The 901,857-nt window shown below is 52.2% G+C and overlaps 277 protein-coding genes and 8 non-coding genes across 285 annotated transcripts; 134 read left to right on the plus strand and 151 right to left on the minus strand.

The window, feature by feature from the left end:
* Positions 1 to 15,510: 15,510 nt before the first annotated feature.
* QC763_100050 (uncharacterized protein) lies at positions 15,511 to 16,114 on the plus strand (the record flags this gene model as incomplete). Its single annotated transcript, XM_062906544.1, has 2 exons — positions 15,511 to 15,921; positions 15,987 to 16,114. The coding sequence occupies exons 1-2, from the start codon at positions 15,762 to 15,764 to the stop codon at positions 16,112 to 16,114; spliced, it is 288 nt and encodes a 95-aa protein (XP_062769513.1). The 5' UTR covers positions 15,511 to 15,761.
* Positions 16,115 to 17,260: 1,146 nt separating this feature from the next.
* On the minus strand, positions 17,261 to 18,122 carry QC763_100045 (uncharacterized protein; the record flags this gene model as incomplete). Its single annotated transcript, XM_062906543.1, has 2 exons — positions 17,261 to 17,614; positions 17,673 to 18,122. The coding sequence occupies 2 exons, from the start codon at positions 18,120 to 18,122 to the stop codon at positions 17,339 to 17,341; spliced, it is 726 nt and encodes a 241-aa protein (XP_062769514.1). The 3' UTR covers positions 17,261 to 17,338.
* An 81-nt stretch (positions 18,123 to 18,203) lies between these two features.
* On the plus strand, positions 18,204 to 19,373 carry QC763_100040 (uncharacterized protein; the record flags this gene model as incomplete). The annotated part of the gene is given in 3 exon segments (XM_062906542.1): positions 18,204 to 18,296; positions 18,660 to 18,736; positions 18,749 to 19,373. 3 exon segments carry the CDS (start codon positions 18,204 to 18,206, stop codon positions 19,371 to 19,373), a joined length of 795 nt encoding a protein of 264 aa, XP_062769515.1.
* On the minus strand, positions 18,402 to 19,337 carry QC763_0001350 (uncharacterized protein; the record flags this gene model as incomplete). Its single annotated transcript, XM_062905055.1, has 1 exon — positions 18,402 to 19,337. The coding sequence occupies one exon, from the start codon at positions 19,335 to 19,337 to the stop codon at positions 18,402 to 18,404; it is 936 nt and encodes a 311-aa protein (XP_062769516.1).
* Positions 19,374 to 20,026: 653 nt separating the features above from the next.
* On the minus strand, positions 20,027 to 21,508 carry QC763_100030 (uncharacterized protein; the record flags this gene model as incomplete). The annotated part of the gene is made up of 1 exon (XM_062906541.1): positions 20,027 to 21,508. One exon carries the CDS (start codon positions 21,506 to 21,508, stop codon positions 20,027 to 20,029), a length of 1,482 nt encoding a protein of 493 aa, XP_062769517.1.
* A 1,547-nt stretch (positions 21,509 to 23,055) lies between these two features.
* On the plus strand, positions 23,056 to 23,147 carry QC763_0001370. The gene has a single exon. It is a non-coding gene; the product is annotated as a tRNA-Glu (tRNA).
* A 263-nt stretch (positions 23,148 to 23,410) lies between these two features.
* Positions 23,411 to 25,213, minus strand: QC763_100020 (uncharacterized protein; the record flags this gene model as incomplete). Its single annotated transcript, XM_062906540.1, has 1 exon — positions 23,411 to 25,213. The coding sequence occupies one exon, from the start codon at positions 25,211 to 25,213 to the stop codon at positions 23,411 to 23,413; it is 1,803 nt and encodes a 600-aa protein (XP_062769518.1).
* Positions 25,214 to 28,974: 3,761 nt separating this feature from the next.
* On the plus strand, positions 28,975 to 30,434 carry QC763_0001390 (uncharacterized protein; the record flags this gene model as incomplete). The annotated part of the gene is given in 3 exon segments (XM_062905056.1): positions 28,975 to 29,839; positions 29,849 to 29,952; positions 29,991 to 30,434. Coding segments are annotated over 3 exon segments (1,413 nt in total).
* A 9,871-nt stretch (positions 30,435 to 40,305) lies between these two features.
* On the plus strand, positions 40,306 to 43,515 carry QC763_101040 (uncharacterized protein). Its single transcript, XM_062906647.1, has 2 exons — positions 40,306 to 41,063; positions 41,114 to 43,515. Exons 1-2 carry the CDS (start codon positions 40,728 to 40,730, stop codon positions 43,274 to 43,276), a joined length of 2,499 nt encoding a protein of 832 aa, XP_062769520.1. The 5' UTR covers positions 40,306 to 40,727; the 3' UTR covers positions 43,277 to 43,515.
* A 929-nt stretch (positions 43,516 to 44,444) lies between these two features.
* QC763_0001410 (uncharacterized protein) lies at positions 44,445 to 45,173 on the minus strand (the record flags this gene model as incomplete). Its single annotated transcript, XM_062905058.1, is given in 3 exon segments — positions 44,445 to 44,595; positions 44,861 to 45,154; positions 45,160 to 45,173. Coding segments are annotated over 3 exon segments (459 nt in total).
* A 727-nt stretch (positions 45,174 to 45,900) lies between these two features.
* On the plus strand, positions 45,901 to 46,978 carry QC763_101045 (uncharacterized protein; the record flags this gene model as incomplete). Its single annotated transcript, XM_062906648.1, has 3 exons — positions 45,901 to 46,222; positions 46,258 to 46,622; positions 46,646 to 46,978. 3 exons carry the CDS (start codon positions 45,901 to 45,903, stop codon positions 46,976 to 46,978), a joined length of 1,020 nt encoding a protein of 339 aa, XP_062769522.1.
* Positions 46,979 to 47,282: 304 nt separating this feature from the next.
* Positions 47,283 to 48,278, minus strand: QC763_101050 (uncharacterized protein; the record flags this gene model as incomplete). Its single annotated transcript, XM_062906649.1, has 1 exon — positions 47,283 to 48,278. One exon carries the CDS (start codon positions 48,276 to 48,278, stop codon positions 47,283 to 47,285), a length of 996 nt encoding a protein of 331 aa, XP_062769523.1.
* Positions 48,279 to 48,876: 598 nt separating this feature from the next.
* On the minus strand, positions 48,877 to 49,668 carry QC763_101060 (uncharacterized protein; the record flags this gene model as incomplete). The annotated part of the gene is made up of 1 exon (XM_062906650.1): positions 48,877 to 49,668. One exon carries the CDS (start codon positions 49,666 to 49,668, stop codon positions 48,877 to 48,879), a length of 792 nt encoding a protein of 263 aa, XP_062769524.1.
* Positions 49,669 to 50,024: 356 nt separating this feature from the next.
* Positions 50,025 to 52,789, minus strand: QC763_101070 (uncharacterized protein; the record flags this gene model as incomplete). The annotated part of the gene is made up of 2 exons (XM_062906651.1): positions 50,025 to 51,607; positions 51,667 to 52,789. The coding sequence occupies 2 exons, from the start codon at positions 52,787 to 52,789 to the stop codon at positions 50,025 to 50,027; spliced, it is 2,706 nt and encodes a 901-aa protein (XP_062769525.1).
* Positions 52,790 to 52,920: 131 nt separating this feature from the next.
* On the minus strand, positions 52,921 to 53,736 carry QC763_101080 (uncharacterized protein; the record flags this gene model as incomplete). Its single annotated transcript, XM_062906652.1, has 1 exon — positions 52,921 to 53,736. The coding sequence occupies one exon, from the start codon at positions 53,734 to 53,736 to the stop codon at positions 52,921 to 52,923; it is 816 nt and encodes a 271-aa protein (XP_062769526.1).
* A 204-nt stretch (positions 53,737 to 53,940) lies between these two features.
* On the plus strand, positions 53,941 to 56,037 carry QC763_101090 (uncharacterized protein; the record flags this gene model as incomplete). Its single annotated transcript, XM_062906653.1, has 1 exon — positions 53,941 to 56,037. One exon carries the CDS (start codon positions 53,941 to 53,943, stop codon positions 56,035 to 56,037), a length of 2,097 nt encoding a protein of 698 aa, XP_062769527.1.
* An 86-nt stretch (positions 56,038 to 56,123) lies between these two features.
* QC763_101093 (uncharacterized protein) lies at positions 56,124 to 56,703 on the minus strand (the record flags this gene model as incomplete). Its single annotated transcript, XM_062906654.1, has 2 exons — positions 56,124 to 56,392; positions 56,541 to 56,703. The coding sequence occupies 2 exons, from the start codon at positions 56,701 to 56,703 to the stop codon at positions 56,124 to 56,126; spliced, it is 432 nt and encodes a 143-aa protein (XP_062769528.1).
* Positions 56,704 to 57,300: 597 nt separating this feature from the next.
* On the plus strand, positions 57,301 to 59,782 carry QC763_101100 (uncharacterized protein; the record flags this gene model as incomplete). The annotated part of the gene is made up of 4 exons (XM_062906655.1): positions 57,301 to 57,704; positions 57,767 to 57,822; positions 57,883 to 58,639; positions 58,696 to 59,782. 4 exons carry the CDS (start codon positions 57,301 to 57,303, stop codon positions 59,780 to 59,782), a joined length of 2,304 nt encoding a protein of 767 aa, XP_062769529.1.
* A 3,247-nt stretch (positions 59,783 to 63,029) lies between these two features.
* QC763_101140 (uncharacterized protein) lies at positions 63,030 to 64,541 on the plus strand (the record flags this gene model as incomplete). The annotated part of the gene is made up of 1 exon (XM_062906660.1): positions 63,030 to 64,541. One exon carries the CDS (start codon positions 63,030 to 63,032, stop codon positions 64,539 to 64,541), a length of 1,512 nt encoding a protein of 503 aa, XP_062769530.1.
* A 245-nt stretch (positions 64,542 to 64,786) lies between these two features.
* On the plus strand, positions 64,787 to 65,906 carry QC763_101130 (uncharacterized protein; the record flags this gene model as incomplete). The annotated part of the gene is made up of 2 exons (XM_062906659.1): positions 64,787 to 65,156; positions 65,227 to 65,906. The coding sequence occupies 2 exons, from the start codon at positions 64,787 to 64,789 to the stop codon at positions 65,904 to 65,906; spliced, it is 1,050 nt and encodes a 349-aa protein (XP_062769531.1).
* Positions 65,907 to 65,940: 34 nt separating this feature from the next.
* QC763_101125 (uncharacterized protein) lies at positions 65,941 to 67,041 on the minus strand. Its single transcript, XM_062906658.1, has 2 exons — positions 66,839 to 67,041; positions 65,941 to 66,784 (listed from the first exon to the last, which is right to left on the minus strand). The coding sequence occupies exons 1-2, from the start codon at positions 66,905 to 66,907 to the stop codon at positions 65,981 to 65,983; spliced, it is 873 nt and encodes a 290-aa protein (XP_062769532.1). The 5' UTR covers positions 66,908 to 67,041; the 3' UTR covers positions 65,941 to 65,980.
* Positions 67,042 to 67,118: 77 nt separating this feature from the next.
* On the plus strand, positions 67,119 to 68,855 carry QC763_101120 (uncharacterized protein). Its single transcript, XM_062906657.1, has 4 exons — positions 67,119 to 67,584; positions 67,642 to 68,007; positions 68,067 to 68,147; positions 68,209 to 68,855. Exons 1-4 carry the CDS (start codon positions 67,575 to 67,577, stop codon positions 68,697 to 68,699), a joined length of 948 nt encoding a protein of 315 aa, XP_062769533.1. The 5' UTR covers positions 67,119 to 67,574; the 3' UTR covers positions 68,700 to 68,855.
* Positions 68,761 to 70,747, minus strand: QC763_101110 (uncharacterized protein; the record flags this gene model as incomplete). Its single annotated transcript, XM_062906656.1, has 5 exons — positions 68,761 to 68,862; positions 68,915 to 68,979; positions 69,031 to 70,024; positions 70,076 to 70,376; positions 70,476 to 70,747. The coding sequence occupies 5 exons, from the start codon at positions 70,745 to 70,747 to the stop codon at positions 68,761 to 68,763; spliced, it is 1,734 nt and encodes a 577-aa protein (XP_062769534.1).
* Positions 70,748 to 71,942: 1,195 nt separating this feature from the next.
* On the minus strand, positions 71,943 to 76,254 carry HNWD-pa1 (HNWD NOD-like receptor pa1; the record flags this gene model as incomplete). Its single annotated transcript, XM_062905060.1, has 2 exons — positions 71,943 to 73,946; positions 74,002 to 76,254. The coding sequence occupies 2 exons, from the start codon at positions 76,252 to 76,254 to the stop codon at positions 71,943 to 71,945; spliced, it is 4,257 nt and encodes a 1,418-aa protein (XP_062769535.1).
* A 1,408-nt stretch (positions 76,255 to 77,662) lies between these two features.
* On the minus strand, positions 77,663 to 80,089 carry QC763_101160 (uncharacterized protein; the record flags this gene model as incomplete). The annotated part of the gene is made up of 1 exon (XM_062906661.1): positions 77,663 to 80,089. The coding sequence occupies one exon, from the start codon at positions 80,087 to 80,089 to the stop codon at positions 77,663 to 77,665; it is 2,427 nt and encodes an 808-aa protein (XP_062769536.1).
* Positions 80,090 to 80,878: 789 nt separating this feature from the next.
* On the plus strand, positions 80,879 to 81,601 carry QC763_101165 (uncharacterized protein; the record flags this gene model as incomplete). Its single annotated transcript, XM_062906662.1, has 1 exon — positions 80,879 to 81,601. The coding sequence occupies one exon, from the start codon at positions 80,879 to 80,881 to the stop codon at positions 81,599 to 81,601; it is 723 nt and encodes a 240-aa protein (XP_062769537.1).
* Positions 81,602 to 82,385: 784 nt separating this feature from the next.
* QC763_101175 (uncharacterized protein) lies at positions 82,386 to 83,150 on the plus strand (the record flags this gene model as incomplete). The annotated part of the gene is made up of 1 exon (XM_062906663.1): positions 82,386 to 83,150. One exon carries the CDS (start codon positions 82,386 to 82,388, stop codon positions 83,148 to 83,150), a length of 765 nt encoding a protein of 254 aa, XP_062769538.1.
* A 2,542-nt stretch (positions 83,151 to 85,692) lies between these two features.
* Positions 85,693 to 87,844, minus strand: QC763_101190 (uncharacterized protein). Its single transcript, XM_062906664.1, has 2 exons — positions 86,729 to 87,844; positions 85,693 to 86,664 (listed from the first exon to the last, which is right to left on the minus strand). The coding sequence occupies exons 1-2, from the start codon at positions 87,024 to 87,026 to the stop codon at positions 86,240 to 86,242; spliced, it is 723 nt and encodes a 240-aa protein (XP_062769539.1). The 5' UTR covers positions 87,027 to 87,844; the 3' UTR covers positions 85,693 to 86,239.
* Positions 87,845 to 90,546: 2,702 nt separating this feature from the next.
* Positions 90,547 to 91,990, plus strand: QC763_101194 (uncharacterized protein; the record flags this gene model as incomplete). The annotated part of the gene is made up of 2 exons (XM_062906665.1): positions 90,547 to 91,476; positions 91,560 to 91,990. The coding sequence occupies 2 exons, from the start codon at positions 90,547 to 90,549 to the stop codon at positions 91,863 to 91,865; spliced, it is 1,236 nt and encodes a 411-aa protein (XP_062769540.1). The 3' UTR covers positions 91,866 to 91,990.
* Positions 91,991 to 92,003: 13 nt separating this feature from the next.
* Positions 92,004 to 93,107, minus strand: QC763_101197 (uncharacterized protein; the record flags this gene model as incomplete). The annotated part of the gene is made up of 1 exon (XM_062906666.1): positions 92,004 to 93,107. The coding sequence occupies one exon, from the start codon at positions 93,105 to 93,107 to the stop codon at positions 92,004 to 92,006; it is 1,104 nt and encodes a 367-aa protein (XP_062769541.1).
* Positions 93,108 to 93,661: 554 nt separating this feature from the next.
* Positions 93,662 to 93,947, minus strand: QC763_0001620 (uncharacterized protein; the record flags this gene model as incomplete). Its single annotated transcript, XM_062905061.1, has 2 exons — positions 93,662 to 93,763; positions 93,852 to 93,947. 2 exons carry the CDS (start codon positions 93,945 to 93,947, stop codon positions 93,662 to 93,664), a joined length of 198 nt encoding a protein of 65 aa, XP_062769542.1.
* Positions 93,948 to 95,996: 2,049 nt separating this feature from the next.
* QC763_101200 (uncharacterized protein) lies at positions 95,997 to 96,353 on the minus strand (the record flags this gene model as incomplete). Its single annotated transcript, XM_062906667.1, has 1 exon — positions 95,997 to 96,353. The coding sequence occupies one exon, from the start codon at positions 96,351 to 96,353 to the stop codon at positions 95,997 to 95,999; it is 357 nt and encodes a 118-aa protein (XP_062769543.1).
* A 560-nt stretch (positions 96,354 to 96,913) lies between these two features.
* QC763_101210 (uncharacterized protein) lies at positions 96,914 to 97,999 on the minus strand (the record flags this gene model as incomplete). Its single annotated transcript, XM_062906668.1, has 1 exon — positions 96,914 to 97,999. The coding sequence occupies one exon, from the start codon at positions 97,997 to 97,999 to the stop codon at positions 96,914 to 96,916; it is 1,086 nt and encodes a 361-aa protein (XP_062769544.1).
* Positions 98,000 to 103,186: 5,187 nt separating this feature from the next.
* On the plus strand, positions 103,187 to 103,947 carry QC763_101230 (uncharacterized protein). Its single transcript, XM_062906669.1, has 2 exons — positions 103,187 to 103,460; positions 103,533 to 103,947. Exons 1-2 carry the CDS (start codon positions 103,359 to 103,361, stop codon positions 103,686 to 103,688), a joined length of 258 nt encoding a protein of 85 aa, XP_062769545.1. The 5' UTR covers positions 103,187 to 103,358; the 3' UTR covers positions 103,689 to 103,947.
* Positions 103,948 to 104,122: 175 nt separating this feature from the next.
* QC763_101240 (uncharacterized protein) lies at positions 104,123 to 105,679 on the minus strand (the record flags this gene model as incomplete). The annotated part of the gene is made up of 2 exons (XM_062906670.1): positions 105,067 to 105,679; positions 104,123 to 105,010 (listed from the first exon to the last, which is right to left on the minus strand). Exons 1-2 carry the CDS (start codon positions 105,235 to 105,237, stop codon positions 104,123 to 104,125), a joined length of 1,059 nt encoding a protein of 352 aa, XP_062769546.1. The 5' UTR covers positions 105,238 to 105,679.
* A 973-nt stretch (positions 105,680 to 106,652) lies between these two features.
* Positions 106,653 to 107,828, minus strand: QC763_101250 (uncharacterized protein; the record flags this gene model as incomplete). Its single annotated transcript, XM_062906671.1, has 1 exon — positions 106,653 to 107,828. The coding sequence occupies one exon, from the start codon at positions 107,826 to 107,828 to the stop codon at positions 106,653 to 106,655; it is 1,176 nt and encodes a 391-aa protein (XP_062769547.1).
* Positions 107,829 to 110,106: 2,278 nt separating this feature from the next.
* On the plus strand, positions 110,107 to 111,969 carry QC763_101260 (uncharacterized protein; the record flags this gene model as incomplete). Its single annotated transcript, XM_062906672.1, has 1 exon — positions 110,107 to 111,969. The coding sequence occupies one exon, from the start codon at positions 110,107 to 110,109 to the stop codon at positions 111,967 to 111,969; it is 1,863 nt and encodes a 620-aa protein (XP_062769548.1).
* A 410-nt stretch (positions 111,970 to 112,379) lies between these two features.
* QC763_101270 (uncharacterized protein) lies at positions 112,380 to 113,459 on the minus strand (the record flags this gene model as incomplete). The annotated part of the gene is made up of 2 exons (XM_062906673.1): positions 112,959 to 113,459; positions 112,380 to 112,867 (listed from the first exon to the last, which is right to left on the minus strand). Exons 1-2 carry the CDS (start codon positions 113,095 to 113,097, stop codon positions 112,380 to 112,382), a joined length of 627 nt encoding a protein of 208 aa, XP_062769549.1. The 5' UTR covers positions 113,098 to 113,459.
* A 1,050-nt stretch (positions 113,460 to 114,509) lies between these two features.
* On the minus strand, positions 114,510 to 116,396 carry QC763_101280 (uncharacterized protein; the record flags this gene model as incomplete). Its single annotated transcript, XM_062906674.1, has 1 exon — positions 114,510 to 116,396. The coding sequence occupies one exon, from the start codon at positions 116,394 to 116,396 to the stop codon at positions 114,510 to 114,512; it is 1,887 nt and encodes a 628-aa protein (XP_062769550.1).
* Positions 116,397 to 118,264: 1,868 nt separating this feature from the next.
* On the plus strand, positions 118,265 to 119,846 carry QC763_101290 (uncharacterized protein). Its single transcript, XM_062906675.1, has 3 exons — positions 118,265 to 118,747; positions 118,803 to 118,887; positions 118,944 to 119,846. The coding sequence occupies exons 1-3, from the start codon at positions 118,666 to 118,668 to the stop codon at positions 119,509 to 119,511; spliced, it is 735 nt and encodes a 244-aa protein (XP_062769551.1). The 5' UTR covers positions 118,265 to 118,665; the 3' UTR covers positions 119,512 to 119,846.
* A 1,651-nt stretch (positions 119,847 to 121,497) lies between these two features.
* Positions 121,498 to 122,079, minus strand: QC763_101295 (uncharacterized protein; the record flags this gene model as incomplete). The annotated part of the gene is made up of 1 exon (XM_062906676.1): positions 121,498 to 122,079. One exon carries the CDS (start codon positions 122,077 to 122,079, stop codon positions 121,498 to 121,500), a length of 582 nt encoding a protein of 193 aa, XP_062769552.1.
* A 642-nt stretch (positions 122,080 to 122,721) lies between these two features.
* On the minus strand, positions 122,722 to 124,344 carry QC763_101300 (uncharacterized protein; the record flags this gene model as incomplete). The annotated part of the gene is made up of 1 exon (XM_062906677.1): positions 122,722 to 124,344. The coding sequence occupies one exon, from the start codon at positions 124,342 to 124,344 to the stop codon at positions 122,722 to 122,724; it is 1,623 nt and encodes a 540-aa protein (XP_062769553.1).
* A 1,466-nt stretch (positions 124,345 to 125,810) lies between these two features.
* QC763_101310 (uncharacterized protein) lies at positions 125,811 to 126,593 on the minus strand (the record flags this gene model as incomplete). Its single annotated transcript, XM_062906678.1, has 1 exon — positions 125,811 to 126,593. One exon carries the CDS (start codon positions 126,591 to 126,593, stop codon positions 125,811 to 125,813), a length of 783 nt encoding a protein of 260 aa, XP_062769554.1.
* Positions 126,594 to 127,178: 585 nt separating this feature from the next.
* On the minus strand, positions 127,179 to 127,870 carry QC763_0001750 (uncharacterized protein; the record flags this gene model as incomplete). Its single annotated transcript, XM_062905062.1, has 2 exons — positions 127,338 to 127,870; positions 127,179 to 127,232 (listed from the first exon to the last, which is right to left on the minus strand). Exons 1-2 carry the CDS (start codon positions 127,485 to 127,487, stop codon positions 127,179 to 127,181), a joined length of 204 nt encoding a protein of 67 aa, XP_062769555.1. The 5' UTR covers positions 127,488 to 127,870.
* A 1,655-nt stretch (positions 127,871 to 129,525) lies between these two features.
* On the minus strand, positions 129,526 to 130,871 carry QC763_101320 (uncharacterized protein). Its single transcript, XM_062906679.1, has 2 exons — positions 130,219 to 130,871; positions 129,526 to 130,158 (listed from the first exon to the last, which is right to left on the minus strand). Exons 1-2 carry the CDS (start codon positions 130,341 to 130,343, stop codon positions 129,744 to 129,746), a joined length of 540 nt encoding a protein of 179 aa, XP_062769556.1. The 5' UTR covers positions 130,344 to 130,871; the 3' UTR covers positions 129,526 to 129,743.
* A 362-nt stretch (positions 130,872 to 131,233) lies between these two features.
* ZRT1 (high-affinity Zn(2+) transporter zrt1) lies at positions 131,234 to 134,090 on the plus strand. The gene is made up of 3 exons (XM_062906680.1): positions 131,234 to 132,040; positions 132,102 to 132,242; positions 132,299 to 134,090. Exons 1-3 carry the CDS (start codon positions 131,763 to 131,765, stop codon positions 133,710 to 133,712), a joined length of 1,833 nt encoding a protein of 610 aa, XP_062769557.1. The 5' UTR covers positions 131,234 to 131,762; the 3' UTR covers positions 133,713 to 134,090.
* Positions 134,091 to 134,265: 175 nt separating this feature from the next.
* Positions 134,266 to 137,967, minus strand: QC763_101340 (uncharacterized protein). The gene is made up of 3 exons (XM_062906681.1): positions 136,868 to 137,967; positions 136,443 to 136,805; positions 134,266 to 136,386 (listed from the first exon to the last, which is right to left on the minus strand). Exons 1-3 carry the CDS (start codon positions 137,612 to 137,614, stop codon positions 134,503 to 134,505), a joined length of 2,994 nt encoding a protein of 997 aa, XP_062769558.1. The 5' UTR covers positions 137,615 to 137,967; the 3' UTR covers positions 134,266 to 134,502.
* A 200-nt stretch (positions 137,968 to 138,167) lies between these two features.
* On the minus strand, positions 138,168 to 139,608 carry QC763_101350 (uncharacterized protein). The gene is made up of 3 exons (XM_062906682.1): positions 139,144 to 139,608; positions 138,881 to 139,083; positions 138,168 to 138,811 (listed from the first exon to the last, which is right to left on the minus strand). The coding sequence occupies exons 1-3, from the start codon at positions 139,241 to 139,243 to the stop codon at positions 138,638 to 138,640; spliced, it is 477 nt and encodes a 158-aa protein (XP_062769559.1). The 5' UTR covers positions 139,244 to 139,608; the 3' UTR covers positions 138,168 to 138,637.
* Positions 139,609 to 140,407: 799 nt separating this feature from the next.
* On the plus strand, positions 140,408 to 142,809 carry QC763_101360 (uncharacterized protein). The gene is made up of 3 exons (XM_062906683.1): positions 140,408 to 140,470; positions 140,571 to 141,466; positions 141,515 to 142,809. The coding sequence occupies exons 2-3, from the start codon at positions 140,811 to 140,813 to the stop codon at positions 142,644 to 142,646; spliced, it is 1,788 nt and encodes a 595-aa protein (XP_062769560.1). The 5' UTR covers positions 140,408 to 140,470; positions 140,571 to 140,810; the 3' UTR covers positions 142,647 to 142,809.
* A 185-nt stretch (positions 142,810 to 142,994) lies between these two features.
* QC763_0001810 lies at positions 142,995 to 143,106 on the plus strand. The gene has a single exon. It is a non-coding gene; the product is annotated as a tRNA-Arg (tRNA).
* Positions 143,107 to 143,695: 589 nt separating this feature from the next.
* Positions 143,696 to 146,848, minus strand: QC763_101370 (uncharacterized protein; the record flags this gene model as incomplete). Its single annotated transcript, XM_062906684.1, has 1 exon — positions 143,696 to 146,848. One exon carries the CDS (start codon positions 146,846 to 146,848, stop codon positions 143,696 to 143,698), a length of 3,153 nt encoding a protein of 1,050 aa, XP_062769561.1.
* A 2,306-nt stretch (positions 146,849 to 149,154) lies between these two features.
* QC763_101380 (uncharacterized protein) lies at positions 149,155 to 151,308 on the plus strand. Its single transcript, XM_062906685.1, has 2 exons — positions 149,155 to 150,463; positions 150,523 to 151,308. The coding sequence occupies exons 1-2, from the start codon at positions 149,919 to 149,921 to the stop codon at positions 151,004 to 151,006; spliced, it is 1,029 nt and encodes a 342-aa protein (XP_062769562.1). The 5' UTR covers positions 149,155 to 149,918; the 3' UTR covers positions 151,007 to 151,308.
* mxr1 (Peptide methionine sulfoxide reductase) lies at positions 151,245 to 153,069 on the minus strand. The gene is made up of 2 exons (XM_062906686.1): positions 151,947 to 153,069; positions 151,245 to 151,875 (listed from the first exon to the last, which is right to left on the minus strand). Exons 1-2 carry the CDS (start codon positions 152,254 to 152,256, stop codon positions 151,526 to 151,528), a joined length of 660 nt encoding a protein of 219 aa, XP_062769563.1. The 5' UTR covers positions 152,257 to 153,069; the 3' UTR covers positions 151,245 to 151,525.
* A 338-nt stretch (positions 153,070 to 153,407) lies between these two features.
* On the minus strand, positions 153,408 to 154,682 carry QC763_101395 (uncharacterized protein; the record flags this gene model as incomplete). The annotated part of the gene is made up of 2 exons (XM_062906687.1): positions 153,408 to 153,947; positions 154,011 to 154,682. The coding sequence occupies 2 exons, from the start codon at positions 154,680 to 154,682 to the stop codon at positions 153,408 to 153,410; spliced, it is 1,212 nt and encodes a 403-aa protein (XP_062769564.1).
* Positions 154,683 to 155,158: 476 nt separating this feature from the next.
* Positions 155,159 to 156,277, minus strand: QC763_0001860 (uncharacterized protein; the record flags this gene model as incomplete). The annotated part of the gene is made up of 3 exons (XM_062905063.1): positions 155,778 to 156,277; positions 155,502 to 155,650; positions 155,159 to 155,439 (listed from the first exon to the last, which is right to left on the minus strand). The coding sequence occupies exons 1-3, from the start codon at positions 155,846 to 155,848 to the stop codon at positions 155,159 to 155,161; spliced, it is 501 nt and encodes a 166-aa protein (XP_062769565.1). The 5' UTR covers positions 155,849 to 156,277.
* A 99-nt stretch (positions 156,278 to 156,376) lies between these two features.
* QC763_101400 (uncharacterized protein) lies at positions 156,377 to 158,583 on the minus strand (the record flags this gene model as incomplete). Its single annotated transcript, XM_062906688.1, has 3 exons — positions 156,377 to 157,355; positions 157,464 to 158,286; positions 158,352 to 158,583. The coding sequence occupies 3 exons, from the start codon at positions 158,581 to 158,583 to the stop codon at positions 156,533 to 156,535; spliced, it is 1,878 nt and encodes a 625-aa protein (XP_062769566.1). The 3' UTR covers positions 156,377 to 156,532.
* Positions 158,584 to 159,156: 573 nt separating this feature from the next.
* On the minus strand, positions 159,157 to 161,966 carry QC763_101410 (uncharacterized protein; the record flags this gene model as incomplete). Its single annotated transcript, XM_062906689.1, has 2 exons — positions 159,263 to 161,966; positions 159,157 to 159,210 (listed from the first exon to the last, which is right to left on the minus strand). Exons 1-2 carry the CDS (start codon positions 161,342 to 161,344, stop codon positions 159,157 to 159,159), a joined length of 2,136 nt encoding a protein of 711 aa, XP_062769567.1. The 5' UTR covers positions 161,345 to 161,966.
* Positions 161,820 to 164,202, plus strand: QC763_101420 (uncharacterized protein; the record flags this gene model as incomplete). Its single annotated transcript, XM_062906690.1, has 2 exons — positions 161,820 to 162,965; positions 163,027 to 164,202. The coding sequence occupies exons 1-2, from the start codon at positions 162,393 to 162,395 to the stop codon at positions 164,200 to 164,202; spliced, it is 1,749 nt and encodes a 582-aa protein (XP_062769568.1). The 5' UTR covers positions 161,820 to 162,392.
* A 533-nt stretch (positions 164,203 to 164,735) lies between these two features.
* QC763_101430 (uncharacterized protein) lies at positions 164,736 to 165,891 on the plus strand (the record flags this gene model as incomplete). Its single annotated transcript, XM_062906691.1, has 2 exons — positions 164,736 to 164,773; positions 164,843 to 165,891. The coding sequence occupies 2 exons, from the start codon at positions 164,736 to 164,738 to the stop codon at positions 165,765 to 165,767; spliced, it is 963 nt and encodes a 320-aa protein (XP_062769569.1). The 3' UTR covers positions 165,768 to 165,891.
* A 316-nt stretch (positions 165,892 to 166,207) lies between these two features.
* QC763_101440 (uncharacterized protein) lies at positions 166,208 to 169,166 on the plus strand (the record flags this gene model as incomplete). The annotated part of the gene is given in 3 exon segments (XM_062906692.1): positions 166,208 to 168,257; positions 168,263 to 168,362; positions 168,367 to 169,166. Coding segments are annotated over 3 exon segments (2,658 nt in total). The 5' UTR covers positions 166,208 to 166,499.
* Positions 169,167 to 170,041: 875 nt separating this feature from the next.
* QC763_101442 (uncharacterized protein) lies at positions 170,042 to 171,809 on the plus strand (the record flags this gene model as incomplete). The annotated part of the gene is made up of 3 exons (XM_062906693.1): positions 170,042 to 170,064; positions 170,695 to 171,253; positions 171,321 to 171,809. 3 exons carry the CDS (start codon positions 170,042 to 170,044, stop codon positions 171,807 to 171,809), a joined length of 1,071 nt encoding a protein of 356 aa, XP_062769571.1.
* A 604-nt stretch (positions 171,810 to 172,413) lies between these two features.
* Positions 172,414 to 172,511, plus strand: QC763_0001930. Its single transcript has one exon. It is a non-coding gene; the product is annotated as a tRNA-Leu (tRNA).
* A 1,891-nt stretch (positions 172,512 to 174,402) lies between these two features.
* On the plus strand, positions 174,403 to 175,127 carry QC763_101444 (uncharacterized protein; the record flags this gene model as incomplete). The annotated part of the gene is made up of 2 exons (XM_062906694.1): positions 174,403 to 174,652; positions 174,709 to 175,127. 2 exons carry the CDS (start codon positions 174,403 to 174,405, stop codon positions 175,125 to 175,127), a joined length of 669 nt encoding a protein of 222 aa, XP_062769572.1.
* A 3,386-nt stretch (positions 175,128 to 178,513) lies between these two features.
* QC763_0001950 (uncharacterized protein) lies at positions 178,514 to 179,018 on the minus strand (the record flags this gene model as incomplete). The annotated part of the gene is made up of 3 exons (XM_062905064.1): positions 178,514 to 178,619; positions 178,686 to 178,785; positions 178,853 to 179,018. The coding sequence occupies 3 exons, from the start codon at positions 179,016 to 179,018 to the stop codon at positions 178,514 to 178,516; spliced, it is 372 nt and encodes a 123-aa protein (XP_062769573.1).
* Positions 179,019 to 180,623: 1,605 nt separating this feature from the next.
* On the plus strand, positions 180,624 to 182,077 carry QC763_101450 (uncharacterized protein; the record flags this gene model as incomplete). The annotated part of the gene is made up of 2 exons (XM_062906695.1): positions 180,624 to 181,134; positions 181,191 to 182,077. Exons 1-2 carry the CDS (start codon positions 180,939 to 180,941, stop codon positions 182,075 to 182,077), a joined length of 1,083 nt encoding a protein of 360 aa, XP_062769574.1. The 5' UTR covers positions 180,624 to 180,938.
* A 564-nt stretch (positions 182,078 to 182,641) lies between these two features.
* QC763_101455 (uncharacterized protein) lies at positions 182,642 to 184,632 on the plus strand (the record flags this gene model as incomplete). The annotated part of the gene is made up of 4 exons (XM_062906696.1): positions 182,642 to 182,669; positions 182,728 to 182,808; positions 182,862 to 183,517; positions 183,572 to 184,632. The coding sequence occupies 4 exons, from the start codon at positions 182,642 to 182,644 to the stop codon at positions 184,253 to 184,255; spliced, it is 1,449 nt and encodes a 482-aa protein (XP_062769575.1). The 3' UTR covers positions 184,256 to 184,632.
* On the minus strand, positions 184,582 to 185,859 carry QC763_101460 (uncharacterized protein). Its single transcript, XM_062906697.1, has 2 exons — positions 185,564 to 185,859; positions 184,582 to 185,506 (listed from the first exon to the last, which is right to left on the minus strand). Exons 1-2 carry the CDS (start codon positions 185,599 to 185,601, stop codon positions 184,750 to 184,752), a joined length of 795 nt encoding a protein of 264 aa, XP_062769576.1. The 5' UTR covers positions 185,602 to 185,859; the 3' UTR covers positions 184,582 to 184,749.
* A 221-nt stretch (positions 185,860 to 186,080) lies between these two features.
* QC763_101470 (uncharacterized protein) lies at positions 186,081 to 187,927 on the plus strand (the record flags this gene model as incomplete). Its single annotated transcript, XM_062906698.1, has 2 exons — positions 186,081 to 186,863; positions 186,934 to 187,927. The coding sequence occupies exons 1-2, from the start codon at positions 186,688 to 186,690 to the stop codon at positions 187,925 to 187,927; spliced, it is 1,170 nt and encodes a 389-aa protein (XP_062769577.1). The 5' UTR covers positions 186,081 to 186,687.
* Positions 187,928 to 188,190: 263 nt separating this feature from the next.
* On the plus strand, positions 188,191 to 191,878 carry MAN9 (Beta-mannosidase B). The gene is made up of 2 exons (XM_062906699.1): positions 188,191 to 189,607; positions 189,664 to 191,878. The coding sequence occupies exons 1-2, from the start codon at positions 189,095 to 189,097 to the stop codon at positions 191,716 to 191,718; spliced, it is 2,568 nt and encodes an 855-aa protein (XP_062769578.1). The 5' UTR covers positions 188,191 to 189,094; the 3' UTR covers positions 191,719 to 191,878.
* A 444-nt stretch (positions 191,879 to 192,322) lies between these two features.
* Positions 192,323 to 194,910, minus strand: XYL2_2 (Endo-1,4-beta-xylanase 2). The gene is made up of 2 exons (XM_062906700.1): positions 193,763 to 194,910; positions 192,323 to 193,689 (listed from the first exon to the last, which is right to left on the minus strand). Exons 1-2 carry the CDS (start codon positions 193,769 to 193,771, stop codon positions 192,565 to 192,567), a joined length of 1,134 nt encoding a protein of 377 aa, XP_062769579.1. The 5' UTR covers positions 193,772 to 194,910; the 3' UTR covers positions 192,323 to 192,564.
* Positions 194,911 to 195,003: 93 nt separating this feature from the next.
* Positions 195,004 to 195,115, plus strand: QC763_0002020. The gene has a single exon. It is a non-coding gene; the product is annotated as a tRNA-Leu (tRNA).
* Positions 195,116 to 195,744: 629 nt separating this feature from the next.
* MET7 (Folylpolyglutamate synthetase) lies at positions 195,745 to 198,516 on the minus strand (the record flags this gene model as incomplete). Its single annotated transcript, XM_062906701.1, has 3 exons — positions 195,745 to 197,056; positions 197,111 to 198,317; positions 198,370 to 198,516. 3 exons carry the CDS (start codon positions 198,514 to 198,516, stop codon positions 196,800 to 196,802), a joined length of 1,611 nt encoding a protein of 536 aa, XP_062769580.1. The 3' UTR covers positions 195,745 to 196,799.
* Positions 198,517 to 198,998: 482 nt separating this feature from the next.
* On the minus strand, positions 198,999 to 201,099 carry QC763_101510 (uncharacterized protein; the record flags this gene model as incomplete). The annotated part of the gene is made up of 2 exons (XM_062906702.1): positions 198,999 to 200,745; positions 201,095 to 201,099. 2 exons carry the CDS (start codon positions 201,097 to 201,099, stop codon positions 198,999 to 199,001), a joined length of 1,752 nt encoding a protein of 583 aa, XP_062769581.1.
* A 13-nt stretch (positions 201,100 to 201,112) lies between these two features.
* MIC60 (MICOS complex subunit mic60) lies at positions 201,113 to 203,611 on the minus strand. Its single transcript, XM_062906703.1, has 3 exons — positions 203,355 to 203,611; positions 201,408 to 203,282; positions 201,113 to 201,352 (listed from the first exon to the last, which is right to left on the minus strand). The coding sequence occupies exons 1-3, from the start codon at positions 203,466 to 203,468 to the stop codon at positions 201,308 to 201,310; spliced, it is 2,034 nt and encodes a 677-aa protein (XP_062769582.1). The 5' UTR covers positions 203,469 to 203,611; the 3' UTR covers positions 201,113 to 201,307.
* A 930-nt stretch (positions 203,612 to 204,541) lies between these two features.
* On the minus strand, positions 204,542 to 205,282 carry YPT52 (GTP-binding protein of the rab/ypt; the record flags this gene model as incomplete). Its single annotated transcript, XM_062906704.1, has 3 exons — positions 204,542 to 204,889; positions 204,947 to 205,138; positions 205,196 to 205,282. The coding sequence occupies 3 exons, from the start codon at positions 205,280 to 205,282 to the stop codon at positions 204,542 to 204,544; spliced, it is 627 nt and encodes a 208-aa protein (XP_062769583.1).
* Positions 205,283 to 205,910: 628 nt separating this feature from the next.
* On the plus strand, positions 205,911 to 208,764 carry SAC1 (Phosphoinositide phosphatase sac1). The gene is made up of 3 exons (XM_062906705.1): positions 205,911 to 206,385; positions 206,455 to 208,196; positions 208,255 to 208,764. Exons 1-3 carry the CDS (start codon positions 206,178 to 206,180, stop codon positions 208,423 to 208,425), a joined length of 2,121 nt encoding a protein of 706 aa, XP_062769584.1. The 5' UTR covers positions 205,911 to 206,177; the 3' UTR covers positions 208,426 to 208,764.
* A 113-nt stretch (positions 208,765 to 208,877) lies between these two features.
* Positions 208,878 to 208,972, plus strand: QC763_0002080. Its single transcript has one exon. It is a non-coding gene; the product is annotated as a tRNA-Pro (tRNA).
* Positions 208,973 to 209,428: 456 nt separating this feature from the next.
* On the minus strand, positions 209,429 to 213,421 carry QC763_101560 (uncharacterized protein; the record flags this gene model as incomplete). The annotated part of the gene is made up of 2 exons (XM_062906706.1): positions 212,225 to 213,421; positions 209,429 to 212,161 (listed from the first exon to the last, which is right to left on the minus strand). The coding sequence occupies exons 1-2, from the start codon at positions 213,200 to 213,202 to the stop codon at positions 209,429 to 209,431; spliced, it is 3,711 nt and encodes a 1,236-aa protein (XP_062769585.1). The 5' UTR covers positions 213,203 to 213,421.
* Positions 213,422 to 213,812: 391 nt separating this feature from the next.
* On the minus strand, positions 213,813 to 215,534 carry QC763_101565 (uncharacterized protein). The gene is made up of 2 exons (XM_062906707.1): positions 214,826 to 215,534; positions 213,813 to 214,771 (listed from the first exon to the last, which is right to left on the minus strand). The coding sequence occupies exons 1-2, from the start codon at positions 215,021 to 215,023 to the stop codon at positions 213,851 to 213,853; spliced, it is 1,119 nt and encodes a 372-aa protein (XP_062769586.1). The 5' UTR covers positions 215,024 to 215,534; the 3' UTR covers positions 213,813 to 213,850.
* Positions 215,535 to 216,269: 735 nt separating this feature from the next.
* QC763_101570 (uncharacterized protein) lies at positions 216,270 to 217,814 on the minus strand (the record flags this gene model as incomplete). Its single annotated transcript, XM_062906708.1, has 1 exon — positions 216,270 to 217,814. The coding sequence occupies one exon, from the start codon at positions 217,812 to 217,814 to the stop codon at positions 216,270 to 216,272; it is 1,545 nt and encodes a 514-aa protein (XP_062769587.1).
* A 539-nt stretch (positions 217,815 to 218,353) lies between these two features.
* Positions 218,354 to 222,509, plus strand: KIP1 (Kinesin-related motor protein). Its single transcript, XM_062906709.1, has 3 exons — positions 218,354 to 219,032; positions 219,092 to 221,251; positions 221,302 to 222,509. Exons 1-3 carry the CDS (start codon positions 218,559 to 218,561, stop codon positions 222,241 to 222,243), a joined length of 3,576 nt encoding a protein of 1,191 aa, XP_062769588.1. The 5' UTR covers positions 218,354 to 218,558; the 3' UTR covers positions 222,244 to 222,509.
* A 166-nt stretch (positions 222,510 to 222,675) lies between these two features.
* Positions 222,676 to 223,476, minus strand: QC763_101590 (uncharacterized protein; the record flags this gene model as incomplete). Its single annotated transcript, XM_062906710.1, has 1 exon — positions 222,676 to 223,476. The coding sequence occupies one exon, from the start codon at positions 223,474 to 223,476 to the stop codon at positions 222,676 to 222,678; it is 801 nt and encodes a 266-aa protein (XP_062769589.1).
* A 630-nt stretch (positions 223,477 to 224,106) lies between these two features.
* Positions 224,107 to 224,218, plus strand: QC763_0002140. The gene has a single exon. It is a non-coding gene; the product is annotated as a tRNA-Leu (tRNA).
* Positions 224,219 to 224,410: 192 nt separating this feature from the next.
* On the minus strand, positions 224,411 to 230,689 carry QC763_101600 (uncharacterized protein). The gene is made up of 3 exons (XM_062906711.1): positions 228,565 to 230,689; positions 225,670 to 228,480; positions 224,411 to 225,606 (listed from the first exon to the last, which is right to left on the minus strand). Exons 2-3 carry the CDS (start codon positions 225,815 to 225,817, stop codon positions 224,525 to 224,527), a joined length of 1,230 nt encoding a protein of 409 aa, XP_062769590.1. The 5' UTR covers positions 225,818 to 228,480; positions 228,565 to 230,689; the 3' UTR covers positions 224,411 to 224,524.
* Positions 226,594 to 227,040, plus strand: QC763_101610 (uncharacterized protein; the record flags this gene model as incomplete). The annotated part of the gene is made up of 1 exon (XM_062906712.1): positions 226,594 to 227,040. One exon carries the CDS (start codon positions 226,594 to 226,596, stop codon positions 227,038 to 227,040), a length of 447 nt encoding a protein of 148 aa, XP_062769591.1.
* An 8,055-nt stretch (positions 230,690 to 238,744) lies between the features above and the next one.
* On the minus strand, positions 238,745 to 242,157 carry QC763_101620 (uncharacterized protein; the record flags this gene model as incomplete). The annotated part of the gene is made up of 2 exons (XM_062906713.1): positions 238,745 to 241,832; positions 241,920 to 242,157. The coding sequence occupies 2 exons, from the start codon at positions 242,155 to 242,157 to the stop codon at positions 241,072 to 241,074; spliced, it is 999 nt and encodes a 332-aa protein (XP_062769592.1). The 3' UTR covers positions 238,745 to 241,071.
* A 340-nt stretch (positions 242,158 to 242,497) lies between these two features.
* Positions 242,498 to 244,481, minus strand: QC763_101630 (uncharacterized protein; the record flags this gene model as incomplete). Its single annotated transcript, XM_062906714.1, has 3 exons — positions 243,767 to 244,481; positions 243,420 to 243,687; positions 242,498 to 243,353 (listed from the first exon to the last, which is right to left on the minus strand). Exons 1-3 carry the CDS (start codon positions 243,918 to 243,920, stop codon positions 242,498 to 242,500), a joined length of 1,278 nt encoding a protein of 425 aa, XP_062769593.1. The 5' UTR covers positions 243,921 to 244,481.
* NOP7 (mRNA-binding ribosome synthesis protein nop7) lies at positions 244,299 to 246,296 on the plus strand (the record flags this gene model as incomplete). Its single annotated transcript, XM_062906715.1, has 1 exon — positions 244,299 to 246,296. The coding sequence occupies one exon, from the start codon at positions 244,299 to 244,301 to the stop codon at positions 246,294 to 246,296; it is 1,998 nt and encodes a 665-aa protein (XP_062769594.1).
* Positions 246,297 to 247,272: 976 nt separating this feature from the next.
* QC763_101650 (uncharacterized protein) lies at positions 247,273 to 249,303 on the plus strand (the record flags this gene model as incomplete). The annotated part of the gene is made up of 1 exon (XM_062906716.1): positions 247,273 to 249,303. One exon carries the CDS (start codon positions 247,273 to 247,275, stop codon positions 249,301 to 249,303), a length of 2,031 nt encoding a protein of 676 aa, XP_062769595.1.
* A 578-nt stretch (positions 249,304 to 249,881) lies between these two features.
* Positions 249,882 to 251,104, plus strand: QC763_101660 (uncharacterized protein; the record flags this gene model as incomplete). Its single annotated transcript, XM_062906717.1, has 2 exons — positions 249,882 to 249,998; positions 250,055 to 251,104. The coding sequence occupies 2 exons, from the start codon at positions 249,882 to 249,884 to the stop codon at positions 251,102 to 251,104; spliced, it is 1,167 nt and encodes a 388-aa protein (XP_062769596.1).
* Positions 251,105 to 251,539: 435 nt separating this feature from the next.
* On the plus strand, positions 251,540 to 254,732 carry ISM1 (isoleucine-tRNA ligase; the record flags this gene model as incomplete). Its single annotated transcript, XM_062906718.1, has 3 exons — positions 251,540 to 251,589; positions 251,662 to 251,864; positions 251,942 to 254,732. The coding sequence occupies 3 exons, from the start codon at positions 251,540 to 251,542 to the stop codon at positions 254,635 to 254,637; spliced, it is 2,949 nt and encodes a 982-aa protein (XP_062769597.1). The 3' UTR covers positions 254,638 to 254,732.
* A 228-nt stretch (positions 254,733 to 254,960) lies between these two features.
* Positions 254,961 to 257,252, plus strand: ROK1 (RNA-dependent ATPase rok1; the record flags this gene model as incomplete). Its single annotated transcript, XM_062906719.1, has 1 exon — positions 254,961 to 257,252. The coding sequence occupies one exon, from the start codon at positions 254,961 to 254,963 to the stop codon at positions 257,250 to 257,252; it is 2,292 nt and encodes a 763-aa protein (XP_062769598.1).
* Positions 257,253 to 257,317: 65 nt separating this feature from the next.
* QC763_101690 (uncharacterized protein) lies at positions 257,318 to 258,906 on the minus strand (the record flags this gene model as incomplete). The annotated part of the gene is made up of 2 exons (XM_062906720.1): positions 257,318 to 257,941; positions 258,005 to 258,906. 2 exons carry the CDS (start codon positions 258,904 to 258,906, stop codon positions 257,401 to 257,403), a joined length of 1,443 nt encoding a protein of 480 aa, XP_062769599.1. The 3' UTR covers positions 257,318 to 257,400.
* A 3,455-nt stretch (positions 258,907 to 262,361) lies between these two features.
* On the minus strand, positions 262,362 to 265,700 carry QC763_101710 (uncharacterized protein). The gene is made up of 4 exons (XM_062906721.1): positions 264,651 to 265,700; positions 264,228 to 264,423; positions 264,098 to 264,175; positions 262,362 to 264,047 (listed from the first exon to the last, which is right to left on the minus strand). Exons 1-4 carry the CDS (start codon positions 265,289 to 265,291, stop codon positions 262,626 to 262,628), a joined length of 2,337 nt encoding a protein of 778 aa, XP_062769600.1. The 5' UTR covers positions 265,292 to 265,700; the 3' UTR covers positions 262,362 to 262,625.
* Positions 265,701 to 268,124: 2,424 nt separating this feature from the next.
* On the minus strand, positions 268,125 to 270,214 carry MSK1 (mitochondrial lysine-tRNA synthetase; the record flags this gene model as incomplete). Its single annotated transcript, XM_062906722.1, has 3 exons — positions 268,125 to 269,365; positions 269,456 to 269,904; positions 270,096 to 270,214. 3 exons carry the CDS (start codon positions 270,212 to 270,214, stop codon positions 268,125 to 268,127), a joined length of 1,809 nt encoding a protein of 602 aa, XP_062769601.1.
* Positions 270,111 to 271,056, plus strand: TIM10 (protein transporter tim10). The gene is made up of 2 exons (XM_062906723.1): positions 270,111 to 270,589; positions 270,656 to 271,056. The coding sequence occupies exons 1-2, from the start codon at positions 270,498 to 270,500 to the stop codon at positions 270,831 to 270,833; spliced, it is 270 nt and encodes an 89-aa protein (XP_062769602.1). The 5' UTR covers positions 270,111 to 270,497; the 3' UTR covers positions 270,834 to 271,056.
* A 237-nt stretch (positions 271,057 to 271,293) lies between these two features.
* Positions 271,294 to 274,747, minus strand: QC763_101740 (uncharacterized protein; the record flags this gene model as incomplete). Its single annotated transcript, XM_062906724.1, has 2 exons — positions 273,858 to 274,747; positions 271,294 to 273,787 (listed from the first exon to the last, which is right to left on the minus strand). Exons 1-2 carry the CDS (start codon positions 274,076 to 274,078, stop codon positions 271,294 to 271,296), a joined length of 2,715 nt encoding a protein of 904 aa, XP_062769603.1. The 5' UTR covers positions 274,079 to 274,747.
* QC763_101750 (uncharacterized protein) lies at positions 274,713 to 276,717 on the plus strand. The gene is made up of 2 exons (XM_062906725.1): positions 274,713 to 275,352; positions 275,433 to 276,717. Exons 1-2 carry the CDS (start codon positions 275,211 to 275,213, stop codon positions 276,575 to 276,577), a joined length of 1,287 nt encoding a protein of 428 aa, XP_062769604.1. The 5' UTR covers positions 274,713 to 275,210; the 3' UTR covers positions 276,578 to 276,717.
* A 699-nt stretch (positions 276,718 to 277,416) lies between these two features.
* Positions 277,417 to 279,237, minus strand: QC763_101760 (uncharacterized protein; the record flags this gene model as incomplete). Its single annotated transcript, XM_062906726.1, has 1 exon — positions 277,417 to 279,237. One exon carries the CDS (start codon positions 279,235 to 279,237, stop codon positions 277,417 to 277,419), a length of 1,821 nt encoding a protein of 606 aa, XP_062769605.1.
* Positions 279,238 to 280,843: 1,606 nt separating this feature from the next.
* ADK2 (Adenylate kinase 2) lies at positions 280,844 to 282,948 on the minus strand (the record flags this gene model as incomplete). Its single annotated transcript, XM_062906727.1, has 2 exons — positions 281,554 to 282,948; positions 280,844 to 281,496 (listed from the first exon to the last, which is right to left on the minus strand). The coding sequence occupies exons 1-2, from the start codon at positions 281,711 to 281,713 to the stop codon at positions 280,844 to 280,846; spliced, it is 813 nt and encodes a 270-aa protein (XP_062769606.1). The 5' UTR covers positions 281,714 to 282,948.
* YLH47 (LETM1 domain-containing protein ylh47) lies at positions 282,587 to 285,923 on the plus strand. The gene is made up of 2 exons (XM_062906728.1): positions 282,587 to 283,683; positions 283,750 to 285,923. Exons 1-2 carry the CDS (start codon positions 283,620 to 283,622, stop codon positions 285,345 to 285,347), a joined length of 1,662 nt encoding a protein of 553 aa, XP_062769607.1. The 5' UTR covers positions 282,587 to 283,619; the 3' UTR covers positions 285,348 to 285,923.
* A 791-nt stretch (positions 285,924 to 286,714) lies between these two features.
* Positions 286,715 to 290,249, plus strand: QC763_101790 (uncharacterized protein). Its single transcript, XM_062906729.1, has 3 exons — positions 286,715 to 288,481; positions 288,549 to 289,041; positions 289,106 to 290,249. The coding sequence occupies exons 1-3, from the start codon at positions 288,351 to 288,353 to the stop codon at positions 289,598 to 289,600; spliced, it is 1,119 nt and encodes a 372-aa protein (XP_062769608.1). The 5' UTR covers positions 286,715 to 288,350; the 3' UTR covers positions 289,601 to 290,249.
* A 40-nt stretch (positions 290,250 to 290,289) lies between these two features.
* DLD1_1 (D-lactate ferricytochrome c oxidoreductase) lies at positions 290,290 to 292,901 on the minus strand. The gene is made up of 4 exons (XM_062906730.1): positions 292,107 to 292,901; positions 290,675 to 292,041; positions 290,510 to 290,590; positions 290,290 to 290,451 (listed from the first exon to the last, which is right to left on the minus strand). Exons 1-4 carry the CDS (start codon positions 292,426 to 292,428, stop codon positions 290,359 to 290,361), a joined length of 1,863 nt encoding a protein of 620 aa, XP_062769609.1. The 5' UTR covers positions 292,429 to 292,901; the 3' UTR covers positions 290,290 to 290,358.
* A 1,159-nt stretch (positions 292,902 to 294,060) lies between these two features.
* QC763_101810 (uncharacterized protein) lies at positions 294,061 to 296,261 on the minus strand (the record flags this gene model as incomplete). The annotated part of the gene is made up of 2 exons (XM_062906731.1): positions 294,061 to 295,885; positions 296,242 to 296,261. 2 exons carry the CDS (start codon positions 296,259 to 296,261, stop codon positions 294,061 to 294,063), a joined length of 1,845 nt encoding a protein of 614 aa, XP_062769610.1.
* Positions 296,262 to 298,211: 1,950 nt separating this feature from the next.
* QC763_101820 (uncharacterized protein) lies at positions 298,212 to 299,765 on the minus strand (the record flags this gene model as incomplete). The annotated part of the gene is made up of 1 exon (XM_062906732.1): positions 298,212 to 299,765. One exon carries the CDS (start codon positions 299,763 to 299,765, stop codon positions 298,212 to 298,214), a length of 1,554 nt encoding a protein of 517 aa, XP_062769611.1.
* A 7,581-nt stretch (positions 299,766 to 307,346) lies between these two features.
* Positions 307,347 to 310,800, plus strand: QC763_101828 (uncharacterized protein). Its single transcript, XM_062906733.1, has 2 exons — positions 307,347 to 307,495; positions 307,597 to 310,800. The coding sequence occupies exons 1-2, from the start codon at positions 307,452 to 307,454 to the stop codon at positions 307,730 to 307,732; spliced, it is 180 nt and encodes a 59-aa protein (XP_062769612.1). The 5' UTR covers positions 307,347 to 307,451; the 3' UTR covers positions 307,733 to 310,800.
* Positions 310,801 to 310,948: 148 nt separating this feature from the next.
* GT2_2 (Type 2 glycosyltransferase) lies at positions 310,949 to 314,409 on the plus strand. The gene is made up of 3 exons (XM_062906735.1): positions 310,949 to 312,038; positions 312,107 to 312,985; positions 313,051 to 314,409. Exons 1-3 carry the CDS (start codon positions 311,953 to 311,955, stop codon positions 313,550 to 313,552), a joined length of 1,467 nt encoding a protein of 488 aa, XP_062769613.1. The 5' UTR covers positions 310,949 to 311,952; the 3' UTR covers positions 313,553 to 314,409.
* Positions 314,410 to 314,997: 588 nt separating this feature from the next.
* Positions 314,998 to 315,114, plus strand: QC763_101831 (uncharacterized protein; the record flags this gene model as incomplete). The annotated part of the gene is made up of 1 exon (XM_062906734.1): positions 314,998 to 315,114. One exon carries the CDS (start codon positions 314,998 to 315,000, stop codon positions 315,112 to 315,114), a length of 117 nt encoding a protein of 38 aa, XP_062769614.1.
* Positions 315,115 to 316,071: 957 nt separating this feature from the next.
* Positions 316,072 to 316,324, plus strand: QC763_101832 (uncharacterized protein; the record flags this gene model as incomplete). Its single annotated transcript, XM_062906736.1, has 2 exons — positions 316,072 to 316,153; positions 316,227 to 316,324. The coding sequence occupies 2 exons, from the start codon at positions 316,072 to 316,074 to the stop codon at positions 316,322 to 316,324; spliced, it is 180 nt and encodes a 59-aa protein (XP_062769615.1).
* Positions 316,325 to 318,934: 2,610 nt separating this feature from the next.
* On the plus strand, positions 318,935 to 320,619 carry QC763_101834 (uncharacterized protein; the record flags this gene model as incomplete). The annotated part of the gene is made up of 2 exons (XM_062906737.1): positions 318,935 to 319,058; positions 319,174 to 320,619. The coding sequence occupies 2 exons, from the start codon at positions 318,935 to 318,937 to the stop codon at positions 319,323 to 319,325; spliced, it is 276 nt and encodes a 91-aa protein (XP_062769616.1). The 3' UTR covers positions 319,326 to 320,619.
* A 3,522-nt stretch (positions 320,620 to 324,141) lies between these two features.
* Positions 324,142 to 325,062, minus strand: QC763_101838 (uncharacterized protein; the record flags this gene model as incomplete). The annotated part of the gene is made up of 1 exon (XM_062906738.1): positions 324,142 to 325,062. The coding sequence occupies one exon, from the start codon at positions 325,060 to 325,062 to the stop codon at positions 324,142 to 324,144; it is 921 nt and encodes a 306-aa protein (XP_062769617.1).
* Positions 325,063 to 325,879: 817 nt separating this feature from the next.
* On the minus strand, positions 325,880 to 329,859 carry QC763_101840 (uncharacterized protein). The gene is made up of 2 exons (XM_062906739.1): positions 326,214 to 329,859; positions 325,880 to 326,147 (listed from the first exon to the last, which is right to left on the minus strand). Exons 1-2 carry the CDS (start codon positions 327,217 to 327,219, stop codon positions 325,948 to 325,950), a joined length of 1,206 nt encoding a protein of 401 aa, XP_062769618.1. The 5' UTR covers positions 327,220 to 329,859; the 3' UTR covers positions 325,880 to 325,947.
* Positions 327,700 to 329,973, plus strand: GWT1 (Glucosaminyl phosphatidylinositol (GlcN-PI) nositol acylation protein). Its single transcript, XM_062906740.1, has 2 exons — positions 327,700 to 328,383; positions 328,442 to 329,973. The coding sequence occupies exons 1-2, from the start codon at positions 328,252 to 328,254 to the stop codon at positions 329,819 to 329,821; spliced, it is 1,512 nt and encodes a 503-aa protein (XP_062769619.1). The 5' UTR covers positions 327,700 to 328,251; the 3' UTR covers positions 329,822 to 329,973.
* A 2,335-nt stretch (positions 329,974 to 332,308) lies between these two features.
* QC763_101860 (uncharacterized protein) lies at positions 332,309 to 337,735 on the plus strand. Its single transcript, XM_062906741.1, has 3 exons — positions 332,309 to 334,157; positions 334,221 to 334,814; positions 334,873 to 337,735. Exons 1-3 carry the CDS (start codon positions 333,216 to 333,218, stop codon positions 336,910 to 336,912), a joined length of 3,576 nt encoding a protein of 1,191 aa, XP_062769620.1. The 5' UTR covers positions 332,309 to 333,215; the 3' UTR covers positions 336,913 to 337,735.
* A 1,133-nt stretch (positions 337,736 to 338,868) lies between these two features.
* Positions 338,869 to 342,051, minus strand: WC-2 (White collar-2 protein light receptor). Its single transcript, XM_062906742.1, has 3 exons — positions 340,884 to 342,051; positions 339,303 to 340,641; positions 338,869 to 339,228 (listed from the first exon to the last, which is right to left on the minus strand). The coding sequence occupies exons 1-3, from the start codon at positions 340,959 to 340,961 to the stop codon at positions 339,044 to 339,046; spliced, it is 1,602 nt and encodes a 533-aa protein (XP_062769621.1). The 5' UTR covers positions 340,962 to 342,051; the 3' UTR covers positions 338,869 to 339,043.
* Positions 342,052 to 342,092: 41 nt separating this feature from the next.
* On the plus strand, positions 342,093 to 347,927 carry RAD50 (DNA repair protein rad50). The gene is made up of 2 exons (XM_062906743.1): positions 342,093 to 342,725; positions 342,792 to 347,927. The coding sequence occupies exons 1-2, from the start codon at positions 342,603 to 342,605 to the stop codon at positions 346,629 to 346,631; spliced, it is 3,963 nt and encodes a 1,320-aa protein (XP_062769622.1). The 5' UTR covers positions 342,093 to 342,602; the 3' UTR covers positions 346,632 to 347,927.
* Positions 347,268 to 348,254, minus strand: QC763_101890 (uncharacterized protein; the record flags this gene model as incomplete). Its single annotated transcript, XM_062906744.1, has 2 exons — positions 347,629 to 348,254; positions 347,268 to 347,573 (listed from the first exon to the last, which is right to left on the minus strand). Exons 1-2 carry the CDS (start codon positions 347,920 to 347,922, stop codon positions 347,268 to 347,270), a joined length of 600 nt encoding a protein of 199 aa, XP_062769623.1. The 5' UTR covers positions 347,923 to 348,254.
* A 132-nt stretch (positions 348,255 to 348,386) lies between these two features.
* QC763_101900 (uncharacterized protein) lies at positions 348,387 to 351,955 on the minus strand. The gene is made up of 2 exons (XM_062906745.1): positions 351,716 to 351,955; positions 348,387 to 351,339 (listed from the first exon to the last, which is right to left on the minus strand). Exons 1-2 carry the CDS (start codon positions 351,841 to 351,843, stop codon positions 348,441 to 348,443), a joined length of 3,027 nt encoding a protein of 1,008 aa, XP_062769624.1. The 5' UTR covers positions 351,844 to 351,955; the 3' UTR covers positions 348,387 to 348,440.
* Positions 351,956 to 352,236: 281 nt separating this feature from the next.
* Positions 352,237 to 354,643, minus strand: QC763_101910 (uncharacterized protein). Its single transcript, XM_062906746.1, has 3 exons — positions 354,218 to 354,643; positions 354,108 to 354,156; positions 352,237 to 354,042 (listed from the first exon to the last, which is right to left on the minus strand). Exons 1-3 carry the CDS (start codon positions 354,286 to 354,288, stop codon positions 352,441 to 352,443), a joined length of 1,722 nt encoding a protein of 573 aa, XP_062769625.1. The 5' UTR covers positions 354,289 to 354,643; the 3' UTR covers positions 352,237 to 352,440.
* An 88-nt stretch (positions 354,644 to 354,731) lies between these two features.
* SNX4 (intercellular trafficking and secretion) lies at positions 354,732 to 356,766 on the plus strand. The gene is made up of 2 exons (XM_062906747.1): positions 354,732 to 355,382; positions 355,443 to 356,766. The coding sequence occupies exons 1-2, from the start codon at positions 355,110 to 355,112 to the stop codon at positions 356,616 to 356,618; spliced, it is 1,449 nt and encodes a 482-aa protein (XP_062769626.1). The 5' UTR covers positions 354,732 to 355,109; the 3' UTR covers positions 356,619 to 356,766.
* On the minus strand, positions 356,677 to 361,378 carry KEX2 (pheromone processing endoprotease). Its single transcript, XM_062906748.1, has 2 exons — positions 358,032 to 361,378; positions 356,677 to 357,975 (listed from the first exon to the last, which is right to left on the minus strand). The coding sequence occupies exons 1-2, from the start codon at positions 359,753 to 359,755 to the stop codon at positions 357,057 to 357,059; spliced, it is 2,643 nt and encodes an 880-aa protein (XP_062769627.1). The 5' UTR covers positions 359,756 to 361,378; the 3' UTR covers positions 356,677 to 357,056.
* Positions 361,132 to 367,588, plus strand: QC763_101940 (uncharacterized protein). Its single transcript, XM_062906749.1, has 4 exons — positions 361,132 to 362,504; positions 362,556 to 364,105; positions 364,186 to 365,608; positions 365,665 to 367,588. The coding sequence occupies exons 1-4, from the start codon at positions 361,840 to 361,842 to the stop codon at positions 367,295 to 367,297; spliced, it is 5,271 nt and encodes a 1,756-aa protein (XP_062769628.1). The 5' UTR covers positions 361,132 to 361,839; the 3' UTR covers positions 367,298 to 367,588.
* A 2,066-nt stretch (positions 367,589 to 369,654) lies between these two features.
* On the minus strand, positions 369,655 to 372,168 carry QC763_101950 (uncharacterized protein; the record flags this gene model as incomplete). Its single annotated transcript, XM_062906750.1, has 1 exon — positions 369,655 to 372,168. The coding sequence occupies one exon, from the start codon at positions 372,166 to 372,168 to the stop codon at positions 369,655 to 369,657; it is 2,514 nt and encodes an 837-aa protein (XP_062769629.1).
* Positions 372,169 to 379,654: 7,486 nt separating this feature from the next.
* On the minus strand, positions 379,655 to 382,353 carry QC763_101970 (uncharacterized protein; the record flags this gene model as incomplete). Its single annotated transcript, XM_062906751.1, has 3 exons — positions 380,619 to 382,353; positions 380,260 to 380,548; positions 379,655 to 380,209 (listed from the first exon to the last, which is right to left on the minus strand). The coding sequence occupies exons 1-3, from the start codon at positions 381,410 to 381,412 to the stop codon at positions 379,655 to 379,657; spliced, it is 1,638 nt and encodes a 545-aa protein (XP_062769630.1). The 5' UTR covers positions 381,413 to 382,353.
* UGA2 (succinate semialdehyde dehydrogenase NADP+ linked) lies at positions 382,236 to 384,237 on the plus strand (the record flags this gene model as incomplete). Its single annotated transcript, XM_062906752.1, has 2 exons — positions 382,236 to 382,712; positions 382,762 to 384,237. Exons 1-2 carry the CDS (start codon positions 382,602 to 382,604, stop codon positions 384,235 to 384,237), a joined length of 1,587 nt encoding a protein of 528 aa, XP_062769631.1. The 5' UTR covers positions 382,236 to 382,601.
* Positions 384,238 to 384,290: 53 nt separating this feature from the next.
* On the minus strand, positions 384,291 to 385,730 carry QC763_0002570 (uncharacterized protein). Its single transcript, XM_062905065.1, has 3 exons — positions 385,388 to 385,730; positions 385,032 to 385,328; positions 384,291 to 384,971 (listed from the first exon to the last, which is right to left on the minus strand). The coding sequence occupies exons 1-3, from the start codon at positions 385,630 to 385,632 to the stop codon at positions 384,605 to 384,607; spliced, it is 909 nt and encodes a 302-aa protein (XP_062769632.1). The 5' UTR covers positions 385,633 to 385,730; the 3' UTR covers positions 384,291 to 384,604.
* On the plus strand, positions 384,650 to 385,163 carry QC763_0002580 (uncharacterized protein; the record flags this gene model as incomplete). Its single annotated transcript, XM_062905066.1, has 3 exons — positions 384,650 to 384,692; positions 384,873 to 384,985; positions 385,020 to 385,163. The coding sequence occupies 3 exons, from the start codon at positions 384,650 to 384,652 to the stop codon at positions 385,161 to 385,163; spliced, it is 300 nt and encodes a 99-aa protein (XP_062769633.1).
* A 3,123-nt stretch (positions 385,731 to 388,853) lies between the features above and the next one.
* Positions 388,854 to 393,517, plus strand: QC763_102000 (uncharacterized protein; the record flags this gene model as incomplete). Its single annotated transcript, XM_062906753.1, has 2 exons — positions 388,854 to 393,362; positions 393,422 to 393,517. The coding sequence occupies 2 exons, from the start codon at positions 388,854 to 388,856 to the stop codon at positions 393,515 to 393,517; spliced, it is 4,605 nt and encodes a 1,534-aa protein (XP_062769634.1).
* An 831-nt stretch (positions 393,518 to 394,348) lies between these two features.
* On the minus strand, positions 394,349 to 398,251 carry QC763_102010 (uncharacterized protein). The gene is made up of 3 exons (XM_062906754.1): positions 396,835 to 398,251; positions 396,573 to 396,768; positions 394,349 to 396,516 (listed from the first exon to the last, which is right to left on the minus strand). Exons 1-3 carry the CDS (start codon positions 397,104 to 397,106, stop codon positions 395,215 to 395,217), a joined length of 1,770 nt encoding a protein of 589 aa, XP_062769635.1. The 5' UTR covers positions 397,107 to 398,251; the 3' UTR covers positions 394,349 to 395,214.
* Positions 398,252 to 406,185: 7,934 nt separating this feature from the next.
* QC763_102020 (uncharacterized protein) lies at positions 406,186 to 410,271 on the plus strand. Its single transcript, XM_062906755.1, has 3 exons — positions 406,186 to 407,731; positions 407,777 to 407,933; positions 407,993 to 410,271. The coding sequence occupies exons 1-3, from the start codon at positions 407,514 to 407,516 to the stop codon at positions 409,973 to 409,975; spliced, it is 2,358 nt and encodes a 785-aa protein (XP_062769636.1). The 5' UTR covers positions 406,186 to 407,513; the 3' UTR covers positions 409,976 to 410,271.
* A 263-nt stretch (positions 410,272 to 410,534) lies between these two features.
* QC763_0002620 (uncharacterized protein) lies at positions 410,535 to 413,985 on the minus strand. The gene is made up of 4 exons (XM_062905068.1): positions 412,792 to 413,985; positions 411,763 to 412,704; positions 410,823 to 411,655; positions 410,535 to 410,765 (listed from the first exon to the last, which is right to left on the minus strand). Exons 1-3 carry the CDS (start codon positions 413,280 to 413,282, stop codon positions 411,049 to 411,051), a joined length of 2,040 nt encoding a protein of 679 aa, XP_062769637.1. The 5' UTR covers positions 413,283 to 413,985; the 3' UTR covers positions 410,535 to 410,765; positions 410,823 to 411,048.
* An 810-nt stretch (positions 413,986 to 414,795) lies between these two features.
* On the minus strand, positions 414,796 to 416,475 carry QC763_102045 (uncharacterized protein; the record flags this gene model as incomplete). Its single annotated transcript, XM_062906756.1, has 2 exons — positions 414,796 to 416,003; positions 416,081 to 416,475. 2 exons carry the CDS (start codon positions 416,473 to 416,475, stop codon positions 415,217 to 415,219), a joined length of 1,182 nt encoding a protein of 393 aa, XP_062769638.1. The 3' UTR covers positions 414,796 to 415,216.
* Positions 416,476 to 417,542: 1,067 nt separating this feature from the next.
* Positions 417,543 to 420,650, minus strand: QC763_102050 (uncharacterized protein; the record flags this gene model as incomplete). Its single annotated transcript, XM_062906757.1, has 3 exons — positions 419,592 to 420,650; positions 418,863 to 419,522; positions 417,543 to 418,806 (listed from the first exon to the last, which is right to left on the minus strand). The coding sequence occupies exons 1-3, from the start codon at positions 419,792 to 419,794 to the stop codon at positions 417,543 to 417,545; spliced, it is 2,127 nt and encodes a 708-aa protein (XP_062769639.1). The 5' UTR covers positions 419,795 to 420,650.
* Positions 420,651 to 421,120: 470 nt separating this feature from the next.
* QC763_102060 (uncharacterized protein) lies at positions 421,121 to 422,522 on the minus strand (the record flags this gene model as incomplete). Its single annotated transcript, XM_062906758.1, has 2 exons — positions 421,121 to 422,214; positions 422,272 to 422,522. 2 exons carry the CDS (start codon positions 422,520 to 422,522, stop codon positions 421,383 to 421,385), a joined length of 1,083 nt encoding a protein of 360 aa, XP_062769640.1. The 3' UTR covers positions 421,121 to 421,382.
* Positions 422,523 to 424,244: 1,722 nt separating this feature from the next.
* QC763_102070 (uncharacterized protein) lies at positions 424,245 to 427,930 on the minus strand (the record flags this gene model as incomplete). Its single annotated transcript, XM_062906759.1, has 8 exons — positions 427,598 to 427,930; positions 427,021 to 427,483; positions 426,794 to 426,921; positions 426,558 to 426,726; positions 426,359 to 426,492; positions 425,940 to 426,298; positions 425,791 to 425,881; positions 424,245 to 425,736 (listed from the first exon to the last, which is right to left on the minus strand). The coding sequence occupies exons 2-8, from the start codon at positions 427,327 to 427,329 to the stop codon at positions 424,245 to 424,247; spliced, it is 2,682 nt and encodes an 893-aa protein (XP_062769641.1). The 5' UTR covers positions 427,330 to 427,483; positions 427,598 to 427,930.
* A 320-nt stretch (positions 427,931 to 428,250) lies between these two features.
* QC763_102085 (uncharacterized protein) lies at positions 428,251 to 429,201 on the plus strand (the record flags this gene model as incomplete). The annotated part of the gene is made up of 4 exons (XM_062906761.1): positions 428,251 to 428,408; positions 428,642 to 428,737; positions 428,812 to 428,885; positions 429,134 to 429,201. The coding sequence occupies 4 exons, from the start codon at positions 428,251 to 428,253 to the stop codon at positions 429,199 to 429,201; spliced, it is 396 nt and encodes a 131-aa protein (XP_062769642.1).
* Positions 429,202 to 430,215: 1,014 nt separating this feature from the next.
* QC763_102080 (uncharacterized protein) lies at positions 430,216 to 430,986 on the minus strand (the record flags this gene model as incomplete). The annotated part of the gene is made up of 1 exon (XM_062906760.1): positions 430,216 to 430,986. The coding sequence occupies one exon, from the start codon at positions 430,984 to 430,986 to the stop codon at positions 430,216 to 430,218; it is 771 nt and encodes a 256-aa protein (XP_062769643.1).
* An 803-nt stretch (positions 430,987 to 431,789) lies between these two features.
* On the minus strand, positions 431,790 to 433,784 carry QC763_102090 (uncharacterized protein). The gene is made up of 3 exons (XM_062906762.1): positions 432,938 to 433,784; positions 432,400 to 432,887; positions 431,790 to 432,310 (listed from the first exon to the last, which is right to left on the minus strand). Exons 1-3 carry the CDS (start codon positions 433,564 to 433,566, stop codon positions 432,228 to 432,230), a joined length of 1,200 nt encoding a protein of 399 aa, XP_062769644.1. The 5' UTR covers positions 433,567 to 433,784; the 3' UTR covers positions 431,790 to 432,227.
* A 175-nt stretch (positions 433,785 to 433,959) lies between these two features.
* Positions 433,960 to 435,951, minus strand: QC763_102100 (uncharacterized protein; the record flags this gene model as incomplete). Its single annotated transcript, XM_062906763.1, has 4 exons — positions 433,960 to 435,468; positions 435,523 to 435,648; positions 435,702 to 435,811; positions 435,933 to 435,951. 4 exons carry the CDS (start codon positions 435,949 to 435,951, stop codon positions 434,440 to 434,442), a joined length of 1,284 nt encoding a protein of 427 aa, XP_062769645.1. The 3' UTR covers positions 433,960 to 434,439.
* Positions 435,952 to 437,126: 1,175 nt separating this feature from the next.
* On the minus strand, positions 437,127 to 438,548 carry QC763_102110 (uncharacterized protein; the record flags this gene model as incomplete). The annotated part of the gene is made up of 4 exons (XM_062906764.1): positions 438,011 to 438,548; positions 437,727 to 437,892; positions 437,579 to 437,667; positions 437,127 to 437,519 (listed from the first exon to the last, which is right to left on the minus strand). Exons 2-4 carry the CDS (start codon positions 437,824 to 437,826, stop codon positions 437,127 to 437,129), a joined length of 582 nt encoding a protein of 193 aa, XP_062769646.1. The 5' UTR covers positions 437,827 to 437,892; positions 438,011 to 438,548.
* Positions 438,549 to 439,643: 1,095 nt separating this feature from the next.
* On the plus strand, positions 439,644 to 441,659 carry QC763_102120 (uncharacterized protein). Its single transcript, XM_062906765.1, has 4 exons — positions 439,644 to 440,465; positions 440,528 to 440,726; positions 440,785 to 441,072; positions 441,132 to 441,659. The coding sequence occupies exons 1-4, from the start codon at positions 440,332 to 440,334 to the stop codon at positions 441,369 to 441,371; spliced, it is 861 nt and encodes a 286-aa protein (XP_062769647.1). The 5' UTR covers positions 439,644 to 440,331; the 3' UTR covers positions 441,372 to 441,659.
* Positions 441,660 to 442,214: 555 nt separating this feature from the next.
* Positions 442,215 to 445,709, plus strand: QC763_102130 (uncharacterized protein; the record flags this gene model as incomplete). Its single annotated transcript, XM_062906766.1, has 1 exon — positions 442,215 to 445,709. The coding sequence occupies one exon, from the start codon at positions 442,215 to 442,217 to the stop codon at positions 445,707 to 445,709; it is 3,495 nt and encodes a 1,164-aa protein (XP_062769648.1).
* A 1,594-nt stretch (positions 445,710 to 447,303) lies between these two features.
* Positions 447,304 to 454,254, plus strand: QC763_102140 (uncharacterized protein). Its single transcript, XM_062906767.1, has 5 exons — positions 447,304 to 451,143; positions 451,199 to 452,418; positions 452,473 to 452,835; positions 452,892 to 453,282; positions 453,420 to 454,254. The coding sequence occupies exons 1-5, from the start codon at positions 450,313 to 450,315 to the stop codon at positions 454,134 to 454,136; spliced, it is 3,522 nt and encodes a 1,173-aa protein (XP_062769649.1). The 5' UTR covers positions 447,304 to 450,312; the 3' UTR covers positions 454,137 to 454,254.
* Positions 454,255 to 454,518: 264 nt separating this feature from the next.
* TIM44 (protein translocase subunit) lies at positions 454,519 to 457,061 on the minus strand. The gene is made up of 2 exons (XM_062906768.1): positions 455,940 to 457,061; positions 454,519 to 455,883 (listed from the first exon to the last, which is right to left on the minus strand). Exons 1-2 carry the CDS (start codon positions 456,971 to 456,973, stop codon positions 455,208 to 455,210), a joined length of 1,710 nt encoding a protein of 569 aa, XP_062769650.1. The 5' UTR covers positions 456,974 to 457,061; the 3' UTR covers positions 454,519 to 455,207.
* A 305-nt stretch (positions 457,062 to 457,366) lies between these two features.
* QC763_102160 (uncharacterized protein) lies at positions 457,367 to 458,023 on the plus strand (the record flags this gene model as incomplete). Its single annotated transcript, XM_062906769.1, has 1 exon — positions 457,367 to 458,023. The coding sequence occupies one exon, from the start codon at positions 457,367 to 457,369 to the stop codon at positions 458,021 to 458,023; it is 657 nt and encodes a 218-aa protein (XP_062769651.1).
* A 401-nt stretch (positions 458,024 to 458,424) lies between these two features.
* Positions 458,425 to 459,954, plus strand: BCS1 (Complex III assembly protein translocase and chaperone; the record flags this gene model as incomplete). Its single annotated transcript, XM_062906770.1, has 1 exon — positions 458,425 to 459,954. One exon carries the CDS (start codon positions 458,425 to 458,427, stop codon positions 459,952 to 459,954), a length of 1,530 nt encoding a protein of 509 aa, XP_062769652.1.
* A 467-nt stretch (positions 459,955 to 460,421) lies between these two features.
* Positions 460,422 to 461,033, minus strand: QC763_102180 (uncharacterized protein; the record flags this gene model as incomplete). The annotated part of the gene is made up of 1 exon (XM_062906771.1): positions 460,422 to 461,033. One exon carries the CDS (start codon positions 461,031 to 461,033, stop codon positions 460,422 to 460,424), a length of 612 nt encoding a protein of 203 aa, XP_062769653.1.
* Positions 461,034 to 461,532: 499 nt separating this feature from the next.
* QCR9 (Cytochrome b-c1 complex subunit 9, mitochondrial) lies at positions 461,533 to 461,988 on the plus strand (the record flags this gene model as incomplete). Its single annotated transcript, XM_062906772.1, has 4 exons — positions 461,533 to 461,585; positions 461,692 to 461,757; positions 461,824 to 461,872; positions 461,935 to 461,988. 4 exons carry the CDS (start codon positions 461,533 to 461,535, stop codon positions 461,986 to 461,988), a joined length of 222 nt encoding a protein of 73 aa, XP_062769654.1.
* Positions 461,989 to 462,829: 841 nt separating this feature from the next.
* Positions 462,830 to 469,589, plus strand: UBR1 (E3 ubiquitin-protein ligase ubr1; the record flags this gene model as incomplete). Its single annotated transcript, XM_062906773.1, has 2 exons — positions 462,830 to 468,999; positions 469,066 to 469,589. 2 exons carry the CDS (start codon positions 462,830 to 462,832, stop codon positions 469,331 to 469,333), a joined length of 6,438 nt encoding a protein of 2,145 aa, XP_062769655.1. The 3' UTR covers positions 469,334 to 469,589.
* Positions 469,590 to 469,630: 41 nt separating this feature from the next.
* RRD2 (Serine/threonine-protein phosphatase 2A activator 2) lies at positions 469,631 to 471,010 on the minus strand (the record flags this gene model as incomplete). The annotated part of the gene is made up of 1 exon (XM_062906774.1): positions 469,631 to 471,010. One exon carries the CDS (start codon positions 471,008 to 471,010, stop codon positions 469,631 to 469,633), a length of 1,380 nt encoding a protein of 459 aa, XP_062769656.1.
* A 222-nt stretch (positions 471,011 to 471,232) lies between these two features.
* On the plus strand, positions 471,233 to 472,276 carry RRP46 (exosome non-catalytic core subunit rrp46; the record flags this gene model as incomplete). Its single annotated transcript, XM_062906775.1, has 3 exons — positions 471,233 to 471,578; positions 471,644 to 471,801; positions 471,863 to 472,276. Exons 1-3 carry the CDS (start codon positions 471,380 to 471,382, stop codon positions 472,274 to 472,276), a joined length of 771 nt encoding a protein of 256 aa, XP_062769657.1. The 5' UTR covers positions 471,233 to 471,379.
* Positions 472,277 to 473,171: 895 nt separating this feature from the next.
* QC763_0002830 (uncharacterized protein) lies at positions 473,172 to 475,215 on the plus strand (the record flags this gene model as incomplete). Its single annotated transcript, XM_062905071.1, has 5 exons — positions 473,172 to 473,547; positions 473,689 to 473,819; positions 474,335 to 474,433; positions 474,551 to 474,747; positions 475,059 to 475,215. The coding sequence occupies 5 exons, from the start codon at positions 473,172 to 473,174 to the stop codon at positions 475,213 to 475,215; spliced, it is 960 nt and encodes a 319-aa protein (XP_062769658.1).
* Positions 475,216 to 475,554: 339 nt separating this feature from the next.
* On the plus strand, positions 475,555 to 477,848 carry UTR1 (NAD(+) kinase; the record flags this gene model as incomplete). Its single annotated transcript, XM_062906776.1, has 2 exons — positions 475,555 to 476,965; positions 477,020 to 477,848. The coding sequence occupies 2 exons, from the start codon at positions 475,555 to 475,557 to the stop codon at positions 477,490 to 477,492; spliced, it is 1,884 nt and encodes a 627-aa protein (XP_062769659.1). The 3' UTR covers positions 477,493 to 477,848.
* Positions 477,849 to 478,657: 809 nt separating this feature from the next.
* On the minus strand, positions 478,658 to 481,430 carry QC763_102230 (uncharacterized protein; the record flags this gene model as incomplete). Its single annotated transcript, XM_062906777.1, has 4 exons — positions 478,658 to 480,372; positions 480,427 to 480,896; positions 480,972 to 481,083; positions 481,159 to 481,430. 4 exons carry the CDS (start codon positions 481,428 to 481,430, stop codon positions 479,247 to 479,249), a joined length of 1,980 nt encoding a protein of 659 aa, XP_062769660.1. The 3' UTR covers positions 478,658 to 479,246.
* A 931-nt stretch (positions 481,431 to 482,361) lies between these two features.
* Positions 482,362 to 483,566, minus strand: QC763_102240 (uncharacterized protein; the record flags this gene model as incomplete). The annotated part of the gene is made up of 2 exons (XM_062906778.1): positions 482,362 to 483,380; positions 483,437 to 483,566. 2 exons carry the CDS (start codon positions 483,564 to 483,566, stop codon positions 482,362 to 482,364), a joined length of 1,149 nt encoding a protein of 382 aa, XP_062769661.1.
* Positions 483,567 to 483,973: 407 nt separating this feature from the next.
* On the plus strand, positions 483,974 to 485,906 carry QC763_0002870 (uncharacterized protein). The gene is made up of 2 exons (XM_062905072.1): positions 483,974 to 484,503; positions 484,628 to 485,906. The coding sequence occupies exons 1-2, from the start codon at positions 484,446 to 484,448 to the stop codon at positions 485,020 to 485,022; spliced, it is 453 nt and encodes a 150-aa protein (XP_062769662.1). The 5' UTR covers positions 483,974 to 484,445; the 3' UTR covers positions 485,023 to 485,906.
* QC763_0002880 (uncharacterized protein) lies at positions 484,816 to 485,590 on the minus strand (the record flags this gene model as incomplete). Its single annotated transcript, XM_062905073.1, has 2 exons — positions 485,247 to 485,590; positions 484,816 to 485,018 (listed from the first exon to the last, which is right to left on the minus strand). Exons 1-2 carry the CDS (start codon positions 485,335 to 485,337, stop codon positions 484,816 to 484,818), a joined length of 294 nt encoding a protein of 97 aa, XP_062769663.1. The 5' UTR covers positions 485,338 to 485,590.
* Positions 485,907 to 486,097: 191 nt separating the features above from the next.
* Positions 486,098 to 487,971, minus strand: QC763_102248 (uncharacterized protein; the record flags this gene model as incomplete). The annotated part of the gene is made up of 2 exons (XM_062906779.1): positions 486,098 to 487,772; positions 487,837 to 487,971. 2 exons carry the CDS (start codon positions 487,969 to 487,971, stop codon positions 487,521 to 487,523), a joined length of 387 nt encoding a protein of 128 aa, XP_062769664.1. The 3' UTR covers positions 486,098 to 487,520.
* Positions 487,972 to 488,419: 448 nt separating this feature from the next.
* Positions 488,420 to 489,776, minus strand: QC763_102250 (uncharacterized protein; the record flags this gene model as incomplete). The annotated part of the gene is made up of 4 exons (XM_062906780.1): positions 488,420 to 488,509; positions 488,569 to 489,137; positions 489,251 to 489,482; positions 489,540 to 489,776. 4 exons carry the CDS (start codon positions 489,774 to 489,776, stop codon positions 488,420 to 488,422), a joined length of 1,128 nt encoding a protein of 375 aa, XP_062769665.1.
* A 3,391-nt stretch (positions 489,777 to 493,167) lies between these two features.
* Positions 493,168 to 495,384, plus strand: QC763_102260 (uncharacterized protein). The gene is made up of 2 exons (XM_062906781.1): positions 493,168 to 494,144; positions 494,196 to 495,384. Exons 1-2 carry the CDS (start codon positions 493,707 to 493,709, stop codon positions 495,105 to 495,107), a joined length of 1,350 nt encoding a protein of 449 aa, XP_062769666.1. The 5' UTR covers positions 493,168 to 493,706; the 3' UTR covers positions 495,108 to 495,384.
* A 67-nt stretch (positions 495,385 to 495,451) lies between these two features.
* Positions 495,452 to 496,080, minus strand: SYM1 (Protein required for ethanol metabolism; the record flags this gene model as incomplete). The annotated part of the gene is made up of 2 exons (XM_062906782.1): positions 495,452 to 496,007; positions 496,070 to 496,080. The coding sequence occupies 2 exons, from the start codon at positions 496,078 to 496,080 to the stop codon at positions 495,452 to 495,454; spliced, it is 567 nt and encodes a 188-aa protein (XP_062769667.1).
* Positions 496,081 to 497,184: 1,104 nt separating this feature from the next.
* Positions 497,185 to 499,747, minus strand: UAP1 (UDP-N-acetylglucosamine pyrophosphorylase; the record flags this gene model as incomplete). Its single annotated transcript, XM_062906783.1, has 2 exons — positions 497,297 to 499,747; positions 497,185 to 497,241 (listed from the first exon to the last, which is right to left on the minus strand). The coding sequence occupies exons 1-2, from the start codon at positions 498,674 to 498,676 to the stop codon at positions 497,185 to 497,187; spliced, it is 1,437 nt and encodes a 478-aa protein (XP_062769668.1). The 5' UTR covers positions 498,677 to 499,747.
* Positions 499,514 to 500,497, plus strand: thp1 (uracil DNA N-glycosylase Thp1; the record flags this gene model as incomplete). The annotated part of the gene is made up of 1 exon (XM_062906784.1): positions 499,514 to 500,497. One exon carries the CDS (start codon positions 499,514 to 499,516, stop codon positions 500,495 to 500,497), a length of 984 nt encoding a protein of 327 aa, XP_062769669.1.
* Positions 500,498 to 502,893: 2,396 nt separating this feature from the next.
* Positions 502,894 to 504,257, minus strand: QC763_0002950 (uncharacterized protein; the record flags this gene model as incomplete). Its single annotated transcript, XM_062905075.1, has 2 exons — positions 502,894 to 503,896; positions 503,991 to 504,257. The coding sequence occupies 2 exons, from the start codon at positions 504,255 to 504,257 to the stop codon at positions 503,795 to 503,797; spliced, it is 369 nt and encodes a 122-aa protein (XP_062769670.1). The 3' UTR covers positions 502,894 to 503,794.
* Positions 504,258 to 504,745: 488 nt separating this feature from the next.
* QC763_0002960 (uncharacterized protein) lies at positions 504,746 to 506,161 on the minus strand (the record flags this gene model as incomplete). The annotated part of the gene is made up of 4 exons (XM_062905076.1): positions 505,499 to 506,161; positions 505,127 to 505,360; positions 504,962 to 505,070; positions 504,746 to 504,895 (listed from the first exon to the last, which is right to left on the minus strand). Exons 2-4 carry the CDS (start codon positions 505,177 to 505,179, stop codon positions 504,746 to 504,748), a joined length of 312 nt encoding a protein of 103 aa, XP_062769671.1. The 5' UTR covers positions 505,180 to 505,360; positions 505,499 to 506,161.
* A 4,192-nt stretch (positions 506,162 to 510,353) lies between these two features.
* On the minus strand, positions 510,354 to 512,435 carry QC763_102310 (uncharacterized protein; the record flags this gene model as incomplete). Its single annotated transcript, XM_062906785.1, has 5 exons — positions 510,354 to 511,020; positions 511,078 to 511,395; positions 511,449 to 512,025; positions 512,082 to 512,164; positions 512,216 to 512,435. The coding sequence occupies 5 exons, from the start codon at positions 512,433 to 512,435 to the stop codon at positions 510,557 to 510,559; spliced, it is 1,662 nt and encodes a 553-aa protein (XP_062769672.1). The 3' UTR covers positions 510,354 to 510,556.
* A 1,470-nt stretch (positions 512,436 to 513,905) lies between these two features.
* On the minus strand, positions 513,906 to 516,308 carry NPT1 (nicotinate phosphoribosyltransferase; the record flags this gene model as incomplete). Its single annotated transcript, XM_062906786.1, has 2 exons — positions 514,097 to 516,308; positions 513,906 to 514,044 (listed from the first exon to the last, which is right to left on the minus strand). The coding sequence occupies exons 1-2, from the start codon at positions 515,407 to 515,409 to the stop codon at positions 513,906 to 513,908; spliced, it is 1,452 nt and encodes a 483-aa protein (XP_062769673.1). The 5' UTR covers positions 515,410 to 516,308.
* UTP4 (U3 small nucleolar RNA-associated protein) lies at positions 515,941 to 519,057 on the plus strand. Its single transcript, XM_062906787.1, has 2 exons — positions 515,941 to 517,164; positions 517,225 to 519,057. Exons 1-2 carry the CDS (start codon positions 516,141 to 516,143, stop codon positions 518,832 to 518,834), a joined length of 2,634 nt encoding a protein of 877 aa, XP_062769674.1. The 5' UTR covers positions 515,941 to 516,140; the 3' UTR covers positions 518,835 to 519,057.
* Positions 519,058 to 522,479: 3,422 nt separating this feature from the next.
* png1 lies at positions 522,480 to 525,566 on the plus strand. Its single transcript, XM_062906788.1, has 2 exons — positions 522,480 to 523,791; positions 523,853 to 525,566. Exons 1-2 carry the CDS (start codon positions 523,298 to 523,300, stop codon positions 524,721 to 524,723), a joined length of 1,365 nt encoding a protein of 454 aa, XP_062769675.1. The 5' UTR covers positions 522,480 to 523,297; the 3' UTR covers positions 524,724 to 525,566.
* A 3,144-nt stretch (positions 525,567 to 528,710) lies between these two features.
* QC763_102350 (uncharacterized protein) lies at positions 528,711 to 531,071 on the minus strand. The gene is made up of 2 exons (XM_062906789.1): positions 530,635 to 531,071; positions 528,711 to 530,321 (listed from the first exon to the last, which is right to left on the minus strand). Exons 1-2 carry the CDS (start codon positions 530,701 to 530,703, stop codon positions 528,891 to 528,893), a joined length of 1,500 nt encoding a protein of 499 aa, XP_062769676.1. The 5' UTR covers positions 530,704 to 531,071; the 3' UTR covers positions 528,711 to 528,890.
* Positions 531,072 to 531,735: 664 nt separating this feature from the next.
* Positions 531,736 to 532,674, plus strand: USB1 (poly(U)-specific 3'-to-5' RNA exonuclease; the record flags this gene model as incomplete). Its single annotated transcript, XM_062906790.1, has 1 exon — positions 531,736 to 532,674. One exon carries the CDS (start codon positions 531,736 to 531,738, stop codon positions 532,672 to 532,674), a length of 939 nt encoding a protein of 312 aa, XP_062769677.1.
* Positions 532,675 to 533,181: 507 nt separating this feature from the next.
* Positions 533,182 to 535,554, minus strand: ERO1 (endoplasmic oxidoreductin-1; the record flags this gene model as incomplete). Its single annotated transcript, XM_062906791.1, has 3 exons — positions 533,182 to 533,645; positions 533,713 to 535,289; positions 535,435 to 535,554. The coding sequence occupies 3 exons, from the start codon at positions 535,552 to 535,554 to the stop codon at positions 533,537 to 533,539; spliced, it is 1,806 nt and encodes a 601-aa protein (XP_062769678.1). The 3' UTR covers positions 533,182 to 533,536.
* Positions 535,555 to 536,976: 1,422 nt separating this feature from the next.
* Positions 536,977 to 537,961, minus strand: CKS1 (Cyclin-dependent kinases regulatory subunit (Cell division control protein cks1); the record flags this gene model as incomplete). Its single annotated transcript, XM_062906792.1, has 2 exons — positions 537,251 to 537,961; positions 536,977 to 537,184 (listed from the first exon to the last, which is right to left on the minus strand). Exons 1-2 carry the CDS (start codon positions 537,370 to 537,372, stop codon positions 536,977 to 536,979), a joined length of 330 nt encoding a protein of 109 aa, XP_062769679.1. The 5' UTR covers positions 537,373 to 537,961.
* Positions 537,962 to 538,171: 210 nt separating this feature from the next.
* Positions 538,172 to 540,959, plus strand: QC763_102390 (uncharacterized protein; the record flags this gene model as incomplete). Its single annotated transcript, XM_062906793.1, has 6 exons — positions 538,172 to 538,680; positions 538,785 to 538,885; positions 538,950 to 539,609; positions 539,667 to 539,925; positions 539,981 to 540,473; positions 540,529 to 540,959. The coding sequence occupies exons 1-6, from the start codon at positions 538,600 to 538,602 to the stop codon at positions 540,957 to 540,959; spliced, it is 2,025 nt and encodes a 674-aa protein (XP_062769680.1). The 5' UTR covers positions 538,172 to 538,599.
* An 858-nt stretch (positions 540,960 to 541,817) lies between these two features.
* QC763_102400 (uncharacterized protein) lies at positions 541,818 to 545,860 on the plus strand (the record flags this gene model as incomplete). Its single annotated transcript, XM_062906794.1, has 3 exons — positions 541,818 to 541,944; positions 542,083 to 543,459; positions 543,535 to 545,860. 3 exons carry the CDS (start codon positions 541,818 to 541,820, stop codon positions 545,577 to 545,579), a joined length of 3,549 nt encoding a protein of 1,182 aa, XP_062769681.1. The 3' UTR covers positions 545,580 to 545,860.
* Positions 545,861 to 545,915: 55 nt separating this feature from the next.
* Positions 545,916 to 551,565, minus strand: QC763_102410 (uncharacterized protein). The gene is made up of 4 exons (XM_062906795.1): positions 548,195 to 551,565; positions 547,842 to 548,096; positions 547,380 to 547,789; positions 545,916 to 547,328 (listed from the first exon to the last, which is right to left on the minus strand). The coding sequence occupies exons 1-4, from the start codon at positions 548,296 to 548,298 to the stop codon at positions 546,433 to 546,435; spliced, it is 1,665 nt and encodes a 554-aa protein (XP_062769682.1). The 5' UTR covers positions 548,299 to 551,565; the 3' UTR covers positions 545,916 to 546,432.
* On the plus strand, positions 550,439 to 556,052 carry MYO1_1 (class II myosin). The gene is made up of 4 exons (XM_062906796.1): positions 550,439 to 551,100; positions 551,161 to 551,968; positions 552,088 to 555,406; positions 555,468 to 556,052. Exons 2-4 carry the CDS (start codon positions 551,966 to 551,968, stop codon positions 555,803 to 555,805), a joined length of 3,660 nt encoding a protein of 1,219 aa, XP_062769683.1. The 5' UTR covers positions 550,439 to 551,100; positions 551,161 to 551,965; the 3' UTR covers positions 555,806 to 556,052.
* QC763_102430 (uncharacterized protein) lies at positions 555,910 to 559,175 on the minus strand. Its single transcript, XM_062906797.1, has 3 exons — positions 558,987 to 559,175; positions 558,849 to 558,904; positions 555,910 to 558,794 (listed from the first exon to the last, which is right to left on the minus strand). The coding sequence occupies exons 1-3, from the start codon at positions 559,010 to 559,012 to the stop codon at positions 556,039 to 556,041; spliced, it is 2,838 nt and encodes a 945-aa protein (XP_062769684.1). The 5' UTR covers positions 559,013 to 559,175; the 3' UTR covers positions 555,910 to 556,038.
* Positions 559,176 to 559,368: 193 nt separating this feature from the next.
* PFA4 (Palmitoyltransferase) lies at positions 559,369 to 560,887 on the plus strand (the record flags this gene model as incomplete). Its single annotated transcript, XM_062906798.1, has 1 exon — positions 559,369 to 560,887. Exon 1 carries the CDS (start codon positions 559,514 to 559,516, stop codon positions 560,885 to 560,887), a length of 1,374 nt encoding a protein of 457 aa, XP_062769685.1. The 5' UTR covers positions 559,369 to 559,513.
* A 7,523-nt stretch (positions 560,888 to 568,410) lies between these two features.
* On the minus strand, positions 568,411 to 574,485 carry QC763_102445 (uncharacterized protein; the record flags this gene model as incomplete). Its single annotated transcript, XM_062906799.1, has 2 exons — positions 569,872 to 574,485; positions 568,411 to 568,415 (listed from the first exon to the last, which is right to left on the minus strand). The coding sequence occupies exons 1-2, from the start codon at positions 570,077 to 570,079 to the stop codon at positions 568,411 to 568,413; spliced, it is 213 nt and encodes a 70-aa protein (XP_062769686.1). The 5' UTR covers positions 570,080 to 574,485.
* Positions 574,486 to 576,670: 2,185 nt separating this feature from the next.
* Positions 576,671 to 577,897, plus strand: QC763_102450 (uncharacterized protein; the record flags this gene model as incomplete). Its single annotated transcript, XM_062906800.1, has 1 exon — positions 576,671 to 577,897. The coding sequence occupies one exon, from the start codon at positions 576,671 to 576,673 to the stop codon at positions 577,895 to 577,897; it is 1,227 nt and encodes a 408-aa protein (XP_062769687.1).
* Positions 577,898 to 579,286: 1,389 nt separating this feature from the next.
* QC763_102460 (uncharacterized protein) lies at positions 579,287 to 581,658 on the minus strand (the record flags this gene model as incomplete). The annotated part of the gene is made up of 2 exons (XM_062906801.1): positions 579,287 to 581,090; positions 581,147 to 581,658. The coding sequence occupies 2 exons, from the start codon at positions 581,656 to 581,658 to the stop codon at positions 579,287 to 579,289; spliced, it is 2,316 nt and encodes a 771-aa protein (XP_062769688.1).
* A 537-nt stretch (positions 581,659 to 582,195) lies between these two features.
* QC763_102470 (uncharacterized protein) lies at positions 582,196 to 586,153 on the plus strand (the record flags this gene model as incomplete). The annotated part of the gene is given in 3 exon segments (XM_062906802.1): positions 582,196 to 585,583; positions 585,648 to 586,102; positions 586,112 to 586,153. Coding segments are annotated over 2 exon segments (3,738 nt in total). The 3' UTR covers positions 585,998 to 586,102; positions 586,112 to 586,153.
* Positions 586,154 to 586,357: 204 nt separating this feature from the next.
* On the minus strand, positions 586,358 to 587,926 carry ATP20 (ATP synthase subunit G atp20). Its single transcript, XM_062906803.1, has 3 exons — positions 587,356 to 587,926; positions 587,187 to 587,271; positions 586,358 to 587,114 (listed from the first exon to the last, which is right to left on the minus strand). The coding sequence occupies exons 1-3, from the start codon at positions 587,630 to 587,632 to the stop codon at positions 586,868 to 586,870; spliced, it is 609 nt and encodes a 202-aa protein (XP_062769690.1). The 5' UTR covers positions 587,633 to 587,926; the 3' UTR covers positions 586,358 to 586,867.
* A 200-nt stretch (positions 587,927 to 588,126) lies between these two features.
* On the minus strand, positions 588,127 to 589,383 carry lad1 (L-arabinitol 4-dehydrogenase; the record flags this gene model as incomplete). Its single annotated transcript, XM_062906804.1, has 2 exons — positions 588,127 to 589,131; positions 589,199 to 589,383. The coding sequence occupies 2 exons, from the start codon at positions 589,381 to 589,383 to the stop codon at positions 588,195 to 588,197; spliced, it is 1,122 nt and encodes a 373-aa protein (XP_062769691.1). The 3' UTR covers positions 588,127 to 588,194.
* Positions 589,384 to 591,027: 1,644 nt separating this feature from the next.
* QC763_102495 (uncharacterized protein) lies at positions 591,028 to 591,942 on the minus strand (the record flags this gene model as incomplete). The annotated part of the gene is made up of 3 exons (XM_062906805.1): positions 591,028 to 591,123; positions 591,179 to 591,264; positions 591,867 to 591,942. 3 exons carry the CDS (start codon positions 591,940 to 591,942, stop codon positions 591,028 to 591,030), a joined length of 258 nt encoding a protein of 85 aa, XP_062769692.1.
* A 707-nt stretch (positions 591,943 to 592,649) lies between these two features.
* YET3 (Endoplasmic reticulum transmembrane protein 3) lies at positions 592,650 to 593,924 on the plus strand. The gene is made up of 4 exons (XM_062906806.1): positions 592,650 to 592,833; positions 592,901 to 592,986; positions 593,048 to 593,203; positions 593,272 to 593,924. The coding sequence occupies exons 1-4, from the start codon at positions 592,813 to 592,815 to the stop codon at positions 593,651 to 593,653; spliced, it is 645 nt and encodes a 214-aa protein (XP_062769693.1). The 5' UTR covers positions 592,650 to 592,812; the 3' UTR covers positions 593,654 to 593,924.
* Positions 593,925 to 594,179: 255 nt separating this feature from the next.
* Positions 594,180 to 595,980, minus strand: QC763_102510 (uncharacterized protein; the record flags this gene model as incomplete). Its single annotated transcript, XM_062906807.1, has 2 exons — positions 594,180 to 595,180; positions 595,237 to 595,980. 2 exons carry the CDS (start codon positions 595,978 to 595,980, stop codon positions 594,452 to 594,454), a joined length of 1,473 nt encoding a protein of 490 aa, XP_062769694.1. The 3' UTR covers positions 594,180 to 594,451.
* A 624-nt stretch (positions 595,981 to 596,604) lies between these two features.
* QC763_102520 (uncharacterized protein) lies at positions 596,605 to 598,345 on the minus strand (the record flags this gene model as incomplete). Its single annotated transcript, XM_062906808.1, has 3 exons — positions 597,539 to 598,345; positions 597,349 to 597,478; positions 596,605 to 597,205 (listed from the first exon to the last, which is right to left on the minus strand). Exons 1-3 carry the CDS (start codon positions 597,645 to 597,647, stop codon positions 596,605 to 596,607), a joined length of 840 nt encoding a protein of 279 aa, XP_062769695.1. The 5' UTR covers positions 597,648 to 598,345.
* QC763_102530 (uncharacterized protein) lies at positions 597,707 to 599,460 on the plus strand. The gene is made up of 4 exons (XM_062906809.1): positions 597,707 to 598,428; positions 598,534 to 598,697; positions 598,871 to 598,945; positions 599,008 to 599,460. Exons 2-4 carry the CDS (start codon positions 598,683 to 598,685, stop codon positions 599,155 to 599,157), a joined length of 240 nt encoding a protein of 79 aa, XP_062769696.1. The 5' UTR covers positions 597,707 to 598,428; positions 598,534 to 598,682; the 3' UTR covers positions 599,158 to 599,460.
* On the minus strand, positions 599,010 to 600,826 carry QC763_102540 (uncharacterized protein; the record flags this gene model as incomplete). The annotated part of the gene is made up of 2 exons (XM_062906810.1): positions 599,010 to 600,562; positions 600,627 to 600,826. 2 exons carry the CDS (start codon positions 600,824 to 600,826, stop codon positions 599,566 to 599,568), a joined length of 1,197 nt encoding a protein of 398 aa, XP_062769697.1. The 3' UTR covers positions 599,010 to 599,565.
* A 647-nt stretch (positions 600,827 to 601,473) lies between these two features.
* On the minus strand, positions 601,474 to 604,547 carry NAN1 (NET1-associated nuclear protein 1; the record flags this gene model as incomplete). The annotated part of the gene is made up of 3 exons (XM_062906811.1): positions 604,117 to 604,547; positions 603,294 to 604,057; positions 601,474 to 603,242 (listed from the first exon to the last, which is right to left on the minus strand). Exons 1-3 carry the CDS (start codon positions 604,416 to 604,418, stop codon positions 601,474 to 601,476), a joined length of 2,835 nt encoding a protein of 944 aa, XP_062769698.1. The 5' UTR covers positions 604,419 to 604,547.
* Positions 604,360 to 605,501, plus strand: RPB10 (DNA-directed RNA polymerase II subunit L). The gene is made up of 2 exons (XM_062906812.1): positions 604,360 to 605,059; positions 605,119 to 605,501. The coding sequence occupies exons 1-2, from the start codon at positions 604,875 to 604,877 to the stop codon at positions 605,180 to 605,182; spliced, it is 249 nt and encodes an 82-aa protein (XP_062769699.1). The 5' UTR covers positions 604,360 to 604,874; the 3' UTR covers positions 605,183 to 605,501.
* A 1,465-nt stretch (positions 605,502 to 606,966) lies between these two features.
* On the plus strand, positions 606,967 to 611,401 carry QC763_102570 (uncharacterized protein). Its single transcript, XM_062906813.1, has 7 exons — positions 606,967 to 608,399; positions 608,468 to 608,660; positions 608,727 to 608,825; positions 608,887 to 608,994; positions 609,051 to 609,210; positions 609,266 to 609,665; positions 609,719 to 611,401. Exons 1-7 carry the CDS (start codon positions 608,278 to 608,280, stop codon positions 610,773 to 610,775), a joined length of 2,139 nt encoding a protein of 712 aa, XP_062769700.1. The 5' UTR covers positions 606,967 to 608,277; the 3' UTR covers positions 610,776 to 611,401.
* Positions 611,402 to 611,468: 67 nt separating this feature from the next.
* Positions 611,469 to 613,255, minus strand: QC763_102580 (uncharacterized protein). The gene is made up of 3 exons (XM_062906814.1): positions 613,159 to 613,255; positions 612,668 to 613,110; positions 611,469 to 612,345 (listed from the first exon to the last, which is right to left on the minus strand). The coding sequence occupies exons 2-3, from the start codon at positions 612,964 to 612,966 to the stop codon at positions 611,772 to 611,774; spliced, it is 873 nt and encodes a 290-aa protein (XP_062769701.1). The 5' UTR covers positions 612,967 to 613,110; positions 613,159 to 613,255; the 3' UTR covers positions 611,469 to 611,771.
* A 669-nt stretch (positions 613,256 to 613,924) lies between these two features.
* Positions 613,925 to 615,693, plus strand: QC763_102590 (uncharacterized protein). The gene is made up of 2 exons (XM_062906815.1): positions 613,925 to 614,259; positions 614,327 to 615,693. Exons 1-2 carry the CDS (start codon positions 614,171 to 614,173, stop codon positions 615,450 to 615,452), a joined length of 1,215 nt encoding a protein of 404 aa, XP_062769702.1. The 5' UTR covers positions 613,925 to 614,170; the 3' UTR covers positions 615,453 to 615,693.
* Positions 615,694 to 615,798: 105 nt separating this feature from the next.
* QC763_0003280 lies at positions 615,799 to 615,870 on the plus strand. The gene has a single exon. It is a non-coding gene; the product is annotated as a tRNA-Gly (tRNA).
* A 626-nt stretch (positions 615,871 to 616,496) lies between these two features.
* On the minus strand, positions 616,497 to 618,287 carry QC763_102600 (uncharacterized protein; the record flags this gene model as incomplete). The annotated part of the gene is made up of 1 exon (XM_062906816.1): positions 616,497 to 618,287. One exon carries the CDS (start codon positions 618,285 to 618,287, stop codon positions 616,497 to 616,499), a length of 1,791 nt encoding a protein of 596 aa, XP_062769703.1.
* Positions 618,288 to 618,807: 520 nt separating this feature from the next.
* Positions 618,808 to 623,295, plus strand: CFT1 (mRNA cleavage and polyadenylation factor subunit; the record flags this gene model as incomplete). The annotated part of the gene is made up of 4 exons (XM_062906817.1): positions 618,808 to 621,213; positions 621,264 to 621,437; positions 621,493 to 622,738; positions 622,796 to 623,295. The coding sequence occupies 4 exons, from the start codon at positions 618,808 to 618,810 to the stop codon at positions 623,293 to 623,295; spliced, it is 4,326 nt and encodes a 1,441-aa protein (XP_062769704.1).
* A 402-nt stretch (positions 623,296 to 623,697) lies between these two features.
* QC763_102620 (uncharacterized protein) lies at positions 623,698 to 624,393 on the plus strand (the record flags this gene model as incomplete). The annotated part of the gene is made up of 1 exon (XM_062906818.1): positions 623,698 to 624,393. The coding sequence occupies one exon, from the start codon at positions 623,698 to 623,700 to the stop codon at positions 624,391 to 624,393; it is 696 nt and encodes a 231-aa protein (XP_062769705.1).
* Positions 624,394 to 624,535: 142 nt separating this feature from the next.
* On the minus strand, positions 624,536 to 625,775 carry THG1 (tRNA-His guanylyltransferase). The gene is made up of 6 exons (XM_062906819.1): positions 625,714 to 625,775; positions 625,572 to 625,661; positions 625,378 to 625,509; positions 625,280 to 625,324; positions 624,855 to 625,221; positions 624,536 to 624,801 (listed from the first exon to the last, which is right to left on the minus strand). Exons 1-6 carry the CDS (start codon positions 625,725 to 625,727, stop codon positions 624,583 to 624,585), a joined length of 867 nt encoding a protein of 288 aa, XP_062769706.1. The 5' UTR covers positions 625,728 to 625,775; the 3' UTR covers positions 624,536 to 624,582.
* On the plus strand, positions 625,596 to 627,565 carry SWD1 (chromatin binding protein). Its single transcript, XM_062906820.1, has 2 exons — positions 625,596 to 626,430; positions 626,485 to 627,565. Exons 1-2 carry the CDS (start codon positions 625,778 to 625,780, stop codon positions 627,482 to 627,484), a joined length of 1,653 nt encoding a protein of 550 aa, XP_062769707.1. The 5' UTR covers positions 625,596 to 625,777; the 3' UTR covers positions 627,485 to 627,565.
* A 589-nt stretch (positions 627,566 to 628,154) lies between these two features.
* Positions 628,155 to 634,715, plus strand: RPO21 (DNA-directed RNA polymerase II subunit RPB1). Its single transcript, XM_062906821.1, has 3 exons — positions 628,155 to 629,038; positions 629,095 to 633,983; positions 634,045 to 634,715. The coding sequence occupies exons 1-3, from the start codon at positions 628,682 to 628,684 to the stop codon at positions 634,070 to 634,072; spliced, it is 5,274 nt and encodes a 1,757-aa protein (XP_062769708.1). The 5' UTR covers positions 628,155 to 628,681; the 3' UTR covers positions 634,073 to 634,715.
* A 369-nt stretch (positions 634,716 to 635,084) lies between these two features.
* On the minus strand, positions 635,085 to 637,549 carry QC763_102653 (uncharacterized protein). The gene is made up of 4 exons (XM_062906822.1): positions 637,051 to 637,549; positions 636,657 to 636,788; positions 636,177 to 636,589; positions 635,085 to 635,916 (listed from the first exon to the last, which is right to left on the minus strand). Exons 1-4 carry the CDS (start codon positions 637,138 to 637,140, stop codon positions 635,865 to 635,867), a joined length of 687 nt encoding a protein of 228 aa, XP_062769709.1. The 5' UTR covers positions 637,141 to 637,549; the 3' UTR covers positions 635,085 to 635,864.
* A 1,487-nt stretch (positions 637,550 to 639,036) lies between these two features.
* QC763_102656 (uncharacterized protein) lies at positions 639,037 to 639,428 on the minus strand (the record flags this gene model as incomplete). Its single annotated transcript, XM_062906823.1, has 2 exons — positions 639,037 to 639,184; positions 639,292 to 639,428. 2 exons carry the CDS (start codon positions 639,426 to 639,428, stop codon positions 639,037 to 639,039), a joined length of 285 nt encoding a protein of 94 aa, XP_062769710.1.
* Positions 639,429 to 647,777: 8,349 nt separating this feature from the next.
* On the plus strand, positions 647,778 to 648,119 carry QC763_102660 (uncharacterized protein; the record flags this gene model as incomplete). The annotated part of the gene is made up of 1 exon (XM_062906824.1): positions 647,778 to 648,119. The coding sequence occupies one exon, from the start codon at positions 647,778 to 647,780 to the stop codon at positions 648,117 to 648,119; it is 342 nt and encodes a 113-aa protein (XP_062769711.1).
* A 2,219-nt stretch (positions 648,120 to 650,338) lies between these two features.
* On the minus strand, positions 650,339 to 651,358 carry QC763_102665 (uncharacterized protein; the record flags this gene model as incomplete). Its single annotated transcript, XM_062906825.1, has 1 exon — positions 650,339 to 651,358. The coding sequence occupies one exon, from the start codon at positions 651,356 to 651,358 to the stop codon at positions 650,339 to 650,341; it is 1,020 nt and encodes a 339-aa protein (XP_062769712.1).
* Positions 651,359 to 653,060: 1,702 nt separating this feature from the next.
* Positions 653,061 to 655,910, minus strand: SSB1 (Heat shock protein ssb1). The gene is made up of 6 exons (XM_062905082.1): positions 655,726 to 655,910; positions 655,427 to 655,604; positions 655,174 to 655,342; positions 654,728 to 655,104; positions 653,857 to 654,668; positions 653,061 to 653,799 (listed from the first exon to the last, which is right to left on the minus strand). Exons 1-6 carry the CDS (start codon positions 655,766 to 655,768, stop codon positions 653,531 to 653,533), a joined length of 1,848 nt encoding a protein of 615 aa, XP_062769713.1. The 5' UTR covers positions 655,769 to 655,910; the 3' UTR covers positions 653,061 to 653,530.
* On the plus strand, positions 655,806 to 657,781 carry TIF45 (eukaryotic translation initiation factor 4E). The gene is made up of 3 exons (XM_062906826.1): positions 655,806 to 656,695; positions 656,766 to 656,837; positions 656,909 to 657,781. The coding sequence occupies exons 1-3, from the start codon at positions 656,510 to 656,512 to the stop codon at positions 657,395 to 657,397; spliced, it is 747 nt and encodes a 248-aa protein (XP_062769714.1). The 5' UTR covers positions 655,806 to 656,509; the 3' UTR covers positions 657,398 to 657,781.
* Positions 657,782 to 658,150: 369 nt separating this feature from the next.
* On the minus strand, positions 658,151 to 660,936 carry QC763_102690 (uncharacterized protein). The gene is made up of 3 exons (XM_062906827.1): positions 659,979 to 660,936; positions 659,621 to 659,916; positions 658,151 to 659,555 (listed from the first exon to the last, which is right to left on the minus strand). The coding sequence occupies exons 1-3, from the start codon at positions 660,331 to 660,333 to the stop codon at positions 658,353 to 658,355; spliced, it is 1,854 nt and encodes a 617-aa protein (XP_062769715.1). The 5' UTR covers positions 660,334 to 660,936; the 3' UTR covers positions 658,151 to 658,352.
* uvi31 (BolA domain UV induced protein Uvi31) lies at positions 660,746 to 661,858 on the plus strand. Its single transcript, XM_062906828.1, has 2 exons — positions 660,746 to 661,367; positions 661,480 to 661,858. Exons 1-2 carry the CDS (start codon positions 661,263 to 661,265, stop codon positions 661,762 to 661,764), a joined length of 390 nt encoding a protein of 129 aa, XP_062769716.1. The 5' UTR covers positions 660,746 to 661,262; the 3' UTR covers positions 661,765 to 661,858.
* A 56-nt stretch (positions 661,859 to 661,914) lies between these two features.
* QC763_102710 (uncharacterized protein) lies at positions 661,915 to 663,852 on the minus strand (the record flags this gene model as incomplete). Its single annotated transcript, XM_062906829.1, has 1 exon — positions 661,915 to 663,852. One exon carries the CDS (start codon positions 663,850 to 663,852, stop codon positions 661,915 to 661,917), a length of 1,938 nt encoding a protein of 645 aa, XP_062769717.1.
* A 317-nt stretch (positions 663,853 to 664,169) lies between these two features.
* MDM12_1 (Mitochondrial distribution and morphology protein 12) lies at positions 664,170 to 672,796 on the plus strand. Its single transcript, XM_062906830.1, has 2 exons — positions 664,170 to 672,087; positions 672,146 to 672,796. Exons 1-2 carry the CDS (start codon positions 664,715 to 664,717, stop codon positions 672,243 to 672,245), a joined length of 7,473 nt encoding a protein of 2,490 aa, XP_062769718.1. The 5' UTR covers positions 664,170 to 664,714; the 3' UTR covers positions 672,246 to 672,796.
* On the minus strand, positions 672,069 to 676,474 carry QC763_102730 (uncharacterized protein; the record flags this gene model as incomplete). Its single annotated transcript, XM_062906831.1, has 3 exons — positions 672,069 to 672,892; positions 672,986 to 676,038; positions 676,109 to 676,474. The coding sequence occupies 2 exons, from the start codon at positions 676,472 to 676,474 to the stop codon at positions 673,054 to 673,056; spliced, it is 3,351 nt and encodes a 1,116-aa protein (XP_062769719.1). The 3' UTR covers positions 672,069 to 672,892; positions 672,986 to 673,053.
* A 462-nt stretch (positions 676,475 to 676,936) lies between these two features.
* Positions 676,937 to 681,308, minus strand: QC763_102740 (uncharacterized protein; the record flags this gene model as incomplete). Its single annotated transcript, XM_062906832.1, has 2 exons — positions 677,120 to 681,308; positions 676,937 to 677,036 (listed from the first exon to the last, which is right to left on the minus strand). Exons 1-2 carry the CDS (start codon positions 678,868 to 678,870, stop codon positions 676,937 to 676,939), a joined length of 1,851 nt encoding a protein of 616 aa, XP_062769720.1. The 5' UTR covers positions 678,871 to 681,308.
* Positions 679,572 to 681,230, plus strand: PEX2 (peroxisome assembly protein (Peroxin-2); the record flags this gene model as incomplete). The annotated part of the gene is made up of 1 exon (XM_062906833.1): positions 679,572 to 681,230. One exon carries the CDS (start codon positions 679,572 to 679,574, stop codon positions 681,228 to 681,230), a length of 1,659 nt encoding a protein of 552 aa, XP_062769721.1.
* A 455-nt stretch (positions 681,309 to 681,763) lies between the features above and the next one.
* Positions 681,764 to 684,845, plus strand: QC763_102760 (uncharacterized protein). Its single transcript, XM_062906834.1, has 2 exons — positions 681,764 to 683,828; positions 683,921 to 684,845. Exons 1-2 carry the CDS (start codon positions 682,189 to 682,191, stop codon positions 684,489 to 684,491), a joined length of 2,211 nt encoding a protein of 736 aa, XP_062769722.1. The 5' UTR covers positions 681,764 to 682,188; the 3' UTR covers positions 684,492 to 684,845.
* Positions 684,846 to 684,960: 115 nt separating this feature from the next.
* On the minus strand, positions 684,961 to 686,703 carry QC763_102770 (uncharacterized protein; the record flags this gene model as incomplete). The annotated part of the gene is made up of 1 exon (XM_062906835.1): positions 684,961 to 686,703. The coding sequence occupies one exon, from the start codon at positions 686,701 to 686,703 to the stop codon at positions 684,961 to 684,963; it is 1,743 nt and encodes a 580-aa protein (XP_062769723.1).
* A 4,295-nt stretch (positions 686,704 to 690,998) lies between these two features.
* CDC14 (cell division control protein 14) lies at positions 690,999 to 694,184 on the minus strand. The gene is made up of 3 exons (XM_062906836.1): positions 693,638 to 694,184; positions 693,181 to 693,489; positions 690,999 to 693,123 (listed from the first exon to the last, which is right to left on the minus strand). The coding sequence occupies exons 1-3, from the start codon at positions 693,693 to 693,695 to the stop codon at positions 691,580 to 691,582; spliced, it is 1,911 nt and encodes a 636-aa protein (XP_062769724.1). The 5' UTR covers positions 693,696 to 694,184; the 3' UTR covers positions 690,999 to 691,579.
* Positions 694,185 to 694,277: 93 nt separating this feature from the next.
* Positions 694,278 to 695,304, plus strand: QC763_102800 (uncharacterized protein). The gene is made up of 2 exons (XM_062906837.1): positions 694,278 to 694,637; positions 694,742 to 695,304. The coding sequence occupies exons 1-2, from the start codon at positions 694,606 to 694,608 to the stop codon at positions 695,007 to 695,009; spliced, it is 300 nt and encodes a 99-aa protein (XP_062769725.1). The 5' UTR covers positions 694,278 to 694,605; the 3' UTR covers positions 695,010 to 695,304.
* Positions 695,305 to 695,307: 3 nt separating this feature from the next.
* On the minus strand, positions 695,308 to 697,007 carry SWD3 (WD domain protein; the record flags this gene model as incomplete). The annotated part of the gene is made up of 2 exons (XM_062906838.1): positions 695,308 to 695,926; positions 695,992 to 697,007. The coding sequence occupies 2 exons, from the start codon at positions 697,005 to 697,007 to the stop codon at positions 695,308 to 695,310; spliced, it is 1,635 nt and encodes a 544-aa protein (XP_062769726.1).
* A 252-nt stretch (positions 697,008 to 697,259) lies between these two features.
* On the plus strand, positions 697,260 to 699,425 carry ISC1 (phospholipase C type enzyme). Its single transcript, XM_062906839.1, has 2 exons — positions 697,260 to 698,350; positions 698,404 to 699,425. The coding sequence occupies exons 1-2, from the start codon at positions 697,522 to 697,524 to the stop codon at positions 699,186 to 699,188; spliced, it is 1,614 nt and encodes a 537-aa protein (XP_062769727.1). The 5' UTR covers positions 697,260 to 697,521; the 3' UTR covers positions 699,189 to 699,425.
* A 145-nt stretch (positions 699,426 to 699,570) lies between these two features.
* Positions 699,571 to 701,651, minus strand: QC763_102830 (uncharacterized protein; the record flags this gene model as incomplete). Its single annotated transcript, XM_062906840.1, has 5 exons — positions 699,571 to 700,140; positions 700,195 to 700,311; positions 700,362 to 700,450; positions 700,502 to 701,576; positions 701,601 to 701,651. The coding sequence occupies 5 exons, from the start codon at positions 701,649 to 701,651 to the stop codon at positions 699,571 to 699,573; spliced, it is 1,902 nt and encodes a 633-aa protein (XP_062769728.1).
* A 944-nt stretch (positions 701,652 to 702,595) lies between these two features.
* QC763_102840 (uncharacterized protein) lies at positions 702,596 to 705,163 on the minus strand. The gene is made up of 2 exons (XM_062906841.1): positions 704,896 to 705,163; positions 702,596 to 704,836 (listed from the first exon to the last, which is right to left on the minus strand). Exons 1-2 carry the CDS (start codon positions 705,016 to 705,018, stop codon positions 702,608 to 702,610), a joined length of 2,352 nt encoding a protein of 783 aa, XP_062769729.1. The 5' UTR covers positions 705,019 to 705,163; the 3' UTR covers positions 702,596 to 702,607.
* A 376-nt stretch (positions 705,164 to 705,539) lies between these two features.
* QC763_102850 (uncharacterized protein) lies at positions 705,540 to 706,850 on the minus strand (the record flags this gene model as incomplete). Its single annotated transcript, XM_062906842.1, has 1 exon — positions 705,540 to 706,850. The coding sequence occupies one exon, from the start codon at positions 706,848 to 706,850 to the stop codon at positions 705,540 to 705,542; it is 1,311 nt and encodes a 436-aa protein (XP_062769730.1).
* A 1,153-nt stretch (positions 706,851 to 708,003) lies between these two features.
* On the minus strand, positions 708,004 to 711,553 carry QC763_102860 (uncharacterized protein). The gene is made up of 5 exons (XM_062906843.1): positions 709,947 to 711,553; positions 709,648 to 709,886; positions 708,820 to 709,590; positions 708,606 to 708,750; positions 708,004 to 708,536 (listed from the first exon to the last, which is right to left on the minus strand). Exons 1-5 carry the CDS (start codon positions 710,014 to 710,016, stop codon positions 708,244 to 708,246), a joined length of 1,518 nt encoding a protein of 505 aa, XP_062769731.1. The 5' UTR covers positions 710,017 to 711,553; the 3' UTR covers positions 708,004 to 708,243.
* Positions 711,554 to 716,801: 5,248 nt separating this feature from the next.
* Positions 716,802 to 721,552, minus strand: OSH6 (Oxysterol-binding protein OBPa). Its single transcript, XM_062906844.1, has 8 exons — positions 721,191 to 721,552; positions 720,934 to 721,011; positions 720,770 to 720,875; positions 720,597 to 720,707; positions 720,262 to 720,540; positions 719,941 to 720,190; positions 719,578 to 719,891; positions 716,802 to 719,524 (listed from the first exon to the last, which is right to left on the minus strand). The coding sequence occupies exons 1-8, from the start codon at positions 721,237 to 721,239 to the stop codon at positions 719,041 to 719,043; spliced, it is 1,671 nt and encodes a 556-aa protein (XP_062769732.1). The 5' UTR covers positions 721,240 to 721,552; the 3' UTR covers positions 716,802 to 719,040.
* Positions 721,553 to 721,677: 125 nt separating this feature from the next.
* On the plus strand, positions 721,678 to 727,702 carry QC763_102880 (uncharacterized protein). Its single transcript, XM_062906845.1, has 4 exons — positions 721,678 to 722,279; positions 722,432 to 723,457; positions 723,520 to 727,273; positions 727,336 to 727,702. Exons 3-4 carry the CDS (start codon positions 723,892 to 723,894, stop codon positions 727,419 to 727,421), a joined length of 3,468 nt encoding a protein of 1,155 aa, XP_062769733.1. The 5' UTR covers positions 721,678 to 722,279; positions 722,432 to 723,457; positions 723,520 to 723,891; the 3' UTR covers positions 727,422 to 727,702.
* Positions 727,703 to 727,954: 252 nt separating this feature from the next.
* On the minus strand, positions 727,955 to 728,581 carry QC763_102890 (uncharacterized protein; the record flags this gene model as incomplete). The annotated part of the gene is made up of 1 exon (XM_062906846.1): positions 727,955 to 728,581. The coding sequence occupies one exon, from the start codon at positions 728,579 to 728,581 to the stop codon at positions 727,955 to 727,957; it is 627 nt and encodes a 208-aa protein (XP_062769734.1).
* Positions 728,582 to 728,968: 387 nt separating this feature from the next.
* Positions 728,969 to 730,469, plus strand: QC763_0003610 (uncharacterized protein; the record flags this gene model as incomplete). Its single annotated transcript, XM_062905085.1, has 2 exons — positions 728,969 to 730,355; positions 730,409 to 730,469. The coding sequence occupies exons 1-2, from the start codon at positions 730,183 to 730,185 to the stop codon at positions 730,467 to 730,469; spliced, it is 234 nt and encodes a 77-aa protein (XP_062769735.1). The 5' UTR covers positions 728,969 to 730,182.
* Positions 730,470 to 730,890: 421 nt separating this feature from the next.
* TCB2 (Tricalbin-2) lies at positions 730,891 to 735,997 on the plus strand (the record flags this gene model as incomplete). The annotated part of the gene is given in 5 exon segments (XM_062906847.1): positions 730,891 to 731,082; positions 731,145 to 731,448; positions 731,510 to 734,190; positions 734,245 to 735,702; positions 735,713 to 735,997. 4 exon segments carry the CDS (start codon positions 730,891 to 730,893, stop codon positions 735,601 to 735,603), a joined length of 4,536 nt encoding a protein of 1,511 aa, XP_062769736.1. The 3' UTR covers positions 735,604 to 735,702; positions 735,713 to 735,997.
* A 601-nt stretch (positions 735,998 to 736,598) lies between these two features.
* Positions 736,599 to 738,923, plus strand: QC763_102910 (uncharacterized protein; the record flags this gene model as incomplete). Its single annotated transcript, XM_062906848.1, has 1 exon — positions 736,599 to 738,923. One exon carries the CDS (start codon positions 736,599 to 736,601, stop codon positions 738,921 to 738,923), a length of 2,325 nt encoding a protein of 774 aa, XP_062769737.1.
* A 1,908-nt stretch (positions 738,924 to 740,831) lies between these two features.
* QC763_102920 (uncharacterized protein) lies at positions 740,832 to 742,090 on the minus strand (the record flags this gene model as incomplete). Its single annotated transcript, XM_062906849.1, has 2 exons — positions 740,832 to 741,782; positions 741,854 to 742,090. The coding sequence occupies 2 exons, from the start codon at positions 742,088 to 742,090 to the stop codon at positions 740,832 to 740,834; spliced, it is 1,188 nt and encodes a 395-aa protein (XP_062769738.1).
* A 2,108-nt stretch (positions 742,091 to 744,198) lies between these two features.
* Positions 744,199 to 745,874, minus strand: MEP1 (low affinity high capacity ammonium permease; the record flags this gene model as incomplete). The annotated part of the gene is made up of 3 exons (XM_062906850.1): positions 744,199 to 745,332; positions 745,389 to 745,720; positions 745,823 to 745,874. 3 exons carry the CDS (start codon positions 745,872 to 745,874, stop codon positions 744,199 to 744,201), a joined length of 1,518 nt encoding a protein of 505 aa, XP_062769739.1.
* A 2,428-nt stretch (positions 745,875 to 748,302) lies between these two features.
* QC763_102935 (uncharacterized protein) lies at positions 748,303 to 750,328 on the plus strand. Its single transcript, XM_062906851.1, has 2 exons — positions 748,303 to 748,537; positions 748,595 to 750,328. The coding sequence occupies exons 1-2, from the start codon at positions 748,532 to 748,534 to the stop codon at positions 749,090 to 749,092; spliced, it is 504 nt and encodes a 167-aa protein (XP_062769740.1). The 5' UTR covers positions 748,303 to 748,531; the 3' UTR covers positions 749,093 to 750,328.
* A 1,221-nt stretch (positions 750,329 to 751,549) lies between these two features.
* Positions 751,550 to 757,081, minus strand: QC763_102940 (uncharacterized protein). The gene is made up of 4 exons (XM_062906852.1): positions 754,103 to 757,081; positions 753,906 to 754,051; positions 753,311 to 753,854; positions 751,550 to 753,259 (listed from the first exon to the last, which is right to left on the minus strand). The coding sequence occupies exons 1-4, from the start codon at positions 754,371 to 754,373 to the stop codon at positions 751,632 to 751,634; spliced, it is 2,589 nt and encodes an 862-aa protein (XP_062769741.1). The 5' UTR covers positions 754,374 to 757,081; the 3' UTR covers positions 751,550 to 751,631.
* On the plus strand, positions 757,030 to 759,880 carry cdc16. Its single transcript, XM_062906853.1, has 3 exons — positions 757,030 to 757,971; positions 758,030 to 758,838; positions 758,898 to 759,880. The coding sequence occupies exons 1-3, from the start codon at positions 757,390 to 757,392 to the stop codon at positions 759,019 to 759,021; spliced, it is 1,515 nt and encodes a 504-aa protein (XP_062769742.1). The 5' UTR covers positions 757,030 to 757,389; the 3' UTR covers positions 759,022 to 759,880.
* A 1,366-nt stretch (positions 759,881 to 761,246) lies between these two features.
* On the plus strand, positions 761,247 to 761,808 carry QC763_102960 (uncharacterized protein; the record flags this gene model as incomplete). The annotated part of the gene is made up of 2 exons (XM_062906854.1): positions 761,247 to 761,537; positions 761,593 to 761,808. The coding sequence occupies 2 exons, from the start codon at positions 761,247 to 761,249 to the stop codon at positions 761,806 to 761,808; spliced, it is 507 nt and encodes a 168-aa protein (XP_062769743.1).
* A 191-nt stretch (positions 761,809 to 761,999) lies between these two features.
* On the minus strand, positions 762,000 to 763,490 carry IZH3 (inc metabolism membrane protein; the record flags this gene model as incomplete). Its single annotated transcript, XM_062906855.1, has 1 exon — positions 762,000 to 763,490. One exon carries the CDS (start codon positions 763,488 to 763,490, stop codon positions 762,000 to 762,002), a length of 1,491 nt encoding a protein of 496 aa, XP_062769744.1.
* A 1,087-nt stretch (positions 763,491 to 764,577) lies between these two features.
* Positions 764,578 to 765,447, plus strand: QC763_102980 (uncharacterized protein; the record flags this gene model as incomplete). Its single annotated transcript, XM_062906856.1, has 3 exons — positions 764,578 to 764,954; positions 765,015 to 765,262; positions 765,392 to 765,447. The coding sequence occupies 3 exons, from the start codon at positions 764,578 to 764,580 to the stop codon at positions 765,445 to 765,447; spliced, it is 681 nt and encodes a 226-aa protein (XP_062769745.1).
* A 1,785-nt stretch (positions 765,448 to 767,232) lies between these two features.
* QC763_102985 (uncharacterized protein) lies at positions 767,233 to 767,742 on the minus strand (the record flags this gene model as incomplete). The annotated part of the gene is made up of 3 exons (XM_062906857.1): positions 767,233 to 767,474; positions 767,564 to 767,595; positions 767,673 to 767,742. 3 exons carry the CDS (start codon positions 767,740 to 767,742, stop codon positions 767,448 to 767,450), a joined length of 129 nt encoding a protein of 42 aa, XP_062769746.1. The 3' UTR covers positions 767,233 to 767,447.
* Positions 767,743 to 770,517: 2,775 nt separating this feature from the next.
* On the plus strand, positions 770,518 to 775,927 carry QC763_102990 (uncharacterized protein). The gene is made up of 4 exons (XM_062906858.1): positions 770,518 to 772,131; positions 772,295 to 772,520; positions 772,660 to 775,853; positions 775,908 to 775,927. The coding sequence occupies exons 1-3, from the start codon at positions 771,565 to 771,567 to the stop codon at positions 773,808 to 773,810; spliced, it is 1,944 nt and encodes a 647-aa protein (XP_062769747.1). The 5' UTR covers positions 770,518 to 771,564; the 3' UTR covers positions 773,811 to 775,853; positions 775,908 to 775,927.
* Positions 775,928 to 777,027: 1,100 nt separating this feature from the next.
* FPR3 (peptidylprolyl isomerase fpr3) lies at positions 777,028 to 779,032 on the plus strand (the record flags this gene model as incomplete). The annotated part of the gene is made up of 3 exons (XM_062906859.1): positions 777,028 to 777,606; positions 777,658 to 778,107; positions 778,166 to 779,032. Exons 1-3 carry the CDS (start codon positions 777,523 to 777,525, stop codon positions 779,030 to 779,032), a joined length of 1,401 nt encoding a protein of 466 aa, XP_062769748.1. The 5' UTR covers positions 777,028 to 777,522.
* Positions 779,033 to 779,850: 818 nt separating this feature from the next.
* On the plus strand, positions 779,851 to 783,701 carry QC763_103010 (uncharacterized protein; the record flags this gene model as incomplete). Its single annotated transcript, XM_062906860.1, has 2 exons — positions 779,851 to 780,043; positions 780,115 to 783,701. The coding sequence occupies 2 exons, from the start codon at positions 779,851 to 779,853 to the stop codon at positions 783,699 to 783,701; spliced, it is 3,780 nt and encodes a 1,259-aa protein (XP_062769749.1).
* A 233-nt stretch (positions 783,702 to 783,934) lies between these two features.
* On the minus strand, positions 783,935 to 785,106 carry QC763_103020 (uncharacterized protein). Its single transcript, XM_062906861.1, has 4 exons — positions 784,859 to 785,106; positions 784,732 to 784,791; positions 784,315 to 784,428; positions 783,935 to 784,256 (listed from the first exon to the last, which is right to left on the minus strand). Exons 1-4 carry the CDS (start codon positions 784,884 to 784,886, stop codon positions 784,201 to 784,203), a joined length of 258 nt encoding a protein of 85 aa, XP_062769750.1. The 5' UTR covers positions 784,887 to 785,106; the 3' UTR covers positions 783,935 to 784,200.
* A 125-nt stretch (positions 785,107 to 785,231) lies between these two features.
* On the minus strand, positions 785,232 to 786,066 carry QC763_103030 (uncharacterized protein; the record flags this gene model as incomplete). Its single annotated transcript, XM_062906862.1, has 2 exons — positions 785,232 to 785,643; positions 785,849 to 786,066. 2 exons carry the CDS (start codon positions 786,064 to 786,066, stop codon positions 785,421 to 785,423), a joined length of 441 nt encoding a protein of 146 aa, XP_062769751.1. The 3' UTR covers positions 785,232 to 785,420.
* A 617-nt stretch (positions 786,067 to 786,683) lies between these two features.
* On the minus strand, positions 786,684 to 795,779 carry QC763_103040 (uncharacterized protein; the record flags this gene model as incomplete). Its single annotated transcript, XM_062906863.1, has 5 exons — positions 794,939 to 795,779; positions 793,373 to 794,866; positions 792,418 to 793,141; positions 786,912 to 792,221; positions 786,684 to 786,848 (listed from the first exon to the last, which is right to left on the minus strand). Exons 2-5 carry the CDS (start codon positions 793,606 to 793,608, stop codon positions 786,684 to 786,686), a joined length of 6,435 nt encoding a protein of 2,144 aa, XP_062769752.1. The 5' UTR covers positions 793,609 to 794,866; positions 794,939 to 795,779.
* Positions 795,780 to 796,688: 909 nt separating this feature from the next.
* QC763_103050 (uncharacterized protein) lies at positions 796,689 to 798,461 on the minus strand (the record flags this gene model as incomplete). Its single annotated transcript, XM_062906864.1, has 1 exon — positions 796,689 to 798,461. The coding sequence occupies one exon, from the start codon at positions 798,459 to 798,461 to the stop codon at positions 796,689 to 796,691; it is 1,773 nt and encodes a 590-aa protein (XP_062769753.1).
* Positions 798,462 to 798,799: 338 nt separating this feature from the next.
* QC763_103060 (uncharacterized protein) lies at positions 798,800 to 800,481 on the plus strand (the record flags this gene model as incomplete). Its single annotated transcript, XM_062906865.1, has 3 exons — positions 798,800 to 799,112; positions 799,175 to 799,234; positions 799,291 to 800,481. The coding sequence occupies exons 1-3, from the start codon at positions 799,074 to 799,076 to the stop codon at positions 800,479 to 800,481; spliced, it is 1,290 nt and encodes a 429-aa protein (XP_062769754.1). The 5' UTR covers positions 798,800 to 799,073.
* A 599-nt stretch (positions 800,482 to 801,080) lies between these two features.
* QC763_103075 (uncharacterized protein) lies at positions 801,081 to 802,117 on the minus strand (the record flags this gene model as incomplete). Its single annotated transcript, XM_062906867.1, has 2 exons — positions 801,081 to 801,946; positions 802,007 to 802,117. The coding sequence occupies 2 exons, from the start codon at positions 802,115 to 802,117 to the stop codon at positions 801,560 to 801,562; spliced, it is 498 nt and encodes a 165-aa protein (XP_062769755.1). The 3' UTR covers positions 801,081 to 801,559.
* On the plus strand, positions 801,204 to 801,494 carry QC763_103070 (uncharacterized protein; the record flags this gene model as incomplete). The annotated part of the gene is made up of 1 exon (XM_062906866.1): positions 801,204 to 801,494. One exon carries the CDS (start codon positions 801,204 to 801,206, stop codon positions 801,492 to 801,494), a length of 291 nt encoding a protein of 96 aa, XP_062769756.1.
* A 388-nt stretch (positions 802,118 to 802,505) lies between the features above and the next one.
* Positions 802,506 to 805,205, minus strand: COG4 (Golgi transport complex subunit 4; the record flags this gene model as incomplete). The annotated part of the gene is made up of 2 exons (XM_062906868.1): positions 803,778 to 805,205; positions 802,506 to 803,729 (listed from the first exon to the last, which is right to left on the minus strand). Exons 1-2 carry the CDS (start codon positions 805,068 to 805,070, stop codon positions 802,506 to 802,508), a joined length of 2,517 nt encoding a protein of 838 aa, XP_062769757.1. The 5' UTR covers positions 805,071 to 805,205.
* A 213-nt stretch (positions 805,206 to 805,418) lies between these two features.
* Positions 805,419 to 808,721, plus strand: QC763_103090 (uncharacterized protein). The gene is made up of 3 exons (XM_062906869.1): positions 805,419 to 806,373; positions 806,428 to 806,691; positions 806,745 to 808,721. Exons 1-3 carry the CDS (start codon positions 806,263 to 806,265, stop codon positions 808,569 to 808,571), a joined length of 2,202 nt encoding a protein of 733 aa, XP_062769758.1. The 5' UTR covers positions 805,419 to 806,262; the 3' UTR covers positions 808,572 to 808,721.
* Positions 808,722 to 808,991: 270 nt separating this feature from the next.
* QC763_0003850 lies at positions 808,992 to 809,079 on the plus strand. The gene has a single exon. It is a non-coding gene; the product is annotated as a tRNA-Arg (tRNA).
* Positions 809,080 to 809,112: 33 nt separating this feature from the next.
* QC763_103100 (uncharacterized protein) lies at positions 809,113 to 810,919 on the plus strand. Its single transcript, XM_062906870.1, has 2 exons — positions 809,113 to 810,191; positions 810,265 to 810,919. Exons 1-2 carry the CDS (start codon positions 809,746 to 809,748, stop codon positions 810,668 to 810,670), a joined length of 852 nt encoding a protein of 283 aa, XP_062769759.1. The 5' UTR covers positions 809,113 to 809,745; the 3' UTR covers positions 810,671 to 810,919.
* A 491-nt stretch (positions 810,920 to 811,410) lies between these two features.
* QC763_103110 (uncharacterized protein) lies at positions 811,411 to 813,276 on the plus strand (the record flags this gene model as incomplete). The annotated part of the gene is made up of 1 exon (XM_062906871.1): positions 811,411 to 813,276. One exon carries the CDS (start codon positions 811,411 to 811,413, stop codon positions 813,274 to 813,276), a length of 1,866 nt encoding a protein of 621 aa, XP_062769760.1.
* A 695-nt stretch (positions 813,277 to 813,971) lies between these two features.
* On the minus strand, positions 813,972 to 815,981 carry QC763_103120 (uncharacterized protein; the record flags this gene model as incomplete). The annotated part of the gene is made up of 1 exon (XM_062906872.1): positions 813,972 to 815,981. One exon carries the CDS (start codon positions 815,979 to 815,981, stop codon positions 813,972 to 813,974), a length of 2,010 nt encoding a protein of 669 aa, XP_062769761.1.
* Positions 815,982 to 819,597: 3,616 nt separating this feature from the next.
* Positions 819,598 to 820,028, plus strand: QC763_0003890 (uncharacterized protein; the record flags this gene model as incomplete). The annotated part of the gene is made up of 2 exons (XM_062905087.1): positions 819,598 to 819,937; positions 820,004 to 820,028. The coding sequence occupies exons 1-2, from the start codon at positions 819,741 to 819,743 to the stop codon at positions 820,026 to 820,028; spliced, it is 222 nt and encodes a 73-aa protein (XP_062769762.1). The 5' UTR covers positions 819,598 to 819,740.
* A 1,997-nt stretch (positions 820,029 to 822,025) lies between these two features.
* On the plus strand, positions 822,026 to 824,432 carry QC763_0003900 (uncharacterized protein; the record flags this gene model as incomplete). Its single annotated transcript, XM_062905089.1, has 4 exons — positions 822,026 to 822,060; positions 822,316 to 822,761; positions 822,827 to 823,428; positions 823,491 to 824,432. The coding sequence occupies 4 exons, from the start codon at positions 822,026 to 822,028 to the stop codon at positions 824,430 to 824,432; spliced, it is 2,025 nt and encodes a 674-aa protein (XP_062769763.1).
* A 76-nt stretch (positions 824,433 to 824,508) lies between these two features.
* Positions 824,509 to 825,215, plus strand: QC763_0003910 (uncharacterized protein; the record flags this gene model as incomplete). The annotated part of the gene is made up of 2 exons (XM_062905090.1): positions 824,509 to 824,689; positions 824,752 to 825,215. 2 exons carry the CDS (start codon positions 824,509 to 824,511, stop codon positions 824,880 to 824,882), a joined length of 312 nt encoding a protein of 103 aa, XP_062769764.1. The 3' UTR covers positions 824,883 to 825,215.
* Positions 825,216 to 825,914: 699 nt separating this feature from the next.
* QC763_103140 (uncharacterized protein) lies at positions 825,915 to 829,809 on the plus strand. The gene is made up of 5 exons (XM_062906873.1): positions 825,915 to 828,309; positions 828,372 to 828,602; positions 828,661 to 828,728; positions 828,779 to 828,948; positions 829,021 to 829,809. The coding sequence occupies exons 1-5, from the start codon at positions 828,084 to 828,086 to the stop codon at positions 829,457 to 829,459; spliced, it is 1,134 nt and encodes a 377-aa protein (XP_062769765.1). The 5' UTR covers positions 825,915 to 828,083; the 3' UTR covers positions 829,460 to 829,809.
* Positions 829,810 to 833,841: 4,032 nt separating this feature from the next.
* QC763_103150 (uncharacterized protein) lies at positions 833,842 to 842,436 on the minus strand. The gene is made up of 4 exons (XM_062906874.1): positions 838,277 to 842,436; positions 837,939 to 838,204; positions 835,574 to 837,877; positions 833,842 to 835,513 (listed from the first exon to the last, which is right to left on the minus strand). Exons 1-4 carry the CDS (start codon positions 839,154 to 839,156, stop codon positions 833,993 to 833,995), a joined length of 4,971 nt encoding a protein of 1,656 aa, XP_062769766.1. The 5' UTR covers positions 839,157 to 842,436; the 3' UTR covers positions 833,842 to 833,992.
* Positions 841,458 to 842,471, plus strand: QC763_103160 (uncharacterized protein; the record flags this gene model as incomplete). The annotated part of the gene is made up of 1 exon (XM_062906875.1): positions 841,458 to 842,471. The coding sequence occupies one exon, from the start codon at positions 841,458 to 841,460 to the stop codon at positions 842,469 to 842,471; it is 1,014 nt and encodes a 337-aa protein (XP_062769767.1).
* Positions 842,472 to 843,102: 631 nt separating this feature from the next.
* QC763_0003950 (uncharacterized protein) lies at positions 843,103 to 844,246 on the plus strand (the record flags this gene model as incomplete). Its single annotated transcript, XM_062905091.1, has 2 exons — positions 843,103 to 843,171; positions 843,224 to 844,246. 2 exons carry the CDS (start codon positions 843,103 to 843,105, stop codon positions 844,244 to 844,246), a joined length of 1,092 nt encoding a protein of 363 aa, XP_062769768.1.
* A 616-nt stretch (positions 844,247 to 844,862) lies between these two features.
* OP-2 (Rhodopsin-like protein) lies at positions 844,863 to 845,708 on the minus strand. The gene is made up of 2 exons (XM_062906876.1): positions 845,311 to 845,708; positions 844,863 to 845,219 (listed from the first exon to the last, which is right to left on the minus strand). Exons 1-2 carry the CDS (start codon positions 845,452 to 845,454, stop codon positions 845,010 to 845,012), a joined length of 354 nt encoding a protein of 117 aa, XP_062769769.1. The 5' UTR covers positions 845,455 to 845,708; the 3' UTR covers positions 844,863 to 845,009.
* Positions 845,709 to 846,113: 405 nt separating this feature from the next.
* Positions 846,114 to 847,139, plus strand: RPP1 (RNA-binding RNA processing protein rpp1; the record flags this gene model as incomplete). Its single annotated transcript, XM_062906877.1, has 1 exon — positions 846,114 to 847,139. The coding sequence occupies one exon, from the start codon at positions 846,114 to 846,116 to the stop codon at positions 847,137 to 847,139; it is 1,026 nt and encodes a 341-aa protein (XP_062769770.1).
* Positions 847,140 to 847,401: 262 nt separating this feature from the next.
* On the minus strand, positions 847,402 to 849,104 carry QC763_103190 (uncharacterized protein; the record flags this gene model as incomplete). Its single annotated transcript, XM_062906878.1, has 3 exons — positions 847,402 to 847,901; positions 847,971 to 848,991; positions 849,048 to 849,104. 3 exons carry the CDS (start codon positions 849,102 to 849,104, stop codon positions 847,579 to 847,581), a joined length of 1,401 nt encoding a protein of 466 aa, XP_062769771.1. The 3' UTR covers positions 847,402 to 847,578.
* Positions 849,105 to 850,001: 897 nt separating this feature from the next.
* Positions 850,002 to 850,541, minus strand: QC763_0003990 (uncharacterized protein; the record flags this gene model as incomplete). Its single annotated transcript, XM_062905092.1, has 2 exons — positions 850,316 to 850,541; positions 850,002 to 850,149 (listed from the first exon to the last, which is right to left on the minus strand). Exons 1-2 carry the CDS (start codon positions 850,417 to 850,419, stop codon positions 850,002 to 850,004), a joined length of 252 nt encoding a protein of 83 aa, XP_062769772.1. The 5' UTR covers positions 850,420 to 850,541.
* An 861-nt stretch (positions 850,542 to 851,402) lies between these two features.
* Positions 851,403 to 855,509, minus strand: QC763_103200 (uncharacterized protein; the record flags this gene model as incomplete). Its single annotated transcript, XM_062906879.1, has 3 exons — positions 851,403 to 852,270; positions 852,328 to 853,826; positions 853,848 to 855,509. The coding sequence occupies 3 exons, from the start codon at positions 855,507 to 855,509 to the stop codon at positions 851,604 to 851,606; spliced, it is 3,828 nt and encodes a 1,275-aa protein (XP_062769773.1). The 3' UTR covers positions 851,403 to 851,603.
* A 176-nt stretch (positions 855,510 to 855,685) lies between these two features.
* Positions 855,686 to 856,060, minus strand: QC763_0004010 (uncharacterized protein; the record flags this gene model as incomplete). The annotated part of the gene is made up of 2 exons (XM_062905093.1): positions 855,686 to 855,841; positions 855,905 to 856,060. 2 exons carry the CDS (start codon positions 856,058 to 856,060, stop codon positions 855,686 to 855,688), a joined length of 312 nt encoding a protein of 103 aa, XP_062769774.1.
* Positions 856,061 to 856,429: 369 nt separating this feature from the next.
* MDM12_2 (Mitochondrial distribution and morphology protein 12) lies at positions 856,430 to 858,091 on the plus strand (the record flags this gene model as incomplete). The annotated part of the gene is made up of 1 exon (XM_062906880.1): positions 856,430 to 858,091. One exon carries the CDS (start codon positions 856,430 to 856,432, stop codon positions 858,089 to 858,091), a length of 1,662 nt encoding a protein of 553 aa, XP_062769775.1.
* Positions 858,092 to 858,170: 79 nt separating this feature from the next.
* VPS28 (Vacuolar protein-sorting-associated protein 28) lies at positions 858,171 to 860,312 on the minus strand (the record flags this gene model as incomplete). Its single annotated transcript, XM_062906881.1, has 2 exons — positions 858,956 to 860,312; positions 858,171 to 858,830 (listed from the first exon to the last, which is right to left on the minus strand). Exons 1-2 carry the CDS (start codon positions 859,037 to 859,039, stop codon positions 858,171 to 858,173), a joined length of 744 nt encoding a protein of 247 aa, XP_062769776.1. The 5' UTR covers positions 859,040 to 860,312.
* On the plus strand, positions 859,365 to 861,608 carry NOC2 (Nucleolar Complex 2 protein; the record flags this gene model as incomplete). The annotated part of the gene is made up of 1 exon (XM_062906882.1): positions 859,365 to 861,608. The coding sequence occupies one exon, from the start codon at positions 859,365 to 859,367 to the stop codon at positions 861,606 to 861,608; it is 2,244 nt and encodes a 747-aa protein (XP_062769777.1).
* Positions 861,609 to 861,798: 190 nt separating this feature from the next.
* Positions 861,799 to 865,867, minus strand: QC763_103250 (uncharacterized protein). The gene is made up of 2 exons (XM_062906883.1): positions 863,688 to 865,867; positions 861,799 to 863,638 (listed from the first exon to the last, which is right to left on the minus strand). The coding sequence occupies exons 1-2, from the start codon at positions 864,855 to 864,857 to the stop codon at positions 861,953 to 861,955; spliced, it is 2,856 nt and encodes a 951-aa protein (XP_062769778.1). The 5' UTR covers positions 864,858 to 865,867; the 3' UTR covers positions 861,799 to 861,952.
* A 95-nt stretch (positions 865,868 to 865,962) lies between these two features.
* Positions 865,963 to 868,833, plus strand: QC763_103260 (uncharacterized protein). The gene is made up of 5 exons (XM_062906884.1): positions 865,963 to 866,344; positions 866,499 to 866,523; positions 866,752 to 866,830; positions 866,899 to 868,447; positions 868,513 to 868,833. Exons 1-5 carry the CDS (start codon positions 866,335 to 866,337, stop codon positions 868,551 to 868,553), a joined length of 1,704 nt encoding a protein of 567 aa, XP_062769779.1. The 5' UTR covers positions 865,963 to 866,334; the 3' UTR covers positions 868,554 to 868,833.
* On the minus strand, positions 868,770 to 871,579 carry NGG1 (Transcriptional regulator). Its single transcript, XM_062906885.1, has 2 exons — positions 870,843 to 871,579; positions 868,770 to 870,645 (listed from the first exon to the last, which is right to left on the minus strand). Exons 1-2 carry the CDS (start codon positions 871,342 to 871,344, stop codon positions 869,000 to 869,002), a joined length of 2,148 nt encoding a protein of 715 aa, XP_062769780.1. The 5' UTR covers positions 871,345 to 871,579; the 3' UTR covers positions 868,770 to 868,999.
* A 156-nt stretch (positions 871,580 to 871,735) lies between these two features.
* QC763_103280 (uncharacterized protein) lies at positions 871,736 to 875,402 on the plus strand (the record flags this gene model as incomplete). The annotated part of the gene is made up of 4 exons (XM_062906886.1): positions 871,736 to 872,918; positions 872,989 to 873,114; positions 873,168 to 873,485; positions 873,546 to 875,402. Exons 1-4 carry the CDS (start codon positions 872,634 to 872,636, stop codon positions 875,400 to 875,402), a joined length of 2,586 nt encoding a protein of 861 aa, XP_062769781.1. The 5' UTR covers positions 871,736 to 872,633.
* A 954-nt stretch (positions 875,403 to 876,356) lies between these two features.
* Positions 876,357 to 879,295, plus strand: QC763_103290 (uncharacterized protein). The gene is made up of 5 exons (XM_062906887.1): positions 876,357 to 876,414; positions 876,485 to 877,238; positions 877,307 to 878,371; positions 878,431 to 878,744; positions 878,800 to 879,295. Exons 2-5 carry the CDS (start codon positions 877,105 to 877,107, stop codon positions 878,859 to 878,861), a joined length of 1,575 nt encoding a protein of 524 aa, XP_062769782.1. The 5' UTR covers positions 876,357 to 876,414; positions 876,485 to 877,104; the 3' UTR covers positions 878,862 to 879,295.
* Positions 879,296 to 881,768: 2,473 nt separating this feature from the next.
* On the minus strand, positions 881,769 to 883,031 carry SDH4 (membrane anchor subunit of succinate dehydrogenase, Sdh4). Its single transcript, XM_062906888.1, has 3 exons — positions 882,669 to 883,031; positions 882,593 to 882,610; positions 881,769 to 882,497 (listed from the first exon to the last, which is right to left on the minus strand). The coding sequence occupies exons 1-3, from the start codon at positions 882,793 to 882,795 to the stop codon at positions 882,145 to 882,147; spliced, it is 498 nt and encodes a 165-aa protein (XP_062769783.1). The 5' UTR covers positions 882,796 to 883,031; the 3' UTR covers positions 881,769 to 882,144.
* QC763_103310 (uncharacterized protein) lies at positions 882,982 to 883,257 on the plus strand (the record flags this gene model as incomplete). The annotated part of the gene is made up of 1 exon (XM_062906889.1): positions 882,982 to 883,257. One exon carries the CDS (start codon positions 882,982 to 882,984, stop codon positions 883,255 to 883,257), a length of 276 nt encoding a protein of 91 aa, XP_062769784.1.
* Positions 883,258 to 883,397: 140 nt separating this feature from the next.
* On the plus strand, positions 883,398 to 885,683 carry MSY1 (tyrosyl-tRNA synthetase; the record flags this gene model as incomplete). Its single annotated transcript, XM_062906890.1, is given in 3 exon segments — positions 883,398 to 883,669; positions 883,674 to 884,195; positions 884,252 to 885,683. Coding segments are annotated over 3 exon segments (2,031 nt in total). The 3' UTR covers positions 885,489 to 885,683.
* Positions 885,552 to 887,803, minus strand: NPR2 (Nitrogen permease regulator 2). The gene is made up of 3 exons (XM_062906891.1): positions 887,532 to 887,803; positions 886,883 to 887,476; positions 885,552 to 886,827 (listed from the first exon to the last, which is right to left on the minus strand). Exons 1-3 carry the CDS (start codon positions 887,572 to 887,574, stop codon positions 885,809 to 885,811), a joined length of 1,656 nt encoding a protein of 551 aa, XP_062769786.1. The 5' UTR covers positions 887,575 to 887,803; the 3' UTR covers positions 885,552 to 885,808.
* Positions 887,804 to 887,890: 87 nt separating this feature from the next.
* On the minus strand, positions 887,891 to 890,918 carry VPS53 (Vacuolar protein sorting-associated protein 53). Its single transcript, XM_062906892.1, has 2 exons — positions 890,548 to 890,918; positions 887,891 to 890,462 (listed from the first exon to the last, which is right to left on the minus strand). Exons 1-2 carry the CDS (start codon positions 890,585 to 890,587, stop codon positions 888,004 to 888,006), a joined length of 2,499 nt encoding a protein of 832 aa, XP_062769787.1. The 5' UTR covers positions 890,588 to 890,918; the 3' UTR covers positions 887,891 to 888,003.
* Positions 890,919 to 891,172: 254 nt separating this feature from the next.
* Positions 891,173 to 893,938, plus strand: QC763_103350 (uncharacterized protein; the record flags this gene model as incomplete). The annotated part of the gene is made up of 1 exon (XM_062906893.1): positions 891,173 to 893,938. The coding sequence occupies one exon, from the start codon at positions 891,173 to 891,175 to the stop codon at positions 893,936 to 893,938; it is 2,766 nt and encodes a 921-aa protein (XP_062769788.1).
* Positions 893,939 to 895,180: 1,242 nt separating this feature from the next.
* Positions 895,181 to 897,673, plus strand: QC763_103360 (uncharacterized protein; the record flags this gene model as incomplete). The annotated part of the gene is given in 6 exon segments (XM_062906894.1): positions 895,181 to 895,752; positions 895,817 to 895,832; positions 895,850 to 896,190; positions 896,244 to 896,381; positions 896,478 to 896,536; positions 896,652 to 897,673. The coding sequence occupies 6 exon segments, from the start codon at positions 895,181 to 895,183 to the stop codon at positions 897,671 to 897,673; spliced, it is 2,148 nt and encodes a 715-aa protein (XP_062769789.1).
* Between the last annotated feature and the right edge of the window lie 4,184 nt (positions 897,674 to 901,857).

Genomic DNA, 901,857 nt, shown 5'->3' on the forward strand with positions numbered 1-901,857 from the left:
GACGTTAGACCTAAACGTACTTTTTATAAGTAACGCCTTAATTATTAGGAGCGCGGGTAAGGTTAGTAGGATAATAAGTAAGGGTAGTAAGTAAAGGCTCCTGAGTAGAGTTAATGGTAACCTCGGACCAGTCGTACGCTATAAAGTCGAGGACTCCCTCGACCTAACTAAGAAGTTTTTTAGTAAAAGAGGTTATGGATATTTAAGTAGTAAAATCGTCGACTACTTAATTAGACGGAGTAATAAATTCCCCGAAAGAAAAGGCTATTATAAGGAAGTAATTAATAAGTATTGGAAAAGATAAGGAGTAAGTAGGAGTAAAGAGAACTAATACGGGTATTTATAACTAGAGGATAGGACTATATAACCTATCCTATAGGCTTTAATAGGAGGAAGACTTAATAGAGTATTCTTTTTTTCTTAAACGGTTTACGTAAATATTAAATAATCGTACTTTATAAGCTAGGTAAATAGCGAAGAATAAAGACTTATTATTTACGTGGCCTAAAGTAGGAAAAGGAACGCTAGCTTTTTTTCCCTCTCGATAACCCTTTAATTATAAATCGCATTATACGTTACTCTTTTTTAATTTTTTATAGAATAATATTATTAACGCTTTTTCCGAAGTTTATTTATAATATATTATAGGAAGAATTTACCGCTAATAAGGAATTCGGCCCTCCTAATAATCTCGTTAAAAAAATTATACGGAAAACGCGCCTTTAAAGTATTAATAAAATTTATAGCTTTAGCCTCCCGCGCGGTATCTTCCTTCCTTAAAGTAATAATACTTTCTAGCCTATTCGCTTCGGCCTTAATTTAGTTACCGACCTAGGAGATTATATTATAGGAAAATAGCCTAATTGAATTAATATTACTTTCGTAAAGTAATTTTCGATTAATATTATTAAATATTTTTTTCCTAGCTTAAAAATAACGATACTTTTTAATCGGACTTATATTTACGGTATTTATATAGCCTCCTTTATTTATATAATATATAACCTTTAAAGTTAATTAGAGGCTAAGTAGTAGTTTACTAGTTCGGTCCTTACCTACGTTCTTTAGTATTTTCTTTAGGGAATCCTCGAGTATTATATATAAATCTCTAGAGAACCTTTAAACTCTATTATAATAAAGTTATCGATATACTTTTTCCTACTTAACGATAACTATAATACTTTTAACCGACGATATTAAATCCTCCCTATTTATATTAATACCGGAAGCTACTAAGTAGTAAGTATTTACGACGTTACTACTAGTATTTTAGTTTATATAGATTTATCGAAGGATTAGAAGGGGTATTAAGCGGACGCTATTTTTTATTTAATATCTTATATCCGTTATACTTTTTAATATAACTTTAACGTAAAAGTAAGGAAACTAGCCTATAGTAAATAGGGCGGGGTATAAAAATGTAGTCTTTAGGTCTTAAAGTATTACCGTATTTACTTTTAGGGAGGTACTTTATATAGTAAAGAGGAGGATTTAACGGTAGTAAAGGCTTAGAGAGATAATCGTTACTATAGAAACTATAAGATTATAGGCGTTATAGGGAAGAAAATAATAAGGTTATAGATAGTTTATATAAAAAGGTCTTTAAGGTATAAACCTAATTAAAGGGTGCGTAATAAGAAATGGAGGAGGAGGGGCTTAGAGGACTTAATAGATACGGAAGGATTCTACTTATTAAATACCCTTTTATCGCTATTTAAATCCCTATTACTTCCCCGGTTTACTTTACTCTTTAGTTTTCCGTTAGCTCTAATTACTATTATTAAGGGAAATAAGTATATCGTAGGTCTTCTCTCTAATTACAAAGAGTTTAGATTATATAGCGTATTAAACGACTTTTAACGATTAAGTAGGGTAGTAACTCCTTTTAGGCTCCGTACTTCTATAACGATAGACTCGCTGCTTTTCTCTAGGCCAGTAATTGCCCGGCCCCCTATTTATAACTATTTAAGGTCGCTAATAATATACTTTTCGCTTAATTATATACTTTGTTTTATAGGATAGGAGTGGGCTCTTAGAGTTCCTTAAAGACGAAGGGAGGAGATCGTTAGGTCGCCGATTATAATAGCTCGATAGGGACGGAGATATACTTTGAGATCCGAGAAGTAAGGGTACTCCTCTCTCTAATTAAGGGAGAATAAATAAGGGAATAGTAGGATTAAATTATTTTCTTTTCTTTTTACTAAATAATATTTTCTTTTTACTTAAAAGAAATATTTTTTTTTTTATATATATATTTACCCACTAGTTTATAGTGGTTAAATGCGAAGGGAGGTTTGGTTTAGGGTGCGGCTATAGGCCTAAGGGTTTAAGTAAGGAAGTGGGGCTCTCGGAGGATTCGGAGGTTCAGGGGTTATATATATAAGCGGTCTGCTTCGGACATTCTGTTTTAGGGAGATCATCGACTTTTATTTCTTTATATTTTTGTGCCTTACACGCGTGCAGGCAATTCTGGCCCTCTGATCAGGCCGATCAGGTGCTTATTATGTGGTCTGCGAGCCCATAGAGTCTTTTCTTTGTCCTACGTGGAGTGCGGCCTGCGAGCGAGCTACTGTTACGGAGGTGCGCTCATTCATATACCCTGTTAAGGGTATATTTGTAGTGTTGTGGTTGGTTTGTGTGTTTTCTCACCATTTCACTAAGTAGTAAAATAAATTATATAGTTAGCGTAGCTTCCTCCTACTTAATACGCTCTAGCTTTTTTATATTATTAAAGTTACGGGAGACGGCCGTAACTATTTACTTAAACTATATTCGTTTCTATAAGCGTAAACGGTTAATTTTTTAATCTAAAGTAGCGCGTTAGGACTTAACTTTTACTATCTCTATCTCTATTTAATTATATTAAATAATAACTTTATAAAACTATTAAACGGATAATCTACGAACGTTATAAAAGGACTGGTTATACTATATATAAGTAGCGTAACGCTCGGAAATAAAGGAAAAAATTTTATAAAAGAAATTACGTTTTTTATAAAAGGAATAGACACGCTTTATAATAGTAGTAAATCGTAGTATTAAAGTAAGTAACTCGTCGCGATCCGCTATCTTCGGGTACGGAAGTCTAATACCAGGTCGCGCCTTACTTATACAGTTAAATATTATAAAGTATAAGGAAATAAGGGAAAAAAGAAAAAATTTATAAATATTAATAAACGTAGGAAAGTAAATTAGGCCGACGGAATTTCGGCTTAGGAGGGGGAGCGTCGTATTATAGCTTAATATTTAATAGGACAGAGAGCGTACTACAGACTAATCGTTAATATATAAGTAAAAACTAATTAAAATAGGATTAGTAGGATCGAGGATCGATCTAGAAAAGCTAATTCCAGAGGTAATAGTATCGATAGGATCGAAAGTCGAGTTAATCGATCTAGAATAATATTAGATTTAACGTAAGGACTATATATACGGAGGAACTAATTAGCGTAGATAAATAGTTCTATAGTATATAATTTAAGTTATATTTATGGTATTTAGTATTTATATTAAGATATTTTATTATGTACTATTTAGCTATACCGAACTAAGATTATTTAAAAGTACCTTTAACCGATATCCCTTTCAGAGGTTCTGGATAGGGGTTCGTTATAAAAAGGTCTATAGGGAAATACTACCTCTAAATATTATAGTCGAAGGAAAAATAATATTAATTATATTCGATATTATAAATATAAAACCCTTAAAAAATATAATCTTAAAGTAACTATAATATAAAGACTATAACTTAAATATCGATTAAAGGGATAGTAGCTACTTACGACTAAAAGAACCTTAAAAGTATTTAATTAACGATAGAAAATCAGGAGTACGTACGGAGTAAAGTGTAAGATAAATACCCTTTACGGTACTACCGTAAAAAGTATAAAAAGTAATAATATATTTTATTAATATAGGCAGTAAAATCGAAGAAATAAAGTTAACGATATTAGTAAAAATATTAGAGGTTAATAAATACGTTTATTATAATAACGTAAAGAAAGGTAAGAAAAAAATAGTACCGGTAGAATATTAAGGATATTTAACCTTTACGGCTAAGTACTTAAAGGGGTTTCTAAAGCAAGGACCGTAGGACTATAAAATTAAATTAAAAGAAGGAGCTAAGTTACGGCTATTTAAAGTTTATTATACTAACGATAAATAGAGTAAAGAGCTACGAAAGTACTTAAACAAAAATCTAAAAAGAAAGTATATTAAGAAGTCTATATTACTAATAGGATATCCTATATTCTTCGTACCGAAAAAAGATAGTAGCTTACGACTATATATAAATTACCGCTAGCTAAATAATAAAATAGTAAAAAATAATTACCTATTACTATTAATATTTAAATTATAAAGTTAATTAATAAAGGCGCGATACTTTATACGCTTAAATATACTTATCGGGTACGCCTATATATAAATTAAAGAAAAAAACGAATGGAAAATAGCGTTTCGCATACCCTATAATTATTTTAAGTATTTTATAATACTATTTAGGCTAATTAATATACCCGTAACGTTTTAATTTTTCGTTAATTATATAATACGGAAGTACCTCGATAAAATAATAGTATACTATTTCGATAATATTTTTATTTACTTACGTACTTTAAAGGAATATAAATAGTATATATAAAAGATACTCGACGCGCTATACGGAGCCGGACTTTTAATTAATAAGGAAAAGAGTAAGTTTTATATATAAAAAATAGTATACTTAGGATATTTAATATCGCTAAGTAAGGTACGTATAGAACCGAGGAAAATTACGGTAATTAAAGACTAGCTTACGCTATAGTTATAAATATATATTAAGGAATTTTTAAAGTTTATAAATTTTTATCGGATATTTATCCGGGGTTATATAAGTATCGCGAAGCTATTTAACTATTTAATTAAAAAGGATATAGAGTTCCGGTAAAAGTAGGAAGAGGAGTAGGCTTTCTAGAAACTAAAAAAAGCTATTTTGAAGGACCCGGTATTTAAATTACTAAACCCTAGTCGACTATTTAAAGTCGAGGTAAATATATTAAACTATACGATCGGTGGATAATTAAGGTAGCGAGACGATAACGGTAAGCTATACCCGGTAACTTTTTTTTCGAAAAAGCTCGAGGGAGTACGTTAGAACTATTTAATCTATAATAAAAAGCTATTTACTATTATCGAAATATTCGAGGAGTAAAGGCTATACTTTAGCGGTACTAAGTATAAAGTATAGGTTTATACGGATTATAAGAACCTACGGTACTTTATTATTACGAAGGTCCTTAACGTACGGTAAATATAATAATTAAAGTTTCTTTCGGAATTTAATTTTTAAATTAACTATAAGAAGGGCTCGGAGAACGCTAGGGTAGATATATTTAGCCGGCGAGCCGACTACTATAAGGATATACCTAAGAAGTTATTACTACTACTTAAGGAGGCGCCGGATAGTACTTTTAAATATCTATTATAGCCGTAAATAAAGTATTATATAGTATATCGTAAGAAAGTTACTTCTAGTAAATATTAAAGGAAGTTAAGTAACGATATTATAAAGTAATATTAATAGGAAAAGCTAGAGCTATAGGGTATTTAAAAAGATAATTAGGGAAAACTATAGTATAGAAATCGAGCGTACGTAAAGTTAGGTAATAAAATAGTATTAATAATAGAGATTTACGTATCGAAGTTCGGAAAATATATAAGTATTATTAAGATTATAAAAAAGATTAAGTAGTACTTTAACTAGTTAAGGATTAAGGATAATATTAAGGAAGCTATTTAGTTATATTATACGTGCGAGAGAACGAAGGTTACGAGATATAAGCCTTATAGATTTTTAGAGCTACTACTAGTAGTAGAACGGCTATAAAGTTTAGTTACGATAAACTTTATTATTAAATTACTAAAGTTTAAAGATACGGTAACCGGCGTTAAATATAATAGTATATTAACGGTAATCGATAGGCTTATTAAATAAGTATATTTCTTACTTTATAAAGAAATTTAGTCGGTAAAATAATTAACGGATATAATACTATGGTATATTATAGTAATATATATATAGTTAAAGAAATTTATTACGGATTACGATATTAAATTTATATTGAAATTTTAAAAAGTATTAATAATAAGGCTAAAGGTAGTAAGTAAAGCGTTTTCGGTTTATTACCTTTAAACGAATAGTTAAACGGAACGGCTTAATTAAATCGTAGAATAATACCTACGGAATTATATTAATTTCGAATAAGACGATTAAATTAAATTATTACCTACGGTATAATTAACGTATAATATATTATTAATTAAGACGATTAAAGCTATACCGTTCTTTACGAATTTCGGTTACGAGGCAAACTTACGGTAAGGACCTACGGTTAAAGTATTTAGGGCTAGGGTTAAAGTAAATAAGATATATATATTTTATAGTAAGCTTAAATAAAAACTGGAGTTTATAAAGGAAAGGATATAAAAATACTATAATATTAAAAAGCTTAAAGGACTTTACCTTAAAGGGGGAAATATAATATTCTTTTCTATATATAATTTATATATTAAAAGATCTAATAAGAAATTAAACTATAGGAAAGTAAAACTATTTAAAGTTAAAAGAAAAATATCGGAAACGGTATTCGAATTGGAGTTACGTAGTATAATACGTCTACGGTTATATACCTTTTATATCTTACTTTTAAAACCTATACTATACGTAAAAAAAGCTAATATATAGGTAATAACGGAGGACGAAGAAAAGAAGTACGATATAAAAAAAATACTAAATTTACAGTTTAATAGAGGCTAATTAAAATATTTAATTAATTAATTAAAATATCCGGCTATAAATAATTCGTAAGAACTATAAATATACTTTAATTATTTAAATAAATAAAAAGAATTCTACTAACGATATCCGGACCGACTAAAGCTTAAATAAATAAAAAAGATTTGGCCCCGACCTATAGCTAAATACTATAAGACGGAGCCAAAACCTCGATAGGAATCGAACTTACGCTTTCGATATAATAGTCGACGTATTATATATTATATTATAAAGTTAAAAGGTATAAAAGGGACTAAATATAAATAGTATTATACGCCTTAGGTACTTTAGAAAGTAAAAGGCGTACTACTAACGGTATTTAACGTAGCGAGGAAAGAAAGACTAATTACGTTAGGATCGAAAGAAAAATCGGAAAGCTAGTTAAAGCCTAAAGAAGGGTCCGGGACGTAAAGAAATTACGGAACAGTATTTTAAGTAGTATCCGGCCGTGTAGGAGTACCCGGTAAAAAAGCAGGGGGCGCCGTAGCGGCGGACTATACTACCTAAGTATTTTCCTTTTAAATACCCCGCGCGAAGAAACGCTCTTTACGAGTATAGAGGAAGCGGTATATTCGTTTTACCCGGATAAACTAAATAGTTAGTTACGAAAGCTAGTCTTTAAACCTTTACTCCTTACGCTCGAGCTTATTCTACTCTTTTATCGTTTAGGTTACTATCGAACGGTTAATTATAATATAGAAAAAAAGGAAAATATATCTATAGGCAGAACTAATATTAGACCCGTTATATAGAATTTTACGGCGTATATATTTAGCGTACCGTAAGGATTCGGGAGCTATAATATAAAGGGTTCCGGAAATAAAATAGGTAAAATACGATATTACGGTAATACTACGGTAGCAGATTTGAAAAGTAAAGGCGAAAGACTATTTAATTTTATAATAATATTTTTATACGCGGTTAAATATAGTAAGCGGTAAAGTAAAGAAAGAAGGAAAGACTTATAATATCGTTAATAATAAAAGAAAACTAGGCCGTAGGGGCTTTAGCCTAAAAAGAAAGTATTATATTACGGTTCTAAAAGATAGTAGGGCTATAAAGACTAATTAAGACTGGACCGCGCTATCGGGCGGGGCTTATAGTCTAAGAAATTAGACGGACTAATAAGATAGGGATCGGAGACCGTGGCAAGGCTTACGGTCCACGGTTTAGTATTAGCTAATACGGAGCGGACCGAGGACTATATATAAAACGATGGTCCACGGTTCACAGGTCTATATATACGGAGGAACTAGCTAGCGTAGATAAATAGTTCTATAATATATAATTTAAATTATATTTACGGTATTTAATATTTATATCGAGATATTTTATTATATACTATTTAGCTATACCGAACTAAGATTATTTAGAAGTACCTTTAACCGATATCCCTTTTAGAGGTTTTAGATAGGGGTTCGTCACACTTACGTACGCTCGATTTTTATATTATAGTTTTTCCTAACTATTTTTCTAAATACTTTACAGCTCTAGCTTTTCTTACTAATATTACTCTATAATATTATCGCTTAACTTTCTTTAGTATTTACTATTAAAAATAGCTTATTTATAATATATTATATAATACTCTATTTACGGCTATAGTAGATACTTAAAAGTATTATCGGGCGCCTCTTTAAATAATAATAGCAACTCTTTAGGTATATCTTTATAATAGTCGGCTCGCCGGCTAAGTGTATCTACCTTAATATTCTCCGAACCCTTTTTATAATTAATTTAAAAATTAAATTCCGAAAAAAACTTTAATTATCGTATTTACTATACGTTAAAGACTTTCGTAATAATAAAGTACTATAGGTTTTTATAATTTATATAAACCTATATTTTATATTTAATATCGTTAAAATATAATTTTTATTTTTCGAACGCTTTAATAATAGTAAATAGCTCCTTATTATAAATTAAATAATTTTAACGTACTCCTTTAAGTTTCTTCGAAAAAAAAGTTACCGGATATAGTTTACCGTTATCGTTTTACTACCTTAATTATTTATTAATTATATAATTTAATATATTTACCTCGACTTTAAATAGTCGATTAAAGTCTAATAATTTAAGTACTAAGTCTTTTAAAATAGCCTTTTTTAGCTCCCGGAAGGCTTATTCTTCTTCCTACTCTTACCGGAACTCTACGTTTTTTTTAATTAAATAATTAAATAGCCTTATAATATCTATATAGACCCGGATAAATATTTAATAGAAATTTATAAACCTTAAGAATTTCCTAACATATATTTATAACTATAGCGTAGGCTAGTCCTTAACTATTATAATTTTCCTCGGTTCTATATATACCTTATTTAACGATATTAAATATCCTAAATATACTATCTTCTATACGTAAAACTCGCTTTTCTCTTTATTAATTAAAAGTCCGGCTCTATATAGCGCGTTAAATATTTTTCGTACGTACTGCTTATATTCCTTTAAAGTACGTAAGTAAATAAAAATATCGTCGAGATAATATACTATTATTTTATTAAGGTACTTCTATATTATATAATTAACGAGAGATTAAAATATTATAGGCGTATTAGTTAGTTTAAATAGTATTACGAGATATTTAAAATAATTATAAAATATATAAAACGCTATTTTCTATTCGTCTCTTTCTTTAATCCGTATATAAGCGTACCCGATAGATATATTTAAGTATATAAAGTATCGTACCTTTATTAATTAACTCCGTAATTTAAATATTAACGGTAACGGATAATTATTTTTTACTATTTCGTTATTTAACTAATAGTAATCTATATATAGTTATAAACTACTATCTTTTTTTAATATAAAGAATATAAAGTATCCTACTAGCGATATAAACTCCCTAATATATTCTCTCTTTAAATTCTCGTTTAAATATTTCCGTAACTCTTTACTTTACTTATCGTTAGTATAATAGACTTTAAATAATTATAACTTAGCTCCTTCTTTTAATTTAATTTTATAGTCCTACGGTCCTTACTTTAAAAGCCTTTTTAAATACTTAACCGTAAAAGCTAAATATCCTCGATATTTTACCGGTATTACCTTTTTTTTACCTTTTTTTATATTATTATAGTAAGTATATTTATTAGCCTCCGATATTTCTATTAACGTCGTTAACCTTACTTTTTCGATTTTACCGCCTATATCGATAAAATATATTATTACTTCCTATATTCCTTACGGTAATACCGTAAAGGGTATTTATTTTATACTCTACTCCGTATATATTTTTAATTTTTTATCGTTAATTAAATACTTTTAAAGCTCTTTTAATTATAAATAATTACTATTTCTCTAATCGATATTTAAATTATAATTTTTATACTATAATTACTTTAGGATTATATCCTTCGAAGGTCCTATATTTATAATATCGAATATAATTAATATTATTTTTTTTTCGACTATAATATTTAAGGGTAATATTTCCTTATAAACCTTTTACGTAGAAAATAGTCTTTATATAATAATTTATTCTTTCTTTTTCTTTTACGGTATATAAGCCTAATATACGAATTATAGCGAAATTAAGTTCGTTTTTATATTACTATTTATTAATACTATTACTTAAAGATCTTTTTATTATATAGTAATTTAAAAGTATTTATTTTTCTTACCTTTTTTCTATATAATAGCGACTTTATTAACGAGCGCCGGGTTATTATCCTATACCTTTACCTTACGCCGATACCTTCGAAAATACTATTCGTGGTCTATTAAAGGTTAACGGCTTTCGCGAAAGGCTATAAGTCGTTTCCTAAGCGGTTATATCGTTTAAAAACGTTTTTTTACTCCGGGTTAATTAGTAATATAAAATCTTTTAACTATATTTACTTAGTTTCTTTTTATTTTCCGTCTTTAATATTTTTTTATATTTATATTCGATAGTAATTCTTTTATTTAATTTTAAGCGTTTTAACTTAATAATATTATTTAATTTTTTTTTATAAATATATAGCGTAGTTTAAGCTTTAGTATTATTTTAATATTATTTTTTCCTATAAATATATATTATCGTTTATATTTTAACCGTTTATATATTTAATATAATACTTTATATACCTTAATATAATTTATATTATTTAAAGGCTATCCTTTAGTTTAATTAGGTCCTAAACCTTTTATAAAATATAATTATTTAGGTCTTCCTATTAAGCTTTTTTTTACCGGGCTATAATCCTTTTAATTAACTATAATTTATTTTTTTTACTTACTTTACGTATCGGCTAATAACCGTATAGCGATTTACTTTAATAATATTTTATATATCTATATATAATATATTAAAACTAAAGTATTTTCCGATATTCTAGATATTTAGAATAAAGCTATACCGTATTTCCCTTATAGGGTATATATTATATAGGTATTAATATATTTCTTAATAATTTCGCGATCCCGATTTTAATAATCTTTTTACTTTTTTAATATTTTTTTTAACTTTTATATAAAAACTTTATAGGCTATAATATATTTTATAAAATAGTATTTTTATATTTATTATATTATTTTTTTAATATTATTTATTTAATAGGTTTTTACGCGAGACCTTTATCCTTAACGATCTCCGTAATAATTTTTATAATAATTTATATTATTTAATTCCGTAAAATTTATATTTAGAGATTTCCTTTCTTATACTTTACTTTTAACCTTTTTAATACTTCCTTTACTTTTTAGAATTTTATATTTTCCTATTCGGCATATTAATTAAAGTTTTTTTCGGAGTTTACCGTTTCGCTTTATTAATACCCGATAATTATTATTTTTATAACCCTCGGTCCTTTCGATATAATAATTAATACGATTTTCTTTTTTTATCCGAGCCGTTTAAATACTTTATAGTCTTTTTTAAAGTATTTTACTTTATTATAATTAAAATATTTAAAGTTATCTTTACTTTAGCCTTAGCTTTACGGCTTTTATTATTATATAATATTAATATTTATCGGTTTTAAGTATATAATACCGGAGTAGCTAATACTAAAGTATTTTCGTTTACGCTTATCGTTAAAGCGGTTACCGTTAAAGTATTCTTTATAGCTATTACTATAGTTACCTTTACCGTTACTTCCTTTTTTTTTATACGATATTCGAATTACCGATCGTCGATCCGTATAACTATAATAATATATTTATCGATAGTATCGGGTTTTATTTCTTTATATAATTTATTTTTTATTTTATTTTTAAAGCTATAATAAAAAAGTTATATTAATCCTTTATCGTTAATAACGTTATATAGGTTATTAATTTTTAATTAAGCCGCGTAATCGGTTACCAAACGCGTTTAATATAAACTTAAAAGTCTACCCTATACGTATTTTACTTTATTATACTCCCTAAATACTTTCTTAAGTTTAGCCTTAAAGGTATAATAATTCTCGAAATATTTTATAATAATCTTTTCCTAATCCTCCGGCTCCTACTTATAATAGTTATCGAGGATAGGCTCGAATTATATAAAAGCTTTATTTTTAAGCTTAGTAATCGCGAAAATTATTTTCGACTTTTCGTTAATAAACTAGTTTAGGTATTAACGAAAATAGGTTTTAAATTAAATTAAGAATCCTTTAAGCTTTACTTTTTCTCTTTTATAACGCTCCGGTACTAGAAATTTAATAGTTAACTTAAACGTAACCGAGATAGCGAAAATCTACTTTTAGGTTTATTAAGCCTTATCCTTAAGCTTTTTAAGACGCTTAATAACCTACTTTGCAGTAAAGGGTATAGGTCTAGCAGAAGGTCCCTCGGCGCCTAGGCTAAGCGGGACGCCTCCTATTTAAATGTTTTTAGGTCCGGCTATAATAGTAAAAAAACGCTTTTAACTTATCCGTAATAAAGTTAAAATAAATATATAATATATAACGAACCCCTATTTAAAACCTCTAAAAGGGATATCGGTTAAAAATACTTTTAAATAATCTTAATTCGGTATAGCTAAACAGTATATAATAAAATATCTCGATATAAATATTAAATACCGTAAATATAATTTAAATTATATACTGCGGAACTATCTATCTATACTAGCTAGTTCCTCCGTATATATAGACTTTAGAACTCTAAGGTGCTCGCCCTACTACGGCTTCGATCACTCCTAGCACATTGCATCCTGCAATATGCTCGTCGTGCTATACCTCTAATTACCCCTAGCACTTTGTATCCTGCAGACTGCTCGTGAGCCTTGGCACCGTAGCACTTCTGTCCATGCCTGATTGGCTGGGCGCCCCGCGTCCCACATGTGGCGTAGCCCGCTGTTGGTTTAACTGTGACAATACGGTGTTCCTTTTCAGTGCATTACATTTATTATTAAGTACTTAGTTATTTTCTCAAAGAAATACTATTCGCTATTATACCCTCGAAAACCAAAACTCAATATCATTTAATTTAGTCTTAGTATAAATAAGACTTAATGTCAAGTAAGGCTGCACTTAGATATTATAGTAAGCAGATGCATTTGGACTTCTAGGTATAATAACCTACGGTTTTGTTTTAAGACTGCCATTAAGACTTTTTTCTTCCAGAGGCTATAGTTTTGGTGAGAAATTCGGCCATCCCGTAAAGCCCTGCGTAATCTGATATTAATTTCGTTCACATGATCCTCCAGCATACGCTTCTTGTCACAGTTAAACCAACAGCGGGCTACGCCATATGTGGGACGCGGGGCGCCCAGCCAATCAGGCATGGACAGAAGTGCTACGGTGCCAAGGCTCACGAGCAGTCTGCAGGATGCAAAGTGCTAGGGGTGATCAGAGGTATAGCACGACGAGCACATTGCAGAATGCAATGTGCTAGGAGTGATCGAGGCCGTAGCAGGGCGAGCACCTCAGAGTTCCAAGGTCTATATATACGGAGGAACTGGCTGGTGTAGATAGACAGTCCGCAGTATGCAGTTCAAGTGGTATTCACGGCATCTAGTGTTTACATCGAGACATCTTGTTGTGCACTGTTTAGCTGCACCGAACCAGGATTATTCAGAAGTGCCTTCAACCGATATCCCTTTCAGAGGTTCTGGATAGGGGTTCGTCACACTTCTTGTATTTCTTCTTTATCATACGAGATAACTCCCATGTTGATTTAACTGCAGTGATTAAGCCCGCGGAAGCGGCAGCCGATGCTAAGGAACTGAGTAAGTATGACATGAGTACTAGGTAATTAGATCGATGCTTGGTAACCGAGGTAATAGAAACTTAATTGGGGAAGGACGCCGTTTTATAACCTACCTTGCCTATCTACATACCTAAGATATCACGATTTGATTGCAGATTTCAACTCCGAAATTAAGACTTGAAAGCTGAAATTAAGTCTTGACAGGGGGGTAGGGTGGCGGTGGCGCTCCTAACCACACACCCCCACTTAAGTCTAAAAGCGGTAATATATTTCCCTCGACCAGGAAGTACACGGGTCAACCGTTGCACTAACAATCCTGAAGACAGCCCTTGAATTAATATAAACACTGCCCAGGCATGACTGTGTTTGATGCAAATACCCAAAAATCGGTCACCATGCTGATATTCTGCCCATCCTGGTTGAGGCCAGGCTTCATGTCATTCCTTACATTTTTATCTGTCGAAGAAGCATCAAGCAAACGCCCAATCCAAGCCCTACCAGCGACGCTCACTAGGAAATCCTTGCAGACCGCTTCTTTTTGAAGTGTAAGGTAGTCTCGGGGGAGTATCATGATTACACTCTGGTCACAGCACTTCTGCAGTCCTCTGCGCTCAGTCATCATACCTCGTCTACCAACAGAGCTCCCTTGGGATCATCCAAGGCACTAAAAGTTGAAAGGCAACGAACGACAGCCGGATGTAGGTGTCAAGTTGAAGGGAGCCCAGTTCGACTGAAGCTGTTGATGCGGAACTTTGCCAATTCCAAAGTCCCTCGTCAGAAAAGGCTGCTGTTAATCAACGCCACATTCCATGCGTTTTGACGCAATGTGCTCTCACCGGTCTTTACCAGAAGCCAGTGGATTATCTTTCGTCAACCCCGGTCGTTAACAAATCTTGGGATTCATGCTTTGTCATCCAGATGTGTTCAGTTCAGTCGAATCGATCGTCATTGCTTAAAACGTACATGAACCCAAGAGATACAACTTACTGGTACCGTACATGCGAAGTAGCAACGTGGAAAAGAATTGGTCGGATCGTGGTTAGTCCGCTCGAGTTGCCGGCGGCATCTCTAGGCAGACACAAAACTGGCCAAGTCGACGATGTAGCCGGGCGGCACTGCATACAAGTGGTGGCCGTTTACATACCCAGGTCCCCGCCCGGCACTGGGTGAATGGCATCTTTGATAAGAATAGATTGGAGGCACCCGTGGACTTGGATTCCCACAGTCGCATGCCGTTGCTGTCGAGATCGATATCCACTTTCAAGGCCTCATTTGACTGGGACTTTTGACGTTTACTCCGTACTGCGCAACAAATGGCCTCAAGCAAATGTCCGAAATGGCCGCCAAGCTCCAGGTGCTAACGCTGTCAGCACCCTTTCCTGGGACTGGGAGGCGCTGATCCCTGGTGTCGGGGAAGGATGCCGTCTTTGTTGGCCCAATCATGAGTGGTACCAGATGCAATCGGCCCATGTCGGCCCAACGCCAGACCAGGTTGGGGAAAGACCTGCTCCCGCCTGTTGCATGAGCTTGGCCCAATCACAATAATGGTCGGGACCGGTGAACCATTTTCGACCGCGAGCTTCATTCAGTCGAGCAAGGAGCGGACTTGGTGGGAAGTGGTGCCGCAAAACCACTTCTTCCATCTTTCATCATGATCCTCTTCCCCGTGCGTACTCTGTAGGCCCTGGTGCACCAAAAGGACTAACTCTCTCGACAAACACCATCGAACTCTGGGCTACTATTACTATAGCTTGGACCGAGTGTGTCGCCTACACACACCTACACCCCACCGAGACATGCACAACATGCCGCCAGATCCTTCGAGATGTTCAACGTCGACGTACCGGACAACACTAAAAGTCCGGAGAACATCGCTTCCAACGTCATTCTCGCCTCTGTTTTGGCCCCGGTCTTTGCGATAATCTTTGTCGTCCTCCGATTGTATACCGCGCGCTCCATCTTGCGCGCGAGCCACAAGGATGATTGTATGTTTTTGGGATCGTGGCCGCTCTTGACCGCGGGGGTTGGCTAATTCGGGGTTGCGCTTTAGGGCTCATTCTCATTGCCGTCATCTTGTCCGTCCTATACTCTGCCACCCTCATTGCTAGTACGCCAGAATCCGTTCTATCATCTGCTCAGCAGCACGCTTGGGAATACCACGACTGGAGCGAGCGCTGACAACGAACGGATTAGTGACCAAATTCGGTCTGGGGTATCATATCTTCTACCTATTTCATTCCAACATCTGGAGAGGGAAAACCTTGCTTTTGGTAATCAAAATCCTTCCTCACGGGCTAGAGAGGCGGACACAACTGACCATGGAAAAAAAGCTTGCCGGATTTCCTGCCGCCATAACGAGTAACTTATCGGTCCTCTTCATCAAGTGCTCAATTCTTGTGTTCTATCTCCGATTCTCGACGACCCGAATTCTCAATCATGTTATATACGTCATGCTCGTTATCGTTGTTATCGCCAATTCTCTTGCGGCATTTGGCGTCCTTTTCACATGCCAGCCCATGTCATCTTTTTGGGATGGCAACGTCAAGGGCACGTGCATCAACAGGGACGCCTGGTACGCCTGGCTCGTGATTTTGAACTGCGTTACCGATTTCATCTTGCTGGTCCTGCCGCTTTGGCTTTTGGCACCGTTGAAGATTGGCTTCTCGCAGAAGGCTGCCATTGCCGCGATATTGGGTACTGGCGGATTGTATGTCTTCTTCGCCGCTGACAGCACAGGAATGCTAACAGTAAGAACAGTGTTGTTGGGATAAGCATATTTCGCGTTGTAGTGGTGTCACAGGGGTGGGACAAGTACGACTTTACCTATCGATTTGCCATCAACTACATATGGAGGTAGGTTTCTAGAAGCCCCTGTCGCCGTTGAGAGAGGCCTAACACAAGCTCTGACACAGCGTCATTGAGACAAATGTGGCCATCATTTGTGCCTGTGCCCCTACACTACGGGCGTTGGTCGGCCGTTATGTGCCATCATTGCTCCAATTTAGTGCACGCCGCGATCCACTGGCGCTGTACACCATCCCCGTATCACACGTTGCCGCTGCGCAACGACCACGACCAGCCCCACGAAGCCAAGATGATGAAATCGAAAGATCATCCAATCATGAGAACTACGTTAGTGGTTCCTCAGCACAACTCACATCAAATTTCGGAAGTAAACTGTTTGGACCAGCCTCAGATCGAGCCTCGAGTAGAGGAAAGTCGGATCACACGGCCTCGTAGCGAAAAAGACAAACTTGGAGAACCCAGAGATGGGGATAATGACTGGCGTCGAGGCGTTACATGGCCGGTATACCGACGGCTGAAGCGATGCGGACTTTGGATATAGGATATTTAATGACACTTGGCTTCCTCCCTTTCCCACAACAATACATCGCCGCCCTGTTACAAGACACTGAATTCAGCCCCCCCTCGGACATATCTAATCGCAGTCAATAGTGCCGGATAGAACCCATCAGCGATCTTTTGAATCCCGGACGAGCTGGCATGTATACCATCATACAAATCCACCTCGGCATCGAAACCAGTGAACAAGTCGACGACCCAGATCGGACTCGACGTGGTGTTTTGGCTGGCCGCCCAAGCAGGAATCGCTTTGTTCAGCTCTTTGACCTGCTCGTTCTTTTCCGCGCTCAGCCCAAGCGGGATAATCTGCGCCACCTATTTCTCGTGTCAATCCTGCAGTCTCTTGGCCGGCCAAAATTCCAACGGTACTCACGATAATTCTCATATTTGGATTCCGGCCCCTCATCTGCCCCACAAGCGTGCTATACGCCCGTAGCAACTCCTCCGTCCTCGGCTTTCCTCGCACGATATCCACTGTGCCCAAGTGCATAGTCACCACATCGGCAGGGTTCATGGCCAACCACTCGGACACTCGACCCTCATTGGCCATTTGGATGGCGGGGAAGCCGGGGTGTCCTTCGTGATCGCGGTCGAATTCGGAGTCGTCGCAGATCTCGCCTGCGCGCTCACCACCGACGAGGTCGACGGAGTCGTAGAGGTCGGGGTCATTTTGGAGGCGGAGGTAGATCCAGGCTCGCCAGCAGCCATAGTCGGTTATCGAGTCGCCTAAGGGCATCCATCTGACTGTTTTATGGGATTGCCTTGGCAGGGAAAGGGACAGAACACACGGAAGGAGCAGGGCGGTGATTGTCGAAGGTTTCATTGTGAACGGTGATCGGTTTGTGGGGTTGGGGTGGTTGAAGAGTGGAAGAGGCGACAGGGCGGCTCGGGGGGTGGTATAGCGATGGATTGTTTACCCGGCGGGAGATATCCGGGATCAGCAAAAAGAACTGCAATATTAATGCGGAGTACTTTGTCCGAAATGATCAACTCAAAAGTGAGAAGTCCAAAGCTGCTTTCATTACATCTTGCCCCATTATCATATCCAGTTCAATCTACATCTCCCATCCCGACCCGCCTTTTTAGCCTTGTCGTCAACCATCTACTCATAAAACACCAAGCACCTCACCTCGATACTCTCCCTCCCCGGTGTGCCCTCAGGCGTCTGGGGGTCAACAAAAGCCGTGTGCGGCGTCAGCCCGGCAACACCCTTCTTCCCACCAGGCAACCGATCCCCCCAGGAGTCAAAGCACTTGATGAACATGGCCTCCCCGGGCGTCATATCCTTGATGTAATACAACTTGTGCGACTCATTGGGCAGTACACCATATGTCTCCCCCTTGACTTCATACCCCTCAAGCGAGTCGAGTGTTTCCTGGGACGGCCGGACTTCCTTGCCTCTGTCGTCGTCATCCCCGTCGTCGCGCTTGGGGTAAAGTAAGCTGACAGCCACGAAATCTTCAGGGGCAGTGGTGCGGTAGTCGATCACGGCGAGGGGAAAGTCGGTAGCAGGGTGGCTGATGGGTCTCCAGACGTTGATGAGCTGGTAGCGCTTTTGGAGGAGGGCATCTGCTTCTTCCTTGGGAGTGACATGTCGCCTGACTCTGGCCTCGGCAGCTTTGGGTGTCTGATCAACGTGGACTTGCTGGACCGGCTGGCGGGCGGCGCCGGGGTCGTGCCTGCGGATGGTGTGGTCAAAGATCTCGATGCGCTTGATCTTTTGGCCGCTGTGCTGGAGTCTTTCTCTCAGGAGGGCTTCCACCTCGGCGTAGTATTTGGTGCGGACGGTCTTGTCGTCCTCGAAATCTTCTGGGGTGGTGGCGGAGGGGGAGCGGTAGACTGCGAAGCCGGCTACGTCGATGTCGGCACCAAAGGAGCCAACTTTGGAGTGGATGTCCAGGCAGTCGGAAAAGTTGGTGACGTCCTTGGTGACGGTTTTACGGCTGTAAGAGGTGTGGTCGACGTCGACTTTGGCCCATGGCGCTACACCAGCGGTGATGCTGGCTGGGTCGAGGTAGCGGAAGGTACTGCTGGTCATTTTGCGGGCTGTGACTTGTCTGAGGAGTTTTTGTGATGATATTATAGGACGAAAGGCGCGCATTAATGGGTTGAAAGTCAGTAAGTTACCTTGTCACGTCACTGAAGCCTTTTGAGATAGCGGGGTGATGGCCTCTTAAATTCCAGCGCGGGGTTGCACATGCCGGCTCCACACCCGACAATTATCGTGATTAGTAATGTGGGATGGCTGAGCTGATCTGGTGGATTACGTGGCTGTTCAACAAAGCAATTCTTATCATCAATCGCTTGTCTTGGATTATCCTCTTTTCCTGGGCGTTCAATCTGTATTCTGGACGGAAGAAGCCCAAACGGCGCACATATCAAGTCTGATGTGCCCCTGCACCAACGTGGATTGACGTCATCCCCCAATCACGCCTTATCGGAGATAAGATCTCAGCAGAGGCATAGCTTCTCCCCTCTCAGCACTCTGCACTTGGTTAGGACTGCGAAGCTTTAAAGTAATTCCAGAAGCTGAATTTATCTTCCTGCCGAAACGCTTCAAAAATAAAACAATACCCTGTCCTCCCAACAGGATCATGCCTCCTTCTCCAGATGCCATCCCAAACGAGCAACCCATAATGACAAGGCCAATAACTACAATTTCCAATCCCAAAATCCAAAACCAAAATATGCACAAGAACCAGCCAACCAAAAACTCCAACCGCCAAACTAACTGTCAAAAATAGGCCCATACGCCAAAATCCCCCTCATCTCCAACCCAAACACCACCTCCTTCGTCACCGCCGGGTTGCTAATCACGCAAACCGCCTCGGCGTCAAACTCCTTGACCAACCTCAACACCTGCGGCAGCATCTCCTCCCTCTTCCTCTTCTCGCTCGTATCGATAATTACGGGGTTCTGGTCCATCCTGCTGACCAAATCCAGCGTCCTCTGCCCATATGTCTTGAGCGGGCTCCTCGTCTGCCACAATACCCTCATACTAGGCCTGTTCTCATCCGCCAAAAAGGACAGGCACGGCCCGATCCCGCTGCCGGTTGTGACAACGATGATGCGGCTGAACATGCGAAAGACATACCCGAATCCATACGTCGGCACACCCCTCTTCCACAGCTTGGTTGGTTGAGCGATAATAGTGTCTTTGGTCCAGTCGCCCACCCGCGAGACGATGCAGCTGAACTTTGTATTTGCTAAGGCGGTGTCCTTAACATTATCGAAGCGGTCGGGGAAGCAAGCGAAAGAATGCCAGTCTTTGAGGGGGTGCTTAGCGACTTGGATGCCTTGACCAAACTTGACGGTAGTGTGATCAAAGTGAAGTCTGATGGCGTGGGGGGAAAGGGGTTCAGGAGTGACCGTTACTTTGCGGAGGAGCAACCAGGGGTGGATTGTGGCTGCTGTCAAGAGGATCAAGATCCAAAAGGCCGGGAGGTTGAGGAGGAATTTTTCTAGGGACGGTTCTTGTGTGCCGAGGAGGGAGATTACTACCCAAAAGAGGGCCAGAATTCCCCAATTGGCGAAGCGGTGGACTAGCTCGAAGACGTCGTGGTGTTTTCTCCGGATGGTGGGGTGGGCCACCACGATGATGGAGAGGAGGAGGGCGAAGACGGAGTAGATCAGGGCTAGGACGATAATGCTTATAGGGTTGGCGGTGGCGGGGTTGAATTGGTAGGTGTAGGTGCCCGCGAATCCGATGTACCAGATAAGGGAAGCGACGCCAGTGCCGCTATGGACACCGCCGAGGTGAAAAATGCGGCAGGCGAGGCGTTTGATTGTTGTCGGGGCTGAACGCGGGACAGAACCAAAGATGAGGTAGAGTAGGTTGAGGACGAGCGGTTGCCGGCAGAGGCCACATACGGCGAGGTTGATGGCTGAGGCATTGACCAAGTCGAGAGGCTCGGCACCTCTGACAAGGTAGATGATCAGAGGAATAATGTTGCCGATGAAGGCGAGGGTGAATAGGCGGCGGTAGACGTTGAGGGCTGTGTACCGGATGAAGCCGAGGCGCTTTCGTAATGGTTCCTCTTCTGGTGTGGTCTGGGCTTCGAGGTCTGCTTTCTCTTTCAATGGGGAGGGGAGGGAGGAGAGGTCTGAATCTGTTGGTGATACTGGATAGGAGAGGTCTATCCTGGTCTCGATGATCTCATCCTTCTTCCAGTCCTTCTCCCCGTAAACAACTACTGTCCTGTCTTCCATTGTGGAGATATATGTGTGAGGTCACTAGACAAGCAAGAATAACAACTTGGTTAAGAAAGGACGGTTGATATTCCCTCTATGAAAGAAAAGGCAGCACCCAGCACTATTTGTACCACCAACCTGGACACCACTCTGGATCCCTTTCATTGCCTCTCCACCACAGGGCTTCCTGATCCGACTCCCTCCTTCCTATCTGGTATCATCCTCCCTCGCCATATGCCGACATGAGAGTGTGTGACGGTGATGATGATGATGATGACGGTGTGGTATTATGGAGTTGGCGGAACTTGCCGGAATCTAGTAAACCATACATTGGAGGCTCAGGAATGCACGTCGGAGTTTCTCTTGCTCACACTGTACTCTCGGCCCAGCCCGGAGATGGTTTCTCCGGAGTCACACACGGCAGCCGACCCACATCGTCGGCGACCATTCCGGTGGAATTTTCGGGCGTTGTGCCACAACCGCTCAGCTGGGTCTGCCATGATTTTACATCCAACACGCACAGAGGTGGGTGCGCCGATCATCTGACGGCTCGTGAATTAGGACGGCGATGACTTGTGTTGTGCGGTGATGATTACGCCCCTCCCAATCGGAGTTTGAGCTTCCCTTCATCAACCATCACATTATTCCCGAATCCCTCTGTTGAGGCGAAATGTGGTTGAATCACCTACTCTCTTTGTGTGTCCGGCCGAGAGTTGCCCGGTATGTGACGTGGAACGTGTTGTCAATACAACCTCGATGGCCCTTGACTCACATGGGATGATGGGATGATGGGATGATGGGATGATGGGATGATGGGATGATGGGATGATGGGATGATGGGATGATGGGATGATGGGATGATGAGATGATGTAGAGCCTCCCTCATGTACCTTGGCCCCAATCACGTGTGTATGAGACCACGCAAGCCCCCAAAATGCAGCCAGTTTTCCAGACCACATATACCAAAGTACCTTTACCATGGGCAAATCACCCTGCCGTGTCTCAACCGAGGACTCGATAATTTTGTGAGTGAGCACAGACTCTATCATGTCGATTAAACCCTCCCTAGACCCCGAATTCAGGGTCGTCCACCACCTACCCATGTCGAAAAAAATGTAACGGTAATGGAAGGGAACCAAAACAGTTTGACCGATCGAGAGCGAGCAGGATGATGCAGTCAATTGTTGGCAGTTTGAGTGAGGTGTGTGTGGGCGGCGTCCCCTTCATTTGTTCGGAGTCCGGACAAACTTGACACTGTGACAGTCACTTCAGCCAACAGACATCTCGTCGCCTTTTCCACATCCCAACAGCTGTCTCCTCCAAGACACCGCCTGCATCTTACGGTCCGGCAATGCAATGCAATGCAATGCAGCTGAGCTGAAGAAGCCCATCCAGGGCCCGCTCGGTGCCCACTTCTGGTCCCCACCCCCCAAAAAGTTTTCCCTAGGGCAAACAAACCACACGCACACAATACAGCACGACACAGGGTGACAGGGACACACTTTTCTTCGACACAACCCCAAAATCCGCTCACAAAGTCATCGATCCAATCGGAACCATCCTCATCGGGTATGGTGTAGCGGTAACATAGTTGACTCTCACTTCTCAGAAGTGTCTATTCTCTCAACAGCCCCGGGTTCGACTCCCGGTATCCGAGTCCCAACTTCTTTTTGCATTGTCTCATCTGGACAATGAGACACGGCACCGAGAGAATCATCTCGAACAATGATCGGAGACAGAAATCATGCCATATGTTTTTTAGTTTGGCCGATTGTTGTCTAGCTGAATGTACATGGTGAGGTAGATGCACCGAGAAATGAAGAAAGAATTTCAAGAAAGAAGCCGTCTACCCAAAGTCCGACCTGACCAAGAGAAAAGAAACAGACCCCTGATCCCGTTCGGCGGGCCCAACAAAAGAAACTAATAGGCATCCACCAAAAAACTGTCCAGCTTAGGAGTAAAGAACTCGAAGCTCTGCTGGTCAAAGACACACTGCAGCTCCTCTTCGTCCTCACTTTGCTGTTGCCCCTTACCCTTCCCCTTTCCTTTCCCCCTGCCCTTGCCATCACTTCCATTGTTGCCGCCCCAAACAGGTCTCAGAGGAAACCCGCAAATCCCCTCCTTCTCTCCCTTCTTCTCACCGCCCTGCACAATCCCCTCCAATCTCTCAAAATCCTTCCCCTCCTCCACCCACTCCATCAAACTCTTCAGCACCTCTGTTGGCCACGCCGCGCTGTTGGGCTTAAACACCCCCAGAGGATCCACCGTCCCAGGATCGCAGTGCCCACCTCCAGGCACCAAAAACAGCTTGTTCCATTTCGACATCTCGGCGTAACCTTGCTGCATGCCCAAACCAGGGTACATCGTCTTCCTGACCTTGTCTTGATACATGGTTGATGAAACCGCCGGAATCGCAGCATCAGCCTCCCCATGCCAGAATATCATCTTTCCACCGTTGGACTTGAACGGCGTGAGATCCGGCCAGAGAGTATAGATGCCAGAAAGGTACTTGGCCATTGAATCGTTGACCCACTCGCGGACAATATCAGGGCTGACTTCATCCAGGGGCAAGGTAGGAGAGTAGACTTCCTTGATCAGCAAATTGACCACCGCTGGGGAGAGAGGGTTGGGGAACGGCTCGAGTTGGTTCGTGGCGGGGTTGAGGATTGTGATAGAGTCACCAAACTCCACCGAGGGAGCAAAGAATGGGTGGATGAGCTTGTTGTTGGAGTCGTACATGCCGCGCCAGGTCTCGGCTGCCACGGCGGCGGCTTTGGCGGAAACAGTGCCGGCGATGGGTGGCTGGCCAAGCTGGGGAACAGCGGAGCAGTTGTAGGGTTTTCCAATCGAGGACGAGGCATTGAAGCGGGCGAAGCAGAGATCCGTGCGTGCGACTACGCCGTCGGTTTTGCCGTCGAGGGGGTCGCAGAAGGCAATAGCATCGGCGGTGATGCGTGAGAGCTCGCAAACAGAGGGAAAGTAGTTGAGCTTGCGCTGAGAAAGAGGGCCGTGGTAGTGGAAGATAGGATGTCGGAACGCAGGGGAACCAACAGAAATTCCGTCAAAGGTCGTGCCGTATTTTTGGACTTGAGACATACCCTCGCGCCCACCTTCGGAGCAGCCGTGGAAGTAGGAGTAGATCTTGGTCGAGTTGGAGGCATTGTAGAACTTGCGGGTAAGCTCCTTGCCGAGAACAGTCATTTCGTGCATTGCCCTGTAGGAGTAGGCGATGAGGGCATCGTAGTTCATGGCGCCGTTGCCGTAGAGGATAACACGGCTGAGGTCGGAGTCGAAACCGCCGAAGCCGGCATCGGTCGTGATGGAGACAGCGCCATAGCTGAGACCAGTTGCGAGTCCTCGTGCGCCCAAAGTCATGGATAGCCCTCCTCCTCCTGTAGCCAGGAAACGCTTCTTGAACTGGGTGGGACTTGGAAGGTAGAGCCAGAGATTGACTCGGTCAGTAGGGCGGCCGACATGGCGGTAGGCGAAAGTGACGTTGCAAAAGTCGCGACCGGTGGCGCCAGGATGGGTGCTGTCTGGTGGAGCAGTGAAGTTGGTGACAGCCTGGGCTGTGACAGAACCGGCGATTAGTTCGAGTCCTGGGAAGAAGTCTGGTGCCGGAAGAGACGATTCAACAAAAGCCGTCGTGCAGACATCGGGAAGGCTCGAACTGGATGTGGATGCTACAAGGCCAGCCACTGCCAAATATTTTAGAATTCCCATTGCGACTCAGGGTTGCTGCAAGTTGTCGAGCTGCCTGAAGAGGAAACAGCAACTCAGTCAAGGTGCATTATCTGGATATTTGTAGAACATCCCCTTGGTTTTCCCGAGGAAGCCTGGATGCTTGGCAAACAAGTCAATGGCTTCAGAAAGGGAGGAATTGGCTGGAACTTTTCCATGACAACGTCATCAGACAAGGGAGCAACTAGGAGAGAAATTAAACAAGCGCTGCTTGATGCTGTACAACTATGTACCTTGTTGGTCTCTCTCCTGCAATGCGAAGTACGGGTTATACGAGATACGAGATGCGGCCTAGACAGGGGTAGGCAAGCCCCCACTTTGAAGCTGTTCCCACGCAGCACAACACGCACCAACCCCCATTTAGCCAGGATGGTGTAACCCCACCTCTCCTGCTTCATGTTGAAAGGATCTCGCAGCACGCTGAGTTGGCATGAAATATTGAAGGAGCTGAAAGCTAGTAGGTTGTTGATCCATCGAGGCTATGCGTCGAGAAACGAAATGACTGTGAGAAGTTGACAAAGCACCATGCAAACAACACCATTTTCAAGACGAGGATGCCCCCCTCGCGATACCACCACCTTCAGATTCCGTGCTCAACCCCAGAAACAGCACAAGAACAGCTGAATAGGTAGCTGTGACCCCCAGCGCCGTGACATTGGAAGTTTGCTGCGAAAATCCCACCACGACGGCAAATATGAGAACCGAAACCCCCGTGACAATGAGACAACGCAAGTCCCGGGAAAGAGAACCATGGTGACAATCGGAACGATAACAAGCGCCCCTCCACAAAGCGCCAAGATGAAACGCACGAGAGAATCGACCAAGAACGAGACTTCTTTGGGTGGTCTTTTGGAAACAAAGTCGACCCACCTTCGGCGTCGTTCAGCTTCGGTGTATGTCGCTCTAACAAGCAAGACTTTGCCTACAAGCCTCACCAACAACCTCCGGAATGTGCTCTCTTTGCGGTTGGATTGATCTTCCTCCATCGACTTCCAGTCCGAGGAATCATGACTGAGATCATAGCCAAATTCGTTTTCGAATTGATCCCTCAGTGTGTTCTTCCCGGTCAAGGGAAATGTATTGCCGCTTTTAGACTTGGGTGGGGTGTGTAGTTAGGAGCAGCACTGCCTTTTCCACTCTACCCTCCTGTCAATTTCAGCTTGGAAAAAATGTGTTTGATTTCGAAATGTCCAAATTAACCAGCTTAAGTTATTCGCTAGCCTGGAGTACGGTATAGCAGAACTAGGACCTCTTACACTAAACGATATATTAAAGAAATATAAGATTATATACTTCTCGTCTTTGTCACGGCTTGATAGGTAAGTTCTCAGACAAGGCAACCGTTATACCATACCAATTGATTTAATTGTAAGCTAAAGAAGAAAAGAGAGGAAATTCCGACAGTGCTTGCAAAGCAGGGCTTTTTGACAGGGCAAAGCTTTGACCACCAGCTCGAGTCCCACATGCTCCCCGTGGCCCGCACGTGCCCAGTATTCACCTGTCCGTCAATGTCCAGCCAGTGCCGTGACAATAAGTATTGGCTGCCTGCCATGAAGGAGCAGGACGCCGGCCTGTTGGAAAAGGACGTCTACGAGCTGGTTGATACGCCGAAAGGGTACAACATCTTACCGAGCAAATGGGTATACGATGAGAAGATGGACCCTCACACGGGTGAGGTGAAGGCCAGGGCGAGGTGGGTGGTGTGTGGCAATTTTGACAGGGACTTCTGAGCCACACAGGACGTCTACGCCGCCGTGGTGAGCAGCGTAGCAGTCAAATGCTTTTGGGCTATTACAGCCGTGAAGGACTGGGAGTGCCTTCAATACGACTTCAAGATGGCATTTCTCAACGCCAAAATCCCTGACACCGCACAGTACTACGTACGACCACTAGATGGCCTGGGGAAGCCACTGGGCAAGGTGTGCGGGCTCAAGAGGGCATTATATGGCCTGAGGAAGTCACCTATCTACTGGTGCGAGACAGTGAAACCTGTGATGGTTGAACTGGGCTTCGATACCCTCTCATCAGACCTCTGCCTGTTCCTTCACAAAGAGACAGGTGCCCTGGTAGTCCTGTACGTGGATGACCTGCTTATATCAGCGCCTACGACGAAAATCATCGAAGATATCGCCACCGGGCTGGAGAGCAAGTATAGCATCAAGAAACTGGGCGAGCCGAAGAGGTTCTTGGGTTTTGATATCGTGAGGAACCGCAGGAAGAGGCAGGTCTACCTGTCCCAGGTGGCCTATATCGACGCCTTACTCGAGAAGTTCGGCTACAAGGATATGGCTGGCGTGGCTGCGCCGTGGCCAGCCAAGCTGGAACTCCCTTTTACGTGGGAGAAAATGACCGCGGAAGTGAAGGAGTATATTCAGAAGACCGGTGCGTTGAACTGGCTCTCTACCGGCACTCGGCCCGACATCACTTTCACCGTCAACCGCCTTTGCGGGGGCAATTCTGGGCCCTCACCACGTCACTTGGAGTTGATGAAGCACCTTTTCCGGTACCTGGGTGCCACCAGGAAGCTGTGGATTGTGCTGGGAGGCTCCGAGTTCTCGGCAGAAGATATGAAGCTTGTGGGATTCGCAGATGCCTCACACGCGGATGTCTTACCTTGGAGATAGTCCGCTGGCGGCCACGTCGTCTTCGTGGCTGGTGGGCCAGTATTGTGGAAGAGTAAGAAGCAGAGCTTCGTCGCCCTGAGTACGACGGAGGCAGAGTTTACCAACCTGACGCCTACAAGGTATTCACTGCAGTGGGTGTCAAAGATATTGGAAGACTGTGGTGTGCCACAGCCAAGACCATACATGCTGTACACCGACAGCAAGAACACCGAGATCACAGTTCTGAACCCTCAGAATATCGCCAGGACCCGGTGTATCGATATACGGTACAAGTGGGTGGGTGAACAAGTGAAGGAAGGAAGATTTGGTATTCAACACATCTCTGGGTTGGAGATGCCGGCGGATGGATTCACAAAGGCACTACAAAGGGAAAAGCACGCAAAGTTTGTGCAGCTGTTGGGAATGCGAGATTTTCCGGTTTGAGATATGCAGGAGAACGTGTATTGTATGGGGAAAAGGCCACTAGGGCATTGGGCAAAGGAGTCAAAGGAAGTGGGAAGAATCTGGGCGTATATTGGGCTTCGGAGGATATTGGCGATGGCTTCATTTTGGACGGCGGTGTGCTGTCTGTAGGGGGGTGTGGGGCACCAAAGGGCCCAGGTTTTCCCAGACCCACACCGGTTTGCTCTTGGGGCTGGATTTTCTTACTGTTTACTTTTAAAACCAACAACCAACTACTGTAATACCAATTTGCTTACCATTTTTTGGCCATTTTGGCCTCATTTTCGCAGCCAGTGACTTTCCTAGGTCACCAGCCCAACACAAGATCCACGAATCTCTCATCATCGCCTCACTCTTCCACATCCTCTACGCCAATATCCGACGGAAGCTCGTCGGTTCACAGGGCATCCCTTTTGGCTATCTCACCGCGCCGTTCCAGCTGAGCTGACCGTTTTACCTCTTCAGCTCGTCTTGCTGGCACCTTTGACGCAAATCCACTGGTTGACTTTGTCGGCTGTATGGATGGCATTGTTGATGACGATGAACTTCCTTATCGCCGCCCTATGTGGTGCAAGCTCGGGTATCGTGATGCTCCCAAAGTTTGGCTAGTGGAGGACGCTTCCTGGGACCTCTAGACCATATTCAATGGGACCCCTCGAGAGCGTGTATCCCAGCACGATGAATAGGGCGCATGTTCCGGACTACTGTCCCGCGACCAGCGACAGAATGTCGTCAAGATGTGCCCATTGGGACTATAGCAACCCGAATAGCATCGACTGGTCCTGGTTGGCGAATGTCGCTCGTGGCACACGAGGTCTTCCTGCAAATCTCACATCTGGAAGCACATCCATCTCTTGGGGGAATATCTACATCCCGCAAACTGTCGTCGCGGCAACAACGCCAATGAAGTATGCCGCTGCTGTAGTCTCGGATAGCTTTTCCATGACAAAATCCGAGGCCGTACAGAACCGAGAGACAGCAACCATCACCAGCAGCAGGGGGGAACATCTCCCATTGAAGCAACCGCAAGTCTCCATCCAGTGTACAGACCCCAGCCGTCCAAGAAAGGACCCCCGAGGCGACACACTCGCCGAGGCTCCCTACAACTTTCTCCTCACCCCCGGTTTCTACTACCGTAGCAACCCAACCTTCTTCATCCCCCACGAGCTCCTCGACGAGGCCTACACCTCCAGAGCCCACTTCGGCTTCCTCGACTTCGGCAGCCACGCTCCAGTCAAGGCATCAGCCCCCTTCTGGACGCGGTACAACTTGACCGGGACCTTCCTAGCCCTCTGCTTCATCGACGCCCGCTGGGTGGAATCCGACGTCTGGTCCTACTCCAACGGGGACGTCCCCCAGTTCTCCTACGCCATGAGGAACTCCACCCTCAACGCATCCGCCAACCTGGACGAGGTCATACATCTGACGGTGCCCTGGCTGAACAGCCTGAACAACTCGCTGTACATGGCACCGGGAGGCAGCTCAAACTATGGACTCAAGTACAGCAGCAGGGCGGCTAGCGGGTCAAGGTTTGTCTATGACCGTATCTGAGATTACGTGGCTGAGGGGGCGGAGGATTCGGAGTTGTATCGAGCGCTGTCGAGGTCGTTGGCGATTTATCTTGTTGATGCCCTTTCCGATTTGACGTGGTCGAGGGTGAATTGTATCGAGGGCAGAATTATAGTCTCGAACAGGTCCTCAGAGAGGAGGGGATCCAAGATTACGCATGGGTTGATGTCGATCGACATGAGCTGATCTACCGGTACAACTTTGAGGGTTTGTCGGTCAAACTTGCTTTTGGAGTTCTATTGCTTCATGTGCTTCTTGTGCTGATCCATTTTGTGGGTACGGCGTGTATTTATCGAGGGTTTGGGAGTAGTGCCTGGGAGCAACTCGGGGAGCTGATGACGCTGGCGATGAATAGTCAGGGGAGTGATTTGCTGAAGAATACTGGGGTTGGGGTGCATAAATGGGAGGTATGGAGGTTGATGGCCAGGGTTTGTGAAGATGAGGTTGAGGAGCGTCGGGTAGAGCTGCGGTTGCACAGCGAGCAAGTAATTGACGGGGATGAAGAGGGTGTGATTAAAGATGTTTCCGGATCTGGGAAAAAGTCGACTGCATTCCGGAAGTATGGCTAAGTAGAATGCGATCAGATGGTTCACGAGACTGAGTGTATCCACAAAATTAATTGATGACAGCGTTCTACATGTACCTATTCAATGTGCTTTCTCCCATGCTTCCATTTCCCAAGGCCTTCCATTCTTCAGAGAGAGTGAAATAAAGTCATAATCCAGTCCAGTCTCTTTAATTTTCATCCTCGGATGATATCGGGCTACCTACCAATGTCGACGCTTCTGACAGTGTCGACACCCTTGCAACATCCTCACTGCGAGGTTTGACCAAGAGTTGCCCTTTCGTCGGGTCAACAACTGACATGGCTGTCATGTTAGCTGCCTGCATGACAGCATCCCAGGCTGCCTCAAACTCGCCGTGCACAACAAAAAGCCTCTTCAATCTATCATGGGAAAGCTCGTGTTTGTATGCATAGTCTTCTGCCTTCAGTCTCCTGATATCAACGCCAAGGGAGTGAAGAATATCATCTCGGTACTGGGGCTGCAGGTCCTTCGAGTCTATCGAAAGGTGAAGCACCTCGGTGCAAAAGATTGCCGTGAATGCCACATTGGCTTCCCTCAACACTTTGTCTAGCGCTACAGTCTTTTGAGCAACTTAACATGGTTGTTAGTACCCTAACTACTAAGGCAGTTGGTCTCACTCACAAGTCTGAACACGCTTATTGAACTTGTTGTAAAGCGAATGCTCTTGTGCCAGGGTGGCACTCGCTGCGCCGCCCGCACCACCGGCCATTCCTACTACCCCCAACGACACCCCCCCAGTCGGGATGGCGAAACAAAGGGCGAAACCGAAGCACAGGACAGCGACGATTGCACCACCGATTCCACCAACAATGGGAGCGCCGACATATTCTGCTATGTTTTCTCTCTTGAGATCCATAACTCCTTTCTCGATAGCTTTCATATGAGCACCATACGCAGAAAAGAAGATGCTGGCGTTTCGCACTGCTATCATAGTCTCATAAATCTGCTGAGGCGCCAGGGCTAGGGGATAATCTCTATATCAGTTACAACCAAGCCGCATGCTATGAGGGAAACCAAGAGATTGTAAACCACGTACCGCGCTTTTCGTCAACATACCCCTTGAGATCGCTGAGGCGCCGGATGATGGTCGACGTTACGTCCAAGCATGGGGTGGCCTCAGTCCATATCTTCGCAAGCCGGGCCCCTGGGTCACCAGGTCCATCTTTTGAAACGGAGCAGGCTTGCTCCGAAGTAGCAGACTGCTTATATAGCTGACTGATCTTATCCTCAAAGAACTTCTCCATTGAGTGTCGGTTCTTCCATGCCTGTGGTAGCTCCAGGGCCAAATTCGCCCCGATATCTGCGCCAATAGCAGCCGACTTAACCACACGCATGATGATGTTGCATCTATATCCCGTTCCGGGTTAGCTGTCAGTTCAGATTCTACGGAGCAAGGACCTACATATCGGCTTGTGTCACCACACCGGGCACAATCAGAATGCCGGGCTGGGCAGCCAAAGACCTCAGCACTTTGACGTGTGTATTTCGTTGCTTGGTCCTTTCGTCGAGCCCCTGACCCGCCGGAATGAGGACGATTTGATGCGCCCCACCAATATCTTCCACGGCGTCAAGATTTTTGAGAAGGTCTGGCAGGGTTCTCTTGAAGAACTCTAGGAGTTCCTTCATACCGGTGGACGTGCTGCACAGGTTTCGAGTACGAGGGCAAAAAAGCACCTAGAGATTATTAGGGCCACTGCGGTGGAACGAAGAAGGATGGGACAAAGGAAACACTCACTTCAAGTGGCACGTATTCGTCACGGTAACTATTACAGTCATCATCCACGCTGACTGCACGCACTTCCCACTTGGTAAGACCGGGCCTCGACGAGGTGATCAAGGAAGCAAGTCTCTCGTTATCGCTGTCGTTTCTGCCACCGTCACTGTATCTCCACACCAAAAGTCGATGATCCCAGGGCTTTGATGGTGACATGCTGTCCGATGGGTAAAGTATGACTCGGGAGAAGCAAAACCAGAATTGAATACCAGAAGGGTAACAGCACTTCAAAGACCTAGGAGAGGAACAGAGTGAATATATCAACCCAACACCCACCACGGAATCACGGGGGACGCAGCCTGAGACATTGACCTCCCGTCGACGACATTACCTGGGGGGTACGCCACATTAACCCTTCCGGCTCCTTTTGAGACGGGCAGCCAGCCTCAAGACTAGGTGGTTTCTGTTTCCTCATACGCTCTCCATAAGTCGATTTGGGGGGCGGCTTTGCTTGTGTTTGATGGCTGAGCAAGCCACATTGCCAGGGGTCAAATCCTGCAGCCTGATATGATATTTTGATTGATGTCCTGGCTATCAGATAGATGCTCAAAATCCTGCCGTAACTGTTACTGCACAAGCTTGCATCAGCTGAAATCCGCTGGATGCCACGGCGGATACTGACACTTGCTGGCCCAAAATGCGACCTCCCCAAACGCCCTAAAGCCATTAAACAACGCCCCGCGCATGTGGCTGACGGAATTTTCCAGCCAATAGGTAGCGTTGATCCGGCAAAGGACCAGCCGCCTGACCCCATTAAGGTTAGGTCACAACTCCCGCTCTTGCTCGCAGAATCAAAAGTAAGACATCTCTTTACCTTCCCAAATCCCCCCCCCTTCCAGGTTCTATCAACACTTTGTCTTCCATTTTCCCTCCCCGCTTTACTACCAGGACAGGAAAAATGAGCCAACGCGATGGATCCAACCACGATGGCGAAGACTGGGCACTAGTGCCTTCGCAGCAAGAGATTGCCGGCGGCGCCAACTCACACGCTGGCCTGATACGTACTAATGCGGGAGGCTTCACCTATGGCGATAATGACGGCGAGACCAGATCCGGTCCGCCGCCCGACGGACAGGCAATCTGGAATGATTTTGAAGCCGCCAGACAATCAGCCGTATACTATCTCAACCAGTACCTGGAGTATCACAACTTTGATTTTGAGGAGCCTGTCGAAGTGAACACAGTGTCTGCACGAGGCAAGTCGATACCCTGTTCTATCCAACGTCTAACTGACTGTATGGCGCATAGACACCGCCCATTATGCGCAAGATTCGTCTGCTGCAAGGCAAACAGCGCGCCTCAAGATATCGGCCGATGCTGCCATTCGCGATATCCTCATGATGGAGGGGACGCTCACCTACGTCCAGCAGACTCGGTCAGAACCCGCCATATCTGCTGTCGCGGTCACTTGGTATGATGGCAGCATTTTCATCTCCACTAAAAGACAACATGCTGACAATATGGTAAAGCACGGCGTGTCTTGCGTTATCTGCGATTGCGGTCCCCCATCAATATCCTGTCGTGACAGCGCTATCCGCAGCGGGCGCCGCTGGGAGCGGCCTGGTGGCAGCAGCACCAAAGTTATGGCACAGCTACAGCGGCAGTCCGCTAAGGGGGAACCTACGAGTTCTACAGCAGCTGAGGGGTGCATTCGAACAGACCGACGTTAGCAAAGTTGAAAAGCTTCGCGGGTGTCTCGAACCGGGACGGTTTTGGATCCTTTGGTGTACCCTTGCGCACTTTTGGCCAAAAGCTCATTCGGAGTGATGAGTCAGGATATTAATCATGGTAGGCTTTGAGTCTTGTATTTGACATTTGCGAGGGAGTCTATTATACCACCTTCATACACCACCTTCTCTGGCATAGGTAGCTACCTCAAGAAACATCTCATTAGTCCTCCGTTTCTTTGCTTAGTATCGCTTCTTCCTCGCTGTCCATGTACATTGGGTATCACTCCAACCAAGTTGATATAGACAGCGCTAACCCGCTCTGGGCTGGTTTGCAATGCCAAGAACACAGCCCCGAAGGCTGATCAGGTTGCCTCACCAGCGCTGAAACACGCTTCTTAACCACCATATTGCAGCTCCAGGTATCTCCAATGAACACCAACCTTCAAGATCATCACTGTATCTTAAGGTAGAGGTAAAAATGTCCCCACAAACTCCCTCCAGCAACAATCCCTCACCCACCTCCTCTACTCCACCCTCCAAGACCGCATCACCGGCGTCCTCATCGGCTCAGCCCTAGGCGACACAATCGGCCTCTACACCGAATACCTATCCTCCCCCCAATCCAAATCCTCGTACCCCTCAGCCCAATTCACCCTCCACCCCACCCCCACCCCCTTCCGCCTCGACCGCCACCGCGCCCCCTTTACACCCGGCCACTGACCGACGACACCGACCACTCCCTCCTCCTCCTCCTTTCTTTCTTGCACAACTCCACCCCCGCCAACCACGTCTTCCCCACCCAAGCAGACTTTGCCTCTCGGCTCCGGATTTGGGCGTCTCAGGGGTTCAAACCGCTGGATACCATGCATTGGGGTTAGGAAAGCTGATGGGGACGGTGCTGATGAGCAAGGGGTTCGATTCCGACCCTGAGGGGACTGCGAGGGAGTATTGGGAGAGCGGTACGAAGAGGATGGCTGCGCCGAACGGGAGTTTGATGAGGACGCATGTGGTGGGGCTGATGACGGTTTGGGAGGGGGAGGGGAGGTGTTTTGAGCTTGCTGCTGAGATTTCGAGGGCGACGCATGTTGATCCGAGGTGCGTGGTTGCTTGTGTGGTTGGAAGCGGGCTGGTTCGGGCGGTGGTGAGAGGGGAGGTTAGGACTGGGGGGGATGTTGATGGGGTGATTGGGAGGAGGAGGAGGTGATACTGTGAGAGTGTGGGAAGTTTGGGGGAAGGGTTCGACTTGGACGAGTTTGATAGATATTATGGCGGGAAGGATGGGCTTGCGGGGTTGAGGCTGGATGGGGAGCCGGGGATTGGATATGTTTACAAGACGCTGGGTGCGGGGGTAGTGTTGCTGAGGATGGCGGTTGGGAAGGGCCGTGGGGTACTGGACCGTGTGGGGTTGTTTGAAGAGTTGATCACGGAACTGGTAATGCATGGAGGGAATGCAGATACGAATGTTTGCTTTGCCGGGGCCTTTTTGGGTGGTTATCTGGGCTTTGCTTCGTTACCGGATCATTGAAAGCTCGGTATGGTGCATGGAAAGTGGCTTGTTGGCAAGGCGGAATCGCTTTGTCAAATTCTAAACGTAAAGGAGGGAGAATACAACGGCCAGAACGATGCCGATACTGCTCCTCTCGGAGGCAGACCGGCGGTTAGTCAGCAGGAGATAGAGGCAAGGTGGATGGTCTTTCAGCAGGGGGTGATGAGGAAGATGGAGGAGGCACAGAAGGCGGAAGAAGCCAAGACTGGTGCGTCCAACTCAAAGTCCGGTTGGTCTATTCCGTGGAAAAAGCCAAAGAAGTGATGGCCGGATGAGAAAGATAAACAAAGAATTTCAAACCAGATTTAGTAGGCTCAGGTCTATCTATCCAAGATTTAGTTGGTCTAACTCCAACGCTATGATCCAGACTGTCTTTCCAACCAACAGGAACCTTACGCGTTTTCCCCAATCCTCTCACCCCTCTCCCACCTCTCCATGGCCTCATCCAACCTCCTCACAATCCTCGCGGGGTTGCCAACCACAACCACAAAATCAGGAACATCCTTGGTAACAACACTCAGAGCCCCAACCGTAACCCCCCTGCCGATCGTCACACCACCCAGCACGGTCACACTCCCCCCAAACCAGCAGTCCTCCCCGATCACAATCGGCATCCCCGCCTAGGGCCCCTTCAGCCCGTTTCTCTGAAACGGATCAACCGGGTGCGTGGCCGTGTAAAACGAACAGCTGGGTCCAATCAACGTCCTCATCCCAACCATGATGGTGCTCGTGTCGAGCCAGGTCGAATTGTAATTAACATACACCTGCTCCCCAAACTTCAAGTTGATGCCCATGTCGACCTTGATCGGGCCGTCGATGTAGGGGTACTCGAGCGTGAACTGGGCCTCGTCTGCATGGGTGTCTGCGAGGACGGGGGGGTTGGGGCTGTCATCGCAGATGATCCTGGTGGCGAGAGGTCAGATTGTGTTTCAGTTCGGGGATGGTGTTTTTCGGTTCAGCTTGCTACCTATGGATTCCGAATGCTCCCGTCTAAATCTATCCCACGAATGGTCGTAAGGGCAAGTCTTGTTGTTCCGGAAGCAGTCTAGACACATGTCAAATTCGGGAAGTCTCCTGTTGCAAGATTGGCACTCTGTTTCGAAATTAGCCTTGATTTCCTCCGATGAAGAAATAAGCAAAAGAAAGTTCGACAGTTGACTCACGGTAGAAGTCGGCATCATCGATGCCATAATGACATGAGTGGCAAGCTAGACCGTCGACAATGCTTCTCCTGCTCTTTGGGATATCGGGCGAATTCTCTGGCTTGATGAGATAGAGTGCATGGCCTGTTTCACAAGCCAGCGACGAGGCCTTGTCTGTGCAAGACGCGCAGACGTCGTAGTTCTCACCTCCACCGCAGAGGCAGCAGTCTGTACTCGGAGCAACGGTCAGCGGTGGCTATAAATCAAGCGATAAGGCAACTCACGGGAATAACTCTCGAACGCTGTATCAATAGAATTCCCACACTTGTCACACAATATCCTAGTATGCACCCCCCGACGGGTACAGCCACTTAATGGCGGACCACCAGCACCAGCTATGTGCGTCTTGGCTTCTGCCGTAGCCCTGGCTTGTTCCTCCATCTTCTCTGCAACCTCTTGATCTAGTAGCATTCCAGACGAACCCGTGATCCCCTCGCCCAGCGTCTGCTTCATGGTCTCTTCGGCCAGCTTATCAAAGCCTGCAGCCACGGCCAAGTCCCCGCCCACCGCACCGCCGGTGAGCTGGCCAAAGGTCACGGCGGCCAGGGCCTCGAGCCCATCCTTTGTCTTTGGATTCATGGGTGTCAAACACCGACGCTCGACTTCCTTTTGGAGAACCCGGAGCTTGGGCATCACGTTGCTTAGCTTATACACGCTGAGCAGCGTGAAGCAGTACGCGGCGGCAGGAGTGATAAGCGTCGGGTCGACAAGTCCGGCTTTCGTCGTGGCGGCGCCAAAGCCCGTGGCTGCTAAATGACGCAGCATGGCGCGGAGGGCAAGGTATTCGCATTTTCGTAGCTCGAGTTCCGGGAGGGCATTCTGCCGGTAGGGAGTGTTAGTCAGTGTGGGTTGGTCGTGAGTGTTGCTGAGGAGGAGATCAAGGGGGAGGGGCAGTGGGAGTATGAGATTGTGCAGGAGTGGGAGGGTGTGGAGGTTAGGAGGATTACTTGGCACTTTAAGGGTGATGGTGTTGAGTAAGGTAACATCATGAAGCACACCATTGGAATACGCCATATGATATTATATTGGCTGCCAACCGGAAGCTTCAGTCCAACTTATACATTGGTGCCAGGGATTCAGGGGTTCAGGGGCTGAGGGGTCATATTTAGTCCCATCACCAAAGGAAGAATAAGTTATAACGTACATGATAAGCGAGTGAAACAGATAAGCGAGTGAAACACTTTCCACCGCGTCGCGTATCCTCCACCCTCAACCTTGAATTCTTCCACAACGAACCATGGCTTTACCTTCCCACGAGGCCAGAATTAATCTTGCACTTGAAGCTCTCCAAAATGACCATACTCTTGGTCTTCGGGCTGCAGCGAAGATCTATAGCGTTAGCCCCGCGACACTTATGCGACGACGCGACGGCAGGCCTGCACGACGAGATACTACGCCCAATTCGTGAAAGCTCACGCAATTAAAAGAGGAGGCTATTGTTCAATATGTTTCTGAGCTCTCTACGCGAGGTTTTCCACCAAGGTTGCGTGGTGTGGAAGATATGGCCAACCAACTGCTACGCGAACGCGAAGCGCCTCCCGTCGGCAAACGCTGGGCGTACAACTTCGTCAAACGCCAGCCAAAGCTCCGTACGCGTTTTACGCGTAGATACGACTACCAGAGGGCCTTGTGCCGTGCGATCCAGAGAGGGTGCTTTCCAAGCTGGATGTGAAGCTTCGTACGCCAACACCCCCGACCTCACGGCCCGGCACTCCACAACCTTGGGTATTCCAGACACCACACAACCCCCGAGAAGCCAACTCACAGTCAACGCTCATCAAGACTCGCATTGCCAACCATCAAAATAGCTCTCCGACTTCAATGTTGGCTGCGGTAGACCAGCTTGCTAAGAGTACAACGGTTGTGATGTACCAGGTGGCTCTCCTTCGTGCAGAGAACTCTTCACTCCGCAAGGCCAACGAGGCACTAAGCAAGCGTCGGAGAGCCAAAAGAACACGTGCGCGACTCGGAGGATTACTTACTGTACAAGATGCACAAAATCTACTGGACCAGAAGGCTGTGCGTGAGGAGGCAGTGCAAGAAACGCAGCCAGATGGTAGTGGTGCAGGGAGGGCTCGTACGAGGATTCGGTGCTGTGGTGTGTGCGGCAAGCCTGGCCATAATGCGCGCACTTGCCAGGAGGCTGCAGATGCCTCAGACTCAGCTGTTTCTGATGTTATTATAGTTGGTTCTTAATGTTGTTGTATGGCAATCGAGGTTAGTTGTGGTAGACTGGTAGAAAGTGTTTCACTCGCTTATCTGTTTCACTCGCTTATCATGTACGTTAACGAATATAAGTGGAAAATATAACGATTATAAGAAACTCGGAGTAAATGTGCAGTTACGTATCAATAGATGCGTTATAGTAAATTGATAAGGTACCTTATCCTGCCAGAGCTGGAAATAAAGTATGTACCGTAATGATTGCCGCCCGGTTCTATTTTTAACTTTTCATATTTATTTTCTGTTGGCGCTTAGCGGCTAAGCGGGTATCGAATGGCTAAAGGGAGTAGATGTAGAAAACCACAGGGCAATTTTCCTCCGTTTTCAGCAGATATTTCTGCCAGAATCGGCATTACATTTCCCTTGAATTGATTGTTTGGATGTTCATCTTTGCCAACCCGTCGGGAGAGATGGATTCCACTCCACCAATGATTGTCTTCTTGCTGGAAATGTACTCGTAGTTACGGATGGCATCGGCTGCGAATTGGAAATAAGTGTGTTAGCACCCCTTCTCGTCATGAGATCTCGAGGTATAATTCCACGAGTTCTCGACGAAGGGCTCAAATTCATGTGGCTTGGTGTCATTCCAAATTTGCACTGGCTGTGTCTCATTGGTCTCGATTGTTGAGTTCACCGTTTGCTGAGCAGTTTCACTCGCTACAGACTCATAGGCCTTGCCAATACTGTAGCGCAGTGATTCTCCCAAAGCATCCTGGGTGAGGTTACCTATCTGGTAACGTGGTCTTGCACCAACAGAATGAGTAAATCTGGTTGGAAAGGATTCATCTAGCTCGGACTGGTTTATTCCTGCTTTGTGCGTCGGCCACGGGAGTGGAGTAGTGAGGATGCCTGGGACTGATCGTCACGCCCGCTGGATCGAGCTTTCGATATGACAACGTAGCCTCCCTTCCAGAGATTTGAGAAAGACTTTGGTGAATGTTTCGGAGTCGTTTTGGGTGGGTGAGTCGTGTAAAGCAATCTCGAGCTTTTCGTTGACCTGTTGGGTTAACTGTTCTACCAATTGTATCATGTGCGAATGTCCCATTTCTCGTTCGAGTACAGAATCAAGCGATTTCTGCCAAGCTTTGGCCTTTGACTGTTGCCTGCTCTCTGTGTGGATCTTTGAAGCTTAAGACAAAAGTCTTTCAAACACCTGGTCTAGAAAGAGAGGATCGGACACATCGGGTCCAGTGTCCATGGTGCCTTGGGTTTACAAATGTTACGGTCTCTAAACTGGAGTAAATGGAAACGGTGGTGGAAGAGCTGAAGGTGAAGTTGACCTGGCTTTTGATGAACTCAACAGTAAATGTTTTGAAGGGGGTTGAGTTGAGAACGAGGCAGGCGACCTGGAAGCACGTGCCACGCTTGCGGCTGGACGCCTGGTCGAGTTGCCCGGACCAATCAATCGTTTGACCTGGAGTCTCTGTGTATCTTTCATGTTAAATTTCCCTAAGTTGAGCCATCGAGGTGAGGTGGAAAAGGAAGGCTGGAAAGCTGTACCAGAAAATGTTTGATCAAATTGATCGTTCACCCGTCTTCCCAGTCATTCCTTCAACGTCTTAGCAACCAGAGTTTGGACATCAGGTAAAGTGTCGTATTTCTTGCCTGATGACTAACCAATGATCAAGGTCCTCAGGTACTTGGAGGAACTCGATTCGCTGTTTGCTGAAAAGATGAAGCGTGCCGCATATGCAGCTATCCACGAGTCAGAAGGAGCATGATGGGCCTCAGTGCTGCTACCTAAAGGGTATGCTTTATACACGACATACCCCGCACTCTCTTCATTCTTTTCCCTGCCAGTGCTAACCCGTGAGCCCACCTCCGTTGCCCAAGAGTCTCGAGATATCCTTGAGTGTGAACATGCCTCGACAAACAACCCAGCTCCCCTTGCGCCCAGCTGGCCCGCAGGCAGCGAAGAAGCCCTGTGTATTCTTTACCCAAGGACGCTGTCGGAATGGGAGCACCTGCTCATTTTTCCATGATCCAGTGCTTGTCAAGCTAGTAGGGACCGGGTCAACTTCCACTGCCGATCAAGATGACACAGCTCCAACATCCAAGATCACTTGCCACTTCTACCTGAAAGGAGCCTGTTTGAAGGGAGACACTTGCTCTTTTGCTCACCCCGAATCTCACAGACCACCACCTGTGGTGGATACCAAAGAGTCTTTAACTGATGACACAGTTGCTCCAGAGAAGGTAACAATGATGTACTTTATATGCCGGGAAAATCAGCTAATAATGGGAAGGATGAACCTGAAGACAGACCCGATGACTGGATGCGCCAGCTTGGTGGAGCTGTCATACAGTTCGGACACGGCGCCGCCGTCTTGAAGGCATCTCTCCAGTCAGACTTCTCCGCGGTCCGCATCAGTCAGCTGCCGGAAACGAGTACCCTGTGTCAAATCTTCCAAGCTCTCCGCCAGCTCGGATTCGCCGTCTCCCCTGATGAAATACGCTTCGTACCGAGCCCTGATCCAACCCATCGTATCGCTGATGTCCGCGTAGAGGATCCCGCCTTTGCGAGACGGCTCATGAGCGCTGTAGAAGACTGCCAAAGATCCCTTGGAAACGACATCAAAGTGATCCAAATCAACGCGCCTATGCCGGGGGGATCTGGGATGCACAGAGTCGAGTGTAAAAAGGTGCTCTGCTCCTGGTACCGCCCATTCAAGACGGTCTGGCTGAATTTCACATCGCACGGTTTGGCCGAGACAATCCGCCAAAAGTACGCGAGTGGGAGGTACAAGGTTCTCAACATGACTGTAACGAGCCACGCACCCAAGAAAAGCAAAGCATGGACGACAGTTATGCTCACCGAAGTCCCTGCTGAAGCCACCGAAGACGATGTTACGAAGTCCATCCCGGCAAACATGTCGCCTAGAAACGTGGAGACTGGAACCCCGAGCTTTAGATACAATGCTGATGTGGCGAATGCTTTTGTCAAGTCGAAGTTGATGGAGGTTGGACCACTTGAATGGTGGGAGGACGCCGTATTTGGTGGAAAGCGTGCGAAGGTGAAGGCTCGCTTCCAGGACGACGGCGATGCTGCCAAAGCGGCCTCGATGCTGAACGGATGGGAGCTTCCATTCCACAAGAAGGGCAAACTCACCGTCCAGGCTATCTATTCAGCACGATTCAAGGTCCAAGAACGCATATATCAAGCCATCAAACCCATCATCAAGGAGCAGAGCCCCATGTGGCAAGCAAAAAAGGTGTACCTGGCTGCCTATGAGCCTGCCAAGTTCTCTTCTTCACGCGCCTTGAAGTTTGAAGGTGAAGATAACAAGGCAGTTGCGGAAGCAAAGCGTACCTTGGAGCAGATATTGGAAGGACGTCTTGCCACCGACAAAGGCAAACCGATCTGGTCCCCTGCTTTCACCGTCAACGGCGAGGTCTTTCAGAAAATAAAGGAGCTTGAGCAGCTTTTCGGCATCGTGGTCATTCGCAACAAGAAACTATCGCGGGTGTATCTCTTCGGGTCGGAAGACAAATGCAAAGAAGCCGAACCAGAACTTGCAGAAATCGCCCAGCAGGACTCGTCAACCGCCAACATCATCAAGCTGGACGCAGGCCAGTTTGCCTGGGCCTTACGAGGTGGCTTCAAGTCCATCGCCGAGATTCTCGGCCGCAAGGCCACCTTGAATGTTGTCTCAGAGCCCAAGCAGATCGTAGTGACGGGATCAACAGAAGACATCAAGCTCGCCATGGACATGGTCAAAGCCCAGAATGAATTCACCGAGAGTAGCACCGCCAAACCCTCCATGACTGAAGACTGCTCAATCTGTTGGATGGAACCCGAAAATCCGCTCACCACCCCCTGCAACCACACCTACTGCACCGACTGCTTCGAATCCCTCTGCACCTCTGCAACCTCTTGCAACAACACCAACTTCATCCTTCAATGCGAAGGAAGCTCGTCCAAATGCCAGCAACCCCTTTCCCTCAACTTTCTCCAAGACCATCTATCATCCCAGCTATTCGAAGACATGCTCCAAGCGTCCTTCAAGTCTTACGTCTCGCACCGGCCCGACGCCCTCCGCCACTGCCCAACCCCAGACTGCGGACAAATCTACCGCGCCGCCACTGGCACCTTTACCTGTCCCAGCTGCCTCACCCCAGTATGTACCACCTGTTTTGTATCACACCAGGGCATGACTTGTGCCGATCACAAGTTTGTTTCGTCTGGCGGGGACATAGCCCTGAAGCAAGCCAAGCAGCGCTTGGGGATCAAGGATTGTCCCAAGTGCAAGACTGCCATGGAAAAGACGGACGGGTGCGACCACATGACTTGTGGCGGCTGCGGTACTCATATTTGCTGGAACTGTTTGAAGACGTTTGGGACAGGGGCTGACTGCTACGCGCATATGAATCGGGCGCATGGTGGCATCGGGATTGATGTCAGGTTTTGAGTTGTATCCCCGTTCAAGATACGACATATGGATGCTGGCCGTATCAACATGCTTCGCATTATTACCGGCCATTCTCCTTTGTATCAGTCGACCTCTTAATTGCTACTGGTTGTTGTTGCTTTGAGGCATCGGTCTTGAATTAACCCCCATTGGGAGTACAAAGCTCGATCATTTGATAGTTAATATATTCAGAAGGTACAGACCGCCAAACTCTCTATGGTCCCAAAAGAATATCCGGTCCGTAGACTGTCGCAAGAGCTCTCAACGCTTTCTCCTCACCGCCATCTTATCCTCGGCAGCAATTTGGGCTCATAATCCCTCAAGAGTTCAAGGCGAGCCATCGCTGCGGCACTCCTCTTTCTCAGGTCCTCGTATAGGATGCCTTCAACAGATGGCTGCAGCACTCTGAAATCACTCAGAGACTGTACCCGGCCGTGTCTTGGCTCAAAAAGGGCTAGGAACGGATTCCGCAGTGGGGCCCTATCTTGATACTTCCTGCACTTTTCTCTCAGACTTTCGAGCTTGACATTTGTCTCCAGCTTCTTTCTCCACACGATAGTTTTGGTGTGGGCAACATCTCCCTCGTCGGGGCAGTACCGTCCGAGTACCTCCAGCAGCATGAAACCAAAGGCGTAGACGTCAGTGGCCCTTGTCCTGATGCCATCCCGTGTTGCCTCGGGCCCGAGGCAAACGAGGGTGCCTCCGACATCTCTGATGTTCACCACAGATGTAGCAAGACCAAAGTCGGAGATGACAAAGGTAGGCGGAGATCCAGTTGCCGTGGATTTCTCTAGAGAATGTTGTCTGACTTGAGGTCGCGGTGCATGATTCCCTTGTCGTGCATGAAAGCCAAACCAGACAGAACCTGATCGATGAAGCGCCCCAGCCATGAGGGTTGTTGGGACGGAACTTGCCTCCACACTGGTGTGTTGGAAGAAGCTTCGTCAAGCTGCCATCATAAAGGGGGGGAAAGATCTGGACTACCATGTCCTCGATCCATCCCTGGTGATGCTCTAATTGGACATTGTTGGGCTGCAGACACTCCATGTTAGCGTACCTGGTGGGTTGCATTGCCGAGAGGAGTCACAAGCGTGCAAGCCTACGTGGCGGAGTCTGGCAAGCTGTTCAACTTCCACTTGAAGTTCTTCTTCTTCGTTCTCTTCTTGCATTACTTCACAGCATACAGGATACCCGAAGCAAGATTCACGGCCTTGGAGACTTTATCAAAACCACCCTCGCCAAGAACCTTGTACGTGTGAATCTGGCGCAGTGGCTTCTTGTCCAGGTCGACGGGGACAACCGGCGCATTGGGGCTCGATCTTGATCATTGTAGGATTTAGAGTTCGCTGGGTCTCGAAATGGGTCCCTCCCCCCCTCCTATGTGCCTCTGAAACCGTAGCAAGGGACTTTCTGGCTGCATCAACGTTCTTCAGGACATTGTCACCCCATACAAACTTGAAAGATATCAGCGATGTAAGCCATATGATGATCGGTAGGCTCCCGTCCATTGGTATAACATTCGACGACGAGGATCGCCTTGTAAGCGGTATTTTGTCGATTGTGTTTCCACGTGAATGCGTACACCTGATGCTGGTGTGACAACCTGTAGTTGCATCTTGTAGCATCAGCTCTCCCGATGGGTAAAGCTTAAAAGAGCATTGCTGGTCGGGCAGCCCACGAAGGTAGAGCACAATGTCACTCAGCTGCTTTAGTCTGCCGATGGACAAGATACGTCCAGCAAAGTTGGACTTGTTTCCAGCCTTGACCTGCAGGCTGACGATGCCCTTGTATTGATATTGGTAGGATGGGTTTTCTTCGACAATCTTTCGGGACTCGGCGTCTTGCGGTACGAGATAGAACAGGGCCTCGTTGGCATGTCTAACCGAGGTTTGGCCATGTCGTGAAGCTAAAGTTTGCAGGGAAGGCCCCAAGGGTAGAGATGGTATGAAGTAGTGTAGTGATTGTTTTGATATGAGTGGAATCGACCTGCGGTTCCTAGCGATCTGTCGGGGAGAATTGTATCATGACCTGCTCACTGTGGCGGATCACCGGCCTTTCATCGATGCAGATACCCAGGTAGGTCGCTTGCCGACAGCTATCAACTCTGATATGCTTTCGAATCCACACCTGGCCAACATGTGGCAAGCCGGTGAATACAGTGCCTCAGAAGAAATGGCGTGTAGCCTTGTCCGAGATGAGTAGCCCGGGCTCCAGGTAGTTCATCAAGCCAATCAAACTTCATATTTCTCGATATGTATTCATGAAAGTTGCTACCAGATCGTCACGTTCAAGGTCTGCGGTGTGAACAATCCTGGCCAAGCCACCATAGCAACCTGCAGCTGCTGGTCGGAGTGTTTCCAGAGCCAACTTCATATGTTTCAAGTCCTATTTTGGATTCAAGGAGGGTCGGCCAAATCGTGAGTGTTGAATCACATGTGGGTGCGTAATCACAGTGTACACTCTCCATCCTACACCGTCTCCATGCATGTTGACAGCCTAGCGGGGTTTGCAGCATCAACCCAACAAGTTCTTTTCCTTTCATTCTACTTTGAATAACTCTTTGAATTGACTCTTGACCTCATTCACTGACGCTACCCGTTTTGGATCTTGCCAAACCTTTACCTATGCCTCTCAACACGGCGCCAATACTAGCAACGACAGTGTACACCGGTAACTGGAAACGTGAATGGGAATACGAAGATCTGCAGCAGGAACTTAAAGAGGTCACGAAACGGAATCTCGACATTCACCACTACAAGAACAAGCCACTTTCAAATTCACAGGACTTCCTCAGCGAGGCTGGCACTGCCCTATCGCAGCTGGCATGGGACGACACCGAGCACCCATCCAAGTCCGAGCCCTATCACGCTGAATTCCTGTCTCATCTAGCCCCCCAACAGCTGTCAACAGCTTCGGGGAGCTCGGGGTATACATGTCCCAGGCAAAGTATGTCATATCACTCGGTGGCTCCCCTCTGCCAGATCTGAAATATGGCATCACTATCGTGCCGGCCGGTGATGAATCGCTCCTGTTCATGGGCTATGGAGACCACGCAGATATGCCCTCCGAATTCAGGGCGGAAATACACGCCAAAAGCAAAGTGGTGCGGAAGCAGGTGTTTGACGAAGAAATGAAGATGTGTGGGAGCTATGTACCTCGTGTGGGCCGGGGCATTGAGGATTTTAGGCTGCCCCCTATGGATGTGCTGGAGAAGTTGTTTTACGCCGAAAGAGTTCGACAAAGGAGGGCTAGATATCGAGAACTTCATGGCACGAGACGCTCAAGCGACATTGGATCGCAGCCATCAGGTGACGCTTGTGCTGAGCACTTTCTGGATGAGTATTCTGTGCCATCACCTCGCTCCTATAGCTCACGCTGTACATCCATGCGGACGAAACCCCATCACCGCCGAGCGCAGAAATTGCTGATGGCTTGCGACGGTTGTTTACGCTGCAGCCACAACAAGAGGAATCAGGAGATACACAGGGGCAGGAGCTGTACCATCCCGATAAGCTGTCAGAACTTGCGCAATTTCTTTGGCAACTGGCCGACGGCAACGTACGGGTAAATCCTGGACTTGACGACGCAATATGGACCAAGTTGAGAGAACTGCTGCCCTCCAATTCTTCGGAAGCAGAGGAGGACAGGCCTGCAGATGACAAAAAAATAAAGTCATTTGATGGCCACAGACTTGACAGCTGATTGCCTAAGCACAGATATCATATAATTTCCCTGATCATCATCATCATCATCATCTATGTCGTGCAATGTCCTGCTGTTGGTAACCTCCTTGGCAGAGTGGGTACGATTGACCTCACACGAAATCAGGGGGCAGATAGTCTTTCTAGGCGATGGTCATTTTCAAAAAGAAGCATGAAATTGGTAGGTTACAACATCAGGCAATATCCAAGTGATAAAACAACAACGAATAAAAGCAAGCGCCAAAAGCTTAAGGTACAAGGAAGCATTCACAACGAAGCCTAACACCTTTACCCACAAGCACCTCTCACGCATCACTCAACACCACTTCCCCCTTCTCCCCAACCCCCCAACTAGTCTCATACATGCACCTCCCTGCCTCGCAATCCGCATGAAACACCATCCCCCCCTCCCCCCCCTGAACCGCACTCGCCCCCCCCGGAGCCACAAACCCATAATCCTGGGTCGCCCGCCCAATCAACTCCCCCATCCTCACCCACGGCCCCTTGATATTCTCCGCCACCGCATACCTAACATCATACTCCACCGTATTGTAACAATGCGAGCTATAAAACAAAACGTACCTCCCCCGCTTCGTCTTGACCAAATTCGGCGCCTCGATCAACGGCCCATCAATCTCGGGTATCCTATCCAACACCGTCGTCGCCGGACCAACAGGCGTGAACCCATCGCTAATGTCCACCTCTTGGAGTACAAACGGCGTGGGAAACCCAGGCTTGTCCCCGTTGCCGCACGGCCCCCCCTTTCCTTTGGCGCTGCCGTCGACCTTGTAGATTACATATCGCCTGTTAGTTTCGGCGTCGAAAAACCCAGACGAGTCAATCGCTCCGCCGTCGTGGTCCGGGCAGGCAAAGGGGTGAGGGTGGGGGGTGTAAGGACCCAAGATGGAGGTTTTGGAGACCGCCACGCCGACGCAGTGGTATGGCGAGCCCGAGAGGCGGCCCGAGTAGTACATCACGTAGGTTTTGGTTTGGGGGATGAAGTGGACGTCCGGTGCCCAGATTAGCGGGAGCGTGTCGTTCACCCAGTCGCCCGGGGTGGGCAAGAGGTCAATCTTGTTGAGGAGTGTCCATCTGGCGTCGGCGGAGGTGAAGGACGGAAAGGAAGGGGACCAGGCCACTTGGACATTGTTCTTGTTCCCGGAGGTGGCAAAGGCGTACCACTTGGAGGTTGCTGGGTCAAACGTGACGGAAGGGTCAGGGAAGTCGAGGTTCCCCAATGTAGTGCGGGGTGAGGAGAGCACCCCCAAAGGCAAGAATGCTAGAAATAGTACCGAATACATCGTGTTGACTGCAGTGTAAAGTCTTGTGGTGGTGGGCTAATGAATGCATGGTTCTTTGGGGCAAGACAGCTACGCCCAAGTTATATATTAATGACGACTTGACGATGTCATGAGAATGTCGGGTCGACGGCCGAAACAGGACAATGATGACCATGGCGTATTACCACCCCTAGTATCTTGCACTACCCGCCAGGCCGAACTCATTACAACTCACACAGGACAAGTGATCAGCAGGATTATGTCTGGGGCAAAACTCACTCGTGCTGAATCAGGGTCTAGCGGTAATGTCCCACCGAACCCGACCAGTCGGTAACGCGGGGAAGTCTTGTGATCTGAGGTTGTGTTGCCGGAGGTAGTAGTAGCATCGACAACGAAGAGGCGGTTTGTGGTGGGTGATAGTTCTTGGGCGCGCGAGGCTGTGGTCATAGGTAGTCCGTTATGGAACACCAAGACAGGGCTTCGAAAGTTGTACAGATTGTCTTGGTCCACAAGCTTCGAGAATGATACCGCACCATGATATTGATTCAGTCATAAATCGCTGTGAACCTATATCCGATCACATCCCAGATGTTGCGTAAATGCCTCACCACCACCACTATCAGAATCCCCGATTCACCCCTTCCCAGTCTGGGTTATCCCTCTTCGCCCTCACCAGATCACCCGGCCAGCTTCCTCCTGGAGCCTTCTGAGGATTCTGGATGCCCTGTTCACAGACTGCATCTCCCAGTTCCTTTTCAATTTCGAGCCTTGGTAACTGCCAGCGTATCACATCAGCCCAGGTGTCGATTAATTCCGGCGGCGGTGGCGGGTAGCTTCCAAAATCTGCCCTGACGCCCAATCGAAGGGCTCGGACCGTCCCTCCCAGCCGCTCTGCGATCCCGGGAGAGGTATGCAACGACATGGCGAGCCACGCGTCTCGGACCTCCTTCTCGGGGATGCCGTGTGCTCGGAGTAGGTTTTCAGCAACATCGGCCGAGACAACCTCGAATCTCTCTGGCACGTCGTTGTAGGTCGAGGCAGTGCCAATGTCGTGGAGGATGCAGGCTACAAACAAGACATGGGGTGCTGCTCGCGGTGTGCAACTAGGTGTGGGATTGTCATATTCGCTGGCCATGGTCGATCGGATCGAAGGGGCATACTGTGCGTCTGGTGGAAGGAAATCCTCAAAAAGACGCATAAAGGCCGTAGCGTAGAAATACACTCTGAGACTGTGATACAGGATGGAAGCTGGCAGGATGGATTTGGCGACCGCGAGAGCTTCGGTGCAGACTGGATGTGCAGGAATGAGAGCTCGAACGGCCGCTGTGATGGTGCCGGTCCCAACTCCTGGTCCTATCCCTGGAGAGCTGGATGTGGAAGCGGTTGACTGATGTCTTGGAGGGTTGCACATGCTGTTTGATCTTGGGTCAGTGTCTTGGATTGATGTCGGTACCGAAAGTGTCTCGGTGGTTGAAGATGGGAGGAACGTTGATAGTCAAAATGTGACAGTAAGGGGATGATAGCTCCTGCTGTTTGTTTAGGATCGTTTCCTGGGAGAAGGCGCTATCGCTGGAATGGACAGGCCATTGTCAGTGGTGAAACTTTGTTGGTCCTTTTTCCATGATCAAAGCACTGGAATTGGCAGCTTTGACTCATCGAAATCTGGGTAGACCCTAACCCTCGCAAGCTCGAAACAAAAGCAACTATTCTATGCGCTAACTATTCTTCCACAGATTCCCATTACCTTTCTCTGGCGCCGAAATCTCTCTAGATCAGCTTGATCTCCTTCAAAGACAACTTCTCAAACATGCTCTGCAGCTCGCTGCCCACCACGCCATCAAGAGCATACAGCCTCTCCGTTGCATCAATTGAACCAAGATCAATCTGAGCTCTATCCTCGTCACTTTCCCCAACTTTCAAACTTTCGAGCTTCTCGGTAAGGACTCGTTCCTCAGAATCTTCCTTTTCCGCACATGATTCGCATTCTGAAGAGTCCTCTTCTTTATCGTCCTTCAGCTTCTCGGAGCTTTCGTGGGTTGCCCGAAGGCACTTCAATAGGTGATCCCATTTCTGCTCGGCTTCGTCTTTGTCACTGTGCGTCGCCATGTATTTGACCCTCTGGCAGTGAGACCCATACACGGTCAAGAGACCGATACGCTTGTATGTAGCCTTCGGTCCGTCACCAACAGGCTCAACCAGGAGGCCACCAATGCACAGCGATTCGTACTCGGTAGGTTTCCTCATAATCAATGGCACAAAATACCCCGCCACTACATCCGGTCCATTCTCCATGTCCTCGTCCCACTCGATGTCGAACGAAAAGTCAAAGGCGTCGGAATGGAAATTGCTGACACAAAAGGCTTCCGTGCCATCCTCCTCCTTGATTGACAGCTTATGGGTTTTTCCACCTCCCATAGCAAGCATGTACCAGGGTTTCTTCTCGTAATCCGGGCGAACCTCGACAGGACGCATGAAGCAGCGCATTGTGATGGAGGCATCCTTGAGAGAGGCGGTGGGCTTTGCCGGAAAGACCGGTGTGGTTGTCGCATCCACAATGTCGACTAGGGAGTATGTGCTTCCGCTATAATCGAGAGCGGACGGAGAGACGGGCCCAGCGATTGATAGCCAGGACCAAGTCGGCGCGATGTAGCTTCCCGTCGACCCCACAGGACTTGAATCCCCAGAGGACTGCCACAGTAGTGACTGCGGAAGTGTGGAGCGCCATATCCCAGCCAGGTACGTGTCATCTGGCAGAGCGGCCTCAAATTCCTGCGCAAGGCCCGACAAGGCCACGAGTCTGTCCTGGACGTGACTGAAGATCTTGCCAGAATATTCCTTGTATATCGTGTTCCAGGCTTTATACAACTCGGGTGAGGTGTCTGGCGCCACGTTCAGCTTGGTCCTGGTCTGGAACTTGGGGTTCCCGTTAAACACCGACTTGAACGGTGTTCCTCCTGGGAAAGTTTCGCTCGCGAAATAGGGGGCTTCCGCGCAACACTCCCACATGAGCTCGTGAGAGGTGAAGTGTAACACTCTGCGAGACAGCTGGCGCTCCTGAAAGACCCACCCTCTTTTCGCCAGGGAGGACTTGGTAATACTGTCAAAAACACCATGTGTGTCCGGAGTCAACCAGCATTTCCAGCTTTCTTGCCCATTGAAGGAAATGTACATGGGAAAAACAGCCAGTGGATCTCTGTTCCTAAAGCAGCCAAAACGACCGTCAGGGGAATCGTCTGCCGAGATGTTGAGCAGTGCATTCTTGTAGACGTCGTACATCATGATGGACTCTCGTTGCCAGTCCTCTTTGCTGTCCTGGAGAATGCACAGCGAATCGATCCAGAGCCATCGGACTTTTCAGAAGCAAAGTGTTAGCATACATTCCATTCTTTGTTCCGCAGGTCTGCCTCACCTTTGAACCAGCTTGCCGCCTTGATAGCATCTGCAAATGTCTTGGGCAGTAGCGATATCGAAACACCTTCCCGAAGTCTCTCTGCAATATTTCCTGTTGTCAAGACAGGTAACTGACTGGCCCCCCATTCCCCCCAGCAATGACTGAGTGTGATGTACTCTCGTTCTTGCTCGAAATCTCGTGGGGTGTCCAAAGGCGTCACCAACTTCACCATTGACGTCTCAATTGCTGACTTCACATCCAAAAGTCTGGTTGGCAACCAATCTCTAGAAGCCGTGTTGTTGCATTGGTTGTGCTTGCCATCTTCGTTTGTCTGGCATCGTTTCAGCCACTCTAGCGCATTATCACGTGTTTGCTCCGATTCCGTAGTCGGGTGTCGTTCCATGCCCTTCCCCTCGGTCATGCCAAATAGTGCCTTGTCGAACTCGGAGAAAGGCCAGATTTGAAGCTTCAAGATGTTCCAGTAGTTTTTTGCAGCTCTTGGGTGTCCCCGGTGAGTCAGTGCAAAGTGCAGTCGGTTAGGGGCTGGGCCGGACTGCCAACACATCTCGATATTGGATTCGTCTATCGACTCCATCGCCAGCCGTTTGACCCGCAGGTTAGCCATGAGGAAGATACAGAGATGGCAGCGGGCATCTTCCCCGTCTTGAAGGGTCTTTGCGCCATTGTGCAGCAAACATGCCGGGGGAAGGCCCTCCATCGCTTCTTTGCCTGTGGTTTTATGAAGATCCGCATGATAGCCAAAATAGTTCAGGGCGTTGTAGCAGGTGTCACAGAGTTGGGTCATGCTGCGGATGGTTGCGCTCGGTTTAGATCCAGAGTTTGCATCTTGAGATGTTTCTGCTGGTTCGTCCAGGGAGGATGCTTTTGTCTCATTGTGGCGTGTGAATGGGGATAGGCCGGGTGATTTGACTACAAAGATGTCGACATCGTCGTCGTCGACCTGGTCCGGGTTGACAAGCACAAACGATGTGATCTTATCGTTGCGCTTCAGAATCTCGTCTGATTCAAGGAGATTCATTGTGTATGGATTGTTGATGAGATATTGTTGAAAGAGAAAAACATAAACACAGAGATTGCTGCCTGAGATGGACCCTGAAGCCCCACCTGGGATTGTCAGCATTTAGCTTGAGGGAACCTGGTCTTGGCGTTCGGACTCATACCCATGGTTTCTTGTAAAAATGCGAATCTGCCGGGAAACCATCCACTCAAATGAGTTTGAGTATGAAACACCTATTCCCGCCTGTGTCCCCTCTACGCCATCCACCTCCCGAACCACCCCACGGCCTGGTCTTCGCTCCCCTGCCCCCTCTCCTTCTGCTTCGGATCCCCAATATCACCCCTGACGGCAAATCCGTGCTTGGCACCTTCATACACCACCACCTCGTGTCTTTCTCTATCCCGCAACATTTTCACCACAGTCTCCATCTTAGCACGCCTTAGATACTGGTCGTCATCTCCGTTTGCGATGCTGAGCGGTGTGTCATCCTTTACCTTGTCAATATCAGCCGGAACGGAGATCAGGGACGGGTGGGCAGTGAATGCGCAGTTGACCAGAGGTGGGGACATGTGGGTAAGGCGGATTGTGTACAGCCCTCCCCAGCAGAAGCCAGCCACGCTAATTTTGCCTGACGGACCAAGCTCTTGTCGAAGGGAATGGAAAAAGGCATTGACTCGGGGAGCAGCGACGGCGTATCGGTTGTAGAGGAGGAACCTGACGAGCTCGGGGACAACACGGACGTAGGTCCAGATTTTGGTGAAGATGTTGGCTGTGGGGAGGGCGTCTGCCAGGATGAGGAACTTCTCGGTGAGTGAGGTTCCTTTGTGAAAGTCGGGAACAACGACTGTGCAAGGCACACGCCGTGCGTATGCATCGGCAAGAACGCGGGTGTTTCGCAGCTTCCAGCCGAAGGCGTCGGTGATTATTACGACTGTGCCGAGTGAACGGGCACCTTCAGGTGGAAGAGAGACATAGGAAGGCACGTTGTGGACAATCTGCTCCGTGCCGACCGGAGTGATGTCTCCACGGAGAGTGCCGGTAAAGCAGTCTCTACAGAATGGGGCCTGCATCTCGTCATATGATAATATGAATGAGACACGGTGGAAATAAAAGATTTAGCATGATTGAGGTGGTCAAGGTCATAGATATGTCGAGGTCAAAGGCGGGGTAGCTAGACATGACCCACCTGATTGCGACTCAGCTCTCACTCATGCTGCTGCTCTTGGTTGAATGCTCGCCGTGTTCACCGAAAACGAACAAAGGCTATCGCGGAGATGACCATGTTCAAAGGCGGTCCGGGGGCATGGGACCCGGTGCATCCGGGTATCTCCAAGATTTACCAGTACCGCCCGTTAACACCGAAATGTCAAGAACACGATTACACCATCAGGCTCCTTCATCTCCTTCCGGCCCGAGACAGCGATGCTTCTCTCCGTTGCTGGCTGATTGAAAAGGGCTACAGGGACTACTGGGGGATACCCGTCTACCACGACTATCATGCCGTGTCGTACACCTGGGGCGACCCTGTTTTTCCAGAGGCTCTCGAGGTCCTTCCTAACAGCTTCTCATCTCCCACCGAGTCACTTGGTGTCATCCGCATTACGCAAAATCTTCACTCGGCCTTGAAGCACCTAAGACGGCGCGATGTTCCCGTGGTTCTCTGGGTGGATGCTGTATGCATCAACCAGAGCGATGTCACGGAGCGCAACAGCCAAGTGTCCAACATGCCCAACATATACAAGAAGGCTTCGTCGACAATAGTTTGGCTCGGAGACGAATCCGCTGTTGATGATGCTCGGTTATGCATGAGCTTTTTCGAGAACCTGGGGAGACTTTCGTCAACTTCTCAAGGCCAGCAGCATTCTACCTCCTGGCGAAAACGATTCGAGATCAACCAGCTCGTGGGAGACTTTCTGGATGAAAACAAGGCTGAAATAGCATTTTTTCTCGAGAGGCCTTGGTTTCGCCGTCGTTGGATTGTACAAGAAGTCGTTCTGGCCAAAAGTGTGGCCATACACTGCGGACAGTGGAAGATCGACTGGGACACCTTTCACCTCGCTATGTTTGAGCTCTTTGAGAGCGACCAAGGGATATTCACACAAGATCATCGCACAACCATGCGGACAATGACAGGCGTCCGCAATGGCGGTCGTACCATAACAGCAGTGCGCAACATTGGCGTGGCAGCAAAGAAACAGCTGCCGCTGGACACTCTTGTCGAGTTTGCATCGTTCCTCTGTGCCGACCCTCGGGACAGACTTTACGCCCTATATGGTGTCATCAAGCGTTGGTCCCCACGCCAGGTCACGATGCAATTGAGTCAAATCAGCAACATTGATTATTCCTTGCCGACCGAGACCGTCTTCACGAACTTCGCAGCTGAATTAATGCAGATCAATACGCATGATCTTCAACTGGTGGCGTCCAGGTACTGGATTGTCACCCATGTTTTGCAGCTTGCGACAGCGTTCGGTCAACGGGATATGCCGGGTGATCATTTCGGTATCAAGATCCCATCATGGGTGGTGGACTGGACGGGCGATCTGTGTTTTGAGCCACTGCAACACTCACGAGCAAACGGCGTTGCATTTGAAGCGCTCAGGGGCAATGATGTGGTTCAATTCCTCCCGAACAAAGAACATCCCTCTCACCTAGTGATGGTCGGCATACCGTTTGACATGGTCACAGCAACCATATCACTTGATATCGCCCCAATGTTACTGACCAATTCGGTCCACAAAGCCAGAGTATCTTTGAATAAGTTCCTCTCCGAAGTTGCTCGTCACGTCCATGACGATTCTTACAAGCCGACTTCTGAACATCTTGTTACGGCCTTGGCAATTTCACTCGTGGCAAATTGGGACCACACTCCCAGCAACTCGTACTTTGCACAAGACCCACGCTTCATCCAAGACTTTCTGGCACAACTACGGAATCAACAGTATCATTTGCCTGAAATGTTACATAAATGGCCAGCGTACGTCGAGCTGATGGCTATTACAATGCGAGGACGGTCTCTTTTTCTGACTGCCAAAGGATACATGGGCATTGCAGCAACAGCAGTCAAGACCAGCGACGTTGTCTCTTTACTGGACGGCCAAAGTGTACCCTTCATTTTAAGACCGGAGCGAGCCGCAAAATACTCGGTTTACCATGGTGAACGGGGCGCCGTGGAAGCGCCGGGTTGTTTCGACTATCAGGCCATGAGGTATAGCTATGACATGGCGATGCTCGCGAGCGACCCAGGCGCATACAACAGCTTTTCTTTAATCAGTGATGCTTATGTGCATGGCCTAATGAAAGGGGAAAGTAATGAGATAATGAAGAAAGATGGCGATGATCTTGCGCTGAAAATAATATCAATTTCTTGATAGAGACCATATTGAATCATCTTCTATCAATAACCTCACGACAACCACCCCTCCTGTCGAGAATCTAGAATTTGTCAGTCAGGTCTCTAGTTCCAAGTCACCTGGGCCCACAGTGAATCAACCTTCTTTTGATTTTCCCAATCGACATCTTGCTTTATCATATCCGGTAGATAAACCATTCCTCCTGGTGGCCCCGCGAAGCCATATTTCTCCTTTAACTTGTGCAGCGTGATTGGCGTTTCCAGTTCATACACCGTCAAATTTTCATCTGCGTATTGCCCCCATTTCCATGCTGGGATATCCAGAACCAGTCTTTCATTCTCTGATTTGTGCTTTCTCACAGTCACGCTGTCACCTGTGGCTCGCAAAAGTTGGTCCTGAGCATGGTCACCATCCTCCACTTTCCTCCTGTCGAATTTGCTCGTCGACCTCCGCCTGCTCCTCGACATGAGTTACCTCTGGTGTTTCGTCTCCATTTTCCAGGTTTTCCCTCTTCAGCAGCTCTCTCCTTGTCACTGGCGGAGCGATGTCCCCGACGTGAGCAATTGCTGAAATTGGAGTAACTCGATAGAACCAAGCCCTATTGACAGTGTCCGCCATTCTGTATTTGCGAAACTCGTAGCGCTTTGTTTCTTCCAAGATCTGGGTCATGTAGGGCTCGCGCATGGGGAGGATGACGTCTTGCTTGGGTGCTTCTGTGGTTGCATTTTGCATTGAGGGTCTTTTTCGCTTTAGTGGCACGTTGGTGTCTCTTTACCTTCCGGAAGTTGCCGTTGACCATGAAAGAAAACTCAACAAGAATATCATATTTATCTTTCCATGAGTTGTGCTGAAACAAAACAGCTGGAACTTTCTTTGAGATAGTGGTTTATGTTTATGGTGTCGGGTTAGGGTTGGTTGTTACTGGAGCAACAAGGGGCCTCAGGGGTAATCATTTGGTTATAGGGACTGCAACATGCCAACATCTCATCAAATCTGAAGAAAACCCGACATTGGCGTGCCTGCGAAAAGGGAACTGGTTGTGACAGTGGCCTCTTCAGAATCGAAATGGTAATGTAGTTAATGTAGTGTGCTGACTCCACTGCCTACTCCCTGCCCAGTCGACTGCTGTGGGCCTTGGGCCTTTGTCAGGCAGGAATGATTGGGCCTTCTTGCGCAGGCAGTCACGGCAGTCACATCCATTGAGCCTCCCGAAATTCCATTGAGCCTCCCCCGCGTCGGTTGTCGGATGTGTCCGTGTCACTCACCTGGCAAAAATACCAAATGGCAGACCCTTTATCCATTGGGGCGAGTGTCTTGGCTTTCATTGGCCTGGCAGATCGCATCATCCGCCTCAGCAAGTTTTGCATCGACGGGCTCAAAGATGCGCCCAGCGACATTCGCATGATCCATGGCGAGGTATCATCCCTCAGGGCAATCATTGACGTTCTGGCCGAATCAAAAGCTCCATCATTTTTGGAAAACAACGCCGCTCTCCTCAGCTGCCATCGTTGTCTCTCCGACCTGGAAACTCTGCTTCCCACCGATGTGGGTGTTGGCCTTCCCCGCCGCCGCCTTACCATTGCAGAGCTCGCTTGGCCCTTGAAGCAATCAAAGGCTAGGAAGACTCTGGTTGAGCTCTCGCAACACAAGGCTACCCTCCTCCTGATTATATCAGGTGATGTACTGTAAGTTAAATCAGCTTACCCCCCAAACACCCAGTTTCTGATGCGCAAATGCCATCTTCCAGGCATGAGTTGCGCGCCATCAAGACAACGCTGCACGAGATTCAAAATAATGTCACTGGTTGGTCCTCCTCGTTATTCCAGACTTCCTCGGGTCCCCTCTGATTAGTCCCTTCTCCAGAATCCGAGCGTCGTAGCATTCAGACTTGGCTGGAGCAGACGAATCCGTCACGGCTTCACAATGCTGCCATCAGTAAACACGAACCAGAGACATGCGCATGGCTGACACGCTCTGATGGATGGAGATTGTGGACGTCCTCGACATCTGCTTATCGAATGCTCTGGATTTACGGAATACCTGGTGCTGGCAAGACGGTATTGGCCTCCTTTGCCATCGAAAAGATCAGGCTCCTTTGCGAAGGTGCCACCAACTACGTTTACGCTTATTACTATTGTCATTACTACAACGCCCAAGACGAGGCTATACCGCTACTGAGATGGGTAGTCGCCCAGGTTTCTCGACAACTCGGCTGGGCTCCTGTCGAGCTCAAACGCCTCCATGACAGAGGTTGTGAGCCAACCGTCCCAGAGCTACAACACATTCTTGAACTTGCCCTGGCACGACTGGAACGGTTATTCATTATTGTCGATGCAGTTGATGAAAGCATGCCGAGGGACGAGATAATACGTCTACTTGCGACAATATCTCTCGACGCCCGATTCTACAAAGTCCGCATCCTTGCAACGAGTCGCCACTACGGTGACATCGAGCGCTTCTTTTCGGCCGTATCATCATCCATCTCCATGAAAAACCCGTATGTCGATTCCGATATTCAACGTCACATTCGTGCAAGGTTTCAGTCTAGCATGCGCCTTCGGCGATGGCAGAACTCTTTCCAAGCAATCGAGGAGGCATTGGTGTCGGGAGCAAACGGCATGTATGTTATCTCCCATTGGTCTACTCTGGTTGAGCTTTCTGACTCGCTATTAACAGGTTTCGCTGGGTGGACTGTCAACTGCACAGCATTGAGCGTCTTGGGGACAAGACAAAACTCGCATCCGTCTTGCAAGATCTTCCTCGTGACCTGACCGAGTCGTACATCAGGATATTCGAGGCCATCCCCGAGGTCGACCAGCCGTTTATAAAACGGATCCTTCTGTGGGTATATGGGGACTCCAGGACACATTGGGATGGTCGAGGTATCAATGGAAAGCTGTTACTAGAGGCAGTTTCCTTCGACCTGTACGGCATCAAGGACAATGCCTTCGATTGGGCGTACCTGCAAGATCTTTGTGGCTGCCTCATAGCAGTGAGGAACGAACTTTCGAACCCAGGGGTTACTGATGGTGATGACAGTTTCGATGACGGGGCCAGTTGCTGGGTCACCCTTGCACATTACACTGTCTGGGAGTTCCTCAGTTCCTACCACATCCTGTCGACGCCTGTTTCAGCATTTGCAACATCTACCGAAGTTGCTGAGCGGCAGTATGCGGTCAGCATCCTTCGCAACGCCCTGGCAGCGCGTCCCGAAGACCCAGGAACACATTGGCGGCGCGACCGCGAGGCGTATTGTCTAGTTGTGGGATGCATGTTCTTGGGCTCACCAGGGCTCCAAACCTCCGAGGACCTAGACCTGTTCTATCACTTCATAAACCCTCAGAACCCTCATTACCGCCGATTTGGCCCGATACAGGCACGTGCGCTGCGCGGCGAGGAAGATTTCTCTTCTCACTGCTTTTTTATTCTGGCAATTCCTAGCCAGTTTCGAGTTCCTGAACAAGCCTTCGAAAGGGAGAATAACGCAGAAGTGGTTCTGAATGCCCACCTACTTAAGAATTGGCTTTATGTGGGCGCTGGGCGCTCCCTAGAGCTTCCAGCTATTGGTCGCTTGTCGCAAGATGAAGTTTGGGAGCTAGGAAAACACCAGGTTGCCGGTCACTTCATTAGACTGAATAAGTCAGGAGAAGTACAAGAAATCGGTTTCGATGGGAGGGTCTGGGATATTACGTCTCCGCCAACTCGAAGATTACGTGCCTCGTCGCTCGATCCCAGAGCCGGATCGCCAGCCCTGGTTCCGTAAAATGAGAGCATCCAGACTGTCCTTTCCAAGGAATTCCGATACAGATTTCGGATGACATACTGCCAAAAACTGAGGAAGATTTCTCTCCCTATCTTCTACATTCACACCCCTCAGTCTTCCAATGAACTTGAAGCATATAACCGCCGACAGAAAATAGAAGTCGAAAATAAAAGGGCTGTAGAAAATAGAGGTACTTCGGTACATCGAGCTTCCATTTTCAGGCTCTCAGGCGGAATGATGATGAAGCATAGCTCTTTGTATAACTGGACATTTACCACTCCGATCTTCGAAGCCGAAATCAAAATCATATGTGTGCTATCGTCAGGAATACGTTTTGCTGAGGATTTAGCAGAGAGACTGGATCGCGTTTGGATGTCCGTGTACGTTTGCGCTGGACTTGGCTCATTACTGCGGCAAAGCCCAGGCCCTCACCTTAGGTATATAGTCGTTTGCTCCCCCCCAACCTACCCGCAAATCTCGGGTCTTAGGGTTTTCAATATCAGGCCGATATACTATAATCCTGTAAGATCTCGAGGGCTATTGGGAAACCGGCAGTAGGACGGACCAGCCCCTTCTCAAGTGCGTGCTATTTATCCTAGTTTAGCAGCCCCCTTCACTCGCCTATCCAGTATACACTTCCTACTTACTCGTACTATATTCTAATCCTACTATCAGCTCAACTCAATATACCCTGAATAGTATTGTTCGGGCTTAAAGTCTCTGCAATCATCATAATATCCACGTAGCTAGTTAGCAAGTTTAACTGGAAACTGAGATTGTAATGGGTGAGAACTGGCTGGGAGGACGTGAAACGGCACTTACCGAATCAAAGCCCATACTACATAGCTCACCGCAACAGCCAAGGCGCAGGAAGCGACGGAGTAAAAGCAGACTTCCTGCCCAAAGTGGGACGGCTTCTCGAAGACCGCACTTCTCTGCAACGGAGCTGAGGCCAGCGGTAACCTGCTCGCGAAGACGCTGGCGACGATTCTGTTGCTTGTCTAGTCAGTACAAGTCTCCATGAAACAAGCACGCGTTTCCCTTGCTCGTGGCATCTTTTGCTCCCGCTCAACATAAACCCAAAAGAGGCAGAAAAGGGTTGCCGGCAACTGACAATAAAACCGCTTGGTTCTCCTCAAAGTTCGGATGAGAAAGCCCAACTTTCAAAGAGCAGGTTTGATTCCACTTGATAAAGAGAGCAGAAAGCTCAGATGATGAACCAATATTAAATACACCTAGAAGCCGCAGAGATTGTATTAAAAACAAACAGTAAAGGAATAAACAAAAGCAAAGGAAGCCTTTTGTAAACTAGGGAGAATGAATTATTCCTTAGCTGGAAGTAATCCATCCGAAGAAGCGGTGTAATGGGTAGATAGACTTTATATTGTCCCCGCGAAGGCGTCTTAAGAAACCGAAATTGTACATACCATCCGACCCATCTCGATATCCTCTTCCCCAACGAGGAGAAGAGGTCGGCAAGGAGTCACATCGCGCGACGGGGCGAAAGCAGCGGCGGAGAAAGAATTGCCAGAGGCCATTTCTGTTGGGAGAGTGAACCGACCCCCAAGAGTAAGGATTCGAGGAATGGCGTCTTATGGAAGACGACACCACAGGAAGTTAGGTGGGAGGAATGCGTGCTACTTGCTATTGCATCAGCTGAACGATCCGAGCGAAGCCCAGTAGAACGAGAGTGTTGGTGCTTTTGTCAGATACTTACGACGGGATAGGGCAAAGGGTCAGGCGATATGTGTGGCCTGGTCTGCCAGGGATGTCCTCGGGCGTGAAGTTGGCGGTTCCTCGAGCGAAGAGATCCGTGCTAGTGTTTCGGATGATACGTCGAGAAAGGGTTGCGGAGCTCTGGGGACGTTATACAGAAGAGTTGTGGTATTTTTCGTAGTGTTAGCAACGTCCAGATGGAAAGGAAACAGGAGTTGAACATACTTACAGAGTGGCCTGGAAGGTTCTCAAGTGATGCTGCTTAGTGAGCATGGCGAGGAGAGACAATGGACCAGATGTATGCGCGCACTTGAGACAACAGATGAAAAATATGTAGATGGGATGTTGGAGTTTCTGTTGATGCTGCTGGAAGGAAATGGTTAATGTTGTGGGCACCCAAAAGAATTCTTTTGCCAATGTGGGAAGGGCAGATTCGTGCTTGCCCTGCAATTTCCTTGCCTAGGGAAAAAGGCCTCCAGATTCACGCGGTATAGGTCTGGCGTGCTGGACCCAGGCCCCTAATTGAAAATGCATCCAGCTCCAGTCTGACAATCAGACAATGTACCAAGACCCAACTTCTCGACTATCTACCCCTGGACTACTGTTGCACATGAACTGAAGCCATGTGGTACCCAACGTGTGGACAAGTACGAATCTATCTGTTTCTCTCCAAGCGGGGAACGGTACGTACATCTAGGAGAGAGTTGGCAACACCACCACCACCACCACCGCTTCGTGCAACCTGTCAGGTTACTTTGTTCTGAATTGTCCCCGATGATACCGCATGTACTACAACAGAAATTTTCAAGTCTAGACCGCCGTCTCGATCCGATGTCGAACATGGATCACAAGCCGATCGGAACAACGTCTCGAATGCCGAGGTGCATCAACAAAGTTAGATCATGCTGTGGGCTCTTGGAAAGAAAACAAAAAGGTTGCCAGGGTAGTGTTCATCTTGTCCTTGAGGTGGGGAAGGTCTCTCCTTCGTCCAAACAGTTCAGCTAAGATACCCTGGGATTCAGAATAATATTGACCCGGACAAGCAAGAGCACTGCGACGGTCTGGGAGAAAGCGGTGTGTAACTGATGCAGCATGCTGCCGACAGCATGTGAATGTCAATCCACATCTAACCGTCCTGTGTAGTACCCGCCAATCTATGGCAATAAAGCCGCACACAAGACGTCGCCCGAGGTCGACCTCCATCTCGTAGGCCATATTCTCTGGTGGTAGTATAGCGCCAAGAGATATCCGTTACCAGAATGTCTCGCCCTCTGACGGGAGCAGGGCTGAACAAGGGGGACCCCGTTTTGGTTAGCGTAGCTTTAGCGAGTGCGGTGGTTGGCTCAGATCGTGCCACACCGCTCCACCTCTTCGGCGATAACCCGTCCATTGGGGATGATCGGAACCTGGAAGAATCGGAACCTCCCCGAATCCGAACTCTAGGAACGGCTCCGAAATTCCCAATTTACTTGAGGAGAAAAAGTTCACTGACATCCTCGAAAGGGTTTATCGGAAAATCAGCAGATACACCATGGCCAACACCACCGCCGTCGAGGAGCTCGACATTGTCATCGTTGGTGCTGGGCTGACGGGCATCAACGCTGCATATCGCCTCCAAACCCAGCTGCCCAATCACAGTTATGCGATTCTCGAAGCCAGGGATTCTCTGGGTGGAACGTGGGACTTTTGGAAGTATCCAGGCATCCGGAGCGACAGCACCATGGCATTATATGGCTTCCCATGGCGACCGTGGCCCTATGAGGAGAGCATGGCTGGCGCCAAAGCCATCAAGTCGTACATTGCCGAGTGCGCTGCTTCTGAAGGCATCGACAAGAAGATTCGGTATCACCACCGCGTAAAGGCTGCAAACTGGAGTTCCGAAGAGCAAAAGTGGACGCTTCAACTGGAAATCACATGCGAGGATGGTGTCACAGAAGAGAAGCAGATCAAGGCGTGGTGGCTGCTTGCCTGCAGTGGCTATTACAGCTACGACAAGGTTTTGCCGCCTACCATCCCCGGGATCGACAAATTCCAGGGACAGGTGATTCATCCTCAGTTCTGGGACGAGAACCTCGACTATGCGGATAAGAGGATCATCGTCATCGGCTCCGGCGCCACAGCCATCACCCTTCTGCCTTCCCTCGCAGAAAAGGCCAAGCAGGTTACCATGCTACAACGCAGTCCATCCTATGTGCTCGCCCTTCCGAGAAAAGACAAGACGGTCAAGACCTTGTCTAAATGGATGCCGCGCAGCTGGGCTGTGACCATCAACTGGTTTCAGAGAATGTTCTTCGAGACGGTCTTTGTCCAGTTTGTTCTCAACTTTCCCAATGCCGGACGCAGGTTCGTCATCGACTCCATGAAGTCACAGCTTCCAAAAGGTTTTGCGATCGAGAAGCACTTCAATCCCCGGTATAACCCGTTCGAGCAGCGCCTCTGCTTCTGTCCAGGTGCCGATTTCTTCAAGGCGCTGCACAAGCCTGGCGTCAGCATTGTGACGGATGTCATAGACACCGTTACTAGTGACGGCATCATCATCAAGACTGGCGGCGAGAAGATTGAGGCTGATATTATTGTGACTGCTACCGGATTGCACATGGAGGTTTTGTCAAGCACGGCTGTTACAGTCGATGGGAAGCCTATCAACGAAACCATGGGGGAGCGCTATGTGTGGAATGGGTGCATGATTGAGGGCGTTCCGAATGCTGGGCTTTTAACTGGGTACACCGCTGCCAGTTGGACGCCTGGTGTGGACGTGCGGACAAGGAACCTGATCAAGGTTATCAAGCACCAAGACAAGACCGGGGCTTCATCTGCCGCCCCTCACATCCCCGAGTCTAAGAGAGCCTCCATGCCAGCTGGGCCTATGATGACGCTTACTTCGACGTATGCACGGGCTGCAATGAAAAGGATGCCACTTGTTGCTGGTATTGGGCCGTGGAAAGCTGGAACAAACTGGGTGCAGGATGTGTGGGCAATGCTGTTTGGAAGTGTCAAGGATGGCATGAAGTATTCTTCTGGAGCCAAAGACAAAGCTATTTGAAAGGAGATTATGTGTCATTACTTGATATATGACCAAAGTTTGGATGAAAAGTTGATGGTATTAATATATGCACAATGTCTTGAAGCCACATGCCACTCCAGCCTTTGGTGGCAGTGCTGATGCCCCGCCCCCAGATTGACAGGGGGGTGGCAGTACATCTACCATACCCCATCAATGACACCAGGTTTTACTTTCTCGACTCCGCAACAACAACTTGACCTCAGTATCTGCCCAACTCGATCACCATGGCTTATTTCTCAGATCCACCCCCTAGCATCGTCCCATCTCATATGCTAGCCTCTCCCGGGTTCGGTTTCGATTCTTTTAATAATGATTCCGATGTTGAGCTTCCACAACTCCCAGCACCACAGACTCTTGTGCCAGCTCATGTCTCAACGGGAGGGCAGGTCGGGTTCCAGGGAAATCTTTCCTCTAATGTTATTCCGATCGGAAGTCATACAAGTGGAATTGTCTTGTACAACGACGCCAATCTGCTAGGAGATGGCCAACAGCAATTGCTGTACTACTCAAAAAACCGTGCAGACAGAAATCGGAACAAACAAAGTCGTTCAGAACATAGAGGTGGTTACTCACGAACATTTAGCTCTGATAGAGGTATGTCTTGCAGCTCTCACTTTACCTTGTTCTTGACTTGCAACTTGTTGACGCAGTGATTTGGCAACAGCAACGGCCTATGCCATCAAGACAGCACGTTACCCGGTGCTTTACGAAATGGCGAGAACGCCAGCTGTTGCAAGGAAGGCGCTAGAAACATGGAAGAGGCAACCCAGTCAACCATCCATTCCAGAAGGGAGCAACACATCTACGGGCAGTCAAGGGCAAGCAGGTCCGTCGACTGCCCCGGTGGTTAGGGGTGCCACGTCTATCACCACCGCTTTGCCCCCACAGCACATGGCCTTTTCCAAGCCTGTCCTGGAAAAAACCCGCCGCGGGACTCGGTGTGTTATCACCTGCGAACTCGAAAAGGCCTATCCAAACTTCCACATCCAGTGCGAATACATTTACCTCAATCAGCAAGAACGGGTCAACCATAGCTGGACGGACACACGCATCTCGCTTGCCAATATATCAACCAAGGAAAATCTCTGGGTTGTGGCTATGGAGCAGATAGGCTACAATGAAGCCTTCATCAAAGGGCTTGTTGGCGACGAAGAATATGCCCAACTCGAAAGCGTTGATGGGCCGGTTAAAGGACACGATAAATACTCTGGCCCATCAGTTGTTGCGAAGGTGGCCAAGAAAATCACGATTCCAGAAGGATACGACTTGGGTAACATCTGGTGTGAAACAGCGGGATTTTACACAATGAAAATCTTTGTCCCAAGCAAAGAATACAGGATGTAAAAGACATCGTTAGCTCACTATGAAATAATAAACAGACCTCCTTTGCCCTGACACTCAAGGTTTTCGCTCTCTCTTCACCTTCTAGACGCCAGAACCAAGTCGTGATCATGAACACCATCAATCTTCCCCAGCAGAAGTGAAGCAAGCTCGATCAGCGGCCCTATCAGCATGGTCATGGCGAGAATCTGACCAAAACTCCACTCCTCAAGACCTGGAGCCAGCGCGTTCCGCTGGATAGTCAACTCGAGCATCACAATCAGGTATATGGTACCGGTCAAATAGCTGATAAGTTGATACAGCGGCGGTTTGCTCTTGTTGTTCCGTAGATTCACATCCTGCGTTCCAAACACATCGTGTGGCACCTTGCGACCAAACATCGCATCAACAGCGATGCAGCCAACGAAAAGCAGCCAGCAGCCGAAACCCAGCAGCAAAAGAGAAAGCGCAGCCACCAGAGTCCAGCGCAGACCAGGACTTGTTGCGGGGATATTCACCCCAAAGAGCACATACACCGTGGTGTTGTTGCACTCGACCTGATCACCAAATGTCGGCGCGGTCGCAAAAACATAGATCAGATATGCCAAGGATCCCGTCATGACCACCACGTAGAACGCCATAAAGACAACCCTCCGCACCACTCCCCCTGGGTATCGCCCACGAGGATGGGCGGAAAGGCCCACGATGCCAAGCAGGTGGAATACGCACAGGGCGTGGAAGAGCCCGAGTGACTGGGTGGCGGTCGTGATGACAGCGGTCAGGAAAAGGGCAAGGCCGGTGACGCCGAGGGATGATTCAATAGCGCCAGAGAGCTCGGCTGAGTTGAAGACGTAGCTGAAGATGTGGTATGAGAGCGCGAGCACGTATAACGACGCGCGGATCTGTTGGGGGTTAGTCACATAATGTGCAAGTATGGAAAGGAAAGATGAACTTACCCCTACTCCGACCACATCTGGATTTGGGTCGATAAGACATTGCTCTTCTGCGGGATTGCTTTGCTCCATTGTGCCACATCACACTGCCATAACAGAGATATGGCAGTTGAGTGGGCGTTTTGGCTGTTTTCACAGCCTGAGGTCTATGGACGCCCGGCAGGCAGAAGAGTGGCTGAGTCTTGGCTGGAGTTCCCGGCCGATGCTACCCCTGTCGAGGTTCGGTGAGAGGGGAGGGGGGGCACCCTACCCACAAAATAATTGAGACACTCAAGTAAGTTACCTAACCCATATTATACTATGAGCTAAACCTCAAGAGTAAAGTTAATAGGCCTTTGAATAATGTTTCAAGGCTTGTTAACTATCTTTGAAGGCTTATGAAATATCTTTTGAAGGCCCATAAACTATCTTTAAAGGCCTCTAGACTATCCTTCAAGGCATGTTAACCTACTTTAATGTCTCAACTATTTTGTGGCGAGGGTGTGGGGATGTTAATTTCAGGGGACCGAGGCAGTGCACAGCTAGGGGTCCTGTTGACCATTACTTTATTAGTGCTTGGAGTAAGACGGAGGAATTCGTAACCCATATGAGGCTGAATATCGTAGGGATGAGGACTCAGGCATATTGGTTGAACATCGCGCATGTTCGGGGTTGATTCAACTTTCAGAACCAACTCTTCGTTGGAAAGGAAACCCTCAGCGACCACACTGTCGCGATTCGTTTGCCTTGACCAGCAAAAATGAGTTTGGGTATGTGATTTTCTCTGAGTCTGTGTTGTGCTTCCTACCTACTAACCCCATACAAAGCCATTAGCCAGTGCGTATACAGCCAGATCCAACGGTACTCCCTCCGCCGGCAAAAGCCCCGCGGCCTAGAAGAGCAAGTGGCCATCTTCGTTGCCACTCGCATCTTTGATGTCGGCCTCACAGCAGCTGCAGCCGTTGCTGCGGCTGCGGCGGGCGCAAATACCATGGGCGTCCCATTGACGTCGGACATGCTTCGACATGCCGCCATCGGGGGAGCCATCAAAGCGGCCGCTATGGCAGTCGCTGGACTGATTATGCTGGCGCCACAAAACACGCCCTTGATTGTGCTAATGACATTGTTGGGAACTTCAATCGGATCCAACGCTCTCGCAGTGGTAGCAGTAGCCAATCGCATATTAGGGACTGGTGAGCCTTTCCCACGCCGTACAGCAGAGACAAGAGGGAAGGCTAACTTTTTGCTCAAGATCAAGCTCCAAACCAGCTCATCATCGCAGCTGTTGTAGCATCCATACCTCTGTCATTTTGTTTCGTCTACTACTACGGAGGTACTTCAGCCTGTTGCTTCACGTTGGCTAGGTGGTTGAACAATGCTAACAAGTTGCTCAGCGTTTCGAGTACCAATCACATTCACCTCGATCGCTTTCGACGTCCTCGGCGCCTACACTTTTGTGAGAATGGCTGAGAACCTAGGGCACCCCATCTGCCCACCCCGTCCAGCATTGGTGGCTGGCGCCGTGTTTGGGGCAGTCTTCTCCGGAGCAATCACTCTACTTGGCTGCTGTGTCATCGGAAAAAGCAGGACCATACCCATCTCAGACTTTTCAGGAAACGGACACGCGAGCGGATCCGCCCTCACGACATGCTGCGGGAACCGTGTGCATGTGAACGTCCAATCAACCGAGTACGCCAGGGGTCAGGGAGTTGTGGGGTCTAGGAATACCTTCACCAACGGAACTATCTACAATAGCGCCCATGGGATTGGTGTCTATTGGGATCCGGGAAGTGTCCATGGTGGTCTTACATTTAACACCCACTCTACTCGGGACTGCACGACAAGTACTGGGACATCCAACATGACCAGAATTGTGATGGCTTGAGCAAGGTAGCTCTGTCATGGATTTTTCGTTTCTTTTTTCATTACAAATCAGCAGTGCCTTTTTAGTCAAACCTCTTTTCCTGCGTCTCCCTTAGATGGCGGAATCTGTTAGGCCAGATACCCTGCTTCCCAGGTCCCAGAATTCCATTGGGATCGATTGCATCCTGTAACATGTTGGCATCCAACCACAGCTTCAGAGCCATCTCAGAGACTCACCTTGATCTTCTCCACAAAGCGGTTGTAGGCGTGATTGTTGAAGTCGTTCAAATGGGCAATGAGATCTGTTATTGTCAACCGCCTTTGTCCCCCCCAGCAAAGACAGACAAACTCACCCATGTGGTTCACATGCCCCCTGTACATCCCATACCCTCTCTTTTTTGCCTCTTCATACAGCCCATAATACAACCTCTCCATCTTTTCTTTCTGCGTCTTGTCTGTCTGGTCCCAAGTAAACATATTCATCAACACAACATGCCTCTCGTGCATGAAGAAATCCGCCATCAGCTCGACCCCATTCGCCTCACAAATCGGCTTGCTAACCTCCATCCACTCCATCAGCAACTTCCCATTCGACGGAATAACCGGTGCATAATCCCCATGCGCCGCCTTGCCATCCTTTTTCTCCTTCGAAATCGGCCAGTTGATCAACGGTAAACTCCACAGACTCGGAATCCCCACAAACATCTGCCCGTCTTGATCCGGCACCGTCGTCGCATCCAACCTCCCGTCCTCTCCCGGATGGGCATACAAATTCCCCGCTATCGTCCCCGTCGGCGCCCTTCTGGCAAGCACACTCTTGATCTCCTCAAACTGCGCCTCCACAATCCTCTTCGGTCCGTACAACCCCCACCGCGCATACCAATGCCCAAACCCCGTCTCCTGCCTCAGCTCCTCCAGCCTCCAATCCGGCACCGGCCCTTCCCCCGTCCAGTAATCTTCCCTCCGCCCCAAGATGCAAAGCGTCTCGATAAGACTGGTAAACCACACGCACGACTGCACCGTCCCGTTCCTCTTCATCTCCCCAAACACATCCACCATCACCTCCAGGTCGGTAAACAGCGGCATGCTAAAACTGCAGCACATGTACGCCTGTGGCTGGGGGGTGAGCCAGAGACTCATCTTGGTCACGACGCCCAAGTTTGACTGGAAAAACAACCCCTCCAGCGAAGGACCAAACGTAAACTTGGACAAAAACGCAGACGGAGAAGAGGAAATCCCCCACTGTCCCGTCCGAACGACATCACCGTCCGGTAACATGACCTCGATCCCAGCTACGCATTGATGGTGAGCGTAATTCATCCCGAAGCCCATTCCTCTATCTACCGTCTATCCCGGCGTCAGCAACACACATGGACTCAGGGGAGAAAGGTGACTCACATTCCCGATGACACTCCCCCACCCTAGACTCGGCGTGCTAGGCCAGACCTTCTTCTTGTGCTCGACGCAGTATTCGTACAGCTGGATGAAGGTGACTCCAGGCTCGACAACAGCGTAGTGGTACTCGTCGTTGACCTCAATGATCTTGTCTAGCTTGTGGAGGTCAAGAGCCACCGAACCGTTCACTCGGGGAGCGGGGCCGCCGTAACCGAGGTTCTTGCCGCGGGAGAAGTGCCAGAGTGGGATCTTGTACTTGTTGGCTACTCGGAGGACGGAAGAGAGCTGGTCTGTTGAGTCGGGGCTGGTTTAGGTTTCACGATTAGCGATGGAAGAGATGGAGACCGAGGAGGGTGAAAGGGTTAGTGTGATACTGCCCTAAATGAAGTAGAAAAGGACATACCAAACAGCCGCACTGGGCAGCTTGCGCTGGGAAGGGTCATGCTCATGGACATCATACGGATCAATGTAATCAGACAGTCCTTCCTTGACAAAAACCGATTCCTCGCCTGCGATGGAGATGAACTCGGAAATGGCAGAATCAAAGTCGGTTTGGCCAACGCCAGGAGGCAGTGGAATGGGTGTTATTGGGTGTCGAGGAGCACGCTCGTAGGTCTGCTGATGGGCAGCCTCGTAGTCTGGGTGAGGGTAGGTTTGAGGGTGTGTTATCGACATTGCTTCAGTGTCAAGTACTCCACTGACAAGAAGCTGGATTTTGAATGAACCAGTGACTTTCAGGATGGTGAAGCGTAAGACTTTATCAAAAACTCCTGGGTGCTGCGGGGAAGCCGATTTGCCGGCGGCTCAGTCAGTCAGACAACTTGGTGATTCGAATGGTTGGTCCCATCCCCTTGCATAGATATGCCATGAGATCCGCCTCAATTCTCCAATTCGGCCATACAAATATCAGCCGTGTCAGACCCATGGTCACCATGCGGGGTCTCTTGTCACTTGTATGGGGTTTGTGTAACAACTCATAAAGTGCGGGATGTTGGACGATTTTGAGCTGGGATAATGGGTGGTTATCCTCGAGTCATTGACCCATTGTCCTCTTTTTGTTGTTCTTCCCGGTCAAGGGAAATGTATTGCCGCTTTAACCCTAACCCCCTGTCAATTTCAGCTTGGAAAAAATGTGTTTGAGTTCGAAATGTCCAAATTAACCGGCTTAAGTTCGAATAACGAATTTGCAAGTCAAGGTAGAGGCAAAGTTGAATCGTCATATAAACCAACATACTGCTTGTCTTAACTACAGTTCCATTTCATATTTACATACCTACCTAAGCTTCTTTATCACTTCCTATCAACAAATTAGCATTTATGGCGTCATACCTTCCTAGTTCCCTTGGCGTCAGCTGCCGCTCTCACAGGCTTAGTTACTGCAGTCAAATCATCTTGGGAGCTGTCTCGTATGATAAAGAAGAAATATGAGCAGCGTGTACTGAAGGATCATGCCAGTGAAATCAACACCAGGCTGCAAGACTTTATGTCACACGGCAAACAAGCAATCAGCCGCATCACGGCCTAACCGCTATCTACCTGCACAATCAATAGTTGGAATTAAGGCGGACAATCAAATACCTCGCGGCTGCTAAAGGAAACCAGATCAAATAAAGTTTGTTGTGGCCTTGGAACTACGTCAAGCCAACTAGCCCGATCTCGAGTTGTTCGAGTGGGCCAAATGACGTCTTTACCAAGCGTTCTAGAGCCACCTGTCTTCATGACGAAACAGGGTACTCGATGTGATGAAAGAGCGGGATCCAGAAGGATCTAGAGTATTGTGACGGGCTATAAATTTATGGAGACCGCCAGGCCCCTCCTGTGTCACGCTATGATAGAAAAAAAAGAAAGAGACAAAGAATGAGAGATCAGCTCAGCTGTCTATCGTGAACTTCATAGTTAGGACGCGCCCCAAAGAACAGCCAATAGCAATTGTTGATGCCGCTGCAGCGAAACATTGTGACCGATATTCCAGAGGCAGCCATAGCCAATTTTCTGAACCCTTCGTAATCCATCTCCTGCTCATGTCTATTCCATAGCGTTGGTAATGTGGGGGGTTGGTATCTTTAGATCCGGATGCAATCAGCTTCGAATCAAGGGAAGACGCTACCGATTTCACAGAACCGCCATGGCCCTCGAGCGTCTGCGTACATGATCCCGTGGCCGCCTCCCAGATCTTGATGGTACTGTCGTTTGATCCTGACGCAACCCACTTCGAATCAGGCGAGAACGCTACCGACCAGACCGAATCGCCATGGCCCTCGAGCGTCCGCGTACATGACCCCGTGGCCGCCTCCCAGATCTTGATGGTACGGTCGTCTGATCCTGACGCAACCCACTTCGAATCGGGCGAGAACGCTACCGACCAGACCCAACTGCCATGGCCCTCGAGCGTCTGCGTACATGACCCCGTGGCCGCCTCCCAGATCTTGATGGTACGGTCGTCTGATCCTGACGCAACCCACTTCGAATCGGGCGAGAACGCTACCGACTTGACCCAATCGCCATGGCCCTCGAGCGTCTGCGTACATGACCCCGTGGCCGCCTCCCAGATCTTGATGGTACGGTCGTCTGATCCTGACGCAACCCACTTCGAATCAGGCGAGAACGCTACCGACTTGACCGAATCGCCATGGCCCTCGAGCGTCCGCGTACATGACCCCGTGGCCGCCTCCCAGATCTTGATGGTACTGTCGTCTGATCCTGACGCAACCCATTTCGAATCAGGCGAGAACGCTACCGACTTGACCAGACCGCCATGGCCCTCGAGCGTCTGCGTACATGACCCCGCGGACGCCTCCCAGATCTTGATAGTACTGTCGTCGGATCCTGACGCAACCCACTTCGAATCGGGCGAGAACGCTACCGACCAGACCCAACCGCCATGGCCCTCGAGCGTCTGCGTACATGATCCCGTGGCCGCCTCCCAGATTTTGATGGTACGGTCGTTTGATCCTGACGCAACCCACTTCGAATCGGGCGAGAACGCTACCGACCAGACCCAACTGCCATGGCCCTCGAGCGTCTGCGTACATGACCCCGCGGCCGCCTCCCAGATCTTGATGGTACTGTCGTCTGATCCTGACGCAACCCACTTCGAATCGGGCGAGAACGCTACCGACCAGACCCAACTGCCATGGCCCTCGAGCGTCTGCGTACATGACCCCGTGGCCGCCTCCCAGATCTTGATGGTACGGTCGTCTGATCCTGACGCAACCCATTTCGAATCGGGCGAGAACGCTACCGAGTTAACCGGACCGCCATGGCCCTCGAGCGTCTGCGTACATGATCCCGTGGCCGCCTCCCAGATCTTGATGGTACTGTCGTTTGATCCTGACGCAACCCACTTCGAATCAGGCGAGAACGCTACCGAGTTGACCGGACTGCCATGGCCCTCGAGCGTCTGCGTACATGACCCCGTGGCCGCCTCCCAGATCTTGATGGTACGGTCGTATGATCCTGACGCAACCCACTTCGAATCAGGCGAGAACGCTACCGACTTGACCGAATCGCCATGGCCCTCGAGCGTCCGCGTACATGACCCCGTGGCCGCCTCCCAGATCTTGATGGTACGGTCGTCTGATCCTGACGCAACCCACTTCGAATCGGGCGAGAACGCTACCGACTTGACCAGACCGTTATGGCCCTCGAGCGTCTGCCGGCACGCATTCCAATTATCCTCTATAATTGGCCTCGAAGTAATCCACTTCCGTTCTTCCTGCGTAAATAGGCCTCTTGTTATACTTCGGGTGGGGCTAAACACAAGTGCCGAAACGTATACCTGAAGAGGATAATTCTCAACAACCCATCTCCAATATATAACGAATCGGTACATATCAGTAACAAGGCTTAGTAATTGAGACGTAATCGACCTGTGCTAAATTCCTGTTAGAACCGCTTAATAATAAATACTATCACTAGATAGAGCCTACCTGAAGACTGTTTTCGAGCTTTGCTAATGAAAGTATCCCCTGTGGCATACTCTTACAAAGTGAAAGTGCTTCAAGCCAGTGGAGATAGTGCTGCCTCAGAAAGCCATCGACGATACCACCATCTTGGAAAATATCTGGGTGCTTGCTATCGTCGCTCGACTGCCAGTTAGAGAGATGATCAACCCAGTAAACGCACGAGTACCGCACTGTCGCAAGAGGGTCCGGGTCCGGCACTCGGACGTGGTCGATAGACAATCCTGGTATACATAAGCCGTATACATCGCGTTGCAACTTGCCTGAGAGAAGCTTTAGTGACCGATCCGATATGTCATGGTGGGTCCCAGCCACACCACTGGGGAAAAGTAATGGGGAGGCTTGATCACTTAAGTAGTCCTTGGCTGATTGATGAACGAGGTAGATCTGGTTATCTCGAACCGTGAGAAAGGATCCACACTTGGCCACGATCTTCTGAATATTTTCCGTCGACCTGACAATCTGTTCCGGTAATCCAGACAAGCCGCCTATTTCGTCCAAGTGAAGTGGGCGGTATGCTACCGTCACCACCGAGAGAATGCGCCAACAGAATTCCGAGTCCCGTTTATTCCGCTCGATCCCATCCAGCATGCGCTTGTACATCCCATCCAGCCCCGGTGGCACTTCTTCGACAATCTGCAGAACATGCCAGCTCTCAACCCCATCCATGCTGAGTTCCTGTACGACGAGGGCGACCCAGAGGAACGTGCCGTTTGCCTTGTTGTGTAGAATATTCCGTACTTGATCCTTTAGCAGGGCGTCGTCCTGAAGTGCTTCCAACCCAGATAGTTTATCGTTGATGTACACATCGACGGCATGAGACACCTCCATCGCATTTTCCTTCAGCTCAAGACTAAGCCTTGTTCGCGCATTGTTAGATTTCAATTTCTTCTCGATGATCGTCTCGTTCCGGCTTGTTAAGAGCCATTTTATCCGATCGGATGAGATAGAGACGATAAAGTCTAAAAGCTTCGGTAGGTCGATAACACATTCGTCTAGGGCATCGACGATTAAACAGGTTGGCTTCACGTTCGGATCTCCTAGCATCCCCACTAAAATGTCCGAGAGAACAAACCACGCATTTGCGTCGGAGAGGGATTTACCAGCGTCGGTGTATTTACGCACGTGAGAGATGAGACGTGGCTGCTGGTGGGCAAGAAGGTAGATCAGGCCACGTAACACGGCAATAGCGTTATTGATACGGGAGTCGGTAGCTTGGCAGAAGAAGTAGGCCAGATTACGACAATGCCCGTCTGCAACAATGGCTCCCTGTAGCTCGTTGATGATGCCGCAGAGTAACATGGTCTTGCCTTTGCCGGGATCTCCATTGATCCAGAGTAAGCGGCTCTCCGACCGTTCACGCCATAGACAGAAGTCGGGGTTGGCAAAAACCCAGCGGTAAGCGCCAGCAAGCAACCCACCTTTTGCCTCCTCGATACGCTTCTTATCAAGGCGCGGGTCGGTAGAATGCAGACTGGACAGATAGCGATCATGCTTACTAATTTCCTCTCGCAGCCGCCCAAATGCTTTATCTTCTCCTTCGCCATACAGAAGCGGCATTGTTACATCAAAGATGCCAAATAGCGAGTACGCCTTGTCTTCTTTTTGTGTGGTGTTGCGCTTTCCGACCCACGACAGACGCTCTTCGATGCTGAAGTCGGACAATGTGTTGCCTGGGAGAGCCTCTAGGGGAATCCCGGTTACATCGTGGATTTGTTGTTCCAAAGACTTCTTGTCTCCTAGACGCTCGCCCTCTTTGGAGAAGAATTCCACAATTGCTGGAGCAATGAGCTCTTGAAGGGTCCATCCACGAGTGAACCACCTGGATTTTCGAAAGGTCAATTCCCACCAGCCAGGGTTACCGTCGGTGTCTTGCTGGCAGGTTGAGACGTCTGTGACATAGACATAGCATTTGGCTGCATTGCGGTACCACTGAAACATGGAGTTAAGGGCGCGCTGAACTTCGGTGCTATCGGACTTGTCGATGCAGCATGTGTCGACCCAGAAGAATTTTAGGCCATCGCGTCCGGCTTGATCTCCGCAAAACTGGATCTTGGAGTAGCCTCTTTTGTTCTTGCATATACCGTCCTTTATATCCTTAAAGATAACCTCTTCGTCGCCCCAGGTGTGCGAAAGTATTGCATATGGTGGGACCTGGTCGTCGGGAATGTCATCCGTCAAACTAAAATCGCCGGTATCATTGCGTTTCAGGAGGCGCATTGTCGAAAAACCGCCGAGCTTAGCTTTCGTAGCTACTCGTATGACTGTCCGACAGCGGGAAAAGGCGAGCAGGTGGGCCGGGGGGATGGACGAAACTAGTAGGCTCAACAAATCAGTAGCTGAAACCAGGGTAAGCTCTCAGACATAGATCAGAATCACCTACCGTGAGTAATTGTTGAGCTACGTAGCGCAAATCTCAGTGGGTTCGATTGTTGCAGCTCAAAGGTGGTTGTTGTTGCTGCTGTCTCCAAGGGTTGAGGTGCTGTCCTGCCCAGATTGCCAACCCCGCACATCAGGCATTTTGCTGGCGTTGGCGCCCAAGCGGCTGGCGCCAACTGCGCATACTGGAAGCATCGTTACTGGCGGTGTTTCGCTGGCGTGCATGAAGATGTCCCTTTGGAGGCCGCCGTTTTGGCGCGTCCGTATGCTAGCCGGTGCCACGAATGCACTGTCCATAAAATCGTAATGTTTCTTGAAAGTTTGAGGCGGCTGAGGATCGGCGTCTCGTTCATTTTACAAGGAGACTACACAACAGATTACCGTAAGGACGCAGCAGGCTACGAGACAAGGAGGGGCGACGGCTACACAACTTGTAAAGAGGGCGGAGCTCCTTAAAGAACAAGAATTTACAGGTCTAATAACTATCTAGAAAGAAGTCTATAGTCTTATACGGTACACCAGTTCTCCCTGCCAAGGGACTTATTGCTGGCGGGATCTAGATAACCGGAAGCATTACAAATAGCTATAGCGTTATAGTCGAGATAGGATGCCTGCCATATCGCCTTTAACAACGCCCTCTTCCTTAATAAGTTCGGAATGGGTTTGTTAGCTACGTTAATTTAGATATAGATATATATTGGGGCTATCCAGATCTTATTACGAGTTAGGAAGTTGTCGGTACTAAATCTATAATTGGCTCTACGAAAAGATAGGCCGACCCCGGCGATGTTTGAGTGAGTGGTCGGGGCAGGCCAGCGCCCCACGCAACTGGATTGCGTCCCTCCTTTCGGAGGAGAAGATGATTTAGGAGAAGTAGGCGTGGAACACCGGTCCCTCGAAGAAGTCCAAGAAGAAGAAGACCGAGAAGGGGGCCAGCGCTCCGAGCAACTGGATTGCCTCACTCCCATCGGAGGAAGAGCGGATGAAGATAAGGAGGCACTACGCCAAACAACTGGAATGCGTGGCTCTTCTTCGAGGTGGAACAGACGAAGATGATCCGCGAGGAAGAGGCATTGCTTGGGCACTCTTTGTGATTATATTTGGTAGAGCAGCTGATCACTGATATTGGTGTCTGCACATTCTAGCAAGCGATCTTTGTCACAACGCTTTTGGTCTTTTGAGGTCCAACTTGCACCCTGACGGATAGCGATCTCCCAGTTTGGGTATTTACTCACCCTATTCACCCTTCCTACTTCCTGTCCCGCATGATTCCCTTCCCAGGTTTCAAATTCTCATTACCAAAGTAGAACACCTGAATTGGCACCGTCGTCCCAAAAGCCCCGGGGCCACGTACCCGCAAGACCACTTTTCCATCCTCCCCAACCGGCCCTTCCTCACCAAACTTGGTAATTTCGCCATTGAAGTCCAACACAAGCTGCACCCAACCACCCTTGGCCGACTCCTCTGGTCCCCCCTTGACAGTGACCTCGATATCAACGCCCGAACCCTCAAGCCAATCTGCTGTCACGATTGTCGGACCCGAAGGCGGTTCCTGGTACCCGTTCGCCGTCAGTGCCCACTCCGGCTTTGCCCCCCGGCAGGGAACACAGCCCGGCGGTCCCCAGTACGAGCTATCCGATGGCATCGCTCCCGTGACGAGGTTGCGGTAGGCCCACCACATCCTTTGAACGCCTGGCCAAGAGACGGTTGGTGGTGGGCCACCGTTGAAGCCAGTTTCTCGCTCCAGCAGTGCGGGGTGTCGCAGGGAGACGTCAGGTGGGAGGTCGTTGGACTGGCGCCTGCTCATCCAACGTCTGGGAGTGGTTGCGTTGGATACATGGGGGACAACGTTGGCCCATCCGGCGGTCCAGTTTCGGCTGTTCCAGTAGAACTCATCAATCGTAATGGACCAGAGCTTGCGTTTGCCATTTTCCAAGACGAGTTGGTCGTGGTACATCCCCCCCATCCAGCCGTTGCTCCCTTGTGTTCTGCTTGTTCCTGTCTGCAGGTTGCGGGTTCGGAGGGTGGCAGAGCGACCATCGTGAGATACGAGAATCACGGGCTGGAGTCGCCAGTGAAAGGGTACAGAGGAGCGGAGGGAGGACATGGAGGGGTTGTAGGTGGTGCTGTTTTGGCGGTAGTAGCGGGATGCACAGGAGAGGGAGATCGCGTCGGGGGTGTAGTACCATCCTATTCCGGGGGATAACTTGTGGCCTCGATCCGAGTGCAACTTGGCAAAGTCTGAGCAGCGAATGTCGTCGATGTAGAAGCCATAGGAGCCGGAGGTGTTTTCGGATTCGTCATAGGCGGAAGAGCGCAAGAGCAGACGGTGAATGTTGGCAAGTCTGTCTCGCATTTCCTCTTCTGGTTCTTCCCACGCCGGATATCGCTTGTAGAATGGTCGCCATTCTACAGGCCGTCGGTTCTCAGTTGATTGGTAATAGGGGGGTAGGACAGGAGGTGGGTCCAACGAAGAAGCTGGCAAGATACCCCCATCTCCCCAGCCGGCGGCATAATCGGCAAAGAGCAGGCGGTGGTATCCCAGGTCTTGGATCTTCCAAGTGCCGGTATCCAGGTCTTTGACGAGGCTATGGTGGAAAACGCAAAACTGCCATTGACCGGTCTGAGCATTATCATCACCAATCAGGCCAATCTCCAGCCCTCGAGCGACGGCAGTCTTGTGATCTGGACTGACGTTGACAACAGTGCCAAAGATTGGGTGTTCGTTGAGAATGCCGTGAGACAGCCCTTCTGGACCCATGCGGTTTAGAACAGACTGGATGCCTGCAGGTCCAGCCGGTGACGTGTTATTTTGGACGGTGATGGTGCCGTTCGAGGTAAAAAGACTGATAACATCCGGCCACATTCGCCTGTCGACATAATACCCCATGCCATGAACAAGATTTCGCACCTCGTCTTCTTCGTTGAGATGGGCAACCCGGTATTCCAGCTCGTCTACGGAAAGGCTAGCGGCGGGTGTTGATCGACGATTCAATGTGCCAGTGCCCTCCTTCGAACGGCTTGCAGTTCTTCCGGCGTGGAGAAGTGTAACGCCAGCCTGGTCGAGGGTGTAGTGGTATGAAATAACGGGGAGCGATCCGTTTAGCCCCAGATTCTTCCACCCTTTCTCGTAGGTACCTGCGTAGAGAGGGTAGTACCGCAGTAAGGAAATCTTCCATTTGCCCCCGCTGGACACATATTCGTTCTCAAAAATCCCACCCTCGATCCTAGTCGCGCCTTTGCCGTTGCCGAGCTTCCTCAGTGCTGTCCACCGGCCTTTTGCAGTGTTGCCGTCGTCCGCAAGCGTTATGACCGGCATGTCGCTCATGAAAACATGGAGAGACCCTGGATTGATCCCGTCCATATCCCCAGCTTCTTGCTGCAACCAGTTCTCGATGGCCGGGCGCCCCGTGATAGAACTGGCGTCACTTGTAGAAAGAATGTCTCCAGCCCCTTTGCCCCATCGAAGAATCCCATTCTCTGCAAACAGACTCGCCATTCCTTTCCAGCGGCCATGCTGCGCCAATTGGGCATATGTCCGTTGGATGTTCTTGATCTCGCGCACAGATTCGACTCGCAGAAGATCTTGGGTGAGATTCTCGACACTGAGCACGCCAGGGTCGACAGCTAAAGCCATGCCAGCCCAGAGGACCAACGAAATGACGGCGAACTTCATCTTGTGTAACTCGATCTCGGCGGCGCATGAACAGCTTCTGGTTGGAGAAATGGGGGCGCCATGGGTACGGTATTTGACTTCTCTAGATCATCTCCAGCCCTGCAGAACATGTTGAAGTGCCGGATGGTTGGATCGGGAATATACGAGTTTGCTGTACCCCGCGACGGTCTGTAATTGGATGCTGCACCTCCCGAGTGTTATGGCTACGGCGAACCTATGAGTTGGGGCTTCATCGAGGCTTTCCGGCTGAAAAGAAGGGCAGGGCGGTAGCCAACCAGCAAAGGAGGCCGGTCCGATCCGCGTTTTGCCATGCACGTGTAATAACTAACATGCATCTATTGGTGCTATAAGATTGGTAACACAGTTGAGGGGATGGTGGTGATGAAATCGAAATATTAAAGAGACCTGATGGCCATTTGAGACTAGCTAATGATGCAAAGAGGAAGGGAAGCTACGACTGGTGGAGGCATTTCAGAATCATTCGTCGGTCTGGACTCTGGAGCAAACACTCCTGCCTGCAGTGCTGCCTATCAAAACCAGGGAATGCCCCGTTTTCGAGACAGCACTAGGACTAAACGGATCAGGCGGCCCGAAATTAAAAAAGATCCGATAGGGTACCACCCCGGCGACGGCGTTTGGTGATATTATATCCGACCGACTCGTTCTGCTTTAAATTCCACGTCCCTCCCAGATTTTGTTAACCTCCAACACACGCTCGTTTCTAGCTGTTACACACTCAGTATTACACTCCTTTAGCACCACAGTCACTCTTTATATTTGCTTGACACAATGGTTGTCCCACGCTCCCTCTTCACTCTTTTCGCCAGCGCATCGCTCGCCCTCGCAGGTGTAGCACCGCGTCAGGATGATGCTTCGCCCACTTCGACAGACCCCGAATGCGCGATCGAGAAATTTGAGGCCCTTGCCTCGTCCATTGCTCCCGAAATCACGCCCCCCGCCAAACTCGGAGAATATATGGAGACAGCCGCCGAGATTGTCAGCGCAATTCGCACCATTCGCCCCTCCGACCTTGGCTTGGGCTCGGATGAAGAAGCAGACATGCTTTGCGGCCTGGAATATGGTCCGTACGCCAGTATCAGGCCCACCGATTCCGCGATGCTGAAGGTCATGACGAGTTGGGAGGCGCAACGCTCGAGCGCGCGCGACAAGTGGTCTAGCACTGTGCATAGTCTTGCGACGCATTGCGGAACCATCAACGGACATGCGGCTGGCTATTTGATGAGCATGGTTGCATCCAACTATGAGGAGTGCAGGACCGCTAGGAGCATTTGGCAGGAGCTGACTACTGTCAATCAGAATGCGGCTGCTGCTACTGGCGCGACCAAGACTCCTGGGAATTCCGGCGGCCAGGACAAGACACCAACACAGACGGGAGATGTTACTGCGAACACATCAACATCTACATCTACTGCTGGGGCTTGGAAGGGAATGGAGACTGCTGGTCCGATGGTGGCCGTTGCCGGCATCATCGCCGCGGTCGTTGGACTCTGAGACCTCGAGCGGTCATCTTTTTGCGACTTGCTACTTTGGTCAACACACGATGATCTGTCTTGCGATCTACGGTATAAATAGTATAATACGAAGTCATGTCGCGAATATGTTCTCCGTGATTCGATGAACTGACTCCCGATTACTCACCAGGCATTTCCTGTTTGCATCTAATCTCGACGACTACCTAGTACAACATCTTCAAGCCATCGGCATCCAGAACTCTGGCTTCATCCAGACCGCCATGTACAACCACCGCCACTGCCGCCCCTGCATCCATCAGCCCTACAGCCAAGCCCGGCAACGGCGGCTACCTGATCTCCGCCATTGATGACTACTCCACCTACCTCGTCATCTTCATCATCAACAAGGACATTCGCGGCAGGAGCAAGGCCAACAGTGGTGCTTGGGCTGGCATCAACAACCTGCTTTACAGGGTCGATTAGAAGTTCTCGATTCAACTTCACTCTTTGACATCTCTTGTTTACGAGCATGCCAAGATTAAAGTCAAAAGAAGCCTTGTGATCCTAATGATGGCCCCTGATGCATCATGCAAGGTTGGGTTCAGATCTGCGCCAAGCATTACCCCAGAACACACAAGTCCCAACACAAGACCGCAGGGTGTCATTGGTGATCAAAGCAGCCCTCTAGTCATGATTTCCCCTCGGAACCCGGCACCGACATTCGGCTTCAAAAGCGCCAACTTTTCCCTCCGAGATTCCAATTCTTTTGGGCTTCCATTTTCATCACCCACAGTCGTTACCATTGCAAAATCCACTCACCCAAGATGATACCCCAAACGATCCTTACCATCGCCGCCCTCGCCGGCACCACCCTTGCCCAAACCGTCACTCCACCTCCCCACCCAACCGCCACCTCTTCCCCGGCCCAAGCCTCCGAAGATTCGCTCTACTCCCTCTGCACCTCCCAACTAAACGCCTACCAGCGCCTGCGCCCTTCGCCCGCCCGGCAGGTAGAAGCCTTCTTCGACAATGCCCCCGAGCTCCAGGATCCTCGAAATAGGTACTGGGATCATGACCGCATCGACTCCCAATGCAAACGCGTCTGGGACGCGCGGAACACCATGGGCGCCACCGCTGCTCCGTCGCTCGCCTCTCAGTTCTCCGCTTTTACCTCGAGCTGGAACAGCTGGGTAGCTAACATCAAGGAAGAAGCGTTGGAGTGGGCAACGAAGTGTAATGAGTTTGGGGACAGTCCTTCAGGGTTTGATGGGGAGCCTAACAAGAGATGGGGCGCGAACTTTTATGCGTTAATTGTTACCGACGAGGCGGGGTGCAAGACGGCGATGAGTGACTGGTTGGGTGTTGCTGCTCGGACAAGGGCGACGGATCCTACGGCGAGTGAGACGAGTTTGGCGACGACAACGGGTGAAGAGGCGGAGGAGACGACGACTGGGGGGAATACACCTGCAAGTATCGATCAGGTGAGCACAACGACTTCGTCGGCGGGGGTGGTGCAGATGACGGGGTGGGGAGGGGTCATGATGGGGGTTATTGCTGTTGGTGGAGCGGTTGCGGGAGGGTTGCTCTAAGCTGTGTAGCTCTGGGTATGGGTTCAAAGAACTCTGCATACTATACAAAACGGATAATATCCAAATATTTGGGTGTGGTGTTGTCAGACGGGAATGCAATGGCCCGCTGGCGCAGCTAACACCACCCTGGTAATCAGGGGTATGGCAGGGAAATTGCGCCATGGAGCCCTTCCTGTTTGGTGACCCACACAATGGAAGTCGTCCATCGTCGTCACCTTGGTCCCTCCTCTTGATATGAATGGGACTTGAGACTGCCTGCGATTGGATCGAGTCAACCCTGCATCCAACAACACACGCACCGCGCGTGTAATTGCTGAACACCTTCCGCGGCAACTTCTTGCAATTCAGACATCCAACCGAGAAAATGGGCCTCTTCACACTCCTCTTCCTCCTGTCCTTTTCTCTCAGCGTGCTTGCCACTCATGATCCGGTGCTCCTCCCACCGCAGCACTTTCTGATCCCAGTGCAGACCTCAGACACGGTAACAATCCCCACCGAAACCAACGTCGAAGCATTAGCGTGCGCCTCGACCTTTTCCTCCCTCTCCGGCAGTTTCCCCACGGAGCCGCCCCGCGTCGAGGCGTTTTACATGTCGGCCCTACTCGACGAAGGATTCCTATCCGTCGAAGTTAGTGAGGGACATTAATATTCCATCATGACCCAGCACGTCGTGGACAAAATAACTGGTACTGCACCTGAATTCGGTGATATGTGTAGTCATTATCAACCTACGCATCTTTAAAAAAAACGTCGGGCGTATTGACTATCTTTTGAAGCCTACTAATTATATCTTAAGGCCTCCTGACTATCTTTCAAGGCCTCTTAACGATCTTTTATGGCCCATTAACGATCTTTTAAGCCCTATCCACTATCAGTTAAGGCCTCTTATCTATTTTTTAAAGGCCTATAACATATCTTTCAAGGCTTATTAGTGATTTTTCGAAGCCTGCTTCAGTGCTTTGCAGTGCCAACTATTTTGTCCACAACGTGCCCAGCCATGTGACAAGGCTCATGAAGCAGTTGAACAGCCCTTTGACATTTGTTCAATAAGCATGCGAGTTTCTGGTCTCAATTGGGCATGCAACTCGGCGGGTCCCAAATCTGGCTGCTTATACTTCTCGGAACCTGCCCAGGGACACAATGTTGGCAAAGGGGAATAGGGCAACCCGTGTGAAGTCCATGATGGCGATCTTGCCGTCTCTGCAGATGATGATGTGACTTGGGTCGCGACGTTCGAAGGAAAGCATGCACTGCCACCCTAGATAGGTTACCGCATCTTTCACTTGCTGTAGCACGGATGTGCGCACTTCTTCGTCTGGCAGTGTTCCCCGGGTGATCATATCCCGCACCAGTTCCCCGTCTACCAACTCCAACAAAATCACACGCACCCAGCGTGCGCCATGTGGCGTTTCAAGCGAGAACGTCCAAGATCCATGGTAATCCGGAGCAGCACGAGAATATCCCTCCCTCATGCGTGCGCCCACGAAAAGGGGCAGGAACGAGCCCCCAGCGCATAGCCCAGACCCGCGCGTGGCACGCAGTCCATCTCTACGTTTGTACAGTCGAATGCCTTCAACAAAGGATAGTCGATGTTATCGTAAATCTTGGCCATGAAGCGTTACGAGGGGTCGTTGCCAAAATAGCATGGCACAACGGTAGGCCTCCGCCCTCTCTCTGATGGACATCGCTGTCGATAATGCTGGTTCATTCTTCTCGATCGCCTTCGGGAATATCCTCCTAAGTCGTGGTTTCGGCCGGTGGGTTGTTGAGCGCAAGTCTGATTTTGTCCCTCTGTGCAAAAAATGGTTCTGGGCATTGGGAAAAGTAAGAGCGGCCGAATGGTTCTGGAGGATTGTGAATTCGGATGTGAAGTTTGGTGCTTCGCGAGCATCGTTCGCTAGAAGGTTGCAATGATATGTTGATAACGTTTGACGTCGACGACTGTTGTGTGATTGTTTTGGGGAAGAAATCAGAATCAGCAAGATTTTTAAAGGGTTGGTTAGATATCGGTGGCAGGTCTGGAGGTTGTTGAGAAAAAGATTAAATAGGATGGTGGGCAGTGATTTGTCGGGTTGGTAACACTGAGGGCATGGGTTCAGAGGTTGCGAGGCGGAAGTCGAGCCAAACCTTGTCAGGTGTTGGGGGCATACTTTGCTCGACGGCATAAAATATCGCTCACACTGGTACAATGGACAACTGCTGTTGTGTTACGTAGCAGACCAAACAAATTTCGAACAAAGGCAACGGTACTTGCTGATAGTTAATCTTGTGGATGTACTGGAAATACACTGTGAGTGGCCACCGGTTTGGCATCAACAGACCTTGGTGAGGGCGATGTGAAAGAAAGAGATTGACTTGCAACTTGGCAGTTGAACATTGCCCTTTAAATTTTGATTTGAAATCCCTTGAGAATTAAACTTGTGGCCTTCTGTATTGCAGACGGTGAGTGAGACTTCTACCTACATCAGACATCATATGGCCAAGTCTGACATTGCACAAGATATCCAGTACAAAATCAGGCTAGGGTTTGTGATATGACTGCAGTGAAGACTACCAGCAAGGTCGTGACAAGGCTACAGTCTTATGTTTCCATCTGTACTTAGGTGCTTATCCTAACCTTCGAATTCCATAGCATCATTCATAACTATACAAAGTTCCGCCCACATATTCATATTTAGAGCAGGAAGGACTTTCACTAAGAACATGAGCCGCTGAAGGACCTTCCACAGCCCCGGTAACCCCCCACTCACCGCCGTCCCATCCGGCATCCCCCCCTGAAAATGCTTGTGTTCCAGCCAAGAACAACCGCCGAAAACACTCCCCAATACCAAGCAAAAGCCAAGCAAATCTATTATGTCCCTTCCCGTGGGTCCCAACCACTTCCAGTCGAGAACGAAGACGTTGTCTGCCGGGTTCCGTTGGAGAGACAACAGGCTTTTGCCACTCCGAAAACATCCACCGATGGCTAGGCCGCTGGATCGAGATCCAGGTTCCACTCCCAGAACCTCAACCGACGCAGTGGCGGTGAGACGACAGCATGCATTCCAGCATGCTACGTCGGTCACTCCAGAACTGTTTGCTCAAGCATGTCAAGTAGAAGACATCCGTCGTGACCATGAGCGTCCCAACCGGGTAAACAGAGGCACTTTCTTGGTGCTCGCCTTGGTCATTTTGAGGTCGTCAATACTCGTCAACGAAAAGCTCCGTTTTTTGTCCTCCTCTCCTGCCCGCACCTCTCTCACTGTTGGCGACTGCCGTTTCCTCATGGACGACCACTGCTTGGCGGCTGTTTGAGCTGAAAGCACGGGGAGCTGCCGCGTGTCTGCCTTGCGCTGGGATGAAGTTTGTTCTTCGCTCTGTGTGCTCTCCTTGGTCTGGGCCTTGTCCAAGGAGTCCACCTCGCTGAGGGGACGAACCTGGGTGCTATCGGATTCCCGCCGACTGACGGGGCTGGTGGCAGTGGAGTCGTCAACTGGGAGCATAAAGGAGAACGGGAATTCCACCGCGTTTCCGACTGGATAGAGCGGTTAGTTGTGTCAGGAGCGGTGTAGAGTGAATAGGGGTAACATAGGACATACCGTAGGTGGACCAGAGGTGGGTGTCAACAGTGTACTTGAAGAATTCATTGCTGACGGGGTTAAGGTTGTTCTGGTGAAGCCATCCAACCACCCATTGCTCCGATAGCTTGACGACATCTGACTTCTTTCCCGGCATCAGCAGCGAAGTGTCTTTACTTGCTGCATAGTTAAGGATGAACTGGCGTCGAGAGTGTTCGGCGGCAGTCAGGGCTTTCATGATGTTGCGTCGCTCCAAGTCCGCTGGGGCCGACTGACGTCTCCGCTCTCTGACAGCAATGTTCGCCGCGTCTGATGTCATGATGTCTGTTGCTTGAAATGTAAATGGCGCCGGATGCTGGGATGAAAGGTAGTGTTATGGAGGTTTTTCGTGGAGGAACTTGGGTTGTCGTGGGTACATTGAGGGTCAGGTCATGTTTCTATGGTCTGTCGGTCTGATCCAACGTCTGATGCTTGTGGAGCAGTTATGGCTGTTAGGGGAAGGGGAGATTGGGATGGGATGGTAGAATTTGGATGGTTCTAAGAAACACAAGGTTGACTTTGGTCTGTTATCAGTTTGGCGTGGACCAAGTGGGGGCTGGCTTCTTTAAGTGGTCATGGATCGGTGCCCTTTTGGTGCCATCGGAGGAACGAAGTTTGGGCTGAGTCTGGACGGGCTGGTATCACCCGTGGCCGGGACGATCCCAGAGGCCCAACCGCACGGTACGGGGTGTAGGGGTGTCTTACAGGTTGTCAGCCCTCCGCAGGCCCCCTTCGCTTTTCCGCTACAATGTCGTACCGAGTTGTCTTTGGACCAAGAAGTCAGGTTCTGGCTAAGAAAAACCGCCAAGGAACCGCCAAGGGCGTAGTGTTACTTGGCATACGGCAGTCAGAGGGAGCGAGTGATGCCGGGGGTTTGGATGCGAAGTTGTTTGCGGGGAAAGAAGCTGGGGAAGCTTCCGTCCATTTTCTGGACTCTGGCAGCCTGCGCTACCAGCCGACGGGGCGCCAGCCAGCCCACAGCGGACTGGTTCTCAACCGACAATCAGTCCGATTGTTCTGTCTGTGTAGTGAAGAGCAATGGTGCCATCAGCATTCTTCTTTTATGCGAAAGGTCAGCGAGCAACTCGGACTGGTCAGGTATAGCCCCGACACTTGGGCCCAGAAAACTGCCATGCCATGTTTCGTGTCTCTCCGGCTCGGTGGTTTGCATTCCAACAGCATCTTGGCGTTGTCGATCCTTTTCCTCCTGAAAGGAGAGCTGACTTGTAAGATGACCATGTGCTAGTTGTTGCCAGTTTTGGTGCCCTTTCAAGGCACGTCACTGCTGTCATTGACACTGTCCGGAAACGGCCGCCTTTCCCAGTCGACATCATCTTCAACCAGTCGGAAGCCAGAATGTGCTTTGCCAAGACATGCCCCTGTCATATGTTCGATGTTGTTTGGAACGACAACTGTTCTAGCCCCAGACCTTATCTTGGATACATCACCCTACCTGAGGATGTTGAGCCTCGACGGAATTGAGTGGTTGACATGCCGGTGGTGTAAGTGTTCAGTACAGACCATTGCACTCAACACCCTCAATTTCGGAACGGATACCCAGCCCCCTGATGGCGGCAGCAAACATGCAGCCGATCTTTCCCGTCATCGCCAATCATTTGGAAAATGTCGGAATCTCTCGATGTGATGGGTCAAAAATGCCGTGTTCGGAGCACAAGAGATGAGTTTACGCTGATCGTAGGACAATATTTGATGGTCATGGCAAGCTCATATAGGCTGGCATTAATTGCTTCAATCAGATAGTCCAGCCAGCAACAATAGTATGGTTTTTTTTGTGATACCTAGTTGGCTCTGAGCTCATGAATCCAGTCAAATAGGTACCTAGCACATGACCGATTGAGACACATCCTTTGCATTGGCCGGCAAGCCTTAACCAATTGGTATCCCGGGTGTCAGATTTGTCATTTGGGTAACCTTTGTCATCCCGACAGAGTTAGTTGGATTTTTTATTTGCCGCATGTGAAGTTCCGGTCTCCAGTGATGAGAATGATGTTAGTGTCACAACATAAGGTGAAGCATACAACTCATACACAAATCTTTGTGTGAGCTTGGGTATTGTTTACGCATGATATCATCTGGTGTGGCACATTGCTTCACACAGACATTAAAAGTGGGTAAAAAATATCGATCATGTTTCTTTTGAAAAATCTTACCAAATTAAAATAGTACCTAGGCTAGGTGAGGCAAAGGGCTGGGTGAATGACGTTGACGGCTGTTTATGTTTATTGCAGCTGCTATCAAACAGAGTACCATACGTGATTGTGTAGTTCAAGTGTGAGTCCGCTGTCCAGCTCTTCTCACAAGGCTGTGTGAGAGGACTTTGGCCTCTTTCCGGATTAACACACTCTAGTTGCTCGCTCTTCTTGAAATCTGTATCTTTCATTAATAGCCTCAAATTTTGTCTTGTTTCTCCTTCATATCTGAGATAATAAAGGTACCAAGAGCAGAAAAGACCTGACCAAGCCAAACCATCCACGGGGAGCAACTCAAGGCGTGTGAGTCTGGAGGTGGGTATACTCAGCAAGAATTCTGCCTATTGTAAGGGTTGACTCATGGAGCCACCCAAGTATGTCATCCGAAGTCTGTCATCCCAAGTCAAGCAATCAGCTCCCAGTCAACCAGCGGACTTATCTGCACAGATATAATTTCCCATTTTCCTGCCACTTCCAGCCTCCATCAGATATCCTCGTGTATTTATTCTTCGTTCAGAGAATCAGAGGTCCTTTTCTCACTGTTTTCGAACCACCTTACTTCTCTCCAATTGTATCACTTCTCTCCAACAGCCAACATGGGAATGAAACAACTTTCTGATCGCGAGTCCAGGGCGGCCCCTGCTAGTGTGAAGACCTGGTAGGTAGGCAGAGATGGGAAGCTACCTACCGTAGAGAATGATCATTGATCTAGCCCTTAGAATTGCTCTTTGAATTGTGAACACTGGTGGTACACGAGCGCTCAAAGCTCCCTGTGTTGGAGACCTGTTTGGCGTGGTCATAATGTGCTGACAAAATTACCTTGTGCCTAGTTCTTGAAAGTTGCATTCCTTTGCTTCCATCCTGTAGTCATGCCAGCTGCTTCCGGACTTCCAGGCCTCTTTCTTTTTCAAGTCTACATATTGAGAGTAATGCAGATTACCATTGTTATTTGCCGTGAGTAGTGTGTATAACGGGGTATTTGGCTCTAAAGATACCGAATTACCTAGGTAAGATGGTCTCTGTGTTTGAACAATGTGTTCTAACAGGCCCGCCAGTTGGTGGTATCTTGACATTCATCTTACCTCTGCAGGACCTAAGTTCTGCAAGAAAGAAAGGTCTCCTCTTATCCAAGACAACTTGGAAGGCAACAGTCTATTCATGTCTCCCATAAAGAGATTGAAATGGGATGCAAATGGAACCTAAGATGACAAATGTATTGTGAGATGTGATGTTTACAGTAGTGAGAATATGTTGGTAATCTGGAAGTGCAGCTGCACTTTATCTTGCTATCTAGAGATGATGGTTTCTTACCTAGGTATACAAAAGTCTTCTTTTACCTGGATTATATTGCCATTGAGAGGAATATTGATAATCGCCGCGAGATGGCAGTTGCTCCATTGCTACCGAGCCATCTGTTCCAAAGTCATAAATTTAGCTTGCGGAGAGTGACACGTTTTGCCATTTATATCCCGGCAGAAAAGCATCCTTGGTAGCGCTGCCTACAGCACAATCGACCTACACAACAACTAAAAGGCCGTTCTAGAAATTTGGCAGAAGCTCCAACGACCGAAGCAGGAACCAACCATCGATATGTCTACATCAAAACCTCCGCGAATCTTTTCGCCTTATGAGTCCTCCTTGGAGTCCTCTTCGTCTGATAATAGGCAGTCATCCGAGGAAAACCCCCTCGCTATCGCACGCCGCAATCTACTCCATATTCCTCCCGATATTAGTTCCATCCGCGTCCCCGGGCCATCGGTAACGCCGGGGCGAACCCAGCCAATCACGCGAACGCCATTGCCTTCTGCGCGCCCTCCATCGTTGCGTCCCCAGCCGCCCTCTGCTCGTGCCCCAGTGCGCTCCAAGTCCACCTCTGAGCAAACATCTCTGCCAACTTCGCCAGTCCAGCCGACCCCTGGCAAGCCCCCTGCTCTGTCAAAGTTGGGCTACTTTCCCTCTCCACGCAGCACCCTACCTGCCTCTCAACCAAACACAACCCAGAAGCAACAGCAGCAACAACATCACCCGACCCCCGAACCCGAGGAACCTCTCATTGCACCCCCATTCCCCTGCCTACCCGGCACCTTGGCCCCACCCTCCGTAATCGCCATCTTCAACAACACCCCCTCCGGACCCTCCCTCACAAACCCCATCTTCCCCATCCCCCCCTCCTCCCTCACACCAGCAGTCTTCACCTCATCCCTCAGCCCCTCCCAAACCCTCCTCTTCACCAACCCCGATGGCCCCCCCGGCCCCCCCCGTTTTCTCCCACCAGACAGCCTCACCCCGGAAACCGACCCGAGCACCTTCCGTGCCTGTGACTGCGTCCTCACCCTACTATGGTTATACAGCCCCCAACTAGCACTCGACTTTTTCGGCCCCGACAGCCCCAAACGCGACGCCAATTTAGAGGTATTCGACGGCCGGGTGCAAGAGCACTGGGTGAAAAAGGAGACACCGGGAGGGGGGTTGCGCCAGGTGCCGCAGTTTGGTGTTTGCAGGGTTGGTGATGAAGTTACGGTTTATTTATCCCTCTCCACCCCCGCCCCCACCCCCTCCCCCCCAACAAAAAATTATACGGTTGTTGACTCTACAGGAAATAGATCGGCTTCCGGACTCAGTCCAGCAAGAGAATGTGTCGCTACAGGGCCAAAATCTCGCGTGATACGGGGTTATGGACTAGCATTGACGCCAAGGACGAGGTTGTTTGTGCTGAGCGGGAGGAGAAGGAAAAAGTAGAAAGATTTGGGGCTATTGTTGGAAGGGAGTTGCTCTTGACTAGGTTTTGGTACCGGCAGCCGTATTATGAGGTTAGGATTCAGGTTGATGGGATGATGATTGCTTATACATGGAGTGCACGCTCATGCATATCACTTCACGGCGACGAACAAACACTGGTGAACAAATAAAAATTCGACTTCGAGGTATCATATCATGTACATAAAAATGGCATTGAGCCGGCCCTTTCTCTCCCCCTTTCGGCACCGCCCGGTGGTGGTTATCTGCTTTCACCCTTCTTACTCCTCCTCCGTCTCCCCATCATTTACTTAGAGACGGTAAAATCTCTGCCCGTTTCTCATCGACCTCTTTCCAATGCGGCCTCTGCCATTGTCAGAGTCGCTGTCAGAGTCCTCGCCATCAGTGTCAGAGTCGATGCCGTCAGTGTCGGAGTCGGTGTCGGTGTCGTTTCCGTTGTTCTTTCCCTTTCCCTTTCCCTTTCCCTTGCCCTTACCCTTGCCCTCGGGTGCCTGACGCGCAAGAACAACAGCGGCATTACCCTTGCCCTTGCCCTTGCCAACTTGAAGCTGTTGGGCACCGGCACCAACGAGTCTGAGAAGGTCATTGATAGCACCATTAGCATTGCCCTTGCCCTTGCCCTGAGCCTGACCAACAAGTAAGCCCAAAAGCTGGTTGAGCTGGCCTCTGTTGACGTTTTGGCCCTGGCCCTGGAGCTGACCAGTGACAAGCTGGAGGAGCTGGTTGAGCTGAGCGTTACCGTTGCCGTTGCCGTTGCCTCTGAGGACCTGGCCGAGGAGCAGCTCCAGGATGTCATCGACGTCATCGATATCAAGCTCGTCGTCGGAGTCATCGACCCGCACGACACGGTTGACTCTGCCGCCGCCAATCAAGTTGAGAAGTCCGCCAAGGTTCAGGTTGTTGTTGCCGGCGCCGAGGTTGAGGCCATTCCCTCCGATTCCGATGAGCCTCAAGAGATCGTTGATGTTGGCATTGCCTCCTCCAATAAGCTGGAGCAGATCCTGAAGACGGATGTTGCTGTTATTCTTGCCCTTGCCTCTATTGTTGTTATTGTTGTTGTTCTTCTTTCCCCTTGCAGGCTCGGTGCCGTTGACGATAACAACAGGCGTGGCTGTAGCGGTTGCCTCGGTGATGGTGGAGATGATCTCCTCGATCTCCTCGGTTGCGGTAGGAGTCTCGGTTACTACCACCTCTGTCTCCTCAACAGCTGTGGTCTCGGCGACGGTCTCGGCGGCGGTCGTCTCGGCCACCGCGGTCTCGGTGACCACCACAGCCTCGGATGTGACAGTAACAACAACAGCACCATCCTGAGGAGCAGGGACAGCCTGAACTGCTTGACCGAACAAAAGAGTGGATGCCAGAACGGCGTGTCTCCAGGACAATGTGATGGCCATTTCGTCTGATTTTGTGGCTTTGTCGTTAGGAAACAAAAAAAAGGAACGTTGTCGTAAGTAATGATGCAGAATCAAAAGGATTGTCGTTAAAAGAAAGAAAAAAGGGATCAACCCTGGGACGTTGGAAGAAAGGAGGGAAAGGGCGAAGAAAAAAGAAACAGCAAAGTCGAGTATCGAACTGACGACCAAAAGGAGAAAAGGACTCTGGAAAAAAGGTGGGATGAACCTCCCCTTTTAAAGAGGCACAATTGGGACGAAGCGTCTCTTCTCCTACGAGACACCATCGCGTTGGATTTGACACATCCTGGCTCGATGTTACCTTGCACCTCGAACCTTCATGCTTAGTCCCATCTCCTGTTTGGAAAAGTCTCCTAGGCTCGAGCCAGGGTGCCAAAACATCGTCAACAGCGGCAGCTGGCGCGCTTCACGAACCCGGAAGTTGGTAGGTTCCCAAAAGTGCACTGGCAGTCTGAAACCCCACGTCGATCAATCGTCTCGAACCCTGGGATGTGCCGTCCTCGCGCTAGCTTCATCAGAAGTGTGATTGCGGCTCTTCAGTCGCTCGAGGTTGCATTGAGCGGCAGCCATTGGGTCCTCGGTTGCCCCTGTGGGGATCGTAGCGTGCCCTTTGGGTTTGGTGCCAAGATCTTGGGAACCTGGAGAAAGTGTTTCAGCTCTCCGTCTCAGACGAAGTAGCCTGTCACTGCGATTTGGTGGACAAAAGGAGAAAGTCGTCTACACTACCTCAACGAAGCCATTGCCGATGGTAATACAGCAAGGTTCCTCAAGTAAGAAAAACCAATGTTGCGTTTTGACTTTGTTGTTTCCTGCTGGCTCCATCCCCTGCGTGTTTGAAGCTTTCTTTAGACCAAGGGCCAGGCGCACCAATCAGAGACGAGGAGTTGAGCAGAAATATGTCAACACAACTATTTCATCAACCGTCGTCTGGTTTGACTTCAAGGAGGTGGAAGACAATAATAGAACCTCAGACCAGACTAAATCATGCATAGATGATCTTCTAAGCGGCCGATCAGATGGATAAGCCCTTGGTGTTGTCGGTTACTGTGTCGATGCAGACTGGCCTAGCCTTGAAACCAGAGACGGCGTATTGATCTTGATCCTTGATGTTTGTCGACCATCCGCGCTGTTTACCATGGTTGCCGACTCTCCACCTTACTGCAACCCAGCTTCCGTGCCTTGGTGACATTGGCCCGGTCCAAGCAAGTGTACATGGATCTCGCCGAGTTTGTTTTCGGGCTTGGCATGGACGCAATGCATCCTACGACAAAGAGAGTCCGATGCTCAATCAAGGGAGCGTAAACTTATAAAGTTGTGTGCCCTGCCCTTTCTTCAACCATCCATCTTGAAAGGCGGGGCAGTGGTCGAAATACTCCCCATGCATTAGACCGTGGACATATGCCTCGCCAACCAGCAAATACTCACCACTCCCATCATCTCGTGGACGTACAAGAAATGGCATATCCGCGCCGCTGATAATCACCAGAATATCCCCTGGCATGGTGTGAGCGGGCCCATATCCCATCCATCCTCCCGGCGTGACAAACGCACAGCGTTGGTGAAAAACAATGTGAGATATCTGAACAGAAAACAGCTACATCCATTACAAAACGACTGAGCTTGTCCACGTCGCCCTCACAGTTTCCAAGAAGTTCATGGGTTTTTATTCTGGTTTCCTTAGCCCTCCAGTAGTGCAGTAATAGCGATGCCTCATCGGGATACAGAGTTTGTAGGTAGTAAACCAGTTCATCTCCCACAAACTCATGTGCTGGACTGGTGCAGCTTCGGGATTCATGAGGTACAACGTCTCCTATTCTTGTTTTCCAAAGAGCCTCATTGGAAGGGCAAGGTGAATTGGTAGTCCCAGGTGCCTGCCAGAAAGCTGATTAGCTCTGTCGTCCCATGCGTTCCTAGAGTGCTGCCATCTCGCGATGAGTAACAAATTCCCATGTCGGCACATGGTAGCCTGAGAAGTGGTTCCCTAGGCATTTTTGGGCTGTAATTGGGGTTTGAACAAGTGGCAATAGTTGAAGACTCCGTTTTGTGTTCGAAATTCGGTTTGATCGTCTGTTTTCCTATCTTTTCCTGACTCTCATCAACACGTGTTGTTTGTGGCTGACAACCAAAGCAGGTCCCACATGATTGAGCAACGCGAGAGAACACATTCGCGAACGCTTCAGAATCGGGTTGTCGGTTTCGGCCTGCTGGCTGCGCGCGGAAAGCATTGTCGGTTAGCTCCACTTCATCTACCGGAAAGGCCCATACACCCAGTCGTTGACGTTCGGCGAGTTGGAACTCATTTGAGAGACATCCAGAGGCACAGTATATTGCTGCCCGTCGGTAGGTTATGCCTACCAACGGGGGCGGAGCTGATGGAGCACGAACGAGCCGGCGATCCAAACGCGGCAACCAACTTGGCCACGGTTGCTCATCATTCCATTCCCGCAAACCGGCACACCATGACAAAATATTGAGACTGCTGGATTGACCGAATGAATACTGAACAAAGGTGGCGAAGACTGACTGAACATCTGCGCTGTAGTCTACCGGAATATGAAATGTCGCTTCGCGGGGTCCGAGTCCTAGTAAGCCGTAGATCTTGTCTCTTGGATTTGACACGAGCTGTGGATTCGTTATCAGGATAAGTTCTTCCAAATCCAGGTGTCCTTTTGTTGCCTGCACTATATTCGGTAGCTGCAGGGGCCGCTCTAGCCAAAAGTTATCCATCGTTGTGTGGAAAAAAGTCCAGTTTAAATCGTTGTTGGAACGCTGGATAATCGGTTTCAAAATAGCTAGACGTAAGGTGAACCCGGAGTTGGTCGAATCCAATGAAGAAGCAGTCCCAACACATGCTCGAGTTGCCTATCTTCATCAACGGGGGCTTACTAGGCAGGGTAAACTCCTGAAGGATCCACGTTCTCCGGAACCAGGGGCAAAAAGGATGTTGGACATGCCCATTATTACATCAAAGATTGAACGTGAGGCCAAATGAATCTTCATCTGCTGTAATGAATCCGACATGTCTTTGTAATGTTGGGCAGCCGGGATAGTTGCATCTCGAACGGCCAACTCCTGTCTCAAACCCATGACTTGGTCGGTAGATTGGTTCCCTGTCCCAAACCAGACTAGGACAGCTGCATGAGAGTAGATTGTTGACATGAGTGGCACCTGTGTATTCTTTTCGGCGATATTCCCCTGGTCGATGCAAATAGCGTCTACCCACAGCATGAGGGGCAATCCATTGCAGAATTTGGGACGAATTATCCGCAATGCAGCGTGGAGGGTTGCTGAGACATTGACAACATGCCTGTTGAGCCTGAGTGACGGTAACTCTCCTCCTGTTTGATCCGTGCTCGAGGTATTCACTTCTTGGTGCCAGGCGTACGAGAGACAACGCGCTGAATTCCGGAGGACGGTCGAGCCTTTGTGCAAACAACTCTCCAGATATACGTTCGTCGTCCGCTCCCGGGTGAAGCTTTAGCAATCTGATCTCTCGTGCTCGCGCGTCAAGTGTTACTGAGGAGTATAGTAGTGTTCGCAGTCGATCGGGCGGCTTGCTGCTCAGGGGTCGTGGTGCTGGACATCATCAGTAGCGAGGTTTTTGTCAGTGCCGAGGATCTCACTACAAGACTGAAACATACTGCGACAGGCCGGTTTTGCTTGTACGCATTTGGTGTTATTCTGACAGATTAAGGAAAGGCACAACTACCATGTCAAAAATCTGTATTAAAAGCTTCTACTATTTCCTATCCAATACCAGCTCAGACAGACGCTATCCCATCAACCCCCTACTTGAACTGTAGAGTACCGTTGGCGTTTCCTATCCGCTCATCCAGATTGAGGGAGCTGCTGACCCAGCAGCCATCACCTCTGCGAAGCTCAGCAACCAGTCTCTTGCCGCAGTCCTCAAGGCGCACATTTCTCGCCGAAGAACCAAAGTTGCCGCCAGCCTGGCCGCCCTGGCTACCACCTCCAGGAAGCTTGATCACTTGACCGGGGTGGATCAAATCGGGGTTCTGGAGGCAGTTGATCTTGGCCAGCTCTTGCCAGTTGGTACCGTGACGCTGGGCAATGTCGCGGAGGGTGTCGCCGGGCTGAACAGTCACGCTGCTGGGCTTGTTGCCGCAACTGTTGATGTTGGCGCCGCCAGAAGTCCAGCGGAAGTTGCCGTTGCTGTTCTCGATGATCTTGTTCAGGCTGATGCTGGTGGGCTGGTAGGAGCCATCAAGACGGCGGCACTCGCAGTGCAGCATGAACTCGCCGTGGGCGTCCAAGCGGATATCTTTGGCGGAACCACTGAAGTTGCCGCCATGGCTAACACCGTGATCGCGAGGCTGGTTGCTGTGATGGTGTTGCTGATGTTGCTGTGGCTGAGAAGCGCGTCTCCGGTCCTCCTCCTCTCTTCTGCGCCTGTCCTCCTCGTCCCTGCGCTTGCGGTCCTCGTCATCTCTCCTCCTTCTGTCGTCATCCTCCTTCCGTCTCTTCTCGTCCTCCTCTCTCTTCCTCTTCTCCTCCTCCTCGCGGCGGATCCTGTCCTCTTCCTCCTTCTTCTTCTTCTCCTTCTCTTCGTCCTTCTTGTCCTTCCAGTCCTCAACACCGTCCTGCAGCTTGTGGCCGGCAACTGCACCGGCAACAGCGCCGAGGACGGTGCTCAGCTTGCTATGGCCGGTCTTGCCGCCAATCTTGTTACCACCGAAACCACCGGCGATACCACCACCAACGGCGCCGAGGAAGCCACGCTCCTGTTGATCGCCATGTTGTTGGTTGCTGCCTTGGTAGTGCTGTTGGGTCTGTTGGGCAGCAGCGGCGTAGTAAGAGGCAGCTTCGCCCTGGACATTGCTGCCCTGGTTGTTGTTGTTGTTGTGGTAGCTCATGGTGAAGGTTTCTGGTGAGTCTGATGGGGCGGTCTGTGTGTAGTTGATGTCTTCAGAGGGGGAAATAGGGCAAAGGCCGCAAGGTGATGAGGTTTTGTGTGGATGTTTGTGTGAGGATATCGAGGCAAGGTCGGTCCAAGACTACAGCTTATATAGACCAACAGTTCGCAATGGGGTCATCTTGAGCGGTCGTCGGACTTTGAGGACCCTTGTGGTCCAGACCTCACCGCACCGCCGCAAGCACTGGCCACTTGCCGCCGCTCGAGTCGGACGAAACAGTCGCGGTCCCACTCCGGGGCCCACTTGGGTTCTGCTTCGCCTGGCTTTCGTCGATCCAAGTCGCCAGACCGCCGAGATCGTGGACACGCGCCACGCGTATCAAAGGCTTAGCCAAACCTTGGCTGCCGTGTTAGCCGTTCCGCCCGACGGTTACCTCCGTCCGAGTGGCGATCGGGGCCCAGGATCGTCCCCGGACGATGCGGAGCGGCGGGGTCCAACTGTGGAGTTGGGCTGCCGTCGTACGATCCCTTTCAGCTTGGTGCCTCAACACCAAGCATTTGGGTCCTGCGTGAGCATTGCTGTCGTGTTTCCGTGAGAGGCCTTCGGTTTCTCCGAGTGACTCTGGATGAACCTAAGGTTTAAGCTGTTGACAGGTTGTAGAACACGTGCATCTGAATCAGCCACCATCCGGCACCCAGGTAGTACTGAAACCCAGGTAGTACTGGGCAGAAGGATGCGTGTAATTTCTTGTCTTTGTGCTTTACTGATAGGAATGAAGATGGGAGAGGTCGCCTGTAAGGGCGACAACCCTCTCCAGCTACAAGAAATCAGGGGATGGAGATGTTCAAGGTGACCGTTTTCTATCGAGCAAGGTCACTGTGAGCCCAAATAAGCAGATGAAAAAAAGGCGGTGATAGGTAATCTACAGAAAATAGCAAAATTTATAGAGTACCTATGCGCGAAAGCAGGAACTGCCTAAGCAAACCAAGCCCTATGACCAATACATGCTTGGGTTTGGGTTACTAACCTAAGGTGGGCGGCAATTGCTCACCACGTTTTCTCCCACCTTGTTGAAGCGGACCTGATGTTTGCAGTATCCACATGGGAAGCATCTGGTCATACACAGCTGGCTCGTTGTCAGGGTCGTCATGAAGAAATTCGCTATACTCCTTCAAAAGCTCATCCTTGACTTTCTTCGCACTGTTCAGCTGCTTTGCTGCATCATCAGGCCGCGACAAAGCAGTCAACACCTTTGAGTACCAATACTGAGCTCGAGCCACACCTTCAGTTGTCCAGTTGCTTCGATAGTGCCTATTGAGACAGCACTCAAACTCTTGCCTGTTCTTGGGGTCAGTATAAGGCAACATGCAGTAGACCAAGGCAACCTGAGGTGTGTATCATTCACTTGCTCAACTTCAGCATTGCGACCTTCTAGATGCAGAAGTATTCCCACTACCTCATGGCTCTTAAGTGTAAATTGGTCATTCTTCCCACACACTTCAATCCTTGCCTCGAGCACTTTTTGATGTTCATCAAGGGCTTCCGGTACCCTCCCAGCATTGAACAACAAACATGCCAGGTCATAACGGGAAATTAAGGCTGTTGAGTCTTCCCCGCCAGCATGGGCCTCCTCCAATTCCATTGCCTTGCGAGAAAACGCGATAGCTTAGTCTTGATGGCCTTCTGCTATCAAGACGTGGCCAAGATGGTGGTAGTACTTTGAGTACTCGAAAGGGTATTCGTCTTCGGGGCCCCATTTTTTGTAGATCAATAGCTCCTCCATGATTTCGCGTGTTTTCTCAAACTGGCCGCGTTGCAGGTAGGCACAAGCAAGGTCCCCTTTTGGGTTTCCCCACCGGATCTGATCCTCGACTGTTACCTTTTTGGGAGGGATGCTGGCCAGTTCTTCTTCCCGCAGCGTGAGCAGTACTTGACGATGCTCCAAACTTACCCCACATCGACTGACACTGATGCAGTCGGCCAATCTTCCAGTAACAAGATAAATGTCACTAATGAGAGTCTTACATTCTGCACTCTCTCCAACCGAGGTTGGCTGTTTCTTGATAATCTCATCGGCTGTCTTCATAGCCAAGTCACTCTCTGATCTGCCCCGTATGCCAAAGGAAGCATCCAATGTTGGACAGCATTTTGGCAAACTCAAGGTCGAAATCAATGGGAGGCTCAGGCTAAAGTGAGTTTCGCCGCAATGCGAGTACCTGGGGTACGTATCGGGTGAACTCGGGCCATATCTTCTTTTCCTTCTGGGCCAGGCGTGATGCTTGTGGCGGTACTGCGTTCAGCATGGCAATGACTTCCATGCATACTGTGGCCCGGAGTGAAGCGTCCTCGTTTTTGGCTAGGCCGTCCAGCAAGTTCATCTGCAGAGAACGGTGGATTTCGAGTTGATGCCCACCGTCCCCTTCTTGTCTTTTGACGAGCTGTCGGAGACCTAGGTCACGTCGTATTGAAAGATACTTCTCCTCGTCGTTCAAGAACTGAAGAGATGGTAAGCCATGTCCTGCCGAGTATCTGAGAAGCGTTTCCGGTATACCATGAAGACTGAGGAATGCCAAGATATGTAGGAAGTGACGAGACTGTTTGCTGATCTTGGACAAGGCAAGGTCGAAGACGATTGACAATTTCCTCTCATGATTGCGTAGAGTTTCTGTGCCAGAGCTTGCCCAAATCTGTCATGTCTTCTGAAGGCTTTTGAATATCTCGACCATCGAGGACGATGAGAACTTCTGGTACCCTGCGACCGTGACAATAGCTAGTGGTAAGCCTCCGACCCAGGTACAAATCTCATGAGCTATACCATTCTCTTCCTCGTCCTTGGCACTGTCTTCCCAGGCCGTGAATTACAATGCATGCAGGATTCTCACTCTGGGACGATCTTCGAGTCATGAAATAATCATGAATATCTTGCATTGTGTCTTCGCGACCCACAAAAGAAGGATTCGGGGACCGGGTGATGTTGGTCACTAGGGAGGGCACATCATGGCTGCTTGAAGAAGTTGTTGGCCGACCCTCTTGCGCGCCCAGCTGCAGCCAAAGGATGGGGGCATTTATCCCATCTGCTGAAACTTTGAAAACACATCTCCCTGAGGACGTATCCTACTTGTCTGCCTCTGTAACACCACATGCCACTTGTACCGTTCCAAAGCCCAATTCACTTACGCAAGCCCAATCTGACGTCGTGCCAAATGCCCCTTGTCCGATATTTCTCTTCCTTTGAGGAGTTGAGTTTCTTTCCATCTAATTCTCGTCCTGCGGGATGCCAACTCCACCTTCGTGCTAACGGATTCTTTCGAGATAACAACCTCTTCCACCATTCCTCACACGAACCTAGCGCCGATGGCTCTTTTCTGCCATCTCCCCGGCACACTACGTCAATTCCCCCCTCTCTTCCGACGTACCCCGAAGATCCCAGCCGCCCGCAAACATACGATGAAAGCAGCAACCGAGTGCTCCCGTCTGCAAGAGTTGACTCCCTCCATCCTTGAGATCCTACATATATCCGGGGCTGCTGGAGCTTCCGTTGGCGTTCTCGACGGTCAAACAAACCAACTGCATGTCGCTGGCTACGGGTATCGCGATGTACAGGCTGAGTTCGTTCCAAATGAGCATACGGTTTACCACCTTGCCTCTCTCCCGAAACGCTTCACGGCAGCCGCTATTGCTCTGTTAGTAGCCGATGGAAAATTGGCATTCGGAGACCGCATGTGTGATATCATTCCAGGCTTCCACCATGCAAACGGCCCAATCAATTATCAAAGCACGTTACTTGATTTCCTCTCCCATCGAACCGGCCTTGCAAGCAAGAACGCACTGTGGCAGCAAGATGGACCTGGGATTTTACTCGGTGAGAACGACACGCTACCAATGGTCTCCTATATGGAGGCCGCTCAACCGTTGGGGGAGCAACGGACTTACGGTAACTTCTGCTACGACATTTTAGCAAACTTCATTACCTCTGCGTCAGGATAGTCCTGGGGCGAGTTCGTTACTTCTCGAATACTTCAACCGTTGAGCTTGCAAGACACAACGACGGCCGCTCACCCCCCAGAAGAAAATTGGGCTCGTGGATACATGCCTGGCCCGGATGGGACGTTCACGGGTGTTGGAAGACCCCAAATTTCTGAAGGGACCGTCCAACAAGCAGCCAATGGGGTGAAGAGTAATGTCAATGATCTCTTGGTGTATTATAAGGCTGTGTTGGATGCCTGGTGTTTGGAAACGGGGCAGTGGAATAAGCCAAGACCAGAACTTGCCACCGCTCAAGACCACATATACCCCTGGATTCCGACGCTGATGGACAATGGTATAGCGCAGGGTGGGCGATAGCGGAGCTTCCCGCGCCCTAGGGGAGCATCGGCACCAACGGCATGTTTCCTTCCGCCGATGCCACTGGTTGGACGCGGATGTAAGAGGGACACGAGTGACGACGACAAATCGAAGGGACCTACGGTTTGGTATCATAACGGCAGCCTCGTTGGCTTTTTCACCTCGGTTCATATCCTTCCCGAGACTGCGCCATCATCGTTGTACTTGTCAACTCCGTACCCAAAAACGATGCAGCCAACTGGGTGGGCCAACTTCTCTTGGAAACTTGGCTGGACGACTGTAGCGAGAAGAACGACTACGTTTCCCTGGCCGAGCAGAGCACCGCCGCCTACGATGACATGTGGGCTCGATGGCCAGACCTTGATGTGCTAACCTATGTCTTTCATTTTGGCACAGATGAGAAGGGTCATATCGAGACTCTCCGGTGGGAGCATGACCCTGATGTGCCGGGCGGTGAAACATTTGTGAAGAAATCCAATAAGACCCTCGATCATAGGGCGCGCACGGGGCTCTAATGAACGGTGAAGAGGTAGTGGTGTAAAACTGGGGTGGGATTGAAAGAGACATGGTAGATTCAGTATGTATACGTACCTGTTGCGATGACAGTAACTCTCAAACTGGCTGGAACGGTTTGTAGAAGAAGCAGTTATTATGTGTCCTCGAGGCGTACTAATCTTGTATTCTTCAATGTATTGATCACTTGGCGGCTAAGATGACCCGATCTTCATTTAACCGCACAAACAACATAGGGACCCGTAAATGACATGACAATTGAAACATGGTGAGGTGATGCCGAAAGGTTACCAATTCCGCACTTTCGATATGACATCATAGACATCATCCATCTGGTCGAACCACATAAAGCTCACCGCGCAGTAACACGTGTTTGCCTTCTGTGTGACTTCCAAAGACCAACCACAACAACCAAACAATTCTAAATACCATCAAGCTGTTTCCTCTCCCACTTTTCGTCCACGCCTAACACCCACGGAAAGAAACCTTACCTACCTACACAATGGCTCCCTCCCACAGCGAAGTATCCAACCGTCCCAAGAACGAGAACGACCACCTCGAGACAGGTCAGCAAATTGCCCACGGCTCCGCCGGCGACCAGAATGTTGGTCTTCCTCCCCCCCCCTTCTTGATTGTGCCCAAAGAGTAAGCTCGCTGACAAGTCCAAAAACAATAGCTCTCCCCGAAGGTCGCCCGTGCAGATAAGCAGGCTCCTGCACCTGAACACGAGCATGGGGCCGGAATTCCGGGTATGAATGCCAGTGGAGGCTCCAGTCAGGGGCTGTCGACGGGGCCGAATGCTGGTCAAGGGAAGGGACCGCTGAAGCCTTGAAGTGATTGGGCGCGCGGCTTCATTGGTGATGCTTCTAGGTCGTTAATAAAAGCCTTCATATTGACTTACTGGCTTGATTCATCACATCACTTTAATGTGCAGTGCGGCCTGACTGCAAGGGGGTTGTAAGATTGCGCAGTTGAGGGTTAATACGGACTGGGAACTTGGGACTTGGGATTTGGGAAATTTCCAACAAAGAGGTGTAAATTAGCTTAGCTCGCGGCCAGCGAGTAGGTTTGGCAGATAATTTGAAACAGTCGGGTTGAGCCAAGTATCGCGGTCTTCCACACGCATATGTTGGTAGAACGCGGAAGTGGTAATCATGTTGTCTTCTTCGCAAACATCTAGCAGTATCTTCCGTCTATCTCAAATCTCAAGGCCAAGAACTCAACAGCTGATAACCTAGAGACTCCAGGCGCCTGAAATTACATGATTTACAACTTCCTTTGTCTACCAAAGGTGTTAGGCCCTGGGGGCTTATTGTCCAACACGCCCTCAATCTCCTCTAACACATCAGGCGTTAGCTTCTCCAGCAGCTTCAACGCACCGATGTTGTCCTCCAACTGCTCAATCTTGGTAGCACCCAAGATAACCGTGCTAACATTGGGGTTCGAGGCAGCCCAAGCAAGCGCCAGCTGTGACACACTGCCTCCAAGACGCTCCGCAATCTTGGTCAACTTGCGCACCTTTTCAATCTTGGCCTGCCCAGCCTCGCTCTTGAGCTCCTTGACAGTATTCTCAAAGAAGGCCTTGTTGGTGGCAAAACGCGAGTCCTCGGGGATGCCATCATTGTACTTGCCAGTGAGGATGCCGCTGGCAAGAGGGGACCAGATGGTGGTGCCGTAGCCGTGGTGCTTGTACAGATCCGCGTACTCGACCTCGAAGCGCTCGCGGTGGAAGGCGTTGTATTGTGGCTGCTCGACAACGGGGGCGATGAGGTTGTGCTTCTCGGCCAATCTGATGGCATCGGTGATCTGAGCGGCGGACCACTCAGAGGTGCCCCAGTAATAGGCCAAGTTGAGGTTGCGGATCACCTGGGTGAAGGCCTCGACGATCTCGAGCATGGGAACGGTGGGATCGGGGCGGTGGGCAAAGACGACATCGACGTAGGGCTGCTGGAGGCGGGCAAGTGACGACTTGAGACCCTCGACGATGTGCTTGCGGGAGAGACCGCGGGTGTTTGGCTCCTTGCGACCAGTACCGAAGAAGACCTTGGTGGTGAGGACGTACTCATCGCGGGGCCAGGCGAGCTCCTTGAGAGCTTGTCCCATCTCGACTTCAGACTCGCCATTTGCATATGTCTCGGCCGTGTCGAAGGTTTGCTGACAAATCTGTTAGCCACCCCCTAACTAAACTCGTTTGCGAACTGTGAACTTACAATACCGTGATCCCAAGCAGTCTGGAGAATCTTCTTTACAATCTCTCCCTTCTGGGTGCCGCCGTATGTGAGCCACCCGCCAAGCGAGAAAAGAGAAACCTGCAACCCGGTGTTCCCAAGGTACCGGAACTTCATTTCCTTGGGATCATAGGCGCTTTGTACAACAGGCATGATGGGCAGATGTTTGATGGAGATTGGAGGAATGGTTTGACAATAAACGGGACAGAACTTGGGATGGAATAGGGATCAATTGGAAGCCAGATCATGGGCCCAGGAAGCATTTATGAACGGGTTAAGACCGAGATGAAGGCGGACTTTGGGGAGTTTATGACGAAAAGCCGCGGGGGGTGTTCTCCTCTTCTTTGCTGTTCCCGCTCAAGAGGAGAGCTCTCCCGCCCCAATTGTGGAGAGACCCCAATGATCGCAACAGCTATTGGCATTGTGACGACATCCATTGTTTTTTATCCGCCATCGGGCTTTCCTCTTTGCGCTTGGTTAGCTTGGAGCTAGGCCCAGGCAGTGGGGGTGCTCAACAACCGCCAAAGTTCCTGAGTGAGGTGGAGGGTGGTGGTGTGTGTCAAGCGCCTACTGCTTGGGCGTCGCAGGAGGGACCATTACCAATGGGAACTTTCTAGTATTTTATTTCTAGCTGCCGAGGCAGGCGGGCTGCTTTCTTCCTCTGGTGACCAGCATTCTCGAGGTTGGGAAGAAACATTGTCCCTGAACGACCCCGCGGCAGTGGGGAACCCCGCAGTTTGCTGATGGGGTGCATTCAATCGATGGTGGGGCATCTTAAATCCAGCCATCTTGTCGAGACATTGGTTGAGAACCCAAGTTGTGTCATGGGCATTATATTGCTTTCACCGGCCCGTGCTGTAACACACGATTTATATGTAACGCGATCGGGTTGACTATCTCCACATACAAAGGTGAAACGAGTACGCTGAGCACCGTCTTGCTGTCAAACGCCTTTCAACGAAAACAGGTGGGTGATGTCATACACTAGTGGCAGTCAACATTGTTTTCAACGGCGATGGGAAGCTGTGGCATCATGGGATCTGCGCTCCCCTCATCGTTGCAAGACAGCTACTATAGAGAGCATAATTGCTGCTATTCCACAGATTTCAAGCGACAAGACAGACAGAGGCTGCTATAAACTGTGGAGTGTTGAACGACCTAATGCCTACTTCACTTGCGAGGTTAGCATGAAAGAGAGCTGTGACGGCAAGGCTGCCTGCCTGCCAGCAGTGGCCTTGGCTCTTTGCATGACAATAAACATTAAGCATAACGGAGGGAGCCTAGAAAACGGCAAGAAACTTCACTGAAGAAATGTGTTAGTCGTATACATAACGGCGTAATGAACCGGTGGCCAAGGATCCGTCGCCGGTTTGGCAACGGAAAGGGAGCCGAGGAAACCACACAGAACATCGTACGCTGCCCAACACCGGTCGCGTTTGCAACAGGGTCAACAAGGCTGTAGAAGATGATTAAAGTCAATAAAGATGCATAAGTACATGTGGAGCATATGTACAGAGGGTATCGGTAAGTCCAACCACCAAATCTCCAACGCCAAAAACACCATTTCCTCAGCTCTCGCAGAATCTTCGTCCTCTTGGCTTTGGCCGAAGGGCATCTGACGATGGCTTTTGTATGCGAGTAAGCGACCCTGCCGGGCCCTTACGCTTTCGCTGAACCGGACTGCAGTCCCTCTTCCACCTTGTGCCCATACACTGAGCTGCACTTCTTGGATCGCGATGAAATAAATCATCGACTTCATGATCAACAAGAGGATGAGATCGTAATGGAGAGAGACTGCGGTGCCGTCGATGAGATAGGGTTGTTGCTGTTGTCTTCCTATCAAAGAAGACCTGCCCTTCTGCTTTTGGTGTGGCCATATCGGCATTATCGATATCCACCACGAAGGGTTGTACTGCCTTCCGGACGCGGTCAGTGAACGAGGTCGCTTCGGCCTCAACGCCACCCCTCTCAGCTGCTGAGGTGCCGGCGACGGTGGAAGCCGCTGGCGATTCCATGTCAGCAGACTCGGACCGTGGGCTGGGCTCATCATGATGTGTGTGAGAAACCGATCCGGCAAGATCGCAGCAATCGGGTTCGGACTCGGAGTATGAGAGGGTTCGTGATGGTGTCTCGTAGTCGCGATGATGATCGATCGGCGAATCGACGGATGAATCTGAACACATCGTCATAGAACGAGGCGAGGGAGGAAGTATTGAATCGTCGAGGTCGGTCGAGAACTCAAAGGGCTCGTCGGTCATGGGCACAAGACCGCCATCATCGTCATCAAAGAGAGAGCCTTGGGAGGGCGCAAGCGAGTCAACGCTGCTGTCCACCTCGGAAGAGGAGGACGAACCCTTATACCACGGGTGGTCGGGGGGAAGATAGCACGCAAAGTATCGGACGAGAGAGTCAAAACTCTTGGTTCGAAAGAGCTGAACTGCGTGCTGCCACTGGTCTTCACCGATTAGAGAAGGGTTGGCAATGATCTCGAATGCCGCTGACTCGAAGCAATCATTCAGTTCTCGCATGCGCTGTTGCTTGCGTTGGCGGAGTAGACTGTGGAACTCGTCGGCCGAACTTGCTTCGTTGGAGATTTCGGCCACATCGTGGTGAAAAGCCACAGGGTCGAGGAGGGGCAGGGGCACCGTGTTGTATTGATCGTGGAGCTTGGTGAAGAGGTCATCTCTCCTCAACCCAAACTTCCAATGGGGCCAGCTCCAACATGTGTCGGCGGGATCGTCCATCCTCGGGTGGCAGGAATGGTGGCAGCAGTCGGTGGAGGCGGGTCTGGAAGAGGAAGTGCTGTGGGTATGAGGTCGGAGTCGGGGGAGGGGGTCGAACGGAAGAGTGAACCAATACTGAGAACCGGGGACTGGGAGAGCTTGCTGGAATCGAAAGTGAGTCTTGCGTCGGCGCTGGAAGCCATCTAAGCACGGAGAATAGTAGAGTACATCGTGAGAGTTTAGTGTGGTAATTGTAGTGGTTTGAGCGCTGGACGACCGTGTCTCCAGGTGATGATGGCGTGAGGGTAATGGTGAGGATGAGGGAGAAGACGGAGCAGGGAGACACCGGGCGCTGGGGGGAGGTCGTCACAGAAAGGGTCTCGACGGCTTAGGTGCGACCGGGATGGGGGACCGTCAGGTGTTTGGAAAGAACGGCCGCAAGGGCTGATGTGTTGGATGCCCCAACTCGGAACAGTGGGAAAACTCATTGGCAGGTTGTGCTGCCTTCCAAGCCAATGAAGTGCATCATCTAAACAAAGGAGTGGGGCCCTGCCTGCACTTTGCTACCACACCGCCGCCTGCGACCAGCTTTGCCTGCATGTCGCTTGTTGCATCGCCCCCCGACAAGCCAATCAGTGCATTTCCAACTCATGCGGTCCTGCCGTTCAGCCAATCGCCAGCACAGTGTCCCGCCCGCCACACGTTCCACAGGCACTTTTCGTAATCAGCCTGCTGCTGGTGCCCGACCAAAGGATGGGAGTGAGTGCATCAATTTCCGTCATCATTCTCACTCATTTCTTGTCCATTTCCTCCTCCCACACTTCCTTGGTTTTCCATCACAAAAAACCGTGATGAGCGCCTTCCAAAACATCCAAGTGCCTCAAGCCTCGAGCCTTCTCAAATTTACAGCGGTTCACTCCCTCAACCTTTGGGACCGGCCGACATCATCTTGTTTGATTGAGAGCATGACTCCTTCCTTCCCTCTTGGTAATCCGCTCGCTCCTTTTGTGAGATCATGTCACCCCGGTTGGCATCGCCTCGCCTCCTCCCAAAGTTCTTCATGAACCCATCCATGATTCTCGTGATGCAGCTCGCCCTCACTCAGCCTGGGCAGATGACACTTTTCAGAAGGATGTGAGGGAGGTGGGGTGTGACGCTGACGTCTGAATCCCACGGGGGTGAAGATAGTACATAATTCTCTGCCCCGAGACATTTTCTCGTTCTCTGCATTAAGGAGGGGCAATATCCTGCACGACTGGTGCTCTGCGAATCACGATGCACACGGTCCCATACTTTTCTTGAGGCCAGCGTGGGCAAACAGTCCCATCATGTGCCACACCACTCAGACACAGGCCTCCTGAAGAAGATCACTGAGTGCCTACCTGAGGCCCAGATCGGAGAGGATCAGAACTGTCAGGCGCTGACGGCCGTCAACATACCATAACACCGAACTTTCCAGCCGCCAGACTTCTCTCGGGCCCGACAGACGCAATCCGTCAACGGATGGCTGAAAGCTTGGACAAGCCATCAGAGCCTCACTGTTAACTCAGGCCGTGAAGCCCTACCAAAAGGGACAGCATGGGCTGAAGCGACCCAGGGCGCTGGAACTGGCAAGTCGGCGTGCAGCCAGTTGCGGCCGGGATCATGGGCGAGGTATGGCTCTTGGAAGATGATGGCGGCATTTGACTGGCAAAGCTGACCGGGAATGACGGCGATTTAAACAAATCGATATCATCTGCCAGCCCTCTTCCAAGTCGAAAGAAGCATTCGGTCAACTACTGCACTAACACGGCAGCGCGCGCGAACAGGCGGACCGGTGCTAGGCACCCGCCGGACCGCTGCTTTTCTGAGAGCTTCGATGACTCCCTCCAATCACCTCGCGCCTGGTGAGGCTGATGCCCCAGCCAAATCCATCAGCAGGGCGCAAACCTCCAGCGCTCTTCCACCTTCACTGGTTCATCTGACTTTCACTGCACCGGTCATTCAGCAAAGATGGCTCCCCAGCCTTGAAACAATAACATATACACGGCCGAGAGGAATTGCTTCCTCTTATGCCGGCCTGTTGTTCGTCTTGATTTCGCAGTTTTCCTCTCGCTCGCTTTCACCCCACGATTTTATCTTGTCTGCAGCGCTGGAGAGCTTGCCGGCTCCCTCCTCTACCCTCTTTGCCTTCGTTCCATCTGCGCACATTTACGGTTACTCCAACCCCTTACTTTACAAGTGAACAGCTCTGTTAAACTCCGTGGGCCCGTTTCTTGCTTCCTTCCAACTATCAGACCCCAATTCATTGACTTGCGCCATGATTACCCCCAAGGCGGTCGCGGCGGCAGCGGCGGCCGATTCAAGGGGATTCTCGCAGGCTTCCGAGCAAAAGACCCAACCATTTTCACAATCCGAAATCCAAGCCCGTCTGGCTCGTTCCAGGATGGAGGAAGACCGCTCCATGTCTAGCACAGTTCCGCTGGACAATTTGGTGGTTCCCCAGGACAGAGATATCCGCATTCTAATGAGGCCCTTGGCGCGGGGTCGGTCCGTCAGTCCAGGCAACCACGAGAACTGCGAATGGCTCGCCCTGCACGCAGAGGTGACGGATGGCGGCGATGACACGAACCACAGCGTTTTGGCTGTCACGCAAACCCACAGGGACATCAAGTTTTCTGTCCGCGTTCCTGGCCAACGGCGCAACGACGAGCTCTGGTGCGAGCTGTACTTTGTTCCACACAGCAACGAACTAGTACTCCTTAACCGCTCCGAGGTGCCGTTCAAGCTATACCGTGTGTCACAGCAAGTGCCGGGCAGCCCCCGGGAGCACTTTGAACTCAAGCCTAATTTCACCAGGGCCCTCGCGCCGGGCACCTGGCGGATCAAAATCGACGACGCCGACATCCTGGACTTTCGTGTCCTGGAGAAGCGTGCGGCGAAGGCGCGCCTGCTCTCAAGCTCTTCAGTCTCGGATCTCTCGACCATCGACGGCCAGCTGGTACCCGTGACTAGGAAGCGGTCTTTTGACGACGATGACGATGACGAGCCTGCCACCCCTGAAAAGAACGAGAAGAGAATGCGTCCATCGGAGCCCGAGGATAAGAATGAGGACGGGGTCATAATGTTTCTTCCGGCCACAACCAACCCACTGGTCTTTCCGCTACCTGGGACTGGCAAAGAGATTTCTACATCCGACGGCCACCCCCTCTTGGACCTAGAGTCTGACGACGTCGTTGAGATTCCTGGCGTCAAGCTCCCAAGGGGCGGCGAGATTGACGAATACACCATCGCCAAGAGGGATCAGATCGCTACATCCAGTCTCTCTACTGTGTTTACTGCTGACCACTCTGATGTCCCAGATGGGGTCATTGTTGTCAAAGTCTTGAAGACACGGACCAACGCATTGCCCAATAACGAAGCCGCCATTGCCAAGAACGTGATCCGACAGGCCGACATCTGGCTTCGAGAGCTTCAGTACCAGGAAAATCTCGAGCACAAGAGCATTGTGCGGTTGTATGGTGGTGATGCCCGGTTTCTGTCCCTCTATATGGAGCATGTCGATGCGCGCGACCTCACCGCTAAGGGCACGTGGCGTGTTGCCAGTACAGACATGTTCAATGGCGATCGGTCAGACGCTTCCCGCATCCTGCGCGACATTGCAAGTGCTCTGCACTACATTCACAGCAAAGGCTTGGTGCATAACGACATCAAGCCAGGCAACATCTTGTACAGCAGGGACCGCGGAGCCGTACTGTGTGATCTGGGCTTGTCGACCAAAGCCCGCGACCCAGTTGCAGCTGGCACACCATGGTACGTCCCACCCGAGTTTATCGGTTTGAGGCAGCGCGGGCCCGCAAGTGATGTCTGGGCGCTGGGCGTGACAATGCTCTACGTCTTGGGCAAGATCACTTGGCCTGATGTTCGGGCCAACCAACGGCACCCGCGCCATTTGTACTGGATAATTGCGAAGCTCAACTCACGAGATCGCGGTCCTCAAAAGGAGGCCGTATCCAGGATGCGCGAGTGGCTCGGCGAGGTTACGAGTGCCCGCAACAGCCTGGACACACAAGACAAGCTTGAAAGGCTTGTTCATGGCATGTTATCACCGAACCCCAAGGAAAGAGCCACAATCAAGGACATCGCTGGCCACTTTCTTGCTGAGCAAGTGACCGAAAGATAGAGGGCCACGGTGGTCCTGTTTACAACCATGCCACAGCACCAATTTCATGTTTCGCTGTTACATGCAGTTTGGGCGTCCACGTGAAGCAGACTAGCACTGCGAAGTAAGTAAAAATCATGAAGCATACCTCAAAGGATAGCCAGTATGCGTCGAAAGATAGTCAGTGGGCGTCGAAAGATAGTCAGTGGGCGTCGAAAGATAGTCAGTGGGCGTCGAAAGATAGTCAGTGGGCGTCGAAAGATAGTCATCTTTTGAGGCATATTGACCATTTTTTAAGGACCATTAACTATCTTTTGACTCCTGCTTTCTTCAATCATGACATGTTTTACTAACGCATGACGCAGCAATCTAGGTTACCAACCACACTACCCATAGCGATATCTATCACGCCACGCTCACTGCGTCCACTATTATACGCTTAAACCGAATACAAATAGACCAGTCAGCGCGGCCACAATGGCCAATACGCCAACATTGACACCAACAACGGTCGACCCAGCAGTCTTTGTGCCCCCTATTTCAATAGCTGCCGCCGACACTCCTTCTGAAGTTTTGCAAGCATCACCACTCAACACTGTCGCGTTTTGCCTGAACCGGATATCGGCACAGTTGTACAATGACTGGCCTTTTTCGCCCAGCGTCACAACCTGAATGCTTGCGAGTGACCCATCCTGAATTGGCAAGTTGGCCGGGAGAGTCACCTTGGGGATGCACAAAGTGCCATTGCCTGTCGAGTTGAGGAACGGGTCGGTCAGACTGTAGTTGAAGTTGGCCACGTTCTCACCGAGGCCGAGGTTGACAAAGATATATGTCCACTCGTGGTGCAGATCGAGAACTAGGGAGCCGCCGTCAAGGGGCCAGTCAGTCACGTTGCCGAGGTCACCAGGGACACCGGCGCCTGTTTGGAAGCGGGGGATGGGTCAGCAATTTTCTTTGGGAGGAACAGAGACTTTGGAAGGGAGATAGGGAAGGGAAAGGAAACAACGAACATGGATATTCCCACTGGGAGTAGTTGCTTGTGGAGGCGCTGCCTAGGGTGTTGTCTCTCCAAGTAGGGTACTCGATGCCGAAGTGGGCGGTGGCGACCTGAGCGGATGCCAACAAGGCGAGAGCGGTGGTGAGGGCCATTCTTTTTCTGGGAGGGATATAAATATTGATGGACGGTTTCAAGTGATGGAGGGAGGATATATGATTGGAATATTCGAAGGAGTGGAGTATTTGACTGATGAAGGATGAGGATATGATGATGCTCCTGGAGAGATCACAAGGGGCAAATTCGTATGCCACGGATGGGGTTATATATTTGGGAGTTTCGGGACGATTTTTTTTCTGGAAGTGAATACAACAACTGATGGGTGGGATGGAACAAACGGCTGCAGAAGGATGGGAAGCACAAGCTTTGTTATACTTACTTCTCCCTCTGTTCCTTCCACCAACACCGAGCTGATGATGGGGAAGATGTCGACAGGGAAGAGGGGGCCAGCCTCACCGTAGCTAGCTGTATTTTTACTAGCCAATTCTCCCCCTTGGCCAATGACATATAGAGGATTACCCTGATATCTGAGCAAGTTTGATATCGCCATGTGCTTCTGATGTGTGTTCCCCTGCAAATGCATCCTGTTGTTGTCCTCGCTTCCATCCCTGTGGTTTGTTGATGCGGCCGAGCAGCAGGAACCCCACACTGCGGCGGCGAGTCCCTCGCTGCCAAGACCTGGGACTTGCCTTTTTGGGAGAGAACTGGCAGTGAGGGGGGGTTGTGATTGGCTGGGAGAACTGTGGAGGGGAGGCGGGAAACTTGCTCAAACACACGCAGCATTGCAGTGATTATTGGCTTTGCCCTTGTGGGGATTTGTAACGACTTGTTTGAGTTGGGAAGTTGATAGGTGATGGATGAGAGTGGTGAGAATAAAGGTTGGTTTTGACGAGGTGGGATTGGAAACCCCAACCCATGGTATGGGGGTGTGCGGATATTGCGTGCTGATACCCAAGGAAGGGAAGGTTCGGGAAGGCAATATGCAGTTCTGGCCGTTTGAATTACACATCAGTCACCTCACTCGCCCCCTGGTTTAAAACATCGGCCTTCCCTCTGGGCGTTTTATTTTGATGTGTCTGTAAAGGCAAATATTTGAGGCATCAACAAAATTCCCAAAGCAAGGATACCGCCACGACGCAAAAACTTCCAGGGCTGAACATGGCCGCGACTCCTCTTAGAAAGCAGTTTTCCACCCATTGCGTTTGAGAAAAGTAACCGCGCATCCCGTTTGAGAAAATAAACAACCCATGGTATTTGAGAGACTAACCCACACATTGCGTTTAACAAGAAAAAAAGGCCCAAGCTCAACATTTTCCCCCTCTCTTTAATCAACCTATTCTCAACCATGCTCCTCCTCCACATACAGAACAAAAACACGGAGAAACCTCAACAAACACTGAAGCCAAACATTTCAAGCATGCATAGCTATCCAACTTCACAAATGGAAACGCTAAGAGAGATCCGAAACGACAAAAGACGGCACTGAACCCAACCAAACGACATCATCTCAAACAACATAACGCCCGTCGTCGTCCTCCTTCTCCTCAGTGAAATCATCCCCCCAGTCTTCAATCGCCTCCCAATCCTCGGTCGTCCGCTTGAAAATCCCGTCGTCATCATCCCCCTCGATGAGCTGGCGGTTGGTGATCAGCACCCCGTCTTCTTGCTCGTCAAACTCCACGCCGGAGTCGGAGTCTGAGTCTTCGTCAAAGCTCAAGCTCGCAAAGTCATCGTGCTCGATGCCGCAGTGCTCGCAATATGTAGCCAGGAAGTCGGGGGTAGAGAGGACCTCCCATTCTTGTTCGGAGTCGGAGTCGATGGGTCGGTCGTTGCTGTACACGTGTGGTTCATTTGGGGGGGTCGTCGGCTTAGGGGGCTGAGGCTCGGACGTGGGAGAGGGGCTGGGCTCGAGCGTTGGAGGCATCGTGGACTCGGTCTTTTTCTGGTTGCCCATAGGCACCTCGCTACCCATGAATCGAGACCGACGATCAGGGTTGTACGCCGAGATGTGACCGGTCACCGCCGGAACAGCCTTGGGCATTAGCTTCAGCTCGGCCTGAGGCTCAGGTTTGACTTTCAGCGGCAGCTTCGCTTCGGCTGCACGATGAGCAGCAATGACGGAAGTGTCAGGCTCAGCCTGAATCTCATGCCGTAACTTCGAAGGACGAGGCGTTGACCTCTTGGTTGTCTCGCCGACATACCAAGCGTCGTCCTCACGACCGACCCCGAACTGGCGCTCAAACCCGGTCGTAAGGGGGACCTTGGGCTGGAGGAGCGGTGTGGCGCGATTTGGTGAAAGCCTAACAATCGGTTTTGCCTTGGCCTCAGTTTCACGCTGAGAATCGAGAACACGTTTCGTCTCGAGGTTTCTGTCGGGTAGATCTATATAGATGGGTGTTTCTCTGTGTCTGAGAGGAGGTAATTGCCGCAAGGAGTCCCTCGGGGACCCAGGGGTCGCGTCGACAGGGTTCCAGTTGTGGGTACGATTCTTGGTGGACTCGGCGGGTGCAGCCTTGTCGTTGGCAAGAGCCGGACTGCAGAAGGGGGGCAGTGGAAGGGACTTGGTCGTCATCGAGGAGAGCGTGCTCGTCTTCGTTGTCATCGTTGGCGTCAAGGTGATGGTTTGCTCTTCTCTGGCCAAGGACGGGACATACCTGCCCATTGCAATGCTCACGGCCGTCTCGAAAGATTGAATGTGCTTGGATTTTGGTGGCGGTGGTGGTGGTGGTGGTGGAAGAGGCCCTGCAGTTTTGGCAGTATTCTTCATCTGGTTCTCAATGGCGGCACAAAGCTCGAAAAAGTCAGTATCTGAAGGTGTGAGGGCGAGCCCTGAAGAGACTCGGCTTTTGGGCTTTGGCTTGTATCCGCCCTTAGCGAGGATCTGGTGAAGAACTTTGCGATCGAGACGAGGGGCGTCCCATTTCCGCTGCAAAATATCAGCCAGCTTTACTGGGGCTGTGCCGCTGAGTGATGGCTCATCGTTGTTTGAGCCTTTCTGTGCGGTGGTCATCTTTAATGCATGTAGCTTGAATGCAATCCGGTTTCTCAGTCGGTAGAGTTTGTATACTTCCTCCTCTACCGGGGACAACACGTTGGATTTGACGTGTCCGCCCGAGGTCTGAGAAGCGTCGTTACCGGTCAAATACCAGTTCTGTAACTGAAAAAGGAGCTCTATGTATTGACTGAGCTCGTTCATCTGCTCCTTTGGGGGCTTCTGGGCCGATCCCGATGGCGAAGATGGTTGGTGGGCCTTCGCTGAATCAGTGGTGCTGTCCTTGTTCAGCACGCTTCGGACACTCTGGGTCGGAGGTCCATTGGATCTCCAGCTCTGTCCATTGACCACATGGGTTTTTTTAGCATGCGATTTGCTTCTCCTCTTGATGGAATCGGACATTGTGATCTCGACGATGCCAGCTTACAAACTGTCGCCAGGAACGTTGGTTGTGGAAGAAAGAAATGACGTTGGTTGCGAAAAAGGTGAAAGAGCGGAGAAATGCAGACCTGCGGTGAAATTGGATTTAAACATACGTGGCTCCGGAACGAGAGGGGGTGTCTTGGTGGGAGATGGCGCGCCTCGCCCAGCAAACCTCGCCGCTCGGGAACCCGGAAAGCATGATTTACTGCCAACGGTCCGCACTCATTGAAGATTAAACATGGAAAAGTATGGAGAAGTATCATCGTGTCCCACTCACCCACAATATGTCTTGTTCCAATTCTCACTCAGTAGCAACCTTGGTTAGTGGAGCCTTACCCTTAGACGATGAAAGTCGAATAAAAAGATACATAGAGAGCTGATGTAGACTGCACACAAGATCGCGGCAATTTATCACCAGAGGAAAGTGCAGGACATTCAACCCAAATATTTCCCATCACATGACTCGTTTCGTAGTGGTGATGTGGCTAGAGTTGGTATGAGCCAGGCTGAGACTTTCAACGCCATCAAAAACCCAAGGGCCAATACGTGCTTCCAGCTGATCCACATCAACTTTCTTTTGTGTCCATATCCTCCACTCCGTCTTCCCCATTCTTCTCTTCATTCTCCCCATCGTCCTGCCCTTTCCCGCCAAAAGAAAGCCAGTCCAGCACCTTGTTTAGCTTTTTCATCTCGGCCCTGTTTTTTCGGTGCCGTCTTCGTATGGCCACCTTTTTGTCGAGTTTGTACCGTATTTTTCAACGCCGAGCGCGTTTGTGCTAGCAGAATCCCGTTCGCTGCCGCTCTTGTTCGGGTTCACAGGTGCCATTTTCAGTTTGTTTTCTTTTTCTGCGCATCCACGTTAGTATCTTCTGTGGTTCTGTTTCTTTCTTCTTGCTCCTTTTTGGGGACGAATCTAGAGATTTTAGTGCTTACTTGATGGTTTGATACCAAGAGGTTTTGCTAGCGGTGTGTGCAGTGGCTCGGTGCTGATCTGGGATAGCTGGACGGTAGGTGAAGATATTGTGGTGTTGGTGGGATGTGTCAGAGGTTGGCAACAACGGTGAGAGATTAATCCGTATACTAAATGAAGATCAGGATGGCACAGTTCAATGCCCAGTGACATTGAAAGTGGATTCTCTCAATACTGATAAGCTTTTTTCTTGCCATAGTGCGGCTCCTTTAGGGTGCTCTTAACTCTTGATTGCCTTGTGACTTGAAAGCTGAGATGACTCCTGTATTCACTCATTGCATTCACTCTCAAGTCCACCAGTCCACCAGTCCACCTCACCTACGTGAGCATCTTTGTCGTCCCCTGAATTACAATATTCACTCGTGACTTTTGAAATGCCAGTTCGTGGGCACATTCTCTCAAAAGTCTGTTCAAACTCTGCGACGCTTGAAACTCCACAGGACATGAGATACAAGTCTCGAGTCTCCTGTAATTCGTCTGGGAATCCACCTCTTGACGAGAGTGACGATGGGTGGCCAGAGATGGGTGACACAGCTGAAGTATCCACCCAGGCTGGACCTTTCGGGTGCTTTGAAATTTGCTGCAGCACAGGAATTTGGCATACATAGATTTGACTTGTTATTTTTGCTGTAACATACTGACAACAGCTCAGCTTTATAGGATCTGGTGCAGTCCTATACTGGGTATGCAGAGGAAGACAAAATCGTGCCTGAACATTTAAATCAACAGTTAGAAACCCCCTTGCGGATAGACCGATGTTCCAGATGTTAGTGTGAGACATAAGGCCTGTTATAGGTACGCGGAGTTGATTAGAAATCAAAACATATGCTTAATGCTCTTTTCGCGTCAGGTTCCGTTCCTGGTAGTTCAGTGCAGTATAAGTGAGTGGGTCCGGTCAGGAAATCTGACGTCATCACAGATCTGTACTCCCACCAGGTCCTCGTTTCAACCGACTGGTAGATGTGCGACTTCGGACTGCAGTGCCGTGAGGGCTTCTCCGGGGCTCCGGACTCTCAAGAGCATTGAACAAATCAGCTGGACATGGTCGGCTACGAGTCAACACAGTGATAGACCATTGTCCGCGTTGTTGCCGGTGCAAAGTACCCCACATGCATGTCAGTTCAAGGGCGAGCCCGTTGCTACCATACCCCACCGCCGTCTGGATCGCGTGTCAAACATATAAACCGCCCCCTCATCGCCACAGAACCCCGCCAAGATGGAATATCTTTCCTCATATTCTTCCCCCGCATTGCGTAGTCAACTTTGATCCTCGACACAATGGCGGACCAACAACAAGTTATTCTCTTTGACCTTCCCAGCCAGCCCCCTTGCAAGGCTTGGTCATTGAACCCCTGGAAAAGTGAGTCTTGACCCTCAAGATGAATTATGACCTATCGTTGACATTACCATTCTAGCCCGCCTCCTCCTCAACTTCAAGAATATCCCCTACAAGACAGAATGGCTCGAGTATCCCGACATCGCTCCCCGTCTCTCCCCTCAGTGCGTCCTTTCCTCCGCTGCAGCATTCCCCTTTCCCTTTACTAACACCGCCTTAGCCTGCCGCCTAACGAGGAAGGATCAGCCTACACCATTCCCACCGTCATCCTCCCCTCGGGCAAATACGTGACCGACAGCAAGGTCATTGCTGAGCAGCTCCAGGCCCTCTACCCCACCCCGCACATCGACCTCGCCTCTCCTTACCAAGCCAAAATGGAAGAACTCATGCCGCAGCTTATGAAGAGCTTCAGGCCAGTCTACCTGCCGCTCATTCCCAAAAGCTTGTTGAACGAGAAGAGCCGGCCGTATTGGTATGACACGCGAGGCAAGCTGTTGGGAATGGAGGTGGATGATTTTGGCAGGGAGAATGGCGGGGAGAAGACATGGGGGAAGGTTGAGCCAGTTGTGAAGGCTGTCACGGCGTTGATGAAAGAGAATCCAAATGGGCCGTTTTTTGAGGGGAAACAGGTGGTGTATGCGGATCTTGTGTGGGGGGCATTTCTGATTTTCTTGAAGAGGATGGGTCAGGGGGTGTTTGACGAGATGCTGAAGAGGAGTGGTGATAAGGCGGTGCACGAGGCGCTCTTGGAGGGGTTGGAGAAGTGGACTGATAGGGATGACCACTGACGGGAAGTTGAAGATGAAGATGTATTGAGAGCTGGTATCTGCTCAATATCAAAGGCTTCCTTCCAAAATAGCCCCTTTTTCAAAGATGTTCTTCGCAACGATGCCTTAATGCAATATATAGTGAAGCAGGCCACAGATCGCTTGCCAAGAGAGACAGATCAACCTTCGACAATTTGGCTTCCCCAAAGGCTTTTCGTCATTGCTTTCTCGCCTTCCTCGGTCTATAGTGATTGAGCTTTATTTCTGTGGAAAGATGGAGCTGGTCTGGGCCTTGCCGAGCTCACCAGAGCTCGATTAGTCTCAGAAACTAGATAGTCTCAGAGCCCTAAGAAAGACAGTTGAATTAACACCGGTTATACTCAGGTAGGCTTTACTGTAACTAATTGGTAGTGGAAAAGATAACGTAGTGGGTATAAATAGTAAGAAAAGCTTGCACTTTCACCGCACCTTTTCCATTACCTAGTAGACCTACCTGGATACATGTGACGAACCCCTATCGAGAATCTCTGAAAAGATACCAGTCGAAGGAGCTTCTGAACAATCCCGGTTCGGTACAGCTAAACAGTGTACAAAAATGGCTTGTCTCAATCACAATAGTCAAGATACCAACGAATGTGACTTGTAATTGCATACTGCGGAACTGTCTATCTACACCGGCCAGTTCCTCCGTATATATATCCCAGTGGATTACCTGGATCACCATGCCAAGCGTGATCATGGATCGCTTCTCCCAGTGTAGGCTCACCATGGATCACTCCCGTCACCTTCGGATCACTTGGATCACCACGCTCCTGGCGCTCCCAGGCGCTCCACTTCCTATTGGTTCCCGTAGCGATTTGGCTGGCACCTCCCGTGCTCCACATACTGTTCAACTTGCCTGTTGGCTTAACTGTGACACCAGCACAGAGTAGCACATCCCTACACACCCCTACACAGGCCAAAGCCGGTGCTGAACCGGCCCAGCACCGGTCCACTCACGAAGAAGGTAATTCTCAAAGTCGATATTCGGAACAGGAACTAGGATGAAACCCTTCAGAAGACTAACAAATGTCCAACTTCCGCTCATAAAAAGAACCCCCATGTCTGCCAATCATGCATTTCTTTCCGTGCACTTCTCACTCCTTCTATTCCATCACGGTCACGAAACCACTCAGTCAAAGATATGTCCAAGTGCGGTCTCGCATCCAGGGTGTTCCGGGGATCCGGACCCACAGCAAGAGTACTGGGAATCTCCTTCCTCAATCTCCGGATCGCCGTGAGCAGAGCAGCGAACAAAGCGACTGGTTGCGAACATGCCTGTTGTTGAAAAGGCAAGTTAGTATTTCGTGGTTGAAAAAAGGTAGAAACAAATATGTGCGTTTGTTGTGGAGGTCGTGAAGGTATGAGCTGTGAGCCTATGAAGCAAGCAAACGCCAGACCATCAGATGTGGCGCAATGAGTCTATATATGATATAGTATTCACTCTGGAGAACTGATGGAACTAGGAAGCCTTCTCATCTTCCATCAACCTTCTACCACGGCCTATCCCACTGTGTCGCCATACATCTACCGTCCCCACATTATCTGACTCTCCAAACTCATCTCCACATACCAGAGTGCCACACACAGGTGTTCTCATCGGTCGTTCTCTCCCCTTGGCTGTCAAAGGTCTTCATGCACCGTTGGCACTGGACCTGCTTCACTTCCAGGTTCATCTGGAAGTACTTGGTGGGGGTGTCAGGGACGGCGGCAGCGCGCTTCTGGGCCTCGAGTGTCGCGGCTCCATCATCCAGACTATGGTTGAGAAGGTCCTTCCTCTCCTTGAGTTCGATTCTCGCGCGCTTCAACCCACGTCTGTCGAGAAGCTCGAGCTTGCGCTTGGTTTGAGGGTTGATTGAAGCCAGAGGGGGAAACTTGGGCTGAGCGGTGATGGGGAAAAGAACGCCTGGTTTGGGAACAGGAGAGAAGGGTTCTGTGGTGAAAAAGAATTTTCACATCAAGATCAGTTCAGAAAAAGAGGATTGGAGGAAACAAACTGTTGCTGGGGATCTTCGGGGAAGAGCCGGCACCTCTGGTCTTCTTCAGAGCCTTGGCACGACGTGGTGAGGGGGTGATGGTATCAGCGACAAGGCTATCAACATCTATCCCGTCGAATGGAGAAGTGGCGTTTTGGTCGGAATTGATGTGGTCGTCAGCCTCATTGGCCTTGGTGTGGACAGCATTGTTGGTGGTAGGCTCCACGGCAGCAACAGCCTCGTTGACCGTATCGATCTGAGGGATTACATCGATCTCTTGGTCATGGTTGCTTGAGGAGGAGGACGTCCAAGGAATGGTCCCCTTGTCGAGCGAGGGATGCGGGGTGTCACCGGGGGCGTACACCCAGTTGGGAGGCTGGTAGACGGGGGTGGGTTTGCTACGACCACCACAGCTGATTGGGCCTGTGGCATAGTAGTAGCGGTTGTACTTCTCTGCCTTTTCCTTCGCAGCGAGATTGGCGACGGGCTTCTTGTAAGTGAGGTCTTCCTCGTCACGGGGGTAGCGGGTCGAAACCCCGGATTCAATTTCGGCGAGGAGGTCGCCGACCCCCATCTTGAAACTTTGTCGACACAGTATTTACTTGTAATACAAAGGAAGTGACGGTAACACAAACAAGTATTGGATCAAACAAGTCACTCCTTGTGAAAGTATGAAAAAAGGACCTCAGATGAAGACCTACGGGAAAAAGTCGCAGGAAAAATTGAGAGGACTAGAAAGGAAAGAAGGAAAATTCGTGGGTGGTGGGAATCAAGGAAATGTGGCGCTTCAAGGCAGCAGACGACGACATGGTCGTGTTTAGCAGGCCGAGAGGGCCATTCAGTGATTGTATAGTGGCTAGTGGGAGCAAGTAGGCCTGTAAGTCCCTGTAGAACTCAACTGCCAGGCTGTGACCGTGACTGTTTGAATCACTTGGGGCCCAATCTCCTATAGAAACACAGGTGCAAGCCATCTCCCTGATAGAGGTTCAGTCAACTACATATTTTAAGCAAAGATCATCTTTTCATGACGGCTTTTCTGAGTACATTTTCTTCACACTATGTGTACGTCACAACTTTATGCATCCCATGGATATAAGATGACCTTCAGTCGCAATGATAGAGGCCCGAATGATTACTGGATGAATTTCCCCAAAGATAGACAACTGTGATGTTTATTTACATACCAATGAGGTTATTGCCGCTCCAAGCCGAGAATTTACTGCAAGCTCCTCCTCACATCCCTCCACCAACTCTGCTCCTTGCTCCAATCACCACCAATACACCTGGCACCCGACCTCATGGGAGGATTGTCAGTCGGTCCCAAAATCGAATCCATATACTCTAACAACTCCTTCAAAGCATCCTTTTCCCTCTCCCCAAACTCATCCACCAACTCCTGCTCCGGTTCCTTCTGACTAACCGCCCTCGACCTCCTCCACTCTTCCCTCCCATCCAAATCATGAGCCACGCACGTCTCCGAATAGATAACACTATTAAAGCTATCCATCCTCTCCGCCTTTTCCTCGTTCACTTCCACCAGCTGTTTCTCCCTCCCCTGTCCCCTCGCCCCATGGCCACTCTCAGGATCCATCCTCGCATACATCTCTGCCATATTCACCTCCCCCGACTTCCTTGGCCCCGTCGGCAGAATCTTACTCCACGGCGGCAACGACACCGGCCTCCCTCCCCCAGCAGAAAACCCATTCCCCGCCACCCGAGGACTCATACCATCCTTCTCATTCAAGCTCCTCACCCCACCACAAACCGCACTCGACCGTTTCAACGCCTTCTCTTTCTGCACCCACTCTGAGTCCCTAGACCCCTTCTTCGGACTCTGACTAGGCAAAACAGCCCTTGCATCCTCCCCCTCGCCATACCCAATAGGCGACTGCACCAGACGCTGTTGATTCGTCACAGGCGGGTATTTATACTGCGAGAGGAAACTCCCCATCGTCATGGCCGAGTCAGGCGGCGTCTTACCACCCTTGCTCATCACGGCAAGAAAATCGTCGTCTTCAAAAGAGGGACCGTTCATGTTCCTCTCTAGTCTCAGCGCCAGAAAGGGGGTTTCTGGCTCGACGACGATAGGGGCATCATTCAAGAAGGGGGCGCCCGGGTTGAGCTTGTTGCCTGTTCCGTAGGGTGCAGAGGCCAGAAAGGGGGTTTCGGGGATTGGTTCGGCTGGTTTGGTGGATTTGCGACGGTCCCGGCTTTTGCTCCTGCTGCGGGCTCGCTTGATGACCTGGGAAAGGCGGCGGGTGGTGGAGGAGTTTGGGGGGTAGTTGCTGAGGGGGACAGGGGGGACGGGTGGGAGGTCGGGGATGGGGATGGGGACCGGTCTGATGACTGGGCATTGGGCGGAGGATACCCTTTGTGAAGAGGGATCTGTTGCTGGTTTGTTGTAGACTCGTTCGTGTTGGTAGTGTTGGTAGGGGGGTTGATGAGGTCTTTGGGGTTGTCGCTTTTGGATTGATTGGTCCGACGAGGTTTTCTTCAGCGTGACTGCCCCTGGGACGGAGATGACTTGGAGTTGAAGAAGCAAAGCTTGGTGTGAGGAGTTTCTTCGGGGTATGACCAACGGGGGGAGATTGTCGTGGCGCATTTTTTCCTTTTTCTGCGTGGGCTTTGAAGTTGCATCGGAAAGGGATGACGATGAATCTCGCGGTTGAAGAGAAAAACGGGGTATGCTGAAGCGTTTAGATGGCATTTCGGTTTGATTTGGTCCTGGTGTTCGTGGAACCCGTAAGGAAAGCGGAACTTCAAATTGGGCCCAGTATTCCCCACTAAGCGGCAGGGTCTTTTTGTGAGTGTTTATTGTTTCGGTTGTTGTTGTTGCCATTGTGGTGATGTATTCGGGGGTATTTTGGTTCTGCACTGATGCGTCCAAGACTTTGTAGCAATGGGCCACCGGCAAAGCGGCAGAAGGAAGTAAAAAGGGGGGCGGTAGCGTTGATATAACCTTTCACCCGTCCTTTTCAAATCACTCACCAAACGGGGGCTTAGACAAAATCACCCGACAAACGTTGCCCCGACTTGATGTGAATATAGATGGCTTGGTTTTAGTAGGGGGAACGGCTGAGGTAGAAACCGATCAAGAGCCGACAGACAGACTGGGAAGCGCCACTTTTACATCCTCATCTTGTAATGAGTGTGCGGAGAATTGGTGTGGCTCAGTCCCTTACGATCCTCACTTGACAAAGAACGGAGCCGGGAATATCTTGCGCGCATTAGTCGTGGCGGGCTCTGAGAGGGCCGGGACACAAGGCCAAAACTAACAAAAAGGCCCATGGGGCTGAAGATCAGCCGCGCCCCCGACCGCAATGGCGAATACGCAATGGCAACTCAGGATCCGGGGCAGTGGACGATGACGAGGGAGCCAAATGCACGACGGGAGGTGGGAAATCCGGTTGCTCAGCCTCCTCCGCCGTGGAGCCAACATGTCAGCACTCAACAACACTTTGACAGATCTTGACAACAATGATGATAAGCTTTGAGTATTTACAAAGATTTCTACTTTGCCCTTTACAACTCATTTCTGTCACCTTGACCGGTATTTTCTGAGTTGCTCTGATGTTTATGGTTGGGCCCAACAGTCTGGTCAAGACTGTTGTACCCAAGTGCATCTTTGGTTCTTTGTTGGTTTGCACAGCCCCCTTTTTGATCGCCAGGCCGCGCCAGTCAAACCTTGCTTCTACCGCCATCAACCCTGACCCTGAAATGTAATTTTTTTTTTTTTCCAAATGTGAGATCCGAGTAGTACCTGGGTTGTCGGACCGAGAACCAATGACTTTCTTGCTGTTTCTTGAGTGTTTGTGGGAACTTTGAACAGCCAGTTCTGGGTTGGGCACAAGTCAACTTCACACCAGCAGGGAATCAAAAGCACGGTAAAAAGGCCACAAGCAGCCATGGAACAAGTTGTCTTGTTGGACTATATAAGCAAGGCCAGCCAGTTCTGTTTTGTCCTGGCTTCCACCCAGCTTGTCCTCCCCAAGCTCCATCTCTGAATTCATGACAAAAGAAAAGCCGGCAGTATGTGCCAAGTCGCAGGTCTGCTTCAAGCAGGCCAAGATGTAATAAGCAAGAAAAGAAAAAGTAGGGTATCGTATCCAAAAGCCCACCACGCCATGCCATGATGTATGCCCGAGAACACCCCGATCCCGCCAAACCAGAATTGTTGTTGTTGTTGTTGTTGTTGTTGTTGCTGTTGTTGTTGAAAAAAATCACCAACGCCCGTCGCTAAACCAAAATCCATCAAACCCATTTTTCCACCATCTTGAAAGTCGTGCAAAAAGACAAAAACACTAGTCACCACCACACATCCCTTGCTCTTTTCTGCCCAGCGTGGCCAACACCAAGTCCGTTCACCTGTCCGTTATTGGGGCCGTGATTCATCCTGCTGTATCCTCCCTGCCCTCCGGGACTAGTCGGGCTGCCCCTCACGCTGCCTCTCGGGCTCGTCACGGTCGAGTTGGTCTTTCCTCCGCTAGCGGCATACCCGCCATACCCGGCACCCGCGTGAAACCCAGCATTCAACCCCTGAACTGGACCGCCCTGCTGCCACGGACCACCACTACCAGGTCTGGCTTGCTGCTGATGTTGCTGAAGATCCTCCAGGAGATTGAGCAACTTCGCCTTGTTCCACAGCCTCCTCACATGCAGCTGCTTCACGTCGTCGTAAGGGTTGGGAGGTACCAACTCAAAGAGGAGCATGCTCTCAGCCCACTTGGTGGCCACTTGTTCGTCCGCGTCGATGAAGCTGAAGGTCACGGCATCCTCGTCGTCGGGTAACCGGCAGGTGATGAACCAGGTGATGAAGGAGGGGAGGAAGAATGTGACTTCCTTTGTGGTAGGGGAGAACTGAGGAGCGCGGTGGTAGCCGCTCAGAGGATTGTTGTGAAGTGTGCGGTATGGGTTGTGGTTGTTGAGCTGTGGGGAGTGGTGTGGGGAAAAGGAGGATGCTCGTTGTTGTTGCTGGGCGTCTTCCGCTTTGAGGTAGGAGGCGTAGGCGGCTGCCACGGTTTTGTGAGAGAAGACGAGGCTGACCCGGTCATCTGTGACCGAGACGTCGACTGATACTAGATTTGGCATGTCGTTGATTTTGATGTGAGTTGTGCCGCCGGTGTTGGTGATATTTGCAGTCGTCAAAATATCGCAAGGGTGTGTGAGACTGGTGACGTCGGTGTCGTTGTCGTCGTCGATAGTTCGATCGAGGTGCAGCGGCAAAGTTGAATCTTTCTGTTGAAGAGCTCGGCCCAAGCAGTCTGGATCACGATATTAGTACCATCTCGCCTTTTTCCTCTCCCAAAGCTGAGCGGGTGACTCTTTGCCCAACTTGTGCTCTGTTGTGCGATCGTTGCCACACTGGCCAATCGCGTGGCTCCAGTTGTTCGACCAGACCTTCGCTTTAACCTCAAACACGTCTTCTTGCAGCGAGGGAAAAATGCCGATTTTGCTGGCATCTCGACCAGCCAGTAATTCTCCGCGAGAGCTGCCCGCCGAGCACGCTATGCTTCTTTTGTTGCTAGCTTCGAAGCCTGCTGGCAGTTCTGGCACTCCATTGATGCCATGAGCCCACCCACCACAACGACAACAGTTCCATTGTCAGTCGTCAATTACCAGAGTTTCAATCAGGTATTAATGGAACGGCTGGCCCCCTCTTTCTTATTTTTCTTCTCAAAAGATTTGCTCCGAACCTGATGCACGGCACAAGATGAACCTCCGAGGGGGCTTTGGCGACGGCACGTATCTGGTTCTTGACGCTCATTGCTCCCTGGTGGTCAACGAGCTGATAAGAGGCCTCAGCCCACGACCCAACACGTGGAGCAAACTTACTCTTTGTTCTCTTCTCAAAGCCCAAAGGCTTAGATTTCTAATCCATAGTGTCACAAATCCTCGAAGTCCATGGAAGAATGGTGAGTGTTGAGCTGGCCATTTGGTGAGCCTGAGTGGGGTAGGCGCCTGAACATGCAGCATCTGGAGCATTGAGACCCGAATATATGTTGCGCGTTGAAGGGACAGAACAACACAGCCAGTCCTCAAGTTGAGAGTTGAGGAGACTCGAAGAGTAGGCAAAAAAAGCCAGCAATGCAGGAGAACTCAACCAACTCTGGGAGTTTGGTTGTCCTGTGCAAGGAACATGCGGGGCGCCGGTGAGGTTAGGCTCCACCTGTTCATCAAGTTCATCGATAAACGTCAGGAAGCTTGCAATCGGGGCTGTCATCGTTCTTCGTGCCTGAGACAGTCAGATAGTCACATGAACCAAAAATAAGAAGTCAAAGGTCGGTGCTGAGCGGTGGGCTCCAGCGAAGACAAGTCTCACCGGAGCCAGCCGAGTCTCGGTGCCTGGGACTCGGAGTTTTGAGAAGATAGCGCCGTTCTGCTCCGCTCCATGCACCGATCGTCACGGGGTATTTATTTTACACAGTATTGCTCTTCCCGGACGCGTGGGGCGAAAAATTGCTCGTGTAATTTAATTTCGACCTTACTCAGTTACACTACCCTTTAACTACCAAGTATTTTTTTTTTTTTTGCCAAATCTAAAGGTATAGGTTTATTCTTCAGAAGCCTTTAAATATTTTGAATTTTTTCCAGATGTTAAACTTATGATTGGTGGTTATTTTGTCGTTAAGTGTAAAATTATTATTGAGATGTCACAAGCGATTTTTCGCTCCACGTGCCGGACATCCTGGATGTCGATTCCGAAAATACCTCATCACCGGAGAAGGCTCCGACGGTGAAGCGGCGAACTAGTCGGTGAACGTCAAGCTGAGTCAGCTGTTCCTTGGGCACTCTTCATGACAATCCAACCCAATGAAATTGTACTTAAAAACCCTCTGTCATGAATGGTCCAAATACTTTGCTCACGGAGGTGAATCGGGTTCTCTGTGCCAAGGTTTCTTGAGACGTCGTCGGTCACCAAAAGTCATCGTCCTACACATGCTGGCACAGAAATACGGTCCGTAGTGGTGTGGCCCAAGTTTAGAAGAGATGTCGAGTCGGCCCAAGATATTTATTCGGACCCATCTGTCCCGGACGATCAAGAACGTACATGATTGTCCTCCTGACCCTCCATCTCAGCCTATGATCCTGTTCCGCTGTCGGATGAGGAGGGTGGTAAGACGACGCTTCAGCTGCGCGATCTCGGGGTTTCCTGCAGGCAATAAATGCAGCGTTGACAGACAGACAAGGCGGCATTTTGACATTTCCGACTGTTTGATGGATGGGTCATGCGACAAGGGAATTCCATCTGATGAAGAAGGAGGGGCAATCTCTTCTCCAAACCGGAGCAATGCGATGAGGGATGTGACGTTAGATGCTACCGTGTCATTGTTAATGTTGTTTTATCTTTCCAGGGTGATATTTTGCTTTATCTTTGGCATTCTTATTTTCTTATCAGTTAGGATCCGAGTTGGGCAAGAGCGATGTTGGAAGAAGAGGTTGGGCTTCGCTCTTGGCTTTCCGTTTTCTTCGCTGACGCAAGAATTCAGCTAGGGCGGCAGGCCCGCTTGGCGGTCTGTGCTGAGGCGTGGGATGCTTCCTGCCCTATCTTTGCTAGCGCCATCGGAACCGTGGGCCATCAAGGTTCTCACTGCGCGGGACATTGTTTGATTGACATGACAGATGCAAGTCACTGCTTGACAGCAATTTCTAGATAGAAGGGATCCCAGGTTCTCAGGTCTGGAGTGAGATTTGTGAAAGCTTCTGGAAGGGGCATCGAACAACATGAGAGTCGAGTGCATTTTGTGGTATTCGTAGCAGGCGGCAACTTGATGATGGTGGAGCCGCCGAATCAAGATCTCAGGTTCTTGACATCTCATCCATCCAAGTTTTGACGTTGTATCAATGCTCGTGAAAAATAGACTGGAGGCCAAGGGCAGCCCCCTTTATCAGATCTTACAAAATTCTGTCATGTCCGGTCAGAGTCTGATATCATGTAGTTCCACAGCTTCTAGACAGGTTTTCTACCAGAAGCATCCAATTGTGCAGTTCACACCTCGGTGAAAAGAACGAAAGACATTTCGCAGGAAGTGGTGTTGAACCATTATATTGTAATATTATTTAAGTATTTGAACTATCTGTCTTTCCTGCTGGATAGGAAGCTTGTTCAGCCAATCCTGACAGCCCAGCATCACTGGCGAGATGTCCTTTGCATCAAACTTTGTTAAGGATTACAAGAGATAAATGATACATGTCAAAATACAGTCGGTGGCTATTTGCTGGTATTTACCCCCCCTAAACTTAGAGAGCCATGGCAACGATGGCAGCAACACCGGCGGCAAGGCTGAGGCCAGTGATCTGGGCAGCGCCAGCAGTCGAGGTGGAGGTGGTGGTGGTGGCGGCCTCGGAGTCGGCGCCGGTGTTTGTAGTAGTGACTGCGATAAGAGTGGACGAAGCAGTACGATGACCATCGCAGTGCCAGTGATCTCCATGAGCCTCACATCCATATGATTCGGTAGGGCTGGGCTTGATGCTACCAGTGCCGGGAGCATCAGTGTGGTCATCCTCATCGTCGGTGTGGTCATGATCATGGTCATGGTCATCACCATCACTGTCGTGATCATGGTGAGCTGCACCCGTGGTGACTACAGGAGCTGCGCCAGTGGCCGTCCCGGTAGTCACGACAGCATCGGTGACCCTGGGTCCCTCACAGTCCCTGAAGTAGTGAGGTTAGTATGCCTTCAAGCTTACAGCACTAATTAAAACCAAAGCTTACCAGTGGTCATTGTGAGGCACACAGCCGATGGACTCGGTGGGAGATGGTCCGGGATCGGCCGTGGTCTGCCCCAAAGCGGTGGACAAAGCACCCAACAGCAAAGCGGCATACGTGACGGCCTTCATCTTGGCTTGCGGTGAGTCTTGGGGTTTGGGTGGACGGGCAGGTGAGACTGAAGGTGTACGGGCGAGATGGGATGGACCGGATGCCTCTCTGCGTTATAAGACGGTCTTTAAAGCGAGGTAATACAGCCAGCCACAGCCAACCATCCCATGTCACCATGCCACCCTCAATGTTCATGCGCTGCCCCAATGCCGCCCATCACCTCACCGAAACTCCCATGTACCCAGTCAAAAATAGGGACTGCTGCCGTCATTCGAGACAGCATGGCAAGTGGGACGGCTGGCATCAGATGAATTTCAAACGAACCATTGGCCGCGAAGTGGTGCCGTTTGCTGCCAAGACACTCCAAGACATTGGTTAACCGATGGGTTTAGCCTGACAGGTCCGCTTTGAGCAAGACAGTGTTGTAGTGAAATGCAGGCTTTGGACAGACGATCAGTGGTCCTCGTTTGTTTGTGTAACAAAGTCGAGGTGTTGGAATGGGGCGTGGGCTTGTCATGTCTTTCCAAACCTGATGGGCTTTGACCAGCGTGGAAGGGTGGACCAGAAGACAGAGCGGGTCTCGTAGCCTTGGCTTTTGTTAGCGATGGCCATCAAGGTTCTCAGCCCGCCAGAGCCCGCCGCGCATTTGCCGGGCACCTTGATGGGCAGCTCAAGATTGCTTGCAGTTCTGGGCATCGTTTCAGCCAATCAACACAAAGAGATTTTTTTTTTTCTTGCTCAATCCCGCCCTTGACGATGTGGATTTCGTCGCATGTCGCCCAACTCGGCCACTCACCCGCAGCAGCCAGTCTGGGATTCGCGTGGTGGAGTTGGTCTTGGAGCCACCATGGAGCCCATGGAGCCCATGGAGCAAACGGGATTCGAGCACGCAACGACTCCATCCAAGGCCCCTCCATGAGCCCCTCTATGCGCTGAATTTTCCCATCTCAGCGATCCCCACGTCCTTTTCTCTCCTTCCCTCGTGGCTATCCCGTGTTCCCAGTCTTCTATCGTCTCTTTCCCTTCCCCGGAATTCGAACCTACGCCAGGTACCAGACGGCCCACGACCACGCGAGTAACTTGTGCTTCGCGCATAAGACTACGGCTACCTACAGGACGCCCACGCCACGACCGCAACCTGCTGTGCACCTTGACGGTCAGTCACAACCTTGACGGCTCGATTTGTGGACACAGCTGCTGCAAGACCTGGAACTTGGCAGCCACTCCCACCGTCACTGTTCTGTGTAGCCCCCCACGAGCCAGGACATGAGCTGAGGAGAAGCAACCAAAGATACCCCCTCAATTGCCTCGCTTTATAATCCCCTGTGCTATCCCGCGCTTTGTACGCCCATATCTATATCGAGCGCAGCCTCCCGCTCCGACAGGTTCACAGCAGCAGCATCACCCTTCGTCTTCGGTTACATACCTTCTATCACATCATGTTTCAAAGCCTGCCTGCCATACGGGCGTCGCTCCTCTATGGACTGTTAGCCTCTCCATCTCTTAGCCTCGTCTCAGCAAGCCCTTCACCAATCGACGCCCGTCATGTCGTGACAGATCCTGCCAGAGTAGTTGCGCAAGCAACCGTCACTGCTGTGTCAGAGTGCCACGCCCACGGTACTAATTATTATTGTCAAGCCGGAGTCACAGAGTTTCGCATTGTTGGCTCCGAGACTGCCGCCTCATACACGGATTGCCATCCACACGGCGCAAAGACGTAAGCACTCGCCCTCCATAGGTCTCACCATACACGGTTTGCTAAAAGGTCTACCCTATAGGTACAGTGTAGGACCAAAGTCTGATGAGGTAGAAATTGTCCTTGCTGCCGCTACGGCACCTGCGGTAACAGCGTCCCCAACGGTGACTGGCAGTTCGAGCTTGACTGCCGTTAGCGCGTGCCATCTCCACGGGTCTGAGCTGTAAGTACAACCTCCAACCGCTCCATTATTGATCCACCGCTGACAAGGCCTTGAAGCCTTTGTATGCACGGGGCAACCGAGTATAAGGTCCACACAACTGTCACTGCTACTGCTACACAAGATCTCCCAGCACAGTTTACCGGTTGCCATGCCCATGGTGCTGAGACATACTGCAATGGCCCAACCGGAGAGGAAGTTGAGATCACCCTGGCCACCGCTGAGGAGGACCACGACGACCACGGTCATGAAGACTCGGAGGAACTTGATTGCCACTTCCACGCTGGCGTCGAGCATTGCGTCGGCAAAGGGGGCGAGAAGGTTGCCAACACCTGCGAAAGAACGCAGCGTGACTACAACATCAAGCTTCGTGTTGGCTTGTTGTTCGTCATGTTGGCTACCAGCTCCATTGGTGTCTTCACTCCCATTCTCATCTCATCCTTTGTGTCGCCCAACCATATCGTATTCACCATTCTCAGACAGTTCGGCACTGGCGTCATCATCTCGACCGCTTTTGTCCACCTCTACACTCATGCTGTACTAATGTTCCAGAACGAATGCCTCGGCAAGCTGCAGTACGAAGCCACAGCCTCTGCCATCCTCATGGCAGGCATCTTCCTCTCCTTCCTCATCGAGTATCTTGGCGTTCGTTTCGTCCAATGGCACCAAGCCAAGCAACAGGCCCACAAGGCTGTTTCCAGCGACGGTGAGCAGCAAGGCCCGGCCCCAGGCAAAACCGACATGGTCAACATCACCGTTCTTGAAGCCGGGGTCATCTTCCACTCCCTTCTTATCGGCCTCACTGTAGTCGTCGCCGGTGATTCCTTCTTTGGCACCCTGTTTGCCGTCATTGTTTTCCACCAAATGTTCGAAGGCATCGCTCTTGGCACCCGCATCGCCGCCCTCGGTCACCCCAGCGCTGCCACTACCCACAGCGGCGTTCACGGCCACGGTCACGGTCCGGGTCATGCGCACTACCACCCCGAGCCAAAGCCCGCCGCTGAGATCGCCCCCGCCGGAGAAATCGTTGCCCATGCTCCCAAGGAAGGCCACAACCACGAACACGGCCACGACCACCTCGCCCTCCCTGATGCGCACAAGACGGCCAAGAGCGGAAGCGTTTCGTCCTCCGAGAACAGCACCACTGCGGGCGAACTCACCCCTCACGTCTCCATCTTCAAGAAGCTCATGCTTGCCTTGGCTTTCGCCTTGGTCACACCTATCGGCATGGGCATCGGTATCGGCGTTCTTCACACATTCAACGGCAACGACCCTTCGACTATCATCGCTATTGGCACCCTCGATGCCTTCTCAGCCGGTATCCTCGTGTGGGTAGGTGTGGTGGAGATGTGGGCTCACGACTGGATGTTGGGAGGGGAGATGACCAATTCTGGGCCGCTGAAGACCGCTCTGGGGTTGATTTCCATGGTGGTTGGCTTGGCAGTCATGAGCTTGTTGGGCAAATGGGCGTAAATAGGTTTTTGGATATGTGGGTTTTGTTTATACTGCGCTTTCCGGATATGATGTGGTTTTTTTTTTTGGTTTTTTTTTTTTGGACAGAAAAGGGATATGATACCATCATGACATATTGTTATCTTGGAGGATTGGAATTTTGGGAGGAAAGGATCTCACATTTAGCGTTGGGCGTTGCGGCGTCATGCAATTTACATACCTCCAAGGTTGTTGTTCACCTGCGGGTGCAACAGAGAAACGATGAAAGGGTAATTTCGGAAATGATAGAAGTTTGGAAGAATGTGTGTTGATAAATGGTCATGTATATTTGATCTATCTACTTGGGTATGAATCTACGAAGCATGAGGTGACAAACCCGTTGTTTTTTTGTCTGTTCTACTCGACATTGTGAACACCGAATTCAGCAACTGTGATCCACACAAAACTTGCATGATGTGAAGGAGACCAAAACTAAAGCTTTGTTTATGTCCAGATATGCTGGGTTAATAGATAATCAGGAGTATAATCAAGATTATATCGCTTCACCATGCCCAGTACAGCTTGTACGTCTTTCCATCGACAGTTATGCAATTCAATCTAATTATTACAAGTCGCCTATCTGTCTATAATTTCCGTCTCATCTAAGTATCCATCCGGGTATCTATCAATCAACAAGGTAGTGCCACCTTACATACTTTTTCCAGTTGCAACACAAAATAAGCCACCATCAATGTCCACACATCATGCACAATGCTTTGCACCCAACCCCATTTCCATGCGTCTTCTTCTTTCCATCTGCTACGTGAGCACCTCAAATGCCAGGCCCCCACGTACTGCTCGTCCTCCCGCCCGTCGTCTCCAGTTCATATCTCCCCAGACTCTCCTGCCAGTTTTTCCAGTCAAAGCCCTCGTCTACGTTCATATCTACATCGTCCAAACTACCCATGTTCGGCATCCGCAGGAAATCAGGCGATCCTGTGTTGATGGGCCACATCCAAGGGGGCACCTGCTCCAGTTGCTGCGGGGACTGCTGCATGCCGCGTTGCTGTTGTTGTTGTTGTTGTTGCTGTTGCTGCTGCTGCTGTTGGAGATGTTGCTGCTGTGCCTGCTGACGTTGTGGCTGTAGCTGTACCGGTGTTCCTAACGACGAAGTAGAGTTGTTGTAGTTCGGTGTGGGGGCCGCATTGAAGTCCAGTCCGGATGGAGGATATCCAAAGGCCTGGGTATGGTGAACATAATCGGCCATGTCCCCGTAAAATAAGGGAGCGAAGTCTGTTGAGACAAAGGGGGTAGAGTTGCTCATGGCCGAGTCAATGTAGTCCATGACCTCGGGCTTAGTCGCCATCCTCACGTGGGTATTGTTATTCAGTTGTGAGAGTATTGGTTGGGCTTGGCCGGCTAGTTGCTGGTGCTGCCCTCGAGAAGCCGATGTCCCTGATTGTGTCGGTTCATGGGCCTCTTCTGCTTGTTCGTCCAGCAACTCCTGTGGCAGAGGTGGTGCATTGACCAATTTGCGCCACTGTTCGAGAGCCATCACACGTTTCATCGATCCCGGGATTTCGCGAATGCTGGTAGGAGTTGTGTTACAGCGGTCCCTCAATTCCAGCTCCCGTGCAGCGTCGGGGTCGTTTTGAAGTCGCGCAATCTCAGCTGCACGGTGTTTTGCTGCCTTGTCGTACAACTTCCTCAAGGGCACCCACACCGCATGATGGCCCGCAAGCTTCTCTAGTTCGGCAGAATTGGGAGCTGCGAACCTTAGATTCAACGCTGTCCAAGCACGCTCAGCTTTTGGACCCCATGGCCTATGAGACACCTCGATCAGGGTGTAAGCGACTGCATGCCACTGGCTATAGGTCTGGAAGAGCCATCGCCATTGCTTGCACCTTTCGTCCGTGTTCAAAATATGAGCGTACTCAAATACCTCGAGAGAGGCATTGAACAGACGACCTCGCACTTCGTCTGTAAGATACTCATTGCCCGGACCCGGAAACAAAACTGGCTGGTATATGACAAGCATCATCTTGGCACAGATGACCCGCGTGATGTTGGCGGCTGCCCAGTACATGGGCTCTGAACTGTCCTTGAGATATTGTTCCTCTACGCGTCGTTGAGTGTCTACCAGCATTTTTTCCCGCTCTTCAAGCGAAACGCCCGCCTCACGGGGGTTTACTGTTGCCATGGCCGAAGACATGGTGTGCAAGCTTCTGGCCAAGGAGCACATCTCGTATCGGATCAACGAAAAGGTCATGTCGGTAGTTCCAACCCGCGGTTCGGGGAGACATTTGCTCTCTGGGGAGATGTCGGTGTCGTTGATGTTCATGGGGTATTGCGTATCGAATGTCTGGTCCACAACAGTAAGGTCCGTCCCTTGATCCTCGGCTGATCTAAGATCCAGCACGCAGACAGCCCAAAAAAGCCTTCTTCGCATCTCAATCTCAAAAGGCGTGATGTTGTCGAAATGGGTCCCGTCGCGGTGGAGTCCCAATGCTTGGCTGATCCTGATCAGAAGCCCTGTCAAAGTCCAGGCAAACCTTGTATCATCGTGTCGACGAACAAGGACCAAGAACAGAAGGAATGCTTGTGCCACCACCAGATCCGGCGTCGTTAAGAGGTTAGCTTTGCCAAGTGCTTGTTCCAATGCGAAGCGATATTTTTGAAGTAGAACATCCTTCTCGGCATCGAAATTACGTCGCACCTGAAAGGAGTGTGAGCATAGTGGTGGCGGATAGGAGTAACAGTGCGTGACCATACCTCTTCTTCATCCAAAGATGTTATGGATGCGTAATAGATGGAAAACATCAAGGCCTCGGTGGAGGGCGTGAGAGTGTCTAGGTTGCGTCGGAAATCTCGAATGAGCTTGTTCATGGTGGGAACATGGAGCACCTTGAGGATCGGATCAACATTTTCCTGGAATACCTGCCAAATAAACGGGATCTGAGATGGTAATGGGTGCAGAGGCCTGAGATCAACTTCGGACGAGCTATAGCCCATAATCCAAGATTGATGAGATAGGACCGAAGGTTTTACATGCTCAGAGGACTCGGGGGTAGCTTCGTCGTCCGAGTCTTCTGACTCATCGTGAAAGTGTTCGGATTCCCTTCTGATCTCGTCCAGCTTTGAGAGTGTTAGCCTGGCATGGACATAACGCCAGTTGTGGCATCTTAATAATTACATACCTCATCCGTAATACTGGACCAAAGCCCGCTGGACACATAACGTGTGCCTCCTCGCTCGTTCAACATCAAGCGTCCGAATTGCTTGTGCACATCCGGTGAAAGCTTGCCAAGCCGGTCCGGCTCGGAAATAGCCGTCCCGGAAATAGCTCTTGTTGGCGCCTTCGGGATGTCGGGCGTGGTGACGTTGGCGGTGACAGTAGCATGGCTGGTGGAATAAGCAGGAGCAGTTGGTCTCCCCCCAGGTGTATAATGGTCTTGTCCACTGTTGTACGCCGTCGTCCCCTCGGGAGAGTTTCCGGCGCTGCGCGCTGCTTCCACTTCGATCTGACCGCTGAGCTCCTCCACAATTCCCTCAAGTTTCCGCAAGCGCCTCATCAATTCCAACTCTCGTTCACTCGACGGTTGCTTGGCCGGGGCATTGGGGTCTTTGGGGCGCGGACGACGAGGAGCGCGGCCGGGGGCGGGGAAGATACATGGTATCTGAGCTCGGCAGCAATTCGAACATGGCATGTGCTTATCGCAGCGAACCTTCCTCCTCCTGCATGTCACACAGCTGCGCGGATTGAGGGCGTTTGATGGGATTGCCGAGGGTGAATAGACGGAGGCGCCGGGAGGAGGATGGCGCGCAAGCGCCAATATTTGCTGCGGATCGTAGCCGTCCTGGGCGCTCGTGATGGAGCCAACATCAGTGTTGGGGCTGTCGGCCGATACCAGGCTCCGGCCAGCGATACTTGCACCGTCGGGCATCGTGACTTAGAGTTGGGGTGGGATGGAGTGGCGCGCGAGATGCGGTAAGACAGAGAGGACGAAGGCGGGCGGCGGGGTTCCACCGATGAGTAAAGGGCGTCGGGTTTTATGGATGGCGGTGGCGGTCACCTCGAATCGACAAATTCGTATCTGCTCTCGCGTATGAGTGCTCTCAACATGCCATGCGATGCGTGCGAGCGAATGGGCACCGGATGCCCGACCGTATTCATTGATGGTGGCACGGATATTTTGAGATGCTGTTGTCGACTTGGAGAAGACAAAGGCCTTGCTCCTAAGTCACTAGACGACTAATTCCTGGTGGGGGCTGACAACGCCTTGAGCCAAGATTGGAGTGGATTCTCATGGCCCGTGCTCACCTTTCCCACTTTGTTTGGAGTTTCATCAAAGCTTTCAAGTTTCAAAAACACCATCCGACGACCCGGATCCAGACCATGAATTAGCCTTGGGTTCCTCAAGTTCACCTTATATCCCCATTGACCTTGCCTACCAAGTTTCCGAATCATCTCCGGGGCCAGCAAACTCAATTAACGGGCCGGTATTTGTGGCAGCAGTGTCATTTCGAGATGCACATTTTGGCAAAGCCCTATTTAAAAATGTCTCCAGGATAACACGCTACTGACCAAAAGGTTGCAGAATGCAAGACAGAACAACTAGCCCAGCCTCTCCTCCGCCTTCGGCCCGGTCCTCATAGACACAACATTACTCGGCGTTCGGCGACCACTCGGGCTCCAGGGCCTTTTATCTTGCTATCGCATCTCGCCAGTATTTCGATGGTCTAGAATTTTGATAGCCGCACGCGCTTCATCTGTAGCCTTGAGATTCTGGATCTGTCCAATCGTCCTTCACCAAACATGCCTCAAACCCAATCCCCCAAGAATAGCTGGTGTCCGATCGATCGCATCACCAACCATCACGCCATCCAAACTTGATTCTTCTTCATTGGAACTTTTCTCCAATTCCACGTGTCCCCCTTGTTCTCCTTGTACTGTCGACCGGCCTCCGCTACATCAGGCTCTCGATATCAGGATGATCCCTGAGCAAATTCAATATGGGCAGAAAAAACTTTTGCTCCCCTTGTTGACCGCTCCCACTTCCACTGGTATCCCCACTTATCAGCGCCTTGACGTCAGACCAACTCTTCCAGAACCACCCTGCGCATTTCTCAGGCTCCAGTACCTGTGGTAAGATTTATTAGCCTCATGTATTTGTGTCTGGCTGTGCAAAGAAGAGACCAGCATCACTTACAGCCGGTTCCTGGTCATCGGTTCTCTCGCAGAGTATGAACAAAGTGATGTAATGCTTCTTCTCCTCGTCAAACACATCGTTGGTTGTGGCCAGCAACTTCTTGGCCCTGACTAGCAATCCAGTCTCCTCGAGCGTTTCTCTTTCAGCGCAAGCGAACCACGACTCGCCTACCTCCAGATGACCGCCCGGGAATTGTATCGTTCCTTGAAAATTGTATGAGTAGAATGCCTCGATACTCAAAAAATAATTTGTTGGAAGCATACCATTTCCGTGAGAGGCCTTTCTTGTCCCAAAGATCAACTTGTTGGTCTTGGGGTCGTGAATCACAGCTGCGACACCCACACGAACAACTGGAGTAGCCATGTTGAGTTGACTTGAGAGAACTTTTTGGGCAGTCAGACACAGCAGACACAGCGCATATCAAAGCTAGAAGATCTCTGAGATTCCGCAGCAATATGCCTGTTGTCCTCTCTACTCAGCCCCTGGCTCTCTTACAGGCACACAGAGAGGCTCTTCGGAAAGGGTGCATTCATAGCCCTTGATGAGACTTTTGCTTACAAACGCCAGCTGCCTGTCAGTTGGCCATACGGTAGTATAGAGAAACGCCAAGTGCCAAGACTTTGCTGTCATCCGGTGCCAAGTGCTTGGCTTTTCCCTTGCCAAAGACGTCATCATCTCATTCAACTGGACCACTTGGACTTCTACCATTGTCAACACCTAACTCCAAGCGTTACATACCCAACCCTCTTCCCGCAGTCTCAGCGGTGTCTGTTGACAAAGTATCATCTTTTCGAGGTGCATGACTTACCTGTGAGGAATTGAAACCATGAAGGAATCATGGAACTCAAAAGATTATCGTGTTATCTGCTAACCGTTGAGGTTGTGGAAGGCTCATACGCAAGGCTTTTTATAAAGGAATAACTTAACTTCCTCCGGCTCCCTTTCATATCGGGCGAATATGTTGATGCTGCACAAGGCAGCATCCAGCCTACTATCAGATAGTTCTAGGGGACCTTGATTCCAAAACTATCTCAGCCAAATCCGCCAGAGCTGAGAAGGAAAATGAGCGTATTGCCGTTCATGGGGGTATAAAGGCCTTCAAAAATATCAATCATCATATAGACACCCAAAATGCGAGGTAAGTCCAGAAACCCATGGCACCTCCTCATGATCTCGATTCTCGATATGGCTCAGAGTCTGTGTTCCTCACGCCTCCGACCTGATGTATCTGCAAGGTCACCTCCACTAGTCTCGTCAACGCACATAAAGGAGGGCGGCACCTCAATACGAGCTGACTAGACCGAGTCGCGGAACGGTCCGGACCCCAGGCCGGAGGATCTTGCCTAGTACAGAAGGCAGAGCTAAAAGGCTCGCGTGGGCTTGCAGTTCGGAGATGGACGGGAGGGATGCTTTTACCGACCCAATCGCACGTTTTATCTCTACACACTGTGCTATCGGTACGCTATCGGGACATGTCACAATGCTCGAATTCGCACAGAAACCTTTAACGCCAAAAGCGTCACCTAGTGACGAGTAACATACTGTAGTATCGCATCCTCACACTAGGCTGTTAGTGGGCAAGATCATCTTGTAAGTGCCAGATACACAGTATGCTGAGGAAAATCGAAACAGATCACAGATTTCTACCACGCTTATCTATTGGTCGAAACCCGACTGACATCTTCTACAGCAGGCGCTAGAAACCAACAAGCTTTCGCCGGTGACTCGACGGCCCTAAGACGGGGATTGTTTGCCATGACATTGAAGCGGTCAGTCGCAGGGCTCGTGTATGCAATTGCAAGACCATGGCCAAGATATTCTTAAAATAAAAGTTGACTTCAACATAATATTCTTCTCGTAGGCATTCATCTTGGAGCCGTACTTGATTTCGTTCCAACGCCTGATATCTTTTGAATCATATTATCCCACCATGTCGACACCCGCCCAACCATCTGCTGCAGATAGCCCTGAGACGGAAAAGCAGAAGTCTGACAAGGGCGAAATTGGTCCCGTCAATGCCACTTCATCAGACGATTTGGACAAAGAGCAACCACAAGTTACAGACGATGGCGAACCAGTCAACCTCAATCACATCGATGGCCGCTCTCAAGGCAAGATCGCCCTGATTATGCTGGCCTTGTGCCTGGCTGTCTTCCTCGGCGCTCTAGACGTAACCATCGTCACTACGGCCCTTCCTACAATCAGTGACCACTTCCAGTCAAGTACAGGCTTCACATGGATTGGTTCTGCGTTTCTGCTCGCCAATGCCGCATCAATCCCGTCATGGGGCAAGATCTCAGACATATTCGGCCGCAAGCCCATGCTCCTGCTTGCCAACGCCATCTTCATGATTGGATCTCTTATCTGCGCTGTCTCCAACAACATTGGTATGCTCATCGCTGGCCGCGCTGTTCAGGGTCTTGGTGGGGGTGGTTTGACCATTCTTGTAAAGATTGTTATCGGCGACATCTTTCCTCTGAACATTCGGAGTGTTTTCTATGGTGTCATCGGCGGTGTTTGGGCAGTCGCTGCGGCAACAGGTCCGGCCATTGGTGGTGCGTTTACTGAGAAGGTGTCATGGCGATGGTATGTTCAAGCTCACTTACGCCAGTTAACCTTTGCTAATAGATCTAGGTGCTTTTACATCAACCTCCCTCTTGACGGTTTTGCCTTCCTCATTATCCTCTTTTTTCTCGATCTCCACACACCACGGACACCGCTCATTGAAGGCCTCAAAGCTATCGACTGGGTGGGCTCTTTTTTGGTAGTTGCCGGCACGCTCATGTTCCTCTTCGGTCTTGAATACGGCGGTGTTTCAGCACCTTGGAACTCGGTTGAAGTTATCTGCCTTCTCGTCTTTGGCCTGCTCACCTGGGCGCTTTTCATCTTCTGGGAGGCGCGTTACGCCACACTTCCTGTTATGCCAATGTCCTTGTTCAGAAACGTGAGCAACGCCGCGACCCTCTTCTGCGTCTTCATTCAAGGAGTCGTCTTTATCTCGGCATCCTTCTTCCTCCCGCTCTACTTTCAGGCCGTGCGTGGAAACACCCCTATCGAGTCAGGTCTTTACGTTCTCCCTACCGCTCTCTCGCTCTCCTTTGGGAGTCTCGCGACCGGATGGCTGGTTGCGAGAACCGGTTGGTACAGACCGCCCATCATTTTCGGGTTGTTCATGATGACCCTCGGTTTTGGCTTGTTCATCGACCTGGACGCCTACAGTGGCTGGGCAAAACTTGTTCTCTACCAGCTTGTGGCAGGTGTGGGCGTTGGCCCCCTCTTTCAAGCGCCTATCATCGCCCTCCACGCACATACTGAACCTCGTGATGTCGCAACTGCCACATCAACCCTCGGCTTCATCCGTCAGATTGCCCAGGCCATCTCTGTTGTTATCGGCCAGGTGGTCTATCAAAACGAAAAACTCAAACAGTATCCAGTCCTGGTCGCCGCTGGCATCTCCCCTGCTCTGTCAAGGGTCCTTTCTTCCGGAGAGGCTGGTGGCGCTGACATCGACATCATTGCGAACCTTCCGTTAGACCAACGCGACGCTGTCCGTGTTGCTCTGGCAGACTCTCTCGAACCCATGTGGATCATGTACACTTGTATTACGGCCGCTGGCTTACTCGCTTCCTTCCTGATCCGGAAGAAGGAGTTGGCTCATGTGCATGTAGAGACCAAGACTGGGTTGGAAGCTGAACGTGAGAATGCGGAGGCTCGACGTCGTGAGCGTGAAATGAGGAAGGAGAAGAAGGGGGCATCACCGGCTTGATATGTTGGTAGTTTACAGGATAGAGGATGGGGCACTGCTGCGTTGCGTGCACCACCAATTCTCTGTGTAAACAGAGCAGCTGTTCCAAGTGTTCTATATGGAGTACTTGGGGTAGATTTGCAGATACCTCACCATAGAGCACCCCCTGAACCTCTGACTCCCCCCTCCCCCCAGCTGGCCGGCAACCAACTGCCAAACCCTCCAAGCATGACCCTTGCCACCATTCCACCCATCAAGCAAAACCCGACCAAACCTTGTTTCCACATGCACACAAGAGTCAGGAATCACACCCGCATGAAAACCCTTTCTTCCATCCCGGAACTCCAACAACAACAACAGACAAAACCAGCCCGGCTAGCGCAATGGTAGCGCGTAAGACTTCTACTTTCTCTCTTCTGATCTCATATGAGTTGGATTCAAAGTGATCTTAAGGCTGTGGGTTCGAGTCCCACGTCGGGCTTTCCTTTTGCTTTTTTGTGACTCGACACACATGAAAAAGCAGCTACCTTACTTTGTTCATTGTGATGTTTCTTTTTCTCAAAGGACCTGGTCCTTATCCTCACTATCGCCGGTTGCCATATCCTAAAGAACCATCCCCCGCTTGTCTCCCAACCTTCACACTGCTCATGCATCAACATCTCATTATCATTCTAACATTATCTGCCTCCCCTCGTCCCCAACATACCAAAAAGAAAAAAGGGTATCAAGCAGACCTTTTGTTGCCCCCTTTCTTTTCTTTCCTCAGGTGTTTTCCCATCATCACTTATCCTCACCCAAAATATCTACTCAATGCCCAATATCTTCCCCTTCAATCCACAACCCCAACCCAACGAAGGATGACCCTGTTCACTATCCTGCTAGATAATTCCCTCAAACCAAATAATAAACCACGCCAGAAATGTACTCCCATTTACACAAGTTCAATATGCAAAAGCCCCCACCGTTTCTTTTCCATTTTTTTTCACTAAACCGCCCCTCAAATAAAGGAAAAAGTTTCATCCCTCATAAACATATCCTCATCACATAAAATACCACAGTCATGTACAACCTCACCTCAACCCACCAGGCCCCTTCTCCACAACAAACCTCACCGGCCTCCTCAAACTCTTATTCACCACCCCCCGTGGCGGAATAACAGGCCTCATAACCGGCCCAGGACCTAAAGGCTTGACCCCCGGCAACGGTGGCGGTCCCATATTCGTCCTTATATTTCCCCCTCTAGACACCCTCCCGCCCCCACTGACACTCCCATATCCGACTCCTCCAGGCCCCATCTTTCCCCCAGGTGTATTCCGCACGCTACTAATCCCATTCTGCGATCCAATGACCCAAGCCTCCCCATTTTTCCCCCTCTGCCCATTAACGCCATTCCGCTCATCATATCCCCACCTCCCCACGCCGCCCCCAATCAACCAGCTCCCCAAGTTCTTGCACTGGCTCACATCAAGCCACTCCAGCGCCGGGCAGTTCTCCAGCACGTTTTCCACCCCGTTACCCGTCACTCGCACACAACCCCTGACACTCAACCCCCGGAGTTCGTTGAGGTGGAGGGAGATGCACCCCAGACTGGCGTCACTGACAGCACTACCGCAAAACGCGAGACGGAGTTCCTTCAGATTGGGCAGACCAATCGAAACAACTTCAGTTGCCGTGTCGGAGAGCGCGCAGCAAAAGCTCAAGTCGAGGTGTGTAAGCCCCTTGGCGGCGTTGACAAGGGCAATGATGCTGTTGTCAGAGAGGTAGGTACAGTCAGCCAGGCACAAGTGGGTGAGCTCGGTGAACCGATAGGCTCCCCACTGCTGGAACCCGGCGTCGGTGATAGAGGTGCATCGGGTGAGGGAAAGAGACTCGAGGCGATTGGAAGCATGAGCAGCCAAGTGCGCCATGGAGCGGTCCGTAATGTGCTTGCAATACGAGAGGTTAAGGCGGCGGAGACGGGGACAGCCGATGACCGTGCCTGGAGGTGGAGGTTGAGGCGCTCCTGGTTGTCCGGCCTGTTGCTGTCCTCGTTGTTGGTACTGCGAGGATCTCCTGCCCTTCGCAGCAGAGCTAGAGATTATCACATTCTTGTGGTTCTCGCGTGGCGGCGGTGGTTCAGGCACCACCCAGCCCACTACCCTAGCAAGGAGGTTGTCGCCGACTTTGCGGCAGTTGCTCCAATCCACCTCCTCCAACCCCTTGGCATTCTCGCTCATATCCAAAATGAGACCGGCAGACACGTCCCACACGCTGCGCATTTTCCACACCTTGATATTGCTACCGCACGATCGGTACAATGCCTGGAAGCCCTCGTCGGTGATGTGGAAGCAGTTGCTGATATCTATTTTGCTTGGCCGCTGCCCAATAAAGGGCGCTAGGATATTGACTAAAGCCCAGTCATTGACTTTCCGATTGAACGGAGCGAGGTCAATCTCGGTGCATAGGTTCGGACTCGTAGTTAACAGCTGACGCCACTTTCTACTGACGGCTCTCAATCGTATGAGCTCAAGCAGATCGAGGTGCTGAAAAACATGTACCCAAAGGTCATCTGATATGGCCGTTATCCTATCGCCTGGTTCCGTCGCGGAGCTCCGTGAAAGGGTCCTTGCGCGCTTAGCTGGTAGAGGACAGCCATCCGGAGAAACCGGGGATAGCGGCACCGTGATAGAAGTGACCGGCTGCACCTTCACGGGGCTGACGATGGCCGAGTTGTCTGTTTGAGGAACCGGTGGGGCCAGCGAGTTGCGACGCCGGTTACGAAGATTCTCCATGTCCACACTTAAAAAAGGATCCGGGTCAGACGGCTGTCTGGTGACATCTGAATCTTCACTTGCTGGGGAGCCGGGCTTGGAGGGCGTCGTGAAGGTGACAGTCGGCAACGCCACCTCTATCTCATTCGATGTGGGCTTCTCTTCATCCGACGATAGCGCATGGCTTTCGGGGTCAGTCATATCCACGTCTTCGTCCGAAGAATGGTAGCGTTGCTTTGCTGTTTCTTCCACCTGTGACCTGACCTCCGGAGGACATCTCCTCCACAACTCTTCAAGCGCATCCCCACCAATCATCAGGCATTCTACGGCTGTGATGGATCGGACAGTAGCTGTTCTACCCTCTGCAAGCCCCAAACTTGCCACCTCACCAAAATACTGGCCTTGTTTTAACCTTGGCCGCGAAAATGCTGACCTCGTGTCTCGCTTGAAGGCTGGTGGGCTCAGAGGTTCGTGAATGACTTCAGCTTCTCCCCGGACGATGAAGAAGATCTCATTTCCAGGGCTCCCTTGACGGACAATGTCGGTGAACGGTGAGTATGACTTTGGTTGTGCACTGAGGCCAAGGAAGTGCAAGATATCCGGAGGCAGGTTCGAGAAAAGAGGTAGCTCTTTGAGTGTTTTTCGGACGTTGACATAGCCGCCGCCGAGTGCGCTTCCACCAACTGTTGGATCCTCAATGACGCCTGGACTTGGAGACTTTCGCTTTTTGGTGTTGACAACGGCTCCCTCTTTGATGATACCAACTTCTCCTGTGCTAACCTCCCCAGGCACAGCTTCACGGGCTAATTGTGCGCCATTCGTCTCGGGAAGTCTGCTGCTGAGTCCGCTTTCTTGACGCTTCTTCTTGAGGATGGACAATCTCTCCTGTGCTTCTTGACGGATAGCTGTACCCATTTCTGGATATTTGGGCAGCTCAGCTTGAAGATCCTCCTTCTTCAACACGGCCAGCATGCACTTCGTCCGCGCAACGATGGTAGCAGTTCTCGGCATGTCCATCAAAACCCCGATTTCTCCAAAGAAGGCACCGGGCTTCAGCTCTGCATAAACGGCCTCACCGTCACGAGATGTGACAGCAACAACGCCCCGGACTAGCCAATACATTGCTTTCGCTTCGTCTCCCTCGGTAAGGATGTGGTCATGGGCGGAATGGAGTTGGAGTTTGAGATGGGAGATGATGGCGGCAAGGAAATCGTCGGGGGCAGACATGAAGAGTGGAAAGGAACGTATGCGATCCACCAAGTCGAGGGGCATGTCGGGAATGGTGGAAGCAGTCAGTGGCGAGGGACGCACTGGTCGACTTGGGTTGGTTTCGACGTTGAACGATCTGATCACTGAAGATACCGAATCACGAGCCTGCTGTGCCGCCTGAGCTGCCGCTCCATGCTGTGCATGATGGTGCGCCAGGGCCCGGTAGGGCGAGGTTGGCGGTGTCGGAGCTCGATTCCGTCGCATGTTGTCTTGGGTAGACCGGAAGGAAGCCGATGGAGTACGGTACCTGATGAGATTACCTAGAATGACCCCGAGTGTGACAGTGTATCGCGGGTAGCAATGGCTTCTCTCGCCCCGTGATGTCGTACAATGTAGAGGGCCCGGCTAGATCGAAATTAGGCGGTAACTGTTCATGCTATATCCAGCCAGCAACTACGGCTTCCCTCACAAAAGGAAGACCAGGCACAGACAAGTTGGGGAAATCAAGTTATGCACTCGCTTGTCCCTCGCTTGTTGAGGCTCGTCTTGGCCCGTGTGGGGAAAGAGTTGATATGGCAATGTATAGGCGGAGGCGCTGGTTTCTCAAACACACTACAAGGACGTTGGCGAATTGGATTGCGTGGGTCGGTAGTTGTATGTGGAAGATCTGTTGATCGCGCAAAAACGCCTTGCGCATCCAAAGGCGCACTCGGTCTCGAACACAGTCAAGCGATTCGAAGGCCAATATCAGGCCTTCAGCAGAAGAAAGGGGCAAGACAGCTCCTCTCGATCTCTAGTGAAAGCCACGCGTAGGTTCGGAAAAGATGAGACTATAGCACCAAATTTGGTCAGTATCAATGCTTCTCCAGTGGTCCTGGCATGCCTTGCGCACCGCTTACTTGTGGTAGAAGAGTTGAAACACCCAAAAGCTGGATGGCAAGATTGTTCGACGATATCACAGATCAAAGTGTGGGGTGCACCCCCAAAGGCGGAAAGAACACGGGATAGAGATCAGCCAGCGAGTCGGGATGCGTATGGGTGAATCTTTGATCGATGCTGCTGTTATGCTGAACAGAGACGAGACAGAGAAGGTGGAGGGAAGCAAGGGGTAGCTCGTTGGAGACGCTGGAGTCGTCCGGGTAGAAGATGTCTCGCCTGAAAGAGTCTGAAGGACTGCTGCTCTCGCGGTTCGGAGGAAAGGCAGTGGCATTCAGCCTCGATGCTAAAGAGCCACACGCTGTGCTTTTGTCAAACAAAGATTATGGACTATAGAGGTTGTTGTTGACATGGTGAGAGGTCATGGGGACCACAACAGGTAGCCGAACGGCGTGGTAATGGATGCCGGTGCCAAGCACGGCCTTGACAAACTGGAAACAACTGGGATACAATCCGGCACTTTGGCCTCCTATGTACAGCAGCAAAGGAAGCAGAAGATGGGCGTTGCGATGGGCGTTGCGATGGCCGGCGGCGATGGAGCTGGAGGAGACAAAATGCTCGTGCTTTGGCCGATTCGGGGGAGGTGCAGACAGTTGAAGCAGAAAGGAGCTCCGTTCTTGTCGCGTCAGAGCTCGAGATTTGCGATTTGGGTAGGCTGCGGGCAGGGGCATTGAATGCGGGGCACGGCGCGCCAGGAGGCACGCTGCCAGCAAGCAAGATGCACCAGATGCAGACGATGCAGGGGTGGGGCATGACCTGCCTTCCTCTTTGTTATCTCTGCTTCCATCAGCGATGGGAGTTGTCTCTCCTTCCTGCGACATGTGCCGCGGAACGAGGTGCTCTACCTTAATGTGGTAGCCTAACATGACCAAGCTATAAGATCCCGAGACGGGATAGACGTTGGCGGTGCTCCCATCGCCTTGTCACTCGGGGTTCTGCCGCAAATCCAACAAAACTCCCCGTCACCTCACTACCTAGGATGATTGCACCCCACCATGCGCCATGTGGGCCATTCTACGGGAGTGGAGGGGCTACGAGTGCTCCGTAACCGCCCATTGCGACAGATACCAGATAGGAGTAGGAGACTGATATCGCTCAGTTATGGAATCGACACAATTGACTGAGTACAGGAAGCCCGGGCTGTGGGGCGTAAACAGGCAAATGGTGGTCTCCCGTCATTCTTCAGCGGCGCAAGGAGCTGTGCAGCTGAGGGCGCCATGCTGCACGATGACGAGCTCGCTCTCCCAGCTCCGCGTGGTTCCAGCTTGCCAACGGCCCGCCAGGCAGTTGCTGAAGCTCTGTTCTCCATGCCTGAACTCAGTTAACTACTCATGGATGACGGTGATTCTGGCTTCGCGTTTCAGCCTGGGTTTGGTATTGGATACCGCCCAGGAACACTCAGGGTCCAGCGAATGCTGTGGTCACAGTGACCCCATACGCATCCGGGATGACCAGCATCTCTTCTGCCGCCTCAACCATGGATGGCCCGTGCTTCTTATTCGAGAAGGATTCTAGCGTTGGACTGTGCGTCGGGCATGGGCCAATCTCTCCGTCTCGTCCCTGGGCTTGCCGTTGCGGACTTCTGCATATTTGACCCTGTCACCCTCTGCCCAGCCAACCAGACCGCCAAGAGACGAACGCCTGCATCAAGACGGTGTGTTTGACAGCGTGGTTATTCTGGGAAGTCGACCAAACACCTCTCTGATGAGCACCGTGGCACAGCATGAGGCGCGGGCTGAAAGGCTGAGTGAGAGCACGTCAAGAGGAGACATTGCGGGATTTCTAGTGATATTTCTATTCTCCAAGTAGTACGGAGCAGACCTTCCATATGTAGCATCGCTTGTTAAGTAGACGACACACAAACGCAAGGACGAGCTTATATGTGGCTTGCTCGTTGAGACGAGAGAGGAAGGTGAGCTCTCCGATAAAGATGTCATGTCTTAGTTTTTTCTCATCGTCCTCGAGCTATTCAGCTTGGATCTCACGGTCTGAAAGAGTGCAAGTGGTTCAAGAGGTAGCGTTCATATCAGACTCCACCAAAACCACATGGGAATTTTAGCTGAAGAATATTATCAAGTCCGCAAAGTCCATATCTCCATGGAAAAACTACCTATCTCCGAGCTGTGACTGGAAGCCGTCCCAAAACTTTGTCGTCATGAGGCCAAGATGTGTCATAGGGTTGGGGTTATTGCAGGCTGAACCCGGGTAGACGCGGGGTTGCTCGAAGCTTCCGGAAAGCTTGGGCCACCTTTTGGTCTTAGCTAAGCAAAAGCCCACCTCGAAACGTCATCTTCATTTTGCCTTTCGCCCTGGTGATGCACCACCGTTAAAAGTCCCTAGATCACACAACTCCTATTGTCGCCGTCATCATCGAGACAGCATCGACCACAACCAGAATATGTCGTTCACACTTACGCTCCGCGCGGGGCTTGCCCCTCGTCTGGCGATGCAGTTTGCGAAGCCCCCGTCAGCAATGCGCGCCTTCCATCAATCAGCCAAGCAAAATACCTTCTTCACCTCGAGGACAGCACTCAGCTCCAAGAACAGCTCCAGCAACATTCTCGCCAGACTTCGAGGCTCCTCCCGTAGTTACCAGCAGCAGAGCGGCTATGCATACTACGATCCTGCAGCCCGCCGCAAGGAGACGGTGCGGAAGCTCATCATCGGCGGCGCCATCTTCGGCGGTACCCTCGTCGCTGTCAATGTCATGTTCAACGGGGAATCGAGAGAGGGTGGCATGCCCAAGTTTGAGCGCCAGTATCTCAACCAGACCTTCCTCCACACTGGTCTTGGTGTCGGTATTATCGGCATGACAGCCTATCAGATGCTCCAAAGCGGATTTGTCTACAGACTCATGCAGACCAACCCTTGGGTTGTCGGCATCGGTGGTTTGGCTCTCAGCATTGGTTCTATGATTGCTACCCGCTCCGTGGACCCTGACAAGTATGTTACTGCCAATCGTCAATTGTGTAGTTGGCAATTGCTAACCGTCCGTCTTCCAGTTATGTTCCCAAGTATGCCTTCTGGGCTGTCTTCAATGCCACCCAGGCCGCTTTCGTTGCTCCCTTGATGGTCATGGCTCCCCCTGCTCTTCTTGCCCGCGCCGGTCTCTATACAGCTGCCATGATGGGCTCCATCTCGATCGTCGGCGCTACCGCTAAGCAGGACAAGTACCTTTACATCGGCGGTCCTCTTCTCGCCGGTGCTGCCATTGTGGCCGTCTCTGGCTTCGCCCCTCTTGTTCTTCCCGCCACCGCCATTCGCACACTCGCCGTCACCGAGAACCTCTGGCTCTGGGGTGGTCTGGCCGTTTTCGGTGGTTTCACTCTCTATGACGTGCAGAAGGTCTTGCACCACGCCCGCCTGGCTGAGCGTGGCCTCATCAAGCGCGATCCCGTCAACGAGAGCATCAGCCTTGAGCTTGACTTCCTCAACATCTTTGTGCGCATGGTCCAGATTTTGATGATGCAGCAGAGGAGGAAGTAAACCTGTGGAGGATAGGTCGGGAAATCGATAAGAAGCGGCAACAGCTGGGGGTGTTCACTATCGGTAGATCAGGACCGTTGTGATCATGGAATGGGCGGCGCTTTAAGGAAATAGCGACTCTCTCTGCTCTCCTTGTGCGTTATTAGGACTTGGAAATTTGCTATAGTTTCCTTTCTGTTGGAATTGGGGTAACATCAAAGGTACCATGCAGCCGTTGATGGCTCTCCAAATGTGTACACATAAATAGTATTATACCAGCCTTGCCACCAAGGCCAGAAAAACATTCTAAACATTGCCAAAGCAACGTCCACTGCCAACTCCGTCGCTTGCATTTCGTGATATATCCGTTGAGGTGATGTCCATCACATGTTAAAAGCTGCCGTGCTGTGTTCCCATGTCTTCCCGGCCTGTCCCATTTGTTTACCAGTACGCCGAACCCCCATTTTCGTTCACCAGACAAAAAAGATATCCCAACCCAGCTCAAAAAAATCACAGTCTTGTAGCCATCTTCCGGGGCTGCTATTGCAAATCGGGAAAATTTCTCAAAAAGTGACTCGGGCATTCGTACCCGTACGGGTTCTTGGTGAGATACTCTTGGTGGTAATCCTCAGCGTCCCACCACTTTTGCGCGGGGAGGATCTCGGTGACGATCTTGTTGTTCCACCACTGCTCGTTTGCTTTTTTCGTTATCTCCCTCGCTGTTTTCTCCTGCTCGGCGTCGTGGTAGAAGATCCCCGAGCGGTACTGGGACCCCCTGTCGGGGCCCTGCTGGTTGGACGTGGTGGGGTCGTGCATCCGGTAGAAGAAGGTGAGGAGGTCGGTGTAGGAGATTCTGGTGGGGTCGTAGACTAGGAGGGTGGCTTCGGCGTCTGTTGGGAATCGGGGGGAGGTTAGATTGTGGGGATTTTGAGGGAAAGAGAGATGGGGAGGGGAAACATACGGCCTGTGTTGCCGCTGCAGACGGCGCGGTAGGAAGGGTCTTGGGCGTTACCGCCGATGTAGCCTACTCGGGCGTCGTAGAGGCCTTTGGAGCCGAAATGCTTGCGGTACATGTGCTCGACGCCCCAGAAGCAGCCGGCCGCGACGGTTGCGCGGGCGGCGCCCTCGGGGTATTCCTTTTGGGTGGCGGCGGAGGCGGAGACGGAGGTGCCCATTTTCTTGAGGAGGGAGTGGGTGTGTGGGGATTTGGCGATGGCGACTCGTGAGAAGGGGGTGAAGAGCTTGGTGAGGATGAAGGGGCAGGTTGACATGGACAGAGTTACAGCAAGCAGTGAAGCTATGAGGGGAGGGGATGTGATTGATTTATTATAATGATGTAGCTCTCGCGATGCGATTGTTGCAATGGGAGCTAGGATGTGGTGGATCGTGGGCCCTGGAAAGGGTGGAGTTCCCGCGATTGCGACAGAATGGATGTGGGATTGCGAAATGCGAATGAGGGTCTGGAGCAGCTACCGAGAGAGATTTATTGACGATGTTTTCCGGGATGTCAAATGAGGAAGGAGAGGAAGGATGGGATGAGTCAACTCTTCGAGAATCTGGAGCGGGGGAAAAGTGAAGATAAAGAATTGGCCGGTGGGAATTGTCAGCATTCATATGCTTTTAGTGACAAAAACTGTCATCGAAGCAGTGATTCCAAAGCTCTGCTGAAGCTCTTTGCGATCGTGACGTCGCGCTGCCGGGATTCGCAGATTCGGCGCGGGGCAAAACCACAAGGGGCGACATGGGATTCCAAATCAATGAGGGGTATGTGACAATGCAGGGTTAGGGCTCATATCGATATGATGGAAAAGGAGTGACCCCTGAATCCAAGTCAAACGTGTTTCTCTCACTCGTTAGGAGGATTCCCGTGGCTCCGAGAGACCCAGGTTACAAATTTCGACAAGAATAAGAGTTTAAAAGATAGCCAATATGCCTTTTGAGATAATCAATACGTCGTTGAAAGTAAGATACCGACGTCACCTTTTCGCTCGACGAATCAAGGTCACCGATGTACCTTATTCGCCAAGACATTGGTTTCCAACCTCTAGCTCTTTGAGTAGATGAGCATCAAAGGCCCTCTTGACACCAACTATTCCAGGAACGTGGTCAGGATGTATCTATGTATGGAGTGGGTATTCTTCATTCACAAATATTGTAGTAGAACAACGTCCCCAGAATGGGCGCCCATACTATGGATGCAACAACCTGTCCATAGCTCCATCGATTCCATGCGGATATGCCCAATTCCTCAGCGATATTGTGGAGTGTCCAGACATGAACGGCCAAGTTCACCATCATCAAGAACTCAACAAAACCCCAGAGGAGCCGCACTATTCTTCCAGTCCACCGTAAACGACGTGCGTTTACAAAACCACTAACCTATCGAGGGATCCTGCTTTTCTCAATATGCAGCAGGTCTTGTTCAAGAACTAGAATCATGACTACTGGATAGATATGCGCTCTTCTGGCACTCCGAAAAGAAGGCGGGGTCAACTCGGGAATTGAGGCCTAACAGAACGCCTGCAACGAAGGATTGTTGCCCCACTGTTGGACTTTTTCTGTAGCACGGAGATGGCACCAGACTGTCTCCATTGTTGGGGAAGGCTTTCCAGATTATCGATGACCACCGCAAGAATTCAGTTTCCGAGGATGAGGGCCAATGTATACCACCTAAAAAATGCCCGGTTGGCTGACAGAATCTCTTGTAAAAGTCGAAACAAAGTCTTACCATCCCACCCCCATTCGCTGAAGAAAAGATTGTATCAGGAGTACAGGCAACACGCCATTGACTGCTAGAACCTGCACCAGTTACGAGTTCATGATGTTGAAGGGCGCTTTCAAAAGTGCCATGGCTCGATGTACTACTAACCATGGGCACTGGATATGTCCCGGAATTCAAGATGTTCATCAACCCGCATGCTACGAAGACCATGAGGGTTTGAGCAGTATGAGAGATCAAAACCTATACCTCATTGACACTCATATTAGTTGGCTTGTTCAAGAGAACCAGGAGTTGTCGACTTACGCCAGGTCCAGCAACATCAGCGTTGACAGTCACATCTGTGCCATCACAGTAACTTGTTAATGCAGATTGTAGCCCAAGAATAGAGGACGAGCTGTCAAAACCCACTCGCTGCAAATTCAAAAGGTCCGGGGAACAGTTGCCGAGTAGCCCGTCGTGTGCCTGGCAAGACGCTACAGCGCACTGCAGTACTGAACCCAGGACGGAAGATCCATTCCAATCTCGAATGTTGTTCACTCCATATGCTCTGAGCTCTGCCATGTCATCCGAGTCCAGCGGCCAGGCTAGACTGCCGCTCCGGATGAGAACTTCCGCAGAGGCAAGAGTGACGCAGTTGGCGAGAGTACTGGTGGACGCAGACCTGCTATCAGGATCCATATAGGTAAAGGTGCAATTTGGCTCTTGGTTGAACCCAATCCGGCATCCGGATTTCAATAGCTTCAGAGCAGGTTTTCCATCCGCATATTGATATTGGCGTCGATTTTGGGCGTCATGATCGGAGGAGTTCGAAGTGAATTCAATGAAGCGGAAAAGGCGCTTGATGCCTGAAACCACCAAAGAAAGTGGGATCAGATCGGTCTCATCATGGCCTTGCATATTTTCACGATTGATGGTAAAAAGAAGCCGCTCAGGGTTTGCTGACAGGTCAGTTCCTGAGTTCCAGCTCTTTGCCATGGTTGACGGGCGGAATTCACTGACAGTAGACGAGCAGGAGAAAGGATGGCAGCCTGGTAGAATGGAATAACTCTTTATTCATGGGCTTTATTGGGCCGGTATTTGGATCTGGTGTTGTTTGCTGAGGATGAGTGAAACTGCCTCACTTATCAGGGCCTCACTCATCAAGCTGCAGGATCAGGGCGAGGACCCCAAATTCCCCGAAATGTAACCCACTTGTAATATAGGTTATCGTGGAATGATTTCAGCCCCCAACTATCACTGCATGCCGTGTAACCTTCTCTTTCGACCTCTACTGACCAAAATGCCATCTTCATTGCTCACAGTGTTTCGAGGCTAGCTTGTCAAACCAGACAGCTACCTTAGGTAGTGTTGTCCGCCTTCGGAGGTAAACTGATCGTTGTACCTCACCTAACTTTGGCCCTTTTTGTGCTGCTATCATTCTCAGAGTCTTCCAGGCTTGGGGATATTCACCTTCATGTCCTGCCCGACACCCATAGCCTCCAGACCACCTTTTTCACCATCGACATTTTCCTCTGCGTTGCCCTCATCCTTGGCTTCCATTTGACAAAAGTGCGGCTCTCATCAATACACTTCTCATAAGCCTGAGCCAATTCGTCCAGGGCTTGCTCTTTAGCGGCCTTTCTCTCCTCTTCCGACTCCGTCCTCGTCTTCAGTTTCACGCGCCTGTCTATAGACCACTTCCACTCATGGATCTTGATGAAGACCTCCTTTCTGAGCTCCTCGTTGGCGGGATCTATGAATCAGTCCTACTGTATGACTTTCAGTTCTCATAGAAGAAATTGCTGAGGCATGTACGGCAGCTGAACACATGCATGGTGTGCCCGTGATCATTTTCGGCCTCATCTGTAGTTTGGGCCCAGAACCAAGATTCATCAGTCTCCCATTCCGTGTTGTAGAAGCCGCTGTCGTCGTACTCGTCGCCGTCATCGTAGTTGCCAATCCACCTTCAGATCGAATCTCTACGACGGCCCGCAGATACAAGTGAGGGAACTCGTAAAGAATAGGTCCTTCGCTGCAAGTAATCTGTTAACAACTCTCATTTTTCCGCTGGGGATTAACACATAGACTCACCGCCTGGCAAACTTTACCGGCCCCTGCGCATGGAACGCAAGTGTACTGGACCTCTGCGGTGTCGAGATCATTCGGGCACTCTAGAACAGTCCCTGTCTGGGCAGGCGATAGACACATTCTAGACAAGGGGCTCTTGTCATTTGACCATCAATTTGATGATGAGGTCGAGTGATTCCTTTGGTGAGAGTAACGCTTTCAGAAAGGCTCACAATGACATCGCCATCTTCCTGGACATCGTCGCTGGGTCTGCCGGAGTCCTTGCCTTCTTTCTGCCCTTGTCAAAAGACATTTAACATCAATAAAGTTTAACACACCTTTCTTTTGTAATTTGATCTGGGAAAAACAGGCGGAGAGTCCCTGCGGGCTCGCTTTCTAAGCAGCGACTCCGACTGAAACTCCGCTTTCACCAGGTCATGATTCCTCTGCTTCTGCTTGGTCTGCACTGTGCGAGCCATTGAAGACTGTGGTCTTGTTGCCGAAGGGTGTAAAGAGGAACTAGCCAGGTGGTGGCAGAAGTCGACTTGGCAAATTCTCGGAAAACAGCCAAGAGAGGTTGAGGAATTTGCTGAAAATAGTTTGAAAAGTCAATGATAAAACGTGGGGTGGTCCCAGAAGTTGCCTGGCTAACAAAGAGCTTCACAAAAGGAAAGAGCGCCCTGTGATTCACGTCATGGACAAATAAAGTAACTACGACACCAGCACGGCCTTGGAGGTAACGGCACACACCACGTTGCTTGAGCGTCTGCTAGAATAAACTAAAAGATGGAAATCTCCTCTTCCTGTTCATTGTGTGTAATCCATTCTCCCGGGAGAGACCCAACCCCCACTCTCTCGTATATTCTTCTCCCACCACTGTCCGTCCATCCACCAATTCCAACCACCACGAGGACATGGTGCTCAAGGGCCCTGGCAGGCTTATTGCTCTTCGACTTCCGCCTCCCAACAGCCACAACTCTCAATTCCTGCGCGTCATCTACCCCGGTAGGTCGCTGCCCAGCATCCCATTTGATCTTCTTCTCAGCAACTTTCAACCCTACCACCAGTCTTCGACCCTTCCCGCTGAGGTTGTTGTCTTGATCTGTGCGCCCGGTATGCCACATGGAACTAGCAGTACTATTCCCTGACCCGCTGGTATCAAGACTCATTTCCCAAACCGCAGCTCCCCACGGCGACCGAACGTCATCCTCCAGCCAATGAACTCCCTCGAACGGCAAATCCATAAAACCAATCGCACCCGTGTAAGCCATCCACGACCAGCTAGGTGGCACCCTATACCGTCCCAACCCTTCCTCGGGGAACTCGATCCTCCGCATACCCCCTGGTTCCTCGCAGGTCCAAAGCAAACTCCTCCCAAAAAAAGGGACTCTGTCAAAGATCCCATACCCCCCTCTCGTGTCGAAAGCCGCCACGAGCCTCTGCTCCAAGCCAGCGATGGCAATAGGGCGGTCGTATGCTCTCGTGAATTGCAGTCGGGAATAGGTCTTGTAGAGGGATTCGTACAGGCGGATCTTGCCCCCTTTGCTCGAGGTCAGGGCTACTTGCGGGAAGTTGGGGTCGCCGAGAAAAGAGGATTGGTTACTTTTAGACAAAAAAGGTTAGTTAGTATAACAAAGGAAACAGTCAAGAGATCCAAGGACGTGCTTTGTCATCTTTGTAAGTGTTTCACAGCGCACCCCAGCACCGCACTCAAAATATGTCTGTCGTTCGCTGAAATAGATCGTTCGGCGCGCAAGAGCTCTTTCTTGCAGCACCCAACCACGTTGGTTGAGAGGACCATCGATGACATCTGTCTGGAAGTTGTCAATTGCCTCGCAGACATAGATCATGGCGTTGTTGTCTTCGCTGTCTCCAACGTCGCCCTTGCCACTGTTAGCAGACAGATTGAGGGCAACAGATTTTCTTTGTGGGCGTGAAGACAAGAATCCGCTCGAAGTGCCACTGGCACTGCTGGCCGCAATCACACAATAGGCCAAACTGAACACTGTCTCCATCTTCTGAGCTTCAGTCTCAAAGTCACCCTGTGGGCCTTGAACGATACAGAGAGAGTCAATCCACAAGTACCGGATCCCAAGAGCTCTGGTCACGGAAACTGCGTCCTTGAACGTCTTAGGAAGGCTACTAATAGCTATCCCTGATGTAAGCCTGGGGCTGACGTTGGTGGCGGTGGTGGAGAAATGGTTGTTATGGCGAGAGTCTCCCCACGGGTGTGATAGTGCGATGTACCGTGTGTCTTCTCCTTTGAGACCTAGCGAAGTTGAGGAACACAGTAAAATTGATTGCTGGCTTGCGGAGCTCCCGACATCGAGAAGTTTGGTAGGGAGAGCCAAGCCCTTTTTCGACGGGATTGCTTTGAGGTAGCAGTCTGGGTGGTTGAGATCGCAATCGTTCAGCCAGTTGGCAAGCAGGGTGAAGTATGCGTCACTGTATGTTGACATCAGGGCTGGCAGTCCGATTTGAATTTCGTCAGCTGCGTGCCTGAAATTGGGCGGCGCTCGCAACGGGTACTTTGCTATCAGCCTGTTAGTCAGTGAACTGAAGGAGTACTGCATCTAGCTAACATTATCCTTGACTTACTCGGAACAAGACAAAGTGACAGAAAAGGATCAGGCATACGATCCAAAAAAAGATGAGAGCCGATTCTTTGTAATTTTACCAAGTCAGTTTCACCTTTGGGCGTTGTTCCTGACTTGGTGATACAAGCATCGAAAACAAGCATGTGTAGCTCGCAATCACGGGACGTCGATTTGATAGTCGCAAAGCTATCTTGGCAAGGCTCCCGGGAAAGCAGATCTCGATTCGTGCACATTGGGCAAAGTCTCTGGATTGAGTTTGCAGGAAGTGGGTTTGATGCCAATGACCGGATACAGTGTTGGCGTAAGGCGAATTCATTGTCGACTGGATAGCTCCAAGTCGTAACTAACTGTGATTTGTTAAGCCATGTGCTGAGCCGTGAAGGGAGCAACTCAGGAGGTTGATCTTACAGGCTACATGAAGCTATCAGCGCTCATTTCCTCCGGAAGAGGCAGTAGCTGGATAAGAAAAAAAAAAAAAAAAAGAAAAAAAAACTTACGATCTGGCACAGTAGACAGGCCGATCGGTCAATTTAGAGCAGAAATCGCTAGCTTTCTTACAGAGTCACTCACATGCTACAAATAAGTTCACAGTCAGATACCCGAGACGATTTAGAAATCAGTGTCCAAGGAACATACCGTCTACCCGTTCGAGCCGTGATCCTCGAGGTCAGTGAAATCCATGAATCTGCAGATACAAAGGCGACTCACATACTGATGGTCGTCAGCTCTCGACTCTTCTCAACAGTCTTGGTTCTTTTGTATCATGAACCTACTGTCTAAATGTGTTCAGCGGAGTGAATGGTGTGTCAGTTGGTCATCTTGCCGGAGTCATATCGATACTGATACGGCTCACGTACCTCCTAAAGTCCCATCAGCGGAGTTCTTCATTACAGGACAACCGGGATATCATACCAGATTCGGCTGTGTTTTGAGAAGATCATCCCCTAGTCGGCTTTTTGCTGCTGTCCTCTTGGGCTTCATTACTTGGAGGGGTGCTGGTGGTGCAATATTTGCTCGGTCTTTCCTAAAGCAAAGGTAATCGCCTCCCTGAGACTCATCATGTATTGCCTTCCCCCAAATAGCTTCCAACTTATCCTTCAGCTCGCCAGCATCAGCTCGGCATCTGCTAATCTGGCTAGGCACCATGTTTTCACTGGGTAACTCAACAACAAGAAGTCTGTCCCTAACAAGTCGAACGATATCTGCGAGTGCCGAACCACCGGCCCGGTTGCATTCTGGATCATTCAAAATCTCAGCGATCCAATGACTCGCAATGTCACTCACTCGGGCAACATTTCGGTCCACTGTGAAGTAAAGGGTGTCTGTGTGCGGGTTCTCGCGGATTTCATGTTGGTCATAGAAGCTCGCCAACCCATCGTTCCCGTACAAAATGATGATAACGAATTCGAGAATAACGCAACCGATAGACCAGATATCGAAGCGGCGTGACCTTGGGAGATGTAGATTGGCGACAGCTTCGGGAGCCTCGTAATGAGATGTCGTGAATTTCTGGTTTGTCACTTCCTTTCTTCGAGCGGTGGCAAAGACGTGCTGTTTGGCCAGGCCAAGGTCGGCAATTTTCAACGTTCCCAGCCAACGGGAATCGTTGGTCTGTGACTGGTTGAACTGTAAAATATTCTCTGGCTTCAGATCGCCATGTCGCCAATGTTCATCGCTGCTTGCATCGCTCTCCTCGCTGACATAAGATCGGTTAGGGTCTTCGCTTCTAAAAGAAACTTCATCGTCTGATGGTTCAACGAATCGAACGTGAATCTCGGGTACATTTCTCGGGGACTTGGATGTATCGGGGGTTGTGATGGGGCTGTAATCTTTTGTTTCCCCCTCTCGCGGTTTGACCGAATGCGGAACAGGTACGGTCAATCTATCACCAGCTGCCATACCTGCCAGATCTGCTGCCCGTCGGACCACGTTGCCAGTCTTGGTCCTGTTGTTTGTGCCGTGGAGGGTTGAAAGGGCACCGACTATGCCGAGAACCTCTTCAATGACCGACATGATTCGATCAGGGTCAAGGTCTTTCGGCTTTGGGCCTTGGCTTTCCCAGAGCTCTCGAAGACTGCCTCCGTCTGCCCACTCAAACATGATGTAGTGCTCCGGACCACATCGCAAGGCGGCTAATGGGCGGATGAGATGTTTATGGTGCAGCTTGTTTATCTCCTCCAAGGCAGAGGCCTCGTGGTTCCAAGCCGTTTCCACATTGTATCCAGGTTCCGAAGTTAGTGGTTTCAGCTGTTTCAATGCAACCTTGAGCGGCTCTCCGAAGTATCTGTCGTCTTGGTGATGGGCATGGTGAACTTCTGCCTCATAGACCGTACTGAAATGGCCAATATGCGGCTTCTGGGCTTTCCAGGTGATTGGGAGCACACATCCTTCCTTCAGCTCGTATATGAACTTGTCTTTCAGAATAACAGGTGCTGTGAACATTGCTTGGTCTTGAAAGAATCGAAATGATATGTGCGCCCAGAGTTTGTCATGAAATACGTCCCATGCCTTGTGGTGGGCAACGCGTTGATGGCATGGTAACTTTCCCCCAACGCAGGGTATACGGTCGACCGGGAGGTGTTCGTCTGTCATGCTGTGTTTCTGGCAACTCTCCATGATAGCCAACAGGTCATTTGGAGAAGCCTCATTGCCAACCACTAGAATAAGAAACAGTGTCTTTCCGTGACCGCAAACAAAATCAATCACATCAGTCGAAGCCTTTTCTGGAAGCACCAGCCGAATGGTTGCATAGTTGACCAATTTATCGATTTCTGTGACTGGGAGGAATTCCTTGCCGCTAGGAAGGGCGCTGGTGACAAAAGACTGTACGAGCCTTCTCCGGAGACTCCTAAGTTCTTCCTCTGGATTGGGTCTCGCCACAGCGGGTACCTGGTAAGTATCAGGGGGAGGTTTTCGACGACGACCAAAGAAGCGCCGCATGGTACCCATGTTACAATAACAGAATGACGGACGGTGTTTTTGTCGTAAAGACATCTCAACATCCAGAAAGTTTTGCGGCGAGTTGTCGTTGAAGTATAGAGTCCCTCGAGGTGCGGGGTATAACCTCCTTGGCCATCTTATCTGCTCCTAGGTCAGCAATCGTGACTTGCATATGGCTTGCTTTCTGTGGTTCTAGGGCTGATGAGTGGTTGGTCTCGGTGATGAGGGGTTCAGCTTTTCCCCTCTCGTTGGCGCAAGTCCGTATCTGTCCCTGCATCGTGGGCATGCTGTTCGTCAATAATCAGTCAAGCGGGATGAGGAGTCAAAAGTGCAGTTCTCATGCAGCATAGGTGACCAGCGAGGACGAGGGGAAATGTGATGGATTGCAACAACGCGCATTCGATATGGCGCGGTGCAGTCGGTTGACGACACCCCGATCTGCCAGCCAGCTGCAATCAGGTGAAAACCTGGGGGAGGGGTCAGCCTTTTGGGTTCCCTCCCGTCCTGATTCCATCATTCCAACCAAAAAGGATTCCTTATCTCTGAATTCTTGATCGGCCAGAAAGGACGTACCTTATCCCAAGTTTTCATCGCATTCATCCCGTCACGGGGACAACAAGAGTGTTGCCTAGCTAGACTAAGTCTCCGATTGCGCTTGGATGCCTTTAGACTTACCGGATCCTGAAGAAATGTCCCGATTCCTGTCCATGGCTCATTCAGGCTATGCCCAATGCCGACATGCGACTTGCACTGCCTGTTGGTCCCGGGCCCGGGCCTCTCACACACCACCTCTTCTCTTCACACACCCTTAGTACTTGTTTTACGACTCCGGCACCCCCCAGGCGTCCTTCAGGCATCTCCAAGGCATCCTCCACACCCTTTGAGCGAATATCGAGTCATCCAATATGGTCCGCATGGTCCGCCATCATGAAGGGTATGTAGTCTCGTCTTGAGTCTTAAACTGGAAAAGTCCCAAATAAAACTTGCATCAATCAATTCCCTTCGCTTCTGCACTTTCGTTTACATGTGCTGAATTGCTGCCTCTGGTGCTTTAGCTTGAAGACCCGCCTGTCCGCATTTGCCGAGATCGTCCCAGGGCACCATGTCAGGGCCTCTTTATAAGTCGCTGAAAGGCAGCCTTATCACGTCAAGCCTTGGCGAAATCCAGTTTCTACCGCGGAGCGTTGTGGAAGAAAAAGTTACCATTGAGAAAATCACCCCACATCTCAGTTTTGGATCACGACTTTACACTCTGGTCTCCGAAGATAGCCTGGCCCGTCAGATTCATCAACAGGCAAGGAAGGTGTTTGCTATTCTTGTCCTTATCGGCAAGCCATCAGCAATCCAGACCTTATTCACGAAGGACGGCCTTATCGATGATCATCTCCCTCTTGAGGTTGTCAAAAATGGAGAGCATGATGCCATCGTCTCTTCAACCACTCAGAAAACGTTTCCGACGTTCGACAACTGGGGAGATCCGGCTGCCGTCGACAGCTTTCTCGAGAAGCAATACCTTGTTCTGGCACCAGTGTTTCACACAGCTGGCCAGGCCCTGAAGTTGAACCGCAGTCATCCCCTACCCTTCGAGGAATGCACATGGAAGGCGAGCGGGAGTGGCAGCGTATCGGTCTATCATGGCAGACTTCATCCGTCCCACCAGTTGCCTCCTTTCACGGTAAGAAGTTCGTTTTGGGGCCCTGTCGTTCTCCTGTTCTAATTGCAAATGTTTAATGTAGGCCACCTCGTACGACAGGATCGCTATCAAAGAAATCCCAGACAAGAAAGCCTTCGACCGAGAAAAGGAGAACCTCGACAGAATCCAATCCTTACACCACAAGCATCTGATACGTCTTCTCGGAAGCTGCGAGAAAGGTTCCGTAAATTACTTCTTCTTCCCTTGGGCAGCTGGTGGTAATTTGAGGGACCTTTGGCACCTCCAAGGGGATGGCTCACGCACGAGCTTGTGGACACCGCAGACCATTGCATGGGCTCTCGATCAAATGCTTGGTCTTGTGGATGCCATCAGAATCCTCCACGACAATGGAATCCGCCATGGGGACATCAAACCCCAGAATATCCTTCACTTTCCTGAAGCCACCCAAGGATCCGGTAAAATTGGAGGTAGACTTGTCCTTGCGGATGTCGGAGTGTCCAAGTTTCACCACGAGGCGACGGCACTCAGAAACGAGGCCACAAACACTCGAGATGCGACCATATCTTACGAAGCCCCTGAGGCTACCTCCGAGTTCAGAAACGGAAAACCAAGGCCTCGTCGCTATGACATGTGGTCACTGGGCTGCATGTTTTTGGAGTTTGTGGTCTGGCTTCAATACGAATTCGAGGCCGTCGAGATGTTTCGCAAACAGCGGATGCCGCGACGAGGAGACCCCAGGACAGCTCCTGGAAACTTTTTCACACAGTCCACCACTGACGATGGCCCGGCGACTATTCATTCCAAAGTGATTGATGCAATCGGGCTTCTGCGAGATGACCCTCGCTGCTGCAGTGACGGGGACAGCACTACCGCTGTGGAGGATCTCATCACCTTGATTGAGCGAGATCTTTTGCAGATAGATCCTGAAAAGCGCGCCAAAGCACCTGCACTACACAAGAACCTCAACCGGATTGTGCAACGGGCGCACCGGGACCCTCAGTACCTCTGCCGACTTGTCAACCCTTCCCCCGAGATTCCCAGGTTCTTCCAAAGGAGTAAGCGGAGAGATAGCAAAGGAAGTACTAGAAAGCTCTCTTTGTCATCCTCCTCGTCTGTCAGCAGTTATGCGGGCTCTTCATTTACGCCAACCGACACAGGGAGAAGTCGACGGTCATCTGTTTCATCGGTCTCCAATGTTGGACGAATGTCAAAAATGTCTTTAGGTGACGAGGCCGCGGTGATTGAGGAGGAATCATGATGGAAAAGAAAGGCCAATATGATAAAAACTGTCTTTTGGTACTCTGCTGTCTTTCTTCACATTTCTGGGATGGAAAACGGCGCTCGGGTTGGTCACAGGTTATGAAAAGGGTTTTGGCTATCTTCTTTATTTTTATTACCAATAAAGCTATTTGTAGGCGACTCACCTACCTAGCTGCCTATTTCTCGGGATAGATCTACCAATACGTTAAAGCTTCAATTCAGGATGTTGTTCATTTCCTCAATCTTCAGGCTGTGGAGTTTCATCACCTAGCCAACGCCTAACCATTGTTTAGTTTACCCCCTACTCACCCAAATTTGTCCCACCGTGCAAGTTATTTTGTCCACAGTTTGACCGGCTACCTGCATCTGCAGCACTAGCACGCACCTGTCACGTGTTAATCCCAAGCCCCAAAATTTCTCCTCTAGCGATATCGCTTGTCCAGGGCGCTTCGCCAATCACCACTCACCTTGCCACAAGAAAACCCTAGCTACCTCAGTGACTGTTTTTGCTAAACTACCGATACGGTAACCATGCGGACCAATCTAGAAATCCTCCAAGAATGCGACAAGTTAGTTGACACCCCCCGAATTCTTGGTTTCAGCACAACCAATCACTGACATCATACCCCCTTACCTAGCTTCCCCTACCCCAACCTAACCAACAACACCGCCTACACCAAAGCCATTGAACCACTATGGCTCTTCTTTCTCCCAGACGACCTGGAACCCCACGGCTTTCTCATCCAATCAGTAGTCGACCGCATGCCATGGACCCCCTCCTTCCGCCTCATCCCCGAAAGCAAACAAGTCCACCTTCTCAAATACCCCGGAAGAAAAGAGTGGCAAACCGCCTGCAACGAAGCAATCGATGAACTCCTCGATCTTACCCGTGCCAAAAAGGCTTTTCCCCGCCTAGGCAAGAAAAGAGATGAGAAGTTCCCTATCGTCGGCGCCAAATTCGATATTGGGATCGAAAGGTCAGCGATGAGCTTGTTCGGGATTATTGGACAGGGTGCTCACATGACGGTTTACACTCGTACGTCATTGGGGGAGATGAAGTTCTGGATTCCGAGGCGGAATGCCAACAAGTCGACTTATCCCAATATGCTGGATCAGGCTGTTGCTGGTGGGGTGGCGCAGGGGGAGACGCCGTTTGAGTGCATCGTTCGTGAGGCGGGGGAGGAGGCCGCGTTGGATGAGGAGGTGGTGAGAAGGGATGTTGTTGCGGCGGGGACGGTGACGTGGTTCAATGTTTCTGATGAGAAGGCGGGTGGGGAGGTGGGTTTGATGAATCCGGGCGTATTGTATGTTTATGATCTGGAGGTTGGGCGAGAGGTGGTTTTCAAGCCGGTGGATGATGATATTCAGGCTTTTCATTTGATGAGTGTGGATGAGGTGAGAGATGCGATGAGGAATGGGGAGTTTAAGCCGAGTTGTGCGGTGGTCATGATGGATTTCTTTGTGAGGCATGGGTTTATCACGGCGGAGAATGAAGTGGATTATGTTGAGATTGTGTCGAGGCTGCATCGTAAGCTGCCGTTTAGAACCAGCCCTGGTTTTTGATTGGGATACTACGAAATCGACAGTCTTCAGGAGCTTGGGGCACGGATTATGTCTACCAGTCATTTGGTGCCGTTGGTGGTGATTGCTGCTCAATCAGGGCCGCAGCCACCAATCTTCAAGCTCACAGTAGACAGGCTGTAGAACTTATTTGCACTGCGGACCCCGAGATCATCCCTTCTTTTTCGACCATCTCGTAAATGACGAAGAAAATAGGGCTGATCCGACCAGTCGGTGCCCAACCCGATTGGCCGAGGACGATCTTGAAACTTTGTCTTCAAGATCTCAAGCGCTGCAACGGTGCAACTTGGTGTTAGTCATTTTCCAGTTAGCGCACATGCATGGCATCGGGGTTGAGACCTCGGTGGATTTGAGGCTGAAAGAGCCGAACCTGGGAAGCGACGACAGTCAGTCTCAGCTCCTTCACAACAACCCAAGGTTCTCAGTTGACATCCCAACGCCACTGAGTACCGATTGGCTCGAGTGAGCAAACTATCGATCTCTCTGCCGCAAGCGCCAAAATTAAAGCTGTCAAATTTAGGGAACTTCCATGCTTCAGGCCCAGAGTGCCGAACCGGCAGATGGAAAACATGAGATGCGTGCCCCTGAGCAACATCTGTAATATGTAGTTATGTCGCTTCTTCCCCCTCTTCTCTTTTTGATTCCCCTTAGATTGCTACGAGCCATTCACTCTTTCTATCATCGGCTCCTTTGATCCCCTAATAACGCAAAGCTATGGCTTTCACTCATTCAAGCCTACGGCTCTTGCCTCTAATCTCTCTGTTTCTTTCACTCGGTTCTGCCCTTCCCCGCAAGCACTTGAACCGACAGGCTGCGCCTTCCTACACTTCTCTCGGCTGCTTCAAGGACAACGAGGGTGGCCAAAGAGCGCTTACTGGCGGAAGCTACGCAGCTGATGACATGACTGTTGCCAGCTGCGCATCATTCTGCTCCAAGTTCGAGTTGTTTGCTGTCTCTTACGGCCGTGAGTGTTACTGCGGTCAATCAGTCTCAAACGGCAACACTGAGGTGGATGATGCCGACTGCTCTTTCCCATGTGGAGGAGATGCAAGCGAGAAATGCGGCGCTGGCAACAGGGTCAACCTGTACTCCAACGACCACCCATCGATTCGAAGCCCTGCAACCCTACCCGGCATTACTTCACTCGGCTGTTTCGTCGACACCGCTGCTCGCATCCTACCACACAACATCATCGGCTCCGATGACATGACGGCTGCGAAATGCGCGGAGAATTGTGCTGATTACGACTTCTTTGGCACGCAATGGTCCCGTGAGTGCTTTTGTGGCTCGATCTTGCCAACAGAACAGGCAACAGCATCGGATTGCTCCATGCCTTGCTCAGGCGATGACAATGAGCTATGCGGTGCCGGCATGCGGTTGAATGTCTATAGCTTCGATAAGGAAACAACGACAACCTCCTCCTCCGAGCCCACGTCTTCACCGACATCTGAGCCAGCTACACCCGTGGCCATCATCGATGGGTTCGAATACCTAGGTTGCTACAACGATAATGTCCCACAACGCGTCTTGGGAGGAAAGGTTGTGGTGGATACTGCCATGACATTGGAAAGGTGTGCTTCGGAGTGCAAGGACGGCGGGTATGCACTTTTTGGCGTTCAGTACAGCTCCGAGTGCTTCTGTGGCACCTCTCTCGATGTCGATAGTGTTCAGGTCCCCGAGGCAGAATGTGCCATGGCATGCAGTGGTAACTCATTGCAGAAGTGTGGTGCTGGCAACCGGTTGAGTCTTTATGCTGATCCTGGCATTGAGCAAACCGAAACGACTAACCCGGAATCCATTGGCCAGTTTACTTACCGATCTTGCTGGACGGATGATGTTGGCAACCGGTCTCTTGCCGATTTAGAGCACCGGACAGACGACATGACGGTAGCCAAATGCGCAGATATCTGCCAAGAATATACATACTTTGGTGTCGAGTATGGGAGGGAGTGCTACTGCGGTGACAAGCTTGTTGGTCAGGCTGCTTTGGAAAAAGAGTGCAGTGTTCTGTGCGTGGGTGGAGGTTATAACTGGTGTGGTGGACCTCTCCGGCTGAACCTGTATGCGAAAGACGCTATCACTACAACTGCGTCCACCACTGTTTTCGAGACTTTCACCACCTCCGAGGTTGAATCAACTACAGTGCCAGAGCGAACTACCACTGCCTCTGACATTATCACCACGGCAGATGAGCCATCAAGCACTGTTTCGGAAACTTTGACCACAACAGTCGAGGAAATCTCGATCTCGACCGAAGAACCAGGCACCACGACTGAGGAATTCACCACAACAACCGAGAAGTCAACCATCTTAACCGAGGAGCCAACCGCATTGACCGAGGAATCAACCACGTCCACAGAGGAGCTGACCTCTCCAACCACCGAGGAGCCTACTACGACATTCACCGTTGAAGCGAGCACCACCGTTGAACCGTCAACAACTTCGGACATGGTCTTGGCAACAACGACTCTGGTAAGCTCCCATTCATTGGCCCCGACAACAACCGCAACTTCGACCACCACGACACAAGGCCCCAGCTCAGTCACGATCACCAGATGTCCTCCAACCCCAACGTGGGTAGGAAGACCTGAGATGTGCTACGACAGCTCTCTCCCCGGTCAATGCGAACTGCTTGCATCGACGTTGTACCAACCTCAGGCGATGTCCATGTACTTGTCCAACTGTCACTACATTCTCACCCGCTATGGCCTGCAGCCAAACCCGGTCACATGCTTCCCTACCTCAACAGCAGCCAGTCCAGATGCCGCTGCTGCCACCTCGACTATCAGAAGTGTTCACTCATGCTTACAATCCTCCTATGTCTGCAGTAAAGTCATGACCTGCGAAACAAGCACCTATCCTGTCGGCCAGGTTCCCGTGCCAACTCAGAGCGTTGGCGTCGAGACTCTCAGCGATGGTGGCTTCGAGAGCGGGCAATTTGGTAGCTGGAACTTGACTGGAGACACTAGGCTCTTGACTGGCCAAATCTCGGCTTTTCAGGCCAGGACAGGAAATTATAGCTACTATGTCTACAACCCCAACTATTACCATGCCGGCCTCATGCTCACGAGACGAGTCGTCGGTGTGGAACCGGGAAAATACTATCGTTTCAAGGCCAATGTTTGGATTTCGAATAATCAGGTCAACAACTATATCCAGCTGAGTGTATCTCCGCCGGGGCTTGGTCAGCAGTTTATGCAGCGCTACAGTACGGCGAGCGTGTGGAGGGAGATTGCAGTACATTTTACGACGACGTCTTCTTGGCTTGAGTTGCAGCTTACTGTTGTTGCACAGCCGATGTATATCAACAACCCGCAGCAGTGGGAGGGGCCGAATAGTATCTTTATTGATGATATTAGTTTGGTGCGTTTGGGGTACTAGTTGGAGTTGGTTGAGGACGGTTTTGGGTATAGAGACGAGAGACTTGCAATCTTCAGACCATAAGCACGTGGTGTGGTCTTTCATTTCTTGCTACTGAGTAATCCCTTGTGCTCTTTGGGCAAGTGTACATGTGCACTGCATATCTGAGCAAAGAATGTATTTAGAACATCAAATTCAGAACAAAGCCTGCCATTTCAGGTCCCCTTCCCGATAATTACATCCTCTTTCTATGCTTGCCAATCCATCTCCTGTGCAGTGTTACTATACAACTGCTCCGTCTTCCAGTGTTATATACGCCTTCCAAATCTTTGAAGGCAGCCTGCACTGTGATATCTCCTGCTGAAGCCAGCCACCATTTGACAGCCGCGCTTGAAGAAGAATACCAAGGGTGAAGGTTCCGTCAAAGGTCGAGAGAGAATAGTAAGCTGAAAAGAGGTTATGTGCCGAGACGAAAGAGCCTGACCACTGCTGATAACTTGGGATGAAAGCTGGAAAAGGTGCTGAAAGGGTCGGCGTCCCCAAGAAAACAGTTAATGCATCAAGTTAAAAGATCCAGCCTCGCTGGTAGCGCCTATAGTGGGTTAGTACCATCGCTGTGCAGGGCAATGCGTATGAAACTTACTCTCGGTCTGTAGCAGGCTCAAGCTCTTGTCGAGATTTTTGTTGACAGCTGCCTCTGTCTTGTCGATAGCCTTGGCCATGGCTTTGGAAGACCTCACCATAGTCCTGGCTTGCACCATGTCCAGCAGTGGAGGCCTGAATGTCGACAAAAGTTCTCCTCCTGCCTCTCCAACTCGCTTTTCTAGTGCTCCAAGTCCATCTTTTCTATGGCCAAGGCCATCTCGGCATCCTTGACAGCTTTCTCCCGGGCCACGATGGCGGCGAGTGTGTTTTTGTTGTGAGCATCTTGCTGCAAGAGCTTCCACACTCCATGCGTCAGGCATTGGCCATTGCAGGCATTTGGGGGTCATGATCGCTTTGGTACCTCTCGTGGTCTATTCATTCTAGAATCCATGTTGATTATTTAGGGGCTGGATATAAAGCATCCAGTATGTGGGTACTTCAGTATTGAGGGAGCCCTTAGGGTTCGGGAATATCAATCAGCTTGGATCAGCAACAGAGGGGACCACGTTGAGTGGACATGAAGATGGGCCTTATGCAGAGAGTCTATACAGCTAGGTACATACATGGTCAGCAGAGCCGAGACCGCGACGTGCTTGATGCTGAAGGAAATGCGGAGAACTCGCACCTGAGCTGTTCGAAGTTTCTCGCCCTGATTCTTGAGCCCCGTAATTATATATCATTGACCCACAGGCCGGCTTTCTTTCGTTGCCTTCCTACTCACCCTCTCGCGACTTGAAAAGAGCCCTCTCTCCCCAACTAGGACACCACTTTCGACTCTTCATCACCTCGCGGCATTTCTCAAGCGGTAAACCCGTTCTTTCTCAGGCCGCAGCTAGGTACTAGATATTCCAGTGTCAAGGCGTTTCTTTGGGGACTTTCAGCATGTCGACTAACTCATCAATAGCCACTCCACTCCCCTCTTGGCCCCTCGATTCACTCTTCCACCGCGCCATTTATTAACAATATCCAACCAGATCAACCAAGGTCTCCAGGACTACTTCCGCCTTGTTTCGGAGACTTTGAAACGCATCGACCAAGAGACAGAGTGTGATGATGGTTCTCGCTTGATCGAGCTGAATGAACTCCACAGTGTCATCTTGTGCGGCCAAGGCACAACCAGTCTCAACAACATTCTTGATGCCCAAGCCAAAGTGGACGCCGCGACCCGCAATCTTGAAGCCCGAAACAAAGAGCTTTTTGAGCTGGAACGCTCCATTGAAGAGAATCGTTCTGCTTTGAAGCAGAAGGAGGATGACTTGGTGCGCGACCTTGACGCACAGCGTCGTGTTCTGGAGCAAGAGAAGGTGGATCTTCAGATCCTAAAGCATGCCTTCCTTGACGCCCAGGCTATTTCCACTGAGACTCGAGACACGATCTCGAAGACGGAGACTGCCCTCGCCGGTATTATGGCAGCCCAGAGCAAGTTTGAGTCAGACCTTGGCACACTGCTGAAGGCCAGTAATGTTACGCAATCCCAAATTCCTTACCTATCGACGCAACAGACCACTAACACCTGTGACATTCGGTAAGGAGATGGCGTCTCCGCGAAAGAGAGCCAGGACTCAAGACAGCATCGAAGTTTACAGGGTTCAACTTCCCCCCAAGGTGGTCGCGTTCCAAGAGAAGCGGCCGGAACATCTGACATGGTTTGCTGGTGCCGCAGTTATCATTGAGGGCAGTCTGTGGTATCGCAAAAGCAACATTGAGACCGGCATTTGCATCATGAACCTCATATCCTCTAATGGCAAGTGGATTGAGAGCTACCACGCTTTCTGCAGGAGTGAGAATGGCCTCGAGCATACGGTGACTTATTGCTTCTATGCGATTCTCGAAAGCGATCGGAATACCCCTTGGATTCTCGGGGGTGGATGTCACTGTCCACAGCATCGTTTTCCTTGGTCAAGTGAAGGAGGGAACTGCATTGGGATTATCAAGATGGATGCTGCGGAGAGTTATGGGACGATCATGCTCGTTTTCGATGGTTTCAAGATCGTTTTTGATGATGTTAAGAGCCACTGAGACAGTTGCTTTTTATCTGGACACAATCAAGACATAGAGACTATGTCCTTTTTCTCTGCTCGTTTTCTAGGAAGAAAGGTGACACGTGAAACCGATAGCTGAGGCATTTCACATACCTGCTTAAGGTGGGTATGTTGTCCAAGGCTCTCAGGATAGCTAGGTAGTTTAGTCTGAAAACCCTCATGGCTTTCAGCAACAGGAGATTGGGGTCTGGCGAAGCACTGTTTGTATACTGCCATTAAGTTGAATATCAGCGTCAAGCACTCCTTCGAGGATGGTCGCCAATGCCCTGATGCCATCTGGCCTTGAAGGAATAAAATTTAGGGGAACTGTGTTCAGAGTCCCGAAGTTTATATGGGGGGATCAAACTTACTTAACAGCGCCAAGGAGATCTAAAAGTTGCCCTGAGTGGTTTTAGCAGCAACGGCATAGATAGTCAGCGATGTAGCTAGGCTATAGGTATATGAACAGTGGGAAAGTCTGCTTCATTATGTGAGTTCTGCTCAATTTGCTGGATCTCCAATGGAATTCCAAGATACGATGATTGCTATTGTTCATTGTGCACAATATGGATAGGGGAGCAGGCAACAAAGACGTCATTGGAGCAGACATGGCCGAGTGGTCTAAGGCGATGGTTTTAAGTTACATTTAACTTTATCACCATTATCGAGAGATGCGTGGGTTCGAACCCCACTGTCTGCAGATATTTTCAATGATTTTTGGCTCTGAAAAATATGTTTTTGACAATGATGTGTTTCTTTTTGATTGAGTTCACGATGGCATTATGTAAGTCTTATAAAGGGGTTTGAATATACTGGGCTTTTTGCGTAGAACGGAGAAGGAATGCTGTAACAGAAAACTCATCGGTTTGCTCCGAACCATTCAGAACAGAAGAAGCCTTCTACTACTCATAGCAACTCATCCGAGTATTCATATTTTGGCGCGTTACCGAGCGGTTGAGCAACTACCTAGTATCCTCAACCAAGCCAGATAACGAGTGCAGTAAACAACCAACAATAGGAGGCGATACGGTGTTTAAGGATCATCGCCTGAAGCCTAAGCCTTACCCGAAGCCCAACGCAACGGCAACCAACAACTTCTCAACAGCCGGCACAAGTTACATAAGTACTTGACGGGCACCAAGTGTTATATTTGTGGCCATGCCCCTAGAGAAGCCATAAATATCGAGCTCGTGATCTTCGTACTGGAAAATGCCTTTCGCAGTAGAGGAGACGGAATGGGTCGATTCTAACCCAGTTGTAGGCATGAGTCCTCTATACTCGGCCGTGGTTGAGAACGGCTACTTGTGCCTGAGAGTGAGATTTTGAGTTTAGATAACTCGTACCAGCAGTTCTTTGAAATATAATATGGTTCCTTAGCTCCGCTCGAGAAGAATGAGCTGTTGCTTTTCTTTTTATTCAATCACCGAGCTAAATCCCCACAGGTAGAAAGTGCAAGTTATATTATTTGCATATCCCAAGATTGATGGATGAGAACGCTCAACCGGGAATTCGGAGTGAATGGGTGCCTATTTAATGATGGCGCAGTAAGCTGGCTTGATTCTCCATTTAGTCAGGGGTAAAGGGGTTTGTTTACTATAGACAAACCATCGACTTTGATGTGTTTGGCTTTTAGTACCTTTGCATGCAGCTAGCTTTTAGCCTTTCCATTAAGCCAAGACCGTGTTGAATGTGTGATTTGTGAGATTATATGGCTTATCCCCTTACTATTATGCTTCGTGAACCTTGAAGTGCGGTCTCGGGCAACATGCTGTGATAGAAGTGTTTTTACAGCCCAGGTATTGGCACCAGTTGTAGTGTTTCTGGCTGCTCATGTGTGTGTCTTCACTTGTAAGATGCATCATATATGTAGCCTACGAATTGGATGGTCCAGGGCTTTCTTTGGACAGTTCAACATGTCTGTCACACGGCAAAAGTCAACCACCCACTACCACCACCAACAACACTGGCGATACCACCGCAAGGAGGGGTAACTGCACGTTGTGAGCCAGTCGTCAAAGTGAGGCAGACAATCAGAAGCCATGGCGGTTATCAAAGGAAGCCCGCTGGCCCTGTATGATATTGAAGGACTTGGCAGCGGCCTGAGGCCAACAAGGGCACGGGCCAGGCAAGGGAAGATAAAATACGCGTTCAGGATCACCAAGACTGTATTACTTCTTCATCTTTTCAGTATCACGCTCTTCGAGGCCATTGAAGATTATTAGCCTGAATTGAACCATGAGTTCCAAGCCCTGATATTGCAGCCCTTGTCACAATGTCTGACCTTTCCTTGTCCCGAGCTGTTCGGCGAGCACTGCTCGCCGAACAACCAAACAAACCCTTGCCCTATGTTTCCCGGTACACCACGGAACACCCTGGAGTTTTCTCACAGCAAGCTATACACCGGGTGATGTCGTCCTGCGCCCATAGCTCCATAATGGTCCAAGCAGCTTCCATTGTTTTCAGATTTTCTTTCTGCAATTCAACAGTGATTTGTTTTGCCCACGCTTCAGAATAAGTTTTCAGTAAATTCTCAAATTCTCCCCCTCTCTCAACAGCCAACAACAGCCCCAAGCCATCTTTCGACAGCAACAATGTCTGACACTGAAATCTCTGACACTGAAATCTCCGACACTGAAATCTCCAACACTAATATGTCCGACTCTGGCACCGACAACCTTGAGAGTCTCCTGAGAGACATCCGAGAAGAGGATGCAGTGTTGAACGAGAACAGAGTCCTGCTCAAAAAGGACAAAGCCGAGTTTGAGAAGGAGAAGGCCAAATTGGCGGAGGAGAAGGCCAAGTTGGAGGAGGAGAAGGCCAAGTTGGAGCAGGATAAGGCTGGTATGTAAATTGACGAATTATATGACCAGATGATCACGTAACTGACTTTAAGACAGGATCCTCGTCTGAGGCCCAACGCGAGGATACCCGTCTCGAGGTGCTTGAACACTTGACGGGTGCCAAGTGCTATGTATGTGGCCAAGCCCCTGACGAAGCGACGAACATCGAACTCGCGATCTTCGTGCTAGAAAACGCCCTTCGTAGTGGAGGCGACAGGATGGGCCGCTTTCATCATTTTAGACTCAATGCCGAAGAGGACGAGCCGTTGTGCTTGTATGGGGTTATGGAGCTTGGGCACGAACACCCGCAAGTCGCCCGCCAACTTTGCTGCTGTCCACGGGATATATACCCATATAGCCTCAAGCGTACAGTTTGCGGTTTGCAAGTCACGCCGTTGACACATGGAGAGTTTGCCTTTATTTTCGACGCGGCAGTTTATCCTGGCATTGGAGTATATCGGAGGAATTGCTACTGAGAACTTGGCACATGGGAAGGGGGTTAGAATACTTGGCTTGAGAGTCCGCGACAATACTTCGATTGTATCCATTGGGGGTAGCAGGTTTCTATAGTTCCAAGATCCAAAGGAAAACAAGGGTCTGGCAGCTTAGGTAGCCGTAGCAGCTGATGCCAAACACCTTTATCAAGTCAAAATCATAAGCGAAGAAAGTCAGGTCACCTCCAGTTTTTGCTACCTGCCTCAAACTCGGGCCACTATGGATGGATGGAGACTGTGATTCAAAGTACATGCTTGAAAAGACGTGGAATACAAGGTAACAAAGGATCTGTACTTATGTTTAATTCAACAGGTAAGATACATGCTGCTTATAATCCTGGAAATTGTCTCAGATATTCCTCAAAACTGCCCGCCATGCTCTGTGCACGACCTGGTACCTTCACCTCCCCTCTTCCAGAATCCAAGATCTCGTTTTACGCACCTTGACTGAGTTCTTCTCTTGACAACTTTATACAACTCTCCCAGAGTTCCAACCGTCCCAAGTGTCAGCTGACGGTGGCGCAAGTTAGAAAAATAGACGTGAATATCGGAAAGAAAATATATCTATTTCCGAATCTGTGGCCGATGATCTCAGACGATTGGCGAAAATGTGATGTCGGATTTAGAGGACCCTACTAGCCCCGACCACTGAGTGATGTGAGATCTCAAATCCCGTTGCTTACCGATCTAGGGCCGCCATGCGACAGCAATACGCCCTAAGCTATTAGTTGAAAGAAGATTTCTTTGGGCACCTGTTGAAGCATACCTAAGTATAAAAGAAACTACCCTCCCGGAGAGAGAACTCAAGACAGACAAGCACCTACAGCTTCTTCGCCAAAATACAACTCCCGTCAACTCGCACCAAGGTCTTTGTTCATCTAGTCAGCATGGTTCACTTCAAGAGACTTCTCACCCTGCCTGCATTTGGAGGCTTCTCATCCAATGCTGCCCCTGCAACCAACATCTCCATCTCTGGGTCGGGCGATATTGGCACACGTCAAGAACAGTCGACCAATATTTATGCCTGTGAACACAGCAGGTGGCTAGGTCATTGCCAGAACTTCAGGTCTGTTTCTGGGGCTTGCTATAAGTAATAACAATATCACAGGACATAGCTTGACCTCACTGATGCATGAAACGCAGTGAACGTCCCCACCAACATAAACGACCGAATCAGTTCTATTTGGAACAACGATTCCAGACTCTTTCGCTGTGTGTGGTACCAGTATGAAACATTTTGTTACCCGATTCGAGTTATAATTTTAATTATAATGGTGTAAAATTGGGCATTCTAACTGCGAGGGCGTATGCTATACTAATTAGTATAATGCCAACCTTGCTGATGGCAGCGGCTTCTTCAACGACCGCATCAGCTCTTGGCGCTGCACCTTTGGCTTCTATTACGTCCCTTTGGCTATCGAGAAATAGACTAGCAGGGTGCAAATGTCATCCAACAAGGAATCCTGGGGAATTGACTTTCTTGTAAATGGTCGGGCAGTTTGGTCTTTACGAAAGTGAAAGCCGTATTATGAGGTAGCTTAGTAGTAGATCAATCGATTATTTTTACAACAGTCTTGTCCAAGACTCCCTAATCCCTTCCTTTATTGTCATTCGTTCGTACCAGAGCCGATTCAACCTACCATCTTTAAGAGTCACCAACAGCCTTATGTATTTTAAGAGCATCTAAAATATATAGCATGCGGCAAAGCGCAAATTTAGCATGTATTGAAGACTTTTATTTGGCAGGATCAACAGTCTTGGTAGAAATGGAGCATTTATGTATGTAAAAGTGCAACTCTTCTCATTATCTGGTCTATTCCCAATACCAAGTTCCCTTCAAAAGCACTAACCCACTCAGAGGTCAACTGCTCACGACGCCATTCTTTCATAACCTGAGGTCATAAAAAGAGATCATCAAATATGGATGATGCAGCACATCGAACTGATACGATCACCAAAAAAACCATTGCCGTCATGAAGATTGGGGTCATTTTGGTTGGTGTATGTACGACCAGCACAGTTTCCATGTCTGCAATAGAAGTTCACAGGTTAGATCTTGATGACAACTCTCTCAGAGCTGGGCATGATAAACCATATTCTTATGGGATAGGTTATTCCACATACTCGTACCACTCGCAGTAGAATCGATCCGTGTCGAGGTTACGGATCGAACTGATCACATCATTCCACTCGGTGGGGACGTTGACTATATGAACAATGAGACTATCTCAGTGCGCTGGAGGCGGGTTTGAAAAGAACTAGGCAGTGGGCCCGTCAATATCCTAAAGTTTGGGATGAACCTCGCAGCCTTCGTTGTTGTACATCAGAAAGGTTCCGCAAGGAGTGCCCCAGTTGATGTTATGGCATGCAAAAACATGGGCAGTCCATTGTCGTGCCTCGAGGGTGTTCTCCTTGGTGACTCGCGGTGCAGCAGTTGCGGAGAGGACGCCCAGGGCGAGCAAGGTGGTGAAAGATTTGAGATTGAACATAGCTTCTGCGCAGAAATGTCGTGAATGCTGCTTTGAGGATGCTCAAGATAGGTCAGGAGCTTACTCGTGGTGAGACGAACCGCCTGCTCTTATACTTCTTACTTGGCTTATCTTCATGTGTTGATGCACCCAAAAGGCTCAGCAATAGTCGAGATAGGTAATGTAGGTAGATACATACCTACCTAGACATGTCCGAACAATTATTTGGCCCTCTCTTGTTGAGTTCAATTCATCATGAGATGTCTCGCGACAAGGGATGTTGGATCAAGTGAGGAGAGTACAGCATTGGCATCCGCTATGATGCTGCATCAATAGTGCTGACGCCGCCTCTTGTCTTTGCGGCACCAAAGCCAGGGGTTAAACCTGAAGAACGCTCCCGCTGACGCATAGGCAAGGTTATCTCGGCGTAGAAGCATTATACTGATTTGATTGGATTGCTATGATTGGATTTTGTTGGCGTTGGAGGTTGATGAAGTTCCTCGGACATGCACCCACCGGCCTGCTCCCTGAGACCCAGCACTGATCAAACAACTGACCAAAATACTGGTGTCTTTGCTTTCAACATGCATATATTTTCGCCTTAGCAGATTTCTTCACCTTTAACAACATTGGCCTTCTTGATAGGTAGGTATCACCGACTGATGCTGTTCTGATGACCCTTGCACGTAGAGGTTAGCACAGGACACTCTTATACCAGATATCTCTTGAGTCAGGTTCTATCAAGTCTGATCGATCAAGATGACTTGAATGAGTGCCACGCAGTAGAGATTTATCATTCCATATTTAATCCTTATTCACACCGTTCAGATGACGAACGAAGACCTTTCAAGGGCTGCTCATTCCATTTCAATCTCTCCCATGCTCTACGCCTCAGCGCTCTCAATAACAGCGCCAAGAGCTGATGCGGTCATTGAAGAAGCCGTCGCCATCAGCGAGCTTGGCATCTTCTTGGTTGGTATAAGACCGACCTTCGCAGTTGCCATGTCTGTGGGGCTCGTGAAATATTAGCTGGATTGAGATTAAAAGAAAGACTGGAGGAATTGGCACTTACTCGTACCAAGTGCAAGACCAAGCGGTCTGGTTGCGAATCGAGCTGATCACGTTATTCCAGTCGGATGGGACATTGACTAGATGATTGTTAATACTTGCTGCTGATTGGGTTGTCCAAATGTGGGACAACGGCGGGTTCCTCACAGCATTGGCCAGCTTCAGACCCAAAGGGTTGGCAAGGGGCGCCCCAGTACGTGTGGTGGCAGGTGTAAACAGCTCTTCCGGTCTGACGAGGGGCAGGCTTACCCTCTTCAGCATCCGCGGCGGGAGCGGGGGCGGCAGTGGTCAGAACGCTCATTGTCAGCAGGGCGGTGAAACACTTGGGATTTACCATTTTGATGAGGTGTTGGGGGGCGATGGGTATCAGGGACTGTTGGATTGATGGTAGTTCTGGTGAATTGAAAAGTTCGTCTGCTCTGGGTGCCCGGTCGAGCTTTCTTTATAGTTTCCCTTCGACTGATCAATAAGGTACCTCATCCTGTCCGCAGACTGGATGTCCAGGATGATACTACTCAGTCCTTGACAGAGCCAGTGACTCCGGCACATCCGTTATTTCCAAGACTTTACGCTGTGAAGTATGTTGGATCACATGACTGTTGGCTCAAGAACTCGTTGGTCGAGGTTCATGTCAGGTCAACGCTTATACGCTGTCGATGGTAGCTGGTAGTTTGGTTCATGCTCGATACCTTACCCTACAGGCAACTGCATTGCCAATAACACACCATAATTCTGGTTAGGCAAGTACTATTGTTTGCTGAATCTACCACTCCATGCCTGACCAATTAAGGATAGGTAGGTATCTTCATTTTACATTCTGGTCTGAACTGGATCATTTGCAGGAATCTAGTTCCACTCATTTTGTATCTGTTTCAAGAAAGTCTCTTTGCCCTGGTAGGCCGGAAAACATAGCTATGCTTCCAAGAACTCTTTGCTTCGAAAGATGATTTAAAAAGCCACAGATATATCGCCCGGAAGTCTTCTCAATTTCCAAGAAACGTGTTATGGACTCCCAGCCTCCTTCAAGATACGTAGTCCATGCTGCATTCAACCAAATCTGCTCATGATAGCTCCGCGCGATTCCTATCTTGTCTTCACTTCCCGCTTTTACTTCCATATCAAGGCCCAACCTTCATGATTACGCACACGTGAGCTCTTTGCAGGCCAGGTACCAACTAAGCTTAACCAAACTGTATCTTGAACCCCTGTTGCGAGCTCTTATTGGTCTGCCTGTAGTGGGAAACATGTAAGTGCCAGAGGATGGTCACCAACCACATAAATATTGGCACCATCGTCTCTCAACAGAGGCCTGCGTAGAGTGACCTTGTTCCCGAAAGAATTCGGAATGCAACCCGTCAGATCCCAAGGTGCAAGCGTTGGTGCCGTGTTTTTGCCGCTCAGCTACTGAACGTCAACAAATGAGAGTACCAAGATGGCTAGGTGATAGGTTATCCTAACCAAAAAGTTAGATCCTAATTTCCAATACCAGAGCCAACACTCTAAACTGGATAGAATTGACTATAACATGCGAATCATGTAGTATCGAAAGAACGGTCAAAAAGGTCGCATGACCAAGACTGTTGGCCTACCTGAACCAACGTCTAGTCTAACGAGACATTATTTCCGTGTTTCGGGTGTTTCGATTCTGAAATAACCAACAGATATAAGATGGGTTGTGCGCAGGCTTGTCTGAGGATCTGCTGTCCCGCCCTCTCTAACAAGTTCTCAGACTGAACATGCCTAAGTTAGGAGTGCTCTCCTACACACTGGGCACGCTGTTACCGTCGAACCGGCAGCCCATGACGCTCACCTCCCTCGATGATTGCTCTCATGCACATGCTAAACGTCGACAAGTTGAGATCATCACCGACCTTGTCAGACTGGCGTATAGCTCGGTGAAGCTTCAGACAGAAGCAGTCATATGGTAAGTAAACAGTCCCAAGTCTTCAGCCCCTATCCTTGTCGCCCTGCTTGGAAGCTCCACTGGTCGGTGGGTAGCGTACCGATCCGCCTCCAGGTACCGGCAGGTTGGGACACTGCGGGGTAATTAGCGGCATCAGCGGGGCCGGGAATGACGGCATCATCAACGGTCCGGCCATCGGAGCTTCGTTTGTTTTCGAGATACAAGTGGATTGGTAATCCGGGAAACGGAATCCTGGATAACCCTTGATCGTGCTGAATGATAAAAACAATTTCGGCAGCTTTTGTGTAGGCTTTGTACTTGTTCGCCAACATCAGTCCAATACCAAGCCTCACCATGGCATCAGGTCCCATCAAGATCGCAGTCCTCGACGACTACCAGGGTATCTCTGAACCCAAGTACCAGCGACTTGACTCCTCAAAGTATGAGGTGTCTTTCTTCAAAGACACTCTGCCCCCGTTCAATCATTCCGATACCACCCAAGATGTCAAGGACAAACTCGTCGCCAGACTCGAGCCTTTCACGGTGATCTGTATGGAAGACGATGCTTTCATGTGTTGAGATAATCAGATGGCTAACAATAGCTAGCCACCATGAGGGAGCGTACTCCTTTCCCAAAGGATTTGATAGCCCGCCTCCCCAACCTGAAGCTCCTCTTGACTACCGGAAACCGCAACTTGGGGCTGGACCTGGAAGCCTTCAAAGAGCGGGGCATCCCTGTTGCTGGTGCTGTCGATAGAGCTCATGCAGGGTCGGTAGGTTCTATCAGCACAACGGAGCACTGTGTCGCCATGATCCTTGCTGCGGCTCGCAACATTGCGCAAGACGATTTCTCGGTCAAAGCTGGTGGCTGGCAAACAGTTCCTGCCGTCTGTCTTCGCGGCAAGATCTTTGGCACCGTCGGTCTCGGGCGGTTGGGCATTGCCGTTTCAAAGATCATGTACCTGGCCTTCGGGATGCGCATCATCGCCTGGAGCTCCAACCTGACACAAGATGCTGCCGATGAGAAGGCTCGGGCTGCCGGATTTCCCGTCGAAAATGAACACGGAGAGAAGACCTTCAAGGTTGTCAGCAAGGAAGAGCTTTTCAAGACGGCAGATGTGGTCAGCATTCACCTTGTTCTCTCGGATCGGTCCAGGGGCAGCATCGCTGCTGCTGACCTCGCTCTGATGAAGCCCTCTGCCATCTTCGTGAACACGTCTCGGGGACCTCTTGTTGTGGAGAAGGATCTTCAGGATGCGCTAGAGCAAGGCAAGATCCGCGCAGCAGCTCTCGATGTATTTGAAAGAGAACCTCTGCCGCTGGACAGCAGATGGAGGACAACAAAGTGGGGACAAGATGGAAGGAGTCGCGTGTTGCTCACGCCTCATATGGGCTATGTGGAAGAAGCGACACTCGATGCCTGGTATGAGGAGCAGGTAGCAAATCTGCTGAGGTGGGAGAAGAATGAAGGTCTTACAACCCCATTGTATTAGCTGCCATGCATTGCTTCTTGATCAATGATAATAAGCTATGCGCTTTATTCAGCCGTCTTTGGTCACATCATAAGTGTTTTAAACAGGGTGAATCATGGCCATTGAAGCAATAATGGTCACCTCTCTCGCGGCGTTCTTTCTCCGGTGCCTGGCACTCCTGCCGTCTTTTACCTATGTTCAGGTTTCCGCTCATTTCACTTAGGCTGCCTTTGCGTCATCTCATTCGTGCTTTCCCTTCTCTTCAGCACTTGCTCATTCCTGAAAGGCCCGTGCTATCGTTGGCGTCGTCTGTTTACTTACCTCCTACTGCAAAGCTTCCAGGTTTCTGCTGGCTCTTCCTCTCTTCTCTTGGATCCAAAAACCACAGCTTCGTGGAGTTTCTCTGCCAGCAACAAACACGAACTTGGACAACCGCTCCGAAGAGGAAACCTACACGCCTATCCAATCATCATCTAAACCCACTTCTGTGTTCTCGAGCAACCTGTCCGACGTCACCCTTTTCTACAAACATCCTTGGCATCTTTGCGACGGTCCTCTCATCAAAGCTGTCAAGTAGGACGAACCATGGCATCGCAGCGGGAGCCCCACAACAGTACGGAAGCACAAATTTCCATCATCAGCAGTGACATCAAGCTAAGGTTTATGTGCAGGCATGACGCTACCACTTCGCACCCGTGAGGCTCCCCAAGGTCCCCGAAAGCAGGTCCAGCTCCAACGGGCCACAGCTAGTGGTATGTTGAATTGCAGAATTTGAAAAGCGATTGATCTAAATATTTTGACATAGATATAATGCCTCACCTCGGTCCCTCCCGCCCCGGGTATGGAGCCCCCTCGTTCGGAATCCCTCCCACCCCGGTCATCGACCGTCCTCTTCCTCTCTGGGGTCAAACGACCCCAGTTCAAGTCCCCCAGGGTCATCCGGGGGCTCATTATGGACCAATCCCTATTCAGGGTACCCCTCAGGATCGCTTCAGGCGCGAGGTTCTTGGTCGACGTGGAGAAGCCATGGGTCCGGGGCCTAGGTGGACACCTGCTCCTCCCCTTGCCCAGCTGTCTTTGAGGAGTAGCGGTGCCCTTCAGCCTTACACCCCTCGAGCCTCATCGACGCCCCGTCAGACCGCTGAAGCGCTGGCGAACGCCCCCCAAAAGCTTTCATTCGCGTGCCAACGGCGTCGCTTCAACCCAGTGTTCGAAGCCTTCGAAACCTCCGACGGCAGACACGGGTGCCATGTCAAAATCGACGGCGCACTGTTGAGAAGTGACCGTCTTTTTGAAACAGCCCGGCAAGCCAAGGAGGATGCAGCCATGAAAGGGTTGGATTACCTTCGGCAGAACAGCCGGGCAAGTCGGTCTACGGTCCCCTCAGCGAGCTCAGGGGGCGAGCCAAGAACCCAGGTCAGTGGGTCTGCTCAGCGTTTACAAAACAGAGAGGCTGCTACAGTTCGTCACGGTTCTCCTGCTTCTCGTTCTAACGCACCTAACACTCGTCTCTAGGCACGCCTCCTCCCATCTCAAGCGTCATCTTCCATGCGTTCTGAAGCATCCATCGCTTACCTTGCGACCTCAGTTGCTCGTCTTGAGGCGACGATCGCCCATCTCCAGGCACCCGCTTCCAGTGCACGGGATAACTTCACCCGAGTGCCTATCAAGCAAGACCAAGATGTCGAAATGACGGGCGTCCCAGCCTCCGGTGGCACTCTGGTGTCCGTCATCAGCGCGGCCCAGCAGGCAGAATTGCTAAACCAAATACAACGGATCACTGGGATGGACGTGATAAATCCATCCAGGGAGAGTGCCGAGGTGACTTGTGCCTATCTCGAAGGTTTGGCCGTGGGATCACGGCTGGCCACGGTAGCACGCCGCCGTTCCCGCTCCCCTACCCGTTCTCCGCAGACTTCCCGAGGGCGTCGGCACCGTGAGCGTTCACCCGCCGACGCCCGGGTTCGGCTGACCCCGCCCCCAGTGTACCAGCGATGGAGTGGCCGCCCTGCGACAGATCGGTACCGTCCTGGTGAAGACCGGTATTGTCCTGATGAAGTCGGGCGTCTCCGTGACGACACCCGCTCTCGCAACAGGGGCAGTGGTTCAGTGGAATCTGGGGTGACTTCTGGTCATGGCAGTGGCAAGAGCTCCGAGAATGAGAGTGGAAACACTCATGAGAAGCGCTCCTCATCTTGATCTTGACGACGGCGTCTTCTGATACTGGGGCACATTACCGGCTCACAGGAGCTGAGCCGGTGTTGTTTGTCAATGGGGGTCATGTCCTGTCCCGATCGGCGTTTTCGTGTTTTATGTGGAGTTTTGCGTTTTGATATTGGTCTTGTCTTTCATTGCTTGTTCGGGATTGCTGTCTGCCGTTTTCTCATTCTTATTTAACATTGAAGTTCGGCAGAGTTGGGGAAATGTGATACTAGGTCATCCTTTGCAGGACTTGCCGTGCCCTTTTGCATGTTTCATTGGGCTATCACTTGCTGAACAATCTGGGACCTGGCGGGAAATGGGCCGAAGAATTCAGGAGATTCATACAAAGTACTGACACTGGTTGCTTACACGGCTGTCACGGTTGATGTGGGGAGCTGGCATGTGAAATAAAAGGCCGCCCGAGATGTATAGTAGTTTCTCTAACCACAAATGTAACAATTGTAACACAGGGAAATATGAGAAGCTGCTTCTTACAGCTTACTTGGCATGCGGGTTGCGCCATCCAACCGGATAACAACTCCATTCAGCATGACGTTCTCGATTGTTTGCTTCACCAAGGAAGCGAACTCCTCTGGCTGACCCGCCCTCGCCGGGAATTCCATGGCCTTTTGAAGGCCCTCTCTCACCTTGTCCGACATCATGGCCGTCATGGCCGAGTCGAACATGCTAGGCGCAATGGTCACAACTCTGATGCCAAATCTTGCGAGATCCCGAGCCATGGGCAGAGTCATGGAGGCAACAGCGCCTTTGCTCGCCGCGTAGGCCACCTGACCCATCTGTCCCTCAAAGGCGGCGGAGCTGGCCACCATGACAACCACACCCCTTTCCTTGTCCGGGCCATAGGGCTCAGATTTGGCCAGGAGAGGCAGAAACTGACGAGTAACATCAAGAGTACCCCGGAGGTTAATGTTGAGGACAAAGTCGATGCTATCCAGGGAGACGGGGTTGAGGCGCTTGTCGAGGATCAGACCTGGGGCGCCGACACCAGCCGCTGGGATGATACCCGCGAGGGGCTTGCCAATTTCCTTGATCCATGAGGTCACGGCAGAGACGGCAGAGGAGACTGAGTCGGTGAAAGAGACATCGCAGGGGAAGAATTTGGCTGATGGGGCGCCGCCGAGGGAGGCTACGGCTTTGGCGCCGGTTTCTTCGTTGAGATCCAGGATGGCAACGGAGGCGCCGGAGGAGATGAGGGTGCGGGCTGTGGCGAGGCCTAGGCCAGAGGCGCTGGGAGAGATGGTCAGTATGGTGATAAGAAGCTGAGGTGAAGCCGGGTCAGCTTACCCGCCTGAGATGACAAAGCTGCGACCGTCGATTTTCATTTTGGATCACTGGAGGAGGATGTGGATGGGATGGGATGAGGGAACAAGGTGGGGTAGTGGTAGTGTCAGGTTGAGATGGAAGAGATCTAAAATTATATGTAAATGGTAAAATACCTGCCGGGCCGGTCGTGTCCCTGGTGTAAGTGACGACGATGGTCTTGGTGTTGTTAAATAAAGTGGGTCATCCGAGTGCCGAGCTCTGTGGGGGAGGTTGCATTGACCGGGAATGCCTCGGTTCCATGTTAAGCAGTCCCCGATAGATGCATGAGCACATGGAGTGGGTCTCGAGCTGTCTGAGCTCAAGCCTCAAAAATTGTGAAGCATCTGCAGGGTCTCCGCCGCATCGTTGGTGTGGCTTTGTCACCGTTACGAAACGTTACGAGCCCAACTGCCACACCAGCCACATTTTCCCCCACACGCACATGTCACCCTGCAGCCATCGTCCCTCGTGCTCGCTTTCCCTGCCGTCTGGTTCCCCCCTTGTCTGATCTCGTTTCTTTGCTTGCAGATAAGGCCGGCGTCGTGGAACCGAACCTTTACACCAGCTCTTTCAACAAACTGGCTTTCCCTTTTTGATTGCAGTCTGAATAAAGTTGATCGCATCGCGAAGGAGAAGGAGAAAACGAAAAGAACGGGAGCCCACTTTTTTTTCCATGCAGGTGTTGTACTGTGTACCACACCGCTCCTCTCTTTAATCTTGCTTGTCTTTGGTGTCGCAAAGTTCAACCTTTTCGATCGACGAAAACGCACAAATTTCCGGTTGGCGCAAACGCAGGTTTCATGTGTGGCTGGTCTTTTTAGTTATTATTTTTGTTATACAGAAGGATACACGAATTACCAGCTTTTTTGCGCCATAGAGCAACACACAGGGAGCAACAGGTTTCCACACTCGAGTAACAAAGACCACCGAGGGTCGTCAAACACTTTGAGCGAGAGAGATCCACGACGCTACGAACGAACCCCGCCCGAGACATTCTTGGAGTTGCGCGCGCATAGCACACACAAACGCTACCACTACCCAACACCACACCAGAACCCTTTTCATAAACCATATTTGAGGCGAAACACCCAGATAAAAACGATCGCATGAGCAGCTACGTTGAGCTCTCCGGCTTCGGCCGGCCCCGCCGGGGATCCTCCGCCGCGAGCGACACGAGCAGCGCCGGCACAGTTACCCGCGGACAGGACAGAGAACAAGAGCTAGGGAGCATGTACGACTACTTGGCCAAAATCATACTGCTAGGTCCAAGCGGGACTGGAAAGTCTGTTTCCCCCCATGCCACCAATCCCCAACTTTGAACTCTTGCTGACTTGCCTGTATGCATTGTAAAGGTCCTGTCTCCTCCATCGTTTCGTCAAGTCCGAGTGGCGCGTGCTATCCTCCCAGACTATCGGCGTCGAGTTTGCCTCGAAGATCATCAAAGTCGGTACCGGCGCAAGGAGGAAGCGAATCAAACTCCAGCTTTGGGATACCGCGGGCACGGAAAGGTTCAGGTCGGTGTCGAGGTCGTACTATCGGGGCGCGGCGGGCGCGATACTGGTGTATGATGTCACCAGCCATGCGAGCTTCAACAGTCTGCAGCCTTTTCTGAACGATGCGAGGGCGCTGGCGAGTCCGAATTTGAGTCTGTTGTTGGTGGGGAATAAAGTCGACTTGGCGGCTAGCCAGACGGGAGCGTACTCGGATTATGAGGATAATGATGACTGGGGGAGAGACAATAGGCTAGGAGTAGGGGGTGGGAGGGGTGGGGGGTTGCCGACGCCGAGCAGTATCGCCAGTAGCAGTGTTACTTCTTTTCAGACTACGACGACGACGATGACGGATCGGACTGAGCAAGGGGGGAGGGGTCAGCAGACACCGATGGTGCCGAGTTCGTATTCTAGTATGTCGACTATTCACCCGGGGCTGGGGTCACAACTGAAGGCGACGATTGCGCCGGATGGGAGGGAGGTCGGCGCGGTTGAGGCGTCGAGGTGGGCGAACATGGTGAACATTCCTGTGACGATGGAGGTTTCGGCGCTGAGTGGGGAGGGTGTGGATGAGGTCTTTGGGAGGTTGGCGAGGATGATTTTGACCAAGATTGAGTTGGGAGAGATTGATCCTGACGATCCGATGAGTGGGATTCAGTATGGTGATGCTAGCGCGCTGTGGAATGCTGGCGCAAGTGATGGCGGGAGCATCAAGAGCACTTTGACGGCTGATGACGTTGGCGTCGGGGGAAGAAGGAGAAGGGGAAAGCCAAAACGGATGGGACAGGGTGGGCTGAGAGAATGGGAGGAAGTTTTCACGCTGACGGGAAGGAGAAGAAACAGGGGGTGTTGTTGATGATGGGAGTCGAAAGACGAGGACCTAATGATACCATGCGGCGACTAATACCTGGTAATGGACTGACGATGTGTATGGACTTTTTATGGCATATTTATTCTGCACGACGCTTATCATGTGGCATGGAGTTGGTACAGGAGCGGGCGGGTCTGTCTCTCTAGACACTCTTTGTTTCTTTTTTTTTTTTTTTGTTTTTTTGGTACTGCATAGCCTACATGAGTTATTTCTTCTATATTTTTTGATCTTCGTCTGTCTTGATGCAACGGCGGGTGCCTTGGGGGTTATCATGCTGTTGCCGATGCATGTGATATAGATGGCAGAAACGAAGGGTCCGATATGCACAAGGCTGGACCAACGCAGTCCGTCGCTGCAGATTGTCACGGCGAAACAAAAACTTCCATATGCGCTCCTATCTGGTGAGCTGACTGGCTATACTTCGGCCATCATGAGCTGCTAGCTGGTGAGGTGAGGTTGGAGTTTAGCCTAAAACGGACGCGGACAGCGTCCTTCCGGGCGCCCAAGGAACTTCCGCACTATCATCAGCAGGAGCTTTGATCCTCTGACTCGGCAATGTTTTCTGACACAAAGAGAGCAGAAGTGGACAAAATTCGTTTCTGAAGCATTCAAGAGAGAGCTCATGACCTCGTTATAGTTACAAGCTCATGACTGGCATCAATCATGATGGGCTGGTGCCACAAGCAACCACCAAGCAAATGCCCCAATTTTGCACTTAGATACTACCAACAACAGCATCACAATTGGAGAAAGCAAGCTCCATCTGCAGACCCCAACACGGGATGGACGGCCAGAATGGATGACCTGCAGCCCTGGGCGTGTGGGGTGAGGCCAGGGGAGCTCCTTCTTCATTCGCAACTCCATTTGTTCCCTCGGGGTGCCTTCCCCCGCGGTCTTCAACACGGTGAGCGGCAGCTCGAATTCCAGGCCATGAGAGGAAACATTGAAGAGCTATAAGACGGCTCTTGCTCTGGACATGTTCAAGAAATACACAACTCTCTTGTCGGCAGCAGCAGCAGCAACCACAGTTTGTATCTCTCTGTGAGAGTCATCACCAGGCTGTCCCTCCTTCCACCACCTGTACCCCACTGTCGTTCCCCTCACTGCCCCTCACCACCAACAACCCCACCATACGATAGGAGTTTATGTACTATGGCTCCCGCCGCCGCCGTTATCGTGGTCCCCGTCGACAAGAACTGGGAGTTCAAGCAGCTCGACAAGGAAGACGCCGAGTTCCTCCCCGTTTCCCAGTTCCCGACCAACGTCCACCTCGACCTCATTCACCACAAGATCATCCCCGACCCCTTCATTGGCAAGAACGAGCTCGATGTGCAATGGGTGGGCGAGGCGCAATGGGTCTACAAGACTACGTTCAAGGGACAGCCCGTCCCAGAGGGGGCCAAGGCTGTGTTGGCCTTCGACGGGTTGGACACCTTTGCGACTGTAAAGGTGAACGGGACCACGATCTTGGAGACAGATAATATGTTCACCCCTGAGAGGGTGGAGGTGACAGGACTGTTGAAGGAGGAGAACGAGCTTGTTATCAGCTTTGACAGTGCCTATCTCAGGGGCTGGAAGCTGGTTGAGAAGTATCCTGAACACAAGTGGGGTGTGTGGAATGGTGATAATTCGAGATTGGCTGTGAGGAAGGCGCAGTATCACTGGGTATGATCTCTCTTGTGCAGGCTGTCAAGGACTATCTTGCTAACAATGAGAAATAGGGATGGGACTGGGGCCCGGCGCTCCTGACTTGCGGGCCATGGCGGCCAATCAACCTCGAAATCTACGAAACGAGACTTGCAGACCTCAGCTTTGACAGCACCATCTCCGAGAATCTTAAGTCAGCCGGCATCAAGGCCACAGCTGAAGTTGAGGGGCCAGGTGGAAAGGTCAAATTTGAGCTCTCGCTCGATGGTGAACAAGTGGCATCCCAAACCGCAGACGCCAATGGCTCCGGCAGCGTCACAGTTTCCTTCCATCTCGACAATCCTTCGCTTTGGTATCCCTTCCGCTATGGAGAACAGCCCCTTTACACACTCACTGCCACTATACTGAGTGGTGATGATGAGATTTCCAGCATCAGCAAACGGATCGGTCTTCGCCGAGCCGAGCTCGTTCAGCAACCACTCCTTGACCAGCCCGGAACCTCCTTCTTCTTCCGCGTCAACAATATTCCCATCTACTGCGGTGGCTCGGACTGGATCCCCGCCGACAACTTTATCCCCCGTATCACAGCCCAAAAATACTACGAATGGATTTCTCTTATCCGTGATGGCAACCAGTTCATGGTCCGTGTTTGGGGCGGCGGCATCTACGAGGAACAGGCCTTCTATGATGCATGCGACGAGCTCGGCGTTCTCGTGTGGCAAGACTTCATGTTTGGCTGTGGCAACTACCCTGCCTGGCCTGAGCTGAGGAAGTCTATTGACCGGGAGGCCCGTGAGAACGTCAAGCTCCTCAGACACCACCCTTCTATCGTCATCTGGGCTGGCAACAATGAGGACTACCAGTATCAGGAGTCTGCTGGGTTGACCTACGATTTTGAGAACAAGGACGCCGAATCTTGGCTTCAGACCGACTTCCCAGCGAGATACATCTATGAGAAGATTCTCAGTGATGCCTGCGCGGAACTCATTCCAAGTACTTTCTACCATCCTGGCAGTCCGTGGGGTGCGGGAAGGGATACACACGATGCCACGGTGGGCGATATCCACCAGTGGAACGTCTGGCATGGTACCCAGGAGAAGTGGCAGGATTTTGACAAGCTCTCTGGAAGATTCGTCAGCGAGTTTGGCATGCAGGCTTTCCCCGACGTCAAGACCATCGACGCGTATCTGCCTCTCGGCAAAGACGACCCGGACCGATACCCCCAGTCTTCCACTGTCGACTTCCACAACAAGGCCGACGGTCACGAGAGGAGAATCGCTCTGTATCTGGTGGAGAACATGAGATATGCCCCTGACCCCTTGGAACAGTTTGTCTACTCTACCCAGTTGATGCAGGCAGAGTGTCTTGCCAGCGCGTACAGACTCTGGAAGAGGCAGTGGAAGGGTCCAGGGAGGGAGTACAACGCGGGTGCTTTGGTGTGGCAGATCAATGACTGCTGGCCGGTGACGAGTTGGTCGATTGTGGACTTTTATCTCCGGCCAAAACACGCTTTTTACACGGTCAAGCGGGAGATGGCGCCCGTTTCGGCGGGGATCACGCGCAAGATTCACAAGCACCCCAGGGATAAGTACACGCGGGTGTATATTGACACTGAGACTAAGATTGAAGTCTGGGGGAGCAATCTTACCCTTGAGGATTTGACTGTTGATGTGGTGCTCAAGGCTTGGGATATTACTACTGGGGAATTGACGCTTGAAAAGAAGATTGCCGAGGGTTTGGTCCTGCCAGAGAATAGATCGACGGAAGTGGGCGCGTTGGATGTTCCTGTGGGGGAGAAGGGCAAGGGAGAGGAGAACAAGATTGTCGTGACGGCGTATATTGTTCAGAATGGCAAGCAAATCGCGCGGTATGTCAACTGGCCGGAGCCGCTCAAGTATGTGCACCTCCAGAAGCCAAAGGAGCTCAAGGTGGTGCTCAATGATGATGCCACGGCTGTGGACATCAGCGCTGAGGTCCCCGTCAAGGGTGTCGCGCTGGAGTGCGAGGATGATGCGGTCAAGTTTGATGATAATTTGGTGGATATTGTTCCTGGGGAGGTGGTTTCTATTGCTGTCAAGGGGGCGACGAAGGAGACCAAGATTTCGACGAGGTATTTGGGCATGATCTAGACTTTTTCGCTTTTCATTTGCTGGGATTTTTACAGGGCAAAGGGAGAAAACGGACGATGTTTTATTCTCAGACATACCTTAGATGATATGCAGTTGGTAGGCCTTGGAAGAAAGACAATAGGCCGGTTTAACAGCCCCTAAAAGAACTTTCATGCAATGACTTGGCTCAAGTACTGAGATCATCCGGGCAGGCCAAGACATCATCAAGCCATTAAAATATAGTCATACGGCCTCATGTTATCACTGAAACCCTTTTCGACTACCGCTCACCACCCATTGACTACCTCTTTAGCCATACAGAATCTATTTTGGGGCCTCTTAACCATCTTCAAAGGACTAGTGGCTTTCACCATTCACCAGTTCATGCTTCAGTTGTTCATCACATTCAGCTCAACAGCGCGGACCTCGCGGGCTTTCCTTGGGCGCTCTGAGAAAGACACTCAGAGACCGCTGCCAATATACAGTTGAGTTCACTCAGGATATATAACACGTTGACAGGGGCAAACCGTGCCGCAAGTATAGGAGACACTACGTGGCTGATATGGGAAGAGGAGACATAGAAAGTGTAGAAGGGGAAGAAGTTGATAGCCGTATGACGTAGGTACGCAGGAATAAGACGTTGCATTCTCAAATACATTAGTGACTTGCCAAGAGTCGTTTGGACAAGCCAAGGTCCCTACAACTCTGCTGCTAAAGACGTCAAAATAAAGAAAATTTATGATATGTATGCTAAAAGACCAAGGTCCCATGTCCCAATGCCGTCCGGTACGCCATAACACCCACCATGCAAGTTCTTTTTCCCTTCTCTCCGGTTGTTTTTAGTTTAACTTTGTTGATATTGCTTGCTTAGCAGCAGCCAGTGTTGCCCTTGGCCGCCTCAAGCTTGGCAGGGTCAACAGAGGTGTCAAGCTCGGTCTCCACCTTCTCGTTGGGGCCGGCAATGAGAATCTTGATGACCTCACCCTCCTTGACCTTCTTGAACGCCGACTCGGCATCCTTGAACGCAACGACGCCATTGACGAGCTTCTTGACGTCAACCTTGCCAGCGGCCACGAGCTCAATAGCAAGCTTGTAATCACCGCTGCCGTAGCGGAACGAGCCACGGGCCGTTACCTCCTTCAGGCAGAGAGCCATGATAGGGAAGTTGATGTCCGACTTGCCCATGCCGCCCTGGACGTAGGTACCACCCATGCGGACAACGTGGAGGGAGGTCTGGATGCTAGGCTCGGCACCGGAGGCGTCAATGACAACGTCGGCGCCCTTGCCGAGGTTGGCAGAGGCGATGAGGTTCTTGGCATTCTCCTCGGCGGAGACACGCTGGGAGAGGTAGGTGTGGGTGGCGGCAAAGGACTTGGCAAAGTCCAGTTTCGACTGGACAATGTCGACCTGGACGATCTTGGTGGCGCCGAAGGAGGCAGCGACGGCGGCACAGAGGAGGCCGACGGGGCCGGCGCCCATGACGACAACGCTGTTGCCAGGCTGGACGCGGGCCTGCTTGACGATGTGAACAGCCACGGCGAGAGGCTCGATGAGGGCGCCCTCTTGGAGAGACACGTTGTCGGGCAGCTTATAGCAGAAGTCGTGGGGAGCGGACCAGAAGCCTGTTAGCGTGCCGTCGTAGGGGGGAGTGGCGGCGAAGACCATCTCGTGGCAGAGGTTGTAGCTGCCGCCAAGGCAGTCGGGGCAGCGGCGGCAGGGGTAGCCGGGCTCGAGGGCAACACGGTCGCCCTTCTTGAGGTCTGTGACTCCGGAGCCGACCTCAACGACGGTACCGGCGGACTCGTGGCCGAGGACCATGGGGTCCTTCACGACGAAGTGGCCAATGGCGCCGTGGACCCAGTAGTGGACATCAGAGCCGCAGATGCCGGTGTAGTTGATGGCGACGAGAACATCGTGGGGGGACTTGAGCTTGGGGATTGGGCGCTCCTCGAAGGAGACGTCATTGGGCTTGTTGAGGACGAAAGAAAGGTTCTGTTTGGCATCGGTTAGCTTGCGCGGTAGGGGGGTAGTTGTTGAAGCTCTTGAAAGCTATGACGGAACTTACGGAAGACATTGTGACTATGGGAGGGCTGCGCAAGAACTGTACAAGAAAGAATAAGAGAGATTCAATGAGCTATCAGCGCTTGCTTGCGGAGCGGAACTGATTAGGGGATTGTCAAGAAAAAGGATGGACAAGAAAGAGAGAGAAGGAAGACACCAGGGCCTACGAATATATACGAAAGCCAAGTCGAGCCACCCCGACTCAGGAGCTAATGTTCAATCTCCCAGCAAGAAGAGTAAACCCGCTTCTCGGAGATATCCCAGATGGCCAGAACCTACCAGGAGGACCGCAACGATGGATGAACTGGACGGAGGGGGGGGCGAGTGCGGGGAGCTTCTCCTCCAAAGTGCCCCTCCATGCGCGTGTACCTGACCGGTGACCACCAGTGTGACAATCTCGGTGGCCTGGAAGGTTGGGCTCGATACCATGCTGTAGAGAAAACCCCCCACTGCAGGGCGGGCATTACGCCATGGATTCCATGGCTTTACACGGCGCCCATCTTGGTCTCTTTTCCTGGTGTTGCAGGTGAAGGATCGAGCTCTGGGAGAGCTTGAAGCACAGGACCCCACCCCACGAAATGCTCGACATTTATCCAGACATTTTACCCGCTCCAATCAAAATCGGAGCGCATTTCCGGTGGTATCCGCTCCTGCGAGGGGGATATCATCTTTTTCACTCCTTCTGGTGCCTGATGCAGCGCTGTCAAACCTGGACACCTGGACCAGGTGTCAGCTGAGAGTCAGAGACTTCTCAGGATAAAAACAAAAAAAGGAGAATGGTTAATGTCGGCTGAAGTTGTTTTGTTGGATTGCCGCAGGGTTGGATTCGGGCGCCCGAGCGACTGGGTGGACTGGGATGAGAAAGCACCATGAGGGCATTGTGGGCTGATTGAGTTCTTCGGAGCCTGGTTCGTGGGAGGGCAGAGGATTTGATATGCCGCTGCAACGGAACCTCAAATGCAAGTGCGGCTCGAGGGTGTGTGGTCGCTTGCGCGTGATCGAGATGCATTCGCTACTGCACCAATGCCTTTGACATATCTATTATACCGCTGAGCGCGGCAGTTGGAGCTGCGATCTCGGAATGATATCAGTTTTACGATATGTAACCTATCCAAGGGGGATCACCAAGGGTAAAACAGTCCAAAGATGCAATCATCATTTTTGTACCAGTTGGCATTACGTCCGTGGAGGATATACAGTCAAAAAGAAAAACCAAAGCTATTATTTAGCCAATAAGTAAAACAATGATGAGAGTGGGATTCGAACCCACGCCCCTTTCGAGACCAGGAAATACTTTACAGTATGATAATTCAAGTGGACCTGAACCTGGCGCCTTGGACCGCTCGGCCATCTCACCGTGTTGTCATGTAAACTGGCGACAAATTTTATCCCTAAGTTCATACAAGACACTCGGCATCTGAATGCAACTTGAAAAGGGGCCCCCTTTTCCCTGTATCTCGGCGCAACCCAGACTCCCAATCCTTAAAAACACGACACTCAAACATCTTCACACTAATTCTCAGAAGTCAACTAATCCGAGCGTTGAGTGAGTGAATATGTGGTTCTTTTCATGGTATCAACTACGACTCTATGACTATCAATACGCAGCTTAACCGCGGTAGCCCGATCCAATCCAGGGTGGCAACGCCAACGTGCATCCTCCGTCCTCATTAACTTTCATTTCTGAGTCTTTCTCTTTCACAATATCCCTAGAATCAAATCTGTGAATTCTCATCATACCTCGCAAAGATAAATCCGGCAGTTTGCCGATGGCAGCCTCGTTTGAGGAACCGTAATTCCTATCCGGCCGCATTGTGACTGCCACGACTGTATTGAGATCAGCCAGGCTCGCATCACAGACCAGAGCACGGCGCCAAATCGGGCGGTTTGGCAGCAAAGCAAAGACTTCCACCTGTATTGTTGTGTTTTGCGCTTCGCTCTTATTTTTCGGCCATCGTGCCACCATCTTTCCCAGATCTGCCTCTTCAACAAACTTCTTTACCCGTCAAATAAGTCTTTGAAGGGTCCTGCTCCGAGTACACCATTTGTCTACCCAGGTTCGGTAAGGTCTGCAGCAACAACCATAGGCTTTTCCTTCACACGGGCATCCAGCTTTGTAGCGGTGCAAAGGAGAGGTGATTTTGGCCGAGGGTGGCGCAACTGGATAGTTTCGCCAATTGACCAGTGATTCCAAGTCTGGATTCTTTCCCGCAGATGACGGCGACTCCACCAGAAGACATCACACGATGATTTCCCATGGCGCATCGCTTGGCTCATACCCAGGTGTTGTTTGGGATGAATGGATCAAGTAGCGAAAGCTTCGGACCGGAGGTATGTTTGATTCCCGCGTGGCAGTGAAGTAGTCTTCTTGATTGCGGTAACGGCCGTAGATCGCCCACTCGATCATATCCCAGATTTTGCAAGATAGAGAGCTGAGCCGCAGCCATCGGCGCAGCGTGTTATTCTCGGCATCTTCCTCAAGTGGCTCGCGGATGAGCATGTTCTCGGGACGAACATGATGACTTCTCAACGAGTGTAATTCTATGTTAGCCCGTTGGCGTCTCATACTTTGTCATCTTTGCCATTGTGGGCGTCTGCTCAAGTGGCACCGTCGTTGTTGGTGAGAGAGAACGTGACTGCCCTGAATCTCGAGGTCGGAGGTGTTGATTGTAAGAGAGATGCGAGGAGAAGAGAAAAGAAATGCGGGATCCAAGCGAAGTTTAAATACCGCAGAGGAGGCGCCCGTCTCAAACTGAGTTGACGAGGCTCAATTTAGTCAAACCTTGCAATCGTTTACGAGACATCCGCCACACTGTGGGCAGAAACCAGGCCAATATAAGCTTGGAATAAGACTGAAAATATGGACTGAGGCTGGTCTTATCTGATGCACCCTCAAAATAGTGTTTCTTATCGGTATACGGATTACGGGATGTCCTAAACCAAAACCTGTCAGTTGAATAACAGGCTATTTGGGGCAAGTCAAGTGGTCAAGACACACTTCAACTCTGCCCCTCTGACGTCTAATTGCTTGTAACCGATGTTTAAAGAGCATCAGCTTTCTCCAAAATTCCCAATGCTCCGCCAACAAGATGTAAACTGCCTGTGATGAGTGCTTGTACCTTGCTGCCGTCTTCTCCCTCGGAATTTGCCAACCCTCTCGCAGTGTTGATGGCTTCCTCAATGCTAGGTATCACTAGAATCTTGGCAGATGTGTCGAGTGATGCCCATTTCTCAGCAAATATACGTTGCTGGGTCATTTTCTCGATGTCAGCTGGGTTGTACTGGTGATTCACAAAGTCTGGTTGAGGTTAGCCATGAGCTTTGTCCAAAATTGTGGTGCAGGGGACTATACCTCTCTTATAGCCCATCGTAGCATATGTGACATTCGTGCAGAAGATGACATGCTGGAACCCTTGACCTGTCGAATCGGCGTTCTTCACAGTGTTGCATAATCCGTCCAGGAAGTCGACAGCCTCACTCCGCCCTTGTTGGTTGAATATTAAAACTTTTGGCCCCTTGCCCTCAGTCTTGGTTTCCTCGACGAACCACCTGGCCGCCATCTTCAAGCTATCTACGGTGTGCGCACCGTCCACGTGCCAAATAATATTGTCCTCTTCTTTGACCTCACACCGTCCCCTCCAAACGACTTGTTCTATCCCATCAACAAACTCACTTGGCAATGCCGCCGCATCCGGCTTAAAATCGGGATCCAGCTTTTTCAGCGCCGTCTCAGCCAAAGCAATTGCGAGCGTAGCATTCTTCTTCTGGAAATTCGCATCGGGCCTAACTCTCACGCCTTGGAGCCTTTGATCGACCTCGAGGACCTTCAGATCGACACCCTTCTCCTCTGCTCTGTTCTTGAGCACCTCGGCAGCAGAACCGACCTGCTCGATGGTGAAACCAGGGCTGCCTTTCTTCAAGATTCCTGCCTTGTGCCACGCGATCTTGTCAACTGTGTCGCCCAACACATAGACATGGTCAATGCCCAATGTGCTGATGCCGCTCGCCACAGGCCGCTCCACCACATTCGTGGCATCGTACTCGCCCCCTATTCCCGTCTCATAAATGGCAACGTCGACGCCTTCCGACAGGTAGACATGGTAGCTCATGAGAGTCAGGTACCGCGCGTAGATTGGTTTCGTGCCAGGCTCGACGAGATCAGTCGCAACTGTGCTGTTGTCCTCTAGCCTGTCCCAGACCTCGAAGAAATACCTTGCAAACATCTCCTCTGAAATCGGCCTAGAATTGATTCGTATCCTTTCGCGGACTGCGATCAAATGTGGGCTGGTGAATAAGCCAACCTTTTTTGGAATCCCTTTCGTCTGGTGCCATTTTGACAAAATGGAATCGACAAAAGCACACGTGCTTCCTTTCCCCTTGGTGCCAGCAACGTGCACGATGTTGAGCTTCTCGAGATCAGATGATGTCGAGTAACCTATCCGGGCCAGATAGCCTCTCATTTCCTGGACGGAGTTCGCATCGGGGCGAATGCCTGCTTTCCGGCGGGCCTCAATGACAGCGAAGGGGGTCTGGAGGGTGTTGAGGGTGTCGATTGCGTCCTTTATTTACCGGTTAGTGAATGGTGATCGCAGGATGGAGATGGCAGTTTACATTATATGTTCTTGACGCCATCTCTGAAAAGTGTTGCCGCCGGTAGCTGACAAGAATTGAGATGAGGGTATTCTTTGTGGTGGTGGACTTGAAAGATGTCGTCGGTAAACCGCCAAAGATTGCTTTTCGCTTCAGCACATGATGCATTGAGGTCGAGTCTGAGTATCGGTTGTGGATGTGGGTTTATCACCGACTTCTTATCTTGTATAATTTGATGATGGTTCACATATAATTCCCGAATTAAGCGCAAGATAAAATGAAGACGGATGTGGGATAGTGCGACAAGATGCTGGAAGCGGAATACTCCGGGTTGCTTCGGCCCCCGAACATCGGCGTCGGTGCAGACGTCAGAGGCCCACTTATGTTGCAACTGCCGTCTATATCGGACGGAACAACAAGCTGCCGGACTTGGTGAGGGTGAGACCCGACGTTCTGGTCTTTATTATTTGCCTTCAACTTGTACTTGTATCAGACAAGCAAACGACAGGCCTGAGAATGGTATTCTAGGAGGATAGCTTTGAGAATTTATATTTAGGGACTTCCTGTCCAAACTTCGCATCTTCTTCGGTGTCACATCCTGAAAGCTCGTCCGCGTACGGGCACGATTTCGCTGTTGGATGAACCCCAATCTATGCACTGATTCTCTTCAAGACAGTTCCAACAAGATGGAAACTTCCCGTCGCCAGCACCCGGCACTCCTTTCCTTCCGCTCTTGCCTTTGCTGTCAAATATTTAACCCCTTCAATAGTCAACTGAACATTGTCGGACACTCTACTTTCCACCTCACCGTTGTACTCCTTCATGATCTCGAGTGCTTTCGTCTGCACACTCTGGTCTCTCTTCTCGCCTTCCTTTGGTGGTAGCTCTTCGTTTCTCGTGAAAAAAGCATGTGTAAACACCTCCTTTGACCCACTAGCTTCCTTCTCTGCGCCCTTGAGCAACGCAGTAAGCAGTATCTTTGGGTCCCGTTCCTGCTGGTTAAACACCAGAACCCTCAGCCCATCTCCTCCCCTCGAAGCAAACCACTCTCCCACACCCGCCAAACTATCCTCTGTATGCGCTCCATCCACAAGCCACTCGGTCCCATCCTTCCCATCCCTTACAACCTCACATCTCCCTCTCAAACTCGCCTCTCTAAGACCCTTCACAAACTTATCCGGTATATCATCCAGCCCCCACTCCTCATCAAGCCCAAACCTCCCTTCAAACTTGTGGCCTGTTTTAACAAGATGCTCCCGAGCAGCATACACAGCCAAAGCCATATTCCCCTTCTGAAACGGTCCCTGCAACATCCCCCCTTCCACCCCCTTCCACCCCTTCACCTCTTCCTCACCAATCTCCACTAATTCCGCCCCCTTTTCCCTCGCCCTCTCCCTCAAAACCTCCCCCACCGTCTCCCGTGGATGCCTAATCGTAAAAGCCTTCACCCCCCGTTTGAAAATCCCCGCCTTATGCCACGCAATCTTTTCGACAGTATCCCCAAGCATACCAACATGATCAATCCCCAACTGCGTCACCACCGCAGCACTGACACTCTTCTCCGTGAGCACATTAGTAGAATCATACTCCCCCCCAATCCCGCACTCCACCACCGCATCCCTCACCCCCTCGCCCAGAAACGCCCTCAAGGCAACAATAGTCAGAAACCGAAAATAAAACGGCTTCGTCCCCGGCCCCTCCAACTCCTCTTCTTTTGCCTCGGCACCAAGCTGCTTCCTCGCCTCCGCAGTCATGGTATCCCACACCAGATTGACGTACTTGCCAAACTTCTCCTCATCAATCATCCCTTCTTTTTCCTGTGGCGATAAAAGGGAGATCCGCTCCCTTTGGTCAACCAGATGGGGAGAGGTGTACACTCCCACCTTTTGAGTGGGGGGGTTGGAGTATTGGGCGAGGATGCTCCCCACAAAAGCGCTGACGCTGCCCTTTCCTTTTGTCCCGGCGACATGCACACATTTCAGGCCTGAGGAGGCGATGCTCTCGGGGGAGAGCCCCGCGCGGGAGAGCCAGAAGAGCATTTCGGGGATGGCGGCCGCGTTGCGGTCTGTGCCGTCTGGCAAGGGGACTGTGAAGAGGGAGGTGATGGCGAGGTTGGATTGGAGGGCGGAGAGCCGGGAGAGGGCTTTTTGGTAAGAGACAGAGGAGGACATGTTGGGGGTTATGTGGATGGGTCGTCGGGGGTGAGATGAGATGTATGCCGGCAGCGAGAAAGAGGTTGACACCCTGGATGGGATGAAAGATGGTTGCTGGAAGCGGGAATTTGTGATGGTGCTGATGGCAGGTTGTCTTGAAAATGAGCGACAGATAGCTCGCATTCTCAGTTGAGGTTCGGCGACATTCGGCTGTGAGTGAAAGCTCAGGTGAAATCTGACCAGGCTGATGTGTCACTGTAAGAATTGCTCAGTCGGTCCGGACCGGAGTTAGACTGTAAAACATATCAGGATAATGTTCTCGCCTCATTGATTTCAATCTCACTACTTACGACACAAGAATCAATCAATAGGCCAAAAGTATCAATCTTCGGCTTGATGTGATGAAAGATGAAAGAACATGATCAAGTCAAGATTGATCACCACATAAAAGCGGGTCACTCCGAAATGCGGTGCTAAAGAGAAGCACAATGCAGGGGCGCAACAAGAACTGCGAGCAATTAAAAAAAAAAGGGAAAAAATCAGGAAAAAGTAGGAAGAGTCAACCATTCTGAAATTCTAGCTGGCAGAATTACGCCATGGTCATGCTCACTCAGCTGGCTGAAAGGTGAAAGAAACCATACCGCAACCACACAGCAACGGCACATCACATACATGGTATCAACACAAGCCACTCTATTGAATACTTAATACAATCCGGCCTAGCTATCCTTCCACGGTGTAGACGCGGTCTAAACAAGGCCAATGTACACAACAAAAGAAAAATTTGGACGTCCCGTTGGTCCCTTTTACTCCACCTTCAAACTTTGCAGTCTGGCCTCGGTTGTGATGACCTATCATATTCATTAGTAAATTGTGTTGCAAAGCTTCAAAAGGAAGATAACTTACATCCAAAGCCTGCTGCACCTCCAACACCTTGCGCACCTCGCTCAGCCAGTCCCTGCTCAGCGTCTTGGCCCACCCACCAAGGGTGTTCATCTCACGCGCCGCGTTGTCAAGGTCGCCCTCCTCCAAGAAGGTCTGAGTGCGGGTAAGAATGCTCTCAACATCGTCACCGGCCGCCAAGCCCTGCTTCTTGAACATCACCTTGCTCAAGAGGTAGCTAGAGGCGTGGCTAGCGACACCAGCATCCTCGGGAAGAAGAGACGCCTTGCGCACCTCGGCGGCAACGCGGCGGAATCTGTCAATCAGCTCGGCGGAAGTAGATATACCGCGCTGGTAAGCAGAAGGGTGGATGGAGGCGATGGCCGCATCGACAACCGGGTCGTCAGCGGCGATCTCCTTGAGAGCGACAAGCTCCTTGATGAATGGCCGGGGGTGGTGGGCATCTTCCAAGCTGGCACGGACGGCCTCAACAGCGACGTGGAGTTGTTGGGTGCGCAGATTGGTGTCAACGACCTCGTTCAAACCAGTAGTAAGCTTCTCGAGCTCAGAGACAGCCCTGGAGAGAGACTCGATACGGCCAAGACGTCCTTCACGCTCCTCCTCGACATGCTTCTTGATGTCCCGAGAAAACTGACGCTGTAGCTCGACAGCTTGCTCCAAAAGTTTGTTCTGGAGCTTCTGCTCAGAAAGTTTCTGCTCACGCTCCTGAATCAGCTTGATCTTGTCGTCGTAGTTGTGCTTCAATCTCTCAACCTCAGCCTCGAACTCCTGACGCCACTGCTGCTCCTGGGCCAGCATGATAGCCTCCAAACGAGACACAAGGTCGTTGGCATGCTTGTCGAATGAGTCGATGCGGGCCTTGACCTGCTTGGCAGCCTCTTCCTCCGCGGCAGACTTGATGCTGAGAATTCTCTCTCCGACTTTGCTGACCTCATCCTTGGCCTTCCAGATGGTCTGGGAGTACTTGTCGGCGGCACCGTCGTAGTTGATCACCGTGATGATGTCGTTGAGCATATGAACCAATTGTTGAACGATGGCGTCGTCGGCATGGGGAACAGAGAGAGGATCGATTGGCGAAGCAGGGGGCCACACAGAAGGCTCGTTGACATCAGGGGCCCTGAACTCCTTGGGCTTGGAAGAAGTAGCGGCAGCCGGAATCACAGCAACCTCCTTCTTTTTCTCCTCCACACCCTTGACCTTCTTCTCCAGAGCCGCATCCTTGGCTTCGACCTTGGGAAGAGCCACAGTCTCCTTTTTGGCCTTGGTTACAGCAGCAGGCTCGGGCTTGACGATGTCCTTGACAGTGTCCTTGACGGCGTCCTTCACAGCAACAACCTTTTGGGCCACACCACTCGACTGGCGGCCGGCATGGTCACCATCGGCCACCCTCCATGACGCACCGCTCTGGGCTGGGATGCTGACTTGCTCGCTGGCCGTATCGGCCCGTCTGCCTGTTACCCGGTTCGCAACGTTGGGGAAGCGTTTCCTAAAGTCGAGCTCCTCAAGGTACAGAACGGCCTCCTCGCCGTAGGGGACATATTGAGTGAAGAAGTCGTGGAAGTTGTCATTGATGCGGGAGTACCAAACGCCGCCACCAAACCCGAGGACACCAAGAAGTACGAGTTTCAGGAGGAAGTTGCGAAGTCTGCGGAAGAAGCCCTTCTTCTTGGGGACGATGGGAGCGACGGGAGGAGGAGGAGGGGGTACAACGGCGGGGCCAGGTGCCGGTGGTGTCAAGGGTGCTTGCTCGGGAGTAATCGTCGCGGCGGGGGTAGTCTGGGGAGGAGGTGGTGGGGGAGTTGTTGGGGCAGTAAGGGTCTCAGCGGCGGGAAGCTTTGCTTCGTCGACGAGGGGCTTCTTGTCGTCGGCATAGAATCTCTAGATGCAAACAGAAGGGTTTAGTTAGCTTTCCCTTGCAACCGGTTCTAATATTTCAAAATGAGGTCATACCTGACCCGAGACAACCGCACGTCGGGCTACGGAAGCCTGCCATTGGCGCCCGGCAACGGCAGCCGCAGGCCTGCTGCCCAGCGCCCTCACTGATCGTATCGATGTACGCAACATGAGGGAGATGGAGTGGCCGGTTCGGCGCAATTGGGAGGGTTAGACGTGGTGTTTTGGGGGAAGAATGCTGAGCAAAAAAGAGCTCGGCAAAGTTCCGGGAAGAAGCTGCGGGCCACAGCGAGAATCCTGGCGACAGGGTCTTGGCACCCTATCAGCTATGCGTTGCAAACGGGACTTCCACCATATACACTTTTTTTTGGCAGCCTCATACGCCTTCGATGCCAGATACTGTATGTTTATACTTTTAAGTATAACTTACCCGCAACCTTTAACGTATAAATATAATAAATATAGCTATGTAGCCCTACTTACAACGATTATTTTGTAAATATTATTTCTTACGCGCGCATAATGCGCGTGGTAAAATCGATTAAAAACGAAATCTAATTATTTTTGGTTTACTGGCCCTGACTTCTATCAAGAAGTCTCACTGGACAAAAAAGCATGGTTTGGTGGAAGTCTGGTTTGCAACGCATAGAGGTCCCGACACGAAATGACATCCGACATCAGCACACCTACCTCACTTTGAATGATACAACATATGGGATGAATAGTTCGTTTTTTAAAGACCAAAACAGGTTGAGAGATACGCTTTGCATTATACTCACGCCTGTATACCCGTCCCCTCTAGTCCCTGCCGGCACCGCATCTGTCACTGAATTACCGCGGCCGTTGCAAGCTGCTGCTTCTATCTGTCTGCCTACCATACTGTACAGCGAAATGCGCCAGTCCGGCTCTCCCACACCAGGTGGCCTACCTACGCTTTCTCCTCGACCATGGTGCCGAGAAAAACACACCCGTTAAAAAACAAATCCCATAAGAAAGATGAGGTATTTAAAAAAAACAACACTGGTACCCTCCTCCCAACAATACTCCGATCAAAGATGTGTGTGTGTGTGTGTGTGTGTGTGTGTGTGTGTGTGTGTGAGAATGTCGATGTCCCTGTCCCCGTTTAACAAAAGCCCAGATTAGCCCCAAACTGCTCTATATTCTTCCTCTGACATCCACTGCCGGTCATACGCCTGAGTCCTTGAATATGCTTCTAACCGTGTGGTTTCAAAAACCGTCTCTCATCAGCACGCGCAGGGCCCACCGGCTTGCGTGTTGGCTCCTTCGGGAGCAAGACTGACTCCGGGCCGCTGACCAGGCCGGGCATGTCTCGGCCCAACCTGATCAAGTGGAAGTTTCTTGGCAATAGCAGTAAACAACTCTTGAACGTTCTCGGCAGTCTTTGCGGATGTCTCAAAGAAGAGAAGGCCGGCTTCCTTTGCGTAGGCCTCGGCTTCGGCGGTAGGGATGGCGCGCTTGTCTGGTTGCTCCGTCACCAAATCCAACTTGTTTCCGGCAAGGGCGATGATGATGTTCTCGTTGGCTTGTCGTTGGAGTTCCTTCACCCACGACTTGGCCTTGTCGAGCGACGCCTACAGCAGTTCGGTTAGTCAGGGATGCTTCCAAAGAAGGGAGGATCCTAAACGTACGGCTTGCGTGATATCATAGACAACAACGGCGCAGTTTGCATTCCGGTAGTACATGGGCGCGAGGGACTTGTAACGTTCCTGGCCAGCGGTATCCCAAATCTCAAACTTGACAGTCGTGTTCTCGTCGAGCGAAATGGTCTGTGTTAAGAAGGCGGCACCAATAGTGGATTCCCTGTAGGAGTCAAATTGATCCTATCATCTTTCAGTCAGTTGTGTCCGGAACCTGCAGAATCCGACAGCCCGGCTCACCTTGACGAAGCGCAATACTATCGAGCTCTTTCCCACAGCAGATTCACCTAGCAAGACCAACTTGAACTGCGCGAAGCGGTTGCTCATGCCGCGAGCGCCAGGGGGTCCTCGGGAAGCCATGGTGAATGTGGTGATATGGTGTACGTTGGCTGTGGTTTGGGTGATGCAAAAGTCAAAGACCAAACCGTCGTTGACCGTTGATGGGACCTGCTGACAAGGCGGCGTTCGCTGCCAAGGAAGGTTACGGCGGGCGCTGGCGAAATGACAATGCGCGGCGGGGACTCAAGTTTCGCGGGTCGGTGTTCGCGGGGTTCTCGATAAACGCTGGAGAGACTTGTCGAGACAAAGGGTGCTCGCCGAGTTGACTGGAGTTGGATGCTGAAATGTGGTTGCCTCGAGTGATACCACGGGACCAAGAATTGGGGAAATCAGTCAAGAGCTGGGGCTGGTTGGCAGAGGTCGTTGAGAAGCAATGAGAGCAACCAGCCTGGGTCCTGGCCAATGTCAGTGCTTTCAGCGCTCGGCGGCGGCGCATGCACACGTCAGGTCGCCCGATAGGCGCAGATGCCACCCCGAGGTCTGTGCAGATTTCCACGTGATAGCAGCGGCAACTTGGTTACGTCGCCATCCTTGCCAGCCGGTCGCGGCAGATGCCAGTGGGCCATAAATGCCACAGTGCGAATGCGACTCGTGTCACGCAGATTAGGGAGAGCTTGGGAGCTGGCACCAAAAGGGCAGAGCAGCAACGCCTCCTGTTGGTCGCCTCTGGCTGGGATGTCATCACTTTGGATGAGGCTCGACATTTCCATAATTAGATGACATGTTTCAACACCGACTCTGAAGCTGCACAAAATTGACGATCTGCAGCAACCGTTCCCTTCGTTTAGACACCTCGATCGCTATCTGCACCTGCATGACGACCAAGAAATAAAAAGATAATAGCTTCGATTCCGTCGTTTGGTGGCGCAACCTCTTGTCCAACATGACGCTCCCTTTCCGCGATATCAACGTCCAGACGGCGTCTGATGCCTACATCTTTACTTCGCCCTCGAGCCCCAATGCACCAGCTCTCGCTATCGACCGCCCAACTGGCGATATCCGTCTTCTTGATGCTTCCTTACTTTCCGGGAAGCGCGTCTCGCGCATTACCAGCATTGCCGGTATCCTGGGCGTGATCCAGCTGCGGTTAGGTGAGCTTCTTTATGATGGTTGCGGAGGGTTTGGGTGCGAAGAGCTTGTTACTGACTATGGTTGTGAAGACAAGTACATCATCGTCATCACAAAAGCCCAACCCGTCGGTCGTCTGCGAGGGCATATGGTCTACAAGGTTGTCTCGACAGATATCCTGCCCCTCCGCGAAAGACAAGTCAGCGACCCCGATGAGGACCGCTTCCTCAATCTTCTCCGCGGCTTCATCAAGCCCGGGCCAATGTACTTCTCGTACTCTGTCGATATTACCAACAGCTTCCAGCGCCAAGCGCAACAGGACGCCGAGAGCCCGCTCTGGAAGCGTGCTGACGACCGCTTCTTTTGGAACCGCTTCATCCAGTCCGACCTGATCAACTTCCGCAACAGTGGCGGCCGCGGTCAGCCTGCTCCTCAGCCAAACATCGACCCTTATATCCTCCCGGTCATCTTTGGCATGCTCGAGATCCATCCAACAACGTTCAAGGGCACCCCTTTAACGATTGCGCTCATTTCCCGTCGCTCCCGCCACCGCGCTGGAACCCGTTATTTTACCCGTGGTCTCGATGACCAAGGCCACGCCGCCAACTACAACGAAACCGAACAGGTTGTCATTCTCAACGACCACACCACCGGTCTTGGCGGCTCGTCATGGCAGCAACAACAAAAGTCATCCTCTCTCGCCGACGGTGTAGGCAAGGAGATGCAAATCCTCTCCTACGTCCAAACCCGCGGCAGCGTCCCCGCCTACTGGGCTGAAATCAACACTCTAAAGTACACCCCTAAGATCCAGATCCGCGCCATCGAAGCCGCCTACCCAGCCGCCAAAGCCCACTTTGACGAACAGATCCGCATCTACGGCGACAACTACCTGGTAAACCTTGTCAACCAAAAGGGCCGCGAAGTCCCCGTCAAGGAGGCCTACGAGAAGGTAGTAGAGATGCTCGTCTCTCGGCCCAAAGAACACGTCCAGGGCGACCAGCGGACTGACGAGAAGTTCCACACCATCGAGACAGCCGAGAAGAAATCCCAGTTTGACAGGCTGCACTACATCTACTTTGACTTTCACGCCGAGACCAAGGGGTTGCAGATGCACCGCGCCCAGCTGCTTATCGACCGGATGCGCGAGGCGCTCGTGGCCCAGCAGTACTTCCGTGCTAGTGTTGACTCTACCCCCGGTAACAACAACAAGACCGACGGCGGGAGGTTGGACGTCCGGTCGCTGCAGACGAGTGTAGTGAGGACAAATTGCATGGATTGTCTGGACAGGACGAACGTGGTACAGTCTATGCTTGCTCGGTGGACGCTGGACAGGATGTTTATTGATCTGGGCTTGCTGGCTAGGGGGAGCAGGTTCGCGGATGAAGACGCGGCGTTTGAGCTGATGTTCCGAAATATGTGGGCTGATAATGCGGATGTGGTGTCGAATGCGTATTCCGGTACCGGGGCTATGAAGACTGATCTGACGAGAACGGGCAAGAGGACCAAGGCTGGTGCGCTGCAGGACGGAAACGTGGCTGTTACGAGATACTGCAAGAACAACTTTTTGGACGGGCCGAGGCAGGATGCGTTTGATTTGTTTTTGGGTGTGTATCAACCCAGCGTGGGGGGAGGTCTGGTGTTTGTGGACAGGAGGCCGGTGTTGATCCAGGCGGTGCCGTATATTGCGGCGTTTGGGCTTTTTTTTGTGCTGATGGGGATGTACTCGCCGAGACTGCCCGACGCGGCCGTGTGGCCGATGAGGTTGTTTATCTTGTTTTGGACGGGGGTGACGGGGTGGGCGCTGTGGTTTATTTTCAATAACGGGATGCTCTACGTAAGTTTTTTTTGTCTCTTTTTGGGACCTGTAACAGTTTGCTGACATACTACAACAGGTAAACTGGCCCAAACTCAACCCCAGACCTTGGGCAACGGAGGGCTACCACGAGACGATTAGCCGGGTGCGCAAGGACAAGGTTCTCGGGCCGCTGGTGGCCAGGCACGAGAGGGGCTTGTCTGTCGCGAGGTACATCAATGCCGAGGAAGGCAAGAAGAGGATCGAGTAGACCGCACAGCAAGTGTCACTCCTTCATGGCATCGAGGGGGGAACAACACTTGTTTTCTTGGCTTCATTTTTGTACGCCCACCCCCTCGAGCTGGTCTTGTTTCTTTTGTCAGCTTTTTTTGTGAATGGACCGCTTTTGAAGGAATTGTTTTAGTACTGGTTAGACTTGTCTTCTTGTTTTATCTTCGCTTCGCACACAACTCCTACTTCGATCCGTATAATAGCCTGCTGCGGGAAGAGACAACGAGCAAGGGGTTAATCAAAGGTTATTTATTTGGTTGCATTTACCTTGAATACATTCTAAGTCTATCGGGTCATTTGATGGGTTGTATTTTCTAAATTCGCTTGATTTGTATTGTAGGTAGATTTTCAATGGCAAGAGTATCAAAAGCATTGGACTCAACCATCTGCAAATAGAGCAGATGGAACGAGGAGAAAAAATGCAAAAAAAGTGGGCCGAGCCAGGGCTTGAACCTGGGACCACTTGCAAGTTGAAATACTTGGAACGAATTCCCAAAGCAAGTATGCTACCACTACACCACACGGCCTGTGATTTGTTGTTGCATAAAAGTTAGTGGAAAGAGTTTATCAATGGATCCCACGTTGGGCTGCGCCACAAACCACAACACTCGACGACAACTTTGGGCGATATCAACATTTCACTTCTCCCCTCCTTCTTCCACTTCATTCGTTTATTCTTTCAATTCAATTACTCAAATCCACAGTTACTATTTCTGACTGCTTGCTTCCTCTCTTCAACCGCATCTTTCCATCCTTGGGTATCGATCCCTCTTTGAACCCCAAGCAAAGAAACGGTGCTATAGAAGCCCAAGAAAGAGGCTAGCAAACAACACCCTATCCAAGAAAAAAAACCATATTTCTCTCTCTCTCTCTCTCTCTCTCTTTCGCACACACACACACACACACGCGCCCACCTACTCCCCAATTATCCTATTACCCATTACCTTGTTCAACCCTCACCTTCAAAAATGATATGATTTACCTCACTCCAACCACAACAACCACCTAACCAACCTCCACCCTCCCCTCCCAAGCCCAATCACCACCCTCGAAATCATCACCATAAACCAAACCCACCACATAAACCCAACAAGCACCCACTCCACTCCCAACCACCCCGCCCTCCTAAGCCACCTAAACCGCCTCCTACGGCGCCGCAACATCTTCTCAATGTGGTCCACCACCCTCTTGACCTTCAGCCTCTGGCCCGCAACCAAATCATGATTCGCCTCGTCCGCCTCGTCCGCAGCCCTATGCGCGAGGTCGGTCAGCTCCCCGGCGATCTTCCACCTTGTTGCCTCGACCTTCTTCTCCAAGTGGGGCGCCGTCTCCCTGGCGAACTTGTCGTGCGTGAACTGAAACTGCGCGGCTGTGGCCTCCATTGCAGATGACAGAGTCCGTGCGGCGAGGGGATAGAGATCTATTTGAGCAACGGGGCGGGTGACCAATCTGTGTCTTGTTTCTGGGTCAGGACATAGGGATATAACGTCCTTCCAGGCAAAGTCCGGTTGGCCATCTGGGGAGTGGCTAGAGATATGGGAGGAGTGAGGGGACGTCAAAAGCTTGCGGTCTTTGGCACGGCGATCTACCTCCATTGCATGGATTCCAGAGCTGAGAATCAGCGCCTTCAAGCGGGCGATTTCCCGTTTGGAGATTACTGGCCGCGTTGGAGTGCTACCACCACGGTCGGCAATGGACCAGTGGCGGCTGGAAGATACGGTAGAGAATTGTCGGGGTTTGTGAAAGGGTAGTGGTGCCATGTCGGTACGATCGATCCTCCAGTCGGCGCTCTTCCGGGACTCGACGTCTGATTCAACCTGTTCCTTGCGCCTCTCCAACAAGGGAGGCGGCGATGCACTTGGTGATGCATCTTGAATATCGATCCTTGGCGGCTTGAGGAGGTCGAACCGCGATGACCGTCGGCTGAGTGGCTGTGCTGGTGGGTGTGGTAGCAACCCAGTTTGCTGTTCACTGTTCGCTGGCTTGGCGGTGTTTGCTACCGAGACGAACTGTGGTAAAGGCTCAACCTGATGCTTTCCGTTTTGCGTCGATGGCGTCCGACCATGACCCCGTCGAAAAACCCGAGGACCACGGGACCTACCCCTGGCCTCGGCCTCAGAATCTGACGAAGAGGTGGTAGAGTACTGATCATCACCAGCGTCCTTTCGCCAAACCATATCACTGATCTTGGACACGCCGCTTCGCAGGACAGTGTCGATACGAGGGCCACGGAACAGCGACCTGAGGCCGCCTCCAACATCTTCAGGTTTAAGCTTGACACTGCCGACACTCTTATGTGACCGGTGACTCGAGTCTGTGCCTTTGGTTACTATCCTGCCGATCGGACTCCTTGACGGTCTTCTTTCCGGGGATGACACGGCACTCCAATCCGGCTCGGGCGAGGCAAAGAGCTTCTCGTTCAGCGGCGCTGGTGTCTCGGGCTCTTCTGCGCTTGCATAATTGTCCGCAATGCGCTCCTTACTACGCTCACGGAAAATGCTCTTAACCTTGCTCAGCGGGTTTCGTGATGGAGAGCTTGGTCTGCTGGATAAGGGTGATAAATCCATCCCGATTGCTGGGACTAGACCGACATCTCGATTTGGCCGCAAATCTGGGGAGTTGGGCTGTGACGTATCATAATCCACCGAGAATCTTCTACCTCTCGAAGGGACCTCGAGACTAGCACGGCCCGGAACAGGTGGAGAAGGACGGTGGTGTAAGCCTGTGAGCCTGCATTCGCCCTCGCTCAGGTCGGCGCGCGAATCCGTCCCACGAGACAAAGGCTTAGTCTGGGTCGCATCTGATGCGGCGTTGTTCAAAAGATCTCGCTCAGGGGTCGCCGGGTTGAGGCTAGCAAACTTCATACGTAGCGCCTCGTGGTCATAAAGGGCTGGTGAAGACTCCGACCCCCTCTGTTCCCTGGCTATCATCTCCTCCATCTGCTTCTCCAAAACAGATCTTACAGTAGTTGTAGCAGTGCCGGCTCTGGCCCGCCGCCGCCTGTCACTGTCTGTGTCTGATGATTCGGATACAGAGGCTCTTCGGATACGCAGAAAATCTCTGTTGTTAACAGAGCTATTTTGGCGGTGATGGGATCCTTTCAGAGCTCGTAGCTTCTGCTGTGCCCGATCCCTAGCTGTACTCAGGACATGCTCATGCTCATGTTTGGGTGGCGGGGCCTCTGGCTGTGGCTTCTCGCCAGAGTCTGAAGAATCTTTAGTTGAGCTCGGTGTTGTCAGCCGTGGGGCCTCGTCGCGTAATGGCAATGGCCTGGAAGCGTCCGTTCCCTGGGGAAACACTCGCTTCCAGTGGCGATCCTCCACCAGCCGTTTATTATCATCAAGCTCCAGCCAGTAGACATCTGCGATCATGTCTGCAGGATCAATCGCCCAGTCGACTCGCGGTCTCTTTGGTTTAGCAGCAGAGGTCGTTGACCGAGAAACGTTGGATGGCGGAGAGCTTTGAAATGATGCAGCTTGTGCGCCTGAAAAGGGGGGCAAGGCAGGATTGCCTGGTATTCGAGCTTGACCGGTGGCCACCCATTTGGCAACCTCGTCAATCCACTCAGATACTCTGGGGACATCGTTAAACCCCTGGCCTTCACCATCAATAGCTTTCCGCTCGCGGGCTCTGACTTTGCGATTGCGTATGTACTGAAGAGGATTGTACGGGCGTCCAATCCTAGCCTTAGACTCGTTGGTGGAAGTTCTAGACATCTGAATAGAGTCAGTTGATGTGCAAGGGGGACTGGCTATCAACCCTTTGGTCGTTCGAGGTACCTCCAATGGCGGCAACAGTTCCAGGACTCTTCTGTATTGGGCCATGAGGTCCAAATACTCTTTCGCCTTCTGCGCGCGTGCCAAAGTAGATTGAGAAAAATGGTAGCGGTAGCCCCCTTCGGGTTCAAATGCTGGCTGTAGAGGGCTGAGCACCCTCCCCGGACCTATCCTCGGTGACCGATCAGGCTTGGGAGAGATAGTTTGTGAAATTCTTCTTTGTTGCTGAAGGTGATGTCTCAAGCTGCCTCCTGTGGTACCATCAGGCAACGGTGCCAATCTAGGTAGCGCTGGCTGCGTAATGCTTCTCCTAGATGCGAGGCGTCTGGATTCGCTCAAGTTTAGGGCCATATTAACAATCTGTGCCGATTCCAGATCCATTTGCGTAATGCTCGTTCGAGGCGACGATCCAACAGCTGTGTCTCCCGCAAGGGAGTCGCGCTCGCGCCTGGTGAGGGTAGAGGATGCCGATATTGGGTCAGAGTGGCCACCCCCCGTTGGCTCATACTCCCCAGTGAGCATAGAAGGCCCTGAGCTGCCCGAGAGAGTTCTCGGGTAGGGTCTGGTCTGGTCATGCTGAGCATTTCGAAGCCTGTATTGATCGGTCGACTTTCGGTATTGCCTATCGGCTCGCGGGTTGATATGCGCGTCGCGCTCGCGAGTATGGGGGTTGAATAGAGGATCGTTGAGAAGAAAAGCGCCACTCGGTCGATGTTTATGGCCACGGGACGCATTAAGTGACCGCCGCTTCTCGATCAGGTTTCGGCTGTCCAGGCGCATCGACGACTTCGCTAGAGGGTCGAGCTCCTCGTGGAGCGGTGCCGGGTTAGAGTCGGGGGGTGATACGTTTATAAAGCTGTTCTGTAAGCTGGAGGACGGTCCTCGTTCGAACGCACTGGAGTGGCGTGCCGCCCGCTGTGGACGCAGATGGGAGGGTGGGCTAACATCGTGGGCGGTGGTGTTGGTGGTGTGGTCAGTCATTTCGGAGCTCCCTTCGCCCTGAGGCGAATCTCTCGGGGTTCCAACTCAAAGATATTCGATATGGCGATACATTTTCTACGCCGTGTTGCAGGTGGTGTCTGGTGCGTTAGGCGATGCTAGCAGAGGAGCTGAGAGCCAGAATTTTCCATGTGAAGCTCCGACGTCAGGAGGGAGGTGGTGGGAATCCTCTCATTCGCCAGGGTCCAAGTTCAATGTCTGGTTGGTGTTCCCCAGAGAACCAAGCTTGGCTTCATCTTCAGTGAGTTTCAGGGAAACCCCTCGGGTCGGCAGGCAACTGGCCCACTGTTAGCCGCAAACAAGCATGGGGTTGAAGTCGCTGTCAGCGCTATCCATGCACAATGCATGGGACTTTAAACGGCCCTTGGCTTGTCACTGGCACATTGTACACAAATTACTGGCACTGCAAAACATTAAACGAGGTCTTAAAAGATAGTCAAAAGGTTTTAAAAGATAGTTAGTAGGCCTTTAAAGATATTTCACAGGCCTATTAGTTTACTGTCGAGGCATGGTATACAACATCATATGGGCCACTTACTCTTGCTGTGTCAATTATTTTGTGGGCAGGGTGCACTCCACACTACAACTCCATCTTATATTTGAGAATGCAACGTCTTGTTTCTGCGGCTACTAGTAACTTCTCTCCCTCTGATACCTCCTATGTCTCCTCCTCAGAATACTTTCCACGTAGTGCTTCTTGCACTTGCGGCACGCTCTGCCTTTACAGGCAGGGCACTGTCGAGTACAACTCATCCACCCCTTCTTCACCCTTCCACAAAGGAAGCACTCAGCTCGTCCAAACCTCACGGCCCAGCCTGTGAGAGCATGGCGGCAGTAAAACGGTGCCTCTTCTGTTGCCACACTTTGAACTTCACTTTCAGAGTATGTTTGAGTGCTTTCGCTCTCTGAGTTCTGAGCACTTTGAACCGGCTCTTGGGTCGGAAATGCCTCCGTCCACAAATCGTCCTCTGCCCCCCTGAAGCTTTCCTGGTGTTGGTGAACCATCCTTTCGCTTTCTTCCACCCATCTTTGCCATCGTCTCCGCTCCCATTCTTCCCTTTGGCGGTTTCCTTCTCGTCTAGTTCGTTCGTATCTTTCGGCTCGCTCAGCTTGCAGAACTGCCTCGAGTTCCTCAATATGCCGAACTGCCCTAAGCCTCCGCTCCTCCCATTCCATTTCCCGTCGCCCTTGCTTTTGCCCTCTAAGCTTGTCTTTGGCCTCTGGTTCTTCTTGGTCCTTGGCCCTCCTTGAAGCGTCCTCGGCCTGTCTCTCTGCTTGGAGGCGGATCCATTCAGCCACAAATTCCCGTTGTCTCTTGGCTTCAAATCGATTCCACTCATTTCGAATCTTTTCGGGTCTTTCCGCTTCTCTCCGTGCTTTTCCCCGTGTGGTGATTTCCCTTTCAGAAGCCTCAATTTCTCGTCTTGCAGCATCCTCTTCTTCGGAAGCCAGCTTCCGGTAGCGGAACCACTCGACTCTAATACGAGGGTATTCTTCGTCGTAACGTGTGCGTTTGTCCTCATCGCGAAGGTAGTCATAAGCTTCTTGAACCTACCTCACTTGTCAGCGAATGCCAGAAATTGACAACATGAGGAGGTGACAAACCCTGCGGAACTCGGCCGTATCACCGTCGTTGCCTGGCCCCCTCTTGTCAGGGTGATGCTGCTTGATCAGCTTGAGCCAAGCGGCCTTGATATCCCTTCTCTCGATGTAGGTGTGTTCGTCGTCAAAGGTCGGGAACCCGAGATCAAAGTAGTAATCTGGCTTTGCTGGCTCAACGTTGGTAGGGTATATGGGGTCCATGATTGCTTGACTGTCTCATTGGCATTGCTGAACGCGAGAGAAAGGGGGTATCGAGGAGATCTTGATGAGTAAGGAAGGCCAACGACCCAGTCGTTGCCAAAGGAAGTGTGAGGATTTGAACTGAAAACTCTTCACGAAAAATGAAGCCAGCCAGCTGGGAGCGTTGATGTCGGATGGAGCCATATTATAAATTCATCCTATCTATGAGATATCTATTGTTGATTTTTTCGTCAATAGGAGCACTATCTGGATAACTGAGTGGGACTTGCGCAATACGAAACCTCGAGATGGGGCGAACAATGAGCGCATCTGAATGAATGGCACAATTCATTCCATTGTCCCAGCGCACGGAGCATGCTCTTTAGCCATGATATCTTGAGGCATTGTCCTATTCAGGTGTGTTATAGGCAGGTAAGACCTTCAATGAAGGTTGATGGGGTTGGTGAGTGATGAATTTGGTCATGGTGAACTGAGCCTGGTTTGGTGAAATGTCGGTGAAAACTCAACTGTACTGCTTGATAAAAGCTGAGAAGAAAAGATCGGACGGGTGCCATGAAAAAGTGGAAATTTTTGCCCAGTAATTATAGCGCGCGAGCAAGATACCTAGTACATTGGAACAGGAACTGGGAAGGGGCGTTTATTGCCCACACTTCTCGGTGCCTGGTCAAGCCTGCCCAAGCTCACGATGTTATACGCATATTTCCCCCTCACGCACATTTCTTTCTCTTCATTATCTGTCTCGCATCTTTCAGCAGCTTCTCAATGCCATTATGCTCCCAAAATACCTTTCATAAATCCGCTTCAACGCTTCGAACTATAATCAACAAGCCTCAGAAGACAACTGACAGGCCTAAAACTAGTTGATAAGTCTCTAAGAAAAACAAAAAGGTCGTTAAATATAGCTTATAAGGCGTTAAAAATAATCAACAAGCCATTATATTTTTAATAAGCCCTTAAAGATGGCCAATATGTATTCATGGTCATCTTGCAGGTTTTGTATCACAGTCTCTTTGTTTCTGTCCACAACCTAGGTCTACAAAAAGATTTATTTAGCGCTGACCACCAATATATCGGCAGGTAAACAGCAAAGTGCTGGCATAAGTCTCTTGCAAATTGTGTAAACACACCGAACCCAACTATCCGACAAAACCCAGGATATCTACCTCCTCAAAGCTGAACATCATTCGCTGCCCCAAACGCCTTTCCATGGTTCGAGCTCTTAGGGGGGAAGGAGAAAAAGGCGCCATTAAAAGACGGTAACAGCACTCACAAACCCACTTCTCAACACCTCAAACACCAAGCCCGGGTACCCATACAGTGTTGTCGTAGAGTCCTCGCCCCCCTCAAACTTCTTACCCATACCGGCCCCGGGTTCTTCCCACCCGCCCAGCATCTCTATACTGCTGCCTGGCGAATCACCCCAGCCGCGGTTCAGGACCATACCCCTCTGCTTCTGCTGGGCTTCGCTCTCCGAGGCATACATCGACTTCCACTCCCCCTTCAACTTCTTCTCCAGATCTGGAAAGTATGTCTCCGAATTTGGCACCTTGTCATCGTCATCTCCCTTGGCAAGATAGGCAATCTCCCACCTACACCGGCGGTGCCGGTTGAACGGATAGGAACCCGGCACGTTGCCGTGCAAGATCAGCTTTGTTGCCACCTGTCGGTGAGGGTTTGTGGATCTGACAAGTGGTCCAGGTAGTGACTTGCCGCTTGACGAAGGGGGAGTCTCTGACGGCTCTGTGGGCGTTGAAACCAGGATATCAAACCCAAGGTAAAAGTAATTGTAGAAACACTCCCCTGCTACATTAACAGCTTCGTCCTCGACAACCTCCTCCTCCTCCTCGTTGGATTGATAGCCGTCAGAGTGGTTCAGAGATGACTGGTCCGTATCCGTCATGTCGTCCTTGAGATCCTTGCCGTTTGGTCTCCCGGCTGCGTTGCTTGCTGTCCTCAACTTATGGATGTACATGCGCTGGTCATTCTTGCGATATATAGCATCTGGGGGCCCCAGTTCGGCTACTAATTCCTGAGGGGTAGTCTCACCGAAGAATATCCAGAACGAGTTGTTGGTCCATTTCCGAAAGAGCTGTACTTTACCACCACCGTGGAGTTTCACAAGCGACACCTCATCGGGGCAGACATCTTTACCCTTGTTTAGAGGGGCGAAAGTCTTGATGCTGGGGAGCACTTCTGTCCACATTGTCTTGCGAGCCTGTGCCCACGAGTCACCACTGAAGATGGCCATTGATTGGGGCACCGCCGTGGATGACAGCAAAGAGACAACATCCTTATTTGGCGAATACTGGGTCTTTTTCATGGGAAAGACGAAACCCACGCCCGGGTACGAGAGGATGTACAATCCAGCATTTCCAGGCTCCTTCACGAACTCTCCACCATAAGTAGGGCCCAAGAAGCGTTGGTAAATGTGTCGGAATGTTGGTTCGGGTGTGCTGTCGGCCGCGGGGAGATCGCTCGGTGGCCGGACAAGGTCTCGCTCTTTATCATTTGCTGGCTTGAAGAATATGTGGTTTTTCGTAAAGTCGATGACTTCGATTAATCGGAGTCGTTGTTCTGGCCCGTCAAATTGCAACCGGAGACCGTTGGCCGGTAAGCCAACGATGGTTTCCTTTGTGACTGGAATTTTTGAATCGTAGATCAAGTCGATCTTGGGGAAACGTTGTGGTTCGGCTTTGATTCGTGTCAATATGTCATGGAGTGAGGCCCCGAGAACAAGAAATCCAAGGGCCCGCCCCGGATACAACTGAGCCGAGAAGAGGGACGACGACATTGCGAATAGCTTTAGCAGCGGATTAACGCCAGAAGTATTGATGGATGATGCTGATGCAAAAAGCAGACGCCTAACCTCGTAGGGAAGACGAGGACTCGAGCGCCGTACTTGATGGAAAGAGTACTTCGTAACCAAGACAAGTTCCAAAAGATATGTCGATGCGACGCAAGAGACAATTTAAGATAACTGGATCACTCGTGACAAAGGCACTGGAATATTGTAAAACTTTGCTTGCAGCCACTGAGCAGCTGGCGGGATCACGAGGCAGTCGCGCTGGAGCTCAGTGCTCACATGGGACGGACGGTGTAGGGGACCGCTCCAGCGGTACGTCATCCCGGCAGACAGATAAGGATAGCGAACGATAACGAGCGATAGAGGGGCAGGTGGGGTCTAATCCGCAGCTGTCACTTGGCGGAGAAAGTAAGCCGAATTGGTTGCTGCAGCAATAGCTTCTTGGCCTGCAGAGTTGTTTACGATCGCGCCCTCCAACCCCGGTCCAGGTCCCCACTTCGGGACATGCCATTTTTGCAATGGCAGCAGCGACGTGGATGAGCCACAGACCACACCCTGTTCCGCAGCAAAGAGGCACCAAGGCTCATCACTGTTGAGACCCTGTCTTGGAGTTCTGGGTGGCTTTTAGTTTTTGTGGTTTTTTATGATATCCAGTCTTTTCTTTTCCCGTCACACCAACACGCGACTAAACAAACACACGAGAACAAGCAGCACGATACCCGGCTCCTTCCCATGGAGCGCCGAAATACCTCGATGGCGCCTCCACCCTCGAGGGCCGGAGGCGCTGCCAGTCGATCGAGCATACGGCCACCAGCAACTCGAGGAGGAGCTAGACCAGGCGTAACGCGGCACGCGTCTTCAGCGATGTCGCGACTTCAACGACCATCCTCACCAACCGAGTCGCTGATGTCGGTAGCAACGACAGCCACGGCAGGCGCTAAGCGCAAAGAACGCGATTTCGACCCCGACGATGGAGAGGCTACCAACATCAACGTTGTCGTGCGGTGCCGAGGGCGCAATGAGCGGGAGGTCAAGGAAAATAGCGCTGTGGTCGTTGGAACGGAAGCGACAAGAGGGAAAATTGTTGAATTGTCAATGGGTCCAAACGCGGTCAGCAACAAGACATACAATTTCGATCATGTTTTCTCGCAGGCGGCCGATCAGGTTATGGTGTTTGAGGATGTGGTGAAGCCGATTTTGGACGAGGTAAGGAGTGTCAGTAACGCGCCGGAGATATCCGCTGACCATGATACCACGATGCGCAGATGATGTCTGGCTATAACTGCACAATTTTTGCCTACGGTCAGACGGGCACCGGCAAGACGTACACGATGTCAGGCGACATGACGGAAACGATGGGCATGCTGTCTGATAATGCAGGCATCATTCCCCGAGTGCTTCAAGCCCTGTTCGCTAAGCTCGAGCTGGAGGAGAAGGACCATTGTGTGCGCTGCTCCTTCATCGAGCTGTACAACGAAGAACTACGGGATCTGCTCGGTACCGATGAGAGCACCAAGCTCAAGATTTACGACGATAACTCGAAGAAGGGCCACTCGACCACGATGGTTCAGGGAATGGAGGAAAGGCATATCTTGAGTGCGACGGACGGTCTCAAATGGCTCCAGGAGGGTAGTTTGAAGCGCCAGGTGGCAGCCACAAAGTGCAACGATCTCAGCAGCAGAAGTCATACCGTGTTTACGATCACTCTATATGCCAAGCGTCAAACGGGCGAGAATGGAGACGATTACTTGATGGCAGGCAAGCTGAATCTGGTCGATCTGGCTGGTAGCGAGAATATTCAACGATCCGGAGCAGAGAACAAGCGCGCTGCTGAGGCGGGACTTATCAACAAGAGTTTGCTTACCCTTGGGCGAGTAATCAACGCCCTGGTCGATCGAAGCCCTCATATCCCATACAGAGAATCGAAGCTCACTCGTCTACTGCAAGACTCGCTAGGTGGACGGACAAAGACATGCATTATTGCCACAATATCGCCAGCAAAGGTCAACCTTGAAGAAACGATATCAACACTGGATTATGCGTTCAGAGCAAAGAATATCCGAAACAAACCACAGCTCAATGCGTTGATCAACAAAAAGACACTGTTGCGAGACTTTACCACCGAGATTGAACGGTTGAAAGGCGAGCTCATCGCCACCCGTCAACGAAATGGTGTCTATCTATCGAACGATGCATACGAAGAATTGACAGTGCAGAACGAGTCTCGCAGAATCTTAACGGAAGAGCAAGCTGCCAAGATAGAGACTTTGGAAAACAACCTGCGCAACAAGGTGCAGGAGCTGTTTTCCCTGACATCGAGCTTCGTGGGACTGAAGAAGGACCACGAGGGAACACTGGGACAATTGGACGATACCAAGGGCGTCCTGGAGCAGACCGAGATAGTGTTGGCGGCTACCAGGAAGGGACTGGCGGAGGAGACACATATTCGAAAAGCACACCAGGCAACCGAACATCGGTTGACAGCTGTTAGCAATGAGCTCCTCAACTATCTTGGGAGGACGGTTAATGACGTCGATGGCTTGCATGCAAAGAACCAACGAAAGTCGGATCTTCATGATTTCAACCGGGAAACATGGGGCATAGCACAGGCTCATGTCACGGATATCACGGAGATGGTGGAAAGTCGCATCGCGCAGTTCCGAAAAGGGCAGGAGGACCACATTTCGAATATTTCCGGCCGTATGCAGGATTTTGTCCAGGAAGAGCTTGAAAAGCTGACCAGCACACAAAACTTTCTTGACGAAAACCTGGCTTTGTTCACCGAATCCAAGCAACATCTTTTGGAAAGGAAACAGCAATCCAAGGAGGAGATGGATTCAGTACTCGAGGAGATCAAGGTTGTGCGAGACAATGTGAAGCAAAGGGTTGGTGAAAGCCTCCAAGCCATTGCTGGTGCTGCGGAGAAGATTGCTGGAGATGTCCTTAGCGAGCTGAGCACCTTCCACAACCAGCTCCACACGTCTTACAGCTCTCTTGGGAAGGAATTCAAGGGGATATTTGAAGAGCTTTTGGGGAATATCAGTGCTCAAAAGGCAGAGTCTGATAGGCTCAGACAAGAACTGGAGGCAGCAACGCAGACGATCGTTGAGTCTAACGAGTCCGTGTCGGACAGGATACAGGAGGTTTTGGAGGAGGAAAGGAAACAGGCGGCCATTGAAAGGCAACAGTTGTTGTCACAGATCACTAGGCTTATCAACTCGCAGGCTCAGCTGCAGGAGTCTCGGTTGGTTGATAAGGCGTCTGCTATCCAGGACAGCATCAAGGACACAAATAAGACGTTCAAGAGCAACGTTGCGGGTTACAGAGAGGGTATGAACGCATGGAACGCCAAGGATAGCCAGCTTCTGGAGGAGATTGCGCAGTCGAGAGATGTGCTCAAGACCAGGCTTAAGGATGACTGGACGGTATGTTATTTTCTGCAAGTTAATCAGGGACTGGTACTGACGTTTTCCAGGCTGCGAACAAGCACAGTACATCGATCCAGGAGACGACCAAATCTGTACATGCAGAGACCGTTCGTGTTGTCGACGAGCAGCTGGAAGATCTCGACGTTCAAATGCAAGATCTCGACGACTTTGTCACCCGCGCCAAGTCCTATAATGCCCAGCAGAGCGAGCACCTTTCCGAAGCCGTATCAAATCTTAACAACACTGTTGAGCAGTCCTTTGATAACATTTCCGGACATTGTAAGGCGACGTTCGGCAGAGTTGAGGATCTTGGTCAGCAGATGGAAGTCGATGTCCAGCGATTCCACAACGCCCTCGCACCCCTCGACGAAGAGGTTATTCAGCCACTGTCGGAGCTCAGAGAGGACATCAGAGCCACCGAGTTCAAAGAGTACGAGCCGACGGGGACAACTCCCCCGAAGGTCCAGTACCAGTACCCAACCGAACTTCCTCAGACAGCCGACCACGCCGCCTTGTTGGCTGATATGCGCGATACTCCAACACCGAGCAGAGGCGCCCCCGTCAGCAGCGTCCTGCCCAATGTCGGCTTCACACCACCATCAGCTGTCAGAACGCCCTCCCGCCTGCCAGTTGGATTAGCTTCCCCGAGCCGTTTCTCGGAAAGCACCAGCAAGATCCCTCCCGGTGGAAGTCTTCGAGAAGTCAACCCCAACGTGCCGTCCAGCGCTACGACCCCCAACAACACCAACGCTCAGGTTTTCGATTCGGCATCTAGTGTTTTGTCGCTTCCGACTGTTAAGGAGGGCGGGGACGACGATGTGACGATTACCAAGCTCAAGGCACCCGCAGCTACTGGTCCGCCAAGGACGAGGTCGTCGAGGCTGGCGAGGAAGCCGATGGGCGGGGTGGGACAGGGACCGGAAAACATTCCGCCTCCTGCGGCTGCGATGAGGAGTTCGACTAGGAGGAAGAGTCCGCGGTTGAGATGATTTGGGTTAACCATTCGTTCTTCGTTTTCTTTTGTGGGATTGGTTTTGATTGTATGGAGTTGGGAGGAATTGTGAGTTGGTGGGTGAATAAGTATATAGTGGCTATTACTGAGGGTCTTCGGTGGTGAAAAGGGGCAGGGTGGGAGGAAAAGTAGGACAAGTTGTTGTTGTTGTTGTTGTTGTTGTTGTTGTTGTTGTTGTTGTTGTTGTTGTTGGTTGTTGGCTACTCATTATGGGTTAGGATTGTATATGGTTTTTTTGCTGCTGTTTTTTTTCCTTCATTCGAAGGCAAAGCAACTGATACCCCCTTTTTGTCGAGTTAAATATGGATTGTTACACGTCGGTGTGGATGGTCGGGTTCGTTCATATGAAAGTGAAAGAAGTTTTGTATATTTTCTATCAAACTCTCATCATTGTGCAAATTTGGTCTGATCAGTTTTGCTCCTTTTCCAACTCGGCAAACTGTCTTTCCACCTCTTCGGCAAAATCTCCCAAGGTCTCAAACGTCCACTCGAAGGCTACCTTGCCCTCGCGGGACAGCTCCTCCAGGTTGCCGCCCGTGCCGTAGTTCTTGGGATCAGTCCCCCCTCTCGCGATAAACACGCTCCTCAACCCGACCTCCTTGGCAGGCACATGATCAGCCGTCAGACTCCTCGCCACATGGAGCAGTTCCCCTTTGGCCTTATCCACCCCCAGCTCCTCCCTGGCGTGTTTGAACAAGTACTCAAAGTTATGCAGGGAGGGTTTGTAGCTCCCGATTTTTTGCGCGGTGTACACCGCATCAAATCTCACCTTGCCCTTCAGGGAATTGCTGATCGTTGATGCGATGTTGTCGTCGTTCACGTTGGAGAGGACGATGAGCTTGTAGTGCTTGGCGAGAATTTGCAGCGCTTGGATGGTGTCGGGGAAGGGAGACCAGCGGCCGGGTCCGGAGCCTGCGTTGAGGGCGTCGGACTCGTCAAAGGGGACGTTGACCTCGCGGGCTAGGAGGCGGAAGCATTCGGAGAGGGTGAGGTTGTAGGGGAGGGTGGGCTGGGTTTTCCAGAGGTGGGTTTGGTGGTGGTCGAAGCGTTGGACTGCGGAGAGGGGGGTTGCGTTGAGGGGGTGGGAAGGGGGGAGTTGGGAGGTTATGGGAGTGAGGTCGGTGGTGAGGCCGGTTTCCCAGTCTATGAGGGTGCCGTAGCAGTCGAAGGAGAGGGCTTTGAAGGTTGTGAGGGGGGGTGGTGGTGACATTGTGGGTGAGTAAGGGGATAGTGAGAGTGAGACGCTGAGTTGGAGGGGTGATACGGAGACTTTGAACTTTGAGGCAGAGGAAGCAGATAGAGGTTTATATGAAAATGCCAATGGGCATCATGTGATGATATCATGTGTTACCTTATTGCCGGTCAAGAGGATCTCGCCTACAATGTACACCCGCACTATCACCGTACATGTCCAGGCACTTGACCTGATTTGGGCCGGCGAGCAACAGTCTTGCAGTTTGCACCATCAGCTTTCCCTTTCACTGGCCGGCCGACTCACACCTGCCTTCCTGTTCCGGCTGCAACGCTGCCAATAATTGTGGGCTCGACCTTCCTATATGTCTTCTGAACCCCTTCCTTCGATAACCACCACGGTGTTAAAACGGACATACAACGCCACACGGATATAAGCGCACGCCATTTTCCAACAAAAAGGCATGCCCAGAACAATGCGTTTCCACATATGTGTTCAACAACTTAGTTTCCTCGATCGCGAGCATCATGAAAGGCGCATGTTTTCCCGTGGAGGAAGTGCAAAAAATGGAAGGGCCCCTCACTCGCTCCTTCCAATTGTCATCAGTATTAAATGCTATCACGACATGACAATTCTAACAAATCATACGGTGAGATGGCCGAGCGGTCTAAGGCGCCACGTTAAGGTCTTCCTTAATCAACATCTTCTAGCAAAGATTCCGTGGTCCGAAAGGGCGTGGGTTCGAATCCCACTCTCATCATACTCTTTTGCTACATTCTCCAGTACCTCTTTTTTGCATTCTCCACTTATGTGCTCTTGCAAACCTGATTCATGGCTGGGATGTGTGTGGTGATGGTGCATCTTTTTGTCTTGATTTGAGAGCTTGCCGGGGCTTGATATGACAAGTATGGATATATGAGAGATCAGACCAACTCGACGAGGCACCAAATCAATGACAACATGTGAGACTTATACATTGTGTGTCGTTGCTTCTAAATTCTTTGAGGGGAATCATTTTGTAAACCTTTCTAACCCGAGTTCAGCCCTGAACGCCGTCTATGCTTTTTCATAATTCATCAAACATGCTTGAGAGAAACGCCCCAGCGGCACCCAAGCCACCCACTGCGAGAGCAGGCTGATCCCATCGTTGTACCAAGGCTCCGAATCGTGGCAAGGTCTGCCAATACCAGATAGCAGCGCCCATTGTGAGAGCTGTTATCCCAAATCCTGCGAAGACAAGTCTGTCCCAACTAGGCCCCTGTTTGACGCCTTTGTATTCCAGCACTTGTCTCCTCCTCTTTTCAGCCCACCACCTTCTCCACACCTCTCCGATCCATGGCACTTCATACATAACTCCATGCCCAAGTCTCTGGTAAAGCTTGAGCCCTAAACCATGTGCCTCCGTCCCCTCGTCGACCCAAGGCAAACTCTCCCATCCTCTTGGTCCAGGACCAAAAGTCTCCCTCCCATAGTCTTCCACAAACTCAACCAGCCCCGTATACTTTTGCCTTGTCACCTCCGCCAACCACCTCCTCGGCACCCCCTCATCAACAATCATCAAACTAACCCACCCCAACACAGCACACCTCGCCCCCATCGTCAACTTGGCCCACTCAACCTCCCCAATAACATCCAGCACATCCTTGGCCAACCCCTCCAACTTAATTCTCCTCTTCTCCTCCGGCGTCATAACCTCCCCAACCGTACTCGGCCCCCTCGTCAAACTAGCCGGGATGGATATCCACCCCGCCCTCCTCGCAGCATCAGCTTCTTGTTCTTCCTTTTCCGTCTCGACGTCCGTGTCAAGCGATGACATGCCTAGGTGTTCCGCCCGGGTAGACATTGTCTGTCGGAGCTGGGCTGGTTCTGTCCATGGCAGCGGCATAGGCAGGATCTTGCTGTAGGCTGGGCGGGTGCTCGCTGCCCAGTTGGCGGAGGAGACGTAGAGGTAGAGGGCTATGAGGGGGGTTGCGTTGGCGGATAGGAATGTGGTGTAGGCTTTGCTGTCGGCTTGGATGGTGGGTGTTGGGGGTGGAAAGGTGGCATCGTGGAAGGAGGGTGGGGGGTGGGTTTGGAGGTGGCGGAGGATGGAGGTGTAGCCTGATATCCAAGTTCGGTTGGATGGGTCGTGGAGGGCGGGGAGGTGGTCTGTATGTTTGTGTGAGTTAGTTATAGCTTCTAGAAAAGAGGGAATGGCAGGGCCAAACATACGGGTTGGTACAGCTGAGGGGCTGGATTGTATGAGTTGGTAATCGGCTTTATTTGTGGTCTGAGCGAGATAAGCGATGGCGGCGATACACTCTGCATCGATGGACGGCAGCCCGAAGGCAGGGCCCCAGACGTAAAGCTGGAGGGCCATGATACTGATTTTTCAGAATAACGCACCCACCAGTCGTAAATAATTTACGTCGCGCACCTCAATGACCAACAGCTTGGAGCGTGTTGAGAGAATGCACGTCCTCACGTGGCGATAAGAGCTTACCCCTCCATTCAGGGTCCTCATAAACTGGACATTTTCCAGAAAACAGCAGGGCTTTGGTTTCGGAAATCGTAAATTCAGAGTGTGGGGAAGATTTCGTTCCCGCTCCTGCCGCTGCGCCCAAACAACTCCACCAGCACCGCCCGGGAGAGATCATCGGCACCAGATGCATTGTCAGCAGCATGAACCCCAATTTCACTCGTTTCAGCATCCCACACTTCCTCTCCGATCTCGTTCCTGTCACTTCTTCCTGTCAACTTGAAGCGATGCGCGTGATCAACCTCAAACCAGACTACCTAGAGCTCCGTAAAACAAAATACCTCAAAGGCTCTGGTCGGCAGAAACCGAGTTTCATGTGCCCGAGATCGCATCAATCACAGTTGCCAAAAACCTGTCAATGACGTATCTCCCTTCTTGTCAACCACTTCAACCCCTGGGATCTAGCCTCTTTTCCCTTCTTCTTGGCCACTTTTGTTGCGCCTCGGCAACCACCACCACTGAGCACTGATCACCGCCGAGCCCAAAAGTTCCGACAGACAAGAACGCAACCAAACTTCGCTCCTCCAAAGAAAGAAGCGCCCCTTTCCCAAAAGGGGCAAAAAGAGGACAGTTCCATTTTCGACAATGTCGCTTTCCATTTTCGTTCAGCTTCAACCATGCCTCATCAAGACAAGACTCAATCTCGTGAGCACAAACCACCCCCAGGAAAATGGTCGGTCTTGGGGAGTCTTGGAGGGTCTTGGACCAGCGCTTGGTATCATCGTCAGCTCGTAAAAGTCGCCAGTCTCAGTCAGGAGGACGACATATCAACCCCGAACTCCGTTCCCGTTCGCGGGCCACGTTTCCGCCCGAATCTATCCGCTACCCAAGATCAGCTGCTCCATTCACAAGTGCTTCCTCTTGAACCCTCAACCACTGATGATCCTACGGGGCATCAAATAGATGGTTGGGCTTGGCTCCGCCCCCTTCGGCTTCGGATGCGGGGGGTTGGTGGTTGGGCGGAGGATGCTACTGCACGAAATAATTTAACAAACATGCAGGTCATGGTCTTGAAGGTCTCAACATCGAGCCACTTTTGGGGGTGGAAGAGTCAAGTAAAGTAGTACGATGTGTGGGATGATATCGTCGTGGCCTCCCCTTGGGGATCACATTCAGAAGGTAGGTAATATACCCGATCAAGACAACCCGAGCCGACCTGGAAATTGCTGCAGAGGCACACACAGCCTCCCTCTTTGGTGGTGATGATGGTTGGCTGAGTCGTCTCATCTTGAGAAGCAGCGAAAGCAACGCTGGTGACAGTGACAACAAATGCCGCCCGATCGACCGATATGCCCGCCGTCCGATGGCCGATCTCGTCTGCCTGATGAAAACCGTATCCACGTGGGTGAGCTGTTGTTGAAAGAGGGAAAGTGAGAAGAGCCCCTCTTTGAGATGTGCTTGCGATGATGGGGTCCCCATTTCATGAATTATGATATCGCGCACTGGCGATATCTCCTAGCCTCTCTCCCTTGGTCCAACTGTCTCACTAATACGATAACTAGTATCCGCCCTCAAGGAAGAAAAGCTCCTCTTTGATGTCATGTCATTCAAGCCCTTTCAATCCCATGCAAAAGTCCCGGAGCTATTGGCAATGCCATTGAGGTCCAAAACACAGATCAAGGGCCGTTTAAACTTGATCGCCCCTACTGTCCTGATGATACCCTACCCCTTCCACTTGTACGAAAACAGCCCGACCTTGCGAGATCGCGTTCGTCGTCCAAGCGCGAAGTACCGGCGGCTTTTGTGGGTTGGGTATCATGCTCTCTCTTTTCGTTTTCCGTACTTGCTTTTGCGCCCTTGGCTCGTAACATTTTGTCGCGTGCCAGTCGTGTGTGTTTGGGGGAAGGGATATGTACTTGAACAATACCCCCTCGCGGTACCATAATACAGTTGAGTTAACTCCAGGCACGCGAACCTGAAGTTTTTTGGCTAGGTAGGTAGGTTCCACCTTGACAAAAAACAAAAACATGCCCCAAAAAGAATAAAGTGTTGTTGCATGTGATCAATTTTTTTTTTTTGAGGGGGGATGTGTTTGCCGCCAAATGCGCGCCATAATAAGTTGAGAATGATGCAAGCCGATGTTGCAGTGACAGAGGGGGAGGTGGGACCACCAGAATCATACATGACTCCACTGTGTATTTGAGAGGCAGAGAGAGAGACTTCAATTCGACAAGTTCTCAAACTGGATAAACTCAGTGAAGTCGGAAGGGGAAGGGGAAGGGGGTCGGTGGTGGATTGAACGACGAACCAAGACGTAGCAATTACCACTCTTCAACTGAGACCCCCACGCAATGTTCAGGCCGCCAAGTTGCAGAGAGCCAAGATGAGGTTTTGATTGAGAAATGCATTGAATGCCCCGTGGGCCGATGAATATCGGGGGTGGATCATGGTGTTGAAACTCTCTTCTTGCGGATTTCCGCTTTTTGTTCTTCTTGCATGTGTCTGTGGATGAGGTGGGTGGACGGATGCTGGTGGTGGTTTTCTTGCGCTTCGGTCCCTGTGATCTATGGAGTCTCAAAAGATTAGCGCCAAATTGTCAAATAAAACCCGCGGCAGAATTACGATGAGATAATAAAAACAAGTTGTACCATGTTGGCGATTCATGAAGAACGGAGACACATTGGGCACAAATGCATGATATAGGATCTGTTGTTCAAAATATTGGGGGTTGGTAAATGGATAGTTTCTTGCATTGTTTATGTCGCTCTCATTCATGAACATGAGAATAGCGAAACCAGAAAACTAAAGCTCCTCCCAAAAAAAACCAAAAAAAACAGCTCGATGCAAATCTCATCATCGTAAATTGCTCTCTCCTTCTCATTCCCTTTCCTCCAATTCCATTGTGGGGTATCGGCGACCAATTGATAAAAACTCATGTGCGCCGTTTCCCAAAATGCTCCCTTGATTCATAGTGACGGTGGTGGTACAGTGGTGTAGAACAATCCTTCTAATAATCCCCAAAGTTTGTTGTGCGATAAAAATTCATTCGTAACATTGGAAATCTTGCATGTCGTGTCGCGGTAGTGTGGGCAGTAGGAAAAAACGAAGACCCGTTGATTAAAGTCGATACTGTGGTGGTTGGTGGTATTACAATGTGATGATAAATTGTTGAAATCCGTCCCGGAGTGGTGGTCCGTCAGATGCCGAAAAGCCGAAGATAATTAGAATAAAGCGAAAGTGTGAAAGTTGGAAGAGGTGTGGATGTCTCCCAATGAGCCGGCTCTCGGGTGGAAGGATGGCAAGACAGTTCCTGTCGTGGTGTGCAACTGAACTGAAGGTGGTGGTGGTGGTGGTGGTGCCAGAAAAAGGTCGGCAATGGTACACAGCATGCTGAGTGTTGACGTGGGAGAAAAATGCTGGTAGGCCAATCAGGGCGAGAGCCTTTGGGTTGAGACGGGTGAAATGGCTATGTCGAGAATGGCTGTGGTGCATCATGCACGAAGCATGATGGCGTGCAGCTCACAGGCGTGGAATTCGTTGTTGTCGGAAACCAATGCGGAGACAGGAAAGCTGGCTCCGTTTTTGCAGCCTCGCATGCCCTTGACATGATTGCGTTCGGCCTGTCGAAATCTTCAAAGCGGATGTCGACCAGGCCTTTAGACCCATGGTGAAAGCGGTAACAATGTGCTGTGAACCGTTGATATTCGAGTGGTGGTTGGTAGTTGAAGTTGATCGACTATCAACCCTTTAGCCCCTCTTGGGGAGAGGAGGCAGAGGGCGACTCGGGGGAGGGCCGGGGCAGGGGGGAAGCTGAGATGGTCTCTGAGAATCCATGGTGTAAGTCTGTTCGTTGTGGGCGGCCATTGTATGGGTGTTGAGGGGTTGTTGAGTGGGTGAGTGAGGTGGTGGTTGCTGGTGGTGGGAGTGGCTGGTAGATATATCGTTGACAAGAGAGCTTGTGATGCTTCAATATTCTGATAATGAACTGATCAGATTGTGTTGGCTGATGATGGTTCGAGATGGTGGGCTTGGTTGGGGGGTGGGAGGAGGGCAGAGGCTCCCTTATGTAGCAAGCTGCGAACTGATAATCTCAAGATTGCTCGCAAGCCAGGATGCGCAAGAACAGCTTCACGGACAGGGCTGTGGGCAGTGAGTCCTGGCCATCCCCTGGCATGCTGGGCAGATGGGTAACGAGTACCCTGTTCGGGTCCGGAGGTACCTGCGAGGCCCTCAGACGCTCACGTAATTTGGCTGTGTGGGGATCCATGAGTCAAGTCTCTCAGGCCACGAGGGAGGTACTGCGACCGGAAAAGCAGCAGAAAGTTGCGGTGACGCAGCCACGGCTTGGCAGTAACTCAAGGTTGCCAGGTTCTCGATGACCACCACGAAATAATGAAACACAGCATCACGCCCAGGGACTCCCTGTCGTTCATACAGCAACCCCTGCTCCGAGAAAAGCCACGGCTGCTGTACGTACCTTTCACTCCTTTTCGTTGCGCCATAACGTGAAATACTGAAATACAGGCTGCGTAATGCTGCGAAAATAACGCTGAAAATCAGAGAAGCGGTCGATGGCAGCTGACCGACGCATGACGGCCGCTCCATGGATACCCACCCGGCCGCTCCTCCGGCGACTGTGTCGTCAATCCGGCATTCAACATCAGACTCCGAAGCTGTCAGCCGGCGGTTGGGCATCGTTGCGCTGTTCTTGGGCTTGGTGTCCCCGCTCCATAGTCCGCCCCCTCACCACCACCTCTCCTACACGGCTGGTAGTATCGTACGTGCTATTACAATCATACATCCTCTGTGTGAGTCCCAGAAAATAGATGTTGACGCTGCATTCGGCTGGAAAGCCGAGCCGCAGGACACGTTTTTCAGCGCGCAAACGGAAGCGTCCGCAGCACAGCGCATATCGCAGCGCATTGCCCAGCTCGAGACGTGTCTCTGCCATGTCCGAAAAGGGCGGCACACAGCGAGCTGAGAAAGGGCGAAAGATCTGAAATTGAGGAATTGCAAATTTGGCACAGTACAGCGCAGGCTGGACCAACTCTAGCAACTCCGGTCGAAGCCTCGTCTTGTCCCCCTTTGCTCGATGCTCCACAGCCAATTTCACCGTGATTACCAAAGAATCCTCGAACGGCATTTGTTGGGAATTCTGCATTTGTGCGAGCAAAATTGCCCGCGCCAGGGCTTCTTCTTCAGGGGGGCGGGGCCCATGTCAGCGCATCTTTCAGGGGCCGTACGCCCTGAAGGAGATTCGACTTTGCCGTCACCGTCACCCTTCCACGTCACTGTCACTGACTGTAGACCTGGCTCAGGGGCTGGGCACCGAAACTACAAACGAAGCAAATGGAAAAATGACGGTGTACGGAGCAAATTAGAGACGCAAACGCAGCCTAGAGGCGGTGACAACTATCAAAGCAATGCCCAGCCCTTATTCCTAAGTACTTTGTATGCCCGAGGAAATTGACTTTAGCCCTACAATGTTTGAGAGAACGGAATTCCATCGGCGCAAAGAGCAAGTTCTGTTTCAGAAACAACCGTCTCTTCGATCTTGTGGTTGTCCGTCATTCCGCCAGGGGAAAGTTGAAGCAGCCGATGCAGGTCCAGGTCAGCTGGCCACCACACTGCAACCCATCCTTTTCGAAGAATCTTCTCATCGCCCTCGCCATCACGGACCGATCCCTGCCGCTCTCGTATCCTCCAAATCGGTGTCGCAAGACTGATGACCACACCATCGCACGTTTCTGGGCGCCTTTGCGGGTGCTGTTCATTGCGCTCGTGGTATACCAAGCTTCCGAGAGATGACAAGTCATTATGGAACCACACAATTCGCCATGATCACGGCCGAATGATTACCTGGATCCGTTGTGCGTCGTGAGCCCTCATGGCACGTCGTTTCGTTTTCTGATCAGTGATATGGAAGTCTGGGGAAAATCCACTCGACAACAGCCGACCAGCCGAAGCATACCAAAATTGTTTGGATCTGATGACAGGCGGCACTTCAGCGCACAAGCCCTTGCTCCGATCTTCCACCCACCGGGCTGAGAGAGGTTGAAAGAGAAGTGGATTTTGGGGTTTTCTTTTCTTTTTCCTGCCCCTCCGGTGAGGCCGATGAGGGGTCCCCAGCTGCGGTTGGCAGCACAACAACAACTTTCTGCGTGTCATCATCTGGAGATATTCCACTTTCAGCCTTTGGTCCGTTTGGTTCGTCCTAGAAAAATGGTGCTCTCGAAGCGTAGCATCCAGCCTCGTCAGCATTCAGCTCCTTACAGCACGGCTCACCCTACCAGTACGGAACCACCGTAATTACAAGCCCAGTACCGTGGAGGAGCGGAACGGGAGAAAACGTCGGCTGTCCGCTCCGACGGTGGGCTCAACCTTCACACCCTCTTTTGTTTCTGACCTGGACGACATTCGCGAAGGTGGTGTGGTGGCGGTCACCCAAAGTAGGCCACCATTTGGCGGCCTGCCTCTTCTTATCCAGGAACAGGGACAGGTGCCCATCGCGAGAGCTCGATTGGCCCAGTTGACATGAAGCCCCACGTTTTATCCAACAACAACATTGTCCCGACGCAAGGCTATCATTTCCACGTCTTATAACCCCGCACTTACATCCTCACGACATGCACACACTCACACCTCACATTTGAAAACTAAAACAGGGTTGGATTCATATGACTGAACTGATGACACCGCATTTCCATCTATATGTCGGTGTACGAGCCAGACTTGTCGCCAGGCGCGGGGCACACGATTAGGCATTGGCTGTCAACCTAGCCATATCTTTCCCGTTTGGGCAACCCGATTCAACCCAACCCCGCCTTTTGGTTTTTATGAGGCATTCACCAAGTGTCTATTACTGGGGGGGCATACCGGACACACGATAAGGCCGGTATACTACAGGGTATAGTGACTCACATTCACACAGGGCACTTGGACGCGTTGTCAACTGTGCAACTCTCAACCAAGGCCCGAAGAGCCGGGATGTGTAATCGGTACGGAGTAAGCAAGGAAATTCGGAGGATTCAATGACAACCTCGATTTCATGGTACAGAGTATATAACAGAAAAAAATCCTGACGAGAATATGCGGCGGCCGCGGCACAGGGAAATCAACAATAAACAGAAAACTAAAACATAGTGTGACCTCCGGCATGAGGAAGATTGTTTGTTTCAATATGCAACCCGCCGAAACCACCGACTTCCATTACACATACGGATAACGTGGTCTCAGTCTCAGTTTCCCGACACGAAGGGTACACTCACTTAGACACCTCATGCAACTGCAATGTAATGCAATGCAGCAACGGGCCCGAGAAGAGTGCTTGGTGTTTCGTGGCCTGCGAGATTGTCCGCTTTTGGAATTTCTATATGACAGACTTTGCTCTGGTTCAATATGGCATTGATGGACGACTGTCGGCTGCAAGAGCGGCGGTATGAACACGGCGAAGAAAACAGAAATATCACAACCCATCACGGCTTGGGTTGGGAATTGCCTCAACAGCCGCCCAGTGTCGCCTGCGCTTTGACAGTCAAGACTCAAACGAGCGCTTATTTGAAGCATAGCTGTGCTACTATGGCATGGAACGGAGCAACAACTGAAAGACGACAGTAGCATTAACCGCGAGCCGCCGTCTTTCTCAGGTTCCGCGGCTAATTTGATCTTCCATGTGTCTGTTCTCACCTCGCCTCTTTTGTGCATACATGACATAGGACTGCAGCGCGCATCTCTCCGTATTTTTGGGACGGCGTAGCATCGCCAATAATTTGGGCGGAAGCTGAAGGCGGCGCAGCACTGCCGGGAAGCATTCTTTCCAGCACTTTTCCAGCCACCAGCATCTGTCAGTCATGATCTTTTTGGGGGAACACAAAGAATCAGGAGGGAACCGACAAGTCGACTTGGGCAACAAAACATGATCGGGCTTGGAGCAACGTCAAAGGCCGCACGATAAGCGAGGAAGGAATTAGCCGATGCACTGTTCTTATTTCGTACATATTTCTCGATAGCCTTGCGCACTAAATAGCAACAAACATGTTATCATGTGTCAGCATCATGAAGACTGATACAGGACGATGTTCAGCACAACGCAAACTTTTTGATATTGGGCAGCTCTCGGTATCCAATGACACGCGAGTCCGAGATTCGGATCGCGGCCGCTCGGTAGATTGTTTCAATCAATTGTCGACACACCATCAACCTCCAAGGTGTCTGTTTGCTTTTTGCCCGCAAAACATTGGGGGCTCTTTTTGATGCAAGTAATTATCATGGCGAGCTGATATGCTGTATCACTCTCACTCAGCAGCAGGCATTATCTACAGTGCTGGATGGCAACCCTTTCAATATACCTCGGCACCTACTCTTATCTCGGGTCCTCCATCTTCGTGTTCGTCTGCGCGTTGTTGATGATCATCACCGACTGCTCCCCAAAGCTCTCGAGATGGAGGGTATAATACGGGCTGAAATTCATCCCATCCAGGAACAACTCACCTTAGTGCTCACCTTCCCTTCGGCTTTCGGTGTAAGTCAGGCGGCGCAGTTCAGGTACCGTCGGGCGTCATCTCACCAACCACACACACCATATGAGAATTATCCTTCTCACCCACCCATCATCAGTCCCATCCACCTACATCCCCGCTCCCTCAGCTAGTTAGCTTCAGTTTTTGTGATGCCCGAGATCAACGTCAGCAACAAGGAAGCCACAACAACAACAACAACAAGCAACACTTTCCCAATACGGACATGGTTTCGTGAGAACGTCTGTGCATTTCCACCGTGGAAAACTGGAGACCGGAGACCGAGCCCGAAAACGCCCGCCGCCGAGTGACCCAGCAGCTTGGTACGGAAGGATGCTCCAACGTTCGTAAGACCGAAACCCCACATTCTTACAAACCCTCCCTGGCTACACCATCATAATTCATCACCACCCATAAACATCTTGTTTCATTTTTGGCCGGCTTTCCACAGCACCATCGCCGCAAACAGAGATTTCTGCATTCGCATTGCTACCATAGGCAGGAAAACATGATCATGCGTCGCAGGGCGAGCACGTGTACGATCCCGTGGACAAATCTGTGTAACCTTGTAATCCTCTTGCCCCTCATCTCTATCGGTTTGTTGATTGCCCCTCCCAAAAACACCAGCAATCTCTCCGATGACGAATTCATCCCAAGAGAGGGGGAAAACTGATATCTTTCTTTTTTTTACTGTCTCGCCGATCCGGCTGAGTCGGGCGTTGTCAATCCTACGGTATTATTGCGTCTTGCAACCAACCACAACTTTGGGACCTGTCTTTGCCTGCATCAATTTCCGCCGATTGGTGTCAGAGAATCCATCATCTGACCCCTCCTTCCACTCGCACAGAGTTCCATGCATCCACAAACTCTTCGAAAGAAAAAATCCGGGAAGTTTGGGCACGAACGGTTTCGGCAAAAGGCGATCTTCTTTTGCCTGCAAGCAAGCGGTGAAGAAGTGGATTGGTTCAAGTCTTGTGCTTTGTGATGCTGCAGAGTGTGATGATGGTGAAACTGGTGATTGCAATTTGCCTCAACGGCGGTGACAGTCGGAGAACTGCCTCATAGAGGAGAAGGGCCCCAATTGGCTTCTCATACATACAGGCTTGTATGGTGGGGTGGGAAAATTACATTTCAACGATACATTACCTTCCGAACACCAAGAGTTTCCCAGCCTCGTAATTTTGATACAAGCTGAAAAAAGAATACACTGCCAAAACCGGGTGAAATTACCAGTAACCAAATGAACAAACCCCACCCAAACGTGGAAACCTTCTAGAACATCTTCCGAACATTCCTGTCAGGAATTGTGGGGGCGGCTTTCAATTTCCTTTTTCTCCCTCCAACCCAACCACCTCCACTTGCCTCCACTGTGGGCATCACATGCAAAGATGCCAACCACCACACAAACGGCGGCATTCCTTGAATATTTTTTCCTTTGACATGAGCCTTTTTCTTGTTGATGTTGATATTTTTTTTTCTCTTAAGCGCCGGAGGATGCGTTTATTTGATTCTTCACCGCTTGTCTGTGTCATATCGACATCGCAGCAGCCGCTTCACGTCCTGAAGATTCCAGGCAGGCAGGCATGGTGGTCCCTGTCTCACTTTTGACGTTGTTTTTGGTTGTTCCTCTCTATCTTCGGATGCCGGCTACGGGATTAATCTGTTCTCGTTATTACGAGGGATCTTGAAATACAGCCACCAGCCACTTTGCCTTGATTTATGTTGATTGACCCTGACCTTGTTGGGAAGAAAAGGTGGTCTGATTCACAACGTTTATGCTACACTAGCTTGTTGACGTTCTCTCTAGCCTTGTTTTTTATCACTGATAATGGGATATGCCGGAGGATTTGTAGCGCTTGGTGTGCATACACGGAGAGATGATGACGTTGCCCGAGGCCCTCTCAAACAACCCTAGACAACAGTTTTTCTTTCTGGGGTAATTTACATGGGGATTGGAGATGAGAGAGAAGCAACGCGGGATGTGGGTTCGGAGCAGCGGAGGGGTCTGCTCCGATGAAGGTGGTTTGATATCAACCAGCCTCTAATGCCGAGATGTCCGCCGGCATTTGTGTGTGATTGTCATCGTTTTCGTGTTCCCTCGGGAAAGTTGGCAAAAACAGGGCTTTCACTCGAAAAAGATAACAAAAATCTGACAGGTTTCTTTTTTCTTCTCTCCACGCACGGATGATTTATCAGACACTCAAATGTGCGGCTGGCTGCCGGTGGGGTGGTATGTAGGGGGTGCCCGACAACCAACAAACAAGGAACAACGGGTGCGTCGCCCGTGGAAAGCTGTAAGCCCTACCACACCTGCGAGGGCAGAAAAAAAGAGGCGTTCAATCCCTTCCCGGAGCTTATTTTTGTTTGGGGGATGAACCAAGCTGTCGGTCCTTCTCTTGCAGCTCTCATCACACTCGTCAGCCCATCGAAGCCCAAAATTGTAGAGGTGCATATTGGTAATGATAGTTTGGAGCCTTGCGTTCCTTCGAGGGAGTTTTCTGGGATTGATCATGACTGGCCAGGAAGAAAAGAGCCAACCCGCATGGAAAGGAATCGAAAAGAACAGTGCAGTAGCCGATTTTCTTTCTGGGCGCCATCACGTTCTTTTTTTGCGAGGCCCTTACCGTTGCAGTCTTACATATTACAAACTGATGATTTCCGTGGGCTCGGTTGGGGGGCTTTGACATCACCAACAACCCCGAACGGCTCTTGCTGCTTATCATCTGCCTTCCATGTCATACTGCGTATGTGGAAGCCTGGTTGTAACAAGGAAAGTTGGGATGAGGATGATACACCATGTATCGGCAGGCGAGTCGGGACGAAACAGCGAAAGGAAGCTTCCGGGTTTCTTGGGGTTGACGTCGTTTATGTGTGCCCATGAATCACCACTTTGCGGTTTGTCATCATGTTCGTCTCAAGTTCTTGTCTTTTTGTCTTGTGTTGATGGAGTCTTCTCTCTTCTGGAAATCCCGAAGAGGGCTGATCCATGTGTGGAGTCTCCAACCCCAGCTTTCAACAACACAAGTCCCCCCCCCCCAACCGAACGTTGCAGTTTCGCTCGTAAAAATAAAACACACAAGAACCCTCTCTGTTTCTTCTTCCGTATCACAAGGTTTCCCGGCAGTATGGTTACAGTTGTTTGGTCACACTTGTCTCTCAGTCCCCAAGACATAACTAGACCCTTCTCCATTCTCTGGAATGACCGAAAAGAGTACACCGCTGTTCAGCCTGGCCGGCATACCGATGTTATCGACGGAGATCGCGGCAGTCGTTTGAGGAAAGAACATCTGTATCAAAAAAAAAAAAAAAAAAAAAAAAAAAGCTCGGCCCGTCACCCGTTGCGCGCCTATTGCGCTGGTCAGGTGGTCCTTGCTTTGCGGCAAAAGTCGCAGACACCGGAAATGACAGCGTGGGGTTTTCCTTGTTGACCGCCGCAGACTTTCACTCTCACGAGGGCACAAAATGGGTGGGTTCATGCAAGAAGGTCCAAGAGAGCAAAAATAATGAAAAAAAAAAGTTATGTCAAGGACACTTCGTTGCTTTGTTCGTCCTTCTCCGAGCCGAAGCTCGGTACCACCGCTCTGTCATGACCCCGTCGATCTTGTTCAGCAGTTCAGCTGGGAATGGGTTGTTGGGCATGTGGGATGCCATCGCGAATTCCGAGCACAGCGCGTACAATTTAATCATCCCACTCCCGCGCCGGCCGGTCCTTCGGCCCCAACAGTTCGGGGCAAGGTCAAGGCGCCGGGGACTATCGTCATATCGATCGGCGTCAGCGACCTCCCGTTCCCGAAAAAAAAGAAAAAGAAAAAAACAGGTCTCCCTCGCTCTTCCACCAATCACAGCAACAAACCCTCTCATTACTCCCAGGTCCTGAAACCTTGACCTGTTCAAACTATCGCCAAATCCAGTTAAGCCCCAATATCATCATCAGCTCTCTTGTCTTTCCCCCCCAGCTTTTGAAATAAGCGCGCCACCGGTTATTTTGTTCCTTTTTTAATGCTCGCTATCTCTCTTTTTCCTTTTTTTATTGTGCGGAACCCCAGTTGATGCGCCCCACGGCTTGGGTGAGCGCTCCAACCTCAAAGAAGAAAGCCCCAGGTCAGAGCGCCTGAAAACAACCCCTGCCACCCACGTGGTGGAAATGGTGCTGGCGTAACCCCAAAGCCCCTGGCGATCGCCTGCTGCAGGAGGCTCCTTTCGGAATGGCTTCATCAATTTGCCTTTTTGTCTGCTGCCTGCAGGTTGTTGCGCGCGCGCGCACAAGCCACCTGTCGACATCCCCTGAAAGACAACACACTGCAAAAGACAAGAAGGGTCTGGAACATCTTGTTCAACAGAAAAAAGTTATTCAGATCATAATCTCCTCCTGCATGCTGCATGTCTTCTATTTGCCCGTCGAGTATGCCCGCCACGTCGATAGAGGTATGTAATACTCCATAGTGCCGAGAAACATCTCCCTATCTCCTCTGCCAAATCTTCTAATACATCCCCCCGGTATCATGAAATCGCGATAAGTACAATACGACTCCTCTAATCACAAAGCCCGTGGCTGAGCCAGCAAGCTCGAATGAATGAGGTAAGCAACCATCTAGACCCTGCCCTGTCCGCAAGAAAGGGAAGACAACGAAAACACAACCCTCCAAGTGACATGGTCGCCGTAGCCGTCAACTAGGGAAAGCCACACAACCCGAACTCGCGGTCTCTCTTTTCCCCCCTACCTACTAGTGATCCTATTTTGGGTTGACCACCCCATGTCGTTGCAAATGGGTTAGGGAGGTTGCATTCATGCGGCCCACCTCCACCAGAAAGCAGCAGTTCTTGAGCTCATCAAGACTAGCCCAAAATCATGCGAGGGTGCACAGACGGGGGACTTTCGTCTTGTCGAGGTTTCCTATTCCCGAAATCGTCCATCATTCCCAAATTTCATCTCTTTTTGGCATCCTGGGTGTTCGTCTTGTGTCCGAAACTCCTCGGGAACCTCGTATGTGCCGCTCGTGAGCGACGCTGACCGAGACAGACCAGGGAAGAGAAGGAGTGACGGCAGCAGCAACCGAATACGCTTCGGTAATTCTACCGAGATGTTTGAGATGGATGGGAGCGAATGTCCATCATGTTCATCATGTCCCGTCTCAGTCGTTGTGGGGGCACGAAGAGACGGAGCGAGTGTTTCTTGTATTGAATCATGCCGATGGAAATGATATTGTATTCATGTGTATTGTGTTTGTAACCCCCCAAAGAGTAAAAAAACCGGTGATGATCCACGGACGGTTCGGATTCATTAGTACAAAACTATTCCTGGAGCGCGCGATTGCAGCGCGGGAACAATAGTATAGTATAGCAATGATGATATAACCACCATAACCAGCTCATGCTGCTATGCGGCGTGGAATTGGCGCTGGTAAAACAAGCGGTTGGCTAGCGGAAGAACTTTCAAGTGTTTGTTTGCTTTCAACTTCAAACATCTCAGAGATCACCACTTCCATCCTTCCGTTCCTGGATAAAGGTTGCAACCAATTCACCCCTCCCTCGCCCCGCCATCCTCGGCCTGGAGAACGTCCTCCGGCCCTGTGCACGCAGCCGCACCCCGCGGCCGCCTTGCATGGCCTGATAACAAGACCAAGCTGTACGCCAAAACCTGATTATTCGCGGGGGCGGAGACGATGGCACCGGCCTTCTGTTCACGAGGCGCAGTTCGGGAGAATTCGCGGACGGAATTCATCCGTACGATCTCGATTACTGAGCTCATGAGGCCATCTCCAAGTGCCAACCCACTTGGCGGCTTTGTATGCCCCGCAGATACGGATACAGACAAGGCTTTGATGATGATCGATTGTTTCGGTTTTCAGCCTTCTGGGTATCGTTCATGATGGTTGTCGTCATGTACCGTCCTTCACCTGCGGCGTAGAGTAGTGATTGCCAGCGATGCTCAAGTCACACACAGTCGGCGTCTCACAGGTGGGTGTGATAGATTGTGATAAGAACTGGGGGCCAGAACACCAAGACTGGGGCCCCGAGATGCCGTACTGATAGACGATGCTTGGGTCAGAAACACCTTCCCTATCATTTGACGCCAACAAAAAGAGGCGTCCAGGTGCATGTTTCTCAGTGCCTGCCCGCTGGCTGTAAACGCTTGACTGGGGCAACTGCCGACGTCCACAGTTTCAACTGGTGTTGCTGCAGTTCGGCCATTCTGTTGTGATTGGCGTCTGCAAGCGATATGTAGGTTTGGCCTCTTTTCGTCGGACCAGGAGGGTAAAAGCCGCAATCCATGCTGTTCAAGCCCAAAAGCCACCAGACATGGCGGCATGAAGATCTCAAGGTTCCTGAAAATTCGTATTCGTTGGTCTTTTGAGCCTCGTGCATATGCTCCCCAAGCGGCAGTCCGAAACTGATATTGCGGGGTGTCCCGGATGGTCATGTTTGAGGGCGGGTTGAGTTGACGAAAGTTGAGACGTTCCTGGGGCTCTTTCTGACGACATCAAGCAGTTGCCAATCGAACCACTCACATGAGGCTATTCCCTGCTGCTGTTGTGATATGTTAGTATAGATACCCCGCCCTGATGTTGTGTCGAGTGGCCGGTCGCTCAACATGCGGCCGGCCCGATAGAGAAGCATCGCAATGCTATGGTGGCCATATCACGACGCCTCTTCATCCCCCGCACCAGCCTCATCGGGAAGTTGCGTAGAAGATATCCAGTTCTCCATCATAGCCTGACCTCGAGGTCGGCCGGCAGCTTGGGACCTGCCGCTCGTCGACATTGCTAAACCTCCGCCCTTTCCGATGCCCTCCCGTCTTTTGACGACGAGGCACAGCACTCGGCCATAGATGGCGAAACCCTCGTATGAGATATCCATGCCCAACTTCTTCTTGTCGTCAGGTCCATCCATGTCTCGAGCGGCCGCCTTCTCCCGACGGCGCTTTAATGGGGGCGGCCTTCCAGCTGCTGTGTCACTGTCATCGTCGTCGTCTCCGTCACCAACGAACAGCTGATCATCTGATGAATCTGTATCAATCGTCTCAACAACGTCAGGATCAATCTCGGAGGGGTTCGACACGCCCTCATTCTCCCCGCTGGTTTGCCTGCGCCTCTTTGGTCTCCGATTGGTACTGGCCGAGTTTGTTGTTGTTTCATCTATCGTGGGGATGTCGTCCAGGTTGATGGCATTCTGATCATCCTCCTCCTCGTGGATCAGTGGCACATCATCATCCCCATCGGTTGCCTCCTGGAGCACCTCATCCCCGTCAACATTAATGGGGGCGTCATGAGCCCCGCCTGTCAGTTTTGAAGAGTTGGACGTGAGCTTAGTCTGCACCTTGTCACGAAAGTGCTTCCTCTTGTGCAACAGTGAGTGTCTCGTGTCGGTTTCCATCAGGAAGATCGACACCTCAAAGTCATCTGCTCTCAGCGGTCAGCATGAGCTGTCCGATTTCCACACACTTGGCAGGGCCCGAGAACCTGGGGTAACGATATGCTTCTTCTTACCTTGGACCACGACATCCTTGATGGTTCGTTTCTTGTTCTTTTTCTTCATGCGATCTCGCTCTTGCTCCTCGCGCAGTTTCGGCAAGACCAGCGGCCGTACACTCTCAATAACTTTGGGAAGAATAGGGTCCCGTGGGTTCAGGAGCCATGACTGTGTCAGTGCGGGGTTGTCCAGGTATATGCGGCACTCGAGAACCGAATATTTGGTAATTCTCAAGTATCGTCGTATGGGTGTCATGGTTACCCATGAACCATCAGTTTCTTATGATGTTGAAGTTGAAGTTGAAGTCGGTAAACAGTCAGATGAGTCGTAGGCACCAATAACATGTCATGGAAGGGCGGTAAGTTCGTTCAGGTGGGGCTGCTTTTTCAGCCTTGCAGGGAAGGCGCCATCGGGCTGTGATGACGTGACGTCGTTTGCAATGGTCTGTGTCGACAAAGAATGAGCCAGAGAACTTCCACTTGACAATATATGCAACGATGATTTTGATTCTTGGTTATGTCGGTGTATCGCTCGCTTCTAATCTAAATACCATGGACTCATCAGATCCATATGTTGTGTGCCTCCTTGATAGCAATCATATTTGCCTGATCTCCTTGCCCGCCATCTCGGGCCTTTCCAGTTCCCATTCATCTCTCAACACCGCAAACATGAGGTCGCAAACTAACAGGCTCTGTCCCAATCCCCACACAAGAGTAATGGCGTAGAAAAAGTTGGCATTGCCGCTGCCGGCGTAGATCCAAAGATAATAGAATGCCGGCCCAAGGAAAGAGGCATACATGATGACTGCCGCAATAACGAAGCTGTAGCGCATAAGTGGGAAGACGTGCCGGTATAATGGCACCATGGCCAAGAAGAGTGACGTGTCGCTGATGCTAGGGTAAGGCTTGAAGATGGCGAATATTCCAAGAAGGAGGGTCAACACCACCAAGGGTTGCCGCCGGATCCGGATGGAAAGACCGCCGACGTAACAAGAGAGGTGAAGCCAGAAGACTGCCAGGAAGAAGGACCGGAAGGAGTCGAACATTTCGATAAAGAAGTACCACCACAGGCCGACATTGGGTGTCAGGTCTGACAGGGTCAACTGCACACCGTATGTGGATGGCAGGAATTCCCATGAGCCTGTGATAAGATACGACATGCCGAACAACAGTCCCAGCACACCGAACACAACCGGAACGTGTGATGCGGCAAAAGAGACCACTGATTTGTTGGCTCGTTCGGGGCGTTGTCTGTCGAAGCAAAGTAGAACAAGCGGCGGAAGTAATAATAACGGGTACATCGACAGATAGCTCGCAAAGGACAGCGCAACCATGGCGCTGAAGGGTGCGCCGGACACGGCCTTGGCGATGGCATGGAGAATCGCGCAAGTGGTGAATACGCTTGTGGACCTTCCGAGACATGTTGCCACGGTGAAGGGGTTGAAAAGGAAGCTACGTTCTGTCAGCATCTTCACGATCTCCTGCGCCCATATTCAGGGGTAAAAAGAGATGCCTTACATAGCTGCAATGATGAATCCGTTCCATCTCCTTTCGCGACGGGGGGATGTAAATAGGGCAGATGACCCTGCCTCGCCCGAGTCCGCAATCTTCCATAGTGCGCTAGCACTCAACAAGTCGATCGCGATGTAGAGGAGGTAGGTAAATATCGGGTAGCTCAATGCATTCGGGAGTAGGGAGAACAGCGGAAGGAAAAGGGGCGCTTGGTGGTAGACACCACCATCGTATGGCGACACATTGTGGTTATAGAGAAAGAGGCCTTCTTGCACTTGAAGCTGGTTAGCATCCCGTCAAGAAAATCGGCAAGAAAATTGGAGGCGCAATGTGACGCGACACCCTAAACTTACGGCGCTTGAAGCTGGTGACTGGGGTTGAGATCTCGACGCGGCCAGTCAACAGATCCGGAAGATCAGGAAGAAGAATAAAAATGGCAAGCCGCAGAACGGCGGCGCCAGCATAGAGTGCCGCCGTTCTTCCCACCGTTACCTTGCCGCCATCCATATCTCAATGCGCCATCTCTTGAACACGCAAACCGAAGATGAAGTCAGCGACAGAAGTCACACCGTGGCCGAAATTTGGACGCCAAATTCGAGGCTCCTGGGAGTCGTGCCAGCGAATCACTTGGGCCGCTGCATGCCTGGCGCGGCTCATGCAGGGAAGTCCTTGGTGGGGTTGCCGAGATGTTGATTCCCTTCTCTGATTGAGCGGCGCAACCATATCTCTTATCGCTTCCCGGCGGTGGGAGATGGCACAAAAAAAGTTTAGGAAGTGAATGGGAAAAAAAACACTGGAAAAGTTCACCCCCGCGGCCTGCAACCACTGCAAAGTTCTGGCCTACGCTGTGATTATTCGCTGACGAGGTCCCCCGATCAACACACAATGGCCAAAATTAAGAAGAAGGGCCAGTCCGGCCAGGCGAAGAACTACATCACCCGCACACAGGCTGTCAAGAAGCTCCAGATCAGCTTGCCCGACTTCCGCAAGCTTTGCATTTGGAAGGGAATCTATCCAAGAGAGCCCAGGAGTCGCAAGAAGGTGTCCAAGTCGGCCACCGCCTCCACCACCTTCTACTACACCAAGGATATCCAGTACCTCCAGCACGAGCCGCTGCTTCAGAAATTCCGCGAGCAAAAGGTTCTCGAGAAGAAGATCTCCCGCGCTCTTGGTCGTGGCGATGTTAGCGATGCTGCCCGTCTCGAGCGCAATGCTGGGCGTCCCGATCAGACCGGCAAGCCGCGCTACACCCTCCATCATGTCATCCGTGAGCGCTACCCGACCTTCATCGATGCCATTCGCGATCTCGACGACTGCCTGTCCATGCTCTTCCTCTTCGCCAACCTCCCCTCCACCACTTCAGTTCCCGCCAAGATGATCGCCCGGTGCGAACGCCTTTGCCACGAGTTCCAGCACTACCTCATCACTTCTCACAGCCTGCGCAAGTCCTTCTTGTCTATCAAGGGCATCTACTACCAGGCCAACATTCAGGGCGAGGACGTCTTGTGGTTGGTCCCATACAAGTTCAACCAAAGGGTTGTTGGAGATATCGATTTCCGCATCATGGGTACCTTTGTCGAGTTTTACATGACCCTTCTCGGCTTCGTCAACTACAGACTGTACTCCTCGATCGGTCTCAAGTACCCACCCAAGTTTGATCAGACCAAGGATGACAAGGGTGCTGAGCTTGCCGCGCTCACGTTGGAGGGTGTCAACCTTGCGACAAACGAGGAGACTACCAAAGCGATCACCAATGGCGAGGGCCACGGTCCCGACCCCAAGGTTCAGGCTGAGGTTGACAAGCTGGTCAAGAAGTTGAGGACTGAATCTGCTGCGGACAAGGCTGATGAGGAGATGGCCGATGGCGAGGAGGAGGAGGAAGAGAAGGCCACCGACGCCATCGACAAGTTCGAGCCTGCTGCTCCCGGCGGTGACGTTCTGCCACAGCCAACATACAGTGGCAACGATCCCTCCAAGCTCTTCGCCAACTGCACCCTCTTCCTCTCGCGTGAAACCCCCCGTCAGTCTCTCGAGTTCATCCTTCGCGCGTTCGGCTGCAAGAGGATAGGTTGGGATCCAATCCTTGGTGAGGGCTCCTTCACAACCGACGAGTCCGACCCTTCCATCACACACCAGATCGTCGACAGACCAATCGTCCAGGCCGCTACCACCGAGCAGGGAGATGGCGAGGATAACCAGACCGCACAGAAGCTCGGACCCAACCAAAGATATCCCGGAAGAATTTACGTGCAACCGCAGTGGGTGTGGGACTGCATCAACGACGAAGAACTCAAAAGCCCAGAGCTTTATGCCCCTGGTGCCAGCCTGCCACCACATCTCAGCCCCTTCGTTAAGCCTACGCAAGGTCAGTATGACCCTACCGTTCCTCTCGAGGAGCAGGAGACCGAGGGCGAGGCTCTCGACGCTGCGATCGAGGATGCCAAGGATGAGGTTGAGAGTGATGAGGAGAACTCCGAGATTGATAACGACATGGACGTCGCCGACGACAACGACAATGATGAAGAGGAGGACTCTGATGCCGAAGAGGACGAGGAGGTGGAAGACGAGGAAGATGAAGAGGAGGACGAGGAGGAGGTTCTGCAGAGACAACGTGAGCTCGAGGCTGAAATCTCAGGCAAGGCTGTCAAGAGCAAGCAAGTAGACCCCAAGCTCAAGGCCAAGCTGGAGAAGAAGAAGGCACTCGAAAGGAAAAAGAAGGAGGAGGCTGAGGATCTGGAGCGCGCCAAGGGTATGCTGAGCAAGAAGAAGCGCAAGCTGTTCGAGCAGATGCAGTACACCAACAAGAAGAAGAGCACAGAGGACATGAAGCTGCGCTCCAAAAGGAGAAAGCTGGAAAAAGAAAAGGCTGCTGGCAAGGCGTAATCATTTTGTTTGTTAGGCGCTTCTTGGTTTTTGATCAGATACCACTGTTCTCTCAATGCGGTTTTGATCACTTGAGATGATGGGATATGTTGTTAAATGACTTTGTGCTTTAATAAGACTCTTCCACCTGCACTCAGGCAGTGTTAGTCTACCTTTGGTGGACACTTGGCCGTTCTCTTGCACCTGGAACTCGAAAAAAAAACTTAGTAGTTTGAAGCGAAATGTAACTTATGACAGATTTAAGTACAGTGAGTGTTGGTATTTAGATGACACTCATATCAGATGTCTTGTCATCTACCTTACTTCATTGACCTGCAAACATCTTCAAGTCTCCGGAGACCCTAAGGACATCCAAAATGTTTAGCCTTAAACGGCGTAACAAGACACTCAACGCTCTAATATATTCCTCCATGTAACCCCCTTCCCAATCATTATCTGGAACGATCCCAAGTTCTTCGTCCGTTAAGCCAGCTCTCCAACACTTTCATGACTGACTGAGCAAAAAGACGCAACTACCTATCAGGCTTATGTACATATAGACCCACCTGTCACCAAAAATAGAGTCAAAATGGAGACAAAAACATACAACACCAGGGATTCCCCAGTGGTCACCCACCTGAGTACTGATCTGGCGATTAGCTGTTTATCTAGGGGAGAGCGGACGGGATCCCGAGCTTTCAGCTATCTATGGTCGTATGTGCTTTGCTGCCACGAAAACAGCGCTCATAATGAGGGCATCATGAGGTTTGATAAGAAAGGTGGCTTTGCAGGGTTAGGGTTGGACGGCGTAAGTGCTAGGGCGACTTCTTTCAAACTGCAAATTCAAGTCAAACTGAACCACAAACATTCGATTTTCATTAACGCTCTGGGCAACCTTGAAGAAGTTGCACCGAATATGCTAATATTGAGCTTCTTTCATATGAACTGAGATTTGGCTTTCGGTTTTCTTCAGCCTGGAGTTTACGTCTTTTTTTGCATGAGTGGCGCTCACTCACCAACCAGCCATCTCACCTCTCATTCACTCACTCACACCCGCACCACTCACATCAAAATGGACTTTTCCTCCTCCCAAATCCCACCCTCCTACCAACCTACTCTCAGAAGACCCGCCTCACAAATCTCATCCTACGACCACGACCTCCCAGAAACCCTACCCGCCACCCACAACACCCTCACACCAGCTGAACCCCTCCAAGAGGAGGAATGGCGCGACCTCTCCACCTCCTCCATCGCCTCCCTCTCCTCGGACGAGCTTAACGAGCGCAGACCAAACAGGTGGAAGGGCAACCCATCCACCTGGCGCACCTGGACCAACAACGAGAGAAAGACCTGGGAGTCAATTGAGAATGTGAGGAAGGGGGATCTAAGCGCGCATTTGTATAACGCTTTTGCTTTGAAGAAGGGTGTGAGGAAAGGGCCCGAGGAAACTTTCTCCTGTGTTGGAGAGGGGAAAGATAACCGGGGGTGGAATGTAGGGAGGGGGTGGACTGCTTGGCCTTTGGGGGTGGAAGAGGTTCCTGGGGATGGGTTGTTGGATTTGGAAGCTGAGGATGGGAATCAAGAGTTTACTTTCAGGAGGAAGGAGGAGGAGGGGGATAGGTGGCCGGGGAGGAATTTGGAAGAGGTGGTTTCGGCTACTGTGTTGAGGTTGGCGAAGGAGAGGTTTTATAGGAGGGTGAAGGAGTGGGAAGGCAAGGGGAAGGGGAATGGGGAAGATGAGGAGGAGGGCCATGAGAAGGGGGATGTGATGCAGTCGATCGAACAGGGTGATGATGATGAGGGTGGGGTAGGGGATGAGGAAGATGAAGTGTCGGGCATGGAAACAGGCTACGATACTGCTGCCGGGGAGACAGATGCAACCGGGGCGGGTTCTACAAAAGGAGGAAGGAAACGAAGGATGTCATCAATAGCAAAAGCCGAGCAGACATTCACGCCAGTCATGTCGGCGGATGATGAGCGAAACTATGCTTTAGTGCGACCTGCAGCCAGGAGGATCATGGAGCAGTTGGATAAGACGCTTACGGTAATGCACTATGCAAGAGCTGCTGCTGTAAGTGGTATGTATGGAGGTGATAGTGATGAGGACGAAGACTCCGAGGAAGACGAAGACGGAGAGCCTCGCAAGAATATGATGGACGTTGATGGGAAGCCAGTACTGAGCAAGCCACGAGGTCGATCAAGAGGAAGAAGTCGCTCCAGAGCAGGCAGTTCGCCGAGGAAATTGAGGTTCAGGTCAAGTTCAAGATCAAGTTCGAGCGATTCTTCTGGCAGCAACGTGTCGACCAAGATCTCACGAATCGGGTTGCTAAACTGGCGGGATGTTCTTGGTGCAGCTGCTCTCGCTGGCTTCTCACCAGAGGTTATTGCCAGGGCAACACAGCGCTGCTCTAATATTTTCAATGAAGAGATGGTGATGCATACCCTTCCCGAGCAAGCCGTTACCTCGGGCAAACCGGCCATTCAGACCGTACGATACCGACCAAATCTCACTGAACCTCAGAGTGCTCTATCGGAGGACAACGACTCCGAAGACAATAAGCAACTCCTCGCTCACCACCTGATGATTAACCGCCAGTCTACTGTTGCTCTCACTGCAGAGCCTGCCGATACTCCAGCACCAACGAAAAGAGCAAGCACACTGGCTGCCCGATCCCGAACAAGCAAGTCAGCTACACCTGGCGGTGGTGCTGGAGGGGCTCATCTTTGTCCATTCAACGATTGCCCTCGCGCTGTGGAAGGCTTTAACAGAAATACGAATCTCCAGAGGCACATCAAGCTTGTACACAAAGTCGAAGCCTCGGCAGTAATGCGCACTACAGAGGAGGAGGAGGATAGCGAAGACCAGTTGGTAGGAGGTGTTCATATTGACGGGTTTTTGCAGCCTATTAAGATGAGGAAGGGTTGGAGAGGTGATGATGCTGGCAAACGCCAAAAGCGTGGAGCGAAACCTCGTTCAGGCGGTCGGGATGCTGGAGATGAAGGTGAAGATGATCGGGTTTCTCGGTAGTGATCTGCATAATTTACGGATAGGGCGGTATGTGCATGTACGGCACTTCGGTTTCGGTTTTGCTCCCACGCTCCTCCTACCGTTTGACTGGGGATAAAGCTGAGCTGTCCAGTGTCAGCTTGGAATCGATAGCAAGAATCGGGTGATGCCATTGCAGAGCTGAACCAATCAGTTGGAATCCCAATTGACATTGACGTGGGTCTAGATCCGGCGCTATCAGAATTCGTTGTCTTCAGACTAAGACAGCGGCCCCCTGCTGTGATACCTATTCGGGAACAGGCCATTGGCTGTGGAAGTTGCGATATGGGATGCGGCTGGCTGAGAGATGCAAACCCCATGGAAGTCCGTTGGGAGTAATAAAAGTCTAGAACTTGAGATCTAAAATGACCCTTTTCCTTCGTCTTTATGTGCTTTGGACAGCCGCGTCATCAGGCCAGCACGGAAGTGACCATGCTGGTTGTTGGTTTGCCCATCCGAACTTCTGTCGGCAAGAGCACTCGATTGAGTGACTTCTGAACTTTGACTAAAATTTGCCTTTGGCTTCCTGTCACTCTTTTATCTGCATTGTGTTTTTCACCATGGCGTCGTTATTATCCAGGCCGGGCGGTAGCCCAAGAGCGGAGCTGATGCTCCTCGTGATGGTGGCCTGTATGCTTCTGGTGACCTATTCGTCCTTGCAATCAGCACGATCAGAGGTTTGTTCATTGGCGATTTCCTTAAGCGTCGTTCTTTTCTTTAACTCCCGTGCCAGGTCACTGACAGGATCCCACTGAAGGAGGAATCGGTTCTCGAATCATTGACGAAAGTCGACGTGCAACAACATGTGGCTGTAACGACAAGCTCTAGCAGTATTGTTAGCACCACAACCACTGTCGCTACGACATCCAACACTCCTTTACCAAACACCCCTTTACCAGAAGCGACACCAATTCAACTTGACCAAGAACCCCCGCTTGACTTCGACTCAAGTCTGGATGTCGCGCCCGAGAGTGCTCTGGATAAGACCGACAGTCCACCAACAGACTTTGATGGCCTAGAAGAAGACTTTTCCATCCCACCAGCCGATCCAGCAACCCCAAACAAAGTTTTCAAAGCAGTCCTCATCGAATCTTCACTCACCTCACCCGCTCTGGTTCCCGTCCTCATGCACTTCTCCTCCGTCCTTCCCACCCACTGGTCCTTGGTGATCTTCACCTCCCCAAACAACTTTACCGTTCCCCAATCGCCAGCCTTCCGCAACCTCTTGTCCTCCAAACGACTAGACATTCGCTTCCTGCCCAAGAATGTCACCTTTACCAATAGCGCCTCGGTCTCCAGGTTTCTCGCGTCTTCCAACGGCTGGTTGTGGAACGAGCTGGCTGATGCCGAGCGAGTCTTGTTCTTCCAGCTCGACAGCATCATCTGCGCCAACTCCATCGCCACCATTGACGACTTTGTGAAGTGGGATTATGTAGGGGCGCCGATTAATAGCACGTATGGTGAAGGGTACAATGGGGGGTTGTCAATCAGAAACCCGAGGTTGTTTTTGGAGGTGGTGAGGGAAGGGAATTACACCAGGGGGTTTGAGGATCAGTGGTTTTATAAGAAGTTGAAGGAGAGGAGGGCACAGGGGGATTATAGGGTTAGGTTGCCGGGGGTGGAGGAGGCGAAGAGGTTTGCGGTTGAGACGCTTTGGGGGGATAGGCCGCTGGGGTATCACCAGCCGCAGAGGTGGTGGAAGGGGAAGGCTGGCGAGAGGATGGGGGAGATTGAGGAGTGGTGTCCTGAGGTTGGGATGCTGATTGGGAGGAGGGCGAAGTAAAGTACTTGAGAAGGGATTTTCTTTGGTGCAGATAGATAAAAGCATGGAGGGATACGCAAGACAGCTTCTGGGGGGGAGAGCACATCATTCATTTTGTTTTGAGGCTGATGCTGATGGTTGGCACACAGCGCATAGGTGGCTTGGTGGTTGGGGATGACGGTTAGGCACTTGCCTTGTAATAAAGATAATGGAATAGAGAACAAGTTGGTCAAAAACCCAACCACAAAAATTGACCCTCAATCTGTCGTTGTGATGGTGTGCTCACGTTGCATTTGAGCCGCAATTCTCTATCATATGTAAGGGAGCCAAGCTGACAGTTAGGAAGGTTTCGGCCGATTTATACCGACATCGCCGACCCGCTCTCGAAAAATCTCCAAACCACCACTTTTTCCCCGACCAGGCCGCCATGACGTGACATTGCGACGGAGGGGAACAATGTCCAAATCCTGGCAGCCCACGCTACGGCTGCCCAAGTCAAGTTTCCCGTAAGGATCTTCTGTTTGCCCACCGTTTCCCCCCCAAAATCAATTTGCTCAGTTTTTCGTCTTGCCATTCAGAAACCGGCCGCGACTCCACGAACGGATGCAGTACATCCTGCGATGCACCGATGATTTTTACGAGTGGCAGGCGGCCAATCGCCCTGCCGACAACGAGTTCCTCCTTCACGACGGGCCCCCCTACGCCAATGGCGAGCTTCACGCTGGCCACGCGCTGAACAAGATCCTCAAGGACATGATTAACCGGGTCAAGGTCCAGCAAGGTGCGCTTGACGCTGCTTGGGAATACCCCGCCATGCGACACGTTACTGACCGGTTGTGGGTGGGGTGTAAACTACAGGTCGCCGCGTCAAGTACGTACCAGGATGGGACTGCCATGGTCTCCCGATCGAGATGAAGGTTGTCGAGGCTGCCGAGGGCGGTAAGAAGATGTCGCCGGGGGGTATCCGAAAAGCTGCCCGCAAGCTCGCCTCCTCGACGGTCAAGGCCCAGATGAACAGCTTCAAGTCGTATGCCGTTATGGCCGACTGGGAAAATAGGTGGACGACGATGGACACTGAGTTTGAGATCAGGCAGCTGCGGCTGTTTCAGAAGATGGCTCGGAGGGGGCTCATCTACCGGAAACATAAACCTGTGTATTGGTCGCCGTCGTCAGCTACTGCGCTGGCTGAGGCTGAGCTGGAGTACAATGAGGCCCATGTGTCAAAGTCGGCGTGGGTTAGATTACCCATTGTCAGTGGGTGGCAGGAGGTGATTTCTGGGCTGGAGGGGGTGGATAAGGATGCAAAGCTCTATGCGGTGATCTGGACGACGACACCCTGGACGCTTCCTGCAAATCAGGCGATCGCGGTGCGCGATGATATGACTTACTCTATCGTCAGGTTTGCCGATTACGAGGGGCTTCACCTTGTGAGCATACCAGAGGGAAGCGCAGGTGGAGATCTCCCCGAGATATCCGAAGTGCTGGGCAAGGTCCAGGGCTCTGAGCTGACGAGGCTGAGGTATCTCAACCCTCTTCTGGATGATTTGACTGCTCTGGAAGGCCGTCCCATTATCCATGCCCCCTTCGTGAGAGGCGATTCAGGAACGGGTATGGTGCACTGTGCCCCAGGTCATGGTTTTGACGATTACCTGGCCTGCGAAGCTCTGGGAATCCCAGCAGTTTCACACGTGGACAATGAAGGTCGCTTCACCGATAAGGCTTACCCCAGGAACCCTGATTTACTCGGGGGAATTCCCGTCCTGGAAGGCGGTAGTGACGCCGTGTTGGACTTGCTTGGCAACGAAAATGGGTACATTCTCAAGGTCAAATATTACAAGCACAAGTACCCATATGACTGGCGGACGAAGAAGCCCATCATCATCCGCGCCACAGCTCAGTGGTTTGCCGATGTGGGGAGCATCAAGGAGCAAGCCCTGGCTGCGCTTGAGGAGGTGCGTTTTGTGCCCGAGACTGGAAAGAACAGACTCGAGGCTTTTGTCAAGGGCCGGAGCGAATGGTGCATTTCGCGTCAACGATCCTGGGGTGTGCCCATCCCGGCTCTGTATGATGCGAATGGCAATGCGGTCGTGACTGATGAGAGCATTGACCACATCATCTCTGTGATCAGGGAAAGGAAGATTGATGCCTGGTGGTTTGATGATGCCCATGACCCTGCGTGGTTACCGGAGTCACTGCGCGATCGGGCGGCTGAGTTCCGCCGTGGTCAAGACACCATGGACGTCTGGTTTGACAGTGGTAGCAGCTGGACCCAGACGGACAAGCAAGCTGATGTGTACCTCGAGGGTAGTGATCAACATCGCGGGTGGTTCCAGTCGTCTCTTCTGACCCGGGTTGCTGCCATGGTTGCTCAGGACGCTCCAGGAGGGTCATCAACTACCAATACTCTTGGTCTTTCACCTTTCAAAACACTCATCACTCACGGATTTACACTGGATAAGGACGGCAAGAAGATGTCCAAGTCTCTCGGGAACATCATCTCTGCCAATGAGGTTATGGACGGCTCGCTTCTTTTTGAGCCACCCCAGCCTGGTCAACCACAAGGCAGAAAGAACCGCGAACCAGAAGCGCTGGGCCCGGATGCTCTGCGCCTTTGGATTGCAACCAGTGACTACACAGGCGATATCATTCTAGGCAAGCCAGTTCTCCGGACTGTCCATCAAGTCCTGCTCAAGTACCGCACCATCATCAAGATGTTCACCGGAAGCATGCAGCCTGATGCCCGCACAGCCCCCTTAACAGTGGCCGATCACATTGCGTTGATCCAGCTCAAGGACGTCATGCAAGAAGTCGGCAAGTACTACGACAACTACGAGTTCAACAAGGCGCAAGCGGCCCTCAGCCGCTGGGTTGTCAATGACGTGTCGGCTTTCTACCTGGAGACACTCAAGGACAGACTATACTGCGGTGACTCTGGCGGCGTTTTGGAGCCCATCTTCAACGGCCTGTTGAGAATGCTGGCGCCCGTCACGCCCGTGCTTGTCGAAGAGGCATGGGAGTACCGCCCTCAGTGGATGAAGGATGATGCTTCTCTTGTTCACCCTCTCAAGCAGCTTTATGACGCCCCGCTTATTGAACCTGTTAGACTTAGTTACGATGAGAAGACCATCCGGGAGAGCATCCCTGCTATTATGGCTGCGCATGGCGCCATCAAGGCTGCTTCGGAGCGGGCGAGATTGGACAAGGTGCTCGGCTCGTCGCTGGGGTGCTCGGTTGTGTTGGTGTCTCATGCTGAGGGTGGGTTGGCTGTTTTGGAACGGTTCAAGGATGAGCTGGATGCCATGTTTGTGGTTTCGGCGGTGGATATTGTTCAGTCTAACGGAGGCGAGACGCTCAAGGAGGTTGAGGGGGCGGAGTGGAAGTATAGTGAGGTGTTTGACGTCGGTGGGAAGGCTCATACGGCGTATGTTCTGCCTCCGAAGCAGCATAAATGTCCCCGGTGCTGGAGGTATGTTGCGCCGGTGGAGGATGCGCTTTGCGGGAGGTGTGGGGAGGTTGTTGAGGCGCGGGCTGGTGAGGCTGCCAAAGAGGTGTAAATAGATGAGATACTCGTTCTCTTGAAGAGCCACAGGAATTGTAAGATATGTACAATACATCACTTGACCGCACAACCCTGACTTTGTGAACGGGGAGCTCGAGCTTAGACCCTAGACTCGAGCTGCCGCCGGCAAATCGTCCCCATCGATAAGACCCTTGGCAGCCAATTGTGGGGCACAACTTTTTCTTATCGAACCTTTCTTCGATGCAGTTTCTCGAAAATTGTTTGCAGGCATTCACTTTTCAACAGCTTCGCGCGCGCAGACATTCCCAAGTGTTGCGACAGTACCACGTCGCCAATTGATTTAATTTACAGACAGTCATGGATATCCTCAAAATCCTCTCCCGAGGCACAAAGCCAAACCCGAAAAACCAAACCGCAAAGGGTTCAGCCGCCGCAGTCGCAGCCACAGCAAAGCTCCCCTCCGCCGGCGCGGTCCCCCACCCGCAGCTCTTCAACGACCCGGTGTCTTCCTCCTCGAGGGGGAAGAAGAGGAAGAGGAAGAATAAGAGTGGTGATAGAGATGCTGAAGATGACGGGCCGGGAAACGACGACGAGGACGGCCTAAGCGACGTCGACTTTTTCGCGCCGCCCAAGCCCAGGACTGAGGCTGTTCAGCAACACAATGAAGAGGATGGAGAAGACCAAAAGAAAAAGAAGAACAAAAAGCGCAAGGTCAAGACGCTGGACGAGGACGAATGCAAGCAGATTTTGAGGTCGCACAGGTTAAAATTTACGTTGCTGTCCGAGTCGGTTGGTGGTGTTGCTGAGTTGGAGGCGCGGGCGGTAGAGGGGAAGAAGGAGAAGAAGAAAAAGTCGAAGGAGGGAGGGGAGGAAGAGGGCAAGGAAAAGGGGCCCAAAAAGGGAAAACTTGCGCAACTCTGGCCCCAGCCTTTGACTGCGTTTGGGCAGCTGAAGTATGATTATGGGATCAATCAGACTTTGGCAGATAATATTACACGACAGGGGTTTAAAGTCCCCACGGAAGTGCAGATGGGCGCGCTGCCGCTTTTGTTGCAGCCGGGGACGGCGCTGGGGGATAAGGAGATGGAGAAGGGGGTGGACTTTTTGGCTGTTGCGCCGACGGGGAGTGGGAAGACGATTACGTTTTTGATTCCGGCTATTGAGGGGGTTTTGAAGGCTAGGGGGGAGGTGAATGAGGGGGAAGAGGTCAAGAATGAGCTGAGGGCGATTGTGGTTGCGCCTACGAGGGAGTTGGCGAGTCAGATTGTGAATGAGGGGAGGAAGTTGGCTATTGGGACGGGGGTGAGGGTTGTGTTGATGAAGAGGGGGTTGAGATTGCAGGCAGAGGGTGGAGCGGAGAAGGCTGAGGAGGATAGTGACTCTGAGGATGAAGAGGAGAAGCCAGAGGAGGCAGAGCACGACCAGGACGAGGATGAGGAAGACAAGGAAGACAATGACGAGGAGGATGGCGACGACAAGAAAAAAGATCAGAAAGAAAAACCTCTGGCGAGAGTCGATATCCTCGTTACCACCCCGAAAATCCTCCTCAACTTTCTGTCTGACGACGGCAAGCTCACCAACTCCAAGAGAACCCTCCCCACAGTCCGAAGCCTCATCCTCGACGAAGCCGACGTCCTCCTCGACCCCATCTTCCGCAAGCAAACCATGGCCATCTGGAAGTCTTGCGTTCACCCCGACGTAGCCCTGACCTGCTGGTCAGCAACAATGGCCTCTAACATCGAAGCCCTGGTGACAAAACACCTCTCCAAACGCGCCAAACACTTCAACATCTCCCGCCCTCTCATTCGTCTGGTAGTCGGCCTCAAAGACACCGCCGTTCCCAACGTAACCCACAAGCTGATTTACACCGCCACCGAGCAAGGCAAGCTCCTGGCACTCCGACAACTCCTCCACCCAGCCTCCTCATCCGACTCCGGCCCCCCATTGCGCCCCCCATTTATAGTGTTTACCCAAACCATTGACCGCGCCAAGGCCCTGCATAAAGAACTGCAATTCGACATCCCCCTCGAAGCGGGCGGGCAGGCCCGAATCGCAGTTCTTCACTCCTCGCTGAGTGACCAGATCCGCTCCAAAATCATGACAAAGTTCCGGATGGGTGAAGTCTGGGTTTTGATCACAACCGACGTCCTCGCCCGGGGTGTGGATTTTGCAGGTGTGAACGGTGTAGTCAACTATGACGTCCCTACTTCAGCGGCGGGGTATGTTCACCGTGCCGGGCGGACTGGTCGTGCTGGGAGGGAGGGTGGTGTAGCTGTTACTTTTTACACAAAGGAGGATATCCCGTTTGTGAAGTCGGTGGCGAACGTCATTGCTGCGAGTGAAAAGCAGGCTGGTAAGGCGGGCAGTGGGGAGGAGTCGGTCAAGAAGTGGCTTTTGGATGCGCTGCCCAAGGTTGCGAAGGAGGATAAGAGGAAGTTGAAGGTGAGGGGTGTCGAGGCGAGGAGGGCTGGAGGAAAAGAAGCGAGTATTACTACGCAGAGCAGCTGGGAGAGGAGGAAGGAGAATAATAAACGGCAGGCGATTGAGGCGAGTAAGAAGAGGAAGAGGATGGCGTTGCAGGCAGAGAAGCAAGGTGGTGGAAAGAAGAAGGATGATGATGGGGAGGAATGGGGTGGGTTGGATGATTAGTTCGTTGTTGTTACCGGAAGTAAATACCCTTTTGTTGTAGAATTATCAAAACGGACGCGCTGGTTGAAGAGAATTAATCTGTGTACTGTTCAAAGCCTATCCATATCTACACCCCAAAACTACCCCTAAACTACCCCTTTTTCAACTGCTACCCCCTTTTCCCAGGATAATACCCCTTCGGCAAAAACAACCACGTCTCCGGCCTAAAAATCACCTCAAAACCAACCCCCCCATACGTGCCCACCGCACAACTCAAATCATGATACCCCTCCAACCCCGTCATGGGCAAATCAGTCGAGTCACCCTCCTCGTGCAAATTCCACCTCCCAGCCTGCAGCCCGTTCCTCGTAAAGAAAATCTCCGTCTCCATCCTCCCTGCCACCGCGGTAAAAGTCATGCCGATACCATACCTCTCCCCGACTCTAAACGGTCCCGTAAAGTCCTTGCCTCCCCACCGGTCATTGATGAACTTGTGGCCGTCATCACCGTGAACAGCCAACGACCCGCGGTGCCAGCCAGGCTGCCGGAAGGATGGGTAAGGGAGGGCGGTGAATCCCAGACTGAGACAAATCTCGTGGGGGTTGGCGGCCGAAGTGATGGCGACTTCGTAGTAGATTGTCTTCTCTGGGGTGGGGGATGTGAAGGGAGAGTGGGTTTTTACTGTGTAGAGGGGGGGAAAGCCGATGATGCTGGGTTTGGTGTTAGCACTGATTAAAAGAGTTGAGTGATGATAACGGAAAAACAAAACATACCAAGAATCAGTGGCGTTCCTGTCTGTCTGACCGGCCCAAATACCGTGCTCTTTGAACTGGAGAGTTCCCTTGAACACATCGGGAACCATCAGACGGGGGTTGTGGTTGTTTTGAGCCTCCAGGGAGTGGTGGTCGAGGTCAATGGGCGGGGAAAGGGGGTGCTGACGGCACCATGCCTCGCCTGCTTCGGCTTCGGCCTCGGTGGCGTTGGTTGCGTGGGAGGAGTCATACGCCGCGAAGAAAGCAGGAGGGGGTGGAAAGAGAGAGGTGTCGGGGACGACTGACTCCCAGTCGTGCTTGGTCTCCTGGGGTTTAGATGCTGCGGGAATGGGAGGAGCGCTGGGAGGGGGAATGGAGGCGTAGTCATTACGCGGGAGAGGAGGACCAGGAGGGGGGGCGTAGTCGTTGCTAGCTCCGTGAGACGGTGGAGGCCCGGGAGGAGGAGCAAAGTCGTCGCCAGCTCCGTGGGAATGGGGCGGCGGTGGTCCCAGGGGAGGTGCGTAGTCATTCCCGGTTCCGTGAGAAGGGGGTGGTCCGGGAGGAGGCGCATAGCTCTCTACTGCCGGCCGGGTATGAGAAGGAGGCGGCTCAGCTGGTGCATTAGGGTTGTGGACTGAGTCGGGAAGCTCAACGGGCATGGTGTGAGATGTAGCTTGTGTCTGGCTGTACAGATTATTGGAATTCCAGGATGCTGGAGGTTGAGCAGCAGAGAGGGGGCTAGGAGGCGGCGGCTGGTTATATTGCTGCTGATGCTGATGCTGCTGGGGCTGTGCCTGGTGTGATGACGAAGCGCTTGCTTTTGGCTCAGGTGCATACGTTGGCTGCTGAGGCGCCTGCCCTGGAGCTGGTCGTGGGGGAAGATCATCCCCATCATAGAGGTTCTTTTTGCTGCCGAAACACATTTTGGCTGGGTTCAGATTCTGTTTTGTTTCCTTTTGGTAAGATGTTGTAAGCGCACACGTTTTAAAGCGACTGGATGTTGGATGGTTGCCCAGTCACGAAGCACCTCAGCCAACGGGTGATAGACAAAGGTCAGTGAATGCCTTGCCTTTCAAATTCCAAAACCTATAGCAACAGAACGACCGGCTTTAATGTCCTTCTTGCGGCATCAGATGATGAGTGATGGATTAGGACACGGAGGGACCAACTGACACGCGCTGGATAGAGAACCTTTTGGGGTGCGCAGCCACTGCCAAGATGGCGCTAGCCACCTGCGTAACCAGGCTTGATAACAGCACAAGAACCCTCCAATTCCACAAGGCAGTCGCTCTCTGCCCCACACTGCACCACCTGGATGATGACTTTGCTGCCAGATCTGACCAACTTACAATCTGTGGCGTTTAGCTACAGAACGTCTGAATGGGGGACTGTACCCAGTCAATATTTGGAAACTGGCGAGGCCAGTCCAATCTTGCTCGAAGTCTCCTGGTGACGTGGAAAGTAAGTTTGGCTTGGCATTCCTGGCGCACTTTCGGAGCCGATGTCCGATGACTAGCGGACCGGTATAGGGCATTCCGTCGGCCCGATCGGATTGTGGATCTCGGCGAAGAGTTGACGATGAATAAGGGCAAGTATGTACGCCTGGGAAACACAACTTTATATGATGTGGCTCAAACCGAACGATCGTGTAAGGATAAGGTCCCGTCATTGCCTTTGATATCTTCAATGCTCGATATGTTATCACAGATAGTGAAAGTCAAGTTGAGAATTTCTGAGGACAAATGAAAATGTCTAAAACTGCGTTTATTAACCTCAAGTTATCTTCAAAGTATCACACGAATCAAACAAGTCAAATTTAATGGCTTATTTGACATAATATAAAAAATTTAACGGTATATTTGAAATGATTTATATTGAATTAAGTAAGCTAAATACTATCAAATCATATCACTAAAAACTACCCAATAACCATATTTACTACTGACATATACCTGTTCAAACATGTCACGGTTTTGAGAGACAGTGGGGCCACGGGAGCCAATCAGGGCTGGACCAAGCGATCGAGCGGGGCTCACGGTCCATGGTCCAGTATCGGCCAATCAAGAGTGGACCGAGGACCGTCTGTAAGTCAACGGTCCACAGTCCCAAGGTCTATATATACGGAGGAACTGGCTGGTGTAGATAGACAGTTCCGCAGTATGCAATACAAGTCACAATCGTTGGTATCTTAACTATTGTGATGGAGACAAGCCATTTGTTGTACACTGTTTAGCTGTTCCAAACCAGGATTGTTCAGAAGCGCCTTCGACTAGTATCCATTTCAGAGGTTCTGGATAGGGGTTCATCACATGTTGTTAAAGAATGACTTGGCAACAAGGCGAGTGGTGGAGGAGTCGTTCGGGCGTAGGGCGCCACACGCGTCGCCCCCTTGTTGAACGGAGTCGAGCGAGTGCGAAGAGTCAGATGAATCAAGCCTATCCGGATCTTTCCGTTGGAAATCATCATATCCGTAGGCGTGTAGGCCCTGTATGTCATGATCTCGGGGCAAAGACCTTCCAGCTCCAAGGTCTTGTCAAACCAGCCAGGTGTGTCCCACTGCGGTGCAATTGACTCTAGTTGTATATCCTCTTCGTCTTCCTTGATAAACACGAGCTATTAACCAGGTGACGTTGCTCTTTCCGCCCCCGAGTACCATCAGCATTGCTTCCGCTTCTCAATGCCAAAGAAAGATGAACGCTGGTATTCGAGATGGACATCGAGGTGGCCTGCACGATCAAGCCCTGTAGAGCACTGTACTAGTTCCCTAGATTTAACTCGGGGAACGTGGGCCTGACTTGCCACAGCGATGAAGCTTGTTGTTGACCTGCTCGCTGTAGTAATTGTCAGGAAGTAGGCTAGCCCCTGCTCCAGCTCCCACATACACCTGCGCGAAGACCGCGGCCATACGATCGGTATGAGCAGTGATGCGCAAGAAGATGTAGTTGATGTTCAATTTGACCAGTCTGTGGATCAGCCAGTTGTACGTAAGGCTGTGATGCTCACTATCTGGCTCCATCCAGCTATCACGCAATAAGTCATTCAAGTCTCGACCCTGCGGTAGTGCATCGGCGATGTGAATGAGGCACCGGGTTTGTTGCTGCCAGGAACTTTTGGTGGCCCTCTGTAGGGCGCCAAGAACATCTTCGGGATAGTCGTCTCCTCTAGTTGCGGTCAAGGTGTTAAGAAAGACCAAGACTCCCTCAACGGAAGTTGTAAAATCTTGAAACTGGATATGGGGTTTGTCCCGGTGATCTTTGTACCCAACCACAGCAATACGTAAGGTGGTTTCGTCAAAGAATAATCTTTTGACCTCAGCTACGGTACTCTTGATTTGTTGTTTGACGGCATCGAGATATGCTTTCAAAGGATGTGTGGTATCGACGAGAAATAGCAGGTCGGTTCAGCAGGCTGCCTTGAAGATCCCCTTCGCGTTGCGTGGTGGTAATGCAGCGTTTGCTGTGTCCACCGCTTCCAGGAACTGACGTATCCGAACCGTAGAGCTGACGGCAGAGCCCTCCACAGACGACCCAACTCTAACAAAGCTCATCTCCGAAGGTGTTGATATCACAGATTCCGAGGGAGTTAAAATTACAGATTGAGTAGGAGTCGACCTGTCAGATTGCAAAGATAGTTTACTTCTCGTAGGCACAGAACGCAAAAAAGCATTGACGATGGCAGTTATTTCAGCGCGCGAGGCTCTGGAGCGAGAGATGGACTTCATGATTGCTAGAGACTACTGTACGGTTGCCGGAGAGAACGTCTGAGAAGGGGAGTATCGCCTTGCTTATATATGTGTATTAGCGGGCAAAAATTTCGAGTGAGATAATCACTTTGTGTTTAACTGCTGTCATCTCCTTTGATAGGTGTTCAGGAAATCTTTAAACGCCACTTTAAAGGGGAATGTTGTGGAGTCGGTTGGATGGTGAAAGAACCGGTCGAACTTTGGGGTCTATTTACACGTAATAGCCATTACCCATTACCCACAACTACCATCACACAGGTGTGTACTTCTCGCTGCGGAATGGTGGAGCGGTGCCTAATACAGCTGAGACAGACCATGTGAGAGATGTGGTAACAGCCTCCGGTGGGTGGCCGTTTGCTCCGGTCAAGCCCCAGGTTACGAGAGGAATGAGTGAACAAAAAGACTTAGTGTGCTGACACCCCCCAATCACAACCTCCAATTACGAAGTTTAAAGGGCAGATGGTGGAGGTGAAAGATCCCAACCGAGCCAAAATTCCTCAACAGTTCCGTAGGTACTCTTAGCTCATGATATTCTGCAGCCGGGCCAAAAAGACACATCTCGGATGGTGGGATTCAAATGGGATAGTAAGTCATACACAACAGGTAGTCGTCGGTGATCAGACTCGCAGAGCAACACTCAAAATCCACCCGATGCTTGAGGCGAATGAAAGACTCAGATTGCCTTACTATCATATCAACCTAGCTGGGCAACAGCTGGCCCAGAATCCAGCCACACCGTCGCACATGCCATCTGAAAACCGGAACAGCAACCCCAATCATCCCCAAATATCTGACGCCGAAAAGCCTCGACCCATTTTACAACGTTTAACGGCATCAAAACACCCCCAGACGCCCTTGACTCCCCCCACCAACCCTTCGATGATAACTCCTCAAGCCTATCTACGTCCCCCACGCACTCGTATCCTCTGCATTCGGATAAAAAAACGCCACCACGCTGATGATAACGTAAGTCGCCAGCAGCAGAGCCCCTTCAAGGTAATTACTCCTCCCATCCAACACCAAAAAGTTAGTGATAAACGCCGAGACAAACAAGCAAACGGTCTCAAAGAGCGTAAAATACAACGTCATAGGTTTGTCCATGATCCAGCCGATAATCACAATCAGCGGCGTGATGAAGAGGGCGATCTGAATCGAGCTGCCCACGGCTACGCCGATGGCCAAATCCATCTTGTTCTTCATGGCAACGGTGATAGCAGTGACGTGCTCGGCTGCGTTGCCAACGATGGGCAGAATAATGAGACCAATGAAGATTTCGCCGATGCTGCTGGTCTTGACAAGACCGTTGATTGAGTCGACCATGAACTCGGCACAAACAGCTACAAGAGCGGTCGATACGAGCAGCAAGATGACTGCGCTCCGACGGGAGAGCTCTTCAGCATTTTCCTCGGCATCAGCCACAGCGCCGTTCGGGACGGCGGCCAGAGGAATCTGAGAGGGCATCATCGCGCCGGGAGGGCGGCCGAACTGGTTTAGGCGGTCGGGCAGCGAGTTCGTACGACGAATTCCATAACGAACACGAGGCACTGGACCAGAGGGTACGGCCGGCATCGAGAAATCAATGGGGCTGGTAAATACTGTGGGCGCAAGGCTGCGAGCGACAGGTCGCAGTGTCCCACGAAGTCCCTGGAACGGACTGCTTCGGGTCTGAACAACTTCACTCATGCCCTCAACATTCGGGGTCAATTGTGACATGGCGAAATCGACTCTCCGAGGCTCGCCAGGTGAGAGGGGAGCCTTGATCCCAACAGCTGCTTCCTCGTCAATGGGTTGGTCCATGAATTCTTGGGAGCCGTTTCTCCGTGACTTGCGGTGCTTGTGATGTTTGCGATGCTTCTTGTGTCTCCGGTAACGATCACGCTTCCTGTGACGAGGTGGCTTTTCTTCTTCAATGGCATCCTCGTGCGCCTCAAAGACCCCGGTTCCAGCCTTGGAAATACGGTTCCTTGCGGTCTCTTCAGAAGGCTGTCCCTCGCTCGTAGTACCGAAAGAGGGACTTCTAGTAGGGGTTCGCGTGCGAGTAGTGCTGTGGCCTTCACTCGTGTCGACTGAAATGATGCTGGACTTGCGATGGCGCTTGATAGCTCGTCTCATTCTCTTGCCAACAGTTTCTCGTGATGAATCAGAGTCAGAAGAATCTGAGTCACTCGACGAGCTGCTCTCTGAACTTGACGAGTCCAGCCAGTTGGCGACCGGTCCAGGTGTTGCCTCCTCATCAATGATGTGCTGTGGGGTCGACTCGTACATGTATGAATGTGACAGAAGCTGAAAGAGGAGATATATTATATACACCAACAGAAGAATCTACGATGATTAGTCTCGATGGCGACCAAATCCCCAACGGCTCTACTTACCACACTAGTACCACGGCTGATCTTGAGAGATTGGGCATCTGCTAGGTTCGAGTCGTTAAACGAAGCATGGAATGCAGTCTGTACACAATCAGTATGTGTCCACAAACCTTTCTGGCAATTCCACACTTACTGGCAACACCAAGCTGATCACACTCAAACTCAATAGACAAGCACTCATCTGGGTGACGGTGCTGTTGTAGATCTGTTCCCGGAAGCGAAGACCGCCAAGGAAGAACGACATGCCCAGAATCAGTAACAAGTTGGCCAAGATAGACCCAAGAAGAGAGGCCTGAACGATACGGAATTCATCCTGTTTTTGGTTAGAAATGTGCCAAACCGGCTGCACGGTAACACGTACCTTGACCAAAGCAATGCTGTTCAACGATGAAGGTAATTAGCAATAACGTGAACACAGATTGAGGCAAAGTTCAGGAGGTTGGTGCCGCCAGGCTTGCATCACTAAACAGGGGTTAAAGTACATACATGCTGTGCATCGTGTTAGTGAACCCTTTGATAACTAGCTGACAGGCACGCCAAGACATGTATGACTTACAAGATGATCAGCTCTACCGCATTACCAAAAGTAATGTTAAGCAATGCGCCAAGGGAGTCGCCGAGCTTGCGCGCTACGGCTTCGGTAGCAAAGCTCAAGAGACCAGCAAGAGGTATGATGGCGACGGCATTCATGCCAAAAATGATGCCCGGAGAAATGCCCGGGACTTGCTCGACGGCGATGCCGATGGGGACAAAAACCAGCAAAAGGTTCAGTTTGGAATGGAACAAGACAAATTTGATAGTGCGCAGTATCCTACTGGGGATGCTGTCCTCAATTCCAGGTTCCCGCTGTGGTTGAGAGTCTTCGTGTGGGTGTTTCCCATCACCCGCTTCGCCTAGGACAGGCCCCGGTTTGTCGGGCTGCGATGATGTACCGGGCATGGGCGTGCCGCAACAACCATCTTCTGTCGTGTCGGCACCACCAGGGGCCGGCGGCGTTGGCATGGTGCCGCCGGGGCTGGCAGACATGGCTGATGCTCCATGCTGGCTGTTGGACTGTGTGGGCTCCAGGGTGGATGGATTGCTGATGGGAATCTGGTTTGAATTGATCTGTTTGGAAGGATGATTCGCAGGTTTGATTCTTATCCACGAGTTAATTCTATCCGTGTACCGAGATTTATCAGAGGTGGGTTCCTTCATCGAGGAAGGTGGGTGTTGAAGAATGATACGAAGTATCAAGGTATTTTTAAGTTCGACGGATCGATTAGGAAGATGGAAGTGGCAGGGAAATGGCTGTCAGCCTTGATGGGAAACTTGTTGAAGTACGCAAGTAATAGCAGAAAGGAGAGAGTGGCATGTGGCGGGCCACGTCCTGCAAAAACGTTGGAGGGGGGACAATGGGGGTCCAGTTGGGATGGCCCTGCCAAGGGCACGGGTGATCGGCAAGCCCTGCCACTCCCGCTTTGGCCTTAGCTCAAGCTCCCCAGAAAAACAAGCTTCGGGCCCACCCTCCTACGTCATCTCGCTCTTTATTTTGTAGCGACCTCTAGAACCTCGTACTTCTCGAGAGAATGTCTCACAGTAAACAGCAATCTACGAGGAAACAAAGGCCCCGGGAACCCGCCTAGTGAATTTCAACACTTCAAATATGCAAAACAAAAACAAAAAAACAAAGTCGATAAAATCAGCCCGAAGCATCACAAGGTGGGTTTCCTTCCTGTACGCCAGTCATCTGAACACACGCAATACGTATACAAGCGGCAACACCAATGTTGACAGGGCAGCTGACAGAGTGCAGTTGAGAGAGTGGGAAGGTAGCCAACAGTAATGAGACGACACACGTCAATGCAACTTGTCTATGTGATGCTTTCTGCAAAACAAATAAGTTTATAAACTAAATCTGTGTACAAAAATAAAGCCACTTCGGCAGTTGGAGTGGCGCCAAGAAGGCCAAGCAGGAACCAGAAAGCTTGACCGCACCGCTCTCGACCTCCGAAATCTTCTGAGGCCAGCAACATCTCGATGAGATGAGTGCTGAGCGTCAAACCTCCCGCCATGACATAAGCTAGCGAAACATGGAGTGATGTCATTCTCACTCCCATCTTATTCAGAGCGTGAACTCGGAATTGCGCTCTGTATTTCTGAATAAACAACATCTACAACCACGTGGCTTCTTTCTCTGCTTTTGCTTATTCATTGGGCCTTGCCACCTCCCATCTTTGACGAGTTTCATCAGCTTCGCAAATGTCCACTCGGCGGCGACCATAAAACCGAAACGAGCCAACTGGGTTCTTCCATTTGCTATCCATTGGCGACCAGAAATCCCCAAGCTGGTACCATCTGGTTATCTTGACGGTGCAGCTCTCGCTGAGAATAGATCCTTCTGATGACTGTGTGGGGTCGGAATCATCCGCATATGCAATCTCCACCTGGAAATCAGTGAAGCAGATGGGACACGATGTGGTATTGCGATCAGCACCTGAAAATGGCGGGAATGGGATAATCCAAACGCTTTCCAGTAACGGTCGATCGGGTCGAGTACTCGCATATGAGATGGCACGGACGAATATCATATCTGCTCTCCATCACACGCATGAAAAGCCTCATTTCTCTTTCGTTCCCATACTTCGTCGATTGCGTTAAAATGCTTGTACCCTTTACGTAAAGCTCATCGTTGATGATCTTTGCTTCCCATGCCTGGGTTTCTTCGATCCTGTGTGGTCTGTGCAGCACTCCCGACACATTGGTTACCTCGAGGTTCAAGACCTTCACATCCGGCACATGCGACTTGCCATAGAAGTGACGATTCATAACGAGCCGATTCAAGTTGGAATTCAGATTAGATCCACCCAGAGACCATAAACCAAAGGTCGTCAAAGAAACCTGACCGAACGGTGACATATATCTGATATCAGGCCGGTTGGAAATTGGGCAATAGTTAGGAGTCTTCCAGTCATACCCCCATCGGTGGGGCCTCATGCAGACAAAACACAGCTTGAGGGGAGGACAATCTTGTTCAATCCGTCCTAGAAGCGTAATTCTAGCTTCGCCGGTCAAAAGCTCTGCGGGTGACTGTGGGAGGTAACTGCAATAAAAATACTGGCAGGTCAAGACGAATGAGACGACGGATTCAGGAGGGATATTCTCTAGAATCATGTAGATGAGTTCTGCGGGTAGTTCAAAACCGGGCGGAGACACCAGGGTTTGCCCTCTCCATAGGCGTGACAGATGAAGCCGTCGAAAGGAAGTGGCCGGGGCTATGATGAATCCAAGCAACCACTGCAGGTGGGTGAAGAGAATGTCCAGAGAGTGAATGTGGTGCAAAAAACTGTTCATAGGGGCCAAGGCGTTATCAGTGCAAATAGGATGGCCCTAAAGAAGCCACAAAGCCCTTGTTTCTATCAAAGTTTCACTGAGCAAATGCTTATTTCAAGATCACGCGGAGTGCTGCCAGCTGCCATCTCCTCGAGGGCGAAATTCCCAAGCTGCCAATGCAGGTATGCATAAGTTGGTGGTGATAGCCCCAAGAACGATGCCTCATCCAACAAGACGAAAGCCTGCGGTCTAATCTATTCTAGATATTGTTTTCTGCCGTAACCTAACAAGAATGAGCATCTAACCTTTTCCCGGGCTTTCAAGTACCACTTCGATATGTTCCAACAAGGTATACACATCTCAGATTCTAAGGTACGTGCCAAAAGACATTAAAGACACCTTCAGCATTCTTGTTAATACCTCATCGAAACCGATAGAGACCCATCTAGAGATTTCATGGACGCATCTCCAAGTATCTGTTTGCGGTTTGTTCTCTAGAAACGGCCATGATCTGTCATGGCAATAGACACGGACGAACTGAGAATCCAGATTCTACGCCAGAACACCTTGACTTCACTTCGGTGTCCCGATCTCTAGCATGCACATAAATGAATCGTCGCAAGTATATATGCTCAACCATAGGTAGAGAAGATTTCTTATACACGCTCTGAAAAGTGGTATCCATCCCCTCTCCATCCATCTACCCACATAAACGCCTCTACTCCCCCTTCTTCTCCCTTTCATCCCCCGTAACCCCCCCAACAGCAGCATTACTCCCCCCCACCACCACATTCCTCAGATTCCCAAAACTTAACACCTCACTAATCCTCCCCGTCCCCGCCATCAGCATGACCAACCTCTCCACTCCACACCCCCAACCCCCTGTCGGCGGCAGCCCGCTCGCCAGCGCATAGCAAAAACTCTCATCCACCTCCACCTTCTGCCCCACCTCCACATCCTTCTGCCTGATCTGCTCCGCAAACTTCTCCCTCTGGGCAAACGGATCGTTCTCCTCCTCGTACATGTTCGCCAGCTCCTTCCCCTTGACAAACAGCTCAGTCCTTGCCGAGACGTGCTGGTTCGTTCTGGGGCAGAGGAAGGATTTGGAAAGGGGGGACATGACGACGGGGTGGTGGGTGATGAACAAGGGGGTGGTGAGGGACAGGGGTTCAATGTACCGCTCGGCCAGCTTGTCGAGGAGTTTGGGGAGGGGGAAGTGGTCTTGGCCCTCAAAAGGGGGGACCGAGTTTGAGTTGAGAAGCGACAAAAGGTCCGAGTGGGCGGAGTTGGTGGTCAAGTCGGGGAAGGTGAACCCCAACTTGTCTTGGAGGGTGGGGATGAATTCTGCTTGTTGAAAGGGTTGTTGGTAGATGGACAGGTCGGAGATTTCGGGGAGTGAGGACAAGGTGCCATTGGAGATGAGCTTAGCGCAGTGCTCGGCAACGCCGCGGATGAGATCTTGGGTGATGGTGATGAGGTCCTGGAGGTTTGCGTAGGCGTGGTAGAACTCGCAGATGGTGAACTCTGGGTTGTGGGTTTGGTCGATGCCCTCGTTGCGGAACGCCGGGCCGAGCTCAAACACGCGGTCTACACCTCCGACGACGAGACGCTTGAGCCACAACTCAGGGGCAATACGGAGAGTGACATCTTTGCTCACTGCTTCAGCATGCATGGTGAATGGCCTGGCCACGGCACCGCCAGCATTGCCAGAGAGGATAGGAGTCTGAAACTCAAGGAAGTTGCGCTCATGAAAGAAGTCTCGGAGATAGCGAGTGATGTAAGACCGCAGACGAAGGGTATCTACGGTTCTACGGTTGGCCAGCATGTCAATATGACGATGCAGGGTATCTTCAACCTTCTCCGGCCGGGGCACCAAGCTCGGCGTCAAAATTTCAGGAAGTTGGGTGGCTTGGATGGAGAGCTCGCCTGTCTTGGTTCGCGTGGCCTTGCCCGTGACAGCTATTCAATGGCAACACAACAGGCGTCAGCATGCATGGCCACGCTTTCTACCCAAGATGGATATACACAGTTCACGAAGATGGGACGCACAAATGATATCACCCCTGTTCAGCAACCGGGCTAAATTCTTCAAACCAGAACCAGTCGTACCATCGACCAGCTTCCCCAGGTTACATAGTCCTTGAACATTCTCAAACTCGCTCCTCACATCAATAAAGACGAGCTTCGACCCGGCACGACGGACAGACTCGACCCGTCCTCGCAAGGTGACCTCCTCTTCCGCCACAACGCCCTGCTGAATGTCCTGATACTTGGCCCGGAAGTCGGGAACGCGCATAATCTCACCACCATCATTTCGGATACGGGGATACTTGAGGACACCAGCTTGCTCCAGTTCCTGCTGCCGAGCAAGGTGGAAGGAGCAACGCTGCGACAGCTGAGCGCGGCGGAGGTGCGGGAACGCCGCCGCGTGAGGGACTGGTACCCGGGCGTACGGCCGCAGGAACTGGAGACTCGGTGATGGTCTCATCGCATCATTTCTATTGAGTGTCTGTCAGCTGTTGTCCTGACAAGAAAATCCAGACAGAAGACAGGTAACAGTGGAAGAATGTCAGAAAATTGGCATTTGTGATCAACCACGCCGAAGCGTGTCAGTCGCAACGGTTCTAAGGTTTATGCAGGTTCATCATATTGCTATAAAATCCAAGAGGCAGAAAAAATCCATACTTACAATTTACCTGTTTCACACCAACAAACCGGGAACTCTGCTTGTTCCAAACGACGCTGATGTTGTTGTCCAAAAGCAAAAGGAAAAGACCGCTTCCTCAAAAATATTTTTGGAGCTCCCATGGTTTTAACACATGCCGCACCCCTCCACCAGAGCTGAGCTCTAACCAATCACCTCTCTCTCTGATAGGAACCCTCCACGCTTATCTAAAGAACCAACTCTTGGCATGACGAAGTGTTGGAACCCGCAAGCCAGCAGCCGCATCGGTTTTTTTGTTTGCCAGAAACCAACATCCATGCAAGCCTCTTGAACCCTCCTCTTTTGACATTCCCATATCGCGATACCATCAACCGACCCCTTCTCCTTCTTAACCCCATCACAACCAACCCCCAAATACCACCCAAAATGTTCGGATTCGGCCAACCCAAGCTCTCCTCCGAGGAGAAGATCGCCGCCGTCGAGAACGAGATCAAGGTCATGACCGAGATGCAGACCCGGTATTTACCAGCCCCCCCTAGTATTTCCCCATCCCCCCCTTTTACTGACCATGTTTCTGCATATAGCATGGCCAAGATCTGCTCCCAAAAATGCCTCGACTCTACATACCGGGAAGGCGAGCTCTCCAAGGGCGAGGCCTCGTGCCTCGACCGGTGCAGTGCCAAGTTCTTCGAGGCGCACACCACCATCTCGGAGCAACTCCAAAAGGAGCAGGCCGCCAAGGGTGGCATGATGGGGCGGTAAATAGTAGGAGAAGGAAAAGGGAGCTTGTAAGAGTATGGAGGTCGTCGACAGCATAAAAATATTTGGCGAGGGGGATTAGAGCTTATGGGAATGGGATACCACTTATGAATGCCGTTTCAATGGGGAGAGCAGGATTCTCGTAAACGTGGGAGTGTACATTATGACCGAATGGATGGATTACTAGGGGTTGGTTGGGTCCGGCGTGTCCAGATTATAGAGGGGTTCTTGCGCTGTTGCTTTTCAATAATGACATCGCTTCTCTGTCTGTTTGGTTTCTGCAAAGGTTTCCTCTGATGAATTTCAATGGATGCTAGGTATGCTATCGAGGGTTCAAACCTTTCCCCATAAACGCCGTTTCAGTGGCTCAATGCTGTGCTCCCAAACTCCTGGCTGCCTGTCCAAAAAAGACATTTATACAAGTCATCCCAAAATTCGACACTCCCCAAATACCCTTGTCCCATCACCTGGACCTTGCTCTAGTGATATTCGGCCCCGAACCAATACCCGTCAGCGTTCGAACAAGATAATGCGCCCAACTCTCCGTTTCCAATGCAGCCTTGAGCTCTTCCGCCCTGCGCTCAAGATCCTCGACCTGCGCTTCAAACTGCGCCACCCCATCCTCAACCTCATTCACCTTCCCGACCAGCGCGCTAATCTCATATTCGAGCTTGGCAACCAAGACCTCAACGTCCTTGACGGCTTCAGTCAGGCGTCCCCTCTCTTCTGCCACCAGCTCCCCACTGCTATGCCTTATTCGTGCGTAGGCCTCGCTGACGGCATGATAGAGAGCTTGAAGTTCCGCCTGCTGAGCGCCATACGTTGTATTCAAAATGTCAACTCCTGACAGTTTTCCTGTAACCCAATTGGCGAGGTCTTTCTGTATTTCTTGGAGCCGGTGGTATAAGCTGTAAGCCAGCTCCGCTTGAGACTGCAAAAATGCCTTCGTTGCTGGGTCCATGCCAGCGTCCGATGGGGACAGATCGGCCAGGCTGATGATCTCGTGCCAACCAAGAACAGCCTCTTCAGCTTCGCTAAAAGACAAACGGCGGGGATAACGGGCGTCATTTAGTGGCCGTTGTAGAGCCTCAATGGTTGTGAAGCTGTGTCTTCGCTGAAGGAATGATAATGGCAGATCTGAGCTCCCTTGAGCACCGAGAAATTGCTGGGGCTGAGCGTCCAAATCACCTGCCTCTGAAGCCGCGGCCGAAAATGTATTCTCTAGTACATCTTTGCGTATCTCGGCTAGCGCTTCTTTTTCCTCTGCTGCTCTGAGCAGTTCTTGGGATGATGTCGACTCAGCCCTAACACCTGTAGGATGCGTCTCACTCCCTTCTGCACTGCCGTTCAAAGCAGATGGCCCTGTTTCGCCAAAATCTCGTTCCTTTGGAGCCCCGTTCGCATACTCCTCCGGTTTGACCTTCCAGCTGAATGCTTTGCCAACTGCAACCGGGCTCGTCACCGCGGTAGACGAGTGAGCTAACGTCGCTATACTGGGGCTGGAATATCCACTGATGGCCGTGTCCGGGCTTTCGTCCTTGGAGGGCCTGCTGGCATGGCCCCTCAAACCACCTCCAACAGCATCTCTGATTCGACCCAAACCTGATCGAGCATCGCTCACTTTTCCAGCAACACCCTTGAAAATTCCCTTTCGTAGAGCATCCCTGTCGCCGGGATTGTGACTTTCGGCTGTGATGGGGGCTGAGTTTGTAACAGGAGGTGGTGCGTATATGGCGGGGGAATCTTCCCTCTTCTTGGCCTCTAGCTCATCCTCCACTGGCGCAGACTGAGTTCTTCTGCTTCCAGACTGAGGTACAATAGTTTCCTCTCGTAATTCTTTGCCAAATGCAGAGCCCGGAGCAGTCTCTTGCTGTGTTCTCCTTGGCTTTCCATGCCAAAGCCATTTTGGTCTTTCACCGTAGGCCAAGTTGATGAATTTTCCCAAGTCGACCGTCTCGATATCACCAATATTGGCTTTATCTTTGCCTCCCACCATGCCAATGACAAGCTCGCCGCGTTTGCCACCAATTTCAGCGACCGTAGATTTGACCGCCCTGTGAACACCCCAACCACCATCTCCCGCGGCTGCCTTGGCTGTGGCACTGTGCAGCTTGAGCAACGTCTGGCGGTCTAGACGTCTTGTCCTCTCTATCTTGACAGATTTTTGAAAGGTCCCAATGCCCTTTTTGGTGCTTTCAAGGTCAAAAACATCCTTGGCCACTGGTGCGCCAGAGTAACTGAGCCGATTCCTCGCTCCCATCAGCGTGCCGAGCATCGCTGCCACTGTTGTAGGACCCAAAATGCCGTCTGTCGGTTCGGTGTTGAAGTACTCGGAGCCAATCTCGGTCCACCAATTGTTGATTGCGGTCTCCGTCACGTCACAGAGTAGCCCATCCACGTATTCCGCATCCAGCATGCCAAAGATGTGAAGTGCCATCTGGCACATCCTAACCAGCTCCAGAACGGCCTGAGCAAAAGGTATCTTCTCGTTCGTTTTGTATAGTTGCAGAAATTTGGCCTGCGTAGCGGGTGTTGGATCTGTGAGGTTGAGTCCTGATCTCCCTGAGCAACCTAGCCGCTTGAGATTCTCGTTCACAATGAACACTTGGCGATGCTTCTGAATGTCTCCGTCGGGCACCGCAATCACAGTAAGGGCGGAAGGAAAGCTACTGAGGTTGGTGACCATGAGCTCTCCAATGTCTGTTTCCTTTGGCCGGGCATGGTAGTGTTGGATAGCGCTAAAGTATAAGCGTAATCTCGGCGACCAATCCTTCTCTTCTCCTGGTATCTCCAGAACCCCGACGACGACCGAGTGCTTTGGATCAGCTGTGTAGGTCGCAATGACGAGGGCGGGTGATTGGCGCGAGCAAGCCCATTGTTCGACGAGGTATAGTTCGTAACCAGGGAGGACATATTTGCGCGTAATAACTGTCACTGTTGGATCGCCTTCGAGAAATCTACAGGCGCAAGCAGAAGCAACACATCAGCAAGCAAGATCGTTAACAAGTGGTGGTTTGTGGAGCTCACTTGAAAGCTATAGGGTCCGGAAGCACGACTCGTCGGCGATTTGATGCAGGTGTAAGCGCAAGGGCAGCCTCCACTTTGGCGGCTGCGGCACCGTCTGGTGTCTCTGGCACCGCGGGCCTGGCATTCTTGTTTGAAGCTGTTCTCGCCAGCGTGATATCTTCTTCGCGATGTGCCCTGCCGTCGAGTGAGGCGGCAGGAGGAAAGGGTATCCGGATAGACATGGCGTGATACGGCGGTACGGCCGTTTTAAGATCAGGACCTAGGCGGCTTGTCACAGCTGGCACAACCGCCAATATCCATGTCAAACATGGAACCAGCACAAGCTACAAGAGCTCCATCGTGGGGCCGCCTGGGGCGGTGAGGCGTTCCTCCACCCCGGAGTTTGGTGGAGAGCTTCGGTATCTGTATGCAAGCAGCCGATCGTTTGGTGAGAATGGGGCTGGCGTTTTTGGTGTGTCGTTCAGTCAGGATAGGGGCGAAGTGGAATCGATTGCGTGTTGAGGGACTTGCAATGATTCGAGCGAGACCTCCTGGCTGTAGAGTTGGTGATACCTTCTCTTCTCCGTCGCTGGCATGTGATATCCGTAGAAACGAGGCAACCAAACTTGCAACTGAGACCAGCTGAGACCTTGCTGCTTGCAGTGTTCCAGCTTTTGAATGCTGTTCCCGAGAGGCCAAGAAGGGAAGTTCCAGGTTGCCAAACACACCCCACCACGCCTACCAACTGCACTCCCCTGCCTCGCTGTGGACAAAATAACTGGCACTGCAAAAGTACTGAACCGCTGTGCCTCAAAGGATATTTGATAGGTCTTGAGAATTGTTAATAGGCCTTAAAATCTAGTTTATAGACCTTAAGAAATAGCTAAAAGGCCTATTTTGTATTTTAAAAGGTGTAAATGGATCGTCATTGTACATATTGCTGACTTGCAGTGCCAGTTATATTGTCCACATAATGCCTGCCACTTCAGGTAGTTCCTGGCCACCACATAGCGCTCGGACCAGCACCGCCAGCGGGGTGGACGTCACCTGGGCGGGCAGCCCCAATCCATGGCTCACGCCACTGTAGCTGCATAGAGCGGGAAGGCGTTCAATGATTACAGATATGACGATTGATCTGGGTTATTTTATCCCGAACATCCACCGCCAGAAAGTCAACGATACACATTTCAGCCGCCTTTAGTACACCTTACAGTGCCTCAATCCTTTATCAATTTGAACAAGGGTCATAGTCTCCAGGTGACGCCGTATCGCTAACCGGACTTGCGGTCTTGTCATTCCCACCCGAATCAAGCAGACAGGCTTGCAACTGCAGCTGACAGAGCCAGAGCAAGCCATTCGCGGCGGCGGACGACCATGGCGTCTGAGAAGCCCAAGCTGGAGGCGCTCGAAGAAGAATATGCAAAGATCAACAAACTCCCTAGACTCACGAAAGCGGTGGAGCATGTCGACAAGATCATCGAGTTGCTCAGTGCTGCTCGTGAGCAGGTAGCTTCAGGTAAGCCGAGGTTCACGCTGGCAATGAGATATGGGCGAGGTAGGTATATATGCTCAGGTACTGAACAAGCACACCTCTAGCTCCCGAATCCCATACAGCCATCACCATCACAAAACTTCAGAATCCCGTGAAGAGCGCATTCGAGGCAGTAAACGATGGGCTTAAAGGGGCAGCTGCCGCCAATAAGAAGATGGGAAAGGCTCTGGATAAGTCCTTTCCTCTGAAGCCTCTCCCAACAGACCACGATGCCATGGCAGACCACATGTCTCTGATAAACAGGGCAATCGCCATGCACTTGCTTAGAGAAGGCCAGTTTAAAGTGGCGTCGACGTTCATCGATGAGGTTCAGTCAACGACGAAGCGAGAGAATCCGGAATATTTAGACGAGCGTATGGACGACGGCAACTACGACGAAGCTGCGTCGACAACGTCGAGCGAGGCCTACGACCTTTCATCCCTCCACTCACAAGAGCTTCAAGAGAGCTTTGCCGGGATGTACTACATTTTACAAGAGCTAAAAGCTAGGAACCTGATGCCTGCTATCACGTGGGCGAGGAAAAACTCGGTCGAGCTGGAGGCACGAGGGAGCAATCTTGAGTTTGAACTAAGCAGGCTGCAGTTTGTTTGGCTGTTCAAAGGGCCTTCCGTCAACGGACTACCCGATGACGAGAACAATGGCCAGCGGGGTGCTCTCCAGTATGCTCGGTCAAACTTTGGCCGTTTCCAAGCACGCCATCTCAACGAGATCAACCAGCTGGCATGCTCCATGGCATTTGCGCCCAACATCGCCGAGTCCCCGTACAGACAACTGTTTGCGATCGATACTGCCTTCAGTGATGTTGCTTCCTCATTTACCCGCGAGTTCTGCAGTCTGTTGGGCCTCTCGGCCGAGTCGCCACTCTACCTAGCCGCCACCGCAGGCGCGTTGGCTCTCCCACAGCTGATGAAGTACACGCAAAAGACTCTCGCCAAGGGTACAGAATGGACAACCTCCAACGAGATGGCCTTTGAGACACCGCTTCCCGAGAGTATGCTCTACCACAGTATTTTTGTCTGTCCAGTCTCGAAGGAACAAACGACAGACGCCAACCCACCCATGATGATACCCTGCGGACACGTTTTGGCCAAGGAGACGCTTCAGAAGCTGTGTAAGGGGGCCAGGTTCAAGTGTCCATACTGTCCGTCGGAAGGTATACTGAAGGACGCGCGGCAAATCATTCTCTAGGGCGATGGTGTAGTCAGAACAGCGATGATTGTTTTCATAGCGACAATGAATGTTTTTACAAAAACAAGTTCATGTTAATGTTTGTCGACAGTAGTACCCTCACCACAAAACAAATGGTAGACGAAAGTAGCTTAACCCATATTGTACTAAGAAACATGCCTTGAAGGATAATCATCAGGCCTTCGAAGATAGTTAATAGGCCTCTGAAGATATCCAAAAGGCCTATTGATTTACGTTTGAGGCATGGTTTATAGTATAATATCGGTTAACTTACCTCTATGCCGATTATTTGTAGTAGTTGAAAAAGGTGTCTACAAGTCATTGGAAACCTGGAAAGAATTTATTGAAAAAAAGCAAAAGAGTTGGGGTCTGCCTCCGATCTCGAACCCAGGCGTTGTGACCTTAATCCCTGTTAGGTGGGTATGGCTGCAGTTGGTATTTCAGGCATACCCTCATACCACTGGGCCATTCCACCCCTCCCCAGGCGTCCCCAGGTGGAAACTCTTCTCGAACTTGACCTTTATAACCCTCGGAGAGAAGAGCGAGCTAGGAAAGAGCAAAGGGCAGGAGGGTTAGGGAAGGAGATGCGGGAAGGGGCGAGAGGAAGGGGCGAGAGGAAGGGGCGAGAGGAAGGGGCGAGAGGAAGGGGCGAGAGGAAGGGGCGAGATGGAAGAAGCAAGAGGGAAGGAGCAAAGGAGCAGGGAAGGCACGAGGGAGAAGAGTAACTTAATTCCTGATGCCAGACCCAGCAATTCCCATCATCATGTCTCATAACTAAATATAGAACAAATCCCATCTCTAACCATTAACAAGAAATCAAAACTGTGTATGACCTGGCCCTAATATGTATGCTTAGAAACAACCCACAACGCCCTCAACAGCGCCACCGCACCACCCTGCGTCTCGACCGTCCTCCCCCGTCCACGGGTATTCGGATCATTGTTCCACAGCTCCTTCGACGGACCTGACGTCCGGGGCTCTCTCTTCTTCATGTCCTCCTTGCCCATCTGCATATAAACCGCCTTTTGCCTCTCCATTGACACGCCAGCAACAGCAGGTAGCCCCTCCTTCTCAGCCTCAACCGGCAACGTGATATTGGGGTTCGTCATCATCCAAACCTCATTGTGGGGTACCCCACGATTCCGATAATCATCCTCCCCGTGGTCCGGCGGTAGGACGTGAAGTTTCTCAAAATCATCCCAGCTCATCTTCAGCCCCTGCTCCCATGGAAATAGCCCAATCGTCCACCACATCCCGAATTTCCCATGCTCGTCTCGTGTGCCTAGAGCAGCAACAGCATTATGTCTCAACCAGGGCACATACTTCTTGCACTCGGCAAAGTGCTTCGTCCTGATCCGTACAAGGCCCTGTTGACTCATCCTAGACCCAGCACTAGGCATGATCTTGTCGAGAGAATTTGGCGAGCAAAATGTGGTAAAGTGATGCATCCAGATACCCTTGAATGTCTGGGCGTCTTGCGAGCAAGTTCCAAAAATATCACAGGCTTCCTCCAGCACACCCGCTCGACCAAGACCCTTCCAGCTTGGAAGCAAGTTGGCGTGATAATCATCCAGATTAGCCACAGGTCTGGCCCTCTCTAGATCCCAACCTGTAGCCCAAATCACGTCCTTGATGAGCTTGTGTCCAGAATTGAGGTACTCCTCACTGCCAGTAGCAACAAACAACCCCAACTGACCCGACAAAATCACACCCTGGTTGTACGTATACACCATCTCGTCCCTCTCGTCACACTCGGTATTGTTGCTCCCCTCGCTGTACCCCGAAATGTGAAAACCATCCGCATACAAGCCCTGGTGGTTAATCATCCCAGACGACTCCAACCACTCATACCCCAGCTGCGCTGTCCTGAAAAACATGGGATCATGCGGAGGCCAGTCTCTCTTGCCCAAGTCCCTTTTATCAAGCCCAGGTCTCACCATCATCTCCTCCCACGGACTTGTATTCTCATCCCCCGGGAAATGGAGATACATCCCAATACTCGCCGCAATCCAAAGCTCGTTGGTGATGGCATTCTTGTACGGACTCAACCTCGGATTCCACAGCATCCCTCCCCCGCACAGCTTCTGATCCCACCCTTTGCTCGAAAGCTCCCAGAATATCCTTGCCCTGTGGGCAAACGCCGGCGTCCACCTCTCCCCATGCCACCTCCCGTCTCCCAGCTCGTCAATGAACTGTATCGTTTCCAACCAGCCCAGCACAACCCAGAGCATGTCGTCGAACGCCTCCCCGCGCAGGGAGAAGACGTCCTGCCCAAAATAAAAGGCAATCAGTTCGCCAAAATACCGGCCGATAAAGTTGGCCAGGGGGGGGATGACGATATTAGGCTGGGATCTGGCCAGCTCAAAGTCCTCGGTTATGGTCCGCAGAGCTCCCGCGATGTGGGTGCCCATCACGGCTCTAGTCCAGTCGATGGCGTCGGGCCAGGTGCCAATCCAGTTTTCGAAGTAATGGTTTTGCATGACGTTTATAGAGGCGCAGAGGTCAGCAAAGAGCTGGGTGTCAGGTCGGCTTGCTCCTTGTATCGTCACTTGGGGGGATGTGGAGGAGAGGTTGAGGAGGGGGTCAGGTTGGAGTTTGACGGTGGCTGCTGCGTTGGCAGCCGACGCCAGGGCGACGACTGCTGTTTGGAGAAGCCTCATGCCCGGCTTTGGTGTATGATATGTTGCTAGAACATGTGATTATGTGACCTCCACCGGTGGGTGTGAAAAGATGGCAATGTGTGTGATTCTGGAAGTAAAATGAATGTCTCGTTCCCAGCCAGAGCCTCAAGCCTTCCAAGTATTACCACCACCACCGCAGCCAAGTTTCAGCCTCTCAACGCCAGTGGAGCTGAAAGTTGAGAAGTAAATACCCAGGGACTCAAGGTGTAAGTAGAGCGCATCGAAATCGAAGAAAAAAACAATGTCTGTCAACGAAACTGCTCTTTTACCGGCTCTGTCCTGCAATCTGCATCATTCCCACCATCTATATCCCACTCCCACCATTCCAGGACCCAATCGTTTTCAACAGCCCAAACCACAAAACCAAATTGTGGGAGCTCCCGCCCGTCCCGTGAAGTCTAGTTTTTCGTCCAAAGTTGAACTGAATGTGTGTCAGGCACCTCGATGGATCCCCAAATGAAAGGTCCCGCCTTGTTGGTGCTCGGTTTGATCTCGTTTCCCAAGCCACAATGAACCCCAGATCCAAGTCGGCGAGATCTAGGTAGTCGAGAACAATGGAGAAAGACGAACTCTTGGTAAAAAAAAGGGAGACAATAATGAAAGAAAAATGAGAGCAGAAAAGTTTGATCACGAGTCCGAAACGAACGGGACACACACACACACACACACACGACACCACCACACCCCAACAGCCAAGTTCAATGACACTTGCCAAGATGGAAGGAAGGCCTCAGGAAGGTACCCAAGACACGGAATGTTGCACAGAGAACACAACAGGAAAGTACCCGTCAAAACACCACTTTGGAAGAAAACGCCACAAGAAACAATGCTCACCCAAGCCACTGGGACCTGCCATCCAACTTTGTCAAAAAGTCGATGGGGGCACAATCACATAATGTGGTGAGGGGCAGCATGAGGGGGAAGGAACTGGGGGACGGGAGGCCGCACTGATGGTGGGGCTGTTGCGCTTTGCGGGGAGGTGGGCAAAACAGGGCGGTGCCGTTTCGCGGGGTTAGCAGCATTGTAGTTACATCATATGCACTCAACCTTGTGTGGCCAACCTAGAAAAGTGGCAGGTCTTGGGATCAGCAAGGGGTGTGGATCATGGGATTCAGGAGAAGTGTGGATGTGGCGGGACAGAGTATGGGGATGGCTTACACGTATGCTGGTGGGTGGGCTGTTTGAATTGACAACGAAATGTAGAATTATTGTAAGAATCACAGAGGCAATGCTGCGACGTGTGAGTGAGTTGTAGGATGAGTTCTCATGAACCCCAAGAGTTTCCATTGAACCAAAACTACCGTGACCACCTGGCACTTAAACCCGTCGACCGACTATACGACCTATCCAAAACGCCAGGACCGAGGGCTGCATGTGCTCGCTCGCTCGCTCGCTCTCAAAACCCAATGACGCCGCCCAAGTCATAACCATGACCGATACTTTATCCCATCCGAGAAGATGTCCCTGTAGCCCTTTCAAGGTGTCCCAGACAACGCCTTCCGCCTATACCAATAATGTACAAAAATACTGAATTAAACCATACCCAGTTGTGGGAGTTGAAATGAGGCCAGCAGTTTTTGTCATCTCATTCAGCAAAGCGACGCTCAAACTCACGCATGAGCTTGGGGGTGATCTCGTCGCTGCTCATTCCCGACACCTCCCACAGCACACCCTTGCGAGCGTAGTGTTCCAACAATGGCTCGCTCGTCTCCTCAAACTTCTTCCATCGTTGGCGGTAGACCTCCTCGCTGTCGTCTGCTCTGCGGACCAACGGCTCTCCAGTGACATCATCGACACCAGCAACCTTGGGTGGGTTGAAAGTAGTGTTGTAAACCCTGCCCGAAGCCTCATGCACCCATCTCCCAGAGATGCGCTCCATAATGACCGCCAGCGGCGTCTTCAGTGACACAACCATGTTAATGGGAATTGTCTCGTCGAGCCGTTCAGCCTGTGTCGCGGTACGAGGGAACCCATCGAGAAGAAACGAAGCCGAGGGATCTTCTGAAGGTGAGCCGTAACCACCACGAGCATGCGCTGGGTGCGAAATGAAGGCAGCCATGTCGGCATCATTGCTGAAGGACTGCGTCTCGGCGGCACAGGAAGCGAGCGTCATGACGTTGCCGGCGGGGTGGCTCGAGTACAACCACCCGCGCTGGTTGAGCTCGTTATTGATCAACCGAAGGATAAGGTCATCGGGAACCAAAAGTCCGGCCTTCATCGTACTCTCGACCTTGATGCCTGGTTTTGGTTTAGTTGGTTGACATCCTGAGTATTGTGCTTAAGGAAGAGTCATACCCAGAGGTGTCCGCTGCTTGACATTGTGCCTGAGAAGATCCCCAGAGGAGATGGATGACAGCTGAGGAAACCGCTGCAACAGCCGCTCAGACTGCGTCCCCTTTCCCACTCCCGGGGCGCCTACAAGGATAACTCGGGCAGCCTTTCGGAGGCGCATCATTCAAGGTTGACGGGAGTCGGGAACTGGGACAAGCGAGCGATCGAGCGCGCGCGTGTTCGGGTGTGCGCACCGGGTGGGAGACAGGACGGTGAGTTGAGCAGGAATAAAGAGATGGGCCGGGCGCGGAGGGCCAGAGGGGCAAGGCCGGCTTCAAGTACTAATGCGACTACCTTATGCAAGCAGGCGCGCTCCGGATTCTGGCGTTGTTGCGGTCGGTTTGTCACACAAAGATCCGGCTGGTTCGGGGTGCGGGGAACAAGTCGATCGGCACGTAATCGAGACGCAACCGAGGACCGATAATGGAGACAACTCGGGTACAAAAGTCACCGAAAGGGGCACACAAAACGCTGTGAAGCCTCGATATTAACCTTTCTTAGGCGACGGGGAAGACAAGCAGGAGGGGTGATGAACTATAGGGTTTTACCAAGGCAAAACCGCTAAATCGGTGAGAGGTCTGCCAACTATGTCTAGAGACCTCCTGTCCCACGCCGGTCCGGAGTGATAACGGAGCCTGGAAACCTAAACCGATTGAACAAAGTCACTGTGGCGGCCACTGTCACACCGGACATTCACCCTGCCCAAGTTTCCGAAGCCCTGAACAGATCGGAGTCTGGAAAGGATTGGCGGTGGATTCTCATCCCATCGCCTGTTGCTCATCACGAATGGCTCACCAAATGCCAGCAAGTTTTTTGTTGAGGATTCGGCTGTGCCCCGATATCGCAGTTATCGGGGTCCTTGCCAAGCAGGTCTTGCTTCTAGAACCAAAAGTTTCATCTGATAAGATCTGATAAAGCTATGAAGAGGAGAAAACTGGACAGTATGCAAGGAAAGGGCATGATAGGAAACTCAATGAGACTTTGTAACACCTGAACTTTCTCGAAAGTTTTGGATGAATACATGTGAGAATGTCCAGACCTGTGGTCAAAGTGCCATAACGGCATGTGAAGAGTTGTCCGAAACCTGCCTAGGGGGTGACGATTCTGCCCGAGAAAGCCCGATCAACTGATTTAGCACGTGCAAAGTTGGGTCTGGTAAGAGTCTGTTGCCATTATGCTGTTGTAACTCTGTCATGGGAAGCATGTGGTGTGGAAGAAGTGCGTTGTGCTTATAAATAATGATTTGGACTCTCAGTGGCTCTCTGAAACAGCAATCTGCATCTTCCTTGATCATGAGAAAGATATGAGAGGATATGAGAGGATATGAGAGCATCCAGAGAAGTCAATAGGGAATTAATGCAGATATTCCCAAGAGCCAACGCAGACATGCCATGTTGTGTTGTGCTTTCCCCAGCCACACAGGATCCCCGGAAGCAGCCCAGCGCAACCTTACTCAGCCCAAACAGTCACGTGATGCGCTGCTCGTTCGCTGAATCGCCAAGAGGGCAGCCGAATGGGGAAAAGGCGACCGCGGGGCGTCACTGGATTGGAGCCATGGCATTCAGTGGAAAGGGCCGGATTTTGATGTCACCGTGCCCCTTTGACAGCAGCGTCCACGACCATCTCTTTCCAACAACACCATCCGCCCCAAACCAGCCCTCCAGCATCCGCCATCCCTCATCTCGACGTCTTTCTTTTGCTTGAACCATTTTGTCTTCTCGTCTCTATCTGGACAGTCTGCGCAAACCCGGGAGGTCTCGCATTCAATCCGCTGGTTCCGAGCCCAACTGCCGGTTGCGTATGAAAATCGAAATCTTCTGCTCAGCTGTGCAGTCCCGTGTCAATTCCCGCTGTTGGCGTTGACCCGTTGCCGTTGCACCACATCTTTACACTCACGTCAGCGCATCGGCGAAGTTTTATCTCCTCAATCGCGACCAGTATCCAAGTCTGTCGGCAGCATCACGATTTCGCCCCTAATCTTGGTGCACACCGACCTGCCGTTACCCCCTGGACGCTAGAACACCGCTGCCATGAGCGCCTCGACAAGAGTTGCGCGCCGGGCGCTGGTCGTCAACCCGTTCCAAGGCACCACCAGTACGTCCGCTATCCCTTGTGTGCCCCTATTCCAAGATGACAAGTTGCTGACGGCCCCTCATAAAGCTCATGCCCTCCCTAGATCCGCCCTCTTGGCCTCCTCGATGCTTCTGGCACGCAATGCGCAGAACTTGAGGTTTAACCGCCCTTCCACTGCTCTGCTTATCCCAGTTCGGGGGCTCACCACCTCGGGTACCACTACTCATGGCGGCCCGACGGGTGGCCCACCTCCAGGATTCGATGTCGAGAAGGCTAAGAAGCCTCTCCCAAAGGAGCCTTCCCCCAAACCCAAGAGCAGTGAGGCTGCATCCAAGCCAGCGGAGAAAACCAGCACCCCCGAGGCCGCTGCTGATTCTTCTGCTACGCTCTCGCAGCTTGCCACACAGAAGGAGCCTGCTGCAGAGAAGGTTGAGGCCAAGAAGGAGGAGAAGAAGCTGACGATCGCACAAAAGATCAAGAAGGAGGCTCTGCATTACTGGGATGGCACGAAACTGCTGGCCGCTGAGGTCAAGATCAGCTCGCGCCTGGCTACAAAGATGGCTGCCGGCTACGAGTTGACGCGGAGAGAGCAACGCCAGCTTCAACGTACTGTCCAGGATCTCGGCCGGCTGGTTCCTTTCTCCATGTTCATCATTGTGCCTTTTGCCGAATTTCTCCTCCCCGTCGCGCTCAAGATCTTCCCCAACATGCTGCCCAGCACATATGAGGGGCAAAAGGACAAGGATAAGAAGGCGAACATCCTTCGGGCGACCCGTAAGGAGGTCAGCGAATTCCTCCGCCAGACCTTGAAAGAGACAGGCCTGCCCCTTAGTCAGGCGACGGCCCAGAAGGAAGAGTTTACCAACTTCTTCCGCAAGCTTCGCGCCACCGGCGAGACACCTACGGCCGATGATGTGATCAAGGTCTGCAAAGTCTTCAAGGATGATGTGACCCTTGACAACCTTTCCCGGCCGCAGTTGGTGTCCATGTGCCGGTATCTCAACCTCAACACATTTGGCACCGACATGATGCTCCGGTATCAGCTTCGCCACCGCATGCGACAAATCAAGCGCGACGATCGCGCCATTGCCTATGAGGGCGTCGACAGTCTTTCCGTGGCCGAACTTCAGATTGCCTGCGCCAGCCGTGGCATCAAGAGCTTTGGTGTCTCGCCTGCTAGGTTACGGGAAGACCTCCAGACTTGGCTGGATTTGCGACTTCGGGAGGGTGTCCCCTCTACTCTCCTGGTTCTGAGCAATGCTTATATGTATGGCCAGACCCAGCAGGACAGCAGTGATGGTGTCTCCAACCAGATTGAAGCACTTACCAATGTGCTTTCCTCCATTCCGGAGGAGCTTTTCCACGAGATTGAGCTCGAGGTCCACAATGCTGAGGGTGCTGCCACCAACAAGCAGCGTCTCGAGGTAATCAAGGAGCAGCAGGAGCTGATTAACGAGGAGCTGCAGCAAGACCAGGAGAACCAGGCGACAGGTTTCGCTACTCCCCGGGACACTGAAGACATTGACGAGAAGGAGGAGAGACAGGTCCAGGCGGAGGCTGAGGGCATCGAGAAGGCGCAGGTTGCCGAGGCTGTGGATGCCGAGAAGGATGGCCTGGATGCCGCCAAGGTCCTCCAGAAAACCGAAGCTGCCGCCGCTGCTAAGCCTAGCGATAAGCAGCAATAATCTGGAGATTTAGCACGATCATATTGGCTTCATCCCCCAAAGCCCTCCACAGGGCTTGTCCCTCGGTGTACAACAACACAGCGGAACACACATATACTTTACTCACACACGCCACGGCCTTTTTTTCTTTAGATTTATTTTTCCCTCTTTTTAATTCTCTTTTCTTGTGTGTGTGGTGGTTTGTTTGACTAGACAAAACCGATAATCATCATCATTGCATTACATGTCAAGATAGAGGAAAGCGATGGGAAATTTTTGGGAAGAAACGGCTAAGGGGTAAAGGATAGGGGGATGGTAATGGCGGAACCACAAAGACTTGTGCTACTGTGTATCCATAGAAAACAACAGGCACCAGAAATTCATTGTCAGCGGGTGGCACGATTCTTTAACTACGACACTGTCATGGGAAGGCTCGGTTGGGAGGTTTTTGTTTATCACCGATTACAGGTGTCTGTCTCTCTTTTTCTGTTTCATTCAACCTCATAGATACTACTCTTCATCATTGACGCTGGAAGAAAATAGCGTTGTGTATACAAGATATGAAATCTTTTCCCTTGCGAAATCTCTCAGGCTCAATTGCTGTGCTCCAATCGCGGTCTCATCAACTATTCATCCAATGCATTCATCTGTATTATGTGGAAAGCATGTAAAGCTCAGGGGCCCAACCCGGAGACGGAGAATAATTCCTCACTTCAAAACCCCGCCAAACGCCAACCAGACTTTTTTGTGGTCCGTCTGCTAAGGTAATAACCATGCTTCTAAATCTGTGACATCGATCATAGGAAAAGAAAAAACGATGTTATTTGGAGGTACCCGGCACTGCAGTTGAGCGGCGCAGCTGACGTTGCTGGAGGAGGCTTCCGAACCTCGAACGGGAAGCAATGCGAGCCTGCTGTAAAGGAGGCCAACGTCATGGAGAGTTGACAAATGGCTTATGTATGACGACCTTGCTAAATGTCGAGATATTTTTGATTTTTTAACGTTTACATGATGTTGAGAGGGGGCCGTTTCAGATGTTCATGTTTGCTGAGGGGCATGTCTTTGCTGCTGACTATACAACTAACTAGGTAGGTAACAGGGCTGATTTTATGAGCCTCAAACGTTCGTTCGGGATTTGCCCATAGCAAAGCCTCATGTATCTTGCCGACGGGATCAAACATTCAGTTTAGACACCGAACTGGTTCGCATGTGCACAGTGCTCGGTATCGGGGGGCGGAATACGAGGACTATCATGGAGAGGCCGACTCTTGCATATCAAGAATGCCACAAAAGGGAGGGTCGGCAGTTTCAAAGCATCGGTTGATCTTTTACATATCCTGTCGTCATTGTTTCTCTGATCTGATAGATCGGTTGATGAGGTGCTGGAGAGAATGGCAGGTGGGAGAGCGGGAGTTGAAGATGGATGTGTGGCTTAGCATAAAAGAGCGGGTCCATCCGGGGGCAGTGGTTCCCCCCCAGCGATGCAAAATGCACGGGAAGAGACCCTGGATCCACATGGTGGATATCAGTGACTTTGTCGAGGTTGAGGATTATCAAAGTTGTAGGTAATGGGAATGGAATGTTGGATGATGTTTAGATGTTTGAGAAGAGAGAAAAAATAGGAGACTTTTGGATTCATATTTGTTCCAAGTTGTAAATCTTGTGAGACAAGAGAGAAGTAGAATTAGCTCAAGATTGTCTGAGTGTGCACTTCATCATCAGTCAAGCGAACGTAACGCAGGGCAGAATGGGCTTAAATGAGCCGACTGGGCTATAACCTGGGGAAAGCTACACTAAGCGACGATTGTGATGGCCCTGTATCCCGTCTACATAGGAGAATAAAATCTACAACGCTGAATGTGAGAAAGTGCCCTGCAGCTGTGGAAATGGTGGTGATTAATTGGTAGGACCTCGAACTTGAGTTTGCAGCCACAAGGGCTTGGTGAGACATGGCTTGCAGCCTTGTGGACGCTCCAACGGGCCAACTTGCTGGGCCGGTTACGATGCTTGGAAATTGGCTTTTCCCGCCCTAGAACTATGGTAGATAGGAAAAAGAGTGTCCATGATTACTGAGAGTTACTATCGAAGAAAAGACATCACCATCTCGATCAGTGACTTCTTTTGAAGTTGTGTCGAAAAGGCGAGATTCCAGCTGCACAGCCTCGGAGCAGATCAAAATCGTGCATTGGCGGGAGAGGCTGATGGCGAACTAGCCCCTGTTTGGCGAAAAGTCGTCTCCCCTGCCCCCCCGGTTTGTCACCTGCAAACCACAATCCTGCTCGCAACAGAGCGGCATCCCACGCCCTAGGTTCCCTCATTTTCCATCAGTCGTTTGCATCTCTACAGTAATTTAATCAATCTTTTCCTCATCTTCACCTTCTTCCTGCGATACCTGTCTTGTTCTGGCGCCCGAGTCTGATTTTTCGACAACCGCCGACAAGCAACGCGTCCCCTCGCTTCTCCTAACGACACCACCTCAGCACCCCCCGGCCGTTCCCGTTGGTTCTTGGCCTGCACTCCCTGAAGCATTGCCAACCCTCGAACACCTCAACTCCTCCCAGTGTTTCAGAGTGCTCTCTGTGGACACACAACTCGCAGCACAACACCCCCTGCCCCAACAGTCCCGTCTCCTGGGTGCTGCAGCACTTCTTCAAATCGCCAAAAGATTCGCGCCTGTGAACAATAACCGCTCGCTGTTGTGAGTGTGCAGGTTCACCACCTTCGACGACCACCCCCGAGCCAGAGACCAGGCGTCTTCTGCCCGACCGACCACGACTTTTTCTTACCTTCCCCTCCCCCTCGACCGGCCGGCCCTTCAATCTCCCTCGACCCACCGACCATCGACGCCAAACCACAAGTCACAAACTCAATTCAGCCATTAACCAGGCATCTCGCAAAGCCGCCGTCCTGGCTTCCCAACGAGACATTCGCCGGTCGTATTTGGCCGGCTCGGGCTCGCAGCCGATTGCGATCGCAAGTTTTGACGGAACAAACAGCGGATTCAGAGACAGCCGCCCTCCAGTGATGGCTTCCACAGTCGGGCCAGCGCGGCCAAAACAAAAGCTCTTCTCGACGGACTTCCTCAGCAACACATGGGCGAAGCTCTTCTTTTTCATCGTCGGCCTACAGGCTGTAATTTGCGTGGCTTTTGAATGGTGTGTTTCGCCCTCCTGCCGCCAGCGACGAGGCCCTTGATCCGATATGCTAACACTTCAACCGCAGTTATGTGTTTGCGAGATTCCAGTTCGGCCTTCAATTCCAAGAAGGCGAAATCCCAGATGAGGCACAACGACGAAGGCTACAATCGAGATACCGTACGATTCCGACTTTCTTGGCGCTCTTCATCTTCGGATTCCTCTACGTTTTGGTCTTGGCATGGGACGCACTGCGGATGAAGAACACGATTCAGATTATTGGGCTGTGTGTGGCCAACCTGGCACTCTTTGTCTACACCATCCTCCAGATTGATCAGATTGAAAAGTCACTGGATATTCTGCAGGGTGCTTTACTCCTAAAGGACAGCGATAAAGGTGGTGATTCAAACATTGTCTGGGCGCTGTCCAAACCCTTCTTGATAGCCGTTCCAGCAATCGTGGGTGTGGTCACCGTCGCCATGTCCTGTATCGCCTATCAGCTATACCGCGAGTTCGCTTGGGACATTCTGAAGCAGATTGGTGCTGACTACCGCATGAAGAAGCGGTTCCTTCACTACCAGGTAGGTTCATGATCTCGTCTCACTAGTGACGATATGGATGTCGAATGCTGACGCGGACACATAGATTTACATCGCCCTCTTGAAGTTTGATTTCTTCTTCTTCTTGGGTTTCACTGTGCAGTTCTTGGTCGTTGTCAACAACACCAAGAATAACTTCGAGCTCGGCCTGCAAGTGGCGGCGGTTCCTATCACGATCGCCATCCTTCTATGCGCCGCCTTCTTTACGCAGCGCGAGAACAAGATTGGAGTGACGTTGACCATCGTCTTGTACTTCGGCGCGCTCTCTTACTTCTTCTTCAAGCTCGTCCGCATTTACCAGCCCGGTCATAAACAGGATTACGAAGCCGTCCAGAAGTCGCTGACAGCCTTTGCTGTCCTGACCATTCTCCTCATCATCTTGACCATCATCAACGGCTTCGTCTGCATGAGCAACTTTGGCGCCGGGCTCAAGGATCACCTTCTTAAGCCGAGATACTCCGACCCCGAGAAGGAAGACGCAAATTCGTACCAAATGAACGATCAGAAGCCACCACTGCCAAGTCGAATGACGATTGACTAAATGGCTTTTCTTCTTTGTCTTTTTTTTGTTACTTTTTGGTTTGGAGGGAGTTCAAATTTTGTTTTGTGTTTTAATTCTATAAAGGCCGATCGGAACGGTTGATCCATCTTTTTGTTGGAAATAGAGAGGAAGAAGAAGAAGAGAGTTACACCGATCGGATCAAGCGAAGCGAGCATTTATTTTCGTCTTTTATTTTTTGCTTTTTGACGTTTTGTGTTGCTCTCTCGACAACCAGAGAGGGGAAGCAGAACTAACGACCATTTATGAAATTGAGCAAGTGTTGTGAGGGAAGAGAAGTAAGAGGAGGAGGAGAAAGGGGAGAATTGAAGGATAGTCTTGTCTTACCTCGAATGATAGGCTGGTTCTGGAGAGAGAGAAGGAGCAAGACTTGTAACCATGCACACATGTCAACACAGAGATATCCCATTTTCATTTTTACATTGTTTAAACCATCATCATTATCTCCTTCTCTTTCTGTCCTGTGATTGCTGGATATATATGTGAGGTGGGTATAGAAGGGGTTCAACTTGTCATGGGGGATGAGGCTGGTCGGGGAATATGGCGTCTTTTTCTATTCCTGACTTTTTTTGAGAGTATTTTTGGATAGCAACAAGAATATAAATTTCAACAAGGAAAAACATCTCAACAAGCATGACTGCTGCTTAGGATGTCTATATAAGGGCCCCAAAACCTTGATGGACTTTCAAGAGATATATATTGTACATTTAATTGTTATTTTCTCTCTTTACATTGCCTATTTACCATTCAGAAACCTCCCCTCTCGCTGGCTTCTCGACGCGCACGACTTTATCGCAATTGAGTAGGCAGAGGGGGTCGAATGCCGTCTTGATCTGTTGGGGTTGTCAGCATTTGATCTTGTTTTCAAATGGTAAAAGGATGAAAAATTACCTTTCTCATAGCATCAACCGTGCTCTCTCCCAGCTCATGAGGGAGGTAATCCCTCTTGACAAGCCCAACACCATGCTCGCCCTGTTGATTCAACCGCATTAGTTTTTTCCATCCCTCCAGAGTTCAACACAGAAAGCTATAAAAAGTAAATAAATAAAAACTCACAGTCACAGTCCCCTCCATCTCCACAGCCCTCTTCACCATCCGATGAACACACTCCTCGGCCAACTTCCTCTCCGCATCCGAGTACAACAAGATAATATGGAAGTTCCCATCCCCGACATGTCCCACAATCGAGCTCTTCAACCCCGACCGTCCCAGATCCTGCTTCGTCTGGTCGATAATGTCCGGCAGCCTGCTCATCGGGACAGCCACGTCCCCCGTCCACACCCGGTCCCCGGGCTTCTTCACCGCCATGGTGCTCCAGAGCGCCTCCTTCCTCGCGCTCCAGAGCTCGACCCGTTCCTGCTCGTCCTTGGCAAAGTCAAACGACTTGCCGCCGCTGCCCTTGGTGATCTTTTGGACGATGGCCACCTGCTCTTTTACCCCCGAGGGGGTACCGGTGAATTTGAAGAAAATAGTGGGCGCCTCCTTCCAGCTTCTGGACGTAGCGCCAGCTTGGTTGATGAACCTCATCTGGTCGTCATCTAGAATCTCTACCGCAGCAACGGGGACACCCTCCCCTACCACCTTGGCGACACAGTTGGCCGCTTCTCTGATGGACCCAAACGATGCCACAGCGACGGATTCACTAGCAGGTTTAACCGTAACCTTGAGCGTCGCCTCCGTCACCAAACCCAGTGTGCCCTCACTACCGATAAACAGCCTCGTCAAATCATACCCCGCCGAACTCTTTCTTGGTCTCTGTCTCGTCTTGATGACTGTCCCGTCGGCCATGACAACCGTAAGACTCAAAACCCACTCCCTCATCGTCCCGTACCTGTACGCGTTTGTGCCCGAGCATCCAGTCCCAATCATCCCCCCAATCTGCGCCCCCGGCCCTGGATCAGGTGGGAAAAACAAATTCTGCTCCGCGAGCATCTCGTTCAGATCCTCCCACCCTACACCAGGCTGGACAACCACGTCCAAGTCATCCTTGTGCAACGAGAGCACCTTGTTCATCCTTGAGAAATCAATGCATATCCCTGATCTAGTCGGAGTATAATGCCCCTCCAGACTCGTCCCCCCAGAGTATCCCACCACGGGAATCCGTCTGTAATGGCACACCTTCATCAACTCGGACACCTCTTCGGTTGTGGCGGGGTAAACGACGCAAAAGGGCTTCTGGTCGTCGGCAGCGCGGTGGGTGGACCACTCCGAGGTGGCGTGCTGGGAGATGACGTCGTCGGCGGTCGAGACGTTTTCCTTGCCGACGATGGCGACAAAGTCGGACCAGGCGGCCTCGAGGTGGGCGGGGTTGAGGTTGTGCTTGGGGGGGTTGGTGGCTGCTAGGGGGAGGGTGGAGGCCGGGTCGGCTTCTTTGGGATATTTGAGGCCGCACCAGTAGGAGATTGCGCCGACGGTGAAGAGGACTGTGGGTAGGAAGGGAGGGTAAGTTATGATGGTAGGGATATAGGGGGTAAAAAGGGGCAAGTACCAAAGGTCATGCCCATCATCCTGCCCAGGCTGTTTTGGGGGCGCATGTGGGAGAGGCGTTTGAGATCATCTCTTTCGCGCTGGATGCGCTTGGTGATGGACTGTGTGAGTTGGCCCTTGAAGGAGGGGCCGCTGGAGGGTTTTTTGGTGGTGGTTGAGGAGGAAGTAGAGGAGGGAGGGGGGCTGAAGCGCTGTGTTGACTCGAGACGGCGGAATTGTAACGGTGTACTGGTGGTTCTGCTAGGGCGCATAGAGGGGAAGGAGGATGGCCGGGCTCCGGGAGCTGTCGCCAGCTTGGGCATCTTGCCCGCAAGCCGCGACATATTTTCTGAGTATCTGAGCAATCAATTGGGGTTGCGCAGGGTCGAGATTGGAGTGTAGGGGGCGTATATCGTCGGCCGTTGGAGGGGTGGTATATCGTGGGGTTGTGGTCGTGGGACGAGATGCCAAGGTTGGAGCTTCGAAGGTTGCTTAGAAAAAAAGGTGGTTCCCCTGCCCGTGAGCTCCGTGTCTCCACTCTGCCGATTGGACTGGCTTGGCCACGGCTCCGTGCAACAACATAACGGGCGCCAGCTCTGGGCGTCGGGCTGCAGCGTTGACTACGAGTAAGAGGGCAGGTAAAATGGATGGATGTGAGGATTCTACAGAGAAAGCTGGGATATCTATAATAGAGATGAGTTCTTCGGTTGAACCTCACAACCCTAACCCGCTGCCCGATTAGGAAGTTTCCAACAACAAGGTAACTGGAAAGAACGACCCGTTGGCGGAGGCAAGCTGGGGTTTTGATGAAAGTTCGGAGGCCGCGGCAAAGCATATCAATTCTTTTCTTCCAATAGAGTTCCTATATAAACTCGCCGAATCATGTTTATGACTTGCCCTGCATGCTTCGCCCCCTCCCCAACCAGCCTCGAGCTCGCCAAAGCAGAGATCTCCCCAGGAGTCTAGCTTCCCAAGAACTGGTAGCACAACGACTGAACTTGGCGAGTGAGTCTCTCGATAGGTACGCCGTTATGATTGGAGCTAGTCGTATCCTGTAGATTTTCTATGCCTATTGCGGCCAGGGCTTTGTGGCTGAGGTTGGGACGGATCATGTTATTGGTGATGAATTGGGTATTGACATTGGTTCACTTTTAGCGCCAGTGATCTCCGTCCCACAGTGTCCCTTTGTGCCACACGGTTGCTGCGCGATGATTTTTGCCAACGTTGGGTATTGGAAGTCGAGCTAACCAGGCACTTTCTGCCTTGCGAGCTTCGAAAAGCGACTACTTGGCTGTCTCCAAGTCGATCCTCCAGGATCCCAAGCGCCAGCCTGTTGTCTTTGTTTCGCTACTCAGACAACAACATTCAGCACCAAGCCCCCTGCGATCCAGTAACTGACCATCGATTAGTCACGGGAATCGACAGGGCCGTTGTCTCAGCTGAGTATATATATCACTCCATTCTCACCTCCCATTTCCAACAAAAGCACACTTCACCATCTGCTATACCGTTGAGCTTGCCTGACCCGGATCTATCCAAATCTCCTGAATTCTATCTAGACCACTGAATACTGTAAGTCTTTCCCACCAACCTCTAGCTGAAGGTCCAATCACTCACCCCTGCTGTCATACATCTCAGTCACCACAGACCAAGATGGACAAGGAAAACGATGCGCCACAGGGCTACCAAAACGGCGATCTCGGGAGCGATAACCCTCAACTTGACGTGGACTTCCCGATCACGGAAACCGTTACCGAAGGGTTGTACCAAGAATGGGTCGCGGGAAGGGGCGAGACGGACTCTGCCTCTTCTCAGTAGACAATACCTACCCGCTGGGAATTACGTCTCGATTCCGTGTGACAGTGGGTGATAAACGTAGCAGCTGGCCAAGATAGAAAACTTTTATCAAAACTAGCTATTATAACACGGAATCAACAATCGGTGTATGAGTGACTAACAGTGTCCATTTACTACTACTACTCCCCCTTCCCCCTCGCCAACCCAACAACATCAACCCACTCCTTTGGCCTTCTCCTCCCCTCCACCTCCAAAAACCCCTCCACATCCCTCGCAAAGCCCAGCAACTGCTCCTCCGCCCCCCACTCCCCCATCCCCATCACCCCCACAGGCAAAACCCCCTCCCCTTGCTCAGCCTCGACATAACCCCCCGGACAAGTGACAGCCGGACAACCACTCGTGTTAGCCACCCAAGCAAACGTCATATTCTTTATACTCAGATTCCCATCCGAGCACCCATACGCCTCGTCCCCGTCACAAATCTTCCACCCTGCTATCGGAGTTGTAGGCGTGAGAACAATCATGTCTGGGTGCTGCTCCCACAGCCAGGCCAGGTGCGCCATGATGACGTGCCTGATTTGGCCATAAGATAAATAGTCCGTTGCTGGGGTGTGCGTCGCCGCGGAAACAAGCATGCGGCTGGCGTGGTTGAGGGGGGCGAGGTAGTTACTGGGATTACGGGCGAAGGCCTCGGTTGCGGCTTCGGTGAGGCAGGTTGCCGCGTGGGCTAGCTGCCCTTCCCTCAGATAGGGGAGGGAGATGTCGACTGCGGTGTACCCCTTGACAGTGGTGAGGTATTCAACGCAGGAGCTGAAGACTTTGAGCACGTCCGGGTCCGCGCGGGCGATCCAAGTGCGGCAGATACCCAGTGTTTTCTTCGACCCAGGAGAAGGCGGGACGGACAGACACAAAAGGTTCTGGCCTGGGTCGGAGGGGTTAGGTTGGGACATGACACGGTAAGCGATGGTCAGGTCGGCTACCGTTGATGTCATGGGCCCGACAACACACATGGACGTGGCGCGGGAGCAGGTGCGGTTAAAGGTTGGTTTGAGGCCGTAGACGCCGCAAAAGGCAGGGGGGATGCGCATGCTGCCTCCGGCGTCGGTGCCGATTGCCACCGGCACCAGTCCCGCACAGAGACCGCTCCCCGCGCCGGAGGAGGAGCCGCCAGGGAAATAACGGGTGTTGTACCAGTTCGTTGCTGTCCCTGTCACGGGATTACAGCCGGTGGTGTCCATCCCTATCTCGTGCTGGTTCATCTTGCCCACCATGATCGCGCCCTGCTCTTGCATCTTCAACGCGGGCCAGCACGTCTCCGGTTCGGGCTTGTTGAAGTAGGCGACCGTCTTGTCGACCTTCATCCCCATGGTCGAGACATACCCCTTGACTTCAGTGTCGGCCTTGACGCCAAAGGGAACACCGTCCAAAATGCCGAGCTGCTTTCCCTCTTTCCACCGCTCCGTGCTCTCTCTGGCATGTTGAAGCACCTCATCGACATTGGACTCGATGAACGCAACAGCATATTTGCTCTCCTCGTCACCAACGTCTCTCCTGATAAGAGGGAGGAGCGCCTCGACTACATCAAGGGGAGTAGCCTGACCTGACTTGTAGAGCTCATGGTAATCAGCAATCGAATTGAACCGGCCCTTGCAGTCGGCCGACTTGGGGGTGACGAGGTACCCCTCCTCAAGCGACAGCATAGGGCCCGTTTCCCCAAGGGGGGCAACATCAGGCTTGACGCGCCAGGGGACAGAGCTGTCGAGTCCAGGGGCGTGCTTGGGCTGGCCAAACTTGGCGTTGTTCCAGAGCCATTTCTGGAGGACGGAGGAGTTGGATAACAGAGTGGAGGCAATAACCAAAGGCCAGCCTCTCAGCGGCGGGTTGTGGTCCTCTTCGTGATGATACTCGAGGGCAGCGGCAGGTGCCTCTTTGGCGCCGGGGTAGTTGGCGAATTTGTCTCCCATTTGGGCAGTGATAGCTTCAGAAACTTGGGCTGACCCCAATCTGCAAATACCCGTCAGTTTTAAGCCTCGAGAAAGAGGTTCATGCAGGTGACCTACCTGCTGACACTGCTGACTGTTGTTTTCCGTTTTGATAAGAATGGCAAATCAGACAAAGGCAGCCCGTATCTCTTGGGCGGGGGAATCGGGTGAGGTGAGATGCGGATAACAGGGGCCCTTGAACGGCGTCATTTGCTGTCCAGTCAAACGGGTTTTTTCAACAGGTCCGACATCCGAACCGAGTTGAATGGCTTTGACGTCGATTTGAGAATCCCAGTCGAAAAATAAACAGACCGACCACAGCTGTGATGTCAATTCCTATTCTGACTGTTCGTCTTGCTCTCGTCTAAACTCCCTTACCTTACCACCTCATCAACCATGGCTCGTCTGGAACCAGGGGTCCAAGACGCTGACCAAGACACACTGACGGACACCTACGGTGGTATTCGTTCGCCTCTGTCTCAGAACCTCTTTTGCCCTATAAAAAGCGGCCTTGGTATCATTAATCCGGCTAAAAGCCTCGTACTATAGCTTCAAAAGCATATAAGTATAAAGTTATAAATAACATGTAGCTAAATTAAGGCTTTTACATATATTATGATTTTAAATAAAATAAAATAAATAAAATAAAATAATATATAAAATATGGATAATACTATCTATAACATATATAAATATAAATGTAACTTTAACTTTATATATTACTGTAAGTCTAACCTTATATTTAGTATATATATACTAATACTATTACTATTACTATTATTATTATTTTAATTATCCTGAATAGTATTAAAAAATATAATAAATAAAACCAAACTTTTTGTACTGGTAGTTTTTATGTTCTATTATATTTAGAAGTTTTTTATAGTATTAATATAGCAAAGCTTTTTCTATATGCAGCTAGTCAGGCATGCTTTGCCGGGCCTTTAGTGGGGCCAGAGAGGTTTTGAGACAGAGGCGAACGAATACCACCGTAGACACACCACCTGCCACCGCTCCCGTTAAAAAGAGGGGTACCCACATCGACCATGAACCTCGGCATCTTTTTCCTTGTCTATCTTAAACAATGCCTCCTGATCAAGACACCAAGCAGCACAAGCAAACAAGCACAGCATGCTGTAGTGTCAAGTTAACATTCCGACAGTGATATCTATAGGTAGAATCATCATCGTGTGGCGTCGTGGTGTAGCAACGTTGTAGACCAATCACATTAAATCCATCCCTTTCAACAACCAACAGAGCCCTACCGCAAGCTTAAATCCCATTTTGTGCAACCATAGCATATCCGTTTCGTGTCACCATATCAAAATCACCACATCAAAAATGAGCATCCCAAAAATTGTTAAATAACCTCGAGGCCTTTTTCTCGCCCAGCCGTCTCTCTGCTTTAAGTTTCCGCCTATTCTAAAGCTCGAAACCACCGAAAGCTAGGTAGGTAAATACCTCTCTTATCTATATCTTATTCCTTCCCTGCCGACCTGCAACTAAGCATCAATAAAATCGATGCCCAGTTCCACAAGTACAGCGCCAGTTGCAAAATCAGAAAAAACGCTGTTAAACCACAGCATATCCCAGACTTGCCGATTCACCCTTTCTTTCCATTCCTGTAAAAGTGAAAAAAAAAAAAAAAAATTCCCCAGTCATCAAAAGCCAGCCAGCCTGTTATCCAGACCCCCTTTCCTTGAATCCTGAAAGAAACCACCGCCATCATAGATAGTGGTGTGATGAAAAAACAAACTCACCCAACCCCGGATGTCGCGTGTCAAAGCCAAAAAAAAACGAATGATGCCTTTCCTTTCCCTTGTTTCCCCTTCCCAATTGCCATGCCGAGAATCTTCGCTAATAGCTGCGTAAAAAACAACAACTCGCTGAAGTTTCAGTAAAAGAGAGAGAGAGATATCGCCGCCGCCGCCCAATGTTGTGCCAAACGTGTGTAATAGTGTCGATGTAACGCACGAACTGTTCCTCCCAAAAGCAAATCCATGCTGTCCATATTTCCGGGGTTGTGTGTGTAAACGACGGTAAGAAAGCGAAAAAGGTCAAAATAAAAAATATGATGTATAAAAAAACCAATAACGCCTTCAGCTTCGAGAGCTGATATTTCCCTGTGCCCCATGCCCCAACTCCTAAACGCCTTGATAGGAAGCCAAATGACGTGATGAAAAAAAAAAAGATGTCCAGGCTGAGAAAGTCGAGACAAACTCTGCTGCTGGAATGCTTGCCATTCCGGGCCATGCTGATAGATTCGCCCCCTTGTTGTAGTAGTTGCAGACTGTGCCCGGACTAATTCGTGATAATGCCGAGTAAGCCCTGCTGTCCTAGAGATGCCCTTACCGGCCACCAAGCCTCAGCAGCTTCGTCCTCAGCCAGAGCACAAACCCGGCCCAGTAGCTTTGCGTCTTCCGCTTGGGGCCGCTCCCTCTTCGCGGCCGAGTCTGCTCAAACCGCACAGCGTCGACATTAGGGCCGAAGGCGGGCGGCGTCTCGAGCGGAACGCTGTCGTACTTGCGGCTCATGAAGCGCATCTGCTCCTCGCCGCTCGGCGAGTGGGTGTGGCGCCTGTTGATGGCATCGCCGACCTGGGGAGCGGAAGAAGAGGTGTAGACTCCTTCAAGGTCCTGTCGCGAAGAGTTGCTGACGGTCGTGCCCTCGGTCCAAGAAGCGCCCTTTCTACCAAAGACAGCCTGGATGCCACTAGAGGTGGATGCGGGGGGAGAAATAACATTGCTAAGGCTGTTCCCAGTGTTCTTGCGGTGGATGGACGGACGGGCTGGGGCTCCCTTCTCGATGCGACTCGCTTCCTTGGTGTCCCTACGCTCCCTCTTCTTGATCATCTCGCGGTCGTACTTTTCCTCCTTGATGTTCTCGCGCTCCTCAAACTTGCGGCGAGCGGCTCGGATCTTTTCGGCGCGGTTAGCCGTGTCCAGCTCGGAGCGGCTGCGAAGTCGGGGAAAGTTCGCCATGTCGAGCGAGCTGCGCAAAGGCGACATTTGAGTGGCGCCAGAAGATGAGTTGTTGATTGTTCCGGCTCCGAGACTGCCGGTTGGCGAGTCGAGAGTGGTGCCCAAGGACACGCTGACGCTGTTTGTCAACTGCAGATCGGACTGGCTAGTCGTGGAGATGGTGCCATTCGCAAGTCGAGAAATGACAGTCGCACCTGACGCCGACCTGGAAGTGCCACCTGTCGTATTGATGCGAAGAGAGGGCGCTTTGGAAGGTACCTCGGTGTATGACCCGGTGCGCTGGCTCTGGAGCGATGGTCGGCGGGGATTTGAGAGATTTGACTGCGATGATAACGCTGGTGGCGGGGCAGAGGAGTGGCTATGGCTGTGGTTATGGTATTGCGCGGGAGAGTCAAAATCGTCAAAGTCGTCCTCGTTTTCGGTAATAGTGGGGGAGCAGTTGCGCTCGTTGTGAGTGCTATTGATGGTATTCGCAACGGTATTGTCAAACGAAGCAAGCGAGTTCGCATATGACAAGGGTGGCGTCGACGTCCGCGGGGCCTGCGCAAAAGGATGGATGAAAGCTCCTCCGCGAGGACCGCTGCCAGTAGAAGCTTGCGACGGCGTACGGCCGTGGTGGAATTTGGCTCGAATGCTGCTTCCGCCGCCTGGAACAGACACCACGTTGCTCTCGACACCCAGACCCATTGCTCCTCCTGATAAGCCACCAGGGAACGCCTTCTCATCCCACTCCCCATTCTCCAGCTGCTCAATCGACTGCTCATCCCACCCTCTATCCAGATCCAGCGAGTTCTTTTCCGAATGCGACAGCTTCAGGTTCTTCGCTGTCTTCAATATTGGCTTCACCATCTTTCCCCTCGCCTTCGTCAGCTTTTTATTGAGCACCGCACCACCGCCAACGGTCGTCATTTCTGGCAACATTTTCCTTCTTTCTTTTCTTTTGTACTGCCCAATTTGCGCAATTCTCCTTTTTTCCCAGTATGCGGGGAAAAGTCGATGATTCGGAGTTCCCAAGATGACGTTGCTGCCGCGTCTGAATGTCGTCTTCGATTTTTCGGATCCTCCGGAATTCAACAGCGCTGCGCGCGGTTCAATTTTCAAGCACGACGACAACGACAAAACCAGCAAAAAGGAACAGGGAGAACAAGACGAGACTGCGGGGCTGAATGCATCTGATGGTTGCAGTGCCAAAACTAAGAAAATAGAAACTTCCCCCTCTTTTTTTCTTTTGCGATCTTTGCCCCGAGGGCTGGGCCTTGCAAACCTCTCTCTCTCTCTCTCTCTCTCTCTCTCTCTCTCTCTCTCTCTCTCTCTCTCTCTCTCTCTCTCTCTCTCTCTCTCTCTCTCTCTCTCTCTCTCTCTCTCGTCCCTCCGAATCCACCGAGCAGCAGCCCCCAGATGACACCAAGTAATAATGACTGGAGAGAGGGAAATAATGCCGTGTGTCAATCAATCAATCAATCAAGCCACGAAAAAAAGCGTGGACAGGGCAGGCACCAAAACAAACAAAAGGGCGGGGGGCAAGAGGGGAAGTGATTGATTGAATGGTTGCAAAATGTCTAATTCGACGTCGAGCGGCGCGGGTGTGGGATAATTAGACGCGGGCGCGGGCCTCGTTGATCGGGTCTCCTGTCTCGGTCGCGCGCGGGGTTGATGGTGGTGATTGTTGATGGGTGGTCGCAGAAGTAAGGGGCGACTGAGATGCTGTGACGGATGTTGTGATGAGGAGTAAAGAGGAGGGGAGGTGGTTGGTGTAAATTGGGCTGTCGGAGAGGGGTGGTGGTGGTGGTGGTGGTGGCCGTGTGTAGGTGGTGTGTGTGGCCGGTAAAATGGACGGATGGATGGATGGCCAAGGAGAGGATAAAGGGGGGGAGGAGGAGGAGGAGGAGGAGGAGAGTAGACGAGGGGAAATCCAGGAATTCAAATGGGTGTGGTGGGATGATCTGATGGGGATGCTTCCCTCGATCTTCGTTCCCGGCGGTGCGCACCACCGTGTTGCTGGGTCCCTGGGTGGAAAGGGAAGAAGCACTAGGCGGGAGGAGGGGCCACTACGGAGTACTACCTGCTGGCGCACGCACCAAGGCACGAACGCCTAGCCACTGATTCAGCCTCACTCCCAGTCGATGGGCGCCATGTGTGGGGGAGAAAAGAGGGGGCGGCAGGGGTGGTGTCCAGCCAGTCAGCCGTCTGCGTCCGCGAATCCGCGTTCGTCAGCCACACCACAGTCCGGGTTGATTGGACAAAGGCCCGCCATCAGCTGCTGTAAGTAATTGCTGCTTTGCGTGTGCTTCTGCAGCACAGATGGATTGACTACAATGGCTATGGCTGGCCAGTGCTGAAGATATGTATCAGTGATAGTAGATAGTAAGTATGCTCCTATGTGTAGCCATCGTCGGTTGCTCCGCCAGCACCCTGCCGGACGTTTTACAAAAATTGGCTCAACCCGGCCTCGGAATATCCGACCATACCGGCGGTCAAGAAGCAAAAGGAAGAAAAAGATGGAAAAAGATCTGGCCCCCTGACTACACTACAGAAGAGTCGATAGCGCCAGCGATCCATGATTCGACGGGTGGATCTGCCGGCTCCGACAGCATGTTCCCGCGATTTCTTCAAGATGGCACTAGTTGTAGCAACAGGTGAAGAAAATGATGGCCGGTTGCGGTTGCAACGGGGATCGGTGATCTCTGCAAAACAGCAAAGCTCTTTGGGCTGCTGGCGTGTGAAACATGCACGCGCTTGGGTCCTTTAGGGTTGGATTCTGTTTCCGTTTTTGTTTTCTTGCTGTTTTTAGCCCGCCAGGGACCATGACACCGCTCTCTTCAAAAGCCCAACGTCTCCGCTTGCTAGCAACTGCAAAGTTGACCGCATCTTCAAAACGACCGAACACAAAGTCAAAAAAAAAAATCCACGCTTCTCTTTTTGCACACTTGAGAAGAGAGAGAGAGAGAGAGACAACATGGCCGTGCAGGAAACAGGAAGGTGCTCCGCTTACTGGAGTATATGCAATGTAGGACAGCTCAGACACCTCAGACACCTCATACAGCAGCACCAAAGACAAGAGTCTAGCCAGCCGACCAAGCAGTGTTTCTCAATTGCTAATACTATTACCGGAAACATGGAACTTCCCCATGGTTTCATCAAGAGCGGTCAAAGTACCACTACTCCGTAATCACTCGCCGTTCTCGTCACCTTGCACAGATTGCGCGTTCATCCAGAGGGGTCGTTTGTGGTGAACTGACGACGGCGGTATCTGCTCCTGGAGGTGAGCATTGAGGTGCCATGGTGGAACGAACACGTTTGAACGAACCCCGCACCGCCGAAGCCGGTGGCGGGCACACAACGCACTGGGGAACGTGCAATAACTTCCCCTCGTCTTCCTCGGACCCCTCCAACCCCTCGAAGCTCCTCCCCCTCCACACGGATGTGGTGTTGTGGGTTGCGCCGTGTCGGTGTGGACGAGCTGCAGTTTGGTTGGCTTCTTTGCGCGCCCAGCCGCCCATCCGCCGCCGCCGCCTTCTCAATTTGTCTGCTTCCAAACATGTTGCTTGCTGTTCCCATGAGCGTCACCGCCACGGCTCGACGGCACGACCCGAGTTTGAGCCAAAAACCCCGCATCTTGTCCTCCTACCATCCTGACTGTTGTCTCTGTTGTTTTTCTTTTCTGCGCGTTGCTCTAGGAGGCGAACTGGGGTTGGAGAAAACCGGGGGAGGAGGCGGGACAGGATCCACGGATTGTCTTCCTTCTCGGTCGGCGGTGAACATCAACGGTGAAGGTGGGGCTTTTACCCGGCCGGGGCCCCTGCCGAGAATGGATGGGTGGGCGGTCAAGTCCCAAGTTGAGAAGATGACCCAAGCAAAGGCGGTGGCCGGATCTCCTTCCCTGCCTGATACGGATGCTCAAAACACTGCCCTTCCCCTTGCCAGCCGGTGAAGAACTTTTCCCCTCTTCGTGGAAGCTTTATAACGGCTTGCACGGCTCGCTATCTCGCCGGTGGCTGGAACGAGTTAAACGAGAGCAGGAATAGAGAAGGAGACACAAGCAGATAGAGTATCATTGGACCAACCGTTGGCCCAGCACACTTGGTTGCTGCAGTTGAAACCCCCAACGTTGGACTCGATTGACCTGCCCTCCGCGGTTTCCATGCATCGCCCCGGCCATGGGTGGTGTCGGCGATAAAAAATTGAAAATAGAGATAGAGATGTGAGATGAGAGGGACAAAGGAGCTGTGATAATGCGCATTTAATGCACATTGCATAATGGACCATGAGGAAAAGGTCTGGATGCAAGCTTTCCCCCTTCATAGTTCTCCCGTCCTTCAGATCGCGACGAAAGCTACCACTAGGTAGCAAATAGCTGCGAAAGAGAAGGAATCATACAGTTGCAACAAGCAACAATCAAGAGGGTCAAAGAGCATATAGCTCTTCAAGACGCAAAGGCACTTGCTTGCATTGTTTGTCCACTGGGACGACGGCTCACCCATGGGCTTATCCTGGCCAACGCAAGTCCTAAGAAGTCTTTCCATGGGCCTACTGCTTAATATTTCTTGCCAATGTCAGATGACTAGGTGCCGGCCCTGGAGCCCAGAGAACTTATAACAGGCCGAATAAACTTGTAGGTAGACAGTCCATGATGGTTGATGATGAGCTGACCTGAATCCTAGTGGCGGAGGGGATACGCCGTTCTTCATAGATCATGGCAATGTTGTCGTCTCGAAGCTGAAACAGAGAAATAGAACAAGCTCTAGTCTTCTGATTATAACCGGCCCCTGGTGTGAAGCGAGACCAATTCTCTCGGGATGTCTGAAATCCTAAATCTTGAAGACTCCTGGTGGGCGAGACACCAGAGGTATATGGCAGCCTGGAAGGTGGTAGAGTTGTTTTATCTGATGGGTTCTATGAATCAGAAGCGCTGACTCCAGATATATCATGACTTGTGGTAGTTCAGCCCTGTCTGAACCCACCGATGACATAACCAGTCACTCATGAGTGGTCGCTCTCGAGGCCCGATCTACTCCCAAACAAGGAACTCGTCGCGAAGTGAAAGCAGGCAGAGTGATGAGGCAGAAGCAGATTGTGTTCTCTAATTGGTGAGAATTTCAACGGCGAATCCTAGCCCAAACCTCGCAGATGCTTGCTCTCGGGGAGGGAAGGACCGCTCCGCCTCAAAAGCGTATTCCGCATTTGCCTTGCTTCCGAATGGCTACTCCTTCGCGCACAATGCAAATCCACTGGTGATGTTGGAGCTAGCGGGACATCGGCTGAAGTGAAATACTTGGTCCAAGATTCCTGTCAACACGTCTCTGTGCCTGACGAATTGGGATCGACGTATCCTTAGAGCCTTGCTTCTCCCAGCATGATCCTCCGTTGGGGCTCGGGGGGTGTAGATAAAGCATTCCCAAGCTAAGCAGCCGCTTTCTCCGAGAGAGTGCCTCGACCCTCTCCTATCGCTGGACCGTCACACCGTCGCCCAACTGCTTTGATCCTGAAAGAAGCACGCCGCACACGTCTGACATACGAAGAGCTGTATGTTGAAAAGAAGACTCATCCTCTCACGTCATGCGTGACACACTGTTGCTTCTCGGTGCTTGGTGTGTAGATTCTCGAGGTTGCTTGCCACGTAGGGGAAGTTGAACACTGGTAGAGAAGAGCACTTGACAGCGACCACACAACATGACAACTTCGTGTTCCCCGATACGGCTGTATTCTGATCATGTCCATCACCTGAACTTGACAGAGCGCTTTTCCCAAGTACCTTCAAGTACCCTTGGTGTCTTCTCCGCAATTGGCAGGGCCTCGTCGATGTGACTGATCACCTCATACGTCCTCGTTGCCGCTGCCGAGGAAATCTAGAACTCCCAGAAGGCGGGGTTTCTGTTACCATAATCAGCGTCCGGACACAAACTAGAGAGGGGTCGCGGTGGCAATGATCGTACCGCAGAGGTTCAAAGCCCGGTGACCGCGGCCAAGTTCACCAGCCATGTCGATCCCATATGGGTACTGGGAGGCGTCCGTTGGTGATGAAGAAGTTGGACAGGAAATGTGCCCTGCATCCAAGCTGAAGCCAGATCGGCCAACCAGAAGCAAAGACGGGGTGTTTCGCCGTCTGCAGCAGTCCTCGTGACTATCAAAGCCCCAAGGACATTTCAGGGAAAGCTTTGCCGTCAGGTAGAAAGCGTCTGAGGACTCCGGGGAGGGTTTCGACCTTCCTAGTCCCAACGGTCCCATAGCGTTCAAAACACATACTCTAAGGAGCTCCCAAGCAGATCGTCAGTCGCTCGCCATAGTCTTAGACCCTCCCTTATCCATTGCCAGATAGCAACTGGCTTGATGACCTAGCGGTAGCGAAGCCGTTATCAGGGAACGACTCGCCACAGCGGTATGGCACGACAGGACAACGGCCCGCTTGCCGCTGTCCGCTCTCGGAGCGAGCTTATCGCTGGTTGGTCTGCGCTCTCGGGGTATCTTGACCCATCTGCGGACGACGGCTGTTGACAAATGGTGACTTGAGGTGCTCTTGGACATGCTGGGAGAACGGAAGACGAGATGAGGAGGATGACCAAGACTCTCTTGACTCTAGGCTGTCGATTCGGCGGCGTGTCGGTGAGCTGGGGGGTCTTTCCTTGGATGATGCGCGCGGAACAGCCTATCAATTCGCCTCTTGACCGCCAGTCAGACTGTGCGAATCGTGGTTTGATCATGAGCAAGGCAGGCCTGCCCTGGGATCATATCCAGTGTTTTGAACAAAGTTGGCCGGGTTTCAGTCGGACCGGTACGGTAATGGGTCGGTGACATGCGCGGCCTTTTCCACGGCACGGAAAAAGGAAAGGATCATGGATCCCGGGAGCTCTTTGACATTATCTGCTTGCCACGCTGGAGGAAGGAGATAATGGCAGGCTGCTGCTATCCTGAACCCTGTGCTTTGCATCAGCGACGCCAGAACAAGGCACCAAACGGTAATGATGCAACCACATCGTCGGGGCATATGCAGGAGAAAGGCGTCATAGAAGAGATAAATTGCTGAAAAGATTAGACATCATGGCCCCGCTTGGATGGCCCGCCTTTCGAGTTGTGGTAGATGTCGATATTACCTGCCTGTATGCCCGGGGCATACCCACGCCGAGCCTGGATTTGGACCTGGGGGTTTGGGAGCCTGGGGGTCTGAGAGACCGTCTCGCAGTTTATCCAGAAAAATGCCACTTTTCGCCGCAGGAAAAAGCCCTTGAATGCGCATCATCCAGATCGACCGCATCTGCCGGAGCTGCACTGCTGCTTCCCCGAGCCATGCTCTCCGGACCGCGGGTTGGGTTCCATTGTTCCATCACAGCAGACCTTCGCTTGCTGGGTGCTCCCCAATTTGCAGAAGCGAATGAATTCTCTTCCACATCATCTCACCACCCAACAGCACCACGACAGCCACGATGCCCGTCCCAACCCCTCCCACTTGCTGCCCCGAGGTCGCTATGACGTTAGCGGGCCCTTGTACACAATGCATCAGATGCGGGTGGATTGCAAGTCGACAGGACATGGCCATGGGACGGCATTGCGTGCAGTCAGAGAAATGAGCGAGTGCGCGGCGGGGGGGGGCGGTCGCAGAGAGCTTGAAGAACTTTGCAACCCCTCGATTCAGCTCTGAGGTGGCAGTATTATTATTAGTGTGCCGCTTGATATCGGTTCTGCGCGTGCTGGTAGCGCACTCCAACAAGGACCGCGGGATGGGCCAAGATGCCCTTGGTTGAGACCGGCGTCAATCTCAGCAACATGGCTCTGGTGAGGATTTCAATTCCGGATGAATGGTCGACAAAGGGGAGGTAGCAGTGACGTGCTGCACGAACACAATGCTCATCATTGCCCGGTTGGACAGCTGAAGCCAAGGCAATTCAGGGCGATGATGCTGTGGGTGTCTGGCTGGCTCTTCTCGAACCAGATGTCGATATTTCTTGTCAACACATTGCCGACGATATGCCGGCCCGATGAGGTCTGGGCACGCAGAAAAGAGGTTGCCATTATACGTGTGATGGCGAGGAGGATGCTGCAGCGTTGTAGTAAAGCATGATCCCAACGATAACATATCGAATCCCATGGGGGTTGGCGTAGTGCAAGTCTGGAAATAGAAGTGCGAGATAGCAGGGTGTGCATTCTAGAAGGCCTTGTCGTTGCTTTTTCTGAAGAACCGAAGTAAAGTACCTAGGTAGGTACTCAATCATCCCACTTCAGTGAACCTACCTATTCGCAACTGCCTCCCGTCCCGAGTTCACCAGAACAGGCAGGCAGCACAGACCACTCAGCCCGCAGACACTCAGCGAACCCTAATAACCGGGCCGGCAGAGTGGAAGAGCACTTTAAACTAACTTCTGACTGAGTGCGGGAAAGAATTATTTGCTCCCACAATATCCAAGTGTTTCTTGTCCTCTTGATGTAACACTTGGGTTTTAGCTGCAGAAGGAGTTGCAGCCTTGTTATTTTTACAAATTTCTTATCAGCAAGGCATCGCGATATCTATGTGTGCCAACGCTTCAAAACGCATCCCGTCTCGCGAAAACGCCGTCATGGCAAGCCCGAATTAGATACGCCAGCACCATAGCAGTTTGTACAAGTCACAGAAAGTACATGTGTCTACTGGGCCACTGTGGATGGGAAAGGAGAGACGTTGGGTGAGTGCGGGATGGTTCTTGGCATATCGCTGGCCGCAACCTCATCCCCACATACCCCAACTCATATACACACCACACACCTCTAATTTATTCATCGTCAGAGAGACGGCGCGGGATGTTTTCCAGCTTTGTGGGGATGCGTGTAGCAAGTCGTCTTCACTCGGGAGATCGTCACGCAATCCGTTAGGTCACACATCGCGAACTATGGGGGGGAATAAGAAAGTTCGCCGCCGGTGAGCGCCCTTCCGGATCGCCAACGATGTGGCGCCTGCTTCGACGCCATTGAACGGCAACGAACGGGACGCTCCGTTGGATTGCGACATGAGTCGTGCCAGGTGGGCCCACCTGACAAAACACATTCACCAGCTTCACCAATGTATGTACACACCATTAGACCTTGTCATGAGATTTATCATATATACGACAAATGTAGTGCTATATTTGCACCTACATCACACCCAGCAGAGTAGTTATACCTATGTGGCTCAGCCGGCCGGTTGACACTTGGCCATCCAAACTCGGCTCTTTTGCTCGAGACTGGATATTGGCCGGCACCCCAGTCCGACGCTTTGAACTCGAATTCCATGATGCTGCCACTCACTGCCACTTTGATGTTTCCAGGGATGAGACAATGACCTGATCCTGATCCTTTCTACGAGTGGATGCTGCCCCTGAGAGCAACAACTTTGCGGAGGCTCAGCAGCACTCGGCTTCGGTCCGGCTCGACTCCCCCGGCCTGTGGGGGCCCGAATTCTCCTCGGCCGTTGTGACGTCTGGTCCACATGGCGGCCCGTGTAGGGCGGTCGAATTTGACGACGTCCCTGAGCGAGACGTGGTGAAACAACAGTCTCTCGCGTACCGAACCCGAACATTGAACACGCCAGCAACTGTCTCCTGAGCAGAAAGATGTGTCTTTTTCTTCTCGCCAACCAGGAGCGCCACGGTTCGTCAACATCACAGATATCATGCAACCACCTTCGGCGTTTACGGACCTGAAGATCTTCGGCCTACTCTTTTTCTTCTGTCTCTCCTGCACGGCATTTGCTCTGAGCAAGGGCATAGTTTGATCCCGATGTCCATAGTTGGCAAGCGCTGCGGGTCATAACAGGGGCCATGCTCAAATCAAAGAGTTCACCAGGCTCAAAACTTGATCGTCGACACGCGATACCGTCGCAGAATGTTATTGACAGCGCATGACGAAGCCAGCCCTAAACCAGGCCTTGTTCTCACCGAGACATGGCAGGACGGCCTTGACCGAATTGAAGCGTGTCAACTATGAGGTGCAAACCAATCCTTACTAGCAGCGTTTCGGGTGGCAGCCGTTTATACAACAGGGGGCGCATCTGCTCGACCCCGATTAGTCTACACGGCCGCCAGCCAGCATACGCGGACCGCTCAAGATCTTGCTCGGATGCAAGGTGTCTTTCCGTCATCACGGCAGTGGCCGGGCACTTCGTACCTGCATGAGAGATGGCCATCGACACTTGTTGGGGCTTTCACCCTCAGTATGGACCCGCCCCCATCCACAAAGACAGGACGAAACGAAGCCCACGTCAACTGTCGTCACTATAGTCGGCTGCCCTAACGACACCCACGTCAAACATCGCCTGCCAGCACGCCAACGCAAAGATGGATGATATGATGAAGCCACATCTCGCTGCGTGGGTTATCCCGACAACCGAGGGTGCTTTGAAGGGGACCTACCTCTTTAACGACGGGATGATGTTGTGGCCCGTGCTTCCGTATTGCCAAAATTGGCGGAGCAATGGATCGCCGGCTCGACCGTTCTCCGTTCATGGCCAAGTGGGCTCCCGTTGGACCACCCTCGATGATATCCTTGAAGACGGTAGGGTTTAGGACCCATCTCGGACAAGGAGTAGACCCTGTTTGACCTAATTTGTACCCGCTCTCCCCCGCCCATCAAAGGCTTTCGCCCGAGGCCGGTTCCCAAAGAGGTAGTCGATAACGTTGAATCTCCAGCACCAATGTCCCTTCACCATGTCGGGCCCGTGCCATACATATCCAAGGCCGGCAGCATGTCGTTTCGAGTCTTTCCGGCCCCGTCCCTCGCCGTGCTCCCCCAGGTGTGCATTCCGGGCAGGTAATTTCATCACCGCCGACGGATTGGAAGTCGACTGCAACACCAGCGTTGTAGAGACCGTGGGGTGGATCGTCAAAGGAACGCCAAGTACTCCAGAAAACAAACGGTTCTCCGTTCCAGACCTCCACACCTGGAGCCGCGGCGTTCATCTGATGATTCGATGATTCGTCGCTTGTCAACGTCGGATTTCCTGCGCTCCGCAAATGACTAATGACATATGAACCTCCAACCTGTGTTCACAGCGAACGCGAGCTTTCACCAACAAGATTGCCGGCTCTATCCATTGAACAAGGCCATCAGCAACAAAGTGCAAGCCGGTCATTGCCGAGAAGGCCGGGAGATCGATCGCCAACAACCCGGTTGTCGATTGAACCTTGGCCGGTGTGGAGCAACCAGCTCCGAATATGATTGCTCAACAGCGGACAGAACTCACGCCAATGGCCGCATTCCGAGTCCCTCCGCCATGTGATAGGTATCTCTAGCAGCCGCCAACACAGCAGCAGGCCTCTGATTATCACAGCGAGTTGATTGCCAAAGGAAGATAGAGGGTCTGGCCTACGGCGGGGCTTTCACTGGCCACATGCTGTGCTCTAACAGCAAGCGCAGACTTGTTAGGCGCAAGCGCTGACGGTGGAGAGCTCTCACCACAACCAGCGCGTGCCTCTCTCTCTCCCCCCGTTGCTGGGGATGGACAGGCGCGGCGATCCAAGTGTACTCCCCCGCTGACTGCTACTAGTCAAGAAGAACAGCAGCCCGCCCACGCATTTTGTACGGCCCAGTACCAGAGTGTACATGTGCTCTTGACGGAATCTCTGGTGGATCACGCCTCCACATCCCCGTCCAGCCCATTTTTTTAAAGCCTCAAAATCACCACTCGCTCGCGCAAGCTCGGCGATTTTGGCGGGGTGCCGCAGCGTGTCCAGACCTCAGGGAGCTTGGCTTGGCAACGCTCCGTCCCTTTAACCCATGTCACCAATGGCAAAAGTTTCGACGTTCGCCAAAGGCCAAAACAGAATGATATCTCTGAAGCGTGAGATTGAGGACAGAATGTACAGCCATGGAAACATATCACTACGCATGGGCCCGCTTCTGGCGCACTCTAAAAGCATTCGAATAAAATTTCAAAAATCACTTCTTGGGGTTAAACCCCCGGTGGCATCCATTCCTCACGGCTGCACCCCCCTCTCCAGCATGCAGCAATACCCCCAAAAAGGGCCCTTGCCTCAACACCCCCCCTGGCAGGCCATCACTCTAGGTACACACCCCCTTGGCTGGTACGGCACGCTTGGCTGGCTACAAAAAACTACCAAAGCAATTGCAGCTATGGGTCGTTTTTCTAATGTGCATGGGTTCTGCAGTTGTGCACCTTGTTGTCTTTGTCTGGCGTTCCACTTCACGTCGAGGGTGCGCAACAAAACCAAAGCCCCCTTCCAGTCCGCTTGAGCAGCTAATACCCTACGAGGTACGATGTACGGGGGTATCTGCTGCAACTAAGTATTGCCTCCAAGATTGGCTTCCACCTCCATCGTGGACCGAGTACCTTTCTGCATGGGCTCCTGCCGGGCAGTTGCCGACGCCCAGTACATGGAAGGTACCCTCCATCTCTCTTGCTGCTGCCACTCCTCTGAGCAAAAAAATCTCGCCTTCTCATTTGTTCCTCTTCCTTGTCAAGGAAGCTCTGTCAAAGTTGACAGAGAGTACCACGTCCCTGATGCGTCGCCAGTCTCCTCCTGCCTCGCTTCTTCTCGTCCTCCCCCCCTCTGGCTATATATGCCGGCACTCCCTCCCCGAGCCTAGACCCGGGGATGTCATCCCGCCGCGTCTTTGCTTTTTTGTCCTTGTCTTCTTCCAAGAGGCCAATTGGTTCATGCCATGGCTTTGTTTCCTTGACGTTACCCCGTCTTGTGTGTATACTATCTTGGGCATCCTCGTCGACGGCAACAACAACCTTGTTGTGCCAGCGGGACTCGCCTGTGCCGGTCGTTTTGTTTGATTTCAGTCGCTGTCCCAGAACACGGGCAGGCTCCTACCGCCCGAGAGCAAAACCTTCAAGGCTGGAGAAAGCTCGAATCTCTCCCCTACAACCCCTCGACGTTCATGACACGGCCGTGCCGTTTCTCGGTCTCCACCACCCGCTCTCCTCCCGCTTCCCTCCCGACTGGGCTCCGCCCCGGCCTTGTTGCTGAAACCTCGACGTTCTAAAACGAAACATTGCCCTACCACCCACCTCGATCTCGCAGCTTGGCGAGACCTGTCACCAAACCTTCAAAACCAGACCGGACTTGGTCTGCCTATATAAAAGCAGCCAAGAATCCCCCGTCTCCTGTCTGGATCTCACTCGCTTCAAAAAACCAGCATGCCTGAGCTTATGGATCTCCTAATTCCAAGGCTAGATTTCCTCTGGTCTGTGAAATTTTGGGCCATTTTCCACACAATCCTCTGGTAGGTTGACATGCCACTATTCTTTTTTTTTCTTGAATCCTGCAGGAGCTAACTCGGCACAATTCCAGGCTTCATCGTTATGTCCGCCTGATTGTCCACTGCATCAGCCACTGGACATACAAATCCATAGTTCCGAACTGGGAGAAACCGAGATACACATCAAACGATGTCACAGTTATTATCCCAACAATTCACAACCGTCCGCAAGAGCTTCAGCCATCCCTGGAAAGCATCCTTGCCTGCAGACCCGCCAAACTGATTCTGGTCACCACCTACAAGAAACACAATGCGCTGGAAGAGGCTGCTTCCGCCCTCCGTGGGGTGAACAGCACACACCCGACCGTCATCGAGGTTCTGCACGTCGACAAGGCCAACAAGCGGCTACAGGTGTGCAGGGCGCTCGAGGGGGATCATGTTCAGACTCCCATCACGGTTATGGCTGATGACGACGTAGAATGGCCGTCGACTCTCATGCCCTGGCTACTGGCGCCGTTCGAGGACGACAGGATGGGTGGAGTTGGCACGTGCCAGAGAGTGAAGCGGGTGGGTGGTGACTTGACAACGCGCATCTTCAATTGGCTCGGCGCAGCCTATATTGAGAGGAGGAATTTTGAAATCTCAGCGACCCACAATATTGACGGCGGGACCTCTTGCATGTCGGGGCGCACTGGTGCTTACCGAACCGAAATTCTTAAGAGCTACGACTTTTTGGGCGGGTTCAAGAATGAAAAATGGGGCAAATACATCCTGAATGCGGACGACGACAACTACGTGACACGATGGCTTGTGGCCCAAAAGTGGAAGACCTGGATCCAGTACGAAAACGAATGTGAGATTGAGACGACGCTCGAAAACGGCTTCAAGTTCTTGTATCAGTGTTCCCGCTGGGCGAGAAGCAATTGGAGGAGCAACTGGACCAGTCTTGTGCATGAAAGACACGTGCTTACGTATGACAACACCCCCCTTTTATCTCTTCACGTCCCAAACTGACTCAAGCCCCCCACAACAATAGTCAGCAACTTTGGTGCACATATGCGCTTCATATCGCAACGTTTACTTCGCTTGCCTTTGTCGTCGATCCCCTTCTGCTCTTCTCGTGCTGGTGGGCGACGGAGAACTGGGAGCTCAGGAGCCGCTATATCCTACTCGCTGCAGAAATAATATTCATGTTTTGCTTCACGAAAGTGGTAAAACTGGTTGGGCTGTTCCGCAGGAATCCGAGTGACATCATGTTCCTGCCCGTGTCCATTCTGTTCGGTTGGTTCCACGGGTTCATCAAGCTGTATGCGCTGTTTACGCTCAAGCAGACGTCGTGGGGCAGTCGTGAGGATGGTGACGAGCACAACCAGTTCCGTCTCCAAGAGAAGCCGGTCCGCAGCCAGGCCATGGCCATGCCGGGCGGGCCAGATCTTCTCGAGTCGGTGCGGCACACGGCCACCTCCCAAGCCCGCCGGGCTTCCTATCTGGCGCAGAAGCACGAGTTTAGCGGGTGCATGGTGGACGAAGTGTTGTAACATTCACGGCGCAACACCGACGCTGGGGAAGGGGAAAGCAGCACGGGCGGTTGGGACGACCTCCAAAAACGAAGCCGTCTCGCCAGTGCATTAATATCACGATTCATGTGGCCGAATGGCTTGGGATGCTACGAATTTCATTTTTTGGGTATCAGGACGGTCGGGGGGTCAGGAATATAAGGGCATGGGATTGAGGTCAACAGGACTCCTTTATCCCGGACGGGATTGGTTTTTGGGTTTTGGGTTCTTCTCACCCCCCCTGTGGCTCGTTTTCTTTCTCAAGAGGTTGTTCGAGGGCGCATCACTTACGATTCATCACAACAACAAAAACGGGGGTTGGTCCGCGGCGACGAGGAAAAGTTTGAGATTTGTTCTTTTTTTTTCTCTTGTTTTTTACAGGCTCATGTTTTGTTTTACGAGTTTTTTTTTCTCGTCTTTTTTTTTTGTTTTTTCTTTTTCCTCCGATTTCATCTCTCTTCATTTTGGTGCCCATTATGGCTAGGACGGTTCATGGGGGGAAACGGGTCTCCAGGGTCAAAATCGTAATGGTATTTCAAAGGTCGCCGGCATGGAACACACGAGGTTTGTGTTGGCAGGGAGCGAGGCTTCGGAATGGGCACTCGCTCTTTAATAGGCAGGGAACAGGTCTGGGGGCTTGGTTGGTATATGGGTCAAAGAGAAAACCTCTCACCCACTGGGACGGCAAGAGGACATACACAAGAGAATTAGAATGGTGTCCGTTAGACATAGATAGACTGACGGAGACGATTGCTCTGGTATCCAATGGCAAAAAAAAGGTATTGGCCTCTATATGTTTGTCGATACTGCCTGTCTTTTTCATAGCTTGCGCAAAGCTGGATGTTGATTCGATGCCAGCTGGTATAAGAAAGCCAACGGACCAATCAAGAGCGGGCAGTCTTCCCAATCTGGCTACCAGGGACCTTTCACACTGGCGATCTTTACCAAGGTCAGGTAGCACAGCAGACTAACCTTAACCAAACCAATGCACGACATCTGCGCATCGCTTTGGAAACACACCGACCTGGCCGCAACGTGATGCCTGCCCATGTCGATGCTTGGCCTTGTAGTAGGCGAGGAAAGACATGGGGTGACACGGCATTCGGCCCTCGATGGTCCAAGGAGGACTCGCGCTTGAACTGCACACGCCCACGTCCCGCTTGCCCCCCAAGCAGCAACCAGCTCGGCGTACAACATGCATCACGCACCGAAAATAACCTGGGGACATCTCCCTGGTCGCCGCCACATGCGCCTGTCCTCGATTCCAGGTTGGCTGACAGCAGCCCCGGGACTCTTGTGTGGACAGCCCACGTCCCAAGACCCGAGGCTCTTTCCAGGGTTCCTGATAGGCCGATCTGATGTTGCATAATGCATCTAGACCGATTAAGAAGACGACAAACCAGGCCCCTCCACCGGGCAGATTTACGATGCCACATCGTTCTCGTCTCCTGACGAGCCTTCAGAACACAAAGCTCGCTTCTATAAGGTTCGAAAGCACGGAACGGCCACTGCAACACAGCCATTCTTCGAGGTATATCAAATGACCAACCCCGCCCTGGACAAGAGCCGCTGTGTCCCTCTGACCGAATCAAGTGAACTTATTGTCAGGGAACCCTTGACGATGTATCGCCATGGTCTGTTGACAAAGCTAATTGAGCGAGATCGAGATAGGAAATATTGACACTCCAGCCACTCGTAAAGAGAGTGGAGACCACGCACAATCTCGAATTGACCACCGAGCAGCTCATTCAGAAGGACAGGTGACTTTGAGGCCCCATGGAACCAAGCCAACCAATTCTAAGCCCAGTTGTGGTACTACTGACGGACATTCAATGTACCGTACAGTTCTTGACAGCGACCCATACCTTACGTCACCGGACTTATCAGGGAAAGCGTGCCCGTACCTGCTTCTATTCGACACACTGCTCGGTCTTCTTGGCTCGCAGATATACCTACATACTGGCTGACTGGCTCGACCAGCTGCCCGGCCTGTCAGGCACAGCTTGTTTCTTCAACATATATCTTACAGTTTGATTGGTTGGATATGTTACGCAGTCCAGGCAGACCGGAAAAAAGCAGGAATTCGAAATATGAAGCATGATCATGAATGAATTTCCATACTGACAGAAATAGGAAGCCTCTCTTTCTGGGCGCCATGCACACGAAGTTGCAATTATCCCGCTTCCTGCCCTCCTCGCGCGTTCCACGCCCACACTGCCACCTGCAGGCATCTCTCCTTCAAGCATGGTTCCTGCCTCTTTCGACCAAAAACCCTCTCGCCTTCGTGGGATGGGATTGACACATCTCGGCTGAGCCGTGGGCAAGCACGCAAATTTCCGCACAAAAGTTCGGGGTTCGGCCTCTTCGTTCATCATGAAAGCAACACCACATGCTACCTCTGGATATGAAAGGCTATCAATTGCCATTGCCGGTATCAACAAGCAATCATTGCCGACTGAATCTCCAGACCACGGACGATCTAATTTCACCAATCAGCTAGTATGCGAGCAATAACATCTCGATGGTCCGCCTTCAGCAAGGATGATCCTCCTTTCACCTACCATCGACAGCTTGGCCAAGCAGGTGAGTTTAAGCGGAGCTCGATCTCCCACCCGCCATGACATAACTGCTAATCAGGACTGGGGTGATTCTACAGCGGAACATATACGACATCTTCATGGCACTGTTGCTCGCCAAGCAGCTGTTTCGGGAAGCGTCCCGATCTTGTTTCTTGCAAACGCATCCAAAACCTGATGATCCGTGGCACCTTCATCCCCGGCCACACCTCGAGATGGGTGGAGCAGCCTGCCTCTCTCCGGTGCTAAGAGCGAGATGGCATTGACTGAATCGTCCGGGTGCATTCGCCCTGGAGCCGCTAATGCTCGATCCAGATGGTGGTTCTGGAGACTCGACCCCGGAATGATGCTTCACGACGATACTTCCCCAGAACCCCGCTACAAATGGTCCCTTTTCGCACAGACGGGCCTCCACAAAGTACACACGCACACCCGAGAGGTGAGCCCAGCAAGAGACCTTTCACCCCCTTTCGTCTACTCCCACGCCCCCTCCCTCAAGATACAGTACAGAGCCGCGCCAAACCTTTTCGAGTTGGACCTGCGTCTGCTGCACCTACGGTTCAAAGAGAGGGCGGGCTGGTTGAAGATGCTGCAACTTTCTTGCATGGAAAACTATACATACCTGCGTCCTGCGCCTCTGTCGGAAGTTCAGACATCCAGAAGCCCAAGGACGAGATGGTGGGGTGTCACTGAGGGAGCTTTTTTTCTTTTGTTCTTTCTACACTGTATGACGTCGCTGTCGAGCTGCGTGGTGGTGCTCTGTAGACCCGTTGTTGGGCGACGACGGCGGTTGTCCTCGGTTCGAGGTACAGCTTCGGTGAAGCTTTCCAGGGATGACGTTCTGGACACTTCTGACCTCGTGGTTTGTGTCGTAACGAAACCTGTCAGTTGCGCTAAGACGCCGCTGGATCGGGTTGGCCACATGAACTCAAGGTCAGTATCTCGCTGTCCGGCCACTCAGAGCCCTTCGTTTTTCTCGGTGTGCGATGCTAAACATTGGGGTGGTGAGGGGCAGGTGTGTTTGGATGGTGCAGAGGCAAGAAAGAGGGGGTGGGAAAAGCGTCCGACAGCCACGCTTGTTGATTCGTGCGGAGAAAAGCAGAGCTCCAACCTCCCATTTCAACATGCTACAGACGAATTATTGCCAACACTCGAGACAGATCATCATGCTTTGCTTTGCTGTCTGCAAGCCAGAAGCATCTATCTCAGGGCTGGGGAGCCGGGAAAGCCTTCACGCTATCCACTCAAAGGTTGAAGAAGTGTCTTGCCGTTTTCCAGAGCCCTTCTGTTCTGCCGCGCTGCAGGATACTCTACAGACGGACGTACCGGATATGGCACCCGCGTCTCCAGACGTCGAAACAGACGCGCACGATCACACCTCAACAGGGGCTTTGAGAGGGCTTTTCGATGCAGGGCTTTTCGACGTGGTGCCATCGCTTTGGTGGGTGCATGCTGCACGCCCACGCCAACAAAGGCCGAGCCGTGACGACGTTCTCCACGGCAGTTGGGGGTTTTCATGACAAAGTCAAACCGGCCTCCACGATGCGGCGGCAGCTTGAGCATCCGCGAAGGAGCTAAGGCACGTAGACGTCGACACAGATGCAGCCAGTGTAGGCAGCACAACGACAGCAAGGACAGCAAAGAAAACAAACCGGAAGCGGGTGCAAACGAGAGGCCAATTATCGTGGTATGCAACCCTTCAAGGCAATCTGGCTGCCGGTTGGAGGAGACTCGGCATTGATGTGATATGCCCGGCACGAAGGATGGTGAGATCAACACTCGATGCCACACACACACGTACACGCAGTTTGGCACTCTTTGGTCCCCAAGTTTGCCGGTCTCGCATTCAGTATTTCGGCTTGGCAGGAGGTACAGTTCGGCATCGCCAACACACCCCAGACTTTGATATTGGAAGGGGTCGATATGGACGGGGCAGGCGGGAGCTAGAAGAAGGCTTGACCTCCTTATTCATGCAGCTTCTCTCCATCAACAGGGCCATCAACATGCGCCGGTTCTTTGTCCGGAGGCTGCTTGCCGGGGTGTTCGGCCTGGGTGCTGATCGGTCGGTGAAAGGACGCGCTATCAGCGGTAGGTGGCTGTTGTCACGGTCCTTCTCGAATTTCCTGACATTCACTACAACGCCCTATCATCAATCAGGAAGAATACTGGACAACAGATCTTGGATCAACCAAGCTTCCTATCGATATGCCAAGACCCGGCATGTTCTCGATAGTCTCTGGGACAGGGGTACGTCTCTGCAACCAACACCAAAGGAATCAAAGTTTGCGTGTCTCCTCGAACCGATATCCCATAAACTGTTTTCCGCATCTGAGCACTGTTTGCGAATGGTGCATCCTGCATGCCATCCAAGAACGGGTCAGCTTCACGGCAAGGAGGTTACCAGTGTGTGCTGTGGTACACGGTGGCTTGGTAAGTTCAGGTTGTGCCACCCCATCTCTTGTTACACGGGTATGAGATGTCAGTCCCTTCACCCGCCGTGGTAGGATGGTGTTTCCTGTTCGGTGTCCAAAAGGCGATCGAGTCCGGAAAATTGGACGAGGCACCTCGGGGCTGCCGCCAAGCACAGGCTGTGCCGCTCCGTTCCGGCCAAGCGGGGAACGGTGCGGAACGCCGAGCAAAAAACGGCGGCTCAATTTCAACGTCAAGCAACGGGAGGGGTCCGGGGTCCTTGTGTCTCCACACACACCTTGATACCCCCACCTACCCGCACACAAACGACAGACCCGATTAGGTAATCGAAGTCATTAGGCGGGGTGCGATTAACATCATGGGCCGCCGCCGCACTCGTCTGAGGGTGCATCATGCACGCAATCGCCTGCATCAGTTTTTGGCGTTGTGGGTAAAGCATCCCGCCACGAGAGCTGCTCATTGGCAGAAGGCTTCACGCCAATGTAAGTGCGACTCGCGATCACTGCAGAAAAGCCCTCGGTTGTGGACGTTTTTCATGGTCGAAAGCCATGGTTAATTTTGGACTGTCGACTAACAAGTTGCGAATACGCCGTTCAGGGTTCAAGCCAGACTGCTTGAGCTGGAAGGATAGTACCACATATATCGATACGAGACGCAGACGCCACGGCCATGTGAGTTATGATGAACATTGGGGGAGTTGCAATCGTGATGGGAAAGGTAGGGTTGGATCTGATTCGGCTGCTAAATGAACAGGACCGGCGTTGACCTATTCGATTTGAGGAATCTTCCGTATCTCTTGCGACAGGACCAAACTTTGGCTCGACGAATGATATTGCCATCGTGAATCTTGAGAAGCTGTCGGCCCGTTACACTACTGTGTGGCTGAGTGGTTTTCCCAGCGGACGTCGGTGATTACCACGCTGGAACCCCCCCACAACTTGAGAGAGAGATTTTGCGAATTCAAGAACTCGGAGAGTCGCACGCGGCGCTACTACGGCTGATGCGAACATCCGCTTGGCCACCGAGTTGACGTACACAGACGACAGATAGCGCGATGGCTTTTCGAGACGGTCTGGATACTGTTTGGCAAGCACGGCTTTGGGTATGGGACTTTTCCATCTGGTACGCATATGATATTGCGTGATTCCCCGTTCATTGGTCAGTAGTACTTTTCTTTTCCCGTTCCCGACGGCGCCGTCGATAAAGCTCTGGTCCGGTTATTCTACTCCGGGTGCAAGCATTATTCAAGATAGCCCGACAATGACGACGAGTGCCGCATCGGCCCGCGACACGGCGAAAGGGGTCGGTTATGGCAACTATTCGAGATTGCTCTTTGGCTACAACAGCCCACACACAACTCAGCCAAGATTAGTATCATCAACAGCAAGTTTTGTGTGCTTCTTCTTTGCTTTGCTGCGGGCAAGGACGGAACCTTTCATTTTCTGGAGGAGGTGTCCAATGGGCTGCCTGCGTCATGGTCCATCCTGGGTGGATTGTCCACCACCCCCACTGCGGGTGACCCACTTTGAGGGGAACAGTAGGAGGGGTCTCTTTTTTCTCAACATCAGATGGCGCGGAGGGGTAAGTTGATCTGATCTGTCCCGTCCCTGGGAGGGGGGGAGGGGCCGAGATGCGGAGTGGTGGGTTTTGATAGACGTAGTTGTGCGTGATGATGACGAAGAAGGTTGGATCTCGTATGCGCGGGGGAAATTGGACTGTGGAGATTTTTGCGGGCTGTGCTCTGTTTTGAAGGGCAGAAACTTGGATTTTTATCTGATGATGGAGGTTGAAGGTGCAGGTGAGTTGAGATCGTGGGGAGGTTATTGGCAATCGAATAGAGAGAGGTAGGGATGAGGGAGGGAATAAGAGGGAAATTTTGGTGTTAGTTTGTTCGGATGGATGGATAGATGTGGGTTTTTTTTGTTGAGGGGAGTGGGAGTGAAGTTGGTAGGTAACATACATACATTGTGTTTGTGGAATGAATTGTGTGAACATCACCAGGAGGTACTACCTGGGAGAAGGACTCGGGGGAGGAGAACTGGGACTGAGTCGTGATCTGGGTATATATTTAACCCCGAATGTCATGTTCAATAGCTTTCTACCACCACCCACAATGAGGTAATCTTTTGGAATTGTGTTTATGCTCATGACGAGATGATGGTATTTAAATCGGTTACAACGGTGCATGCAAGTGAGACTTTGGACGCACGACATGCCTTCCTGGATAGGTCAATAGGTATCAATATAGCCTTTGTCTTGTGCTTGGCTTGAACGATTGTAGTTATTACAGAAGTACATAGAACGATACCCTAGCTCATGATTGATTAGGCGCACCTATTAAGATGCGGGGGTGAAATATTTTGACTACCTTACCTAGATCAGATCAGATCAGATCATTTATTATATCGATTGGGTTTTGAGTAGTGGGAAGAGAGTGAGATTTAGGACATTGGAGGGGGTGTGTGGGCAATCTTGCATTGGGGCTTTTGGGGAAAGGCGGGCGGGGGCTAATGATCTATCTTGGATATTTTACTTGATGATGTTTATTGAGACGTCATTTTTGTTTGACGGGAGTCTTGTTTGTGTCTGTCTGGATGATAACCCCCTTTGTTTTCCTTGGAATTCTCTCATGATTGAGGCGGGCCAAGAGCATTAGACTTTTTCAGTGAGAGCTTGTTACCAGACAAACAAACACCAGGGCTGCTCAGGTTGGCACATCAACTGTGTCATTGTCGGACATTGACTTGGAAAGCGCACAAGGCGAACACCCACCCACCTCTGTAAGCCCCTGTTTGAAGGTGAAAATGTTTGTTTGTGTACCTAACTGAGATATGTAAAGAAAGCGCGAGGGTAGCAGGTAAGGTAAGGTAGTGTTGGGACCAGCACCTGCCGACAAGACCGGATTTCATTTTGCTCATCAGAGCAGTGGGTTATGTACAGATCTTTTATAGCTCCTTTTTTTCCCCTCCTTCATGAGAGATCAGTCAAGACAGGTATCAGAGGTTGCAACACTGCTCACTGGTTGTACAACATACTATTTACTGGGCCGAAGTGTACAGTCACTTTACTCTGATGACTTTGCTCAAAAGAACTGTGGGGGAAAAGCTGGGTTAGGTAGGCCTGGCGTGAAAAAGAATTGCAAATACTCTTTCTAGAACCAAGAGGGCTTTCGCTGCTCTACTGTTGAAAGGCATGAAAGACAAGCGGGTAATACCACAGAGTATTTCTTGCAATTTGAGCCGGTTAAAGCAACGGGACTTGTTACTGCAATTGGAAGTGTTGCTTGCCGTCCATCAATTGAGATCCCTAAGAGATGACCCTCAGAGGCCGCGCGGCTGTTAACTAGATGCCTATCATTGAAGAACCTAATTGATATCTCGGCCAGGTGATTCGGACCGAGCTTGAGCAATTGGAACAAAGGTAAGTTATCGGGGACGGGAAGCAAGGAGACAACAAAGGGAGAGGAAACCACGGCAAAGTCAAAACCGGTGAGATGGTCCAAGGTGGAATAGTGATGAGGTGAGGTGAGGTGTCACGACATGGCAACTCTCGCCCGCCCGCAGAAACGACATCTCATTGCTGTCAAATTGTTAAAGCTACAGCATCTGCAACGGGCGAGCATATGGAAGGATATATTATGCACATCTCGGTGAGGCATGGCTTGCGTGACGGGTGAAGCCATAGTCCCAAGGTTGTAGGATTTCTATTCAAGCCTCTTCATTACACCAACACCTAGACAGTAGACATCCATCCTTATACCCCGTCATCAACAACCACCCTCAAACTTCATTATCTGCCAAAAGAGGCGACAACTCAATACATTACCATCCCCAACATCCTGTCTCGCATACCACGCTACACCCCCCCACACCCCTTCCCTTCCCTCCTTCATCCATCCCGGAACCGAGACATACCCTCATTCACAATCATATACCACCCGGTAATCAACAAATCCCAATCATGTTACACCCTTTCTACAAAAGACATTGTACAACAAACATATCAAAAAAAACCACCCTCCCGCTTATATCCCCCACATTTCCACACCCAGCACACAAGCAAGTCAGGGGGAAGGAATAGACCGTGATGAGTTGTCAACAATCCAACCCCCGCACGGCAGGTACCCGTTGTCAAATCTACCTATATCCGCCTCCGTGGCGGTGACAAAAACTCTACCCTTTCCCCAGAAACCCCCACACGCCTCCTCCCTCCCTCCCCCTACCCACAAACACACATCAACCAAGCCAAGTGCTTTCTGCAACCACCCGGATCATCCAGATCTGCTTCCCCGAAACGGAGACACCGTCCCAGTGGGAACCCCCACGCTAAAAAGCGCCCTCGTCATCGCTTTAGGGTGGTGCTGCGCTGGTTGGCCATTGTACGTGTTGTTTATTTTGTACAAAGCCGAAGAAAGCGGGATCCTTTCCCGCTCCCTCTTTCACCCTGGGCGTATGGAAATCTGAGTGGTTGATGGTGACTGCGGGCCAGCAAAGAGAGGGAGGCAGGTAACAGCAGAGTACATACGTGTACAACGTGGAGAAAAAAAAAAAAAAAAGCGCATGCCGCTGCGGCATGCGGCTCCCCCCTTCCCCGGACAAGCCCATACTTTTAGCGTGATGTATGTACAACAACAACAACAACAACAACAACAACAACACAAACCCCCGTATCCAAATCGGGACACTCTTCACGTTTTGCTGATTGTGAATTGTCGACACATTGGATGAAGAAAGCCATATTGTCGAAATAGTACCAAAGACAACAAAGACGCTCCGTTGTGGTGGCCCAGCAATACACCAATCTTTGCGATGGTGAATGACCTGGACAAATTTGGACAGATTGATGATAGCAGTGCTAATGCCATCTGATGAAACAGGACTCCCCGCGCGATCTCCAGGAAGGTTACCCCGGCCCGAGAATCGATGCCAAGAGCATCCTTTCGGGACGCCGACTCTCTCCTTGCCTCCTGCCGTGAGACGCTCAGGGGCTGATCAAGCTGAGACCTGGAAGGCATCTTGTGCAAGACCACACACAGCTATTGGCTGCGATCTGCAACTGTGCCCCTGGATCGTGGCCCTTTTTGGAGAGCTAGTCCCGCCATCGTGATTTTCCCGATCCCGGCAGGTGCTCAACGTGCAGCGAGCGAGCAAGCTTCAAGAAGCCACGGGGGCTCTCCCCCTCTCTCTCTCGGGTTGTGTGTGCCATTGCCTCGCTGTGCGACGCCACGGCGACGGTGCCGCCACACCCGGCGCGGCGCTCGCCACGAGGGCCTTACCGGTCGTATGTCCGGTGGTTACGGATAGCTAGAGAGAGTATACCGTTGCGAGACGGTACTGGTAACCTATCACCCTAGCTAGTAAACGGAGGGAGGGTGCTCGTTTATGCCATGAGATAGGCTAAAGTCCTTCCATAAGAGCTCGAGAAAAAACCATGTGCTAGGATCAGAGTCGGTGAATGGCGGTGGAGTACGTAGCACTCAAGAAGAAGGCCTGTTGTGTAGGCCAACGTGCTCTCTCTCGCCGGGCTTTAACCCTTTAACCCCTCAGTCAAAGAGATCGCATGTTATCAACCAGACGTCTTCACGTTCTTTTCGCCCCCGACGCTTCCCGTTGGTGTTGTCGCAGCGCTATTCGAGTTGCGCCAGTCTTTATCCTTCTCTGCCCGGCAGCGTTTGACATAGTCGACGATTTGGAGGGCTGCCGCGAACGTGTTTGCCGATGTGATATCCAGGACGAGCCCGCTATAGTTGGATATGGCGAGTCGGCGACTACAAACCTCGTTTTCGACGGGCCCAACCGGCTGCGGCGCAAACACTTGCTCACATTTCGATAGAGCCGGTTCACTCGGTCGCCGTATCTTATAACTGCACTGTCTCTGCAGACTCATTGTCCTTCGGATGCGTTCAGGGGAGGCGCAGTCCAGGGTCACCGGTATAAAGAGCCTCCCAGTGTTCTCGGCAGCTTCTTCCAACGTCTTAACAAAAGCACGCCCTACCACAGTGTCGGGGGCAAAGGCTGGAAGTAAGACAGCACGCGCCGCGTTGGAAGGCTTCAGCAGCAGCCGAGTGAGGTTGTCGGTGATACAAGGGTTCTCTGGCGTCTTGTCCTCGACCTGCTCAACCTTCTTCTCCTTGTTCGAGCCCTCCCAGTTGACCGTCGTCGATTCGTCGAATATCTCCATACCGACGTCGAACGAGAAGTAGCAAGGGTGTTCCGGAGTCAGAAGATGTTTGTGAGCATGGACGCCATTGGTATCTCCTTCAAAGCCGAGACTGCGTACGTCAATTAACATTGACTTGTCGTCCCCAAGGATGAAGGTCAAGAGCTCTGCCACTGTCTCCTTCCCTACACCAGGCGATCCATTGATGTGAATGAGGGGTGCTGGTTGCGGGTCTATTGGACGGCCGAGTACTTCGAAAGCAGGAATAGGCGGAGGGAAGAGGTGGGAGGAGAGGCTCGGTGGCCGTTGTTCGCGATATGAGCCCATCGGTGTGTTGTCTGATCCTTCTTACGCCCTTGTGTTGGTTCTCAGTTGATGATATGCTTACTTGGTGGATGTGGTGTGCGGGTGGAATTGACGATGAGGTCAGGGGTTTTGGCCCGGCCAGGAGAGCCTTCCTGACGAGGACTTAAAACAAAACACCATGCTGCATAGGTAGCACCACCATTGATGGGCACGTACTGGTCGATATCGGTCGAGGCGAGGTTGCGCGGAGATGGGACGCACACCATAGCTCACCAAGAGCCTAGCTCACATCCGCGGCCCATCCTGAGTTCGGTCCCGTGGGCGCGCAAAACATGCAGAATTGACTCAAACCTGATGTTGGCACAGGAGTCCGGCAAACTCTAAAAAGGGGGGCACACCACGGCAGCCGACCAGTCTCGATCTTTCCAGGTTCCTCCCATCGAGATTGCGGGCATATGTCTGGCCCTAGACTTTGGTTCCAGGAGAGGTGGCAGATGCCTATCCAGGGGTGAGCTCCATTCGAGAGCCTTTCCGTCCATTTCAGAACCAGCCCGGCTTCGGGACCGACTGCTTTTTCTCGAACACAGCCACATCAAAGCGTGCCGCCAACATCAAAGCATGGAAGGAATAGGCGCCTTGAGGGAGAGGATTTGGCCACACGGCAGAAGACGGGACAGGCGATTCTGAGGGAAGTGTGTCATCAAAGGATGTGAACGGGCCTTGGTTCGATATTGCGCCCGGACAAAGACCTGTCTGGACAATGTAGAGAAAATGTACATTAGAAGCAACCGAGCCATGCAGCCGCAAAGCCCTCCCCTCCCCTCCCCCACCCTCCGTAAGAGATAACGCCAGAGGTCATGTGGTGATATTTCTTCCAACCGAAAAGAGAAGGCCTGAAGAAAGAACTCAAACCCTACCACACAGGTACAAGATGTTCTGGCTGATGGCCTCTGTTAGCTCCCCTTGGCCTGTATATACATGTGCCACCGTTCGACCCCACACTTCGGGGTGAGGCAGCGGGAGATCGACGATGTCGCGCGGCTGGATGTGCTTTGAATACAGAAGCGCGGCCAAGACGGGAAAGAAAGCACAGGCATATGGCTTGTCTGTGGGCAAGATGGTGTTAGCACCCGTCGTCTGAAGTCTTTCTATAGATAGGGGCGTAAACTCACGGATGGGAACGGTGTTTCCACTTCGAATTTGTAATATATTTTCAGGCCCTGGGCTTGCCTCTCCTGTCGAGATAACAGATGATCGACGACGGCCAGTCGGAAACAAGTTCCGGCCCCTTGCGTCGGCCGATATTCTTCTAGGCCCCTCCAGCACGGGACTTGGTTCCGGGACGGTAGCCCTGAGCATATCCATGTCAAACGTCCGTGTCAACAGGAAAGGTTTTCGGTCCAGAGCGCATGGTCTAACTCGAACACGAACTGTGAGCTGGTTGGGTGGTTCCGGTGTGACTGGCGTTGTTTCGTCCTTCATTACTGTATCTTCGTCGTCTGCCGATGAATTGCCGCTGGATCTCCTGAGGGGAACAGCCGAAACGAAGCATTGTGCCTCTGATCCGTTGCCCAGAAAGATATGGCCCCAAGCTTGGAGCTCCTGCCGCAGCTGGTGACTGTTCCTTCGTGGAGCCGGTGTCACAACTGATGATGGCAAAGACTGACGACGGTCATCAAAGCTGCTGCTGGTGATTCGCGGAAATCCAACGGGATGCCTTGAGGCTTGATCTCCTATTCCTGACAGCAGTATTGATCGCGTCTCGGAGGCGAGGGTTGGCCTTCTGGGGTAATGGTGAAAAGAAGATGACTGCGGGGAAGGAGCTGGCACTCGGGGCAAAGGCAAGCTTGCCATGGACACTCGTCGAGAGTTTAGCCCGTGCTCGACTATAGGCGACAGAGAGCGGGCGGTGCCAGGGGAGCACTGAGGCTCGAGGTGCCTTCCTCGGTGATCTAGGCTATCTATCATGGCTCGCTCGTGTAGCCTCATCGCTATATCATTGCCAGAAGCTGGTAACATGGCGCTGGGAGGGGGGTCTGATCTCAAGGTGGCAGTAGAGAAAAGGGCACCGGTACGGGTCGTGAATGTTGGGCCTTTGCAGTACTCCTGGTGTTCACGGTGGTCGACATAGACAGGAGACAAATCTGGGCGCGAGCGAGGTTGCGTCTGGGTCTCCATGATAGCGGTTTTGGTGTTGCAGAGAGTTCGGGAACGATGCAGATGTTGCTATGACACCCCAGGTAGAGAGATCCAGCGTTCCCTTGGCTGGTGTCGTACTAGATACACGGGCGGGCGGACTTTGCAAGGTCGATTCATGGTGATCGGAGACAGTCCCGGCCATGCTGCTTTTATTCATCTTCCCTTTCTTCCAGGCTGAAAGGGTCCCTGGGCTCAAAGCCATACTAGATGAGTACACGGTGGTTGAGTCAGACGCAGCGATGCGAGACAAAGCTCCGCAAGATGCCTGGGCTGATTGTCGCGAACAAAGGCGGTGGCGGCAGGAGGTCTCTCTCCTGACGCAGGACAAGCAGATCGAACTAGTAGTTATGAGATGCCACGGGTAGCTATCTAGGCCTTGTCGGCGATAGGTCGAATATGCTTTATGGGCCTGTTCGCCTAGTGTCCGCCATTAACCAGTGCGACGGGCCCATGAACAAAGGAGGGTACTCTTCGGAGCACGCCACCGACACATCATCTTCGCGACTTTCGTTCTCTGCCAAGGCCGAGCCCATGGCCTTGAGGTCTTTGACGGATCATGCCGCACATCACTGTTGGCAGCGTCTCATATTGTGGTAAATATCTTGGAATAAGAGCGTAAGATAGATAATAGAGTCAGAATCGAGGTGGTGATGGTAGAAGGCATACATATATTGGAGGCGAAAGTTGGACTGGGAATGTCAGATGTCTTCAAGTTCATATTCGACCAATCAGATGTGAGAGCTGAAGGCGTCTCAGAATGGGACAGGGACCCCTGCAGGGTCTTGGCAGGCTGGGGAGAGCTCTGAAGCTCGCCATTGGCTGCCCTAAACACAGGTGGCACCTTGACGGCTGGAAAGCCGCAAGCTGGCATTTGGTGTCCATGAATTCTGTATTATCACTTCTCATCCCATCCCATATACTTCTCTGCTGTCCTGTCATGTTGTCTGAAACATAGCGAAACAATTTTGTCTTTTTACTTTCCCCTCTTCCGCACCATATTGCCTGCCCGCCATGGCCGAACCCGACACCGGCGCAAACGCCGCGAGAACAGCTCACAGCTACAAGCAGCTGAAGGAGGATTTCGTGTCCAACTTGTCAGGCGGTTCGGTGATAGAGGTAGCTCAAGTTTGCGCCGTAGCACCAGTATGAGGGACCGTCCGATGTGATACCTCAACTACCACTGACACAACAAAACTTCCAGGTAGTAACCCTCCTCTGGTCCGTCCTCCAATCCCGCCAATCCTTCTTCAAACCCTATACCCCGCTCGCCTTCGTAATCGACTACCTCCTCAACGTCGGCGCCCTCCTCCTCTCAGTAACCCTCTACTCGAGCTCCTCAATCCTCCTCAACATCCTCCTCCTCACCGCCGCAGCCTTTGTCTACGCCGTTCCACCATCCTCCTCCTCCTCCAAAAAGAAGCTAGCTAGACCTAGCAATGCGAAATCCTCCACCACCACCAACCCTCAAGGGCTTTCGGTGCTCTCCACAAAGCCCTTCCTGACAAACTACCGCGGCAACATGCTAGTAGTGACCTGCATCTGCATCCTCGCCGTCGACTTCCGCCTCTTCCCCCGCCGCTTCGCCAAGGTCGAGACCTGGGGGACTTCCCTCATGGACATGGGCGTCGGGTCGTTTGTCTACTCTGCCGGCATTGTCGCCTCTCGGCCTCTGCTAAAAGAGCGCGCAGAGGGCAAGACCACCCCCCTCGGCACAAGATTGATCAGGTCATTCCGTCACTCTTTGCCCCTTCTCGCCTTGGGAGTGGTCAGATTACTCAGTGTCAAAGGGCTGGACTATGCGGAGCACGTGACCGAGTATGGAGTTCACTGGAACTTTTTCTTCACTCTGGGTTTCCTGCCGCCGTTTGTGGCGCTTTTCCAGTCTGCGCTGGCGGTGGTGCCTTCGTATGCGGGGTTGGCGGTGTTGTTGAGTGTAGGGTATCAAACCGTTTTGGAGACGACGGGGCTCAAAGGATGGATTTTGGTTGGGGTGAGGGACAGTTTGCTGTCTATGAACAGGGAGGGGATTTGCAGCTTTTGGGGGTATCTAGCTATCTTCTTGGCCGGGCAGGACATGGGGATGGTGGTGCTGCCTAGGAGCCTGGGCTCTTCTTCAAAAGCTTCTGGAAAAGTGCTGCTGACGAAGATGGGGAGCTGGGCGGCGGTTTGGATGGGTATGTACTTTTTGGCGACGGACTACAAGTACGGGGCTGGTTTGAGCGTGTCGAGGAGGTTGGCAAACTTGCCTTACATGCTGTGGGTTGTGGCGTTCAACCAGGGGCTGCTGTTTGCTTTTGCGGTGGTGGACGTGGTGGTTTTTCCGCAGTTTTACAGCGCGGGGGATGCGAGGGCGGAGAAGGAGGCGTATGAGACGGCCACGAGCAGGGTGCTGAAGGCGTACAACAGGAATGGGCTGGCGGTGTTTTTGCTGGGGAACTTGCTTACGGGGTTGGTGAATATGACGGTGCCGACGCTTCATGCGGGCGGGCTGGCGACCATGGGGATTTTGGTGGCGTATATGGGGGCTGTGACGGGGGTGGCGGTGGGGTTGGATGCGTGGGATGTTACAATCAAGTTGTAAGACATAGTAGAGTAGGGGAGAATTGTGTATCATATCAGCATGGGATGTAAAAGTTGGAAATCTGAGAAGTCTTTTTTGGCATGCTGTAGCTGTTTTACCTGATATCACTTTGAGTAGCGCGATGTTGTTCATCTCTCTTTATCATCAGGGCCATCTATGTGAGGGCAACAGAAGATATCGTGGTTCTTGGGTCTCCGAACGGTACTCCCGAGACTTTCGGCCCGTCCGGACAGCCCCGAGAAAGGTTCCGAGTTTGCGGATCCGGGGGTTCCATCGTTCTCTACACGAAGTCTATACAGTGGGTTGATCCAAGGTGGTGAGACAGTCCACCACCATCGGAAGATTTGGTGATAGGGCCCAAAAGTGTTGGGCAGGAAATGTAATGTTGACGGCTCACAACTCACGGGTGTGTTTTGCTGCTCCTTGCCAACAAGACAACATCTACTTTTTTTGTGTGAGAAAAAAAAAATCCCGAATATTCTGTTTGTCAGTTCATCACAACCTTTGCCAGCCGTCCGTCCCGTACCGTCTTGCTTAGGCTGGTCGGCGAACACGGGACGGTTGGATGAACTGGTGATACTTGTGGAATTTCACATGAAACTTTGGTCGAGTTGTACCGCATACACATGTAGAAAAATTGAAGATAAGATAGGTACCTTATAGGTATTTGCGAATTGGAATCATTGTTTTGGGGCGGGCAAGTTGATATCAGAGTATAATAATTCAGTCAGCCTGGTGTTCAGGACTGCGATCCTGAACCAGTCATAGGGCTGCGGTTCTGGAATTGGTTGAAACGTCTGTCATCATTACAAGATTGACGAGATTTTTTTTTTTTTTTTTTTTTGTTTTGGGAACATTATCTTTTTTGGAAGGGTTGGCGGTCAGCCGCATTTCCGAAACCGAGGTTGGATGGGTTGTTGGTTGATATTGACGTGTACTTTTATATCTATGTGTGGGTGTTGTGTGTGTTGTATCTGCCCGGCAAGACTGGAACAGGTCATCACCAAGAGGGAACTTTCCAACAGAGAAACTCGGCTCATCTCCGGAGTCAATGCCTTGCCTTCCTTCTCCAAAGTTTGGATGTTGACGTTGGACTCTGTGTTATGGTAGCGACTATGGATTGGGAGAAATACGCCCATCAGCACGGGGGGCTCGGGTGTCCTTGGTGCGACCTTTGGTTGCTGGACGTGTTTCAAGCAGAGTCAGTCGCAAGAGGCTGAAAGAGGGAATTACCTAGAATGCGACCGGAATGTTTATGCCCCGCGGCGGCATCGTGGGGTTAAGAAGCGCGGGTGCGTGGCGATCGATTCACATCGCGATCTGTTATTTTATGCTGCTGGTAGAGTTTATGCCCCTCGTCTGAAGGCGCGATTCTTCAAGACGCGCCGGCGAATGGTGATGGCGCCACGCCACAGGAACGAACCAAACGACAAACGGACTTGGGGAAGATCCAACCATATACGACCATCCAATCTTATGCATGAAGATGTCTGATACCGGTTGATATCACTGGTCATGACTGACTACGAAGCTACACCAAAGGGCTCGCTGAGAGAGAGGTGACGAAGGGCGATGGCAGACGTGCATTGCAAACGCAGACCCTTGATCCCTGCGGGTGCTTGGCTCCAGGTACGGAGTCGCTAGGCTGTTTTGGGGTCAGGTACCACACAGTGCTTGAAGACGCACCCTTAGCATCACCACCATGATCTGCGAAACAACCTTGCTTGCCCTGACAGGATCCGAGCAAAGATTGGACTTCTCTCATGGATACCTAGTCATCAAGACATCAGACGGTGAGTCGGCAAATGTCAACCTCGACTTCCGAAGACCCAAGTCATCGTACGTCAAGAAGATGAACCATCATCCACGTCCAGTTGTATATCAAGCCGGAGGGAATGGTGGAATGGTGGAATGGTGGTCCCGGCTAGAGAGACGAAGAAAAGCGCAAGAGGTCCCCGGCCGGCTAAGAATTGGCCGGCGGGATGCTGTCGCAGGCTAGTTTTTGAGCCGGTATTCGGCGAGCTGATCTCAGCAGGCCAAGGTCAAGGTCGTGGTCAAGGCAGGGCAGATAATGCCTCTCTTGTATAAAGTGCTGTGTAAGTGAAGAGGCTGTACCATGGCTCCACGAAAAAGCAATGTGATCTCGAGAGAAGCAACGAGGGGCGCTTCTGGACGTAAAAACAAGCGCGAGGTGGTCATCCCATAGGGCTTTGTGACTTTGATCTGAGACAAGACAAGACGAAACCCCCAAGGGCCGACGGCATTCATTCCTTTCCATTGTCATCGATGTCAGGGAATTAAAGGGTTGTGCTTCTGGATCATCATGCTTGGGATTGAAAATGATACGCATGAGGCCAGCGTAGGTTGGTGCACATGAGATGTATCCACCTTTCAACTGGCCGTCACCCTCTCACCCTGGCGCTAAAACGCTCGTCTTGTCCAACTGGAGCCGTGATATTCCCACTGTATCCAATCCCAATCAAGCCAAGGAGAGGGCACATGTTGCCCGAGTGGGAGAAAGCTGGTCACCAGCAACACCACCAAGCACCACCGCAGCCGCGGGAGAAAGTGAACCTCCATCTCGGAATCTCCCACCGCCTCGAGATTCCCTCTTCGCGTCCCGCGCAAAGCCTTCGTTCATCACCCCTCCTCTCCTCCATCCTCCCTCTTCCCTCCATCCATCCCAACTCCTCTCCTCCCTCCCGTCCCGGACAGGGAGCTCACGGAAAAGGTCCCGAGTCAATTTCGGCGTGCCCCGAGTCTGCCCCTTGGCCCGTTGTTGTGAGGGTGCATTGTTCTTTTTTGCGGCGCAAGTAAACAAGCTGCCCAGGACCAGGCCTGTCCCCGTGCTTTTTTGCTTCCCAGAAGTCGCGTCGCCGCCAACCACAACCACCACCACCACTACACACACACACACACACCTCCTGCTGCACGTTGACGCAGCGCAGCATTCATCCAGAGCGATCAACACTCAAACGGCAGGGTCCTCGATAACAATTCTCACTGGCATCGTGATCATCGCGACTTTTTTTGGTCATTGACCACCAACAACTCCATCGTCTCAACATTGAAAGCAGGACGCAAACAGGCTGTTGCGACCCCACGGTGCATTGTTGCCAAAGCAAAAAGCCAAAGGGACCGACGTTTTGAAACTGCTGTCTGTCTATCTATCGGAGTACCTTCTCCCTCCCACTCCCCCATCGCTCCCCCATTACCCTATTCCGCATCTCCATCCCCCTGGGTCCGCCAGACTGCGGCTTCCTGCCTCCCACCCGCTCCAGTGCAGCTGAGCTCGTCCCGCCTCATTTCGGCTTATCACGCAGTCCAACCAAAACATTGGGATTGCTGCTGCACCTCGCACCTGCTTTGCTCTGCGCATTGGCGGAGGAGAAAAATGTCTGGTGCGTTCCAGGCACCGCCGCACCATCCGACGTCAGTTTCTGCCCTGCAGACGCCGCCCCTGAATACTGCATCGCCTGTCAATCGCCAGTACTCGCCTGGCCATCCATCGCCAACACAGGAGTACTATGCCAATCACAGCCAGCAGCCCTCCAGAGCATCGCCCGCTGATTCCTCGTCGCGACACCCTTCGCGGAGACCCAGTGCCACCAACAACGACCATCTTGCCGACCGCAATTCCCCGATGAGCTCTCGCGTCGCCGGCGCCTCGCCCGCTCCAGTGCCCGTGTCTGCGGCAGCATCTACGGCTTCTCCCGACTTTTCGGCTTCTAATCAAAGGCGAACCATGCCTGCCGCCGCTGTCCCTCCCCGGACATCCAGCTCCCGACGCGCTCCAACCTCGGAAAGATCCACTGACTCGTCGTCTCGCCGGACACACGGTGACTCGAGCCGCGAAACCAATGGCAGGATGGATTCAGCCGACGAGGCTGCCATGCAGAACTCACGCAACCACCGCCGGGCGAGCAGCCAGGCAAACAGCACCTACGACCCCCGCACAAACCCATCGGCACCTGCAGCTGTTCGCTCACCACCTGTTACCACAAACTCGACCAAGGCCCCGTCGAGAGAGGCCAGCGATATCCTGAATAGCATACTTATCTCGCAGCCGGAGGTGGACATTGAACGAGAAAAGGAGCGGTTGGCACAAGCTCAGCCGCACCAACCCGCGGCCATGCTTGACGACGATGCAGCACCTCCTCCCATCGTGAATGCGGGACACAATGGCGAAGAGGCTCGGAGAGGTGGAAGGAGTCGTCACGACCACTCGAAAAGAGAAAAGCACACCAAGTTTGGCGAATACATTCTCGGTAATACAATTGGCGAGGGAGAGTTTGGAAAGGTCAAGCTCGGGTGGAAGCAGGAGGGTGGTGTTCAAGTGAGTGCAATTGTCGTACGGGTTATCCGTGGTTTGTCGTGCTGATCATGTTTCCTGCTGCAGGTGGCCATCAAGCTGATCAAGAAAGATCAGCTGGGAAGCAATCCTTCTCGTATGGCCAAGATCATGCGCGAAGTGGCCATTTTGAAGCAATTAACTCATCCAAACATTGTCAGGTTGCACAAAATGGAAGAGTCGGAGCGACATTACGGCATTGTGCTCGAGTACGCATCCGGCGGAGAGTTGTTCGACTACATTCTGAACCACCGCTATCTCAAGGACAATGCTGCCCGTAGATTGTTTGCACAGCTTGTGTCCGGTGTGGGGTATCTGCACAAGAAGGGCATCGTACATCGCGATTTGAAGCTGGAGAATCTTCTGCTGGATCGCAACCGGAACATCATCATTACCGACTTTGGCTTCGCCAACACGTTTGATCCTGCCGAGGAACTCAGCGAAGAAGAGGAGCTCAACTTGACGGACCGCGAGTTTGTCAAGCGGATGGGTCTTGACAGAGTCAAGCCCAGCGGATCCAGGAAAGGCGATCTGATGCAGACTAGTTGTGGCAGTCCATGCTACGCAGCCCCAGAGCTGGTTGTCAGCGACTCGCTATACACAGGCAGAAAGGTGGACGTCTGGAGCTGTGGTGTTATACTGGTAAGCAACCGAGCAAAGTCATCAGTTGGACGGATTGCTAACTGGTATCCAAAATTAGTACGCCATGCTCGCTGGGTATCTGCCGTTCGACGACGACCCGGCGAACCCGGAGGGTGATAACATTAACCTTCTGTACAAGTACATTGTCAACACCCCGCTCACGTTTCCCGAATACGTCACACCTCATGCCCGAGACTTGCTGCGACGAATCTTAGTGCCCAACCCCCGCAAGCGCGCCGATTTGTTCGAAGTCGCCCGTCATAGTTGGCTCAGCGAGTATGCACATGTCGTCGAATTCATCACATCCAGCACCACCACCCCTGGCGAGATTCAAAACACTACAGTTCCGTCTGAAGACGATGCGCCAGGCCTGGCACGCAGCGCCTCTGTTCGCGAGGCATCAAAGAAGACGACGGTTCCTCCTGCATTGGGTGGATTGGCGACAAAGCAGGGCACCATTGATACCGAAGCTGAGGCGGCTGCGTACGCCAAGCAGCAACGCGATAACAAGCGCCGGACAGTCCAGGTGGAATATGTTGCGCCGAACACTCAGACGCAACGAGGAGAGGCTGCAAGTACCCAGTCTTCTGGTGGCCGCACACGCGCTCGCTCTGGCAGCCAGGGTGCCGTAGAGGTGGTGGACCAGAATCCTGGTTCGTCCTCTTCACCGGACGACAAACAAAACTCGAGAGACCCGGCGGGAACCAAAGATGCTTATGGAAAGCCGCCGGTGTCTTCGCGGAGACCCCCAAGCGCCCACCGCAACGTCAACTCGGGTGCTGCTGCTGTACAGCGCGTCGGCGGTCGCGATGCCCGTGCTACCTCGGAGACTGCCTTTTTCGGTTCCGCGGCCCCAACAACGAACGCGAGACCCAACACTGGAGGTTCCATGCAGTCCCTGGGCTCCCGAGCTGCAGGCAACCGTTCCTCGTATGGCCAGCCAGCACCGCCTGAGCTTGCCGATACAAATGCGCATGGGAAAATTCAGCAACCACCTAGCCGGGGCAAGAATTCATACGGAATGCCATCGACGGGAGACGCTCAAAATACGGAGTACGGGCGGCCCAGCATCAGCGCCATTCCTCCCAAATTCGCCCGTGTCTCGGGGTTCGAGGGTTCACCTTCTGGCTCGGGTACGAACCTCACCAACACTAGCCAGGAAGGAAAGGGACACAAGAGATCTAGCACAATGGGTGAGATTAGTGGCAAACTCTTTGGTCGCAGCGGCTCGCTGTTTGGAGGTAGGAATCGCAAGCGGCAGCAGGAGCAGCAGGAAAAGAACAAGAGATACCCGCCCGTCAGCATGAACAATGCGCTCGCAGGTGCCGAGGAACCTAGGGTGTCTATGGACTCGAAGCGATCTCGCCGGTCGTACTCTATTGGCCTTGGTAACAAGAGATCCGGCAGCATATCCGGATCCCAAGGCTCGCAGCAGGAGAAGCAGAACAGGCGGTTTTCATTTATGCCTGGCGGTTTCTCTTTCAAATCGATGGGCATTTCAAAAGATGAGCCTTCGCCTGCTTTGGATTCACAGCAAGACCTGCCGATTCAAGAGCCTCCCACGGTTGATCAGTATGGTCGATACGTCGAGCAAGATGTGGAACGGGAGCATGTGGATGCCTCTACCCTTGATGGAATGTATGCTCAGCTTCAGGGACCACCAAGATCTAACGATCAGTACGGCCAGCAGCAACCAAGGCCGCAACAACAACAACAACAGCAGCAGCAGCAGCGACAGGAATATTCGTCAAATCAATACGACGGGCGTCGCCCTTCTAATGTCGAGGGGTACCAGAGCCAGACGTTGATGAATAGCAGCTCGGACCACTCAATCGACAACAATATGCGAAGGCCTGCTGGATCGGCACCACAGTTGCCACACCTTTCGCCACAAGACACGGCACAAGACGGACGCAGAGTTGCTAGCGGCGGGCGGCCCGGCCGTGGTGTGTTGCAGAAGAACAAGCGGTTTGTTGACGCGTGGGATTCGGATGGAAACACTCGGGGACATGACCACTCTGGAAGTAGTGGGCCTGCACGAAAAGTTATGGACTTTTTCCGGAGGAGGGGCAAAGCCAGAGCCGGAGAGCTGAACTAGGGGGCTGGCAGGATGGAGGCTAGTTGCCCATGTACGGATGGAAGGATGTGCGAATCGTGTCAGTTCAAACTCGGCTGGGAGTAATCGGGGAGTTGTGTATGTTGTCGTTGTCGAGAGTTGAGCTCAAGGGCAGGAATCTTGAGAATTTTCTGTATCATGAAACCTTTTCCACCCCCCTCTCTCTCTCTGCGACCTCGACGAGACTTTGCATGGCATGGAATTTTGTGTTTTTTCATTATTCTCTTGGGCGCTTGGGGGTTTCCGGAACGCAAAGGGAACACAGGGCAGGTGGTTTTATGCTTGAATGGCGAATAAGGGTTGTTTTTGCTACGCTGTCAGCTTTTTTATTTTAATCTCGCTGTTTATTTTCTTCAAGAAAGGGGATGATTTTTTCGCTTCTTTTTATGTTGTGTTGTCTTTACCACTTTCAAAGATGCTTTCTTGTTCTTTTCTTGCGCCTTTTCTTTTTTGTCACTGAACATTTCCCCCCCCTCTGCCCTCAAGCGCGTTTATAGCTTTTGATCATACTAGTTACCTATCTCGAGGGGTCGAAGGGGCATAAGCATGTACACGGAGGGAGAGTAAGAGAGATCGAACACACACAAAGAGGGAGGATTCAAAACAGGGCACTTATACCTATATCACCACACGACAACTTTACTACAAAAGAAGGAGGAAAGCGCGCGAAGAAAGAAGGAGAAATCATTATATGTCCTTGTAATAACATCAACAACAACAATAACAATCAGAAAGATGAGAAAGATGAGAAGAAGAAACAAAAAGAAGCGTTGCATTGCTCTTTTTTTTTTTTTTTTTTTTTGTTTTTTTTTTTTTTTGGCGTGTTTCATTGCGTGTCTGCGTTGCTCGGTTGCTGTTGTAGTCCTTGACGGACAACTTTCTTGTGTGTGTGTGTGTGTGTGTGTGTGTGTGTGTTTGTGTGTGTGTGTGTGTATCTAAATGTGTGTGTATCTAAAGTAGCGTATGTTATAGGGCTTGCTGGTATCGTGGGTTGTCGTCAGGGGCTAGCTCTTGTTGGAGCGAGACTATTTTCTCTTGTTGATATTTGAGGCAATATGTGTTGTAATTGGTTTCTTGGTGGTTGAGAAGGGGGAAGGGGAAATAGTAGCTAGGAAACCTGTATACGTAGTAGATCTTATTCTCGGGGATTTCCTTGTACTGTAATTTAACTGAACATGCTACCTACGACAAGCTGAATTCCATCGACACCAACTCAGATCTCATCCGATATTCAACTGCAACCACACAAGGTCATTCTAGCAAGGAAGAACCTTGCAAAATCTTCCTCCTCGTGTCCATGTTCCAGACACCTTCCCTGCAAAGACTGTGAGACGCCAGAGTATGCAAAGGAAGAAGAAAACCAGCCGAGTTCCTGCTTCTTGTCTTACAGTGGCTACACCATGCCTTCCACACAGCCAATTTTATTGCCAGCAAGCAGCCCATGGCCAAAGGGGGATCAGTCCTCTCGCCCTACCCCTTGTTGAGGGTAGGTAGGTCGGTATCTCCCAGAATTCATAATCATAAAATCGCAACAGACACTACATAACGACTTGCTAAGCAACCACCATTGACCCCCATTTAATTTATATATATATATATATATATCACCCAGATAATGATGTCTCCTAACCTCCCCACAACAAAACAGACAGACGGCTTCCAACTACAACAACAACAACAAACAAATTCCCCCCGTAATAGACCATGAATAAATAACCCTACCCCTCCCTCCCTCCCTTCCTTCCCTCCTTTCCATACCCGGAATACCATCGAGTGTGTGTGTGTACCGAATCACACGCCTCCCCTTCCCACAACCCCGCCCCTCCGTGATATATTTCCTACCGCCCAGAGAAAAGAAACCCCTCTATTTATGAAAGGAAAAGAAAAACCCACTCCACCCAACTAACCCCTCCATCCGTTCATCCCTCCCCATAAAAGAGGGAAAATGTCACTGCTAGAGTGATGAGAGGAAAGAAAGAAAAAGAAAGACCCTGCATGCATCCTGCCTTGCTTTTTCACTTTTTCTCACCCACCAAACTGAAGCGAAGGGAGGGGGTTGCACAAAACACCATAACCGATTGTGACGAGTTCTCAGGTAGATGTTTGTGTGTGTTTAACCAACATTCTCAATCTGATGATGATCACCACCATTGTTGCCGTTACCGGTTCCCCCATTGCTGTTATTGCTATTGTCCTTATTCCTCTTCTTCTCCTTCTTCGCCCACCTCAGACCGCAGGCGTTGCAGAGCGTCTTCGGACCGTTGGGTCCCTTGCGCCATTCGGGCGAGTCAAGCGTTCCTAGCGTCATAAAAATCAGTTCACCGTAGTTAGAAAGAAAAAGAAAAGACAGAAATGAAAGAGAAGATACCTACCGCAATCGGTACAAACATACTCCTCCGTCACCTTCAACTTCTTCTTCTTATCCCCCCCTCCCCCTCTCGGGTCCCTGTCAGCCGGTATCGCGATCCCCGCATCCCCCTTCACCAGCGTCGGGCTCGCGTTCCCCGTCGTGATCCCCCTGCTCCTCTCCCCCTGCTGGTACCGCAACCCGGTGAGCATCTCGATCGTGTCTACGTGCGTCCCGCCTTCGTACCGCGCCATCTTGTCCCTGATCGAATCCGGCCTGTTGCTCCCCGTCATCCCCTCCAGCGCCTCCCTCGTCAGACTCACGGCCGCGGCGGCGGCAGCAGCAGCCGCAGCCGCGCTGGCGCTCGCGGGCAAGTTGGGAGGCGGCATGTCGGTCGAGGCGGCGGCATTCCCAGACATGGTGTACATCGGCGACGTGGCCGTCGGCTTGGCGCCCCCACCACCAAAGAAAGTGGACGTGTCCGCGTCAGAAGGGGTGATGTCCGATCTTCCTTCCTGACTCTGCCGCCACGTGCGGTGCGACTCCTCCACCTCGTCCTGCTCCTCCCGCTTGAGCTCTGCTATCCGGCGCTTGAGCCGCTCGTTTTCAATCTTGTGCTCCAGGAACGAGTCCAAAAACCCAGCGTTCTTGGTCGGGTACGGACGGGACATCATAAAGACGGCCTGGCAAAAGGGGGATTGGTTGTTGGGGTTGGGCGCGAACTTCGCGGCGGCGATGTGGGCGTGGCCGACGGATTCAAAGATGGCGTACTTGTTGTCAGATTTTCGGAGGCGGTAGAACAATCGGAGCGGGGAGCCCGAGGCGATGGACTCGTTGAGCTCCGAGGTGAAGACGCCGACGTCGTCGGGGTGGATCAGGTCTTTGAGGAAGACGTCGAGGAGGTCGGCCGGCTTGTGGCCCGTGAGTTTCTCAACGCTGGGGGAGACATGCTTGATGCGGCCGTTGGCGTCGAGGATGTGGAGGAAGTCCTGGAGCTCTTCTACGACTTTGGCGGGCCAGTTGCGGCGCTTGGTGAACTCGGTGACCGTGTTGGCCGTGGTGTTGGAGCCGCCACTCCCACCCCCATTTCCGGATCCCAACGTCGCGACGGGGAGGGGGCCGGCGCCGGGCCCTCCTCCTCCTCCTCCGCCGCCGCCTACGTTTGCGGTGGATGACGAGTCGTCCGGGGAGAAGGGCAGGTCGACCGACGGCGCCAAGCCTGCTGACGGGGAGGGCTGTACGGCGGCGGGGCCTGAGGGGTTGAAGGGCTGCTGGGCGTCGAGGCTCATGGACATGTTGTCGTCAAATGGGGGAAACATGGAACTGTCCAGCAGCGACATCATGTCGTTCGGATCACCGCTCATCTGCACGACCAATCGGCCACAGGCGTCAGTGTGGGTGAGTACTATTTTTTCGTCATATGTTGGAGGAACTCAAGCTTGGTGATGGTGATCGGATGAAGACAAGGTATAGGTAGGTACAGGTACAGGTATAGGTATAGGTACGTGACATGCAAAAATGAGAACAAAGACAAAGAAACAAAATTAGAGGACAAGAGTTTTTGCTGTTGTTGCTTGCGAAAACGTCAAGAGTAGTAGTTGCTCACAGTAACGCCGCCCACGGAGCTCGTGCCATAGCCAAAATAGTTGCTCCCCGACAGAGAGGGAGGAGGCCCGTGAGACATGGTAAATAGTACGGAATAGTTGGTGTGAGTGGTGTGGTTTGCTGCTGGGTCGCAGTAGGGGTGTATGGTTCGTAGGCTCTCTTTTTAGGGGGAGGCTGCGAGTTGACCGACTAGGAAATAATGTAAAGCAACGCAGCAGCACATCGATGAGGACCCCTTCTGGCGCTGCACATTGCCGGGTCGCGAGACAAGTAGAACTTTGTCGGGTGTGTTGAGGGATCAAAAAAACATCAACGACACCACCGTCCGAGTATATGAGTATATGCGAGATTGGCGAGAGGTAGGTTGATTTGAGACGAATAATAAGCCGGGAAGATAGGTAGGATATAAGGGCGACAGCCAAGGTTTGGCTGTAAAAGGGGAGGCAACACCTGGTTTGATGATGGCAGCAGCAAAGCAAAAACTCGGCCGCGGGAACCCTTTTTAGGGAGGATGGGATTCCTTCAATTCAGGATGGGAATCTCTTTCGCAGCGGACCCCTCGCACCCCGTTGCCCCCCAGACATGGCCTGAGCTTCAGCTGCCAGGCCTGCCACCGCTCAACGTCAGAACCGTGACCGGGATGGTGTGTCCTCGACGTGGGACTCGGGTGACGACGCTAAACCCTGTCGACAGAATGCCCAGTGGTGCCCTGACTGGAGCTGACTGGTTGCGAGATATTCCCTCCAATCTGTAGCGGTCTAGACTCGGGGAAGAGACGTCAGCGCAGCCGAAGCGAGACTCGCCCCAAGATGCTGTCTGTATCTCTATATAGACTAGAGACCTCATGAACCTTGCCGACCCCGTGGCGGAAGAGGCACCGCAGGCACCTGGCAGGCCGGGAGTGTGTGAGAGTGTGTGAGAGTGTGTTTGTGATGAGCAGGGACTTTTCCAGGGCCGCAATCGTAAGTGTAGCTCTAGCAAAACTGACATCATCTGGCCTGTATAAGGCGGTACAGAGAAGGGTTCCGGCGTCCCTGTGGCACCTCCGAGAGCCCGAATTATTGATTGGGGGATACGGCCGCCCAGTCAGCGCCGTGGCATTCACGGTTGGTCCTTGCTGACCGGATTCGGGGAAGTCCACGTGCAGAACCTATACCTGTGGTTTTACGAATTATTCTAGGGTTCTTTTTTCTTTTCTTTTCTTTTTTTCGGGTGTCTATGGTGATCTTCAACGAAGCCTTGAGCCTAGGACCATGTGCTCGCGGCGCATGCGGGGTTCAGAGATACCAACCCCTCCTCTCTTTGTCAGCGGTACCTTTAAAAACGTACACGGAGCTGAGGCTGCTCCTCCGGGGTCTGTCCTTGCACTCGCCTACCCAGTTGCTCAGTGCTGCCTGATTTCCACTGAGCTCAGATCCCACGTGAGGACGTGTTTCGCAACCCTTGCCTCTGCCAAAGACCGCGACAGGTACGCGCTTTGCATCTACCTAGCCCAGCAGACGTCAGGGATGGTTTTCCCCATCCAAGAGGCTTCTTCCACATCACGCACGGCTCCATCGCATATTCTCGCAACCCTCCTCCCAAGATATTTTCTTCAAGCCAAGAGGCACCTACCACGCTGCATGCATAAAATCAGCCAACGATCTCTAGCGCGTGGGACCCTTCATCGTATGATTTACGTTGGCTTGTTTCGACCCTCGATCCCTACGCGAGAAACACCATGTCGAGGATCGAGAAGCTGTCCATCTTGGGCGTGCGCTCATTCAGTCCCCATGAGCAGCAGGCCATCGCTTTTAACACACCGCTCACCCTGATTGTCGGGTACAATGGTTCGGGCAAGACGGTGGGTCTCTGCGTTGCCGTTATTCCGTGCCAACAACATGGCGTCGATGCTGATGATGTGTTTTAGACTGTGATCGAATGCCTCAAATATGCCACCACGGGTGAGCTCCCGCCCAACAGTAAAGGCGGTGCCTTTATCCATGAGCCTGAGCTGGAAGGCGAAAAGGATGTGCGCGCCCAGGTCAAGGTGTCGTTCAGATCAACCATCGGAGAGCAGTATGTCTTGACTCGCAATGTGCAATTGACAGTCAAAAAGACCACAAGATCGATGAAGACGCTGGAAGGCAGTCTTCTTCTGAGGGGCCAGGCTGGAGGAAAATCCTCGGACCGTCATGTCATTTCCACCAGAGTAATGGAGCTGGACAAGTTGGTCCCAGAGAAGCTTGGTGTTTCACCAGCCGTGCTTGAGGCCGTCATTTTCTGCCACCAGGATGAGTCCATGTGGCCTATGAGCGAACCCTCGGCTCTGAAGAAGCGGTTCGATGAAATCTTCGAGGCCATGAAATACACCAAGGTAATCGACAATCTCAAAGTGCTCCGCAAGAGAAAGGGGGAAGAGCTGCGAGAATTGAAAATTCAAGAGACGCAAGACAAGGTCAACAAGGAGAGAGCCGACAAGGTTGGCAGGCTCATAATACAAATGAGCCAGGAGATTGAAGAAGCGCAGACAAAATGCAGCGATATCCTCAAGCAAATGGGAGCCAAGGCCAAGGAAATCAAGGACAAGCACGAACAGGCCAACAGTTTCTTGAAGATTGTGAACGACCTGCAAAACAAGACCGAGAAGCTCGAATACAAGAGCGAAGCTATCAGGGAACTACGGAGCCGTATCGAAGAACTGCCGGATAGTGATGATGTACTGCGGAACACTCTGGCTGAGTATGCGCAGACAATAGAGAGGACTGTGGCCGACAGAGATAGGAAGCAGGCACAGCAACAGGAGCTCCAAGCGGATCTAAAGCAGTCTCGGGACAAGCATACGGCCAAAGTTGCCGAACAGGGCAAGCATCAATCCGATAAGGACAAGTATGAGCGCCAACTGGCCACAAGAGATCGAATGGTTCACGAGGCGGCCGAGCGCCACGAGATTCGCGGCTACGATGGAGACCTGGACGGTGATCTGATCAAGTCTTTTTACGAACGTATCCAGAAGGCCCTCAACGACAAAAAGCGCGAGCTGGAGCGGCTCCAAAAGAGCAATGCTGAAGAACTGGACAAGAAGAGCTCTGTCATTGCTGAGCTTGAAGGCCGGAAACAATCACTGAACCGGGATCGGGCCTCAGCAAAACAACGCATCATGGCCATTGGGAGGGAGTCGGCCACCGTTCAAGGCGAACTTGGTTCTCTCGACGTGGACGAGGGCTCTGAGGCTGCTCTTCGTGCAGAAATGAAAGAAGTCGAGGCAAGGATTGAGGCAGCAAAGGCCGACGAACAATCTGCGGACCTCGACGGCCAGATCAAAAAGGTCCAGGATGAGATCTGGCAACTGGAAACCCAAGCTGCCAAGCTCGGGCGGGAACTGGTTGAATGCACCAGACTGGCGTCTGAGCGTGCACAGCTTGATCTGCGCAAGAAGCAGCTGACTGACCGACGGCGCGATCTTGATATTCTCAAGAATACCTGGTCTGAGCAGCTGTCGGCGCTTCTGGGCGCAAACTGGACACCGGACACTGTCGAAGCTGAATTTCAGAGCGCCTTGAGAAAGCAGGACGGTGTTGTTGCCGAAGCCAGAAAACAGAAAGACGCCACGCAGCAAGAACTCAAGCAGGTCGAGTACAAGCTATCCACCACTCGGGACCGGCACACCAAACTTTTAACAGAGATGAAGAGCTGCCAACATGACGTTTTGAAAGCACTACGTGCCACCAGGGACGAGAACGACCCTGAGCACCCCCCTCTGGACAACTACGAGGCGCAGACAAAGCACGTAGAGACGGAGCTTGCCCAGATCGAGTCCGATCTCAAGTTGACTGAAGAGATGAAGACCTACTACACCAAGGTCAAGACAATTGCCGAAAAGCACAACAAGTGCAACCTTTGCGACCGAGATTTCCACAACCAGGAAGACGTAAAGAGGAGGGTCTTCAACAAGATTGCCAAGGCACTTGGCGATGAAGTGAAGCAGGAGTTGGAGGTGGACAAGGCAGATTTCGCTGCTCGTTTGAGGCAGTTGAAAGCTGTGCGTGCCCAGTATGATACCTATGGACGTCTCGAAAAGGAGGTGCCTACCCTGTCCGCGGAGCTCAATGTCTGCACAACCCAAAAGGAAGACCTGGTGCGGCGGCTGGAGGACAAGGACCTCGCCTTTGGCAAGGCGGAAGAGCAACGACGGGAGATGGACTCTCTCAGCAAGAATGTTTTGAAGATTTCTCAAAATCACAAAGACATCCAGGAAGCCGAGAGGCAGGTCGAGCGGTCGCAGCAATCTTCAAGCGTGACCACTCGCAGTCCCGACGAAATCAACGAGGAGCAGACCACCTGTGCGGAGCAGACTCGTGTCGCCCAGACCAGACTCAACAAGCTCACTGTCGAGAGACAGCGACTCAAGGATTTGGCTTCGCAGCTCGAGGTGGAGAGGCTTGAGTTGAGACACAAGATAGCCACTGCGGCCCAGCAACTTGAGCGGAAGAAGAGTCTTCAAGACCAAATTCGGCGGTTCAAGGAGGAACAAGCACAGCTCCGCGAGTCGGTTCAGACTGCTGACAATGATCTGGAAGCCCTCGAGCCCGAGATGGCCACCGCACGCTCTGCCCTTGACGAAGTGCGGCAACACGGTCGGGCCAAGGAGCAAAAGGTCACAGAGAAGCGCGATGCTATCGGGGGCACTGTCAGTGAGCTCAGGATGATTAACGGTGAAATCCAAGAGTATCTCGAGCGTGGCGGCCCCTCGAATCTAGCTTCCAACCAGCGCGCTATTACCACGCTGGAGGCAACTATTGCCAGCATTGAGGCTGAGATGAAGGATTTGACCGTGCAGATCAACAAGCTGAATAAGGAGATTGACAACAGCGACGCCAAGAAGAGAAATATCTCCGACAATCTCACCTACCGCAAGAACCTCCGCGAGCGTGTCGCTCTTCAACAGGAGATTGAGGAGCTCAAATCCCGCAAAGCCGAGGAAGACTACCAGCGTCTCAGCCTCGAGGCGCGCATCCTCGAAGATCAACGAGGCCTGTTGACGGCGGAGCGGGAACGGTTGATGGGCAACGTGGCGTCGAAGGACGACCAGCTGAGCCGGCTGCAAGAAGAATACGATCTCGACCTCAAGGGCGCCAAGGCCAAGTACAAGGAATCGCACATCAAGGTTGAGACGACCAAGGCGGCTATTGACGACCTTGGCCGGGGCACCATGGCTCTCGACCATGCCATTATGCAATTCCACTCTCTCAAAATGGAGGAGATCAACCGCATCATCGGCGAGCTCTGGAGGGAGACGTACCAAGGCACAGACATTGACACGATCCAGATCCGGTCCGACGTAGAGTCGGGTGCCGGTTCGGGAGGCGGCGGCAAGCGCAACTACAACTATCGGGTTTCGATGGTCAAGGGCGACACGGAGATGGACATGCGCGGGCGGTGCTCGGCAGGCCAAAAGGTGCTGGCTAGCATCATCATCCGGCTGGCGCTGGCCGAGTCGTTTGGCGTCAACTGCGGCCTGATCGCGCTGGACGAGCCGACGACCAATCTCGACAGCGACAACATCCGCAGCCTGGCGAGCAGCCTGCACAGGATCATCAAGGCGAGGCAGTCGCAGGGGAACCTGCAGCTGATTGTGATCACCCACGATGAGGAGTTTTTGAAGCACATGCGGTGCCAGGACTTTTGCGACACGTTTTACCGGGTGGAGCGCAACGCGAGGCAGAACAGTGTTATTCGGGTGGAAAACATCACGAGGATCTCCGAGTAAGAGAGGTTAGACAGCATGTATATGTTGATGAGGTATTAATTAGCAAATGGAGGGTCTGGGAGTTGATCACGGTAATGTGTGTCTTTAGCTGAACAGGGACAGGTGATTGCGGAAAAAAGGAGGGGATAATATGGGAGATCAACTCTCGCCCGAGGTACATTATGAGGCAGCCCGCATTATATGACTGGATGGGGTGATGCTCGAAATTGTTAGAGGGTACGAAGCACGACTTGTATTGGGGGGTTAGAATGCCGAATTTACGGCAGGCAAGAGGATGCGGTGACGCCTTGGGGTTTTTGAAGGACTCAACAGCAATCCAGTTAATGTTGCCCTGCAGGTCACTCGGGTAAACGCAGGCCAGCAGTGAAGTGTATATCTGAGCCTCTACTGCTAATATTACTCTTATGCAACCTGGTTTCTATAATCTTGGTCAGCATTGGCTCTTGAACATGCATCAGACAGACCTACCATGGCGTAACCGCCTCAGGATGCCGACTGTGTTTTTGCCCTCCGTCTCTTGGTCTATATCTCTCGACCCAAGGCAGGCAGTAAACACATCGGCTTTCTATAGAGCAGAGCTTACAGCTTGTCTCCATCTTCCCTTCTTGTCCTGTAAAACTGCTTGGGAAGTCCCTTCTACAAGTCCTCCTCCTCATCATCCCTCCTCCTGTTGTTATTATCCCTCACCCCCGGACTCCTCGACCTCGACCTCCCACTCCTCTGCCCCCTATTATCCCTCCCCCTACCACCACCTCCTCCAGCAGATCTCCCACCTCCTCTAATCTCCCCATTATGGCCCTGCTGGTTGTTCCCCTTCCCAGGAGGCGGCCTCACAAACGCAAAGTCAACTTGCACGTTCTGGTCCAAGAGGGGCGTGTTGTGCGCACCGTCGATGGCGGCTCTTGCTTCCTCAATGGTGGAGTACTCGATCAAGGCGTAGCCCTGTTTCTGTCAGCCAACCTTTTGAGCAAAGGGGGGGAGGGGGGGGGGAAGATACCTTGACATAACCCGTCCGTCTGTCCAGGTTGAGATGCAGGTTCCTAATCTCGCCGTACTCCCCAAACATGTCGTGGATGGCCTCCTCGTCGGCCTCCTCGTGCACGTTGGTCACCATGATGATCCAGCCTTCGATCGAGCGGACGGCCGTGGCGCGGGTGTGCGTTTGCATGGCTGAGGTGTTGGCGTAGGTTGAGGAGGTGGTGGTTGTTGTTGTTGTTGTTGTTGTTGTGGCGGGCTGTTCTTGCTGGGGCTCGTCCAGCTCCATTGTGTCGTTGTTGTCGGCAGTGGACATTTTAATTGCTTTATTTCGTGTCTTGGGAAATAATAAGATTGTTTGGTTGCTGCATACGAAGCCGAGATGTTTGTTTGTTCTTCTCGGGCGGTGGTGGGATATCGTCGGGTCGTAAAAACAAAACAAAGTCGCTGGTTGGGATAATTGGGAGTAATCGCGGGGAGTTGGCAGTCGGTCGCGAGAAATGGGTGTGGGGCTGGTTGGGTAGTGGACAGTCGTCAGAGCAGGGTCGTCAAGGTTCCTGCGGTCCTAACCCCAACCCGAACCCTGCTTCTGTTGACACACCTTAACAGCCCCGTACGCATTTCGTAAACAGCAGGCACTCATGGAAATGGTTCAGTTTATGTTAATATAGTTCAATGACTACTCCGTTCCACAGCCCTCTACACAATTACATTACACCCCCTTCCCAACTCATCAATACCACAACGTCGCAACTCCCCCCCCCCAAAAAAAACTTAAAAAAAAACTTGAATCCCCTTTCCCAACTGACAACATCACACCCCCCCAGCCCCAAATCAAATCCCCCCCGGAAACAAATGCACATTAAACATCGGCGCCCCCCCTCCATTGCCCTCGACATGCTCCAGATACGTCTCCAACTCCGAGTCATCCGTCACCGGCAACGGCAGCTCCCCCCCACTCCCGTCCTTTACAATCCCCTCAATCTTGTAGCACATCGCTCCCGGAGTCTTGGCCGCGGCCGCCGCCTTCAGGTCGCTGTACTTGCGTGATGACAGTAGATGAATCCACTGCGGCCTCATCCCCGGGAACAATCCCCTGATTGCGCTGTGCAGTCGGAAGTAAACCGGGAAGGTGCCCTTGGTCAGGGGTGGCGCTGGTGGTGGTGCTGTCATTTGTGGCTGGGGTTGCTGGATGGGTGTTGCTATCCGGGGCTGTTGTTGAACTGGTGTGGCCGTTTGAGCTCGTGGCTGTTGAGCAGCCATCTGAGCTTGTTGCTGCTGATGAGGTTGGTGATACATCTGCCGGAGACTCGCCACAAGTGAACCTTGCTGAGGTTGTCCGGGTGTGACTGGTTGGAACGGGGGTTGCTGGTACTGCTGGATTTGGGGCTGCCCGAATTGCTGCTGAAGCTGTGACTGTGGGTTCTGTCTCGCCTGGTTCTGTGCCTGTTGTTGACTAGGGGCCGCCGCCACCGCATGGGCAGCAGCTTGTTCCTGCTGTCGACGCGACGCTTGTTCTCTCAACCACTGGTCTTGCGCTTGCTTGAGCGTCGAGGGGCCAACAAAGCCGGGCTCGACCTGTTCGGGTTGCTGCTGCTGCGGCGGCGCAGGCGCCCGCACCTCTTGCACTTCATCATCTGTATATGGTTCCGGTGTGTCGTCGGGAACATAGTCATCACCATAACCCAGCTGAGAATCCATCAATGCCTGGTCGTTATCCTTTGGTGAAGGCTTTGCATTCGCGCGCGGAGCAAAATGTACTTGTGTATGCGTCTGTACCTCAGATTGCTTCGAAGGGCGGCCTCGGCGATTCTTCGCAGGAAGCCTGAGACCGGGTACCATATTCGGGTCTTCTGGTGTTTGTGCCGACGCGGGTGCTGGCGCGGGCACAGCATTCTTTCGTGACCCCCGTGGCCGGGGAGCAGGAGCTGCAGCCAGAGCTCCTGGTACAGAAGGAGCAACAACAGATGCATCAGCCGGTGTTGATGCAGGAGTCTCAGAAACAACAGCTCCCCCAATAGGCCAATCCTGACCCTGATTCATACCTGGCTGCAAAGGCGCATCCGCATTCGAAGAAGCTGCCTCATTCTCAGGATCCTCAACGCTAAGAACAACCTTCTTAGGTCTACCCCTTTTCTTCGGGACCTTGGGGGCCTTGGGAGGCTTGGGAGGCTTCGGTGGCTTCGGCTTCTTTGTCGGTTCAGGGGTGGGACTCCTCGGCCGCAGAGGATCGATACCCCGTTTGTGAACATCAGCGTGATATCTCCGTTCCGCATCACGACCAAGCGCAATGACCGCCTTGACCTTGCGGGCATGTTCAGGGTCCTCCTGATTAGTCCATGCCTCCTTCAACACCTCATTCGCGTCGATCCACCTCTGCCTGAGCTCCCGAAACCTTTCGATGCCTTCCTCAAGAACAGGACCGAACCGCTCCACCGCCAAAATGTTGTACAGCTGGGCACGAATCTCTCTCCCCGCATCGGGGTCTAGCCCGAGAAGCCTCTTAGCCTCGGCAACAGAAACCTTGGTCTGTGTGATCCGGACGCGCTTGGTGATGTCGTTGCAGATAATTTCAACAGCCAACTTCTTCTGCTCAATGTTCTCCTGGTCCCACATGGCCGCGCGCAGATGCAAACTCTCCCTAATCAGCCGGTCTTTGAACTGCTTCCAGCGCTCGGGACCCATGAGCGTTTTCTTGATAACTCCATGGCTCATGCAAATATTGTAAAACTTCTCTCTTATACCCAGGTATGCCGCCTTGTCGAGCTGGAGGATCTCTTTGGCTTCTGTAAGCGTTGTCTCGGACGGATAGCGAGGGGGGCCTGCAGGATCAGGGGGGAGAAAGCCATATTGTTTTGTGTGGCGCCTGCGTTTCTTCGTCCGCCACAGCTCTTCCGCTTCTGCTTCGATTTGTCGTTTTCTTTGTTCCCTCCTGGCAGCAAGCTCTGCTTCGTCAGGCGGTTGAGAACCAGTTTGCCGAGGCTCTTGTTGTTGACTCTGGTCTTGCTGTTGTTCTGATTGCTCAGGCTGGGACGGAAACGAGGACCCTTGCTGCTGGTTCTCCCAGCCAGCAGCAGTCGATAATGTAGGAGTAGTTAGTACAGGAGGAGCATATGCCAACGGGTAGTTGTCATCCCACTGACGCATTCCACCGCGGTAGGGCTGGTTCGAGACTGTATTCCAGTGGTCATGGTAGGCCTCAGCCATAGTGTTGGTCTGAGAAGATTCGCCATAGCCACTCGCCGGAGCGCTATTCAGGCTGTTGGTGTGCTCTTGAATTCGTTGCAGTTGCTGTTCAACCTGACCAAGCCCGTCCTCCTCACCCTCCTCATCCTCATCTTCATCACTGTCACCAGACTCGCCATCACCACTGCTATTGCTCTTGCCACCATCATCATCCTCTTCCCTCTCCACACTAGCACTCTGACTCTGACCCTCCTTCTGACCTGCCTTCTGCTTCATCATCTCCCTCTGCTTCCTCGCCAATGTCCGCTTCGGGTTTCCATACCCACCAGCCATCTTCAAAACCATGCCAAACCTTCTCCTAATCCTCGTGATGACAGCCTTGTCAGTCTCAAACCCCTCCTCCCTGGTGATGCGAAGAATGTCGTCGCCGCCATAGTTCTGTGCCCACAGCTCTCTGACCCGGGCTTGCAGCTTCTTGTCTTTTAGAATCGGATTGAACTTTTTTTCAAAACCCCACTCGTGGAATTTCTTAAAGTAAGCAGCGGGACTGGTAGAGGGTTAGAAAACATGATGGCCAGTTTCTTGAGTAAGGAGTGAGTGAGTGAGTGAGTGAGTGAGTGAGTGAGTGAGTGAGTGAGTGAGTGAGTGAGTGAGTGAGTGAGTGAGTGGGTGAGATGAAGGTGTGGTGTCAAGTTATTATTTGTGATTAACGAGAGGGTTGACACTCCGTAGAACGGCCAAGCTGCAGTACGGAGAAGCAAACCGGGACAAAAAGGAGAAAAGAAACAGGACAAGATGGTGGGCAGATGCGCATCCAGTCTCGAGTTGTCGCCCAATCAATCCACATCATTGTGGATTCACCATACAGCAAAAAGCCACGGGGGTACAAGGGCTATAAGAAGGAAAAGGTCTAGTAAACATACACAGGTGCAAACTGATGATGCAGTTTCATGTAGTCCCTCACCTGGGGCAACTTCATCTTCTGATCCACCCACAGCCGCTTCAGCGTGTCCTTGTGTTGTTCGAAGTCCCATTTTGACGGCCTCCCCATCTCTCTGATTCATCTCCTGGTTTGTATTTCCAAGACCTTGAGCGTCGAACGAAAGAACGAGCTCTTTTGCCCGTCTGGTTGTCCGAAGCTGCGAGTTTGTGTAGAAAATGAGCTGTCGCGCTCCGGGGGGATGGAGTGGGGCGACACCCCGACGGGTTGGAGAGTTTAAATCTCCCCAACCTCCGTAGTACCTGCTTACCGTGCGCACGCCCTTTTTGCACCGTCCGTTGCACACTGTTCCCCCTAATCCCCCTGAGATATGTGTTCAGGAGCACAGAATTGTGGCTGCCATTGATTGTCCAACATACCAACTACATTGTTCATCTATGGCCGTCTGCTGATTAAAACACGGGTCCGGAAGAACAACGATCAAATCTGGCATTCATCCGCACTATCCTACATAAAAGACAGCAATACGCCCCGCTGTTTTTGGTCCCAATCCGCCTCCCAAAAAAAAAAAAACAATATCCATGCTTCTGTCTATTAAAAGACTATTTGATTAGACTGTGATGAAAAGATGCCCATATTGGTACTCGCTGATTCATACTTTCGACGACCATCATCAAGACGAGCCCCGCCCCCTGATAGCTTCAAGTTCTAGGCACTGCTGATATCACCTCCACTATCCTGGGTATTCTTCTCCTCGTCCCCTTTTTCCGTCTTGGGGGAACTCGAACTCTCCGCACTATCGCCCACTTGCCTCCCAGCCGTATTCTTCTTTTCATCCCCAACATGTTCAGTCTCAGAAGCCGGAGGGGCAGAGTCTGGTAGAACCAAGTCTCCCTCCGCATCCTTCTTGACTTCCTCTTCGTCTTTCTTGTCCCCCTCCTCCTTGTCCTCCTTGACTTTCTTAACAGCTCCACCGCCTTCCAACTCATCGGTTGCTTCTCGCTTTGGGCTCTGGGGAACAACAGCTTCCTCCTTGTTACTATCACTAGCCTTCGATCCCGGCAGGCCTGTTTGGTCGGGTGGCCGTCCCACGGCAGCCTCCACGTTGATGCCTCTGGATTCTCCGATAGCGAGGGCCGCTGTCCCCACAGTAAATTTCCCAGTGCCAGCTGGTAAGGGGCCAGTATCCTCCGCCCCTATCTCCTCCGGACCCCTGGCGTGGGGAATCTCTTCTTCATCCTCAGGGTCTGAGCTCATGGCTGAATCCTCGTCAGGCGAGCCGTTGGCTTGGGCTTGGGCCTGAGCCTGTGCTTGAGCCTGCGCTTGCTGTTGTGCTTGCTGCTGTCTTGCTAATTGGCTGATGGGGACCACGCCGGCGCGCTGCTCCTGCCTCAAGAGCTCGCCCTGTGTGACGCCCCTCTGGGCGAGAACTGCACCCACACCACCGGCGCCTGTAGAGGGAATACCATTGACTGAAATGGACACCGTCTCGATTCTTCCCATTCCATTGGGCCCTTCGATCGTCTCGGTACTCTCTGTGCGCACCCTGCCGTCGAGTTGGTGTGCTTGTCGCTGTTGTAACTGGCGCTGTTGAAGCTGCAGGTGTTGAGAGGGATCAGCCCCTGGTCCTCCTGTGATACCACTAGCGGACAGAGGAGACGAGCCACCAGTTTCGCTCCCGGTGTCGCTGCCAGGCCCACCGTTCACTCTGCTGGTTAACCACGGAATAGGTGTTAACAGTGCGCCTCCCAACGCTTCGTCCGTGCCAACCGTACTTGCTACGCCCGAGGTTGCTCCAGCGCTCCCGTTAACGGACATACCCATGCCGCTCATGTCTGGTATCGCCGCAGGTAAGGGGTAAATATTTGCGCCGCTGGTGACATGAACCACACGATCAAGCGCGTGGAGCCATGCTATTACACTCTTGTAGTGCTGTCGTGGGCGAAGCATAAGCTCAGATAGGCGCTGAATCGTATGAGGTGGGTTTTCGGTGAAGTTCTCTTTCAACACCGAAGTGATCTCATCGAGCATATCTTGGACTGGTTTGGGAAGTGTGTCGGGCGTTGCTGGCGGCTCAGCTCGGGCTTCGGGCGCCGGCGGGGACGCTGTGGACGGAGGCGCCGGGGCAGATGGCCTCGCGGCTGTGGGGGAGGAGTTCTCCTTGTTGGTTTCTTGCGAAGAAGGCACCGAGTCGACAGCTAGTTCGGTCGGCTCGGACGAGGGTATCGGGGGAATCAGACGAGGGGACGGTGGTCGCACAGGCGCTCTGGAAGGAGGCAGTCTGGGGATAGGAAATTCGGTGATGGCAATCTAAACGGAGGTCAGTCGGCCTACCCACATGGTCTAGAGAACAATCCATGGCCGTATGAGCCCACCTTCTCGATGCGCGCAACCAGTTCTGGCAGCAGAGCAGGCCAGGCAGAGCTGCGATTTGCAGGTATTAGCGACCGACGAAATGCAGCGACCGATTTGTACGAATACTCACTAGTCCATGGACCCATCCAGCGCGACCTTTGTGAGGAGGTCATCGCCAGTATCAATATCCATCTCAGTCATCCTGATAGCCGCGATAATCCGTTGCGAGACGAAGGCTAAATGCGGCGGTTTGGCGCGTGATCAAGACTTTGGGTACTCTAAAAGCGCGACTGGGAAAATGGATGGCGCTAAATGCGAATCCTACCTCTCCAGTTCTGTCGGGATCTCCACTGCGCCGTCTTATTCTGGTGGGTTGCGCTGAGAAAGCAACTAGGAAGAGCAGGTGGCTGCAGAAGAGCACCCCAGGCAATAAAGCTTAATTGCAAGGCAGGAAGTGCTTTCAAGATGAGATTCCTTGTCGATATTTACAATGGCATGCTCAAGGTCTTTCCTGACCAGCACCGCCTATGTCGCTGGCAGTTGCGCTGCCGGAGGGCAACATGGAGTGCCTGGCGCCGGCAGCCACTGAAGCGTCGTCATAGCTTTCTCTTGGCGTTTACCGCTCAGGGCAAGGGATCCTCTCTGCCAACACCAGCGATACTCCCAGCAGTCTCCAAACTGCCAACAGCGCCCGCAGAGGTACCCAACACCTTAACAGCACCGCATGCTCACGAAGCTCCCACCACAGGCTCGCGAACGCCTACCACAGCCCTGCCGCAAGCAACAGCAACCCCCGCCATCATACGTCAATCCGCCCAGTGGCTGCGAAACCTAACGTCTTGTAACAACCACCACGAACAAGCTCTCGGCTCAACAACACTTCCATTCGAGGTTTTTGCACTCTCCATCTGTTTTTTAAGCCCAGTTCAGTCATCGGCCACAGGTTTTACCAGTCCACACACCTGACATCTGCACGAATTAGAGCCGGCGCAACTCTCACTGCGCCCCCTCCATCCACCATCATGGCGGTCATTGACCAAGACAACTTTTCCAACATCTCGTGGCACAGTGAACAAAACGACCACGCCGGTCCGAGTTCTTCTACACGGGACAATATGACCAGTGCTGAGTTCTCCAAGACCATTCCAGATACCGGGAGGTCAAGCAGTGATGGGAGGGGGGGTCGCGATCACAGTCACCATGGCGATGAAGTCCTAGAGTGCACCGTCTCTGACCCTCACAAGGAGAACGACGGCACCAAGGATGCTTACGTGTCCTATCTTATCACTACCAATGTATGTTTAGGGACAACCATCAATCCAGGGCCTCCGACTGACCCAGGTGCTACTCTATAGACCACATTCTCAACCTTCCAACGACCCGTGACCACCGTTCGCCGTCGTTTCACCGATTTTGTGTTTCTCTACAGAGTTCTATGTCAAGAATACCAGGCATCCGCCATCCCGCCACTGCCCGACAAGCAGCGCATGGAATATGTGCGGGGAGACAGGTTCGGCCCCGACTTTACTGCTCGACGAGCATACTCGTTCCAGCGCTTCCTTTCCCGATTAGCACTGCATCCCGACCTCCGCCGAGCCCCTATTTTCCACACTTTCCTCGAAAGCCATGACTGGAACGCAACCATGCATGCCCGTCAAGCACGGGGATCCCTAGCCCCTCCTCTTGAGGCTGGGAGTCCAGGACCCCAGGCGGGAGGCGACGGCTTCCTCAATACCTTTACAGATTCGTTCATGAACGCCTTCACCAAGACCCAAAAGCCTGATCGTCGTTTCGTTGATACCAAAGAAAAGGCCGACAAGCTCGACGAAGATTTGACCCACGTGGAAAAGGTTGTCGCGCGCGTTGTCCGGAGGGAAGCCGACCTAGAGACGGATCACAAGGATTTGGCTGAGCAATTCCAAAAGCTCATCACTCTCGAGCCAGGGGTTGAATCAGCTGTTCTCGCCTTTGCGGCCTCGGTGGAGGATACCGCCACGGGGCTCAAAAAGCTCAAAGACAGTACCGATCAAGACTATCTCGGCTCCTTGCGTGACATGGTGGCCTATTCGGGCGCCTTGAAGGGTCTGATCAAGGCTCGGGAGCAAAAACAGCTCGACTACGAACAGCTAATCGAATACTTGAACAAGGCTACCTCGGAGCGCGATTCCCTGACGTCGGGGCACTCCTATGTCGGTCCTCTCGGCGGCGCGGGCGGCTTCATCCGGAGCAAAATCGAGGACGTCAGGGGCGTGGATCACGAACAAGCTCGAAGAGACCGGCTCCGTAAGTTGGAGCTCCGGATCGACGAACTGACCAGGGCGGTGGAAAACGCCAGGACCGAGTCGGAGAACTTTGGGGAGCAGGTCGGGAGGGAGGTGGAGAGCTTTGAGTATATCAAGAAGATTGAGCTCAAGAAGCAGTTTGGGGGGTTTGTGGACAGTCATATTGACTTTTACCAGAGTACCATCGAGACGTGGGAGAAGTATGTGCAGGAGATGGAGGCTGAGGGTGCGGTGCAACCTGCGGCTTAGAAGGCCGACTGAGTTGGTTTGCGGCCTGTGTCTTGGGGGTTTATCCAATACAGCGATATTTATAAGGCAATTGAGGTGGTGTTTTTGTAAACAGGCTGTCTTGGGTGGTGAATAGGTGACGAGAATGCCCTAATGATTTCTACCAGAACATCATCATCCACTTCGTGGCATACCCAAACAATCAACCTCAGGTCCCAATCAACAAGAAAGCATCCTTCTATTCTGTACCGTTTTCCTCAAAGAGACACAATTCGCCGCCAACTACAGACAAGAAAAACACTGAGCCTACAAACAGCCAGGACATACACAAAAACAAAACCAAGTGATGATTCTGCTCTAACAATGCTAATTCCATGAACAGGTTTTTCAAAAAAGCCAAACAAACTCCCCCTTCCACCCCATTGCACTTCTTCCCCTTGCTTCCCCCGAAGCTACTGTCTACCTCCTCAAAGGCCTCTCCTCCTCACTCTCCTCCCCCTCCGACCCACTCTCCTCACTCCCAATAACATGCTGCTCACCCTCCTCCTCCTCCTCATCACTATGTCTCCTCATCCCACCCTTCTCATCAAACCTCTCCCCCGACTCCGACCTCGAGCTCCTCTGCCCAGACGAACTCCCACCCGAAGAAGGCTGGTCTCTATACCCAACACCCCTTTCATCACCCCCCGCACCACCACCAAACTCATCCTCATCGTCACTCCCCCCAGCAAAAGCATCATACAGCTCCCCACCTCTCGTCCTCCCTTTTCTGCCCCCTGCCCCCGCAGCAACGACCCCCTTTTCGCTGTTGTTGCCAGCCAGACCTTCCGCTTCTTCCTCATCGAGAAGCTCGAATTCGTACTCGTTTCTCGGGTTGTTTCTCAACCTCTTGCGGCGGGCGAGATAGAAATAAATTCCGAGCCCGGAACAGAAAAGTACAATCAGGACGAGGGATCCATAAATCCAGACTTGAGTAGCCTTGGACATGCCAAACGAGGGAAGGAATGAGGGCAACCAGTTGCTGGCCTGGGTGTTTTCTGGCTCGGCCTCTTGCGAATCCGTGCCGGTAGACTCTGACGGCTGGGGCGGTTTGATCGGGCGGCTGGGAACTTCGGTAGGTTGAACGGAGGGGTTGCCGTCCGGGTTTCCGGTGCCGACGGGAGGGGCGACAGTGGTGGTGACGGCGCCGACGGTGGTGGTGGCGAGGTTGGCGTGGTCGTTGTCGTCTTCCTCTGTGGGCATGGGGAGAACCTTGGCCTTGGAAGCATCGCGCGACTCGCCCCAGAGCTTGAGGTGCCAGTCCGTGAAGCTGCCTGTGAAGTCGTTTACGTTGGTGTCCTTGACTATAATGGTCCAGGTGCCGACACCAGATTCACCCCTGTTTTGGTTGGTTAGTGCCAAAAGTGATTAGGAAACAAAAAGGGGGAGACGTACCAGTGAGCAACACTCATAAAAGTCCAGTCGTCGTAGCCCTCGGTGGAATCATCAAACTTGCGTGTGGTGGAGAGATGGCTGACAACCTTGTTGGGGCTGATCAGGTCGACGCTCACATCGCCGCGGCGGGCGTGCTTGAGGTTCATGGTGACAGTGACATGCTCGAGACGCTCAAGGTTGGCCTCCTTGAGCATGTCCTCGGTAACCTCAAAGGGAACAGCAATGCCCTTGTCACCCTGGGGAATGGGCTGGTTGACGTGAATCCAAGGAGAATAGAACCAAGCCTGGGGCTTCACGTTCTTCCACTTCTTGGCAGCATGGACAATGGCGTAGCTGTCAAGCTTGCCATAGCCGTAAGTGTGACTGAAGCGCTTGCCAATGGTGGTGGGCTGCCAGTCTCCGTCGTTTTCATTGAGAGGAATGGCCGTGTCCATGGCAAGGTATTGCATATCACGCCAGGTAAGATCCGGGCGCACCGAAAGCACAAGAGCAAAGATACCAGCCGCGAGCGGTGCAGCCGCCGACGTCCCTCCATGTGTGTTGGAGCATGCATTCTGGCCAACATCGGTGGTGTGGATCGCATCACCGCTGCCACTGGAATAAGTGACGACGAGACCAGCCGAGCACTTCTCAGAGTAGTAGGGGTGCAGCCCCTTTCGGTCGATGGCGCCAACCGTGATGCTGTAAATGCTGTTTGTGTATCCGTCAAAGTTGCAGTTGTCCTCCGCCATGGCACCGTTACCGCTCGCGAACACATAGATTGACCCTAGACCTTGTCTCCCGTTCTGAACAGCGTTGAGCATGGCACGCTTGATCAGAATACCAGGGGCATCCATGCTCTTGCCGTCATCTGGGGGACCCCATGAGCAAGAGTAGATTTGGTTGTGGTCAAAGTCGTAATTCATAGCAACAGCCTCATCGGCGTCCGAGATCAGCTTGGAAAGAATGCGCTGGCCGGATATCCTGGCATCATAGGCAACGCCGACACCGCACACGGTATTCCTACCGGCTGCGACCTCGCCGGCGCAACGAGTTCCATGCCTGTCGTCTGATAGACGAGGTTTCGGCTCCTCCGTCTTATCATTAAAGTCGTAAGATCCGGCAGCATAGTAATTGTCCTTCAGATCATCGCTGTACATGTCCAACCCATCATCGACAATGGCCACTGTGGCATTCTTTCCAGTAATGCCCTCCAGCCAGAGACCTGTTACGTTCACATCGTGTCCGACCTCGACCGTATTGAATAGATGCCATTGCTCGTTGAAGATAGGGTCCTGGATCTGGAGTGCCTGTGCAACCTCTGCCTGCGCCTTGAGCGCCGAGTCTACCCCGACCTGCGGTTTCGGCTTGGGGATGGCTTCTGGTCGTCGTGCAGGAATGATGCGCTTCTCCCATGGTTTTCGCAACTTTTGTTTCTCGGAAAAGAGGACACCGTCCAAGACATCATAACCACCGATCGACCGCTTCCTCCGTCTTCTTTCCGTCAGCTCCCTTTTGACAATATCGTGCTCTGCCTTTCTTGCGACAAAGATGTGGTGGTCCTTGAGGTTTCCAAGAGGACCTTCGTGCGACAGCCCCAAGCTCCTTGCTACCTGGATAGGGGATGTCTGGGCGTCGAGGTGAAGGACGTAATAGTCGTTTGCGTCGTAATTCCTGGGGGTGACTTGAGATGCGGATGCATAGGCAGCAAGGACCAGCAGAGCCGTGGCCGATGGAATCTTCATCGTCTCGTTCTAGAAGGTCGAGGGCTCAGGGGCACCTCGTTGAATCCCCGGAAGGGTGCAGATGTCGAGATTAACGGAAAACGCCGACTGACATGTGGACACGCAACTCGATGTCGAATGGTCGCGCAAGAACTGGACTCCTGGAGCAATGGTTCGTTGTTGTTGAGTGTTGCGCGCTTGGAACGAGATTTCGAAACGAAGGGAATGCGAAGCCGTTCGAGTCGCTGGCCAGTTGTGGTGGTGGTGGCAATGGATGTTGTGTGTGGTACCAGCAACTGCGTTTCAGGAGTGGAAACACAACCTTCGGTGGCGGACAGGCCGTTTCCTCTCCACCCCGGGTTTTGCTTCTTGATCTGGGGTTGGCTTTTGGAGGTTCGTTCGGGCGTCTCCTCTGTCGTAGTGGAGAGGTGGCCTTGAGGATTGTTTCGTCTCACCCGATCAACCAGTCGTCCAGGCGAACACAGGCAGTCTTCGTAATGCCAACGTCGCAGTTTGTGGTACGTGCCACTTCCCCTTCACCTCTGGCTTGGCAACTGGCTGTTTTAAGGGACTGTGGGTCAGCTGGTGTAAGACGGACCAATAAGATGGCAGCACGTCCAGCCGTCAAGGTGTCAACCTTTAAAATTGTTGAAATCTTGAAGGTGAAGAAAGCTGCTCAACTTGACTGAATGCAATTCTCACGAGGCATGGTGTTGGGAGAAATCTCTACAAACTATCAGCTCTCTAATTGACTGTCTTCTTTGTCTTTTGCCCCTGTGGACAAAATTCTTCAACAGGCTTCAGCAGCGCAATCGGCAGTTCAATTCGGTCTTTCCCTTTGTCCCTCAGCCTTCCTCTTTGAACCTCGAGTGTTTTGGAGGCGGGCTGAGGACTTGTATACCTAGCACTGGCAACCTCTTAAGACCATGAAAGGTACTCATAAGAAACAAAATAAACAGGCGTAAACCAGCAACAAAGTACACATAGTTTATCATGAGCTCACTGTGTGGGCACACAGGTGGGGATAACCGTTCAGCCTCCCGTTTCCGCGAGGTGGATATCGAAGACAAACACGTTCGAGTGGGACGAACGCATGTGGATGGGCACACGCAGACTGATGCGGGTACCTACTCGGTATATATATGTAAGTGTGGTGAGGTGATGGGGTGGTGACGCTCTGGAGCCGCGCTGTCGTGAATAGGAGAGGTTGGTGTTGTCTCTCCACAGCCCCAGTTGCCTTTGGCACTTTGGATCGAGCTCACCGAGAAGCCTGGCCATATCATTGGCCGGCAACACAGGTTGTATAAGCCGAGTGATGATAAGATCAAATAACCCTATCCATCAGTGGATGCTCTGTCAGATGCCGAAGCAGCATCACCAAGCAGAGCAGACAATGGCTGCCCGCCCTGAGACATGGTGTCATCCGAACCGGTCATCGAAGCCGTCAAAGCTTCCATCTGAAGGTTTGTTCCTGTGCTTGACATGTTGCCAACACTCGATCGCCAGTGGAGACGGGATCACGGATCAAACACCAACCACCACATTTTGAACGACACCATGTTCTCGATAATATCAAACTGCCAAGCCAGCGACGTCCAAGGTTGCGGTCTCTCCCGCCTTTCGATTTTTGAGAACCCCTGTCGGCGGGTCTTTTGGAGCTGTGATGTGGCCCAGTGGATGGCAGCGAACGGCTTCTCACTGGCCCAGCAGCCTGACAGCATCCCGATACCCCTGCAAACGACGCTCTGGCGGCAGGAACAACCCTGGACAGCCTCTCCGAGTCCCCAGCCCAACTTGCCAAGCTTGAGGTCTTCCCACCCAAGCATCCCAAGCTTTCCCCAGGCCCATCCCAGGACAACTTTCGGTACATACAATAACTCGCAAATGCCCCCCAAGTGAGGTGGTCGCGAAACCCCAGAGCCCGAGGACGCATGTGTCTGCACAACATTGGCTATTCTGGGACCTTGCAGCTCTCGTGAACGAAACGAGGCGTCTTGGAGCGGTCAGCCTACCCACCCCACCAGGGCATCGATCGCAACGCCGACGGCCAACAATCGCCAAACTCGAATCGAAGCCTCACATTGGGACTGGAACCCAACGGCCACATGTCGTCGACCACTAACCCTTATTGGGGCGAGCTCCCAGCTCCCCAGGTGAAAGCCCGTCGCTTGTCTGATGACCAGCCCCAGACTCATGATAACCGCCAGTCATTGGATGTTGGCGCCCAGGCACAGGTCAGACCGAACCGCGCATCCGTTCAGACTACAAAATCAGATGCGCCGACCGAATCCACCCTGAGCCCCTTCGCATCGCCAACCGCCTCGAGCTTTCAGGGTCAGGGACTTGCTCCTCGTCCGCCATCCCTACCGTACGCCGCCAACCAATATCCACCCGAGCTCGTAGAGAACCGACGAAAGAGAAGGAGTCGCACCCTGGAACAGGACGAAGAATACTACGCCGCAGCATTAGCAGCAGCATCATCAGCAGCAGCATCGGCCCCTCCTCCCGCTGCTCCTGACGTCCCCCGTACTGCCGCAAACTACCGTTATCCGCCTTCGAGCAGTGGAAATAGGAATATGGATGTTGACGATTACTACAAGGCCGCCGGTCCGGAGCATCACCCGGTGTTGGACAGAGCGCAGAAGACGCTGGACGAATCCGCGCTACCTCGATCACACCGATCCAATGGCCAACCTCGCAGGACATCTGCTGCCGAGCAGAACCTCCAGAGAAGTACCAGGAGAACCTCGACGCAGGACCGATCCAGAATGTTGGCAGACGACCGTTCACCCCTTCAAAGGCTGGAACTGACCCTCGACAGTATTTCCAAAGAAGACAAACGCGCCCGCCTCGAGGCTGCTGAGAGAGCTGCCCGCAACAGAACCGGTGGAACGACCTACGATGCCGACAACATCACCCAATCGGCACGCCGACCCCGGCGGACCTCTTCGACGGCTGGAGATACACCAGGAACCCCAGGAACCCCAGGAACCCCCTCAAGGCCGACAACCCAGCGCGCAACCCCCGGACAGAACGGACCCCTCTCTCAGAACCCCCCAGAAGATGGACAACCTTTCAGCGCCCCAACTGACAGATCCCCGAGAGGACAGGCTTCCGACTCGCAAGCAGCCTCACCAGGTCAGTCATCAGGAATCCCACAACGGAATCTCAGCTTCCGTGAACGTGCCGCAAAGAGTGATATAAAGTTGCCAAATGATGTTGGAGATGTTGCACCAAAAGAGACCTCGCCAGTGGCCTCTCCGCCCAAGAGCGGCAGCAACAAGCTTAAAAAGAACCGGGCGAACCCAAATGACACTTGGCCCAGGAGAGTATCTGTGTCCGAGTCTGAGGCAGAGGAGGCCCGCAAGCCTCTGGAAGGCAGCCATTCGAATACACAAACAATTCACGTCGTTCCCACAACGTCAGCCACCCCTAGATTTCCTGGAGAACCTGTGCGCCTCAATGGCACGGGGACGGGACCAGTCCGATCGTCCTCACACGGGCGAAGAGACTCTATGGCCGCTGACCGCGAGTTTTACGAAGATGAAATGTACCCCCAGCGTCCCGCAAAACTCCAAAAGACACCCAGCCAGAGGAAAGCCGATCAGATCCTCGGCCGAGTACCACCCAACACAGTTGCAGCGAATGGCGCACGGCAGGTGGGCGCTATCTCTCGGGATCAAGTATCTCCTACGGCTCCTGTGGCCACGGCACCGGCTGTAGACAATGCCTCCCAATCTGCCCACCGTTCAACACGAAGAGACAACCGAAGAGACAGCGAAAGTGATGACGAGGGGGTGCACCATGTGTCCAATCTTGTCTACCACGGCCGCGACAGATATGTTCCTGGCGATGGTCTCTACCAACCTACACCGTACTTGGATGAATGGCAAAAGGGCACAGTTGGTGCTCTCACGGGCGCTCTGCTGGACCTCGAGGACGTACCACCTTCGACCGCAGAGAAGGGTGGCGCAGGTAACGGGACCTGGTGGGAGTCGCCAAAGTCAAGAACTCGGGCAAGCAGCCTGTCCAGCCGGCCAAAGAAGGCTGAGGCGTTCGAGGGTGAATATGATGATACAAACGGTACGCAGACCCCTACCTCGTCAGCTTTTTACCCCAATATCAGCGCAGTCCAAAGTGGTGATCTCAGTCGGCTGTCTGAAGGTGAAGTCGGGCGGGGTTTGACCAGCAAGAACCAGGACCTCAAAAAGAAGGGAAATCGAGGAAGACGCTGGGAAGGGCTACGACCCTTCAGCCCGAGCCCTGCGGATCTTGCTGCTGCTTTGACTCTGAATGATTCACGAGACAGCCTCGACTGTTTTTCGATTTGTAGTGATGCATTCTCAGGGAAAGCAGCAGTGTCCTATTCCAGTACATCGATCCCCTGCTTTTCTCCGTTCGTTATCGTCAGCGTGTTGAGATCCTGGTACTGACGTGTATCCCTTCTACAGCGCCCACGCGATTCAAGCCTCCTCTTTATCTGAAGTGCGGTCCTCTGCTGAGATATTGCGGAATCCGACATGAGCGTGTGCCCAGCCGCTCCACCCGCGGTGCCAGCGTTGATCGTGAAATCTGGAGGGGCTCCATCATGATTGTGACCACCGACAAAGACTCATCGTATGACATCGCCCCAACGCTGAGACTGTTTGTTCAGCCTATCGAGCTTCTGCCATTGCCACCAAAGCAGGTTCCGGGCGATGAGCCTTTGGCAGCTGAGTATGTCGACCCCATTGCGGGACATCCCAAGCTGGGCCGAAAGGGCGAGACTCTCTATGTCAGGCCGGTCGACCATCTCGAGCCAGGACGTGATGTATCAAGAGATGAGACCGATGATGGGCTTTTCGAAAAGACGAGAAGTCCACCTGAGGGACCTCTCCCGGGTGGTTCGGCCGATCCCCCTGGCTCATTTGCTGCCCGGCGGAAGCGGGCGGAGATGGACGGTGAGAAGGCTGGCAAGTACAAGGACGTCCGGGGCTTTAGGTTGCATGCCGAACACGGCTACACCTTCTGGAGATTCAATGTTGAGATTGAGCTGCGAGACAAGCAGCAGCGCATCGCGTACCGAATCAACAGAGGCCCATCAACCGGTTTCTGGGTCCCAGCCCAGGGCCAGACCATGAATATCATGTTCCACAGCTGCAACGGCTTCAGCATGAGCGTCAACCCCAACGAGTTCACGGGACCTGATCCGATGTGGCGCGATGTTCTTAATGCCCACCAAAGCCAGCCTTTCCATGTCATGATTGGCGGTGGTGATCAGATCTACAACGACAGGTGCATGCAAGACACCACCCTCTTCCGCAACTGGTTGATGATTAAGAATCCCATCCACAAGCACAATGCTCCTTTCTCGTCCGAATTGCAGCTGGAGCTGGAGCGCTTCTACATGGAGCGCTATGCGATGTGGTTCTCCCAGGGATTGTTCAGCATGGCGAACTCGCAAATTCCCATGGTCAACATGTATGACGATCACGACATCATTGACGGCTTTGGCTCGTACCCCCATCACTTCATGAACTCGCCCGTATTTTCCGGGCTTGGCAATGTTGCTTTCAAGTATTACATGCTGTTTCAGCACCAGAGCATTCCCGCCGAAACCGAAAGGCACGAACCTAGCTGGACTCTGGGTGTGAAGCCTGGGCCCTATATCAACGAGCTCAGCCGCAGCTTGTTTATGTTCTTGGGCTCCAAGGTTGCCCTGCTAGCTGTCGATGCCCGGACCGAACGAACACGACAGGATGTCATCAACGAAGACACTTGGAAGAAGATTATGGACCGCTGCTACCAGGAGATTGACAAGGGCAAGGTTGAGCATCTTCTTGTCCTCCTTGGTGTGCCAATTGCCTATCCTCGACTGGTCTGGCTCGAGAACATGTAAGTTTCGCGCTATTAGAGAATCCCGCGCCTTTCAGAGTACTGATATACCACAGCTTGACTTCCCGCGTCATGGATCCCATCAAGGCACTCAGCAAGATGGGCATGTTCAAGGGCCTGCTCAACCGCTTTGACGGGGGAGTCGAGGTTCTCGACGATTTGGACGACCATTGGACAGCCAAGAGCCACAAGGCTGAACGCAAATTCGTAATTGAGGACTTGCAAGACCTGGCAGCCGACAAGTCTATTCGCGTCACGATCCTCAGCGGCGATGTTCACCTCGCCGCCATCGGGCAGTTCTACTCAAACCCCAAGCTCGGCCTGGCTAAGCACAAGGACTTCAGGTATATGCCCAATGTGATCTCGTCAGCCATTGTCAACACTCCGCCACCCGACCTGCTGGCCGATGTTCTCAACAAGCGGAACAAGGTACATCACTTTGACAAGGAGACAGACGAGGACATGATACCCATCTTCGGACACGGTGTAGACAGCAAGCCCCGCAATAACAAGCACTTGCTCCCGCATCGCAACTGGTGTGCCATTCGGCCGTATGTGCCTGGTCATACACCGGAGCCCACGCCAACTCAGTCCGCTTACGATCTGACGCCTGACGGTTCGCCATCTCCTGCCGCCTCAAGACCTGGTCTTTTACGGAGACTATCCGGCAAGGCTCGGGCTTCTTCTTTCCGTGGTCCCGACAGCGTCGTCAAAGATCGCTCTCGCCCGCCCATCTCCAACAGCATCTTACGAGGGCTGTCAAGCCGCGGGGGTGTTGCCAGCGCAGATGAGATAGGCAGACCAGGAACAGCCCGATCAAACAAGCTGACCCGCACAATGTCTGGCTCTTCTGTGTCGGGCCGTCTGGGCGGTCTCTTCCGCCGTCTCAGCAGCAGCTCGAAGAAGCCACGCGATGATGGTGGCATCAATGGAAACTGGGGTGTTGACACTGACGAGGATGCCATTTACGATGACGAAACCTTGCGTCAGCGGGTTGGTGCCCATCCTAGCGGTGGTGTCGGGTTACGAGGCGGTCTGGGTGATTATCCCTCTGGCTACTCAACCCAGTCCCACAACAGCGAGTATGCCCGTGGTGACGAGAGCTACTTTACCGTCAAACCTCCGCAGCCCGTGCAATCACATCAGCAACCGCCGCCGTACCAGCAGCACAACCCCAATCATGGCCGAAGCAAGTCGGCTACTGTCGTTGGCAGCGCTGCTCAGTACCCCAGCTCTGCTACGTCTGGGTATGCCTCCGCCTCGCAGCAGCACCACAACGAGTTTGTGCCCAAGCCTTTTAGCCGCATCCCGACGGGCTTGTCGGCCAAGCAACTGAAGCATGCGAAGGAGCTGGAGGTGGATTTGGAGGGCGGGCTGGAAGTGACGCTTAATGTGGAGATTGCGCCAAAGGACCCGAGCGGGAGCACGGTGCCGTATCGGCTTGTGGTGCCGAGGTTGTGGTATGAGTATGAAGGGGAGGAGCCGGAGGATGAGGAGGAGGAGAGGGAGGTGGAACGGGGGGTTAGGAGAGGAGGGCAGTCTGATCATGGTCAACAGCAACAAGGAGAGGCGCTGGCTGAGGGTGGTCAGGGGCCGGTGTTTGAGAAGAAGCCTGGGGGGTTGAAGAGGTTGTTTAGTGGGCGGAGGAGGAAGTCTGTGTCTGAGGAGGGGATGGGGACGCCGGTTTAGGGGAGGATGAGATATGATGCGATGAGTGATGGGTTATGTATAAAGGATATGAAGGATGGGATTTGATGAAAGGGGGGTTTAATGGGTTGAATAAAATCAGGTTTCGTTGCTTGTTATACATGAAGATATGGACGGAGTTTAAAGCGTGTTTTAGTTTATTGATCTGAGTGCAATATACACCGAGATTGGTTCTGAACTTGGCACTGGTACATGTAGCAATGGAGAGGCTTTTCCTTTGCTGAGCTTTGTTGTGTTCGACCATGCTAGCCCATGTTAGAACTTTTGAGGAAGAGCACAGACGTGTCATCTCGTCGTATTTACACTGGTCGTGCTTGGGAGTTTCCAGTCAGGCTGGACCGGAAGAATGCTGTCCCTGTATAACACCACCTCGGCAGATACGGAGCATGAGAGCCTTTAAAGGCCTCAAAGCCTGATCCAAGGTACGTTGAAGGCTCAGCTTCGTTTCAGGTGTGACTCTGGGTGAAGTCCACAGCCTTGTGTCCGTTCCTTGTCTTGCCTGTGCCTGTCTCGGTTTTCCAAACAGTTGATCACCGAAAAGACCAAGGCCGGGAGGGGACGAGGCTCGTAAAGCGGAGACCTATCATAGTCATCTTCATGCCGTGAGAGGTGGGCTTTGGCTGTTCAGAACACAAAGGTAAAGGCTGTGAGGTAGTCCGGGCACCTACCACGATTCGATCACATCATGATCACGCCCATGCCCCTCTCGCCTCACAGACTCCTACTAGTGGACCTACACATTCCACAGAGACCTCTATAATTCCATGTAGACCTAATTTCAACATGACAAGACTGAAAACCACCCCCAACTACCGCAACCCCATGGTCACACTCTCAGGTATATCACATCCCCCTTCGCCCCCGGAAAATACAACCATCACTCAGCCCTGTGCATCCAATACCCCGCATCACAATCTATCCCACCACCGCAATCCCAACGTCAAGGACCCACGACATGTAGTAGGGCTGGCTAACCTTTACAACGTTACCTACCTATCCTAACCCGCCCAACGCCAAATTTGAAACCAAAACATCTTTCTCACCTCCCTACCTTACCTATCTTCAGCCCTATATGCTGACAACCCATCGCACAACAGGGCCGTGAGTTCACATCTTCATAACCCCGCCGTGACCTCACCTCTGCAGATCCAACGGTGGTGGGGGTGGTGACGGGGTGCAAGGTAGGTAGCTCAAGTGTCAGAAATAAACTCCCATAAATCTTTCACCAGCTTTTATTTCCCCGAAATCTTTGACCCATTGTTAGCTCCCGCCCGTTACGCCCGATGTGTATGCGTGTGTGTGTGTCTTCTTTTTCTCACCTTATCTCTGATTGACAAAACTCAGCCCTGAACGGCACATCATGCACCACCGCACCCACTTGTATGCATAAGGTAGGTAGACAGTAAAAGCAGAGAGAGAGAGAGAGACTTGACACAGCCCCCAATAAAAGATGACGCAACGCAACGCAACGCCATTTGTTGGTACCGTGAAGAGAAATAGTCATGGAAAATAGACAAGTGCAACCACAAGTGGATTGCCCTTTTTGATACCCTATCCGATCTAACTGCCATCTCACCGATCCAGACAGTTGACAGCCTTTGTCAAAAGCAGGTTTAGAGTAAAAGTACAAACGTGAGGTGCTACACACACACACACCAACGGGATGATGATGGGATACGGAAAGACGGAAGAGATGGGATGACAGCTGCCACAGTCCCAGTGATTACGTGCGCTCGGGAATCTCGCATCTAGTATTCCCGACAAAGAGGTAGGTAGGGCGGCAAAGGTTCTGTCAGATTTCCGCGCACTCGATATGCCCACTGGCTGCGGTCATGCTTATTCGCATCTCTTTTTGGGTGGGTGCGTTGTGATCAACCAACCACCTTCACAGCTCCTACCTACCGTAAGGCTCGGTCACCAAGATGGATAGCACACCTCACTGTGACTAAAGTTGTTATAAAAGGTTTTGTAAAAGGTAGATTTGTTGTAAATGATGGTGATAAAGATATGTCGAATGTCAAGTATATACATAAAATTGATTTTGTCGAAAAAAAGAAATGATAAATAAAATCCCCTGCAATACTCCATGATAATGCTGGTTTGACGAGAGAAAAATAACCCCTTCCCCTCCCAAGTGGAAAAAAATTCCCAAAAAAAATCGAGAGAATGTAATGGTATCTCACCCCCAATCCTGGATAAACCCCATGCCTTGCCTTTGCCTACCTATCCAATATTCCAAAATATGAATGAAATGCCATCCAGAGAGTTGCCTCCTGCCCCATCCCACCAAGTAAAACTCCCTGTAAATGATAATATTCAAACAAACCACACAAAAGAAATCAAAGAGAGACATGCTCAGTATGCCAAACCAAAAAGTCCCTCGCATCATGGCTCATGTTGTACCCCATCGGCACCGGGACCTCGTTCCCATGCACATCGTGCGTCAGCACCAACTCCATCATCGGGCTCTGCGGCAGGCTCTGCATGCTGTCCGTGCTGTTCGGCCTCTTTGCCGAATCAATCGCCAGCCCATTCACATTCTTGTCTTTATCCGAAAACGACTGGCCCATGCTAAACGTCCCACTGCTCACACTCCTCCGGTGCTTCTTGTGGAACTCTGGCGGGGCCAACACTCTACTGGCGATGGAGCTATTCCTCGCAGCGCTGGACCCAGTCTTGGAGGGTGAGTCGCCCATGGGGGGGTCGATCCTCACTATCCCGGGACTGCGCTGTCCGCTGATGATGACGGTTCGGGGGCTGCTGTTGGGAGTTGACGAGTTGTTTGATGACGGGGAAAGACCGGGTGTTCGAGGCTCGACGGAATGAGCATCAAGTGCGCGGCCCTCGCTGGGTCGGCGGTTGCTGCTCTCTTTTGATGCGCTTGGTCGTCGCTCCGTAGATGTGACGAGTCCACCTGCGGAAACAAACCCAAACCCGGTGAACCAGGTGTAGATCTCATCCAGCTCGTCCAGCTCCATGTCCGAGGGCTTGGAGTAGTCGGTTGGCTCGCTGAAGAAGTCACCCGCGCCCCCCAAAATTGCCATCTGAAAGGCTGTCCAGTCCAGAGTGTCGTCCACAGCGGCTGCCAGCTTGCCGATCGGGAGGTCGGCCTTGGCCAGCCGGACCGGACCGTGCCTAAAGGTTGGGTGGGTCATGGTGTAAGGGGTGCTGTCGAGATAAACGTAGTCGTCGGTGTTGGCCCTGGTCGTCACTCCGGGCGGCAGCGGCGTCGAGGTTGGTGACAGGATGATGTTTGCATCATCAGGTCCTGTTGCAATAATCTCGGGGATCGTCGGGAGCGGCGGCAGAGTCTTGCTCGGAAGTCGGCGATGCATCGAGGGTTTCTCCTGCGTTGGCACAGGCGTCGTTGGCGTCACCGGCTCGTCGCCAATAATCATGATCGGCAGGTCTCCCTCCTCCTCGTCATCTTCCAGTCCTGCAGTGGGCGAATCGTGCCTTTGCTCGCCATCCTCCTCCACAGGTTTCTGTTCCGGTTCCTTGTGTTCCGGTTCGATTTCCCTGGCCTGCTCCAGTGTCTGGGCCGCTCTGGATGTTTGACAGTCTTCCCGCTTGATTTCTAACCCCTTGTTGGCAGCAGATGCACGTGGTGCGACCGAATCCTCGGCCGCTGCTGCTGACTCGTCGAGGCTCAGGGGTTCGATGGGAGCCGGGGTAGTGGCTGTGCTCTTCTTGTCGACGTGTGTAACACCCAATTCAGGAGATCTCGTCCACTGCGCGGCGCGACTCATTCTAATTTCTCGCAACGTGCTCTCGGGAAGCATCTCGTCGGCCTCGAGGCGGTGGAAAATGCGAATTGTGAAGAGGTCTTTGGCGCTTTCTGTCAGTTGCCACATGGAAGACTGCCGTCTCGCTGACTGTACCGGCCTTCTTCGGGTCTTCTTGGATTTTGCTCGCTTTGGCCGCGAGGTAGATGGCAGCCGAGCTGGTGTCGGCGATGGAGGAGTCTTGACTGTTGCCTTGATGGGCGACTTGACCGATCTGACCGACTTTGTCGACCTCAGTGAATTCGATCCTTGACTCCGCCTCTGTGATTTCCTGCGAGCCATTGCTGGCGACATGGGAGTTGATTGCCTCGGTTTGGCGAATTTTGCCAATTGAGCGTCTGTAAGCTTTGCATCGCTGAACGATTGCTGCGGCTTGAATGCCTGCTCTGTCTCATGGAGGAGCTGCATGACGTCCTTGGAAAACAGCTTCGGTGTGTCCATTTGTGATGACGGTGTTCCTAATGGCCCGGCTTCGAGGACTGACCTGGGGGCCGTCTCGTTGCTGGCCTTCGCCGCAACATCGGCCGATATTGAAGGCGATTCGGGAAACATTTCGGCTTGTTGAGGTGGTGATGAGGGCGGTGTCAACTGGGGATAGTCCCGAAACGTGTGCGAACATGTTGGGCTTCTTCCGCGTCGTCGCGGCGAATCCTCCAATTGCTGAGGTGAAAGCAGCGGGCTTCTCTGGGGGCTTCTTTGAGGACTTCTTTGAGGGCTGCCATGAGGACTCGCCAGGGGACTCCGCGTCGGCCGGCGAGGAGGCGAGCAACGTGAGCCCACATGTTCCGTGCCATTGTCGTAATTGCACAAAGAACTTGTTGACGACTGTGGCGTGTCTGGTAATGGTGGAATTCCAATGATGTTGTGAAGGTCCTCACTCCGTCTAATATCGATGCTCGGTTTCGACCTCTTCATTAAACCCTTTGGTGGCATCCATGTCTTGATCCTGCTGAGGGTGTCCATCTCCTCGTCGTCGTGGTTGAAATAGGAGCCTTCAATGTCCTCGCCGTCTTCGGCCTTCTTCTGGGTTATCAGTTTCCTGATCTTGAAAGGGGACCGGGGCAACATGTTGATCTGGCAGTCCGGGCCACTGCAGCGTAGCGACTAAAACGGGAGAAAGGGGAGGGAGGAGACGATGCCCGTTGCGTGGTACATGACATGCATATATGAAAGGAGTAAGTGGTGGAGGAAAACGGAATTTCTGGCTCACCACATCTCACTCTGGTCTTGACAGGTAGGTCCAACAGTGCAGCGACCTAGGCCAGAGGAATGAGAGGGAGAAAACAGGCCAGAATCGGGGCGAGAGGGCCGAGGGGGCGGGCTCATGAAGAGGGTATGGACAGTGTAATAGACCGAAGCGGCGCATGCTGCCACCACTCTCCACCTGCCCCCCCTCGCTCGACCAGTCGAGTCCACGACGAGCACACCCGGCGGCGGGTACGCCTCGCCTGGACGACCGGGACAATGTGAAAGTACGTACAGTCCTGGGAGTCCTGTGGGTAGTACTCAAACTCTTGCGCCTAGTGTGGCGTTGACCACCACCAACCTGCAAAGACGTGAACAGAGTGCAGGCTGGACTGGGGTATCCCCCGGCTCGCCAAGAGGGCTGGTTGGACCTGGGGAGTATGAACATCTCCAACCCCGGCCCTGTCCGGTATCGACTTGCGAGTTCTTATTTTACACTGCCGCAATTGGCCAACTGTGTCGTACACGGTGACGTGAAGAAGAGAGTGGGTTACAAGATGGCATCCTCGGGAGATCAGCAGGCTCCCATTTTCAACATGAAAGGTAACATCGATCTTGGAGCTTTTCCAGTTCCCTATGCTCAGCTCCGACTCCGAGCATACCACTAGTGGGAGCAAACGCGATCGTACCACAGACGGAAAGCTGCAGCAGGATGGACCTTTGCTGCGAGGTAGGTGATAGTACTGGATCAGAGTCGGCCATAGCAATGAAGTAGGCACCCGCTCAATATTGAAAGGGCCCAGCGATTCGAGACAATGAGTTTCAAGTCTCAACTCTTTCTTTGCTCCGATGGACGATGATTGTTGTGGCCAGTAGAAAATACAAGGCGGCAGTATGCGGAACAGAACATAGGAACCAACTCTGCATGCACGGCGGGACGAGATCGTAGGCTGCTCCTGCAGGCCTACCTGGAAGTTGGCCCAAAAAGATCCAGCTCTGATACTGAAACGCTGACGATGGCCATGAGACGACCGATATCTCTCCACCTTCAGTCTGCGCTGAAGTAAAGACCGAGCATAGTCACTTTCTGGCACTGTTGGCCTCCTCAACAACAGAGAGAGGAGAAGTAATTGGGGGCGCCTAAAGTGAGCTCGATTGCATGTGTAAGCGGAGAAAGGGCGCAGCAAGATAGAAACTGCAATTGGAATTCCGCTTCTCTGTGTATTATCGCCCAGCTCGAGGCACCAACGGTAAGATAACTTGTTTAAACGTCCTATCAAATGAAAGTCAGTTGCTGTTTGTCAATGGAGAGGATTGTGACAACTGTGGAAGCTGCCCCGTCTTCATCATGGATGAAGTTGAAGGAATCTCGCTGGTCCCTCGATGGCCGGCGGGAAAGCTGTTGTGAGCTGCACGCAATCCAAACCCTGCGTGGTCGAGGCAGTGTGAGATCTGATAACAGGGCAGGCGCGCACTGTGACCTCAATGGGTGAATCCTCCACCATCACCTCGGTCCAAATTGCCGTGGTAACACCGAACTTCAGCAACTGAGCCTCGACCAGCCTCCCTATTTCCGCACTGTGCTCACCCCACTTTCGACAGACAGAGCAGGTGGATGAGGTGGGAGGAGCTGAAGATGATGTTGCTGAGTGAGACGCTGATAACCTCCTGAGAAGAAGAAGAAGAATGAAATTTCCATTTGATTGTGTGAGAGCAAACTGCATTATATCACTGCAAACTCCATTTAGTGTAGAAATTGAATATTGATGCTTGGTGGTGACAAACATTCCAAAAGGGAAAGCAAATATCACAGCGAACCCTCCCCCTCCCCCGCCCCCGCGCACTACAGTCTGGGTACTCAGGCAAGGCCTGGGGAGAGCACTGCGAGCCCTGGTCTCGCGAGAGCCGCTGCAAACTCTACCGGGCGAAGGATTTCATGTCTTCTCCGCCGCAGTGACAATGTCTGCGAACGGCGAGGCAACATTTTTTCAAAAAGCAGAACCTGAAGCCAACCATGACCTTCACGTGGTGAGGTGCCCTGCCAAGGCGGCACAATTCCTCAGGCCACCAATTTAGCGCCCTCGTACAAAAGTGTTAGTGCTCACATGCAATCGACAGTGACAAGTCCAACATCATCTCCGAGCATCGCCAGAAGCAGCCCCCATGGCGATTATCTCCAGAGCGCACACTGATCATTTTGCCGATATCTTTACGTTGAGATCCTTCTGTCGAGGATGACCCGACCGAGGCTGACCCGTTCATCTGCGAGGTTCCAATATTCCTCCTCCACGGACGAACACCACATAGCTAAATCTGATGCATCAACATCAGACTAAAGGTCACCGCCAAAAGCACGGCATTGAAACGGGAATGGCTTTCTCTCTGTATCTCGGAGTCCCTCTACTCCTCCAGGCAACGAGTAAAAGAACCCGTCTTCGCAGGACAGAACCCTCCCGCATCGCCTGCTGATCGCAGTTCGTCGCCAGGATTGGATAGCCTGCACACCACCGTCGATGCAACTGCCGCAAAGGTGCATGATATACAGCCGCGGCGGGCCAACCAGAGTGTCTATTTTCGAGGGACTCTCCGGATGGCTGAGCCACGCTCCAACACCCGTCTGATCCACCCACTGCTCCCGATCAGGTACAGTAACCTGTCACCAGTTTACTCAGAGTGCCCCGCCTGGCCTACCCAAAGAAGCCCGACACTTGCGCAGGTCCTGCCTGTCAACAATGCACAAGTTCAAGCTTGTTCTCGTGGCAGGATCGCAAAAAGTCTTAACGGCCCGAGTCTAGCTGAGTGTGGAGCGGCATAAAGAGGTCGCCTCTCCTCTTTGCCCTACCTGTGCAAATCCATCCCGCGCTCAACTCTTACTCGAGCTCAGAAGAGAGGAGAAATCACTGTCTGCTACACTGGCAGAACACCTCTCTAGACTATCACAGCGTCGGCACCGCTTTTCGTGAGCTGTGTCAATATTGGTTCTCTCGTGTCACTTGGCCATCTGGGAATCAAGTCTCACGGCTTCATGGCAGTGATTGAACAAAGCCCCCGATATGTCCGGGGTAGTGGCAGTTGATCAGGATCTGAGACTTCAATAAAGGAGCAAGTCTCCGTCAATGAGGATCAAAAGAGAGCTCGGACTGAGGCTCTTGCAGCAGGAACCATCTCTGGCCTTAAGTTCTGACGAGATCCTCTCCACGGCGCACCACGGGCGATGCTGTTTCAGCAAAAGTATCGGGAAACTTCGCCACGGATTACTCAAAACCCTTATTTTGTCTGGACCAGTCCACATTGGCATAGGCATGAGCAGTGCGTAAAAGTTTGGTTGTTTATTGACCGAGCTGAATCTACCCGTCCACGGTGTATGGTTCCTCACTCCACGGCTTCCTATCAAAAATCGTTCCATCACTCTGGGAACAACCCAAGACCATTATTGGTCTTCACATGCAACTATGTTCCAAACCATAGATCAGGGCCAAGATGCATGGCCCGGGAGATGTTCCTTCCAGGGGCATGCTCAACCTCCTGCGGCCCATGAAGCTCCACCATAGGTTGTCCAGAGCCTCAGATGGCCAGCCAGTCTCCGGCATTTACATGCGAACAGCAAGTCACATTCGGCGGAATACCATCGTCGATACCCGCAGCCACGCCCGAGATGGCTCTAAGTATAGACGATGAGGGGAGAGGATTGAATAAACGGCGTCGAGGGTCTCTCGCAGGGGCCGGAACCCGCATCTCGACCTCGAAGTCGCGCCTCGGTCCCAATCCCCCGGATACGCCGCCTTCAAACTACCCAACCGTGAAACCAACATCCCGCCCCGCTTTCTTTCTCACTCCCACCCCGAACTCGTCAGCTCTTTGACCAGCTGCGTACTCCACAACCCGACCCACGATTCAACAGTGCTGTGCCGTTCCCGACTGCCCGTTATAGTTGCTGCAACGGCCGCCGATGATGGCCTCCTTTTCTGAAAGTTGTCGTGGCCCGTGTCACGTTCGAAACATTCTGGCGGTGAGGTCCAAGCCAGGAAAAGTTTCATCCTCCCTTCTTTGTCGTTCTCTATTCTCCCGAGTTGAGCCGCACTTGTCTTTCCTGATGGGGGTGGTGTCGGATTGTTTTTTGTTGTTGTTATGGTTGTTGTTGTTGTTGTTGTTGTTGTTGTTGTTGTTGAACGAGAGATGACGAGTGTCATCACAAAATCTCATTTGCTCTCTGGATGTCTCTTGTTGTGGTTGTCTTGAGGAAAGAAGAAGCCGCATGCGTCGGGATGTGGGCGTATTTCTTCTCAGGGGATGGTTTGGGGGTCGCTTTCTTGCTGTCATGCGACCACCACCGACCAACAGACTTGATGAAGCCAAGTGGTGAGCAGCTTGATCTCCTCGACACTCTTTCCTCGTTGTCGAGGGGGATAACGTGGTAATTCTCGCGAGTCATTTTGGGTGGTACACGATATCGAGGACGGCCTTGGGGAATGTGGAAGACAGTGAAACTGAACGACGACGGGCTTGGTTTATAAGTGATGATTCAGCCGAGCGTTCTGCTCAGATCAACAAAACTTGTTTTCGTATGAGGTCTATCAGAGACAAGATGGTCATTCCTGTCGATCCAAGTAGGAAAAGGAAACATCCCGTGGCCAGAGAAGGGCCGCTGCCTGTCACCTATATATCTCAAGGGAGGCTCTTTCCTCACACCTCAACAAGCCCGCGGGGCAAGCGTCTACCGACCTCTCAGCACCGCAAAGACTTCCCACCACCACCACACTCCCACACGCAAAAGCACACCATTGGCAAGCTGCGCGGGGAGTCCGTCACCGAGAGAGCGGGCCGGGAAAGCGGGACTTTGTTCGTTGGTGTGTGCGGCATCCCAAAGCCTCGTCCGACCTCCCGAGGAACGGCCCACGAGTGGTCAAGATCGTCAGCTTCCGAGACTTTCAATGCCCAGGCGCGGTCTGTGAGCTGGCGTGCGTTGTCTTGCAGTGGGAGGCCACGCACGGGTCACCGGCATGGATGACTATCGCAATTCATTGATTCCGCATGCCGCTGGGACAGTGTCATTCCGAAGCCCATATCCAAAGCTTTTACTTCTGGTGCCTGAGTTTTGATACTACAAAACACATCTCCAGAAAACCACAACCCACACTGTCGGTAACACCACCTGCACAAAACTAACTGCCGTAACACGATAGAAGAATAAGAAGGTGGGCAAGCAAAACGGGTTCGAGGCAACCAAGTGAGACAAATGATTGTCCAAAGGTGGTGTGCTACTCTCCAACATAATTCGTCAGTCAGACACCCATCTAGCGTCTTGTGGCGCCCTTTTGGAAGTTCTTCGATTTTGGGGAATCTCAGCCCAGTCGATGCCGGACTAGAACCTTCAAAAAGTCGGCTTCAAAAGATATTGTAAGCCGCATTTCCTTTTTGAGAAGGGCCAGAGGTTGAAGCTCGGCCATGATCGGGCCCGTCTGGTTGGGTCATCCGTGATGCTTGGGTCGATTGGGGGGTAGTCAGCATAGCTTTGGACTATGCACACTGGGCATGTTCCCCCAGCTGAGCGGCATTTGTTTTCTGAGCCTGACGATGGTTTGTCAGAGCTTGGCATTTACCTCGCTCTGAGCCCACTTTGCTTGGCCAAAGGGAGAGGATTGGTGAGGATTCGGGATCAATTCTCACTAAGAACTAGGACATGTTACCCAACTCACTGCTTTGTGAAAGTCGGCCAGACGGGTTAGGAAGCTGAAGGCTCAAAAGCTAGCATATATGCAAGTTCGTCACGAGATGATGGGCGAGTGGTATAGATTTTGGGCCGCCACATATTTTGGGGTCTTCTCTGCTGCATGTAGACCACCTACCTTACCCGACGACACCGACAGTTCGGCTGCCGGACCTGCGAGGCTTACACCTTCCCTTACCTCCCCACCAATACCGACCGAGATACCGGACCTACCGAGCTACCGATGCGAAATACCATTCATTCCAGTTGAGACTTGCCTACTGCAGTGATAAGGTCGGAACTCAGATCACACTGGTAGCCACTTTGTTCACCCACCCCCACGTGCCGCAGTGATCGGGGATGGTATTTGATGCCTGGGTTCAGTTTCATCTCCGAATTTGCGAGGAATATCGGATGGATAATATCTTCAGCCCGAAAAACTACTCTTTCTTGTTCATATCACCGGTTGCCATTTCCAGAAAGCGATCTGATGAATGCCTCTATGCCGAGATGAACTGGGAATCCGATATCAGTTGGGTGGTGCCTGTTCCATCACCCGAGCAGGGCATGCCGGGGTTAAGCACACATCAAAAAGGGGGGATGCATAACACAGAATGATCGTGGTGGCTCTTTGTTGTGTTACTTGGCGATTTGGAAGTTGTGGGTGAAAAAGAGAGATTTGAAACATTTTGCTGAGCCGCCTTCAACACTGATTGCTGTTGTTCTTGTTGCACATATCTATCTTGCAGGAACCAGATCTCAAACAAAAGTGCTCGAAAGGGGACCTGTGTCTGCAGACCATGAAAAAAAACTACTCTGCTAAGCACTGTTGCCCCGGAGTCAAGGTAACTTTCTTTTTTGTTGTGCGGCTTGGACTGTGAAACTAAGGGTTTGTTGAGAATCATATGGCGTTGTTCAGTGATCGGTCAAAATTCAGGAATAATTTCAACAAATTTGGGAGATTTATCCGTGTCCCATCCGGCCAGAATTTAACACGCAACTGCAAGATAAACTTTTCGCTCCCCGTCCTATTTCGTTGGACAATGCTATCCTTCCCGGCCTGTTGGGACGTTGGCTCAAACCACAGAGCCCCAAAACCAAATTCCTACCTAACCTGGTTCACCACACAAGGTCACGGTCATGTTAAACCAAATGGCAGGATATGTTCCGAATGGTAGCTACCATAAAATTCATTCCGACTGTTGCTCGGTTCCGGTAGGTATCCCACTGACGACGCTCATGCGTGTGAGATAAACCCTGTAATGCTTTGTGCGTCAATGTTGGTTATGTGAAATGCACCAACAACAACTACAACAACCATTTTATTGAAGAGGTTTAAGCGCCCGTTCAAACCGTTCGCTTATTCTTTAAGGTAACCCTCGGTTGTCAACATCGCCAGTCTAGCCCCGGTTCATAAGTCGAGGTTGGCACTGCCCCATGCTCTTGACAGCCTCGTGGCTTTCAAGACTCGATCGGGGATCATCTTTCAAATTAAAGAAAACCGGGGTTGCTTTGAAATCTTATACCCCGTGTAGTCTGCAACTAGTATTATACAAGGTAATATAGTCCCAGGATAGAAGTATACGTAACTAGAATTTGAAATGGCAAACATCAATTCAGGACCGTCATTAGCATCAATCTAGCCATCATCGAAAAACCCCCTCAAAACACCAACAAAGCCGCGCTCGAATCCTCAACCCCAACCTTCACCCTCCCCATCCCATCAACCTCCACCTCCTCCCCCGTAGTAACATTCCCCATCCTCGCCGGCCTCCCCTGATCAAGCTCATAGTTGTAACTCCACCCATCCCAACTAATCCCCGTAACGGCATCACTCCCGTTAGCCCTCAACCTCTGCACTTTGACCTTTTGCCTGTACCCAACCGTCACCCCAACATCAACCCCCGCCCTCTTCCCCAAACCCCCCAGTTGAAAAGAATACTCCACGCTCCCTCTCTTCGGCGGATTGGGAAGTGGAACTAGTCCCTCCCCGTCAACCGTGGTGTTATAACCCCTCATATTAACCACCACAACTCTCGACAAAATTCCACCATGGTAAATCGCATATGCCGCCTCGCGGTGCCAAGTCAACGGAATGCTCACCACCTCCACCTTCTCATGTCTCCCCAGGGCGGCAGCTGTGGCGATATTGCCGTAGTAAGGGGGTTTTGTCCCTATGCTCGTAACGTTCGTCTCTATTGGTTGCCAGGATGCATACTAACCCCGTCAACACACTATTTGCCGCAAGTTATTTGAGAGAGACAAACCCGGTAGTTAGTCCCCTGGTGCATATGCACCCTTTTGAATCCTTTGCTCGCGGCATAGAGGTTAAAGTCTACCACCCAGAGCGCCGCGCCAAAAGTGTTGGATAGCCCTGGGCGGCCTTGGTTGTAGAGCGAGTTTGTCTCCCCGAATATGGGCGGTGGAGCGCCCGGATCGAGGGAGACGATCCGGTAGTATTCGGCTGCTTGGGCGTTCACTGACCGGGCGGTGACGGTGTGGTTTAGGAGTGTGGATTGGAGGGTTACGCCTGGGGTTGTGGCGCCCGAGATGTAGCTGGGAGGTGTCAGTGGGGAGTAGTGAGTTGATATGGAAAGAAAAAAAGGTAGCTGGACCAGAAACATACTTGTGCGTCGAATACAACCTGACATTCCTGCCACTATTCAAACCAGCTGCCCAGCTCACATGCGCCTTTAGCCTGTTACCAACGCCTCCATGAGAAGGTGCCATATATCCATACTCACTCTCACGAGCAAGGTCAGGGCAGTGTTGCCTTACCAGAGCATGTATCGTCCTCGTTCCGTTCTGCCACTGCCACACATAGGCGCTTTCGTTCCAACTCGGAGGTCGAATTGGGCCTTGGGCAGCGGTTGAAAACAAATCCGGTTCGTTGCCATAACCCCATAGATAGAGTTTCCCGTCACTCAGTGCTTTGCAAGCGAGAGGGACTGTGTCGAGGAGTGTTTGCCACCCCTCTGAAGTATTGGCACCAAGGCCGAGGTTGAAGCCATGAGAGAACTTGACATCCTTCCAGGTGCTGTAGGACTCAAAGTAGGAGGGACCAATGTAGATGGTGGTCGGATAATCGAGAGACCGCTTGGGATTGAAAGTGCCATTCAAGGCATATGGCAAAGAGGCGTTGTAGAGAGCATAATCCTGAGTGTTGCCTCCTACTCGGATGTACGGTTTCGTACCGGTCAGGTGTCTAATGTTTTCCAAGAGGTTGTCCGAAAAGGTGTTCGGATGTGAGTTGTTTCCTGCAAAGTCAGGAAAGCTAGAGAACTCGATGCTGAAGCTCACAAAGCCGTTGAGGATCTCATTGGCAGACGTGATGGACGTAGCGACTGGGAATTGACCTTGGACAAGTGAACCTGTCAAAAGAGAAAAGAAGACGGCCTGCTTCATGTTGGAAAACCGCATAATTCAAAAACAGCATCTCCCAGACATCGCGGGCAATTCCCCTCATCTTGAAGCGGACAGCAGCAGCAAAAATACATGAAAACACCCAACACCACACGAGTCCACTAATGTCGTGTGTCAGGCTAAATGGTTCACTTGATCACCACTCTGCACCCTGAATGAATCAAAACCAATTCGGCTTGAGTGATCGACATGGAAGGTGAGTACGGCATAGGCCCCGGAAAATGAGGCCAGACAGGAGTGATCACCAGGTTCCACAAGAATCTCAGCGTGGAATGAACATCTGGCTCGTGCTTCTGGGGGAGGGATCCGGGATTCTGGAGATGTTCCACTTGGAATGTGTCGGTACCGTGAGACGAACGGGGATTGTTCTGGGAAAATAGATATTTTGCTGGTTAAGGAAGGCAATGCTTGTAAGTGGTCAATTGCAGCACTCAGCGCGGGCAGTGCGGGGCAGCATGGGAGGAGTTGGGGAACAGAAACATTGATGAGCGTCTCTGTGAGAGGCAGGTGCAGTCTAGGATCAAACACGATGAGGGTTGACTTGAGATACTTGGCACTAGAGTATCCTTGCCCTGGGAGAAACAACCTCGGCAGCTCTCTGCTTGAGGTATACCGTCGGTATGTTCGGGACATGGTGTTTCTGTGTAGTCTTGGCGGCGGGGTGTTTGATGTCGTCAAGTGTGGGGTAGCTGTCCTTCTGCCATTGTAGACAAGAAACCTCAAGACGACGAGATATTGCTGTTGGGGTTTTTTCCTAGCTGGTGATCATAGTCAAAGCCCCTCAAGAAACTCACGACTTCCTCTTTGGGGTTGTTTGAAGTCAAGACAAGCTCAGGGCCGATGTTAGGCGCCGAGGCATTCTCCACTGCATCCGGGGCATGCGGAGGTCGTCTGATTGTCATGCAACGCTCTCGACGTCATTGATCAATGGGGAATCTAGAATGCCCAAAAGAGACAGCCTCACCACTTCTTAGTGACTGTATGTAGAAACTAAGGTAAGTTTCAACCCATAGCGGAGCCGTAGATAGCCAGCTTGTCCCGAGGCGCATCCGCACTCGCAACCAAGTCTCCATCCACTCAAGCGTCATCCATCCCTATCGCTTCTGCATTTCCGGGGCCGACCCTTTAGGTCCTCTTTTTCATTCTTGTGCGTTCTCCTCTGCACGACACACACCATCATCTCAAAATGCTCTTTCAAAAAGCTCTTACTTCCACAGCCCGCATCGCAACCCGCTCTCATCAGTTCCGGTCACCTCTCACCTCCTTCTCACGTCTCTCATCCACAATGGCTCCTAAGGTGAGTATACCTCGGCTCGCATATCACTTCACCCTCTGACACATCCCAGCTTCGAGACCCCTCCCTCTTCAAACAAAACGTCTGCTATGTCAACGGGGAATGGATCCCCGCCAAATCCGGCAAAACCTTTGAAGTCCACGACCCAGCCACAGAGCAACTAATCGGCACCTGCCCCGAATTCACCGCAGAGGACACCCGCCTCGCCATCTCCCACGCCGAAACCGCGTTCGAGTCCTTCCGGCACAAGACCGGCCGTGAGCGCTCCAAGCTCCTCCGCAAGTGGTACGACCTCGTCGTCGAAAACGCCGACGACCTCGCCACCCTCATCACCTGGGAGAACGGCAAGCCTACGGCCGATGCCAAAGGCGAAGTAACCTACGCGGCCAATTTCTTTGAATGGTTCAGTGAGGAGGCCCCCCGTATTTACGGGGATACCATCCCTTCCTCCATCCCAGGAAACCGCGTCATCACCATCAAAGAACCGGTTGGCGTCTGCGGGCTGATAACACCATGGAACTTCCCCGCGGCTATGATCACCCGTAAAATCGGCCCTGCTCTGGCAGTGGGTTGTTCAGTGGTGGTGAAAGCCCCCGGTGAGACCCCCTTCACCCCACTGGCCCTCGCCGAGCTCGCCCACCGCGCCGGTGTGCCCCCAGGAGTGGTAAACGTCGTCACGGCGAGCGAAAACACCCCCGAAGTCGGCAAGGAACTCACCACCAACCCTACCGTCCGCAAAATCTCCTTCACCGGCTCGACCCCGGTGGGCAAGCTGCTCATGAAGCAGTGTTCGACTACTCTCAAAAAACTCTCCCTCGAACTAGGGGGTAACGCCCCCTTTATCGTCTTTGACGACGCTGATGTTGACCTTGCGGTTGCGGGGGCGATTGCCTCTAAATTCCGCTCTTCAGGACAGACGTGTGTCTGCGCCAACCGGATCTTTGTTCAGAGGGGTGTGTATGACGAGTTTGCCTCGAAATTCGCCGCCAAGGTTAAGGAGTTCAAGGTTGGTAACGGGTTCGAAAATGGCACTACGCATGGCCCCCTGATCCACCACAAGGCCATCTCCAAGGTGGAGGAACACGTCCGGGACGCGGAGAAGAAGGGCGCCAAGGTTTTGCTTGGAGGAAACAAACTCCCGGATTTGGGACCTAACTTTTATGAGCCGACGGTGATTTCGGGGATGAAGGTTGATATGGCCATGGCATCGGAGGAAACGTTTGGGCCGGTGGCGGGGCTGTTCCCGTTTGACACCGAGGAGGAGGTGGTCAGGATTGCAAACAACACCACTGTTGGGTTGGCGGGGTATTTCTTCTCGAGGGATCTGGAGAGGGTTCACCGGGTGGCGGAGCATTTGGAGGTTGGGATGGTGGGGGTGAACACGGGGTTGATTTCTGATCCGGCGAGCCCGTTTGGAGGAGTGAAAGAGAGCGGGTTTGGGAGGGAGGGGAGTTTGTATGGAATTGGGGAGTATCAAGTCACGAAGATGGTGACATATGGGGGGATGGGGAAGAAGTTGCAGTCGTGAGAGGGGGGGGGGGCGGATTATGAGATGTGAAAAGTTTTGAGCTTAGCCGGCGGGAGCAAAATGAGAATGTTGTCATGTTTACTTCCAATGTCATGATTGATTGTTCATGGCCTTTTTGTATTTTGAGCACTATCACTCATACCCTGACCTAGTTCTCTGTCCCTCAAGATCAAGAAAGAAACGAACGGACCCTGCCCAGTGTCTCTCTTCCACCCCAATCAGAGACAAGAAAGAATTAGAAATGTGATAAAAACACTGTGTCGACGACATAAAAATAAAAAAAAAGAGAGGACTGCTTTTTCTCGCAGGGGTATTCTCCTCCTTTCCTCACATAAAAATATCATACACTTCCCCCTTTTCCGTCCCCTCACCGATACGTATCAACCCTCAAAGGCAACTTCCGATCCAGGGTATGGAAAGCCTGCGTCCTCGGCGTAAAAGGCGCGGGGTTATGCGTGAACCCACCACCACTGCTACTCCCCCCCGCAGCACCACTCATTTGTTGTTGTTGTTGTTGTTGCAACTGTTGTTGATAATGCCCATAATACCCCCCACCCCCACTCCCCCACTCCTCAGGACTAACCGGCGTGGTCATCTCCACGCTGACCCCCTTGTCCTTTTGCGCCGAGTTATAGCCGTATTCCTCCTCGTCGTCGCTGTCGTCCATCATGTCGAGCATTTTGTTGGGCCACATGGCCCAGATGGCGAAGCTAGTCTGGATGACGTATACCGCGCTATATATATCGCTGTTAGTTTTGTGATTGTGATGGGGGGAAAGATAGGGGGAGACAAACAGCATGTACACCGTCACGGCAAACGCCCCCTTGGACATTTGGCAGCTCTTGACGGCATTGTACGGGATGGCGAGGTCGCACGATTTGCGGATGTACCACGGTGTCCAGCTCGGGTATCTCGGGTCGGCGTAGTCTGGTCCGGCTTGTCCGTACACGCTGACGGCGTAGAGCGCTGTGAGGGAGACGCCGACTGCGGTGCCGATGATGGGGTAGAAAATCTTCATGATGGTGGCGATCATCTTGGCGAGGAGGATGAAGAGGGAGACGATGGTGATGGCCACGTTGAAGGTTGTTAGTCTGGCATAGAGGTTAGCATGTGAAAGTATGATCCTGGGGCGGATGAAAGAAAGGCATACGTTTGCGACCAGACAAACGGAATGGTCGGGAGCGGTCTATGGTTGGCATAGGCATACAGAATCATCGTCGGGCTCGAATTGAGCTTGTAGTCGGAGCCGATGCGCCAGAAGAGCGTCCTCCAGGCATCCGGTTGCTGAACACCAAACAAAACAAGAAGAGGAATGATGCCGGCGAGCTCGGGAACCATGCCCCAATACAGAGGCCGCTTTGCTCGCCATGGGCGGTGGAGAATTCGGTAGCCCATTGTGAATCGTCTTGGTGTTGAGACTTTTTAACCCGGTGATATCGAGGCTCGGCGCCGTCGACTTGAATATATATATATCGATGTCGTCCCACTTCCAAACAAAAAACCCAGCAAAATCGCCGGCTCGTGAGGCTATCTCACATCGATCTCCCGTTGCAATCGCAGTCGGTCCCCCGGTGAGACACACACACTGCCCGCCAAAACCCACGTCTTCAATTGGCGATCGCAAAGAGTGTCGCAAAGGTCGCCTTGGGGTTCACAAATCGCACATCACGGGGGGAGCAGAAATAAGAGGCGGGGAAAAGATACAGGCGAACCGTGATTCTATATTAAAAGCTGCAATTCCCATCGCATTTTCGGGGTCTCTGGAAGCAACCAACCAGCCGTCCATCCCCCTCTCTTGTGTGTCCATGCCGTGCTGTGCTGCCGCCCAGACCAGAGGCGATAGCCTGAAAAGATGCAGCTGGTCGGTCAATCACAGCTTGACGATCCAATGAGAGACCCGAGCAAGCGTCGCTGCGGCGTTGCTGTAAGCGCCCAGTTGTCGGACCCCTCGCCCAATCACAGCGGCGTCTCGCGGTGAACAGCAGGGGGCTGACGGCTGCTGCCGGGCTGCGAGGGGTGACGTGAACATTGTTCGGCAGCTGGGAGAATAGCTTGATGTCTGCTTCGCCAGAGAGACTCACCTCATGGTTGAACAGGTGAGTGAGATTGTCAGTGAGTGATAAGAGTGCGAAGCCCTCCCGAGTTTGTGGATGTGCCGTGTCATTTTTGGCGGGCGCATGGCGTGCCCAGTTCTGGTTGGCCAGAACATCGAAACAGTTCTTCCTCGTGGTGTGTTCATTTGTGTGCCCACCACAGGCGCGCGCCGGGCATTGTCGCATCCAAGTTCTCATCACCCATCATCACCATCACCCGTCACCCGAAAGCCTGCCCTCCGCGGCATGTCGGCCGCCGTTGCTGCCGTGCTGCCGTGCTGCCGTGCTGCCGTTGAGCGGCTGAGCGGACGGGAGGCGGCGCCGACGGAACTTGCCAGTGGGTGCCGGTGCGGTCTCAGCGTCCGTGCGTTCGGGCACCCGTCCTGGCTTCCAGATTGGTCGGCATCGTGAACTGTGCTGCACTCAATCTGTTGACAGTGTGCTCCTGTCGTGAGTGTTTTCCAAATATGTCTCCATATTCCAAGGTACATTTGGAACCCTGAGGAAGAAATCCATGTAAACTCTTCAATGCTGTAGGTCAACGATTTGTGGATGGCCGGAAAAGCTGCAATATGGATTTTCAGCTTCAGCTCGGAATTAGCTCCGTAGCGCGAATGCGAAACCTCCGCGCTGCTGTGAGGCACCGTTACGTATTACGGATACCAAACTCCGATCGAGATTCCGAAAGGCCGGGGCTGGCCTCGGCAGAAACGGAGGTCTGCACCGTTTGTTTTCAGACCAGCCTTTTTTGTTGCTCAGATCGAGATAATGCACAACATCGGGTTAGTTTGCGATTACGGCCACGTCTTGGACGAATGCCACGGGCGGGCGGTCTGGAGGGGTAGCATTACATTGGAAAAACCTCACGCCCCCCACTAAAGAAATCAGTTATACAAGCGAGTGGCAGACATTGCAAAAACTGTCAAATGCCACGACACGACGAAAACAAGAGAATCTGGGCGACTGTGAGGGATCGAGGAGATGGGATTTTAAAATGCCGCTCTCACCCTTCATGGGAATTTGGCTGGCTCCTCCTCCTGCCAGCAGCATCAGGCCATTTCCTCACACGGAAGACATGCTGCTTGGCTTGTGATTGGGTTGACTCGTGATCTCAGAGGGAGCCAAGCGGAAGGGCGGGAATAGGCCCTTCTGGAACATGAGATCGGCACCGTCGCTCACTGGAGCCCGTACGGCGTTACATAAACGGGGGGGCGGGCTGTCGTTTGAGTATTGGGTTGAGGAGCGCACACAACATACCCGTTGTAGAGGGCTCAGCTCACGATGCCGGCTGCCAATGGATGGTAATGGAATCTCGGCAGAAGGATGAGGGTTGCGATGGCAGGCAGAGATCCCGATTGCACTCCATGTGTTCGGCAGGAACGGCCAGCGCACGGAGTAGGTATCAGCGTATCGGCTGGCTGGGCGACGTGAAATACGGCGTAAATTGCAGGGGCCCGTGGTATTGTTGTAGCACCAACCCGGGGCTAGACCTCGATGGGCCTTTCTACCCCTGCTCCTTCGATCATGCTTTGCTGGGGAAGCTCTCGAAACCTCATCAGTCCACTTTTGACGCACCGTTTTACGGATCCGTACGGGTACAGCAACAGCGACAGCAACTGCAACAGCAGGAGTGAACAAAGGACCAGCTTCCTCACCAACAAGTCTGCTGAAAACGCTGAATCCCCGCGCTACTCATTGGTTCAAGCAGGCCTTCTCAGCCTGTCGGGCTGTCTGTCTCTCATCAAGCGTATCCATAGAGAGAGTCCAGGCACGGTTGGGCTCTGTCTGTTATTCTCCAACGTCGCTTTCCCCCGCGACACCCAAAGTCCACCGCTCGCCGTGCTTCCCACTCCCCAAAAAGTTACTTTTCTTAGTCAGTCTACCAGTTTCGATTTTCGATTTCGATTTCGATTTCGATTTCGATTTCGATTTCGATTTTCGATTTGCATGACCACCTGCCCGCCCGAGACTTTCCAAAGTGCAAACCCTATCCTATCCTGTGCCCTCTCGTCGAAATTCTTAGTTTGTCTAGGTTCTAGGTTGCTCACCACCGCGAGATCGCTGCTTGATTCGAGGCATTGCTGAGCGAAGAAAACTCGCCAACGGCAACAAGAAAACACGAATCAACAAAGTATCCAGGGCCAAGCTACCGCATGCGACAGCACATATCAACTCACTTCTCCACTCATTGCTAGGAACACGAGCGTTCGAACGAGTCTTTCATCCCAATAAAACGGTCCAGAGCGTCAAAAAGAACAGCAGGGAAGGTTCATCCCGTCTTTGGAACAAGCAGTCAATGGCCAGCTGCTCGGGAGCGTCTGGTATCTAAAAGGATCAACCCCTGTTTGGTTGTCCGTCTACGGCTTCTGTCGGTCGCGGTTGTAGGTGGCGGAACATTGATAGACTTTCCCGCCGCTCTCTCGCTCGTAGATTGAGGTTGGTGCTGCGTGCGAGCTTGCTCGAGGAAATCGCCCCTTTGGGCTACTGGGGGACTTCTGATATAGACCTGTCGCTCACTTGGGCATGACGGAGAATAGGACCGAGCAGTGTTTTCCTCTTCTCCCCACCACAATTGTTTTGGATTCACAGCAGTCTCCTCCTGTATCTGCTCTCCCGCCAGCGCAGATTCCCCCAGCCGCGACCTCGTCCCGTCGAGACAATCCCGGACCGGTCGACTATTTCTCTTGCCAGGACGACAGCAGCGAGCAGTTTGACGAGACCGGGGCGACCATCGACGAGGTTGTGAGTGAGTGGACGGCATCCTCGATTAGCAGCCGGCATGATTCCGACGTATCAACGCCATTCTCCTTGACCCGATCATTGTTGGGTTTAGGTCCGCAAGTTTCAGCCGATTTTGGATTCTGGTCTCCCTCGTCGGCAGCGTCGTCCGAGCCACCCTCCAGGGCACCGCCAGGCGCCCTGGGAAAGAGGCTATCTGGCGCGGAATATCGCCCAACCCAACCTTTAGGATCTCCTCTGAAGAAGCCGCGCCTCACATCGCTCCCGCCCAACCTGACCGGGAAGCCGCCCATTGCGAATCCCAACCTTTTATCTCCCCTCTTTTTCTCAAACTCGGCGAGGGGGACGAGAATGAACCATCCACCCGGATTTGCAGATCCCGAGGCAGCGGCGTCGATGATGGGAACTCAAGAGGGTCAGGAGGGCTTCACTACTTTGCGTCTTCCCAAGTCAGTTACTACCGCCAGTCCTTCGAGATCGTCGGGCACCCCTGGGAGTTGGTCGTCTGCGGAGCAATCGAACCCGTCACGGAGCCCTGATGGCTGGCCGCCATCTAATATTGCCAGATTACTCCAAGGCATAGGGGTTGTCGAGTTGCTGGAACAAGACGAACGGCCGACGTTTATGATCGACCTCAATGAACCAGCAAATTTCGGCCCTGGACAACTGCGTATAATATATGTCAATGCGGCGCTCAAGGCGTCTACTGAGCTGCTGGAGCGTTTGCAGAACGAGACGTCTGTCGGGGGGCATACTACTGAGTTTTCACACTTCAAATCCTGGGCTCTAACTCTTGTGCCGGACCGGCTTTCGCTCGATGGAAGCACGGTTTCTCCTCCATCATGGGCGGGGATGAACTGGTCAGCTTCCACCCTCCGACGTCGATTTCGTGTGGTCCGTGGAAACGCCCATCCTTTGGAGTCCAAGACGCCCACGCCACCCAGCTCCACGAATCAACAGCATCCATGGGCTCAAAGCGGTCCTTGGACTGGCCGTGATGTTTTCGCACCGAGAGAACGGGGTGATTACTTTGGACCCGGTGCCGAGTCCCAATTTCGTTCTTACTCGGAGCCTCGGAGCAGAGCTGGTTCGATTGCCGACACGGTGGTTCAGTCTGTCGACGACATGGCGCTCGTGACGCCGCCCCCGCTCATGTCTGCGCCCCTGCCTCAGCTGCAAACCATCTTTGACTGGACTCGAATACCGCTAGACGACCCAAATCTTGGGCCTCATCATCATTTTGCTCGATCGGTCGATTGGGGGTCAACCTCTTTGGGACCCGTGGAAACGTGGCCTAATGACCTGCGCATCATGTCCAACATGATCATGGGGAGTCCTCACCCTGCGGCGCTGTATTGGGGCCCAGACTTTGTTGCCATCTACAACGAAGCATACATTGCGCTCGCGGGTCAAAAGCACCCTCAGCTCATGGGAAGCCGGTATAAAGACGCTTGGTCGGAGATATGGGACAGCATAGCGCCGGTTTTCGACGCTGCCTGGAATGACGGGCGGGCAACCATGAAGCACGACGATGGTCTTTTCATCTCTCGCCACGGTTTCCTCGAGGAGACCTTCTTCAACTGGGCCATCATTCCGTTGGTTGGTAGCGACGGCACCGTGGTGGCACTATACAATCCTGCCTTTGAAAACACGCGGCGCAAAGTCAGCGAGCGCAGAATGTTGACGCTGCGCGAGGTCGGTGTCAAGACGTCACAGGCCAGGGATGTGAAGGGATTCTGGAAACAGCTTCAAAAGGGTCTCGAATACAACCCCTATGATGTCCCCTTTGCTCTCATCTACTCGGTCAGTGAAGATAGTGAGAGCGAGGTTGGGTCCATGGCTTCCGGCAACCTCAGCCACCCCCCAGTAATCAACCTGGAAGGCTCGATTGGCGTTCCCGAAGGGCACCCTTGCGCTGTGCCCTCGATAAACTTACGGTCAAGCGATGAAGGGTTTGCCCACTACATGCGCGAGTCGATGGTCGATCTAGCCATGCCCGTCATCCTCAGTCTTGAAGACGGCACGTTTCCTGTTGAGCTCATCCAGGGGCTTGACTGGCAGGGCTTTGGAGACCCATGCACCACAATTGTCATCTTTCCAGTTCATCCAACAACGTCGGTGGATGCAGTGGTTGGCTTCATCGTGTTGGGTATCAACCCTCGACGACGCTACGACGACAACTACAAACTCTTTATCAACTTGCTTTCACGCCAACTGGCAACGTCCATGGCGTCTGTAGTCCTGTTCGAGGAAGAGATCAAGCGTGGACAGAGAGCGGCCCGGTTGGCTGCGCTGGACCGCCAGGAACTTTCGATGCAGTTACATCTCCGTACTCAGGAAGCCGTCAAGAGCGAGTATCGCTTCACTAGGATGGCCGAGTTTGGACCAGTCGGTCTGTTTATTGCCGATGGTCAGGGCCAAATAACCTTTGGAAACGAATCGATATACCGGATTTCAGGCAACGAACGGGCCACGAGCGGTCCAGATTCGTGGATGCACAGCATTCGAGACGAGGATAGACCGGGCGTGGAGGAAGTTTGGCACAAACTTTTGGACGAAAAGGTGGCTGTGACGCATGAGTTCCGATTCCGGGGTTCCAAGCGGCTGATTGACGGTCACTCGGTCGATATTTGGGCATTGATGAGCGCCTACCCCGAAAAAGACGAGTACGGCGAGCTCAAGAGCATTTTTGGTTGTATCACGGACATCTCACAACAAAAATGGGCCGAAGACTTTCAGAAACAGAGGCGAGACGAGGCGGTTGAACTGAAGCGACAGCAAGAAAATTTCATCGATATAACAAGTCATGAGATGCGGAATCCTCTGAGCGCCATCCTTCAATGCGCCGATGAAATATCGTCAAGTCTCAACGAGTTCAAGCACGGAAATGGTCCAGTCGAACAAACTCTGGGCGAATTGACAGTGCTTGTCGAAAGTTGTGTCGAGGCAGCAAACACCATCTCGCTGTGCGCCAGCCACCAGAAACGAATTGTTGACGACATCTTGACGCTTTCGAAACTTGATTCCAATCTGCTGTTGGTTACTCCTGTCGATGTACAGCCTATCATGGTGGTGCAAAATGTGCTCAGGATGTTCGAGGCTGAGCTCCAGTCCAACGACATCACGGGGCAGTTTATTATTGAGGATTCGTACCGTGATCTGGAGGTTGACTGGGTCAAGCTCGACCCGTCTCGCCTTCGCCAGGTGCTTATTAATCTAATGACGAATGCCATCAAATTCACACAAGGACGACCAACTCGCTCGATCGTGATCAAGCTTGGAGCATCAAGGGAGGCGGAGAGAGAAAGCGGGCTCTCCTACATCCCACCAAGGCACCCTGATCAGAGAGATCTTACTGATGAGCCTGATTGGGCTGATGGAGAGAAGATTCACTTGCATCTTGCTGTGACGGACACCGGGCCAGGGCTGGACGATGATGAAAAGAAGATTCTGTTCCAGCGCTTCTCTCAGGCAAGCCCCAGAACACACGTTCAATACGGCGGCTCTGGGCTTGGACTCTTCATCTGCAGGATACTGACCGAGCTGCAAGGCGGGCAAATTGGTGTCTTTTCCGAAAAGGGTGAGGGCAGCACATTTGCCTTTTACATCAAGAGCCGAAAATCCGATCACCCCCAGGTCAACCTCTCAGCCGCCGCGCCGACACCCCGGCCGACACCGCCACGACAAATGCACCACTCTCATGAGCCGGCTCCACAGCCAGGGCAATCGACCCCAGAACCAGAACCGAAGCCAAAGCCAATTACAATGGTGCTTGATGGGCCAGCCTTGGCTGGTGCATTGCCCAAACCCGTCCGAGAACCCCAGAACAACTCGCCGTCGATGGACATCCTCATCGTGGAGGACAACCTCGTGAACCAAAAGGTCCTACAACGACAGCTCCAGCGGTCAGGAAACAACACCCGCGTCGCCAACCACGGCGGCGAAGCTCTCATTGAGCTCAGCAAATCCCGTTTTTGGAACAAGGTAGCGGCCGCAGCAGAAAACGAGCACCCACCTCCCCCGCAAAGACAAGATTCTGAGATTCTTCCTGATGGTATGGGAGACGTGAAAATGGCCGACGAGGAGGACGAGGACAATGACGACGACAAGGGCGAGCGCAACATTTCGGTCATTCTGATGGACCTCGAAATGCCCGTCATGGACGGCATGTCGTGCACGAGGGAGATTAGGCGGCTGGAGAGAAAGGGGGTGCTGACGGGTCATGTGCCGATTATTGCGGTGACGGCTTATGCGCGGCCGGAGCAGATTGAGAATGCAAAGGCCGCTGGTGTTGTAAGTTTTTTTTTTCTTTTTCTCTGTGAGTATTGATGCTGATAAGAAAACAACAACAGGACGACGTAATATCAAAGCCGTTCCGCCTGCAAGAGTTGCTGCCAAAGATCGAGGAGCTGGTGGCAAAGTACAAGACTTTGTCTTGTGAGGCTTAATTGTTGTTAATGATGATATAAAAAATGGGACGGATGGATGATTCCGGGATATTGTTTTTACGTTTGTGATTGGGATGGGGCGGGAAAGGGGCAAATGATATATGATACCTACCTTTTTTTGCGGCTCAAGTTTTTTTTTCTTTTTTGGAAGGATGGGAGGAAAGGAGTGGGAGGAAGGTGAACTTGGTTTACAACGTTTCTTTTCTTTTGAGGCATAATTCTATTTTTTACCATTTTGGAGACAAGTTTTTTTTTTTTTTTTTTTTTTTTTTTTTTTTTTTGAGGTTTTGTTGGGTCTTATGCTGGGGAGGAGAGGAGAGAGACGGTTGGAGGATGATGATGTGTCGCGCTTTTGTTTCTTGCAAGATGGTGGGAAAAGACTAAACTGGGGAGGGTAGGGATTATAGTTGTGCTCGGATTTTGCACATATGCCATGAACGGAGAGGAAGCCAAGTGGTAATGTTGGTTGGGTCTTTCGTACTGGGCCTGGCTTTCTGGATAGTACCAGCAGGCATGCAATGGGATCTGGTTGGGTGTGGACAGACAACTGGGCAGGGTCTGGCTTCTTGGATGCCTATGATACTTATCATATGCAGAGTAATGGGAAAGAAAAGGGATTAATAGTGTAATGGGGTGTTTTGGTGTTGTTTACTTCATGTGATGAGATACCCAGAGAAGTTGGGCTATGAGATAGAAGAGAGACATTTTCTAACTTTGAATTGACATGTAACGTATCTACAAGAGTGTTGTGCGATAAACATGGAAAGTGCCATACACAAAACAAGCACATGTCCCAAAGAACCAAGGCAGCAAAGAAACAAGAGATAGAGACGAACTCAGCACGCGAGAGGTATATTAATTAGCTATTAAAAAAGTGTCCATACTCTTAAACTCCCATTCCCATCCTGCACTCTCCCCTGCAAAGCCGCCCCTTATTCAAGACAGCCCAGACACAAAAGCGCAGTCAGAAACAAGAGACAGAATAAATTCTCCGCTCCTCCACCACCATCACACCACATGCTCATCCGTCATCGTGTACATCCATCATCACACACACACCAACAAACACGAAACCAACAACCACACCAAGACCAAATCCACTCACGCAATCCACCACACCGTAGTGTGTGCACACTCTCCCCTTTTTAGCCCACCTCATCATCCCTCCCACAAACCTCCTTTGCCTTCCCTTGCATGACCCAAAAAAGCCAATAAACAGACGACTGACTTGATGCGGACCGAAAGGGGGGGTATACTTTGGGTATCAAAAAGAGAAATAACAGGAAAAGCTCTGACTGCGCGCGCAACATCATCCAGTGGGAAAACACCAAAGCCAAAAACAAAAACGAGCAAAGCAAGCAGTAAAAAAAAAGACAGGTGATCAAGATCGAGTCCTATCTGAGCAATAGGGCCACAGCAAAGAAAGCGTGCCACGGACCAAGTGATTGTTGACAGCCAGATGGAGTTTCAGTCCTGACGGGTATCTTGACTCTGAAATGCAGATCCGTTTCCGACAAAACCCAAGGGTATAAGGGGGTGTGTTGTGTGTATTAAATATCTCTCAGCGAGGGGGGTTGCGTGTGATGGAATGATTATGCGGTGGTCATTCATGAATGTTCGCTCTATGTTTTCGTGGTTTCGTTTCCATACGTCTTTCACCGACATTGCGATTGCTCGAGGGGAATACGCCTCGTTCTCTAAGCAGTGGCGGTGACGACAGGCGTGGCCTCGGCGGGCTTGGGCTTCTCCTCCTCGGCAGCAACAACGGGGGCAGCAACCTCAGCGGTCTCGGCAGGCTTGACAGCCTCCTCCTCCTTCTTCTCCTCGGCCTTGTCCTCAGCCTTCTCCTCGGCGACAGCCTCAGTGGCGGCAGGGGTCTCCTCCTTCTTCTCCTCGACCTTGTCGGCCTTGCCCTTGCCCTTGATGGTGGCGCGGAACTTGGAGAAGGCAGAAGGGGACTTGACCTTCTCGCCCTCCTCGTCAGAGGAAGCAGACTCCTTCTTCTTGCCGAGGCCGAAGGGGAGAGAGCTCTTGCGCTTGTCGCTCTTAATGGCAGGTCTGGTTTCGCCGTTGGTCTCGGCAGGAGCAGCAGCAACCTCAGTGGTCTCAGTGGGAACGTTGGCAGGGGAAGAGACCTCAGCAGAGAGGGGCTCAGTGGTCTCAACGGCGGGGATCACAGGGGCAGTCTCGGCAACGGCCTCGGTGGCAGCAGGAGTCTCCTTGACGGGAGCCTCAGCAACAGGAGCAGCCTTCTTCTTGCCGAAGGGGAGGCTACCAAAGATGCTGGAGCGCTTGGTAGGGACAGCAGGGCGGGCCTCAGTGACCTCCTCCTTCTTCTCCTCAGCCTTCTCCTCGGGCTTGGCCTCAGTGGCCGCAGCCTCGGTGGTGGCAGGGGCAGCCTCGGTGGTGGTCTCAGCAACGGGGGCAGCCTCGACAGCGGGAGCAACCTCAGCAGCAGGAGCCTCGGTGGCAGCGGGGGCCTCGGTAGCGGCAGGCTCCTCAGCAGTGACAGCGGGAGTCTCAGCAGTAGGCTCGGCGGCCTTCTTCTCCTCCTTCTTGCCGAGGAGGCTGCCGAAGATGGAAGTGCGCTTACGGCTGGCGGAGCGACGCTTGGGCTCCTCCTTCTTGACCTCCTCGTTCTTCTCCTCCTCCTTGACCTCCTCCTTGGGGGTCTCGGCGGCAGCGGCCTCAACAGGAGCCTCGGCAACGGCGGCGGCGGCCTCCTCAGTGGTGGCAGCAGGGGCAACCTCAGCGGCGGGCTCAGCAGCCTTTTCCTCCTTCTTGACGGGGGCAGGCTTGAAGCTCTCAAGGGTCTTCTTGTAGGTCTCAGATTCGGTGACAGTGGCGGCAAGCTCCTTGGCCTCGGCAATCTTGGCCTTCAGCTGGGCAACCCAGTTGTCACGGTCAGCGGCAGTGGGGGCCTTGAAGGTGTGCTTGTGGCCCTTGGAAGAGAAGTGGAACTTGTTGGTGCCATCGACAACGGGCTCAGTAGCCTCAGCCTGTAATTTTCTGTTAGGATTTGAAACATTTTGAATCGGATATTGAACAAACGTACAAGCTGGATAGCGCCGTTGGGAGCAGCCTTGTCACCCTTCTCGCTGTAGAAAAGGAGACCCTTGCCGGTCTCGGCAGCCCACGAGGCAACGTGATGGGCGACATCAGTGGCCTTCTCGGCCTTGAAGCTGGCGATCTCCTTGACATTGACGGGCTCAGAGCCAAACCAGAACAGGGTCTTGGTGTAGAGGAAGTTCCTAATCGAGGATGTTAGTCACTGATGACTCGAGAACTGTCGAGTCTGGCGTGATGCTGAAACGTACTTGGGGAAGTTGGCGCCCTGGCCCTTGTGCTCGAGGTGGCCCTCCTCAACAGGCTTGACCTCCTCCTTCTTGGCCTCCTCGGCCTCGGCAGCGGGAGCCTCAGCGGCGACCTCAGTCTCGGTGGCGGCGGCAGGGGTAGCCTCGACAGCAGGAGCAGTCTCGGAAACCTCAGCAACGGCGGGGGTGGCCTCAGCGGGCTTCGTCTCGACAACGGGCTCGGCGACAGGAGCGGTGGTCGCAGGGACCTCAACGGGCTTTGTTGTGTCGGCCATTTTTGATTGTGTGATGGGTGGTTGCAAAAAGCAGGGTATCTGGGTATCTCAAGAAAAAAGAAAAAATGGGTATCGGGTATCACTGAGAGAGAAGACTTCGCAAGAAATATTAAGCACGCGTGGCCTGCACTGGTCTGGACGAGGCAGAAAAACTCGTCGAGTCGAGGTGTTGGCTGGTGGGTGGAAGGAGAGAAGGAGAGAGAGGAGAATGGAAAGGCGAGCTGTGTGATGGTTCCTGGGGGTACTTATTTCGGAACTGGCAGTCGGTCGTGCTCTGTGAAGGGAAACGGTAGGACTCTTGTGCGATCCGTCCGCTCTTCTCTCACCCCCCAGTCCCCCCCCCCCAATCGCCCCCATCAGGTCCAGTGACTCCAGTCACAGTGAATGGTCCGTTTCCCCTGGCCAGACCCAAAGCGGAAGCAACACTGTGCGACAACCCTTGCCCTCTCGCTGCCCTCGCTCCCTGACCAGCTGCTGGGCAGACAAAGAAAGGCACACCGTCTTATCCAAAACGATGCTCAGTTGCTGGGAGACACGAAATTGCTTCAAACCGTTATTAGACAGGGATCCAGTTTTCCCTTTTTTTCCCTTTGCACACGCGCCTACTGCAGCCACCAAGAGCTCTCAAGGTCCATGGTCCACATTCGCTGCATCTTCACTGGCCAGTGCGCTTCTGGGGTCCTGGTCAGCATGCAGGAGGTACTTTGGCGACAAGTACCGACATGTCGTTTCTGTGCCAGGGAGCCCGCTGCAGGACACCATCGAACCCGCCTGATTTGCATCACGAACCGCCTGAGGGAGTCTCCTGTGCATTGAAGGGGTGACTTGCTGTTGCGGTATCCCTCCCTGAACATATCCCGTTCTTGTCGATCAGGGCCTTGCGTCTGGACACTGGCATCCATTCACGACCTCACCTCGTCAGCCAGCCCCTATTCCCACGTCAACACCCACCGCCTAAACAGAGATTTTCCTCTTGTCCCTCCGCTGTAGGTGGGTATCTCTCAAGAACAGTCAGAGCTGCCAAGTTGCCTCCGTTTTCACTTCAAAAGTCAACGATAGCGGTCCTGTAATTTGACCATCACAAAAGAAGGGTTCGCACGTTGCAAAGCGGGGCGTTTACCGCTTGCCGTCTGCCAGAGCTCCACTCCCGTAAAATTTGGTGCCGACGTTATGAGAACGTAATCAACCATGGCCCCACCCATTCCCACTCACCTTTTCACTAGCCCATGCTCACGCCCCAGATGGCGTTCGCGCTGCTCCACATGACATCTGCCCGTTCGGACGACACCACAACCTCGACGAAACATTTCAGCGACTCCTTAAAAGGGGTCTCACTCCCTCGCTGCAGCTTCCTGGTGTCGGAGTGCCTTGGCGCCTCTTATTGGTGATGACCTCGGAAGCCGCTGATTGTTGTGAAGCAGCAGCTCTGGAATGTGAGAGGTGCAAAGAAACTTTTATGCTCCAGCGTCAGATCATCTTGACAGCCTTGGCCCCACTGCTGCCGCGCATCGCACATGGTCAGGGACCGAAAGGCTGGACACTGGTTTCAAATTCGCGGCATCGATGAACCTGGCACTTTAAACATCTCGACGTTGACCTCGACAGTAAGTGGATGGTATTGCGCCACCAGGCATTCACGCATTGGAAAGATCTACATTTTCTATATAAGACCATTAATACTACGGATTTATATTATAAATGTTTAGTTTTTATATTAAATTAAATAAAATAGTTTACTAGTATTTAAGTCAAAATGTATATATTTTTATAACTTATCGAAGTTTTTGTTAATCTTAGCTTTTACGTTTAATAATATCGATAATAATAATAAATATATTATTACAATTCATGTTAACTTTTTTATTAATTAATTATATTACTTATATTTTTGATATTTTTGCTTTAACTTTAAAAAAGGATAATTGTTATTATTTTTTATTTATAAACTTTTGTAATTTATTAGAGCTAGTTTTATTTACAAAGTTCCGTTTTACAATAATCTGAAATTTATATTTACTTTGTGCAAAAATTATATATATTTTAAAATAACTTTAATATAATTATAGTTTTATATAAAATTTGAATAAAAAATACTTATAATACGTTTTATATAATAGTGATTATTTTAAATAGTTCATTATTTTTTCACATATATTATATACTTCCTAATGTTATTAGATATCTTTGAAAATTATATTGAACAAAAAAATATTACTGGAAAACATTTAGATTTACTTTTAAAAAACTAAAATTAAAATGTTAAAAAATAAAAAAAAAAATATAAACTATAAGTATAAAAAGTTTCTATCAATATAATATTTATATTCCGATTTGGTAATTTCATTAAAGCTATAATTATTAATTATTGATACTTGGTTTGAGAAATAGTAATATTATTAATGTTAGCTGCGAAGTCCTGATAGGCCTATAATATAGAGCCTATACAGGGTTGCTGTAAAAATACAGCAGTGCGCAAACGGAAGCGGGAGGATACGACGGCAGTGCCGAAGGAAGGTAAAGCACTGTAATACAGTAAGGTATAAGGAATAAAATAGCCTTTATTGCCTTTAGCCTTAGCCTATTAGCCTTAGGCCGTAACCTTAAACTTTGTCTCTTAAGGAGAGAAAGAAGAGAACTATTTTATAGGAGAGAGGAGAGGTCTATATATAGGCTTTCGTAGGCCTACTGTGGGTCCTGTAGGCCCCGGAAGCCCCTATACTACTTAGGGTATTTAGTGGGCTTAGGTGGGTCTAGTGTAGACCCACGGAAATCCATAGAACCTTCGGCAGCAAAGGTGCCCTGTAAATCACACTATTGTGGCAACTTACTACGTAAGCTTATAGCCACTTTTAGAAGGTTCTGGCATCTATTGACTGGGCCTTGGGCCACAGTGGCCAAGAGGTTCCCTTACTGCTTACAGCAGTACTGCCCACTATAATATTAATCTGTAGGGCAGTAAGTAGGGCACTTAGTAGTACCCACACGTTAACAATTAATATAAACTTTAATTAATTATTTTAAAGTAAATTTTTTACTAATTTCATTAATAAATAATTAAATGAATCCTTAAATTTACATAGTTTGAAAATCTTTTAACAGAAGCTATTTTTATTAAATAAAGATACTTACAAATATAGTAAAAATTAAGAAAGATCATTTAGCGGCTATATTATATTTCTAGATTATAATTAAACTTATTTTTCTAAATTTTAATCGATAGACTCCGTAATAAAAAATAATATAGATATATATATATATATATATATATATATTTTTGAATTTTTATTATATCTATTTTATCTCTATTAATTTAATATTAAATTTTAATAATTTTAATAAAAAAAAGTAAAGTAGTTAACTTACAAAGTATTAATATTTTTAAAATACTAATAATTCGCTTAATATTAGTTTGAGATGCAGCTACAAGCCTAAGGTCTTTCTAATTAGAGGGGTAAGAAAGTAGAAGTTTCAAAAGATTTGGGAGTTTAGGGGTCATGTATATAAGCGGTCTGCTTCTAACATTTTATCTGAAATAAAACATCGACTTTTATTTTTCTTCGAATTTTATTGCCTTGCACGCGTGCAGGTAATTCTAGCTCTCTAATCAGGTCAATCCGGTGCTTATTATATAGCCTGCGTAGCCTGCGAGCCCATAGTGTCTTTTTTTTTGTCCTGCGTGAAGTGCGGCTTGCGAGCGAGCTACTGTCACGCAGGTGTGTTTATTCAGAGACCTGTTGAGGGTATATTTGTGGTGTTATAGTTATTTCTATATGTTTTCTCACTATCTTAATATTAGTTAATTAATTTTGTTTTAAGATAAATATTTAAATTTTAGGCAAACCATTAGTATATTCAAAGAATTTCTGAATTCAGTTTTCAATATTACTTTTATTAATAGTATGATTAACAAAGTAACAAATTTAATTATAAAGTATAAATTTTTTTTTTAGTTTTTTTTAAGCAATAGCTTACTTTATTAAATATTTTTCAAAGCTAATAAAAGCTTTTAAACACATTTTTATAATATATTTCCTAGACTCTTTTTTTATTGTCAATACGCAATAATATAATAAAAATAAAAATTAAAATTTCAACAATATATAAAAGTCCTATAGAAATCTTGTACTTTTAATAATTTAAATAATATACATAAAGTTGCAATTTTTTTTTAAAAAAAAAATAAACTAGAAAAATAAACAAATAAACTAAGTAGTTAGATTGTTTTATATATATAAAATGTTAATGCTAAAGCGGGATATAGCGTAAGTAGCTAGTAGGGTAATAAGGTGGTAAACCCACTTAACGACTGCAACAATAACAAGCAGCTTCTTCTTCTCTTTATTGTTAGCCATGCATTGTGATGCTCAGTTGGGCCGATATTCCTATCAATATTTTCTCTGTGGTTTTCCGTCCCCTGTCTTCGGCAGCCAAATCGAGCGATGAGGTTCAAGCAATATCCACGCCAACAGCAGGGGTTCACGGGCGGGGGAGAAGCAGCCTCAACATCGGCAAGCCGAAGCCGCTCCAGTGGCGTCTTGTCAGTCGTGGGGTTACCACGGTAGGGCCATCACCGCCTTGACCGCTTTTCTGACATCGCGACGGCGGCTCGATTTCGAGATTTCATCGGCCAGTGAGGTCCTCACACCCTCTGGGCTATCCTCAAGCAACAGGATGGCAAAACTCGAGCTTCATGTCGACGCCATGCCGCCGCCCCCTCCTCGTGGCCTGACTGGCAAGCCCTCTGTCCAACCAGTGTCGTTCTTCAGACTCAGAGAAACCACCGGGCGTTTCCACACATGCAACCACCTCGAAGGGCGCATGATTCTTCATGGTCGCACACAAGCTTGCAGCGTGCAGCTTGCCCGGGTGGGGCCGCGTCTGAACTGAACAGCTTCTTGTGGCCATCAGTGGATCGCGAACTCAAGCCGTGCCACTCCCCTTTTCCAACATCACCCAAAACAGACGGCTACAGGAAATCTGATTCGTCTGTTGAATATGGCGTCTGGCACGACTTGCAAGAAAATAGATTGAGCACAGCCAAATGTGTTGTGGAAAAAAAGGGAAATAGGCGTGCCGTTTGGCGATTTTAATCCCGATGGGCTTCTACTACGGCCGCGAGAATTACGTCAAAGCCTCGCTGGGCGTTGCAAACCGGGCTTCCACAAAAATACGATTTTTTTTTTGGCGAGCGAGACCGCTCGGGCCAGTAAAACTAGAAATAATTGGATTCCGTCAATTCAAGTATTTTATCGATTTTAACACACGTATTATCCGCGCATAAGAATTAATATAAACAAAAGAATCGCGGTAAATAGGGCTATATATCTATGTAGATTATGTTTATACGTTGAAGGTTGCCGGTAATTTATTTACAAATGTAAAAATACAGTTTCTTTAATAACTGGCGCACGAGAATCGAAGGTGTGTGAGGCTGCCAAAAAAAATAGCGTATTTTTGTGGAAGTCCGGTTTGCAACGCACAGCGGAGCTTTATTTTTCACAAGGACACTACGGCTACTGCTACACTACTTTTTGTGCTGGTGGTGACTCAGTACTAGCCACAATTATTGGTGCTTGATACCTGGGTGACAGCAGCTGCTGCGAGTCCTGGGATTCGGTGACCCGGCATCTGCTTCCGGCATTGTTGACCTAGACAGACTCGAACATAGCCGGCCGCAACTCGATCTCAACAAAGCACTTCGGGCTCATCTTCACCGACCCTTTGAATCCTGTCCTTATCGGTTCCGATAGCTCACACGCCGACGAGAAACATCCCCACTGTTTGATGACGAAGAGAGCAAGTGTCTCAAAATCCGTCCTCAGGATGGCCAGCGGGTCCCTACATGCATCTCACCATCCGTACCCAGTCCTCCCGCCCTGCACAATCTCACACTATGTACAAGCGCACTTAAGCTAGTGGTTGGTGATGTTGGTAGCCATCGCCATCAACCCACAACCGCTTCCTGCCAGCCTTCGGTTCGGAAACCAGGCCAGCTTCAATCTCCAGAATTTCCCTCGGTTGCCCCAACGCAACACAACCAGACATATAGTGTAAATCGTGCTGATAAGAGCGTATAGGTTATGATTTTATGTTTCAATGCCGGAAGCTCGCTAGGCTGGATAGGGTAAAGAACCACAAAAAGAAGCAGATCTTCAGCGTTGGGGCGCGGGGCATGTAACGCGGACCGGAACAGTCAACAAAAGTAACAAACAGTCATGATCGGATCAGAACTAGACGGTCGAGGATTCTGACGGCCAGATCTTGTGATACACCCACTTCAGACACCACCCACATAAGGTAGTGTAGAAATATGCCCCTCCTCATCCGTCCTTCCACCCCTCCAATCATCCATCTTGCGCATGAGGTGACTTTGGCGGCGGGGTGTATGTGCTGCTGCTTTTTAGGAAATCGTGATTTCCGTTCTGAGATTGTGACATGAGGTGACTGACGTTTGATTCTCGTCTTCATTTTCTGACCGGCAAAATATTGGGGATCGAGGTCTGCACCGTGATTTTTATACCGTGCAAATGGTGACTTACACGGTCATTGTGTCCCCCAACTTACTGGATCTCTCGAATCATGCTCCCGCTCAACAACAGCTACTATTTCTTCTGATACATCGATTGCCACCAACAACAAGAGAACAAGAGATACAACCTGTGGGATCTCATATTTTGCTCATCCCATCTCATCCCCATCCCAAGCCAACAACTTCGGAGACAGCTGACCTCTCAGTTTTCGTCTGTCATGCCGCATCAACGCTCATGCAGGCTTGTTGCACAGTTTTCCTGCACCTAGGAGGAGAGACAAGCGAGTACCTGCAGTCTCAGTTCAGTTCATGTGTATTCTTCCATTTTCTTTCGTTATCCGGCCCACGATTGATTCGACCCTTGCCCCGCACACATGACTTTGATGTCGAAGGTCTCACCATTAGATCAGCAACTGTCGATCTCAAGTCTAGGTTGCCATCGGCCCAGAAGTGATACATGATTTGTCTTGTCCAATGGATGGAAATATCGCTCAGTTATTTCCCGTGTGAGGGTGGGACAAGTGGTTACGTTTTTTATCGGCCATGGGCAGCACGCGACCTGAAATCAGAATGCTGGGTGTCTTGAATTGAAGCTAATTCGAGTAGCAGGAAACGTTCAAGGCGCCAGTAATACAGGAGAGGGGGGAGACGGGCTGTCGTTGTCTTCTCCTTGGTTGGCATGAAGCGGGGTTCCATATTCACGAGCTTGCCAAAGATTGGGGTTGTGATTTTGCTTTTTCGCCGCGAAGCCAGACCTTCTTAACGTTCTTGACGGCCATCACCCTCACAACTCGTTTTAGTATTCACGAGCTCTTGTTTCCACATCACCTTCTCCTGCCCTTACTTGGTCATTTACTTCACCGCAAAGTTGCTTCACGGCTGAGCAAAAGCACACCCACAAAAAGGGAGCCCCAAGTTCTCACGTTTCCCACTAAGAGCTAGTGGTGTGTGTGGGACAGCAGAGCAAGTCTTACCAATGGGGTAGCAGCCCGTTATCGGCCTTTTTTTCTTTGGTTTGGCCCTCCCAAACAGAAATCTGCTCATTCCTTGTGATCTGTCTATCGCTTGGTTGTTCGGTTGAGGGGGGGGGTGTGCGATTGACAATTTGTTTGTTGCTAGCCAGTGCTTTGGTTGCTATCGGACACTACCCGATCCCCACTATAGTTTGCTCTGCGGCTAATATAGAGATAGTTTGCTTTTTGACTACCTCCTTTATAGTTTTTTGATGGCTAGGTGCATGGAAAGTTGCCTGCTGTGGTTGCTCCAGGGACGTCTGTGTCAACAGGCGCCCCTGAGCACGAGCACGGACCATATCTATAAGTAAAGTATATCAGGGGCATTGATCCTAGCATACTACCTTTAGAGAATGTTGTTTTGATGTGCTTTGCGGTTGAACTTATTGTATGGTAAGTACTGCACAATGCCGTTGTTTGTTTCTCTGCATTGGTGCCTAGCTATAAAACGTAGTTCTCACGAAGTAAACGATTGCCTGCTGCTCTGAGAGAGTTGACAGCCAAACGCAGTTCGCAAGGAAGAACGCTTGGTTGATGATAGTTGAGCAGTTCATGGACTTGAGGCCTGCCTTCTCAGTGTCATGGACAGTAGCTATATATACTTCATTGCCATACCTTTTTCCAGTTCGTACAGATATTCTTTTCAATCTTGCTATGCGCATCATGCCATTTCCTTCCTTTCACTAAGGGGCATTCCGTTAGTGAGAGTGTGCCGTAGTCTGAACCCATCCGGCGAGTCCGAACCGGCCCGGCAGGTAACGATCCTGGCCCTGCTTATAACTCCTCGGGTTCGGCCCTCCGGAAATGTGGCGGCCGGTCCCGGACCCTGGGTCATCTGCGAGATAAGGGTAGAGTTTGAAAGCGGTTGGGCCCATATTAACCTAGATCTCTGAGACTGATGACGGTGCCGGAAAGAAAAGTCCGCGCAGAGTTTGTTATCAGGTTGTTGGGAGCATCGAAGAGTGGGGAACCAACGTAGGAGCAGAGATAGATTTGATGGCCTCAGGTTGCTCGACATCGAAGTGAATAGAGGAGTCCCTATCTCTGCAATGTATTCACCCGATGTTTTATTTACCAGGCAACCTATCTCTGCCCTTCTACAGAGCTGGATTCACACGTAATCTGATAATTTGGGATTTTTACGTTGCTCTCGTAGCCCCTAGTGGCCCCTGACTCCTTTGTCCGAACTCCTGGGAGCACATCTCAACGATTCTAACTGGGTCTATCTGGTTATCTTCAAGGTGAATTATCTAGATATCTCTCCCAGCCACCTTGATAAGGTGCGTGTGAGCGTCAAGATACCTGTTTCTTTGTTTATTCACTGCGGAAGGGCCCAGGTGATCTCGACGCAGTGGGTCTGGCCCAGCCGTCTTCTCTCCTCGAGAGGTTATAAAGTCTTGCCCTCCCTACCTCTCAACGCCTATCTTTTTTCTCCAGCTCACAACCACAGCAAAGACCATTGCTTGATCTACATCAAGCAACCAGTCAAAAATCTTTGCACCAACCACTCTCCGGTAAGTTCCTACCTTGTACCCCTCTCCTGATGTTACCCAATACCCCGTATTCGCACGACATATTCCTCCTCCCATTCTTTCCCAACTATTCTCCTTCTCTACATCTTCCTCTTCACTTCCATAATCACAAGCTGTCTTCTCCCACTTCATACTCCTCAAAAATTCCGCCCTCTCTCCTCCGCTCACTCCAAAATTTCACTCATTCACATCACTCCTTACCCCTACCTGGCACTGTTGTATCATCCTCACCTACTTCCTTCCCCCAGATCTTTCCTTCAAACCTACCGTTTTTCCTGCCTATTCCCACCATCCTTGCCACTATCACCTCTACCAGTCAGCCACAACCACCCTCTGCTCCTTCCTACCATCGGTTTGCCTTTGTGGGTACCGTGGCGGTGGCTTGATCAAGTTTTTCCTTATCTCTTCTATCTGGAAGCCTTTGCTACACTTCACTTATCCCCCCTCTACCCATCTTGCTCTTTTGTCTACGCTCATTTTAAATTTTTCGCCTCTCCCTGTTTCTTTGGCACCTCTCATTCTCCCTGCCGAGATTTTTGGGTTCACTTACCATCCATCACTTCACTTTTATCCACGCCCTCCTCAGTTCGGGACAGTAAAAGCTCATCATTTTCAACAACAGCCGCAAAACTCTTCGCTCTAGACATCGCCGAGTCATCACCAAGTCGATACCATGGCGAAATCGAAGAACAGCAGACAGAAGGGCCGAAAGAATGCCACTCAAAAGGGTGAATCCAGTGCCCAGGCCGCCAGACGCACTACCCAACTGGAGCTTCCAGAGGGTTACCAGAAACTTAGCCCCAACAACGGTGGCTCCAGCAGCTCTGGCCATCCCAGAGGCAATGGGAAGCTCAGCAATGAGTCTAAGAAAGCCCAGGATTCTGCCAGTTCTGCTGGAAAGCTGTCTCCCTCATACCCCAAGCCGTGGGAGATGTCAAAGCTTTATGTAATTCTCAATTCTGATCCTTTGCCGGCACCCATGCTAACAGTTTCACAGGGTGCTCCCATTGACAAGCCTGGAACTCTGAACTTCAACTACGATCGTCCCTGGGTTTCTCTCGAGGGCAAGTATGTGAAGTATGAGCTCGCTACCGCTCTTGAGAAGGGTCGCCGTGAGATATTGCCTGCTGTGTTCCCTGACTACATGCCGGAGCAGAAGCAGGAAGTTCGGAACCAGTACGAGAGAAGTGGCTTGTTGGGGTTGTTTGAGGCTCGTGACAGCTGCAACAAGAATGCCCCGAAAGTTCCTGGGTTTTTGGGTGGCGTAAGTTTTGTCCTAGTTTCCCTGTTCAAAAATTGCTGAACTGACACTGTTGTAAAGATCAACCCTGACATGATTTCGGTTGAAGACACTACGCAAGTGGGCGCCAACGATGCGAACCCACTAATTGGATTCCTCACCCAGATTGATCTCGCCAGAGAGATCGTCAATCTCTTGCATCCGAGTGTGCGCAATATCACGGCATTGGCCTTCACATGCAAACAGGCCGGCCAATACGTCGACCGAATCATGGTTAGTGCCTTACCTCTAACATCTTCAACCTATATTCAGTGTTAACTTTATGTCAGGAACGCTGGGACTACACCACCGGGGAGAATTTCGCTGATGTTTATCTCCCTAAATTCGGCAACGATGGAGGAGAAATCAAGAGAGCTGGTGTACGGAGCGACATTTTGGTCATCACACCAACCTCCCCCAAGCCCCCGAGTCGCACGCCATATCTCGATGATTTCGGAAGGACTCTTCATATTAGTAAGGATATATCAATGTTTCCTCAGCTAAATTCATGCTAACTTATTCTTCTAGTCAAGGTCATGGTTAGCATTCCGCAGAGTTTCCGACACGTTGTCCTTGACCGGCTACCCTTTTTAGACGTCAACATGGTGGGTCTGGTTATCAGTTCCATGCCCAATCTTGAGAGCTTGGCCATCTCGCGTTGCGACCTTCTCGACGTCGCCAAACTCCCTGCATTGATCAAGATCATCAAGGAGCATCCGAGAACGCCCCGCAACAAAGGCAAGGCCAAAGCCTTACGCACCAGTAACGCTGTAGAGGGCGAGAATGTTGGGGAGAACGGCGGCCAGAACAGTAACGGTAACAGCAGTGCGGATGACAGCAGCTCAACGGAGGACGAAGACCAGACGAGCAGCAACGACACATCCCTGTTGACTGAGCCCGACACCGGCTTGATCTCTACGGGTACAGCAGCAACCTCGGTGGGTGATGAAGACCAGACGGGCATCGACGTCACAGCAGCGACCACGGATGCTGAGGGTAACGCTCCAATCCACTATATACGATTGGATTTCAGCCCTTTCTTCTTCCGCGGCCCCAACACTTGCGAACGACTTGGATCTTTTGGTGTTACGTACAACGAGCCCACATTCCACACCCCAAAGGCCGTGGTAGCTCTTATGATGCAGTGTTGGGACGACGCGGATACTATCGGGATGGACTTGATGAGCGATAGCTCTTCTTTCTTCAGCTTCGTCCGCCGTCTTCCCGGCTGGAACTGCTTATGGTCCTTGAAAGCGCGGGATGCTATGCTGTCGTTTAAGCGGGAGACCAGTGATATCGTGCTCCCAGAAGACTTCCAGCGCACAGTCGAGCGCACAGCTCGCTCTGAGATTATCGCAGAGAATCACGGCAGTTCTAGGGTTTCCCAGCCAGCCTTCCTTGATCAAGTCATAGCCCGTGTCGTAAAGCTCCGAAAGGGGAAGCACGACGAAATCAAGAAGGAAGCCCAGAACCGCTTTTACGATGATCTGATGGCAGCTACCAGTGGCGACGACTTCAGGCCGTCGGATTACCCTCTCCCGAACAGTATAGCGTTCTATCTCGGTAACGCTGAAAACCACAACGCCTTCGGGTACTGGCGTCGGCAGTATTTATGTCAAGGCTGCAAAAAACTCCTGCCCCGCGTCCTGTTTGCAATCGAACTCGATGATTGTTGGGGCTGCAAGATGGTCGCCTTCGTCAGGGACATGGAGAGCAGCGACCTTCGCCGCTGGAAGCAAAGCGCTATTGGGTATTACCTCAAGGGTCTGGACATAAAGAAGGGGTCACTGACTGATGTCATTGACCCGGCCCGAGGTCGACACTTGACGGCAGCTCTCGGGGCGGCCAAGATAGCCGATTCTATCTGGCTGAAGTTTATGAACTTCTCCCCGACCGATCTGATGGTGTACCCCCCCGAGCCACCCAACCTACACAGGAACACCGCCGCTTACTCACGTTATCGGTGGAAACATAATTGGCCAGAACAGGCGTTTGATTACCGGGAGGGTGGTCCTCAACATGAGGATCCCTTCAAGCACCCAAACTCCGCCTGGGAAGACACCGAGCTCTGCGGCGGTGAGCCTCCCGAAAGCTTTAACACCAATTTCCGGTGGTCAGAGGAAGCCAGTACGACTCTCTTTGAGGAGTATATCCGTCGAAACGGACTCGCGAAGCAGATCACCGATCCCGAGGCCCAGAAGAGGATCGCCGCTGCAAAGGAGTGGGAGAAGATTCGGCGTCTCCCCGGGCCAAAGGATTATTCAAAGAACGGAATGTGGCACCTTGGACGGGACCTCAGGCGCTACTACCAGAACCAGGGTGACAAGTCGATTCATGCCTTGATTCACGGAAGGGTCGAGAAGTGCATTTGGTCCTTCAACACGCCTATGCTGCGTCCCTTTGACCTTGACCACCCGATTCCAGACAAGCGGGTTGACTACGAAGCCTGGGAGGAGCTCAAGGAGCGTGAGATTTGGGAGTTGGTTCCTGCTGGCCACTCTAGGCGGTGGTTGTGAGCAGTCTGACTCCAGGTCGTCCACGAGGAAGGGAGGAGGAAGGGAGCTGTTCGATAAGTGTGGCTCTTTCTTTAACGGATCAGAAAACAGCAAAAAAAAAGGTGAGAAGCAGAAAAAGAACAAAAAAAAAAGAAATATGGGGGTAATTTCTTGGTCAACTTTTTTCACCGTCCGAGGGCATCATCGGGGTCATCTGGAAGGTTTTACAGCATATTTAGCATTTTTCCTGGTGTGCATAAGGGGGTTTATACCCGGACAGTAAAAGGGCATGGACTCGATATTTCAGAGTTAGGGGGGGAGTCATCAGACATCAGCACACATTTGAGATTTCGAGCGAGGAGTTAGCAGGTTTATGGCGGTGGTTTGGGGCATGGCGTTAACAGATACAAGGAAAACGGCATGATTGATGATGAACGGCAGGGAATTATGAGGATCATGAGGATAATGAGGACTGGGGGGGAGCTGGATCCCAGGGAGAGAGCCAAGAAAAAGCCTGGGTTTGTTTTTTTACCTTGTTGTGTGATTCCTGAGTGAAACCTGTGTGCATGCAACTCAAAGTGATTGACGCCTTGCATTGAACTCACAGATTCGTGATGATACTGCAATAGGTATGTTGCGGGAAGGGGGTAATATTTGCACATGGAGATGAAAAGAACCTCAAAGTGCAACCCTGACCAAGTTCCACAACATCCTGCTTGACGTAATGACTCAATCAGCGACACCACTCGCTCGTTATTCCAGGCGTATCTACCATGTAAAATATCACCCCTTTGGTTCAGTATTTTACTGCCTTCAACAAATTCAGCTAGCTGGTCAAGTATTCACGGGATAAATCATAGATACTCACCCCTTAACAGACACCCCCACGTCACGGATGAACATAGACAAAGCTCTAGACAGCAGTTAAGCATCCTCCCTGCCTGAATACACCCCTTGTATAATTTCCAACACCGCTACTCATAAAGCCACAGCGCTATTCCCTACAGAAAACAAAATAAACTTCCCGGTCCAAGCAATATCTCTCAACCCCCCGCCTTTAGGGCTTCTTCCCTCTCTCGAACTTCTTCCCTATCTTAATGGTCTTCTTCAAGCGACATTTGTATCCCTAACTGCTCATCATCTTCGGGCGAACCCTCGCTCTCAGATCCATCCAATTCTCCAGGCGGCGGACTTTTGTCACCACCTTTCTCACTCGATACCTCCTCATCTCCATCCGAATCAGACGCCTTAAAAAATTGCCAGGTCTCCTTTGCCTGAGGTAGAGCATCCTTTCCAACCTCCACCTCAACCTGCAACTTATTTCCCTCCATGATGTTGGTCACAAAGTCAAGAAGTTCCAAATCCGTGTTTCTTCGACTCATCATTGAAATGCAAAGGGGTAGCGCTTCTGTAGCGCGACTGATAGCGGAAGAGAAGGATATTCTCCCCACTGGCAGAATCACCTGAGGGCGTTCCAGAATGGCAGCCAGGGTGTCGTCCCAATTTGTCATACGGTGAGCTGTCGGAGCGTAGCTGCTGGGAGAATAGACCCGTGACCTTGGACGTTGGCCTGCCACCGTTGGCAGCAGTACAATCGGCTCTTGAAGAGACTCCATCGATTTATCAAACCACTCTGCAAAGTCTCTCATCCGAGCATAGCAATTTTCCCGGTCCTCGTTCGAAAGATTATCCACTTCCCGCCTAGACGCGTTCCCAAGAGTTAGCTACGGTCTGAGATGCAATCGGACATGAATAGATTCATGAATAAACTTGACAAGGATATTAGAAAATTATCGCGAGCCTCTTACCAGACGGATTCAACTGCATCATCCCAATAAAGCCTAAATAGATCTCTCGTCTCGGCGGATGGATTCTTATAAACATAGTCATCCATAGACTCGTAGTATCTCTGGCCAAAATCATGACAGTAGGCCTTCCATGCGCAGTCTTCCATGTAGGTATGAAGCGGATCCTGAGACGGGGCCTTTGGTGGTGATCGCGTCGCCCAACTTGTTTCCATGTCAAATTCCTCTGTTGGTATGTCGACAAGATTCGCTAAGTGGAGAGATAGTTCAAGATTTGGTTTCGAAAACCTGTGGCCCAGGTAAACGATGTTTGTTGGCGGTGTGGAGGAGTTCTTGTGTGTTAACGCGGTTTCGATTCTACTGATGGATGCTTCTGCAGCTTGTTGGACCGATTTCAGAGATCGTGACATGAAGGCAATGGCGCTCAGTCGCATGGAGGGCATATCCGTTTCAGCGAGAAGTACACCGGAAGTGCTAAGACGAAGGGCGAAAAGCCCATACCATTCAGCTGTTTCCATGAAGCCACCAAGGGTGTCGATTCCAACCGCGCAATCAATCCACTTGTAGCCAGCCAGCGCCGAGCCAGCACCGGGCGAGCTTCCCAATGCCTCTTGATAGCCGTCTGCACGGGGATTCTTTGGGCTAGAAACGTCGACCCAGGCCGAGTGTAAAATGCCAAACTGCGATACTTTGGTTTTGCCGACCATTATGGCTCCCAACCCGATCAAATGTCTGATGAGGTGGCACGTTTTTGAAGAGGGGGGGTAGAAGGACGTCCATGATTCACTTGATAACGTAGTCTTTACTCCCTCCACTGGAAAAAAATCGTCGACAACAAATCGCATACCGGCCAGGGGCTTCTCGGGCGAAGGATCGGAGTAGTATAGTCGGCTGGGCACGGCTATGGCTTTGTGAAGTCCATCTTGAGACAAAGCAGTGACAGGACTAAATGCACTAGTTGAACACCTCATGTCAGCCAAATGCTCTTGCCATATCGACAGATGGACCTAGGAAACTAGGGGAACTAGATACCTATTCTCAGCTTGGTGAAGACTTTTTGGAAAGACACCAAAGTTGAAGGCACGGAGGCTATCAGGATAGAGCCTCCAGGCTTGATGGAGCCCTTCGTTGTATAAGAAGTAGGGCCCCGGTCTCACCGGATGTTCCGAGTCCTCAAGGATCAAGCCGTGCACCACATGTAGTGGGAACTTGTTGTCCGCGTCAGCTTTGGCGTCAACTGTTGGGTCCTGGTGGTCAATGGTGACAATCCTGTGACCGAATCCGGTCGTGTAGACATCATCAGCCACGACAAATCTCTCGAGAGTTGAGATACATGACTCGTCGTGGTATTGTTCGAGAGTCAAGCCAGTTACAGGTATGATGTCTCGTAGCTTCGATGCGTTTCCGACACGTCCCAGTCTTTGTGGATGAACAAAGTACTGAACATTGTCGACGGTGGTGAAGATCTGCCGCTCGAGGTGTCGGTCCAATGGCGGAGACTGCTTCCTGTCCGGGGCGGCCATGATCAGATCTCCGAGACGTGGATAAGGATGGCGGTGGCTTGTTATACTAATTGCTGTTGACAATGGTGGACTCTACAGGTGCCTGTAGAGATGAACACGATAATAGCATAAGATGAGTTCGGGTGGTGGTTGTCTGGTTGAAACGGGAGTTCAAGCGTCAGCGTGGTCGACGTCCAATCTCAGCAGGCAGCCCGCCTTCCATCTTTTGGGTTGCTCAAGGGGTGGCGGCACCTTCCACATTATTCCCGCTCAACCAGGCGCGAGGATCCCTCTTTCCACTTTTCTCCTGCAATTTTTCGTGACCAGAGTTGCAACAAGCTTTTCCTACTTGTGTCTTGGACAGACATGATGTTGTGGGAAGCCGCCGGCCTTGCTCCCGGATGACAAGCCATCTTTGCCTTGAACAAGGAGAACCTCCGAACCTCTCGATACAGGGTTAGGGAAGTTCCCCATCACCTACATCATCTTCCGTCTTTCCTTTTCGGTCCCTGTGACAACAATAAACTCCGAACTCTGGGCCGTAGCTCATGGTTACCACAAGATGGATCGGACTTAAGCTTAATTGTACCTACATCTCCCGCGAGATCGGTTGGCTTGTGTCTACAAGGGACATACTCGGCGCTCGTCATTCTAGATGGGGTTTATCAATGGTATCTCCAGAGCTGGGCCTACTACTGGCCAGAGCCATGTCAATCCACCAAAGAAGAGATGACATCTTTGGGGGTAGTTCCAATCGTACCTCTAGGACCCTTCAGTATGGGATCTTACATCCAGACAGCCACCTATTGGTCCCCGCATCGTGGCCTCGAATGTAACCGACGTCACGAAAATGAAACTCTCCGGCTTGAGTTCGGGAACTTCTGCATTTCCAGCCATACATACAGACGCCACCTGCCAGCCTCGCCTGTCACTACACCGAACACCATCCTTCCACAGCACAATCCAGCACATGGACGCTTCCCGTGTTGTGTCTCATGCCCCGGAATATGCCCCCAAAAGATCAACCAACTGGCCTCTCTATTGTCACATATTTCATTTCGATCCCGCCTCTCGCCAACATAGTTAACTCCGGTCCACGATGTCCATCAGAGGATCGGCTGCAACACAACATGTGGCACAGTGTACAGACAAAAAGAAACAAATATTGAAACCCAAGAACATGTGGGTCGCTGACTGAACAGATCTTGGATCAAACATGCAGCAGCAACAACAATAGCCAAAGGTCCCCTACTCTGATTACCCCTGACTTGCATCGCCAAGGCTCGGACTACATACAGCCCTTACAAATACGACCTGCTAACACCGAGACATGTGAGGGGGATACTGAACAGTGAAGACGCAGTAAACAAGTTTTCCGGTGCGTCCGGATATATTCGGCGGTTGCAATGCACGCAAAGGAAAAGAAAAGAATACCACGATAACAAACCAGGGCCCACGTGTTGGCTAACATACCTACGGACAGAGTCTTGGGTTTGGAGCTGCAGGATATGTACAAAAATGTCATATTAAATACGTTTACTTATATCTACACTATGTACTGTGTATCAATGCCCAAAATACATACCGTTCGAACTCCATGCTATCCATACGTGTCCCTTGTTGCCTGGCGTACCTGCCCATGCCCCTTGTCCTGTTAGGCATTCCTTGTTATAACTCCATGACTTGATCCTAACCTCCCATACTAGAAATGACAATAACCCGCTAAAAGCTCAACAAATACAAACGAATGGGGGTATCTCCTCCATCTCGCAGTCCAAAGTATCAACCGCGTGGGTATCATCACTCCTCCTCAACCTTTCGAAAACCGCCCCTTGCTGGAGAAATACCTTGCTGGAAAGATACCTTGCTCGACAGATCTCTGGAGCCACTGGCGGCATCACCAAACTGACTGTGTATCGCGCACCAGAGTCCCAGTTCGGATCACCACCCAGAAATCACCTCCCTCTCCTCAACCTCTCCACCACCGTCCCATTTCCCCGTAACCCATCCAACTCAAAATTCTTATACCAACACCCACACTCCCCCTCCGCCCCATCAATCCCCCCAGCAGTCCCATTATCATTCCCCCCAAATAACCCCCTCAAATCAACCCCCCTCCCATCCCTATAACAATCCGGCACCACACCCCCTTCCCCATCCTCACCACCTCGTTGCACTTCCCCAACCTCCACCAAAAAAGGCCAAACCCTCTCCTCCCCTTCCTTCCCCGCCCTCCCCGTAATCTCCGTCAGAATAACCCCCCCCAAATCCTCCGGCCAAGACGCCCTCTGCCGGGTGTATATCGCCGCTGACAAAACAGTAGTGTTAAACCAGCATTGTATCCTCTCCTCTCCTCTCCCTTCTGTTCCATTGGTAGGAATCGACAAAGTGACTGGCTTGGGGTAGATAAGTGAAAAGACAAAACGTTCGTTGTATTGGTTAATATCGAGGTGTGTCAGTGTCAGGTTTTGGAATTGCGGACCGGTGGTGTGGGATGGGGTGGAGGAGATGGTATAGCCTGATCTCGGGGAGGGGGTTATCGTCCAGTGGAATATCGCTGTTGATAATAACCGTGGTTGCGGTTGTTGTTCTGGGGAGGTGTAGCACTGCCAGGCGGTGGCCAGAGACGGAAAGGTGAGGCAAGCGGTGGAGGTATTAGTTAGAAGAGCAGTAGTGAAGGTGTAAGACCCCGAGGGGAAGAGGTTCGTTGGGGAGGGGGAGTCGGACTGGGAGGTTTGGTTTCTATATAGAACAAGATATATTAGTTATAAAATGGCAAGCAGAAGAATAAGACCGAGAAGAAGAAAAAAAAGACGAACCGTTTTCGCAACCCGATGGTCAAACCAACCGATAACCCGACTATCACCCCTACGACCAGCAAAACCCCAAACATCTTCCTATACCACCCCTTCCTCGCCACCGGTCCCTGATCCCTCCCCCCCCCTCCCACCACCTCCCGCTGCGCAACCTCCATCTTTGCCGTCCCCGACGCCGGCCTATCCACCCCTCCCGAAACTGTCCCAAAAGGCGGCGGCGTCCTCGACCGATGACTACCGTGCACACTGCTCCCCTGCGAATTCGACCTCGAGACCGGTGGTCGTCGCGGCGACTTGGGCGGCACCCCCGGAGGCGGCGTGGTAGAGTGCACCACATCCTCGATAATCATCGGCAACGGCTGCGATAGCCGCGACGAGGACCGACTCCCGGGCGCCATTATAAATGGTGAACACTCCTCGACAGACGCGCCCGGGAGAGAGTCAAGGTGTGAGGGTGGGGGGGAGGGAATGACGTTGTTGCGTGATGGAAGCAAAATAATGGTACTATTCCAGCACGATCAAATCCACCATCATCTAACCTCATCAGAAAAACAAAACCTCAATTCCAGCGAAAATAACACAAATGAATGAGGAAGGAGAAAAGAGTTGAAAAAAACCTCGGCATCAAACAAAATCAATAATACCACCACAAGCACCACCACCACAAGCACCACCGCCACTTACCTCTCTCACCACTGCGACCGTGATATCCCGCCGCTGCTCTCCCGCGCCTAGACGAGCAGAGGCAGATCATCCTTGTCCACAATTTCTCTTTGGTTTAGATAGTATCCTCATCCTTGTTCGCGCCGTAGCATTTCTCCTCCTCTTCCTCCTCCTAGGGTGATCATTCTGGGCATGGGGCATGGGGGGGTTTTGTACATACATACGAAAGCGAAAATGCATGCAACCACCCACACCCCCTCTTTGCAGAGCTGAAGTATCCAAACTGTCTAGACCCTTTGCCTCCCTCACCGAGGGATAAGGTCCCAGACCCGAGACATCAACCAGAGAGCATAATGATCCACAGGACTCTGGATCACGTTTCGGTTTCGGCGGATAATCCTCTGACCGACAAGACACACCATTGGGACGTTATCGCGGCGCCACGCAGGCATAGCGCCAAACCACCTTCACCGTTAGCCCAAGAGAGGATAGGCGCTCTCTTGACACAACTGTAAAAAAACGAAATTGCGATCTTCCCCGCAAATGCACAGTGCCGAGAAGAAGCTTGGTCACTGCTGTAGCCATGAGGCGTAGAATTTCAACTCCCAAGATAAGCATCTTGACATCTTGATTGATAAGTACACATCCTCAACGCCCTAAGCTGAAGGTACTCCGTATCTCTGCATATACAGCTAAAGTCAAGTGGTATCCGCAAACAACAGGCTGAACAGCAAAAAAATACACATGAAAAGAACCATCATTTATCTTCATCGATGAACCCCATTCGTTCCTTGTTGGTCCCCTACTTTCTCCGGCCCTTGCTGCCTCCAAACTTCTTCACCCACTGGGCATCCCACGAGTCAAGTTCGACGGCGAACCTGCCTCTCTTCTCGAGCTGATCCTCCTTCTTGTCGGCTCTCTTGTCAGGCTTGGTGAATCCTGGAGGCAGAAGACCGCCGCCTCTCCTAGCATGGACGTTAGCTGCCTCGATATCGCCGCAGTCTGGCCTCTTGAGCTTGTCGCCAAAAGTATCAGCTGCCCAGATAGCTACGCCGTTGGTCCAGCCGAACCCTTCGACAACCTCATATTCGCCTCCCCCACCAGCCACATTCGTGGCGTTGTCGCTGTACTTCTCAAACATGGTTCCCTTCGCCTCTGGGGCTAGGCCTTGAAGCTTGGGCGTCTCGAAGGTTGAGCCACCGGTGGCATACCAGGTGCAGAAAGTGGAGTCGATGTAGCGTTGCGCGAGCTTCAAGCTCAGGTCCTGAACGGCCTGGTATGAGGAATCATCCTCGCCAAAGGTAGGTGGTGTCTTGAGGAGGCCCTCCATCAAGACGTGCATCAAGGGAGGCCAGACATTAGGTTCGTCCCACTGCTGTCCAGTAAAATAGTTTGTGGAAGGGATCCCGCCGGCCTTCTCCTCGAGCATCGCCGCAACTCTCGCATAGGCCCTTTGAACCGCCAAGGGGTTGTTCTTGAGGTGGTTGGGGGCCGCGCCTGTCCAGAACGGGAACAGTTGGCCAATCTGGAACGAAACCTGCTGTCCAGGAGGTGCCGGGCCAGTCTCCCTAGCTCTGACATCCTCATCGACGGGAATGAAGGTGTTTTGCGAGGCAGATGTGAGATTGTAGTCAAAGTACGACCACAGGGTTGAGTTCCACATGACGTCGTACATGGCCTGGCTTCTAGTCTTCGCCTTGGCAGCCCACTTCTCAGCTTCGGTCTCGTTGCCCTGCTGCTTGAGGAAGCAAGAGATGATCTCCTCGTTCTGGTAGAGAATCGAGTTCAACTCGACGGGAATAGTCTCAAGCACGTTGAGAGAACGGAGAGGGAAGTACTTGTCCTCGGCTGCGTCGAGAGGCGTGCGAAGCCAACGAGAGCTGTAGTCCCAGCCAGATTCCGCACCGCTTGCAAGGTTGGCGTAGACCTTTTCTTTCTCGGTCTCGTTGAGGGGCGTTTTAACAGGATATATTATACCTGTCTCGGCATAGTAGCTCTCGTTGTTGGCTGTAATGTAGTCCTCACGGTAGGACTCGGGACGGGGCTGGTTGTTATTGACGAAGTATCTATTTTTGTTGTGAGCCTTTTTCTTCCTTCATTTGGGTTGATCGCAGAGACTTACCTGTTGAGAGTGTACTTCTTGCCATTCTTCTCAACCTCAACTGTCCGGTTAGTGGCCCAGAACTCGTGCTCCTTGATCAAAAGTGGCACTGCACGCTCCAGAATGCTTGTATCATTGGTGTGCTCGATGTACACCTTGACCATCAATGAGAGCACAGGTGGCTGACTGCGGTTCAGATAGTAAGCCCTGGCACCGTTGGGAACGAAGCCGACAGTGTCCACCAGGTCGAGGAAATTGAGGATGATGTTCTTGGAGATGTCCACAAAGGAACCACCGGTGCGCAGGAGACCTTCCAGAATCCAGTAGGAATCCCAGTAGTACGGCTCACGGAACCGGCCACCGGCAACCACAAAGGTGCGGTTGATGGGGATGAAAGAATTGGCGCATCCTGTGCAGTTGTTGGAACCACCCGCATATCGTCTTGTGAGGTCGGGCCAAATGTCAATAACCTTGCTCACGAACTCCCTGACGACTGGGTCCGCGACTCTCTCCAAGAAGACAGGGTCGGTCTCGAGTTCTTCCTTTGGAACCTCTTCCAACTCACCACCCGCGGGGGCAAAGTTCTCGCGGAAGAAGTTCTGCAGCTCAGTATTGTTACTGAGGGGCAGAGAGAGTTGCTTGAAGGCCTCCAGAACTTCATCCAAAGGCTTGGTAGTGGGCCTGGCGTTCCACAGTTAGAACATGTCTCAGACAGGCATGGATAAGAAGATTGTTTTCGATAAAACCTACATGTCGACGAATGTCTTGGAGTCGGAAAAGGGATGGGCAAGCTGGATGGCCTTGAGAACATCACCCTGGCAGTACAAGGGCGAGTCACAAGGCGCGACCACCGAGCCGTTTACCCAAAGAGCCTGAGGGGTGGCGACGACTGCGGTTGCCCAGATCGCGAGTGCAGCGCCTGCCACGAGGCCGCGATGCACCGGCGGTACCATTGTGAAGGCTGTTCACACACGCTTGGGTACTTATGCGGCTATAATTGTGAGATGAAGAGGCAGGGGTGGAGTGAGGGTGCTGTTGTTGTTCAGTCGGTCAGTGCTGAAGAAAGTCTGACTCGGCGATCGGAGAGTGTGATGGGAGAAGGAATAAGCAGGGCAGGGTGGGCAGGAAGGAACTCAAGAGTGGTCGATATGGGGGGCAGACAGACACAAGATATAAAGTGGGCAGGAGCGGGCAGGAGCGGGCAGGAGCAGGGTCGGCAGGGGCACGAGAACAGGCCCGGGGATGGGAGTGACAAGATCGGACAGAAGGCAGGCCGTCTTGGGCTTCTGCTCTCTTCTATACTTTCCACCTTGCACTCACAAGAGAGGCAGGCGCGTCTGGGAATGGTGGTGTCGTCAAGCCCAGAAATCAGCACTTTAATAATTCTGCAGGGCAGCTGCCAGTTCTGCATGCAGTCAAGGTTGCAATAAGCTTGCCGTGCCTTCCACTTCATCATAGCAGGCCACGCCAGACAAGCGAAGAGAAGAATTGGGACGAAATACCAGCAGAGTCACGCTGATCTCGATCCCAGATTCCAGGTTCCGTGTCTTGCCCATGTCTTTTCCAGGTTGTCGTCAAAGGTGGGCTTTCCTTGGCATGCTCCTCATGATCGTCATCTCTCTCTCTCTCTTGCCCATTGTTTCTCCAACTTTTTTTTTCTGCCGCATTGAGATCCATCATCCATTGATTCGTTGTGTTCCCGATCAGGTACCTTTTAACCTCCATTGCGGCCAATTTGATGCTTGTGTGCCCCGGACGAGAACGGTTGTGCATTCCTCCCACACGAGGCTCTTTCTAGGCATGTAGCACCTGCCACAACCGGGCAGTTCCTGCTTGTCCACCGCTCCAAGCTGTATTCCGTCGGTCAATAGAGACGGCAAGACGTTGGATTTTGGGGAGCTTGTTTGGAGCTTTCCCCGCATTCTGCACTCTCAAATGCTCCGGCATAGGCCCGGTCCGCAGCTATTCTAGTGCTTCCATTCGCTGGGACCGGCGGATCCACGGTGACGTCAGCCATTGGCAGGGTCTCTTGACCTTGGGGCTAAGGCGGGGTAAAGAGCTTGCAGAGACGCGGAAGCATGCTCCTCAACCAGAGACGCATACCACGAGGCGGTAAGGAAAATGGCTGTTCCACACAAACGGTGCGCCCAGGAAGCCCTCACAGCCCTCATAGTCTTCAAAGAAAGCCACAGGTCATCGTCAGTAGCGGTATCTTTAGCCTCTTGGCTGAGGTCTGCCGTGCTTTGCCTTGTTCCCTGTCGGTGATTTTAGTCACCATTCAACTGCAAGTCTTGTCCTCCTCGACCGAGTTCATTTCGTGTTCTCGTTACCAAATCATCGGGCAGTCCGGCGTCTCCGGGCTCACTTTGTATGGACAGAAGCAAGTCTTCGGCCCGCATCTTCGGCCTTGCCCTACATGAAGGAAGACTTGGCAAGGGATCTCGGCTACCGACATCAGCAATCCAAGTCGGCTTTTATAATCATCCATCGGTGAACATTGTTAGGGTGTCGGGATGTGTAAATTTCCTATTTGTCGGCACTTTACTGCGATGTCCGATACATGGACCTTTCTCCTTCTTGCCCCTTCAAGCCCTTGCTGGTTCCATTCTTCTCTCCCATAATTGTCTTGAAGATGGATTCTAGACGAGGAACAACAAACTCGCGGTTCTGGTAGATTTGATAGTGTATCACCAGTCTCCCCCCCATGAGCTTCAAGCCAGCCTCCTTTCCAAGCTCATCAACCCGGGCGTCTGGACAGTGGGCATCTTCAAGATCAAGCCAGACCATGTTGGTATGTACCGGATGGATAAGCTGACCGCCGAGATCAGTCCAGATTTTGGCAACCTGCTGTGCCAAAATATGCGTATCCCGCAGCAAGCCCACTTCACCATTTGGTCCTTTGCCAAACGTCTCGTCAACGGCAACCCGGGCCGCTGCCGTGACGACTCCAGACTGTCGAAGCCCGCCGCCAATTGATTTCCTTACCCAGCGGGAATGCTTGATAACCTTCTTGTCTCCGACGAGGATGCTGCCGATAGGGGCGCCGAGGCCTTTGGAGAAACACAGTGTAACAGTGTCAAAACATGAAGCAAATTCCTTCAGGCTTCCTGCGCCGGAAGCCGCAGCCTCCCATAGTCGTGCTCCATCACAGTGCATTTTGAGCCCATTTTCTTTTGCGAAAGCCGAGATGCGTTGGACTTCCTGGAGTGGCATGATCATGCCGTTGAGAGTATTCTCTAGGCTGATGAGACGAGTTGGGCAGGTGTGTACGTCGTCATCTAGGTAGACATTGGCCTTGATGTCTTCCAGTGACAGATAGATGCCATTTTTTGGTACGATTGTCTTGACTGTGGCACCTGTCAGGGCGGAGACGCTGTTTACAAAGTTAGCAAACTGGATATCAGGGTATAATGTGTGCAAGTTGCCTTACCCTCCAGCCTCATACTTGACAATATGGGAACGGTAGTCACACACCAAACCATGGGGCGGCTGAGTCAAAAGAGATCTCAAAGCTAGCTGGTTACCCATGGTCCCGGACAGGACAAAAAGACCAGCCTCTTTGCCAGTCAAGGCAGCACAGTGAGCTTCCAGATCGATCGTAGTTGGGTCCTCCTGGAAGACATCATCAAACAGTGTGCAGTTCTGAATAGCAGTAAGCATGGAGGCTGTGGGTGTTGTCATTGTATCGCCTACGTTCACGTTTGCATTCAGCTTCACGCATCTGATTCAGAACCTCATATGTCAACTCACTTCTCAGATCATAGCCAGCTGCCCCGGCACTTCCAACCCAGGCATTTTGTTTAGGACCATTTCCCTGCTCGGCATTTGCATTTGCCAATGACATCTTCAACTGTGAGGATGGTGTTGATGTGAGACACCGACGGCTTGATTGAGTCAAAGATCGAGAGGTTGATCTTGTGAGAAGTGGAGAAGCTGCTTTTACCCCTCTGATAAGGTATGCCTGGAGCTCACCCGTCAAGGAGGAGGATGCCGGTGGCCAAAGTCGCATTATTTTTCCGTGCATTGGGTTTGTTTGGGTGAGAAGTTATGCCGCCTTCGTTGTATTCAGCGGCTCATGGCTTGTGTATTCCCGGGGGCAACTCCACCGATCTCACACGTTACGTACAAAAAAGTAGATGATATGTTGTATGATAAAGCAATAAAATGCCGTATACATGTCTTTCAACGTTATTGATGGTTTCTGACCGTCGTTCAAAGATCTTCTGACCATTATTCAAGGCCTATTGGCTCTTTTCCCAAGGCATTGGTCTCTGCCGCGGCCTTGATTTCAAGTCTCAGTCTCCATTTTTTGTTCGCAATGTGGCAGTGATGTCGGCCAGTCCCCCACCGATAACTTATGGTGATAACGTGCATAGTGGGAAGGACCCACTGAACTGCCCGCAGGTGTTGGGCCTTCGCAATGTGCTGAACTTCTGAACTTGCAGCCTCCATCAGCTCACTTTTGGGCCTTGGCCAGTCCTCAGCTTCCAATATTTCCTCGTCCGATTTCAAAAGGGGCAAGATGTCGTCCACAGTGGTCCCATCTGAACCACACCCACACTTAGTTCCCAGGACGCCATTCGCTTCCATTCACACGTGGCTAGAACAACGGTCGTATGAGGTTTCAAGCCACATGGCACAACCAGACTACCTATCGAAGATCTAGAATCTTTTTGCCGGCTTCGACAGACCAAAGTCACGATCTCGATTCGATGCAGTCATCACTCAGGTCGGCAGGCAGGTCCCCATCTCTCCGTTATTGCTTGTGAAACCCGAAATCTAACCAATTCGAATCCCGATCCAGGGTCCACTGGGTCCGAAAGTCTTCGGAGCGCTGGTGGACTACGGACCCTGACCATATCACATCTCGGAGGGGCACCTGTCTCTCAGCTCTGGCTATTATTCATGCGAGAAACCTATGTGTCCATCGTCGGGCCCCGAATTATGATGTGTCCCTTCCCTCGCCTGGTTTCTGACCGACGATCCCCCAAAGGAGACAAACTGTCAATCATTTACCACTTCAAGGAAACTCGACAGAAAGACAACAAATCCAGAACGACACTATCAACAGAATAATTATTTTCAAAGAAGACATGCGAAAACCGGCCACTTTCCCATCCATGTCTAGGAACCCGAGCTTGGGCGCCAATATCTCCCCCAATGATTCTCTCCAACAAATTCCAGGTCCCTTCTAACCATATCGCCCGTCATTCTATCCAAGAAACACCTTCTTTTTCAACAATTAACGACGAATTCCTAAAAGAACTGTCATGACAAGCCAACGCCTACGCCATCGCTTAAATAACACCACACCCGAAAAAAGCCTAGTCCACCAGCTGCAAAGTTGCGTCTCCGGTTCAGCGCCAGACCCCCTCGATTAAAGGGAGACACCGGATCCCATGTTCACATCCGTGGCGGCTGTTGGTTCCCCCAATACCCAGGGTTTCCAAGATCAAGTTGCTGCCAGTCCCAATACTCCAACACACTGGGCACAGCAGGCACCGCATCCTCCGATACCTCCTGGATCGCTCCTTGGAGCAGACCGAAGTTTGGATTGGCATCAGGGGCCGGTTCCCACGCGGGCTGGGTGTAGCCAAGGGGGTCAGACGGCCCGGAGTGGAAGATATGATGGTCATTGCTGAACTGGAGGTCATTCGATGACACAAAGCCGCTGTTGGGTACGAAGCTGTCGGTCACCAGATATCCATTCGAAGGGACCATGCCTGCGCTTGAGGGCATGAATTGGTCGACTGTGCCATAGTATGGCGAGGGCTGCATGTTTGGTGCATGCATATGGCTCAAGTGATCATGGCCGTTGGAAGGTGGTGGGTTATCCATTGGCTGATAGCCATGGAAAACCTGTCCATTCGCAGACGGGATGGGGGCGTTTGAGCGCAACGGAACCTCGGATGAAGGAATGTTGTTCGATGACGACGACACCACCGATACCGAGCCATTCGAACCGAGTTGAGAGCTATTTGAGCCGAGCTGAGATTCGACCAGTGTCCCATCGGTATTCGATCCTTGAGCTACGCCCTCGGAGATACGATCAGAAAGAATTCTTCTAGCCAACGCATTGTTCGATGAGCCGGCAGCTGTACTGTCGCCTGTCTGGTTGGCATTTGTGCGCTTGCTGCGTTTCGGAGCTCCGATTACTCCCTTTTCTTGAGGGCTAAGCGGCAGGTTGATGATGAGGCCCTTGAGAATACGATACAGGGCTGCCGTTGTCTTGGACTCGGAGTATGACTCCTCGAGCATGTGGAGACCCTTGTTGATAGCCTCGAGCACCGTCTCGCGCTGTGGCAGAGTGCGGGCCTCATCGTGGACAAAAGCAGAGCACATGACCGTCGTGGCATCAAAGATGCAAAAGATGGCATAGTGGAACTTTGCACCAGCTGAAACCATGTTCTCAAAGAAGCTCCACGACACATCCATCAGATCGAGGCCAGCTTGGACACCAGCCGCGCGCAGCTCGGATTCAAGCTTCGTCAGAGGCTTACCAGAATTTCGGGTGACAAATGCCTTCAATGGGCTGAAGAGAGACATGTATCCTATCAGATGGAGATACCGGCGCTGGAAGACAACCCAATCAAACTCCTGATCCCACTGAGTGTCGGGATTCGTGCGGGAGTACTCTTTGGGAAGATCCTCATACCACTTATAGACGACATCGCGCAGTCTTCTGGCCTGGTCGGCCTCATCCACTTTTCCATCGGCGCGAGGAGCAAACTCGGCTGCCATGGCAAGACACAGCTGGCAATGCAAATTCATATGACGGAAGGGCGACGGCTGGTCGGGCCGCTCGGGATCCATTTCGAGGGCCAGAGTTGGCATTACGAAAGTGCAATCGGCATGGTTGACAAGGAGGGGGCGTGAGAGCATGGAGCCAAGGGCACTGTCACCAGCTGTGAGTAGGGGCACTTCGAATTGGATATAGACGCATACTCACAAATCCCACATGTAGAGGACGCCCCAAAGACGCCTTCTCATCTCACGGTCAAACTCGGACATACCTTCAGACAAAGAGTCCTTGTGCAAGCCTATTTCACTGTTAGTTCATCCGCCAGAAAACAACGACTCAGCCGAGGGGAAGATTACCAATCTCGTTGGCAGCACGAATCGCTCTGCTCAGGGCGTGCCATGCTTCAGTCCACTTCTCTGCCGACTTGTACCAGAACGCTGTCAAAAAGAGCTGCTGGACGTGAATCAGACCACCCTTTCCTGGCGCTATGCTTGTGCTGAGCTTGTCGGCCGCGTTGTGCATGCGTTGGGCGAATGTCACGGCGTCGGCCTTCAGTTCGGTTTCGAGCCTTTCTTTGACACTATCATCGATGATGAAATGCAGCGAGCATGCACAAACACGCAGAATCAAGCTGGTAAGCTCTGGCGAGACCTTGTTCGGCGGAGTTGCCCACCAGCCATCATATTGGGTTCGGAACTCGGACGGGTAGAGGGCACTTGGGAAACTGGTCAACAAGTGCGATACATCGGCGATGTTAACAGGGACAGGGACGTACTAGTAGTGGTGGTTGGCACCGTTGAGCCAATTGTCGACAAGGCAATCGGTGTAGGGCTTTGCAGGCATGGACTCAAGGGCAGCCTTGAGTTCTTCGGACGGCTCAGCTTCATCCTCGACAACATCCTTACCTGGCTATTGAATGGTCAGTCGGTCTCGCAGTCTCCAGCGCGCACGGGCCGTGGTAAAAAGCTGCTCACTTTGGGGCCGCTTCCATTGCCAAGGACCAGATGATGGTCATGAGGCATGTAGCCGAGGGCATTCAGAGCATCGCTGACTTCAGCCGCAGAGTGTTGATTGTCAAAGTCTGCGTCTCCGTCAAAAGCGTTACCGTAGTCTGGGCTGTCTGAACTCCGTTTCTTCGATGTTCTGACGGCGCGTGGAAGATAGGGGTTAGCAACGAGAGACACAACGGGCTTCCCCGTCCTTTACTCACCTTAGCTGGTTGTCGTTGAGAACTGTATCCTCTTTGCTTGACTTGGAACCGACCCCTTTGGATACAAAGCGGCAGAGGTGCGAGACTCCTCGCTTCAGGCAATGATTGCAGGGGAACTGTTTGTTGCACTGGATCGAGTTGTCAGCCAATCTCTACCTAACAACGATCCAACGATCCGACTCTAATGCAGCGCGGGCCGTGGCGAGGGTGCTTTCACCAGACTTTACCTTTTGCTTTCGTCTTTGGCACTCAACGCACGACACCGCCGCAGCTGTGGTTGCGCTCATTTTGCTGCCTGGTGTTGACCTGACTGGCGACGAGGAGGAAAACCTGGAGAAGGATGGTTCTGATGATAATTTCTTTCTGGGTGGTTTCCAGATCTGTTTTGTCTTGAGATGATGGGAAGGCTCCCAACAATAAGCAATATCGCCGACCACCGCACGGGGAAGGGTCCTGTCGAGGATTGGGAGAGCACGGGGGGCGGAGAGGCACGGCTTGTACCCCTGCTGTGGCCGGAGCTGCTGGACACACGCCATCTCACCCCCCTAGCCCTCCCCAGACTACTATTTTATAACCCATGCTAGTCAGCTAACTGTTCTGTGCTACAGGGCCCAGGGGCCTAACAATTCGGTGTCGTCGACGCACCGCTTTCAACAGAAGCCCATTACTCCAATAACCCCCCGTTCTTAACTGTCGATCGCCAAGCCTGTAGGGGATTTGTTAGGGTGGAATCTCGAACTGTCTTCCCTGCAAGCGGGAACTCGTGGGCCATTCACCTTTCACCACTCACGAAGCTACACTTATCAGTCGAGATCCTTGTCATCGGGAAGGCTGAATACCTAAGCAGTTTTCCAGCCCCCTCGGTGCTGGCATCCAACACCCGAGTCGGCATGAGCAGAACTTGTGGCGGCAGCAATTCCAAATCCTTTCGTGATCGCTACAGGGTGTAGCTAACTGGCCGGGTTCCTTCACACGAAGAAAGATGCTGGTGCGCGCGACAAGATTCCTGGGAGGGCCAGGTGTGGATTCCAACCGATCAAAACACACCGATGGTCAGGGCTCATGCAGGGTCGTCGAGATCTGATCTTCCCATTCTTTTTCTGCGCAAGCAACCCTCTCCGCCTCGCGAAACCCTCCCTTTCATTACATATATACGCAAACCAACGTCAACGATGTCGGTGCCGGGCATGCTAACTGGTGGCAATTCTGCCTTTGCGGGGATCGACAAGTCCTGGCTCATTTTAACAAAGTGTTTGCCGTACGATCTAGATCTGGGCAGCGTGGGTGGGGTTCCCATATTTGCATGGTGAACCCGTCATCATGCTCGACAAATGTCTGCACTATTTGCGTCAGTGTTTCTTGGGGGTATTGGTATTGTGGATATCGAGGACTGCGGGAAATAGGGGAATCATGTGGGAAAAGCAAAACAAGACGGTTATGGGGTATGGGGTGGTAGTATGGGGGTGGGAGGAGTCGACTACCGCCGGATAGCCTTTGCTCCGGGTGGAATCACTTTCGACTCGCCTTGCAGTCAGGGGACGTTGTGGCCAAACAGAGACCAGAATGGGTCTCCCATGACCCTTGGGCTCCTCTCCATGGTGGGAGGCTTGCGTCGGTGGTGGCATCGTCCCCCGGGTAGGCAGCCGTACTTCACCAGCGGCAGTAGGGCTTGTCGACTGAGGCCACTGGATGGATGGATGGATGGATGGAAAGTGTTGGTGAACCGGACAAGACACTCCTGGCGAATGTCGCCTCCTCCCACTCGGCCTCCCTGTTCGATATAATCAAGACCCCCCGTAGCCATGGCCGGGATTCTCGGATGAATATGAAAGCTGTGTGTGTGTGAAGTTTTGCTGGCAAGCTGCTAGCAGCTCCTCACCCGCATACACACACACCTCTCTATCCTTCCATCATAAACGGGAGCCAGCATTTCATCTTTCATGGGTCTGACACCTACCACCTTCCACACTCCCATAAGGCTCCAAAATCCCTCTGCAGCTTGCTGACCGGGTTAGTAGTGATTTCGAAACGATGCCCACTCTCCTCCTTCTCCTCCTCCACCCCGAAATTGGGTTTCTGTTTGACCCCGTACGTATGTACGTTTGCCATCTATCCACCAATAGCTTTTGTCCGGCTGCGAAGATTCTTTACGAACTGTCCAATGTTTGTTACTTGGCCATTCTGTCGGCCCATGCCGGCCCGCAGAGAGCTCATTTCGGGGTTTTCGATGGCGAAGATTATTCGGGTCATCCTCGGCGTAAGATAGGTGAGGTTGGTGTAGTAGGGGGTTTTGATGGGGTGGGTGAGGAGTGGTATGTATGAACATAACTTCTTGACCAGGTTGGCCTACCTTGGGGTTTGTAGAATTCCTGGTTCAGAGGGTTGTCGACGCTGCGGGAGAGGTTTGAAGCTTGACCGCCCGGAGGAGGAATGTGTATCCCCCCCCCCTCCCCCCCATGGTAGTAGTGCGGATGATTAGTAGGTCTCTGGTGTCTGGGAACTGGGTTTGAGCAAAGGCATTGTTGCTCAAGAGGGAGGCAAGTGCCGAGGGTATCAGTTGGAATTTCATCTTCAAACGGTTGCAGGGTAGGTATCTGGCTTCAGGTGAGTGATATTAGCCTGGATATAGTCATCAGCAAGCGTATATATCTTTCATGGACGTAGGTGTCGAATGATGTTTAGAGGTTGGAATTTGGCCAATATTGTTATTTCATCCCCTCTCTCGTCCCGGCCTTGCCCGTGATACCAGAACATTTGAAGTTCGAATCATCGTCCCCAGGCCGAGTCGAGTATGTATAATATATACACGCATATCATCGATCTGATGCAACTGTCTCTCTCAGCCTAGTCCAACAAGAACTTGACATTAGTGTTACTCTAAGTATGCCTGCTGCAACTTGGGCATTCCTTAAAGACTTTTATCAAGGCAGATGTTAATGAGCAGCAACTCGTGACCTTGATCCCAGCTCGTAATTATATGTACAAAATTATGACACGGCGCGCAGAGTATCACCAAGCGCTGTTGTCTGTATATACAAGGGCGGCCTTGAAGACCTCTCAATCAATATCACCACCCAAAATCGTTCCGTTGCCCAGGAAGGGAAGATGATTTGTTTTTCCTTGCGGTATTATAGGTTGGCGTACTCCCCCCCACCATCCCTTTTCTTCAGCCCGGCCAAATATGCCATACTATATTCCTGGCCAACACACGCGACGCGCCGTGTGATATCCAAAGTTTACTCGTCAGACTCTATCCACATCAATCCTGTGATATTCAACGTGAGCCCAACGTCCTCGCATATCACCCAAGGACCCAAAACAACAAACAGGATTCAACCAGCCTTTTACCCCCCAATATACCATCCCATTATCCAACTCTTTATGTTAACCCCTTCCCCACCCCATTCCCAGTTTGGTCCCCTTCAACTAAACAAAAACTCCCTCACCACCGGCGCCCCACTAAACTCAGGATTCAACAGTATACAATTCAAAAAATACTGCAGCCCCCCCCTCCTCTTCTCCAAAAACCCAGTCTTAAACCTCTTGACCAAACTCTTTGGCGGCAACTCCGGCACCGCAGCCTCAAACCCAGGAAACGTCATGATCAACTTTTTTCTCAAATCATCAAACTCGCTGTATCGCTTCCTAATATTTATCCTCGGCCCTTCTAGCGTCTCTACCGAAATATTCCAGACTGTGAAAGCCCCGATGTTGGTCGAGGAAGTGTTGATCGTGATGTAATCCGTTATTGTCACCGATCTCGCCCAGCAGGAGCGATTGCGGTCTTGAGGCGTGGTTGGGGATGTGGATGGGAAGTGGGAGGAGGGGAGGTCGGATTCGTTGTCTTGGAGGGTTATCGCCCCGGGTGGGAGGACGGATTCGATGGAGGCGGTGGATAAAGGGCGGAGACCGTTCGAGGCAGGGTGGTTTGGGGGGTGGGATGTTGAGTGCCAGTATGGAGGGGAGGTTACAGTCGGGGAGACGGTGTCGTGGTTGGAGGAGGAGGTTGTGGAGGCTACTTCGTCGCCGTCGTCGTCGTCGTCGTCGTCGAATAGGGGGTTACGTCGGGGAGGTGCTTGGCCGTTGGTTGCCACAGACATGTTTGCTAGCGATTCGGATTTATTGCTGTCGAGTATTGCTGCTTGCGCCGGCTCATATTGCGCCTGGGCGCGGTGCTCGTTCTCGGATGCCATGTAGTTAATTTAGGAGGTGCTACCTCATCGGTTGAAGCCCAAGAGTTCAAGCTGAAGGCGAGAGCAATATGCGCTCCAAGATGAGGGGCGTGTGACACCGGCAGTTACTGGAAAGTTGGGGATGACGGCAGTGCAGTCTTGGGGTCTTGGGGTCTTTGGATAGAGTTTGCGACTTGGATGCGATGCGATGCGATGCGATGCGATGCAATGCGACGCCCTGGTTCTTGTGTGGGATGCCTGATGTCAAGGATAGCTTTACAGAAAAAGACAGCGGGATCAAGGCCGGCGGTAGGCAATATAACAACAGTATAGTAGGTAGGCTGAAAGCTAAAGGTATTCGTGTTGCAAAGATGTTGCTCAAGAGAGAACAATCAAAAAGACATGTTGCACAGTCCACGCAGACTCAACGGTTTGTCGTCATGGGTCGAAACCCCTACTAATTGCCCCACAAACCCAAGCGGGACAAGGATCATACAGTGCGCCTTCAATACCATGGGACTGTGCTACTTACATTAGGTTAAAATATCAGTCTAGGTTAACCTTCAGAATATCTTTTTATTATCTATTAGAAAGAAGTTGGGCAAGAAGGAACATAGTCAATAAAAAAAAAGATAGAAGTATAAAAATGCAAAAAGCTCACTGACATCTCTCCAATGTTTTGGAAGGGTGTCAGCTACGAAAACCCTGTAAGTTTGCAGTTTGGTTTTTTAATTTGGTTTCTTTTTATTTTCCTTTGGGTTAGCGCCATCCTGGCTGGCGGTATGGGGTTGTTTTTTATTATCACCACTGACCCTTTCAGGGCAGGGGACAATTTCTTTAGAATCCCTTCTTCAGCTGGGCTAAGAGGGTGTTATTCTTGCTCTTGCTCAGTCAGCATCATGTCATCTCAATGAGGATGACAGAGTAGAGAGAGCCCTTGATTCTTAGGCCATGTCTGCTCACAGTTGTATAGTCTCAGATATGGCATCGGTCCTCGGTTTCTTGCAGATATGGCGTCAGTGCCTGGTTTCTTGTTGCTTGTGCTCGCTCGTTGAGATCAGATCCATCTGATGAGCGCAACGGGCCCATTAATCCTGAAATGACCCGCCCTAGAGTCGGGCCTGAACTCTCTTGAGAGGTCAGGACCTCTTTTCTTATCCCCTCCATTAAGTCATAGGACCATGGAGGGATTGCCATTTGTTGGCGAAAAGTGTTCCTCAACTCGGTTGTATGAACTGTGGGCTCGCTCCTTCCCAGATATCTCACGGCAGGAGCAACAGTCCCAAGCAACCAGCCCCAAGCCAGACCAGCGACGACCGCACCAACACCGTGAATGCAGGGCTCTCTATTCACCGACATATCAGCTCTCAATTCTTGTTTTTGTGCAAGGTATCATCATGGGCATCTAGAGCTCGTCCTTCACAAAATACCTACCCTTCTCATCTTCCGTTCCCGGCACCACACCCTCAAAGTGTCCCTCCAAATCCATCCACTCTCCCACAAATCCAGCCACAATCTTTGCCCAATCCTTCACCGTGGCCACATCCAAGTTCTTGACGTCATCATCCATGGTGTGCCATACCCTAGGAAACGGCGTTGGGATAATGTGCAAGATATCCTCCACCCCCCTCCTCAAGAACGGCACATGGTCATCCTCGACATATCCGGCAAAGTTCCAGTTCGATCTCTCGGAGTCATGAAGAAACCTTCCCGCCTTTGGCTCCGATTCCAACAACTTCAACCCTCTCAACCTCTCTTCCACCTTGGCCATGTTCTGATACGCCCAATGAGTCTTCCCAAAGAAACTCGGCACCGTCGGATCCGCCGCCCCCAACAAATCCAACAACACAAACAAACTAATCGTATCAAGCCTCGAACTCCCATCCTCATACCTTTCATTCTGCCAATACTCCGCCAAAGCCCTATCTTCACGTCAGCCACATCCCCCTTCCCCCCCTTTAGTATCACTCACCTGCTCCCATAAAGACTATCCTCCCCACTCCACTGCACCCAAGCCTCCTCCCCATCAAAAAGCACAACCTGCACCCCCTTCCCCCTCTCCAACCCATCATCCTCCCACTCCCCCCACCTCTTCCCCATCGCCCCATCCAGCTCCTTCAACACCCACAACAACACCGCACAAGGCACCGCACTGTCCACCGCCCCTATAAACCCCTCCGGCCGATACAAACTATCATAGTGCGCCGCCAGCGTCAACCTCTCCATCTCCCCTTCCCTTTCCCTCGTCATCCCGGGCGGATCTCTCCTGATGATCAAATTCTGAAACGGCACCAGCTTCTCCCCCGTTGCCGGCGTTTTTGACGTCGAGTTATGCCATTCTATTGTCCACTCCGGCGACAGGTTAGACTTGATATAATTAATAAAATGCGCCTGAACAGCTGCGTGTCCTGGCGTTCCCGGGACGCGGGGGATCAAGATTGGTGAGAGGAGGGAGCCATCGAAGGGGTCCAGTTCCGACGGCGATGACGCCGAAAGGGGGGAGGATATATGCCGGAGTGTGTCGTCCGAGAGTGTGGTATATCCTGCCGTTGTGCCCCCGAGAAAGGGCAACAAGAGATGGGATAGCGTGAGGCGTGTCATCTTGACAGGTGGTGGTGAGAGCAACAACAGTTGATGATGATGATGATAACAACGCGGAAGGAATGGGCTGGATGGGGTGAGCAGATGCTTGAATCGGTGCTATCGAATCCGCATTGTATGTCCCCTCATCGTGCTTAAAAAAAAAAAAAAAAAGGCGGTCCGAATCTCAATCTCAGCAGAGGACTATATATATGAGTCTGAAGCACTCAGTTATGGAAAGGTGTCGAGAGCAGCCGTCAGCGTCCCCGACTCTTACCCCTAACCGTTAGTGACCCCTGCAGACGCCCAACGCAGGGGGGGGTCAAGCACAGTGTGGGGAAGGTCCACGGTCTCCATCCAACTTCCAGGTTCACCCGCTTGGCACTCCCCAACGTTTATCATATCAATCTTATCTTTCATCCATACCCACCCATATCATTCATTCATTTGTCTTCTCTTCTAACTCTTTAATCTCTATGGAAATCCAGCGTAGTTGATTCGCTGTTACTACTATGTACATTAAAACGATTAATAAACCTCTCGCTATCTACTACGACACAACGACAACAACCCGACCTGCTTCGAGCAGCACATCTAGAAATCCCATCCAGGTATATATGTAGAGAAGTTACTCCAGGCCCTCTCCAGAGGATATCGCCAAGAGCCGTTACCCCTTGACCGTTGAGGCATGGGCTTAAACGCCATCATGACAGACAACACACCCAAAAACGCCATGCTAGGATGCAATGCAATGCCAACCACCTTTTTAGAAAGTCAAATCCCAGCCCACGACCGACCCGCTGCCAACGAAGACAGCCCTGCTCTTCTTCCCGATCCCGATGCATATGAAGGTTTCATTCTTCTCTACTACTCCTCATGCTTTCTTCCTCTCAATTAATCCTTCTTTGGCGCAAGCCCGTTGATGATACCGGCTGCCTTTCTTTTGTTCTCCATCTGCTTTTCGTAAGGAATGGTCAAGCAGTTGATGCCCAAAAAGTTGCAAATGCTCGTCGTGACGAGATAAGCCCAGCGGAAGTAGACAATTGCCGCAAAGCCCAAGTAAGACACCAGGTACATGTGTTCATACTCCGCTGAGACGGCCGGAAGTCCGATGCGAGGAAGGTTGGCCATGACGGCGCCACCAACAAGCGGCCACAGCATGACGGTCCAGTAGGGGAATGGCTGCTTGGTAAGGTGTGCAAGAATCATTTTGGTCGTCATGCGGCCAAACACGAAGCTCATGATGATGCAGAAAAGAACGAGGTGGTTGTCGGTGCGGATGTACGAGTATGGGCTGTAGACCCAGGCGCCGATGCTAAAGGTGAAGATGGCCATGGGGGTCCATTCGAGGAAGACGGGAGCCACGGGCTGGCCGCGAGCTCTCCGAGCCTTGACGACGTTCAAAACGCAAAACGGAATGTGGGTGGCCAGCAGCGAGAAGATGATCAGACCCACCCAGATGTCCCGGATCGACAGGTCGCCAATAGTGTCCTTTGTCAAACCTAGGTTACTAAGTAGGTAGACGCGACCCTCGGCGAGATCAACCAGTGGTTCGGTCCAAACAGCCGGTCCATAAATCCCAGACAGGATCATGAACATGCAGGCAAGCAGGAGTCCTTCAGTCGGTCCGTTGATGACTCCGAGATAGAGGGTGTGCGTGTGGTAGGTCTCCCATGTCGAGAAGAACATGGGCAGGCAAGGTACGAGAGCGGTGAAGACACCAGACTTGGAGGTCCCGAGACCCATTGCGGCGGTTTCCAACAAGCTGGCCAAGGTGCAGTTCAAGCTGTCGATGCCGTGGTCGAAGAGCTCTCCCAGTCCGCTGGATGTACCGGTACGTCTCGCTTGTTTGCCGTCCACGTTGTCGAAAGTCTGGTACATGAAGAGACCGAACGCAAAGCTGAAGTATAACCATGTTGGGCCCTGAAAAGCGTCAGCTCGTGTTTCCCACACCCAATGCCTTGCAAAGTATCTCACAGGTCCCACGAGATCCGGCATATATATGACCAAAAGGGCGACATTAATCAAGATGCAAAAGAAGCCTAGAAGGGTCACCATGTTTGGGGCGACCCATAATGGCAGAACCTCCACAAACGCATTCCACTACAAGGTCTCAGTCAAGTATTCTCGTCGGAGGCGGGGCATAGAGCGCATACCCAGTGCTTGAGGACATAGTTCGATATGGGGGACTTGTCGACGGCGGAATATTTGTAGTATTTTAGGTGGATGAGTGCTTCTTCGGAAACACACTCGGCAGCGGCCCTTCCTGTTGCACAGATTCCATCGCCGTCAGCCACATCGTCTTCTTCGGAGCAGGATCGCAGGGGAAGCACAAATGCAGGTATGGGGAGTCAATGCAAAGGTGGGGCAAAGGGGGTTGCGCGCACTGCTGCTGTCTAGTACCATGGTGTCGGTCAACCTCCCTGAAAGGGGATTGATTACGCTCCAAGGGCTGCGATTAAGGTGTATGGCCGGTACAAAGAAGCCGTTTCGAAAAATACAACCGTGACGGTGGTTTAGAGGAATGTTTCTTAGGATCGGTGCCGGTTCGGTGATAGGGTACTCGTGGCCGTTGATAGGAAAATGAAGGAAAAATCAACAAGTCAAGAGACGGCGGCTGCCACCAACTACTTTGTCAAGATACCGGGAGCAAGGTTTGGTCGGCGGTCGGAGGTCGGTGGACGGGATTTGCTCGTTTATCAAGCCCGGGTCCAGTGAAGGGGTCCACTTGAGCAAAAGGTAGTCCAGGAAATAGCAGCACTTTGTAGGCGCCGGTCTCTTCAGTTGTTGAGAGACAACGCTGGTGTCGTTGCGAATCAAATCTCAACAGACTGCTCTCTGCCAGCTGATTTGAAGGGTCTGCCCCACTCGCTTGAGATTTGAATTTTGCACGTGAAAATTGGCAGGCGGTGAGGCTGCAGTGAGTGAAATGGGGGCATCTGCCGCTGCATGGAGGATGGATGACGAGCTTCATGTTTACTCTGTGCAACAAGGCTCGTGGATCTTTGTGAGAGTTCAGCGTTTGTGTTTCAAGACGTGTTTGTTCCTTGGATTCCCGAGTCAGAATCGAAAGATGTGCGTGGATGAGTGCAAGTGGCTGTGTGAACAGCACACATGGGATGAAAGAGCCAGACCTTCAGATGAAACAACCACCCGACTAAAAGACGGCAATAAGAGGTACCAGCCGTTATGCCTCGAGCCTGCTGACATTAGAGTGAGTCAAGTTATACACCTGCGTGGGAAACAGCAGCAATGCGGTATTGTGTAACCAGACCCTTGATTTGTGAAACGAACTGTCCAATGCCAAAAAAAAAAAAGGATTCACCTATCAAAATTCTCCAAACGACCAATGAATTGTAGTGTAGTAGTTTAGACATTAAGGATATTAAACACCTCCCATCGCACCTTCCTGGAACCCCTTTTAAGTATGTTCCTGGTTCCTAGGCTCAGCTCCTTCCACCGTCAACGCACAACTTCTTCCTATACACATCAACCCCAACCAACACCAACAGCAAACCAGAGAAACCGCTTTTTATATTCCTGAAGCACGCATTTTACCAAACCACGCCAATTGTCGGTCTCTAAAGAAGCAAAGTGAAGCCAGCAAACAGACCAGTGGCAACAACAGCGAGACCATAGGCATTGCCAAGCGCGAGAGCACCAGCGCCGCTTCCTGGTCTGCCGTTGTTGTTCTGGGTACCATCGCCGAAGCCGTCCGCAATTCCATCAGTTGGGGTCGCCGTCTCCTCAGCCGCCGAGGTGGTCGCCGTCTTGGTCTCGTTGACACGGCTGGGGTTCTGGGCACCGCAAGGATGTTCCTCACGGCAAGCAGCAGAGCACAGGTTGTTGGTGCCGCAGTCCTTCACGCACTGAGTGCCCCAAGCTGTGCACACGTGGTAGGGGAGGGTGAGGGTGTACTCGGACATGTTTGGTTGCTTGTTGTCGCTGCAGAGGCAGCCGTACTGCAGGGTTTCCTACACGGTTTTGTCAGCGCCGAAAGCTCGTACGATCGAGTCATGCCCAGGCCACATACAGGATCGCAGTCGTTGACGAGGGGCTGGCCAACACTGGTTTGACGGCAAATGGTTGGGCAAGTGCTCCTTTGGTCGTTGCACCAGGCCTCTGCAAATTTTACCCGGTAAGCATGTCTCCCGACAGCAATTACTTCGCGTTAAACATACTTCTGGCAGAGAGAGGGATGGTATTTGGGTCGATCACGTAGTCGGCGGAGACGGTGACGGCGGCGGCAAAGGCCAGGACGGTTGTTCGGAAGTTGACCATTGTGACTGAGGAGCTCAAGGAAACACGCTGGTAAGGTGCGAAGGGATGCTGGAGCAAGATGGGGGGCTGAATGAGGTTATGTTTAGCAATTGATCGGAACAGACGGTTGGAAGAACACAACAGGGCCGACGTCGCCACGGCCACGGGGTCCGCATTCCAGTGGAAAGGTGAGGTCAAGTCTTACAGCTGTGGTGGATCCGAGACCTGAGGAAAAGGAGAAGGCGTAGACGGTGACTCGTAATATTAACGGCGTTCCAGGAGATTAAAGCACCGGTTGCGACAAGGAGAGGCGGCCAAAATATACGAACGAGGGCAAGAATACAAACAATTCCCAGAGACGTGAGTGCTCTTAGCGAGTGACAGCACACAGCTCTTTTAAAGGGATCGGGAACGAAAGACAGTCCGCAGATGGAGATGGGGATGGCACGACAGGAAGGAAAACGCGACCGAGATTCAGTAAAAAGGGCCCCAGAGACCCCAGACCCACGAATGGACTATCTAGGCCGTGGCTGGCCCCAAGGTCACAGAGGATTGGTCCCCTTGGCAGCTTAATCACCCGCCAAAGCCTTTGATAGGTTTAGACAGGCCATCCCTGTCGGGGATGTTCTTTTTTATCGTCGCAGGGATCAGCAGCCCAAGCACTCGCAACAAGCCGAATACAGAGGAGAAAAACTTCCAATCGGGCCACCGTAATTGAATACTGGGGGAGCTCTGTGGCACAGATTGACCACTTTTGGGAGAGCTGTCTCGGGCGACGCAACATCACCATCAACACACCGCTGAAAAGTGTCGACATTTCTGTCATTCATCGAAAAGCCGATGGTTCGACTACACTAGAAGGGCAGCTCGGCTCCACAGTCTCAGCGGACTGAACGCCCCGTGGACAGGCAACGGCTCGTCCAATGCAGTGCCATTCCTTGATACCAAGCAAGGCTCATATGTCCGAATCCATGTTATGTTGCGTTTTCGTGCGGCACCTCCAAATACATGGATGCATCCGAATCTGTGCCCCTCACAGTGGAAGCAAGCAACTTCTAAAACGGAAGCAGAAATCCGAAGCCCTAGGCGGCCCATGATCTTGCGTCATGTGTGCACTTTGCCTTCACTTTTTGCCAGTCCTCCGTGTCAAATCTGTCAGTTGCCATCCGATCAACTGAAGCTTTCCTGCCACTCTTTTTCTTCAGCATCGTCTGTGTTATCTGTCAGTGCTTCAGCTGATCTGCTCTCATTGCTATACGAGAGGGCTTTGGTCATGGAAAACCCACGAGGTCTATCACCTCAGTTTGCCCCTCATGTTCTAGAATCTCTTGATATCCAACCTCGATGGTCACCCACACATCCATCCCCACGCCCCGCGCGCCCAGACTTCGTGTTTAAGTGCCGTGATCTGTGGCCAACACTAGGCAGGATCCTGGTGTGTTTGCATCTCGAGACTGACTCTCAATCGCTTTTGAGAGTCATATCTGCCTGCAGTAACCAGCCTGCAACATGCCGGAAGTCCGTGTTTCTCCATGCAAGACCACAACATAGATAGCCCCGCCCTGAACTGAACAGGAAGGCGGGGGATATTCCAGCCAGCCAATATATCATGACTTTGCAAGCAGAGGTTGGTCGGGCGGAGAGATAGCAAGCCCCGATGTACAAATTGATTGGTGTCTCGGACAGAGTTGTGTATGCCTCCGTTCATGATATCGTCCACGGGCTTCAGGTTTTGCGTCAAATGGTATCGTATCAGGGCCCACCCACAAGTTGATCTCTCATGGACTATAAGTAAACCGAGGAATCGTAAATGGTCTTCCATTCGGTGTCTGGCTGCTTATACGGCCTGGCAACGATCACGAATGCTGTCGAACACCGAGCTTGCTCTTAATCCACCCACCAGAGAAAAACTCGACCAATCAGCAACTGTGAGACGCTTGTGCGCAACTCATTTGGGAAAGTTTTTTTGTTTGCGAGCAATATGACCGCCCAAGAATATTAAAACATGTTGATTAACAGTCCTTGTGAGAACTAACTGCGTTTTGTAGACTACAGGGTTCATTCATAATGCATTGTTAGGAAAGATCATGCTGCAACATTGGACGGGGAAATTCCAAGGCACAAGTGGGACACATTTATTCCCTCTGCGAGGATAATATTGCAACCGCCATGTTGTTGAATTCGAAGTCAAGACTCATACAGACGAACTCTGACATTTATGATGGAGCAAAAAAGCAGAGAGAGGAATCCTTCACTTCCACAACGTTGAGCAACAAGACTCTTGGTCAATATCAATGTTGAATATTCCAGAAAAGGAAGGCGCACAGGCCACATCCCATCCGATTTCCCCGGTGTCTTGGCACTTGGCCGTAGCGTCGCGCATGGAGCTTGAACAAGTGTTCATTGAGGCACTGGAAGTGACAGCTCCAATTGCCATCATTAGCCTCGTCACCCAGTAAAGTTGCTTCACGCAACGACGGGCTGCACCGATTTACGACACATTCCACATATATTCGATAGCCTATCATGAGGTTCACACAATCATTTGCGCCAGCGCTTCTGCTCCTGGCTGGCGTCGCGCAGGCTACATCTTGGGGGTTCGATGATGGCAGCGTCTCAGTTGTCGCAAAGCGGGCTGGCGATGCTGGCAGCAAGGAGAGGTATACAATACCTTCAGAACGCCAAGTAAAGTTCCGCCGCAGAAAGCTAACACAAATCGTAGGTTCACCTCGAAGACACTCGTTACGAAGCCCCTCTCGCTCGGCAGCACCGATACACTAAAGATCAGCTTGACGGCAAAGGACAATGGTCAGGGGAAGCGCCCGCATCAAGCGTTTGTTATTCTCAAAGAGAAGGAGACTGGGCTTGAGGCTCCCTTCCCCCTGACGGTCAAGGAAAGTGGAAAGGCGGTCGCTTCAATTGTAAGGCAAATGGAAACATCGAGATTTCGACAACCAATGCTGACGAGGACCGACATAGACTCACAAGGACCTTCCCGTCCAATTCCTGCACAGCGACGGACCCCTCGAGGCCTCGATTATCCTCGGCTCCTTCGGTTCCTCCAAGGCTCTTAATGCCCCCGTGTTCGATGTCAAGCTACAGAAGGACCCCAATGTCCCCCTCCCACCCTACGAGAAGCCCGTCCGCTATGGCAAGAAGGAGGAGATCCACCACATCTTCCGCGCTGATCCCACGAGCCCGCCAAAGGTGATTTCTATCTTCTTTGCGCTGGTTGTGCTTGCTACGGTTCCGGTTCTGTTCATCAGCGTAAGTCTTGTCTGCCATTTATCTAATTCAGACAGCCACTAATATCGAATTCAACACAGTGGATCTTCCTCGGCGCAAACCTCAACCACCTTTCCAAGGCCATTGGTGCCGCCCCAGTCTCACACGCCACCTTTTTTGGCTCTATCCTCGCCATGGAGGGTGTCTTCTTCCTCTACTATACCACGTGGAACCTCTTCCAGGCCCTGCCTGTCATTGGCGCTGTTGCTGTGGTCACAATGCTGAGCGGTACCAAGGCACTGGGTGAGGTGCAGAGCAGGAGACTTGCCGGAGAGCGTTAAAGGAGATATAAGAAAGATAAAAGATATGGGATTTCCGCTTGGTGCAAAATGAAAATGGACGGGGTTTGGGCCGTCAGCTATTGTAACATCACTTCTAGAAAGATTCCCTGTGGTCCACCTGGGGCGATATGTCAAAATGTCGTGTATTTGGCAAGCGATTATGTTTATTATGGATAATACTGGGACAGAACATGAGCCTTTTTCTCTCTTCGTCACTACTGCAAACCGATAAAAATTGATTGCTGTAGAAGCCTCCGGTTCCTGATCTAGGCCAGTGGTTCTCATCCAGTCAGAGTGGTGTTGAATCAGGAATTGAGACTTGGTCGCAGCCCGATGGCACCAAAAACGGTCTGGCGGCAGCTGGGCCAAGGCATGGCACCAATGAAATCACTCCTTTTGACGTGCCAGCGCATTCTTGCCCCACTTCCACCTACGCTACCCGTTGCTGCCCCACTTGGCCCTATTTTGTATCTCTGTACTCTTGTAAACAAATGGGCCTTGATCGCGTCTCCCCCAGCTTTGTCACCGTCACCTGCTGTGTGCATGAGGAGAGCCCGCCCTTCGCGACGTTCCCTGTCGCCATTGCCCTGCAACGCGACTCTGGCTTTCAGCATGCGACTGCCTGCCTTGCGACTGCATCCGACACCCGAAGCGCTTGCCTGAGTTTTGTTTACTTTGCAGCAACTCCTGCGGCCCGGACGTTACCCGTCGCATTGTTGACATTCGACCTCCCTTCCAGTGTTATTTTTTCCCTGTTCCGTTTGTTGCACTTGCTCGGATTCCCATCTTTTGCATCCCTCCCCACGACACGGCGCTCGACGCGCTCCCAGCAGTTAGCCCAACATGGACGTCAACAGCAATAGGTCAAATCATCATCAATCTAGCAAACCACGGCATATATCTAGGTTAAAAAAGGAGATGCTCGAGCACCGCATTCAGCACAACCCCTTCAGCTCCCCGCCATCCTCCACAGGTTCCCACGATACTGTTAGCACCACGACCGAGGAACTCACCCGAAATCTCTCCAATTTTTCTTTCAGTCCGGACGGCGAGGGCACCCGCCGGCTCAGCGAAGACTTCACCAACCCGGCCAAGAGGCAGGCTACCCGATCTGGCCGGTTCGGTTCCTCAAGGCAACCTCGGGATACAAACACCGTACTTAACACCTCGGCCATCGCGCGCACCTTCCCCGAATGGAGCGGACTTCTCAACAACAAGACCAATAACCAGGACAAGGACACGGCAACGCTGACCCAGACGTTCGACTTTGCCGGAGTAATAAAGCCTCTCACAAACGGAGCCAACGGTGGGAAGGAGAATGTCCCCCCCGCCAGAGAGGTCACCGAGGAGCAGACTTTTGACAACCCATTGGACTCGAGGAAAAAACGAACCCGGGCTGATATGCAGGCCCGTGTCGAAAATGAATCTGAATGCTCTACAGTACTCTCATTATCGATGTCTCCAGGTCGGCATGGGCGCCGGTCCCGTTTCCAGAACCTGGATGGTGTAATGTCTCCTGAGGCCCCCAAAAGGTCTATCCAAGACATGGTTTCCAAGATCCGCACCGAAAAGCAGAACAGCCGGCGTGACATGACGCCACGAAAGTCTTTGATGAGGGAACCTTCTACTGCACAGCCCAACCCCGACACTCTCCAAGGCCAGAGTTTCGAAGAAGGCCGTTCGTTTTTCCTGCCAGGCTTCCGACACCTTCCTGATTGGACATCCGGTACTCTCAAGTTTACCACCATGCAGAACGGCGTTCCTGTTTTCGTCAAGTCCAAGACTGGTGTTAGGTTTGACCAGTCGGCGAATGGTCACGGCGCTCTCAACTCTGTGAGCATTCCCGAGGAGGACGCGGAAATCTTTGTGTCAATGGATAAGCTCCAAGACGAGGTGCGCGAACTGCAGGATCACGACGCTATGCTCCAGCGTGAGGCAGAGAAGTTGCAGCGCGAGGTGAACCATCTCCAGTCTGAGCTCAAGAGGTTCAAGAGTAGGCACCCTTCGGACAGCGCTATCGGCTCTGACACGGACGGTTCCTTTAGGCGCAGCAGTGGGCATGACCAGGAATTAGAGGGTCAGATTCAGGAGCTGCGGGATCGTCTCAACCATGCGAGTCAGCAAGTTGGTATGAATGATATCCACAGCGCCGCGCTCTCTGCTGAGCGTGATGAGGCGTTGCGTCAGGCATCGATCGCTCGCGAGAGGGCTGCTAAACTGCAAGCTGAGCTGGAGGCATCACAGAAGGATCTCCAGTACTCGCTGCAGTTCCGTCAGGATAAAGAGTCATTGCAGCTTGAGAATGGCATGCTCATGTCTGAGGCCGAGGCCATGCAAAAACAACGGGATGAGGCCATGCATGACAATGCGACTTTGATAGCAGAGAACGATAGGCTTCGCAGGGAACTAGCTGGGGTCCGGAAGGACCTCAAGGCTACTCGTGAGGAGCTTGCCTCAGTTCGCAAGCAATACGAGGCTCTGAAGGAGGAAAAGAAGATGTTCGTCGATGATCACAAAAGTATGGAACGGAACAATGACACCTACTTCAAGGAGAACAAGAAGCTTCAGGCACAGGTTGCCGCCCGGGACCAGCACATCACTGATCTTAAGAAGGGTATCAGCGCCCGTGACAAGATCATTGATAGCATGCAGGGTCTGACCACGGATACCGCTGTGCTTCAGTTGAATGCGGACCTCGAGGTGGAATTGGAACGTCTTACCAACCAGATGGAGGAGCTCAAAGACGACATTCACGAGAAAGACAGCCACCTCAACGACAGGGAGACCCGTATCCGTACGTTGAAGAATGAGAACATGGAGATTTCCATCGACAACGAGCGCCTCAAGGATGAGAATCGGCGTTTGCAGGAGGAACAGAAGGAGATTGAAGACCAGTGGGTGGACGAACGGCAAAAGGTCGTTCGGCTGAGCCAGATGCTGAACAGCAAGTCATTGAACGACAATGAGGATTGTGTGCGCTTGGGAGATGATTTCAGGATCAAGGAAGCCGAGCTCCAGCGCAAGCTTGATCGCCGGGAAGCCGCCGTCAGGAAGGTCAAGCTGCTCACCGCCAAGATTGCCGAGATTGCTGAGCAGGAGTTTACGGCGCTTGCGATGAGGACGACCAAGGTCAAGGTTGTTGATCCTAAGGATGTGGATGACTTTACTGGTAAGAGCAGCAACATGCACATCGACGAGGATCCCACAACCGAGCTCCACATGAACGCCCAAGACACGGACTTTGCCAGTGTCATGGAGGGCGAGCTTGCCAAGCTCAAGCAGACATATCAGGACCTTCAGCGTCGACAGCAGCAAGGCGACACCCAGCAGTTTACCGACTACTCTTTACCCCAGCTACCTAGTCTTCAGCGGAGCAAATCTGACAGTGTTGTTTCATCCAAGATTGCTCAACCGCTTCCTGGTATCCTTAAGAAGTCTAGTCAGTTTGCCCCGTTGGAGGAAGACACCGGTCGGTTCAGCGTGCGGTCAGCTATGAGCTTTGCCAGCCCGCTCGACGACGAGTCTGTTCAGATCACGCAGAACAACACCCGCCGGTCTGTTGCGAGTGAGGCTACCCGGCCGGAGTCTAGGATGCGCCGGAACTCAGAGATCACCACGACTCAACAGCAACAGCACACAGGGACGGGAGAGCCCAACATGACTTCTGCGTTTTTCATGCCTGACATAACCCTGTCCGGCGGGAACAAACAGCAGCAAGCTGCCTCCTCGAAGCAACAAAGCAACGTCCCCTCCCTCAGCAAAGACGCCCGGCGCGTGTTGGACGGTATCTGCAACCACAAATCAGGCAACTGCAACGTCTGTGTCCGCATCGCGGCGCATGGTGCCTCGGCCAAGGAAACCACCCAAAATCTTTCGTCGACCAAACTTCATCTCTCAGCCGAAGAACTCAAACGCGGCAAGAAGACCGTCTCAGTCGAGAAGCCCGTCCCGGCCTCGGACAGGTACTACACCGACGAGCCGACCATGCGCCCCTCGATGTCACCGGGGGAAGCCCTCGCTATTCTGATCAAGGAGACCCAAGACGAGATTGAGCACTTGCAGATGGAGCTCAAGAGGGTGAATGAGGGGTATTTCTCGTTGGACAAGTCGGTGGGTGCGAGGGAGAGGAAGAGGTTGATGGGGGAGATGAAGAGGTTGCAGGGGGAGCTGGAGGCGAAGAGCGGGCAGCTGTACCGGTTGCACGATGTGCTCGAGGGGCAGAAGCAGGCTGGGCAGGTTATGGAGGGGGAGGTGGTTGATGTTACGGTGCTGGAGGGGCTGCCGGTGAGGGTTGAGGGGGGGGGAAGGACGGAAAGTGTTTTTGAGGGGTTTGAATAATTTCGTGGGGCATAACTGGGCTAGGTAGGGAACAATGGGCAAGGATAACAACATTTTTTGAGGGAGGGGGAGGGATTGTAAGGATATTATGGTTGTTTTTCTGGTGGGGTTTGTATTTCGAATAGGGTATTCTAACTTTGGCAAAGGCTGGGTTTGGGCGGTTTGGGATTCTCCTTTGTTGTTGTTTGTGATAGGTGGTATTATGCTTGGTTTAGTTATGCCGGGCAAAACAATGCGGAGGATAGCAGGCAAGGCGAGCAGGCAAGGCAGAGCAAGGCATGTGCACATCAGCAGGCAATGAAAAAGATGTGTTCTTTAGTGTCTTGTTTTCAAGAGTCCTGCTTCGTCTCTAGCCCACCACCTGGGCTATAATCTTGACACCTAAACGGTATCTGCAATGAAGTCAAAGTGACAGTTCTCGCCGTAAACTTGCATTCAGCCTCAAAGAGACGGGACTGTGCCAAAAGTCTGGGGAACATCGCACTCGAGTCTTCCCTTCCAGCGTCGGACAACATGTGCCAAGCTCCTTCCCAAAACAGAACAGGAACGTCACCTCAAGGCAGCGGCGGTGACCTTGGGTTGAAATTTTAGGACTTGAGAAGGAAGTGGCAAGTGAGTGAGCGTGCTTTTCATGCTTTTTATCTCGTATATGAAGAGATATGATAATGCAATGTCCATGGCCACTGATCTGAGTACCTACCCAGGCATTGAATCCGATGTGAAAGCTCCCCCAATCGTATATCCTCACCGCACCTTCCGAGTGAAATTTAGAAACTGACTTTTGACAGGTTGCAATTCCTGGATTTCTCACCTCTTGGCGCAGCGGGAATCACCTCATCGTGAGAGCATCTGCCGTGGGCTCAATGCAGAGACGCCACATATTCGATAACCAAGGCCCGGTCTCACCCTCCTGCAGTAGCCAGAACACGTTCAGGTGACGCTGTGGTCAACTATTTCCCATCGGGCACTTACACGCACCCACGCTCCTGTGACGGGATAGCGTCACTGAGCCTGTGGAGCTGCAAGTGTTCAAGACTATCGCCGACCTAGGCCTATTGGTAAGGATAGGAAGAAGCTGTCAGTTCTCTCTTTTGCCGTACCGTCGATCCTCGATCCGACTATGCGTCTCAAAGCCTTACCAAATCCGGAGTCCCAAAGAGCCCGACCCAGATTTCAATGTGACCCACCTCCCCGACTCCCGACGGGACGAGGTCCTCCGAAACGGAACACACCGAGACCCACATCGCCGATAGCCCCACACCGAAGCCCGGGACATCCATCGGGCTTTGGCTGCGATGGTCGAGAACTTGTTGCAAACTTGTGCTTCGTGGATGTTTTCCTCCGGTCACCTTTCCACATGGTGCGGGTCCGAACTGATCATCGTAGACGAAAACCCCGACAGAAACCCCTCAGAAACACCCGGCCACGACACAGTACCAGAGCAATGCCATATCGGCGGGGTTGGTTGGAAGCACCAGGCCTTTTTCTCAGCACACCTCCTTTTCGAATGCAGTACCCCACATTTGGACACAACCCTTTCTCCTGGCAGCGCTGTGGCTGCATATGGTGTGAAGACTTGTGCATCTCCTAAAGGCCCATATATCCTATCTCGTTGCATGTGTAACGGCAAAGATATCGATTTCCAATTTTAGGTGACAACCCATATGATCGCCACGGAACCAACGATGAGGAACCTGTCACCCCTCACCGAGTTCGTCCAACTGCCGAGCCATTAGGTTCACACAATGTAGACGACCTCGTGATGCTGATGATGATGAGCCAATGCAACCAAAAATCCTTTGCTGGCCGACTGCTTCTGGGGTGACACAAGGTCCATATAAATTCGCATGAGTACGACACCAGGCGCGTGTGATAGTGAGGGCGGTGATAACGTGGCCCAGGACGGTGGGAAAGCTTCCATTACTGGAATGTGGATACCACTCTAGCTATCCGACACTTGGTACAAAGATTCACAAAGGAGCAAATCCCAAGCCGTCTCTTCTCTCTCCGCCACTCTGGAAACAAATCACATTCAAGAGTTTGAAAACTCTTAGTGCAGATAGGCGTTTGTGGCAGCGGGAGGTCGTGGAGCTCATGAGCGAGGTTCCGGCCCCATGTGGACTGTGCTTTTTTTCCAGGCTTGTTGTCGGGAACGGCGCCCGAAGTTCGGCTGCTCGCCTGCCGCGGCAGGGAAAAGGATCGATCTCCAGATTGATTACACCGCCGATGTGCTGATCCTGGATTCGGCTGGCGCCCATGCCACCACCCCATATTCCCTTCCCTTCCTCACCGTAGTGGTGTGAGTGGCAGTCAACAATCCGGACAGGGGCAAAACCAACCCAAGATTCCCGATCTTGGCAGGCCCCAAGGAATTCGAATATTGAAAAAAGCAATATGAATTACATGACGGGGCACGCACACGCATTCGCTAGCGCTTGCTGGCGCACACCGTCTCTTCCAATGTTCAAGTGACAGATCACGAGAGTCTCCCCCTTCCCAATCCTGTTTTGTAAGCTCGGTCAAGCTCTCATGATCACAACAAAGGTGGGCTACCATCAGCCAACGCCGCGAGCCTTACAAACCTTACAACTACGCTTATGTTAACCCACTTTGTTGACCTCAGCCGCATTGGTCCAAGTCTCGTCTGAAAGAAGGAACCGGCTCCTTGGGACACAACGTGGCCGAGGTGTGTGAGACTCCTGTGCCGCTCCCATCATCACGACCGGCCTCCAAGCTTTCCGTTTTGTGACCCTTTCGCTTGTTGGGGGAGCCTCTTGCTGAAGGATTACGCAGTGGACAGCCAACTTAGCCGTTACCAAAGGTCACCCTCCTCTTACACCGCCCAATACTTTTCCAACTCATTGACTCGGTCCCTCAGTCACCTTATCCTCCAATCGACCTTGCCACAACAAGCCGTCCTCGGATCTTTTCCCAATATATTTTAAGCCTGGACTTTTTGCCCCTCCACACCGGCGCCAAACATAGAGCCGCTTTATCATACTCCAAGCCCATAACATCAGCCAGAAGACCAGATTCGTGTTCGGGTTGGGCGGCGCGTCGTCGTTCGAGGTGACCTCTTGTGTACGCTGGTACCACATCTTGTCCGCTTGACGGTCTCACATACCTAAGGAGAACCACGGATTTTGTCCAGCTGGCCCAAGCTCTCACAGGGACGCGGCAAATTCTTCCTGTCGTGCTTGCATTTGTCACCTCTGCCGGTCGAGGCAAACCTCTCTATTTTGAGAGAGGAGCTGTCCCTGCAGTTGGACGGAAGCACCGGCTTCGGAGGCTCAGAGTAAACGGCAAAGAATCCGAGAGGCTCTCTCTCTCACGGGGGGTGTGAGAGTCAGTTCAACAACACGTGCCCAGCAATCTCGCTGGATGATAGAGTTGGTTCTACCAGTTCCCATCTATCCTGTCCCACTGTTTGTTCTGTTAGCCTTGCGGTGACGGGAGATATAAGTTGACACACACAGCCGGGTTCTGTGGATCACGACTTACGCGACAGGTGTTGTGTGGTGTGTGTGTGTGCGTCTTGTCAGACCTTCCCAGTCGGTTGACAAGCGGAGCAAGCAGCAGAGGAGGGACCCCCGGACATTTGCTTTGTTTGCATTCTCTCTCCCTCTCTCTCGTCTTGCATGTGCAGCAGGTTCCGCGGGACTGGGAACACATAGCCAAGGGAACCCACTGTACCTTTTGCTTTGGCCCAATCCAGGGTCAACACGCGATTTGGCTATTCAGACAGTTCAGGGGGGGGGCGTCCGGAGTAAGAAGTCCAAGGCTGTTGAAAGTTTTCCCCTATCTAGACAAGCTTTCTTCTCTGCATTGCTCCCACGGCACAAGACGACAACTACCATCGCATTATTTTCTGTTGTCTCAGATTTTCGGACGGAGAAGACCAGATCTTCCATTGCCACGGGTTCTTTCTTTGAGTACCCACTCTCGGGCAATAGCTTAGCACAGACAGACAGGTCCTTTGTTCGATTGCGTGTACCTGCCTGGCGGGTGGTGTTATCTTTCCTCAACTGAGACTTTGCAACAAGACTCCGCGGTTTGCACTTTCTGAGGTCCGCTCGGCGGGTGTTTGTGGCAACGATTTCAAAAGGAAAGAGCGAGGAAGGGTAACCCGACGGAGGAGATTGAGCTGTGGAACACGCATACTTGCAACTTTTCGGCAACAACGAACGGGTCTGAATCATCAAGTCAGGCAAGGCCGAAGGATCTGGTCTGGAAGGGTTGCCTCTTTCTTTCGCCTACCTATCTCGACGGGACGGCTTACTTTTTCCAACCACACACACATACACACACACACACACACAAACATACAACACCTCCGACAGTCAACGAAAGACAGCACGGAAAAGGCCAAAAAAAAAAACATCCTCGTGTCATTTTAGGCTTCCATCTGCCTTACCGTATACCATAACTTTAACTTCTTCTACGACGATCGAAAAAGGAATCCATCTTTTTACTTCCGCTCTGTGTTGCTGTCTCGATTGCACGTTCGAGAACGACCAGTTTACACAGCAACAAGCAAACAAACGATATATAATCTCTTTTATTGGCCGAGGCTAGCCAGCCCTCTCTATAAACCCAACACACAATGGCGGACCCATACGACGCCGACGTCCCAGAAGAGGAGAGCCCAATATTCCGCCACCTCCTCGCCTCGCTTCATTACGGATACCCAGCCGCTGTCTTCATCTACTACACCATCTCGTCCACCATTGCGGTTTGCACTCTCCAGACCCGGTCCACCGCCGAGTCCAAGGACCATCCCCGTCGCAGGTTCATCTCTTGGCTGTTGATGCTGGGCATTCTGAGTTGGTTTGCTCAACTGGGATATCTACTATTTGTGGCGGTTGCCGAAGAGAAGTTCCCCCCGGCGGAGCAGGATGTCATCATCGGCTTGCTGAGCTGCGCGCTGGTGTTTGGGGTGCAGTTTGCGGGGCTTTGGGAGGCGGAAAAGGCGGTGGTGCTGTGGCCGTATATGGGGAGTGTGGGCATGGGGATGGTTTTTGAACCTGTTTTGGTTTGGTTGACTTGGAAGACTACGGTGGAAACTGGGGGGTTGGGATTCAGGAAGATTTTTGATTTCTCGGCGGCTGGGGCGAGATGGGCTGCCTTTGGGTTGGTGTTGATGTTTTATTTTGAGGGGGTTTGGAATGTGAAGAGGGAAAAGGCTACTGATATGGAAAGGCAGGGCTTGCTCAACAAGACGAATGGACATGTGAACGGGGTTGAGTCGGATGGGGAGGAGAGGAGCCAGAATGGGTATGGGGCTACGTCGGATAGTTCTACGGATGCTAGTCAGAGCCCGACTACTGATGCGGTTGAGTCTCCGTGGGAGAGGAGGGAGAGGCAGGCAAATGAGGCGATGGAGAAGAGGTTGAAGGAGAAGGGTAACTGGGTTACATACGCGAAGAGTTTCTTGGTATGTCTGAATAGTATGTGGATGCTGAGGTGAAGCTAATGTGACACGGATGCAGGTTTTCTTCCCTTACGTTTGGCCTGTCAATCATCGATCGCTTCAGGTTCGCGTTGTTCTTGTTGGTGTTTGCTTGCTCGCCATGAACGCCATCAATGTTTTGATCCCGCGGCAGATGGGCATCATTATGGACAGTTTGGCTGGTGATGTGGACAGAAACCCCTGGACCGAGGTCATGATATTTGCTGGTCTGAAGCTGGTAGCTTCCGAAGCAGGTCTTTCCCTCTTGCGACAGTGGCTTTGGATTCCGGTTGAGTATTACTCCTTCGATGCTATGAGCACGGCGGCATACTCCCACGTCCTTAACCTCTCGTCCGATTTCCACGATTCGAAGAGTTCTTCCGACATCATGATGGCCATTCAGTCTGGTCAAAGCATCTCCAACATGCTCGAATCGATTTGTTTTCAGGCCGTTCCCATGCTGATCGATATGACGGTCGCCTTCATCTACCTGTCGTATACCTTTGGACCGTACGAAGGCTTCATCACCATTGCTACCGCGGCCGTGTTTCTGTATATTGCCACTCGGATGATTTCGAAGCTCAAGTCTGCGAGGAGAGGTGAGGTCAGCGCCTGGTTCAAGGAACACTATGTCAGACAGGCTGGTATTCAGGGATGGTCAACGGTCACCTGCTTCAACCAAGTTGGACATGAGGAGGCAAGATACTCGGAGGCTGTCAAGGATCGGGTGGCAAAGTCGCAGAAGGTGTACTTTGGCTACGTGGTTGCTTATGCTTTCCAGTTCTTGGTGTTACTGTCGGGTTTGCTTGCTGGTGCTTTTCTGGCGGTTTACCAGATTACACATGGCCAAGTCACACCCGGAAAGTTCATCATGTTGCTGACGTATTGGGCTCAGCTGGTGGCGCCGCTGACCTTCTTTGCTGGGCTGGGCAAGACGATAAGCAAGGATCTTATTCACGCCGAGCAGCTGTTGGAGATCATGCAGACGAAACCGACCATCAAGAACAAGGAGGGGGCACCGCCACTGTATTTCACCGGCGGGAGGGTCAAGTTTGAGAATGTGTGCTTCTCGTACGACAAGAAGAAGGAGATCTTGAGGAACATCGACTTTGAGGCCACGCCCGGGATGACGGTTGCTTTTGTTGGGGCAACGGGGGCGGGAAAGTCGACGATTCTGAAGCTGCTGGATCGGTTCTATGATGTGACGAAGGGAAGCATCATGATTGATGGGCAGGATATCAGAGATGTGGATTTGTTCAGGTATGCTACTAACGAGCTGATTAGATACGAGGGTAATGCTAACGACATGAACAGCTTGAGAGGACAAATCGGCATTGTCCCGCAAAGCCCGATCCTGTTTGATGACACCATCATGAACAATGTCCGGTATGCGAAGCTCACGGCGACAGATGAGGAGGTCCATGAGGCGTGCAAGGCTGCTAGTATCCATGAACAAATCATGGGATTCTCGGACGGTTACAACACTCGGGTTGGGGAGCGTGGTGTCAAGCTTTCTGGGGGTGAGCTTCAAAGAGTGGCGATTGCAAGGGCCATCTTGAAGAGGCCGGCAATTGTGCTCCTCGATGAGGCTACCAGTGCGGTCGATACCGAGACTGAGCAGAAAATTCAGGAGGCATTGAGAACCCTTTGCAAGGGGAGGACCACTTTTATTGTTGCGTAAGTTTTGTTGAAATGGGAGACAAGGGGCTAAAGTGCTGACGTTGTTTTGATAGGCATCGACTTTCCACTATCATGAATGCTGACCGCATTATTGTTGTTGGCGGAGGAGAGATTGTCGAACAGGGCAGCCACGAGGAGCTGATCCTGCAAGAGGACGGCAAATATGCCGAGCTCTGGTCGAAGCAAATTTTTGTCAAGCCCAAGGACAGCAAGGATTCGACTCCGGACGGCACCAAGTCCCCGGTCAAGGGACGTAAAGCACCGAATATCGTCAATGACCTGAGCGCTGAAGCTACCAACTCGGTGCTCGCGAAAGTGACAAACAAGCCAAGTGTGCAGACGAATGGAGACGCCACGAAAGATCCGAACAGCGCTATAAACGGCTCCGTCGGCTCAGAGAACACCAAACCAGCGAGTGGTGCAGTGAACGGGCACAAAAAAGAGGTATGATTGATAGAATCCTGTTTGCACTGAAGGGAATGTATCGGGCTCTATATATATCGTGACATATATATCTAGATACATGGACTTTTTGGTGGCTCGGGGTTCTATCTTTCCTGGCCTTTTCTAACCCCGTGTAGGACACTTCGTCGTCGTCGAGCCGCTTGAGGCTGAACCCTGGTGCTCCGACCTTTATGCCTCGCATTAGCACAACCACTCCGTCTAGCCCTGTTGGAAGGGTAGTGGATCGGTCATTTGGAAACGACAGCCCGCGGGTTGTACCTTTGACTACTACTCCTGCACCACCTCCTTCACCTGTTGCCCCCCTTCCTCGTGGACTTGTTCCACCGCCTGGGGTCATCCCGCCGAACCACCACGTTCAGTTTTTTGCCACGCCAGTGGTTATGGTTCCTGCTGGGGCGGCGGCAACGCCGTACCCGCTGTTTCCACCCGGCGGTGGGTTGCCTTTGTCGTCCTCGTTGGGTGTGAGACAAACGCAGCAGCAGAGAGTAGGGCAGAATGTCAAGCAGCAGTACTGGGGAAAAGTTCCGTCAACCGTGGGAATGATGGGTATGGGATTGACGACAACTCCAAGAAAACCGAGATTAGATTGGAAGTCGATCTCACCGCGGACACCTGAGAGTGATGACGAGGAGGATGAGGATGAGAAGGGAAAGCGGACATGTTTTGATGATGATGAGAAGAAGGGGAAGAAGGGGGGTGGTGATGGGGATGATGAGAAGGAGGGAGAAGTGAGGGGATACTTCCCGTTTTATTCGAGGAGGATTCAGAGCAAAAGTGAGCCGAGTGGTTCTGGGCAGGGTGTCAGTCGGTCTCCTACCGAAGTGGAGGAGTGAGTGGGTGATCAAGCATCTTTTTTGGGGGGTTCATACCTTTTGACTGCAGCATTGTGCATCTATAGAGGGGTTGAAAGGGGGGTGTTAGCTATTTATTCACAATCACATTAGAGGTGGGATAGGTAGGGGAGAGAGAGCCGGGGTGGTGGGGGTGGTTTAGAAATGGGGTTAACTTATTTGCATTCTGTTTCATGGGATAGATAAAGTTTCGTGTTTTTTTCTTCTCCCTTTTTGTCTTCTTTCGGGGGGTGATTATAACGTGATAATGGTGGCTGAGAAAATGGTTGGGTGTAAGGAAGGGTTGAGTTGGTGGTTTAATTCTTATGATAATGATATCGTGGGATAAAGCGGGGGAGAATTATGGATTTAGTTATATGTGTCTTTGGTTTAATGAGATGGGTTATTATTGTCTTGATTTTGTGTTGGGTGAGACAGATGTGTGAGCTGTTCAATGATTGTAATCCAAGAGAGAAGTGGTGTGCTGCTGAATATCTCTTTTTACTTTTTTTGATCATTCTTTTGGCCTTCATTAATGCATACACAACAATTGTACATATGGATGAGAATGTTTATCCAGAAAGGCAAAAGATACTGAGATCCTCCCTCTTTTCCCAGCTATTCGGGGTGAGCTCCTCGTACCGCCATTTTTGCTTGTCCCCCTCTCTCATCTGGCCCAGCCAACTTGCTCACACACCATCAAACACTCCCATCAGACTCTCGCTTCCTCCTTTCTCCCTAATGTACAATAAAAAAACTACAAGTAATGTCCGCATCATGGAAAAAACAACACATAGATGCTCGCTTTCCCCCACCCCCCATCCCTTCCCACGCCAACAAATTTTAAGAGTGGTGTTGTTGTTCGTTTTTGTTTTCATGTGTGGTGTGTGTGTCGAAAATGCTCAAGGCGCCGCACAACCTACCCCCCTTCCCTTCTATACATTTGCCGAGAAATGGTTCCTGCCCCTTGCTGAACATTATCCCGTATAATACAGTTTCTTGTTTTTTTTTTTTTTTTTTTTTTTTTTTTTTTTTTGGCCAACAACACCAAATCAAAAGAAAGAAGAAGCAAATTTAAATCCACTCCCTCCCGCTCTTTTGCATCTCAATCAACCTCCACCCTCTAGTCTCTGGGTTGTTGACATCCTCAGGTATCCTCGTGATACCAATAGCATACGTCACGAGAGAGACCTTGTCCTCCATGCCCGCCGCGAGCTTGCCCGTCTTGGCGTTGCGGTACACATGCACCTCCTGCGTCCGGCAAGTAATAACAAAAACCGGGATCTCGCCAGGGTCGAGCATGCGCGCCTTGAGGACGTCCACACCTCGGATATCGAGGATGCGGCCGTCAGACTTGAGGCCGTTCTGGAGGTACTGCTTCGTCAGGGCCTCGTACACAGAGTACTGCGCCTCTGAGAGCCAGAGCTTGAGCGTCTCGACGTCACCCTTGACGTAGGCGTCGAGGACTTCGGGGAGGATGTACTCTCGAAGTTCCTGGAGGAAGGTCTCCATCTGGAAGGCCGGGTCCATGGTGCGGACCTTCTTGATGACCATGGCCGTCTCGTTCTCGGCGAAGAAGCCGGCGACGCGGTCGGTGATGCTGCGGGCGGTGGAGATGAGGGGGTTCTCGGACTCTTGGTAGACTGATTTCAGGCCGAAGACGCTCTGCATCATCTTGTTGGAGTCGCGGAAGTCGCGCCAGGCTTCCTTCCAGGCGGCGTCCTTGTGGAGAGTGACGTTGGTTCCGGCGCTGAGGGAGTATTGTTAGCTGGGTATGCTTGCTACTTTGCAAGCAACAAGACTTACTTGGGGTCCTCCTCATGGATCTCGGTCTGTGGCCTGAGCTTCTCTAGAGCCTCTTTCCGCTTCCTGCGCTCCTCCTTCTCGATCCACCCACCATATCTCGAACTGCTTCCGTCGTCGATCACATCCTTCACATTCTTGTACGCCTCGGTCTCACGAATTGGCTTGGTGGCTTTGTCGAGCACCTCACCAGTAATGTTGGCACCCTTTCTCACACCCTTCATGGCACGTGTCTCCCAGGTCCACTGAGCACCCTTGCCGATGGCACCAGCAGTGGTTTTGACAACGGTCGCGGCAGTGTTGGTGACGGCACCGGTCGTGGCCTCGTAGGCCTCACGGGCCTTGCGGACCTTTTCGCTCTCGATAAACTCGGTGGCGCCAGCGGACAGGGCCTTGGTTGACTCATTCCACTCCTTCGACTGCTTGAATTCGCTCTGCATCGTGTCCAGGAACACCTGCCATGGAGTCTTATCGCCATGTGGTGGGGGAGGTGGTGCATCGCCCTTCTTTCCCTTCTCCTCCTTCTTGCTCTCTGACTCCTCGCCCTCACCCTCTTCTTTCTTCTCCTTGGCCTCTTCCTTGGTCTCCTCCTTGCCCTCCTCCTTGGACTCTGGCTCCTTCTCCTTCTCTTCTACTGGTACTTTACGTTCCTTGGCGTTCTCGGACTGAAGTGATCTGGAAGAGGCGTGGAACGAACGGCTGTGTGATGGTGGTGATGTGTCTAATCTGAGCGAACTGGGGAGGAAGGTCGATCGGAGGAGGGGTTGTTGCTGGAGCGAAGGAGGGGTAGATGGCCGCCGAAGCCCGTTCTGGATGTGGGAGGTCTGGCTGGAGAGAAGGCGAATCTGTGCTGGCACAACAGTATTATTGCTGGTGATGTTGCGGAGGCCCGATACTCGCAATGGAGCGGCGGGCGACAGCCTCTGGATCTGCCGGGAGGCGTTCATGATTACTGCGGCTGTTGCTGCTGCTGTGAAAGAGGACGGCCCTAGACAGGCGCGAAGAGAAGTGGAATTATTGAAGCCGACAGCCGACATCAGCGAGAGTGTAACATGAAAGAAAGCGCGCAAGTGTGGTGGGATTTCGGCCCATGCAAAGTGGATGGGATGCGGCAACAAGAAGATGCTTCAATATCTGGGGTCCCGAAATCTCGAATTCTTTGGCCGCCCGCCAAAATCTTTGCCAAGACCCCGGCAAATTCCCGGCTCGGCGCTCCAGTCGGCCGCCACCGAGGGGTCCCAAAAATTAATTCGAGCTCCAAAGGCGGTCATTGCGCTCAGCAGTGATCACCTAGTGAGCGACCTCCAATTGCGCCCCGTGTCTCCGAAGACCGCCCACGACCAATCCGCTAGTGCCCCGAGTCGAGTCGAAACCGAACAAGCCGTTCCGATCCTCTTTGAAACCCAGCAGACGGCAATTGGTAACAAAAGATGAGTCGGTTCTCGACGCCCCGCCTCATGGCACAGGGCATGCTTCGGACCTTGACCAAACCTCGACACCCAGCTCCCAGCGCGCCGCAATGGGCTCGCCTCTTCTCCCAGTCGCCCATTGTACGGGCTGATAACCCTTCTTCCCCGGCATCACAGTCGGACGCCATGATGACCCTTACGAGGAACTTCATGGAGAACGTTGCCGATCCCTCCAAAGCCAACAGCAGCAGCGGAGACCTGACACAGGATTTCAATCTGGATCCTTTGGAGGAGGATACCGAGCTGGAGCCATATCACTTCCACATTTACTCGCACAAGCACAACACACACGTCACTCTCACAAAGCCCAACCGGGACGCCCTCATCTCGCTATCTTGCGGCAACCTCGGTTTCAAGCATGCCGGACGCAAGCACTACGATTCGGCGTACCAGCTGGGAGCATATGTGATCGACAAGATGAACCAGAAGGGTTTGACGAAGAAGATTCACAAGTTGGAGGTTATCCTGCGCGGTTTCGGGTCCGGGAGAGAGGCGGTCGTCAAGGTCCTGATGGGCAACGAAGGCAAGGGGTTGAGGGATAAGATTGTCAAGGTGTCGGATTCGACAAGAATCAAGTTCGGTGGTACCAGAAGCAAAAAACCAAGGAGATTGGGTTAAAGGGTTGATAGAAATTTTGGGGGTTGGGAATGTCGAAACCTGGGGCAGATCCATATCCTGTGTATATGTTGTATATTATCATGTTCTTTCCGGGGACTCCTGGGAGGCTTTTCTCCTTTGTTCAGAAGTGTTTACCCATATTTGACCATGGGAACAGGCCCTAAGGGATATATCCCTCTGGTGGTCTTGCGTTCATCCTATGTTGAAGCAACGAATGTCGTTCTGAGGTCTTGGGTCCGGCGGAATGGATACCAAAGCGCCGGCTTGCAACGGCCTGGACCCACTTAAAATTTCAAGTTCTCCCGGCCCTGTCAATTCAACTTTCAGCATTCCGTCCCGCAAGTGACCTTGCAACCCACCAGATCCATCCCCGATATTACCGCGCAATGTAGCCGTCCACCATGCCGGCGCCCAATTCCCAGATGCCGCCCGCGGTGGGCCTGCCGTTCCCGCCATCACCGCAGTCAGCACAATCACCACCACCATATAGCCCCTCAGCCCCGCCATCAACCAGCCCCTCCACCGCGGCGGCCCCCTCCTTCCTCCCCCTCGACCAGCTCTTCACCAACCCCGTCTTCGCAGGCGGTCTCGGCCTCGCCTCCCTAGGCGCAGCCGCCGCCTTTGGCCGCCGCACCCTGATCCAAGGCACTGCCCTCCTCCGCCGCCAGCTCCTCGTCAACATCGAGATCTCCAAGCGCGACCCCTCCTACTCCTGGGTTCTGGCCTGGCTGGCCCAACCAAGAGACAACTCGGGCTTCATCGCCCAGCGTCTCACCCGGCTCCGGTCACTGTCTGTAACAACAACAACCAAATCCCTCTCCAAAGTCGCCGGCGAAGAAGGTAACGGCCGCACCCACGCCGATTTCCGCGTCCAGCCAGGGTTCGGGCACCACATCGTCCGCCACAAGCCAGGGGTGTACATCGCCGTCAACCGCGAGAAAGCCTCCACCGCCACCACCGCGACGGGCGAGCCCCACGAGACGTTGACGCTTACCCTCCTCTGGATGCACCGCCATGTCCTGGCCGAGGTCTTCACCCAGGCTCACGAGCTGGCGCAGTCTTTCCAGCAGGGCAAGACAGTTGTCTACACGGCCCGCAACATGCAGTGGACCGTGCTTGGGAAGCCAAGACTCAAACGCCCTCTCGGGAGCGTCATTCTCGACGAGGGGGTGAAGGAAAGCTTGGTGGCGGATGTGAAGGAGTTTATGGCTGCTCAGGAGTGGTACACGGAGCGGGGTGTCCCCTATCGGCGCGGATATCTGCTTTATGGCCCGCCGGGGACGGGAAAGACGAGTTTTATCCAGGCGCTGGCGGGAGAGCTGGATTACTCGGTTGCCATGATTAATTTGTCCGAGATGGGCATGACGGATGATTTGCTGGCGCAGCTGTTGACGCAGTTGCCCGAGAAGAGTATCTTGTTGTTGGAGGATGTGGATGCTGCCTTGGTGAATAGACGGCAGAGGGATCCGGATGGGTATTCTGGGAGGAGTGTTACTGCTTCTGGGTTGTTGAACGCTCTGGACGGCTTGGCGGCGGGCGAGGATAGGATAGCGTTTTTAACGACGAACCACATTGACAAGCTTGATCCGGCGCTGATCAGACCGGGGAGAGTGGACATGATGGTGAGGATTGGGGAGGCGTCACGGTATCAGGCCGGTCAAATGTGGGATAGGTACTATGGGGATGTTGACACTGACCACAAGGGCAGGGAAAGGTTCTTGGAGAGATTGGATGGGTTGGGGTTGTTTGGTGGCGACCAGAAAGATCCTGCTGTTCCTAAAAGACACACGTCTACGGCGGCCATTCAGGGATTGTTCCAGTTCCACAAGGGGGACATGGAAGGGGCGATCAAGATGGCTGAGCACTTGATCCCGAGGACATATGAGCCCGAGCCTCCTACTGTGGAGGGGTCGATTAAATCTCCTGCCTGAGAAGCAGGCAAAGGTTTTTGTATATCAATGTACATTATGTAAAACTGTATAGACCGTTGATACCCCAGCTTTTATCCAACATTGCTTGATGCTAGCCCCTCCATATATTTACTTCGGCTTGGCCTACTCCTTTGATTATGGGAACTTCATCGTAAAGTTAAGTAGCCCCTAAAAGCTCATGCCACTCCTCTATATGTCCTCCCAACTGACTTGTTGTCAAGTCGCTCGAGGCGTAGATATGTGCCAGAATAATAAATATGGCACAGGACCACATACAACTGTGATCGTTTGCATCTCAGGTCCTCCAACTGGCCGAATTGGATTCCACGTCCTGGTTCCAAGTGATTCGTTGCCAATGGGCCGAGTTTGCTGATGTGATATGTCGGCCGGGCCTGCAAAAGCTAGTCGTAATCCAACACTGAGCCGGATATGAGTTTCTGATAACCGTAGTCCCAGTGGTAGGGGTCTCAGTCGTCGGCGGTCTTGTCCTTGGTGGAATCAGCCTCCTTGTTCTTGGGCTCTCCTTCAGAGTCAAAGCCCAAAGCATCAAGCTCGCGAATAAGCTCGTTAATCTTGAGGACCTTCGCCAATTGCTCAGGCAAGAGAGCAGCACCTTCCTCCTGCTTCTCTTGAAGACTCTTCACCTGCCTGAGCTTCTTCTTGAGGTTGCGAGCCTTCTTCGCCTTCTCCACCTCGGAGTCGAGCTCTTCCACTACAGGCTCTGGGGCCTTCTCTGGGGCCTTCTCGGGGGCCTTCGCCGAAGCACCGGCAGCCTCTGCAGCTTGAGCCTTGTTGCGGGCCGCCTCACGTCGCTTAGCGTTCTTATTCGCAGAGGCGGACGCAGCAGGCTTTGGTTCGTCCTTCAGGCCTTCCGAGCCGGGAGGGGGGCCCTTGCCGCGCGTGCGAAAGCTCTCGGCGGCGGGGTTCTTGTAGACTTCGATATCCTCAGGAGGGCGGTAGCCGGGGCGGATCTTGATTGCTTTTCTTGTGCTACCATCGGCACGGACAGACTCGGGGATGTGGCGCTCGCCGCTGGCCTCGTCGGTCACGATACCGGATTTGGTGGGTTGGGATGGCATGGTTGTGGAGGTGGGGTTTGATCTGATGAAGCTGATGGGCGACAATGTGATGGAAGAAACAGAAACGGCCGGATCCAGTTCACTCAAAATAAGTCTCGGCGGGAAAAAGGTTGACGAGGCCCGTCACCTGCTGCACACCGGCGTGGCAGTACCGTTGCATGAGTTGCGAGAAACGGTCGAGTTGTCAGATGTGGATGAAAGACGCCATGTTGCTCTCTGCGCTCTCTGCTCCAGCAATAAATGTTTGGCGGGGTTCAGTCCCGCCAAGCTTTCTGCCCTGTCAAGCCTGGGAAGACAGCTTTGGCCAATCAGAAGGCAGCCGGATAGTTCCGTGCGGTGTTTCCGGCTTCCATTCAGTGGTCAGTCAGTTTTGCTTGCTCAATCGCATCGAAACACCCGGCCTTGACCAGCTTCGCGATCTCGCATCCACCTTCCCGACGTCAACCCCGGAACACGAGTCTTTCAATTGACCCAGGTAGTCACCTCGAGAACCGACAAAATGGTGAGAGCTGCCCCCGTACCAAGAGAAATGAACAACTCAGTGCTGACCATGTGCGCGATGCTCCCAGTCTGCCATTTACAAGCAAGTCCTGCCCTACCCGTCCGGGAGAGAGAGACACGCCGGAGCCGACGACTACCGATACTAACCCAGCTATAGCGCCATCTTCCGCAACAACGCCACCATGCTTGGTGCCGTCTTTGCCGGTGCCTTTGCGTTCAACATGTATGCCGCCGATTAGACATGAAGGCCTACCCGCGCAAAGAACAACCATGCTGAACATGTCAACAGGGGCTACGACACTGTCATGAACAAGGTCTGGGACCACCACAACCGGGGGGTACGTCGACATGCCACACTATTCAGAATGAGGGAAGGGGAAATGCTGACTGAGAGGAACAGCGCCAATGGAAGGACATCCGCCACAAGTACGCCGAGTCTGAGGACGACGAGTAAAGGATGGCAGACGAAGGAAATCACACACACCACCGCATGGACCCAAACGAGGAGCGGTTAGTCGAGGCAGGAAAATGAGGAGGGGCCCCGACCTTGTATATTTCTAGACCGGAGACGGCTGTAGAGGAACCTGGAATAGAACATTGCTTGGCGATTGCAATGGTGCATCATCTCTGAAAGCTGGCTCTGGCAGGTCACGGTGATTAGGGGAGGTAGTGGGATGAACTCGGGAGCTTCAGGGATTAGGTATGACTTAATAGTTGTGCCATGTATGAGATAATGCTCCGTCCAAACATATCTCTAAGTACCTAATCATGCTTCGGTGGAACGGATCTCACTGTGATACCCAGTGGGTGATACAATAATCCACTTTTGGTAATGCTCAAGCTTTTAAAGTTTTAAAAACCTTGGAGCATCACTAGAACACTCTTTTAAGAATCCAGGAGGACAGCCCAACTAAGCCGCTTACACCAACAACCAAATTCCTTTGTGATAGTAGTGCATGCAAACACTGCACCCAAGCGCCGAGACAGCTGAACCGCCTGGACCTTGGAAATTGGTGACGCCCCAGCACGCCACCCCTGACCGACTTTGATCTACCACGTTTGGAACCCCACGATTTCCCCTCCATTCACTTATTGGGAGCAACCCTCTATCAACCACCACCGATAAGACAACAAACCACCGTTAGTTGTTGGCCCCATTTCGAGATTCAGCAACGGCGCAAAACACACCAGTACCCGTCTATACAATCAATCCACCTCTTTTACTCGATGTCCACCACCGTATCCGACCTGAAATAAGAGTTGACGTCACAAACGCAAAAGGCGGCTCACTGATCATGGCCGACATGATGTCGACGCAAGAGCAGCAGCTCTGCCAGGTGCTGCGAAACTTGCCCTACCGCCACCGGTGTCGATACTCTGAGGATGCCGCCCGAGATCTGCTCAAGGACCTTTTCTGGTCCATGGCGGGCGGTCGGGATGACTACATGGAGCTTTTCTTCCCCACCGGTGGCCCAACCCGACCTGACGGGACCCTCAAGATGCGAGACGCCCAGGGCGCCATCGAAGGCGCAGAGTACACCGAGGCTGCGCGCGGCAAGGCTTGCGGACACATTTTCAAACAGGGCGAGGCCTCGTACGCATGCCGGACATGCAGCGCTGACGATACCTGCTGCCTCTGCAGCAAATGCTTCGATGCGACGGACCATACGGGGCACATGGTTAGGATCAACATCTCGCCTGGAAACAGTGGGTGTTGTGACTGTGGAGATGCAGAAGCGTGGAAGAGGCCCGTGTTTTGCACGATACACTCAGTGTGGGAGGGGGAGGATAAGGGGAAGGGGAAAGCAAACACTGGAGCGCCGGAGGACCTCCTTGCCAGCATCCGAATGACAATCGGCCGCGTCTTTGACTACATGTGCGATGTCATCTCGTGCTCCCCTGAGCAGCTCCGGCAAACAAAGACGGTCGAGTCGATCGAGAGAGACGAGGTAAACTCTAGATTATCCTCAGCGTACTGCGGCGGGGACACAACGAGGCCAGAAGAATGGTGTGTACTTCTTTGGAACGACGAAAAGCATACGGTTACAGACGTTCAAGACCAGGTGGCGAGAGCATGCGGGACGACGCTGGCAACCGGTCTCGCAAAGGCCTACGAGACGGACGGCATCGGTAGAAGTCTGTTGATGTACGACCAAAGTATCGAAAAACTCATAGAAGTTGCCGAGGTTTTGGAAAGGATCAGGGTCACTGTCACAATTCGCTCAGCTCGAGACACGTTCCGAGAACAGATGGTCAGCACGATGGTGGATTGGCTAAGAGACATCTCGGGATGCAGCGTCGGCAACGACCACAACATTCTTAGGCAAGTTGTTTGTGAGGAGATGCTCAAACCATGGCGCCGAGGAAGTCGAGCTACACACGCCAATGTTGGACAGGATGGCATGGATGACGAGGAGATGACTGAACGCCAATACTTTGAGGAGGACGAGTTCTATGCCCAGCAAATAAGAATCATGGTGCAAGCTCGAGCTGCCGCCCGTGTGGGAGAGCCCATAGACGATTCTGATGATGATGACGACGGAATCGATATCGACGAGGAGGAATTCGAGCACGCCCTTGGGAGTGATATGGAAGAGAACGGGGATGACGACGGCGATGTCATGATGATCGATACCAGGACAGAGGGCGGCGATATTCCCATGCAAGACTGGCGTCAAGACAACGCTTTGGAAGATGATGAAGCTACAGTTGCTGGCTATCCGCCACCACCACCACCGCCTCCTCCAGTTCCAGCTCCCAGACGAACTGCTCGGGAAAGGGAGCTCACTCCTTCGGATTCTGATACCGCAGAGCCGCTTATTGCTCCTACGGTGTCTTTCAAGCCTCGTCTCGACATACCCAAGACACCCGGCAACAACAAGACCGGAGAGTCAGCCCCAGCACCCGGTTCATACTGGCTTGCCACTCCCACAGGCTATGTGGAAGAAGAAGGAATCCCGGTTGCCGAGGACCTGTTTGAGAGGGTGCGGCTGGACTGGATGATTCTGTTCGACCTCAGGATGTGGAAGAAGGTTCGGAATGACCTGCGATCCTTGTACATCTCGACCGTGGTCACAATTCCCGAGTTTAAGCGCATCCTGGGTCTCCGGTTCGCCGGACTCTACACCACGCTTGCGCAGTTGTATCTCATCGGCGACCGCGAGCCGGACCATTCCATCATCAACATATCCTTACAAATGCTGACCACCCCATCCATCACGGCCGAGGTCGTGGAGCGTGGCAACTTCTTGACAAACTTGATGGCCATCTTATACACCTTCCTGACGACTCGGCAAGTCGGGCACCCCTGGGATGTGGACTCCAGCGCTGTCTTGGCCTTCGACACTGGTTCCGTCACCAACCGCAGAATGTATCATTTCTTCCTTGATCTCAAGTATCTCTTTGGCTCCCCCAACGTCCAAGAGCGCCTTCGGACAGAGGAGCGGTACATGATGCAGTTCTTGGACCTCGTCAAACTGCACCAAGGCATCTGTCCTAACGTCAGGGCGGTGGGTGAGCACGTCGAGTACGAGACGGACAGCTGGATCAGCGCTTCGCTGGTCACTCGTGAAATCAACAGGCTATGCCGGCAGTTTGCCGAGTCTTTCCGGAATGTCAGTGAGCAGGAGTTTGTCCACGTGGAGAAAGCTATCCGCCTCGCGGCCAAGTCGGTCATTGTCAACTCCATTGGAGCTGAACGCAGCCGGTTCAGCGGATCGGAGATCAAGGATGAAATTCGGTTCAAGACACTCAGCGACTTTGAGTTTGACCCGACACACAACGAGATCGAGGTGGTCAAGTTTGTTGTTGAGGAGCAGCCGATAAGTTTCCACCATGCGCTTCACTACACTCTGTCTTGGTTGATTGAATGTGGCAAAGCTATGCCGGTGGAACAGCTCAGGGCACTCTTGACTTTCACCACGCAGGAGCTTACTATGAAGCCTCGCTCCATGGGCAAGAAGGTATGGCCAAAGCGAGAGTTTACTCCCGAGGACTACCTCATGGCTGCCTTTGACTACCCGTTACGGGTGTGCGCGTGGCTTGCTCAGATGAAGGCGGGCATGTGGGTCAGGAACGGGTTGAGCTTGCGTCACCAAGCTGGAACATACCGCGGTGTTGGTCAGAGAGATGTGTCCCACCACCGCGATATCTTCTTGTTGCAGACGGCCTTGGTGGTTTGTGATCCTAGCCGCGTGCTGGCGTCTATCATCGATCGGTTCGGCATGGAGAAGTGGGTCAAGGGCATCTTTGAACAAAAGACCAAGAGTCAAGACGATGGTCAGCATCTGGATGTCGTGGAGGACATGATCCATCTTCTCATCGTTCTGCTCAGCGACAAGACGTCTCTGATCCGCAATGATGAAGAGAAGAACCCTCAAATCGCTTCCATGCGCCGGGATCTGACTCACGTTCTGTGCTTCAAGCCGCTCTCATTCTCGGATATTTGTGCAAAGCTTCCTGATAAGTTCCAGGAGCAAGAAGACTTCCACCGGATACTGGATGAGATGGCCACCTTCAAATCTCCCGAGGGGCTGACTGACGTTGGACTCTTTGAACTCAAACCACAGCATGTCGAAGAGGTTGATCCATACATCGCCCACTACAACAAGAACCAACGAGAGGAGGCGGAGATGGCCTGGCGCAAGTGGATTGCCAAGAAGACTGGCAAGCCCATTGAAGATGTTGTCTACGAACCCAAGCCTCGCCCTGTCACGTCGGGTGTGTTTGCCGGACTGGGCAAATTCACCAGCACCGGGATGTTTGCGCAGATTGTCTACTACTCGCTGCTGTATGCTCTCACATACTCGAAATTAACACCAGGAGTTCCTGCCACTCGAGTGGAATCCTTCTTGCAGGTTCTTCTGCACCTCGTCCTGATTGCCATCGCCGAGGACAATGTCACGGATGACGAGCAGGAGCCAGAGCAGCCTTCGTTTATCAGCATTGCCCTGAATCAGCAAGCTCGTCATTTCGTTCCCGAGGCACCACAGTCAAAGACAATTGTGTCTCTCCTGAACATGATGTCGTCCAAGGAGGAATACAAGGGATGCCATCTAAAGATCGAGTTGGTGCTCCGGAGGATGCGCCAAAAGCGCCCACGGGGCTTTGAATTTGCCTGTGACCGTCTCGGTCTGTCGCTGGACCGCATGAACACATCGTCGCCTGCAGCCGCGTCAGCTGACGAGGAGCGGGAGCGCAAGAAGAAGGCGGCGCTGGACCGACAGCGTCGAGTCATGGCGCAATTTCAGGCTCAGCAGAAGAGCTTCATGGAGAACCAGCAGGATATTGACTGGGGAGAGGTGGATGAGCTCGAGGAAGATGAGCATCTTCCGCCAGCTCAGGAGCACCGCAAGTTCTGGAAATACCCAGCAGGAACTTGCATCTTGTGCCAGGAAGAGACGGATGACCGGCGGTTATATGGCACGTTTGCGTATTTCACACAGAGCAACATCCTGAGGCAGACTGATCTCCAGGATCCTGACTTTGTGAGGGAGGCTTTTAACACGCCTGACAACCTTGATCGGTCAGTGGAGGATATTCGTCCGTTTGGTGTTGCCGGTGAGAACAGACACAAGGTTCAAAAGGTGGATCAGCACGGTGAGGTCTTTGAGGCAGAGCGGCAGTGCATTGGGAAGGGGTTCCCACCGAATCTGTCCCGGCCTGGTCCGGTAGCTATTGGTTGTGGCCACATTATGCACTATGGCTGTTTCGAGGCCTACTATGATTCCATCATTCGTCGACATAGTCAGCAGATTGCACGGCACCCACCTGAAGACACCAACAGGTTGGAATTTGTGTGTCCTTTGTGCAAGGCTCTCGGCAATGCGTTTCTTCCTATTATTTGGAAGGGACAGGAAGAGTCGTATCCTGGTCCGTTGGTGCCCGAGAAGTCCTTTTCTGATTTCCTTAACGAGCAACTGCACTCGGCGTACTATTCGCTCGGGGCTGCTCGGCCTCCTGATGGTGTCCAAGACGCGTTTGCAGCGTACACACAGACGTACATGGTCACCAACCTGGCAGAGAAATCGGCGCAGCTGTTGGACGATGCCTGGGTTCATGTGGGTGCTTCGTCGTTGCCGACGGCAAGCCCTTATAGCGAGACGTTCAGTATCGTTTCTGCCCCAGAGACCAGTGGTAGTCGAGGTGTTACCCCTGAGGCCCACAGCAGCATGCGAGAGTTGGTCAACGTCTACCGTCGGCTTAGAGACAGCCTGAAGAAGAACGGTCTTCGTTCGCGCCACCAGGACAATCTTCCCGAGGCCGACAGTGCTGAGCTCTTTTCTAGTGATGTGCTCGCACGCTCGGTAGGGTTCTCGATTTCTGCCGTGGAAATTCAACAGCGTGGAGTTGAGGCCGAGTACGGTCAGACGTTTTTGGAAAGAATCCCGGAGCAGGTCCTCACTCAGCTGCGTATCCTCAGCGAGACGGTCACCTCGTTTATCGCCGTCGGTGGCTTGAAGGAGAATGGAGAAAACCGCATCGACACCGAGTACCGTGCCGACAGTGAACGCCAGCACTGCCAACTCTTCATCAGACAGTACACCGACCAAGAAACGGAGCACACACGCACCCCCTTGGCGGATTATCCCGCGCTCCTCAGACAAGACCTCTTCGTCTTTCTTTGTGAAAGCGTCTTTGGCGTAGCCCACGCGCAGCACTTTGAGATCGCCCACCTCGTCCGCTTGTGCTACCTGGCCGAGATTGTCAAGGTGACGTACCAAATGGCGCGCAACATGCCCTTTTACCAGTGGTTCCAGCACATCACGCGCAGCAAGCAGACCATGTCCCCCTCCCTGGCGAGGTTTGTCGAATTTTGCGACCTCATCTTCCACTTTGATGTCGCGGCTGAGGCGCAAGGGGGTTTGTCCAGGGAAGACTTCACCAACGGGGGGTTCTCCCAGGAAGGTTTGGACACCCTGGAGGGCATGTACACGTTTGTCAAGAAGTACGCCTTGACCTTTTTGAGAAAGTGCGTCCTGCTGCTGCACGTCAAGTTTGGAGTTGATTTCAACTCGAGGGTCTCGCCCCAGCCGGAACTGTCGGAGCTGGAGAGACTGACTGAAATGCTCCGCCTGCCTAGCTTTGACGAGATGCTCAGCGCTTTTAATGCTGAAGACGGGCCGGCAAGCGGGTGGCCGGTTCCGGCGACGAAGTACTTGGTTGAGGGGTGGATCAAGCACAGTGTTGTTGCGCCCAACTCGGAGGACGAGGAAGGGCTGTCGTCGGCGGCGCTGGTGAGCCACCCTGGCATTTTTGAGCTGGTGGGCTTGCCAAAGAATTATGACCTTTTGATCGAGGAGTGCACGCGCAGGAAATGTCCAACAAAGGGGAAGGACATTACGGACCCGACGATTTGTCTGTTTTGCGGGGAGATTTTTTGCGGGCAGGCGGTGTGCTGTGCGAAGGATGTCAAGGAGGGTAGGAAGAACAGCAAGGTTGGGGGGGCACAGCAGCATATGTGGAGGTTTGTTTTTCTCTCTTCCAAACATTGTACAATGAGTGAGTGATGCTAACCAAAGGGGGAAATTAGATGCCAAAAGAATATCGGGCTGTTTATCAATATCCGCAAGTGCTGCGTCTTGTACCTGTCTAGGAAGTCGGGCAGCTTCAGCCACGCGCCGTATATCGACCGGTATGGCGAGGTGGACTTTGGGCTGAGGTTTGGGCGCCAGCTGTTTTTGCATCAGAAGAGGTATGATAGCATGCTGAGGGGTTTGTGGTTGGGGCACGGGGTGCCGAGTTATATCGCGAGGAAGCTGGAGGCGGATATCAATAATGGGGGGTGGGAGACGATTTAGCGGGCGTAAAACAGATGATGGGGGCACGTGAGCGGGGTGGGGGAAAGGAAGGGGGAGGTCAGTTTTTGTAACGTACACTCTGGACTTTTGGGGGCATAGGAGTACTACTTATGGGCGGGTGAACTTGTTTTATGGCAGAAACACCAAGAGTTGAGAAATGAACGGTTTTTATTTTGTATCAGTATAATGTCGAGATGCTTAAATCATATACTTTTGTCTATTCCGACCGACTCTCATAACCGGCCCTAGAAGCCCTGAGAAGTTAAAATACATATTTCCCACCTCGTCCTTCTAAACCTAATCAAAAGGTATCCTCCTCAACTGCCCCCCACCCATCAGCCCCCGTTTCCTCATCTCCTCCGCCGCCGCCAGCGAGCTCGGCACCTTGATTCCGCAGCAATCCCCCCACCCGACCGCCTGCTGATGCACATGCCTCTTGCCCTCTGTATCATCAAAAATCACCAACTTTCCATTCTCAATCTCCTCCTCTGTCAACTCAGGCTGCTCCTCAGCCAGCTTCCCCATCTCCTCCGTCGCCGGGATCAACCCCCCAAACAAAAAGTGCTGCATCACCGGTAACTTGCCCAGCACCTCATTCACAAACATCTTTCTCATCCCGCCCTCAATCTTTGTCCAGGACTTCGCGGCAGAAATGTCATCCAGCATGGGGGAGTGCCACCTCAACCCTTGGACCGTCTTGGTCGAGTTGACAAAGGCTACTTGGTTGTGGTAGAGGTATTCCGGGCCGAATTGTTCGAGGGACAAAGTCTGGTGGATGGATTTGGGGGTGAGGAAACCGTGGTGGAGGAGCTGGGAGGCGCCAAAGAGGAAGGGGAGGAATTGGTAGTCGTCTAGGCCCCAGACGCCATGGGAGCCGGCGGGTTCGAGGTAGTAGGTTAGCTGGACAAGGCGCATGAGCTCGAGGTACTTTGGGAAGACGAGGAGGACCAGGGAGGGAAATGTGGGTTCTGGGAGGAGGGAGAGGAGGCGGAGGCAGAGGAGGAAGAGGAAGAAGTTGAGCTCGTGGCCGGAGCCGTAGTCTATCCTTGTTGCGTTGCCGAAGGAGTGGTGGAGGTAGGTGGAGAGCTCGGGGCTGGCGTCGTTGGCGTGTTGGGGTGGGAGGTTGAGGAGGGAGAGGAAGTGAGGGGTGCGGGATTTGACTTTATCGAGAAAGGTGCGGAAGGTTTTGTTGCCGAAGCGGGAACCGGTGGTTTCGTCTGGGGGGGTGGAACGGCAGAGCTCTTCGATCTCGGTGAGGATGTCCAGGAGGGCTTGGACGGTGGGTGTGACGGTAGAAGCAGAGACAGATGAAATGGGTTTGTCGGCTACGGATTCGGAGAGGTGGAAGATGAAGGAGACCACCAACGTGTAAGTTGGGGAGGCGAGGAACAACTTGTGATCTTGGGGAGTGAGGATGCGGCGAGTGGGTGTCTGGAATTTGACAGTTGACAAGTCTGGTAGAGGAGGTAGAGGCGGGGTTTCCGGCACGGGTTGGAGACTGCCGGATTCGGGTTGCCGGCGCCGGCGAGCCTCGTCCAGTTTTGGTTTACGGGCCAGGAGGTTAGGGATGCTAGGCGCCGGATTCGGGCCCGGGCTTGGCTTCCCGGAGGTTGACGTCGACTCCGGCTGGGGTCCAGTTCCAACGGCTGCTCCAGCTGGTGGGGTTGAAGATGACATGACCTTTGATGTTTCTGTTTGAGAATGCTCCCTAGTTGATAAATGTGGTGCCAGAATTATGAATGCCAAAATCCTTTCAGTGATATCTGATGAAAGTGAGTTTCGTAGTTGAACGAGGCAAGGCTCAGATCGACTGATGTGCAGCCGTTGAGGTTGCAAGCCCAATCTTTGACCCCTGCAAGCACTAAAATGCGGGGCAGTTTTTACTGGGGAAGTGCCGCTCAACCCACGAAATCACTGCGCTGCAAATCCAATCAACGACCGTTTCTCATTGGCAGCCTTGGAAAACTTTCACTACAGACAGACGAAGGAAACAAGATCACCGCCTGCTATCATCGTAACCTTGTCCAGTTCTTGACCAGACATAAAATGACAGTATCAACAACATCGACAGCCCCGGCAGCCGCTCTTGGTGTGCTCCCAAGAGCCGACGGGTCTGCAAAATATTCACATGCCGGATACACAGTCACGGCCTCAGTCAACGGACCCATCGAAGCTCAGCGAAGAGATGAGCATCCCTATGAGGCACACGTTGACGTTATCGTACGACCGGCCGCAGGGGTCGGAGGTGAGGACCCCTCCGCACTCCTACTACCCCTCCATCATTTTCTCACCATGAACTTTCCTATATAGGCACAAGAGAACGTCACCTCGAGTCCATCCTCCAATCCTCACTTTCACAGATCATTCTCGTCAAGAACTTCCCTCGCTCTCTCATCCAGATTGTCCTCCAAGTTGAGGACTCGCCAGAAAACGACTATGTGAACACCAAGCTTGTTCAGGCCAGCCTGGTAAGAACGACTTCGTGTTGCTTACGTGCCGATCCTCTCGACATACTGACCTCTGTGGCAGAACTTTTCCATCATGCCAGCCCTGTTTCAAACAGCTGTTCTCGCGCTCTTGTCGGCAGGTGTACCCATCAGGGCAACGGCGACGGCGACGGCTATTGCTATTGTTCCCCAGGATGGTACCAAGAGAAGTGTGGTTGATCCATCACCACGAGATGTCGAGATTGCCCAGTCCGTCCATGTACTGGCTTTTACGTCTCACGATGAGCTGTTGCTTGCTGAGAGTGAAGGAGACTTTACTGTCAAGGAATGGGATGATGTCTACGAAACGGCCAAGGACGTATGTTGTCGCCCAGTACCGACCAAGGAAGGGATGGAAATGGTGCTCGACGACGAACACACCAACGGCCCGGATCTGCGCCACTTCTTGCGGTCTACCATGGAGAACAAGGTGGCATCTGATCTCCATTGGAAGTGAGGCGGCGTTCAGGACATCCAAAGAAGCAACGCGGCCCGCGGTTCAAGATTCAGCGCTGTATAGAGAGAGAATACTTGTGGGATGGTAAATGATGAGCTCCCCAACCGAGCCGCGCGATCACTCGGCATACGAATATCAGCACAGTTCAGCAGCTTCACGACGTAACGACGGGTTCTGTGTGCGGGATCATGAAGTTGGACGCGGAGAGATGGCATAGGAGGTATGGAAGGAATGCATGGCTCACAGGAGACAGCCTGAAGTGTTGCGCGGCTAGGCGACTACAATTCAAATGTCGGCAGTTAGCCACGGCATTTGGTGTTGGAAAACATCACCAAAAAACAATCTACCCCCTTGCTGGGGTTTTGACCATCTTTCGATATCTCTCCCCTTATTCTTTTTTGTGATGGAAGCCTGAGTTGATGTCTCAAACACATTGGTGGATCCACCCGCACGGCCATGTTTGGGATTGCCCGTTAGCGGGCCGGGGCCTTGTTTCAGCACCCCTACCCAGAACCCTGACACCGCCATTCTCACCACCACCTGACGGCGGCTTCTGCTTGGGAGGCTCGGGAGGGTCTTGAGAATGGAACGTCAGAACCGGGCGTATGCTGGCTCCTCGGGCTCTTTATTTGGGGGCTTTCTCACAGTTGCACCGCGCTGGACGCCTGTAGAGTGGCTTTGCAGGTGGACCACTGGATGACATTGAGACCGAGCTAAACGCCTTGTGTCTCTTGTCGTTCGCGATTCATGCTCCGTTCGGACGCTCACGGCGCTCCCCAGCCGTAGGTATCCAACAAGAAGACGGCTGGCGGCCCCTGCTTGATGTGCGCTTGGAGAGTGATGGATGCGTCAAGGCTGTGGGCCAGTAGATGCTGTCAAGACGAGCACGGCGAGCATGTCCCGCTCTTATTCGTTGTCAAAGTTTCCAAACATTCCAACAACGCAGGATTCGCACCAGGAGATGGTGGTTTGTCATGCGGCTGCTTGGACGCTTCAGCGGACCGTTGCAGAAGGATCTCCAGCACCGATTGGGCTGAACCAGAGGTTCCCCAGGGTTACCAGTGACGGGAAGCCGTGCCGTCAGGGGGTTGTTTTGCTGCCGCACCACTACTGCGGTAACATTCCCCTGGCTTCTCGCCTCCTGAACAGCCCAGCATCGCAGAGGCATGATGAGACTCTCACGCTGGAGACCTTCTGGCAGCTACGCTCCGTACTGCCGTGCTATCCGTCTGCGAGTCTCAAGTGGGTGCTTACGCTTACAGCGCTTCTGCGTATGTGTCAGCCTATGAGCTCTCCCTCCGTGGTTCCCATTTTGAATGTAAACATGGACCTGGCGTTGAATGAGTTTGTGGCACCTCTTGAATTGCACTTTTTGGCTTGACAGCGTCTCTTGAAACTGCAGAAGACAACAGCATCACAGCTACCGCCAGCAACAAACGATACGAGTGGTTGGATTGCCCAAAACTTCTCAACCGTGCCTGTGATATGCGCCTTCTCTCGCATTATCAAAGTTCTTTTTGGTGGTGGTGGTGGTGATGGTGGTGTAAGTGGTACGTACTTTCTCCAACTGAGGCTAACAACGACCCCAGAGTGGCAGAGGTACCTCCTGAAATGTACCAAAACCCCACCAAAACCCCTGTCATGAAGCTTCAGAAGATCTTCAGCTGCACCCCCGATTCCTCGACGAAGCTCTCGATCTTCCCCCTGCCACGCCATCCCATCTCCCATCCTGGGGCCTGTCCAAACAGTCAGGGTCATATTATAAACCATCGACGAGTTGTTTCCTCTCTCTGGTCTTCAGTCCTCATCTTGATGACCCAACCGTCCCGTCCCTCTTCGCCCCTCCTCTAGCTCCGTGAGCATCAACACTGAAGCGCTGAGCTCTGCGAGTTCTCTCCAACCGATCCCTTCCTCCTACCTCTTACCTCGGGCTTCATTCTCTTTTCTTTTTCTTTTTGTAATACACTCGATTCGTTCCCTGGTGGGCTTTTTATCTCTTGCATTCTATTTCACTAGACTCCAAGCCATCTGGCAACCAATTCCTCGGCCTCTCAACAGTCGTCCAATCGCTGCAAGCGTCACTCTGATATCTCGTGCATTGACTTCGAACTCGGCACACCTACCTGCCCACCTATTCCCGACTTTCACAAGTTAAAGGTAGATCAGTTCAGATCAGACCGGTGACCGTCTGTTGGACTCGATCGAAAAGAAGATATCACCCTTTTGAAGAGACCACAGTTCACGTGAACGGCGAATTTACACTTGGATCACCAGTTGGCAGGCCATATCACCACCAATCGCCTGCATTCAACGGGGACACCAACGCCACAAGCACCTTCGAAACCGCCAACCGCGGGCCTCGTCCTAGTTGACCCCGCCGCACCCGCCACCAGCCCCTCCGTTGAAAAGACTCCCCGCTCGGCACAGCGTCCCGACACCGCAACGCTTCCACGCTTCCAAGCCATTTACAGGTCAGATCCGCTGAGGAGACACGGACACTGACTGCCGAAAGTGGGGGATTTACAAGACCCTGAAGGTGAGACCCCCTCACAATCCGGTTTAGGACCCTGTTGATCCGGTGGTCAACGAAGAGATGAAGGTGGTGTGGTCCTTGTGATGCCCCAGCACAGACAACAGTGCCGCAATGGATTCCCTGGCTGAGGCCTGTTCCAGATGGAGAGACCACCTCGACCTCGGACGAGGGTCAAAGAAAGAGAAGGGATAACAACAAATGCAACCCATCTGCCCGGACCTGCTGACACACCCTCTCTGCCTCCCACAGGTTACTCGATTGTTGTTGTGCCTTGTGCCTCTTGTCCGTCCGGCTCATTGATTTGATTGCTCGGACTGAAGCCGAACTGGCCACGCCTGATTGTCAAGCAATTGACAACTGCCCAGACAACATCCCACTTTTGACTCCGGTCTCTTGCGTCCTGTGACGTCGAACGACAGTTCCCCCCAGGTTTCTCTCCTGCATAGCTGCATCAGCTGCATCGGTTGCATCCCCGCTGCAGCACGGCGTGTTACACTGGGTTTCTGTGAGATCCGGTCTTCGCGCACCGCAGGAAAAGGTTCCGTCGCCGCCAGACGAAAATCCCAAGCTGTTGATCCGCGGGGTGCCCGGCGCACATCGTCTCGATTGGTGGTACCAGCACCTGGCTAAAGTGCCCCTACTAGTGCCTACGCTCTAGCACACATCGCAAACCCAAAGTCGTTTGCAGGGACTTTGCACAACAGTGGACGGGCCGAAAATAGACGAACCCCACCGCCCAGCGACCATGTCCGGCCCAATTTCTTCGCCTACCGCGATTCACCCTGCCCTTAGTCACCCTCACCCCGCTGAGCCTTCTTTTCCTTCGCTGCAGCGGCCGTCGGATGGAGTTAATAAGGGCGAGTCCGCCATCTCCGACCGAGCGACGGGGCCCAATATTTCTTTTGGCTTGATGTCGTCCCCCCCAAGCGCCGTCCTCCCCCAGACTCAAGACTCCAACCCTCCCGTCCGACATGCTGACCTCGCGAACCCTCCCAAATCCGCTCTGCCTGCTCTAGGCTCCTCGGTGACTACCGATTCCGATCCCCTGCATGGGCAGGGAAACCGCCTCACTTCTCCCCCAGCACCAGCTCGCGGCCACCGCAAGAACGCACTCTCGATCGAGGCTGTTCCGAGACAGACTATTATGAAAGCATTGGCCTCGGTGGCTCGACACAACAGACCTGAGCCCCTTTCACTCACCGGCATGCTTTCCGCTCACACCATGGCCGACAACCGGCCCACTTCTTCTTCCTCCCAGCAGCTTTGCGATGCGCTCAACGGACTGGCTGCTCAACAGAGCGCTCGCAGCACCGCCAGCCAGTACATGACTCCCGCAACCGCCTTCCCTTCGCTACAGTCGCCATGCTTTTACCACAACCGCTTCGACGACGCCGTCGACTTTGAGAAGGTCCTCGAGGAGATCAAGAACGACGAGTACATGTCGCATTCTCGCCTGGTGCAAACCGCCACTGGTGTCCGGGAGGTATCCAAGCAACTGCAGCGTCGGCCCATCAGGCGTGCTGTGCGAAGTGTCATGATTGTTACCAAGGCCCGCGATAACCAGCTGGTCCTCCTCACCCGCGAGCTTACCCAGTGGCTGCTTCGGACCCCCAGGTATGGTGCTGATGTGGGAGTAAATGTCTATGTGGACGCCAAACTCCGCCACGCCAAGCGTTTCGATGCGCCCTCCATTGTTGCAGAGAACGAGAAATTCAACGACATGCTCCGGTACTGGACCCCTGATCTTTGCTGGAGTCAGCCTGAGAAGTTTGATCTTGTTCTGACCCTTGGTGGTGATGGAACTGTTCTCTTCACATCATGGCTCTTCCAGCGTGTTGTGCCGCCTGTTTTGTCCTTCAGCTTGGGCAGTCTGGGTTTCTTGACGACCTTTGAATTCGAAAAGTACAAGGAGCACCTTAACCGGATTATGGGCGAGGCTGGAATGCGCGTTAACCTACGGATGCGCTTTACCTGCACCGTGTATAGGGACAGGGACGGATCCGTTGACATGGAGGAGGGCGAGCAATTCGAGGTGCTCAATGAGCTCGTCATTGACAGAGGGCCGTCACCATATGTTTCCAACCTGGAGCTGTACGGCGACAATGAGCTTTTGACCGTGGTCCAGGCGGATGGTTGCATCTTCTCCACCCCTACTGGTGAGTCTTTTTCACTTGACAAAACTTTTTGTTCAGGTTTCTAATCTTTGACAGGATCAACCGCCTATTCGCTCTCAGCAGGCGGCTCTCTCGTTCACCCGGATATCCCCGCCATTCTCCTGACGCCCATCTGTCCACACACCCTCTCCTTCCGCCCCATGGTTCTGTCGGACACCATGCTTTTGCGAGTTTCCGTCCCCCGTCATAGCCGCGCAACAGCCTACTGCGCCTTCGACGGCAAGGGCCGTGTGGAACTCAAGCAGGGCGACCATGTTACGATTACGGCTTCGCAGTACCCCTTCCCCACGGTGGTTCGAACAGACACCGAGTGGTTCGACAGCGTATCACGAACCCTCAGATGGAACGTCCGCGCCGCCAGCCAGAAGGCTTTCGAGACGGGTGCAACCAAGGACGAAGAAGAAGAAGACTGCTGGGATATCGACACGGACTCTGCCTGCTACGCTAGTGAGGAGAGCAGCAGTGCGGCGAGCCCTCTAAGGAGGCAAATGAGTTTATTGGGATTGTAATAAAAGAGCGAGCGAGAAGCGTGCGAAAGATACCACATTGTGTTTTTTTTTTTGGCTATGAGAGAAAGAAAGCATGATATGACTGACTACTACAACCTACGGGGCATTTCACGGACTGGGTGGGCTTTGGATATCATCAAACCACCAACAAATGGGGGGACGGCGTTTGAAAGGAGTAATTTTGGGAGACAAATGACATGGACTCGAAAAGAGTTGGTTTACAATATTTTTTTGTCTTTTTATTTTTATTTTCAATGTCTTGTTCGAGATGCATCGCATCGAATGGACTTGACAGTTACATTATATATATCCATATTTACAAACATTTATATTTTTATTTTTACTATCGTCAACTATTTATCGTAAGACGGGTGAGTGACTTTTCACACACACTTCAGCCAGGGAAAAGCCTCGCTGGCACGGGCTGGCAAAAGACAGATCTTCAACAACGCCCATCTGTCCGAAAGGGCCACGTCCATTCTTCCAAGAAATAAAACCAGTCCAACCCCTCAGCTCTGAGACTTGGCTCTCAAAGGTCATAAGAGAGAAACAGCAGACAGGACCCCATCCATCCAAGCACGTACGTAACCGTTACCATTTCACCCTGATTTCTCGTTCATGCAAGTTTTTTCTTCCTAGTAAAAACCCACGTTCGGCGGTCCCCACATGCTGCAATGCAGTGTGATTGTGGGGTATGTACTTCGACAGTGTGCGTGTGTGGGGGGAGTGGACCGCTGAAGATATCATGCCATTTCTGGGCTTTCTGGAGTTGGTGGCTGGGCTTGGCTAAAGCCGTTTGCTACTGCCGGGGGCGATGTGTATGACTATGTGGGTACGAGATGGGAGTGGGTGGTGGTGATGATGTTGGAATACCGAAGGCGCGAGAAGACGAAACGCTTTATGCAGCTCTAACGCGTCCGTCTAGTTTGGATGAACAGCTTTCCAAAACATCGACAAAAACATCCATCCAGCTTCCATTGTTGCAGAAAATGGGGTGATAGTCTCAAAAATGATATGGTCATTCCCCCCAAATCTGATATTAATCGTAAGCCAGTCCAAGTCTCGGACATAATTTTATTCTCCGACAACAATAACCCCTCCAACACAAAAGTCAACCCCTCGACAATCTAAACAAAACCCCTTACCCAGTAGTTCGGTTTCTGATACGTCATAGTAGTCACCATCCTCTTCAAGCTTAAACAAACTTCCCCCTTTTTTCTCAGCTTCCTCTTTCTACTCGAACCTCACACACAAAAAGTCAACAACGAAACAGCCCCTCAAAAATAGAGTGCTCCCAAAAGTTCTTGTTCATTACACTAAGTAATTATTCCATATCCGCCGTGCTCGCTGTCCATTTCCCCCAAAACCCGCCCACAGCCCCTCCATATTCAGCTATTTTTCAGCTGATGTAGTATAACATGAATAAATGACAATAGACATCCGTAGCCGCCCCGAAACAAAAAGCTTGCTGTGTACCCTCCGGACTCCGGAGAGACAAAACGATAACCCAGACGCGATTCCAATTCCCCAATGAAACACGCACGCCCTCTTTGCGGTCCAAAAAAAATCAGAAAAAGGGCAGGTATCACAAAACAAATACAACAACTCCCCAATCCATCCGCCTGTCCAGTAGCCATGCCAACCTAACGATCCGACAAGAGAGCACCAAAACCACTGGAAACCAACATAAACGCCTTGTTTTTGAAAGCCCATCCGGATCATATACAAAGTGGGAAGGTGATGGAGCAAGCCAATCATCTCCAGTTCCCCTGGCTCAAACTCAACAACCCAGCCACGGCATCCACATCGCTCTTTTTGCTCGGGCTCACATTGCCCCTCATGAACCTCTCCACCTCGTCGTCCAGAGCAGCCCTCGAAGAAGCAGGGCTCCTGTTCTCAGCCTCTTCATCCTCAAATATCTCCAAAACAGAGTCCTGGGCCGCCCGCTTGTCACGTCTCTGGCCCCGGCCCTTCACCGGCGCGGTGTTAGCTCGGTCGTTCAGGGCCGTCTTGTTGTTTGCCGGAGTGCGGCGGGGATGCTTCCTGTAATCCTTCTCTGACCTTGTAGCAGAAGAGGGGAGAGGGCGGCGACCTGTGGTTGCGGATCCCGTGATTGATTGGGCGTGAGAGTAATAAGGAGTACGCGGGTTGCCGTCTTCATCAGGGCTCCAGTTCTCCTTATCAGAATCGTGACCTGATGGGGAATGCCGTGCGTGAACTTTGATCTTCTCCGAAGTGCTGCTGACGACCTGCTGGTTGTCATGGTTGGCCTTTTCGCTAAGCTCCAGAACTGACTGCATCCTCGCAACACTGCTCGACGCTCTACCGAGCTTTGCCTTCTTGGCCGCACCTGGGCGAGGAGTGGCCTTGCTGATGGTGGCGTTGCGCTTGGCACTGCTGCTTTGCTGAAGAGGGCTGCCGCCGGTTGAGCTGGTTGACCTCAGAAGGCTGATAGCTGCGATGGCGGAGCCATTGCTCTCATTCTTGGCTTGTGCGGTAAGTGCATCCTCGCGGTTCTCAGCATCACAGGCAAACTCCCAGGCGTGCACATCTCTTGACCTTCCACGAGTGAGGCGAGGCGGTAGTGGGCTGTGGCTAGTGAGAGAACTGGTGAGAACTGAAATGGGTGGCAGTGTGACAATAGGAGAAGCACTGTGGCTTCGCTGCAGGTTCGGCCGCCGAATAGAGCGAAGTGACTGCAGCATGTCAGGGGTTGGTGGAGCGGCAATGGGACGCGGTGGTGAAATGGTCGAGGCTACAACTTCGGCCTTGCCTTCCAACGACATGGAGATGCGGAAACGAGAGGGTTGTGTGCTTGGTGGGGGTAGGATTGAGCCAGCAGAGAACGCTGGTGGGCATGACGACGAGAAGGATTCGAAGCTGTAGCCCGGGTTAGGAGACACGGTGATAGGCTGCATCATAGGTGTTACCCACGAGAAGGGCTCATCACGACCAGCCGTCACTGGTGCCGGTGTCGTGAATGAGTTGCCAGTATTCCACCTGTTGGAAAGATAACCAACCGACGCCGAGAAGGACTGTGACAGCGCTGAAGACTGGTCGTGAGCGGATCTTGGTTTAGGAGCAGGGGTAGCCAGCTCCTTAGCGTTGTCCCGGGGTTCCTCCCACTTGCTAGTCTCGCGGCGTACTTCGGCCACTGGCTCGGGCTCCTCCCCAGCTTGAGATACGGGTCTATCTGGCTGGGTGGGGGACGTCGGTTCCTGCTCGGGTCGTGATAATGACTGAAGCGGGGAGGTGTTGGTGATATCGGAACTAAAAGCGGTGTTGTAAGGAGCGGGGTCAGAAGAGAGGATCTGCATGCCGCCGTATCTGAGGGCCGCAAGCTCCTGCGGCGACAAGGGTCGTGATTTTCTTCTGTCGTTTTGTCTTCTGTTTTGGAACCAAATCTAGCCGCTACATGTTAGTGCCGATTCGACAGAGACAGAGAACCGATACGCGTCCTGTTCCTCGCTGGCACTAACCTGAACCTCTTTTTCGTTAAGTGAGACGCGTTTTACAATATCGAGACGCGCTGCCTTGTCAGGCTTAGGGTTGGCATTGTAGGCCGCCTCGAGGATCGCCTTGTCTTTGGCACTGCAGAACGCGTTTTTGTTAGTAAATCGAGGACTTTACTCGGCAAATAATGTCATAGCCGGCGGTGTCACATACGCGGTGCGTTTCCTCTTGCCCTTGGGGTGTCTTTCGTTCTCCCCCACTGATCTCAAAAACTCTGGTCTGTATTCGGGTGACGACTGCTGGGGAATTGCGGGGAGGGCATTGGCGGTGGTGGGAGAGCTCGGCTGCTGTTCATCGCCCGACACAGCGGGGGATTGGGCACGAGGAGCTGGTGACGGCGAGGAGGCGCGTGGTGAAGGAGCTTGGTGATCCATTGTCAATTGGTATTTGGGGGGGCGGGGAAGGGGGTATATCGTGAGAGGCATGCCCGAGTCAGCAGGGCATGCTACAATGGGACCGTCGCAAAGCTTGAGATAGTCTCTCGTCGTCGTCGTGCTGCTGGTACGGAAGGGTGAAGCTGTGCCAGAGAGCAACGGACGAGGCAACAGAGGAGAGAGAGAAAGCAAGAGAAAGGTCGGTGAACGTGTCGACGCGCAAGACAGGGAAATCCGTGGCAGGAAGGAAGGCCCTTTTGAAAGAGGGGGTGGATATGTTGCAGAGCGTGCCGACCGCGATCCTGGGTACCTTCTGGTGCAGAAAGCACAATCATCTAAAAAACGGACCCACGTCGTGTGCCGGGGCTCCGCCCATCTGCTCTGCCCGCGTCTAACTGCAGCCAATCACAGGCGCCGAAAACGCGATTGACGGTCCCGAATAGGAAACAAAGTCAACAATTCCAGCGTCTCGGAAGTGCTTTCCTCGAGCAACCCAGCGCCAAGCCCATTTCAAAATTCAAGGTTTCTGCAAGTCCCGCATCCCACCACCTTCCCTGCCTTTTTATTTTAATTCATTAAATCAGGAAGGGGTGAACGCGACACGCGACTTTTTGTCGATTTAAATGGCAATGGAACCTAGGTCTGTGCTCTTTCTCCCCTACTCACTGCGTGCGCTCATCAATTGTCAGCTAAATTGAGCACTCCTCGTCATGAATTGCTCCCGTAATTGACTTTTCCCGGTGCTCAATTAACCTTCGCATCGGCGGCGGCAAACATCGTCACTCTGGCACGATACCAGTCCAATATGCCGCTGTTGTTTATGGAAAGAGCATGCATGTATGGGAGCAGTTTTATATGCACCTGCAATGCACGAAATCTCCTCTTGAACACATACTGATCTTATCAGCTATGAACCTATTTAAACATATCGAAACCATTACCTTACCTTTACTGACCTCTCCAGAACAACAGCACCTCCCCTTCAGACATCCTCAACGGCGCTTGCTTGGCTACTTCTTATCCGGTCTCTTTCATCCAATGTCATGATGACTGCCTCCACCACCTGCTTGATTGACGCCGGGTCCAAAGAGGACTGCTGGCTGGGTGAGGTGAAGAGACGCCTATTAACCGGAGCAGCCGCCTGGCCCTCCTCGTACATGTCTTCATCTTCCTCCTCGATATATGGTACCCGAGGCGTATACAGCCCGTTGACTGTTTCGTTGACTGTTCGGCTGGTGGTTGGAGTAGGCGGAAGCTCATCGCTCTCTACCCTTCTTTGGCGCTTGGAGGAGCTTCCCGTCCTCGATTCTCTGGTAATAAGAAGACTATTTCTGGGCGTCCTCGCTGATCCGCTTGTCGGCGTCGGCATGTTCCCAAGGCCAAGGCCGAGCTTCCTTTTGCGGCTCGGGGTAGAGCAGACACTGCTTGCAGTGTCCCGAAAAGACCGTTGAGAGGAAAGCTCAAAGCTTTCCAAGCCTTTCAGTACTGTACTTGTCCCAGAGCTGACTGACACGCCGTCATTTGGCACCGGTATCAGATACATCTGCTGGTACTTCGAGCGGGAACCACTCCATTGGTGGGGTGCTTGGAAGATAAATGCTGGCGCAGGGCTGTTCTCAAGGGCAGTGTGCATCTCGTCTTCCTCATCGTCCTCATCGTCCTCCTCCCCGTTTTCTCGGCCTTGCTGACTCCTCGATCTCAAGTCGTCGTAATTATCCCACTGTCCCTGCCGAATACCATGTAGATGGTTTGACGAGGCCTCTCCCTCCAAAGGTAGCCTTGTAGGGTCAATCCACCAGCTTGTCTCGCAAGGCTCATACTTGAACTCCCTCTCGTACGCCCTGTGCTTTGTCTCCAACTCATCCTCAAAGGAGTAAAGGCCACAACCACCTCGCGAGATCGGATCCCAGTTTGGGCAGCCGTAGTACCATCTGCCTTGGTTATTGTTCTTATTGCCCGTGACTTGCTTCACGCTCAACTTGCTGCGGTCCTTGCAGTTGCCTGGTGCCGGTTAGATGGACTCACTTCCTTATCGCCAGGTGTGGAGGACAGCTTACAATAAAACATGCCATCAATCATTAGCAGTCCTTCTTTTCCGAGCGCAGAAAATGGGCGCCACTCTCGATGATTGCGCCGGTGCGCACCAGGACATTCTTTCTTTGTCTGGGAGGATGGGGGTGAGTACATCCTGACAGTTTGGGCAATCGAGGAGAGTTTGTCGGTGAGAAGTCAGGAGAAGAAACAAGTGGGAGCGAAGCTTGTCAAGATAGGACCAGATAGTTGCTCTGTTCACGGATGAAATTGAGCAACTTGGCGCTAAAAGGTGGGGTCATGATTGTAGATTCGAAGGGAGCACTGAAGAGAAAACGGCCTGGTGATGTGACAGCCCGCTTTTGTAGCCTGTCATCGGAGCTTAGCCATCTTCGTGATTGGGTCGGACAGAAAGGTGGTGCAGCTGCATCAATATTTCTTCAGCTCAGGCTTTCTCAAGGCACACTTGCATACGATCGACACAGCATTGGAAACAGTGTACAAAATCAACGTTGTAGATTGAGAGCAGATAAGCTGCTTGATCATGATATGATCTAATTCACCTTAGCTGGAGGTGTTGTCGGCTAAAATACAAACAGGCAGCGCACCAAAACTCCGGGCTTCGTGGCCTCGGTGCGTTGCATGTATGCATTCAGAGATACACTCGGATTGACCACCATGAATGCCTTACCATAAATCCACGCACCGCTTTTACCATGCTTCCCAGCTTCACCGTCCCCATGTCACCAACAACGGGCACTTACTCCTCCGGCTTCTTAACGACAGCACCCTCCCCCTTCAACTGTCTGATCAGATCTTCCCTTACCTCCTCCACCTTCTCCTTTAGAATGGCAGTCTCTCTGTTCTTGAGCTCAAAACCTCCTTTTCACCTTCCAGGTCTTCGGCAAGGGCCTTGTTCTCCAACTTCAGAACCTCGTTCTTTTTCTTCAGAGCCTTTACCTCCATCTGAAGAGCTCTGAGCCTCCTGTGGTCAGATTGCTCATTTTCTTGATCACTGGTAGTCAAGTCGATGAAATGGTGAGCTTTTACTGTCGATTTCTTCCCCGAGGTCGGAGTCCATGGATAGTCGAAGGTATGCTCAACCCATCATCATCGTCGTCGTCCTCGGCTCTTCCACCCTGTGTTTGACTGATACCTCCTCCCCCTCGTCCTCCTCTCCATCCCCCTCCACCTGCTGTCACCACGTGCTTCCCCAGTGCGAGTCCTAATCCCAATCAATGAAATCATCGTCGTCCTCAACCTCCTCGGCCTTCACGTCAATACTACCCAACATATCGCGCAACCCCTTCCCATTCCCCATCTGACTCCGTCTCTTTCTCCCGTTTCCAGCAACCTTCCCCAACCCACCACCCTCGAAGCACCTCCCTTCGGCTGTCTCGGCCAGTCACCGCTTTGTAACGCACGGCTCAGATCCGTTCTCTCTCTCCCACTTCCGATGAGCATTATCCATGTCTCCCTCCCAGATCCAAGCGTCGCATGCTCCGTGCTGGCCCTCGGGTTGCCACTTGGCACATCCCCAGTACGGGCTCTCGGGCCGCTTGGATGTTGGACCGGCGATGCGACGCTCAAGAGGAGAATCACAGTGGCCTGAAGGGTTGGATACATGTTAGCTTTTGGACAATCCTAAAAGATAATGATGAGGCTTCGAAGGATTTCGAGATATACTTGTGGAACACCGAAAGATGACCAACACCCCTTTTGACTCGCTTTCCAAACTTCTTAGCAATCTTTCAAGATATCTCAACCATTGCGTAATTCCTTGATATTTATCACACTCTCCAATCTTCCTGTTCACAGCAGGGAGAGGGTACTCACAGTGATGGACGCCTTTCTTCACAAACGGCGGGGCCCGAGGGACATCCTTCGTCGCGTCGCCGAGTGGCTGCCAGCAGTCGATTTTTTGCATGTGGGAGGCGAGACAGGGGCGAGGCCACCGTTGCTGTTTGGAGAGGGATTGGTAGTGAGAGAGAGGTAGATGTTGGAGATGTGATGTGGTGATGTGTATGATGAGGGAGGATGTGAGGTTGAAAGAAGAAAGAGGGTTTACTCATACATGGGAATAACAATAGAATTCCATTATTGATGATGAAGACGGCATGCCTAGGTAGCGGTCCGTATAGATACACTGATCAAGGCATAATCGAGATTCTGTAAGAAAGATAGGAACGCCTGGGCAGGCTGTTGTCAAAAGGCTGAGATGGTTTCATCGATATGTAGAGCAGAGAGGAGGCCCGAGCTAAGGTGGATTCGTACATCCTCGATTGCCTCTCTGGCTGACCATGACACCAAGATCTCGAAAACCTAGTGGGATGATCTGGGGCTGTGGGTAAACTGCGAAACCTTTTTATTACTGAGCTCTGCGATCTTTGAGGAACAGTGTTCAGAAGAAGAGCCTAGGGTGTCAAATGTATATGCCGAGTAGTAGTATTGAGAATGGCAGTCAAAAAAACAATGATGACGATCTATTTTGACAAGTTTTACACCCTGCTACAACAACAGGCTTCTCACATTTATCTTGATATCTTCCTCTGGATCAAGCCAGAGGTCAGGTTAGAAATGAGTCTCTGTCACGTCATAACAGTGCCAGGTTGTCAATCAGCTTGTCATGCCCAGCACAGATTGAATGTGATTTATGACTAGAACCCTTACAACAACTTGAAGTCTTCAGGTCACCGAGTGATTGGCTGTTTATAGCTCGTCATTGCAGCATCAACCTCGGGGCTATCTACCTAGCCATCTGACTTAAATGTAATAAACCCTTTTAGACGACACCAACAATATTCCCAACTATTATGATACATTATTCTCCTAAATGATGACAGACCTGAGTCAACCCACCTCCCTACCTCAAGCACTCACTCTGAGGCCAACCAGGGTTAGGGTCCACACCCCTTCCCAGGGGTAACTCTCCCCCCTTTTCAGTCTAAACTCCATGATGCCAAGCCTCCCGAGGAGTAACATCGTTACTCCCGCCCCATCAACAAGACAGGCAAGACAGACACAATAGTCGTCTAGCCAAGGAGACTTACGCAGTCAGAATCGAGTGGCACACCTACTCCTCTCTCTCAGGAATGACCGGCTTCCTCCATGACGCACGTTTTGGCTTGTCCAACCTTCGGCAGTAGGCATCCCCCGTAAAAGCAGTTGCCGAAAGAAAGTCAGGAACAGATCGCCCGGAAAGTGCACCTTTGGGTCGTCTTCGTCGTCATCATCATCAGGATGCGAAGCGGCTGTGCTGTTGATTATTCCGGGTAGACTTCCCCGATAAATCATCAGATGTGAGCTTTTGTTGAACAAAAAAGTCTCGAGCGTTCGATTTCAGATGTTGTTGGCCCTGGAGTTACGCCCGCCTTCACAAACCACAGACAGGTATCGTGGCAAGGTCTCCATCACTTCGAGTTCCTGACCTGAACTATAGCTAACCCGGGTGGTTCCAAAGTGAGGTACGTGTTTGTGTAGCAAGCGTGATACGAGATGACGCAGGTAAGCCGGGCAGCCAGTGGATGACAGCTACCTGCCTATCCGAGTGTAGAATGACGACCTAAAAGTCTCAAGTCAGCTTTCCCTCACGGGACTGGATGACAATGTCAAAGTAAAGAAAATTGCACAACATGATGCCCAACCCAGCTTCAACTCTCACCACAACCCTGGTTATCCAAACCATAACCTTGTCAAATCGATTTGATGGTTGGCGATTGTTATCGTCAGAGACCTTATACGAGGAGGGTGCGATTGCTTCTTCAAAACATACAAGGTCTCCAACGTTTGCCACGTACCTGCTCTGCCAATTGGTAGAGTTACCGGTCTGCTGCGTCGGCTGATGTTGATTGATTGATAGGGCCAAAATGGAAAAGAGGAAACGGTAAATATGGCCCGCGGACTCGGGTTTGGTTAACTTCTTGTTGCATTGTGAAACATACAGACAGAGACGTGTGTGTGTGTGTGGTCTGCAGGAGAAAAGAACAAGGCGAGACAGACATCATCAAGAAAAAAGATTGGCGCGGAGAACCCGACTCGGCTGTTAGATTTCGTGGGGGGGAATCATGCAACGCTGAAAAGGAAAACCCGATCCCGTGAGCCAGGTCGCGGTCATCGGGTTGAAATGCATGTGTCCGTAAAAGCAGGCACAGCTGAGAAGGTGGTAGGTACCTGACACACACAAAGACCCATAGGGCGCAACCCGTTGTTGGTGAGATCATGGTTGGTGGCTGAGAAGCGATTGGAAGAAACCGTCTTTCCGGTTTCCGATCCCATACCAGCTGTGCGGACTCTGTCGCCCAGCATAATATCTGCCAGTCGGGAGACTGCCCGTTTAGAGGTTGCATATGTGGCGTTGATGGCCTATAGGTAGTCAATATCAGCGATAACAGCCCTACGCTTCAACAGTGTAGCCGAAGAGACGAACCACGGAGAAATCCCGAGAAATACGAGGTTGCCAAAAAGCCCATGTGAATTTTCCCCCCCGCCTGTCTATCCGATTGTCTGTGAAGACGCCAGCGTCAGAAGCCCCCTTTTCCTCTATCGTGACCGAACCGTCCATCTAGACAACCCCAAAAAAAAGAAACTATCTACATCGTACAGCCCGACCCAATGCCGTTCTCTCCTGACCCTCCATTTTGTCAAGGTTCCAAAGACGCCCTGTGGTTACCTGTCCAAACACAAAATTCGCGCAAGCCAGAATATGCAAGACATCAATCATCCCGGGATGTAAACGCCAAGTCCAAGCCCCCTGAAAAGAAAAACAAAAGAAAACAAACATCAGAACCGTCAGCAACCATGCAGCCCTCCTGCACAGATCCCAAAAAAGATGCCATGGCAGGAGTCATGTCGTACGCCTTCGCCCAAGATAACCAATGAAACCCGGCCTATCAAACGCCCGCGGCTCTGTCCAATGCCGTAGTCGCGGGCGGTAAGAAGCGATGTCGTAGTGGTTCTCTGCATTGATTGCAGCTGCCACTGGTGGTGTCTTCACCGACCTCCGCGGAACCTCAAGAACTGTGAAGCGTCCTAAACCCGGCTGTGATCAAGCTCCTCTTGCTGTCTTTGGAGTCCGAGGGTGCGCTCCAGTAGAAGAGTCCCTGCGTAAAGTCGGTCAGTTATGTTTCACTAGGGGAGAGAGTGTTGGCTATAGGCTTACTCCGAGACCTTTCTGCTTGCAAAATGTAGCTTTGATCTTCACCGTGTCCGGATTGTCGTAGGTAACGAACCCGCCATCACCACCAACACATTGTGCTGCCACGGCACGCTTGTCCACCTGCTCTTTGGTGCCTTTCCTGGGAAGCTGACTGTAGTCAAAGGATCCATCTTCACCCCCAGCACCCCTATTCTTGTGCCCCGGGCCTGTGACGTTGAGAAAGCTTCGCCCAAAGCATGGAATGCCCAGAAGGATCTTGTTCGCAGGAACTCCCGAAGCCATCAGAAACTGGACACCGGACGCCCCCGATTCTTCATCCTTGCTCATCGAATACAGCTGGGCATGGTGGCCACCTTTGGGAGTCCATGTACCGAAGAAATCGTAGGCAACGAGGTTGATTGCATCAAGGTACTCGGACACTCGCCCATGGTCGATGTTCTGAAGGACAGCTCGGGCTGCAGGCAGGGCAGCGGTGAGCAGATAATGGTCCTCGGGTAGATGGAGTCGAATTGCTGCCATGAGGGCGAGGAAGTCATTGCCTTGCTGCGGATTGCAAGGATATTCCCAGACAACTAGGTTGGTTAGCTACAAGAACGCGGGATAAAATGAGGTCATCATTGACCGCTAGAGGCGAGCAGCGGTGAAGCTGTAAGTTTGTGTGCAGGAAAGGTTGGGGGTCACGTACTGTCAATGCCGTCAAGGCCTGATGCTTCCACCAGCCCTCGGGCCGAGCGGGCAAAGTTGTCACGGAGTATAGTGCTTGACGCCACAATGGGAAATGTCTCAGCTGAAGCTCCTCCGCCAATAGACAAAATCACTTGTAAGTGAGGATATCTTTGCTTCAGATGCATCAACGATCCCAGAGCACCCTGAACACCATCGCAAGGTGCTCGAGCATCTGCCCACTCGTCACTGAGCTGGTAAACCCCGTGTCAGCCTGTCTGTCTTTGTACACTCGAGGAGGATGAACTTACAAAAACTCCTCCGTCAGCTGTCACGTTGGCGAAAGCGTAGTAGACTCTGTTGATGCATCCGTAGTTCAGGGCGCCGGGGGTGTCTCCTTTGTAAAGCCTATTGTTCGGCCAATACACGGCATTGGTGTACATGACATTGGAGGCATTTGTTATGCGAGACTTTCGGGAGGAAGACATGATGTTCTGTTGCTGATCAAGTTTGTAAGTCTGAAAGTGTAGTAGTAGTGCTTGGTGCATGGGCAGCAAAGAGGGAAATCAACCACAGAGATGTCTACTCTTTAAGAACCAGGTGAACAAGGAAATATCCGCGTTTCTGAGACAGAGACTTCTGCCAGCTCATTTTGACCTCTGAGGTGTCGGGAGCTGCGGTCGGGCATCAAGGGGGTGGACGACGACTTTCCCGGAGTGTATTCTTATACCTAGCTACATGGCTGATGGGACGAGTGGGAAAGCAGCTCGAGGTGAGTCGCCTGCCTGCCTACCCAAGCTCGGTGGAGCCATACAGGGCTATCGAAGGTTGAGTTGAGAAAAGGGAAGCTGCATGACATAATTTGCTGGGGGGAGGCTGGTCGATGACCGGGCGATCAAGGATACAATGGGCCATCTGTCGGAACAAGACCACAGCTTGTGGCAGTAATGCAGCAGGGATATAAAAGGCGGGTGTTGAATCTCTGGTGACGAGTACCAGCTGAGACGATCCAGCGCGGGATGTGAAGGAGAAAAAAAGAGACTGAGATGTAACATGATGATTTTCCTGCTCCGTCCACGGTTGGCGCGGGTTCATGCCACTTGAGCTTGACCTTGGTGTTTCTTGCCGGATGGTAGCAACGAGGAGCCCTCTTAGCGGCAGTTGGAGATTCACCAAGGAGTACTCGCTCCGAATCCACCATGGGCTCTGGCTGCCGATTTCCGTACGGATAATCACGCTGGCTGCCGTTTTCACGGCTTCCTGTAGCTCCAACGCTGGCCATCCAATCATCTCAGTTAGTCGGCGGTGAGCGCACACGACCAGCCGAGCAAAAGCACGGCTGGTGTAAAAAGCGCGAACTGGGTGCTATAAATGGCAATTCTTGCTTGAGGTCAAGAGGACACGTGAGAGGGAGAAAGAGAGAAAGAGACATGTCGGTGAGAAGATGGTCGAGAATGGGGTCTTGGTGAGTTGAGCCCTTGGCGCCGTTCGACTCCATCTCGCCTAGGATTTTCGCCGTTGTTCTGTCGTCTCCCGAGGCTCACCTCAACGGCGGACCGGGATGCCGGGGGATTAGGGCTCGTGGAATCGCTAGCAGAAAACAATGGTTCGCTCGTCTCTTACATGTGCCGCACATGGTAGTATCGACATCTTGGTTGCAACTAGGTACGCATGGTGCAAAACCTAAACCCTAGACACATAACGATAAGTAGCTGTCTTGGCTCTGACCATGGCCCACCATGCACCATCGACGAGTGAGGAGAGGAAGAATGAGGTCTCTGGCCAGTCACCGAGTCGTCAATTGTTTCAATTCAGACGTCTCCGGAGTAACATGTCGTCCTGTCTGTCTTGCTCGGGCATCTTCGACCAAACGCGTGTGTGTGCCTATGCAAGTCTGATATTGGGCCAAAGCAAGGCGCGGGGGTTATCCTGTATCTTTTAATAATAGAAAAAGATGTCCCTGGAGGAGTCAAGACAGGAGAAAAAGGATTGGATTGCTGTGGCTGTGGGTGAGATCCTTCCTTCGAGGTGTGCCAAAAGTGAAGTTGGTCGAAAGCCTAAATCCCTGTTAGTCATCACCTACGCAATCAATTTGGCGGGCTTCCAGAAGACTTCCATATCTTTTGCCTAACGGAGGTTTTTTACGGAGTAGCTTCCAACCCCCGCTCTCTCCAGCACCCGTAACCTAAACCCCAATACAGCCTCTTCACCTCACAGACCTGACGGTGAAAATTTCAACTTTTGCTCAATTGAGGGCTGTATTGACTGTGGGTCAGCCCAATCAGGTGTTCGCACCAACAGACCTCTCCTGTATGTGCCAGCTCTTCGTCCAGCCCAACTGTATATGTACCAACTGCAGTGTGTAACAGGTCGAACCCAGCCCTGCTAGGACTGCTGCAAGTCATACCCAGGCGCAGGGGTCAGATGCTGAGTGATAGGGTGGGGAATATTTCACCTGCCCCGCGCTTGGGCCCTGGATGACTTCAACCACGTCGTGGAAGTTGTTCCGATGGCTGACCTGCAGCAGAGAGTGTGACCAGTTCAGCCAAAAGATTGGAATAGGGCATCGATGGCCCTTGGCGCCCTCCCACGAGCGGTGATGTCAGCACGAAAAAGTTGTCGGCTTCTTTTTGTGGCTGCTGGGCATCCACATGCCCAGATGGCCGGTGAGGCTTCTGATATCTCGAGGTACATGTCGTCTTCTGCAGCCGGCCGGCACCCAAGTAGAGTTTCACGCAGAAAGACAGGGCACGCTCCTTGCATAAACGATCGGGCTCTCCCACTCCCTTCCTCAGCTGTGATGCACGCCGGTGAAGGGTAAAGTGCCGGTCACCTGCACCCTCAGTGCTCCACGTGTTCAGGGGGTTGATGTTTTCTCGCTTGCCATCCCGAAAATCAAGATGCCTATTCAAGACAACTCAGAGTGAGGCTTGGATTCGGAGAAATAGAGAGAGTCAGAGCCACATCAACCAAAACATAACCATAGCAGGGGAATGCAGAGTGCCTTTTGACGATGCCACAGCACTTGGATGCTCGGGTAAGCACATGCTTCCAAGATCACGCTCATCAAAACCAGCTAGAATCCGGGCGGAAACACATTTTGAGCTCTGGGCCGTTCCGAAGGGCCATATCTGTCGTACCGAAGAGTACTTAGCCACTCAACTATGCCGAGTCGAACATTTGCCCTCAGCGTCAGTCCAGGTGCACAACACAGTCCATATATATCTATCATCACCGATCGTGTTTCAGCTAATCCCAGTCCTGATTCACAACTCTTGTATGGCGCTTTGGGTTCAACCACGTGAAAATACACCCCACGGTCTGTACCGACCGGGCCGTGCCCTCGCCGGCGCCGTGACATTCTCAACCGGAGAGGAAAGTGCACAAACCGCCCAGCCCTGTGCTCGTATGGCGGCCGAGTGTTGCACCGAAAGCTCCACCGACAGGTGCATCAGCACCGATAGTAGGACCCGACCGAGTGTTGTGTACGAGGAAGTACCACCTCAAGGGCCGATAAGGGGTGCCTAGTTTGTGTCAAGCAAGCCATGCCATCTCAGGTTCTCAAATTCAAGTCAAAATGAATGGTAAGGCTGAGCGTTTCAGAACAAGGCGGCGTGTTTGGGTGGCTTAAGTTGAACTTCTCGGTCCGATGGAGGATGAAAGGTCAAGCTGCCACTTGGCTGATACGCCTAGTTCTTTTCACTCTAGTGCTTCACATGGTCTGGATATTTCAGAATCAGAATGTCTGTATGAAGTGTAGTGTGTTGGGTTGAAACAAGTAACGTGGAGCTTTGAAAGTAGGAAACCTACAGTCTGTAAAACCCCGCTTCAATATGAACCCCACATATCCCGCTAGTTCAATCTGTTTCAAAGGATTAATTGATACCAGCTGAGATTAATAACCTGTCTGGTCTGGATATCACTGTCGAAGGATAGTATAATGCAGTTGAGAAGCATATATAAAAGAGAATTCACGTGATGCCCAAAGCCATGTAAGCGGTTGGACAGAACGTCAAAGAAGCTCCCGCTTGCTGAGCCACATGGTGGTGGGGTTATCACCACCTCCGTCCCGCGTGCTGATAGGCGCGCCGAGGCAGGTGCGCTCGGCAGCCTGGCAATATCCCGATAGCGCTGGCGGAGACGCCACTGGTGGGTGGGCTGTCGCAAGTCGCGGCCGGGGAGGCAAGCACCTCCATCCCTCATGATCAACCTTGGCGCCTCAACACCTCCTAGCTCTTGCCAGCTCTACTCCGTACTTTTGTCCCTTTCCTCAACAACGACAGCGTGTTATTTACGACTCTGATCAACACCATCCATACAATTTAATTTTGGATCGCACTCGAAAGACTCACCTCCGCTCCGGATCCAACCCCGCTCCGAGCTACGATCCGTTATCAGGCGTCATCGCGACAAGCGCCCTTTACCCGAACGAACGACCAGATCCCATCACTTAGTGACACACATCCTCACCTTCGCCCATGGCCGACAACACCGAGGCGGGCAGCGACGCCCAGATCACCTTCAAGGTCAAGGCGTCCAACGACAAAATGCACACCATCACCATGTCCGAGTCGGCCACCGTGTTAGACCTCAAGACAAAGCTAGCCGGCCCCGACTTCGAGAACATCCCAGCCGCCAATCAGCGCCTTATCTACTCCGGGCGTATCCTCAAGGATGCGGATGCCCTGAGCGTCTACAAGATCAAGAATCTTAACACGATCCATTTAGTCAAGTCGGCACAAAGCAATGCCGCTGCCTCGTCCTCTGCGTCGACGTCGACACCAACACCACCAGCCGTTCCCCAGAATATGGCTGCCGGAACTCCAGCCAGCAACATTCTCGCCGGACTCACAGGCGCCAGATTTGCTGGCCATGCCCCTCTGCCGAATCGGGATCTCTTTGGGGCTGACGGCGGTGTAAGTTTCCCTCTAAATCTTTTGCCGGGCGTGGTTAACAGCGTGTAATAGATGGGTGCGCCTCCCAGCGAAGACCAAATGGCCGACATGCTATCCAACCCAGCCATCGCACAGAGCATGAACGAAGCCCTCAACAACCCAGCCTTTGTTGAGCACATGATCCAGTCGAACCCAATGTTGGCCAATGTGCCCAATGCGCGCGAGTTGCTCCAGTCGCCGGCCTTCCGACAGATGATGACAAACCCCGAAGCAATCCGAATGGCGGCCAGGATGCGGAGACTAGCCGGAGGTCAAGGGCCTGCGGCTTTCCCAGCGCCCGGTGTCACCGACACAACACCGGCTGGTGCGGCAGGTAGTGAGGGTGCGAATGCCGCTCAGAATCCGTTTGGTGCTTTTCCTGGCCTCTTTAATAATCTCCCTGGCGCCGTTGGTGCTTCTGGAAACGATCCTTTTGCTGCCCTGTTTGGCGGTATGAGTCCCTGGGGTGCACCTCCTGCGGGGGCAACGCCCTCGACTCAGAGTGCTGGTCAGGCGAACCCGGCGTCACCAGCTGCTGAGGCCGCGGCGGGGGCCTCTCCAGACGGCCAAGCGCAGGGTGCTCAGGCGCCGCCGGTCAACCCCTTTGCTGCTCTGTTCGGCGCTCCGGCAGCGGGAGCGGGAGCGGGGGGTGCTGGTGCGGGTGCTGCCAACCCATTCGGCATGTCTGCCGAAGAGCTCGCTCAGATGAGACAAGCCCTCCAAGGGCTGGGAGGGTTGGGCGGATTTGGCGGATTGGGCGGGCTGGGTGCATTTGGCGCGCCACCAGCATCTGTTGATAACAGACCACCTGAGGAGAGATATGCTGAGCAACTGCGGCAGCTGAACGACATGGGATTTTTTGACTTTGACAGAAACGTGGCAGCCTTGCGCAGGAGTGGCGGCAGTGTTCAGGGTGCTATTGAGCATTTGCTCAGTGGGCCGTAATTGGGGTAGCCGGAACGAAACCAACCCGTACCATTATTTTATTAAGAAGATTATGTAGGCCGTCGTGCTTCTGATGTGATAGCATTCCGGTTTGAGAGCAGCACATCTTTAGCCAGAAAGCGAAGCAGTAATTCTGAGCTGGAGTGAAGCCTCGGGCAGTCATGAATGGAAGCGCGTTTCGAGGTAGTATCGGCAAAGATGACAAGTTTTTTAATGTAAAGACAATTGACAATACACTTTGGACAAATCATTTGTTGTAAATCATGATGTAACTAGATATTCTGCTTTGTGATGTATCCCTAACGCCCTGCCTGCTTTTTCCTTTGTCTCCCCAAACAATCCCTCTACGCCATCTTGACCGCCTCCTCCTGCGGCGGCACCGCCTCCGTCCCCGCGGAGCTGTTGAGAAAACTGAGATAGCAGTTCCACCCTATGCTGATGACATTGACAAACAGGACCCTGTGCTGGAGCGGGACAAACTTGAAGTTGACAAGCTGGACGAACGGCCAGATGAGGTAGTTTGCCGACAGGGCGGGCCAGTACGAAGACGAGAGCTTTTCGGTCACGGACCCCCCTTCGAGGACGGCCATGGAGGAGAGGAAGATGCCGATGAAGGTCGGGGCGAAGAGGCCCTGGTCGGCGGCCACGCGGGCGAGGATGGTGCGGTTTGGGGAGGAGGGGAACCTGACGTGGGACTGGAGGAGGCGGAACCAGGTTGTTGCTGCTGGGCCGAAGACTAGACCGCCGTAGGAGGCCATTCGGGCTGTGCGGAGGAGGTCATGGTTTGCGAGGCCGCGGTGCTCGATGAGTTGCTGGGCGGTGATGTCGCCTATGCCGAAGAGGAGGGAGGTGGTGAGGGATTGGGTTAGGAGGGGGCGGGAGGCGAGGCGGGCTTGGTACCTTTTGAGTTGGGTTAGTTTTTTTTTTTTTTTTTGGGGAGGGTGGGTGGAAGGAGGACATACCAGGCGAGCATTTTGGCGGTTTGGAGGGGGGAAAGGTGGGGGGGGATGGGTGTTATCGGAGTGAGGGTAAGAGGTGAGGTTGAAGTTGAGGAAGATAGGTGAGCGAGGCACAGATTTGGTGATTGTAGATCTTTCTTGGCGGAGGGGTGAGATTTCGATCAGGAAATACAACAGCAACAAAATGTAGGTTGAAAAAAATCGTGTAGCAGTAGTCAATAAGTAAAGGACAAATTGCTGTAAAATCCAGGTGATTTGTCGATATCAGATGAACCGTCCCTGTAGTATTCAGATGACGCTGGTGAAGATCCAAGCTGTTTGAACAGAACTGCCCCGCGGTTGGGTTTCGTTTCGATATCAAGGACAAAACCAGTGCAACGTTGGTTGAACAGCAGAGCTATAGGCAGCTCTGAGAGAAATATATTCTAGTATTTAAGAAACCCCAAGCCCCAATGATCAGCAAGGGCAGAAAAACTCCCAACGCCCTGCCAGGAATCTCCCATCCCCACACATTCTCGGTCGAGATGATCACCGTTGGCTCACCAGTCAAAAAAGCACTACAAACCGCCCACGAGACCTGCTGAAAAATGGGCCACCACAGCCCAATCCAGTTACTCCGACAGCATCCCGCCAGGGGCATCCGCGTCTTTCGGCACATCCCCGCCGGCGGCGAGACCTAGGGTCTTGGGCGTGGGGGCTTACAAGATTTCTGGACCTCGTGGTATAGGACATCCAAACCCAGCCTTGCGGTAACAACACCATGTCCGGATGAATCTTTTTACCCGCCACTATGGACCAAGAATCCATTCTCAAGCTGGGCTGTGTTAAGCCATGCTTGGTCCAGAATGGGCTCCATGAACTTGTGTTCATGCTCCCACCGGGATCATCGATGAGCAACGGCCGACACCATCATCCCAACTTTGTTGCCCATGCGCAAAATGGCGCCACAGATGTCCATTATCCTAGATGGGCTATTAAACAAGAACACGCTTGCTTTATGATCGGTTTCACATAGTCCTAATTTTTCCAAATAATAATCCCTCCCTTTCCAGTCTTCCAACGCCCGGTCAGCCATTAATACCCACGCTCAGTCGACCTCCAGAAATCCAAGAGCCGCTCTATTGCAGCATATCCTTGACCTCCTGGCCGCTGTACTTTTCAAGACCCTCACCACCCTGTGCTGTAGTCAGTCAATGCTTTTCTTGTAGGACTTTGGTGGCAACAACTTACATAACTCAACAATGGGCTAACCTCAACACCACCCGCAACCTTGGCACCAGCAGCCTCAAGCCACCTTCTGCCTTGGGCAGTAATATCAGCCCTGCTAGTATCCGGGTCATCCTCACCGGTGCCCGCGGCATTCTTGAGCGGGCTGAACTCGTCCTCGCGGCGCACCTCCAAGCAAGCAAACTTGCTAAGCTCGAGCATGGGGAACACATCAAAGACAAACTGCTCCAGCTTGATACCGTTTGGCTTGGTGGGCTTGACTTGCTCGCCCGACTCGATGTCCGCATAGGGAATCTTCTTGCGGGCAACGTGGTGTGGCAGGCTCTTGGCCCACTCGGGAATGCTCTCGAGGAAGCGGAACGAGTAGTAGTGGTTGACAATGTTGGCGGCACGGAACTTGAGCACACCGGGTTGCTCTGGGTCCTCCTCGGCGGCGATTTGGGGATCAATCTCGCTGTACTCAACCACGTCCGGCTTGCCATTCTTCTGTACAATCAACCCGACGCTTTCAGTGGCATTGCGCTTGCGCACGACCTTGGTGGCAATGTCGACGTTCTTACTCGCCGAAAAGCCAATGAAGACAGGGTCGGCCACCTTGACAAGGCAGTTATCCACGCAGTAAGCGTGAATGTGCTCAATGCCGCGCTTCTTCATGTCGTCCAGCACCTTGGATTCCACCAATGCATTATAGATACCGCCGTTCCCATCAGGGGCAACAGCAACCTTGCTCTTACTTTCCAACAGAATCTTTCCATCGTTGGAGATGCAGGGGAGAACTCCCTGCTCGAAAATGAAGACGTTTTCAGGGCTGAGGCCAAAGTACCCCTTTTCCTTGAAGAACTGCTCGGTAGGACCCCGGGTTGGCCCGGAGGTCATGACGTACCACGGGACCGTGACCTCGCTGCCAGACTTCTTCTGGGCAAGCTCCTCAATCTTGCGAATACGCTCGGCTTGGATCTGGAACAGAGACTTGTGGGAGGGCAGGCCAATGTCGAAGCAGCCCTTGGGCGCAGAGCTGCCCAACCGTGTGCCTTGCCCACCAGCCATGAGAACCACGGCCACCTTGTTTGCGGCGATCAGATCGAGACCGGATCGGTACCATCTTTCGATATCGGCCGGGTCTGAGTCGAGAATGCTGGCCCGGGCAGCCTCGGGGAGGGGCTCCAGAGACGCTGGCTTCTCATCCTTTGCTAGGGGTGCAAGGGTCTTGGCGAAGATGGTGTTGATGTAGGTAGGGTCGAAAAGGGACAATTGCTGGAAAAGCGAGGCCTTTTCGGTGCTCGAGAGCGAATCCCAAAAGGTAAAGACCTGATCCTGGGCAGCGAGCTCGTACTTTGCCTTGAGCTGCGAGACCTGCTCCGGTGTTGGTTCTTGGGCCGACATTGCTGTGGTCAAAGGTCTGTGCAGTTGAGCTTAGTTAACGGTGGAGAAGTAAGAATAGAGTTGGTAAGCGGCTGCAGTAGTTTAAAAGTGTCCAAAGTAAGAAAGAAGCCTATGAGGGAAGGGGGTGCTTTTTATTCCAAGAGGGCGAAGCAAGAAAACAAGTCCGAAAGGGGCTTCGACCTCCTGGCAACCCGCCAGCAACGACAGGACCCCGCCGCGCTCTTCCTCAGCTGTTGGGTAGCTCCTGCCCCGCTGTCAGCTCCGAGACAGTGTGACGCCACAGCACCCCGCCGCGAACAATCGATACACCGCCCCAAATCCAGGGGCTTGTGGTGGCAGGGCGATATGTGATTGGCTGATTATTTCGCGGCATGCTTCCCGTTCTCGTCCTTGCTGGGCGACAGCTTCTCCCGGCTTCTTTTTTGGTCCGGATCCGCAGTCAAACACTCAACACGATGTTGAACACGAGAATGGCTTCAGACGACTCTGTGACAAGTGCCACGGCAGCGAAAACTGAGAAGAGAACGGCATGTCATGTTTGTGTCTGCAGTGTGTTGTGAGGGCATGTAGATCATCTGGCAGATGAGTAGACAAGGCCATGGTTGAATAGGTGGCGTTGCTGCCTCGGGGTGGTGGCCATTCAGAGCTCTCCTTTACCTAACCTCCATGCTCATCAAACCATCTACAGGAGACTCTGATCATCTCATCCAAACTCACTCAACTCGATCAATCTCCGAAATTTCACGCCAAGAGACCGATTGTGCCTTCCTCCCTCAAACTCAGTGACTGATATCTCGCCTCCGAAGCGCACCTTTTACTCCATACTCACCATAGAAAATGTCCGAAACATCATCACCCCAAGAAGAAGCAACCGACAACCTTCCCGCCCCGACCTTCGCCGGCCGTCTCAAACTCTCGGAATTCATCTTCACCCCTGAACAAAAGAAATCCATGCCTCTCCAACAACCCCTCCGTAAAAGCCCCCGGCTTCTCGCATCAGCCTCCTCCTCATCAACACCACTCCTCCAACCCTCCCCATCCATACCATCCCCCCTCAAACGCCCCCCCTCGGAACCACCATCATCAATATCCTCCCCTTCAAAACGCAAACGCCCCAAACCCCTCCCCACCCCACCCGGCCCGCTCCCCCTCCTCCCAGACGCCATCGCTCCCAACCTCATCCTCCTCTTCGTCGGCCTGAATCCCGGCCTGCTAACCTCCTCCACCGGCCACGCCTACGCCCACCCGACAAATCTCTTCTGGCGACTCCTCCACTCATCCGGCATCACCCCCCGCCTCTGCGCGCCACAAGAAGACCGGCTCCTCCCCTCCCTCTTCTCCCTCGGGCTCACCAACATTGTCCCCCGACCGACACGGAACGGGGCAGAGCTTTCAAAGAAGGAGATGGATGCTGGCGTTGCGGTCCTGGAAGAGAAAATCAGGGAGTTTAAGCCGGAGGTGGTGTGTATTGTTGGGAAGAGCATTTGGGAGAGCGTGTGGAGGGTGAGGCATGGGAGGGGGATCAAGAAGGAGGAGTTCAGGTACGGGTGGCAGGAGCGGGGGGAGGATATGGGAAAGGTGGAGGGGGTGGGGGAGTGGAATGGGGCGAGGGTGTTTGTTGCTTGTAGTACTAGTGGGTTGGCGGCTACGTTGAAGCCGAGGGAGAAGGAGGAGATTTTTGGGGAGTTGGGGGAGTGGGTTGTCAAGAGGAGGAGGGAGAGGGAGGAGGAGAAGGGGGTGGGGAGTGGAACAGATGGTGGTGAGGATGGTGGTGAGGGTATAGGGCAGGTTGATGATGCAGAGGTCAAGCAGGAATCATGAAAAGGACAGTCGACGACGATACAGACGACGAGACGGAATGGTCGGAAGGGGCATCAGGGCTCTGGGCAATGATAATGGAAAGGTTTAATCATTTGGCGACTTTTTAGCAGGCATCATTGCACCTCGAATTCATTTCAAGCTTTCAACAATATCGAGAGTTCGGCTTTTTGGTATAAAAAAAAGGTCAAAAGAGTTCGCGCCCGCCTCCGGTCTCGAGCCCGCAGGTTGGGCCATCCACAGCGCTGCCTAATCTCTATCCGGTTCCTCATGGGTCAGGGTAATCTGGACGTCTCCTCATACCGCTGGGCCACTTCGCCTCCCCCACCAGGCACGTCCTGGTCTGCGATTGCTCTCCCAAAGTCGGAACTTATATCCCCATGGAGGGAAGGAGCGATAGGGAAGGAGCGATTGGGAAGGAGCGATGAGGAGGGTTAGGGAAGGAGTGACCAGGTGATGTTGATATTGCTCGTCCCATCCAGGACAGGTTGCTCCTTCCTCGTGACGCAGAAACAACGAATTCTAGCAGTGGTTCGCTTGTTGAAGCCATCATCCTCCTGATGGTCTCGACTGTGGCTGTCTTGTTTTGTTATGATAGAGCCGAACTTTGATGCCCTCCTCGCCCTGCGACCCAGAGGTTTTATCAACAACTTGGAGAGTTGGTTGATTTATGGCTAGATACTTTCCTGTAAAACATGAGGTTAATGGTTCTCTCGGTGCGTTGTGTCTGGGGGGACACTCACCTATTTGAGAGAGAGCCTAGTCATGCATGATAGAGATATCTTGCACCACCGACCGCTCTGGTTAAAATATCACAAGGCTTGTTAAATCCCATATCCTCCACGCAATTAGAGGTCTGGTTGTTTTTATCGAAAGTAACTAGGATACACATGTTGAACTTATGAACGTCAAGGTAGCGAGGCGTACGGAGATCTTGATTCTGAGTATATATGAGACCATCTCGCGATTAACTATCTAGCATCCGTACCTACCTCGGCAGCGTCCACATATGCCAAGTGCAGTTGGCTCCGCAGATCTCGCCTTGCCCCTTTTGGTTGTACCGATCTCTCTCCTTCCCCCTTATCTGACCTTGCGATATTCCTCTCTCCCGGAAACCCTTCTAATCAAGCGCGCTTCGACGACTATTGAACCCGCAAGAACGACGCGACACCCCCAGCAATGTGTTATCCAAACTCCAAAATCTCAACCACCCCTCTAGCTCCAGTCGCCTCGAAACTTATAACCCTTTTAGGAACACCCAATAACATTGCCCCCTCCAGGCTCCTCCTCCACAACTACACTTTGTCTGGCACGGATGGTAACATAATCCCAGAAAAGAAAAACCCAGGGCTTACTAGGCTCAGCTGCCCGGCCTGATCTAGTTTGGTCTGGCTGATGAGCTGTCCAAATTATCTGATCTCGTCTCAAAAATTGGAGACGGTGTCAACTGTATTCCTCTCCGCACTGTCAAAGATGCAAAGATCGGGTAGCATGCGGATGAGCAACCAAGGACAAAGCTAGGCTATATTTAAGCGCGAAAAGAGAGAGAGAGACGTGGGGAAACAAAAGAGAAAACAAAATGAGTGAGAAAGGGGGGGAATGGTTTGTTCAGACAGGGCGTTGTTTATATGTTTGGCCGTTAGATCAGGAATTTGGACAACCCCGATATATAACTTTCGTACCTAACCACCATCTATCTAGATAACCATCTCACTCTCACCACCCGCCTAACTGGCCCGAGTAGATCCCACCCCGCCCCCCCATCCCTTCAGGCTGTGTGTGTGGGGACGAAGATGCGTGTGTGGTACACAGGCATCGACCCACTCCTCCCCCCTCCCCCGTCCGCTGCATCACAAAAGCCGTGTCGTATCATGAATTGCCGTCCTATTCCACACTCGCATACCATCCAACCTTGTCCCGGGCTGGTTGACTCTCCCCCCCCCCCCACCATCCTCACCGTCCTCAGCTTCTCACCCGATCTTGGCAAGTCAGCAATACACAGTAATAGAACGCTGGAACCAGTCTGTCGGGTTCAACAAGCCCAACCAACAACCAAAGAGCGTGTGAGCCGACCCACCATTTCCAAACACCAACCATGACGATTGGTTGTCGAGGAGGGGGTCGTGCATACTCAAACACTGTCGTCGAGATCGCCAATGTCCCCTTCGTATCTGCCTGTCAGATTGTCAACAACTAGCAGAGTAATATCGAGGGTGGCTGGGCCAAAACAGGTCATCTCATGGTTATGGAAGTTGGCTAGATAGGTGCTGTCAAGGAGCGTCGGCCATGATAGACAGGCATGCTTCACGTAAAGGATAGGGCTCCTGGACTCCAGTGCTTGGCGAATTCGGTGTAAGTCTTGCCATAGTCGCTACAGTAACAAATCACTTTTCTTCAAGTCTGTTGTGTAACCTGGATATACGCGACACCCAATCGCGCTGCTGCCCCAAGGGTGACGAAAAGCGAACAGACCTTCGATGATACATGGCAAACATCCATTCTGTAGCCAACCAATAGACATGGGATGTTCCACACATGCCGACCTGCCACGTACCACACCCCCCCTGTTGTTCCATCTTCGAGCCCTCCATTATGCCTTCCTATCCCCTATAACTCCCTAAACGCCTTTGGCTGAAAGCAACGCTGAACAGTGAAAAGACAAAGCGCTTGTGAGGCCGATCGAAGAACCTCGACAAATCTGAACCAATGGTGGGCCTTCGAGCCACCCATTCGGCAACTCCCATCAATGTCAAGCTCAGTAGATAAGCGAGTAGAGCCCCATAACGTGCGACTGGGCAGGGTTGGAGAAGAACGAAACGTGCTGGCCATTTTCACCTCGAAATCGCATAAGGTTCCCAAAAGCACTGCTGCTCGTCAAGTCGGCGAGGAAAAGAGCTGAAAGAGTTGGCCGCAAAAGGCCAGATCATGTATAGATATATATACACGGTAGTGTGTCGTAATATGGATGGTGGTGCGTAAATGTGACACCCCGTGGGGTCGACGTGCATACGGAATCGGCGACTTAGAGAGCTGCTTCCGAGTGAAAATGCTGGTTGCTGGCGGGTGTAAGATGGGTGGGCCAACATGTACCTTAGTGCTGGCGGGCTCGCGACCTGGAGGTCTGGGAAGAGGAAGCTGGGTTGTCCCCCCTGTAATGTTTTAGAATGCCACACGTCATTGAATAGTCAACTGGGAGGGGAGAACGTGGTTCATTTATCGCATTACTCCGGCCCTGGCGCTCCCGTCGGGTTGAATGTGGGTACGACCGAAGGTGCAGCAAGGCCGAGGTAAGCGGGTGGGTTATCCCACAGGGGTGCTCTTGTTGTACCCGAGTGGTTTGAGGGTGGTAGAAACAAGCAAACGAGCGAGACTCACTGTGGTCTTCTCGCCGTGAAGATATGCCTAGGGAGCTGTTAGACATATTGCCGTCGACTCGCGTCTGGGTCATTAATGAAACTCACATTGTGCAAAACACACGCTTCTCCTTCTTACTCACCTCCGCCTTGACCTCTTCCACAAAGTCGTTAATCTCGGAAAACGACTTGTTGAGTCCTCTCGCAAAGGGCGCCAGACACAGAGGTTGGAATCCCTGCTTCATAACCAAGTTAAACCAACGGCCAATGTCCCGAGAATATGTGTCTGTCGGCCATGGGTTGAAAGGAATCCGGATGACCTCCTCTTTGATGTCAACGAACCCTACCTCGGCCAGCCGCTGCGTGGTCACGTTGCTGTCGAGACGCATGGATCGGCCAAAGTTGTCCATGACAGTCAGGAGCTCTCCTGTCCACTGCGAAATCAAGGAGCCATTGACAAGTCCGGGATCATCACTACGTGGCGTGAAGTCGATTTCAACTTGCTCGATGTGCCCATAATATGGTTTGAGATGCCTGGAAGCGGTTAGCAGAGACTTGATACAACTTGCTGTTGTAGACTCACCTGTAGGCTTCGGCGTACAACCGCGGCCAGCTTGCAATGCTGCCATTGAGTGTGCGCATATGGATAAGATCCCAAGTACCTGCTTTGAGCTCTTGGGGCCACTCTGATTCAATATCCCTTTGTAAGAAGGTGAGATTGGAGGGGATGCTAACGATCTGTTAGTGTGGATGACTTGGGTAGAGGAAGACAGCATAAGCTCACAATTCGGGTTGGATCAAGTTCAGATCCATGCCAACGTGTCTGCCACGTGGGTATTTGCTTCATTACGAAATTAGTACTGAAGCATAAATGAGGTGACCATGAGATGTGAGCAACTTACTCGGCCATCTCGATGGTCCAGATGCCCGTGCCACAGCCGAGATCAAGAATTGATGGTTCTTCTACCGCGACCGGGGCTTTGTGCAGGAGTTCCTTGCGAGCAACCAAGCAAAACTTGTGAAATATGTCTAGGCGGTCTTGCTCATCCTTCACGTCGAGTGGTTAGTCAATCATGTGAACGGATGGACGCGAACTTGGGACCTCTCAACTTACTGCATCAACGGGGAACATGTAAGCACCCTTTTTGTTGGTGCCATACCATCGTCCATTTTCCTGGTACACTTGTGTGTTTTGCTCATGTTGTTGTGATGAGCCGGTGCCGCTGCGGGCGGTGTTAGTTGGGCCGGCTTGGTCATCAGACGCACACAGGAAACTCACTTATAGGAGGACCTTGATGGCTGGGATTCCATCGCCATCCCGCTGTGAATCATCCCAATCCAACAGCTTCCGGATGATCAAAGAGAAAACGGGCGGTAGGTCGCGAATATGAGTATACGGTTGCTATTTGAAATGTTGGAAGTGTGCCAGAGCTGGAAACATGAGGTTAGAAGACCAGAAACAAGATATTTAAAACCGCCGAGCACAGTGATCCATACGGAATCGGACAGGCCACTGGTTGGATTAGCTGAACTTTATCGTGGACACGAGCACGAGTGAGGGACGAGGGCATATCTCGTGGAAGCTTCTCAGACACGGGCCCGCCACAATTCCTATGCAGTCACTGGCGGCTAAGAATATGGGACAACTCACCAGTAGCAAATGATCTTTTTGAAGCCAACATTCGCCGTGGTGCCGGTAGAAAGTGGTACGGTGAGCGATGTGTGTGTGGTTTTTTAAGCTGGAAGGAATGCGATATAAGATGATAAAGAGCGGTAAATTAGCTGAACCAGCGCGCGGTTGCAGGAGCCGTGGCACTGCTAGACGATTTGAGATTGCAGTTGTTGCGGATGACACCCGACTGTTCAAGAGGGTGGGTGGAGCAAATAGAATGGAAGGAAGAAGCTCTTGGACCGGTGTGGCAGGGGGCGCGTGCCTTATTAACCTAAGCAAAGCCACCAGAAGGCGCTACGTCGCAGTGGGTGGTGCGGGAGCCGGGGGGGCTGACGGACAGGATGAACTGCCTGCACCGGGCATGGAGCAGGGGAACCAAAAAAAAGCAATGACAGAACTGTCGGGTACATAGAATGGAACTTGGCCTTGATGATCTTGTCAATATGTCTGCTTTGTCGTTTCCTTCCAAATTCTACTCGTCTACTTTTTCTGGGGGATCAGGGTATCGCGGGGACCCCTAGCTCGGTTGCAGGAGCTGCCCGGAGGGATGTGTCGGGGGTCGGGTGGGTTAGGTGGTAAAAGTAAGGGTGTGGGGTTGCAAGCTCCCAGGTAGAAGGTCCCGAGGCCATATTAATACCCTGCCTACCCTGCCTACCTAGGTATGGAGTATTATTTCTACCTATGTTTGGTTCCCGTCAAGGTACCTGAGGTCCTGTTGTGATGATTCTTGGAGAATACCTACGAGATGCGCACTGTCAAAGTTGCCACCTCTCTCCATCGTTCACGTTTTCTGTTGCACCGTTCCAGCGGTTCGGGTTTGGAAGTAGCCCCTCTTGCGGGCGTCTCCATCGCTCCCGCTCCCGTATCCGGCACTCCAAGTTCCAATGTGCGTAGACACCTCCTTGTTTTCACCAATGCCCGCTGACGTGCCGGCGGCAACTCCGCTTCTTTCTTCATTTTGTTTCAGCGACTCGACCAACCGAGTAACATCGCCAAGCATGTGCATGGCGCTTCACCAGCAGACCCGAGGTGGAGCGGCTGGCAACCAACAAAGCAAGGCTCCAAGATTCTTGTATCCATATCCCACAAAACTATCGCCATCAAGATGAATAAAGAACGTTGGCTCCCAGCCTGTCGGGTCAGGCCATCTGAGAACTTTGAACGAGTTGTAACAAAGACGGCTCAAAAGTTCCCAGATCCGAAACCACAACTTGGTCGCCCACCACCATGATCAGTTCACCGGGCCGCCGCTTGCGGATGGCGCTGTTTCCAAGACGACAGATTGACGTGTTGCGGTTTCCTTATCTCGGATAAACGCACTCACTTCTGCACTTCTGAGAGAAAGCGCGTAACGAAGTTGGGAAGCTGCTGGCTGGCCAGGTGCGCAGTTTAATCAGGTTTCCAAACAGAGTTGCATGCAACGTGGGCTGGAACCATGCCATCATGATGCGTTCCAGCTCCTCACCACTCACCCACTCAGATCATCGCGGCCAAATTTCCGATGCCGCTTCTTCTTCGCGCCATTTCGGAAGCAAGCCTGCGAGGCTGCAAGAGCAGGTACACACCTGCATGTTTCAAGTCGTCCTCGACATCTCCGCTCCATCCCTTGCTTCAGCTGCCTATTTCCCTTGGCATTCTCTCATCCGATGCCCTGAAGAGGGTTCACCCCAATCTCACCGAAGCCCAGACGGTGGGAGTTGAAGGTCCTCAAAGGGAATCAAGGCCCGGTCAGCTGTCCAGGGCCGCTTTTGTCCAACGTTGTTCGCTCCGAAGTTGGCGTTTCCAGCGGTTGGGGGCACCGATTGTTTTTCCCCTGCTCCTGCTGGGCTCCTGTCAAGCGGCCAGCGCCGCCCCTGACCCTAGCTGCCTGCGCAACCAACCTCTTCTTTTGATTGGTTACCGACCTGTCGGGTCGTCCCACTTTTTCTTCCCTCTCCTCCAACAGCGAGACATGAGTGGCATGGGAATGGCTCCCTGACCTCTCTCTCTCTGTCTCAAGCAATCAGCCCAGTCAATTTGCTTCCCACTCGGTGGATGTCATAGACGCGTGAACCCTGAATCACGGACTGGCGCGCTTCACCGACGACCCGCGGATTCCGTCGGAATTGTCTCCGAAAGCTGTGCGCTCTGAGGTTTGTCCACTGGGGCTACCTGTAACCTGGTATGCCCTCACCTCTCGGTCCCGAACCAATTAGCATTGGCTAACTAAGCGGCGTCAGGGCAGGAGATTCATTGCGTCGTAATAAACCTGCTTGGTCTGATGAGCCCCTCACTTCTCACCGGCCGAGCCTACACTAGAGGCGGCGCTGGCGGCCCAGGATGGTCAGAAGAGCACGAAAGAGTGGGGGAGTCCTGCATCTTGTATATGTGCAAGTTCGGCATGTGTTCTGCTATGCTGACCGCCTTTTCTATTACTTGCAGCTGCAGGGTGAAGCGAGGCCCTTCGGGGGTGTAGACCTTGTTCTCAATTCAACAGCGTCGTCTCGTAACTAAACCTGCCGAGCGTGTTGTACCATCGCCCCGAAACTTCTCGGCATAGAGAAAATGACGAATCAGCTTGAGTGGACATATTCCTGGGCTTGGCCTGGAAGCTCCTTTCAACGGTGTTTCCACTGGCTCGGCTCCACATTTCGCGGCTCCTATCCATTAGACGACAAGTATGAAAGTATGAGAGATGCTTGTCCACCAATTCTGCGCGACGTGATGACAAGACTACTGCACCAAGAATAGCAAACATGGTAGGTGAGGTGTGGCAGTCACCCTCCATAAAGGCTGAACAACTAACCAGATGCCAGAGAATGCGTCCACAGAGGCAACCCCGGGCCGAGACGTCGCCTGCCTTCGGGGTCTCTTCCCACACCCAGTTTATGCCGGTCTCCCAAGCCATCACACCTTGCCAGGGGTCGACCGCTCCACCGGGTCATATCTCTATCTCGAGGTCGACATCTTGGAAAATCAACCTACTAGTCATATCCGCATGACATGGCGGCGCGGTGCCGTCACCAGACTCACATTGCCACCTGTTGGTTCTTGAACCGTGGAACTAGTGGCGGCATGGTTGACTAAACCTGTTGATTTGGCGATTCAGCGAGTAGGGAAATAATAGACTGGCACGGGTAACCAACAGGACATGCCCGGTGAAGTGGTGTTGGGGGCCGGGCCCAGTAGTCTGGGTGGTTAGATTGCCCGCCGTTATGCCAGATTGGGGCACAACAGCGTCTTCCCCCCGCTCTCCCCCCCTCTCCATGCTGTAACACAGGAGGGTGGTGTGGGAGGGTGGGAAGCTATCTTCTGGCGATGGATGGTGTGGTGGAGTCTGCATCAGCAGTTGGGCCAGTAGATTCAGCGATTCTGCTTTGGGGAAGGCTCTTTGTGGGTAGGGTAGGGTAGGATGGTCCAGGCTGGGACTAACACTGCGCTCTATTTCAGTTTAGGGGGGAAGCTCGAGCCCAAGGTAGGTACACAGTGTTACTGACATACCGATATGCAAAGTACTTTGCGGTACTTTCTTTGCCCTTCTCGGAATATCGACGGCCACTCGGATGGGATGGGAGGCTGCCTGGACTTGCGCTGTACACTGTGAGAGGTGACACTCGTTACTGGAAAGTACGAGGGGCGGGCATGACGAAGGTTGTGCGGTTGCCGACGTGCCACAGAGCCTTGTAAGGTTTCGAGGCGTTGTGACGGGTAGCTACGAGGTCAATGTATTCCCATACTGTCCGGGATGTATGTGACCACATCTTGTGTGGACGTGACTCGGCCGGCAAAGGAGCAAGCTAAGACCAGCTTCGCCTCGGTGAGGCACTGGAGGGCCTGTTGCTCTAGCTCTTTATTTTGGCCAGAAAGAAATAAAGAGGACGAGGTGTGAGCGAGTGACTTGGACGGATGGTCACATACCTTACTCATAATATGCGGTGTAGTTGCGGTCTTTGCTGGCTTGGACGGCCGTTTGTCTGTCTCACTCTGACCTTCTTTTTCTTGTGATACCTACCGGGGAAACCGGAAGTTGAAGAATGAATGACAGGTGGTGTCGCACCAGTAAGCACCTCGGGGGCAACCAGCCGGTGAGAGTTTTGATGTGAGGCTCACAGGCCTCAGGCCGGTTTTTCTCTGCAGGTTTTGCGGCGGTTGAGATGCCAGATCGGTCGTCATTCGGGGAAAGATTGAGCCCAGCCCTTCACAATCTGATTCACTTGACGCGATGTTTGGCTTCATGTTCAGTTGGGAGTCGAGACACTCGCTCTTTATGGATCGACCTTGACGGGCCGATACATGTTGTGATTTGAGACTTTCGACTGGATTTGTTTTTTGGAGTGGGAAGATCATACTGATCACATGCCATAGATGACTCAAATGTCGAAACTGGGGTACCATAATACCATAGCTTTGGGAAGATGTTGAGTTTGCCTTAGGCTTGTGGCTATCCCTGGTTTGAAAACTAGAAGTAACAACGTTTGTCTAATTAGCGGCGATCCCGAGAAATGTAGATATTAGCGGTGATCGGGAGGAGGTTATCATATGATTATGTAGGTATAAATTGTTTGTGCGTTCTTTCCTCGTTGATTTAATTCTTTCTATGCTGTTCCGTTCTCCATCGCTTGCTCCTTCCTCAGTTGGTAACCGGGGTGTAACTCAGGGCAGGCACTTAAGGTGCTCTTTCCCCAGCCACCTGCTGTTTTCTACTGACGTAATGGCCCTTCCTGGACTCACTAGTTTTCCAATCCATTGACTATGGAACTTGATAAGTAAACAACTTTGTTGTTATCGAGAATAGAAGCAGCTTGTAATCGCCAGACATTCGTAGTCACTCTCCCACTTCAAGATAAAGAGCGTGATCAACTTCCGCAATGTTTTAGAACAAGGAATACAAAAGTGGCATCTGACTTCACTCATAGGCAGAACACGGCATCCAAGCTTGGATATGGATAGACATCTTTCTACTTCGTCAAAATTGTGTCTCAACACAAACCATGCACTTGTTCTCAGTTGCTATACAAGGTGACCTGCATAACCTCTACTCTTTCACAGGTACACCTCCTACTCCTTCCCCTTCTTCTCCCCAAAACCCTCTGCTTCCTGCCCACCACCAGGTGCCGCCCCGTGCAGCACTTGATCATCATGAACCACGTACAGGCCCATCACCTTCGGCCCCGGATAACTCCTCCTCGCGTGGACGACCCACCAAGCCATTGTGATAACCACCACCCCAGCCAGGATAACAGAGTTGTAGTTCATAATCTCGGCGTTGGTGGGGAGGGCGTAGGGGAAGCAGTAGAAGGTGTCGAACAGAGTGATGAACAGCACGGCTAAGATGTTGATGACGAAGCCAGAATTGCCGAGGTGGAAGGGGCCCTTGGGGAAGTGTTTCCGACCCGTCAAGACGTTGGCTGCAAAAGGGATGGCGTAGGAGACGGTGGTGAGGATTATGAAGGAGCCGGCTAGGTTCAGGAAGGCCACTTCCGAGCCGAGGGGGATGGCGCCTATGCCTGTGGCTATTATGGCTGTGGGGTGTTACCTAGTGGACGGTGGAAAAAAGGGATGTGATAGAGAGAACTTACCAACAAACAACGTCGCCGGCACTGGGCAGCTGAGCCTTTCGTTGACCTTGCTGAACAGTGACGACAAGGGCACAGCATTATCCCGAGCCAGAGCCCAGTAGATCCGAGAATTGGTCAAGGTCGTGCCAATGCAGCAAAGCATCGAGGCACACCAGATGATGAACAGCAACCCGAACGTTGCCCCCAGGTTCTGGTTCCCTTCCCCATCAGCAGTCGCCTGAAGGTAAATATCCACCAACGGGTAGGTGTTAATCCCCCCTTGAAGGATCCCAAGGTCGGTAATGGCGTAACAAAGCGCAATCGCAAAGCAAAAGGCATCTGTTTTGATCAGTCAGCCTCCATCACAAAACAAACGTCTCAGGAAAACGCACACAAGAACCCCAACCCAATCTGCAAAGCGATAGCAATGGGCAAATCCCTCCTCGGATGCGGCAGCTCCTCAGCCATATGCGTAATCGCATCTGGCGTTCCCACCGTAAAAGCCCCATTAAGCACTCCCAGCAAAAACGCCACCCCTCCCTGCCAACCCGTCAGGTTGTTCTCGTCAAAACTCCCCCAGACGAAATAGTTACTCGCCCGCTGCTTTGGCATGGCGGCCAAGACGATAATCGTGACGATCCCGCCCACAATCACAAAGAACATGCCCGCGTTCTGGGTGTACGGCAGGAGCTTGTTGCCAAAGATGACGGTCGAAATGCAAATCCAGAGAACGAGGAGGTAGGCGATGTAGACGTGCCAGGGCTCGAAGGAGTAGGTGTCGCGGTGGTAGATGACGTACATGCTGACGGTGATGTTGGCCGTGATCTGGACCAGGGCGGCGAGGTCGAACATCCAGCCGTAAAAGTTGATCCAGCCGGTGAGGAAGCCGAGGAAGCGGCCGTGCTTGGGGCCGCCGGCGATGGTGGCCCAGTGGTAGACGCCTCCTGCTGTTGGGACGGAGGAGGCGAGCTGGGGGATGTTAGAGTGCTGTCTTGGAGGTTATGGCGGAAGAAAAGGGGGAATACCTCTGCTAGTCCTAGGCCGATGAAAGTGTAGTAGAAGAGGGCTACGATCAGCCCGAAAATGAGGCCTGGTGGGCCGCCGTTTACTGAGACAATGTTAGGTTATTGCATTTGAGTTGGTGATGATGAGGACATACGTATAGAGACCGAAATGGATGACCCCAACGCTACCCAGGCATTGTCAACCGTTACTGCGATCCCTGCCAACCCCAAAAGGCTGTACTGCCTCTTCAGCTGATCTCTGTACCCGGAATGATTGACAACAACTCCATTCTCAACCGCAGCCACCGTCTCGTCCTCTGATCCGCCATCTAATCCGTTCTTCTTGGGTAGTGGTTCACTGTTTGGGTCGGCCATGGTGTAAAACTGAGATATTGTCTTCAACTATGTACCATAAAGTAAACCACCAAACGGGAAACTTTTGAATACTTATCAATACTTTGCAAACACCCGCAGCCAACAATGCCAAAAAGCGATGAAATCACAAAATCACAAACGAAAACCTCTCTCCCTCCATGGTAGAGAGATAGTGGCCAAATCATAAGCACCGTAACTCTCTACCCTCAATCCATTGGTTCAACCAAAAGCCATATGGCAGGCAGATAGATAACAAGCGCCCAAAAATGGGCGTTGATAAGAAATGTCGAAGGATCTAAAATGCCGTAACAGTGATGGTAACATAGCGCTCTCCCTCTTAGATGTGAGTGGTGGTTCGAAAGCGCCTCAGGCAAGCTGTGCTGCATGTAGCTTGCAGCCAACGGCATGGGTTCGGAGGTAGGCCGGGGATGAGCCTATTGGGTGGTTGCGTTATCGGATGTGGCTCTTTGGTTCTCGTCATCTATCGGCGGATTGCTCATTGTCCCTGGGGAAAGCCTCATGGGCGTGGGGTAATATGTAATTTGAGGCTGAGAGTTGTCAATGTTGAGGGTCGGTCCGCCCGAGTATGTTCTTAGATGGGATTGAGTGGGAGATGTTGCTTTCATGGTAAAGCCATTCATTGGCTGTATGACAGGTGCAATCACATAAAATAGCCGAGTAATTGTGTCTGAAGGAATGTATGATAATGACCCGATTGATGCTGTAACGGTTCGAGTGCGGCATCTGTGTATCAGTGAAGTGGGATGATGCGTCCCTGCAGTTTGTGTAACCAATCATCCAGATATGCATCTCCAATCCACAACGCGAGGATCAATTGGTTGTTGAATGTGTACCTACGATATTGGCTGTGAAGACCCGAAGAGCAGGAAGTAAAGCTGGACCAGAGCCATTGGTATTAACTGACTTCCGTACCTAGTATGTTAATGTCATAAAATTATCCGTAATTCACCTAGCAGGAATATGAACCATGAAGTTGTCTGCTTCCCCACATCCCGTTGTGGCAATGGCACAGCTGGGGCAGGGTGCCATTGCATAAACCTTTATCAGATTGGACCTTCCAATCACCACTGCTATTGCAAGACTGTATCGAATTTATAAGTCAGCAGTGTTCCTCTCACATCTGGGACACTGTCTCCAGCACCCATTTGCGCCGTTCCGGACAAACTACTGCACGTCATAGATAACGGCTGCCAAACGTGGGGTACTAGTTGTTCGACAACGGCGACAAAGCTTACTGCGAAGAAGGTTTCCGCGGAGACGAGAATGTATGAACTTGCAATGGAAATGTCTGTAGAGTTCTTCGGTAGCTCTTCCGCTCTATCCCAGGTATAAGCCTACTAACCATACTAATAAAAAAGCAGATAACCTCCCATATCGATACCGACCATTAACCCTGGAAAATGCATGCCCACGCACGACCGCCCACAGCAGAAGTGGAAAGCAGAAAAATCACTGCTTGGTGCTGTCGTCCTCGCGGCCCCATCTCGCCGACTCATCGCCCTCTTGCCATTCTTTTTCGACATAGCCAAGTTGGCGCTTCACCTGCTGAACGGTCTCCTTGTCGCCAGTATTTTTGCCAACGTTGTCACTAAATGTCCCTGTTAGCCACATTTCATTGGGCCACCAAGACTGATACTGACCTGATCTTGATGGCGGGCCTACCTGCCGCTGAGCTCAGCTTGATGACAATGTTGAGAGGCGTCGACTTCTTTCCGGTCGTTGTGTGAACGAAATCGTTGGTCAGGAATGTCCCAACACCAAATGTGGGCTGGAAACCCGCTTCCTCTGATACTTGCTTGTACTCCAAGCACCGGTCAATGTTGAGAGAATCGGAAAAGACAATGACCTTCTTGTCATGAATTCCCTGCTCATCATAAAACTTGCGCATAACCTTGACGAAAGTCTTGGGGTCTCCTGAGTCCTGTCGGACACCAGTGAAAACATCGGCGTATGTCTTTTCAGTCTTGGCCGGCTTGGTGGCCGAGGTCACCGCCGAGATGAAGGAATCAGCAACACTGGGCTTGCGGTCCGTGTGCTGGGGAGCCGGCTCTCCCAGATGTCTGACGGGTTTGCTGAAAGCCTTGAGAAACTCGGGAGTACCAAAGGTGTCGGTCAAAGCAATGCCGAGAACACCCTCACCGAAGCATTCAACCCAGCGGTAGAGAGCCTCCTCGGTAGAAAGTGTGTAATCACCGACGATAGCAGCAGTACCCATGAACCATTCGTGAGCGACGGTGCCCACTGGGGGGATGCCAAAGCGCATGGCAAGGTGAACGTTGCTGGTCCCTGACAGCTTTCCAGACCAGCCCTTCTTTCCCGCTTCCTTGCTGGCCTTGGTCAGGCCTCTGAAAACCAAAGCCTGGGTGTGATAGTCTCTCCGTCGACGGGTGCCGAATTCTGAAAACACACAACCGGCCTCGAGCAGGCGCATACCCTTCTCAAAAGCCTGCTCCTCTTGCCCATCATACGTCCAATCGGTATCCATAAACTTGAAATAGGCTTCAGAGGTCAATGCCAACAGAGGGATTTCGTACAGAATCGTTTCCAGCCAGGTACCGTTGATCTTGATGTCCAACTCTCCAATGTCGTCCTCGGAACCAGTGTCCTCGCTACCTGGCGAGAAGGTGGTTGTTACTTGCTCCCTCGGCCGGAGGCGGAATTCGGAGAGAAACTCAAGATATTCAGAGGTGAAATATGGGCAGTGCTGCTTGAGGTACTGGAGCTCCTCAGCTGACAAGGAAATATTGCCAAGCTTCCTGATCTGCTCCTCGAGCCAGTTGAAAGCCTTCCGTGAGAGCTTCTTCTCGGGGGTTCGGTTGGTGAAAGCATAGGTGACTGGTACATCTTTGTAATGCTTGAGGACGGCGCATTGCATCGTCAGCTTGTACAAATCTGTATCCAGAAAAGAGATGACACCCTCTGGGTAGGGTGAACCGCTGTTGAAGTTAATCATAGTGTATGATGACTTTTGTTGCTACAGGAAAGACTGAGATAGGTTGGGTTCTGGTGGAAAATTGTGTGCTTCAAAAACAAGCTTCCTAGGTAAGAAGGTAGGTAGGTCCACAGGCAGGTGACCGTTCAAGAGAGACTGAAATATGCGGCGCCTCTTGGCTTTTGAAACGTGTAGGCTCTAGGAGGCGTTGGGTGGCTTGGTGAAATTGACAATGATTCAGAAGGACAGAAGAGAAAAGTAAGAGAACTAGCAATCTCTAGGTTGTTTGGCTGCCTCTCAACCTCCGTTTCTCTCCAACCTCTCGACAGAATGCCTCGGTGTGTGGACGATGACACAACCCCTCCAAACGGGAGCGATTGCAGCGTGGGGTTGGTGGGCACGGCATGTTTTCCGAACAATTTACTGGCACGAGTGTCACCTTTGTGATCCATGTTTTCTGTAGCACGGTCGGTGGTGTTGAAAGGCCCACTTGGAGTGCACGAACCACAGCTTAATTGACTGACCGACTTCACCGACTGGGAGCTTGGCTAACGGATTGAAGCGGCAGAAAAAAAAAAGTTCACAGGCAGCTTCACTGGTCGCGACAGAGGAAAGCGCCCCGCCAAATAGCAGTAACCCAAAGAAAAACAGAATTGTCAACCAACTCAACCAGCTGCGCGCGCCGAGATATACACCTTTTTTTCTTACCTTTCCCCTCGCCGACGCCCGAGGCCGACGACCAAGTCGGAAAAATGGATATCCACCGGTGCCGTTTTGTGCAATATCCTCCCCAAGCCATCAATTCCGTCGCCTTTACACATTCCTTGCTTCCCTCGACCAGCGCCGGCAAGAAATATCTACAGAAACATGTCCAGGTCCGGCTGGCCATAGGAAGGGCAAATGGCGACATTGAGATCTGGAACCCCGCCAATGGCGTGTGGCATCAAGAACTCGTGATTCCTGGGGGTGAAGACCGCAGCGTCGATGGCTTAGTCTGGGTTACGGATCCTGATGAGGAGATGACTGATGGCAAGATCATCTATGGAAAATCGAGATTGTTCAGCATTGGGTACAGCAACGAGATCACCGAATGGGATCTGGAAAAGGCCAGAGCCAAGGTACACGCGAGCGGGCAGCACGGCGACATCTGGTGTCTGGGTGTCCAGCCACTCCCCAACAAGGCGACTGTCAACACCAGCCGGAAGCTTGTCGCAGGCACCGCTGATGGCAACCTGGTTCTCTACTCGATCGAGGACGGCGATCTCAAGTTCGAGAAGAGTTTGATCAGAACACCTTCCAAGAAGGTCAAGTTTGTCAGCATCACCTTCCAAAACCGAAACGTCGTCGTCGTCGGCTGCTCCAACAGCACAATATGCGCATATGATATCCGGAACGGGGAGCTGGTGAGACAGATGTCCCTGGGCGCAGATCTTTCGGGAGGTCCTAAGAGTATCATTGTCTGGGCTGTGAAGTGCCTTCCTAATGGCGACATCGTCTCAGGCGACTCGACCGGCCAGGTGCGCATCTACGATGGCAAGACCTATACTCAGGCGCAAAGAATCCAGAGTCACAGCCAGGATGTCCTGAGCTTGGCTGTTGCCTCTGATGGATCCAAGATCTTCTCTGGCGGCATGGACAGAAAGACCTCGGTGTTCATCCAGGTTCCTGGGCAAAACCGCCGGTGGAGCAAAAAGTATCACAGGAGATATCACACGCATGATGTCAAGGCGATGGCTTCTTTCGAGGGCAAGGGCATGAGCGTGCTGGTATCTGGCGGTATGTTTTGATCGGATAACCGTTGCCCCGAATTGCAAACTGACAAGATCATGATAACAGGTCCCGACGGCAACCCCGTGGTGATGCCCTTGCGCATGGCCGGAAACGAGAACCATAGAACATTGCCTAATCTTCCACAAGCATCTGCCGTGGAGAGTGCTCCTAAGGCGCGCTTCATGCTCAGCTGGTGGGGGAACGAGGTCCGACTCTGGCACCTGCCCAGCCCAGCCCAGCAAATCCTCCACGACGCGTCCGCCACACAAAACTTCACCTCGCAGAGCCTGCGCAAGAACCGCAAGCTTCTCGCAAAGATCTTGGTCAGGGGCGAATCTCATATTTCATCCGCCACCATCAGCGAAGATGGTAAGCTCCTCGCTGCCGCCACCTCTACAGACATCAAAGTCTTCCAGCTCAATTACGCCACTGGCCAGCCACTCGAGATCAAGAAGATCGATCTTGATACTTCTGGCCAAGGCGCGTCCAAGGTCCAGATTGCGCCCAACAAGCAATGGATCTCGTGGGTTGAGGATGGAAGCAAGGTCATGATCGCCAAGGTTCAACCTACCGAAGACGGCAGCTACACCATCTCGTCTCCTTCAAAACTCGCCCGTCTTAGACGTCAGATCTCCAAGAACCTCCTTCTTGGTGGGCTCGGCAACTACAACAGGAACATCACCCAACTCACCTTTTCCCCCAACAGCAAAATGCTCGCCGCTGCCGACTTGGCCGGGTACATGGACACCTGGGTATTACGCGTCCCCGGGGACGCCCCTTTGACCAACGGCACGACGACGGCCCACCACTCTGATGACGAGGCCTCATCCGATGACTCTTCGTCAGACGAGTCCTCTTCTGAGTCCTCGGCGGACCCCAACGCGGAGCGCTGGACCCGCAGCCCCAACGCCCGTCTCCTTCCCAAGCTCTCCTCTGTCCCTGTGGTGTTGTCGTTTTCTCCGAGGGATGATTACTCCCTCTTGGTGGTGACCATCCAGAAGCAGGTCCTTGTGTTCAGCGCCCTCCAGGGGGTGCTGTCCGAGTGGTCGAGGAGGAACACGTACCCCAAGCTCCCCGAGCGGTTCAGGATTACGAGGGACGTCATGAAGGGCGTTGTCTGGCAAGGGGAGAGGATCTGGCTTTGGGGTGTGAGCAGCTTGTTCATGCTGGACTTGTCTAGAGATTTGGAGTTTGCCGAGGGTGCGACTGTTGTCAAGGGGAAGAAGGACAGGTCCAAGAAGAGGAAGAGGGTTGACGGGAGCGGTGCGGGGGGGAAGATGGAAGGGAGGGAGGTGATTGGGCCGCAGGTGGTGAAGAAGATGGTGCATGGGGAGGATGGGGAGACGAGGTGGGAGGAGATGGAGCTGGATGGGGAGGATGACTGGGCGAGTACAGCTGGGGGGAGTGAGTTTGAGGATGATGAGGAGGAAGGGGGTGAGCTGATGAAGTTGAGACAGGGGGAGGAGGAACATGAGGAGGAGGAGGGGGCTAATGGGACTGTGGCGGTTGCGGAAAAGGACAAGAAGGCGAGGTGGTGGTTTACGTATCAGTTCAGGCCGATATTGGGGGTTGTCGGGCTTGGGGAGGAGGAGAGTGAGATTGCTGTTGTGGAGAGGCCGGTGGAGGCGGATGGGGGTAAGGAGAGGTATTTTGGGGAGGGGGAGTGGGAGAGGTGAATGTGAGGAGGCTTACGACGACGTTGAGGGGGTAGTCTTGGACATGAGCCGGGTGGATTGTCCAGATCTGGTGAAGGCATTGCGATAGGTTGCCTTTACGGTCAGAGGACAGTGTGTGGGATTGCACAAGAGATGTAGATGGTTTCTGTAAATAAATGGCTTTCCGAGTTTCTAAAAAGATGGGAGTTTTATGTAATGGAATAATCGAGCTGGTTAGATGGTATCTGTTTGGTGTGCGTGATGTAGAAGATGGCGTGTTGGTATGCTTTGATGCAGGTATTTCATTCAATGTTGATGATACTGCCAGTCAGTCACATCTTCAAGTTCTGTTGATTTGTCTGTCTGACCTCAAGCAAGCACACAAATCAACTACCTATCTACCTTATCCCTGGGGGGGGGGGGCAGGACAGACATTAGTGGTGTCTCCCTCCTCCATCATTTCCATCCTCTGAACTACTCTAATACCTCCGAAACCTCACATTTCCCACCCCCACACTGCCTAGGTACCTTGTAGCCGTCGGGGAGCCGGACGATCAACATCCCCCTCGGCCTTTTTTCTTCCCTACTAGTCGTAGATGGAGAGAGGTAGGTATGTATCACAGCATCTCTCGGTTCGAACTTGAGCAACCTAGGGAAAAGTATACCCGCTTCATCAAGTGGACTAGGTAGGTCTAGAACAACCAGAGCAAGGTAGGGAGGGAGCGGTGGTGTCAAAGGATAAAAGCAGTAGTATCACCGTGTACTGCAGGTCGGTTGTCTGCTGATAATGGGGCATCATCATTCAATCGTCTTCCACGTATTACAACAACGGTCGAGGTGGTGTCACTGGTTTGTATGTCTACGTTGCGTAGGCATTTGCCGGCTTGTCCGAGACATTTTTATTCAGTACAGTAGACATCATCTCGGCCGGGTGAACAAGCTACTTGATCTGAATTCGCCGTCTCCAGGGTCCGTAGGTTTGATCTCCATCCTGAGAGTATCCCTCAAGCAGGTGAATAGACCATCTTTCATAAACCTATCCATACTCCCTGACCGGGTCAGGCCGGAGCGAGGAGGCTCACATCCGAACAAGCAAGCAGCAGGCCCGGGTATGTAAGATGTTCCTTTTCCGGTCTTAGTGCCACGACGAGGGGGGAGGAGGCTCTTGAGCCAAACGAGTTGGTTGGTTGGTTGGCTGGCTGGGTCGGGTGGGTTGGGAAGAAATTTCAGAGAGACGCGCGTCCTGTCCTGGCCATTGCTTGTTCACTGACTGTGGGTTTGCTTGATGGCTTCTTGATCCAGTTTGGGGTTGCGGCCTGGTGGGGAATGTTGGAGCCAAGAAGAGGTTAGGAGCGAGTTTGGTTGTTGGTGGAGAGTTGCGTACAAGGAGCGGTGTTGAGTTCTCAAGTCTTGATCTTGCTGTGTTACTGAGAAGCCAGGTAGAGCTTCGGGCGGTGTCTTTGATCATGTTGGTGCTGCTTTGGGGTTCGGGTCCTTCTGAAGCCCTCGACAGCAAGTGGTGGCCGAAAGGAGCATCTGGATGACCGAGCTCGAAATGAATGATTAACCTTCCACGTATGAACCTTGATATGACCGAGATCGAGAAGGGGAGACGTGGTATAGCGGCCCGAACGGGAGCACGGGATGTTAAAGGAGACGTACGAGCCGTTCATACCGAAACTGGACCGACAGCTCTACGCTCATCATTATGAGATGACACCGGGCAATCTGCATGCCAGTCATATCAACCCCAAAGCCAGGAGACTACCGCTCCCGTGTCCCCCACGAACAATATAACCATCCTGATACCTTCCTGTGCTATTCGGGGAGGTTTGGGATATGGCCCCTGCCCCAAATCATGTGTCAGGTTGCAAGAGGTCGTCCACGTAAGACACGGTTACAAGCGTGCTCCTAAAGGGGAGCGGTCGAGTCTGCCGGGTGCGTGGGCCATCGAACGGCTTCTTATAAAGTGACAAAGTGCCAAGACCGAGACTAATCAATCTGGATTCTGCAACGCCTACCCATTGTCTGCCCGGATTTTCGAGAGCGGAGGGGGTTATCAAGACATCCGAAACAAGAGAAAGATCACAGGAGATGGCTGACACAAACAGGTTGTTGTGGCCCTAGACGACCTCGGCAACGAATGAGCGACGTGCAGTGGTCTGGAAGGCGTAGAAGGCTGGCAGGCTGGCAGACCAGAAGGCTGACGAGATGGTTGATTCATCATGTTGTCTGGCTGTCTGGGGAGTAAACGGCGTGGCGGCCATCTGCAAAAGTCAGATGAAGAGGGTCAAGGCGCCGCGTAATCGCTGCCCTGAACGCCACTGCAGACACACCCCTCTCTAGCCACAGTGTTCCCGGCTGGCTGGGCCTTCTTTCTTACACTGTGTTGACGACTTGGTTCCAAGTGAGCGCTGACCAGTATGATCCTCTCATGCTCTGCTGCCCCAAGTTATGTTGGAGATCAACGTATTCGTGTAGGCCTCATTGCGACCTGTGGAGCACAAGAACGGTTGATCCATGCTGCTAATGTCTTTCGTTTCTCGCCGTCTCCTGACTGATTGATGACCGGACTGGTTCGGGGACACTGGAAGTCGTCAGTGCTGGTCCATGCTTGAGTAACCTCGAGGAGGTCATTCGATGGCTTTTTTCATCCCGTTTGGGGAAGGAAGTTTTGGTGAGTGGCAACAAGGCGTCAGCTCATGTTGAATCGCCGTGTCAGCAGTCGCGAGTCGAGAACAGATGAACTATAGCGTCGAGGAGGTGGAAAAGATCAAATGTTGGATATCACATTGTACACTCATGATCCTGGCTGGCACAGTGTGCCGGGGAGCGGCTCTTGTTAGGTAGTGGAGGCAGCAAGGCCAAACGGTTGCTAAAAGTGTTGACGCCTTTTTGCCTGTTGCTTCAACCGCCCAACAGTAAATGATCAGTGAGGATATCACAGAGTGCTTGGCGGTATTAATAGTACGGGACCGATTCGGTTGTGTAATGTTGGACACCTGCACACACAATGGACAATGGCATTCGGATTCGAGATGACCATTCTGGAATCTACAGCTGCTTGATGAGAAGGAAGAAAGAGTCGGAAGGACCGTGATTGGCTGGACTAGATCTCCCAGCCACAATCGGGAAGTGGGTAGAGGCTAATAAGCCACGCCTCGTCATCCTAGACTGTGGATCATCTTCAGTGTCTGACTGCAACCCAGCGACAAGCGAGGCGATCATCTGTTGTTCAGTTTCCGGAGGATTTCGAGAGGGAAAGTGTAGATATATAGGAACGGGGAAATCGTAACGAAAAATGACTCCGTTCCGAATGGATGGACCCTGATATTTGGCAGCGTCTTGGTGTTCTCTTGGGTGATGCTTGAGGCGGAGGCCGATGCGTGTGCAAGACGTCTTTGGGGCGGAGGGATCTGGCAACGGCCGTTGATTGGCCCGGGCGTGGGTGAGAACGCGCGTCCAGTCCAGTCTGGCACCCAAGACGCCTCTTCTCCGTGCGTCCCCCTCCTCCCTCACTTGCTGTTTGTTCCCTAGCGCAGATGCCAGATGCATCGACACCCCCTCGGCAGAAGACATTTGACTCTTGAGCATACGTACTGCAGTCTTCGTAGTAGTGTAGAAAAGGCAATCCTCTGATCTGAACAGAACCAGACCAGGCGGCCCGAAAGGGGAAACGAAATCGTTTATGTACTGCCACGCAACACTCGGAGTGTGCGATTAGGAGGGCCATACGTATGCCAGCCATCCATTACACACACACACACACACACACACACACACCCACGGTCTCCTTCCCCACCCCCATCTGCACCTCAGCTTTATCCCCCTTGTCTCCTCCGGGCCACCCTCTGGCTCCCGCAACCCTGTCTTTTGTCTGCCTGGCCCTCCGCCATCTTCAAACCAATCCGTACCTACCCTACACATCTCCTCGTCACTCCCAGAGCCTGCGAGGCCTCTTCCTCGAACTGCTCAAACCACGAAACCGCATCCGCTCCTGTTCCGACAAGGAGACGCCTGGTTGTCAAACAGCGAGGTCTAAAGGTCGACTATAGTGGGTGAAGAAAGGAGGACGACATTAATACGTAGCAACAATTCGCAATCCGCAATTAGGCGCCGGGAAGGAAAGACCAACACCACCGGCCATCATCGAATTCTCTACCTCTTCACGACGACAACATTTGCTACAACGTACGCCCGAGACGAGGAACGGGCAACGAGACAGAGACGCGTGCCGTGTGTACGACTGGTCCACGAAAGCGTGGCGATATTTGGACGACGGTTCAGCAAACGATTGCGGGCTGCTGACGTTGCTGGGAGCCTGAAAGTGGATAGTAGTCAACACTACCCCCCTTGATTGCTGCGCACTCGTTATAACCGTCATTCGCACATTGGGCGCTGCTTAGAACCAACTACAGCTATTGCACTGTCAAACGCGTCTTTGCACAACGGCTGCGACACACCTCCGTCGCCGAGACTACATCATGGCTGCCGACCGGGGAAGTGCCCCTCCGGGCTCGGGCCAGTTTGGGGAGGAATGGGCCCACGACCTCAGAGTTCAATTCGAGCAACTATTGCGGACGAAGCGCCTGAACGAACTTCAAACATCATCGCGGTCCGGATCCTCATCTAGGGCTTCATCCGTTGGCCCCGACGGTACCTATGCCTCGGGCTCCTCACAAGCACCTCCACCATCATACTCCGCCGTCCGAAACCTTCCCAAGGTTCCTCGAGCACCAGCGCCCAACGACGCAGCATCCATCAAGTTTAGAAACTTGCTTATCTCGCTTTCAGCGACCCCCACCAAATATGAAAACCCGGGTCTGCTCGACGAGGCTCTTCAAGTCATTCCATTGGATAGAATATACGGCGAGGCGGAAGAAGAGACTCAAGTATTGCAAGCGCAGGCTGAGAGCATGGGCGATGGGAGGAAACCAGAATGGGGCTATCAAGATTGCGTCATTCGCGCACTTCTCAGGTACGTCTCGGACATGTTCTAGGTCCCTGCCCCAAATAATCGCTAACTCGCTATCTTCTAGATGGTTCAAGAGACAGTTCTTCACATGGGTCAACAATCCTCCATGTCCCATCTGCCTTTCACCAACAGTTGCCAAGGGTATGACCCCACCTATGCCGGAGGAGAAAGCTTGTGGCGCTTTGCGCGTAGAGCTCTACCAGTGTGCCAGCCAGCATTGTGGAGCATATGAGAGGTTTCCCCGGTACAGCGACGTGTGGCGCTTGCTGCAGACAAGACGCGGACGTTGCGGTGAGTGGGCTAACTGCTTCAGCATGCTTTGCCGGGCAGTCGGTGGGCGAGTACGCTGGGTATGGAATGCCGAGGACCACGTATGGACCGAGGTATACTCGGAGCATCAGAAGCGGTGGGTTCATGTGGATGCGTGCGAGGAGTCTTGGGACAACCCACGACTTTACACGGAGGGCTGGGGCAAGAAGATGTCCTACTGCATCGCCTTCTCCATCGACGGTGCCACCGATGTTACGAGACGCTACGTGCGGAAGATGGAATGCTACAACGACCGCAGCCGATGCCCAGAAGAGGTCTTGCTTTATATATTACAAGAAATCAAGCACCTGAGGCGGGCCAACATGCCCAAAGAGGATCGGTTCCGGCTGGAAAAGGAGGACTCGAGGGAGGACCGCGAATTGCGCAGCTATGTGGTTGCGTCCATCACACAGGCGGTGACCGAGCTTGTCCCAGGACAAGTCAATACCAGCAGCCAGCGAGCAACCCCGACCAACGACGATACCAAGGTGCCTGTCTCCGCTGACCTACCCGTCCGCCAAAGTGGAAATGCCGAGTGGGTGGCTGCTCGCGGAGAAAACGGGCAACGAAATCAACAAAACCAACGGTTCCAACCGCCACATAACCAAGGACCACGGTTCCCTTAATCCATCATGGGTTTTGTTCTTCCAAACACACCAACCATTTACTCGGCGAAACAAGAAGCGCGGACCGAGGACGGATTTCGCGGCTTTCTGCAGCATGATACCCACCGTTCTCGGGCTAGCAATCTTGTCGAGCTTGCACGTCAGTCAATGAATTGTTCGAATCATCATTGCGCCACACCAAGGCGAACTAATTCCATAACGTCACGACAGACCCTCCGCGGTCAACGAAGTATTTACAACAATACACATAACCATTTTCCCTTTGTTTTATCACATTTATCAGTCATCCATCGGTCTTGTTTGAATAATCCAAGTAGCAAACAGCAGGCGTGTCGGCGCTTTGGGCAGTATGGGCGTGAGTGGGTGGAAAGGGAAAGGTGTGTGGGAAATTGGGAACTAACTACCTCTTTTATATATATACCCTCAGCAAAATGTTGGTATTTGACTGGGTGGTAGCGGCGGTTTTTTTTTTTTTTTTTTTTTTTTTTTTTTTTTTTGGTGGGGGGTGGTGGTGAAAGGGGACAGAGAGAAACATAATTTTGAGCTGGTTTTTTGTTTTTGTTTGTTTTTACACTTATGTCATGTGTTGCATGAATGAAGGTTGAATGATTGAGTTGAGGGGAATATAACATGGAGTCGTGGCGGGCTGCTTGGGAATTTTATGGGATGGAAATGGGAATAACATGGAGAGCAAAGGAGAACGAACTACCACTACTGGGAAGGCCAAAACAAAAGCGGTTGATGGAGGTGGTGATGATTGTGTGCATACTTGGGGGAAGAGAAGAGAAGCAATGAATAGATATTGCATGCTGCTGCCTACATTTTTGCTGGATTACAGTGATCTGCTCGATTGTCTATAGAGTTTGTATGTCTTCAAAGCTGACTCGGCCAAAAACCTGAGCCAAGAATTGACCCCTTTTTGGGGAAAAGGGGGGTGGAGCAAAACGCTCAGGCATTTTCAACCGTTGCCAGTGGCCGTTGAGGAACAAGTGTCAATTCAACTTGGCTACTGCCGGCTAGGATGAAGATACTGATGGCTTTCGAGGCTGGGTATCTTACCTATCTACCTATCTCGCAAATGAAGTGATAGATTGAAGCGAGGATGATCATTTAGATGGGTTCTGTTGTGGAACCGGTGACCCCCACGCTTGTGAGGCATGCCCGCGTGGGTGGTGAGAGAGTGGGTGAGTGAGGATGAGTTGAGGAGATTAACGAGGTGGAAGTGATAGAGTATGATTATGGAAGGTCTATTCCGGTTCAGGATGTCAATGGAGGTGGGTATAGGCACCTGAGCTCCCATGTGAACAGTGGCTTTATCTGGAGAGGTGTTTTTGTAAGAGTTTATGGACCATTGGGGCTTTTTCTTTGATATTATCTGCCTCCTACTTAATGGAAAATTGTGGAAGAGTTATGGGCAAGATAGGGAAGCGGAGGGAGGTTGTTTAGTACCACCAACGAAGATGGGTTCAACAAGTCATCCGGACAGTTAGGTAAGTTTTAAGTGTCTTTCTAGACCCGTTACCTATGTGAGCTGTGAAGATGTATCGACAGCTCCAAGCAAAAGACCGTTCTAGGATGTAACAACAGGTATTTAGTTAGATGGACAATCTGTTTGGGCTGCCATGTTTCGAGAAGACTATGCTCATATAGCAGCTTTTTGTAACCCTTCAAGGGCTAGCGAGTATGTATGGTCATGATGTTTGGGGTAAATGGTTAACGACCGGGTGGTGTAAGTGTTTCTGCTGTTCAGAGAATTCTCCACCAGCTAAGAACTGAGGGATGGATATCAATTGCCAAGTGACTTTTTTGACTTGTGGCTTGTTAGCACGAGTCAGGTCTACTTCGGAGTTGAGCTTGGTGCCTTAGTGATGGCTTACACCACCAACCTTGGGTCTCCTATGCCGTGATGGGTCAGGTGGCTTGGCTGGCCATTGAGATGTGTGTCCAAATCTCATTATTCCCTGGAAAGTTTGAAAGGTTCGAGAGCTACTTGCTCCAAACCCACCTGTCCCAAGCTTCTTTCCCCAGGACTACGTCTGTGACTTGACACCTCCTGACATCAGCTCAGACCACAGCAAAACGGGAATCTCGTGAATTCGGATCGAATCTCCGGCCATGGAGGAATCTCCTTCTTCCTCTTCTCTTCTTTTCTCTTATTCTTACCGTCGTCTTGCACCCGAGCGGGGAGGCACTCCCTTCTCTGTCGTCTTTCCCTCTTGCTGAAGACAATATGAAGCAGCAGGTACGTGTCTTCCTGACTATCGACGCATCCGGCATTTCAAACGAACATTTCTATCATGGCGTCATTTTGACCTACGGGCCTGTGGCCTTGTGCTGTTATCATGCGTCATCCAGAGCCAGACGTCCAATTGCGGTGATACCCTCCCAATTCACAACGACAAGAACTTCGCCCCCAACTCGTGTTACTTTCTTATTTACAAAACCAAAGCCTATTCTTCGAAGGGAATGTGAATAACTGGACTCAGCTAATCTTCTGTTCAGCAGAACTCAGCCGAAGTCGACGCGAACGTCGTCAGTGCGGCGCCTTCGCAACCGGATACCCCACAAACCAAAATCATAAACATTCACCTGGAGAGAGTTACGGGAAATGGCTATTAGTTGTGAACCGCTACCCTGATGATAATGATGCACTCGAAGTCTACTGGGCATGTAGGTTGTTCTCATCTTTCATATTTCTTTGTTTGTACACACTCATCGCCAGCACACAAGCCGGCCTGTTGGTCTTGATGTCGCGTAGCTGGGCACCTTAAAAGGTTCTTGGAAAAGGATATGCCGTCGATGAATTTGAGACAAGCTGTTGATAGATGACGATTATGACAGGCAGAAACCATGCCAGGAAGTGCCTTTTCGCACAGTGTGGCAATGACTGGTGGTACGAGTGTCCCATTCCGATACCTGCTCCTGAATGGAAAAACAGACTATGCTTTTTGCGCAGACGGAGGACGAGTCACGAGAACGGGAAGCAGAACTTCCAAACAATGACCTCAGAAAACTCCTCGAAAGAGAGCGCTGCAAGAAGAAAGACCTGCCATTTAATGAGTATTTACACTGGGTTGCCCAACCCCCTGAGGAAATAAGTAAAACGGCGCAGCATGCCCGATGGGGTTAACTAACAGCCCGCCTGGCCCACCGGACCGGCTGAAGGTGTTCGGAGAACTGGAGTTTGCAAAACAGCGTGAAAGAGAGCTCCAGGCAAGGATTGACGCCATGAGTCATGAGATATCTTGTGAGATGTCTTGGAGAAAGCATCAGCTCGAGACAAAAATTAAAATGATAGATGAGTTGGAAGTCTTGGTACGGAAACTGTGTTAGAAAACCAGACCGGCTTTTGTTCCTTGAAGGAGATTAGAGTCGGCGAGGAGAAAGTTATGGAGCTGAAGTGTGCTGAGAAGGAGGCTAGGGAAAAGATTAGGGTGGCCAATGAGGATGTTGAGAAAGGTGAAGGAGGAATTGAAGTGTCACAAGGAGAAGGAAACCCAGCTGTTGGATACAATCAAGGCTTCGGAGGAGGAGAAGTCCGCACTGCTATCCATATACGAAGACTTTGGCAAGACCTTGGACTCTTCTCGAGACACCGGCAAGCGGAGACGGACAGAGGGACCGGACCACTGACTGGGCTTAAAACTGCCCACACGGACAGTGAACAGATAGCTGATATTAGCAAGAAGCTTCGGTTCAATTCTGCGCGCTGTGTCTTGAGGATAAACGGAGCGAGTAAAGTATGTTTTGAGCAGGCCCCTTTGCTTGATCATGCTGTGGTACATATCTGGATGAGGTACCCACCTAGGTTTGCTCATTCTTTCTTTCGTTTCCACCGAAATGCTATTATAAGAAGCAAGTCAACGATTCTTAAATGAACTTTTAGGTGTCAGATCGTATCATCCAACGGTGATTCCACAGTGCATCTTGAATGTTGGTTACAGGTTGAATCACGACAAACAAAGGGTGATGAAAGGAACGATGATATGTGAAATATCCTACATAAATACATCGCCTTCGTAACTCCTCAATAAGTTGACGCGTAAAAGAAATCTCTCCCCATATATCCCTGTGTATGCCCAGTTCTTTTTACCCAAAAAGAATCCAAATATTAAAACCCATACCCGAGACATCATAGCAAAGGAAATCCTGACCAGATCAAAACCATCAGTAATAATCCCCATCACCAACCCTCCTCTCCTTCCTTCCCCTCAAACTCCCAAACTTCCTCTTCAACTTCTCCCCCAACCCCCCGCTCGCCCTCCCACTCTTACTCCTCTCCAACCCCCCCCGATACGACCCCTCCTCAACAACCTGCTCCGGCAACATGGCCGTCCCCTCCTCATTATCAACCACCCTCTGCCTCTGCCTCACCCCCCCATCCTTCTCTTCACTCCCACTAGCCATCAAACCCCTCTGAGAAGGCTGCTGCATCTCATAAGCACCCCCCTTCCCATCCCCACTAATACTCCTAGCCAAATACCCCCCCCTCTTCTTAGCCACCCGCCTCCTTTCCTCCTCCTCAGCAGCCCCAACCCCAGAATACCAACCCTCCCCCTTCCCCTTCAAATCCCCCTCCCTGTACTCCACCCCAGGCCACCTCTTATACGCGCCCCCACCCGCACTTTGTTCCCTCATCAAATCAGCCCCCTCTTGATACTCCCCCATCCTCCTCCCCGTCATAACATCCCTCTCCCCAGGCGGCACAACCGCCGTCCCCTGCAGCGGCACATGCTTCGTCAAGCTGTCCTTTACATACTCCACCGGCGTAGCCTTGATCGCCTCCTCGTTGGAGGATTTGACCGCCTCCAGGGGAGAGTACTTCTTGTTGGTGTTGTACGGGATCAGCGTGGGGTCATACGGGCCAGGGTGGTGGTAGGGGGAAAAGGGGGAGGACTGGTCCAGCTGGTCTATTGGGTCGGCAAAGGGACGGGCGTGGGAAGAGGTGGGGCGGACGTGGCGGTTGGCGGCGCGGTGGGAGGAGGAGAGCATAGCTAGGGGACGGTGGGATTGGTCTCCTGGGTAGCGGTCTTTGAGGCGGAGGGAGTTGCCGCGGCGGATGGGGAAGGATTCGTCTGATGGGGGTGGTGGGGGGTGGTTGAGGGAGGAGGAGCGGTTGCGGGTGGTGGTGGTGGTGGTGGAGGGGAAGAACTGGTTGGACATTTTGCTGGGGGGTCTGGGGGATGTTGGTGTGGAAGTTGCTACGCTGTTGGCGCGGGAGAGGATTGTGCCTTGGGACCAGTTGCGGTTGTGGCTTGGTCTGAGTGGAATGGCTGAGCGGGTGGATAGGGTGCGGTCTGCTCCTGGTGGTGAGGGCGGGAGTTGCCTGTTCAGACTGAGACTGCTGCGGGTGCTTCGGATGCTGCTTGTTCTGCTCAGGAGACGACGGAGAAAAGGCTGTTCTTCTTCGTCACCTTCGGTATAAGATACGTTCCTGGTGTGCTGAAACTTTCGTCGGATGCTGCCAACTGCCGAGCGGGTTGGTGTTGTTGGCGACTTTGTTGAAGCTGGTGGCGATGGTGGCAGGGGTGTAAATCTTGTTGCGCAAACCTGGCTTGGTTCAGGCTCATATAGTGGCTCTAAGAGATATTTTGAAGCCTATGTAATTCTTCTATTCAGTATTCTGTTCAAGATTTTGTTCAAAAGTCGAAATCTCATGTTGAAGCTATTTATTAGGGCCCGGAGTTGGTATCAAGGAACTTGGAAGTGATGCCAAGGAAACCCGAGAGTGACGCAAGTGTAGGTCAGGATCGTCACCGTCCACGAAAACCAAGCCGTCAGCACAGCAGCTGCCGCTGACGCCATCCTATGAAAAGACCTCACGTATAAGACCAAAACCCCCGAGCTTCCGGAGGGTTTACCCACTCATCTCGCAGACGGAAACGAACTGAACATCGAAAAACAAGCTTACCCATTGCTTGTCTCCTGGCAGGCCATATTCATCCCTGCCAAATTCGTCCAGCGTCTTCCCAGCTGGCATTTTGGCGACAAGGGCGCAAAGCTGGTAGGCGGGTCTTGGGAGCTGTTTCAGTGGGGTCTTGGGTCCGTGTAAGTGGGAGGTGAATATATTTCCAGATTGGGTCGAGATGTGAACCAAAGAACAAAGAAGAACAGTGGAATGATGTAAAACACACAATGAGAGTCTTATATCGACCAGATTCCTAGATACACACAAAGAACAAGAGGAAAAATGCAGACAACGCTGTGCGACCAGGTGTCCTTATGATCATTTTTCCAAAGCGGCCTTCTTCGGCAGGAGAAACGGCGCGCGGGGCCTCTCCCTCCTGCAGTAGTTCCAGACTCAAAACAGCCATGTGTAACCTCTGGATTCTGCTGCAGAAGAAGGACCTCGCCTTTGGTAGTAGACGTCACCAGACTTAACTAGCCAGGGGATGCAACGAACAGGCGGTCCAGACCTGAGCTCCAGACTGGTCCAAGCCAAGGGATCGTCAGCGTGATGCCCGGGATAGGCAACGAACTATTCTTCAACTTCACCCAGACTTCTGCACCATCTCCCATATTATGCGTGATATGGCCCGTTATCAAACTCTTCATGCCGGTCAGCCCACCTATACATAGGTCTTTCATACTACCCGTCGACGAGTGGTGACGCCCTTGAATATGCTAAAGGCAGTTGGTTTGAGACTGTGATTGGTTGGGGGACTCAAAACTGTAGACGAACTGGCCAATGGAATCCGGAGACAAAATCCGCCAGATGGTCGCTGCCTCCGCCGGTTCCCCGACAAGTGTTCCATAGAGTTCAAACAGTCAGGTCCCAGGTCCCTGCAGGAATAAGTCCAAACACCGGGCCGTTATTGGCTGCCGTCCGCTACCTTCCAGTCCATATAGGTCTCACACAGCCTGGGTCCTTGCAGCATCGATATCGAAACACGGCCTTGGGTCTGTCAGAGTCTGACCAACCTCTCACACCGGCCTCATCTCCATATGTTGCATTCTTGCCCATTTGAAGACCCCAGCCACCGCCGGTGCCTAGCTAGCCGCATCACCTGCCATGCCGCCGCTGGTGGATTACGGATCCGATTCGAACTCGGACGCCGACACGGCCAACCCAGCTCCTCCGCCAGCCAAAAAGCCAAGACTAGGTGCACCTGGCACCGGAACGGCTACGGCCCTATCTAGCGACCCGTCTCCGGATCTGCCTCCTCTCCCGGCATCATTCCACGACCTCTACGCCTCCACAGCCCGCACCTTTGACGACCCTTCCCTCCACCAAGGTCGAACCAGACAAACACCACACATACCTGGGAACTGGCCCAGCCATGTTTACATTGAATGGCATCCACCGCCAGAGTTCAAGCGCATGCTATCAGGCCTGATATACTCAGTCCGATCACAGATTCGCAAGATAGACCCCGAAGTAGAAATAACCAGCTTTCTGGAGAGCGACCTAGGCGTGCCGTTACCGTTGCACATCAGCCTCTCCCGTCCTCTTAATCTCAGCACGTTCCAGAAAGACCTGTTTCTGTCCGATCTTCAGAAGATGCTCGCTGGAGACCAGCCGTTCGAGATACGGCTCGGGAGGGTGGAATGGCATTTTACCTCGGAGAGCGGACGGGCGTTTCTGGTGCTGAGAGTGGCCTGCCCGTCTCGAAATAATGAGCTCGTGTACCTTTTGTCCAAGATTAACGAGCTTGCTAATATATACGGCCAGCCCCAGCTCTATTCGTGGGCCTCGGCTGCAGAGGGGAAGGATGTTGCGGACGCCTTTCACTTTTCGATTGCTTGGTGTCTGGGTAAGCCGTCGGATCATCTCGAGCGTATCACAAAAGAGGTTTTTGCAAAACCCGAGATCCGGACTGTCATCGGAATGGGTAAATTGACCATCCACAGCATCAAGGTCAAGATTGGGAATGTGGTGACGAATATTCCGCTGAGGAAGGAAAATGAGGAGAGGAGGGAGAGGAAGCACAGTGCTTTGCTTGGGTTATGATGATACGGGGTATGATTTCGCTCGGCAGATGTATCGAGGCGGTGATGGGAAGTGTCAGGGAGCAGGTTGGATCACAAATGCCAGACGCCGGGATAGCTAGTAGAAGATCAATAAGCGATCAATTCATAAACCACATTATACTGACGTTCTTGATTGCCATCACATCACAAGTTTCCTAGAAATGGCCTCTTGAAGGTGAGAAGTGATTCCAGGTTGTTTGGGGGATGTAGGACTAAATAAATGATCTAGACGAGAAAACAACAGAGCAGAAAGAGGCTTGGGAATTTTTGCAAGAGGTGATGAAGGGTGAGCCGGAAAAAGGGGTGATAATAACCTAGGGGAGTTGGACGAGCAGCTTGTGTTTGCCGGGATGGAGGGCTTGCTTTGGGGCGGGCAGTGGGATTGGTAGTTTGTTCTTGGGAGCATCTTCATATTGAAGGCATGGTTGGAGCTGGTCTGTATTTGTTAGGACATACTCATGTTGGAGGGAAGGGATGAAAGACTTGCGCTCTCTTCAATTCCTGCTTGATTGCACCACAAGTCAAATATAATCATCACATCTTCGGTACAAACTGAATTTTCACCTGCTAGTTACAAACGCTGCCCAAAATTATATACAAACAAAGACCCACCCAATTGCTGCCATGCCAATAACGATTCATCAACTCCCAAGCTCCATTCAAGACGTCACAACCCAATAACACAGGCAGCCAGCTATCCCGCAGCCAACCAAGAAATAGTCCGGGCCCATCTCCAGCATCTTACGCCAGAGTGAGGCATGCCACTTGTATATAACTACAGCCATACCATACCCCAACGCATGATAAAAATGACTCACTAGACCACCGCTATCCCAGCCATTCTAGAGCTCGTCCACTCTAGGGAAATCCAACGTCCACGTCCTTGGAGTCACCGGCAAGCCCAGGAAAAACTGCAAAAAGCGCGCGGCCTCTTGAGAAAGGACAACCCAACTAGAGAACCGTTAGCATTGGTTTTCAAATAGAAAAAAAAAACTAAAAAAAAAAACAAAAAACTTACGCCTTGGCAGGGAAACTGATCCACCCCTTCAACACAAACATCGTAACCTTCTTGATATTCTCCCACTCCTCCGCCATGGCCTCCGAACTCGACTTTGGCTCCCGGCGGATCCTCTCCTCTCTCTTGCTCTCCACCTCATCCACATCCTGCTCATCCAGCGCCTTCTTGATAGGGCCCACACTTAGAATCTTGTTCACAACCACCTTCTTAGCCCCCTTGTTATCCTCTGCCTCAACCATCCCTCTAAACTTCTGAATAGCGCTCATCGAGCTGCTCAACCTGGCATACGTGTTGAAAAGCGCCACCAATTCCGTCCGCTTCAATACCGGAACCTGCGGGTGGTCGTTATTGTCAAACTCGAACAGCACTTTCAGCGCAGTTCCGTACCCAGCCGTCTGCAGCTTGCCCCACAGTCGGCACTTGTCGCACCCGACACAGTCCATCAGGCGGCTGACATTCCTGAAGCGGTTGCGGAAGTCCTCTTTGAGCGAAGGGCCTTCTCCATTCTTGAACATGAGGCTCTCGTCAAAGATTTGAGGCACGCTCGCGGCCTTGGTGGTGACAGCCAAGACCTTCTCACGCGTCTCGGCGTCCTGAGCTGGGTCGCCCGTGCAAAAGGTGTAGCCCTGCTCGGCGGTGAGATAGGGGCCGAGTTTGGCGATGGCGCGGGAAAGGAGGGCGTAGTTAAAATAGAGATTGCTGATGCGGTCCGGGAACTGGTGTAAACGAGCCTTGTAGCAGGCGAGATTGGGTTGCCATTGACCGGTGGTTTGGTTGAGAAAGTCCCAGCAGAGATGGGTCGAGATACTCGCGTGCATGCCAGACATGACTCTGTAAAAGACACGCTTCTCGAGACATTCGTCCTCGGCTTCGAGACCGGTGTTGGCAACGAACGGGGTGAGGGGGTTGTGCTCCCTGGTTTGCTCAAGAACATGCTGGCGCCCAGCAGCGTCAAGAACTGCCTTGAAATCCATCGCCGCAGGTCCACGAGCCGAGGTATCCTTTCCAAGCGCCGCATAATGGGGAAAAGAGCTTCTCTGAAAGCAGTTCTCTCGGTATACCGCATCCCACACCTGCTTGGCGCCATCGCCAGCATACCCAGTAAACCTCTCGGGATTCCGCAACAAGCTCACATAATCCCCCTTGGACGTAGCGCTCTCGTCTTCGGGAACGCAGTAATCTCTGTCGTCACACTCGTCGTCGTATTCAACCACACAACTCTCCCCAACCCCCTCACCCAACTTCCCCTTCAGCGGTCGTACTGGTTCTTGTTTTTGAACCGCCTTGCCAGGATGTTGCGCCCTCGGGCCCTCGAGCTTTCCGAGCTCTTTAGCCCTCCACACTGGCGGGATATCCTCCTCGTTATCCAGCGTCTCTACCGCGCAGGCAATGTTCCCGCACATGCCATTCTCGTCATTCCAAAACGGGCACTTCTTGTGAAATAAATTCACCCGGTAGTGACTGAAGAAGTCCGTCGTCTGGGTGAGCTCGTCAAGGGCCGGCTTGACATTGCGATTGAGCCGCTCGAGCGTCGAGTACGAGGCACAGGCGTCGCTCACGATAGCTTTTGGCGATATCTGCCAGAAGGAACCGTTAGAATGATATACATGAAGATCAGCCGCCGTTGCAATAGCGGCAGTAGCGCAACTGGATCTAGATGGTGGGGCTAATGCATCTGCACGGCAGAAAAGAAAGGGGCAAGGGCTGATAAGAAAGGCGTACCGCGCAAGCATCTTGAGGTGGCGCTGGTGGTGATGCCGAAGGTTGTGAGTTTTGGCATTGCACTTCTGGGCTCCAGAGCGCAAAGACTGATAGATAAAAGAGACGGGCGGCCGTCTTCATGGTGAAGGAGGAGGGGGAAACCTGTGGAAGGCCTCGAAACAAATGGGACGGTCTGGGCAGAATGGTCGGCTGGATGTTGTTGCTATCGAATGAGAATATTCGTGATCCGTAATTTCTATGCCGGTGTAACCGAACGGTCTTTGTCTTGGTGGTCTGGTATGCTGTCCAGAGACCCGGGCCTGAAACGTGGACGTTTTATATGATATGTGGTCCGACGTCAGCGTCCCGAGATGGCAATTGGCGATAAGAGGGCTTATCGGGAGGCCGTTGTGGCCGAGCGGGAAGGGCGATCGACGGTGCGCTTGGCGTTTTCTGGAATGATTACAGAAGGGATGCGCAGAAGAAGTGGACAGGAATGATGTGATCCTGTGGCAGCAGCTACTAAGTGAATGCAGAAAGTGGTAAAGACCAGGTGGTCAGTGGGATAATATGTTGTTCTTTTAGAAGATATGGCCAACAGGAATTTGCCCGTAGTGGCTGGGGGGGGGGGGGTTGTTGCGAGAGGAAATGTGGCCAGAATGAAAATCAGCAGATGTCGATCTGCCGACGAACGATCGGATTGCTTGCAAATCACGAAAACCGTCTGACACTTGTTGCCTTTTTTGGTTCCCGGATCTGAGGAGAACACTGGCAGCGTATCAGTGCATCCTTCTGAGTACGGACTGTGGCCCGGCGCTTGCTCGTACGCGATATGCAAGAGTGTTCATTGTCCTGCCTTTTCCTTATTCAGTTCCCAAAACTGCCAGCGTGGCGCATTGGAACGGGATGTAACCGTACTTTGATAGATCGCCTCAACCCCGCGATCAATCACCAGCTGGGGGGGCATCTAATCAAGGGTGTATATAACTCATGACGCCTGTCTCGATGAAACTTCCCATACGGGCCTGATAGTTTGATTATTCTTCTTAATTCATCGCTACATAACCAACAATCCATCATCTGCATGCCCGGACAGCTTTGTCCCGGTTTTCATTATCTCGTCGCCCCCTGGCCAATGTCCACCAGCCACTTCTGCCTCGGCCCTCCAATGGCCGTCCAAAATCTTGCTCCTGTATCGCGGCTCAACCCATGCGCTCATCTCCTCCATATTCCAGAGCCTATCAATGTTCGTAAATTATTCGCAGATGTGGCGCCTCAAGATCGAAAGTCGACTGTCAACGCCCAGGTACGTGTCCCGAGACATGATAGCCAGAAGCCTTGCTGCCCTCACATCAGCGGGCAGCATTTGCCTCTCCAGTTAATAAGGTGATGATCGTTGTCTGGGGTTGTGGGCCTGGCCCCGAGCGCTAATCGTACAGCTGTCCCCTACTATTACTTTGTGACCTCGTAGCTCCTCACTGCGGAGGTTGGTAGTTCAGTGGGCGCCTGGAACCAAATGTTAGCCTGTAGTCCTTGGCATGAGACTCATCATTGCAGGAGTGCTCACTTGAAGAGGAGAATATGAGGCTCTGGCTCGTGTACTTCGTAGTGCTCCCACCCAAGACTCTGTGTGATACCCATCGCCCGCCATTCTTCCTCCCACAGGAGCTTCAGAGTGCCCTTGGACTGGTCATGATAGTCTTTGGGAATGGCCTTGAGCATAGCCTTGGGAAGCTGCACGTGGCGGTATTCGTATTCGTTGTCATTGTAGCTAGCAGATGTTAGGCTTGATCGAACCGACAATATGGCACGGTTGACATCCAGCGGCGCTACTTACCGTGTAGAGTAGTGAATCGCCTCAATAAACTCCTCCAGACGTGCCCGCTCGCTGTCTGACAGCGGGCGTGGGCTTGGGTTGCGACGGGAGGTGTCAATGCCCATCTCATCTAGTGTCGCCATTTTGAAGGTTGCTGTCGGGATAGCCGGTAAGTTTAAAAATCAAATATATGTCGCGAGAAGATATTCGAGAATCGAAAGGGCGTCCTGAGGGAAAGGGGCGCAGTGATGTTGGGTTGAAAAAGTATCAAGGTCGCGCGATAGTCGTGTCTAGCCCTGCACTTTGGGTACGTGGGGTAATATCGGGCCAAATCGAGGAGGCCGACAACTGGAGATGGGCTAGGCAAAGTGGTCCTCTAGAATTCAAAGTGGGTAATGCGGCCGGAAGAATTAAGGGGGAGCGTCTGCTAGCTCGGGTGAAAAAGCAGCTGTCGTTTTGCGCGTTGAGTGTCGGTGTTGAGGCGTGCGACTTCGCTGGTGGAGGAGGGGAACAGAAAGAGGCCGAACGTAAACAAATCGGTTCATGTGTTTGGAAGGGCCCTGCCGCACTTGCCATGCGCTAAAATTTTGACCCTTCCGGCCCACTGGCAGCTTGGCACGGGCCACATGGTAGAGAAAGTGGCATGGTGATAGCTTGACATCTCTCGCAAACAATAGGCTTACTCTAGACTCTGTATAATAGATAGGTATTTGAAGAAGCATCCAAGGGTTGCTCTTGCCCCGTCCCTTCCATCCTGTGGGCTGTTTCTCGTTATCGCATTGTTCAAAGGTGCAAAGTGCCGGATGACATAAGCAGCTCAACTCAAGATGCCTAACATATCAGGCGAGGAACAAGGGAAGCCCCGGTCCATGCGCGTGTGGGCCCCTGCTCAGTGGTACCTTCCCCGAAGCCAGGTACACTTTTGGGACAGGAGCGCCTGCTGACAGTTGGAGGTTGAACTGTATGCAAAACTCTGAATTCCCAGCCCTTTGGAGCGCCAAAATTGCACGCTCCTGGACAGCTGCCTGGACTGCAGTGATTCGTTCCCTACAGTTCGCAGACACGACAATACTTGCACCCCGTCCATCACCTAAGTCATCCATACCTAGGTATATCCATCGCAGGGGGCTGGCTGGGCTGCGGGACTCCTGACTTGACTGCGCTGCGCCCACCCAAAGAGACGAGACGGCACCGCACCCGCACCTGCACCCGCACAATTGATACGCGTCTCCCACAGCCGCAGAGCAACAGCTTGCGCGCCGCCCTCCGTCACAAGTCGCCCATTGAGGCGCCTGCACCACGTCCATCGCGACAGCTGCCATCGAGTTGACCTGTTTTTTGCCAAATCTGATCCGCTGCACCACCGCGCAATGGACAACAAACGGAAAGCGGGCCCGACGGGCGCCGCCGAGAATGACGACCGAGCTGCCAAACGACGCAAGGTCCCAAGGGTAAGTCTTTCTCTAAGAGTTTCCCGTTGCTCGTGACGCACATCTGCCACACCTTGGAACTTGGATGCAATGTCAACACGGCCATTAACTAACCATGGGGACAGCCTCCACAAGAGTACGACCTGATGAAGGGCGAAAGCCCCGAGTCGACCTCCGCCTACGGCCTTGTTTTCTTGGAAACCATCCGCAGAACGAAGGACAAGAGGTTAGTATAGGCTTGTCTTCCCGGGTCTAGGGATATATGACATCTAACAACAATGGCTTCGCAGTGGACGACTTGTGGCTAGCTACTTTGAGAACCTCCTCCCCCGTGAGAAGAACAAGGACTACTATGCGCGCATTCGCATGCCCATCTCCCTGAAAATAATTGAGCGCAAACTCCACAACCAGGACTTTGCCAACATGTCTGAACTCGAAAGCTACTTCAAGCGAATGGTCACCAATGCGAAGGAGTATTATCCCAAGAATTCCGAGATTTTCGAGGACGCCGAGCGTGTCAGAAAAGCGCTGAGCAACTACATGACCAAGACGAACCCGGCCTACAAGTTGGTACAGGGCTATAGTTGCACTGCTGCGCCTATACCTGATGATTTGCAGTCGACGGATTTCATGGATGAAGACGCAGGGGGTGGCGAGGAGGACGTGGCTGGCGAAGATGATGCCGAAGGCGAGGAAGACGAGGACGCGGGTGAAGACGACGAGGAAGACGAACAAGACGACGAGGACGACGGAAACCCCAGAAAAATCATCCTGAAGCGAAGGGATTCCAACAACGGCGTTAAACGTGGGTCCGACTCGGTGCGGAGACGTGACAGAAGTGGGAGGGCCAAGGCAGACCATGAGTTCGAGGGCGTCCCGTACAAGGGACTGAACTTCCAACACGCGCAGGAGAAAATCGTGGAGGAGCTTATTCGAAAGCCAGACGAAGAGTAAGCAACACCTGTCATGCGACTCTGCACCGAGCCTTGCTAACTCTGCTCCTACAGCGGTGGCCCTCATTTCTTGGACTTTATCAATCTCCCACCACGCAGCTTCAAGGATTATTTTGCCGTCATTACCTCACCGTTGTCGTTAAAGGGGCTTCAAAAACTCGTCAAGGGCATTCATGGTCGACAAGCTGCCACTGGTATCAGCGACTTCAAGAGCTGGGCAGCTTTTGAGGAAAAGGCCAGCCTTCTTTGGACCAACGCTCATTTCTACAATGAGGATGGCAGTGAAATCCACACCCTAGCCACAGAGTTGAAGGTACGAAGATTGAAGACGATCTGCCAGCTAGCAGTGCTAACCCATGACCTTACAGCAAGCCTTTTATGATGAGCTCAACGCGGCGAAGGCAGTAGTCCCGGAACCGCCTCAGCAGCCCAAGATTAAGCTCAAGGTTGGTTCGGGTCAGGATACTCCGGTACTGGGTGCCAAAAAGATCACGATCCATGTCGGCGGGTCTAAAGGCAGCGCAACAGGGTCACCAGCACCACCGACCAGCCGCTCTAGCGAATCCGGCCCTATTCCACCCCAGGCGTCATTTACAACCGCTGCCAGCTTCCAGCTGGACAAATCTATGAGTTTACCCTCAGCTGGAGGGTCCCCGAGCCCCTCTGTCATCGCTCCTGGGCCACCAAGTATGGTTCCACGGCCGAATGGACATGTTCCGAGTCCCATGATGATGAATGGGCAGCACGGTTACCCAGGGTCGCATCAAGCACTTCAAAATGGCCATCTGCCTCCTGCACCAGCACCTGCGCCTGCACCGCCACCTCCTCTGTGGGACAACTTGGTTCGCGCTCCTGGTAGAGGTGAGTTTCGATGTGTTATTTTGGCTCGATGAGCACACTGCTAATTGGAGAACAGGTATTGCCGACTCTTTGTTGCCCAGTGTTCTTGTCCGGACACATCCAACAGTTCCAGGGGACCGCCGATTTCGGATGGAACTTCCAGCGGACCCAAAGCTGGCTCAGCAGAGTGTCACTTTCCACTTGCCGGCTAGCCACAGCAGACTGCAGTTGGTTCCCCGGTTGGCGCCCTTTGAACAACAGGGACGTCAGTACAAGCTCATCGTTCAGATCAATGGACAGATGGTGGGCAGAGCCACCCCGATTCCTGCACCTGATGATCCGCTGCCACTAAACGCCATGGTGTTTGACTTGGGTTTAACTCTGGGCACGAACATGATAGTCGTTACAGTCGTGGCATCACTGCCGAAGGGTCAAAAGCTGGAAAATGGAGCGAGCGCCGAGGTAGAGAGGCTGACCATGAATGTCCACCTCACGAGAGTCTACTAGAATCTTCAAGGAGTCGTTATTTTGGCGTCGAGGCATGTATCTGGGCGGTGGGGATTTATTCTGTTTCTGGTTCCTTGTCTATTTGTGGGAAAAGGAAATGGGTGGGCGGATCAATCTATGGCTTCAGTTTCGGTGGTGTTTCTGGACGGAGCGTTTAGGCACTGCTTCGGTGCGGCAGGGCAAATCAGCGTGGTATTATTAAAACACTTGGGCTTCTTTCTGTGTATATGTATTGATATAGGTCATCGCGCGCAACAGAGAATCAGCGGAAAATCTTTTCAAGCTTGATTTGTTTTGGGAGCTGGACTCTAATATTTCTGAGACTTGTTGAAGACCGATGGAATTTACTACAGGCTGTCGTCAATGAACACCTCTGTCTAGAAGGATTATCTATGCTCGATTCCCCGGCAAGCAAAGTCTAGGTTGAAGCTAGTAAGCACTTCCCATGCCATTTTCTTTTTGCCCTTGGCTTACAATCGTCACAGGTACCCGCCCTCGGTACAGGAGAACAAAGTGAGGGTCGCCCATTGTCTCCCTTTTGTGCATGTCATTCAATTGTTTACGAGTATTCCGAACGCGGCCACCCTTTGAAGCCATAGCACACACGCACTCAACCCCTTGGTATGGAGTCCGCATTCCTCGACACAACAAAGCACGCGGCTGCACGCGTTGGCCCCTTTATTTCCTACTCCGGATGAACAAGTCTTCTTATCATTACAATTGGCTTTTTTGTTCAATGTATGGTGTCCACCGTTTTGAGCTACTTGCTCCCTCGAGCTACATGGGTGTTTTTCTTTGAAGGCTAAACAAGAGGCCATTCGTTGCGGTTTGGTTTTTGTTTTCTAAAAATCTCTTACAATGCCTCGACGGTCGGCCAAATTGGTTTCTGCCGGTGTTGATCCTGCACCGAGGAGAAGATCGACTAGGCTTGCGTCTAGAGAAAACGTGGAGAGGAAGCATCATCATCATCATCATCTTGAAGGCCGAGAGGCAGAAGAAGAAGAAGAAGAAGAAGAAGAAGAAGAAGAAGAAGAAGAAGAAGAAGAAGAAGAAGAAGAAGAAGAAGAAGAAGAAGAAGAAGAAGAAGAAGAAGAAGAAGAAGAAGAAGAAGAAGAAGAAGAAGAAGAAGAAGAAGAAGAAGAAGAAGAAGAAGAAGAAGAAGAAGAAGAAGAAGAAGAAGAAGAGGTCGGATTAGAGTCTACCGGGGAAAGAAGACGAGAAGGCAACAACAGCTGGGAAGGGGAAGAAGACGAGGACCCGGAGGCGGCCAGTGTTTACCCTGCTTCTTCATCACCCTCGGAAAGACATCTATCACCGCTTGAAGACGAACAGCACGTCTCGGGACTTGAGCCTGAACCAGAGATCAAAGAAGCACAACCCAGCCTCGCACTCTCTATATCATCATCACGACGATTCTTGCAACAACCTCGTTTGAGAACCGCCGCCACCATGGACGACTCACCCGAGTCCCCCCACCTCCGCGGAGGCAAAACCCCCGAGCGCCGCCGCACCCCCTCAAACCCTCAGCGTGCCACTCCCCAAAACCAAACCTTCCCCGAAGGAGCCAGAATCACCTTTGCAGGCTCGGCAGACAGCTCAAGCCGCCGGCGCTCCCCCTCCCAAGGCAGGCGTGGCTTTTCTGACCCGACTGGCAAGAGAACCACCGGCAAGATGAGCACAGCCGACTGGAACGCCCACCGGGCCGCCCAGCAGGCTATCCTTGAGAGTAAATACCACATCCCGGACCGGCTCCGGTTCAAACTCGGCGACCTCGAGACGAGCGTCAAGCCTAAGCTTTCGGAGAGCCAGAAGAAGGTGTTTCGGAACAACGACGCTGACCCGGTTGTGCTAAACCAGAGGGCGGAGAAGCTTGCTATTCATGAGCCGCTTGTCAAGGTGCATGGGGATCCGCAGCGGGACCCGGCGGATGCGGCCAAGGATGGGAGGGTGTTGGATGGGGTGAGGAGTTGGTTGGAGGAGGTTGTCGAGGGGCAGGTGAGGGTTCGGCCGTGCGGGAGGGATGTGGGGAGGGAGTTGTTGGGGGCTTGGGCGCCGACGAGGTTGAGGTTTAATTTCCCTATGCCGCAGGATGGGACCGAGACGGGGAATGAGTGGTTTGGGGCTGTGTGGCAGGATTTGTACCTCAAGGCCTCGCACTTTGCGGAGGAGTACTTCGGGGAGGGGCTGGGGTTTGGGGAGGAGGTGCCGAATGGGGGGAATATACTGGATGTGAAGATGATTGATAAGGTGTGGACTACGGGCGGGGTGGGGAGCACGAAGAATCTGGTTTGGTTTATTAGTCAGGTGGCTAGGCAGGATAATGGGTTTGAGGGGGGATGGGATGTGATGTTATCCAAGGCGGTGCAGAGGAAGTTGGTTGTCGCGGGGGTGATTGGGAAGATTTTGGAGCGGCAGGTGTTTGATGATTTGTTGTTTGGTGCTGATGAGCAGTCGAGAGCGATGTTGGAGGCATCTGATAAGGCTTTGGAGTTCGGTGAAGGTGAGTTGCCTTTTTTTTTTCTTTTTTTTTTCAATCAAGGGGGGAACATGGCTGACATGACATGACATAACTTAGGCTACCGGCGCACAAGACTTCGGTCGGAATGCATCGACATGTATATGCGTAACCAGGAGCTCACTCCCAAGTTCTGGGAGCATGTTGACCAGCTCAGCATTCAAATCACAACTTTGTTGCTCCCGCTGTTGAAGCTGATGGACCGGAACTTTAACAACAGTCGGGTCAAGTCTCTTTGGGGATTTCATCAAAAGATCCACGACATTGTCTCCGAAGCTGGGTTCTTGTCATTGCATATGGCTCACTCGAAGAGTATCTTCCGGATTACTGCCCCATTCCTGGGTCAGGCGTGGGCCATTGACCAAAACAATGTCGACGATAGAGTCTATCACGAGTCCTCACTCGCCGTTGCCCGCCTCGAAGGGATGGAGAAGCAAAAATGGGTAAAAGAGAATCTGATTTACGAGTCAGACCCAGCAAACTACCGCCCTACGTATGTGTTGTGGGAGAAGACCAAGCAGCTAGGATTCTGGGGTGTTCTTTGGGCCGTGCTCGGTTTCTTCCCCAGCTTGTTGTACAAGAAGGTGGAGAAGTACGGCGGGTTCCCAACCTGGGACTCCAAGCCCGGCCTGGGAGACACCGTCTGGAGGTCGCCGCCGTACCTGGCCAAGGTGCAGATTGTTGTCTGGCCCAAGTGCGAGAGGTACGGGCTGATGGGCGAAATCGACCCGAGGCTGAAGACGAGCACGGAGGGAGAGTCCATCTCTACGCTGCTCAAGAGTCAGGTGGTGTACTACCAGGGCCGCACTGATCCGCGCGGTCTGGGCGCCGAGGGCACTCCCACCCTTCTCGAATGGCTCCGATACAAGGACGCCCTTTGGTTCAAGAAGTGGTGGGATCGCTTCGTCAAGATGGGCGTCTCCCTCCTCATGCTGTACCTCCTGTCTCGTTTTGCGCCCGTCCTTTGGATCATCCCCCAGTTGGGTCTAGCCTTGGCTAAACTTGTGGTTATTCTCATCCTCGACGTCATCATTTGGCTCCTAACCGCGGCATCAAATGTTGCAAAGGCTGTCATGTACTTGTTGTCCGCGGTTTGGTACACCATCTTGGGGGCGCTGGGCTTCAAGCTCCCATCGTTGCAGCCGTCAGAACCCTGGGTGATTGGACACTCTGGTTACGAGGGGACAGTTTACACACAAAAGATTACGGTCCCAAGTTTCGAGGGGCATTCGTACACCGTGCCTTGGTTCGGCGGCGGAGGTGACTATGAGAAGAGGCACAAGGAGCTTGAGGCGGAGAAGGAAAAGGCTAGGGAGCGGGCTAGGCGACGAGCAAGGGAGCTGGAGAAGGAGAAGGAGAAGGAGCTGGAAGAGGATGCGGAGGATATCGAAGTTACAAAGGTTATTGACAAGATCTTCCCCGGCCCTATCACTCCTGCTCCTCTGGGCCCCAACGGTAGGAGGATGACGCTTAAGAGGTCGTGGACTCGTGCGGGAGAAGAGCCAGGCCCGGAGGTTTGGGAGGAGCACACGCCTGGTTACTTTGAGCTGCTTACCGAGAAGGCCAAGGAGCTGCCTGTCTTTAAGGGTGACAAGGACAAGGCCAAACGGGAAGGCGTTGAAGCGGAGGTCAAGGAAGGCGAAGAGTGGAAGAAGTACGTCAAGCCGAATTGGTATGGCTGGTTTGGCGGTGCTACCGAAGAGGAACTCCGTCAACAAGAAGAGGAGAGGTTGGCTTTCGAGGCAGCCCAAGAGTCTGCCAGACGGGAGCAGGAGACCAGGAAAGAGAGGAGAAAGATAGAGAGGGAAGAGGCTAGGGAAAAGAAGCTGAGAGAAGCCAAGGCAAGGGAGAAGAAGGAACTGGAGGATATCCAGAGGAAGGAGAGGGAGCTGGAGTTGGAGATTGCCAGACATAGAAAGGATCCCAAGGCGCCAGCCAAGGTTAGGTCGGGTTTGAAGAAGGAGACTCTCAAGAAGTGGTGGCAGTCAACGACTGGGGGCTTGGGGGTGGCTTGGCAACCCTATCATATTGATAAAACGATTTATTATCCTGCTATTAAGCAGTCGTTTGGGGGTGATCAAGAGGGGGGGCCGGAGGAGCTCTAGGGTGGGAAAGGCAAAAAGGCGTTTATTGGATAGTAGTTGTTGTCTTGGTTTGTTTGTTTGCTATATCGTTTAAATCTATTTTTTTGTTTGTTCGAATGTTACCGTTCATTCTGACGTTGCTGTTTTGCCCACGGTAACATTATGGAATATATCAAAGGAGCTGGCCAACCAGCCATTCGTTATGCTTTGCGTGTTCGGCGAAAAGACCATCCGGTGTCCTAGCTACCCGCCGCTGTCAGTCTATTGTCCCATCTTGTCCTCGGCCAATTATGTAAACCCAGCAGCGATAACGTGGGTCTGTTCTGTGACACTTTGTGCTTCAAGTGTCGAACCACGCGGCTAAGTCTTGGCCGTTTTGTTTCGTCTTGGACATGTCATGTTCATCATTAGCAAAGTTGTACAGAGACACTGTTTTCTTTCATGTATGGTATGTAAAATTGGCTTTGCAATTCGGTCATGTATGCGTGATATATACTTTCATTTTGACAAGGTATATCCAACAAAGATGCGCCATGGGAAGAATAAAAAAACAAACAAATATAAAAAAAAATCCACATAAAGGTGCCCGCTAAAATTAATCATCTTCATCATCTCTGTTCCCATCCCCTAATTCCATTGACATAAAAAGGGAAGACGTTATCTTTGGTGAGTGATGTCGTAGCCCTTCTTGAGTTTTGGTTTCTCGTGTGACTTGGTGTATCTTTTTCCTCGGCACGAGGACAGCATAGTTTTGCCGCCTGAAAGCCCAGTCACCAAAATCCCATCCAGAAACCTCGATCGTACACCCGTACGCCGACGTGTCGGTGTGAAAAATTCCGTATTATTGATGTGTCAGGTCAATGTCAATGTACATTTAGAAGTGCTCCTTCCAGAACCGGAAGCGCACCTCACTGCTGCTGGCAGCCTTGGCCGCCTTCTTGATGTCACGAGCAGCAGCCGAGGGACCGCAGAAATAAACACCGACCGTCGTCCTCATGTTGCCCTCGAGGCCGTTGAGATAAGTCCGGTTCTGGATACCCTCGCTCATGCTCTGGAAGATGCGGCCAAAGTTGGGACGACCAAAGTTTGTCCGCGCCTTGAGCTCAGTCAGGGGATCAACCGAGCTGCCGACCGAGTTAAGCACAATGTTCTGGGTGGTGTCCATGTCGAGCTTCTGGGTGAGATAAGTGTGGATCTTGAGGAACTCGACGCCGCTGGAACCGGGGACGCGGGCAGCCTCGGCGGATTGCTCCTCGAGGGAGAGGAGGAGGGTCTGGAACCACTCGAAGGAGCTGGTGTCCTTGCAGACCCAGATGAACTCGACACGGCGGAGACGGGTGGGGGGGTTGGGGCCGTTGCGCAAGTGCCAGATGTTCTTGAGGATGGAGGCCCAGGGGGTGACACCGATACCGGTACCGATCAAAACGGCGATTTCGTTCTCGAAGACGTCCTCGGCGGGGGCACCGTAGGGGCCGTCGATGCGGAGAGCGGGCATCTTCTGGCCGTTGGCAAGAGCGACGTCGTACATTCCCAAGGGGTCGACACCCTCATACAGCTTGGCGTGGATGCCGCCAGCGCCGACAGCGTTGCCGAGCTCGCGAGTGAAGTCACCAACCTGTCTGATGTGAACAGAGACATAGGGGTCGTATGGGCAGGAGGTGATGGTAAACGGATGCCACTGATACTTGGAGACGGAAGGAACCTGGAGGAAGAGCCACTGGCCAGCCTTGTACTTGAAGGAAGGCTTGTTGAACTGAATCTCCACGACGTCTTGACGATTGTTAGTCAGATTCTCAATATCAGGGCAGAGTTGTTACTCACCATACGGATGTTTGACAACACGGGTAATCTTGGTCTCACGGATGGCACGAATCTCACGGTACAACCGCTCAATGAGGTAGAAGCCACCGGTCCAGAGCTCCCATCTCCAGCCAAGATAACCAATGCAGTGCTCCCAGTACTCATCACCGGCAAATGGCGAAATGGCGTCGGCTGTGTCACGGACGAAGCACCCGACGGTGTGGGTGTACAGACCGAGGAAAAATGGGATGAACAGATGGTGAGTGTACCAGAAGGTCTCGAAAGACTGTTGTCTGATGCGGTGATGGGCGGTTGTGTACATCAGAAGCATGCAGAGAAGCATAACGTGGCCAGTGGCACCACCGGGCTGAACGTAGTGAATCTGCACAGCGGTTACAGGACGAATCTGGGTCTTCTCGACATTGTAGAAGCTGTACACTGTCAGCTCAAAACGCTCTTATTCGCAATTTATGACAGACTCACTTGACGTAATGGGCAGCTGTGTGGATGATGGTGAACAACAGCATAGAGTAGGCAAGCTGCCTGTGCATCCAGATATTCTCATCGAGTGGGATGAACTTGATCTTTGGCCTGATGAAACGCATGATAGTTCTGCAGACGGGCAGCAGAATAAGCATACCGTCCACACTCAATACTAGACCAGCACCACGAGAAAGCCACACAGAGTATTGCAGCGTGTTGAGACCCGCCAAACGGGCATCAGCTGCTTGCTTCCACCTAAACAGCACAACCGTTAGCTCAGTATCCTCCCACCATTTCCTCAACCCCTTTCCACTCGACCAACACCTCCCGAGAACAAATCTGAAAAAGCATACCATCCATAGGCGAAGATGCCCCAATGGAACGTCCAGAAGAGGATGTGAAAGAGAATCTTCGACCCCGTGAGCTGCTTCTTCAGCAGTGGAACTAGCCCGCCCATTTTGACGACTGGTTTCCCCCTCTTGACCTATTACAAGGACACACTCAAGGTATAGGATCTGTTGTGATGTCGACCTGCGACCGTGGTGACGTCGACTATGGGCTCTGTAGCCTTCGGTATGTGTCTGGCAGCGGAATGAGGCGCGGCTGTGGTTTTCGAGTCCAAATCACACCCTTGATATTCTCCTCTATTCCCTCCTCTTGATTATTAACACCTCCCAAATCGTGTGATGTGTATGTATATCCACCAACTAGGAGACCCGATAGTGCGGCGGTAGTAGAACAAATAAAGACAAACACTAAAAGTCTGCTATATGAAAAAGAAAAAAAAGGAATAAAAGAGCGATTCTGAGCCAGCAGCTGAAGTGAAAGGAAGGACAGTAACGGGAGTCGCTCGCGGAGGAGGGCTCGTTTCTTTTACCTCGTCGAATGAGGGAGACGACGAAGGAGAGGGGGAGAGAAGGGGAAGAAACAGGCGATAAGTGGGTGGTGGGAAGGTCATAAAAGATGGTCCCAGGAAACAGGGGGAAGGAAAAAAAGAAGGAACCAAGATGTGATGTAACACTACCCTTTAGCACAGCGCACACGGACACAAACACCAGGCGGTCCAGCAGGGGGCCACTTGGTGAGGGTGGAGGCAGAGTGGAGGGCGGGCAAGGGTAGGGGGCCTGGCGAGGTCACGGCAGCAACCAAAGCCGTGCCCTTCTCACAAGTCACTTCCTCCAGCAGCAGAGGCGTTAAAGTCTGAAACGTCTAGACTGGTTCTGGCAACCTCGCTCGCCTCCTCCAGATGAATTCTCCTAAACTGTCTTTGAAGGGGGCAGCAGCGTACAACGACAGGCGCGTAGTGGGGCCAGAAGACAGGCTGTTGAAGGCGGCAGCAATGGGTCGGCGGCGAGGGCAAGACGGCAGCGTAGTTGGGGAAGATGCTTGGAGATCAGACGTAGGAGATGGTTTCGCGGTTGCCCGAGCTGTGTCAGGTTCTGAGATTCTGGGGAGGCCTGCTATCAGATGGCAAGGAGTTGGTGGCTGTAGGCGCGCAGAAGTTGAGACGAAAGCTGTTAGAGGCGCTTTGACCGGGGGTGAGCTTGGAGGCGACCCTGATGTTTCGGTTTTGACAGGGGGTGTCGAGAACGCCCTGTTGCCAAGGGCGAGAAAGGGGTCACCGCACTGGGCTTGGCGAGCTGTTGGTTCGTTTGGACGGTTGAAGAAATGTCGATGTTGAAAGTATTCAAACCTGTCGAGAAACTCCAGAGAACAGATGTTGTTGACCGAAATTGAAAGAGTAAATCACAAAAAGAAGACGAGAGACAATGTTGAAGGCGGCCGCGGCCGCGACCTATTCTTAGGCATGGGCATTCTGATACCAAGACCTCGTGGGCGCTTAAACGGCTGGGATCTCGAACGACAGCATCGAATTCGATTTGTTCCGAGAGATGCCACGGGCCGCTAGGCAGCTTTGGGGTGTGGCACGTTGCGAGCACTCCAGGCCATCGCATGTTGCCGATTCCAAATCACCAATCAGCAAGCTTCTTTGTCTTTGACATCACATTCTGTGACTTGCAGAACTTGCATTTCTGCATCGATAATCTTCGCACCGAGGTATGTAGGTGCTCCATTCCGCCGTCTCCTGAATGGTTACACATGCTTTGAGCGGATATGTATGCTTAGGTCATAGGAAAAACTAGCAGTTATCAACCATCACATCACATCTTGGCCGTGAGTTATCATCCGAAGTGAATAAAGTTCCACACCCTGTTGTCCAGATTCCCTGTCCGGCTAGAAAGGTCTAAATATAAGTGAGCACATTGGTGCTCGTTCAGATACGTCGACCAGGCATGTGTCCTTGAAGGAGTGTGGATTGTAAATGTACCACCATGCCAGGTCGCTGTCATGTCCGGGCTGATCATCATGGGACCTCGAGAGAGGCACGAGCAGGCCCAAGATACAGACCATAGCCCATGCTTGTTGAATGCTGATTCCATACTCGTGTGGCCAATCATCAAGAGCTTGTTGGATGTTGCAAAAGGCCCAGCTGCGGCAAACACCATGTTCACGTAGCACAGAATCCCATGCCGATCTTGGATGGGATTTCTGGTTTCTAACAAGGCGCTTCCTTCGAACGAGCGCTTCAGACTTGTGGTGCCTCACCAATACCGGATATGCATTCAGAGCTCCCTGCTAGCCGACAGCCTCAAACGAACAGGTGCAGGGAGGGATTGCACATCAAGAGCTCGGACAGCTCTGCGACACCGAGATGCAGGCGTAATCGGATGGAAGGTTGCGGCATCGAGAAAGGATGGCCGTCAAGCCCAAGACCTTGAAACATGCCCCGGCCTAGTCCCGCTACGCAGTACCGGCACCCGCTTCAAGCAATGATACAAGCCTGAAGAAAAGGAGAGAGAAAGCTTCGGAGAAAGTAAAGATATTTCCGGGGGCGTTTGGTTGGTATTGTGTGGTGTGGGAGACGTGAGGAGTATTGGTCGTCGAGGGGGGCTTCACCCTTTTTCTTCTGCCACTTCATCCGAGTCAACAACAACACCAGCATATCCCTCGGCGATGCTGAAGAAAGCATCTATGGATGTTCTTTGAGACATCAAGATCTTCAAAAGACAATCCACATTTTTAAGCTTGTTTGCAAACGCGTGGCATGCCAGGTGCACACCATCTTATCCTGGCCTTGGAGGGCGCCTCGAGACGATCCGGGTCCTGCCGCACGTGGGGAATCGTACGATTTTTTTGAACGCCAGACAGCACCGAGAGGCACTGAGCCAGACCCTCGGGACAGCTGCTGGGTATAAGAGTGAGTCTCCTCGTCCGTGTCCATTATCGAGTTCTTGTTCTGACGGTTTTCTGGATCCAGGTTTCGTGGATTGACACCGCCGAATAAATCCAGAGTCAGCCAGCAAACGAAGTGGAGAGGATCTTGAGTAGTTCTGCAGGGCACACCTGTGTCATGGTGAGCCTCTTCAGATGAAAGAAGGTCTGAGAGATTAGCAATTATGGCAGTGGACTCTACTTAGTACTGTACTATGGGCTTCTCGTGGGGTACAGTTTCGTAGTCTGAGAGGCTATGATGGGGCATATGTTAGTGTAGAATCGACGTGCCATAGTCTCTCTCCCCGGGTCGCTATCAACGGTGAGGAGCGGCGTCTGGCAGGTCACGCGCGGTGAGAGATAAAGTGCTTGCATTGGCGTGGCTCGGCTTGCGTGGCAGTTTCTGGTGAGAATGGAGATTCCACGCAAACCTGCTGGACTGAGGTGTGTGGTGTGGCTGAGCATATCGCGACACGAGTGCTGTGGCGGGGCTTATTACTGAAATGGGCTGCTGTGATTGGGCAGCTCCCTCCACTGCCCGCCAACAGCAACAACCCCACCAATTTCTGGCGGGCTTTCGTCACTGTCAGGCACCACTGCACACTGTCAAGGATCCTCGGACTTTGGGAAAAGGAGACAAGGCACTTGTGGAAAGCAGCTGCTAACTACTTTCCAAACACCACCACTTCCTTTGCAACATCTTCCAAGCCACTACGGGACTCGCCCATTGCCCCTATTACTGTTGTCCGCGCATCTTGCGGCCCTGCCCTGACGGCCCGCAACCGTGATCATTCTTACAATCCAACCCCGTCTCCTGGCGTTTCGAGTCGCATCTGCATGACACGCCCACCATGGTGAGCACCAGCAACCACGAGCACGGCCTTCGGAGCTTGCGCTTTCGGAGCCGGGGCCGGCATGCTTCTGCCCCGTCCAAACTCGTGAATAGCTTCACTAACCACGCCCGTCGTTCCAGGGTATAACGAGACGCGCGAAAGACAAGGCTGCGCGGGCCGAGCGCTCTGCTGGCGGAGCCTCCAGCTCAGCCAAGCCAAAGAAGGCGACGTACGACACCACCAAGAAGAAGGAAATTGGTGTCTCCGACTTGACCCTGTTGCGTACCGTGTCGAACGAGGCCATCAACGACAATCTCAAGCAACGATTCGAGGGCGGTCAGATCTACACCTACATTGGCCATGTGTTGGTATCCGTCAACCCCTTTCGGGATCTCGGTATCTACACCGACCAGGTCCTCAACAGCTATCGGGGAAAAAACAGACTGGAGATGCCACCACATGTGTTCGCTATTGCCGAATCTGCCTACTACAACATGAAGGCCTACAAGGAGAACCAGTGTGTGATTATCTCGGGTGAATCTGGTGCTGGCAAGACAGAGGCGGCCAAGCGCATCATGCAGTACATCGCGAACGTCTCGGGGGGTGAGGCAGGAGGAGATATTCAACAGATCAAGGACATGGTTTTGGCTACCAATCCTTTGCTCGAATCGTTTGGTAACGCAAAGACACTGCGGAACAACAACTCTTCTCGGTTTGGAAAGTACTTGCAAATCCATTTCAACGCACAGGGTGAACCAGTTGGCGCCGACATCACCAACTACCTCCTCGAGAAGTCGCGCGTCGTGGGTCAGATTACCAACGAGCGCAACTTTCACATTTTCTACCAGTTCACCAAGGGCGCCTCTGAGAACTACCGCCAAATGTTTGGCATCCAAAAGCCAGAAACATACCTCTACACCAGCAAATCAAAGTGCTTCAATGTGGACGGAATTGATGATTTGGCCGAGTACCAGGATACGCTCAACGCCATGAAAATAATTGGCCTTTCCCAAGCAGAACAGGACAACATTTTCCGCATGTTGGCCGCCATTTTGTGGACGGGCAACCTGGTGTTCCGGGAAGGCGATGATGGCTATGCGACTGTCTCTGACCAGTCTGTGGTGGACTTTTTGGCCTATCTCCTCGAAGTTGATCCGGCGAAACTTGTACACGCCATCACCATTCGCATTCTGACACCACGGAACGGTGAAGTAATCGAATCGCCTTCGAACGTGGCCCAGGCAACGGCTACCAGAGATGCCTTGGCCAAGGCCATTTACAACAACTTGTTTGACTGGATCGTGGAACGGATTAATCAGTCTCTGAAAGCGAGACAAGCTACTTCCAACTCCATTGGCATTCTCGATATTTATGGGTTCGAAATCTTTGAGAAGAACAGTTTCGAACAACTTTGCATCAACTACGTCAACGAAAAGCTACAACAGATCTTCATTCAGCTCACACTCAAGGCCGAGCAGGAGGAGTACGCGAGAGAGCAGATCAAGTGGACACCCATCAAGTATTTTGACAACAAGATTGTGTGCGATCTCATCGAGTCTGTCAGGCCTCCGGGAATCTTTTCTGCCATGAAGGACGCCACCAAGACTGCCCACGCCGACCCTGCCGCTTGCGATCGCACCTTCATGCAGAGCATCAACGGCATGTCGAATGCCCATCTCACTCCTCGCCAGGGCAACTTCATCATCAAGCACTATGCTGGTGATGTGACATATACCGTGGACGGCATCACTGACAAGAACAAGGATCTCCTTCTCAAGGGCCTCCTGAACATGTTCCAAGCCAGTCAGAATCGTTTTGTACACGAGCTCTTCCCCAACCAGGTTGACCAAGACAACAGAAAGCAACCCCCAACAGCCGGTGATAGGATCAAGACTTCGGCCAACGCCTTGGTGGATACGCTCATGAAATGTCAGCCATCGTACATCCGCACTATCAAGCCCAACGAGAACAAGTCGCCCACCGAGTACACCGTCCCCAATGTTTTGCATCAGATCAAGTACCTTGGTTTGCAGGAGAACGTACGAATTCGTCGTGCTGGTTTTGCATACCGTCAGTCTTTTGAAAAGTTTGTGGATCGATTCTTCCTGCTGTCGCCTGCCACCTCGTACGCTGGCGAGTACACGTGGGAGGGCTCGTATGAAGCGGCGACCAAACAGATCCTGAAGGACACTAGTATTCCGCAGGAGGAATGGCAGCTTGGTGTTACAAAGGCCTTTATCAAGTCCCCCGAGACTCTCTTTGCCCTTGAACATATGCGCGATCGGTACTGGCACAACATGGCAACCCGTATCCAGCGCATGTGGCGTGCATATCTGGCATACAGGGCAGAGGCTGCTACCCGTATCCAGCGATTCTGGAGAAAGAAGCGGGTCGGTGCCGAATATCTGCAGCTCCGGGATGAAGGCCACAAGGTTCTGCAAGGTCGAAAGGAACGGAGAAGAATGAGCATCCTGGGCTCCAGACGGTTCTTGGGTGATTACCTGGGTATCAACGCCAGCAAGGGACCTGGAGCTCACATCCGAAAGTCGATCAACCTCTCTAGCAACGAAAAGGTCGTGTTTTCTTGCCGCGGAGAGATACTGGAGACCAAGTTTGGTCGATCCAGCAAGGCCAGCCCGAGAATCATCATCGTCACCAACAGCAAATATTATGTTGTTGCCCAGATGCTTGTTCAGAACCAGCCCCAGATTGTGGTAGAAAAGTCATTTCCATTGGGCGCCATCAAGTTCATTGGTGCCTCAACAGCCCGGGATGACTGGTTCTCTCTGGGCGTTGGCTCCCAGCAAGAAGCGGATCCTCTTCTCAACTGTGTTCTCAAGACCGAGATGTTTACGCAGATGAAGAGAGTGATGCCTGCTGGCTTCAACCTCAAGATTGCCGACACGATCGAGTACGCCAAGAAGCCAGGAAAGATGCAGCTGGTCAAGGTGCTCAAGGACGCACCCACCCAGGCTGACTTTTACAAGAGCGGCACTGTGCACACCTCGCAAGGAGAGCCTGCCAACTCTGTCTCGCGGCCGACGCCCAAGGGCAAGCCTGTCCCTCCCAAGCCAATCACCAAGGGCAAGCTCATCAGGCCCGGCGGACCAGGAGGCAGACCATCGAGAGTCACCAACAACCGCAGACCTGTGCCTCGGCCAGGTGCTTCTGCTGCTGCCACTCCGGCGGCTACTCCCGCTGCTACTTCTAGACCGGTGCCGACACCACGGCCGGTACCAACACCTGCGGCCGCTCAAGCTGCGGTCAGTCTGCCTACCCATACCCGCAACCAGTCCAACTCGTCTGCCACCCGCGCTCCGCCTCCTCCACCGCCTGCCCCGCCTGCTGCAAAGCCCAAGATTATGGCCAAGGTCCTGTACGACTTTGCCGGGACCAAGGAAAATGAGATGTCGATCGTTACCGGGCAGCTCATTGAGATTGTGCAAAAGGAGAATAATGGTTAGTTTTTTCCTCGTCTTTCTTTCCCGCCTCTGGCGTCATACTAACTTATTGTGTCCAGGCTGGTGGCTAGCAAAGACAGACGCGGGGCAAGCGTGGGTTCCCGCCGCTTATGTCGAGGAGCAGGCACCTCCCCCCGTTGCGGCTCCCAGACCACCCCCTCCTCCCCCGGCTAGACCGGGCGCTCCTCAGCCTCCGGCGAAGAGACCGGTTGCTAGCAGGAAGCCGGTTGGATTGCAGGCGAGGGATAGCGGGATGAGTCTGAATGGAAGTGAAGGGGGGAGCAGCTCGGCGAGCAGGAGTAACACGCCGACTCCCAGTTTGGCCGGGGGGTTGGCGGAGGCGTTGTTGGCTAGGAAGCAGGCCATGGCTAAGAAGGATGATGATGATGATTGGTGAGAGAGGAGGAGAGGAGGGGTTTCGTAATGTTTATACACTTTTTGTTCTTTGTGGTTTTGGTGTGGGTAGCGAAAACTGTTTTCGTGGAGGTTGCTCGTGAAAGCAGGAGAAGAGGGTGAATTTGATTCAGAATAGAAGACTTTTTTTCTATACAGGCTTTTTTTTTTTTTTGTGATCTGTCTATTTACAACGTTGTACCTGTGTATATACCATACCGTCCGCTAATCTAACCCTTACGACGACGAAATCTTGAATCCCCCCTCATCCCGTCCATCATCTACCAACCTTCCCCATTCGAGCAGCAACCTAAACAGATACACCTGCCTGTCCTCCCGTCGCAACGCCCTAGCAGCCCATTTAGCACCCTGCTCGGCGATCCACTTCCCGTCTGTCGACCCATGCTCTTTAGTCTGGCCTTGAATCCCGGTGAAATACGCGAGCGTGGAGTGCAGGCCGTGAAAGCGGATGTCTACCGGGACGAAGTGAACCCAGGGCAGGACACGGTCCGTGTACCACTCCTTGAAGATTGTCGACAAAAAGGGGACGTTGGAGGGGGAGGAGAGGGTGGGGAGGAATAATGGGGATGGGGAGGTGGAGGAGTCGAGGGTGAGGATGTATTGACTAGAAAAGGGATCGGGGGAAGAAGAGGAGGTGAGGTGGTGGAAGTCGAGGGGGCAGGATGAGGGGGTTTGTTGGCAGGGGGAGTAGGAGGTGAAGGCTGTGTCGAAGGGGAGGAGGGTGTTGAGGTAGGGGGTGGAGACGGAGCGATAGTGGGCGCGGGAGCGGGATTGGTTGGGGAGGATGAGGCGGGTGGTGGTGGTGGAAGAGGAGGAAGGGGGGAGGTTGGTGAGGTGGACTAGGCGTTCCTCTTGGCCGCCGCGGAGGAGGGGTTTGTCGGAATAGGGGCGGGAGATGGAGCCGCGATAATACAGTTTCTGGTGGTTTTTGGACCAGGGTTGGGGGGTCTTGGGGGGTGTAAGGGGGGTGGTTTGAGGAGGGTGTGATAAGGGGAGGAGGATGTCGGCGTAGTTGTCTGTTTTGGACCGACTGAAGATGGGGAGGAGAGAGGTGGTGGGGGGGACTTCGGCGGGAGTCATGTAGAAGCTGTGTAGTCTCATGAGGTCGGATTGGTGACAGAGTTCGAGGGAGAGGCCAAAATTGGTAAGGAATTGGCCGTTGGATTGGGGTTTGGCGCAGGAGGAGCAGAAATCGCGGATGTCCCAGTGAACTCCTGATTTGACCTTGGTACCAGTGGGACAGCTTAAGGATGTCAATTCTCGAAGGGCTTTCGGTGACATGGCGTTCTTGAGCAGCTCGTCCTTATCAACAGCCTCGGTCAGCCTGGGCTTGGGCATGTCTTTCTTTCCGTATTCACTGCTTCCCGAGCTGCCGCCTGGCAATAGGCTCGAGGCCTTCTTTCTCTTCATCCCAGCAGTGGCTAGCCGTTGAATCTGATCCCAAGGTGCCAGTACCCTCGGCCGCTCGTTGAGATTGATTGCCATCTCGAGGTCTGGTAAGTGTTCCACGAAATCTTTGATCAAGTCGACCAGCTCATCCATGATGGTTTGATATGGATTCTCGGTAGGGAGGTTGTGCCTCGCCGTCCCGTTCTGTATTTGAAGCAGCGCCATATCAATCTCTTTGGCTGCTTTTCTTGTGTCTTCTCTCAGCTTCGCCGGTGGCACCCCCCAAAAAGGTAGGATATCGTCACCCATCTGCTTGAAGTGGTCGATGATTGGGGACTTCTTTTGCTTTGCAAACTCCCACCACCTGTCGAACCCCTTTGGCGGATCTCTCCCATAATGTCTTTCCCCATACTCCCGTACCGCCGATGGCAATGAATCGCTGTAACTTGCGTGAATCAACCACCTGTCCGACTCCACTCTTGAATCGTAGATGAGCTTGCCCAAAGGATGGCTATCCATGCCCTTGCTCATCTTGATGGGGGTGAAGATGCTCACGGCGATCACCACGGCCATCAAAGCCATGATAACAAACGCCCTGTGAATGAACATCACCTTTTTGATATCAGTCGCGTGCAGAAAAAACGTGAACCCAGCTGACATGCCCACCACCGCTCCCCATGTTTGCCAGCCAGAAACATTTTCCCAGCTCCCTAATGTCCAGACCCGCTGGACTGATATGAGAAACCCAGTGATGAAGGTGACAACTCCGGCGAAACCTAGCACAGCCCCGCCCTCGGGTGCAAGAAGACTGCTGGATACCAGCAAGGTTGCAAGCGTCAACCCATCAATAACGACATCGAACCAAAACAGAGTATCACTCCCAACTCCATCGCCACTCAACCCCCAAAAAATGCCAGCTCCTAGGCCAGACACGAGCAAGATTCCCGCCAACGTCCTCAATCTCGACTTGGTGGTTCTAGCCCAGGCCAGAATTCTCCAGGCAATAATAACTATCGCCGCATCAAGAACAACCCCCGCCCACTGAACCAGAACCACAAACCTCGCCCAGTCGTGCTGTGGCGAGCAAAACAGCGTCGACCTAGGCTCCGAGATCAAAGCCAAGTACGCTCCAAACGAAATCAAGAGCGTAGAAGGAACAAGGATGTACAACGACCTCGCCAAAAAATCGGGAATGGCCTCATACATTGTCCTTGTGAAGTCATCTCTTTCCTCGTCAAAGGTGCGTGGTCGGCGAGGAGAAGAGTACAGCTGATAAGCAAGAATGAGAACCGGAAGAAAGGCTTCCAGCCCGGGCTTGGAACATTGCAAGTCGGCGGTGACTCGGTGGAAGGATTCCAGTCGGAGGATAATGCAGACGATCAGGATGAGGGCAAAGTACCGTCGTGGTTTCTTGGGGAAGTTTCGTTGGGATATTGGCCTGGTTTTGTTGCCGGTGGAGGAGAGGCCGAGTTCATCATCGAAGCGGCCGTTGGCCCCTGGGAGCCAGCCGGAGAAGTGGCTTGTGGCGTAGGAGGTGAGGGAGGCGATGAGGAGGATGAGGGTTGATGAGAGGCGGGGTTGTTCTGGTCTTTTGTCAATGAATTGTTGAACGATTTTGGGATGAAAGACTTTGTTACCGATGATTTGATGATCCTCCACGCTGTTGATGAGCCAAAGGAAGGAGGTAACGGCGCTGTCATGAGATGATGAGATGGTTAGCTTGTGAACTCGTTCAAAACCGCGAAAGTGTTGTGTTGTGTAAATGGTTTCTATACCACAAGGACGCCAACTGGCTCGACATGATGACCAGGTGTTATCGCCCGAGATCACCCATTGAGTGAACTGAAAAATGTCGAATCAGTGTGAAACTGGTCAAAGGAGCGACTATGAATGTGTAAGTCCACCTGAAATTCAATATGAAATGCAAATGTCAGATTGGCATGATGTCTTGACAGTTAAGTGTATCGACCCCTGTTCAGGACGTTGACCAACGGGTCCATATTTCTGGTGCACTGGTAATTAGCCCCTGAAAGGCGCTAAAAGGGTACCTCAAGAGACACCTAGTTTTAGCGGCTATCCAGCGTATTTTAGTAACAAGGTTTTTCTTGGCAAGTGACGTTGGCCAACACTTTTCTTTTTGGGAATGCGCGTCTCCCAGCGCGTTGGTTTGATGCCTTCGTACAACATCCGATGCTTCCAAGCTCGCTCTTAAGGGCAAGGCAACAACACCACCAAACGAATATACTTGTCACCTCAACCTGAAAGAAGTGTCGCTAATGGAAGAAACTAAAAGCTCTCGACCATGATAACACATCCCCTCGCCGGGCCGCAGACCCCGGGCTTGCACCTCCTCTACGTCCCCTCCGTCGTCGCTCTTATAACCTTCCAGGGGTACTTCTCCCAGTACCTTTTCAACACCTCCCCCGATCTACGTCCCGGACCTCTCACCTTTCGAGAGAATGTAACTTTCAACGCTCTCCTTCTCTGCCTCTGGTGGACATACTACAAAGCCTGCACAGTCGACCCAGGCCGCTTCGTCTTCTCCCCCTCCTCGGACAAGAAGGAGGAGGACAAAGACGACCAGAAGCCAAACCAGAATAAACGCTTCTGCAAGAAATGCCAGGCCTTTAAACCTCCCCGAGCCCACCACTGCCGCCACTGCGCCCGCTGCATCCCCCGTATGGACCACCACTGCCCCTGGACCAACAACTGTGTCTCTCTCACCACCTTCCCTTACTTCCTCCGCTTCCTCCTCTACACCAACATCGCCCTCGTATACCTCTCGAGTCTCCTCTACACCCGCATCAGCGTCATCTGGTCCGATCGCCACCTCCCCTCCTACCTCGGCCCCTCCCTCTTCAGCCTCATCTCGATAACCCTCCTCTGTCTCGCCAACTTTGGCACCTTCTTCGCGCTGTTCATTCTCCTCGTCACAACCCTCAAATCATGGGTCATGAATATCACCTTGATCGAAATGTGGGAGCTCGACCGTCACAATGCTCTGATATCCAAGATATCGTCCTCGTCGAGCAATGACTACTGGACTGACGACTTCGATCCTGCCTCGCTGTCCCGGATCGAGTTCCCTTACGACTTGGGATTTTTCAGCAATATGAGCCAGGCGATGGGGACTGCGAATTTTCTCAGGTGGTTTTTGCCTGTTGGTGGCGGTGGTCCGAAGTTGGCTGATCAAAAGAAGGGAGGGCTGGGGTGGGAGTATGAGGAGAATGGGTTTAATGACTGGGAGGGGATGTGGCCGCCACCCGATATGGAGAAGGAGAGGAGGGCTAAGCAGGGTGGGTGGGCGTATAAGAAGCAGGGACAACAAGAAATGCCTGATGATTACTATTATGGTGGGGAGGATATCAAGGCTGCTTTTGAGAGGAGGCAGCAGGAGGATTTTGCAAGGAGGCGGAGGATACAGCAACTTCAAGGGCAGTCGGGGGTAATAGGAGAGTTGGAAGAGGATGAAGACGAGAGGGAGTGGACTGGGAAGACGGGGTGGAAGAACAGTGATGGAGATAGGCTGTGGGACTATGGAGTTGATGAGGATGCGGAAGATGACTATGTTGCAAGAGAGAGTGTATTGGGAGATGGTGATGATGATGATGATGTACCACTTGCTGAGCTGATACGGAGGAGGAAAGTGCTGGCAAAGCAGGAGGATGATACATGAGCATATATGGATTTCGGAAAGAAAGCAATACATCTGGAAGAATATATCCATCTTTGGATAATTTACCCTTTTCACTCTTAACGACAAGAGAAACAACCCCGTATTAGAGAGGGACGGCACCAAGCAAATTCTCGAAACACATTTCCCTCGACATGCCTTTGCGAGATACTCATCAAGCCTTCCATGACAGTCCAACTCAAGGTCAAGGCTTCCATGAGTAGATATGTAACCTAGGATAAGCCAAATTGTCTGCACTTGACTCTGGCAAACAAGCTGCCAAGTGAATACGATCCGTAGTCAAAATGTCCACAATGACCAGGTTTTTCACCCTTTACCACATCCCCCCTTTATCACATTTACACATTTACACATTACCAAATCCCCCTTTCAGCCCCCCCCCAACTTTTGGGTCACCTCCTTCCATTTTTAGAGCTTTGTTCCTTCCCTCGACCAGAAAACCCCATCTAGTTGAGGAAGGAGAAGAGGACAAAGGGAAGGAGCGCCAGGTGAGGGCACTTTAGAGGGAAGGAGTAGGAGCAAAGGCAGGTTGCGGATACAGGGAAGGAACAGAAGGCGGGTAGATAGAGATGGAAGGGGCAAGCTAACAGGCAAGACTTTCGACTTCCTACTTGAATCGCTCATATTGTTCATTCGGATTGTACATATCATGAGGTATAGAGTCCGAGTTACCATTCTGAGGACAGCGACGCCATACCTACCATCAAGCGGTACCTAAACAGCAGAGAATACATGGCTGAAACTGTCCTTTCGAGTCCATCAAACCGTTGAAATTTGGCTACTAGGTGGCCGTCGATGCACATCGCTCAACGTTCAGGCCACGGCCGAGGAGATCGAACGATAGGCGCAAGTAACCGGCAAACGTGTTCGAGCAGACTGCAAACCAGTTCACACCTGCTTAGACCCGTTGAAGGCGTCACTAGCCAGCCTGTTCGTGCCGTTCAGCTGTTATCAGCCGCTGAACTCCAGCGGGCTCATGCCGGGTCTGTTTTGTTTATGCAGGCCGAGGGAACGATATGCTCGAGTACGCCAAAAGAAGCCATATACTCTGATACCTCATAGTGAGATATGAAGGGGCAAATATTTGGTTAGCTATATTGGCACTGTTTCAAAGCTGGAGCATTGCCATATGTGTTCCGAGCTCAAGACCTTGTATATACACCAGTGTGAAGCCACACCAGACAACATTGAACCTCTCTCGGCGTCATGATCGACTTGCCTCAGCGGGTATCTACATACTCCTTCCCTCGACCTAGCTCGTTCGTCCGTAGGGTTTGCGTAGCTGCATTCTCATGTCCGTTTCCTTCATCACCCCTTCCCCCCTCCCCCCTCTTTCAACCACGGAATCACCACCTCTCAGCTCCACCTGACCCAAACATGCATCTTCCGATCCCTCCCGCCCGTTCCATTTGAACAGTTCGGGGTCGGGCCGGCCAGATGGCAACGGGAAAAGCCTTCGGGCTCGGGAAAACGGACAACGGGAGGCTGCATATCACACATCTGAACTTGAACCTCTCACAGGCGTCAAACTCCCAGAACCATAGAACCTCGAGCTTGGGACAGCATAATATGCAGCTGATGCAAGTCTCCTAGATCCCTCAACCCTGGAGGGTAATAACGGTTGATAAACGGAAAGCGGAAAGAAGTATCGGAGCTGACCTGACATTCTCAGCTGAAGAAAAGACTTCAAAGACACACTACACAGCAGGTCGGAAGGCAGCATAACATCCATCACATCTCCTTACAGATGCCTTCCACGACAACTGGACAGCCGCCCACCTTGACGCCCGTAGCACCTCATCTGGTTTCAAGGATGCTCCATCTCCGTTAAAGCGGAGAAAATCCCGAAGCAAGGCCTAGCTTACATACATCACCGACGTGAGGGAGGAGGTTCAGAAATAATAGGGGTTCATAAGGGTCCCACGAACCGCTGAGGTAAAAGCTGCGCATGCTGCTAGCCGGGCCGGAACATACAGAAACATGTGGCTTTGGGGCGTTTGGTAGATCCTCGTCCGTACATACAGTATCTGCGGCGGCTCTGAGACAATGTGGGCGGGCAGGCAGGCAGGCGGTCATCCACTCGGTTGAGTTCAGCCCAGTGGGTTGTGAACCCTTTCCCAGGAGAAACTGACTCTAGGAATACGGTGAGTTTAAACTTTTGGGGGGATCACAAATGTTTTTTATATATATATATTTACTTTGGGAACGAGGCGGTTAGGTTGTGGACTACGGATTTACCACTCCAAGACATCGAGGCAAGTATCCAGCCTCACTTTTTACCTTTTGCCAAAAGCCTTAACGTCGACATCACGAAAAACCCCCCGATAAGCCCAAAGATTTGCCAAGCCGATCCTATCGAACCTCCTGAACCTTCTCGAAGCCAAGCCAGGGATGGGAAGAGATGAGATGAAGGTCAATGCACAAGTTGTTGGTCGGTCGATCTAGGCGCTTGAGATGACAACTGCTTTCTGATACGGTGTGGGGAGCTGAACCCCAGACCGACCGCCGTCCGTCTGTCCGTCCCAACCAAGAAGAGGGGCAAAGGGGCCCGTTTTTGGTGTCTAATCTCATCCAAGCAATGCGGTTCTTTCACGAGATGATGAGGCAGGTGTCTTGACAAGTTTGAGAATGTGCGTCTACCCGACAATTGATACTTCTTTTTTTTTTCTTTGGGTAAAATCTGTAAAACGCATCTGCGATTTCGAGGTTCAGCGCTTCTGGCTGTTGTTTGGTTGTTGAGATTAACCCCAGAAAACGGTACGCCGGAAACCACCCCCCCGCGCAAACTAACATGATCGATCTCCACCACCCGCCGTTCCGCGAACAGCTTCAAGAACAGCCGAGATTGCAAGATGGGCATGCCCCGTGCCTCAAAAGAAACATTGACAAAACGTGCCCAAAGATCCGTTCCAGGTTTTCGGTGCTTGGGAGTGGATGGAAAGGGATGCGAATGCGGGCGTTGTCGTGTTGATAAAATTTGGCCATCCAAAAGCGTCCAGTTGCCAGTCGGAGAATTTGCTTGTCTTGTCTTGGGTGCAGGAATCCGGAGATGACAGTATCCATGATCAGGAAGATGGTATGGGAGCATCAAGATGAAGGTATTGCGTCGTGAAAACGGTCATGATACCGGTGAAGGAGGTGTTCACTGCAATTCACCATCGTCTCGCTTCGTCTTCAAGATCATCATCCCCAAGCCCAAGGTTTGAGGTGGTTGATGATGCTCCTCAAACCCACCACTCCGGATCCCACCCCCCCCCCCGTTTTTTCTCGCTCTCGCCTACAGATACAAAATGCAGTGTGAGCTTTCCGTAAATAACCCCCCCTCCCTTGTCAACGTAACACCAAGCAAAATCAACCAAACCTCAAATGCTGACTGGACACCGATATGTCTCCCGTCAAGCCATCCGAATGCAATAAAGCGGCGTCTGTCTGTCGCGATACAACGCGCACCCATCTCTCCCTCTCTCACGCGTAAAGTGCCTCACAACTTACACCGAGCCAATCTACTCAACGGCGCTGATTGGTTCCCCCCCAATCCAACATTTCGAGATTTGACACCCAAAGCGGGAATTCCTCCTGTCGTGCATGCTAACACACCTTGAGAAAACAAGATTCAGCCTTACCTGCCTCGCTGTTGATCACGACTTCTCGAGTGGGTGGTTCCGAGGGGCTGGGTTTTGTTTGCATGTTGTTGGATAGCGGTTAACTGAGCCAGTCGGTTGATATCTTCATGAGGTTGTTAATGTTGGAAGTTGGAAGCGTTTATCTTGACCATTGGTCTCCGTTAATGTCCTTGAGAAGAGATGACGCCCATCGTCATCATCGTATCTGCACGGCCAATTCTTCTCCCACTTCTCATCTCCGTCGAAGCAATCCATCGGCGGGGTCCATATGTAAGTCAGACAGTAAACTTCGTAAACCACAACGCTCCCTCGGAGGCAGCTTGCTGGCGGGGTCCATATGTAAGTCAGACAGTAAACTTCGTAAACCACAACGCTCCCTCGGAGGCAGCTTGCTGGCGGGGTCTCGAACTCCTGAATCCTTCCCCCTTTCAAAACCACCAAGTGGCCACTGTCCATCCGCTTGGGTTGGTCCCCAGATCTCGATGTTTGGCCCTGGATGCTACTCTGCGGCGTGTCCCTGTATGGGCATATGCTTGCGTCTCACTACCTACATTAGTTATCCCAAGCAGTCCTAAAAAGCAGGCTGAACGTGCATCTAGAGGCTTTGAAAGTCTCGACAAGAGCTGAAGATCCGACCCCTCATTGGCGGGGCATTTGCTCCAAAAGAGAAAAGAGCCAAGCCCATCCGCGGGGGGAGTAGGTTTCAATTGGGGGGGGGGAGGGTCTTGACTCTTGAAACTTCAATATCTCGGAGTGCTGTGCTTTGCGAACGCAACACACCGTGGACCAAAAACTTGGTTCCTGACGCCTCCCCGGCAAGCAGCAAGCCACTGCCCCGGGAAATAAAACACACATGTTCGTAAACGGCAGGTTGTTGTTGGTGTTGTTGTTGTTGTTGTGTAAACATCTCGAGATAATGTCTTCCACTGTCGCGTCGGGAAAGGTTTGTGATGGGATTTGCGAACGCCCGGACAGGCGCCTGGTAAATCCTACATACGATAAGATGTGCGGCGATGTGGTGTCGACAACGGACTGTGCCCTGGTATGCCTCTCAAACGGGGTCAGCAACCGAGTGATGACTCCGTGTCATGATCGAAGCTCAACATCTCACGTTCGCCGCTTCAGAAAGCCTCGGCTTGTGCTTGACGATCCCCAGGATACGGTACAGAAGTCATGAGATGCAGGAACCCCTCGTTCACCCCTCTGCAAGGCCCCCCGCCTCGATGGCAAATCACCAATCATCAAACATTGTTGGTCGTAGTTTGACACACTCTTTGATCTTTCTCCCCACGAACATCTTCCCAGTTCGGTCTGATAGCCCAAGATCAATCCCTCTTTTGAAAAAAATAATAATGAAAAAATGAAAAAAACAGAAAAAAAAAACAAAAAAAAAAAGACAACCCGAACCGTCCCTTGCAACCATCCCATCCCCCAAACCCCAACCTCCTCCAAAGTCGCAATTGGACAGCCCCGAGACGACCTCCCACGGCGGAGGGCTTGGCTTCAAGCAGGAACACGCCGAAAGTTCACCCACCACCACTCGTTTCGCGTTCCTCTGTTCCGGAGAGAAAAAAGCTTCCTGCACAAACGCGTCATTCTAAATGCAGCTCACATGCACATGCGCGTCGTCGCGCGTCCAAGCCCCATGTCCAAAAACAAAACAAAAAAAACCAACCTTTAAAGTGGTTTTTCGAATCAACAACCCCGCCAATTGGAAAGATGTTGATGAATTTATGAACCCATCACGCGGGTTGGATGAGTATGTATCGTGATGATTTATTTCCCCCACCGTCCGAGCGCCCGCTTGTTGCCAAATCGTCGAATTCACCGGGCAGATGTCCGTATCAGTCTTTTCTTGACCGAGAACTTTGGATCCGGGAGAGGCAGCCAGCTTCACGGCTATAAGCCAGGCCGTGCCGTTATGAATTCGGATACATTTCCCCTTTGCTGAACCGCTGTTGGTATCAACGAGGATGAGAAAGTTGACGTGAGAAAACACCACTAGGCTTCGGTGTCAAGAGAGAGCAAAAACCGCCATCTACAGGGCAAACCTTTTTGGGTCCCCGCGCTCGGGCCTGTCTCCGGTGCCCGAGTGTTTCTCCGGAGAAGTGGAGAGAACCCCCTCCGGAACCAGGGCCGGGCGGTTGCCGCAAGGTCCCGGAGTGGCTGGCTTGGCGCAAGGGAGAAAGAGTGTGTAAGAATCATCAAATGTGGCCGTGATGATTCACAACAAAAAACAGCAGGCTACCCTATCCAACGCCACTCAACTTGAGTGAAACGCCGCCGGCAACACGCAACATACCGCCAGACTAATGGCACCACTCTCCCTCAACCAACAGCCCTGCGATCTCCGTGTTGCCCGCCCCACTTGCACCGGAAAAATATCACATCTCCCAAAGTAGTCAGCCGTTTTCCTCCGGCCAAGAGGTTGAAGGTCGCGGGGTAATAGGAAGACGGCAGGTTGGAGATCCGCCAGATCGATCCATGGATCCCCATGTTGAGGATGCAAGCGCTTTGGGCTTCCCCCATGTGTGTACATGTCGGGTGAGATGCAACGGCGGCCGAGAGGCAGGCAGGTCCCTCCGCACAGCAAGTCTGCGATGAAACCTTTCTTACTCTTTTGCAAGTCCCGAGACGACGACGCGCGTGTGCTGATTTGTGTCCTAATTGGGGCTTCAACACTATCACTTCCTTTTTTGCTACCCTCTTCCCGTGTCGGTGTGCGTGCTTGCTTTGCCGCTGTTGCTTGATGCAAAACGCAAGAGAGAAAAAAAACTTAAAAAAAAACTTTTCCGAGCTGCTGCATCTCCAGACCGAAGTGCAGTAAGCAAAGCAGTCTGAGCTCCATAAACAAAAAGCTGGTAAATTTGGTGATGAGAGGGGGTCCAAGTACCGGTCCCCATATCCAATAGAGGCACCTGATATGAAAACTTTCTCTCGATGTTGATTGATCAATTGGCATGGAAAGTGACCCTCGTCCTTGTTCCCGTTGTTTGCCCTCTGTGCCCAGGTATACCTGTCTCCGTGTTATGCCTTCAGAGCCGGGAAATCGAAAGATCGGGGAGGAACAGACACGTGCTGCGGCATGAAAAATGAAAAAGAAAAAGCCAGGTCTTTTGGCAGCGGTACGGAAAGGACGGGTTGGTGGTGAAACGGGCTCTAATCGCAAAAACGGGTAAAAGAAAAGACTTGGTAATAATACCGGTGGTAGTATCGTTGATTCTCTGTTCTGATCGTCGACCAGGCTTCCCCTCTTCTAGAGTTTATCAACGTCGCACCATGTTCGAGACAATGTTTGTTCCAACGGCTGGTGATACTGTGAATAAGCTTCTGTTTTGCTCTCTCGTGTGTGAGTTGCGTGTCCTCCTGTCAAAGCTCTCAGACCTCTCACGAGATAGTTTTTCTTTTTGTAGGACCCCGAACCGTAATGTCTCTCTCTCTACACCGGTGTCACCTACATGAAATAACGGTGGTGGTGGATATATGGATCGAAGATTTTAGAGGGTTGATCGATAAAAGCCCCAAGAGAGAGGGAGAAAGGTCCAAATTCACCATAAAGCAATCAGTTGCTAATAGTCTCTTGGACAATAATTGATAAACTTGGCCGCTAAGCTTCTTCGAAAGCAAGAATCAGAGCTTGCCAGCAAAACGGAAAGCAAGGAAACACAAAGTTCCTGTGGAACCCCAAGCAATTTGAGCCACAACCCCACACAGTTCACAAGTCCTGCTTTTGTGCACGATGAACTCTGTGCACAGAAGTGTGTGTGTGCTTCAGCCTCATTGGTCAAAGCTTTTTCCTGCCATCTGGCTAGCTCAGCCTTACCACTGCTGTGCAGCTGCAGGCAATTTCCTTCCATCGACCTTCTGGAAGCCACATAACCCTCAAACTCAACGTTTCCATTGGTGTGAGCGAGGCTTCAACCCCACAGTTTGCCGAGTTCGTTTCCTCTCCTGGGGGGGCTCGCTCGGACCGTTAACTTTCTTCTCCGTTTTGAAGATTCGTTTCAAAGGTCTCGTGAGAGATTCGACATGTGGTCGACTCGTCACTGCTTCCTCTTGGTGAGCTGGAAATAGGACCACTGCTGAACAATTGCGGTGTAGAGATTCCAGGTTGCATTCCTAGATATCGTCTAAGGCAGGGCGTCATCAACTCAACGACAGCCATGTGTCTATTCTTTGCCGGGGGGGAGGGGGCCATTGAAAAGAAACGACGTCGATATGCAAGGCTAAAATCTGCTCTGCATGCGAACGAAAGTTCATCATACCATCCACCAGTTGCCCTCCTCCTACCTGCAAGTCAGTGAGTCAAGAATGGCGAGATTTCCATCCTTTGGTAAAGTTTTGATTGGAGAAGAGAGCAAAAACTCCAGAGAACAACTAGGTTCGGGGGTTGGTGGTTGCATGAATATATATCTTCAGTTTTTTTTCTTTTCCCTTTCTCGGATGACAGTTCCCCGCCCGCAAAACCCAAACCCGTTGCCGACAAAATCTCCACCGATCCCGACCACCTCTGTTGTGGAGTAGCGAACAGTTGTCCTTCTCTTTTCGGAAAAGTGAGGGAATACTCCATAGCAAAAAAAAAAAAAAAAATCACAGGCATGCACAAGCAAGCAACAAGGACATGGGCTGTTTTTGCTGTGTTCAGAAAAATGGCATTCACCGCCTCGGGAAACGGCGGTCCGTACGGTCAGAGAGGTTGGGTTGGGTTAGTCGCGGTCCGATGGGCGGCAGATCCACACGCCGGATCCGCGGGGAAACTGGCAAGCGATGCCGTGGGGGGTGGTTTGATGGCGGCTTCGTTGTCACTTCCCATCATCATGGGGAAGGCGGAGAGAACCAAATCAGAAGATCGCCAGCGAGGTTTGTTTGTAGAGATCTAGATCCAGATCGGGATAATCAGATGACGAATAGTCCCCCGTTTCTGCCTGGAGAGAGGGCATCGCCCAGCTTCCCTTGAAGATCCCAAAGCCAGGGGTTTGATGTAGGAGCAACTTGCGGTCTGCAACCCGCCATCACGGTATTATTGACGATCCTGGAGTCAATAGTCGGGAACAACAAGTGAGGTTGGAAAGTTGGAAAACCTACATCAGTGAATCGAGATCATGACATTTGCATCTTCAAAGCGGAGGGGGGACTCGGGCGATGCCGAACGCCAAACCACAAGAGAGAATCCATTGTTTAGTGATTGAGGCTTGTGTGGGTGCAGGGGGCTTAATTGTAAAGTCGTTCGACCAATGACGCAACTGTCACAGACCGTAAGCTCACTGCAGTTGGTGATGATACCATAATCGAAGACTCAGCTGCCCGCCTGGCCGTGAAGTTTGATAAGAGAGCTTGTCTCACCCTCCGACTGGTAAAACTTATCAACACAATCGGCAGAGGCCGAGCTGAGGGTCTTCATCCAGTTTGTTGGTACGGCCAATCGCAATACACAGCTCAGATTACCCCTCCTTGGTGTGCTGGCAGGAGCTCGATTTTCCAGTTTCATGTCATCTTTGTAGATGACGGGCGATTGGTGTCCGAGTGCTTGTATTTTGTTGTTGGTCGCCATCGTGATTATCTTTGATGAAAGCCCGTTAAGGAATCAGGTTTGTCGGTTGGATGTTTTGTTTGTTGTTGCCAGACAGACACACGGACACGATAACGGCCACGGCCTCTTCTCGGACTCCCGGACGGTTAAAAGTGATCTCTCATTTTTGCAGCTGCTTAGCATTCTGCGCAATCAAGAGGCAACCATTTGGGCTGTGTACCGACAGACAGGCTCTATCACCGAACCCATGCATAAGCTCGCTTCTCCTTTGGAGCCTTGCTCTTCGAGGTGGGTGCTGCCTGTGGTGAACGTGCTTTGTTCATTTGTTGCAGTCGATAGCTCCTCAGCCAGCCAGCCATAAATCGAAGATCATCTGCTGCTTGGGACTGCTGAACATTTCCGAATCTTGTTCACCATGCGATCCTGGTATGGAAGAGGGGCAAAAGAGGCAAGAAAAGGAGATGCAGATACGAGGAATCCAAAACCCTCTTGATAATCAACTTCCGGTTTCACGGTAAGTATGGCAACCATTACGAAAGCTGCCCACCCGTACCTAGACAGATGGCAGGAAGAATCCCGAGCAGTCAATTGAGTGGATGGAGGGATAAAGATGGATGTATCCGTCCCGTGCCGTCGGGAAATCTGGGGGTTGACACTATAAAACCCGCTCCGCTATTGTCGTCAAGAGGCGTGGCCCTGGCACAAACAAAATAATAACAGCAATATTAAGAAGGCAGGACAGGTTCCAGGTACGTAAGCAAACCCTCAATCTCGTGGCTTTGCGACACAATACACCAAGAGTTCTTTTCTGGGATTACCTCTGATGCCAATGTTTCTGTCCGGCAGTGAGTCAAGCGTCAGCATGTCTTACACGCGTGTGGACGGTGCTGCTGGCCAGCAGCTAGCTCCACAAGCAACATTAATCTGATGCCGGCTGTGATGGCTGTGATAGCTTCCCGTATGCGGGATTAGATTGTAGGCGAGGGGCGACGGGATTGGATATTGCGGGGTGGATGTGTTTGTCTCTTGACAATAAAGAACCCAACTCCAGTTGTCGGTATCATGGTATCAAAGAGACGAGGACTTGTACAAGTGCACCCGCCCATCGTCAAAGCGCCCGTTGTACTACGGAAATGCAGCGGCAATCAATCTGGCCAAACACAAGGCGGGTTGAACATTCACAACCTCACTGGACCTCGGTGACACGACATATGGTGGCGAGTCGTTAGAAGGAGTTCTGTCGTGTTGAGGCTCGGGTGTGCCCGCCGTTGGCAAGGTCCGGCTGGCTAGCTGTCTGGCACTTTGGCAGACACTCTTGTTGTAGCAGAAGCTGGGCGAGTGGCATTTGTCTGATCGATCGAATGGAGGGGTCGGCGGTGTGGTCGATGGTGGTCACCCAAAGCGTGTCGTGCGTCTTTGTTTTTCTGCCGCCATGGCACATGAGACTGGGTAAACAGACCGACTGGGAGAGGTGAGATGCGATGGCGACACACCTGCGGTCGATGAAAACGGCCTTGGGCTTGAGAATGCTCGGTGTCAAGAGATCATTCGGGCATCGTGAGCCTTCCCGGGTCACTCGGGAAGGCCGGCCGCAACACGGGGCAGACCAAGCTCCGCGCGCGCTAACCTGTCATGTCCCGGTTACAGTTGACAGCTGTGTTTCTGAAGAATGGGCAGTGAATGTTTTGGAAGCAGTCTGGAGCCTGTGGTGGATTGGGCTCGCCATGACACGCATGAATTAAATTGGATCTCCCACGTCGTGCAGAACCGCGTTACGGGCTCCTGATTGGCTGCCGGCCCGCCATTTCCCAAGAGATATGCATTGTGCAAGGAACACCACGGCCCTGACGTCTGGAAACTCTGCATTGTCAGACCTCAACTGGCAGCTGCTATGGGCTGCATCCACGTCCTCGATATTGCAGACCCGGACTGTTGGGCGCTTCTGCTGCTATCGATATCTGGAGGATGATGTTCGAGATGAGGTTGATGCTGATGCCACTTTAGCCCCTGGCCATTGAATCTCCGAGCTGCTGCCGGTTCCTGACCTGCGTTTTGCAGCTGCCCGCCTCTTACAACTCCGTCGGGCGGGGGCAGTCGTCCCTGATACCGTCCCATTGGCCAGCAATCACTTTGTCCATTAAACGCGAACACGCCAAGCTTCAATGAATACGCGCAGCAAGCAGAAAACCAAATCTTGGAACCGCGCGATGCATCTGCTCAGGTCGTTGGCTGCGATGGTGTTGGTGTGCCCGAAAGACGTGATGCTGCCCGCATTAGCGGCTGATAAACTAGGAAACAAGGCCCAAAGAAATACAGAAGAGCAGGCTGTGTGTAGGGAGAGCAACATCAAAGAAGCTCCTTCCAGAGACGGACTCCGTAAGGCCAGACCTTGTGGAAACAATGGCATTGGATAATGGCCGAGGTGAATGAATAATGTTCCCTTCTCCACGCGGCTGTGCCTCACCACCCTCCTGGGTATAGATAGGTATTCCAAGCTGGCGGAATCATTTCTATCTGAGCTCGTCTTCTGATCTGAAGGGTCTATAGTGCACGCCTGATTAATGGTCAGGTGTCCTATCAAGAAAAAACCGTCCAGAAGGTTTGCGCCGTTTTGTAGTGATATCCAAGAGCCACGATCTTGAAGACGTTCCATCAGAGTGGTTCCCGAACACCCCCTCCTGACGTAAGCCCTCCAAGCCCCACATACCCACTTTTGGAGCTGGTTTTATGTGGATAATGCATTGGCGCAGATTCGGCATGTTGAGCACAAGAAAAGAATCACCGACAGTTACGAAGTATACAGAGCACTTCCAAAAGTCGACATGTGCTTGTGTTTGTCCTTGTATTCGATCTTTGTGTCTCTTGCATCGTGCTTGTGTTCAAAGTTTTAGAGGTTGGTTTATGCAAACCCCCACTCTCTCAACCTCTCAACATGCACTTCCATGTCTCTCCACCAAGCACCGTCCCTGTTCCGTATCTTCACCAGGGTCAGCGACCCGGCTGTCTCGGTTTTGCAGTCATGAGGGAGGGCCAGTAGGGAAAAAAGAAAGAACGGGCTCAAGAGGCTTTGCTGTATGGCGTTTTGGTGGCAGTTCGGCGCCGCCCCGTAGACTTGAAATCTGGGCGATCAGGAGGCCTGAACGAGCGGCCATCCAATGTCAAAAAGAGCAACAAACAAACAGGACAGAGGCTCGAATCTTGAAAACGTGAGAATTGGCCTCGGCGAGAAACAAGTCTTTATTTCTATCAAAAAAGACAAAGACTCTTTTCGAGATTTCCTGATACCGGCACAGTTGCTCCGTCTCCCTTCAAACGGTGCAGTGTCGTATGTAATTCAGTAACGAGAACCTTGCCTGACTTGGGAAGTCTTGGCCGCCATGCTGACACCAACTTGGTTTCTCGATACCAGACTCAACGGAGGCCCCGGGCAGCTAAAAAGGTAACGATTATCCGTAACTGGTAAACGGCGACCACCGGCTGGTTGCTGGAGTTCGTGGCTCGCATGCTGCGGTTTGGGCTTGTTGCTTTCATTTGCAACTGCAGCGTTTCTGCCAGACAAACGTACTGCTTGACGCCTTATTGCTGCGGGAACAAGGCGATTCTTTTCTTTTCCTCACCGTCACATAGTCCAAGCAGCAGGCAGACAAACGCAATTGTTACGGGTGTAGAGAGTCCAAGCATCTTCATCCAGCAAGCATGCAGCATTTGTGTGGAGCCAATACTGTCCCCCCCGAGGCTCCATGACAGCCCCTAATAAAACACGGTGCTCCGTGGTGGTTTAGTGGATGGAAGCGACAGGCGAAAGGCGGAAAAGGATCACGCCAGTCCCAAACGTCAGACGCCAGACGCCAAAACCCGTGATGTTCCTGTTTCTGTCGCAGGCAGGCAGCACGCGTCGCTGTCGCCTTTTTTTCTTCGTCTGATCCATCGGAGTGCAACACTGTATGGTACCGTGTCTGCGAATGGGTTTTTCCCTTCCCCTCCGGACGCTTCCATTCAGTGGAGGTTTTGCTGCCGCTGGTGCATTGGATCAGTGCATCCTATCAAGCCTCTGATTCGACCGCCCACAGCGGATGGCGGCGACAAGGTGCAAAAAGCTAAGCAATTCGTAGATCCCTGCTCCTCCTCCAGCCGGCCTGAATTTCCCAGCCGAGCAGCGAATCCACACAAGTCCGCCGTCGCCCACCACCAACCACCAACACCTGGTTATGGCTGCGTCCAGCATGGAGGGAGGGATCGTTCCTGGACGAGTGTGACCTCCGCATTGGGTCCCAGATACTCCGTAGCCTGGTGAATCCTGTTTTGTGAGGGTGTTGTGGTGTGCTTTTTGAGGTACAGTACCTAGACCATCAGCTAATCTTCAGTCTCCATCATACATAATAAGCATCATCATTATTTTATTCTGGGCTATTACCAAGGAACAGGAGACAGGCATGGGGATCACGAATGAACGGACTCCCGTCTCCTGTAGCGTCTCATGGCGAATGGAGCGCCACGACTGGGCATTCCCCTCAGGCTGGGGCTTGGCCTGCCTTTTCGCGCAACGATGAACACAACGGGACATCATAACGGATGCTGAATAGGGAAATGGACGAGGAGGAAAACGGAGCGGTGGCCTGGCTGACCCTGCAAGAGATGCACGCCTGTGGTCCTGCACCGGGCCAGGGCAGCACGACAGACGAGAAAAAGGTACCTCAGTACCCGGCCCATGCTGCAAGCTGCTTGGTGCTTGGTGCTCCAGCGCTGGGGGCTTGCTTTCGTGAACGAGCTGGGGGCCCTGTCTTAAATCGGCCATTAACCAATCTCTGCTCTCCTTTTCCACTCCCTTTTCCTCTTCTCCATCCTCTCTCTCCTACCTGAGCAAATATCTACCTCCTCCTCCCCTTCCCCTTTCCTTCCTCTTCCTCAATCCGCAACCAGTCGTTCCCTCTCCCGCACCGAACCTTCCAACATCCCCATCGTGGTACTCCCTTTCTCCGAAAAGAGAAAAGGAGGGAAGGAGGAGATTTAGATTCTGGGCCCTCGACAACATCTACCCAGCAAATACAAGGAGCTACCTGCAGAGAAGAGAAGCCAAATAGAGGACAATAGCAAAAGGGCAAGAGAATAAGGGTAATTGCTTCCCCTGTTTTTGAACTATTATACGCACTCTCCCTTCCCTTCACAATACATCCCATCCATATCCCCCCCCCACCCTTTGAACCACAAGTAAATTCTTCGGCTCGACGACGTGGAATCTCCCATTTCCCGGTTTTCGCTCCCTTCGTTCCGGACGAACCTTCGGTCATCATCAACATACCAATCCACCACCGGCAGCAAGTCTGAGGACGCATCGCCAGATTGGACCACGGACGACAATTGACTCAACCTTCGACGGCACTTCCCCAAGCCACCAGCAGAGCGAGGCATCAAAAGGCGGTCATACGAGAGACCAGACCCACCGCCACATGAACTCTCGACCGATACGAAGTCAGTCATACCTACCTATCTAGCAACCCCACGACGTCGAGAGTGCTGAGGTATGCGACTTCCGGCCCCCCACATTGCTCGCCGCCGAAAGCCAATTACCCCATATCCAAATTCTTGGAGAACTGTCCCTGGATGCATGGAGCTTCGCCCTGGATACCACCGGCCGTGATGTCATTGTTTTTCTTTTTCTCCAGGAACAATCCTAAAGCCAAAGTCGAAAAAAAGCTAACCGAACTCTTGTCCCTTGCAGATACATGCCGGCTCGAGAGTAATCTACGGTCTCCGGCATCCTCCCCGCTCACGCTTAATTCCGATCCGTCGACCTGAACTTCTTGTGGGACACGTTAGCTCGTTGCTCCTACTCGGCCTCAGGAATTGTGTCAATTTGCAATCGGTCACCCTTTCCCAGCGACCATTGCAATCGTGGCCGTAAGTCTCTCCCTCTCTCTCTGGCTTTGGCACTGTGCACACCCAGCACCCAGCACCTCGAGCACGCTATCATCTGCCGGCCTCCCTCCAGTGCACCGGCCGTTTCCCCCCTCGGCCCGCTGCTGGTGGTGGTGGTTGGAAATCGTTTCTCGTGCTAGATCCCTGACCCCACAGGTCAAGATCGGTCGAATCACGGGGGAACAATTCTCACCACGAGCAATGCTGCCCCTGATAAAGTGGGACCCTTTGAGTAAAGGGCCGCTTTGTGGTAGCTGCTGTCTCTTCCCCAGAGACAGCCTCCAGCTGCATGCCAAAACCCTAGCAAACTCCTGAAATGAGTCGTGCTGATACCTGGGCGTTTAGAACCATACCGCGAGACATCATTCATAACTGGCTGTTTCCCCGGCCACCCGCTCTCACCCACCCGAACCACGAGTTATTTCGGTTTCTCCTACACTCACGCAGACCCCATAGTCGGCGACTTTCCCAGCCACAGTCACTCTTTCAGAATTTGATATTTCAACACACTCTTTAATAATCTAATACTAGTCATTGACGACCACCCGGTTCGACGTCTCACTCTCTTGACTCGACCAACCAGCACATACTTAATTACACACCACAACAACCACGCTCTCTCACCAACATACAGCAATTAGCCCTGGCGACTCTACGAATTCCTGGTGAACTCGACCCACTACTCAACCGCCCAACATGGCATCCACCACCTATCACTCATCAGCCGATGAGACCTTCTTCGTCGAGGACGAGGCCGCCCAGCGCATGACCATGCGCGACGCCGGCCGGATGATCGCCCGCAACAAGCAAGAGATGATCGCCAACGAGCTCTCGAGACTGGCCCACGACGAGTACCTGGAGGATATCATGAAGCACATGCGTCATATGGAGGACGAGACGTTGCCGGATGCCAACTTGATCGACATGCAGAGGGAGATCCAATGGTTTATGAGACCGTATCTCATCGACTTTCTCATCGAAGCCCATGCCGCCTTCTCTCTCCTTCCCGAGACCCTCTTCCTCACCGTCAACCTTCTCGATCGGTACTGCTCCAAGCGTGTCGTCTACAAGCAACACTATCAACTCGTCGGCTGCGCTGCTCTCCTTATTGCCGCCAAGTACGGCGACAAGAAGGACAGAGTACCTCAGATCAACGAGCTTAACAACATGTGTTGCGGACTCTACGATGCAGGCATGTTTACCCAGATGGAAATGCACGTCCTCAACACCCTGGACTGGAACATTGGCCACCCGACGGTTGACTTCTTCACCCAGTTGATTGTGGCCGAGGAGCGTGACGGCAGAGAGGTTGAGCACATGGCGGCCTACATTTGTGAGATCGCCTTGTACCACCGGGATTTTGTGTCGACGAAGCCTTCGATTATGGCTCGGGCTTCTCTCGCGCTCGCCCGTGCCATCCTCAGCAAGCCCGAGGTCAACGATGGAGAGTGGGACCACACCGAGAACGTGACTCTACTCACCCTCTCGCAGCATCTTCATCAGCCATCCGTCACCCTCGCCCGCAAGTACTCGAGCGCCTACTACTCCAAGGTCTCTGGCAAGCTCGCAGACTTCCTTGCCCAGCAAGCCGCCATCTCTCGCCGAGGACCCCCATCTCCCCCTGTCGAGCCAACGTCGCTCTCCACCAAGACTGCCGACATCTACAGCACCCCACACAAGGGACTCGGCGCTGGGCCCGGCGTTGCTGATGGTTACATGACCCCTCCCATCACCCCCGATGGTAATTGCTTCGGCCACAACCAAGCGATGATCAAGGGTTACCAAGCGCCACCACGATGCCCAGTCACCCCAACACCCCAACCGAATCACGTTCAGCCGTACCCACAGCAACAACAACAACAACCACAACATATGGCCGGGGCATCTTACTTTGAGGGCCCAACAAGCCATATGGCCTACTGAAAGGCGGTTGCATTCGCAAGCACTTGCGTGCCGGCCAGTCTGTGACCGCATCACTTTCGGTCCCTGACACCTTTGACTAGACATTCACGTCAAAGAGGGTAACTTTTTCTTCACTTTTCTCTTTCTCTATCTCTCTGGGTCATTTTGAGATATACCATTTGGAAGACAAAAGATTGCACGCATTTCTTTCTCTTCACGGAAACATTTAGCGTCATGGCATCAGCGTTGAATTCTGCGAATTTCGACTTTTTTTTCTTCTCGGGCTTTTCCGCCGATTTGTCGTCATCGGCCGCAGCTACTTTTTTTCTTTTTCAGCTGCGATATTTCGACGACGGTTGCGAGCGCGCGCCATACCCATACCCCTGATATTTCGGCGGCCACCTTATTTAATCATTTGAGCATAAAACCTTCAAATACGAAAAAAAATTAGTGCGGATCTCGGCGACCCCTTCACTGGGCATCGCAGAGCAGGCACCAGGGCGCATCGGGAAGAGTTCAGGGGATCATACATATAGTATGAACCGGACTTTCAGGAATGGGCCGATGCGGAGGGAAAAAAGGAGTTTTTGAGGACACATGGGAAGCACACCAAAGATTGGCAAACAACCTGCAAGTTGAGTTGGAGAGTGGATTGATACCTTGGCGATGGAAACAATGGGATGGGGAGATGATCACTGGGAGGAACGGATGGGACAACTACACAGCCGCAGCACTACAATTGCACAACAACAACGCCCCCCCCCAAGTCGCGATGGCCCTCATCACTGGCACATCAGCGCAACCCTACCCAAGGCAACATGCATACTCGGCTTGCGGACGGCGGCTCCGGATGGTCTGCCAGGCGGGACGAACGAGTCGTCGTAATTCGATGATCAGGATTCTTCTGGCGATTCAAGGGATGGGGTGGTGGAACATGAGGTCAAGATTGGCAACGTTAAAATGCCATCGAAATGGCCTTGCCATGCTCATCCCCCGGGCAAGGACGCCGCGAGTAGAGTTATGTAATGAGTCGAAAAGAAAAAAGAATAAAAAAGGTAAATTCTCTGGCCAATCTGTTCTTGTGCAGTGACTTGTGTCTTGTTTGTCAGTCTGAGTATGCCAGCTATGATGTGAAGGAAACAATTCAGTGTGGACTCAGGTGAGTTGCTCCTTCCGTTGGCATTCCTGCTTGCTCCTTCCCTTTTCGTTTCTGCTTGCCCTTTCCTAATCACAACTATTTGCCCCTTCCCTTTCACAGTTGTTGCTCCTTTCCCTCTACAGTCACTTGTCATTCCACAAACAACATTACTTGCAATAGATTGAGCACAAGCATAAATCTGTTACCAACATCCAATCCCATCTTCAAACAAAACGCCTGTTTTGCTGCAACACAAAACCAAACAATCTCTTTCACGACCCAACCATCTCGGTGTCTTCCCCATTCCCACCACTACCTCCGCCCCCCATCTCGACATACCCAATCACCTCCCCCTTTCTATTGTACATCTTTCCCAGCCTGGGACTTGTCACCACCGTTCTGGGCGATGGCGTCGGAGGAGGGGGCTGCTGAGATGACGAGTGCGCTTGTTGATCCTGCATCATCTGCTGCCTCCACGTCTGGCCCATCTTGTCCATTCGCTCCAGGACATTCCCCTTTTTGCGCTCCCGTTCGGGAGGGGGGTCGGAGAAGGTGGTGACCCTGTTGGACCAGATCGGGTGGTGGTAGGCTGGTGTGGCTCTTTTTCGGGTGAGGACGGCTGTTTGCGGGGGAGGAGGGTCGGTTGGCCTTGGGGAGAGATGGGGGGGTATTTTTAGGATGGAGATATTTGATGATGATGAGGAGGAGGAGGAGGAGGAGGAGGAGGAGGTGAGTTTGGAGAGTTCTCGTTGGGCGGTGGGGGAGTCGAGGTCGTATTTTATTGAGAGGGGGCCTTTGGAAGGGAGAGGGCCGGAGAGGATTGTTGTGCCTTTTGTGGAGGACTCGTCTTCGCGGAGGGTGAGGGGGAGCTTGGAGGTGGGGATTGTGTAGCTGTGTTCAAAGATTGCGCGGGTGGGGGGGTGGTGGAGGAGTTGGTGTTGATATTTTTTCAGGGCGGCCGGGTCGGGGAAGGTGGCGGGTTTGGAGGGGGTGTTTGGGGTTGTGGTGAGGAAGGACATTTCGGGGGGCAGGCGGGCGGTGCCGAGGACTTCGAGGCGGGAGGAGCCGAGCCAGACTTTGTAGTTTCCCGGGGCGGAGGAGAGGTAGTTTTCTATGAGGGGGAAGAGGCCCGAGAGGCGGCCGGGGTCGGCGTTGGCGGATTTGGAAAAGTCGTTGGAGGTGTTGGGGAAGATGCTGACGCGCATGGGGCGGGGGGGCTGGAGGGGGTAGGACATGTGCTCGGGGACTCGGATTGAGGTGTTGAAGGCAAAGTCGGAGTCGATGAGGGCGACGTCGAGCTCATACTCGGAGATGACTTCGGTGCCGGTTGCTGTGGCGATGTGGATTGCGGATTGAGCCGAGTAGTAGTGTTTGTCTATGCCGAGGAGGGGGATGTCATCGGAGTAGAGGCAGGGGTTAGTGGCGCCGGTGTCGAAGAGGGTGTCGAAGATGACGGAGTTGGCGGTAGGGAAGCTCTCCATGCGGGGCTTGTAGTCGTTTGGGTCGTCGTAATCACCTTCGCCGGAGCGGTCTTCGTCGAGATCAGTTTTGGTGCTTCGGAGGTAGCTTCGGGCTGTTCTGGGCTTGTGTTTGGCTGACCTGGGCCCGGAGCTGGACCAGGGGCGAGAAACGTGTTCCTGGCGACGTCTGAAAGCCATCCGGATTCGATAGTGGCCGATGTTCCTGTGATTTCGGCTTGTACGCCAGCTCTCTTTGTTGGTGAGGCAGATGGCGGCTTTCGCTTGTGAGGTTGGTTGCCCGCTGTACAGGTCGGTTTCTTTGGAGAGCGAAGGCTCATACCAGATCCATCCTGGGCCGTACTCTGCAGCATAACGGTCTAGCAGGGCAGCACGATTTTCGTTGGAGAAGGACTCGTAGTCACCGAAGCGGTCAGCAATACGCCCTGCCCAGATTACCGTGTACTTGTCGGAATAGGGGATGTCGCCGGACTCGTAGCCGGCTATCGCTGCTTCAATGTTGGCTCGTTCCGGCCCAAATGTTGACCTTGCCAGTACGGTCTGGAGAGCGCTAACCCTGTTGGCAATGGCGTTGGCTTGAAGAGATGGGATTTTTGATCTTGGGCCATGTTAGCTTCACCATATGTCTGACGATAAGAGAGGTTGAATACGTGCATTGGTGTTGTGTTTTCTTCGTCATTCTCGTCTAGTTGGGCTCGCTCCTGGACCGCTTTCTCATACATCTGGGTAAGGGCGCTAACATTTTGATAGTTTTGATAATGCTCTGCAAGCAGACGGGTTTGCAGCACCTTCCTGTCGGCAATTTCGATCTTGGTAGGGTCTTCGTACTCTAACCAGAGAGCAGACCCTATGACAAGAGATGGTTGCCATGTCTCTAGGGACTCGTCCATCTCTATGTTGGCCATTGTCGACCCAGTATGCTCTACGTCGTCCTCCGTGTCCTCTCTTGCCATGCTTCTTGTCGTCATCCGACTCGGGGTGGGAGGGACTTGCTCTGAGCCCCTTCTGACATTATGGGCGCGGTTGCGATTAAACGTCTCAATATTTCGTCGAATAGCAGACGAACGTCTTCTCGGGAGCTGCTGATCCTGATTGACAGCGGGTGATCGCAGAGCCGACGGCCGCCTCCGCCCCGACTGTCGTGGCTGTCGGGCATCTGTTGACATCTTGTTTTTTGGTGTTTTGATGATACCTACTTTGTGGGAAAGAGGTTCGAGATTACTAAACTGTCTACTTGCCTCAGCTCAAGCTAGATTGCCGAGCTCTTGGTTGGTGATATAGTTCATCCTCGACGACCTCGCCAATCCGTTGCAGCCCCTGTTCTTTGTTGTCTGCCATCACAAAGGCAACCAATGCGGTTGGCCGAATGGGGGCATTTGGAGTAGCCCACATTTGTTTCCGAATCCCTCTTGTAGTCTCGACAAGTGCATTGGGTTTCTTTGTCCCGCCGCCCAGAAGCGTCTGAAAACGGGAGGTTTTCCAGCGAGCTCTTTGCTGGAGTGGTTTCATTGTTGACTTGGCCCCTGGCCATTCCAGTCGCTGTCACCAAGACACAAATATGCTACCAGGGCCTTCTTGTATTTCCCAACCTTTCTTTTTCTGCCTCTTGCTCCGTCATCGATCGACAAGGGAGAGCGAGCTAGTCATTACCGGCACGTTGCATCGACACTGGCATCACAGGACAAGACGGCGACGACGGCGCAATGTCTGGTGATAGCATATCTGGGCGGAGGGATACCGATTACTCCCTGCTGCAAGTGCTTGACGAGTATGTGAAGCAAGATACCTGTCATCCGAAATTTGCCAAGTACTTCAGGGAATACATCACCACGAATTGGCCCGATCCCTCACCGCCGGGAGCGCCAGAGGGCAGCGAGGAGTACGAGAAGTGGGTGAATGAGTGGAATGATTTCTTCGCCTACTGTGGCAGGATACTGCGCAATCCCGAACTCACCAAGTATAATTTCGGTAGCAGCGTTCTCAGACAAATCGAAAAGTACGACATCTACGACGACTGGTTTCCGGAAGAGGGCTTCGGGCCAACAGGCAAAGAATTTGATCCAATTCCGGAGGAATATCGCATCGGGTCTTCCAAGTCTGGGACTTCCGTCACGACCAGCTATATGACTCCTTCGACGCACGGAAGTCAGGCAAATCGAGGCTCGAGACGCCTCGAGCCCAACCAGTCCGTGGATTCAAGTGATTCGAACGCAGAAACAAATCCTATCAATCTGGTGCCACCTTCTGCAATGTCTTCAGGTCCTTCAGGAGAAGCTCCTGCGAGCAAACCTATCACAATGGACACGACTGGTGCTGATTCCACAATCAAGTCTTACGATCAGTATGGTAAGCAACAGCAGCCACTGGCAACACATCTCCAGGCGATGGTTGCCTACCTGGAAAATGGGGAGAGCCATGACGCTGGCTTTTCGGAGCGAATGAGCGACATTATCGACTATCTTCAGTGGTTGGGTTCCGGGAAGGATGCACGGAACCAGCTGCACAACGCAAGCGAGTTCACAAAGGCTGTCTATAAGAAAGCAATTGAGTTGATCGACGCCCATCTGAAGCGCGACAAGCAACGACGCATAGCCACTCCGGTTGCATTTACCGAGAGGCCAGTCAGCTTCGCTGCCACCAGATCCTCACGCCTGAACCACCTCACCAACCCCCGTGACTTTCCATTGCCCTCCAAGCGCGGCGTCCCGGACCACTCTCAGCTGCTACCCTACAACATCACGCCAGCGCCAGAGAAAAGGCCCATTCAGGGGGCCCTCCTTGAGCATCCAGAGCATTATGCCCAGTTTCTGGAGGATGAAGGAAAGATCTGGCTTCCGTACTCGGAAGACCTTGAAAAGCTGGATGACATGGAAATCCCCACCTCCGTGACCGCCGACGAGCTCGAAAACAACCTAGCGGTGATAGAGTCCGACATTTATGTGCAATACACCAAGGCCCAAGGAAACAGTGCGACATGGGAGACGGGTGATCCCATCGGCTGGACGACCCACAGAACGGACGAAGCCGGAGTACGACACACATATATCTCAACCGGAGAGGACCCCAAAACCGGGAAAGAAACGCTGAACCTGATGGACCTCAGCGATCCAAAAGACTGGGCCTCAGTGAGGGGTGTCAGGCGAGCTGGTTTGCAGTTGATGCTTCGAAATCTTCGAACTAACGAAAACGACTTTGTCTACTATGATTCCGACAGCAATGGGCAGAGAGCGAGGAGGCTCGTGTTGCCCATTCCAGTCGCCACCATCCGGAAGGTCATGGAGAGAGCTAACGGGAAGCAATGGAACCCCCCAACACTCTTTGACGAGAAGCCGTTGGTTTGGAGCCATTGGGAGCCATTCCGCTTCACCGACAGATTCCAGGCGTACACTGAGGCCACCAAAAGAATGAAGGCAGTGGCTTATCAGACGGCCACAGAGCGCCATCTGCGCGACAGGTCTTGGGTCTCATTGCCCAAGAATGTCAAGACTGGCGGCCCATTTGTCTGGAGAGGACTGAGTCCCCAGGAACAGGCTGAAGAAGATCTCCTGAAAAGGTGTCTTGCGATCCGTGGTTATGTCGCCATGTGCTGGAACAGGGCCCCGCGACCGCTGCTGGCAAACATGATCCAGTTCCTGACAGCGGGGGACCCCAGCTCAGATGCCTTCCCTGAGCCCGAGGAGCTGGGTAAGATTGGCGAGATTACCTTTGGCGAGTCAGACTACAGACATGCAGTCATCGACGGGACACGCCAGCGAGCAGGCATTCGCTTTATCGACGAAGAGGATATCTGGTGGCTCAAGGTCCTGGGAAGCGGCTGCGTCAACAAGAAGTCCTGGCCGGGCAAGATCTTTCCGGACGAGCCCAGGGAGACATACCGTCTCTTCCGCATCTTTGCCAAGAGGATTCTCCGGCTTTTGGAGGATCCCAACCCGGAAGGGATTCTCTATTCTTCTGCCAGCGTTGTGACGGTAGAGGACTTGCTCAAAGTCATCAACGCCGGCGCCAACGGAAAGGCGGCCGTCAACAAGCACGAGTTCTCGCCGTACGAAGCCTGCCAACATCTCGACCGCCTCGCCCAGACGGGCCACATTGACTTTGAGCTCGACCCGGCCTGCTACGGCACAGTCCGGCGCCCCGCCTACGATTTCTATCCCGAGCACCGGATAGTCTACGACGCGGCTGAGAAGAAAAGAGACATCCTCTTCCCCAGAAGCATCCGTCCGTGGGCAGACGTGTGCCTCGAACCCTACTCGGGCAAGACCAAAAGTCCTCCTCGCGTCCTCTACGCAGTCGACAACTTTTACCGCAGCCTCGCCTACCGGTTGGGTTTCACCATCTTCCACCTCCAAAAGAAGTCCGCGGCCCGAAAAAAGTCCCACATGAGCGTGAGGAACGAGCAACCGGTCCAATACGCCTGGCTGCACGACGCGATCAAAAAGTTCAACGCTGTCTACGACGAAACGGTGGAGGAGGAGCTCAGAGCCCGCCCCAACCCCCCGGCCCCGTACGGACACACCTGGAGGGACATCAAAGCCCTCGTTCAGGACACGGAGTTTGGCGAGGGCGGGCACACCAACCCTGCCAGCCACCCCATCATCCCTCACCGGGGCTACCTCAAGGACAACGCCTCCGCCATCCAGCACCTCCGCAACAAGATCATCCAGGAGGTCAGCGCGAACAACACCCTCCTTGCGCCTGCCAGGGCCAAAACGGTGATTAATCTGTCGACTGGCTTACCAGAGGTCATCCTCACCCGGGGGGTGTCGTGGAAGTTTGGGTCGTTGGTTGCCAGACAGGAGAACTTTAGGAGGCAGTTTTTCAGTCTCAACCGGTGGCCGCTCGTTCTCCAGAGCGAGAAGACGCAGGAGAAGATCAAGAATGACGAGTGGCACGCTGACGGGGTCGATCCGAAGCAGGTGTTTGATCACCAGGCTGCCGATCCGATCCACGCGTTCTTCAGCAGGGAGAAGCTGAGGCCGTATGTGGAGGACCCGGTCAAGTATAGGGCTGGGCCGGCGGTTTTCCCGGTGGGGGATACGGCTTGGCAGAGGAAGAGGGTTGAGGAGCACATGACTGCTTTGGTTTATCAGTGTAAAGCTCCCCTTTTCTTTGTCGCAAACAAAATATGAGCAGTGAAGCTAATGCACAACAACAGCTATCGGCCTCAACGGAGCCGTTCCCAGAGGAGGCACCTTTAGGGAAAAGCTCAAGGACTTCTTCTTCAGGGAGCCGCTCCGGCCATATCTCAACGGCGCGGAGAAGCTGACCGAGTCCCAGCTGGAGGCCAGGTACGGCAAGCTGCCTGACGTGCCGCCGAACAGGGTGCCCAGGAGCTGGGCCACCGAGGTGCTGGTTGGTAAAAAGGTGGAGAACCGAAAGAGGAAGGTGGACGAGATCTTGGAGGCGAAGAAGCAGGAAGAGGAGGCGAGGAATCTGGCGAGGTACAAGAGAAGGAGGGTGGATGATCAGGTTGCTGGGACGAGGATGACGGGGGGCGTTTACTAGGGGAAGAGGAGGAGTAGGCTCATTTGTGTAGTTTGTCTTTTGTGAAAAAAGAAGAAAGATACATGCTTTAGTCATGGCGCGTCTCATAGGGTAGGAAATTTAAACATCTTTCATATCTTTCTTGTTGGCTTGTGCCAAGAGGGGGTTGCCCCTAAGCAGCCCCTGAATGGGCATGTCCCCCATGCGGTTGCTCAAGCAATCTGTATCTCCGAGTCATGGTAGGAATATTCAAAAAAGGTTATTTGATATTCGGGTGATGGTTCCTAGATTGCACAGCCAACTGACTCAGCCCTGCAACGACGGAAGCGGCTCCTGTCAACAAACACAAAGAGTTCAAATACAAGACAAATGAAAATTAGGTGTTGACACAAATACACAGGAGGCAAGAGCCGTGGCACCATTGCCCACAGTTCTAACCCTCCTGACCCATCCAACCCCCTTTTTACCACTCCGCTCGCTACCTTGCCGCCCTCTATGTTGTCCAGAAAAGAGCTGAAGAGAAATGAGAACAGAAAAGGAAGTTCGTAGGTAGTAGTGTACATGGCCCTTGTCCTGTTCCATCTGCCCCGAAACTCATACTTCCGATGATGGGAGGGACGAAAACGTGGAAAAGGTTGCAACAGTAGTAGTTTTCAACCGAACATATTCGGCATAAAAATCTAATACCCCAAGTTTGCGCCATGCTGTCTCTCTCTCATCTCTATGCCCGATGGATTTTTTGTTTCCCTTCTCCGTTCCTTTGGTATCCCGTTCCCTTCTCTCTCTCCCTCTCTTGACCTGGCTGCTCGTAATCGTGACAAAACTCGCTCTCTCTCTCCCCTCGCCTCCTCTAAACACCTCCCAGCGCTAAGAAAAAATAAAAAAGACCCTTTAGTGGTGAGCATCAGCCTTCTGGCCACCGTGGTACCCGACAATCTTGAGTCTGCCAATCATCTCGCCCACGGTGAAGAAACCGAGGAGCTCGGCGACGAGGACGCCGCCGGCAGCGACTTGTGTCCTGGAGAGGTTGCGCACTTGCTGGGGGTTGAGGGACTTGGCGAGCTGGGAGAAGAAGGGGCCGGGGGTCTGGAGTTGCTTCCAGAGGTTCTGGAAGTATGTCTGGAAGGTAGAGACGGAGCTATATCGAATATCACATGTTAGCGGACCAGGGTTGTGTGTATGGAGGGGTTGATATGAGGAGGAAACGTACGGAGGAGACATGCTCTGGCCCCGGAAGACGATCTTGGCCACCTCGATGCCAACCTTGGTGTAGTAAACGAGGGCAGGGGTTTTGCCTGGGTGTAATATGTTAGTTATCTCGTGATATATTTCCTTGACGCCCAAGCATGCGCCCGAATTCCTTCAGCCCGGAGACATACTCTCAACAAAAGCAACAAGACGCCCAGTGGGCCCGCCAACCTTGCCCAGCGCACCCGAGACGTTCTTCGCAGCGTTGGTGATAGCAGGACCGGCAGCGGCAGTGACGCGAGAGAGACCCTCCTGGGCCTTGGCCGAGAGCTCAGCGGCTTGAGCTTGAGCCTTGGTGGCAGTCTGCTTGGCAGTTTCGGCGGCCTTTTGTGTAGCGGAGGACTCGAAACGGACCATCTGGCGGCCCATGGTGAGGGCGGACCGCCGTGAGAGGAGGGCGAAAGACATTTTGTGTGGCGAAAGAATGGGAAAAAGAAGGTCGATTCGGGTATCGGGGGGTTCGGCCGAGCGGTGCGAGTGAACGACGGCTCTGGGAATCGAGGAGGGCCAATTTGGGGAAGAGAGGGGTTGGACGACGGCCGGATGAAGGTTGTGAAAAATCCGGGTTCGGGGTGGTTGTGCGTGGTGCCGGCCGTTGACGCTGGGTGGGTTTTGGTGGTTTGTTGTGGTGGCTTCCAACGAACGAAAGACGATATCGCGCAACTGGGAATAAAATGGGGCCCGCGGATGGAGAAAAATGGGAAGCTCCGGAACATTTCGAACTTCGGGCACTGGCCAGTTCCAACTTCTCGGCAAACTTGTCAGCCAATCAGTTGCCAGAATTGGTACTGAAGCTCGGACCATATCTTCTTAGCTACCGTCATTTTATGCCTGCCTCAAGCTGTCAACCACTTACACATACACTTTCACATGCATCCATTCTCATTTTCAGCCTTGTTATTGTTTCCTAATTCTTCATGAGTTCTTACAAAATACTTCTACTATCCAACATACGCTCTTCACTTCCAACCTAATCCAAGCTTTGAATCTGCACCTTGATCGCCCCCGTCTTCGGATCACTCGCCGTATTAAACGCCTTCAGCGCCTCCTCCAGAGGAAACCTATGCGTAACCAACCTCGACATATCCAGCACCTTGCTCTGCACCAACCTAATCGCCCTCGGCCAGGTGTTGCTATACCGATACTGAAACTGCAAATCAACCTCCCTCACGCTCGCCCTCATAAACGGAATCTGAATCTCGTTCCTCCCCACCCCAATTACAAACACCTTGCCTCCAAACTTCACGGCCCAGATGGCCGCCCCAATCGAGCTCTCAACGCCGGTACACTCCAATGCAATCGCCGGCTCGATACCATTGAACCCCTCCTTGACAATCCTCTCCGCCTGCTGTTCCACGCTCAACCCAGGCTCAACCTTCACCGTCACCACCCCCGGCGCGATCTCCTTTGCAAACTTTAACCTCCCCTCATCAATATCCGTGATGACCAACGGACACGCCCCTGCCGCCTGGCAACAAAGCAGCGTAATCAACCCAATCGGCCCCGCCCCGCAAATCAACACCGGATCTCCCAGCCTCACACCCGCCCTCTGCATGCCAGCCAAAGCTACGCTCAGCGGCTCGAGCATCGCCCCGTCCTCATAGCTCATATCCCCAATCTTGTGGCACCAGACAGCCTTGTGGTTGACATACCGTCTTAACAAGCCTGCCACTGGAGGTGTAGACAGGAAGTCGACCTTCTCGCACCCATTGTATCTGCCGGTGAGGCAGGGCTCGCACTCGTTACAGATGACCTGGGGCTCGATGGCTACGCGGTCTCCGACTTGGAGGGTCTTGACGGAGGGGTGGACGGCGATGATCTCACCGGCGGATTCGTGACCGAGGACGTGGTCACAGGTTACGATCATAGGGCCAATACAGCCGTGCTTCCAGAAGTGGACGTCGGAGCTGGAGACGGTGACATGTCAGTATGAACTTGGTCCAGAAAGGGGGTGAGAGGAGAGAGCGAACTAACCCGCAGATACCCGTGCTTCTGATGGCAACTGTCACCTCCCCTTCTTTGAGCTCTGGGCTGCCTTGCTGGACGCTTTCCAAGCTTGGTTCAGCAGAGTCGATCCAGAGGTCATGGCCAGGGTTGGTGAAGACACCAATGTTGGCCTTGGAGGCCTTTACTTTTGTTGTTGTCATCGTCGTCGACATCTTGTCTGTTTCCTGTCTGCTTACTTGAGCCAAGTGAGTTTGTCAATGGCGATAATCGCGGGGTTGATAGCAACAGCTCTCTAAGTTATAAGAGCTGGTGCTCAGAAGAACAAAGATGGGACGGGACGCGAGTAAGTTTAACTTTTCCCAACCGTCAACTTATATAGTTCACCAAACGGAAGAATCCGAACGCCGGATAAGAGTTGTAGGCAGGCAAAGGGTGTAATGGGACCTGCCGATCTCGCTACAACCCTCCACAGATACTTTACTACAAAAGCTCGCAAGGTGGGTTTGAAAAGGGAACCATCTATGTCACAAACCCAGCCGCCTGTGTGTTCATGTGGCACCTCCTCCACCTCCTCTTCCACCCCCCACGGTCCACGGTAGATGCAGCAGTTTTGATATCTGATCTGATGATGATGCCCCCCTTGGACGATCACAAGCACTAGAAGCTAGCACGCCCAATGCACTTTTCCATTACGCCGCCGCGTCTCCTCCCCCCCACCACTGCACAACCTTACATTGGCACGGGAAAGAAACAAAAGAAAAGAATTGTTCTAGACGCATCAATGGCGGGTAATTCTCACCCACACCCAGGTCCTCTTTCGTTACCGAACCAATCCTTCGAGATGTAGGTTTGATGATGCAAAGTGATCAGGAGGGAAAGTAAAGCAAGGTAGCCATGTTCCCGGGAAGTGGGGTCCAAAAGATTCTCGGGGTTATGACTTCGGCCGCTTCAACACCGACGACATTCTTGTTGCCAACGGGATGCCGTGGTGTGTGTCGGTCTACTGCAGTTCACGGTACGTCTCCCCCCGCCATCCGCGCCAATCACCGGCCGTTCAACAACCATCGACCCTCTCGGGAGCGGCCGAAGGCCAAAAGCAACGGTTCTTGTTTACCCCCCCCCTCCCCCCGTGCCCCGCTCCGTGGTTCGGGGGGGCTGGCTGGCCTGGCTTGCTCCTCAATTGCCCAGACCATTTTTCCGCCTCGGCCTGTGTTCTTCCGCCTACCATCGAACGTAGATTGGAAATGTGGCTTTTGTTTGATCGTATTTACCAATGCTACCTCGACATGTGGTTTGAAACAATAATAATGAAAACCCGAACATGGCAGTTGGCATTCTTCTTATCCAGCTCGGTCTGGATTGCCGGATACAACGTGGTCTTCCGGTCTGCCGAGACCGTTTGACTTTTGCCGTGATGTATAAAATCTTCCAGAATACAATAGATGACCCGTATACACTCCATCTCCTACACCGTATTTTCCACGTTGAGGATATTGTCCAACGAAATCAAATCCGTCCACAGAAATATGGAACCATGCCCGCCTAGATTTCCTTTCAAGTCTCCGCCAATTATGGATGCCCTTCGCATCCATTATCACCATATGCATGACTTTATGCATCTCCCCCCCCGCCCACCCCCAAAAAAAGCCAAGTTTGTGCAGCAAAATATCATGTAGATCCTCTCACGGCGTGCAGAGAGTTCCGAAATGTCGGGTCCGTCGTGGTCAGTCAGCTGCGGGGTATCTGTCGTAAAAGGTGAAAGAAAAAAAGTCGCTATGTTGTTGGTGTTTCCGATGCTGTCGTGAACTTGTGAGCTTTTCGTATCCGCCCCCCTGGCTCCAATGGTTCTGATGTCATCAAGCCATGGCTATCACCACGTCCCCCAGGCATCGACCATAGGAGCAGCAAGCTTCTGGAGCGAGCTCGCCTTTGAGGATAAGGTCACGTTTTAGCTAAACAAAAGAGTTAGGCATGAGATTGGGGGGTGTATGAAGTGGGGAGACGTACATCTGGGCAGACAATTGGTCTTGCTACGGCCATGCTGCTTGCCACGATGGCCCAGACGGCGAGGAGAGAAAGGAGTCGCATCTTGACTGATTGGACCGATTTGCTGGTACAATTGACGGGCGAAGAGACAAAAATCCAGTCGTCGTGAGCTCACAACAAATTTAAAAAAGAAGGCTGATCGCAATACGTAAGGGAACCTGGGAAAGCTGAGAGAGTGGAACCGGCGAATGGGTCTCTTAAAGCAAGGCGAGATGCCGAAGCCGAAAAAGATGGCTGTAGACTTCGTATCCTAGACTTGATAATTGTGAGAGCAACGATCAAAGAAAGCGGTGCGGCACGGGAGCGGTCTGGAGCTTAATACGAGGAATCAGACGATAAGAGAGCAAAGGTGCAGTGCTCGTAGGCTGGATATGGCCACTCGGCGTTTCTCTTTTGGAAACATGGGCTTCATCCTATCGTCTTGCTCATGGAGAACAGTTTGAGTCTTTGATTTGATGAAGAGGCACAGTGACAATCGGAGAGGACATTACAGTCGGACTCAGCCCTTGTCATGAACTGAGAAAGCGAGCTCGCTCAAGGCTGTTTTCTCAGTCAGTGACAAGGTTAATCCGATTGGGGTTTGTATGCAATGCAAATGTCTCAACTCTGCAAGCCGTCGGTAACTGCGAGAAACTTCGCCGCTGCCTACTGGTCTCATAAGATCCTGTCGAGTACGCCGTGTCAGTCGCCGAGCGGGAGGGACGGCGAAGCATTAAGACAGACATTGTGCTATGCGTGAAGGCCGCAGTGGCGGAGTGTGGGGAAACCATGGCTCCAGCTGGGCTGAGAATGGTCTTTATCTCCATGTCTCAGAGCCTGCCAATGAGAATGTTAGGAATACTGCTGTACTGCTGGTGGCTGTCATAGTCTAGGGATTTCGTTCAGCTCCGAGTTGCGACGAGGAATCGATGGCCTTGGAAATGAATCCAGCCTTCTGCCGAGTTTGTTGGGCGTGAAGCTCACAGAAGGGAAATGCAAATAGTATCGATACAGAAAGGGAACTGAAAAGCGTGGCAAGGGGAAAGCCACAGTGTTTGATTCTGTGTTTGTAACATGACAAACGAATGGGTGCTCGTTTCAAGTTGCTGAGGAAGATGGAATTTAAAGGTCGAGAAAATATGAAACTAAGCCACAGACCCCGCGGAGATGGGTATAGCGGCTAGAACCGGAGGAAACGGCGCGATAATATTGAGAGCCTCGGTCATCAAACTCCCTTGAAAAGAAATTATTCAGATGCATCCTGAAAGAATCTGAAAGTTGCTCTCTGGGTAGGAAGATATCAGTTTAAAGGGTAGGGTTGGGTGCATTTTCTCTTTGCGGCATGTGAAATCACCCCGCCTCGCATGGAGCACAGGCCACCTCAGCCTGAGCTTCAGCCACACAATGACGTTGTCGATTCCAGCCCTGGTTAGGGAAGCTTCCAGCTTGGAAAGGCCCACGTCACACCTGTCAGTCCACCAGCTGGAGCTTCCGTTCTTAAAAACAACAAAGCTGTCCGGATCTATTCACTACAACCAACGACAGGAATACTCGACGTTATACTTTTTTCCTACAGTGACTGAGATAACCACCAAAACCACATCAGCGCCGCCAAAATGACGCTCTACTACACCTTGGTATGCCCCTCTAGCTGGCTACTACAGCAGCGCTTTTGATCTGGGATCTGGGCTAACATCGCCAAAGGTCTTTATGCTACTAGTAGCAGAGATGGCCTTGTTCATGCTCTTGGTCGTCCCACTGCCATTTACGATGCGCAGGAAGCTCTTTACGTATGTTTCTATCCAGCTCACCTCTTATCGGCCGAAGTATAGCTAACCCCTGATTTCCCAGCTTCATTTCCGAGAATCCGATTGTCGCAAAAGTACAATACTGGCTCAAGATCACATTTGTCTTCATCCTCATCCTGTTCATCGACAGCGTAAATCGTGTCTACCGCGTCCAGGTCGAGCTTGCCGCCGCAACTGAGGGTAACAATGGACAAAGCGCGTACGTCTATTATACCCCACTTATCCTATTTTTCTGTGCCCCCCAGACACTAATCAAGTCAGGAACAGAACTGCCATAATGGGACACGAGCGTCTCGAAGTCCAGGCCCGCAAGTTTTACTCGCAGCGCAACATGTACCTCTGCGGCTTCACCCTCTTCTTGTCCCTCATCCTCAACCGCACCTACATCATGATCCTCGAGACGCTCCGCCTGGAGGAGAAGGTCAAGCTGTACGAGGGCTCCGAGAAGAACACCAAGCAAGCCGAGAAGCTCGCACAGGCTGGTGATGCTGGTGAGATTGCGCGGTTGAAGAGGGAGATCAAGCTTCGTGATCAAGACATTGCTACCCTCAAGAAGCAGTCCGAGGGTTTGCACAGGGAGTATGACGAGTTGGCCGAGAGATATGGTGCCACGCAGGAGAATGGCAAGCTTTCCAAGAAGGACAAATAGGATCTGAACCTTTGGGAGGGGGTGGAGAACCTTGACTCTGGTGCCGCTTCTGGTGTTGGGAAGGTATCGGGATCGTCGGGGTTGTTTAAGGAGGATGAGAGTGAAACGGAGGTGCGGTTGCGGAGGGCAGGGTCGGAAAATATTTGGTCTCCTTAGAGATAGGGAGATTGTGTAAGAGGAGAAGGAATGGATGATGTGACTGAAAAGTGTGTATGGTTTTGAGGGAGTTGGGCTAGGGTCTTTTTCTTACCTACGTGTATCCATCAATGGCGAACTTTCATGGTTGTTTTACTCTGAATGGGACATTTACTTGATTACCAAACACACATTGACGGAGAGATACTTGGTCGCACTGTGTTTGGTCAAGACTGGAAAAGTCTTGTGCAATGCAAATAGCACTGGTCAGGTATTTCAACACGAAGCACATAACCCTATCCTGGGACACGGCGATCCATATGCATGCCTGTGGCTGTGGCTTCTCAAGAGCTTTCACATCGGTAATATTTGGAAGGGGAACTCGTGGATGTGCAGAAAACCCAGTGCCTTTTCTCTATCTATATACAACAAACACTAAGAAGAAAAGGCCCAACCAGGGCTGTCTATAACTATGCAAGCCCAAGAAATGCTAACAATCCGTCCAAAAAGTCTTTTAACGCCCAAAATAGTTTCCCTCCTGTCCCACTTTTTTCCTTTCTCTATAAACTAGTTGATTTTTTTATACAAGAGCTTTTGTTACAATATATACATACACACCGCCCCTTTCCCCACATGCTGGTGGTGACATGCAAGTAGTAGTACTCAATACATGTCATACAAGTCAGGGAACAAGATCCCGTTCGCCATGGCGAGCACCTCCCTCTCAAAATCCGTATCCGCCTCCTCCTCGTCCCAAGGCAGCAGACCCATCGCCCGAAGCCCTTCCTCCCCGCCGGCGTCGCTTATTTCTTGGACGCCTGGACGGCCAATGTAGTGTGCTTCTCCCCTGCCGTGACCGCTCCCGTAGCCGCACCCGTCAAAGAAATCTGGGCCGGGGCAGCCGAGGAGAAAAGATTTCCGCTGGCGGGAGAGGTAGAGGGCGTTTGTTTGGGTTAGGGGCACGCAGGGGAGGTACATCACGCTTGCTGAGGGGGTGGGGGAGGAAGAGGTGATGGAGTGGATGAGGTCGGGGTGCCAGATTAGGTAGTCGCCTGGGGAGAGGTCGGGGATGTCGATTAGGGAGCGGCGGAGCTGGAGGTGGGGGTGGATGGACGAGTTTATTTCCTGGGCGTAGGAGGGGAGGGCGCCGTGGAGGATGGAGTTTGTGGGTGTGAATGCCCAGTTTTCTGTTTCCGGGGAGGAGGAGGAAGAAGAAGAGGGGGAGAAGAAAGGGCGGAGGAGGAAGTAAGCTGTTGCGTGCTTGAGCAAAGGACAGACGCGCATGGAGGAGGGCCCCGGGGATAAGGCGAGCCAGCCTTGGTACATTCTGAAGATGGAGCATGCGCCGGCTTTGTGGTAGAGGTCCGAGGTTACTGTCAGACGGGTGCTGCTCTGTACGTGAGGTTAGTGGTGGTGCAAGAAATGATGGAACGCGGTAATTGACGAACCTCCCATGGGTTGTAATCTTCCCATTGCCCCTGGAATATCTCATTGTAGGTGCCTGCCCTTCCATACCCGTCCGTCTCCCATCTTTCCACACTGCCGCCATCAATATGAGCTGCCGCGGGGGACCTCGTGTCTGCCGTCTTTTGACCTGTCCTTATTCGGTCGGCATAAGTGATCGGGAAATTCGTGGTCACCCTCGCCTTTGGATCTTTCGAAGTCCATAACCCCATGACAAAACGTTGAGCTTCCAAGACATTGGGGTGTCCCCTTGCCTTGATCTGAGCTGCACTCCAATACAGTTCCTGTAGGTCAGATTCCTGAGGAGTCCTTGGCCTTTTCTCTGCATTTTCGTCAAGATACCCCATAGCTCCTTGGTACAAGTCCTCCGCAGTACCCCGTGGTATCACATTGCGTATGATAGCAACGCCTCTCTGTCGAAGGCCTTCCCGGAAGACCTCGGCCACCCCGGGTTTCTTGATGTTGGAAAAGTCGATGGTGGGGACAGCCTGTGACCCCAAAGATGATACAAGATCAACCTCGTCCGAGAGGCTCTGTATCAGGCGCTGCCATGAGGGCACAAGTGTCGATTCCTTTCCGGATACTAATCTTTCCTTCAGGACACTAAACCGCCGCGGGAGGGGTATTGGCTCGGAGTATGATCGTGAAAGCATCTCATCCTTTCTCGACGGGGGTGAATGGCTCGAGGAGACTGGGGAGATCGGAAGAGGCCCTATAGAAATGGCCATGTCGGGGGATGCGCGCGAATAACATAGCAACACGGGAGGAAGTGCAGCTGCAATTCAGGAGCGCATATTGGATGCAGGAAAGAGTGGGAAGGACCCGGTATGTATTCAGCAGCTGCAAGAAGCAGCAGAGATATACACATTGTCAGTCGACAACGGTGACGAATCCGGCGTGGTTTCCATTGCTTGCCTCGGTGCGGGCATTGCTCCAGGTCTGAAAGACGGTTGTCGATGCATCAAGATCCGAAAGTGGAAACCCAAAAGGTGTAAGTCGTTTGGGCCATGTCCCTGTCTCCCTACCAGGGGACCGCAAAGCGCAGAGACGGGCCGTCTGGCCGGACAAGACACCCCACGTAAATTCTACGATGGGCCCCCCAATAGGGGAATTTTAAGCACCCCTACCCAAAACCAAAGGCAAAGATCCGAACAACTGTCTTGGTTGATTTCTCAAAGCTCTGCTAACGTCTCGCTTGCAATGCCCGCAAGTCCCTAGCTTCCCTTTGCAGGGCTGAAAAGAGCCTCTGATAAGAGCAGGGATCAGGGCTTTAACCCAAATGCACTGTTGATCTGTCCCGACATGCCGATTCGCGCCGCGTGTTGTCCTTTTCTGGTTCCGTGATCTCGTTTCTAAGCTTGTTTCCCTCGTTTGGAACGGCGGATAGGGACGTTAGTGTCGGCATTGTCACCGGAAGTCTTCCTTTTGGCCGGTGGCTTAGACTTGGTGGTTTTCTCTTCGGGCTCTGTTTTGGTTGCCGGCTTGTCTTCCTGGTCCGTTGCCGCTCCCTTGTCGTTCTCCTCTGCCTTTTCCGCCGTGGCAGCCGCCTTTCCAGAGGCTTGGGTATGGTCGCCCCTCATAATGGCAAAGGCCACCTTTTCTATATCGACGGCTCTCACACCAAGCCTCTTCGTCAAGGCCTGGGCTTTCAGAGTCAACTGGGAGTACTCGTTCTTGTTGTACTTGATGGGTCCCTTGGACCCATCATACTCCAGCCAATAAAAGGCCTCATCGGCAAAAAAGATGATGTTATCTGGAGCGTGAACAGCAAGTAGTAGCGAGGCGGTGGCCGGCCCGATGCCCTTGAGCTGAGTGAGAATATCCAGGGCCTGAGGCCACTGCTTCTTGGCCTGGTGGTACTGAGCTACGGCCTTTCGTATCGTCTCTTTCAAAGTCTTGGGATCGTTTGATGAAACGAGCTTCATGAGAGAGGGTCTGAATTTCCCATGGCGACTGTCACTCAAGTCAGTCCCACTGTGATGATACCAAACTCTCGGTAACAGTAAATGAGACCAAAGAAACACCATCCCCACAACTGCAGTAGCATTGTTCAAAACACTGGATGACGACAAGTCTGAAGACGAGAAAACACATACAGCTTCCATTCGACCAGCAATTTGACATCTTCAATTGTCATTTGTTTGGGCTTTTCCTGGCCAAACTGCTCAAGGGCTTCGCCATATCGATAGGCATCAAGCTCAGACAGAGACTTTTGGCCTTCTTTGGCTACAAGGCTATATTAGTCCATGTGCAACTCTGACCGGAAAAGTCTTGTCAGAGACTTACTGCCTTTGCTTTTGGAAATAGCCTCAAGACAGGCCGGGTATCTGCTAAGGTACTCATGAAATTCGCTGTCGGTTATATTATCCGCAGACGGGATGGTCGAGCTTCCCATTGCGGCTCTTGGTACAGATTGCGGTCTTGATGCCGGGCCAGGGTGGTATCGCAGGAACAACGGTCGCGATCCGCGAGATCCACCAGGCTCAATCCGACGGGTCGCTGTCCGGGAGCTCGTGCCGTTGATACGTTGATACGGTATTCGTCGATGCGAAGACCAGCAATACGCCCGAGTTAAGGCCAGATCAACCGAGATTTTTTTTCTGAGTGAGAAAGTTGAAGAACACGACCCAAGCAATGAGGTTGAACGAAACGATTTCCTGATTCGGCCCACAATGGCGATGAGAGTGAGAATGACACCGAGTCGGATGATGATCGCGCTTCACCGGGAGAGGGATGCTGTTTTTTTCTTAATACGGGTTTGCGAAACGGCGGCTAAGCGGGAGATAACCCAAGATTAACGAGACCAATGCAGGAACCGACGAGGGGAGGGTTTCTGGAAGATGTGGAAGGTGTGCCGGTGTCGATTGACGAGACGCGATGAGAAGCGCGTCAGTGGTGTAATCAAACACCACCAAAAATGATGACAACGGGAGGCTTCAAAATACGCCAACGAGATCCCGAAACTGTTTCAAAAGGTTCCGAAGACGAAGATGAAGGAGATCATTCAACTCGAGTATAAAAGCACACTCTCATGAAAAGATATGCAACATCACAAAAGGCCCCTCTCTCACTCAGGGTCTTTCTTCATCTCTGTACCAAGCACTTAAACCCCTGCTGATAATCATCACTCTAGTTGCCCGTCACTGGGCCGTTGGCAGCTGCAAGACGACAGACTGGTCCGTGCACCCAATCAATCCAGCCCACTTCGACCATGAGCCCACCTCAGGCTCCAGTCAAAAAATTGGCGGCGGGACTTGTAGCCGCTGACTGGAATTCCAAAGACTCGCTCACCTTCGCGCCACTTTTACCCGCTGACCGCAAAGGAAGAAAAAAACATACAGACTTCATAGCCTTCACCGTACTTCCGTAACGGACCAACCCTTACTCCTCACTCAACTTTTTACCCGTAAAGAAAACCCAAACCGACAAAATGGGTGGAGGTAACGTACGTGCAGATCCTCTTGCATCCCCTCCGTCCCCCGACATGTGCCCCAAAACGTTCCCCCCCAGATCCTCATCCCCGTTTCTTGCCCGCTCGGCCGTGAAGGGCCCGGCCGGCGCGGCCCTTCAAACCTACGTGGCACAGCGGAATAAGGTACTGACAGAAAGTCAATATAGGGAGCCAAGGCCGCGCAGAAGCGTGCCCGCAACGCAAAGGATGCTGCCCCCAAGGCCGCTTCTCAGCTCAAGAGTGTAGGTACTCCGTGTCCGGCGTGGGCAAGAAGCAGATTGCTGATGTGATACCTGATAAACAGAACGAGAAGGCCATGAACATCATCTGCAACATCTGCAAGCAGACCTTCCTCTCGACCTCCCGCAAGCCCCAGCTCGAGCAGCACTCCAGCAGCGGCAAGCACGCCGGGAAGCACACGTTTGAGCAGTGCTTCCCCGAGTACAAGGAGTAGGAAATATCTACTATCTGAACGATCAATGACCAACATTGCATAAAAACAAACAAAAAAAATGGTGAAGCGGGCGGCGCTAGGCAAACAGACAGGCATGGGACAAAGCTAGGCGTAGGGTATGGGCATGATGGGCGACGCAGCAGGCGTGATGGCATCAGCGAACTGGCGTAACGAGGTTGATATTCGGGATATGGTTTGGATTTTTTGACGGGCGTCCTCCAGGTTCTGGATGGGCATGACTGACTGCAAGCTTTCTGGCCATAGGCACTAGCTCGTCCAGAAGAAACAGAGGCATGATATGGATCACGTATTGGCATGAGACTGCTGTGAAAACACTTCCATGATGAAAACCAAGGCTATGCTGTACTCCCTTGAACCCAAAAACTCCAAACTAAAAGCACCAGTCCTTTAATGAGCCTCCACAGCCGTCCCCTCGCCTACAATGGGCACCGCCTCCACGACGGGACTCTTCTTCCTCGCCAACGCAGCCTGCTCAGCCCTCACGCTCTCCAAAATGTCCGGATACCAAATCTCACCCACATCCTGATGGCTCTTGACCCGGTTCCTCAACGTCGCCTCCCCCAACGTCTTGGCCACCCCTCCCTTCCTAAACGTAAACTCAACATCATCCAACCTTCCCCCATTCTTCTCCAGCACCCTCCTCCTTAGTTCCTTGATCTCCTCCTTCACCTGTCCCACCCCCACATTCTCCAAATCCTCAAACTCTGCGTCCCCGCTCACGCCCTGAAAGAAAGGAATGCTATACCTCGCCCCTTTGCCCGCCTCCGGAGACAAGACCCTGTGCGTAGTACTCACACAAACCCCCTGAGTGAGCGCCTCCAGCCCCTGCCCTATCGCCACGACAAGCGTCCCGTCAATAGGAGGGCAATCAATCCACTCCCCCTTCATATTCTGCACCTGCAATCCCCTGTGCTGACTAGCCTGCAGCAAGTAACTACTCAGCATACTATCCTTGTGCGGCCCAACCCCTTGATTTCCCTTCCCGCTCCCCAACGTGCCCACGTCGGGGTACTTTACAATCTTGAGCTTGTGCTGCTGCGTTTGGTTTTGTCTCCCGCCGAAGCCAGGGCCGTCAAAGTACTTGTTGAATGCGTCGGGAGGGAGGTCGATGGCCTCGGCGATGAGGGAGGTGAAGGAAATGGATATCTCCCCCATGCGGTTCATGTACTCGGTGAATGTCTCCCGGAAGTTGGGCAAGATGGATGAAGAGGGCCACTGGTTAGGCGCGAGGAGGTTGTCGTATAAGGGGGCGTCGGGGCCGGGGAGGGGGTGCTCAGTAGACAAGTCGATCTGCTCGCGGTGGTCGATCCCACCGGCGGTGATCTCGGCAGAGAGACGGGAGTAGCCCAGGAAGGAGGGGGCGTTTTTCATTTCGATTTTGAGTCTTATATCTCCTGGTTAGTTATATGTGAGAGAGAGGATAAAAGGGGAGAAGAAGGGAAACGGACTTTTCTTCTTCGGGAATGTCAAAAAAGGCTTTGCCCTCGCGGATGACTTGTTTGAAGAGCTCATCTGGGATGCCGACGTTTTTAAGATACAAAAACCCGACTTCCATGAGGGCATGGCGCAGCTCGGCGAGGAACTGCGGTTTCGTCGCTGGGTCTGAGGCCTGAGCCAGGTCGAGGATGGGGATGGATGTAAAGGACATTGTGATCGTCACTGAGGATTAGAGTGATATGTGAGAGCCGCCTGTATCTCCGTGTCTGAGAGGGAAAAGTCTTAACAAAGAGTCAAGAATGAAAACACGCGAAAGAAAAAGTAGACTGCTTATAAATAGACCACCGGCCTACAGAAAGAATGTTTCAAGAGGGTATCTTAATGATCCAATCGGATACAATATGCAGCTACACTTATATCTCTAGCTTCCTTAGCATCTGTCCGATGTCAGGTCATGTTTCCCATCACCCTCAAAATGGCGTAATCGGTCGACATCGGAGCTGCTCCATACCCAGCCCCGCATTTACTCACGGGGTGCGGGTCACAAAGCCCGGGTTTACCCCCCTTTCTCCAACGGCACGCCATACCCATTCCCTTCCTTTGAAGCTTCCATGTTCGGGCCGGCTTGGTCCAAATGCCGGGCGTACTGCGTCCTTCCCTCCCGCTTACGGATGGGTCCTTACCGGACAAAACCATGCCGATTTCGTATTATGGCCTACAACTCTGGGCCCAGCCACTTTTGCTTATTTCCTTTCCAACCTCTTGATTAGATAAATCTGCTCTCCAATGGCGCGAGCTGTTTCTGGAGGGGCATTTGTGTGTGCCTCGACGTCCTGTTCGTAGACTGAGATGTCGAAATCACTCCGAGGAGGTGGGCTTCGCGCACCACATCGCCGCCAGTTGGGAGAAGCTGCCGTCAAGAGGGGCGAGCGCGAATGTGGGCGCGACGTTGAAGGCTTGGACCACGTGCTGTTGGGCTACAACGGCTGCATGATCGTCGTCATCCACCTCCATCGGATCCGCATCCTCCATCTCTTCATCGCTGACTTCTTCATCCTGCAAGACCAACGCATCCTGCACAGGTTGCGTCTCAACTGTGTCATCCATGGTCATGTGGTCCATAGGCTTGAGGATCAGTGGCTGCTCGACAGCGTCGGTCACAGCCCAGATCTGAGCCGCGGAATCAACCACCACGAAACCAGATGACCCCGGAGCAGCCAATACAGATGTGATGAGATGAGGGAATTGTTGCACCAGTTGTGGTTCCTGGTCATCAAGTGAGAAAACCGTCAGCTCAGATCGAGCACCTTTCTTCAGCTTGTCCTGCCGAGGGTGTGGGATAGGTGCCGCCAGGGCGAACGTCCGTGACTGGTGGTTGACGGCCAGTTGAGCAAGGCGTTTGGCGGCGAGAGAAGTATCCTTGAGCTTGTAGCTGTACAGCAGCTCGTCTGATACCGTGTCGTAAACGGCAATGTCCTCGGATAGCAAGATCAAGCATGAACCCATACTCTGGATGCTACGGACTTCTCCGCGGATGATACCTGAGATAACATCCCGAATCGTACCGGTTTGTGTGTCAATGGCAACAACAAGCCCCTCGGTAGAGACCCGGTAGGCGGCAAAGAGGATCGAACCGTCTTCAGAGTAGGCGACCGCGCCACTGCGGAACACCTTTCTGGTCTCCTCAACCAGGTCTTCTTGCTTTTCACGCACAGGGAGCGTGACAGCGCGAGAGCAGTGCCAGCTGCGAAGTGGTTCCCCATCATGTCCTTTGACCGCAAGACCGTCTCGGATGCGGTACTGTGTAGACCAGAACCGTACCACACCATCGTTTCCAATGGTCGCAAACCTGGAGGAAACTGGGTCGCTGGCAACATCGAAGATAGCTTGAGGAAGATCGGTGTGATGCGCCTCATTGACCCTGGTAACCAGCTCAAGTGAGTTATCCTCATGAACCTCCCAGAACTTGAGGTAGATCTCCTTCCTTTGCCGAGCAGCCTCGGCAACAGTCTTGGACCCAGTCAAGAAAGCGGCCGTGTCCCTTTCGGGGGGTTGCCACTCATCGATCGACGCCAACCACTTCCCGTCTTTAGAAAAGGAGAGACTTGTGGCCGTTGGCTCCATAATTGGCTGGCCATCCCTTGTGATATTGGCCTCTGTAGAGCTGGTGCGTGCAATCGCGTGCTTAGACACACCCTGAAATGAAGCAAGGTCAAAGACCTGAACAAGAGGAGCGGATACAGTTGTCCCGGCTCCCTGTGTAGCCTGCTGCCCGTTTCCAACACACAGGAACATCTGAGAAGGGTTGCGCGGATTGGATGTGGCCACCACGGGAGCCGAGATTTCATCAGCTGACCGCCAGACACGACGAACCAAGGATTCCTTCGAAGGCGTCTCTTCTAGCACAAGAGACTGGATGCCAGAAACATACATGGTCGGCTTCATCTCAGCAGTCGAAAGAACCATGGTGGAATTGTCGTCGAGATGGACGGCGTACGATGCACCGCGCGGCGAAATGGTGATGTTTTCGATGGTTGCTGACAGATGAGGAAGAGTTTCCGTCCGACCGGCATCAATCTGCCAAAGAACCAAGACAGTTTCGGCGCCACCAGAGATGAGATAGTTTCCTGACATCGATTAGCATCTTGCGAGCGGTTCTGAGTACATGCAGTCCTTACCATCTCTAGACAACTTAACGCTATGAACAGCTCTCCGATGCCAATGGAGCTTCGTAGGCTGCAAGGTGCGCTCTGCAATTCCAGACAATACATCATTGTACAAGTAGATGGCACCCCGAGCGCAACCAACGACCACATCAGCTCTGATGAGTTTCTTGTCCTTCAATACAGGATGAACATCCAGACAGCTGATGATATCGGGAAGGTCGAAAGAGTGGAAGTCGAATTTTAGCGTGTCGATGGAAGCGACCTTGCTCGCCTTGAAGTAGCCAATGTGCAAAGCCGTTTTCGTAGCGGCAACAATCAGTCTCCCACTAGCAGCGAACCGAAGCATCTGAGGACTTTGATCGAAACTGTGAAGAAGCAACCCCTCCCCTTTCCCTTCTAACAGGCTCTCCCTCGTATGGGCGACGACTTGCGCAGAGGTAGGACTAGTGTTCTGAAGGACGAGAAGCACATCGATTTTGGAATTGGGAAGGTCAATCGCATCGACAGACATATCGACAAGGTTGCTGGAAGTGATGGTGAATGGGGTGTCAGATCCAGTGCCTAATCTCCAATTGATGTTCCAAATACGGCCATCAGAGCAGGCAACCCAAATGTAGGCTCCCTGAGTCTTGGACAGCGATGTGGCCACGATATGGGCTGGTGTGGTCGCATTTTCGCTGTCCGTCTCTGTCAATGGGATAGGGATACGGCGGATCGGCAGGGAGCTTTCGGTGGAAAATACTTGGATCGAAGTATTGTAGGTTATTATGAGAAACCTAGGTATGTCAGTCAGGATGGAATCTGTGAGTAGCTGTCCCCCTCCTGGCATTCTTACTTCTCGTCTGGGGAAAAGACGGGATCAATGTTGAGCATCCGGCCGCCCATTGGGGGTTGGACCTTCCACTGTGACTGTGACGATACACCTGGCAAGCCTGAATGTCCATTTATCGGCTGAAGGCTTGTGTCGTCTGTGTGGCTTGTTTGGTTGGCTCCTTCCCTGTTCAACGCATCTGCCTTCTCCTGTTCTGTTTTGCGACGGTGCTTCTTCTGCTGCGCTTGTGCCGAGTCGTCTTTTGGTTCACGTTTCCGCTTTTTCAACGAGGCGCTATCGCCGTTGGTATCTGTTTTTGACGGCATCGTGTGATAGGGTAGCAAACTGACGTCTGACCTTTCCTGGGGGATCTCGGCGAAAAATCAATGCTGTAATGTCGAGAATGGAATCAAACAGCCCAAGCTTCACACGCCCAGTCCAGTCGCCAATTGCGACTAAGCGGAAGAAATTTTGGCGGAGTCGCAAAAAAAGTTACAGTGGGGCCGGCTGCTTATCGGCGATAAGCACGAGCCAATCCCTGTCCCTGAGACAAAGATTTGCGGCAACTTTGAGAGGTCTCGGCAGGCGTCGCGACAACTTCAGCGCATCCACCCACTTTCTGCCCAGTCATCACTGACCGACACTTTTCTGCCGGCATCTCCCACCGCAAAACCCAGGGCTCCCAATACATCAACTTCTCCGGCTTCAGAAACATCTTCCGGAACACCCTTTCACATTAGACTCCACCCAAGCTCGACGCGCATCTATCTACACTCGACAAAATGATTATTCCAGTTCGCTGCTTCTCATGTGGCAAGGTCGTGGGTGACCTTTGGGAAAAGTTCGTTGTCTTGATCGAGGACAGAGGGCTCGCCGATGGAGAGGCCCTTGATGAGCTCGGCTGCAAGCGCTACTGCTGCCGTCGCATGGTCATGACCCACGTTGACTTGATCGAGAAGCTTCTGAAGTACGAATTTTGTTCGGGCACACTTTTCTGACTGGATGTGGCTGACACCCTCGCTCTAGGTACACTCCCGATGGCCGCAACAGCAAGAAGCTCAGCATGGCCAATCCTGGTCACATGGAATAATAGACAACACCCGTTTAGATGCATTTTCGTCCGGCGTTATGGGTTGGTTATACAGGCAGCAGGGGCATATTGGTCTCAACAATTTTATTTTGGGGCGGGAAAAAGATTGTTTTTATGGGGATGAGGCGTCAGGGTTGACTTGCTTTGGATGCGCGAGGGCGGCGGCAGCATGCGTTTAAAATCTTTCGGCAGAGAACCTCAAGAAATGTTTTGGTGAAGAATGGTAAAAGCGGACGACAGTTTCACGCACATGGACTTGGCCGACGCTCAACTAAGGGAATAGAGCAGACATACTGTCAATTGTATTTGCCGTGCAATGCCACCAGCAGATTGCATGTCGTTATGTCGGACTAGAAGCTCTGCCTTTGCTCCAGAGACATACACACTTTGGAAATACAGTTCTTCATGGCACATCACCCATCCTTGATGACGGGGATCCACTTCCCATCCTCACTTCGAGATGAGGCTCGGGTGGACATCAGCAGCCCTTCTATCCCACCAACGAACTTGTTAAGCTAGGAACTTTTATCATTTCACCGCAGCCTTCTCGGACACAGCGCTGGGCAACTAGGAAGGTTCACCCGTGCCTCATCCTTCCCGCGCTGTCCTTCTTCTAGAAAATGCAGTATGTACCACTTTACCCCGGTCTATGCAACCCATACCAGATTTGTGAGATAATCTCGGTCAGCAAGAGGTGCTCATGCTGTTGGTTCCTCTTCCCGAACTGCAACAGACCCCACCACCAACAGAGAAGAGGTAGTGGACCCGAGCAAGCCTTCCATTTCTGCTTCCTACAGACCGACGCGTGCATTACACGACAACGGCCAGAACCTCCTGTGCAACCATAGCATCTCGTCCGAAGGCGTCGTCGTGGCGTCTAAGCGCCCGTTGCCGCGTCTAATCGCGGTTGTTCTGCAGGCTTGTGGGTCAAAGGAATATAGTTTCCTCTCTTGTCTCAATCACTCTGCGGAATCCATGAAGGGAAAGAGATCCTAAGCGCGGAGGCTGTTGGTGGAGATGAAGGATCTAAAGAGAGAAGTTAATGTTAGCCGCATTTGGCAGACCTCGTGTACTGTCATGAGTAGGGTATCTTACTATTGCTGCTAGCACTCAAAGTCCCTCACAAAACACAGCACACTTACAACTCCTACAACCTATGAGAGGCGCGCATTCATTGATCCCGCACTAGCGCCAAACCAACCATCAGGATCCAAACAGTCGGAATCGCTTGACCGCCACACACGGTCCGGCCCCTGCTGCCCGTGGTGGTGTTCTTCCTGTTGTCCTTGTGTGGGTGGCCATGCTGCAGCCCAGATCAGAATCTCAATTCCAACGCCATCATGCCTTTGCAGAGCTTCATCACACTTTCCTCTGCCGAGATTGATTCACCGCCTCCACTGAGAGACGATGCTTCAGTGCCGTCTCTAAGTTTTGTACCCATGGAACAGGCCTGCCTTTTTCTCGGCCGTCCGGATAACAAGTCAAGGTAACAGCACACTGTGCCTATGCGGACGAGAAGTTTCATGGCCCCCGCAGATCCAACCTCTCACTCATTTGCAAAATCAATGCCGATATGACCGAGTATCAGGCTAGGTGTACACTTGTCACCTTTCGGTTCAACATAACCCCTCCATCACGGAAGGGTGGTGCTTGCAGTGATACTCGATGATGTTTGTCGAGCGCGGCTTGTCCTACCTGAACCATGTGGTACCAAGGGACATCAGCAACCACCCGTATACAGATCTAGTCTGTGCTTGCGTGCCAAACTGCCATTGGCCGTGATCACCAAAGCCAAACGAAACAAGTGAAGTTCGTCCAAAGCACTCCCAGCTGGCTGGGAACAAGTGGTGATCTAGGGAATCCAACGGCAATCCTATTGGCCAAGAGAGCTGCCCCTCATCCCGAGAAGTTTGGAGCAGGGGGGGTTGCCCCCTGACTTGCTGGGCACGCGAGCCTAACGACGTTTTAAGCGCCGACTTCATCGCCATGCAGTTTATCAGCAGTGAGGGGCGCCGTCGCCATCATCTGACTGGCCCGAGACAAAAGACGCGCATTGGGTGTGTGCGGGATGGGAACTTTTTTGACATCAGTATTGTCAGCCTTATCCAGAATTATCGAGAGGGGAGAGGATGGCCTACACCAGGCCGGTTCAATCTCGCCTTCGCCGTGTAATCACTCTTGGTGCGCCTCCAACAGACAGGCCATCACCGTCATGTGCAAAGAGCAATTTGGGCGAGCAATACAACATCCAGGTCGACAGATAGAAACCTTTGGCCGTAGGATTCGAATTGTTACTGTGCAGCAGGAGCCAGCACCTGCAGGTCCGTTGGTGGTTTAGTCTATCCCCTGTTGGGCAAGAGACCCTGGCTTCCCGCAGCACGACACGCCTCTCTTGGTCTCTGCCCCAGCCAGAGTGCTGCCTTCTAACCGCACTGCACACTCTCCTCCTCTCTGCCACTGACCACTACCGGATGTCCTTTGAATGAACCACTGGCTGACAGCTCTACGGCTCCCCACACGGACACTTCCAAGCTATCACCATCCTTCCCAAGCTTGTCTAGAAGCTGCACTACCTGCTGCGTCCTGGTCGACGTGTTGGTTGTCGTGGTATCTGGTGTGTTGTTCCCCGCAGCAAGAAGACAGCCCGCAAGCCCGCATCGGCCTCCCCTTCGGTCCCAATCAGGCTGAAGCCCTACGCCGGTGATCCATCGTGCTGCAAGGAAACACCCACGGTGGCTTGCCTTTGGTGCTCGGGACCTTGGCCACCCCCAAGCATCCTTCTTCCTTAAGGAACGCCCTCTTCCCACCAGAGATACCTCAGCTCAGCTCCCGGCGCATCGTGCAATGCTGTATCCCGATACCAACTTGCGCGCCTAATTGTCGACACACAGCATCTGCCAACAACCGCGCACAGGTTCTCCGATATTTTGCTTCCTAAGCGCAGTCGTGCTGTGCTGCCTACTGCTTGCCTTGCCGTCTCGGTGTTGGGGCAAACCCTTTAACCAACGACTGATAACTGCTGGCTTGGCCGTTGACTGGGTTAGCGAGATCTACACCTCGGCTCACTGCGGCGCATTGGGTCGGAAGTGGCTGCAATGGCTCTTGAAGCTCCCCTGAGGACATCAACGGGAAGCATCAGGTCGATATACCCTTCATACGCCGAAATGGCACTCTCCTCTGGACGAGAGTCCCCTGCGCTGACGTCCCAATATATGGCGTATGATATCCCTTCCCAGCTAACCCCGAATTGGTGAACCCTGTTGGTTGACATTTATCTTTTCCCAGCTCCTCGTCCGGCCCTGACTCCCAAGCCCTTCGTCCAAATTCTTTTACGAGACCAAGCTCGGCGCATCTTATGAGCCCGAGCAGCGATATTGTTGGCCCTTCACCTGTGACTTCGAACGGAACCGAGACTACGGAAATTGAGGACGAAGAGGTGGAAGAGACTGAAGAAGCGACCGGGTTTGGGCGCAATTCGGTTTGTGGACCTTGTCTATGCCTTTTGCATGATATCGTGCCGGTCATAATAACTAATGGTTGCCAGTTGTTGATGCTGAAAACGAACATTCCGGATCATGTACGAAAATCCGGAAGTGAAGAGGTCGTCTCAGTGATACACGCGCCCCCAAATTTTCAAGACTGGGTATGAAGGCTCAAGGCAAATGGATGATAGGATGACCCAAGCTGACGTTGGATTTTGCCAGAAGTCCGGTGACACTACCTCGAGATCAAGTGTTTCGAACTCTGTGAGCGGTGCGAGTATAGCCAGTAGCGGTGCCAGTCCGCCGCCTAGCGAACCGTCAACTGTAGTAGTAAGGTGTCCTGTTGAGTGAGGGCAGTCTAAACATGGTGCTAACTCTGTACAAAGACAAGGCATTCGCTGAACCAGTCGCCCCCTATGGTTAACACCAGAGTACGACCCGTGTCATTCAATCTTGATGCTCCGACACCTCAGGCCCAGAAATTGGAAGATGTCTACGCCAATGAATCTACAAAAACACGATCCAGCACTGCTAGCAGCCTTGAATGTAAGAGTGGACAAACAGACACCACTGGCAAATTCGATGCTAATTCGTTGTGCAGTGATACCCGAAATCATTGAGAATGACGGGGACGAGGAGTTTGAAGACGCGGACGAATTCGCCAATCCCACACGAGGCCAAGATACCGAAGTGAAAGCACTTAAAGCGGCCCTTGAAGAGTGCTGGACATTATGCAATACTCTCGCCAACCTCAGTTCGATTCACCGAAAGCAAGTCTTCCACAGCTCTGGCACTCCTGATGCCCACGAAAGGGCATGGAAATGCTGCTGGAAGCTCTGCAAACGATTATATCACAGCCGAGACGACGTCTCAGAGTCATTTGGAGTGCGGACCAATCTCGATCTATGTCGGGACTTTTGTCAGTCACTCTTTGATGTGAGGCAAAGGACCAATGAGACAGCGGACTCGATCCTGAGGGTCAGCTTTGAGCTCAACAATCAGTACGTTTCATTTTATTGGTGACGGGGATATCATGTCTAACAAGATGACACAGTTTATACAGCGCTCAGGACAGCCGAACGCTCCCTGAAGCCTTCCGGGAGCGAACACTGGATTTCTACATCACCCTGTGTCACCGACTGATGAAGCAACGCAACGACTTGGCCGAAGAAACCGACTCGTTGCTACGGGCATGCTGGGCGCTGGCTGAGATGCTCTTCAGCCTTCGGCAAAACCGAAGAGACGGAAAGGCCCCCGACGAAGAACTCCTTGGCTCAGCCGTCCAGGCTTGTTGGGAGCTGTGCGACATATTCCGTGAGGGCTGGACACAGGTTCGACCAGATCGTGGTACACCGAGACCAAACCAGGTCAACTTTTTCGCGGCCAACCCAACTTTTGGCCTGCAAATGAGCAGTCACCAATCTGAAGTCGAGCGCTCCAATGCCGGAAGCCGTGCCTCCCTACGCTCGAAACGGGAGAGTTTGCGGAGCCTGGGTGAACTTGAGCGACCTCGCGCACGACCCGTCGTACCCGAAACTCCAGTGACTGAATTTGAAGATACACCAATCTCACCCGACGCCAGCCCACAGATGCCCAACATTCTTGTGCTTGGGACGTCGGACTCTCGCAGCGATCGTGGGGGGCGTTGGTCGAGCAATGCCTCGAACCTGTCTGGTTACAGCCAAAACACGTCCAGCACGGCCACCACAGCGACGACGATAGAAGATGTCAACATCACCCGCATCAAAGCCCTCGTCGTGAAGGCGGCACTCAACATTGGTTTTGACCGCAGTGCACCGGGGGCAGATGCGCCATCCGCTCTACAATCATTCGTCAACGACCTCCCTCAGCACTCCTTTGGTGGGCTGCCCAACCAAGTCTCTTTGCTGCAGAATTACAAGAATCTCGTGTTAGCAGACGCGTCATTCCGCTCTCCGGCTACATTACCCGCCCGTGGGAAGCGGTTCAACGCTGTGGAAGTGGCCAAGAGCGTCGGGTGGATGATGATCAGATCAGGCCAGTATAACTTTTTGAGGGATCTATACCGGCTTGTCTTCGGGTGTCAGCTAGAGGATGCCGACACGAGGAAGAATGTTTCCATTGTGGTATAATGGGGGCAGCCCCCTCGTTGGTCATACCGAGGACGGGGAGATTGGGATCCCGGTTACAAAACCAGGTCGCGGCCAGGTGTGTGTCGGCCGAAGAGGATTTCGCTTGTGGCTGCGTCGCATAAACATCACTTTGTTCAGAAGAACCTCGGATTCAATACCCCTGAATCGAGCGAAGCCGCCTTTTCATCAACTCAACAGTCGAGGCGCTGTCAGTCTCTACCGCAGAGAACCAACCCCCAATTTGCGTAAATCTACCACCCTACCTACTACTACCATTTATTCAACTACATAATTCCTCGTTGTTTGTCAGATACCCTTTGTTTTACGGCTTTTTTTATTTTTAATTTCAGCACCTTAGAAAATCTTGATGAACTGCCTACTTTTTACTTCTTTGCCTATGTGTATTTCCATTGCAAGGCGCTCTGGGTCAGACACTTTGAGCACGGCGGGGTTTGGGAAGGAGGTGGAAATGAGTGATATGAAATTTTAGTTTTGCGACAAGAACAAAGATGAACCTGTAAAATTGAGTAATAAGCCTGTGTGAGCGAACTTTTTCGTGTCGGAGTATTCAACTGTCGGTATTGATATCTGAAAGGATGTGACAAAATCTTCAAGTGCTGGGCGGTAATTGTCTGGTGGTAGAGTCAGGAATGGAATGCGTTATGCGTCGGCTATGAACCGATACCGTTGTTGTCCATATCTGGTATCTATCAACAGTTAAGCCACATATGATTATGGTGTAAAAAGTGAGCGTGGTATATATATGATTATCATATCTATCATTACGCATATATGCATCGAATAAAGCCCTTATTTCTCTTCCCCCTGGGGTATCGGAATAAACCCATATCAACGCCCTGAAAAAGCCATATTCAACAGAGAAGCGAACGTTATGTTTGTTGTCCCTTTTTTTACATGTGCCCATTCGTTCCCTTACAAAAAATGGTACAAAAAGACAAGTGAACGAAATCTAGGTATCCGCGCGAAAACAACGTTTTAAGCAGTGAAGACAACAGCAGCAACAGTAGCAACGACTGGCCACCACCCAGCATTCTCCAAAAGAGCACGCAGGCCACCAGCAGAGCCAGGAGCGTCGGTGCCGCCGGGAGCAGTGGTACCATCCGGAAGAGTACCGTTGATCAGAATCGTGCTGGTTCCGTTGACATTGGCGACGTCAATCACAGACTTGTCGAGGGCCGCGTAGCTTCCGTTGCCGATCAAGTCCTTCATGTACTGCTCGTCGTCATTGTCGTCACAGCCGCAGACGCTGTCCTCAGCGCAGGCGCAAATCACAGGCTTGGTCTCTCTTCGGTCGGTGGTGACGTTGTAGAAAGTGTAGCCCTCGGGACGGCGGTACAAGTAAGCGCTGGTCAGCCAGAGGCCAGGCCAGAAGGCGAGGAAAGCAGCTCCAAAGAAGAGGGGGGCAACGCCGCGGGTGGGCGAACGTCCACCAGCCCTATAAGGCACTGCGGCACCACCGCCGTAGTATCTGCCACCGCCATATGCGGGTGCTGGGCCGGTTCCGGTTGAGGTCCGGCCGCCCGAGTTGAAGCCAGGAGAGCCTCTGGTCCTATTTTGTGGTGTGTTAGTCGAGCCGAAGGAATCCAAGAATGAGAGACGCTACAATGATGAGGAACCCCAGTAGTGGACGCAGGACTTCGGTACGGAAATGTCGCCCTATCCGATCCCGACGTCGACGACGAAGATCCAGCTCCCCAGGTCCAGGTTGGCCAAGACCAAACATTTGACCAGGAGGCTTGCGTCGACGGAGGAGTAGATTTCGCGGATGAAGGTTTCCTGATTCTGGATCTTCACCCAAAACCGAGCCCAACACTATCAGGCCATTCATTCACGGTAGGTTAAGAAAAATACCAAAACAACACCTAACTTACCCAGAACTGCCGCCGCCGCCGGTAGAGCCCGAGCCCGAGGTACCAGAAGAACCGCCACCGCCGCCGGTAGAGCCCGAGCCCGAGGTACCAGAAGAACCGCCACCGCCGCCGCCGCCGCGACCACCTCCACCGCCTCCGCCTCTCCGCTTCCAGAGTTCGCTATCATCATGAGAATGCGTGTCGCGCTCGCTGTGTCGTACTGGCTCATGCTGTGCAATCTCCCCAATTGGTGGTGACACAAGACCGTGTACTGTCGCGTCGGCGACGAGGAGCGCCGACAAAAACGTGGAAACCTTCATAGTAGGTGTGTGTAATGCGTGCGTGTGGGTGAATTGACGTGTAGCTAGTAAAGAAGTTTTTCCAAATGCGAATAAGATTGTGAGGCGACCTCTAACTTGCAGGTGTCAAGTCTACTTGCAGATATGGTTGATATAGATGACGAGCTTTTTTAAAAGTTGGTAACTGCGCAACGTGACATGCAGGCCTGATACCTTATATATTCCCTGGAGAATGTTTCACAGAGCATGACATGACAGAGCCACAAAAAGCAGGCGGTGCGGGTTTTGGCTGCAGGTGCTCTCTTTTGCGTGTGCCAAGACCATGGGTGGCGGAGGGTCCTGTTCATGGGGCCTCATGGTGCTTGTTCCTGCTCGTTGGAACCAATCAGGAGTGTCCCTAGGCCTTGTTGTCGACCAAGAGCCTTCGAGCTGACAAGGCGCAAAAGATAAGATGAGATTCTTCGATTTGGGATAGCAAGAAGTGTGGCTTGCCGCACGACGCCACAAAGACTTATAGTACAAGCCATGTCATCTGCCGGGCTCTTGAAAGCGAATTTGCGTCCATTTGCTCTTTGAATCCAAGCAAGAGAGATGAAGTGGCTGACTGGGTCATTGTTGAAAGGGGCAAAAGGGTGTGTCCAACTCGGATTCGGGTTCAAAGTTGTCGTCGGCATTCCGCTGGAGAATCGGGGGATCTTGTTCAACAGCGCTATGACGTCCGAGACTCCCCCTGTAATTTTGCTGGGTATCAATTTTCTAGCACCACGTGCGGGGAAATAGTGGTGCAGAGCACTTGTGAGCCTGAACCAGCACAGAATGCTGGGTGGCTGAGTCCATGCAGAGGGGTACCATTCTTCGCTCACCGATTACATATTGCTACGCTGGTCGCTCACTATTTGCTTGTAAGCGGGTCAATAGGAGTGAGGTCATGAGAGAAACCAACCGAGTGGTTCATAGGTGCTCCAATTCTCAAGTTTGCCAATAAGAACAGCGGAATATCTGATTGGTAGGCGCATTCCGATCCGCTTCATACCTTCCTCTGCCTTGCCAACTGCCTTGCCCCTTGGACCCTGAAATTCCGCTCATCAGCGATCCCAATCACTGATATCTCTCCTCGACATCAGATGTTAGGTGTTTCAAGCATCGCTGACCACCGCACTATCTAATCGGCTCCCTCTTTCATCGACTTTGAATACTATCTCATCCGAGGCTATCTCGATCCAACATGTCATCCCCTCGCCCAAATGACAAATCACTACTGGACCGTCTCAACGCTCTCAAAACGTCAAGTGTTACACTTGATCACACCCCGAAGTAATGAGTTGTGCACACTCTCTCCAACCCCGTAGAACACATGTGCTAAAATGTGACATGCTGAAAGCACCGCTTCCTTTCCCACCACTGTGCCGCCCCAGAACCAGCCACTATCCAGAGAAGATGCCCTCGCTGAGCGCCTCCGACAGCTCCGGCAGGGTAATACAGGGCCCAATATGTCCCGTCCCGAGGACCAGAGTCCTAAAGACGGCCTTGTATTAGGCTCTTCGGGCAATGCTAGTGGGGACAAACCACCAACACCGTTGGAGCAAGCACATTCGGCACAGCCCCCCGGCACACCACGGATCAGCAGCGACCGAGACCCGAAAGAGCAGCTCGTAAAGAGTCTGCCATCTACACCTTCTTCACTGCCTTCGCGCACAGCAATTCCCAATTCGGAAAATGCTGGCATATCTTGGGCAAAACCCTCTTGCTTTGTTGGAGGAGGACCCGAAGATGTCGATGATGATGCTGTTCAGGCTCTGTTAGAAGATCTCGGTGGGGGGGAGGACTTCAACCTCACCGACGGCCCCCTTGAGACGGGTACTGATACGAAAACCGAAGACCAGAGAGTCTCCGAATTGTTGGATGAGCTCGCAAAGGCGGTGCCGCCGAGCTCTGGCAACGAGAAAGATGATGATGATAATGAAGACGACAACTCTGACGGCGAGCAAATGACCGCCGCCGTTGATAAGATACTGTCTCAAACCCAAGATGAACTAACCCTCTCACCCAACCCAACGGAACCGGAAGACAGCGGGAACACCCAACCCAACAACACCGACAACACCCTCAACCTCCCAACCGTCCCCACAGCCCTCCAAGATCCAGCCCCGGACCCCTTTGAAGATGAAATCTCCTCGCGCCTTGCCGCCCTCAGAGGAATAGGACCAGTAGACCCCTTCGGCCTACCCGCCGCCCCGACTTTCTCACCAGAGGAGCGGGAGCGGTCAACTCCCACCAAGAAACCGCCCCTGGGTGGCAGGGAGGAAAAGTACAGCGACGAAGACGCCAAGACTTGGTGTGTGGTTTGTCTTGATGACGGAACGATCAAGTGTGTAGGGTGTGATGATGATTTGTACTGTGATCGGTGCTGGAGGGAGATGCATGTGGGACCGAGGGCGGGATATGACGAGAGGGGGCATCAGTGGGTGAAGTGGAAGAAGGGGGGGAGGGGAGGCGGGGTTGAATGAGTTGGTATTAGGGTTAGATGTTGTTTGATACAGCGGGTTTAGAACTTGGGTTTTGTGTTCGATAAGAGTTTCAATTAGACGACATACATAGCATCTCACACAACAAATCTCACAAGAAGTGACTTCTTGCAGTTACTGTTCCTACTGTTACTAGTTGCCCCGTCTGAAATGTGAGGTATCGGAACGTTTTCAATGCCCACGAACTAAACATGAAAGGAAATTACCGTTGAAAGGGCCAGCCATAATAGCTAGGTAGCTCGAGATGAGAGAGGGGAAAGGGTGCAAAAATGAAATAGAAGGACCTAACAAATATGTTGACACTGAGAACCAAATGTCCATATTCAGTTGCGGCCATCGGGAATCGAACCCGACTCTAATGCTTGGAAGGCATTAATGCTAACCACTACACCATAGCCGCTGGTGACTTGTTGCAGTACCTCCATTGGTGTTGGGCATCGTGAGCTGCTTATTACATCTTGCCCGTCTCTGTAGAAGGCTGGGGACATACCTGTGAGGCCTCCGAAAGAGCCAACTCACAAGCCTTGAAGTATGGTCGATATACTTCTGAACATGGACGACTTACCCCGGAAGGTGATAATCGATAAACCGCATTACTTGGGAGACATTGCAGCAAATTTATACCTTACCTTGTGACACAAAACATAATACCCAACTCAAGACCACGATAGGTGAGCGAGAGAAATTGAATTGCTCAAAATACCAGGTTACACAAGAATACACATTAAAAAACCCGAGCGCTTTTTCCCATCACACACCAATCCAGCCTTGGAGGTTTTATGTTACCCCCCAGAACTTCGGCCTTGCATGGAAAAGTAGTAAAATGCCCAATTATACCCTATGATATGAAACTCCGCCATCCCGCCCGCCATACCTGATCCCATAGAATCCCACCCAACCCTGGGAAAACTGAAAAACGCAAACCAAGAAAAAGTGACAGTTTTTTTAGCATCACAATCTGCTTTGTCATCGAAAATAACACAAGTCAAGAAAGTAGAACCCAACACCATCAACTAGGCAACCCCCTCAACCCCTCCCGTTCGACCCCTCCCCATCCCCAGTCCCATACCCATTCCTGTTCTTCGTCCTTCCAGTGATATCCCCCCAAGTAGCACCAAACCTCCTCCCAGTGCTGGCCAACAGGCCCTCCTCTTCATCCACCTCGGCCTCCTCATCCAACTCGTTCAAGTTCAACCTCGGCGTCCTGAACAAACTCGTCACAAACACCACCATAAACACGCCCAAAAAGGCAAACTGCGCCCAGAAGTCAATCGCCCCAAACACGGGCCAGTTGATCGTCACTCTGTTGAGGAAGGTGCTCATCACCGTGGGCGTGCAGACATCTTTCGCTGCTGGCTCGGAAAAGACTTCTGAGCAAGGCATGACCATGTCCCTGTGTTCACGGCAGTCGGGTTGTTCTCCTGGGTGGCGAGGTGCGTTGACGCAAAAGGTTTGCGTGCCGTAGATGGCGTACTGAGGGGCGACAATCATGGCAATAGCATAATTGATAGCCAGGATAATCAACGCGAGCATCACTGTTGCGATGAGTAGTGCTTGGGGTGATGTTCTTCCCTTTTTGATTTGGAAGACTCTCACCCACAAGAACCTGATGCCAATGGTGGCGATACCAGTGATTGAGCTGCCGAAGAAAAACAAAACCAACAGAGCCATCAGGATGTAGTCAACGGGGAAAGCCTTGGCAGACTGGACAAAGATCCAGTTGACCGGCTGGAAGACGTTGATGTGACCGAGGATGTAGCCGCAGTGTTCTTTGCAGATAGAGTTGGCCGCCTTGTCGATGCCAGTGATGAGCATGGAGGCCCAGACCAAGATCGAGAGCAGCAGTAGCAAGATACCGCCCAGGAGCTTGAGAGGACGGAAGACAGCTTGAATCTTGGTCCAGGCGCGGAAAACACCACTTCGGCCGTCACCACGGGTTTCGGCCGCAAGTCTTTCCCTTCTCACGAGAGTGCGCTCCTCACGTAGCAAGGCGTCCAGCTCCCTCCTGTCCTTCTGAGACATGCCATCCAGACGGCCAGCATTGCGCATTTCGATTTGTCTCTGGAGCTCTCGGTTATGTTCCAAGTCGGTCGCGATCGTCGCGGAAAGCTGAGGAGCGGAGATGGACGGGGCAGACTTGATAAGAGAGACCGGAAGAAGAGCCAGTCCAGCACCGGTATAGAGAGTGTAGAGAAACGTGCCCAACGTGATGAGCAGGCCGACCCCGAATGTCAAAGCCTTCTCTCCCTTGTTGGCAGCGAGCAGACGCTTGAAGTAGTCCAGATCAAGGTGCTTGCCGTTTCCACTACCCGCAGCAGGGACGAAGAAACCGAGGAGGAACAGAATCAAGACCAAAAACACGAATCCAAGCGTATACTTCGCCGCCTTCCAGAACCGGGCGCCAGCACCACTGGTTCCCTCCTCCTCTTCAACCTCATCATATTCCTCGTACCAGAAATAGGCGAATGGGATAACGATCAGACATAGCAACGCATCGAAGCTGTAGAGGGTGTAGTAAACGACCTTCAAGGTCAAGAGTATTCCATCGATTCTCTCGGGCGTTGCCCAGTCCTTTTTAGCACCGAGGTGTGCTGAGGCTGTGGACGAGACAAGGGCAATATCAACGGGCAGGAGGAAGACGGTTGCTAGAAGCGAGGTGAGACTGACAATCGCGACGATGCTCACGGCAACAGATCGCTCATGCGGGGATTGCCAGGTGAATGTTGTGATAATGGCGACGAGGAGCACCAAGGCGACCGCGATGGCGTAGGCCACCCAAATAAGACTGGTCTGGAGCAAGCCAGCTGATGCCAACATGTTGGCGGCTTGCGGATTGGAGATGTCCAGATATGCGTGGTTCTTTTTGAAGAATGGTTGAAGACGATCAGTGTCTTAGATAATCTGTATCAATCAGTACACTGAAGTCGTCCCAGCGAAGCAGATGTGGTGTTTGAGAGGAACTGTTGCAAGGGGTAGGAACGTGAAGTGTTCCACTTTTGGGGGGGGGCTTTCAGTTCATCACTTAATCTGTGACGCAATGCCGCAGCGAAGGGAGCTCCTGTGGAACCTGCCAAGTCCTGCTAGCGACGTTGTGCCAAGACTTTTCCCACACGTTCAGCACGCAGTTCGGGTTCTGGCGTTCTGGCCCATGAAATTTATTTGGACCAATCAACACCACGCACGGGAGCTTCCTTCGAGCTTCGCGGCAGCCCTCGAGTTGCGGTTTGGTTCGTCCTCTTCAAACCACCACCACCATATTCAAAGTCAACGATTGTTTTTGCGCATCTTGTTTTCTTGTCTATTTACGGAATAGAGATATGTGCTTGGCTGCCACAGCATGCAGTGCTACACAGAGCTAACGCCGCCGACGGCTGTCACCCACTCCCTCACACTCCAACTAATTCCAGGCCAGGGCACGAACCTCGTGGTCGCAAAGTCGTCTCTTCTCCAGATATTCAGAACAAAGATCGTATCGACCGAGATTGATGCTTCTCAGCAGGGCAGCGGTGCTAGGACACGAAACGCGGGCCGATACGAAAGCCGGTTAGCGAATGACGACGATGGGCTTGAGGCATCGTTTCTGGGAGGGGACAGTCTTGCGTTCAAGACGGATCGCACCAACAACACAAAGCTGGTGCTCGTTTCAGAGATTTCACTGTCGGGAACCATCACGGGGCTAGCAAAGATAAAGTCGCAAAACCTGAGGTCAGGCGGTGATGCACTGCTCGTGGCCTTCAAAGACGCGAGGCTCAGTCTGGTAGAGTGGGACGCCGAACGCCATGATCTGTCGACCGTGTCTATCCACTATTACGAACAAGACGAGCTGCAGGGAAGCCCATGGGCGCCACCTCTATCCAACTTCACCAATTTTCTCGCGGCAGACCCGGGGAGTAGATGCGCGGCGCTCAAGTTTGGCGGCATGAATTTGGCCATCCTGCCCTTCAAGCAGGCGGATGAGGACATTGATATGGATGATGACTGGGACGAGGATCTGGATGGCCCTCGACCTGTCAAGCAAGAAGCCGCCGTTGTAAATGGAGGTAGCAGCATAAAAGAGACACCCTATTCACCATCATTTGTCCTCCGACTCTCCAATCTTGATCCAAGTCTCCTCCATCCTGTGCATCTGGCCTTCCTGCATGAGTACCGAGAGCCCACCTTTGGCATTCTCGCCTCGACTGTCAACGCCTCCAACTCCCTTGGCCGGAAAGATCACTTGGCATACATGGTCTTTACCCTAGATCTGCAGCAGCGGGCCTCGACAACCATCCTGTCAGTCCCTGGTCTCCCGCAGGATCTTTTCCGCGTTCAGCCTTTGCCAGCCCCCGTCGGCGGTGCTTTACTCGTGGGAGCGAATGAGCTGATCCACATCGACCAGTCGGGCAAGCCGAACGGTGTAGCTGTCAACCCCCTCACAAAACAATGCACCTCCTTTGGCCTGTCTGACCAGTCCGACCTGAACCTTCGGCTCGAGGAATGTACCATCGACGTCTTGTCAGCCGAGGAGCTTCTTGTCATCCTGAGCGATGGTCGTATGGCGTTGGTTACCTTCAGGATAGACGGCCGTACAGTGTCTGGTCTTGACGTCAAACTGCTCCCTTTAGAAACAGGCGGTTCTCTCATCCCATGCCGCGTATCAACACTCTCAAGGATAGGCAAGAGTGTCATGTTTGCCGGTAGCGAGGAGGGTGACTCTCTCGTTTTTGGCTGGACAAAGAAGCAGAGTCAATCAGGAAGAAAGAAGTCACGGCTTCAAGATGTAGGCCTGGACATCGATGTGGCGGATGAGGAGGACCTTGACGAGGACGAGGACGAAGATGACCTTTATGCCGAGGAACCAACACCCAAGCAACAGGCTGTCGCAGCTGCCAGCAATGTCAAGGAAGGTGACCTCACTTTTCGAATCCACGACCGGCTGCTGAGTATTGCGCCCATCCAGTCCATGACGTACGGTCAACCCGTGGATGCACCCGGCAGCGAGGAGGAGCAGAACTCGGCCGGCGTTCGCAGTGAACTTCAATTGGTATGCGGCGTAGGAAGGAATAAGTCTTCCGCAATGGCGATCATGAATCTTGCCATCCCACCAAAGGTTATTGGACGCTTCGAGTTCCCTGAGGCGAGGGGATTCTGGACAGTGTGCGCAAAGAAGCCTGTGCCAAAGTCACTGCAAGGTGACAAGGGACCCGGCGCGATTGGAAATGACTACGGTACCTCGGGCCAGTATGACAAGTTCATGATTGTCGCTAAGGTCGACCTGGACGGCTACGAGAAATCTGATGTCTACGCCCTTACCGCGGCGGGCTTTGAAAGCCTCACTGGCACAGAATTTGACCCTGCTGCCGGCTTCACCATTGAAGCAGGCACTATGGGCAAAGACAACAGAATCATTCAGGTTCTCAAATCGGAAGTCCGCTGCTACGACGGAGATCTGGGTCTCAGTCAGATAGTGCCGATGATGGACGAAGAAACGGGAGCTGAGCCTAGAGCTACCAGTGCGAGCATTGCCGACCCGTACTTGCTCATCATCCGCAACGATCAGAGTGTTTTTATTGCTTCGATTCACGAAGATAACGAGTTGGAAGAAGTAGAAAAGGAGGACAAGACGTTGGCGACCACAAAATGGTTGACTGGATGCCTGTACACAGACACCAATGGTGTGTTTGGGGAAGAGTTGGGTGACAAGAAGGCTAAGCTGCCTGAGAGTATTCTCATGTTTCTTCTTAGCGCCAGTGGTGCTCTTTATGTAAGCTCCCTTCTCGGTTGGGTCATGTGTACAATACTGACTCCACGCAGATATACCGCCTCCCTGATCTGTGCAAGCCAGTATATGTAGCCGAAGGGCTCTCATACATTCCCACTGGGCTCTCGGCTGATTATGCCGCGCGAAAAGGCACAGCCAAGGAGACCGTGTCTGAAATACTGGTGGCTGATCTGGGTGATACTACCGCCAAGTTCCCGTATCTCATTGTATGTTGTTTGTCAATGCTGTGGCAACGTGGTAGTCGCTAATCATGTCTCCTAGCTCCGTCACGCGAATGATGATTTGACGATGTATGAGCCTTACCGATATCAACTTGGCGCTGGACTGGAATTTCCAAAGACTTTGTTCTTCCAAAAGATCCCCAACTCGGTGCTGGCGAAAAGCCCAGCAGAGGAAACGGACGACGAGGAGGTCACACACCAAGCGAAGTGCCTAGCGCTGCGGAGGTGCAATAACATCGGCGGGTATAGCACCGTCTTCCTCCCCGGGCCGTCCCCCAGTTTCATCATCAAATCATCCAAATCCATGCCCAAGGTACTGCCGCTACAAGGCGCAGCAGTCACAGCCATCAGCTCTTTTCACACTGAAGGATGCGAACACGGGTTCATATATGCCGATTCCCACAACATCGCAAGGGTATCGCAGCTCCCTAAGGACTGGAGTTTCGCCGAGACTGGACTAGCGGTGAAGAAGATACCGATTGGTGAGGACATCGTCGCCGTGGCATACCACCCTCCATCGCAGAGCTATGTTGTAGCCTGCAATACTCCGGAGCCTTTTGAACTCCCAAGAGATGACGACTACCACAAGGAATGGGCCCGCGAAGTTCTGCCTTTCAAGCCGACACTGGAGAGGGGAACGCTGAAGCTCATCGGTCCCATTACATGGACTGTGGTTGACACCATCGTTATGGAACCCTGCGAGAATGTGCTCTGCGTGGAGACACTTAACCTGGAAGTTTCGGAAGCCACCAACGAGCGGAAACTTCTGATTGGTGTCGGTACCGCGATCACAAAGGGCGAGGATTTGCCTACCAGAGGGGCTGTTTATGTCTACGACGTGGCTGACGTTATCCCGGAGCCCGGGAAGCCAGAGACGGGCAAGAAGCTGAAGCTCATTGCGAAGGAAGATATTCCTCGCGGTGCCGTCACGGCGCTCTCTGAGATTGGTACTCAAGGTCTCATGCTTGTTGCTCAGGGGCCGAAGTGCATGGTACGTGGTCTCAAGGAAGATGGGACCTTGCTCCCGGTAGCATTCATGGACATGAACTGCTATGTCACCAGCGCAAAGGAGCTTCCTGGGACGGGGTTGTGCCTGATGGCTGATGCTTTCAAGGGGGTGTGGTTTACGGGGTACACCGAGGAGCCGTACAAGATGATGTTGTTTGGCAAGAGCAATACCCGACTGGAGGTATTGAATGCTGATTTCTTGCCGAACGGGAAGGAGTTGTCGATCGTGGCGTGTGATGCGGAGGGACACATTCATATTCTTCAGTTTGATCCAGAGCGCAAGTGATACCTCAAGCCATACATGACGTTTACTGTTTGCTAACTTTTATATGTAGACCCGAAATCTCTCCAGGGCCATCTGTTACTGCATAGGACGAGTTTCAGCACAGGCGCCCACCACGTCACCAAGTCGCTTCTCTTGCCCTCGACACTGTCACCAGACAACAAGGAAGATAACGAGGAAAATGGAGCCACATCACGTCCACACATTCTGCTTCTTGCCTCTCCGACTGGCGTGTTAGCAGCTCTCCGTCCACTGTCAGAGGCGGCATACCGGAGACTGTCGTCTCTGGCTGCTCAGTTGACGAATTCTTTGACCCACGCGGCAGGGCTGAATCCAAAGGGGTACAGAATGCCGTCTGCTACTTGTCCTCCTGCTGGAGTAGATGCTGGTATAGGGAGACACATTGTTGACGGCACTATCCTAGCTCGCTTCTCGGAGTTGGGAAGGGCAAAGAGGGGAGAGGTTGCTGGCAGGGCTGGGTATACTGGACCTGATGAGATCAGGGGAGAACTGGATGGTGTGCTCAGGTGGGCGGGGCTGGATTACTTTTAGGCAGCGTGTATATCGGGTAGAAAAGTGTAAAAATGGCTAACATGGTAGCGTAATCATTATTCCTACACAGGAAGTAAGGTGTTCCGCGATGGCATGTACAACCCTAACCCACTACTTCATCCCCGAACCGCCAAGACATCCCGCCGCCAAGCTTCCTCTCCAAAGCGACCTTGCAACCTTTCTTATCGCCGCCACCAAAATTTCTCTTATCGCCAATTCGCCTCGAGCTCTCTCCGGCGCGCAGTCTCGTCGCAACTTTCTTGATCCCTTCATCTTTGGCGCGACGATACACCACCCCTATAAATATCACCTCATTTTCTCTACCCTTTCATGCCTCAATAATACACCCACACAACCCCCGAATTTCCCACCAAACTTGAAGTTCGCCCTCCGCGAGCGAAAATGAACGCCTCTGCCCTCCTCCAGTCCCAAGGCTGGCTGGGCAAAGGCCACTCTCTCGACTCCCACCGCTTCGGTTCCTCCTCCACTACCCCAACCCAATCCGGTCGAAACGCCCGCGGCCTGGTGAACCCCCTCCTCATATCCCGCAACACCGACGGCCGCGGCATAGGCAACAAGACGCACTACACCTCTGACCAGTGGTGGCTCTCGGCTTTTGACCAGAAGCTCAAGGGGTTGGACACGACAAACTCGAAGGAGGGTATTACCCAGACTGTCACGGAGGGGAAGCTGGATGCGGTGGGGAGGGTGCAGGAGGGGAAGTATACCGGTACCAAGGGGCTGTATGCTTTTTTTGTGAAGGGGGGGTTGTTGGAGGGGACGGTGGAGGTTGGGTTGTTGGGGGAGAGTAAGGAGGGGACTGCGACGCCTGATGGGGGGAGTGAGAGTGGTGGGGGGTTTTCGTTGAGGCAGCAATTGGCGGCGAAGAGGGCGAAAAGAGAGGCGAAGAAGGCGGGGATGACGAAGGAGGAGAGGAAAGCAAGGAAAGAAAAGAAGGAGGCGAAGAGGTTAAAACGGGAGGAGAAGGTGAGGAGGAGAAAGGAAAAGGAGGGAAGGAGAAGGGAGAAGGAGGAGAGGAGGAAAAGGAAAGAGTTGAAGAGGAGGAGGAGGGCGGAGAAGGATAGGAAGGAGAAATGAAAAAAAAAAAAAAGGGTGGGAAAAGCGAGATGTTATAATGATACCCTGGAGGAGAACAGGCCGTTGAGAACACTCCGGCCGGACTGAAATGTTGGGCGGGCATACGTGTTATATCACAGGGCCTTGAAGGCTCGATCAGAAGTGATGAACAGATAGCTCGAAAAGGCTCGACCTTGATATTCGTTAGAGTCAGGTCTCCTTGGGAACCTTGCCCGGCTTGTTAGATAGCAACCAGGGCCTCCGGTCCCAGAATTCATCCTTGATGATGTCAAGGTGCTCAATCACTATCCTGGCCTTGGCCCTCCTCTTTTTGTCGTTTTCTGTCTGGTTCTTGGATTGCTGGACTGGCTCGGCCAGGCTGTCTGCTTCGGCTGCTGCGTTGTGGGTGGCTGGGTCTACCAGCTCGTACTTTTGCTTGTTAGCATCAAAACCAGATGTCCGATACAAAGGGGAATACTCACGCCCCGAAACAGCACACTCCCCTTCTTATAAATCTCCGGCTCGTTGTTGTAGTTTATGTCAAACTTGGAAAACAAAATCTCGTTCTTGTCGGCAGCATACGTCCCCTTGAGCAACTCTTCCGCCTCGAGATTTCCCATGCCACCTTTTTGTATGAGAGCCCAGAAAGTGGTGTTGTAGAGGTTGTTGATGTGGCAGTCTACCTGCCTCCAGCTCATGTAGTCCCGGAGGTTCTGCACGCTGGGGTAGCAGACTGCTCTGCCGTCGAAGCTGGGTAAGGGGGGTGACAGGGGGGTGTCTGGGAAGTAGGTTGACCAGAGGTGGATGTAGTAGGATGAGAAGGTTGATACGATTGTGGTGACGAGTTTGCTTAGGGACGGTTAGTGAGTCACGATTGTGGGTGGTGAGTCGAATGGGAGGTAGGTACCTTGAACGTCTTTCGAAGAGGGTGCATGACTTGTGGAATACGAAGCTGTGTAAGGGTCAGTTGTAAGCTGCTATGAAAGAAGAGGTCTGGGGATATACCTGTATTCATCGCTGATTCCGTAGGCTATGGTGACCTCTGGTATCTCATACATGACTGCCTGAGCGGCAGCGTTCATGAGATCCAGAGCTCGCCTGTCGTTTGGTTTTTCGAAACCATATTTGCTTGAGAATCTAGTCAAACAGAATGAAAGGGTTAGGAAGTGATGCCAGACTCATGTTGGTAACAGTCATACTTTGTGAAGCCTCTCCCGTCGATTCTCACAACAATCCATGTATTTAGCAGCAAGTTGTCTGGCTGCTCAAAGTTTTTGACATATTCAAATCTTCCTACTATATCAGCTATGTTCTACTTGCTGTGATTCAACATAATCTTACTTTGAATTCGCCATCTGATCTGGATATTTACAGAGTCTGAATTACTGTTACTTACGTCTTTGTCATGGAGAAAAAGGATGGCATTCCAGAACGTCTGGAAAGAAGCTCCAGAGATACCCCGCGTGGCGGGGACTTGCCGGCGGGGCGCTTGGCACCCGCTGAAGCTGCACGGGCCTGGCCACCAAACCCCTGTCAAACAGGCGCCATCGAAGGTGCGGCTCAGCGGGTCTCTAGCGCATCGAGACCCTTGCAGCGGCCCATCAGTTCTTTTCTAGCGAGAACCGATGATGAAAGTCAACAATTCGACATTCCAGATTTCGAACTCGTGAAGCGACAACGTCGCCTCGACAAGTCCAAGATGAATCTGCTACTTTCCGACGATTACCTGCTTCAAGACTACCCAGAGAACATTACCAACACCATTCGATCGGGTCACTCAACCTGTGTTCGCTTCAATCGCAAGGGTGATTACCTCGCGTCCGGCCGCGGCGATGGAACCGTTGTCGTTTGGGACATTGAGACCATGGGCGTCGCCCGGAAGCTGCGAGGCCATTCTAAGCAAATACAATCGCTAAGCTGGTCACGGTGCGGTCGATACCTACTGTCGGCCTGTGCTGGTTGGAAGGCCATTCTATGGGATCTCCAAGATGGCAAGAAGTATCGCGAAGTGCGATTCCGAGCGCCAGTCTACGGGGCTGAGCTCCATCCCTGGAACCAGTACGTTTTGGAGAGGACCTTTCCTTCCAGTCATCAATACTAACATATGCTCAGTCACCAGTTTGCTGCAGCCTTGTTCGAAGCCCAGCCGGTCCTCGTCGATGTCCAAGACCGAAAAGATGTTCAACACCCTCTCCCGACCGCTCCGGAGCACGACACCGTGAAGCAGACCACAACGGCGATGATATATACTGCGAAGGGAGCTCATCTGCTATCCGGCACCAGCAAAGGCCGACTGAATATTATCGACACCACAACCCACCAGCTCATCTACTCCGAGAAGATCGCCGAAAGGAGCGCGGTTCTTCTGTTGAGACTGACCGAATCTGGCAAAGACCTGCTTGTCAATAGCAACGACGGTATCATCCGAACGTTTCACCTGCCAGACCTCTCCGCCCCAGATCTGGATCCTGATACAATACAGTTGCCCCTTGAGCACAAGTTCCAGGACGTCGTCAACAAGCTTCGATGGGGGCATGTCACATTCAGCGCTACGGGGGAGTATGTAGCTGCCTCGGCTCATAACAACCACGAGCTTTATATCTGGGAGCGAGCACACGGCAGTTTGGTTCGTATGCTTGAGGGGCCAAAGGAGGAGTCGACATATCTAGAATGGCACCCTCATAAGGCCTTGCTCGTAGCTTGTGGCGCGGAGACGGGCAGAATTAATATCTGGTCAGTCACAAGCCCACAGAAATGGTCGGCTCTGGCGCCTGATTTCGTCGAGGTCGAGGACAACGTTGAGTACATCGAGAAGGAAGACGAGTTCGACATCCATCCCCACGAAGAGATTCAGAAACGACGGTTGGATCAGGAGGACGAGGAGATCGATGTGATGGGACCGGTGGGGAACAAGACAGAGCTGGAACAGGAGGCTGACAATTTCCGGGTGCCCATCCTCTTTGACCTGGGCGAGTCGGACAGCGAAGATGAGTTCATCAACGTCGGATTCGGGACACTGCGACGGAAGAGTCCGGGAGAGCAAGACGATGGTGAGGGCACTGGTGGTGAAAAGGCGCCCCCGAAAAAGAGAGGGCGAGCTAAGAAGAAGTAGGGTGGTGGTCTATTAATATTGAGTAGTAATACGTAGTTGTAGTTATGATACCCCTGAATTCACCATAGACATCCATGAAGCATTGCATGAACATGACCCCTATGACGTGAGGCAGCAGAAGAGACGGAGGTATGTGCTCTGACAATCCCTACCTTTTGGCCGTCTCATGGTTGTGGTAACCTTTGGTGTGGCTGAATGAAGGCGTAACTAAAACATGGTCGTCTGAGTGTGCTCAAACCGGTACTCGGTTGAACACGAGCAGATGGCGCCTCATAGTGCAATGCCATACCACCGACCCCATCCACATTCTTGGCTACGGGGGTTGATAAAGTGATTGTCTGCTCGACCGCGTCATGGAAGTGATATATATGCTGCGGGTCTAGGTTTGGAGACTGATGTCCCAAAAGTCACTGGGCAGGCAGCTGTGGTGGGTGACACGCACAGCGACCTTGAGGGTACCTGTTGCATGGGGAGCGCTGTGGTGGCGGTTGATGGGTGGTTTCGGAGCCGGCCAAGTCGCCAGCTGGTATCCCACAGTTCACTTGCTGGGCCCTGGTAGGTGCGTGCGCTGTGGTGGTTGCTCCTCCGCGGAAAAGTGGGCCCGTCCTCAAAGTGGGCTAGTTGTTGCCTCCTTCCCGCGTCGCTTTGTCCGTCAAGTCGAACTTTTCAGAAGCAAGCGGCGCCATCCGCTTCTTTTCCAAACCACCACTCAACAACCATCACGACCGCCATCGCGGAACGCGTCAACCTCCCCCGATTCTTGTCGCCTGCAGCCATCGGCAAGCCGACAACACGTGTTGAACGCGGTTTAACGACTTTTCTTCGACTCTCCTTCGACTTGCGGCGCAAACTGGAGGCACTGAGCTTGTGATCATCGCTCCGTTGGGGCCGCTGGCCTGTGGACAGCGCAGTGGAGGATACCATCGACTTTGCAATCGCAAAACTCATCCCTCGGCGACCGATCCATCAAAAATCCCGTCTTTGCCCGTCGTTCTCTTCCTTTACTTCGCTCGACGTCGACTTTTTTCACCGACTTTTGCGCGCGCGCAGCCCTATCGCGACCCGCCGCGTCTTTGCCAGGCTCTCTGGTCCTTCGACTACCGGCTGCTTGGACGACTCCTCCTTAATTAGCCCACCCGCCTTGCTTTTCCCCCATTCACCAAATCACGAAATACTTGAGCTCTTACAGCTTTCATCATGGCGAACCTTATCTTCGCTCACTCGAGCGCGCCGCTCCGGACAATTCAGGAGATCCAGTTTGGTCTGCTGTCGCCGGATGAAATCAAGGCCATGAGCGTAGCCCACATCGTCTATCCTGAGACTATGGATGAGACGAGAACCAAGCCACGCGATGGTGGTCTCAACGACCCTCTACTCGGCTCAGTAGACCGACAATTCAAATGCAAGACATGTACCGAAAACATGTCAGAGTGCCCAGGGCATTTCGGACACATCGAACTGGCCCGCCCAGTCTACCATCCAGGATTCATCAAACGGACAAAGAAATTGCTGGAAATCGTCTGCCATAACTGTAGCAAGGTTTTGGCTGATAGAGTTCGTGCATTCTGAATTCGGGATTATCCATTGTGCTTGTGCTAACGCCTTCATAGAGTGATCCTGCTTACGCCGCGGCTATGAAGATTCGCGACCCCAAAACTCGCTTCAAGCGTGTGTGGGACATCTGCAAAGCGAAGCGCGTTTGCGATAACCTTGCGCCGCAGAAACCCGAAGATGGCTCGTATGATCCCAACGCGGGCCCAGCTGATGGTGGTCACGGAGGTTGCGGCAATACCCAGCCCGTTGTGCGTCAGCAGGCTCTGACTCTGTATGCCATGGTCGAGCACAAGGACGACGAAGGTGTGAAGACCAAGGAGAAGAAGGTTCTTACACCCGAGATGACTCTCAACATCTTCCGTCGCATGTCAGAGGACGAGATGGTCGATATCGGTCTCAACATTTCCCAAGCCCGTCCCGAGTGGATGATCATCACAGTTCTTCCCGTGCCCCCGCCGCCAGTGCGTCCTAGCATTTCTATGGACGGTACTGGCACCGGTATGCGCAACGAAGACGATTTAACGTACAAACTTGGCGATATCATTCGCGCCAACGGCAACGTCAGACAGGCCATCTCAGAAGGCTCTCCCCAGCACATCATCACGGATTATGAGAATCTTCTCCAGTACCATGTCGCCACCTATATGGACAACGACATTGCTGGTCAGCCGCAAGCTCTGCAAAAGAGCGGCCGTCCAGTGAAAGCCATCCGCGCGCGTCTCAAGGGCAAAGAAGGTCGTCTGAGAGGTAACTTAATGGGAAAGCGAGTCGACTTCTCGGCCCGTACTGTCATCACGGGTGATGCCAACATTTCTCTGGATGAAGTCGGTGTCCCACGCAGCATTGCCCGCACCCTCACCTTCCCCGAGACTGTCACTCCCTACAACATTGAGAAGCTGACCGGCTATGTCAAAAATGGGCCGAACGAACATCCCGGTGCCAAGTACGTAATCAGGTCGGACGGGACGCGCATCGATCTTCGCCATCACAAGCGTGCGGGAGCTCTGCAGCTGGAGTACGGGTGGAAAGTCGAGCGTCATTTGATCGACGGTGACTTTATCATCTTCAACCGTCAGCCCTCTCTCCACAAGGAGTCCATGATGGGTCACAGAGTGCGCGTCATGCCCTACTCTACTTTCCGCCTGAATTTGTCCGTCACATCGCCTTACAACGCCGATTTCGACGGTGATGAAATGAACTTGCACGTTCCGCAGACCGAGGAGACACGTGCTGAAGTCAAGGAGCTGTGCATGGTTCCTCTCAACATCGTCTCTCCCCAGCGTAACGGCCCGCTCATGGGTATCGTCCAGGATACACTGGCCGGCGTATACAAGCTCACTCGTCGCGACACCTTCCTCACCAAAGAACAGGTGATGGATGTCATGATGTGGGTCCCAGACTGGGATGGAGTCATTCCCCTTCCTGCTATCTGGAAGCCTAGGCCCCGGTGGACTGGCAAGCAGATCATCAGCATGGTGATTCCCAGCATTATCAACCTTGCCATGGGTGCCGATGGCGAAGAGAGGGACGCCCCGCTTAAGGATGAGGGTCTTCTGATTCAGCAAGGTCAGCTCATCTACGGCTTGCTCACCAAGAAGAGTGTCGGTGCTGCTGGAGGCGGCATCATTCATCTGTGCTACAATGAGTTGGGCCCCTCCGGTGCCATGGACTTCTTGAACGGGTGCCAAAGAGTTGTCAACTATTGGCTTCTCCACTGCGGCCACAGCATTGGTATCGGTGACACCATTCCCGATGACAAGACCATTGAGCTCATTGAAAAGCACATCAATGATGAGAAGGCCGTGGTCGCCAAGCTTACCAAGATGGCCACTGAAAACCAGCTCGAGGCTCTCCCGGGTATGAACGTCCGTGAGACGTTCGAGAACAAGGTGTCGGCTGCCTTGAATACGGCTCGTGACAAGGCCGGTACGTCTACCGAGAAGAGTTTGAAGGATCTCAACAACGCCGTCACCATGGCTCGTTCGGGTTCCAAGGGCTCTTCCATCAATATCTCCCAAATGACAGCGTTGGTCGGCCAGCAGATTGTCGAAGGAAAGCGCATTCCCTTCGGCTTCAAATACCGCACCCTCCCTCATTTCACCAAGGATGATTACTCCCCCGAGGCTCGCGGTTTCGTCGAGAACTCGTATCTCCGTGGCTTGACTCCTTCGGAATTTTTCTTCCACGCCATGGCTGGTAGAGAAGGTTTGATCGATACTGCAGTCAAGACAGCCGAGACTGGTTACATTCAGCGTCGCTTGGTCAAGGCTCTTGAAGACGCTGAGGCGCATTACGATGGTACGGTGCGCAACTCGCTGGGTGATATCATTCAGTTCGTGTACGGTGAGGATGGCCTTGATGGTATTGCCATTGAAAAGCAAAAGGTCGACCACATGAACTTGAACAACGCCAAGTTCGACAAGCGCTTCCGTCTCGACGTGATGGACGAAACAAGCTCTGCTGCCGCTCTGGACGCCCTGGAATATGGCCGAGAGATGGTCAGCGATCCTGCCGTCCAGTCGCTTTTGGATGAGGAATATGAGCAGCTTCTTGCCGACCGGAAGCAAGTCCGTGAAATCAACCGCAAGAAGAAGGACGATGATAGCATGCAGCTGCCTCTTAACATTGGCCGTATTATTGATACTGCCAAGAAGCTCTTCAAGGTTGACAGTACCCAGCGCAGCGACCTGACGCCCAAGGATGTCATTCCTGCTGTGCAGGCCTTGCTTGCTCGCATGGTGGTAGTTAGAGGCGAGGATGAATTGTCCAAAGAAGCTGATTACAACGCCACCATTCTCTTCAAGATTCAGATTCGCTCTCGTCTTGCGTTCAAGCGCCTGGCTGTTGAGCAGCGGCTCAACAAGCTCGCCTTCGACCATGTTCTTGGTGAGCTCGAAAACCGTTGGTCCCGGTCCATGGTCTCTCCTGGTGAGATGGTTGGCGTGTTGGCTGCCCAGTCCATTGGTGAGCCTGCCACCCAGATGACGTTGAACACCTTCCATTTCGCCGGTGTTTCTTCTAAGAACGTCACCCTCGGTGTACCGCGTCTCAAGGAAATCCTCAACGTTGCCAAGGACATCAAGACTCCGTCCATGGTTGTCTACCTTGACAAGGAGAGAGCTACGCAAGAAGACGCCAAGTCGATGCGTAACTTGGTTGAACACACCAGTCTGAGATCCGTCACAGCCATGACTGAGATCTACTACGACCCCGATATCACTTCCACTGTCATCCCCGAGGATTTCGATCTCGTCGAGTCCTACTTCCTTATTCCCGACACCTCTGACTCGCAGCCCATCGATAGTCAATCCCGCTGGCTACTCAGAATCATGCTCGATCGTCAAAAGATGCTTGATAAGGGCTTGCGTGTGGAGGATGTTGCCGCTGCTATCAAACAGGAGTACAAGAAGGATGTCGCGGTTATTTTCAGTGACAACAACGCCGAGGAGATGGTTGTTCGTATCCGGGTCATTCGTCAAAACGATGACAAGGATGCTGACGGTAACACTATCATCGAGGATGACGTTATGCTGAAGCGTCTGGAGAAGCATTTGCTTGATTCTTGTACCCTCCGTGGCGTTGAAGGCATCGAGCGTGCTTTCCTGAACAAGACCGCCAGATTGCTCGAACTCCCCGACGGATCGCAAACGGCCAACAAGGACAAGGAGCCAGCCTGCGAGGAGTGGTATCTTGATACCCAGGGTACGGCCCTTAGAGAGGTCTTGACGGTTGAGGGTGTTGACACTACTCGCACCTACACCAACGACTTGTACCAGGTTGTTGATGTGTTTGGAATCGAAGCTGCTCGCTCGGCTCTCATGGCTGAGTTGACGCAAGTGCTTGCCTTCGACGGTTCCTATGTCAACCATCGCCATTTGGCTCTATTGGTCGATGTCATGACCTATCGCGGCAGCATTGCTGCCGTTACTCGTCATGGTATCAATCGCGCTGATACTGGTGCGCTCATGCGTTGCTCTTTCGAGGAGACTGTCGAGATTCTTCTCGAAGCCGCTGCGGTTGGTGAGCTTGACGACTGCCGCGGTATTTCCGAGAACGTCATGCTTGGTCAGATGGCGCCCATGGGTACTGGTCACTTTGAGGTTCTTCTCGACCCCAAGATGCTGGAGACTGTCATCTCTGATAACTCTCGCATGGGTCTCATGGCTGGCATGACCATCAAGGGTAACCAGCTTGAGGGTGCCGCGACCCCCTACGACACAGGCTCACCTATGGCTGATAACGGCTACCTTGGCGGGTCTTACTCCCCAACCATGGGTAACTTCTCCCCTATTGTGGGCAATGAATCTGGTGGCCCGCCTGGGTTCGCATCTGAATACGGTGGTGGTGGGTATGGTTCCAGCTCGGTCAACCCGTATGCTACAAGCCCTGGGCGACCTACGAGTCCCTTCACTACCTCCCCGACGTCGCCTTTCAGCTACGGTTACTCCCCGACGTCGCCTGCTGCTGGGTATTCCCCCACCTCTCCGCTCATCGACGCCGGTGGTCGGTTTGCTTCGAGCCCTCAGTTCAGCCCGTCCTCGCCGTCTTTCTCGCCAACGTCGCCTATGCTTCGTCCTGGGAGCCCAACAAGCCCCAGCTACAGCCCGACTTCGCCGAGCTATTCTCCTGCGTCTCCGGCTGCCACCCGTCACTACTCCCCGACATCGCCCGCGCAGTTCCAGTCACCGACCTCGCCGTCGTACTCGCCGACGAGTCCGAGCTACAGCCCAGCGTCCCCTGCGTTCCAGGCCACGTCGCCATCATACTCGCCGGCGTCGCCCAACTGGTCGCCCACGTCGCCAGATGCTTACTCGCCGACAAGCCCCACCTTCCAGCGCTCTCCCGGGCAGCAAATGTCTCCAACCAGCCCTGGCTATTCACCAACGTCTCCTAGCTTCTCTCCCAGAACGCCGGGTCGCGCCGCGGGAAGTGGTGGTGATCAATAGTATGTTTTTTTCTTGCCAACAATCACATTCATATCGGGATGCTAACAATACACTTTTCAGCTCGCCTACCTCCCCCACGAATGACTGAGTTCACACTCTAACATTCCAACCGGCTGAGCAAGACACGCTTAGGCACCATCTCGGGCACAGGTCTGCCTCGAGATTCGGAGAGAACGCATGGCGAGAGGAAACGAAAAAAAAGAGAAAAAAGGGGGCGCGGTTCATCTGCATTATTTTCTTGCGCTACCCTTTCTTTTCTCGCGTTGTGTTTGTTGCTACTATTAATTGTATTTTTTTTTGGCGATATATATGGGAAAGCGCGTAGAGTTCGTCATTCAGCTCTTTTTTCTTCAGTTTCGGTTCGCGTTTGGCTTTTATACCGTTACACATCACGCGCGCAACAAACGAACTCCCATCACCGCCGCCATTGCTTGTTTAGATTATCAGGCGTGGGGCCTATGGGAAGGGAGGAAGGGTATGAAAAAAGAAGGGGAGGGGGGTACATATACTGAGATTGCTTGTTTTTTGCTCGGAGGGAATGGGATGGATGGATGGGAGGCGGGTTGGGGAAGGGAGGGGATATTGGTGATGAACTTGGGTGGCTGTGTAGTAATGATCATTTTGTATCATCAAAATCAATCAAGGGGGAAAACATGACAAATTTTACTTACTGTTTTGTTGGTGAATTAGTAAAAAGTTGAACCCAAAAAAAAATAGGTGTTTGTAGGCAACTATCAGGTGTTTGTTTTGATGGCTGTGGTACAAATATGGTGTGTGGTGTGTGGTGGTCGAGTTGGGCAGTGATGATGACTGAGCTTTGTGGTGCAGCCGTGGCGGGTTATTTGCGGCCGCGAGTGTGGTGGTGGTGGTGGTGGTGGCGTCGATGAGAAAGACAGTCTTGTGCTGATGTGTATAAGTTGATAGGTTGGATGGAAGAGGTTGTTTTTCTTGCACAGCCTTTTTTCTTTCCGGTGGTTCCCTATCAGGCAGACATACATAAGGTATACAGCATATGGAGTCCAAACATCGTACAACAACACTCACAGTAGCAGCAACAACAATAACAACAACAACAACAACAACAACAACAACAGGCAATTACAGTTATGCATAGACTTTTAAAAAAATAAAAAAAATGGAGTTGATGCCTATCTGAGCCGTATGTAATTGAAGTGATGTGGGTGAGGCTGTGGAAAAACCACCACCCCATCGATATATTGAGTTTCTGGCACAGTCAAAAGTCATATGCACGTCTGTCGGCCAGGTACTCCCTGAATACAGGCTCTGTATTCAGGTAGGAACCCTGGTTGCCTTGTCGTCGTCCCAATCCAAGCATGCCCGTTTCTTGACTCACCAACGTTTCGATGCAAGCATGCGCGCACGATTCTCAACTGGGCACTTCTTCATCGAGGATGGCCAAAACGGAGGTCGGCTGTGCAATGGTGTGTCTCTAGTGTCAACCCCCATCCATGACGCTTCATCAGCACTACTGTGGAACACTCCATCACTGTCGTGTCTACTCGAGACGACATCCACACTGCGCCATGCTCAGTATCGCTTCCCAACCCCCATCCGTTCAGCCCTATGCCCCCTTTTCTTGTCTTCACTATCTGCCCGTTCGGGGCAAAGAATCTGCAGTTGGACCGTAAACATCACTAATTACCGCTTACGCGTGGAGCACATCCGGGCAGTGCTCTGCTGTTCATCATCGCTTCAGCGTAGACTAGCACCAACTGATATTGAAACTTGTGGAGCATCTGCAGTGACGGCCCGGACGGCAACGCAAGTAGCGTGGTGCGCGAGTGACCTTTGATCATGTATTCAGGACCACTTCTGCACATAGCCCAGACGATCAAGTGGATCACCCTGATTTCTTCATCTCAGAGCCCCTTGAAACTCATGGCAAGGAAAATGCAGTTGCAGTCACGGTACCTGCTTCTCCATCAGCCTTGTCGACGTCACTTGGTTTGAAAGGCTGACCAATAGGGCGAACCAGTGGCTTCTCCTCCTGTGATCACGGCTCCTGATTTCCAAGATAGGGGTAGCCCAGCAGGTGAGAGAGGAGGTGATAACACAGCAGCTGGCTGCTACATTGCCCCCCACGATGTGAGATCACTCACAGAATACCTTCTGCGGCCGCTCAGACGTGTAGATGATCTGACCTTTGTCGATATTCAATAGAGTCAGGTTACTCCGTCACAGGAGAGCCGATATCCAGCCCTGTGATTTGCCGGCCCGTATAGACTCTTTGCACGCAGGTGCGAGCCGGTGGCACCTTGGGTAAGGAGCGGATGCACGAGAAGCACCTGATGCGGAACCTGATCTGGCCCGTGGCTATGCTCTGGTCGTCGACGGCGATCAGATCAGTGGATAGCCAAGTCGTAACCAACGGGAGGGCGTCTTCTGAAACAAGACGACGGGCATATCGGAAGCTCTCCGGGCCCCAAGAACACTCGGTACGGGAGAGGAGTGGAGTCATCTCATTGCTGTTCATCATGGAATGGTCCGGTGTTACTATGGCGGAGGCTGAGCATTCACCTCTTGACGAGGTCGTGGGTATGGGGTTGGTGTGCCTGGAACGACGGTCATTGTAATGTATGAGCTCCTAATTCTTCCACCCTCACTGGTCGATATTAGCTTGGCCCTACATGATCTTGAGAGTGGAGTCTTACTTCCTGGAAAGGGGATCGATGGAGGTTCCCTCCTCCCACCATAGTGTGGAAGGGGAGGAGGGTGGCAAGTCTTGGTATTGTGATTCCCTTCCTTGGTGGGGATGGTATGGTGCGCTGCATGCCCGACACAGTCTAGAGGAAGCAGCATACCTGCAGAAACCTGAGTCAGTCATCGATCTCGCGAGGGAATGGCCAAGGCAACCAGGCATGCAAAGAGGTAGATCATAGGGACGAATAGAGGACGGCCAAGGGTGAAAGAAGAGACCCAGCCGCGTGGGTAGGATTCAATGTACGTCGGCGGGGCAGTGGCCAATTTGAGAAGATTGTATAGTCCGTCATGGGTTCTCGGTGGACAGATGAACGAGGCATGAGACAATATGGACGGGTCACTGACCTGAAACGGCTGAGGTAGCCTCGTGGGTGCTAATAGTTGACTTGGTGGTGCCGTGGCATACCGGAGACATCGTGATTGGTCAATGGACATTAAGAATTCATTTGACTATGCCGGATCAGCAATTGGGCTGGTCTTGGTGCCGACATCCCTTTTCAGAATTTGGTGAGGAAGAGGCTCAAGTGGAGTTGTAGAAAAGTGGTTGTGCTGTGATATGGTGCTCAGCCTTGCGTTTTGTGACGCGTTGTGACCGTGGCCGCATTGGCAGAGACCTAGCTCGCACAGCCTCATTAGAACCTGTAAGAAGAATGATGTAGAAACAGAAAGTAAGCAGGCAAATGATAATGATGAAGAGAAAATTTCGGTCTTTGCCGGGTGAGCACAAGATGGTGTACCCAAATATGATGAGGTTTAGAAGCGTGGTGAAGGAAGTGGTGGTGGTGGTGGTCGTCGTTGACGTTTGACAGAAGACAAGACGTCGTTTGCTCAAGTGCAGCCGGGGGCCAAAATGTCTCAGCCAATTGCTGTCGGCCGCCGTGCAGATGAAAGCAGGGGAGTGAGAAATGTGGTGCTCACTGGTAGGAAATTGCATGTATTGGGGCACTACTGCAGTGCACGAGCCACTGATCCAAGCTGTCGGTAACAAATCATATCTGGGCATGGCTGCCTACCCTGTCTAGATTCAATGTTGCATCATCGTGGTGGCTGTGAACCTGAAAGGGGAGAGCGAACGCATCGAATATTCCATATCCAGTTAACAAGAAGCCAAATATGCGGCCATGTCGAGATAGAATCAAGGATACCCTCAGTCTATTCAGGCCCAAAATGTAGCCATAGGAGCAGTCCTCCAGAGCGTGTGTCATCTATCACTTATTCAAATAGACTGGCTGCCTCTCGGCCGATAGCAAGGCAGGTTCCTCTCCAGATAATCAAATCCATTTCAGTGATCGGCCTGAGCGGTTTCATGCCTCGGGAACCAGCGAAGGAGGCCCGACAACCGGCAGGCAAAGCAGCTGGCAGGCATGGAGCTGGTGTTGGTGACAGCGCAGGAGAGCGGCATTCAGCATCGGTAGCGTCGTGGCTTTGCTTTGCGGGTTTGCAGTTCAACCGTGTCCCTTTCATGGCATACATATCAAAACATTTGCTGCATCTCGCAGTACTATGTAGATGCCAAAGCACTTTGGTGAGGGGGAAATCGAACGATTACCCTAGGGAAGCATGGAAAGTGGGGCCGGATGCCCTTGTCGCTTGCGGCACGCAACGTCCAAGTCGATCGCCCTGTTTCCCCACAGGGCCCGTTGACGCCCCCGCAGACCCTTTCAGGGAAGCCGATTGGACACAAGATCTACAGATCAACTGAGCCACTCGCGCTTAACAAACATGGCCGCCTCTTGTGCTCTGTGTGAATTGGGCCAGTAAGAGAGCCAGCAGCTCTTTCCGTCGCTTGTTACATGCCCGCTAATTCTAGATGGTGCACGGCAACGAGCTTCTATTTGTCAACACCAACCGCAGAGTGTCAACGCGAGAGCCGCGAAGGCGAGCTTCTTGCCATGGACGACAAGCATGGTCAGGGGCCGCCCCGAGGTCTTTGCGTTTTCCACTTGCTCTGTTGAACTGGTGTGTTGGCTCCGGTGATGAGATATCGTGCGTGTACGAGAGCAACGAAGACACGCCAGCGCAACCTGAGTCGGGGAGTTAGGCGTGAGACGTCGGGCAGAGGCTTGTTGCTTCCGTCGGACAACCTTGTTTTCGGCCATTTTTCTCGGCAGTCGCAGGAGGACGACAGCATGTCGTGTACCACTGGGGACTTTCCATGGCATCTGTTCTCTTGCATCTGTATCCCGTTTTGGAGAGCCAAGGATCGTCCACCTGTGTGGGTATGACGGCATGGGATAGGTGGTGTAAGTCGCTGTGTTTATGAATAGCTCTGAACCCTTGCATCTCGTGATTCTGCTCTTTGCCGATTCGTAGCGAAGCGTTGCATGTACTTCATGGGGCATCTTTCCAACGAAAGGCGATAAAGGTATTTTTGGCCCTTGTGAATGTTTGGTATGATTGATGCCAAATGCATGTTACACAACGCTCTGTTACACCTGGTTGGTCAGGGCCCGCATCGATAGCTATCCTGAAAATTTCCCTGCTATTGATCCTAGCAACCGAATGCAAGCTTCGAGAAATCCAAGACCCCCAAAGTTCACAAACCTGGTCGGAGCGAGAGCAAACAAATTGGAAGGGGGGGGTTACTGCAGGGGACCTAACAATGTTTCTGGTGCTAGGGAAATCCCGGTGTGAACAGGGATATCTCCAAGGTATCTCGCACCGTTGATTTCGCGTTTCGAACACATGCTGAGCCATGACGGCATCTGCAAAGTCCACCGCATCTTGTCACAGCAAAAAGCTGGCCAGGCGCGGCTTTTCACGCTTGTTCGGGAGCCGGTGCCCGTCTCTGCTGGCGTTTGAAGCGTTAGACTTTTTCTGTCTTACCAAGCCATGCTGCCGCAAGACCGTTGCCTTCTCGTATTCTGTCGGCTCCCACAGTTCCTCCCAACGGCGGCGGGAAGTCAAGTGCCACCATGTCGTTCGTGTCTGCGTGGGCGATCATGCTCGCATGTATCCAGCGGAGGATACATGTAGCATAGGAATGAAGTTGGTGCCGAATCGGATGATATGGCGGCAGAGTGATGCTAGGTTAACGGTCTACCGGAACGGGCCAAACCGGTGAGCTTGGCAAGCGGACGGCACCGTGTAAGTTGACGGCATGGAGATGGGGGGACGGCGATGAGGGGCAAGAGGGAGAGAGAACGGTCGTTGCGGCTGATGGAGCTACCCCACAGTCGAGATCTCAGCGACACACACAGTGACTGGGAGCTCCCTGTCTGTGGATGACTAATTGGGCTTAGCGGTCCCACCTGTAAGGCCGTGATAAGCTTCCAAATTTTTGTGTCGGTCCCACTTGAATTGCCCACGTCTTTGCACGGACCAGTAGATTGACCCCTTGAGCATGTGTTTTGATGCGCCTCTCGCTCATGTGATGTTCGCTGTCTGCGTCCGTCCGAAGCCATGCCACGCTATGCCAGGCACACGACATCCCCTTTGCGGTGGAAGCCCTCTGGTTGGCTGGCGCAAAACAGCGGGAAAGAGGCAAAGACGGAGAGCAAAGAAAAAAAGGGTGGGTTCACAGGGAAGACGAAGCCCCAGCATGTCCCGAGTCCTGGTTACCCCCTTTTTCCCTCGCACCCGCTGGCGTTGCTGTGTTTCGTTCAGTCAGCGTCGAACAGAAGAGCTGTAAAAATCCCGCGGCGGAGAATAGGGGTTACAAATGCCAAACAATGGGACCCCAAACAGCAGCTGGAGTTCCGGGCGTTGGAACACCAAGTTTTTCCAATCTGCCTGAGCTGTTCCGGTGATGCGCACGTGTTTTGTAGAGAAAAGAGAAGAAAGCACGAAACGGTCAAACAAACAATCGGAGAGTTTGAACTATGCGCGTGTCCGGCCGTTGTGTGATACCCGTCGGAAGTGTCAAAGTTGTCAAGCAACGGAAAGCCACCGCAACTGTCGTCAGAATCTTCAAAGACACTCCGTTGCCGGAGTGGTTGATGTTTTAGAGAAGAAAAGAAGGGGGTGTAATGCTCGTACTTTTTCGTCCATGTGGAACTGGGCGACGTAAGCTGTCGAGGGTGTCACCGAGACTAGATTGGTTGTAGTCAGCAAATCCAACGTTGCCGCATCAAGGCAGGCCAAAAGGTTCAAGATGTAGGTTGCTGCTAGAGGCCTGTTGCAAAGTCATGTGGGGGAACAACAGGGGTTGCGACGAGGAAGATATCATTTATGCGTGCCAGCACTTGCTGTCTGGGTGTGTTGATTATTGTTATATCTGAGCAATATCAGCTCCACGAATTGACCAATGATTCTTCACAACAGGTCAAACAGTCGTGATTAGGCTTGACAAGGTATTAGGCAGGGCTGACATGGGGGGCACAAGTTCGGCAGCGGGCCGTGAGGGTCCAAATACTTTGTTAGTTCAGGGGTTGGTTCCTTCGGGGCGGTTGTTGGTGCCACCTTCTGTATGCTGCGAGCTGGCATGTTTTCTGAGTGCCTCGTGAGATCAGTATACAATTTCAAGAACAGAAAGGTAAGCAAAAAGACCATGGTATAATCGTGCGGGTGTACTACGAAGAATGTCGGAGAAATATATAACAGACAACAAAGATCCCAGGTAAGAAACCGCGAACAAAAGAAAAACAAAACGGCAGAAGAGCCACGAAAGTAAACAGACATCCTCCTCCTTCCAAACACACAGTGCCAGCCCTCTAATCGAAGTCCAGGCCCAAGACACGATGGTACCAATTCCGTCCCTTGGGCCCAGAGCCATTATATCACTCCACCTTTAATGGTGATTACCCCGAGCCAGAGTATTCTTTGCTTCTCTCCCTCACGGAAAAAATGTACAGGTTCCATGGCCATGATGCCGTTTGCAAGTATGTCGCTGTCGGTCGATATCGGTTCGCCGGCCAGCTCCTTGCGGATATCGAGGCAAAGATGTTAAAGCCCTGCAAATGTGCGAACGAGTTCTGGTTAGCATTTTCACAAGCTGATGACAAGTGATCGTACCGAAAATTACTAACGACACATGCTCTTCAAGCAGCTATCGCAATAGCCGTCAATCTCGTGCGGAACCTCCCTGACACCCCCAGGGCAACCTCCACCTTGCGCTCTGCACTCGGCGGTGTGCGACATCTCGCTCGTGGGGGCGTGATAGCACCCTCGGTATCTCCAGGTAATCATCTGGCAGCACATATTGTTGTTTGTGGGTGTGTCGTGCGGAGGTTGGGAGGATTTGTGGAAAGAAGTTGAGCTGTAGACGGTTTTGATGTCGAGTAAATGTAGAGGCAGTGGTGTGAACGGCAGGATGATAGAGCGCGGAGTGATGCTGATAAAGGGAATAGAAACTTTGAGAGGACGTTGGCGCCCTTTTATGTTCTCGCTAGAGATGGGATGCCTACATACTTCGAACTTTCGATGTTCGCCGTTGAGCCTCTTGAAAGATCACCAGGGATATGTGGGTGTCATCGGCAGTGAGGTCGAACTAGCTCATTGACCAACTGTTGGCAGCGATGGTTACGCAGGGAGATGAAATCAGGTGGGTGGTGCTGTTGGTCGATAATCTTGAATGGCTCAGGCTCTACCCGTGGCCAGATTGCGGGAGAAAACGTCACTACCACCTATTGCGGGACAGAGGAGCGGGAGAAGGCGATGGGGCAGGGAAGAGAGAAAGTACATCTGTGTATCAAAGACTTGAGAAGTAGAGTCTGCCAGGTACCTCTGCCGGGTGTATATGCCGCAACACCGTTGGCAAGGGTGCAGGGTGTTGCAATAGAAAAGACCTGGGCCTATCAGGTATACATCTGGGGAACCCTCCTTCCAGGGCTGGCAACGGCTAAGGTGTCTAGACACCCCGTGTACCAACCAGAAATGTGTCTCCCACCCCCCCCACCCCTCAACGACGAACTGATCCCCATCAACAGTGCGAGAACAATCAGCCCTGTGGCCACTGCTGGTGACAATTGTCGGCATCAACTGTAGAGGTGCGTTGCGCCGTCAGGGTGCTGTAAGTCATCTCGGGTTATGTCCGAACGACGCCTGTACAAGTTGCAAACTCGATCTTCCTCTGCCGTAACGTCCCACACTTGAGAATGGCGGCCGCACACGAGGACCTCGGGGCCTGCCAAGGAGTAACGTAACGGGAGACGGAAGCGTGAGGAGCTTTTTCCCTTTGAGACGAACGCATGTTTGCGAACTAGCGGGGAAGCGCAGCATGGCTCCTGTTGAGACGGAAACCCACAGTAGCCCAGCAGAAACACGACCATAGGAAAAATATGGGGAGTTAGGGATAAGAGCGTAAGGGTTAAGCTGCGGGAGATGATGGTCCACGACAAGCCACCAAGCCGCATACAAGCATGGAAGACTGTTCCGGTGCTCCAAGACTACTGATATTGATGGAGAAGTTAGCCGCATTGGGTAGGAGGCCCAACAACTATCTTCTTTCTCCAGAGATACTCTGTGTCTCTCCAATCTTTGCGGTTTGGGAGGTGGCGCGCACTTGCTTGAGGTCACCTTGTCATTCGGGTACTTTTCACTAGGATCTTCAGTATCAGCAGATACCGGTTTGAAACTTCACATATTTGACGTCCCGATCAAGGTACCTGCAGCTGGTGTTAACCGAGTTGGTATCTAACCTGGGAGCCATGGAGGTTGAGGTTGAGGCTGAGGATGAAGGCTGCATGAACAGCGACCGCAACCCTGCATATCGCGGATCCCCGGTTGCAATCACCAGCGAGGTGAAGAAGTGAGTCGATGCCTGCTGCGAGGCTGTCATAGGACAGATTCAAGACCAGCATTTGCAGCTTCGTTCGGTGTCGCGGCACTTGAGGACTGGGGGCGAGGTGTCGGTGTCTAAAGCAGAACAGGCGAAGATAAGTGACATTGTGAAAAGAGACAAAGGAATTTGGCCATTGGCATTGCGGTGTTTGCTCTTCATCTTCTGGCGTGGTTGCTATGACGGGAATTGGGTAAGGAGCATCGGAAGAAACACCAAAAATAAGAGCGGAAGCCAGTGTCTGGATGGTAGAGAAGCAGTCCAAAGAAATCTGCACACACAGGCCCCAGTTCCACCCAATAACCAGGGCCCTTCTTTTTTTGATTGACGCACCGATTTGGGACGCCGTGCTTTCCTGTTGTGTTCCCACGTCAAAGCCTCTCTGTGTATCGCATGCAGGAGCTCCCGACTTCCTTCATCAACAACAAGCTAGATAAACCTTCCTTTTTGGTTGATTTTCAAGAAACTGGCGTGGCCCCACTTGAGTAACTTTGTACCCACAGTTTATTCTTGCAAGGGGTGAGGCCGCCCCCAAACACCCTCCTTGATTCAAAATTCCCGGGTCGGTGATAAAAAGTGGGGGCTGACTTGGCTGACGCTTTTAAACAGTCTGATGGAAAGCCTGGTGCGGCCAGGTCTGCGGCCGGCCCTCTCGTTCTTTCCGGTGTCTCTCACGGCAACCCTGGCATCACGCTTGGTCGTCAAAGTCGGCCGAGATGCTTGACACAGCCTTTTCATCCATCCTGACTGGAGTCCTAACCGGCCGTGTTCTCCGGCTCAATTACCGCCAAGCTCGCCGGTTGGGATCGACCCATCTATGCCATCACCCAGAGTGCCCCTGAAGGCCGCCATTCGTCTTCCCTGATGTTTCTCGAACATGTGAAGACGGGTCAATGGTATGCGACCTGGTTGATCTGAAACCTTCAACCTCAGTTTTGGCGGAGGCCCATTCCAGCTCCCGGGAGACGAACAGCACTGGATACTGCGAGCTCAGTCATGACCCCTATTTCCCCTGATCCGAACCGGGCTAACCGAGACACATCCAGATGTGGGACATATGCGGCATTGGGATGAAATTTGATGGAGCTACTCGGTCTGTTTTTGCCTAGTCTTGCAAACATATGGCAGAGCGGGCTTGTTCTGCATTCTTCACTGCCATGAGCACAATGTGTTGCTCCTCGATGGGGGTCTCCCTGAGATGTGGGATATCAGTCACGACTGACCGGAGCTATTTCCGCAAATACTCCAAAAATCTTTTAGGCGCACATAGGAGATCATTTGCGATATCAAGGCCGCTGGCATGCATGCTCTCCATCTTCTTGGCGACTGAAACAGGTAATGTTGCCATGGAGCATATGGCACTTTCCCACCACACAGGGCCCATCAAATGCACGAACGGTCTGCATAAGGTCACCAGACTGTGTCCTTGTCTGAGAGGGAAGAATTTCTGGTTGTTGGGAGACCGTCGTACTCTGGCGGTTCTCGCGATTATGCTTACGATTCCGGCTTTCTGCCAATCATGGCTGTATTTAAGCGCCAGTACCGAATTGCTGGTAAGCACTCCCAGAGGTCAGTCCTTCGTCTCAGTGACGAGTCACTGCAGCCCATATCGCCACAGACTGGATGGACTAACGCCTCAAGGGTCTACATCCGTTGTCTAACAGACTCTCCCTTACTCTTTCGGAAGCCATTGGCCTGACCTCTACATTGAGCCACAATCTGGAGTTCAACTCATATCATTTGCCCATCGACAATCTCTCTCCATGATTGCAAGTGCTTTTAGCAAACACCCACCCCACCAGCTACCCACTCTCTCACCCCAATGTGATGTAATTGACCCTCGATATGCAGGTCGCTTGTCCGGGTCCGGACAATGTCGCCGGAACCAAGCCAGGACGCCGCTCACACACCTTGCGGACCCACGGTGAGCAGGGCGATGGCCTTTGCCCGATTGGCAGACAGAACATATTCGCAATCAGCCAAACCGTCCCGAGATGATTGCCCTGTGGACACCGTCCCTTTAGGGAAGATAGTCCCCCCCATCTCGAGATAGGACGTTGATATCACCAACAATGTTGTGTTGCAGATACTCTTTTCCGCAAGGGGTGTCGTTCGGGGCCGAAATGTTGATAGGCTTGCTGGGGTCGTCATCGTTGCCCCTGGTCGCACGAAACCAAGAAGACTCAAGATTAGCCGTCACCTTTCATCAAGCAAACAAGGTAAGTGCTCCCTTTGTTCCTCGACAGAACCACCAAGTACCCGTCTTTTCGAATAGGTAGTTTGCTCGTCCTCGAAGTGCCGGATGCCAACAAGCGCGCACGGCACCACTAGCACACCATTGGCACCTATGTTGGTTCGAGGGCACGCGATTATCGGCTCTTAAGCCAGTCAGGAGTTATGGTGCTGCTTGTTCCCTGGTGGAGCTCACCGACGCATCGGCCCGTATCGATGGCAGACCTGCATGAGGGCATTGGTCACGGGAGCGTGGGACTGGGGGCTGGCATCTCCCGCCAACTTCTGCAGAAGGAAAGCTCTCAGCAACAACTCTCCTCTTTCAACAGCCAGGTTGTTGAGCAACTTACACTTGCTTGACCCGCTCCCTGAAAGAACGTACGATCTCTCCTGCCGGAAAAGAACTCAGAGACAGACCCAAAACATCTTCTCATACCTCAGTCGAAGAGCCTGTCTGACTGACTTTCGGTACTTGGAACAAAATCAACGATTACTGGCAACGACCTCCTCGAAAACCGCCACAAGGCCACTCTCTCTTTGGCGGAGTTCTACAAGTCAGTAAGTCACAACACATCGTTCTTCAAATCCGGACGTGGCCAGATAGTTCAGCCCATTCAGTTGGCGTTGAAAATGATGATCATCTGGGTCATGTTAGACCGTCACGACATCTTTGGCCTAGTGGCTCCAAGTGGTGTTCTTCAGAGACTTGAATTGTGCCAGCTCATCAGCAAAGCAAGCCTCTTTGACAAGCTTGGCATCAATATCAGTCTCAGTGCATGGACGAGCTTCGTTCCTCTCACGTTGTGGCTGGAGCTACAAGCTAGCTGTGGTGTTGAAAGCTCAGATGCTGTGGTTGAAACATGTCTGGTAAGAGCTCGGTTCGCGCTGTTAACCAGCTTTATCCCCGTCGGACCCGAAAGTGATTGGTTGTTGAGCAAGCAGCCACATTGATAGTGATCATGAACTTGCAGCGGTTAGGCTCGGTGTGCCGAAATCGAGCCAACAGACAGACCTGCGGCTTCTGCTATTCTTGGGATTTAAATTGTTCATTGTGGCATGACGGCAAGCGTGCGTCATTGATTTTTCATGGCAGTTTACCGAACAAGGTGGTTTTGTCGGGGCCAAACGGGAGTCGAGACCCTGGGCTTGCGTGTCTGGGGCAGCACGGGGCATTTAGGGCTCCCCGCGCCCCGCAAATTCCCCAGATTCCAAGCGTGCCGGGCATCAAGTGACAGCTGCGATGGGCTTCCGATATATCTTCGTCGGCGGCGAACGGCACCAATCAAACGGGCGAAAGCTCAAGGTCAATGGAGGCTGTCCCCGGTAGAAGCAGGGCACACGAGCAGAAGAGCCGCGACGAGGAGCTCCACATTGTAACAAAGTCTATTTTGTCCTGTCTCGACATCATTCCACCATTCCCACCATACCGTGATGTCTCCAGCAGGAGCCAGCACATGCCAGCAGCACATGTCAATTTTGCCAGTGCGCCGCTGGCCGGCCAGCGCGGTTAACAGAGGCATTACCCCCTCGATTTTTCTCAAGCCAATTGCGTCCCCACGTGCGGCACCCACTCGCGCCGAGATTTACTCGACTCCTCCTTCTTAGTCGAGCACAATTCGAGTCCAATCATGGCAGGGGCGCCCCGCCAACTTTTTTTGATCATACGTCGCTGTGAAATGGGTGGTTTTGGTGCTGGTGCGCGGGAAGGGAGAGCAGTGCCGCCTGGAATTGCGGGATTGGGAACAAGGTCCCCCGTCCAGCTCATGTGAACACTTTTGCGGAGCACAAGGAGACCCAAACAGTCTCAGGGAAGTTACCAAGCAGGGGGCAGAGCTGCTGCTGGGGGGGGGGGGGAGGGAGCTACATGGAGCTGGCCATCATCCGTCAGCACCGATATGTCCGCTGCTGTTGGGACATATAAACTCCATCCTGCTCTGTTCTCCCACTTCTTTTATTTTCCTCTTTCTCTCTTCATTCAAACTTTTCGTTCTTAAAGTATTCCAAAGCTTACTGACGCTGGTCTCTCATCATCATCTCTCTATCCAAAGCTACTACAGCAACCACAATCACCACTAAGAAGCCCACACAAACTTTTTATTCACACGCCAAAACCAAAAACACAATGTCTTCCCCCCTCACCCCAGAGCAAATCCGCCAGCTCTCGGAGCAAGCCCAAGAGTTCCGCCCCGTGAATGCCTTCCGCCGGCCCTCAACCTTTTTGTCCCTCGCCCCCTCCACCTCGGAGTCGTACCCCCGCAGCCAGAAGCAAGAGACTTCTGCGCCCCCCCTCACAGCCGAGGCCCTCGCCGCCATTCCCCAGAAGCAAGACGAGCAGAAGCGCCGCGCCTCGAGCCTAAGCTCGGACGCCTCCAAGTTCCGGTTCTTGAAGCTGGGACCCGTCCACTGGGGCGAGCACCAGGACGGTGTCAAGGAGGACTTTTATGAGGTTGCTGTTGAGGAGTGATTTACTCTCAACACGCTCTTTTTTTCCTACATCATTTTAATATCCTGGTCTCTTTTTTTACGAGTTTTTTCATGATGATGCAGCAAGCAAAAAAAGCATGGAGTTTTAACGCGGGGAAACTTTTGCATCTTTCTTTTCATCAACAATGGCAATGGCAGGTGGGTGGGCAAATTTGACACAACCTTTACGGGAGGATTGGAAATCATATTTTAGCGGTCTTTTAAAGAGTGATGGAGGGTTTTGGGAAAGAAATACCAAAAAGAAAAGTTACACACATCTTTTTCGCCTCACACACATGACATGTTTGTGATATGCTCAGTCCTTTTGTTTCCCGACCAGCTCAGAGACACAACTTCACAGAGACACAACTTGAGGACCCCCAGCCAAGACGGAGACGGGAAGGGGTTCTGAGTATGCTGGACGAAAGGAATGAATGGGGAAAAGATTGATAATCCTAATTCCGAGAGGTGGGATGGGATGGGGGAGGACAAGATTCGGTATGGACCAGGGGGTTGAAGGAGAGGGGAAACCAAAAGGAGGGAGGGATTTTTTCTTGGCAAGATCTTATGCATGATGCATCTTTAGGGCGGGGATATGAGAGCGAAGGGGGGGGGGGATTACTGGTTACTTGCTGGTCAAGAGGTGCAGTAGTGTCAGGTATGGGTGGATAGTATCAAGCTTTTTTGTTGCTTTTTTGTTGTGCTGATGGTGGCTGACTGGTGGTGGTGATGATGGTGCCCAAAGAGGAGGGGAGAGGATGAGGAGGAGGGGGGGGTTTGTTGATGTTGATGCTGGCAACATGTAAGCAACAGATATCCTCCCGAAAAGGCCGGATTGGTTGGTTGGTTGGTTAGTTCTCTATCTCTCTCTTTCGGACAGGATTTCTTTTTTCTGTTGAGAGAGGGTCGGATATGTCGGGGAGTTTAGGTCGTAAATCCGCCCATAGGTAAGGTACATAGCCTTGAGATGGGGAGATGGGGGATGTGATGTGTTGTCTTCTTGGCTTCGACTCTTTCTCTCACTTCCGGTGTTTCCATTCCCCGAACATCCCGCGCAGCGCAAAATGCGGAGGAGAAGTTGTTGGAAAGGTAGCCTTATTACCCCCCGCCTCTAGCTGTCCCTCGAAAACAGTGGAAGCGAGCGGGTTGACAAGAGCTCGCTATGCTACTTTGGCTCGTTTAACTGAGGCACTATTACTTGATGGTTTCTTGGTGTTGTTTTTTCCGGGGTATGGGGGTATGGGGGTTGGTTTGGGATTCGCGCCGCAGAGTACTAAGAGAGCGGCGTGGGGGTACAAAACCTGGATGATATGATGATGGCGGATGTGCCATCGGGGTGTTGGTGAAATGTTGCCGAATGAAGAGAGCATCAGCCAAGAAATCAAACGGAGTTGTCTCTCCGAATTGTCTTTTGTTTCTTTATGATCGATATGAATCTCAGGGGGGAAAAAGGGAGAGGGAGGGTCAGAAGAAGCTCTTTGAGGTATGTAGTGTTATGCAAGCCAAGACGGCAGGTGGCAGATCGCTACATGGCACTTGGCAAACCTGAAGAGAAAGGCCGAATTGTGTGTGTGCGTGTGTGTGTGTAGAAGAGGGGATTCTGAGAGATTGTCAAAGTTGCAATTATATGAAGAAGGGGGAGATTCTCATTAACCGCCCAAAGACCCATTCTCGTCAGATTAATGCTGGTCTTGGCGAGGGGCTCGCAAGTGTCGGGTTGACTATAAGTACTGTGCAGACTGAAGGTAATGGTGTGGTGGAGCGAAGACGTGGTGAAGAAAAGGCAATAATCGCCACATATTGCTTATCTATGAGATATGCTGTGGTGCCCATGTGAGCATGCTTCAGGTTGTGTCCCCGTCTCACGGGCTGCACTTATCCATAGGACCCCTCCGCAATGACCGTCATCTTGTGCTTGGATTGTGCCACTGTATGGTGACTGCCTGACTCGGGATGACGAGCACGTTGATCAGGGGAGGCGGCTGATGTCAGGAAACCACATGATTGTTTTTCTCAACTACACAAAAATATGAACAGATACCCATCACAACCACCCCCTGGGATTTCTCACCAATCTCAGATCCCTTCTTTCTCGGCGGCGCTCGGCAGATCTTGATCAACGGTACTGGCCCGTCTTGGCGAAAGCACACAACTCTTGGCAGCCTGGGAATGTCTTCTGTTTTCTCAGCGAACGCCGAAGTTTATCACGGTCTCCGACACTCAGGAGAAGGGGTCTGGGGCCTCGACCTTCTTGATCCTGAACTGAGCCGAGTCGATGCCGCATTCTTGAATCAGCCTCGGAATGTTGACCTCTGCCCAGAATTTCTTGTCGAAGCTGTCAAATCGACGTCGGCAGCAAGTTTCGCCAGGTAAGTGCTTCAAGAAGCACATCGGAGGTTTATCGTCAGACTTCTCGCCTGAGCCGACTTCGGGAGCGTGGCACTGGCACCAGAAAGAAGGGCTGTCCGATTTGCGTACTCTCATCGATGCCTTCTCCAGGTAGGGGTCCGACAAAACCACCAGCAGCGCTTTCATCACCGGGTTGTGCCTCAAAGACATCGTCGTACGCATAGCGTCTTGTGGTGGTGCAAATAAGCCATAGTGTGGTGAAGCGCGACGGACAAGGCCTTCGTTGCCCAAAGGGACTTCGACCTCGAGGCGGCGAAGCCTTCCGTTAAGTATCATATAGCCCAGCGCAGGTATCAACTTGTTTTCCAGGTAGGCACCTCCGAACCGGTCAATACGAACGAGGACATGCCGCAAGCTCAGCCTTGGGCCTTCGACTGACCCAAGATTGCCGTCATTCTGCGTATCGGAGCTCCTCAGCAGCAACCTATCGACTTTCCCTGTCTTCATGAGGACCTTCCGGATGCCATGTTGGTCGGCCTTTAGTGTTTTCGACCGTTGGTTCGCCAAGCGAAGATGAAACATATTCCTGCCGTAGTATATCCCGCTCGCAATTCTATACAATTCCGTACACGTGAGCATCATGTTTACAGGCGGGCCTGCCACGAGAGGTTCGAAAGCAGTAGGGTCATTAAGGAGATCCCGGGCAGTTTGGCCAACGCCTCGAGCGCTGATCACATGGCCGTTGGTGACGTATACGCCCCCCGGATGGAGGCATACGTGCTCAACTATCTGTTCGCGGATTTCTGGAGGTAGGTCGAAAAAGTAATGAAACTTGTTGTGTGTTATACTCGTCTGCTGTGGATTCGGTGCGCTGATATCATGGGATTCCATATTCCAAGGCAGCATAGACTCGTCGTGTTCCAGAGAGAGCGACTAAACACCATAAAGTAGACTTCGGTTAGACATCAAGAGATATTGTGACAATGAAGACGATGTGTTGAGTGAGCAAACTGAAGGTAATGATAGGAAGGAACCAGCATTCCAATGTTCGGGGGAGAATGTAAGTCCACGAAGCTTGGGGCGGGGTCGAGGTAACAGACTCCACCGCAGATTGGTTGGCGCTGGGATACTGCTGAGCCTCAACGTTGGGCTTCCTCCCCCACAGTGACCAGGCACCCTGAACCTTCAAAGGTAACTCATCAAACTGGAGCCAGTATTTAAAAGCACTCTCGATGTGGGCTGGAGTAATCTTGCTCTTGCCAGCTATACCGGCATTCTATCCAGCAGAAAGAGGGGGGTCGGCACTCTTTAGAATAGAGTGGATTACTGCCAATGGGATAGTGTAAGTGATGGCTTGAGAAAAGTACTGATCAGCGAGTCTCTTCAGTTCCAAAGAAGCCACCAGAAGTGTCGATGAGACAGGCTTTGGTAATTTACACCGTAACGATACGTTACTTAGAATCTTACTTAAGCCACAGATCAGCCTGGCAGCACGTGAATTGTACTCGAAGCCGTCGGCTACAATTAAGGGAGCCCTCCAAGATCGAAAGATTGGATCTCGAAGATTTGGCGGATAGTTATGCATACCCTCCCAGCATAACTGACATATCATTCCAGAGGTGAGGCCAGCGGTGCCGCCCTCAACATTCTAAAAGGTCTGTCTAATGCTTGTCAGAAAATGAGGAAAGTTCAAGTAACACAGAGCCAACATATCGCAGTGAACTCAAGCCGGCATAGGATGCTTCAATACCTCTTCCAGACTACCAGATGTGGAAAAGGGAAGGCGTGGGACACATACTGAAGGACAAGTGATGAGCTTGATCTCCATGAATGGAGCCATTGCTTAGAAGACTATATGCATGCTCATCGTATCGCCATGCCTTCATCATATCCATCAGCGCATCAGACTATCTCCCCTACACATGCCAGGGAGCAAAAGGACACGATCCTTCCGGAACAAGGCATGACTAGACCGACTTGATGTCTTCCAAGTCTAACAGTAGGCCCTCACGCTATCTTTGAACACCTCAAAACAATCATCAGACACCTACCAAGACATAACAAAGGCCTATTTGAAATACTTCTACACAAATTCATATTCAAAATACACATGCAAATGATACTATCACGCCTCTTAGCTATCTTTCAATGCGTATCAACTATCTTCGGACGTGTGTTGAATATATTCTAATGCGTATTAAGTGATAATACAGGCATTTTAAACATCCTGATATATGTTCTGGGAACAGGCCAATGCCTATAGAAGATAGTGGTAGGCCTGTTAAAGAGAGTGGAACTCCTATGGAAAAGACAAGAAGACATATTTTTATGCAATGAATGTGTTTGGAATTTTTGAGAAGGCATATAGACTGACAGCTGAGGCCTGTTTGACATCTCTGTAGGCCTCAAAAGCATCCATATGGGGCTATGATAGTTGTTCACAGGCTTCTTGATAGGAACTGGAGGTATTGTTTGTATCTGCCAAGCTGTCTTGGGGATGTAAACAGATGTCTGGTCTATCATTATACGCCTGTGAGACATGACAATAGGCATAGCAAACATCAAAAGTATAGAACAAGGAAAGTATCAGCCGGGGGCAAGAGTCATTCTTCAACAATGCGAACATATCAAAACACGAAGCAGCAGCCAAAAAGACAGCTCAACATGGGTCAACAAACAAATCAAACATTTGGTCATCACTATACTTTTTGGTGAACCTCCCTAGTCTACATGCATGGCGCCAAAGAGATTCGGGTCGTAAGAAGAAAATAAAAAGAGGAAAACACCCCAATCGTTGCAATCTTTGACATCCTCTTTTTGCCTAAGACGATGGCTCCGCAGCGAAATGCAATTCGAAGCCTGGATCCCTCTAACTTTTTTGTGTCCCGCTCCGCGAAACAGCATGGAAAGACGCCTCCCGTCATACCGAAAGGGCCCTAAAACGGCGGGCCCCGCTTGATGATCCAGACCGTGGCTTCATATCCCGTCCCAAATGCGCCCGAAAACCTAGGTGAAAAGGCCCACCAAACAACCGCTCACTCGTTAAAGCGAAGAAATGACAATTTACCGGGAGGACATGGCCTTGGTAACAAGGCGCTTGAGGGCAAGCTCCTTCTTCTTGAGGTCGTCGGCAGTGGAGTCCTCAATCTCAAGCTGGCCCATGGCCTCGCTGAGGCTCTGCTCAATCTTGTCCTTCTGGCCGCGCTTGAGCTTGAGGGACAGAGTCGGGTCAGAGATGATCTCCTCAACACGGTTGATGTAAGACTCAAGCTGCTGCTTAGCCTCGAAGCGCTTGCTGAAAGCCTCATCGTTGGTCTTGAACTTCTCAGCATCTATAGAGATTGTTAGTGTCTGGTATTCAAGCTTAAGCAGTCAGGGGGATGGCTTACCGTTGATCATGTTCTCGATCTCAGCGGAAGAGAGCTTGCCGACGGAGTTGGAGATGGTGATGTTGGCGCTGCGACCGGAGGTCTTCTCAGTGGCGGTAACCTTGAGGATACCGTTGACATCGACCTCGAAGACGACCTCAAGGACGGGCTCGCCAGCCTTCATGGGAGGGATAGGAGCAAGGGTGAATTCACCCAGGGAGGTGTTGTCCTCGCAGTTGACACGCTCACCCTGGTAAACGGGGAACTGAACGGTCTGCTGGTTGTCGGCAACAGTGGTGAAAGTCCGCTTCTTGATGGTGGGGACAGTCTGGCCACGGGGGACGACGGGGGCGAAGATGTTGCCTTCCATGGCGACACCAAGGGAGAGGGGAACGACATCCAAAAGGAGGAGGTCGGAGGTCTCAGCGGAGGTGGCCTTGCCGGAAAGGATACCGGCCTGGACGGCAGCACCGTAGGCGACGGCCTCATCGGGGTTGATGCTCTTCTCGAGCTTCTTGTTGTCGAAGAACTCGCTGAGGAGCTTCTGGATCTTGGGGATACGAGTGGAACCACCGACGAGGACGATCTCGTCAACGGCGCTCTTCTCGATGGCAGCATCCTTGAGGACCTGAGCGACGGGCTCGAGGGTACCGGCGAAAGCCTTGGAGTTGAGATCCTCGAAACGGGCACGAGTGATCTGCATGTTGAAGTCCTCACCATCAAAGAGAGAGTCAATCTCAATGGTGGTCTGGGCACCGCTGGAGAGAGTACGCTTGGCACGCTCGCAAGCAGTTCTCAAGCGGCGGAGGGCACGGGCATCACCGGAAAGATCCCTACAAACACAGTTAGTCAAAGATATTCATGAAAACTCTTGGACAGGGAATTTCGCGACTTTTTCGTTTTTCTGGTGAACTCTTTCTTGCAGTAGTCGAGGAGGTTGGTATCGAAATCCTGACCACCAAGATGGGTGTCACCAGCGGTGGCCTTGACGGTGAAGACACCACCCTGGATGTTGAGGAGGGACACATCGAAAGTACCACCGCCCAAGTCGTAGATGAGGACGTTGCGCTCCTTGCCGGACTTGCCAGCGCCGAGACCGTAGGCAATGGCGGCAGCAGTGGGCTCGTTGATGATACGGAGGACGTTGAGGCCGGAAATGGCACCAGCATCCTTGGTGGCCTGACGCTGGTTGTCGTTGAAGTAGGCGGGCACGGTAATGACAGCCTTCTCAACCTTCTTGCCGAGCTTGGCCTCAGCAATCTCCTTCATCTGTGGGTTGAAGTCCGGTTAGCACATTCTCGGCTTTTTGCAGTCTGACTCGGGGATTTGTTTACGAACCTTGACAAGGACCATGGCGGAGATCTCCTGGGGGGAGAAAGTGTGGGTGCTGCCGAGGTACTCAACGGAGACCTTGGGGTTACCCGCACCATCGTCAACGACCTTGAAGGGCCACGACTCCATATCCTTCTTGACGGTCGGGTCATCGAAGCGGCGACCGATGAGACGCCTGTGCAGAAATTGTTAGCGGACTGTCGCTGTAAAATTTGTGGTCTTCCCCAGCGAGATCCGGAAAAGAGGGGTAAGCACATACTTGACATCGAAGACGGTGTTGACGGGGTTCATGGCAGCCTGGTTCTTGGCCGCCTCACCGATCAGACGCTCCTCAGGAGTGAAGGAGACGAAAGAAGGGGTGGTGAAGCTACCCTGCTCGTTGGCAATGATCTCGACATTGGTACCCTCGTACGTAGCAACGCAAGAGTAGGTGGTACCTATTCGCAAAAACTTGTGTTAGCGATTACCCCTCGCACACCAAAATTTATCGATATCGATTCTGTGGGTTTGCTGGCAGAGCGCGCGGGGCAGCGCTCGCCGGTGGTGGTGGCTTCTTACCGAGATCAATGCCAATGGCACCGTCATAAACTTCGTCCGCCATTGTGAAGGATGTGTGGTTGATGAAGGGAAGTTTGTGAGGGAGAGCTGAATCTGGCGCAAAGAAGGAAACCCGATTGCAGCGTGGGGCAGGCGGGAGGGTTCTTAAATTTTCACAGATTTTTCGGTTGCGTTGAACTTTTTTTTCGTTCCCGCCAAGCCACGCCTCAAGCCCCACCCTCTTCCCACATCCAGTTAGAGAAGTGAGGGGCCAACCTGGGAGATAAGCTTATCAGCCCCACCTCGTGACGAAACACGTGACAGGAGTGGTTGCGGAGGTGGGAGGACCCTGGCCAACGGGGGCGCTAAACTGACAAGAGGGTGGGTGGTTTTGGGCGAGCGCCCGCCCGCCGCCCTCCAACACTGATGAATTTGCGACTGACGATTTAACAAACCTCTTCGAACCACAACGCCACTACCGCACACACCCTGACCTTTGCCTGGAGCAAAGTCAAGCTTTCCTTCCTCACCTGCCATTAGAAAGAGCTACCTGCACCTGCCCCCGGCGGTTAATTGAGCTTTTTTCCCACCACCCAAACCGACAGGAGAACCCGAGTCGCATCTCTGCGAATCCCTCCCACTCAAAAAACCCAACGCCAAAAACGAGCGAACTGCGGGACGCAATCTTTGTTGCCCTGTGGACCCTTCTACCCAACTCCAAACCTCACCTCCCCATTTCCCGACACGGCAGTGTTTCGCATTCGACAAGTCGCCGCTCCACACACACACACACACAAACCTCACCATGTCCGACCAGGTCGATCTTACCACCATCCCCATCTCCCCCGATGGAGGTAACAAGCCCGAGGGCGCCTCCTCCGAGGACAACGACAAGACCGTCACCGTTTTCCACGACAAGGACAACTTCAATGTCAAGCATCCCCTTTCCAACAGGTGGACACTCTGGTTCACCAAGCCTGCCAGCGGAAAGGTTGGTATCTCTTTGGGTGCCCCGCACCTGCACGAACAGTCTCGGCTCGGCTACTAACCGGACGATTCAGGGCGACAACTGGAACGATTTGCTCAAGGAAGTGATTACCTTTGAGTCTGTTGAAGAGTTTTGGGGTGTCTACGTATGTTGATAGGATCCTGTGACCCTGTGTTCCTGATTTAGTATACGTGACTGATTGTTGTTCCTCTACAGAACAACATCGCTCCTGTTTCCGAGCTTGCGCTCAAGTCTGATTACCACCTCTTCAAGGAGGGTGTGCGACCCGAGTGGGAGGACCCCCAGAACAAGCATGGTGGCAAGTGGTCGTACCAGTTCAAGGAGAAGAGAAACATCAGCATCGACGACCTTTGGCTGCACACCATGCTCGCCGCCATTGGCGAGACCCTGGAGAACGAGGAGGACGGCGAGGTCATGGGCGTTGTTGTCAACGTGCGCAAGGCCTTCTTCAGAATCGGTGTCTGGACCCGCACCACCGGGAGACACGTGCCGGGCCGTGGTGACGGTGACGTTGCCGGCGGCAAGGGCCGCTCCCCTGAGAAGGGCAAAGAGATTCTGATGACGATTGGCAAGCGGTTCAAGGAGGTCCTCAGACTGCCTGCCACCGAGCAGCTCGAATTCTCTGGTCACACCGACAGTGCTCACAGTGGTAGCACTCGTGCCAAGGCGAAGTTCGTGGTGTAAGTTTTTTGAGGATGGTTAATTGCTAGAATATGTTTAAGCATGCATACCCCCTGATATTGGCTCTCTTATCCGAGAGCATATCATATCAGCCTGGCTTTATTGGCAGGATCGGGATAAGAAATAGACACGATGAGACGACAAATGGGCGGATCTCTTTCATTCCTTTGCGAAAAGTTGGTCATTTCATTTTATGTCGAGGGTGCACGGGGGGAACGGCTCTCAGGACTGCTCATGGTTTATTCAATACTAGGACGTTATCTGCGATTTTGCAAGGCGTTTTCACAGTCGGGGGTCAATATATGTTAGCTTTTATAGTCAATATTATGCAATCTTGCTGCTATTGCTGCTCATTTTGCGTAGCCGCAACCGGTGATGGCAAAGAGATGGAGTGGTGACAACAATGCCTTGTTTGAGTGAGGTTGAAATTCGTGGAAAAACAAGCCGAGATGTAACACCAATCGAGATGAACTGTATAATGGAGATGGGATAGAGTCTTCGACTTGTTTTAAGACTATTGCCTCTTGTTCAGGCTCATATCCGGGCGTATAGATCTTACTTGTCGGGTTCTAGGTCTCTAGGGTTTGTCTATGGCTGATAGAGAACAGTATTCCCCACAGGGTGTCCGTTCCAGTGAAATTGATGTTTGAGAGCTTCTGAGACATATCTAGATGCTATCTCGAGTGTTTTAAGGACTTTACTTGAACATAAATGCCGAGGTAAGTTTTGTATATGCTCTCAACGATTGGAAGCATATGAAAAGAAAGACACGATGGGTCAATTCAATTGTGCCTCCTCACTCTATTACATCCCAGACCAAACAATGCGATTATTTGATCAGAAAACTCCCAGCATCATGCACACTCATCATTAGTACTAGCCTTCTAAACCCCCAAAGAATCTATACCATAGGAGAGTCTAATTCTATCATTTTCTTTCTCTCTTGCCCCTTTCTATCTTACATCTCATCCCCACTAAACTCCTCCCTAAAAACCTCCTTCACCAGCACCTTCTTATTAATCTTCCCCATCGCATTCCTCGGAATATGATCCACCACCCTCAGCACCTGTGGGATCTTATACCCCGCCAACCTCTCCTTCAACGCCCTCCTCATCTCCAACGGCGACCACTTCCCCTCCTTGCAATGCTCCCTATCCAAAATCACCACCGCGCCCACCTTCTGCCCCCACTTCCCACTCGGCACCGCCAGCACGGCAACCTCGGCCACCTGAGGCAGAGACAACATCTCCCTTTCCACCTCCAACGCTGAAACCTTCTCCCCCCCCGACTTGATAATATCAGCCGACTTCCTCCCCAGAATAAAATACATATCCCCCCTCGCCCACTCCCGTTGAGTCTTCATCTCGCTCCTCCCCGCCTTTTCCGGACCAGGTCTCCTGACGGCAACATCACCAGTCTTGAACCACGACCCCCTCCCGTCTTTCCCTTCCACAAACTCCTTCTTCGTAGCCTCTTCGTTACGCCAGTACTCTGCAAAAATCGTCGGCCCCCGAAGCTGAATCTCCCCCACCCTCTCCCTTCCCGTCTCGAGGTCCTTTTCCTGCCCCTTTTCAATGACTTGATGCGTGTCAACATCTACCAATCTTGCTTCTACCCCGGGTAAAGGCCACCCGACGGAGCCATCCACCCGGTCGTTCGGATCGAGGCCGCAAGAGAGCGCCATGCCTACTTCTGTCATGCCGAAGCGTTCGAGCAAAATGTTCCCCTTGCTCAAGTCCGCCCAGGCACGCTTGATGGGGGTGGGCAGGGCGGCGGAACCGGAGATTGTCAGGCGGAGGTGGGCAGGGGAGATGGCTTCCCTGGCGGGTTCTTGGAGGTCTTCAGGGAGGGTTTTGAAGCTGGATAGGAGCCGGGAATAAATCGTTGGGACGGCGGTCAAGAATGTGATTTTGGGTTGGTCAGGGGGGGGGGTGGTGGTGAAGGGGGCGGCCAGACGTTTCCATACTGCGTCTGCGTTGAAGGGGTAGAGGAATTCGATGGAGCTGCCTGTGAAGAGGGGGGTGAAGATGGCGTTGATGGTGCCGTGGATGTGGTGGAGGGGGAGGAGGTGCAGCAGGTGGTCGGAGGGGGCGTATTCCCAGGCTTGGATCAGGGAGCGGGCTTGGGCTGTCATGGCGGCTTGGGGGATGAGGACGCCTTTCTAGTAGGGGGGGAAGGGAGTTAGAAGCTTGCGTGGGTGTGTAACTTATCTGGGGTTTGACTTACAGGTCGGTTGGTGGTACCAGAGGTGTACAGCATCATACCGGCGGAACCGGGGCTAGACTTGTCGAGTGTGACCTTTTCGTGGGGGCCTCCACCTTGGAGCTTGTCGAGCTGGAGGAAGGTTGGTTGGACATCCAGCTCTGTCTTGAGAACTTCTTGAGCTTTGGAGGCAAATTTGCCGGTGGCTAACAACATCAATGCCTCGCTGTGGTTCAAGATGTACTGAAGCTCCGAGGCTGGAAAGGCCGGAGACATGGGCACAGCAATGGACTTGGCCCCGAGGATGGCCAGGAGAGTCACTTGGACAACAGAATCAGCCTCATGAATTTGCCGGTGGGTTGGAAACGTGAAATTGGCTTACCCACATAGTCGTAGCTGTTCTCGGCCAAGAAAGCAATACGCTCACCATCCAGATCCTCCCTCCCGGCGCTCTCATAGAGACGATCCCTGGCCTTGGCTACATCCCCCAACAGCTCACCGTACTGAAAGCGCCGGCCGCTCTTGGAGTGAATAACCACAGTTGACTCCGGGTCATGCTTGGAGATTGCCTCGAAAACGGGCAGCTTGGGCAGCGTCGAAACCATCCTGAAACCTGTAAAAGAAGACGACGACGACGATGATGATATCCTGAAACGGTGTAGTAAAGATGAAGTAGAGACGGGAGCAGGTATTATTCGAACACCAGAGCTCCTGCCGAGTGCGCGGGCAAGGAACATAGGAAAGGAAGAAGAGGGGGGCCGAAGTAGCGGCGGCGGCGCGGGGGAAAAAGGGAGGATCCGGTTTATAAGTTGCCTGCCCGGCCCTGAAACCTGGACTCTGAATCTGCGGTTACTAGCTTCGGATAACGCAGGTCGGTGGAATAGGAAGGCAAAGCAGCCAGGGGCTTGGTCCTCACACACCACCACGAACACCACCACTCACACAAAAGCACACTACACTGCGGGATGTAGCAACGGCTCGGCTGCCAGGACCGGGAGCTATGCAACAGTTTCCCCAGCGGCTATCCCGTATCAGAGATCGCCGTATTTTTCTTACAGGGGGCGGTGGCTAAAGTAAGGGTACGCTGAGATACCTAGGTACTGTGTCGGGTGGGTGTGGTGAGATGGAGATTGGAGAGAGGGAGACGGGGCAACGGCGGTCTGGTCTGAAGCCGAGTCCGGCAGTACGCTTCCTACTTCTTTCTCCGCAGAAATTGTGGAGCAAAAAATGGGAAAGGGCCCGCGGGGCACTCGGGATGACGAAAGCTTATGCTTGGGCAAAGTCGAAAGCCTCATCAGGGTCGCCGCACGCAAATAGCCCATTCTTGCGCGGCCCTCTATTTCCTCGGTGGAGACCGTGGGGAAACTCCTTTACAGTGCAATAGAGTTGCTTTCCATTGTCTTTGCCGTCCGCTGGAAAACCAGCATCCCACCACCCAAAGCTCATCCCTTGCAGCAGATGGGACAGGGATTAACAGCCTGGGGCCAACTCCCATTGGTCCCCAACACCGGCGAGGGGCTGCCCCACGTTTGTACCGACGATTCGATTTCAAGCCTTGGAAATCGACCGACGACAAACACCACACCTCTGATTGGCATTTGGGAAGCCCATCTTGCATATTGTCGTCTTGTTCTCCCCGCAGAACGGCACGTCCACTTCTCGCTCCATGTTGCGCCGAGCCGCCTTGAACCACCTGTCGAGAGCCTTTCGCCGGCCGCTTTCCACCATGGCATCATCAGACACTCCCGTCGAGGATGTGATCCGGGAGAAGGTACATACATACCTACATACATTGCTCGTCGCTCTAAATTTGTCTGGCTGGTTGGTAGTGTGCCGAGCTATTATGGAACGCTGACTTTGCTTGTCTTGTCTACTACAACCAGATCTCCGCTGCTCTCCAGCCCACCACCCTCGAGATTCACAACGATTCCCACCTTCACGCCCACCACAAGGCCATGGAAGGTAGCACCTCGAGAGAGACTCATTTCAGGGTAATCATCACCTCCGAGGCATTTCGCTCCAAGATGCAGCCCGCCCGCCACCGCTTGGTCTACTCGCTGCTCAAGGACGAGATGGCCCGAGAAGGCGGTATCCATGCTCTCCAACTACGGACCATGACGCCTGAAGAGGAGGAGAAACGACGTGCTCAGGAGGCTGGAGATCAGTAAACCAGACTTGATTCCAGAAGAGCAAATCGAGAAATGTAAAATAAATACATGATACCCCCTTTACGACCAATTACACGAATGTTGATATGAAAAAGGCTCGCCTGGCAGCCGGCTTGGTATCTGATATTTACTCCTACAAAGCGGTCATGCTTACACAACAGCTCCGACCTGTTTTCCCTTGTTGCGGCGAGGGCCCCATGCGTCTCTCAAGAATGCTGCAAAACACTGTTGCTGTACTGCTTCCTGTTGCTCGGGATCATCGATCGTTTCCCACGGCCTTTTGATACCCTCACCCGATACCCTGTACTCTATATGAGACTTGGGAATTCCAGCAGCTGCTTGTTGAAGAGCGTCCTCTCCACTGTCTTGCAAGGATGGAGATGGCGCACCATCATTCATTGCCTCATTATCCTCCTGTCTGTCAACCGACCCCATGGCATCGTCCTCACGGTCCCAGATCGAATTACCAGACGCTGTTGTTTCCAATGACGGAAAGTTTACCTGCGTCTCAAACCGTACACTCGAAGATGGGAGTCTCGACGCCGTCATATTGACCGGCCGCGTACTCTGGGTATGAAACTGGCGAGACGAGGCAGAGATAAACCTCGATGCCGGGCCAACAACCTCTGTAGAGCGACGATGACCCCCACGAGGATGTATCTCGAATGGCCGGTCTTCTGCCGTGGAAATCGGATCAGTTGCCAACTCGGCGATGTGGGTTGAAGATCTCGTGGCAGGATTCAGAGGCATTGGCGGGGAATCCGGAAGATAAATAGGGCTTGAAGCTTGGTTGTGCTGTGCGTTATGATGCTGTCCAATCCTCGCTGGTGCGGGCGTCGAGAACGCATTCGATCTTTGAATATGCTGCACCTCAGGTGGCTGAACGCTGGGCTGTAGAGGTGTTGTCTGAGCTTCAATCACAGAGACTTTATCGGGGTAGCGACGGCGGACATCCTTTAGTCGGTCGCTAGAAAGAACGCCTTTCATATACACTGGTTGTGGAACATGGACGCAATACCACTCCCAAGTGGTCAGGGGCGTTTGGTCCTCCCTGAGCTGTTCGATGTATTCCAGATAATCGCCCGAGAAAACACGGATGTAGTCGTCTAGAATGTACTGTGGGACCGTTTTCTTTTTCTGCAGAGGTATCAAAGAGAGAACCCCGCGGACAAAGTCACCCAGACTACCATCGTAGTCTGGATAAGTCTCTTTAAAGATGTTATAGGGGTCTTGGGAAGCAGGTACGTTTGGCGGAGGCTTGTCAGTACTCCCGCTTGATCTTGGCAGACCACCGCCACGTAGAATCATGCTGGGAACAGCAGCTGGTTGCATGGCCGGCTGTGCACGTATGACCAGTGGACTGGCTGGCTGTGTACGAATCGCCATCGGACTGGCTGGTACTGAGGAACTGGGTGGTAACGACGAACCGGCTGGTGGTGGAGGGCTGGCTGGTTTTGGCAGAGAGAGAATCGATGGCCGGGTCAGCTGCATGCTAACCTCTGCTGGGTTGAGACTGGCAGCAACATTCTTCATAAGACGCTGTCGCTTTGGCTTGGGTGGCGACACGGTAACAGACGGCTCGGGATATGTGGATGGTATGACTTGTGCTGAGGGCGGCGTCGGTCCAGGGGGAATAGGGATCCCGGAGGCCTGTGGTTCACTCGGGTGGGCGTCCGTATGGAGCGGAGCTTTGGGGCCTTGAATCTCGGCTTCATCTTCAGAAGAGTCAGAACTGTTGCTAGGTAAAGAAAGTTCCACAACTGCTGCTAGCTGAGGTTCCTTTGTTTGTGGAGGAGCTGGTATAGGTGACGATGGCACGCCAGCAGCAGGTAGACGTCGAGAACTCTGTGAGCTTGCTCTGACATGATCTGATAGTGGAGGTTCCGCTAAAGGAGATCGTCGTCGAGTTTCTGTATAGCCAGCTTTGATCTTGTCCAAAATTGCCGCTGGAACATGACCCTTATGCCAAGAATCACTCTTATTCAATAGCTCTTCCTGGTCTTTGGGAACCTCAACAAGACGGCGGGGTATTTTTGTGGCTTTGCTGCCAAGCAGGCTGGGGGACCACGTCGGAAAGGGACCGGCCATTGTCCTAAGGGTGCGTAGAGCTGAGGTTGTCAAGAAGTTTCGATAATCATGATCAGAAATTGTGAAACTGTGTACATCCAATAGCAGAACGATGTTGTGTGGTAGTGTTGCAGTAACAACAAGCTTGACAGTTGAACGCGCTAAAGAAAGAAACGCGTCTCAACAATCATCTTCATATTGCCGGCCGTTTGGTTGACACCAACTCACATGAGCTGCCCCACATTCAGCTCCCCCACTTCAGCTAGACCCCTCATCCCAAGAAGAATGCAATATTGCCTGTTCAGCCAGAGACAACCACCGATTGTTAACATCTACAGGCGGGATACACGCTATAATATGTTAAGACCCCCAACAGCGTTACAACCAATATTTTGTCCAGTGACCTGTCCAGTGACGACATGCCCCTCAAGGGTCCTGCAGCAGCCTGACAGGGCAACGATCATCCCGCTTCCAGGCTGCATCTCGACCGAACCTCAATCCAACCTCAGCATTGACTGCACTGTGATCTCGTAGTTGTGGTCTGGTCTCGTCAGAGTTTCTTGATTTGATGATGGCATCCAGATGGTTTGATCTCTGGTAGTCGACAACCATCGTTCGTTCCTGCTGTCTGGTTTGTTAGTGCAGGTAACGTCGCCCAACGTCATCTGCATTCGCTTCGGCAAGGGTCTCGAATCAACACAGCCCACCTTCCATCATTTCCACCTCTAACCACCACTAAAAGCTGTTACGATTCAAAGCAATCCTCTTTATTTTGTTCCTATAGCAAACGCCATTGTATCGGGCTTTTCGAAGCATGCGATTTGTCTCGGGTCGGCCCAACCGTCCAGTTGTATCACCCTGACCAAAGCCCCTTATCAGTGTGATGGCCAGCCAGAATGGTCTTCGACCCCCCTCTCTAGCTCCGCCCGGCCCTACGTCTCCAACCGCCACCCGAAGTCGCCGCGGCTCTCTGGTTTCTCCTACTTTTTCTACGTATGCCGAAAGAGAACAGCTCTCACTCGCCCTCGACAAGATCCATACCTCAGCCAGTCAGTCGGATGTCCTCACCACATTCAATGATTTCGCACCTCCCCCAAGTAGCCTTCCGGCTTCGGACAAGCAAGGAACTGCTGGCGAGATTGTACAGCAAGGGTTGAGCGGCTTATACAGCAGGATAAAGGAGGCTGTCAGTGGCGTGGGCAAGAATTCTGCTCAGGAGGTGGACGATGCCGACAGCCATGATGGGGCTTCCAGGAGAAGCTTGAACCTTGTGCCGAGGGGGGACGGTGGCGTAACAAATGCAACCTTCAACTCTGCCGTCTCCTCTGATGCTGCGGTATCTGGCTTGTCTTCTTCAGGCTTGGCTACAGCAACAGCCGACTCTTCGTCACCGGCTGTACAATCATCCAAGGCCTCCTCCATAACGACGGCATCAACTTCAAAACACTTGCCTCCGGGTGCCCAGAACCTTCCAAAAATCTCCGTGGCTGCCACATCCACAAATACCCCTGCCATTCCGGTGGTATCAACGGGTTTCGCCGAAAGTGATACTGTCCGTGGTACAACGACCCGTGAAGAGTTGCCCAGTCGTGGATCAGGACGGGGCAGTATAAGTAGGCTAAGCGAAGTGGGAAACAGCACGCTCCTGACTGGGAATGGAAGTTTGGACAGCGTGGCGACCACTGACAGAATCATGGTTCCGGGGCGAACGAGGAGAGAAGATGCTCCGAGTCTTGATGGCAGCGCAGATGCTCCCCGTAGCCCGATACAAACGACGGCGGAGGCTCGTTCGTCATCCCTTAGCAGGGCCACCCCACCTGACGCGATGAGACGGCCAGCAGTGATTGACCGGATCACCTTTACAAAGGGCAGTAGCCATTCAAGGTCATCTTCCATGGAGCCCGGGACTGCTGAAGCTAGCCCTATCAGCACCTCAGCTCACAGCACGGTGTACCACGATTCCTTTAGACATAACGAGAGACCCCAGAGACTTCAGTCGGGTGTCATGAGGATACCCGGGACGACTGCCAACGAGGGTGCCCCTGAAATGGTTAATGCGAGGTTGGAGCGAATGCGAAAGCAGGTCCTAAGTAAGGAGTTTTGGATGGCCGACGAGACTTGCAAAGAGTGCTTTTTGTGTGGGACTCCTTTCACTGCCTTCCGAAGAAAACACCATTGTCGGACATGCGGGTGCATTTTTGATTCCAAGTGCACGTCCAACATCTCTGGAGCAAAGTTCGGCGTCCAGGGCTCTCTGAGAGTTTGCAAGACGTGTCTCAATGTTATCAATCGTCGGTACGACAGTGGTTCAGATGATTCAGCAGACGAATCCTATCTCCCAGCTATTTTTCGAGCCAACCAGTCAAAGTCCGTGCCCACAGCTCTCAAACAAAAAGAAGGCGACGAGGCAAGCATCATGGAAAGAACCGAGCAGGCCGACCACACCCGAAGTGCGACCACACCCATGATGGCAATTCCAGCAACCAGACGTGTCGGGGACAGCAATAGGAATTCTGCCATTTTAGAAATCGATATGCCTCAGCTGAGTCGGCCAAGCTCATCGCGGTCGCTCAAGTCATTGTCAACTAGTCGTCCACAATCATCGGGCCATCGCAGGCACCACTCCAAGCACAATTTCTTGACTAGGCTCAAGGGGGCTCCTGATGAGAGAGCGCCGTTTCGCAAACCAGCCGGGGATGACCCGGGAACCAAGTCAAACGCCAATGCCTTTCATGCCGACAACATTATCGACCCGGAGCTGGCCGACTACATGTCTGATGAGTCGAGTGAAGACGAGCAACAAATGGGCAGCATTTTTGCCACCATGAACAGCAGCGACTTCCAACCCGCCAGCCTTGACCCCGATCGATCAAGTTTCGGCACTTATCTGGGAGCAGGCAGGAAACACCGGTTCCGTCATGGCGAGAAGAGTACCAGCGGCCTCAGCTATACCAGCCGCGGTTTTGATGAGGCTGTCGGCGGTGCTGGTGGTAGCAGCGGAGGTGGTTTGCAGAATTTATCAATCCATGCACGACCACCCCGAAGGAGGAATATGAGCATCGCAAGCATCAGCGCCCATCATTTGCGATCACCACGACCTAAGTCAGCCATCATCAAAGGCAACTCTGCCTCGACCGACGCCCTGTCTATCTTTGAGAGCGGCGTTGAAAATTCAGGGTCAAAGCGGAATGATGCAACACGCGAGGGCAAGCTTCCCGAGGAGGGTCTCAACCCGGCGAGCCTGCAGCATGTAAAGAAGCTCTTCCGGCAAATGCTGGATGATGCCGAGATTCCCAACCCGAGCAGCTGGGAGCGGGCTCTTATCCCTATTCTCGACAAATGTGCCGATGATGTCGACCCCGATATCCGCAACGGGGACGACATGGATATCCGGCATTGGGTCAAGCTCAAGAAGATCCCAGGGGGCAGGCCAAGTGACACAGCCTACGTTCACGGAGTTGTCTTTACCAAGAATCTTGCACTCAAGAGCATGCCCCGCAGGATCCGCAATCCCCGGGTCGTTGTCATCACCTTCCCACTCGAGTATCAGCGCCATCCAGAGCAGCACTTTATGAGTTTGCAGCCCGTTATTGAGCAAGAAAAGGAGTATCTGAGAATGGTCGTGAACCGGATTCTCAACCTTGAACCGCATGTGCTGCTGGTGGAAAAGAGTGTTGCCGGAGTGGCTTTACAGTACCTGTCGGAAGCCAACGTCGCTGTTGCTTACAACGTCAAACCAACCGTTATTGAAGCTGTCTCGAGAATCGTCAACATGCCCGTTATTTCATCCATGGACATGCTTAGTCTTGGCGCTCGGGTGGGCACCTGCGAGAGTTTTGAGGTCAAGACATATGTCAATCATGGGATAAAGGGCAAGAAGAAGACGTACATCTTTCTTTCGGGGTGTCCCAAGGACCGCGGCTGTACCATTGCCCTGCGTGGGGCTTCCACTCCGATACTGTCACGCATGAAGCGCATCACCGAGTTCATGGTCTATGTGGTCTACAACCTAAAGCTGGAATCATGCTTGATGCGCGACGAGTTTGTCCAGATCCCAACTGAGATAGAGTCTGTCTTGACTTCCACTCTCACGTCACGGCAACCCACCGACGACAGTCTTCTGATCTCTCCTGGGTGTGTCCCCGATCCCACCAGCCAGCGCCCTGCTATTTTGATTACATCACAAAGCACCGAGGGAGAGAAACTGGTGGAACAGTCTCGGGTCAATGAGGACTCTCCTGCCGAGCAGGAGCTGGCTGCAAACACAACCAGCACCGGGCCAGAGACTCAGCCGTCGGCGGATGCCACTCAAAAACTCATATCATTACACGAGTCTCACTCGCATGTCCAAGTGCCAGAGGATGTACCAATGCCGACCTTTTACAGTGATATGGTGGCAAAGTACGAAACTCGAATCCTTTCAGCGTCGCCATTTGTCAAGTTTACACAGCCCTACCTTCTCATGAAGGCGCGCGAGCAAGAAAGGCGGTTGGTCTACCTGCGCCGTCTTCGCGACCAAAACATTGTCGAAGATCCCGAAGAGAGCGAGAAGCCCCGACCACTACGGTTCCAGCTCATCAAGCCAGAGATGGTGCACGAGATTGGCCAAAAAGCCCCTCGAAAAGTAATGGAGGTCCTGCATGCAGTCCATGATGTCGAGTATGACAAGGCTCTGCACAACTACCAGACGCAATCCAGACAATGGGAAACATATATCCAGGACAGTCTCGATCTCTTCGACCCCTATTCTCATCAGAACATCGTAGTGCTCTATTCGGTCACTTGCACAGAAACCAAGATACCGTGCGTGGAGCCTGGCCTCGTCGCCATCGAGTTCTATAATGAGCATCCTGATGCCAACGGCAACATGGATCAAGATTGCACCCTGGGCCAGTACATCGAGGACATTTGCGAAGGCTCTGATATGGTGTGTCACGCCAACGGCTGTGATAGAAAGATGCTTGATCATCACCGCACCTATGTCCATGACAACGCTCGTATCACCATCATTCTTGAGAACTCGCCGGCTTGGCCCGAAAACTTTCCGGAGAAACCCCAAGAGTCCGAGGGCGACAAGGATGGGACCGGCATATGCATGTGGAATTACTGCAAAGAGTGCAACAAGCATTTCGGTCTCATGCCCATGTCTGTCAGCACCTGGAAGTATTCTTTTGGCAAATACCTGGAGCTCTCGTTCTGGAGCAGATGCGTCCGCTCGAGCCTGCAGAATGAGTGCCCCCATGACCACCAAAAGGACCACGTTCGGTTCTTCTACTACCTGTATCGCGACATTGCTGTGAGAATTCACTACGACCCCATCGATCTGTTCGAGATCATTGTGCCACGGCCAAGGATCACATGGAAGGTGGATCACGATTTGCGGCTCAAGAATGATATCTTCACCAAGGCCGAGGAGCGTTGGGTTCGGTTCATGACTTCGGTCCGGGCTCGACTCAAGAGCATTCGAATTGACAGTGTGCTTCCAGAGAAAGCGGAAGCCTGCACAGCAGAGATCGAGAGGCTGACCAAGAAGGCCCACGAAGATCAGGCAGAATTGGTCCGGAGTCTCCAGGAGACATACATGAGCTCCAAGTACTACGAAGTCATTCCCTTCAACATTGTTATCCGCGGAATGCTGGAGAAGGTGACGGATTGGGATGCAGCTTTCACCAAATTCGAAGCCGACTTCCTTTCCGACAAGGATGTCCGACAACTGACCATCATTCAACTCAAGAAGATGTTCACAGACAATGAGTCAAAAGAGTCCCTTCCGAGTACTGACGGCACCACGTCTGTTGGCTCGGAATCCGAGGAAAAATCTACTCCCACTGCGTCCCAGCCCAGTAGTTCGGAGTTTGAAGAAAAGCCCACACAGAATACCGAGGGTGAGAGCCGGCCACCGGAAACCCCTGTATCGCCGACCTCGAGGCCAGTCGAAACTGCAACGGAAGAAGCAGCTGCCAGCCAAGCTGATGAGCTTCTCGAGAGGGTCGAGCCTTTGGACCTCGCGACGCCTACTTCACCGACGTTGGTGAAGAGTATCCTGACCGGTTCGGAGCTTGCCTCCGATGTCACCAAGCAGTCGCCATCTCCACCAAGTGAGGAGATACCAGCAGCAACGCCTGAAGCAAATTCTCTGATGCCGCCTCCGGCAACTCCTGCTGCACCGGCTGCGTCTCCCCAGCCTGCAGAGCCTCAACATATGTCATTGACAGAAAAGGTCGAGCAGCTACGTCGCGAACAGCGTGCCGCATCAACTGATGCGACCGGCACAGGCTTTGTTGGTGAAGGTGGTGCAGAATCATCACGAGCTACAGGAGACCGTGCTATCTCGAGAAAGACAGGTCAAGCGGTATCGCCTCCAATGGTTCGCGCTTTATCCCAGCCGGTAGGGGCACTTCCCAGGACACAGTCTACTATCGGAAAGCTATTGAAAGAGCAAAAGGCGCAGGATGCGGCTTCCGAGGGACAGAAGGCCGTGCCTGAGAAAGCGGAGAAGAAGTTCACTGATCGCATTGGACTCGGGGCTCTGAAGAATCGAAAGGCCCCGCCGTCGGCAATTCCGCGTTATGTCCACAAGAGGGAATCCAAGGTGTCGACGCTTGCGCGCCATTTTGAGCAACTAAGCCGTGAGTTTGAAAAGGAGCGGATGCGGGATCGCAAGCAACGGGCAGCAAAGATGCAGTCTACGAGAGCCTTCCTTCCACGTACGTCCACTAAGACTATAGTCGAAGTCTACAAGGACGTGGACCAAGCCGTCAAAGAGCCTGGCCCCGACGAGGAGCAGCACATGGAGAAGCATCACAGCAATAGGAAATATGATGACTCTTCTCAGCCAGCTGCTGATACCACGCCGGAAGACTCACAGAACAAGGCGTCTGAACCAAGCTCGCCACTTGCACCATCCTCTGGGCCACTTACCCAAGAGGAAACCCGAAACGATGCAGATGGCGATGATGCTCAACACGAAGATCATGCGGGATCTGATGATGAGGGTGCAGGCAGCGATGCGGATGCTTCCACCATCACGTTCGACGAGTTCATGCCTGACGCTAAAGAGATTGCCAGCTCTCTCGAGCCCGGGGATGAGATCCCAGAAGAGCTCCCAAGACATCAGAAGAAGAGTCTGATGACCATGTTGACTAATTTCTGGGCTGAACGTTCGGCTAGCAATTGGACACCACTGGAGTATCCCATCAACGCGACAGATCACATCTTCTTTGATTCGGATGTCATTGTGAGGGAGGATGAGCCCAGCTCGTTGTTGGCTTTTGCTCTCAACTCTGAAGATTACAAGACAAAGCTTGCCGAGATTCGTCAGCGGTGGGAGATGTCCAACCAGCGAGAAACAGATGAAAGCAGTGACGGCCTTGAAATGAAGCAGCAGCCATCTTCAGGTCTGTCCAAGGCCGAGCTGGAAAACAGTCTACTGCGGTCTACCGGTACGCATCTCAAGTACCAGTTCGCAGAGGGCTCAGCAAAGATGATGTGCAAGATTTTCTTTGCCGAACAATTCGACGCCCTCCGTCGCAAAGTCGGTGCTGCTGACCGCTTCGCCGAGTCTCTGTCTCGCTGCCTCAAGTGGGATTCCAAAGGCGGCAAGACAAAGTCTGTCTTTCTCAAGACGCTCGACGACCGGTTTGTCCTCAAGGGTCTGTCGCCTGTCGAGACGTCTTCGTTCCTCAAGTTCGCCCCGGACTACTTCGACCTGATGGCGCATGCCCTCTTCCACGATCTACCTTCTGTCATTGCAAAGATGCTCGGCTTCTTCCAGATCATCATCCGCAACCCCGTCACCAACACGGAAATCAAGCTCGACCTGCTCGTCATGGAGAATCTGTTTTATGACCGGTCACCGACAAGAACGTTTGACCTCAAGGGGTCGATGCGCAACCGGAGGATCCAGTCGACGGGGGAGCAAAACGAGGTGTTGCTAGACGAGAACATGGTGGAGTACATTTATGAATCTCCCCTATTTGCCCGGGAGCATTCAAAGAGGTTGTTGAAGACGTCGGTTTTTAATGATACGCTGTTTTTGGCGAGGATGGGCGTGATGGATTACAGCCTGATGGTGGCGGTGGATGAGGTGAAGAAGGAGCTGGTGGTGGGGATTATTGACTGCATCCGGACGTATACGTGGGACAAGCAGCTGGAGAGCTGGATCAAGAATAGGGGTTTTGCGGGCGGGGGGAGGAACAGGCCGACGGTGACGAGCCCGAAGGAGTATAAGAGTCGGTTTAGGGAGGCTATGGCCAGGTATATCGAACTCCGCATTGAGTTTGGAAAGAGGTGATGCTGACGTGATATGTGATAGGTATATCCTACAAGCTCCCAACTGCTGGCATACGTTTGGGAATCATTTGCCGCCTAATACGCCTGCTACGCCGAGGACGAGGTTTGAGGCGGATGTTTGAGGGGTTTCATTTGCTTTGTTTTGTTTTGTTTTTGTTTTGTTGTGCTATAATGGGAGGATTATTAGTGGTGAGATATCTGGTGGGAGTTGTCTTGTTGTTTTGGCACACACGAAGTGGAATCATAGCATGGAATTATTTGGAATTTTTTTTTGGCTGCATAGCACGGGCGGTGGTGGCAGCAGCGGGTAAACGATTTTTTTTGATGGTCATATATATATAGGTACTGCATTCTGTCCCTTTTTTTTTTTTGGTTTGTTTGGCAGTTGGGGAGGGTGCGTGGGGGTTTATGTCATGCATAGCGAGCGGGTGGTTGTGGTAGTCAGGGAGTAAATTGAAGAGAATACATGTACACTCAGGCAATGCTTTCTATATGTCAAGGTGAACCAGCGGGAGGAAATGAGAGGTTTACACTTATTCCACTACTCAATAATCTTTTTACCTTTTAAATCGATGTGTAAACACCAACAACACTGAACAAGTCTGTACAATTATCATTGCATTTTGTTAGCTCTTGATATAGCCATTTTCCTCCTTTTTTTTTTGGCCTCTCCTGAAACCAACCTCGAAGCCAGCCAGCCAGCCCTCTTTCATCGCTTGCTTCTCCTCCCCTTTAGGTAACTCCTGCTATTAACCCCCCCCCTCCTCTCCTTTGCAGCTCAAACACTACACAACAAAGTCATCAGGAAATAGTCCGTTTTGTGCCTCCCCTCTTCCATTAACACGGACTAATCTCACGAAACCTCGAATCGACAATTCACTTTTTTCTGGAATATCCCCCCCCAACCTGTTTTGATCCCCCTTCCCCCCCCTATTTCGGCCCAGCAACTCCCCCCTGACTCAACCTCTGAAACCCCATCAACACCTCCCGATCAACATTAACCGCCCACTGCTGCTCAAACACCCCCTCCCCACCCAGCCTCTGCACCAAATCCTGCAACCTCACCTTGACAAACCCGTACGTCGCCACCGAGTGCACCGGGTCCTTGTGCGCAAACGTCCTCTCGTGAATATCCAGCGGAGTATCATACTCAAAGCTCGGCATCTCCCCCCAGACGAGGCTATCCTGCGGCCCCTCGGCCCCCCCTTGTTGCTCGGCAGTATCATCCGCCAGTTCCGTCACGATGTGCGTCCACATGGACAGATAATCCTGCAGCTTCCCCAACACGAGCTCCTGCACCGGCGAGGGCAGTTCCACCAGTCTTGTCAGGGCCAGGCAAGAGAGCTTCTCACGTTCGACATCGCCCATGGTGTCAAAGTTGGCGAACCACTGGGTCATCAACCAGGAGAGAACGGTATCGATTGGTCCGCCGTTTGTGAACCGCGACAACAGGTTGATAAACACTGTCGGGTCGGCGACGCACACCCGGGCAAAGAGGGCGTAATAGTCCGATTCTTTGAGTGTGCTGATTTTGGAGGGTTTCCGGTTGGGCCCAGTGGTCTGGGAGGATTCCCAGGCGCTGTGGAGGCCTTCGAGCATTGTGTGGACAAGGCCAGTCTCAAGGAGGTCTTGGACGATAACCGTTACTCCTTGAGACCCGCCGAATTCTTCAGAGAACCGGATCATGAGTTCGATCGACTTGGCGCCGAGCTGGGCTTGGTCGAGGCTGTTGGCGTCGACGGTTTTGGCGAGGGCCGCGAGGGTAGGGCGGCGGAGGGCGTCGCTGAGGAGGTCTTGTGGTGCGAGAGAGATGTACGATTTCACAATCTCGAGGCACTGGTTCGAGACGGCGGAGTCGTATTCTAGGAGGGGGAGGGCCAGCTGGACCATCCGGGTGAGCTCAGGATTCAGTGGTGGGACGCTCTGCATCAGCAATGACCTCCAGAGCTCCACCGACTCTTCAATAAGGTGAAGATGCAGTGGCGAGTCGGGGTTCATCGCCTCTGCCAGGAGTGGCAGGATCAGTGGTTGATATCGCTGCGAGTCGGCCCGCATCGACATGACGAGAGCTGTCATGATGGCAAGCACCGACTGCTTGATCATGTACTCTTCACTTCCGACCGACTCCCACAACTTGGGGAGTGTCATCATGATGGTATCTCCAAACTGCGAGACATGTTCCTCCATCCTGCTGACGATCAACCTGATCGTGTCCAAAACCGCCAGTTTTGTCTCGTCGCTCTCTACAGTTGAGAGCAAGCCGATCAAAAGCTCGAAGAAATCCGGCGCATATTGCAGGAAGGGTTCAGACTTGAACTCAAAGTCATCGGCGATATACTTGAACTGACGCGCAGCCGTAATGCGCACCACCTCATCATTGTGATCGTCAGCTGGGTTCAGCAAGTGGCGATAGATCTCAAACACCACTTTTCTGTTCGCTTCGGAAATCTTGATGGTGATCCACTGGCTTAGCAAAATAGCAATCCGCCGGCGGAGCACCTTGGCCATCGTGTCCTGTACCTGAGCATCCTTGACGAGCGTTGTGGTCAGGAAGCGATCAAAGTCAAAGTTGTGGTGCACAACGGCAGCGGCACACCCAAGAGCACAGTAAGCGGCCTCTTTCGTGACAATGTCCATGTCGACTTTGGTGGCGAGCTCACAATAGCTGAGAAGCGGCTGACCCAACTCCCTATAGTGTGTCAACAGGTCTATCAGCAACCTCTCAGCGCATGGGCGGATAGCCCACTCGTAGGCCTGGCCCTCTGTGCGTTCCTGAGCTTCCCATTCCTCCGGGCTCTCTTCCCAGGCATCGAGATCTGACTTGCGGAAAATAAACAGCTTGCTGATGATCACCTGAACAATATCCAGAAGCAAGTCCCTGTTCAGCAGTTCGACCTTGATAACGTGAATTGCTTGTGTTTCCAGCTCCTTCATTTCTGGGGTCTGGAACTTGAACGTCTGAGCCGGTCGGTAGGCGATCCCAATACAACTCCTCAGCAACAAGAGTCCCTTGAGAGCCAACTTTTCCGCTAACGGCCCCTCGTGCTTGGTATTCCCTGTTGTGCTCTCTGTCTGCTTGATCCCACCAGACTTCTCAAACACCTGCGAGAAGTCCTTCACAAGATTCCAATAGGCTCTAACTAACGGAATCGAGTTTGGAAGAATCGGGAAGCTGCAGGGATGCAAATTCGCCATATCGATGTGTAGTTTGGTAAACTGGATGAGATGCTTGCCGACGAGATCTTGGTACGGTATCGGGATCCACGATTCGTGACTGACACCGTGGAGGAACTGATCGAACTGTGTTTGTGATAGAGACCACAGCCCCTGAACCATGCTGTCCTTGTGCGGCTCCTTGTATCCAACTGTGACCAACCGCCTCAAGATCTTGAGTGCTATCAAGCTGTTTTGCATGGCATAGTCGGCGTCATCCTCGTCTCCCCGTCCTTTCATGAGGAACTCCTGCCAATAAGCCGTCTTCTCGGTGTAAATCTCTCCCAGAAGCTGGACCAGGTCCGGTGTGACCTTCTGAAGAGCGGTCTGTGACCTCGCCAACCGCGCCGTGCTGAGCTCTTTGACTATTCGGAGCATAACCAACAGGGCACCGCCAAGGTGCATGGGGTTCCCACCCCGGGCCGTTCGGGTAACGTTGATGATATTGGCGATGGCATCGGGCCAGCTATCGGGGTAATCTATCCTCACGATCTTGGCGGTAACCAGGGCGTTGTGCAGTGCGAGCTGTCTGTCCTCCTCGTCCACCGAACCTTGCAGAAGCCGAGAGCGTATGAGCTCTTTTTGTGGTGGTGGAATGGCATGTTTCGCTCTGGGTCGCCAATACTTGTCGATGCCGTTTTTGAGCACGATGATGGCGAGCCATCGAACCTCTCTTCGTAGTGACTTGTCGAGGAATATGGTCTGTTGTCAAACAAGTCCGTCAGCAACTGCAAAGTAGATTTGTGAGGAACAGCAAGTTCCCTCCACCTACCTGAAGAGTAACATAGTAGTCGGGATGCGACTCCCAAGCCTGTATCTGCTGGCCAGCAGACTGTCTCTGGGCTTGGTCGGTGGAGATGGATGCAGCTTCGAGGGTTCTGCAGAGCTCGACGGGTGTGAAGGGCGTAGCTTCGCCCGGGACTTCGATCGCGAAACTCATCGTTCTTCTGGTCTGCTCGATCGTTGGTATGTTTTGCGATTTTGGAATCGAAGAGAACCGTTCAAGGTGCCTGGGCAGGTCGAAGCTTGGTGGGGGTGAGCAGCCTAAAGATAGGTAGCGGGGCATAAAATCAAGTGGAGCTGCTCCGACAGGGGGGTCCTTCAACGTCGTCACGGCAGACAGGGGTATTGTGTTCATGAACTTTTTAATGGCAATCAAAGCTTCCTGAAATCAGTCGAAAAGATTTAGACCATCTCTATCAACCATCCTTCAATGCCCATCTCAGTGATCTTTGGTTTTGTTTCTCTGCCACTGCTTATCACTCAGAACCCCAAAATGACTGGATACCAAACACGGCCTCCATTCGGCTGACACGAACACCAAATGCTGCTTGTTTATTATTTGTCCTTCCTTCCCTCCCCCCTCATTGATACCACACCATCACCTCCCCCTTTACTCTCTCGACTGGACAGTCAGACCCAAGAAGTAGCACAAGAAACAAAGCTGTGAGAGCGTTCCACAAAGCCGATCGGCCATTGCCGAAAGTATCGTGCTCTCGAAGTCTTCTTTCTCCCAGTCTGAGACAGAGAGAAAAGAGAAACAGGACCCGACCCGACAGACAGCTGCCTGCCGAGACCACCACACACGACAGATGTACGTTTATTTGTCACACAATGCAATCCCCGCAAAAGATCCCTCATCCTCATAAAACTTCCTGCGCCCAGTTCCATCCATGTTGAAGCGGTACACCGCTCCACCCCTGTATCGTGTGTGTTATCAAAGCGGTCAGCTTGCTGAGCGGCCAGTGAGGTCATGAGAGAATGGGAGAGAAGGTTGACTCACAAGTCTGTAGCGTATATGTGTCGATTCTTCCTGTCAAGAGTGATGCCGATAGCCTCGTGCAGGTTTCTGGCTAGGATCTTGTGGTCGGTATACTGGCCATCAGGGCCCCTTTCAGCCCTGTTCAAGCTGTTGCCACGAGGAAGCTCCCCTCTGTCAGTCCAGTACATGAACTTGCCTTCCTCATCGATCTCGATATCGATAGGCTCCGGCAGGCCCTGGAACAGACATTCGATGTCGGTCCTCGTAGAAGCATCATGCCCAGGAGGTGTATGTATGTTCGCCCTGAAAATGCGCCCTTTGGATCCCTTGGACGGACCCTTTTGCGTCCAGTAAAACTTCCCTTCCAATGGGGCAAGCCCGAGGCCCACGCACCACTTCGTCTGGTCGTCAAAGCCAGTCGCCCAGTCCCCGTTGCGGATGAGGACTTCCAGTCCAGAGCCATCAATGTTACATCGGAAGACGCGCATGCCTTCGCGGTCGGAAAAGTACATCTTGGAGCAGTCATCGTCAACAGCAATCTGCTTGGGCGTGTGTACCGTGCCGGAGGGGATGATGACCTTGATGTCGCTACCGTCCAAGTTGCACGACATGATGCTGCCGTCGTTTTTGTTAGGCACACCCATGTTGCCCCAGATAATCTTACCTTCTGATGGGCAGAGAGCGATCCCGTCTGGCATGGGCTGGTGGTCCACTATGGTGCGGAGAGGGGTTTGGCCATCCGCGCTGCCCACGAGGATACGGCCACGTTGGTACACCTCCTCTGGCGCGTTGTTGAGGCCAAGGTCGAGGATGTACAAGGTCGGAGCGTGCAGGTTGTCGTAGGGGGTTTGCTGTTGGCCAGCAGTCTTGGTGGTATAACCTGGTGGGTACAGACCGCCCTTGCTGCACTTGGCCCCGAGCCTGCCCTCCTGGATGTACTTTTGGAGGAAGGCTATGACGCCTGGGTCGTGGAGATTCCGCTCCTGGATGTAGTGCTGCTCGATGAGTGACACAGTGTCCAAGCCTACTGAGTCCATCAGCTCGCATGGGGGAACACCGGTCTTGACAAACATCTCATTCCACACCATGTCGAGCTCTGCTGGTGAGGCTACCCCCTCGGATAGCACCATCAAACATTCTCGCTTGATAGCGGCCCAGACGCGGTTGAGAAGAAAGCCCGTAGACTCTCGGTGTGCCATGACTGGAAGCATGCCAGACCGTTTGAGGTGCTCTTCGAGAAAAGGAAAAATGTCCTCGTGCGTTGATCCGCTGGTCATGAGCTCGACAACGCGTATGTCGGGCGGGATGTAGTAATGCATATTCAGCATGCGCTTGGCCGTGTCAGGCTTCACTTTGGCCGCAATCTCCCGCGACTTGTAGGACGACGAGTTGGTTCCCAGTATCGTATCGGGTCGGACAACCTTTTCGAGGTCGGCAAAGGCGTTCATCTTTAGGTCGAGCTTCTCAGGCACGCATTCGATAACCAGCCACGAGTCCTCCACGGCAGGCTTCAGGTCCTGGAAACCATGCACGGAAATCTTGTCGGGGCTGACGGTGGGCTTGTACCTCCACATCTCGTTTTTGATGTACTGTAGAGCTCCATTGGTTTGCTGCGTGTCGGGATCGCGAATGTTGACCTTGTATCCGGCAGAGGCCCAGCAGGCTCCTATCCGGCGGCCTAGCACACCAGCTCCCAGGATGCCGACAGATCTGTTGATCGCCGTGGGGAGTTTCCACTTCGTCATGGTGGCCTCTTCAGTATCGGTTTCCATGAACCCACCACCAGCAAAGAGAAGATAAGAAGTTGTATGTATTGATCCTGAAGATGATCTGGACAGCACAGCTCAAGACATCTCCCAAACCCCTTTTCTCCCACCTAGCTTACCAGTTCTGGTCCAAACTCTAACGTACCTATTTTTAACGGAGACCATCCCGGTGCTCTTCCAGGTCATACTGGTATGCCTATGCAGCTGCATTGCTCGGCCATTGCGTCAGCAACGGAGCAGAACATTGGTACAGACCGAGTCATGGGTGAAAAAGGGTAGCATTACGGCTGAATAAATGGCTGGTGTTTGAACCTTACATAATCTCACTCATTCCCAGAAAAGTCAAGAGGATGAATAGATGTCAAGAGGTGAAGTTGAAGCTGGACATCGAACCCTGGAAATCAACATTGAATCCATACCCCCTTGCAAGGATCCCCACAGTGTGATTCGTGGGGAAGGGCGAAAACAAGTGGGCCGTGCCGCAACGCGCCAAGCCCGCATCCCTGAACCGTTCCGTCAGCTGCAACAGCTGCTGTCCGGATTCCAACCTCGGCTCTCTGAGTGCATCGACCGACCGCCCGGACCGACAGAAGCCATTCATTATCATGGGCGCATAGGGGGAAATGTGAAAGGAGCACCTTACGATATGCGTTTCCACCAATAAACAAACGCCCATCTTCACTCAGCCTCGTTCAAACACCAATGCGATGAGCGATTCCAAGCCCCCCAAAGACAGCAGCAGCCCCAGCGCAGCGGTCCTGGATGTCGCTGCTGCTGCTGCATCATCAACACCAACACCAGCACCAGTAGCAATAACACCCCCTTCCAACCCCCAATCAGCCCACTCCTTCGCCCAAGCCCAGCAACGCCTCATTGCCCGCCGACAAGCCCGCGATGCTCAAGAAGCAGCCCGAGTAGCAGCCCAACAATCCGAATCCCAACTCCGCGCACGCATCGCCGCCTCCCAATCCCCTCTCCTCCGACGGCTCGGCGCGTCGACACTTTCACTGTGGGATACCATCTCCAGCCGGGAGGGCACTCGCCCAGCCTTTCGCGTCGGCCAAGTAGACGCCGAACTCCTCGATGAGGAACTGGTCGAGCTGATGAAGGGACAAGTAGGGGAGGCGGTTCGGTACTACGGTGGTGGGGGAGGAGGAGGAGACAACAATATCAAACATGAGTGGGACGCCGAGATATCGCTTGCCCTGAGGGCCGTGATATTCAAGCTTACCATTTGGGATCATGACGCGACGTATGGTGCTGCGCTGCAGAATTTGAAATACACAGACGCCAGACACACGGGGAGTGTCTTGGTGCCGCCGAGCAAGTGGCAGAAGGGGTTGTATGGGTTGATGACGGTGGGAGGGAGGTACATGTGGTCAAAGTGGGAGAACTGGCTTAGGGAGCAGGATGGAGGTTATGATGAGCCGAGCCCGACGGTGCAGCGGCTCTCGAGCATGACGGACAGACTGTCGACGCTTCACGCCGCCGCTTCGTTTGCGTCGTTCTTGGTCTTCTTGTTACAAGGCCGCTACAGGACGCTTTTGGACCGGGTACTGCGCATGAGGCTCGCTCCACCTACCAGCCAGGTTAGCCGCGAGGTGTCGTTTGAGTACCTCAACCGCCAGCTGGTGTGGCATGCCTTCACCGAGTTTTTGCTGTTCGTGCTGCCGCTGGTGGGAATCAACCGGTGGAGGCGCTGGCTGGCACGGACGTGGCGGAAAACCAAGAAGATTATGAGCACAACAGGTGGTGAAGGCGCCGAGGAGAAGAAGGGTGAATTTGCCTTCTTGCCAGAACGGACATGCGCCATCTGCTACCAGGATCAGAACCAGGCAACAAACGAGAACGAGCTCATGGCTGCGGCTACTTCCAAGACTGGTGTGGTCGGATCGGCGCAGACTGATGTCACAAACCCTTACGAAACCATCCCATGTGGATGCGTCTACTGCTTTGTCTGCTTGGCGACAAGAATCGAAAGGGAGGAAGGGGAAGGTTGGAACTGCTTGCGGTGCGGCGAGCTCGTCAAGGAGTGCAAGCCATGGAGTGGAGATGTGTTGGAGCCCGAGTCAAAATCACCAGCTCAGAAGACGGTTGTGTTTGCAGATGATGTCAAGGATGCCTCCGACGATGAACAGGAGAACTCGCAGGTCTTGGTACAGCAAGAGGATGACGATGAATACCCAGAAGAGGAAGGTGAAGAGGGGGGGGAGGAGGATGAAGAGGCAAGTAGAAGTCTGGAAGACCTTCGGACAGAGTCAGCTAGCGAAGAATCCTCAGAACAGGAGGCTGACTCTGAGGGTGACGAATCGGAAGACTATGAGGCGGAGGAGGAGGAGTTGGGAGCGGATCTTGATGAGGACTAGTATTGTAGTAAGCATAGCGTGTGTGTTGTAAATAATGATGATACCTTAAATATGCAAGTGCTAAGTTGTGAACATGATACATCAAAAACGTTTGCGGTGGAGGAAAGAAGAAGAAAAAAGTGTGGCTACCAAAAAGAATCGAATCTGGGTGTCCAGAGGTTTCCAAAGATTAGAATGGGAGCATTGTAGGCCAACTCACGGTCACATCCGGTAAAAGGCAGGAAATGAGTGCGTTGTTGAGCTGGCCTGCTCCGACAGTCACCGCCAGAAAATGGGCTTATAACCCAACTGATGCTTTGCTGGCCGTGCTTTCCTTTCCTTGAGACGTGGTGCCCTCACCGACAACCGTTGACCTCATCATCAGTGGCTTTCTCCACACGACTCGACCCCCACAGCAGTTGGGGAATCCCCGCAATTGGTGCGGCATTGCCTGCCCGGAAGCGAGGAAACAGGGGGTCTGCGGTAGATAACAAGCATCCCTGCCACATCCGGGCCGCGATAAGCACCACCACAGCCAACAGCCAGCCAGCGGCCCAGGATTGGACCCCGAATCTCGCGTGACACAGGGCCAAAATCAACCAACAATTCATATGTAAAACAACAGAGGGCTGTGGTGACGGCATTCTATGGCCAAAAATACAATCCTCCAAGGTGCTACCACTCGACGCGGGCGCGCTCGTTTTTCTGTTTCTAGACACCAAAACGCTGCGACATCGCAAACCTGCACCCAAGAAACCCCCATAAGTGGATTCTGAACAACTCATAGGCCCAACCAACCACCCACTTTAGGCGCTTGTTGCGCTTCCAGTCCCTCTCCTCGACAGTTCACGATACTATTCATCAGTCTTTGCAACGAATACGACATGCCTCTGTTATGATTGTGTCAGCGTCTATACCAGCAACAAAAATAGACCCCAAAAACTTTATTATTTCACCAAGACCAAAAACCACCAAGTAGATGGGAATATCCTCCAGCAAACCCCCACCACCACCCCCAGGCGGAGGTATAAGCGGGACAAACTGGCACAACAGCAACCACTACCACTACAACAACTACCAAAGTAATAGTAATACCCCCTACGACGACAACAACAACAACCAGCGATTGCTCAGGCCAAAACGACCCCGAGTAAAATCCCGGTCTTCCCTCCCAATCTCCCAAACACCAGTGGCCCAGCCCACTATGCCCTCCTTCTTCTCCTTCGAGCAAGGATCCGAACGCACCCAAAACGTCCGCTTCTTCAACGGCGAATCCTCCCCTCTCCTCGGCCGGTTCCGTGCCGTTCCTCGACCAAACACCACCTTTGGCGGCCCTCATAGGACGAACACGGGCGGTAGCATCAGTAGTATTGGTAGCGGTCCGACAGGCGGGAGGGCGAGGCACTACCACCCGCCACGAGGAGGAGCGCAGGCTGGGATAATAAATGAGCCCGGGTGGAGGGGCAGTGTTCATGTGGGCTATGGGGCTATCGTAGCTGCTGAGGCCGAGGCGGAGGAGGAGGCCGGGGACGGGGATGATGAGGCGGAGAGTGACTCGGATGATTCCCAGGGCCCGGGGTGGAAGAGGATGGGGAAGGGGACCAGGAGGTTGAGGAGGGTGATGAGACGGATGAGGGATACGTGGGTTGATCCCAAGGCGGGAGTGGTGAGGAGGCTGGTGGACGTTTGGTGGAGCAGATGGGCTGTGCTGGTGGTGCTACCTGCTAGTTTGGCTGTGGCATGGTGCGCGATACCATTCCCGCAGTACCCCCTCCCGTGGGACGACGACGACGACAACTCTGGAGTACCTGGGCAGGCCCCTAGCGGGAAGGTGCCCGGTCACGGAGCAGCAAGGGTGCAGGTCAACTTTTGGTTCTTTTTGTTTGTCTACTACAGCTTCTACAACCTGACGGCCTTGATTTGGATCACCAAGGTTTTCAACATTTACAGCCTCAACTGGTGGCCGCAGTCTCTCGGCTTTCCTGTCACTGTCTCCGCTATCGCCATCCTGTCGCTTGCGGCGCCGCTACCGCTCTACCTGGTTCCTGAGGCGAGATGGCTGACGGCGCACAACACGGTGTGGATCTCGTGGACATTCTGCATCATGGCCATGCCCGTCGCCATCGCCTTTTTCATTCTCTTGACCAACGAGCGCCATCTTGGCCTCCGCCATTCTTTGTCAGAGACTCAACGCATCTTCACCTCATCCTGGTGGACGGGCGAGCGTGAAGACACCATTTCCAGGAGAGAAAGACGTCAGCGCGCTGCCCTGGACCCAAGCGCATTCGATCCTAACGCTGATCCTTCGCAAATCGGGTACAACGACGCTCGATACCAGCCCCGAGCGCGCAGGATAAGACGGCGGTGGTTACCGGCCAGCTTTGTCAGATTTGTCTGGTTCTGTCTCGCGTTGTTGATCGGCTTGCTGGCCTATGTTATTGGAGAGGCCTATGCCGAGATTTACCTCCGGACGCTGCCGCATAACAACTTGGAGACGATTGTGTATGTGTATGGCTGGATCTCGACCGTTCACCTGCTCGACGGGTTGACGGGGTGGATTTTGGGCGGGCAGGAGGGGGAGAGGGTGGGGAGTTATCCCCTGAGTTGGATTTTCAAGCTGTAAGTTTTTTGTTGCGCTCCATCCCATTTTTTTTTTTTTTTTTTTTTTTTTGGTTGCGTGATACTGATATTTTTTTCTTGGCTGTAAAAAGATACTTTATGCTCACGTACCAAACCTACGTCCGCGCCCTATACGCCCGCCTCCGCGATCCCAAACAGTTCATGTACCTCCAGATCCTGTCATCAACCAGCCTCATCGTCGTGACCCCCATCCTGATGTCCCGCTCAGTCCACTGGGTGTTCTCCATCCTCGGACTAAACGGGCAGTCGTATGGCTCCTACCAAAAGATTTGCATACGCAACGTCTTCATTCGCTTCATGGCCGAGAACGCGTCCATGCTCGCCTTTTTGGGGAGCGTGGTGGTGTTGCACTTTGGGGCGAACAAGGATGTGTACCCGTACTTTTCGTTTGACGGCGCGGACGAGACGGAGCAGTACACGTTTAACCTGACGTTCAAGGCGTCGAGCATCACTTGGGCGTGCGAGCTGGCGGCGAGCTTTGTCGTGGCGGGGCTGATCAGGTTGATTTATGGGGTTAGTGTGGTGGTGGAGGGGAAGCTGGACTTTGCGGTTTGGCCGGAGTTGTTGCCGACGGCGGTGGCGGTGACGCTGCATGTGCTGCAGAATATGTTGTTTTCGATCGTGAGGTTGCAGTTTAGATGAGGGTGTGGGAGAAGGTGGGTTGGTTTATGAAAGTATGTGGATATGACAAGAGTAATTTTGTACACGGATGAGTAAAAGAGTGTATGAACGGGTCGACGGTATGGGTTTGTTTATAAAAGGGGAGGGAAGTTTGGCTTGTTTTTTTCCGTGCATGGTTTGCATGATACCCCCCCTTTTTCTTTTTACTTTTTTCTTTTTAGTTCTCTCGTTTTTGAGCATTTTCAAACAGAGTTGGAGCGCAAGTTATTCATGAAGAGTATGAATAGTCATGAGGAGTATATATGAGAGATATGAGTTATGTATATATGACGAGCTAAGAACACTTTTTTCTTGCGATTTGGGTGATTTCTACGCTAATGAATACTTTGTTGGTATAACACGGAGTGCCTGCTCCTTGGTCTTTGCAGTGTGCTGAAAAATATTGAACAAAAGAATTGAAGAAAAAAACAACCCGACCACAGAATAATGTCTAGGTACCTCTAACCCTCTTCTTCTTTGACCCCCGCGGACTGTCCTGGGCACTTCCCAACGAGGCCGTCCGTTTCGAGCCTGCAGTCGCACCTCGAGTGCTCCCTCTCCCACGAGCGGCACCCCCTCTACCAGGCCGGGAAGAGCTAGGGAGCTCGGGTGTGAGAAACTGCGGACTGTTTGAGCCCCCAACTGGTGTCGTACGCTTTGGCCCTTCCTCCTCCGTAGGCGTTGGAACAAACAGCGGTGGTGGTGGTGGAACCTGAGGCTCGTCCATAGGAGGCGTCTGGCTCCTCCGCCTTGAACTCTCCCCCGCATTGGCAGCATGACGAACAGTCTTGTGGCTCCTCATCCGGGATATCAAGCCCCGCATGTTGGCGACATATGTCGTCGGAGCCCCATGACGGCCGAGCAACTCCATGATACCCTCCAGCTCCTCAATGAACTGACTCTGGTCGACGAGAAGCTCAAGGGCGCTGTAGACAAAGCCCGTGTCGTGGTTTCCAACCAGACGCATAAAAAGATTTCGATCGTCCGGTGTGTCGCCGCCGTGCGAGTCGACGTTTCGGCTGACGACTGCCTTTAGGATGCTCACGAGCGAGCGGGCTGCCGAGGCTCGGGCTGGTTCAGACAATGGATCCGATCCGCGAGAGACGAGCAGCTCGATTTTGCGGACACAGTGTTGGACCTGCGTAGCTGCCCAGTGGACATCGCGTGGACCTTCGACAGTCTTTTCTTTCTGAGAACGAACCGAGGTGGCGGGTGTATTTTGGAGAGAGGAGGAGTAGGTCTCGAGCTCGGAAAGAATTCGGGATACCCGCCGTTCCATGGCCCGGAAAGGCTCAACGGCTGGACCCGATGACTCCAGCTCTGTCCGAACCCACTCAGAAAGCGAATGCGAGGACAAAAGGAGAGAAAAAAGGGTGGCCTCGAGGTCGCCACGACGTATTGGTGACGTGTAGTGTGAAGTTCCAAGATCTGGTCTGTAGGTGTCAAGCTCTTGGGGTTGCACACCAGCTAGTGCCGCAACCATCTCGCGAGCCTCTTGTATTCGTGAGCGCGATGGATCTGAGGTGTCGTTGTCTGGGTCAAAGATATCACAGTGAAGGTCGTCGGCAAGAATGTCGAGGCGGATGCGAGAGATCTGGTCGAAAGGATCTTGAAGTTGCTCAGGATACCCATACTCGGTGAGAGTAAGGCTGGCTTCAAGGTCGTGGTCAAAGAGGGCTTGTTTCGATATCTTGTCAAACAACCAGATAAGGTGTTTGCAGGGTTTTTGGCTCCGGTATCTGGCGTCGGGGCACTCGCAGCGAGGTGTTGAGTACGTCTTGCTGTTTTTTGAGCCAATTCGAATAGAGCATGGTACCGTTTCCTGCATCTGGAATGCGTAGAAGAAGCCACCCTCGGCGTCATCTTCCTCTTTTATGCCGCACAACTCTAGAGATATCTGTGGTGGTCCCGGTGTCGAGACCTGATGGTATAGTCCTCGAACCATCTGCTGGGTTTTGTGCGGTAGTTGTGAGATATCATATCTAAAACCACTCGGTGATGATATCACGCCTCGGTCGCTGTCATCATCATCTTCCTCCTCGTCCTCCTCCCACTCATTTGTGTCGTCATGTCGTTCGGATCCGGACATGGAGGGGCTAGTCCTCGGTGATTGAGTCGGAAATCTGGCCTGTGCCATTGTTGGTGTACCTTCGAGAGAAAGCATGCTCATGCCCGTAGTGGGGGAGATGGACATTGAAAGCAGTCAAGCTAAGAAAGAAGGGCAGAACACGGGGTGATGATGTGTGTCAAACCGGGCCAGAAACATCAGAGCAGCGTGTGATGTCACAGCAACCGGGAAGGAACTTCTTTATGTGATTGGCAAAGGGGCTGAGGTAGTAGCGTCGACGACGATAGTCATGGTGATGAAGAGCCCATACATGCGGCCCAGTGCTGCACTGGGATTTGACTGTGGACCGGATCGACAGACGCACAAAAGGATAGGACAGGCCGCCAGCGAGATAATGATAAGATAGCCGCGAGGACAGAAAGGGGAAGGCCAACTAGGTCTCGGGAGGGGAGGGCAGGACACTTCTTTTCATGGACACCGAGCCCCGAGCCGAATGCTTGTTGGAAGTGAGTCGTCCATGGTCATAGATCCAAGGAATGTAACTTGTCCCAGCATTCTCGGGTCGGGCCCCTATTTTGCAGCAACTCGCATGTACCCGACATTGATAACCCCCATGGAGGCGGGGATGTAAATCGCACCAGGCAGCCTTCCCTGCTAGCCGAAGGCCAGAGTACGAGCGAGACACAAAGAATACGGGACTGTTGGAAGCAAAAGCCAAGTGATTGCTTAGCATCGCTGCGGCTTAGATTTCGCTAGAAAACTGATGAAACCTCAAGATCGGGTGAAGCTATATTCGGGAAGGAGTCTGACGGATTCCATCTCAAGTTGTCAAGCGGGAAGAGAGCCCAAGGATCCGGCAGTTGGAGGGGCCTGTCGCAAGCTGGGTCAAACTCGATGATACCATGTGTGTCGGTGATGGACAAACGTGCCAAAGGGCAGCTTTCCAGTCGTCTGCTCGGCTGCTGTTTGTGGCTTCACTGCAGGAAAGGAGTCGAAGGATGGATGGTGTGGGAGTTGATGGTGCCAAGACAGGCCCCCAAGGCCCACAAGGCCTGATTCTGGGCCGCGTTGAGTGGCTCGTGCCTCAGCCACGGCTTCTCTTACACCCCATTGGTTGGAATTAGCGGATGTATCGTCAGCCCTGTGACCCCTGTTCTACTGTTTCTCTCAAGCCCCAAAGCCACAACCTTTTGATGTTGGTCCGTCCTCCGAACGAACTGCCCGGTACTCCTACAATGCAAATCAGCCTTGCCTTGCCAATTGCGACAAGTATTTCTATCGATTACAAGAGCACCTATTATGCGGCCGCTTTTCCCGGCCCTCCTCAACCGTCCCATCGCCGCTTGGACTTAGCACTTATCGCCAGGCCTCTCGATCTTGCGATCTTCACCCATCCACTCCAAGCCCCCTTTCCCACATAATAGCGCCAACAGACTTCTAGAATATTGTACATGTCACGTCACCACTGTTCCAGTCCAAGATTGGCGCACGCAGACGACTGGGGTCAGGTGACTTACCACCTCACTTGCCGTCGATTCATGTCAACACTTCCTAGCCATTTCAAGTTCTCCGCGTTTCCCGAGGCGCCCCTTCATCCCGAGAATGCTTCGCCTCAAAGAACCGACTAACGCAAAAAGAATAGGGTAAACTTATCAACACAGTAAAAACGATCAGCCTTGGATCCGTTCGTCCACCGTGTCGGCAGCACCGTGGTGAGGGTGGTTTACTTGAGGCCATCTTCACATGTCGAGGCATCCCATATTGCCCCTGGGTCAGGTAATGAGCAATATGGGGACATATCATCAATGACGGGTTCTAGCCAATGAATTCACATCATCAACATCTTCCAGAAGAGAGCGGTTACGCTCGCCTATCGCGTCAAGGCCGGCCTCAAAAACCGGCCTTAAAAACCGGCTTCAGGGCCAATATCTAGCTCCATCGGGCCGTTATCTCCCCACAACTCCCGCTTGCCTGGAGATCACTAGAAAATGAGCTGAAGTTTGAAATTTTCATCTATATCCAATCAGAGTTTACGGCGAGCACTACCGGCGGCGTGCCCCTTTCGGTTGTAATTGACGCGAGTCATCGCCAAGTCTGCGCCGCAAGAGCTGTCTGCACCTGGAAAAGGAGTCAAATGAAACCCCGGGGACTCCACGATGTTCTTGATTGTAAGAGGATACCACCGCCTTGGGACAGGAGATTACACCTTGCTGGCAAGCAGCTTTTGTCGGCCGCTGCAAATCAACCCCTGGGTCCATCGGAGAAGCTCTGCCGGTCTCTCCAAGCTTCATAGACGGTGCCCAACTTCATATGAATCAACCAAAGCTTAGGAATCCACACGTAAAATATTTGCTTGCTAACCATGTGGTTGAACGGCAACAGACATACGTTCGATTTCCAAGATATTGCTCCTGTGCCTCACGGGAGCGCCCGGGAGTCCGAGACAGTTGTGAAGGCACCCGACTGGTCGTACCCCGCCCGTAGGGCTGATGATATCACTGCATTTCATGTCCTTCCTGCAAGGTTCGTGTTGTGCTCCCTTCATGCAGATATCAGAGCTTCCCGCAATTCTCGAAGTCTCCGATCCGCTCAGGACTGCAAGCGCTTCCCCCCTTATTAGTCAGTTCACGGGGGATCACCGGAGACAAAAAATGAAATCTTCACGTCATCAAGGGTCTCAAACAACTCGACAGCAACCAACAGACCCGAACCGATATGTCACTCGGTTTGATCAACCAAAAGTTTTTGATCCCGAGGTGCGGTGACACAACCACCAGCCTTGACAAGCAAAGTATGTTTGTCACTGGCCGGCTCGCCTGTCAAAAGAACAATTTGTCACACGTAGTTGACATACCTGACAAGGTCAGGATTCAGCCTTGCAAGTCCCTTTTGGGAAGGCTACATCTGATTGGTCAGCGCCGGACGTGCCCGGCTTTTTCGGGAGATGTACATTCAGGGGAAGGACACATGCGACCAGACCCGGGGATATGGTAGCGGAGAGCCGAGAAGTGTAAACACCACCTCCCCGACTGCCCGATTCAACGAAACTTTCTGTATAGCTAGCTTCTCGTCGTGTGGTTTGCTCCGCCTCGTGATCATAGGCGGCCGATGGTGATGCAGGAGAATGTGACTATTTTCATCAGGTTGTCGATGTCCCAGCCGAGAGGAGGAGATTTGACACCCTACAGTGCTTCGGCATGTCCGTTGTAGTGAAACCGCAAGACCGAGGAGGGATCCCATGCCCATTCTCTTCTGTAATGTATTTTGGCTTCATTGGGTCATTGCTACCTAGCCCAATTCATCATCCTGGTCACTGGCCGATGCGTTCACCAACTAGGTGGTTACCAAGGATACAGCTCTCCCAGATACACTCATCAGTAACCAATTTGATTTACATGCACCATCACCCTCTCATCACACCGCACAGGCAGAAGCACCGCACCAGGAAACTAAGTAGGACACCTTACTCACCTCCGCTCTACACCAACACGACTCACACACCACCGCTCACCAAAAGATACTTTGGTTGAGCAGAAAGATATACACTCTCATATTAGCTTTCTTATCAGCAACCAATCCAATCCAACTACCACACCAGCCCCCCCCTCTTGATCACACCGAGAAGTGTCCATCTATCTTGTACTCACCTCACCGCTGACCTTGCTGTCACCAGACAGACCATCGTTCCTTTTGATCACCGATTCCCCCTCCTCACCCTCCCATCCCAAACAGGCACCCACCGCGACCCATTTCTAACCTGCTCCATTTCGTTTTCAAATCAGGATGTATTCCAACACATGTCTCTTTAATCATAGACTCTCTTTGACAATAATATCTCCTGAGGCATAGAATCTCCTCAGGTCCAACGTCAGGGGGTTTAAGTCATGGAGAGAAAGGTGCCGAGTAGATAAGCCTGCTCCATAAGCAACGGATCAAAGAACCCAACCTAGACGAGAAATCTTTAGCTGCTTTTCACGTCAGACTTACCGCGACGAATGAGGCTCATGGGTGTTTACGTTCAAAGAACAGAACTTCCCGGAACACCACATTGGCCATTGCATTGTCACCAGATACCCCTAGAGAGAGCTGAGAGAGCCTAACCATTGTAATGAAGCCATGCTGCTGGACCAGAGCTTTGACCAAAGCTCGTGTCACAGGATGAAAAGAACTCTGAGCTGCTTCTTGATAAACAAGTTGACCATTCACAGACACACAGTTCATCAAAAGCATCAAAGTCAGTAGTAGTAATACTCCAATTGCTACCTCTTGTGCCCCCCCCCTTACCCCCCTTAATCCCTACAGCATATCCCAAATGCCTCTTACAAGAGTAATCTCCACATGTATGCAAACAATAAACCCAACCCAATCCAACCAAAACAGTGTACCTTATACTTCAACAGAAAACCCCCCTCCCTCCCTCCCTTCCCTTCCAAGCTCAAGAAACCCAAGCCCATTATATAACCCCCCTTTCCCAGTCCCATAAACGCCAGAAACCTCTCCTTCATCAACCAGCATAGCAAGAACCCCCCCTAAAAACCCCTTGCCCATCCTCCCACAAGCGAATCACCGCCATAGGCGAGAGAAGATACGATACCTAAAACAACAAGAGGCACAAAAGGGCAGGAGAGCCCCCATCCACTGCAAATCCAGAGTCGAGAGAAGTATAAAAAACAAACAACCCGCTTTCCCATCAATCCCAATTCACACAGCCCACCCCAACACTCCCCGCCCACCAAACAAACCCAGATCTTTCTAAAACTCAACAACACCCAAGCTCTCTCTTGCCCCGCTAAACTAAACAGAACCAAATGCATGCCCAGTGTCGCAAAGTCAAAGTCGTGCCATGCTAGTTGAATGATAAATTGAAAAAGAACACAGAGAAAACCTTGCGTGGTGGGTTGGTTGTGCAGCAGTGCCATGTCGTCATCGTCAAAAAGTCGTCATCAAAAGTCGTTACAGTCAGTCGTACATTAGTCAACCAGTCAAACGAAAAAGCCCATTACTATTGGAGCCCGGCACTGATCTTCCTCTGTGTCGCGACCGGAGACACATGGCTCGCGCTCCCTACCCGCCCGCTCGTCTTGCGAACGCCCGTGGGAGCCACGGCGCCTTGCCTCTTGGGACTGCTGCTGCCTCCGCGAACCTTGGTCAGAACCCCAGACGCGGAACTAGCTCGCTGGGCTTGCTCGTAAGACTTGGTTCTGGCTGCTCCGGTGCCGATGTTCTCGATATCGTTGGACGCATCGTTGTCGACGACTTGATAGACGGTTGTGGTGGTTGTTGTTTGTTGGCTGACGGCACGCTCGCTGGTGCGGCGGTCCGGAGACATTGACGCTGAAGCCTTGCGATGAGAGCGCATTCGCAAATACAACTCCTCGTCCGACTCGTTGCCCTGCGACGTCCGGTGCATCGAGATGATCTCGGTTTGGGTCTCCTCGACGGCGCGCTCCTCCTCGACAGTAGCGACAACAGTGGCGGTGTTGCGGCCATACCCACCACGAGCAGTCTTTCTCGGTTGACCTGGTGTCGGCGCAGGAAGATAGTCTTCCTTGTTGTCCCGAGCATTGTCAACCGAATCCATCTCGCCGAGTGGTGTGCGCCCTGCGCGGTTGGGAGGGGTGGCGACGCCATTCTTGCTCGCACCACGAGCAGCCTTTTGGACCGCACGGTTGGGAGTCTGGGGTACACCCTTGGCCGCGTTGGCAGCCATCTCCTTGCGGAGCTTCCTCTCGATGCGCTCCTCGAGCCACCATTCCCGGAAGACACCCTGGTTCAGGTGAAGCCAGTGCTGCTGGGGGCCAACGACCATGCCCGGACGCATGAAGCGCATGTAGGCGATGACCTCGTTGGCGGTGAAGCCATATCTGTAAATGAGGTAGGCACCAATCAAGCAGCCAGTGCGACCGAGACCAGCCTTGCAGTGAACAGCAATGCCCTTCTTCCTGACCGTGATCATCTCGTGAGCCAAGCGAATGAATTTGCGCACAGTGGAAAGAGGTGGGCAGGTGCCGTCCTCGAAGATCATGTCGATGTGCTGGATGCCAAGAGCCTCAAAGTACGAGGCATTGTAGAGAACCGAGTTGAGGCGAACCACGAGTCCAATATTCCTCTCGGTAAAGTGTGTCAAGACATTGCGAAGGGGCTGGTTGATAAAGGCGTCCGACTCGATCTGGGCAAGGTTCTTTGGAAGCAGCTCCCAACCTTCCGTGCCTTCTGGCGTCTTGGCCACCTCGGCGGTCTGTGGGGAAGCAAAAGCAAGGAAGCTGGGCGAGATCCAGTTGAAATCGCCGTTCTCAACCCGCTCAAACTTTTCGTATTCGTCGAGATCAAAGTTCTCAAGAACGCAGCAGCCCTCCTCCTTGGCCTTCCACACACCATAAACGACATCCTGGACAGTGATGCCATAGTCGGCCTGACTATAGCCGGCATCTCTGAAAGGCATGAGGGGGGGGTCGACTTGCGCAACAGGCGCGAGGGCCAAATGTGGTGGCCATGACTGAATCAAAACCATGTAGCAAGCGAGAAGGCAAGAAGCATTGGCACGGCCTACGAACAAGTGGTTAGAATGGAGAAGAAAGCTTTCAGACACAAGATCAAACATACTGCGAGGATCAGCTCTGCTCCAGAAAACAATGGGCCTGTCCTTGTTCTCCTTCGCTCCGAGGATCTCGTGGAACTGCAGCGCAAAGCGGTAGAGATGTCCAATGTGAAGCGGGCCAAAGTCGTGGTGGAAGGCGTTGTAGAGAAGAGTATCATCTACTGTGAAATAGTAGGGCTGCTTGTAGTCTTGGGCGGGAGTGGGCTCGACATTGCGCTGCGATCGCTTCCTAGGCGACCGAGGAGCTTGGTCGGGGTAGGGAAACAACGTGTTGGCATCGGGCGCCTCGGTGTAAGCGGCAAGATATAAGCGGTCTTTTTGAATTGTCAGCCAGGTGATCGGGTAGCCAGGGAGAGGTAAAGAATATTTGACAATTCTGCGGTGACGATGCTGAAGATAACGAGACTCCATGATCTGGTGATACAAGATGCAAAACAAGCCATTGGCAACAATTGAACATACCAGGAATGTACTCGATAATTTGCCCCATATTGCTGGCGTAGCGGGTGGAAGGTGCCATCTCTTCGTGGCTCGTCGCTGCGGTCGACGGTGGTGGGATATTCGGTAGGTGAGAATGCGCGCAAGTGCATGTACCCGTGGCGGCTTCTCGACTTTCGATTAACAATGCAGGTCAAGGTTGCTGCTTTCCAAATGATGCTCTTTTTCTAGAAATTGGTCGCAGTGGGTGGGGGGTAAAAGGTAAGGGAGGCAGGTGTCGTTGAAGTCGGTGAGGACGCGCAAAACCGGTTCTACTGCAAGAATGAGGGTGGCTGGGGACTGATGTCAACAACGACTGGGGTCGACAATGCGCGCGAAGGAACCTAAGGAAGGCTGAGAAGAACCTTGGCTCTCTCTCTGTTAAGACCAACGACGGCCGGCGGCGCAAAAAGCAGTGACGATGATGCTGTTTGCAATTGGGAAGGAGAGCATGTGGGCAGCCTTCGTTCTGCGAGAGAGGTTTTATTGACAGGAGCCAGTGACCCAAGTGTATTTTGACCTTTGTTATTCCAGCCCATTTGCACGGGGGTCTCGTCTCCAGGGGACCGCTCCACAACAACGGCAAAATCGGGTCGCTCTGCCCTCGTGGACCAATCAGATTTCTCATTTTCGTTTCCAGATTCTCATCACCACAGCAACCAGCTCTCAAGCTTCCCTCCCCACATCAGTTTAGCTCGCTAAGGGCCATCACAGACAGGGGTTTTTAGGTAGCGACCCTTCGCCCCCCTTCCACACTGTTGGCATTCCTCAGCTATCTTATCGCCCGAAACCTGCCCCACCATCCGCAGCACCACGCTCTTCAGCATCGTCATCCGTCACAAGCCAGTAGCTCCGCCCTTGACGAACTTTTACACTTTCGTTAGCTGCCAGACCATTTTCTTCTCCTCTTCCTAGTCCAGGAAACAAAAAAAGAAGACAGAAAAGTAACAACCATGTCAAACGAATTAACTTATCCCTGTTCTCTGTATGTCTTTTTCCCCCATCTTATCTGGTGTCTAGCAAGATGAGCGCAATCTAAAAGAATTACCCTGCCACTAATCAATCACTGCTTGCTTGCTTTCAACACAGAAGCCTCGATGTCCCCTTTCCCGATGCAAGACTTGCCAATGTTGCGCTCCAGGCTCTCCGAGTAGACAAGGAACTGTCTGCGCTCGTTCAAAAGGAGTTATCGGCCGTTGACTCGACGCTCAAAGTTCGGTACAAGGCGACAACAAACAGGATGCTGCGCGTGGCTGTCAACTCGTTCTTTGACAGCTTGGCTCTTGTGTTGGAGGTGATGGAACAGTTGGATGTGGATGTAATAGAGGCTAGAAAGGCGGAAGAAGAGACTGGTTGAAACGGCAAGCTGCAACTGTGAATCGCCAGAAACATGAGGCAACTCAAACCACCGTGCCGAGCCGCAAGAGATGATGGGGACGGTCAAGACTATTAGGCATGTGAAAGTTAACTGTGCAGCCTATAGAGAAAGGCGCGCTTGCTGCATTGCTAGCCTCAAGAGGCACAGCATCACGGGAGCATTCGCCGGAACATCAACATCAACATCAACATCAACATCACCCGGGGCACGACAAAGGCGTTTGTAGGCCACCAGACATATCCTGGGACGGGTATCTTTTGACGTTAATAAATGGTACTTAAATCTGCTCCTGCTTTACCAACTCGTCTTCAATCTGCCTTTGCAGCTCCATCTCAATATCAACAGCCATTGTATCGTTGTCGTCCGGGGCAACCCCGTTTTCTTCTGCATGACCATTAATCCCATTTGGTGTGGTACCATTCGGCTGGGCCTCGGGCTGCCGGCTGGGCTGGTGTCTGAACACTTTGATGGTGTTGTCCTGCCCACAGCTGATCATTGTCTTGCCGTTGACATCCACCCAGAAGCACACGCCATCGTGCGCCCCAGTGATCCGTTGGACAATCATCTTGTCTACAACATCCCACATGACAATGTCGCCGTCCTCGCTGGCTGACACTATGAAGGGTTGCGGCTTGTCGTCTTCGTCTGGCTCGTATCCATCCTCGGCGTAGGTAAGAGCGCCAAAACACCCCCCGATAGAGAACCCTTTGTTCTTGTGACCTTGATATGTCTTCTTGACCGTACCAGATACGTAGTCCCATAGTCGAATCGAGTTGTCGAGGTTGAAGGCTAGAACGAACCTGCCGTTGGGGCTGAAGCAGACGTTGGTGACGGCTGGGTTGTCTTCGTGGACTAGTGTTCTAAGACATTGCCCAGTTGAAGTGTCCCAGACACGACTGTGGGCGCAAACAACCTTGTGTTAGTGATCGATCAATGAAGGTGGCAGGCAGTTAGGGATAACACTTGCATCAATCCATCCGTACTGCAGCTCACCACCAACGTCCCGTCGTTACAGAACCCAATCCCGCTCACTGGATCACTGTGCGCAGGTAAACTCCTCATCAACCGCCCAGCCCTGACGTCCCATAAGAAAACCGCCTCATCATAGCTCCCGCTTGCCAGAATGTTGCCTTTTGGTGAAAAGGCCAGACAGTAAACGTAGTTGTGATGGCCCAATAACGGACCGTTACCAGTTCTCCCTCCTCGTATCGTGGACGAGCCTCTGTATTCTTTTCCGGTAGCATCCGGCGTAGAGTGCGCAGCATGCGCCGGGTTCCCTGTTAACCTGTCCCACAACCTGATAGCTTTGTCGTCGGACCCCGTGGCGATGGTGTTGCTGTCGGGCGCCCAAGCCAAACAAGAAATACCGGCCATGTGCCCGATGATGGTGTCCAAGCATTCTCCCGTAGCGGCATCCCATATCTTTACTGTGGCATCGGCCGAGGCAGAGGCGATCCAACACCCGTCGGGGGAGATGCGTACTTGGGAGATGGCTTTCATGTGCCCCTTGAGGCAGAGGTGAGGTTGGTAGTTTGGTCTGATAGGCGGTCGGTGGATGGATGGGGGGGTCGGTTGGGCAGACTGTGAACGGGATATGGACTGGGAACGGGATCGGGAGCGTGATTGTGATCTAGAGTATGGTGTTTGGGAGCGGGATCTCAATCTGAATAAGGATCTTGATCTCGACCGTGAACGAGACCGAGATCTTGACCGTGAGCCATCGCGGGAGGATGTAGGTGATCGGGAATTGTATCTTTCTCTGCTTTGGCTGCGCGAGGCCCGCTCGCGACGTATTGAAAGACCTTGGGTCTGTTGGACGAGGCTGCTATCGTGGGGTGGGGTGCTGTCGCGTGCACCATCAAGGTTGCCAGGCGAGCTGTACCGTGGTGTTGAGTCCATGCTGTCACCGTCTACTCGGCGTCGCTTCGAAGGTGGTTCCGGAAAAGGGGTCGCCGTGGTAGAGTCGAGCGTTGACATTGTTTTGTTTCGGCGAGGAACTGGTTCAAAGGGAGCTCCGACAGCCTGCCTGCCGGAAAAGTTTCCAGGTCGCGAAGTCGATCGCTGACGGCCGCGTTGAACGTTGCAGTTGACGGGACGTGACAAGGGGCTTTTGCGCTAAAATCTTGGCTGGATCTGCTTCCGCACAGTGCCGCCGGCCATTGGCCAATTCTAGACCGTTGGCCGGGGATTATTTTCAGGCGCGCACAGGCACTGAAGGGACACGGCAGGGAAAACCCAGAGTTGGTGGATGCCATTGGACGAGATTGGGGATGTTGGGGAGGTGCTTGAAGCTCTCTTCTTTCATCAAGCATATCTGCTTCGTATTAAGGGAGTTTTTATACATTGCGAGGGGTGCGTATGTTGTGAGATATATCCCATGTAAAGCTTCTTATTTTCTTTGAGCTTCAAACCATCCTTCTGTCAGCAACAAACAGACGCGAAGCTGCCAAACACAATCTCGTACGAAACATATCAACAATCTTGAAGGACCATGGAAGAGTTACCGACAGAGCTCAACATCGTGACGCTCAATTGCTGGGGCCTCAAATTCATCTCCAAGCTGCGCAATGAACGCTTGGCCGAAATCGGACGTCAACTTGCGATAGCAGACCCTTCACCACACATTGTCTGCTTACAAGAATGCTTCACTCAGGAGGATTACAAGGCCATCCGACGCGAGACGCGCTTCATTCTCCCCTATGGGAAGTTTTACTTCAGCGGGCCTTTCGGAGGAGGGCTCGCCATTCTCTCAAAATGGCCGATTGAAGAGAGCACTCTGTTTCGCTACCCACTGAACGGCCGGCCGACGGCTTTCTGGCGTGGAGATTGGTATGTCGGAAAAGGGGTGGCCTGCGCAAAGGTTCGCTATGGGCCGGCGGCGAAGCAGGTGATTGAGGTGTTCTGTACTCACACTCACTCGCCATATGAGGCTGGTCAACCCAACGATTCATATCTCGCCCAGAGACTCGCGCAGTCATGGGAGATATCAAAACTGCTTCGCGGAGCTGCTGAGCGTGGTCATCTGGTGCTTGGTTGCGGTGACTTCAACATGATTCCCATGTCACTGGAACATCAACTTGTTACCGCCAACACACCTGTTCGCGATGTCTGGAGGGTTTTGCACCCAGACAGCTCTCTCGGGCCAGCAGATCACCCGGCCGAAAAGGCTCGCCGCCGCCCAATACCAACTGCAGGGTTCAACATTGAGGAGAATGGCGCCGCTTCAGACGGTCCATATTGCACATGGCGGTGGACCAAAGAACAGCAGAAGCTCCTCGGCCCAGGAAAACCCCCAGTCACCGTCCCCCCTGACACCATCGGTATGCCCCTTCATTACTCAACTCGACGTGATCAACCCACTAACAACCCCCAGACCGCCGCGGCAAACGCCTCGACTACATCTTCGCCGGCTCAGGCGACATCGCCTCCCTCAACGGCGGCTGGGTCGTCAAGGCCGCCCGCGTAGGCATGATGATGCGCCACCCAGAACTAGGCTGCTCCCTCAGCGACCACTTTGCTGTCGAAGCCACCCTCGCCTTCCACCCTCTGTCCTCCTCCTCGGCACAGTCCAGCAGTAAAGCACCGCCAAACGGCAACAAGCCCGCCCCCGCGGACGAGTCCCTCATCCTCAAAGCGCCCCCCAAAATCCGCCAACCTGGCCAAGACGACGCCAGCACCATCCCCGACACCGACGACAAGTACGTCCAAGACGGAACCTACCTCCAGTCTCCCACCCCCTCGTCCATCAGGGACAATTCTTCATTTGACGCCCAGCTTTTGTCCTTCCTGACCGCCGATCACCTCCAGCTGCCAACCTCGGCGTATGATTTTATTTTGCAGGAGATCCACAAGTATAGACTCCGGGAGGAGAAGCAGAAGAAGTGGAGGGGGTGGCACTTTTTTGGGTCGTTGGCTGTGTTGGTCGGCTGTTTGGTTGGGGTGTGGTGGTCACCGGCGAACTATGTCGCTTTTGTGCTGGTGCTGGTGAGCAGCTTGAGCCTTGTCGCGGGAACGGTGGATGGGTTGATGAGTTTGTTATTTTTCAGGAGCGAGCTGGGGGCGTTGAGGGAGTTTGAGTGGGAGGTTGTGAATGCTAAACTGAGTGCTGGGGGTGGGGTGCCGACTGCGGATGGGGAGGGGGAGGAGAGAGGGTGGTGATGTTGGTGTAGGAAAAGGAGAAGAAGATTGGGTGGGATGATAATTAATTCATAATAATGGAAGAGGCGGGGGTGATGAGACGGATGATGTGCATGAGGTGTTTATATACCCGGGGAGCTATCTAGTCACGAATAATATCATTTTCTATTCCCATTTCCATACCTTGACAGCTATCAACATGGTCATCTTACTTTAGGGATTACGTTACTGCTCATCAACACGCTACCCATCTAACCCGATGACCCAAAGGAGAAGAACCTAAACGCACAAACAGGAACCGGAAAACTCATCTTTCATGGCAAATGAACCATCTATATAAACCCCTTTCCCTCTATAACAAATGACACACACTTAAAAGAAATATGCAACCCATATCCCCACCCTAAACAGGCACCCCATCCACCACCCTCCCATACTCCCAATTCTCCCCGCTCAACTCCCCATGGCAAGCCTCCTCGTATCTCGCCATCTTCGCCATCCTCTCCTGCGCCTTCAAAAATGCCCCCAACTCACACCACCCATCCTTCCTCGCCCCATCGCACTCCTCCAAGCTCCACCCCAAATGCACCGTCCTTTGGTTCAGCACAAAATGGACATACTCCGTCTCTTTCCCTGTCTCATCCACCTCCCGATTCGCCAGAACCGGTTTTTGAGTTTTGATAATCTCGATGTCGAGCCTGGCACCAAACGGCGTCATGTCCGACACGGTAAAGTTATGCTGACCTGGGTACTTGAGCGGGTCGAGTGTGGCCCCGAACTGCGTCAGGCCAAAGGCAGCCAGGATGCTGATAATGTTGGTGTCGTGGGAAAAGTCAAAGTAGAGAGACTGGTTCAGGGGAAATGTGCCGGTGTTGTTGTCGAGGGTGACGTTGATCTGGGAGCCTGAGTACCCTAGGGTGCGGTTCTGGAGGCGGGCAACGACTTCTTGCTGGTAGCCAAGGCCGATCGCTCTCTGTTACACATCATTAGTAAAGATCAAGAGAGGGAGCGTGTGATGAGGACCTACTCCAACCGGCGATCCAAATCCATCGTTTCCGTAAAAGTTGAGATCGATCGAGTACCCGAAATGAAGCCACTCTTCATATGTAAACAACTCGCAGAACTTGCTGAAGCCGTATGCCACCTATCCTCATGTCAGCCGTACACATCCTCATCACCAAGTCAAATACTCACAGTCTCATATGGACACATTGTCTGCGCAGCGTATGTATCCTCAACCGTCCACTCGTACCCTTCAACCAACTTCGCCAGCCTCTCCGTTGCTATTTCTCGTCAGCAAACTCCCTCACCCATCCCTTTTGCTTCAAACTCACCATTCTGCAAGTAAACCCCAATCCACTTCTCCTGCGCCTTGGACCCCCCATTCACCTTGTTCCCATTCGGGCAGTTCAAATACCCAGCCAGACTATTATTGTACCCAGCATCCTCAATGATAACCTCAATCGTCGCATTACTCGTCCACCCCAACCCAAAGAACCCCGCCATAAAATTCTCGGCCGACTTCAACATCCTGTCCTGCGTCGTCGTCCGCACAATAATCTTGCTGTTAGGATTATACAGCTTCCCATACATGTATGCATGCAAAACCCCCGAATCATACAACTCCTGCCTCCCCTTCGGCACCAGTATCTCCTGCCCCAATTCATACCTCCACTCATTCAAAAACCCTAGATCACCACTCGTCTTGAACCCCCCCTTCTTCTTCGCCTCCCCGATCCTCCACCCCAACCCATCAACATTGCTCCCAACAGTCGGGTACCGACTCCCATGCCTAGACACCATCTGAACCTGCACAATCTCCGCCCCCTCCGGCAAAGGCCACTCCTTGACCCCAAACCCTTTAGCCGGTCTATACGGCGTCAAAAACCCCATCTCCCCAAAGATACTCCCCCCCTTCTCACTCCCATCCCCACCCCGCACCGGCACCTGCGTCTGCAACGGCTCGTTCGGAACCCACGTCTTCCCATCTTCCACGCCCAACTCCCTCGTCTGGGCCAAAAAACCTGGCTTGCCAGTAGCAGTTGGCCCAGCCCATTTCCCGTCCTCAGTATTAAAGTACTGAGGCACAGTACTAGTCGTTTCGCACCCCCCACCACCAGCCCCAGGAACAATAAACTTACCGTTTGGTTTCGTGGCTGATGTGGAGGGCGAAGGCGAGGAGTGATACCCAAACAGGGAGCCATCCCCCGTAAACAACGCCACCAGCAGCACCAACGGCAACGACACCAGAAACGACAGCGAGAAGGTGACTACATCCCTCCTGTAGATCCTGAACGCGCGGGGGTCAAAGTTTCGGGGTGTGGGAGGGAGTGGTTTGCCAGCTAGATCGTCCATTGCGTAGACATTGTTGTTGTTGTTGTTGTTGTTGTTGTTGTTGTTGTTGTTGTTGTTGTTGTTGTTGTTGTTGCTGTCGTGGTCGGTGGTCGACACAGGGGCGTACCCCGATGTGGCCGGGTTGCGCATTTTTGTAACAACAATCAAAACACACAGGCGCGGGCGCGCGGGAGGGCGGGTGTTCTTTGACGTGTCACAAAGGAATGAATGTCCCCCTGTGCCCTCGAACGGAAGGGAAAATAAAAAAATTAAAAAAATTCGTACTCCCGTAACGAATGAAGAAAAGGGGGTCGAGAATGTCGACGAGTGATTGATAATGCCAAGCCCCTCAAAAGTCGGTGGGCATGTACCCTCAAACAAATGTCAAACTCGTCATCAACTTATCCTCTCATCTCATCATCCCAACTTGTCCTTTTCCCAGTGTCGAACATGAGCAATGAATGATGAAACAAAAAAACGGGAAAAAGGAAGCAACGACCGACCGACCACCCCAATTCGCAATTTCACATGTTGGATAGAATGCACAGACCATCCAACATATAACGGGCAACCACGACTTACACACACCCTGGCAACTCCTTCCCTTTTGGATCTCATCTCAAACCACACACACACACACACGCGCGCGCGCACACACACAGGTCAAGTCTGACAAGAACGGCAAGTGCGACTGTTGCAGAAACTGCATGTGGCACACTCTTTCATTATGAACGTTTTGTTGCAACAATTTCACAGCCTCTACAAGTAAAGCAAACGCTCCCACGTGAGCTCACCCCTGAATTAAACCCTCATCCCCTAAATCCAGTCAACTCACTGTCATCCATCTAGTGACCATCATCTTCCGACTCTCCTAACGAGGCAGACAGTCTTACAACCCAAAAATCCAACCTCTTGAAATGGCCTGACGAACACACCATTCATGATACACACATAAAATGCCAAACAGTAAAAAATCTCAATCTCATATCTCATAAATGACGGGTATCAAAAAAAAATCACCTCTTTGTGTTCCCCCCCCCCCCTCCCAGTATGTACGCAACGCTTTTAACCCCCATCTTCCTCTTCTCCTCCCCCCCACCCCAACCCTAAAAAATCATCAAGTCTTCCTTCGGATCCCCCCTCATCAAATCATACATCAAAATCGTGTGATCCGCATAATGCAAAATCAACCGGTACACCACCGGCCCCCTCCTCACCATCCCAGCCGGGCACAGCTCAAGCTGCCCCTTCACCCTCGGACCCGGCACCGGCTCAGGCGAAATCGCAATCCCCACCAGCCCGCACGACGGCCTGACCTTCTTCTTCTCCTCCGCCTTGCGAGGGAGCACGCAATCAACCCTGAACCCCCTCCGCAGCGGCACCCCATCCACCACCTTGCCCGACTTCGTCAGCGTCACGAGCGCGACCCTTCCCACCTCAGACCCAAGCACCACCAGGAACAACTCTGGCACATGGAGCATCATGTGAATGCGCTCCGAGCGTATCTGGCTGAAATCATGTACTGGTTGGCCCAGCCCCGGCGCCAGAAACGTCAAAACGTGCCTGAACACCGGCCGCGCCAATGTCCTGTCAAAGGGAACAAGTTCGAGATCCGCCGCCGAGGTGCGCAGCAGAGAATAGTTCTTTGGAAGCGCCCCGAAATCGTCCACCCGTGCCAGTTCCGCCCTCTTTTGCCTGTCGTTGCAAATCCTGGACACCGATTGGTGTGTCAACGGTGGTTTCCCCGGGTCCGGAGTCTCTCCCGACATCGGGACGATTTCTCGGCGTAGCTGAACCTCGTCGAATACATCTTTGATCGCCGAGGACCTCGAGTTTACCGACCTGTTAAGAGTCCCCCAACGCGTGGTGGACGCCGCATTGCCCATAGGAGGGTTGAATGCCATGCTCGGAATGAGGCTATCGTCGTCATCCGAGTCCGAGTCCCCGCTCACACTTTCCCATTCACTCGACAAAGATGAGCTGCCCTCTTCAGAAGGAGCTGGACAACCGCCGGCAGCTAGATTATGCAGCTTTTCGTAAACGGTAGAGTTGGCGTAAGGCCTGTTTCTGATCATGTCGCCCACATTGACGGCAAGGTCCTTGACGTAGTATAGCCCACACGTGATGTCCAGGACATTGGCTTTGGGCTGGAGAATCTCCTTTGCAGTCACTCCCAATGTTTCGCGGGCACTTTTTGTCGGTTTGAAGGCACTGCCAGGAAGAATCATGACACACCATCCCCGAAGGTACCTGTGTGCTTCCGAGGTGGCTGGTATGACAACTGGCCCGGTTCCAATTTTCCAAATGTCAAGTAGCCACACCACCCCCCAAATGTCAATAGCGGCTATCTTGTCCGCATTGCCATGCTCGTCGTCAAGAAAAGACACGCTGGGTATGTTGTGGCCACTGATGCCAAGCGGCAAAGTAATCTTCCACGTCCTCGTCCTCGATTGGAAATGCTTCTGAAGCTGCAATGCGGTTTGTCCCGTCCACAACTCGGGCGACTCGTCGATCTCATAAGCGTCATCCTCCTGGTCCTGACGAGGGAGAGCAAACGCAAACACAGTGACCTCGTGTCTGTTGGATCCAACCGCAATCAGGCGAGACTGCTGATGAATAGCTAGACCCCACGCCGAAAGGGTAACGTTCTCGTGAAAGAACATCCTGGGTTTTGGGGTAGATCGAGAAAAAGGCCCAGCCCCGTCCTGCTTGGGGTACGTCTTGATCCAGTGCACCAACGCGTGTGTATAGTAGGCTCCGATGTCGCCGTCGTCGCACGCAAACAGGACGATCTCCAGGTTCCCCAGATTCCCTACAATCATGTTATTGATTTGGTGAGAAAACCTCCTGTCGAGCTCTCCGGGATACAAAGCCGCAAGCTTTGTGGTGGCCGGGTGAAGAATCAGACATGGCGGCGGTAGAATTCGTGGTGCTCGCTGCGGCTGATACACGTATATCTTGTCTTGATAGGCTGCAAAGTAGAGGTTGTATCGCTGTGACAGGGCCGTCAAATTACACCGCCCGCTAGAGCAGTGAGGAAACGAAGGCGTATTTGACGTTGTTCCTGCCTCATTTGCGTCCGCCAGCCCCAGCCCCAAGGCCTGGACCGGGCCCATCATGCTCATCAACTCGTTCGCAGACATCCCGATCAGCGAAGGCAACCAACCGGTGCCGGCGGGATTGGCATTATCCGACTCGTATTCGTCCTCGTCATCGGGGTAATCATCGTCCGCGCTGTCTGCGTCGTCTTCGTCGAAATCGAAATCGTCCCCGACAGCCGCCGTGTTGAGCATGTCCACATGGGCCGTGAAACTCTCACGGATACCAGGTCCAAACTAAATGCCCATCAGCAAATATATTCGAGTTAGTGATCAATTCGAGCTTCGAGGCTCACCCTGTTCTCCGGAGTCTGGACATGGCACACCGGGTGGACGTAGACTTCCTCGTACCCCGCCTCTGTTGGTTGCTCGGTTCCTTCGGCGGCGTTCATCATGTCCTTGGAAGAAGATGAGAACATCGGGGTTGGTGCGTGGACATAGCTGAAGTAGACTCCAATACGGTCAGAGAGAGAAAAGTCAGAAAGCTCAAAAACTGTGGTAAGCGCAATAGGTATGTTTGATCGTTGCAGGAGCTCTGGATCGGCGGCTCGCAGGCGGGAGGGGGAGCGTGGGAGGTCAGTGCCAGTCACGCTATCGATAAGCGTTGCAGCTAGGGAGCTACTAACTAGAGATACGTCACTGCGGGCCATCTATCCATACCTTGATGGACACAAACGCACACTGTGATGCTCTACACCCTCAAACAGAGACACAAGCAGTTTGATAAAAATCCCATCACATAAGCATCCATAGCGCGCCTCTATGTAACCAATTTAACGCTGCCAATGGTATCAACCACATCTCCAGAAACTCAAAGCAAGCACCCCATGCCAAGTCAAATCCGCTTCAACGCCAATACACATATACAAAGCGCTTACAACCAATTTTATACCTTCCCCCCAACTCCTAACCCAATGCTTATGTAGGAATTCCAACTTCTCTACTCATGCCCAATCCTCATCAACTCCGTCATATCCTTCATCCTGTAATCCAGCACCGGCGTCACCCAGTCATCCTCTACAAGGCAATACGTCTCCTTCTCATCGTCTTTTGGCTTCCTCGGGTTGATCGCCCAGTACCCAAAATCGGCATCAATACTCTTCAGATACCTCATCAAGTTCTCCCAATAATTCGCATCCCCCCTCCCGGGCTCACTCGGCGCCCCAAACTCCCCAATCCACACCGGCGCCACGTCCCCCTCGACCAAATACCCCCAATTGCTCCTCATAGACGCAACAAAACTCGGGTACGTTCTCTTGGAGTACCTCCCTTCAAGGCTCCCCCACCCGCTCCAAGAATACACATGCGCCGAATACACCACCCTATCCTCCACCTCCAACCTTACCGGCCTAGTCCTCGCCCCCCTCAAATCATTCCCGCTCTCCGTTCCCCCAACAATAATCAACCAATCCTTCTTCATTTTCAGCAGTCTGTTCCCCGCCTTTTCCGCCGCACTAGCCCACCGATCCCAAGGCATAGTCCCCCAAACCCCCCTAACCTCATTCCTCAGATCCGCCCCAATCACCAGCTCATTCCCCGCCAACCTCCCCATCACCGTCTCCCAGTTCCGAATCCAATCCTCCTCCGTCTGCCTCACCTTGCAAACCACCCCCGGCAACCAATCATTGCTCCAGCTGGCATCGCAAGGATCCGCCCCGCAGCACCAAGTCGCAGTCGTAATGTGATCATTCACAATCACCGCGATCCCCTCCTCCGTCAGCGCCTCCACACAAGCCACAAACACGTCCAGCGCCCTCTTTTCCATCAAGTCCGGATTCTTAGCCAGCAGGTGCGGCAAAATAGTCGGGTTCTTGACAACCATCTCGTCGCTGTAGGGCATCCGGACAGAATTGAACCCCAGCCTTTTGATTGTTTTTGCTATTGCTTTGCGGTGTTGAATGTCCAGCCCGCCGGGGATGAACAACTCATCCGAGGCGCCGTACCAGTTCACGCTCGACAGCTTGAATCGCTTGCCGTTTTGGTCGACAATGTTGCGGCCTTGGGTTTTAAGGGGGAGGGCATAGTTTGATAGTGGTTGGGACTCGGTTTTTTTGGAGGCGGTGGTGGTAGAAGAAGACAAGAACGAAGCTTCGATGGGTGCGGGGAGGGGTCGTTGGCTGAACAGACGGGCGTCGGGGGAGGGTGTCCAGGGGATGGCGAGGGCGGCTTCGGCGCGCCAGAGGTGGAAGAAGTATGTCCCCAGGATGAGGATGGATAATAGTGTGAGGAACATTGGTGGCGGTCGGGACATGAGGGTTCGGTGTTGGTTTGGAGGCGGAATCAGTGGAAGGGGAAGGAGGGAGGCTTTGAAGTGGCCGTTGTTGTTGTTGTTGTTGTTGTTGTTGTTGTTGTTGGTAGCTGTCGTGATTTGGTTGGGTGGTGGGAGTGAGGTGAGTAAGCTGTGTAAGCAATTGATCCAAAGAAGTCAATGGTGTAAATTCTCCGTGTCTGCGTCTGCGCCGCCGCTCGGATGGGGGAGAGACCGTCGGTATGCATATACAGCGCGGTCAGTGCCGAGTTGAATGTCTTGTTGCCCAATGGTAATAGTCGAATATCAGCCTCTTGTGATGTTTGAATACGCCATAATATCCCAAACAAGGCAAGACAACCAAAACAATGTAGAGTGCGGCTGTTGGACCAAGGTTATAAGCAGCCGACGCGGATGCCCCGGGAGTTGGGAATCTCAGCACACAAGTCAGGTTCGTCGCCAGAATCGGAACGAAGCAAGATCAGAGAAAAAGGGGAAGCTGTTTCTGAAGGCGAGGCCCGCGCTGAGCGAGAACCGGGAAGGCTGTCGCTGGCCTCTCGAGGGGAGGAGGCCACGACACAAGCGACGACCGTGGAGGGGAACTGGATGGTCCATTCACAAGCTGCAGGGTCTCTCGACACGGCAAGTTTTCCCTGTCCAGCAGCCGCTTTCACCAAGCGGGAGTTGCCCGCACCGGCGCCCACCCACCAGGCCCACAGCTGACAGGGCTGCAGCAGCTCAAGCGCAAGCAGCCGTTTTGGCATTCTTGGCGCACCCTCTTTCCAGGATTTCCCCGCAAACAGCATTACCTTTCCATGATAGGAGCGTTGCTTTTCAAGAAACAGCGTAGCACAAGTCCAGTTCTGTCAACGTGATAGCACGAGGTTCTGATAATGATGATGATGGCGATATCCTCAAGTTCAGATGTCGTGATGTTCGGCGGTAGCGAGTCAGTCAATCTCTTTGGTCTTTTCCCCCCCGAGCGACCCAATCATTCCGTTACACACCTCTCAAATATAGATACTGCCTTCTCCCCCCCCCCCTCTATCTCCTCACACATCCTTGGGACCCATCTTCACAGCACTTGCAAATCCATTGTACACATATAACCTAGGTTTGCTCTTTCAGCATTGGCGGCAACTCATGGTCCGTCGCCCAGTCGATTCTCCTCTATCTGGCAAGTATTGTACAATAATTGATGCAAGAATGGCGGTTCTGGCACGCGTACATGTCCGTAAAAAGGATTGTGCTAAATATGTGTAGTGAATTGAACCCGGGTATCCTTCATTTCCCAACCCTCCTCCCTCCTCCCTCCTCTTTAGTTTTTGAGTATTAAGTAAGGTCAAGAATATATTTTATGATTGAATTTTTTTTGGCGTTGCGTTCGTCATCATCTTCATAACCTGTTCATGCCCAGTGGGTTGACATAGTTGTTTGGGTTGCCATCTTGGGAATAGACCCCTGGTGATTGTCCCCGAGCATATGTCTCTGTGGGATCCCAAGTCACCGTCGCTTGTTGCGGCTGTTGTGGTGGGCGTGGCGAGGAGAATGATCTCGCTGGCGTGTGATATCTCTGCGTTTGACCGAAAAAGTCGGGCGTGCGACGGCCGCTCTCGGGGTCTTGGTTATGGTTGTGCATGGTAGGGCTCCCCATTCCTGATCTGGCCAGCGTGGGGGAGATCGGAGTCACTACGGAGGGTGTTACTGATTGTTCCATGACCTTCCCGGAATCGTCCCGGGATAGCATCTCGTACGAACGTGTATCTTTCTTCAGGTCGTCGAGCCGCGCATCGACTGAAACAAACTCTCTCTTGCTCCGGCTAGGGGAAGAGATCAACAAATCACGCCAGCCCGTAATCATGGACCAGCGGCCGAGCAGGAGACAAAGCCAAATGCCGTTCATCTAAAGAACAAACCCATGTTAGTAAAAGTGGGACCCTCGTGTGACAAACAGGGTGGTTAGGAAATTTACCCCGAGAAGGAAAAGAACAGCGCCAACAGTTGGCATATTGACCACCAGGGCACTTGCAAGCTCCAGGCAGGGCTCCTTATCCCCACCGTTCGCGAGCAAGCAGAGAGCCCAAGGACGAGCAATGGTGCTGTCATTCTTGACAGCCTCGACAGTGTTGTCTTGGAAAACGAAAACGACGGAAAAGAAAATGACATCGGCGATGATGATCAAGACGATAGCGATACCTCTCCACTGCAGCGCAATCACGCGGCGTACGCGACGATAGGCCTGCTTGGGAGTCATGGTCCGGATGCTGTTGGTGTAGGATGGCATGTTGGAGCCCTCGGTTGAAGCGCTGTTATCGGCCAACGATGCGAGGTAAACCTTGATGCAGTAGCCGAATGTCGCGAACTGAATGATAATTGTCAGGCCGGAGAAGACCAGAAGCGGGATCCAGAGATCGGCAAGACTGTTCTTGTGGTTGATATGGCAGGTCTGGCCGAATCGGAACGACACACCGCTCAAGAGGAAGGCGAGAACAACGCCCACACCAGGGAGGCCCCAGCCGACAACCTGAGCAAACCACATAAAGTTGCGTCCCACAACAAGCTGCCAGCAAATCTGAAGGTGCAGGGAGAGCGCGCGCAAGAAGACCCAAAGTACACCTGCCCATCCTCCCAGGATAATAAACATGCCGGATGCCGCGCAGACTGAGCTCGTCTTCATCGAGTTGGGTGTAATTGCGTCGAAACATTGTTCGGGCTGGGCTGCCAGAGGGATAACGAACCCAAGCTATCAAGGTCATCAGCATGTTGACCCAAAATCAGCTTGCAACAGCGGCCGACCTACATTCATAAACACCACTGCCGTGGTCAAGGAGATACTGAGATAATGCCGGAAAGTCTTTTCAACCGGCAGCACAGCCCAAGAGAGCAGGAGGAAGACGCAGCCAATTGTGCTCACGACCGACACCCAGTTAGCCGCTTCACTCATCGTCTCGAAGGTGTCTGGGTAGGCCCATTGTGTCATGGGGCATGGTAAGCAGCACGTTGCGTCAAAGTATGGTTGGCACACTCTGCCCTCGATAACTGCACAGACACGAGATTAGCAACGTCAGCAAGTCCACCGAGGACAAAGCCGTGACTTACAGCCGCCATTATCAAAACCCACGACGTTCAAGAATGGCTTTGGACATTCAACCTCTGTTCCGTTCGACATCTTGGCGTCTTTCTGAATGACCGACGTTGTCGGTACTCCACGTGTATTCCACAGTCCGATCCACCCACTTTCAGTCAATATCCCCCGATCCAGATGGCCGGGATGATATGAGGTGTCGATCGTTCAACCTCCAGACTGGGATTCCTAGTTTCGATTCCAGCACAAGTCGAATCCTCCAGTCGACTATTCGGCCACGTGAGTCGGTGGAAGCTATGGTGATATGGGCACGCGGATGCAGATCTAAGAATCCATTCGAGCTCGGAATCCAGTCCTAAATGTTTCGGTTCGGTTGCTATATGGCGGTACGAGGACGTCGGTCTCGGTAAAACAGATCAAGGTGGAACGTGGCGCAAGGAAGTACCACGGCAAGATTGTAAGGGCCCAACGTGGTCTGAACTGGGGAAAAAGGATTGTTCGTTGGGATGGGCAAAGGAAGGGGAAAAGAGAAGAGAAAGTCACCAGAGAGCAAGGTGACTGGCCGGGTCGCGTCGGGGTGTGGGACATATGTACATTGGGGGACGAGCGGTTCTCCTGGTCTCCCGGTGTCGAGATGTGCGCCTGGGTCTTGGGTAGCATCGAGACGCAGCAAGAGTCTGGAAGTCCACACGAGAGGGTGACCTCGGCCAGGTTGGCCGCCGTGGACTAGCGGGGCGTTGTTCCATGAAGCTGATCGAGGGTCATCGCCCTGCCGCTCCGTCCAAAAGGTGCATCTGCCCCGAAGTGGCATCCGAAAGCACGGCCTCTCATTGGGGGAGGACGAGGGTTTTCTCGTGGATGACCGGGGGATGAGGGTCCAGTTGCGATGGAGGGGCCGAGAGGGGGAGGGTGTGGATTAGTGTATTAGCCAGGGGGGGCAAAAGCCTGGGCGTATGGGCGTGCAGAAAGGACCGGCTGCTTCGAAGTCAAGCCACAGCCATGTCCCTGGCTGCCTGGATACCCAGCCGACCCGCATTCTGGACAGGGGCTGATGGCAGGGGTCCATCTCCACTCCCTCTTCCATTCCGCTTCCCACAGTTGCCCAATTAAGCAAGTGGGAAGAGCTCTCCATGAATAGAGACGGGACAACGGAATACGGGTTGTGCTAAAAGAGGCCAGAGAAAAGAACTAATTGAGAGACGAGTGCAGTATGAGCCGAAGGCGGACATATACTTCATGATAATCATGACACCTAGCTGTACGATCGCTGCCTCAGTGGCTGATGACCTCAGATTCGGCCGAGGAGGCCGTTGACTGCCAGCGCCGATGACTGAAGCCCACGACCGTTGCGGGGGCTGAAAGTCAGGTTGGACAAACTCGAGATGTCTCAATCATCTCCCAGCCAAGTCTCGCACTTCAACGCTTGGCTTTCTCTGTCAAAACTGCCAACTGCATATCTTGAGATCAGGGTGTGGAGCGAAATATATTGCGGATTGGGCGTGTGAGAAACAGCTCCATCCTCGCCGTTTTACTGTCGGTGGCCGGGTGGAGTGAATCGATCCTTCCCCGCGGTGAACAACGTATCGGACCTCTCCGATCCACCCAAGGTCCAAAAAGTCCCTTCATTGTGCCACTGACGCGCTCAGGAAGCCAGAGGCTGCGCATTCTGTGTACCCAATCCGCATCAGTCGTGATGGCCTCAGGGACTGGGCAGTCGCAGACGCCCCATTCCGTACCGACAGCCGGCATACAAAGAGTTCGGTGCTTACAGTCAGTCTTTGTAGAGGACGGGAGTTGGTTTCTACAAATCTACCAACCACATTTACGCCACGATCCCGTCTCATGTTGTACATATGGGGACTGCGCCGCATCTTTTTATTTCTCGCGGGAGGCGGAAACATCCTCACTTCCGCAAAAGGTCTTCACCATGACAGCCGTCGGTGAAGCCCTAGCGGACCTCGTGTTGGCTTGTTCTGCACGAAATCGTCGTTCATGCAGGTGCTATGGGCGGCTGGAAGCGACACGCACCACCGTTCGACAGCCAAGAATGCTCAAAACCTTCGCTTCCATTGTTCCAAACTCTCCCAATACTGCATTTTCTGAGAATAGCTTCAGTGTAATTTCATTATGCGGCTTTTGATTAACAACAGATTGAAATTCAGGCACCGTCAACATCAGCTATACAACCAAACCCAGACGTGCCAGACTGTTGTAATTCTGACATCGGGACAGAAGCAACTTGGTTGACGATCCGTTAGCCGGGAGAGTTGCTTTTTTCATCGTGAACCCTCCCCAGCGGAGAGAAAGTCGCCGCTGAACCTGGATTGCCACGAGACGTCCATAACCATCGCGTCTTGGCTGAGAAAGTGTTGTAGGGCATTGGAAGAACAGGGTGCGTCTGGATTCATGCACACTGTGAAATTTCAAAAAAGATCACTCTTGACCAATCTGGGCAGTCGCTATTGCGCTCAGACAGTTCGGCTATGCCTGCCGGGCAGGAACCTACAGTGTTCAACTTCATGACTGGCCTGAAGAACTTGGCGATTGCACCATTCAGGAGCTCTTCTTGTTTTATCCTCAAGATGACGACCCGGTTTTCTGTCCCCAGGACCCTAATAACGACGAAGCTGGTAAACGGCTGACAAGACGGCAGAGAACGCATTTCATAGGCCACATTATGTCCAGAAATCCCACCGACTGGTTTCCGTCTCAGCATTTCGCAGATCTTACTTGCATTTTTCGTTGGGTTGGAATCGCATCATGTCCGCACGAGAGGGTGTGGTCCGTTGCGGGTAGTCCACACCACCATTTCCTAACTTGTACGCAAATGGGATTGGCTGATTTACTCGCTTCCCCAGGTGTGTCCTGAAGTCCCGTCTTCACACAGCCCTCAACCCCAGCATTGCATTCTCCCGAAATTATGTCTGTTCCTTCGAGGCGAAAAAAGGGCACTCGATAGTGCTTAGGAAGTCTAGACTCGAGGATAGATCAGGGCAATTCCAACATTTGTGCAGGGCATGGCCAACCCTCAATCGCAGGCGACCGTTGACGCCAACAACCCAGCCAAGCCTTCTCAAGACATTATCATCGTGCGTTCGTCAGGTTCAACGGCCAACAAGCACCAAACTTAAAAATGACGTTGTCGGCTATTCAGCCAGATCATGGACCACATACACGGAGGGCAACATCCTCCCATAGGCCGGTTCTGCCCGCCTCTGTCACAGAGACCACCTGGCAGAACTGTCCCAATCATCACAGGATTTGCCATCCCGCCAGCATGGCCCTTCCCCGGTTCCCCACAGGTCGGCCTGAAAGCTCAGAAGTCATGGGACTTGGGCCACGGCGCGTACAATACCAGCCGAACGAAACCACGTTTTCATTTTTTGAGACTACCTACCTTACCACGACGCCGATTATCACTCTCGTCATCAGTTTCACAACAACTTCTGTTCGTTTCACCCCAAAGCTGATGTCACACTATGAAAAGGTTACCGTGGGAGCGTGGCCATCGGCCCGGCAAAGGCTGCTGGATGTTACAAGACGGCATATCTCCAAGACCTTTCTGACATCCAACATACGTAGTGCAGTCAGGTCCCAACCACTCGGTACCTAACTTGTGGGCTTCGTGAGGCCAAAAATGCCTTGTCCAAATGAAGCAAACACCGTTGTTGGGCGATACAAATCAGCATGAAAGTCAAAAATGCACTTCATACTTTCGCTAGCAGACCTGGCCGTTTAGGTTGACGGCGAGGACCAACTACCGAGCAGTGAAGACAAGGCGGTGCCTGCATATCTGGTACAAACCACTCGTGATCCTCAGCACCAGAACCACAAGTCTGTGGCGATTGGAAAACGGCAGTTGCGCACCCAACCAAACCCCCAAAAACCAGTCACCTTCAACATACGAGGCCATTCCGAACGGGCCAGGGCGGGCCGGACTCATCGACAGGCGGTTTTTAGCCCGCCTCCTGAGTTTGACGCCCTCATGCTCTCACGCCCTCCCTGAGCCTCCTTGACCGAGCAATAATTCTCTCTCATTCATACAGCCACCACCAAAGCAGCTGCCTGCATATTGTTGATTCTTGGTCCCCGAGGCCAAACTCTGGGCAATCTTCACATTCACCGTCCACAATCTTCTCATCACAACATGTGCTCCCCCAAACCTCGGTCTAAATGTCAAAATATTGTTTTCCTCCTCGCAAGCCCCTCACAGCTAGCCACACCACGCCTGCGCCCCTGATGTATGGCGATGCACCTTGACGAATCTGGGGGTGGATAAGTGCCATCATTTTCTAGGTGAGGTTCTAGAATTCAACTTGTTCAAAGACCAAGAGCCAGGGCTGGACGGCAGCTAACTTGTTCAGAGCAAACCCCGCTGTCCTCCCCGACCCCAAGAATTTTGATGCGCCTTTGGTGGGTCGCTGACAATGACCGTGGCTCGGTCAACCTTTTTGAGGGGAAAAATGCGATTCTTGTTGGTGGTGACAGGTGGAGGGGAGGGGCTGGGCCGAGGAGAGTCCGACTCATTGGTTCACCTACCTGATTAGGAAGGTCAGCTAACAGCAGCAGCAAGCCACTCGCGACATTCTCTTTTTTAATTATTTTTCACAGGTTCCCAAAAAACGCCACTATCATCGGCTCAAGCCATATCTTATCACGATTCCCACTGTTGCATTTTGCTCAACGGTGGTGAGGTGATGATAGTCCTCCGCGGTGAATGAAGGTGGTGTAATTCCGATCGTCCGGTTTATGTCTTGGGGACAATAAACGTCAAACAGGCCTTGTCATCATGAACCATATGAGGGCACAGAAGTCTTTTTTTTCTTTTTTGCATGGTTCATACGACACAGTGTTTGGTTACAGTGCGTGGGAGCTTGGGTTGCGTTGAGACCCCTGAAAACAAAAACACCAACGACAGTGACGGCTACGACGGCATGGGTGATGCATGGCACTTCAACTCAGCACTACATACGGTGAGACGATGGGACGGTGGTGGTGGGTTTTTTTTTCTATTGAAAACTTGCAGTTGGAGCTGATGCAGGAACCGACAAGAACACTCGCATTGCAGGTTTGGTAGCTGCATTTGGTAGTGTCTTGTCAGTGGAGGCGATTACGGTAAGGGAAAAGAAAGTTTGGTTGGGTTAATATAGGTCAGACGCCTGAGAGGGAACTATAGAAATCCGGGTGGGGTTTCCCAAGCGAACTGCTGGTATGCATGGTGTTTAGGTTTGGCTATGGGATGATGGGGACTTGTTGAGCATGAGGTAGGTTGATCAATCTCAAGTCATCCTACGACGTCTTCGATCAGTCAACTTAAACAGCGTTAAATCATAATAAACCCCAATACATCACAGTTAAATTCCCCTATTTTATTTCAGACTCCTCACACCATCTCGCCTATACGACATAGAAACGCTCCCGAAATTCATCATTAACGAGAGAACCGCAACTCATTCGCCGCCAAAGATAAGTATTAACGACAAAAAACTCTCGGAGATATTCTAACTCACCCATGCAAGTGACAACCCCATTCATCACAGTCGTATTCCCAGATGAATATAGCCTGAAGAACAATCTTTTGCGCACAGACTGGAACAAACTCCGACACACAGACTGGAAGGGACAGCAGAACAAACACACAGACATCATCATGCCAGGAGGCTCTTCAAAAGATCTTGGTAATGTATCGCTTCCCGGAATGCCGCGCCTGTTTCCTCCTTCTTGTCCCCGGAGGGTAAGTCTGCAGTTTGATGTTGATCATGATACTTAGCCGGGTAGGGTTCTCAAGCTTCACTTTTGTTTCGTGTAGCTTTTTGCGTCTTCTCCCAGGCTCGTTTCTGCTGCAGTTACGATGCATGTCTCCGTCACCGTTGCATCTACTGTATGTATGCTGATGTCCTTCGTTTCCCAGTTTCGGCAGAGACATTCGCTCGGTATGCGTCTACTGCCGGGTAGGTTTCTACCGTGTTTCGAACCTTTGCTCGAGATAAACACCATCGTCGTCACTTTGCTACAACGTGATGTTCGGTGGCTCGTGGCGGGTGGCTTGGTGTAGTGTTGCACGCCCTCCATCGGTTCTGTTTCGCCCTCTGTAACAAGTCTGCCCAGGAAGTCTCACCTTCATCCCAACTCTCAAGATGTGTCGTTGCAACCGACAACAACATCATCACCACAACCCTCCATTACACAGCCCAGCAGTGATCAACAACCCCAACCCCCTTCCTCCCCATCACCCCGAAAAGAAGAGCCGATCAGCCGACCATGTATGATATACCTCGCGGTGTTATCGCATACGTATTCTGCAAGGGGTACATCAAACTCCCTCTTCAGTTTAGCAAGTTCAACATGCAATACAACATTGGCATTCTCCAGCAACACACTCAACTCCCAACAAAAAAAGCAAAAAAAAAAAAAAAAAAAAAAAAAAAAAAAAAAAAACGGATAAAAAGCAACAATCATTCCAAAAAGGCAATTGCTCTCTCAAAACAGACCCCCTGTGATGAATATCACCAAAATGAAAAAAGTCTGAGCGCTGCTGCTCCCAACGATGAGGCTAACAAAGTGACAGATATCAAAGGGGAAAGAAGCAAAACTGAGCGCGACGACACTAAGGACGCAAAAAAAAACACGTGTGGCCCCTGTACCGTCGTCGCGATAATCCAGCGAAACCTTGACCCCGAGATTCATCGGTTGGTGAGTCCTGTAGCCGGGAAGGTGAAGCCAGTGAAGTGTGTTCTCGGCGCCTAGATGTCCCATCGGTGGAGTCGCTCGCTGGTGGACGGACACACGCTACCGGTAGCAGATTCCGTGCCTCTTTTCGATTGATTCATTACGTACTTCGTGTTTGATGAAAACCACCAGAATGCGTGTGCTGCTTGATAACATTTACTCCGCAGACTTGGCGAGTTTGCTATCGTGCTGTATCGTTATCGTCAACTTCGTCTTCTCTAGCATTTTGTCCTGGTAATGCCCTGCCTCCCAGACCCGACCTCACCTGCCCCATCAGCAGAAAGCTTGTTCCCTCGAGCGCGAAAAAAAAAGCAAAAAGAAAATCCTCTCCTAGCGCCCCGTCGCGATGAAGCACGCCGTCCAACGCTCTTCGCCCCGCAATCTTTCCGGATCCGAGAACGGGCACTGCTGCTCGCTAGCTTAGGGTCAACGGCCGATATTGCGGCATGGGGTAGGTAAGCTACCCTAACGATGTTCGGCTCATGGTCCGACGACACTGGCCTTGTGGACGCCGAGAAAAACCCCAAGCAGGGGGCAGGCACTCCTGTTGAGAGGGGTTCATCATCTGAGACCGACGAAAAGGGCTCCATGTGAAAAGCATGTGAGCCAGGATGTATCTCGCCAGATCGTAGATTGATCAACGATAAAATTGCGCAAGGCAAGTTCAAAAACCCACCCGGCGAATGTTTCGAATGATCAGCAAGAGACTCCGGTTCTCACGATCCTGTCCGTGAACATGGAGCCCATATGGCGTGGTGTTGTATTACAAAGGGGTGCGCCCGCGCTTTGACAGGTGGGGAGGGAGGCAGACGTGTGGAGGGTTGGGCCGAGAACACTACTCGTCGCGGACATTTGTTGCTGCTGCCTCGTGAGGCTACCTGTCGCCATCTAGGACTGGAAAGACTGTCCGGTTCGCGTGGTATCCTGGGGCTTATTGTTGCAGGACAAATTGGGTGTGTCGTGTATTACTTTCGGTCCGGTTCCGCAGCCCCGGGAAAGGGAATGAGCCAGCCGGCTTCTGTCCGTCAGTGACAAGAGAACCAACCTGTCTCCGAACATGGCTGCGGTAGCATTATAGGTGACCACCGTATTCTGCGAGTCTGTGGTGAAGAGCAATCCTTTCGTGCGAGAATGGCCCGCAGTGATCCAAGGCATTGCGACGTTGAAGAATTGCGGATGCCACATCCGAACAATGGGAAAATCTCTCCCCAAATGAGACCACTTACCTGGCAAGGGCCTCCTAATTCGATCTCGCGATGGACCAAAACAGATGGTGAACGGTCGATCATGGGCGGCTCCCAGATCCGGTTTGGTACCTATCTTGTTAGTGAACGGCATGATAACGACATACCGCCTTGTGCCTCAAATCAACCGGTATCAAGGCTGAACGAAGCCGCAGTAAGGGATGACAAGCAGGACGACGGGTCTTGAATACTCCTGAGTGGTACCATGGTTCTCACTTTTCGGGTTCCTGCGTCCCCTGGCTCCGCCAAGGGGCTCTCAATCCGAACGGTTGGGTCCCCGGCAGCGGATGTCTTTCCATGTTGATGCTGTCCCGACGGTCAACAAATCCTCTCCCCAGTACGGGTTCGTAGAAAAGCGGGGTGAAGCCAACTAGCAAGAAAACTCTGAGGCGCGAAGGATTCAGATTGGACGGCTTCTTTAATGACAGGATGGCTGGTCTGTCCTTGATGGCAGCGAGGGTGAGAAGAAGATTGAAATCAAGGTTGGTCAAGGGCGCTGGAGAATTAAAAGCAAAACCAAGGAAAGTCCGGTAGGTATCTAAGCGTGTTACTAATGGTGGCTTTCTTGAGTTGAGGGAAGGAATGACTTGACCAAAGACACCATGGACGACTAATACACATCAACGTAAACTTCCTAACCCTTAGCTACGTTATAGACTATGTTCCTCATGAAGTGTGAAATAAACTGTGCCACCAGCAGGAAGGAAAAGGCTGACGCAGTGACCCAGAGGCGGCTCAGGGGCAACCACACATCACACAAGGCACACGAGTTCTGAATGTTCATGGATTTGCATTTCCCAGGAGTTGATCCCAAATCAGAAATAACAAAACAAAAATGTCCCCCACACTGAATGAATGGCCGGGGTAGAGCCCATGTGCCAGAATCAAAATGCCAAAAGCGCCTCCCTCCTTTCCTTCCTTTGTTTCCACCAGGTATCATTGTCTACTGTTGATCGACCAAGGAAAAATGATTAGAGCCTACACTCACCAATCTCCACTTTGACATTGACCTGGTAGAACCATTTCCAATCCTCCTTTTGTTATGATGTATGCTTATGCCCACCAAACCATGATGCTATAGACTTGAAAGAAAAAACACTACAGTTTAAAAACGCCCATGATGACGCCGAGTGTTTTACCCCTGGGCGTCAACAAAGACGTCATCTTGTGAGTCTTCTGTGTCGGCTCGCTTGGGATTTGCAGGCAAGGCCTTCTTCATGTCGTCGTGGAAGTCAATTAGCGGCCCGGCCTTAGCCTTGTCGCCTGTTGCAGCCAACATTGTCTGAATCTCTGCTGTACTGCGATGGTTGGGGTCCAAGGGAGGCTTCTCCCCTTGAGTTTGTTCCAATGAAACACTGCTTGCTTTCGTGGACATAGAATCTTCCGAAATCTTGGTTGGTAGGGTCGGGGTCAGGGCCGGTGCTCTGCTGTCATCGGCTGATGGTCCGTCATTGTTGAGATTGATGAGATTGCTGTCATTGCTGTGGGCTGTCTGAGGGCGTGACTCAGAAAATGAGGCTCTTGGTGGTATCACGATCCTTTTCTCACATTTTTGGCCTGGGATGATTGGATAGATGGCCATGATCTGGGCCGCCTGCTTCTCTGGTGTCCTTCCGTCTCTGTACACAGTTGTTAGCTTGTGCCCTCAAATTGACCGACGATGGCGTCAAACATTTGAGCATTGATAATCCACTCGAGATCTTCCTCGCCTTCCTCGGATCCGCCAGGACCGCCTCTAACTCTCCTAAACAGTCTGGGGTGCCATTCGACACCCTCATTTGCTCTCAAAGCAGCCTCTTCACGCTGGGTCTCCTCGATTTTCGTCTTTTCGTCGGTTGCCAGCTCATGGTTACGTTCTTTGACTGCTTGGGCAGTCTTAGCCCACAGCCTTTGAGATTCTCGTTCTTCTTGTTCCTCAAGCGGTCGGCTCAGAGGGGGACTATGCTTTGACTTGGTGGCGTTGAAGAACATCTCCTTGTGGCCAGTCTGTAGGGTTTTAGCATTGTGCATCATAGCGGCGCTCAAAATCACGTACCTTGACGTTTCTGAGAAACATCTCTTCGCTCCACAGTCCTGAAAGCTCATAGAGCACCTCGCCCGTTTCCTCATTTTTCACCGTTCCACCAATGGCATTATACGTGCCGCTGACCCAGCCTTTGGTCTTGAACTCAATGTCGGCAACAAGGCCGGTCTCTGGACATCTCACATAACTGTGATCTCCCAGCTCATATTTCATTTTACCAAAGAGGATACCTCTTGCGTACATGTTCGGCTGGGTGAGGATGCTAAATAGTCGAATTGTGTTAGTGCATTGTGCGAAGCTGCAGCAGTACCGGAACATAGTGCATATGCTTACTATCTTTCTCCCTTGGTAGGATCCTTGCCGCGATTTTGGAGGGTCAAGATGGCAATGCCTTCCATCATGCTAGCGGCGGAGTTACCCAGGAATTTGCTCCTGGGTTTTAGCGTCCCATCCACCCGAATGTGGTGACCAGGTACCATATAAAAGTAGCTCGACTTTGGAGGATGGTGAGAGGTTTGCTCGGAAATGTAGTACGCTCTGGTGTTGTCGGGGAAGTCCCAGTAGCACGAGAAAATCTCGCCCAGAATGGGATTCAAAGGCTTCTTGACACCACTAAATAGGCGGGTTAGTAAACAGGCATGACTGGTTAGATATCAGAAGGGACTCACGGAGGGCGAATGTGCCAGCCGCTCAGGTAGAATTTGACAACGCCTAAAAATCTTTCTACCGGATCGTCAATGTGAGGAATCGGCAGCAGCATTTCGGGATGGCACATAAAACTATAGCGGTTGTCAGCTTCAGTCCTCCTCTCTGTTCCTTTGAGTAGCGGAGGCAAGCGTACTTTGTGATCCTTTCCAGCATGGAACGGGGCTCCAAGATGAAGGTAGGCAGAACGACTCTACTCAGATCGGCACCAGGTCTCAACTGGGATATGATGTGGGAAAGGACTGGATACCGGTGTCAGTAGGCGTATATGACCGGATAGCCCTGGAGTGGGTGACAGACCGTTGCCCTGATCGGGCTCGACTACGAGGGTATCATCTTCGATAGAGTCTGATCCGTCGACAGAGGATCCTCGGCTGCCTACGAAAAAGCGGCATGTTAGCAACAAATATGGTCATATATGATCCCGGATGTCCAGTCTCTTGCCTCCCTTGGTGATGCTGTCGGTGCGCCGGTGATGAACTTCAACTGGCTCGCCGTCTACATGATGCATCTGCTCAAAATAGGCTCTTGACAAAGTGGAATCGCATGCGACTCACTAGCATTAGAGGTTGCCCTTCGGCGCCCGGAGACGAGTCCCATGACCATAGTTTCAGACTTCTGTTTCCTTTCGACTTCACCACTACTCGCGGCCTTTTCGGCAGAAAAATGTTGAGGAAAATAAAGAAAAGTGGAGATTTGGAGGGTAGGATGCACGATGGAGGGTCGGAAGAGCTGTCAGTATCTTGTACTCGGCACGGTATTGCTGCGCTATGGTGTTGCGAAGCCAGGAGAAGGTCGAATTCTGGTGCCTAGAGGCTTCGCAAGAGGAAACAGAAAAAATTACGTCGTTGATCTCTTTACAGGCAACACCAGGCTCCGGATGACGAGCGGGATTCGCAGCTGCCAGAGCGGCCGGGGCGGGGCAGGGAGCTGGGTGGAGGGTCTGGACCAGGGGAGCAATGACGTGGGGTCCTTGTCAACAGGCGCCTTGTACATCATTTGTTGGGCAACAGATTTGATGGACATCAAAGACACTCAGTTCATCAAGCACGGTGAGAGGCCGGCAACGCCTAGACGACACCTCATGCGCCCCAAGACCACGAGGCCTTTCTAAAGAGGGCAGCTGGAAAGATGATTCCGAATATGTGCCCTCTTTTACACCATATAGCATCTGCAAGTACTCTTCTAAATGTCTTGGATCGAAGACTTTGGAAGAGATTCTTCTTCCATGCCATGCCTACCCACGTGGTGGGGGTGAGGGACGGAAGAGGGGGTTCAGTCCGACCCCGCAGGAAGTCGCTGTTCTTTGTGCCGCCACCGTCATGACAGCTGTAGCGGCGGCATTCGAACACATGCGCCGGCGCACCCGTCAACGGGAACGATCAAGATCGGTGATGGCAGAGTTGAAGTGGATTCTTATAAGTTTACGGAGCACCCAGGATCCGGCAAGGTCGACCCAGGGACTACAACTAGTTACCGCTGCTCATGGTATCATGCAACCCTAACCCTCATGATACTGGCCCAGGCTTGAATTCATATCTTGTGCATGTCTCATCGAAAGACGAAGATGCATATATATACTGTAACCAGGGTACCTATTCGTGTAGCGCCAGCACTTACATATATAGCAGGCATAACATCTGAGGGTACGTGTCTTTAGTCATTCTTCCTGCCATGGTCGTCAACTATCTCGATTCCTCGCTCAATCTCACCAGTCACAACAGATGTGTAGGGCTCAGTCTGGAAACCGATGTCACTGAGGTTATAGATGGGAAGCATCGACTGACATGAATCGCAGCACCGGTTGAGGTTGCACAACACATAGGAATTCCAGATACCGCCTTGGTCCAGACTCGCCCAACTGCCTAGGCGGCCGAATGGTGGTCTGGGGACCTGAAGCCCATGCCTGTGGGCTAGTGCAAAATTTCAGATGGTTCCTCACCATGTTGAAAATGAAGGGATCATTGATAATTACTGCATCAGCCGAGCAGGTCGAGACATGATTTTCAAGCAGGAGATAAACCAGTTCTTTCTAGACATCAATATCATCACAGGTTAGGTAGTACAGGTACGCCCTGCCCCTTCCTTACCTTGATTACGGATGATGAACCCTTCTTTGACGTTGAATTCCTGGAGCCGCAGATCGACATGGATAGACGGCCCCCAGTGCCGTTTCAGGCGTGGGCACGCTAAAAGCTATTGATACCGCTGCTTGGCCGTCTTGCAGCATGCCCGGTCCAGGTTCCGGGCAGGGCAGGGCAGTACGACACCAGCACACAAAACCCCCAAAATATCATCTGGTGAAGATCAAGTTCAGCTGCACGCTTAATGCACCGTTACATCAGGGCCTTAGTATACGATTCCACGCTGCCTTCGTATTGATGAAGTCTTTTATCAAGGGAAGCCAGCCAACCAGGTGCTTGCTTGGCCGACGAAACAGCCGATGGATGCCCAAGTCACGAACGTGGAGACTGGAGGGGACTACTGCAGCGGGAAGATGGGCCCGTTCTCGACCCTGAAACATTGAGCCATCTCCAGCCAGCTTCACCTCGAGATCTTCAGCAGACAGAAATGGGGGTGGACCGGCCAGGACATAACAAGATAAAGACATGGAAAAAAGAGTGTGACGAGAGAGTAAGCTTCCCTCCCTTCTGCAATTGCTTGCCTGCTTCGTTGGCCAGCTCGCAAAGGAGTAGTAACACACAAGTCCGGACTTTTGAGGCGCGGGCATTGGATTTCCATTCTCTCAAGACGCAGTTCAGGTGCATCCACTGCTGAGCGGCTGTCTCCCAGTTTAGGAAGTAATTCCCTTGCATCACTGGCGGTATGGTACCTCGCTGGACAGCCCTGGTGCCCCGCATTACCCGCTAACATCAACCCTCGCAGCAGCAAGGTTTCCCACACGTCCAGTTCATCCCAGGCCGCACCACACACCACGGGTCCACGAACCACCACAACTTTGTCTCATTTTTCCCATTGAACATAAAACTTGTCCTCTCTCACACCACTCTCCCCGAACCCGGCTGCCCGACCCGTCACCTCTGGGCTCGATCGAGCCATATGCCCACCCACGAAGCCCATACGAAAGGGTCCAGTCGGCAGCTCCACAATACATTGTTGGGCTGCCAGAGCATCGACGACGAGCACATGCCCGCCTTCCGTTCCGGTCGTGGAAGCCAGCTTGCCAGTACGACCGGCAATTTCCTGCCCACACGCAGCAGCAACAACGACTGGACAACGTGAACGAGTACAAGCTCAATGATGGAGAACGAACCCCCCGCCATTTCTGTGCAGGATGATGGCAAGGGATCAAAAAGGGGTCGAATCATGGGGAAGCTCTTTGGACGCGACCGAGATCGAGACCGAAAGGGGTCACAGGGTGCCGCTGATTCTCGTGACTTAAACGACTTCTTCCATGGTCCTGGCGACACATTACAGGTCACCCATGCGGCACCTCCCATGCTCGCGAAACTCGACACCAAGAGCATTTCGCGATACCCCAATGCGCTTCAGGTTCAGGGGACCGGAAGCAACAACTCGCAACAATCCCTTTCCATACGATCCCAAAATGGTAGTCCCAAGAAAATCAAACCTAACAGAAGGGGATTGGTTCTTAGATTTGCAGAAACACCCCCTGAGGTTATGGGCGAGGGTGGTGACATCTGCGAAGTACCCACCATCGAGATCTCGAAACGTCGCAGAGCAAGGCCGCCACCTTCTCCGATTCCTCCTCGTCATACCGATCTCGGTAACAGTCCAAGATTGCCGATCCGAGAAGCCCAACCAAGCCCGGGGACGTTTGAACCAGCACCTCTCCGACGCACCCAGACAGGTTTCTCTACGACCTCGGATTCCCCCGACTCAGATATGTCTGCTTCGAGAAACCCATCCGCTCGGCTCCTGACAAATCCTACGATGGATCATGACGAGAGGCGGAGGTCATTCATAGAAATTCAGCAGGCTGAAATGCGGGAAGCCGAAGGACAGGCGTTTGTCAAGGCGGTTAGAGCTGCTTCTGGTGACAAGTCCAAGTGGGACGAAGCAGAGGCTGCACCACCTACACCACCAGAGCCAGAGCCCGGATCGGCCATGACTGCGTCACCAGAGCCCATTCAAACACCCCGATTCCCACCACAGCCGTCGCCAAACCCTCCAACCTCAGCACCACCGCCAATTCCAGCCAAAAGACAACGACCTCATCCATCTCCTATTCCGCCACCACCGCCAGAGCATGCCCCACCGCCATACACACCGTCAATGCCACAAACAAACTCGCCAGAGAGACTAAAACATGCAGCAAGACAACATGCGCATAGTCCTGTGTCCGCAGTCTCGGCAATCTCAGCAGCCTCGAGCTTCCATCATCCATTTGCAGCGAGGCAAGGAAGCAAATTGGGTGATCACGCGTTGCCAGTCACTCCTCTAATGGGGGGCTCCAGCTTCCAAGATGTTGTGTCAGCAGCAGCCGACGATGCCATGAACACGTTTGTGGAGCGCACCCGTCACCTCTTTGAACTGTTCCGGTTACACGCAGAAAGTGTACGGCCATTGCTCGCCTGTACGCCGAATGAACTCGCCAGGGCGTCTCTTTGGTGGTTTTTGACTGGTAGAATGGCCCTTGAAAATGCCATTCGAGACCGACCCTCGACCCCGGAATCTCAGATGAAGAATGAAATTTGTAAACAACAGGCTTATACCGACTTGGCGAAGGGATACTGGTTGTTGGAGGAAATCATGCCTGAGATTGTCAACAGCGGGCGTAGTCCAGTTGACAGGGAAGCAGAGGACGTGCGTGCCACTCTTGCGTCGAGCCTTCGGAAGCTGTCGGTGTCAATGAAGCGAAATGGTTTCCTGCCGCCAGAAGAGCCCTTTCTACCACAAACCCTCGATCGAACCATTTGGTTGGAATATCCTCAGTTGCCAGGCGATCTCAAGTCCATGCTTTGGGGGTCATCCAGCTTGGCTCTCTCACAAAATCAGCTGGCCAGCTCTGGCATGAGCATACTTGAAACGCTACCACTGGCCGACTCACCCTCTGCATTCTGCTTTGGCCGGTTCCAAGTCAGTCTCTTCTTGATGGAGAAAGGACGAGAAGCGCAGCGCATTCATCTGCCATGTTTCATATCGATTGTCAGACCCCAATCGCAGCCTGATATTCTGTTTGTGGCTGCAAGCCAGAATGGAGCTGTTCAGCTACGGATCTCTGGCAACAAGAGCACCGGACCGGTATGGGAAGATGTTCGTTGGCGTTCAGACAGCTGCACTTTGGAAGTCGCCATGCCACGAGGCTTTATTGTTATGATACAGTGCTCTCAACCAGCCTTCCAGACCCTGCGAAGCATGTACGAGTTCAGTAACAAAGTACATTCCACCCTGTACCCGAAGCAAGACGAAGCTTGCGTCTTCAGATCAACCCTTCGGTCTTTTCAGTACTTCGATAACGACCCGCAGGCCAGACAGTTTCCGAAAGAGCCGGCTCCGAACTGCGAGATTGCCATGTTTGAGAGGTTGCATAAAGAAGGCGCCGCAACCGGTCCTCGCACATATCACAGAGGTTTCCGGATAGCAGTCATCACAGGTCCAAGGACGAAGACTCTCAGTGGCGTCAACCAGCTGTACAGCCCTGAGGCGCCTATTCGGTTTGGATTCTTACGCAGCGACAACAACGAGCCCTCGCTTTCCCTGCGTTTCGAGAATGGTCGTTTTAAAGGGAGCATGGTCATGTCTTTTGCTGACGAAAAGGAAAGAGTCCGGATGCACACACTACTCATTGGGACTGCACTGCATCGGGAGGAGTCGATATTCTTCGAGTCTCCGCTGAAGGGAGCTTGGATCTCGGAGAGGTTTGGCGATTCTCAAGATGGAGGACTAACGGCACTTTCCAACCTCAACTGGAACAAAGTCAGGGTCATCAACCAGGACACAGACGGTGACCGGGCTGCGCACTGTGTGTTGTCTGATAAGCTGCGGGTCATCTTTGAGTTCAAGGACGGAACGATGACTGATCGGATTAACGTCGCACCAGGGGAGCTTAAGATGCGTCTTGACGTACAGAATCCGAGCTGTATGATGGTCTTCCGTCAACCGCAGGCGGACATTACGCTCGCCGTGACAGAGGCGAATGTCTCCTCTGAATCGGCCCAACGGCTGGCCAGGGCTCTGGATACCATCAAGCAAAGGCCAACCATCAGAACCATCATGTTTCCAAAGATGGAAGACCTGCACACCTTTGAGATGGCTATCACTGGGTTCAAGGTGCTTTTTGATGGGATTGCGGCAACATTTGCCATCTCGCGCAGACGAATGGTGGTGCCTATCCACAAGAAGTGGGAGGCCAGTGCTACTCGGATCCAGGTGGTGCAGCAAGAAGGAATCACGCAGATTCTTGCCTTCTTTTCGGATTTTTCTCATGGACAATGCATGGGCTTCAGCTTGAAGGGAACAGATGTGTTTGAATCTTTTGGAAAGCAGGGGAAGGCGGGGCTCAAGATTGTGGATGCCAAGTTCCCGCTGCCGAAGGTGCTGCAGGCTGGGATGGATGGAGCGCAGGACGCGGCGGATGCAGCGTTTTTGTGTTTGGACTTACCTGAGCTGCCCGGGGAGCATGATGATATTTCGATCGTGTTTGAGGATGAGGCTGGTAAGTTGATGCTGCCTGGGATTTAACGAACCTGTTCGTCTGCTAACATTGTGGCTTTACAGAACGTGATAAACTTGCTGCATGCTTGCCTGCACCAGTCAAGGGTGGCTCCAGGCTGATCCCAAAGATGAAGGGGTCGAAGGAGTAAGTGGAATTCATGATGGTGGGGCGTTCAAAGATCGAAACAAGAAGGGGTTCCAGAGGTTGTTCATCAGGTCACACGAGATATATCCTCTAAATCTTATTAGTTAATGTTGCTAGCACGGATGGGACCGACAGGACAGGGCAAGATACATGAGTCTCTTGGTTGGAATGAAAGCAGTATTTTTGGGTGCATTATGGGGGAAACAGAGCAAGACGGTCATCATCATACAGCGCGTTACAGTCATGTGTATGGTAGTCTTAAAACATGCAATTCTTTTGGAACCTTCGTCATTCGCTCAGTTCCCTTCATCAGTTGCTCAGTTGCCTTTCGCAAGTAACCGCTGCTTGTATATTACATGAAGTGTATGTGTACGCAGGTTTTAACGAGGCCTGCTTGACAAAAAACGAGGGCCCAAGTCCAATACAGTCTAACGCCCCAACTCCGTGAAAAGTTTCATAGCTGGTGAGTTGATTACTTCTACTCGTAGTCTCTCACAGCCTTCTGACATCGACCTCGCCCCCCCTCAGAGAGCCAGTCTAGTATCTCCTCCTCGTCGGCTCCGGGCTAGGCGATCTGGTCGGGCTCCTGCTTCTCGGCCTCGTCTTCAACCACTTCTTGGTGCTCAACTCCAGCTCCCTCTCCAGCTCCGGGCTGGGATTTTTACGATGAATAAAATTGCAAAACCCGCCCCTCACGCACCCCTCCCCCGAGTTCAACCTGCAGCACGCCTCCCTAAAGTCCGTCACAGGGCTCAGCTCGCAATAGATGGGGCGGGCGGCGTACCACCGGCTGTTGAGGTCGTCGCAGGCTTTTTGGGCCGAGTCCTCGTACTTGAAGCGGGCGTAGACGTTGCCGATGAGGTGGTCGTTGTTGTTGTCGCAGACGACGAGCTCCTCGATCTCGCCGTACTTGCACATCTCGCACCAGATGTCCTCGTAGAAGGCGTCGAAGTGGTTCTGGAGCTGGGAGGGGTTCATCCTGTTCTTCGGGTCGAAGGCCGGATTCTGGTAGAGGTTGGGCATGAGGATTGTCTGCGAGTAGGAGGGCTTGACGTGCTTGCGGGAGCAGCGGTCGCCGTGGCGGCAGGCGCCGATTTTGTAGTAGAAGGAGCAGTTGACTTTGTCTTGTTCGGTGCCGAAGATGGAGGCGAGGAAGTTGGCCATTTTGGCGGGTGGTTATTTTTCTTGTCGAGATTGTGGTTTGGGGATGGTGGTGAGATCGTTCGAATGTTTGGTTATAGATTCGCGGGGATGGATGGGCGAAAACCGAATGGGAGGCTGAAAAAGTGTATTGCGATTCGCGACGACACGAAAGTTTGGTGTTTGGCGTTGCAGTCCAGCAGGAAACACAAGGCAGTGGAAAATATCCACTTGTTCAGCCTGGCGTTGCCACATGTGGCGTTAGGTCTCTAATTGGTTTGACTAAAGATTCCTGGGGAACAAGGCTGAAAGTTGTGTGACACGTGTGTGGCTGAAGCTTCTGGAAGCTCTGGCCAAGCTCGGTCAACAGACAGGGTTCCACTCCGATCGATCCCAATCTCCAACCTGGAACTGATTTGGACCCTTGATCCAACCTCTGACAGAGCAATTGTTACGATTCTCTGGCAAGACCATGAGGCATCTGTTCAACCATTTTGTTTGTCTGACGAAAAACCTCAGCTTTTGCGCGACAATTGACTCTCTTCCCGGGCTACACAGGTTGTCCCATGTTCATCGGGCTTGGTCAGTTATGAATTATGGATTCCTCGGCATTCACCACACTCACAGCCACCGAGATCGTGCAGCAGCTAGCGGTGGCTAGATATGAAAATTGCCTCGTTTTTAGCCAACCTCCTGTCACCAAACTTCTTCTCAGATGAATCGGCAGCCATGATCAGCAACAGCCAATGATGAGGGCCAATGGCTCCGCAGTTGAGGTAAGACATGCCGCCATCACCGACTATCTTCTGCGAGAGGCAGCACGCACACACAGCACATTCGGCCTATGGCGACCACGAGTTACCCGAATGGCGGTGTCTGAGGGAGCTTCTTGATACACAGCACACAGCACCCCAGACCTTTTTGAACAACTGTATTACCATTGACAACAACAAACCCCTTTTTGGAGTCTCTGTGCTGGCTTCCGAGATGCAGAAAGGGGCTTCGCTTGCGCAGTGTCGGTCCACATGTTTACCACCTGGCACGCGTGTCGGTTGATAAATTGCGATGGGGAGGCAGGGGAGCCGACATTGCGCTGCGACGGTCAAGGAATGACGAGTTATTTCACGGCGCACGAGCCAGCTGGAATCACAAGTGACAGCATCATCGTTGTGGCTGTTCGAGACATTCTCCAACCGCTTCGTCTGCCGACAGCTTCAACGGACTGGGTTCCGGGTATTCGGATCTTGATAGGGAAGAAAAAAAACATAAAAACGGGAACAGCGGAAGCACGGGCTCGCCGGTGGGATGGCGGCCGGTGTTCTTCCCGCCGACTCCTGCGTGTGGGTTCGTAGTCGAGAGATTTTCGGCAGGGATCTATACTTTTAGCGCCTACCCGAAGTGACGGGGCGGCCTCAGGGCCAAGGTTGACTTATGATGCAATGTGGTATCAAGTATCAAGCTGCAGATTCCAAGAAGACCTGTTGTCGTGCGACACAGCAGCTACGGCGACGTACACTGTAGCAATCCAGAGCACACCGGAACAAGGCACAAGCAAGAAACATTGCCATGACTGTGCCAAGGTGACGCGATAGCAGCTTCGCACTCTCTAGCGCAAGGGCCGACCGATGAACAAGCCTCCTCTGCACCCCTCAGCTGGGCTGGGAATCTGGGAAAACCCTCTCAGTGCAGGATTCGTAATTCGGAATTGCGCCAGCCAATTCGCGCTCTCCAAAGCCCACGATAGCTTGCCTTTTGGGACCAGCCAAGACCCAAATTGTACCACCAATCCCCGCCCGGCGTAAGGTCCCTACTGACGTAGCACCCGATCTGTTGCTGATCTCCCCATCCCAGCTGGCCCATCCTTGCCAAGGCCCCACGCAGCTTTTGGATAGCTCCTCCACTTCCAGTTTGAGAGACCTCCACGCCAGGTTGTGGCTTCGCTGTGCTGCTGTTGCTCAATTTCATTTTCCCCTTCCTGTTTCCCCCCCCCCTCCTCTCCTTGAGCAACTCTCTAAAGCCTCTTATCCGGTGGTTCGTAGACCCAACTTCTGCGATTCCAGCCACATCTTTTTCTTTTCTTCGAGTCTTGTTCTTGGATATCCATTACCTTAGTAGCCTTCTTCCACACACTAGCATTTGCGAGCTCCAGGTCGCTTGTGCCGCAATCCGCCCGCCCACTGACGGAGCTCCCCCGGTTCTGTCTCTGGCAGCCAACCCGACAACAGACACTCGGAATATCGGCCTAGGCCAACCGACATTGCCTCTTCACCGCCATTGAACCAATTGACCAACGCAAGCGTGGCTGCTGAAGCAGCGTGTACACAGAGACGACCATGGCGACTGCGGTTGCTGCCGCGGAGCTTAAGCAGCAGGGAGCTATCGAGGCTGCTCAGGATCCAGACAGCAAGGTCACCGCTGATGACGCCCAACAAAAGATTGTCGAGGAAAGTCGACGAGCTGGCGTGACGGCCTTCACATTCAACCCTGACGCCAGCCCGGAGGAGAAGAAGGCGCAAGCTCAAGCTGTACGTGTTATTCTTGGCAATGAGTGTATCCCCCCAAAACTAACCACAAAGTTATACAACAGGCTATACCAGAAGGTTTCCACCGAAACCCAGGTGGTGTCGCCATCGCATCGGATCTTGATACTGACAGCAAGTCTGTCATCGACCTTCCCACACCGTCCAAGGCTGGCGCACTCGATGTGGTCAAGGCCGAAAATGGCAAGGTCATTGTCGGTGGTCATGTTGAGGAGGACGAAGATAACTGGTGGGAGAAGACCGGTTGGGAACCCAGGTTTGGGTGGCCGGCTGAGTCGAGTCTCGAGGGTGAGAGCATGCTCGACCATCAGACATTACTAGAGACTCAGATTCCCGAGAAGTTCTTTGGAGGTATGGAACCCCCCTTACTGTCCTATGCCGGGCCAAATTTGCTGACACTTGTGTGGTATAGACTGGTATCACAACGCCGCTGTCATTGCTTTTGCCTGCTTGTCCTCGTGGCTGGTGGCTGTTCTTGGTGGTGGTCTCGCCTGGGTATTCATCATTGGCGCAGCTTGCTCAACTTATTACCGCACCTCTCTGCGACGCGTGCGCCGGAATTTCAGGGACGACATCACTCGTGAACTTGCGCTCAAGAAGCTCGAAACCGATAACGAATCTGTCGAATGGATTAACTCTTTCTTGGTCAAGTTCTGGCCCATCTACCAGCCAGTCCTTGCCCAGACCGTTATCAGTTCTGTCGATCAAGTTCTCAGCAATGCGACCCCTGCCTTTTTGGACAGCTTGAAGCTCAAGACTTTTACCTTGGGTTCGAAGCCGCCGAGAATGGAACATGTGAAGACGTACCCCAAGGCCGAGGATGATATTATCATTATGGACTGGATGTTCAGCTTCACCCCCAACGATACCGCCGATATGACTTCCCGCCAGCTCAAGAACAAGGTGAACCCCAAGGTTGTGCTTGAGATCAGAATCGGAAAGGCTATGGTCAGCAAGGGTTTGGATGTTATTGTCGAGGACATGGCTTTCAGCGGTTTGATGCGTCTCAAGATCAAGCTGCAGATCCCTTTCCCCCACGTCGAGAAGATTGAGATGTCTTTCCTGGAGAGGCCGACCATCGATTACGTCTGCAAGCCTCTTGGTGGTGAGACGTTTGGTTTCGACATCAACTTCATTCCCGGTTTGGAGACCTTCATTATGGAGCAGATCCACGGCACTCTCGCCCCGATGATGTATGCGCCCAATGTTTTCCCCATCGAAGTCGCCAAGATGCTCGCCGGTACTCCTGTCGATCAGGCCATCGGTGTTCTCGCTGTTACTCTTCACGGTGCTCAAGGCCTCAAGAACACCGATAAGTTTGCCGGTACCCCTGACCCCTATGTTCAGCTCTCTTTGAACAGGAGACAGGTGCTCGCCCAGACCAAGGTTATCAAGGAGAACGCCAGCCCCCGCTGGAACGAGACTCACTACATCATTATCACTTCTTTCAATGACTCGCTCGATTTTGACATCTTTGATTTCAACGATTTCCGCAAGGACAAGAGGATTGCCCAGGTTTCTTTCCCTCTCGAGAACGTCGAGGAGGTTTGGGAGCACGAGAACGAAAGATTGGAACTCACCAACGATGGCAAGGCAAGAGGGGTTTTGTTTTCCGATATCCGGTTCTTCCCTGTCTTGGAGCCTAAGAAGCTCGAGGACGGTAGCCTGGAGCCGGCTCCCGAGTCTAACCAGGGTATCTTGCGCTTCACGGTTGAGCAGGCCAAGGAACTTGATGGTGGCAAGAGCATGATCGGCCAACTCAACCCCTACGCGACTCTCACATTGAATGGAAAGGCGGTCCACACTACCAAGAAGCTGAAGCGCACCAACAACCCTGTTTGGGGCGAAAATGGCTCCAAGGAATTCCTCATCACCGACAAAGCGCATGCCAAGCTTGGTGTTGTTATCAAGGATGACCGTGACATTGCCGGAGATCAGACTGTTGGAAACTACCAGATCAAGCTGGAAGACATGCTCGAACTGATGGCAAAGGGACAGGATTGGTACAATCTTGCTGGTACAAAGACTGGCCGTGTCAAGATGCAGGCTCAGTGGAGGCCGGTGGCCATCTCGGGTATTGCGACTGGCAGTGGCGGCTACGTAACACCCATTGGTGTTTTGCGCCTTCACTTCAAGCATGCCAGGAACCTTCGTAATGTCGAGGCTCTTGGCAAGTCTGACCCGTACGTGCGCGTGGTCATGTCAGGCATTGAGAAGGCCCGTACTGTCACGTTCAAGAACAACCTTAATCCCGACTTCGACGAGGTTCTCTACATCCCCGTACACTCGGCGAGAGAGCGCCTCCAGCTTGAGGTCATGGACTCTGAGAACGTGGGCAAAGACCGCAGCCTTGGTCTGACGGAGATCTCCTCCGGTGACTACATGGTTCAGGGTGAGCTTGGCGAGTGGCTTGTTCACGACGAGAAGAAGGAGCACGAGGATGGCCTGCGTATCCACAACAAGGGCACACCCAAGGGCACCCTCACTTACACTGTCGCCTTCTATCCTACTCTCAACATTGCCGATCCCGAGGAAGAGGCTGAGAAGGAGAAGAAGAGGCTTGAGGAGGAAAAGGAAGCAGCAGATGAGGAGAAGGAAGAAGGAAAGGAATCCGATGCCTCGTCTGGCTTGGATGTTCCTCGCTCTACCGAGGCCGGCAAGTTCTCGGCTGACCTTAAGGAGCCAGCGACGCCTCTCACGCCCAAGACCCCCGGTACTCCCCTCTCGGCGACATTCTCCTCCCGGAGATCGCATGAGAACAGAGAGCCCCCCAAGGTCTACCTTACACCCCAGGAGCTGCTCAAGAAGGAGTCTGGTCTTATCATATTCAAGCTCATGGAGGCCGATTTGCCCAAGAGTCAGACCCGCATCGAGGTCTTTGTAGACGACATGGCCTTCCCTTCGTATACCTCTTCGGTTGCCAAGAAGTCAAAGACGACTTTTGACGAGATTGGCGACTGCTTCATTCGTGAACTGGAGTTCTCCAAGTTGACCATCAAGGTGTCGGAGAAGACGGACAGCAAGGAGGGCAAAAAGGAACGAGTCCTGGCCCGTCTTACCGGAAATACTCTTGATACGCTCAAGCAATGCTTGGTAAGTGCTTTTGCTACAGTCAGCCGTGATTAGACTTTCAGCTAACAGCCTCAGAACAACCCAACGGTGCTCAAGCTAAAGGATGATGATGGAAACGTGTATTCCATCCAGGTCAGCCTCAAGTATGTGCCAGTGCAGATGACACTCGACCCCAGCGAGAGCATCAATAACATGGGTAATCTCCGGGTCGATGTGTTGGACGCCCAGAACCTGCCATCTGCCGACTCGAACGGCAAGAGCGACCCTTATTGCAAGTTTGAGCTCAACGGCGTGGAAGTGTTCAAGACCAAGACGGTCAAGAAGACGCTCAATCCCGAGTGGAAGGAGTTCTTCACGATTCCAATCCCCTCGAGAACGGCGGCCAAGTTCAAGGCGACTGTTTGGGATTGGGATTTCGCTGACAAGCCTGACTTCCTCGGCGCTGCTGACATTAACCTTGAGCAGCTCGAGCCATTCAGGGGCCAGCAGTTCACTTACACTCTGGACGGAAAGTCGGGCACCCTGCGGCTCCGTCTGCTCTTCACGCCAGACTACGTCACCAGGACAAGACAGGGCACTTCAACCCTCACTGGTACCTTCTCGGTGCCAGGCAGAATCGTTACTGGTGTGGCTGGCGTGCCTCTCAAGGGCGGTGCCGCTGTGGGCCATGGTGTTGCCAAGGGTGCCTCTTTCTTGAAGCGCGGGTTCCGCAGTGCTACGGGCAGAAGGGATGATGATGATGAAGAGTCTGTCAGCTCGGCCGACATTCCCATCATCACTACCAATGGCCCCGACTCAGGGCCCGGCGGCGGACTGAAGAGATCAGGCGGTCTTTCATTCCCCGAGGCTATCCCAGAGGCACCACCAAGCCCTCCTGGTGACAAGACTGCCGGGCTTGCCAACGGCGCAGGCGGTCTCACCCTTCATCACACAAGAACCAGGAGTGTAGGTGCCTCTTCGGTGCACAGTGCCATTTACCCTGGAGCGTCTTCTGGCACTGCCAACTTCAATGTCGTTTCCGCCACCGGCTTCCCTCCGTCGGCGGATGTCTACGTCATCATCACGCAGACCAAGGACGGCAAGACCAAGCAGGTCGGCAAAACCAAGCATCGAAAGTCGTCTAGTGGCACGATCAAGTTCGATGAGACGTTCAAGATCCAGTGCACTCCAGACGCTCAGTTCAAGGTAGAGGCCAAGGAGCACCACACCTTCGGTAGCGACGACCCGCTTGGCGAGACTCTCTACTTTGTGGATGAGACCAACTCCGGTCAGGAGAAGCAGCTGTCGATTGGTTCTGGGTCTGTCTGGATCAGGAGCTCATTCGTTCCGACTGAGGAGAAGGGTCTGCCAGACAGCCCCAAGTCTACGTCGGGGATCAGGAGGAGTTTTCTGAGCAAAAAGGACCTGAAGGTGCCGGGCTCTTCGGGGTCATGACTAGATGGCAGTCGCAGTATTCGTCGCAAGTTTTCATGGGGAAGGAGTAAGAAGGACAAGGGCAAGGGCAAAGGGTAATTGATTAGGTTTTTTTTTGTTTTGGGGGGGGGGGGATGGAAATGGCATTCATATGGAGTCTGAGGCGAGAAGGGAGGAGGGTTGGGGTTAATAACTAACTGTTAGTCCTGGATGGGGGTTTATTTTTGTTTCTACTGTTTATTGTTTGTGTCATGGTCATGGCATTGTTGCTATTAATTGCGTGATTGATGGTGGTAGTGGTGGTTTTTATGATACCTGTTTTTGTTACTGATAGTTTTATCGGTGCTGTTGAAATGAAAAGTACTTTTATGAATATTGAAGGATATGTGATATTAAATAGATGGAGACCTGCCCCCTTTTTCTTTTGTGATGTTCTGGAAGAATGTCTTGGCAGGGGTAGTTCTTTTTTCGCGCTGCCGGCCGGGGAATTAATGGGGTGAACCCGACTAAGATTTGACAGGTGTTGAATTGGCCAATTCCGTTTCTTGGAGTGAGTGGGGTCTGTGCGTCAGTGGTTCAGGCAGGTCACGGAAGCTGGGGTGCGCGCGCCAGACATTCGTGGGGAACAATACAACTCGACAATTTGCTCTTGTTCACTCTTTTTTGCTTTTTTCTTTCGTCAATTTAACGAACGACAAACTGTTCAGATTGAAGTGACGAGTAGAACAAACAAACAAACAAACCGGCGATGTCTTGACACGACGACGAGGAACAAGATACCACTACGTACAAACTGTCCGCAGGCAGTGACGAAAGCAACGGCCTGATCAAGAGCGAGCGAGACGAAGTCGGTATTAGTCGACACTACAACCACCACCATCTCCGCGACGACGACGACGACGACGATTCTGGTTTTTCTTTTTTTTTTAAAAAAAAAAAGAAAAGAAAAGAAAAACCTCTGAGCCCCATAAATTACATCCATCACGATACTAAAGAAGGGGAATCCACCGCCCATCATGGACCAAGCCGACATCCCCGCGCTCCTCTCCCGCCTCGCCTCGGACGAGGACGCCGCCCGCAAAATGGCCGTCTTCAAGCTCCAATCCAGCATCAACGACCCGGCCTTTGCCGACGTGTTTATATCCTCTGGTGGTCTGGTCATCCTCCGCCGACTGATCATGACAACGGGGGGCAACACCCTCGCTTACTCCCTCCAGTCTCTCTCCCGCCTGTTGGAGGTAGACATGGGCTGGGATATATTCGAGGGTGTCGGGGCGGGGGAGCTGGTGGAGAGGGTTGTGGAATTGGTGGTGACGAACCCGTTGGTGAATATCCTGCGAGGGGCGATGAGTATACTGGTGGGAGTGGTGGGGCATCAACCTGGACAGGGGCAAAAGGGGGGGGTTGTGCCGGGGACGTTTGGGTTCCGGGCGCTGAAGCCGGCCGTGGCGGTTTATCCGCAGTTTTTCGAGCTGGTGATTCAGCAGTTGCAAAGTGCGGATCACGCGCTTTGTGCGAATGCTTTGGGGTTGATTAATGCGCTTGTTAGGGATGCGGTGGTTAATGATGTTGCTAGTGGGACGGTGGCTGCCGGGGGGCCAAAAGGGGGAACGGCGGCGGGAGGAGGGGGAGGGGGAGAGGATTGGAGTAAATTTATCAAGAGGTTGCAGGATTTGGGGTTGATCAAGGCGGTGTATAATTTGTTGCAGAGCTCAAGTTTGCAAGATTTGGCGCACCCGCTGTTGGAGTTTCAGGGGCTGACAAAGGTTTTGCTGAGGAAGTGGAGGGAGGTGAGGGTTGATCTTGAGAGGCCGGAGCACAGGCGGGCGTTGAAGGGGTTGCATTTGGCGAGTGCGCCGGATCGGAGGCATGTTAATGGGGTTGCGGGGGGTGTGGTGGTGCCGATTCCGCCACAGCAGGAGGATGGGACAGCTGGGCAGTCGGGGACGGCGACTACCACTACCACTACGAGAAAGACGAGCAGGAAGCACAACCCGGAGAAGTGGAGGAGGTTGGGGTTTGAGACGGAGAGCCCGGCGGCCGAGTTCGAGACGGCGGGGTTTTTGGGCATGATGGATTTGACGGATTATGTGAGGAAGAACGAGGATGGGTTTCAAAAATTGTTGCTGGAGCAGTCGACGCACCCGCTGAATGAACGGTGTCCGGTTGCGAGGGCGAGTTTGGCCGTGACGATGATCTTGTATGATCACTTTGAGGTGGACAAGTCTGACTTGGAGGATATCAGGGGTTATCTGGCTCTGAATGATGGGAAGAACAACGACAGGCTGTTCAAGCCGCTGCTGCTTCAGTGGTCGAGGCTTCACACAGCGGGGCTGCATGCTTTCTTTCGTATGTGGAAGGCTACGGGGGCGCAGAGGGAGGACTTTGACAAGGTGGCAGAGCTAGTGAGGATTCTCATTGAGCAAGTTGTCGGCCAGGCTAGCAGAACCAAGGACGTGCTGGAGGTGGAGGATGACTTGCAAGAGTACGATGCTGGTCGGTTGAGGGAGTTGCAGATGGAGCTGTTAGAGCTATCGTTTGAAGACCAATGGGGCACGCATCTCTTCCAGGTCCGCGAGGAGCTCAAACACGAGGCGCTGTCGTTTGTCAAGGAGCAGCGTATCCGGTGTCTGCTGCAGGGCTCGTGGTTTACCAAGCCCATGTCCCGCAACAACAACGCCCACTCGAGAGAAAACAGCTACCAGAAGAGAAGGCTTTATCAACCCTGGCGGTATGCCAGGCTCTCTCACAACCGGCGCTACCTTCACTATGCCGATTTTCCTGAGCGTCTTGCATACGATCCCGGCCTCGAGGCTCTGACGGAAAAGATTGATCTGAGCACCATCAGCTCTGTCGTGTCGAATGTTTCCGCTCCGAACGAAACAGAGCCGGTGGCAGATCCTGATGCCGCGGATAGCCCGGCTGCGAACTCGACTGCCTCCCGTCATGGCGCGCAAGTCCACAAACCCACGACCAAGATTACGATTTACAGCTTCGTGGAGGACATACCCGGCGGCAGCAAGCCAGAGAGCGTCGCGGGGAACAGCACAAGCGCCGTGGCCGCCACCTCGAACGGGGAACCAAAAGAGCAGCCGATCCTGACGCTGTTCCCGTTGAACCACAGTTTGGCGTCGGAGTGGCTGGACGGGTTGCTCATGTTGTTGAATCAGACGCCGATCACGGCCGAGACGAACAAGCTGGTGACGTTAGTGAGCGAGTACGGGTTGAAGATTAGGCTGTTGAATGTGAGGTTGGAGCAGATGTATGCCGGGCCGGTTCCTGGGGCGGGGGTGGTGCCTAGTCGGGAGGGGCTGGATGAGGATTATTTTTATGAGATTTGAGTCTTGGGATTGATTGTGGGGAGGGAGGGAGGTGGTTTGTTGTGTTTTCGTTGGTTTTATATACCCCGGGTTGTAACAATAACCCCTTTTGTTCTAGTTTTCAAGTTTTGTTTGATGCTGAGGGGGGGCGGGTATATAGTTTGGTGTGAGATGGTGTATTTGTTTGTCGTAGAGGTGTCATAGCAGGAGGTCTTTGAATCAATGTTTGTGTTGTTTGGTGAGGCTTTGTGTGAAGTTTGGCCATGCTGTGTGATGGGTCTGAAAGGTGCCTCTTGTAAAAAAATGAGTCAAATTCCGTCATGACACCGCACTATTCCAAGTATATATCAAGTATTTTTTTTTCTTCCCAGGCGACCTGCAACATTGGTCCTCTCATACACTATTCTTCTTCTTCAAGTGTCAAAGTTGTCGGCCTCTAGTAATCAGATCTGATACTTAAATATATATGCTATCTTCCACAAGACAACCGCGTTTTCTGAAAGGTTACATCTACACCTTTCTATGGACTGCTTTTGATCAATCCGGACTAACACCGTTGTGTTTCATGGTTCCAAAACATACTCACGCCATCCCTCTCTCCTTACCAGCAGGCTTGGTGATTGCTGGATTCCTTTCTTCCAAGTGTAGCACCCCGGGCTCAACAAAAACACACCATATTACCACCTAGACCTACCCGGAGCGTATAATTTACCAAGGAGGACACAATCGGGGACCTGGAGAAACTGGGGAGGTATGGACGAGACATATGGTGATGTTGTTGTTAAGGAGTTCTGGTCAGAGGATTTCATTGGGGCTGTTGAGGACACGAGATGTTAAATTAACGAGGGGCGAGCAGCTCACTCATGAAGGAACCACCACCGTTATCAGTAGTAGGTCGGCTTTACTTCAGTCAGGGCAAGGTCGCTGATCCTCACCGTGGCGATGTGGGGTTTTCTCCCAACGGGCAGAGATTTCGACTTTGAAACATGTGAGAATTTTGAACTGCTCTTTGGGGGCGGCCCTGGAGGTCCTACGTAAGTGACACCACTGGGTAGGCTTCAGCCCAAACGCTTTAGGACCTTCTCACCAGGATCGCGTATGAGAAGTCACCGCTCTACCGCTGTGGCTTTTGAGAACAAAGGTCGATTCTAATAGGACGCTGAAGATGTCCGCTCCTGTCTGTCGTTAGCTCGGTAGTTCCTTGCCATTATCTCGTGCCGAATGCTTGTAAGAATCACAGCCCGAAAAATTTCAGCTGTTGCGTTTATACAAAATCTCACTTGCTCGGTCTGTAACCCGCAAACCTGACCTTCCCCTTATCCTTCAATAGCCAACCAGACAGACCGGTACAACCGTGCCATGGCAGTAGTCTTCCGAGGCCAAAACCCAGAGTACCTTTACACCTACTCACGAGGAAATTCGCAGACATCCACGGCACGCTGCCCAGGCAGGCAGAAGACTTTGCAGGCTGGTGACAATGAGGTACTGGTCATGGTGAGAACGTGGATCTCGTGCGAAAGCACCCGGGGCGCGACGTATCATGCTCTCGATTTCTTGATATCGGTTCTCCAGATTGATGGAGGATGGAAGCAATGCAGCCGGGGCTATGTGATAAATCATGAGAACAGTTACGCAAATCTAGATTAGCAAGAAACAGTCAAGTCGTGCTCTGCTGTGAATAGGTAGGTGTTGGCCTTTATTGGGTCTACTACTCCTAGCTCTTCTACTGTAAGCTCATGCTCGCGTGTATGTCTTTCTTCCAATCTTTTCCGATGTACTCATTGACCCAGTCAGCGCCCAGCCTGAAAGAGTTCTCCTACCTAGTCCCGTGGCAGCAAGATGGTGGCCGGTGCCATGATCGTACAGTCAACCAACGTTAAAACACCCGATTCCCAGCATTATACACACCACCACCCTCCGCCATCATGATCACTCCCACCCCCAAACTTTATAAACGACCCCCAACACCTCCTCCGCCCAAGTCATAGGAAAATCATGCCCCCCCTTCACCACCTCCCAAACCACATTCCCCCCTTCCAACAACGGCTTCAAATCTTCCTCATACTCCCCCGGATTGACCAGCTCGTCCTCCTCCCCCAGTATGATCGCCGTCGTCTTCCCCTCATCCTCCCCCCTCAAAGCCAATCTCTTATAAGCCCCCTCCTGCCCCATCAACGGCCCATCCTTCAAACAACCCATAAAAGCATCCACAAACCCCTCGTGAACCACCAACTGCTGCTGCACCTGCCTCAACACCCTCCTCTCCAACCCCGTCCTCGGCTCCCCATCAGCCCCAACATCATCCGCCGTCTCCGCCTCCACCAGCCTCGACGCAGGATCCTGCCGCTCCTGCAACCTGGCCGTCACCTTCCCCCGTTTCGTGCTCGACCGAATCGGCCTCCGCAACCTCCTCCTCGTAGCCAAATGCAGCAACCCCCTCGGCACAACGCCACTAGTGAAAACCTTTCTCGTCAACGTCCCAAACGATGCGGGCCGAATCATCCCCGCCGGGGCAAGCAGCACCAGATCCCTCACCAAATCAGGGAACGAAACCGCAAAGTGGGTGGCGATGCCCCCGCCGAGGGAGTACCCCACCAGCTTGAAGGCGTTTTCGCTTCCGGTCCAGGATATGGGAGAAGAGGCCAGGGCGATAAGGATTTGGGAGATGTACAGCCTCGCGTCGTGGGGGAGGTCGGCCGGGTTGTCGGAGAAGCCCCTGCCGAAGAGGTCAAAGAGCATTACCCGGCATGGGTGGGAGGGGTGGTTGGAGAGGGAGAGGGCGAGCTTCGAGAGGGTTGTGCAGGGGGTTGAGATGCCGTGGATGAAGAGAACTTTGGGGCCGGTGACGGGGCCGAATTCGTAGATGCGGATGGAGCCATACTGGGAAGGGGTGGAAGGGGGGTTGGTTAGTATGTTTGGTCAGGGAAGGTGGGGAGGAAGGGGGAGCTTACGGGAGTCTCGACATCACGGGCGCCGGGGAAGGTGTCGGGTTTGTATTCTAGGTTTTTGAGTTCGTCTTTGGGGAGGGTTGGGAGGACAGTTTTGAGAGGGGAGCGAAGGAGTTTAGGTAGGGGAGGATATAAGATTTTGTCGAGGATGACGAGAGTGATGGTGGTGATGGAGGCTGTGAGAGCTACTATGAGTGGTGTGTTGTTCCGGTCTGGTATGAAATACTGAAAGAGGCTCATATTTGGCAAGGTGATGTGGTGATGTATGCAATGTGAGATATTATCGTAAGATGTGAGGGCTTATGAAAATTGAAGGGTCGCACAGCAGCAGCAGCAACGCGGTGCCTGGCTAAGATGTGGGTGATGTCGTTGAGGTGGTATCGTTGAGGTGGTGTTGTTGAGGTGGTGTTGAGGCTGTGAGTGAGGGGTGACAGGGGTTGATCAAGTCCAACTGCGCCTTATTGCCGAATGTGCCATGTCTGCACGTGTTGTCCACAATTTGAAACATTGTTGACCTCAAAACCAACCAACGATTATATCTCATACTATATCTGTTTATCCCATGTCACAAAACTATGTTTGTTGGCCATCGTCGCCTCGTCGGCACTGGCAGTACTGTGCAAGGCGGCGAACCACTGTCATGAACCCCTCCAACAGCTGGTTCAGATCCTCCAACTCTCAAATCCACATCTTTAGTCTCAGATCTCCCCAACATCGACAATTTCCGAAATCCCATTCCCCTTTCCCATCCACGCCAAAACAGGGATCTTGTCTTTCTTTTCTGATCAATTTTAGAACCCACGATGACGCCAATCTTGGCATTACGTACCGTATCCCCCAGCCGGGAACTGAAATGTTTCCTTTCTCTTCTCCACCAGACGCGTGCCCCCCATACCCGCTTTCCCGTCCTTGGCGGCGGTATTGTTGTATGTAATTTCAGCCCCACCAAACGGTTTCTTAATTTCACTTACACCAACCCTCGACTTCCATCTCCTCTTTTCACCTATGCCAGACCAAATCCGCCATCACTGCCCACCAAAACCTTCTAGAAGGAATGGAACAACACTCCCCTCCATCCATCCATCCTCCCCAGCCATCAAGCACCTGTCTGTTTTCAACAACATTGGTCGATGCCCAGCACCCACCCACCCCTCCTCCCCCGGCTGCACCGCAGAAGCTCGCAATCACATGATATTCTCCATTCCCTCTTCTCCCACCTAGTCCCAGCCAGTTTTCTTAGCCCTTTCATCCCATCCCATCCCATCCCATCCCAACCCGACCCGACCCGGCCACGCCACAGAGATAAGAACCCGCACCCTCTTCCCGCACCTGGCATCCCGTCCCATTGTTGGTTGGCTGACTTAAAACCACAACTACCGAATCCAGCCTTGCGGTGACTTCTTGGTAGAGAGATAAGCCTCCCTCCCAAGACTTCCTAATGCAACCACTACAAGTTGACTTCCTGACCGGCTTTCCACCTCTTATCGTGATCGGTTGTAGCCCCCCCCCCCCCTTCCCCAGTCCGGCGGCATACAGTACACCACCCTCCCGGCCTCCCCAGATGCCATCGCTTGACTCGGCGTCCCCGACCGTGTGGTCCTTAGTTCCGATCTCACCTCAGAGCCGGCATCAAGGCACATACCAAGGAAAAGCTTGACAAGACAAGACAGCATTGCATATGTCTGATCTGGGTTCCATCCTACCGTAGCGTCCAAGATCAGACGGAAGGTGATGGTGTTCTAGACCCCATCCCCCCGCCTGTTCATCCCTCAGGATATAATTGTTAGTCTCACAGTTCCGATTTCGCTGCTTCACATGCTTGCCTGCAGAAGACACGACATAGCAACCGGCCTGTCTGAAAGATTTTGACATGATCTTGCCTCATCCATGTCTGAAATCGGTCTCGTCTAAACACGTGATTTCTCAGCAGCAGCTCAATGGTTTAAAAAGAAAAGAAATACCGGCATCACAAGTGATCAAGAAGTAAATGTTATATCTTTAGATTAAACACCATATCCATCATCCATCTCACACATAAATATCGCTAAGCTAGCTTTCAGGGGTATTTGTACAACAACGTCATGCCCGCAAACCTTTTCCTCAAAAGGGTCAAAACAAGGGACAATGTAAATGAAAAAAAAGAAAAAAGATCCAAAACGACACGGCAGAAAAAATATACTTCTTTGGAAGCAAAGCCGTTATGCTTCCCAGGGGTTGCCGCTTCCAGGCCTGCCTGCCTTTTACACATTGCCTCCCTTCCGTTCCTGCACCCCCCTATCCAGATATCAATAGGAAAAAAAAAGGATACAACGCTTTCAAACAATGTTCAAATGACTGGTCGTGACACCCTAATCAGTCGCAGACCCGGACACCTTCTCCTCCTTCCCGACAGCAGTAGCGGGCTCTGAGGGGGGTGTGGGAGGGGCGCTGGAGCGAGTGGCCATCTCTTGATGCCCGGTGATGCCGTGCTGAGGGACGACAACATCGCCATCAGCTCTCTGCTCCTTCTCCGCAGGAGTCCAGGCAAGGTAGTCACGGCGGACCTCGACGTAGTCGTAGGCGAACTCTCCGTGCTGGTCGTCATCCATGCCGAGAAGCTCAGCCTCGGTGGAAGCACGGAGGTGAAGGCCGGGAACGAGGTCGATGGCCTTGGCGATGAGAGCTGAGACGACAAAGGTATAGCCGCAGCCGGCAAGGATGTAGACAATCTGCTTGTAGAGCTGAGCCCAGTTGCCGTTGAGGAAGCCACCCTGAACGCCCAAGTTGATGCCATCCAGGCCGATGATGTAGTCGGCGGCGAAGAAGGCGTTGAAAATAAGACCGACGATACCACCGATGGCGTGTTCGGCGAACACATCGAGAGCATCATCAATGCGGAGGTAGAACTTGATCTTGGTGCCAAAGTTGCAGGCAACGCCAGTAACGACACCAAGCAAAACACTGGCCCAGGGAGTGATGACACCGGAAGCGGGAGTGGCGGCGACGAGGCCAGAGATGGTGCCGGAGCACCAGCCGACGAGCGACCACTTCTTGGCAAGGCGGAAATCGAGAAGGCACCAAGTCATGGCGGCGAACATGGCAGTCAAGCAGGTGTTCCAGCAGGCCATGGCAGCGCGGAGGTTGGCGCCGAAAGCAGAGCCGCCGTTGAAACCGAGCCATCCGAACCAGAGAAGGATAGTGCCGAGAGTAATGAGCGAGATGTTGTGGGGACGGAAGTTGAGCATCATCTTCTCGTTGCGGCGCCCGAGCACCCAAGAGTAGGCCAAAGCGGAAACACCCGAACCAATCTCGACGGGACCGCCACCAGCATAGTCGAAAACACCCCACTTGAAAGCCCAGCCTTCGGCGCCCCAGGCCCAGTACGCAAGAGGGCAGTAGACGAGAGTAGCCCAGAAGAAAGTAAAGACCATGCCGGGAATGACGCGACCACGTTCAGCAGTAGCACCGATCACGAGGGCAGCAGTAACAGCAGCGAATTGCATCTTCCAACTGTTAGCATCAAGCCATGTGCGTAAGTCGAAATCAGCCAAGTACTTGCCTGGTAAAACGAGTACAGCAGCTCGGGAATGAAGGGGGAGCCCGGAGACTCATCACCCAAAGCGTTGCGGAGGCCAAATCTGTCGAGGTTGCCAATGAAGCCGTTGGTGGCGGTCGGGCTGAGAGCCAGTGAATAACCCCAGAAATACCATTGGAAGACAATGACACTGAAAGACATCATGACGACCCATATTTGCGACAAGGCCGACTTTCTGCGAGCGAGGCCGGAGTAGAGGAAGGCGATGCCGGGAATCATCAGCAGGACCATGCCAGACGACACGAGGATATAAGCTTGGTCACCGGCATTGAAGGGTTCGTTGAGGTTATCCCTCGCTGTTGGCACCCCCTGGTTAGCTTGTCGAATGTCATTGAGAGGCGCAATCAGGGCCCGATTGAAGGATAGTGAGATCATTGGATGGTGGTGGCTCTACGTACCGGAATGGAGCGGCGTCGAGGCCGGAGCCGCCTCGGAAGTTGAGTCGGACATGGCGCGGTGTCGAGTCCTTTGCGGACGTGCGTGAACAGAATGCTTGCTAGAGCCGGAGCAGGGCGGGCGCCCGGATGGATAGGGTAGGTAATCAGGGCAGTGGACGGGCGTGAGGGTCGTTTCGTGTCGTCGTAATGGATAGGCAATCTAAAGAATGGATACCTAGAAAGACAGAAGAAGGAGGAGTAGTAGTAGGAGGAGAAGGAGGAGGAGGCCGAGAGCAGCCGTTGGGGAAAGGCTGTCGGAAGGTGTATAATTTTCGACACAAGTCTGGTCTGAGACGGGGGAAGGAACGAGAAACAAGGGACGAGGGTGGGACAAAGCCTGAGTATATAAACCACCCTACTACGTACGGCATCGGATCCATCGACCGTCCCCCATCCCACCCGCAACGCCTATCTAGGAGAGTGGGGAGCAGCGAGAAACCTCTGACGCACGACGCCAATTCAGCGCCAGGGCCCGGGGCCGGCAGCGGCAGGCACTTTCCACTCAGACTGCCCCTGGTGGGTGAGGCCGGATATGCCTAGCGCAGTCCATCTTTCTGCAGTGTTTCCCGAATCAGTTTCAGTTCCCTCCCAGATTAAGTGGGTTCCAGACGCGGGAAAATATCTTGCCTGGTGATGGGGAGCTGTCCTCTGCTCACCACCATGCTCGGCGACGGCCATCTTCGACGATAGGCCCAGCCCCAGTCGTCTGGGGTCATCCCGGGGACACGCACAGGGCTTCCGCAAGCAGCTAGGCAGTCCTGCGGTACCGGGGTACGGTGGCGCCCAGGTGTGGGACGACCCCCGCTCTGCTCCCACTCTGCGCACGAGCCAGGTACAAGCTGAGAGGTACACCGTACCTCCAGAATGGATCCATCACAGCTGCTGTTCGACTGACTGCCCTGACTTGTGGTCGACGTCGATACCGCTGTCTGAAAAGGTTCTTGAATAGTTTCTACTGCGTAGACTCCAGTCTGTTTTCTTCTACACCTAAGTAAAGACCTCATGCGTACACTCCATGGATGGCCTGTTCTGTTTCGTACCCCCACTCTTCCTCCCTCTCGAGCTTCAGCAGCACTGAGCTGGCAGGTCAGGTCAAGTCAAACCATTGCTTATTCAGGTAATCCCTCGTGGTCATTATCAGGGCCTCTCTTGGGACTGCATCAGCCAAACAGAATAGGCCATATGCAACCTGGATATGGCCTGAGCTCTGGCCAGCTGGTGAAATGTGCAATGTGTAAAATGATGGACATCAGCAATTGCACACAGCCTCAGCTCCAGAGCTCTTGGTTCCTGGGGTGTGGTGGTGCATCATGTCTGCTAAGTGGGGGTTCGCCGCACACCTGCACACGACCATCTGCTGACGGGTGTGGGTGGAAAGAAACCCCTCCCCTCCCTCCATCACGCTTGTCTACCCGCAGGAACGGTAGGATTGGTTCACTAGGGCGGTAATCGGAATGGGTGCGCAATTTTTTTTTGTCGTTTCATTCATTAATCTTTTCGAAGGAGCAGTCTCGAGATTACAGAACATGCATCCCTTCTTTTTCTTGTCATCGGACCACCACACCTCAGGTTGGAGACACACCGATACCGAGGTAGCGGTTTCGTGATGATCTCGGGTTCCCATCAATGAGGTCCTGTCATACACTCTTCACTCTTCCCTACAGCTGACTCCGCCCTACGGAAACGAAGCATGTCGTCAACGGAGACACAAACTTGTTCTGGCTGAGACCTTGAACACCGAGAATAGCTTGTGCAACAAAAGCGAAGCTCCAGTCGTTGTATAAGAAACCCCCATCCTGGAGCCTCCCCCGTCCCCCCCCGCCTTTCCAGGTCGGATTGTGTTCCTGATCCCCAAGAGCTGAGGTCTTGGATTGCGCCCTTTTCGGTTTCTGTCTGTCTTGATTCGTCTTTGACTCGAACTTGGCAAAAGCTTCAGCTGCAGCGTCTTCGCTCCAGGAGGAGTGCACTGCAGCGATCCCGCACCGAGTTGCATGACGGGGCCCAGAGGCCAAGGTAATTAGGGATTGCGAGGCTCTCCTGTGCTCACCGAGCTTTCCGGGTTGGCCGTTTGTCTGTGCGACTGAAGCATACTTTGTTGATGATCCCCGATGTCTTTGGTGTAGTCATCACAGCCGTTGAATTGTCTCCAATGCTAGCGTGCGGATCTGATATTGGAGAACATGGGATTTCGATGAGGCTGGGAACGGAGACTTTTGGGCCGACGTGGGCCCTAGAAACTGTTACCAAATGGTTTGTGTTTTTTGGGTTCAAGCCGTTGAAAAAGAGCCAGTCACAGCGACCCGTTGTCCGGCAATCGGTTGGGCTCTGCCGAATCACAGGCGGCGATCTTTCTTATCTCAGGGCCCCGCTTTCTTCCGCCGATCTTCCACGCACCTTTTCAACTGCATTGCGAAAGGTGTGGAGTTGAACCCTCTGAATACCAACACTGGCTAACTGACAACTGCATCACGGGTAGGGAGTAACCAGCAGTGAGCCTTTTTGTTATATAAAGCTCGGGGGTAACGAGTGCTGGGCAAACAGACTTGGCGAGCACGGCGAGCAATTCCCCGGTCAAAAGCCACAACATCATGTCGACGACACCACCGCTGATGAACGATAGCCCCAGGACGCCGACGGACATGTCCAGCCTCGCGGACCTCTTGCCGCTGCATGACCGTACGATTCCAGACCTCAGCGCCAACGCCCAGACCGAACATCTAATCTATCTACCAGCGTGCCAACACAAACATCATGTGGTTTTACTCAATGAAGTGGCTCGACACCAAAAGCTTGAGGGCCTCTGATGGGGGTGGTGATGGCGGTGGTGGACGGACGTGGTCTCAAAAGTCCCGCTTTCGGGGTGGACGGAGACGGACGAACCATTGGACTGCTCGTTCTTCTTTTCCTGATGTTGCTCTGCACCCCGGATCGCGAAATTGGAAGCGTCGCCAGTCTGCTCGAGTGGTCGGAACCCCTGCCCAAAAGGAAACATGCGACCTGTGGGTTGCTCTCCACCCTGGACCAAACCCCTGTCAGCAGTGGCGTCCCAAGAAGCTGAGAGAGCGGGTGCCGAGCCTGCCAAGAGATAGGCTTCTTATCTTGAATTCGGGATCCAATCAGAGAGCGCGGGATTTCACAAGGGAAACAGTCAAAGACAACATCACCTCGAAAGCACCCAGATACACACCCCCATCGCCAACAGCAGCAGAGGGAAGCGAACGCCCGTATTGATTTCATTAATTAACGAGTCCTTCATGCAGGCCAGGCCTCCAACCAGAAATTTCTCATTGTTTGAGATGAGTTCATCTTCTCAAAAGCGCCTTCATCAGTCTAGCCTTTCCTCTCCCCACCAGTTTCGCCAGCCTTACAAATAGAGAGAAACCAGAAACCGCCCCCCATCAGATACGACTTTTTCCGATCTCCACTACAATAGCGGAGCCAAAAACCACATGTTTGACGCGCATCAAAGACGAGACGGCACTCCATACCACGATCCCAGAAAGACACACAGATCCAACAGAACCGTCCCATTCCGCCCAGCAGATGGGATGACATGTCACCGGAAGGAAGCCTCAATGCAAGCCAAGGTAAAGTCCGGTCACCTAGTGTTTTAGTGTCCGTCTTTTCCAGTCTGCGGGAGATTACCGGCTGCAAGAGCCGCAAATATCAATTGTATATGCGCGCGGATATATGTGCTGATGTCACCGCAACACCGAGGCTATGAAGCAGCTCCGAGGTCGGGTGAGTCCCACGGATGGCAAAAACTGAGAGTTCAGGATGCGGAAGGGGGTGAGGGAGATCATCCTAGGTTTCTCTCTTGATCAACATTGATTTCCAATCCGTAGAATGCGGCCCACGACGGCGATATTGTATAGTGTATGCACATCCTCATATCGTGAGATGGAGTGAAGGGCCCAACGGACAACCATCATCCAAGCTGCGTTGAGCCTAGACAACGGTTCTTGGACTCCACATTCAAGCGTGATCCACCCTCAGACAGAGCCTCACGAATAGCCACACCATAGACAGGTCGAGGGCCTAGTTCAACTCCATATCTGTGGAATGAGAGGCAAATTGGAGCTGCTGTAGTATATTCCGCAGTTTTCCGTGACAGTGGAAACAAGCTCGACGGTCAACAACCTAGACTTTGCTTCGTCCTCAATGGGAACAGATGCGGCAACTGAAAGAGGACCAATGGTAGTGGCTTCTCGTTCCCCATAGTCAAACTGAAAAAGGTTCTACACTATTTCCTGAGATACCAAGTTCAACAGGGGCATTTATTTCATATTAAACCAATAAGCTCCAACAACCGCATCCCACACAAGACTAAAAGCAAACAACCGCGAGAGCAGCTTTTAAAGACTTTTTTAATTGGTTGGTGTATCATATCTATCCCCTGACAAGCAGGGCCATCTGCGTTGATGTTTGCCTCAAACATACCTGTGATCGAGTCCACCAAGCTTGCACAATGTCTTGTTTTTGCTTTCAGAATTATATGCTCATCAGTTTTACAAGCATTCTGGTGACTGCATTGCTTCCTATCTCTGTCTCCAGTCTCGAAGTGTTTCTTCCCATTCTCCATGACATTTACATTTCCTGGAACACTAGTTCCAACTCAAAGAAACCGCCAGAGTCTTTAAGCAAACAACCCGAGACATGACTTAGTCAAGATAATTGAACCAAAGACGCCTGTCCACGCACCTGTGTGAGTCCCGGTGATCGCCCGGTATAGAATCCGCCTGGTTTTGGCGTTCAGAGAGGAAGAAGAGGATACCTTCCCTAGAAAGGACAATACAGCTGTTGGAGGAGAAGCTGAGCAAAAAGAGAGAGCGACAGCTGTCCGTTGTTTGCTCCCCGTCAAAGACTTTCCATCTCGACACCAACAATGCAGTCTTGTGTGTCCATTCCCCCCTCGGACGGTGGCTATGGTAGTCCTCCCCAAAAACACAGTCGACAAGCTGACAACCACCACATCACACCACCACCACCAACAACAATAATAACAACAACAACAACAACAACAACAACAACACCTTCCTTTACCCCTTCCTCCCTCCCAACAAACACCTCCACCACCGCCAACCTCCACGAGCGCCTCCGCCGCCTCGAATCCCACCGCCACCGTCTCCAAACCCTCCTCCTCCTCCACCAACACCCCGCAACTTCATAACCCCCCCCCCCCTTCCCCCTGGCTGTTCCCCAGTACAAGCAAAGAACCTCCTCACCCAACCACTTACTTCAACACCCCACCACCCCTTCAATCTCTACCAACCCCCTACTCCCCTCAGGATACAACATCAACCCATCAACCTGCAACCACTGGTCCGAACCCTACCCCAACCCCAACACTCACACCCCAAACCTCGACAGGCCATGGGAGCCATTTGATGACCACGAGCTCACCACCGCCGGTCACCCCACGGAGTCGGTGTCGCGAAAAAAAAAAAGAAAAAAAACGGCGTTTAGCGCCGTGGTGGACTGTTAACCATGCTCCATAAAAAGCAGTCCTTCAAAAACACACCTATAGACGGCCAATATATAAATAAAATCCCTATACCCCCCTCCTTAAAAATCTCCCCATTTCTGTTGTGATCCCATCTGTCTTTCTGCCCACCATTATCAAAGCCACAGTCCAAAAAAAAAAAAAATAACCTCACAAAACACCATTCACAGCAAAACATCAAAATATGACGGACAACCTCAAACGAAACCAATATCTCACACTAATCACTACTTCCTGCGGGTATAATCTATGGAAAAATAACAACGCCTAATGATGCTCCTCCAACCCCTCGTACCTCCCCTCAACATTGGCAACCGCGCTCTGCAGCGCGCTCGTGAGGTCAACATGAAACAGCGGCCGATTGATCCCATGCACCGGCGCCACCACCGTCCGCCCACTGTGCAGCTCCGGCCCCAGCGACATCCTCTTCTGGTGCAAAGAAAGAACCGCATTCTCAAACGTAACCGTCGGTTTTCTCGGAACACTCTCACTCCCGCCCGTCCCAACCTTCTTAGGATCATTTGGCCCACGGTGATGATGCTGCTGCTGCTGCTGCTGCTGCTTATTCCCAACCTCCACATCAGCAGCAGTCTGCCTCCTGCTCCTCGCAATCTCCTTCTCGTTCACCTCTACCTCGGCCGCCGCAGCCGCGCTGTGCGACCCCCCAATCTCCGCCACAGAAAAGATGCTCCTCCACCTCCTGTGCGGCCCGTCCGGCACAACAGTCGGGTACCCAAACCCCGCCGCCGCCAGCGCCCTCTTCGCCCACCGGTTGTTGATGCAGGCAATGTGCCAGTCGACAATATCCGGGCTGGCATACCGGTCCAGCTGATTCCTCACGTCAATCAGCTGCTGCACCGAAGTAATGTCGACGTGGTTCACCGAGCTGAAATCCAGAATCACCGCCTTGAGCGTCGGTAAGCTCACGTCCACCCCCATGATCCCCGCGTCCACCCCGGCCGCAGCCGCCGCCTTCATGTTCTTCCTTGACGGGCCGGGCTCGTTCCAAGGCCGATCGCCAGGCCGGTCGAAATGCGCCAGGTTTGTCCGCCGAGTGTGCGCAAAAATGTGTTCCACCAAGTGCTCCAGGCTGCTCCCCGCGTTCGGGTAGCTGAACCCCTCGGCGAACCGGTAGATGAAGATGCCAGGATACGGATTGTCCAGCTCAATCTCGGGGTTGGACCCATCCGCGTGCGTGATAGGCAAGAAGATGTTGCGTGTCGGCGCCTCCTGCGAGCCGGTAAACGTGCCATACCCGGGTACCGGCTGCTGCCTGTCGTTGCCAATAACACGATTTCCAAGCATGGATTGAACCTTGACACGCCCCAAGAACCGGCCTTTCGATCTCAAAATCCGAAAGAGAAGCATCGCTGCCGAGAGCAGCACCGTGGTGTAGATGCCATTCTCAATGCTCGAAAAGATGGTGACAAACACACCGACAAAAAAGATCAAGACCTCAAATGGTGATACGAGCCAGAACTGATAGACGGTATTGGGAGGGGTGATGAGGTCGCCGACGGCATGGATAATCACCGCAGAGAGTGACGCGTTGGGAATGTAGTAAAACACGGCCGGCAAGGCGTAGATGGCGAGGAGAACCACAAAGGCTGTGATGACGCCGGCAAACGGAGTCCTCACGCCGGCCTTCGACTTAATGGCAGTGCGACTGAAAGAGCCCGTTGCAGCGTACCCGCCGAGGAAGGGCCCCAGCATGTTGGTGATGCCAATGGCTACCATTTCTTGAGAAGGGTTGATTCTGTAGTTGTTGACCCGACCGAACGACTTCGAGATAGCAATGTGTTCGATGAGCAGCACCACTACAGTAGCGGGCAAGTATCCCATCAGGTTACTGACAATAGAGGTATTGATGACCGGGACAGCCGCGTTTTGGAACCCTGGCAATACATCAGTCACCAATCTATTCCTGACTTTTGGCTGGTACATACCTCTAGGAACGTCAAACAAAATTTTGAATCTGGCGGTACCCCTCGGCAAGCTCCTGTTGACCAGGTAGCTGATCAGAGTGTAGAGAACAATGACGAACACGACCCTCAACGTCGAAATAAAGAAGGCGAGCTTCTGATGTTTCGGGTAGTGTGTCCCAATCCACATGCAGACTCCCCTGATAAGGTAAAGCATAGCAAGTGCCGACAACCCCATGGCGGCATCCATACTCGCTGTGTTCAAGTGTTTGAGTATGTTGACGAACACAAGATACGTCGGATCGCGAGTTGAAAAGCCGCTGAGGCCCATCAGCGATGGAACTTGCCCGACAGCAATGCAGATGGCTGAGCCGGTCATGAATGCCGAGAGAGAGGTAAGCGAGATGATATCGACAATCCATCCGCAGCGGATGAGCCCGATGGACACCACAACGGCACCGGCCAAGAGTGCAAGAGCAGATGCAATGACATGGCCTGGAACGTCAGGAAGGACAGCAGCCATATCAGTCACGACAGCACCGGTAAGTTGAGACATGACAGCAACAGGCTGTCAGAGTGTCAGCAATCTGACACCAAGACGAGCTGTGGATTCACTTACACCGATGGTGATGTCCTTGGAGGTTGCGAAGAACCAGTAAACAAGAACACCCATAAAGCTCGAATACAGACCAAACTGAACATCCAGGTTGGCCAGTCTGGCATAAGCCATACCTTGAGGTACGACAACAGCGCCGATGGTGATGCCTGTTCTCTGGTTAGTAACAGGGTTCGATAAGCCGGCATTGAGTTCCTTACCAGCAACCAGATCTCCAGCGAGCCATTGAAGGTTGTAGTATCCGATCCAGGAGAGAAACGGAAACAGAGACACCAGATATCGCCATACTTGCGGGCCAGAGGGTACTAATTTCAAAAAAAAGTCATCCACCCTCGGTGACTCCTCCACAAATGTCTGGTCTGTGTTGAAATGGGCTGTTTCTCTTGGGTCATTGACATGGTGATATGGATCTTTCGGTTGTAGCTGGATTCCCAGCAGCCGGGCCACCTTGTGGCCAACTCCAGATGCCATGGCTAGTTTCTGAGGATATGACCACACTGAGAAGAGTCGATGTTGAGTTCTTGAAATGCTGTCACACCATGGGCTGGTAAGGAAGAGATTAGATGCTTGAAACAGACACACCGCCTCGGATCTTTTCAATCTTTTTAGATGCTGTAAATGATGCAATTCGAGGGCGTATCGACCTGAATATGCACCGGATTGCCGAGAAGTCGTCGTCTAAGCTGCAGGATGCGCCAGGATATGCAAACCATGCCGTAGGTGTGAGGATTATAGGTGATGCGAGGTTTGTCGGAGATGCTGATTAGGAGATGCTGCAAGATGGAGTGTGCCCCAAATCGTGTAGATGGGCGGCGTGAGTGTTTATCATTAGGTAACAGGTCCGCTCGAGTGCCGGGTTCTACTTTCCTAGCAAAGGCGACGGGAGGAAAGAATGAGACATCAGGAGACCAGCTCCAGGTCCCAACAACCTGGAAAAGCAACAAGGAAGGCTTGATACATATCCTAGAGAGGCAGGGAGATGTTGGATTGTTGACGTCGGGCCCGACAGGCAGTGAAGAGGCGGCGGGGGGTCGGGTGCGGTGGGCAGGTGGGCATCAAGTGGATGGCGCAATCGATGCCCTTGCCTATCACAGCTAACAAATTACCACTGGCACCGCTGGGTCCAAAGTCTTGAGTCCGCGAGTTGGTGGGACTGGGAAAGGCAAGAAGTGATAGCCAAGGTCTTTGCCGGCTGGGTTGAATGGTGACGATCAACAGATTCACACCTTTCTAACCCAGCCAGGACATATCCTCAGTTGCAGTTTCAAACCTCATTGTCGAGCTTCCATTACGGGAGACCGCTAGGCCAATCGATTCGACACCAAAAGCACAGTCATCACCGAATGTGACACCGGCTCAAGGCTGAAGACCCATGTGAGTAAGATATTCGAGAGCAGTGAGGGCTCACTTGAGCACCAATGTCAGCCGGCCGAGAACACGAGACACCCATCGTCGCTGTCTCAGTAAACACCGCAATGTAGGCGTTAGCGGTTCAAATGCCATGTTTCCAGCATAATTTCAGTGGGTAAACCCCACGTCCCCCAGCCTATCAAGCTGGATGTGTGGCTGACCTCAAGAGAGTCACCGTGTCTCGTGGAAGATATGTATGGGGGTTGTCTTGATGATGCAATGAGCACCGAAGTTGAGGTGCTTTGCCAAGGGACAGTCCAAACCACCCAAACCCCGCGGCGGGCTGCTGAGTCATCCAGCATCGCCAGAGACGAGAGTAGAGGATGTTGTTCTTCCTCTGATATACTTGCAATATCGATGGGAGCCTTCTGACGTTTTGGGAGCTTCAACTCCGATATCCTCCATGGCTTGGCAGTGATGATGTGAAGCTGTGTGGTCTGGATTTGGTTCTGGCTGTTGATGGCAGGCAATCGTGCATGATGACCTGCAGATTTTGGCCCGCGTCTTGGCAACGTTGCTCTGGGACAAGACATCAGCTGTCTTATCTAATCGCCCTCAGTTGTGATTGTTTCCTTTTCCACCTGAGAGCAACATGCTGTTATCAGGCTAGTGCCATACCACAGTGGATGATGGGCATGAGCTGTAGTTTTGCCCTAGGGGACTCATATTCGCAGGGTGAGATGAACAAAGGTTTGAGTGATGCGGCGGAGTGCATCAGATACTGTATATACTGCCAGCTTGGTATCTAAACCTCTCACAGCTGTCTCCATCTTGAACGAGGAGGGCACGGAGCATTGCCATCTAAGTGGTAGAAAGTGGCTCCGGGTGATCATCTTGGCAACCGTCAGCCGCTCCGGGCCGCAGCCGAACATCCACTCCGGGGCCGGCGTCAGCTGGGATGATGCTCCCCTGGCGAGACGGCCGTAACCTTTGGTCAGGCCGGCATCCTCCGTGAATTGTCTTCGGCCTCGGCTCTCAGATCGGCAGGGCGGGACCCGACTCAGTGACCAATCCCGTCTCGACGGCGATCCATTTAGGGAAACTGAAACCGTGACCAGGAAGTTGCCAGAGAAAACAGCTCGATCGTCAAAAGTTGGTTCTTCTGGAAGGATGGGACAGGGGGTTTCGGTCCACATGCATGGCGACCTCCTCGATGGGAAAGTGGTTGCCGAAATTGCAGACCCGAAAGAAGCAGTTCTGCAAAGGTTTCCGTTGTTCTAGGGCCGCCGTTGCCGGGGAGAAGGTCCGGTTCACGAAAATGGTTGTCTGGGCAAATTGAGTCCAATTACGCTAACTATTTGGATATCGTCGGTACCTTCGGTCGATCTTCGCGGAACCATTGTGTAAAACTGAGTTGTGAAGAGCTTTTCCGTCAAGAAGACGAGAAAATTTCATTCCTATTTTCAGGTGTTAATTGGACAGACAAGAGGATCTCGATATCTTGATATTCGAAACAGAGGCTGGTTGTCACAGGTTTTTGCAACCTGGTGGAAACTGCACCGGGGACCAGGGCTTCGAGGCCGGTAAGTGGAGAATGCAACCCGAGGTTGGGGAACCGAGGAAGTTCGTCGTCCCAGCCACGCGTCAAGGATGGGAAACCGTTCTGCCAAGAGGTCAAGGGTGGCCTGCTAGACGGTCACTCGTGAGCTATCGATCATTCATCCATGAGCAGATCCAGAAAGCCATCCATCATCAAAGCCTTGTTGAGTAGCCTGATGAGAACTTCAACGAGGAGTCAATATACAGAAAGGTGAATGATTGATTAAAGCCGGACAATGGATAATGTATGTAGCTTACATAGAACGCGTCTAAATCGGTACACGTGACGTGGGACGCGAAATGAACACGCCGAAGCAAGGGGCGTTTGGAAGCACGGGCTTCTGTGCAGACCAACCTCCGACTTCCAGGAATGTTCCCCGCCCTCCAGTCTTGATGTGATGCAGGTGTCCCAGAAACCAACCACAACGGCGCCCGATCAAGTTGCGGTCCAGTTTTTGTTGTTGTCGGCGTTACCAGCTCTGCGCCTCGTGGTTCTTCAACAACGTTAACCACCTGTAAGCCTTCAATTCACATTGCAATGACTCTTCGCGACCTGAAGGCAAACCCCACGGAGGGGTTGCTGAGTTCTACCAAAGAAACCCGGACCCTGTCGCCGATGGCGAGTCTCCAAGCACCAGTGCAGCTCCACTCGCCTCCATCCCCCGGTTCACACAGGACCTTGAGGAGATTGCAATCGGCTCATAGCTTGGGTGCAAAAGTCGCCGGCCAGGGTTCTCTGATTACCCAGCAGAGGCTGCAACAGCAGCAGCAGCAGCAGCAGCATATTCAACACCATCCTCCCACCCAGCAGCAGCATGCTCGAATCCTGAACCCCCCCCCTATCCCTCCTCGCAGACATGTAAACACCACCAACCGGTCGCCACAACGAGGACGCGCCAACAGCGACGCACCCATTACAGTTCCTTCCCCCCACACATTCGGAGCAGCCATGACAGCCACGCGACGTTCCGCTTTGAATAAGCGGTCCCCCGCCGCCGATGCCATGTCTCTCGACAAACTCTTGCGAGAAGGGCCTCCAAACGGAGATATCGAGGGTGCTTTGGAGAGCAGCCGGCTGAAGATTCTTGATCAGGGCATCAAGGCAGACAGCGACGGCATGGTAAGCCATCTACATGCTGGCCATAGCATAATACCAGTACACTAACCTTGAACCATAGTCCTCTCTACGCATCTACGTATGGCTGATTTTGCTCAATGCGCCTGTTCTCGAGACCGATTCATACCTTGCACTTATCCACCGTGGCGCGTCACCCGCATACTCAAAAATTCGTAATGATACCTTCCGCACTCTCACAACTGATCCTCTCTTCCGACGGCGTGTGAGCGAGGCGAGCCTGATCCGCCTACTCAACGCCATTGCCTGGAAACTCCATGATGCCCGCGCAGAACGCACTCGGGAGCCCAGCATATGCAGCAGTTCCCGCCAGTCTCTTGACCAACCCAACAGTCGGCCGGGAACGGGCTATGGGAGCGGCTATGATTCCAACCCAACCTCGCCCATGTCGAAACATCGAGCCCGTGCTCTGACGCTTACAACGGAGGGTTCTGAGGCAAGCATGCCTCTTGATCCAGGAACTTACGTCCAGGGAATGAATGTTCTGGCAGCACCCTTCTTGTACGCCGCTCGCAGTGAGGCCGAGGCTTTCATTGCTTTTCACCAGCTTCTGACCAAGGAGTTGCCCGGCTACATTCGTGGTGCTATGGATGGTGTGCATAAAGGGCTGGCATTGGTCGACAAAGTGCTCTCCATTGTAGACCCCAAGCTCAGCCTGTATTTGCTCTCGAAAAACCTGACGGCTGAAATATACGCCTTTCCCTCTGTTTTGACTCTCTGCGCCTGCACCCCACCGCTCCCCGAAGTCCTTCGTCTCTGGGACTTTCTTTTTGCATATGGCCCTCACCTCAACATCCTTTGTATCGTTGCACAGTTGGTAATGATCCGAACCAAAATTATGGAATCTCCAAGGTATGAGAGTTCTACCACCGTGTTTACCGCATGCATTCAACGCTAACCGAACCAACCAGCCCAAATAAGCTTTTGAGGTCCTTCCCAGCTCTTCAAGCTGACCAGATCAAACGTACAACCCTCGCCATCATCAAGATGATTCCCGATGATGTCTACTCCGATATCATTGCCCATGCCCGATAATTTGTGTCGAGGAGGGTTGTTGAGTCATTGGTTCTGAACAGGCCGATGGTTTCAAAATCACCGCTTTCAGCACACGTTGCATTGGAGACAGATTCAGGCACAGGTCGCCAGAAGCTCGTCAACAAGTATGCTGTCAGACCATAGCTTGAAGTCCTCAGCCATGCTGAGTGAGCGCTGGACCGCCTTTCACAACGATGCCAAGACGGGCCTTCCCAAGTCGACGGCTTGAGTGTCATGCAACAATTTAGCCGCATGAACATTCATGGGGACTCTGTTCAAGTCGCTGGCCGATGGGAAGCAAGAGGGGAGGATGAGAATGACGTGACTAAGAAAACCGACAACACAGTGGCTGACAAGGAGTGCGCCGACCAACGACGCCCCGATGTTACAAGCCTAGTGTCTATAAGCCACACCTACAAAGCTCGCCCGGAAGGGAAGGGATATGCGGCTACATGGGCGGCATTGTACTAATTCACCATACCTTGGGGCCCTCGGCAACGGCGCTGCGAGGCATGACGGACTACAACATTATGTACTGCACACACCACGCTACCCACACCACGCTACCCACTACAGACAACTGGTGGAGATAAGGCGAGTAACCGGCAAGGTTGGAATAACATGTGAGAAGTATACATTAGAAGCGGTATGTACGAGCAGATCTTTTTGGACAGACAAAACAAAACCTATTTTTGGGGACACGAAAAGGGATGTTGGAGGAATATATAGAGATCGAGAGGGGAGATGAATGTTTTGATTTGGCAGAACTTTGGTTTTTATAGGAACATTGGCCGTATATTCATAGAAGGTTTGGGGGAGAGGGGGGGAGGGGGTGGAGGGATGGCCAGCAAGGAGTGCCTTAGTGTTGTTATTATATACATTGCTAGAGTACGAAGAAGGAACAGCAGTCAGTATATGCTGTATTATTATCTACGCATTTTACTTGAAGCTTGGTGCCAGAGCTCGACGTGTGTGTATTTGCTGTCGTGAACCAAGATCCGCTGTTTATGGAACACAGCCACAAGCACTACATGTGTTGTAGTCAGTCTGTACCCTTCTCTCTCTGTTACCATCGCCTCTCTTGCATTTGCTTGCCGACGTCCCCGGACATGACTGCCACGACAGCTTGCCTTGCACACCTCGTGGCACACGATCTAAAGAGGGTTTAGAAGTTGTCCACGAGGTTGTCTGTACACACAACCACGACCACAACCCCAACAGATGTTATCCTCTTTGTTTTGTGTGGCACGCACTGGAGTGACCACGATGACTTTAGATGGGTTCTACGAGCACACACAACAAAACTCAAAACGTTCCACAAAACTCTGATATCATAAACACATAACTCTGATATCGTGGTGTTTATGTACTTTATCTATTTCCATAAGACCGTCCATTTTTCTCAGTCCATTAACTACCTAGCTACTACCTTCTTTTCCCCAAACCAACACGCTTTTTTGTGTACAAAAGCTCTTATCTATCTATGCACATGCCATGCCATGTTATGTACTCGTGTATATACGTACGTACTTTCTTCTCCCCCTCACTTCATGCAGTATACTTCACCAGGTCATGTCCGCCTTCCGCCCCTTTTTGATACCTAGCCTGTCCTCATCCCTCATCACCCCCTTCCTTCCTTCCTTCCTTCCTTCCTTCCTTCCCCCCAAAGAGCTCTCCCCATTACCCATCATCTGCTGTCTTGAAAACCAAAATTTGCCTTTTTAACGCCCAAGTCCCAAATGCAAATATGCAATACCAAAAATAGATAAAAATAACCTTTCCCACTAACCAACTTACCCCAGATGGAACCACCCAAAAAAAAGCTTAAATCCAATATCGTCGGACACCACCACCGCCGCCGAGTAAAAAGAAAAACAGTCGGATAGTTCCTCAAACACCACACAACAACCAACACCAACAAGTCCAGCAGATCTCTGGAATTTATCTTGGCTGGTCGCCAAGAAAAAACCCACACCCACCTCCCTGGCATCTCGGCCCCCCTTCCCCCCCCCTATCCGCTATCCCTTGTTTCGACAGCAAAAGCTAAGCCAGTGTCTCGGAAAGCATCAAACCGTAGCGTGTCGCTCTGATCACCCTTCAGCACAGGATAAACTTAAAATATCACTCCCGCCAATTCCTCCATCAGCCTGGTTTTCTCTAGCCCACCCAATTGACAACAACGGAACCCAACAACAATAACAGCAATCCTGTTATATACAGTCAGTATGCGCCTCCCCTGCATCTTGACCCTTGGCAGCGCCAGCGTTGTTCTAGCAGAAGATCAACCCCGAAACCAAAAACCGCTATCCCCCCACCCGGGAACAGTGACGACACCCCCCCAAAAATTCATGTCCTGCTCAAAAACCTACGGCCCCGACTGGAAAACCTGCGGCGACGAAGCCACAAGCCGCTTCTGCTACAGCCCCGCCCAAGGACAGTCATGCTGCGCTGTCGACAACGGCTACTGCGAAAAGGGCACCTGGTGCGCCCCCGTGGCTGGGTATTGCTGTTTGGACGTATGTGACAACCACCACCCACGCAGAGAAAAGGTGCTGAACAATTTCCCCCCAGAGCGAAAATCTCGAAAGCTGTGCGCAGAGTGCCGGGTTTGAGCTGCCCGGGTCGGAGAGTAGTTATCTACCATCGTTGAAGAGAAGTGTAAGCCTGCTTGAGGACAGGGAGGTTGTTGTCGGAGAGGTCAAAGTATCCGTGGCAGCGAAGAAAAAGACCTTGGTTGGGTTGGGGTTGGGAATGGGCGTGGTTGGGTTATTGATGCTTTCTTGCTGAGATTTTGGGACGTTTGTTTTTTCGGGATAGCGCGGCGTTGTGATATTTTATGGCAGGTAGGCAAACAGGTGCATCTTGGGACCGGTTGTTGACATTGAATTTGTGAAAGGTGTTGATGTAGGTGGCAATTTTCTCTCTCCGCTGAGGAAACGTCTAGTTAGAGAAAGCTGATAATATATACAGTGCCGGTTTTAATATACAGCACAACCGTCCTGGGCGAGGGCGAAGGCGTGCGAGAAGAAAGCCTGCATGGCCTTGTAGTGAAACAGAATGCCTCCCAGCACGGCGATGTGCCACAGGTTGTGGCTGCCACCGCAGTAGTCAAACATTCCCGGACACCAGCGCTCTGGAACCTTGCTGGCGTAGACGATGGCTCCAAGGAGGTAGACGCCAATGGATTTGCCAATGGGGCCGTAGAACTCCATGGCGGAAGCAAAGCTGCGGGTGAGCGAGATCTGGAGGATGGGCAGGAAGCCAGTGGCGCCGAGGCCGCAGTAAAAGGCAACTCTGGCCCAAGCCATGTCCGCTCCGTTGAACTTGGGGTGCCATGGGAGAATGACGCCTCCGACGCCAAGGAGGGCGGTGGTGATCATGTAAGCATAACGGCTGATGGGATCGCAGTAAAAGGCCGTGTATTCGGTCGTCATGATGGACGAGGCAATCAGGAGCGAGATGCCGGTGTAGTCGACGCAGGCAAACATGGAGATGAGATCGACATCGGCGACCGAATTCATCGTGTGCCAGATGGTGCTGCAGACCAGGCACTGGCAGGCGGCAAAGAAGAAGACGGCGGCAACAAAAATGTCGGCTTTGCTGCTCAGGGAGAAGTTGGTGCTGGTGGGATAGAAGTAAAAGGCCACAGCCAAAACAAGGACGAGGCCGATAGCGTGCGACCAGATGTTGACAAGCTCATTGGAGAAGCCAAACGCTGACCGCACGCAGGCCAGCTTGGTTTCGGAAAACCGATAGCCCTTCTTGATGTGGGGGTTGATCCTCCATGGGACTGGCAAGTCATCGTAGTGAAGCAAGCCGTGTTCCCGAGCCCGGGCAATCGCTCGCTGTACATGGTCCTCGAGGGACTCAGCAGCGCGCATTGCTCTTTCGATACCACCATCAACAACACGATGGGCCTCGTCCATGAGCACCTCGGCCGCATTGGCCAGGCCTCTTTCCCGAAACTTGGCGGCTTGGTTCTCCATATCCTCTAGCAGGTCGTCGAGCACCTCGATACCAATCTTTGCCTTTTCGTTGAGCGACTCTGCGGCGGCCATGGCGTCTTGGTACCCTGACTCGAGAGTTTCCACCATAACATGGAGTTTCCTCCTTCCAGCCCCCATCATCTCTTCCGACACCTGCGAGCATCTTTCCTGAACCGCCTGCAGCGTGGAGTAGGCGGCCGAGATACCGGAATCCAGACTGAGCTCGCCATAGCTCTCCCAATCCTCGAGCTTCTTCTCCAAATTTGTGAGGAACAGATCCAGCTTGAGCAAGAGACCCTCCTCCCCTTCCATGAACTGGTTGACCAGAGACTTTCTCCTTTGCTTGAAATGCGAAGGGCGGCGTTGTCGGAGGGCCGGCCGTTCTTGCGCCTGTGCTCCGGACGACTGGCCGGCTTCGGGGGCGTCTTCGCAAGCGCTGAATGTAAACGGGGAGGGGCACCCGAGACCCGGAGAGACGTCCATCGTGAGCGGCGTTCAAGATTAAATTCCTTGGATAAGACACCGCAGCACGAGGTTCCGTGTGTGTGTGTGTGTGTGTAACTGGAGAGAGGCGGGACGGTCACAACCAAGTCGGCTGTTGCTTCGGTTGTGGACTACGACGGCAAGTCGTGGACCCGGCGCTTCTTCCGGAAAAATTCTGGGTGGAATAGGAGGTGCGGGAACAGCGGTCGGCTTGCCACCTGCGTCGATCGAGACCCTGAAAAAGTTGGAGATTGGGATGCGCTCGTGTCGCACAAGAAAGGGGTAAGATATGCAGGGAACCAAAACGAACAAAATCTAGAAATCAACAAACCCACGATCTTGCAATCGTCTGGGACATGTACATGGAAGAAGGATAGGATGGCTTTAAGAACGCATACAAAACAGGAACAAGTAAAGCAAAGAGGGGTCCGAGTGGTTTATGTGTGGACTTGCGGGCCGCCATGCTCGCAAAAGGAGGTCCAAGTGGAGATTTACCGTGTTAACCAAGCCCAAACGGGCCCAAAGTCCGCTGTAAGAGACCGCTAGAGGACTGCCACCTGCAGCGCCCAGCGCCTTCCCTCAGCGCCCCCGGGGCCAATTGAATGTCATCATCGCACCCACGCTGCCCCACTTTTGGTACCAAGACCCTGCGCAAGCCTGTGATTGCGACCTGTGACGCTTCTTCCACCGAGGCAAAACCTTCCAGCAGGGCATCTGGGCTTCCCAAACCAAAACAAAAGACGACCTTGAGAGGCACCGCTATCTCCACGAATAACGTCATTGGCAGTTGAACAGACATCTTTGGGCCCTTTTTGACACAACCTGTAATCTACCCCGCATCGAGCAGCAATCGACGACGCGCATCGACAAGCCGCTTGACTAACTTTTCCGACTGCTTGTGCGACGGCTCTTCAATTTGGCTTCCGCTGCCCCGTGGTGATCTCATCGCCAACCATCCATTGTCGCAGCAGCTCTCATCATCTGCCAGCTCACGTGGTCGCACTACACCCGCAAACCGGTTTCCAACCATTCTTTCAACGAATACCCGCCTCATTGTGATCGCGACCCACGCGGCTGGAAATCCACCATGACGGTCGATTCGCAACCACACGTCGTGGGCGTCACCCATCCTACGCTAGTCCAAGCACTCGAAACCTCCAGAGCAGCTCGTGAACAGGCGCAAGGCATAGTAAAGCTCGTTGCCGAAGCCCAGACCGCAATCGCCGACGGCACCGGCACCAAAGCAGACTTCAAGCTCCCTATACAAAAGGCAAAGAAACCTCTCTGGACCAACCTCGCCGTTCTTCGTGGACAACATCGTCGCGCTCACTTCAAGGCGCGCGAGACAAAGGCCTTGACGGCAGAAGCAAGACAGGAGGTAGATTCTCTTCACCTGTCACTACAGAATCTACATTATGAAGAGCGTCATTTGGAGCTGGAAATTGCGGCTTGCGAGGGGTTCGAGTAGGTTCTGTTCAGGTCTGGTCGAATTCAAACGGATAACTAATGTTGGACATCAAACAGACATACCTACCAACTCCTCCCGCTGATTCCCGTCGAAGAGTTTCTCGCCCTGCACCCTGAACACGCCGAGTCGGATGAGAACACTTTGATGGTCGCCCGCATCAACCACGAGCGCACCGAGCGCGAAGCCCTCGAGCAGCAACGGCTCGAGTTGCAAAAGCAAAAGACTAAGCTGACGACGGAAAACAAGAAACGTAGAGAGGATCTTGCGAACCTGGATCAGAAGATGGAGAAATTCATCGATGCAAGTCTTTCTTCTTTTCAGTCTTATTTCTTTGGTCAGGAGGGTGGTGGTTGTGTCTAAGGGTAAATTAGAGATGGATCGGGAGTAGAGTATCAGGTGGAAATGCTTGTGCTAACTTGGCTGCAACGGATAGGCCGCGAAACCGATTCAGAAAATGCTCGAGCAAGATGTTTAGGATGGCAAACTTGACAGTGAGCTATCAGCTGCGCGAAAAACGAGAAGCGAAAGAAAATGGGCTAAATATCTGAAAAAGAGAGCTGAGAAGAAAGCTGAAAAGAGAGAGCCGAGAAGAGAGCCGAGGAGAGACCTGGGAAGAGAACTGAGGAGAGGGCGAATAATGCCGGGCCTTGAGTCAACGAGAGACGATGTACGCTCTCCAGCAATCTTAGTACTTCTTTCAAGGGGCAATTGGTTTCTTGTTGTCAAAGGGCGTTCAGGTCAGCATTCTTTTTTTCCTCAATCCCCAAGCACTCACAATGGGACTGTGACGGCTGAAACTTGTGGTTCAGGAGATATACATAGGTACCAATATTATTCAGCAAAGGGCTCGATGAATGCGGCCGATGGGAGCAAGGCGTTACCCGTGGGTTCTTGGATGATTTCGCAAACCCCTCTGCAAGCAGAGAGGGGTTTGCAAATCTAACTAAACCCACGAGTAGACAAACTGTTAATCGAGGGGAAAGGGGGGAGGGATAGTCGACTAATGTATTCAATCACCAATTATAGTATTATGCCTCTACAAAGGGGCCTCCTCGACTTTGGGTCCACAGCCAGCCCTACGAGGAAGCAGCACGAACCAAGAAGATCGAGATCTACGAAATGCCGTCGTATCCGTACCTTGGGAATCCGGGATACCTCGTCGAAAAATAATTCAACGGCCGACGGCGGATTTTTTGGGGAAGATGGTGGGATAGGGGAGGGGGGAACAACAAGGCGGGGACGGTTCATCTCGCCTATCTCTTGTTCATCAGCCTTGTCGGATGGGCCGGATAGGAATGGGGCCTCTATTCACCGCTCTAGGCCAAGACCCTATGGCACGCAAACACTGGCGAGGAGGGTTACCGGATCGCAAGTTGTTTGAGGGCTTTAGAACAACGCTCTGGGAGTTGAAAAGTCATATGGTCGGAATGCAAAGGGAAAGAAAGATGCAACAGGGCAAGGCGCAGCAGGCAAGGCCTCTCTCATCTTTCAGCCTTGCCGATCAGCCGAGTGCGTTGAGCACGCACTGTCCAACGACAAGGCTGAGCTAGCAATGGGCTACTCCGTAGGAAACACTCAGTTGGTAAATTGCGATGGAGTTTTATCTATCGTCGGATCGTCCCGGTGACCGTCGCATGGTTAGGTGCTCCGCAATTGGCGGTTCTTGTCAGCCAGGGGTCTCTTAAAGGAAAAAGGAGGTTCTCGCACGCCAGGTCAGGCTTTCTGGAAAGAATGGCAAGCGTGAAGCTTTATATATCGCTGCCCTGTGAGGAGTGTGGTGGCTGCGCCATGTTGTGGCTAATGCCGTCCCCCCTTTTTTGATCCTCAGTTCTCCCCGTCGGCATAACAATGGAGACAACTTGCGGACGACCGGTAAGAGAAAAAATGTCGGTTATATGCCTATTTTTGAACCCTTTTTTGCGGCGCAGTTTTTGGATCAGTTTAGGATAGTCGTTTCCGAGTAGGGTTGTAGGTGGTGGAATGTGTAAGCACTTGTTCCCGCTGCGCCTTTCTTAGGAGCTTAGCAATCTCACTTGTGTGGATATCATCACCGAGAGAGGAGGACGAGGACTTCTTGTCAAAGCTACCCTGGCAAGTACGAATAAGAAGAGAAAAAAACAACCACATGATGGAATTTCATCAGCTCGCTTGTGAGGGCATGCATGAGGTTAATACATCACATTATCATATGCGACATACACAACACCAAAACGCCACCTCAAAGGCAGCCTCGTGGCGCGTGCTGTGATAATGATTTTGTGAGTTTGATAAGGGGTGATTTTTGTAGTTCGATAATGGGGGGATAGATAAAGGCATGATCTGATTTGCTCCGGTGACTGATCGCTAAGAGAGCACATCTAATCCCAAATCTTACTGGTCCGTGTGATGAAATGGTTCCGAAGGATTGGGTTTCATGGTTTCATGACACTTTTTGATGAAGTGCTTACATATTGTACGGGTTCTAACCATCCTCGTGGTTTGTCGTCGGATTAAGGGTCCATGGGGATCGGGTTCGCCTACCTAGGTATAAGCCGAGTATCTTTTTTCACAAGGTTCGGATATCTTTTTGTGGAAGGAAATACTTCTGTAAGGAGATATTTCTTACAACACCAAGCTGACAAAACTGGCAGCTGTCGTCATGCAATATCAGTCAGCCTGAGACATGCTTGCCATAATCCTGACCCTGAGATAAAGTCAGCACATCTATTTCTCACCAAATGGCTTCATCCAAGCAAGACTGGCAACTCCGCAAGCACCATGTTGGATTTTGGCCCATATCATCATCCCCGTCCATCCCACTATCAAAGTGTACAACGCCGCACGGCTAAAACAAAGGCGCGTAAGTTGTAAGATGTGCCGCGGGATGGGAGATATTTCAACACACACATGGACCAGTCTAGATTGAAATGGAAATAGTTCCCAATCCAACTGCGAGAAAAAAAAAAAGAAGAAAAAAAAAGAATCGCGTCGCGGGACGCGGTTTTGGTGTGCTTGATGGCCGCAAATCTTGCGTGATTTTTTCTCTCACCAACCCCTGGATGTTGTAACCACCAGCACACAGATTGCTACCGTCAGGGGGGTTTGATGGACGGACCGGACATTGCAGCCGCCGGGCGGGAAGGGAAAGGAAGGGTCCTGGCCGGCCTTTTCTGCAACCCTCCCCAATGAACGCCTGGAAGCTTGTTCCTAATTAACACCACTGGTGCTGGCTGTCGTACAAAACTTCGAGGACAAGGTTATTAGTGATATTGGAGGGTTTCAATTCGAAAACATGCTTCCTTATTGCTTCTCTGCCAGTTCCCAGCAGTTGCAAGACATGTTTCGAAACATTCTATTGCATTTTCCCCCTCATCATGCAGATGTGTCCCTAAACCCGGTCGTACAGAAAAGGAAGCGGCTTCGGGGTCTGAAAAGTTAACGCCTCTCCCGTTGGAACCGGCCACACGAATCGGTGGGCGGACGGTTTCTGAGGCGACGATGAAAAAGAGGCCCCGTTTCTAGTTCCCCGGACCTGCAGCACTCCTGCAGTAGACTCTCAACTTTGTTGTTCTGCTGTATCACCGCCTGCAATATACTGCCGGCCTGTGAGCCATGCATCTCGGTTTGAGGTGTGGAAGGCTTCGTTGTCGGATGTCAAACTCGGGCCAAGCTGCTGCCATGAGCTGCCAGATTGATAACCCGAAAGAAGCTTTTTCTGGTTCTGGGATGGGTCGTGATCGGAGTAGAGGATTGTCCGGGATGCAGCACCCCAGACCCGACCCAACGTCTGGTTGAAGCCGCACAAGCGAAATGAATCTCTTTGACCACATCACGCAAGAGCCGGCCGGTTCCTGCTGGGACGCCGCCGTGGTGATGCTTGAGAAACAAAAGACACCCTCCCGCCACACCAGGAACAGCCTCTAGATGCTATTGTCAGCCGCTTTGAGCTCTGCCGCCTCGACATCTTGTTTAACAACATCATAAAAGATGCGGTGATGTGATCCATGCTCCACCACTGCCGGCAGCCGAAGCCGGTGAAGGGACGGCGATGGGGCCGTTGTAGCGTAGCCCGTTCCGGCAAGTGTGGGATGAAGAAAGAAAAAAAAAAAAAGAAGACCTTTTTGGCTCTTGCTAGCCTACCATTGAATCCATCGCGCAGCTTAAAATTGGTCCAACGCTACGCTTGGCACGATGCGACATGGGCGAGGTGAGAGCGGATGAATGGGCTTCAACTCTGGTGCCGAGGCCGAGCGAGAGGCCTCACAAGAAGCACGTTTTTCGACTATTCCGCAGGTACCCATGTACCTAGATATAAAAAGGTCTCAGTTAGCAACGTTCCTAGGCCGGAATTTCACCTTTTTTTGTATGGGGATCCGCATGTCCATGTGAGCCGTGCCGAGACACTGGCACGTAGCCTGCTGCTGTGCTCACGCTCTTCTGCAGGCTGCTCGTCAGCTCAGTGGCTCTCCAGACTATGCAGAACTACAGCGCCACCTTCGCATTTCTGGCCGTTACACTCTCGCTGCTAGTGAGGTGACTTGTGCGAGCATCGCGGGCCAATAGTAACATCGGAGAAGGGGAAATGCCTGAGCTGCCGTGTCCGCTTGGGAAAGCTCATCATAATTTCCACAAAGTGGCATCGGCCCACCAGCCAGTGACAGAGCCGAAGGGGGCCCAAGCTCCCCGTGCATGTCAAATGGCGACTGTCCAACGTGGGGATGTGGCTGGTAAGTACAGGGCGTTATCGACATGGCATGGCGAGGCTAGCTCTTTGCTTTCCCCTTTGATGCTGACCGACTTCCTTTTGCCGCGTTGGAGTGGGCGGTGTACTGTTCTGTGTTGTGGATGGGGAATGCTGGCTTCTTATCTGCTTGGTGGGAGGACCCCGAATAACAATAAACTGTTCTCTGGCGCAAGGAACGGCATGATATGATGCGGGTCATGCTGTGTGTGTGCCAACTTCAGACACAGAGCCCCACAGACTTCAATTTGTCCCGAGATCCCCCATCAGGATTGGTGAGATTCTCTGCCACTGGTGCAGTTCCGTCAGGTGTCGAGCCGTCAAGAACGTGCGGCTGGCGTGGTGGTTCAGAGGGACGGCAGCGCTTGGAGTGCCCTGACGTCGTCCCTCGGCCTAGCAACAGCTGTGAGACTTTTTACTTGTCGTTGTCTTGTCGTTGTTGATCGTGACAGGAAGTGGAGTTGGACCTTTTGCGCGTGCTGGAGGCCAAGTGTTTGGTTGGCTTCTGTGACAGGGAATAATGTATGGAGTCAGACGTAAGATTCCTGGCCTGGCCAGGTAGGCAACAAAGCTTTGAACTGCCGCCGCTTGGCAAACGCGGCCTTGGAGCGAGAAAAAAACAGAATTTTTTTTTTTGCAACCTGGGTACTCCGTCGTGTTAAGTTCGAATAGGCGAATGCCAGACAGCCTTCGCCAACGCGCCAATGCCTCCCGAGCAGCTTGTTTCAACGGCAGGGACGTTGAGTGTTGGATCGTCGAGAAGAGCTGTCTCGAAGGGGAAGACTGCAGCAGGAGCTGAGTGGACGGAGCTCTCTTTCGCACACCAACGACACCCCAGATCTCTCCCCCGCGATTTCCATGTGAAAAACAGCGGGATCCAGGTCAGGGTGCCGCGACTCAGACCTGTCCCAAACCGTTCCGAAGGCTGTGAAAGAGGCCTTTTTTGAGTGTGTTTTTCTCATCAACCCTCAAATAACAGACCACTACAGAGGCCTTGCTAGCCTTGCAACGGGGAAACAGCAAACCTGGGCCGTTGCTGAGCCGTCCCCAGGTGGGAAATTTGTTACCCAAAAGCGACAAGCTTGCTGTGTTATTCGCACCAGGTACTTTCGTGCCCACCTCACAGTTGAGGGAATCCACAATCTTACGCTGCTGCTGCGGAGGGCCGACCCCAACAGCGATCCAATTGCCTGTAGCTCAGCCCCCAGTCCCCGTCGTGACCCTGCCGAGCCTGCACATCCCAGCCCACACCTATCCAAAGGTAGCACCCACGAACACCCCAGCAGCGTTTTCCCATCGCAGGTGTTGGCACCGACCGACAGAGAGAGAACGCGTGGGCTGGGCTTTCAACCTCAGCTGCCCCCTTTTTCTGTTGCTGGCAGCCTACCCTCGACGAGTTTCATCGACAGCTACCATACCCAGGTTGAGCTTCCTAACCCTCACCTCAGCCAGGTCCACCCCCGGGTCGCACCACATTGACCACATTGACCACTCACCACCTGCACCCCCATCTACCTGACTGCGCCCGCCCGGTGGTTATCCATTTTCCCAACCGCACACCTCACCTCTTCTCCTTCTCTTCTCTCTTTTCTCTTTTCCCCCTTCCTCCCGCCAGTCCCTCCTTCCCACCATCTCGAATCGCAGCCCTGTGCCTCTGGACCTTTGGACGTGCTCGGTTGAGGTGCAATCGACTCGCGTCTCTTTGTGCACTCGGGCCCACGCCGTCAACTCGTCGTCGACTTCCTCCTCCCATCACCTCAACGCCCTCAAATCGCCATTCGTCGGTTAGCAAACTGGGCGTGTTTCCGTCCACGACGAGTCAGCAACTTATAAACACACCACCGCTACCTCCACCTCCACATAATAACTCACACCGAGCAGCAACAATGTCGATATTTGGGTGGTGTAGCCAGCGCGCTGGCGGTCTGGCCATGATGACCACCGTTGCGCTCTCCTACTGGGTGATTTCGAGCGAGCTCGAAGCTCAACGACATGGCTACAAGTATCAGTCAAACGACAGTCTTAGCGCACCCAACTACGACCCGCAAAACGGTGCCATTTGGGTCAACATCTTCTCCTACTACTGCCTGCTCATCCACTTCCTTGTCTTCTGCTTCCCCTTGCGCTCCTGCTACGCCGTCTTCACCATTGGCAGGCAGCTGCGCAAGTCGGCTCGCGCCAGGACCCTCAAAGACATCAAGTTTGGACACCGCCGCCGCAGCTCTTCGACCTCCCTTTCCAGCTCCGAGACCTTGACCTCGTCGCGCGACCTGGGCTCCTCCTCGAGCAGCGAAGTTGAGGATGTCGATACGGATTGCTACATTGATGCCGACATTGCCCCCGACCGCGTCATCCATGCCATTGTCATTCCCAACTACAAGGAGGAAAATGACACGCTCAGGGAGACTCTCGAGGTCTTGGCCTCTCACCCTCAGGCCCGCAACACCTACGATGTAAGTTGGCGCGCTCTACACTTCAGCCGCTGGATGACACACCCCCTCATCAACCGCTGTCAACAAATGCTTGTTTGTTCTCTGGCAGCAGCTGTGGTGGGGGTGAATGGGCCCGATGAAGCACCTCCCCTGTTTAGTGCGGAGCTGACAGTTCACGATCCAGGTCTATCTTGCTATGGAGCAGCGGGAACACAATGCCGAGACCAAGGCTTCCCGGTTCGTCAATGAGTTCTCCAAGAAGTTTCGCTCCATCAACTACACGCTTCACCCGTCTGATATCCCCGGCGAGCTTGCTGGCAAGGGCAGCAACATGGCTTGGGCCGCCCGGAAGCTCAGCGAAAGATACTCTCTGGGCCAGCGAAAGGATGTGATTGTGACCGGAATTGATGGTGAGTTTGCCCCGCAGAAGCTGCCGAACGTTCTGGGCCCCGTTGCAAGAATGCACCGGGTCGCTCGGTGTGGCTGGTCCCTTTATTTCTGTCCTGCGCGCGCGATTGGATTCGCTAACCAAGTTTGTCACGGATGCAGCTGATAGCCATCTCTCGACCAATTACTTTGGCCTGGTCACCACCATGCACATGACTTACACCGAGACTGCCACTACCACCCTCTACTCAGCTCCCATCATCTTTGACCGCAATGCTCACAACGTCCCGGCTATTGTCCGTGTCGCCGATGTACTGTGGTCTGCTGCCGGCATGTCCGGATTGTACAAGGGTTCGACCGTTGCTCCTCCTACTTCGGTCTACTCGGTGCCGCTCGAATTGGTTGACCGTGTCGGCGGTTGGGATTGCGATGCCGAAGCGATTGGCGAGGATTTGCACATGTACCTCAAGTGCTTCTTTGCGCTCAATGGTAACTTGACCGTTCGGACCGTCATGAGCCCAGTCAGCCAGACCAATGTTACTGGCGGTGGTCATGGCAAGGGAATCCCCGGTTTGATCGCCGACGTGCAGGCTCGGTACAAGCAAGCTCTCAGGCACATGTGGGGTGCTTTGGATACTGGGTATGCTCTCAGGAAGGTTGTAGAGGTCTGGAGAGAGAGGAAGCACACCTCCAGAGCGTTCCGCCCTCTTCACACCGCTCTGAACGACGCCTCGGATGGCTATGTTCCCGAATCGCAAGTCTCGACAGCTGACCCCGAAGCTGCTCCCGAAAGCGGCATCTTCTCGGACGTCACCACCGACACTCTGAAGGGCGTCAACTACGAGCGCATGATTGTTCTGTTTCACCGTCTTTTCGAGGCGCATTTCCTGCCTGTCCAGATGACAATCCTGGTTGTTGCATCGACTCTCTACGCCTGGGTTACTGACGGGGCTCCTGATGTTCACGGCGTCAACTGGATGTTCAGCATCTGCAACATTCTGCGCACGGTTGGTTTCATGGAAGTCGCCCTGTACCTCTTTCTCTACGAGAGCTTCCACAAGGTTTGCCTCGAGATTCGCGAGAAGGAGATGAGCGATGCCGGTCTGACCAAGGGCATGCACTTCTCCCGCAGAGAGGCCAAGACCAACTTTATTGACTACATCATGGTACCCCTTGTCGCGCCAATCTTTGGCTCGATCCCTTGCGCCCAAGCGCAAATATACCACTTCTGGACAGTAGACTTGGTCTACACAGTCAGCAAGAAGGCCACTAGGAGGAGAGCCAAGTCGGTCAACTTGGATTCTTTGGTATAACACCAGTTACTGCTGCCTCGCAAGCAAATTATCGCATTTTAATAGCGCCGATGCTTTACTTCTATCCATGGGCTCGACCCTCTCGGGCTTCGATATCCGTGTGCCGTCGAAACTTGGCATAGAGCTGTCCAGCACACCTCGGAACGCCGACCCCTTCTTCGATTCTTGGGCATTTTTACATTTTGTCAACAGACTTTGGCGAGGGGCGTACTTCATCGCCCTTTTTGGCCTTTGTTCTTTTATAAACAGCACGGGATTGTGTGAGGCGCACGTGTGTAAATCAAGAGGACATGATGTTGATATGCATGGCATGGCATCGGCATTTGGCATCTAGATATGGGGCTCGACGTTTTTCTTTCTTCTTTTTTGCTTTGCCATCATTGCTTTTGCTCATTTTTCGGCGGGTTTCATCGGAGTTCAAGGAGCAACAGAGCAAGAATAATATTATACCAGGACGGAACGGGGGACAATCGGTTTATGGATGATATCCTCCGCCTTGCTGGCGCCATTCGCTTACACACCACACTTACCACCACCACCACCACCACCAGCCACCAGAAAGAGTTGGGAACACGACACGGCGATAATTCAGGTGAACCCCCCCAGTGGCGGCAAGCACAGTTTGGGGAGTCTCACACGACATGGAGACAAGACAAGTGCCGAAAGAAGTCTTTGGAAACGAAATGAGAACAATCCGGGCAACCAAAAAAGCACCTCGAGAACGAACCGCTTTGCAAATCCATGGGGAGAAAGAAGGAAGTTGGGGGGGGGAACAGATCAACAACACCTCCCTCAAGCGGGATCAATCATCAATTTGGTTTTTTCTCTTCTTTGACGACCACCCAAGGAGAACAGAACGGATTCGAGGCAACTCTTTCTTCACGATATGAGGGGACACAGCCGAAGGAAGAGAAAGGGAAATAATTTAATCCATTTTTAGCCCTTAATATTTAATTTTTTTGTGTAAATAAAGAATGATGGGAATAACTATGGGAAGGAACAAGATGGGGAGGAAGAGGAGGAGGAGGCGGAGGCGGAGGAGTAAGATGGGGGGGAAGAAGACATGAGCAAGCGAGCGAAGAGGGAAAGACAAATCGGCGTCAATCAATTGGGAGGGATGGGCCTGGGTTTGCGGTTTGGTGGGTGGTGGTGATGATGATGATGACGTTTATTTGGTGGAGTGGGTAGTTGGGTGGAGATTTGGGGGAGGAGTTCCAAAGTTTTGGTCTCTGAAAGATGGAGACGGCGGGCGGGTGGAGGGAGGTGTGGTGTAGGGGGGAGAGAGAGAGAGAGAAAGAAATTCAGATCATGACGCTCGCTTGGCATGCATAAAGCTATTTTTTTTTGTTTGGTTTTGTTCTGGTGACTGTGACTTGTATGTATGTCTGGATCTTGTGTGGTTTTTGGATGTCTGCCTGATCTTTGAAGGTTCAAGAAGCGCCAAGGGGGAGGTGACGTTGGTGTTGTAGCATTGATTGTGGCTGTGCTGTTCTATCTAGCTAGCGAACGTCGGATTGTAGTTTTCAAATGCTAAACGTACTATAGTCTACTCGTACATGCGGAATTTTTACACTAGTTTCATGCGGTTGGGTATGGGATTTAGGAATGGTATGGGGTTGGGGCGTCGTCATCATCGTTCGGAGGCGGGCCGTTCCCAGACAAGTTTGTTGCATTTCACGCTCATCCACCTACCCAAGAAACTCTTCGGAATATCGGCATACTCACTCCGGTGTCCGCGGCGCGCGGCTGACTGTTCTCTATGTATCTTGCATGTCTTGTCGAATCCGAGTTTGACACAGGTAGGAACGTGGGGCGGTCAGTCTTCTCCGTACCCTACCTATCTACCTACCTACCGACCCAAGGGTCTCTGTAAACGAACTGGTATGGACACCCCCAATGCCGTGCGGCTTTTACATTATTGGGTTCGGAATTTGACGTAAACATGGAATTTTTGAGTTTTATTTCTCCGTTGAAACGGGACCCTGTCACGCTGTGTGCTTGGGTGAGGTGAGCACCCTGCCCACAAATAACCGAGACACAAAAGTAAGTCAACCCATATCACATACTATGAACTATACCTCAGGAGTAAGTTAATAGGACTTTGAACGATCTTTCAAAGCCTGTTAACTATTTTTTAAGGCCTATAAACTATCTTCAAAGGCCTATTATAAATTATCCTTAAAGGCTTATGGACTATCCGTTAAGGCATGTAAACCAACTTGTAGTGTCTCGATTATTCTGTGGTGAGGGTGGTGAGGTGGTGCTTACATATTGACATGTACACTGCCACTGTGGGATATCCACTTTTGGATGGCTGGGAAGGGGGGAGATCGGCGGTTTTATTGGTAGTTGGGTTGGAACCAAGGCCTGATACAATGCTGGGTAGGGGTAGGGGATGATTGGTATGTACAGATTGGGGATTTATTTATTGATTTAGTTTTTTTGTTGTCCAGATAGAGCGGGAGGGGGGACCTGTCTTGGATGGGGCTGGGTGTGGTGAGGGTGAGGGTGAGTAAGCTGGCTGCTTCAGCCTTGCTTTGTTTCGGAGGTCAGCCGTGTCTTGGTTGGGTTTGGTTGCTTAGGGGAGTGGGTTTGACATGTTTGTAGAGATATAATGGTCATAGGAGCTGTTAAACAGAGATAGAGGCCATCTATCCCCTTGGTCAGCTCGGTCTTCATGATCCGGTGTTTAATTTTCTCTGATGATGTGTACATGCTCTTCTAGTGGCTTTGCGATGATGAGGAAAAATAAAGCAAGCTATTTCGGTACAGTATCGACACACTTCACTATACAAGTTTGATGGTGTAAGGCCTGGTCTTGGAGCTTGACTGAAAGGTTGGTGATGAGAGCTCGGCGTCTACTCATATGGACAGCTCTGCGGTATTGCTCAGATAACAATTGACTTGAGCCAAGGTTTCAGATTAAGCAGCAAATCCGATTCTCTTCATCTCAAACTCCTAGAAAGCACACTCTGACAGTCGCCTGAAGTGTGAGATGCCAAGCTGAGCAACTTGTTCTAGATTCTAGAAGCTCAAGTGGTGATCTCAGCAATCCATTATTCAGATTGCTCTCTGGGATGATAGAGATTTCACAGAATGTCTACGAAGTGCAGAGAAGGCACGGGGGGTGACGTGCGGTTGTCGACCTGGAGCAGTGAATGAACCGGGGATCCATGTGGGGAGGCGCTTGTAAATTCTTGCAAGTCAACAAAGAGGCCTCGAGAGAGTCTCGATGTCAAAAGCTGAAATATGGACCCAATTCCATGCTCAGAAAGCACCGATGGTGGCAGAATTCACTCAGGAAGATGGGAACAAAACACCTCCAGACATCTGCTCACGATATTCACCCTGGCGCATTGCTCCCAAGGCCAATTCACTGTTGCGCCGCCGTTGGATGGTGAATGTTGCAGCTCAGCTCTGCCCCACCAGATTGGCTGGGAAACCAGTGGAAACTATCGGCCGATAAGCCTTATCGGATACTGGAGTGGAGCCGCCCAAACTTTTTTTGTGGAGCCAACCTCGAATCGCTGCAGGTGGTTGCAAAGTGCTGGATATTTTTTTTCTGCTGCGATTCCTGCACCTCTCTCTTCTTCTTCTCTGTACTCAACATCACCATCATCACATTGTCTGTCTGTTTTTGTTCAGCACATTAAATCGCATCGCCATTCCTTCTTTTAGTACATACCAAGTAACATCCTCTAACTCAGCCAACATGCCTCTTCTTCCTGTCGCCGTCTATGGCCAAGATGTCCCTCCCGGACAGCTTGTCCCAGCCGAGATCCAGTTCCCTGCGACCGTAAGTCTCTGCAATCCCAATCGCCAGGCCATTGCTAATGCGCAATTCTAGATTCGCATTACCATGGCTGCTCTTGACCCTACCGCCGCCCCCGAGGCTGATGAGGAGGGCAACATCCCCGCCGTCCACCGCTCCACCCTGAAGATCATCAGAGTCGTCAACGACGACGAGGGCGATGATGAAGACGAGGACGAGTATCTCCAGAAGCTTCTCGGCGGTGGCGACGACGAGGAGTCTGACGAGGAGTCCGATGAGGAGGCCAACGGCGGGCCCAGCGACCCGGCCAAGTCCAAGAAGGCGAAGCGCGCCGCTGCCATCAAGAAGCTGATGGAGGCTACCCAGGAGGAGTCCGATGAGGAGATGGAGGACGTCAAGCCCAACGGAAAGAAGGGCAAGGCCAAGGCCGAGGCCGAGGAGGAGAGCGATGATGAGAGCGACGAGGACGATGAGGAGGAGGGTGAGCTTGAGGAGTTTGTTGTCTGCACTCTTGACACCGAGCGCGTACGTATTAGCTTCAACCAGCCCAAGAAAGCCTTGCACAGACTGACAAGCAACACAGACCTACCAGCAGCCCATCGACCTTGTCATTGGCGAGGGCGAGAGGGTCTTCTTCGCCGTCACCGGTACCCACACTGTCTACGTCACTGGCAACTACGTGGTCACCGAGGACGAGGAGGACGAGGATTCCGATGAGGAGTCCGATGAGGACTACGATGACGACATGCGCGCCGTCCTCGAGGGTGACTCCGATGATGACATGAGCGATGAGCTCGACGAGATCGATGGTGCTGAGCGCATCAAGGAGATCGACACCGACGAGGAGGAGGCTCCCAAGCTTGTCGATACCAAGAAGAAGGGCAAGAAGAGAGCCGCTGAGGAGGAGGCCGAAGGCCTCGACGAGTTGATCGCCAAGGACGAGAAGAAGAACAAGAAGCAGAAGAAGAACAAGAGCGAGGCTGCTACTACTGAGGCCAAGGAGTCTCCCTCCACCAAGGGTGATAAGAAGGTCCAGTTCGCCAAGAACCTTGAGCAAGGCCCTACCGGCCCTGCTAAGGACAAGGCTGCTGAGAAGCCCGCCGAGAAGAAGGCTCTTGGTGTCAAGGTTGTCAACGGTGTCACCATCGACGACCGCAAGGTTGGTACCGGCCGCACCGTGAAGAACGGCGACCGCGTTGGCATGCGTTACATTGGCAAGCTCCAGAACGGCAAGGTTTTTGATTCCAACAAGAAGGGCGCGCCTTTCAGCTTCAAGATTGGCAAGGGTGAGGTCATCAAGGGCTGGGACATTGGTATTCTCGGCATGGCCGTCGGTGGCGAGCGTCGGTTGACTATTCCCGCCCACCTCGCCTACGGCAGCAAGTCCCTCCCCGGCATCCCTGCCAACAGCACTCTCATCTTCGATGTCAAGCTCATCGAGATCAAGTAAAGGATCTTTGTGACTTGAATATATATGTCTCCTGAGCGCGGCGTCGGACTCGGTGACATGTAGCCTTGTATTTTACAACGGGCACTTTTCCGTTTTTTTATTGTTTTTTTTTATGATATCTCGAGGCTCTTCCTACGGGTTAGCCTGATCGGTTTTTTTTGCTTCATATACAGCACCATGGAGACCTTCTGACCTGCGCACGATCTGTGAGGATTCTGTCCTCTTAGGCAGCAGAAAGAGACGGTGTTCAAGGGGATGACGAGGTCTGCATTGCATTATGGAATGGCGAACAAAACTTGGGTTTGGAGGTTTTTTTGTTACCTCTCAGGGAATTTCTTATGTTACTGTCTGCTTAGGGGAAAATAATACTCGTCGCTGTGGCGCGGCTATGAACTCAACACTGTGGTTGCCTGTGTACTTGCTGGCTATGTGTGTATCTCTTTCTCTGTCTCTTCTGTGTAATGTTCCGTCTTACCTGGCATGTCCAGCGTCCTGCTAAGCAATGGCAAGTGCGCCCATGAGGAAAGGTGTTTGTAGTCGACACCTTCCCAGCCGTCCTGTCTTGTTGGGCATTGCCGGCCTGTGGAAGGGGCCTCACGGAGGCCATGCCCCGTCGTAAATAGACCATGACGTCCCTGTTGTCCATCGACAAACTTCTTCTTCACCCATCTTGTCCCCGTCACCGTATCATTCCATCTCGACTCGTCCCAAACCCCCGACTCTCGTTGGATTTTCTGGGAGGGGATTATCCCGCAATACTTACCCGGCAGCATTATTGCACCCCGTAATTTTTATCCCATGGACAGAGGTGCACCGTCATGACGAGCAGAACTGGCCAGCAGCACAGCGAGATCGCCTCCATCTCTCTAGGGGCCGGCTACAAACTGGACGACAACAACGCCTCGGTGTGGTCCCTTGCCCGCTCCGACCGTGCTTCCATCCAAGTGACCACGGCCGCCGCTCGTAAAAGGTTCAAGATATTCTCCGCATTCAAGTCGTTGACCAATCTTGGTGAGTTTCCAAGCTTTCTTGTTGGGAATGTTGAGAAGACCGTTTGGGCTGATACGAACCGACGTAAAAAGCCTCTGACAAGCCACCCGCCGTCACGACACCGACCGAGCCCCTTAGCGGCCACCGCGGTGCAAAGTCAATTATCCCAAAGGGCATACTTTCAAAAATGTCCAGCGCCCTCGTCCGTGGTGCTCCTTCTCCCATGGAGCCGACTGTTATTCATCGATCCACCCAACCGAGGAGTCGTCGACCGAAGCTTCAGCAGCAGACATTTCAGCAACGTCATCCTCATCATCATCATCATCATCCTCATCCTCATCATCATCATCACCAGCAGCAGCAGCAGCAAGAACAAGCAGCAGTGGTGCAGCATATTGAATCTTTTCCGTTGTCACCACCGCAGGTCATCACCCCCGACGCCACCACCACGGCGAAGAACACAGACACGACGACGGTTTCGAGCATGCCGAGCACGCCGCAGGATAATTCGGCGAACACCTCGCCCAAGAACTCGACTGGGCAGACGTCGATGGATTCGTGGATGATGAAGGATCAGAGGCGAGGGGGAGGGGGAGGAGGGGGATCCCCGCCCGAGAGGTTGAAGCAAACCGCCCGGCACGGTAATCACCAGCACAACATCGCGCTACCGTTGTCGGGGGTGTCATCTTGTTCGAATCCAATCATTCGTCATCATGCCCATCATGGCCACAATCATGGCCAGCAGCACCACAGGGAGAACCCGCCGCAGAACCACATTGATGACACTTCCACCTCTCCCAGTCCGGACTCTGTCTTGACGACTATACAGGAATCGCCTTTTGATCTTGTCATGCCTTCGATCGTGACGGTGGAGAAGGCGGCTGCGGCCAAGATTGCGCTGGAAGGGTATTTTCAGGAGAAGTTTGCTCTTGGGGCAGCGGATAGAGAGAAGAGGAGGCAGGGGTTTGAGAATGGGCTTTTTGTGGATGCGGCGGCTGCCAGGGGGGGGAAGGAGACGAGAAAGGGGGGGTTGCCGACCAGTGGGCAGATTGCCGCTGTCAGACAAGGGTTTTTCAAACAGGAGACTCGGCACCTGAGGGAGACGAGGGTTTTGAAGGCTAGGGGGGCGGGGTTGCTGATGCGGGAGGGGGTGGACGGGGCGAGGGAGAATGGGTTTGAGGAGGTGCAGATTTTGGGGAAGGGGAGTTTTGGGGTGGTGAAGCTGGTGAGGCAGAGTGGTGGTGGGGGAGGGGTGTTTGCCATGAAGTGTATACGGAAGGGGGAGATGATCAAGACGCAGCAGGAGGGGCATCTCAAGGCGGAGAGGGACTTTTTGATCGCGAGCGAGGGGTGTCAGTGGGTTGTTCAGCTCGTGGCGGCGTTTCAGGACTTGAAGAATTTGTACTTGGTTACCGAGTACATGCCGGGGGGGGACTTTCTGGGGTTTTTGATTCGGGAGACTACGCTCCCGGAAGAGGTGGCCAAGTTTTATGTTGCCGAGATGATTCTGGCGGTGGAGGCGACGCATTCGTTGAAGTTTATACACCGGGACATCAAGCCTGACAACTTTTTGATATCGGCGAGCGGGCACCTGAAGATTTCGGACTTTGGGCTGGCGTTTGATGGGCATTGGTCGCATGACTTGGCCTATTTTACTAGTCACCGGTATTCGCTCGTGAATAGGCTGGGGTTGAACGTGGTGGGGGATAAGCAGGACAGGAAGGAGAGCAGGAGCACGGCTGCGGTGCTGAAGTGGACGAGTGGCATCATGACGGGGATTGGGAAGCATCAGCCCAAGGTTGGGGTTGGGGTCGGGGTGGAGGGGGATGAAAAGAGGGAGCCGTTGCTGAGCTGGAGGAACAGGAACGGGAACAGGGGGGCGGCGGTGAGTATTATGGGTACGAGTCAGTACATGGCTCCCGAGGTGGTCAAGGGGGAGTGTTATGATGCGAGGTGCGACTACTGGAGCGTGGCGGTGATTCTGTACGAGTGCCTGTACGGGAGCACGCCGTTCTACAGCGAGGAGGGGAGGTCGGTGACCAAGAAGAATATTTTGAACCACCGGGAGACGTTTCGCTTTCCGAGGCAGGGGCCGACGGTGTCGACGAGGTGTCGGAATTTGTTGGTCAGTTTGATTGTGGACAAGGAGGACAGGTTGTCTTGCAAGGCGTACAAGATGAAGGACATGATTGGGCAGATGGGGACTGAGCCGGGGGGGCAGAATCAAAGGGGGATGACGAGTTCGATGTCGGCGCCGAGTCTGCCTGCTTTGGGGGTTGCTACTATGCCGGGGAATATTAGTACTGGTGGTGGTGGTGGCCCGGCGCAGCAGCAGCAGCAGCATCAGACGCAGAAGGATACACGGTGGACGAAGGAATATGTGGACAAGTTTGTGTTCCCTAATGATGCTGAGGATATCAAGGGGCACAAGTGGTTTAGGTCAATTGCGTGGGAGCATTTGCACCAGATGCCGCCGCCGCATGTTCCTGTGCTGGACTCGCCGGACGATGCGACGTATTTTGATGACGAGAGTTTGAGTGATTGGAGTGAGAGCTCTCTGGAAGACAAGCTGTCGGAGGAGGAGGAGGACGATGAGGATGAGATTGAGAATAGGAGGCTTGAGGAGGAGGGGTATCACGGGTTGAGCAAACGGGTGTTGGATCAGATGGTTGAGGAGCAGAAGCTGATGGAGGAGAGGAGGCGAGAAGAGGAAAAGGAGAGGTTCCTCGGTAAGCTGGGCAGGAGGCCGAGTCTGCAGAGGTGGGTGATGGAGGCGATGAGACAGGCGCCGTTTGATATTGACTATTACATGGGGTTGGAGAAAGAGATTGACAAGGCTAGCCCGGAGTGCGGGGTTACGGAGGAGGAGAAGGAGGTGATGAAGGCTTTTTTGCTTCGGTACGGGTGTCGGGTGTTTCGGGATGGGGAGCCCAAGGGGGACGCCGCCAAAGATAAGAAGGAGGAGAAGAAGAAGAAGAGGCCGAGGGACAAGATTTTGAGGGACAAGGAGATGGGAAAGGTGGCGATGGGTGTGAGGAGACGGACGGCGTTTGCTGGGTATGAGTGGGTTGGCTGTCGCGGGTTGAATGGGGGCGAGGTGCTTGGTGATGGTGGTGGTGGCGGTGGTCAGGAGAATGTTGGGTTGGATGGGACATCGGTGATGAAACCGAAGCCTGTCCAGCATTCTCCTCAGCAACAGGTGCAGATGCAGACACCGCGGCAGGTGGTGAATGTTGGGGCGGTGGGGATGGATGGGGGGTATGACGGATCTCCCGAGAGTAATTCCTCGCCTACGTATCGATGGGGACCGCATCCGCAGGTTCACTTACCGCCGCCTCATGTTCATTTACCACTGCCTCATGCGCTGCCTCCCATGACGGGGCATGCGTTTCAACCTGATCCGTTTTGGAGACCACCACCGGTAGCTCCCCAGCCGCAGTTCACACATGCTCATCATCCTCAGTATCACCCACTACCGCCACGGCAGTTTTCACCATTTCCATTTCAGCAGCAGCAGCAACTGGATCCTCGACACTTTCAACTACCTCCATTTCGTCCACCGCCACCGCAACAAGCCCGGAACTATTCCCCTTATCAGAGCCAGTACGTACAGAGTCAAGTCCCGAGACAGTTTTCCATGCCACCACAAGCACAGCCGCAGGCACCACCACCGCGATAGGTTGGCGGTAATAAGCAGGGCGGTGGTGCTGGGGCTGGAGGGAATGATGCCGGAGTATGGGCTGGCGAGGCAGGCTTTGATCTGAAGAACAAGGGCAGGATGGGTGTGTCGTGAGGTGATGATTATGAACGACGGGGGGCAATCTTGTTTTTTGGGCGTTTGTTGGGTAGATGGGATACGTACAACGACAGTATTATTAGATAGTAGACAGCCTACCTATGATACCACCAGAAGTAGAGTTAATAGTAGTTGTAATCTCTCACTTGTTTCTGCAGACTCGGAGGGCGGTGTAAAAGACCCAACATCATGCATTGTAGTAGCTCGTCGTATCCATTAGTGTATATTTTCGTCATACCAACGACACCCATCCATCTATTAGCGCCTCATTTTGCCAACCTCCAACCCAAAGCAATTTCCCACATGATCTTTATGAAGTGGTGGGCGTGCTCTCGTGGCTTCCCCTCCATTTCCTCACTGTCCACCTCCAAACCGCAAACCTTTAGCCCAAAACAAGCTCATACACTATGATGAGGGTATTGATCACAATTAATGGTACTAACTCTCTTATTAGTGACGGTGGCGAAAGTGCGGGGTACGTGAGGAGAGTACATACTCCTCATCAAGGTCCGGATCGAGGCAATCAGTTGGATGGCATTATACTTGACGCTGCTGTCTACGCCGCCGGGGCCGCCGAAGGAGCGGTTGTGGGTTGCGGGGGTGAGGTTTACTGTCGGTCAAAGAGTCAGTGTTTCCTGTACTGGATAGTCATGTGCTGTTGTATGTCGTGGTGAAAGCAGCAGGGCCACTTTTCCGACCTCATTGACTGGTGTCTGGTTTTGCTCCGTGTTGGTATCGAGCACAGCATCCCAACGAGGTGGTGCCCTCCAAGCGCGACCCTCCCGCCAGAGTTTGTTCAAGGACCCCCCATTTGGGAAGGTTTGACCCTCTCTATCGGTTGAGCTGTGGTTGTCGGAGTTGGAATAGGACTATGGGTTCGGGAACACCGGGGGAATGTTGGGGTTAAACGCACCGCGAGCGAGGAAGCGGTCCTCTGACAGGACGACGATGGCGTTGAGAATCAGGACGGCCACTTTTTTTTTTTGCACAGACGTTAGCATGCTTGATAGAGAAGGGGGGGAGAACAAAGAGAAGCATACCATAGAGAATCTTCCCCAGAAAAGACATCTTCGCTTTGCTTCAAGGGGGTAGCTCCCCTTCTTCTCGCAGTGGTTCGGGTGACAGTATATCGCCGGTTATTGGTGTGGTTTATATCGCTAGACAGGGAGTATGTTTTGCTGCCGTCGCGATTGTCGTCGTGTCGCGGTGTCGCCAGTAAGAAGCACAAAGGTGGACGTTTACAGTCAACTTGACAGCTTGAGCTTCAACCGCCGTGCGTCAGCCAATGCGACGCGCAGAGGACAGATTTATTGTGGGGCAGCCGTTCATCAAAAAGGGAGTTACGTCATGTGACAGTGTGCAGAGGTACAGTAGAACCCTAACCCCTGGAATAAGAGGAAAGTGGAGTTCAACCCCCTATTTACCCCTGAAATTGTGCTGGCAAACATCCTCAGTCCATCAACAACCTGTTTATTTACTCCTCAACATACATCGATACATGCTAAATGTTACATTTCAGTGCCACAACAACAGAGATAGAAACACAAGAACCACAAAACTCTGTGAATACCAACTTCTGTCATTCATCACCCGTCCCATTACTCACCCCGGGAGAAAAACCAACTCCGACGGCAGCACCATATACCCAACCCTACTAGCAGGCACCCTCACCACCCTGTATTCCAGGTCAGGTAGGTAATCATAACACCGCCATTCCACCGCATTCCAAAAGTTCTTCGATTCCTCGACCGTGTCCAGGACATGCAGCAATGCATAGCCTGCACTCAGAAAATCTCGCAAGCACGAGCACACGCGCTGGAAAAAGCTGTAATAACAACTGGAGTTAGTCTCATCCCTGATCTTCAAGAGTGCGTTGCTGTGATCAAAAAACGATAAAAAAAAAACAATCAACGATTGCAACGCACGCCTAACAAAAACTGGTGTTTTCAGCTGTCAAAGCAAGAATTTCATCGCTAAATAAACAAACAAAACCAGCAAGCAAGCCGTAAAAAGGAAAACCTTCGCCTCACTTGACACAATGCTTTGTAATCCCAGTCCAGTAAAGTCCAGTTCCAGTTCCAGTCCAGCAGCCCAGAGAAAGTTCAACCAACGGTATTTCAGGAAAAGACTCCATTTGATGTGTGACAGAAAACCCCACATTGATAAACCGAATGTTAGCTTTGTTGCAAAAAGAAAAAGGGTGTAGAAATTGAGCCCGTCCATCCTGAGTGTAGTGTGTGTAATCCATCGCTTTGCCCGCCTTTTGCCATGCTAATGCTCCGTTACTTGTAACTTCAAAGCTGTAAAAAGAGAAACCAAAAAGAGTCGCAGAAAAGAAAAACAAGAACAAAAAACCAACAGGCCAGATTCATCCGTTTTTGTTTTGCCCGATACGGTATCAAAACCCTTCCGTCCATCCATTCGAAACAAAACCCGCCTGCTGCTTCTTCAGCCCCCCCAAAATATTAAGAAAAATGCTAAAGTACCAACTTGAAGCCAAACGGATTTCTAGAGGCTCTCCTCTTCTCCCAAGAATTATCCGTCCTTGCCGATGTTTGCCGCAACAATACTGGTTAATGGTATATAACGTAACGATGTGTGTGTCGTAAATACGTGTTGTAGAGGTATCAGAGGATTAATCGACTTTGCAATGGCAGGACTGGAGAGAAACTCAAAAGTCCAACGCAGCATCGAAACCACGACCGCCCGCCTGCCTTGCAAGAAGGGAGAGAGGAGAAACAAGAGCAATAAAAAGCCACACTTTATAGGTTCCGGGGTATTGGATGACAAGGTGCGTAGAAAACAGCAAGCAAAAAAAAAAAAAAGTATCAAAAAACCGAGGACAGCAAGGCAGGCATAGCCAACTCAAACACGGAGGTCACCATACCGCGCTTTGTACTCAGCTACCAGCTGGAACTGCTCGGCAACCACCTTGAGAACCTCGTCCATCGGTCCCCGCAACGCGCCAAAATTGGACCCTGTGCTGCTCTGCGAGACGAGGTGACGCATGTATATCGTGTTGATACACGTCTGCATAATGTTAGCATGCATCATACAACACTACGTTTGTTCAAACCAAGACAAGAAACATACCTCGATCCGGCTAACCTGATGATCCAGGAAGTTGACCAAAAAGTCCTCCGACACCTCTCCTCCCCGTTGCCTCATCCTGTCTAGGAGACCTGTCTCTGGTGGCTGAAGCGCTTTGCTATTATCCTCCAACATACTGCACAACATTTCCAAGCGCAGAGCCACTCTCCAGAGACTCCATATGTCATCTGGTTCAACCGAAAGCTCGCTCCCGGGGCTCAAGATAGCAGGCCTGATCTCCCTGAGGTCCTGGGCTTGCTCCTTCTCGTGTTTGCTGTGGGTCTCGATTCTGCCGGAGAGTGCATGGGGATAGAGTGAGTAGATAAACTCGGGGTTTTCCAGGCCCTTTAGCTTCTTCTCGCCCATGTCCTTGACTTCAAACCCCTGCCCACTCAAGCTGCGCAGCTCACTCCGGATGGCGGTCGCGAAACTGTCTTCATTGAGGTCAACAGCTGAGCTCGTCGGCTCCTGATAGTGTTCGAGACACCGTTGAATTTCCGCAATGAAGTCAGAAGACACGGCAATCTGTCCGCCATCCGCACAGGCCGAGATACGACTGGCCTTGTTGACCATCGGGCCATAGTAATCCATCCGGCGAGTGACGGGGTCAGGCTCTGAGAGAGGCTCGCCCCAGTGAATGCCCATGCGCACCGACAGACCCTTGAAGATCAGGTTATTATCACGATCGTACACTGGTTGGCAATTGACCGAGTTGTAGAGTTCGGCCGGCCAGTCCAAGTGGAGCAGCTTGCATTGGACGGCAAAGCACCACAAGAGAGCTGACGTAGCAGTTGGGAAGGAGACCATGAAGGCGTCACCTTCTGTCTTGACCTCGAAACCACCAATGGTCCTCAGTTGACGTCGCATAAGCTCATTGTGATTCTTGATGGCCGTCCTCATGGCTTCAGGATACGTTTCCCACAGTTGTGTCGAGTTCTTGATGTCTGTGAAAACAATAGCAATGAGACCTGTGGGAGCAGGCACCTCTGCATCGAGTCGTCCAAGCGTCGAGTCCAGAGGGCCATCCCTTGCCTTTCGGGCTCTCCTCATGCCAGTTGACGAGCCGCCGTCGTCTTGAAGTGAGGCGTACACTGGCATGCTTTGCCCCTTGTGCTGCCGCGAGCGCTCCCTTCTTGCCTTAAGGTTGGAAACGCCCAGCATCTGGACCGTCATCTTGTTGGAGCACCCATACGCCATGGCCAAATCTCGGACTTTTTGAGCTGCACGCATTGGATCCTGGCGCACCGAACGGGTGACATCGACAAGGACGTCTTTTGGAAGATACTCCCACACTTCTCTGGTTGCAATCAAGATCATCTCATCATGCTCGCCGATCGTATGTCTCTCGATATTGGGTGCCGACTGGACAGCGGGCATCAGGTCCAAATAGCCAAAGGCTCGTGATACCTCCAAAAGATCGTTGAGTCGGCCGTTCCGAGATACCCACCCGCCGGCTTCTCGAATACGCGTGCGCTCGTTGGGGTCGGCAGGATCATGCTTCTTTGTTAACATGACGTGGGTGCTGTCTGATTTGATGATCATTGCCTGTACATCACCAACGTTGGCGACATACAGATCCTGGTTCTGAATGTAGACAATTGTGGCGACACCACCCGAGTTCAGATCCTCTCTGCTGAGGACAAGAGGGGCCGTCGAGCCGCGATGCACCATCAAAGATCTGTCCTCGGTGTGTGTGTTTCCGGCGGCAATGAGGTCCTTGTTAAGTGAGAGGAAGGACCGTCTCAGCGCGTCGGCAGGATTCTCGGTATTCTTCAGGTCCCTCAACTCCTGAGAGAAGATATGCCCAAAGTTCTCTTGGAGATACTTGGCGATCTTAGAGCCACCACTACTGAGCGCCTGGCCATCAAATAAACCCAAAAGAGTTTCCGAATCATTCGAGTTGAAGCGCGGGACAACAAGATCGATGGTGGAGAGGTGTTCGTTCTTGCTTCCCAGAGTGTCGGCCATGCCATAGGGCATGTACCCTGCCAAAGACCCAGACGTTCTTACACGGCGGTCCTCGCTTTGATCAGGCAGTGTAGAGTTGAGAACCGTCACATCCATCAAACCCAAAACTCGAAGATTGGTTAGTCTACCAAAGTCGGTGTATTGCTCGCGATTCTGAGCTGCCGTGGGAACGGAACTTTGCTTGATCTCCAGCCGTCTGTTTCCAGACAAATTGAGGTACCGAAGATTGGGATTAAGATTCCAATTCCAATCGTACGGCACATTGGCGATATTGTATTTGAGAGAGTTGCTGCCACAGTCAAAAACAGTGAGCTTCTTGGCTCGAGAAATGTCGGCAGGCAAATTGGTGAACTTGTTGCCATTGATGTGGAGCGTCTGCAACATGCTGTACTCCTCCAAGTCGTCGGCAGGCAGACTTGCAAGTTCATTCCCTGACAGGTACAGCTCGACCAGTTGTGGCCAGGACTTGATGGAACGCTGTGGCATGTCGCTCAAGTCGTTATAGGAAAGATTGAGGACACGAAGATTCTCCAGCATACACAGCTGATCGAAACAGTCATCGTCGAGCTGGTTGTCAGCCATGTATAGGTATCGAAGCGATCCGGCAAAGGTATTAGTTAGTCGCTGTGTATGGCTTGAATCTTTCCTAGAGCTGGCTGTCGGCGTCGCCAGGGCAGTGCTGCTCTGTGTGGTTGATCTGGAGATGACGGAGGTTTTTCGCCCACCCTTCCCGTAAACAGACACCATAGAGCTCTTCCTGTCAGCACCCCCTGGAACGGGAGATGGCCCAACGCTGAGCAGGCTACTCGAAGCCTGACTTGGACGTCTTGAAAGATCGTTGAGCTCCTCGGCGCTTGGTGTCTGGGACAGGGCACCGGTTGGTGGTCCAATTCTGCCAGTTGGGAAGCTCGTATTGCCGTTTGTTTCTCCAGGAGGATGGGGTGCGCGGGATGCGGGTTTTGGAAAATTCTCCAGCACGTTGGAGGATGCGTTGAGGTAATCCAACTTGTTTGCCCACCACAGCTCCATGGGAAGCTTTCGAATATTGTTGCCCCGAACATCCAGCCGCTTCAATTCGGTCAGGCATCCGATCTCGGGAGGCAACTCACCTACCGAGTTGTGTGCAATGCTGAAGTACTCGAGCCTTCGAAGATTACCAATGTGAGCGGGCAGTGAGACGAAGTAGTTCTTGTCGAGCTCTAACCGTTCCAAGTTGGACATGTTGTGGAACGATTCGTCGATACTTGCAAGCTGGGCGTTGGACAAGTTGAGGGCCTTGAGGGTAGGAACCGGGGCTTTGATCTCAAACTTGGTGATGGGATTCCAATTCAGCTTGATGCTTCTGACCCGTTCGAACGTGCCGCTGAACTGGGAAATGTTGTTGCGGGTGGCCGAAAGAATCTCTAGTTTGGGCAGCTGGGAGATCACGTCAATATTAGAGATGGCGTTGTACTTGATATCCAGCTCACGGAGACTGCGCAAGTTCTTGAAAGACGGGGGCAATGAACCAGAGAGCTCATTGTTGGTAATGACAAGCCTTTCGAGACTCGTCATCTGGCCGACATTATCTGGTAGGCTTTGGATCGTGTTGAAGCTCAGATCGAGATCCACAAGATTTTCCAGCTTGGCCAAGAAGGGAGGGAAGTTATTCAAGAGGTTGGAGGATATGTTGAGCGTTCGAAGCACAGCAAAAGCTTCAAACTCTCTCGGTAGTTGCTTGAGCTTGTTGTTCGCCAGGTTAAGCTTGAGAAGGCCGGTGAGATTGTGAAGAGCCGCAGATTCCAAGCTCTCCAGACGGTTGTTTGAGGCATCCAACATGGTGAGTCTGCTGGCATATCCGAAGCTCTTGGGCAAAGCTCGAGCCTCGTTGTTGTTGAATTTGATGTCGCGCAGATTTGGGCACACCGAAATGAAATCTCGCGGGACTTGGAGCGACAAGTTTCTGGACAAGTTGAGAGAGATGATTTCGTTCGCCCTTGGATAGAGCTGAACCGGAATGGCAGACAGGCTGCGGCCTGATAGGTCGATGTGGTTGTTTTTCTGGGACCGAAGGAACTCCATTTGATCCATCACTTCATAGCTGTTGTCGGTGAAGGGGTAGAAAAGGAATCGACACAAGTAGCTGTTGTCTTCGCGGCCAATGTCCTCTATCCTGTCACGCTCTTCGAATCCTACTTGTTCCAAGAGCCGTTTTTGTAGCAGCAGTGGACGATCGGTGCTTTGGAGGACTTTGTAGAGATCATGTTTCTTCAAGACCAGCTTGAATTTATCCGGATCCTGCAAGTATGACTTCTTGACAATTTGGTTGATGAGCTCTGAGACGCTCGTCAGGAGTGGCATCTGCAGGGTCGCAAACGTGCCATCTGCCCTGAACACCCGGATGCAATAGTTGTGTTGCTTTTCCTCCGGCCTCGGCGGGCTTCCAATGTCCTCTGTGTCTGGGAGCTGGGCCCCGGCGTCGTCATCTCGCAGCACAGCCCAGCTGTCCGGTGCATTCCATGCCCCATTGGAACTCGGGTAACTGATTGATCCCTTGCCTGAGCCGACCTCGTCAAAGATTTCATGAGCGTTCATGGGGGTGAGCGGCGCCGGTTTGCTCAAAATACCATCCATATTATTAAGATTGGTGTCGAGGTGAAACATGGTGCCGCCATCTTGCTTATCGGTGGGGCCAATAGCTTCGTCCAGGTCATCCTGCGTCTTGCTTCTAGGGGCCTTTTTGGAAAGGGAAAACTTGTTGAACGTTTGAGGTCCATTAGCTGGACGGGCAGGATCCGGGCGAATACCATCCCGAACATCAGGCTGGTATTTCCCGTCCGCACCTCGCGCGAACTGGCCGTCAGCTTTGGAGAGCTCTTGTCGGGAGGGTCGGGAATGCAAAGAGGACTGGGACGCTGGACCGAGTTTCTTCAGATCTGGAGCATCGTCCTTTTCTTTGAGCCTTCTTCCAAGCCGTCCAAGGAAGCTCTTTTTCGGTTGACCGGGTGAGGTTTGGCCGTCGGTACTACCGCTCTTGTGGCCCCAATAACTACCGGTTGTGCTCGGAGCGGGACTCTGTGCGCGGGACCGGGTGCCGTACATGGTGGAGGAGCCGTTCCGATCCTTCGGAACGCTTATCGTCGAGTCTTCCCGGCTGACAGAGGGCCGAAGGGACCGAGGATCCTCGTTGCTCTTGTTGTGTCTGTGATGATGTCCGGTCAAATGCACACCAATTGAGTGTCCGGAACGGCCCGAACCCGACGTTTTTGGCGGATTGTTTTGCTGGGAGCTATCATTGACGAAGCGTTCGCGATCCGGCCCACTCAGGATGTCTCGGACGGGTGCTTCTCCGTAGCGCGCGATATCCTAGGATGTGATGGTTAGGTAAACGAAGAACCGCAAGGTAAACACGGACTCGGAAGATAATAGTGAGATGCTGTGGGTTTAAAGACTGCACGGATCAAATAAAGAAACATGTGCAATGGTAGGGGTAGCAAGATGAGAAGGGGTTGTAGGGTAGTAGCTTGAGAATGCCGAGACCAGATGTGGGGTTTAAACCTACGTCAGCTTCCTGATACAGGAAAGGCACAACTTCCGGCTTCGGTACGGGTGTTCGAGGCCTGGAGGCCGGTGATGCGTCCCTGCCATGATCTGTGGCATTGGAGTAGTTGCGATCCCGATGTGGCCGTGCATGGCTGTAAGAATGCGAGCGGTGCTCTTTCCCCACGATGGGATGAGAGAGACTGATCTCGGAGGAATCACGACCCGGAAACTCCTCTCCGAAAAACCCCTGGAGCTTTCGAATCCCGCCTCTGGCACCACTCGCCCTCGAGCCCTGGCTACTTGCAGTTGTGGTGATGCTCGCAATCGACGGACGTCTTTCATCGGTGAAATACAAGGTTTCTGGGGATTCAGTACTCCCGGTCGTCGTTTGGGACGGTCGCGCTGTGGCATTGCGGAGACCCGGCGAAGTTTGCGAGCTAAGTGACAGGTTGTCTGTCGAGTCGTTGAAAAAGCTAGTGGGTAACGGCCCTGAACTAGCCGGCGTCGGTGCGGCCGCCATCCAGGGCGCGATCTGACTTAGAGAGCCAGAGGACGGGTTGTTTTGTTGAGTTCGCGATGCCCTTCCTCCGGCGGGGTCGAGGATGGCCAAGTCGCGTCGGTAGTCAGCCAGGTCGCTCATTCGGTGTTCGCGAATGGAATTGCTGGAGGTGATGGAGGAAGGCGAAAGCGCAAGGCGCGAGGTGGAGGTCGGCGAGACTTGGGCATCAGAATCCTTGAAAGACCTGTGGAAGGCACCCGTCAGTTCGTGTTCGTCCGGGGACCGCGGGGAGGGAAGCAACTTTGGGGAATGAAAGGGAGCAGGCGGGATGAGGTAGAGAGGTAGAGTAGGTCAGGGATGAGAAGTGAAAGAGCAAGCCGGCGGCGGTCTCGGATAGATGCGTGGTCTCAACTCGGCCAGTGCTCTCTCACTTTTCAGACGGCGTGCTGGCATCAAGTGCGAGACATGGACTCACCGACTTAATTGGCCGTTCTCGTCAGTCTTGAGGCGCGAGGGGGCAGCCCTGCGCGAGCCATGAGAACCGGACCGGGACGCATTGCTGGTTTGGTTTGAGGAGGCGGCGAAAGGAGAAGAGGATGACGCTGATGGAGGGAGAGAGGGGAGCGGCTTCACAGTGATGTTGGATCTCGCACTGTCGGTGCTGGAGCCCGTCATAGAGCTGAAGCGGGAACTGGCGTCATTCCGGGGCATTGTCGCCAGCAACAGGCCGAGCGGGAACAAGGGAACCGATCAACCGTTAGCGGACCACGGCCATTCCACGTCTCGGGGGTTATCAGTCTGTCAGGTCATGCCCGCCGGGTCGGTCGCTTGAGGAGTACAGGTCGTCGGCGTCGGGGATGGAATATGGGCCGGGCTGAGGTGTTGGTGTTGATGTGGATGTGGATGCTATGGCTGCGATGGCTGACAGCGGTGCCGAGTATATGGATATGCGAGCGGGGACAACAAGTGTGGAAATCAAGGCTACCTACGGGTTCAGTTCGGCGAGGTACCTCAGTAGTGGCGGACAGTTCTTGGGGATCCTGTCTCGAGAGGATGACGGTGCGAATAGGCGAAAAGTGTGAGTGAGACGCCCACCCAGGCGGGCACTTCTGGTGGGCATCGGCTGCTGTGGATCTGTGGCCTGGGGCCTCTGTGGATTGTGGGCGCACTCAGCAGCGTGGCATGGGGCGCGCTTGTGTGTGCGTCCGGGCGGGCGGTGCGGAGAGGCTCCATCTGCATTTCTTGTGTGCGCACAGCATCAGCAGGGTGGGGAACCCTGAATCCCATCACCTATGCTAACCAACGGCCTGATCAGAGACATCAAATGGCAAAAATCTCTCCAATGATATGGCCCAGCAAACACCGATTGGAATTCCGCCAATCGTTATACCTACCTAACCTCCCAACAACAATTGTCCGATATCGAGCAGTCGAGCAGTAGTGTGTACACCAGTACTTGGTCTAGAAGTTGCTGACGGTGCCTATATCCTGTGATATATGTATCTCTCACTGAGTCTTCTGCTCTTCGTTTACAACCATCTCGAACCTCGATTGATACACCAAATCTGAAAAGACCGTGCGCTTTCAAGGCTGGACGGGAATCCACCCTCCAGCACGGACTTGCACCCGCGGAACATGGCCCCGGGCAGTCAACTCAACCCTGAATCCCTTCAACCAAACAAGAGCAAGCCCTGGTCTGAGGTAATTGCTGCCACGCGTCCAGCCCTGCGAGATAACAAGATGATTTATTTTAATTTAAATGCGAGGGAAAATTGCGCATCGTTAGACGGCATCAACTGACGAGCAACGCAATTTGGGACCCAACAGCCTCATACAGAAATAGCCAAGCGCATCTGGACTGTGCATTTCCCGGCTGCCCATCTGCCAAGGCGCTTCTGGCGCCTCCTGCAATGGTAAAAATACCTAACCCCAAATCGCAGATCTGGAATGTCGGTCAAAGTCGGGATTTCTGAGAGATATTGGTCAGAAGGCTGGTTTTGATATACGGAAGAGTACGGGATGGCCATCTCGGTCACCTCACCACTTGCATCGGACAAGAGCCTGCTGTCAGAGAACCTGTTCTCGGTTCCCATTTGGGCCTAGCTATAACCAAAAGGCACAATCAATCTTCGTCGTTCACCAGCCACACAAACTCTCAGACCGCCACACTCCCACTTTCTCGATACCTTGGACAGGCACATCTGGACCCTTATTGCGCCCATGGCACCGCACTTCCCAAGGTGCCGCGCCCGCCCCGGTCCCCAGATCGATTTGAGAACAATGAATCCATGTTTGAGCCCCCGATCGCTGAGACACCCCACCAGTCTCTGGGATCTCAGCTAGGGGCTCTTTATATCCTCTCGGAAGCTCTTCTTCCCATTACCAAAAGCCGAGGAGATAATTCCTTCCTTCTCGGGCCCCTGGGCGTACCGTCATGTGGCTCTTTTGTAATGAGTCAAGCTCCAGCTCTTGATTTGATATCAAAGCTCACCCCGCACTGTGCTTAGAGCACGCTCCGTCAACCCCTCACCTTTAAGCCTCTAAAGCAGCCAAGATATCCCAACGCGGATGTCAGTAACGGCAAAAACGTCTCTCGGAACTTTGGGCGCGGAACCGGAGGCATTCCGGGCGACACAACGACGGATAAAACGGGAGCGGGAAACAGGGCTAGCATCGGCGCATTATTGTCGGCTTTCTTTGCTCGGCGGGGAGTGGTAGCTCAGTGCCGGACGCTAGGTAGTTCCCAGTAAGCCACGTTGGGTTTGGTGGGGTAAGGTAAGGGGATCAACTCTGAACAGGACCCCTGAAGATCCCCCTACCCCTCCATCCCACCCGGAGAGGTTTTTTCAGTCAAGTGCATTGCATCAGGGACACTAATGGAGGGGTTGGGTTGTTACAGTAGACGAGGTAAGGCTACTAGATATCATGAATAAGGTAAACGTTTTTTTGATGGCTGATGGGGGGGTATCTTGTCGCGAGAGGTAAGAACAATACATTCTCGATATGCCAAAAGCAGATAATGCAAAGATGAGCATATCGAAAATACATGAGAAAAAAGCGGTGTCGCCCACCGTTCATTTGCTCACTTACAGCATGCAAGCAAAGCTCTTGAAGAAATGCAATGCATAAAATAAGACTACATACATATCACATTAACAACCGACAGGCCACACTACCGCCGCTGACACATCTGATATATCCACATTCCATTCATCATATCCAAAAATATATGATCTCTGGTAACAGATTGACAAACAAGAAGTCTTGTTTCCCCAACCCAACCCAACCCCACCTCGGTTGTTTCGGTTCGTTGTGTACTCTACTTCCGAACCACCTGAAACGTCGAAAAGCACTGAAACAAACAATAATGGAATGTTTTTTGTGCGTGCGCGAAACACACTCCCAGTGCTTCTCCAGCCGAGGGAGGAGTGTGCGTTGAAACTCCTGCTTTTCGTCTGATGTTTTATATGGTCAGTGCTTTGGTAAAAGGATAGGTGGGTGGGTAGCTTGGAAATGGATTAATGGAAGCATGTCATCAGGCATGATTATGTGCTGAGGCGTATGAGAGCAGTAAAGCTTTGAGCTGATATATCGATCGATGTAAGTGCTATGAAGCAAATAAGAAAATAATGCAATGATATCTCGACATAGTGAAATCCCTCTCCCAGAGAATGGTGATACACGTGATACAACAGCCAGCCCAACAACACCAAACACAATTACCAGCAACATCGCCGTCTTCCATACATGCAAAGAAACACTTGGACCACTTCATCCTACCACACATCCACCTAATCACTCTCCTCCGAATCACTCTCAAAAACCACATCAGCAACCTCATCATTCAACATGTCCCCCACCCAGCTGCTCCCCTCCAATATCTCCCTCGCCTCCTCCTCTCCAACCTTCATATCATCCATCACCAACCTCGTCGCCAACTCCGGCACCAACACAGCCTGCAGATAGGCCGTATACCCTCTCGCACCAATCAAGCCATCCTCCAACGCCCTCTTCCTCAACACCGAAGAAAACTCGTGAATCAAATTCTCCGACATCTGCCGTAGCCCCCTGATCCCATAATACCCCGGCGTCAAGTTCTCATTCGACGTCCGCAACGTCTTGTTTTTTCCTCCCTTGATACTTTCCCGAAACCGCGCAGCGTAGTGCGACTCCTGCTTCCCCTTCAGGATAGACCGAATAAAAGGATAGAGCTTCTCAATCCGGTGGTTGAGCTTCCGCCAGTCAATGTCTGGATAGCCATTCAACTCCCAGGCTTCTCTCGCGGTGTCTTTCCTGTGTCCGGTGCAGAATATGTGCATGGACTGGACGGTGCGATTTGGGTTGGTCTTTTCGTATTTGGCAAGGAGGTCGCGGTCGACTTCTCCTTTGCAAAGGGGGCAGACGGACGGTTTGAGGATCGGAGTGAGTTCTATTGGCGAGGAAGGGGCATCCGATAGCGGGGATCCTGGCTGGGAAAACTGGTATGTGACTGGTGAGGATCGGCTGAGGTGGTTGTTGTCATTTTCCCGTGTCCTGCCTCTGTTTGTGGCTGCTGTTGGGGTTGTGGTCCAGTCGATGTCTGCTCTGAGTGGGCTGTCGAGGAGATCCGGTATTCCATGTACTGGGAGTTGTGTAGCTGATTCCGGTGTTTCGTCTAGCGTTGATATTCTGTTGGGGAGGCTGCCTCGTGGTTTCGAAGGAGAACTGCCCAGGTGATGTGGAGTAGAAATCGTAGGGGGTCCTGGGCTGGAGCCAGGGGCTGGAAGAGCCTCAGGCAAGGCTTTGTTCTCATCACCTGAGTGATTGGAGTCGTGATTTTCGTCATCTTGGGAACTCTTGTGCCTCTTAGACTCACGTTGAGACGTCGAGGTGCGGTCTCGCTTCTTAAATACCCCTGATCCACCGTCGCCGTGTTTCCTTCCGCCATATGTCCTCTGGTTCTTTCTGGGGTTAGGTTGGTCAAATATTGGCTTCTCGGTAGTCTCTCCTACTGTTCTGACATCGTCTTTGGGCTTAGGTGCTGCTCCTGAGTTCGGGATGACTATCTTAGAGTCACTGAATACCAAAACAGCTGCCGAGGCGTCCTGAGCGAGCGTTCGGAAGGTGGCAGGACGAATATGGCCTCTCCTTATCCTGTCGTTGCCATCGTCGTCAGAGCTATCTATGGACTCCGTTGCCTTCCTAGCAGTTTTACTTCGCCGAGCGTTTGCTTGGTAGGAGTTCTCTGGGGGCTTCGGGGGACTTGGTATTGGCGAGTCTAGAGCAAACTGGCCTACTGGAGAACTAGTGATTGCTCCTGGATCATGAGGGGGTTCTTCGACATCAGAGCCCCTTTGGGGGGATGAGAGAGGAGCCGGGAGCATCAAGGAATCCCTTTCGTTACCTCGGTGTGGTGTCGGTGGGCTATCCGGCAAGCGTCTGGCTGTAGATTCCTGCGAAGTTTGAGATATAGGCTGACCGTTCAAAAATTGGAGAAGCGGCTGGCCACTTTTTGACAAGCCAACTGTGCGGCTCCTAAGACCCCAGGGAACCCTGACCTTCGGCTTCCCAGGATTGGTAACCATCTCGCACCGCAGCCCTGACGTTAAACTGAAAGTTCGGTATTTTAGAATTTTGCTCCAGATGTGATTTGTTCACAAGTGTCTTCCGCCACAGGGCGTGATATCATCCTGGTCTGCGATTAGATGCCATGTCAAAGAGAACTTCTGAAATAGGTCAACACCTACAAAGCACCCACAAAGCGTGCCTGAGAAATGGTGGGAGACCACTTACACACAGGCTGAAGTAAATAGGAATATTTTCTAGAAACGATTTTCGAAATGCTTCTCGCTTGAAACTGATCCTGGAACGACCCAGCGACATATAGGCAGCAGCAGTTTTTGGCGGAGACCCTGGTAGATTTCACTTGTAGAAATTATCAAAGACGCTCTCTGCAAGCTGCGACTTGGGAGCGCGTCGTGCAGGGATCTTAAGTTCGCCGGCCCACAGCGTTCCACCATATCGGGCCCCACCAGCCCCCCTGTCCACCGCCAGCTAAGCCCAGGCGGGAAACCGTTTGTTTGACGTCCCAACATCCACTGTCAACAACCATACGAAGCGGTTGCTCCCAGAGTGCAATTAGAACAGCCAACAGCGCCCAGAAAGTCCGACAGTAAAGGGAATGACAGACTAGCACAATGGCTTCCAGCAGGAAATATGCGGCACTTCCAGACTTGGTAACTCAGCCACCGCCCGCCACAAGCAAGCCGGCCAAACTAACTGAACATCAAAACGCCAGGATTCCGCACCCGATATTTACGAAACCCCCGAGCTTACTGATGATACTTCTACCATTCCCGTGAGTTGCTGGATATTGGGGAATTCGTGGAATCCAAGTGCTGACGGTATATAAAGCCCACAACCGTGCGATCAGCCTCTGACAATGAGTATGACGATGACGACGATGCCGCCGCCATCTCTCGATCCAGACTCCGGATAGACCAAGCTCGGTCAAAGTTCATGCCGGCTGCCGTGGATCCCTCAGGAGTTGACTTTTCAGACCGTGTCAATGGCAAGCGAAAGTCATACAAGGCGTCCAGCAGACGACACCGCGTGTTGGATGATGGAACCGAAGAGCTGGGCGACTTGAGCGACGAGGACGATGCTGGAAGTTTGGCGCGCAAGATTGCGCGTTTGAGGCGCGAAATTGAGGAGGCAAAGGAGGAGTACGGCAAACAGAAGGCAGCAGCGGACGAAACTACGGACGAGACTGGTGTTCAAGAGCAGGAGATTGAGTCTCTGAGCAAAACTCTGGATGAGATGGCTAGACTTGGCGAGCCGCTGGCTCCTCGACCGGTTGCTACATCGACCCCCCGGATCACCAGTGCTGGCGAGCAGCCAGCAGGAGAAATCAAGGGTACTGCGAGCTATACTATCACCTATGCCCCGGACTACGAACAAACGCATGCTTTGGCTAAAGCAGCCGACTTTGACCGCCGGCTTGTGTTCTTGGAGAAGGCATTGGGTGTTGGCTCAGCAGCCATGCCGGAATTTGACTCGAATGGTCTTCCCCGAGCTATTATTCCCCTGGTTGAGAACCTTCACAAGCAGATTTCAACATTGTCTGAAGCCTCGACACCCACTCTGGATGCCATCAGCAGGAGGGTCAGGACCTTGACACAGGAGGCGGAGAATCTGGAGAAGGCCCGTAGAAACGCCAAACAAGCTCAGGAGGCTTTGGCATCTGCGGGAGCGGCACCATCTGGCGAAGGCGCCACACCCGAAGACTCGGAGCAGATTGCGAAAGTCAATGCTCTTTACAGTATGATTCCGACCATCGAAAATTTGAGCCCTCTGCTTCCACCCCTGCTGGACCGCCTCAGGTCGTTGAGGATGATTCACGCAGATGCCGCAACGGCATCTGACACCTTGGCCCAGCTGGAGCAAAAGCAGGCCGAGATGGCCACAGATATTCAGCAATGGAGGGAAGGGTTGGAAAAGTTGGAGGTTATAATCAACGATGCGAGTGCCTTGAGGGAGAAGAATATGGGGGTGATCTCGGAGTGGGTGAAGGACTTGGAGGGTAAAATGTCTAAATTGTCTTGAGCGAGCATTATGCCATAGTGATACCCATGCTTATGACACATCCATGCTGTTTGTTTATCATCCGAGCTACAGATATCAGTGCTGACCGTGATAGGGTCGGGTGAGTGGAGCTCAGACCTTCGGCAAGCGGGGGCCGAATGCCCGCTATGTATGGGTCTCCATTCAGCCAATCAAACTCCACCAAGCTCTCCCTGCTCAAAGCATAAATTTCTCCAAGAGCTTCCCTTGAGCTTCAAACTTTTCCTTCATTCACATCCCCAAAAAAGCAATTGTTCAAGAGGCAGTGTCGCAAGCTGCCCATCTCGCATCGCACGCTGATTGCAATGGATTGAGAGCTCTCCGAGAGCCAGGGGAACGGTCTCGAACATCGCCATGGAAGCTCATCGCACGTGATGGAGCAGCAGCAGCTAGCTGTTCAAAGATTTTTTCTCGAAATCTTTTGATGAAGAGGGGCAGTTTTCTTCTTCCCCTCCCTCAACCATCATCACCACTCTACTTTGGTATGTTTTTTCTCCCTCTTCACCTCCTCAACAACAAACACATCGGTTTAGTGGGTTATCATGATGAACAAAAATGCATGTATTATCTGAGTCTCAGTATGCTGTATCAATTTATCACCAAGATCTCTGACAATAACCCCACCATGATGTTTTGTTGTTGACGGTTTCTTATTTTGTTGTCAAGAAGCTAACATTGTAAGAAAGTCTAGTAGGTAGTTGATCATGTCTGCTACCCCCAAGCCCGCCGCCCCGGGGAACTTCACCATCCTCTACTTTGCCACCGCAACCTCCTTCACGGGCAAGAACGTCGAGTCGCTTCCCGCGCCGCTCTCGCTCAGGAAACTGGGTGACGTGTTGGAGGAGAGGTACAAGGGTATCAGAGAGGGGGTTTTGGGGCATAGTCTTGTGACGATTAACCTGGCGTATGTGGATGTGCCTGAGGAAGGGGAGGATGATGTGATTATTCAGGAGGGGGATGAGGTGGCGATTATTCCGCCTGTTAGCTCTGGCTAGTTCTTGTTTCCATATTTACAATGCAATAAGAGAGAAAGTTTTTATCATCCGCGATATACGTTATCCTACTGGGAGTTTAGCAGCGGTTGTTGTTCTTCTTCTGGTGATGATGATGATGATGGTGCTGCTGATGAGGCCCAACGTGATCGGCCACTGGTGCTGTGCCATTTTGTCCAGAACTGCGGTTGGTTGAAGGGGATGGAGGCGCGGGTCCAGTCCCATTGGGCTCGGCGGAGGCGGCGGTAGGCGACGGTGGTGGTCCAGACTAGGAGGCCGAGGAGGATGGTGGAGAGGATGGAGAGGAGGATGGAGAGGGCGGTGATGGCTGAGATGTTGCAGCCGAGGGGCTGGGTGCGGACCTCCCAGCGTTCGGACCAGTGGGGGCAGATGTCAGGTTGGGAGATGGGGGCCAGGAGGGGGAGGGGGTGGGTGTTGGGGGTGCAGGATTGGGTCTGGCGGGTGGGTGGGTGAGCAAAGGGGTGGGAGAAGGAGGGGGGTGGAGGGAAACATACGAAGGGACACCAGGAGCAGGCGTTCTCTGAGAGGCAGGGTGAGCAGGATTGTTGGCGCCAGCAGCGGCGGAGGTGGTCGTCGGGGGTTTTGAGAGGGTTGAGGGATGACATTGTTGTTATATAAGATGAGGTGGTGATATGTACCGCAGAATGGATGTTACAGACTAAGCTGGATCTCGTAGTAGCAATTCAGTAGGTTACAAGAATACAAACAAGGTGTTTCACATAAGGAGGATGAGGACGGCGGCTGAAAACCGTTGGAAGTCGAGAGATATCCCATCAGAATGCGGGGCAAGCATATCCTCTGTGCGCAGCAAGCAGGAACAATACAACAAACATCACACCTTCCAGAAATTCATCTCCAAAATTCCAAGCACGCTCTACATATTTTAAGAAGAGAAGCCTGCCACCCAAAATTTTGTCTAAACAGTATATAAAACAGTCAAAAACATCCCTACCGCTCAGCCTTTATCAGAACGCCCAATTACTTGTGACTGCATCACTCCTCCCTCACAATATCTCTCGCCCTCAACTTCTCCTCCTCAGTCAAAACCCACACCATCCCCCCATCTATCCCCTCCTCCTCCTCAGCAACCAACTCCTCCCACTCCTCCTCCTCCATGTTCGCCACCATCAAGATCTGCCCAACCTTGCCAAACACCTCTCTCACTCCGTAATTACCCTTGGACACCACGCCAATGATACCGTTGACGTCCCTTTCCAGTCTGATGGCACCATACGCGCTCAGCGCCCTACCAGCCTTGGCATAACTCCACACCCTCTTCTCCAGCACCTTTTGCGCCAAATACCCAGCAGTCTTGTCCATGAGCTGGCTGTACGTCCTTGGTGTCAACAAACGTGAGATGGGCTTCATCAGCGCATCCCATCCGAGCTCAAATGTCAGCGGAACCTGTTCGAGGTATTCCTCCAGTGTCTTATCTGACTGCGCGGCGAGCTCGGTAAGTTCTTCCTCGGTGGAGATGGTGTAATCTGCGTCGCTGAAGGTGGAGGTGATGACAGGCCGGAGACGAGCATAAACTACCTCGCTAAACAGGGCTTCGATGCCCGCCTTGATGAGCTCGCTGGATTTGAGGTGGAACGAGGTTTTGAGGTTCTGGAGGCGGGTGACGATTTCCTTGGCGTCGCTGGCAAAGGGGAAGGTGGCGGTTAGTACTGATGACGGCTGCTGGGAGTCTGCGGGTGGGTTTTCTGGATGTCCCAGTATCCCGGATACGATCCGTTCCAAGTACTCGTTTGCCACGTCGAGACTGTTGATTAAGACGATGAAGGCGATGATCTTGTCTTCTGGGGGGAAACCGCCTTGGACGTTGGGTTTGGGCAGGTATTCATCCCGCATCTTGCGCTGGATCAGGCCGACAAAGTCGGTACCGAGAAGAGCTTGGATCGTGGGGATGACCTCCTTGACGACATCTTTCTGGGAGGTGGAGATGGACTTTTCGATGACGGTTTTGGCGATGTACATCACGTCGTCAACAGCGGAGATGATGAACGGTGGGTTGCTTTCGATCGCCTTGTTTTGTCTAAGCGTAAGTCCGCTAGGGAACTCGTCCAGTTGAAAGGCCTTTTCGACAGACCGCCGAAAAAAGAATTTGGTGAGCTCATTGTAGGGTGATACTAGCTTCCCAGAGACCTTTCGACCCAGGTTAGACTTGGTGAGGACCTCGGGCATAGTGAGTGGCGCATCGTCCGGTGACTCCGGTTCCTGGCGTTGTCAGTATCCCACTACCATGAGACTCATAATAAGACGTACCCTGCACTTTCCAGCGAGGAAACGAGAATACAGAGACCACCTTCCAAGCATTACGGCGATCTCGCTCAGCAAGGCGTCTACTTCCTTCATGTCCACCCCCTCATCCTCGCTCTGGCGTCCGTCATTGGTGCCGCCAACAGCAGGCGAGTTTACTCGTGGTGTTCCTCCGAAGCCTCTATTTGGTTGAGAAACGAAGCTCTGAACGAGGAACGAAAAGGGATAACTTCTGACATCAGTCAACCTCCTATCCACGGTCCTTTCATCGCTCCAAGAATCCAGGATGATGCCTCCCTGCACATCTGCCTCCATCTGGAGCCTTTCGATAACCTTGACCATCTTCCCGGTTCCGTAATGTTTTTCCACCAGGGCCCCATGCCCATCCACAATATGGGCAATGTGTTCGAACAACCTTGTGAGGGCATTGGCAAAAAAGAAGCCATCCTTTCTTCCTTGCCCACCAACCGTAGAAGCGCCTTCCTTGAGCACCGTCCTGGCCGTACCCGCAACACCCTGACAGACATACTGCCCATACACATCCAGCCCAACATCACCCCTCCCAATCAGGGGGAATAGCTTGAAAAACCTTGTCACCCTTGCACCATCCCCATCCTCGGCAGCCTTCCTGAACTCTCTCAAGAACAAGTTACACAAGCTCTCCCTTGCCGACTCGAGGGTAACCCAAGGGGGGTCAGGCACCTCGACAGTCGGCACCACTGCAGCTGCGAAGCCTCCTCGGACAATCTCCTCAGGCACCTTGGAAGCCCGCGCAATGTATCCAGCTGCCGCCTCCCAGTCCTGAGGGGCGCCCATGCTACCCACCACGCCTGCGACACATGCTTTCAGCTCGGCAACCTGTTCCACCACGCGCAACGTGTCTTCCACCCGAGATTTCTCCAAATCGAGGGTGCGGACCCGGCTGGAGAGGTGAGAGGCGGTTTCTGAGGCTGAGGCGAGCATGCTGTTGCTTATGCCGCGGGAGGCGATCACCTGGGCGCCGAGCCCGGCGCGGAGGTTGTCGAGGCGGGAGAGGGAGCGGGTGAGGTCTGCTTGAGAGGAAAGCAAGTTTGTTAGACGGTCTGTGAGGGAGGATTCGCGGGTGTGAAGTGCCGCGAGGGCAGCGCGGATCTCGACCGGGGAGGTGGCATTTTGGATTACGGTGGATGGGTTAGTGTTGGCGGGATTGGTGGTTGGTTTTGGTGTGTTGAGGGTTGGGAAGCCGGTTAGGGCGGGATTAGGAGACGCGGTGGCAGACATTTTGGTCGTCGTAGCGGCGCCATTGGAGAAAGCAGACATTGGAATAGTATCGGTGCATCGCTCTTCGTGCAGTCAGTTGCGCGCCGGGATGGGGGTTGGTCAGGAACCCGTCAAGGTAAATGAACCCAGTGATGCCCCGCTGACACCGGGCTGGCAGTTTGGGCGTTGTGGGTTTGCCAATTTGGCACGCAGCTTGGGAACAGGGGTAGCTAGCGCCCCACTTTATCGGCCGTTGAGACACCCGACCACGCCGATGCTTGACCTCCTCCGTGTCGGTAGCTTCTTCCGGTCCGGAAGACATCCCGGCGTGCCTGCCATTTTTAGACAGGAAAGCAACCGGTATATAACTAGACCATCACCGTGGAATTGTAGTCAATTTTGATTTAACCCAGACTTGAACCAAATTTCTTACTCTTTAATCCTTGCACCCACCACAGCGTCATTCGCACCCAAGTCTCACTCTACGTAAACAACAACAAGTATTCGCTGTGTGCCTTTGTTCGCAATGTCTCAATTGGCATCGTCCTAGCATTCTGTGGTAGTGGTGAGAAATGGCTCGGTGCAGACTCTTTGCTCCTTGTCCCATGTGTCTTCACCGACTTGAATAGCATCCAAACTCGAGGCTTCTGGGTGAGGCCTACAGTCCGCCGGCAAAGGCAGATGTCGGCCTTAGTTATCACCGGCTTTAGGACCAATGCAATGAGGGGTCTGGTGTTTGCCCATCTCAACATTGAGGCCTACAGCGGCCGCTTTCCGATATGCCCCCAGCTCAGCAAATCAAAACTGCTCATATCGTGCAAACAGAGCCTCGTCTCTATCCATGTCTGCCTCGCTTCACTCTGCCCATCCGTTTGCTCTTCCTTTATGCAGATATCCTACTCAATGTCACATGTTTTTATCACTATTCTTTGACTTTTGCAAAGTCTAGGTACATCGGGACCGGTATGGCCCTCCAGAGCGCGCACGGGATCTGTCATGACGGTAGAGGTCTATCTCAAACGGAAATGTCACCAATACATCCATGGACTTCTCAAAGGAAATTCTATCCTGAGGCGTGACTCTTGAAGTGTTTTACGGCTATATATGATGGGAAAATCGCGCCCTTCTTGACCACGACCCGAAGCTTTCAGATCCAACCCACCGTTCGACAAGGCAGGCAGCAACGCACTTCTCGCCTCAAACAAGTGCCCCTTTGTCTTTGGCTTGACCAACTTTATCCCAATCATTCACCATGAAACAGGAAAACACTCCCCAAGACAACCTGCTTGCTAGTCCGAGCCTCCTTCGCAAAATCGACCAGCTCCGCGAGAGGAATATCGGCCAGCATGTCCCTCTGCCCCAGGTACGTATGCCCCCTTCAGTTTGTTCGGCATGGCGAAGCTGACATGTCGATAAGCTCGTTGTTGTGGGTGACCAGAGCTCTGGCAAATCATCTCTTCTGGAGAGTTTGACTGGAATTCCGTTCCCGCGTGATGTTGAACTCTGCACGCGTTACGCCACTCAAATCACCCAACGCCGCGATCATTCAACTCATGTCAACATCACTATAATTCCTGGTCCGAATTCATCCGATGAACACAAAAGCCATGTCGAGGCGTACCATGGCAGTGCCCTGTCTGGTGAGGATTTGCGCGCCAAATTTCCGGCAATTTTGCAAGAGGTAAGCTTACCGTACCTCATACGAGCCACTCGGTGTGTTAACAAATTATCCAGGTCAACGCCAGAATGGGCATTCGAATGAGCTCATCTGCCAAAGGCGGAACCGTCTTTAGTGAGGACATCCTCAAGATCGAGATCTGCGGTCCCAAGGAAGACTATTTGACCGTCATTGACGTTCCCGGTATCTTTCGTAACCCAACTGAGGGCGTCACTACCAAACAGGACATCTTGTTGGTTCGGAATATGGTCACCAACTACATTCAAGATAACCGGACCATCATCCTGGCTGTCTTGCCTTGCAACATCGATATCGCTAACCAGGAGATTCTGACTCTCGCGGAGGAGTACGACAAGAAGGGCGAACGGACCCTCGGTATTCTTACAAAGCCAGATTTGGTACCCGAGGCCAGCGGCAAAGATACGATTTGCAGCATCGTCGAGAACAAAAGGAAGCAGCTGACTTTGGGCTATTATGTCGTGAGGAGTCGTGGCGCAGATCAAGACGACTCTGGCTATGAGTCCCGCGAACAAATGTTCAACGAAGACCCCTGGCGTCGCCTTGACAGGGGGAGAGTTGGTGTTCGCGCACTCAAGACAAAACTGGGTGAACTGCTGGGCGAGATGGCGAAGCGTGAATTTCCCAAGTTGAGGAGGGATATCGGCGAGATGCTCAGTCGCGCGGAAAAGGAGAGAGATGGACTCGGTCCCGCTCGTGGCACTGATACCGAACAGCGGATATTCTTGAGCCACATCGCAGACAAGTTCCAGGAGCTGACAAAGGCGAGCCTGGAGGCTCGCTATCATCATGACCCGGCATTCGAGGCGTCCTTCCATCTCAAACTCGCCACCCTCATGGCTTTCCTTGCCGAAGATTTCAGTCGCGAGTTTGAAGCAAAGGCTGCATTCCGATACTATGAGAACGAAGACTCCGACACCGACGACTATGACGATGACTACGACGAAGTCGTTGATGAGGATGTTCTGCCCATGAATCCCAACCAGACATCGCCTGCCGCGAATGCAAAGAGGATTCTGAGGGCCGCAACTCGTGATCTTGACCCGGAGGAGTTTCCCGAGCTCGACGGCATCATCAGTGACAGTTACGAAGTTCGGGATCCAGAAGATGGTATCATGGACTGGATAACAAATCTTTATGTACGATCACGCGGCATGGAGCTTGGTCATTACACCAACGCGGTGCAGGCAAGTGCATGGAGAGAGCAATCCAGTAAATGGCCCATCATAAGTCGCGCTTTTACCAGCCGCGCGATCATGATCGTCCAGCGCTTCATCACAGACACGCTCAGCATCGTGTGCCCCGATAGCACGCTTCGGGATACCTTGTGGTCATGCATCCAAGAGGAGGTGCTCGAGCGATACAAGAAAGCGACTGGTTTTCTCGAGTACCTCCTCTCCGTTGAGCGTGAGTTCAATCCTTACACGCTCAACAAGCACTTCAACAGGACCCGTCAAGAGGCTCACGCGGACAGAGCAGCTTCCCACATTCTCGCGACACTGCAGGAGGCAGAACAAGCGGGCGGAGACAACGCCACCGTCACCATCGGCCAAGTTCGCAGCTCGACTAGAGACAAATCCAACATACAAGATGTGGCCGAGCAGCTCCACGACGGCCTAAGCTCGTACTACGACGTTGCTCGGAAACGGTTTGTCGACAACGTCTGGACTCAGGTTGTTCAGTCCCACCTGCTTTTTGGCTCCAACACTCCGCTCAGGGTCTTCACCCAGGATTGGGTGATTGGGCTTGGTGCCGAGCAACTCGATGCGATTGCTGGGGAGTCGTCGAGTGTCAAGGAGCAGCGGGCTAACTTGGCTCGCAAGATCAAGGACTTGAAGGAAGCGAAGAAGATTTTGTCGTTCTGAAGAGCTGGCTGTACAGCAGTTTGAGGTGTGTGTTTACGCCAGGACTTTGTTTCGTATTGACTTGAACGGGTAGCTATCAAATATCGTGGTTTTCAATGTGTTTTTAGGATACATATGTAACAACGAAAAAAAAAAAAACAAAAAAAAAAAAAAAAAAAAAAAAAAAAAAAAAAAAAAAAAAAAAACAGTGTATGCTCTGCTTGATCCAAAATCCAATTGTGGTCCTCTATCCCTATCCAATTTCCCGGATTTTGTTTCTACAGAAGGTTTCAGGATATATCTAGTGAGAAATTCTGGCGGGAGTTGTTGTGGAATGTGTGGGTGTGAGGTTGAGCTCAGGGGCTGACGACGGAAAGCGAAGTTTCTTCGCAGCCTCTTGGAGACGCTTTCTGACTGCAGCCTTCAACAAATCAATCAATAGGTCCGCTGGCGTAATGGCAGCGCGTCTGACTACGATTCTAACAATCAGTTAATCAGGAGGTTCCAGGTTCGACCCCTGGGCGGATCGATTTTTTGGGGTTAGTTAGATCTTGCTCGATCTCCACACGATGATGGGTTGGGAATTTACCTCTTTTTGCCGGGAAAACGGGTCTACTTCTTTTCACTTCTTCATTTGTCATCAATTGTTTAGTCGGCTTATTTTTCTGGAAGAGCGGTGCTGTTGGTTATTTTGTTTGGTAGGACGGTATTAAGGCATATCTCCATGTATGGATGGGCTTGGACATTTTTTGTTGGGGGTATGCAAGAGGTGCGGGTGAGCTTATCGCCGATGGCGGCTGAATAGCATGTTCGTTATAGAGACCCCTTTTCGGCGATAGGGCGAAACATCATTGGTTTGTGTTTTATCTTTGTGCCAATGCATGTTGGGCAGTCAATCTGAGGCCATCGTGAAATTTGCTGATGGGGGGTGTCAAATCGCCGAAGTCCTTTCTTTCTCCTTTGGGGATGTGTTACTTCCGAGAAGTAATATGACGGTGTTTGTATGATGGTTTTTGGTGGTATATAAACAGTCGTCATCGGCCACCATGAGAAGAAGACTCTCTGGCTTGAACAAACAACATTAACAGTTTCAACAACAAAAACATTTCATCCTTTTCCTCCAGCCTTCAAAACCATACCTACCTGACTTCACCTCATTGTTTCTTGCATAGGATAACTTACCAGCTCACACAACATGTCAACCACCGAAAACCCCGTCTGGCTCATCACCGGCGCCTCCTCCGGCTTCGGCTTCGCCCTCGCAAAAGAAGCCCTCTCCCGCTCACACACCGTCATCGCAACCTCCCGCTCGACCTCCTCCGAGGGAATGATCTCTCTCTCCTCTTGGGGAGCCATCACCCTGCCGTTCGACGTGACAGCCTCGGAGGAGGTTCTCTCGGGTGTCATCGCCGAGGCGGCGAGTTTGGTCCCAGAAGGGAGAATCACTCATGTAGTCAACTGCGCTGGTTACATACTTGAAGGAGCCGTTGAGGAGACCACGCAAGAGGAAGTGAGAAAGGTTTTCGAGACGAACGTGCTGGGGAGTGTGAACATTGCCAGGGCTGTGGTGGGGAAGCTGAGGGAGACGGGGGGGGTGTTGGTGCAGATGGGGAGTTTGGGGAGTTGGATGGGGGGTGGGGGGTTTGCGCTTTGTAAGTTCTTCACTGTTGACATGAGGGAAAGGGGAAAGGGGCTAATGATATACAGATTGCAGCACTAAATGGGCGGTTTCGGGGTTGACGGAGGGGTTGGCGGATGAGCTGAAACCGTTTGGGATTCGGGTTTGCTGTGTCGAGCCTGGGTATACGAGGACTTCGTTTTTGGCGGAGGGAGGAGGGCATAGGGTTAAGGCGAAGAATGTGATGGAGAGGTATGATGGGTTGGGGTTTAGGGAGGGGTTGAATGCGTATGATGGGCAGCAGCCGGGGGATGTGGACAGATGTGCGGTTGCTATGGTTGATGTGTTGACTAGCACGGGGATGGCTGACGGCAAAGAGATTCCGGTGAGGCTGGTGTTGGGGTCGGATTGCTTGAAGGTTGTGAGAGACAAGTGTGAGAGTACGCTGAAGCTGGTGGACGAGTGGGAGACTGTTACCAAGTTTGCGGATGGGCAGAAGTGATAGACGACCACGTCAGCTTTTGGGTTCTGTGTCTGATGTTGAGTGTTTGATAGACGATATAGATTCCTGTTTGACCTTCGGTGTGGAGCCTTGTGTTGTCTTGGATGTTGGTGAAATGGTGATAATTGGGTGTAGGTTGTCAATGGAGGCCTCGCTGGGCTGCAGAATGGCCGTTGCAGCGGGGAAAACTCCGTGCCGTTCTGCCGTCATTCGGGTGCTAATGCAGGCCAAGATGCCGCTAACTTACGGGTCTCGAACACTCTAGCGCCCATCTGTTCCGGCATATAAACGACGACGATAGCTTCGTGACGGTAACAGCCGTCAACAGAGACGACACTTCTGCACACGCGAGACAGTTTATGCCTCGCTAGAAGCGATATGGACCTCACAAGGCTTTTTGTGGCCGGGAATAACAGGTGACAAGCCACAGCTGTGTCCAAATACCGCCGGGATTTTCACTGCAGTGCTCTCAGCTCATCCTCAGCTCCTCCCACTTCCCGCTGCCAACCGTTTGGTGCTGCAAGCTGCGCCTTGGCAGGATTCATATGAGTGCCGAGCTCCCGATATGTCCAGTTGTGATCATCAGCAGGCAGTGAGAAGGCAGACTATGATAAATAAGCGGATCCTTCGTCAGCATGACAGCTCTGTTAACGACAGCTTCAGCTTTGCCTGTGACAACTTGAGCTCTCGCAAGCAACAGTCCCCTTGAGGCTGCAAGACAGACGTGTTGGCGCTGAAAAATGGATGTAGACAAAGCAGGAGCCGCGACGTCGTCGTCAACATCTGTAGCCAGTGCCCCAGCAGATATGCCCTCCAGGTCCAGACCTCCTTCGTTGGCACAATCTCACCGGCCTCGACTCTCCAAAACAGACTCTATCGCTTCTGTCTTGTCGGCCCACAGAAATTACCTGGATTCCCTTCCAGTCCCCACCAAGGAAGAGTTCGACCAAATAAACAAGATCCAAACCAAGCGTGAGGCCGAGCACAAGAAGCAATTCCGGCGGAACCGACGACAGCAAAGCATCGAGCTCGTCAACAGTCGCAGAAACAGCCTCATTAGTGAAAATGGAAGCGTCACCAAGGCAGTCACCGTCATACAACGAACCTACCGTGGCTACCGAGCTCGCCGGACGCTGGCAGGTCTGGGGATAGACGCCTCGACCCGCTGGATCCACGCCGTAAGAGAAGCCCAATGGCGAGCCCTCACCCGCCCCCGGCCCCGAAGCGAATACCTCGACAGCGACAGCCTCTACTCCCCCAGCTTCCTCTCTCCATCATTATCATCACCAGGGGACACCAACAGCGACGCAGGCAGCAGTATCATGCTCACCGGAACTCGCTCTCCCACAGCCCGCCTCAACTGGAAAAAGGCCTCCACCATAGCCCGACGAGCAGGCGGGGATGCTGACGAAAGCTCTTCCACTTCATCCTCCTCCTCCTCCTCCTCTTCCAGTAGTTCCTCCTCCGAATCAGAAGAAAAACTCTCCAAATCCCAGAAGCAACACCTCAAGCAACGCCGCGCCGAGTCCAAAGCCCGCCGCAAGGCAGCCTCCCGCACCATGGGGCTGCAATACTTTCTCGAAATGATCGACCACAAGCACCGCTACGGCTCCAATCTGAAAGTCTATCACGAAGAATGGCAAAGAGCCGACACCCAAGACAATTTCTTCTACTGGCTTGACCACGGCTCGGGTCGGAACCTGTCACTGGAAGCCTGCCCTCGGGAGGTTCTGGAACAGGAACAAGTCCGGTATTTATCCAGAGAGGAAAGACAGGCGTATCTAGTAGCTATCGACGAGAGCGGCAGGCTATGTTGGGCCAAGAACGGGGCGCCGATCGACACCACCGAAAAATGGAAAGATAGCATCAATGGGATCGTACCCAGCGACGACCCCACGCCCGCTTATTCACCACCCTCGTTGGAGTCAACCACCAACTTCCTCGGTGACTCCTCCACCGAATCTTCCCAGTCATCCTCCGAATCCCCTCCTTCACCACATCCACCACCCTCCAAGAAATCATCATCCTCCGCCCGGCGTCTCTTCAAAATGTCCCCCACAACCATGCTCAACAAACTCCTCCGCCACTCCGTCACCCCCAACACATGGATCTTCGTCGCCGACACCTCCTTCCGTCTCTACGTCGGGATCAAGAACTCGGGCGCGTTTCAGCACTCGAGTTTTCTTCAAGGAAGCCGCATCTCCGCTGCGGGACTGATCAAGATCAAGAACGGGAAGTTGCACAGCCTGAGCCCACTGAGCGGACACTACCGGCCGCCGGCGAGCAATTTTAGGGCGTTTGTACAGACGCTCAAGGGTGAGGGGGTGGATATGAGTCGGGTTAGTATCAGCAAGAGTTATGCTGTGCTTGTTGGGTTGGAGGGGTATATGAAGGTTAAGAAGAGGGGGAGGGAGATTAAGGGGTTGGTGGGGAGGGGAAAGGAGAAGAAAGAGGAGGTGGTCGGGAGGGTTGGGGAGGGGGGTGAGGGGGAGCAGGAGGAGAGGGAGGGTGAGGGGGAGCAGGAGGAGAGGGAGGGTGAAGGGGGGGGTGGAAGTTGTGCCCGGGGATGGAGGTGGGCTGGCGGGAGGGAAGGGGTCTATCATTGATGAGAGAAATTAGAAAACTAGACATCTGTAGGATGAAATGATGATGATGATGATGTTAATTGAAGTATATATATTTATTTGTGACAGTGCTGAGGCGCTCCTGTTAAAATAGTAGGCTAAATGGCATCGGACGAGGGATATAAGATCATTAAGGTGCGATGGTAATCGTGGGAGCATTTATGCGGAATGAGTATGAGGTATATAATATAAGTAAACTCAAAGAAGGGCGAAGCATTGTAAAGAAGTGAAAATAAGCCAGGCATGAAATGAGCCGGAAATCAACACCCCGCATAGAAGCACAAGATGAGTAACAAGTGCGAATCAACAATGCAACAGGCAGACAACACATGAGGTGGGTAGTATCAAGTGGATACACAGTAATATAAATCAGAATAATATGATTGAGCACATATACAGACAGTAAAGCGAGTAAACAAAAGACTCGCCATGACCGTAGAAAACAGACCATCAAAATTACCCAAAACATGCTCACGGGAAATAGCCAGACCTCTACCTCTATCTGTGCCCCTTGGGCTTCTGAATATCAAACCCCTCGACAAAATGAAACTATCCGGCTTCAGCAAAACAATAGCCAGCAGATTGTACGAGATGTTCACTTTCCGGCAAATTCCCAACATTATTCTCCCTTGCTCTCAGTCACCAGAACCAATAGTGAGTGACCACATCACATCACATCACTTACACCTCTTCAACAACTCCGCCAAAACCTCCCTATCAACCTCCTTCACCCCAACCTCCCTCTCATACTCCTCCAACCTCTGCACAATCTCCCTCAACCTCAGCCTCCCATACCAGTTCCCCTTCCACTCCCCCCTCCTTTTCAACTCCTCCCGCATGGTCAAAAACCTTTCCGCCACCTCCACTTCCACCCTCCACCAATCCCTCGCCGCATCAAGCACCTCGAGCGGTGTGCAATTCACATCCACCAGACCATCCTTCCGACGAAGCACCATCTTGCTTCCCACCCGAGTGACAAGCTTCGACAAAGTCTCTCTCCTGCCCTTGGTGCACCCATCAATGAGATCCCTAATCGGAAGGGGAGTGTGCCGATACTCAGGAAACTCATAGTCGGGCTCCCGCTTGTAAGACTGCCAAACGGCAGCGTGCTGCGGTGCACACTGCCCCTCAAAAATACACCACAAGACGCGCCCGAGCATGTACGCCTCAGCCGCCTCCTGTTCCGCCTCATCAAGCGCCAGCCAGGGGATATTATAGCTCTTATACCCATGGGGAAGCGGCATGTACATTTCATCCTGCTCCAAAACCTGCCAGCCGGGGAGGATCCGGTTGAGAAACTCGGCCCACCGGTTGGGCCTCTCCTCACCAGGAATAAACTGGTTGTACAGAAGCCTGCTGTCGTCCCCCTGCTCTTGCTCTAACCCTTCCTCCTCCGCTCCCTCGTCCACAGCCAACGTATGCACATAAGCAATCGCATTCACCTCAGGCGCAGCAAACTCGCACCACACACCCCGCTGCTCAAAGTCCACCATGACCAAGTCCCCCCCCGCCGTGAGAACGACATTATCAAGCCTGAGGTCGGGATAGTAAATCCTGCCACGTTCGCGGACGTGCAAGACGGCAACGGCAAGCTGCCTAGCCCACATTATTTGCATCTCCGGCTTGAGAAGCCCATGGATGTGAAGCAGAGGAATCGTGTCCCGGAGGCTGCCAGCCGCGTAAAACGGAATGATGAAACCCACCACGGCCGTCTTTCCCCCAAAGCGGCAGTACTTGGTGACTAGGTACTTTGGCTTCGAAACAACATGCGGATAAGGCTCCATGAGCAAAAGGTTGCGCAGCTCGCAAACCAGATACTTGGTGTTGCTGGTGAGGGCCTTGAAGATCCACAGCTTCTGGCCATCTTCTGGTTCATCATGATGATGAATGCGCACCAGGCAGACACTGTCGTGCAGCTGCTGGACAATGCTCAGATTCGAAATGTCGATGATTTCCGGAATGACCTCCTGGGGCAGTCCCAAAGTCTCAACCAGCGCCTTTGGCCTGATGAGTTGCTTCTCCACGTGCCAGGTTGTGGCGATGGTGATCTTGACGCTCTCAAGGCTGAAGCCAAGTTCGAGAATGATGCGTGTACCAAAAGGCTGGTCCTTGTACAATGCAGCAATGTGTTCTGCCGTCCCTTCACCCTCCAATGACCACTTCTGCAAAGCTCTGAGAATGTGTCTGGTGACCCCGAGACGGTTCAGTCTCGTCGAGTCTTTGGTGTGGAAGGCGGCATCCAAGTCTAGGACGTCCCGAAGGACAGGGTCCCGTGTGGTTTCCATGGGGAGGAACACATCGAGACGCATGGGTGGGACCTCGCCCACGTGCAAGGGTAGGGCATAGTACTGCGTGCCTATGGCGGTACAGCCGTCGATCCTCCAGAGTGGGTTGGGAAGGGGGTCAAGGCTGTCAACCCGGTTCTTGGGATTCAGCTGGGATTCGAGCCAAGAGGCTTGTCCAGTGTCATTGCCGGTGGGCAAAGCAAGCTCGAGCGCTGACCGGTTCTGGGCAAAGGCGGCGGTCGGGTGGATGGCATCGTGGATTGTGGTGGAGTTGAGCTCCATGGCGGGCCAAAGGTGGTCTTCACACGACGCAGAGAAGGATGGCCTGATGCAAAAGCTTACAGAGAGAACCACAGAATGAAACGAATGGAACCGGGGAGGAATATGTTCCAGGTCGGACATCGAGCCTGGCTGCTCTGGATCGTGTATAACTTGGACACCATCCCGGTGCTATTTACCAACCACCCTACATCAATGCAGCTTCCCTCGGCCTCTGCTGGTCTGATCATCCACAACGCAGGAGAACAAACTAAAGGAGCGACCGCTGTGAAAGCATAGGTAGGGATGCAGTTGTTCCTGGCTCGAGAGCAAACTCTGAATCCGACCCACTCACGGCTCGATATCGTTCTAGTCTGCAAGCAGGAAGCCGTACAGGGAGTGTCACTCGCCAATGTCTTTTGACCCGACGACTGAGCTGTGCCGCTGCAAGACAAGATGCTTGGTGAACGAATGGGGGGTGGACAAGAGGTCAAGAAATATCCGCGAAGAAGCTGCATGCTGTGGTGGTAGTCGTTGATGCTGGTCACTCAAAAATGATTGGCCAATCTCTCCTGCTTAGCTGGAGCGGAGCAGCCGGCCCGTCCCTACTGTCAACCAGCGAAGTCGCTCAGGTAATTCGTGGTTGTTAGGTATACTGTTATACTGTACTGCTTTTGTCTCGCACCCCTGGAAGCCCTATCCATAAACATGATAGGAACTTCTGAGCCGCGTTAGGCTATCTGCAAGAGGACCGATTAAGGGGAGATGTGACTCTGGCTGCGACGCGTCTCCACTCCTGTCCTGTCATCACACACTTGGTAAGAGATGGCTAATCAAGGGGGGGAGTGGATGCCAAAATCCCCCCTCTAGCCGCTCTATAAGAAGACATAGTCGACCAAGAGCCAACCGGAATGGGCCAAGAATAGGGCGAGCTTGAAACTTGAAGCTGGGAGTGGAGGTGCCGGTCGGGACAATTCCGGCGAGAGAGTGCAGATGCGAAGGGTGTTGTCGTGCACAGTGCCGCAGAATGTCGGCATTATCTACTTCCTCCGTGAGAGAATCTTGGCTGATATCCGGAAGCGATGGCGCTTAGCACGGCCGATGAACCTTTTTGATGCGGAGGAGAAGGAAGATGAAAGCCCTTCGGCGGGGATCTATGAAGTCACTGAAACATCTCTTGATATGTCAGCGGCATTGTGGCTCGGGTCTGGACCGCGACTTCCTGCCCAATATTACCTCACCCTATCACTCCACGGCTTCAATCGTGGGACAAGCCTCGGCCGAAAGCCTGGGCGTGGGATGAGCGCCGAAGGACCCCCTCGGCCGCACGATCTTGCTTTGGGCCGCGAGAGCCCATGTCGGTCGAGTATTTGATTCAACGCCAATAAATGGGTTCGGTAGATCGATGGCTAACTAACAACTCGGGGTGTTGGTTGTAGTAGACACACCGAGATGGGAAGTCATCGCAGCCTGCTGAAGCCAAAAATGCATCACGCTCGAAGAGGAACTGGTCGAATTGGGGGACCCATCATTCCGCTCAGCCGCTGCAAGTATGCCTGATGGCTGTGGTTGTATCATTGAACCGTCGGCGTTTTGTGGGGTTTGATGGGGAGTTCTGCATGCTGCGGCTTGATTCATATCGACGGGCACCATCCACATCGCGCGTTTCCACCTTCCAGATCAACTCGAGGCACTGGCTGATGTCGATTGCATTGGGTAGCTCGTGTCTGGATGATGGATCGAAGGGTGTATGCTAGTAAGGGTGTAGCTAGTCGACCAACTTTTGCTGAAATCATAGTTCCTTTCGACCGGCCGCGGGCGCGAACGCAAGTAGGATTGGTTTTGAAAAGCTTCTAGACGAGAGGTGAAAGTTGAGTTAGAGTATAGAACAGTGGTTAAACATTGCAAGAACCTTGTAAACGCACCATGAGGTTGTTGTCAGGAGCTTCGGGCGCAGGATAGTGGACAAGCGCATGACGGAGTTTGGGTGGACCATCCAGGGGCAACCCATGCCATTCCGAAAGAGAGGGGGTTGCTCAAGAAGCCATGGTACAGCAAACCCGAACCAGCGGGGTAGCACGCGTTTCCCACCTGACCACCGAGAGATGTGAACTCAAAGCTCTTTTATGTTCTTGAGCTGGTCGAAAGCATCTCGAAGAGAAAAGTCATCCTTTCGCTTACCATCTTCAAGATGGGTCCGGCGCCATTCTGGAGCTGGTTAGGTGGGCCATCGAGTTTGCGACCCTCAGACTCTCCGGGCAATCCGCTCTGTGTCGTTGATGAGCACCATCATGGTCTGCCTGACGTCCATGAAGTTGAGATCTTGAAATCGAGTCTTGCCTGGTTGTTTGCGCTGCTAAGGAGGCCTGTGCGCGCTAGGTAATCACAGTATGGGACTGTGTATGAGGGTGAAAAGATCACCCAGTAGATTTCTCCCCCTAGGGGTTGATAGGCGGGCTGAAAACGTCCCGAGAGGACGGTACAAACGCTCTGCCCAGAGCGATGAACAACATCCCTTCACAGTGGCAAAGCCAAAAGAACCCTACTGCTTCGTAGTTGTAGCTTGCCCTGCCCCGAGGAGAAGCCCAGGGGTAATGTGCCTGTGATCTCTCCTGAGCTAGAGAGACCCATCAAGGCTTCCATTTCATAGTCTCGGTAGTAGGTAGTAACTGGTCTCTAGGTCGCACAACTGCATACGATATTCGCGAACCCCGTCATGTAGTGCAGTAGTCTCTCGATGTTGAAATAAAGATCCATGGTTGTAGGTGGCTGCCGAGTTGAAACTCAGAATATTCCCTCCGGAATCCTGAAGTTTGGAAAGTTCTCAAGGGCACCGGGACAGGCACCTAGATGCATCCGATACATTGAATACTGGCGCCATGATGTCTCGCAAGATGCCACGGCGGGGAGACCTAGGAGTGTTGTACTCGGTCTCAATGTTGTGGAACCAAGCATTGTAGCTGAATCAGAGGAAGCTAGTTCCTGTGTTTTTGACCAGGCCCCATTTCCAGTGCTTGATGCTCATCAGGGCCGTGATGAAGATTGCTAGAATCCGACACGCCTCGGGCTGCGTTCAGTTCGTCCTATAACGAAGGCCTGTAAATGTCAGTCGGGGAAACTAAAATTGGCTCGGATTTTAACGGCCATTTAGCGATATGAGATTGGGCGCTGGGTGGTGTGATGTGTGGTGTCGAACTTGCGTTTACTTATCCTCCGCGTCAAGGAAATGTGTAGTTTGTCACACGCACTACTATCTGGGCTGGATGGCTGGAGCCAAGACCTGGTGGATCCCGGGTCGAGCCCCGGATATTTAGGTGGAGCTTTGCGAGGGCAAGGGTTCTCCAGGTTGTGGGGTTTGGGCGGACACCTCGCACCAGAAAAATTGTGGGAAAGTTTGACGTCGGACGACCCACGACCAAGTACCTACATATCGAATGAATCAAATTACTGTAGGATCATACTGTAGTCAAAAGTGAAGCTTAGACACAATGCATCGCAGGTATCTCTGCAAGCCACAAACTGCCTAAGGGTGTTTGTCAGACCGTGCTCCTTCTCGATTCGCTTCTGTGCATAGAAAGATCGGGTATGACTACCCCGCGGTTTTGTGTTCACCATCATGTCTTGATTCTCCCGTGACACCCTCCATTTGCGTGGCCCAGTCTGACTGGCAGCGGCTTGCGTAGATCTGCTGTACCCTTCTGACGTCTCCCTGATTTGACGATGGCTATGATTGAGGGTGGCAGTCGGTCCTACCTGATCTCAGCGAGTGGGTTTGCCGTTTGGGAATCTTATAGCAATTTCTTTTGACATCAGACATACCCACTGTGAGGTTTGACGTGGACGCTTGAGGCTCTGACATTCCTTTGCCAAGTTCCCGAGTCAAGGAAGAGCCCTGGATGCCCTATGGGTGGGTCAAACGGTGTTCCCTTCAAGGTGTGGGGTTGTGGGAGCGTGGTGGGTCGAAAGCAGGAACCAAAATTGGCGTCAATCAACGTTTCATGCTGCAATGGATGGGCAGCACTTTTACGCTATAGGGGATCCATTACGACGTGCCTGAAGCCTTTCAATCCCACCTACTCTCACATACGACAGTCGTTCTTGTAAGTTGAAGCCGACCGTCAGTTGAATTGTTGGCATACTGACCGATTGGAATTGCATCGCGGCAGCCACGTGAAGGGCACCAAGCAGTAGAATCCAATTCACTTTGATTCGTCCAACATTCAGGCCCTGGTCCATGCCACTGACATTGTCAAAATGGAACCGAGCTGGACAATGCATTTGTCATGTCGAGTCAAAGCCAATGAACTCGAAGAGGTCACAGTCCGGAACCGTGGTTCTGTTACCAAACGGAAAGGGCGGGGTCACAGCTCAACCAACATAACCACTGGCACCGTGTTTTTCTTCTAGCATACCCCATGATCTCCAACTCCCGCCTTTATCATATCAAGTCAGGGCCGCATCTTCAGGTCATCAAAGACTGTGTGAAGCATGGAAGTCTGCTAAACTAGTGTACATCGATCGGATTGGTAGAGCTGATTGGTCAAGATTAGTTTCCGCCATTTTGAAAAGCTTTCCGTATCAGCTCCGTTTCTGTGAATGGCACCCCATTCACGACACCATCAGAAATAGGATGGGCAATTTACAAGCCGAAGCATGTCGAGCGGGTATTAATCCGGATGGGAGCGGGCGGCCAGCAACGAGACCGGTGAGGTATGCACCTCGACGACTGGATGTACAACCAACAACCGGGCAGTCAGTTGTCTGTCAGTTATCACATCAAGCTTATCCCCTGTCCTCCCGTCGCATCCAATGCCGCTCTTTTTCCCACCCTCGATGGCCTGACCAGATGACCGCTTTTGCACCGCGCATTGAGGTTCCATCGACATCCATGCACGCACTTTGCAACTTGCGTTATCTCGAGACTCACGGACCCGGCTTTGCTGCCCCATGTCCGCCCAATTTTTGGGTGGTGCTCATTAGCCAAGCACTGGTCAGCTTGCGCCTTCCCGGCGACCGGTGAATCACTTTTCTTCGCCCATCTCCTCCAAAGCTCACACCGATTCCCTTCCTTTGCAAGTAAACGAGACAATAGCATTCAACCCCCGACAATTCCAGTCCCCACCGCGCAACAAGGCACCTTCAACCCCGTCCGGCCCGTAAGACAACACGCGTGTATTACCGCGAACCATTGGGTGGCACAGGACAACTCCCGCCGCTGAGCCTTGACCGGTGCCCTCACCGACCTGCCCATCAGCATCACGCCCCTCACGCCCAACCTCGACTCCACTCCCGGCCAGGAGCCTCTGACCTGCCCCGTCAACAGGGCCCATATCGCCCGCGCTGCTGGCGCAATTGCGTGCCGTCACCAGATTTGTGGACCTGAGAGGAGCTGTACCATAGTCTCGGCTACCACACCCTGGCCAGCTCCTCTCTCTACGACATCCTTTCTCTGACAGCACGGCGCCGTCTGAAAGCAACGACGACGGCCAAAAGACGGCACTAGCGGGCGAGGGAACACACGCAAGATATCCCCTCCAAGGCTGTTTTTGCGCAGATCTGGGGGTGGTGGTAACCGAGCAGTAGATTGTGTTCCCCCTTTCTGCTTGCTTGCCTGCCGACCGAGGATCTTGGCTTGGATTCACGCCCCTCTTCTCCTCGCGAGCCCCCTTGTCACCCCTCCTCGCCTCGTGTCGTTCCGACTCTTCCTGACCTAGTTCCGTCCGCAACCGGCTGCACCGACTGCTGCTCAGTTGTGTCTTGCTGCAGCTCCCCATCGGTCGTACGGGGCTGTCGTCCCCGTGGCGATGGCGCTTTTGTGAGACGCCTACGTTTCTGCGTCTTGCAACCCCCCTCACCACCAGTTCGAGGGGCCACCTGCCTGACCTTGGGGCCGGAGCAGGTTCCCCCTTGGTTGCCTTTGTGCGCCGCCGGGTGCTGCTGCTTGCTCGCATTCCCAGAGTTTGTGCTTCCCTGCTTGCCAGGGTCGTATCCACACCGGTGTACATACCGACCAAGTACACCCTAGGTCTCTATTGACCTCGGATTGCCCAGTGGAATACCTCTTGATTGTCCTTCACCATGGTAAGAAGACTGTCTCTCGTTGTTGAGCTCGCTGCCGGCAGGCTGCATGGTGGCAGTCACCGACTTCTGCCTCTGAACTTGGTCTTCCCTGCACATGTCCCCGAGCCATGTCGCCGCCTGCTTTCACCTTGACCTCACATAGGTACTCTACACGCCAAACACATCTCCACATATACGCTCCCCTTTCACTCGAACCAACTCACCTTGATCCCCTACACCCCTCCCTCACGTCACTCACATATTTCCTCCCCCTCAGCCTCTCCGAATTCCTACTATGACCGGGGCTTGCTCACCGGCCCTTACCTTGTGAACCACCACCTCCTTGTGCTGCCCCCCTTTTTTGCTTTCGTTGTACAGCCAGTTGATGATTTTTTTTGGTCTAGAACAACGCCGTCAGAAAACGGAGGGCTCATCCCTTCGAGGATCCCCCTTCAGAGCCAGTGCTCCAGGATTGGACTTATTCCTCAGCGGAGCCACCTGCTCTATTCCACCTCAACACCAAGCTTGATCAGTACACGCCGCAAGACTTCTCCAACATATACGTTGAGCTTCCGCTGGAGGACGTGTGGTGTCATCCCCCGCTACGCGAGAGCGCCGCTTCCTATCTCAATGTGTCTGTGAACCAGGTCGAGAACTGGTTCGACTCGAGCAACTGGCACAACCCGCACAAGAGACAGCGTCTCAGCACACCAAATCTCCTGATGGCGCCCAATTCTGGAGATCTTATCGGCCAGGGTGACCACGAGAAGTCACCTCTCTCGGGCGACGGCTGGCCTGGATGGACCAGCCAGAGGCTGGCGCAATGTTTTTCGAGCCTTTGCTCCCCATGTGACCCCGCACCAAGTAAGTTTCCACACAATCACGCCTGGCCCTCCGTCTCCTTGGTGTGGTGCTGATGCTGCCTCCAGGCTATCGGCCGCTTCCTCAGACACCAGTCTATGAATATGGCCCAGCCATGGCGCCCGTCCCTGGGCCCAGTATGGCTCCCGTTTCACCGCAGGAGCGCACCCTGACGATTTCGCCCTCAAATCAAGCAAGTGTTCTCGCTCGTGATGATTCGGCAGCCATGGCTCGATATTACCCGCCTCTGCAGCCGACACGCGTAGTAGGCATGCCGCCATCCACAACAAGGGAGGAGATGGTCTATCCGGTTGCGCCATCGGGGCTTGGAGATGGTCTTCATCACGGACCTAATTACACAGCTCCAGGATCGCACTGCCTTATGGGCTCCACCATCAAGTCCGAAGCTCTTTCGGTCATGTACGGTGGGGGGGTTGTCACCACACAATATGGCGCTTCAATTGGAGAACTAGCTGGTCTTCAGGACCTCTACGGCCTGGGTCTCAAGGATGACACTGATAGGCCAGATGGCCCAAACTTTGACACGTATCCTGCGCATAGAAACGTCCCGGCAAGACGAGGTGCATTCAAGGATCAAGAGCTGAGAGCCAAGACCGCGCAGACCAGGAAGATGGGCAGCTGTATTCGATGCAAGATGCAGCGCATCCGTGTGAGTCTTCTCCCTTGATCTACAGATCAGCTCAGTGTAAAACACGTGCTAATCCTCACCAGTGCAATCTGGACCCTGAAAACGAGAATGGTCCGTGCATCGCCTGCAGAAAGGTCAACGTCAGCACCAGAATTTACCGGCTCAACTGCTTGCGGTTGAAGATTGTCGACTGCAAACTCTACAAGCCGGGCCAGGTTCCTGGTCATGAGTGGACCAGCCGCTGGAAGGACAGCGTGCTCGATGATATCGAGGTCTGGGCTCCTGGAGAGCAGAGGACGATTCGTGTGACGGAAGGATACACAAGTATGTTTGTGGAGCTGCGCGTCAGGGAGTTTGTCCCTCAGCCAGGAGACAAGTTGGAGAGAACCTGGGTGGACAAGAACGGCGTGAAGCAGAGGCGAGAAATCCCGCCGTTCGCCATTGTCGATCTCGAGGATGCGAAAAACTCTTACAGCCGCTACATCAAGCGCGGTCTGGAGAACTGCTGCATGCGCCTGCTGGGTGCTCGGGACAAACTGCTTCACAGAACATACTTTTTCGCCATCAGCAGAGCCAGGGATGACCGAGACCATTCCTTGACGGAATCAGAACGGGGTCTCTTGGGACTCACTCTTGACCTTTGGATGACGGCACGGCTCACCACGAAGACGCTCGAGATTATCGGGAACGAGAGGCTTGGCATGCCCCTGGACTTGATCAACGATCCGACCAATGACATGCACCGGAAGACACCTGTTCCACCTGTGCTCGGGGCTCAGATCGATTCGTTCTTGATACACCAAATTCAGTCACACCTCCGCCGAAAGACTCTTGAAGAGCTTCAAAAGATGACGCAGGAGAAGAAGCAAAAGACATGGCTGACTACCTACCTTGTGACTTTTATTTTACTGCACAACATCGGTCTTGTTACGAAGCATGATGCAAATTATGCCAGGAAGCATGGGATGAAGGTTGGTGACCCCGCTGTCTGCAAGTCATGGGTTCCTGGAACTGACAAGATGTGATCACAGAGACATTGGGCGAGAGAAGACAGCGTCAAGGAGTATGAAATGGGTTAGTCCATGCTCATGACCAGTTGTGATGGGCAACACTGACGGCGCGTTAGGAGCCAACACCCTGCTTGCCTACTTCCACTACTGCAATAAGGGCATCTACCCTTTCTCTGCTGAGTGCAGGGATGCCGACCTTCGAAGTCTGGCAGAACTTGATGACGATGCCATTGAGCTCGTTCACTACACCAGAAAGTACGTCGCGGAGCATAGTAAGTACTTCCACAGACTTCCATCTGTCTCGTGGAACCAGCAGCTGACCCCCGGTGTGTAGAAGCGCAATGGGAAAGCATGTGGAAGAACGAAGGCGATTGGAAGGATCAGGGCCTCAAGAAGTACGAGCATGAGTACTATTATGTGAGCCAATTGTTCGAACCGAACTGGCAGCCACGCAACATGCCCTAAGGGACCTAATGCAGGTGCAGAGAAAGAGGATGTGAGAAGGGGTCTTTGAGAGTTGACTTTGGAATTTTTGTTGGAAACAGATGGACGAGCTAGGCCTCTGATGCTCATGATACATTGCCGGCGGGGAGTTTGACGGCCTCCTTTGGGCTTCGCGCGTTTCCTTCAGCTTGTGTCACTTTGTACGACTACTCCTCTTGTCCTTATAGTCACCCCCCACCAACAGCACTGGCGATGGGGGAGGACACAGTATCAAGTGTTTTGCCTGTTCATTCGACCACAGCGTCTCTGCCCATTTGACACGGAGTGTATGCATAGTGACCGGATTGATCCGCCAAACAGCCGCTTTTTGTCAGATCATGACAAGATGTAATGTTGGTGTGCCTCCGTCACCCCACCCTTGCAAGCCAGCGTCGTAGCGGCTGTGGTTGACTTGCTGGCTGGGCTTCATCGAGTCCCCCCCCCCCGCATCGAGCTAGTTCCAGAAAGGAATAGCTCATTTGATGATTTGAACCAGGGCTGAAGTGTGATCGCCAAGCCTTCGAGGTTTCTGTCCACTGCTCTCAGTATCTCTTGCCTACGCAACGACACGGCACCATGATCCATATTCCCAACAAACAAAATCTGTAAATGGATCGTGTAGAACCGCTGCTCTGCGCCTTTCCGAGGTTTCTGATGCGGCTCGTCCGAGTTTTCTTTTTTGTTTTCTTGTGTGACGAAACAGCAGCGGCAGTGAGCCGTCCCGCTGTCCCGGCCCTTCCCATCATCCTCTTCTTCTTTCGACCCGAGCTTCGCGACCTTGACCGGCCGGCAACCTACACATCGAGGGTGCCAAACATGGACAAAAAAGGCATCTACGGCACCTGCTATGCGTGCTTGGCTCTGTAGATGTTTACCAATGCAGAGTAGCCTGGCTACTGGCCTTGCGCCTCTGCTGCAGTTGGAGCTTGCATATGCAATGCGGTATCCCGCAGCTCATTCCACAAGCGCCTTGAGACTTTCGATTTCCTGGTTTCAACGAAGGAACTTTTTAGACTCCCATCGTGGATAGGCGCCAATGCTGTGGCAGCATGCAAGATCGCCCGGCCGTGATACTCAACTGCGAGTTCCATGGTAAGCCATGTCTCCCCAAACCCCCTTGTTCCGTTCCCATATCACAATGGCCCATTTGACACGCTTTTAGATGGCTATTTTGTTTTCCATCCATTTCCCTTTTCCCATGTTGCACTGTTGCACTGTTTAAAACCTGATCTGCTCTTGGCTGGGCTGCTGGAAGATTTTTTTCTTCTTTTTATTGCCGCCCTAGCAGACAATGGAAGAGGCCTTCCTGCCCAGCTTCACATCTCGACATCGCGCCACTTCACTCATGTCGTGCCCGGAAACACACAGACCGGTTATCGTATCTGTCGGCAGCTCCCATCCAGAGAACGGCACCGATCGACGCATTGGCGGAGCTCTCCCTCTCACCGGTCGACTCAGCCAGAGGGTCTGCCGCCAACAGTGGTGCCTTCCGTTCTCGTCTCATGGGGCCATCGTACCTACCAAGGAGAGTCGTCCGAGTTCTTTTCCCGCTCCTTCCCGCCATACCTACCTACGTACCTACCTAGTGTCCTGAAGCCAGACCCCGCCGTCACGATCCGCTGGTGTGACAACAACTAGTGGAGTCTCTGGTGCGCCGTCGAGAACCTGGAAGGACCGCATCCGATGGATGGATGTTCTTGCCTCTGTCTCCACGGTATGCTCCATGTTCGCTCATCGCCCTCGCGCAGGGCATCGGCCGGCTGGGTTGGCCTTGCTCGCTGCACTATCTCATGTGGGAGATCAAGGAGATCCCGCCCCGTTGGCCACTAGTTCGTGTCAAGGTACCTATCACTCTGCAGTCTTTGGTTTCCACGTCCGGGTCCTGCCCGACCAGCTTCGTCAGGGACCGTCGTGTAAGGCAAGAGTCTCGATCTTTCATGGGTACACCACACCACAGGGCACCTTGATGAGGAGCTTGTCAGAGGCAAGTGCCCAAAGCAGCGAATCGTGGTACATCGGGCGGAACTGCAATCGAAGCTGCTTTCACCTCTCCAAGGGCGTTCGTTTCAATTACATGCTCAGACTTTTCTTCATGAATCCATTCCTGCTTGGTCGTCCTCTCCTCTCAGCAGCGACTTCCGCTTAGGCTAGCTTGGGCTGGCCCGAGACAGGTCTAGTCGTAATTGGGATTTCCCGCTTTTGGTTCCATACAGTTTTCACTGCCAACCCCACACACTTCATAGCTACCAGACTACTAGGAGTTAGGAAAGAACGTACTTGACTGACCGAGTCATGTCGATCGGCCCAAACGGTCAGGACACCTGCATTCAAAATCTTGAAGCCTCCAACCGCATTTTTGCGCGGACAGGGTCAAGAACTTGGAGCAAGTACTCGCATAGCACCTCTCCCGCACCCCTGGCTCCCATCTTTCTACATCCCACTCCGTCGCGAGTCATCCACCTTGGTTAGGCCAGGGCAACCTCAAGTGGTGCTCTCTTGGACAGCTAAAGACGGCCGTTTTTCCATTGGTGACCTGAAACTCGCATGGCTGCTATCAGCACTTCGGAGGAAGTTCAGCATCTTTCTGTCTGTCCATGCCCAAGTTCGAGTATCGCTACTCCTTGTGCCTGCCGGGCATACTAAGCGAGTTAAGATATCTCTACTTCATGCCGTGCCTCGCAGGCCCTGGCCTGAGCAGCCCTGTCTGGGTAGCATGTACCTTCCTGCCGGCTTCCACTGGCTACCCGTGTGGCTGCTTCTCAACATCATCGCCTGTTCCTTTCGTTCTTGTGTAAGCACCACAACCTGTCCTCCGGCTAGGTCAATGACGGGACGGCTACGGTCCTCGCCGTGTTGTTATTTCCCACCCGCTCACCGGTTTCCTGGGTTCGGACAGCGGCAGCAAATGGAATTGGGCAAGCACAAAGAGGTCAAGTTGACAAAACTATATCAGTCCGACTTTTCTTCCCCCAAACCTGACTTCTCTCTCGTTCTTTCCCTCCTCACTCGTCTTCATTTCATTTCTCTGTCCTGTGTCTTCGCATCCACAGCATACACGTCCGGGCACCATTGGCTCTCTCTTCGAAAACCGTTAAAGTCTATTCTCGGTCATCTGTTAGACCGGTACCAACCTGCTCCCACCTGTTTACGTCACATCGAACCAGCTCTCAACATTTTCCCACCATGTCTGCTCTTGTATCCGGACCCATCTCCCGGGCGGCTGTTGCCCCAATCACCGACGTCAATGTCAACCTTGTTGCTGCCCCAGCACTGCCGTCCGGCTTTCCGTCTCACCTCGACAGCGAGCTGGCCTGGACTCCCGCCTCCCTGGCGGTGGCCGCTGACTTTATTCTTCGTCTGAACGAGGATGACATCACGGAGGTGAATGCGGCTGTTGCTCACTTCAAGAGTGCGTTCCTACTTGGAGTTATTCCTGCAGGATCCTGTCGTGTCACTGACGCATCGTTGTAGCCCTTGACCAGGATGGAGATCTCGTTGAGCCTACCAACTTCCCTCTCCCTACCCTTGGGCCGAAGCTTGAGAAGCTCAGCCGCGAGGTTCACAACGGGAAGGGGTTCTCTGTCATCCGCGGCCTCAAGCCTGCATCCTATCCTGTTGAGGATCTCAGCCTGGTTTACCTTGGCCTTTCATCGTACATTGCCGAACAGCGCGGTCGCCAGGACAAGCGTGGCAACATGCTGGGTACGCATGTCTTTGGGCCTCGCAACCTTGACCTTTTGACTGACACATTCTGGCGCAGTCCACATCGTCGCTGACAACAGCACCAAGTTGGCCGCCGAGCACCACAGACACTCGAACAAGTCGATTGTAGGCCACCCATATTTCGCGCGCTTTGGGGCTTCACTGACCTGTGGCAGACTTTCCACCATGAGGAGGCTGGAGATGTCATCAGCTGGTTGACTCGCAGCACTGCTGCTGCCGGCGGAAAGTGTATTATTTCCTCGGCCTACACCGTTTACAACGTTCTTGCGGCCACTCGCCCGGATATCATCCGTACCTTGGCTCGCTCTGATTGGCCATTTGCGCTGTAAGTTATTGCTTCTGACTGGCTTGCCGTTTGTGGAGCTTTGCGGCTGACCACCACCCTGTCTGCCTGCAGTCCTCGCTTCCAGTGCCGTCCTGTCATTTTCTACCAGGATAACAGGTTGATTATGAACTTTGGCCGTGCTGCTCTCCTCGGCAATGAGGCTCATCCCCGGTCCAAGAACCTCCCATCCCTGACCAGCAGTCAAATGGAGGCTTTGGATGCGATTGAGTCCATTGCTCGGGCTACGGAGATGGAGATTCAAACTCAGGCCGGCGACATTCATTTCATCAACAACCTGGCCATCCTCCACCGTCGTGAGGGCTTTGCTGACGGTCCCACGGAGAAGCGCCACCTCGTCCGCATGCGTCTTCGCAGCTCCCGAGAGGGCTGGACCATTCCCACCGCTTTGGAGCATGAGTGGGAGCGTGCCTTCAAGGAGCAGGGCACCAAGAACTGGCACCTGGACCCCATGCCCGATTTCTACTTTCCTCTTCGTTCTCAACCTAACTAGATTGGGGATAGCATCGCACTTTTCTTGGGCATCTTGTGTGTGTGTGTGGGGGGGGGGGGGTGTGTGTACATCTTTCATTGCTAATTCTATCTCGGGACGACAGTGTGCATGGAAAGGATCTAAAACTGGCGAGATGGCGTCTGTGTTGTTACTATGCTATGGGTGGGAAAAACGGAAAAGGAAAAGGAAAAAGGGGGTATGGTTCAAATGAAGGGGGGTAGTTGGGAAAAAAAGGAGAAGAAGGCGCAAATCGTGTGTTTTCTTTTGGTGTTTTAGTATTATTCACAGGCTGGTTTTGCTGGACAAGCGCCTACTGGCGGCCCTCAATCAAATCCATTACCAGCAAGACCACGTTCTTTCTCCTGATCGTTTTTCCCTTTTTTTTCTTTCTTCTTTCTTCTCTTTTTTTCTTTTTTTCTTTTTTTCTGTTTTTGGCGCGAGGCGTCGACGTAGTCTCTCGGCGGCGGCAAGTGGCTGATTATTGCCGAATGGACACTTTGCTGCATCTCAGTTACTGCCAGACTCCATTACCATTTCCATTACTACAAGGTACTATCGAGATCAGACTGCAGCCATCAGGCTGGTAGTGTTTGCTTAGGCTGTGGCTGGGGGAGTTTTCAACCCCGCAGGCCACATCACCACATGAAGTGGGGCTCGCTATCTATCGATCTGTCTTTTATCAGATATCATTTTGCGACTTTTGTTCTTCAGCTCTCGTCCCTGCACTGGCGACCCAGAATGGCAAGTCGAGATATTGGTATGAGACTGTTGATTCAGCCATGACATCACGTATAAGTCGAGCATGTGGCAGGGAAGGGGAAGGGGAAGGGGTCCACACGCCAGGTGCGGGGCTTGGAAAGAAGGAGGATTTTCGATGGCATATCATGTCCCAGATCGAGGGGCTCAGGGTTGTATCGGGGCAAGCTGGAGGTGCTTCCCCGTTTTGGTCTTGTCGTTTGTGGTTTGTGGTTTGTCGTGCATTGTGACCACTGACCACAGGGTTGCATGTCACTTTGTTGCCTTCTTCTGACCTTATTAGGAGAGTATTTCCGATTGTTTACCGAGGGGAACCTTGATGGATGGATGGATGGAATCAAAAGGCTCTCTACTACTGTATGTACGGAGTAGATACACGCTAACATCTTTTCCCACCCGAGGTAAGAAATACACACGTCCGCCTTGTGTCAGTGTACTTAGTCGACAAAGAGATATGATAGCTGGATATCTATCACATATCAGCCGATCTCCCCCCACCCTTCGGGGCCGCCCCTCCGACGATATGTGAGCTGGCGAGTTGGCGGCCTTTACGCACACACACGCATTCCTCTCGGTGGGTTGTATATATCCGAATCTTGCGGCCCGTGCACACGCAGGCGCGGCTGGGGGGGGCGTTGTTCAGGTGGTCAGTGACATCCCAGCTAGCCCAGTTCCATTATGCATGGGACGGTGGGGTGTGTGTGCTCCCGGTAGATCAGAGACGGCGACGATCACTGTCCCGAGCTGATGGGTCGGTCAGCAGGGTCATCCCTGGTTCTGCTGCTGCTGGAATGAGGACGAAAAGCTGCCGGTTAGGGGTAAGCGAGCACGAGGCATTTAATTACCCCTCGTTACACACTTCAGTTTTTCTTTTGTGCCACTTTTGATTGATGGGACTTAGTACCCGGGTTCTTTGGGAATCGGGTGAGCATTTCGTGTTGTTGCGGTTATTTTATGAGGTTGGCGACAGTTGATGGTTATTGAAGGGGGCAGGTTTGTTGCGTCACACCGCCTGAATGTTTTCTTTCTTGGACATGGCTAATTCTTGTAGTCTGTGGAGAGAAAATACTTGACATGTGGGGAGGGGGTTATTGACCAGCAAGAGAGAGAGAGAGAGACCGGATGTTGCCTTTTTTCCCCCCCGTCTTATACTCATCAGTAAAAGCAGTGGTTAATTAAATAGCCTTGAAAACACGCTCTCCCATGTCCCCGTCCCCTAACCTGGGAATCTTTGATGGGCCTAACCGATGTCATAGGAATCATGAGGGCGTGAGAGTCGTAGGACGAGAAATGCGAAATAAAGTTTGTTACTTTCGGCTGTCTTGTCTTGGGACCCCAAGAGAGAGCGCATTCTTTTTTTTTTTTTTTTTTTTTTTTTTTTTTTTTTTTTTTTTTTTTTTTTTTTTTTTTTTGTTGTTTTGCGTTCGATCTCCCATGTGGTTCGACACACACACCCATTTTCCAAATACGAGATAGCGACAGCTAGCCGGATCCAAACCTGCAGCTACCCCTCCCGCTCTAGAGTGGCCTGTTGCTTTTGGTGAAAATACAAACTAGGCCCGCGGATGAGGTGATGTTAACCCCCCCCTGTTGACAGATGATTGGCTGCCACTGAAAACCCTCGGTGGTGGTGGTGGTGGTTGGGAGAACGAGTTTCTTGAGAACGGGTAGCGTACCGTGGAGTACCAGGCATTTCTTTTTCTTTATTCTCCCCTCACAACGCCATATTTTGGCTTGCCAACTAAGCCGTAGCGAATCATGGTGCTTGTTCGGTGTTTTTCCCATCAACCATCAACCGCCGATTATGTACCTTGTTGGACTTTTTTTTTCTTGGGAGTTTTGGATACTTCCGGCGGCTATGATAGGAAAAGGGGAAAAGGGGAATTACTGCGGAGGATTTAGGTTTACTTTCTTTTTTTCTAAAAAGACAACAACAATGGCAGGCAGAAAGCGAAAACGAGAGATATCAACTACACGGATGGATCATTTTGGGGGTGGAAGGTGTTCGAGAGGTTACTGAAGTTTCACACTGTGGTTGGTTGTACTTTTATTCGTATCATCTCCCGGACCCGGAGGACGGACATAACGCGACACCGCAGCACGGCACCAAACCCTACGAGAGCAACAGCACCGGGGTCTTACTGGGACCCTTATGCGTGGGCGCTGCCGTTGTCGTCGTCGTTGGTGTCCTTGTCGGAGGTAAGCACCCGATTATCATCACACCGCGTAAGGGCCGGTGAATAGCTTTGGGATGGTGTAAGTCGAGGTCGACATCCGATGAGGAGTAGAAGGGGGAGCGGTTTTCACACTGGGTACATGTACCGGCGGATACTGTGACAAGCATCGCGAATTCTTTCTGTGATACAGTTTGTCACATCACCATGCCTAACTGTGCTGGTGGTCTCAGTCAATGTGCATAAACACCTCACGTTATTGGATGGCGAGAGTGGGGATCCGGGAATATTTCCGGAGGTACAGATTTAGAAAGATGGATCATCACCCACCAACCGGGTAGATCACTTGGGGGAAGAAAAGGTGTGGTGCCACGACAGCAAGCCGGACGCCACGATACAAGGCCACACTTTTGACGGCTGGAAACGGGAGGGAGGATCTCGAGGGGATCAAAATTCTTCAGTGATGGGTGGTGGTTGGTGACACAAATTGTTTGCGAGCAAACAACGCCACGAGGACGCCACACTTTGTTGGCTTGAACGGACGAGTTTGTGAGCGGAAGCTGGACGGACACATACCCGGACAGCCACTTGATTATTGAACGATGCCGAAAGAGAAGCCGGTGAGGGGTGATCGGTGCCGATAACCTGGTTAATGTAGCGCGTGCCGATGAGCGAGCTTAACGCCGTTGAGGTTCGGAAATTATAACATGTGTAGACCGGCCAGATACACACTGTTTCCACTGCGATCGTACGTTCAGCAAGCCACGTTTGGATCGGTGAGGAGGCAAACACGGAGACAAAGATGCAGGAAGGTGCACATCGGGGTTGTTTGCCTTTTTAAGGAGCGTAAAAAGTCGGATCGAGGACTTGGTGTTGGCTTGATGTTAGTGTGAAGCAATTGCAGATAAGGCTGAGGTGGGTGGAACTAACCATGGGGACGACAAGGGGGCTGTAGTGTGAGTATGTCGTCATCTATTGACTTGTTAGATCCGCCAACATAGGGGGCTTGGCAGAAGGGGAAGGAGGGAAGGAGGGAAGGAGGGAAGGAGGGAAGGAGGGAAGGAGGGAAGGAGGGAAGGAGGGAAGGAGGGAAGGAGGGAAGGAGGGAAGGAGGGAAGGAGGGAAGGAGGGAAGGAGGGAAGGAGGTATTGGTGTTTCCTTGTGACTGGGATACCTAGGATAGAGAAGGTAGAGAGAAAAGGGGTAAATAGGGGTAACGTGGAGCATCACAGAGGTGCAACCAAGAGCACACCCACTTTACTTATCAACATCAGATGCTCTGGAGAAAAAGTTGAATAGCAGTCTGCCAACTCGGTTGGTGTTCGATAACATTATCATCAACTCGCCCCACATGTCATAGATGCCATGACTCTGTTTACTTTTGTATAACCGCCCTTGGGCATGGCAGTTGAATCCCAGCCATGGATTGCGCTGTTGAGACACGAAGGGATAAATAAACAAAATGTTGCGTTTCTTGATGAGTTGCTACATAGAAAATAACTAGAGAGTGTCTACTTGTAGTGCTTTTCTATCCTTTAACTCTTGTCTCTATTTCCACACCTCCACTCTAAACGGGTATCACCAACGCGCCCATCACCACCCCTCAAGCAGCCTTCGCAAACCACCTCCTCCAAAACGGCACCCTCACCTTCCCATCCTCCTCCACAAAATTATCCCTCACCACACTCAAAAACACCCTCTCCAACGTCGGCGCGCCCACAGTGTAATCCTCCAGCCCCAACCTTTCCTTGCTCTCCTCAATCAGCTCAATCAACCTCCCCACCCCCCCCTTCACAACCTGCTGCTCCGTCTTGCTGCTCACAGCAGAGATACTATCCCGCTCCTCGTCCTTGCCAGTAACTGTCGCCGCCCTGGAAGGCGCTGCCGAAACAAACAAACTCGGCACTACAAACCTCACCTGCCCGCCCAAGCTCCGACCTTCAAACACCGTCCCCTCTCCAAACTGCCCCCTCACCCATTGCTCCACCATTTCGACTTCTTTCTCGGTAGGAGTAGGTGCTGACTTGAGGACCAGCTGGACACAAACACTGTCACTATATTCCCGTCTCAGCTCCTCCGTCGTTCCCAACGCGAGTAATTTTCCCCCAGCCAAAATCGCCGCCCTCGTAGCCAACGCGTCAGCCTCTTCCATACTGTGCGTGGTCAACAGCAGCGACCTTCCAGGTGCAGAAGCGATATGGCTAAGCACCTTCCACATCTTCCTCTTGGCGGCTGCGTCCATAGAGCTGCTCGGCTCGTCGAGCACCAAAACGGCAGGGTTGCCCATCAGAGCGATAGCCAACGACAGCTTCCTCTTGTTTCCACCGGAGAGCTTGGTGGCAAGCTTATCCGCATGGGGGGCCAAGCCAACTTGGTTCATCACCTCTGTGACGTTGAGTTCGGTTTCGCTGGGGGGGATGCCCTTAATTTTGGCGTAGAAGCGGAGGTGCTGGCGGGCGGTGAGGAGGTCCAAGGCGTCGAACTGGGGACAAACCCCGATGGCGGAGTTGATGGTTGATTTGGCCGAGGAAGAGGAGGAGATGTCCTCGCCTCGGAGGAAGACTTGGCCGCTGTCGGGGGCGAGTTCGCCGCGGATGAGGTTGACGACTGTGGTTTTGCCTGCTCCGTTGGGACCGAGGAGGGCGATGATCTCGCCCTGGGAGAGGGAGAAAGTTACATCGGAGACGGCGGTGTTGGTGCCGAATGATTTGCTGATGTGGGAGATGGAAAGGAGCTCATTTTCGGCAGGGGTGGAGTTGAGGCTGGGCTGCAGCTTTTCTTCTTGGTGGGAGGGGAGTGTTGCAGCGGTGTTGTTGGTCACGGGTGAAGTCTTCTCTTTCCGTGAGGGCATCAAAGAAAGAGAGAGGTCTTTGTCGAGAACGCAGAGAATGAAGGCAAAGGCAATCACCTGAAGAACGAGGTAGCAGATGGGAAAGCCGTACCCCCACCACGATCCAGCAGGTGCTTGAAAGTCCGAATCACCGCGGCAGCCGAGCTGGTACAAATTCCATCCGACGGCCATGGCGCGAAACAAACTGCCCGCTGGGAAGAAGATGCCCAGAACATGGGAGATAATGTCGGCATTTCGTTGTACAACAAGCGGATCGCTCAAGACAGAGGGTAGCTAGAGAAAGAACCGTCAGTTTTGACCTTCAAGTCCGGTTAGTAGACGAGATGAACTCACAGTATACGCCAACGCCAGCCCAAAATACGCCAGCAAGTTGAATCCCAGTGCCCACAGAAACGACGACAGCTGAGACTTGGCCCACGTCGACACAATGTAGCTGACGAAGATGCTCGTAATGCCATGCAAAAGACATATAATGAGCATGTACTCCGGCCCAAACCACACCGGAAACTGCATCGAAATGGTTACAGTGTACGCAATCGACACCACCAAAACAAAGCACAGATCAAACAAAAAGTACGCCGTCCACATCGGCAGCGGCCGCACCCCGTTCGAAATCTGTAGCGCCCTGACCTTGCTCGACCTCTCAAAGGCCGGGTACAGCGCGAAGAAGCACGGGTACACCGTGAAGATGAACGCGGCGTAGAGAATGTACGTCCAACTCCCATCACCATAGCCCCCGCCATAAAACGGTTCCGCCGATGTCGAGACTCGGATCTTGACCCCGCTCCTTACCGAAGAATACAAGTTCAAAAGCGCCATTATATTAGGGGGGTGTTGTGCATTCTCGATTGCCCACGCCAGCGTCGGGCTGGGCTCACCGTCTCCACCCATCCACAACGCTTTTGTGTTCCAATGACCAGAAAAGCCTCTGGCATGTACCAGGTGGATGTAGGCCGAAAAGTCTTCCCAGTGCGTCATCTGTTGCCAGTCGTCGCCAAATTGATCAATAGAATAGGGCTCACTCCATACGGGATACTGGCCGCTGATGTTAGGAGCGGGGGGGTTGCCGATGGGAAAGTCCCTGAGGACAGTATAAAAGGTGTCTGTGAACGAACTCGGGCCCATGGCCGAGCTCAGGCCAGTGGAGCTTGTCATGTAAACAGGGGAAACATAAGGATCGAACTGTTGCGAGGGCTGGAGTTCGGCGTATAGATTCTTGCAGCCCGGCCGGGTGAAGTCCTGGGCGATGAACCCGTTGATCGGGGGCATGCAGGCTATCGGAAGAGCAAGAACGAGGAAAGCCCCGACCCAATATCGGGGTATGATGAGAAGGCGTTTGAGGAGAAGCGCGCGGACTTGTTGAAAGAAAGTTGGGCGCTGGCCGAAGCTGAGTTGTTGATATTGTTGTGCCGGTGTGAATGATGCCGTCTTCTCGATGTCGACCGCTGTTCTTGAATCCTTCTTGCCGTCCTCTTCAACCGCAGCGATATCGTCTTGGGCAACCCGGAGAAACACATCCTCTACTGTCGGTCCGGCAACCTGGATGTCGGTCTGTCCTGCTGCTTCCAGTCTGGCGATCAACTGAGCGGCGGACTTGGAGTCGGGTGTCTTGTAGAGAATCCGGTCTTGATGGACACCTCTTGGCGCATCGAGGTCCAGCTTGTCCGCCATCGTGCTTCCACCCATGGGAATGCTCACCCGATACCCCCCGCCGAGCTGATTCTTGAGAGCGGTTCCGGTGCCTCGACATTTGATCTGACCCTTGGACAGGATGATGATATGATCAGCGAGAACCTCGCCTTCGTCCAGGAAATGAGTTGTGAAGACCATCGATCTCTTGGAACGCTCAGCTAGAATGATGTTCCAGATAGTCCGTCGAGAAACAGGGTCTAAACCGGTTGTGACCTCATCCATCATACAGACAGTCGTATCACCAACGAACATGCAGGCGAGCTGAAGCTTTCTTTTCTGACCGCCGCTCAGCGTGCCAGCCCGGCAGTGTGTCTTCTTGGTCAGGTCGCAGGCAGCGATGAGGTCATGAAGCGCTCGTTTGTCTTCGAGTCCGCCTTTAAGCTCGCGCCAAAATTGGACATGCTCAAAGACTGTGAGGCGGTTGAACAAGACATTTCTCTGCGGGCAAACGCCGAGTCGAGGGTGACGAGCATTAATAGTGATTGATCCTGCCGTTGGTGCTCCAGCCCCCGATAGCAAGTCTAGAGTCGTAGACTTGCCTGCCCCATTGACACCAAGGAGGCATAGAATTTGATTCTTTGGCGCGATTAAGTCAACTCCATCGAGAGCTTTGAAGGTTTTGCCTCTCTGACCGCAGCCAAACAGTCTCCTGATCCACGAGCCAGAGTAGACTTTGGTGAGACCAGTTGCTCGAATAGCAACAGTTGGGTCATCAGCCGTCTCAGACAGAGTCCGATTTTTGAAGTTGGTACCGTGCATGATCCGCTCGGTGATGATGGCCAGGATGGGATAGACCATGATTTGGATCACCAAGAAAACCCAGAATGTCCAAAGGGCGACCTGATAGTTCCCACCCGGAATTGGTTGGCCATTCCATTCTTGAGGTATTGTCAGGATGGCTTGCGACATGTTCACAGGCTGAGCGGTATAAGCAAACTTGGCCATCTGTCAAAACAATGTCAGTAACTTGTCAGATCGTCTGGAGCAATATAGCCGTCAGTCTCACATGTGACAGGGAAAAGATGTAGTTCATCTGAGGGAACAACAGCGACAGAGGAAGCACCTGTGGCGTTTCGGCGACCTGATTCAACATGATGGCGGCACCGCCTCCGAGGCAACAGAAACAAATGATGACGAATATGCTAGAGATGATGCGCTTCGTGAAAAAAGAGGCACCAAAAATGGCTGCGTTGAGGAAGGCCAGACCATTGAAAAGCTGCCAGAAGATGGGAACTGCTGCGTTGGTTTCGGGAAAGAGTAGATTTTGATAAACTGGATAGGGTCGGTCGAGTTAGTCCCTACTTCTCTCGCAGTCTCTCACGCAGTTGTTTGAACAGGACTTACGACACCCAGAGATAAGCCATGTCGGAAACTGCACCACACTCAGTGCAAGTATGGTACCGGTGACACGGCCAGCCGGACCTCCTCCCATGGCATCGATCAACTCTGCCGTGCCACTCGCCCTATCGCCCGACACGAAGCTCACAGTATGGTAAACAGGGACAAGTGTGCTGAGGAAGAAGACAATGGCGTAGGTCCCGATGACCAATCTGGAATACCAAGCGTCAAGGTTGTCGTTGAGGTACTGCTGGGACGTCCGGCTGTATGCCCACTCCCTCGGTCTCTCATTGCTATCGGTAATAGCATTGTCGACAGCAAGCTGGACAGGTAGATGGTATATTTGGATGGCACTATCATCATCATACACGCTGCTGTCAAGAGTCATACCGTAGTGGCGTATGGGGTCGACGATGACTGTGTAGTCCCATGTTTGGTTGTTGGAAACGCCCACTGTCAGCGGTGAATCTTTGAAGACGATAGTTGCGTAGCAGTTGGACACTCCTCGAAAGTTGGGTGTGCAGTGGCCTCTGGCTTCATTAGCCGAGTTGAAGCGAATGGTCTTGTCGTGTGGTAGCGAGGCGGCGAGTCTGTCGATGACCGTGTCGACATCAGAGCCGAGAAAATCAGGTCTGACAAGAATCAATTGTTGTGAAGCGGGTATGGCTTCGGCGAGGGCACGAATAGGACGAGCATGGCCGACCCCCAGGCGTTCCCTGCTTTTGGCAAAGTTTCGGATGTTGAGTACGAGGGCGAGAACGACGATAGGAGCCACAATGGATTGAAGAAGAGTCGATATCCAGTGCCGTGTGACTAGGAGAACGAGGTTCTTCTTGGTGATGGCTTTCACCTGTCGGGAAAAGTCCCGAAGAGATGTTGCTGCCATTGTCACCGATCTACCTTATCACCGGCTCTCCCAGATGCCCGGCCCAAGGGTAGTCTGGACATGCCATAAACTTATGTACTAATAACCTGGGGTCCTCAATGAACTGCCCAGCCCCTTAAACCTCGTATATCTTCAGTATGGCTATCAATGCCAACTGCCCATCTCACAAAGTGACGCGGCTCTGAACGACCTTGTATGTTGTTGACAGGGGGTCACGCCCCCGGATCTCCTTTGCGGTACAGCATCACCAGGTTCCTGAGAGTATTGGTAGGGCTTGAATGGTTTAGATGCTGCATCTAGATGCAATACTGCTGATGGCCGCGCGTCCACCAACGATATGTCCCATTTGGGTTGTTCGTACTGCACCTCAAAAGGTTGCCTGGCCTTTGACAGAACCAACAACCAATGCTGTAGAACAGTGCCAAGTGATCAACATCCTGGAAAGGGTAGGTAGCATGGGCGGATTTTGTGTTCGAGTTGACAACACAAGTTGAATGTTCAAGATCAGATCAGGGCAGAGCGCGCCTGAGGCAAGGTACCCGCGATATTGCAGATGCCCTGATACAACATGTGCCAGTCCGAGACTTCTCGAATAACCATCCAGTGTATCTAATGCTTTGAGATAGAAGAAGAGCCAAAGGACGAGGGAGAGCTTGTGGTAAGCGTCTGACAGGCGCTGAGACAAGGTGACAATGGCAACATCAGCTGTGGAGAGCCAATGAAGTTTCGAACCAACAGGTTCCTTGGCACCGGACCGCAGCGTCCCGTCATTCCGTCATGTTGCGGCCGGAAGACCACCGGGAGGACTGCCGAAAGCACGGTCCATGAGCGGTTCGGATGTTATATCCGGCCGGGTGGGTCTCTCCGCGCTTCCCCGGCGAGCACACCATCACTAAAATGCGGGGGTGGAGATGGCGAAAAACAGCTTTGCCGCTACGTATGCTGTGACTTGTGGATGAGAGGTGGCCACGACTGGTAGAAGAAATGCCAAGATGCAGATGGTATATCGGACCTGAAAACAAGTCGTGCATGAGCAACCTGGAGTTAAGAAAGCGGTGTGTACTTTGTATGATTGGCCGGTGGCTGCCATTGACCGCTATCGACGAGCATAGTAATCCATATATTCGTGTTCGGATGTTTTGCTGTTGTTTGGTGAATGTCTTGTCCAACTTGAATAAAATGAATTGCTGCATTGCCGTTAATAATCGATCAGGATGCTCTGAGATAGGTAGGTGACGGGAGTGGCAGCACACTTGGCAATATTCGTCCCATGGTTGAGTTTAACGCCGAAAAATTGATCAGTCCCCGAAACAATCAAGGAACCGCAGGTGCCGTTCTGGATCAACAGTGTTTCGCCCGGTGGCGAGCTGGACCTGGCGGCGGCTCGAGACGGACGCAGGCACGCAGGTGACGGACGCTGGTGATCCGTGCAAAAGCTGGGGTTGAGAGTGATGAGTGAGACCGCAAGAGCACAAACCGTTGTTTCGAGTCGACACGGACAGAGGCAACTTCAGCAGTTGTGGCAGTAATGTCGACGGTTCCATGTTTGGTTCGAGTTCAGGTTGTCCCTGGAGATGAATGCGTTACCTACCCCAAAACGAGAGCACCGAGGCAAGCAGCAAAAGTCAGCTGCGAAGGGTCACTAACAGAGCACCATATATTTCTTGGTCTGTCTATGATTAGTCGTCCCGCCCTCGCGGGCTTTGTCCACTTCGAGTTCCCCAGCGACTGCCCCATTGGTGCATTCCGCGCATCCAGCAGCACCCCTGGCCGGGTAAAGACCCCGCCTTAATCCTTCGTTCCCTGCATTCCAGTGCGCATCTGCAGCGCGTGTGCAGTGAGTGGTCTTGATTGACTGAGTCTTGGGTCTCTCCTTCTCCCGTCGTCCTTCCTGCAACAACTTCGTGAGACGCTGGTGACCGCTTCCAGCTTCTTTTCAACAACTACCAGGTCGCCGCTCTCAGAAGTAGTCGCTGCGATCGATACCTTGCCGAAATCCGAGCCGGAGCAAGCTTCCCCTGGCCCTCCACAGTCCACACTCACCAACACAGCCACGGCTGCAAGGGGGAACAGCATTGCAAGCAATTCCATCATCCAAGCATCCAGGCATTGACATTTGCTTGCGGTTGCTGTTGCCGTTGCCATTGCACGCCCACTCCCAGCCGGTGGTTCGGTCGGATCGACTTTGCTGTCGCTGTGTCGCTCCATGAGTTTCCTGACCAAGTCATCATAAACGGTGTTTGATGAGGGCATCAGCAGACCACGACTAGAACAACAGAATCCTCAGTCAAGCAATTCACCATGGAACCCGTTCCTGAGACAGAGCGAATGGAGGAGTTTCGGCCCACGTCTCTCCCCTCATCAAGAGCGTCGTCTTCTGCTTCGGCGACTCCATCTACGTTGACGCCAGTCGGCCCTCCGGAATTCGACTACCTGCGAAAGCCTCCCACGATCCGCCGATCGACCGATCCCTCACCTTCGTCCTCACCAATCTCTCCAACATGGACACCTGGGTCTTTGCTCACATACCGTCCCCGTGCATCCTCGCCGCTGTCTAGCAACCACGTGCGATCCAGGTCGGCCGCAAGCCTGGCCCCGCCGCCCATGGTGCGCACACAGTCGATGCCAGGAATCAATGGCGGTGGTCACTTTTCATTGTCGCCTCAGTTTCGTCCTTCGAGCCCTGCAGGATCTCCCAGCCGCATTAGGATCCCCCGAAAGCCGGTTGACGAAGCCTTTCCCACATCGCCAACCCGGATTTCGGTTCACGACCCTGAGCGGAAGCTTGCGGAGAGGAACAGTTCGCCCAACCTGGCTCTGAGCTTAACATCTTCAGCCACTATTCCCAAGTTACGGCGGCCAGCCTCTCCCCTTCGCCATATGGCTGTTCCCGGCGCGGGCTCGTTTCCGGTCAATGGCCCTCTTACTCCATCTGCAGTTGCCACATCGCCGTCTTACCGCGCGTATGATGCGTTTTCTAGCACCTCCACCTTTTCGACATATCCATCATCATCTGTTCCGTCTACCCCAACTTCACTTCGATCCAGAAGCCCTAGTATTTCCAGTCTTGAAACCATCCCAGACTCACCAGATGCAGAGGAGGCAGCTTTGGAGGCTGAGAGGATAGCGCAGCTCAAGGCAGCAGCGGAGGCAGCTGAAGGCGGCGAGGAAGAGAAGGGAAGGAGCAGTCTTGATGGCTCATCTCGTGGTAGGACCCTGAGTGGTTTCAGCTCCCGGGACAAGCGGAAGCGGTGGAGTGTATGTGGTGCCGAGAGACGACAGGACTTGGATTTGGAGACGATTTGGGAGGATTGAAACCCCCAGAGCATTGAAACAAGAGCTGGGGAGACAACTGGAATGGTTGTATTGCATCATCTTTGACATCATCATCATCATCATCATCATAAGGGCGGCGCTTACCAGTCTGTTTTTCAACCGGACGACTGTTGATAATTCGGTTTTTCTTTTCTTTTTTTTTTTTTTTTTTTGCTTCGTCTTTCTTTTGTTCTGGCAAAGGGTCAACATTGTCGGCGTTCTGTAACTCATTGATCTGATACCCTTCTGCATCAAGCACCGTGGAAGATTTGCCGCGTGAAAGTAGCTAGGCAATTTCGGGCGAGAAAGGGATTCGTCTATTGTTATTTGCATTCTCTGAACGAGCATCAATTGAGAAGCGGCCATTACAGTGCAGATGATTTTGTCAAGGGGCTCATTCTAGGGTTGCATGGCAGTATGTCTCGTCTGGCTGCGTGGGATATTCATCCCTATATAGCGGCAATGTATATCTTATCTGTTCCGCATTACACTTGAATTGTGCCCTCGATTCCAAGCTCTCCCTGGTGATCATCCCCTTTCTTGACACGAACTGTATAATACGATGCATTTGCCATGCTGAGAAGATTACTGAAGCAGATCATCAGAGGCGCTTCTCTAACTACGACACATCATGCAACTCCCACTTCTTTTCGGCGCCTTGATTGTCCTAATCAGGACCGTGGACGCTGCACCACACTTGGTGAGATGTATTGTGCCCGGGACATGAGAGTGAAATCTAACTTTTGCAACAGGGGAGGAATCATGCTCGATCTCACCAGCTACTTCAAGAGTTGCACCAGGCTTTGACAACATCTTCCACCACAACCACAGCAGAGCCTTCCACCCTCACGGTGATACCGAGCTACATGACATCTGCTGAGGTAGCTGGCGGTGTGACGGTGACGCTCCCCGGTGCCGCGGCCGCTCTGGCGGTATCAGCAGGAGTAGTGATCCTGAATCCACTGAACCCTCTCCTCGGTATCACGAGATCAACCAGTGTGACATCAGAGCCAGTGGCTACAACCAGTTCAACTACTGTTGAGCTATTTATTTTCCGGTCTGCCACTTCAACAACCACCGTCACGTCTCGTAGCTCAACCCCCAGCAGCTGCCTCTCCGCCACCACGAGTTTGATCACCCTGACAGAGACAGTCGACATCACCGTCTCCACCACCGCCCTGGCTGTCACCGTCACCGTCACCCCCCCCTCTTCCTCCTCCTCCTCAACCACCACCTTAACAACAACCTCCACATCAACCAGTACCATCCCCCTCCGCCGCGTGACTTCTGCCCCTTCCTCTTTCACAACCTCCACCACAACGACTCCCCCAACAACAAAAACAACAACAATAACAACAACAACAACAACAAGATCAACCGCCTCCATCACCACAACAAGATCACCGGTCCCCTTGACAACACGACCAACCACCACCACTACCACATCAACCCGCACACCAACAACCACCAGCACCAGGCCCGCAACCACCAGTGAACAAAGCACCTTTTTTGTGTCCTTGTTTTACAACCCCCCAGCCAGACCGGCAGTTACTAACTCTGTGTCTACGTCAACAACGCTGGAAATCGTCAAGACGACGACCACGCCGGCGGCGGAGGCCTTGGAGTTTGTGACTGCTACGCCTGTCCCTACGCCCACCATTGAGGTCGAGGATCCCGATTGCACAGAGTCTGCTGGGTTTGCAAAGGGGTTCGGAAAGGGAAGGGGTGGGCGGGCTTGGGGACGGAAGGAGGATTGGGGGGTGGATGAGGAGTGATTGTGTAAGAGATGGGATGGGACTCGGGGGCTAATATGTATGGATGTTGGCGGGAGGGTAATATTATAATACCTAATGTCACAGAGATGAGCAGACGTGCATGAAGAGATTCGAAGTGATTTTCATTGCTTAAAGAAAGGGTATGTAAACTACCTCCCTCACCACAAAATAATTGAGACAATACAGTAGGTTTACATGCCTTAAAAGGATAGTCCATATGCGTTCAAAGATAGTTTACAATAGGCCTTAACAAATAGTTCACAACACTTCAAAAATAGTGCACAGGCCTTACAAGATCGTTTAAAGGCCTATTAACTTACTTTTGATGTATAGTTTATAGTATAGTATAGGTTAACTTACTTTAGTGTCTCAATTGTTTTGTGGGCAGGGTGACTACCTACAGACGATTACCTCGTTAAATATCCGGTCTTGTTGCTACCTCAAAACAAAGAGCTCGATGGCTATCACCCCCAACATTGCCCTTGGAGCCGTCAGTGACGAACCACCAGTAATAAAAAAAAGCACATTCCGGGTATCCAGTGTACTGTGTGCCCAAATCGGTGAAGCTTCTACACACCTAACACCCACCAAGCATCAACCAACCGCCCCCCCTCAGAAAAAAATTATAAAAAAATAAAAAAAATAAAAAATAAAAAATTCCAAAAAAATTCAACATTCCCCAACGCCATATTAGATCATCCGCGCTCCTTCGCACCATCGACTTTATCCTCCCCTTCTGTTGCATACCTCACCCCCCCCTCTGTTACTTATACTGCATCTGCCCATTAGGCGGCGGTGGCCCATGTCCCCATCCTTGATTCCCCTGCCCGGGAGGCGGAGGCTGCATCGGTATCCCCTGCCCCCCTCCCCCGCGCATGTGCTGAACATCCTGCCGGTGCGAAAGCGGCTGCGAATAGTTGCACACTCGGCAGCTGACATCTTCGTAGCCCTTCATGGAAAGAGGGATGACGGGCTACATCATTTTGCGCATACATGTCAGTAACTAACCAACCTTCATGGATCGACGATTGAGCAGGGAACGGGGATATGATTCAAAAACATACCACAAAGCAAAAGGTAAACCAGGGATGCGACTTGATGACAGAGGCCGAGTAGTTGCCGCAGTTGTGGCAGCGGCAGACGATTCCTTCGTACCCTTCGACTTCCTTGCGGAACGTGTGTTCGCCACACGTGAATATCAAACACATGTTGACGGTTGCTGAGCTATACTATGTTGCGATGCGCCGTTGGTGTATATAGAGTAGTTGATGGTGGAGTATACGGAGTAGAGCTAGGTAGAGCTGTCGGTGTTGATGATGATGGAAGGTGGTTTGTCAGAGAAAGGATGAACCTGTTCGATTTAATCTCGGGAAGGTTGAAATGACGAAGACGCTCTGGGGGTTGCCGCTTTGCGTGTTCCAACGTGGCTGTGTTTCCGATTGCGCAGAGTCCAGAGCGAGGAAGACACGGGAAGCTCCCGCCAAGAAGCTTGGGGATCTCGGCACCCACGCCTGTGCTTTATGCACTGATTGGATGAAAGCTGAAGCTTGGCAGGTGGGAGCTCTCCACACCTGTCAACCCCACTAAAAAGTCCAAAACTTTGATGAAGCGCCAAAGCAGCTTGGGGATGGCATTTCATTGAATCTGCATCGAACTAACCATTGACATTCTTACCAACGACACTCGCGACGGTTGAACCATTGAGCTACGGGCGCGCTTTTATAACCTGAGACTACATTAGCAACCTTAGACCGCAACGATACTTTTTTTTATCTTTTATTTAATCCGGCAGCATCAATTCGAACCTCGACGACACGCGACTGGACTACACGACCGCTGATCACATACTGTCTCGAGTCCCCCCACCATGCTCTACGACCTCAACATCGCCTGGTCCCCAGGCCTCTCCCCCTCCGACCTCCAAAACACCCTCCGCCTCTCCAAAACCCTCGGCTACGACGTAGTAGCCCTCAACAACACCATCACCGGCTCCCAAATCCCATACTCGCCCAGCCCAATAACCAACCCCATCCCCATCCTCAACCCACAACAACCAGCCGGTGGTGGCGGTGCTCCCTCCTCAATAACAACCCCCTCAACCACAGCCTCCTCCTCCCTCCCCTCCTCCTCCCTCCCCACCATCCTCCGCCGCGCAACCCTCGAGATCACCGACCCAGCCACAACCAACTACCGCCTCCCCGACTTCACCCGCGCCTACGACCTCCTCGCCCTCCGCCCAACATCCGACAGGTCCTTCACCTGGGCCTGCAACAACACCACCGACCCGCCCGCCCTCATCTCCCTTGATCTGACACGTCCGTTGGGGTACCACATCCACCCCCGCACCGCCATGGCGGCCGTCCACCGAGGGAGCAGATTCGAAGTCTGCTACAGCCAGGCTGTCCAGCTCTCGTCTTTGAACCCAGAGTCGGCACGGGCGAGGAGTATCTTTATCGGGAACGTGCAGAGTCTGGTCCGGGCTACGAAGGGGAGGGGGATAGTGATTTCTAGCGAGGCGAAATCGGCTTTGGGCCTGAGGGGGCCGGCGGATGTGGTGAATTTGATGGCTGTTTGGGGGTTGGGGCCGGAGAGGGGGTTTGAGGGGTTGGGGACGGGGGCGAGGGCGGTGGTGGTGAATGAGGGGGTGAGGAGGAGGGGGTTTAGGGGGGTGGTGGATATTGTGAGTGTTGCGGAGGGGGGACCGGAGAGGGCGAAGGGGGAGGAGGAGGAGACAGATGGGAAGCAGGGGAAGAAGGGGCAGAAGCAGAAGGGGCAGCAGCAGCAGCAGCAGCAGGGACAGGGGCAGAAGAGGAAGAATAATGATAAGGGTGGTGGTGGTGGTGGTGGTCAGCAGAAGAATAACAAGAAGATGAGGAAGGAGGAGATGGCATGAGTGTTTGTGAGATAGGGCTTGAGAGATAGAGGCATTTGATACCCCCATTTTGAAGACGTTTTGACGTGTTCAAGTACCCAGGCCTGTGTTCTGGCTCTGTTGAATCTCTTGTCAGGCATCATAACTGCTACGAAACAGCACATTCACCAAGAACAAACAAAGAATGATGTTGAGAACACAGGAGACTTGCTCCTTTCCCCCTCTTCCATTCCGAAAAAAATATAAAAAAAACATCTAATAACAAACAAAACGAACGTCAACCCAGAAGAAATCGCTATATATACAAGTTCAAAACTCCCTCGTTCTTTCATATCATTAAAAAAAAAAAAAGTCCTGCCTCGTATATTTCCCCTTCATATGTGTCTTTTAAACTTTATGTAGTATATGTACCATCAGAGAGATGTCTTCTTTGCACATCTATTTCCTCCTTGGGGTTGTTTTAAATGGCAACAGCAGCAGCAGCAGCAGTAGCCTGCACCAATCCCCCCAAGTTCAACTGGCTCTCCAGCTTCACACCCTCCAGGTCGATATCCACCACCGGCACAGCAACACCACCATTATTCACGCTCTCTGCCGCACCGTTCGCAACGGCTGGTGTGGTGGCTGCCGGTGGGGGCGGGGCCTCGGCCGAGGCGATGGGGATGAGGCTTGCGACACCGCCAAAGGCCCCTTCTGGGATCAAGGGGACGGTGGGGGTGGGGTTTGCGAGGCTGAGGGTCGAGTCCAGGGATGAGGCGGCTGCTGGTGGGGGTGGGGTTGTTGCTACTCTGGTCAGCATCACTCTAGATGATTTTTTTTATTTAAAAAAAAAGGGGGGGGTAGGTAACTTACGAGCAGCGGTTTCCTCTGCTGGGGCGGACTCCTCAGCAGGTGTAGTCTCTGCTGGAGCGGCGCCCTCGGTGGAAGTGGGGGTTTCGACTGGGAGGGCCTCAGCGGTAGAGGATTCCAAACCCGGGAGGGGCGCAAGAGAGGAGGCGGCGTCGCCTGCATTGGGGTCTAGGCCGGGGAGAGGGGCGAGGGTGGGTTCAGCGCCTGCTTCGGCGGCGGTGGTGGTGGTGCTCTCTGAAAGGACAACGCCGGGCACGGGGTCGAGGGTGGGCTCGGCGGCGGCGGGTTCTTCGGTGGAGAGGCCGGGAGGAGGGAGGAGCTCGGGGTTGCCTTCGGCTGGGGGGTTGGCGTCTTCGGTCGGGAGAGGGAGAGGGGTGTCGGGTGCGTCACTACCGGCGGCGGGGGCTTCGGTGACGGCGGGATCGGCAGCGGCAGGGTCGGTCACGGCTGGGTCAGCAGCGGGTGGTGCCTCCTCGGTTGGAACCGCAGGAGGGGGGGTTTCAACCGCGCTGGTGACAATGGCTTCGGTAGGAACCTGCACAACAACGACACCAACACCACCCGAGGCAAGACCATCGGTGGCGGGCGTAGGCGTAGCAACCGGGTCGGCTCCGGTTTCGATAGCTCCAACGGCTCCATCCGGAGCAGTAGCCGTGGCCTCGACGCCCTCAGCGGGAGGCGAAACATCTCCCTCGCTCGGTTGAGCAGCTTCTCCCCCTTCCTGAACCTGCCCATTACAGACCGTAACCGTTACCGGCGGCGCCGTGACAGTAACAGCCGCAGCACCATCCGCTCCAACAGTCTCTGTGATGGTCACTGTCTCAGTCGCGTTCCCAACCGCACCCGCCGCGCCGTCACCCCCAACAGTAATAGTCTGCCGTTCCGTCTCGGTCACCGTCACCTGCTCCTGCCTCGCAACGATGCGGTCGTAGATGCTCATGAATCCATCCGCCAAGTTTGGTGCTGACGAAGGGGCATTCTGGCGACGCGCCAGTCTTGCCCCATCTCGCTCATAAACAGCTGCCTATCTCAAGTGTTAGTTCCACAATCTCAACTTTCCCACTCAGAGAAATCTCTTACCTGGGCGAGCGAGAGGGTGCCCAGAAAAAGTGCTAACGAAGACACATGAGGCCTCATTGTAACATGTACAGATATTAATCACTCGGGCTGTCCAACAACACACGCAACAACGGCACTAGGCAAATGCCGATATCTCCCAAATCCAACAACAACAAAATGACGAGGGAGCGGACACAACAGGCCAGCCGTCGATAAAGAATCGAATGGGATCAACCCAGTGGTGGAATAAAATAAAAAAACGTTGGTGAAATCGATTGGCGCTCCTCCTCGATGATGATGATGATGATGACAAGGTTGAGGACGACAAAGTCTCGAGGTCGCCACACAACAAATCCGCAACTGCTCTCCTCCGATCGATTACCGAGCAACAAACACAAGACGAACTGGATGAACCGCGAACGTGTAAAGGACTTGTGGGGAGTTGCGTATCAACAACAAACAGGGGCACCGCCGCCAAGTAATAAAGAATCAAACGTCAAGAAAAAGAAGGGAAAGGGTGGTGTGGGTTAAGGAACGTGGGTTGAAAGGTCCAGACCAGCAACAAGAGGGAAGAGAGAAAAAGAGAAACGAAAGATCAAAACTGACGGGACGGGACCATTTTGCTGCTGAGCAAAACAAGAGAGAGGGAGAGGGAAAAGAAGCTTTCAGGAGTGAGAGAGGAATTCAACAGAGTGGCATCGAAACTGTTTCGACTTTGGACAAGGGGCGCGCCATTGGAGAGCCAAGCCAAGACTGTACCTTTTTTTCCCTGCTGACTCCTGTGTCTTGTTTGCGTAGTATTTGCTTACAAAAAAGGAGAATACAAGCCCAGGAAGGAGAAGGCCGAGGGGGGAAATACCAAGAAAACATGCTTAAACGCCCCGGCAGCATCATCACGTAGATCACGGACTGTGGTCGCCAAAAGGGACCCAAAAGGTGGTCATCGGCAGACGTGTTCTGGACCTGACCCCCCTGTCACTCCCGCAGTTGCGGAACCTTGCGGCTCAAGGCTGACCCCCTGGCGGTCCCCACGCCGTGAGGGGGCGTGAGACTGACCCCCGACGGTTCCTGTCGGAGGTCGGCCCAGATGAAACAGGCCAATGCCTGAGCGGCGCAGGGGAGCCTGGCTGCTTTGATGACAAGCACAAAAACCAGCAAGAGCCCCGTCGTCTTTTTTTTTGAGATGGTCTGATGAGAGGGTGATGCGTCGGGGAAGGATTCCTATTTCTTCATTGCTGACGACGATAGGAACAGTGATACCTAGTAGCATGATGTTTGGCTAAACTCACCTTGCAGGACTTTCGCAGAGAGCGAGGTGAACGAAACAGAACCGAACAATATGACTGTACATGCTCGGTAGTTGAGGTCTGAAGTCGAACCTATCGCAATCCATTCAAGTCCGGGGAAGTGTGATATTGGATGGTCGAGCGCCTCATGAGACCCGGCCTGCCCCAGGTTTTGTGAGGGCTGGCGCATCGAGCCGCATCGGATCGCGTGGCCTGCTTTCTGCGGCCCGGTGAAGACGTGATCAGAAAAATGTCGGATTGCTGGCCAATGAAGGATATACACAAAGATGTGAAGAAAAAGAACGAGATGTCGGAAGTTGATTGTCGGCACTTGAAGTTGTCAACATCGTTGGATCAATTGGAAGCGGAGCACGTTACGGAAGAACCCACAAAGAACCTCCCGGTGTAAACGAATAGCTGTTCCTGGAAATGCGGGCCAGTTGAGATAAGCCCACAGTGTTCCTATCAAATGATGCTGGACTTGAACGGCATACCCAGCCTACTCAGGCATCCCTTTGAGCTACGGCTTAGAGATTTGAGTGCGAAAAGAAGTAGTGAGCTCTTGCTAAGTCGGCGAACCTCTGTAAGTTGATTTGGTCGGCTCTACCTACTTTCCCTTGGCGTGACTCTCTGTCGCTCAAAGGGATTCAACCAAGGACACACGATCCCAATGTAATTCATGACGAGATGAATCGTTCCCCTTACCCCGCCCCAATCCCACCATATACCCCGCGATATCTCATCGCTAAGGTGAAAAAGTTCAGATTATCATCTTGCCGACTTCCCCTCAATCTCCAGCTGGAAAACAAAGCCTTAGCTCTGATCTACTGGCAGATTGCATTAAATTTGGGAGCAAACACCACCAGCAGCCCAGTCGGCTCATCTGAATAGTTGCTTTTTATTATCGCAAAGCAGGAGGGGTAAAAGGCAACTTGCCAAAAGAAGACATTCCCACATCAAAAGGATGTAATTAAAGAGCTCTCAGTACCCTATGTGCTTTGCTGCTTGGCACCAACAACACCTGACAACCCACCTCAACAGCACAATCCACGATAGCATCAATCAATATAAACATAGATAGCAATGCCAGTGTACACAGCTACTCTGATTAAAGTACCCCGACAATGCCGTAAAAGAAGAAGCCACCAGGAACGCCTTTCCAAATGTTATTCTCATCACCCCCCCCCCCCCAACCCAAACCACAGTCTAGTCCATCAATGTCATATCCTGTCTCTCAAAAGAGCGTGTCATAACAAACAAAACCACAAACAAAGATCCCCCCCTACCCAACTCAACGCCATGATTTAGCCAATGGGCTTCCAATCTTTGGCGCAAACTGCAAGCTCTTCCTGCGAGCAGCCATCAATCTCATCAAGACTCTCTCATCCTTTTCCTTGTTAAGCACCCGCTCCCCGAGCTCGATAAATGTTGCCCTTTTGGGTGGACAGGTGCGCGTGAGCATCTCTTGCCTTTTGCGTTCCTCGTCTTCATCATCGTCACCAGCAACAGATGACATGTCTGAGCCAGGGCTGATGTTGGCCACATAGCGAGCAATGGCTTCAGGGGCAGGGGTCTTGGGCACTGGAGTCAACACCACGCCCCAGGTGTCATCATCGTCTTCCTTATGCTCCCTGTCGTCCTCCGAGTCGATATCATCAACTGAAATGCGGGGCTCCTCGGGGGTGCGCACCCAAAGGGAGCTGGCACGGCGACTGCTGCTCCGGTTGCTGGCCGGGGTCGTGGGAGCAGTTTGGTTGCCGGTGCGAGTAGTCGAGGAGTTGGTCGGCGTAGAGTTGCTGGAGGTACTACCTTTCACGGGCGCGGGAATGAGCGTGCCGTTCATGTTGGACATGGCGCGCGGTTCCATGCTCTTCCTTCGACGGGCACCACCACGGGGAATAATCTGGGTGTCAATGGCGTAGGGGCCCTCCTCGAGCCATTCGTTCTCACGTTCGCAGCTATTGAGCTTGGTTAGTCTTGGCTCAGAAGGTGAAATATGACAGGTAACAACTCACTCCAACACCCAGCTCACTCCAACACACTGCACCACGCCTTCACTTTGGCGAACCTTTTCCAGAGTACGCTTGCCACCATCCTTGTACACCACGTGAGTGATTCCAATCTTGGAATCCGTGTTGGTGGGATTCCACTTCCACTCCTTGAGGCATCGAGCACCCATTTGCGTGAGCAGCTCAACAAAAATGCCGCTCGCGTCAGCACCCTCAGTGGTGTGAACATCAACAAAGACGACTGCCCCACGGAGCAGTGCTGGGTTCAGATCCCGTCTCGGGGTGCGAGCAGGGGTCCCCAGAGTCGACCAGATATCACCCTTCGCCGGAGTGACGGGTGGGACAGACTTGGCCTGTGCCTCTTCTTCATCCTCCAGTTCTTCAACAAACTCAGTCTTGGTGGGCGTATACGAGATAACTGTTGCGCTCCGAGTTACGCGATCTGTGGGTCTCGAAACGGGGAGACGCGAGGCGCTGCCGGCACGCTGAATTGGCTTAGGGCGAGGAGTAGAGTCGTCGGCCGGCTTGAGAGGCACCTTTGCAACGGTGTGAACTTCTCGTGGGCGCAGGGTACGAGCTGGAGTAACCGGAGGGACAGGACTGGCTGTAGTGGTGGCTCTAGAAGAGATGTTGGGATCCACTGGCAGTTCATTCTCATCTCCGTATTCCTGGCTTGCCTCAGAGATGGTGTCGTCATGAATCGAATTGCTCATGTTGGCCTCAGCCTGTTCGGGCTCCATGAGGGACATCTCATTTGCTTCAGCTGCGAGGGCGGCATCCTCTTCTATGGGAGTGATGTCTTCGAGGATAGGAGTCTCAATCTCAGCGCTGGAATCAAGCGCCTCCTCGTCAACATCCATGGCATCGGACCGATTGAGCATCTCATTCTCAAAGAAACCATTCCCGGGCTCCAGACCGGGAGTCGCGAGATCCTCATTTGTAGACGTGTTTTCCTCCTCATCTGTTTCGTGTGATACTGATAATGGGGAGTTGGCTTTGCTGTTTGTCTTCACAGGGCTAGGTCCCGCAGTCCAGCCATTGAGCTGAGAAGCCAAGGGTGTGAATCCAACGCTGTCATCGATACGAACCCTCTTGGCGGTGCTCCTACCAGACGACATCCTAGGCTGACTGGTCTGAGCACGAGGAGTCCTCAACGAGGAACGACGGCATGGAGTGTTGGGCAGCGCGGTGAAGGCAGACGAGAATGGGTTTTGTCGGGTAGGAGCCTCATCCTCAGAGTCTGTATCCTCGCTCTGGTACGGGTCCAGGTCCTTCTCGCGGAGGCCAAATTGAAATAGGACAGGCGCAACCTTGGGAGCAGGCCTAGCCTGCTTCTCAGGTTCCTCAGCATCGGCGCTGTCAACTGCCATTTCCTCACTCTGTTCCTCAACTCGCTCATTTTCCTGCAGGATAGTCTCGGCTGAGTCATCCTCCGCCACGGCTTCGTCATTCTCTTGTTCGATGAGTTCCACTTCCTCCTCCTCCTCTCCCTCCTCCTCTCCCTCCTCCTCCTGCTCCTGTTCCTCCTGCTCCTCCTGCTCCACCTGCTCCACCTGCTCCTCAATCTCGTCATCGACCTTGTTCTCGTTGTTCTCAACGACATCGTCGATGTGTACTTCCTCCTGCTCCTGCTTCTCTTCCTCTTCTTCCTCGGACAAGCTCGTCTCAAGAGCCAGAACCGGGTCTGCATGTCGGGGCAGAATAGTCGAGAGACGTCCGGGAAACTCGGGGACTTCCGGTGACACGACTGCGACATCATCTTCTTCCTCTTCGTCTGTGTTTCCCATGATCATGTCACCATCTTCATCCGAAAGAGTCCTGGCCTCCTGCTCAACAGGGACCGGCACAGCTGGCATAGGGCTGGCAAGCAACGTGGGCTTCGGCGCAGGGCTCTTGCACTCTTCCTCCTCTTCTTCAATCCTCGGCGGGAAGCTCTTGATCGGTGAGACAACCGAGCGTTTAGCTGGGGATGAGAGCAGAGAAAACTTGAAGGGCGAAGGGTTCACCTGGCTGCCACCGACACTCCCCAAGGCAATGGGAATGGCAAGGGGCTGTCGCTTGGCAGGTGTTTGCAAAAGGCTACACTTGATGGGGGATACCTGACCTTCAGGCTGGGCTTGAGAGGTAGAGGCTGCAAAAAGACCATCAACGCGTCGCGGAGGGGATTTCATACTTCCTTTCCAGGGTGATGGAGGTAGCCGTTTTGCGGGGGTTCCGAGCATGAGGGTGAGTGTGGCATCCGAGGTAGGCATGACCGGCACGTTTTCGTCGTTCTCCGTGGGGTGTCTCCGGTCCAGGGAGGAGGCGAGGGCCTTGGTGGCGCCCATGGCGGGCTTTACGGGTGCCTTTTTGAATCGTCGAACGGGAACCTTCTCGTCCATACCGAGTTCGTCGTCGGATTCCGCGGCCCGGCTCACGGCGAGCTGGTTGATCTTCTTAGGACTTAATGGAAGTGGCTTATCCTTCGTGGAACTCACTGTATTGGAAACGGCATTTGTTGCTCCTTTGGTAGCACGGGCGGTTCGGCCGGTGGCAGTAGCTCCCTTGCGAACAGGTTTCTTGTTCAGGGCTCCAGTTGTGCTAGCAGCTTGTGTCGAGCTCCTCGAGGGCGGCACAACATTCTCCTTCTCAGGTACCTCGAACTTGACGGTCTTCTTGATCGCTGGTTTAGCGAGGGACTTGGCAGCCGTGCTCGCGGTAGCAGCTGTGGCAGGGCGGCGGGTCGTTGGCTTCTTTGCGGCAGCGGGTCCGGGCTCTGTGGCAGTCTTCTTGGGCTGGGCTGTCCTGGCAGCGGTTTCGGATGCGATGGTCTCGACAGTCTTCCTTGGCCTTCCCCTAGCCCTTGTTGATGTAGATAGTACTGGCGCTGATGGGGCCTCTGTTGCCTTCTTGGGCCTGCCACGTCCTCGGGTAGGCTTCACAGCGAGACTTGAAGATGGCTTGGTGGGCTTCTGCTCTTCATGATCTGACTCTTCCTCCTCCTCGTCATCAAACGGGCTCTTCCGCTTGAGAGATCCTCGCGACGTGGTGGTGTTGAGCGTCGAGGCCGAGGAGGTCGTCAGTGTACCACGGGCCGTCTTCGTCCTGGCCGCAGCAGTCATAATCTTTGTCGTCTTCGAGGCCGGCTCAACAGCCTTGGCTGCGGCACGCGCCCGAGTGACCCGTTTTGGTGGTGATTGGGGGTCCATGTTTCGTTGGGTTTTTGGTCGTGTTTTGCTTTTTAGGGGTATTTGAAGGGAAAAAGAAAACACAAGTTGACGAGATGAAAGGACAGCGCGGAAAAGGCCAGAACTAACAGCAATTCCTCATAATAACGCTGACTTGCTGTGGTTGGCGATTGACGTGTGGGCGATGACGCTGCTGTTTACGGTGAAACAGCAACGATGGCCAGTGACCGCTCCTTCTTGTTGAAAGACTTGAATTGTGGGACGCTGTTGCCGCTTGTTGATTTGCGCGACTGCTGTTGCCTAGGAGACGGTGGGGCTACTTGGCGGTGGATCCCTCCCACTCGGCAGTTTCTCTACAAAGCGGAGAAGGGTTAGGGTTGCATTCATTTCCTGCTGTTCAGGCACAAGGACGTTACCTGCTGCTTTTCAACCGTTGCATGAATGATTACAAGGTCATCCATTGCAGAGTCTGATACCAGCTTCACACTCGGAAGCAGTGCTTCCATGAGTTGTTGTGGGCAATGAATGTTGTCAGGCGAGTGTCGGTGTGTGAAGTAAGCTGGAGCAGCCATCAGTCATGGTGCCGTAGATGCCACTGGAGTATCGCATGAATTGACATATTCCATAGCTCATCCATGGCTCATCCGAAAAAAAAAAGAGCATCTCATATGATACTTAATGCAAGATAGTTGATTTTGTGAAGAAAAATGAATTGTTGATTAGGGACGAGATCTGGCAGGAGATTCTCAGTGCTTTCTTTGGTCAGCCCCACTGCCAAACGTCAGAGTTCAAGCTTCAGGCTTTGTGAATGAGAATTTACATTGCATGTAACGACAACCTTCAACCATTAGACCTTGGAATCCTAACCGGCATTCTGACGACAATCAAACACCCACTAAATTTCCGAGAGTTACCAGTTTCATTTGCCTGAAAACAAAGCGATGTCCATCGATCTCAATTGGGAAACGGTCACGGGCGGCCCTGATGGACAAGAGCTTGCCGACAACATCCGCGATTTCATCCACACCAAGTTCCAATCAGTACCATTACCGCGTTTCATCAAATCAGTCACCGTGCATGACTTTCAGTTTGGGACGATACCGCCAGAGATTGAGTTGAAGGATATCACCGACCCGTTACCAGACTTTTACGAGGAAAATCTTGATTCGGACTTGGCATCAGAGTCTGGCAGTGAGGAGGATGAGGAGGAAATTGCAGATGACCGAAGACGGCGACAGACTGAAGCGGTGTTAGCTGGCGGTGCTGGGGCTCATAATCCCTCAGCTCTCCCACCACATCTCAGTCTTGGTGGTCTCGGAGGTTTGGGTGGTCTTGGTGCTGGTGGTTCACGCAATGGAGGAGACATAGGGAGCCCCTTTTTACGAGTCAACACGCCCGGTATTCCGGGAGGCACCTCCAACCTCCACTACTTTCACTCCCAATTCGCCACGGGATTATCAGGCACCCAAACACCACTCGCCGCCGTAGCAGGAGCTCACCACCTCAACAGCGCCGCCTGGCTAGAAGGCCACGGCCACAGCTCCTCAGCACCAAACCTCCACCAATACGGCGCCCCAGACTTTGGCGGTGTCGACGGGCAATCAACCGCCCCAGCACCCAACCAAGGCCTCCGTCGTCCCCTCCTCCAACAGCCCCCTTCCACCCACCGCCGCAACCCCTCCCAAAGCTCCATCGATCTCAACCCCTCCCTGGGCCTCACCCCCCCATCCCCTACCGTCCTCTCCGTCCCCCCCTTCCCCCCTTCCTCAACCGGCGGCCCATCCCCTCCTCCCGGTCTAGCCAACCCCCATCACCCCCATCACCCCCATCACCCCCATCACCACCACGCCCACCACGTTCACCCCCTCCTCCGAGAAAAGCACTCCGTCTCCACCCTCGCCGCCTCCGCCGGCCCCCCCTCCCGCCCCCCAACCCGCGACAAACCCACCCCCTCTCACCACCCGGACCCAGAAGACGTCCACGCACCCAACACCACCACAACCAACAAACAGCGCAGCACCAGCCCAGCCACCTCCTCCCCTTTGGCAACCTCAGCCCAGGAACAAGCCGAGGAAGAAGAGGAGGAAGAGAAGCGCAAGCTGAGAGAAAAAAAGGTAGACGACATGCAAGCCGTTTTCCGGATACGTTACGCGGGGGATATCAAATTGTTGCTCACGGCGGACATCCTGCTCGACTACCCCATGCCTAGCTTTGTCGGAATTCCCGTCAGGTTGTCCATCACCGGGCTGACGTTTGATGGGGTGGGGGTGCTGGCCAAGATTAGGAAGAGGGTTCACTTTTGTTTCCTCAGTCCGGAGGACGCGGTCGCTGCTGTTGGACAGGGGGAGAATGAAGTTGATGGTGGGGAGGGGGATAAACAAACTGGTTTCAAGTCACCGCCAGGTGGTGGGAATGGGCTGGGGGCGACAAAACTGGGCGGGTTGCTGCAGGAGATTAGAGTCGAGAGTGAGATCGGTCAGCGGGAGAGCGGGAAACAGAGCTTGAAGAATGTAGGCAAGGTGGAGAGGTTTGTGCTGGAGCAGGTGAGGAGGATATTTGAGGAGGAGTTTGTGTATCCTAGTTATTGGACGTTTTTGGTATGATTAATAGGCCTGTCACTAATCAAGATGATTGGAGGTCACCGAAGCATCGTGGACCTGGATTGATGGAATCTTTCATTCGTTAGAGGGTAGCCTTGAAACCCTGATACGCAGAGTTGATGTCCAGCTCCAACTCCCTCGCCTGGTCCTCGCTCAGCTCTTCCGTAGCCTTCATCTGGTTGAGCGTAATCAGCCACTGGACAATCTTGCCTCTGTTTTCAAAGTCCCTATCCGTCACCTTGTTCGCAGACTGAATCACATCCGTCAGCAGAGGATGCAACTGGTCCTTTGCCAGCAAGCCCAGCTTCAACGCATCCAAAAACGTGATGAAGTCCTGCGTCGCCTCCAGAATGAGCTGTCCACTAGGGTTTTTACCACCCGAGTTTTCAGATTTGGAACCATTTCCTCCACCACCGCTGCCGCCTCCGTGGTGTCCAGCAGATGCGTCCACTGTTGTGGAGGGCATCCCCACGCGAATGCGCTCTGTGGCGCGGGGCACTTCAAGATCCCATTCTGCTTTGAATTCCTCCAGTCCGACAAAGGCGCGGGCGACTGCTTCATCGGCGACCAGGGACTTGTATTGTTTGAGAGAGCGCTCGCATATTTCGGTGTAGTCTGCTTCGGGGATGGCGTCCTTGAGGAAGGCCCTTTCGAGCTCGTCGAGGGTGACTATGATGCTGAAGATTTCGGCGAGGGAGTCTTGAAGGTCACGCTCAGCGCGGGTGTCGGCTAGTTTCACTTCCTGGCATCGGAGGCAAAAGTCAGCAGTTGTCGTGTTGATGGTGATGGTGCTCAACAGCAACATGTTGGCAACAGGTGCGGGGCAGATTGGACATCAAGGTGATTGCAAGGCACGACGGGACGAACCTCATCGAGATTTATAGTCGCCGAGAGCGTAGAGTTTGGCACGTAGCTGTGCGGTGTCGGCGCATATGGTTGCCTGTTTAGCATGGTGAAGGCCTCGCGCTGCAGTTGCGCAAGCGCATCGCGGCACACAAGTACAGCTTGGAAGGGGGATGGATGCTGACGACGTTGGGGGAAGTTGTTATCGTCCGATAAGGGGGCAACAAAGGTGGCAGAATCCCAGTCACCGCTCCCGCGCTAGTGACATTCCAAGCTTAGCGCCCCGCCTGATAAGAAATCCGATAAGCACCCCGGACAGGAACATCAAAAAAAGTTTGGAGACATGCGACTTCTGAGCCAGCAAATTGTTGAAGGGGCTGTTCGGCAAAGCCACACCAATTGCCGACTTTTTCCATCACCATAACTCGCCACGATGGGTGCCTCTAAGAAGAACGCAAAGGCGACGAAGAAATTCGAACAAAAACATCTCAGTGGTGTTCTCGAAAGAAGAAAAGCGGTCGCCAAGATCAAACAGAAGCAGCAGATCAAGGAGAAGAAGCAGGCCAAGCGCGCAAAGGACGATGAGTTCTTCAAGGGAGCCGATGGCACCGTCAAGAGACCAGCAAACAAGAAGCCCGGTACGCAGGGAACCGAGATGAGCGTCGACGATTTCTTTAAGGGCGGTTTCGAGATCCTCGACAAGGGTGCGCCAACGGAGAATGGCAAGACTGCCGCTCTTGGAAAGCGGAAGCGCGGGGAGGCCAATGCCCGCGAGGAGACTTCTGATCAGAGCGACGGCAGCGATATCGATGTTTCCGACAACGAGGAGGATGTGGTTACCGATAGCGAGGCTGGCTTCAGCGATGAGGAGGATGAGGAGGATCTTGGCATGTCCAAGAACGCCATGGCCGCTCTCGCCGAGAAGGATCCCGAATTCTATAAGTTCTTGAAGGAGAACGACCCAGAGGCTCTCGACTTTGACGAAAACGCATCACTCGACGAGGTCGACGAGCTTAGCGGCAGCGACGAGGAAGACGAGCAACCGAAGAAGAAGCAAAAGAAGGGCAAGAAGGCACAAGAAGAAGAGGAGGTTGACGATTCCGCCCATGAGTTGACCAAGGCCATGGTTGCCAAGTGGGAGAAGGCGCTCAACGAGACCAAGTCGCTCAAGGCTGCTAAGCAGACAGTGATTGCCTTTCGCTGCGCTGCCCACCTGAACGAGGAGGATGAGGAGAACCCACAACGCTACAGTATCAAAAACCCCGAGGTCTTTCACAACATCTTGATGGTGGCCCTCAAGCTCATTCCTGAAGTCTTGAACCACCATCTCCCTGTCAAGGAGTCCGCCGCCGGCAGAGCCTACGTCCAGACCGAGACCAAGAAGTTCAAGACGCTGTCCAACCTCATCAAGAGCTTTGCTGCTTCCATCATCCGCCTCCTTGGCACACTCTCAGACGACGCTACTGTCAAGCTCACACTCAACGCCCTTCAGCCACTCCTTCCTTATCTCTTGTCCTTCAGAAAGCTCCTCAAGGTGCTCATCAAGACTATTGTCGCTTTCTGGTCTCAACCCGCCAGCTCCGACAGCACCAGGATAACAGCCTTTCTAGTGATCCGCCGTCTCACGGTGGTTTCCGACAAGGGTGTCAGAGAAGCCGTTCTCAAGGCAGCTTACCGCGGGTTGTTCGACAACAGCAAGCACACCAACCACAACACAATCCAGGGCATCAACCTGATGAAGAACTCGGCCGCCGAGCTCTGGGGTCTGGATCAGTCTCTTGGCTACACCACCGCCTTCACCTCGATCCGCCAGCTCGCCATCCACCTCCGCAACAGCATCATCAACAACAAGCAAGTCCACAACGTCTACAACTGGCAATTCGTCCACGCTCTGGATTTCTGGTCTTGCGTTCTTTCCGAGCACTGCAGCCCCCTGAAGGAGGCCGAAGCTGGAAAGGAATCCCAGCTCAAGCTCCTCATCTACCCCCTGGTGCAGGTTACTCTGGGTGTGCTGCGCCTCATCCCAACAGCGATCTACTTTCCCCTGCGATTCCAGCTCATCCGCTCGCTTCTTCGCCTGTCGAGAGCGACGGACACTTATATCCCCCTCGCCTCTTGCCTCTTGGAGGTCCTCTCGTCGGCAGAGATGAAAAAGGCGCCCAAGCAGTCCACCCTCAAGCCTTTGGATTTTGCTGTCGCGTACAAGGCCCCCAAGTCGTACCTCCGCACGAGGGTCTATCAGGACGGCGTGGGGGAGCAAGTGGTGGAGCTGCTTTCGGAGTTTTTTGTCCTCTGGGCCAAGAGCATCGCGTTTCCGGAGTTTTCGCTGCCGGTGGTGATCTCGCTCAAGAGGTGGTTGAAGGAGGCGAGGAAGAGGTCGACGGGGAATAAGAATGGGAAGCTGGGGGGGAGCTTGGTGTTGCTTGTGCAGAAGCTGGAGGCCAACGCCAAGTTTATTGAGGAGAGGAGGGCCAAGGTGGAGTTTGCGCCCAAGGATAGGGCGCAGGTGGAGGGGTTTTTGAAGGATTTGGAGGTGGAGAGGACGCCGGTGGGGGCGTTTGTTGTTGGTCAGAGGAAGCTGAGGGAGGAGAGGAGGAGGGTTGTGGAGGAGGCTAGGAAGGCGGAGGAGGGGAAGAGGAGGGAGGAGGAGAGGGAGGCGCTGGAGGGGGGGAGATGATGAGGGGGTGAGGAGGAGGAGGAGGATGAGATGGATGTTGATGAGGAGGAATTGGAGGCGGATGAGGAGGAGGAAGAGGGCGAGGACGAGGAGGAGTAGATGGTTTGGGGACTGGGATTTTTGGTATGAATCTGGTGGGGATACCTGATTTCTGTTGTTTCTAGTGTCATTTGCCTCGGCGTACAAAACCTTGCTTTTCATAGGCAAAACACCCTGGTAATAATCAAAAGGCCGGGAGTATCCTTTATTGTTGCTTATACTTTCACTAATGCTGTCTTTTGTGCCATGTTTTCATAACCCATACTAATTTAACCCATTTGTGCGAGACTACGCCTTTTGAGAACTCAATCCATAGGCCTAGGATCAACATACTCCAACTCATCATCATCATTATCCACCATCTTGATGCCCCCTCCATACTCCTCATCTGTGTCGACCTCCTCCTCGGTGTCATAATTCCTCCCCTGATAATGCGAGGATTCATACACCGCCGGTGTTGACGCCGCAGCCAAGGGGATCACCCTAGGCGGGGAATCCGACCTTGCCAGTGCCGACGGCTGCGCAGGAACAGTCTGCGCCCTGGTGATCGTCGGGGGCCTGGCATCATCCAGATTCACCAGATTAGGGAACCTAGACGCGTCAGGAGGGGCGGGGATGTGAGGGGCGGGTTTTGATGGCGGGCCTGGGGGTGGGGAGGGGGAGAAGAGACCGAAGGGGTCCATTTCTGTTTGGAGGTGCGAGGTCATGCTGCGGGTCATGGTTGGTTTTTGGGGTTGGTTGTTTCTCAGGGGGTGGCGACCTGGTTGGAAGACAGTTGGGGATGGGGATGGGATTCCTTGGTTGCCGTCGAGGCAGGAGTTGACGTGGGCTGTGGCTTGGGATTCTGATAAGGTGGAGATGTTGCGGTTGCAGATGGGGCAGCTTCGGATGGTGGTGCTGGTTTGCTGTTGCTTGGGTCTGGAAGGTGGTTGGGATTGAAGTTTGGCAAAGTTGGTGTTTTGGGTGGAGGGGGAAGGGGCGTAGGAATAGGGGGGTGGCGAGTCTTGTTTGGGTCGCCGGGGTTGTTGTGGAGGGCTGGAGATTTTGAGGTCTTCCAAATCGATCAGGGTGCCAGAGTTGTCTGGTCGGTTGTTGAGGTCGGCGATGGTGATGGTGTCGTTGGCTTCTTTGGCGATGGACTTGTCTACGCCCTGGCCTACGGGGAGATCGCAGCGTGCGAGTATCTTTTCGATCAGGCCTGCGTAGCGCATGTGCCCCTGAACCTCCTCGCTGAGGTTGAGGTTTTCAACACCTTCGATGTGTTTGATCTCTTGAAGACCCGCCACGCCCATTTGAACAGATGTGGTGCGGTATAGGAATGCGAGAATGTAGTCGTTTTCGGAGTAGGCGTTGTAGATCCTACCGGACACTACGGTGCGCATCATCTGCCAGTGTTCTCTATTCGAGGGAACAGGGGCACCAATGAAGACGACAGAGTCGATAAGACCAAAAGCTCGACGCTTTGCAAGAGAGCGTAGGCACGAGTAAATAACTCGAGCGCCGAGCGAGTATCCGATCAGGGTGACTGGGCGTTCACCCTGGACTTTGTTGATCAGGGCGTCTGCCAGCACTTCACCAGCCTTTTCAGACCGGTTCTTGGCGAGAGAGAACGGGTTGTCCAATGTCGAAGCCATAGAAAGGAGATAGGCCGGCCACAAAGCTCCCCAGAGAGTTGCCAAGACTGTACGCTTCAGGATTTCCATCTTGACAGTGTTCCAGGCATACGAGTTGACGAGTTCCTCAAGAGACTTGCCAAGCCCCTCAAGAGCCTCCAGCTCGTACCGAAGCGCAAATACTTCGGCGTCGTCGGAGAGATGCCGCCACGGTTTCGTGATGTCGTCCTTGGTGGTTAGCCAGCCATTAATGCCTATAGTTACTCTCAAGCGCCTGGCGTTCTTGTTGTTTGCTGCATTTCGGGTTCCCCATTCATCTACCAGCGGAATAAACTTGAAGTCCTCGACATCTCGGGCGTACTTGTCCACCATTTCACCCTACCTTCGTCAGCCACGGGCATTCAGAAAGTGAAGTTACAACACTTACCGTCATGCGGGCTCCGAAAGCACCAAATAGAGCGCCCACGAGGGCTCCATTCATCCAGAAGATGCCCAAGAAAGACGCAACACCACCCAGCCCAACAGTACCCATGAGACCTCCGATGGCTCCAGCTACGACTGGCGCAGCAAGTCCACCAGTGACTCCTATAAGCGCAGCTCCGGCAACAGACGCCAAGCCAACTTTCAGAAACCTGCCAGCCTGGTTTTGCTGCTGCCTCTTCCTGGCTTCAGCGTCAGCGGACATGGTCCTCGTCCTCTGCTGTTTGGCAGCCTCTTCTGACCCTTCTACCATAGCCTTTGCAATCTCAATCTCCTCGGCGTTCAAGGCATCCAGCGGAATTTCAAGAGCCGAGGCGAGATACACAGCCAAAGCTCTCGACTCAGCTGTGTAATGACCCGTGGATAGCAACTCCAGCAGTATGCAACTCAGACTTTCCAATCTGTCCTCGTATGAGATGGTGATCAACCTTGTGGGAATAGGATGCCAATGCAGCTGAAGCCGTGCCACCCCCTCCCTCCGAACTGCCTCATCATCTCTCACTGATGAAGAACCCCCTCCACCGAAGTCAATCAAACTCCCTTCCGCTGCTGCCGGCGCAGATTTCCTCTGCTTCATCCTCTCGGTCCGTTTCCGCCTCTCATCCATGGTCTTGGCATCATCCTGGGCGGCGAGAAGCTCCTTAAGCTTGGTCAGTGTCTCTGCTCTCCATTTGTCAAAATGCTCAAGCGCCGCGGCGGTGATCCGGGCGAGTTCTTGGTTGGGTTGGGTGACAAAGTTGCGGTTATCCACTTGGATTAGTGTCGGCTCTTCGTCGATGATGCTGCTCCCTCGGGCGTTGGGGTCAATGCGCAGAGGAGACGGCCTGTCATGAACATGCAATGCGGGAAGGTCCTTGAGCTCGAGCTGGGAGCGCATGTAGGCTGTGATCTCGATGAGGAGGCCATAAAAAGCTCTGCGTTTGGCGTGGTTGAGGATGTGCAGAACCTGGCGAGGCTCACTGGCGAGGGGCGCCATGATGGTGGTGTTTTTGTTTTCAAGTCGCCCTAGAACTTGTCTACCACTTTGCGAGTCGAAAACAATAAGAGTTAAAGAAGCCAGAGTTTGAATTTTGATAAAGTTTTCAGTATGGATCTTGTGATAAGATGAGGGGTCCATAGATTAGGGGGCTGCGTGGGTTGGGACTTGTGACTCTGTCTGTGCCAACGCCAAGCAGCCTTGCGTGTTGTGTTGTACTCTCAATGGTCACTCTGTCGTGGCTTAAACTGGAGCAAAGAATACCTTGGCCGTCAGGGGCTCGGTGATAACGACAGAACAGTTTTCTGAGCATTGGGTGTTGCATTGTTACATACAAGGCGGGCATCTGATAGGTTGATATGAAAGCCAAAAGTGTGGTAGAGGTGATGTAAGTGCCATCGTACTGCCAGCCGGCTTCTTTGAGCTAGGGAGCGACCCCGCAATTAAGCTGACCCAACAACGACATAGTGTTCCTTCCACGGGCTCCATCCCAATGAATAAAACGGCAAGAGGCCTCCAATGAAAATCATGGAAATATCATGACAGTGTCAGCTTCTAGGCAGCTGTTCATATTGGCTGTACATAGTTGTTGTCATCTTGAAGCGTTCTCTTGGTGGGCCTCTCACCTCGCCCTCTGCTCCCATCGCAGCCAGCGAAGATCTTATCAAAGTGCCCTGCGTATAGGCGCTAGTCACGAAAAAAAAAAAAAAATAAACTGCTAGTGCCGGGCGTCAAGTCAGAGCGTGGAAGCAGCTGTGACTAATACTCCGTCCATGATGACGCTGGTCGGAATTGGAGGAGTCGTGCCAAAGCTCGGTAAAATTCCCCCAAATCAGAAAGCCGTCCATCGTACTCCGTACCGCGAAACCCCCCGAGTGCCGGGAACTGGAATCCTAGATATTGATTGCATCACACCCAACGGATCCATTGTTGCAAACTTTATTTCCGCCTCGCCGTTTCACCCTTTCTCGTATGCTCTATCCGTGGCTGGGAACTTTTGACGCCGTTGAAAAGCAGACACAAGGGACAAGCCAGCTGTCATCCCGGCCATCCGGGACCTCAGGGTGACTGACGTACGAGTTTGGTCTGTGTACCGCTGTGACCTTCTGTGCTCTGTGACTGTATCCCATAGCTGATGTGTCTGATGTGTCGTCCATCAGTGATTTGACGGATTTCATGATTTGATCAGTGGGGACCGACCTTGGACGTCCACAACCGTCCGACGTTGCCTGCCCCCCTCCATCATCCCTCCATCCATCCATCCTCCCAGGGCACCAGCCAATGGACCCCTGTGAAGCCCCTTCAATACCCTGCATCGAGGCAACGGCGCTAACTCTTCTGAGCATGGCCACCCAACGCACGGAAAGGCTCTCCCGCCAAGGCCCTTGGCACCTGAAAACCCGCACCCTCCCGTCTGCATTTCTTGGCTCGGGAGCGCCCTCTCTCTCTGTTCTCTTTGCACCGTGCAATCCCATCCAACCTCATCCCAGGCGATCCCATCCCAAGACCTCCTCCAGTCCCCCAATCTCACTCCCAGTTGCGCCGCTGCCTCACCCTCGGCGGATGCCTTATTCATCACCTCGGGGGGTCTGAGACGCCCCCTTCGCCATGTTCGACAATGTCCATGTGTAAGTCAAATCGAATCAGAAGCCCCCAATCCCGTCTTCCGACCTGCTTGGCGATGGGTTCCAGCCTCAAAGGTTATCTCATCTTGGCTAGCCAAGCTTTTTGCGCCAAGCCCGGGGTAGATTGTCAAGACCCAGTCAAACTGACGTCTCACAGCTGTCGATGAGATCCGCAATGTTGTGTACGTCTGCCTTTTTCATGCCTCTTCCCTGTTGCGTCCAAGGAGTCCCCTCGTCTGCTTGCTTGCTTGACGACGTGAATTTCCACCATCCTCTACCAACCAGCCGCTATCGTCACCCTGCCGTGGTGCGGCTTGTGTCTCCTCAACCGTCCCCTTCACCTATCAGATCTTGTATCACCACTAAAAGTTATTACCCCGAGGCTGTCCACTAATTCATGGTGGTGATAGCCTTTTGTTCAGCAACCCATCATGGGGCGGTGTCGGCACCGTGTCGTCCACCGTCATTCGGAACGTCACGGCCCTGTCTGTAAGTCTCACGAAATCAACAATCTTGCTGCCTGCCTACCTAGAGTCTCGAGACTAACATTTGCTCAGGGCCATATGGCATACTCTTCACGATATACAGGCAACACCACGGTGCTCTCCAGCAGGTTCGCCGGCACCACAAATGGCATCATCCAAGGTCTCCTTTATGTCCCGGATCTCCCCTACGGCCATGAATGCGTAGAAGAAACAGCGCTGCACATTCCCCCATCAGTCGTGCGACAATCCAGCCTTCCTCCCACAAACTACTATCTTATTGCCATTGCGCCGTGGATCAATGCTCGATGCTCACGGGCCTATTTGGCCTCTGCCCGCACAGCACCGGTTCGAGGGTTTCTGTTCTATCTCCCTGGCAACTCAACCGAGGCCCCGCCCTCTGCTGAGTCTGAGATGTGGAACATTGCGGAAGAGTTTGAATGGAGGACTCAGAGTGGCTACCCTGTATATGCTGTCTCGAGTATGGCCGGCCAAGTCATGATGCAACACCTCAGTCTCTACTCTGGCAACCTGACCGAAGTGCCCTTTGGATATAACATTTCTACACGCTTCCAGGCCGAAGAAGAGGATTATGCTCGCATATGGACCGAGCTTGTTATCAGCACGCCCCCCAGTTCCTTCGCTACCTGGCTGTACTTCCTCATTGTCGTCGGCGTGCTTCTCGCCGTCATTGTTTCGGCGTCGCTCCTGATGCACCTTGTTCAGGCCCGTCGGCGTTACTCCCTGCGACAGAGAGTCATTGCGGGCGAAGTCAACCTGGAAGTCACGGGCATCAAAAGACTCACAGTGCCGCTGGAGCACATTCAAAGCTTCCCCCTTTTCACCTACCACTATGAGCCACCAGATGCCAGCCCGCCACCTACGTCTCCACGGTCGGCCAAGTCCCCACGATCGCGGAGCAGGCGGGACAGTCATGGTCACTCAGAACGAAGGTGTTCCCGAACAACTCGTTCTGTAACCATTTCGGAAAAGAGTCCGAGTGGGCCGTTCGCAACGGTCACAACAAATTATCAACCCTACTGTGAGATTTGCCTGGAGCCATACCAAAATCGAGTCACGATCATCAGAGAACTACCATGCGGCCACATATTTCACCCGGGGTGCATCGATGAGTTTCTTAACGAGAACAGCTCACTTTGCCCCTTGTGCAAAGCTAGCATGCTACCTCCCGGCTTCTGCCCCAAGATCACCAACCACATGGTGAAACGAGAGCGGGCAATTCGAAAGATACGGGGACAAGTTGACGATCACGATGCCGACAACTCCGACGGCGGCAGGTCAGGAGGCTGGACGGCAACCTTTCGAAACAAGATCTTCCATGGCGGAAGTCCTACATCGTCGACTTCGACAGAACTTCAGGTGCGGAGTAAACCTGTTGAAGGCCAACCCACAATATCAATATCACAGCCCAACCGACCTCCACCACAAGCGTCATCGCAACCGTCAGATGAGACAGCTCAATCATCGGCGGGACCGTTACAGCAAACACCACCGCAGCCGATACCGCCGCCAGCATTACCGAAACCAACTGCGTTGGCGCGTGAGAGAATGAGAGAGCTAGCCGGCAGCGAGCTTGATGATGGCGAGGCTGGCTCGTCAAGGTGTAAGTCAAACTTTGCGGACACCAACCAGCAAGGCAGGCAGGATGTCAAACTGATGATTTTCCAGGGCGACGAATGCGCACCAAGATATTTCCCGGTTTTGACTAGGTAGTTGCTCTCGTGTTTTCATGATTGTTTCTGGTGTCTTGACTCTTGTTTGGAGGCGAACTTTTAGCGATGGATGATACCCCGTCATTTGTGTTTTCTTTTCTGTTTGAATCACATTGGTTGTTATTTAGTTATTCAGCATAGAAGATGATTGGCGTTTTTGGGAGGTAGCGTCGTGTTTTGTTAGATAGTATCAAAAAAGGGTCACGGGACTAGTTCACAAGCCGGAAACGATTCAATTGCTACATTTTTGTGGAAACAACCATCTTGCACAACAGAACAAAATACCTGCCTGCCCCAACCCAATTAGATGCCCCCTGATGACAAGCCTAGTGATAGACTACGCTGTATAAAAAAATAGATTTGAAAAATCCCAACGCTGACAGATATCCATTGCTTTGTATGTAGTCTTTCCCTTTCGCCCCAACGCCCAAAAACAAGGAAAACTACTCCTCCTCCACCTCCTCATCCCAAGCCTCCTTCTCCCTTCTCAACAACTCCCCCATCTCCCCCGCCTTGAAAATCGTGCTCCCCTCCTCGCTCACCCTCGGCACCTTGGTCAGCGCCTCATCCTCAAACACAGTCCCAATATTCTCAATCCACCTCCTCCTCCTCTCCATCAGCGTCTTTGTCAGATCCCCTATCCCCGGGCGGGCAGTCGCTGTAGCAGCCGCGCTCGCAGCAGCAGCCGCACTAGCCGCCGACCCGGACTGCCCCGGCCTCGCCTTTTTGGGCTTCTTCATCGTCCTCGTCCTCTTGAGGTACGCCGCCTGGACTTGGGAATCCAAATCCTCCAAAATGGTGGTATACTCCTGAAAGGCCATCCGCTCCTTGACCAGCTCTGTCAGTCTGGCTTTTCGGGCGCCGTTGACGAGGACTTGCTCGCGGAGGCGGGATTGGAGAAGGCGGAGGCGGGCGGCGACTTCGTCGTCGTAGTGGCCGTCGTATTCGGCTGTTGTCGGGTCCGGCTGTCCTGGTTGGGAGCCGTTGCCTGCCGCGTTGGACGAGTCGGATTGGTTGGGTGGTAAGGGGAGGAACCCGATGTGACGGAGTTCCTGCTTGATGCGCTCGTCGACTTGGGTGTAGTCTAGTTTTGGGTGGCTGGCCTTTTTCCAGGCTTCCGAATTTGATTCGGGCATGTAAGTAGCCGGAGGGAGTTGGTTGTTGTTGTTGTTGTTGTTGTTGTTGTTATTGTTGTTAGATGAATCGGGGGTGGTGCCGTTAACGCCGTTGACATGGCCGTTTACACCGTTGGTGCCGTTGGGTTGTTGGCTGCTGGAAGGGGGGTTGGTGTCAAAACTAAAGTCGAAGCTGGCGGTGCCGTTCATGATGGTGTCTCCGTCGCCGTTGACGCCGTTGGTATTCTCTGTTGGCGGAGCGCGGTGCTCGGGGCGCATCGCTGAAAGAAGACGGGAGAGGAGTGGGCCGACGGAGAGCTTGTCTGTTTCGGCAACGTCGTCGTCCATGTTCTCGATACTCCCGCGGGGTTGGTTAGGAGGGAGTTTCTCCCGGCCGCCTGGAGAGACAGAGTCGATGGCCATCGCTCCATCCTCTTCGGCCCAGATCTCTGTGTAGTGCTTCTTGCCACGTTTCGGCATGACAAACGGAGTCACGCGATCCCCTCTTTCTCTCAAAAACGCTAGATCCTCCTCAGTGAACGGCCGGAAGTAGGGGTCGATAAAGGTGCTAAAAGTGCTAAAGTTGATCTGATTGCTAGGCTTTGCATTGCTGAAATCCTTGTCTGGAGGGTCACCAGCGATGAGATCAGCAAGGTCGCTTTTAGGGTAGCCGGCTACCGAGTATATTTCCTTTATTTCGCCCTCGGTCATGCCAGGTTGGACGGGAAGAATCTCGTACACGGTTGGGTCGGGGAAGGTTGAAGGATCATCGCCAAACGTATTGGCCTGTGGCCGAGCGGGAGGTGGTGGGCGACCATCGTCAGAGTCCGACTCGTCCTCGTTCTCCTCTGTCTTGGTCTTGTCATCGGCGTCCATGTTGCTTGGCGCGACTGGCGACAGCGACGAGCTAGCGGAATCGTTATCACGAGATAGTTTTCGGGGTTTTGTCGACTCTCGTAAAGGGGATGACCGCTCTAAAATGACTGGTCAATGCTGGTTCACATAGACATTTGTACATCGCTTTTGGGTCGCTTGGTGTTGGTGGTGTTGTTGGATGATGAAAATTCGGAGGAATACGCCTGCAGTGCTAAGAAGAGGGCTGAAAGCCAATTGGGAAGAAAGCTGGACGCAAACGAAGCTTCCTGAATGTGACAATTGGACCATGACTGACCTATGTTGCTCCCTCCGGGCGCCAGACTGTCGGTCGCTTTCCGCTTCTTTTTGTTGGCTGCCTTGCGTTCGCGCTCCTCCTCATCGGCTTCCTTCTGTCTCCGCTCCTCTTCCCTCCCCCGCTCGACAGCCAGCTCATCGAGCCTGGTGCGGCGGCTCTGGGCGAGTAGTCTCATGCCCTTGTCGCAATTCAGGCCGCGCTTGTCAATGACGTCGCTCAGCTTCTGCAGTCGGGAGACGAGGCCATCAAGGCTCTTGGAATCGGGTATGGCGGTGTTGGAGGTCGAGGGATCAACCATGTCCTCAAAGGTCAGGTTCCGGAAGACTTCGAAGCGGAGTTCCAGCAGGTCCGTTTCGACATTGTCGATGGGTGGCAGACTGGCCGAGGGCAATGCGGCACTGGGGGTGGTGTTGCGACTTCGCTGCTGCTGCTGTTGTGACTGGGAGCGGATTGCCCCCGCGCCCGCCTTCTTCCCCGGACCCTTCTGGCTCGATGGAGCCATCTTTGAGCAGGGCACTATGGAAGCACTGTGCAGTGTCTTGCCTGGCAAGGTATCTACACGCCGTACCTCGTGTCGCGTATCACCGATCGCGTGCTGAAAGGTCTCGCGGAATCTGTTGCATTCAGATCAGACACGCGCCGAGATGCGCGACGGGCTGGTGATGTTTGGTGAACTTTCCGAAGCTGTGAGACTTTGACGTTGCTGGAGGCTCAATGAGCTGCACGTCACATCCAATGATCGCGGGCGCCAAACGAGGCGCATTGCATCCCTGTCTGTCTCAACTCGTCCCGCCATCTGATGTGAGAGTCCGTGCGCTGATGATGACTCAGCAAGCTTATAGGATCATATTTTGAGCCCTCTTCACGCTCATTCCATACACTACGACGGAGTACACTTCGTTACTATTCAGGTTCCAGATCTATTGTTACGTGGATTCATGTGTCACGCAAACAACTCCGTCAGCTTCATGTACAGCTTGTCAGTGAGCCCAACAATATACAGCCTAGGTACACACTTGAAAGAGGGGAAACCACGGTAGGATAGCCTTGCCGGCCGGCTTCAACAAGATTTCTCATGGGAAGCACATCCCCAGATGCAGAAAAGCTTCATTCATGAGCACTGCTCCTTTAATCGCCATTGAGCCCTTCCCGTGGCCGCAAGCATTTTCCCGATTGGTGTGCTGGAGTAACCCCACCAGCTTGCCAAGGAGGAGACCCTGCATCTCCCCATCACCTCGCACGTTCTACAACAGCTTCAACACATGCTGCATTTTCATGGTACCATGGGTATCAATATGATATGCCTCAAAACACGGGGCCAACGATGCCAAGTGACTCTTTTGCCATAGAACCCCGCCTGTCTGCATGGCAACCAACACTGACGATCCCATATGGAGCAGCAAACTGGGCACCATGTCAAAAGCTGGCACATGAGTGGCTCTGTTGCCAGCGGCTCAAGAGTTGCAGTCTCGATGATCTCATCATCATCCTGCCTCAACTCTCAGGGTGTACCTTCGAGGTCCCCTACTATAGCAGACTGACAAATGAACACCCTCGTGTCAGAGCGATTGGTAACGGCTACACCATCCGCAATGCGTTGTGGGGGATCACAAGCCTTTCACTCTCACCCATGAACAACGGAGAAGGAAAGGTTGCACAGTTTTATACCCCCTCCCCTCCCCCCAGTTGCTCACTTGCTTCTTCCCCGGGTTCTTCTGTTTTTCTCAGCAGTACCTAGCATATCTTTGTGTTCAACCATTATTTCTCCATCATCCATAATGAGAGAATACCATGGCTTCTCTTGGTGGTAACATTTTGCCCCTCGTTGGCTTCAACCTTCATGCATTCTTTACCGGCATCACCGGCGGCCTACTTTTCTTCGCCGGTCTTATCAAGCTTTCCCACAAGAGGGCTTCACAGAAGTCGGATCAGAAGCGTCAGGATGATGATGAGCCGGGCCTCGTCAGCGCGCTCCTCCTTTTCTGTTATGGCTGCTTCTTCAAGCCGCATTCTGGTAGTGGCAAAGCCAACCAGCAAGGCGCTCTCGAGTCCTTCTACGCAGGCCAGGCTTCAGCGGTACGGCTCCCCAAGATGATAGGCTTTCAAATGTACCTAGTATGTCCCACTGACCAATATGCTTCCACAGTACGATGTGACCAGAAAGCTACTCCTCAGAGGCCGTGAGGACATGCTGGCCCTTGCGGCTGCTCAGCTCCTTCACAAGGCCAAAAGTGAAAGCCGAAAGGCGGGAAGCAGACGTATCTGGGTCGATGTACGAGAGACTCTGTCCTCTCCGCCGCTTGAAACCATCTAACGTCCTCCCAGGTTGGCGGTGGCACAGGCTGGAATATCGAGGCCATGTCGCAGTTTGTCAACGTCCCTGAATTCTTCAGCACTGTCTATCTTGTCGACCTCTCACCGTCGCTCTGCGCAGTAGCAGAGAAGAGATTCTCGCGCCTCGGTTGGGACAACGTCAAAATCATATGCCAAGACGCTCGCAAATTCCGGCTGGAAGACTATGAAAATGGTCTCTCCGGTCCAGGATCGCCAGGGTCCTCAACTCCCAAGAGCTACTTTGATCAGAAGCGTCCCGAGAATGGCGGTGCTGACTTGATCACCATGTCTTACAGCTTGTCCATGATTGTGGGTGTCCAAGTCAACCTCGGAAAGCATCACAGGGGATACTGACATGAACAACAACAGCCTGACTATTACTCCGTCATTGACTCATTGACATCCCTTCTTTCTCCGGATGGACTTCTCGGGGTTGTCGACTTTTACGTTCAGTCCAAAGCTGACTTTACTTACCGCAACTGGACGGGTGGTATGATCGGCCGTCACGTCAACTACCTCTCACGAACTTTTTGGAGGGCCTGGTTCGATCTCGACCGTGTTGCTCTCGAGCCCGCCCGCCGAGACTACCTCGAGTACAAATTCGGCACCGTTCTCACGGCCAACTTGCGCAATACCGCTCTCGGGTCCATCCCCTATTACGTCTGGCTAGGCTGTCACAAGAAGCCCTTCTCCTCATCCAGCCTCCCCGAGGAGATCATCCAGCGAATCGACGCCCTAGCCACCGAGTCCCCCTACCTGCTCCCATCCGACTCTCACAGCAGCAAAAAGCAGCAAAACGTCATCACCGCCAAACTCACCCGCGCGATAGAGCGGACAGCCCCCGAAATCCGCTCCAAAGCCTTCGACGCCGCCATCCAAAACCTCTCCGCCAACCTCCCCTTGCCCTCCTTCTTTTACCAAAACCACCACTGGCGCATCTACTACGACGACCAGCTCCCAAAACACACCCAGTTCAACAACGAGTACATCTACGCCTTCACCTGGGAAGACTCCCGCGTCGACCGCGAGATCCTCAAGCTCGGCCGCGACGACGTCGTGCTCGCCATCACCAGCGCGGGCGACAACATCCTCTCGTACGCGTTGCAGTCCCCGGCCCGCATCCACGCCATCGACCTGAACCCCAGCCAGAACCACCTCCTCGAGCTAAAAGCAGCCTCCTTCACCGCTTTGTCTCATGCCGACTTCTGGAAGATTTTCGGCGAGGGCAAACACGAAAATTTCCGCGCGCTTCTTATCACAAGATTGTCCCCCCACCTCTCCAGCCGGGCGTTCCAGTACTGGCTCGACAACTCTTTTATCTTCACCAACCCCACGTCCAGGGGGTTATACGACACCGGCGGCTCCCGCCACGCCATCCGCGCATTTAGATACACCTCCCGTCTCTTTCGCTGCCGTTCAGCCGTCACCTCCCTCCTAAACAGCAAAACCCTCATCGAACAACGCGAGATCTGGCACAGCAAAATCCGGCCTGCACTGCTCAGTCCCCTGGTGAGCAACCTCCTCGTCAGCACGGAAGCCTTCCTCTGGAAAGCCCTCGGCGTGCCAAAGAACCAGCTCGCCATGATCGAGGCCGATCACGGCAGCAGCCGCGCCGTGAAGGTTGGCCTGGCCAAGAGCACGAGGGCGCACGCGATATGGCATTACATGGTCAACACGCTTGACCCTGTAGTTGAAAAGACGCACATTGCGGTTGATAACCCTTACTACCTCGTCTGCATGACGGGGGGGTTCACAAAGAAGTGTCATCCTGATTATCTATCCCACGCTGCGCACAAGAAACTTTCCCAGCCTGGGGCGTTTGAGGGGTTAAGGATACACACTGATGAGATTGACGAGGTGATTGCGAGAATGGCGCCTGGGACGGTGACAGTAGCGGTGCTGATGGATAGCATGGATTGGTTCGACCCGGACACAGACGCGGCGGGGAGGCAGATTGAAAAGGTTAACAGGGCCTTGAAGACGGGTGGGAGGGTCCTGGTGAGGAGCTCAGCTTTGAGGCCGTGGTATATCAAGGAGTTTGAAAAGAGGGGGTTTGTGGGCGAGAGGGTGGGGAATAGGGGGGTGGGAGAGTGTATCGATCGGGTGAATATGTATGCCAGCTGCTGGGTTTGTACCAAGGTGGATAACCTGCCGCCGCCGACGCCGGGGGGGAGCGAGGGGGAGCAGAGAACTGGCGGAGAGGAGGTGGATGTTTGGAGCTTGTGACGCATGGTTTGAGGGTTTCTTGGAGATAAGGGACAGCAAAATTGAGCGTGGCAGAGACAGCGATTGAATGAAATGATTTCTTGTTTTGTTTGCTTTTAAAGCCTGAACTCCCTAATCATAAAAAACAGAATTGAATGATCACAACTAAACCAACAGCATTGAACATGACGACACACGCGCTTCAGAGTAGATCTGATAACTCCCAGACCCCTGTCTATCCGTCCCCCACGAAATGGCTCGTGCGCCTAGCGCCCGGAAACAATGTTTCCCGTGGGGCGCTGTGGCTGTGCACGTCGCTACAGCACCTGCAGCGGCGACGCTAGCTTCCGAGGTCCCACGCCGCATAAGCCACTACTTTGACAGTACCGTAGGGCTGATCAATCAGATCGTGATCCTCGATCTTTGACGGCAAGGTCATTCAAGGTGGGGCTATCAAACTAGAGCAAGAAACGAAACATGGAAACAAAAAAAGCTTACCTGGATTCTAGTTTTCTGCCCTGTGTCAGCCTGATGCGCAAGGTTCCCGGGTTGCTCCGTTCATATGCACGATATGGTGAGGCGAGCAATTCATGATGGCTGATGTCAATGCTGGCGGGGTTGGCTGGCTCACTTGAGTGTATCGGTGTTTTGGCCAAACTATGGCTTCTGAAAACAATGATGCAACCATGGACACAGTCATCTAAACACTTCGGACCTAGAGAGCGGTCCAATCCGGCTTCACCATTGGTGGAACGGGTCTGTTGGCCTGGCGTGGAAAGCAGCTCCATGCGGACACTAGGTTGGAGATCGGGCCTCTTGATCCTCATCAAAGCCCCTACCACTCGGTATGATCGATGTGATCTGCAGAGCTCGACGAATTCCATGTCACTGCTCCCTGGGAGTACGTTGCCAACATCCACCAGTGGCTTGGCTCGAGAGTGATGATGATGGCATGCCCTTCCACCCTCCATCTCACTGTTCAGAAAGCCTAACGGATGTCACGGGAAGCTTCGGGCATCACCATACACTCGCGGTGAGCAAACATCTCATCGCTGTCAAGGGGGCTGGTGTACTGAAGGTGTGGTGGGTGAGTTGTCGTCAAGGGTACCACGTTCGATATCGAGATCTGCTTCTCGATATTTCTCCTCCAGATAGCAGCTTTCCGGCCAATCGGAGGTTATTCTCTCGCGTCTATGGCGCTTAAAAAGCCACTTATTTCCGATTTTGTCGATTTTGTCTATGTTTCTTGTTGGTAGATGTGGTGATGTGGCAGAGGGTCGCGGTAGTCGGCTCCCGAGTAGGCGAGTGGCTGAGCCTCGTTATAGGAGCAAGGGTTGGGACAAGGCCACCTCCCCATTGGTGGGCTGACAGGAAGGTAGTACCAACAAGCCAATGATAGCAACACATCAGTTCCAAGCCAACGGGTTGCCGTCCGGAAGCCCTGAGAACCGTTTGTGGCTCTGAGTAACTTGCTGCGCTTCGAACCGGGCCTTGTAGGGCAGTTGTGCAGGGCTGGCAACCATTCCTCCATCCATGATGCACCACTGCCGGATCCATCGCGGATGCTTCCATCTCTTCGAGGCTGCCTCAATTGTCTGCTTTGTATTAATAACTTCGCGATGGGGCCGTCTGTCGAAAATGGCCACACAGGTCATATCCGTCGGTATCCTGTACCCTATTATAACTTCGACGCCGCTTGACTGATACGTCACAACCCCCAAATATGTCGAACGCATCGTCACCTGTGACGACGTCCCCTCAACCGGATGTCCAGAAAGCATCGAGAGTCTGTCTCAACTGCAAGAGGAAGAAGAAAAAGTGTGACAAAGCGTTGCCGTCGTGCAGTCGTTGTGTCGAGTAAGTTTTCGGCCCCCACTTCCCGAATATCAACGTTGCTGACAGGGGCCTCTTTCTGAACCGGGCAGATCATATCAATTCTGCCAGCATGAGGACGACATTGTTGCTGGAAATCCTGTGACGGCTGGGTATCTGTATGGAGGAGTGTCTTCGCCGCTTGGGAATCCGGTCCAGCTTCATCGACAATCACCATTAGCCTGGGGTGGGAATCTGCGTCCTTCTTTGGTTGCCAGCATTCGGTCGGCAGATAATATCAACTTGTACGCCCTCCAATGTGTTATCGACATTCTCGATAGTCGCCAGGGTGTTGAACAGACGGTTTTGGCCTTTTTCGAGGGCCCCAACGCCAGCTGGTTCAGCATTATCGATCGTTCAAATTTCGAGAGGTTACGGGAGGATTTCTGGACCAGCCCATCAGCGGAAACATGTGTTTTGATACTTTGCATGTCGCTGATCTCCCGTCCAACGATTTCGAGCCCGGGCCCGACACCGATGGGCGATACCGTTTATCTGTCGGCCAAAACGCTCTTGAGTTTGGTCCAGAGCCAAAGTAGCCGCCCCATGTCCACCTCCTTTTTGCAGGCCGAACTCCTAGTCGCCATGTACGAGTACACTCAGGCTCTACCACAGCAAGCATATCTGTCTGTTGGGCGATGTTTCCAGATGAGCCGCGCTCTCGGTTGGCAGGATAAGTCGTACTGGGGCCCAAACAACATGGCAACTATACCAAAGATCCTCAAGCTCCATTCGATCCTGTGGTGGGCAATGGTGTATATCGACAACCATCTTCATGCTGCATATCAGGAGTCCAAGTTCCCCTTGCATGCTCCCACCCTCGGGCTCGAATTCGAGATACCCCAGCCAGAAACTTTCGGCCAATTTGCGCCGACGCCATCGCAGCTTCAAATCCAGAGTGTTGGTGCAGCATATTGTGACGGCAACTCTCACCATATCGACGGCATGGTTTTCCCCGAGGCAACATCTGCGTTCAATCTGAACACCGCTCTTAGCCCGCTGATGTTGTCGGAACGCCACGAGGAACTCTCGGATGCTGTCTGGCAGCACACTCTCGACGTCTTCCAGACTCCGTGGAGTACTGGCGACCGGAGCGGGGCGATGAGCACCAACTTGATGTAAGTATTCGGGTTTCCTTTCACCGAGCGTCATCTGGCCAAACCTGACTGACTTTTAGAGCCATGCTGAAACTCAACCAATCTGGCCTTCTTGCTGGATCGGCGGGGACCGATCCGCGCTTTACCGGCCCTGCTGAGAATATCAGGAAGGCTATCGCGTACCTCCATAATGAGGCGGCGAACTTGCCGAGTTTCCAAGAGCGATTGGCACGGGGGAGGGTGGCTCCTTTCTGGGCTTTTGCGGCGTACTATGCATCGCTTTTGCTCATTTCTCATGGTGAAACGGAGCTCGAAATGGCGGCGGACTGGCTTCAGAAGGTTATCGATTTGAAGAACATGCTGCACATTTGCGCTGGAAGGTGGAAGATTGCTGGTAAGCCTATCCGAGTGTAGATGGCGTGGACTTGTCACTGATATGTTTGCTCCAGAACGTTATGTTTATTTGCTCGACCAGCAGCTTGGTGTCCGGCTGGGCACCTATGTCGGATGATTTTCTTTTCGCATTTTTGGCGTCGTGGGCTAGGAACAAGATACCCGTTTTTTTGGAGATTTGGTGTGGTTTTCGGATTGTGTGCAACGGGGAGAGCTGACAGAGTTCTTTGGTCATGTTGTGGACGGCTTGCATGAAGCACTCCTCTTTCTATCTCGTGAGATCGAACGCAGGCGTCTGGGTTGGCAGTTTTCGGTACTTTTCTTTCGCTCATTTGTTGACAAGTCATTTTCGTTTCTTTTCGTCTTTGGCATTCGGGCGGGTTGGAAAGCTGCCAAGTAGGATACTGCCGACTGGTTTTTGTTGTTGAAAGGGTTGGGTTTCTGCTTTGCATGGTACTTTCCTTGTGTTTGGGGATGTGAATTAGAGTTTCCTAGCTTCTTATCAGCGGCGTCTTCAAATTGTCTCGATCAGCCACAGCATTTAGACCTGTCTAGGTGAATAAGGAAAGACCGATCATGTGAGGTGCTACTTCCCCTCGCTTTTTGAAATTGGTGAGATGGTTTGTTGCGATGAAATATCGCCTCATCGTGGATGATACGTCCGACATTGTGCCCAGATTTGGGGACGGAGATTCCTTCATGGCATGACAACGGCGGGAAACAAAGCTCTGTCAGGAGAGTCGAGTTTCTTCATGAACAATCCGACTCATGACGGACAGTAGAAACTTTGGCAGAGATCGAGAGAAAAAGGAAGCATGCAGAGCAAAAAATGAAGGGATCACAGAATGAAGCAGGGAAAATGATAAGCAAAATGAAGATGAATAGTTACCGGAGCAAGGAAACAAACATATTATACAAAAAGAGCTTCAGCATACCATGTTCAACAACGTAACCCCACGCCACCAACAAACCATCCTCATACTCCAGGGTCCCAACAAACGCTCCTATTCTAGCCTTTGCTGCCTTGAAGGGGTTCCACTGACTTCGGACCTGCGTGGCATACTGGCCGGGAGGAAAACCAAGCGGCCGCTCCCGCAGATGGCCATTGGTGGTTTGAACAGGTTGAAAGGTGAAGAGCAACCGACGAGTGAGGCTGATGAGGTTGCTAGCGCCTGTTAAAAGGAAAAGGGACTACAATGCCCGGCGGGTTGAGCTTGGTGCTGCTTCACCCTTGGTGACCGGGTGGCCAACAGACTTCATAATACACACTTAGCAAGGAAGGATGGCGAAAGTAAGAGAGGAGGGAGCCTCAATGAGTGCCACGAGAACGAGAACAACCGAGGAATCCCATGAATCCCTCTTCTGGGTCATGTAACAGGAAAAAAGGCCCATGCCCTGTTGGTGACCTATCCACCTGCTTGCCTTCGGATCATAGAAGATGCCGGCATCCTCCTTACCCATTCCAGAAAGTTAATTAATCCCCCAACCCCCAAGCGACCCTTGATCAGAGAGGGGGCGGGAGATCGCCAAAACGTAGTATCAGCGTCATGTATTACCGACTTCCGACGCAAACTCTCCAATACACCAGTAATAACACCCCAAACTGTTTTGTTCACCAACAAAGCCCCACCCAAAACACAGTTCATCCCATGACGATACCTAGTTGCCGAGAACATGGGTCGATGCGGCACCCGTAGGGTTACACAAGGGTAAACCCACGACGGAGAAGCTGAACCTGGTTCCCGGTTGGCTGCGGAAAGACCGTGCCGTTGGGATACAACTTGCATCGCTTCCCGGGAGTGTCAGCTTCCGGCGTGCGCCACAATTATCTTGCAGATGGAAGCTTGAACATCCGGGCGGGAAGCTGGTTGAATGAGAGAGCTCGTTGGTTCTTCAACTGGGGCTTAGCTGCATATGTAAATCTAACCACCATCATCACATTATCAGCGTTGCATCATGGGCAAAAAAATGATGCAGACTTCAACGTGACACAAAAATTCTAGTTGAAAATAGAAAAGCATGCCAAATAGGCAATACGTCTCGATAGATAGTTCGACACGCCTAGGAACAATTATTGAACACCAAATTCAGTGAGTTGAAGGCCTGTAACCATGGCGAAAAGGCGTTCAAGGATAGTATACATGTGTTAAAAGATGGTTGGAAAGCATGTGGACAAGGTGAAAATGCATTCAATATATATTATGTGTTCAAAGATAGTCGAAGCGCGTTAAAAGATCATGATCAGGCCTCGTCAATAGGCCTCAGACGAGTTGATCAATGTCTTGCTGGGGTTTTGGTCGAATGAGAGCTTGTTGGTTTCTCTCAAGATAGACGAAAACAGTTCATACGAAGAGTGAGAGGACCGATCACCCTGAATGACTATATGTTCGTTGGCCGAATAGACTGTAGTAATCCAATTAAGACGTCTCACTAATTCTTCTTCTCATCTTTTGGCTCTGGCGGAGTAAACATCCACTGAAGAGCGCTAACGTTCTTTTCTTCCCTGAGTACATTGATGCCCCGCCTCCCGAAGTGATATTCCAGCGTGCCTCCTCGCGAGCTCTGTTGATGTCACGGCCAAGAGCACGAGAGATAGTGCCGCCGCGAACGGCTGGTCGAGAAGAAAGTGATGTTGAGAAGAAATCAATGAAATAGAAAGGTTGGGAGTTTGTCGGTAGGTACGGTAAGATGGGTTTATTACGGATTGGGCTTTGCCAGCGATAAACTTTGGCAGCCAGGCCAAGTAGCTGCTTCATGAACAAACTATAAACTGACACGCTCCTCCCGAAATTACAGGCATTGCAAGCAAGTAAAACGTATCATTATTGTGGACTTACACCCTTTTAAAGAGAAAAAGGGGCTTGGAAGGAAACTTTTAGGCCTTTAAAGATAGTTCATGTGCCTTTGAGGATATTTGATAGGCCTATCAATTCTTCTTTTGAGGCATAGTTCAAAATATGATGCGTGTTGACTTGTGCTGTGCCAATTACTTTGCGGAGAAGGTGACTGGGTAAAAGTTCAACACGCCACTCTCCGGTATCAAAAGCTGTTGAACTTTTTCAAACAATTCAATATTTCGTTCTATAAAAATTGGCCATCCTATACACGTTTTTAGCTTTACAACCTTGGAGTAAGCGTCGAACTATTTTGCAAGACACCAAAAGGGCCCATGTCCCCTTTTTACCCGCCTTTTTTATCACAAGCCAACACTAACACCGCCCGTTACCAAGGAGGACAACAAATGGAAAACGTGTTTTCGCAGAACCAAAAACTGGGATATTGGTTGTTGCCGTAGTCGTAGGTGGTTGCTATACAGGGAACAAATAAAACAAAACGAGCCCCCGCTCTTCTTTCCTCAAAGCCTCGGGTCCCAAAAGCACAATCTCTATTCCTTCTCCTGCTTAAGCCTTCCACAGTCTCTTGATGGTCTCGGTGATGCCGACATCGCTGGTCTCGTACTCGTAGAGGGCAAGGCCGACAACGACGGTGGCGGCGTTGAGGCCCCAGATGGCAGCCTTGCGGGCCCGGGGTGTTCTGTATTGGGGAACGTAATCGACGATGATGTTCTGGAAGCCGGTGTGAGAGTGGATGAGGAGGGTGGCGCACAGGACGGCATCCATGGTGGGGTTGAGAGAGCCGGCGGCGAAAGGAGCGACGGTAAGGGGGATCAGGGACGCAGCGACGAGACGGTCAAAGGTCCAGTGGTAGGAGCCGTGCGAGGGAGAAGGGGGCGGTACGGGGGCAGCATCGTTGACTGTATGGGTTAGTTGGTGTCCTCACAAAGACATATATAGTGCCGTATATTCGTCGATTCCGGCCCCATCTCGGCTTAAGAAGATGCGCTCGTACCTGTGCCAACAACACGCTCTGCAACAAAATGTTAGTAAACAAAGCCCCGAACCAATACGTGAGTAGGAAAACGCACGGGGAAGAGGGGGGAGGAGGTCCCTCTTGGCGGTAGTGTGGAAAGCAGCACGCGCGATGATGCTGTTCTGGAGAGCAGGCTTTGTCGCAACCTGGCGCAGCAGGGAAGAGCGGGCGATGGAGGCCATGATGACTGAAAAAGGTGGACGGCAACCAATTGATCGACTAAAAAACTGACTGGCTGGGTAGACGACGCCGGGACTGGGACGGCTTGGGCGGGCTTTGAAGACGACGACGACAACGGCGACAACGAACTCGGAACGACGGAGACACAGGCCTGCGAAAATGGTTGCCGAATGTCCAATGCCAACTGAATGATCCCTCGGCAATCGGGACCTCTCTCTGCCAATCGTCTTGTCGTTGATGTCAGCCGAAGAACCCCACCTGGGTTCCGCTTCAAGCCAAGCTTCGGGTCGGATCGGATTTTCCAGACCCCGAGCAGCACCCCTCCAGACGTCACTGTCACAAGCCCAGAGCGGGCCCAGTGCAGGGACCCCTGTTCTAGGTGGGGGGTGGCCCGAGCTTTTGGCCCAAAAATTTCGAGCTTGGAGCCCGCGACAGCGTGCATCGAGACGTCTGGGGGGTCTTGAATCTAGACGTTTCACTCAACATATCGACATATTACACGAGCTCTCACCCTTGTTCAGCAGGTAAAGGTGCCAGATCAGATCTTCGTAAGACTTCGTTGGCGGTAAAGCAACAAGCAACTTCACCACATTCAGCCGCCGCAATGGCGTTCGGAAAAGGAGCGCTCATGAGCATGAGCAGAGGCTCCATCTGCCGGAGATGCCTGCTAACGATGAAGTCCATGGCTGGTGGAGGGCCAATATCAACATACGCTCAACAACGCGGCAAAAAAACATGGCACGGCCCGAAGTACCAGGCGAAGATTGACCAGGCACAGGCTGATTGGGAAGAGCGGGCTGAAAAGATCAAGAAGGGAGAGATTCAAAACACATGGGATATGTTTGTTGAGAGAGGCTATGTGAAGGACACAGCTGGGTAGGTCTACAAAGTCTGGCGCTGAGGTAAACTTGAAGTGCACTGTTTTCCGGAGCAGATTGGCTGACTTCAACTCGGGAGAAAGATCTCATGAAACTATTCGCAAACTGATGCTTCACAAACGGATTGGCGCCTACACTGGCATTGACCCAACGGCGCCCTCCCTACACATTGGCCATTTGCTCCCACTCATGCCGATTTTCTGGATGTATATGCACGGTTACGCTGGTTACACTCTGATCGGTGGCGCGACGGCCAAGATTGGCGACCCTACTGACCGGCTGGTCAGCCGCACGCCTCTCAAAAGGACCGACCTCACCATGAATTTGACCAAGATACACTACCAACTCAAGGCCCTCTGGATGAATGTGGAGGAACAGGCAAGGAGGCGGGGCTTCGAGAAGGATTGGGCATGGAAACGGGCTGTTGTGAACAACTCTACATGGTGGAACTCGCTTCCTCTGATCGAGGTTCTCAAGAGGTTAGGGGATAGTATGAGAATGGGTCCCTTGCTATCCCGCGATACGTAAGTGTTAATTTCAGGCATTCATCGGCAAGCGCATTGCTGACCTTCTCTCACAGGGTCAAGAACAAAATGTCGAAAGGCGATGGCATGTCCTTCTCAGAATTCACCTACCCGCTCATGCAAGGTTGGGATTGGTGGCATATGTATCAGGCAAATGGAATCCAGATGCAGATCGGTGGCTCCGACCAGTATGGAAACATCGTGACCGGCGTCGAGACGGTGAAAGTCGTCCGTGATAACGAGCCAGATCCGGCGAAAAAAATTGAAGGTGGTCCCTTCAACGATCCGGTCGGCTTCACCGTCCCCCTCTTAACAGACTCAGCCGGTGTCAAGTTTGGAAAAAGCGCCGGCAATGCCGTTTGGCTCGACAGGTTCCAGACTTCCGAGTTCGACCTTTACGGTTACTTTGTGCGGCGATCCGATCAAGAGGTCGAGAAGCTTCTCAAGCTCTTCACCTTCCTGCCTATGGAGAACATCAACGAGGCCATGAAGATCCACAGCGAGAACCCCGCCCGACGAGTTGCTCAACATCTGCTGGCCTTTGAGGTAGTCGGCTTGGTGCACGGCATGAACGCGGCGCATAGGACCGCCTTGAACCACCAGGCCAGGTACGGAAAGCAAATCGACATCCCCGGCGTCACGCTCAGGATGCCCAAGGCAGCAACCGAGGACACGCCACCCTCCATTCTAGACGCCCCCAAGATGGACATGCAACTGCCCGAATCTCTCATCATGGGTAAATCCATCGGCCGCATCCTCTACGCCGCAGGCCTCGCAAAGAGCGCCTCAGAAGGCCACCGCCTCGCCACCCAGCAAGGTGCCTACATTGGCGCCATGCCTGGCCACAAGCGCACCGATGACAACAAGGTGATGGACTACTCCCAGCTCAGCTTCACCCCCATCAAGCTCTGGTTCCCCCAGGAGACGAGGAACTACCTCATCGACGGCAAGATGCTCATCCTCCGCAAGGGCAAGGTCCAGATTCGCGTCATTGAAATGGTCAGCGACAAGGAGTGGAAGGAGTCTGGTCAGACGTACCCTGGCGAGCCGGGGACCGGTGCGCTGCGCATGCTTCGCCAGCAGTTGAAGATGCTAAAGTCGGGGATGCTGACGCCGGACGAGGTCAAGGCCAACTTGAAGAACCATGTCGAGGAGGAGGCGCCGCCGCCTGGGTTTATGAAGTTTCCGGATCAGGACTCTTATGCTATTAGGAGGGCGACTCAGGAGCTGATGGATGAGATTCACCAGAAGGAGGTAGGGGGTGATTCGCCGAGGGAAGAGAGGGGGGAATGATGATGAGTTGTAGAGGGGGATAACCATCGTGGATCTGGGTTTTCATCTGAGTTGTACGATATTGGCTTGTATTATATCAGATGCATTATACTCTGTTGTACATTTTCGTATGTGTGCACATGAACTGGGATAAAGAATTGGATGTAGAAACGTAGGTAGAGAAATAAGCTCCAATCCAAATACGTTTGCGGACCAAGAAAAAAGAAAGATTGCTACTCCAAATAGGTAGGCCTCCTCGTTGCTAGACCTTCTCAGTATTTTCCCCCAGAGATTTCTGATCATTTTTTCCAAAAGCCTACATCATCCCTTTGCCCGCATCATCAGCGATGGAGCACCGCCAAATCCCCCGTCGGCGCCCCCCTGAACCCCTTCAGCCGCTCCATCACCTCCGCGTCCGTCATGTTCATCTCGGTGATGATCTCATCAAAACAATGACACCCATCCGTGTACTTTTGCAGCGGATCCCTTCTCCCGCCTCCCCTAGCCGCGGCCTCCCGTTCAGTCAACTTCCTACTTTGACCCGTCGCTAAGGAGGCTAGATACTGCTTCGACACCACATGCTTGTGAACACGGTACAAACAACCTTTTATCACACCAAACTGCACCAACCTCCGGACGTCGACGTATCTGAGGACGTCTATCCCGGCGTCCATGTGCATTTTTAGCCACTCCATTACTGTTTTTGAGGAGGCAAAGGTGGTCATTAGTTTGATGAGCAGATAATTTGGTAGGCGGTGGTCTCGTTCGATAGAGAGGAGGCAGGAGGAGGATGGGTTGTAGAAGGGGGAGGTGGGGTGGTGGGAGTGAGTTTCTGGAGACAAATTGCTGGGGGAGGTGGAGAGGTGGTGGGAGGAGGATCGAGGGGTGGTGGAGAAGGAGTTCAGGGCGGAGGAGTTGTTGTTGAGGGTGGTGGTTGACGACGACCTGGGGTTGGAATACTTGTAATTGTCGTTGGAATGAATTCCCAGTGCGCCCACGCAGACGTAATTGGCGCATTCATCTACTATGCCGTCGACGTTGGCGATGAAATCGTGGATTCCGGGGCGGGGGGCGTAGCAGGCGGAGAAGAAGAACATGTCGAGGAGGAGGATGGTGTCGTAGTAGAGGAGGTGGCGGAGGGCGAGTTGGGTTAGTTCTAGGGAGACGTCTGCTTGGAAGGCGATTCGGCGGACGTCGGAGACGCCGTCGATGTGGGCGATTACCTTTTGAAGGGTCAGGTCCCAGGTTGGGTCGACGATGTCGGCGAGTTTCATTTTTGCTACTGGGACGTGCCAACTTTTGACTTCTGGTGGATTGGGGTGGTAAGGGAAGAGCTTCATGTTGATGGTGTTGGCGTCGTCTTGTCGTTGTGTTAGTTGGAGGGTCGTCAGAAGGGGGTGATTAGGCGGACATACCAACGGGGATCATGCACTCTCCATAATTATTCAAATCCTCCTTGATGATCTCCAACAAACTCTCAATCGGCCTCCTCATCGAAAAGAAGCCCCCATCCCCATTCATGTCCCTCCTTTCTTCCCACGCGTACTCTTCCTGGGCCTTAGTCTGGTCTTGGCTGAGATACCCGCTCTGCCTTTCCATTTCCGCAAAGGTAATCGCCAGCCGTCGAACAACCCTCTCATAAGGAACCTGATCGACATCGCGATCGACCACGAGACCAAAATTGAAGATGAACTCATTGCGGTGATACCGGGGGTCTGGGATAGAAACAGGGAAACCAAGGACAAGGTATTTGTTATCTGGGTCGGTCACGGTGATGTACCTGTTGCGGAACGGCTCCCTAGGAATGATGTACTCGGACAGGACCGCAAAGTCAAATAATGGAGATTTTATGGCGGGGGTGGTTGTTGAGGTGCCAGGCGTCGTTGAGGAAGATGTGATGCTAGCATTGAGGTTGCTGATTGTTTGCGAGGGAACAGGAGCCGTATTTGGACTCGGGGTTGTGACTGGAACAATGCAGCCGGGCGGTGACTGAGCCACAATCTTTGTGCCTATTTGAATTTGTCAATCTCTGTTTTTTCTAAGCTGGAGGATATCGAGAAATACCTTCTTGGGGAAGGAAGCGGGCATAGAAAATACCCTGAATCATGGTGTTTCAATGGGTGTCGTCTGGAAGCCCCGCAATTCCCACCCGAGTTATGATCTGAAGAAGTTGTGTTGGCTGCTCGTGACTGCGCAAAACTCAAAAAGATATGATTTTGATGAGTCTAAGTGGTGAAATATGAGACCAATTCCTTACGTGCCGTAGACTGGGTGAAAGAACTCTGAAGTTCAAGTCAACCGATGAATGGGGGATAGGGTTGAGGGGATGAAAGACACCGCATTTGATGAGTTGTGTCTGGTAGGAACCCTAACCCTTACATGCCACCTGGGTTTATTCACTCGAAGCAGGTCACAATCATTGTCGTTGGTTACCACGCTTTGCATTCCATGATATGTAGCCATTCAAGCACATAACTCTATCAATATCGCTTTTACTACCCAATTATTTTGATAACCACTTTTCCTATCCTCACCCCTATACGTCAGGCCTGCTGTTATTTGTAGGAGTGATATCTCTTCTCCCAAACCGTGCCCCTAAACCGCCAATATCCCTTCTGAAGAAGTTTCCGATATTCCTCAAATTTTCATTCATAGTGACACCTTCACCTGTTGCCGCCCCCACACCAGCCCTTTCTGCACTATCTCTGGCTGCAGTCAATAGCCTTTCACCAAGAGACGCGGCATCGAAACGAGTTTGCAAACCGCCTGCAGCCAACCCCGCGGCAAGACCACTGCCACCTGCTGCGGTAGTACTTCCCAGTCCACCAGACGTAGAGTTGAGAAGTGGTGTTAAAAGAGGAGAGCTCTGGACAAGCTTGCCTCCCGCTGCTGCAGGACCTTCCCGATGGATGGCGAACAGCTCAAGGAGATGTGCCTGGTCTGCTCTCCGCACACCCTTGAGCTCCAGAATCTTGCGGAAGTTGGTATCGGACCGGTCAGCGATGTGTATAAGATAGGCTTGAACGAGACCCTCTGGTGGTGAAGGGCGAACTTGTAGGGTTTTAAGCAACGGATCCATGCGGGTCATGGATGTGTTGACATGCTTTACGAATGAAGCGGGCGGTTGAGTCGAGGAGGATGCCGTGTGGAAGGACATGAGATTCTCCAACGACTTTGTCAGGACATACTTGTCCAAAAGCATCTGCTCGGCGCCAGTTTCGCAAACAGGCTTGCACTGGACCACATTGGTGATGTAGGCGTTGGCAAGATGGTCGACGAGATTGTCACAGAACGTGCGAGCATATTGTTGCTTCACAACAAGCGGCAATATCTCCTCGGCCTTGCTGTTGACATGTTTCAGGAGCTCGCTCACATAGGAGCTGTGATCCGAGACACTTTCCATGCGTGACCAGTTGGTGTTCCTCATCTCGCGCCAAGCGGACTCGCATTCTAACTCAACCTTGGCAACCAAAGCCATGACGGAAGCGCCAGCAGCCCCCATGAAGGCATCTGACTGGTCAGAGAGGTCCACTCGAGATGTCATATCCGGGTCAATGCGCTTCTTGATAAATTCCTCCAGCTGATCAGTGTTGGTATGCCAGAAGTCCGCGGTGTTAAGTACAAGTATGATGTCCTCGATAGGTGGCCCTTGAGTTCCACCACGTTGGAGGAAGCCAAGAAGAACTTGCTGAGCATATTCGTCCAAGTACTTTGCTAACGTCTTCGTCAGGTCGAGCAGCCGCTCACCAGTGGATAGCTTGGCGCACTGGGATAGGGTGACCTTGTAAAAGTGGAATAATTCAATGGCTGATGGTATCACCGCCTGAGGCGAAAACTCCTCGTCAGCCGGAATGAGGGGCTGTTGTTTGTACTTTGGTATCATGCTTGCCAATGCTCTGTCCTGCGACTCGACCCACAAACTCAGGTAGGGCTCGAATGCCGCAGATATTGACCCGTTGAAATTCTGTGCCCTGTCGTCTGCGGAACTGAGCGTATCAATGCTAGCCCTTGGCTCGTTCGCAAAGCGCCTTTCAAGGCCTTGCTCGAAGTCCATGGTTTCCTGCAGGCAGCTAAGTAGCAGGTTCACGTCGAGTTTGGGACCGTCGGGTCTCCGCATGCTCTTTTCCAAAATGCCTTTGAAGTCCTCCCTGGTCCCGTCGCAAAAGGACATGGCTAGCGTCTCATTGACGCGCCAATGAGGCGGGAAGATCACAGCGTGCTCTTCCTCGTGCGTCTTTAGGGTGCGTTTGAACCATGCATAGCGTCGCCCAATGTTGTCCAAGCTCCCGGCTTCATCGTTGCCTCTAAAGACCTGACGGTACTCGCGCAACTCTGTATTGACATACCAAGTCACCAGTCGAGTCTTCGCATGATCGCCCAACGCATCCATAACGAGACAGGCCTCTACCAGAACCGCGCGACGGGCACCGACCTCTCCCTTGGCGAATGCTATCTCGAAATCCTCGCAGACTTGCTCCAAGAGCTCCCGCTGCAGCTCGCTGACGTTTCGGCTTAGCACGGCGATTTGTTCAATGCTCCGGTAGCTATTGAAATGGCGCATGAGCTGCAAAACAGCTTGCAAAAGGCCAGCACACTCGCGGTACTGGCGGGTCCGAGCCAATCCTCGAAGTTGTTCGTAGGCGGTGGTCAACATCTGGAGCCGCTTGAGGGCAGTCATGCTGAGGGTTAGGTTGCGCTTGGTGCCATCCAAACGCTTAATGTCGGCCGTCATGGTGGTGATGTCGCGTTCGGTCTGTAGAGCTCGGCTTCGCACACTTTCAATGCGCTGGAATAGAGAGGCCAGTTCGGCCTGAGCCGACTGCATTCTTTCTAGCGAGGAGTCGGGGCCGTAGGCTTGGGCCGTTTCCAGCGAAGTAATGGACTTGGAGAGTTCATCTTTGTGTTTCTGAATCGTCGCGGATACGCTCGAGACCGAGGATACAGTGGACGGGTGGGAGAATAGGAGGTTGAGATGTGCGATCGGATCGTAGTCCACTGATGAGTTGCCAGCCCAGTCCAACGTCAGTGACCATGTGTTCCCTGCATGCTCAAGCTAGTGGCGAATAGAATGGGCAATTACCTGAGTCTAGAGACAGAGAATCCGCGACGGTTATATTCATGGTGGCATCCAGGCCGCACCGGCTGTAAAGATGCCTTGCTGGAAGAGGAGACGTTTTGAGAGCCAGAAACTTGCTGCCGTGTCAGCCATGAAGAAGCATTCGTTATTAGGGAACGTCGCCGAGAGCTTGGGTAAGGTGGACACAGGCCATGCCAAGTAACGGCCGCCCGAAAAGCGGTCGCATTATAGTGACTAACCTAATCGAGTCATATCTAAGTGGTATTTCCAGACTCAAACAGGGGCCTTCTCCGCAAATGACACATCTGGAGATGGTACCAGTGGTTATACTTTCCTGTAGATAAATCAAAAGAGTGATAGAACCCGTCTATGTCGTTAGGTGGCGTGTAACAGATTATATATAGATGTAGAGCTCAACGAATTTCAAATCATTTCGAAGCTAGAGCGATAACTGAAAGTCTTGGCGCGACCCACACTGTTGCGCAACTGGAGCTGAAGCTGTCTGCTGCTGCCCTGACCTTCAACTGCTATCTACCCAGCTTCAACAAACCATCATCTACAACCGCGACAGTTTCAACAGCAGGAAATATTGCAACCCCAGAGCTAACAGAATGCCACGTCCGACAACATGGATTCATCTGTCGCAGCATCCACGCTGACGAGGCAACGCATTAGTGTGGCCTTATTCTCGCTCGCGGCTACAGCAACAGTCGGCTTATACTGCTACCGATTATACAACCCACAACCCGAACCCGGTGGTCGACTGCACAGGAGCAACGCCGTTCGACATCGCAGACGTTCTGTGAACACCCCCGTAGCCGCTGAACCGCCAGGTCGCGCCCAATCCGAGGCGTCCTACACGTCGGCTGAATCCCATGCCGACGAGAACGCTGATATCGACACCACAGTTCGACCCTTGGCCGATGGCGAGACGGTCGCCGACGATGCCCAGGAGCTCGATGATAACTGGTATGATGACGATCAAAATCAATATGGTCCCCAGGCACGAGCCGGTCAAAATATCGTGAGCTTGCTCTTTCGAGTCTCCGAGGACAACGCCCGGCGCAGCGCCTATGTTCACCGAGGCTGCCAGTGCAACGGGTGCGGCATTGTCCCGATTCGTGGCATCCGCTACCGCTGCGCCAACTGTGCCGATTTCGACCTCTGCGAGACATGCGAATCCCAAGGCCTCCACACCAAGACGCACATTTTCTACAAGATCAGGATCCCGGCCCCGCGCCTCGGTCCTCGCCAGCTTCAACCCGTGTGGTACCCTGGAGACCCCGAGAACTGCCTGAGACTGCTTCCTAAGAGATTGATGGCCAAGCTGTCCAAGGAAACCGGGTTCGAACGCCCAGAGTTGGAAGCTCTCTGGGAACAGTGGACGTTCATGGCCAACACGGAATGGAAGGAGGATCCGGATGAGCTGTGCTTGGCTATGGACCGCAAGACCTTTGAGCGATATCTCGTACCCTCAGGAGACAGACAGCCTATTCCGAATTTGCTACACGACCGGATGTTTGCCTTCTATGACGACAATAATGACGACCTCATCGGCTTCTCTGAATTTCTCCGCGGCACATCCTACAGGAAAAGAAAAAACAGGCTCAGGAAGATCTTTGACGGATACGATGTGGATAACGACGGTTTCGTGAGCCGCCGAGACTTCCTACGCTTGTTCCGCGCTTATTACGTGCTCTTCAAGCAGATGCATAGGGACATTCTGGAGGGGCTGGACGATCAAGTCATGAGTTCGACTGAGGTCCAACAGCTAGGAACAAGCAGAGCACCGTTGAGCAGTCTATTTGGCCGCGAAGGCATTTTCCAGCCGCCCGAAACCGATCGCCCCTTGGAAGGAAAGGTTGTCAACGAAAGCCTGGGCGAAGTTCACATTGCGGACGGAAACCCCCGGGCTGTGGCAACGGATTCACCTGATGTTTCCGACCGACAGTCAGTTTTGAATGACTTGTTCGCAAAGCAAACTCAGACCCAGGAAAGCCTGTTTGTTCTGGCTGATAGTAGGCCATCGGCGAACAGAGAAAGCGGCATCGAATACCTGAACGCTCTCTTGAACCCACCAACCCGGACCAGCGAGCTACCGACTATTATAGTGGGGGAGTCGCCGCGCGGTGACCAGTTGATGCTTGTTATGAACGGCCCACAAGCTCACATGACAAACGGTGATGGTCAAGACGGCGGGGCCAGCGAGCAAACACCTCACCGAGTCGAGAATGGCGCTTCCCCACCCGGTGAGGAGGCCAGTGATAACTCCAGGGAGGGCGAAGGACGCGCCGGGGACCGTCACTCCGCTCGCGTTCCCTATATTGCCACCTCTAACCGACGTGTAAGGCTTGAAGCACGAAAAAAGCTATTTGATCGTTGGAAGAAGCGGCAGTTTTACTTGGATGAAGAGGAAGGTGCTATGGCTCCTGACGGCTGGCCTGAAAGCCTTGACGTCTTGGCACTGGCGAATTCGTCAATAGAAAGCTCAAAGGCTCCTCAACAGCCTTCTTTCTCGCGGTCACGATCTTCATCTAAAGTGCGATTTGCTGATGATGATGATGAGTATGACCATGGCTACGATACTGATGCGAGATCCAACATCTCCAATTCTTCACGGAGTATACCAGAAAGATGGGGCGGAATGGAAATCCCTGATGCCGAAAGAGACGTGGGCAAGGAAATCTTTTACCAAGTCATTCAGCAGGCGTTCAACGAAATACTCGATACCCTCTTCAAACGCAAGGAGGACCTTGCGGTAAAGGCGGCGGAAACCAAGGAGGCGCGCGACAAATGGAGACCGTCCTTTACATCCATCAAGCTCAAAGAGGTCGACAGGAACAAGCAGAAAGTTACCAAGAAGCGCAAGCCTGCTGAGCTGTCCTTGGAAGAGCTTCTTGCTGCTAGCGGGTACAGCGTTGACCAGAGCGAGGAGGATGGAACCACTCTGGTGGGTTCAGCCTCTGAGATTGTGCCAGACGAGTTGCCTGTTCTGCCATCTGAGGAGCCTGCGGAAATATCAGCATCATCATCAGAGGCGGCTTCTCATCGCGATCCAACGATGCCGCAATTTAGACCCAATGGCGATTCTGAATCCGAACCCGCCGTCGAGACACCCTCTGACGAGGACCCTACCCCGGTCGATAGAACCGCGGTGAAGGCGGAAAAATCCAAGAAGGCCAGCAAGAAGAATGGATCAGTGTCTCCGCCATCCTATGAACAGTTGGTGGAGTGGAAACGACTGGATCTGGCTGAGAAGGAGGCAAGCGATCGCGGTGGATGGGGCAGGCTCAGCTTCGAGGAATTTGAGCGTATCTACAAGGAGGAGGAAGCCAACGGTAGCCGGCTTGACTATCTGGCTACCTGGATCGACTTTTGCATCCCGTATCACTAGCAGTGGTGTTTTTATGAACCCCTCCATTTTTATATCGCCATGGCAAACTGGTTGGGGCCGGCCGCGTGGAGTTGACTGACCACTAGCGCGAATAATGGCTACGAGATGAGGAGTCAGTGAGCATTGTATGATGGCGTTAGTTATTGAGGCATAGCGGAAAATAAAAGCGCATTATGAATTAAGTGAAATTGATGCGATATTGTGTCGGTGTTATGTCTTCCTTGATGCTGATTTGGCAGATTGTTGTTTTTGTTTAGAGAAAACCTTTACGGAGCCCCCTATGTCTCCAACTAACTCCCCCCCTTCCCCCACTTTGCATATAATTTAACTACCTTGTCTTGTGAAGGATAATTACTAAGCGTAAAGAGGATTTAACAAGCCTTAAAAATAGTTAAAAGGCCTTTAAAGATAATTAAAAAGCCTTCAAAGATAGTTTAAAGGCTTGTAAATTTCTTGAAAGGTCTTTTATTATATTATAGGCAGGACAAATTAATAGGTATAGAAGGGGGCGCTGGTAAGACAAATAGGGGGCTCCGTAGAGGTTCTCTGTTTAAATGTTCTTTTCTGTGCTCCGTTCCGCAGCATGGAATGAAGAACTCTCCCGAGTCTTTTTCTTTTTTTCTTCTTTTTTTTGTGCAACGGAAAAAGAGTTTTTTGTCTTTTTTTCATTTACTTTTCCTTTTTTTCCCTTCTTTTTTTCCTTCTCTTTTTCCTTCTTTTTTTCCTTCTTTTTTTCAACTTTACACCCAAATGGAATTGATGGTCTTGCTGGTGGGCCATGAAGGAATGATGTGGCAAGCGCTCAGTCGCGGTTTCCCAGGTTCTCCTATAATGTGCTCCTTCCTTGTATGTCTCTTGGAGGCCAGTGCCCGCTTGGTACCTGTTCCATGCCACTCCAGTTCTCAAAGCCCATGCTGTCGGGACCCCTCTTGTCCCACCTCTCTCATCTTGACTCACGCTGCCACTCGCTGGCCTCTATTTCCGCGTTTTTATTCCTTATATTCTTCCTACCTGTCATTCTCTCCCATAAATACCTCTGAGATAGGTAGACGCTTTCCTTTTTTTCTCAATGATTATTTTACCCTAACACACATTCCTTTTTTCTCCGAGCGAACCGCCACGATATCACTCCTCCCCCTCGTCACCTTCCTCCGGCCTGACGCAAGGAGCGCTCATTTTTTCTCCCCCACTTCCTCCATCACCAGGGGGAAGAAGAAGAAGAAGAAGAAGAAACGACCAATAATGGACCCCGACAACATATCCCTCCGGTCCAAGAAACGACTAATAACGGATTCGGGCAACATATCCCCCCGGACCCGGTCCAAGAAACGACCAGTAACGGACTCTGGCAACGAATCCCCTCATTCCGAGCCTAATCCCCAGCGGAACCCGTGGAATACCGAACAAGATGACGAATCCTCGACAATTGTCCGGCCGCCGAACCTGAGAAGGGAGAGATATCATTCTGTGTCGAATAGACGGAAAGAAGGGGAGAATTCCTCGTCCGGGGCGTGGTCACACAAGGCTGAGCCGCCTTCTGCGCCGTCGGAGAGGGCGATGAGTGATGGTGGTGGTGATGGGGAGCATGGAGGTGTTGGGAGAAGGGAGCAGGATGATGGTGCTTCGACTTATACGCAGAGATTGTACGATCATGTTATTGGGGAGAGGTTTACGCCTTCGAGGACGGGGCATCATCATCGGAGTCGGACGCCGAGGCCGGCGATTGTCATGACTGGGCCGGGTGGGGAACAAGAGGAGTGGCGTTATGAGGAGGATGATAGGTTTGAGAATGTGGAGTTGGGGGGAGGGGAGGGGTTTGTTATGGAGGAGAGTCACTCGCCTGGTGGGGGGGAGGGGGGGAGGAGGGGGAGGAGGAAGTATTACAGCTCGTTTAGTTAGTGGAAGGAGGAGTATGTTTATGCTGGGTTGAGTGTGGTTGCTGTGGTGGGGCTGGCCGGGTTCTTAAGGACGTATGATGGGCAGGTTTTGCCGCAGGAATTTGGGTGGTCCGGTATAAGCTTTGAGACGGGGGTTGTTGCGTTGGTGACGGCGATGAGATTGTGTATGGATGCGTATGTTGGCTCGGCCATCAGCCAGGGGGCGTGGTTGTGGGTGAGTGAGAGTGCGCAGATGAGGAGGAAGGGTGGGGAGGATGGAAGGTGCGGAGCAAAGTTGGAGGATTTTGGGAAGTTTGATGCTGCGAGTAGGGGGTTAAGGGGGGCAATAAAGCTGATTTGGAGGTTGAAGGGGAGGTTTGTAGGCCCGATATGACGGAATTGCTTGCGATGCTGACATGGGGATATAGGCACCTTGGATGCGTTGGAGCAGCCATTGCCATTCTTGGGGTTGGGTTTGAGACCTTCAGTCAGGAAATGGTCAGCTTTGAACAGCAGCCGAGGCATCTAGACAACGGCACGTTGAGTCCGGCACCAGCACCGGCTAGGTCAGAGGTTTAGGACACTTATCTACACCGAGGGTTTATTGGTGGTAAGCATGTTCATCTGCTCTAGAGAAGTTTGCCGGCTTACAAAAACTGTAGATACGTCTCTGTCTTTATCGACAAAAGCGGCTGTCTATGCCGGAATTATCTCCACAGAGGTGAGTCTTCAACTTGATAGGGTCGACCAGATAACTAAGTATCAAGGTCAGATTCCCATGATTCCAGTATCCTGCGGGACTGCCAATTGCTCGTGGCCTATCATACCTACACTAGCCAGCTGTGGCGACTGTGTCAATGCCGAGATATACACCAAGTGTAACAAAACAGCCAATACTTGCACCTACACAACTGGCTCTGGGACGTCAATCGTAAATTCGATGGACCCGGGGGAACGAAGCATATTCAAGGTCGCACCAACCAACGGGACCGTCCACAAGATCTCCTCGACTTCCCGGGCTTACTACTCGGTGTTTGACTTTCTCTCTGTAACACAAACAGAAGAGACTGGGTTGCTTCTGGCTGGTTCAGAATGCGCTCTGTGGTTCTGCGTAGAGGGCCTCAAGATCTGGGTAGAGGACGGCAAGCAGAACCAAACCCGCGTTGCCAACCACTCCCTCACCTCGTTGACAATGACCAGTGCCGCCCATGGGTCAGAGCACGTCTTTATCAACATTCCTCCCAGTCTCAACACAGACAATGCCACAAAATATGTCGTCACGCGCGAGGCCATGCTCGCCCTGCGTAACTTCATGTCGTCCATCACGATGGGCACAGTCACCACGACCCTCAACACGCTTGATTCGTCATCAGACTGGGTAGAAGCCATGTGGAACGCCACCACGGGCGATTTAAATCAGTGGATCAACACCTTTGCCGCCAGCCTGACGAACGAATTCCGGCTTCATGGAGCGGTGACACAGACGACGAAGAAACGATACGATGGAGACGCCACGCAGATGACGCCAGTGGTGAAGGTGAGGTGGTACTGGCTGATGTACCCTGCCTTTATGATACTACTGAGCATCTACTTTTTGTTTCACACCATTCTGGCGTGTTCGATGGCTGGAGTCAGGGCGTGGAAGGGAGAGGTGCTGCCGCTGTTGTTTTGCAGGGTGGATGAGGGGTTGTACGAACGAGGCAGGGCTGGGTTGGAGATTCCAGGCGGGTTGGAGAAGAGGGTTGCGGGGGAGAATGTGGCAATGTACAGGAGTGCGGAGGATGGCGGGTGGGGGTTTAGGACTGTGGAGCATGGGGAGTGGGCTGAGGAGGTGAGCCTAGAGGGAGAGAAGAAGTAGATTGTGAGATTGAAGATTGATGACTAGACAAATTTGAATCAAATAGACCGCTCCTTGAAGATTGCTGATGGTTGTATTGCTGTTGCGGTGTTGATGTTGGATTTGTGGTGGGTGGTTGAAAGTGGATACTGCTGAGCCTGCTGTGGAAACGAAAAGGGGCAAAAGGGGTGGTTCTTCACGATGTAAACAGTGCGCACGGACCAACAAACTTTGATTATCAGGGATACATACATTACCACAACACTATTTACAGAGAACGAGATACACGTAGTTCAAAGTGGTTGTAATCAGTCTGAGGGGGCTCATGTAAGAGTACTACAATCGTGAGCTGGGCATCTCTCTTCAGCAGCCGGTTATGTCTCGTGGACGGAATGAGCCGGGCATCCGTTCCAGCGCTCGTTGATTGGGCTGCTCGTAGCGTGGCTTTTCAACAAGATATGGGGCGTGATGATGACAACTGTGTATGCGCATGTTTTGCGATCACCGAGTTGCATTCGGCTGGAAGAAATCAAGATTGTTCAGGGGGAAGAGTGTGAAAGTACTTTCAGGTCAACGTGACATGATGGTACTTTGAGGAGATCTCGAACTGTCTGGACTCTACAGGGACAAGGTATCTATCTTCTTCGGCTCATACTGCTTTGGACGGTTCGAGGTGGCGTTATGGTTTGGATAGTCTGGTACTCCGCAGTGGAGATGGGGATGTCGCCTCTCACCGGCGTCGTTAGTGATAAGGCACTTTGCAGGCTTTTGGTTTCGGGGAATCCTTGCTACTGGGTTACTTGAGAATGGAAGAATGAAACTGAGCTGGGAGGCCGCGAGATCGTGAGATACACCAGAGGGCATAGAGGTGCAACAGGACTCGGAGTCTTCCCTCAATTGATTGACAGGGCACAGTGCGTCCGACACCGTTGCGGATGTGGCGCTAGTATTGATGGTGACCGGCTCATTCTTTGCTCGACCTCGCCGGCGGCTAACTGCGGTGATTTCCGTGGCTGTCCGAGTCGCAATGCCACGATGTTTGGCCATGTCTGACCCCTCACAGGTCGATGGGTGCCGAGCAGCCGATTTCTTCTGTCTCATCTTGTTGAGCAGCTACCGAGAGGGTGTGGGATGTGTTTAGATTGTGACTGGTGTGTTTGAGTGGTAGGTGAGTATGGTTGATCACCCGTTGAACCACGGAAAAGCCTCTCCGGGGAGGTGGAGTTGCACATCGATAACGGCAAGCGAAGGTTGACACCCTTCATTTGTTACCCACCAGGAGCCTGTACAAAATATATTGTTGCGGGGTGGTACATTAAGACTGGCTGGGGAGAACAGGCAATCTAAGGGTCGTTGAGCATGATCAGACGGTATAGATGAGGGGTGTCGATAGTTTTTCTTTTTTTTTCTTTTTTTTGAGAAAAAGGATAGCGTTTTTGAATCTTTATTCCATAGACTCGTTGAACTATCCATGGTTAGATGAGATATTTCAGGATTTCAGTTGATTGAGTGTCATGAGGAGAAACAGTTCGAGGCAGTCGGAGCGCTGAGATGTGAGTGAGGCAAGAGCGAAGGCGCAGAGCACTTTGACCCACACCCCACAACAGTTTCATCCACACAGCCCAAGCTAAGGTAAGAAGCTTTGTTGGCAGCACAATGCCCTTTATCCAAGACCAAACACCACCAATTCCATCTTTCCGTTTCACGTCTGTCTTACACACAGCCGCTCGGATGACAAAGACCTCAGAGTCTCAACGAGGAGTCGTGGCGGTTATGCAACCAACCCACGCTACTCTCGCAGTTCTACCCGCTGCTCTACCACCAACGAGCAACTGAAAAGACGGCTCTTCTGACACAACAACCTGGATGGACAACACATTGTTTCTCAGTCCACTCCATCTCGCAATAGGCGGTCTACGTATGGAGAGCGGTTCTGTCCATAAGCATTATCTTTCCGAACTGGGATCCCTAGACTCACTTTATCGCTGTACAATCATATTCTGACGGATATACTATAGCTTTCTCATAATTATTCGTAACATTGGTTCCCCGAGCCAAGCATGATGCCCAGCCAGGTCTGTCATCGATTATTGCATATCGGAGCTGGAAGAATACCGCCATGCAACAGCACTGTTTGGTACAAGTGGACCTTGCAGCTTTGACTCGCAGAGAGAGCAAATCATGTTACCTGCGCTGCAAGCGACAAGCTATCTTCCCGGGGTCCCAAACACCAGCCTCCGTTCGCCCATCGCGCCATTCTGCGGTGTTTCTCTCGGTCGAGACCACGACGTCGTCGTATTGCTGCCAGCAACGCCATGCACTCCCTCACCCCGAGGCAAACCTGCATCTACCTCACTAGCTTGTACTTGGCTCTGATCTAAACGCCACCACCCACGTCAATTCCATGTTTAAGAGCAATTCTGCGCAAGGTTGTGGACCCCCCACCTTCTCGGCAGATCACCTAGACGGAACGGAAGCTCACCGTGGTGGCAGACGTTAGGATTTCCGGCCCTGTTCTGATTCGTTTTCAAACATCATCTCCCCCAAAAAAAAAAAAAAAAAAAATGCTCGAGGGGTGCGCGCTGATATGACAAGTCAAAGTTGGCTTTCCACAACCAATTACCTTCATCCCCCTGTCCCGACAGACTGGTACAGTCGCTGAGCCCTGTTCATAGCTCTGCTGTTGGTTCCTAGCGCCACCGCTCTCCCCTCGCTTTTCATGGGAGAGGGAGGTGGCATATGAGACTGGTTTGACACGAAGTCGAAAGCTGGCATTTTCAGACGGAGGACGTGTACCACTGACAGACCATACCCTGTTGGAGAGACTCTGGCGTCTTGTCATCCGATCAGATGGGTCGCGCACGGTGATGGTAGCTAAATCCTTCCGCCAATTCAACCGTTGATGGGGGCTAGGGAAGTGCCACACATGACGTTTGCATGTTGAGCTGCCCTGCGTTGCACATCGATCAAGAAAACCCGTTCCACGAAACCATCTTGGTTCTCTCGTTGCTTCTTTTGTCCTCGGTGTGGCTGGCGGTGAGTTGACACTCGCCCGCACCAGGGGTCCACGGACAACTCACCTCGAGCACGACCTTTCAGGCGCATGTCTGCCTTCCCATTTCAGCTTGGGTAGACACCACAGCTTCACAAGGACCCCCCTGCGTCGTGGCGCCTGATCAGCAACTCAGCGGACAGGAAGGCAACAGGGGCAGAGCGTTGACCATCGTCTGCCAGTCCCACCCCAACCCTCCAAGATGGTTTCATGCAAGCTTGTTGCTCCTTTGTTGCCACCCATCTGACTAACACCATGCCCTTCTGTACCACACAGTGCTTTCGGTGTTAAGTGTTCGCACATGCCAGGAGACACCACCGCGGCACCAATGGCTTCCCCAGCTTCAACGACCTGATCACCTCTGTGTGCGCAGGGTCGATCCCACTGAACCATCACGGTCGTCCCGCGTCTCCACCACCTTTCTGACCGAGTACCCGACTGGCGATAGTGGATTGGTTACCATTTCAACGCGAAGGCGACACTGACAGCATCTAGGATTTCTGCGGGAACCATCCAGGCCACCATGGCCGCCTTCCAGCCCCAAGTCTGAGGGCTCCCAGGGGCCATGATCAGCCGATTCACTCAGCCTTTGTTTCGATGTCCACCGATAACGAGAACTGCCTCTCCAATGCAACGGCTTTCAGGTATGGTATTTTCGGACATAAGGGAACCAGGTAAATGAGGCGAAGATTGCAGAAAACGGCGCGCGTGCACACACGATTCCTGGTTCCGGCTCGGCTGATGTAGTTCCCCCCAACAGTCACCACCACCATGCTCGAGCATTTTAAGCGCCGAACCAACATGCCGCGTTGTGTGAATCGTGTGCGTCTACTACTCTGCCTACATGACTTTGCCTACCCTCCATCACCACCCACACCCTCAGGGCTGACGATGTTGTGCGTGTTTGCTACCCACACCCATCAAGATTGCTTCTAAAACACGCTACTGCAAAATGTGAATAGCCAGCCAACAACTTTTTCAAAACTCCCGCGGGATGACAGAATCTGAGATCTGACTAGGTGTCATCTTCAGCAAGTGATTCCATGTCTGTTGATCTGCCCACACAGTACGGATAGGTCAGGGTCTCTACTGTTGCAAAGCCTGAAGAGACCTTTTTTATCCTGGGAAATGAAGCATCGATGCCCCCGTCTCA

The sequence above is a fragment of the Podospora pseudopauciseta genome, chromosome 1 (genome assembly GCF_035222475.1).
Source record: "Podospora pseudopauciseta strain CBS 411.78 chromosome 1, whole genome shotgun sequence".
Taxonomy (NCBI): Eukaryota; Fungi; Ascomycota; class Sordariomycetes; order Sordariales; family Podosporaceae; genus Podospora; species Podospora pseudopauciseta.

What these genes read in the sequence shown, in the direction of transcription:
- QC763_101040 (XM_062906647.1), top strand. Translation starts at nt 40,728, where the DNA reads ATGCCTCGACAAACAACCCAGCTCCCCTTGCGCCCAGCTGGCCCGCAG. An exon ending in ACACAGTTGCTCCAGAGAAG is followed by an intron (nt 41,064 to 41,113) that starts GTAACAATGATG and finishes AATAATGGGAAG; the next exon opens with GATGAACCTGAAGACAGACC.
- QC763_101125 (XM_062906658.1), bottom strand. Translation starts at nt 66,907, where the DNA reads ATGGAGCAAAGCAATCCCGCAGAAGAGCAATGTCTTATCGACCCAAAT. An exon ending in CAGATGTGGTCGGAGTAGGG is followed by an intron (nt 66,785 to 66,838) that starts GTAAGTTCATCT and finishes AACCCCCAACAG; the next exon opens with ATCCGCGCGTCGTTATACGT.
- QC763_101120 (XM_062906657.1), top strand. An exon ending in CAATCGCATATTAGGGACTG is followed by an intron (nt 68,008 to 68,066) that starts GTGAGCCTTTCC and finishes TTTTTGCTCAAG; the next exon opens with ATCAAGCTCCAAACCAGCTC. An exon ending in TTTCGTCTACTACTACGGAG is followed by an intron (nt 68,148 to 68,208) that starts GTACTTCAGCCT and finishes CAAGTTGCTCAG; the next exon opens with CGTTTCGAGTACCAATCACA.
- QC763_101190 (XM_062906664.1), bottom strand. Translation starts at nt 87,026, where the DNA reads ATGACATCAGACGCGGCGAACATTGCTGTCAGAGAGCGGAGACGTCAG. An exon ending in CCACCTCTGGTCCACCTACG is followed by an intron (nt 86,665 to 86,728) that starts GTATGTCCTATG and finishes CGCTCTATCCAG; the next exon opens with TCGGAAACGCGGTGGAATTC.
- QC763_101230 (XM_062906669.1), top strand. Translation starts at nt 103,359, where the DNA reads ATGGCTCCCTCCCACAGCGAAGTATCCAACCGTCCCAAGAACGAGAAC. An exon ending in GCTCCGCCGGCGACCAGAAT is followed by an intron (nt 103,461 to 103,532) that starts GTTGGTCTTCCT and finishes CAAAAACAATAG; the next exon opens with CTCTCCCCGAAGGTCGCCCG.
- QC763_101290 (XM_062906675.1), top strand. Translation starts at nt 118,666, where the DNA reads ATGGCGGACCAACAACAAGTTATTCTCTTTGACCTTCCCAGCCAGCCC. An exon ending in GTCATTGAACCCCTGGAAAA is followed by an intron (nt 118,748 to 118,802) that starts GTGAGTCTTGAC and finishes TTACCATTCTAG; the next exon opens with CCCGCCTCCTCCTCAACTTC. An exon ending in GCTCCCCGTCTCTCCCCTCA is followed by an intron (nt 118,888 to 118,943) that starts GTGCGTCCTTTC and finishes ACACCGCCTTAG; the next exon opens with CCTGCCGCCTAACGAGGAAG.
- QC763_101320 (XM_062906679.1), bottom strand. Translation starts at nt 130,343, where the DNA reads ATGAAGGCCGTCACGTATGCCGCTTTGCTGTTGGGTGCTTTGTCCACC. An exon ending in GTGCCTCACAATGACCACTG is followed by an intron (nt 130,159 to 130,218) that starts GTAAGCTTTGGT and finishes TCACTACTTCAG; the next exon opens with GGACTGTGAGGGACCCAGGG.
- ZRT1 (XM_062906680.1), top strand. Translation starts at nt 131,763, where the DNA reads ATGTTTCAAAGCCTGCCTGCCATACGGGCGTCGCTCCTCTATGGACTG. An exon ending in CATCCACACGGCGCAAAGAC is followed by an intron (nt 132,041 to 132,101) that starts GTAAGCACTCGC and finishes TCTACCCTATAG; the next exon opens with GTACAGTGTAGGACCAAAGT. An exon ending in CATCTCCACGGGTCTGAGCT is followed by an intron (nt 132,243 to 132,298) that starts GTAAGTACAACC and finishes AAGGCCTTGAAG; the next exon opens with CCTTTGTATGCACGGGGCAA.
- QC763_101340 (XM_062906681.1), bottom strand. Translation starts at nt 137,614, where the DNA reads ATGCCCGACGGTGCAAGTATCGCTGGCCGGAGCCTGGTATCGGCCGAC. An exon ending in GGTCCAGTATTACGGATGAG is followed by an intron (nt 136,806 to 136,867) that starts GTATGTAATTAT and finishes ACACTCTCAAAG; the next exon opens with CTGGACGAGATCAGAAGGGA. An exon ending in CATCTTTGGATGAAGAAGAG is followed by an intron (nt 136,387 to 136,442) that starts GTATGGTCACGC and finishes CACTCCTTTCAG; the next exon opens with GTGCGACGTAATTTCGATGC.
- QC763_101350 (XM_062906682.1), bottom strand. Translation starts at nt 139,243, where the DNA reads ATGGCTACTCCAGTTGTTCGTGTGGGTGTCGCAGCTGTGATTCACGAC. An exon ending in AAAGGCCTCTCACGGAAATG is followed by an intron (nt 139,084 to 139,143) that starts GTATGCTTCCAA and finishes ACAATTTTCAAG; the next exon opens with GAACGATACAATTCCCGGGC. An exon ending in CCGATGACCAGGAACCGGCT is followed by an intron (nt 138,812 to 138,880) that starts GTAAGTGATGCT and finishes ATCTTACCACAG; the next exon opens with GTACTGGAGCCTGAGAAATG.
- QC763_101360 (XM_062906683.1), top strand. Translation starts at nt 140,811, where the DNA reads ATGTCGACACCCGCCCAACCATCTGCTGCAGATAGCCCTGAGACGGAA. An exon ending in GAGAAGGTGTCATGGCGATG is followed by an intron (nt 141,467 to 141,514) that starts GTATGTTCAAGC and finishes TAATAGATCTAG; the next exon opens with GTGCTTTTACATCAACCTCC.
- QC763_101380 (XM_062906685.1), top strand. Translation starts at nt 149,919, where the DNA reads ATGTCGTTCACACTTACGCTCCGCGCGGGGCTTGCCCCTCGTCTGGCG. An exon ending in CGCTCCGTGGACCCTGACAA is followed by an intron (nt 150,464 to 150,522) that starts GTATGTTACTGC and finishes TCCGTCTTCCAG; the next exon opens with TTATGTTCCCAAGTATGCCT.
- mxr1 (XM_062906686.1), bottom strand. Translation starts at nt 152,256, where the DNA reads ATGTCAACCTGCCCCTTCATCCTCACCAAGCTCTTCACCCCCTTCTCA. An exon ending in CTGCAGCGGCAACACAGGCC is followed by an intron (nt 151,876 to 151,946) that starts GTATGTTTCCCC and finishes GATTCCCAACAG; the next exon opens with ACGCCGAAGCCACCCTCCTA.
- QC763_101460 (XM_062906697.1), bottom strand. Translation starts at nt 185,601, where the DNA reads ATGAAAATCGACGGTCGCAGCTTTGTCATCTCAGGCGG. An exon ending in AGCTTTGTCATCTCAGGCGG is followed by an intron (nt 185,507 to 185,563) that starts GTAAGCTGACCC and finishes CATCTCTCCCAG; the next exon opens with CGCCTCTGGCCTAGGCCTCG.
- MAN9 (XM_062906699.1), top strand. Translation starts at nt 189,095, where the DNA reads ATGGCTCCCGCCGCCGCCGTTATCGTGGTCCCCGTCGACAAGAACTGG. An exon ending in GGAAGGCGCAGTATCACTGG is followed by an intron (nt 189,608 to 189,663) that starts GTATGATCTCTC and finishes AATGAGAAATAG; the next exon opens with GGATGGGACTGGGGCCCGGC.
- MIC60 (XM_062906703.1), bottom strand. Translation starts at nt 203,468, where the DNA reads ATGTTGCGTACATCGATACGATCAGTGAGGGCGCTGGGCAGCAGGCCT. An exon ending in GTGCGGTTGTCTCGGGTCAG is followed by an intron (nt 203,283 to 203,354) that starts GTATGACCTCAT and finishes GTTTGCATCTAG; the next exon opens with AGATTCTATGCCGACGACAA. An exon ending in AGGTGCAGCAGGCTTTGGAT is followed by an intron (nt 201,353 to 201,407) that starts GTAAGTTATCTT and finishes TGAATATGATAG; the next exon opens with GTCATCACAACCGAGGCCAG.
- SAC1 (XM_062906705.1), top strand. Translation starts at nt 206,178, where the DNA reads ATGACGCTCCCTTTCCGCGATATCAACGTCCAGACGGCGTCTGATGCC. An exon ending in CGTGATCCAGCTGCGGTTAG is followed by an intron (nt 206,386 to 206,454) that starts GTGAGCTTCTTT and finishes ATGGTTGTGAAG; the next exon opens with ACAAGTACATCATCGTCATC. An exon ending in TCAATAACGGGATGCTCTAC is followed by an intron (nt 208,197 to 208,254) that starts GTAAGTTTTTTT and finishes ATACTACAACAG; the next exon opens with GTAAACTGGCCCAAACTCAA.
- QC763_101565 (XM_062906707.1), bottom strand. Translation starts at nt 215,023, where the DNA reads ATGGACCCCATATACCCTACCAACGTTGAGCCAGCAAAGCCAGATTAC. An exon ending in ATACGGCCGAGTTCCGCAGG is followed by an intron (nt 214,772 to 214,825) that starts GTTTGTCACCTC and finishes CAAGTGAGGTAG; the next exon opens with GTTCAAGAAGCTTATGACTA.
- KIP1 (XM_062906709.1), top strand. Translation starts at nt 218,559, where the DNA reads ATGGAGCGCCGAAATACCTCGATGGCGCCTCCACCCTCGAGGGCCGGA. An exon ending in TGAAGCCGATTTTGGACGAG is followed by an intron (nt 219,033 to 219,091) that starts GTAAGGAGTGTC and finishes CACGATGCGCAG; the next exon opens with ATGATGTCTGGCTATAACTG. An exon ending in GGCTTAAGGATGACTGGACG is followed by an intron (nt 221,252 to 221,301) that starts GTATGTTATTTT and finishes GACGTTTTCCAG; the next exon opens with GCTGCGAACAAGCACAGTAC.
- QC763_101600 (XM_062906711.1), bottom strand. Translation starts at nt 225,817, where the DNA reads ATGGCCCTCCAGCTTTACGTCTGGGGCCCTGCCTTCGGGCTGCCGTCC. An exon ending in CCCCTCAGCTGTACCAACCC is followed by an intron (nt 225,607 to 225,669) that starts GTATGTTTGGCC and finishes ACAAACATACAG; the next exon opens with ACCACCTCCCCGCCCTCCAC.
- QC763_101710 (XM_062906721.1), bottom strand. Translation starts at nt 265,291, where the DNA reads ATGAAGGAACCCACCTCTGATAAATCTCGGTACACGGATAGAATTAAC. An exon ending in GCGGTAGAGCTGATCATCTT is followed by an intron (nt 264,424 to 264,650) that starts GTAAGTCATACA and finishes GGTTTGGCACAT; the next exon opens with TTCTAACCAAAAACAGGATG. An exon ending in TGATCAGCTTGGTGTTGCCA is followed by an intron (nt 264,176 to 264,227) that starts GTAAGTGTGGAA and finishes GATTGTGTACAG; the next exon opens with ACTGCATTCCATGCTTCGTT.
- TIM10 (XM_062906723.1), top strand. Translation starts at nt 270,498, where the DNA reads ATGTTCGGATTCGGCCAACCCAAGCTCTCCTCCGAGGAGAAGATCGCC. An exon ending in ATGACCGAGATGCAGACCCG is followed by an intron (nt 270,590 to 270,655) that starts GTATTTACCAGC and finishes TTCTGCATATAG; the next exon opens with CATGGCCAAGATCTGCTCCC.
- QC763_101750 (XM_062906725.1), top strand. Translation starts at nt 275,211, where the DNA reads ATGGCGTCTGAGAAGCCCAAGCTGGAGGCGCTCGAAGAAGAATATGCA. An exon ending in TCGTGAGCAGGTAGCTTCAG is followed by an intron (nt 275,353 to 275,432) that starts GTAAGCCGAGGT and finishes GCACACCTCTAG; the next exon opens with CTCCCGAATCCCATACAGCC.
- YLH47 (XM_062906728.1), top strand. Translation starts at nt 283,620, where the DNA reads ATGAGCGCCTCGACAAGAGTTGCGCGCCGGGCGCTGGTCGTCAACCCG. An exon ending in CCCGTTCCAAGGCACCACCA is followed by an intron (nt 283,684 to 283,749) that starts GTACGTCCGCTA and finishes CCCCTCATAAAG; the next exon opens with CTCATGCCCTCCCTAGATCC.
- QC763_101790 (XM_062906729.1), top strand. Translation starts at nt 288,351, where the DNA reads ATGGCTTCCACAGTCGGGCCAGCGCGGCCAAAACAAAAGCTCTTCTCG. An exon ending in ATTTGCGTGGCTTTTGAATG is followed by an intron (nt 288,482 to 288,548) that starts GTGTGTTTCGCC and finishes CTTCAACCGCAG; the next exon opens with TTATGTGTTTGCGAGATTCC. An exon ending in AGCGGTTCCTTCACTACCAG is followed by an intron (nt 289,042 to 289,105) that starts GTAGGTTCATGA and finishes GCGGACACATAG; the next exon opens with ATTTACATCGCCCTCTTGAA.
- DLD1_1 (XM_062906730.1), bottom strand. Translation starts at nt 292,428, where the DNA reads ATGTCGCGGCTTGCGGGCAAGATGCCCAAGCTGGCGACAGCTCCCGGA. An exon ending in GATGATGGGCATGACCTTTG is followed by an intron (nt 292,042 to 292,106) that starts GTACTTGCCCCT and finishes TCCTACCCACAG; the next exon opens with TCCTCTTCACCGTCGGCGCA. An exon ending in CGGTTGATGCTATGAGAAAG is followed by an intron (nt 290,452 to 290,509) that starts GTAATTTTTCAT and finishes CAACCCCAACAG; the next exon opens with ATCAAGACGGCATTCGACCC.
- QC763_101828 (XM_062906733.1), top strand. Translation starts at nt 307,452, where the DNA reads ATGTGTCTACTGGGCCACTGTGGATGGGAAAGGAGAGACGTTGG. An exon ending in TGGGAAAGGAGAGACGTTGG is followed by an intron (nt 307,496 to 307,596) that starts GTGAGTGCGGGA and finishes ATTCATCGTCAG; the next exon opens with AGAGACGGCGCGGGATGTTT.
- GT2_2 (XM_062906735.1), top strand. Translation starts at nt 311,953, where the DNA reads ATGCCTGAGCTTATGGATCTCCTAATTCCAAGGCTAGATTTCCTCTGG. An exon ending in ATTTTCCACACAATCCTCTG is followed by an intron (nt 312,039 to 312,106) that starts GTAGGTTGACAT and finishes GCACAATTCCAG; the next exon opens with GCTTCATCGTTATGTCCGCC. An exon ending in CATGAAAGACACGTGCTTAC is followed by an intron (nt 312,986 to 313,050) that starts GTATGACAACAC and finishes CCACAACAATAG; the next exon opens with TCAGCAACTTTGGTGCACAT.
- QC763_101840 (XM_062906739.1), bottom strand. Translation starts at nt 327,219, where the DNA reads ATGGAGACCCAGACGCAACCTCGCTCGCGCCCAGATTTGTCTCCTGTC. An exon ending in TGGAAACACCGTTCCCATCC is followed by an intron (nt 326,148 to 326,213) that starts GTGAGTTTACGC and finishes TCTTGCCCACAG; the next exon opens with ACAAGCCATATGCCTGTGCT.
- GWT1 (XM_062906740.1), top strand. Translation starts at nt 328,252, where the DNA reads ATGGCCGAACCCGACACCGGCGCAAACGCCGCGAGAACAGCTCACAGC. An exon ending in AAGTTTGCGCCGTAGCACCA is followed by an intron (nt 328,384 to 328,441) that starts GTATGAGGGACC and finishes CAAAACTTCCAG; the next exon opens with GTAGTAACCCTCCTCTGGTC.
- QC763_101860 (XM_062906741.1), top strand. Translation starts at nt 333,216, where the DNA reads ATGTCTGGTGCGTTCCAGGCACCGCCGCACCATCCGACGTCAGTTTCT. An exon ending in AGCAGGAGGGTGGTGTTCAA is followed by an intron (nt 334,158 to 334,220) that starts GTGAGTGCAATT and finishes TTCCTGCTGCAG; the next exon opens with GTGGCCATCAAGCTGATCAA. An exon ending in GGAGCTGTGGTGTTATACTG is followed by an intron (nt 334,815 to 334,872) that starts GTAAGCAACCGA and finishes ATCCAAAATTAG; the next exon opens with TACGCCATGCTCGCTGGGTA.
- WC-2 (XM_062906742.1), bottom strand. Translation starts at nt 340,961, where the DNA reads ATGTCTCACGGGCCTCCTCCCTCTCTGTCGGGGAGCAACTATTTTGGC. An exon ending in GCTCCGTGGGCGGCGTTACT is followed by an intron (nt 340,642 to 340,883) that starts GTGAGCAACTAC and finishes TTGGTCGTGCAG; the next exon opens with ATGAGCGGTGATCCGAACGA. An exon ending in GTATGTTTGTACCGATTGCG is followed by an intron (nt 339,229 to 339,302) that starts GTAGGTATCTTC and finishes TTATGACGCTAG; the next exon opens with GAACGCTTGACTCGCCCGAA.
- RAD50 (XM_062906743.1), top strand. Translation starts at nt 342,603, where the DNA reads ATGTCGAGGATCGAGAAGCTGTCCATCTTGGGCGTGCGCTCATTCAGT. An exon ending in ACAATGGTTCGGGCAAGACG is followed by an intron (nt 342,726 to 342,791) that starts GTGGGTCTCTGC and finishes GATGTGTTTTAG; the next exon opens with ACTGTGATCGAATGCCTCAA.
- QC763_101900 (XM_062906745.1), bottom strand. Translation starts at nt 351,843, where the DNA reads ATGGGGAGGCCGTCAAAATGGGACTTCGAACAACACAAGGACACGCTG. An exon ending in CATCATCAGTTTGCACCTGT is followed by an intron (nt 351,340 to 351,715) that starts GTATGTTTACTA and finishes ACCCTCTACCAG; the next exon opens with TCCCGCTGCTTACTTTAAGA.
- QC763_101910 (XM_062906746.1), bottom strand. Translation starts at nt 354,288, where the DNA reads ATGACTGAGATGGATATTGATACTGGCGATGACCTCCTCACAAAGGTC. An exon ending in CTGGATGGGTCCATGGACTA is followed by an intron (nt 354,157 to 354,217) that starts GTGAGTATTCGT and finishes TGCAAATCGCAG; the next exon opens with CTCTGCCTGGCCTGCTCTGC. An exon ending in TGGTTGCGCGCATCGAGAAG is followed by an intron (nt 354,043 to 354,107) that starts GTGGGCTCATAC and finishes ACCTCCGTTTAG; the next exon opens with ATTGCCATCACCGAATTTCC.
- SNX4 (XM_062906747.1), top strand. Translation starts at nt 355,110, where the DNA reads ATGGCGGTCATTGACCAAGACAACTTTTCCAACATCTCGTGGCACAGT. An exon ending in CCTATCTTATCACTACCAAT is followed by an intron (nt 355,383 to 355,442) that starts GTATGTTTAGGG and finishes GCTACTCTATAG; the next exon opens with ACCACATTCTCAACCTTCCA.
- KEX2 (XM_062906748.1), bottom strand. Translation starts at nt 359,755, where the DNA reads ATGAAGATTCCATCGGCCACGGCTCTGCTGGTCCTTGCTGCCTATGCA. An exon ending in TTTATGAGTGTTGCTCACTG is followed by an intron (nt 357,976 to 358,031) that starts GTACGTCTCCCC and finishes CAACCAAAACAG; the next exon opens with GGGTGAATCTGGTGTCGGCA.
- QC763_101940 (XM_062906749.1), top strand. Translation starts at nt 361,840, where the DNA reads ATGTCGTCGACCACTAACCCTTATTGGGGCGAGCTCCCAGCTCCCCAG. An exon ending in ACGCAGGACCGATCCAGAAT is followed by an intron (nt 362,505 to 362,555) that starts GTTGGCAGACGA and finishes GACCCTCGACAG; the next exon opens with TATTTCCAAAGAAGACAAAC. An exon ending in CTGGTCTGGCTCGAGAACAT is followed by an intron (nt 365,609 to 365,664) that starts GTAAGTTTCGCG and finishes GATATACCACAG; the next exon opens with CTTGACTTCCCGCGTCATGG.
- QC763_0002570 (XM_062905065.1), bottom strand. Translation starts at nt 385,632, where the DNA reads ATGGGCTACCGAATTCTCCACCGCCCATGGCGAGCAAAGCGGCCTCTG. An exon ending in CCGTTTGTCTGGTCGCAAAC is followed by an intron (nt 385,329 to 385,387) that starts GTATGCCTTTCT and finishes CCTCTATGCCAG; the next exon opens with ACTAACAACCTTCAACGTGG. An exon ending in GCCGTGACGGTGTACATGCT is followed by an intron (nt 384,972 to 385,031) that starts GTTTGTCTCCCC and finishes CGATATATATAG; the next exon opens with CGCGGTATACGTCATCCAGA.
- QC763_102010 (XM_062906754.1), bottom strand. Translation starts at nt 397,106, where the DNA reads ATGGCCGACACAACAAAGCCCGTTGAGGTCCCTGCGACCACCGCTCCT. An exon ending in CAGGGCGCCAACTTCCCCAA is followed by an intron (nt 396,769 to 396,834) that starts GTACGTTTCAGC and finishes ATCCTCGATTAG; the next exon opens with GAACTTCCTCTACACCAAGA. An exon ending in CCAACGGCGCTATCCAGCTT is followed by an intron (nt 396,517 to 396,572) that starts GTACGTTTGTTC and finishes AGAAAATTACAG; the next exon opens with GCTGAGGCTACTGAGCCCGT.
- QC763_102020 (XM_062906755.1), top strand. Translation starts at nt 407,514, where the DNA reads ATGATTTCGGTTGAAGACACTACGCAAGTGGGCGCCAACGATGCGAAC. An exon ending in ACATCTTCAACCTATATTCA is followed by an intron (nt 407,732 to 407,776) that starts GTGTTAACTTTA and finishes ACCACCGGGGAG; the next exon opens with AATTTCGCTGATGTTTATCT. An exon ending in CGGAAGGACTCTTCATATTA is followed by an intron (nt 407,934 to 407,992) that starts GTAAGGATATAT and finishes CTTCTAGTCAAG; the next exon opens with GTCATGGTTAGCATTCCGCA.
- QC763_0002620 (XM_062905068.1), bottom strand. Translation starts at nt 413,282, where the DNA reads ATGGCCGCCCCGGACAGGAAGCAGTCTCCGCCATTGGACCGACACCTC. An exon ending in CTTCACCAAGCTGAGAATAG is followed by an intron (nt 412,705 to 412,791) that starts GTATCTAGTTCC and finishes TAGTGCATTTAG; the next exon opens with TCCTGTCACTGCTTTGTCTC. An exon ending in GATGCAGTTGAATCCGTCTG is followed by an intron (nt 411,656 to 411,762) that starts GTAAGAGGCTCG and finishes GAACGCGTCTAG; the next exon opens with GCGGGAAGTGGATAATCTTT.
- QC763_102090 (XM_062906762.1), bottom strand. Translation starts at nt 433,566, where the DNA reads ATGACACGCCTCACGCTATCCCATCTCTTGTTGCCCTTTCTCGGGGGC. An exon ending in GATAGTCTTTATGGGAGCAG is followed by an intron (nt 432,888 to 432,937) that starts GTGAGTGATACT and finishes ACGTGAAGATAG; the next exon opens with GGCTTTGGCGGAGTATTGGC. An exon ending in GGGAACGGAAGATGAGAAGG is followed by an intron (nt 432,311 to 432,399) that starts GTAGGTATTTTG and finishes GTCGGTGAATAG; the next exon opens with AGAGCCCTGCATTCACGGTG.
- QC763_102120 (XM_062906765.1), top strand. Translation starts at nt 440,332, where the DNA reads ATGAGGTTCACACAATCATTTGCGCCAGCGCTTCTGCTCCTGGCTGGC. An exon ending in GATGCTGGCAGCAAGGAGAG is followed by an intron (nt 440,466 to 440,527) that starts GTATACAATACC and finishes CACAAATCGTAG; the next exon opens with GTTCACCTCGAAGACACTCG. An exon ending in GAAAGGCGGTCGCTTCAATT is followed by an intron (nt 440,727 to 440,784) that starts GTAAGGCAAATG and finishes GGACCGACATAG; the next exon opens with ACTCACAAGGACCTTCCCGT.
- QC763_102140 (XM_062906767.1), top strand. Translation starts at nt 450,313, where the DNA reads ATGGCGGACCCATACGACGCCGACGTCCCAGAAGAGGAGAGCCCAATA. An exon ending in CATACGCGAAGAGTTTCTTG is followed by an intron (nt 451,144 to 451,198) that starts GTATGTCTGAAT and finishes ACACGGATGCAG; the next exon opens with GTTTTCTTCCCTTACGTTTG. An exon ending in AGAGATGTGGATTTGTTCAG is followed by an intron (nt 452,419 to 452,472) that starts GTATGCTACTAA and finishes CGACATGAACAG; the next exon opens with CTTGAGAGGACAAATCGGCA.
- TIM44 (XM_062906768.1), bottom strand. Translation starts at nt 456,973, where the DNA reads ATGTCGGCTGTCGGCTTCAATAATTCCACTTCTCTTCGCGCCTGTCTA. An exon ending in ATCCATGAGGAGGACCCCAA is followed by an intron (nt 455,884 to 455,939) that starts GTAAGTCTTGTT and finishes ATACTCCCTCAG; the next exon opens with CGCCGGAACCAACGTCACTC.
- QC763_0002870 (XM_062905072.1), top strand. Translation starts at nt 484,446, where the DNA reads ATGGTGAGCTTTTACTGTCGATTTCTTCCCCGAGGTCGGAGTCCATGG. An exon ending in GAGTCCATGGATAGTCGAAG is followed by an intron (nt 484,504 to 484,627) that starts GTATGCTCAACC and finishes GTGCTTCCCCAG; the next exon opens with TGCGAGTCCTAATCCCAATC.
- QC763_102260 (XM_062906781.1), top strand. Translation starts at nt 493,707, where the DNA reads ATGGCCGACAACACCGAGGCGGGCAGCGACGCCCAGATCACCTTCAAG. An exon ending in TCTTTGGGGCTGACGGCGGT is followed by an intron (nt 494,145 to 494,195) that starts GTAAGTTTCCCT and finishes AGCGTGTAATAG; the next exon opens with ATGGGTGCGCCTCCCAGCGA.
- UTP4 (XM_062906787.1), top strand. Translation starts at nt 516,141, where the DNA reads ATGGATATCCACCGGTGCCGTTTTGTGCAATATCCTCCCCAAGCCATC. An exon ending in GAGCGTGCTGGTATCTGGCG is followed by an intron (nt 517,165 to 517,224) that starts GTATGTTTTGAT and finishes TCATGATAACAG; the next exon opens with GTCCCGACGGCAACCCCGTG.
- png1 (XM_062906788.1), top strand. Translation starts at nt 523,298, where the DNA reads ATGGCTGCCGACCGGGGAAGTGCCCCTCCGGGCTCGGGCCAGTTTGGG. An exon ending in GTCATTCGCGCACTTCTCAG is followed by an intron (nt 523,792 to 523,852) that starts GTACGTCTCGGA and finishes GCTATCTTCTAG; the next exon opens with ATGGTTCAAGAGACAGTTCT.
- QC763_102350 (XM_062906789.1), bottom strand. Translation starts at nt 530,703, where the DNA reads ATGCCAGCTGGGAAGACGCTGGACGAATTTGGCAGGGATGAATATGGC. An exon ending in TGCCAGGAGACAAGCAATGG is followed by an intron (nt 530,322 to 530,634) that starts GTAAGCTTGTTT and finishes AGAATTACATAG; the next exon opens with GCTTCAAAATATCTCTTAGA.
- QC763_102410 (XM_062906795.1), bottom strand. Translation starts at nt 548,298, where the DNA reads ATGGGCGGGCTAGTTCCACTGCTGAAGAAGCAGCTCACGGGGTCGAAG. An exon ending in GGCATCTTCGCCTATGGATG is followed by an intron (nt 548,097 to 548,194) that starts GTATGCTTTTTC and finishes TGTGCTGTTTAG; the next exon opens with GTGGAAGCAAGCAGCTGATG. An exon ending in TGTTGTCAAACATCCGTATG is followed by an intron (nt 547,329 to 547,379) that starts GTGAGTAACAAC and finishes ACAATCGTCAAG; the next exon opens with ACGTCGTGGAGATTCAGTTC.
- MYO1_1 (XM_062906796.1), top strand. An exon ending in TGTGCAAAAGGAGAATAATG is followed by an intron (nt 555,407 to 555,467) that starts GTTAGTTTTTTC and finishes TATTGTGTCCAG; the next exon opens with GCTGGTGGCTAGCAAAGACA.
- QC763_102430 (XM_062906797.1), bottom strand. Translation starts at nt 559,012, where the DNA reads ATGTCGAGCCAGTTGGCGTCCTTGTG. An exon ending in AGCCAGTTGGCGTCCTTGTG is followed by an intron (nt 558,905 to 558,986) that starts GTATAGAAACCA and finishes ATCTCATGACAG; the next exon opens with CGCCGTTACCTCCTTCCTTT. An exon ending in GGAGGATCATCAAATCATCG is followed by an intron (nt 558,795 to 558,848) that starts GTAACAAAGTCT and finishes ACAAAAGACCAG; the next exon opens with AACAACCCCGCCTCTCATCA.
- ATP20 (XM_062906803.1), bottom strand. Translation starts at nt 587,632, where the DNA reads ATGTCTTTCGCCCTCCTCTCACGGCGGTCCGCCCTCACCATGGGCCGC. An exon ending in TCTTGTTGCTTTTGTTGAGA is followed by an intron (nt 587,272 to 587,355) that starts GTATGTCTCCGG and finishes TATTACACCCAG; the next exon opens with GCAAAACCCCTGCCCTCGTT. An exon ending in GGCCAGAGCATGTCTCCTCC is followed by an intron (nt 587,115 to 587,186) that starts GTACGTTTCCTC and finishes TATTCGATATAG; the next exon opens with CTCCGTCTCTACCTTCCAGA.
- YET3 (XM_062906806.1), top strand. Translation starts at nt 592,813, where the DNA reads ATGACGCTCTACTACACCTTG. An exon ending in TGACGCTCTACTACACCTTG is followed by an intron (nt 592,834 to 592,900) that starts GTATGCCCCTCT and finishes ACATCGCCAAAG; the next exon opens with GTCTTTATGCTACTAGTAGC. An exon ending in ATGCGCAGGAAGCTCTTTAC is followed by an intron (nt 592,987 to 593,047) that starts GTATGTTTCTAT and finishes CTGATTTCCCAG; the next exon opens with CTTCATTTCCGAGAATCCGA.
- QC763_102530 (XM_062906809.1), top strand. An exon ending in CCGCTTCTCAGCTCAAGAGT is followed by an intron (nt 598,946 to 599,007) that starts GTAGGTACTCCG and finishes CCTGATAAACAG; the next exon opens with AACGAGAAGGCCATGAACAT.
- RPB10 (XM_062906812.1), top strand. Translation starts at nt 604,875, where the DNA reads ATGATTATTCCAGTTCGCTGCTTCTCATGTGGCAAGGTCGTGGGTGAC. An exon ending in TTGATCGAGAAGCTTCTGAA is followed by an intron (nt 605,060 to 605,118) that starts GTACGAATTTTG and finishes CCCTCGCTCTAG; the next exon opens with GTACACTCCCGATGGCCGCA.
- QC763_102570 (XM_062906813.1), top strand. Translation starts at nt 608,278, where the DNA reads ATGGCTCTTGAAGCTCCCCTGAGGACATCAACGGGAAGCATCAGGTCG. An exon ending in CCCCAAATTTTCAAGACTGG is followed by an intron (nt 608,826 to 608,886) that starts GTATGAAGGCTC and finishes GGATTTTGCCAG; the next exon opens with AAGTCCGGTGACACTACCTC. An exon ending in GCGAACCGTCAACTGTAGTA is followed by an intron (nt 608,995 to 609,050) that starts GTAAGGTGTCCT and finishes CTCTGTACAAAG; the next exon opens with ACAAGGCATTCGCTGAACCA.
- QC763_102580 (XM_062906814.1), bottom strand. Translation starts at nt 612,966, where the DNA reads ATGAAGGTTTCCACGTTTTTGTCGGCGCTCCTCGTCGCCGACGCGACA. An exon ending in GGCGGCGGCGGCAGTTCTGG is followed by an intron (nt 612,346 to 612,667) that starts GTAAGTTAGGTG and finishes ACCACAAAATAG; the next exon opens with GACCAGAGGCTCTCCTGGCT.
- QC763_102590 (XM_062906815.1), top strand. Translation starts at nt 614,171, where the DNA reads ATGTCATCCCCTCGCCCAAATGACAAATCACTACTGGACCGTCTCAAC. An exon ending in ACACTTGATCACACCCCGAA is followed by an intron (nt 614,260 to 614,326) that starts GTAATGAGTTGT and finishes ACATGCTGAAAG; the next exon opens with CACCGCTTCCTTTCCCACCA.
- THG1 (XM_062906819.1), bottom strand. An exon ending in CTCTTCGAAAGACGTTCAAG is followed by an intron (nt 625,222 to 625,279) that starts GTACCTACCTCC and finishes ACCGTCCCTAAG; the next exon opens with CAAACTCGTCACCACAATCG. An exon ending in GGAGTGTGCTGTTTCGGGGC is followed by an intron (nt 624,802 to 624,854) that starts GTGAGTATTCCC and finishes AACAAGCAAAAG; the next exon opens with TACGAGCTGGTAGACCCAGC.
- SWD1 (XM_062906820.1), top strand. Translation starts at nt 625,778, where the DNA reads ATGGAGAAAAAGGATGGCATTCCAGAACGTCTGGAAAGAAGCTCCAGA. An exon ending in GAGCTCCATCCCTGGAACCA is followed by an intron (nt 626,431 to 626,484) that starts GTACGTTTTGGA and finishes ACATATGCTCAG; the next exon opens with TCACCAGTTTGCTGCAGCCT.
- RPO21 (XM_062906821.1), top strand. Translation starts at nt 628,682, where the DNA reads ATGGCGAACCTTATCTTCGCTCACTCGAGCGCGCCGCTCCGGACAATT. An exon ending in GCAAGGTTTTGGCTGATAGA is followed by an intron (nt 629,039 to 629,094) that starts GTTCGTGCATTC and finishes ACGCCTTCATAG; the next exon opens with AGTGATCCTGCTTACGCCGC. An exon ending in GGAAGTGGTGGTGATCAATA is followed by an intron (nt 633,984 to 634,044) that starts GTATGTTTTTTT and finishes TACACTTTTCAG; the next exon opens with CTCGCCTACCTCCCCCACGA.
- QC763_102653 (XM_062906822.1), bottom strand. Translation starts at nt 637,140, where the DNA reads ATGTCCATTGACCAATCACGATGTCTCCGGTATGCCACGGCACCACCA. An exon ending in GGCTACCTCAGCCGTTTCAG is followed by an intron (nt 636,789 to 637,050) that starts GTCAGTGACCCG and finishes TGCTTCCTCTAG; the next exon opens with ACTGTGTCGGGCATGCAGCG. An exon ending in ATCGATCCCCTTTCCAGGAA is followed by an intron (nt 636,590 to 636,656) that starts GTAAGACTCCAC and finishes TGGAAGAATTAG; the next exon opens with GAGCTCATACATTACAATGA.
- SSB1 (XM_062905082.1), bottom strand. Translation starts at nt 655,768, where the DNA reads ATGGCGGACGAAGTTTATGACGGTGCCATTGGCATTGATCTCG. An exon ending in TGCCATTGGCATTGATCTCG is followed by an intron (nt 655,605 to 655,725) that starts GTAAGAAGCCAC and finishes TTTTGCGAATAG; the next exon opens with GTACCACCTACTCTTGCGTT. An exon ending in TTCACCAGAAAAACGAAAAA is followed by an intron (nt 654,669 to 654,727) that starts GTCGCGAAATTC and finishes CTGTGTTTGTAG; the next exon opens with GGATCTTTCCGGTGATGCCC.
- TIF45 (XM_062906826.1), top strand. Translation starts at nt 656,510, where the DNA reads ATGTCCGACCAGGTCGATCTTACCACCATCCCCATCTCCCCCGATGGA. An exon ending in CCAAGCCTGCCAGCGGAAAG is followed by an intron (nt 656,696 to 656,765) that starts GTTGGTATCTCT and finishes CGGACGATTCAG; the next exon opens with GGCGACAACTGGAACGATTT. An exon ending in AAGAGTTTTGGGGTGTCTAC is followed by an intron (nt 656,838 to 656,908) that starts GTATGTTGATAG and finishes GTTCCTCTACAG; the next exon opens with AACAACATCGCTCCTGTTTC.
- QC763_102690 (XM_062906827.1), bottom strand. Translation starts at nt 660,333, where the DNA reads ATGTTCCTTGCCCGCGCACTCGGCAGGAGCTCTGGTGTTCGAATAATA. An exon ending in GAACAGCTACGACTATGTGG is followed by an intron (nt 659,917 to 659,978) that starts GTAAGCCAATTT and finishes CTGTTGTCCAAG; the next exon opens with TGACTCTCCTGGCCATCCTC. An exon ending in CTGGTACCACCAACCGACCT is followed by an intron (nt 659,556 to 659,620) that starts GTAAGTCAAACC and finishes CCCCCCTACTAG; the next exon opens with AAAGGCGTCCTCATCCCCCA.
- uvi31 (XM_062906828.1), top strand. Translation starts at nt 661,263, where the DNA reads ATGTTGCGCCGAGCCGCCTTGAACCACCTGTCGAGAGCCTTTCGCCGG. An exon ending in AGGATGTGATCCGGGAGAAG is followed by an intron (nt 661,368 to 661,479) that starts GTACATACATAC and finishes TACTACAACCAG; the next exon opens with ATCTCCGCTGCTCTCCAGCC.
- MDM12_1 (XM_062906830.1), top strand. Translation starts at nt 664,715, where the DNA reads ATGGCCAGCCAGAATGGTCTTCGACCCCCCTCTCTAGCTCCGCCCGGC. An exon ending in TTTAGGGAGGCTATGGCCAG is followed by an intron (nt 672,088 to 672,145) that starts GTATATCGAACT and finishes GATATGTGATAG; the next exon opens with GTATATCCTACAAGCTCCCA.
- QC763_102760 (XM_062906834.1), top strand. Translation starts at nt 682,189, where the DNA reads ATGGGAATATCCTCCAGCAAACCCCCACCACCACCCCCAGGCGGAGGT. An exon ending in CTGAGTTGGATTTTCAAGCT is followed by an intron (nt 683,829 to 683,920) that starts GTAAGTTTTTTG and finishes GGCTGTAAAAAG; the next exon opens with ATACTTTATGCTCACGTACC.
- CDC14 (XM_062906836.1), bottom strand. Translation starts at nt 693,695, where the DNA reads ATGGCACCTTCCACCCGCTACGCCAGCAATATGGGGCAAATTATCGAG. An exon ending in AATTATCGAGTACATTCCTG is followed by an intron (nt 693,490 to 693,637) that starts GTATGTTCAATT and finishes CAATTCAAAAAG; the next exon opens with ACCGCTTATATCTTGCCGCT. An exon ending in GAGCAGAGCTGATCCTCGCA is followed by an intron (nt 693,124 to 693,180) that starts GTATGTTTGATC and finishes ACTTGTTCGTAG; the next exon opens with GCCGTGCCAATGCTTCTTGC.
- QC763_102800 (XM_062906837.1), top strand. Translation starts at nt 694,606, where the DNA reads ATGTCAAACGAATTAACTTATCCCTGTTCTCT. An exon ending in TTAACTTATCCCTGTTCTCT is followed by an intron (nt 694,638 to 694,741) that starts GTATGTCTTTTT and finishes CTTTCAACACAG; the next exon opens with AAGCCTCGATGTCCCCTTTC.
- ISC1 (XM_062906839.1), top strand. Translation starts at nt 697,522, where the DNA reads ATGGAAGAGTTACCGACAGAGCTCAACATCGTGACGCTCAATTGCTGG. An exon ending in CGTCCCCCCTGACACCATCG is followed by an intron (nt 698,351 to 698,403) that starts GTATGCCCCTTC and finishes AACAACCCCCAG; the next exon opens with ACCGCCGCGGCAAACGCCTC.
- QC763_102840 (XM_062906841.1), bottom strand. Translation starts at nt 705,018, where the DNA reads ATGTTCTCATCTTCTTCCAAGGACATGATGAACGCCGCCGAAGGAACC. An exon ending in TCCAGACTCCGGAGAACAGG is followed by an intron (nt 704,837 to 704,895) that starts GTGAGCCTCGAA and finishes ATGGGCATTTAG; the next exon opens with TTTGGACCTGGTATCCGTGA.
- QC763_102860 (XM_062906843.1), bottom strand. Translation starts at nt 710,016, where the DNA reads ATGTCGAACGGAACAGAGGTTGAATGTCCAAAGCCATTCTTGAACGTC. An exon ending in CGGCAGTGGTGTTTATGAAT is followed by an intron (nt 709,591 to 709,647) that starts GTAGGTCGGCCG and finishes TGACCTTGATAG; the next exon opens with CTTGGGTTCGTTATCCCTCT. An exon ending in CGACCTGAAGAAAGATACAC is followed by an intron (nt 708,537 to 708,605) that starts GTTCGTACGAGA and finishes CACCCTCCGTAG; the next exon opens with TGACTCCGATCTCCCCCACG.
- OSH6 (XM_062906844.1), bottom strand. Translation starts at nt 721,239, where the DNA reads ATGGTCATGGGACTCGTCTCCGGGCGCCGAAGGGCAACCTCTAATGCT. An exon ending in CGAGCCCGATCAGGGCAACG is followed by an intron (nt 720,876 to 720,933) that starts GTCTGTCACCCA and finishes ACCGGTATCCAG; the next exon opens with TCCTTTCCCACATCATATCC. An exon ending in ATGCTGGAAAGGATCACAAA is followed by an intron (nt 720,708 to 720,769) that starts GTACGCTTGCCT and finishes CAACCGCTATAG; the next exon opens with TTTTATGTGCCATCCCGAAA.
- QC763_102880 (XM_062906845.1), top strand. Translation starts at nt 723,892, where the DNA reads ATGATGGAGAACGAACCCCCCGCCATTTCTGTGCAGGATGATGGCAAG. An exon ending in CGTGTTTGAGGATGAGGCTG is followed by an intron (nt 727,274 to 727,335) that starts GTAAGTTGATGC and finishes GTGGCTTTACAG; the next exon opens with AACGTGATAAACTTGCTGCA.
- QC763_102940 (XM_062906852.1), bottom strand. Translation starts at nt 754,373, where the DNA reads ATGGCATCTGGAGTTGGCCACAAGGTGGCCCGGCTGCTGGGAATCCAG. An exon ending in CGCTGGAGATCTGGTTGCTG is followed by an intron (nt 754,052 to 754,102) that starts GTAAGGAACTCA and finishes ACCAGAGAACAG; the next exon opens with GCATCACCATCGGCGCTGTT. An exon ending in TTTGTTTGACGTTCCTAGAG is followed by an intron (nt 753,260 to 753,310) that starts GTATGTACCAGC and finishes ATGTATTGCCAG; the next exon opens with GGTTCCAAAACGCGGCTGTC.
- cdc16 (XM_062906853.1), top strand. Translation starts at nt 757,390, where the DNA reads ATGACTCTTCGCGACCTGAAGGCAAACCCCACGGAGGGGTTGCTGAGT. An exon ending in AGGCAGACAGCGACGGCATG is followed by an intron (nt 757,972 to 758,029) that starts GTAAGCCATCTA and finishes CTTGAACCATAG; the next exon opens with TCCTCTCTACGCATCTACGT. An exon ending in AAAATTATGGAATCTCCAAG is followed by an intron (nt 758,839 to 758,897) that starts GTATGAGAGTTC and finishes CGAACCAACCAG; the next exon opens with CCCAAATAAGCTTTTGAGGT.
- QC763_102990 (XM_062906858.1), top strand. Translation starts at nt 771,565, where the DNA reads ATGTCGATATTTGGGTGGTGTAGCCAGCGCGCTGGCGGTCTGGCCATG. An exon ending in AGGCCCGCAACACCTACGAT is followed by an intron (nt 772,132 to 772,294) that starts GTAAGTTGGCGC and finishes TTCACGATCCAG; the next exon opens with GTCTATCTTGCTATGGAGCA. An exon ending in GATTGTGACCGGAATTGATG is followed by an intron (nt 772,521 to 772,659) that starts GTGAGTTTGCCC and finishes TCACGGATGCAG; the next exon opens with CTGATAGCCATCTCTCGACC.
- QC763_103020 (XM_062906861.1), bottom strand. Translation starts at nt 784,886, where the DNA reads ATGTCTTTTCTGGGGAAGATTCTCTATG. An exon ending in TCTGGGGAAGATTCTCTATG is followed by an intron (nt 784,792 to 784,858) that starts GTATGCTTCTCT and finishes AAAAAAAAAAAG; the next exon opens with TGGCCGTCCTGATTCTCAAC. An exon ending in GATCCGGACCTTGATGAGGA is followed by an intron (nt 784,257 to 784,314) that starts GTATGTACTCTC and finishes TAAGAGAGTTAG; the next exon opens with TACCATTAATTGTGATCAAT.
- QC763_103090 (XM_062906869.1), top strand. Translation starts at nt 806,263, where the DNA reads ATGAAACAGGAAAACACTCCCCAAGACAACCTGCTTGCTAGTCCGAGC. An exon ending in AGCATGTCCCTCTGCCCCAG is followed by an intron (nt 806,374 to 806,427) that starts GTACGTATGCCC and finishes CATGTCGATAAG; the next exon opens with CTCGTTGTTGTGGGTGACCA. An exon ending in TTCCGGCAATTTTGCAAGAG is followed by an intron (nt 806,692 to 806,744) that starts GTAAGCTTACCG and finishes CAAATTATCCAG; the next exon opens with GTCAACGCCAGAATGGGCAT.
- QC763_103100 (XM_062906870.1), top strand. Translation starts at nt 809,746, where the DNA reads ATGTCAACCACCGAAAACCCCGTCTGGCTCATCACCGGCGCCTCCTCC. An exon ending in AGTTGGATGGGGGGTGGGGG is followed by an intron (nt 810,192 to 810,264) that starts GTTTGCGCTTTG and finishes TACAGATTGCAG; the next exon opens with CACTAAATGGGCGGTTTCGG.
- QC763_103140 (XM_062906873.1), top strand. Translation starts at nt 828,084, where the DNA reads ATGTCTGCTCTTGTATCCGGACCCATCTCCCGGGCGGCTGTTGCCCCA. An exon ending in GGCTGTTGCTCACTTCAAGA is followed by an intron (nt 828,310 to 828,371) that starts GTGCGTTCCTAC and finishes GCATCGTTGTAG; the next exon opens with CCCTTGACCAGGATGGAGAT. An exon ending in TCTGATTGGCCATTTGCGCT is followed by an intron (nt 828,949 to 829,020) that starts GTAAGTTATTGC and finishes GTCTGCCTGCAG; the next exon opens with TCCTCGCTTCCAGTGCCGTC.
- QC763_103150 (XM_062906874.1), bottom strand. Translation starts at nt 839,156, where the DNA reads ATGGCAGCAACATCTCTTCGGGACTTTTCCCGACAGGTGAAAGCCATC. An exon ending in ATGGCTTATCTCTGGGTGTC is followed by an intron (nt 838,205 to 838,276) that starts GTAAGTCCTGTT and finishes GACCCTATCCAG; the next exon opens with TTTATCAAAATCTACTCTTT. An exon ending in GGCTGGCGTTGGCGTATACT is followed by an intron (nt 835,514 to 835,573) that starts GTGAGTTCATCT and finishes TTCTTTCTCTAG; the next exon opens with CTACCCTCTGTCTTGAGCGA.
- OP-2 (XM_062906876.1), bottom strand. Translation starts at nt 845,454, where the DNA reads ATGTGTTTGATATTCACGTGTGGCGAACACACGTTCCGCAAGGAAGTC. An exon ending in GGTTTACCTTTTGCTTTGTG is followed by an intron (nt 845,220 to 845,310) that starts GTATGTTTTTGA and finishes AAAATGATGTAG; the next exon opens with CCCGTCATCCCTCTTTCCAT.
- QC763_103250 (XM_062906883.1), bottom strand. Translation starts at nt 864,857, where the DNA reads ATGGACCCCTCATCTTATCACAAGATCCATACTGAAAACTTTATCAAA. An exon ending in CTTTCGGAGCCCGCATGACG is followed by an intron (nt 863,639 to 863,687) that starts GTAAGTGTTGTA and finishes TGACGAAGGTAG; the next exon opens with GGTGAAATGGTGGACAAGTA.
- QC763_103260 (XM_062906884.1), top strand. An exon ending in GGAACGTCACGGCCCTGTCT is followed by an intron (nt 866,831 to 866,898) that starts GTAAGTCTCACG and finishes ACATTTGCTCAG; the next exon opens with GGCCATATGGCATACTCTTC. An exon ending in CGAGGCTGGCTCGTCAAGGT is followed by an intron (nt 868,448 to 868,512) that starts GTAAGTCAAACT and finishes ATGATTTTCCAG; the next exon opens with GGCGACGAATGCGCACCAAG.
- NGG1 (XM_062906885.1), bottom strand. Translation starts at nt 871,344, where the DNA reads ATGGCTCCATCGAGCCAGAAGGGTCCGGGGAAGAAGGCGGGCGCGGGG. An exon ending in GCCCGGAGGGAGCAACATAG is followed by an intron (nt 870,646 to 870,842) that starts GTCAGTCATGGT and finishes CAGTCATTTTAG; the next exon opens with AGCGGTCATCCCCTTTACGA.
- QC763_103290 (XM_062906887.1), top strand. Translation starts at nt 877,105, where the DNA reads ATGTCGAACGCATCGTCACCTGTGACGACGTCCCCTCAACCGGATGTC. An exon ending in TCGTGCAGTCGTTGTGTCGA is followed by an intron (nt 877,239 to 877,306) that starts GTAAGTTTTCGG and finishes TGAACCGGGCAG; the next exon opens with ATCATATCAATTCTGCCAGC. An exon ending in GCGATGAGCACCAACTTGAT is followed by an intron (nt 878,372 to 878,430) that starts GTAAGTATTCGG and finishes ACTGACTTTTAG; the next exon opens with AGCCATGCTGAAACTCAACC.
- SDH4 (XM_062906888.1), bottom strand. Translation starts at nt 882,795, where the DNA reads ATGGCCTCCATCGCCCGCTCTTCCCTGCTGCGCCAGGTTGCGACAAAG.
- NPR2 (XM_062906891.1), bottom strand. Translation starts at nt 887,574, where the DNA reads ATGATTCAGGGTATTTTCTATGCCCGCTTCCTTCCCCAAGAAG. An exon ending in CCGCTTCCTTCCCCAAGAAG is followed by an intron (nt 887,477 to 887,531) that starts GTATTTCTCGAT and finishes AAATTCAAATAG; the next exon opens with GCACAAAGATTGTGGCTCAG. An exon ending in AGAGTGCATGATCCCCGTTG is followed by an intron (nt 886,828 to 886,882) that starts GTATGTCCGCCT and finishes CACAACGACAAG; the next exon opens with ACGACGCCAACACCATCAAC.
- VPS53 (XM_062906892.1), bottom strand. Translation starts at nt 890,587, where the DNA reads ATGAATATAACCGTCGCGGATTCTCTGTCTCTAGACTCAG. An exon ending in TTCTCTGTCTCTAGACTCAG is followed by an intron (nt 890,463 to 890,547) that starts GTAATTGCCCAT and finishes GCAACTCATCAG; the next exon opens with TGGACTACGATCCGATCGCA.